Source organism: Homo sapiens, chromosome 7 (assembly GCF_000001405.40).
Source record: "Homo sapiens chromosome 7, GRCh38.p14 Primary Assembly".
NCBI lineage: Eukaryota > Metazoa > Chordata > Mammalia > Primates > Hominidae > Homo > Homo sapiens.
This window is the reverse complement of record NC_000007.14, coordinates 70,796,674-71,752,009: the sequence shown is the minus strand read 5'-3', so window position 1 is coordinate 71,752,009 and position 955,336 is coordinate 70,796,674. Positions and strand designations below refer to the sequence as shown.

Below are 955,336 nucleotides of genomic sequence, written 5' to 3'. Positions count from 1 at the left end.
AAAAATCAGAATTCCAGGTACAGTGAGGTCGGCTGAGGCAACACGTATGACTACAGGGCTGCGTTAATAATTTTGCAGCCAAAACCAAAGAAAGGTGACCTTTGCACCTCACTAGGATACAATATATCCATGTAACGAACCTGCACATGCTGCCCCTGAGTCTAAAATAAAATAAAATAAAATTTAAAAAGAGAAAGGTGACCTTGGCTAGCCTCTGCTACAGCCAGCATCGTAGAATGTACCTTATCCCCTCACACCTGTGTGTACCAAGGACAGGGCCACGTCCTCCGCCATCCAACACTGCCCACTGTAACTGCCCTAGAAATACCATTCTGCCTATTCTTTTCTTTTCTTTTTTATTTTATTTTGCTTTAAATTCCAGGATACATGTGCAAAACGTGCAGGTTTGTTACATAGGTAAATGTACACCATGGTGGTTTGCTGCACCTATCAACCCATCACCTAGGTAATAAGCCCAGCATGCACTAGCTATTTATTCTGATGCTCTCCCCTCCCTCGCCCCCACCCCCAACAGGGCCCGGTGTGTGTTGTTCCTCTCCCTGTGTCCATGTGTTCTCATTGTTCAGCTCCTACTTATGAGTAAGAACATGCGGAGTTTGGTTTTCTGTTTCTGCGTTAGTTTGCTGAGGATGATGGCATCCAGCTTCATCCATGTCCCTGCAAATGACATGATCTTGTTCCTTTTTATGGCTCCATAGTATTCCATGGTGTGTATATGTACCACATTTTCTTTATCCAGTCTATCATTGATGGGCATTTGGGTTGGTTCCATGTCTTTGCTATTGTGAATAGTGCTGCAATAAACATACGTGTGCATGTATCTTTATAATAGAATGATTTATATTCCTTTGGGTGCATACCCAGTAATGGGATTGCTGGATCAAATGGTATTTCTGGCTCTAGATCCTTGAGGAATTGCCACACTGCCTTCCACAATGGTTGAACTAAGTTACACTCCCACCAGCAGTGTAAAGTGTTCCTATTTCTCCACAGCCTCCCCAGCATCTGTTGTTTCTTGACTTTTGTTTTGTTTTGTTTTGTTTTTGAAATGGAGCCTGGTACTGTTGCCTGGGCTAGAGTAAAATGGCATGATCTCAGCTCACTGCAACCTCCTCCTCTCGGGTTCAAGCGATTCTCCTGCCTCAGCCTCCCAAGTAGCTGGTATTACAGGTGTGTGCCACCATGTCTGGCTAATTTTTGTATTTTCAGTAGAGATGGGGTTTCACCATATTGGCCAGGCTGGTCTCGAACTCCCGACCTCATGATCCGCCTGCCTCAGCCTCCCGAAGTGATGGGATTACAGGCGTGAGCCACTGCGCCCGGCTTTGACTTTTTAACAATCGCCATTCTGACTGAATCCTGCCTGTTTCTTCTCCAAGCAAACCTCCATGGCAGAGGTGAACCCAGGTTCTGCCTGTCCCCAGATCCTAGCCTTAGCCTGTCTTTCTCTCTGGTCTTAGTGTCCTTACCTGGTACAGGAAGCTCAAAGCTCCTGGCTTGCTTACATCATTAAAATGCCACATTATGAAGACTCAGTGAAAGCATGTGAATGAGTTTATTACCTGTTAGGGTATGTAAGAAACTGTGGTTGTTGCCTGCTTCCGGGCTCCCGGTATCACTCTCTATCTTAATGAACCCTCAGTCCCCTACTGATTTGATCTCTGCCTTCATCTAAGGGATTTGGACACTCAAAGAAAGCCCTAGGAGGATGGTTCCTCGAGAAGGCTAAATTGCAACCTCAGTGGTCCTCAAAGCTGAGTGCATCCTAATCACCTGCAGGGCTTGTTAAAACAGATTGAGGCCAGGTGTGGTGGCTCACACCTGTAATCCCAGTGGTTTGGGAGGCCAAGGCAGGAGGACTGCTTAAGGTCGGGATTTGAGACCAGCCTGAGTAACACAGTGAAAGCTCAGCTCTACAAAAACAAAAAAATATTCAGGTGCGGTGATGTGTACCTGTATTCCCAGCTACTTGGGACGCTGAGGCGGGAGGATCACTTGAGCCCAGGATTTGGAGGCTGCAGTGAAGTATGATTGTACCACTGCACTCTAGCCTGGGTGATAGAATGAAACCTTGTCTCTAAAAAACAAAACAAAAACAAGCAAAAACGCAGATGGCTGAGCCCACTCCAGAGTCTCGGATTCAGTGGGTCTGAGGTGAAGCCTGAGAATTTGCATTTCTAACATGTTTCCAGGTTACTCTGAAACCCTCCCTATACACTTTATAAAATTAGTCAGGGAAGAAATGAAGATAAACCAAGCTTACAGCACATTCAGCGTTCATCATAAAGGCAGTTTGCTCTCTGACCTGCTTCTTCATAGCTGTTTCCTGTCATAAGATTATAGTTCCCCCTAACTGCTCTATAGATAACAACTTAAGCTTTGTGAAATGTTAAGTTTTCCCTCTGAGATACTCTTTCAGGTCCTGCGTACCAGTGAAACTACTGACATCAGCTGGTCTGAAGGACTCCACAAGGAGCCGACTCACCAAAGAATGAATTTTCCACAGCCTGATGATATTATTCCCGCTTTCCTTGACCAATCAACAACCCCAATTCTCCAGCCCCTTGCCTTTCATGATTCCCTTAAAATCTCAAGCCCAGAACTCCTTGGGGAGATGGATTTGAGGGTTCTTCCTGTCTCCTCACTCGGCTTCTCTGCACTCATTAAACTCTTTCTCTGCTGCAAACTCTGCTGTCTCCATGTAATTGGTCTGTTGCTGTCCAGTGGGCCTATGACCCTAGTGGTCCTGTAGCAGTTCTGATGTTGCAGCTCCTGGGACCACACTTGGAAAACCTCCAAGTTATCTGTGGGATTTTGAGTACCAGCAGTACCTAAATGATAAGAAAAATTAGAACAATTTTCCTGAATTTTTTAAATAGCCTTGCACCAGCCACATTTCATTGTCCAGTAGCACAGGGAATCAAATGAGAACAATATAAGCCACTCAAAGCTAGATTCTGAAGAACCTTGAGAGGGTGGATCTCCCTCAAGCACTTTCCATACCACCCTCCCTCAACTTCAATGAGAGCACTCGTGAAGCCTACAGACCCTGGAAACCCTGATAGACAAGGACTAAGTGATTAAATCACATAAGGGAATAAACGTGAGTTGTGCAACACCAGGTGCCCTGGGGAGGCTGGCTGTGAGAGGCAGAGACTCTGTTGGCATCTCTGGGTCTTTGTTCCCAAGGAATGGATGCAGATCTGCCTGCAGGAAAGTGCCAGCACTAAGACACCAGGTACATTTTGTTTGTTTGTTTGTTTGTTTGTTTTTTGAGATGGAGTCTTGCTCTGTCACCCAGGCTGGAGTGCAGTGGCATGATCCTGGCTCACTGCAACCTCTGTCTCCCAAGTTCAAGCAATTCTCCTGCCTCAGCCTCCTGAGTAGCTGGGATTACAGGCTTGCGTCACCATGCCCGGCTAATTTTGCATTTTTAGTAGAGATGGGTTTCACCATGTTGGTTAGGCTGGTCTCAAACTCCTGACCTCAGATGATCTGCCCACCTTCACCTCCCAAAGTGCTGGGATTACAGGTGTGACCCACTGCGCCCCGCCTGTTTGTAAGCTCTCTTAATAAATCACCGAATACCAACAGACTGAATTTGTCTGCCTCATTTTTTGGTTTCCTTGCTTTTTTGGCATTTGTGGGCTGCTTTGTATATACAGTCCTTTCGCAGACATATCTATCCATGCATCCATCCATCCATTTCATTTGTTCTGTTTCACTGGAAAGCTAGACTAATACATCTGCTATCAGGATGCTGTGCTTCACGCTGACTGGAGATTAAGGCTTCGAGGGTCAAGGACATGCCCTGTTGTGTATGCCACCAAAGCCAGACCAAAATCATTGCAAGCAGGGAGATTGCCTAAGTAGCCAAGTTGGAGGACAAAGGAAATTGCACTTGCTCTTGTCCCACCCCTACCTTGCACAGCACTCATGCCCACACAATTTACACACTCCTAGAACTATCTCCACCCAAAATGGTATTACCTCTCATTGGTTCTTTTTTTTTTTTTTTTGCCAGGTCTCCCAGATTTTTATTATTTCAGACAATTGTTGCAGCATGCGAAATTTTTAAAATTACAATTTACTTATTTTGAGTCTTATCTCTTCCTGCATGTTGTTCATGCTCTCCACTGCATTAATCTTCATCTATTTACATTTCAGTCAACCTGTTTATCTGTTGTTAATCCATCTTCTGGCTGATTCCTGTCAATCTCAGCCTACAATAGCTCACTGGGAATATATTACATAAAAGTCATCAAGGGCAGGAGAGAGAGAATGGTATTCTGATTTTGATCTTTACTCAGAATTCTCAATGACTTTCCCTCTGTGATAGCAGCAGATGTTCCCAAAGTTAGTTATTGAAAATGACAGTCTCAGTTTCCCGTTTTTCACTCTTGACTCTCAAAAATGGATACCAGCTACTTAGTATGTCACTGTGTTTTAGCTTCTTAAAGATTCATGTTAAAACTATTCATTGTTTTTCAGACTAAGTGATTGTAGTTTCTTTAACTTTTTCTTTTTTTTTTTATTATTTTTTTTTTATTTTTAATTTTTTTTTTTTTATTATACTCTAAGTTTTAGGGTACATGTGCACATTGTGCAGGTTAGTTACATATGTATACATGTGCCATGCTGGTGCGCTGCACCCACTAACGTGTCATCTAGCATTAGGTATATCTCCCAATGCTATCCCTCCCCCCTCCCCCGACCCCACCACAGTCCCCAGAATGTGATATTCCCCTTCCTGTGTCCATGTGATCTCATTGTTCAATTCCCACCTATGAGTGAGAATATGCAGTGTTTGGTTTTTTGTTCTTGCGATAGTTTACTGAGAATGATGGTTTCCAATTTCATCCATGTCCCTATAAATCATGCTGCTATAAAGACACATGCACACGTATGTTTATTGCGGCACTATTCACAATAGCAAAGACTTGGAACCAACCCAAATGTCCAACGATGATAGACTGGATTAAGAAAATGTGGCACATATACACCATGGAATACTATGCAGCCATAAAAAATGATGAGTTCATGTCCTTTGTAGGGTTCTTTTTTTTTTTTTTTTTCCTGTTGCCCAGGCTGGAGTGCCTGGTGCCATCTCAGCTTACTGCAACCTCTGCCTCCCAGGTTCAAGCTATTCTCCCACTTCAGCCTCCTGAGTAGCTGGAATTACAGGCGTGTGCTTCCATGCCTGGCTAATTTTTGTATTTTTATTAGGGACAGGGTTTCTCCATGTTGGCCAGGCTAACCCCAAACTATCTCAGGTCCACCTGCCTCAGCCTCCCAAAGTGCTGGGATTAAAGGTGTGAGCCACCACATCAGGCCTGGTTCTTACTAGCTTATGCTAGGTTAGTTGCATAGGCATTACCAGCAGAACTTGAAGAAAGCAAAGGTGCCCAGGCTTGGAAGGTTCTGGTTTAATAGGGCTGGAGTGAGGCTCCAGGAATCTAAATTTTTAAGAGCTCCCCAGGTTCAAAAACGAAATCTGCTGGTGACTCCATGAGCCTGTAACTGATTCAGATTCAGCTACTAACTGCTTCAAAGCCAAAACTTGAGAGGCAAGGGTTGGTGGGAGGAAAAGCAGGTTTATTCAGGAGCCGATAACCTAAGGGGATGGCAGACTTGCATTGCAAAGGCCATCTCCCCTTTCTTGGGCTGGCTGAAGAGGTTTTAAAGGGAGGCAGTTAGGCAAACTTTGTATAGAAGTTGCCTACATGCAAGTCAGCATGTCTTTTTCCAGTGATTATCTTGAGTAATGGGCCATCTGGTGGCCCAGCTGGTATCAGCTAGACTGCAGCAAGATTGAAGATGAACTCCTCAGCATTTTTCTAGGGGTGGACCTTTCACAGCCTTGGTTTTACTTCGAGGCTAGTTCTTGGAGTTTTTAAAACCCTAAGCAAGCATGCAGTTAGGCATTACGTACTTGTCTGTTTTCACGATGCTGATAAAGACATATCCGAGGCTGGGTAATTTATAAGGAAGCAGAGATTTAATGGTCTCACAGTTCCACATGGCTGGGGAGGCCTCATAATCATGGCAGAAGACGAAGGGCATGTCTTACATGGCAGCAGGCAGGAGAGAGAATGAGAGCGCCAAGGAAAAGGGGAAACCCCTTTATATATAAAACCATCGGATCTCATGATACTTACTCACTACCAGGAGAAGAGTATCGGGGAAACTACCCCCATGATTCAGTTATCTCCCACCGGGTCCCTCCCACAACACGTGGGAATTGTGGGAGCTACATTTCAAGGTGAGATTTGGGTGGGGACACAGCCAAACCATACCACATTATAAAGGAAAGAATGACTATTTACTTCTAGCAAGGGAATGACTGCCTAGGTTACAAGCCAAGTAAAAGGCACTGGCAAGCCTTCCCCACCTGGAGCTCCCCCCACCTCCACACCACACCACTGTTAAATTTTATTATTTTTCTTCTGTTTTTAATCCTTACTTTTTGTGGGTACATAGTATGTGTATGAATTCCCACCCGGAGTTTTGAAACAACTTGGTTTTATGCTCAAACTAATTTTGTTATTATTATTTTTTTGTTTCTGCAAGTCCTAGCCAGAGCGATCAGGCAAGAGAAAGAAATAAAAGTCATCCACATAGGAAAAGAAGAAGTCAAGTTAGCTCTCTTTGCTGATAATATGATTCTATACCTAGAAAACCCTAAAGACTCTTTGAAAGCCAAAAGGCTCCTAGAACTAATAAACAACTTCAGTAAAGTTTCAGGAGATAAAATCAATGTGCAAAATTCACTAGTATTTTTATACCCCAGTAGCATTCTAGCTGAGAGCCAAATGGAGAACAGAATCTCATTTACAATAACCACACCCAAAAAAAAAAAACCTAAGAGTACATCTAACCAAGGAGGTGAAAGGTGAATTATAAACACTGCTGAAATAGATCATAGATGACACAAACAAAGGAAAAATATTCCATGCTCATGGATTAGGAGACTCAAAATCATTAAAATAGTCATACTGTTCAAAGCATTTTATAGATTCAACACTATTCTTATCAAAGTACCAACATCATTTTTCACAGAACTAGAAAAAACAGTTCTAAAATAATTCATATGGAACCAAAAAAAGAGCCCTAATAGCCAAAGCAATCCTGAGCAAAAAGAAGAAAGCCAGAAAAATCACATTACCTGACTTCAAACTTTACTATGGGGCTACAGTAACCAAAACAGCATGGTACTAGTACAGAAAGAGACACACAGGCCAATGGAACAGAATAGAGAACTCAGAAATAAAGCCACACACCTACAGCCGTCTGATTTTCGACAAAGTCATCAGGAATAAGCAATAGGAAAAGGACTCCCTATTCAATAAATTGTGCTGGATAGCTGGATAGCCATATACAGAAGAATGAAACTGGACCCCTACCTTTATATATAAAATATATATATATATTTATACATACATATTTATATACATATATAAAAATTAACTCAAGATGGATCAAAGATATAAATGTAGCAGGGCATGGTGGCTCACGCCTGTAATCCCAGCACTTTGGGAGGCCGAGGCAGGCAGACGATTTGAGGTCAGGAGTTCGAGACCAGCCTGACCAACATGGTGAAACCCTGTCTCTACTAAAAATGCAAAAAAAATTAGTCGGGTGTGGTGGCACGTGCGTTTAGTCCCAGCTACTCGGGAGGCTGAGGCAGGAGAATTGCTTGAACCTGGGAGACAGAGGTTGCAGTGAGCCGAGATCGCGCCACTGCACTCCAGCCTGGGAGACAGAGCGAGACTCCGTAAAAAAAAAAAAAAAAAAAAAAAAAAGATGTAAATGTAAAACCTAAAACTATAAGAATCCTAGAAGAAAACTTAGAAAACACCATTTCACGTCAGCCTTGGGAAAGAATTCATGACTAAGTCCTCAAAAGCAATTGCAAGAGAAACAAAAAAAATGACAAGTGTGACCTAATTAAACTAAAGAGCTTCTGTACAGCATGTTCTCTGCACAGCAAAAGAAACTACCAACAGAGTAAACACAGAACCTACAGAATGGGAGAAAATATTCACAAGTAGGCACCCAACAAAGGTATAATATCCCAAATCTATAAAGAACTTAAACAGATTAAACTCTTGAACAAGCAAAAAACAAACAGCCCATTAAAAAATGGTAAAGGCCGGCCAGGTGCGGTGGCTCACGCCTGTAATCCCTGTACTTTGGGAGGCCGAGGCGGGCAGATGACTTGAGGTCGAGAGTTCGAGATCAGCCTGTCCAACATGGAGAAACCCCATCTCTACTAAAAAAAAAACAAAAAAAAACAAAAAAAAAAAAACAAAATTAGCCAGACGTGGTGGTGCAAGCCTGTAATCCCAGATACTCAGGAGGCTGAGGCAGGAGAATCACTTGAACCCGGGAGGTGGAGGTTGCAGTGAGCTGAGATCACACCATTGCACTCCAGCCTGGGCAAGAAGAGCAAAACTCCATCTAAAAAAAAAAAAAAAGGCTGAGCGTGGTGGCTCACGCCTGTAATCCCAGCACTTTGGGAGGCCGAGGCGGGTGGATCACGAGGTCAGGAGATGGAGACCATCCTGGCTAACATGGTGAAACCCCGTCTATACTAAAAATACAAAAAATTAGCCGGGCGTGGTGGCGGCGCCTGTAGTCCCAGCTACTTAGGAGGCTGAGGCAGGAGAATGGCGTGAACCCGGGAGGCGGAGCTTGCAGTGACCCCAGATTACGCCACTGCAGTCCAGCCTGGCGACAGAGAGAGACTCCATCTCAAAAAAAAAAAGGTAAAATACATGAACAGATACTTCCCAAAAGAAGACATACAAGTGGCCAAAAAACACATGAAAAGATGCTCAACATCACTAATCATCAGAGAAATGCAAATCAAAACTACCATGAAATAGCATCTCACACTGGTCAAAATGGCCATTATTAAAAAGTCAGATAATCACAGATGCTAGCAAGGCTTCAAAGAAAAACGTACGCTTCTACACTACTGGTGGGAATGTAAATTAGTTCAGCTACGGTGGAAAGCAGTTTGGGCATTTCTCAAAGAACTTAAAACTGAACTACCATTTGACTCAGCAATCCCATTACTGTGTATATAGTCAGAAGAAAATAAATCATTCTACCAAAAAGACACCTGCACTGGTATGCTTATCACAGCACTATTCACAATAGCAAAGACACGGAATCTACCTAGTTGCTCATCAGTGATGAATTGGATAAAGAAAATGTGGTACATATACACCATAATGGAATACTACACAGCCATAAAGAAGAACAAATTAATATCTTTTGCAGTCACGTGGATGCAGCTGGAGGCCATTATCCTAAGTGAATTAATGCAGGAAGAGAAAACCAAATACTGCATGTTCCCTTATAAGTGGGAGCTACTCTTATAAGTTCTCTTATAAGTGGGAGCTAAACTGTATGTTCTCTTGTAAGTGGGAGTTAAACACTGGGTACTTACAGGCATAACAATGGCAAAAATAGACACTGGGGACTACTAGAGGGGGAGGGAGGGAGGCAAACAAGGGTTGAAAAACCAATTGTTGGGTACTATGCTCAGTATCTGGGTGATGATATTATTTGTACCCCAAACCTCAGCATCATGTAATATGCCTAGTAACAAACCTGCACATGTACCCCCTGAATCTAAAATAAAAGCTAAAAATTATTTTTAAAATTTTGATTTTTAAAAAAACCTGTAGAGAGTTCAGTTGAGTGCCCATAAAGAAAAACATTCAAGAAAAGAGCTTTCTGGAAAGATTAGGAATTGGCACCGAGAGAGCTTTACTCTATGACAATCTCTGAATCTGTGGTTACAAGACCAAACCCAGCGATATGAATTTACGTACTGCAGTGAATGATAAATAGGCCACATTTTCATTCATAGCATTTAGCAGAGACTCATGGGGAAGAAGAGAAAGGAGGTGCGGAAAAGAAGGAAGGAAGGAAGGAAGGAAGGGAGGAAGGAAGGGAGGGAGTGAGGGAGGGAGGAGAGGGAGGGAAAAAAGGAGAATGTAATTGAAAAGATATTAACTTTCAAGCTGTCAGGGACTGTTACAAATATTTAAAGACAAACAAACAAGAAAACACTGTGTTTTACTCTGCCTTAACCAAACATGGAGAATCATGATGCCTGTTGGCATTTTCTGAACAATTTAAGATAGTGATTCAGGAAAATCATTATCTACAAGGGGAAGTTTTTGTTACTGAAGAATTTGAATTGTTTTGAGAAGAGATGCTTTATAGAATTTTTATTAGCTGTGTTTTAAAATATATACTTAATGTTACTTTTAACCACCTCCAGCTCCCAATCTGATGTTTCCTCTCAAGCCCTGATCTTGACAGCTATGGTTTTGCTGACAATAACAGTTTCAGACGAAGGAACTGGCAAGAGGTTTTTCAGTTTCTAAGATGGGACATCATTGATTTCTCTGTCCCCATCTTCAAAATTGTTGCTGTTCCATTTCCTCGACTAACAGACCATTTAGTTTTGTTTCTGTACCAATACTGATGGGGTATGGAGGAGATGAGACCTTTCTTGGTTTTTGTTGTTGTTTTAGCTTAATTTCCTCCCCTGAAAACCAACAGGCTTGGCCAAGATAGATAATCATCTCCAAGGCCCTTTTGCTGTCTAAATTGTGAGGGCTTTTTTTTTTTTCTTTTTTTCTCTTTAGACAGAGTTTCACTCTTGTTACCAAGCTGGAGCTCGATGGTGCGATCTCGGCTCACTGCAATCTCTGCCTCCCAGGTTCAAGCAAGTCTCCTGCCTCAGCCTCCAGAGTAGCTGGGATTACAGGTGTACACCACCACACCTGGCTAATTTTGTATTTTTAGTAGAGATGGGGTTTCACCATGTTGGCCAGGCTGGTCTTGAACTCCTAACCTCCAGTAGTCCACCCACCTCGGCCTCCCAAAGTGCTTGGATTACAGGCGTGAGCCACCACACCCTGCCTAGGGCGTCTTTAAAGTTGGCCAACAGCACTAGCTGCTGGATCAAAATGAGAAAATTTGTGTTTTGACTTTCTCTTCTGTACAATCCAGGCCATAATGCAGCCCTGTCTGTCACAGAAAGATGCTGGGAGACGCCAACACGCAACAAAGTAATCACAATTAATTTTTATGTATTGAAACAGTAATGTGCTTCCTAAAAGCATAAGGCAAATTATACTGTCCAAGACTAGCCAGATAGAGGTTTACAAACAGCTGATCTTAACATTTCCATAACGTGATATTCTGCAAATTTGATGAAAGCTATGAACTTTCTCTTTCCCTAAAATGGACATACGTGCAAAATTTTAACAAAGGATCACATTTTCTTAGATAATAAACCAACGTATTTTCATTCCCAGCGTTAAAAGAAAACTCCAGACAAATTAAATTTAAGAAAGTTTAATTGAGCAAAAAAAAAAAAAAAAAGAAAGCAAGAAAATGATTTGTGAATCAGGCAGCCCCCAGAATCACAGCAGAGTCGGAAAGACCCCAGGGGTGCCTCATGGTCACAAGAAATTTATAGACTAAAAAAGAAAAGTGACATACAGAAATCGGAAGCGAGGTTCAGAAACAGCTGAATTGGTTACATCCAGCTTGGCATTTGCCTTATTTGAACAGAGTTTGGACACTCAGCAGCGCATGACTGGTTGAAGCATGGCCACTGGAATTGGCCAAGACTCAACTATTGTTACAGGCACATATTCCTGTTAGGTTTTCAATCTTGTCTACCTATTAAGTTAGGTTATGGTTCATCCACAAGGACTCAAATATAGAAACACGGAGTCCTTCTCAGGCCATATTTAGTTCACTTTAACATCAGTTATCCCTAATTCTCAGCTGGGCCAAGTCTCTCCCTCACCTATTCAACGAGAGGACTCACTGCTTCCAAGAGGGGGTGTATGTAGCCCAGGATAAAGCATTCTCATTTAGTTCTGTGTTTCAAACAATACTTTTCTGAGCCAATAGGAAACTCGCTGTTGTAGGCTTTTGTTGGCAGAGCAAAGGGTTTCTGAATTCCAATTGCCTCTCTTTACAACAGCAAGAGCCATGCTGGGTGGTCTGAATATAGACATTCACTGTGGCTGCTGGTGTTGGGAGGCTTTGATATCAAAGAGGTCCCGTTCCCCGCAGAGAAATGACAGCTGCCTTTCACCTTTCAACTAGGGAATTGTGGAGGACAGATTTGGAGAAGGCGGGAAAGAAGAAAGGTGGAAAGATAGAAGTAGAAGCTGAAACAGAGAGGGCTTTGGAATTTAGTGGGAAAATAGGTTCCTTGCAGAATGTCCTATGCCGACGTGTGGCAGCCAGAGGACTGTGGAAATAGAGGCCCGGCCCCTGGGGGCAGGTGAGGCTTTCAGCTACTCACGGCCTGTGCAGGGCCTGGAAGTTTCTGCCAGCACCACTGTAAGGACCTGGAATCAGCGAAGGGAACAATGACATAGAAAAAGCCTGGGGACAGGACAAGGTGGCCATCCACTATGGGTGCCCCTGGTTAACAGAGGTTGATGCCAGCACGACTCACAGTTGCTCTCTGAGACCATCCACCGGGTACAGGATGACAGACATCTTAAGAGAGGCCAGCAGTGACCCCCAGGATAACATATATGCCAGAGACACCGCCTCCTGCTGTCAGACTACATATGGTTATGTTTGAAAAGTTGAGAGAAAAGTTATAACTTTGAATTAACTAACCAAATTTGCTTTTTTTTTTTTTGAGATGGAGTCTCGCTCTGTCACCCAGGCTGGAGTGCAGTGGCACGATCTTGGCTCACTGCAAGCTCCGTCTCTCCTGGGTTCATGCCATTCTCCTGCCTCAGCCTCCCGACTAGCTGGGACTACAAGCGCCCACCACCATGCCCGGCTAATTTTTTTTGTATTTTTAGTAGAGACGGGGTTTCACTGTGTTAGCCAGGATGGTCTCAATCTCCTGACCTCATGATCCACCCCCGTCGGCCTCCCAAAGTGCTGGGATTACAGGAGTGAACCACCGGGCCTGGCCCCAAATTTGCTTTTGGAAAAATTTATTTTATGTTTAAACATTTTAAATTCTTTTTTAGAGACAGGGTTTCCCTCTGTTGCCCAAGCTGGAGTGCAGTGGTGCAATCATAGCTCACTGCAGCCTCAAACTCCTGGGCTCAAGCGATCCTCCTGCCTTGGCCTCCCAAAGCACTGGGATTACAGGCATGAGCCACTGTACTTGGCCTCTAGAGATGACTCTTAATACAACTTCCAGCTACCTAAACTTTAGAAGTTTCAGGATTGACAAGTGAGACCGGGGACCATGAAACCTGATGTTGCTTAGATGTTTTTTAAGTGAGCTGGTGGGTGGTGTTCCAGGAAGAGAAAGTCTTTGGCCCTACTGAGAGATGACAGCGTGCTGGCAGTCCTCAGAGCCCTCGCTTGCTCTGGGCACCTCCTATGCCTGGGCTCCCACTTTGGCGGCACTTGAGGAGCCCTTCAGCCCATCACTGCACGGTGGGAGCCCCTTTCTGGGCTGGCCAAGGCCAGAGCCGACTCCCTCAGCTTGCAGGGAGGTGTGGAGGGAGAAGGCGCGAGCGGGAACTGGGCTGCGCGCGGCGCTTGCGGGCCAGCTGGAGTTCCGGGTGGGCGTGGGCTTGGCGGGCCCCGCACTCGGAGCAGCCGGCCGGCCCTGCCGGCCCCAGGCAATGAGGGACTTAGCACCCGGGCCAGCGGCTGCGGAGGGTGTACTGAGTCCCCCAGCAGTGCCAGCCCACCGGCGCTGCGCTCGATTTCTCGCCGGGCCTTAGCTGCCTTCCCGCGGGGCAGGCCTCGGGACTGCAGCCCGCCATGCCTGAGCCTTCCCCTGCCTCCGTTGGTTCCTGTGCAGCCCGAGCCTCCCAGACGAGCGCCGCCCCCTGCTCCAGGGCGCCCAGTCCCATCTACCGCCCAAGGGCTGAGGAGTGTGGGCGCACGACACCGGGACTGGCAGGCAGCTCTACCTGCAGCCCTGGTGTGGGATCCACTAGGTGAAGCCAGCTGGGCTCCTGAGTCTGGTGGGGACGTGGAGAACCTTTATGTCTAGCTCAGGGATTGTAAACACACCAATCAGCACCCTGTGTTTAGCTCAAGGTTTGTGAGTGCACCAATCAACACTCTGTATCTAGCTGCTCTGGTGGGGCCTTGGAGAACCTTTATGTCTAGCTCAGGGATTGTAAATACACCAATCGGCACTCTGTATCTAGCTCAGGGATTGTAAACGCGCCAATCAGCGCCCTGTCAAAACAGGCCACTCGGCTCTACCAATCAGCAGGATGTGGGTGGGGCCAGATAAGAGAATAAAAGCTGGCTGCCCGAGCCAGTATTGGCAACCACCTCGGGTCGTCTTCCATAGTGGGGAGTGTTTGTTCTTTTGCTCTTTGCAATAAATTTTGCTACTGTTCACTCTTTGGGTCCACGCTGCTTTTATGAGCTGTTACACTCACCGCGAAGATCTGCAGCTTCACTCCTGAGCCAGCGAGACCAAGGAAGAAACTCCGAACACATCTGAACATCAGAAGGAACAAACTCCAGACGCGCCACCTTAAGAGCTGTAACACTCACCGCGAGGGTCCGCGGCTTCATTCTTGAAGTCAGTGAGACCAAGAACCCACCAATTCCGGACACACTACTGCCTGCATTTCAGAATAGTAACCTCTGTGTGTACTGAGAAACCTTTACAGTCATTGATGCGGGAATGGCCTCAACACTTGACTACTCTCCTTTTACCGGGAATCCCATGAATAACAGAGAAGATAGGTTTTTTTGTTTTGTTTTTGTTTTTTTGAGATTGAGTTTCACTCCTGTCATCCACGCTAGAGTGCAATGGCGCCATCTCTGGCTCACTGCAACCTCTGCCTTTTGGGTTCAAGCAATTCTCCTGCCTCAGCCTCCTAGCTAGCTGGGATTACAGGTGCCCACCACCACACCCAGCCAATTTTTGTATTTTTAGTAGAGATGGGGTTTCACTGTGTTGGTCAGGCTGATCTCAAACTCCTGACCCCAGGTGATCCACCCGCCTCAGCCTCCCAAAGTGCTGGGATTACAGGCATGAACCAACACGCTTGGCCAGAAGAAAGCTTCAAAAAGAAAAGGGGAAAAAAAATCAGTGAGAACCTAGGCAATGAAACCTTCTCCCAGGGCAGCTGTGTTCCTGACTTTGTAAACTTCTGACTTCTGTACCATGGGCCTGAGTGGGGGGAGGCGGGGGGAGGCGGGGGTAGCCTGGGAGAGCAGGGGCTATAGGCAGAATGTCTATCTTATGAATAGGAGAAGGGGAGCTCTGTTGCTTCTGAAGCATCCTGAGGGTGTGGGAGTGGACCTCACTCTAGGGTGGGTGCTCAGAAAAGCTATGTTGAAGAGAATTTGCATGAGTCAGAGTTACGCCAGTAAGGAAGATGTTATTCAAGATGATAGGGGAAGCTAACCCCGACTCTGCTGACACCATGGGCTGGAGGGCTTCTAAGCATAAGCACTGGGGTGCCCTAGTGCAAAAGTCCTGGAGGATGTTGGGGTAAGGTTGCTTGGTGGGATGTGCCAAGTACATTGAGTTGTTCCAGAGTTTGCAAATGTTTTTTTCTGTGATTGGGTCATCTGTGGTTGCTGGGCTCAAGCGATCCTCCTGCCTCATCGCCTCAGCCTCCTGAATAGCTGGGACTACAGGTACGCACCCCCCATGCCTGGCAGTGTTTCTTCAAGTTAATGGTAGAAGAGAAGGGAGGTCGGGGTGAGAGTCAAGAAGCCCATCTAAAGTCCAGTCAAGCTGAGTCTAGGTCAACCGTGTCCTTGCCCCTGAATTCCACAACTTCTGTTTCCTCTTGGAGGATCCTCTCAGTTGTGACACTTTGCCTTTTGCCCACTAGATGGCACTGCTGCAGTGCTTGCTTCAGAAACCTAGGCGATGGGAAACCGTCAGAGACCCAGGCAGGACCTTGGTGGCAAGAAGATTTTAATGCACAAATCTCCTCTACTCAGTGGCTTGTCTCTGGATTTCTCTCTATGGTGTTCATGGGGCCCTGAATGCCATATTTAAACTTAGAGTTTTGCTGAAGCACACAGCCCTGTCGTAAAAGCGATTGTATGCAGATTAGGGTTTCCCTGCTCATGCTTGCCTTTGGGATGTGGGCCACCAGGATTGGCCTTTGCTTGAGTGTCCTGATGGGCAGAGTTAACCAGCTCCTGGATGGCTCATGACCTCAGCGCTCTCGTGATAGCCACAAGAGTTGATCCTTGCTCTGCAACCCAAAGACTTGATCTGTTGTATCTGAAGGATATGACCACAGAGGTGGGCGTTTATTTTATTTTATTTATTTACTTACTGAGACAGAGTCTCACTCTGTTGCCCAGGTTACAGTGCGTTGGTGCAATCCTAGCTCACTGCAGCCTCGAACTCCTGGGCTCAAGCCATCCTCCCACCTCAGCCTCCAGAGTAGCTGGGACTGCAAGTGTACACCACTATGCCCGGCTAATTTTTTTATTTTTGTAGAGATGGAATCTTGCTATGTTGCCCAAGCTGGTCTTGAATGCCTGGCCTCAAGTGATCCTCCCACCTCAGCCTCCCAAAGTGTTGGGATTACAGGTACGTACCTTTGACCCAGTATATGGCAAAATTTGAAGCTTAGAATCAAGAAAGCTGAAAGCAAAGACAAAATGGGAGGGTTCTGTTATCAGGACAGAGTCTAGAAAACCCCCTGCAGAGATTTCGCCAGGGCGTGGCTGAATCACTCTGGAGCACATCCTAGGTGACAAACAGGCTCTCATACCCTCTTCTGACCTGAGCCCCCTCCAGGGACCCAGGTATGAAAGGTGGCTGTGATAACCCAGGAAATGAGCCTGGGATATCGTCAGGTTACCTGGGATAGTTAAGAGGTCTGGGGTGGACAGATGGAATGAGATAAAGTCCCTTGCATGGTATCCAGCATGTAAGGCATTTTGGTTGCTATTCTTTAAAAATGGATTACTGTTACTATTCTTAGTGACCAGGGGATCCATACTTTGAATTGCTACCTGCCTTTAATACTTTTGGGGGTTTCACCTCTGAGGATGGTGTCTGACATCTTGCTGTGCCCTAGCAAGGTAAGATGTGAGCAAGAACGCTACCTCGGCGGCTTCTTTTATTTTTAAAATTTTATTTATTTTTTAAAAATAAAGGCCAGGCACGGTGGCTCACACCTATAATCCCAGCACTTTGGGAGGCCGAGGCGGGTGGATCACAAGGTCAGGAGTTTGAGACCAGCCTGACCAATGTGGTGAAACCCCATCTCTACTAAAAATTCAAAAGTTAGCCAGGCATGGTGGCGCACACCTGTAATCCCAGCTACTCAGGAGGCTGAGGTAGGAGAATCACTTGCACCCGGGAGGCGGAGGCTGCAGTGAGCCGAGGTCGCACTACTGCACTCCAGCCTGGGAGACAGAGTGAGATTCCGTCTCTAAAAATAAAAATAAAAATAAAAATAAAAATAAAAATAGAGATGAGGTCTCGCTATGTTGCCCAGGCTGGTCTCGAACTCCTGGCCTCATGTGATCCTCTCACCTTGGTCTCCCAAAGCTCTGGGATTATAGGCATGAGCCATGGTGCCCAGCCCTCTGCAGCTTAACAAGTTCATGGGACTCATCAGGGCTTCATGTGTAGGATTCAGGGAATCTATGAGCTTGGATGGGAAAATTATTCCCTTTGTTTCGTTTACCTCTAAATGAAAGATAACATTTCCTTTAATTATGAATGTAAACAACAAACCACTGTAGACAAAACAGAACCTGACCTTTTGTCACCAACAGAAATCACAGATTTTTTGTCAAATTATAGGTGCTGCAGAAATCTTGTAATAACATTGATGCTCATACAACTTTGAAATTATAGCGAGTAGACCCATCACTTATGGTCTATTTAATGCATTAATCAAAAGTACATATAGTTCTAATAAAGTATACATTATTTATTTATTTTCTTTCTTTCTTTTTTTTGAAAAGATACAAGTTCTCACTTTGTCTCACAGGCTGGAGTGCAGTGGTGCCATCATAGCTCACAGCAACCTCGAACTCCTGGGCTCAAGTGATCCTCCCACCTCTTGGGTAATATCTTTATAGCAGTGTGAGAAAGGACTAATAACATTTCACAGTCTTAAACTCTAGATTTTTTTTTACAGTGATGCATTTTTTCACTTCAGCCTCCTAGGTAGCTGGGACCACAGGTGGGCCAACATGTCCAGATAATTCTTTTTTTTTTTTTTTTTTTTTTTTAGAGATGGGGTCTTGCTATGTTGCCCAGGCTGATCTGGAACTCCTGGTTTCAAGCCGTCCTCCTGCCTCTGGAAGGCCCCCAAATGCCTGGAGGTACAAGGCCAACCCAGGGCTGGTACCATGCGTCGCAGCACAGGCCAGGTCATAGAAGGGAACGTGTTCGCTAGCTCTGGTCTCCTCTGACCACCCCTCATCCCCATCCGCATCGCTGCTCCGCCGGGGAGAAATCAATGAAGCCTCACAACCCTCCTGCTTTCCTTCATTTCAGGGGAAAGGAAGCAGCGGAATCAAGGCCAGGCGCCAGCAGGGGGCGCTAGAGCATCGGTCTTCAGAGCCCGGCTTCCCAGCTGAGCTCCCGCGCGGGACGTCCAAGGAGCAGACACCTGCTCAGGGCGCCTCCCTCCTCGGGGGGCCTGCGGGTGCTCCAAACACCCGGCCAGACCTAGCCTTGGGCAGCCTAGGCCGCTTCACAGCTTGCTGTCGCTGTATACCTTAAAATTTGCATTCCCTTCAACAGGTTAGGTAGGACATTAGGGGGAAGCCACGACCAGAATGCAGTTCAGATTTCCAGCGGGGGCGCTGCGCCTGCAGGTGCTGGGAGAGCCAGCCCGCACCCCTCCCTTGCAAGACTGGCACTCCCTGTGTCTCCCTCTCCCTCCCTCCCTCCCTCCTTCCCTTGCTCCCTCCCTCCCTCCTTCCCTTGCTCCTTCCCTCCCTCCTTCCCTTGCTCCCTCCCTCCCTCCTTCCCTCCTTCATTTTTCTTCCCTCTTTCCTTCCTACTTTCCTCTCTCCTTCCTTTTCTTTCTCCTTCTCCCTTTTCTTTCTTTTTATCCTTCTTTCCCTCTTTTATCTTTCCTTCCTTCCTCCCTTCCTTCCACTCTCTTTGGCTTTCTCTGTAAATATTTCTCTCTTGTCTCTATTTTTCTAATTCCTTATTTATTTCTCCCTGTCACTCTGTACTTGTTTCTCTGTATCTCTTTATCTCTTTTCATCTCTCCTGTCCCTTTCTGCCTCTTTCTCCTTTTCCCTCTCCCTCTCTCTGTTACACACACACACACACACACACACACTCATGATTTTCTCCTAGGCCTGCAGCTCTTTGAGGCTGGAGGCCAGCCCTGCAGCTCATGAAATCCGGGAATCCGCAGGGATTGCAGTGGGTGGGCAGCCTCTTTAATAATTGCTTCCATAGTCAAATACTGCAGGCCCTTTTGTGACTCCTCCTCCAGGCAGACTCACCACAGGGCACAATGCAGCCTGCATTGTAGGTGGTGGTGTGCAAATCCACAGGTGCTAGCATCTCACAGAACATTCTCCTTCTACCACCAATGACCCGAGTCACCTGGGATAAGGTACTGAACCTCTCTGGGTCTGTTTCCTTGTTTAAATGGGCCTCTCCAAATTAGATTAAATCTTGTATCTAAACAGGGGTCTTGTGAGACTACTATGTGTGGAAGACAGTGTGGGGTTTTTGATTTGTTTTAGTTTGTTTTTTGAGATGGTCTTGCTCTGTCGCACAGGCTGGACTGCAGTGGTGCTATCATGGTTCGCTGCAGCCTGGATTCCCTGGACTCAAGCGGTCCTCCAACCTCAGCCTCCCGAGTAGCTGGGACCACAGGCATACGCCACCACACCTGGCTAATTTTTTGTATTTTTTGTAGAGACGAGGTCTCACTATGTTGTCCAGGCTGGTCTCAAACTCCTAAGTTCAAGCAATCTGCCCACCTTGGCCTCCCAGAGTGCTGGGATTACAGGCGTGAGTCGTCCTGCCCTGCCTGTAGACAGCTTTTGAAATGGCTCCCAGCGACGGCTGCCTCTTGTTGTTCACACCCCTCTATAATCCCCTCCCTTTGCGATGGGCCAAACTGAGAGACTCACTTCTAGCAAAAAGATTATGGCAAAAGTATGGGATTTCACTTCTGAGATTTGGCTACACAAAATTGATTTCCGTCGGGCCAGCTCTTCTCAAAGGTGCTCCTTGCTCACGTGCTTTGATGAAACTGTACTGTCATGAGCTGCCCTACAAAGAGGCCCACATGGTGAGGAACTCAGGCCTCTGGCCTCTGGCCAACAGCCAGTAAAGAACAGAGGGTCTCAGGCCAACTGAATCATCCCAACAATCGTGAATCTTGGAAAGGAATCTTCCCTCAGTTGAGCTTTCAAATGTCTCCAGCTGTACCCGACATCTTAATTGCAGCCTGGGAGAGCCCCTGAAGCAAAGGACTCCCCAAAGCTGCCTTCAGGAGATGACCCCCAGAGACTATGAGGTGATAAATGCTGTTGTTTTAAGTCACTGGATTTTGGGAGAATTTATTATGCAGAAATAGATAACTAACACAATATGTAAAAGATGTTGTGTTATAGCTAGAGCAGGCTAAAGTGCAGTAACAAATAACCCCAGACATGAAATGGCTCAACAAAACAATCCTGGTTTGGTATTCAGGTCAATGAGGAGGGTCTCTTTCATTCAGATATTTAGGGACTTAGATTCCTTCCCCCTTATGGCTCTACCATCCCCTAAGGCCCTGTTGTTTTCTGCATCCAGCCCAGAAGGAGAAAGGGAGCGTGGTCAAGGCAAAGTCACCCCACAAAAGCGCAGCCCCAAAGAGCTACCTGTGATATCTACTCACATTCTTTTGGGGAAAGTTATTATTATTATTATATATTTTTTTGAGATGGAGTCTTGCTGTGTCATCCAGGCTGGAGTGCAGTGGTGAGATCTCGGCTCACTGCAACCTTCACCTCCCAGGTTCAAGTGATTCTCCTGCCTCAGTCTCCCAAGTAGCTGAGATAATAGGTGCACATCACCACACCCAGCTAATTTTTTTGTATTTTTAGTAGAGGTAAGGTTTCACCATGTTGGCCAGGCTGGTCTCAAACTCCTGACCTCAAGTGATCTGCCCACCTAGGCCTCCCAAAGTGCTGGGATTACAGGCATGAGCCACTGTGCCTGGCCTCTCTTGGGGAAAATTATATCGCATGTTTCCACTTACTTTCTAAGGAGATTGAGAGCTATATCTACTGATGGTGGCTCCAATCTTAGAATGCATAGTATAGGCCTAGCCTCAAACTACTCAATATATATTGGCCCTAGGGAGTCTGGCCCTACCTAGGTTCTTCGTCTCCATGTCACCTCTCCTGACACTGAAATTGTCAGGGACTTGTCTACTGAGAAGTTCTTTCCTTTTTCTTTTTCTTTTTCTTTTTCTTTTTTTTTTTTTGAGATGGAGTCTCGCACTGTTGCCTGGGCTGGAGTGCGATGGTGCGATCTTGGCTCACTGCAACCTCCGCCTCCTGGGTTCAAGCAATTCTCCTGCCTCAGCCTCCCAAGTAGCTGGGATTACAGGCACCTGCCACCATGTCCGGCTAATTTTTTATATTTTTTTTAGTAGAGACGGGGTTTCACCATGTTGCCCAGGCTGATCTCAAACTCCTGACCTTGTGATCCACCTACCTCAGCCTCCCAATCCTTTTTTCATCTCGTACGTGGCCCATGTGTCCTCATGCTGCCTAACCACAGCCTGGGAGAATCTTCTCTCCTCTGGCCTGCTTCTACTCAGGCTGTAGATTTGACAGAGTGTTTGATCTGCTTCAGTGAGTGGCTTTTGTGTGGGGCAGTGGTTGATTTATTTCTAACTCACCTACAAAATTATGAGCTCCGGAATGTTTCCACCCAACACTACATCTTCATCTTCAGGTCAAACCATTGTACCCGAATTTTAGACTACACTGTTTCTGAATCAGCAGAAATCTGCTCCTGGAGCAATAAAGATGATGTTCAATGGCATATGAAGAAATCCAGATGACTGGCATAAACCAAAGGTTCATTTTCCACTTTATTTTTCTCTCTTGTAAAGAAACTCTTAAGTAGGCAAAGCCAGAGTTAGTATGGTAGCTTCATCAGGAGCCTTGATATTTCTTTCTTTTTTTTTTCTTTTTGTTGAGACGGAGTCTCACTCTGTCGCCCAGGCTGGAGTGCAGTGGCGTGATCTTGGCTCACTGCAAGCTCCACCTCCCGGGTTCACGCCATTCTCCTGCCTCAGCCTCCCAAGTAGCTGGGACTATAGGTGCCTGCCACCACGCCTGGCTAATTTTTTGTATTTTTAGTAGAGACGGGGTTTCACTGTGTTAGCCAGGATGGTCTCGATCTCCTGACCTCGTGATCCTCCCACCTCGGCCTCCCAAAGTGCTGGGATTACAGGCGTGAGCCACTGTGCCAGGCTGAGCCTTGATATTTCTACTGCACCATTTCAAAGCCACTTTTATCTTTGCAAAATAGTTTGCAAGATGGTTGCTGCAGCTCCAGCCATTATGTCTGTATTCCAGGCAGCAGTAAAAAGAGAAGGCAAGGGCCAAAGGGTGTATCACCCAGCTGAATTATCCTCTTTAAAGAGCATTCCCATAATTCAACCCAATGACATCCACTTACCTCTCATTGGCCACCCCTGTCTGCAAGGGAGGCCAGGAACTGTGGTTTTCCAGCTGCATGCATTGCGGAACACAGCAATATGGGGTAGAATTATCCAACTCAAGAAGAAGGGGAACTTGGGTAGGCAGCCAGCAGTCTCTGACACATCCTCTTATTCTCTAAGGGAGCAGAAAGATGGATTCCCACAGATCCAAGTCCCAATTGGCTTTTCTGTAATAGCTATTAATGGTATTGACTAAAGTGTCTGTATCACTGCACTTTTATGGCTCTGCTGAGAAGAACACCCCAAGGCCACTGGCTCCTTTGTTATAGCTAATAATGGCCCAGTGTTAGAAAATGGCAGTGATATCTCTTGGGCAAATGGATGACCACTTCTCAGACCCAGGCATCCAGAATTGGCCAGGGCTGCCTGACATGATTGCATGAGACAATGCCCATGGAATGTTTTTTAAAATTAGTATTAGACTTTATTTTAGAACAGTTTTAGATTTACAGAAAAATTGACTGAGATCGTAGAAAGAGTTCTCATAATTTATCCCCCGCAACCACACACACAAACTTCCCCTATCATAAAAATCTTACACGGGTTAGATATATTTGTTAGAATTAATAAACCAATACTGATAAATCTTTTTTTTTTTTTAAGACAGAGTCTCACTCTGTCATCCAGGCTAGAGCGCAGTGGTGCAATCTCGGCTCACTGCAACCTCCACCTCCCGGGTTCAAGCGATTCTCCCGCCTCAGCCTCCCAAGTAGCTGGGATTACAGGCACATGCCACCACGCCCAGCTAATTTTTGCATGTTTAGTAGAGACAGGGTTTCACCATGTTTGCCAAGCTGAATGATACATCGTTATTAACTGAAGCCTATTGCTTGTTCAGATTTTCGTGAATCCTCATATCCTTTTTTTCAGTTCCAAATCCCATTCAGGATACTACATGACATTTATTTGTCACGTCTCCATAGGTGCCTCTTGGCTAAGAGGTGACATTTTTCTCAAGCTTTTCTTGTTTTTAATGACCTTGATGTTTTAAGGAGTACTGGTCGGATATTTTGTAGGGTGCCCCTGTATTGTAATTTGTCTGATGTTTCTCTCATGATTGAACTGTAGTTATGGATTTTGGGGAGGAAGATTGCAGAGGGGAAGTACAATTTTCATCACATCGCATCAATGGGACATGTTATGGACAAGATTTTTGACAGCTGATGCTGACTTTGATCACCCGGCTAACACAGCGTTTGTCAGCTTTCTCCGCGGTAAACCTTTTTTTCTACCTTTTCATAGGGCATTCTTAGGAAGAAAGCCACTATGTACAGCCCACACTTAAGGAGTGAAGAGCTGTGTTTCCCCTCCTTTACATAAAGTAACTACATAATTTATTTGGAAATCTTCTATATATGAGATTTGCTTCTTCTCAAGAAGAAATTTTGAAACAGCCAAGAGTCTATGATCATTTCTTCTCCGTCTGCTAGACCTAAAATACGCCTGTTGCATTTTCTTGAAACAAAAGACTTGGGAAGGCACATTTGAATTTGCCCATGATTAAATATTAAGTATTTTTTTAAAATAAATAGTGTGTTTTCTTTTCCCCTTTGAGAGTCATCCAGTTAAATAAACTTTGAACTGTCAAGTCTGGTTCTCCTCTCTACAAGTGACATGTAACAAATACAGCTTTCATCTCCCAGCTGCTGTGCACATCTCCTTGAAAAGAAGGCTCTTGGACACTCATTTCTGTCACCTGAGCACACAGCTCACATTCTTATCAGCACTTGGATGCTGGGACAGGGAGCTGTCAGAAGGGTCACCTAAGAACAGTGGGGTCACATAGGCATGGGACTAGCAGTAGCAGTCAAGGCTTGAACCTCTCCAGGCACACAGGGCTCCCTCCCTCCTGAAACCTCCATCCCAGCTTTGGGAGCATGGCTCTGTTAGAAAACAGGTTCTTTCATTGAGTCAAAACCATCGCCTGGCTTCCATCCATTTGGTCCCACTCCCATTCTCTAGGTCATAAAGAACAAATTCATATCTCCCAATGATGTTCTCGTCTGCACACACACCCCCACCATGGCCCACTGATTGTTCAAGGCACTGATGATGATCTGCCCAAGTCAGATTCCCCCCAGCCCAACGCACTTGGTTCTTGATTTCTTCATTGTTAAGATGTGACTTCCAGGCTCATTAACACCCCAGCTGTTCTCCTTTGAGTGGACTTCAAGGTGCCTCCTGGGTTTTCTTTTCTTCTTCTTATTTTTGAGGCAGAGTGGTATGGTTTGGCTCTGTGTCCCCACCCAAATCCCATGTTGAATTGTAATTCTCAATGTTGGGGGAAGAAGCAGGTGGGAGGTGATTGGATCATGGGGGCGGATTTCCCCCTTGCTGTTCTCATGATACTGAGTGAGTTCTGACGAGATCTGGTTGTTTAAAAGTGTGTGGCACTTCCCCCTTCACTGTCTCTCTCTCTTTCCTGCTCCAGTCATGGAAAGACGTGCCTGCTTTTCCTTCACCTTCCACCGTGATTGTAAGTTTCCTGAGGCCTCCCAACCAAGCTTCCTGTAGGTGCATCTGTGAGTCAATATCTTTTCTTCATAAACTACCCAGTCTCGAGTAGTTCTTTACAGCAGTGTGAGAATGGACTAACACACAGGGTCTTGCTCTGTTGCCCAGGCTGGAGTGTAGTAGTGTGATCATAGCTCATTGTAGCCTTGAACTCCTGGGCTCAAGCAATCCTCCTGCCTCAGTCTCTGCAGTACCTGGGACTATATGGCATTCGCCACCATGCCTGGGTAATTTTTAAATTTTTTGTAGAGAAAGGGTCTTGCTATGTTGCCTCAAACTCCTGGTCTCAAACTCCTGGCCTCAAGTGGTCCTCCCACCCTGGCCTCTAAAGGTGCTAGAACTACACGCATGAGCCACACACCAGGACTTTATCCTGGATTTTCTACCCTAAGACCCCATAGGCTTCTTATGGAAACTGCTGACTCATTGATGCAACTTAAATAAAGCCTATCTCATTTTATATCAGATGCTCGCTCAGCCCTAGCTCCTCTAGTTTGCATTAGTACAGCTGGTTTATTTATTTATTATTATTATTATTTTTTGAGACGGAGTCTTGCTCTGTCGCCCAGGCTGGAGTGCAGTGGCACGATCTCTGCCCACTGCAAGCTCCGCCTCCTGGGTTCACACCATTCTCCTGCCTCAGCCTCCCGAGTTGCTGGGACTACAGGCCCCCGCCACCACGCCTGGCTAATTTTTTGTATTTTTAGTAGAGATGGGTTTCACCGTGTTAGCCAGGATAGTCTCCATCTCCTGAACTCGTGATCCGCCCACCTCAGCCTCCCAAAGTACTGGGATTACAGGCGTGAGCCACCGCGCCCGGCCTAGTACAGCTGGTTTTGATGACGAAAATGCAGGAACTCAAAGTTATTCCATTAAAGGTAATTGTGTCCTGACCCTGTTGCGTATCATGTATGTATATGAGGTTGTATGCATCTACACGCAAGTCTTAGCGGGAAAGGAGGTTCAGAATGACGTAAAACCGTAGTTTAAATCTCTCCGGGTGGTAGGATTATTGATGCTATTTTATTTCCATTATTACTTACCTGAACTATCATTTTTTCTTGAATGAACTTCTTAATTATTTTGCAATTTACCAAAAAACTTTTTAATCTCACGTGAGTCAGACTATTTTCTCAGCCTACGGAGGACTCTCTGAGCTATTTCAGGGAGAACTCGTCACTCTTTGAGAATCCTTAAAGTGCACATTTGTTGGCACTTTAAGGTGAAAGACAGACGCAGAAGTGTGACAGGAGGTTGGAGGTTGAGACAGCACTTGGCTGTTGTAAAGCAGTTGTTTTTTCCTTTGGAATGAAGCTCCTCCCAGGGCCTGAGTGCATGTGCGCGCACGCGCGCGCGCGCGCACACACACACACACACACACACACACACACCAATGAATCTCTGCTCCTTTAGCATTTAAGGGTCCACAGCAATGTATCTAGACATATTCCTGCAGATCCTCACTCCCCTCCTCCTCTCTCATCTAAGGTTTTCATGTTAGAACAGGGACAGCAAAGCAAAGTCACATGGCAGGCAGTATAGCCTAGTGGTACCGAACAAGAGATTTTTCTTTAAGGTAAAGACAGGGTCTTGCTATGTTGCCCAGGCTGGTCTTGAACTCCTGGCCTCAACTGACCTTTTTGCCTTGGCCTCCCAAAGTGCTGGGATGACAGGCATGAGCCACCATGCCCAGCCCAGAACAAGAGATCTGAGTGAGATAGACTGAGGTCTGAAACCCAAACCTGCCAGGTACAGACTATGTGATATTGAGACAGGTTATTAATCTCCCTGAGTTTCAGTGTTCCCATCTATAAAGAGAAAATGATAGCACCTGCCCATAAGCTTGCTGGGAGGATGAAAAGAGAAGGTGCTTATAAAAAACTATGCAGGCCGGGTGTGGTGGCTCATGCCTGTAATCCCAGAAGTTTGGGAGGCTGAGGCAGGTGGATCACAAGGTCAAGGGATGGAGACCATCCAAGCCAACATGGTGAAACCCCCTCTCTACTAAAAATACAAAAAAAAAAAAAAAAAAAAATTAGCCAGGTGTGGTGGCACGCGCCTGTTAGTCCCAGGTACTCAGGAGGCTGAGGCAGGAGAATCGCTTGAACCTGGGAGGCAGAGGTTGCAGTGAGCCGAGATCACACCACTGCACTCCAGCCTGGGTGACAGAGCAAAACTCTGTTTAAAAAAAACAAAAACAAAAAACCCTTTGCATAGTGCCTGGCACATAGGAAGTGCTCAAATCATGGTGGTACTTATGGTTAACAGTGACAATTATCCTTTTCTGCCCTCCTCACTGGGCACCATGCTTGAATCTACCCTATCAGAAAATATCCCCAGGCAATGCAGTTAACAGCAGCCTGATAAATCAGCATACCCACAAGATAAATCCAGGGAAAGCAATAAAAACAAAACAAACAAAACAATCCCAAACAAAACCAAAAGCCTTCCCTGTATTTGAGAGAAATAGTCACCTTCCCCATCTGGTCTCTGGTGCTCAACTTCTTCACCCCTCTGGGAAATTCTTTTAAAAAGCAGATATCTTAAAACAAAGCAAAACAATAACACAACAGCAAGTTCTTCCCAAGACACCAATGGAAAGCAGTGGCTATGTCCTCCGTAAAGATCGAGGGGCTTTCTTCCAGGAAGCTGTTATCACTCATACTTATCTCACAGCAGTCAAGAGTAAGGCACGAGTTTGGATGACACCTCTGGGATATTGTCACATGCACTGGGGGAGCTCGGAAGAGCACGGAGGGTCGTCATGGATGGTTGCATACAGGTTCTTCATAACAGTGTGAGAACAGACTAATCCACAGGGTGTTGCTCTGGGGCCCAGGCTGGAGTACAGTGGTGTGATCATAGCTCACTGCAGCCTTGACCTCCTGGGCTCAGGCGATCCTCCTGCCTCAGTCTCTGGAGGCTGGCAGGGCGGATGGGAATCAGGAGTCTCTGGTTTTCTTTCTTCCCAACCTCTTGCAGGTTTCCTTTGCTTTGTCACTGTGCCTTCGGCTGGTTACCGATTAGAACCTCACGCAAACTCTCCAGAAAGAAAAACAGCTTCTTTCCAGGGGCCAGTGCCAGATTCTACCCTCTAAATGAATTGTGAGGTTGGGCGTGGCGGCTCATGCCTGTAATCCCAACACTTTGGGAGGCTGAGGCAGGAGGATGGCTTGAAGCCAGGAGTTCAAGACCAATCTGGACAGCACGGTAAGACCCTGTCTCTACGAAAAATTTAAAAATTATTCAGGCATGGTGGTGTGTGTCTGTAGTCCCAGCTGCTCCAAAGACTAAGGCAGGAGGATTGCTTGATCCCAGCAGTTCAAGGCTGCAGTGAGCTATGATTGTGCCATTGCATTCTAGCCTGGGCAACAGAGCAAGACCCCATCTCTGAAAAATAAAATAAAATAAAATAATTATGGTAATGGCTTTGATAAGTACTTAGAACCCCATTAATTTGGGCACATTTATAGTAGGTTGGGTCTGAGCTTTTGGGGGCAAAGGGAATTTGAATTATAAAACAGTGGTAATATCAGCGCAGTCTCAGGGTACACCTGAACTGGAACTTTCCTCTAGTTCCCACATGAGCCCCAGGCGGAGAACACTCTTCAATGAAGTGGGTACAAATAGCAGACAGATAGGATCCATCCCAAGGGAGGCCTCTGAAGCACTGAGAAGACACACAGGTAAATAGCTTTTTAAAAAAATTTTTCATTTTCTGAGCCTTATTTATATGAGCAAATGTTTAGGCATATGTTAAACTCAAGTATCACAAATTCTGAATCAAAGAGGTTGCATCTTGTATCGAAGCAGAGAAATCAAGAGGTGTAGCCTCTGGCACCAGAAGTTTGGTTTGGTGCCTTGGGCTAGGACTGGAGATTTCATTCTTTGTGTATTTTCAAGGGCAAAATGCCTGGGGAATAACTGAAAAACTGAGCAGCCTATATCTTCCTTTTTTTATCTTCATGGTGGGATTACAAGTGCTCCGCTTCATAACTAACCAGTGGCTGTGCCGCAGGCCTCTGTAGAAATCTCAATACCCAAAGCTCATGCTGTTGCCCAGGGCCTATTGCAACTGTCCCACCAAAAGCTTTACCTTTTTCTGCCTTTCCAAGTGGCACAGTGAAGGAGAGCCCACACTCTCAGGACTGGAGGAGCAGATATAATATTAGCTACCAATGAACTATGTATTCAGGAAAAAGATTAGTACAATCGATATAGATGAAGTCCACCAAGTATCCCTATACCTCACTCTGACCATGCTTTCCAATGTCCTACCCAACAAACTGTGAGATTTTATTCTTGATACAGTCTGGATATTTGCCTCCTCCAAATCTCATGTTGAAATGTGATCCCCAGAGTTGGAGGTGGAGCCTGGTTGGGAGGTGTTTTGGTCCTAGCTTGGGTAATGAGTGAGTTCTTGCTGTATTTATTCCTGTGAGAGCTGGTGGTTTAAAAGAGCCTAGAACCTCCTCCTCTGTCTCTTGCCTTCTCTCTCTCTCACAAGGTGATCTCTGCACACATCAGCTCCCCTTCACCTTCCCCCATGAGTGGAAGCAGCCCACAGCCTTAACCAGACCAGATGCTGGCACCATGCTTCTTATGCAGCCAGCAGAACCATAAGCCAAATAAACCTCACTTCTTTATAAAAGCACCCAGCCTCAGGTTTTCCATAACAGCAACTCAAATGGACTAAGACAGTTCTTTTCCCCACAAGGTAAGATAGGAAGAAAAGCAAGAGTTAGAAACACCCACTCTGTGGGTAATTTTTTCTCTTAGAGATAAGAGCTGCAGTTGGTTTGTTGGTAGCACCTCCTTATCAAACTTCTCAACAAGATAAAAGGACGTGTGTGTAATGGAAAGTGACTCAACCTGTGCTTCTCCAACTAGGGATTTGCAGGCATCTAGGCAGCCTCTGACTTTCGCATGTACAAGATGTCTGTAAGATTTTCAAAGTTTTTTTGTCTTTATTTTGGTGATTATCGGAAAATTAGGTCAGGTGCAGTAGCTCACCCCTGTAATCCCAGCACTTTGGGAGGCCGAGATGGGCCATTCACTTGCAGTCAGGAGTTTAAGACCAGCCTGGCCAACATGGTGAAACCCCATCTCTATTAAAAATACAAAAATTAGCCAGGTGTGGTGGCACACACCTGTAGCCCCAGCTACTCAGGAGGCTGAGGCAGGAGAATCGCTTGAACCCAGGAGGCAGAGGTTGCAGTGAGCTTAGATCATGCCACTGCCCTCCAGCCTGGAAGACAGAGTGAGACCCTGTCTCTAAAAAAAAAATTAATATGAGCATCTTCTGCATTACCTGGATGGCCCAGATGAGTACTGAACGTGGCTTTAGTTCATGTGTTTGTGTGCCAACAGCCCTGGGGCTAAGTTGTTCTACGGGAATTGTCATAAAAAGAAGAAGAGAGTGGTGTAAAAGCAAGAAGAGAGTGGTGGTTTTTTTTTTGTTATTGTTGTTTTGTCAAGACGGAGTTTCCTTCTTGTTGCCCAGGCCAGGCTGGAGTGCAGTGGCACAGTCTCGGTTCATTGCAACCTCCGCCTCAGCCTTCCAAGTAGCTGAGATTACAGGTCCTCACCATCACGCCCAGCTAACTTTTGTATTTTTAGTAGAAATGGGGTTTCACCATGTTGCCCAGGCTGGTCTTGAACTCCTGACCTCAGGTGATCCACTCACCTTGGCCTCCCAAAGTGCTAGGATTACAAGCATGAGCCACTGCACCTGGCCGAGGGTGGAGATTTTAATAGAAATGTGTTTGTTGCTCAGGAAAGCTGCTAGAATATAAATTCCCAGAGAGCAGGATTTCTATCCTCTTTGCTTACTAATTTACTACACCCTAGAGAGACGGTAGGTGCTCAATAAATATGGGGTAAATGAATGGTGAGTAAACATTTCCAAAATACTCCAGAGTACAGGAAACTAGAGGGAGAATCAGGTTATCATGAGGCACAGAAGAACCTCTGCTGGTTCAGTTGGTTCCACATTCACATCTGAAGCAGCAACGATTCCATTTCGGTGAGTGACAGTGCCACCAGGTTAAATGAATACTGTTAACTGAAATTTTATCTACTTTGTTGGTTTGTTCATATCGACTTGTAAATTTATTCTTATATTATAGCTGCAACAGACCTATGAGTAGAAGCCATTTTATGTTTACACATATTTGAGAAACACTATAGTAAAAAATAAATTAGGTCAGCCCTGAGGGTCTGTGAGAGTTTTTTTTTTCTTTAGAAGGATGCCACTTATTACTTTATTTAAGAAATACTACCAGCCTGGGTGACATAGTGAGATCTCATCTTTACAAAAGAAAAAAAAATAGCCGGGTAAGGTGGTATTGAAGCGGTGTCATTGTCTGGGGTAAATACCCAGGGTTCATTGTCTCACACCAAGAAGATTAAGGACATGGACCAGACACACAGGAGGAGTGAGTTTAGGAGCAGAGGGTTAATAGGCAAAAGAAAGAGAAAGGAGAACAGGTCTCTCCCTTGTGAGAGAGGGATTCCTGAAAAAGAAAACCCAGCCCTTGGACTACACCAGATTTTATAGGCAGGCTTGAGGAGATGGTGTCTGATTTCCATAAGGCCCACATATTGGTTCGGCCAGGTGTGACGTTTACATAGTGTGCCAGGGGAGGCTGGTCACCCCATTCTAACCTTATTATGCAAATGGGGTCTTTGCCTGGCTGGTGCCATATTGTCTTCTCCTTACTGTCCACATGATTTGGCAAAGAGAAGGGAAGATGGAGCCGCCATGTTGGACATGCCGATTCCCAGGTAGCCTTATCCTGTTAGCACAGCTGCCAGCATTCACCAGTGCAAGCTTCCAGCTTGCTTGTCTCTGTCTGAAGCTTGATTTCACAGGCTGCTCTTTGTTAGAAAAGAAAATCATTTGGGGGTTGCTTTTTATTAAAAGGAAAACATTACCGAGGACTTCTTTGCCCTTACTATCTACCTAAGTAATTTCTTCTTAACTCCTGTATCAGTATGTGCACCTGTAGCCTCAGCTACTTGGGAGGCTGAGGTAGGAGGATCGTTTGAGCCTTGGAGTTCAAGTCTGCAGTGAGCTATGATTGTACCACTGCACTCCAGTCTGGGTGACAGAACAAGACACTGCCTCTTAAAAAAAAAAAAAAAAGAAAAAAAGGACACACTAGATTAAAATTGTCAACAATATACACCCCATCCTGCAGGAAATGGCATATGGCTTCTCTAGCCAAGAAAGTTAACCATTTCTCCAGGTGGCAGAAATGAATTCTATCCACTGATCAAGGTGCTGCCCACGGAATAGAGGTTGTTCCCCTTATAGTTATGGCAGCTGTGTTCAAGCTTAAAGGGGCCCACTGACTTTGAGGCATCCTATAGCTTAAATTTGTTGTGTGTTTTAGAGACAGGGGTCTCATTCTGATGCCCAGGCTGGAGTGTGGTGATGTAATCACAGCTCACTGCAACCGGGGTAGTTTCTAAATTTTTTGTTTTGTAGAGACAAGTTCTCACTATTTGGATTTTGTTGTTGTTGTTGTTTGTATTGTATCATTTTGTTTTTTTGAGACAGTCTTGCTCTGTCTCCCATTGTCACCCTGGCTGGAGTGCAGTGGTGCAATCTCGGCTCACTGCAACACTCCACCTCCCAGGTTCAAGCGATTCTCCTGCCTCAGCCTCTGAGTAACTGGAATTACAGGCGTGTGCCACCATCACCAGCTAATTTTTTTGTATTTTTAGTAGAGACGGGGTTTCACTATGTTGCCCAGACTGATCTTGAACTCCTGACCTTGGGTGATCGAGCCTCCTTGGCCTCCCAAGGAGCTGGGATTATAGGCATGACCACCACACCCGGCCAGAGGTCTCACTATTTTGCCCAGTCTGGTCTCAAACTCATGGCCTCAAGCATCCTCCCGCCTTGTACTCCGGAAGCACTGGGATAACAGGTGTGAGGTGCCTTGCCCAGCCTTCACTGTAGGTTTAAATCTCATCAGATGACAGAAAGCTTAGTCTTGTCTTCAGCCTCCAGAGGGAGGGACAGTGGGAAGACATTCTTGAGATTCAGATCATGCTTGGCTCACTGTCAGAAAGAGTTTTCCTGCCTTAGAACAACCTGTCTCTAGAGTTTATCAAGCAGATACTGACTGATTACTTGGACAGGTAGGCGGGCGTCCACTAGGGGAGTGGGTAAGATGCGATTGTGTTCCTGGAGGAATATGAGCCCATCAACCATGTATTAAGGATGATAATAATCTCTGGTGAGGCTGGACAGTATCCTGTCTTCTGGAACCATCCACAGCATTATCGATTGATCCCTGTCTGGCTCTCCTTGTTTCCGTTCTTGGTTCCTTGTTTTTGGCTAATCAGTAATGGGAGGCTGTATCAATACCCAGCAGAGGAGGTCAAGCTGGAAGCCACATGTGTGAGGTCCATCCATCGGCTGGGGCCTCTTTGGGGGAAAGAACACTGGAATTTTCTAATATGCCTGGAGCCCTATTCATGCCAATAGGCATAGACCCCATTTCATGACTGCTTGGGCTACAGGGCAGAAGCCCAATATATTGTGTTGGAATGAGACCACCACTTCTCCTGTTGTCCTTCCCAGCTTCTCCCCAACCCTCCCTTTTCCCTAGTTTATAAGACAGGAGAAAAGGGAGAAAGCAAAAAGTTGGAAAGAAGCAGAAGTAAGATAAATAGCTAGACGACCTTGGCGCCACCACCTGGCCCTGGTGGTTAAAATAATAATAATAATAATAATAATAATAATAATAATAATAATAATAACCCCCGGCCAAAACTACTGGTGTTATTTGTAAATTCCAGACATTGTATGAGAAAGCACTGTAAAACTTTTTGTTCTGTTAGCTGATGTATGTAGCCCCCAGGCACGTTCCTCACGCTTACTTGATCTATTATGACCCTTTCATGTGGACCCCTTAGAGTTGTAAGCCCTTAAAAGGGCTAGGAATTTCTTTTTCAGGGAGCTCGGCTCTTAAGATGCGAAGTCTGCCGACGCTCCCGGCAGAATAAAAACCTCTTCCTTCTTTCATCTGGTGTCTGAGGAGTTTTATCTGCGACTCGTCCTGCTACAGTGTCTGTTTTCTTCTCTTAAATAGGAGCTTCCAAGGGCAAAAACCATGCTGCTTCTCTCTTCATCACAGTGCCTCGCACTTAACACATTTTAGCTCAATCTCCTCTCTCCCTCCTTTCCTCTCTCTCTCTCTCCTTTCCTTTTCCAAGAAATCATAAGGGCCAGGTGCAGTGGCTCACGCCTGGAATCCCAGCATTTGGGAGGCTGAGTTGGGCGGATCACTTGAGGTCAGGAGTTTGAGACCAGCCAACATGGTGAAACCCCATCTCTACTAAAAATACAAAAATTAGACTGGCATGGTGGCAGGTGCCTGTAATCCCGGCTACTCTGGAGGCTGAGGCAGGAGAATCGCTTGAGCCCGGGAGGTAGAGGTCTCAGTGTGCCAAGATTGTGCCACTGCACTCCAGCCTGGGCTGGACAGAGCAAGACTTTGTCTCAAAAAAAAAAGAAAAAAAAAAAAAGAAAGAAAGAAAAGAAAAAAGAAATCATAAGGAGCAAACCACAGAGGTGTCCAAATATATTTGTTGAACAGAACTGAAATGCACCTCTGCACTTTGAGGTTGAGCAGTGATCCCCAAACTTGGGTCTAAGGAGACTTATCTGAGAAGTGAAAAAACAGGGAAGCCAAGACACTCAGACATACATGATTGTGGGACATCAGGAACTGATCATTGGCAGGCACAGGGAGCTCAGATGGAAACATGAGGCTGACATCCTGACACTCAGCAGGGACTGGGCTCCTGGCTTCAGCCGCTGGGCTTATTGAAGCCTGGGAAAGCTTCATGAACTGCCTAGTTCCCTACACAGGCTCCAAGCCCCTTGCAAGCCTTTTCCTGGCTGGCTGTGACCCTACCCTTCCCAGAAAAGCATTGGCAAAGAGGAAGGAGGAGAAATAGCACGTCAATCAATGATAACTCACTCACTGCAGCCCTGGATGAGTGATCTGCTCTGCTCAGGGGCCTCCCTCACTTTATGAAACCGGGTTGTTTTTCAAGGATGGTAGAAAAAATATCAGATGAAAAAAATGGCTTCAGAAACTCACAAAAAAGGCTTGGAGTGGCTTATAAGGGCAGTGTCTGGCCCCCAGTGTGCTGATACTATCTTTTCCGATTCTTCTCTTTCCTTAGCCCCCAGCATCCATCTAACCAGAAAGAAAACATGTGAGATGTCTGAAATAACAGAGATTCAAAGGCATTGGCTTCGACGGCTTGAGCATTTACCAGGACTACCATCTGCAACATTTTTTGTTTTTTTTTCTTGCCATATACATTGAGTGGAAAAAAAATTAGAGGAAAGAGAAAGAAATGGTCACAGCTAGGGGAGGGCAGGAGTTCTGGTGTGAGGGGAAGGGGCTGGGCAGGGCAGGAGGGTGACATAGCCAGAGCCCAGCCTCCTGTCCTGTCCTGCATTCTCCCCCACGGCAGAGGGGACCATGGAGGGTGCTCAGGTCAGGAAATGGATCTGTCACTTCTCAAACTATAGATGACGCCAATGACTGACATAATGAAGGAGTGTGAGATTTCCCTTCAGCTCAAGGCTTGGAGTTTGCTGCCCTGGCCATCCTTGTGCAGAGACATGGGGTCTCCAGAACTTTTTGTTTTCTTCTGTTTTTTTTTTTTTTTTTTGAGACAGAGCCTCACTCTGTCACCCAGGCTGGAGCGCAGTGGTGTGACCTCAGCTCACTGCAACATCTGCCTCCCTGGTTCAAGCGATTCTCCTCCCTCAGCTTCCCATGTAGCTGGGACAACAGGCGCACGCCACCATGCCCAGCTAATTTTCGTATTTTTTTTTTAGTACAGATTGGGTTTCACCATGTTGGCCAGGATGGTCTCTATCTCTTGACCTCGTGATCTGCCTTGGCCTCCCAAAGTGCTGGGATTACAGGCATGAGCCATGGTGCCTGGCCTTGTTTTTGTTTTTGAGACAGAGTCTCGCTCTGTCGTCCAGGCTGGAGTGCAGTGGTGCAATCTCGGCTCACTGCAACCTCCGCCTCCTGGGCTCAAGAGTTTCTCCTGCCTCAGCCTCCTGAGTAGCTGGGATTATAGGTGCCTGCCACGACGCCCAGCTAATTTTTGTATATTTTAGCAGAGATGGGGTTTCTCCATGTTGTCCAGGCTGGTCTCGAACTCCTACGATCTCCAGAACTTTTATTTATTTTTTTCGAGACGGAGTCTTGCCCCGTCGCCCAGGCTGGAGTGCAGTGGTGCCATCTTGGCTCACTGCAACCTTCGCCTCCTGGGTTCAAGCAATTCTCCTGCCTCAGCCTCCCGAGTAGCTGGGATTACAGGGTCACGCTACCACGCCTGGCTAATTTTTGTATTTTTAGTAGAGATGGGGTTTCACCATGTTGGCCAGGCTGGTCTTGAACTCCTGACCTCAAGTGATTCACCTGCCTCAGCCTCCCAAAGTGCTAGGATTACAGGCGTGAGCCACCACGCCCGGCCATCCAGAGCTTTTAAATTCTCCCAAAGGACTTAAGACCAATCCTTTCCTTCCCACCAGGGTCCTGCTTCTCTTTTCTCTTCCTCCCTTTCTCTTGCTTTGTTAATTCTTCTTCACTCCCTTGGTCCATGGCCACTCCCAGTGCCATCAAGCCCAGATGGGACCCCATGGGGTCAAGAGGGTGTTGCCCTGGGATGCTGACCTCATGCTCTGAGCAGTCTCCCCAGGTATCCTGATCCCATGGGGGGAAGCTGCTGACAGATGGTGCTGATGTGAACAGCACCTCCAGGCTACTGGACCTTGTAACCAAGGTTCAGAGCTCAGAGCACATGTGCTGGTACCAGAGAGTCTCAGGGGTCCTGAGCCAGCATCCCCCACGCCACATAAACAAGCAAAGCGGGCCATCTTGTCCTGCCACTGTGTGGCCCTAAAAAAGAGGGGGTGCCAGATGCAGTAGCTCATACTTGTAACTTCAGCACTTTGGGAGGCCGAGGTGGAGGATCACTTGAGGTCAGGAGTTCCAGACCAGCCTGGCCAACATGGTGAAACCCCGTCTCTTACTAAAAAAAAAAATAAAATAAATAGGTGTGGTGGCAGACGCCTGTAATCCCAGCTACTCAGGAGGCTGGGGCAGGAGAATCACTTGAACCTGGGAGGCAGAGGTTGCAGTGAGCCAAGATTGCGCCACTGTACTCCAGCCTGGGTGAGAAGAGCAAAAAAAAAAAAAAACAAAAAAGGTGGAATTTTCTGGATAGTGGCAGGAAGCGGCTGGATCAGGCCAAGTCCCATGGTAAGTCGTCCCTTCCTTACAGCTTTCTGTGCCAACCTGACGTTCCTAACCTGGGACACACAAGGGTTAGTAAGCGAGGGTCAGGTGTCCAGTTCTGTCCTGCTTTAAGGGGGAAAAGGCGAGTGTGAGGGTAGAACGGCATTGCCTTAGTCAGCCCCAGTGTGCGGGGGCCTTTTGCCTTTACTAAGAGCAAACCCAGACCTGGTGCACTGACTCACACCTGTAATCTCTGCACTTTGAGGGGCTGAGGTGGGAGGATCACTTGAGGTCAGGAATTCAAGACCAGAGTGGGGAACATAGCAAGAACCTGTTTCTCAAAAATCAGCCAGGTCTAGTGGCCTGTGCCTGTGGTTCGAGTTACTCAGAAGGCTGAGGTGAAAGGATTGCCTGAGGCCAGGAGTTTGAAACGAATCTGGGCAATATAGCAAGACCCCGCTCTACAATTTTTTTTTTAATTAGCTGGATGCAGTGGCTCACACCTGAAATCCCAGCAGTTTGAGATGTGAAGGTGGGAAGATCTCTTGAGGCTAGGAGTTCAGGCCCAGCCTGGGCAACATAGCAAGATTCCATCTCTACAAAAATCTTTTTTAAAAAATTAGCCAGGCACGGTGATGTGTACCTGTAGTCTCAGTTACTCAGGAGGCTGAGGTGGGAGGATCATTTGAGCCCCAGGAGTTTGAGGCTGCAGTGGGTCATGATTGCACCACTGCACTCCAGCCTGGGCCACAGAGCAAGACCCCATCTCGAATAAATAGATAAATAAGTAACACTAAACCCTCAAAGCCAAAGAAGCTCTCCTCCTATGTCTCCATCACTCCCCTCCCCACCTCCAGTTCTGGAGAAATCAAGACACAAAGGAGGCTGCTCTGGGAAGTGCTAACATGTATTTATTCCACAAGGTGGGAGATGGGGTGAGGAGATGATCACCAGTAAGACGTCACCAAATGAGACACTGCGAATCCCACACAGGGCAAGGGGGCAGCTACAGGGTTCAGCTCTGGGCAGGGCTTGGCCAGGGACAGTGTGGGGAAAAAGAGATGGGGACTGGGAGATGGGACAGCCTCCCATCGGGGGCACCCCACAGGGCAGGGCTGAGACACATCCTTCCGGCCAGTGACATGGGGCCAAACCCACACCCTTCTCATCCCTCGTCCCCATCCAGGTGAGTAATGAAGCAGCAAGCCCAAGGCCACACAGCTAGGTCAGCATCGTCACACACTCCGGAACGCACAGCCAGACACACACACACACACCCTGCCACGCACAGCACGCAGGCACACACACACTTGTGCATGCACACGCGTTCATATATTAACTCTGATTTATATGTGCACCCTAACCAGAGGGCAATCGAAAAAAATACTCTTCAGAGAGGAAACGACTGCCTTCTCCTCTGCCAGCCAGCAGAGCGTGGGGTGAAATGAGGTGAGCCAAAAGCATCTTCAAGGGTCCTGGCAGCCTTTGCTTCAGCCCTTAGGTTCTGGATGGAGGACCGCTGCTTCTCCCCGGTGGCAGCCTCTGGGAGTCAGGGCTCCCTGGTCCTTGACCCAGCTCCATCCTGCGGGGCCCTTGTGGCTGAGATCCTACTGCAGGCTTAGCCTATTTCTGTCTCTGGCTTCCTCTAGACACAGGCAGGAGAGCTGGCCCAAGCACACTGATAAGAGCCTAGTGCCCAGGGATTAGGAGAGAAAGCATCAGCTCCATCAGGTCATCTCAGGAGGGGCCAGAAAAGTCCAGAGCTGCAGTGCCCAAAGCTACCCTGGTGGGAAGGGTTAGGGGCAGTAGCTGCCTTGGGGCGTGAACAGGCAGGTGTCATCTGGGTAGAAGTAACCTCGGAGGAAATAGTGCCTGGTCCTCACTGCCTCCTTTTAGGGCGGGGAGCTAGGACATGGCTGAAGCCCCCGCTGCCTCCCACCGTGTTGATGGCTGGAGTTCAGCAGCTGCTGCTGCAAGAGATGAGACACAGGAGGGGACCCTGCCAGTCCCAGATCCTGATTCTGGGATGGGAGATGTGGAGGAGAACTGGACAGTCTTGCTCCTCAGTACCAGGTCCACATCAGAGGCTGTGGAAGACAGCTGTCAGTTTCCCAGAGGAAGGGTGGGGGGCTTTTCCAGGGTGCAGGAAACTTGTGGGCAGCTGAATGCCTGAGGGGGGACAGAGTCTTCATCCGGGGTCCCTGTGCTGCCCTGGAGAAGCCCTGGGGGGCCCATCGAGCACCTGCCGGCCCCTTGCTGTCTCTCCGCCAGGGCAGCTGGTCCAGATGTTGGGGGGAGCAGCCATGTCCTGGGGGCCAGGCTCCAGTGCCCCAGCTCCCTCCCTCTACTTGATGGAGTTCTTAATGGTCCACCTCTGACCTGTGCAGCTGCGGAGGATGAGGTCGATGCCAGCCAGGCCCCGGTTCTCCACCTCCAGGCAGCGTCCCGTGCCCTTGTTCATGATGGCTCCATTCTGGGAGGGGGCAAAATCGAGAAGAGAGGAGAAGAGAGAGAGGAGAGAGAGACAGCGAGAGATATAGAGAGAGGAGAAAGAGAGACAGGAGAGAGAAAATGACAAAGAGAAAAAGAAAAAGAGAAGAGAAAGAGAGAGACAGAGAAAGAGGCAAAGAGAAGACAGAAAGAGGAGAGAGAGAAAAAGAGGGAAGAGAGGAGAAAGAGAGAAGATAGAGACAGAAGAGAAAGAGACAGGAGAGAGAACGAGACAAAGAGACAAAGAGAAGACAAAGAAAGGGAGGAGGGGTAGAAAAAGAGGGAAGAGAGAGAAGAGAGAAGAGAGAAGATAGAGAGGAGAGAGAGAAAAAGAGAAAGATAAAGGGGAGAGAGAAAAAAGAGAAGAGAGGAGAGGAACAGAGAGAAGACAGGAGATAGAGGAGAGACAAGACAGAGAAGAGAAAGAGAGAAAGGGAGAGAGAGGCAGAGAGAGGGAGACAGAGGGAGAGAGGGAGAGAGAGGGAGAGAGAGAGAGTGCAATAGGAGAAAGAAAGAGAGAGAGAGGCTTAACTATCATGGCGCCTGGCACATAGCTTCTTGCAGAGAATCAATTCCACCAAAATTCTTTGCATGAGACTGGGGCAGGGAAGCATGAGGACCTCCTCTGGGGACTCTGAAGTCAGAACCTAAATAAGCTTCACCCAGTTGGAGTATCTGAATCAGGTGAGGAGCGTTGGTGGGGGGTGGGGGATGGGGTCAGGAGGGGGTCAGGATGTTGAGTTTCCTGGGATATTCTTGGTCTGATGGTCTCAACCCCACTGGCTGTGGGTACTTAGTGGATTTCAAGGAAGTCCCCCCTCACTCCTATCTCAGGATTGATCAGAGCTCAACCAGCCTAGCACTGACATAGGAATCAGAAATGCTACTCCATGCAGAAACTCCACAGCTGCCCCCAGGAAGTGCTTTGGGTCCACAAGCCCAGCCCGGGGCAGGGAGACCTGGGTTCGGGGTCGCTCTTTGCTGGGGACCCCTGGGGAAGCAGGATTCCCCTCTGTGGTCTGCAGCCTCTTGCAGCTACTCTGGGTGCTGGCTCTGTCCATACAGCACTCACCTGGATGAAGTTCCAGCGCTTGTACAGGCTGCTCTTGACCTTGTCGCAGTCCAGGAGCTGGGGCAGCCGACTCTTGGAGTTGTCCACCAGGCAGCGGGTGTCAGGGAGGAGTGTGGTGGTCCCCAGGGCACCCAAGTGCAGGAAGCCTTCCTTGGTGTAGCGGGCAAGCTGTCGAGAGACCAGAGCAGCAGGGGAATGGAAGTGGGAGGCAGGAGTGAGACATGGGAGGAAGCAGGGCTCAGGTCTCTCGGCTTTACTCCTGCTGTTTGTCAATACTGCAGTCCTGGCCACCATCCCAGCCTGTCACTCAGGCCATATGCTCACCTCACAGGACAGCCCTGTTCCAGAAAGCCACCCAGGCTTCTGAGCCTGGATACAGAGTCCCCAGGGCAACTCTCTGATCTTTTTTCCTTTTTTCTTTGAGATGGAGTCTCACTCTGTTGTCCTGTCTGGAGTGCAATGGCACGATCTCAGCTCACTGCAACCTCCGCTTCCCAGGTTCAAGCAATTCTCTTGCCTCAGCCTCCTGAGTACGTGGGATTACAGGCGCGCACCACCACACACGGCTAATTTTTGTATTTTTAGTAGAGATGGAGTTTCATCATGTTGGTCAGGCTGGTCTCGAACTCCTGACCTCGTGATCTGCCCACCTCGGCTTCTCAAAGTGCTGGGATTACAGGCATGAGCCACGGCGCCCGGCCCTGATCTTTTATCTAAGCATATCCTCAGTCAATGTTTTAGGACCTAGTCTTCTGTTCAGCAACATCGGGGAGAAGGAATAGATGAAGAAGCTGGATGTCTAATTTCTAAATGGCTCTACTTTCAGCTGGCTGGGCCACCTTGAACAAGTAACCTGAGTCTCCATTTCCTCCCCACTTACAAAGGGGGATTGACTAAATCTACCCTGCTGCAAAAGGCTCAAAGAAGCCATTCACTGAAGAAACAGACATTAAACAGTACTCAACCTCATAGGTATGAAAAGAAACAAAAATCTAAAATAATAAGATACCACATTTTACAAAAGAGATTAGGCCAGGCTCAGTGGCTCATGCCCGTGATCCCAGCACTTTGGGAGGCTGAGGCAGGCAGATCACTTGAAGCCAGGAGTTCGAGACCAGCCTGACCAACATGGCCAAACTCCGTCTCTTCTAAAACTACAAAAATCAGCTGGGTGTGGTGGTGAGCAACTATAATCCAAGCTATTCAGGAGGCTGAGGCAGGAGAATTGCTTGAACCTGGGGGTGCGGAGGTTGCAGTGAGCAGAGATTGTGCCACTGCACTCCAGCCTGGGCAACAGAGTGAGGCTCTGTCTCAAAAAACAAACAAAAACCAAAAAAACAAAAAAAAAAACCCAAAAACTGAAACTAAAATCAGAGATTATTCACCACATTTTGGTGACCTAAGTCTAAGATGGGCCCTCTCACTATTGGGCTGGAGGGAGGGTAGATTACTACAACCTTTCAAAAAGGAGATTTCTAAATATATACTTCGTTCTTTTAAAATGTTCATGGCCTTTGATTCAATTAATCCACTTTTATGCGCAAAGGACATGAACAGACACTCTCACTAGAAGACATACAAGTGGCCAACAAACATGTGAAAAAATGCTCATCATCACTAATCATCAGACACATGCAAATCAAAACCACAATGAGATACCATCTCACACCAGCAAGAATGGCTATCATTAAAAAGTCAAAAAATAACAGAGGTTGATGAGGCTGCAGAGAAGAAGGCATGCTTATACACTGTTGGTGGGAAGGTAAATTAGTTCATCCACTGTGGAAAGAAGTTTGGAGACTTATCAAAGAACTAAAAGTAGAACTACTGTTTGACCTGCAATCCTATTACTGGGTATCTACCCAAAGGAAAAGACATCATTCTACCAAAAAGACACATGCACTTACACGTTCATTGCAGCACTATTCACAATAGCAAAGGTATGCAATCAACCCACGTGCCCATAAATGGTGAATTTGATGAAGAAAATGTGGTACCTATACACCATGGAATACAATACAGCCATGAAAAAGAACAGCATCATGTCTTTTGTAGCAACATGGATGCAGCTGGAGGCCATTATTCTAAGAGAATTAATGCAGAATCAGAAGACCAAACACTGTATGTTCTCACTTGTGAGTGGGAGCTAAATATTGGGTACTCATGGACATAAAGATGGAAATTACAGACACTGGGAATGCCAAAAGGAGGGAGGGAGAAAGGAAGGCAAGAGTTGAAAAACTACCTATTGGGTATTATGCTTACTACCTGGGTGACGATTTCAAGCATACCCCAAACCTCAGCATCATGCAATACACCCTTGTTAAAAACCTATATATGTACTCCTCTGAATCAAAATAGAAATTAAAAAGAATCCATTTGTAGAACTCCATGATATGGTTTGGCTCTGTCCCCACCCAAATCTCATCTTGAATTGTAGCTCCCATAATCCTCATGTGTTGTGGGAGGGACCGGTGGGAGGTAATTGATTCATGAAGGGAGGTTTTTCCCATGCTGTTCTCATGATAATGAATAAGTCTCATGAGATCTGCTGGTTTTATAAAGGACAGTTCCCCTGCACATGCTCTCTTCCCTGCCACCCCATAAGGCATCCCTTTGCTCCTCCCTCGCCTTCCAACATGATTGCGAGGCCTCCTCAGCCATGTAGAACTATGAGTCCATTAAAACCTCTTTTTCTTTATAAATTACCCAGTCTTGGGTATGTTTTTATTAACAGCATAAGACTGGACTAATACACTCTATCAGAAGGAAATAATCAGAATTGCAAACAAAAAATTCATGGGTAGGGTATTTATTGCAACAGAATTTATAATAATGAAAGAGCAGAGCAAAAATACTGCAAGTGGGCAACATAATCCTAGTACTTGCTTTATGCTCTATGTACAACAACAAATGCTGGATGATTGTGGTAGGTTGCAAAACTGACCACATCCTCCGCTATTCCTTCTATACACCCATGGCAAGATGGCTTTGAAGCAATTTCCATCAAGAAATGGAGTCTGTTCCCCCATCCCTTGAATGTTGGTTGGCCCTGTGACTTGCTTTGGCCAATGGAATGGAGCAGAAGTGAGGCTGTGCCTGTTCCTAGACTAGACTTTTAGCCTTGTATGAATCCTTTCAGTCTCTTGGAACAGTAAGCCCAGGCTGGCCTGTTTGAGGATGAGAGTCATGTGGCCCAACCAATTGCTAGTTAACCACCAGTTAACCAAATGGATGAGGCCAACCTGGATCAGGGAGCCCTCAGCCAACCTGCCAGCTGCTGATAGGAGATGCACGAATGAGTCCAGCCTAGATCAGCCAAGCCTAGTCCAGATCAGAGAACCATCCAGCTGACCTGTAGACTCGTGAGCAATAAAAAATGCATATTGTTTTAAGCCACTACGTTTTGGGGTAGTTGTTATGCAGCAATTCCTGACTGATACAGGGAAGGTGTTGCCCGGCAACCTTCCCACAACAGGGCCTGTACTAGGCTAGTAGCCTCGCCTCTGCTGCCTTTACTTTCCTGGGGAAGGAAAATTATATTGTTTAAGAATCATATTCCAAAATAAAAAAAATGCATTCATTCATCCATCTTTCACACTCCTGAGAGGGAGGGGCTGTGCCTAATTAATTTCCTTCCTTACTAGGAGCAAATCACAGACCAAGTGCTCAAAACGTGTTTGGGGTTGAGCACATAACTGTGGTGAATGGCATCATTTGAAAAGGCAGCCACATCTACACAGCTGTTGCCTAATAAATTAAAAAAAAATACTCTGCATCATTTCTAACCATTGTAAAGAGAATAAATAATGCAATTTTCCCAACAACTCTGCAAGATATGTTTTATTATTCTTTACATTTTATAGATGAGGAAACTGAGGCATGAAGACATCTGGTCACCTGGCTGGGTGCTGGCCGCTTTCTTTTGGTCACCGAATACCTCATGGTTGGCTGCCATGGCCCAGCAGCTGAGCAGCAGAAGAGCCCCCTCCCAGATTGCCAGGAGAACCCCACCTCCTCCAGAAAGCTTGAGCATATTCTGCCCAGGAATGAAATAAGTAGCTCTGCTCAGGGACAGGAGTGGCTCTTTTCTGGCAGATAAGATTCTCTGCATGGGGTTCTCATTTCTTGGTGAAAGGTACTCAGAAGCTCTTGGCTCTTATCCCAAAAGGAGGGCCTGGCTGGTCTCCTTGAACAAGGGACAGGGAGTTTATTAAGTGCCCTTGAGAGAGATGTGGTTAACGTGTGCTTTAAACCCCAATTAGTTCCAAATCAAAGTCATTGTTAGAAGCAAAATGGTAAGAAAATCAGAAGCCCTCCCTCCCCGTCCCTAAACAATGTCTGCCTGAATATATTTAAATTCTCCAAATGCAAAGTGATGAATGACAGCAAGCTGCCTTTATGTTCAGGGAAAGATATACACAGCTGCTTACTGAAATTATGAATCAATCTATTATCCAGCAGGCAGATGAGCAGCACTAAGAACATTAATTAACTGAGCATATCTGTGACCCAGATGTTTAAAGAGGGAAGCTAAATGCCACTGGGAGTTAGAGGTTCTCCTTTCTGAGGTCTGTTAGGGAGTGAAACAATGAGACCTAGAATGCCAGGACCTGCAGAGGCCACATGGCAGTCCTAAGCCATGCAGCCATGCAGGGTAGGCTGGGGCAGGTGAGGAGGGCCCCTGAGTGGGATTTCCTTTCCAGGGGAAGGTGTTTATCTCACTGAAAATACTGGGTCATGTGCATAGGTTCTGCTGGTCTGGCCAAGGGACCAATACTTGCCTCCTTTTCTGAGAAAGTTAGAAGCCAGTACTGTGGTCTGAAGAATGATGGGGCTAAAGTTAGGCAAACAGATCTCACATCCGCTTTTCTACCATGAGGCAGGTGGGTAGCGAACCCTTGGATCTGCTGTCAACCAAATGTCCAAAGTTTGCCCCAGTCCTGAACCAGGAGCCTTTGGGGTATTGTCCACCTACCATGACTCCTCATCCCTCATGCTCCTTCCTTGAGCGTCTCTTCTTCCTGTCCTCTGCACGTTCAGTAGGCTTTCCTGCCTCTAAGTCTTTGTCTAGGTGTATTTCTCTGCCTGGAGATGCTACTGATTGGCCTTCCTCTAGAATGTTCTGGCTTCAACTTTCCTAGGCTTCAGTGTGATTCTCTCTCCTGCACAATGTCTTCCAGCCCCCAGACCTCTCCTTTCAGGTCTTTGGAGCAACTGGATGTATGTGCTGCTTTAATGTGTCTCTTCAAGGTGTGGTCTCCTCATTTTGACCATTTTGTTTATTCATTTTCAAGCTGATGGACATTGGGGTTGTTTCCATTCTTTGGCTATTATGAATGATGCTGCTGTGGATATTCATGTACAATTTTCATATGAACATATGTTTTCAATTCTCTGAGGTATACACCTAGGAGTAGAATTACTCATCCTTGGGCCATATGGTAACTCTATGTTTAACTTTCTACGGAACTGCCAAACTATTTTCCAAAGCAGCTGTACCATTTTACACTCCCACCAGCAATGAACCGGGGTTTCAATTTCTCCACATCCTGGCCAACTCATGTTATTGTCTGCTTTTTTTGATTCTAGTCATCCTAGTAGGAGTGTGAAGTGGCCACTGTGGTTTTAATTTGCATTTCTCTAATGACTAAAGATGTTGAGCATCTTTTCATTTGCTTATTGACCGTTTTATATCTTCTTTGAAAAAAAAGTCTATTCAACTCTTTTGACCATCAAAAAAAGGGTTATTTGTCTTCTTATTTTTGAGTTTTAAGAGTTCTTTACATATTCTGGATACTAAGACATTTTTCTGACATATGATGTACAAATATTTTCTCCCATTCTGTGGGTTGTTTTTCACTTGCTTGATAATGTCCTTTGAAGCATCAAAGTTTTTCTTTTTGGTAAAATACAAAGTAGCTATTTTTTTCTTTGGTTATTTGTGGTTTTGAAGTCATATCTAAGAAACCATTGCAAAATCCAAGGCCATGAAGATTTACCCCTGTGTTTTCTAAGAATTTTATAGTTTCATCTCTTATATTTAGGTCTTTGATGCCCTTTGAATTTTTTTTCTGTATAGTATAAGGTTGAGGTCCAAATTCACTCTTTTTCATGTGGATATCTGTGTCCCGGCACCATTGCTGAAAAGACTATTCTTTCCTTATTGAATTGTCTTGTCACTCTTGTCAAAAATCAATGGACTATAAATGTGAGGGTTTGTTTCTAGACTCTAAATGTGATTCCTTTGATCTCCACGTCTATCTTTGTGCCACACTATACTGCTTTGATTATTATAGCTTTGTAGCAAGTCTTAGAACTGGGAAGTGTGAGTCTTGCAACTTTGTTCTTTTTCAATACTGTTCTGGCTATTTTGTGTCCCTTGAATTTCATATGTATTTTAGGATTAGCTTTTCCATTTCTGCAAAAAAAAAAAAAAAGGCAGTTGGCATTTTGATAGGGATTGCATTGAATCTCTAGATCAATTTAGGAAGAAATGCCATCTTAACACTCTTAAGTCCTCTAATCCATGAACACAGGATATCTTTTTTACTTAGATCTTTAATTTCTTTCAATAATGTTTTCTCATTTTCAGTGTACATGTCTTGCATTTTTTTGGCTAAATTTATTCCTAAGCATTTAATCCTTTTTGATGCTATTGTAAATGGTTTTGTTCTCTTAATTCCCTTTTCAGAATGTTCATTGCCAGTGCAAGTAGTGTGTTTAATACACCTCTGTGATCACACCAACCACCCAGGTACCTCATGGTCACTCTGAACTACAGGTTTTACGGGTCTCCTTGGTCTTTGCTTTCACACAGCCAGGGACAGGTGCCAACTGACCACACCCACTGGAGACCTGTGTTCCAACTGTGCCTGGGCCCTTCTCATCTTTTCATTTGCCTCATGTGACTCTCTGTCAACCAACACTGCCTTCCATCCCTGCCAGAGTCTAGATTTTTAAAAATGTGTTCTTCCTCCTCAATCTCCTATCCTGGTGTCCTGGGCCCTTACTGCCTTCAGAGAATATTACTTTCCATTTTGTTGAAAAGTTGTCTCCCTTACTTCTCAAAAACCTGTCTTCCTTCACTCTCATTTCCTTCGGTCTCTGACCCTCTTCCCACACTGTAGGTACCCTAAGCCATTATTCACTCCTTTCTTTCATTTCTTCAATCAAGCTACAAATATAACCGGATCTTTATGACTCTAGCCACAGCTCTACTTATCTCTTAATTTGAATTTCCTCTCTCTTATACCTTTAATGCCTTGAAACCTAACTTCTGCCATTGTTACTTTATTGAAATTGCTCTTTTAAAGGTTATCAGGTGATGCGGTTTGAGTGTTTGTCTCCTCCAAATATCATGTTGAAATGTGATTGACGGTGTTGGAGATGGGGTCTGATGGGAGGTAACTGTATCATGGGGCCATATCCCTTATGAATGGTTTAAGCACCATCCCCTTGGTGATAAATGAGTTCTTGCTTAGTTAGTTAATGCAAGATCTGGTTGTTTAGAAGTCTAGGACCTTCTCACCTCACTCTCTTTTTCCCACTCTTGCCCATTGATGTGCCTGCTCCTGCTTCACCTTCCGTCATGGGCAAAAGCTCCCTGAGGCCTCACCAGAAGCTGAGCAGATGTTGTACAGCCAAAAGCCAATTAAACCTCTTTTCTTTATAAATTACCCAGTCTCCAGTATTTCTTTAAAACAAGGCAAGAACAGCCTAATAAACCAGGATCTATAAATTATAAACTTCAATTGCCCCCAGGCGCTGTGCTGAGTACAGTTGATATAACTTCTCCTATATGTAGTCACTTTCTTGGAGAGTTTTCCATCCTCAGCGCTTTCAATAGCATTTACATGCTAATTTGGCTGTTTGAAACTTCTATCTCCAAACCAAAAATTTCTCTCAATTCCAACTTTGTATATCCAGCTCCCTACTTGACATACCACTTGGATGTCTAATAAGCATTTTAAATTTAGATGACCCAACTGAACTGATCCTCTTGTGTAACCACCATCACCCATACACTCATCCAGCATCTATTCCTTCTTGGTAATGATAACTCCATCCTTACAGTTGCTTAGGCCAAACACCTTACTTACCCCTTTCTCTGATCCACCATATTCAATCCATTAGCAAATCATATCCAGATTCCACCTCCACAGCTACCTCCCTGTTCTAAGCCAACTTCCTTTCTTGATAAGGTTAGTGCAATGGCCTCCTAACTGGTTCCCCAGTTCCCCCTCCTTGCCTCCCTCAGCTTTTTATCAACACACCATCCAGAGTGACTGCTTTTAAAATACTATATTATTTAAAATCATGTTACTTTAAATTGGAGTCAGGGTGTGCCATCTCTCTGCTGAAAATCTTCTGGAAGCTTCCAATCTCACCCAAAATAAAAGTCCAAGATCCTTGCGATGGGTCTTGCAATCCAATAATGGCTTTCTGAGCTTCCAGAACTTCCAGCCACATGTCATATTGTTTGCTGAGACTTTTCCTTGATCATCTTATTTAATCCAGCCACATGCGCCTCCCTGCTGATCTGTGAACCGTCCATGCCTGCTCCTGCTCAGAGCCTTTGCACTGGCTGTTCCTTCTCTCTTGAATACTCTTCCTTTAGGTATCTTTCTGTTTTTCTATTTTTAAAAGTTTTAGATTCAGGGGGTAGTGTACATATTTGTTACATGGATATATTGCATAATGCTGAGGTTTGGGCTTCTACTGAACCCATCACCCAAATAGTAAACATAGTACCCAGTAGGCACTTTTCAACCCTTACCCTCCTCCCTCTCTCTCTACTCTGGTAGTCCACAGTGTCTATTGTTTCCATTTCTATGTCCAATGTTTAGCTCCCACTTATAAGTGAGAACATGTGGTATTAGGTTTTCTGTTCCTTTGTTAATTCACTTAGGATAATGGCCTCCAGCTACATCTATGTTGCTGCAAAGGATATGATTTTATTCTTTTTTATGGTTGCATAGTGTTCCATGACATGTATATATATACATATATATATGTATATATATATATGTGTATATATATATATACATATATATATGTATATATATATGTGTATATATATATACACATATATATATGTGTATATATATGTGTATATATATATACACACACACACATATATATACACACACACATATATATACACATATATATACATATATATACACATATATATATATATACATACACCACATTTTCTTTATCCCATCCACTCTTGATGCGCACTTAGGTTAATTCCATGAATTTGTTATTGTGGATAGTGCTGTGATGAACATACAAGTGCAGGCATCTTTTTGATAGGATGACTCCTTTTTCTTTGGGTAGATACCCAGGAGTGCCTCCTCCAGATGTTTGAATGGCTCACTCTCTCACCTCTTTCAAGTTTCTGCTTAAATGTCATATTCTTTTTTTTTTCTTTTTTGAGATAGAGTCTCACTCTGTTATCCAGGCTGGAGTACAATGGCGTGATCTTGGCTCACTGCAACCTCCACCTCCTGAGTTCAAGTGATTCTCCTGCCTTAGCCTCCAGAGTAGCCAGGATTACAGGCACCTGCCACCATGCCCAGCTAATTTTTATACTTTTAGTAGAGACAAGGTTTCACCAGGTTGGCCAGGCTGGTCTTGAACTTCTGACCTCAGGTGATCTGCCTACCTCGGCCTCCCAAAGTGCTGGGATTACAGGCGTGAGCCATCGTGACCGGCCAAATGTCATATTCTTTCTGAGACTTTCCCTTGATCATCTTATTTAAAATTTCACATCCACCCCTTACTCCCTATCTTTCTCCTTGCTTTACTTCTCTGCAAACACCTATCATCTTCTATTAAACCATCTATTTTCCTTACCTACCCAGTTTGTTGTTTGGCTCCCTTGGCTAGAATGAGAGTGGCATGAAGGCAGGGGTGTGTTTGCTTAACTTTTTTGTTCACTGCTCTATCTCTAGCTCTTAGAAGAATGCCTGGCATATAGTAGGTGCTTGATAAATATTTGTTGACATCATGAATGAATGACACAGTGCTTGCTTTCGAGGTGTTCACAGCTTACTCACTGGAGTCAGGCAAGTAAAAAGGCAATGATAAAATGTGAAATATTGCTAGGAAATACACGGTGGTTCATAAAAGCAGAATAGGATGAGTCCCCATCCAAAAGAGGAAGGTCAAAGAAGGATTCCCAGAGGAGAAGGCATTGAAGTCAAGCCCTGATGGAGTCAGCCAACTAGGCAAGTAAGAGAAAAACAGATCAGACCAGGAATATGGAGCAGCTGTTTAAAGGCCTGGAGACCAGAGGAAATGTGGTGTTTTGGAGAACCCAAGCATAGCTTTCACCATGATGGAGTATAGAGGTGGGGGAGCTGGGTCTAGTGCAGGTGAGACTCCACTAGATGGAGTCCATCAAGCTCAGGAATCGGGGCTTTCTCATCAAGAGCCATCTGAATTTTAGGCTGACCACACTGTCTGTTGAGTGGAGAATGAACTGCAATGAGGATGGAAGTAGAGGGGCGGATGAAGGTCTGAACTCAAGTGTGACAGTGAAGGTTAGAAGAAGACAGATTTGAGAATGCATACAAGTTAAGTAGTTAAGAATTCTTCTTTTTTTTTTTTTTTGAGAAAGTCTCACTATGTCACCCAAACTGTAGTGCAGTGGCGTGATCTCGGCTCACTGCAACCTCCGCCACCTGGGCTCAAGTGATTCTTGGGCCTTAGCCTCCTGAGTATCTGGGACTACAGGTGTGCATCACTGTGCCTGGCTAGTTTTTTGTTGTTGTTGTTGTTGTATTTTTAGTAGACATGGGCTTTCGCTATGTTGGCCAGGCTGGTCTTGAACTCCTAGCCTCAAGTGATCTGCCCGCCTTGGCCTCCCAAACTGCTGTGATTACAGGTGTGAGCCACTGTGCCTGGCCAATAATTATTCTATCTTACTGGAAAACGGAATATTTTATCATCATACACTGACACACTTCACCTTATTTTTTTTCTGAGACAGGGGTCTCACTCCATCACTCAGGCTGCAGTGCAGTAAAGTGATCATAGTTAATTGCAGCCTCCAACTCCTGCGCATACGTGATCCTCCTGCCTCAGCCTCCCAAGTAGCTGGGACTACAGGTGCATGCCATAACACCTGGTTATTTAAAAAAAAATCATAGAGACAGGGTCTCACTATTTTGCCCAGGCTGGCCTCAAACTCCTAGGCTCAAATGATTCTCCCATTTCAGCATCTCAAAGTGTTGGGATTACAGGCATGAGCCACTGTGTCCAGGCCGCATTCATCTTTAATAACGCATTTTGATCTACAGGCTAGTTTGTTTGATATTAACGAGGTTACCCCAGCTTTCTGCTCTTTAGAATTTGCCTGACATAACCCTTTCCATCTTTTTAATTCAACATTTCACTCTCCTGAGGGTTTTTTTTTTGTTTTTTGGGTTTTTTTTTTTTTTGAGACAGAGTCTCACTCTGTCACCCAGGCTGGAGCGCAGTGGCGCAATCTCGGCTCACTGCAACCTCTGCCTCCCAGGTTCAAGCGATTCTCCTGCCTCAGACTCCGGAGTAGCTGGGACTACAGGTGCACCACCATGCCAGGCTAATTTTTGTACTTGTAGTAGAGACGGGGTTTCACCATGTTGGCCAGAATGGTATCGATATCTTGACCTCGTGATCCACCGGCCTCGGCCTCAAGAAGTGCTGGGATTACAGGTGTGAGCCACTGCACCTGGTCATTTTTTTTTTTTTTTTTTTTTTTTTGAGATGGAGTCTTGCTCTGTTGCCTAGGCTGGCGTGCAGTGGCATGATCTTGGCTCACTACAACCTCCACCTCCCTGGTTCAAGCAATTCTCCTGCCTCAGCCTCCCGAGTAGGTGGGATTACAGGCACACGCTGCCATGCCCAGCTAATTTTTTGTATTTTAGTAGAGACAGGGTTTCACCATGTTGCCCAGGCTGGTCTCGAACTCCTGAGTTCTGGCAATCTGCCCCCCTCGGCCTCTCAAAGTGCTGGGATTACAGGCGTGAGCCACTGGGCCCGGCGCTCTCCTGAGGTTTTTTATGTGTCTCTTGAAAATGGAATACAGCTGGAGTTTTAAAAATTTAAGGTGGCAATCTCTGTCTTTTAACTGAAGAGTTAAATCCATTCATATTCATTGTAATTAATGATATATTTGTACTTATTTCTACCATCTCTCTTTGTGCTTTCTGTTTGTCCAGGCTCCTCTGTTTCCTTCTTTCTCCTCTACTTGCCTTTGCTTGGATTAGTTGCGTTTGGTTGATTTGTTGACATGTTATCAGATTTCATTGTTCCCCTCTACAGATTTAAAAATCACACTCCATTTCTATTATTTTATTGTTTACTCTTCAAATTTAACCAGTGACAACTTTGCAAAATCTAATTTTATAAAATATCTTAACATCTGCTTCCCCTCAATAAAATTCAAAGACATTAGGATACCAAATCTGATCACTTCCTTCTAATAGTTCAGTATTTTGGTTATATCTCCCTTGTTCCCCAAATTAGACATTATTCTTATGATTTTATGCAATAAATGTTTGCATAGATTTATGTGTTTATAAATTTCTTTGCTTATAATTCATTCTTGCCTCAAGACATCCTTCTGCAGTCATTTTCCTTTTTCCTACAGTACATTCTTTAGAAGTTCCTTTGGTGACTGTCTGTCATAGGACAGACACACTGTCAGATTTAGTTTATCTGAAAATGTCTGGGGATAATTTGTTATGCAGCAAAAGCTCACTGATACAACCACTTTCTTTCTTTTCTTTTCTTTTTTTTTTTTTTTTTTGAGACAGAGTCTTGCTCTTGTCGCGCAGGCTGGAGTGCAGTGGCGTGATCATGGCTCGCTGTAACCTCTGCCTCCCAGATTCAAGCAATTCTCCTGCCTCAGCCTCCTGAGTAGCTGGGATTACAGGCGCCCACCACCATGCCTGGCTAATGTTTGTACTTTTAGTAGAGACAGGGTTTTGCCATGTTGGCCAGGCTGGTCTTGAACTCCTGACCTCAGGTGATCTGCCTGACTAGGCCTCCCAAAGTGCTGGGATTATAGGCATGAGCCACCACTCCCGGCTGATACAACCACTTTCTTATGAGCCTAGAAAAAAAATCTAAATAATATTTGTTATAGTTTATCTAAAATCTGTCTATATGAGAGCAGGGAGACCCTTCAAAGTATCTAATGTACTCTACTACTGAAAGCTATTTCATTACTGTGATGCTCATTCACCAAATTATGGCCAAGCCACTATCTGTGAAATCTATCATTTTGGTATGATGATGCTCACTGTTGCCAAGGTAATCCTGCTAGTGGGAGGAGAAGGATGGGTAATGCATTATTCTCTGAGTTTACGACTGCCTGAAACTTGTGACTCTCATTCCTGCAGTGTGGAGCCAACAGACAATTAGCTCCCTGTTACGCACCCAGAGTCCCCTAGTTCTAGACTTGCGCACTTGAATCAACTTTGCACCCTTCCCCTCCCTCATCCTTTCATCCACAAATTTGCATGTCCTCCGATTCCTGCCTCTAAATATTTCCTCCCAAAATTCCAGACTATTCTGAGACCCGAATATTCTTACTATTCTGAGACAGATGCAGATAAAGACAGATCTTTATCACTGGTTCTCTTGCCTCCAGACCCTCACAGTTCCCATCTACCCTACCCAGTCCTGCAGGTTATAACCATACCATTCCTTGCCTCAATCTTCCATTGCTCTCATGGTCCACCAATTTAAGAATAAACTTTCTACCATGACTTTTTACTCTATGGTCCCACTTACCTTTTCAGGTGTAACTCTTGCTTTTCTGGCTTAGTCTGATAGATGATATGAGGTTTCTCAACAACAGCTGACCGTCCAGCCTGCCTTCCCTGTATGTGCAGGATATTCTCTCCCTAGCCCCACCCTGTCTCCACTGGCTCCATATAGCCCCCACCCAGATATGATTCTTCCAACTTACATAATCTCGTATTTTATAAATGTGTCTTTCTTTGCTATAGGTTTTTCTTAGTGTTATTTTTAGCAGCATTATACCCATTTTTATCCAGCATTAAGGACCAACAAAAGTATCTTGCAAAAATCAAATGCTCTATAAATGTCTTTGGAAGTGAATGGGATTACTCTATTTGGCTCCTGGGCTCATGAGGAGAAATGAACGTCATTATCCACACCCTAATGCATTGGGAAAAAACCCTCTGAGCTCAAATACAATTAATTCTCATTTAGGGGGAAAGAATTTTCCATTTGAGATGATCTAAGAGACACATACAACTATTAACCCAAATTTAACAGCCTTGAAGGAAAACTAGAATACGCAGGTTATAGCCAGATAAACAAAAACCAGATAAATAATTGCAGAATGACTCCAGAACACAGCAAAATCCATCAGATTATCAATAAAAACATGGCTTGCAATTGCTTTCCTATTAGAGGCCTTTCTCTTGATTTTAAAATCCAGCAGTCAGTGTAGAAAACAATGGCTAAATGCAAAATGTAGGTTTCTTGGCTGGGCACAGGGGCTCACACCTGTAATCCCAGCACTTTGGGAGGGTGAGGCAGGAGGATCACTTGAGGCTAGGAGTTCAAGACCAGCCTGGGTAACATAGTGAAACACCGTCTCTATAAAAATAAAATAAACTAGCTGGGCATGGTGGCACATGCTTGTAGTCCCAGCTACTCGGGAGGCTGAGGCAGGAGGATCAATTGAGCCCAGGAACTTAAGGCTGCAGTGAACTATGACTGCACCACTGCATTCCAGCCTAGGTGACAGAGCAAGATCCTATCTCTAAAACAAACACCAAAAAAGAAAAGTTCAGGTTTCCCAGCTTCTACTCAAGAGACAGAGAGATATATTCCATTAATTCAGATCTGCTTTGGAGTACATTTATTTATTGCTTGGTTAAAGCCCAGAAGAATGGTTTCTTATGACTGGCAAGTACATGTGTATATTATTGAAATTGACAGAGTTTCTCCTTTATTATCCTGGGTGTTTGGGAAGCTGGGCCAAGCAAAGAAAGAGGCAGCCCAGCAGGGGACAGGAGCCCCTCTAGGCTGTCCTGAGAGCAAGGACCCAGTCCCAGGCATGGAGGATACAGGCCTGAGAAGATGCTCTGTCTCCAGGGGCCTGTAGACATCTACAGAGGATGCTGCCTTTGGAAAATTCCAAATGCCCAATCCCAAACTGAATATAGAAAATAAATGTCTCACAGTGGGCAAGTGGTGGCTGCCTGAGAGCTGGGGTTAGAAAAGGAGCATGAGAAATCCTTGAGGGAGATGGAAATGTTCTGAATCTTGATTTCAAGAGCCCCTTCACAGGTGCACACACCTGGCAAAACTCATCAGATTGCACACTTTAAATAGATGCAGTGTATTTATTTACCTTACGCTTCCATATAGTTGATTTAAAAATATATATGGGAGCTTAGAAAGCATGCTATGGAACCAGATGGTTCCTGCAGAGAGGGCCAGCTCCTGGGGGCTGGGATGGTCCCAAGGGCCCTTCCTCTGCTGGCTTCTCCCTTCTGCCATATGACTCATCATGCTGGATTCAAGCACTATGTTTCCAGAAAATGCATTTGCTACTTGGAATGAATGGGGATACATCTTTGTGCCACAAAAACCTCAGGCTGATTTTCTTGCAGAGACAGTTCTAGGAGCGGATAGATTGGGGCAGTTCTGATGGAGGCAGGGTCTGGCCCACATGACCTGTGGAGAGACCTGGGGCCTCTCTTGGTGTGGGGCACCAGGATGAGAGCTGGAAGAGCTGGGTGAGAGAGGGAATGCGTAGTCCACTCCGACTTCTAGGGAATCAGGAGAATATTCCTAAGCACATCTTCAAAGCACACCTTTGACTGCTGAATTGGTTAAGGAAGTAAAGACTTTATTTCTCAGTAGGACAGACCGCTGATGACATGAATTTCTTTTTTGTCTCTATATGTGAAATGGGAAGGGAGGGCTGTATCCTGGTTCAGTGTGGACGTGCTAGCAAGCACTGGCTTTCTGTACCACGGCTCAACCAGCTCACTTTCTTCGCTTGCCAACTACAGCAGCATTTCTGACCTTGCTGTGTCATTAGAGAGACAGGAGTATAATGGTTAAGGACTTGGACTCTGGGGCCTGCTTAAGAAATCCAGGCTCTGCTACTTAATGATTTTATGGCCCTGGGCCAATTACTTTAGCCCTATGGGACTCTGCTTCCTTATTTTTTAAAATGGGGATAATGGCTGGGCACCGTGGCTCACGCCTGTAATCCCAGCACTTTAGGAGGCCGAGGCGGGCGAATCACTTGAGGTCAGAAGTTTGAGACCAGCCTGGCCAACATGGTGAAACCCCGTCTCTACTAAAAATACGAACATTAACTGAACGTGGTGGTGCACATCTGTAATCACAGCTACTTGGGAGGCTGAGGCAGGAGAATTGCTTGAATCTGGGTGGCAGAGGCTGCAGCAGGAGAATTGCTTAAACCTGAGTGGCAGAGGTTGCAGTGAGCCGAGATTGTGCAACTGCACTTCAGCCTGAGTGACAGAGTGAGACTCCATCTCAAAAAAAAAAAAAAAATTGGGATAATTATAGATTACATCATAGTGCATTTATGGAGATTGATACGGTTTGACTCTGTCCCCACCCAAATCTCATCTGGAATTGTAGCTCCCACAATTCTAATGTTTTGTGGGAGGGACCAAGTGGGAGGTAATTGAAACATGGAGGTGGGTCTTTCCTGTGCTATTCTTGAGATAGTGAATAAGTCTCACAAGATCTGATGGTTTTATAAAGGGGAGTTTCCCTGCACAAGTTCTCTTCTCTTGTCTGCCACCAGGGAAGACATCACTTTCACCTTCCACCGTGATTGTGAGGCCTCCCCAGCCACGTGGAACTGTGAGTCCATTAAACCTCCTTGTTTTGTAAATTGCCCAGTCTCAGGTACGACTTTATCAGCAGCATGAAAACAGACTAATAAAATAACGGATTAAATAAAATAATGAGAAGCAAATGTGGATATTAGCTTCCCCGACCTCACCCACCATTGAATAACTGGGGTCTTGCTCCAGCTTTACAAAGAACTTGTTTTCTTTCCTATAGATTCTTTTTTTTTTTTTTAACTTTTTTTAAAGTGCAGGGGTACATATGCAGGTTTGTTACACAGGTAAACTTGTGTCATGGGGGTTTGTTGTACAGCTTATTTCATCACCCAGGTATTAAGCCTAGTACCCATTAGCTATTTAATATTTTTCCTGATCCCCTCCCTCCTACCACCCTCCACCCCCTACCCTCCAATAGGCCCCAGTGTTTGTTATTCCCTTCTATGTGTCCACGTGTTCTCATAATTCAGATCCTACTTATAAGAGAGAAGTTATTTGGTTTTCTGTTTCTGTGTTACTTTGCTAAGGATAATGGCCTCAAGCTCCATCCATGTCCCTGCAAAGGACAAGATTCCATTCTTTTTTATGTCTATAAAGTATTCCATGATGTATATGCACCACATTTTTTTAATCCAGTCTATCATTGAAGGGACATGCAAATCAAAACCACAAACATGGATTTTCTTCCCAGGATCCAACCCAGGATCTCACATTGCATTGTTTTGGTCTTGTCTCCATATATATATATGTGTGTGTGTGTGTGTGTGTGTGTGTGTGTGTGTGTGTGTGTGTGTATGTGTGTGTGTGTATATATATGTGTATATATGTATACATGTATTGTAGATATATATACACACACTATATACACACACACTATTTATATTATAGTATATACTTAAATATATACTTATATACTTATAGTATGTGAAGACAACAAGGATGAAGAACTTTATGATGATCCACTTTCACTGAATACTAACACTAGTATATAGTTATCTATCTAAGTATATACTATAACAAATATGTACTTATGGCTGGGTGCGGTGGCTCATGCACTTTGGGAGGCCGAGGTGGGCGGATCACTTGAGGTCAGGAGTTTGAGACCAGCCTGGCCAAGATGATGAAACCCCATCTCTACTAAAAATTCAAAAATTAGCTGAGTGTGGTGGCGGGCACCTGTAATCCCAGTTACTCTGGAGGCTGAGGCAGAAGAATCACTTGAACCTGGGAGGTGGAGGTTGCAGTGAGCTGAGATCACGCCACTGCACTCCAGCCTGGGTGCCAGAGTGAGATTCCTTCTCAAAAATAAAAAAAAAAAAATAGAATAAAAATAAAAAAATTAAAAAGTACTTATATACATACATTGTGTATGTATAATAAAATTGTTTATGTAGCTTGTTTTATGTGTATGTGTATGTGTGTGTACATATCTCACTATGAACTTACTGAAAATAATCATTCAACAGATACTACTGTCCCAAGGAGAAATCAAAGCTCTGTGAATCAAGCAGTCAGGGATGAGGCTACTGTGAAGTTCTGCATCGCTCTGCTGAGCCTCCTAGCTAAAGAGTAAAGAGTAAGGCACTAAATACATTCCACCAGGAGGCTTTACGTCCCCCTCCTTGTCCTTCAGAAACAGTGACGTTGTTTCCTTTTTAATTCAGTGATATAAAGACAGCCTAACAAATCAATATATTTCTTTGAAAAAAAGAAAAGCTGAAAGTAACCTTCAGTAATAATAATAGTTGTTGTAGGGTGGCAGGACCATGGATGATTTAAATTTGTGTTTTTCAAACTCTCTGAAATGCTATTGTGCCTTCAGTAAAAAAGAAGGGCCAGGCACACTGACTCACACCTATAAATCCCAGCACTTTGGGAAGCTGAGGCAGGAAGATTGCGGGAGGCCAGGAGTTTGAGACCAGCTTGGTCAACACAGCAAGGCAACATAGCGAGACCCCATCTCTATAAAAAACTTAAAAATTAGCCAAGCATGGTGGTGTGTGGCTGTGGTCCAGCTACTTGGGAGGCAGAGGTGGGAGGATTGCTTGAATCCAGGAGGTCGCGGCTACAGTGAGCTCTGATTATGGCACTGCACTCCAGCATGGGTGACAGAAACAGACTCTTTCAAAAAAAGAAAAAAAGAAAGAGAGAAAGAGAGAAAGGAAGGAAGAAAGGAAGGAAAGAAAGGAAAGAAAGAAAGAAAAGATTAAAAAAAGAGGAGCAGAAGTGACTTTCACTTATTTGGCTGTGGAATTTAATATCCCTGGGCAAGGGAGAAAGGCTCAGCTGGTGACATGGCTACCACTCTATTGTTCAATCTGAGTTCCTTATTCCAAGCCTAACATGAGCACAAAACCTGCCTGAATGACTTTTTGTGCCTGGAGAAAAGTCAGCTAAACTTCCCGGAAGACACAAAAGTCTCAACTCACAATCTCCACTGGAAAACAATTTATGTCTGTCATTGTGATTTCCTGGAAAGAATAGCTCATCAATCCATTCTGGCAGGAAAGAAATAGTACAGTAATTCCTCCTTAACCCTGAGTCTTCCTTAGGCAAAATCAAATACAGGCATATCTTGAGATATTGCAGGTTCAGTTGCAGACCACTGCAATATAGCGAATATTGCAATAAAAAGGCAAGTCACACAAATATATTGGTTTCCCAGTGCATAAAAAGTTATGTTTACACTATACTGTAGACTATTAAGTGTGCAATAGCATGCCTTTTAAAAATGTGCATAGCTTAATTTAAAAATACTTCATGGCTAAAAATACTAGTGATCATCTGAGCCTTCAGTAAGCTGTAATCTTTTTGCTAATGGAGGGTCACGGCTTGATGTTATGGCTGCTGACTGATCAGGGTGGCGGGGTGGTGGTTGCTGAATGTTGGGGCGGCTGTGGCAATTTCTTAAAATAAGAGAATAACAAAGTTTGCTGCATTAATTGACTCTCTCCCTTCCATGAAATATTTCGCTGTAGCATCCAATGCTGGTTAGTAGCATTTTACCCACAGTAGAATTTCTTTCAAAATTGGAGCCAATCCTCTCAAATCCTGCTGCTGATACACCACCTAAGTTTATGGAATATTCTAAATATTCTCTTGTGTCATTTCAACAATATTCACAACATCCCCATCAGGAGTAGATTCCATCTCAAGAGACCACTGTCTTTGCTTATCCGTGAAGAAACAACTCTTTGTTCATGTTTGATCATGAGATTGCAGCAATTCAGTCCCATCTACGGGCTCCATTTTGGTTCTAGTTCTCTTGCTGTTTCCACCACATCTGGAGTTCCTTCCTCCACTGAAGCCTTGAAACCCTCAAAGTCATCCATGAGGGTTGGAATCCACTTCTTCCACACTCCTGTTCATGTTGCTATTTTGGTCTTCCATGAATCACAAACATGCTTACTGGTATCTAAAATGGTACATTCTTCCCAAAAAGCTTTCCATGGACTTTGGCCAGACCCATGAGAAGAATCACTATCTATGGCAGCTACAGTCTTACAAAATGAATTTCTTAAATAAGACTTGAAGGTCAAAATTACTCCTTGATCCGTGGGCTGCAGAATGGATGATGTGTTATCAGGCATGAGAACAACATTCATCTTTTGGTACGTATCCATCAGAGCTCCTAGGTGACCATTATCAATGAGCAGTGATATTGTGAAAGGAATCTTTTTTTTTTTTTTCTGAGAAGTGGGACTGGACAGTGGGCTTAATATAATCAGCAAACCGGCCAGGCGTTGTGGCTCACGCCTGTAATCCCAACACTTTGGGAGGCCAAGAAGGGTGGATCTTGAAGTCAAGAGATCGAGACCATCCTGGCCAACATGGTGGAAACCCTGTCTCTACTAAAAATAGAAAAATTAGCTGGGCGTGATGGTGCGCACCTGTAGTCCCAGCTACTCGGGAGGCTGAGGCGGGAGACTCGCCTGAACCCAGGAGTCGGAGATTGCAGTGAGCCGAGATTGCGCCACTGCACTCCAGCCTGGTGACAGAGTGAGACTCCGTCTCAAAAAAAAGAAAAAAAAAAAAAAAGATATTCAGTAAACCATGCTGTAAACAGATGCACTGATATCCAAGCTCTGTTGTTCCATTTCTCGGGCACATGCAGAGTAGATTTAGCATCATTCTTAAGGGCCCTAGGATCTTCAAAATGGTAAATGAGCTTTAGCTTCAACTTAAAGTCACCAGCTGCATTCGCCTCTCACAGGAGAGTCAGGCTGTCCTTTGAGGCTTTGAAGCCAGGCATGGACTTCTCCTCTCTATGTGGGAAAGTCCTAGATAGCACCTTCTTCTAATAGAAGGCTGTTCTGTCTACGTTGAAAATCTGTTGTTGAGTGTAGACACCTTCAGCAATGAGTTTAGCTAGATCTTCTGGAGAACTTGCTGCAGCTTCTCCATCAGCACTTGCTGCTTCACCCTGCACCATTATGTTGCAGAGACAGCTTCTTTCCTTAAACCTCAAGCCAACCTCTGCTACCTTCAAACTTTTCTTCTGTAGCTTCCTCACTTCTTTCAGCCTTCATAGAATTGAAGAGAACTAGGCCCTTGTTCTGGATTAGGCTTTTGGCTTAAGGGAATGTTGTGGCTGGACTGGTCTTCTAACCATACCACTAAAACTGACTCCCTATGAACAATGAGGCTGTTTTGCTTTCTTAGCATTCGTGTGTTCACTGGAGTAGCATGTTTAATTTCCTTCAATAACTTTTCCTTTGCATTCATAACTTGGCAAATTATTTGGCACAAGAGGCCTAGCTTTCAGCCTTATTTGGCTTGTGACTTGTCTTCCTCACTAAAGCTTTTAGAGGCCATTATAGGGCTGTTAATTGGCTGAATTTCAATATTGCTGTGTCTCGGGGAATAGAAAGGCCCGAGAATTGGGAGAGAGATAGGAGAATGGCCCAACAGTGGAGCCGTCAAACACACACAACATTTATGATTTACGTTCGCGGTCCTGTCTAGGTGCAGCTCATAGTGCCCCGAATAATTACAATAGTAACATCAAAGATACTGATCACAAACCACCATAACAGATACAATACTAATGAAAAAGTTTGAAATATTGCAAGAATTACCAAAATGTGACACAGCGACAGGAAGTGAGCAGGTGCTGTTGGAAAAACGGCACCCATAGACTTGCTCGATGTCACGTTGCCACAACCCTTCGATCTGTGAAAAAATGCAACATCTACAAAGTACCATAAAGTGAAACGCTATGAAATGAGGTATGCCTGTACATGTGTCTTTACTTCTGCACACTGATGGCATGGAATTGCTACAATCTTATGATCAAACAGGAACAGATATAGAGTTGTTTCTTAATGGATAAGCAAAGACAGTGGTCTCTTGAGGAGGAATCTACTCCTGATGAAGATGTTGTGAATATTGTTGAAAGGACACAACAGAATATTTGGAATATTTCATAAACTTAGGTGATACATCAGCAGGAAATATTTAGGAACTCAAGCCTTCCTGTGCTCTGCACGTGGATCACGAGAGCCACTTCTCAGGGATAATTAGAAAAACGGAATTGGGAGTTGGAAATAGAAAAGAGAAGCAAAGCAGATGGCAGAGAAAGAGGCCTGGGTCCCCCAAAGCCTCGGGGAAAATCTCAGCAAGCAGAAAGCATGTAAAACTGCATTGCATGGAGGTCTGCAAAGAGAGTGGCTGCAAGGAGTGTACACACAGGCTGATGGACGCAGGGCCCAGGAGGCAGGAACGAACAACCCAAAGTAATAAAATCAGAAACATTTTGAATATTTTGAGAGAAGACGAGTCAGAAGAGCAACAGCAACAACAAAAAAGGCTGTTAATATTCTCACTATCTGCATGCAACGAGGTAAGACGAATTTATAAGTGTTGCATTGGAATGCAAAAGGAGAGGTTTTAAAAAATATGGCATAAGAGATTGAAAATGGAAAATGAAAATAAGTGGTTCAGAACCTCTGTGGTGTCGAATTTCAGATACATAGAACACCATCAGCATTTCCTCTCCTATTTTCTGTTTCATCTCCCATTTGTGTGTGCAGCAGGTTTTCTCAGCATCAAAAGTATCTGGGTCAGGTGCAGTGGCTCATACTTGTAATCCCAGCACTTTGGGAGGCTGAGGGGGGAGAATCACTCGAGCCTAGGAGTTTGAGACCAGCTTGGGCAACACAGCAAGACCCCATCTGTACAAATAACACAAAAAAATTAGCTAGGCATGGTGGTGTGCACCTGTAGTCTGGGAGATTGAGGTTGCAGTGAGCTGACTGCACCACCGCACTCCAGCCTGGGTGACAGAGCAAGACCTTGTCATGAAATATATAGTTAATTAATAAAAAAATTTTTAAAAAGTATCTGCCTTCAGTCCCCCAACTCTGTTTTCCAGAAGGTCTACAGATCCCCTGATTTGACCCCCATGGTGATTTCTAGGAATTGGGTTTTCGTGGATGGAAAGGGATGATCAAGTTTGCTTCTTATCAAATGGGAGAGGCATATTCCCAGAACCTCAGGCCTGTTTTCTGGACCAAAGCCATCTTTTCTTGGGCGAAACTTCAATGTGTTCTCAAAGGCTGCGTTGCCTGAGCTCCGACACTTACATGATAGCATCTGGAAGCCAAGAGGCTGCTGGGTGTCACTCACTTCTGTGTTTTCCGACGACGACCAGGGGTGCCTCCTACATGCTAATAGCTCGCCAGAGCCCCGTCACGCCAGCAGGGCACGGGTGCCTTATTGGCACAATGCATCATAATGACAAGGTGTTTGGATGATGTATCGCTTAAAAGATGAAGCCATCAGAGAATGAGTCCAAGATCAGATTGAATTTAATTACAGGATAAAAGAATCTCATCTGTCATTTTGGTGATGAATTAACTGAGAGAAGAAACGTTGAGTCTCTCGGAAAGGACGGAGAAGAGGAGGAAAATGTATTAACAGGGAGGACACACAGAGGAGACGTCGCTAATGTCCTCCCCTGAGCCTACTGAATCAGAAAGGTCCTGGGCGCTAATGTCCTCCCCTGAGCCTACTGAATCAGAAAGGTCCTGGGAACAGAGCTTGACACCTTCCAAGAGGGACTCCCACCCTCAATTCCTTCCCACAGTGCACACCTCATCTTACGAACATCTCATTACAGCCAGTAGCTGTTTCAAAGAGTGCCCGTCGAAATCTCCAGGGCCATTTCTTGCAGACCCTGTTAGTCACACCTCGTCCATGGTATGGGCTGTGGAGGGGCAGTGAGTCTCAGCTCGGGGACAAAGCTGCATCAGAATTTGCAGGAACGTGTTAGGTTTGAACATGTGCAGGTGTACAGGCAACTTCTATGAACACTCTCTCAACTATGGTCCTCAAAAGTGATTGTGATGTGTATAAAAGTATGTGGAAGGCTGGGCGCACTGGCTTATACCTATCATCCCAGCACTTTGGGAGGCAGCGGTGGGCGGATCACTTGAGCCCAGGAGTTTGGGACCAGCCTGGGCAACATAGTGAGATCCCTATCTCTACAAAAATTTAAAAAAAAAATAAAAAAGCCTGGTATGGTGGTGTGTGACTGTAATCCCAGCTACTCAGGAGGCTAAGGCAGCAGGATTGCTTGAGCCCAGGAGTTCAAGGTCACAGTGAGCTCTGGTGGCACCACTGTGCTCCAGCCTGGGTGACAGAGTGAGATGCTGTCTCTAACAAAATAAATCTTTTTAAAAAGTATATGTGGGCAGAGGTTCAGGGGAATATTGAACTGCTCTGTATCTTGATTATGGTGTGATTACTTGATCACATGTGCTTGCTAAAACCTGCAAAATTATACATTATAAAGAGTAAACAGGCTGGGCGCCGTGGCTTACGCCTGTAATTCCAGAACTTTGGGAGGCCTAGGCAGGCGGATCACCTGAGGTCAGAAGTTGAAGACCAGCCTGGCTAACATGGTGAAACCCCATCTCTACTAAAAATATAAAAATTAACCAGGTGTGGTGGCAGGTGCCTGTAATCCCAGCTACTCGGGAGGCTGAGGCAGGAGAATCGCTTGAACGCAGGAGGCGGAGGTTGCAGTGAGCCAAGATCGCACCACTGCACTCCAGCCTGGGTGACAGAGTGAGACTCTGTCTCAAAAAAAAAAAAAAAAAAAAAAAATAGTAATTGCCTTGAAAAGAAAAAAAAAAAAAAACCCAAGAACCTCAATTATATAAAAAACTAAGATAGTGTTATAAATTAAAAACAAAAAATCAAGCTGGGACACTAGGCCTAAACAGCGTCTGTCCTGGGCAGATAGGGACATATGATCACCACCTATATGGCCTAATTCACAGCATTATCCTAAATAGATGCTCACTTGGATGTGAGGGTGATCTGGCTGCAACTTCTGTCATCCCATTGATCGCCAGGGTTGATTCAGCTGATCTGGCTGGCTAGACGGGTGTCCCCTTTCTCCCTCACCCCTCCACGTGCATCCCTCCTGAAACTGCATGCTTGGTCAAAGAGGATGACCATCCCCAATAGAGGAAGACCAGTCTTTGGTCAAGGGTATACGAGTATCTGCACTCCCCTGCTAGAACCCCCAAACAAGTTCTCAAAATAGATGCTCAATAAATAGTTGTGGATTGACAAAGAAAAGCACCTGCCAATGCTTGTTACGATGTGGAATCCTAGGCCCCACCTCCACTAGGTCGGGGGTTGGACTTTGGAAGAGGCGGTTACAATAAGTCCCCAGAGGGTTCACTGGGTCAGTGGACCACACCTGAGATGCTGAGTGGAAGCCCTAGCCCTTGATCCTAGCACCGGAGGATCTCCATACTCTGTCCCTTTTGGGCCACCCTGAACCACCTGCTTCTGCCAACTGTGTGATTATTTCCTGAAATGTGCCTCGTGATTCCAGCCTCTGCACCTGGGCTTTCATGTTCCATTCCTCTCTGCTTCCTATGAGTCTTTCCACTGTGTTTTGCTGTGGCCTGGAGAACACCGAAGGACTCAAGGATATGAGGTGCTCTCCAGAATTCACCAGATGCAGATCAGAGTACCCAAGACCAAATGATATGGGACATTCGTTTGACAGCTGGCATTGCCCTATCTGAATCTCCATGTTCTCATTAATAATAATAATAAAAAAAAAGCAGGTGGTGCCAGGCAAGGTGGCTCACATCCAAAATACTAGCACTCTGGGAGGCCAAGGTGGGAGGACAGCTTGAGGTTGGGAGTTCCAGACCAACTTGGGCAACATAGTGAGACCCCATCTTTACAAAAAAACTGAAAAATTAGCTGGGTGTGGTGGTTCATAACCAGTAGTCCCAGTTACTCTGGAAGCTGAAGCAGGAGGGTTGCTTGAACCCAGGAGTTTGAGGCTGCAGCGAGCTATGATTGCACCACTGTACTCCAGCCTAGATGACAGAACAAGACCCTATCTCAAATAAAAAATAAAGTCGGGGGGATGGGAGGAGGTTACTATTTACCAGACAGAGTAGTTGGAAGGATTAAACATGTCACCAAAAACAGATATGGGTCTTATTGTCAGCATTTTTGTTCTTTAACACAGCCCAGCCCTGACCCAGAGTGTTCAGAGCTGTCCCTAGGCAGGGGCTGGAACACGCGGCTATGGGGCCAGAGTCCATTGTATGCCGCACTGTTCAAACCCTGGGCTGCGGGTCAGCTGTAGGGACCTGAGAGAGCAGATGCAGAGCCATCGGGGGCGTTCAGGGCTGAGAAAGATGCCACAGTGGGTCCCTGGGGTCAGCACTACCCCTAGCCCCCTCTTTCTTCCTGATAGCACCTTTGCCTTTCTGGAGAAATCAGAAGCTGTGGCTGGAGAAGGTTGACCAGCTGTCTGGAGCGGTGTAGCAAGAAGGGCCTGGCAGAGGAGGGTGCTCTCCGTGCAGGGTAGCCAAAGTGTTCTGGTTTCACTGTGGTTGCTCTAGCTTGGGGACCCACCCTGGGCCTGGGTGCAGGAGGGCAACAGCCTGGTAGAACTGGGGGTCTGTGGGTCTCCTTAGACAAGAACTTCTGTTCCAAATAGGTTCAAGCCAACACTAAGGCTGCTACTGCATCCTTGATGGTTTCTTTTGTTTTTTTTTTTTTTTTTTGAGACAGAGTGTTGCTCTGTTGCCCAGGCTGGAGTGCAGTGGCATGGTCTCAGCTCACTGCAACCTCCGCCTCCTGAGTTCAAGTGATTCTCCTGCCTCAGCCTCCCGGAGTAGCTGGGATTACAGGCGCCCACCACCACACCTGGCTAATTTTTGTATTTTTAGTAGAGACGAGGTTTCATCATGTTGGCCAGGCTGGTCTCAAACTCCTGACTGGAAGTGATCCACCCGCCTTGGCCTCCCAAAGTGCTGGGATTACAAGCGTGAGCCAGTGCGCCCAGCCTTGACATTCTATTTTTAAATAAAACTCAGGCTTCCAAAAAGAAGCGGATGTTTGTCTAATTCTAATTAGTAATCAGCCAAAACCAAGGCGACAGACATTTCCGAGCAAGCAAGGCTCTCTGAGTGGCCCGGAACATCTTGTTGACAAACACATGCTGCAAGACAGGAAATTACCCTCCTCAGTGCCTATTTTATCTCTGTTTAATTGCTGTTTGATAATAAATTACAACATAGAGTCCATTAATTAAGCTAGCGATGTCCGTGGAGCACCAATTCCTTCTGCTGAGAGCCGCCTGGTTACAGGAGCTCTGATTCTGCCACTGTTTGCACCCATGGCATTTTGGGAAGCAGTTTAGAAGGATTCCAGTTGGGTGACAGGACTCCTTGCACAGAAGGAGTGGGTTTGGGAAGTGGGGGAGCTTTGATGAGTGAGTAGAGGGACCGCCTGGCAGCTGGAGAGCCACACCAAGCGTTCTCTAATTCAGGACACGTGGCTGAACAGAAAGCAACATGAGATTGACTTTTTAAAAAGCAGCTGACGGAAAGCAGCCGGGGCCCACTTAACAAGCGTCCATCCCAGAGCCGGGGGAGCCATGAGCAGCCTAATCCGGTTTGCCGTTCTAAATCAACTCAATCTAATCAGCTCCATGGCAGGAGCTTTCACTTGGAAAAGTTCCGCACGCAGGTGGAACTGGGAAAGATGAAACCCAGCCATTTCCTAACAAAGGGGCCACACTGTGCTGGGAGTGCCACTAAGCTCCCAGCAGGAAAGGAGACTTGATGTCTGCCTCCTGCCTGGGGAGGGAGTCAGAAGGTGGTCACCTTCAGAGTGAAAGCCCTCATTAAATTTTAACCACAGGCTCAAGCACAGGGGCTCACACCTGTAGCCTCAGCACTTTGGGAGGCGGAGGTGAGAAAATTGCCTGAGATCAGGAGTTCCAGAGGTCAGGACTTCTACACCAGCCTGGGAAGCATAGGGAGACCCCTATTTCTACAAAAAACTTTTTAAAAAAAATTAGCTGGGCAAGGTGATTCATGCCTGTAATCCCAGCTACTTGAGAGGCCGAGATGGGAGGATTTCTTGAGCCTAGGAGGTCAAGGCTGCAGTGAGCTATGATTGCACCACTGGACTCGAGCTTGGGTGACAGAGCAAGACCTTGTCTCTAAAAAGAGAAAAGAAAAGAAAGAAAAGTTCTGACCATGTTGTCCTGAAATTATGCCATCCAGGCATTCCTGCTGGTCTATCAGGTTCCCACTGGGCAGAAGCTTGAGGGAGGGGCTATAGAGGAATAAAGGCTCCAGACAGAAAGGTAAGGAAGGTCAAGTTCACAGCAGTCTGCCCCAGACTATGTCTGGAGGTGTAGGCATCACAAAGGTGTTAAAGATGCTGGGGAGGGTGGGGGGCCACAGGGCCACAGAAGGCAGACACTGCCGCCTTCACATCCCAGCCCTCAGGTTCACCCACGTGCTTCCTGAGTGGCTTTAAAAACCTTCCCCTGAGGCCGGGCGCAGTGGCTCTTGCCTGTAATCCCAGCACTTTGCGAGGCCAAGGTGGGTGGATCACCTGAGGTCGGGAGTTTGAGACCAGCCTGACCAACGTGGCGAAACACCATCACTACTGAAAATACAAAAATTAGCTGGGCATGGTGGTGGGCGCCTGTAATCCCAACTACTCATAAGGCTGAGGCAGGAGAATCGCCTGAACCCAGGAGGCGGAGGTTGCAGTGACCCGAGATCGCGCCATTGCACTCCAGCCTGGGTGACAGAGCGAGACTCTGTCTGAAAACAAAACAAACAAACAAACAAAAACAAAACAAAAACAAAAACAAAACCTTCCCCTGAAACACCCAAAGCAAAATGTAACTGCTTAGAGCCACATGGGGAAGCTATGGGATCAGACCATCTTTACTTTGTTCCACATTCATAGGACAAGTGGACGTCCTTGGAGCAGTTTTTGATTATGCCAGTATCTAACTGGGATAGCCTCTACTATGTCACCGTTAATAAGTGCGCCATTCAAATGTGACTTATTCAGAAGATTGAACAAAGAAGTCTGGGAGTTAAGTGCTCTTTTCACAGCTACTCTTGGAGTAATTGCCTAAAAGGATGATCCGGCACAGCCATGGGGCCCAGGAGTGGGACTGCCCTAGGCTCAGCCTCTGGGATCTTGCTGCCTGGGCCAGAGGCTGTGGGTATCCTAGGAAGGTGGTGTGGGGAGTGTGCTGGGCCCTGCCTCCCACCCTCTATGTCCCCTTTCTTCAAGTCCTCTAGGCTCAGTACCACAAGTTGCTATATCCAACTCTTGGCCATCTCAGCCCGAGACTAGCTAGGGCTTTTCATTTGGTCTATTCCAAGACATAGCTTCTTAGTCCCTGCTGGAACTGCTGTAGGCAGTCTAAACATATCACCTCTCCCACCCCCAGGTGAGCCTTCCAGTGGCTCCCTGACATCCTCTGGATCAAGTCCCATTTCCTCAAACCAGCGGCATCAGCATCACCTAGAAATCAGCTGGAAATGCAAAACTGGGGCTGGGTGCTGAGGCTCACGCCTGTAATCCCAGCACTCTGGGAGGCCAAGGTGGGAGGATCCCTTGAGGCCAGGAGTCCAAGACAAGCCCAGGCAACACAGCAAGACTCTATGTCTACAAAAAAATGGAAAATTGAGTGGAACATGGTGGCATCTGCCTTTAGTCCCAGCTACTAAGGAGGCTGAGGCAGGAGGAGCACTTAAGCCCAGGAGGCTGAGGCTGCAGTGAGCTGTGATCACACCATTGCACTCCAGCCTGGGTAACACAGCAAGACCCTATCTCTTAAAAAAAGAAAGAAGAAAATGAAGGAAGGAAGAAAAGGAAGGAAGGAAGGAAGGAAAGAAAAAAGGAAAGGAAAGGAAGAAAGGAAGGGGGGAAGGAAGGAAGGAAGAAAGGAAGGAAGGAAGGAAGGGAAAAGAAAGAAAGGAAGGGAAAGGAAACAAAAGGAAAGGAAGAAAGGAAGGAGGGAGGGAGAGAGGGAGGAAGGAAGGAAGGAAAAGAAAGGAAAGGAAAGGAAACAAAAGGAAAGGAAGAAAGGAAGGAAGGAGGGAGAGAGGGAGGAAGGAAGGAAAGGAAGGAGGGAGAGAGGGAGGGAGGAAGAGAGAGAGGGAGGGAGGAAGGGAGAGAGGGAGGGAGGAAGGGAGAGAGGGAGGGAGGAAGGGAGGGAGGGAGGAAGGGAGAGAGGGAGGGAGGAAGGGAGAGAGGGAGGGAGGAAGGGAGAGAGGGAGGGAGGAAGAGAGAGAGGGAGGGAGGAAGGGAGAGAGGGAGGGAGGAAGGGAGAGAGGGAGGGAGGAAGAGAGAGCGGGAGGGAGGAAGAGAGAGCGCGAGGGAGGAAGGGAGAGAGGGAGGGAGGAAGAGAGAGAGGGAGGGAGGAAGGGATAGAGGGAGGAAGGGAGAGAGGGAGGGAGGAAGGGAGAGAGGGAGGGAGGAAGGGAGGGAGGGAGGAAGGGAGAGAGGGAGGGAGGAAGGGAGAGAGGGAGGGAGGAAGGGAGAGCGGGAGGGAGGAAGAGAGAGCGGGAGGGAGGAAGGGAGAGAGGGAGGGAGGAAGGGAGAGAGGGAGGGAGGAAGGGAGAGAGGGAGGGAGGAAGAGAGGGAGGGAGGAAGGGAGAGAGGGAGGAGGAAGGGAGAGAGGGAGGGAGGAAGGGAGGGAGGGAGGGAGGAAGGGAGAGAGGGAGGGAGGAAGGGAGAGAGGGAGGGAGGAAGGGAGAGAGGGAGGGAGGAAGAGAGAGCGGGAGGGAGGAAGAGAGGGAGGGAGGAAGGGAGAGAGGGAGGAGGAAGGGAGAGAAGGAGGGAGGGAGGGAGGGAGGGAGGGAAAAAGAAAAAAAGGAAGGAAGGAGAAAACAAAAGCAAACTCTCAGACCCCACCGGAGATCTGACCCAAAAACTCTGGGGATGGGGCCCAGGAGCTGGTGTTGTCGCAGCCTTGGGGACGATTCTGCTGCCCACTGCAGCGTGCAGGCTGGAGTCTTGGTGCAGGCCTCCTTAGGTCTCTCACCATCTGCTCTCCACCTCTCTGCTGCCTTCTCTCTCAGCACTCCCTTCCCTCTTGCATTCAAAGTTCCGGCCAAACTGGGCTACCTCCCACCTCCCAGGCCCCAGCACCGTGGGTTACGCTTATTCTACTGTAGATTTCTTGCCTCTTTTCTAGTCCCTCCCCTTCAAGGGTAAACGATTTGGGAGCAAAGACTGCATCATACCAGCTGCCTGTGTTACAGTGGTGCCTAGCATTTTAGAATAGGTAATCAAGACATATTAGTTGAGTGAATGAATGAATGAAGACGTGCACTTATTTTTTTCTTTTTTTAAGAGACAAGGTCTCACTCTGTCACCCAGGAGTGCAGTGGCATGATCATGGCTCACTGCAGCCTTGAAGTCCTGGGTTCAAGTGATCCCCTCACCTCAGCTTCCTGAGTCGTGTGCCACCACGCCCAACTCATTTTATGTATTTTTTGTAGAGGCGGGGGTCTTGTTATGTTACCCAGGCTGGTCTCAATCTCCTGGCCTCAAGCAATCCTCCCGCCTCAGCCATCACAGCCACCTGCATTAGATTCTGTAGCTCATATTGCTTTCCATGTGCATCCCCATTTCCCTACAGAGAACCTTCAGGGAGAGGAGAAGGTCTAGGCTTCCCAGCCAATCTCCTACTCCCCACAGGCACTTTTCACCAATCGTAGATGGTGATGGTGCTCCATAAATAACTTGGATTTAAATGGATCGCATTTGACTTTTTTTTTTTTTTTTTTGAGATGGAGTCTCGCTCTGTCGCCCAGGCTCTAGTGCGGTGGCACGATCTCAGCTCACTGAAACTCCACCTCCCAGGTTCAAGTGATTCTCCTGCCTCAGCCTCTCCAGTAGCTGGGATTACAGGCACCCGCCACTATGCCTGGCTAATTTTTTTTTTTTTTGAGACAGAGTCTCACTCTGTCGCACAGGCTGGAGTGCAGTGTTGCGATCTTGGCTCACTGCAAGCTCCACCTCCTGGGTTCATGCTATTCTCCTGCCTCAGCCTCCCGAGTAGCTGGGACTACAGGCGCCCACCACCACGCCCAGCTAATTTTTTGTATTTTTAGTAGAGACGGTTTCACCGTGTTAGCCAGGATGGTCTCGATCTCCTGACCTCATGATCTGCCCACCTCAGCCTCCCATAGCACTGGGATTACAGGCGTGAGCCACCGCACCTGGCCAACAGAGACGGGGTTTTGCCATGTTGTCCAGGCTGGTCTCGAACTCCTGACCTCAGGTGATAATTTGACTTTAAAATGCTTGGCTGTGCTTGGCCCAGGGCGGAAGCTCACACCTGTAATCCCAGCACTTTGGGAGGCCGAGGTGGTGGATCACTTGATGTCAGGAGTTTGAGACCAGTCTGGCCAACATGGTGAAACCCCGTCTCTACTGAAAATACAAAAATTAGCTGGGGCAGGGTGGTGCAAGCCTGTAATCTCAGCTACTCAGGAGGCTGAGGCAGGAGAATCGCTTGAACCCAGAAGGCGGAGGTTGCACTGAGCTGAGATTGTGGCACTGCATTCCAGTTTGGGTGACAGAGAAAGACTCAGTCTAAAAAAATAAACAGATAAATAAATAAATAAATAGTATAAAATGCTTGGCTGTGCTGGAAAGCCTGGGTTCTAGGTTGCTTTGCTCACAGGCACTTGCCCCTCTGTGCCTCAGTTTCCTCATGCTGCCTGCCTACTTCCCAGAGTTGCTGCAAGGTCAAAGGGCTGAGGATTTGAACAGTAACCTGTCTGGCATTGCTCACCCACCTTAGGAGGAAGGGTGAGTATCCATCTGGACATTGAGAACTACCGGCAGTGATGTGGCAGAGGGTACACAGCTGACCTCGGGGGAATGCAAAACCACTACACACAGAGAAAAACCTGTGAGCCTTGGCCGGGCACGGTGGCTCACGCCTGTAATCCCAGCACTTTGGGAGGCCGAGGCGGGCGGATCACAAGGTCAGGAGATGAAGACCATCCTGGCTGACACGGTGAAACCCCGTCTCTACTAAAAATACAAAAAAATTAGCTGGGCGCAGTGGCGGGCGCATGTAGTCCCAGCTACTCTGGAGGCTGAGGCAGGAGAATCACATGAGCCTGGGAGGCGGAGGTTGCAGTGAGCCGAGATCATACCACTGCACTCCAGCCTGGAGGACAGAGTGAGACGCCATCTCAAAAAAAAAAAAAAAATCTGCATGCTGCAACAACCACTTATGAATTTTTTCCCTAGCTTCTTTACAGAAATAACCAGAAAGACTCCTACCTTCTTCTTAAAAATTTTTCTCAGAATAAATAACTACCAAGGTAGACAGCAACAAAGTTTATCCAGAAGGCCTGCAAGGCCTCTGTGGGTCGGAGATGGTGATATTACTTCCTTCCTGGTCAGAGACGAGCTCCTACCTGTGGTCCCCAGCCATGGCACGGATACAATATTGCTGTGTGGTTCTCCAGCGGCCCCTGGTCCAAGCAGACGTCTTTTGCCTTGTTGTTGCGAAGCTGCAAGAATAGACAAAACACGACCCATGAGAGCTCAGCTAGTGGAGGTGTGGATGCCGAGTCACTGTTCTACCATGGCTTGGTTCCAACTTCATGATGGGAAGACAACACGAGCCTCTAAGTGAGGACCAGGGCTCAAATCTTTGCGGTGATCACCTTAACAAGAAAGATCAAGTCTTAAGGTGGATGGCATGGATGCTAGGTCTCTGACTGTGTCCTGGGCAGCTTGCCCCCCCACCCTCACAGCACCTCCATTCCTAACATGAAAGGCAATCTCAGGGAACTTCTGCATACAGGAGCACTGGTTACCCCGATCTTAGACTTCTAAACAGCTTTGAAGCTTCTAAGTGGCTTCTAAGCTTCTCAGTGGCTTCTAAGTCTTCTAAGTGGCTTGTAAAATCCAGTTATCCAGATGGTTAGGCTTGTAAGTGGGCCTCAGCACCGACATTGGTTTTAATAAACTGGGTAATCAGAGGTTAGCTTCTCAGGTCATTATTTGCATAAAGGCATGAAGAGCCTAAAAGCAAATTAGGCTGGATGCGGTGGCTCACGCCTGTAATCCCAGCACTTTGGGAGGCAGGAGGATCGCTTGATCCCAGGAGTTCAAGACCAATATGGGCAACATAGCGAGGCCCCATCCTAAAAAAACATTAAAACAAATTAACCAGCCATGGTAGCAAACACTTGTAGTCCCAGCTATTCAGGAGGCTGAGACGGGAGGATCGCTTGAGCCCAGGAGTTCCAGGCTGCAGTGAGCTATGATTGCACCACTTCACTCCAGCCTGGGCGACAGAGCAAGACCTATTTCTAAAAAAAAAAGAAAAAAAAAACCTAAAAGCTTACTATCATAAAATGCTCTAGCAGTATCTATTTATATATTCAAAAACATTTACTGATACCTATGCTGTACTAAGCACCATTGTAGGTGTTTGGTGTTTGGAATGCACCCACGGAGGAAATAGACAAAAGTCCCCAAAGCAACACCCGTGAAACTAGGCATGGGTCTTTGGGAGCATGTGAGAACTGATCTAATTTGGATCTCTGGGTGCACTGTGATCTATATGGGTATCCATCCCACCACCACCCTAGGGTCTCAATGAGTGGGAAAAAGGTCATGTTGCTGGTCCTTTCCATCTATATTCATTCCCCTCCAGGTTATATTCTCCATGGAAACAAAGAGAGGAAAAGGCATTTTGTTCTTTTTCTTTTCTTTTCTTTTTTTGGGACAGAGTTTCGCTCTTGTTGCCCAGGCTGAAATGCAATGGCGCGATCTCGACTCACTGCAACCTCCACCTCCTGGGTTCAAGCGATACTCCTGCTTCAGCCTCCCGAGTAGCTGGGATTACAGTCGCCCGCTACCACGCCCAGTTAATTTTTTGTATTTTTAGCAGAGATGGCGTTTCACCACGTTGGCCAGGCTGATCTCGAACTCCTGACTTCAGGTGATCCACCTGCCTTGGCCTCCCAAAGTGCTGGGATTATAGGTGTGAACCACTGCGCCTGGCTGGCATTTTGTTCTTTATGTACCCAAATTGTGTTTAGGCTCAGACAACTCGAGCAGATTTTTAAATTCTTTCTTTTTCTTTGAGTGACAGGGTCTTGCTCTGTACTCCAGGCTGGAGTGCAGGGGTGCAATCATAGCTCACTGCAGCCTCCATCTCCTGGCCTCAAGCAATCCTCCCACCTCAGCCTCCCAAACTGCTGGGATTATAGGTGTGAACCACTGTGCCTGGCCAAGAGCTCTTTACATATTAAGGACATGAATGTTTTAACAGAATATTTGCTTTACGTCATGATTTGAGGCTGCCAGGCTTTTAAACTTTGTTCTAATGTTTCTGCAATCAAATCTATCATTCAGTAATTTAATAAATATTTATTGAAGGCCTGGTAAGTGCCTGGCACTGTGCTAAATTTAATGAGCAAAAGATAAATAACATAGTCCCTGCCCTAAAGTAGTCCACGGTCTACTGCAATGTTTGAAATATGCTAGGGCCAACAAGGAGAGCTTCTTTTTTATTTTTTATTTTTGAGACGGAGTCTTGCTCTGTCACCAGGCTGGAATGCAGTGGCGCAATCTCGGCTCACTGCAACCTCCACCTCCTGGGTTCAAGTGATTCTCGTGCCTCAGCCTTCTGAGTAGCTGGGATTACAGGCACGCGCCACCACACCCAGCTAATTTTTGTATTTTTAGTAGAGACAGGGTTTCACCATATTGGCCAGGATGGTCTCCATCTCCTGACCTCGTGATCCACCTGCCTCGGCCTCCCAAAGTGCTGGAAATACAGGCGTGAACCACTGCAACTGGCCAAGGAGAACTTCTTTACCCCTTCCGAGGATTCAGAGATAACTGCTAAGAGGAGATGACTCCTTCCCTAAGCGTTAAAAGCATATGTGGGCTGGGTGCGGTGGCTCACGCCTGTAATCCCAGTGCTTTGGGAGGCTGAGGCTGGAAGATTGCTTAAGGTCAGGAGTGTGAGACAAGCCTGGGCAACATAGTGAGACCCCACCTTCACAAAAAATAAACAAAATTAGCTAGGCATGGTGGCATGTGTTTGTAGTCCCAGCTACTCAGGAGTCTGAGGTGGGAGGGTGGCTTCAGTCTAGGAGTTTAAGGCTACAGTGAGCTGAGATTGCGCCACTGGATTCCATCTTGGGTGACAGAGCAAGGCTGTGTCTCAAAAAAAAGAAAAAGTTGTCTAGAGCCAACAGCAGTGGCTCACACCTGTGGTAGCAGCTACTAGGGAGGCTGAGGTGGGAGGATTGCTTGAGCAGAGGAGTTCTTGGCTATAGTATGTCATGATCATGCTACTGTACTGTAGCCTGGGCAACAGAGCAAGACCCTATCTCTTTTTTTTTTTTTTAAAAAGGAAGAGCTATTTAAAAATTGGTTTTTGACTAATTTGGTTTCTTTCATTTAACACTATAGTCCATCTGAAATATATATATCTGTAAATGGTGATACTCAGCAGGTAGAAAAGGAGTAATAGAACCAGATGCCTTAAAATGTTAACATTGATTATATCTGGGAATTGGGATTTGGAGTAAGTTTAGTTTTCATCTTTATATTTCCGATAGAATGTATGTATTGATTTTATTATTTTAAAAAGAAAGTTTGTAAAAACAAAAGGCTTCTCTCTTCCAAATAATCAGACTATGATCACAATGTCACCCCCAATGCCACCCCCACTGTACGGCTCAAGGGACATCATTTATACTGTGGTTGATGTCAAAGGCAGCTCCTGGAGTTGTGCAGTGCACAGACTTGGAGCTGTACACAGCAGCTCTGGCAGCCTTCTAGCCTAAGTGGTTTATGCCTATAGCCCCAGATACTCGGGAGGCGGAAGTGGGAGAATTGCTTGAGCCCAGGACTTCAAGGCCAGCCTGGCAAAACAGTGAGACCTCTATAAAAACAAAAACAAAAACACAAAATTAGCCAGATGTGATGATATGTACCTGTAGTCCCAGCTACTTGGAAGGCTGAGGTGGGAGAATAGCTTGAGTCCAGGAGTTCAAGGCTACAGTGAGCCAAGATTGTGCCACTGCACTCCAGCCTGGGGGGCACAGGCTGGTCATCATGTTTATTATTTCCTTTTTAGTAACTATTTTTCTTCTAATGATGAAAGTATCACCTGACATTAGTGAAAGCTGGAAAAGCATGACAAAGTACCCACTTGCAAAACTGCCCAAAGTCCTACTTACTACCCAAGGTAATTATAAGTATCTTCTCCATTTCCCAATGCTATTATCACACTTGCTTCCAATCTAAAATAGCAGCGATTTCAGTTTTATCATCCTGAGTTTTTTCCTCTTAAGCATTATGGTATCAATATTTTTCTCATGTCATTAAACTTTTGTACGCACCATTTATAACAGCTATAAAATATCCCCAACCATGAATGCATTACATTCAACTAATCTCCAAGTTAAATTAAAAAAAAATTTCCTCAAAAATAACATGTCTGAGCTGAACAATTTTACTCTCAAATCTTTGTCCTTATTTCAGATTATTTGCTTGGGATATGAGTGGAGAAGAAACTATGACTGTCATTATCAAGCTTTTTAATACATGTGGCTCAAATTGCTTTTTAAAAGGCTTGTTTCAATTTGCACTCACAGAAGATATGATTTTTTTCATATTACTAAGGCCTTGCCTGTAAAGTATCAACACAAAAAATGAATCTTTGTTCATTTGCGGATAGGGGGAAAAAAAAACACCTCTGTGTATTTAATTTTTTATTTTCTTTGACTATGAAATAAATTTAAAATTGTCATGTGTTTTTCATCCATGTGTATTTTTTCTTGTGTAACTGACCTTGTACTTTGTTTATTTTTCTTTGAGGATGTTTTATTTTGTTGTTTAAATCAAATTTTTAAAATCACGCCTGTAACCCCAGTACTTTGGGAGGCTGAGGCGAGTGGATCACTTGAGGTCAGGAGTTCAAGAGCAGCCTGGCCAACATGGCAAAACCTCGTTGCTACAAAAACACAAAAATTAGCTGGGCGTGGTGGCGTGTGCCTGTAATCCCAGCTACTCGGGAGGCTGAGACAGGAGAATTGCTAAAACCCAGGAGATGGAGGTTGCAGTAAGCCAAGATTGTGCCTCTGCACCCTAGCCTGGGTGACTGTTTCAAAAAAAAGAAAAAAATTAACTTAACTTGCAAAGCTTATTATATATTAATGGTATTTGTTCATCTATAGCATTTGTGGTATATGTATTTTCAGTTTGGTGTATTATTTCTCTACTCAGTTGATGTACAGATTATTTTAATATTTATGAGCTTGGATCCATGACACATTTCCTTTGCATTTCTTGCGTGGATTTCATTCTTAGAAAGCCCTTCCTCATTCAGAGATCAGATTCATCACTATTTCCTCATGGTTCTTTTATTATTTCTTTCATGTAATGCTACAGTTCATCTGAAATCTACTTTGGTAAATGGTGAGCTGTAAGAATCTAAATTGATTTATTTTCCAAAAAGCTAGGCAATTGAGCCAATTGTCTTATTGTCTTAGGAATAATCCATTCACTGCCCATTGTTTGATTCTTCCTTTATATTTAATCTTACTTTGATAATTTTAAAAAATTCATGCTTTTATTTTGGAGAAGAAAAGGCAAGGCAGTTCAGATCTATTAATAATTACTGTTGTGTGCCAGGTACCATTTTTTTTTTTTTTTTTTTTTTGAGACAGAGTCTCACTCTATCACCCAGGCTGGAGTGCAGTGGCGCGATCTCAGCTCACTGCAACTTCTGCCTATCGGGTTCAAGCAATTCTCCTGCCTCAGCCCCGAGTAGCTGGGATTACCTGCACCAGCCACCACGCTCAGCTAGTTTTTTAATATATATATCTATATAGACAGGACTTCCCCATGTTGGCCAGGCTGGTCTTGAACTCCTGACTTCAAGTGATCACCCGCCTTGGCCTCCCAAAGTGCTGGGATTACAGGCGTGAGCCACGGTGCTTGGCCATGCCAGGTACCGTTCTAAGAACTTCACACATCACAGCTCATTTTATCCTCCCAGGAATCCTGTAGAGGAGATACTCTCCTTCCTCCCATTTTATAGATGAGGGAATGGCTGCCAAGCAGACCCACACAGCTGGTAACAGCCTACTAGGATTTGAACCCAGCAGGCTGGCTCTAGTCTTCATGTATCCCTAACCGCCCTAGAGACTGCCCTTGCAAGATGTGAGCATCCCATTCCAAATTCCAGCTCAGGAGGGTCACCACTCTACACCCTGATGACTTAACCTGTGGTTGATTTATTTTCTATAAAAGGCAGCAGGCAAAGAATAGGAAAATCCACAGTTGTAGAAAAATGTAAATACTCCTAAGTCAAAGGGATTCTTCTTAGCTTTAACCTGGTAGTCACAGGGAGTCCCAGGAAAGAAAACCCGATTGCAGAGCTAATGGGGTGTCTCAGCCAAATTGAGAGCACCTGGCTCTCTGCTCCTTGGCCTGACTGTGTGTCACCGATTCCATCTCAAACAGGCATCACAAGGGAGAATGAGGTGGATGCATGAGTGTTTCTATATGAAGATGTTCTCAGCAATGGTACTTGTGATATTTTAAAATTGGAAAAGACACCAGTGTCTATGTTCTCAAGCAAAGCCCAGCTTACACAAAAAGTGGAACCATGTGCGGCCATTAATTACTGACAAAAAATATTTCATGATACACTTATATATCCTCCATATTATTGAGTAAAATTTCAAATTATTAGGCATTGTGAATGGAATGGTTTTAGTAAAAAAAATACATGGGTATATACACATGCACACATATACACACACATGCACACACACACACGCACACACACACACACACACACAGTCCGGAGGCCCACACATCAAAGTGTACACGTTATCTCTGGTATCCAGATCCCCAAGTCCAACCTTGGCTTTGTGACTTACACGCTCTGTGACCTTAGGTAAGTTAGATAATTTCTCTAAGTTGCAGTTTTCTTATCAAGAAAACAGAAATAACGCTAATCTCTCATAAGGTGAAGGTGAAATTAATTTGTATGCAAAAAGCACTTAGAATAGTGCCCAGTACTTCAAAAGCACTCAAATATTCATCCCTAGTATTATTATTTCCAAAATGTTCTCAAATGCATATTGATGGTATTTGTAATAAGAGAAAAATCGCTTTGCTTTCAGGTTTAGAAAGGTGATATGATCACACCATAGACAATCTGAGAACGTTTCCTCCTTTCTTTGATAAGTGATTCCAGCCCACAGCACAGAGCAATGGAGGACTCCAACCCTCCTGCCTCTCGTTACATCCAAACTTCCTGCTCAATATCTCCATTTACAGGTCCCAGAGGACCTCAAAGTCAAAATTTCCCAAACAGGATTCATTATCTGCTACATATCTCAGGCAAAGTAGACTATCATAGTCTTTTATCCATAGTCCATTGTAACATTCATCACATTTGTTCCCTACCCCAACCCCCCAGCTAGAGAGAATCTTGCTATCAGGGCCAGCACCTCCAAAAACCACTCATTGAATGAATGAATGAGCAACTCTATTTCTCCCCAGCGAAGCAACCCACAGCATATTGAACAGCATTCCAAGCCAAAAGCATGCACGGTCTGAATTACCTCCCCGTAAGCAACGGTATTATTGTATCTTCTCATTTCTGGGTAAACATGGTCCAGGTACCACTGGAAATTCTTACACTTTAAACTTTTCCTTAATGCTCTTCTTTCGGAGACATCACCGATGTCAATTCCCGGATTCTGAAAGGAGAGAGAAGCCAAGGGGTGTTAGTGACTGTGGAGCTCTGGCCAGAGTGGGGCACAGGTGGAGTCACTTTCAGGGAAACCTTCACATAGAAGATCTTAAGCCTGGGCTGGGCACGGTGGCTCATGCCTGTAATCCCAGCACTTTAGGAGGCAGAGGTGAGTGAATCACGAGGTCAGGAGTTTGAGACCAGCCTGGCCAACACGGCGAAACCCCGTCTCTACTAAAAATACAAAAAATTAGCTGGGCATGGTGGTGGGCACCTGTAATCTCAGCTACTCAGGAGGCTGAGGCACGAGAATCACTTAAACCCAGGAGGTGGAGGTTGCAGTGAGCCGAGATCATGCCACTACACTCTAGCCCAGGTGACAGTGCGAGACTTTGTCTCAAAAAAAAAAAAAAAAAAAGATCTTAAGCCTCGTATGCTTATTCAGAAGGGTGTTTGTTTTTGTTTTTTGAGTCACAGTCTTGGTCTATCACCCAGGCTGGAATGCAGTGGCACGATCTCATCTCACTGCAACCTTGGCCTCCCGGGTTCAAGCGATTCTCCTGCCTCAGCCTCCCCAGTAGCTGGGATTCCAGGCTTGCATCACCATGCCTGGATAATTTTTATATTTAGAGATGGGGTTTCATCATGTTGGTCAGGTTGGTCTCAAACTCCTGACCTCAAGTGATCAGCCAGCCTCGGCCTCCCAGAGAGCTGGGATTACAGGTGTGAGCCACTGCACCCGGCCAGAAGGGTGGTTTAAGGAGACCTATTTGATTCATCCAGACCCAGGCCAGGGAATCCTCCTTCCTAAGCAAAATCAGGAACCTACAGCAATAAAGGTCCCAGACAGGTCAACCATCCTTATCATTGCTGTGCAAATGGATTTCTGGGACACGCTGATGTTGACGACCTACATTCTCAGTTTCTGCTCTTACGCATTTCCTTAGTAACTATCAGAGACAATTATTAGAGGAATTATTTGATTACGACAAGAAAATAAATGCCTACAACCACCTCCTGTCTTTTCTTTCCTATACCTGCAAAATTTCTCCTTTTGTTGGCTCTTTGCGAAGTTCATTACATGCAGAAGTGAAAATAATTTTCCATTGCAAAGCTTGTAATGATGTTCTAATGAATAATTCACTCTGCTTTTACAGAAATGAACCCATAATGGCTGCTGTGTGCTGACAGGGAAAATAAAGTATCTGAAATATGACTCTGCAGACTCAGCTGCAAGATGGCCAGGAATTAGCAGAGACAGGATGCACTGGGGGGCCTGGGAGAAGACTTCAAATTATGTCATTAAGATCACTTGGGCAGTCAAACAATGACTTTAAAGGGAAATCCCTTTAAATGTCAAACTTATTCAACCTCAAAGACAACCCTGAGCAGTAACTTTTAACTCTTTGTTTTAATATATTTAGTATGATCCATGAAATGGTCTTTTTTTTTTTTTTTTTTTGAGATGGTGTCTGGCCCTTGTTGCCCAGGCTGGAGTGCAATGGTGCGATCTTGGCTCACCGCAACCTCTGCCTCCCAGGTTCAAGCGATTCTCCTGCTTCAGCCTCCCGAGTAGCTGGAATTAAAGGCATGCGCCACCTCACCCAGCTAATTTTGCATTTTTAGTGGAGACAGGGTTTCTCCATGTTGGTCAGGCTGGTCTCGAACTCCCAACCTCAGGTGATCTGCCCGCCTCGGCCTCCCAAAGTGCTGGGATTACAGGCGTGAGCTAATGGTCATTTTTTAAAAGCCTGGTAGGTTACCACTGGCATTTGGGACCAGAGATTGTCTGCAGTCATGGACAAAGCACTTGGCTACAGTCAAAAGACTTGAGTTATTTGTAACTCTAAGTCACACCACCATTCCAGGTCAAAACTTGAGGCCAGGCGCAGTGGCTCACACCTGTAATCCCAGCACTTTGGGAAGCTGAGGTGGGAGGATTGCTTGAGCCAAAGAGTTCAAGACCAGCCTGGGCAACGTGGCAAAACCTTGTCTCTACAAAAAATACGGAAGTTAGACAGGTAGAGGGCGCAAGCCTGTGGTCCCAGCTACTCAGGAGGCTGAGGTGGGAGGATGGCTTGAACCTGGGAGACGGAGGTTACAGGGAACCAAGATCGTACCACTACACTCCAGTCTGGGTGACAGAGTGAGATCCTATCTCAAAAAAAAAAAATTCCCCTTTATAAAACAGGAATAATAATAATACCTATTTCACTATTTCACAGGGCTGGGGTGAGGTTTTGTATGAGGACCTGAACTGACTTCCCTGCCCATGTGCTTTGTGTGGGACCTTGAACGAGCCCCTTTTAGCTTCTCATAGCTTCAATTTCTTCATCTGTAAAATGAACATCATAATACATTCATATCAAGCTAGCATTTATGGAACTCTTAATATTTGCTAAGCTCTGTTCTCAGCCTTATTTTATCTTCACGGGAGTCCTATCAGATAAATTTTAATAATCCATGTTTATAGATGAGGAAACTGAGGCAGACAGTTCTTATGTCATGAGGTTGTTATGAGAATTAAATAAGATATTACAAATAACGACTTACTAGGTACCTGGGACATAGTAAGTGCTCAACGAATGTTACCTATCTTTACATAATAGTAATAATGGCTAAAAGCACTTATTACTTAACAGCTAAAAAGTGCTAAGTGTCCAGAAGGGGTTTTTTAATTCTTGAGAATGTATTTCAAAACTTATAACAACATTGAATAAATTCACTTTTATCTTCTTGACCCACATATCTGGCACATATTCAACTGTATTTCTTCTGTTCTGGGCTCTAGCCTCCTGATACATAGGGGCTGCCATCTCTCAATGGGCACCACTCCAGGTGACTTTCCAGCATGGCTCAGACACCTATGGGTGCTCTGGCTGAGGAGATAAACTGAGCTGTGGCTGAGGGTGCAGGTTACCCTGCTGTGCAGCATAGGACGAACAATGCACTCTGTGCCAGGTGCTACTCTCAGCATGCCACATGTATAAATTCATTTAGTTCTTACAATCACCCCAAGAAGGAGAATCTGCTATTATCCTCATTTTACAGCTGAGGAAAATAAGGTACAGCCAACCCTTTATATCCATGGTTTCTGCATCCATCGGTTCAACCAACTGCAGACTGAAAATATTTTTTAAAAGCCCAGTAAGAACAATACAACAATAAAAAATACAAATAAAGCATAAGAATTATTTACACAGCATTTACATTGTATTATCTATAAGTAATCTAGAGATGATTCAGCCATAAAAAGAAATAAATTAACAGTATTTGCAACGACCTGGATGAGATTCGAGAGTATTATTCTAATGGAAAACCAAACATCATATGTTTTCATTGATATGTGGGAGCTAAGCTATGAGGATGCAAAGGTATAAGAACGATACAATGGACTTTGGGGACTTCAGGGGAAGAGTGGGAGGGGGGCGAGGGATAACAGACAACAAATATGGTGCAGTGTATACTGATCGGGTGACGGTTGCACCAGGATCTTACAAATCACCACTAAAGAACTTACTCATGTAACCAAATACCACCTGTACCCCAATAACTAATAGAAAAATAAAATTAAAAAAATTTTGTGCTGCCATAAAAAAATTTATATAAATCTTTATATTATATATTTTATATATTATATAAATATATATTTTATACATATATATACACACACAGGAGGTTATACTTAGGTTATGTGCAAACACTATGCCATTTTGCATCAGGGGCTTGAGCATCTGTGAGTTTTGCTATCCACAGGGAATCCTGGAACAAATCCCCTGTGGATACCAAGGGATGAATGGTACAGAGAAGATGAGTGGATTTGGTCAAGATCTCCTGACTCATAAATGATAGAGTTGGGATTCAAACCACGCTAATATACAACTACCGCATGACACTCCTGTGGGGCTGCAGTAACATGGAAATTTCCTTGGGCCATCTTCTGAGCAGAATGTGGAGGAGAGCTGAAGAGCTAGGGGATTTGGCATAGAGTAAAGGCATATGATACGGGGCAGCTGGAGCTCCATGGGAAGTCACACACTGGCAGGATGAAGAGTCTGCTGTGAAGTATCTGGGCAAGAACTTCCTGGACACAGCATATCATCAGGAGCAGGGCAGCCAGATTAACATAATAAGACTGGGATTAACACACTAAGACCCTTCTAATCTCTGTAAGTGGATTTAAAGAGACTTCCATTGTGCTAGCCCTGGAGTTAGGCAGGAGTTCTAAAGCTGAGACATCTGTGAATCCCTTTGAAATGCATTCATAATTTTTCTAAGCATGAGCATTTTCTGGGGAGGAACGATTGGTTTATTAAATAAATAGTGATCAAACAGTAAGGATCACTGTACTGGGGTGGTGGGGAAAGGCTGGTGATCCCTACCTCCAGCGGCAGGTTCCACGCTATGTACACATGAGACTTGTAATCGTCCATCCAGACCTCAGCAACGCGAAGAGCATTCCTCTTGGTGTAGAAGCCAATGTTGCTATTATATGGCTTCTTCTTCCGCTCAATGTGGGCCACCCGTGAGCAAGGAAGGACCTCCATGCTGCCCCCACAGAGCCATACCTAGGGGTACAAAGATTTCATCAGCCTGAAAAAGAAATTCCCAGAGGCTATGCCCCCTCCCCAAGCCCAAAAGCAATGGTTCAGCTGACTTTGCATAAACGTAAAATACATTTTAATATATAAAGCCAATGAGAGGTTGTGCACGGTGGTTCATGCCTATAATCCCAGCACTTTGGGAGGCTGAGGTGGGCAGATCACTTGAGGTCAGGAGTTGGAGACCAGCCTGGCTAACATGGTGAAACCTCGTCTCTACTAAAGATAGAAAAGTTAGCCAGGCATGATGGCGCACGCCTATAATCCAGCTACTCAGGAGGCTGAGGCACAAGAATCAGTTGAACCCGGGAGGTGGAGGTTGCAGTGAGCTGAGATAGTGCCACTTCACGCCAGCCTGGGTGACAGGGCAAAACTTTGTTTCTAAACAAATAAATAAATAAATAAATAATGCCAATGAGAGTTCAAGGTTGGTTTGTTACTGCAGCATGGTCTAACCTAACCTGACTAAAACATATAAAAAAGAGGCTTGGGAGAATTCTTATAGAAACAACAGCTCAGGATATAAAATCCACCTCTAGGTAAGAAAGGCCCATAAACCTAAGCTGCCCATGGCAACACATGAGTTTTCTTATGTTCTCAATAATGCACAACTGACATCCCTGAAGGCTGCCTTTCCCATCTGGCTGAAGCTGCGCCCTGCCAATGTAGAATGGAAAATTCATACTAAGAAACAGATCTTTATTCATATCAGCACAAGATGTATATAATGATCTAGTTCTGGGTTAAGTTTTGTTTTATTTTGTTTTGAGACAGGGTCTCTCTCTATCACCCAGACTGGAGTGCAGTGGTGCGATCACAGCTCACTATAACTTTGAACTCCTGGCTTCAAGTGATCCTCCTGCCTCAGCCTTCCAAGTAGCTGGGACTACAGGTACGTGCCTCCATGCCCAGTTAATTTTTAAATTTTTTTGTAGAGATGAGGTCTCGCTATGTTGCCCAGGCCGGTCTCACACTCCTGGTCTCAAGCGATTCTTCCACCTTGGCCTCCCAAAGTGTTGGTATTACAAGCATGTGCCACTACTCCCAGCCTAGTTCTACACTGTTAATATGCTCTACTTTGGAGTCCTACAGGTACAGATGCCAAGCCTTCTGGAAGCATCCACTCCAATGCCATTATGAGCAGCTGTCGCTTGCTATTACTGAACTATTCAGAAAGAAAGTTGCAATGATGGCTGCCTTTGAGGGATGCAAAAGCCCAAGGATGTGGGACTTCTCATCCCTCTGCATGGGGATGGCAGGCACCTAGGCCGTAAGGACCTGCTCCAAAAGGAAAGCTGGACTATCCAACTTCTCTTGGTCCAGGTGGGAAAAAAAAAAAAAACCTTATTGTAAAAAAAAAAATTAATTTATGGAAATGAGGTTCCTAGTACCAGTGGAAAAAAAGGAAAATGACAGAAAAGTTTCAGGAGCCTGTGAGGCTGTTCTGCTGTGAAGACACTGTATGCTCTGCATAAGTGACAGTTTTTGCAGGTGAGCTGACTCAGGTAGGCTCATTCCAAGATGGGTTACTTCAAGCCATTCCACCTTTAGTCTCCCAGTAACCACCAAAGCAAGAATACTGGGACACTCTTGAGTGTCTACATACCCCCTTCTTGACTTTTGTTGGCTGAATTTGGTGGCAAAATTTGTTTTGCGTGTATGATGTTCTGTTTCTATTTCCCAACTTCGGTTATACCACAGGGAAACGATACAGATAGAAAATTCTCCCATAAGCAAGAATCCTCACTTTGCTTGCTTCTTCCAGGAGGAATTGTGGGCTAAGTGGTTAGTAGAGAATAGATGTTCCAGACTTCTTTGATCTGGGACAGGACAGCTAGATGCCCTCGCATGTTAGGTTAGACCCAGCTGCTGGCCATGGAAGGAAGTCAAGGAGGCCAAATGTTGGCAAAGGGCCTGGGAATAGAGACAGGAAACTGGTGTCTTAGAGAGTAAAACAAGGCGGCTGAATTTCAAGGTACGGACAATATATAAAGAATCAGGGTCTCACAATGATGTTGCAAGACTCAGTGAATGAATGAAAAGATATACCATGTTCAAGGATTGGAAGAATTAACATTGTCAAGATGGTAATACACCCAAAATTGATCTAAAAATTCAACACAATCCCTATAAAAATCCCAGCTGAATTCCTTGCAGAAATTAACAAGCAGATCCTAAAGTTCGTAAGGAAAAACAAGGGACCTCAAGTAGCTAAAACAACCTTGAGCAAACTGGGAGGACTTCACTCCCCAATTTCAAAATTTAATACAAAGCTACTATAGTCAAGATGGTGTGGTACTGGCATAAGGACAGACATACGGATCAATGGAATAGAACTGAAAGTCCAGAAATAAACTCTCACACTTATGGTCAACTAACTTTCAACAAGGGTGTCAAGACAATTCAGTGGGCTAAGGAATAATATCTTCAACAAATTGTGCTGGAACAACATGTAAAAGAATGGACATGGCTCCTACCTCACACCATATAAAAAATTAACTCAAAATGGATCAACGACCTAAACATAAGAGCTAAAACTATAAAACTCTTAGAAGAAAACATAAGAGTAAAAATTCATGACCTTGGATTAAGCAAATGTCCCAACAATTGATTAATGCATAAATAAAATGTAACATATCCATATGATGGGATATTATTTGGGAAAAAAATGAAATGTTGATACATGCTACAACATGGATGAACCTGGAAAGCATGCTAAGCAAAATAAGCAAATCACAAAGGACTACATATTCTATGATTCCATTTATATGAAATGTCTGGTAAATAAATTGATGGTTGCTTGGGAGGTGGTGGGCAGGGGGCTGGAGGAAGGTAGAGTGACTGCTAATGGGTTTGGTGGTTCTTTTTAGGGTGATGAAAACATTCTAATATTGATTGTGGTGAACTTTGCACAGCTCAAACATACTGAAAAAACCATTGAGTGGCACATTTTAAATGGACGAATTATAATGGTATGTGAATATATCTACAAAGCCATTATAAAAATAGATAGATGATAGATAGACAGACAGACAGACAGACAGATAGATAGATAGATAAACAGAGAGATGGGGGAAAGTAGATTCGGGCGTGAATCTCAGTTTGGGGAGGCTCAGGAGGATGGATGGAAGCAAAGCAGAACTCTTCAAGGACTTAGCAGGGATGACAGACACAGGCGCATAAGAGACCTTAGCAAAAGCCTGAAACCCAGTCATAAGAACACAGGTGCCAAGTGGGAACAGAACCCACAAGCCAGTCTGACTTGGCACTATGTCCTCCACAAGCCATCCAGACCAAGGTCAGGATGGCTTTCATGCCTGGGGTGCAGCCAAACTCCCAAGAGGGTTCAAGTGGATGTAGCTGTTAGGAGTGGAGGTGAGAGGATGGAGGAGCCATATGTTGGCTGTGTTAGCCCTGTGCTGGACACCAAGCCTTTTAAACAAGGGGAGGGAGATGGTGTAACAGACAGGTGGCAGGAAGCTCAGCACATCTGTCCTGTGTGGCAGAGACATGGGCTTCCTGTCCTGGGCTCTGTGGTGTGGATATCAGCCAGCACACTAAGTGTGCATTGACCCAAAGTCCCTCAGCTCTCCCTGTAGAGTCTGGGGAGGACTCAGAGGCTCCTGGAATAGCAGATGTCTTGAAGGTATGCCCTGCTGTGGGGTCCAGCAAGCCCAGGGTGAACTGCCAGGGTCAGTGCCTGCCCTGGAATCCTGCTGCTGGCCTGGATGCCCACAACATTGCCATCACTGGGCATGCACTGTGGTCATTATCCTGCCTGCCTCAGCCTAAGTCTGCACTTTAGCTCATCACCTCCAGTGACTCAGACTGGATTTTAAATCCTAAACATGAACTGTCATTAGCGGCACCTCTTGTGTGAGACAGAAGACGAGGGCTCCTCTTGCTCATCTCTCCTCTACTCTCCACTTTCACAGGCCCCTCCCCTTAGAGAGGCAAGTATACCTGCTCTGCCTGCTCCAAACTCCAGGACCAGTCCAGTAATGACAGAAAGCACCAAAACCAACTCCCTCATCAGCTTATCACAGATGAGGAAACTGAGGGTCAAAGAGGTGGAGAAAGTGGTTCATAACCCCACAGTCAGTAAGGGGAGGAGTCAGAACCACACCCCCGACCACATGCGACAGCAGCAGACACTGGCCCTTCCTGCCCTGGGAGAGCTGACCTACAGCTGTAGACCCCTTGACTTCTCTTCAGTCACAGCCCTGTCCCTCACTCTGGGTGCCTGGTTGGTGCCTCTGACCTGCATTGTAACCACAGTGAGCAGGGGAAACAGTGAGGACAGAGCTGGGCATATAGATATATGCAGAGGAAGCTCCATGGATCTGCAGTGGCACCAATGACATCCTAGGGTCAGAGGTCAAAGCCTGCTGCTGCACGGATCCAAGTGGCGGCATGGCTGTGCAAGGGAGGCTGGAAGATGCCTGGGAGACAAGTGATTCTTCAGGCCTCAGGCTCTGCTCTGTGTTGGCTGGGGGTGATCACCAGCACAGCTCATGGGCTGGCTCTAAGTGATGATGAGCTGATGTGAAGTCTGCCAGTGGTTAAGCAACCAGGCCTACATAGCAGATGGAAAGAAATGCAAGAAAGTGGACTGAAGGCTTTTGAGCCTTAGCAATAAACCAACAGTCCAGCTAAGTCCCCTATGGAGGGGTATTCCCGGAAGGAGTGATATTCCACCTTGGCCTCTGAGTCCACCCAAGAGGTCTGGAAGCAAAAGGGGTACCCTCTAAAGGGAACGATCCAGTTTATGTTTCTACCACACATAAGACCCAGCTATGAGTATCCCAAGTACAGCTGGTCCCAAGAAAGGGTCCTGCGGATCTATTCTCTACATCAGTGTTTACCAGCCCACATGGTGAGTTCCTAGGCAGGCTGAAGAAATGAAGAGAAATGCACAGAAAGGTAGGAACAAGACTCTGACTGGCATGTCGCTGATGCCAAGAGCAGAGGGAAGTGCCCAAATGGAAAGCGCCCCAGGCTGTGGCTCCTCACACAGTGGAGGGAGGAGGACTTCCAGATGGGTTGGAATGGGCCAGGAGGAGGGCACGCTCCAAGCTCTGGGACCAGTCCTGGAGGCAAAGAACCCACCGCAGGGTTCTTGGTGACCCTTTGCTAGGGAAGTGGGGAAGTGGCCCTGCTTAAATGGATATGGGCCTCCAGGAGGTGTGGTGACTCCAGAAACAGACGCTCATCCATTTATTTATTCATCAAAAAATGATCCATTCAGGGCCTACTGGGCTGGGCAGGGGGATGAAATGAGAGGTGCTAGTAGACAAGGTCCTTGCTGTCATGAAGTGGATAATCTAGCAAGGGAAATGCATTAATCAAAGAATCACAGGCAGAAATGCACCATCACAAAGGGAGCTTTTCCATGAGGGAAAACAACACAGGGCTAAAAATCTAGCGTGTAACACGAGGATGTGGCCAGTGGGCTCAGAGAAAGCATCCCCCAGGAAAGGATACTAAGGTGAAGTCTGAAGGGCTAGGCTGAGCTGAGTAGAGGAAGTGGGCAACAGTCCCAAGCCCAGGGGCAGCCAGCACAGTTGCAATGACCTTGTGAAGGAGAGAGCAGGGTGTGCTGGACTGTATTCAAAGATGGCAGCAACAATTCCACCCATGCTCCTTGGCAATGTGACTTATTTGCTCTTCCTATAAAAAGGCTGAACCTATTTCCCCTCTCCTTGAATCTGGGCTGATTTTATGACTTGCACTGATTAACAGAATGCAGAAGTGATGTCTCACACAACCCAGGACTAGGCCTTAGAGACTTTGCGGCTTGCACTTTCTTCCTCTTGGAATTCTGAGCCCGTCAGGCTGTAAGGAAGCTGAGGATAAAAGACAATGGAGCAATAGAGGCCCAGCTATTCCAGATATCATGGCTGAAGACTAAGGCATGGGAGTGAGGCCATGTGAGACTGTACACCCCCAAGACAACCCATCAGTGGAATGCCAGTGTGTGCATAAGCATAGCCAGGGCCATGTGGAGCAGAAGAACCACCTGGCTGACCGCAGCCCAGACTTCCAAACTTCAGAATCTTAATCCAATCAATTGTTATTTAGGCCACTAAATTTGGGCTTACACTGCAATACATAAGTGATACATAGAGGATATTCAAAGAGCTGAAAGAATAGCCATGTGGCTGGAACGTAGAAAATGGATTCAGAAAGTAGGGCTGGAAGAGAGGAGAATAGTGGAAAATATTGGAGAGGTAGGCAGGGTCCACACCAGGCAATTACCTGGAGGTCATGTTAAAAAGAAATTGATCTTTGTTGTAAATGAGAAGCCACTGAAGAATTTGGGTTTGAAAAGATCACTCTGGCTGAACTGTGGGGAAAAGACTGGCAGCATGAAGAGGGGAGATGGAGAAAACAAGAATGCTTTGCTATTTTGCAGGGAAGAAGAGCTGATAGCTTTAGTGACAGCAACAAAATAGAGATGTAGATAGATTTGAGGGATTTTTTTTTTTTTGAGACAGAGTCTTGCTCTGTCACCCAGGCTGGAGGGCAGTGGCATGATCTTGGCTCACCGCAACCTCCGCCTCCCAGATTCAAACTATTTTCCTGCCTCAGCCTCCCAAGTAGTTGGGATGACAGGCGTGTGCCACCGTGGACGGCTAATTGTTGTATTTTTAGTAGAGATGGGGTTTTGCCATGTTGGCCAGACCGGTCTTGAACTCCTGACCTTAAGTGATCCACCTGCCTCAGCCTCCCAAAGTGCTGGGATTACAGGTGTGAGCCACCGCACCTGGCCGAGGGATTTTTAATAGGCAAAATCATCAACAATAGATTGGATATGGCTTGGAAGGAGAAGGAGGGTTATGAATGACCCCTAGCCACTGGATATACTGAAGCTTCATTCATTGGGGCAAAAAGCCTGCCCTAAACTACCCAGGCCTCTGGAATATGGAAGGGATGAGGCAAAAGAAACCATCACAAGACTCTGGGGTCTGGGAAGTCTTAGGCAGGACACATTGTTCTGCTTCCTGACAGCTGATGTCCTGGAAGAAGACACACTATGGGAGATGAATGTCAATGGGGATTGATTTTCATCATTTTGGAGAGTCTTCAGTGGCACGTTGGTTTAGTTACATCTTTTGATACATGTTTCATTCATACATTCAACTTCATCATTTACTAAACACTTTCACTAGGCCCAGCGCAGTGGCATATGACTGGAATCCCAGCAATTTGGGAGGCTGAGGCAGCAGGATTCCTTGAGGCCAGGAGTTCAAGACCAGCCTGGGCAACATGGCGAGACCAGCCTCTACAAAAGAAAATTAAATAATTAGCCAGGTGTGGTGGCACATGGCGGTGGTCTCATCTACTCAGGAGGCTGAGACAGGAGGATCACTTGAGCCCATGAATTCAAGGCTGCGGTGAGCTATGATGATGCCACCGCACTCCAGCCTGGATGACAGAGCAAGACCCTGTCAATCCATCCATCCATCCACCCATCCATCCATCCATCCATCCATCCATCCATCCATCCATCCATCCATCCATCCATAAAATGAAATAAAATTGCAAACACCTGGATCCCACCCCAGCCCTATAAATCACATTCCCCAGGGATGAAGTTGAGGCACCTGGGTGTATGTAAAAAGGCCCCCCATGGGATTGAGATGTGTAGCCACATTTGAGAGCCACCAGCTTAGAAGGCTTCTAATATCATTTCCAGGGTTGTGATCTGATGACTCAATTTTACAGAAGCTGAAAGAATTTAAGCAAGGGCTGTGCTCTGCCACAGCCTGGACAGCTGGATAGTAGCTTCAGGGACCCCGGAAGAGCCACAGGCAACAAATGAGGATGCAGGGTGCCAGGTACTGCCCAGGCCACCTGCTCCCCTGGGCACCTGTCACTGAGGAGCCTAGGCAGCCAGGGAGGAAAGAGGAGGCCAAGCCATCAAAGCCAACATGACTGGTTCATTTATATTCACTATGCTCACAGGCTATGGGCTCCAAACATTTTTGATGTTTAAAAATGTAAAGCATACCTTCTCCAATATATTTACTTTATTTATTTTTCAGTACATGCACATACTACTATGCTAATATATTTTACACATGAAAAATTTAGATATATAGAAATCCAAAAATGACATTAGAATATGAGTGCTAATATATTCCTCTTGTCCCTCTAATGGTCCACATCATCTTGTGTACCCCACTTTGGAATCTACTGCCCTAACAGTGAGGCAGCTGTTCTCACCTTGTCATAGAATTCTAATATTCAAGGTCTGGTCTTGTCCTGTGACTTTTAGAGGCCAGGAGTTTCTCAAAAGCAGCAGGAAGGATCATTCGGGCATAAGTAGGTTTGGATCCAAAATATTCTGGTGAGAGTTTTCAATTGTGCCATTAAATTGAGAACCCTGGGTGCCCTGATTATGTGAAAGCCACTTTTCCAGGGATCTTCAAGGCACTAACAGGGGGCAGCTCTCTCTTGAAAGAGCTTGCATGCTATTATAGCAGGTGGCCCGGAGCAGAAAGACAGTGTGTTCTCTCTCCCCACGACCTCCGTCACTCAAATTGAGCAAGGAAGCTACATATACCAGAAAGAAAGCCAGGCACCATCCTCACCACTTCCTCCCTAGGCGCCAGCCAATCCATCACCAAGTCCTGCAGATGATGCCTCTTCACTACAGCTCAACTGCATCCACTTCCTTTCACATCCACTATGACCACCAGATCATTTTCTCCTCCCTCATCACCTTGGTGCAAGCTACGACCATCTCCCACCTGGACCACAGCCACCACTTCCGAATCCAACTCCATTCAGTCTGACCTCCGCTCAGCAGCCAGGGTGGAACTGATCATTCCACGGCCCTGCAAACTTCGATGGCTCCCACCGACCACTCTGAAAATAAATCCTCAATCTTCGTGTGGTCTTCAAAGCCTCCCCCTGCAGCCTCATCTCTGCAGCTCCCCTCAATCCCATGATGTTTCCTTTTGTCCTCCCCTGTGCCCCATTCCTGCCCGGGACACTCCTCCCCCATCTGCCTAGTTAACTCCTAATCAAACTTTGGCTTTCAGCTCCATCAGTGCTTACTCAAGGAAGCCCCAGATAAAAACAGAGTTCCCTATAACATGCTAGCATAGCCCTTATCACGGTTGTAATTGCATGATCCTGCCAGCATGTGGGCGTGCAAAAAAAATTACTTTCTCCCTTCTTTACTAGGCTGTTACCTCAATGAGGACAGACTGTGTCATCCTGTGTCCCTACTGCCCAGCACTGTGCCTGGAACATAAGTAAGTACCCAAAGAGTTCTGAGTTCTTAATCAATGAGTGAATGTGTACATACATTAATGAATGGAGAGGGGCTGGAGGGAGTAAGCAGCGAAATTGTCTGGAGAGGGGGCCTAGGAGGTGGGAAAAGAGGAACAAATTAAAGAAAGGAAAAGGAAATAGACTAGAAGATATAATATGCCAGGCAGAGAAAGTTAAAGTCAGTCAACCAAGGGCCCTTATAGAACTCAACACGAGCTAGATTTGAGTCTCTTCCCAAACGCTCTTCCCACAAACCCAGAACCACCCTGATGCTTCTAAGAATGCTGTTCCCTGGCACCCCTTCTGGTGCAAATCTACCCTACAGTATGTCAACATCAGCCAGCCCAGCCTAGCCTGGAATCAGTGGGGAGATGTTCTCTAGCAAGAGCTGAGATAGACCCAAGAAAGATCAATCATTTTACTCTCTAGTGGGAAAGGCCACTGGCTCCATTTCTCCCAGAAGTCAGGCACATGCATTCTTCCCCCGGAAACTATTTTCTCATCTGTAAATGACAGGGGGCTATCTCTGAGGTTTCTTTCAGCTCTGGCATCTCAAGATACCATGGCCCAGTCTGCAGAACTATGGCCTCTGCTAACAGAAAACAGCAGACCGCAGAGGCTGCCTACCCCGGTGTTGACTTTCTTGAGGAATCATCTGGAGACTGCCAGGAATTCCCCAAGTAATGAATTCAGGAATGTTTTCTAGATCATGGAAGACACACTACCCGATCAGATCTGAACTACTGCTGGGTATATCAATACTTCTTTTAATCTGTCCAAAATTCCCTTCCAGGTAGCAGAAAGTTTTTTGAATCTTTTTCTTTGATTCTTTTTTTGAGAGACAAGATCTCACTCTGTCTCCCAGGCTCGAGTGCAGTGGCATGACTGTAGCTCATGGTAACCTCAAACTCCTGGGCTCAAGCACTCCTCCTGCCCCAGCCTCCCGAGTAGCTGGGACCACAGCTGAACACTACTACGCCTAATTTTTGAATATTTTGTAGGCTGAGCATGGTGTCTCACGCCTGTAATTCTAGCAGCACTTTCGGGGGCTGAGGTGGGCGGATCACCTGAGGTCAGAAGTTTGAGACCAGCCTGGCCAACATAGTGAAACCCCTTCTCTACTAAAAATACAAAAAACTAGCTGGGCGTGGCGGCAGGTGCCTGTAATCCCAGCTACTCGGGAGGCTGAGGCAGACGAATCGCTCGAACCCAGGAGGTGGAGGTTGCAGTGAGCCGAGATCGTGCCACTGCTTTCTAGTCTGGGCGACAAGCAAGACTCCATCTCAAAATAAAATAATGCAATAAAATAAAATATAAAATAAAACCCTCCCGGTGAAAGCCTGTGATCTATTTTCAGAAGCTTTCTTCCTGAAAGCATAGGCACATAGATACCTGAAGTTAAAGATTTCACCACTGTCTCTTAACGTAACAGTGAAACAACAAGAAATTAACATAACTAGTCCATTTTTGTTTAAGGGGAATTTACTCATTGTTGCATGCAAGTTAGGATAATTTGAGAGCACTGATATACAATGCAAAGCAGCAATCACATAGTTTTGAAACTAACTCTGGGATTACAGGGGAAGTAGGTACACCACTATGTTTTGTTAAAGGTTTACAGGAACATTGGGATCTAACCAAGGACGAAGAAGTTCCCAATCACTTAGGACTCTTGCTGGTGCCCAGATTATCTGCCGTCCTCAGTTGCTTCTTGAGTCCAACCTCTACACAGTTTCCCCATATCCCTCTCCCATAAAACCCTCCAGCCGGCCGGGCGCAGTGGCTCATGCCTGTAATTCCAGCACTTTCGGTTGCCGATCACAAGGCTGGAGGCGGGCGGATCACGTCAGGAGATGGAGACCATCCTGGCTAACACGGTGAAACCCCGTCTCTACTAAAAATACAAAAAATTAGCTGGGCGTGGTGGCAGGTGCTTGTAATCCCAGCTAATCAGAAGGCTGAGGCAGGAGAATAGCTTGAACTCAGGAGGTGGAGGCTGCAATGAGCCTAGATTGTGCCATTGCACTCCAGCCTGGGTGAAGAGCCAGATTCCATTTCAAAAATAAAAAATAAAAAAAATAAGATAACATCTTAGCATATGTTCTTGAGCTGTTTTTCAGAAACTCAGACCCCACTCAAGGGATTTGCTGGCAGGTAGACTCTCAGATAAGGGGGAACTGTGGACTGAACTCTGACCACAGTGCTTGTTTCTAAATTTCTTCCCAAGGGGTCTGGAGGAGGTCATGTCCATGAGGGAGCACTAATGTTCTTTTCTGCTGACCTCAGATTTTTACACAGAGCTTTGCATCCTGGAGCAATCGCAAATCAGAAAATCTTTGACTCCACCTTAGACCTTTGGGCCCTGCTTCAAGATGTCCTACTTTTTGGCTGGGCGTGGTGGCTCATGTCTGTAATCCCAGCACTTTGGGAGGCCAAGGCAGGTGGATCACCTGAGGTCAGGAGTTCGAGACCAGCCTGGCCAACATGGCGAAACCCTGTCTCTACTAAAAATACAAAAAATTAGCCAGGTGTGGTGGCACATGCCTATAGTCCCAGCTACTCAGGAAAGTGAGGCAGGAGAATTGCTTGAACCTGGGAGGCAGAGGCTGCAATAAGCTGAGATTACACCATTGCACTGCAGCCTGGGCAACAAGAGAGAAAGTCTTAAAAAAAAAAAAAGTCCTACTTTTATAGGTCGAAACAATGTACAGCTTCCATGTGTCAATTTCTGACTTTGCCTGTAACCTCTGCCTCTCTGCCTTTAAAAACCCTTACCTAGGGCCGGGTGCGTTGACTCATGCCTGTAATCCCAGCACTTTGGGAGGCTGAGGCAGGTGGATCACGAGGTCAAGAGATTGAGACCAACCTGGCCAACATGGTAAAACCCCGTCTCTACTAAAAATACAAAAATTAGCTGGGTGTGGTGGCAGGTGCCTGTAGTCCCAGCTACTTGGGAGGCTGAGGCAGGAGAATTGTTTGAACCCGGGAAGCAGAGGTTGCAGTGAGCCGAGATTGTGCCACTGCACTCCAGCCTGGCAACAGAGCAAGACTCTGTCAAAAAAAACAAAAACAAAAACAAACACAAACAAACAAACAAAAACCCTTCCCTACCAGCCATCAGGGAGTTCAGGTCTTAAGCATGAGCTGCCCGATTCTCCTTGCTGGGCGCCCTGCAATAACTGCCTCACTTTCTCTCGCTGCAATTGCAATGTCAGTGTTTGGGTTTGCAGAGCCAGATGGGCGAGCTATGGCGGGTTCTGTAACATAGAGAGTGATGTTCCACCACCTCTGGAGCATGTGTCTCTGATGTCTTCCTTCCTACTGACAGGAATTCTTCTTTTTACCAAAAGGAATTCACTTAGGAAGCCATTTAAATCCATTTACATTGTTAAAAGCAACACTGGAGGAAATTTAACGCATAAATTACGTAAATAACACCATCTGGTAATCCAAGCGCAGGCAAATTTTAGCCCTTTGTCTGATTCTCAACAACACAGGTTTCTGGCAAAGAGAATATTTTAATTTGTTACTCGCATCCTACCAATCATTTGCGGGCCTTTCTGGTAACCTCCTTCCCAGAGGAGCAAGCTACTACTCCTGAAAATAGGGAGAATTTTCCTCAGCGTTTCTCTCTGCCATGCTAGAGATGGTGAGCTGACTTTTCCCAGTTTAAATCAACATTCTCTTTCACTAAACGGGACGGTTGCATAATGGCTTTCCTCCTAAAGTCCTTTTAAAAAATTCAATTTCAATCTTCTGCTTTATTTATGACTGCTTCTCAGAAATGGGATTGACAAATATGGACCTCAAGACATATCTCAATTTAAGTACCGCGGTGGTAAGAACTTCTAAATACGTGGATCCTCTTGCCAGTCAATGCAAGTCATTGACTGGCAAGAGGAATTAAGATGAAGTGTTTTGTGATGAGCAGTTCAGAGAAGTCAAGAAATGCAGATTGAAAGCAGCTTGATCTATAGAGCCCAGAAGTAGGGCTGGGAGGACTTTTTTCTTTTCTTTTGATTTTTGTTGCTGTTACTATGTACTGAAAAGAATAATATGGGTTTATTTTCACCATTTTAAAATTCAACCCAGGCTGGGCACGGTGGCTAATGCCTGTAATCCCAATGCTTTGGGAGGCCGAGCTGGGGGGGATTGCTTGAGGCCAGGAGTTCAAGACCAGCCTGGACAACCATCTATAAGAAAACATTTAAAAATTAGCTGGGCATGGATGCGCATGCTTGCAGTCACAGCAACTCAGGTGGTTGAGGTAGGAGGATCACTTGAACCCCGGGGACTGAAGCTGCAGTGAGCTATGATGGTGCTACTGCGCTCCAGCCTGGGCAACAGAGTAACAACCTGTCTCTAAAGAAATAAAAATAATAATTAATAAAAAGAAAACAAAATCCATCCCAGTCTTATGACCCAGCCTGATAGATAGCTTGTGACTGTCATAGAGGACCAGGGCTTTGATGTTAGAAAATTGGCTAAAAGGCTGGGTGCAGTGGCTCACGCCTATAATCCCAGCACTTTCGGGAGGCCGAGGCAGGTGGATCATGAGGTCAAGAGATGGAGACCATCCTGGCCAACATGGTGAAACCCCGTGTCTACTAAAAATACAAAAAATTAGCTGGGTGTGGTGGCACACACCTGTAGTCCCAGCTACCCAGGAGTCTGAGGCAGGAGAATTGCTTAAACCTGGGAGGCAGAGGTTGCAGTGAGCCGAGATCGCACCACTGTACTCTAGCCTGGCGACAGAGGAAGACTCCATCTCAAAAAAAAAAAAAGCCTAAAAAGTAGCCTGGATCAGGCATGTCTAGATTGGCTTTGTCCTATTCTCCCCACCTCCCTTCCTTTTTTTTTTTTTTTTTTTTTGTGCTCCCATCCCTTCCTCTCCTCTCCTGCATTCCCTCTTCCCTACCACCCACTACTTCACATCTACTAGCTCTCACTCTATTTCTGTCCTCCCGACTCTGACAGTTCAAACACTGGTCCATTAGTCCTCTCTCTACAACAGCTTCAACTAAGTAAGTATTAAGCATTTTATTATTCTTGGTATTCCCAGCACCCAGCCTGATGCCTTTAACTTCTAACAATTTACCTTCCTTAGTTATTCAATCCAGTGCTATCTACATGTTTACTAAGAGCTCCAAGCTAAACGCTGCCAGGGGTATAAAGATAATTTAGACATGGATGTCACTGCCAGGCTCATAGCCTTTATTCTTTCCTCAGAGCTTAAAAATAGAATGCCAGGAAAGTATTGAAAATGACTTTAGAACCTTTGGTGTAGAAGCTGGCAGAGCAGGGAGGGTGAAAACACTGTATTCACTCCCTTATCCATGCATGTCCTCCATCCTTCTACTGTCATTTCTTTGCATTTTGCCTGGGATTAAAGGAGTTGGTAGGGCACAATTATAGATAAGCTATGTTTAACTATAAAAGAATAGTGAATTATATTTAATTCTGTGTCTTCAACACCAAAGGGCCAGAGCTTTCAGACTGCATACAGTGATCTGAAGAGGACGGGTCTGTCCACATCCTTTAAAGAGCATAATTGGGCCAGGCACCTGTAATCCCATAATTGGGCTCACACCTGTAATCCCAGCACTTTGGGAGGCTAGGAGTTTGAGACCAGCCTAAGCAACATGACAAAACCTTGTCTCTACTAAAATACAAAAATTAACTGGGTGTGGTGTTGCATGCCTGTAGTCCCAGCTACTCAGAAGGCTGAAGCAGGAGAATCACTTGAACCCAGAAGGTGGAGGTTGCAGTGAAGAGAGATCATGCCACTGTGCTCCAGCCTCGGCGACAGAGTGAGTGAGACTCCATCTCAAAATAAATAAATAGCATGATTGATGTCATATGGCCCAAAAGCCCAGCAAAGCTTGTGATCACTCTCTCTGGCACTCAGATTCCCTAACTGAACTCAACTTGGTAAAGGCAAAATAAAAGGCATTCCCAATTACTGGTCCCATAAGTCTGCAGAAAGGACAGTGGTACTGGGTTGTCTAGAGTTTGGGGCTAGGACTTGGGAGAAGTCAGCACTGCTCAGCCAGCATGGCTCTGCCACACTAAACTGCACATCTGCACATTGGCCACCATCTAATATGGACTTCCTGTTCTTTATGATGCAGCCAGCCAGGCATGCCTGAGATACCCCTTGGAAAGAAGCTTGACTGGCAACTTCCTGAACTCTTCTCTATTACTCAGGAGATGCCAGAAGGAGGCTGAAATTGCCCTCATAGGGTTAACGAGAATTACAAGCCAGGCTTTAGGCAGAATTATGGTTAGACATTGATCAGGGTACACAGGTGCACTTTAATCCACTTCCCTGCAGTTGCTAACTATTCAAGGGTCACGTAGCACACTGACTACCTGCTCCCTCATTGTTCCTATAGATAAAATCTCTAACACTGGACCTTTTAACCCAATAATTGCTTAAGGTGTGTATGTGTGTGTGTGTGTGTGTGTGTGTGTGTGTGTTTAATCCTGAATTCCAGCAGAATGGCTAACCAATCTGAAGACCCCCACCAAGGAACTGACTCAGGACAGGCATACAGTTTCTTCATCTTCCTGTCCCAGGACTTCATCCTCTTGCTTCTCAACCAGTCAGGAATCCCCACACTTTAGCCAATCACCCATCCTCTTAAAAACCCCCTGAAAACTCCATCCCAAACCTTTTGAGGAGGCAGATTTTAGGTTTCCTCCCATCTCCTCATTTGGCTGACCAATGATCTTTCTCTGCTGCAACTCCTGCTGTTTTGGTGTATTGGTGTGTTATGGCACAATGGAAAATTGAAACTGGTGGTCCTAAAAAATGGCCCATGAGATGTGAGAATCCCTCACTCAAGGTCACAAAACTTGGATCTGGTGCACAAACATGAGATCTGGGCCAGGACAGAGCTCTCAACTGTCGGCAGAGCTTGAGAAGCACCTTGCAGCAAGCCACCAAGCCCAAGGGCCTGAGATTAGGACTCAAGGTCAGGGCAGGTGGGCTGGCAAATGGAGAGAGATCCAGTGGTGACAGCTGGGTAATGGGGGCAGAACCATCCCTGCAGATGGGAGGAAGAGGATGAAGAGGACCCTAAAAGACATCACCTAGAACTGGGCACCAATGTGGGGCCCATAAGGCTTCATGCTTTCCACAAACCCTTTTGTTATTTCATTGTATGGCATGACATTACAGAAAGATAGTCCTGGAGTCACAGCACTGGGTTCAAATCCTGGCTCTTGGTTGAGTTGAAATCAAAGTCATTGCCAATTACTACTGAGTTGCCCACAATTGAGGCTAGGTCTCACGGTTGCCTAGCTACTTTTATGCCTGATCTTCAGTTTCCTTAGCCATAAAACGCAGCTGAGGGCCAGGCTTGGTGGCTTATGCCTGTAATCCCAGTGTTTTGGGAGGCTGAGGCAGGAGGATCACTTGAGACCGAGAGTTCAAGACCGGCCTGGGCAACATAGCAAGATCCCATCTCTCTGAAAAATAAATAAATAAAAATTATTTTCAACTTAAAAAAGGAGTGGACCAAGCATAGTGGCTCATGCCTGTCATCCCAGTACTTTGGGAGGCCAAGGGAGGATCACTTGAGGTCAGGGGTTTAAGACCAGCCTGGGCAACATAACAAGACCCCGTCTCTACAAAAATCTTTTTAAAAACGTTATCTGGGCATGGTGGCATGCACAAGTAGTCCCAGCTACTCAGGAGGCTGACGCGGGAGAATTGTTTGATCCCAGGAGTTCCAGGCTGCGGTGAGCTGTGATTGAGCCACTGTACTCCAGCCTGGGCAACAGAGTGAGACTTTGTCTCTTAAAAAAAAAAAAAAAAGTAGCTCATGACAGCAGCTGATCTGAGGGTTGTTGTGAAGGTAATATGAGATAATGTATGGAACACTCATTAACATGATAGTAAATGCTGAGAAAAACCAAAGTAGTTATTATTTACTAGCCAAGAGAATAGCTGTGTAGCTGTGAAGTGAACTGTTTCCTGAGTGGTAGCGGTGCCACCACCTCTGTGTGGGCCCATGGGAGGGGCAGGTTGGAGATAATGACTGTGAGGACCCAGAGGAAGTGAGGAAGTGGTAGCTGCTGATGTTGGCATAGGGGTTACAGGCTCACTGTGTGTCCCTCTGTCCACATTCTGTTTTTCCCTGTTGCACAGCCCGCAATGGGTGTGGGCTGTTGGTGGGCCAGGCCGCTTCCTGCCCTGCCTGGCTGTGAGGACTCTCTTGTTGTCTCACTAGACGGCCCCCCAGACACCTGGACTGCAGCCTGGCCTAAGTGGCTGGAAGCAGAGCAAGCTGAAGGATTTCCTTGAGTGGAACTGCTGTCAGGTGGTGTCAGTGGGTTCACAGAGGCTTGGAGAATGTGTATGATTACTGGGCACTGCTCAGAGGTCCATGGGGATGTGTTCATGGCCACAGACATCCCTAGGAACAGTGGACAGAGCATGGACTCCAGCACACAGAAGCAATGGTAGAGGTAAGAGGCTTGCAGAAAACAGAGCCATGGGCTTCCAGGGCCTGGAGGGGCCTCTGCCTGAAAGCCTGCCTGCTCAGTGCCAGTAGTTAGGGTCACTGGGGCTTGAAAATGGAGGGTATCAACAGAGGACAGGAGAAGCTGTCACTCACACTCCTCTCCAGTTCCTGTAGGAGCAGGAGGAACTGGGCAGGCTCTCAGGCCTCCAACTTGTCTCCCCATCCCTGTCGTTGTTTAAAAATAGCAGATTTGGGCTGGGCATGGTGGCTTATGCCTCAGGTCCCAGTGATTTGGGAGGCCGAGGCAGGCAGATCACTTGAAGTCAGGAGTTTGAGACCAGCCTGGCCAACATGGTGAAATCCCATCTCTACTAAAAATACAAAAAAAAAAATAGCTGGGCACAGTGGTGGGCACCTGTAATCCCAGTACTTAGGAGGCTGAGGCAGGAGAATCACTTGAACCTGGGAGGTGGAGGTTGCAGTCAGCCAAGATCGCACCACTGCACTCCAGCCTGGGTAACAGAGCGAGACTCTGTCTCAAAAAATAAAATAAAATAAATAAAAATAGCAAAATTGGGCCAGGGGCGGTGGCTCAAGCCTGTAATCCCAGCACTTTCGGAGGCTGAGGTGGGTGGATCATGAGGTCAGGAGATCAAGACCATCCTGGCTAACACGGTGAAACCCCATCTCTACTAAAAATACAAAAAATTAGCTGGGTGTGGTGGCGGGCACCTGTAGTCCCAGCTACTCAGGAGGGTGAGGCAGGAGAATGGCATGAACCTGGGAGGCAGAACTTGCAGTGAGCTGAGATAGCACCACTGCACTCCAGCCTGGGTGACAGAGCGAGACTCTATCTCAAAAAAAAAAAAAAAAAGGAAACTTGGATGCCCCTTTTGGGACCAAGCCACCAAACATACTGTCTGTGGCAGGAGGCAACTCATAAAGAAGCATGGTCCAAGCATAGGAGGGTTCAGCCTCTCACTTGCTTTTGTTACAGCCAAGATGAGGGGTCTGACCCATGTGATTCCTCTGTGAACTTATGCATGCAAGGAACTACATCTGATAAACTAACATGCACTCCATTCTCAGGCTTGGCAAAGAGAATAGAGAGTGAGAAAATAGCTATAAATTAAATTTAAACAGAGTGAATCCACTCTCCATTCTACTCATGAGATAGAAACACGCTGAGTCCCAGAGGAAGGTGGTGGCCTGTGGCTGGGGCTGCTGGTGCTCCAGGAACAGCCCTGGTCCTGCCATGCTGAGCTGGGTTATCCTTTGCTTACTTACTTCAACATAGAATGTTCTCAGAACCCTTCTTGGAGCTCCATCCCATCCTTTTCTTTTTGCATAAACTGCAAATAAAATCAATTAAATTTTTAAAAGTGTGGGACTAGCTGCTGGGTTAGAAGCTATGGAAGTCAGGAAATCCGGGGTTTCTGAAATGGGTGTTAAAACGTCAGTAAGGTTAGGGGCAGAAATGCTGTTCTCTGTTCCACGATGGTGTATCAGAGCCTAGGAACTTGGAGGCAAAATGCCAAGTCTAGTCATGGACTGATGGAACCTGGGGAGGGAGGTGGCCTTAGGGGAGGAGATATTGCCACATCAAAAGATCAGACATTCCAGGACATGGTGCCAGTCAGTGCTGCTGGTGATACCAGATAATTTAAAGCCAGGGAAAGACAAATACAGATCCCATTTCACTTAGGCCTAGGCACAAAATGACATTCACAACCATGACATGACCCGTCTATGTGAAATTGGGCCTGCAGGCTTGATATTTGCCAATTGGTAAATTACTCCACCAGCTGACTTCACAACTGAAGTCAGGTTTTCTCCTCTTCAGGTTTTTAAATGTAAACATTAGGGCTTTGATCAGGAGAGGATCCTAGAAGTGGAGGAGGTACTTATACACTGAAGAAATGACAAATCTCAGTCCCTTTTATTGAATGGAAACTTCTATTTTGTTCCCCAGAACAGAAAGCCAGTGATACTCTTCTTGGGCCTATAACCATCTGTAATAGTTCATTTTCACACTGCTATAAAGATACTACCCAAGACTGGGTAATTTATAAAGGAAAGAGGTTTAAGTGACTCAGAGTTCTGCATGGCTGGGGAAGCCTCAGGAAACTTACAATCATGGCGGAAAGGGAAGCAGGCACTTCTTCACAAGGCAGCAGGAGAGAGAGAGGGTGTGTAGGAGGAACTGTCAAACACTTATAAAACCATCAGATCTTGTGAGAACTCACTCACTATCACAATAACAACATGGGGGAAACTGGCCCCATGATCCAATCACCTCACACCAGGTCCCTCCCATGACATGTGGGTATTACAATTCGAGATGAAATTTGAGTGGCAACATAGAACCGAACCATATCACCATCTGTGGACAGACCTAATCCACTTATGATAACACCTGGAGAAAGTTGGTGTCAGCTTTGGCGCCTCCTAATTCTTACAGGCAAAGGCCAGGAGCCTCCTGAGTACACCCAGTCCAGCCTTTTCTGCAGACAGATGTGGCTGTAAGATTTGTTCTCAGTAGTAAATGTGGGTCTAAGTAAAGCACAACCCTGCCATGGTTGAAAAGCCAGTGTGCATTCTCCATCCTCTTTTTTCCCACTGCATGGAGACCTTGGAAGCCACCTGTTGATGATGGAGGAGCCACAGTGTTAAAGAAGCTAAAGTCACTGAATGACCACCAGGAAGGCTACCTGCCAACCATGGAACATATTTTTACCATACTAAGCCACTGAGATTTGGAGGTTTGCTTGTTCCAGGAGCCAGAGTGACTTGCCCCCAGCACTCTTCATCTGCTATTTTGACTTGTAATGTGTAGAATTTTACTTACTTTATTATTATTATTATTTAGAGACACAGGGTCTCTGCTCTGTCACCCAGGCTGGAGAGCAGTGGCACAATCCTAGCTCACTGCAGCCTTGAACTCCTGGGCTTAAGCAATCCTCCTGTCTCAGCCTCCCAAGTAGCTAGGGCTACAGGTGTGCACCACCATGCCTGGCTGATTTTTCTTTTCTTTTTTCTTTTCTTTCTTTCTCTTCTTTTTTTTTTCTTTTGTTTTTTTTTTTTTTTTTTTTTTGAGATGGAGTCTCGCTCTGTCGCCAGGCTGGAGTGCAGTGGTGAGATCTTGGCTCACTGCAACCTTGGCCTCCCGAGCAATTCTCCTGCCTCAGCCTCCCAAGTAGCTTGGATTCCAGGCGCATGCCACCATACCAAGCTAATTTTTGTATTTTTAGTAGAGATGGGGTTTCACCGTGTTGACCAGGCTGGTCTCAATCTCCTGACCTTGTGATCCGCTCACCTTGACCTTCCAAAGTGCTGGGATTACAGGTGTGAGCCACCGTGCCCAGCCTCTATTTTTCTTTTCTGTGGAATCGGTATGTCACTATGTTGCCCGGGCTGGTCTCAAACTCCAGTCTCAAGCTGTCCTCATGAATTGGCTTCTCAAAGTGCTGGGATTACAGAAAGGAGCCACTGCTCCCAGCCCAGAGTTTTAAAATGCACACAGGAACCCTATTCTTTTATAAATATTAGGTATCCAGAAACAAGAGGCTTCCCCGAGGTTATGACCAACCAATACTTTTATTTCTGTTTCTCTCCCAGAAAACAATTCATTTTTCAGCTTCCAGGAAAGCTGGATATCGCACCTGGAGATTGTAAATGTCACTGGCCTGCCCCATCCCATTCACTTCTCTGCCCTGCTGGGGCCAGTTTCATGTTTTAGAAATTTACTGGAATGGTAGCCAGCTGTGGAGTTGATAAAGGGAAATGGTCTTTTAAATTTTTAAACGATTGTTTCTGGTGTCGCTTTGTTCTTTCTCTCCTAACACCGTGTCTGGCATATCTTCTAGGCCTGGGGTCTGTTTGAACAATTCTAAAATGTCATCTCCTACCTGCTGCCTTCTGCTGCTGCAATCAGCTCGCAGCCTGGCTCCCACAGAGCCTTTAGGCAGAATTCATGTGTGGACACTGCCCATTCACAGAAACCTTGATCAGAAAGAAAGCCACCTTAGCCACAATGTTTCTCTGCTCTCTGGCTCAGAGAAAACATAGGAATGTCATTGTATTATCTTGAATGCATCCCTTTTTCCCTTTTGTAAAAATGCTGGGGTGTGTGGCTGGGTTTTTGTTTTTGTTTTTTGACAGAGTCTCGCTCTGTGGCCCAGGTTGGAGTGTAGTGGTGCAATCTCAGCTCACTGCAACCTCCGCCTCCTGGGTTCAAGCGATTCTCCTGCCTCAACCTCCTGAGTAGCTGGGATTACAGGCACACGCCACCACGCCCACCTAAGTTTTGTATTTTTAGTAGAGACAGGGTTTCCCCATGTTGGCCAGGCTGGTCTCAAACTCCTGACCTCTGGTGATCCACCTGCCTTGCCTCTCAAAGTGCTGGGATTACAGGTGTGAGCCTCTTCGCCTGGCCTGTGGCTGGGTTTTGATAGTTCTGAATAGCGTTGATCTTGAAACCTTAAAGAACCATTGGCTTGGGGTTTCTCCAGAGACCACCCCAGGTCTTTGTCCTGGAAAATTTGAAGCGCCATCCATCCTATCGACGAAGTTCATCATGTGTGACTGTCCCAAAACATGCGATGTGCTCCTGTATTTTCTTGCCACCCCTGGGTTTTATGAGGAACACCTGGGGGTTAAGAGAAAAACCTGTTCTTCATACATTTTCCGTAGATTTAATGACAGGCAGGGCACTGCCTCAAGGGAACCTGGATAGCATTGGCTGATAGAAGGAATAGAGAATCTAGAAGAGGTTCATTTTTTTTTTTGAGACAGAGTCTCACTCCATTGCCCAGGCTGGAGTGCAGTGGTGTAATCTCAGCTCACTGCAACCTCTGCCTGCTGGGTTCAAGTGATTCTCGTGTCTCAGCCTCCCCAGTAGCTGGGATTACAGGTGCACACCACCACACCCAGCTAATTTTGTATTTTTAGTAGAGACGGGATTTCACCATGTTGGTCAGGTTGGTCCTGAATTCCTGACCTCAAGTGATCCACCTGCCTCACCTCCCAAAGTGCTGGGATTACAGGTGTGAGTCACTGCACCCAGTCAAGAATCTAGAAGAGCTTTGGTAAAGGAAAATCTTTCTTCAAAGAATTTCATCTCTAAGGATGTGAAGGAGTTGGTTGTCCATGAATCTGCAGCACATTCTGTTATTTACCTTGGGGGCCTGCTTTTGGAGAGCCATTAAAAATCCCCTCTCAGAAAACTATTGTCCTTGCCCATTGAAACACTTAAAACACTGGTTAAGTGTCAGATACTTTGCAAAGTGCTCTATATTCATTTATGCATTATTTTATTTCATTTTTACAAGCCTGCAATGGGCTGAGTGTCCACATCTCCCCAGTGTGTTTTAGGTGTTTCCATAGGCTAGGACAATAGCTTTCTGGCCTGCTGTAAGGGAAGGATTCTTTGGGAAAATGAGATGCCTGGTTCATGAGATGCAAGATTTGGGAGAGGGAGGAATGATGGTACCCTTTCTGGATCACTGAATGAGCATCAGCAGACAGCCTCGTGTTCCCAGTAACATGTCAGCCCTGTCCCATAGTGGGGGGACAGCTGATGCTGGGGACACTGAGATCAGCTTCAATGGGGCCTCTCAGCTGCATTGTAACCTCCAGCCGAAATTCTCTACCAAGCTTTGGAAGCCAGATCTTGCTGTCATTCCATAACCACAGTTCCCTCATTAGCCTCAGAAATGCTAACTAGACTAGCTCATTACTATCAAGAACATCATCATCATCAGCAGCAGCAGCAGCATCCTCACCATCCACAGCAGCTAAGACTTGAACACTTACTGTGTGTTGGACACTTTGCAAAGTGCTCTATATTCATTTGTGCATTATTTTATTTCATTCCTACAACAGGCCTGGAATGGATTGAATGTCCATGTCTCCCCAAAATTCATGTGTTCAAATCCTGACCCTCTCGGTGACAGGATGAGGAGATGGGGGTCTTTGGGAGGTGATTAGGTCCTCAGAGTGGAGCTCTTGTGAATAGGGTTGGTGCCCTTATGAAAGAGGAACAAGCCACCCCTCACTCCTTCCACTACGTGAGGACATTGCAAGACGGCACTGTCTAGGAGCCAGAAAGTGGGCCCTTACCAGACACAGAATCTGCCTTGATCTTGGACTTCCCAATCTCTAGAACTGTGAGAAATCAATTTCTGTTGTTTATCAGCTACCTAGTGTACGGTATTTTGTTATAGCAGCTCAAACAGACTAAGACAAAGCCCATTAGGTAGGTCCTTCTATAATTCCCGAGTTACAGATGAGGAAATGAAGGTCAACAATGCCCAAGACACACACCTATTAAGTTATGTGACCAAATTCATTCAAAACGTGGGTCTGCTTAACCTCTGTTCTCTTTCCCACCACATATACCCCAAGAAGTGTAAGAAGACTTTGTTTTTCTATGACCAAGTCTACCAACCCCTATGTCCTGAGATCATGGTTATTGGGATACAGATAACCTAAGCCACAGGTTCCCAATGACAGACCTCTGGTCTGGGCTGCTTGCATCCCAGCTCCCTGGGGGAGCTTCTGATAAACATCCATGTCTATATCCCATTCCTTGAGGTTCTGATATAGCAGGCTTTGGGAGGGGCCTCAGAATCTGCATTTTATCACAGTTAGGGAATCTAACTGTCAGAAACCAGCTAAAGATTCTTAAAGCTCTGTGCTGCAGACACTTTTGGCATCTGGTGAAAACTGTGGATCCCTTCTCGGAATAATGTTTTTAGTTTAGTTTTTTTTTTTTTGAGATGGGGTCTTGCTATGTTGCCCAGGCTGGTCTTAAACTCCTGGGGTCAAGTGATCCTCCTGGGTAAGCCTCTCAAGTAGCTGGAATTACAGAAAATAATGTATTTAAGTGCATCAAATTAAACAAAATGCACAGGATTACTAAAGACTAACTATGTTGAAATATAGTTATTGGTTTTTTTAAAATATGATATAACCTATGTGCTTCTTTAGCACCTTAAATAACAAGATCTACTGTTTGGTTTACTAACTACTATAAATTTGAGAGTAGTCAAGAGGATATTTAAGTATTTCAAGATAGCCACAACAACTAGAATGTAATATAAAAATGTCTAGCCTACATTCATTAAAGAAACAAACACTAATATCAGTTAGAGATTAGGGAAACATCAACATGTATTTTATATTTCTGACCAAGTTTACAGACTCAGATATGATCACAGACTCCTTGGAGATGAGTGGATTCCAAGCCAAGAGCCCCTGGTGTGGAGCTATGGCCAGCCATCATCTAAAAAAAAAATGTAGAATGCAGATTTCAAGAGACTTACAAAAAAATCTTCCTGCAAATACAAGTTTTACAAGAGGGAAAATCGAACCAAAGAGGTGCTTGATTTTCATTAGCAATAAGAAGTCTGCGTGGATATCTTGATCTTTTCTTTCTTGCAAAGGGACCATATTAAATGATGGATTTAAAAATTTACCATCAATACTGGAGTGGAATAGTAACCATGAGAAATCACACTCATGCAAATCTTATTGGAAAAAATGGTGCATGATTTATCATTTTGTCGGCATCCTGATATTCTAAGATGAACGTTGTTTTTTTCCCCACTCTTGCTTTGTTTTGCACTTACCCTAATTTTCTAAATAACATGGTTTCCAGATTGCGAGAAATGATTATCCTTATTCAGAGCAAATGGTGCTGGAGATATATTCATGGGCTGCGATCTTCCCGCAATCAACCATCCTCTCCTTTGCCTTGTCAGAGCTCACCCCCCTCTGAAAGAGATTACCTAAAGGTTCCAACAGCCAAAGCAATAATGGAAATCTCCAAGTTGCAACCAAGAACAATGCTTTATGAACCTCAGAAAGTTTGCTGTTTTTAGCTTTTCAATATATACAGTAGATAATAGGATTTTGTGCATGTTCGCACAGCATTTAACAGCTTAAAGCATTCCCTGCTTGCTGCTTTCGGTTGTGTGCTATGGTTTAGGTGGGTTTAAATGTTTCCCGGGCCGTTCACAATTATTCATCTCCATGGCAGAGGTAGCAGGGAGTTCAGCTTCACTCCCTGGAGGCGAGCCCTCCCCACAGCCCTCCTCGTGCAATCGCTCAGTGTCAGAACCTCTGAAGGCAAAATAGAGACACCAGCCAAAGAGGATGATGGACAGCTGTCATCTCTGGGACACCAGTAGGCACAGCCCAGATCACCTAGGAGGAGAAGATGGGGCCTCCACAGATGGTTACATTTCTCTTAAGTGTGAACACCGAACAAGAGAGTGCAGATCAGTTAGACAGGACAGAGGGTCTCATCAAATCACCAAGTGCCATTCAAGTCTCCTCAAATGGTTTTTATCTGTTGACTCCTTTTTTTTCAAACAAATGTTAATTTTTGTGGGTACACAGTAGCTGTATATATTTATGGGGTACACGAGACGTTTTGACACAGGCATGTAACGCATAATAATCCCATCATGGAGAATGGGGTATTCATCCCCCCTCAAGCATTTATCCTTTGTGTTACAAACAATCTAATTAAACTCTTTTAGTTATCTTAAAATGCAATTGAGTTGTTATAGACTATAGTCACCCTGTCGTGCTATCCAATAGTAGGTCTTATTCATTCTTTTTATTTTTTATTTTTTACCCATTAACCATCCTTATCTCCCCTGCACAACCCCCCACTACCCTTCCCAGCCTCTGATAACCATCCTACTCTCTGTGTCCATGTGTTCAATTGTTTTAATTCTTAGATCCCACAAATAAGTGAGACCATGCGATGTTTGCCTTTCTGTGTCTGGCTTGTTTCATTTAACATAATGAAACAGCACTGTCCACCTACCTAACGTCATGGATCGCAGTATGCAGAATCCAGACTTAGAGGCCTCACCTACTCTTTGGATGGCAGGTGCTAAAACCAGAATACCAAAAGACCTGTCTGATTAGACCTTGATAAACCTACACTCTCAGACTCACCTCCCCAGCCATCCACATTAGACTTCACTGCATGCTTCTCCGTCCATTCTAACCTCAAGGACTACCCATGCCGTGTCTGTATCGGGATGCCCTTTTCGTCCACATCCCACCCTCTTTTCAAGGCCCAGGGACCCTCTTCCAGAAGCCCTTTCCTAACCTTCCAGGGGAGGGACAGCCTCTTTTCTTCATCTACCACTCTAAGACTTGATATTAGTGTCAGAGGGATTTGAACCAGAGCAACTCCATCTTGAATAGGGGATGGGTAAGATAAAGCTGAGACCTACTGGGCTGCATTCCCAGGAGGCTAGGTGTTCTTAGTGACAGGATGAGATAGGAGGTTGGCACAAGATACAGGTCATAAAGACCTTGCAGATAAAACAGTTGCGGTAAAGAAGCTGGCCAAGATCCACCAAAACCAAGATGGTGATGAGAGTGACCTCTGGTCTTCCTCAAGGCTCACTATATGCTAATTATAATGCATTAGCATGCTAAAAGACACTCCCACCAATGCCATAACAGTTTACAAATGCCACAGCAATGTCAGGAAGTTACCCTCTATGGTGTAAAAAGGGGAGGAACCCTCGGTTCTGGGCATTGCCCACTCCTTTCCTGGAAAACTCATGAATAACTCACCTCTTGTTTAGCATATCATCAAGAAATAACCATAAACATGGGCAACCAGCAGCCTTTGGGACTGCTCTGCCTATGGAGTAGCCATCCTTTTAACCCTTTACTTTCTTAATAAACTTGCTTTCACTTAACTCTATGGCTTGCCCTGAATTCTTTCTTGCGCAAGATCCAGGAACCGTCTCTTGGCCTCTGGATCGGGACCCCTTTCCAGCAATATTAGCACTGCTCACTTCACCAGATGGAGCAGATGGTCTGACATGCTGGCTGAGCACAGCGACAGCGTACAGGAGATCCCAGCCTGTGACTCATCTACCAAGTCAGTGCTGAGCTATGTCCCAAACTCCCTATCTCGACTGACCCTCACCCTCCCTGGCAAGCCCCTGTTCCCATGGTTCCATCCTGGCCCCATTTGGGACATCTCACTCTGACCTCAGGCTTCTGTTCTTCTGGTTCTCTCATTCACTTACTCCCACTAAACCTATTTGGAGGGAAGCCCTCAGGCTACTTGATGGCTAAAAAAAAAAAAAAATGGCCAGGTGCGGTGGCTCACGCCTGTAATCCCAGCACTTTGGGAGGCCGAGGCAGGTGGATCACGAGGTCAGGAGATCAAGACCAGAAAAATTCTGGCCAACATGGTGAAATCCTGTCTCTACTAAAATACAAAAAATTAGCCGGACATGGTGGCTGTGCCTGTAGTCCCAGCTACTTGGGAGGCTGAGGCAGGGGAATCACTTGAACCTGGGAGATGGAGGTTGCAGTGAGCCGAGATCGCGTCACTGCACTCCAGCCTGGCAACAGAGCAAGACTCTGTCTCAAAAATAAATAAATAAATAAAAATAAATAATAACAACAACAAAGTAATGAGAGCTAGCATGTAACTGTGTTTTCAGCACTTTACATTTATTAACTCCTTGTTAATTCGATCACGTAATAACATGATGAGTTATGTGCTACTGTGCTGCCCATTTTACAGATGAAGAAACTGAGGCACAGAGAGTTAAAGAAAAAATAGCTCTAAGTCATCCGACTCCATCCCAGGTTGAGCTGGGATTTGAATCCTGGCCATCTGCAGACACTACTCCTCTATTTTTGCTATGCATTTCTCTTCTTTTCGTCCCCAGCTTACAGTCTGTTCTCCATCACTTCCACACCCTCTTACTGTTTTACCTCTTGTACCACTGACCTATCACTGCACTCACATGGCAAAACCACAACCTGGGATTGAACCAACCACCTGCATTTTCTGGACCAATATCCCAACGACTGAATAAGACTGGAGAAAAATGTACAGGCACACAGAGTTGTCACTATCAATGTATGTCCTCAAACCTAAACTGGTCACTTGATACAGCCAGAGAAGCCTGCTAAGTCTACCCGGAAAACTCCTTCTTGGGTCTTCACTGCAGCTATTTCAGTCTTCCCTGTTCTCAGATCTCCAACCACTTCTCACTTTCAGCTGATGACGTCGCCTGCTATTTACTGGAGCAAACGGAAACCACCCAGTGGGAAGTCACTCAGTCCTCTGTTGCCAAACCAGTTTGCCTCCACCTGAACCAGATTCCCACCTACCCTCCTGTTACAGGGGAGATGTGGCCCTTCCCCTATGTGTTGGATCTGTCCATCCTCCTTCCTTGGGAGCCTATCCCACCTGTCCCCACTGCCTCTTCCCAAGTCCACCATCTTCCCCAGAGAACTGCAGTGTTCTAATAGTCTCCCTGTGTCCCCCACTCCCTGCTTCTAGCTATGAGCCACATCTCTTCTGCAGCAAGATTTTAAAGCACAGAGTATAGTGAACAACAATGTATTGCACATTTCAAAATAGCTAGAAGAAAGAACTTGAAATGTACCCAATACATAGAAAAGATAAATACTCAGATGATGGATATACCCCAAATGGCCTGACTTGATCATTATGTCAGAGGCGTTTGAACCAGAGTGACTCCATCTTGAATAGGGGCTGGGTAAAATAAGGCTGAGACCCACTGGGCTGCCTTCCCAGGAGGTTGAGGCATTCTTAGTCACAGGATGAGACAGGAGGTTGGCACAAGATACAGGTCATGAAGACCTTGCTGATAAAACAGGCTGCAGTAAAGAAGCTGGCCAAAACACACCAAAACCAAGATGGTGACGAGAGTGACCTCTGGTCGTCCTCACTGCTACACTCCCACCAGCGCCATGACAGTTTACAAATGCCATGGCAACGTCAGGAAGTTACCCTATATGGTCTAAAAAGGGGAGGCATGAATAATCCACCTCTTGTTTAGCATATCATCAAGAAATAACCATAAAAATGGGCAACCAGCAGCCCTGCCTATGGAGTAACCATTCTTTATTCCTTTAATAAACTTGCTTTCACTTTACTCTATGGACTCGCCCTGAATTCTTTCTTTCATGAGATCCAAGAACCTTCTCTTGGGGTCTGGATCAGGACCCCTTTCTGGTAACAATTACACATTCTATGCAGGTAACAAAATTTCCCATGTACCCCATAAATACATACAAATATAATGTGTAAACAAAAATGAAATTCTAAGGCCCCTCAACCATCCGAATGTACTTCCTCCTTAGCCACGGCTATTTTAAAATTTAACCCGAGAGACTGTTTCAGGCCATGATGGGAAGTGGGGGTCAGACAGGCCTCATGATATCTCTCCAGCATTAACATCAATACAGACTTTAAGTCTAGTAAGAAACATTTTACAACCTCTTTTCTCTAAAGCCTAGTACCTAAAAGCTTCCTCTGCAAATAAGAACTTCGGTCTCCATAATCGTTTATCTGAACCTGGGCATTCCTCTTTTTTTTTTTTTTTTTGAGACGGAGTCTCACTCTGTCACCCAGGCTGGAGTGCAGTAGCGAGATCTCGGCTCACTGCAACCTCTGCCTCCCGGGTTCAAGCAATTCTCCTGCCTCAGCCTCCTGAGTAGCTGGGATTACAGGCGCCTGCCACCATGCCCAGCTAATTTATGTACTTTTAGTAGAGACGGGGTTTCACTGTGTTGGCCAGGCTGGTCTTGAACTCCTGACCTCATGATCCACCCGCCTCAGCCTCCCAAAGTGCTGGGATTACAAGCGTGAGTCACCATGCCCGGCTGGCATTCCTTTTTATGGATCCCAGGTCTTCAGATAAACTCAGCCAATTGTCAATCAGCAAAATTTTTAATCGACCTATAAGCTGGAAACCCCCTGCTTCGAGTTGTCCAGCCTTTCTGGACCAAACCAATGTATTTCTTTTTTTCTTTTTCTTTTTTCTTTTTTTTTTTTTTTGAGATGGAGTCTCGCTCCGTCGCCCAGGCTGGAGTGCAGTAGTACCATCTCGGCTCACTGCAACCTCCGCCTCCCAGGTTCAAGCAATTCTCCTGGCTCAGCCTCCTGTGCAGCTGGGACTACAGGTACTGGCCACCACACATGGCTAATTTCTGTATTTTTAATAGAGACGGAGTTTTACCATGTTGGTCAGGCTGGTCTCGAGGTCCTGACCTCAGGTGATCTGCCCGCCTCAGCCTCCCGAAGTTCTGGGATTACAGGCGTGAGCCACCGTGCCTGGCTTATATTTCTTAAATGTATTTGATTGATGTCTCATGTCTCCCTAAAATGCATAAAACCAAGCTGCGCCCCAACCACCTTGGGCACAAGTTCCCAGGACTTCCTGAGGGCTGTGTCCCAGGCGATGGTCACTCACATTCGGCTCAGAATAAATCTCTTCAAATATTTTACAGAGTTTGACTCTTTTTGTCAACAAACGGACCCCCCAAAAGTGCAAATCTGACCATGGCACTCCCCATCTTCAGTGGCTCCACACGGCCCTTAGGAGGTCTAAATTCTACCAATTGCACATGGACAGAAAGATGGAAGTAATAGACACTGGAGACTCCAAAAAGGGGGAGGGAAGGAGGGGGCTGAGGGTTGCAAGATTACCTGTCGAATACAATGTACAATATTTGAGAGATGTCACTGCCCGAGGGGTTCTTCCTGCCCACTGCATAAAGAAAGACCACAGTATTGTAGTAGAGAGAGTTTAATAGACAGGAGGCCAGTCACACCATGTGTGTGGGCATGGGCTGGGCCCTTGGGCCCTCCACCCAAGCTCCCCAACCCCCTTTGTCTCTGCCTTGCCCGGGGCTGGCTCCCTTCTCAATGCTTGATGTCGCTGAGCACATGACTTCAAACTGAAAGCAAAAAAATGTGCTTTTTCCTTTGGACCCTACCTGCAAATGCCAATTACGCCTTGGATTTGCCAGCAGCTGGTAGGAATGAGTGAGAGGCTTGTCTCTGAGATGACTCATTTCCTCTCTGGTATTTGCAAGGAAGCAAGGAATGAGCAACCAGAAACAGAGCTTCAAGAACAAATTCCACCCTACAAATGCTGCGAGGATCCTCTCGGGGCCCTCAGAGGGCAATGAGGCATGTTATATGAAGATTAGCAGAGAGAACAGAAATCCCCTACATAAATAAATAAATAATGAGCCGGTAAATACTGACAGCCGCATTCATTTCCTCGGCCACATTTCCCTTTAACACTCCCTGCCTGGTAAAAGAAGTTTGCTTCTGAATAAGGACTTCGGGAGAATCCTCCCCAAGCCATCAGCCGACAGGAGAGCTATCCCGGCCCCCAGGACAAACTGCGTAGCCTCAGTCTGCCCCTTTGCAGGGGGTCAGGTTAGGCAGGCCATGATTTGAAGCCCCATCCTATGATTTTATGATGCAAACTCCCCACATTGCACTAGAGTGTTCCATATTGGGAAACCTTCCCAACCCACAGCCGGGCTGTGCCTGGGACATGGCGAGTGAGAATGGCAGGGACTATGTTTTCTTCACTGACACCTTCCCAGTGCCATTCTCTGTGAACCACATTTAAGCACCCCCTAGAACTAAATAATCAATAATCAACCTTCTTTTTTTTTTTTTTTTTTTTTTGAGACAGAGTCTCACTCTGTCGCCCAGGCTGGAGTGCAGTGGTGCGATGTCGGCTCACTGCAACCTCCCACTCCCGGGTTCAAGCGATTCTCATGCCTCAGCTTCCCAAGTAGCTGGGATTACAGGCGTGTGCCACCATGCCCAGCTAGTTTTTGTATTTTTAGTAGAGACAGGGTTTTGCTATGTTGGCCATGCTGATCTCGACCTCCTGGCCTCAAGTGATTCACCCACCTCAGCCTCCCAAATTGCTGGGATTACAGGCATGAACCACCATGCCTGGCCAAGATAAATAGTATTTTGATGCAATGTTTAATAAATCAAAAATCATGCAGAAAATCCACGGTGAGCAAAATGTCAGAAGTTGAAATAAAGACAGGTTCCCCGGGCTCACAATCCTCCCCCTGGTCTGGGCCCTGAGAGAAGGAGTTTCCACCAGCCCTTCTCACTTGCTACATTCTGGTTGTATTTTCCATCCATGTCTAGCGTGGTCCCAGATTCTCTCCTCATCCTTGTCCCCAACACACACAGACCCACAGATGCATTAGATGTATTCAGCTCGGCTGAAAGTGCTTGTGCTTTTGAGCTTGGTCGTAGATATCACTCTACTCACCCAAGTCAGAACAGGGCCCCTCATGGACACTCTCACCCCATCAGAGCACCTACTGCCTTCTCCTTTCTTTGAGGGCTAGGGCTGGATCTTGTGTAATATTCGAACCCCAACACCGGGCAATGGGAATCCCATCCATATCACAGGAATGAATGCATGCATGGACAACCTGAAATAGGGCAGGCAGATCCCAGTGCTCCCGGCACCCGGCAGGTGGTCCCCCAGGGCCTTGCTTCCAGGGACAAAAGCTCACAGTGGAAAAGCAGCCTGCTCCACAGTGGAAAAGCTTGGCCGGACACAAGGCTGTTCCTTATCTTGAGCCTTAATGGTCCTTGTAAGAGCATCTTTTCAGGTATCTGAAGAAAGGGCTCTCTCAGCCCCAGTCTTTTTTCTTTTTCTTTTTTTTTTTAGACTAAACATCTTCAGGTCCTTTAAAGCCTTCTTTAAAGGGCTGGATGCAGTGGCTCACACCTGTCATCCCAGCATTTTGGGTGAACAAGGCCAGAGAATTGCTTGAGGCCAGGAGTTTGAGACCAGCCTGGGCAACAGAGCAAGACCCCTGTCTCTACACACACAAAAAAAGAATAACTCAGCTGGGCGAGTTAACCCATTCAAATGCTAATCTCTTCTGAAAACACCAGCACAGACACGTGCAGAATTAATATTTAATCCGGGCACCCTGCGACCAGTGAAATTTACCTATGAAATTAACCATCCCAATATTGCACCTCAGCTCAAAACCCTCCCATGGCTCCCATTCTACTCAGAGTACACACCAAGATCTACATGACGGCAAATGGTTCATCCTCCTCCTTCCTTCCCTTATCTCCTCTCACTCTCACCTTTGCTGATGCCACTCCGGCCACAGTGGCCTCCTTGCTCTTCCTCAACTGGACCAAGCTTGTTCTTGTTGAAGGGCTGTTGAATTTCCCATCCTTCCCACATGGAATATTCTTCCTCCAGAAGCCCACAAGACTTGTTCCCTTACTTCATTCAGATTTACTACTGAGTCTGGGCATGGTGGCTCACACCTAATCCCAGTGCTTTGGGAGGCCAATAAGGGATGATAGCTGAAGCCCAGGAATTCCAGACCAGCCTGGGCAACATAGTGAGACCTCTCTACAAAATATTAAAAATTAGCTGGGTGTGGTCATGCATGTCCATCAGTACCAGCTACTCAGGAGGTAGAAATGGGAGGATCGCTTGAGCCCAGGAGGTTGAGGCTACAGTGAGCTATGATCATACCACTGCACTCCAGCCTGGGCAACAGGGCAATTGTCTCAAGAAAAAAAAAAAAAGTAAAAATAAAAATAAAAGATTTACTACTTAAACACTTCCTTACACCACAATGTTCCCTGGCTACAGAATGCAAAACAATCTCCCCTCTCCCTTCCAATCTCTCTCTCCTTTCTCCAAATTATGTATTTATTTGCTCATTGTCCACTGCAACAGGCAGGAATTGTATCTGTTCTGTTCCTTCCTGCATTCCCAGGGCCAGAATAGGGCCTGGTACCCAGTAAGTGCTCATTGAACAACTGAATGAATAAACGAATTGAAGTACCTGTACCCTAATTTATCAGCATCAACACATACTATTCTTGGGTAGTATTCTAACGACGTGGCCTATCTCAAATTTGCTTATTTTCTTTAAATCTGAAATGGCACTTCTCCCTTGGGTCCTCAATATCAAGCTCCATGATTTCCGGATTGCACTGGAAGATCCAAACACTTTGTCCTGGCTGTTTTCAGCTCTTGCTGAATTCAGTCTCTGGCCTGCCTTTCAGTATGAGGTGCCCTGGTATTTTTAGAAGAGCACTTCTCATGTGTTTGTGAGGGCCAATTACACCAGCTGCCTCTCTGGGTATGTTTCCATTTGCTGGCTGATTTTTACATTCCATGCAAACATTGATGAGATTGTCCACTAAATGGGTATCAATCCTAACAAGCATCAATGAAATTCCGGTTCTGAGTGTCCTTGGCCACCATAGCTACCCGGTGAAACTCATTAGGGTCCATGAAAAGAGATAGAAATGCAGAGTCAGCCAGACAAAAAGAGGTCAAGGAAAGGAGGAGGGGATCAGTGCACTGGGGGCCTTATGGGTGTGTTAGGGCAATGCTGAGACCTTCATCCAGACTGGATGTTCTGAGTTTATCCTTGGCTTTTTTGGCACGGGAGTTTGCCAAGCGAAGGCTGTTCCTTATCTTGAGCCTTAATGGTCCTTGTAAGAGCATCTTTTCAGTTACCTGAAGAAAGGGCTGTTTAGGTGGTATTGTGAACCTGGTGACTTTGGCCTGGTGTAGTGGCTCACACCTATAATCCCAGCCCTTTGGGAGGCCAAGGTGGGAGGACTGCTTGAGTTCAGGAGTTGGCTTTAGTCTCAGCATTGCCCCTGGATGTCTGGATCCCAGGCTAATGATCTCTGGGTGGTGTCAGTCCTGTGTCTATCTGGCAGGCCTGATAGTACTGGAGTCAGCACAAAGTTACGATATAATAAACATGGACTAGAAGGAATGAGTACATGAGGAGGGTTTATCAGCTCAACTGTTTGGGAGGTATTGTGAACCTGGTGACTTTGGCCTGGTATAGTGGCTCACACTAATAATCCCAGCCCTTTGGGAGGCCAAGATGGGAGGACTGCTTGAGTTCAGGAGTTAGAGACCAGCCTGGGAAATACAGCAAGACTGCCTCTCTATAAAAAAGTTTAAAAATATAATTCAGGCATGGTGGCTTGTGCCTGCTGTCCCAGCTACTTGGGAAGCTGAGGCAGGGGGATTGCTTGAGGCCCGGAGTTCAAGACTAGCATGGGCAGCATAGCAAGACCTCCCAACTCCCAATTCTCCAAAAATAAATAAATAATTAGTTGGGACAAGTGCCCACAGTCCCCGCTACTCAAGAGGCTGAGGTGGGAAGATTGTTTGAGCCCAGGAATTTGAGGGTACAGTGAGCCATGATCACACTTGATTCTGGGTGACAAAGCGAGACCCTGTCTCAAAATACAACTGAAAATAAAAATAAAAACGAACCTAGAGATTTTAGATAAGCTTTAAGGGATCCCAAAACCAGCTCCCAAGATTGTTAGATGATGTTCTGAGTTTGTAATGTCTTCAGGACAGGGTGCATAGGTAGATGTCATCAGATTCTCAATGACCCCAAAGCATGAAGCTCCACTTGGTTATTAACAGAACACGGTGTGAATGCAGCCCGCAGGATTGTGGGCTGGCTCCTGGCTGGAGCAGCTTGATCTGTCCTCCTGCCTGGCCTCCCCTATTCCTCTGCCCCCTCACTCTCTGCTAGAACCCTAACTTGCCACTGGCCACTCCACAGGTGCCATGCACTTCCTGCTTGGTGCCTCTGCTAGGGTCCTCTCTCTGAAACAATCTTTCCTTCTTCTCCACCAGCCAACTCCTCTTGACCCTTCTAGACCCCTCTTCTAGGCCCTGCTTCTCTACCCTCAGTGCCCCCAGATAGGGGCGTGGCCCATGGACTACTCCCCATCCAAAAACAGTCTGAACAGTGGTTCAGATGCAAATGGTAAGCTTTTTTTTAAATTTTAATTTTTACTTTTTGAGACAGAGTCTCGCTGTCATCCAGGCTGAGGTGCAGTGGCACGATCTGGGCTCACTGCAACCTCTGCCTCCTGGGTTCAAGCGATTCTCGTGCCTCAGCCTCCTGAGTAGCTGGGATTACAGGCGTTTGCCACCACACCTGGCTAATTTTTTATATTATGAGTAGAGACGCGGTTTCACCATGTTGGCCAGGCTGGTCTCGAACTCCTGACCTCAAGTGATTCACGTGCCTCAGCCTCCCAAAGTGCTGGAATTACAGGCATAAGCCACCGCACCTGGCCAATTCTGAATAAGCTTTAAAAACATTGGCTGGGCATGGTGGCTCAGGCCTGTAATCCCAGCACTTTCGGAGGCCAAGGTGGGCGGATCACCTGAGGTCACGAGTTAGAGACCAGCATAGCCAACACGGTGAAACCCCGTCTCTACTAATAATACAAAAATTAGCTGGGCGTGGTGGTACACGCCTGTAATCCCAGTTACTCGGGAGGCTGGGGCAGGATAATTGCTTGAGCCCAGGAGGCAAAGGGTGCAGTGAGCCAAGATCATGTCACTGCACTCCAGTCTGGTCGACAAAAGTGAGACTCTGTCTTAAAAAAATAAAAAATAAAAAAAAGCATTTCTAGCAATTCAATAGAGCAAATTTATGTCGGTTGAATCTAATAATAAAAACGTGGAGCTTAACATTTGTTTCTCTTTTTCCTATTTTATTTTTCTAGGAATTCACTTTTACTATATTTTATAAAAGTATCATTGCGTGATAGATTGGAAATAAGATCTGGTCCTTCACTCCACATCAGTGTCTCTCAGCCTTTTTTTTTCATTATCACCTCTCTATGAGGCATTTTTAGACTTTTTTCCCCCTGAGATCCCCTACCTGCTCCCACTATGAAATTTTAATACCACAGATGCGCTGTATATCTGCTTGCATGCTGTATGTGTATCTGTGATTTACACATAAAAGTGTAATACTCTTTTGCACCCCCCTTCAAGAACCAATTATTGCCCTGTTGGCAGCCGTATCACTCCTAATAAGGATACAGGCTATAAATAGTTCGAAAAGAACTGTTATGGTCTTAGGAGAGCTGGCTCTGGCCCAGGAGGGATGTACAAGTCTATGGGGCGGGGGGGCATTGTTCTTGGCAGTTGATAGCTGAGTCGGAGCGTTGCAATATACATGTTATTGTAAATTACCTTTCTTTTATTTCCCTTGTCCGTTAGAGTTAGGGTATGACAATGATTTGAACAAACAAAAAAAGAACTGTGGATACTGTGGATGTAGTAGGTCTTGTTATCTATTGTCTACCGGACAGGTCTTGTGGTTCTTTGACAGATGAAAAGGAGGGGGAGGCCGTGGTTGTACCTCTGTTGATGGCCTCCACTGTTCTCACTACTCTGGCCATTTGCCCTTTGACTGCCCACTGCCCGCCATTGGGGTATCTCAAGGCAGCCATGGCAAGCTCTGAAGGTCATCTGGAAAGGCTGTTTCTTTCTTTTCCTTTTATTTTCTTTTCGAGACCGGGTCTGTCTCTGTTGCCCAGGCTAGGGCGCAATGGTGCAACCACAGGTCACTGTGGCCTCGAACTCCTGGGCTCAAGCAATCCTCCCCTGGAAAGGCTGTTGCTCCAGTGTGGGTAACCTAGCATAGCAAACCCATCTGCAGAAGCACCGGTTTGGGAAATGCCCCTTTCTCATATACATATTTGTAATGAACACAGCATTGTAAAGATGCTGGGGAGACCACGTTGCACTCAGCAGTGAAGCCCACTTAACTCTGTTTAAGTCACAAGCTTCCAAACGTGTCTGTTCACGAAACTCCTTTATTTTTTGCAGAAGACCTATGACAACCCATGAAACTGTATTCCATGCAACATACTTTGGGGAAAAACTGAGCCTGAGGTTTTCTTAATTCATGTTCCTTTACCCCGAGGTCACAAGTGACTGGAAGTCAATGGATAAGCATCTGTGCTGATGCAGAAAGGCCTGAGGTTCCTGGGGCGCCCAGTCCTGGCCATTGAGACCCCATCACCCAGCTTTGGCCACCCATGGAGCAAATCTGATAAACACTACAGCTCCTGAAGCCATCAGCTCTAGGCTGTAGTCATTCTCCCTCTGCGAGGCTCAGCATGAGAGTAAGCAGACATCAGAAATTCAACTTCATTTCTTGATTTCTCTTTAATCAAAGGTGGTGTAGTTCTACCCTGAAGATGCCCATTGTGTCTCATTTTCTCTCCCCTTGGATAACAGACAAAGCGAATGAACATCACAGAAACTTTCAGCACTCAGGGCTCCTGAGCTGTCCAGATGGTGTATTCTTCCAGAAGAATCTTTAGCTTACATCTCCAAATAGTGGTCATTCAGCTTCTAGAGCAATTATCTTGAAAACAAAGAGGTAAGCCTGAGTTCAAAGCAACAGCCTGGAAAAGATGCCTGGACTCAGGATTAGAGAACATAATAAATAGTGTGTATAGTCTGCTAGGGCTGCCATAGCAAAGTCCCAAAGACTGGTGATTTAAACCACAGGAATGTACTTTCTCACAATTCTGGAGGCGAGCAGGCTGAGATCAAGGTATCCACAGGGGTGGTTACATCTGAGGCATCTCTCCTTGGCTTAGAGGCAGCCATTTTTCCCTTTGTCTTCACATGGGCTTGCCTTTGTGTGTGTCTGTGTCCCTTCTTTTTTTTTTTTTTTGACAGAATCTTGCTCTGTTGCCAGGCTGGAGTGCAATGGCGTGATCTCAGCTCACTGCAACCTCCACCTCCCGGGTTCAAGTGATTCCCCTGCCTCAGCCTCCTGAATAGCTGGGACTACAGGCACGTGCCACCACACCCGGCTAATTTTTTGTATTTTAGTAGAGACAGGGTTTCACCATGTTGGTCAGGATGGTCTCGCTCTCCTGACCTTGTGATCTGCCTGCCTTGGCCTCCTAAAGTGCTGGGATTACAGGTGTGAGCCACTGCACCCAGCCCTAATCCCTTCTTTTTACGAGGACACCAGTCATATTGGATCAGAGTCCACCCCAATGACCTTATTTTAACTTCATTCTTTAAAGACCCTATCTCCAAATACAGTCAAATGTGGAGGTACCGGGGATTAAGGCTTCAACATATGATTGTTTGGAGTATACAATTTAGCCCATAACAGATGGGAAAGGCATCTGGTCTCTCCAGTTTAAGTCTCAGAGAAACACAGACTGTCAGCGCTTTGGAGACTGCTGAAGTCATGTGTTTCATAAACTGGAAAAGTGAGGTCCCGAAAGGAGAAGTACCTGCTTGCAATCACACAGCTCATGGGCTCTGAGCTCAAACCCAGGGTTCCCGAGGGCCAGTCAATCAGAACCTTCCCAGGCTTCCATTACATGATCACCCCACCCCCAACAAAAAACACCAAAAAATTATAAGCAATTTAAAAAGAGAGGAGGAGAAAACATACATCTCTAAGGGCAAGGCAAATACTTGGAGTGTGGTTTTATAAAGGCTGGAGACCAGCTGGGCTCGGTGGCTCACGCCTATAATCCCAGCACTTTGGGAGGCCAAGGCGGGTGGATCACCTGAGGTCAGGAGTTTGAGACCAGCCTGGCCAACATAGTGAAACCCTGTCTCTACTAAAAATATAAAAAATTGGCCAGGTGTGGTGGCACACATCTGTAATTCCAGCTACTCGGGAGGCTGAGTCAGGGGAACTGCTTGAGCTCGGGAGATGGAGGTTGCAGTGAGCCGAGATCGTGCTATTGCACTCCAGCCTGGGCAACAGAGTGAGACTCTGTCTCAAAATAAATAAATAAATAAATAAAAACAAAGGCTGGAGACCAAAGAAGTGACATGGACTTGGTTAGGTTCTTCAGCTGTGGTTTTCAAAGTGTGGCCTGTGGGGATCCTGAGAGCTTTTCAGGGCTCTACCAGGTCAAAATGATTTTTATAATTATGCTATGACGCCACTTGCCTTATTCACTTTCACTCTCTTACAAGCGTACAGTGGAGTTTCCTAGAGGACACATCACATGGCACGATGTCATTGCTCTAATGATGAATGAAATGTATGAAGCAGAAACAAGCATCCACCTGCTGTCTACCAGGACCTCAAGAGATTTGCGACAAGGTTAAAACAATGCCGTCCTCCTTCTAATATGTTTTTGTTTTGGAAAATACAGTTATTTCTCACAAAATTGTGTGATTTATGTTAACCTGCAATGGGTTTATTATTATTGCTTTTGAATGATTTAATGCAGAAATATTTTTAAAGTTTTCCATTTTAATTTCCAACATAGTAAAAATCGATAGATAGGACACCCATAAACAAAAGCTCTTTGGGGTCATCCATCATTTTTAACATGGTAAAGGGGAGCTGAAACCAGAGTTTGAGAAAGGGTGCTCTACAGCAGTGAATGACACTTACTGATGAAACCATCATTTTTCTCCATTCTCTTTTACGTCATTTTTTTCCCCTTGCAATTGGTATAAGGCCAGGTTTAATTTCCCTTGGGCCCTAACAGAAAGGTAAAACAGCCCTTAATTATACCTAGAACCCCATGAACGCACCGGCCTCACAGCTGCTCTTCTCTACACAGCCCTCCCTTGGTTATGCTCTTCTGCTGTGGTTTTCAAAGTATGGCCCATGGAACGCCTGGGGGCCCTGAGACCTTTTCAGATCCTAGGCCCTGGTGTGAGGACACTCAGAGATAATGGCCGCTGCACAGCTCCCTAACTTCCCAATGTTCACTCCATTCATCTTTGAAGTGCTGTCATCCATCTTAACCTGGAGCCCCATGCCCTCTGGGTAGTGGCAAATACAGGAAATCAGCACCTCACTGCTGACCCCAACCGTAAGCACAGAGTGGGACAGCCGCCGACATCGCAAAGCCATAAAACAGAGCCCTGGGTGTCTGTGTCTCTTGTCCAGTCTGTGACAGGCCTTGTCCTGCCTGGCTTCCTTGACTTCCTGGGGGATATTCTGAGTTGTCATTCTGACCACGGTTTTGGGGACCCCTTGGTCCACTATAGATCCATGTTTTGGGTCTTTAAGCAACTGGAGTTTTGGTCCTGTCTTTTGCCATTGTCTGGTGAAGGGACAAAGATGGTGGAAATGCAGATGACAGGACGGGGGAAGACTGTATGCTCACATGTGTACACATGCATGCACACCATGGCTGATGCTTCCTAAGCACCTTCATGCCAGGAGAAACAAAACTACCACTGAGGCCACGCACGGTGGCTCACGCCGGTAATCCCAGCACCTTGGGAGGCTGAGGCAGGTGGATCACTTGAGGTCAGGAGTTTGAGACCAGCCTCGCCAACGTAATGAAACCTTGTCCGGCACTCCAGCCTGGGCAAGGTTAAAAATACAAAAAATAGCTTGGCGTGGTGGTGTGAGCCTGTAATCCCAGCTACTTGGGAGGCTGAGGCAGGAGAATCACTTGAGCCCAGGGTGCAGAGGTTGCAGTGAGCCAAGATCACACCACTGCCCTCTAGCCTGAGTGACAGAGTAAGACTCTGTCTCAAAAATAAATAAAATAAAATAAAATAGAAATGAAAAAAAACTACCACCGAGAGCAGAAACAAGCGCTTACACGTACGAAGGCTTCCTCCAAGCCAGGCACTGTTTTAGTCATTTGCATGTATTTATTTATTTAAACCTCACAAAAACCCTGGAAAGCAGATATGATTCTTCTTCTCATTTTCTGATGAGGAAAAGGAGGCACAGAGAGATTAAGTAACTTGCCTAATGCCACACAACTAGTAAACCACAGAGACAGGGTTTGCATTCAGGAAGTTTGATGATTTTCACTGCTACGCAAACAGAGAGAATATGATATCCTCTCTCAGGGAACTTAGGAGCTCATAGTCTGAAAGCGGGGATAAGGTTCAGACCCAGGAGATGGCAAGTGGCAGGTGAATTGTGATGTAGGCCAAATACCACAGTCATTCAGAGGAAACAACTTGACAACTTGAAGAGCATAAGATGGAGTCCAGAGGGGATGGTGAGAAGGGAAAAGGCAGGGTCAGTGAGGAAAGTCTGGGCTTAAAGATCTTGATTCATCCCCATGGGAATCCCTCAAAGTCCAGCACAGGGTTTTGTAAGAGACATTCTAAACATTACCAAGAGCACTATTGCCAACTTCCTGCTACCTATAGTGCCTTAGAACTCGCCTGGGAGAATCTGTATTTATGGAGGATTGTCTGAAGAGCCTGTGGTCTTCCCAGTCCTTCCACCTCTTCCCATCTCTAACCAGACCAGAAGAGCAGTCTCTCAGCCTACAAACAGGAGTGACAGAGATCAATCCAGAAAGAGTCAGGTCAACTCATGAGAGCTGTTGTGTCCTGGAAGTGTTAGATCCTAAAGTGACATAAAGAGAAACTTCATGTTGTCATGGGCAAGGTAGGAGTCCAAGACAGTTGATGCATTCAAGATTAAAGCCAGCAGAAGCCGAGAGAGACACCAGTGAGAGTGAAGACAGACACCCAGAGGGCTTGCAGGTCAGGCCACTCATCCTAGAGACAAGAAGATATCTTTGAAGACTCAGGATTCCAGCTGCTTTCATCGAGTAAGTCTTAAAGTCTTCTGTGTCCAGTGTTTGAATTGATGCACTTAACACTTGGAAGAGTATGATTTCATTTTCTATGTGAGGAAAGCCCCAGAAGAATGCCTAGAACATTTGATTGATACAATGGGGCACTCTCATATTGGTAGCCTGCAGAACAGGCCTTCTACCAGCCCAATGGCAGAGCCGCCATGTTGCCCATTCTAGGAGTTCCATTCCCGCAGATTTTGTGCTGGGTCCCTGTTCCCCTGTGAGGTGTGCTCCAAAGCTATGCAGCCTGTGGTCCTGCCCACTGACCTCTTCGGTTGCAGGGCCACCATTCCAAAGTACCAAAAGTTGGAAAGTCTCTCACAGCAAAGGAGTTGGGTAGATTATGGTGTAAGGTTTACTGGTCTCTCCTCTCCAAGGAGGGAAAATCAAGCAGCTGCCAAGATATCCATGCAGGAATGATATTCTCTTTGTTGGTGACAAATGAAAAAAATTGAACCCCAGGGTCCATGATCAAAAGAAAGTTAGTTTACTCTTCTAAGGGAGGAGGGCAAGAGCCCTTTCTTAGTGACACAGTATGTGACCAATCTGGAAGAGAGGCCAAGGGAACCCTTCGATGAAGAATTAAAGGGTGCATCAAATAGGGTTCCATTTCTACCCTAGAATGTTATAATTTTATCACGGTTGTCAAAAACAGAAGAAAAAAATATTTTTATCTGTTGTCCATCCATCCATCTAGCCTAGGATGTTATGATCTTATCACAGTTGTCAAAAATAGAAGAAAGAAAAAATTATTATTTTTATCCATTGTCTGTCCATCCATCCATCCATCCATCCATCCATCCATCCATCTATCCATCAATCCATCAATCCATCCATCCATCCATCCATCCATCCATCCATCTATCCATCAATCCATCCATTCATCCATTCATCCATCCATCCACCCGCCTATTCAGCCATCCTTCCTACAAATATTTCTTTAAGGTTAAGTGTCATACCGGGCACCATGCTAGGCAGGTCAGGTGATACACTGATGAATAAAATCGACATAGATGCTCTTCTTAGAGAGCTTGTGATCCAAGACAGAAGAAAGCTAATGAAGTAGCTATAAGTATTTCATGTATACTGAGAAGAAAAGGAAAAGTTCAGGAGGCCACAGAGCATGATGTAAGGCAAGGGAGAAAAAAAAAAGGCGCTCAGAAGAAAGTGCGTTTATAGCAGAGTTGTTCAGGCTGGATTAATAGCTGAGTGGCTAAAACTCTCTTTACCTAAGGATCCAATTAAAATATGGGAATGCTGTATTTCTTATATCTGCATTTGAATACATGACTTAAGCCTATAATTAACATAGTTTTTAAAAAATGCAACTAAGTGTAATCTCAGACCCATATCCTGTCTCTTGGGCTATCTACTAAATCCCCTATTAGCAACTAAACAAAGTCCATTGTCCCACAGGCAGTAATTTGGTCTTCAGTGTCATCTGAATTTGCAAGCCAATGTGAATTGAGAATCAGAATAAACTTGATATTTATCCAAAGGGAAAAAATGCTTATTGATGCCAGAAAAAAAAATGACAACCAGAATAGCTGAAGAGGTCAGCAGAAACTTGACACTGACAAGGCTTTATGCTTCTGACAATTATTCCTTTTCTGTCAAAAAGGTTTGGTGCATAAAGAAAAGGCAAATATTTAAGGTGACAGATATCCCACGTACACTGACTTGATCTTTGAAAATTACACGAATACATTAAATGATCACATCAACCCCAAAACTATGTATATCCGTTATGCATCAATTAAATAAAGGTTTTGTGCCTTTTTTTGTTAATTCCAATTTATTTAAAAATTACTCTCTGAGTGACAAGAATGGTTTCAAAAACTTTTATTTTTAAAACAGTTTTTGTGACTGTAATTTTTTAATTTATTAGAAACAGGGTCTTGCTCTGTCACCCAGGCTGGAGTGCAGTGGCATGATCATAGCTCATGGTAACCTCAAACTCTTGGGCTCCATTCTACCAGAAGTACAAAGAAAAACTGATATCAAGCCTACTGAAACTATTCCAAAAAATCAAGGAAGAGGGGCTCCTCCCTAACTCATTCTATGAAACCAGCATCAGCCTGATACCAAAATCTGGCAGAGATGCAACAAGAAGGAAAACTTCAAACCTATATCCCTCATGAACACAGACGCAAAAGTCCTCAACAAAATACTAGCAAACTGAATTCAGCAGCACATCAAAATGTGAATACACCATGATCACACAGGCTCTATTGCTGGGATACAAGGCTGGCTCAACTTATATAAATCACTAAGTGTGATTCACCAACAGAACAGAATCAAAAACAAAAACCATACAATCATCTCAATAGACAGAGAAAAGGTTTTCAATAAAATCCAACATCCCTTCATGATAAACACCCTCGAAAGACAAGACATCGAATGAACATACCTCAAAATAATAAGAGCCATCTATGACAAACCACAGCCAACATCATGCTGAATGGGCAAAAGCTCAAATTGTTCCCATTGAGAACTGAAACAAGACAAGGATACCCACTCTCTCCACTCCTATTCAACATAGTACTGGAAGTCCTAGCTGGAGCAATCAGCCAGGAGAAAAAAAGAAAAGGCATCCAACAGGAAAAAAAGATCCAATGATCTCTCTTCACTGACAATAAAACTGTATATCTAGAAAACCCTAAAGACTCTGCCAAAAGGCTCCTTGAGTTGATAAACGACTTAAGTAAAGTTTCAGGATACAAAATCAATGTACAAAAATCAGTAGCATTTCTGTACACCAACAATCTCCAGGCTGAGGGTGAAATCAAGAACACAATCCTACTTAAAATAGCCACAAAGAAAATGAAATACCTTGGAATACAGCTAACCAAGGAGGTGAAAGATCTCTACAAGGAGAACTAGAAAACACTGCTGAAAGAAACCAGAGATGACAGAAATAAATGGAAAAGCATTCTATGCTCATGGATTAGAAGACTCAATATCATAAAAATGGCCATATGGCCAAAAGCAATTTACAGATTCAATGTTATTCCTATTAAACAACCAATGTCATTCTTCACGGAATCAGAATAAACTATTCTAAAATTCATATGGATCCAAAAAGGAGCTCAAATAGCCAGAGCAATCTTGAGCTAAAAGAACAAAACTGGAGGTATCACACTACTGGACTTCAAACTATACTACAAAGCCACAGTAGTCAAACCAGCTTGGTACTATAGGCCAATGAGCAGAACAGAAAACATGGAAATTAAATGCACACCTACAACCATCTGATCTTTAAAAAGGCTGCCAAAAAGAAGCAATGAGCAAATAACTTGCTACTCAATAAATGGTGCCAGGACAACTGGCTAGCCATATGCAGAAGATTGAAGCTGGAACCTTATCTTTGACCATATACAAAAATTAACTCAAGATGGATCAAAGATTTAAATATAAGACCTCAAACAATAAAAATCATGGAAGACAACCTAGGAAATACTCTTCTCAGCATCAGCCTTGGCAAAGAATGTTTGGCTAAGTCCCCAAAAGCAACTGTAACAAAAACAAAAATAGACAAGTAGGACCTAATTAAACTAAAGAGCTTCTGCAAAGCAAAAGAAACTATCAACAGAGCAAACAGACAACCTATAGAACGGGAGAAGATATTTGCAAATTATATATCCAGCAAAGGCCTAAAATCCAGAATCTATAGGGAACTTAAGTCAACAAGCAAAAAGCAAATAGCCCCATTAAAAAATGGGCAAGGGACATGACCAGACACTTCTCAAAAGAAGACATATAAGTGAGCCAACAAACATGAAAAAATGGTGAGCATAACTAATGATCAGAGAAATGCAAATCAAAACCACAGTGAGATACCATCTCATACCAGTCAGAATGGCTATTACTAAAAAGGCAAGAAACAACAGATGCTGGCATGGCACGGGAGAAAAGGGAATGCTTACACACTGTTGGAAGGAATGTAAATTAGTTCAGCTGCTGTGGAGAGCAGCTTCAAGATTTCTCAAAGAACTTAAAACAGAGCTGCCATTCGAGCCAGCCATCCCATTACTGGGTATCTATCCAAAAGAAAAGAAATCATTCTACCAAAAAGACACCTGCACTCGTATGTTCATCACAGCACTATTCACAATAGCAAAGACATGGTCAACCCAAGAGCCCATTAATGGTAGAATAAAGGAAATGTGTTACATATACACCACAGAACACTAGGCAGCCATAAAACAAATGAAATTATGTCCTTTGCAGCAACATGAATTGAGCTGGAGGCCATTATCCTAAGTGAATTAATGCAGAAACAGACAATCAAATCCTGCATGTTCTCACTTATAAATGGGAACTAAACACTCAGCCCACATGGAGATAAACACAGGAACAACAGATATTGTGGACTACTAGAGGGTTTGCAGGGGGTGGGTTAAAAAAACGATCTATCGGCTGGGCGCAGTGGCTCATACCTCTAATCCCAGCACTTTAGGAGGTCAAGGTGGGTGGATCGCCTGAGGTCAGGAGTTTGGGACCAGTCTGGCTAATATGGTGAAATCCTGTCTCTACTAAAAATACAAAAAAAAATTAGCCAGACATGGTGGCAAGTACCTGTAGTCCCACCTATTCGGGAGGCTGAGGCAGGGGAAGTGCTTGAACCAGGGAGGTGGAGGTTGCAGTGAGCCGAGATCGCGCCACAGCACTCCAGCCTGGGTGACAGAGCGAGATTCCATCTCAAAACAAACAAACAAACAAACAAACAAACAAACAAACAAACAAAAGCAGCCAGTTGCTCATGCCTGTAAACCCGGCACTTTGGGAGGCCAAGGTAGGTGGATCACGAGGTCAAGAGATCGAGACCATCCTGGCCAACATGGTGAAACCCTGTCTCTACTAAAAATACAAAAATTAGCTGGGAGTGGTGGTGGGCACCTGTAGTCCCAGCTACTCGGGAGGCTGAGGCAGGAGAATTGCTTGAACCTAGGAAGTGGAAGTTGCAGTGAGCTGAGATTGTGCCACTGCACTCCAGCCTGGTGACAGAGACTCCGTCTCAAAAAAAAAAAAAACAAAAAAACCAACCCCCCCCGCCCCTGCAAAAAAAAAACCAAAAATACTATCTATCAAGTACTATGCTTACTACCTGGGTGATGGAATCCATACTCCAACCTCAGTATCATGCAATATTCCCATGTAACAAATCTGCACATGTACCCCCATATCTAAAATAAAAGTTGAAATGCAAATGAATAAGTAAATAAATAATATTGTATAAATAATATTTACTATATAATTAAGTATATAACTGATACATAATCACATATATAATAAAATTATATGTGGCATAATTAATATATTTATATATTCATATAGTTAATAGTATTTAATGTGTAATTAATATATTTATATATTAATATAGAACTAATATATTCATATATAAATTAGTTAATTATTAACCATATGATATAATAATTATTTATTCTTAATATGATTCTTATAAGAATTATATATTCTTAATTATATAATGTATACTTTTATAATATAATATGCAATACATAATTATAATATATAATATGATTATATAATTAACTAATGTATACACTAATATATTAGTTACATATTAACACATAATATATAACATATAAATATAATATATAATGTAAACAAATTGTAATTATATATTATATACATCAATCACAATATATTATATATTATAATGTATTATATTACATGTTATGATTATAATTATACATTATATATTTATATTACATATAAATATAAAATATATAAACTGTACATCCAATAAAGGCCTAATATCCAGAATATCAGATTATATAGTTATATGTAATTATTATATATTTATATTACATATAATGTATTAACATATCAAATATTTATATATTAGTTATTAGTTATATATTAGTATATAATTAATGATATTTACTAAATAAATAATAAAAATAATAATAAAAAAATATTTCCAGGAGAGAAGCACACAGCTGGAAAGGAAGAAGACTGGCCAGTTCATATGGTAAAAAAGAGCCAACAAAAGGTGAGGTTGAGGAGCGAGTGAGGACAAGAGAAGCAATCAAGTCTCTGAGAGGACGGGGGGGAAAGAATCTGGAATTTACTTGTCTTCAAGTTCAGCTTCAGACACTACTGTGAATCGCCCACCCTAGGGTACTCGAACAGACTAGATTCTAGTAAGAGCCCCAGTCTTGACCACCTGCCAGGCGCATTCTGATCTTCACCACTGACAAAGCCCCACTCTCTGATGATCTAAGAGTGCCCTCCCATCCCACCCAACTGGGAGCTCGTCTATAGGCACATTGGTTCAATCTTACAGACACTCAGTCTCGCCCAACTAAGAACCACATTCAAAACTGGGATCGAGGTTTCTGAATCCAAATTCTGGGCTTTTCCTGCTGCCTTGTGCTACACCTGCCCTGGACAGAGGTGGGCAAGACGACACCTCCTCCCCTGCTATCCTCAGGGGAAAGCTCCTTCCTTTCCTCCTGTCAAGCCGAGTGGAGGCTAAGCCTCTTCTCATGGTCTCATTCATTCAGAGTTCCTTGGAGAGAAAAGAGGTTGATGCAGAGTAAAAAGTAAGAAAGCACTTTGAGGCCGGGCGCGGTGGCTCACGCCTGTAATCCCAGCACTTTGGGAGGCCGAGGTGGGTGGATTATTTGAGGCCAGGAGTTGGAGACCAGCCTGGCCAAAATGGTAAAATCCTGTCTCTACTAAAAATACAAAAAATTAGCAGGGCGTGTTGGCATGTGCCTGTAGTCCCAACTACTTGGGAGGGTGAGGCAGGAGAATCCTTTGAGCCCAGGAGGCAGAGGTTGCAGTGAGCTAAGATTGTGCCACTACATTCCAGTCTGGGTGACAGAGTAAGACTCTGTCTCAAAAAAAAAAAAAAAAAAAAAAAAAAGTGCTTTGCTCCTAAAGTGCAGATAGAAAAAGGGCACCAAGGTGCTTTAATTTACTGCACAGGCTGGAAAAGCCACATCTGGGGCCCATGATCTCAGTATCAGTGACTCGGAGGTCTCGCTGGCAGATGGAGGGCCAGGGACATAAGTGACTCAGCCTGGGACAAGGGGAGCACAGCAGGCTAGCAGAGTGGAAGCCAGTCTGGATAAAGTCCCAATTGAGCCACTGCAGCTAAAATTAAATATGACAAATGGCCTGTTCAGTTACATTAGGCACTGGCAATGGGGCCTCTGCAGGCTATGTGCTGAAGCGCTGGCCTTGTCATCTCCCCAGCAGCCTCCCAGTCAGGGCTATATTCCTTCCACCAAAAGCTGCCACAGTGGTGCTGGAAGATTCTTGCCAATCACGCTGGTCTTGAAACAAGCCACCTTGGCAACAAACAGTAATCCGTGTCCTTCTTGAGGAGCACTAGAAATGTGAGGCTGGACATCATGGGCTGAGTATCCCTTATTCGAAGTGCTTGAGACCAGAAGTGGTTTTTTTTGCTTATTTCCCTCCCTTCCTCCCTCCCTCCCTCCCTCCCTCCCTTCCCTCCCTGTTTCTTTGTTTTTCTGTTTCTTTCTCTCTCCTCTTTGTTTCTTTCATTCTCTCTCTTTCTCTATTACTTTTTTCTCTTTCTCTGTTTCTCTTTCTCTGTTTCTTTCTCTTTCTGTTTCTTTCGCTCTCTCCACTTCTTTTTCTTTCTGTTTCTTTTTTTCCTTTCTCTTTCTTCCCTCCCTCCCTTCCTTCCATCCTTCCTTCCTTTCTTCCTCTCTGTCTCTTTGTCCTACCCTCCCTTCCTTTCTTTTTTTGAGAAAAGGTCTCACTCTGTCACCAGGCTGGAGTGCAACAGTGTGATCACTGCTCGTTGCAGCTTTGAACTCCTGGGCTCAAGCAATCTTCCATCTCAGCCTCTTGAGTGGCTGGAACCACAGGCATGCACCAATATGCTTGGCTAATTTTTTGTAGAGATGAGATCTTGCTATGTTACCTAGGCTGATCTGCAACTCCTCAGAAGCATTTCAGATTTTGGATCTTTTCAAATTTGGGGATATTTGCACTGTATTTAACAGGCTGAGCATCCATAATTTGGAAATCTGAAATCCAAAATGTTCCAAAGAGCATTTCTTTGAGTCATATCTGTGCTCAAAAAGTTTCAGATTTTGGAGCATTTTGGATTTCAGATTTTTTGGATTAGAGATACCCAACCTGCTCCCTATGACTTCTTGGCTCTCTCCAGAAGGAAAATTTGGGTTGATCCAACTTAATGTGATCACAAAAGTTTGGGGGATTAGGGCTTTTGTTTTGTTTTGAAATACTAACTTTGTTGGTGACAAGTCTAAACAGTTTTATCATAAAATCCTGCACTATGAGGACTAAAATAAAAAGTAATAGGTCTTGTAGTGAGTGATCCAGATCTGAAACAAATCAGAGTTCTTGACTCTCCATGTTATGAGTTTTTTGTGTGTTTGTTTTAAAGAGACAGGGTCTCACTCTGTCACCCAGGCTGCAATGTAGTGACTCGATCATATCTCACTGCAGCCTTGAAATCCTGGGCTCAAGTGATCCTTTTGCCTCAGCTGGGACTACAGGTGTGCATCACCATGTCCAGCTAACTAAAAAAAAAAAAAAAAAAAATCATAGAGATGGGGTCTCGCTATGTTTCCCAAGCTGGTCTCGAACTCCTGGGCTCAAGTAATCCTCTTGCCTCAGCCTCCCAAAGTGCTGGGATTGAGATTTTATACCTGATTTTTCTGAAATTATGTGTTCTGGAGCCAACAAAGACAGAGGGAGGTTGCTAAAAATACCCAGACATAAGCCTCTGACCAGCAGAGGAGACAGAATGCAATGAACTGGAAAGTCCCTCCAAGCTCTCTATGCTCATTGGTCCTCCCAAAAAGCAGAGGCTACTCATGGAAAGAAGGATTTGGCTGAAACGTCTGCAGAGTGACACTGCTTCCCAGGGCTGCTTAATGCTGACCTTTTGACATTCTCGCCTTTGATTTCCTTAATGTGATTGCTCTGTTTCTTTGCTGTCTGACAAACGGTCAATTCCTGTTTGTCTTCTAATAAATGGGCTGATTAATGCTGGGGGAAAAAGAGACCAACAGAAAATCCTCATTGCCATCTACAAATAACTTCAAAGTAAATCATCTACCTTTTGCTTTCTTCTTTGAACTTTTAAATTTTTATCACATACGAATGTACCATCATTAGCTCTCCCTGGCAGCATCTATCCCTTGATGGAGTAACCGCCTCTCAAAAAAGATCATGCTTTTCTGAACATGCTGTATTTTTGGCTGCAGCCCTGAACTGCTGGGAATGCAATTGCTTTTTAATTGGAACCAACAACCAGTGTTGGCTTGGATTCAGAACTAGCCTCCCCGCATCAGAAACGTCTACTGGAGTCTGGTGATAGGCGAGAGGGGGGCCGTTAACCACCTTCAGGCTGTGAATCCCCAGGGGGAAGCTCTGTTTGTACCTGGTATCTTGGCTGGCTCAGAAAACAGAATTTCCATTTTCTGACCAGATAAAGAAATACTTGTCATTGATGGGGACTGGCAAACCGAAAACCGAATGGTTCATGCAGGGAATTTTCACCCTGCCCAGTTTATGTCTGCATGTGTGAGAATAAACTAGGAGCTTGGATGAAAGGGAACAAAATAATCACAAAGGAAATTTCTAGTGTTTTCCATCAACATGACAGACCAAAATGTCCTTTCCTTTCCAAAGGGAAACAATTGCAGGAATCGGTTCCCTTGTCTTTTGTTACTGAGGGAATAATCAGCATTCTGTAAAGAAACCCATCGCTTCAGGTTCTCATCCTATCAAGCAATTATTTATAATTTACAGCCTATTAATACAACAGCACATCTCATCTACGCTGTGTGCCAAAAAGCTCACACTTAATCAGAATATTAGCACCATGGCTTGCTGAACACAACCTCTTCTTTACGCATTCCTTTAACTAATTTCGACCCAATGCACGAAGAGCGTGGAGCTGGATGCTGGTGGTCCACGTTGCAATGCAGGCAGAGTAATTATGCACAATATAAAATGACAAATATTTAGTGTCTAAAGGTCTATTTCCATATGCCCAATTCTTCAGATGGGGTATGTGGTTGTGCTAGAGTTAGCCACAGTGCAATGTGGGATGAAAATCCAAAGGCATAGAATCCAAATGCAAACAAAAAATCCAAAGCATTCGGGTCAATGTCCTGTTTCTCCTACTCACACTAACTCAAGTGTGACCTCAAATTCCTTTGCTCTCATAGTCTAAGTTTGAAAAAATCTTCTGCACTGGGGGAACATTCCATTTGAATTTAATGTACATTGTCAATACAAACTGAGCAGGGTTTCCAAGAACAAAAAGAACAAAGACATCTATTTTGGCCTGAATGATGCCGATTGCTTCAACCAAGAGATGGCACCAACTTGCACCCAAATTGTGGCTGGGTGGTAAGTGTGTGGATCATCCAAGCTCATCTCCTGTGCTTCTCATTGGAGATTTTCCTCTCCAGATAAGGCGGCCCCTAAGCTGTACCACACACTCCCAATACTCACTTTCTCTCTCTGCTTGAGGTCATTTTCTTCCATCCATCCCTTTACTGACACAATGCTTTCCATTTTGCAACATCAGGGCATCCGAGGTTATTCTACACCATGGTCTTCCGCTTTGTCCAAATTCCTTTAGCATTTTCATGGCACTAGATAATACATAATTTCTCCATTTTCCTAGGAGTTTAATGTGTGCATGCCACCATGCAAGTGCGTGTTTTTTTTGGATGTATGACTGCTCTAGACCGTGACAAGAGTTCTTTGTCATCAAGGAAACATTTATCTTGGATTTGTGTGCTCCAGACCTTCTGCAGGGGCACAGTGAGGAAGAGGAGGAGCAGAGAGATTCCTAAAGGAAGTGGGTCAGGGCACAGAAGCGTATAAGCTATTGGGAAGAAGACAAAGCAACTGATATTTGTTTCTCTGTGATATCACAGGGTCAAATCAAATATAAGCAGAGGAAGAGTCCCAGGATGGAGGGAATGATGACTGGTAACTAAAAGTCAGCTAACACTGGGCTGGATCTTAAAATCCAGTGAGTTGGATGGGGTCCACGTGGAATGGGCCTTGAGTGCCCACCCCAGAGGACAGATTTCAATCAGACAGTAGAGGGATATAACCAATGTTTCTCATGAGGGAACAACAGGACTCTATCTGCCTTAGCAAGAAGAGACAGCTGGAAGATCCCATGGTGGGGAGGAATAATGGTCTCGGGGAAAGAAGGCACTGGAGTAGAGAGTAGGTTTTGCTGCGAGATAATCTGAAGGAGCCCAGGGGAAACCTGTGGATGAATGGGATGTGAAGCATAAAGAAGACAGTGGAGACAAAAGATCAGACAGAAGCTCAGAGGTTATGTGGCCAGTGGACTTTTTTTTTTTTTTTTTGAAATGGAGTCTCGCTCTGTCACCGCTCAGGCTGGAGTGCAGTGGCGTGATCTCGGCTCACTGCAACCTCCGCCTTCCAAATTCAAGGGATTCTCCTGCCTCAGCCTCCTGAGTACCTGGGATTACAGGTACATGCCACCATGCCTGGCTTATTTTTATATTTTTAGTAGAGAAGGGGTTTCACCATGTTGGCCATGCTGGTCTTGAACTCCTGACCTCAGGTGATCCGCTCACCTCAGCCTCCCAAAGTGCAGGCATGAGCCACCGCATCATGCCTTTTTGATGGAGATTGAATATTCCTGATTTCTCCAGAATCTCATGTAATAATAATGACCACATTAAAAGCTGTGTATTTCCCTTTGGACATTATTTTGGCAACATTCCTTGGATTCTGATAAATATTGTTGTCACTGGCAATAATTTTTTAGCAGCCTGTTAGGATATTTTTGGTTTTCTCCTTTGCCCCAGAATGCTGTATTTAGGGAAAATTTTTTATTTTCTTTTAGTGAGAGACAGGGTCTCACTCTGTCACCCAGGCTGGAGTGCAGTAGTATGATCCTAGCTCATTGCAGCCTTGGGTTCAAGTGATCCTGCCACCTCAGCCTCCTGAGTAGCTAGTCCTGAGACTACAGATGTGCACAACCATGCCCAGTTATTTTTTAAAGAGATAGAGTCTTGCTACGTTGCCCAGGTTGGTCTCAAACTCCTGACCTCAAGCGGTCCTCCTACCTTGACTTACCAAAGTTCTGGGATTACAGGTGTGAGTCACCACACCTAGTCATTTAGGACCATTTTAATGGCTAGGATATCTTTCCATCAGGGGTCTTTTTATTTAATTCTATATTATCAATTTTTGATTTTATTATATTGTGATCGGAGAATAAGGTCTGTAAATTTTCTACTTTTTAAGGTCTATGAAAATTTTGCAGCTTAGTAGATCAATTTTTGTGACTGATTCATGGACACAGTTAAAAAGACATTACATTCTCTTTTTGGGAGGTATTAAAGTTCTAAAAAATGTCTATTAATTATATGTGTTCATTCACTCATCATATAATTGATGAATAAATATTTATCGATTGAGCCTAATTATACTTTTCACATCAGCTATATAAATTCTTTCTCTTAAGAATGAATAAAACCTACTAATAGCACAATTAGATAGTTATTAATAATAACTTAGTAATAATTAAGTTATTATTGACTATATGGTGACACCATATACTCATATTATGTACATAGTATATAGTCACACTATATACATATAGTATACATTAAAATAACTTGAAGAATGTAATTGGATTGTCTGTAATTCAAAGGATAAATGCTCAAGGGGGTGGATATCCTATTCTCCATAATGTGATTTTTATGCATTGCATGCCCGTATCAAAGCATCTCATGTACCCCATAAATATATACACCTACTATGTACCCATAAACAAATTTTAAATAATAAAAATGAAAAAAATTATTTCTCTCTTTCTCTCTCTCTGTTTTCTCAGTTTGCTGTGAGTTAAGAATGGTGGAACAACAATGTCTACTTTCTTGTTGCAACTCCCATTCGCCTGATGCATTGAACTTGCTTTCTTTCTTCACCTCCACAGTGGCTGGTTCTTTGGCCTCTTCTTCAAGCCTTCACGGCTTACAAAAAGGAACGTTGGTGACCTCAGTCCTCATCTTTCAGGTCTATGGTACCCGACTCCCTCTCAAATGCTCACTCATTCTGAATCCATAATCCACACAGACAAGTCCAGACAAAAGATTCAGAATAAACGAACCAATGCCGGGGAAATAGATAAAAGGCACATCCTTTGGTATAGACATCAAGGCTGTGATGTGGATCCTGAGTGAGAAGACTTAGACAGGCAGAGCATGCTAGAATGGCTTTGATCAGGAAGAGTAAAAGATGGCTGGGTGCAATGGCTCACACCTGGAATCCCAGTACTTTGGGAGGCTGTAATGGGAGGATCACTTGAGCCCAGGAGTTTGAGATGAGTCTGGGCAACAAAACAGGACCCCATCGCTACCAAAAAAAAAAAAAATTAGCTGGGAGTGGTGGTAAGCACCTATAGTCCCCAGCTACTTGGGAGGCTGAGGTGGGAGGAACACTTGAGCCTAGGAGCTCATGGCTGCAGTGAGCTATGATTGCACCAGTGCACTCCAGCCTAGGTGACAGAGCAAGACCCCATTTCTAATAATAATAATTATTAATAATAAAGGATTCCCAGTTCATCTCCAGTTGCTGGTTTTTCGGTCTCTTCTTCAAGCCCTCACTACTCACAAAGGGTCTTCTATGACCCCAGTCCTCCACTTTCAGCTCTCCACTGGTACCTGACTACTCCTCAAATGCTGGGATAAAAAATGAGATGGTGTTTGCTATGAACCTGGCCAGACAGTGGAGGAAACCAAGCACAATTCAGGTCTCCCTTTGCTGTTACAATAGCAGAGCTCAAAATTATATGATGGTACTTGAGAATTTCATTATGTTGATACTACTTGTATTTGTGTAACACTTTTCATTTTATTTTGGTTTTTACTAAGGTTATTGTGATCCTGACATTTACTGCTCACTGACTGTCCACGTGACACCTCCATCCCAACCCAAGTCCTGTCCCTTCCCCCTCCCCCAACCCCTGGTAGATGGATGGAGCCAGCAACTGCATGAGTGGCAAGTGGGAAACAGTATCCATCACTCCAGGATCAAAGCATTTCAGAACAAAACTGGCCCATGAGTCTCCATTCTTTCTTTCCTGCTGCAGTGACCTGAAAGCCAGATTCAGGGGGTGAAACTCTCAGATGACTATATGATTTATGTACTCACATGCACGTTTCTGAGAGTAAAAAGAGGTATTAGTGATCATTATGTCAGCTCAACAGGAATAATTCAGAACTTTCCTGGGGAAAACAGAATATGGGCTCCCTATGTCATGTAAGTGGGATGCAGATTGGATCCCTGAGTCACCACCTGGAAGGAAACTGCTCTAGAGAGTCATTCAACTCTCACTGGATTTTACAGGTATGAGACATAAGTTTTGTGTGTGAGGCAACTGAAAGTTCAGGACTAAGTTGTTACTGTAGCATAGCTTATCCTATCTTAACTTAGTTCAGTGTGCATCCCAAGGAAGTTAACCATCAAGAAGGAAGAAGGAAGTCTGGTTCACATTTGGTTTACTCTATTGAGAAAGTACCAAGAGAAAAGTGAAAATCAAGGGATAGATTGTTTTCCTCTTTTAATCTGTGGGGTTTTTTTTCTCCTTTTCTTTGGGAAATTATGTTTTTCATAGATTATATCTTTATGTCTTACAACCCTGGCAGGTCATCTTTTCTCATTTTCCTTCAGCAGTATTTCTTGAGTTTATCTCTTTATATCTTTCAGTGTTAATTTGCTCTTCAGTGGAAATTAACAACAAACAAATAGTACGTGTCATGTTTTCTAACAGTTTTATTCCACTTGCTTATTACCTGCCACCCTGTTTATGATTAATAGGTATAAAGCCCTCCTCTATCTTATTGAGAATTTGTAAAAATTGTCTTCCAACTTTTCTATGTGTTTCAAGTAAGAAATAATTAGATCCACCTTTAAACTCTTACGACTTTATTGTTTTGTGTTACAAAATGTTCTCACAGGCTTTAGATTTTTTAAGTTTATTCATATTCTTTCATCATCAATTTACTGAAGTCAAGAATTCAAACAAAATTCTTTAGTGAACTGATGATGAACTCCTTTAGTTTCTCAGGCAGTATTAGAAGTATTTTTAGTGGGCTTCTCACCATATCGCTATCTTGGGTATCAATTTGTATTTTCCTTTTTTTCTCTTAGGTAGGGTCTCACTCTGTCACCTAGGCTGGAGTGCAGCGATATGACCATGGCTCACTGCAGCCTTGAACTCCTGGCCTCAAGCAATCCTCCCACCCCAGCCTCCCAAAGTGCTGGGATTACAGGTGTGAGCCAACACTCCTGGTATCAATTAGTATTTTAACAAGGCATCTATCCAAGAAGGTGATCTTGTGGGGATGGGCCATTTGTTTCTGACCACCAAATTACTGTGTAGCTTTACTTTCCACCCCCACTACCCTTGTCTTTCAGATTTACTGTACACTGCATTCATACCGCATATGGCTTCTTGAATATATCAGTGTATCTCATCCAGTTGTAGAGAACTGTGATCCAGAATTATGAGCAGAAAAAATCAAGATGGGATTCCCACATGTGTATGTGAATACCTGCCAGCACATATGTGGGCAGGAACAAGACTTGATGATGGCTAATGCTGACAGAAGTAAACCCAACGAAACCAAGGACCTCCTAAGAAATATTCACTCATCACAGGCCTGTTTATATACTAGGAGAACAGAGGATGATGAAGGTGGGTATCTGGCCCACGAAGAGATAAGACAGTCTAATCAGACTACTGGGTACCACGTGCAAGAACCTTGACATATGTGAAGATGGAAGTGTGCTGTTGCTGCCACAAGAGAAGAGCAGATGCTATTACAGGTCAGTAAAAACAGGAACTCACTCAGATGGAAGATGATAGGAGAAAGGACAGTTTCACAAAAAGGTGTCACTCCAAGAGTTATAGAGCCTCCTTTACACTCCTTGTGTGAAGCGCTGTTCATCTAAGCATGCTGACCACCAAAGGTGACAGATTCGGAATGGGGTGAGTAACTTTCGAAAGAGTGTTGCACTCTTTTCAAAATAGTCACAGTCCATAAGCATTTAAATGGGTAAGTGGTTGGGCGCAGTGGCTCACGCCTGTAATCCCAACACTTCAGGAGACTAAGGCAGGCAGACTGCTTGAGCCCAGGAGTTTGAGACCAGCCTGGGCAGCATAATGAAACCCTGTCTGTACAAAAAAAAAAAAAAAAAAAAATACAAAAATTAGCTGAGTGTGGTGGTACACACCAGTAGTCCCAGCTAATTGTGAGGCTAAGGTGGGAGGATCCCTTGAGCCAAGGAGGCAGAGGTTGCAGTGAACTGAGATCACAGCACTGCACTCCAGCCTGGGTGACAGTGGGTGATCCTGTCTCAGTCAATCAATCAACCAAATGGGTAAGCCTCATTCACTGTGCTACAGTGGGTGATCCTGTCTCAGTCAATCAATCAATCAAATGGGTAAGCCTCATTCACTGTGCTATTAGCTATGATGTAGATTCGGGTTAGGGCTAGATCAAGCCTTCCTTAGGCTAAATGAATTTCTGTTTCCTATGTATTCTCTCTCTTGAAACACCATCAGAGTCAAAATTCATTCTGCACCCTGGAGTCCTCTTCTCTAACCCCAGATTATCCTGGGCACATCAGTTTTATTTTGCTAATGACACCTTATTGTAACTATTGAGTTGTTTGTTTTCTCCTTTGAGAACAAAACTGATAAGTTCTTCACCTTTCTTTTTTTTTTTTTTTGAGATGGAGTCTCACTCTGTCGCCAGGCTGGAGTGCAGTGGTGCTATCTTGTCTCACTGCAACCTCCGCCTCCTGGGTTCAAGTGATTCTCCTGCCTCAGCCTCCTGAGTAGCTGGGACTACAAGCGCACGCCACCACGCCCAGCTAATTTTTGTATTTTTAGTAGAGATTGGCTTTCACCATGTTGGCCAGGATGGTCTCGATCTCTTGACCTTGTGATCCGCCTGCCTCGGCCTCCCAAAGTGCTGAGATTATGGGTGTGAGCCATCGTGGTTGGCCAGTTCTATGCCTGGAACCCAGTCCTCTGTCGGAAACCTAGTAGGCACTCCTTTGCTGTGTAAATATTGAATACATGAGCAAAAGAATAAATAAACGGAAGGCTGGCATCCGGTGTAATTTTCCTTAACTGCATAGTATTCAAGAGCGAGCCAAGTTTGAGGGTGAAGAATGTGTCCAGCTTTCAAGATATCCTTGAATTAAGTGTTCTCAATGTAGTTTCACTGGTAGTTTCTGAAGGGACAGCCCCAAAGCATTTATTTGTTTGTGGGAAAACAGGTGCAGTGATTCACTCTGTCCACAATGTGATACGATTTCAGGCTTTAAGTGTAGCTTCCAGAAAAATGGATAGGACACACCCTTGTCCTAGAATGGGGGCACTCTGCTCTTTGCCACATATGATGGGTGTGTTCTTTTCTGAGCAAGACAGGAGAAGAACCTCAACAGCAGGAGACTTGAAGCATTAGATTAGAGGACCAGTGAGGAACTTGGTACATTTACCCTGTAGAAGACTCTGAAGGAGGAGGAGACATGCAACTGTGGTCAGTTATCTGAAGGATGTTGTACAGAAGAGGACTTGGGCTTGTGCTATAAAGCTCCAGCGAACAGAACCAATGCCCTGTATAAGAGCCACAGGGAAGCATTGTATTAAAGCTTGAGTGAGATAAATTATAGGGTAGTATCGCATGGTAGTTAATTGAACCTGCTGGGTCACACTGCTTGAGTTCAAATCTGGCTCCTCCTGTTGCAAGCACCATGACTCAGCTTCCTTGCCTGTGAAATGCTAATAAGAATAAGAATAATAGTTCATTGGTCAGTTCTAAGAATGAAATAAGGCAATGAGCACTTAACATAGTACCTGGTTTATGCACAGCACCTAGTGCATGCACTTAGCATAGTACTGGTGTACGCACTTAGCACACTACCTGGTGTATGCATTTAGCATAGTATCTACTGTATGCACTCAGCATAAAATCTGGTGAATGCACTTATCATAGTATCCAGTGTATGCACTCAGCATAGTACCTGGTGTATGCATTTAGCATAGTACCTCGTATACGCACTTAGCATAGTATCCATTGTATGCACTTAACATAGTACCTGGCATATGCACTAAGCATAGTATCTGGTATATGCGCTTAGCATAGTATCCATTGTATGCACTTAGCATAGTACCTGGTATATGCACTTAGCATGGTATCCACTGTATGCACTTAGCATAGGACCTGGTATATGCACTTAGCATAGTATCCACTGTAGGCACTTAGCATAGGACCTGGTATGTGCACTTAGCATAGTATCCACTGTATGCACTTAGCATAGGACCTGGTATATGCACTTAGCATGGTATTCACTGTATGCACTTAGCATAGTGCCTGGTAAATGCACTTAGCATAGTATCCACTGTATGCACTTAGCACAGTACCTGGTGTATGCACTTAGCACAGTGCCTGGTGTATGCACTTAGCATAGTATCCAGTGTATGCACTTAGCATAGTACCTGGCATATGCACTTAGCATAGTATCCACTGTAGGCACTTAGCATAGTACCTGGTGTATGTACTTAGCATAGTATCCAGTGTATGCACTTAGCATGGTATCCAGCATATGCACTTAGCATAGTAGTTAGTGTATGCACTTAGCATAGTACTTAGTGCATGCACTTAGCAGTATCCAGTGTATGCACTTAGCATAGTACCTGGTGTATGCACTTAGCATGGTATCCAGCATATGCACGTAGCACAGTACCTGCTGTATGCACTTAGCATGGTATCCAGCATATGCACTCAGCATAGTACTTAGTGTATGCACTCAGCATGGCATCCAGTGTACGCACTTAACATAGTACCTGGTATATGCACTTCGCATAGTATCTGGTATATGCACTTAGCATAGTATCCAGAGTACGCACTTAACATAGTATCTAGTGTATGCACTTAGCATAGTATCCAGTGTATGCACTTAACATAGTACCTGGTATATGCACTAGCATAGTACCTGGTGTATGCACTTAGCATAGTATCCAGTGTATGCACTTAGCATAGTAACTGGTATATGCACTTAGCACAGTATCCAGTGTATGCACTTAACATAGTATCTAGTATATGCACTTAGCATAATATCCAGTGTATACACTTAACATAGTACCTGGTATATGCATTTAGCATAGTATCTGGTATATGCACTTAGCATAGTATCTGGTATATGCACTTAGCATAGTACCTGGTGTATGCACTTAGCATAGTATCCAGTGTATGCACTTAGCATAGTAACTGGTATATGCACTTAGCACAGTATCCAGTGTATGCACTTAGCATAGGACCTGGTATATACACTTAGCATAGTATCCAGTGTATGCACTTAGCATGGTACCTGGTATATGCACTTAGCATAACATTTAGTGTGTGGACTCGGCACAGTACCCAGTATATGCACTTGGCATAGTACCAGGTGTATCCACTATTTCCAGTGTTCCCATCAGTCCAGTGGCAGAAGTAGTGAAGGAGTTGAGTGTCTTGTCACTGGAGGAGTTTAAGCCCAGGTCACCTGACAACTCACACAGATATTTCACTGTTTACACTACATGAACTTTTGGGGCCCTCTGACAATCTACAATTAATCTGGGAGCCTGAAAATGATCTGGCCTGTCACCTCCCCTGCCACATGGCTACAGGCCCTGTGTATCCCCCAGAAGCTGCAGAGGGAGAGAGAGAGAGGGTGCAGAAGCAAAACCGAATCTGTGTGCAAGAACAATCTTAGAGACAGTAACACGTAGAGTCAATTATCATAATTCCATTCCTAATTTGAAATGCTCCAATTACGCCACATTACAGCAATTCTTTTTCAAAGCCGAGACATCAAAGATACAGCTTTTATTGGCTTCCTAGGTTACCAAAGGAGAGTTAAGGAGGGTCAATCTGTTTTGGGGTGTGTGCTGGGAGCTGGGAGCTGCCTCTGCAGCAACAGGACTGGAATCTAAAGCCCTTCCTCAGCACAGACTAAAGATAAAAAGAGCCAACATTTGGGGTCTGAGAAGAGAGCAATATTTGTCAAAAGATGGCATAAAATAGCATCATTTCTCTTTGTAGATGAAAAGTTTGGGTGAGAAATACTCTACGCATTTTGATTTTTTAAAATTAGGGATGGTCGTAAAATTCCTTCCTGAAAAGATCATAAGTTTAGGACAAGAAAGAAGTCAGTTAAGACAGGCCCCGGGGGAAGTCGGGAGCATATTGATTCACTTAGCAAGTGTGAAAGGCCATGGCAAAGGCCAGTCTTGCACGGGTCAGCTGGAAAGACTCCATCTGCAGCTGCTCAGCCCAGTCTGTTCCCATCTCACTGTGCAGCCAGAGGAGAGGGAAGATCCGCACAAAGGCACCAGGAGAAAGTCATATCATGATTTCACTGAAATTCTGAGGTTGATTGATTCCATGCTTCTTGGACTCTCAACCCCCTGCCTCCTTCTTCCCTCTTGGGTAATTTCCCAATTTTCAGTTTTCTTATTTTATTTTATTTTTTTCCCAAAGACAGGGTCTTGCTCTGATGCCCACGCTGGAGTGCAGTGGTGTGATCTTAGCTTGTTACAGCCTTGAACTCCTGGGCTCAACTGATCCTCCTGCTCCAGTCTCCCAAGTAGCTGGGACCACAGGCGAGCACTACCATGCCTGGCTAATTATATATACATATTTTTTAGAAACAGGGTCTTCCTGTGTTGCCCAGGCTGGTCTCAAGCTCCTGTCCTCAAATGATCTTTCCACCTCAGCTTCCCAAGTGCTTGGATTACAGGTATGGTGGCCAGTTTTCTACCAACTCACCCCCTCCCCTTTCCTGTGTTCCCTTTGCTCTCTTCCCAGCTCTGTCTCCGTCCTATCTCCCCTGCTCTCTACTAATCCATTATACCAAATCACTCCCCAAGGAATGTAAACTAGTACAGCCACTGTGGAATACAGTGTGGAGATTCCTTAAGGAACTAAAAGTAGAACTACCATTTGATCCAGCAGTCCCACTACTGTTATCTACCCAAAGAAAAGAAGTCATTATTCAAAAAAGATACCTGCACATGCATGTTTACGGCAGCACAATTTATAATTGCAAAATCATGGAACCAATCAAATGCTCATCAATCAACGAGTGGATAAAGAAACTGTGGTAGATATATATATCATATATATATGATATATATATGATGGAATACTACGCAGCCATAAAAAGGAATAAATTAACAGCATTTGCAGTGAGCTGGATGAGATTGGAGACAATTATTCTAACTTAAGTAACTCACGAACGGAAAACCAAACATTGTATGTTCTCACTGATACGTGGGAGCTAAGCTCTGAGGATGCAAAGGCATAGAATGATACAATGGACTTTGGGGACTTGGGGGGAAGAGTGGGAGTGGGGAGAGGGATAAAGACAACAAATATGGTGCAGTGTATACTGCTTGGGTGATGGGTGCACCATGATCTCACAAATCACCACTAAAGAACTTACTCATGTAACCAAACACCACCTGTACCCCAATAACTTATGGAAAAATAAAAAAAAGAGTGAAAAAACAAACAAACAAACAAAAAACCAAAATTACTCTCCAAGGTACAAACCCCTCTAATCAGCTCCTTTAGGTCCCATTCCTCCAGGGACACAGGTCAGTCCTGACCCATCATGGCAAAGGGCACTGGCTCTGGACTTGGACATCTGATTACGGCTCTGCTGATTGCTTAATCTGTGTCTGTCTGTTTCCTATCTATAAAGTTGGAGATAAATAAGAGCAGCTGCATCATGGTGTTGCTGTGAGCACTCAGACCACTGGGCACGGTACCGGGCACGTGGGGAATGATTACAGTTAGGTGTCATTATGACCATGAGTCTCTGGTTTTCCGTGCCTTGCTAATCCCCTGCCTGATCCTCCCAATGTACCCTCTGGTTCCCCAGTTCAATATCCAGTTTCCTATCCTCCAGGAAAAACTGGCTCTCTCTTGGTCTAAATCAATCTTTCTTATTTTTTTTTTATTATCATCCCCCTATTCCTGCCCAGGAGCCTTTAGACTTTTTTTTTTTTTCCTTCCCTAATTGCCTTCCTTCCCATGAAATTTCAATACCATGGATCTGCTGTACATCTGCTTATACACTGTGGCTCCTTTGGTCAACTACAAACCACTATAACATCTAAGATTTTGGGCCCCCCAAAACTAATGTTCTATCTCCTTGAGGTGGGGGGCGTATTACCCTCTTGGGAAGTCATGTTCTAAATCCATGGTTCCCAAGCAAGGATGACTTTGTCCTCTCTCCTGGGGGATATTTGTCCATGTCTGAAGATATTTTGGTTGTTAAAACTTGGCTGGGGGGTGAGGCATGGCTGTTATCTGGTGGGTAGAGGCCAGAAATGCTGCTAAACATCCTACAACACACAGGATACCCTCTACCCCACAATAAGACATTACCTAGCCCAAAATGTCAATTGCAATAGTGCAATTATTATCGCATATTTGTCAACAGTGCAATTATGACTGCACAATTGCAATAGTGCAATTATTATTGCATGTTTGTCAACATTTTGGGCTAGGTAATTTCTTAAGGTGGGGTGGGGGGGGTATCCTGTGTGTTGTAGGATGTTTAGAAGCATCCCTGGCCTCTACCCACCAGATATCAATGTCTAGGTGAGAAATTCTGCTCTGATGGGTGACCCCCAAGTGCCCTCTAGGGTCCTCAACTCAGGCAGAAGAAACAGCCTAGGCTTAAAATTCAGCTGGTCCCTGACTGGTATTCAGAGCTGCTCCAGTAGAGGGAAGGATATTTTTTAAGAGGACACAGAATGATGCGGGGTGGAACAAGACTCAAACTTGGGGCTGCTGGAGACACTAGCCAAGACCACACTTTCACAGCAAGTGAGGCTCACAGGCCCTGCTCAGACCTCAATTCTGGCTGTCTTTGCCCAAGCAGTCATCCTCCAGAGACCCTTAGAGGTTCACTGTCAGAGGGTGGCAACAAACCTTTAAATAAAAGAAAGCAAAGCCCTTAAATACAGGGCTTCCCAATGCAATTGGACCAAGTCAGTCTCCTCTTAGGCTCTGTCCCTAACCAAGTCTGTTCTGAACCCATGTGGGATCATGTGGTTCTCCCTTCAATGATTTCTCATTAAAGTTGAGATAAAGTTCCCAAGACTCATGGTGTCCCATGAGGCTCTGTAAGATTGAGCTTCTTCCTGCTTTTCCAACCTCACCACTCTCAGCCTGCACTGTTCTGCTCAGCTACAGGCCTTCCCCAGGTCCTGGAACTCAACAAACCCATTTCTTTCCAGACCTTGAGGCCCCTATGAGTCCTGCTCTCTGCCTGGACTGTGCCTGGCTATCTTCTTCCACTTTCAAGCCATGCTTCCATGCAATTCCCTAGACAGGTCAACTAAGACCACCGACACCACCCCCACCACCCACCACGCAATCCCCCCCGTTCTTTCTCATAGCACTCAGTACTTTTCCTTCTGATCATTTACCCGATTTGCTACTGCCCATTTCTGTGTGCTTAGTCACTTAATGTCTCCACAACTCAGAGACCTCTGATTACCCCAGGCCTGGCAGAGTGCCAGCACCTAGTAGACGCTCAATAAATGTTTGCATGCCGATTGAAGTCTAGGCATTTCCATAGATTCTTTTCATCTCAAGTCCATGTTAGAATATTTCTAGATAGTTTGTTGAGACATCTCATTCCTATGGATGGATCTCCTAGGTCTTTCTATCTGAAATCTACTAAATTAAAAAAGAATAAAAAGACATCCAAACAAAGCCCCAAAATACACTGGAAACAAAAAACTACCACTAAATCCAGGTAAGAGAAATACTAAACACAGCTATTTCATCTTCACATATGTGAGATCCATGCCTATATGGGTGCATTGCCTATATCTCTGATGACCCATTGTCAACTGCAGCATGTTAATGACACACTCCGCTGCTTTTGAGGGAGTCAACCAGGATTATCAGAGTGACACATCTCTTCTAGAATATGAGTTTTGTTCCTGTGTTCTGAATTAGAAAATGACTTCTACTATCATAATAAGCAATGAAACTACCGGCCGGGCACGGTGGCTCATGCCTGTAATCCCAGAACTTTGGGAGGCCAAGGCAGGCAGAGCACAAGGTCAGGAGTTCGAGACCAGCCTGGGCATAATGGTGAAACCCCATCTCTACTAAAAATACAAAAATTAGCCGGGCATGGTGGCGTGCGCCTGTAGTCCCAGCTACTCGGAAGGCTGAGGCAGAGAATTATTTGAACCTGGGAGGTGGAGGTTGCAGTGAGCCGAGACTGCGCCACTGCACTCCAGCCTAGGTGACAGAGTGAGACTCCGTCTCAAAAAAAAAAAAAGGAAATGAAAGTACCGTGTTATTACAGCAGGGAGCAGGGGATCATGAGAAAAAGTGAATGCCAAGATCAGTAGGATGAGGACTTTGAGGGGCACTGAGAAGAACTTGGGGCAGACGACACTACACAGGTCCCACATTGACAAGCAAGGTAATCACGAAGCACCGGCTGCCAGGGAACCCAGAGATGGGGCCAGTCCCACAACCTCTGCCAGGAAAGCTCTTTGGCCTCCTGGTTCTCCAACACTGCATTTGTGTGACATGGGGCACAAATCACCATGGCTCATCTGCTGACAACCCTCCATCACTGTAACGCCTCTAGGCCAGCTGCCCTTCCTGTCTGCCTTTCCTCTCTGACACCACATTCAGCTCACTTTCTTGCATGTGAAATTCAGAAATGTTTGTTTATTATTTACTTATTTATTTATTTATTTATTACTCTTTTAAGGTTGGGGATTCACTCCATCACCCAGGCTGGAGTGCAGTAGCACAATCATAGCTCCCTGCAGCCTCCAACTTCTGGGCTCAAGTGATCCTCCTGCCTCAGCCTCCCAAGTAGCTGGAACTACAGGCATGCACCACTGCACTCAGCTAATCATTTAAAACTTTTTTGTAGGCCGGGCACGGTGGCTCACGCCTGTAATCCCGGCACTTTGGTAGGCTGAGGCAGGTGGATCACAAGGTTAGGAGATCGAGACCATCCTGGCTAACATGGTGAAACCCTGTTTCTACCAAAAATACAAAAAAAATTAGCCGGGCATGGTGGCGGGTGCCTGTAGTCCCAGCTACTTGGGAGGCTGAGGCAGGGGAATGGTGTGAGCCCGGGAGGTGGAGCTTGCAGTGAGCTGAGATCGCACCACTGCACTCCAGCCTGGGCAACAGAGCAAGACTCCACCTCAAAACAAACAAACAAACGAAACCCTTTTTTTGTAGAGATGGGATCTCACTATGTTGCCCAGGCTGGTCTCAAACTCCTAGCTGCAAGTGATTCTCCTGCATGGGCCTCCCACAGCACTGGAATTAGAGGTGTGAACCACTGTGCCTGGCCCCTCTGTCATTTTGTTGTACACAGATGGCAAAGCCTCAACCCTGAGTGGGTCTCCTCCAGCCCAAACTCATGTCCTGAGTGTTGCTAGGGTCCCTTATTGCAGGGAAGATGGGCCCTGATCACCACCCACAAGTGGTCCCCGACTCTGTGCCTGTGATTAAGGCAATTCCAATAGTCACAGTGAGTGTTTCACAGTTTAGCCAACTCTCCTAAACCTCTGACCTTGCTTCTGCCTTTTTCTTGCAGCACATGACCACATCTTCCATTGCACAGAGGAAGCAGGAGCCATCTCCCACAAACCTGCTCATCTTCAGGGTTGCAAACTCAAACTGAAGAAACATCTCCACACTCCCCTTCTTCCCTCCCATTTCACTAGAGAAGCCCTGACTTCTCCTAAGGCAGTTCCTACACCTGTACTCAGATTCCATCCTCTGTCTTTGCAGGTACTTTGCACTGTTTATCGATAATCCTTTAACTCTCTTGTTTATTCAACCTTTCCCTCTCAAATGGATCTTTCCCACTGGGCTTTCAACATGCATGAGCTGTTGAATTAAAAAACAAAGCAGCAGGCCAGGTGCAGTGGCTCACGCCTGTAATCCCAGCACTTTGGGAGGCCAAGGTGGGCGAATCACGAGGTCAGGAGTTTGAGACCAGCCTGGCCAACATGGTGAAACCCCGTCTCTACTAAAAATGCAAAAAATTAGCTGGGAGTGGTGGTGGGCACCTGTAATCCCAGCTACTTGGGAGGCTGAGGCAGGAGAATTGCTTGAACCCAGGAGGCGGAGGTTGCAGTGAGCTGAGATTGTGCCACTGCACTCCAGCTTGGGTGACAATGTGTGACTCCATCTCAAACAAGAAACAACAACAACAAAAAACAAATCAAGAAATCAATCCCATTTTCAATACCCGCAAAGAATATAAAAAACAAAGCAGATTAATCTCACGTTTGCCAACATCTACTCTCTTGCCCTTTATGGGATCCTCATCTCCCATTGATTCCTGCAACAAATTGTCTTTTCCAAAGACAACTACATTAGTATAAATCTCATCCCCCACAATCTTCCTGCGTGTCATGTTGACCATCCTCCACTGAAAGATGGGGTCATTGGAACTGGGAGAATATCTGTAGTTGTCTTGGCCAATGGAATGTGATGGCAGTGTTGCTGCCTGACCTTCTGGTTAGATCATAACAGGCAATATGGTGTGTGTGTGTGTGTGTGTGTGTGTGTGTGTGTGTGTGTGTGTCTCAGTCTCTCTCTCTATGCATCTTAGGAGTCTTGAGCCAACACATATGAAGGATGGCGTCTTCAAAGCCATCATGCTGGGAAGACCAGGAGAGGAACTGTAGATACACAGAAAGAAATGCCCAAGAAACTCTCACTGTTCCAGCCCAGCTGTTTAAATCTTCCAGGGTATCATGACTATCAATTCATCCTGGATTTTTTTACTTTCCTTTGCATCTTTTTTTTTTTTTGAGACAGAGTCTCCCTCTGTCTTACCCAGACTGGAATGCAGTGACACCATCATAGGTCACTGTAGCCTCAAATTCCTGGCTTCAAGTGATCCTTCCACCTCAACCTCCTTAGTAGCTATGACTACAGACATGTGACACCATGCCCAGTTAAACTGTTATTATTTTTATTTTTTGTATGGACAGGGTCTTGCCTTGTCGTCCAGGCTGGTCTTGATTTCCTAACCTCTAGCGATTCTCAGGTCCCGGCTTCCTAAAGTGCTAGCATCACAGGCATGGGCCACTGCATCCAACCCTCTTCCTCATCTCCTTTCTAGCTTTTGGTGGTGGCCATCAGTCTTTGGGGCTCCTTGGCTTGGAGCTACATCATCCTAATTTCTGACTCTGTTATCACATAGAGTTCTCCTTGTGTATCTGTGTCTTCCCCTCTCTTTATCACAACATGAATCACACTGGATTAGGGCCAGCCCTAATGACTTCATGTTACCTAGATTACATCTGCAGAGTCTCTATGTCCCAATAAGGTCATGTCCACAAGCACCAGGGGTAAGGACTTCAACATGCCTTTTGCAGGACACAATGCAACCCATAATACACTATTTCCTATCTGAATTCCTGGTGCACAGGAGAGATAATAAAATGATTACAGTTATTTTAAACCATTTACTATTGGGCTATTTGCTACATAGCTAGAACTGGAATATCGACCAACCTCCTCAAGCTCATCTCATGTGTTACTTGTCTGGTTCACAAGAATTCCTGCCTGCCTCCTCCCCTTCTGCCTGAGCATAGATCTCTTCCTATCTTAACAGCTTTGCTAGAGTTTCTCATGATATCCTGGTTCTGGCTGGGCACAGTGGCTAATCCCTATAATATGAACACTTCGGGAGACTGAGGTGGGCGGATCACTTGAGCTCAGGAGTTCCAGACCAGCCTGGGCAACAGGGCAAAACCCCATCTCTACTAAAAATACAAACATTAGCCAGGTGTGGTGGTGCACACCTGCGGTCCCAGCTACTCAGGAGGCTGAGGCAGGAGAATCACTTGAACCCGGGAGGCGGAGGTTGCAGTGAGCCGAGATTGTGCCACTGCACTCCAGCCTGGGTGACAGAGCGAGACTCTGTCTTAAAAAAATAAATAAATAATCCTGGTTCTTTAGGTACTTTGAGTACCTTTAGAGCTCCCTCCAGTCACATAGAGCAAACCCCAAACCTGCCCAGGTGTTCTCAGACTCAGACCATCCACCCCAGCTGGTCCCTGTGTCTCCCGCATAATTTTCCTTTGATAACGTTCCAAAAAGAGCCCCAAATTTCCCATCACCATTTAAGCCCAAAGAGATGGCTGATTTTCTGGGTGAGCAAAAAAAGGAGAACTTGATGTGTGTCAACAAGAGCCAAAACATTAAAAAAAAATGATAGCTTTTCACTGAAATCTGCACATTCCTTTGGCCTCTTACATCTGGAGAATGGACATTTGTAATTTCCCTGCGTGGTTGTTCTTGTAGGAGAGCTGGAATCTGAACGCGCCCCCAGAAAGTTTAGAAAAAGAAAAGTCTAAAAGCAAGCTTAGAAAAATATGTAGTTTTAGTTCTTTCCATTTCTGTCACATGGAGAAAGCACAAAGCTGTATTTCTAAACTTGAATGCTTTAAAATTTGTGGAGTTGTCCAACGCACAATGCATTCTCCTCATTCTCCTTTTAGATTTTCAAAAGGGAAGGGAATTCATGAGAAAATAGTGAAACGGGTACCACTTTGTTTCCTGTAAGGCAGACACTGGTTGCATATGGGTCTCCATTGAAGAAGTTCCCATCCATGACATTCTGCATATCTACAGACAGTAGCTTCAAGGGTGAGAGTCAAAATTGTCAAGGGGCCAGGCGTGGTGGCTCACGCCTGTAATCCCAGCACTTTGGGAGGCCAAGATGGGCAGATCACGTGGTCAAGAGACAGCGACCATCCTAGCCAACATGGTGAAACCCTGTCTCTACCAAAAATACAAAAATTAGCTGGGTGTCGTGGCACGCACCTGTAATCCCAGCTATTCGAGAGGCTGAGGCAGGAGAATAGCTTTAACCCAGGAGGCGGAGGATGTAATGAGCCGAGATCATGCCACTGCACTCCAGCCTGGCAACAGAGTGAGACTCCTGTCTCAAAAAAAAAAAAAAAAAAAAAAAAGGAAGAAAAATATTGGTAAATCTATCCATGAAATTTCCATTTAGACTTCTTGTCCCAAAACTAATTGTTTTTAAAAATTTATTATTATTATTATTATTATTATTATTATTGCAACAAGGTCCTGGTCTGTTGCCTAGACTGCAGTGCAAGGGTGCAATCATAGCTCCCTGCAGCCTCAACCACCTGAGGCTCAAGCAATCCTCCCACTTCAGCCTCCTGAGTTGCTGGGACTACAGGTGTGCACCACTACACCCAGCTAATTTTGTAAAGCTTTTGTAGAGACAAGAGTTTCACTATGTTGCCCAGGCTGGTCTCGAACTCCTGGGCTCAAGCAATTCTCCCACCTCTCCCTCCCAAAGCACTGGGATTACAGGCAATGTGCCACTATGCTCAGCCCTAACTGATTTAAGTAAGAGCTTCCACAATAATGATGGTCACTGGCATGAGTACTTTTCTTGCTGAGCTAGGCTGGTATATAATACTTCAAAAATGATGTTCAAGGACAAATGTTTCCAATCAGGGGGAGCCCCCAGCAGAAACCATCCAGACTGAGAAAATCATAAAGAGATGTCAGAGGCGTTTTATGCATGAATCCAGGTTCCTCTGTGGGTCCTGAAGCTGAGGAATGGGTTGCCTCACTCTGCATGCTTTATTTATTTTATTTTATTTTATTTTATTTTATTTTATTTTATTTTAGTATGCTATGCTATGCTATTTTATTTTATTTTATTTTATTTTATTTTATTTTATTTTATTTTATTTTTGAAATGGAGTTTCGCTCTTGTCACCCAGGCCGGAGTGCAGTGGCACGATCTCAGCTCACTGCAACCTCTGCCTCCCAAGTTCAAGTGATTCTCCTGCCTCAGCCTCCCGCATAGCTGGGATTACAGGCACTTGCCACTACAGCTGGCAGCCAGCCCACCTAAGCGTCATGCTGCAAAATGCATAGGAAAGACAGTGTGGGCGCCAGAAAGACCCGACCTGTCTCAAGTGGCTCCTCTGGACCCAGTCTCTGCATCGCTTGGCCTGGTCCATCATTTTTCCTCTGGTCTTCCTGGCTCTCCAGTGCTTTGGTTTACACACTCCAGCCTTGATTCCTTCCTGCTCATGGCATCTCCTCCTTCAAGTGATAATTCAGACTCTTCCCACTGCCCAGTTCCCTGGCCCTGGAAGCATCCACAGTTCCAGGCACAAAAAGCATTGGTCCCACAGCACCACAGGCAACTGACAGACGGACAGCTCCATCTGCGCCCTTGGCATCTTTGCAAGAGAAGAGGAAATAAAACAATGACATTTCGGCAGGGTGCTGTGGCTCATGCCTGTAATCTCAGCACTTTGAGAGGCCGAGGCAGGCGGATCACCTGAGGTCAGGACTTCGAGACCAGCCTGGGCAACATGGTGAAACCCCGTCTTTACTAAAAATACAAAAATTAGCTGGGCGTGGTGGCATGCGCCTGTAATCCCAGCTACCCAGGAGGCTGAGGCAGGAGAATCGCTGGAATCTGGGAGGCAGAGGCTGCAGTGAGCCGAGATCACGCCACTGCACTCCAGCCTGGGTAACAGAGCAAGACTCTGTCTCAAAAACAAACAAACGAACAAACAAACAAACAATCAACAGTGACATTTCTCAGATGAGCCCATTTCCAATGAGCCAAAAGATGGGAAACCATAGATAGATAACTTGGTTGCAAATACCTGAGGAGTTTCCCAGACATGCGACTAATTTCCTGTGGAAGCTCTGAAAATGTAAGAAATTGCAGTGGAGGTCCTGGAAGGCTGAGCACATCACAGTCCCTATGGCTCTTTCACAGACATCTACCCAACTGCTGGATCCAGGGCTGCAGGGAGCAATTCGGGACCCTTACAGCTGTTCCTTGTGATTTGATATTCAACAGGCCTAGAGCCAGGCGTGGTGGTGGCTCACGCCTGTAATCCCAGCACTCTGGGAGGCTGAGGTGGGCAGATCACCTGAGGTCAAGAGTTCAAGACCAGCCTGGCCAACATGGTGAAACCCTGTCTCTACTCAAAATACAAAAATTAGTCGGCATGATAGCACATGCCTGTAATCCCAGCTACTCAGAAGCCTGAGGCAGGAGAATCGCTTGAACCCATGAGGTGGAGGTTGCAGTGAGCCGAGATGAAGCCGCTGCATTCCAGCATGGGAGACAGAGCGAGACTCCGTCTCAAAACCAAACAAATGGCCAGGCGCGGTGGCTCATGCCTGTAATCCCAGTACTTTGGGAGGCCTAGGTGGGTGGATCACCTGAGGTCAAGAGTTCGAGACCAGCCTGGCCAATATGGCGAAACCCTGTCTGTACTAAAAATACAAAAAATTAGCTGTGCTTGGTGGCGGGCACCTGTAATCCCACTTGTGCTTGGTGGCAGGCACCTGTAATTCCAGCTACTTGGGAGGCTGAGGCTGGAGAATCGCTTGAACTCAGGAGGCGGAGGTTCCAGTGAGCCGAGATCGAGCCACTACACTCCAGCCTGGGCAACAAGAGTGAAACTCCATCTCAAAAAACAAACAAACAAACAACAACAACAAAAAGAAAGTGCTATTCAACATGGCTACATGGACAGGGAACAAATAGTTGTGCCCTAAATAGAATAGGGGCAGGTTGAGTCCCCTCCCTTTTTCTGTGGAAATAGTAGAAAATGACAACAAGCACATCAGGATGTCATCTCCTAGGGCCTTGCCCCAGAAACCCAGAGCCATAAATCACCCACATCACTAAAGTCCCAACTGGAGAGGATGGTGTAAATTCAGGTTCACATTTATAGAGAATCAAATTATTGCTTTATTCCCAAGGAGATGAATGAGAGTGACAGGCTTTTTGGAGTTATAAAAATAGATGGATGCTTCCTATAAAATAACTCACAGATGCCTACAATAATTTACAATAGATCTGGCAGGCTGGGAGCAGGCAAGTGAAATTCCAAACAGAATACCACACTATTTTCCAGTGGTAGAGTAAATGGTTTGGCTATTATGATAATACATTTCAGCAGAGCAAATCTATCTCCCCTTAATAGAAATACATTAGACATCATTTATAAAAATATCAACATTGCAGTTCTATTTCTTGAACTATAACTTCGACATAAATATAATACAATTTATGGATGAGGAAATCCAATTTCATGCTGTTTCAAACACATTTTTGTTTATTACATAACTACAGTTCTCTATATATGAGATAGTGTAGTACATGAAATACATGTACGGGCATGGTTCCTATCTGTGTGTCTACATAAAGATTATGAACATAATCTATTGCAGATGGAATTGTTTTATGATATGCATTATATACAAGCATCATCCATAGCACCTACCATATGACTGCGTCACCGTGTATCTGCAATATTGTCACAGTTATCCAGATGGTGGAAGAATAAAGTTATATGGATGAATAAATTCCAAGCAAGAGGTCGCAAGCCTCATAGAACTCAAATTATGTAGATTTGGGTTGAGTTCCGGCTGTTCTATTTATTAGCTGTAAGACCTTGGACAAGTTGACTTGTGTCAATCCCAGTATTATCATCTGTAAAATAGGTTCAATAATGAAAAACGCACAGAAATCTCACGAGCACTGAATAATGTAATGTTTATAAAGCGTTTACTACAGTGTCTGGAGTACTGTTAGTGGCAATCCACAGTAGGTATTACTTTTTTCTTTTTTTTTTTTCAGAGACAAGGTGTCAGTTTGTCACCCAAGCTGGAGTGTAGTGTTATGATTATAGCTCACTGCAGCTTCAAACTCATGGGCTCAGGCCATCCTCCTGCCTCAGCCTCATGAGTAGCTGTGACTACAAGGGCACACCACCATGCCTGGGTAATTATTTTTTGTAGAGACGGGTCTCCCTATTTTGCCCAGGCTGGTCTTGAACTCCTGGGCTCAAGTGATTCTCCTGTCTTAGCCTCTCAAAGCACTGAGATTACAGGTGTGAGCCACTGTGCCTGGCTAGGTATTACTTTTAAGTTCTCCTTTGTCCCATTTAACGTAATAACATTTGTGTGAACTCATTCTCAAAACTGGTACCTGCCAGCTTGCCTTAGTAAGCTAAGTACTCTGAATACAGACTAACTGTGGTGCAAAAAGTGCTTCTCAATGAAAATTACAAAGAAGACCAGTCTATGGTTTCCCCTCATTGTGGCTTCTCTTTCCTTCTCCGAGCAGTCCATTCTGTTCTCTGCTACCTCCACACACTAATAACAGTGCTGGTGTTTCTTGACACTCACTTCCCACGTTTAGCTTTTTAAGGGCCCCGTATTGACCCTTATGTGGGCTATGTGTCCTCTCTGGCTCAGTTTTGGTATGCAAAGATATAGTTTAGCTTTGACAATCAATAGGGTAATTTGGGGGAGGGAGGGTGGAGGATTTTTTTTTTTCTTATGTCTGGAAGTTCTTGGATTTTTCCCCAGTGCTGTAGCAATAATAGTAATCACCGAGCTTCCAGCTGGATTCATGAGACCAGCCACAGTGATGGTGGACTGGCACAAATTACCACACAAAACAAATCCATGTTAAGCAGAAGTCCAGATTGGCAGCTTCTCTGGGAGTATGGGTTGTCCGACATTGTAGAACTGAAGGCCCAAGAGAGTGCTGGGTAGAATCAACCTAAAAGCAGAGTGTTTGGTGCATGTGGCTGTGACTACACAGCAATACCTAAAGAATGCTAAAATTTTAGGTCAACTGAGTTTAGTTAACTGACTTGTAGCCTCGGTAGAAAAGAAAAAACAAAAGTGAACTTAATTGTTCAATGCCATATAGCTCTAATAGTCTATATCAAGGAGGTGGTATAATCACACAGAGAAAATTATGTCAAATAATTTTAAAGACATTGGTTGTACATCTATAATGGAATATATCCTAGGGACAAAACAAACCATAAAGAAATATTAAACCTCATCCAATCAACTTGTTAGTATTCTTATTTTGAAACTATTATTTATATATTGTAGGATAAGTCAAATAAGAAATGATGTCAATAAGAACCAAGACTTTCAGTGAAAAGTAAATATAAAATATAAGAAGTAAATACCTGGTAATTACAAATTTGAACAGAAGACATTAGTATGAAATAATGATTTACCTTACTCTTTCTAAAAAAACAAAAATCAGTGTTGTCTAGCTTTGTTCATGGAAAAGGCTTAGAAACAATGGCAACCTAGTGGCAATGAGCACCCTCACTGACAAGACTTCGGTCTCTAAATACCATTTCCCATTGGAAGGGATTGGGATTCCTTAGAGAAATGGCCAATTCCAGGTCTAGGACAGTAAATAACAAGACAGGACAGGAACTTCTTCTTGTGCCAGAAAGCAAGGATGTTCTGCAAAGTGGCTGCTTAAGCCTTTTTGCAATATTTTAATTTTGACTTTTAGGATTTATTACACATAATCTGCATAAGATTCCTTCATCAGTTACAGGCATTATGAGTATTTTTCCCGGCATGTGGCTTGGCTATTCATTTTTTAATACTTTGTTTAGATGAGCTGAAATTTACATTTTAAGTCAAATTTATCATTTTTTCTTTATTAGTGTTTTTTTAATGTTTTCAGTACAAAAAAGTATTACCCACAGCAAGATACTCTCTTATGTTTTCAGCAGGGCCTTTATGATCATAGACCTAAGTGTGAAAGATAGAACCATATAAACTTTCTAGAAGAAAATACATAAGAAAATGAACAGACAAGCCACAGACAGTAGAAAAATATTCACATAGTACATATCACTGAAAAAGTAATAGTACCCAGAATACATACCACAGACCCCTGGAAATCAACAACAAAATGAAAAAACATGATGTTTAAAAATGGGCAAAAGGAGATACACAAATTAACTATAAGCTCAAAAAAAGGTGCTCATCCTCCTTCAAGGAAGAGTAAATTAAAACCATACTGAAGTACCCCCCTTCAAAGGGTAAAGAGGTGGCTGGGTGCGGTGGCTCACACCTGTTATTTCAGCACTTTTGGAGGCTGAGGCAGGCGGATCACTTGAGGCCAAAAGTTCGAGACCAGCCTGGCCAACATGGTGAAACCCCATGTCTACTAAAAATAGAAAAATTAGCCTGGTGTGGTGGTGTGCGCCTATAGTCTCAGCTACTCAGAAGGCTGAGGCAGGAGAATCGCTTGAACCCAGGAGGCAGAGGTTGCAGTGAGCTGAGATCACACCATGGCACTCCAGCCTGGGTGACAGATTGACTTTGTTTCAAAAAAGAAAAAACAAAAAACAAAAAAGGTAGAGAGGAGAAAGGAGGAAGAGAGCTTGATTAATGGATACAAACATACAGTTGGATAGAAGAAATAAGACCTAGTGTTTGATAGGTCAGTAGGGTGAATATTGTATACCATTACCTTTTATATATTTCAAAACAGCTAGAAGAGAATGAATGTTTTTAGAAAAAAGTCAAATATTTATGACTATAAATATCTCAATTACACTGACTTGATCTTTACAAATTATATGAACATATTAAATTATCACATGTACCCCCAAAATATGTACATCTATTATGTGTCAATAAAAATAAATAAATAAAAGAATCCTTTCAGTGTGCCATGCAATTAAAAAAAAAAAACCCTACTAGGTTTGGTAAAATAGATTCTGACAATACCAAATACTGCAAAAGAGGTGGAACAGTGGAAAATGGCACATTTTGGATACCTGATTGACAGTTTCTTTAAAAGTTGAACACACATCTTCTAGATATTCCAACTATTCAAATCCTAGGTATCTACCCAAGCGAAATCTAAACAAATGTTCATAAAAGACTTTTATATGAATGCTCATACCAGTCCCAAATTGGAAACAACCCAATTATTCCTCAGTAGGACAATGAATAAACAAATTGTCATATATTGACACAGAGGAATACTTCTCAGTAAACGACAAAGACTGTGTTGCTGATAGATACACACAACTGCAACATGGAGAATCTCACAAACATTCCTTTAGTTGAAAGAAGTCAGATACAATAGAGACTATAAGATGTGATTCCATTTATGTGATATTCTGGAACAGACACAACTAATCTATGGTGATAAAAATCAGGGCTGGGTGCGGTGGCTCATGCCTGTAATCCCAGCACTTTGGGAGGCTGAGGAGGGTGGATCAGTTGAGGTCAGGAGTTCGCGACTAGCCTGGCCAACGTGGTGACACCTCGTCTACACTAAAATACAAAAATTAGCCAGGTGTGGTGGCAGGCGCCTGTAGTCCCAGCTACTTGGTAGGCTGAAGCAGAATTGCTTGAACCTGGGAGGCAGAGGTTGCAATGAGCCAAGATCGTGCCACTGCACTCCAGCCTGGGTGACAGAGCAAGACTCCTTCTCAAAAAAAAAAAAAAGAAATCAGGAAATGCTTGCTGGGGCGGGAAGTGTGGGGTGGGGAGGAGGAAAGAACTGATAGGAAAAAGGGACTTTCTCAGGCAACAGAAATGTCCAATGTCAGGTTTTCAGAGGTGATTATAGGGGTATATATTAATCAGACTGTGAAATTCATCAGACTGAAGACTGGCAATCTGTACATTGGACTGTATTAAATTATGCTTTAATAAAAGTAAATATACAGTGGGCAAAAAATGAATAATGACAATGGATTTAGACATATAAAATATTTATTTAAAAAAAAACCCTTGAGTCCATATTATTGAGGAAAAAAAAGAAAACCTCATTGGTCATCTTAAGAGGGTGCTATGACACCAACTCATTATTCTGAAGATGTTTAAATAAAAAGAAGAAATCAAGCATTTATCCTGCTTTCCTGGTTTGAATTGTATTTCAGAATACACAAATAGTTGAGTAGGAAAAGTTACTTTTAATGGAAGAATTACAGCTTATAAATGCAGAATGAGTGTAGAGTCTAAAAATCACCATTCCGTAGGCCCTAATGAATTAATGGGTGTAGGCAGTGATCATTGGTAGCTGCTAAAACCATTAATTAAGTGAAAGATTGATGGGGAGCTTTATAATGAATCAATCAGGCTGACAACACCTGAACCTGCTGTTGAATCCTAACATCAGAAACAGTGAGATAACCAGACATTATGTATCTCCCAATGTCAGCACTAGGAAGTTCATAGCAGAGCTTAAAGTGTTCTTGCCAAAAAGAAAGAAAGGAAAAAATAAAGGAAGAAGTAATCAACCTTGTAGATCTAATTACAGCTTAGAAAAATAAAAAGAAGATTAAAGGAACAAGTTAAAGACATCAAGAAACATCAATCTGCTAAATCCAGATTGTGTGAAATTGTATAGGACAAATGACTTGGTTTCTTTGACAAATGAATGACATGAAATTAATAAAGGTGAGAAGACCCCGTCTCTACTAAAAATACAAAAAATTAGCTTGGCGTGGTGGCGGACGCCTATAGTCCCAGCTACTCCGGAGGCTGAGGCAGGAGAATGGCGTGAACTCGAGAGGCAGAGCTTGCAGTGAGTGGAGATCGCGCCACTGCACTTCGCGAGACTCTGTCTCAAAATAAATAAATTAAATAAATAAATAAATAAAGGTGAGAAGAAATGTTGCAGATTGAAAGATACTTTAGAGACACATCAGCCAAATGCAGTGTGTAGACCTTGCTGGGATTCTTATTTGAGTAAGCTGACTATCAAACAAATTTTTTTGAGAAAATATAACTGAGTTTTGAGAAATATTTTTGAGAAAACATGGACTGGGTAATGGATTTTCCTAAGTGTAATTTTATGTCGAGACTATGTTTTTAAAGAGTCTTTATATGTTGGCAATGCACTGTAAAGTATTTATAGATGGAATGAGACGATGTCTGGGGATTTGTTTTTAAAAAGTCAATGAGCAGTAACTGAAAAAAACAGCAAAATGTTAATATTTGTTAAAGCTGAATGATCAGTACATTTGGATTCATTATGCTGTGCTATCTTCGTGTATGTTTCAAGTTTTCCATCAAAAATGTTGAATTAAAATAAAAGAAATTAGCATAAAATGTAATGACTGAATTCTTCATTTTCCAGTTTGTTTTGAAGGGAAAAAAACAGTGAGACAAAATAATCTAAACCTCTCATCCACTCGGGGGAAAATTTCCAGACTGTATAAAATTTAGCATTACAGAATTTAAGAAACTCTAAGAAGGAGGCCCTTTTTTGTTTGTTTGTTTTGAGACCCAGTCTGGCTCTGTCTCCCAGGCTGGAGTGCAGTGGCGCAACCTTGGCTCACTGCAACTTCTGCCTCCCAGGTTCAAGTGATTCTCCTGCCTCAGCCTCCCGAGCAGCTGGGATTATAGGCGCGTGCCACCACGCCCGGCTAATTTTTTGTATTTTTTTTTTTTCAGTAGAGACGGGGTTTCACCATGTTAGCCAGGATAGTCTCCATCTCCTGACCTCGTGATCCACCTGCCTCAGCCTCCCAAAGTGCTGGGATTACAGGCGTGAGCCACCGCGCCCAGCCAGGAGGACCTTAGTCTACAACTGACTTCACGGTCCTGGACATCGTTTGGAAGGTCTCTTGAGGAAGGGCTGTTTGGTGTGTGGTGTGTGTGTGTGTGTGTGTGTGTGTGTGTGTGCATGTGTGTTCATGCATGTGCATGTTATAGCTTTCTACATAGATCAGCCTGTTACTCTTCTTTAAGAGGATGGCAATACATTTTAATAAAGATAGCAAAATGGCCCTGCTATCTAATGCCAGGGAATCTGTTTAATTTTTCCCCTTTTTCCATGTCCAATAAAACTTCGTTCTGCACTGAGGCTGAGTACGTTGTGTAACAGTGAAAGCTGGAAGAAAAAGGTGCCACTGCAGAGACAAACTTACAGGTGAGCAGCTCATCATCTGCAGCTCTAGGGAGGGGCTACGGGGGCCTGACTATCTCTTCCTGGCAGGTGACATAGAGGCAAACAGGTGGCCAGATGTGGTGGCTCAGGCCTGTAATCCTAGCACTTCGGGAGGCCGAGGTGGGCGGATCATGAGGTCAGGAGATCGAGACCATCCTGGCTAACACGGTGAAATCCCATCTCTACTAAAAATACAAAAAATTAGCCGGGCGTGGTGGTGTGCCCCTGTGGTCCCAGCTACTCAGGAGGCTGAGGCAGGAGAATCGCTTGAACCTGGGAGGCGGAGGTTGCAGTGAGTCGCGATCCTGCTACTGCACTCCAGTTGAGAAATTCAGAAACCCACATACTGGCCTGAAATTGGAGTATGGAGCAGAGATGTGAAAGTTGTAAACATTTTGAAAAACTAATTTTCCCCAAAATTATTTCGGGAGGGGAAAAAAAGATGATAGGCTTCAATTTTTTAAAATCCTACTTTCCCAATTTGTTTTATTTTTTATTTCCATAGGTTATTGGGGAACGGGGGTGTTTGGTTACCTGAGTAAGTTCTTTAGTGGCGATTTGTGAGATTTTGATGCACCCATCACCCAAGCACTATACCCTGCACCCTATTTGTAGTCTTTTTTCCCTCACCCCCTTCCCACCCTTTCCCCTGAGTCACCGAAGTCCATTGTGTTACTCTTATTCCTTTGCATCCTCATAGCTTAGCTCCCACTTATGAGCAAGAACACACGATCTTTGGTTTTCCATTCCTGAGTTACTTCACTTAGAATAATAGTCTCCAATCTCATTCATGTTGCTGCAAATGCCATTAATTCATTCCTTTTTATGGCCGAGTAGTATTCCATTGTATATATATACCACAGATTCTTTTTTTTCTTTTTTTGAGACGGAGTCTTGCTCTGTCACCAGGCTGGAGTGCAGTGGCACGATCTCAGCTCACTGCAACCTCCGCCTCCCAGGTTCAAGAGATTCCCCTTCCTCAGCCTCCCGAGTAGCTGGGTCTAAGGCGCATGTCACCATGCCCAGCTATTTTTTTTTTTTTTTGTATTTTTAATAGAGACAGTGTTTCACCATGTTGGCCAGGATGATCTCCATCTCCTGATCTCGTGATCTGCCCGTCTTGACCTCCCAAAGTGCTGCGATTACAGGTGTGAGGCACTGCACCCGGCCACCACAGATTCTCCATCCACTCTTTGATTGATGGGCATTTGGGTTGGTTCCACATTTTTGCAATTACGAATTGTGCTGCTACAAACATGTGTGTGCAAGTATCTTTTTTGTAAAATGACTTCTTTTCCTCTGGGTAGATAACAGTAGTGGGACTGCTGGATCAAATCGTAGTTCTACTTTTAGTTATTTAAGGAATCTCCATACTGTTTTTCATAGTGATTGTTCTAGTTTACATTCCCACCAGGTATAACACATATGGCCACTACCTGCTGTAACTCACACGCTCAAACCATAGCAGGAATCCCTATGTCCTCGCTCCTCTAAGTCAGCCCACACCCTAAGCACTGTGGCCTTGCAGACTCCAGGGTGGAATGGAGAATAGCCAACTCTTGTCCTGGCACCCCTCTGCCAAATCCCACTCTTGGCCAGAGTCCCTTCCCAGCCTTGTGTTCCCTTGACATCTCACTGTCAGGTTAGAGAGAACTGCTACTCCTCAAACTCAGCATTTCTAAAATGGAACTACTCATGTCCCCACTGACAAACCTACCCTACCAGAGTCCTCTATTTAGGGGATTGCAGTCAGTTGCTGGGAAGCCTGGGAGATACCCTTAATAATCCCTTCTCATTCACTCCTCTCATTCAGTGGACCACCACTGATATAATTTGCCTCTGTCTCCCCACCCAAATCCCATCGTGAATTGTAATCCAAATTGTAATCCCCACGCGTTGAAGGAGGGACCTGGTAAGAGGTGATTGGATCATGGGGGTTGGTTTCCCCCATGCTGTTCTTATGATAGTGAGTGAGTTCTCACGAGATCTGATGCTTTAAACGTGGCCGGGCGCAGTGGCTCACAGCTGTAATCCTAGCACTTTGGGAGGCCAAGGCGGGTGGATCACATGAGGCCAGGAGTTCAAGACCAGCCTGGCCATCATGGTGAAACCTCATCTCTACTAAAAATACAAAAATTAGCCGAGCATGGTAGTGCACATCTGTAATCCCAGCTACTTGGGAGGCTGAGGCATGAGAATCACTTGAGCCCAGGAGATGGAGGTTATAGTGAGCTGAGATTGAGCCACTGTACTCCAGCCTGGGTGACAGGGCGAGAGACTATGTCTCAATCAAAACAAAACAAAACATAAAAGTGTTTAGCCCTTCCTCCCTTGCTTGGTCTCTCTCCTGCCACCAGCTAAAACATGCCTTGATTCTCCTTCCCCTTCCACCATGATTGTACGTTTCCTGAGGCCTCCCCAGCCATGCACAACTGTGAATCAATTAACTGTCTTTTGTTTATAAATTACCCAGTCTCAGGTATGTCTTTATAGCAGTGTAAGAACAGATTAATACAACCACTCTCTGTCTATCACACCTCCTAAAGGGCACCGGTACATCCAAGTCTATCTCAGGCTTAGTGCTCCCTCCTTGGCTTAATCCCCACACATGCAAATGCCTCTGGGCTGGCCTGGGGTGTCTCAGAAACATGAGATTTATCATATAATCTTTCCACCTTCTCCCAAACCTCCTCCAACAGTGCTCCTTAGAGAACAGCAACACTATTTCCCACCTGCTCAGCCTGGACTCCCACTTCTCTTCATCCCCTGCATACACTCAATCTCCAGGCCTTGTCTCTTCCACTTCCTGAATTTGTCCATTCCTCTCCCACTGTCACAACCATATAGGTCAAGCCCCTCCTCACCAGCTTTTCCTGAGTGTACGCAGCTTTATCATCTATTTTCCACATGGCTGTCATCATTATCTTTTTAGTAAAAAGAAAAGTCTAATCCTCTTACTTCTTTTAAATCCCCTCAAGGGTGGTAAGTAATGGGTACTTGAGACTATCTATGTCTCATCTATCTATCTATCTATCTATCTATCTATCTATCTATCTATCTATCATCCATCTATCAATTTATCTATCATCTATTTATATATCATCTGTCTAATCTATCATCTATATCTATCTTCTTTGTATCCATCTATCATCTACATCTATCATCCATGTATCTTATCTATCATCTATCTAATCTATCAAACTATCATCTATTTATCTGTCTATATAATCAGTCTATCATCTCTATCTATCCATCAATCATCTATCGAATCCATCATCTCTATCTAACCTATATCTCATCTATCTATATCATCTATCCATCTATCTGTTATCTCTATTATCAATCTAATCTATAATCTATCAATCTATCCATACCTATATATTTCATCTATCTAATCTATCATTCTATCCATCATCTCTATCTATCCATCCATCATCTCTATCGTCTATATCTCTATTACCTACTATCTCTATCATTAATCTATCATCTATCTCTATCATCCCTCTATCTATCCATCCATCCATCCATCATCCATGCATCTTTCTCTCTCTAATCTATGTATCTATCATGTCTCTGTCTCTCCCTCTCTCTCTCTTTCTTCCTACCTACCTATCTATTTGTCTACCTAACCTACCTATCTAAAATGTCTACAGTGATCCTTAAGAAAAAGCCAACTTTCTGCTTATCAATCCTCATAATCTGGGCCCCACCTTGATGGTTGTCGCTGCATCTAAGAGGTTTTCTTCCCCCTTTCTCTGCTCTAACCATCCTGAACTCCCAAGGTCCTCAGGACACATTTATCTCTCAGAATTCCAAATCTTTGCAGATGTTTTTCTGTCTAGAATATTCTTCCTTGCACACCTCCTTCTTTGCTTATCTATATTAAACTCACTTTAGAATTCTTAAACAGCATTTCCGTAAGAAGGTTCCTCCCAACTCCCTAGACTAGGCTATATTTCCTTACTATATTTTCCCACAGCATTGCTCTATCTTGTTTTTTCACACTCATCACAGTGCTAATTATTTATTTCATGAACAGTATTTCTGTCTGACTATAAATTTCATGGAGATAGAGACCCCATGTATTGACTGTGGTAGCTCCAGTGGAAATGCCTGCTGGGCTACAGAAGGCACTCACCAAGTTTCCATTTAATCAGAAGTATTCAGTTGAACTGTTGGCCACCAGTCATACATTCCCCTCCATGAAAGACCAGTTTGTGAAATCTCAAGGCTCACTCTATACTGGGACAAGACCAGGAACTTTGCTTTGATCTGTATCACAGATAAACTTGGGCTCTGCCCTACAAAGGTATTCACATAGCCAAGGATGACTTCCTTCACACCAGGCCTTGGATCCAACCTTGACCAGTGCCAATAGGTGAGAGAACAAAGACTCATGCAATCTAAAAAGTATGAAAATGAAAACGGACTGATCATCTGGTCCTCTCTGGGATGGACCATGATGCAAATTACATTATTCAATGGATGTAGCAAATTTGAGCTCGAGAGTTCCAAATGGACAACACAGGCCACAGAAGGCTTTGGGACATCAGGGTTCCTGATGCCAGAGGTCTCAGAGAAGGCAGGGGGAAATCTCTCTTGGTTAACATGGATGGATGGGTCCCTAAAACCATAGAGAAGTGGCTAGGGCGGGGATCAGGAGGGCAGGCAGAAGGCCTTGCAAGAGCTAGCTGTAGACAAGAGGGAAGCAAAACTAAGAACAAGAGACAGGGCAAAGAGACCTGTGGGAGTGGGAAATGCTGTTTTCATTCAGGTTCCTGGGGCTTTGGCTATTCCAGATGGCTCATAATTTCTATATAAGGCCAGGCACAGTGGCTCACGGCTGTGGTCCCAGCATGTTGAGAGGCTGAGATGGAACAGTCCCTTGAGGTCAGGAGTTTGACATCAGCCTGGGCAACATAGTGAGACCCCCATCTCTACAAAAGAACCAAAAAACAACAATTAGCTGGTTGTAGTGGTGTGCACCTGCAGTCCCACCTACTTGGGAGGCTGAGACAGGAGGATCACCTGATTCTAGGAGTTGGAGGCTGCAGTGAGCTATAATTTTTGTAACTGCACTCCAGCTTAGATGACAGTGAGAATTTGTCTATATATATAAAAATTGTAGGCCGGGTGTGATGGCTCATGCCTGTAATCCCAGCACTTTGGGAGGCCGAGGTGGGTGGATCACCTGAGGTCAGGAGTTCCAGACCAGCCTGACCAACATGGTGAAACCCCATCTCTATTAAACGCAAAAAATTAGCCAGGCGTGGTGGTGGGTGCCTGTAATCCCAGCTAGCTGGGAGGCTGAGGCAGGAGAATCGCTGGAACCCAGGAGGCAGAGGTTGCAGTGAGCCGAGACTGCGCCACTGCACTCCAGCCTGGGCAACAAGAGTGAAACTCCATCTCAAAATAAATAAATAAATAAATAAATAAATAAATAAATAAATAAATAAATGTAAACAACCCCTCCGAAGGAGCAAGCCTTCAAAACCCACTGCTGATGTGATCTCAGTTGGCTCAGACACTATGAAACCCTGAGTCTGCGAACCACCCCCCAGGTCTTCAGTGCCTTCAGCTTGAATGGACAGAGCTAGACAAGATGGCAGGAGTTCTAACCATGTCTCCACCTGAGTCCTGAAAGTGGCACTCCAACTCCTCAGAGAAATGGAATGGCTCAGAGACATCTTGAGCTATGCAACCAGCAATTAAGGCATCTGGGTTAAACTCTGCTTTTTAAGAATGTTATGTTTACCCTGAGTGCAAATTAAAATACGCTTGTTCTTTGCCCATCACTCATCATGACTCATCTAAGCCAACACGGACTCAGAGTCTGAATCGCTTCCTGGTGACTGTTATGGAGCAACAGGGAACCCAACAAGAAGACCCCTGCAGGGGCTGAACCATGGAAAGGCCCTGAGGGCTGGGCTGGAATCGGCAAGAAGGTTATCTCACTTGAGCATCCTCAAACCCTCTTATATCCTTTCCTCCATGATGGCTTACTGGTGTCAAAATTTTGCGTGTGTGTGCGTGTGTTTGTGTGTGTCTGGGAATGGAGAGCTCATTTCTTGTATTAATTTTTTAAACTTCAACTTTTGTTTTAGTTTCAGGGGATACATAGGCAAGTTTCTCACATGGGTGTTGTGTGTGATGCTGAGCTTTGGAGGAACAACCGATGCCATCACCCAGGTAGTGAACATAGTACCCAATAGGTAGTTTTTCAACCCTTGGCTGCTGTCTGTCTCCCCACTCTAGTAGTCCCTGGTGTCTGTCATTCCCATCTTTATGTCCATGGGTACCCAATGTTTAGTTCCCACGTATAAGTGAGAACATGTGGTATTCGGTTTTCTGTTCTTGTGTTAATTCACTTAGGATAATGGCCTTTCACTGTATCCATGTTGCTGCAACGGACATGATTTCAATCTTTTTTAGGGTTGCATGGTATTCTGTGGTGTCTACGTACCACATTTTCTTTATCCCATCCACTGTTGACAGGCACCTGGTTGATTCTATGTCTTTGCCATTGCGAATAGCACTGTGATGAACATATGAATGCAGATGTCTTTTTGGTAGAATGGCTATTATTAAAAATTCAAGGCCAGGAGCGTGGCTCGTGCCTGTAGTCCTAGTACTTTGGGAGACCGAAGCGGGCAGATCACTTGAGGTCAGAAGTTTGAGACCATCCTGGGCAACATGGGGAAACCCTGTCTCTACTAAAAATACAAAACTTAGCCAAGTATGGTGTGTGCCTGTAGTCCCAGCTACTCTGGAGGCTAAGGCAGAAGAATCACTTGAACCTGGGAGGCGGAGGTTGCAGTGAGCTGAGATCGTGCCATTGCACTCCAGCCTGGGCAACAGAGCAAGACTCTGTCTCAAAAAACAAACAAACAAACAAAACACACACACACACACACACACACACACACACACACAAAGTTAAAAAACAACAGATGCTGGCAAGGCTGCAGAGAACAGGAACACTTGTACACTGCTGGTGGGAATGTAAATTGCTTCAGCCACTGTGGAAAGCAGTTCAGAGATTTCTCAAAAAACTTAAAACAGAACTACCATTCAATTCAGCAATCCCATTACTGGATATACACCCAAAATAAATAAATCATTCTCACAAGTGTTTTCACAATTCAATGCATCCACACAAGAATTCTGCCTTTTATTCAGTCCTTGGGATTCGTGATAAAGTCAAGACAGTCTTTGGTCATTTGGGGATCTGAAAGTGTGTCTCCCTTGTCTTCCTTTAGAAAGGACTCCCCAGCAGGACGCAGCAGTCTTGGGTGCCATGTTTTTATATAAGAGAACAGAAGAAGAGAATGCCTTTTCTTCGTAAATGGACTGATATATTAGAGAATGACTTTACATCATTTTAAAGTAACCTATCTTTTCTTCTGTCCTTGGAGAATTTTTTTTTCTCTTAACATTTAGACATGCTACTATAATACCCTTTGTTAATAGTTTCTGATTACTATTACTCAGAACAAGATGAAACCTTTCAATTTCCATCTCATTTATTTTCTCAATTCTGGCTTTTTTAAAAACTTCTTTTCTGTATTGATTGTTTTAGTCACAGGCAAGTTGCCTTTCATGCAGGCAAGAGCCCTAGAGTCAACTGCTATTTTTGTTCACAGTAAGACTTTCTATTCTTGTGTTCTTCTGACAGATCTTTACTTACTGAGGATGGAATTAAAAAGTAACACAAAATTTCAAAGACTAGTTAGAAAGATCACAGATTGAGCCATTTCTTGGTTTAAAAAAAAAATGGCCGGGCACGGTGGCTCACTCCTGTCATCCCAGCATTTTGGGAGGCCGAGGCGGGCGGATCACGAGGTCAGGAGATCGAGACCATCCTGGCTAACACGGTGAAACCCTGTCTCTACTAAAAGTACAAAAACTTAGCCGGGTGAGGTGGCAGGCACCTGTAGTCCCAGCTACTCGGGAGGCTGAGGCAGGAGAATGGCGTGAACTCGAGGGCGGAGCCTGCAGTGAGCCAAGATCGCGTCACTGCATTCCAGCCTCAGCGACAGAGCGAGACTCTGTCTCAAAAAAAAAAAAAAATCAAGAAAATAGTGTTCTCATGTTAAAAATTTTCCATTGAATGAAAGCATAGGGTTTTGGGTCATTACTTACAGGTAAGCTTGTATATGTAAATGTATGTGTGTACACTACATGAAAATTATATATATGCATGTATATATATTTACATAAAGCCCTGCTTCTTTATTCAGGCGGTGGGGATGGATTTCTTAAGAATGCATTTATTATGCAATTCATTCAAGCCCTAAGTAGTACAAAATAGCACAAAATGAAAGGAGAAGTAGTATTGTCTCAGAAGTGCCTTGTGTATATTATTTCATTTGAAAAACGGAGCTCTGTCATCAGGAACCCTGTAGTCACCTGGTCGAGACACCCGTACATGAAGTTAAAAAGGTAGTAGATGTTGGTGCCTACAGGACTCTGGCTGTGTAGGCTGGAGTGAGAAGAAAGGACTCACTTTGGGCCAGTGTGGCCATGGAAGGGCACCTGGAGAAGGGACTAGAAAGAGGTGGATTCTCACCTGGGCTCCTTTCTGCTAAAGGACATGCATTTGCCAGGAAGTCGGCTAAACCTAGGGGTAGACCAGTAGCTCTCCAACAAGGGCCCATAACTAAGTTACCTGGTGGGGTAGGAGGGCTTGGTAAACACAGGGAGCTGGACTCCCTGCCACTCCAGAGTTTCTGATTCAGTAGGTCTGGGATGGGGCCCAAGAATTTTCACTTCTAACAAGTTCCCAGGTGAGGTGAATGCTTCTGACTGGAAACATGAGAACCAGAGAATTCTGTGTAGACTCCAAACCCAGACCTTTGCCTTTCTGCAACCAGCAGCACTCAATCCCACTTTAAGAACTGGCAGAAAACCAAGGCTTATGTCAAGATCACCTTGCAGCCTGCAGGATGATGTGGTCTATGGAAAGTTAAGAGGCAAAATTATTCCCCCATCTCCAGAAGCTGGAGATGCCTTGAAGTACTGTAAGAGGCAGGTAATTGCACTCTGGAGTGACATCTATGACCCTGATGCAAGTGACACTTTAATAAAGACCTACCCTGAGCAGTGGGGGAGCTGAATTGTCATGGAGACAAAGCCAGGGAGAAATTGCCTGGGGGCAGACTGGGCTCTGCAGGGACCATTCATTCCAGCCCATCAACAAGGAGTGAGGAATCCCCAAACTGCCTTCCACAACGGCTGAAAGAACTTAAAATAGAATTACCATTTGACCCAGTATCTCATTTACTACTGGGTATAGACCCAAAAGAATACAAATCATTCTACCATAAAGACACATGCACACGTATGTTCATTGCAGCACTATTCACAATAGCAAAGACATGGAATCAACTTAAATACCCATCAATGGCAGAACAGGTAAAGAGAGTGTTGTACATGTACGCAATGGAATACTGCACAGCTGTAAGAAGAAGGAGATCACGGATGGAGCTGGAGGCCATTATCCTAATCGAATTAATGCAGGAACATCCAACCAAATACTGCATGTTTTCATGTATAAGTGGGAACTGAACATTGAGCACATATCATCACAAAGAAGGGAACCACAGACACTGGGGCCTACTTGAGGGCAGAGGGTGGGAGGAGGGTGAGGATCAAAACTACCTATCAGGTACTATGCTTACTACCTGGGTAATAATCTGTGCACCAATCTGTGCTCATTGAGGTGTCAATTATCAATACAGGTAATACACAATTCACCTATATAACAAACCTGCACATGAACCCCTGAACCTAAAATGAAAGTTAAAAGAAAAAAATAAAAAATAAAATAGGCCAGGTGTGGTGGCTCACGCCTGTAATCCCAGCACTTTGGGAGGCTGAGGTGGGCAGATCACAAGGTCAGGAGATTGAGACCATCCTGGCTACCACAGTGAAATCCCATTTCTACTAAAAAGACAAAAACAAAATTAGCCGGGCAAGGTGGCAGGCGCCTGTAGTCCCAGCTACTTGGGAGGCTGAGGTGGGAGAATGGCGTGAACCCAGGAGGTGGAGCTTGCAGTGAGCCGAGATCGCGCCACTGCACTCCAGCCTGGGCGACAGAGCAAGACTACTTCTCAAAAAATAAATAAATAAATAAATTAATTAATTAATTAAAGGCCAGGCATGGGAGCTCATGTCTGTAATCCCAGCACTTTGGGAGGCCGAGGCGGGAAGATCAGCTAAGGTCAGGAGTTCAAGACCAGTGTGGTCAACATGGTGAAATCCCATCTCTACTAAAAATATAAAAAATTAGCCAGGTGCAGTGGCACGTGCCTGTAATCCCAGCTACTTGAGAAGCTGAGGCCGGAGAATCGTTTGAACCTGGGAGATGGAGGTTGCGGTGAGCCAAGATCACACCACTGCACCCAGCCTGGGCAACAAAGCAAGACTTCATCTCAAATAAAATAAAATAAAATAAAATAAATAAATAAAAAAACAAAAAATAGGGAGTGAAGGGAGAATCTACATGATCCCACAATCTGGTCGTACAGGGGTGTTGGTGGACAGGACTGTGCTGCTGGGGAAGGACCCAGGAGTCCCCTCCTTGCTTTAGGGATTGGGGACAGCCACACAGTCTTGCCTGCTAAGCAGTTACCACCATCACCACCAAGCCTGCAGAGCCTCACACTCAGACTTTTCCTGCCACGTCACTGCAAAGCAAAATGAATCATTTCTGGAGATCTAATGTACAGCATGGTGGCCACAGTTAATGATATGGTATTGTAGACTTTTAATTTGCTAAGAGGATAGATCTTAAATTAAATCTTCTCACCAGCCTCCACACACAGTGGTAATTAGATGGAGGTAATGGATGTGTCACTCAGTTTGATTGTGGTGCTCATTTCACAATGTATATGTATATCCAAACATCACCTGTACACCTTAAACATGTAGTTTTTTTTTTTTTTTTTTTTTTTTTTAATGAGACAGGGTCTTGCTCTGTTGCCTGGGCTGGAGTGTAATGGCATAATCATGGCTCACTGAAGCCTTGAACTCCTGGGCTCAAGCGATCTTCTTGCTTCAGCCTCCTGAGTAGCTGGGACTACAGGTTCACACAATCACACCTGGCTAATTTTTTATCTTTTGTGGAGATGGTGGTTTTGTTATGTCACCCAGGCTGGTTTTGAACTCCTGGGCTCAAGTGACCCCCCTGATTTGGTTTCCGAAGTCCCTGGGATTATATATATGAGCTTTTTTTTTTTTTATTTTTCATAGAGACAGCGTCTTCCTACTTTGCCCAGCCTGGTTTTGAATTCCTGGGCTCATGTGATCCTCCTGACTCGGCTTCCCAAGTCACTGGGATTACAGGTGTGAGCCACCAAAATCTGTATATGTCAATAACATCTCAATAAAACTGTTAAAAATAAATCTGCGGATGTAAAAACTAAACCACAAATGCCTTTGTGAGAGAGACAGGGTCTCTCTTGCTCTGTTGCCCAGGCTAGAGTGCAGTGATGCCATCATAGCTCACTGCAGCCTCGAACTCCTGGGCTCAAGCCATCCTCCTACCTCAGTCTCCAGAGGAGCTGGGACACAGACATGCACCATCACGCTTGGCTAATTTTTTATTTTTTGTAGAGACAGGGTCTTGCTCTGTTGCCCAGGCTTGTCTTGAATGCCTGGTCTTAAGTGATCGCACCACCGTGGCCTCCCAAAGTGTTGGGATTACAGGCATAAGCCACTGTGCCTGGCCTGAAAATATTAATTTAAGGAGATCATTTAAGAAAAATTTAAGGAGAGACCAAAACTGAATGGGAGTGGGAACCACCCTCTCCAGCTAATGCCCAGAGTGGGTAGCAATGGCATGAAACCTATCAGCCAACTTTTAGACAGGGGAAAGCCCAGGTTTCCCTACATAAGGAGGGGTGACAGTGCAGCTCATGCATCCCCCAGGAACAAGGTGGAGTAAATGAATCTGTCATTCATCAGCTGTAAGGAGCTTTAAATACACCCCACGGATGACCAAGACGCTCTGCTCACAAACATGGGCACACCAAGAGGAAGGGACACCATGTCACAAACCTTGATTCCCAGTTCAATATTTTCTCCTCCGTATACATCCATGCCAGGATCCAGAAGACCAATTTCACCGAAGAACTTCCTGTTGACCACGAACGAGCAGCCTATCATGGCTGGGGTCCTGAGGGAGGGAGAAAGAAGGGAAGCTCATTGAGGTGTCAGTGCCAGAAGCCCTTCCATAGGCACCGTCCTAGTATGTACTGGTTCCGGTCTAGCATGTACTGGTTCCAGCCTAGCATGTACTGGGTTCCAGCCTAGCATGTACTGGGTTCCAGCCTAGCATGTACTGGGTTCCAGCCTAGCATGTACTGGGTTCCAGCCTAGCATGTACTGGTTCCAGCCTAGCAAATCAAGTCACTTCCCTCAATTCCCACACCTCCTCTCTCTGTTACTCTGTAAGGCTGTTTTTTGTTTTTGTTTTTGTTTTGAGTCGGAGTTTTGCTCTTCTTGCCCAGGCTGGAGTGCAATGATACAATCTTGGCTCACCGCAACCTCCACCTCCCAGGTTCAAGCAATTCTCCTGCCTCAACCCCCTGAGTAGCTGGGATTACAGGATGCGCCACCATGCACAGCTAATTTTGTATTTTTAGTAGAGCCGGGGTTTCTCCATGTTGGTCAGGCTGGTCTCGAACTCCTGACCTCAGGTGATCTGCCCACCTCAGCGTCCCAAAGTGCTGGGATTACAGGCATGAAACACCATGCCCAGCCTGTGAGGCTGTCTTTTAGCTTCAAAAGCATCTAGGGATAATGTGACTCCCTCATAGATGGGGTAAGGGCTGGTCTCCCGTATCCCATGGCGTCTGCACACATAGGAAGCGGTCCCTGCTGCACTCTGTTGACAGCTGAGTGATGGGATGGGGGGTCCTTGTGCAGTCTCAAAGAAGCTTGGAGGTGAGAAGCAAGATGCACCACTCCCCACCCCAGGAAAAAGAGAATGAGCAAGTTAGGAGTGCAATGGGAAACTGGAGAGAGGAAGATTGCAAGCAAGGGCTCCAATTTCCACGTTATGCTGGAAGAAAGTGGACCAGGGTGGGGTCTTTAGAGAAGGGAGAAGACTCAGGGAGGAAACACATCCTAGTGCCTAAAGGTATCCATCATAAATGGCAAGGGCATGACCTCAGCCCGCAGAGAGGAGGTCTCAGCAGGAGAGACAAAGAGAGCACGTGTAGAGTAACCATGAAGTCGGGACAAAGGATTATTTTATTTTTGTATAAATTCATCCCCTTGGTTGTTTCTTCTGGGGAAGGCTAAAGGCACAAGTTGACCTATTGAAAATTAGAGACAAGAACCATGTGAGGCCACCTGTCAGAACAATTATTATTAAAAAGTTAAAAAAAAAAAACAACCAAAAAAACAAAACCCACCAGATGTTGGCAAGGTGTGGAGAAAAGAAAACACTTACACACCATTGGTGGCAGTGTAAAATAGTTTAGACCCTGTGGAAAGCAGTTTGGAAATTTCTCAAAGAACTAAAAATAGAACTACCATTCAACCAAACAATCCCATTAATGGGTATCTACCCAAAGGAAAATAAATAGTTCTACCAAAAAGACACCTGTATTCCTACGTTCATTGCAGCAATATTCACAATAGCAAAATCATGAAATCAACCCATGTGCTCATCAATTGTAGACTGGATTAAAAAAAAATGTGGTGCATATACACCATGGAATACTATGCAGCCATAAAAAGGAACGATATCATGCCCTTTGCTGCAGCATGGACACAGCCATTCAAGACTAGTGTGGAAAAGTTGTTCCCCAGAGTTCAGTCCAGGGACCAACTGCATCAGCATCAACCCAACAGCTCCTTTGAAAATGCAATGCATCTTCTGGCCGAGCTAACAAACAAATTAATGCAGGAACAGAAAATCAAATACCATTCGCTCTCACTTGTAAGTGAGAGTTAAACATTGGGTACACACAGGCATAAAGATGGTAACAATAGTCACTTCGGAACTCCAAAAGCAGGTAGGGAGGGAGAGGGGAGAGTTGAAAAACTACCTATTGGGTACTCTGTTCACAATTTAGGTGATGGGATCAACAGATGCCCAAACTTCAGCATCACTCAATATACCCATGTAACAAATCTGCACGTGTACCTCTTGTATCCAAAATTCTTAAAAAATCATGTTAGAGCCGGGCACGATGACTCACGCCTGTAATCCCAGAACTTTGGGAGGCCGAGGCAGGGGGATCACAAGGTCAGGAGATCGAGACCATCCTGGCCAACATGGTGAAACCCCGTCTCTACTAAAGATAAAAAAATTAGCCAGGCATTGTAGTGCGTGCCTTTAGTCTCAGCTACTCGGGAGGCTGAGGCAGGAGAATCACTTGAACCTGGGAGGTAGAGGTTACAGTGAGCTGAGATCGCACCACTGCACTCCAGCCTGGGCAACAGAGTGAGGCTCCATCTCAAAAATCAATCAATCAATCAATCAATTGATAAATCATGTGAGACAATACCACACATGCATATATGTGCAGTGGTTGACAGGAATGCTGCATTATTCTACCACGTTCATTGCAATGTTGTATGATGCATGGGACCATGCATTGTAAATTAGAAAAATCACACTGATAAATATTAAGTATTGTATTGTATTACATTGTGCATTGTAGTATAGTATCAATAGATAATTTATTATATCTTTTTGCCTCTGTTTCCAGACTTTATAGTCACCCTTACATAATAAATTCATTGAGTAAATATTTGCTCAGCATCTACCAAATCATGCCCTTTGCTATGGCTGGATGTACTCTAGATCCCGGATGCAGCTGGAGACCACTATCCTAAGCAAATTAACTCAGGAACAGAAAACCAAAGACCGCATGTTCTCACTTGTAATTTGGAGCTAAACATTGGGTACACATGGAGATAAAGATGTTTAAGGCATTTTGCTGGTGCTGTAGCAGATGGGAAAATAGCAGACATGCCTCTGTCATCCGAGCAACTAAGAGTGAATATAAGAATAATACAAAAATTAGTATTGTTATTGCAACCATTTATTTAGCAATTTCCTGTCTCAAGCACAAGATGCAAAGCACTTTCCACGCACATCTCGTGTATGCACTGCCACAATCCACTGAAGGAGGCAGAACCATCTCCACTGAACGACTGAGGCACACGGAGATTAGGTGACCTGCCCTGAGTCACAGAATAGAACTCAGCATCTGCCTGCCTTCAAAGCCCTTGATTTTAGCCCTTTTGCTTTACTGCACGCTTTAGAAAAGGCTTCATGGAGGAACTGGCAAATGCCCCCACTGCCAAAGGCCAGAAACACCGTTAAGGTGCTTCCCTGGGCAAAAGAGACACCTCACGCAGGAGGTCCATTGAAACTCCACTGGGGCCACCAGGAAGCTATTAGGTGGAATTCTTTGGAGCCAAAGGGTGGACTGTAGTCTCGGACCCTCATCGGCTGGTTATGACTTCTAACTTGACTTCGACCTTCACATCCAGGTTTCTGATTCCATGGAAAGCCACTTGGTACCCATGTGGTGAGGCAGCAGTGGATGAGCCTCTTCATTCACCTTCAGTGGTGGCACAAGCATGAAATGTGTAGTTAAACGCTGGTGCTGCCACCGAAGACTATAATTGCATAAGTCAATGGAGCACTCTAGATTCCTGTTAAATCTCTACAAGGGGCTGGGTGCGGTGGCTCACACCTGTAACCCCAGCACTTTGGGAGGCTGAAGTGGGCGGATCACAAGGTCAGGAGTTTGAGACCAGCCTGACCAACATGGTGACACCCCGTCTCTACTAAAGATACAAAAATTAGCTGGGCGTGGTGGTGTGCACCTGTAACCCCAGCTATTGAGGAGGCTAAGGCAGGAGAATCGCTTGAACCTGAGAGGCGGAGGCTGCAGTGAGCCAAGATCGCACCACTGCACTCCAGCCTGGGTGACAGAGCGAGACTCCGTCTCAAACAAACAAACAAACAAAAAAATCTCTACAGGGTATTGTTGTGTGGATTAAACAAGAGAAAACCTGCAATGGGCCCAGTGCACAGAGCAGGAGCTCAATAAGTAATGCGCCTTCACCTTCTTACTGGGAGGTGCCCTTCTGTGTGTTTACAGAAATCGCATGCCAATCACACTTATGCAAACGGGACCTTGCTCCTGCTGGTGTAGCAGGTTCACCCTGGACTATGCCAGGGGAAAGCATGGCTTCTAATGTGCATCATTTCCTCCCAGCTCTTGGCGCCTTTTAGAGAAGCAGCCTGACCTTTAGTCTGGAAAAGCATCAAATGAGCCCATTCCCTGGCCTCAGTTAACCAAACCAGAAAATGAGCACTGATCCCAAGCCAGGACAAATTATGTTTCCTCTGAAGCTTGGAATTAGGTTTCTCCTGAAGGGGTGGCTTTGGAAATGAAGACAACTCTGGGAGCTAGAACTCAATAGGCTCACACGCGTTCAGGGCTCAGGCCGCCACCGTGAGCAGTTCCTGAGGGGCTCCATGCACACGGATGATTGAGCAGAAGGAGGAGGCAGATGTACAATGGAGACTACATGGACGTGGGGGTGACTGGCCACCCAGGAATCCTGGCTTTCCATCTGCTGAGAGCCCTGGCTCTGCTCTCCGCCCCTAAGTTACAGGAGGGTCCTTTGTGTCTTTGCAATCGGTCCTTCTCCACATAAACAGTGTTAGATAAGTTTCCGTTCTTTGCAACCAAACGGTGATGATGACCTACGCTAACCCCTCCTACTTATGATCCAGAGCAGGAAAAAAAAAAAAAAAAAAGCTTTATCTCGCAGCTAGAAGAGGAAGGCTACAGGGAAGATTCCTTCTGGAAGAGCCGGAATCAGAGTCTGCCCGAGTTATGGAGATATGCTAGTGCCACAGGTCCCTGGGTATGCTGGCATCAGCACAGAAGCAGGGGACTGGGAGATGTCCTCGGCGTTAGCTCCATTTTCTAGAGGGTGTTTCTGAGCACATCAAGCAATTCTGATAAGTTACAAAAAATCTCCCCAAAAGCCTATGCTTGGAGTCTGAAAACACCCAACATTGACAAGAGTGTGTAGTGAAGACCCTGCTCTAAGACTCTGCTTTCTAACCTCTCAGAGGCAAACAGGGTAGTTAAAATCACAGAAAGCGCCCAGGCCACAAACTCTCCCAAAGCGGTGGCTTTGGGCATTGCCCTGTGTGCAGAAAAGTTGTTTCCCAGAGGTCAGTCTAGGGGCTGACTGCATCAGCATCAACCCAATAACTCCTTAGAAAATGCAGCTTCTGGCCAGGTGTGGTGTGGCTCATGCGTGTAATCCCGGCACTTTGGGAGGCCAAGGTGGGCAGATCACTTGAGGTCAGGAGTTCAAGACCAGCCTGGCCAACATGGGAAAATCCCTGTCTCTACTACAAACAAACAAACAAACAAACAAACAAACAAAACCCACAAAATTAGCCAGGCCTAGTAGCACGCACCTGTAATCCTAGCTACTCGGGAGGCTGAGGCAAGAGAATCGCTTGAACCCAGGAGGCAGAGGTTGCAGTGAGCCGAGATCACACCACTGCACTCCAACCTGGGGGAAAGAGCGAGACTCCGTTTCAAAAAAAAAAAAAAAAGAAAAGAGAAGAGAAAAAAAAATGCAGCTTCTTGGGTCTGGTCCAGAACTATGGACTGGGTCCAGAGATGGGACTCAGAGATTTGTGTTTGTATCTGTGGGACCATGCTGTGGCTGTGGAGCCTTCTACCCCACCAGATGTTCAGGTATCTCCCTGAGAGCAGAGAAGTTATGCCTGTCATTTCTCATGGTATTTCCAGCAGCTAGAGCACTCACCAAATACTGTTGAGTGAATGAATGTGCAGAACAGATCTGGGGAGGACTCCTGGTAGGGAAGAGCACCATGATGCCTCAGGGACCAACTGGGTATCAGGGGAGTGTGCTCTAACTAGGGGTGGGAGGGAGGGATGAAAGATGGAGAAGGGAGAGCAGGATGAAGTGCTAGAGAGAGGAAGGAGAGGACAGTAGAGAAGGGGAGAGGAAAGGAGAGAGGAAAGAGGGGAGCAGACAGAGGGATCAGAAGCTCATCACATCACCTTCACTGAGGAGGGGAGTAGACAGGCTCCCTCTTCTTCAGATCCCTCTCAGTTACCCTTTGGGCAACATCTTTCCCCGTCAGGAGCCTGATTTTTTTTTTCTTGAGATGGAGTCTCACCCTGTTGCTTAGGCTAGGGTGCAGCGGTGCCATCTCAGCTCACTGCAGTCTCCGCCTCCTGGGTTCAAGCGATTCTCCTGCCTCAGCATCCCAAGTAGCTGGGATTACAGGCACCCAGCACCATGCCCGGCTAATTTTTGTATGTTTAGTAGAGACAGGGTTGCACCATGTTGGCCAGGCTGGTCTCGAACTCCTGATCTCAAGTTATTCACCTGCTTCAGCCTCTGAAAGTGCTGGGATTACAGGCATGAGCCACCGTGCCCGGCCCAGCCTGATACTTTAATGTAACTGGGTTTTATCTGGATGGTGTCTGTGGCTGTGTGTGGTAATGAGAGAAAGCTTCGCAGCATGACTTGCCCGGAGTCCCCTCTGTGCTGGAAACAGCTCTGCTCAGCACACATGACAGGGTTCTCTGAGTCCTGGGATTTCTCACAACAAAGTGGTGAGGTCTCCATTTGGTATGTCTTCCTTCAAACCAGGCCAGGGCAGGTCAGCAGCCCAGAGGTGCCCAGGAGGCTGTGGGAAACCAGACCTCCACCTGTGTCCCAGGCGGGCCTCATCAGAACCCACAGATGAATGGGCAGGAGGTAAGCCCAGTGCAGCGGGGATGTGGAATGAATGTGTGACGATGGTCGCTGTTGGTGTCACAGGAAAATTGTCCTAACTGGCTGGGTGCAGTGGCTCACACCTGTAATCCCAGCACTTTGGGAGGCTGAGGTGGGCAGATCACTTCAGGTCAGGAATTTGAGGCCAGCCTGGCCAACATGTGAAACCCCATCTCTACTGAAAATACAAAAATGAGCCGGGCGTGGTAGTAGGCACCTGTAATCCCAGCTACTTGGGAGGCTGAGGCAGGAAAATCACTTGAACCTGGGAGGAGGAGGTTGTAGTGAGCAGAGATCATGCCACACTGCACTCCAGCCTGGGTGACAGAGTGAGACTCCATCTCAAAAAAAAAAAAAAAAAAAAAAAAGAAAAGAAAAGAAAAAAAAAGAAAGAAAATTGCCCGTCACGATCAAAATCTGCTTACAGAGCCTGACAGAGGCTGGAAAGGAGAGGCTGGAACTGGCCCCAGCAGGTGACCCTCCCTGGAAGCAGAAGCAGAAAGCCTCTGTTCTGCAAACACCAAGTCTTCCCTATAGTGCTGGGAGCTGGCAAGACCCCTGCCACGTGGCTAATGTCTAACTGGATCATTGTGGAGGACATTAAATAATGAAAGGACATATCACCCTGGCAGGGTGGCTCATGCCTGTAATCCTCATACTTTGGAAGGCCGAGACAGGAGGATCGCTTTAGCTCAGGAGTTTGAGACCAGCTCAGGCAACAAAGCAAAAAGTACAAAAATCTCTATCACTACACAAAATTAAAAAATTAGCCAAGTATGGTGGCTCACACCTGTAATCCCAGCACTTTAAAGAGGTCAAGGTGGGAGGACTGCTTGAGCTAAGGAGTTTGAGGCCAGCCTGGGCAACATAGCGAGACCCTGTCTCTATGAAAAATAAAAAATTAGTCAGGTGTGGCGGCATGTGCCTATAGTCCCAGCTACTTGGGAGCCTAAGTTGGGAGGATCATTTGAACCTGGGAGGTTGAGGCTGCAATTGCACCACTGTACTCCAGCCTGGGTGACAGAGTGAGACCCTGTCTCAAAACAAATTTAAAAAGAAAAAAAAAAGACATATCTGCCCATGGACAGGCCAGTCAGCGTTGCTGGCGAGCTCAGTGGGCACCTGCTTTGTATTCTGGAGCTACCTGCCTGGACTGATAAACGAGGAGCTGTCCTTGTCCTCTGACTGGGGAGGGGCAGTCCTCCAACAGGAAGCTACCACCCATCCCATCTGGCACCTGCCTCGTGAGTGGCAGGCCAGCCACTTCATCCTGACAATCAGGAGCAAAGCACGGCTGCTGCTTCCCTTCCAAGGTGTCCCCACCACCTACCCAGCTGTGGAAGCTGCAGTTGATACCACTTGCGGGCTGAAGAGATCAGAGAACGTGAGTCTCCAGCCTCATCCTTCAAAGTCAACTGCGATTACGACCATGAGTGCAAACACTTCAATTCAAAATCATTCAAAAATGATAATCATATTAAGGGATCTGCCAAAGCCTAATAGCTCCATTACAGAAGAGAAGAACAGAAATTAAAAATAATCACTTATTGGTGCTGTTACAGAAATATATGCAACACACACAACAGTTCCAACTGAATGACAGAAAAGGAATAGACAGTGAGAAGAGGGTGGCAGCCCGATATTTGCACCAAGACATATACAGCTTTCTTGAGCTCATTGTGTTTTCTTTTCATAGGTGAAAAAGGACTCATCTTCATTCTAGATGCTTCCCCTCCTCTAAAGCCTTCAGTGGCTCACTATTCCCTTCTGAATTAAGTACAAGTTCTTCCTTGGCATCTCTGCCTCTCTTAATTCCTTTCCAGCCATCAACCCTATAGATCCTTTCGCCTGGCTACTCTATACCAGGGGTCCTCAACCCCCAGGCCATGGACCAGCACCAGTTGATGGCCTGTTAGGAACCAAGTTGCCCATCAGGAGGTGAGTGGCAGGCAAGTGAGTAAAGCTTCATCTGTACTGACAGATGAGGTTTCCCATCACTCGCATTACCGCCTGAGCTCTGCCTCCTGTCAGAGCAGCAGCGGCATTAGATTCTCATAGGTGTGCACACCCTGTTGTGAACTGTGCATTCAAGGGATCTAGGCTGAGAGCTGCTTATGAGAATCTAATGCCTGATGATCTGTCACCGTCTCCCATCACCCCCAGATGGGACCCTCTAGTTGCAGGAACAAGCTCAGGGCTCCCACTGATTCTACATGATGGTGAGTTGTAGAACTATTTCATTATATATTACAATGTAATAATAATGATTTCTGGTTGAAGGCTTGTGTCCCTGTGTTGTACATCAATGAGTGAGGCTGTAGGTATGGGAAGAGCAGGCTCCAGTGGTGGAGAGAAAAGAAGGAGCTAGAAACCAGAGACTGTGAACCAGATGCAGTGGTGCACACCTGTAATCCTTGCACTTGGGAGGCCAAGGCTAGAGGATTGCTTGAGTCCAGGAGTTTGAGAACAGACCGGGCAGCATAGTGAGACTATGTATTTCTACCAAAAATAATTTTTTAAAAAAATAACCAGGCATGGTGGTGCGCACCTGTATTCCCAGTTACTTGGGAGGCTGAGGCTGGAGAATCACTTGAGCCTGGGAGTTGGACACTGTAGTGTGCTATGATCGCACCACTGCACTCCAGCCTGGGTGACAGAGCGAGACCCCATCTCAAAAAAAAAAAGACAAAAAACAAAACAAAATCTGCTGATCCATAGCCTGTAAATCAGGGGAGTGTCTATCTCCAGAATGTACCAGAAGGCAGCCCCTTTGGACCAGTGTCTTCCACCCACCCCTCATTCCCCTGTTTGGTGACATTCTCCCGCTTGGATGCCTGCTTGTCACCATGTGGCTCGCTGTCTCAGTCACCTGTTGGGCACAAGTCCTGGTGGTGTCATGTCTTACCCTTGCTTTTCCCTGACACCTGTCATCTCTTGACATTCTCTTAGACCCCAGCCACCCGTTGGTCTCTGTTCTCTGGCAGCCATATCTCCAAATTCTATCATGATGATGGTTCCTGACCCAGGGATCAGGGGCTGACTCTATTTTCTATTTCCTGATTCCCACTGGCCTGCTGGGACTTGCTGCTTTTCTCTGACCTCAGACTCAAACAGGCTGCCGTTTTCTTTGGTCTTAGTTCTGCTTCAGCTGTTTGCTAAGCACTTTCTCATTCCAAGGTCCCACGTGCAAAACACTCATCCTCACCCCTGGAGTTGTCCTGGTATGAATGTCTGCAAATCCAACCCTCAAGGTATAATCAGTACTGAGTGTTTTCGTAGTACCGCCAACTTCTTTGGCAATCAGTAGGTTGGTTAATGCAAATTCACTCATTTCAGGCTGGGTGCAGTGGCTCATGCCTGTAATCCCAGCACTTTGGGAGGCCGAGGTGGGCGGATCACCTGAGGTCAGAGTTCAAGACCAGCTCGGGCAACATGGCAAAACCCTGTGTCTGCTAAAAATACAAAAATTAGCCAGGCATGGTGGTGCGTGCCTGTGGTCCCAGCTACTCGGGAGGCTGAGTCAGGCGAATCGCTTGAACCCGGGAGGTGGAGGTTGCAGTGAGCCAAGATCATGCCACTGCACTCCAGCCTGGCCGACAGAGCGAGACTCTGTCTCAAAAAACAAAAACAAAAACAAATTCACTCATTTCAGTGCATTTTGTTACATCAGCAACGGTGAATTCTTTTACACCATCTCCTAATACAGTAGAATAAATGTCCAATGCAGATGTTGCCCTTCTTTGGTTGTATCACACATCCAATCTATACCCACTGGCACAGGCACCAGTATTGTAAGCAAACAGGCAGGGTCTCCAGGGATTATAGGAATGTGCTCAATTTGAGCAATCAGCCTGTTTTACAGGCTCCTGCCCTGAAGCCTGTTTCTTCCTAAACCCTATATGGTCACCTAGTTGGTTAACACCGCCTCCTGACAGACCTCCCCCAGCGATTTATAGATGAACTCAAGTGAACTTTCTCATGACGGTGCTAAAGAGAGCTACAGCTCCGTTACCATCACATGCAACCTGGGTGCTGGCACGAAGGCATGATGGCTCCCTGTGCCTGCGCCACTAGGACCCCTCCTCTGCATGTGATGACACACCCTCTCCCCTCTCCATCATTCCATAAAACCCTCCTGTCACTTTCCCACGGGAGACACTGCTTTGGAGGATACTCCCATGCTCTCCTTCCTTGTGACAAGTGATCAATTCCCTATTGATCAAAGCCTGTGTTCTCATGGGGAGTTGCTTGTTACTCCCCAAGCAAATGGATCCTGTTTTGCGGGGATAACGGTAAGCCACGGTGGCCAAAAGACCAGGCAGGGAAGGAGGAGGAGAATGAGATAGGAGCACATCACTGAGACCAACAGCACCCTTTACTGGGCATCTCAATGCATCTGCTGCTACCTTAGGACAATTTGTGATTCTTTCTTTTTTTTTTTTTTTTTTTTTTTGAGATGGAGTCTCACTCTGTCCCCTGGGCTGGACCGCAGTGGCATGATCTTGGCTCACTGCAACCTCCGCCTCCCGGATTCAAGCGATTCTCCTGCCTCAGCCTCCCGAGTAGCTGGGATTACAGGCACCTACCACTACACCCAGCTAATTTTTTGTATTTTTGTAGAGATGAGGTTTCACCATCTTGGCTAGGCTGGTCTCGAACTCCTGACCTCGCGATTTGCCCGCTGCAGCCTCTCAAAGTGCTGGGATTTACAGGCGTGAGCTACCGCGCCTGGCTGATTTTTTTTTTTTTGTTTTTAATGTTGAAAATGTGTTTCTTTTTAATACATAAGACAGAAAAAAGAACCTGCACTCCAAGCTGGAGTGCAGTAGTGCAATCTCGGCTCACTGCAGCCTCGATCTCCCGGCTCAAGCAATCCTCCCACTTCAGCTTCTCAAATAGCTGGGACTATAGGCACACACCACCATGCCCTGCGAATTGTTTCCTTTTGGTAGAAACAAGGTCCCACTCTGTTGCCCAGGCTGGTCTCCGACTCCTGGCCTCAAGCGATCCTTACACCATGGCCTCTCAGAATGGTGGGATTAAAGCTGTGAGCCACTGCGCCTGGTTGATTCATAATTATTTTGAATCCTCAAAGCAGCTCCATTTGGTAGATATTATTAGCCCCATTTTCCAACTGAGGCTCAGAGGTTCAGTAACCTGACCAAGGGGAAGCATATGCAAATAAGTGCAGAACTAAGGGCAACCCAGGGGGCCTCTGATCTCTCGCCCCTCCCAGGTACCCAACTGCCTCCCAGACCAGATCATCTCACACTGGCAGCAGCTAAGAGCTCTTGCACTGGGTGAAATAAGTGATCCCACTTTGAAGATTTCTGGGAACTTGCAGCTGCTAAACACTAAAAATATAATTTTGAGGAAGGAGTTGGCTGGCTTGAATAGAATTCTCAACTGGCACATTACGGTAATTTAATGCCCAGAGTTCCAATTGCCTCTGCTATACATATAAATACCAAAAGGACAAGTCGGCTGCCTTTTAAAACAATCAAACACTGCATCCAGCTCACAAATAATCTCACAAGAAAATAGGACCCAAAGGCCAGTGCTTTGCCTTTAAGTGGAAGTAGCACTTTCACCTTTGTTGCTGAAAAGATAATTCATGCTGAAACAACAACTTCCTTCAGATTGGAAAGGGAACTGTCAAGGAATTAAGAGCATTTCCTTTTGTAGGATAAAGGAAGCCTCATCTCTGTGGGGTGTGAATTTTCACAGATGCAGAAAAAAACGCCAGTGGTGACTGAAGTTGCCAGTCTCAAAACTCATTTCCTTGGCTGACTGATTTCTGTCTGGGCTTGTTTTATTAAAACAAAGATCCACATCGAAACTCCCTAGTAAGATATTCCCTATAAGCAATTTTCTCGGGATAATACTTTTACTTTTTGGTAATCATATTTCCTTGAAGCTTTGAGAAACTGATTTGCAAATAAGCCTTGGAAGAGTGTTTTTGTAAATGCACTATGCTTCTTAAGAAGTGGTGACACATTAAGCTGTTGTCAGCCATCGACACTTTATATATACTGTGTATATATATTTTAAAGTGTCTGGTTAGCTATCTTGTGAGATGAGACATGGTTGAGTGAACATTTGGGGAAAAGAAAAAGAGAAAGGTCTAGAACAGGCATCATCAGCAAACTACACTGCCTGTTTTTGTCTGGCCAGAGAATTAAGGATTTTTTTTAACAGATGAACACTTATAACTGATTTGATGATGATGATGGGAACACTAACTTTGAACCTAAACAAAGCAACATGTCACCTGTACACACGAAAATTCAAATGTTCTCATTAGTAGACCCAGATTACCAAAAAAAAAACCTAGACTCATTAATGTTACATTTTGGATTTTGTCAATAAAATATTTGTAGAAATCAGGTTTTGCACTTTGTTTATAAGTACCCACATAATATCCTTGATTTTGCCTGGATTTACTATCCAGCCAATCAGAGAAAAATTTCACCAACCTCTGTGCTAGAAGATGAAGCCGTGGAGGAGAGTACAGTCTCTGGACTGGGAGAGACTGGCAGAAAGGTGATTGTGTTTTTGTTTTGTTTTGTTTTTGAGACAGAGTCTCGCTCTGTGGCCCAGGCTGGAGTGCAGTGGCGTGATCTCAGCTCACTGCAATCTCTGCCTCCTGGGTTCAAACCATTCTCCTGCCTCAGCCTCCTGAGTGGCTGACATTACAGGCACCCACCACGATGCTCGGCTAATTTTTGTTATTTTTAGTAGAGATGGGGTTTCACCATGTTAGCCAGGATGGTCTCGATCTCCTGACCTCAAGTGATCCGCCTGCTTTGGCCTCCCAAAGTGCTGGGATTACAGATGTGAGCCACTGCGCCCGGGTATTTAAGAGTTTCATTCTGTCACCCAGGCTGGAGTGCAGTGGCGCGATCTCGGTTCACTGCAACTTTCATTTCCCGGGTTCAAGCGATTCTCCTGCCTCAGCCTCCCGAGTATCTGGGATTACAGGCACACGCCACCGGGCCTGGCTAATTTTATTTTTTATTAGAGACAGGGTTTCATCATGTTGGCCAGGCTGGTCTCGAACTCCTGACCTCAGGTGATCCACCTACCTCAGCCTCTCAAATTGCTAGATCACAGGCATGAGCCACTGCACCCAGCTAGGAAGGTAACTTTGAAAGAATGAATGGGGACTCATGTGAAGAGAAAGTCTTGAAAGATGGATCAGCCTCCTCTTCATCTGTAAAAGGAGGGCAATAATCCCTCTTCAACTTCCAGGGCTGATGCAAGAACAACTTTGATAAAAGCTTTAGGATGTACATTCGAGAATGGCATCAGGCTAGCAACACTGACAGGGTTCCAAAAAGAAAGAAAGAGTATTGAGATTTTTGCATGGTGGAGAAGTTTTCTGAGAATGTTTTAGGACATCCTATATCAATGCAGGCACTATGGGATAAAACAAAATGAAAAGAAAGTAATTAATACCAGATGTGGTGGTTCACGCCTGTAATCCTAGAGCTTTGGGAGGCTGAGGTAGAAGGACTGCTTCAGGCCAGGAATTTGAGACCAGTGAGGCAACATAGAGAGACCCTATCTCTCCCCAAAAAAAAAAAAAAAAAATTAGCTGGGTTTGGTGGTGTGCACCTGTAATCCCAGCTACTCTGGAGGCTGAGGAGGGAGGATTGCTTGAGCCCAGGAGTCTACAGCCTGGGCCACAGAGAAAGAACCGGTCACTTTAAAAAGGTTAAAAATAAAAATAATTAATTGGGAATTAGAGGACAAAGAGCAAAATAAGATTATGTCAAGGGGGCCAGGCGCAGTGGCTTATGCCTGTAATCCCAGCACTTTGGGAGGCCAAGGTGGGTGGATCACCTGAGATCAGGAGTTCAAGACCAGCCTGGCCAACATGGTGAAACCCTGTCTCTAAACAAAACAAAACAAAACAAAATAGCTGGGTGTGGTGGCTCGAGCTTGTAGTCCCAGATACTCGGGAGGCTGAGGTAGGAGAATCACTTGAGCCCAGGAGGCAGAGGCTGCAGTGAGCCGAGAGCAGAGCGCCACTGCACTCTACCCTGGGTGATGAAGTAAGACTCTGTCTCAAAAAATAAAAAAATAAAAAAGATGATGCCGAGGGTGAGTTTAGCAGACAAAATGCAGGCTCTGACATATTACATATTTAATAACAGTGGGCCACAAACTCAGCTCCAAGCTCTTTCATCCCCACTGTAGACAGAACCGTTGGCTGGATCTGCAGTGTCTAAAAGATTTTTAATAAGAGAAAGATAGTTACTTGATCACTAAGACCCAAGAGAAATTTCTCTACTGAGTGACTTGGTCTCCTTAACCAAGTCTCCTTAACACCACTTCAGCAAATACAATAAGCTCCACAAATCTGATTTTTAAAACACTTCTCAGCATTGGCCTATGATGTTTACCCAAGGACAGTCAGGTGACAGCAATTGTTCTCGGAACCAAATGAGATTCAGGTAAGAAGACAGCTTTCTGATGGCCTTGCGTATTTAAGGGCTACAGTAGCAGCAAAATAGTTGTAAGAAAGTAGTCAAATAAAAGAGTATAATAATTTATTTTGAAACTTATGAATGGGCTTTTTCTATGCTGGACTTGCCATCTCATCCAGAGGCAGTCATTAGCCTTGATCTAGGGGAAGACTGTCAGAGCTGAGATAGAAAGAAAAGCAAAGGAGATGTTAATTTTCTGTTGTGACTATAAAATAGATTCCTGACGTTAACTGCTGAAGCAATAGTCCCTAAGCCCGGATTTCAAGCGCACGAGCCGTGCATCAGAGACAGAAAGCATTTGCTAAATTCCAAAAGCCTCCCTTTAGATATTAAGGACAGCAGACCGGTGAAGCCAGAGGATGGCGGTTGTGACAAAGCCGTGGGGCTCACTGCTGGCTCACCTTAGGATCAACGAGGGAATCTTGAAAACTTGCCTGTGTTGAGGTGCACTCCCAGACACTGGTTTGATGATGGGTCTACATCCATATTTGATTCTAAAGCACAACCAGGGTTGAGAATCACTGACATATGGGATAGTTCCAATGCCAAAAAAGGCTGATATAATTTGGATGTTTCTCCCTTCCAAATCTCATGTTGAAATGTGATCACCAGTGTTATAGGTGGGGCCTGATGGGACCTGTTTGGGTCATGAGGGCAGACCCCTCATGAATGGTTTGGCGTTCTCCCCATGGTAATGAGTTCAGTAAGACAAAGCTGCTGGGCTCACTGCTGGCTCACTTTAGGATCACCTGGGGAATCTTGAAAAATGACCTCTGTTCAGGCACACTCCCAGACACTGGTTTGATTGGTCGACATCCATATTTGATTCTAAAGCACAATCAGGGTTGAGAAGTACTGACATATGGGAAAGTTCCAGTGCCCCAAAAGACTGATATAATTTGGATGTCAGTCCCTTCCAAATCTCATGATGAAATGTGATCACCAGAGTTGTGGGTGGGGCCTGATGGGACCTGTTTGGGTCATGAGGGCAGACCCCTCATGAATGGTTTGGTGCCTTCCCTGTGGTAATGAGTTCAGCAAGATCTGGTTGTTAACGAAGACTCTAGGACCTCCCTTGTCTCTCTTGCTCCCTCTCTCACCACGTAATGCTGGCTCCCCCTTCCCCTTCCACTATGACTGAAGATGTCTGAAGCCTTCACCAGAAGCCAAGCAGATGTTGGCACCATGCTTCTTGTACAACCTGCAGAACCGTAAGCCAAATAACCCTCTTTTCTTTATAAATTATCCAGCCTCAGATATTCTTTTAGAGCAATGCAAAACAGACACACACAGAAGCTAATTCTCCCTGGGCTGGGGAATAAGTCTGGAGACAGAAGAGACAGACATAAGAGAAGGTCTCTCCTGGGGGAGTTTCAGCCTCACCCTACTGCTCACGTTGGAATTCAGGGAGTGGGTACAGAAATCTGCAAATGGGTTTGAGGATGGGAAGGCAAAGAGATGGATGTTTTGCTTCCTGCCTAGCACTCTGGCGGGAGGCAATTGTCTTGCAGCGTGCTATGGGCAGTGGGGCAGGAATGGTGGAGTGATGTTTAGGCAGAGAGAGGACCTAAAATAATGCTCTAAATGCCCACAGCCAGCTCCTGGCCTGTAGGAAATCCTGAAGTTCCTGAGTACCCCAGGCGAAGGGGAGGTGTATTAGTCAGTTCTCACACTGCTAATACAGATATACCCCAAGACTGGGTAAGTTATAAAGGAAAGAGGTTTAATGGACTCACAGTCCACATGGCTTGGGAGGCCTCACCATCATGGCGAAAGGCAAAGGAGGAACAAAGTCACGTCTTACATGGTGGCAGGCAACAGAGAGTGTGCAGGGAAACTGCCCTTCATAAACCCATCAGATCTCACGAGATTTATCCACTATCATGAGAACAGCATGGGAAAAACCCGTCCCCAGGATTCAACTACCTCCCACTGGGTCCCTCCCACGACACACAGGAGGTACAATTCAAGATGAGATTTGGGTGGGGACAGAACCAAACCATATCAGGAAGCAAAGAACTAGACAGGTTGGTTCACAAAGGGAGTCAGGGGACAGGAGGGTACCCACTGGGTGGATATCTTGCCTGAAGTTCAGAAGCAGGGCCAAGGGCATCGGCTATGAATACAGAAGGGACAAAACTCAAGATTGGGAGGTGTCAACAGAAGCCAGAAAGGTCCCAGAAGACAGGCGCAGCCCAGACACCTCTCTCGTTGCCCCAAGGCAGCACCAGCTCCCCTTGCTTCCAGGCACTATTTAAGAGGAAAGCTGGGAGAGGGAGAACTTTCAAGGGGGAAGAGCGACCCTTAACAAATAACAGCCTGTCAAAATCTTGATTTAATGGAGCAATTGTCCTGAAAGAGATGGAGTTTTCAATGGGAAGAAACTGAGTTACCTTGAAACAAAAAGATTAGTTTTCTTTTCCATCATCAGTGAACACGAGGGCTGGAGAGCAAGTTGAATTCTTATTTGGAAAAATAAAGTCACCCTTTCTTACATCTGACTTGCAACTAAAATTTAAATTGTGTTACAGGTTTTAAATTACTGTAGAAGAATGAACAGAACTTTGAGACACCAACAGATACTTAGGAGAAGGGAAGAAAAAGAACAAGGATTCAATATGAAAAACAACTTTTCTGGAAAGTAATTTGGCAGTCTGTCTCGTAAGTCTTAAAAATAAACATGTCTTAGACCTAGAAATTCTACTCTTAGGAATTTATCATAAAGGATAATAATGACTTCTGCCTCTGAGACTGTCAGATGATGTAATTTGGACCAACTCTATAGCCTAAAAAAACTAAAAAAGCTGGAAAATTTTTTTTTTTTTAAAGAGACAAGGTCTTGCTCTGTCCCCCAGGCTGGAGGGAGGTGGTGCGAACATAGCCTACTGTAGTCTCAACCTCCTGGGCTCAAGCAATCCTCCCACCTCAGCCCCCAAAGTAGCCGGGACTACAGGCACATACCACTACACTCAGATAATTTTTGCATTTTTTTTTAAGAGAGAAAGTCTTGCTATGTTGCCCAGGGTGGTCTCAGACTTCTGAGCTCAGGCAATCCGCCCACCTTGGCCTCCCAAAGTGCTAGGATTACAGGCATGAGCCACCACACCAGCCTGGATAAAATTTTTTGATCTTAATAAAACCACTGTAGATGAACAAAATGAAAATTATTAGGTTGAACTCTGGCCGAGACTAGAAAAGGGAGACAGATGCCCAGCAACTGGGTTTCCTTCTACCTTGAGGTGTGTTCCAGTCCATAAAGCGGGACTGAGAGGCTGGGTTGCACTTCTAGCCACCTCAAAAGGCCAGAAAGCCGAGAGTTGGGTTTCAGTGCCCACTAATAATGGGCAACCTGGTAAACCACCCTTCATTTTTGGCTAAAATACAAAAAGTCTGCCCTTAAGAGTAACCTGGTGGGCCGGGCACAGTGGCTCACTCCTGTAATCCCAGCACTTTGGGAGGCCGAGGCGGACGGATCACCTAAGGTCAGGAGTTTGAGACCAGCCTGGACAACATGGTGAAACCCTGTCTCTACTAAACATACAAGAAATTAACCGGGTGTGGTGGCACGGGCCTGTAGTCCTAGCTACGAGGGGGGCTGAGACAGGAGAATTACTTGACCCTGGGAGGCAGAGACTGTAATGAGCCGAGATTACACCACTGCACTCCAGCCTGGGCAACAGAGTGAGACTCCATCTCAAAAAAAAAAAAAAGAGTCACAGCCAGGCACGGTACCTACTGTATAAGGTTCTTAGGAGAACTAAAAGTATCAGAATTTGTAAAGTGCCTTCCTAGCATATAACAAGTGCTATATGCCAGGCACAGCAGCTCACGCCTGTAATCCTAGCACTGTGGGAGGCCAAGGTGGGTGGATTGTTTGAGGCCAGGAGTTCAAGACCAGCCTGGCCAACATGGCCAAACCCCGTCTCTACTAAAAATACAAAAATTAGACAAGTGTGGTGGCATGCTCCTGTAGTCCCAGCTATGCAAGAGGCTGAGGCATGAGAATTGCTTGAACCCAGGAGGTGGAGGTTGCAGTGGCCCAAGATCACACCACTGTACTCCAGCCTGGGTGACAAACCAACACCCTGACTCAAAATAAATAAATAAATAAATAAATAAATAAATAAATAAATAAATAAATAAAAAGAGCAACCTGAAAGTCAACCTGGCCTCTCTCCCAAACTGCAAGCTCACTTCATTTCCTCTGGGAAGCCCAGAAAATCTCACACCTTGCATTTCCATTAAGGGAATCAGAGGCTGTGAGCACTCCTGTGCTCTTGGCAGAAGTAAACAAAAATTCTCACTAGAGGCAGGTAACACCGTCCTCGGTTACAAATTAACTTGACAAATAACTCTTGCTTTCCCGCTCTCTCTCTCTCTCTTTTTTTTTTTTTTTTGAGACAGGGTCTCACTCTGTCCCCTAGGCTGGAGTGCAGTGGTGTGATCATAGCTCAATGTACCGTCAACCTCCCAGGCTCCAGTGCATTAGCCTTCCAAGTAGCTAGGACTACAGGTCTGTGCCATGCACCTGGCTAATTTCTTTTTGTATTTTTTTTAAGAGACAGTATTTCACTATGTTGCCCAGGCTATACATAACTTTTTCAAACACAGTAGCTAACATCTCTAACACCTAATCAAAGACAATCAAAAGCATTAGGAATCAAGAGGCCAAAAGTTAGACTTGCATGAAAATAACAGACAACAAAAGAGAGGCACAGGACTTCCAGATACTGGAACTATCAGACTTATTGGAAAACATCTATGTTTACTGTGCTTAAGAAAATTAAAAAGCAAGCTTAAAATTTTTGGCAGGAAACTGGAAATCACAAAAAGTAGCACAACATATTTGAAAAAGGAAAAAGAGAAAAATCTAAAATCAAAAAGTTCAAAAATTAAGAACTCAGTGGATCATTTATCAGCAGATTAGACACAGCTGAAGAGAGCATTAATGAACTAGAGGCTAAGACAGAAGAAACTATGAAGAATGAAGCACAGAGGGAGAAAAAGATGAAGAATAAATAAAAGAGGGTAGGCAACATAAATAATACAATGATAAGATCTGACACCAGTTTGTGAAATCCCAGAGGACAGTAAACAGGGCAGAAGAAATATTAGAAGATATAATAGATAAGAATGTCCCATAATTGAGGAAGGAAATGAACACATATATTCAAAGCTCAACAAATCTCAAGCAGAACAAATAAAAAGAAATCTATCCTTAGATACATCATAATGGGAAATTTAAAAACAAAGGCAAAATCTTGTAAAAAGCCAGAAGAGGAAATAAAAAAAATCAGAGATTTAAAAAAAGTTTTTGTACAAAACTTTAAATCAAAATATTATCGATCATAATGAAAAAATTAAAATCTTCTAAATTTATATCAATTGGGATATAATTAAGTATATTTTGGCACAGTCCATGATAAAATGAATGCAGCTATTAAAACATCATATAAAGAATACTGAATGAAGGCTGGGCATGGTGGCTCACGTCTGTAATCCCACCAGCACTTTGGGAGGCCGAGGTGGGTGGATCACTTAAGTTCAGGTGTTCAAGACTAGCCTGGCCAATATGGCAAAATCCTGTCTCTATTAAATACAAAAAAATTAGCTGGGCATAGTGGCACAGGCCTGTAGTCCCAGCTACTCAAGAGGCTGAGGCAGGAGAATTGCTTGAACCCGGGAGGCAGAGGTTGCAGTGATCCAAAATCACGCCACTGCACTCCAGCCTGGGGGACAGAGCGAGACTCCATCTCAAAAGAACAAAAAAAACACACACAAAAAAACAAAAAACAACTGAATGATATAATAAAAAGCTCATGTAATAATGCTAGTTATAAAGTCAAAACACAATCATAGCTATGTATGACCCAATATTTATTTATATACAGGTCAATAAAAGGTAATATGCTAAACCAGTTACCTATCATTATTTCTAGGTTGTAAGGTTGTGGGATACTTTTATTTTCTTCTTTAAATTTTTTCCCATGCCTTTACAATGAACCTGTTGACTTTTATAATCAGAAAAGAAGTGGTTTTGCTTAGTTTCATTTAAAAACATAACACTAGCACTCACTGTTCTCAATTTTAAATTGGGGCAGGACTCATCTGAGCTAGTAGTTATTTTGTACATAGTACATTCTAATTATTCTGTCTTTAAAGTATGTTGAGCTCTGTGCATTGAAAGACAAGCAGGAGACGGTTTTAGGTTGAAACATGGTTATTACTTGAGCAGGGTCAGAATATAGCTGAGAAAGCCACACGCTTTCTCTGGATGCTTTTACGGAGAGAATCTACTTTCTCTCAGAACCTCCTTTCCCTCGGATCCTCCTCTTCTGCATTCCCAGAAGACCCATGAAACAGAACAAGATTCTTTTTCCTCCAAAATTCTTCCAGGGGCTTGGTATGACCCCATTCCCTCCTGGGCCTGGCATATACTAAGCTGTGATAACAGAAAAGAACTTTTTCTAACACAACTCAAGGAGAAAAAAACAATTACTCTTTCGGTATAATGAAACTTACATGAAGTCTTAATGTATATTGTAATATATTTATTCATCTACCTATTTATCTATTTATGAGAAAGAGTCTCGCTCTGTTGCCCAGGCTGGAATGCAATGGCATGATCGTAGCTCACTGCAGCATCAAACTCCTTAGGCTCAAGCAATCCTCAATCCTCCGGCCTCAGCCTCCTAAGTAGCTGGGACTACAGGCATGCACCACCATGCCAGGCTAACTCATGTACTTTTTGTAGAGACAGAGTCTTACTATGTAGCCTAAGCTGGTCTCAAACTCCTAGGCTCAAGCAAGCTTCCCACCTTAGGCCTCCCAAAGTGCTAGGAATACAGGAATGAGCCACCGTGCCCAGCCAAGATCTTTTCTAATGGTCTTGTAGATGCCTTCTTTTATCACCTCTTCAAGCCATATAGGTCTAAAAGCCTATGGAATTCCATTCCAGAAACAAGTCAACAAAGGAACATATATCCAGAAAGACTGGCGACTCTGCTCGAGTAATAGAAAGGCCAGCTGAAACGTGGACTCTATCATCCCTTCCCTCCTGAAGATCACAGCACACTGAGGGATATACACAGAGGCCACCACAGTACCAGGTCCAGTAGCTGGCAAGGGGCATTCCTATCCATAACCCCCAGAGGCTCAGAAGCAAAGCTGTTTCTCCCACACACCCCACTCCCTGGCTTCCTGGCTCAGTGACGTAAACCACAAGTGCAGTCAGTTATTTCACTGGAGGCTGATTCATTGATAATGACATGGAGATGTAACACAAAGAATTAAACAAGACTCTATGGAAACAGGATTTTGGCTGCCTTTTTCCTTAATGAAAGCATTCCTTTCTGGAGGTGTCCGCTCTGAGGAAGAAGAGACAGGACACTGTATTAGTCCATTTTCACACTCCTATGAAGAAATACCTGAGACTGAATAATTTATAAAGACAAAGAGGTTTAATGGACTCACAGTTCCACATGGCTGGGGAGGCCTCACGATCGTGGCAGAAGGTGAAGGAGGAGCAAAGACATGTCTTACATGGTGGCAGGCAAGAGAGTGTATGCAGGGGAACTGCCCTTTATAAGACCATCAGATCTCATGAGACTTATTCACTATCAAGAGAACAGCATGGGAGAAACCTACCACCATGATTCAATTACCTTCTACCAGATTGTCAATGTTGAACTCTAAGGCCAGCCAGTTTCCTCCCTCCTCCCAACAAAAGAAAAGATGGTGTGGCCCATGGCCACAAGGCCAAACCCCTGTAACCCATGGGCAAGAAAGCATAAAAAAAGATTGCTGTCCTTGTCATTTGGGGGCACAGTGTGACAGGAATGCATCTCAACCACTCAAGAAAACAAAGAGATGAACAAAGCACCCAGTTTCTATTAACTTTTTTTTTTTTTTTTGAGACAGACTCCTGCTCTGTTGCCCAGGCTGGAGTGGAATGGTGCGATTTTGGCTCATTGCAACCTCTACCTTCCTGATTCAAGTGATTTTCCTGCCTCAGCCTCCCAAGTAGCTGGGATTACAGGTGCACGCCACTACACCAGCTAATTTTTAAAAAAAAAAATTTTTTATTTTTGGTAAAGACAGGGTTTCACCATGTTGGTCAGGCTGGTTTTGAACTCCTGACTTCAAGCAATCCACCCGCCTTGCCCTCCCAGAGTGCTAGGATTACAGGCAAGAGCCACCGCACCCAACTCCTCTATGAACTTTTAACTCTCTCACATGGCTCTCAACTAAATCGATTCACACAATATTAGTGCTATAAGTGTCCTTAAAAAAATCACTGTGTACAACTCATTTCTTTATCTGAAAAATAAGGAAAACAATTAGCTTCAATCCCTATTACATATGGCTAATAACCTATTGTTTAGGAAAGACTAGACAATGGGTAATAAAAGCCATTTATGAGATAGCTTTTATTGTGCTTCCTCTATCATTAGAAAACTGCTTTCATTATCAATGAAAATAGTGACAGTCTCTCCTCTCTCAGTGCGGGTTTCACTCCTGCTGCAGGCTGAAACCAGAGGCCGGGCTTAAGTTTGAAACAGAATTTAAGGCTGGGTGCGGTGCCTCACACCTGTAATCCTAGCACTTTGAGAGGGAAAGGCAGGCAGATCACCTGAGCTCAGGGAGTTCCAGACCCGCCTGGCCAACATGGTGAAACCCTATTTCTACTAAAAATTAGCTGGGCCGGGCGCAGTGGCTCACACCTATAATCTCAGCACTTTGGGAGGCCAAGGCAGGCAGATCACTGAGGTCAGGAGTTTGAGATCAGCCTGGTGAAACCCCGTCTCAATTAAAATACAAAAATTAGCCAGGTGTGGTGACAGGGGCCTGTAATCCCAGGTACTCGGGAGGCTGAGGCAGGAGAACTGCTTGAACTCGGGAGGGAGAGGTTGCAGTGAGCCAAGATCGCGCCACTGCACTCCAGCCTGGGTGACACAATGAAACTCCTTCTCAAAAATAATAATAATAATAATAATAAGACTGGGTGTGGTGTTGCATGCCTGTAATTCCAGCTACTCAGGAGGCTGAGGCACGAGAATCACTTGAAACCAGGAGGCAGAGGTTGCAGTGAGCCAGGATCACACCACTGCACTCCAGCCTGGGCGACAGAGTGAGACTCTGTCTCAAGAAAAAAAAGAAAAAAGAAAACCAAAGAAACAGAATTTAAGAAATAAAAAACCAAGATAAAGATAAAACCCTTAGTTCTTCTATTGTTTCAAGGCAGGAAAGTGGGTAAGTGGACCCATAAAAGAGTTTCTGAGAGGAGGCTAATGGCCTAACCATGGTGCCCTTGCCCAGTGGTACCATGACTTCCAGGGTCTGAGATTTCTCATCTCTGAAATGGGAAGACCAAGAACAGCTACCATTTATGGACCATTCCCTTTACCGCAGGTCCAAGGCCATGAACTTCATATATATGTAGGATCCCATTTCATTCTCACAGCAATGCTTTTAGGTGAGTAAGAGTATCTGCTTTTGAGAGTTGGAAACACTGAAGTTCAGAAAGGTTGAGTACCTTGTTCTAACACAGCTATGAAAATGCAAACCTGAATCCCTTTGACGTTCAGATGGTGATCACACAGGCTGCTTGCATTCAGAAAATCTACTCTAATCATAAATCACAAGGAAACCTGTCTGTCTCTTCTTGAGCGCTGGGCATAAAAGAAAGTTGTCAGCTGGGCGCAGTGGCTTGGGCCTATAATCTCAGCATTTTGGGAGGCCAAGGTGGAAGGATCACTTGAACCCAGGAGTTTGAGACCAGCCTGGGCAATATGACAAAACCCCATCTCTACTAAAAATTATAAAAATTAGCCAGGAGTGGTGGTGCACACCTGTAGTCCCAGCTACTCAGGAGGCTGAGATGGGAGCATTGCTTCAGCCAGGGAGGCTGAGGCTGCAGTGAGCCATGATTGTGCCATTGCACTTCAGCCTAGGTGACAGGGTGAGATGCTATCTCAAAAAAAAAAAAAAAAAGTGTCCCTCAAGAATTCATAATGACCTGTCCCTGAGGGTTTGAGATTTCTGTTGTTGTTGTTGTTGTTGAGACAGGGTCTTGCTATGTTACCCACGCTGGTCTTAAACTCCTGGGCTCAAGCAATCCTCCTGCCTTGGCCTCCCAAAGTACTGGGATTACAGGCATCAGCCTCTGTGCCTGGCCAGATTTCAATTTACATTAGGTACATAGTCAGGAAACAGCAAGCCTAGAAATGTACATGCACAGTAGCCTCAGAAGATGACACCTAGGAGTGATGAGCAAAAGCAAATGAGAAAACTTACCGGAGAAATCCACATACAACCCAGAATTTCATAGCTGAAGCTCCATCAAAGATGAGCTCTTAATAGATATTATAAACACATGAGGAAACAATCCACTGTAAGTAAGACTCAGCAAATACAGTAAGATTAGAACTCTCAAGAACTTGACATAATAGAACCATTAGACAGACACCATAAAATACGAATGTTCAAAATGAGTAAAAATCAGGCTGGCTGTGGTGGCTCATGCCTATAATCCCAGCACTTTGGGAGGCCAAAGCAGGTGGATCGCTAGAAGCCAGGAGTTTGAGACTAGCCTAGCCAATATGGTGAAACCCCATCTCTACTAAAAATATAAAAATTAGCCAGGCGTGGTGGCACGTGCCTGTAATCCCAGCTACTCAGGAGGCTGAAGCATGAGAATCACTTGAATCCAGAGGCAGAGGTTGCAGTGAGCCAAGATCATGCCATTGCACTCCAGCCTGGGTGACAGAGCAAGACTTTGTCAAAAACAAACAAACAAGCAAACCAAAAAACCGAAACAACAACAAAACGAGTAAAAACCTAAAAATAGGAGTCAAAAACCATAAGAACAAAACCTTGTGAAAAATAAACAGAGAGATGTGAAAAATAGCCAAGTGAAACTTCTAGAAATGAAGAGTCTTTAGAGCTTACAACACAGCAAGCAATCAAATAGGTTATACATACGAGGAGAAAAACAGAGGGGACGAGAGATAAGTTCAATGAGATTACCCTTTAGTGCATTAAAGAGATGGAAAATATGAAAACGATATAAAATATGAAAGTTGGATTCTGATATGCAAACCCTAGCCAGCCAGCCACTAGAAACTTGCCAATTTCTCCCTGTTGCCAACAGTAGTGAGAATTACTAAATGCCCTACATTCAAATAATTTGTAAAGAAAGCTTTCAAGTTTAATTTATCTAACGCATTTGATCCCCAGAAAAATCCCGATGTGATGGGGGTGCAGGTATTAAATTACTTATCTTACAGATGAAAAAAAAAAAAACTAAAGCTCAGAAAGATGTAAGAAACTTGCACAAAATGATACAGCTCATCCATGATGAAGCTGAAAATGAGATGGAATCTTCAGAATCCAAGAGTTTCCTCTCTACTGCATCCCTTCTTGATGGATATTCACCTTGATGAAAGAGAGATGCCAACTGCGATGCTAAAAACTTCTAGAAATTTTTTGAAGTGTGAAGTCAACTACTCCCCCCAGGCAAGAAAGCTATTTTCTATCCTGGGCTTTGGAGAGCCTCCTCTATCTGCTTAGGTTGATTGAGTCTGCACTTGCAGAGGATGAAAGGCAAAAGACTGGGTTCCAAAAGAATAGATTGCTAGCTGCAGCCAGTTCTCAGAACTAACCCCTATTATTGCAGACTTTATCCTTTAGGGTAGGCGTGAAATCATGCCTTGGCCGGGTGTGGTGGCTCACGCCTGTAATCCCAGCACTTTGGGAGGCTGAGGCAGGTGGATCACGAGGTCAGGAGATTGAGACCATCCTGGCTAACACAGTGAAACCCCGTCTCTACTAAAAATACAAAAAAAAAAAAAAAAAATAGCCGGGCGTGGTGGTGGGCACCTGTAGTCCCAGCTACTCGGGAGGCTGAGGCAGGAGAATGGCATGAACCCAGGAGGCGGAGCTTGCAGTGAGCTGAGATTGCATCACTGCACTCCAGAGCCTGGGCAACAGAGCGAGACTCCATCTCAAAAAAAAAAAAAAAAAAAAAAAGAAAAAAGAAATCAAGCCTCAAAGAGTTAAAAGGCTGGGTGAGGTGGCTGACATCTGTAATCCTGGCCCTTTGGGGGGCTGAGGCGGGTGGAACATCTGAGGTCAGGAGTTCGAGACCAGCCTGGCCAACATGGTGAAACTCCGTCTCTACCAAAAATACAAAAATTAGCTGGGTGCAGTGGCATGCGCCTGTAATCCCAGCTACTCAAGAGGCTGAGGCAGAAGAATCTCTTGAATCTGTGAGGCAGAGGCTGCAGTGAGCCTAGATCATGCCACTGCACTCTAGCCTGGGCAACAGAACAAGACTCCATCTCAAAAAAAAAAGAAAGAAAAGAAAGAAAGGAAGAAAGAAAAAGTTAAAGAAGCCAGTAACTCTCAGAAATTCTTGAGTTTGCAGGACAGCAGATAAGAAAAAAAAAAAAAACCTGCTGAAACGCTGCAACTCCCTCTGCTTGTAAGATAACAAAACTGGCTGAAATCAGTTAGACTCAATATGGCCAACAGGATTTTGCACAGAATGAGCTTGTGGATATCACAGCCTGGATTTCCAGGCATGTTTCATACTAACTCCCCCTGAATTTGCACGAGACCCATGAGGAGGCATGAAGAGATAACTGTATGTGTCCGAGGACTTTCCAGATCTCTCTTTTCCTTCCACCAATCACCTGCAAATCTCGGAATCCAGATGCTAAACGTTTTCTGATAAAATTCCTGCCTTAAAGCCAGCACAGAGAGACAGATTTGAGCTGGACTCCTGTCTCCTGGTTAGTCGACTAGCAATAAAAAGCTGTCCTTTTCTCAAAAACCTAGTGTCATAATATTGGCTTCTAGCACATTGGGAAGCAAGACCCTTTTGTTTGGTAACAGAATAATCAACAATGCATTATTCATTTCCTACATATTTTAGGGAAAAATAACTTGGATGGGAACTATGTCAGGGTCAATTTCACAGGCAGGGCACAAGATGAGAAACATATTCACAGCCATGAAATGAAACCATAACTCAAACATGGGTTACTGAAATTCTCTGATCAAAGACAAGAAAAAATAAAATTCTTTTGGTGTGTGGGCTTTTTTTTTTTTTTTTAACAAAGGTCAAACTAAACACTAAAGTTACTCAAGCTCCCTATTCCTGAGAAGCCCTCCCACACCAAACAGGTTTGATTTCTACAGTCTTACAGCTCAGATTTAAAAGTTATCGGGACCCCCAACACATCTGCCAGGTGGGATCTTAAATCTGATGAGGTTGTGGATTGATTAACCTCGGCTGAAGGAGTCGGGGTAAATCTGCTTGCAAAATATCTGCTGTATATTTTAATTCTCAAAGGGACAAGGAAAGTAGAATGCAAATCCCTGTATCCCACTCCAACCACATCTGACAATTTCCATCACTGCTTCCAGATTATCGTTATCTTTTTTTTTTTTTTTTGACAGGGAGTCTCACTCTGTCGCTCAGGCTGGAGTACAGTGATGCCATCTCGGCTCACTGCAACCCCCACCTCCCCGGTTCAAGCGATTCTCCTGTCTCAGCCTCCAGAGTAGCTGGGACTACAGGCACGTGCCACCACACCTGGCTAATTTTTTGTATTTTTAGTAGAGACAGGGTTTCACCATGTTAGCCAGGAAGGTCTTGATCTCCTGACCTCGTGATCTGCCCGCCTCGGCCTCCCAAAGTGCTGGGGTTACTGTGCCCAGCGATTATCATTATCTTTTAGTGAAGAGTGACTTCTCCTAGAGTTGCAGAAAAATCAGCAGCAAAGCAAGTGGATTTTCTAGGTTTTTTTTTTAAATTCCAATAAATGCAACAGTTAATACTTTAAATGTATGTTTTATTACACAAGTATATTTATGGGCCACCTTCCTAGAAGTGTTCTGTTTAATTATAGAGCATGACAGTGTTACATGTATTTAATTTGCAAATCAGAAAAGGAGGTTTGCAGCTGCTTCTCTGAACTCCAAGCAAGCCTGTTCCCCACATCTCAGGCATTTATTCCATTTGACTTTCTATTGCGGTTATTCACCTGCACGATCCGGTTCCCCTGCTGTAAAAACGTATCCCTGTTTTATTCCCCATTTTGTATCATCGCCTGCATTTAACACAAGGTTTTTTCACTTAGCAAGTGCTCTATATGAATGAATGAACGGGCCTGATTCCCATACTCTTTCTTCAGCAACTGTTCTGCTTAAATAAGACGTCGTCTCTGAAATGGGCCTCCCTGTGTGTGTATTCCTAGGAGAGCAGCAGTAATTCAGAAAGACACGATGTGCAAGTAACTGAATGGTGATTTAATAATATTTACAATGAGGTTGTCCTTTCCTTTTTCATTTTAGACGTGCAACTTGATTGCATCGGGTTCTCTGGAAGATTAACAGCAAGGCATCCCAGCCTCAGTTCCAATCTCCTTACATTGTTAGGAATCAGGGAAAGGGTGGCTTAGTGGCATGACACAGGTGGAAGGGGGTCTCTGAAAGGAAATGAGGTGAAGCCGGGGGCAGAGGAATTCTCTCTCCACACTGAAAACCAGTGATCACTGTTTCTTTTTCTTTTTTTTCTCTTCTTGTTTATTTTTTTGAGACAGAGTCTTGCTGTGTCACCCAGGCCGGAATACAGTGGCGAGATCTCGGCTCACTGCAACCTCCGCCTCCTGGGTTCAAGCGATTCTCCTGCCTTAGCCACCCGAATAGCTGGGATTACAGGTGCCTGCTGCTATGTCTGGCTAATTTTTGTATTTTTAGTAGAGATGGGATTTCACCATGTTGGCCAGTCTGATCTTGAACCCCTGACCTCAGGTGATCCACCTGCTTCGGGAAGTGTAGTTCAGCCAGGCCCAGCACACATAAGGCCAGGCCACCCATCATACGCAGCATTTTTTTTTTTTTTTGAGACAGTGTCTCGCTTTGTTGCCCAGCTGGAGTGCAGTGGCACGATCTCTGCTCACTGCAACCTCTGCCTCCAGGGTTCAAGTGATTCTCCTGCCTTAGCCTACCGAGTAGTTGGGATTACAGGTATACACCACCACGCCCAGCTAATTTTTGTATTTTTTTTTTAGTAGAGACGAGGTTTCACCATATTGGCCAGGCTGGTCTCAAACTCCTGGCCTCAAGTGATCTGCCCACCTCGACCTCCCAAAGTGCTGGGATTCCAGGCATGAGCCACCGCGCCCGGCTGGCCATCGTTTCTTTAGCATAACTCTTCGATGTGTCTTAAAGAATCCAGGGCAGGCAAGCACAGATGTTAATCTAAGGCAGGGAGAAGCAGACCTAAAGCAGCTGTTGAGAGTTAACTGATCCTGTGTTAACTAAGAAAATGGCCCACTGGTGAATGCTGTCATCAGGGGCAGTTTGAATCTCCTGCTCTGGCTTGTGAATTACATACATATAACACTGTCATGCTCTAGGATTAAATAGAACACTTCTACTCCTAGGGAGGTGGCCCATTTATTACATAAATATACCTATGTAATAAAATATACATTTAAAGCTATTAGTTGCTTCATTTGTTGGAAAAAAAAACAACACAAAACCCTAGTGTCCATCAGTAGGTCCTGATTAAAATACTCTACAAAGGGAGATGGAGGCCTTTGTTCTGCTGAGTCACTGCTGTAAGCCCAGCACCTACACACCACGGGGACACACAGTAGGTGCTTACTACATAGTTGTTTACTAGATGAACGAAATGACATTTAACTGTTAAAAAGGCCAGGCATGGACCAGACACAGTGGCTCACACCTGTAATCCCAGCACTTTGGGAGGCGAAGGTGGGTGGATCACTTGAGGTCAGGAGTTCGAGACCAGCCTGGCCAACATAGTGAAATCCAGTCTCTCCTAAAAATACAAAAATTAGCCGGGCATAGTGGCTGGCACCTGTAATCCCAGCTACTCAGGAGGCTGAGATGGGAGAGTCACTTGAACCCAGGAGGCAGAGAGGCAGAGGTTGCAGTGAGCCAAGATCCCACCACTGCACTCCAGCCTGGAGGACATAGAGAGACTCCATCAAAAAAAAAAAAAAAAAAAAAAAAAAAAAAAAAAAGGCCAGGCACAGTGGCTCACAACTGTAATCACAGCACTTTGGGAGGTTGAGGCAGGAAGACTGATTGAGCCCAGGAGTTTAGGACCAGCCTCGGCAACACAGCAAGATCTTGTCTCTACAAAGAAAAACTTAAAAATTAGCCAGGAGTGGTGGCTACTTGGAAGTGCCAGCTACTTGGAAGGTTGGGGCAGAAAGTTCCAGCTACTTGGAAGTCTGGAGTACCTACTTGTGCTACCATAGTAGCTCCAGACTGTAGTCCCAGCTACTTGGAAGGCTGGGGCAGGAAGACCGCTTGAGCCCAGGAGTTAGAGGCTGCTGAGCTGTGATCATGCGCCCAGGCAACAAAGCCAGACCGTGCCTCAAAAAAAAAAAAAAAAAAAAAAAAAGGTGGGACTAAACTCCTGAAATAGATATGTGTCCATATGTGTCTCTGATGCATTTAGTGAAAAAAACAAGTTACAGAATAATTTAAATGACATACTCAAAGTTTGACACATCGGAGGTGCTATAAAAATATTTGCTGGAAAAATATGTGTGTTGGATTGATGTCGAAGGCACCATGTATATTCATGAGTGCATGTACCTGTACACGTGCACGCACACACATCTTTGTAAAGGCATAAGCAACAGGGGCTGGAAGGCTCTACACCAAGCTGTTCAAAGGAAGAGAGTGAGATAAGGGGTTTTGAGCTTATATAATTAATTCTCAATAGGTTCCTTTATTTTATTTTTTTAACAATAAACACATTTCTATTTTTATCATTCAAAAGGCATTTTAATAACCGCAACCTCCAAGAAAAGCTCCCCATGCCAAGCGCCCAGAGAGAGCATGAAGGATCAAAAACCAATGAGTATCCTGAGGCTGGGCACGGTGTGGCTCATGCCTGTAATGCCAGCACTTTGGGAGGCCAAGAGGTGCAGATCACTTGAGGTCAGGAGTTTGAGACTAGCGTGGCCAACATGGTGAAACTTTGTCTCTGCCAAAAAATACAAAAATTAGTTGAGCACGGTGGCTCACGCCTGGAATCCCAGCTACTCGGGAGGCAGGAGAATCAATTGAACCTGGGAGGTGGAGGTTGTGGTGAGTTGAAATGGCGCCACTGCACTCCAGCCTGGGCGACAGAGTGAGACTCCTCAAAAACAAACAAAAACCCCCCAAAAACATTGAGTATCCTGAGTCTCCCTCTCCCTCCCTCTGTCCCTCTTTCCCTCCCTCCCTCTCTCCCACCATCCCTCCCTCCTTCCTTTCTCTCTCCCTCCGTCCAACTGTCCGTCCTTCCCTCCTTCCTCCTTCCCTTCCTCCCTTCAATAGAAGATGAGACCAGCAACAGAGGACATAAGAGTTCCAAGGGCTCAGCTCCTGAGCTCAGAGAGAGTGGAGCAGAAGCTGCAGAAACCCACTTTTAAAAGAGGGTTAATTTGACAGTGGAAAAGCTGTTCCTGCCACCACATTACCAAAAAAAGGGAGGTTGATAAGGGCGATTGATCATTTTATTTCATCACTTCAAGGGACTGAAAGATCTTTCGCAGGCACTGAACTCTCACTCTCAAGTTTAAAAGCTTTTAAATCAATTTTATTAGGTTAACTGATGGTATCTTTGGTGCACTTTGCTCTGTAATCTGTCGCGTCCCGTCGGGTTGACTGAAAAGCTTGAAGTGGAGTTCTCCGTGCCCTCATTCTTGCTGAAGACAAGAAGTGCAGGGGGTGATGTTGCGTCCACGTGCCGCTGGTTTATGGGCTGATGGAATAAGAGGTTATTTCCTCTTTCGTGGAGGAGAGGGGTGCTTGAAATAGCCGTGGCAAGCTCTGCCTTCCAGGGTTTCAAGTGGACTCATAAAAACATAATTGGAGCAGAAGACACATTTAGAATTTTCTCTTTCATCTTAAATATCTTTAACCACTCGAAGTGTTCTAAGTACAAAATTATCAATGTTCGTTCAGTTAACAGCTGAGCTCTTTCTTTGTGCCAGTTGTTATATATATTAGTTTCCGAAGGGCTGCCTTTACCACTTAGCACAAACTGGATGGCTTATATCTGAAATGCATCCTCTTAGAGTTCTCTGTAGGCTGAAAGTCCAAAATCAAGGCGTAGGCAGGCTGTCCTTCCTCCATGGGCTCCAGGGAATAATCTGCTCTTGGCTCTTGTAGTCTCTGGTGGCCACAGGAATTCCTTGATCTGTGATCACATAATCCCAAACCCAGCCTCCATCCTCTCATGGCCTTCTCCTCTGTCTCTGTGTCTTTTTCTCTTCAACTTTTTGTTTTTGTTTTCGTTTTTTTGAGACAGTGTCTCACTCTGTTCCTCAGGCTGGATTGCAGTGCCTTGATCTCAGCTCATTGCAGCCTCTGCCTCCTGGGTTCAAGTGATTCTCCTGCCTCAGCCTCCTGAGCAGCTGGGACTACAGGCACGTGCCACCAACGCCTGGCTAATTTTTGTATTTTTAGCACAGACAGGGTTTCGCCATGTTGGTCAGGCTGGTCTTGAACTCCTGACATCAAGTGATCTGCCTGCCTCGGCCTCCCAAAGTGCTGGGATTACAGGCATGTCACAGTGCCTGGCCTCTCTTCTATCTTATAAGGAGACTTGCCGTCTGACTTAGGGCCCACATAAACAATCTCAGATGCTCATTATCTCAAGACCTTCAGATCTGCAAAGACCCCCTAACCGTCCGCCACCCACTTCCAAACAATCAGATCTGCGAAGCCCTCCTCTTTCCAAACAAGTTCACAGTCACAGGCTTGGGAATCAGGATGTGAACACATCCTTGCAGGGGCCACCATTCACCCTACCATATTATACCAGGCATGGAGGACACAAAGAGATTTAAGCCACACTTCTCCTCATTAAACATTTCATGGTTGGCTCTATAGCATAAACAAATGACTATGATATACAATGCAAAATGAAACAAAATCGATGGATGGAAACAATGCTCCTGAAGCCGAGAGATCAATTTAGGAGAAAGCTGAAGAAGTGGAGGCACTTGGGATGAGCCTTGAAGGATAACTAGGCCATCACCAGGCAGACAAATATGCAATGGGATGAACATGACATCTCAGGCAGTAGAAGGATGATGGGTTCACAGAGGCAGGAACGGAGGTTTGAATGCGCATGGTATGTTCAGGGCATACAGAGTGACTCAAGGGGACAGGTCCCTGTGCAGGGGCTGGGGAAGGGTTTCCAGGAGATAGGGTTAACTATGTGGCATCAGAACGTGAGGAATCTTGATCTTCCAAGTTCAGATCTTGCCGGGCATTTGCCATCACTTAACCTTTTAAGAGGAAACATCAAGCCACTTGGAACTTATCTTTATTGCTGTCGTTCCCATTCTACAAGGAGCTTGATATAGTTTAGCTCTGTGTCCCCACTCAAATCTCATCTTGAATTGCACTCCCATAATTCCCACGTGTTGTGGGAGGGACCCAGTTGGAGATCATTGGAATCATGGGGGCAGCTTCCCCCATACTGTTCTCATGGTAGTGAATAAGTCTCATGAGATCTGATGGTTTTATCAGGGCTTTCTGCTTTTGCATCTTCCTCATTTTCTCTTGCCATCGCCATGTAAGAAGTGCCTTTCACCTCCCGCCATGATTCTGAGGCCTCCCCAACCAATATGGAACAGTAAGTCCAATTAAGCCTCTTTTCCTTCCCAGTCTTGGATATGTCTTTATCAGCCACATGAAAATGGACTAATACAGAGCTCCTGAAAGCTGAAGACCTGTCTTCCTTGCTGCTTTCTGAGAGCCCTGAACAATGCCCAGGCCATGGCTGTGTCTAGGGTCTGGGTCTCTGAGCCAGGCTGCCTTGGCTGTGCCTGGAGAAAAGGTGAGACCCAGATCTAGGAGCCTCCCAAAGGCAGGGGCATCATCAGAGCCTGGGTAAATGCGAGCCTGCCAAATCATCTCTGGGAAAAGGAGCTTAGAGACAAGAGCAGTCACCGAAGTAGATAAACAGTCTTTTTGCTATGAACAGTCACTGATATTTGGTCTTTAATCTTTGAAAGCTAAATGCCAAAACAGACTCAAATAGTCAGTTGAGTCATAAAATGAGTTGCTAGGCTGAATTCATTGATTTTTATTACTAAACAAGCTCTGATAATGGCCTGGCTGCGGTGTTATATAGACACCGCTCCAGTGTTACAGTACACAGAGTCAAAAATTCTAACTGTTGGAAATTAAATGCATTTATTTCTACAAATTAAATGGCCTTGGGGAACTCAGCCTCAGGTGCAGTAATGCTTAATGTTTACCAACCAATAGTCAAATTGCCAAGTGACTCTGTTGGATCTTGACACTTGGCCCAGAAATGGCATCTGTCTTCTTAATAAACAGGTACAAAGAAATCATGACCAAGGATTTCATGTTAGCCACTCTTCCTAACACAGATGTTTGATGCAAACTCCAGAGACAAAGAAAGTAGAGTCATTATCAGGCCATATGTTAGAGGGAAGCATCACATTGTGAGTTGACTTATTGCTTGGACAATCTTTGTGTTGATAAGCAGAACTTAATGGTCCTCAAACATGAATTTTATGTACATTTACTTTGCAGGTGAGAATACATAGACATTATAGGAAATGTACTCGATTTTATTCCACTGCCCTCTTTTTTTCTGTACATATTTAATCTGGGTGTCCTCATCGACAGGGAGCATGAACCTGGGTCACATCATGGAACAAAGAGACAGCAAACAAAGGGCTGCATGTGCCAGATCCAGAAGGCAGATGCAGCTGGCTAGCAGCCCCAGTGCCACCTTCTCATCAGGTGCTAAGACGGATGAAAATGCAGAAGAAAATAAAATTTCTCATCATCACAAGGCTTGGATTCAGGCAACCTATTGCTAGACTCTGCCAAAAAAATAGCTATTTAATAGTAACCACGGTCAATGGGAATGGATGGAAAAACACAACTGTGGCCTCCCTCTTAAAACACAACATTTTTGTCCTCTTGAAGGATGACAAGGAAGCCACGTGGCCCTTCCTCACATCTTCCCATTGGTCCAAAGGCTCAGGCACAAAAGAAAATACAAAACTAGGCATGTTGGCTCCTACTACTTTGGGGGACGAGGGTTGTATGTACTATTCTCCTCTCTTTGTACAGAATTTAAGACCCTGAAACTCCCAGAAACAACCAGCTGGGAATATGATAGAAGGGAACCTAGTACACCGTATCACAGAAGTGTAGTTCTCCGAAGTGAGCAAGAAAGGGAGATGGTAGCACTTACAACATGCCTGAGATTGTGAGAGTCAATACGTTAAGATGCATGTAAAATTGGCCCGATTTTTGCATAGAACTGAAGCTTAAGAAACTTCCTGATGTGGTCTGGCTGTGTCCCCACTCAAATCTCATCTTGAACTGTAGTTGTCATATCCCCACGTGTCGTGGGAGGGACCCAGTGGGAGGTAATTAAATTATGGGAGCAGTTACCTCCATGCTGTTCTTGTGATAGTGAATGAGTTCTCATGAGATCTGATTTTTTTTTTTTTTTTTTTTTGAGATGGAGTCTCGCTCTGTTGCCCAGGCTGGAGTGCAGTGGCACGATCTTGGCTCACTGCAAATTCTGCCTCCTGGGTTCACACCATTCTCCTGCCTCAGCCTCCCGAGTAGCTGGGACTACAGGCGCCCGCCACCATGCCCAGCTAATTTTTTGTATTTTTAGTAGAGACGGGGTTTCACCTTGTTGGCCAGGATGGTCTCGATCTCCTGACCTCGTGATCTGCCCGCCTCGGCCTCCCAAAGTGCTGGGATTACAGGTGTGACACACTGTGCCCGGCCAATCTGATGGTTTTATAAGGGGCTTTTCTCTCACTTTGCTTTACACTTCTCCATGCTACCCCCATGTAAAGAAGGACACATTTGCTTCTCCTTCTGCCATGATTGTAAGTTTCCCGAGGCCTCCCCAGCCATGCTGAACTGCGGGTCAATTAAGCCTCTTTCCTTTATAAATTACCCAGTCTTGAGTATGTCTTTATTAGTAGCATGAGAACAGACGAACACCTTACATTTGTTTTATCTGAGTTTCTTTCTCAGAAAACCAACCATCAGGCCTCCCAGACGGTATCAGGGAATTGAAACTTACCAGATTACCGCATCTGGACAACTGCCTGTTAATCAATTCCTTACTCCGAATTCCTGTTTTGCCACACATGATTTAAAGAGACGCCAGACCCCTCATCTGACCACCTGCTGACTGTTGACCAGCTCCTCTTCCTGTACCCCTCTCTAATTCTTCGCTATGTAAACCCCTGACTTTAGTTGGTTAGGGAGATGGATTTGGGAGCAGCCTTCCATCTCCCAGCTGACATCACCTGTGTTACAGCTGTCTTCCCTGGCAATACTTATTGTTTCAGTGATTGGCTTTCCGTGAGCAACCAGATCTAGGCCAAACCTCTAGGTATTCAGCAGCACATGCAAAGAAACCCAAAACAAGCATGCAAAGCGAACCTATAGCACCTTAGAGACCTTTGGGAATGGGGTACAGAGATAATGCCGCCTTATTCCATGAAGGAAGCTTCCAGGAGCATACTTGTGATCTGTGCATATTGTTCTGCCCCCCAGCTGTTAAAGTGGAAAACAGGCTCTCACCAGCAACTCAATCCTAAGATAATCAACTATGTTGCTCAGCATCTCTCCTGAGGATGAGAGTCTGTGGAAAGATACCGCAAAGCAAGGGAAAGAGAATTACTTCCTGAAATCTCAAGGAAAGATTTTAGCTCTGAAATGATTTGCTACAGAAACCAGAAATTTAGGAAATGTTTTGGTTGTTATCAACTGCAAGACGCAAGAATACATCGTCTCATAGTCTTCTCTGATTCCTTTCCTAATTTATTATACATCATGTTTGTTTTATGGATTCTGGCAGGGAAAATGAACATATTTTTGTTCCCTTATAGTTTAACAAATGCACAAGCTAGTCACCATATTACTAACTTGTGTTGGTTCCTGCCTCAAGTCCTCAGCTTCTCCTCCATAGGAGGACTTTTAAGCCATGTGGTGAAGATCAATTCTCTTAGATAATTCACAGTTTTATCAAGGAATATATTTCTAAATTTCTTCGTCTGAGTGTTTAGTCAAAGAGAAACATGAGCATTTATTACTCTCCGACCTCATGCAGGGTTTGTAGGTGGAGGTGGGGCACACACTCTCCCCAGTCCATCTCCAAAAATGAAGAACTTTGTATAATCCACACCAAAATGAGGAGAAATGGTGGTCCTAGGAAGGCAATGGGGCTTTTACTGGGAGAAGCTCAGAAATTGTAAACAGGAGCAGCAAGAGATAACTCCTCTAGCATCTACTTTTTTAATTCCTTTGTTCCTCCCCACATGAGAGTAGAAGGATTTGGAGGTCTGCAGATGGGAGTGAACTCAGAGAAAGGGCAAGAAGCAGATCCCGTAGTGTAGCCTCTAATGCTTCAAGCCAACTGTATGGGAGCGCCTCATAGCAAATGAGGAAAGAGACCAATTAGCAAAGTAGGGAGGAAGTCCCCATATGCATGCATAACTATGCATAGAACCTAGCTGGGGTGACTGCAGTAATTGACAATTAATCAAGATTTGGTCACTTACATCCGTGTCATCTCCCTAAGAACTGCCTGACATATGCTATTTAGCCCAGAAAGTGATGATATCATTAATACATTTAGACATATGGTACTTTAAACAAAGTGCTTATCAAAAAATTTCGTGCAAATGATCTGTCTCTTCTCCTCAGCTCCAAGCCCATCTTTCTACACCTTGAACTGTGATACTGGGGCAAGAAGTCCCCAAACACATTTTCCAGACCCTTGTGCCTGATTATATATTCTGATTAGATTTGTGATTAGCTTCTGATTAGATTGAGCTATGCGGGTGTTGTGTGCCATAAAATTAGATTCTGCCAATGGGAGGCACAAGCAGGAGACTCAAAGTCAGGAGAAGGAAACAGGGCTTGTTTCCCATCTTCAGCTCAAGTCTACATCTCTCAAGAGGTGAAGGAAGACAAGAACTCTAATCTCCAGCTTCTGGTGCTCCCAGTACTTGGGAACTCATGAAGTTCCTGGCACCAACCACACTGGCTTCCCCATGCACTGAGCATTTGCCATTAACACCCCTTGGTGGTCCAGGTCCCTCCCGTGTTCAACTTCCTTCTGTTTCCTCAGCTCCCCAGCCCTAGGGATTGGAAGCTGCTTCCTACATTATTGTTCTTGGTTACCTCAGTATTCCTTTTTCTCTTTCAGCCTTTCAATGCCAGTGTAACCAATCAATATCCTATATGCATTCCGCTCTGTTTGAAATGCCTAGCTTGGCTTCTGTCTTCCTGACCGGACCCCGCTGATCTACTATCTTTAAGAAATGCCTTAAACCAGAAGTGGTGGTACATGCCTGTAGTCCCAGCTACTTGGGAGGCTGAGGTGGGAAGATCGCTTGAGCCTGGGAGGTTGAGGCTGCAGTGAGTCTGGGCAACACAATGGTCAACACAGTGAGACCCTGTCTCAAAAATATAATCTCATCCTAAAAGTTTGTGAGATTTAAATGAGTTTATATCTAGGAAGTACTTAGAATAGTGTCAGGCACATAGTAAGTTTAAAAAGCCTGAGTCAAGCCACATACAAGTTTTCACTATTGTTACTACTACTAGTATGTGTGCAGCTGCTGCTGAATTATCATCTAGCTCTGCACTATCCAATATGGTAGCCACTAGCCACATGTAGCTACAACATAGCGCCTATAGTTAATAATATTGTATGTATAATTGAATATTTGCTAAGGGGGTAGATCTTATGTTAAGTGTTCTCATCACAAAATAATAATAATAAAAGAGGGTGGAGAAAACTTTTGGAGCAGGTAAATACTTTTTTTTTGCTTTTACTATTATTTTTAATTGATGCATAATGGAGGTGATAGGTTTATAGCATTGATTGTGGTGTTAGTTTTGTGAGTATATACTTATCTTCAAACCCATTAATTTGCATACGTGTACTACTTTTTATATGTCAATTATATCACAATAAAATGGTTTAAAAATATTTTAATAAAAATACATTTTGATATAAAGTAATTAAAATAAAGATTCAGTGAGTTGTGCTGGCTATATTTCAAGTGTTCATGCAGCCACATGTATCTACCATATTGGACAATGCCTATATGAAGTGTTTCCATCATCACAGAAAGTTCTGTTGGACAATGCTGACCTAGATCATTGTGTGCTTAAGAATTAACTGGAGAGCTTGTTAAAAATAAAATTCTTGGCCGGGCATGGTGGCTCACGCCTGTAATCCCAGCGCTTTGGGAGGCCGAGGCGGACGGATCACAAGGTCAGGAGATCGAGACCATCCTGGCTAACACAGTGAAACCCCGTCTCTACTAAAAAATAGAAAAAATTAGCCAGGCCTGTAGGCGGGCGCCTGTAGTCCCAGCTATTTGGGAGGCTGAGGCAGGAGAATGGTGTGAACCCAGGAGGCAGGAGGCAGCCAAGATGGCGCCACTGCACTCCAGCCTGGGCGACAGAGCGAGACTCTGTCTCAAAAATAAATAAATAAATAAATAAATAAATAAATAAATAAATAAATAAATAAATTCTTGTACCTCTCCAAAAGACACTGATTTAGAAGGTTTGTGCAATCGGTGTTGACAACCAGTCCCTCCCAGGCTGCTGATGTAGGTGTTCCTAGACTACACGTTAAGAATAACTGAGATAGAAAATGAGTACTTATCTCCTAACATTCGTCCTTTAAAAGTCTTTAGGAGAAGTAAATGTGTGTGTGTGCGTGTGTGTGTGTGTTGTTGCGTTGCACAGACATACACGAATACTATGAATTCACAATTAACCAGCAAAATAGACATCAAAAAGGTTAGACATAAACCCAACTCAAAACAAAACCTCAGTCAATCCAGATACTTAGGAGCATATGAACTGTGCTAGAGGGACAGCAGGGACCCAGGACTTGCCCCCTGGGTCCAGAACTTTGTCCACTAGGCAACAGTTGACCAGGTAAGTGGAAAAAAGGATGAGTAGCCAGACACTGCCTTGGTTAAAATGGAAAAGTAATCAACTAACTAATTATGTGTTCTTGTTTACCTTTCTAATCATAAAGCCCATTGTTTCATTAAATGCTTCCACTTTGATTATCATAATTAATCTCTATTTTTAAACAAAAGTATGTTTACATTTTCTAGGTATTTAGACTTTAAAAGCTTTCCCTAGAAAAGCCCAGGAGTCAAACTTAAACAACTCTTTTGTAACAATGAATTCTTGATTGAACAATTAGCTTAGCAAATGCTGAAGTAAACATAACTAAAATTCACAGGTTATTAATTACCTAGTTGTGCAGTAACAGTACATACTCAACCTTCTCTTACAGAGTAGTTACATGTGGCATGCGGCATGCATGCCTCATCTGCTACTGAAAGTATCAATCCCTTTATGCAAAGAAAAAATAAAGAATGCTACTTGAAGCTCAGAGCTGGGAAAAGCCGTCTCTCTTAATATGTCTGTACACATTTCACTGCCACCAAATGGAAGCTTGGTATCCCATTTCCCTTTACCTGGACGGCTACGTGGGTCGTTTCCATGGCTGAAGCTTTATATATCTACTTTATAAATAACTCTGCATTTTATTGTACATTTAATTATGTCACATGGTTTAAATCTTATACATCTGTGATTTGACTGTAAGTCTCTTCGATTTTTTTTTACAAATAGGTGAATATGAATTTATCCATACGCCCATCGGGCCAAATTTTCTTCCTTACTATGTGTGGAAGCTACCATTTGGTACCTAATTTCACTAGAATTTCTAATTGCCCCCCCATCCCTTGAAGATATTGGAGTTGTAAACATAGAGAGATGGTATTAATTCAACACAATTATTCATCCCCTTCCTGTTGCAACCTTGCTTTCCTGGGTTATTTCCTATCCTACTGACCTTCAGCTTGGTAATGTAATTTTTTCATTATTTATTTATTTATTTATTTTTAATTGAGACAGAGTCTTGGTCTGTCACCCAGGCTGGAGTGCAGTGGTGTGATCTCAGCTCACTGCAACCTCTGCCTCCCGGGTTCAAGTGATTCTCCCAATTCAGCCTCCTTAGTAGCTGGGTCTACAGGCACTCGCCACCCTGCCTGGCTAATTTTTGTATTTTTAGTAGAGACGGGCTTTCACCATGTTGGCCAGGTTGGTCTCCAACTCCTGACCTCAGGTGATCTTCCCTCCTCGGCCTCCCGAAGTGCTGGGATTACAGGTATGAGCCACCACACCCGGTCAACTTTTGTTTTTTTTAACCACTGTAAAAATGTTTTATTCATCTTCTCCCTAAGCTTTCTCTGTTTTTACTTTATTTCAATCATTTTTGAGAAACAGGTGGTTTTTGGTTATATAGATAAGTTCTTTAGTGGTGATTTCTGAGACTTTGGTGCACCCGTTTTGGTCATGTAACTTTCATGGGCCAACTGGATATGATGAATGTGATGTAGACCACATTCAAACAAGATCTTCAGGCACACTTTTGTGGCTTGGCTCTGATTACTCCTGCCCCTTCCCTAAGAACAGCATGGACCCCATAGGTACTACTCTTTGGCCTGGGTCCCAGGATGAGAAGACACATGGAGCAGACAGCCTACTGCCTCAAGATGTTGTCTGTAGCCTGTAGATGACATGGAACATGGGCAACCATGACCTTACGCTGGGGAGGCCACCATGATTTGGGGTCACTGGTTATGCCACACAGTGGAGCAAATGCAGTCTTCTCAATTTTGCTGTTGCTGATGTAATTATGACAAAATTGGAGCCCTGGCCATATCTAATGGCAGACTCCCAGATGGGAGCAGCCCACAGGACATCACAGTGGAAGATAAAGTCAGAGATGCAGGTGTGCTATGTTGGTCTAAAAGCCTTCTAGCTAAGAAAACAGTTGTGAAAACTAGGGAATTCCCAGCCCATTTTGTCTGCTTTTTAGATAGTAACAAAACAAGATGATATCAAAAACAGCAACAACAAAACCAAAGGCATTCGATAATTCTGTACCATAGATTGCAAAGTACAAGCTCCCTGTCCTGGAATGGCTAAGTTTCAAGCTCTCTATTTTGTAGCTTGCTTGCCAAGACCCTTTGGGTTGACACGACAGCCTTGATAACTTGGACAAAACTGGAGGGAATTTTGGTTAAAAAAAACCTTGGTGCAATAGTTGTATTTCCAAAGTAGAGAAAAGATAGATAAATACAGAAGGATTGTAGTGAAGCGAGTGCAAATGTGCAGGGTGTGTCTCTATGACAGAGCGCAGTGTGTGTGTACTGTGTGTGTATGGTGTGTATATGCGTGTGTGCTGTGTGGGTGTGTACATGCATGCACGCGTGCGCATACACACACGTGCCAGTGTTTAAGTATAAAATAAAGGTCTCTTCTTAGAAACTGCCAAGTTTCTTGTCTTGCTTTTTATTGCAGACATTTTAAGATTTTGGTACATTTTAAGATTTGCTACAGATGGCAAATATTTATTAACAAACCAACTCTGAAATGAGCACAGTGAGAAAAGACAGTTAAAAGTTTACACAAGTCTTGAAGTCGAGAGTGAAGTGAGCCTTCCGTGCCAGCCTGCAGAGGATAGGATGATAATCAGGCCAGAAATGAGGAGAAATAGGTCTTCATGCAGTTGAAGACTTGGAATCTCTAGGCTCAGGGCTCCTTTCAATTACATACCAGAAACCTTAATGACATCCTCAGAGGACTGATCTCACATAATCGGGGGAAAATTGCAGTTCTTCACATTTAAACGGCGGTGTTATGCAATGACTTTGTCCTAATTTTTCTCTTCTCTGAATTTGTATTGCCTAATGGCCAGTATATAATGGTTTTTCTACAAGATTTTTATATATCATGCTGAACTATCTGTAGACCTTTCTCTTTTATTATTTTATGGGTGATGTTTTCATATATCCTGAATTAACTTCATTCATTCATTTTATTGAATAGCTACATCAACAATCACAATTATGAAAACAAAAACAGCCTGAATGCCTTCTAGATGCAATACAGACCAGACACAAAAAGAGAGGACAAGATTCTAACTTAAAATTCTAAAAAAGAATTCAAGAGAGCTCAGAGACTGGTGAAAGTGATAGAGATATAGAATTTAGTAACTAGTAAGGCAAAGGAAATGATAGTTGTGATGCAGACGAATGGACTGTGGAGAGATTACAGCTCCATAGAAATGAAGGTGGACTTCCTGGAGGAGTTGGCACTGAGAGGGGCTGAGGCTGTATCTGGACACTGGCAGTCAGGGAGGGGATTTAAATCACACGTAATTGGCCAGGTGCAGTGGGTCATGTCTGTAATCACAACACTTCAGGAGGCCAAGGCAGGTGGATCACACAGGCGTTCAAGACTAGACTGGCCAACATGGTGAAACCCTGTCTCTACTAAAAATACAACAATCAGTCAGGCGTGGGGGCACATGCCTGTAATCCCAGCTACTTGGGAGGCTAAGACAGGAGAATTGCTTGAACCCAGGAGGCAAAGGTTGCAGTGTGCCAAGATCGTGCCACTGCACTCCAGCCTGGGCGACAGAGAGAGACTCTGTCTCCAAAATAAATAAATCAATAAATAAAAAATAAAAAATAAAAAATAAAAATTCCATGTAACCATGTCAGTAAAGCCACAGAAGTAGACTGGCGTCTGGAAATGCAGAGAGCATGGGACGGTGCCGTTTTGCAAAAGAATATATTTCGCATTTCAGTGTGAGAAGTCTTGTCTGATTTTGCGACTAGGCTCAACCACTTTGTGAGGAATTGGCTGTGGATTCTGGAAAAGAAATTGGTTTTTGACAGAGAAAAGGAAATGGAAATAGCCTAGGTACTGTTTCTATTCCTGGTCCTGTGCGTAAGCGGCAGTCACATCAACTCTCTTCCAGGAAAAAAGTCTAACATCCTACCAAGAATGAAAATGAAGAAAGATAAGTGAGAACATTTTTGACTAAAAAGAACTTGTGGCTGGCACTAAAAATCTCTAACAGTTAAGTCTAATAATCATTATAGGTGTGTGCATTGGTCTGTTTTCATGCTGCTGATAACGACATACTCGAGGCCGGGCGTGGTGGCTGGCACCTGTAATCCCAGCACTTTGGGAGGCCGAGGCAGGTGGATCACTTGAGGTCAGGAGTTCAAGATGAGCCTGGCCAACATGGCAAAATCCTGTTTCTACTAAAAATACAAAAATTAAGTGGGTGTGGTGGTGCACACCTGTAGTCCCAAGCAGTCAGGAAGATGAGGCAGGAGAATCACTTGAACCTGGAAGGTGGAGGCTGCAGTGAGCCAAGATCATGCCACTGCACTCCAGCCTGGGCGATAGAGCAAGACACCATCTCAAAAAAAAAAAAAAAAAAAAAGAAAAGACATACCCAAGACTGAGTAATTTCAGTAATTTATTAAAAAAAAAAAAGGCATTTAATGGACTCACAGTTCCACATGACTGGGGAGACCTCATGATTATGACAGAAGGCAAAAGGCACATCTTACATGGTGGCAGACAAGAGAGAGAATGAGAACTAAACGAAAGGAGAAGCCCCTCATAAAACCATCAGATCTCATGAGACTTACTCATTACCACAAGAACAGTTGGCCGGGTGCGGTGGCTCACGCTTGTAATCCCAGCACTTTGGGAGGCCGAGGAGGGCAGATCATGAGGTTGGGAGATGGAGACCATCCTGGCTAACACAGTGAAACCCCGTCTCTACTAAAAATACAAAAAACAAAAACAAAAACAAACAAAAAAATTAGCCGGGCATGGTGGCGGGCCTGTACAGCCTGTAGTCCCAGCTATTTGGGAGGCTGAGGCAGGAGAATCACTTGAACCCGGGAGGCGGAGGTTGCAGTGAGCAGCGATCACACCAGTGCGCTCTCCAGCTTGGGAGACAAAACGAGACTCCATCTCGAAACAAACAAACAAACAAAACACACACACACAAAAGTAATAGAACTAAAACTATTGAGTTGGTGCAAAAGTAATTGCAGTTTTTGCCATGACTTTTAATGGTAAAAGCCACAGTCACTTTTGCACCAACTTAATAAAATGTATCTTTTCCAAATCACCAGAGAAGATAAAAACCAATAAAAGAAGTATCGGAGAAAAACAAAACAAGGGGCAAGGAAGGATGCAAATAGGAGATGTAAACTAGGACTGGAGTGAGGACAGTGGTTATTAGCTCTGACAATGAACACAGTTAACACAGTTCAGGCTTCTATGCTACAATGTGAAGACTCCAAAACTGAGTTTAAAAACAGAATCCATCCACATACTTCTCACAAGCAACACACTCAAATCAAAATGACACAGAAAGGTTAAAAAGATGGGCAAAAGCAAACACTAAGAAAATAAGGCCATGTTAATTTCAGGAAGATGAAATTCAGCACTTGCTACACCTATAAAAATCAGAGACCTACAGTAAGTCATTCTCACCACTTTTTATAAAACTAACACAGAAAAGTTATACTCTCAAGAACAGTGACTTCACTTTCTTGAACATCCTCCTTCAAAGACAATTTCCAAATGTTTTAGGGAATGCTTCTGGCATACCGTGGCCATCGATTCAACCAGTTCAAGACTGAAGCCATGTGTAGGCTTTGGGTAGAGTTTTGTCAGAGTTTGATGTACTGGGGACAGTTTAGATCAGTGGTTTTCAAACTTGAGTAGCATCAGAACCAACTGGGGAACGCGGGAAAACAGACACACACAAAAAATAGAAGTAAAACTATTTAATAGTAATAGTATATTACTATTTAATAATAATATTACTAGTTAATAGTACTAGTTATAGTAATAGTTAATATCAATATACTAATATGATAATATATAATTATATATAATATAATATATATTATTATTATATATATAATATAATATAATAATAGTTAATAACTAGTTACTATTACTAGTTAATAGTAATAGAACTAAAACTATTAAACAACTTGGCCTTATGCCCAGAGTTTCTTTCTTTTTCTTTTTCTTTGAGACACATTCTCGCTCTGTCACCAGGCTGAAGCGCAATGGTGTGATCTCAGCTCACTGCAACCTCTGACTCCTGGGTTCAAGCGATTCTCCTGCCTCAGCCTCCCGAGTAGCTGGGATTACAGGCCTGTGCCACCACATCTGGCTAGTTTTTGAATTTTTAGTAGAGATGGGGTTTCACCATGTTGGCCAGGATGGTCTCGATCTCCTGACCTCGTGATCTGCCCACCTCGGCCTTCCAAAGTGCTGGGATTACAGGCATGAGCCACAGCACCCAGCCCAGAGTTTCTTAATCTGGGGGCTGAGGATGTGTATTTCTTTCTTTTCTTTATTATTTATTTATTTATTTATTTATTTATTTATTTATTTATTTTTTGAGACAGGGTCTTGCTCTGTTGCCAAGGCTGGATTGCAGTGGCACAATCATAGCTCTCTGCAGGCTTGAACTCCTGAGTTCAAGAGATCCTCCTCCTTCAGCTTCTCAAATAGTGGGGGCCACCGCACCCCACTAATTTTTAAAGTTTTTGTGGAGACGTGATCTTGTTATCATGTCCAGGCTGATCTCAAACTCCTGGCCTCAAGTTATCTGCCTGCCTCAGCCTCCCAAACAGCTGGGATTTCAGGCATGAGCCCACTCACTGTGCCTGGCCAAGAATCTGCATTTCTTTCTCTGTTCTTTTCTCTTTTTTGAGACAGGGTCTCGCTCTGTCACCCATGCTGGAGTGCAGTGGCACAGTCTCAGCTCACCACAGCCTCTGCCTCCTGGGCTCAAGCAATTCTCCCACCTCAGCTTCCTGAGTAGCTGGGGCCACAGGCGTGCGCCACCACGCCTGACTAAATTTTTAAAAATTATTTTGTAGAGATGGGGTCTTGCTATGTTGCCCAGGCTGGTCTCAAATTCTTGGCCTCAACTATTCTCCCACCTTGGCCTCCCAAAGTGTTGGGATTACACGCATGAGCCACTGCACCTGGCTCCTAAAATGTAAAATTTAATGGCTTTTAGAATGTTCACAGAATTGTGTGGGACTACAGGTGTGTGCCACCAGTTTGGCTAAGTTTTAGCTTTTTATGTACCATAGAGACGAGGTCTCGCTACATTGCCCAGGATGGTCTTGAACTCCTGGGCTCTAGTGATCCTCCTGTCTCCACCTCCCGACATCCTGGGATGGCAGCCATGAGCTCCTGCACCCAACTAAGAATCTGCATTTCTAAGAAGTTCCCAGGGGATGCTTCTGCTGTGGTTCAGGAAGCATATTTTGAGAACCATTGGCTAGTTGGTTTATTCCTACTGATCCGAACATCCTCAGATCAATCAAGAAATGAACCCAGGTGAAACTGGATTCCATCAGATAAGAGATCCAGTTTCTGTTGCCACCTCACTGGCTTGAAAACCAAGCCTTGCATTGCAGCGCTGGTGGATGTGGTCTGTGATGCGGTTTGGCTCTATGTCCCCACCCAAATCTCATCTTGTAGCTCCCATAATTCCCACATGTTATGGGAGGGACCCAGTGGGAGATGACTGAATTATGGGGGAGGGTCTTTCCCATACTGTTCTCATGGTAGTGAATAAGTCTCACAAGATCTGATGGTTTGATAAGGGGAAACCTGTTTTGCATGGCATTCATTCTCTCTTTGCCTGCTGCCATCCATGTAAAACGTGACTTGCTCCTCCTTGACTTCCACCATGATTGTGAGGCTTCCCCAGCCACATGGAACTTTAAGTCCAATTAAACCTATTTCTTTTGTAAATTGTCCAGTCTTCGGTATGTCTTTATCAGTAGCATTAAAATGAACTAATACAGTCTGTCCACACCAACAGAAGCCCTGAGAATAAAAACCTGCATTTTCTGCACCTTCTCAGGAAGGGCCAACCATGCTCAAGAGGGTTTGAGGACTCTCTGCATCCAACATTGACACCATGCCAAGGAACTCACAGAAGCCCTGTGCGTTTCCAGCACGGTCTGTTTTCTTCTCCAAGAGAAGACAAAGTGTGGATCCGCAGGCTCCACAGTATTGCACAAAGAGCATTAGATGGAACATTAGGGGCCTGGGTTTTGTTCTCGGTCTCATCGCTAATTAGCTCAATGACCTTGGCAAATCCCTTAATCTCACTGTACTTTGATATTTTTGTTTGTAAAAATGAGACATGTGGACAAGAAGCTTTCCAGGGGCCCTTATGATCTAACGTTCTGTGACTCCTTCTAGAACCAAAACTTTAGGGGAATAAAAAATATCTCTATGATTATGAAAGCACTCACTCACCAGTTACACTTTTAATACAGACCATCTGTTACTGTTTCGGATGTGTCATAAACATGACAATGCCATCAGCTGGGAATCTGTGTTTCCTTCTTGCAGCATGATTGATGATATTCAGTCTGCCACCAAAAGCATCAGGAAGAAACCATTTTTTATGAGCAACCCAGCATGGTGAAATCCACTGGGCTCAGGGCCTGGGCGTGAGAAGGCCAGGAAGAAAAAACAGAACTGAGCAGTGTAAGTCGACAGCTGGCTCAGAACTGCGTTCAGTCACGGTGATCTGATTTCACTGCAGTCCTTACCCACAGGAGGCAGAAAGGCTGCCACATTAGCACAAGGAGGCTCCAAGCCCTTCAACAGAGAAGGTGTGAATTGCAATAGTTAATACAAAGACGTGTCTCCAGGCAGGTTCTGCAAATCTTTTGTAGTCCAGGACAGATGGACACGAATGGTAGATGAAGGAAAGGGCGTCTTCCTGCTGGGAAAGGAGGTGGTCAAAGGTAAGGTGGCCTTTAGATTGGGCAGACCTGGCTGCTGTGTCCACCTGGGGACAGATGTGCTAAGCCTGGTCTTGGCCTAACTCACCAGCACACAGCCCTAGAACCTGATTTGGGGAAAAAAAAAAAAAGATTTGGGATCTATCTGAGCATCCATGCCTTAGCCCTTCTGAGCTACAAAGAAGTGTACATGCCAAGCTGGAATTGCAGCATCCAATACCAAACATATGTGCATGTGCACACACGTGTTCAATGAAAATACATGGCACACACATCCAGAATTTTCTGTGGCTCCCAGGACCCACATGGCATCTTCCATGGGCAGCTTTCATTCTCCTCCCTCGCCTACCTGGAGATCAGCTTTGCACTTCTGACAGTGTCTGAAGACTGAACTGATCCCTTATCAAATTCTACTACAGGTGAATCAGAAGGGAGTGACATCATTTGCCACTCAATAAAACTCAAGCCAAGTTTAGCCCCTGGTTACTCCTGTCCCTCCTCTCCTAGTCTCTCCTCCTGATAGTGCTTTTGCTGGGTCTATGCATCTCGTGGCCCCATCCCCTCCTGCCATATGCTTGCTCCCGCCTCCTAAACCCATCTGCCCTCCCACCTCAAGCCTAGTAATCTTTCCAACGACCACACTGATGGAGAATAAAGAGTTTGCCGGGATTCCAGGGCCAGGCAGGATGGCCCCTCCATCTACTGCCTTTGCCATCATCCATGGAAGTATGTTTTCCAACCTCCACACACACCATGCAGCTTCCTACCTCCTTTGCCTGCCCATGCTGGTCTCTCTGCCCAGAGGTCTCATTCCACCTTCTGTTTTTTCTTTTTTTTTTGAGACGGAGTCTCACTCTGTTGCCCAGGCTGGAGTGCAGTGGCGCGATCTCAGCTCACTACAACCTCCGCCTCCTGGGTTCAAGCAATTCTCCTGCCTCTGCCTCCTGAGTAGCTGGGATTACAGGTCTGCACCACCACACCCAGCTAATTTTGTGTTTTTAGTAGAGACAAGGTTTCACTATCTTGGCCAGGCTAGTCTCAAACTCCTGACCTCAGGTGATCCGCTCACCTCGGCCTCCCAAAGTGCTGGAATTACAGGCATGAGCCCACCTTTTTAACATAGAATTCTAGCACATTTTATTTAGGAAGCATCCTTGGAGAGCCCACGAAAGATCAGAAGTCTCCAACTCTAGGCCCCCATGAGACGCCATACATACAATGGGCTATTCTAACCCACTGTGTTACAATTACATATCTGTATGGAGGTCTCCTTCATAGACTGTGAGCTCTTTGAGGGCTGGGACTGCCTCTTGCTGGTTTCTCAGAGCCTCTGTGAAGCTCAGCACATAGTAAGTAATCAGTATAATGGTTTTTCTGCATGATTTTTATATATCATGCTGATTTCTTTAGACCTTCTTTCTCTCTTATTATTTTATTGGAGACGTTTTCATATATCCTGAATTAACTTCATTCATTCATTTTATTGAATAGCTACATTAACGATCGTAATTATTAAAACAACAATGGACTGAATGCCTTCTAGGTGCAATACTGACTGGACACAAAAAGGGAGGACAAAAGTCTAACTTAAAATACTAGGCTGGGCACGGTGGCTCACACCTGTAATCCCAGCACTTTGGGAGGCCGAGGCAGGTGCGTCATCTGAGGTCAGGAGTTTGAGACCAGCCTGGCCAATACGGTAAAATCTCATCTCTACTAAAAATGCAAAAATTACCTGGGCGTGGTGGTGCACACCTGTAGTCTCAGCTACTCGGGAGGGTGAGGCACAAGAATCACTTGAACCTGGGAGGTGGAGGTTGCAGTGAGCTGAGATCATGCCACTGCACTCCAGCCTGGGTGACAGAATGAGACTCCATCTCAAAAAACCAAAAAAATTCTAAAGGAAAAATGCAGTAGAGCTCAGAGATTGGAGGAAGGGACAGACGTACAGAATTTAGTAACTAGTAAGGCAAAGGAAATGATACTTGTGGTGTAGGTGAAAGGACTGAAGAGAGATTACAGTTAGATAGAAATAAGTGTTCAATAAATGAATGATTGGATGAATTAATGAATACTGCTGCTGACTTCCATAAGATAATGGACCCTGTTCCTTTCTGCTCTCTCTCCTCCCTACCCCTCTCGAATCCTGCATCCCTGTGTTTATCTGGTAGTTACACATGCCTACTTGGAACACTGCTGAGCCCAGTTCCAGATCACACTTCTCTCCTTGTCACAGTCCCTGAGCCAGCTGGACTTGTACCTGGTCTCACCTGTTCTTTTCTGCTCTGAAGCCACCCAAGCCTGAGGGTAACACATTAACTTGGAAAATGGAAATATGCCTAAATAATCCTCAACCATGACACTGATGTATCCTGTGGCTTTCTGGAAGGAAGAAATGACGTCTTTCTCCTCTCACTACCTTCCAGGACAGCTGGCAGAATGTCTGGTTACAAAATGAATGAATGTGAGAAGGGAGAAATTAATTGGCCAATTCTTACTGATTAAACCCTTTACCTAATCCAAGCAAGAGACTGGGAAAAATAGGCATGAGACCATTTACTGGAACCCAGAGAATCTTCCGACTCCCTTCCAGGCAAAGGTTTTAATCTTGCCTGGCAGTGGGTTTTTTAAAACATGTGTTGTTCAGAACATCCATCCTTTCTCCCTCCGCCCAAGGAGAAATGTGGGAGTATATCCAAATCCTGTTTAGAGAAAGCTGCTTTAAAATCTATACGGCTATTCTGAAGTTTCCTAGTGACTCACTAAGTGAGGAGATATTCTGGAAATCACAATCTCAAGCCATATTGATTTTAGTAACTGCTGCTGGACTCGTGTCTCTTGCGTGATTAATGGCATCCTGCTTAAATCGCACAGTTTATCCAGGACTCTAAGAAACACCACAGTCAAAGCATAGCACATACTGATGGCTTGAAGTGATGGTACATCAGCCATCCAGAGTTCCTTGGGGAAAGCAATTTTCAGATTAGATCCTGGATCCCAAAGGAAAGAACAAGTAGAAATGATGATATGAAGATAATTGTTTTCTTTAGAAACCAAGGGAAACAGGAAATGTACAGACTCAGTAGAAAATAAGAAAGAAGATGCCTGAGGTAGAAATTACTGATGAGCATTCTCACACGGTATTTCTATTTTTATAAATTAGATCAGATCATGCCATGCTCCTGCTTAAAACCCTCTGAAGATGTCTCCCTTGAGCTAAGAATAAAATGCTGCTTCCATGTCCTGGCAAGGAAGGAATGCATGACCTGGCCCTGTCCTCTTTTTCTTCTCCTCTCACTTGCTCCAGCCACCCTGGATGGCATCTAGTTCCCAGACCAGGGACATATGCTGTCTCCCCCAGGGGCCTTTCATGAGCTGCTCCCTCTGAGATAAGAATTCGTCACCCAAACCTGTTCCCCACAGCTCATTGTTCCTGTCATTTGCACCTGCAGTGGTCCCCATGTGTCACACTTATGACACCATATCCAACTTTCTGCATAACTTTCATCACAGGCTCAGGTTTTCTGTTTTTGTTTACTTGGGAGTTAGATGCTTCCATGTCTATCTCCCTACTGTAGTGTGTAAGTGCCATGGAAAAAAGGTTATTCCCTGTATTGATCACCACCAATTTCTCTAAACCTAGAACAGCCCCTGGCAAAGAGCTGACAGTCAGTGAATATTTTTTATTAAATGCTTGAACTCCATTATCCTATATCCTTCTTGGAGTCTTATATAGTAGTGATGTCTAATCTAATAGGAAAAGCAACCACCATATGATTGCAAATTAAATTTAAAAAATGCTGGCTAGAAGGACACTCCAAAGTTCTGTCATTCCTATATTTTAAAAAGCTACACAGTAAAATCAAGGTAAGGTGGGCTAAAACAGCAGGGGAAACACTGGCCCTCTCCCAAAGATGTTATGGAGTGAGTGTTTGTGTGCTCCAAAATTCCTATATTGAAGTGCTAACACCCAGTATAATGGTAGTGGCAGGTCAGGACTTTGGGAGGTGATTAGGTTTCAAAGTGGTGATGTGAGTGGGGCCCCAATGATGAAATTAGTATCCTGTAAGAAGAAGAAAGGACTGGAGCCCTCCCTCTTCCCACCATGTGAGGACACAGCCAGAAGGTATGCTGCTGCAAACCAAGAAGAGAGCGCCATCAGAAAATGACCATGCTGGTGCCCTGACCTTGAATGTCCCAGCCTCAGAACTGTGAGAAATAAATGTCTGTTGTTTAAGCTGCCTAGTCCATGGTATTTTTGTTACGGTCGCCTAAGCTAAGACATGAGAACTTTGACATCCCCACATTACTGTAAAGGAGCCCCTGGGGTGACTTCAAGCTCTGAGCAATGGCGACAAGAAATAGAATATAAATGTTGGCCAGGAAGACATTTATCCCAGGTGGCTCAGGAGATTCCACTGAGGGTGTTGTGTGCTCTGAGTGCAGAGAAACCAAGCATGACCCTGGGAGGCTGTAATTGTTTTCTTGGTAGGTCAAACATAGGAAGTTTAGCCACGAAGGATAAAAGTAGTTATCTTGGAGGTAGAAATCTTGAGTTAGAGCAGAGATGCTGCTCCAGGTGACAGGGAGCATGGGCAGAATGGGGAGAAATGGAGAGCATCCATGGCACAGGCTTGGTAGGCAGAGCTGCTCTGGAAGAAAAGCACCTGCCCAGCCCTTGGGCTGATCTCAAGTCACTCAAATCACCCCTGCAAGTTCCTATTTTCTTCAAGGAACCCTATACACCTGCAGAGCACAAGATGTATACCTGCACCCCTCCTGCATTCTGAAGTAGACCCTAAGATCTACAGCAAGCTACCCAGGAGACAGGAGAGAAAGCATAGAAGAAGGGCTATTTCTCTATCCCTTAGATGTCCAGGTGTACTGCAATCAACTCCTCCACTCCAGTTCTGGAATTAAGGGGTTCTACTGCTGATCCCATCATCACGTACCAAGGGCTGCTCCATCACTCCTCCGAAAAAGTGTGACTCAAGTCCTAATCTTTGTCTGCTACTAATCATGGTAGATTCTGAGCGGGAAAGGAAAATACATTCTCACTATGCCAAAGGGGAAAGTTAAGCTTGGAAAGTGAATCATGCAAAAACTGCCTCCCTTTTTTTTTCCTAAATGGAAAGCTGCAAGATAGGTTACTTATCTCCCCAAATGGCCTCCTTCACCCTGACAACATAAATTAAAATCCTACCTTTACAGATTCTGGAGAAAGACAAAACTAGAAATCATCCCTCTGTCCACCAAGAGTCCAATGCGTATCTCACTTCTTCCTCTACCATATGTTCATCTTATGCAAAATGCAGTTGACCGATTGCAAGATAAATGCATAATCGGCTGCTCCTCTATCCCCTCCCTCCTTTGATATGCAACACGTGGATCCAGTGAGTGCTAATGAAAGCCTCACGAGAAAGTGACTACTTATCTCACTACCTACCTTCCCTTTCTTTCTCTTTCCTCCTTCCCACCCTGCCGCTCTTTCCCCTTCAAATATTGAAGTCCTCAAAACCCTCTTTGGAAAAAACACAGGTCCCAGATCCTACTGTAATTTTTGTCTCTTTTTATCTGGGCGCATCCTCACCCTTGGCAAAATAAACCTCTAAATTGATTGAGACCTGTCTCAGATACTTTTTGGTTTACATAAGCAAGTACTAAATTCCTCAATTATCTGAATGAGGAAGGTGATAATTCTCCTCTCCCCATGGGGAAAGGAACAGAGATTTAAAGAAAGATGAGCCAATTTAAAGAGGGCCTGTATCCATGAGTAGGGAGTGCGGGTGCTATCCAGGGTCTAATCAGAACCTCAGGGAGTGCTCCTTAGAAGCCCAACCTCGAAAGACACTATCACTGCGTCTGATGAAGTCCTTTCTTGACCACAAAGCCCACTCAGGAGAAAGTAAAAGACAGAGAGAAACTTAGGTGATGTAGCTTGTTACATAATTAAGAAGCTTCAGTACAAGACTAGTAATGTAGACACAGGACTGTCCCCTCCATCCCCTTCCAGCTGCATTCCACTAGCAGGAATCTCCTGGCAGACGCACAGTCCAGTGGACTCAGGGTTGAGGGAGATGTGTAGTCCCAGAAATGCAATGCCAACCCGAGCCTCTCCCCAGCTCCTAAGGCATTTCTCTCTCTTTGTATCCTTTGTGAACCAATCATGGAGTGGTGTATTAGTCTGTTCTAACACTGCTATAAGGACATACCTAAAACTGGGTAATTTATAAAGAAAAAGAGGTTTAACGGACTCACAGTTCCACATGGCTGGGGTAGCCTCACAATCACAGCAAAAGGTGAAGGAGGAGCAAAGGCACATCTTACATGGCAGGAGGCAAGAGAGAATGAAAGCCAAGCGAAAAGGGAAACCCCTTATAAAACCATCAGATCTCGTGAGATTTATGCACTATCACAAGAACAGTATGGGAGAAACTGCCTCCATGATTGAATTATCTCCCACCAGGTCCCTCCCACAACACGTGGGAATTACGGGAGCTACAATTCAAGATGAGATTTGGGTGGGGACACAGCCAAACCATATCAGGTGGTCAGGCTCTGGTGAGGGATGATTCACTGCCCAACTGAAACTGATCAAAGCAAGACAGTAATTTTGGCAACTGCAAACCAAGAAGTTTGAATGTATACCTTAGAGAAATGAAGCCATTAGAGACAGAGTCAGGCTGAGCAAGGAATTAAGATTAGAACACATTTCAGAAAGACAAACTAGATTTCCAGTGACAGGCTAGACAGGCATGGAGGTCCTGGGGCCCGTTAGGAGATTTTTACCAAAAGAGATGGATGATGAGATGGGTATTGGATGAGGATGGGCTGGAGAAAAGAAAGACAGATGGTAGAGATTTACAATAGTAGATCCATCAGGACTCAGTGCCTACATCTCAAGGAAGGCACTGGGGACAGCAGTACCCCAGGTCCCAAAAAGGGCCCTCCACCCCCCACTGTTTATGAGCTCAATAGGGTTCATTTACCTTTCACCTGGTAAGGGTACCTTACCTTTCACCTGGCTAGCGTCTACCTCTTTGGGTCAGGTTAGACCACAGTGCCATCCTTGATCGTTCCCAGCTGCGCCAGTGTGCTCCCATAATGCCTCTTAGAGTCATATCACCTACCCCATCATGCAGTTTTTTGTTGGTGGTGTTGCTTTTTGAGATAGGGTCTTGCTCTATCACCTAGGCTGGAGTGTGGTAGCATGATCATAGCTCACTGCATCCTTGACCTCCTGGGCTCAAGCAATCCTCCTGCTTCAGCCTCCTGAATTGCTAGGACTACAGATACATGCCACCATGCCCGGCTAAATTTTTAAATTTTGCTTTTGTAGAGACAGTCTTGCTGTATTGCCCAGGCTGGTCTCAAACTCCTGGTCTCAAATGATCCTCCTGCCTCGGCCCTGCAAAGTGCTGGGATGACCGGCATAAGCCACCATGCCCAGCTCTCCACTGTGAATTCCTGTAATTGACTCATCTGTTTTCCCAACCAGACCTTACACTCTACAGAGCAGCAGTGCCATTTGTCTCAATTATCATTGAACCCACAGTCCCAGGATACAGAAAGCCTTTCTTCCATGTCAATTTCTCTTACTAAATTTTCCTACATACTTTTTCTCCTAGGAAAAGTTAACTAGTACCTTAAAGGATTAAAAAAAAAAATAGCCAAGGGGCCGGGAGCAGTGGCTCACACCTGTAGACTCAGCACTTTGGGAGGCCGAAGTGGGCGAATCACTTGAGGCCAGGAGTTAGAGACGAGCCTGGCCAACATGGTGAAACTCTGTCTCTACTCAAAATACAAAACTTAGCCAGGCATGGTGGAGCATGCCTGTAGTCACAGCTACTCGGGAGGCTGAGGCAGGAGAATCGCTTGAACTGGGGAGGCGGAGGTTGCAGTGAGCCAAGATGGTGCCACTGCACTCCAGCCTGGGCGACACAGCAGGACTCAGTCTCAAAAACCAAAAAACAAAAAAACAAAAAAACAAAAAAAAACACCAAGGGAAGATTGGCCATGAGTTGATAATCGTTCAAGCTGGGTGATGGGTGCAGGGAAGTTTGTTATATTTTTCTCTCTACTTTTGTATATGTGTAAATTTTCCAATCGTGGAGTGGTGTATTAGTCTGTTCTCACAGACTAATAAAGAGCTGCAAATGAAAATAAAGTGAAATTGCCAAGAGAGGAATAAAAGTTGGAATTCAGGGTTCCTTGACTCCTAGGGAACGGCCCAATCCATAAAAGACAGCTCAGCCTTTAGTTACAACAACCATCCCTGAAAAACAACACAAACAGCTTAATCAACCCGAGAACACAGAAAAGGCTGTTTGTGAAACTTAATTGCCATTTTAATGTGTTTTAATTGCACAGAAATGCTATTTAATGTAGTGTTTCAGTTTCCATTTGCCATTTTGAGAAATTTCAGTGCTCAAAAAAGAGGAGGCCAGGTTGGAGCTAAAGGAATCTTGGCCCATTTGACAATCATGAAATGTTTCCCTTGACAGCCGACCTGGGCCTCAGGCCTGATTCTCCTCATTCTCCCCACTCCACCACTGCCTTCCCCTTGCATACAAGGAGACAAGTTTGTGCCTGGTTGTCAGAACAGAGAGAGGGAACAATGCCTAGGGCAGTACCTGGGCACAGTTCATTACCAGAATAACTGGGGCACAGCCAAAGTGGGCCACTTCCCAGGGGGTGGACCAGAGAGCCCTGAAAAATAGCTCCAGCCTCAATGGTCTCTCACGTTCATCTCTGAAGGGGCATCAGAGCAGAGAAACAGAAAGAGCTGAGAAGCAACGTTGCCGTCTTGAACATTTCTGCTCATGGCCCAAGCTGACTGAAGCGGTTTTTCAAAGAACATCTTCCCAGAAGGCTGGTGGACGACTTGGAGGTCTTTTATGAGTCAGAGACAGCTAGGCTTTCCTAAGGAGCTGGAAGTCAGGGCATGTCCACCCAGACAGAAGAACAGCTACCCTGGGCTACCTCTCACTGTCACGTGTCACGACACAGAGAGCAAAGAAGGGGAACTTCCATGATGTCAGAAGGCTGCAACCCAGGGCCGGGCACAGTGGCTCATACTTATAATCCCAGCACTTTGGGAGGAGTGAGGCGGGCGGATCACTTGAGGTCAGGAGTTTGAGACCAGCCTGCGTAACAAGGTGAAACCCTGTCTCTACTAAAAATACAAAATTAGCTAGGAGGCATGGTGGCACACACCTGTAGTCCCTGCTACTTGGGAGGCTGAGGCGGGAGAATCGCTTACACCTGGGAGGAGGATGTTGCAGTGAGTCAGTACATCAGCCTGGGTTAACAAGAGTGAAACTCTGTCTCAAAAAAAAAAAAAAAAAGGCTGGAACCCAAATTAGTACATTGACATAGGGTTAGTGTTGAGACTTAACTGCAGATAGAAGGAAAAATTCCTTTTGATCCTGGCAGATGGGACATGTGTCCTAAGAGTACTGTGGTACATGGCAGTGACTACCAGAAATGTCTAGCAGAAGCACAACTCTGGGAAATATGACAAGAGAAGGGACCCCTGGGCAATCCAAGCAACAGCATCAGAGATGTCTGTTGTGGGTGATATGCAGGACTGCCACCTAAGGTTGTGGAGGTTGTGCACTGCCCAACTATAGGGGGCACTATGGTAGACTTATTTATTAATGATGATGGTTTTCCAGTAGATGGCAGGAAAGGGTCTTCAAAAAGGGTACTTTTGCCTAATTTGCATAAAGTGATACTTAGGCTAGCAGGGGTGCTAGTGACAGGGCCCATGTCCTAGGACTGGAGTTTAATGGCTGGACAAGGGCCACATGGGGCTGGAGAAGCCTTGCAGGAATCCATTGCTAAAGGGATGAAGTCCTAGGCAAATGAACTAGGTCTCAACAGGAAATCAGATCAGGCTGTGCCACTGCGTGAAAGTCTTCAAAAGGCTTCCCATTGCTGTTGCAATAAAATTGCCTAGGGCCACGAGGGTTGCTTGCAGGATCTGCTGCTCTCACGCTCTCCCCTAACCTCATTCTGCCCCTCAACCCCTATTACCCACACTCCAGGCACCCTGGTTTCCTATCTGATCCTTGCCAAATCCAAGCCCATTCCCACTTCCTTGTCTGTGCATTCGAACCCACTGCTTGAGATGCTCGGCCCTGTCCTGCTAAGCTGGGTCCATCTCTCTCTCTTTTTTAGAGACAGGGTCTTCCTCTGTCACCCAGGCTGGAGTATGGTGCATGATCATGGCTCACGGCAGCCTTGACCTCCCGGGATCAAGTGATCCTCCTGCCTCAGCCTCCTGAGTAGCTGGGACTACAGGTGTGCACCACCATGCCTGGCTAATTCTATCATTATTATTATTATTTGTGAAGATGGGGTCTTACTATGTTGCCCAGGCTGATCTGGAACTCCTGGCTTCAAGGGATCCTTCTGCCTCGGCCTCCCAAAGTACTAGGATTACAGGTGTGAGGCACTGCATCCAGCCTCGGCTGGTCCAACCTCATCTTGCAGGTCTCAGTTCAGACAGGCATACCCTGACCTTCTTCTCCAAACCAACATTCCCTTCCTACCTGGGAAGAGGATGCAATCAATAGAATGAACATCATGAGGACAGGCTTTTCATAACAGCCTCCCTGGAGCTTAAGAATAAAAGGCACAATTTAAAGAGAAGGATGCAAAAGAGACCCCTGAATGAGAAGAATGGAGAGGAAGCCTGGTAAGGAGACACTGTCAGGACCTGGCCTGCATCCCTGAGGTCTCCCTACACCTGCTGAAGCCCTTGGCTTCCAGGGCCTTTTGATCTGGGTGGATTCCGTGTTCTCCCAGCGATTATGACCTTGGCCTATGAGTCTGCACTCTGAGGCAAGTTGGAAGTGGCAGGAAATTAGCACCCAGGCATGACCCAACTGATGGAGGACAAAATTTGGGTGGACAAAAACCTCAGCAAATCTACAGACAGGCAGTACATTAGTGATTGTCTAGGGCTGGGAGGGATGGAGGGGCTGAGAGATGATAGCTAAGAAGTATGGGGTCTCTTTCTGAGGTAATGAAAATGGTCTAAAATGGATTGTGTTGATGGACACACAATTCTGTGAATATTCTAAAAGCCATTACATTTTACATTTCAGGGGCCAGGTGCAGTGGCTCATGCCTGTAATCCCAACACTTTGGGAGGCCAAAGTGGGAGGATCACTTGAGGCCAGGAGTTTGAGACCAGCCTGGGCAATAGAGCAAGGCCCCATCTCTACAAAATATTAAAAAACATTAGCCAGGCGCAGTGGTGCACACCTGTAGCCCCAGCTACTCGGGAGACCAAGGCAGGAGGATTGCTTGAGCCCAGGAGTTCAAGGCTGCAGTGAGCTATGATTGCACCACTGTACTCCAGGTTGAATGAGAGACAGAGAACCTGTCTAAAGAAAAAAAAAATTGTACACTTTAAATGGAGAATTGCATGTCATGTACATTATATCTCAATAAAGCTAATTAAGAAAAACAAAAGACCCCCAGTGTCCTCTTCTCTCTTGGGGCAGTGTTGAAGGATGCTGCATCCCGTTTCTCTGGGGATCTCCGGCAGGTTGAACCCCAGCTGCCCATAGCAGTGACCCAATTAAGCCTCCATCTCTCTGTTCCCATGTCCTGCCTCCCTTCCCCTGACAGTGCTTTCTGGGATCAGCTCCCAAAGGAATTGCATGCCCAGATCCTAGCCTCAGGCTCTTTGGGAGCATCCCAAAAAAGATACAGGCTCTAGTTTGAATCCTAGCTCCTGTGACAAACTTATGAGCTATGTGACTACGGGCAAGTTTAAGGCTCAGGAAAGCCAAGTGTTTCCCTAGCTACACAACAGAGATAATTATACCCACTTGGTCAACATACTTGTGAGGATTAAATGAGATAGCAAATTATAAATACCCAGAATGGGGCTGAGCACAAGTATTAACAGAGATAGGGGTTAGCTTGAGTATACAGACACTCCTCCACTTATGCTTGGGGTTACATCCCCATACACCCATCCTAAGCTGAAGGGTGGGGACTTGGAACACCTAAGTGGAAAATGCACTTCCTGTACTTAATCTCCAGAATATCACAGCTTAGCCTAGGCTATATTACATGTGCTCAGAACACTTACATTAGCCGGCTGTCGGGGAAAATCATCTAACACAGACTATTTTATAATAAAGTGTTGCATATCTCATGTAATTTATTGAATACTGTATTGAAAGCGAAAAACAGAAATGGTTGGATGGGTACTCGAAGTACGGATTCTACTGAATGTGTATTGCTTTCACACCCTTGCAAAGTGGGAAAATCGTTAAGTCGAACCATCGTAAGGCAAACAATTTTTAAGTCGGAAACTGTTTTTATGGTGGAGTGGCTGGAAGAGAAAGCAGGTGAGAGGCTGTATGTACGCAGACACACGGGAACGGGCATGCACACGCATACACACACAGACACATGCACACGAGCGCACGCACAAGAACGTGTCCAGGGTACCTTCCTGGGAACTTCTGAAGCTCCAGAACCTGGCAAAAGACTCTAAGCAAACTGCAAAACCAGCGGCCCCACAACCAGGGAGCTCCTGGGTGTGAAGTCTGTCACTGGGGAAGGAACACAGTTTTCTGGAGGGAAGTGAAGCAGGGAGATAGTAAAACGCCCTCCAGGGTCCCTTTGGCCCCCACAGCCCGGGCATGAAGGCTGGGGACTTGGAGCACCTGGGTTCCTCAGAGCTGGTGCCGGCGAGGACCTGCAATCATCTCCTACACCCACAATGATAGCAGCTCCAGTAACACCCCGAGAGTCTGCTAACCACCCATGGGCCGGGGGGTGCTGCGTGTGCTCACTTCTCTAGTTTTTAATGACTGCTCTAGCTTCCAAGGAGGCAGAAAGGCAGGCAAATGCTCTCACTGTTTAGCCAACGGCATCCAGGTTTCTGTCTCTTAAAAGCCAATTGGAAATTATACAGTGTCACAGATACAAACACAAGACCACAAATCTTTGCATGATGGAATCTGGATGCCAAATTGCTCTAATATTTCCAAGCTGCCAAAGCTTAGATCCAGGATTAGCTGGTTTCACGTAATTGCAACAGACATGGAAACCTTTTTAAAAATATGCTGATCAATGTCACACGCTTACGGTGGAGGTTGCGTTTATTTCTTGCCTCGCCTGGAGACCAGGTCTCTGGCTCTAAAAATTCCCCCAGGGAAAGAAACTAAGCAGAGGAAAGGAGAGGTTCACTCCAATGACTGGGGGGCATGCAGGCCTGCAGGAAGCCCCTCATTCCAGCAGCTCAGCCTCCATCTCATTACGGCAAGGAAACTAGGCACAATTAGAATGAGGGGGCTTAATTTCTTCGGGGTGGACTGGCGCAGCTTAAAATACTTAATATTTTGTTTTATCTTCATTGACTTGTCTAATAATGCAGAAAATATCCTCCTCGGGCATTGAACAAAGGAGATTATTCTGTCACACAAGCTTAACAAAGCCTGTGAGCTGCATGCTGATCTGAGGCGTGGGGAACTTGAAATCCTCCTGCTTAAAACAATTAGGCTTATCATTTGAGAGAGGAGCTTCCTTCTTCATCCTGCATGCAAACACCTCCCAGTTCCTTCCCAACTCTGGGCAAGTGTGCAGTGTTCTAGATCACTCTTTTACCTGACAGGTAATAAACAGGTAATCAGAAGATGCAAATTCATGCTGCATTAAAGGGACACGGCTCGAAGATTAACCAACGCATTGGCTCAGGGCCCAGTGGCGTCTATAGACACAGGCAGGTTTAATTTTCTTAGTGTGCCAAGGCTGGCCAAAAAAATTCAAACTCAAGGGGTCAAAGGCGGACCCAGGGTGAGTGCTGACTGCCAGGCAGCTGTTCCAGCAGAACTATCTCCTAATTATTCTGGACCTGTGACAAGGTTTTCTCCAGAAATCAGAAATCACCTAGATTGTATAGATACATACCAAGTGTTTTCCTCATTTTAGCTGAATTTAATTTTCATTGTATATAAAAAAATAAATTGCCAAATAACTTCAGGCTCAAAACTGTATGTCAAGACAAGGGAGGGATGAAGCAGGCTGAAGGCTTAACAGTAGACTTTTTGGTGCGTTGAATGTGCCTTTTATTTTATTTACTTATTTATTTATTTAGAGACAGGGTTTTACTCTTGTCATCCTGGCTGGAGTGCTGTGGTGTAATCATGGCTCACTGCAGCCTCGACCTCCTGGGCTCCAGTGATCCTCTTGCCTCAGCTTCCAAGTAACTGGGAGTACAGGTGTGCACCACTATGCCCAGCTAATTTTTAGTTGTTTTGTAAATATGGGGTCTCACTATGTTGTCCAGGCTGGCCTGGAACTCCTGGCCTCAAGCGATCGTCCCACCTCAGCCTCCCAAAACGCTGGGATTATAGGCGTGAGCCTCTGCACCTGGCCTGAATGTGCTTTTAAAAATCCTTCCTTTGAAATTACAACTATTAGGTTGCTGCAAAAGTAACTGCGGTTTTGCCATTACTTTCAATGGCAATTACTTTGCCACCAACCTAACAGATGGGAAGAATAAGTTCTAGTGTTCTATAGCACTGGAAGATGACTACAGGGAACAATAATATATAGTCTCAAATAGCTGGAAGGAAAATATTGCATGTACCAGTACAACACAAAGAAATGACAAATGTTTGAGATGATAGACACGCTAACTACCCTGATTTGATTACTACATATTGCATGTATTGAAACATCTCTATGTACCCCATACATATATACAATTATTATTTGTTAATTAAAACATAAAATTATATGTAAAAAATTAATATTCCTAAGTCCAGGTAGGGTAGCTCACGCCTGTAATCCCAGCACTTTGGGAGGCCGAGGTGGGCAGATCACCTGAGGTTAGGTGTTTGAGACCAGCCTGGCCAATATGGTGAAACCCAGTCTCTACTAAAAATACAAAAATTAGACTGGCGTGGGGGCAGGTGCCTGTAATCCCAGCTACTCGGGAGGCTGAGGCAGGAGAATCTCTTGAACCCAGAAGGCGGAGGCTGCAGTGAGCCAAGATTGCACCACTGCACTCCAGCCTGGGCGACAGAGCAAGACTCCATCTCAAAATAAATAAATAAAATAAAATAAAATAAAATAAAAATTCCTTCTATGCCCCAGCTAGTGTCCTCCTGTTTGATTTTAGAACTGTGAATTCCAATTTTATTTTTTATGGATACATAATATTTGCAAATACATATGGAGTCCTAGTGATATTTTGTTACATGCATAGAAGGTGTAATGGTCAGAACTACCATACCACCCACCAATGCCACTACTACTAGGTATTTATCCAAAGGAAAGAAACTTGTGTATCAAAGAAATACTTCTCCCTTGGTTTTGAGTCTTGGTTTTGCTGTAGCCAAGAGGCAGAGAAAGAGAGATCAACACAATGGGGCCTGTGGCTTCTGAATCTCAAGTGTATATGAAGCTTATTATGGAGCTAAGAGAAATGTTGGGCTGGACAATCAGAGAGCTAAATGCTTGGTGCCCCAAAAGCAGAAGTAATTACTTCTCTTTCTGTTCTCACCTTTTTAAATAAGTTCTCTGAGGGGAGGCACTTATAAAGAGCCTGCCAAGGGCTTGTGTTGAAGGGGAAAATATACTCAAATATTCACATAGTTAACAGCAGAATCACTGAAGCTGGACATGGCAGGAGAAGCACATGGCCTTCCAAGAGCACATAATGGGGTAATGGGACCTCTTCAGGAATGCCGAGGAGGTTCTCCAGGAGAGCTGACTTCTTTTTCTGAGACAGAATCTCACGCTGTCACCCAGGCTGGAGAGCAGTGGCAAGATCATGGCTCACTGCAGCCCTGAACTCCCAGGCTCAAGCAATCCTCCCACTTCAGCCTCGTAAGTAGCTGGGACAACAAGTATGTGCCACCCCATATGGCTAATGTTTATATTTTTTTGTAGAGATGGGGTCTCACTATGTTGCTCAGGCTGGTCTTGAACTCTTGGCCTCAAGTGATCCTCCCACCTTAGCCACCCAAGGTATTAGAATTACAGGTGTGAGCCACTGTGCCTGGCCCCAGGAGAGCTGACTTCTGAGGGATGAGAAGTAATTCACTGGCAGGAGAGGGAAGATATGAGATGCCAACAGTGGGACTAGCACGTGCAAAGGTCCTGTGGCCTGGGGAAGATGTGGCAGGAAGAAGAGGAGGAAGGCCACGAGGTGGAAGAGAAGCGAAACTGTTCAAATTGGGGATAAAGAGAAAGAAAAGACCAGAGCACACTGGGTTCTGTGGGTCAAGTAAGAGATCAGACTTTTAATCCTATAAAGCAAGGAGGGGCCACTACATGATGCAGTGTATGCACACAACAGCGTGTGGGGTGTGATCCAACTTGCCCTAAGATTGCAGTGTGGGATATATGCTGGAGAATGTCAGGAGGGGATGAAAGCAAACCAGTTCAAAGGCTACAGCAGAGAGACCCAGGGGAGAGATGACAATGGTATGACCTCGGGTAGCTGCAGCAGAGGTGCATAGAGAGATCTGAGAGCTATTCAGGACGTAGCATTGAGAGGTGACGGGCCACAGAGAGAGGGCAGAATTCAGGGTATTTTCTGACACTGCCCTGAATCCATGCCAGGCCCAATAAGTAAACTGAAAGACTGAAAAATACCAGACAGCAAATTTGACAAAGGTAATTTGTAAATAAGTAAAATATGTAAATAAGTAAACTAGGTAAATAAGTAAACTATGTAAATAAGTAAACTATGCAAAATATGTAAATAAGTAAACTAGGTAAAAAAATGTAAATAAACTGCAAAATATGTAAATAAGTAAACTAATTAAAATATGCAAGTAAACTATGTAAAATATGTAAATAAGTAAACCAAAAGAGAGTGATAAATAGCAGACAGCAAATTTGACAAATTACCTTTGTCTAATTCACTGTCTGCTGTTTGTCACCCTCTTTTAGTTCACTTATTTATTTATTTATTTATTTATTTATTGAGACGGAGTCTAGCTCTGTCGCCCAGGGTGCAGCGGTACGATCTCGGCTCACTGCAACCTCCGCAACCCAGGTTCAAGCAATTCTCCTGCCTCAGCCTCCCGAGAGTAGCTGGGATTACAGACGTCTGCCACCAAGCCCAGCTAATTTTTTTTTTTTTTTTTGAGATGGAGTCTCGCTCTGTCACCCAGGCTGGAGTGCAGTGGCACAATCTCGGCTCACTGCAGCTCCGCCTCCTGGGTTCACACCATTCTCCTGCCTCAGCCTCCCGAGTAGCTGGGACTACAGGTTCCCGCCACCATGCCCGGATAATTTTTTGTATTTTTGGTAGAGATGGGGTTTTACTGTGTTAGCCAGGATGGGCTCAATCTCCTAACCTCATGATCCGCCCGCCTCGGCCTCCCAAAGTGCTGGGATTATAGGCGTGAGCCACCGCGCCTGGCCATTTTTTGTATTTTTAGTAGAGACGGGGTTTCACTGTATTGGCCAGGCTGGTCTCAAACTCCTGACCTCGTGATCTGCCCGCCTCAGCCTCTCAAAGTGCTGGGATTACAAGCGTGAGCCACGGTGCCCAGCCCTTATTAACGTATTTATGTATTTTGACTATCTGTTCTAAGTACCTAGAATAAAAGCTCCAGGAAGGCAGGAACATCATCTGTCTCACTAAAACACTGGGTAGAATTACCCCTGGACAATAACACACTCTCATGAACCTGCAAGGCAGACCAGGTAGAAAGAGGAATACAGTACTGAAATCTTGGCTACATTGAATTTCAGGTACCTTTGACATTCCCAAGAGATAATTCCCAGTAGGAAACTGGATCTATGGGTCAGGAGCTCAGAAAAGTGATATAGGCCAGGCACACTGGTTCATGCCTGTAATTCTAGCACTTTGGGAGGCCGGGGTGGGCAGATCGCTTGAGGTCAGTAGTTCAAGACCAGCCTGGTCAACATGTCAAAGCCCTGTCTCTACTAAAAATACAAAAATTAGGCATGGTGGTGTGTGCCTGTAGTCCCAGCTACTCGGGAGGCTGAGGCAGGAGAATAGCTTGAACCTGGGAGGCAGAGGTTGCAGTGAGCTGAGATCACGCCACTGCACTCCAGCCTGGGTGACAGAGCGAGACCCTGGCTCAGAAAAGTGATGTAAATTATGACTCATGCATAGAAGTGATCATTGACATGTGATCGTGTAGGGAATTGCCTAGGGAGAAAGCTTGGAGTGAGAAGACAAGGAAGTCTAGGTGTGAGTCTTGAAGGATTTCAGCATTTAATAGCTGTGGACAGAATCATGGGGAAAAAAGTAGCCCAACAAGTAAGAAGAATGCTGAAAAAGTCCAGATGAGGGTAATACAGTGGATACCAAGGAATCAGTATTTCAGGGTGGGTGATCAACAGTGCAGGGGGCTAATGACCAAGAAAGCAGACATTTCAACAATGTCTGACTTAGTAACACGGTGTGCCTATTAAGAGCCATCTCAAGCACTTGATGGGGCAAACTGATATCCTGGGGTGAAGTCAGAGGCTGTTTCGGCAACTTCATGCTGTGGAACACATTATTGTAAACTTAGTTTATGAAAACAATATATTTGTTCACAAATCTACAATTGGGGGTCAAGCTCAGTAAGGATGGTTGTCTCTGTTCTACTCAGTCTGAGATGGGTGACTCCAAGGCTGGGTGCTGGCATCATCTAAGGTATTCTTCACATCCGTGGTTGACACTGGGAAGATTGAAACAGTGAGGGTGAAACACCAGGAGCTCCTTGGGCATCATTTTCTGTGTCTATAGTTCCTGTTCACATGGTCTTCCCAGCATGGTGGCTTTGAGGAAGCCATCCTTCATACATGTTGGCTCAAGGCTCCCAAGATGCATGGAGGGAGAGAGAGACATACACACACCGTATTGCTCAGTGCTTCTCCTTCCTGCCATCATGTGAAGAAGGACATATCTGACAGATGTTAAAGGATGACCTAAACCCAGAAGGTCAGGCAGCAACCACCTCATTCCACCATATTCCATTGGCTGAGATAACAAAGATTCTCCCAATTCCGATGAATGTGACCCCATCTCTCAGTGGAGAAAGTGTCAACATCACACGTAACAAGACTGTGAAAGATGGGATATACTAATGTGATTAACTTTGGAAAAGAATTTGCTGCAAAAATCAATGGGTGGTGAGGAATAGACACAGCACAGGTTGTGAAGATTGGTCATAAGGGGCAAGAGAGTAGATGCTGGCAAATATGAAATTAATTTGCTTCTTTTTGCTTTGATTTTAATGCAAGAGCCTGCGTATGTTGAAAGGCCAGTGGGAGAGATTCATTTGAGAGGGAAAGGTTGAATAAACAGGAGAGTTAAGGGATTATCCATAAACAGTGCAAAACTACAAAGACATGGAATGGAATCTGAGTGCAGCTGAAGGGTCGGGCTTAGGAGGAGACAGGGCTTCTCTAGTGAAATGGGAGGGAAGAAGGGGAGGATGGTAATCTTTAAGTTTGTCTTTGCCACCCTGAGGACAAGCAGATTCCTGAGAGATGGCTCCTGCTTCCTCTGTGCAATGGAAGATGCAGCCATTTGTTGTGAGAAAGAGGGAGAAGGAAGGACAGATGTTTGGGGGAGTAGCAAAACTGTGTGACACTCTATATGACTGTAAACATTTCCTTAACCATGGCCAGAGTGGAGGGCAGGGCTGCTTGGGGTGTTGATCAGAGCCTGTCTGCCCTGCACTAAGAGTCCCTATCAACACTCAGGACATGGGTTTTGGCCAGAGAAGACCCATCTAGGGTTGAGATCCTGCCATTTGTATACAACAAAAAGACAGAGGAGGGAAGCCATGATGGTGCACACCTCTCATCCCACCACTTTGGAAGGTTATGGCCGGAGGATCACTTGAGGCCAGAAATTTGAGACCAGCCTGGGCAACATAGCAAAACCCCATCTGCACACATCTTTTTTTTAAAGTTAGCCAGGCATGGTGGCAGATGCCTGTAGTCCCAGCTACTCGGGAGGCTGAGGCTGGAGGATCACTTGAGGCCAGGAGTTTGAGGCTGCAGTGAGCCATGGTCACAGCACTGCACTCCAGCATGGATGACAGAAAGAGACCCTGTCTCAAAAAATTAAACTAGGCTGGGCGCGGTGGCTCACACCTGTAATCCCAGTACTTTGGGAGGCTGAGGAGGATGGATCATTTGAGGCCAGGAGTTCAAGACCAGCCTGGCCAACATGAGAAAACCCTGCCTCTACTAAAAATACAAAAATTAGCTGAGCATGGTGGTAGCGCGTGTAATCCCAGCTACTCAGGAGGCTGAGGCAGGGGAATCGCTTGAATCCAGGAGGCAGAAGTTGCAGTGAGCTAAGATCACACCACTGCACTCCAGCCTGGGTAATGGAGTAAGAATCTGTCTCAAAAAAATAAATAAATAAACTAAAAAGACAGTGGAACAAGAGCATTGAGCACAGGAATGATTGAAATGATGAGCCCTGGAATCTAAACTAGATCGATATGGTAAAGGGGGAGAAGAGAGGACAGGGGTTTGGAGGAGTGGCTAAACTACGGCTCTTACTATGGTGGTAGGAATTGTCTTAACCATGGCCACATGGTGAACGGCCACTTGGGGTTGGTGATCAGAGCCCATCTTCCCTGCAGTGAGGGTCCCCGGAATCTAAAAGATAAGGGGAAAGTGATGAAAGGAAAGAGCCCTGGAAGAAAGAGTAGTAATGTGCTGCAGGTTCTGATGCCAGCAAAGGATGCTTGGAGGACAGCCAGTGGGACAAGCAAGGAAGTGGCAGGGGGTGAGTGTCTGAGTTACTGCTTTGCAGGTAATGACAAGCTCTGGAGGTGTAGCCATAAGATTGGATGGCTGAGAACAAATGCAGGAGGCCAACAGAGAGGAGGAAGTTGAGACCTGGGGAGACCAGTGTGTTAGAAGGAACATCTTTGTAGACACCAAAGTCACTCATGATGGTGGTAGGTGGAGGATCAAGGAGGACCACGAATAGGGTCTGCCTCAGCTGAGTTCAAAATCATCGTGCAGTCAACAAACAGTGGTCTTCTGAATAAATCAGAGAACCTTTATTGAGTGCCTGCTGTTTTTGGAGCCCTTCGCTAAACACTATGGGAGGACACAAACATACAGAATAGACATTAATAGTCATTCAAGACTGTAATAAGGGAGACAGGGCAAGGCGGTGCAATTAATTGTCAATAATTGCTCTAGGAAATTTATAGGCAAAAGCAATCAATTGGGATGGACGAGTGTATTAGTCCATTCTTACACTGCTATAAAGGACTGCCTGAGACTGGGTAATTTACAAAGGAAAGAGGTTTAATTGACTCACAGCTCCGCATGGCTGGAGAGGCTTCAGGAAACTTACAATGATGGTAGAAGGAGAAGCAAACACATTCTTCTTCACAGGATAGCAGGAGAAGTGCTAAGCAAAAGGAGGAAAAGCTCCTTATAAAACCATCAGATTTCGTGATAACTCACTATCATGAGAACAGCAGCATGGGGGTAACCACCCCCATGATCCAATTATCTCCCACTGGGTCCCTCCCAGGATATGTAGGGATCATGGGAACTACAATTTAAGATGAGATTTGTGGGGGGACACAGCCAAACCATATCAGTGAGTCAGTGTTGGCTTGATGGAGGAAGAATGTGGATTAGAAATGGCTCCGGAGGAGCAGGTAAAATCTGTATAGATGAAGAGAAATCGGGAGTGCATTTCAGGCAGATGGAGGCCAGAGAAAACAGTCTTCTTTGCAACACATTCTGAGTGTAAGGAAGCATTTCCCTGGAATCTTTGGAGCACTCATTATAAAACAATCGTATCATTAATGAAAATGCTGCTATATGTGGTATTTCCTCTCACTGTGATCTGAGCCTACACTTTACTGTACTAGGTTCAGGTTACACTGAGTCTCTCCCACTTACAATAATGTCTACAAATCAACATCATCTGAGATTAGAAATGTGATTTTATTTTTACTTTTTGTAGACATGGAGGTCTCGCTATGTTGCCCAGGCTGGTCTGGAACTCCTGGCCTCAAGTGATATGATCCTCCCATCTCAGCCTCTCAAAGTGATGGGATTTGGAAATGTTATTGGTTCATGCAAAATACCAGTAAATCATGACTCCACTCCACTCCCCAACCCTGCCCCAATAGGGGCCTTGTTGCAGGTAAGAATATTAACATTCAGGTAAGGGGATGACGGTCTGAGAATGAAATGCCATTCAATTAAATAGCAGTTAACTTGGACATGAGGTATGGAGATTTAAAAAAAAAAATGCTTCGCTGTCCTGTGTCTTCAGATCATCCAAAGAAAATACTTCTGCTGAAAGAGTTGCTATGGAGATTCACAAAATATTCCAATGTCCTGCAGGTCATCCTTACAGGTGGAGTTGGCACAATGCAGATTTCAAAGAAAACATCAACAGATGCTTTTAGCATTAAATGTCACCATGTCCTCAAAGGTAGCTTAACTCAGAGCTTCTACATTTTCACAAAACCACAGAATCTCAGAGTTAGGAAGGACCTTAAATGTCATCTATTTCAACCCTATTCATCTCTTTGATGGAGTTATCTGGCTTCTGCAAGAACATTCTTCTCCAGGGTTTTCAGAGGCAGCCCAGTTGCTCTTAATGTGATGCTTCACAGACACAACAAAGCGTCCTCTACTCCCCAGTCCCCAGTCATATTCAGATCTTCTGATTCCAGCCATCTTGACTCTGGGCAAATGTTCATCTCCTCCTTGTACACTTGATTCTCTTCAGTACTCCCAAACCCATGAATCTGACATTTTAAATCCTGGCTCAGAAATCCAAATTCCATTCACTGACTCCAACTATGACGCTAAACATTCACCTCCTGTTTCTTTCCAATATTACATAGCCCTTTCTCTCTTTCGTTGTTGCTTTTATTTATTTTTTTGAGACAGAGTCTCACTCTGTTGTGGAGTGGTATGATCTCAGCTCACTGCAACCTCCACCAGGCTCAAGTGATTCTCCTACCTCAGCCTCCCAAGCAGCTGGGATTACAGACGTGAACCGCCAGACCCGGCTAATTTTTGTATTTTTAGTAGAGACGGGGGTCTCACCATGTTGCCCAGGCTGGTCTCTAACTCCTGATCTCAAGTGATCCGCCCACCTCAGCCTACCAAAGTGCTGGGATTACAGGTATGAGACACTGTGCCCAGCCCTCTTTCTCTCTTTTATATCACAAAAGTAACAAATTCATTGTAGCAAATGTAGCAAATACAATAAATTGTTAAAATGGTAGTCACCCATCTTCCCGCCTTCAGGAATAACCTCTGCTACCCCACTGCGGACATTCACGTCTGAATTCTCTGCTTGCACAGAGAAAAGGCATGATCCCACACGCATGTGCATACACATATTCTTTTTCTTTTTTGAAAAACATTCTTTTAAAATCCAATCATGCTGTACTTTCGGTTTTGCAAACTGCCCTTTTCATGGAATAATAGTACATTGTGGATGTTCTTGTTTCTCTAAGTTTCAGCCATCTGTAAGACAAAAAGAGCACCTGGGTTCCCAGTGCTTCCTGTTCCTGCTGGAGCCCCCACAGATGGTGTTCCCATGCCTTCTGGCCTTGCCATTCAATATCAGCAACAACAGCAGGAGTGGGCAGCAGTGGACGTCATGAACCTTGGCAGGCTGCACGCAGCATGTGCTCCAGGAAAATAGCACACTTCCCCATGTAAGCACACAGTGGACTTACATTTAATGGACTGTCATGGGCTAAATCCTGTCCCCTGTAACCACATTCATATGTTGACATCCTAACCCCCAGTACCCTGGAATGTGATTGTATTTGGAGAAAGGGTCTTTAAAAAGATAATTAAGTTAAAATGAGGGTATTAGAGTGGGCCGTAATTCGGTGTGCTCACTGTCCTTAAAAGAAGAGGAAATGGACAGAGACACACCCAGAATGTGACTGAGGAAAGACTGTGAGGCCCCAGAGAGAAGACAGCCTTCGACAAGCCAAGGAGAGAGGCCTCAGAAAGAACCAACGCTGCTTGCATGCTCATCTCGGATTTCTGGCCTCCAGAGTTGTGAAAAAATAAATGTTTCTTGTTTAAACCACTTAATCTATGCTATGGCACACAGTTTGCACAATGTGTGTTATGGCAGCATTAGTGGATTAGTGCACAGAAGAAGGTCAGCTCATTGCAGATACAAATGTCAAATGTATCCAGTCCTGGCTCCCAGTTAGAGGATGAGGACCCACATCTCCCTCCCTAGACAAATTTCCTAACTTTCAGATCATTTTCCTAACTTTCAGATCATTTTCTTCTTTTAGAGAGAGAGATTCAGGGTCTCACTGTGTCACCAGTGGCTTGATCATAGCTCACTGCAGCCTCAAAGTCCTGGGCTCAAGTGATCCTCCTGCCTCAGCCTCCTGAGTAGCTGGGACTACAGGTGCATGCCATCATACTTGGTTATTTTTTTTTTTTAATTTTTGTATAGACATGGTCTCGCTACTTTGCCCAGGCTGGTCTCAGACTCCTGGCCTCGAGCAATCCTCCTGCCTTGGCCGCCCAAAGTGCTAGGATTACAGGTGTAAGTGCTCCGCCCCCCGCTCCCCACCCCACCCCATCCGGCCCAGGTCATTTTCAGTGATTGATATTTAGGCCGGTTCAATTGAGAACACTGAACTCACTCTGTTTTCATGGCTCTTATGCTTCCTCAGGGCAGCTGGGGGCTTAGGACAGGAAAGAGGGTGCTGTCTGTTTCTGTAGTGCCTTCCTCCTCACCCTCCCTCATGGTCTCTCTCCTCCACTCCTTTCAGGTTGGGCTTCGGGGAAGGAGGGCAGGTGGAAAGGAAGGCGGAGATCATTTCTATGTCACTGGACGATGTCTGTGCGGAGAGGGGTCTCTGTCCTCATTTTGACTTCCTTTGGTTCAACCTGTGGCTAGTGACCTCACCAATACGTGAGGTCCACCAAACAGGTCCTATGCCCTGCTGTTTCTCTAGAAAGATGCTCCCCTCAAATGCTAAAGATGTCTCCCCACCCCCACCAGAGTAAGACAGCCCGGTCTCCAACTGGCCCACTGATGCTTTGAGCCAGCACAAACTCTGGGGCCTGGCTCCCAGCTGCTGGCCCCTTCTGCCACCTGGGGATTCCCTTGATCCCCCGGCCTCCCCACTGCAGGGTCCTTCACATTCAAGTCCTGGGAGCTGCTGAAGTCCTCTTCCCTGTGCAACTAAGACAGGGCAACTAAAATAATAGTACATTGGGGCTGTTCTTGTCTCTCTAAGTCTCGACCATCTGTAGGACGAAAAGAGCACATGGGTTCCCAGTGCTTTCTCTTCCTGCTGGAGCCCCCACAGATGGTGTTCCCATGCCTTCTGGCCTTGCCATTCAATATCAGCAACAGCAGGGGTGGGCAGCAGCGGACATCACGAACCTTGGCAGGCTGGACTCTCAATATTCTTTGCTTCTCAAGGACATCATTTACATCTGCCCTGGTGGCACCTGCTGATCCCTGGACTTCCCATTTTTATCAGTCTCTAGACCAAAATCAGATACTCCTGGAGTCCTCTCTTCCCTACCCTGCAATTCCCTATACAATTGGAGACAGGAAGGGAAAGTGGCCATGATATGTAGGAAAGGCATTATTACGATGCCCAATTCAAGCAGAGGAATGATCAGCCTCTACATGTGACCATCAAGCATCCTCCAGTTACTGGGAATGAGCCAAGGTATAGTGCTCCCATTCCAGGCCGGGTCAGGAGATCAGTCATTAGGGGCCTGGCCACTGGGGATCAGACCTCGGCCCTGCACTTAAATTCAGCTCTGTTGCCTACTAGTCCTGGGCATGCTATCTTAACCTCTTTCTGCCTGACTTGTAAAATAAAAATAATGATAATAATAATGCCTCCCCACCGAGGTTATTTTGATTAATTATGTTACTAATCCATAGACAGATGTTAGCAGCACAATGCCTGGCACACATTAAGTGCTCAAAAAAGAAAACTGCTATGGTTGTCATTGCTATTATCACAGAATATGGAGTACAGTGTCTTTGCTTGTCTTCTGATATGGCTTGGCTGTGTCCCCACCCAAACCTCACCTTTTCTTTTCTTTTTTTTTTGAGATGGTGTCTTGCTCTGTCACCCAGGCTGGAGTGCAGTGGCACAGTCTCAGCTCACTGCAGCCTCTGCCTCCTGGGTTCAAGCATTTCTCCTGCCTCAGCTTCCCAAGTAGCTGGGACTACAGGTGTGCACCACCATGCCCAGCTAGTTTCTGTATTTTTTTTAGTAGAGACAGGGTTTCACTATGTGTTAGCCAGGCTGGTCTCAAATTCCTGACCTCAGGTGATCTACCTGCCTCAGTCTCCCAAAGTGATGGGATTACAGGCATGAGCCACTGCACCTGGCCCCAAATCTCACCTTGATTTGTACCAGGTGGAGACAATTGAATCATGGGGGCAGTTGCCTCCATACTGTTCTTGTGGTAGTGAGTAAGTCTCACGCGATCTGATGGTTGTATAAACGGGAGTTCCCCCGCACAAGCTTTCCTGCCTGCTGCCATGTAAGACGTGACTTTGCTCATTTGCCTTCAGCCGTGATTGTGAGGCCTCCCCAGCCACGTGGAACTGAGTCAATTAAACCTCTTTCCTTTATAAATTGCCCAGTCTCAGGTATGTCTTTATTAGCAGTATGAGAACAGACTAATACAGCTTCTCTCTGCTTTATCACAAAGCTGACAAGTGAGGCACAGTAGCTCAGACCTGTACTCCCAATAGTTTGGGAGGCCAAGGCAGGAGAGTTACTTGAGCCCAGGAATTCAAGACCAGACTGGGTAATACAGTGAGGCCCCATTTCTACAAAACAAACAAACAAAAAATACAAAAATTAGCCAGGTGTGCTAGTGCACACCTGTAGTCCCAGCTACTTGGGAGGCTGAGGCAGGAGGATCGTATGAACCACAGAGGTTGAGGCTGCAGTGAGCTATGATCACACCACTGCACTCCAGCCTGGGTGACAGAGCAAGACCCTGTGATATGACTTGGCTCTGTGTCTCCACCCAAATCTCTTATCGAATTATAATCCCCATAATCCCCACGTGTTGATGGAGGGGCCTGGTGGGAGGTGATTGGATCATGGGGTGATTTCCCCTATGCAGTTCTTGTGACAGTTTCATGTGATATGATGGTTTTCTAAGAGTTTGACAGTTTCTCCTTCACACACATACTGTCTCTCCTCCCACCATCTGAGAAGTCCCAAGTTTGCTTCCCCTTCACCTTCTGCCATGATCATAAGTTTCCTGAGGCCTCCCCAGCCAAGTGGAACTGTGAGTCAATTAAACCTCTTTCCTTTGCAAGTTACCCAGTCTCGGGTATTTCTTTAGAGTAGTGTGAAAATGGACTAATACACCCTGCCTCTTAAAAAAAAACTTTATAAAAGCTGATAGACTTCCTTCTTCTCTGCAAGTAAGTAACCTGAAACATCTATCAATCCCATCAACAGTAAAGTATGTTTATTAGAGAGAGAAAGAGAACATATAATAGATTTAAATGGAAATATTTGCATTGTTCAGAGAGGACAGGTAAAGACAGGCAAGGAGATGGGATGATGAGGAGAAGGATGGAGAAGTGGAGGGGACAGAAGGGAAGAAAAGGCACTGATAGGGTCTGGCTGCATTTCTACCCAAATCTCATCTTGAATTGAAGCTCCCATCATTCTCACATGTTGTGGGAGGGACCATCCCTGGGGGAGATCATTGGATCATAGGGGTGGTTTCCCCATACTGTTCTCATGATAGTGAACAAGTCTCACAAGATCTGATGGTTGTATAAGGGGTTTCCCTTTCATGTGGCTCCCATTCTCTCTTGTCTGCTGCCCTGTAAGACGTGCCTTTCACCTTCCACCGTGATTGTGAGGCCTCTCCAGCCACGTAGAACTGTGAGTCCATTAAACTTCTTTTTCTTTATAAATTACCCAGTCTTAAGTATGTCTTTGTCAGCAGTGTGAAAATGGACTAACACAGGCACCAATCAAAACTCATTTCCTTCTCTTTACCAGGGAGCGTGATTCTTCAATATGAAGGTGAACTGGGGCCCAGTCAAGAACATCCAGATAACTGGGGCAACATCACAGATGCCTGGCAGAACCACGCTGGGTAGAGGAGCCCATGCCTACACTCACTGTCCTGGAGGAAAAACCCAGGAGAGCCTTGAAAGGCACTGGCTGGATTTGAGCATTAGACTGTGAGCTCTTCAAAGACAAGGTGATGCTCCATTCATCTCTGTGTCCCCAGCCTGACAGTCTACTACCTGTCTGAATTTATGCATGAGCTGTAGCATACATCAAAACTATTTATTCTGAAAACTGACCATTTTGACTAAAATAGTTCTTTATTTTAGCTGTGCAATTTATTTGAATACAAGTAGAAATCTAAGGGCTGAGAGGGACCATTCATAGCATGTGAATTAAAGAATGCTAAATAGCGGATCCCCTGGCCCCCAAATCTTCCACAGCTACTTCTCTGGTCCATCATAATCCACCCCCAAACTCTCCATCCAGGTCACTCCTTCAAGACAAGGATCCATGAGAATGTATTTCGAAAGGAAAAGGGAATAATGATGGAGAACAGCGATACGTCAAACACTCTATTGTCCAACTGCATTCTCACAACGGTTCTACGAAAGTGTACTGTCTCCATTTGACAGATTAATAAACTGAGAGAACTGGAGTGACGTGCTCACTTTCACATGAGTACTTTGGCCAATTTACTTTTGAACTCAAGTCCACCTGCCACCTAAGCTTCTCTCTTCTCCTCCACCAGGGAAAGCCACCCATTAGATGCCTTAGTTAGATTATGGTTGAATGAGGATAGTGGCTCCTTGCAAGACCATGAGAGTGACAGCCAAAGAAAAGAGCATTTCCATGGGTGCCAAGTCTGGCACATTCTAGCACAGGATGCATCTCAGGAAGGTGGGTGTAAGTGAGAGGCTCCTAGCAGCTCTAGGGGTGAAGAGAGAACCTAAAACAGGCACAGAGATCACTGGGCATGAACACATGAACACTATTCCAAATCATGCCTCCATTTTATTCATATTTAATTTAATTAATTTATTTATTTATTTTGAGACGGAGTCTTGCTCTGTCTCCAGGCTGGAGGGCAGTGGCGTGATCTCGGCTCACTGCAACCTCCGACTCCCTGGTTCAAGTGATTCTCCTATCTCAGCCTCCCGAGTAGCTGGGATTACAGGCATGTGCCACCACGCCCGACTAATTTTGTATTTTTAGTAGAGACGGGGTTTCACCATGTTGGCCAGGATGGTCTCGATCTCCTGACCTCATGATCTGCCCACCTTGGCCTCCCAAAGTGCTGGGATTACAGGTGTGAACCACTGTGCCCAGCCTATTTTATTTGAGATGGACTCTCGCCATGTTACCCAGGCTGGTCTTGAATTCCTGGGCTCAAGCGATCCTCCCACCTTGGCCTCCAAAGTGCTGGGATTACAGGTGTGAGCCACTGAGCCTGGCCCAAGTTCACGCTTCCAGAAGGACAATCACAGCATGAATTTCCGTAGGACAGTGCATCTCAAAGTGAGACTCCCAGGCCAGCAGCATCAGCACCACCTGGTACTTGCTAGAAATGCAGATTCTCAGGCCTGCTCCTGACCTAGGGAATCAGAAACTGACCAATCTGTGCTGAACAAGTTCCCCAGGTCACTCCAATGCTCACTTAAGTTTGAGAACAGCTGGTTTAGATCCAAATTCTCTTCTGATTGCATCAGGATGGACTGGAGTCTGCCGCTAAGGCCACTTCAGCAAGCTAACCTATCCGGGCTGATATGGGAACCCTGCCTCTCTCCACTGCACAGATAGTGGATTAATTTACCGGGGTCTGCAGCTGCCTTAAATCTTCCTTGGAACAAGGCAGGGTACAAACACATAAATAATGGTGTGTGCTTCCCTGCCATGATGGACCTCGCTATAAATCATAAGCTGTAAAATGCAACTGTTGGAGAGAAGGCGTCGTGCCTGCTTCTTACATTCCTGTCTAGGAAAAAATGAAGGCTGCTGGTACCACCACTCCTACCCCGTCACTGCCAGCTACTCAATAGTGCCATGAAGACCCAGGGAGCATGAGCAGGAGACAGAACCCAGAGCACCAGAAGGGCAAAATGTTGTGTTTTTCTTTTCTTTTTTTTGTTTTTTTCTGAGACGGATTTTCGCTCTTGTTGCCCAGGCTGGAGTGCAATGGTACAATCTCGGCTCACTGCAACCTCTGCCTCCTGGGTTCAAGTGATTCTCCTGCCTCAGCCTCCCTAGTAGCTGGGATTACGGGCATGTGCCACCCTACCCGGCTAATTTTGTATTTTTAGTAGAGACGGGGGTTTCTCCATATTGGTCAGGCTGGTCTCGAATTCCCAACCTCAGGTGATCCGCCTGCCTCGGCCTCCCAAAGTGCTGGGATTACAGGCATGAGCCACCACGCCCAGTCATTTTTCCTTTTTTTAAAGAGACAGGGTCTGCTACCTAGGCTGGAGTGCAGTGGTGCGATCATAGCTCACTGCTGCCTCGAACTCCTGGGCTCAAGAGATCCTCCTGCCTCAGCCTTCCAAAGTACTGGGAGTACAGGCACATGCCACCTTGCCTGGCTAATTTGTTTATATTTTGTAGAGATGGGGGCTTGCTGTATTGCCCAGGCTGGTCTCAAACTCCTGGCCTCAAGGGATTCTCCTGCCTCAGCCTCCCGAAGTACTGTGAGTATAGGCACATGCCACCTTGCCTGGCTAATTTGTTTATATTTTGTAGAGATGGCATCTGGCTATGTTGCCCAGGCCTCAAGGGACCCTTCTGCCTCAGCCTCCCAAAGTGCCCTTGCCCAGAGAACACCAACTAGTCTGGCCTCACTTGCTAGAGCTGTTCCCCACTGCCTGTGTGTGTCCCCACCATGCACAACAAACACTTAAGGGGGTCTCTGTAGGCTAAATGCCCCTGATAGGAATAACTTGAGCATACCCTAAGAATGACCCTGTATGGCAGATGCACCTGAATCTATGTTCAGAGCCGGGGTGAAGAAAGAGACGAAAACAGGCACAGAGATCACCAGGCCATGAGTACTGTTCCAGATCATGCTTCTTTTTTTTTTTTTTGAGACAGAGTCTCGCCCTATCACCCAGGCTAGAGTGCAATGGCTCAATCTCAGCTCACTGCAACCTCTGCCTCCCAGGTTCAAATGATTCTCCTGCCTCAGCCTCCGAGTAGCTGGGATTACAGGTGCCGCCACCACGCCCAGCTAAATTTTTTTGTATTTTTAGTAGAGATGGCATTTCACCATGTTGGCCAGGCTGGTCTCAAACTCCTGACCTCGTGATCTGCCCGCCTCGGCCTCCCAAAGTGCTGGGATTGCAGTAGTAGAGATGGAGTCTCACCATGTTGCACAGGCTGGTCTTGGACTCCTAGTCTCAAAAGATCCTCCCGCCTTGGCCTCCCAAAGTGCTGGGATTACACAGCGTGGCCAATGCAGAGATTCATTCCTTATCTATGATGAACATCTGAGCCCCCAGCCATACAGGAGATTGAGGCCCTGAATTTGGGGTTAAATGAACGTTGTCAGGTGGAGGTCATTGAGGGAAGGGTGTTAAGTGAAAATGCTGTATAAGCTACATGATGTTTGCAGGCGGTTGCAGTTTTCCTGCCCAGCCCGCCGCCAATGGACTCTCTCCCCTGTATGTAAGCCTCTAGTAAAATCCCATGTCTCGTTGGCTGGTGCTGGGTCTCTCCTTCAGGCTCTTGAGCCTGGGGCTCTCCCTTCTGAGGTTAATAGGGGTTCAGCACAACAGTCTCACATCAGCTAACACCTTCCACACTTGATCTCTTATCCAATCCTTACAACAATCCTATGTGATAGCTTTCTTATCCTCTTTTTACAGATGAAGACACAGGCTCAGAACAGTTAAGTCACTTACCATGGCAAATAGCTGAGGCCAAAGCCTGTTGATCATTATCAATTTGTGTTGTGTCTGAATCTCCTGATCTTCTCTCAGGTTTCCAGGCCTAAATCTGTCCTCCCCTATAAGAGCTGGGTGTGAATGAAGCATTTTAAGACGATAGTCAGGTGTAGGTGTCCGGCTGACCCATCTGAAGGTTCTTAGAGTGTGGCCCCTAGAGCCACAGTATCTGCACTACTTGAGAATTTGATTATGAGACAAACCTGGTTGGGTGCAGTGGCTCATGCCTGTAATCCCAACACTTTGGGAGGTCGAGGCAGGCAGATCACTTGAGGCCAGGAGTTCAAGACCAGCCTGACCAACATAGTGAAACCCTGTCTCTCCTAAAAATACAAAAATTTGCGAGGTGTGGTGGTGCTCGCCTGTAGTCCCAGGTACTTGGGAGGCTGAGGCAGGAGAATCGCTTGAATCTGGGAGGCAGAGACTGCAGTGAGCTAAGGTCTTACCACTACACTCTGGCCTGGGCAACAAAGCAAGACTGTCTCAAAAAAAAAAAAAAAAAAAAAAAAGGAAACCTGGCTGGGCGCGGTGGCTCATGCCTGTAATCCCAGCACTTTGGGAGGTTGAGGCAGGTGGATCACTTGAGGCCAGGAATTCGAGACCAGCCTGGCCAACATAGTGAAACCCCGTCTCTACTAAAAATACAAAAAAATTAGCGGGGTGTGGTGGTGCTCGCCTGTAGTCCCAAGCTACTCACAGGCTGAGGCAAGAGAATTGCTTGAACCTAGGAGGCAGAGGTTGCAGTGAGCCAAGATCCTGCCACTGCACTCCAGCTTGGGCAATACAGTAAAACTCTGTCTCCAAAAAAAAAAAAAAAAAAAAAAGAAGGGCAAGTCCTGGCTTGCCCAGTGGGAATATCTGGGGGTGGAGCTGGGATTGTGTTAGAAGCCCTCCAGACAATCCTGATGCCATTCCCATTTAAGAAACTCCACTCCAGGTTGTGTTTCTAATGAGCAACGGGGTCCCATTCTGCTCACTGTGCAGAAGGTGATTTTTGTCCAGGAAGTTCCTTGACAATTCCCCACAGCAAAGACTGGAAGGACTACGCTGTACTCCAGGCAGATGGGATGCTGGGCCTTGCTCTCTGCTATGAGCCCTCATTAGCTTGCCTGCCCAGACATCCCATAATCTCCACCAAGTCTATCCCTGGGCTCCTTATCTCATTGGTTCTTGGGCGCACTGTCTAAGGCTTGCCTCTTACCTTGGCTGTTTTTTTTTTTTTTTTTTTTAAGAGATAGGGTCTTGCTCTGTTGCCCAGGCTGGAGTGTAGTGACAAAATCATAGCTCACTGCAGCTTGGAATCTGGACTCAAGCGATCCTTCCGCCTTGGTCTCCCGAGTAGCTGGGACTACCATCATGCACCACCACGCCCAGTTAATTTTTAAACTTGTTATACAGACAGGGTCTCTTGCTATGTTGTCTAGGCTGGTCTCAAACTCCTGGCCTCAAGTGATCCTCCTGCCCCAGCCTCCTGAATCACTGGAATTATAGGTGTGAGCTACCATGCCCGGCTCCAAAACTGGGATCTTGATGGCTGGCCACCTATATGTGGGGCAATTTCACAACTAGGCCAGTACCTGGACCAGGATGTCATATGGTTCTGGCTTCTCTCACTTCCTGACCCTGTTATCACTACTATTAGGTTGGTGCAAAAGTAACTGTGGGTTTTGCCATTATTTTTAATACTACTATAATTCTGTAATATTCTGCTTCCCGTCTCAGCCTCCTGAGTAGCTGAGACTGCAGGTATGCACTACCACACCCAGCTAATTTTTATTTTTAATTCTTTTATAGAGATGGGGTCTCACTATGTTGCCCACACTGGTCTCAAACTCCTGGGTTCATGCAATCTTCCCACCATGGCCTCCCAAAGTGCAGGGATTATAGGCATGACCTGACTCATCCAGGCTTGGCTTGACTCTTCTTGGTGTTTAACTCTCAACTATTCCCTGGACGCTGGATGGACTTTTTGGTGCCTGTCTCCAAACTTCTGACTCATCTGCTCTTGTTTCCAGCTTCCAGTTGCTCCTGGTCTTCTCCATTCTATATCAAGTAAGCCGAGGAAGGATTAAGAACAAACCCATGTTTTTCCTCCTCCAGACAACTTAGCAAAACCCTGGGAAATAACAAAGGAGGAGAAACATCACTACCCTCATGGAGACACTTGTCATAGGCCCCATCCCTGGCAGCAAGCTCTGAAATGGAGATTTGGGTACAGGGAGTGAGGGAAGCAGACTGATCAGAGGAGACACTGAAAAATGATGCAATTCCAACAGATGCCTCAGCCAGTTCCTCGGGGAGCTCTGACGCACAGCTGCCCTGCAGAGATGTCCTGAATCAGGCAGGGTTGCTGAAGCTTCGTGTCCCACACTGAAAAGTCAAGGGAGGAGGGACATAATTGGGAAGTGCATCATCCCAGGCAGGGCAGCACCCTGCAGTCATCTCAATACTTAGGGAGGAACTTGGCTGTGAGCTGTCAACAGGCAACAATCCACCAGCAGGAGCAAGAAGTGCGTTTTTTTTTGTTTTTTTTTTTTGGACAGGGTCTTACCCTGTTGCCCAGGTTGAAGTGCAATGGCACCATTACAGCTCACTGCAGCCTCGACCTCCTGGGCTTCGGGAATCCTCCCACCTCAGCCTCCTGAGTAGGTGGACTTACAGGCACATATCACCATGCTTGGCTTTTTTTTTTTTAATTGACTTATTGTAGAGATGGGATCTCACTATGTTGCCCAGGCTGGTCTTGAACTGCTGGGCTCAAGCAATCCGCCTGCCTTTTGATTGTAGGTGTGAACCATCATGCCTGGCCTGAGTACCTTGGTCCAGAAGAGAGAGGCTCTTCGGCATGTGTCACAGCGCCCCTACAGCACTGTGGAGCACCAAGAGCTGTCTGCTGTTGTGAGAAGCAATGAACTATGGTTCACATGGGAAAGTCTCAACAATCCAGGAAGTCATGAGAATCTGTCACTGCAAATGAAGTCAAGACCAGGGAGGAAATATATTATTTACTATTATTATTATTATTATTATTATTATTATTATTATTATTATTATTATTATTATTTTCAGACAGGCTCTTGCCCTGTCACTCAGGCTGGGAGTGCAGTGGTGTGATCACAGCTCACTGCAAACTCCACCTCCCAGGTTCAAGTGATTCTCCTGCCTCATCAGCCTCCCAAGTAGCTGGGATTACAGGCATGTGCCACCACGCCCGGCAAATTTTTGCATTTTTAGTAGAAATGGGATTTTGCCATGTTGCCCAGGTTGGTCTTGAACTCCTGACCTCAAGTAATCCGCCCTGCCCCAGTCTCCCAAAGTGCTGGGATTATAGGCATGAGCCACTGTGCCTGGCCGAGGAAATATATTAAATGCCCATTAAGTCCAGTGGCTCTTTTGAAATTGGTAGCTGGAGCTTTATTTGTTTGAATAACATAAAATCTGGGTCAGTAAAACACCATTTTGCTCCAATCAGAGAAACGTAACAATTAGATTATGAATTCCTTAAGAAAAGGGCACTGCCTCCTTGTATCTGACTATATAGCTTACACAATTTCTGGTTGACAAAGAAAATATTCATCCAGCCTTTTCAGACTGATGGATTTCAGAGGATGGATTACAACTGAATTTTTTAAATGTCAGAACCCACAGGAGGTCTGAGGGCGCTACAATGATGGCGAATGACAAGGCCATAAACCATGTCTTAGCTGTCTTGCTCCTTAACTGTGTAGAATAAGAGGTATTTCTTGAGCAGAAAATTGGAATAGATACAGTGGATATCCTCAAAACCATCTGCACTAAGCTGTGGGAGTGTCTGGGTGAAAGGTGGCCAGGTGATCTCTCAGTGATGGCACCACAGGTCAAGGACCTGCCATGAGACACTTTCTAAAGAATGAACTCTGAGCCAGGATGGGCAGTCAGAAGCTAGGACTGGCACTCCTGGGATAGAATCGAAAGCACAGGCCAAGTAAGACCTAAGACTAGAAGAACAAAAATGCCTGACAATGCCAAGTGTGGTGGCTCACACCTGTAATCCCAGCACTTTGGGACGCCAAGGCGGGATGATTGCTTGAGCCCAAGAGTTCAAGACCAGCCTGGGCAACACAGCAAAACCCCATCTCTGCAAAAATTAGCTGGGCATGGTGTTGCATGCCTGTAGTTCCAGCTATTTGGGAGGCTGAGGCAGGAGGATCGCTTGAGCCCAGGAGGTTGAAGCTGCAGTGAGCTATGATGGTGCCACTGCACTCCAGCCTGAGCAACAGAGCAAGATCCTGTCTTAAAAAAAAAAATCCTGGCTGGGCATGGTGGCTCACACCTGTAATCCCAGCACTTTGGGAAGCTGAAGTGGGTGGATCACCTGAGGTCAAGAGTTCAAGACCAGCTTGACCAACATGGTGAAACCTTGCCTCTACTAAAAAAAAAAAAAAAAAAAAAAAAAAGCCAGGTGTGGTGGCCCATGCCTGTAATCCCAGCTACTTGGGAGGTTGAGGTAGGAGAACTGCTTGAACCCAGGAGGTGGAGGTTGCAGTGAGCCGAGATTGCACCATTGCACTCCAGCCTGAGCAACAAGAGTAAGACTCTGTCAAAAAAAAAAAAAAAAAAAATCCTGATGCTGGGTTCCCAGTGTATCAGTCTGGGTTCAACCTGAGAAATAAAACCAATAGGAAACCTATATATGCAGTCATGCACCACATAATGAAGTTTGGGTTAATGACAGATTGCATGTAGGACAGTGGGCCCACAGGATTATAATGTAGCTGAAGAATGCCTATCACCTAATGATGTCGTAGCTGCCATAACATCATAGCACAATGCATTACTCACATGTTTGTGGCAATGCTGGTGATGCTACTCATCAGCCAGTCATAAAAGTATCACACATACAATTATGTCCAATACATACTAGTTTTTTTTGAGGCAGAGTCTCACTCTGTCACCCAGACTGGAGTGCAGTAGTACGATCTCATCTCACTGCAGCCTCTGCCTCCTGAGTTCAAGCCATTCTCCTGCCTCAGCCACCCGAGTAGCTGGGATTACAGGTGCATGCCACCACACCCAGCTAATTTTTGCATTTTTAGTAGAGACGAGGTTTCGCCATGTTGCCCAGGCTGGTCTTGAACTCCTGACCTCAAGTGATCCGCCCGCCTCAGTCTCCCAAAGTGTTGGGATTATAGGCATGAGCCACCGCATCTGGCCCGGTATATAATACTTGACAATCATAGTAAAAGACCTAATGGTTTCTGTATTTACTACACTATACTTTCATCATTATTTTAGAGTGTGTTCCTTCTATTTATACAAAAAGTAACTGTAAAACAGCCTCAGGCAAGTCCTTCAGGAGGGATTCAAGAAAAATACATTGTTATCATAGGAGATGACAGCTCCATGCGTGTGTTATTGCCCCTGAAGACCTACCAGTGGGACAAGACAAGAAGGTGGAAGATGGTGATATTGACGATCCTGACCCTGTGTAGGCCTAGGCTAATGTGTGTGTTCGTGTCTTCGTTTTTAGGGAGTAAAGAGAAAAAAAAATTAGTTGGAAAAAGTTTATAGATTAAAGCTATAAAGAAAGAAAATATTTTTGTACAGCTGTACAATGTGTTTTAAGCTAAGTGATTATTGTCAGAGTGTCCAAAAATTTACAAAAAATTAGAACCTTTATAAAGTTACAAAGTTACAGTAAGCAAAGGTTAATTTGTCACTGAAGAAGGGATTTTAAAAAGAATAAATTAGTATAAGAATTGCTTGAACCCAGGAGGTGGAGGTTGCAGTGAGCAGATAATGCCACTGCACTCTAGCCTGGGTGACAGAGTGAGACAATGTCTCAAAAAAAATAGCGTAGCCTAACCATACAGTGTTTACAAAGTCTACCTCCAGTAGTGTGCAGTAATGTTCTAGGCCTTCACATTTTCTTTCTTTCCTTTTTTATTTTTGGAAGGAGTCTCACTCTGTTGCCCAGGCTGGAGTGCAGTGGTACAATCTCAGCTCACTGCAACCTCCACCTCCCGGGTTCAAGCAATTCTCCTGCCTCAGCCTCCAGAGTAGCTGGGATTACAGGCACCTGCCACCACGCCAGGCTGATTTTTTATTTTTAATAGAGACAGAGTTTGGCCACGCTGCCCAGGCTGGTCTTGAACTCCTGACCTCAGGTGATCCGCCTGCCTTGGCCTCCCAAAGTGCTGGGATTACAGGCATGAACCACTCATTTTCTCACCACTCACTCACTGACTCACCCAGAGCAACTTTCAGTGCTGTGAGCTCCATTCATGGTAAGTGCCTTAGACAGGTGCATGATTAGTCTTTTATACCAGAGGTCCCCAATCCCCCAGGCCTTGGACCAGTACTGATCTGTGACCTTTCAGGAACCAGGCTGCACAGCAGGAGGTGAGCGGCCCGCAGGCGAGCAAAGCTTCATCTGTATTTACAGCCACTCCCCATCACTCGCCTTACCCACCGAGCTCTGCCTCCTGTCAGATCAGCAGTGACATTAGATTCTCATAGGAGCATGAACACTCTTGTGAACTACGCATGTGCAGGATCTAGGGTGCATGCTCCTTCTGATAATCTAAGTAATGCCTCATGATCTAAGGTGGAACAGTTTCATCCTGACACCTCCCCACCCTTCCCTGCAGCCCTGGAAAAACTGACTTTCACAAAACCGGCCCCTAGTGCTAAAAAGATTGGGGGCTGCTGCTTTATACCATGTTTTCACTGTACCCTGTCTATGTTTAGGTATGCTTAGGTACACAAATACTTAGCATTGTGTTACAATTGCCTACAGTATTCAGTACAGCAACGTGCTCTACAGGTTCTTGTTCTAGGAGCAACACGCTTTACCATACAGGCTAGGAGTGTAATAGGCTAGGCCACTTAGGGTTGTATAAGTGCACTCTATAATGTTTGCTCAATGATGAAATTGCCTAATGATGCATTTCTTTGAATGTATCCCTGTCGGCAGGTGCAGTGGCTCACACCTGTAATCCCAGTACTTTGTGAGGCCGAGGCAGGCAGATCACATGAGGTCAGGCGTTGGAGGCCAGCCTGGCCAACATGGCAAAACCCTGTGTCTACTAAAAATACAAAAAATCACCTGGCGTGGTGGCAGGTGCCTGTAATCCCAGCTACTCTGGAGGCTGAGGCAGGAGAATCACTTGAACCCGGGAGGCAGAGGTTGCAGTGAGCCGAGATCGCACCACTGCACTCCAGACCGGGTGACAGAGCGAGACTCCGTCTCAAAAAAAAAAAAAAAAATGTATCCTTGTCATTATGCAATGCATGACCATACATACACACACACACACACACACACACACACACACATATACATATATGTATACCTATACATCAATGCACATATATATCACTTTTATGACTTTTTGCAAGGATTTGACCTCATGCAACTGTGGGAGCTGGTTAAGCAGTCTCTAGAACTGACTTTGTCTTTCCTTCTTTCCTTTCCTTCTGATGCTGGCAGCTGCAGTCCACAGGGAAGACAGCCAGGAAGGGGAAATGACGGCTATAACCTAAGCAAGCAAGAACAAGCTGAAACCCACAAACTTAAGCTGGAGCCCAGGAGTACGAATGAAACTTGTCGAAGTGCCTTATTGCCTCTGACCTTGGGTTTCGTGTCAGGCAGAAGCCAGGGCCCTTCACGGTGGAGCCAACAGCCACACAAAGTCCAGCTGTGGGAGAACCTGGAGGGGCTCCAGGGGCAGGTGGAGTTGCAGCAGGCCCAGCCAACAAGTGGAGGCAGCAGATGAGCAGTAATGTGGGTGAGCTACAAAGCGGCTGCTGTTTCCCCCTGCACCTTCCACATCTCCCATAGGTATCCCTCTTGCAGTCCACTCTACTGGAAAACACACAAGGAAGAGAATTCTGGGAAGTGTAGTTCAGCCAGGCCCAGCACACATATGGCCAGGCCACCCACCACATGCAGCCTTTTTCTTTTTTTTGAGACAGTGTCTCGCTCTGTCGCCCAGGCTGGAGTGCAGTGGTGCGATCTCCGCTCACTGCAGCTCTGCCTCCCGGGTTCAAGCGATTCTCCTGCCTCAGCCTCCCCAGTAGTTGGGATTACACATGTGCACCCACCACCCCTGACTAATTTTTGTATTTTTTTGACTAGAGATGAGGTTTCACCATGTTGGCCAGGCTGGTCTCGAATTCCTGACCTCAAGTGATCTGCCTGCCTCAGCCTCCCAAAGTACTGGGATTACAGGCGTGAGCCACTGTGCCCGGCCCACACCCAGCTTTCATCTAAGGTCAGTCTTTCCAGAGGACTTGTCAAATGGCCTTTTGTAAGGGATTCCAAGCTGCCTCCTGGGAAAAATGCACCAGTTTGGGGCAAAGCCAGGGACCAGACTTAGAGAAGAGAGGTGCCAGCCAGTGCAGGATGTGGTCTGTTTGTCTTATTATGGTCACAGGCTGGTGGCAGAGGTTCCCTCCCTCTGTAGCTCTGTGTTGCCTGGGCTGTCATGAAAGGGCTCATTCAAGAAAATCTCTAGTAGGTTTGAAAGCACAAGGCCTCCATGGGGTTGGCACCAGCCACTTTGGCAATGATGAAAGACAACATCCTTGACTTCAGAAATCAGTGGCTTTAGCTGGGCATGGTGGCTCATGCCTGTAATCCCAGTGCTTTGGGAGGCCCAGGTGGGTGGATCACTTGAGGCCAGGAGTTCGAGACCAGCCCGGCCAACATGTTGAAACCCTTTCTCTATTAAAAATATAAAAATTTGCTGGGTGTGGTGGTACATGCCTGTAATCCCAGCTACTCGGGAGGCTGAGGCAGGTGAATCGCTTGAACCTGGAAGGCAGAGGTTGCAGTGAGCCAAGATCGTGCCATTGCACTCCAGCCTGGGTGACATGAGCGACAGAGCTCAGTAGTGTCTCTGGTCAGTAATGTGTCACCAAGTCACCATGCACTGCACTGGCTGTTCGAGGCATTGCAGAGGATGCCACGTATGAGTAGGAGAGGAAAATGGAAAGCATGAAGCTGGTGGACAAGAGGACTGACTGCAGAGACCCTGCCCAGGAGAGGCATGGCCAGGACTGTGCAAGAGTCCGCAGAGGGCATTAGCCAGGTGTGGTGGGGCACACCTATAATCACAGTTACTCGGGAGGCTGAGACAGGAGAATCGCTTGAACCCAGGAGGCAGAAGTTGAAGTGAGCTGAGATTGCACCATTGCACTCCAGCCTGAGTGACAGAGAGAGCCTCTGTCTCAAAAAAAAAAAAAAAAAAAAAAAAAAAAGACTCCAAAAAAAGAGGGGGTCTCCAAGAGCTGTGGACCCGTGACTGTTACTATGGACCTCATTTTAATCTCAGCCCAACTGGGGTTAGTGTGGCCTTGAAAACAAGCATCAAATATTGGGAGTCCATCAGATGTCAAAATCATATTCTCAAAGGATAGAGCTGCTCTGTTGAGATGGGGTTTACTCCAGAGGCTGAGCAAAACCTTTTGCATGTATTTCAAAGAAAGAAGTTGTCTCTGGCCATGATCACAGAAGAAGACGTGCCACCATTTCACAGGAATAGCACCACTGTGGTGTTTGCTTTGGAAGATTTCCTAGAAAAACAGCTGGAGTGGCCCCAAAGTGGACCCATTGCCTGAGAATATCAGCTCCATCTTTGACTCAGACACCATCAGCTGGTTTTCAAGACCCGGCCTGTTCAAATGCAATTTTCTTATGTCTGAGGAGGAAGGAGCTTGATGCCATCTTTGCAAACATAATGTTAGATTTTACAATCTCTGGGCATTTCTACAGAGGTTTAAACATCTTTCTATATGCAAATGAATGAGTTCCAGCACAGGAAAAAAAAAAAGTCATTCTCTAAGACTGAATTAGAGAAACTTCGTTCTAACTGACCAGTTGAAAATAAAAGGTCTGTGCTGTTTATTGCCCACAAATTATCTTGCCTGAATCAATTAACTACCAGAGTGTCCTTTGAACCATGCTGAGCTATAATCAAGGAAGCTGTCTCCACCTGTCACAGCCTCTTTTCTGAAGCTTATTCCAGGAATATGTTAAGGCAGAGCCTACCTGAAACCATACGTGCTGAGCCCCAGTGCAAAACTGAGTGGGGAAAAAAATAACATTTTGCCTTTTCTTTACTTGCCACATTTTTTTTTTTTGTAATTCAGGTACAGAGATGGAGTCAATCATGCATAGAGTCATCATGAACTGAGCAAAGCCCTTCTTATAAAGCTACTGATTCTGAATCCACTGTAAAAGACAATTTCTGGTCTATTTAAAGGTTATGGTTGCTAGTGAGTTCTTCCAAAACCCACCTAATTAGGGCAGGCAATGCTGAGGAGGTGGGAGCAGTGAAGGTTTGTCTGATGGTGACAGTTAGTATTTCACAAAACTGCGAAGTGCCAAGTGATTTGGTCTCTGAGATATTTCCACAGTAACATTTCTCCTGCTGTATCAGGCAGTGATTTTACTTATGGTCTCCAGAACCAAATTGAGCTAGTTTCAGAGAAAAGGGATTTATCAAAAGAGGGTTCCTAAATCCAGCTGCCACTTTGTCCACACAGGAAATGAGATGCCGCCATTAACACTGGTACAATTTTTGCCTTTCAAAGTTAAATGTCTCTCCTTCTTGTCATCAGGATGGGTTTTGCATGATACATTTTCATCCTCCTCCTACCCCTATCTTCACAGACCTTTGTCTGTGAAGCCACCCTTCCTGTGGGTCTGACTGGAGAAGCCTGGCTCCCAGGACATGGTCTAGCTACAAGGGAGGCAGTGAAGCTGGTTTTTACTTTGATCTTGGAAAGGCAGGACTCAGGCTGGGTGCGGTGGCTCACCCCTGATAACCCAGCACTTTGGGAGGTTGAGGTGGGAGGATAGGTTGAGCCCAGGAGTTTGAGACCAGCTTGGGCAACCATAGGGAGACCCCATTGCTATAGAAAAATTCAAAAATTAGCCGGGCATGGTGGGGCACGCCTATGGTTCCAGCTACTTGGGAGGCTGAGGGGGGAGGATTGCTTGAGCCTGTGAGTTCCAGGCTGCAGTGAGCCATGATCATGCCACACTGCACTCTAGCTCGGGTAACAGAGTGAGACACTGTCTCAGAACAAAAAACCCAAAACAAACAAAGGTGGGGCTCAGAGGGTGGAAACTCCTCCAAACATAAGGAGAGTGATCATAGGATCACAGGTTTGCCATAGCCACCAGGAAGGATAAATGTTCCCACAGCCAGTGTGCCTTTATTTTTCTCCCCCAGCTACAAGCACGCTGGTTCCAGTTCCCACCATCTATGTTTAGAAGAGACGTAAACATAAGTTACGGATTTATCTAAAACTCCAGTGTCCAGAATATATATCGGAGATGGGATAATTTTAGCCCTAAATCCTACACCCTCTAAATGTTCACAGCCATGTACAGGGTAGACACGGTAAATGCCTTAGTAAATTGTATCAATAAGATTCTTAACAAAGAAAGGACTCTTTTTATTGTATCCTGTTTAATGTGTTTTTATGGTCAGAAATTAAACCAGCTCATGTCGCATGTCGGCAAGATTTGCAGAAATGGGGTTGGAAACCCCATAGGTTTTTCTAACAAGGTCTGAATAGACATTGGGAAGGGTGGGCTTAGGCACCAGAGGCAGCCAGGATTCCCGGTACTATTAGTGACCACATCTGTTAATTTTTTATTCCTCAACACAAAATAAAAACACACTAGTTATTTTCAACCTTTTTTTTTGTTTTTTTAGATACAGGATCTTGGCCTGTTGCCCAGGCCGGAGTGCAGTGATGCGATCATAGCTCACTGCAGCCTCGAACGTCTGGGCTCCAGCAATCCTCTTGAGTAGCTGAGACTGTAGGTGCCAGTCACTATGCCCGGCTCTAGGTACTGCCCTCCATGATATTTGCTCATTGAAAACCACACATTTTTCCATTTCATTGTCCTCTGTGCAGTTTGCGTCTCCTCAACTGCTGAAGACAGCCAGCTGGAGGGGTAGGGTAACCTCGAAACGATCAGTGACACCTTGGTCTTCCACTGCTAACATCTTATGCCTTTGCACTCTCACAGCTAACGGTGAAAACACCAACCTCCGTGGCACAATCATGGCTCACTGCCTTGAACTCCTGGATGTTCTGAGGAGTTCCCACTCATAATCCCATTATTCTCTTCCACTGGGCAGGGAAGCCTGTCAGTCAAGATAATCATTGGTTCCCACTCAACACAACCCACCAAGTTAAGAGAACCAGCCAAGTACATAAAAGGGAATGATGATGGTGATTGATGATAATGATGATGATGATAATTAATTATTAGTAGTAGTAGTATCACTAAAACTTACATAGTAATGCTTACTATGAATAGTTACTTTATATATTTCTGTCAGCAGAAATACTCATCCTTGCACCAACACCCATTGCAGAGGAGAGAGATGCCGGTGATGTGGTAACACCACGAGATCCACCCTCCACACCCTCCACTGCCTCTCTGGTCCCTGGGCTCCTGGCGCCTCCCCCTACCCTGTGGGATCTGAAAGATGTCCTTTGAAAATCACAGAACCTCACACTTGCTAAGGTCCCTTACAGGACTCTGATTCTGTGAGTCTGGAATTCTCACCCTAAAGCTGAGTTTCCTGGCCTCAGCATTAGTGACACCTGGGGCCAGATAATTCTTTGTTGTAAGAAACTGCCCTGTGCATTGTTAAGATCTTTAGTGGCAGTCCTGCTCTCTACCAACTAGACATCAATAGCACTCCCCGCTGCGATGACCAAAAATGTCTCCAGACTTGCCACATATCCCCTGGATGACAAAATCCACCTACCCCCTTGAAAACCACTGGCCTAGATTAACTTAAAATGCTGCTGAATGCCACACTCCATACCTTCAACAATTAGTCAACCTATAGGTTTTCTTCACTTCACTCTTTTTTTTTTTTTTTAAACAAAATATTTTCACTTGGCAATACCACCTTTGCTTCCCCTGTTCAGGGGATTTGTGAGTAAGTATTTTTTCACCCTCATCACGCTCTCCGGGATATTCGTTCACTGAAAACCACACATCTTTCCATTCAATTGTCCTTTATGCTGTTTGCATCTCCACAGCAGCTCAAGATATCCAGCTGGAAGGGCAGGGTAACCCCAAGCCTATCACTGACACCTTGGTCTTCCACTGCTAACATCTTGTGCCTTCGCACTCTCACAGCTAACAGTGAAAACACCAACCTCTGTGGCACAATCATGGTTCACTGCAGCCTTGAACTCCTGGGTGTTCCCAAGGAGTTCCCACTCATAATCCCGTTATTCTCTTCCACTGGGTCTGGAAGCCTGTCAGTCAAGAGAATCATGGTTCCCACTCAAAACAACCCATCAAGTGAAAAGAACAAGCCAAGAAGATAAAAGAGAATAATGATGGTGGTTGATGATGATGATGATGATAATTATTATAATTAGTAGGAGGAGTAGTAGTATCACTAAAATTTATATAGTAATGCTTACTTTCTATGAATTACTTTATATATATTCCAAGCATTTTGTAGACTAAAATTGTCAGGAAAAACTGTCCAAACTTAGGAATGGGTAGGAGATTCCTGGGTGTCTTTTAAGTGAGGTGCTGAGTATCATCTAGCAGACTCACTGGGGATACCTGTTTCTATAGAGTATGCATCTTTGATTAACTTTCTGTTGAGAAAGCTCTTTGCGACTTTGTAGGCAATTTCCTGTGGCAACTGTAAGAAATGACTACAAACTAGGTGGCTTAAAGCAGGGGACCCCAACCCCAGGGCCGCAGACAGGTACTGGTCTGCAGCCTGTTAGGAACCTGGCCACATAGCAGGAGGTGAGTGGTGGGCGAGCCAGCGAAGCTTCATCTGCATTTACAGCTGCTCCCCACCACTCCCATTACTGATTGAGCTCCACCTGCTGTCAGATCAGCAGCGGCATTAGATTCTTATGGACGCAGAAACCCTATTGTGAACTGTGCATGCGAGGGATCTAGGTTGCACGCTCCTTATGAGAATCTAATGCCTGATGATCTGTTACTGTCTCCCATCACCCCCAGAAGGGACCGTTTAGTTGCAGGAAAACAAGCTCAGGGCTCCCCCTGATTCTACATTATGGTGAGTTGTATAATTCTTTCATTATATATTACAATGTAATAATAATAAAAACAAAGTGTACAATCAATGGAATGTGCTTGAATCATCCCGAAATCATCCTCACCCTTGGTCTGTGGAAAAACTATCTTCCATGAAGCCAGTCCCTGGTGCCAACATGGTTGGGGACCACTGGCTTAAAGCAACAGAAATTGATTCTCTCACATTCTGGAGGCAAGAAGTCTGAAATCAGTTTCACTGGGGAACAAAATCAAGGTGTCAGCAGGATCATGTTCCCTCTGAATGCTCCAGGGGAGAGGCCATTCATTGCCTCTTCCAGCATCTGGTGGCTGCCGGCATTCCTTGGCTTGCGGCTGCATCCCTTCAGTCTCTGTCTCTGTGGTCACACCACCTTCTAATCTCCTGTCTGGGTCAAATCTTCCTCTGCCTCTCTCCTTCTAGGGCCACCTGGAAAATCCAGTATAATCTCCCCATCTGGAGACTGTTGTGGAGTGAATGAATCACAACTGTAAAGTCGTATTTTTGCCACATGAAGTAACATTCACAGGTTCTAGGATTGGAATGTGGGTATCTTGGGTGGAAGGCATTTTTCAGCCCATTGCTGTAGGGATAGCTGCAAAGTTGTAGGAAACTAACAGCACCGCAAATGACTCTTGTAATGATTTTTTTTCTGGTGGAGAATATACACCTCTGTAAGTTAAATTCTCATTTGAACTGGACTTAACACCTTATTGATTCTCCCATGAATTAATAAGTTGAATAAAATATGTTCCTCATTTTCATTTTATATTGAGGCATAATTTTACCTTTCTGGATGTTAGACTTTACTGATAGTAACTCATTCATGCTCACAACAAGCCTGTGACACAATGTCAGGGGCGTCCAAACCAGAGCAACTCCATCTTGAATAGGGGCTGGGTAAAATAAGGCTGAGACCTATTGGGCTGCATTGCCAGGAAGTGAGGCATTCTTAGTCACAGGATGAGATGGGAGGTGAGCACAAGATACAGGTCAAAAAAAATTTTGCTGATAAAACAGGCTGCGGTAAAGAAGCCTTGCCCAAATCCATGAAAACCAAGATGGTGGCAAAAGTGACGTCTGGTCATCCTCACAGCTCATTATATGCTAAATATAATGCATTAGCATGCTAAAGACATGCCCACCAGCACCATGACAGTTTACGAATGCCATGGCAATATCCAGAAGTTACCCTATATGGCTAAAGAGAGGAGAAACCCTCAGTTCCAGGAATTGCCCACCCCTTTCCTGGAAAACTCATAAGTAATCCACACCTTGTTTAGCATATAATCAAGAAATAACTATAAGTATCCTTAGTCCAGCAGCCCAAACTGCTACTCTGCCTATGGAGTAGCCATTCTTTATTCCTTTACTTTCTGAATAAACTTGCTTTTACTTTACTCCTTGGACTTGCACCGAATTCTTTCTTTTGTGAGATCCAAGAACCCTCTCTTGGGATCTGGATCGTGAACTTTTTCTGGTAACAATAAGCACTGATATTTGTCCCCATTTTACAGATTATAAAATTGAGTCCCTGACAGGTTAGGAGACTTGTCCAAAGTGTAAGGCAAAAATAAAAGCCTAGGCCACCCCACTGACTGAATGAAGCCCCTCTGGGCCAAAAGGACCCCAGAGAAACCTGAAACATTGGATTCCTGGCCATGAAGAGAAGAAAGGATGGACAAGCCTCATTATGCCCCACCCCTTTTGGAGTTTAGGCACAACTGACCAGCATTAACATTAAAATAGAGATCATAAGACTGAGAAAACAGACTCACTGTGGCAGTAAGATACCAAATTGCAACCTGACTCTGGTATAGTGTCACATGCCAGACCCTGAAGGAAATCCAAATGTTTTACCCCAAAATATATTGCTTTGACTTATTTTGAAATGGCTTTGCAAAGCTGTCTTTTCTGAGGAAAATGTGTATCTGCAGAGAATCTCTATTAAACCAACCAGGCCTTTACCAGGTCTAGAAGGGATTAGCTAAGAGTCTGACACTAAATTAAGGTCCGAAAAGAGATATTTAACATCTATTCTCTCTGAAGCCTGCCACCTGGAGGCTTCATCTACATAACAAGAACTTTGGTCTCCACAGCTCCCCTTTTCTTAACTCAAGCATTTCTTTCTACTGACTTCAAGTCTTTAGACAAAGCTTAACTCTTTTAACCAACTGACAATCAGAAAATCTTTGAATTCACCAATGGCCTCATACCAGCCCCAACTCCCTCACACTTCAAGATATCCTGCCTCTTTACGCTGAGCCAATGTATACTTTCCATGTACTGATTCATGATTTTACCTACAATTCTTGTCTCATAAATTGTATAAAGCCAACCTGTAACCTGACAACCTTGGGCACACTTTCTTGGGACCTCTCATTCCCCAGGTTATGGTCACTCATATTGGCTCAGAAGAAACCTCTTTCAAGACTTCACAGTTTGGGCTTTGTGGGGTTGGTTTTCGTTTTTGTTTTGGTCAACAAAGGTCACAAGGTCCTACATTTAAGAAGGATTATTTGGACTGAGGGTCCATTGTGCAACACTGTTATAATATGATATCCAGACTAAATGACTTTTTAATTTTTATTTATTTTAGTTTAGTTTAGTTTAGTTTAGTTTTTGAGACAAAGTCTCACTCTGTCCCCAGGCTGGAGGGCAGTGACACGATCTCGGCTCACTGAAACCTCTGCCTCCTGGGTTCCAGCAATTCTCCTGCCTCTGCCTCCCGACTAGCTGGGATTACAGGCGCACGCCATCACACCCAGCTAATTTTTTTATTTTAGTAGACACGGGGTTTCACCATGTTGGCCAGTATGGTCTTGACCTCTTGACCATTTGATCAGCCTGCCTTGGTCTCCCAAAGTGCCAGGATTACAGGCATGAGCCACCGCGCCCAGCCCTAAATAACTTTTAATGTCTCATTAAGCTAGCTTTGTCATTTGCTTCAGAAGTTCAGTAAACATCTTCCACAATAACCATTATGAGCTAAATGTTTGTGTCCCCTCCAAACTCTCATGTTGAAACCCTAACCTCCAATGTTATTCTCTCAATGGTTTTAGGAGGTGGAGCCTTCGGGAAGTGATGAGGTCATGAGGATGGAGTTCTCATGAGTGGGATCCATGCCTTAGAAAAGGGACCCTAGAGAGCTCTCTTGTCTCTTTCCACTATGTGATGATACAGGGAGAAGGGGCCATGTATTAACCGGGAAATGGGCCCTTGCCAGATGCTGAATCTGCCAGCACCTTGATGTTGGACTTCCCAGCCTCCAGAACTGTGGGAAATAAATTTTTGTTGTTTATAAGCCACCCGGTATATGTTATTTTGTTACAGCAGCCCAAAATGAGTAAGATAACAACCTACATTAAAAAAAAAAAAATGAGACACAGATTAGGCTTTCTGAGGGCAGACAGGATAATGTACCTGCTTAGGGAAATTTGGGTTATTTTTCTCCCAGTTCAGAACACAATCATGAAATGCAAATATTAGGATTCAGCCAATACACACATGCAAACTGAAAAACAAATATCTCTGATGGGAAAAAAATGGTCTTGGTTGTTTATAATCCTCAACTGCAAAGGATGGATTGCTGGAAGGCTCTTGTTTGCTAAAAGAGATTCTGAGCTTGAGAATTCAGACTGAAAAAGCTAAGAGATAACCTGCTTAGCATAAAAAAAGGAGAAGAGAAGGATCTAGGACAAGGAGGAGGAGGGGATAACCAGTGGCCCATGAGGACTTTGGAAGGTAGAATTAGGTCTGTGATTGCAATTTTGTTAAGTTTTACAGTGGCTTGTGACACAGCCTTCCCTAGGATCTCTTGCATTAATTGCCTATAGAATCTATTTTACACAAAATATGCTTTGTAGAGCCAAATATGGTTTTTGGTTTTTTTTGTTTTTTTTTTTTTTTGGAAAAAAAAAATGCTGAGCTCAGCCAGGTCCAGTGGCTCCTGCCTGTAATCTCAGCACTTTGGGAGGCTGAAGTAGGCGGATCCCCTGAGTCCAGCAGTTCGGAGACCAGCCTGGGCAACATGGGGAAACCCTTTCTCTACGACAAGTACAAAAATTAGCTGGATATGGTGGCACCTGTCTGTAGTCCCAGCTACTTGGGAGGCTGAGATGAGAGAATCACTTGAGCCTGGAGCCTGAAGTTGCAGTCAGCCAAGATCACATTGCTGCACTCCAGCCTGGACAATAGAGTGAGACACTGGGGAAAAGAAAAAAAACAAAAACAGAAAAAAGAGGAAAAAAAATGCTGAGCTCTACTTTTAGAAGAATGCAGGCTAAGAAGAAAGGATGTCCACAGGGCTGCCGTCACATTTGGGTCACACATAATTCCATTTTAAAACTACATGTATACTTTTCAAAATGTGCCAAGGATTAACTGTGGTTTGGGGAATCAGATGGGCAAGATTCCAGTATATTACTGCATCTCAAATTTAATGAATTTGCATGAAAAAGAGTTTTTAAAAAAGGACATAGGGAAAAGCAATGATCCCACTGTATTAAAAAAATCCAATAGCATTCAAAATATTATTCATATGCAAAACACCCACCCTCACTCTCTAAAATACAAAAATCAAACAGCTGACTTTGATTCCTAGTCACTTGTTTTTAGAACTTGAGGGTCCCCTGGGTGTCTTTGAATTAAGCACGTTCTCTGGTCTGTTCGTTTTCTGATTCATTTTAAATCCCTGCCTAGGTTGCAGTTTTTATATCACATCGTCTCCCTCCTTCCACTTGGATCAATCTTTTCATTTCTAAAAGTGAGCAGTTTACAAAGAGTTTTTCCTTTCTGAATCTGGGTCTGTGTATGAGTAATGGAAAGACCTAAACATCCTTTACACAGGAAGCACTGGGAAGAGGCATGACCGAAGCCAAGGACCTGTCGATTTCAAGTGCTCCGTTCAAGTTGGCTTCTGCTGTTTCTCCTCTGTACCACAGGAGATACCAGGAACCAACCCACCAACCAAACATCCTCCAAAACTTAAATATGTATTTAAGACACATTGTGTCTCTTACCTTTTATAATGTATCATTGCTGTTAATTTCTAACTGGACTACAACCTTATGTTTGCTTTTATTGTTGTTGTTGTTTTTTGAGAGGGAGTCTCGCTCTGTCTTCTAGGCTGCAGTGCAGTGGTGTGATCTTGGCTCACTGCAGCCTCTGCCTCCCAGGTTCAAGTGATTCTCATGCCTCAGCCACCTGAGTAGCTGGGATTATGGACATCTGCCACCATGCACGGCTACGTTTTTTATTTTTAGTAGAGACAGGGTTTCACCATGTTGGCTAGGCTGGTCTTGAACTCCTGACCTCAGGTTATCCGTCCGCCTCAGCCTCCCAAAGTGTTGGGATTATAGGCGTGAGCCACTGCACCTGGCCTGGACTACAATCTTAAATGTAAGGGTACTATATATCTTGAGACCAACATTTTAATCCAGTGAACAATATCTCTAATTGTGTGAAAAAGTCATATTTTCCTCTGGTCCCTGATGTCAGTCTTCAAAGAATGAGGGAATTACTAAATCCTATTCAATTAAGTTTAGCCTAAAGCTACCTCCTTACATATTTTAAATTCACCCTGAAGGTTTCTCTGTCCATAGTGAGCTGTAACAGAACTGGATGTATAAACAGATGGTCACCTACTCTTCTGCCAGTCACCGAGTTTTGGCCAATCAACAGTGGTCAAGTGTTCCAACCATGTTCAAATAAGGCAAGCGCTAAGCAATCTTCGTTTGTACCCAATCACGCTGTTTCTATACCTCACTTCCATTTTCTGTGTGTTATTTTCCTTTTTCTGTCCACAAATCTACTTCCACAATGCAGCTGCGACAGAGTCTCTCTGAACCTATTCTGGTTCAGGGGTTGCCCGGTTTGTAAATCGTTCTTTGCTCAGTTAAACTCTGTGTAATTTAATGTGTCGAAGGTTTTTCCGTGACCAGTCCTAGGCCACAGGAATACTGTTAATTCACAAATGAGGAATTTGAGGGTTATAAAGTTTAAATAACTTGCACACGGTGACACAGCAGAGCCATCATTTGAACTCAGATCTTTGGGACTCCAGAACTTTCTTTTACACCATTACCTATCCCTTCTCTTCAGCAACAATGACTTCCTTGCAGTCATTGGCCTTCCACCTTAGAACCTTCACATACCCCACCCTTTCCTGAAGCCAGAACACCTTCCCTCCTCTGCTGTGCCTTCACTTACCGGACTCCTATATACACCATATCTCCACTCCAACCACCTTCTCCCAACACCGTGCTCTCTACCATCAGAGCACGCATGTCACTTTGTCATTGTGAGCTCATCAGTTTAAGGATGTGATAAACGTTTCTGTCCCCCACCAATCTCTGAGCTCCTTCCAGAGGCAAGAGCTTCTGTTGGGATTTATGATCATGACCCTGAACTCAACAAATAATAAGAGTTTAACAAATTTTTTATTGAGCAAATAGATGAATGAATGAATGCATTATACTCTACAAGAAGAAGGAATGAAAGAACAAAAGCAGTCCCAGATGGAGAACCTAAAATGCACCGTGTAGCACCAGACACCATCGCAAACACCCAGGTCAAGATGGGAGGAGCCTAGGGCCGGGCACAGTGGCTCACACCTGTAATCCCAGCACTTTGGGAGGCCTAGGTAGCAGGATCACCTGAGGTCAGGAGTTTGAGATCATCCTGGCTAACATGGTGAAACTATGGCTCTACTAAAAACAAAAAAATTAGCCAGGCATGGTGGTGGGCATCCATAATCCCAGCTGCTCAGGAGGCTGAGGCAGGACAATCACTTGAACCTGGGAGATGGAGGCTGCAGTGATCCGAGGTGGCACCACTGCACTCCAGCCTGGGCAACAGAATGAGACTCTGTCTCCAATTAAAAAAAATAATAAATAAAATAAAATAAAAAGATGGGAGGAGTTTGGGCCAGTGGGATTTTGGGCAATCTCATCTATCATATGAAGAATGCCCTAGAAAAGACTGGGTGTGATGGCTCCTACCTGTAATCCCAGCACTTTGGGAGGATGATACAGGAGGATTGCTTCAGGCAAGGAGCTGGAGACCAGCCTGGGCAATAAAGTGAGACTCTATCTCTACAAGAAAATTTTAAAAACTAGCCAGGTGTGGTGGTGAGCATCTGCAGTCCCAACTACACTATAGACTGCGGCAGGAGGATGACTTGAGCCCAGGAGTTTGAGGCTGCAGTGAGGTACAGTCACGCCTTTGCACTCCAGCCTGGGTGACAGAGCAAGACCCTGTCTCTAAAATTTAAGAAATTAAAATAACGAGAAAAGAATGCCCTAGACCATACCATAGTCTTTCCCACATGCATTCATAAAATCCAGGTGCAAGGCCTGGCTGGTGTAGAGGTTCTCACCCAGGATGCCCGTGTAATTTTGGCAGTCTATGGAGACACTAGCCAATACACCTTGGCTCTGAGACCCCTTGATCCCCACCACAGCTGTCATCCATGGACAGTTTTCCTGGATTTGAAATTCAGGTTTCCCTGCAGATTTTGAGGGTTTTTTTGTTTGTTTTTTTTTGCCTTTCCATGTTCCCTGTTGTCTAGAGCAGAACTCCATGCATAAGTCTCAGGCCCTCAGAGTCCCAAACCTTCCTTCTGGGACGAAGCTGGTAGCTCAGCAGCCAAAGTCCTGCCATGAGGAAGGGGTCAGATAAGCAGGATTCACATGCAGAAATTACTCCAAATGTCATTTTTTTTTTTTGGTAAGAACACATGTCACAGAAAGTGAGATGTTCCTAACTTTGAAAAATAAGACTCCTTGCTTTTGCAATTGTCCCTTGAAGACCACAATCTCCCAGGCATGACTTTGCCCCACTCCCCTGAAGTAGCCCAATTGTTTTTAAATAGTCATGTTTCGGTAGTACAGACAACTGATATTTACTCCATCTCCTGTGAGCCTGATGGGCATAAAACCATATTTGGAAAACACAGCTGAATCTATTGATCTATAACATGGTATACATTGCATGAAAATGAAACAGAGACATGTGGCCTGGCCTCACTTCCTTCCAACCAGAGAGCTGTCCCTAGGTTCCTCCTTTGTAGATATCCCAGAGCTACGACTGCTGTGTCTCCAAGAAATGTTCCCAGGCATAACTTGAAAGAGGAACTAGACTTAGGGAAAAGACAAAGCAGGGGTCAGTGCTTCTACTAAGCAACCTTGAGATAAAAGAAGCTATTTAGGAACTTCATTCCCACCAATGTCAGAGGCCATGAAGAAAATCGTAAATCAAAAATTACCCAAGACATGTCTTAATCAGTTTAGAGGTTTGTTTTGCCCAGGTTAAGGGCCATGGCCCGTGACAGCCTCAGGAGGTCTTGAGCACATGTGCCCAAGGTGGAGGGGTTACAGCCACCTTGGGCACATGGTTTTATGCATTTTAGGGAGAGATAAGTTACAGGCAAAAACATAAATCACTGTATGGAAGGTATACATTGATTCATCCCAGAAAGGTGGGACATCTCAAAACGGGTGTTTCCAGGTTGTAGATGGATTCGTAGATTTCTTGATTGGCAATCTGTTAAAAGAGCTAAATTTTGTCTGCGGAGTTTCAAGTCAGCATAAAGAAATGCTTGAGTCAAGATGAGGACTGTGGAAGCCAAAGCTCTTGTTATGTAGATGAAGCCTCCAGGTAGCAGGCATCAGAGAGAATAGATGGTAAATATCTCTCTTTGGACCACAAAAAGTGTCAGACTCTCCAGGAAAGACCTAGGAAGGGAAGGGAATTCTCTACAGAATGCAAATTTCCCCCACAAGAAACAGCTTTGCAGAGACATTTCAAAATATGTCAGAGAAATACATTTTTGGGTAAAACACTTTGATTTCTTTCCAGGTCTGCTCTCTGTCATGTGATACTATACCAGAGTGAAGTTGGAAGTTGGTACCTTATTGCTACAAAGAGTCTGTTTTGTCAGTCTTATGATCTCTATTTTAACACCAATGCTGGTCATTTGTATCTACACTCCAAGGGAGAGGGTACAATGAGGCATATCTGACCCCTCAACTTCCAGTCATGGTCTGAACTAGTTTTTCAGGTTTCCTTGGGATACCCTTGGCCAAGAGGGTGGTCCATTTAGTCAGCAGGAGGACTTTTATTTTTGATTTGCAAAATCAAAATATTTCCCCAAAGTACGTGACTTTGATGTATTTTGAAACGGCCACTGCAGGGTCAGCTGACAGAAGTGGCCTTGCAAAGCTATCTTTTGTGGCGGAAATTTGCATCTGTAAAGAATCTCCATTCATGCAGCCAGGCCTTCCCTTTCTAGACCTTTCCTAGATCCAGGAGAGATTGAGAGTCTGACACCTTTAAAAGTCTGAAAAGAGATATTTAACATCCATTCTCTCTGAGGGCTGCTACCATGTGAGACTTCATCTACATAACAAGGCCACCTTTGCTAGCCAAGCCTCTTTCTTTCTCCCGCCACCATAAACTGTCCTTCCAATAAAAGCTGACTTACCACCATAACCTGTTTTTGGCCATGCATCCTTTCTATAACCTCAAGACAGTATATAAGCTTCGGAACCTCGTTGGTGGATTGGCTCTCCACTCTGAAGGCTCCCATGTATACATGTTAAATAAATCTGTATGCCTTTTCCATGAATCTGCCTCTTGTGAGTTGATTTTTCAATCAACTTTCAGAGGGGCCAAAGGTTTGGACACAGTAGGAGGAGATCGGGCTGGGAGGGAAGCTTCCGCCACATTCTTCTGTGGCTTCCCATGCAGTTATCCTGGAGAGATCAAAGTCTATAGAAACACGCATGTAGAAAATTACATTTGGCAACGTCTTGCTCAAGAGAGTGATGCTTAAGTAGGTTGAATAAAGTTATCATAAAGCTTTTCTTCTTTAAATTATGTTGTGTAACAGTGGAGGGGAGCTTAGCATGACTGACTCTATTTTGCCTCTGACACCCCCCAAAGGGTGATATCTTTTAGGTTAACTACTTTTGCTTATCTCTGCACGTAGGCTGAGCTAACTAGGGAAGGAATTTAGTTTATATTTAACTTTAAAGTAAGGACAGTAGTCCCTTCCCAAAATTAGCCCCTGAGGAGATAAGGAGGGTATACCCACAAGTAAGCATGTTATGTGAAACATTTATAGGAGCATTGTGATCTGACCAAGGAAAAAGAATTTTCACAACATCCTTGTACCCTTGCTGCCACCTAGATGTCTGTGGCCATTGGTCACCTCTTGATCTCAACCCCTTTTCTCTTCCCCTTTCCCCTAGCATAAAAGGAGCCCTATTAACTTAAGGCTCATATTAACTTAAGTTCGTATTAAGATGGTTCTTTAGAATGCTAGTCCACCATCTTCTCAGTTTGCTGGATCTCCAAAATAAATTTGTCTTCCTTGCCCCAACACCTTGTCTCTTTACTTATTGGCTGTCCTGCACTGAGCAGTGCAAGTTTGAACTCAGCTGCAATTGTAACTCTGGAACTAATGTGTATTGAGGATGCTGGGGAGAACAAGACTAGACAAGGGAAACAGACAAAAGAGAAAGCAGTCTCTTCTCATGTCTGTCTCTCCTCAGCCCCAGAGCACCAAGGTTTTTGGAGTCTTGATCCTGTCCACGGACCAAGTGGGGAGCCTGAGACTAGCAACATGGAAGGATTATCAACTGGCATTCAAACCCGTGCCCTTTCTGTTTGTCAAAGGAAACAGGAAAGAATGAAAAGATCACTTTCCCAGCAAATATCTGTGGTCTAAAGGTTGTGCTGAGGGAGGGAAGATGGGGGGACAGTATGACAGCTTCTTTCTGTTTCAGGGGAGTCCCAAAAGAGAGCCTTTCCCCAACCCCACTCTTGTTGAGAGGTTGGGTTCATCAAAGCTGCAAAGGGGAAGGGGACCAGGAGCGTGTTCTTGGCAAAGATGCTCTCCTTGACCAATCCTTGGTTAGGCTCCTCTGATCCCACTTATCTACTAGGCCTTGAACTTGGCCTTCTGTGTCTGTCCATGCCAAGTCCAGTTTTAGTAAGAATCCTGCAAAATCAGGTTTGAGAAAATCCCCTAATTTGATACCTGATCAAGTTCAACACCCCATACCCTTGCTGTCTGAGCCCTTGGCCTGCCTTTAGCAAGAATCCTGTTAGGTCCATTTAACAAGAATCCCCCACGCTTAATGTCTCTTATTAGTAGTCTTCCACCCACTGACACTGAAACCATCCCAATAGGGTTGAAAAGACTTGGAGGTTGGGTTCGGAACAGAAATATAGTTATAATTAAGTGTCAGAGGCATTCGAATCAGAGCAACTCCATCTTGAATAGGGGCTGGGTGAAATAAGGCTGAGACCTACTGGCTGCATTCCCAGGAGGTCAGGCCTCCTAGTCACAGGATGAGATAAGGGATGGGCACAAGATACAGGTCACAAAGACCTTGCTGATAAAACGGGTTGCAGTAAAGAAGCCTGCCAAATCCCACCAAAACCAAGATGGCAATGAAAGTGACGTCTGGTTGTCCTCACTGCTCATTATATGCTAACTATAATGCATTAGCATGCTAAGAGACACTCCTACCAGCTCCATGACAGTTTACAAATGCCATGGCAATGCCCGGAAGTTACCCTATGTGGTCTAAAAAGGGGAGGAACCCTCAGTTCTGGGAATTGCCTACCCCTTTCCCAGAAAACTCATGAGTAATTCACCCCTGGTTTAGCATATCATCAAGAAATAACTATAACTATATTCAGTCTAGCAGCCCATGCCACTGCTCTGCCTATGGAGTAGCCTTTTTTTCATTCCTTTACTTTCTTAATACACTTGCTTTCACTTCACCCTATGGACTCACCTTGGACTGTTTCTTGCGTGAGATCCAAGAACCCTCTCTTGAGGTCTGGATTGGGACCCCTTTCTGGTAACATAAGCATTAATCAGGCTGCACTCTGGCCCACTTCCTTGTTGCTGAAAGTCCTGTAGCACTAGACACTGCCCATGTGCAGATAGGATCTCTGATATTAGGGCCCTCAGACTGTTTAAGAATTGATTTGCAACCCCATTGTTTCTATATATAAGGTCTCTGATGTTAGAATCCTACGGCTTTTGTTTAAGGATCACTTAAGATGTTTTTTAGACCCCAAATTCTAGCAACCAGTTTTAAGACCCTCACAGAGGAATGGGATCAGCCTGAGAATATAGAGATGCTTCCCCTCCCTGTCCTGTGACTTCACCCTGCACTCTTCCACCAATCAACAATCTCCACACTTCAGCCCATTCCAGAACCCTCAAAACCCCTAACCACCAATTCCTTGAGGCGATGGATTTGAGGTTTCCTCCCATCTACTTGTTCAGTGGCCCAACAATTAAACCTTTTTGTCTGCTGCAATCTGCTGTCTCAGTGCATCCACTTGCCATAGGGATCCAGCAACAGACATATTACAGCCATGTGAAAGGAAAATATATCTTGGGTACCCAAAATCACTAAGCTAAAGGGAAAACTCAAGGTGGAAACTGCTTGCGGCAAACCTGCCTCCCATTCTATTCAAAGTTATCTCTCTGCTCACTGAGATAGATGCATATCTGATTGCCTCCTTTGGAAAGGCTCAACAGAAACTCAAAAGAAAGCAACCATTTGTCTCTCACCTATCTGGGACCTGGACACTCCCTCCCACTTCAAGTCTTCCCGCCTTTGTTTCAAGTTGTCCCACCTTTGCAGACCAAACCAATGTACTTTTAACATATATTGATTGATGTCTCACGTCTCCCTAGAATGTATAAAACCAAGCTGTGCCCCGACCACCTTGGGCACATGCCGTCAGCACTTCCTGAGGCTGTGTTAGGGGTGTGAGTCCTCAACCCTGGCAAAATAAACTTTCTAAATTAACTGAGACCTGTCCCAAATTTGGGGGGTTCACAGCTACAACCCTGTCACTCTGCTACTTAGCTATAAATCCCACTTGTCTTGTTGTATTCAGAGTTGACCCCAATCTCTCTCCTCTATTGCAACAGAGTCAACGTCTATTGCAATAGTCTTGAATAAAGTCTTCCTTAGTATTTTAATAAGTGTCAGGCTCTGAGTGGAGGGAACGAATGGCTGAGGGTGAGGAATGAATAATCTTGAAAAGAGGATGAAAGGGCCAGAATTTCAGGCTCTCCACTACAGGGGAGAAGCATGCACTGCACCCCACAGTGCCCCACCAGGCAAGGGCTCCAGGGAGGACTCTGGGTGGCTGAGTAGCTGGAGAATCCTCTGAATCTAGCCCAGAGCAGCTCCCACTCCCACCATCGCAGAGTAGGGGCAGGTCTGCTCTGCCTTCCCAGACCTCTGCATCCTTGAAGAGTAAGAGGCCAGACAGGGGAGTCAAATAATGGCACTGCTGGACACTGAGCCAATTAAGCCAGTTTTCAATTGATCCAGAGGTTAAAGATAGGCATCATGTCCTGCCCCAGAGGGTTGCACAGCAAGTTGATAGCAATTACATAAGTAACTCGGACCTGTCGAGACATCTGTGGCCGAGAGCGCCAAGATGAGCCGACCTGCTGGGAGTGACACTGCAGAACCGGACAGGAAAAGGCAGAGGAGGAGGGGGTCAGCAGGAGGACCCGCCTGGCAGCCCCACTCCTGGGAGGCAACAGCAGCAAGAAGTCACGTGGGACTGCCTCATTCCTCCCCTGCGGATATGTTAATGGAGGTCTCATTTCTGACTTTTTATGTTAATTTAAATGATGTATGTTTACACCCTACTGAGTAAAAAGGACATTGAATTAATGTGCACAGGAAAGAAAACCACAGCCTTCAGCAATCCCTCTTCAAATGCTCCTCTAAGTTCTTTTGGATGAAAGAGTGCTATCCTCTGCTTCCAAGAAATCCTTCTATTATCACTTCTGTATTTAGAATACTTCCCATAGAAGTCATTAAAAAGGTACTTGGTTTCTTAATGAGAACAAAGTACAGTAGGTCAATAATTGCTTTAACACTCCTGCTTAAGAGAAATGAAAGGCCCTTTCCTATGTTCTCCTTCCGACTTTTCCTTCAAGTCATTTTTAAAAGTGTTTTCTAACATCCTGGAGATAGTATTTCCAATGTTCACAGTGATGTGTGCATTTGGCTTTCCCTTGACAAGTCTACGGTGTCAACTACTGGACCTAGAAAAATGGGTTGCTGCATACTCTGGCTGAAATATTCTTCAATGGCTTGAGTTTCAATCAAAAGCATGAGAAAGTCTTCAGGAATGTGAAGTTTTATGTCTCTCCTTTCCCCTACTGTCAGAGGCATCTGAACTAGAGCGGCTCCATCTTGAATAAGGGCTTGGTAAAATAAGGCTGAGACCTACTGGGCTGCATTCTCAGATGGTTAAGCATTCTAAGTCACAGGATGAGATAAGAGGTTGGCACAAGATACAGGTCATAAAGACCTTGCTGATAAAAATAGGTTGCAGTAAAGAAGCCGGCCAAAACCCACCAAAACCAAAATGGCGACGGGAGTGACCTCTGGTCATCCTCACTGCTACACTCCCACCAGCGCCATGACAGTTTACAAATGCCATGGCAACATCAAGAAGTTACTCTATATGGCCTAAAAAGGGGAGGCATGAATGATCCACCCCCTTGTTTAGCGTATCATCAAGAAATAACCATAAAAATGGGCAACCAGCAGCCCTCAGGGCTGTTCTGCATAGGGAGTAGCCATTATTTTATTCCTCCACTCTCTTAATAAACTTGCTTTCACTTTACTCTATGGACTCGCCTTAAATTCTTTCTTGCATGAGATCCAAGAACCCTCTCTTGGGGTCTGAATCAGGACCCCTTTCTGGTAACACTACTACTTCTTATATTTTGGTCTCAAACTCCATTATATGGTGTGAGATCTACTTATCCTTCAAAAGGTCCATCACACAGACCAATTGCAGGTGGGCAGTGACCACAAAAATGACTGCCCTGCTTGTAGTGTTTTGTTTTGTTTTTTGAGATGGTGGTGATTTAGTATTTATTTTTATCGTTTTTCACCAAAAATTTTATTTAGGTAATAAGAATCTCACAGTTGGTAGCTTACTTTTCCCTCCCACTCCTATGGTCCAATGCTGCCATCCTTGTCTATTTCATAGACATATTGTTGTGTTAAGTTTGGCCTTGTTGATGAACAGAGTTGAACTCTGTAAAACACTTGAAGAGATTTATTCTGAGCCAAATATGAGTGACCATGGCCCGTGACACAGCCCTCAGGGGGTCCTAAGAACATGTGCCCAAGGTGGTCGGGGTACAGCTTGGCTTTATATATTTTAGGGAGGCATGAGACATCACTCAAATACATTAGAGAACTACATTGGTTTGGTCCATAAAGGCAGGACAATTCGAAGCTGCGGGCTTCCAGGCTATAAGGTGAATTTAAACACTTTCTAGTTGACAACTGGTTGAGTGTGTCTAAAGACCTGGGGTTAATAGAAAGGAAATGTTCATGTTAAAATAAAACATTGTGGAGACCAAGGTTCTTTTGAAGTCTCATAGCAGCTGCCCTTAGAGACAGTAGATGACGAATGTTTTATTCAGACCTTTAAAAGGTGCTAGACTGTCAGGTAATCTCTTCAGGATAGGGAGGGCCTAGAGAAAAAGATCTAGCTATGTAAACAGAGATTCTTTACAGATGCAATTTTCCCCCCCACAATGAATGGCTTTGCAGGACCATTTCAAAATATGGCCAAGAAACATGTTTTGGGATAAAATATTTTGACTTTCTTCTTTGTCATGTTGTGTTATGCCAGAGTCAGACTGGAAAGTAAGTCACGATCTATAGGGTTAAATAAAACCCATGTGATGAGACTATGATTTATAAGGCATGACTCCCCAGGTCTCTTAGATATTTGGGCAAGACAAGAAAAAATTAGAGCTTAGTCCTCAGCCTGAAATTTTCTCCATACATAGTAAACTGTAACTTATCTTAATGTGTAAACAGACTGTAACCTGCTCTTGTAACAAATAACTGAGTCTCAGCCAACCACAGGCAACCAACTGTTCAAAGCAGGTTCAAATAAGGCAAATGCCCAGCTGTAATCAGCCCAGCTGTTTCTGTCTGTCACTTTTTTTTTCTGTATTCTGCTTTCCTTTTTCTGTCCATAAATGTTATGTTATCTGCCCATGTGGTAGCCCCAGAGTCATTCTGAACCTATTCTTCTTCTGTAGGCTGTCTGATTTGTGAATTGTTCTTTGCACAATTAGACTCTGTTAAATTTAATTTGCCGAAAGGTGTTTTTTTTTTAAGCAATATCCAACCCTACCTGTATATCCGTTCTGCCCATGTACTACTTCATGTTGATATGGACAGGAGACAGGAAAATACTGGGTAGAAGAGGGCGGTTCCCCAGCAAAGGCCCCACCCTCAAGCCTGGAAACCTGTGGCCCTAAATGGGAACAGCCATTCCTGTTTTCACACCCAAACATTGCCTTTTGGCCCGCCACGCCCCCTACCCTGTACCCATATAAACCCCGAACCCCCAGCTCCCGGAGCAGACGAACAGAAGACCCGCTGAACAGGGCAGCAGAGAATGAGAGAAAAGAAGGAGCGTCTGAACATGGAGAGGAGTTCAGCTGGGGACGGTTGGAGAGGAGGTGAGCCGCTGGACAGCCAAACTCCAGGGGAAGATCCTCTTCCCACTCCATCACCTTTCCACGTTCCCATCCATCCTGCTGAGAACCACCTCCAACACTCAGTAAAACCCCTGCATTCACCATCCTTCAAGTCCATGTGTGACCTGATTCTTCCTGGACACCAGGCAAGAACCCAGGCACCAACAGGGCACTGAGCTGGTTAACATTTAAGCCATCTGTAGGTAGCAGAGCTAAAGGAGCACTGCAACTGAGCTAAATGTATCTGAGTACAAACGTATAAATGCAACATGCCCAATAGGGCTTTGGCAGCCACAGGCACCCATCTTAGATGCTACCGTGGGGCTGCAGCCCAAAAGCACTCGCCCCCGCTCCTGCACCTGACTGTTTACTTGCTCCCCGTCCTATTAAGGGTGGCGAACAGACAAGCCATGCCCCTGCAGCACATCCTGCAAGGGGGGTGAGAGAAGTCTCCTGTTTCGATGTAGTTGTTAATGCAATGAAAAAGCTCTACTTTCTATGTTCTGGAGCAAACAAAGACCAATTAGATGTTATTCTGCTAATGCACAGGATAGAATCCTTCCATACACAGGCTGAATGCTGGAAAAGGACTGGCCAAGCCTGCTGCCTGAGCCCTGGCAGCAGGTGACCCCTCACACAGATCTCTGCTTGTGGCTGTCTTTGACAGTGTGGGGATTGGAGAGAACAGAGCGCCCTACTGGGAAACACAGCGTGGCTTCAAAGAGTGGTAGAGGAAAGGAAGGGTGGGCAGTGGTGTCCCTGCCTTCTGGAGATGCCTGCTGTTCTGGATAAAATGTGTAAAAATGTCAGAGCTGTTTGAAACAGAGCAACTCCATCTTGAAAAGGAGCTGGGTAAAATAAGGCTGGAACCTACTGGGCTGGATTCCCAGACAGTTAAGGCGCTCTAAGTCACAGAATGAGATAAGAGGTCGGCACAAGATACAGGTCATAAAAACTTTGTTGATCAAAAACAAGTTGTGGTAAAGACACTGGTTAAAACCCACCAAAACCAAGATGGAGACGAGAGTGACCTCTGGTCATTTTCACCGCTATGCTCCCACCAGCACCACTGCAGTTTACAAATGCCATGGTAATGACAGCAAATTACCCTATATGGTGTAAAAAGGGGAGGCATGAATAATCCACCCCTTGTTTAGCATATCATCAAGAAATAACCATAAAAATGGGCAACCAGCAGCCTTCGGGGCTGCTCTGGCTATGGAGTAGCCATTCTTTTATTCCTTTACTTTCCTAATAAACGTGCTTTCACTTTACTCTACGGACTTGTCCTGAATTCTTTCTTGCACAAGATCCAAGAACTCTCTCTTGGGGTCTGGATCAGGACCCCTTTCCGGTAACAAAATAACCCCAGAATCACAAAGCCAAGGGAAAAGTCACGCTGGGAACTACATCAGGCAAACCTGCTTCCTATTTTATTCCTAAATAAGATAGCTTAAAAGACAAAAGAGGTGCATATCTCCCCTGCAATTTGCCCACAAGGAAATTCCCTGCAGGCCTCAAGATCTTTTCCGTCAGAGGGTTCTGTTGAATTTCACCCTGACAATGTAAACGGATAGCTTATCTTCACAGGTGCAGGACAGAAAGTCATCCCTCTGCTCACCTGAGACAAATTCATATCTGATTGTTTCCTCTGCCTCTATTGTTTTTGTAAAAATGCAGACACACTGAGCCAGACTAAATTGTGTATTCAGTGGAAGGTTAATCAAGGACTCAAAAGAATTCAACCTTCTGTCTCTTATCTACCTGTGACCTGGAACCCCCCGCTTCGAGTTGTCCCACCTTACTGGACAGAACCAATGTCTGTCTTACACATAGTGATAGATGTCTCACGTCTCCATCTCCCTAAAATGTATAAAAGTAAGCTGCACCCCGTCCACCTTGGGTACATGTCATCAGGACCTCCTGAGCCTGTGTCACAGGTGTGTCCTGAACCTTCGCAAAATAAACTTTCTAAAATGGTTGAAATCTGTCTCAGATATTTTGGGTTCAAGAATGCCATTAGATCCTTTCTACAGAGAGGCTTTGTTTTTTTTTTTTATGGAGTCTGCAGCCTCCGCCAAGAGTTCAAGCGATTCTCCTGCCATAGCCTCCTGAGTAGCTGGGATTACAGGCGTCCGCCACCATGCCACCATGCCCGGCTAAGTTTTGTATTTTTAGTAGAGACAGGGTTTCACTATGTTGGCCAGGCTGGTCTTAAACTCCTGACCTCAGGTTATCCACCCACCTAGGCCTCCCACCCGCCTCGGCCTCCCAAAGTGCTGGGATTACAGGCATGAGCCACTACGCCCGGCCAAGGCTCATTTTAAAATATGAATTTAATATCATAAGCATCCTTCCCAGGCCTTATAATACTTGATTTTCGAATTATAAAAAAGAACTAACAATTCACTGACTCTCGCAATATACTTGGCGGTCAGGTCACTGGCATCTCACATACTATTCAAAGCTTAATCTTTTTTTTTTGAGATGGAGTTTTACTCTGTTACCAAGGCTGGCGTGCAGTGGTGCGATCTCGCCTCACTGCAACCTCTGCCCCCCAGGTTCAAGCAATTCTCCTGCCTCAGCCTCCTGAATAGCTGGGACTACAGGCACGTGGCACCACGCCCAGATAATTTTTGTATTTTAAGTAAAGATGGAGTTTCACCATGTTGGCCAGACTGGTCTCATACTCCTGACCTCAAGTGATCTGCCCGCCTCAGCCTCCCAAAGTGCTGGGATTACAGACGTGAGCCACCGTCCCCGGCCTCACAGTCTAATCTTCACAGGAGCTCTGAGGGGTAGGTGATGTATCCTGAGCCTTCTCATAGGAACAGAAGGTTCCCTGCCTTTCATTAGGTCAAACAACTGACAAGTACTGGGACCAAAGTTTGATCCAGCTCTACTTGGTTTCAAAAGCCTAACTTGTTCTCTTACTCAAACAGGAAAATCTCTCACAAAGAAGTCATCTCCTAGCCACTGTGATATTTGCCACATGGGATTTGAGATTTCAGATGAAGTCCCTATGCCCCGTGCTGGCTGGGGAGTGTGGACTATGAGCATGAGAGAGAGCTGCCTTCTCTGGGAACAAGAACTGTTGGCTCATCCCATAGGGTCTGGTCTGGGGTCTGGCACAGCGCTTTCCTCATAGTGATGTTCAAGAAATGTTTGCTAAATGAATAAATGAGAAGATGGATACAGACTTATTAAAATGCAAAAAAAAAAACAAAAACAAAAAACAAAACAAAACCCTGGAAAATATTCATACTGGGAAATAATAAAATCCAAAACCCCTCAACTGACTGACTGGACCCCACCTGGCAAAGAGGACCCCAGAGCAACCTTCAAACTGAGTTTCCAGCCATGACAGGATGGGAGGTTGAACACACCTCTTTATACCTCCCCCTCCCTAACTGCCATTAAGCTTTCTACCCTAGGTGCCAAACAGAAACCAGCCCTTTCAATAGGCTCCACCTACTATTTCAGCCAACTGTCTGACTGCTGCCCCTCCCTTTGATGGTTTCAACATGAACAACTGACCAGCATTCCTTCTTTTTTTTTTTTTTGAAACAAGATTTTGCTCTGCTGCCCAGGCTGGAGTGCAGTGATGTGTCATGGCTCACTGTAGCCTTGACCTCCCAGGCTCATGTAATGGGCCCATCTCAGCCTCCTGAGTAGCTGCCACTATAGATGCATACCACCACACCTGGCTAATTTTTGTATTTTTTTGTAGAAATGGGGTTTCACCATGTTGCCCAGGCTGGTCTCAAACTCCCGAGCTCAAGCCATTCTGCCTGCCTTGACCTCCCAAAGTGCTTGGATTATAGGTGTGTGCCATCATGCCTGGCCCAGGATTCCTTCTTGATAAGAGACCACTGACCATGGAATAGTTCAACGGAGGATGTGCAGTGAGGGGTTTCATGTCCTCTATTTCACCTTTTGATGTCAGAGAGCTGAAAATTCCACCCTCAGATCATGCTAACACTGCCATTTTTGTACATGCAACTCATGAAGAGGCATAAAGCTGAATTGTTCATGCACACATTTCTCCTTTGGTAAATATTTATGACTCCTCCTATAGCTTATTAAATACATACATTTAGCCACCCCACTCAGCATAAATTCTTGTTACCTTTGACCTTCTCTCAAAGTATTTCTGGCTTCTGACCAGAGGCTACACTTCCCAGGCTGTCAGAATGGCCTGGGAAGGCTGCAACCATTTATGAGAAATAAAGTTCTTCTTTCCAATCAACCCAAATGCCTATCAATGATAGACTGGATAAAGAAAATGTGGTACATATACACCATGGAATATAATACAAAGGAACCAGATCATGTCCTTTGGAGTGACATGTATGAAGCCAGAAGCCGTTATCCTCAGCAAACTAAAACTGGAACAGAAAACCAAATACCACATGTTCTCACTTGTAAGTGGGAGCTGAACAATGAGAATACATGGACACAGGGAGAGGAACAACACACACTGGGGCCTGTTGGTGGAGTCTGGGGGACAATGCATCCTGGGCTTAATACCTAGGTGATGGGTTGCTAGGTGCAGCAAACCACCATGGCACATGTTTACCTCTGTAACAAACCTGCACATGTACCCTGGAACTTAAAAATTTTAAAAAAGCTCCCCTTTCCAAATGTATGAACCCGATCATTCTTCAGTTGACAATACCCTGGGACATATTAAGTTGTGATATGAGCTTTTGATATCATAGTGTGAATAGGTATATGGGAGATTAGCAAGTGAGTCATTGAGTAGAGCCAGAACACAGTGAGAAAAGCTCTTGGAAGAAAGACGTGGAAAGCCCATTTGGGAGCTGGAATGCCAGAACCAAAAGGAGTGTCTGCTGATGTCCTCAAACAGACCTGATGAGATATTCAACACTCACTGAGGATTTGTGCAGAGAAGGAGAGAAGGTGGTGCTGAAAGAGATGAGACAGTCAAGAGCGGAAGTCTGGGACAGCATCCTGAACATGTGGCTTAATTCAGAGCCTCATTCACATTTTCCTCTTATCTGCTATCTGACATACACAGGATAGTGATTAAAGAATGTCAACCATGAATATTGTTGATATGGCTTGGCTGTGTCCCCTCCCAAATCTCATCTTGAATTGTAGCTCCCATAATTCCCACGTGTTGTGGGAAGGACCCAGTGGGAGGTAATTAAATCATGGGGGAAGTTTCCCCCAACCTGCTCTCATGGTAGTGAATAAGTCTCATGAGATCTGATGGTTTTATAAAGGGAAATCTTTTATGCTTGGTTCTCATTCTTTTTTCTGGCCTACCACCACGTTAGACGTGCCTTTCCCCTTCCACCATGATTGTGAGGCCTCTCCAGCCACATGCAACTGTGAGCCCATTAAACCTCTTTCTCTTGTAAATTTCCTAGTCTCAGTTATATCTTTATCAGCAATGTGACAAAAGACTACTACAACTGTGGAACCAAGTTTGCTGGTGAACTGGGTTATAATGCTAGACAAAAGATACCTGGAATATAATTATGAATGATGTTCCAAATGAAATCTGGTTAGCACTCCCCTTTACCCAGGCAGCCACTCGCAACTGAAATTCATGCAAAAAAAAATGTTTATTTACTCTATTCCAGGCAGGGTACTTATGCCCTGGAGACACAATAATGAACAATGTTGGCATGTCTCTTACCCTCCTGGAGTTTCCGGTCTGGGACTTACTAAACCACCAGAGAGAACAGAGAAAATGATGGATGGCAGAAGTCAGAATAATAAGAGCAACACAGAATCTAAGGCCAGGATCTAGGTAGAATCACCAATCATGTTAAGGCAGATGGAGAAAAATTGAGAAAAAGCAACCCATGATTCAGCACAGAGAAAACACTGACTATACTTTACATAACTGGCCAGAAAACAACAACAACAAAAAAACAAGATGCTTAATTCTTGCTCCAGAGCCTCTGGGCCTGTATCCACCAGAGAGGCCCCTTTTTATCAGATACTGCACTAGAAAGTAGACAGAGTCACCCCCTGCTCTGCTCAGTTCATACTGCTTCTCAGGAACAAACCAAGGAAGCAAATACAAATGATTTTTTTAAATGCATACCAACTTTTCTACCCAATAAATACTTTTTTATCCAACAGCCATTATAAAAACTGATCATATATTAGGCCTCCCTAAAATCCTTTTTTATTTTTAAATTTTTTTGAGACGGAGTCTCTCTCTGTCACCCAGGCTGGGTGCAATGGTGTGACCTTGACTCACTGCAACCTCCGCCTCCCAAGTTCAAGCCAATTCTCCTGCCTCAGCCTCCTGAGTAGCTGGGATTACAGGTGCACACCACCATGCCTGCCTAATTTTTGTATTTTTAGTAGAGACAGGGTTTCACCTTGTTGGCTATGCTGGTCTCGGACTCCTGACCTCAAGTGATCCTCCCACCTCAGCCTCCCAAAGTGCTGGGATTACAGGCGTAAGCCACCACACCTGGCCCTAAAATCTTTTTTTTTTTTCTAAAGAGAGCCTCACTCTGTCACCCAGGCTGAAGTGCAGTGGTGAAATCATACCTCACTGCAGCCTCAAAGTCTTGGGCTCAAGTGATCCTCCCATCTCAGACTCCCAAGAAGCTGGGACTACAGGTGTGCGCCCTATTTATCATTTTTCTTGTCATTTATTTATCATGTATCACTTATTTATCATTTCATTTTTTGTAGAGTTGGGGTCTTGCTATATTGTCCAGGCTCATCTTGAACTCTTGGGCTCAAGAGATCCTCCTGCCTTGGCCTCCAAAAGTGTTGGGATTACAGGCATGAGCCACTGTGCCCAAATCAAAATTTTAATTCTTAAAAAAACAAACAAACAAAAAAAACCACAATTCGGTGAAATAAATTAAGAATAGAAGCTTATATTTAAAAAATTGATTTGGTTTTTAAAAATACTTCTAAATAACTCTTAGACCAAAGAGGAAAGAAAGTCTGGAATTAAACACTATCTAGAAAACAGTGACAACTCAAACACTACATATAAAAACTTATGAGCTGTAGCAAGATCCATACTTGAGGGAAATACATAATATTAAATGCTTTTGCTATTAAGCAAGACAAAAAGAAAATAAATGAACTGAGATTTCAACTCAAAAGGGCAGAAAGAGAGCAAGCAGACCAAGGAGAAAAGAGGAACAGACAAAATGAATTAATAAAATTCAAATATAAGGAAAGAGGGGAACCGAGAATAAGGAGTTAGTTCGTCGAAAGGATTTTAAAATTAATCTCATTTTAAAGGAGAGAAAAACACTGATAAATGCTATTAGATCTGAGCAAAGAACTCTTACCAAAAACATATAGAAGCTTTTAAATTTTTAAATGATGAGTAGAAGAATGGTCAAGAAAACTTTCTGCGACAGAGTAGAAAACTGGCATAGACTAATCACTGAAAATCCTGGAAAGGCTGTCGAGAATGACTATCCAGAAAGACATTAGACCCAGAGGGTATTATAGGTAAATTCTGTCAATTTTTTGAGGACTAGAAAAATGTCATGCAATTCTCAGCAAACTATTGCAAGGACAAAAAACCAAACACCACATGTTCTCACTCATAGGTGGGAATTGAACAATGAGAACACTTGGACACAGGAAGGGGAACATCACACACCAGGGCCTGCTGTGGGGTGGAGGGAGTGGGGAGGGATAGCATTAGGAGATATACCTAATGTGAATGATGAGTTAATGGGTGCAGCACACCAACATGGCACATGTATACATATGTAGCAAACCTGCACATTGTGCACATGTACCCTAGAACTTAGAGTATAATAAAAAAAAAAAAGAATAAAAAAAAGAAAAACGCCATGCAATCTGAAGTAGTCTAGAACAGAAAATAAAATTTAAAAGTTTATCATTTTCTCCAAGCTTATATAATGCTCTTAGAAAAGCACTCAAGCCAGCACACACGCCTTGAAAGCATGATGCTAACAGAAAGAAGCCACTCACAAAAGACCACCTATTCCATTTCTGTAAAACATCCAGAACAGGCAAATCCAAAGAGACAGAAAATAGATTTGTGGTTGCCTGGGGCTGGGAGAGTTAGAGGGAAATGAGAATGGCGTTTCTTTTAAGGGTGCAGCACATATACTAAAACTGCAGTGATGGTTGCAGAACTCTGTGAACGTACTAAAAACCATTTAATTATACACTTTAAATGTTTAAAATATATGACGTGAATTATATCTCACCAAGGCTGTCTTTTTCATTTAAAAAGCACATGCACACACAAAAGAAAAAGTACACGAGTTCCACTAATCCACTGAGGGTTAAAATTTTCAAGTAAGCCAGGTGCACTGGCTCATGCCTGTAATTCCAGCACTTTGGGAGGCCGACACAGGTGGATCACTTGAGGTCGCGACGAGACCAGCCTGGCCAACATGGCGAAACCCCGTCTCTACTAAAAATACAAAAATTAGCTAGACCTTGTGGCACATGCCTGTAATGCCACTACTCGCGAGGCTGAGGCAAGAGAATTTCTTGAGCCCGAGAGGCAGAGTTTGCGGTGAGCCGAGATCGCGCGACTGCACTCCATCCTGGGCGACAGAGAAAGACTGTCTCAAAAAAAAAAAAAAAATCTTTAAATACTAACAACTAATAAACCAGGACCAAGAAGTGTTTACTCTAGAAATACAAATATGGTCATATTTTAGACAATCTTTTTTTTTTTTTTGAGAGGGAGTTTCGCTCTTTGTTGCCCAGGCTGGAGTGCGATGGCACGATCTCGGCTCACCACAACTTCTGCGTCCCGGGTTCAAGTGATTTCTCCTGCCTCAGCCTCCCGAGTAGCTGGGATTACAGGTACCTGCCACCACGACTGGCTAATTTTGTATTTTTAGTAGAGATGGGGTTTCTCCATGTTGGTCAGGCTGGTCTCGAACTTCCAACCTCAGGTGATCTGCCTGCCTCAGCCTCCCAAAGTGCTGGGATTACAAGCGTGAGCCACCGCGCCCGGTTAGACAATCGATTAATATAATTCAAAAGATTAATAAATCAAGAGAAAAATATATAAATACCTTAATAAATGCCAAAAAAGCAATGAAAACATCCAATATGTGTCGCCAAGAAAAACTCAGAGTAAATTAGACAGAAAATGTCCCTAATCTGATGTCTATTTAAAACAGCCAATATGAGTCATAATGGTGAAACATTCAAGGTATTTCATTAAGTCAGGAATGAGATAAAGATTTGTTCTCACCATTAATACTCAACATTGCTCTGCAGACTGCAGTTAAGGTAAAAAATATACATATAATGATAGGAAATAAAGAGGCAAATTACTTACTTATTAAAAAAAATCACATAATGTGATTATCCACTGGTAAAAACAAAAATAAGAAAATCAAGCACTTTGGGAGGCCAAGGTGGGTGGATCATTTGATGTCAGGAGTTCAACACCAGCCATGGTGAAACCCCATCTCTACTAAAAGTACAAAAATTAGCCAGGTGTGGTGGCATATGCCCATAATCCCACTACTCGGGAGACTAAGGCAGGAGAATTGCTTGAACCCGGTAGGTGGGGGCTGCAGTGAGCCAAGATCGCGCCACTGCACTCCAGCCTGGGAGACAGAGCGAGACTCTGCCTCAAAAAAAAAAAAAAAAAAAAAAGAAAATAGGCAGCTGTTATTTCTAATTAAAACTTTTCACTGAAGTAGAGCAAACACATAGAGAAGTACACAAGTTTCAGAAGTTCAGCTGTCAACTTTAACAAATGGAATCCATCCGTTTAAACCATCACCCAAGTCAAGAAATAGAAGATAACCAGTGTCCTAGAAATCCCTTCTATGCACTCTCCCAGTCATTACCCCCACTGGCTACCTGACTTCCAATAACAGCTAAATTTTTCTTGGCTTTATAATTTATTTATTTTTAAACTATTTATTAAGGTATGATTCATACACAAAAATCCATACATAGTTAATGTATACAACTTGATGAGTTTGGAATTGAAATTTATATAAAAAGAATCAAATAGTAATGCATCCTTTTGCGCCTGTATTCTCTGATTCAACATTATGTTTGCAAGATATACATGCCTTTTGTTTTCAAGAAAAAATGACATTCACAGTCTCAGATAATTAGAAAGGATATTGCATTGATAAAACAAGTACTGAGTGTTATGGCAAAAGATCGATAAAGAACCAAAAAGAACCCTTGAAAATTAAAAATGTAAAAGCAGAAACAGAAAATTTAGAAAAACAAAGTTAAGAAAATACCCCAGAAATACAGACAAAAGATAAAAGATGAAAAATCAGAGATTAAAGAAAAACAAAGAAACAGTCCACAAGGATGGTTCAACACCCAAACAAAAACAAAAAGAGTTCCAAAAATAGAGACCACACACACACACACACACACATACACACGAAGTAAGGATATCAACAATGCACACACATTTCAAATGGAAAGTTCTATTGAGTGCCAGTGCAATGAATAAAAAGAAATATACTCCAAAACACAGCATCACCAAATTTCAGAGCACCCAGAATAAAAGAATTTCAAAAGAGAAAGAGACAAGTTACATTGAAAGAACTAGGAGTCAGAATGTCTCTGAACTCTCCAATAGCCATGTTGGAAGTAAGAAGACAATGGAATATTGTCTTCAAATTCTAAGCCAAGGTCATTCAAAGTGGAAGGCAGAATCCAGACATTTTTACACATACAAGCACTAAAAATAGTTATTTGAAGATATGCACCAATAAAATGAGAGAATAAGCTAAAAAAGATAAAGGCATGAGATCCGGGACACAGAAGAGAAGTGAAAGGAATCCCAGGATCACTGCTAGAGGGCAGCCAGTCCTGATGGATGAGGCCATAGCACCCTGGGGAGCTCTCTTCATGAAAATAAAGCAGACAGAATATCTAAGGTTGCTGAGAGGACTGAGAGGGAATTCAGACAAGTGGTAGAAAGCATGTAGCTGAATTAGTTAACAGTATATAGAAAACAAATTAAGGAAACAAACAGAAAGGCAATGGTTAAATACAGGAAAAACAAAAAGCTGTGCAGGGAAGGGAAAAATAACCAAAGTATACCATGTGGATCAGATGCAAATAGTTATAATAATATAAGTATTAATAAGTGGTGTAAGAGTGGGCACACATTTCTTCCATTCAGCTATTCTGGGGTTGCATCTTTTATTATGAACTGGTGTAGGTCAAGTATCCCTTAACCAAAACACTTGAGACCCATGTTGCAAATCTCAGATTTTTTTTTTGATTTTAGATTATTTGCATTATACTTACCAACTGAGCATTCTATGTCAGAAAATGCAAAATACTTCCCAATAAGCATTATCCTTTGAGCATTATGTGGACACTCAAAAAGTTGGATTTTGGGGCATTTTGAATTCCAGATTTTCCAATTTAGGATGCTCAACCTGTAACAGTACGCAGTGTTTTCTTGAGCTCTGTGATTCATTCTAGCAAATCATCAAACCTGAAGGGAGGTGGTGGGAAACCCCAAATTTGTAGCCATGTTGGACAAAAATATGGATAGCCTGGAGACCTGATATTTATGACTAGTGCCTAAAGTGGGAGCAGTCTTTGGGACTGAGCCCTTAAACCTGTGGATTCGAATGCTTACTCTGGGTAATCAGTGTCATAATTGAATTGAATTGTAGGAAACCCAGTGTTGAGAATCAGAGAACTGAAGATTTGGCTGGTGTGGCGGGAAAAGCCCTCAGCAAAGGAATGAGTAGTGTGTGAATTTGCGGGAGAGGTGGATGCGGGTGAGTGAATAACAGTTAATACCTTGTCTCCCATAGTCAAAGTCAAGAAGTAATGCCCACATCTCAAAATGCATGATGTAGGACTAAAGTGTACTATTTAGAGATATAGAGGTAAACAAAAGGCATATTTAAAAGAATAGAGTCGGCCGCAGTGGTTCATGCCTGTAATCCCAGCACTCTGGGAGGCAGAGGCAGACAGATCACTTGAGGTCAGGAGTTCGAGACCAGCCTGGCCAATGTGGTGAAACCCTGTCTCTACTAAAAATACAAAAATTAGCTGAGCATGGTGGCACATGCCTGTAATCCCAGCTACTCTGGAGGTCGAAGCAGAAGAATCACTTGAACCCAGGAGGCAGAGGTTGCAGTGAGCCGAGATCATGCCATTGCACTCCAGCCTGGGCGACTAGAGCAAAACTCCACCTCAAAATAAATAAGTAAATAAATAAAGTGGTACCTCTAAAGAGTAGGTAGAGCCTTGTAGAATATATATTTGACTTTTAAACATGTACATACAAAATGTTTATATGAAAATATAAATTTTACATTATTTGTAGGAGTAAAAAATAATGTGAAATATTAAAGCTACTCATGAAATATTAACATTGGTTATGGTTATCGTTGGGTGTTATGATTATCAGTGATTATCTAATGATCTTTTGTATTTTTGATTTTTACAGTGAATATTAAATTTATAATGGATACAGTATAAATTTTATAATGAATACATAATAAAAAAAGTATTTTTACACTATAATTTTTAAAGTGATTGGTCTCCTAGGCTCTGGTCTTGTTCTTCTCTACTGGGCTGGAAGACAACATCTGGATTGGAAGCAGAGCAGAAAATCATTCTTATTTCTTCCCCTCTTGAATGGCTGTAGACAAATTATGGAGCTCTAATTTCATGGCTGCCAGCCTCTGCTCCTCCCTCCTCATATAATTTAAGATTTAAGCCTCTGCAATTTCAAGCTTCTTCAAGAAAATATTCCCGTTTCTCAGAAACGACTACAAGATTTAGGGGATTTTTTTCCCCCTGAATAAAGTTACTTTTAAGAAAATACTATAAGGCAGTGGCTCACACTTGTAATACCAGCACTTTGGGAGGCCAAGGTAGGCGGATCACTTAGGACTCTCTCCTGTCATCACAGCTAAAGCTGAGTGTGCAGAGGCATTAAGGAGCACTCCAGGGGAAAGCCCAGCTTCCCGCCCAAGGTCCTGTGGGAAGCAAAGAAGGTCCAGGGAGCTGGGAGAGGTAAGAGATGACATGTTTCTGGAAGCAGAAAGGGACAGTCTCCAGTCTCCAGGAATTATAAGAATTTAATCGATTTCAGCAATCAGCCTATTTTACAGTCTCCTACCTTGCAGCCTGTTTCTTCCCAAGCCCTGTGCAAAATGTGGTTACCTAGTTGTCTGGAACCAGCTCCTGACAGACCCCAGCAACTTAGAGATGAACCTGAATGAACCTTCCTCATGACCATGTTGAAGCCTCCACCCTGGCCGGGCGCAGTGGCTCACACGTGTAATCCCAGCACTTTGGGAGGCCAAGGTGGGTGAATCACCTGAGGTCAGGAGTTCGAGACCAGCCTGGCCAACATGGCAAAACCCCATCTACACTTAAAAAAAAAAAACAAACAAAAATACAAAAATTAGCCGGGCGTGGTGGTGAGCACCTGTAATCCCAGCTGCTCGAGAGGCTGAGGCAGGAGAATCGCTTGAACCTGGGAGGTGGAGGTTGCAGTGAGCTGAGATTGTGCCACTGCACTCCAGCCTGGGTGACGGAGTGAGAATCTGTCTCAAAAAAAAAAAAAAAAAGAAAGAAAGAAAAAAAAAGGTGGCTCCACCCTGGGAGGTGCTATAGCTCCATTACCATCCCATGTGACTGGGTGATGGCATGATGGCTCTCCGCATCTGCACCACTGAGACCCCTCCTCTACATGTGCTGATGCACCCTCTCCCCTCTCCATTCCCCCATAAAACCCTCCTGTCACTTTCCCTCCAGAGACACCGCTTTGGAGAATATTCCCAGTGCTGTCCTTACTTGTGATGAGTAATAAAACACCTACTGATCAAAGCCTGCGTTCTCCTGGAGAGTCATTTGTTAATCCTCAGGCAAATGAACTCCAGTTTTTTTCAGGTAACATTTCGTTTGTTTGTTTGTTTGTTTTCCTTGAGACAGAGTCTCGCTGGCCCAGGCTAGAGTGCAGTGACACCATCTCGCCTCACTGCAGCCTCCACCTCCCGGATTCAAGTAATTCTCTTGCCTCAGCCTCCTGAGTAGCTGGGATTACAGGCGCTGCCCAGTCAATTTTTGTATTTTTAGTAAAGACAGAGTTTCACCATGTTGGCCAGGTTGGTCTGGAACTCCTAACCTCAAGTGATCTACCTGCCTCGGCCTCCCAGAGTGCTGGGATTACAGGCGTGAGCCACTGCACCCGGCCCTCAGTTAACATTTTGGCCCAGAGAGGGAGAGATGTGTTGGATAGTGAGTTTGCTACGGAAGACACCCCTGTTTTCCACGGTGGGTGTGTCATGAAGCTGCCTGCAGGTGTCTATATCCTCCTAAGCCCACCCTCATGAACCTGATGGTTTAGTGTGGCCACATGGCAGGAGGCCACGTACATTAGCCCCTCTGCTTGGTTCTCATAGGAAGGAAAGGGGAAGTGGCGAGGGAAGGCAGAAGAGTTGTTGATGGCTTTTCCCTGGGCAGGAATGAAGCCTGCAGCTGGGGCTGGGATGGGTAGGGGAATGTGGCCAAGGCTCAGGTGTTTGCAGCCAGCATGAGCCATAGAGATCTGGGTCAGATGGGCCCTGAGGAAGCTGAGAGGTCAGATCCCAAGTTAGGCCCATGGCAGATGTCTTCTGGGAATGCCAGCAGGGCAAGGAGTGGCCAGCCAGGCCAGGGACACTGCCCAGAGGGCAAGAGGATGTCTTAGTCCATTTTGTGTTGCTATAAAGGAACAATTCAGGCCGAGCGGGGTGCCTCACACCTGTAATTCCAGCACTTTGGGAGGCCAAGGCGGGCAGATCACCCGAGGTCAAAAGTTCGAGACCAGCCTGGCCAACATGGTGAAACCCCGTCTCTACTGAAAATACAAAACAATTAGCGAGGGGTGGTGGCAGGCGCCTGTAGTCCCAGCCACTCGGGAAGCTGAGGCAGAAGAATGACTTCAACGCAGGAGGTGGAGGTTGCAGTGAGCCAAGATCATGCCACTGCACTCCAGCCTGGGCAACAAGAGCGAAACTCTATCTCAAAAAAAAAAAAAGGAACACCTCAGACTAGGTAATTTATGAAGAATAGAGGTTTATCTGGCTCATGGTTTTGCAAGCTGTACAAGAAGCATGGCATCAGTATCTGCTCCTGGTGAGGGCCTGAGGCAGCTTCCACTCATGGCAGAAGGTGGAGGATGGGGCAGGCATCACGTGGAGAAATAAGGGGAGCAGGAGAGAGAGAAGGAAAGTGCCATGCTCTTTTAAACAACCAGCTCTAAGATGAACTAATAGAGCAAGAACTCACTTATTACCAGGAGGAGGGCACCAAGCCATTCATGAGGGGTCTGTCCCCATGACCCAAACACCTCCCTCCAGGCCCACCTCCAACACTGCGGATCAAATTTCAGCATGAGATTCGGAAGCGACAAATATCCTAACTCTACAGAGAAACAGTGCGTGTAAAGACCGTCATGCTTCCCCTTGATCACAAAATAAACCCTCCCTCTCCCCACGTACCCAGAAGCCATCCTAGAGAAGGAATGGGGCAGGAGGCAAAGAACTGAGAAGTTGCAGAGACCCAGTATTCAACTAGAATAACCTGAATTTGAATTGGCGACGAAGCTGACCTCGAAAATGAAGAGCTGTAACCTGCCCTGAGTCATTCTCAGACCCTGTCCATGCAACTGAAACTTCAGAGTTGCTTATAGCATGGGAAGGGCTCATGCCACCAGCTGAAACCTCCTGCAGCCGCCACAGAAACCACAGTCGGAAATTCAATGTTCATAAAAGACACTCAAGAAACATTTCTCTCCTCTTTCCTTTAAGTTGAAGTTCTTAAGAGCCTGGGAGTCCATTGAACTTCATGCACGGAAGTTAAACTCCAAAATACTGACTGGGGCATCCTACCAAGTGTATAAAGGACCTCCCATGCAGGCCAGCTCTCCCGGGTCTCACACACTGCCTGTTTTCGGAGGGCTTTGAAGGGGCCACTGCTTTATCAAGCGTGACTGGTAGTTATGTTATTCACAACAGTTAAGCAAGCTTGTTGCAACCTCTCTGCTGCTGTAAGGATGTACTACCAGAATGACTTAATGACACAGGAGCCTACACTTCCGGAAGAAAATGAAGTCAATTACCCCTGACTCTCTGCGTGCCTGGTAGCAGAAGCTATTTTTAGAGTCATGTTGGCAGCCAAAAAAGGAAAGACTGTGACCCAACACTCCAAAAAGATATTGCAAAGTACCAACCCAATTTTCAGACTTTGGGAAAGTCTGCTTAAAACTTCTGCAGGCCGGTGGCTCACGCCTGTAATCCCAGCACTTTGGGAGGCCGAGGCAGGCAGATCATGAGGTCAGGAGATTGAGACCATCCTGGCTAACACGGTGAAACCCCATCTCTACTAAAAAAATACAAAAAAATTAGCCGGGCATGGTGGCGGGCGCCCGTAGTCCCAGCTACTCAGGAGGCTGAGGCAGGAGAATGGCGTAAACCCGGCAGGCAGAGCTTGCAGTGAGCTGAGATCGGGCCATTGCACTCCAGCCTGGGTGACAGAGTGAGACTCCATCTCAAAACAAAACAAAACAAAAAAAACACTTCTGCAGGCTTGAATGGCTATTATGAAAAAGTCAAAAAAATAACTTGCTGATGAGGTTGGGGAGAAATAGGAACACTTTTACATTGTTGGTGGGACTGTAAATCAGTTCAACCATTGTGGAAGACAGTGTGGCGATTCCTCCAGGATCTAGAACCAGAAATACCATTTGACCCAGCAATCCCATTACTGGGCATATACCCAAAGGATTATACATCATTCTACTATAAAGACACACACACACACATACGTTTATTGCAGCACTATTTACAATAGCAAAGACTTGGAACCAACCCAAATGCCCATCAATGATAAACTGGATAAAGAAAATGTGGCACATACACACCATGGAATACTATGCAGCCATTAAAAAGAATGAGTTCATGTCCTTTGCAGGGACATGGATGTAGCTGGAAACCATGCTTCTCAGCAAACACAGGAACAGAAAACCAAACACTGCATGTTCTCACTCATAAGTGGGAGTTGACCAATGAGAACACATGGACACAGGGAGGGGAACATCACACACGGGGACATGTCAGTAGGTGAGGGGCGAAGGGAGGGAGAGCATTAGGACAAATACCTAATGCATGCAGGGCTTAAAACCTAGATGACCGGTTGATAGGTGCAGCAAACCACCATGGCACATGTATACCTGTGTTAACAAACCTGCACGTTCTGCAAATGTATCCCAGAACTTAAAGTAAAATTAAAAAAAGAAAAAGAAAAAGAAAAAAAACTGTGGAGGGTCAACAGGATGAAAAATGGAAATGGTGTCCGGGTGGTTAACCACAAATGGTCATTTGTGTATGCTGTACTGCAGATAGTTCATTGGTTGGAAGAGAAGGCTCTGCAGGCTCTGATATCGGTACTCATGATTGACTTCCCAATCTCAAATAAAATTTGGTATGGGAGGCCAAGGTGGGTGGATTACGAGGTCAAGAGATAGAGATCAGACTGGCCAACATGATGAAACCCTGTCTCTACTAAAAATACAAAAATCAGCCGGGCGTGGTGGCGGGCGCCTATAGTCCCAGCTACTTGTGAGGCTGAGGCAGGAGAACAACTTGAACCCAGGAGGCGGAGGTTGCAGTGAGCCAAGATCGCGCCACTGCACTGCAGCCTGGCGGAAGAGCAAGAATCCATCTCCAAAAAAAAACCAAAAAAAAAAGAACAACAACAAAAAAACTGATATGCTTTCTCTCCAACGCACAAGACATGAAATAGTCATATGTTCCTGTATTTCCATAAACAAGAGGAGAAATGGATGGCCTCAAACGTAACACACCTTGCATGACTGGTAAGGCCTGATGAGAAGTTACTCATTGCCACACCTCGGAGGATGAAAACTCCAGCAAGTGCTACTGGAGAGACTAGGTAAACAAAAAAGGCTGTTTGGGTTTGAGAACAAGTGATAATCTTCGTTTTCTTTTCTAAAGGACCCCCTGGAAACAACTAAGAAATAATAATTCGTGGAGGACCAGAAGGGCCAGGAGACAAGAAAACAGTTCTGAACTGGCCAGGCGCGGTGGCTCACACCTGTAATCCCAGCACTTTGGGAGGCCGAGGTGGGCAGATTACCTGAGGTCGGGAGTTCAAGACCAGCCTGACCAACATGGTGAAACCCCATCTCTACTAAAAATACAAAGTTAACCGCGCATGGTGGCACATGCCTGTAATCCCAGCTACTTGGGAGGCTGAGGCAGGAGAATTGGTTGAACCCAGGATTCGGAGGTCGCAGTGAGCTGAGATCGTGCCATTGCACTCTAGCCTGGGCAACAGAGGGAAACTCCATCTCAAAAAAAAAAAAAAAAAATTAAGAAAGAAAGAGTTCTGAACTGTGCTGTAGAAAAAAACCATCAGAGGTCGTGGGGGAGCAAGGAAGAAAGGTTATTTTCTGCCCTGAACTGAATTTCAGAGTCTTCTGCAGTTACTTTTCAGCCTTTCAGGATACAGTGGAAAAAGGAATAAAAAGAAAGGGCAGAAGAAGAAAGATATGTAAGAGGGCCTGAAAAGATGGATCACTCGAGGTCAGGAGTTCGAGACCAGTCTGGCCAACATGGTGAAATCCTGCCCCTACTAAAAATACGAAAAATTAGCCAGGCGTGGTGGCGCATGCTCGGGAGGCTAAGGCAGGAAAATTGCTTGAACCCAGGAAGCGAGGCTGCAATGAGCCAAGATTGTGCCACTGTATTCCAGCCTGGGTGACAGAGTGAAATTCTGTCTCAAAAAAAAAAAAAAAAAAAAGAGGGCCTGGAAGATGAAACACTCTGGAACCATCTAGAAAGGGGGATTAAAGCTACCAAAATAAGAGCTGGAGCCTACCCCTTTCCACCCCTCACTATAGTCTACATCTAGCACCAACAGAAGGAGAATATGAAGCCTATTACTCTCTCCCCACAGATCAGCTCCATAAAATTAATGGGATGGCTGCTTCCCTATTTATGTCCAGCAATAACTCAGGAACTGAGCATTTAATTCAGAGGTAAAGTGTCCTCCATTTTTAAAAATCCTTAAATTTAAAATAAAATGTGTCTGCTCCTTGGCAGCCCGCAACACTGAACCTCTTTACAAGGGAGGAGAAAAGTCATTCTGACATTATTCAGATTAATCTACCTGCCGCTGGGAGCTGTCACAGTGCATGTCGGTTGATGGAGGCAGGCCTCTCTGCTTGTCATCGCAGAGAAAGTTTACGTTGCTAATGTTGCTCCAGCTCTAGGGCACTGCCTGGGAATTTTGCTTCCAAAGGAAAGCTATCTAGCAGCAATATCAGCGTGTCACGCAAAAAGAAATATTGATCTACCCAGGCTGGTGCAGAAGGTACCTAGGTGATGTCAAGAAATAGCATGTATTTCACCCAAAAGCAAGGTGTTCACCATTCTGTAAGTGCACTCCCATTTCATAAGGAATAGCTTTCTGAAGAGAGTGGCTTCAAGAACATGAGTCCCTTCTTTTCTGTGCAAATCCCTTGGCATTTAAAATGTCTCTCCTGGCCTGGCTGGGCGCAGTGGTTCACCCCTGGCAAAGTAATCCCAGCACTTTGGGAGGCCGAGGTGGGAGGATCACTTGAGGCCAGGAGTTTGAGGCCAGCCAGGGCAACATAGCAAGACTCATCTCTACAAACAATTTTAAAAAATTAGCCAGGCATGGTGGTGGTGCATGCCTGTGGTCCCAGCTACATGGGAGGCTGAGGTGGGAGGATCCCTTGAGCCTGGGAGGTCAAGGCTACAGTGAGCTATGATCACATCACTGCACTCCAGCCTGGGCCACAAAACAAGACCTTGTCTCCAAAAAAAAAAAAAAAAGTCTATCTTTTATTAGCGACCAGAGTCTGTCATGTGTAGGACATAAATTAGTGATAATCCAATGATCAGGTTATTTGTTATAACTATTTGGTTGTATGACCTAGACCAAATAAAAAGAAAAGGGCTATTATAATATTCCCAAAGTGAGGAGCATTGTAGAATAGAGAATTGCTCTAATAATATTGATAGCAAGAACAGCTGTTATTTCTAGAGCACTTACTATGTGCCATGGACTGTTTTAAGCATTTTACATGTATTATCTCATTTAATCTTCACAACAACCCTATAAGACAGTACTATTATTATCCCCTTTACAGATGAAGAATCTGAAGACATCTCATCCAATGCATCTGTGATGATTAATACTGAGTGTCAACTTGATTGGATTGAAGGATGCAAAGTATTGATCCTGGGTGTGTCTGCCAAGGTGTTGCCAAAGGAGACTAACATTTGAGTCAGTGGGCTGGGAAAGGCAGACTCACCCTTAATCTGGGTGGGCACTAACCAGCATGGCTAGAATATAAAGCAGGCAGAAAAACGTGAAATGACTAGACTAGCTTAGCCTCCCAGACTGCATCTTTCTCCCATGCTGGATGCTTCCTGCCCTCAAACATTGGACTGCAAATTCTTCAGTTTTGGAACTTGGACTGGCTTCCTTGCTCCCCAGCTTGCAGACAGCCTATTGTGGGACCTTGTCATCTTGTGAGTTAATACTTATTAAACCCATATACATACATACATACATATATTATTAGTTCTGTCCCTCTAGAGAACCCTGACTAATATCACATAGTCCAAATCCACCATTTTACAGGGAAGTAAACTGAATATCAAAATTTGTGGTTCAAATCTGGCTTAGAAAACAGGTCTCTTTGCCAAGTGCAGTGGCTCATGCCTGTAATCCCAGCACTTTGGGAGGCCAAGGCACGAGGAATGCTTGAAACCAGGAGTTTGAGACCAGCCTGGACAACATAGCAAGACCCTACTTCTACAAAAAATAAAAATAATTAGCTGGGCATGGCATGCACCTGTAGTCCCAGCTACTTGGGCAACTAAGGTGGGAAGATTGCTTGAGCCTAGGAGTTCAAGGTTACAGTGAGCTATGATTGCACCACTGCACTCTAGCCTGGGTGGCAGAGTGAGACCCTGTCTCAAAAAATTTAAAACAAACAAACAAAAACAACAACAAAAACTGAAACAGGCTCCAGAACCTGGGAGATGTTCTATCACATCATGCTGCTGACATTTGAAGTCACTGAAGAATCACTTGTCCTCATCTGTGAAGTTACATATTCGTTGAGCCCTGTGGGAAGGCAGCAGTCAGCTGTGGACGGCCACGCAGAGCCGACCAACTAGGGAGTGATATCCCGTGTCACCTTGTGAACTGTACCTACTTTCCCAGAAAGTGATAAAGTTGATCATGATGCTCCTTTAGGGACCTGATCAACTGTGATGGTTCGTAGGCATTCTTCCCAGCTGATTGTTTGAACAAATAGCAAATGTTTTAAAGAAATATGGGGATTCAGTCAGGATGGTGGGAGAAATTGTAAAATCACAGGAATAGAAAAAAGCAAATCTTGGAAGGCTGGGGAGTTTTGCATAACTTTAGGTAGTTTGGCTGAAGGCAGCCAGATTCTCTTTTCAGGAGCCAGAGAGCTTAGGGTGCAGATACAAAAGGATGCAGAGTAGTTTATCTAAATAGCTTGTTTACTCATGTGGTCCTAAGACTAACCTTTGACCATCCGTGGTTGCATGATTGCTCTCTACTCAGGGGGGTCAGCAACGGTAATTACCTTCTAGTGGTGTTTACTTAAGACCTCTGTCATTTAATGTGTGCTGAATAAATGCCGGGAGGGCCAGCGAGTCGAAGATGTGGCTGCTGACTCTTCACACATCTTCCTTGGTGTCTGTGAGGAGCCCAGATGCTCAGCTGGACTGATAAGCAGAATATCTGTGTCAGTGTACGTTATTCATCCATTGTTGGGTCAGGGTCTGCAGGATGGACCCCCGCAGAGAAATGGATATGCCTTCCATTAGACCATCTTACAGACAGTCAAACTCACACTGTTTCTCTAGCAGTTGTTTTCATTCAGAGTTTGCATTTGGGGTCTCGAAAGTGTGGAAACATGGATACATTTATTTTTGTTTTATTTTTTATTTTTTTTTTGAGATGGAGTCTCGCTCTGTCGCCCAGGCTGGAGTGCAGTGGTGCGATCTCAGCTCACTGCAAGCTCTGCCTCCCGGGTTCACACCATTCTCCTGCCTTAGCCTCCTGAGTAGCTGGGACTACAGGCGCCCGCCACGATCCCTGACTAATTTTTTGTATTTTTAGTAAAGACAGAGTTTCACCATGTTAGCCAGGATGGTCTCAATCTCTTGACCTCGTGATCTGCCTGCCTCGGCCTCCCAAAGTGCTGGGATTACAGGCGTGAGTCACCGTGCCCAGCCAACATGGATACATTTTTAAAGAGGACTGACATACAATAAGAGTGTCCTCCATAGAACAAGTTTATTTTTAAATTTTATTTCATTTCATTTTCTTTTAGAGACAGGGTTTCACTCAGTTGCCAAGGCTGGTGTGCAGTGGAATGATTACAGCTCACTGCAGCCTCCAACTCTTGAGCTTAAGCAATCCTCTCATCTCAGCCTCCTGAGTGTCCGAGACTACAGCCATGTAACCACCCGGTGGGTTCATCTTGCCTGCTGCCTAGACAGAGCTGATTTATCAAGACAGGGGAATTGCAACAGAGAAAGAGTAATTCGCACCAGAGCCAGCTGTCTGGGAGACCCGAGTTTTATTATTACTCAAATCAGTCTCCCTGAGCATTCGGGGATCAGAGTTGTTTTTTTTTTTTTTCTTTTTTTTGAGAAGGAGTCTCGTTCTGTAACCCAGGCTGGAGTGCAGTAGCGTGATCTTGGCTCACTGCAAGCTCCACCTCCCAGGTTCACGCCATTCTCCTGCCTCAGCCTCCCGAGTAGGTGGGACTACAGGCGTCCGCCACCACGCCCTGCTAATTATTTTGTATTTTTAGTAGAGATGGGGTTTCACTGTGTTAGCCAGGATGATCTTGATCTCCTGACCCCATGATCCACCGGTCTCGGCCTCCCAAAGTGCTGGGATTACAGGCGTGAGCCATTGCGCCTGGCTGGGGATCAGAGTTTTTTAGAGCAACTTCGGTGGGGGAAGGCCAGTGAGTTGAGAGTGTTGATTGGTTGGGTCGGAGATGAAATCATAGGGAATTGATGCCGTCCTCTTGCGCTGAGTCAGTTCCTGGGTGGGGGCCCGAAGATCAGATGAACTAGTTTATAGATCTGGGTGGCACCAGCTGATCCATCAAGTGCAGGGTCTGCAAAATATCTCAAGCACTGATCTTAGGAAGTGGTTTAGGGAGGGTCAGAAGCTTGTAGCCTCCAGCTGCATGACTCCTAAACCATAATTTCTAATGTTATGGCTAATTTGTTAGTCCTACAAAGGCGGTCTAGTCCCCAGGCAAGAGGAGGTTTGTTTTGGGAAAGGGCTGTTATCATCTTTGTTTTAAACTATAAACTAAGTTCCTCCCTAAGCTAATTCAGCCTATGACCCAGAAGGAACAAGGACAGGTTAAAGGTTAGAAGGAAGATGGAGTCACTTAGGTTAGATCTTTTTCACCGTCTCAGTCATAATTTTGCAAAGGCAGTTTCAGGCACGCACCACCACATCCATCTAATTTTAAAAATTTTTCTGTAGAGATGGGGTCTTGCTAGGATGCCCAGGCTGGTCTTGAACTCCTGGTCTCAACAATCCTCCCACTTCAGCCTCCCAAAATGCTGGGATTATAGGCATGACCCACTGCATCTGTCCATATTCCTGAGTAATATTTTATAATAATGCCTCTTCTAGTGTGATGTGAATTCCCTCAATGGAAGCAACACCCTCTGTCAACCAGCCTTCTCCAGACTGGTCCCCTGAAGAAAGCAAACAGAATTTTGTGGAGGGTTTTTGTTTGTTTGTTTGTTTTTTACCATCTATCTCTCCATGTCTTGCTTCTGTAGTAGAATTCTATTAACTGAAACATTAATTATCTACAACAGCCCATGCCACAACTCCAGAGAGTTTATAATTAGTGCTTTTCATCTAAGGGACCAAAAGTTTTGTTACGGCAATTTTCTACTAGTGGAACAATCGACATTTCAATGCTGGTGAAGTTTTAAGGACAAGAAAATTAAAAGCTCATTTACACAACAAGTGAGTGATCTGCCTAAGGACACAGAACCCACGGGTGGCAAAAGTGAACAGGCCATTTCTCTGTTATTGGAAGACTAGCAGGACAGGGAAAAAAAGAAAGGTGGAGAATGTCTATCTTCTTCACTGTGACTTTTCTCTTCCTGAAATGTGCCAGCATTCACTTGGCCCCTGGCTGGATTGCTTTACGAACTCTCCTTTGCTAGACCAAGGAAAAGTACCAGTCTTCAACCTGACCTTACCCACAACACACTGCAATTGACCAGGATTCTCTACCAGGCCCAGGGAGGTCAGCAGCCTCAGCTGGTCTGGTCCTGTGTGATGCTAAACCTTCACCAAGGATGTTCCTTGGTGTATTAGTGAGGGTTCTCTAGAGGGACAGGACTCATAAGATAGATGTATATATAAAGGGGAGTTTATTAAGGAGAATTGACTCACATGATCACAAGGTGAAGTCCCGCAATAAGCCGTCTGCAAGCTGAGGAGTAAAGAAACCTGTCTGAATCCCAAAACCTCTAAAGTAGGGAAGTTGACAGTGCAGCCTTCAATCTGTGGCAGAAGGTCCAAGAGCCCCTGGCAATTCACTGGTGTAAGCCCAAGAGTCCAAAAGCTGAAGAAATTGGAGTCTGATGTTCAAGGGCAGGAAGCATTTGGCACAGGAAAAAGATGGAGGCCAGAAGACTCAGCCAATCTAGTCCTTCCACATTCCTGCCTGCTTTTATCCTAGCCACGCTGGCAGCTGATTAGATGGTGCCCAAACAGATTGAGGGTGGGTCTGCCTCTCCCAGTCCAGTGACTCAAATGTTAATCTCCTTTGACAATACCCTCATAAATACATGCAGAAACAATACTTTGTATCCTTCAATCCAATCAAGTTGACACCCAGTATTAACCATCAGACTTGGTTTCTAAATTCCCACTCAGGACTCTACCATGACCAGTTCTGCTGGTTTAAAATTTGACCCCGATTGGATCACCTGCTGTACTCTGTGCTGCTCTGACAAAAGAAGGGACAGGCAAAATCTCAGGGTTAACCAGAGAGAAACGTTCCAGGCCATTGTGAACCAATAATTGATACTCAATCTGTCTTCATCTTGTTGAAGGACTGGTCATCCGATAGCCATCAGCTTCTGAGAAAGAATTCACGGACCACATAATTCACCTGCTTGCTGTGTACAAGCCAATGGTTTTTAGTATAGTCATAGAGTTATGCAATGTCACAAAAACCAATTTTGGAACATTTTCATCACTTCTACCCCAAAGCCCCATCTTCATTATCAGTCACTCCTCTATCCATCCCTCCTCCACAGATGGGGGTGACCCCTAGTAGTGGGTAAGCACTATTCTACTTTCTGTCTCCCCTGGTTGGTTTTTTATTCATCTTTAGTTAGACTCACCAGACTAGTGGGGTGAGTCTGGGCTCTGCTGTTTGGTTTTTAGAGCCCTCTATACAGCATACCTCCTGTTTTTATCTGGAAGATGACGACTTCCAGATGAAGACCGGATAGTCTTCCATCTTTCCTCTATTTTTACTTTATATTTTTAAAGAATAGAGATGGGGCCAGGCACAGTGGCTGACTCCTGTAATCCCAGCACTTTGGGAGGCCAAGGTGGGCAGATCACCTGAGGTGTGGAGACCAGCCTGGCCAACATGGTGAAACCCTGTCTCTACTAAAAATACAAAAAATTAGCCAGGTGTGGTGGTGCATGCCTGTTATTCCAGCTACTCAGGAAGCTGAGGTACAATAATCGCTTGAACCCAGAAGGTGGAGGTTGCAGTGAGTCGAGATCAAGCCACTGCACTCCCGCCTGGGTGATGGAGTGAGACTCTGTCTGGACAACAACAACAACAAAAAGAAATACAGATGGGATCTCACTGTGTTGTCCAAGCTGGCCTTGAACTCCTGGCTTCAAGTGATCTTCCTGCCTTGGCCTCCCAAAGTGCTAAGATTACAGACCAGAGCCATCGCACTCAACCTCTTTCTTCTGTTTTTTAATGCATATTTCCCACCTTCAGTATCTTCATAAGACACTAAACAACTCATCTTCATTATGTAGTAAAGGGTTAACTCAGTGGGCTTGGGTTGTCTAAACCCCGCACAATCCAGAGAAAGAACTGGCCCTGGATCAGCTTCTGGGAGACAATCTCTAAGCCCTTGGAATATCCTACCTGATAAGAGTGTCTTTGCATGCCAAGGCCCTGGACGATGCTACTGCAGTTTAACTTCTGGTGGGCAAGGGCTGGAGGTTGAGTAGCTAAGGAGAGTCATGCAAGGCTCTCCATGCCTATGTGACTGACCCACAGTAAAAACCCGGGATGCCAAGGCTCAGGTGAGCTTCCTGATTGGCAGGACTTGAAATGAGTTGTTATGTGCCACCGCGGAGCAAATCAGCCCTACCCATACAACTCCATTTGGGAGAGGACAAGTGGAAGCTTGCAACTGACTTCTGTGGGACTCTTCATGCATCTCTGCAGATTTTTTTTTTTTGAGACGGAGTCTTGCTCTGTTGCCCAGGCTGGAGTGCAATGGCGTGATCTCGGCTCACTGCAACCTCCGCGTCCCATGTTCAAGTGATTATCCTGCCTCAGCTTCCCGAGTAGCTGGAATTACAGGTGTGCACCATCACACCCAGCTACTTTTTGTATTTTTAGTAGAGACACAGTTTCACTATGTTGGGCAGGCTGGTCTTGAATTCCTGACCTCAGGTGATCCACCTGCCTTGGCCTCCCAAAGTGCTGGGATTATAGGTGTGAGCCACCATGCCCAGCCTGTTGATTTTAATCTGTATCTTTTCATCATTAACAAATAATAACCATGATTGTACAGCTTTTCTGAGTTTCGAGAGTTCTCCTGGTGAATCATGAAACATGACAGTGGGCTTTAAGACCCCAAACACACTCATTTGCAGAACTATACCCTGCATTGTGTTATCTTGCATATACTCAGCCGGTAAAAATCTCCTCCAGCTGGCAAGGTCCAGCTAGTCAAATCTTTTCCAGGAAAGACAGAACAGCAGGTAAGAACACAGACTCTGGGCCTGACTACATCCGAATCCCAGCTCCACTTCTTACCAGGTGTGTGACGTTGGGTAAGGTGCTTAACTCATGCTTCAGCAACTTTGCCTGTAAAAAGGATATAATAATATTCATCTTGGCCAGGTACGGTGGCTCCCACCTGTAATCCCAGCACTTTGGGAGGCTGAGGAGGGTGTATCACTTGAGGTTAGGAGTTTGAGACCAACCTGACCAACATGGCAAAACCCATCTCTATTAAATGTACAAAAATTAGCCAGCTGTGGTGGTGCATGCCTGTAGTCCCAGCTACTCAGGAGGCTGAGGCGGGAGAATCACTTGAACCCGGGAGGTGGAGGTTGCAGTGAGTTGAGATCACACCACTACACCCAGCCTGGGTGACAGGGCAAGACTCTGTCTCAAAAAAAAAAAAAAAAAAAAGAAAAGAAAAGAAAAAAAAATACTCATAGGGTGAGAATGAGGAGCGAATAGATGTGTATTGTGCTAAATACAAGAACTGTACCTGACACATAGAACACTGTGGTGTTAGTTATGGCTATGAGCTTTTCCATCCACTCCAATGGCAAAAATTCCCTCCCTCCCATGATTCCACATTTCATTGCCCTGAAGTGCTATCACACACATTTGAAAGCCTGTGTCACCACCCATGAACTCCATCAAGACAGGATAATCATTTCATTTACCAATACTATCCCTGCTGGAAATGCTTACCCCAAAGCTGAGCACACAATTGGCCCCTAAAATATATTTGCTGATGCATAGGAAAGATACCTCTATTTTAAAGTCTGATTTCTTCTCTTAAAGCTTTCCTCCTCTGTAAGCCAGTCATATTCCTTTAGGGAGGAAAAAATAACCTTCTCCCTTTGTACATATCTGTGCACAGAATTTGAGATCCCGGCAACTATATATCCAAGGCATCCCTTTCAACTAAAGGAGTCTAACAGGCTCTAACAGCACCCATACCTTATAATTTATTATCAAATTATATGTTGGATTAAGGATTGCTAAATTGTTAATCATTGCCTTTAATTAGTTATTCATGAGCAATGTCACTAATTATAGGACCACCTAACATACAGCAGGGAGGAACCACTGTCACCTCACAGAAGATGCCTGACTCAGCTTTCAGCCAGTGCCCTGAAAGCAACATATGCTGTAAAATGTCCCATCTGTGGCATTTTGGAACCTTCCCTCTCATGGTGAAAGTCTCAGGCTTTTGCAGCTGGAGAGAAGTGTACAGATCAGCAGTTCTCAAGCTACGAGCAAAAGTTCTCTGAAGGCAGCAGAACTAAGCCAGGTTTTCATGAACTTATGGTGCACCTAACCTAGGTGCATTCAGGCTAAATAAATGGTATCCTTCATTCTTATCTTACACCTCACTCTTTTCCCCATATATACATAATGTCATGAATAACAAAATCTGAGTTCATAACAAAACACAACTGAATTTATGGTAGTTTTTTTTGTCAAGAAATCCTGGTGGGGTCAGGTGCAGTGGCTCTTGCTCATAATCCCAGTGCTTTGGGAGAATAAGGGAAGAGGATTGCTTGAGGCCAGGAGATCAAGACCAGCCTGGGCAACATAGCAAGACCCCTGACTTTACAAACATTTTTTAAAAATTACAGCCAGGCACGGTGGCTCACGTATGTAATCCCAGCACTCTGGAAGGCTGAGGCGGGCAGATCACTTGAGGTCAGGAGTTTGAGACCAGTCTTGCCAACATGATAAAACCTTATCTCTACTAAAAGTACAACAATTAGCTGGGTGTGGTGGTGGGCACTGGTAATCCCGGCTACTTGGGAGGCTGCAGTAGGAGAATCGCTTGAACCCAGGAGGTGGAGATTGCAATGAGCTGAGATGGTGCCACTGCACTCCAGCCTGGGAGACAGAGTGAGACTGTCTCAAGAAAAAATTTAAAAATTACCTGTGCATGGTGGCACATGCCTGTGGTCCCAGCTCCGCTGGAGGCTGAGGCAGGAGTATCGCTTGAGCCCAGGAGTTGGAGGCCATGATGAACTATGATCTCACCACTGCACTCTAGCCTGGGCAACAGAGTGAGATCTTATCTCTAAAAATATAAATAACTAAGAAAAAGAAATCCTGGTGGAAATTTTGTTGAATTTATATTCTTTGCACCTTGAAATAGCCATTATTTTTTCTGTTCTTGGTGAACTTTCAGCAATGATTCCAGACTTTTACCCCTTTTGGGTAGCCTCCTATCTGAGGCCCAGCTCTCACTCTTAACAAATGATTTTCTCTCCTCATTCACAAGGAAAATGTGAGTCAGACAGCATGACCTTTCCCTTCCTACCATTCAAGACCAAACCATTGTTCATGTCCTTAGCCCACCCACGCCTCCTTCTTCAGGGTCTTTCTTTCCCAATCAGTCCCCACCCCTTCCTTTCTGCCTTCAGACTTTCCCCTTCTCCCTGTTCCATGCCTTCAGATGTATGTACTGTGTTAAAACAGGGCTCTTCGTGTCCACACTGGGGCTGAAGACATTCTGACAATAGATGCTGTATTAAAAGAGATCTTGCAAAAATTTCAATAGACAGACAAACAGATTAGCCGAATACTTTGGATAAGTAAGTGGAGTCCAGGAAAAGAAGGTGTCAGGAGGGTTTCCCAGAAGCAAACTGTACCTGAAGGGAGGGACGAGAGTCCTACCATCTAACCCCAAGCCTAGTGGCCGGTGTCCCTGGAAGTGGAGACACATGCTCACTGGTGTGCGACTCACACTTACGAAAGGGAACGTGCCCTCTGGAACACAGGGGAGCCCTGGTCAGGGAAGCCGTCTTTCCACCCAAGAGGGACAAAGGTGTGCAAATCCCAGAAACCAGATATGGAACCTGCAGAAGGAATGTGGACTTGGAACCACTTTAAAAACGATGTCAGCCGGGCGCAGTGGCTCATGCCTGTAATCCCAGCACTTTGGGAGGCCGAGGTGGGCAGATCACGAGGTCAAGAGATCGAGACCATCCTGGCCAACATGGTGAAACCTCGTCTCTACTAAAAATACAAAAATTAGCTGGGCATGGTGGTGCATGCCTGTAGTCCCAGCTACTCGGGAAGCTGAGGCAGAAGAATTGCTTGAACCCAGAGGCAGAGGTTGCAGTTAGCCAAGATCACACCACTGCATTCCAGCTTGGGTGACAGGGAGAGATTCTGTCTCAAAAAAAATAATAAAAGGGATGTCCACCAAGAAAAGCAATGGATTTCTGATGCATGAATGAACCTCATAAACTGTATGCTAATAAAAGAAGCCAGAAACAAAAAGCCACATTCTGCAGGACTCCACTTATATGAAATGTCCAAAATAGGCAAATCCATAGAGACAGAAAGTAGATTGGCAGCCTTCACTGTTTGGTGGGAGGGAGGAATAGGAAGTGACTGCTTAATGGGCACTGGGTCGCTATTTGGGGGAATAAGAAAACTGGAAGTAGATCGTGGAGATAGTTGCACAACACTGGGAATGTTCTTATTGCCACTGAACTTCACACTTTACAATGGATAAAATGGTAAAATTTATGTTACATATATATTGCCACGATTAAGAACATCATAAACAAAACCAAAAGGGATGCTCTAGATCAGCAGTCCCCAACCTTTTCAGCACCAGGGACTGGTTTCATGGAAGACAATTTTTCCATGGACAAGGGTGGTGGGTGGGGATGGTTTCAGGATGAAACTGTTCTACCTCAGATGATCAGGCATTAGATTATCTCATAAGCAACACGTAACCTACATCCTTCACACGCGCAATTCACAATAGGATTTGTGCTCCTATGAGAATCGAATGCCCCTGCTGATCTGATGAGAAGCCGAGCTCAGGAGGGAATGTGGGAGATGGCAAGAGGCTGTAAATACAGATGAAGCTTTGCTTGCTCGCTCGCCTGCCACTCACCTCCTGCTGTGAGGCTCAGTTCCTAAAAGGCCATGGACCAGGACCAGCCCTGGTCCGCAACTCAGGGGTTGAGGACCACTGCCCTGGACAGTGGCTTACCAGAGCATGGAGACTCCAGCAATAAGAGTACATGGGGCAAACAAGAAGGCAGAAGTCGAGAGTACCCTAGGAGAGGCCAGCTGAAGGGAGTCACTGCCTGCATGGGGTCAAAAAAGCAACCTGGAGGTTCAGATTTCCTACACCCCAATGTGGTGTGGACATTGAAAACAAAAAAAGGATACTGCCGAATCATTTGGTACTAGGCTTCTGACTGTTAAGAGTAAATGAGGCCAGGCGTGGTGGTGGCTCACACCTGTAATCCCAGCACTTTAGGGGGCTGAGGCAGGCAGATCACGAGGTCAGGAGATTGAGACCAACCTGGTTAACACGGTAAAACCTCGTCTCTACTAAAAATACAAAAAAAAATTAAAATAAAAATAAAAGCCAGGTGTGGAGGCACGCACCTGTAGTCCCAGCTACTTGGTAGGCTGAGGCAAGAGAATCGCTTCAACCTGGGAGGTGGAGGTTGCAGTGAGCCAAGATCATGCCACTGCACTCCAGCCTGGGTGACAGAGCAAGACTCCATCTCAAAAAAAAAAAAAAGAGTAAATGAAAAGCTATATATAAAGTCCTCAATATGCATTCAATAAACGGTAAATCTAATAATAATTGGTATATTATCATTATTAATATGGATTGATGGTATAACTTCCTATGAAGAACACGCTTGTCTTTCTAACTAGCCAATATCTTTTTTTTTGAGACGGAGTCTGGAGTCTTGCTCTGTCAGCCAGGCTGGAGTGCAGGTGGTATGATCTTGGCTCACTGCAACCTCCGCCTCCAAGTTCAGGTGATTCTCCTGCCTCATCCTCCCGAGTAGCTGGGATTACAGGTGTGCATCACCATGCCCAGCTAATTTTTGTATTTTTAGTAGAGACAGGGTTTATCCATGTTGGCTAGGCTGGTCTTGAACTCCTGACCTCAGTTATCAGCCCACCTCGGCCTCCCAAAGTGCTGGGATTAAAGGTGTGAGCCACCGCCTCTTCTTCCTGCTTTGCCGTGAGATGTGTCAGCTCCCACTTCACCTTCTGCCATGAGTAAAAGCTCTATGAGGCCTCCTCAAAAGCCAAGATGCCAGTGCCAGGTTTGTACAGCCTGCAGAACTGTGAGCCAATGAAACCTCTTTCCTTTATAAATTACTCAGCCTCAGGCATTTCTTTGTAGCAATTCAAGAACCGCCTAACAGAAAGGAAGTTGCTCTTGGAGAACAATCAGAGCTTAAGACAGCAGATTTAAGAAGCTTCTCTACACAGAGGCAAGAGCTGGGTCAGTGCTGCACAAAGTCTTACATAGACGAACCTCAGCAGAGAGGGCTGTGGACACACAATAATACAACATGAGGGGAATCTCTACAGGTTGAACTGGAGTTCAAGGAAGTCTGGCCATGTTGCTCCTGTGGCTTTGAGTGACACTTTCCCCAAATCCCCCAGCCCCACTGACGTGGTTTGGCTCTGCACCCCCGCCCAAATCTCATGTTGAATTGTAATCCCTAGTGTTGGAGGTGGGGCCTGGTGGGAGGTGATTGGATCATGAGGGTGGATCCTTCATGAATGCATTAGCACCATCCCTTTGGTGCTGTTCTCATGATAGAGTTCTCAAGAGATCTGGTTGTTTACAAGTGTGTGGCACCTTCTCCTTCTCTCTTCTTCCTCCTACTCTGGCCATGTAATACGTGCCTGCTTCCCCTTCTGCCATGACTGTAAGATTCCTGAGGCCTCCCCAGACGCAGAAGCCTCCATGCTTCCAGTACAGCCTGCTGAATCCTAAGCCAATGAAACCTCCTTTCTTTATAAATTACCCAGTCTCAGGTATTTCTTTACAGCAGGGCAAGAACTAATACATCCTCCATGGCACCCACAATACATACCACAGGTGCCCACTGCCGGTGTAAGTTGCATAAATGAAAGCTATCCTGGGAACAACACAGGTCTCCAAGGAGTTGAGTGTAAAGGCAAGATCAAGTTCTGGGGGCCGGGTGGTCAAATGCAGTCTAGACGCATGTGGTTGGGGCCTTGAAGTTTTGAAGAAGAGAGGTTTATTGTCAACATTTAGAAGGCAGGAGATTTCACAAAGGCTCTAGATTTATGGCTTCTCTTAAAATTCTGGGCCAGGCGCAGTGGCTCACGCCTGTAATCCTAGCACTTTGGGAGGCTGAGACGGGTGGATCACGAGGTCAGGAGTTCAAGACCAGCCTGGTCAACATGGTGAAACCCTGTCTCTACTAAAAATACAAAAAATTAGCTGGGCGTGGTGGCATGCACCTGTAGTCGCAGATACTCAGGAGGCTGAAGCAGAAGAATTGCTCGAACCCGGGAGGCAGAGGTTGCAGCGAGCCGAGATCGCTCCCCTGCACTCAGCCTGGGCGACAGAGCTAGACTTTGTCTCAAAAAAAAAAAAAAATTCTGAAGACCTGACCACACTGGCACCACCAAGCAGAGCTGGGAACAGCTGCCTCCTTGGGCAGGACCTGTGTTCTTCAGTTCCCCCACCTCTTACCCTTACAATCGGCCTTTGCCCTCTTTAATGGCACTTGCCCACTTGCTATACTGGAAACTCTGGTGTGGAAAAATAAAAGTGGAGGACAAAGAGAAAACCTGAGAAAACAGCTATTTAGCAGGCAGGACAAAAAAAATATTAATATATAGAAAGAAACAGGAAAAGAACTGAAACAGAAGGAATTATCAATTCCCTTAATGCAAATCTCCTATATTATGTTGCTTACCGGGAAGTCTCAGTATCTAAAGACTCATCTAATCTAACACCATTTGGATGATGAAATGTTTTCTTTGGCCCATCTTTTACTGGAGCAAAATCGTACTATTAAAATGTTGGCTTCACAGCAAGAAAGAGAAACTGCCATGTCCTCATGTTTAAGAAAGCATATTGTATCCGCTTAATAATTTCAGAAGGACCATAAAAATTCATCCCTGCAATTAAATATCCCCATCAACTATTAACAAATTAAGCATTCCGTAAGTTAAGACACATTAAAAAGACATCATTGGCATTTGATTCTATTTTGTACAACAGAGATGCATGTCACATTAATGACTCATGATCATGACTCTACTTTCTTGAGTCTTTTTAAAGTGCATATTAATCATCTGTTAATATTACCGTAACTTATGAAATACAAGCTAACTTTTTGCTTAGAACCTTACACACCCAGAGACAATCATTACAGATGTTTGCTGGGCATCCGAAGGCACTCCACTGCAAGCACTTCTTTTTCTCTGTTGACAGCACTTACGGTGACACCCTCATACTGTTATCTGTCCTGGCTGGAGGCCAGTCTCCCGTGTATCAGTGTGAAGACTTGGGAGAAAGTATCTTTCAGCCAACACATGAAACTCACTGTCTGTCAGTCCATCATTTGAGTTTCATCCCTTTGAGATCTGAAGGTCAACATGTCTTCAAGCACTCGCCATTAAAGCTCAAATATCCCTGAAGGCTTAGATTTAGTTAACCTTACACTATTAATATTATTTGCAGATAGCCAAGAATATGGTCCTGAAACACTGCATGATGAACAGTTGGTGTGGGAGCTGAGCCACAAGACAGCTTGAGGAAGTTGTAGACCCAAAAGATTACCTTCTCTGCTGTACAAATTTGCCCATGCTCTACTCAAAGGCTATTTTTCAGCTTTTGGTGTCAGCAGAAAAATAACGAACTTTTCAAAAGCTTACTCTTTTTTTATTATTATTTGTGACAGGGTCTCCTTCTATTGCCCAGGCTGGAGTGCAGAGGAGTGATCACAGCCCACTACAGCCTCGACCTCCTGGGCTCCAGCAACCCTCCTTCCTCAGCTTCCTGGGTAGCTGAGATTACAAGAGCACACCACCACCCCGGCTAATTTTTTTTTTTAATTTTATTTCAGTGGAGACACAGTCTGGCTATGTTGCCCAGGCTGGTTTTAAACTCCTGAACTCAGGCAATCCTCCTGCCTTGGCCTCCCGAAGTGCTGAGATTACAGGTGAGGGCCACTGGGCCTGGCTAAACTTTTACTCTTGTTAATCACAAATGTTTAAACTGAGAAAGAACTTCATGATTATCTGTAAAAAGTCTTCATCCCTACTTCATTATTCCATCGTGCTATCTTACTTAACACCAACAAGCACACCCCTAAAACCGAGCCCAGGTACACAGGCCTCTCCTGCCTCTCCCTACTTAAGACAGAACCATGATTTTAGAGTCAGTTTGGTCCTCAAGTAGAACTCACATAAAGTACTGAACTATAACTCGGGGATCAGAGGGTTTTCAACCAAGCCCTTTTCCCCAAATAAGGTACCATTCACAGGTTCCAGAGATTAGGATTTCCATATCACATCTGCAAAGTCCTTTTGATATGCAACAGGGGCAGGGAAGTGCTGGGTAGAGAAGGGCAGGGTCCCTGGCAAGGGCTCCACCCTCGGGCCTGTGCCCACGGACCTAAATGAGGACAGGTATTTCTGTTTTCGCACTGAAAAAGTTGCCCTTTGGCCCACCATACCCTGTCCCCCATCCTGTGCCCATAAAAACCCGGGACCACAGTGGGCACAGACACAAGCGGCTGGACGTTGAGAGGAGCAGAACACATGGACAGACACCAGCAGACACCAGCAGGCTAGCAACAACAGAATGACGTGGATGCTGAGGGGAGTTCGGCCAGGGGTAGTTGAAGGAGAGTCTGGCTGCTGTGCAACCCAACTCCAGGGGAAGACCACCTTCCCACTCCATCCCCCTTCCTGCTCCCCATCCATCTCATTGAGAGCTACCTCCACCACTCAGGAACACCTTGCACTCATTCTCTAAGCCCACATGTGATCTGGTTTTTCTGACACACTAGGGCAAGGACCCAGGATACAGAAAGCCCTCTGTCCTTGTGATAAGGCAGAGGGTCTAAGTAAGCTGATTAACACAAGCTCCCTGCAGATGGCAAAGATGAAAGAGCACACTGTAACACATGCCCACTGGGGCTTCGGGAGCTGTAAACACTCAATCCTGGAGACCGCCATGGGGTCGGAGCCCCAAAATGCTCCCCGCAACCTACCCATCTGCATGATCCCCCTAGGGGTTTGAGCAGTGGGGCACTGAAGAAGCAAGCCACACCCCTGTCATATGCCCCGCAAAGGGGATAAGGGAACACTCCCATTTCACTTTTTCCCAAATAAAGGACCATTCACAGGTTCCAGAGATTAGGAACTTGTGAATGGTCCCTTATTTAGGAAAAGAACTTTGCAGATGTTGTTAAGTTAAGGATCTCAAGATGGGAGATAATCCTGGATTCTTGTATGGTCCCAGAATGTAATCACAAAAGCCTTTATAAGTGGGAAGGAAGGAAGCAAAGGAGGAAAAGGTCACGTGATGAAGGGTGCCAGAGAGAAAGGGAGATGCGACATAGCCATGAGCCAAGGGAGGAGGCAGCTTCTGGAAGCTGGAAAAGGCAAGGACATGGATCTCCCAAGAGCCCCCAGAAGGACCAGACCTCCTGACCCAGCCCTCCTGACCCAACCCCTTCTTCATTTTAGTTCCATCAGCTCATTGCAAATTTCCGACCTCAAGAACTGTAGCAGCATCAATCTGTGCTGTTTCAAGTCATTATTTTCATAGTAACTTGTTATAGCAGCAAGAGGAAACTAATATAGCATTGAAATCAACCTATTTCATTCAACCTCCTTGCTTTTTTTTTTTTTTTTCGAGACAGAGTTTTGCTCTTGTTGCCCAGGCTGGAGTGCAATGGCATGATCTCAGCTCACTGCAACCTCCACCTCCCAGGTTCAAGTGATTCTCCTGTCTCAGCCTCCCAAGTAGCTGGGATTACAGGCACCTGCCACCACGCCCATCTAATTTTTTAAATTTTAGTAGAGAAGGGGTTTCGCCATGTTGGCCAGGCTGATCTCGAACTCCTGACTTCAAGTGATCCACCCACTTTGGCCTCCCACAGTGCTGGGATTACAGGGATGAGCTACCAGGCCCGGCCTCAACCTCCTTTCTATTTGAGTTCTGCAACTGGTATGCCTCAAGATATTGATCTCCATATCCCGAGAGGCAGCTGGGTGGGACCCGGGGCAAGAGCCATAAAGAGCTCCCCAACATCCCTCCAGTTCCTCAGAATGCCACACCCCCTTGTCCTTTTCTATATGATCTTGTATCATGAAAAAGAGTGCAAACATGACAACAGTACAAGGCTTCAAGTATAAAATAGCCCCAGAAAAAATAACTTTCAAACTTCATCCTTAAAAGCTCCTGAACGCAGTTCCTCCTATACGAGGAAGAATAAAGAAGTGTGAACATTACTATCAGTTTGAAACTTCTCAGTATCGCTGTTGGAAAGCTGCACTTGAAAACTTTACATAAAGGTGCAAAATGCAACATCCTCCCTCTGCAGGAAAGCTGTGATCCTGAGACAACGGCGGCTCCTGGAGAGCTGTGTGCACACAGCTGCTCGAGCCCAAGGCAGGCTTTCCTGGCCTCTCTCAGTAGCTCCTTTTTACCCTTGAATTTGGGGGCTCGTTGGCCGCCAGGGCTCACCAGCCACAGACCTGATGGGGAGAGAAGGGTCTCCGGCGTCCCACCAGTCTTTTGGGGGGCTGATGTACATGCACCACAGCTCCCAGCTGTACCCGTGGGCCGAGTTCTCGTACCGCTGCACCTCAAAGTTGTCCTGTTTGATGTTGTCAATGGAGGGGAGGATCACACGCTTCCGGTTTTCCTGGATGCGGGATAGAACCGGCTCAGCCCTGAAACATAGAGAAATAGACATGAAACCTCTCTTCTCTCCCGTGAGGCACACCTCCCAAGACCACACGGAATGAACAGCATTTAGCTACTTAAGGCTGGGCTTTGGGAAGGCTGGAACTCAGATGCAAACTGAGGCTCCCAGGGACCTGCCCACGCTGGATCCTGCAGCTTCACTCCTGGGCTGTGAAGCGTGTGAAATCAGCGCACCCCTTTCCCCTTGTTGGAATCACTAGAGTGATGCCTGCTCTGGCCCGAAAAGCCTGGAGCAAGAGGAGTTCAGAACATGGGGTCTCCTTCCCAAGAAAGTGCCAAGTCTCACTTCTCATACTGACGGTGGACTCCATGATTCACATTGCATGACAGTTTTATACAGTGTCGTCAGTTTCCCCCCAGGGCACTGACTGCCACCGCTTGTTTTTTCTGCTGGCACTGAATTCCCTTTCCCAAAATAGGTCACTTCTGCCCGGATGGCCTGGTTTTAACACACATTTCACTAGCTTCTCTGTGTGTGTGTGTGTGATTATTTCAGTTGTTTTAATTGATGATTTAATTGATTTCTTAAAGGGATCTAATTGAATTGGTTAGCAATAGGAGACTGGAAACTAATTAAATGCAAAGGCAGGCAGAATCCCAGCTTCCTGCTCACTTCCCCAGCTCGAGGCTGCAGCAGGTAATTCGTCAGGAATCTGGCTCCAGGTTCAAGGTGTAGCCCGACTGGCTTAGGAGACAGCAGATGGCCAGACACCTCCACCATCGTGTGTCTCCGAGGCAGGCGCGGGAAGGGATCATTTCCCATATTCGAGAAGGAGAAGATGGCTCTCCTAAGCCAGGGCATTAATCTCCCAGCTTATAACAGAATGCAGGCTTTGGAACAGAGTCAAGCGAAAATCCCATTCCTCTGCATTATCGGGAAGAATAATGAGAACACACAGTCGACAACCCATCTCTTTTCATTTGCAGCTATTGAATTACCTGTTGGCTCATCTCATCTTTCTATTTAAAATGAGCAATAAAATATACCCTGGGCCATTACCTGCTTCCAATACTTCTGCACACACCATATAAGCTGAAGCCAAATGGCACTAATTTTCCAAGGCTTCCAGGCAGGCTTAGGACCATGGCCCTGGCCAAGCCTCCACTCATGAAATTCTCCCCTGGGGATGCCCTTTGCTACTGGCAGAGAGCACAGCCATCTAAGGAGGCTTAGACCAAGTACCATCTCTCCTACCTCACTCACCACCTGGTCCCAAGACCAAGTACCACCTCCCACACCTCTCTCACCACCTGGTCCCAAGACCAAGTACCACCTCTCCCGTGGGAGTTCTTCCTCTCAACTCTTAGATCATTTTCCCCACCTTATTCAAGTCACAATGACTGCGCAGCTGCCTTTGCTAATCAACTCTGAACACGAATTATTTTTCCTTATGAGCTAATGATAGCTGATCTTTATTAAGCACTTACTAGTGCTGGGGGCCATTCGAAATATTTCACATGTGTTGACTAATGCAACCCCCAAGATAATCGTATGAGGTAGATACAATGATCAGCATTATATAAATGAGGATACTGAGGACCAGGGAGGTTAAGTAGCTTGCCCCAGGTTATACAGCCAAGTGGTGGTAGAAGGAGGTTTCTAACCTAGCTGGTCTGGTTCATGTCTTAATTCTGAAGCTCCACTACCTCTTTGATGAACCATGATGAACCCCATGCAAGTCCAGATCATGCATTAGAAGCATTCAGTTCAGCCCATCTATCAGCAGCGAAAGAGTCACTGAGTATGGAGGCAGAAGACCTTGGTTCCAATGATATTTCTTTTTTTTTCTTTTTGAGACGGAGTTTCACTCGTCTCTCAGGCTATAGTGCAATGGCATGATCTCAGCTCACTGCAACTTCCGCCTCCCAGGTTCAAGCGATTCTCCTGCCTCAGCCTCCTGAGTAGCTGGGATTACAGGCGCCTGTATTTGTATTTTTAGTAGAGACAGGGTTTCGCCATGTTGGCTAGGCTGGTCTCGAACTCCTGACCTCAGGTGATCCGCCCGCCTCAGCCTCCCAAAGTGCTGAGAGGTGTAAGCCACCACGCCTGGTCCCACTGATATTTCTGCGGCTGAGAATTTTGATCTTACTGTCTACTAGACAATGTATGACGATTCCCAATAATTTGCTCCCTCCTCCCTGGGGATGTCCTGCCTATTACCAGGTGGCCTGCAATGCTTCCTTAGAGAAGCACACTCCTTCCCCCAGTCTCCAATTCCCATTTAACTTGGACATGTGAATTGGTTTGCCAATGGGATGTGAGCAAAATGACGGTGTCACATCAGAGCAGAAACAGCCATTTCGAAGTTCAGCCACTGTTCTTTTCCCTGAGCCACAAAGATGGAATGTCCTAGACAGGAGGATTCCTTGACTCTCAGAACACAGAGGAGAAATCAAGCACAGCCACAGCCAGACAACCGCAGCTGACGTGCCATGCAGACAAGAGAGAAACATGTATTGTTGTAAGTCATTGTGACTGGAGACTTTTATTGCAGTAGAACCTGGTAAAAGTTGAGACACACTGTCTACCTTGTAATGAAGAACTGCCAAGGGGTTTTAATTCAGAGAGGGTTCTATGCCACCCGGGTAGAAGTGTGGAAAATGCGTCTGAATGGCAAAGACTAAAGTCACAGACATCAGTGAGAATTAGATGATAGGTGGATTTGATTAGGTAGACTAGAATTAGACTGTAGACTTGAGGGCAGATACCAAACCTGCTGGATTTTGAACCCCAGCTTAGTGTCCAACTGTCCCAGTTTGTGCAGTACTCTTCCAGCCTTACCACTGAAAGTCCTGAGAAATCACTCAGTGCCAAACTCCAAACCTAGAACAGCACCAGGGATATGGTAGGCATCTAGCAAGTATCTGCCAAAAGAATGAGTTCCAGCAGTGACCGCATTGGTTTAGGTGAATGTCAAGAAAGAACCAAGCTAGGAGAGTGGTGGTCAAGATAGAGAGAAAGAGGGAGACAGGAGAAATGGCAGACAAAACTGGCTGGAGGTGGAGGTTGACAGGATGAGTAACATGATGGCAAGGGGAAAATCAAGGGAAAGGGACATGTGTCGGGGCCATGTCCTTTCAGTTTTGAAAGGAAAGAAACGAGGAGGCAATGATGCCAAGGAAAAGACAAGGTATGCCAGGCCTGAGGCTGTAACGGAACATTCGCCTGAATCTTTTTCAGAAGGCTTCCATTATGGCTCAGTGCTTCTCAAACTGTAGCATGCATCAGAGTCCTCTGGAGGGCTGATTACAACAGATCGCTGGATCTCACCTGCACGGCTTCTGATTTCAGGGGACTGAGTGGAGCCCAGGAATTTGCATTTCCGACAAGTTCTCAGATTCTGCGGATGCTGTGGGTCTGGGGCGCCACACTTTGGGAATGATTATTACTAGAGATAAACAGCTCTGGAGCTCAGGAGAGAGATGAGGGCTGAAGACATGCAGCTGGGTGTCACCAGGGTTTGATGACAGCAAAAAACTGGGAGGGAAAATTGGCGGCCGAGATGGCAATAGACCCCAGCATGCACTTGAAGGGGTCAGTGTTATCAGTGGCCCTGGGTTTCTTACGTGGTCACATGCATAAACATTGTCTTTTTATCCTGCCATTAAAAGGATTCTAGAGGTTGTTGCAAATGAAGAAGAACAGACATTTTAATGTTAATTAGTGATGGGATATTGGTTCTTCAAATCTAGTACAGTGAACAACACTTACTCAAGAAGGCCTCAATGAGTGTAAATAAACATATTTGTGAAATACAAGACTCTGCTTCTTACTAATTAAGCAACCCAGGGTACAGGTTATTTAACCTCTAACTTGATGGATCATTGGTTACTTAGCAACAATTATCTGACCATGCTTTAAAACTGGAAAGTCCTATTCCAATTTTAACATGATTCTGGCATTTTTGTGGCCTCACTCTTTGTGCATCCAAAATCTTCTACTCCCCGTACACTCAACCAATTTCTCACATTCTGTTCTTTTCACCTGGAAAAATATCAGGGCCTATCTGCAGAAAATGCGCTTCACCTTCCTCCGAATGATGTGAAAGATAATCCCATACATTCTGGGGAGCTTTACCTGAGTAGTTAGAATTATAACTATATCTCTTTTCTCACAATGACAGACAACCATCCTTCCCTGCAAACAGAGCAGCAAAGAAGGAAAAGAGAACAAGAAAAATATGACTGTCTTGTACCATTTGCAAGGATTCTGTTGAGTTTTATCTAATTGATACACCGTTTTCTTTTTTTCTTTTTTTTTTGAGATGGAGTCTCTCTCTGTCACCCAGGCTGGAGTGCAGTGGCGCGATCTAGGCTCACTGCAACCTTGGCATCCCAAGTTCAAGCGATTCTCCTGCCTCAGCCTCCCAAGTAGCCGAGACTACAGGCGTGCTCCACCATGCCAGGTTAATTTCTGTATTTTTAGTAGAGACAGGGTCTCACCATGTTGCCCAGGCTGGTCTCAAACTCCTGACCTCAAATGATCCACCCACCTTGGGCTCCTAAAGTGTAGGGATTACAGGCGCAAGCCACCATGCCCAGCCTGATAAAACATTTTCACTGGGGATTTTGATGACGATGATGATGACGATGATGCCAATGATGGTGAACTGAACAGACGGCAGACAAATTTCTCCCTGCTCCCTAGCTTTATCCCAGACAATGGTCTCACTTTCTTCTTTGACGAGTCTCTCTCTAGTCTCCCAGTGCCACTACAGGTAACAGGTGAAATGTCCCACCTCCCAGATTCCAGCCCCTCTCAACCACAATGCAGGTCTTGAGCACCCCTGAGTTTCAGCTCATGACCTACCAGCCAGCGGTGAATTCCACGTGGGCATCAAAGAAGCCAGTGACCTGCCCGGTAGCCACCTTCCAGCCCTCAATGCGAGCGCGGATCAGGCCTTCCCTCTTCTGATTTCTTACCACCTTCACCAGCCCGGGGTAGCGTTTGTGGACATACTCCTCTAGGGGGACCTTCAGCTCCTCTGCAAATGACAAAAATGCAAGAAGGTCTATAAACATGTCATTTCAAATTTGCATCTAACCCACTGCAATGCCCACAGATCTTCAGGGAGTTCAAAGATCTCAAAAAAAATCGCATGTTAGTAATTCTGGCAGAAAAGAAAATCTCATCAGTCTAGGAGTCAGAAGACATCTCTGATGCATTCACCCAGGACAGCTATCTTCTGACAGTTTGCAATCCGTACAGCGGGATGGGAACCAGGCCTGGCTTTTATATCCCGGCTGCTATGAGCCGGCAGACGTCCTTCAAGATTCCTTTTCTTAGTGGCCCTTCCTCCAAACTTGGCCAGAATCCTTGTCCGGTTTATCAAATTCTATATGGGCTTTTCCATCTGCACACAGACTCGTTCTTACAGTACGTGCCTTGGGATGCAATGTAAGTCTTTGCTCAGTAGTAGAAATGCTACCTTGGAGGCAGAACTAATGCTACCAGGGATTGAATACCCTCCCTTCTGCAACAAGCAGGTGGCAAAGTGCTTCATTTCTATGAGCTAATTTTATCCTTGCAGAAACCCTAGGAGGTTGCTAGATTAATTTCATTAATTAACTAAATTAATTCTATTTTGCAAATGAAGACATAATCTTAGGGAGGCTAACCTGTTCCAAGGTCACATATGGGCTAACGGGAGAGCTGAAACACAACTCAACTGAATCTAACTCTATAGACATAAAGACTGATACTTGGCTGAGTGCAGTGTTGTGCACCTGTACTTCCGGCTACTCGGGAGGCCAAAGCAGAAGAATCACTTGAACTCAGGAGGCTGCAGTGAGCTATAGTTACACTACTGCACTCCATTCTGGGCAACAGAGAAAGACCTGGTGTCTAATTTTAAGAATAAATAAAACTAAAGGCATTTAAAAAAAAAAAGTGATACTTTGTGTGCATAAAAATCACCAGGTATAGGGAGGAAAAGGAGGGGCTAACAGGGAGGGGATTCTTAGATACTTGCACTCCAGGTACATGTCCTGCATGGGTGCTGGGGGACTCAGGGACATGTCACTAAAGGCCACAGGTCATGGAATGCTACAAGGGGAATCCCGCCTGCTGACCAGGGTTGGCTTGTGACTGCAGGAATCTCTGTAAGTTCAGGGAGAATATTCTGAATGCTGAGCGCTGGGCACCATGCCAGGAGTTCTGGAGGCACTGTTACCTCTTAGCTGCCACGTGACCTGCAACTTAGTCGTGGCTCTTCCCAGGAACAGGATGTCAGCTCCTGGCTACATCACTCACCACATCCGGGTATCAAATGAGTTCCTCATTTGTTAAGAAGTTGCGAGACTTCAGGGAAGATATATGGGTAGGGATTGGCAAGGTTGGCAAAAGAAAGTGTGGGTCATTACCACTGGCCTTCTCACATCTAAAGAGCTTTGGGAGGTATTAAAGGAGTAAAAGGATAAGGCCTAATCATTTGGTACTAGCCTTATGGCTGCTACAACTAAAGGAAAAGCTATATAGAAAGCACTCAATATGCATTCAATAAATGGTAAATCTAATAATAATTGGTTTATCATAATTATTAATGTTGATCAATTACATAACTTCCTATGAACAACAGATTGTCTTTCTAACTAGCCAATATCATTTTTATTTTTATTTATTTTTACGTTTTGAGACGGAGTTTCTCTTTCGTTGCCCAGGCTGAAATGCAGTGGCGCGATCTCAGCTCACTGCAACCTCCACCTCCTGGGTTCATGTGATTCTCCTGCCTCAGCCTCCCGAGTAGCTGGTACTACAGGCATGTGTCACCACAGCCGGCTAATTTTGTATTTTTAGTAGAGATGGGGTTTCGCCATGTTGGTCAGGCTGGTCTCGAACTCCTGGCCTCAGGTGATCCACCCACCTCAGCCTCCCAAAGTGCTGGGATTACAGGCATGAGCCACTGTGCCTGGCCACCAAAATGATTTATAAAGTCTAGGGCCTACTGTATAGCAGTAGACACCATTCTCACTCTTACAATGTACAGGGATACACTGTTCCAAACAACAGTGTATGGAAACATCAAGGTAGATGCCACCTCCAATGATCAGGGTTTAAGAACAAGTGACACTGAGCAGGCTTCCTTCCCAGTCCCTGCAGTGTGATTCTGGACTTTATAAGATACTGAGTTGTGCTCTGGCCTGTGCTCAAAGACAATTCAGACACAAGTGCTCCCTCAAGATGCTTACAATCGAGTTAAGGAGATGAGATACGTTTAAAAATTATAGGAAGGCGCACTTTGGGAGGCCAAGGCAGGTGCATCACCTGAGATCAGGAGTTTGAGACCAGCCTGGCCACCATGGAGAAACCCTGTCTCTTCTAAAAAAAAAATACAAAAAATAATAGCTGGGCATGGTGGCGGGTACCTGTAATCCCAGCTACTCGGGAGGCCGAGGCAGGAGAATTGCTTGAACCTGGGAGGCGGAGGTTGCAGTGAGGCGAGATCGCACCACTGCACTCCAGCCTGGGAAACAAGGGCGAAACTCTGCCTAAAAAAAAAATAAAATAAAAACAAATTATAATATTCAATATTATAAGGTAAATGAGGCTAATGGCCCCCACTCGCCCAAAAAAAATGGTCACGGAGGAAGAGTGCTGTGAGGAGTCACAGACAGAGAAACTGTTTTGGCTGGGAGCATTAACGGAAAAAGTTGTTTAAGTTATGCAGCAGATCTGGACGTGAGCTCTCACTATTCTAAAATACCACACCAAAAAACACCTAAGTGAAAAATTGGATCTACTTAGATGACAGTATCATGAGCATCAAAGTTTCAGTCTAGGAAACTGGGAAGATGCCATTGATTTATTTTATTTTTATTTTATTTTCCTTTTCAGATGGAAGCTTGCTCAGCCACCCAGGCTGGAGTACAGTGGCGTGACCTCAGCTCACTGCAACCTCCACTTCCTGGGTTCAAACAGTTCTCCTGCCTCAGCCTCCCAAGTAGCTGGGACTACAGGTGCCTGCCACCATGCCCGGCTCATTTTTGTATTTTTAGTGGAGACAGAATTTTGCTATGTTGGCCCTGCTGGTCTCGAACTCTTGGCCTCAAGTGATCCCCCTACCTCAGCCTCTTAAAGTGCTAGGATTACAGGCGTGAGCCACCACACTTAGCCAGATAAGATTGATTTAAAAAGAGAAAAAGAAGAGAAGAGAAGAACAAGTTGATGAGTTTCTCTGAGGACAGGTTGAGGGGGCCAGAGGACATTCTGGGGTAGGCAGCTGAACCACGACAATGGTCTGGAGGTGAGAAAACAGGGCAGAGGTGTCAGGCACTGAGTGATAAGAGATGATGTCCTAACATGGAGAAACCCCGTCTCTATTAAAAATACAAAAACTAGCCGGGTGTGGTGGCGGGCATATGTAATCCCAGCCTCTCAGCGGGGCTGAGGCAGGAGAATCGCATGATCCTGGTGGGGCGGAAGTTGCAGTGAGCCGAGATTGCTCCACTGCTCTCAAGCCTCAGCAACAGAGCGAGACTCCGTCTCAAAAAAAAAAAAAGGGAGATGATGGCCTAGGAGAGAAGGTGACAGTTCCAGGAAATGCAGGGAAGAAGACTTAGAACCACACGTTGTGGAACACATGTATTTAGGAGGCAGGAAGGAGGGCTAGTGAGCAATCATGGCTCACTGCAGCCTCGACCTCCCGGGCTCAAGCAATCCTCCTGCCTCAGCCTCCCGAGCAGCTGGAACTAAAGGCGTGCACCACCATGCCCAGCTAATGTCTTTTATTTTGTACAGGGCTGGATAGAGAATGTAGAAGGAAGAAGGGCTGGAGAAGCCATACTCAAGGCGGTACAGACGGGACTCCAAGGAGGAAATGAAGTTCTCAAACCTGAGAGCCCAAGAGCATCATCTGCAGGTGTTGAAACAGAGTCCAGCACTTTACAGGATAATGCTCCTATGACACCAGTTCCGAAGCATTATCCTGTGAAGTGTTTGGCAGAGTTTCTGGAAGAAGGATATGTGCATTCATTTTATAAATATTTAAAGGAGCCTCTGTGGGTGAGAAGGTTCAGAGTCCCTGTCCTCCAAAAGCTGCTCAACCTCCAGGGTCAGGAAAGTCAAATGCATTAGAGAAAATGCAAGCTGAGAATGGTCCGTTGATCAAGACAAACAGAAGGCCCCTGATAGTACCAGTGAGAAAAAAGAAATCCCTGCAGATGCAGCTGTCTCCTGCAGGGGCAGGGTCAATACAAGGAGAACTGGATGAGTGGGACATCTCAAGAGGGACTTCCAGGAAGCCTGGCTCTGGTGGAACACATCTGAGACAGCCTAAGAGCATTAGGGTGTTGAGATTTGAAAACGGAGAGAAACCGAAGAAGAGGTGGGGTGCAAGAGCCCAAATTCACCTTAAAGTGAATGAGTCTATAAATTAGCCAAGTAAAACAAGGCCCCCAGGCTCCCATGGAAGCACACAAATCCCCAACCTGACACTGGTTAGAAAGTCACCCCCTTGGCCAGGCACGGTGGCTCATTCCTATAATCCCAGCCCTTTGGGAGGCTTAGACAAGCAGATCACTTGAGCTCAGGAGTTCGAGACCAGCCTAGCCACATGGTGTGACCTTATCTCTACTAAAAATACAAAAATTAGCCAGGCGTGGTGGCACATGCCTGTAACCCCAGCTACTCGAGAGGCTGGGGTGGAAGAATCGCTTGAACCCAGGGGGCAGGGGTTGCAGTGAGCTGAGATTGTGCCACTGCACTCCAGTCTGGGTGACAGAGCGAGACTCTCTCAAAAAAGAAAAAAAAAGAAAGTCACCCCTTCACCTAAGATCCTTTATCATCCTTAACAGATGAAACCATTCTAGGACATTATAAGAACACTAAGAAAAACATCTTACTTTCTTTTTTCCTCACAAAAAACTCAGAGAAGAAAACAGAAACTCATTTCTGCAAAAATAAATGCAGAAACTCATTTCGACAAAAATAAATGTTATAAAATCCAATACAAAATTGGCCAAGTGCCATTTGGGAACCATTGTGTTTTTTAAGATTTTGATAAACAGCATTTGAGGAGGTTGAGGGGGAGAAGCGAACACTGCCTGTGATCAGGAAGGACTGGAGAGGGAGGTATGCATACCTGCTCCTTAACAATAAAACAAACACATGTCATCCAGGCTCATGGAGCATAAATTGGCAAAAAGAAAGCTACAAAACGGTAAGAACTAAAGCAAAGAACATTACAGAATTCTGTCTCAATCCCGCACTTTCAGTGATATGACAGAATAAACTATCGGTACCATCCCTGGGCTCAGAGCCCTGCTCAGGAGCAAGTATTGACCTAGTAGACTTGAAATTGCCCCTATACACTTTATAAAATTAATCAGGAGGCTGGGTGTGATGGCTCACACCTATAATCCCAGCACTTTGGGAGGCCAAGGTGGGTGGATCACCTGAGGTCAGGAGTTCAAGACCAGCCTGGCCAACGTGGTGAAACCCCGTCTCTACTAAAAATATAAAAATTAGCCTGGCTTTGTGGCACACGCCTGTAATCTCAGCTATTCAGGAGCCTGAGGTGGGAGAATCCCTTGAACCTGGGAGGTGGAGGTTGCAGTGAGCCAAGATCATGCCACTGCACTATAGCCTGGGCAATAGAGTGAGACTCTGTCTCAAAAAAAAAAAAAAATCAGGAAAGAAGTGAGGGGAAAATTAAAATAAACCAAGCGTGCAGCACATTCAGCATTAATCATTAGTCTCTGACCTGTTTCATCATAGTTTCTTAGTGCCTATTGTCCTAGAATGACTAGGACAATAGACCCTGTTACAAGATTACAGTCCCCTTTAACTGCTCTATAGATAACAACTTGAACATTATAAAATATTAAGTTTTCCCTTTGAGATATTCTTTCATGTCCTGCATACCAATGAAACTGCTGACATCAGCTGGTCTGAAGGACCCCACAAGAAGCTGACTCACCAAAGAACGCAGTTTCCACATCTTGATAATTTCATCCCCTTTACCCTGATCAATGAATGACCTTGATTCTCCAGCCTCTCACCTTCCATGATCCCCTTCAAAGCCCCAGCCCAGAAATCGTTGGGGAGGTGGATTTGAGGATCTCTTCCTGTCTCCTCACTTGGCTACCCTATACTCATGAAACTCTTTCTCTGTTGCAAATCCTGCTGTCTCAGCATAATTGATCTGTTACTGCACAGTGGACATACGAACCTGGTGGTCCTAAAACAGACTCAGCTCCACCTGCTTCCAGAACCAATGCAAAAGTGTCAGTGCTTGGGATTTTTATGTGTACTTGGGAAGTGGCCACCCAGTCCAGGACTTGGCCAAGTCTGCACATCCACAATGGTGGGCAACCTGACCTCTCAACCCTCACACAGTTGTTAAGCCTTGATGATGAGACTTACTGAATATTTCAATTGCCCTTCAGAGTATGGAGATTCAGGAGAATCTGTCTAAGCTTAGATGAGTGAGTGTTCCTCTACCTTTAACCTGCATCCGAATCACCAGTAAGTCTGAGGTGGCCCAAGAACTTGTATTTCTTACAAGCTTCAAATGGGGAGCTGCTGCATCAACTGGTCTGCTAAGTGCATATTGGGTGGCTCTGGCTTAGCATTTACCCCCCTGCCTAACTCCATCTGGGATGAATTAGACCCTGAGTGTGGGCCAGAGCTTACTCCAACTGAGCTGACATTCCAGAATCCCAGTGTTGCCCTGTCCATCTCCACTTTCCCCACTGCCTACGACCTACTTGTCCTGCCTCATCTAAAAAACTGAACCCCTTGGAAGTGACTTTGGCCTACATGGTGAGGGTTTGGCATGCCATTTCCAAAACTGGAATCTTTTAAAATATAGATATATTTAAATGTGTGTGTGTGTGTGTGTGTGTGTGTGTGTGTGTTTGTGTATGTGCATATATATGTATGTGTGTATATATATGTATATATACACATGTACACATATACAGTATATATATATAAAATACATATAAATACATACATACATACATACATACACACACACACACATATACAGAGACAGAGACAGAGACAGGGTCTGGCCTTGTTGCCCAGGCTGGAGTGAAGTGGTGCAATCACGGCTCACTACAGCCTCGACCTCCTGAGCTCAAGCGATCCTCCTGCCTCAGCCTCCTGAGTACCTGGAACTACCTGCACACACCACCATGCCCAACTAATTTATTTTATTTTGTATAGATGAGGTCTCGCTATGTTACCCGGGCTGGTTTCAAACTCCTGGCGTCAAGCAATCCCTCCCCCGCTCCCCACTTTGGCCTCCCAAAGCTCTGGAATTATGGATGTGAGCCACCAAGCTTGGCTCCAATACTGGGATCCTGATGGCTGGCCACCTCTGCGTGGGGCAATCTCACAATTAGGTCAGTCCCTGGACAAGGATCCCATATGGTCCTGCCTTCTGCTTTCATTCCCTGTTCCTGCTACCACTGCTACTACTGCCACAATTCTATCAACACTCCTTCTGACACCATCAACTCCCATTGCCACCACTGCCACGCTTATCACCAACACCTCTCCCCACCAGCAGCTGCTGAGGTTTGGGCATGCTGCTCACTGTGAATGCATGGGTTGTGACAGCTGGGGACGAGAACATAGCACATATGGCACGTTCCAATTAAGAAACAAAATAGAATGAAAATGCCTGCCAGTATTCCCAGAGTGAGAATCACTGGGGACCTTATGAAAATGCAGGTTCCGAGGCTCCTTTCTCGGTATCCCTAATTCAGTGGGCCTTAGTGGAACTGGCCAGCACCCCCAGGTCGTTCTCACGCAAACCCCAAACATCTCAAAAGCACTGGTTCACTTTTTTCATTGTTTTTACCATGTTTAAAATGTTTTGACCATTTTACAATATACAATTCACTGGCATTGAGTACATTCGCAATGTTGTGCAACTATCACCACTATCTAGAACTTTTTCATCACCCCAAACATAAACCCCATACCCATTGAGCAGCTGCTCCCCATCTCCCCTTTCCCAACCCCTGGTGACCACTAACATGCTTTCTGCCCCTATAAATTTGCCTAATACACATGGTTCATGAAAATGGAGTCGTAAAATATGTGGTCTTTTATGTCTGTTAATTTTGACGGTGCAGAAGAGGTGATTTTATGTTGTGTGTAATTTTGTTTTGTTTTGAGAGAGGGTCTCATTCTGTTACCCAGGCTGGAAAGCAGTGGCCGGATCATAGCTCACTGCAGCTTCCAACTCCTGGGCTCAAGTGATCCTCCTGCCTCAGCTTCCTGAGTAGCTGGGACTACAAGGATGCACCACCATGTCCGGCTAATTTTATTTATTTTTTGAAGAGACAGGGTTTTACCATGTTGCTGAGGCTGGTCTTGAACTCTGGGCTCAAGTGATGCTCCTGCCTTAGCCTCCCAAAGTGCTGGGATTACACGAATGAGCCACCATGCCTGGACCGTGTGTGTGAATTTAAAACCCTTGACCTTGCTGAAGGTCTGATTCATATTCTGTGGCCAGGGGGTTCTTCCAACCCCCATGCTGGTAATTGATGGACTGCAGGCTTGCTCCTAAAGCCCAGTCTGGTCAGCTGGCCTGCCCCTCCCCTGGGTTCCTCCTAGGCCACCTTCTCCCTGGGCACATCTCTGCTCCTAGCTTGTTCCATGGGTTTCCAAGTCTACCTCTGTCTGGAAGCATTTGGTGAGACACTTAGATAAGACTCCTCATCCTGATGGGACTTGAGTTCCTGAGCTCTTCAAGACTGGATGTGGAGAGAATCCAGCCCCTGCATGGTGACCATACCCTGGGCCCTCCCAGATGCCGGCCTTTCTCTCCACCCCAATGGAAACTTCCAGTTCTCTGTGCTTAGGGATTTATGACAGAGATCACAGTGAAAAAATGGTCTTCAACGCAGAGTTTGGCACAGACATTAGTCAGGACACTTGACATTTCTGCATCATCTCTTTTTTTCTTTTTTTCAGAGAGATTTCAATATTTTATATATGTAAGAATTAGCTTTGATGCCCTAGAAAGAACATAAAACACAGACTGAAAACACTTGGGTATCAGCTACTTGGGAAGCTGAAGTGGGAGCCCAGCTTGAGGTAGAGGTTGCAGTGAGCGGTGATTGCACCACTGCACTCCAGCCTGGGTGACAGAGTAAGATGCGATCTCAAAAAAAAAAAAACCACCTGGAAATACAGGTGCGCCTGAGAATACCTTTATGCCTGAAATAACCAATCAGCTAAATGTATAAAAGCAGCCCTACAAAGACTATTTTAAAATATTTTAAAAATATTATTAGACAAAGTTTTAAAATATTATCTTTAAAAATGAACGAAAAGATGGTGGCGCGGGGAGAAACTCGGTTGCATATTCTGCTCATGCAACCTAGGGGGTTTCTTATCTGTCCAATGGAGATAGCAAATCCCAGAAATGAACCTGGGTTTTGTGGGACCTGAAATTTACACAATTTGAGGCATTCTCTTTGAGAAACATTTTAAAAGCTTACTTTTGTAAGTTCTCCAAAAATGCATGACATGTAAACACACAACAAGGGGCCATCAGATGACCTCGAAGGGCACCCGTGCAAGTAAGGGGCCCAATGCGGAAGCTTTGTTAGTTTCTCAGTGAGAATACCAACTGGGGAGGCAGATTCCACCAATGCCAGAGTTCCTTTTCTGCTGACAATCACTATTTTTCAAACATTTCAAATACTATGCTTGTCTGTGTCTATAATGAAATATTTATATCCCCAAATTGCTAACCAAGCTCACTAAAAATGTCAGCTAATCAGGAAACACTCCAGAACACTAGTCAGCCAAATTAGATCTCCTTTGGTAATTTAACCAGTGAATGGGCTGTCTTGGAAACTCGTAACATTCCACAACATTTGTCTTCATACTTACTGGGTCCTTATTAAGAGCCACATGCTGTTGGCCTACAACAATTCCTTCATACCTCTTAAAGACTCTGTGAGGTAAAGGCACGATCGACCCCATTTTACAGATGAGAAAACGGAAGCACAGAGCGTGTGCTATGTGCTGAATGTCTGTGTTCCCTCAAAATTCATGTTAAATGCCAATCAATGCCTCAATGGGGTGGTATTAAGAGGGCAAGTGTTTGGGAGCTGATTAGGTCAGGAGGACTCTACCCTCATGAATGGGATGAGTGTCCTTACAAAAGAGGCCCCAGGGAGCTGGTTCACCACTTACAAGACATAGAAACACATAGAGAGACATCTATGAGGACTAGGCCCTCACCAGACACTGACTTTGGACTTCCCAGCCCCCTGAATTGTGAGCAATACATTTCACTGTTTATAAATTACCCAGTCTAAGGCATTTTTGTTTAACTTTGTTATTTTTTATTTTTATGGATACAAAGTAGTTACGGTATTATTTCTGGGACTGCAGGCATGCACCACTATGCCTGGCTAATATTTTATTATTATTATTTTTTGTAGACATGGGGTCTTGTTATGTTGCTCAGGCTGGTCTCAAACTCCCGGCCTCAAGTGATCTTCCCACCTCAGCCTCCCAAAGTGCTGGGATTATAAGCATGAGCCACAATGCCCAACCTGAGGTACTTCTTATAGCAGTCCCCAAATGGACTAAGACAGAGGGCCAGCAACTCTCCCTAGGTCACACCATTTGTAAGTGGCATGCCTACATGCATCACCATTGTTACCTCTGATTCCTGTGAATGTGATGTTGTGAAATCTCAAGTCATTTGTCTGCTAATACAAAGCTGCTGTGGCCTGGCCTGGGCTTGTCCTGAGAGCTGGCTCCCTCAAGTAGCTTGGAAGCACCCACACTTCTGATTACAGACTAATTATCAGTGTGTACAACATTATTCCACTGCACAGGGTTGCATGAGGACCAAATGTGAGTGCAAAGCACCAGTATGATGATCCCATTTTCTTCTGAATCTGCAGCCATCAGCACCAGTTTCAGAGAGTGAAGATAAAGGATTAGGGCTGTAACCATGAGTGGAAAGTTGGCCAGGCTGCAGGATGGGAGCAGCAGGCTCTGGACTTGAGGCAGGCGCCTCCTTTTTCTAGGCTGCCTTCTGCTGACTATGGTCAGTGCTCCGCAGAGAAGAGGCCTAAGGGCTGATTAAGAGGTTTCAAAAGAGTGGGCATCCAGGGAATCTTTTGGGCCTCCAACTCTTCTAAACAATACAATGAAGCTCTGAAGAAGCCTCAGGGATACAGGAGCCACATATATGGTGATACACACACACCCCACCCCAGCCTTGCCACTATGGCATGGGCCCATCTGTCTCTGAAATCCTGGGCTTGAAGAATAGCCATGGTGAGGAACCAAGCATCTAAAACTGCAAGATGAAATAACCCAGGAGGTGGCTGCATTGCATATTTTATTCTCTGAGCATCTCTCAGCTTTGCAGACTTAAATAATGCACTTGCTGACTATGGGCTGGAGCAAAAATGAGGCAAGAGTGAGAAACTTCAGGAAGAATGAGAGAGATTAAAGAGGGAAGCTTTTGCTGTGTATGAAAGCATTTTGAGGGCGATTCCATAGTGAGATCAAAGCAAGGACAAAAAGGACAAAAGAAAGCAAAAGACGAAAAGAAAAGCAAAGAGATGTGAGGTGCAAAATACCAAAGTGTTAAACCAAATATATCACACTGAGTTGTGCATTCATGAGGGGCACTTTGTAAAGGAAAGCCATCTCAGCTTCCAATTCCTTTGTTGAGAAATTCATCTCTACTGCTTCTTCCATTTACATTTTACCTTTTAGAAAATAAATACGAGTAGCCCAAACCTACAAGGAAACATCATAGTACGCATAAGCTATAGGCTATCCAGGTGAGAGCTCCAAGTTGTCTCCCCAATTTAAAAGAGCATTCCCCTACCTTACCCCATCAAAGGCATTTGAAAGTCTGGCATTTGCAGCTGATTCTAATAATAACACGTGAATTTCAGCAATCAAATTTGTCTACAGGCTGGGCTGTGTTTTTCTTTCATTATGTTCTTATTTACGGTGATATTGATTCCAAATGCTCAGAAGCTGGCGAATCTCTTCCTTGAAATAGCCAAAGTCACAGTCATTAAAGAGAGAGCAAAACAGAACACAAGAAATGTAAAGCCCTGGGGAGAACAGGGTTACACGCTGGTGCTTGGTCACTTCTTCCTCGAGTTTTCTTTAAACGCGTTTGGCAGCCGGGAGTGGAATAACTGAGGTGAGGCATCCGGCCAGTTCATCCTTCTCTAGCATTCTGGGGTGCTCCGTATTCAGGACCCTGAAGTTTCCAAGGTCAAAGGCAGTGTGAATCCTATGCGCAAACGAAATGCTCATGCCTGCTTACAGGAAATGTCCACGTTAAGTTACTAATGCATCATACGAGTGTTCTATCAATAGCAGCTCTTATTAGCATCCAAAAGGGCTGCAGAACCTAACATGTTTCTTCTAGCTAGCGGAGACTATCGAGCTATATAACATCAGAGCAGATGTGGACTGGAATGGCACTGTAGCACATTCCAGCTGAACATCAGCTCTGCTAATACCAAACCACCTGACCTTCCCACACTTCTCAATTATCTGGGCTAAAAAGCCAATGTACCAAAGCCAATTTCTTAGTTGTGACAGTATCCTAGAGTTTTGCAAGATGTTACCACTGGGAGAAACTGAGCGAAGGCTACATGGAATTTCCTGTTCATCTTTGCAACTTTCTGTGAACCTATAATTAGTTTGAACTAAAAAGGGTTTTGTTGTTGTTCTTCTTGTTTTTAAAAGCCAGTTAGTGGCTGAAGCTTTAGCTGGGGTTTTCACACACTATTGCTTGTGTAAAGATACACACTCTCATTCTTTCCTCCCTGGGGCCTAAAAAAACACAAAGAGAAATGTAAATGCACAACCTAGTTAGGATTACAGACCCACATAGCAAATGCTGTCACATTGCTATGATCTGGTTGGGGGCAAAAACAAGTATTCTTACTGATTAGGAAGGCTCTTTACAGGCAGGGGGGAAGGCAGGTGATGTTCAAATAAAGAGAGCCTGGCCAAGCATGGAGCTGTGTGATAACAAGTTGTCTCTCGGCTATTTCACTCAGAGCCTCAGCGACACAGGAAGAATGTTATCTCTTGGAAACACAAGACTTCTCCCATCTCTGCAATTATAAACCAAGAAGAAAAGCAAACAATGCCAGTGTGACTTCTCCAAAATCCCTTTTGGAAGTGCAGAGGGTATAACCTTCCACTCCAAAAAGTTTTCAGCCATCTTGCTTTCAACCTTTGAATACAACCAACCGAGACAAGATGTTGATCAGATATGCTTGTCGTACAGGGAAGTATTAGTGACAAGATGTACAACTGTCCAAATCATCAAGAAACTCAAATGATGGTGATGGGAGATAGGCAATTTCTGACACCTAAACCAAAATAACTGTAGCATTCAAGCCAAAATATGTACAATGTGAAATGCAAAAGCTTCCAGAACAATTCCAGAAGTGGGGAAAAAAATCTCTGCACATGTGCAATTGAAATTAACCTATTCAGCAATTACTGTAATTTAGCTGTGGGCTAGATCCTGGGATTATGGCACAGAGCAAGCTATTGGTCTTACCATCAAGTGTCTTACCACTTAGAGATAGGCAGATAAATGAATGCAATTCAGTATGGTTTCCCAGTGTGGATGATATGCAAGTTGAATACCGATGAATGAACTGGAGTTAGCAAATCAAATAATGTCATGAGCACACTCAACAGTACCCTTTATGATATTGTTAGGACTTGCACTATGTGCCTTGCAAGTATTACCTCTAAACCTCACAATGAAAACCCTGAATGAAAGCTACTATTACCCCAACTTACACAAGGTCAGAAAAGTTAAGTGCCTTGGCCAAGACCACATAGCTAAAGTTTGGGCTGGGATTTTATTCCTCTCTTTCCTCCCCATGCTATTGCTTTAGAACAGCAGTCCCCAACCTTTTTGGCACCAGGAACAACTTTGGTGGAAGACCATTTTTCCATGGACAGAGCAGAGGGATGGTTTCAGGATGATTCAAGAGCATTACATTTATTGTGCACTTTACTTCTATTATTATTACATTGTAATACATAGTGAAGTAATTCTACAACTCACCATAATGTAGAATCAGTGGGAGCCCTGAGCTTGTTTTTCTACAACTAGATGATCCCATCTGGGGGTGCTGGGACACAGTGACAGATCATAGGCGTTAGATTCTCATAAGGAGCGCGCAACCTAGATTCCTCACATGTGCAGCTCACAATAGGGTTCATGCCTCTGTAAGAATTTAATGCCACTGCTGATCTGACAGGAGATGGAGCTCAGGTGGTAACGCGAGCAATGGGGAGTGGCTCTAAATACAGACGAAGTTTTGCTCCCTCACCCGCCTCTCACCTCCTGCTGTGCGGCCTAGTCCCTAACAGGCCATGGACCAGTTTATGGCCTGGGGGGTTGGGGACCCCTGCTTTACAACAAAGAAGGTAACAAGGTAAATTAAAAAAGTGAAGTATTAATAAGACATATAAAAGAGTATTGAGGGCCAGGCATGGTGGCTCACGCCTGTAATCCCAGCACTTTGGGAGGCCAAGGTGGGCAGATCATCTGAGGTCAGAAGTTCGAGACCAGCCTGGCCAACATGGCGAATCACCATCTGTACTAAAAATATTAAAATTAGCCAGGTGTGGTGGTGGGCACCTGTAATTGCAGCTACTCGGGAGGCTGAGGCAGGAGAATCGCTTGAACCTGGGAGGTGGGAGGTTGCAGTGAGCTGAGATCACACCACTGCACTCCAGCTAAGGCAACAGAGCAAGAACCTGTCTCAGAAAAAAAAAAAAAAGAAAAAGAAAAAGAAAAGAGTATTGAGGACACTAATTGTAAAAACAAAGAAGCTTCTCATAGTAGTTTAAGGAAAACTTTATGGCTAAAGTTACAACTCACCTAAGTTTTAAAGGCACAGTAAATTTCCATAGGATGTTGGAACTTGACAAATCCAAAAAGTGAAGTCCATTGCCTTCCCAAACCTGTGATTCTTAATTCTTAGCATATCCCATTCTTAATGAGAAGCACCAATACCCATCTTGTCACCTGAGCAGGGACCCTGGGGGTCCTCTTTGACTCCTGCCTCCTCTTTATAACCAATCAGTCATCATGTGATTCAGCTTCAGTGTTTCCAAATATTAAATAATTCAGCAGATAAAAACAGTGAATTTCATATCGGTGGTTAAAGGACTTACTATTAAATTGAGATAACCATACTTTGGGACAGAGTCTCTGTGTTAAAAAATTCTTACACTTTATATAAAAATATTTCCTCTGTCTGGAATTTATTTTGGAAAGAAACATTTACTCATAAAAATAGTTGTCGATATTTGTATAGTCTAAGCATAATGAATCACATTCTTAAGACTTTGGTATCAAAAAGAAAAGACTGATGGATTTGACTATATAATGTAAAATTTATACTTGCCAAAAAAGATTATGAATGAATTAAAGTGAGAAGCAAAAGTTGAGAGAAATGCCTGCAAAGTGATGTAAAAAAGGTTTGTTTAATATATAAAAAGTTCTTGATATACACCATGGAATACTATGAAGCCATAAAAAAAATGAGCTCATGTCTTGCAAGGACACAGATGAAGCTGGAAACCATCATTCTGAGCAAACTAATGCAGGAACAGAAAACCAAACACCGCATGTTCTCACTCATAAGGGAGAGTTGAACAATGAGAACACACGGACACAGAGAGGGGAGCATCACACACTGGGGCCTGTCAGGGGGTGGGGGACAAGGGGAGGGAGAGCATTAGGAGAAATACCTAATGCATGCAGGGCTTGAAACCTAGATGATGGACTGATGGGTGCAGCAAACCACCATGGCACATGTATACCTATGTAACAAACCTGCACGTTCTGCGCATGCATCCCAGAACTTAAAGTAAAATAAAATAAAAAGTTCTTGTAAATCAATAAGACAAAGATAAATACTCCAATAAAAAAGGGATAAGGAGTCATCAATAGGCAAACCTCTAAAAAATATATAAACATATGAAAAAGTATTCATCATCAATACTATTTTTTTAAATGCACACTTAAAAATGGAATGCCATTTCCCCTGCACCAGAACAACAAAGATGGCAAAGATTAATAAAATTCAGTGTTGGTAAGAATACAGAGAAAAAAAAGCCTTTCATATACTCTTCATGTGACATTACCACATACCTGGAAGACAGTTTATCAATTTATATTAAACATTCTCAAAGATGAATATAAAACTTTCAGAATAAGATGATGAATTTAACTCATGAATCAGAGACCACTAGTCAAAATTCACAAAAAAACTACAGTAAAAGGATTTCTAAAATAGACAAACAGCAACAACAAAAACCATAACCCTCCAAAGCCAGAGGAAATGCAAGACAAGACAACAGCCATGAAATTGAGGAAGCTAGAACGCAGAATCAGAGGGTTAACCAAGTGACAGATGTGTGACAGATGATCCCAAGCTAACAATGCCCAAAACTGAGAAATCAACTCGATATATACCAGAGGACACTCAAGAGGCAATGGAACCGGCAGCAGCAGGTGCCTTTGGAACTGGGGGTAAAATGGACAGACCAGAATAAGGAAGACTAGCACGAAGGCTATTTGAAAAGAAACTGATCGGTAAATTCCTACTCCCACATTTTTTTTGGAGGAGGGCAGGGGGGATGGAATCTCATTCTGTTGCCCAGGCTGGAGTGCCGTGGCGCAATCTCAGCTCACTGCAACCTCCACCTCCCGGGCTCAAGTAATTCTGCTGCCTCAGCCTCCTGAGTAACTGGGATTACAGGCGTGCACCACCACACCCAGCTAATTTTTTGTATTTTTAGCGTAGACGGGGTTTCATCATGTTGGCCAGGCTGGTCTCAAATGCCTGACCTCAAGTGATCGTCCCACCTCAGCCTCCCAAAGTGCTGGGATTACAGGCGTGAGCCACCACGTCCAGCCCCCACTCCCACTTCTTGTTTCAGCCCACACAAATCACTCTATTGTCAAATCCAGTAAGTCCAACTCAAGTGCACAATGTCTGATCAGCTTTTTAAAAACTGATAAAATGGACATAACATGAAATTTACTATTTTAACCATTTTAAGTATACAGTTCAGTGACATTAGGTACATACCTATTATTGTGCGATCATCATCTATTTCCACAACTTTTTTCATCTTTTCAGACAAATCCCATACCCTTAAGCAATAACTCCCCATTCCCCCTCCACCCAGCCCCTGGCTGTCTAATCACTATTTAAGAGATAATCATAAGCAGAAAAGACTCACCAGATATCTAAGGAAAGCCTCCAACATGAAAGATAGAAACTAAACATCAATGAGAAAAATGTAACTTTTAGAAACAGACTATGCAGGGAGAAAAAGTTAAAACAAAAAATATTATTAACATCCTCCAGGGACAAGAAAACATATTGCTTCCAATAAAAAAGGACAATATGTTATAAAAGGAGCTTTCAGAGAATAAAAATGATCACTTGGAAGTAAAACTATGATAGCAGAAATAGAAAAAATGGATAGAAGGGAAGAATAAAAAAACTGAAGCGAGAATAAAGAAAACAGAGCAAAAATATCAGATAGCGAAAGATAAGATAGCAGAGAAAAATAAGAAAATTAGAGGTTCAATTTAGGAGGCCCCAAACTAGAATAATGAAAGATGCTGAAAGAGAGAACAGAAAAAATGAGGAGGAATTATCAATTAAAATTCCAAGAAATTTCCAAAAATGGATAGACAATAGATTGAGGATGGAAGCCACTAAATGCCCCATCTAATCAATGCAAACTGACCCATATCAAGGCTCATCATTGTGAAATTTAAAACTATGGTGACAAGATAAAGACTCTACAGGCTTCCAGAAAGGAAAAAAGAACATGCAAAAAACCAGGAAATCAGAATGCCTTTGGTTCTTCTAAAACAACAACAACAACAACAACAACAACAACAACAACAAAGACAATAATGGAGCAAAACCATCAAAATTCTGAAAGAAGGCAACATCTAACTCAACGACACCATCATTCACCTAGAAGATGAGGCTAAAGCCATCTTTAGAGGCATGAGTGAACTTGAAAGATTTTCTCTTCCTTGCAGTCTCTCTTAAGAAGCTTCCAGGTGTTGTGTTCCACCAAAATAAGAACATAAACCAAGAGAAGAGCACAGGAGACAGCACAGAAGAGGGTCAGAGAGTCCACAAGAAGACAGTGAAGGGAGATCCAAGACGACAACAACGCACAGCCACAGAGGCCAACCTCCATAACAGGGCAGTGTGACTTCAGATAGATGCAGCGAGAGTTGTCATTTTTAACACTGCTCCTGCAAATGTACCTCATTTTAAGCTGAGGATGGATTGCCTGAATGAGTATAGCACCCATTCTTATCTATAATTGGATGTTCTGACTACAGGCTTTCTGTCTACTGCCTGGATCAGTGGAAGACATTCACTGTATCATATCTCGTATCTCTCAAGACATGTTCTGCTTTGACCTGCTCCTGAGGATAGGCAGTAGGTCTTGATAAGATCAGAAGCAGTAAATACAGAGAAGCCCATTGCATTCTGTCCAGATTTTTGCCTTAAGTCCAGTACCTGGTCCACACAATAGCCCACTATGGTGAGTCCCATGTTTACTGAGCTCACTCATGACTTAGCCGTCTTCTCCAGAAGAGGCTTTTATAAACCCTTAGGAAGGTATATGGGTGAATGTTCTCATCCTTGACATGGTAGGAAAAGAGATATTTATTAATAAATACATTTTTAAAAATAAATAGAGGAGGTAATTAAGCAAGAAAAATAGAAAGTATCCAGATTGGAAAGTAATAAGTAAAATTATCACTATTTGAAGATAACACAATATTCTATATAGAAAGCTCTATAGAATCTACAAAAAAACCTACTGGAGCTAATAATCAAGTTCAGCAAAGTTAAAGGATACAACATGAACATACAAAAATAAGTTGTGTTTCTATACAATAACAATAAATGATGCAAAAATGAAATTAAGAAAACAATTCAATTTATAATAGTATTAAAAAGAATAAAACATTAAGAAATAAATTTAACCAAGGCAGTGTAAAATGTGTATACTGAAAACTATAAAACATTGTTGAAAGAGATTAGAGACATAAATAAATAGAAAGACATCTATGTTCATGGATTACAAGCATTAATATTATCAAGATGACAATACTCTCCAAATTGATTTACACATATAATACAATCCCAACAAAATTCTAACAGCTATTTCTCAGAGAAATGTTCAAGCTGGTCTTGAAATTAATATGTAAATGCAAGGAACCCAGAATAGACATAACAATCTTGAAAAAAGAACAAGGTGAGAGGTCTCACACTTCCCACTTTTAAAATTTACTATAAAGAAAAAGTTATCAAGACAGTGTGATCATGCCATAAGCATAGACACATAAATCAAAGAAATAGGATTGAGAGTCCCAAAATAACTCCTCATATTTACAGTAAGTTGATTTTAGACAAGGGTGACATAACCATTCAATGAGGAAAAATTGGACTCTTGAACAAATGCTCATGGGATAACTATATATGTAAAAAAGAAAAATAGAAAGAATTTGGATCCCTACCTCAAACCATATACAAAAATTAGCTCACAATGGATATAAACCTAAATGGAAGTGCTAGGACTATAAAACTCTTAGAAGAAAACAAAGGTTCAATTCTTTGTGACTTTGGATTAGGCAACAGTTTCTTAGATATGACACCAAAAGCTCAAGCACCCAAAGGAAAAAAAGAAAAACTGGACTTTATCAAAATTAAAAACTTTTGTGCATCCAAAGACATTATCAAGAATGTGAAAAGACAACCCACAGAAAGAGAGAAAATATTTGCAAGCATATTTGCAAAAATTGGTTGCAGAATATTTGATAAAGATGAGTATAAAGAGAATAAAGAATAATTATGAGTCAATAATTTAAAAAGTCAAATAATCAATTTTAAAATGGGCAAAGTACTTGAATAGATGTTTCTCCAAAGAAGATAGACTAATGAAAAATAAGCACATGAAAAGATGCTCAAAATAATTAGTCATTAGGGAAATGCAAATCCAAACTACAAGATACCACCTTATATCCACTAGATTGGCCATAATTTTAAAAAAGTAACAATTGTCAAGGATGTGGAGAAACTGGAACCCTCATATATGAATGGTGATCATGTAAAATGGTGCAGCTGAGGTGAAAAACAGTCTGGCTGTGGAAAACAATTTGACAGTTTCTCAAAAAGTTAACCACAGAATTATCACATAACCCAGCAATTCTACTCCTAGATATGTACCCAAGAAAACTGAAAACATATCCAAACAAAAATGTGTACATGAATATTCATAGCCCTATTATCCCTAATAGCCCCAAAGTAGAAACAACCCAAATGTCTATCAACTAAACTGATAAACAGATAAATAAAATGTGCTGTATCTATACTCAGAATATTATTCAGTCATAAAAAGAATGAAGTACTTATATATGCCACAATTTGGTTGAACCTTGAAAACATTATGTTCAGTGAAAGAAGCCAGGAAAAAAGGCCACATGTTGTAGATTTCATTTATTATCAAATGTCCAGAAGAGGCAAATTTATCGTAACAGAAAATACATTAATATTTGGCAAGGAATGGGGTAAGGGTAGAATTGGGAGAGGCTACTCCCAGGTTCAGGGTTTATTTTGCAGGTGATGACAATGTTCTGGAATTAGGTAGTGGTGATAGGTGCAAATCATTTGAATATACTGAAAATCACTGAATTGTATACTTTATTTTTTGTTTTTTTGAGACAGACTCTTGCTGTGATGCCCAGGCTGGAGTGCAATGGCATGATCTCGGCTCAATGCAACTTCCGCCTCCCAGGTTCAAGTGATTCTCCTGCCCCCATCTCCCGAGTAGCTCAGACTACAGGCACGTGCCACCACACCCAGCTAATTTTTGTATTTTTAGTAGAGACAAGGTTTCCCCATATTGGCCAGGCTGGTCTCGAACTCCTGACCTCAAGTGATCTGCTCGCCTCGGCCTCTCAAAGTGCTGGGATTACAGGTGTGAGCCACAGTGCCTGGTCTATTTTATTTTTATAGTATATTTTATGGTATGTGAATTACATCTCAATCAGAAGTGAGGAAAAATAAAGAATGGCTATGCATGAACCAGTGATGGAGTGTGTCAAGTATTATGACTGTGATACCTCTGTGCACCCGAATTCCTCCATCCTGGTCACCCAAACAAAGATCAAGGCAAACACAGTAAGTTCATCATTGGACCAATGGAGCTACAAAGACCCAGGATGACCATCTGGGAGACAGAGGCCTTACAGGTTTGAATTGTTCTGGGCTTGAGTGGTAGATCCTATTGGACAATTCCAATGGGAAACTGTCAGAACACATAAAGTGGAGCAGACTGCCCAGTGTGTCCTGATGCTGAGAATCACAAGTGATCCCAGTTTAAGAAGGGAGGGGGCCGAGTGATATGGTTTGTCCCCTCCAAATCTCATGTTGAAATGTGATCCCTAATATTGAAGGTGGGGCCTGGTGGTAGGTGTTTGGGTCATGGACGCGAAAGGCTTGGTGCCATTCTTATGGAATTCAGTGAGTTCTCCATCTTAGTTCCCATGAAATCAGACTGTTAAAAAGAGCCTCGCACCTCCTCCCCTCTCTCTCTCCACTCATCATGTGACCTCACCAGCTCCCCTTCCTCTTCTACCATGAGTGGAAGCTTCTGAAACCCTCACCAGAAGCAGATGCTGGCATCATGCTTCTTGTACAGTCTACAGAACCGTGTGTGAAATAAATTACTTTCCGTTATAAATTACCTAGACTCAAGTATTCTTTGTAGAAAGACAAATGGACTAAGAAACCAAGGAAGAGAAGAACAGCTGCAAAAAGAAGATCGGGGAGAATCAGCAGAGAGTAGTGTCGGGGCACCAGGAGGAGCGATACACCCCATCAAGGAAGCTGCGTGACAATATCAGATGGTGCCAAAAGATCTGGGCAGCAAAATGCTCGCTGGACTTGGTGAGCAGTGATTTCTGGCAAATGTTGCCTGAATGATTTCAGCTGGATGTACAGAGTACAAAGAATTGCATCTTACCTGGGCTTAACACAGGCCAATGTCAATATTCAAACTGAGTGAAACAAATGACTTAAAATAAAAACAAAATTCCCTGACAAAGGAAAATCTGCAGTCTCATCTCGTCTGCTTCTCCAGAGTGCCCCGGCTTTGTACACCCATTCCCTGAGCCCATCTTGACCAGAGCTTAGTGAGTCTGAGAATAGATCAATCTGCCCTCATTAAAATGATGTTTGCAGAGATTTTTTAATAAAAAAAAAAGGGGGGCACTGATTATGCTTTACACTTCGGGGGAAAAAGCAGAACATCAACTTGTTTATACTATTGATCTTAACTATGCAAAATGTGCATTAAAGAGGGTAAGGGCATGGGCGAATGAGCAGTTGCCTCTGGTTAGTCTCTTCAGTATTTATTTTTTTCCAATTATATTTGCTTTTTGATACATTCGAATTTTCCAACAAAGAGCACGCATTACTTTTAAGATCAGAAAACAAAATTGTAAGGCTGGGAAAAAAAAGTTTTAATCAAATGTGAACTAGCAAGCAGGAACAACAATATTAATGTAAGAAGAACTAAATTCAAGGCAAAAAAAACAGAGTATGCTTCTAAGATAAAGAGAGCATTACATAATGGTAACAACCATCACTATTAATGAAGCCATGCAGATACAAATCTATAGTTGCCAAAGAAACTGACAACAAGATACCAGAAAACAAGTATTAGGAACACAGGAAGGAAGAGTCATTATAAAAGGAGATTTTAAAACACCATTATCAAAAAGACTTAAAAAAAATAAACTCATAGCCTACCAGAATACACAAAATTGATGTCTGGCAGGAATTCAATTCCATGATTACAGTGTGTGGGGGTCTTTTTAAATAGACGTAGAACATTTACAAAACTCGATAATACCAGTTACAAAGAACATCTTAATAAAATGAAAAATATTAGATTCCTCTTCTAGTTCAAGAGAAGAGATTTCTGGCCCGGGGAAAAAACATAGAGAACAGAACCAGGAACTGAAAAGAGGGAGATCATGTTAATATCGTCAACTCCCGGTCCCCTGGGTATTTGGGAGAGGAGGAGGAGGATGATGAATGGATATTGATTTATGGTCTGGCTGAACCAAATACCTCCTCCTCCCATTTTCTTACTCACTGAACATCTTCATGTAGAACTGAAATGTGAACCATTAAAATGGGACTCACAGACAGGGCTCAAGGCGTGGTTACCTAACCCAATGGTTCTCAAAGTGTGCTCCCCACACAAGCTACGTAAGCATCAAATAGGAGCTTATAAGAAATGCACATTTTCAGCCTTACCCCAAGCCTCCTGAAGCAGAACTTCCTCCAGGGTGGAGTCCCAGGGGGTTCTTACACTAAAACATTTGCTGCTAAAGGTGTATAAATACCCCAGCTTCCTCACCCTTGGAGCAAGTTAACTCTGAGGTCTGAGTTTACACTGGCTCTTGGAATTTCCCCAGTGAAATTAAGCTCCATCACCCACACTACCAATCTTTTGGGGATGCTTTCCCTTCACATTCTTACTTCCCCAGTCCCCTACTGGTGCTCTCTTCACCTCCCAAATAAACTACTTGCACTCTTGATGTGAATAAACCCATCTACTTGAAGATGTTTATTTCAGGGTCTGCTTCTGGGGGAAACTAAATGAAGATACCTACTATATGGTTTGAATATTTGTCCCCTCCAAATCTCATGTTGAAATGTGACCCCCAATGTTGGAGGTGAGGCCTGGTGGGAAATGTTTGGGTCATGGGGGTGGATCCCTCATTTGTGGCTCGATGCCTCCTTCATGGTAATGAGGAAGTTCTCACAGAGTCTGGGACCTCCCCACCACTCTCTTGTTCCCTCTCTCATCATGTGACACTCACCTGCTCCCCTTCCCTTCTGCCATAACTAGAAGTTTCTGAGGCCTCACCAGAAGCCAAGCAGATGCTGGTGCCATGGTTCTTGTACATTCTGCAGAACCGTGAGACAAATAAAACCTTCTTTTTAAATAAATCACCCAAGGCCAGGCATGGTGACTCACACCTGTAATCCCAGCACATTGGGAGGCTGAGGCAGGAGGATCATTTGAGCCCAGGAGTTTGAGACTAGCCTAAGCAACATGCCAAAACCCCATCTCTACAAAAAATATATATATAAATTAGCTAGGCATGATGGCACATGCCTGTGGTCCCAGCCTCTCAGGGGGCTGAGACAGGAGGATCACCTGAGCCTAGGAGTTGGAGGCTGCAACAAGCTGTGATCGCACCACCGCACTCCAGCCCGGGCGACAGAGTGAGAGACCCTGTCTCAAAATCAATCAATCAATCTGTCAATCAATGAATCACCCAGCCTCAGGAATTCCTTTATAGCAACACAAAAGGGACTAATACACCTACTGAACCCACTAAGTGTCTAACCCTGTACTGGAGATCCCTGCGGTCAAGGAGCTGGAGTTATGGCTGAGATTGCCTTAACCTTCCCTTCCTCCTCCTGGGCTGGGCTCTACCTAGATTTCCTCAGGAGAGGGTGCGCCATTGGCAGTGAGTCTTCACCCCAATCCAGCCCGATCTGCAGTTCATGCTCCTCTCTGGGTGTTCTAGCCCCGGGCCACCTCCAGTCTTTTTGCCACTAGCTCACACCTGCACTTTTCTTAGTGCTACCTGGCTTCATCATGCACTCCCTTGTTGAAAGACTTACTGAGTTTCAACCACCAGCCAGGCCCTGGGAAACATCCCACCCAGTTCAGAGAGTCCACTGTGCAGACACACCACATGCTAGTAAGTGCGACAGCTAGTAGCAAGGTGCTAAGATAGCACAGAACCGGGGCCTCATTATCCTAAAGGTGTATAAATACCACAGCTCCCTCGCACTTGGAGCAAGTTAACTCTGAGGTCTGGGTTTACACTTGCTCCTGGATTTTCCCCAGTGGGATTAAGCTCTGACACTGACAGTACCAATCTTTTTACAATGGCTTCCCTTCACAGTCTTACTTCCCCACTCAGAGATCAGAGGAGGCTTCTCTGAGGAAGTGCTCTGCTGGAGACAGCTGGGAAACAGGTGGGACTTAGAAGGCTGATGAAGGGGGCCACAGGAACAGGGAGTTCGAGAGAAGAGATTTCTGGCCTGGGGAAAATATGCAGGGGTGTGTGGAAGGACTGCTGGAGCAAGAGGTCTGTGGTAGGTGCAGAGAAAGGCCACAGAGCAGAGAGCCGTGGGCATGTCAAGGAAAGAGACTTTGCTGCACAACTTAGAGGCTTCCAGGAACTGAAAGAGCCTCCTTCTCACAAGGAGACAACCATTCTCAGGTTTAGAAGAATCTATAGATAACTAATGGCCAAAGGTAAGGAAATAAAACTAAGGATGTGAAAAATCCAACAAATGACCCATCTCTGTAAGCCAGAGGTCCCAGAGAAGGCAAACCACTGGGCCCAGGTGCACCCAAGCCCTTCAGAAGAGTGGGCCGGTTCAGAAGGGGCCAGGGATATCAGCTCCCAGGCTGATTAAATAGGAGAGGCTCATTCCTGTGCTCCTCAAGATAATCCGGTTTTAAACAGGACCCGTGGCATTGCCTCCTCCTCACCATCTTCCGGACGACGGAGCAGCTTGCAGGGTAATCCCTCTCCTACCCAGCACGATGAAAGGAAGGGGTTTAGCCTACTCCTAATCCTGTAGTTGCTGAGAAGATAAGCTTTCTTGGCCTTCAGGCACTCACTCTAGCTGGCTTTCTTTTATCTCATGAGCTTGTGGGGGTGGCTCCCAGCAGTGAGCACACTGAATTTTGCAGGTTGGGATCCAACACAAAGGCACCATCAGCAGCACCCACCCCCATTGCCCTGGATGCCACGCCTTTGTCCAACTGTTAAATATCTCCAAGGATCTCCCAGGAGTTTTGTTATTGACATGCAATATTTGCCTGTTGTACAGTTTTCATTGAGCCATCATTCCTAGTAGCGCTGAATTCCAGAAGATGAGCAAACACCACTCACTTCTACTTAAGATCATTTTGGGCACAGTGGCCCAGAGGAGAATTCCAATGTAGATAAACAGTTCCTAACACGGGATGGAATTTTTTATTTCGCTTTTTGGAGAAGGACAACAAAGATGGGGTGCGGGGTGGGGAGTGGAGGAGGAATTCAGCTCTTCACTGTCATCTGCTTTAGCTAATGAGAAGAAGGAAGTTCATCTAGATCCATGGCCAGTCAATGATTCTTATGAGCCCTAGAGCAGCGGTCCTCAACCTTTTTGGCATCAGGGAGTGGCTTTGTGGAAGACAATTTTTCCATGGAACATGGGGGTCAGGGGAGATGGTTTCAGGATGAAACTATTCCACCTTAGATCATCAGACATTAGATTCTCATAAAAAGGTTGCAACCAGCCAGGCACGGTGGCTCATGGCCTGTAATCCCAGCACTTTGGGAGGTTGAGGAGGGCAGATCTCCTGAGGTCAGGAGTTCGAGATCAGCCTGACCAACACAGCAAAACCCTGTCTCTACTAAAAATACAAAAATTAGCCAGGCATGTTGGTGTGTGCCTGCAGTCCCAGCTACTCGGGAGGCTAAGGCAGGAAAATCGCTTGAACCTGAGATGTGAAGGTTGCAGTGAGCCAAGATCATACCACTGCACTCCAGCCTGGGTGATGGAGCGAGACTCCATCTCAAAAAAAAAAAGGGCAGGGGTACAACCTAGATCACTTGCTTGTGCAGTTCACAACAGGGTTCATGCTCCTATGAGAAGCTAATGCTACTGCTGATCTGACAGGAGGTGGAGCTCAGGCAGTAATTCCAGCATTGGGGAGCAGCTGTAAAAATAAATGAAGCTTCGCTTGCTCTCCTGCCACTCACCTCCTGCTGTGGAGCCCAGTTCCTAACAGGCCGCAGACTGCTATTGGTCCATGGCCCTGGGGTTGGGGACCCCTGCTCTAGAGGACTCAAGGAATAATAGACTAGGGTAAGCCTAGATATCTTCCTCTAAAAAAATCTTGGGCCGGGCACGGTGGCACACTCCTGTAATCCCAGCACTTTGGGAAGCTGAGGTGAGCGGATCACCTGAGTTCAGGAGTTCGAGACTAGCCTGGCCAACATGGTGAAACCCCATCTCTACTAAAAATACAAAAATTAGCCAGGCGTGGTGCCGGGTGCCTGTAATCCCAGCTACTCGGGAGGCTGAGGTAGGAGAATCGCTTGAACCCGGGAGGTGGAGGTTGCAGTGAGCTGAGATCATGCCACTGCACTCCAGCCTGGGCGACACAGCAAGACTCCATCTCAAAAAAAGAAAAAGAAAAAATATCCCTTCCCCAGATATGCTCCAGGGACCAGGAGACACAGATGCTCGGGCTCGCGTTGGAATGAAAGTGGCATTTCCCCCTGCTGTCATCATGTCCTGTGCACAGGTCAGCCACCCCTGTACCTTCGTCGCTGTTGTCATCCACCAGAATGATTTCCTTCAGCAGGTGTGTGGGCGTGTGATTGACGGCACTGTGCACGGACCGCAGGATCACCGACAGGGCCTCGTTCACGAAGATGAATATGATGGATATCTGGGGCAGGTCCTTGGAGTACTTGAGCTCCTTACACCTGGGGAAGGAGAGATCGGAAATGCAGAGTCAGAGGAAGGATAAAAGCTCAGGCACTGCAGCTGGACATAGTGTAAGATTTCAGCCGAATCCTCATCCAGTCGTCCCAAGGCGTGAATCACTGGTTCCCTTAGGCTTCTCCTTGGCTAAGAACTGAGAATAAACCCTAAGGAGGACAGCATTAACAGATGCAGCCCCACTTCTCCCAGATTCACCACCCTACAGGTGGTGAGTTAGAATGTTAGCTCTGTGATAGCAGGAACCTCTACTATAATATAATATGGAGCACTTAGTGGGTTCAGTAGATGCCTTCATTTGGGTTCCCCCAGAAACAGAGCCTGAAACAAAGGTTTGAGTGCAAGTAGTTTATTTTGGAGGTGAAGAGAGCATCACTAGGGGAGTCCCAGGCATCAGTCCCAGGCATATGTCTACCTGCATCTACCTGTGCCATCTACCCGCATCTACCTGTGCTGCCTACCTGTGCCCTGAGCTTCAGGGCACACCGCACAACTTCTGACTCCAGCCCCTCCATTTCCTTGCCTGAAACCTTCTTTGCTGATGCCTAAGCGATTACTCCACCCCCTAAATCTCTCAACTAGGGACCACCCGGAACACGGTGCAGTGCCTCACACCTGTAATTTCAGCAATTTGGGAGGCCGACGTGGGAGCGTCGCTTGAGGCCAGGAGTTTAAGACCAGCCTGGGCAACATAGCAAGATCCTGTACCTATAAACAATTTTAAAATTAGCCAGGTGCAGTGGTGCATGGCTGTATTCACAGCTACTTGGGAGGCTGGGGTGGGAGGATCACTTGAGCCCGGGAGGTCAAGGCTACCATGAGCTATGATCATGCCAATGTACTCCAGCCTGGGTAACATAATGAGACCCTGTTCCCCCTCCCCGCCCCCCAAAAAAAGAACACCAGGAACTGATGTATTAGGTTGGTGCAAAAGTAATTGCGGGTTTTGCCATTACTTTTAATGCCATTAAAAGTACTTTTTTGCCATTAAAAGTAATGGCAAAACCCTCAATTACTTTTGCACCAACCTAATACAAATACCCCAGCTCCCTCAGCCCAAGAGCAGGTTAAATGTAAATTTCCGCAGCAGGATTAAGCCCCCATCACCCACAGGAGCAATCTTCATAACACACCCTTTGGAGAGGGGATGTCTTTCCCTCCCAGTCTTACTCGCCACTCCCCTAGTGATGCTCTCTTCACCTCCAAAATAAACTACTTGCACTCAAACCCTTTGTTTCAGGCTCTGTTTCTGGGGGAACCCAAATGAAGGCATCTACTGAACCCACTAAGTGCTCTGTATTATGTTATACTAGAGGTTCCTGCTATCACAGAGCTAACATTCCAGGAGAGGAAATAAAACACCCACGCCAATAATCATAGTCAAGGAAAAGGACCCTACACCTGGAGGAGTGTGCAACCTAAGGCACACCAGCTCTTCTTCGGGAAGTCCTAGAACCTCCCTGGAGACAGGAGACAGGACAACCTGCTGACATCCCTCCCTCAGAATACCCAGCAGCCCTCATATGCCCGAGCGCAGTGATTAAAGGGAAGAATTCCTCTCATCCAGTATGGACTCCAGAGCATAGAGCTTTGGCCTTCTCCACGGCTCCAGGTGATGTAAGAGATGATTTAGTACCCGGGGAACGTGCTCTGCTTCTCTCAGTCACAGGTGCACCGAGAGTCCGTCCAGGGAGCACTGAGGAATTTCATTTCATGCTTACGCCTAAGCCACATTGGAAATAGCAAAGAGAAACACAGTGGAATGGAGTGCCGAGGTACCTGCACTTTAATGCATCCTTCTTCTCCTTATGGGAGATTGCACAATATATAGCACAACGGAACAGGGAGCAGAACAAAGAAAACAGATGAAGCCATGGAGTGAGAGAGAAGCAGAGCTGAAGAGGGAGCAAGAAATACAGCTGTTTCTTATGCTGAGCAGCTTGGGCTATGTCAGGCCATATTAATCATGTAGGCAATTTTCAGAAGAAAATAAAGTTTTGTTACAATATGTGTTTGTCTCCTGGAGAAGATCGTCCAGGGATGCATTGATCAAGCAGCCTCATTTTTACCATGCTGCTGTAAATCTACTTCTGGGGGCTGCCAGGGAGATTACAGTGATTATTGACGGGCTCACAGGCAGTTGGCAGGAATCATCTCATTGACTGTGTGGTGGTCCACAAAACAAGAGCACTCCAGAGGGTCCCTCAGAGGCTGGTCTCGAACTCCTGGCCTGAGGTGATCTGCCTGCCTCGGCCTTCCCAAGTGCTGGGATTACAGGCATGTGCTGCCACACCTGGCCAATTTTTGTATTTTTAATAGAGATGGGGTTTCACCATGTTGGCCAAGCTGGTCTTCAACTCCTGACCTCAAGCGATCTGCGCACCTCAGCCTCCCAAACTGCTGGGATTACAGACATGAGCCACCGCACCCAGCCAATTTCTTGATTTCTTCATCTCTGCCCTAAAAGCCCCAACTAGGAGAAGGTCCTCTGCAGCCAGGTGCACCGTGCCCATGGCCTGCTGGGGGCAAAGTATTCCCACATAGTATCACTGAGCCGGGTCAGGTTTGATTTCCCTTCAAGGGGGATGTGGGTGAGCAGAAGCCGGCTCCACCTCCCCTGGGGTTAATCAGGCTGGCGGGAATGTGCATAAAGCTCATGTGGGAGAGTGTTCTGCCCCCAAGCCCTGGAACTGAAGAATCCCAGGCAGGGAGGAGCCAAGGTTGCCCTCAGTCACTCTAGGCCTTGCAAAAGTCCTGTGCTAATGAGCCACTGCAGCACTTCAGCCACTGTGCACCAAGGCCTGACTCTGTCGTCACCATCATCCCTCAGGGCAGGGGCACAGAAGAGGATCTTAAAGGGGCTGGATATGGAAGCTGCACTGTGCATGCTCAGACGGCTGGGCAGATGACTGCCGGGCTGGGCAGGTGACCACTGGGCCTGAGCTCAGCCTCCAGCCCTTGTCTCTTGGGTCTGTCTAAGGCGAGCGCTCCCCTTTCGAGGGTCTACCTGGGTTTCTCGGTATCGCTTGGCTCACATGGGCGAAACTGTGTGGCTGATCTGCAGGCCTTCCTGGCTGCTTGCCTCAACTCTAGCTCCCAAGTGCAGTGATGCCCCTCAGTCTCTGCCCTAACATCTGCCACACCCAAGGGACAGGACCAATCACCATGCACTGCCCCACCCCAATCACCCAGAGTTCTGGGATATGAGGGCTAAAGCACATTAAACACTTCTAACAAGGCAGTTGTCAATGCAATGCAGGAGATGCTAAGTGTCAAACGAAGTATCTACAACAGCTGTAATAGATGGGCTAAGCTGGACCAGGAAGGTGGGGACGGTGAGCTCCAGGCTGGATCTGAATGGATAGATCTCACTGAATTAGACTTGCATGGTCAAGAACAGAGGGAGAAATGTGATATCAGAGCTCTACTGAGTACAGAGGCACTCTTCCTTGACCTTCCAGGAGAAATCTTGTAAGCTTTAGAGATTACACAGTAAAGAGCTAGACTCACAATGCAATGACAGCCTCACACCAGGCTCTGCAAATTCCTACCGGGCTAATTCCTATTCATTTCCAAAGTGCTCCATAAACATGCAGAAGATCATGAGCATTAATTAATAAAGTCTTTACCGCTGATGAAGGTCCGTGTTCTCTGGGCACTCAGGCCTCTCCACCACATACTACCCTCAAACTCTCAGAGCTCTGGAAGGCAACATGGGACGGAAACTGTGGGATTCTGATGGAAAAGGTAGTTTGAGTCAGAGAACACCACCTTGACATCCTCAGAGTAGCTGCAAGACAATGAGAAAACCCTTGAGAACTGCAGCACGCTGTGGACATACCCATCTTCACATCGTCTCTTTCCACTGCCAGAGGAAATTCTGCCACCAGACACCCTTCCCAAGGTCTCCACCTACCATGCGGACGTGGGATGTGCCAGTTACCACAACCATGTGAGCCAGGTTCTTAAAATAAACCTCTCTCTGCTCAACATCACTAATCATTAGAGAAATGCAAATCAACACTACACTGAGATACCACGTCACATCCATTAAGATGGCTACTGTTAAAACAAAAAACAAAAAAACAAAACAAAACAAAACAAAAACCTGAAAATAACAAGTGTTGAAGAGGATGCGGAGAAATTGAAACCCTTGTGCACTGTTGATGGAAGGGGAGGATGTTACGGCCGCTGTGGAAAATAGTATGGTGGGTGGTCCGTTAACAGTAGAGTAGCAATTCCACTTCCGGGTATATACCCAGAAGAACTGAAAGCAGAGTCTTGAAGAGATACTTGTACCCGCATGTTCATAGAGCATTATTCGCAGCTAAATGTTGGAAGCAATCCAGGTGTTCATCAATAGACAAATGAATCAAGAAAATGTAGTATGTGGAGTCAGCCTTTCTAATCCACAGGTTCTGTATTTTCATATTCAACCAACCACAGAGGGAAAAAATCCCCAAAATCAAGATAAAAAAAACACAGAGCCAAGCATAGCAACTCACACCTGTAGCCTTAACTACTTGGGACGCCAAGGTGGGAAGAGTGCTAGAGGCCAGGAGTTCAAGACCAGCTTGGGGAACACAGTGAGACCCCATCTCTGAAAGTAAAAATTAGCCAGGCATGGTGGCACATGCCTGCAGTTTCAGCCACTCAGGAGCCTGAGGTGGGAGGATTGCTTGAGGCCAGGACTTCAGGGTTACAGTGAGCTATGACCGCACCACTGCACTCTAGTCTGGGCGACAGAGCAAGACTCAGTCTCAATAACAATAATAATAATGATATAAAATCAATAAGCGTAACAATTATTTACATGACATTTATACTGCATTAGATATTGTAAGTAATCTAGAGATGATTTAAAGTATATGTGAGGATGTGCGTAGTTTATGTACAAATATTATGTCATTTTATGTGAGGGATTTCCTTGAGCTTCCAGGGATTTTGGTATCCAAGGGGGATCTGGAGCCAATCCCCTTCAGATACCAAGGGATGGCTGTGTATATATAAAATGGAATGTTATCCAGTTTTAAAAAGGAAGGAAATTCTGCAATATACTACCACATGGATGAACTTTGAGGATTACTAGGTGAAATAAGCTAATCACAAAACATAAATTCTGTATGATTCTACTTACAGGAGTTACCTAGAATGGTCCAATTCATTGACAGAAAATAGAAAAGAGGTTATCAGGGGACAGGGAAGGGGGAATGGGAAATTATTGTGATTGGGTGCAGTGTTTCTGTTTCAGATGAGGAAAATATCCTGGAGATGGACGGTGGTGGCAGTTACATGACAATGTAAACGTGCTTAATGCCAATGAACCACTTAAAAATGGTTAGGATGGTAAATTTTATGTTATGTATATTTTAACACAATAAAAAATGGGAAAAATAAATAAATTCATTCTCTCTCTCTACCTCCCCATCCTGCCCCTGCCCAATTCCTTCTCTTTCTCTAGGGAACCCGAATGAACGCACTGCCCTTTGGTTTGGAAAAGAAGATTACACCAGATTGCGGTGTCACACCTCATCAGAACCTTGTCACTGCAACCTCTCCTTCCTGTCACCACTTCAAGAGCCTCTGACCCCACACCCAGGGATGCCCAGGAGGACCACCTCGTTTCGGTTACTGCAGTGCAATTATCTCAGACCCCCATGGCTTTTCCTGGACCTCACTGACACCCAGAACAGCTGCAGTTGGACCACCTTTGACTTCAACAGTCATAATCTCTCTTCATCCCAGTTCTCCAGCCTCGTAGTCCCAAAACCCTTACTCTTAGACTTTCAGGCCCTGGGACACTTGTTTGTTTTGTTCTGTTTTTGTTTTTGTGTTTTTGAGATGGAGTCTTGCTTTTGTGGCCCAGGCTAGGGTGCAATGGCGTGATCTCGACTCACTGTACCCTCCGCCCCCTGGGTTCAAGCGATTCTTCTGCCTCAGCCTCCCAAGTAGCTGGGATTACAGACACCTGCCACCACACCCGGCTAATTTTTCTATTTTTATTAGAGACGAGGTTTCACCATGTTGTCCAGGCTGGTCTTGAACTCCTGACCTCAGGCGATCTGCCCACCTCGGCCTCCCAAAGTGCTAGGATTACAGGCGTGAGCCACCACGCCTAGCCATTTTGTTTTGTTTTTTTAATCTATTAGCCCTTCCCTGGTTTCAAGTTCGTCCAGTCCAACTGGACTCTCCATACTTCCTTCAACCAGGCTCTGCCTTTTGCCAACCCCACAGTTCTCCTGTCCCTCTGCCTTTCTTTCCCACAAGTGCTGAAGGACCCCAGCTCTAGACAGAACCACCCACTTGCCTCTTCTCCCCTTTTCTTACACAGCTGACACTGCAGGCTGCAAGACCAAGTCTCACATTCATGCAGCTGCAAAGGAGACACCTCCAGGGGCTCCACTCTTTGCGCCGCAGGTTTCTTTTCTTTTCTTTTTTCTGAGACGGAGTCTTGCTCTGTAGCCCAGGCTGGAGTGCCATGGCATGATCTCAGCTCACTGCAACCTCCACCTCCCAGGTTCAAACAATTCTCCTGCCTCAGCCTCCTGATTAGCTGGGATTACAGGCATGCACCACCACACCCAGCTAATTTTTGCATTTTTAGTAAAGATGGGGTTCCACCATGTTAGCCAGGCTGGTCTCGAACTCCTGACCTCAGGTGATCCGCCCGCCTCGGCCTCTCAAAGTGCTGGGATTCCAGGCCTGAGCCCCCGCACCTGGCCTGCTCTGCAGGCTTCTTTCTGTTCTAGGTCAGAACCCTGGATTTCATTACCCTTCACTGTCCTCTACCTTTTGCCAAGTTCCTTGGGCCAACCTCCCAGTCCGCAAGGGATAGTGCCTCCTACTCCACAGAGAAATCAATACCATCAGCCCTAATTTCCACATGTGGTCCACAGGTCTGTAGCATCCGCAACAGCATCGTCTGGGGGCTTGTTAGAAATAAAAATCCCTAGGACCAAGCCAGGCGTGGTGGCTCACGCCTGGAATCCCAGCACTTTGGGAGGTAGAGGCAGCGGACCACCAGAGGTCAGGAGTTCAAGACCAGTCTGGCCAACATGGTGAAATCCCACCTCTACCAAGAAATATAAAAATCAGCTGGGCGTGGTGGCACACACCTGTAGTCCCAGCTACTCAGGAGGCTGAGGTGGGAGGATACCTTGAGCCTGGGAGGCAGAGATTGCAGTGAGTCAATATCGCGCCTCTGCACTCCAGCCTGGGTGACGGAGCGAGATCCTGTCTTAAAAAAAAAAAACAAAAACCCCAGGCTCCTCCCAGACCTAGGGACTCAGAATCCCTGGAGGTGGGGCCCAGCAATCTACCCCTTATCAAGCTCTCTGGGTGGTTCCTGCACACTGGAAATGGGAGAAGCACTTCCCTCCTGCAAGCTTACCTACCTCTCAACCCATTCTTTGTCTTCACCTCCTCTCTTGATGGAAGCTGAGTCCAGGAGTTCAAGGCTGACCCCTGCATCCTTACTGTGGATCCCAGCCTCCTCCCACCTCAGAGCCTTGCCTCGTCCATCACTCTCTCTCTTGCATCTTCGCTCTCCCTCTGCCAACCTTTTCTACTCAACTCCCTCCCATTTAAGTAAAAAAACTGGGTTGGTGCGGTGGCTCATGCCTATAATCCCAGAGTTTTGGGAGGCTGAAGCAGGAGGATTGTTGAGGCCAGGAGTTCGAGACCAGCCTGGGCGACAAAGCAAGATCCCATCGCTACAAAAACATTTAAAAAATTAGCCGGGTGTGGTGTTGGCTACTGAGGAGGCTGAGACAGGAGGATGGCTTGAGCCCAGGAGTTCAAGGCTGCTGGGGGCCATGATGGCACCACTGCACTCCAGCCTGGTCAACAGAACAAGATTCTGTTTCAAAAATAATAATAATAATATTAATACTAATAAAAAATAAGTAAATAGTCTCTTTTTCCACAGCCTTAATTGGCTTAATTGACATGTTCCTTTCCCTCCCTGTCTCCCTTCTTTACCTCTCATTCATTCCTCGCTTCACCCAGCACTTGGCTCCTGTGCAACCTATTTTGCTGAAACTGCTCTTGTTAAAGTTTCCAGTGACATCTACTCTACGTGGCCAGAATGGAGGGACCTTCCCAACCTCACCATCGCTGATGATCCTTTCTGCAGTATGCAACACCGCCATCCCTCTCCTTGTATAATCGCTATTTCCTCTCGGATCCTGGACACTCAATATTCCTCCCCCATTCCTATCTGGGCTTTTTCTCCTCTGGGATCTTCCTTGGCCACTGGTTTTGTTGCACAGGTTACCCTTTCCTTTAAATTCCCCAAATCCTTAAGCTCCTTCTTTTGCCCTTCACTGTTCTCTCTTCATAAACGGGTCCTGGGTGACCTCATGCAAGTCTACAGCTCCAAGTACCCTGGCAACTCCCAAACCCACATCTCTAGCCTGGACCTTCACTGAAACTTCAGCTCCCCCTTGTAAATCTCCACGTGGAGCGCTCATAAACATCCCAAATTCAGCATGCTGAAAACTGAAACCTCCTCTTTTTGTACCACCCTGTCTTTGCTGAAGGCCACCACCCTGTCTCTTCAGGAGTCAAATTCAAGTCATGACCCCTCAACATGCCTATCGGTCACCAAATCCTGCAGATTCTGCCATTTTCAGGATCTCTGTGTGACATTTGTCCCTTCTCCTCCATTGCTACCGCCTTAGTTCCAGTCCTCACTGGTTACCTCCTGAATGACACCAAAAGCCACCTAACTGGTCCCTTGCCTCCAACCCCATCCCACTTACCCTACTGCGACCAGAATGACCTCTCTAGAGTACATATGATCACGTCACTCCTCTACTTAAAGGATCTCCTGGCCTCTCCTAATTCTAAGCTTTCAGAATTAGGTTTAAATTCCTCTGCTTGGCACCCAAGTTGAGCCCGATCCATCTCTCCAACCTCATCGCCTCTCCCTGCCCTTTCTCCAGCCACTATGAATTTGTTATTTCCTAGAACTGAGAATGCTGTCTCTCAAGTCACACAAACTGTTCTATCTGCCCAACACTACCTTCCTCCTGCTAGGCACTTCCTCTGGTCTCCAGCCCTAGCCTTCCCAGAGCCCAGCCTGGTATCAGGCACTTCTCCTTTGTTACTTTCTGTCCCTCTGTGGGCTGCCATCATGGCACTCTTCACTCTGGTCATCCCCACTCCAAGAGTGCAGGCGTTCAGGAGCTACAGCATCTTCTTTTTTTCTTTTTTAGAGATAGGGTTTTGCTCTGTCGCCCAGGCTGGAGTGCAGCGGCACAATCATAGCTCACTGCAGCCTTGACCTCCAGGGTGCAAGCAATCCTCCTGTCTCAGCATCCCAAGTAGCTGGGACTACAGGCGTGCACCACCACACCTGGCTAATTTATTTTTATTTATTTATTTATTTTTTTTTTGTAGAGATGGGGTCTCAGTGTGTTGCCCAGGCTGGTCTCCAACTCCTGACCTCAAGCAATTCTTCCTCGTACACCTTCCAAAGCACTGGGATTACAGGCACGAGCCACAGTGACTGGCCTTATTTCTTTCTGTTCCCCTAGAGCCTGGCAGAATGCTTGGCAGATAAATGGTTACTGAATGAACAAATGAAAATCCCTTTCCTATTTATTCCCTCTGCTTCTCTTATGATCAAAGGCATCACTTATTTCCTACCTCAATTAAAGCATCAGTGATGGCACCTCAACGCTTAAAAGATACCATCCCGAACACAACCACACTTCTGTCTCCCTTGATTTACTAATCAGGGCTCAAACTCTGAAAGCTGCTTGGGTCAAGTGCATTAACCAGCCCAATTTTCCCTTTATGCTTCCCTCCTCATCAAGGCTTCCCTATAATCTCGGGAAAGAGTGGTATCATTTTTGGCAACAGCGAACCTTGCAAAATGAGATGGGGGTTGGAATCACTGAGAGGTGCGAGGCCCCGCTTTTGGAGCTCTCATTATTAGGAAAAATGCACACTTTGCTGAGTGGTTTAATTTCCTCCAGTTGAGCTCTGCAGTTCTTCCAGGAAGCAACAACACACCTCATTAGCTCAGTTCCCTCACAGAGCAGTCTCCCGTACAAACTGTCTACTCTAGCATTTGAGTCCAAGTGTGTCCTGCCTATTAGTCATATTGGGGCAATGTTCACACATCAAGATTTAGCCTGCTTTAAAGCATGAGATATTTTGTGGTCTATGGAGCCCCAGCAAAACTCCTAGAAATTGAATGCAAGATATTGTATGAGTCCGTTTTCACACAGCTATTCCCGAGACTGGGTAATTTATAAAGGAAAGAGGTTTAATGGACTCACAGCTCCACATGGCTTGGAAGGCCTCAGGAAACTTACAATCATAGCAGAAAGCAACAGGGAAGCAAGCACCTTCTTCACAAGGCGGCAGGAGAGAGAAGGAAGGAGGGACTTCCAAACACTTATAAAACCATCAGATCTGAGAACTCACACACTATATCACAAGGACAACATGGGGGAAACTGCCCCCATGATCCAATCACCTCCATCCCTCAACACGTGGAGACTACAGGTCCCTCCCTTGACACATGGGGATTACGATTAGAGATGAGATTTGGGTGGGAACACAGAGCCAAACCATATCATTGTGGGTGCATGGACAAGGAATTTTTGTTTTGTTTTGTTTTTGCTGGGGAGAGAATTCATACCTTTTAACAGCTTCCCTCAGAAGCAGGGCAGGAAGAGATGAACTCAGTCTACACACCCAGAGAACATCACTGTCAGTGTGAGTCTCCCCCAACACCATGGTCACAGGCCAGTGACTAGCCCAGGTTCTGTTGCCAAGCACTTTAGGCTCAACAAAGCTCTATGTCTTCTTTGACAGCCTGGCTCCTATTAATATTTATTTTGGAATATTCTCCGAATATTCACCTACTGGCTCCACGGCTACCTGGGAAATATGTATTTTTCTTTGAGTCATAAAGAGTTGCTTTTCCAGGGATGAGGTAATTGCCTTTAGCCAAAAATTTGTGGGGCTCAGCTTTCCTTGGCCTGATATGCCAGTTTCAAGGTACAGTAGGAGGGCCTGTCATGGGCAAACAAACTAACCCTTTATCATCAGAAGGAGATTTTATATATATATATATATATATATATATTTTTTTTATTTTTATTTTTTTTTTTTTTTGAGATGGAATATCGCTCTGTTGCCCGGGCTGGAGTGCAGTGGCACAATCTTGGCTCACTGCCACCTCCACCTTCTGGCCTCAAGTGATTCTCCTGTCCCAGCCTCCAGAATGGCTGAGATTACAGGTGTGTACCACCTCGCTTGGCTAACTTTTGTATTTTTAGTAGAGACGGGGTTTCACCATGTTGGCCAGGCTGGTCTTGAACTCCTGACCTCAACTGATCCACCTGTCTTGGCCTCCCAAAGTGCTGGGATTACAGGCACGACACCATGACCAACTAATTTTAATTTTCTTTTTCAGAGATGGGGCATTGCTAAGTTGCGCAGGCTGGTCTTGAACTCCTAGTCTCAATCAATCCTCTTGCCTGGGCCTCCCAAAGTGCCAGGATTACATGCGTGGGCCACTGTGCCTAGAAGGATTTTCTTCTTTTACCCTCAATTCTACCATAGTTCCCTGCTTTGTACAGCACTGCTTTCTCTAAAAGGGAAGAAAAGACACACAGACAGACACACACACACATACACACACACTCGCACACATACGGGAGCAGAAGGGAGGCGTCCTTCAGATTCTCAGTTCAGTAAATGAATCTGAGTATAATACAGCTTATCTTGATGAATTCAACTAAAGCAAAAAAAAAAAAAAAAAAAAAAAAAAAACAACTCCAAACCTTAAGTTTTATTAAGCAATGGCTCAGGAATAGAATTTCTAAAAACAATTAAGGGTAAATTAATGCAGACAGTTTCAGGCCAGAGCTAAAAAAAAAAAATCCTCCTGTGCATGCACAGGAAATGCTGCCTACGTTATTCTTACATAGTATTCAATCCTATAACCTTTCTATGGTACATGTCAAACGAGGGGACAACCCTGACTGCTGCAAGAGGGATGAAAATACATCAGGAAATAATGCAAATTAGAAATAATAAATAGCTTTACGCCAAGCAGCAGCAGATCCAAAATTTGGCCAGTAAGATTCTTTTTTTTCTTTTTCTTTTTCTTTTTTTTGGAGATGGAGTCTCACGCTATGGCCCAGGCTGGAGTGCAGTGGCACAATCTTGGCTCACTGTGACCTCTGCCTCCCAGGTTCAACTGATTATCCTACCTCAGCCCCCGTCAAGTAGCTGGGATGACAGGCGCACGCCACCGCACCGGCTAATTTTTGAAGTTTCAGTACAGTCGGGGTTTTACCATGTTGTTCAGGCTGGTCGTGAACTCCTGACCTCAAGTGTTCTGCCCTCCTACTGTACGTTGAAACTGGCATATCTGGCCAAGGAAAGCTGAGCCCCACAGATTTTTGGCTGGGATTACAGGCATGAGCCACCACGTCTGGCCCAGTAGGTTTCTTTATAGAAACTAAAAGCCAAAGGCTGGGGGCAGTGGCTCATGCCTGTAATCCCAGAGCTTTGGAAGGCCCAGGGAGGAGGATCACTTGACCCCAAGAGTTTGAGACCAGCCTGGGCAGCAGAGGGAGATCCGTGTCTCTAAAAATAATTTATAAATTAGATAGGCATGGTGACACGTGCCTGTAGTCTTAGCTACTCACCTGGAAGGCTGAGGTGAGAGGATCGCCTGAGTCCTGAAGGTCGAGGCTGCAGTGAGGTGTGACTGCACCACTGCACTCCAGCCTGGGCAACAGAGCGAGACCATCTCTGAAGGCCATAAAACCCTTTGCTCTCACTCAATGTCTCACCCTCCAACCTCTTTGGCCCTTTACAGAGCTCCAAACTGGTCCTAAAAGTTGTTACCCTGCAACGTCAGCAGAGAAATGAGAAACGTATTACCAAATGAGCCGATTTTCCTTTTACTGTTCTGCCCAAATTGGCCCTGCAAGCTTGTGTTTTTACTGACATTGACCCTGAAACACTTCTGTTTCTTCCCACATCTGGGCCATCCCTATGTCCTTGTGTTACTTTCATTATTGTTATCTCCACTTATAAAATCTTCCAGCCAGGCACAGAGGCTCACGCCTGTAATCCCAGCACTTTGGGAGGCCGAGGTGGGTGGATCATCTGAGGTCAGGAGTTCAAGACCAGCCTGGCCAACATGGTGAAACCCCGTCTCTACTAAAAACACAAAAATTAGCTGGGCATGGTGGTGTGCGCCTGTAATCCCAGCTACTCAGGAGGCTGAGGCATGAGAATCGCTTTAACCCAGGAGGTGGAGTTTGCGGTGAGCCAAGATTGCGCCACTGCACTCCAGCCTGGGCAACAGAGCAAGACTCCGTCTCAAAAAAAAAAAAAAAAAAAAAAATCCTCCTCAAGAACAAGCCAAATGCACCTTTCAGTCAGATCCTATACCCCAGCCCCTCCAGGTCCAGCTTAGTCCTAACCTGGTCTTATCTCAGTCCATCTAAAATGCCTTCCCATCCTGAACTGCCAGAGAGATTGAGCAGATCCTGTTTCTACTATGTGGGAAAATGCATTCATAGCCCAATCCTTCACCTTCCACGTCTCCACATCCTTTGCAGTGTGACTGAAGTTTTTCCCACTCAAGAGGCAAAGTCTGTTTTCTCTACCCCTCGGATCTGGGCTTGGCCACATAGCTTGCTTTGACCAGGTGAAGAGCTACGTACCAGCTCCAAGCGTGAGCCTCACGAGGGGCTCTCTTGCCTTCATAATGAGAAGACTGGGCTAGCCCACTGGTCCTGAAACACAAGGAGCAGAAAGGCGGCCCCCAGCTGGACATGTGCAAGGGTGAGCCCAGCCGTTCTGGCTGCTATGCTGGAACCGTACAGCCTATACATTATCTCATTCTGTTTCACAATAAGCCAGTCATGTAGGATTCCTCATTTTGCAGATGAGAAAATTGAGGCTCAGAGTCACTTTCACAAAGCCAAGAAAGTGGTGGGTAGACTTAAACTTTATCTACCTGACTCCAAAGCTCCTGCTTCTGAAAAGAAGGAATTATTCATCAAGGAAGGTGTGAGTGGAGGAATTTTTTATTGCTTCTGTTTACTCCTTTATATTTCACTGTGGTCTCCAGTTTTCCACACCAAAAACGCATTACCTTTATAATTTAAAAAATACTATAAATGTTACCTTTGTAAATATTTCTATGGAAACAATTTTAGCACTTGAGAAATGATTTCAACATTGCACCTGAAAGAATAGGTAACAATAAATAACAAAACTGTGGAAAAGGAAAGGGTATAAGGAAACCCAGAGATGCACAGTCATATGGTGTTTAACAATATGATATGTTTGGAGAAACGTGTGGTTAGATTTTATCATTGGGAGACAGTATAGAGCAACGGCCCCCAACATTTTTGGCAGCAGGGACCGGTTTCATGGAAGGCAATTTTTCCATGAACCGGGGGTGTGGCGTGGGGGTGATGGTTTAAGAATGAAACTGTTCCATCTCAGATCATCAGGCATTAGATTCTCATAAGGAGTGTGCAGCCTATGAAATAGATCCCTCGTATGCAGAATTCACAATACTCCTATGAGCATTCAATGCTGCCGCTGATCTGACAGGAGCCAGAGCTCAAGTGAGGGATGGGGAGCAGCTGTAAATACAGGTGAAGCTTCGCTTGCTCACCCGCCGCTCACCTCCTGCTGTTCGGCCCAGTTCCTATCAGGCCACAGGCTGCAGACCGAAACCACTCCACTGCCCAAGGTCTGGGGACCCCCGGTATAGAGACTCGGTCCTGGCAGACAAGAGGCATGGTCACCAAGACCCTTCACATCTTCCCCTCCCCAACCTCCCTGCCTCCCTTCACCAGCTGACCTGAGTCACACCGCAGAAAGCAGGCCCTCCTAACTTAGCTAACCAAGCAGAATTCCCAACCATAAAAGAAAGAACCTGTTTCTCTCCTTGAATTACTTCTCCCCAGATTGTTACAGAGGGACTCCACCATTCCTGGTAAGAACGTGGCCATCTTCCAAGGCTAGTGAAGTGAGACGCTGGCATTCCTGAAAAGAGCCTGACTGAATCCAGCCAGCTCAAGACAAGATGGGCTCCAAGCGCTGACCTTTCACTGAGTTTTTCCTCAATATAATCTCATTATAATACTGAAAATCATGCCCAGGAGTAGAGGTTTCACATGCTAATGAGACACGCAATGCATAAAGAAGCATGTTATCAAACTGTGTTGATACTAAAAGCTCCCCACCTCGACATGCGGATCACTCCTTTTTGGGCCTCAGTTTCCTTAAAATAACAAGAGCTAAGCCCTTCTGGGAGCTAGCATGGGGATCCCTTTCTTGTATGCTACCTGGGAACTATTTTTCAGCTTTTCCCCATCGTGTGTAGGCCACAGATGACCAAAGCATCGTTGTATGCTACACATCTGTATATGATATTCAATCCAATATAAAGCTAATATAATTATGGCCGGGGGCAGTGGCTCACATCTATAATTTCAGCACTTGGAGAAGCAGAGGCAAGAGGATCACTTGAGACCAGAGGGTTGAGATCAGCTTGGGCAAAATGGTGAAACTCCATCTCTACAAAATTTTTTTAAAACATTAGCCAGGTGTGGTGGCACATGCCTGTAGTCCCAGCTACTAGGGAGGCTGAGGCGGGAGGACCACTTGAGCCCGGGAGGAAGAGGTTGCAGAGAGCTGTGATGTTACCACTGGGTAACAGAGCAAGATTCTATCTTAAAAATGAAGTAAAACATGCTGGGCATGGTGGCTCATGCCTATGATCCCAGCACTTTGGGAGACTGAGGCAGGTGGATCACTTGAGGTCAGGAGTTCGAGACCAGCCTGTCCAACATGGCAAAACCCTGTTTCTACTAAAAATACAAAAATTAGCCAGGCTTGGTGGTGGGTGCCTATAATCCCAGCTACTCAGGAGGCTGAGGCAGGAGAATCGCTTGAGGCCGGGAGGTGGAGGTTGCAGTGAGCCAAGATTGTGCCACTGCACTCGGGCCTGGGCCTGGGCAACAGAGCGAGACTCCATCTCAAAAAATAAAAAAATAGAAAAGAATATAATTAGGTGGGCATGGTGGTGCGTGCCTGTAGTCTTAGCTAATCAGGAAGCTGCCGCGGGAAGATCACTTGAGCCTACAAGTTCAAGATGGCAGTGAGCTATGATGGCACCACTGCACTCCAGCCTGGGTGACAGAGTGAGACCCTGTCACACACAACATAATAACTCTAATTCTAAGGCTAATATAATTTAATCAGGATGGCTCCAGAACAAGCCAACTGGCAAGTGCAACAGAACCAAGAGGCCACAAGCAGACCTGCTCTTAGAGAATAAATACCTAGAAGGTACCACAAACCAAAAGCAAGGAGAGAATCATTCAATAAATGGTGTTGGGGGTCCTTTCCTATCTCCATGGGGTATAATAGTGCACGTCTCCCTTCCAAACACAATTCAAAACCAACTGCAGATAGATAAAACCATTAAATTTAGAATTATAAATATAGGGAAAATAAAACAAGATATAAGTGAATATTCATACAAATTCTGGATATGAAAGAATTTCCAAGTTTAAAAGTAATAGTTTAATAATAGCCGAAAACCTCTGATCATCAAAATAACATTAAAAGACAACGGCAAATTGCAAAAAAGTCATTTACAGCAATAACAAAAGAGTGAAAGATCTTACACTATTCAAATAATGAAAACTCAAAGAGCACAATTAGATAAATAAACAAAAAACATGAATGCATAATTCATATAACAAAAGAGACAAATGGCTAACAAACTTATAAAAACAGGTAGAACTTCATGAGTAATAAAAGACATTCAAAGTAAAAAACAATGAAATGTCATTTTGCCTCTGGGTGGTGAAATTATAAATCATTTTTGTTGCTTCTTTATACTTTTTCTGTTCTTTTTTTATCATAAGCAAATGTAACAGAAAAACACATCGATTTAGATCAATTCATGGCTGACAAAATCATATTGCAAAATCAAAGGGAACTGCAAAGCTTGACTAAAAGCCTGAGATTTTCACATGGGCATGACATGAAGAGGCATTAAATAAGAGACACACTGTGTTACCCTACAATTGCCCACTGATGCCACAGTCAGCAACAGTTCTGAATCAAAAATGAAATCACAACTATTCCTTTGACAGGCAGATGTGGGGGAAGAAAGATACAACTTGACCTCACATTATTCATTCTTGAAAACAAATACAGATACCACTAAAGGGGACCTCCAACTTCTGTCTCTACCCAGGAGCAATCCCACGATATGCTTGTATAAGAAACATAAAGTCAGACGAGGCACAGTGGTTCATGCCTGTAATCTCAGCACTTTGGGAGGCTGAGGCAGGAGGATCACTTGAGGCCAGAAGTTCGAGACCAGCCTGGGCAACAAAGAGAGACCCCATCTCTACAAAAAATAAAAATAAGGGCCAGGCGCGGTGGTGGCTCACACCTGTAATCCCAGCACTTTGGGAGGCTGAGGTGGGCAGATCAATTGAGACCAGGAGTTCAAGACCAGCCTGGCCAACATGGCGAAAACCCATCTCTACTAAAAATACAAAAATTAGGGCATGTAATCCCAGCAATTCAGGAGGCTCAGGCTTGAGAATCACTTAAACCTGAGAGGCAGAGGTTGCAGTGAGCCGAGATCACACAACTGTACTCCAGCCTGGGTGACAGATGGAAACTCTGTCTCAAAAAAGTAAAAATAAATAATACAAATTTTAAAAAATTAGCCAGCCTTGGGTGGCACACACCTGTAGTCTCAGCTACACAGGAGGCTGAGGCAGGAGGATCGCTTGAGCCCAGGAGTTCAAGGCTGCAGTGAGCCATGATGCTGCCACTGCACTTCAGCCCCCGCCTCAAAAAGTAACAAACTAAAATAAAATAAACATAAAATCAGTCACTCCACTTGGAGACTTTCCTCTGTTGGTGAACAGGTGGCTCTGAAGAAGCATGAGAGACTTAAACATACAATGACTAAAATCTTGTTTGGAAACTGAGTTAGCTCCAGCTGTATGCCAATTTCTTAAGGTTATAGAACTGCTGTTTACAATGATGACAATGCCATACAGGATGGGAGCCGGGGCTGGGTGTTTTATTAAGAAGCCGAACTCTCTAACTGAGCATCCCTGGCATTGGGTCTCATTCACTAATACCCACTTGTAAAGCAATCTAATAACTTACATGGCCAATTGCTTCCTCTAGACCTCACTTCCACCCTAGGACAGAATGGCATCAAAAGAACGTTTTCAATCCTCTTTAAATCCCATTTCCACTGGCTTTTGAACGTCCTGTAGAATTCTCCCTGCCATCTGGACCATCCCTCTGACACAGGTCAATAATACATAGTTTTTGTTCTTTTTTTTTTTTTTTTTTTTTTTTTTGACAAAAAGCCTCACTATGTCACCCAGGCTGGAGCGCAATGGTGCGATCTCAGCTCACTGCAACCTCCGCCTCTGGGTTCAAGTGATTCTTGTGTCGCAGCCTCCCGAGTAGCTGGGATTACAGGCGCGTGCCATGACACCGGGCTAACTGTTGTATTTTTAGTAGAGACGGGGTTTCTCCATATTGGCCAGGCTGGTCTCGAACTCTAGAACTCAAGTGATCCGCCTACCTCTGCCTCCCAAAGTGCTGGGATTACAGGCGTGAGCCACCACGCCTGGCACATAGTTTTCATTCTTTTCAACCTTCCTCCAACTAGCAGTGCCTTCCTTTCCAAAACCCCACAGGGAAGATCTCCTACGAACTTGGAGACTGCCATATTAACTTTACTCCTCACACTTTGGGCTATTGAGGAAGCTATAGAAATGGTAGTGGATACATGAGGCAGGAACTCAGGGTAGCAACAATAAATCTCTCCATAGCCTTTGTTCCTGACTCTTACCCTTTGCATCCCTAGCCTACAGGTTCCATGAGGTCAGGGACCACTAATCTTTGGCTGATATATCTACTGACATAGGTTAGGCTCATCCCAGATACTTGATAAGTATTGGTTTAATACATTAATCAATGTAACAGAGAAAAGGCATTCTGGTCATGTGTACTAAGAGTAGGTTGTGCAGAGCACAGAGTTCTAGTATTCTAGGACTTATTGAAGAACCTATAATTGTAGAAATACTGATTCCCCTCCCAGGATATCTCATTCCTGGCTGAAAATGCCACATCAGATCACTGGAGAAGAAACTCATCTCTTGCTGAGGATGGTGACTTTATTTAATTCCGATTCTTATTTCATCTCAGTGGTAAAAGCTAGGAGAGAGGAACACCCCCCCCCACCCCCGAGGAAACTGGGCAGTATAGATACGCCTCAATGCTTATCACTGATGGAGGGCCATGCCTAGCCTTTGATTTTAATATGGATCTTGTATCAGTTTAAAAATCTGTTTCTTCCTTCTTAACACACCGAAGAACAAGTATGTCTATATCACCCAGAAACATTAGCTTAACTGTGACATTTGCAAACACTGAGCATCAATTATGGGCAAGCAAAGTGTTGAGGATACAGAAATTTCTAAAATCTCACTGTTATTCTGGAAAAGCTCACAGCTCCTTAAGAAAAAAATATATATGTAAATCATAATTATGACACGGAAGGATAAATGCGACAAGAGACGTTTGTTCATCCTGCTCTGGGAGCTTATTTCTGCCTTCAAGGAGATCAACGGGGCCCAGGGAAGGTTTCACAGAGGTGACAAAATTTGAACTGGGTCATGAAGCATGAGTAAGTAATTTCCAGGTGAGGGCCTGCAAAGGGGGAGACAGGAAGACGGGAAAAACTCTCTAGGAAAAAAATGAATAGCATGTGTAAAAACAGAGGAGAGAAAATGTACAATGTACCGCCAAGAAACTGAAATAGATGTTTCAGGAAGGGACTGAGGCGAGGAAAAGAAGACAGCAGTGTACCAGGTGTTCTGAAGCCACCTTATAAAATTCAGACTTGATCCTCCAGTCATGGGAAGTCCCAGTGTCAAGGGTTTTAGACCAGAGAAGTGACATTACACAGAGCATGTGTGTTAATCAAAGAACAACATAGCATCCCTTCAGGTCCAACCAAGATGCGTGTGTGCACGCTCTCTTCCCCAGATCACAATCCTCCCCCTCCCCACGTCTGTTCTTCGGCTCCTCCCACGGCCCCAGAGATTCTGCCACTGCCTTTTGGCCCCAAGCAATGGGGAATGTGTGGAGACATCTTCCGTGGGCAGTCAGAACTGGCTCAGAGAGCCCAAGTCCTCTCCTAGGGTCCAGTGCTCTGGCTGGTGACCTGCTAGTTCTCTGTGTGGCTCCATCACAAGTCCCCTCTTCCTTATTCTGAATAAAGACCACCAGTAAAAGGTACTTCCTTGACCACATAACTTACCTAATTAACAATGGCAGCTTGTTCTATGCAGCTGACTGCATCGTTGGCAGAAAACGGTGTTTTCCAGCCTAAATCATCAGAACTACAAACAAGGCATTTGGTCTGATAGGAAGAGCCCCAAATAGAAGGGGGCATTTGACCCCTGAAATTAAATTTGAAAGGAGCTGGTGGACTCGTCAGTGGCTAGTGAGACCAGTCAAAGAAATTGGCAACTCACTAGATCTGATTTCTCAATTTCCCGGTGGCCTCAGGCATTGGGGGCCCCACTGTAACCTGGAACCATCTGTTAAAGGCAAACAACCACATAGATTAGGGACACTTGTCTGGAAACCACCAACAAACATGTCAAACAGAAGGGAAGCTCGGTCTATACCAAATAGGTTCCCTTCTCGGCTGTCATTATGATGTGTGGTCCAAATGCCAGTGGTCCAGACTGTCCCCTTCCCACCTCCCCTGCACACATGTCAAGGTAAACCCATGGCCAGCGCTTGGGATTTGGGGTTTCCACCTATATGTTTTTTGGTCCCATACCCTTCATCAGTTTATCCTCAGGCTAACACCCAGCTAGAACCTACTGATGTTTTACAAAGATACTCAGAAGCCTATAAGGAAGAAGTATTGATGAGGAGAGGCAAGAGAAGTAGATGGATAAGATTACGGCAGTGGTTTTACAAGAGACATGAAGGAATCCAGGGTCAAAGAGGAATGTTTTTTATTGATCAAAGGTATTGCTTGAGACAATTAAATAGTCATGAATATACATACCTAACAACATAGTTCACCAATAGGTAGAACAAAATGTATTGAAAATCCATGAACTAAAAGACAAAAAGTCTCGGTCCGAGTGAGTGATATGAACAAATGTCTCTCAGAAATCAACAGAAGGAACCCACATATTCAATAAATACATGAAGAGATGATCAACCTCTGTAATAGTCAAAGAAAGGCATCCAAGAACTATAAAGAAATATTTTTTTAGCCTTCAGGTTGGCAAAACAAATGAAGACTGGTCTTACCTAGGGAGTCAGGTGTGAGGAAGGCCACTCATGTACTGTTGGGTGACATATAAACAGGCAGAGTCCTTTAGAGAGCAAGTCGGCAGAATCTTTCAAGATTAAAAATGGACATGTCTAACATATTCATGCATAAGAAAACAGCAGAAGGACACACAAGAAACAGCCAACAGTAGTCACCTTTGCTGAGAAGAGAGAGATCTGGGGCTGGGGCTTGAAGAGGATTTCTTGTTTGTTTGTTTGTTTGAGACAGAGTCTCGCTCTGTCGCCAGGCTGGAGTGCAATGGCACGATCTCAGCTCACTGCAACCTCCGCTTCCCAGGTTCAAGCAATTCTCCTGTTTCAGCCTCCCGAGTAACTGGGATTACAGGCGCCCGCCACCATGCCTAGCTAATTTTTGTATTTTTAATAGAGACAGGGTTTCACTATGTTGGCCAGGATGGTCTCGATCTCTTGACTTCGTGATCCACTCGCCTCGGCCTCCCAAAGTGCTGGTACAGGTGTGAGCCACCGTGCCCAGCCGAGGGTTTCTTTTTCTATGTATACACCTAGATCACAGGTCCCCAACCCCTAGGCCTCGGAACAATACCAGTCTGTGACCTGTTAGAATCCAGGTCACACAGCAGGAGGTGAGCGTCAGGAGAGTGGGCAAAACTTCTTCTGTATTTACAGCCTCTCCCCATCTACTCACGTGACCACCTGAGATCTGCCTCCTGTCAGCTCAGCAGCAGCATTAGATTCTCGTAAGAGTGCAAGCCCTATCGTGAACTGAGCATACGAGGGATCTAGGTTGCGAGCTCCTTATGAGAATCTAATGCCTGATGATCTGTCACTGTCTCCCATCACCCCCAGATGGGACCGTCTAGTTGCAGGAAAACAAGCTCAGGGCTCCCCATGATTCTACATTGTAATGAGTTGTGTAATTATTTTATTATATATTACAATGTAATAATAATAGAAACAAGTGCACAATCAATGGAATGAGCTTGAATCATCCCCAAACCAACCCACCCCTCACCCCCAGTTCATAGAAAAATTGTCTTCCATGAAACCAGTCCCTGGTACCAAAAAGGCTGGGAACTGCTGATCTAGACAATTCATAAATAACATATTCAACTGTCATTTGGATACTTTCTTTAAATTAAAAAAAAAAGAATTTAAAACTCTATTAAAACTATTAAATTTGGCAGGAAATCATAGGAGACATCTGCACATTTCAATACAGTGCTTACTATGCTGAGCTGTGGAGGGAGTGATGGATGCAACAGATTAAAACTATTCCTCCTGGGTGGGCGCTGTGGCTCACGCCTATAATCCCAGCACTTTGGGAAGCCGAGGCGGGTGGATCACCACAGGTCAAGAGATTGAGATCATCCTGGCCAACATGGTAAAACCCCATCTCTACTAAAACTACAAAAAATTAGCTGGGAGTGGTGGCGCACGCCTGTAGTACAGGTATTCAGGAGGCTGAAACAGGAGAATTGCTTGAGCCTGGGAGGCAGAGGTTGCAGTGAGCTGAGATCGCACCACTGCACTCCACCCTGGCAGCAGAGCGAGACTCTGTTTCAAAAAAACAAAAACTATTCCTTCCATGACCGGATGTGGTGGCTTATGCCTGTAATCCCCGTGCTTTGGGAGGCTGAGGCAGGCAGATCACTTTAGGTCAGGAGTGTGAGACCAGCCTGGCCAACATGGTGAAGCCCAGTATCTACTGAAAATACAAAAGTTAGCCAGGCATGGTGTTGCACAGGCCTGTAATCACAGCTACTTGGGAGGCTGAGGCAGGAGAACCGCTTGAACCCAGGAGGCAGAGGTTGCAGTGAGCCAAGACCATGCCACTGCACTCCAGCCTGGGGGACAGAGTGAGACTCCATCTCAAAATAAAAATAATAAAAAAAAGTATTAAAATGATTCCTTTTAGAAATCTGGGAATGCAGGGGAAAGATAGGAGAAGGGAAGTAGATTAAAGAAGCGGAATTTTCACTTGGCATTCAGCCCCAGCAAATGAGTTCCTCTCATCTTACATTCCTACATCTTTAAAGAATTTTGCTCTCCACTCAGCCAGCAGGTGGGATTGTAAGCAGAAAGCATGCTAAGCTCTAGTAGGCAAAGTCATGCCTTCTTCAAAATGAGTGTCCTGACATACCTCCCTCTTTTCTCCCTAAGACAGTTTTGCTCCCTGACTCCATGCCTGGGTTTAAAAATTGCTTTAATGAGTCATTGAAAACGGGTTCTAATGAAAAATATTTAGTCACACATCTGCACTACCCCATAAAATGTTCTACTTTCCTCACTGGTCCAAAGGAATATTGCCAGGAATGCCATTTACCTGGCAAAATGGTATGTTGCCTTGGGAATCCCACCCCATACAACGACCTCACAGAAGAGAGGCAGAATTAGGCCCAGCAGGATATTGGTGGAGGGCACTGAGTCCTGTGAAAACCAGGACTGAAGCGAGACACTCCATCCAGGACACTCAGAGAAGGAAAAGATAAAACTGTGTGGGAGCACCAAGATCCTACATGCCAAGAACTGAGGAAGGCAGAACACCAAATCTGTACTGAGGCCTGACTTCAAATCTCTGGCCTGCCACTAACTACTGTTAAATTAAGTTTAGCCTAATAAGAATGATACAATGGACTTTGGGGACTTGGTGGTAAAAGTGGGAGGGGAGGTGAGGGATAAAAGGCTACAAATAGGGTGCTGTATATACTGCTCGGGTGATGGGTGCACCCAAATCATCACTAAAGAACCTACTCATGTAACCAAATACCACCTGTACCCCAATAACTTATGGAAAAAAACATGTATATATGTAAGTTTAGCCTAAAGCTGCCTCCTTGCATACTTTAAGTTAAACCTCAAGGTTTCTCCATAAATAGTGGACTGTAACCTTACTGGATATGGAAACAAACTGTCACCTATTCTTGTGCCAATCACTGAGTTTCGGCCAATCAAAGGTGGCCAACTGTTCAAACTGTGCTCAAGTAAGGCAAACACTGAGCTGTAATCAAGAAGCTGCTTCTCTACCTTGCTTCTGTTTTCCGTCCACCACTCTCCTTTTGCTGTCCTTAAATCTTTATCCACCACGCGGCTGTCCGATCTGCGAATCCTTCTTTGCTCAATTAAACTCTGTTTCATTTAATTTGTCTAGGGTTTTCTTTTTAATATCAGCTATACGAAAGTTACTTAACTGCTGGAAGGGAATACTAAAGAAGGCTGGTTTTGAAGTCGGAGAATGAAGAAATCAGAGAATGGAGCAGAATTCCAAGTTGGGGAGATCATCATGGACACAGAAAGGTCTCAATCAAAGGGAATGGGGGTGATGGAGCTGTCCAGAGAAAGCCGCCAAACTGGCGGCTGGCATTGGCTGCTGGTCTCACTAGAGTGACCAGGACACAACGTGTGTTTGCAAAAGATTGCTCTGCTCTGAGGGTAAGGACTTTGCCTCTCAATCACCACTGTATTTTCCAGTGCCTGGTGCATTTCAGGGTACACCATCTACACTCCAAAACTATTGCTTATTGAGTACATTAACACATTAGAAATGGAACAAAGTGGCCAGGTGCAGTGGCTCACGACTGTAATCCCAGCACTTTGGGAGGCCGAGGTGGGTGGATCACTTGAGGTCAGGAGTTCAAGACCAGCCTGGCCAACATGGTGAAACCCTGGCTCTACTAAAAATACAAAAATTAGCCAGGCATCGTGGTGCGTGCCTGCAATCCCAGCTACTCAGGAGGCTGAGGCAGGAGAATCACTTGAACCCAGAAGATGGAGGTTGCGGTCAGCTGAGATCGGGCCACGGCACTCCAGCCTGGGTGACAATGTGAGACTCTGCCTCAAAAAAAAAAAGAAAGAAAGAAAGAAAGAAATGGAAGAAGGTGTGGAGGGCAACATGTTCAGGGGTCCTGTATTTAGAGTTGGGGAAAGGAGTGTTCAGCGTGGCTGAGATTTACACAGCATCAAACAACCCGTGTACGGTCTTTCAGTCAAGACCTGAGTCGCCCTTTGAACAGTAGCAAATCAGCCATGTTTCCTTCACGACTCACGGGGAAGGCTTTCAGCGGGGCAGGGTTAGGTGGAGCGTTTCCCGTAAAAATATACACAAATGGATTTGTTTTCTTGGGGCACTTTTGCCAAGAAAAATGCCACTAAATCAGCATCTTGGCCATGAAAAAAAGCAACAGCAAGTCTTCATCTGAATCACACAGCCACGTGGGATGCGTTCCCTTAGGCCTGTGCACAGGCATTAAGGAGGCAAAATGGGATCAATGAATTTCTTTGTTAATCTTGATATTTGCAGGAAGCCAGCGAACCAAGCACTCTGCAAATCACCAGCTTTAATCTTCAGAATTACTTATACTGCCATTTAGGAGAATTTTGTTTTCTGGGGAGATCTGCACACAGCAGGCGGCAAACATTCTAATTGCTGTTAAGTACATTTGGTGTAATATGTTGGGGGAAATGTAGTCTTTGAATCAGTTAAGCATGAACACACATGCTCAGGGGCAGAATGTAAGTTTGTACACAAAGAAGTGATTTAGTCACAAAGACAAAATCTCATACAAAGCCGGGCGCGGTGGCTCACGCCTATAATCCCAACATTTTGGGAGGCCGAGGCAAGTGGATCACTTGAGGTCAGGGGTTCGAGACCAGCCTGGCCAACATGGAGAAACCCCGTTTCTACTAAAAATACAAAAAATTAGCCAGGCGTGGTGGCAGGCGCCTGTAATCCTAGCCACTCGGGAGGCTGAGGCAGGAGAATCTCTTGAACCCAAGAGGCAGAGGTTGCAGTGAGCTGAGACTGCACCACTGTACCCCAGCCTGGGCAACTGAGGGAGACTCCATCTCAAAAAATAAAAATAAAAAGTAAAAATCTCATACAGGAAAAGAACCTGCCTCCTCCAGCCATGAACAGCACCTAGCCCAGCCCCAGCCGTAGTTCAATCACATAAACAAACGCCCAAATTGTGCTCAACCTTTTATCTTCCTGCCTGCCCACTCTCTCTCTCTCTCTGTCTCTCTCTCTCTCTCTCTCTGAGTTCATTTGCAGTCAAGATGCAATGCTATTTATAACACATATTGTGCTGGAGTCACCAGGATTTGCAACCTGAAGCTGAAGACATTCAATCTATGCAATAGAAATAAAACTCAACGAAACTCAACATCACAGCTATTTTATTCTGCCAAGTATTATAGCCAGACACATATGCTTCTCCTACTAGATGAAAAAACTCCTCGTAGCCAGGGGGCAGGTCTTGTGCATTTTCACATTCCTTAAGCTCTGAGCTCTGTGTCTACTATATAGTAAATATACAATAGGTATTTGTTGAACTGAATTGAAGATGACTTTCCAAGAATTAGTGAGAAAGAACAGAGAGGAATATCGAAAGGGGAAGAAACCTTCAAGGCGGTCTCAGATAATAGAAATGGTGTCCCTGGGTTTCAAGTGCTAAAACTTCCCATGAGAAGCACACTGATAAAGTCTGTAGGCACCCATATCACAGGTAAAATGCAAGACTCAAATGTTGTTGATAGTGGTTTTTTATTTTTTATTTATTTTGTATTTCAATTGACACCCCCCCAGGTGTTTCTTATGCCCATGAAGTTTTGAGAGTAACTGGTATAGATAGTAAAAACTGTAAAAGCAGATATAGGAATGACCACTGTTGGCTACAGCACTGCATACCAGAAATTCTGGGAACTTTGGGTAACTCATATAATAATAATGAGCCCCCAGGATGTCATTCAGTTACATATTTATTCAATAAGAGCTTGTTGATACCAATAAGTAGCTAGTCAAATAAGTTTTATCAGGATTATTTGTTTCTTGATGTGAAATACAGCTACGAGAAAGTTATTATTATTTTTAAGGACGTCTTTTAAGGAGCAAGGCGTCTTGTTCTGTCACCCACACTGGAGTGTAGTGCCACGACCTTGGCTCACTGCAACCTCCGCCTCCCGGGTTCAAGCAATTCTCGTGCCTCTGCCTCCCAAGTAGCTGGGATTACAGGGACCCGCCACCATACCCAGCTAATTTTTGTGGGTTTTTTTTAGTAGAGACGGGGTTTTGCCACGTTGGCCAGGCTGGTCTTGAACTCCTGGCCTCAAGTGATCTGCCCATCTTGGCCTCCCAAAGTACTGGGATTACAGGCATGAGCCACTGCACCCGCTGGCTATCAGAAAGTTTTAAAAACATCTGTATCTGTAATTTACACACTCTTATTAGGAGAGAGGAACAATGGCAATGTGATATCTGAAATTTAGTAAAACCAAAGCATTTCTTGTGTCTGTAATTATATATAGATCAGGCCAGTTTGTCGTGGCTTGTATATCTGCAGTAATTAAAGTGATAACCGAAGTTCGGTATCCATAGTCCCAGGAACTTGGAAAATGACTTTTTCATCACAAGTTGGTTCTTCCTTCTGGGTTTCTTGCTTCAGTGACTCATCTGAACTGGAAATCACATGTTTTCCTTTTATTTAGTAGTTATGATGGTAGAGATCACATCTTATCCGAGTTAGTAGTCATAATTTATATCTGGTCGATCGGATGAATGAATTTTTGAACAAATGAGTTCACTAGAAGTCCTTATAAAACAGCTAAGATATCAAATTGTATTCAGTAGGTTTACTTCAGTACTGTGGGATTTTCATCATATTTGGTTGGATCATGTGAGATTGTTGATATTTGGCCACAAATAGCAATTTCATACAGTGCAACCTAATACTTCAGTTCTTTGAAACTTGGAACCTGGGAATCTGTACTTCAATAAGAGCCTCAAGGGATTTTAATGTAGCTGTCTACACTGATGTAGGTAAGTATTCCCATCCACATAAGCCTTCAATCTAGTATCTCCCCACTTAAAACCAAGTGGGGAGATCGTGGAGACCACATCTCATCTGGTTGAAACCTTACATGGTTTCAGCAATATAAACGGAAATCAACCCTGGATTGGATTATCATGAATTTTTATTTATTCGTTCATTTCAGGCAGGTGGATCACCTGAGGTCAGGAGTTTGAGGCCAGCCTGGCCAACATGGTGAAACCCCATCTCTACTAAAAGCACAAAAATTAGCCGGGTATGGTGGCAGGTACCTGTAATCCCAGCAACTTAAGAGGCTGAGGCAGAAGAACTGCTTGAACCCAGAAGGTGGAGGTTGCAGTGAGCCGAGACGGTGCCACCGCACTCCAGCCTGGGTGACAGCAAGATCTGTCTAAAAAAAAAAAAAATTATACCCACTGCAGTAGTTATATGCTATGTTTTGGATATTTGACACGCCATATTGAAATCTGATTCCCAAAGTTGGAGTCGGGGGTCTACTGGAAGGTGTTTGGGTCATGGGGCCGACCCCTCATGGATGCCTTGGAGCTATCCTCATGGTAGTGGGTTCTCTACTCTGTGAGTTCTCAGGAGAGTTCCCTGGGAGCTAATTGTTGAAAAGAGCCTGGCACCCGGCACCTGCCACCCCTCTCTCCCTTCCACTCTCACCATGAGATCTCTGCACGCTGGCTCCTCTTCACCCTCCTCTGAGAGGTGGCACAGCCTCAAGCATTCGACAGAACCTGAGCAAATGCTGGTGTCATGCTTCTCGTACAGCGTGTAGAACTGTGAGCCAGTTAGACCTCTTTTCTTTATAAAGTATCCAACCTGAGGTATTCCTTGACAGCAACACAAACAGACAAAGGCACTGTACTTGTGACACTAACAATGGTCCCTTTGAACTACAAATCTTGTAAATCATTGCAAATCAACAAAATTAATGAATGGAAGCAAATCCCAGAATTTTGGGAGGCCAAGGCAGGAGGATCACTTGAGGTCAGGAGTTTGAGACCAGCCTGGCCAGCATGGCGAAACCCCATCTCTACTAAAACTCCAAAAAAGTAGCCGGATGTGGTGGTGGGCGCCTGTAATTCCAGCTACTCAGGAGTCTGAGGCAGGAGAATCACTTGAACCCAGGACACAGAGGTTGCAGTGAGCCAAGATTGTGCCACTGCACTCCAGCCTGGGCAACAAGAGCGAAACCACGTCTCAAAAAAAAAGAAAAAGAAAAAGAAAAGAAAAGAAAAAAGAAAGAAAAGCAAACTTATGATAATCAGTGAAAATTCTGGGTTCCACATATCTCTGAACACGTTTTACAACATAATAATAAATACAGTTAAAAGAACAAATTACAACAAAGTAGAAAACCACAAACTACCAGTGAGCTTTCTCTCTCCCACTCCTATTGCAAACCTTCATACAGAGCGCAAGGAAAATCTAGGAAAACTGTGGAACCAGAAAGTGGGAAGCTGCTGCTAAGAGTAGGACTGAGCTAAAAGAACCATCAGAAGGGGAAACTCAGCTTAAGTGTGAAAATATGGAAAACGAGCTCTGGTAGATAAGATCAGGTTCTGTAACAAACAACTTTATTTATTTATTTATTTTTTGAGACAGAATCTTACTCTCTCGCCCAGGCAGGAGTGCAATGGCGCAATCTCGACTCACTACAACCTCCGCCTCCGGCGTTCAAGTGATTCTCCCCTTCAGCCTCCCGAGTAGCTGGGATTACAGGCACCTGCCACCATGCCTGGCTAATTTTTGTATTTTCAGTAGAGATGAGGTTTTGTGTCCGCAGTTGGTTCCCGCCTGTGGGCTCGTGGTCTCGCTGACTTCAAGAATGGAGCCGCGGATCTTCATGGTGAGTGTTATAGCTCTTAAAGGTGGCACCGACCCAAAAAGTGAGCAGCAGCAAGACTTATTGTGAAGAGCCAAAGAACAAACCTTCCACAGCATGGAAGGGGACCCGAGCGGGTTGCCGCTGCTGGCTGGGGTGGCCAGCTTTTATTCCCTTATTTGTCCCCTCCCATGTTCCATTTCTGTCCAATCAGAGTGCCCTTTTTTCAATCCTCCCTGCGATTGGCTACTTTTAGGATCCTGCTGATTGATGCGTTTTACAGAGCACTGATTGGTGCATTTTACAAAGCTCTGATTGGTGCATGTTATAATCCTGATGCTAGCTACAGGGCGCTGATTGGTGCATTTTACAATCCCCTTAAAAGTTCTCCAAGTCCCCACTCAACCCAGTAAGTCCAGCAGGCTTCACCTCTCAGTTTCACCATGTTGGCCAGGCTGGTCTCGAACTCCCGACCTCAAATGATCCACCCACCTTGACCTCCCAAAGTGCTAGAATTACAGGCGTAAGCACCTAGCCAAAGACGGGACTTTAAATCTGCATGACTCAAGGCATTGTTTCTGGGAGAGAAGAAAGTTAAAAAGTATGGGGAGGCAGCCTTTAAACACTGAGTGGTGAATGGGAAAATATGCAAAAGGGGAAAACTTAGTGTCCTCTTCAAAAGCAGTCCCTCACCTTTTTGAGACCAGGGGCCAGTTTCATGGAAGACAACTTTTCCAAGGGTGTGGGGGGATGGGGAATGGTTTCAGGATGAGACTGCTCCACCTCAGATCGTAAGGTATTAAATTTTCATAAGGAGCGTGCAATGCATGCACAGTTCACAATAGGGTTCGCGCTCCTATGAGAATCTAATGCTGCCGCTGATCTGGCAGGAGGTGGCACTCAGGCGGTCATGCTCACTTGCCTGCCACTCACTTCCTGCAGTGCGTCCCAGTTCCTAACAGGCCACAAACTCGTACCAGTCCATGGCCTGTGGGTTGGGGGTCCCTAAATAAGAGAAAACCCAGAGGCCAGATGACACAACATATTCCCTATCGCAAACACACACAAAAAACACTCCCACTGGCCAGGCATGGTGGCTCATGGCTGGAATCCCAGCACTTTGGGAGGCCGAGGAGGGTGGATCACCTGAGGTCGGTCAGGAGTTTGAGACCAGCCTGACCAACGTGGTGAAACCCTGTCTCTACTAAAAATACAAAAATTAGCCAGGCATGGTGGTGCGTGCCTGTAATCCCAGCTACTTGGGAGGCTGAGGCAGAAGAACTGCTTGAACCCAGAAGGCGGTGGTTGCAGTGACTCAAGATGGTGCCACTGTACTCCAGCCTGGGTGACACAGTGAGACACCATCTAAAAAATATATATATATGCTCACTGCAGAATTTATATGCTATGTTTTGGATATTTGACACGCTATATTGAAATCTGATTCCCAAAGTTGGAGGCGGGGCCCACTGGAAGGTGTTTGGGTCATGGGGCCGACCGCTCATGAACGCCTTGGAGCTATCCTCATGGTAGTGAGTAAGTTCTCTACTCTGTGAGTTCTCAAGAGAGTTCCCTGCGAGCTAATTGTTGAAAAGAGCCTGGCACCTGCCACCCCTCTCTCCCTTCCACTCTCACCATGCAATCTCTGCAGGCTGGCTCCCCTTCACCCTCCTCTGAGAGTGGGCACAGCCTCAGGCCTTTGACAGAACCTCAGCAAATGCTGGTGTCATGCTTGTATAGCCTGTAGAACTGTGAGCCAGTTAAACCTCTTTTCTTTATAAATTATCCAACCTCAGGTATTCCTTGACAGCAACACAGACAAAGGCACCGTACTTGTGACACTAACAGACAATGGTCCCTTTGAACTACAAATCTTGTGAATCATTGCAAATCAACAAAATTAATGAATGTAAGCAAATCTCAGCACTTTGGGAGGCCAAGGCAAGAGGATCATTTGAGGACAGGAGTTTGAGACCAGCCTGGCCAACATGGCGAAACCCCATCTCTACTAAAACTCCAAAAAAGTAGCCTGATGTGGTGGTGGGCGTCTGTAATTCCAGCTACTCAGAGGCTGAGGCAGGAGAATCGCTTGAACTCAGGAGGCAGAGGTTGCAGTCAGCCGAGATCGCGCCACTGCACTCCAGCCTGGGTGACCAGAGCAAGACTCTGTCTCAGAAAAAAAAAGGAAGCAGACTCCGTATATACAAAGTAACTATATCGAGAAGAAAGTGAAAACAGAAAATCAGAATGCCTCATGTGATAGAAATACACACTGCTCTCAGAAAACAGGCAACACATCTTCTCAACCTCAGGGGAACAGTTGTAAAATAGAATCTGCTGGGCATGGTGGCTCACACCTGTAATCCCAGCACTTTGGGAGGCTGAGGTGGGTGAATCCCTTGAGCCCATGAGTTGAAGACCAGCCTAGCCAACATGGAGAAACTCTGTCTCTACCAAAAACACAAAAATTAGCTGGGCATAGTGTTAGACGCCTGTGAATCCAGCTACTCGGAAGGCTGAGGCAGGAGAATTGCTTGAACCTGGGAAGCAGAGGTTGCAGTGGGCCGAGATCATGCCACTGAACTCCAGCCTAGGTGACAGAGTGAGACTCCATCTTAAAAAAAAAAAGACACTCTCTGATCACTATGCAATAAAATTTAAAATTATTAATAATGTTTTTAAAAAGTTATCCATCTGCAAATTTCAAAAACCTACTAAACCTGTCTTGAGTGACAAGGTAAATACAAACCGAAGTTAAAGCATTTCTAAAAAATAATGGTAATGAAAACACCACATATCACAATCAGTGGGAAGTTTTAAGCATTAAGAAGAAAAACATTCAAAGCCTTAAAACCTTTTAGCAATAAAAATACTTGAATTACATTTCCAACTTAGAATGCTTTTCAGAAAGGAAAACAACAACAAAGTAAGTCAAAAGAAAATACAAGGAAGGCAATAATAAACATAAAAAGCAGAACTCAATAAGTCAGAGAATAGAAAAATACAAGATCTTGAATAAATCAAAATTCTGTTTTTTAAAACATAATTAACAAAGTAGACCACATTTAACTAACTTATGGGAAAAAAGAGAAAGCACAAATACATAAATAAGAAACCAAAGGGGGAAATAATCATTGAAACAAATAACTGTTAAAAATAAAAATAAAGACTCATTTGCAGATCCCTATACAAATAAATTTAAAAGCCTAGATGTAATGGATAATTTCCTAGGGAAAGGCAATTTGCCAAGGTTGACATCATTAGAGACAGAAACCTTAAACAGAGCTATTTCCTCAGGAAAAAAATTGCAAAAACCATCAAGAAACTACCCCATAAAAAACATCAGGCCCAGATGGTTTCACAGGTGACTTCTACTAAACATTTAAGAACCAGATAGTCATAATGCTCCATAAATTGTTCCAGAGGATTGAAAACCTAATTCCTTTTGTAATGTATTAATAATTAAACTTCTTAAGGAAAGCAGAGAGAGAGAGAATGAATTACAAATATTGATGCACAAGTTGTAAATAAAATATTAGTGAACAGAATCCAACATCACATTAAGAAAATAATACACCATAGCCTAATGGAATAAATTCCATTAATATAAATTTGGTTTAACATTAAGAAATCCACTATTATAATGCAAAATATTTATAGACATAGGAAGAAAGAAATTGATGATTTTCGGTATAGTTACTGAAAAAACTGAAATGAGTTTGGAAAATTCAACACCCATCCTAATAAAAGAACCCTCAAGATCATTAAAACTAATGAATACTTTCTTAACACAATAAACTATACCATAGCCATAGAGATAGCATCTTACTTAATGAGAAACACTAGAGGCACTTCTGTCAAAGACAGGAAAGGCAAGGGTTCCCACTATCTCCACTAATTCAACATTGTCCTGGAGGTATTAGGAAACATAATTGACTACCATGCAGACACCATCTGATATAGTACGGGTCTGTGTCCCCACCCAAATTTCATGTTGAATTGTAATTCCTGATGTTGGAGGTAGGGTGTGTTAGGAGGTGACTGGATCATGGGGGTAGTTTCTTACGGTTTAACACCATTCCCCCATGGTACTGTGAGTGAGTTCTCATAAGATCTGGTTGTTTAAAAGTGTGTAGCACCTCCTTCTCTCTCTCTCTTGATCCTGCTCCCACCATGTGAGAAACCTTTCTTCCCCTTCATCTTCCGCCACAATTGTAAGTTTCCTGAGGCCTCCCCGGAGGCCCAGCAGATGCCAGCATCATGCTTCCTATATAGCCTGTGACACCATGAGTCAATTAAACCTCTTTTATTTGTAAATTACCCAGCCTGAGGTATTTCTTTATAGCAATGCCAGAACAGATTAATACACCACATTTAACCCAGGAATCAATATTATCACCACCAGTAATGAGACAAGTAATGAGTGGCTTCTATGTCACTACATTCTTCTGAATTTTTTCCTTCTTCATTAGCTGTTCCTTTCCCTCATGTGTGTCCTGATAAGATGCAACAGATGCAACACCATTTTTGTAGTATTCCTGCCACAAAAGCACATTCTGAATCTAATTCTGATGAAATATTGGACAAATATGAATTAAGAGGCATTTTAAAAAATAACTGGACTGTCATCTTCAAAAATGTCAATGTCATGAAAGACAAAGACTAAAGGGCTGTTTCAAAATAAAACATGATAAATGAATGTAATACATGATCTAGGACTTTCTTTTTCTGTAAAGGACATTATTGAGACAACTGGTGAAATGTGGATAGGCAATACTATCATATTGTCCTGTGGTTATGTAAGAGAATGCCCTTGTTCTTGGGTTGGTCACACTGAAGTATTCAGAGACAAAGGGGCATCATGTCTGCAACTCACACTCAAATGATTCAGAAAAAAATAGATATACACATGGAGATATATAAATATTGTAAAATGTGAACCTTTAAGGAAACTGGATAAAGAAAATAGAGAATTTTTTGTAGTATTCTTGCAACTTTTCTGTAACTCTTATGTTATGACAAAATGGGAATTTTATAAGGAACAATAATAATAATAATAACCTCCTTTGACCCCCACCCCCCAAAGCCCTCAGGCTAGCATGCCTCTTCTCCCTTTCACAATAAAATTCATCAGAGTAGTCATTTTGCTCTCTCATTTCTTCCCTCCCATTCACTCCTTAATCAACCCCAATCAGGGTTGAATATCCTTGTTGAGGTCATCAATGAACTTCATGTTGCCAAATCTGCTGAACGATTCTGGCATCTCACTATCGCTCATCACCAGTAACCACTGCTTCCTCCTGGAACACTCCTTTTCTGGCTTCCACGTCACTTCTTTTTCCTGGATTTCTACCTGCTTCATTAGTTGTTCCTTCTCCACATCCTTTGCTGAATTTCTCTCCTCTACCCACGTTCTAAATTTTGGAGTGGCACAGCACTCACTCCTGGGCTGCTGCCACATCTCCAGCTCTCTCTCCTTAGTGATCTCAGCTTTGATGGTCACGTCTATGTTGATGCCTTCAAAGGTCTATCTCCCAACCCCTATCTCTCTCTCAAGCTCCAGATTCATAAATTGTTCAACCATCTATTTGATATCTCCCAATATATGACTAAACATCAAATCAAACTTAACAAATCCCAAGTAGAATTCTTAAAGAGCCCTCCAAATCTGTTTTTCAGTTTTACCACTTCAGTAAATGGCACTACCGTGCACCCATATGTTGCAACCTAAAACCCAGTAGTATTCCTTGATGACCTCCACCATAAATCTCTACTTCTTCCCATCTTACTATGTATATTAGTTCTTTTTCATGTTGCTGATAAAGACATACCTGAGTCTGAGTAATTTATAAAGTAAAAGAGGTTTCATGGACTCACAGCTCCACATGGCTGGGGAGGCCACACAGTCATGGCAGAAGGTAAAAGGCACTGCTTACATGGCAGCGGCAAGAGAGAATTAGAGAGTCAAGTGTAATGGGTTTCCCCTTATAAAACGATCAGATCTTACGACACTTTATCACTACCATGAGAACAGTATGGGGGAAACTGACCTCATGATTCAATTTTCACCCACTGAGTCCCTCTCACACATGGGAATTATGAGAGCTACAATTCAAGATGAGATTTGGGTGGGGACACAGCCAAATCACTAGGCACATATCACTAGGCACACCCTAGTCGGAATCACTATCATCTCCTACTAGCACTATCCTCCAAACTGGACTCCTTACATCTCTTCTGCACTCTGCAATCCATTCTCCAAACATCATTCAGAATGACCTTCTAAAAACATACCCCAGATCAGGACACTTCGCTATGTCAAATCCCCAGTGGCTACCATGACCTTTAATATCTGTTCCCTAGGCTGCCATAGCAAAGTACCACAAAATGGGGGCACTACAACAACAGAAATTTATTCTCTCATGGTTCTAGAGGCCAGAAGTCCCAAATGAAGGGGTCAGCAAGGGCATGCACCCTCTGAAGGCTCTAGAGGAGAATCCTTCCTTGCCTTCCCTACTTTTTGGAGATTGCTGGCAATTCCCAGCACTCCTTGGCTTGTGGATGCTCCATTCCAATCTCTGCCTGTCTTCACTTGGCCTCCTTCCTTCTGTCTCTGTCTTAGTCTCCGTGTTTTCTCCTCTTAAGATACCAACCATCTTGGGGATTTAGGGAGCACTCTAATCAAGTATGCCTCACTTTAACTAATTACATCTGCAAAGACCCTGTTATCCACATAAGGTGACCTGAGGTTCCAGATGGACTTGAATTTGGGGGTATATTATCAACCCAGTATATCACTTTTGTTCCCATTGAAATAAATCCCAGATTCATTGCCCACAATCCCACATGCTATGGTTCCTACCTCCCTTCCATCACCCTCAAACAATTGGCCAGTATCTGCTATCAGTTCCTAAATCAAGCCCATTCCAAACTTAGGGTTTTCTAGGCACTATTCTTTCTGTCCAGAGAGGTTTTCTGACAGAGGCTTTATTTACTTATGTTCTTTGTTTGTTTGTTTGTTTGTTTGAGATGCAGTTTCTCTCTTGTCACCCAGGCTTGAGTGCACTGGCTCAATCTTGGCTCACTGCACCCTCTGCCTCCCAGGTTCAAACAATTCTTGTGCCTCATCTTCCTGAGTAGCTGGAACTACAGGTGTGTAACACTATGCCCAGCTAATTTTTGTATTTTTAGTAGAGATGAGATTTTGCCATGTTGGCCATGCTGATCTTAAACTCCTGGCCTTAAGTGATCCACCAGCCTTGGCCTCCCAAAGTGCTGGGATTACAGGCATGACTCACTGCGCCCAGCCGCTGCCAGAGTTTTGAGCTGCTGTTTTATCCTCATCTCTTCTGCCTCTTCAATTCACCTTCTCTAAAGTACACTCTTGTTTCCATTTACTCTCTACAGTTGTCCCCCAGTATCTAAGGGGGATTGGTTCCAGAACCCCCTCATGGATACCAAAATCCAAGGATGCTCAAGTCCCTTGTATAAAATGGTATAGTATTTGCGCATAACCTACTCACATCTCCTGGATACTTTAAATAATCTCTAGATTACTTATAATATGTAATACAATGCAAATGCTATGCAAATAGTCATTATACTGTAGTGTTTTTTTATTTGTATTTTTTATTGTCGTATTGCTATTTTTTATTTTTATTTTTTTTCTAGTATTTTTCATCCTTAGTTGGTTGAATTTGCAGATGTAAAACCCAGGGATTTTAAGGGTCAGATGTATGTTAGCACCTGTTCATTTACTTCAAAACATTTATCACAATCTATAATTAGCTCGTGTTTATTTTTCCCAGTTTATCATCTGTCTCCCCCTTATAACCTCAACCTCCAACATAGTGCCTGGTGTGTGGGAGCTGATTGACGAGTATTTACTGAGTGAATGAATAAAATCAAATGAGTACAAGGACTGTGTCATACACATCTGTTATAGCTCCCATAGTACCTGTGCATGGCTTTCTACAAAACCCTAGAAAACATTTGTTGAAATCATAAATAAATTCCTTTCTTTATTTTTATTTAACTCATAAATAATTTCCATCAATTTTATCCATGCCACAATTTGTCCTTACACAAGAATTCCCCTGACCAGACTCTGTGAGGCAGAAACAACAGCTCAAATTCTGCCACCAGGGTTCCAAATATTTATTTAGAATTATGTTTCTAGTACCGCACAGCCCAAGACTCTTCAAACTTCTGATTATCTAATATTGCCTAAGCGCAACCATGTGCAAAGTGGGGCTGCATTCATCACAATGAAGATAAGTCTATTTAAACAACTTCAAGATCATGTTTATGAATAAGATTGTGAAACTAAAAACTTCATTTGTGTTCATAAAACACTTGAGAGCTACAGAGAGCTCAATATTATTGTCAAGGGTCAAGTGTCCAGCAAAGGGCTGCCCATGGAGACATAATCACATTGCTTCATCATTGGGGCACGTACCATTAAGGAATTTTCAAGGAATAATCACTTGTAGTACATCTACTTAAAGCAATTTCGTATTTATTTATTCAATTGAATTATTTATGTTATTCATAATGAAACGAAACTCCAAACAGCATTGGTTCCGTCACGTCTTCCTTTGCTTTTATCTGGTTTACCGCATGTGACTATTTTTATGCAAATGAGGTTATGATGACATTAAACATTTTCTACTGATTTTCCAAGAACAAATATGTTCCCTCCATATGCCACAGTCTTCTTTTTCCTGCATCCATCCTCAGAGTTCTGTTGGGTGATCGGAATTTCTTCTAAATTAACTAAAGGGACATGCCATCTGTAATACTGATGAGCCTTTCTCCCTGCACAGCGCACACGTGGCTCTCCCATTAATACTTGAATTTAGTCCATTTCACCCATTCCACCAGAAGCCTGATTTATAACCCCAGCTCTTACAAGCCTGTAAATCTCAGCTTGTTACGAAAGCACCGTGGTTCTCTCCTGCTGCCACTTGGAGAATGTTTACTGTACTCACAAACCAAGAACAATGAAGAACTCCACACATAAACAGGCGTTGTGATTGCAAAGGCATTTGCCTCTATTGATTATCCCCAGGGCTGAGAAACAAATGTTTCCCGTACTGCAAGTATTTCACGTAACTATCTGTCCACTGAACGAATCGGAGTATAATTTGGCAAACTGCCTAAAGTGAGCTTGTATAAACCAGCTTGGGTTTCCTTGTAGGGTGTGGGGATGTGTGTGTGCCCATGTAGACGCCTGGAGGCAAGTTTAGGATGGGTTGGTTTTAACTCAGTGCACTGCTAGAGTGAGGAAGCAATGGACTAGGCAGACAGGATAATCCCCTAGAAACACAAAGGTTGTTTAAGTACCAACTCTCAAGTCCCCAGTAACAGTGTGAGGATTTCTGAATATTAGATGAGATGAGCTAGCCCCTCCTGCAGCTCTCATCTGTCTACAATCCTTACTTAAACTATCAAAGGCCAGCAGAAGCAACAACAGCCAGTACTGTAAATCTCAACATTGGTTTGATTCAAACTAATAAATCGCGAATTCCATGTCCCATAGCTGCATCTACATCTGGGGAATGTGAACTTGAGAGTCAATGACCCCGGGGGTTATAAACAGGTGACAGAGCAGATCCATTTGCATAAACAGGACAAGGTTGACACTGCTTTCTATCCACTGGTTTCAAATTCTCCATGAAAGACATTGAAACTTGTCCAGAAAGCTCTCTAGAAAGAAACAGAGGGGAATCTTGATGGTAACTTTGTTTTAAACGCATTTCAGGTGAGAATACTTTCAAGTTCCAAGAAAAGATCTAATTAACATTGCCAATTCATAACCTTTGGGGCTGGCAGTGCCTCTAAAAGAAGTGGGAATTCTTTCTTACACAGTTAAGTCTCAAGAGCATCCATTTCTTTTTTTTTTTTTGAGACAGAGTCTCACTCAGTGGTCCAGGCTGGAGTGCAATGGTGTGATCTTGGCTCACTGCCACCTCCTTCTCCCAGGTTCAAGCGATTCTCCTGCCTCAGCCCCCTGAGTATCTGAGATTACAGGCACCCACCACCACGCTCAGCTAATTTTTGTATTTTTAGTAGAGATGGGTTTTCACCATGTTGGCCAGGCTGGTCTCAAACTCCTGACCTCAAGAGATCCACCCACCTCGGCCTCCCAAAATGCTAGGATTACAGACATAAAATGTATTTTTTAATATTCAGTCCTTTTCAAGGAAAAATTACTTCAATATGTGGAAAAAATCAAATCATGAAAAGAGGAAAAACACACATTATACTTTTTTTTTCTTCTGGTCTGACTACTATGGAGGAAGCAGAAGCAGGAGGTAGCTGAGCCCATCCTCCAACTTTCACAAAGTCTCCCATGACCTCAGAACATCCCTAGTGAGGGCTGAATCTTCCTCAATATGTTGGCTGTGGGGAATCCACAGCTGCCCCCTCTGATCCAGGCCTGGGAAGAACCTTATGAAGGAAAATACCCTCCCCAGACTCTCACCATCACCCTGGCATCTGTCTCAGGCTGGACCCTCTGGATTTCTGTGCTGCTTGGGGACAAGGAAATGCCCATTGTCCTAGATTAAAGTTTTCCATGTAAGTGCAAGGCTAAGGATATATCACTTTTCAGTAGATATTTTCCTGAAGATCCTGTCATTTAATGTAAGGTGTTTTAAAGATGATAAGGGGTATGGCCAGGTGTGGTGGCTTGTGCCTGAAATGTATAGGTATATTATTGTGTGAAATGTATAGGTATATTATTCTATACATTTCACGTGGAAAATTTAATCCACACAGCAATTCTATAAAGTAGATATGATTACATCACCATTTTACATATGAGGAAACTGAGGCACAGACAGGTTAAGCAACTTGCCCAAGGTCACATAGCTAGAAAGGGACAAAGCTGAGATTAGAAGTTAGATTTCTGAATCCAGGCTCTTAACCTTCACGTATAACTCTCTCATGAAGGTTTTTAGGTGGCCCAGATATCTTCTTCAGACCTAGGGAATCTGCAAAAGTGGGATGAACATTCACCCATAAGTACTGCAGGAATCATATCACCCTCACACACTAAAGGAAAGGGCACCCCTCAACTTACATACTCCACTCTTCCATCCCATTGCTGCGTGAAGACCTGCGTTAGCAAATAACGTTCCTCCTCGGTATAAACTCTATGGTAAGACATTTCCTAAGCCACATAATATTATACAATTTTTCTTTCCCATGTTTTATTTAAAAAAAAAAATACTGTATGCCTTAAAGAGGGTTTCAACTGTATTACACTACATACTAGGGCCATCACAGGCAATAGCTACTCAAATTTAACATAAAGCTCCTTTGGAATTTTGTTAGCTTCGAAAGAATTGAAAAGTACCAAGAGAGGAAAACTAAAGAAGTAACTCCACCCACCCACCCACCCACCCCCGCCCCCCCAACAGGCAAGATTCCCTAGATAAACTGTCCACTTGCTGTAAGACTCAGAATTTCTTTTCCTTCTGGCAACCCCATCATAGAGGAGAAGGTTCCATTCTGCAGACACAGAAGGTTAGGCAGTTGATGTGGGGACGTCCACAGACCTTGAAGATACACACAGAGCTGGGTTTGAATCCAGGTCCCTGCACTTACTAGCTGTGTGACCTCAGGCAGGTTGCTTAACCTCTCCAAGGCCACCTTGCCTCATTTACAAAAGAAGGGATGGGAATAGCTATTTCAGAGAGCAGTTAAATTTAAATGAGATCAATAAAACATGCCATACAGCGACAAAAACATAAAAGGTAGTCAATAAAAGGGAAAAATTATTGTGGTTAGTGATTCAGGGACACTCCTAAGCATACAGCTACTTATTATTATTACTCATTGGACAGCTACTCTCTGTGTCCATGTGAGTCTGTGAAAAAGAAAGTTTAACATAGAATTTTTGACCTTTTAAAATATATATAATATGTAAGTATAATATATAAATATATATACACACACACTGTCACATGTACACACTCATCTCACTCTGTTATCCAAGATGGGGTGCAGTGGCACGATCATAGCTCCCTGTAGCCTTGGACTCTGGACTCAAGCAATCCCCCCACTTCAGCCTCCCCAGTAGCTGGGACAACAGGCACAAGCCACCATATCCAGCTTTTTTTTTTTTTTTTTTTTAATTTTTAGTAGAGACAGGTCTCACTGTGTTAACCAGGCTGGTCTCAAACTCCTGACCTCAAGAGATCTTCCTGCCTCAGCCTCTCAAAGTGTTGGGATTACAGGCATGAGCCCCCACACCCAGCTGGATTCTTGACTCTTTTTAAGGCACTTTCACCCTATATAAAAACCGACCTGTGAGACACAGGGTATCTATTGTTAGAGGAATGATTCATATAAAAAAAGCTCCACTGCAGCTACTATAATCAGATGTGTCCTTTTCACAGCGGAGGGAAACTTGAGTTGGGTATTGAGCCATGAGTAGATTTGCTCCACTCATTCATTATAAGACCAGGACTCACATACACATACGAGTCACATGCACACAGACCCAACCTAAAATACCCACTGGAGTTGGATGATTCTCAAATACCCATGGTCAGCCCAGACATCATTCCTGACCTCCAGACCACAACATGCCTCTGTTCACTGGGCATGACATGAGGATGCTCCACAGGGTCATCATGCCAGCCGCATCCAAAGCAGACATTGTCGGGATAAAATGGGTTAGAATTTGTTGTGCTGAAAGAAAGAGGAGACTTTCTGAGTGAAGCAAAATGAATTCCAAAGAAACCTGACATCTGGATTTATAAGCAGGAGGCCAAAGGAGAAATTGAAGATAACAGCAGTAGAAACCGCTCATAAATTACCTACATGGTTTGAGAGGAGAAAGCATATCATAAAATTGGTGCGGGGATCTCAGCAGTGGCTTTAATAAGCACAGACAGATTTCTGTGGTCCCTCCCTCACAGTACGAGATAATCGGAAAAGCAGATAATTACTATGCCACAGTGTGATATAGAATGGTATGTCTCAGCAAAAAAAAACAAAAAAAAAAAACAAAAAACAACAACAAAAAAAAAACAGTGGGGGCTTAGAAAGCCTTGCCCAGCTTCTGGTGTCACCAAAGGTTATCTTCTTACAAACACAGAGCCAAATCATAAATAAAGCCAGACAGATTATGTCCTGTGGTTACTCAAGAAAACCAATACTTTGGGAAACGCCGGACAAGCAGAGCTGCTGTCTTCCTTACAAAACGTGAACCCCTACAGCATTCTCTCTCCTGGTTAACAAGATCACTTCCACTCCATCTCCCAAGCTAGTGCACCCACTTCATCCATTTCCAATTAGTTGCCTCATTTTACTAATTCTCTCTAGGATTTTCCTGAATCCAGCTCTTCCACCTTATCCCTGCTTAGTCCTTAGTTTGTTACAGGAAAACAATTGTATAAAAGTAGCACAATAATAATAAAGTGCTTGCTGTATTATTAAAAACACCCCTCTTCTCTCTCTGGCAATGTCTCGCACACAGTTGGCACTCAATAAACGTTGGTAACCATGACTTAATATTTAGCCATCCTGCTACCAGCCTCCATCTTCTCCATTCAATTCTCCACATTTCTGCCACAGTTATCATTATTTAAAAAAAAGAAATTATAATAATAATACCATCCTGACTCTAATCTTTTACTGGCATCTACTGAAAATGTGAAAGTCCCCACCCAGGGCTAGAACATGAGGCACTTCCCAGCCTGGTTTCCTCCTTCCACTCCAAATTTTTCTTCCACAATTCAATCTGGAAACTATTCTCTAGCCAAAAGTTTTCCATTTCCCCTAATCCCAAAATCCAAGAACTGTCCCCTGAGCCATGGAGTGCCTGGAATTGCAATTCCTTTCTTTAAGAGCTTTTGTTTTTTTCCTGTAGTTAATAGTTGCTTTGCTTTTTCACAAGCTGAGCTACTTATCATTGCACTTGCTGTTCTCTCTCTCAAATGCCCTGCCTCCCCTTTAGAGGGAAAACTCCTGCTTGCCAATAAGATCAAGGTCACCTTCTGCCTCCCACAGAATGGCTCACGCCCTTGTCTTACTTTCTAAGGCCCTCTAAAAGTGACCAAAAGGACTATAAATAGCCACCAGCCTCTCCCACTCTCTTTGAAGTCCTCTGGGGCCAAGATGCCTTGCTCTTCTCCAAACTGCTGGCACAGTGCCTGGCAGATTGGAGACTTTAGTCAAAAAATCATTTTTAGTAATTTCTACAAAACCAAGAAAGGACAAGAAGAAGAAAAAAAAAGAAATACAGACCAAAAGAACACCACAGAGAAAATAAGCCTACTTATATACAAAAAGCATAAAATGTAATATATTTAGCACCTCCAAATAAGAGAAAGAGAAGGGTTATTTATAAGATTATTTTGAAAAAGCTCTTCTCTAAAAAGAGGGACAGATCTTTGGAACAAAAGATGCAAACTTGAACCATATTCCAAAATAAACTCTAGAAGGAAGGGTGAAATATAAAAGAGTCATAGAAAAGCAACACAAAACAGAATAGAATATTTATAAGTATTCTGAGGGATAATATCTTTTTACACTTTAAAGCAGGGAAGAAATGAAAATGGAAAGACTGACAGCTTGGGATTCATACAAGTTTAAAATATCTGTCCAGTGGAAGAAAAAAAATAGTCACGGAATTAAAACAAAATGGAAAACAGCATTTTGGAATTCATTTGCCTGAAATGTGACAAACAAATGGTTAATCTCACTGCTACCTAAACATTCATTCATATTTATAAGAAAAACAATTTTCTCAAGTGTAATATAGCAATAAAACAGTAAGAATTAAAGCAACTTGAGGTTCTGTTTAAAATTGCAATGAAATTAGCCTACTTAAAGCTTCTTAAAAACTTGTGAGAGCTGTCTGGGGCTTAACAAAAAGGATCCTATCCATTGGGGAATAATTTCTCTGGAGGAAGGAAACTGCTCAGCCCCAGGCAGCTGCCTCTCCTTACATCTCCAGGGCTCAGATATCAGCAAAGTTGCTTCTACAGGCAAGAGCCTTACAACTCTTTGATGGCTAGGATTAGTTTGCAATGAAGAGAGGTTAATTTGGTAACTTTTGCTGTGGAGCTCAGAATTTACAACAGTCTCTCTGGTTACTGCCTATGGCCTATGGGCTCTCAAATTTATCTCAAAATTCACCTTCAAATTTACCCAACACATAGTGGCCAGAATAATCTAAATGTGATCATATCATTCAAGCTAGTTCTCCAACTCATTCTTCTACTGTACTTTCATCCCACACATCTTGCATTTTTTGGTATAGATTTATATTTATTGTTTAATTGAAATTTTGTTAAAATAAAACATACACAGTCTCCTTCAACTCCTGTAATCTCCATGTTGCTAAATAACAATGATTATGTTAGTATTTCTTGATGTGTAATACACATTTTCAATTGACTTCCTGCTACTGAAGATGTAGATTTAGTTTTCTTACAAACCCCCACCTCACATACACATTTTGCCTCCTCCTTCTTCCAATAATTATACCATAATTTGTGTTTAAATCAATATGAAATATTTACATTTTTATGACTACAATATATTGCTCAGAGCTGAGCTACAGAGTATATGGGAAGTATAGTTTGTTTATTGGAGAGCTTTTGTTTTTTTTCTGTATTAATTGCTTTGCTTTTTCACAAGCTGTTTTGTGTCTATCAGTAATATGGTTGGGATGCATGTCTCAGCCAAATCTCATGTTGAAATGTAATTCCCAGTGTGGGAGGTGGGGCCTAGTGGGAGGTGTCTGGATCATGGGGGTGGATCTCCATAAATGGCTTAGTGCCATCCTCTGGATGATGAGTGAGTTCACATGAGATTTTGTTGTTTAAAAGTGTGTGGCATCTCCCACTCTCTCTCTCTTTTGCTCCCACTCTTGCCATGTGACAGGCTGGCTCACCTTTTGCTTTCAGCCATGACTGTAAGCTTCCTGAGGCCTCCTTAGAAGCCAAGTAGAAGCCAAGCACCATGCTTCCTGGAGAGGCTGCAGAAAAGTGAGCCAATTAAACTTCTTATATTTATAAATAACCCAGTCTCAGGTATTCCTTTATAGCAACACAATGGCCTAACACAATCAGTAAACAGTCCCAAGCTTTTTGAACGAGGAGTTAAGAAAAAATCTTAATGTAGTCACAAACTCTAGGCAATCAAACAATGTTGCCACTTCCCACCTCCTTTAGAGACATACCTCCTGGAGCCCTGCATCCTCCTGCATCCACAGGAGCCTCTAGGAGGTTTCTCTCTAAAGATGTGGGAATAATTGATCTCTTGGTCTGCTACATGGCTGTCACCCTAGAATGTTACCCTGGAGCATCTCTTCATCATCTTCCTCACTTGACTCCTTTGTTTTGCTGGAGCATGTGCTTGAGTAGCTTCCTCAAAACAAATTCAGAGGAGGTAAAATTGTTAAGAGCCTACATTTTTGCGATGGGTTTACTTTGCATTTGCTCCTGGCCCAAAGTATTCTATAGATGACTGTTAAGAGTTCTAAATGGAACATTATTTTTTTCTCTCAAAATTATTTAAGCATTCTTCCATTGTCATCTAATGTTTCTACAGAGGAATCTAATGCCAACTATATGTAATCTGCATTTATTCTCTGAAAGCTTTCAGGACTTTTTCTTCATCCAAGTTGTTTTGAAATTTTAAATTTACATTTCTTGATGTGAGTTTAGTTTTTTTTCTTTTCATGAATTATGTAGGAACTGGGTGGGATCTTCTAATCTGAAAGCTCACATCCTACGGATTCTGGGAAATTGTCTTGCATCATTTGTTTGATGACTTTCTTCTCTCTGTTCTCTCTGATTTTCTCATTAGTGGATGTTGAACCTACTGGACTGATCTAATTTCTTTTGATCTTTCCACTCCTAATTTTCATTTCTTTTTTTCTACTTTTTAGAACTTTTCTCAATGCTGTCTTCCAACTCTTTATTAAATTACTTATCTCCGTTTAATTTTTGTTTTATAAGAGATAGGGTCTTGCTATGTTGCCCAAGCTGGACTCTAACTCCTAGGTTCAAGTGTTCCTACTGTCACAGCCTTCTGAATAGCTAGGACTACAGGTCTAACTTTTAACTTTTAAGATTTATTTTTTATTCTATGATTTATTTTTGTGCAGTGCAGTCTCACTCTGTTGCCCAGGCTGGAGTGCAGTGGCGCAATCTGGGCTCACTGCAACCTCTATGTCCTAGGTTCAAGCAATTCTCCTGCCTCAGCCTCCCAAGTAGCTGGAATTACAAGCATGCACCACTATGCCCAGCTAATTTTTTCTTGTATTTTTAGTAGAGACAGGGTTTCACCATGTTGGCCAGGCTGGTCTCAAACTCCTGACCTCAAATGATCCACCCACCTCAGCCTCCCAAAGTGCTGGGATTACAGCCATGAGCCACTGCACCTGGCCTTATGATTATTATCTTAATATATCTATTTGCTCTTGGTTTATAAACAAAACAAAACATTCTATGATCTCCTAAGTCATTAAACAGAAACAAAGTTTGTTGTTTCTGTTTACTGTTTTCTGTTGTTGTTGTTAACATCTTTTATAACAAAGACTCTACTGAGATGTCTAGTGATCCTGCCTTTCCTTTCTTATTTTAGAGCAGGACTGCTTTATGCAAAAGGATGAAGCCTTACAACTCGCATGCCATACTAATAGTTAATGAGCAGAACCCAGCCATTTTAGGGGTACCACCAGCTGTCAGATCTATCAGCCTTTTCCTTAGGCTGAATAATTTTAAGTGGATTCTTCAAACTCTTGCTTACAGGAGTAATAGAGACTAGAGAGGTAATGGAGCTGGGAAGTCATCCCATTTCATATGCAGCCTTGTTATCCTCTGTCCAAGGCCACCTCTATGAACTATAGTTCATCTTCTCTAGGGAGTAAACCTCCCATATTCTGCCAGATGAGAAAGGGCAGTCTCTGGCTGTGCAGAGTTGAAGAAAGGATCTGGGGACATAACTGCTAACCATCCCTTCTGTTCAAATCTGCTCCCCTCCCCCGGCCATCAGAAATGCCTGTCATCTCCAATTCTTGAGTCTCTAGGGGCTTCTGGCTAGACTGCATTCTTCTGCTCTTACAAACCCCCACCCACCTCATGTGGGAGGTTGGGTCTCAGCTTCACCCAGCTTGCTCTGTCAGTTGCCATTACCATCCTCTTTCCATCTTCCAAAATTTTGTACATGTCTCTCTTCCCTGTGATCATCACCCAACCTGTTGTGGTTTTTTTTCCTTGTAAGTTGCCATTCTCTCTATTCCTTTGCTATCATTTTAATAGGGTTTCAGGAAGGTTCACATGTAAATGGTATGTTCAAGCCATCATGTTACATCACACGGCAATATTGGGCCATGGGTTCCTCCCTGAGTATGCCACGTCATACCCAACCAAGTGTGCTCCTTCTGTTTGTTCTCCCGCCTGGTCCACCCTTATCCCTCTCCCAATTTCAATTTTCCTTTTTTTTTTTTGAGACAGAGTCTCACTCTGTCACCCAGGCTGGAGTGCAGTGGCATGATCTCAGCTCACTGCAACCTCCACCTAACAGTTTCAAGCCATTCTCCTGCCTCAGTCTCCCAAGTAGCTGGGACCACAGGCGTGCACCACCATGCCCCGCTTCTTTTTTTGTATATTTTAGTACAGACAGGGTGTCATCACGTTGGCCAGGCTAGTCTCGAACTCCCGACCTCAGGTGATCCGCCCGCCTTAGCCTCCCAAAGTGCCAGGATTACAGGCGTGAGCCACCACGCCTGGCCCCCCATCTTCAACTTTCTATCCCTTAATGGTCCTTCAAGCATTATCTCAAACAAGAAACTTTCTCAGATCCTCACTGCACATGCTGTGTGAATCTCTAGCCGGCACATACCCTTGTGCTGACCTGATCTGCTGGTATATCTGTCTTCCTCCCTAGACAAGAAGTAAGTAGGCAAGGACTGTGCTTCATCCAAGTGTCTATCTCCAGTGGGGAGAAAACTATCTGGCTCATAATAAGTGCTCAATAATACTTGTTCAACCGGCTCTTTTCCAGTAACCTCGTTTTGAAGGCATTTTCATTCTTATAGAAGTACAAAAAAATAGGGCCATGTTTATTTGCCAATGTCCTAATAAGAAAGGCTAATGAGAGAGCATCAGGAAATAAAAACAGACAGATGTTTTGGAGAGCAAAAGTCCAGGGACACAAAATAGCTTCCAGCAGGGGTGATGTATATTTTCCTAGTGATTCTAAATGAATACATGCTTATTTGGTAGAGAGAGAGATTTAACAGGTTTCTCAGCTAATGCTGCAAATTTAAATCCATTTAAGATAATTTTCTTTATTTTGAATCTATTTTTCTCAGTAACCAAGACACTTAACTGATTTGTACAAAATTCATTTGAGAAAGAAATAATCTACTTCAAGCAAGGACACACTCTAAATAGAAAAAGAGAGACACTACAAATCTAATAGAAAATGGAGAATCTGTTTGAGAAGCGGAGGTGGAGTTCTGCCTGGAACACAGGGGTTTTCTCTCCAGCATCTTGACACTATGTCCATCCTCTTTTGTCTATTTTACAAGCAGAAAATAAGTAATTCTTAAATCTGAGAGCACAAAATAAAGACCTCTCATAATCCAACCAAGATGCACACAAATAGTTTTTAGACAGTGTCTCACTCTCTTCCTCAGGCTGGAATGCAGTGGTGCCACGATGGCTTACTGCAGACTTGACCTCCCAGACTCAGGTGACCCTCAGCCTCAGGAGTAGCTGGGACTATATAGGCATGCACCACCACCACACCTGGCTAATTTATATATATATATATTTATTTATTTTTTATTTATTTATTTTTTTTTTGAGACGGAGTCTCGCTCTTTCGCCCAGGCAGGAGTGCAGTGGCACTATCTTGGCTCACTGTAACCTCCGCCTCCCGGGTTCACGCCATTCTCCTGCCTCAGCCTCCTGAGTAGCTGGGACTACAGGCGCCCGCCACCACGCCCGGCTAATTTTTTGTATTTTTAGTAGATACGGGGTTTTACCATCTTAGCCAGAATGGTCTCGATCTCCTGATCTCGTGATCCGCCCGCCTCGGCCTCCCAAAGTGCTGGGATTACAGGCCACCGCACCTCGCAATTTTTAGGTTTTTTGTAGAGACAATGCTTTGCCATGTTGCCCAGGCTGATCTCGAACTCCTGGGCTCAAGCGATCTGCCCAAAGCGATTGGCTTCCCAAAGGGCTAGGATTATAGATGTGAGCCACCATACTCAGCCCCAAGTTTTTTTGTTGTTGTTGTTTGTTTGTTTGTTTGTTTGTTCTGAGATGGAGTTTCGCTCTGTCACCCAGGCTGGAGTGCAATGGTGTGATCTCGGCTCACTGCAACCTCTGCCTCCCTGGTTCAAGTGATTTTCCTGCCTCAGCCTCCCGAGTAGCTGGGATTATAGGAGCCTGCCACCGCGCCCAGCCAATTTTTGTATTTTTAGTAGAGACGGGGTTTTGCTATCTTGGCCAGGCTGGTCTCAAACTCCTGACCTCGTGATCCACCCTCCTCAGCCTCCCAAAGTGTTGGGATTACAGGCGTGAGCCACCGTGCCCTGCCAGCCTCACGCTTTTTAAAAGGCAAGAATCTCATGCAAAAAAGTGTAAGTTGAAACAATAACCTATCAGTTTGGCATTTTTTACATGCTAGTACCCAGTATTGGAAGGGTCTAGTAAAATTCTAACAAGAGTAGAATTACTATAGATTTTCTGGAGGAAAATATTATAATACGTATCAAGAATCTCCAAAAATATCCCTCTACTATATACCTTTAGAAGTGTGGATTCAGAAAATAAATATCAAATCAAAACATATAAAGATATGAGTGAAAAAATATTCAATAGAATGTTATATATAATAATGAAAAATTGAAAATAACCTAAATTTCCAACAATGGAAACAGATCATCAATAACATCAGAAAATACTCACGATTTAATGTTAAATGAAAAAGGGAAAAAGTGAGATATCATAGGCTCATAATCTGTATAGAAAATAGACTCAAAGACAATACACTAAAACTTCAATAGATGCTGTCCCCAAGGGATGAGATCATGGTGATTTTTTTTTAGAAAAAGGAAAATCAAAACCATAATGAGATACCATTTCAACCAGTCATAATGATTATCATTAAAAAGTAAAAAAAATAACAGATGCTGGAGAGGTTGTGAAGAAAAGGTAATGGTTATACACTGCTGGTGAGAATGTAAATTAGTTCCGCCATTGTAGAAAGCAATTTGGTGAAGCCGCAAAGAACTCAAAGCAGACCCATTTGACCCAGCAATCCCATTACTGGGTATATACCCAAAGGAATATAAATTGTTCTATCATAAAGACACATGCACAGGTATGTTCATTATAGCACTATTCACTGTAGCAAAGAAATGGAATCAACCTAAATGCCCATCAATAGTAGACTGGATAAAGAAAATGTGGCACATATACACCATGGAATACTACGCAGCCATAAACAAGAATGACATCATGTCCTTTGCGGCAACCTGGAGTTGGAGGCCATTGTCCTAAGCAAACTAACTCAGAACAGAAAACCAAATACCACCAGTTCTCACTTATAAGTCGGGGCTAAACGACGAGTACACATGGACATAAAGAGGGGAACAATAGACATGAGGCCTACTTGAAAGTGGAGGGAGGGAGAAGGGTAAGAATCAAGAAACTATCTATGGTGTTATCTGGGAGATGAAATGATCTGTACGCTGAACCCCTGTGACATGCAATTAACCTATATAACAAACCTACACATGTTCCCCTGAACATAAAATAAACATTAAAAGAATAATAATGGCTGGGTGTGGTGGCTCACACCTGTAATCCCAGCACTTTGGGAGGCCAAGGCGGGCAGATCACCTGAGGTCAGGAGTTCGAGATCAGCCTGACCAAAGGCATAAAATCCCATCTCTACTAAAAATACAAAATTAGCCAGGTGTGGTGGTGCATGCCTGCAATCCCAGCTACTCGGGAGGCTGAGGCAGGAGAATCACCTAAACCCCAAAAGGCGGAGGTTGCGGTGAGCTGAGATCGCACCATTGCGCTCCAGCCTGGGCAACAAGAGCGACACTCTGTCTCAAAAAAAAAAAAAAAAAAAAAAAAAAAAAGGAAGAAAGAAGAAGGAAGAAGAAGGAAGAAGAAGAAGAAGAAGAAGAATTAAAATACAAAGCTTTTTGTATTGAGGCTCTTTCTATATGTTTCTGGAACACTTTGATAACAACTGAACTTTTTTGTTTAGCTAATCTTTCATATGCAACAGGAGTACTAAGTTTATTTATTAAAGAGGAAACTAAAATAAAAACTCCCCCAAGAGTTACAAATAACAGTGGAAAATATCACAAACGTAGGGGTCTACACCCACTCTGACGACCCATCAAGCTCCGCAAATGACTGAACCAGAACTTACTTGGTGGGACGATAATCCGGAATGGAACGGTCCAGTGAAATTTTTTCACTGAGGTATGAATTGTAGCCATACTTCTCATGGGGTCCCTTAGCCTTTTCTTCTTCAGCCGGGGAAAGAGTAGCCGGAAGGCCCCCTTTACCCCGCCCACCATAACCTTCAATGAGCCCAAGGGATTTGGATAAGCCTAGAAAAAGTGGGAGAAAAAAGAATTATTAGAAAACCACCATACCAGGATGTATTACTCAATCTCCGCTGCAGCTTCAACAGACATTTTAACATTACTTGTCACAGAAAAAATGATGTCCTCAATTTATCCAACTCAGGTATAGGCCCTGAAAACATTTCCATTGAGAGGAAGGTCAAGGTCACAGAGAGTTCTGGGGTTAAAGTCTGGTTAGAATCCTCTCCCTCTGTCTCTACCAAAAAATACAAAAATTAGCTGGGCGTCGTGGTGCACACCTGTAGTCCCAGCTACTCGAGAGGCTGAGGCAGGAGAATCTCTTGAGCCCAGGAGACAGAAGTTGCAGTGAGCCAAGATCACACCACTGCACTCCAGCCTGGGCAATAGAGCAAGACTCTGTCTCAAAAAAATAAATAAATAAATATAAAAGAATCCTCTCTCTCCTTTTGGGGACTGGGATGAGATGGGGGTCTGTAAAAGGGAGAGACCATCTAAACTGGGAGAAATGAGGACGAAAGAGGACATAGGAAATGAGACAGAACTGGGGCCATTATTCACGCCTGTTTCCCTTTTGCTAGGAGGAACTACAGCAAGAAGAAATAGCACAGAATAAAAACAGCAAGTCACAGATAACTGCCAAACTGCAGATGCTTTTGCTTCATTTGAACAGAAAGTGACATACAGATTGATTTTTATCTTGAGTTTAAAGGGTCCAACATTCTGACACAGCTCTTTCCCTAATGGTTTTATTTAAATTTTATCTAAATGGCAAGAGGAAATACAAAATGTTTGAGAATAAATCACAGAGGAGAGGAAAAAACCCACACGGGTGATAACAGTGCCAAGTAGACTTGGAGGCCTCTGTAACAAGCCTCACTGAGCAATTGCAAGCTCCCAGGATGGTGACACCTTAAACCTATTATTCCATTAGAGGATAAACAGCTTGATGGGCAATTTTTAAATCCTGGAGTTATGGGAGGTTTTATTACTTAACTAGAAAACTTTTGTTGTTAAGGGTTCTCATTGCCTTCTGCCATTTCAAATGTTCCAGCTACTCAGCACACATACACACATACACACACAATCACACACACACACACCACTTTATCCATTTAAATGATGGAGATCCAATATCCAGTGTTTCATTGCTGCCACTGACAGAAAGAAGGACCAGCCTCCTTGGCTTTCACAGCCTGGGCAGCCGGAAGCGCCCAGAAGGATCCAAATCTCCCACGAAGACATCCCCTAAGCAAGTCAAGAGCCAGGAAACCTGCTCCGGTAGTGAGACGGTTCCCCATCACCTAGTGGCAAAGCTTGTATTCCCTCTCCTGCTTCTCTGAAAACAGAAATTTATTTTCTGTAATACCAAGATCAAAAGCAAAGGTTGAACGAGCACCGTCAGACGAGCATCATTTCTCTGCTTGAGAATCATTTCCACCGTCCAATATGCTCTTCAGGAATCCTGGTATCTTTTCTTGCTGCCACCATCTCCATAGAGACCCTATCGGCGGAGAATTAGAGTACTCCAGCACTTTCTACCTGCTCCCTCATGCTGAATCTGCTTCCACACTGATGTGTAACACATCTTCAAATGACAACCCCTGAACTCTGCTCAAAACTCCACAAAGATTCTTCCCATGTTGAGTACAAACACCTGTGCTTGGTTTTAAAATCACTTGTGATGCAACATTACTAGTGGGAATGTACAGTTGTCCCGCCACTTTGGAAAACAGTTGGGCTGTTCTTCAAAATGCTTAATATAGGCTGGGCACAGTGGCTCACGCCTGTAATCCCAGCACTTTGGGAGGCTGAGGTGATCACCTGAGGAGTTCGAGACCAGCCTGGCCAACATGGTGAAACCCAGTCTCTACTAAAAATACAAAAATTAGCCGAGTGTGGTGATGTGCACCTGTAGTCCCAGCTACTTAGGAGGCAATGAGCAAAAATCCCACAGCTGCACTCCAGCCTGGGTGACCGAGCAAGACTCTGTCTCAAAAACAAAAACAAAAAATGCTAAATATAGTTACCATATGACCCAGCAATTCCACTCCTAAGAAATTTCCACCCAAGAAAAATGGAAACATTCGTCCCCAAAAAAACTTGTGCACAAATGCTCACAGTTGCATTATTCTTATTAGCTAAATGTCCATCAACTGATGACTGGAGAAACAAAATATAGTATCTCCAGACCAATGGAATATTGGGCAATATAAAAGAATGAAGTTGTGATACAAGCTATGGCATGAGTGAACTTTGAAAATGTTATGACAAGTAAATGAAGCTAGTCACGGAAGACCATATAGTGATTCTATTTATGTGAAATGTACAGAATAGGTAAATCTGTATAACCTGAAAGTAGATCCATGGTTGCTTTCAGTAGGGAAGGGGGAACTTGGGGAGAAAATGGACAGTGACTGTTAATATGTATAGCACTTTTTCCTGGAGTAATGGGAATGTGACAGCATTAGCTCATGGTGATGGGTGCACAAATTTGTGAAGATACTACAAGCCACTAAACTGTACGCTTTTAAATAGATGAGTGATATGAGCTGTATATCTCAGTATGGCTGGGGGCCATGGCTCACGCCTGTAATCCCAGCAATTTGGGAGGCTGAGGTGGGCGGATCACTTGAGGTCAGGAGTTCGGGACCAGCCTGGCCAACATGATGAATCCCGTCTCTACTAAAAATACAATTAGCTGGGTGTGGTGGTGCATGCCTGTAATCCCAGCTACTCGGGAGGCTGAGGCAGGAGAATCATTTGAACCCAGGAGGCAGAGGTTGCAGTGAGCCAAGACTGCGCCACTGCACTCCAGCCTGGGCAACAAAGCAAGACCTCATCTCAAAAACAAAAACAAAACAAACAAACAAACAAAAACAAACAAAAACTCAAACCAGTTGTTAAGAAAAGAACACTTATGATAGACAATTCTATTCACAGCAAGATGAAAGGCTATCCAACATGAGAATTTTCCAGCAAGATACCTAAAAACACTCAATAAAACGATTTTAAAATATTTAAAATATATAGGTGACCTTGCAAGAAAGAAAGGGAAACTCCTCAAGGTAAGTTAAAATCGGAGTTGAGTCTATGTCTGCTCTCAGAGAGGGAGAGGATGAGTTGCTCATTAACTAAAAGCTGCAGTTTCAGAGCTCAAGCGTGCACAGGATATGAGATTTTGGGTTCTCTTGAGAAATATCATTGAAACTGAAATATCTGCAAAAATTTAGGTCCCTGAAAGACTGGATTTTTTTTTTTCCCCAAATCCAAGGAACAGCGTAATGAGACAAACAAGAAGATGGATATGCTCAGAACTAGGGGCAAAAATTGCAATCCAGGACTTGAGACTACACATATGTTTGTCTGAATTTACACAGTCTCCAGAGATCAGAGAATTGCCATTTAAGATTACAAGCTCTTCAGAGAGTACTCAAGACAATCATAGAAACAGGGTCATAAAATCTAATTTTTAGTATTTTATATGGAGGAAGGAGCCCATCTAGGCTAAAGTCTCTGGGCCCACAAAAGTCATTCTGCAGCCCTAGGTCCCTTGACTTTAGCTTTTTATCTATAAGTGACAAATAAAGAAGGAAAGTAACAAGATCTGAAGTGTGGCCAATAACAGCACAAGGACTGACCCCAGGCACTAACAGTAGTGACAGCAACCATTTATTCAGTACTCACTATGTGGTGGGCAATTTAGCAATTTTTCACTTTTATTCTACCATTGTCTCATCTAATCCCGTGACAAGCTCAGGGGGAAGGTATTATTACAATCTCTGTTTCACAAACGAGGACACTGGGTCTGAGAATGTAGGAACGTAGGAACTTTTTTTTTAAGGGATGGTCTCACTCTGTCACCCAGGCTGGAGTGCAGTGGTATAATCACAGCGCATTCACTGCAGCTTTGAACTCCCGGGCTCAAGCAATCCTCCTGCCTCGGCCTCCCAAGTACCTGAAATTACAGGTGCGTGACACTAACCTAGCTAATTTTTTAAAACAATTTTGTATAGATGGGGTCTTGCTATGGTGCCCCAGGCTGGTCTCAGACTCCTGGCCTCAAATGATTCTCCCACCTTGGCCTCCCAAAATGCTGGGATTACAGGCGTGAGCCACCACACCTGGCCAAATATAGGAACTTTTTAAAGGTTCCATGGCAATTAAAGGAGGATAAAGGCCGGGCTCTGAGGCAGATTATGAGACCTGTTGCAGAATTCTTGCAGCAGCCTGTGCGAGAGATGGCAGGAAGCTTATTTTAAGGCAGCGGTCAGTGATCAAAAGGAATGGAGAGATTTGAGGGTTGTTTAAGAGATACCATCCCAGGGTAGGAGATAAACAAGAGATAAGGCTGAAAGAGAAGGAGGAACTGAGCAAAACTGAGTTTCCAGGTGAGTGATAACACTGCCCAAAAAGACAGGGCATACAGAAGAGAGTGTGAGAAGACAATGAGTTCCATTCTTCACATGTGGTACACGAGGCATCCGTGGGACATCCAGATGGCGTCAGAGTCCAGTGGAAAATTGAAGCACATGAGAATGGAGGTTCAGACAGCAGAGGTGGCCTGAGATACAAACCTCACTGCCATCAGGACAAGCAGGCTAGAGCCGTGGCAGAGGGTGCAGAGAGGAGAGCCCAGGAGCAAGAAGGGGAAGGATAGGCAATGTTCAGCAAGTGCTCACTGACTACCCTATCCCTTGTCTATTTCCACCAAACAGGAGGAATTGCATCCGGCGAAACTTTTTTCTTTTCTGCTCTATATGCACGGCCTCTCAGTTATGCTATATTTGAACCCCAAGACTTCAAGAGACTGAGACTTAAGGAAGAGAGAAATGTCTTAATAAGAAGCAAGCAGGCCAAGTGCAGAGGCTCATGCCTGTAATCCCAGTGCTTTGGGAGGCCGAGGCAGAGGAACTGCTTGAGCCCAGGAGTTGGAGAGGAGCCTGGGCATCATAATGAGACCCCACACCATCTCTACAAAAAATAAACAAATTAGCCAGTGTGGTGGCCTGTGCCTATAGTCCCAGCTCCTTGAGAGGCTGAGGAGGTAGGATTGCTTGAGCTCAGGAGTTCAAGCCTGCAATGAGCTATGATTACACCACTGCACTCCAGCCTGGATGACAGAGTGAGACCCTGTCTTTGAAAATAAATAAATAAAATAAAAAATAAGAAGACCTTATCTCTGGAAAAAAAATAACTAAGTGTTCAAGTTTCCTGTTTGACTTCAGAAATCCCACTTGTCCAGCCGGGCACGGTGGCTCATGCCTGTAATCCCAGCACTTTGGGAGGCCAAGGCGGGCGGATCACTTGAAGTCAGGAGTTCAAGACCAGCCTGGTCAACATGGTGAAACCTTGTCTCTACTAAAAATACAAAAATTAACCGGGTGTGGTGGTGTGCACCTGTAGTCCCAGCTACTTGTGAGGTTGAGGCAGGAGAATCATTTGAACCTGGGAGATGGAGGCTGCAGTGAGCTCAGACCACACCACTGCACTCCAGCCTGGGCAACAGAGCAAGACTCTATCTCAAATATATATACATGTATATATACACACATATATGTATATATATACACACACACATATACGTATATATATACACACACACATATGTGTGTATATATATACACACACACACACATACATATATATATACATATATATATTCTTGGAGGACACCCAAAGGACCTCCAAGGTATATGGCCATTGATATGGCTTGGCTCTGTCTCCTTACCCAAATCTCATATTGAATTATAATCCCCAGTGTTGGGGTAGGGACCTGATGGGAGGTGACTACATCATGGGGTCGAATTTCCCTCTTGCTGTTCTTGTGATAGAGTGAGTTCTCATGAGACCTGGTTGTTTAAAAGTGTGTAGCACTTCCCCCTTCTCTCTCTCTCTCTCTCCTGGCTCTGTCCATGTGAAGATTGTGCCTGCTTCCCTTTCGCCTTCTGCCATGATTCTAAGTTTCCTGAGGCCTCCAAACCATGCTTCCTGTACAGCCTGCGGAAGTGAGGGAATTAAACCTCTTTTCGTCATAAATTACACAGTCTCGGGTAGTTTTTAATAGCAGTAGGAGAACGGACTAATACAGACACGCTCCACTGTAAAGCTGCGAGATGGGCACAGCTGTTCCTCAGTGTACGATTACAGCCTGACATATATAGGTCATACATATAATGTGTCCAATACTGCATGATGAAAAAGACAGCTAAAAGACTACCAAGCATGCTTTTTTCCTCTTTATTCTGTGTGCTCTTACTCATTCGCCCTGGATTTTCCCTTTCCCTTCCCCAGTACTTGCTAACTTCCCCTCACAAGCCACACACTCCCAAGGGTCAAGGCAAGAGACACTATCAGAATGGGACAGAATTCCTGACCTTTGACTTAACTGGGCAGCTTCCACAGAAAAACCTCTGATTCTTCCTCTAACTTAATCTGTGTGGTTGGGTTGGCTTGTCTTTTTCTTCACTTGACGATACAGCATATCTTTTGTTCCATCTAAATAGAGAGCTTCCAATCCCAAGTCATTAAATTCCACCTTAGAGCTAAAATGCATTTCAGATGTGTTTGCCTAGCACAACCCCCTGGGCAGCCTTTCCAATGCAGTCAGAGGGGCCAGAAGGAGAATTTTTTTTATAAAACAGTATAGAAATTAAGACTAAGCATGCATGCATATCCCACCAAGGAGACACAGGGAATGATGGTCCCAATGAGATTTTTTTCTCCTTATGTGGCATTATTGCTTCCATTATGAAAGGCATTCACTTAACAGCCTCCAAAAAGATCATTCCTCACAGTGCGATGTGACACCTGTGAATTACATATTTTTTGGTCCATGTGCTTCCATTTTCACCCCCACTTAATCTGCCACAAAGGTTCAACAAAGCAGCAAAAAAAAAAAAAAAAATCACTGGTATTTTAACGTGCTTATTTTGCAGGCCCCAGAAACTGTTGGCAAAGATAAATAAGAGTTCAAGTCCACCAGCCGAACTCAAGTTGGTCTTAACTTAGCCAGGAAAGGTTGCCGTTGGAGCAAGTTGGGATGATTTCGTGTACCCAAGAAACCTTCTTTTCTGCAAGTGCCCCTTGCTCAGTCGTCAGAGGCAGCCGCAATCTTTGAGGAATGAAACTGAACTTGTAGGCAGAGTAGTCACAAAGTCAAAGGGGGAGAAGCAGCAGCAAAGAGAGAAAGCAGGAAGAGAATGGGGTGGCTTCTTGGCACCAGGCCTGCGAGAATTCATTGTTCCCTTCTTTTCCGCCTGAGTTATTTTATTAAGTTGGTGCAAAACTAATTGTCGTTTTTGCCACTAAAAGTAATGGCAAAGACAGCAATAACTTTTGCACCTAACAGCTGACGACAGTTAAAGCCAAGTGGCACTATTAGGTAAGAACTCGAAGATAAAGAGAGGAAGGACAGATTAAGGTCAGTCATCCTACTGCAACCATATCAAATATCCTTCATGCTTCACTCCAGATCTATTCTCCATCCTTTTTCTCCCAGTTGCATACTCTAGGAGAAAGACCTATAGGGACAGCTATAGGTTCACCTGCCCCCCTGGCTTTGGGTTGAGATGAACCAATAGGAGGCAACATAAGGACACTTCTTGACAGATGGATGGAAAGAGAGAGAGGTGTACTTATTCTCCCATCTCTTTCCCTACTGGGCTGGGGTTTAGTAGAAGGTACTAAATCTTCTATAATCCAGTTGTTATCAGGCATGCCTCTCTTAGGTTTACAGCTATCCTTGCATTCTGTTAACCACTCCCTCCTCTTGCCTCTGCAGACCTTAGGGTGGCAATTTCTTCCCTCTCTGTTGCTAGCCCTGGGGTCATTCACTAACCCTTGTCATTCCTTATTGGTTTCCCTTAACCCTTCACAATCTTTGTAAATATTTTGGTAACCTCTCTTTAATTGCCCCTTCTGAGTGTGCTACCTGTCTCCTGCCAGAAAGGAAAGTCTTGATGCTGTATCTGTATCCTCACAGATACAGCATCCTACCTGATATGGTTTGGCTATGTCCTCACCCAAATCTCATTTTTAATTGTAGCTCCCATAATTCCCACATGTTGTGGGAGGGACCCAGTGGGAGATAACTGAATCACGGGGGCAGTTTTCCCCATACTGTTCTCGTGGTAGTAAATAAGCCTCATGAGAGCTGATGGTTTTGTAAGGGGTTCCCCTTTCAATTGGCTCTCATTCTCTCTTGTCTGCTGCCATGTAAGACATGCCTTTCCCCTTCCACCATGATTGTGAGGCTTCCCCAACCATGTGAAACTGTGAGTCCATTATACCTCTTTTTCTTTATAAATTACCCAGTCTTGGGTATGTCTTTATCAGCAGCGTGAAAAGGGACTGATGTACTACCAATCACAACTGGAAGACTTCTCCTGTGGTCCCATGTTTAGGTGCTCTCCTTAATGGCATACATGTGGTCACCTCCAGTGCCTGACACACAAAGAGTTCTTAAAAACTGTTAGGTAGATGGATGAATAGAGATTAGATCTGGAGAACCAGCTTCAGGCCATCTATTACAAACTGAGTATTTCACTTTAAGAAAGCAAATTAAATATCCATAAGGAAAGCATCTAATAGGAAAAGAGGTGTTGAATATATTAAATATTGTAGTATATTTATGGTCACAAAGAAGAGAATCTCTACTGATGAATGTCACAGAGAATTAAGCCTGAAAAGAGCCCTTTGGTGTGGCAATGAAAGGCACTGGTGACCTCTGAGACAGTGTCAGTGAAGTAAGTGTTTCTAGGGTGATAAGGAAATGAGTCACGAGATACAGCTGTCACTAGAAAAGGATGCCCAGGCTGGGGCAAGTAGACATCTCATATTAATAGTGTTTTTTAATTCAGCAAAAACCAACTAGAATATACAATGTAAGTAAATCTATTTCTAAAAGTAACAAATATTACAGTATACCTAGGAATAACTTTAACCAGTAAGAAGAATATTTGAAAATTTTACTAAATGCAATAAAATAAGACATATATAAGTGGCAGAGAAGAACACGTCTTTGAGTTGGAAGTTGGAATGTTGGGAGATTGTTAGGAGATCCTCTCTCTCTCTCTTTCTTGCTTTCTTTCTTTCGAGTTGGGGTCTCACTCTGTCACCCAGGCTGGAGTGTAGTGGGGGTGATCTTACCTCACTGCAGCCTTGAGCTACTGGGCTCGAGGGATCTTCCTTTTTTCAGCCTCCTGCGAAGCTAGGAATACAGTCATGCACCATCCTGCATGGCTAATTTTCTTAACTTTTGTAGAGATGAGGTCTCCCTATGTTGCCCAAGCAGGTCCCAAACTCCTGGACTCAAGCGATCCCCCCGCCTCAGCTTCCCAAAGTACTGGGATTACAGGCATGAGCCACTGTACCCATCCACTGCCTTTTTAATACATAGGTTTCACATAATTTCAAAGGGGATTTTTTTTTCTGCAACACAATAAAACGTTCTAAAATTAACCTAGAAGAACACAGACGTTAGAAAATTTAGAATTGTTTTAAAAAAACAAAAGACAGAAAAGGGGTAGCCTTCTCTGATATTAAGCTAGAAAATAAAGCAATAATCACTAAAGTGGTATGAAGACTGGGAGGAAATTTTAAATATACGTTGGCAGGTGAGGCTGTAAAATATATGTTTTCTCAGGTAGTCATCCAGTTTTTGAAACATAAATAAAAATAACCTCCACTTTTGAAATTTTAGAAATTCCCTTCTAGTGCAGGCAAGCCAACGACTCATTTTTGCACGACATCTTGTGTGAATGATGGAGCAGCTCCATCTCACACAGAACCCAGAAATCCTCTGAGGGCCACACGGTTGATCACCGCTCAGCAAGAGCACATCACTCTGCCGATGTCTGTGGTTAAGTTCAGCCCAAGCTATGAAGGCTCGATGGTGGTGGCAAAACAAAAGAGTCAAGGTTGTAAATTGACTCTGAGCTGCCTTCCCACCTTCCTTCATACAAATGAGGACATGATTTTCTCCAGGGTTACAGCGGAAACTTATGGGTTTACAGATAACCAGCATTATTCTTTTAGAAATAGAGATGGTACACACGATGGAGGCACAAACTCCAGGATAGATGGTGACCACAGCAAAATGCAATCTGGTGCCTTGTCAACTCATAAAGCTCCTCATCATCTCAGCAGCCCCAGCCCAGCATGCAGTAAATCTCTCTCTCTCTAAGCCAAAGAGCCAGCATGTCATGCAGCCCGTCTTCCACTGGGCAGGCATTTGTTTGGAAGTTTCTGCAGAGAGGCCAGAGCCCTCCTGCCGGTCCGCGTCTCAGGGAGATCCTACCTTATGCTAGATCATCTGGAAGTCAATAAAACTTATAGACAATGCACAAATTGCAGCCATTGCAGCCATAAGCTTAACAGTGAGCAACATTCCAGGTTTACTCCTGGCCAATTTCAATGTACTCCTGGGGGTTTGAGGAGCCACCTCTTAGAATCCAGTATGGTAATAAAGGTAAGTATCTGAAAAATACAGTTTATCCTTCCAGCTATTAACACACACTGAAAAACTCCAATAATTAAGAAGGTGAAATAATGGACTAGGAAAGGATAGGCAAGATCAATGGAACACAAGAGCTTGTCAGGAAATATTGCCAAAAGAAAAGATAGCCCCATTTTGGATACAATTATTAGTGATAATTAGTTCAAATGACAAATGTCTATTAGACACAAAGCACTATAATAAGCACTTCAATTATTACATGTACACAAAATTTATGCTAAATATGTGTGCTATATGTATATTTTTAAATTCACATGCGTATGTGTATATATATATACACGCACGCATATATTTTTAAATTCATATATACATTAAATTAATAAATATAATATTTTTTAAATTGTTACTCAAATGACTCTTGGTGCTAACTCCTTTTTTTGAGACAAGGTCTCACTCTGTCACCCAGGCTGCAGTGCAGTGGCATGATATCGGTTCACTGCAATCTCCACCTCCTGGGTTCAAACGATTCTCCTGCCTCAACCTCCCAAGTAGCTGGGATTACAGGCATATGCCACCATGCCCAGCTTATTTTGTGTGTGTGTGTTTTTAGTAGAGACCAAGTTAAGACATGTTGCTCAGGCTAGTGTTGAACTCCTGAGCTCAGGTGATCTGCCCACCTCAGCCTCCCAAAGTGTTAGGATTACAGGTGTGAGCCACTGTGCTGGGCCTCTTGGTGTGAACTCTGAATATCTCCTGACCCTATTCTCACCTCTCCATCTCTTCTGCCACCACCCAGATGCAAGCTCAAGCCACCGCTTACTTGAGTTATTGCAGGCAACTCCTAACACCATCTTCGGAGTGAGCTTTCCAACATGCAAATCTGAACACTGCTTGCTTGAAATTCATTAGTGCCTTCCTGCTGCCTATGGAAAATAATCCCAAAGTTTTCACGTAATATGCAAAGCTGCTTATTAGTGGAGTCCTTGCCCAGCCTCGTCCTCTGCTGTTTCCTTTGTTTAAGGTACCCAAACCTTCCTCTGATGGTTCTAAAAAGCTGCTGCCCTTCAGGACCACTGCCAGTCTTCCCTGCTACTCAACAGAGCCCCGGAAATCCTTTCTGGACACTATCCAACCCAGAAAGTCAGAGGCTGGTGAAAATCTCAACCACAACATTTCTGATATCATAGTCTATGTGCCCTTGACTGCTCACTTGCGTGAGCACTGGTCTCTTGTGAACAGGAAGGCATCTTTGTGTCTTGCACATAGCAAACACCTCGTAAATATCATAGATACGATTGGACGGCTGAATGACCAAAGTGAGTCAATGAATGAATGAGTGCATTATAAACTGCACTGGCCAAATTTAGCATCATATTCTACTGTGCATACAGAAATCTCCTGGTGACATGTCAGAAATGGGTAAGCGCCGTTTCATTAACTCATGTCAAATCATCATTGATTCCCTAGTTCATATATCAGTACGATGATCTTGATATTTGTTGACAACTGAATTATGATGATGATTTTGACATTTTCCCTCCTGCATTTTCAGTGCTTCCCTGACATGATGTCCAAAGGTTATTAATATCTTGAATGAAATTTTAAGAGTTCAATTGTATCAGCTGCTGCTTGGTGGAAGAGAATGGAGTAAAATGTTCCCTAAGTATTAGGACAATTAGTACACCTGCAGTCCAACTTAGAATCTTGGGTTGGAAGAAAGGAGAGGTCAGCTAGCCCCACAACCCCATTTGGTGCAGAAATTCCAGAGTGATGGCGACCCAGCTTATACTGTATTCTCCCAGGGACAAAGAGTCCACCACCTTGTGGTACACTGCATTCCTGGTTTATAGTTCAAATAAATAAAATTTCAAAAATGGGTACCTTTGTTTCTTCTACCCAATGATCTTATTTTTTTCTTCTACATCAATCATGCAGATTACACTTTCATGTAATTTTCAAATATTACAAGACATTATCAAGACATATCATTATCATGTAATTTTCAAATATTACAAGACATTATCAAGACATATCATTAACCGTCCTTTTATCTTCTTTTTTTTTCCAGGCTAAACACACCCACTCCTTCAGCCATCTTAATATGACCATGTTTTCATACTTTCCACAGTATCTCAGCCAGCTAGGGGTGCTATATCAAAATGCCATAGATGGAGAGGCTTAAACAACAGACCTTTATGTCTCATAGTTCTAGAGGCTGGGAAGTCCAAGATTAAGGTAAACGCAGATTTGGTTCTTGGTGAGGGCTCTCTTCCTGGCTTGCAGATGGCCTCATTCTTGCTATATCCTCACATGACAGAGAGAGGGAGAGCTTGTGTCTCTTCCTCTCCTATAAGGACCCTGATCCCATTATAAGAGTTTCACCTTCATTACCTCAAATAAACCTGATTACCTCCGAAAGGCCTCATCTCCAAATAGCATCACAATGAGGCTTGGGGCTTCAAAATATGAATTTCAGCGGGGGACAAAACTTGGTTTATAACACATGGTGATCCACTGTTAAATTCTGTCCTAGAAGACAAAACAAGGACTAAGAGGTCTCTAGATTTGTGCTTCCCTCAGAGCCACGAATACTGGAGGTACATTTTCGCCCATTAACTGAACTGCTCATGTAGCATTTGTAGTTCCAAGAGATATGAATCATTGTTAGACGCTTGAAGTGCCTTTGGAGCAAACGTTCCATAAATTTTCAAACTGCGGTTTTATTCAAAATGACATGTCTTACATGTATTATGAACTTTATACTTCCTGGAATTGCTCTACAAAGGTTATTTAATTTGATCCTCCGAATAGCTTTATCCACAGTCAGCAGATAAGAAAATTGAGGCCAGGCATGATGGTTCACACCTGTAATCCCAGCACTTTGGGAGGCTGAGGCAGGAGGACTGCTTGAGGCTAGAAGTTAGAGACCAGCCTGGGCAACATAATGAGACCTGTCTCTACAAAAAAATGAAAGAAAATTAGCCAGGCATGATGGCACACACCTGTAGTCCCAGCTGCTTAGAAGACTGATGTGAGAGAGCTGCTTAAGCTCAGGAGGTTGAGGCTGCAGTGAGCCATGATTGTGCCACTGTACTCCAGCCTGGGTGTCAGAGCAAAACTCTGTCTCAAAAAAAAGGAAGGAAGGAAGGAAGGGAGGGAGGGAGGGAGGGAGGGGAAGGAAGGAAGGAAGGAAGGAAGGAAGGAAGGAAGGAAGGAAGGAAGGAAGGAAAGGAAGGAAGGAAGGAAAGGAAGGAAGGAGGGAGGGAGCTGGGTGTGGTGGCTCGTGCCTGTAATCTGAGCATTTTGGGGGGCCAAGGTGGGCAGATCACTTGAGGTCAGGAGTTCAAGACCAGCCTAGCCAATATAGAGGCTGAGGCAAGAGAACTGCTTGAGCCTGGGAGGCGGAGGTTGCAGTGAGCTGAGATTGCACCACTGCACTCCAGCCTGCGTGACAGAGCAAGACTCAGTCTCAAAAAAAGGGAGGGAGGGAGGGAGGGGAGAAAATTGAAGCACGAAGACAATGAAGAATGTTCTGAAGTGTTAGATCTAGAACAGGGTCTCTGTATTTCAGGCCACCAGGCATGCCTTAAGGCAATGCTCTCTCAGATTTCATGCCACTGTGATGGCGAGGATCTCAAAGGCCCGAACCTCACTCTCAGCACCGAACAAACATTGCCACAAATATCCCCCTGTGTGAGGAGAAGATAAACACGTATGTCTGTCTTGGACAGTCTCTGGCTGCTGATATGCCCAAGAGTGTCTGTGCAAAGAATATTTCTAACCAAATAAAGAAGAGTTTGGGAACCTTCAGAATTTTCTCAGAGCAGATGGATGAAAGGTTAATTGTGTTACTTAGCCTCCTAGCATTTATAAAGCTGCACAAGGGGGAAAAAGGCTGATCTAGGAGCAGGTAAGAAATATGCTGAATTGAATAAGCACTCTCCCTGCCAAGACCTAAGAAATTTGTCAGCATCAAATGTGTGCTTGACACTGTACACCAGGTCACATGCTGCATTTGCTCAGCCCCTCTCAGTCTCAACAACTTTTGGAGAAAATTCTCTCTCCTCCACTATGCTCCAAGCACTCCTTCTAGCATTTTTATTCCTAATCGGAGGGGCTAAAGAGGAGGGACAGAGTGGGACACGAACCTTCACCAATTCTCCCAAAAGCATGTAAATTTCTGCTATCACGTGGGTACATCCCCAGTGATTAGAGATTTTGAGTGACAACAATTCTGGTCATATCATAGAAGGTAAATTATGAAATCAGAAGGATAAGGAAGAGTAAGGCAGAACAAAAACGGATCACCCTAATAAAATGTTGCTACCTTCCTCCCCTCTTCAAAATCATCAGTATCACACATCCCACCACCACCACCATCATCTCTAATTAATTTATAGAATCTGAAACAATAAAGCATCTGTTCTAAAGAGGTATTCAGAAGCACTATCAATTTTAAATACACATCCAATTCTTCATAAAAAGACCCTCTTGGCAAGATCCCATTTACTTAGATGTAGATTTCTTCCTTTAAGAACTTATCTGATGCCAGGCATGGTGGCTCACATCTGTAATCCCAGTGCTTTGGGAGGTCAAGGCAGGAGGACTGCCTGAGCCTAGGAGTTCAAGACCAGCCTGGGCAACATAGCAAGACTCCATCTCTAAAAAAAAAATTTTTTTTTTTTTTTCAAAATTAGCTGGGCACAGCAACATGCACCTGTAGTCCCACCTACTTGGGAGGCTGAGGGAGGAGGATTGCTTGAGCCCAAGAGGTCGAGGTTGAAGTGAACTGTGATTGTGCCACTGCACTCTAGCCTGGGTGATGGAGCAAGACACTATCTCAATTTAAAAAAAAATTATCTGAGGTGGCACATTACATTTTTGTTCAGCAAATGCAGACTGCCCTCTTCTCATGCACACAATTCAGGGGAAGAGTATGCATGTGAAGAGGGCAGAGAGTATGTATCTGCTCAACAAAAACATCTTCACGCCACTAATGTTGGACTTGATCATTTGCTGAGCTGAGTGTACTTCCCCACCCACAGCCTTTGAGCTTGGCCACGAGACTTGCTTTAGCCAACAAAATACTAGGGATGTGTCATGAGCAGAGACTTGAAATGAGCTTGCATTGCTGCTTCTAGCCTCTTCATCCTGACATCACCATGACAACATGCTTTGGGATGCCCACTGATCCAAGAAGCATGAGACACATGAAACAGTAAGATCCAATCTGTGGCTTAGAACCAAGCCCAGCTGAAAACCCAGATCAGCCAAACCTCAGCTTACCCAAAGATATGTGAGAGTAAGAAATGATTCAAGAACAACTCACTTATACATGTACGGCTTGAGCAACAAAGGATGTTGAATGTTGGTGTTATTGATTGAGATGGAGAAGGGGGAGAAAAGGGACTTGGGTTATGAAGGGATGTAACATGGAATCAAGAGTTTGGTTGGGACATACAACATTGGAGGTGCCTAGTAGACATCCAAATGAAGCTGTCAAGTACATGGGAGTTCAGGAAAGAAGTCAGAATTGGAGATAGAAAATTGGGATTCACCACAGTCTAAATGGAGTTTAAAGACAAGTTCCTTGAGGAGAAGACCTGGGCAGTAGAAACACACAAAGAGAAAGGGGTTTGAATACTGAGCCCTGGACACACCAACTGATAGAATCAGAAAAAGAAAGGCCAAGCAAAGAAAACAGAAGAACGTAGAAGGAAACCCTGGAAATGGTAGATTCCAAGAATGGACCTTTGCATTTGGTAAAGCCAATGCATTGGTGATGTTCACAGCACCAATTTCAGAAAACCAAAACCTGGGTAGATTCAAGAGAGAACAAGAGGCAAAGAACAGAAGGCAGCAGAAAGAGGCAATTTTTCCAAAAAGTCTGCTGTAAGAGGGCAGATAAATGTGGAACTACTGCTATTCTAGTGATCATGCTAGAAAAACAATTACCATGACAGAACAAAAAAAAGAAAGAAAGAAAGAAAGAAAGAAAGATAAACAAAAATAGCTCAGCAAGCTGAGGATGTGGTTCAGACATTAGGATAACACCAAGGAACCCAGAAACCTAGATCCCTGGGCCTACTTCACCCTGGTCAGCCCTGGTCAGCCCAATGACCTTGGACAGATCCCTTCCACAAGAAACTCACATGCGTACAATGGGGATGTGGATTCAAGAAGGTCTAAGACCGCTGGAGCGCTTGGATTCTATGCTCCTCTCTGCAACTCCGTACTGAATTTATTGTTCTTGGGAGGAGAAGATCTGGAAGCCTTTAGGGGTTTCATGAATTACAGAACATGTGCATCCTGCATCCTAAGAGGTCCTAAGGTTGAAATGCCAGTTTCCATCTCCAAAGAGCTGCAGGGGGCCGCAAGAGGTGGCTCACATCTGTAATTCCAGCACTTTGGGAGGCTGAGGTGGGTGGATCACAAGGTCAAGAGATTGAGACCATCCTGGCCAACATGGTGAAACCCTGTCTCTACTAAAAATACAAAAGAAAAAAAAACTTAGCTGGGCGTGGTGGTGCATGCCTGTAGTCCCAGCTACTCGGGAGGCTGAGGCAGGAGAGTCGCTTGAACCCAGGAGGCAGTGGTGGCAGTGAGCCGAGATTGCACCACTGCACTCCAGCCTGGTGACAAAGCAAGACTATATCCCACCCCCCACACACACACAAAAAAAAAAGAGCTTCAGGGAATGGTCGTAGGAAGAATGCCTCAGCTGCTCTTCTTTCTGGTGACAGATGAGGCTATAAGCAAGAATGTGGAATGACATGACTGTGTCTCCAACATCAGCAGATTTCCAAAGCCTGCATTATCTAAGTTCTGTGATTCCCTGTGACCCATGCAGATGAAAAAATGTGAGGTCCCACTGCCTGATTGAAAACTCAAAGGCTGGGAACAGTGGCTTATGCCTATAATCCCAGTACTTGGGAGGCCAAGGTGGGAAGATCACTTGAGGCCAGGAGTTTGAGACCAGTCTGGCAACATGTTGAGACACCATCTCAACAAAGAATACAAAAAACTAGTCGGGCGTGGTCCCAGCTATTCGGGAGGCTGAGGTAGGAGGATCACTTGAGCCCAGGAGATCAACGCTTCAGTGAGCTGCAATCACACCATTGCACTCCAGCCTGGGCCACAGGGTGAGAACCTGTCCCCCTCTCCCACCCCAAAAATTATGAATAATAAAAACTCAAAGCACTACAGCATCACAGAAACCAGAAAAAAGAAAGGAAGAAGCCAAATTCTTCTTTATCTAAACAGACCCAGATATAGTAATATAAAGACACTAGCTTAGGGTGTATCCGCCAGATGTACAAGTGGTAAAATCCAACGTCTTGGAGAATTGATAAATTCAACAGACCAAAAATAACTCCCTGAATAAATAAGAAATGACCAAATACACAGAAACCCAGACTGTCAGGATCATCCAAGGCCACTCCAGCCCTCCACGTTGTGGCCAGTTCAGAATCCAGCTTTAGAATAAACACCTGCAGAGGTCCACACTCAGCCATGATCCCCCCAGAGCAGCCTGCCCCATTGGGCTCACATCCTAAGCTAGCATCTTTATGCTGTTCTATCTGGGTCCCAGCCTCAAACGATCCTTCCACCTTGGCCTCCCAAAGTGCTGGGATTACAGGCAAGAGCCACCACGCCCAGCCTTTGAGTTTCTAATCAGGCATTGCTCTTTAAGTAGAATCAACGTCTGCAACATCTTATACCTTCTAGATATTGGTCCTAATTCTGCCTGTGAACATGCCAACAAAGCTGATTTCCTAAGAGCTCAGTGTCACGGTGATTCTCAGAGCACGAGGCATCATCTGACCAGGCAGATTCCTCAATCTTCACTATTCCATCACTCACCTGGTCTGCCTCTAGCTGTTCCAGGTGACTTCAGCTCCTTCCCTTGCTAGAGTTCCCAGATGAGAAAAAGAAACAGCAGGCACGTTGGGGGTAAATATTCCATAAAGAAACATACGGCCCTGTCTCTCATCATGGTTAACAGACTTGCCCAGCTCAAGCCGGAGGCCGCAGGTGTGTGCAGGTGAACAAGACAAACAGTTGGGATATTTCACTCAAGGGAGATGGATGTGAACACACACCTTCCATGCCCCAGTTATCCTCCACCTCTGAAAAAAATAACCTCAATGGCCAGAGTTTGTGGAAAGTCTTTGAAAAACATCCTGAATGTATTGTTTTTGGTGGGAAAAGCTCTGGAACCCTTTAGGGGTTTCATGACCTACAGAACATGTACATCCTAAGAGGCCCCAACATTGAAATGCCAGTTTCCATCTCTAAGGAGCTTCAGGGAATGGACGTGGAAACAATCCCTGTATCACTCTTCTTTCTGGTATCAGGGTCACTCTCCCAGGTGTGCACCTCTTAGCCCAGGCCAAAGCCAAGCCCTTCAGGTGTGAAGTAAGCAGGCCTCCCTAGGTATGCGGGTATGGGTGGTACCATCAGCCTTTCCTCCCTCCAGCAGGTCAGCTGGAGCTGCCCAAGCTACATGGTGCTTATTTAGAAGTCCTGGAGGAGCCCTTTACTTTGGGATCTATTTGTTTATATCCTTCTCTGCTGCAAACCTCACAATAATCAAAGCCAAAATCAGAAATTGCAAGACCAACAAATAATTGAGAAGCAACACAACCAAATTATGGATCAATACTATGCTGGTTAATGATCTGAGGCAGGCGTGAGAAGATACTATGTACAGATGGTCTTGAGGACTTCCCAGTCGCACCCCACCTTGTTCAGCTTGAGTGACCAGAGCCAAGACCCAGCCCACCCTGTTCCATTCTCCCTCTGATCAGATCCACAGATCCACAGATCAGGATCCTGATCAGACCCACAGATCAGGATCCTGATCAGACCCACAGATCAGGATCCTGATCAGACCCACAGATCAGGACCCCAGGCGGCCTGCGAGGCTCCTGCCTTCCTCCCTTTGCTCCTGCTCCATTTCCAGTTGCAAGCACAGAGGGAAGTCTGGTGGCCCTGCAGAGGCCCCAGCTGTTGCACTGGACACAATCTCTCTGCCCAATGCTTGCTTGTTGCATTACCTTACATAAGTTGGTTTCCCTGTGTTCACATTCCAAGGAGAATCATATGGCCCTCTCACCGTAGTTGACAGACCTACCCAGCTCAATCTGGAGGCTGCAGGTACGTGCAGGTGAACAAAACAGTTGGGATATTTCACTCAAGGGTGATGGACATGGACACACACCCTTCCATGTCCCAGTTATCCTCCACCTCTGAGAAAGTGCCCTTGATGGTCAGAGTCTGTGGAAACAGTCTATGAAGAACACAGACTCTATGTTTCACAGCACTCTGCACCTGCCCTTGAGGCCGCACTCAACATTTTCCCCACCAACTCTTGCGGAAGAACCTCAGGGTTCCAGTCTCACACTTGATCATATAGCCTTAACCTCAGTGATTGCATGTTTTTTCTCTCTTCCCATATATGTTAAACTCTCAGAGTCTCCATTTCTTATCCTATAAAGGAGGAATAATGAACACAAGCCCATATAATGGAAGGCACACCAAGAGGACAGCATGGTACTTGGCAAATGGTAGGGGATCCAATTTTAAGTGCTCTCTTGTACATTGTTGATGGGAATGTAAAATGGTGCAGCTGTTTCAGAAAACAGTCTGGTACTTCCTCCAAAGGTGAAACATGGAATTACCATATGATCCAACAATTCCGCTCCTAGGTATGTACCCAACAGCAATGAAAACATGTCCACACAAAAACCTGTACACAAGTGATTCACAGCAGCCTTATCCATCACAGCCAAAAAGTCAAAACAACCCACACGTCCATCAGCTGTTGGATAGATAAACAAAATGTGGTGTATCCATACAATGGAATATGATTTGACTATAAAAAGAAAGGAAGTACCGATAGATGCTACAACATGGATAAACTGTGAAGTCGTTTTGCTAAGTGAATAAAGGCCGACAAAAAAACAAATAGATGTATGCTTCCATATATATGAAGTGTCCAGAATAGGTAACTCCAGAGACAAATAATAGATTAGTGATTGCCAAAGTCAGGGGTGGATTGAGGAGTGACTGCCAATGGGTACAATGTTTGTTTTCAGAGTGATAAAAATATTCCAGAATTAGACAGTGGTGAACTGTAGACTTTTTTAAGGTGAATTTTGATGTTGTTTTTGTTGCAGACAGGGTCTCATCACTCTGTTGCTCTCAATGAATGCTGGAGTGCAGTGTCTGTGCAATCATGGCTCAGTGCAGTCCTTAACTCCTGGGCTCAAGCGATCCTCCCACCTCAGCCTCCAGAGTAATGGGACTACAGGCATGTACCACCACACCACGCTAATATTTGTTTTTAATTTCTTGTAGAGATAGGGGTCTCACTATGTTGCCCAGGCTGGTTGCAAACTCCTGGCTTCAAGTGATCCTTCTCCTGTGGCCTCCCAAAGTAGAGTGAATTTCATGGGATGTAAATTAATCTCAACAAAACAATGGAAAAGAAAAAAACAAAACAAAAATAGAACATGGAGCAAAAATATCGGAAGGGCTCTTTGTCCTTCTTTCCAGACTTTCTGGTTTCCACTTCAAGTTATATGACCATCACGCTTGGAGTGGCCTTTTTGGGTCCTTTGACTAGCACTGAAAGGCCTTGACCTCTTGCTCTGTTGAGTCATTATCCAGTTCTAACACCCTCTCTTTCTCTCTCATTTATCTAAAAGTTCATTCTACTTTTTTGGGGGGCTGCACTGTTCTCCAAATGTCATACTTACATTGCCTAATCCAATGACTATTGCCTAATAAATTAGAAGCAGTTTTGTGTCATGGACACGGACACACACACACACACAGACACACACTCACACACACACTCAATATTCTGGTTTTGGGGAGTAATTAACCACTATAACTTTTCCACTCCATTGTCTGCAGAGCAATAAATTACACATAAAAAAATATTTCAATTGCGTTTGGTTTTGTAAAGACAGAACAATTCACTGTTCTCTACAAGAATGAAGGGTAACATTCGCCTCCATCCCTTGCCCAGAATGGCTAATGGTGAACCCAAATTAAATAATCTTTTTCAAAATCCATTAGGAAGAAGTTCGTTTTTTTCCAAGTAGACAACCTAGTGAGCTCCTCATGAATTTTCCTGACATCTCACATGACAAAAACGTCCCCTTTAATCCCTTCCCAAGGCTAACAACTGCAGCAACTCAACCCTTCACATTTAATTTCCTTTTAAAGCCAGGTTTCTGAGGGGGCTCTGCAACCACCGAAATAGTTACTCTGGAAGGACTCCAGTGAGCAGTAACTGCCTCAAACCCAATATGTAATCATTGTTATGCAAATTGCCTTTATAGAGAGAAACTCAGAGAACCTCTGAGTCAATCAATACACATTCTGTCCCCAGACTAGCTCCCTCTCTTCCCTAATGAGCTTTTACTGAGCTATGGCTCACCATTTTTTAAGGTCAAAAAGTCTCCTTTACAGGATATTCACCTGACACACATTGAAGTTATTTTTTTTCACAGAGCTTCTTTCACGGTAAATAATTATTCTTTCCTAAAGAGAAGCAAGCACTGTTTGTTTGCCCATGTGTCTTTGTTGCTACGGACAGTTGGCCCACTGCAGGAGAAACCTTTGCTCCTCAACTATTATTCTTTTTCATTGGCTCTTTCAAATTTCCATTTACCGAAAGAGTGTCATTGCCAACACTCAGAAACCTGGAGGAAAAAGGTATGAAGATGCAGCCTTGCCTTCCTGGAATTTAAAGTCTAGACAGGGAGCTGAGATAGAATCATTTTGCTGAGGTGGTAAAAATAAAGACTGCTGAGAATAATTTTTGCAATGATTCAGAGAATTGAAAGGTCAATAGAGGCTTAGAATAAAATATTTATGTTCATAATATCCACAGATGTTCCTAGTTCAACAAGTGGAAAAATACTTGGGTTTCTCTATAGGGTGGACTCTGGGATGGGATATATATTTTTAAAGATACGGGGTCTCGCTCTGTTGCCCCAGACTGGAGTGCAGTGGCAGAATCATAGCTCACTACAGCCTCAAACTCCTGGGCTCAAGTGATCCTCCTGCCTCAGCCTTCCAAGTAGCTGGAACTACAGGTACACACCACAATGCCCAGCTAATATTCTTACTATTTTAGTGATGGGGTCTTGCTATGCTGCCCAGGCTGGCCTTGAACTCCTGGCTTCAATTGATCCTCCTGCTTCAACCTCCCAAAATGCTAGCCCTGAGTCTTCTTAATAGCACTTACAAGCTGTTATGGGCTGAATTTTGTCCCATCAAAATACCTATGTTGAATTCCTAACTCCCTGTGCTTCAAAATGTAAACATATTGGAGATGAGCTCTTTAAACAGGTGACTATGTTAAAATGAGGCTCATTAAGTGGACCCTAAGAAGAGGAAGAGACACCAGGGAGATATGCACACAGAGCAAAGACTGTGTGAAGAGGGAGTGAGAAGGTCACTACCTGCAAACCCAGGAGCATGGCCTTAGGAGAAACCAACCCTGCCAGCACCTTCATCTTGGATTTCCAGTCTCCAGATCTGCGAGAAAAATTTCTGTTGTTTAAACCAGACAGTCTTTTGTTATGGTACTCAGAATACACTAATCCACAATCACAGATAATTGTACTCAATTTTCAAGAGTTTTCAGTAGTGATGACATCACGGCAGGAGTTAACATTAAGGTTTTGATGCAGGTAAATAGGATGATAAGAGCTGGTAGAAGTAATGCAGGGCAGGTGAGCCCCAAAGTTGGGACTTGGCCTGGGAGGGTTGTTGGCTTTGCCCAGGAAGAAATTCAAGGATGAGCTGGTGGTGTTGCAACTTTTATTGAGGCATCAGTGCACAGTAGCACGAAGGTCCTGCTCCTTGCAGAGCAGGGCTAACCCCAGGCAGTTTGCCCAGAAGTGCAGCTCAGAGGCAATTTTACAGTAATACTTATAACCACTTTTTAATACCATGCAAATTAAGGCATGGATTATTCAGAAATTTCTAGAAAACAGGAGGTAACTTTAGGGTGTTGCCACAGCCAGGGGCAGTAACTGCCTGGTGTTGCTATGGCAATGGTAAACTGTCACGGCACTCATGGACATGTCTCATGGAGAAGTGCTTTCAGTGCCTCTTCCCTGTTTCAACCAGTCTTCAATCCGGTCCAGAGTCAAGTTCTACCTCCTACCTCAGAAGCAGATGGAGGGACAGCTAGTGTGGAAAGATGAGCAATATGCTAGGCTAATGTTCCTTGCATCTCAGCAATCACCAAAATCCTTCTTAGCTGTAGCATCTTTTGCCTCTCCCACACAGGGACTGGTGAGCAACTGCATGGTGTACCCATCCACATCCCTAATGACTGAATACTCATGTTCCTTCTTCAGCCTATCTCAAGAATAACAAATCAAGGGAAGGCTCTCCCAACTGTGTCCATGACATCACTCTTCACTGAGATGCTGCGCTGCTCATCTCATCCTGGATTGAGAAGAGAGAAGCATGAACTGGGATCCCCCACAGCTTTTTCAATTTTTAAAAAATGTGACTCAGGCCTTAGGTTTTTTTAAAAAAAATTCTTCCTGAATTTGGGCACCACAATGCCCCATTAATTTATTTTTTATTTTTTGTAGAGATGGGGGTCTTGCAATAACAGCACCCTTAGCTCACTTCTTACTGTTAAGCTATCTCCAAACATAAGATGCTTCCCCAATTGATTGACTCACCACTGAGCCCCATTCCGGTATGGCTTAGCCAGAGGGCCTAAGCCAAATGAGTCGGCCTGCCAAACCTAGAGCATGCTATTCCTCCCTGACCAACACCACACACCTTGGGAACCATGCATCCTCATCAGGCCCATCTTTAGGAGAGAAGGTGTTTCCTCATCCCCAACCTCGCCAAGGGAGAAAACGTAGGGTTAACTGGTCAAATAGCAAGCCCAGGCTCCAGATATTGTCAAGGAGCTTCTCCTTCCAGCTTCCTGCAGCTCAGGTTATAAATAAAGTCAGTGGAAAGAAAAATAATATCCATGGAGACTTGCTGAAATGAAATACAGAGCAGCCATTCCTCTTCAGATTTGAAAGTTATTTTGGGAATAAATCTCATCAGCGGCGAGCTGCTCACTGGTGTTACCTCCTGCAAAGCAGGATTTACTGGACTAGTGTCGTGATAGAGAACTACCGTGGTAGTCACTCCCAGCTGTCTTCCTGAGATCCCTTCCTCCACTTCTCCCATTCTCTTCTACACCAGCAGAACATCGCGTGGCATTCCATCCAGCCCAGAATGAAGGACAGAGCCACTTCTCTAGCCCTTTTGTTACTAGGTGTACCTGGGTGACTCTGGTAGGGCCAATAGAAAGGAAAGTCTTCTGAAAAGATTCTGGAAGGATTCATCTTTGCTAATAAAAAGGACTGCCCTTTTCTATCCACCCTGCTTGAGATGCTGGGGTTAGGATACAATGTTTGGATTAGCCATGAAGGAAAGGGAAACATATATGTTGCACTGCTGAACTGCTTGAAGGCATCTGGGACCCCAGGCCACTAGAATCCTTAGGTAAATATTAGGTTGGTGCAAAAGTAACTGCAGTTTTTGCCATTACTTTAAATGCAAAAAACAATTACTTTTGCACAAACCTAATACTAAATGTCCTCATGATCTCAGACAGTGCTACGTGTTCTTCTATTTGCAAACAGATGCAAATAGGCACACGGAATGTGAAGTTACATTTACAAAGACGATGCCATTGAACACATAGTGATATGATTTAGGGAATCCTTTGTGACAAAGTAAGGGAAATTTCTTTAGCGTCTCAGCCCCTGGCAGAGTCATTCTGCTTCTGATTCATTTCATCCTGGAGACATCGTGAACCATATGGATGATATATGTATTCTTCTGTTTTCATGCTGCTGATAAAGACATATCTGAGACTGGGCAATTTACAAAAGCAAGAGGTTTGATGGACTTACAGTTCCACATGGCTAGGGAGGCCTCACAATCATGACAGAAGGCAAGGAGGAGCAAGTCACGTCTTACACAGATGGCGGCAGGCAAAGAGAGAGCTTGTGCAGGGAAACTCCCCCTTATAAAACCATCAGATCTTGTGAGACTTATTCGCTATCACGAGAACAGCATGGGAAAGGCCTGCCCCCATGATTCAATTACCTCCCACCAAGTCCCTCCCACAACACGTGGGAATTCAAGATGAGATCTGGGTGGGGACATAGCCAAATCATATCAATATATTTCTCTCTTAGTGTTGGCTGGTAGAAAGTAGAGGTCCAAGTTTAGAAATAAGTATTCTAAACATTTCTGGCAAATGCGCTAAACATCACAGCATATGCAGTTTGTATTTACATGACCCCAAATTCATCCCCACTCTCCCTCCACCCTTTATTATGGGAATTCCTTAACATAACTCTTATTATCATTATAATATCCTATATTCATAGGAATATTCCTCTAGTATGTAACTTGAATACTATCTCAAATAATTCTTGAAATTAATAAGCAAATGTAAATAAAAGGATAGCTTGGGGGACAACTTTTGCAGTAAATGACACGACAAAAGTGTAGACAAAAGTTATGCGAACCCAGACGAAGGCATGGTTTTCTCTCCTTGGTCTCGGCAGGGAGCATGCATGGCTTCCTCAAGGAGATAACATTTGGATGTGGTCTCAGAGGGGTGGAAACTCCTTCCCAGCAGAAGGGAAAGCGTGTGCCTCAACTCACATAAGGAAGAAGCAAATTTAGCAGGGAATGAGATGGGAGGCAGGTAGCTGGGCAGGATGGCAAGGCTGGAAAGACAAACAGGAATTAGACTGCCAAGGGTCATGGATTTATTCACTGAGTCACAGTGAACCAAGAAAGGTTTTGAGTAGGAAAGAGAAAAGAAATGATCAGGTCTGGATGCAATGACAGCATAAAAATGACTGACAAGAGTTGGAAAAATGGCACTGAAGGGAAAAAAGACTAGGTAGAGGGTGACATCAGCTGTCCAAGTCAGACTCAAAAGGATTTGAGCTAGGACAAGTGGTGGATAGAGAGTAAAAAGAAATGAGCTGGGCGCAGTGGCTCACATCTGTAATCCCAACACTTTGGGAGGCCGAGGTGGGCAGATCACCTGAGGTCAGGAGTTCGAGACCAGTATGGCCAACATGGTGAAACCCCGTCTCTACTAAACATACAAAAATTACCCAGGCGTAATGGTGCTTGCCTGTAATGCAGCTACTTGGGAGGCTGAGCCATAAGAAATCCGTTGAACCCAAAAGGCAGAGGTTGCAGTGAGCTGAGATCGTGCCACTGCACTCCAGCCTGGGCAACAGAGCTTGACTCTGTTTCAAAAAAAAAAAAAAAAACTAAAGAGAAATGAAAGGCACTTCCAAAGCAGAGCCCAGAGCAGTTGCTGGCTTGTCTTCCCCAATACCTGTCACATCCCTTTTCTCATTGCATCCATGTTTATTTATCTCGTGCAAAGTGCCTGAAGCTGCAAGGTTCTGGGGATACAGAGGGGCTCTTGATCTAGCCAGGGGGACAGACAATTCCAGAGGAGCCTAACAAAGAGAGGATGCTGAAGATGTAAGTCCTAAATCAAATGGAGGGAGGGCAGTGAATTTGGTATAGAATGTTCGAAAAATCCTATTCATTCCCTCCCTACTCCTGAGAAACACATAGTGATCCTGTGACATCAGCCCCAATGCCTCTTTTGAAAGCAGTTCTATAAAAGGCAATGCCAAGGAATGAGAATGGAAACCGAACAGTCTGGGTGTGGGATGACCCTTGGCAACACGGGTGAGATCACACCCTGCCTTGGTCCCGGCACTGGCAGCCAGGATCTGCTCCCACCGAGCTGCAATCCAATGCTTCTTTCTTCCTCTGCAAATATCCTTCAAGGCTTGACAAATGTGAGTCACCACGACAAGAATAGTGCCATTCCTAAATAGCAGGTCTTTATATACTTTGTTTCCTTGCTCCTATTTGCTACTTTGTCACTAAGCTTTCCAGACAACTGCCCCCATGCAACAAACTCCCCTCTGACCCGGAGCCTTCAGACTTCCCAGAATTGGATGAAATGGAAAACACACAAGACCCCTGAATCAGGCTCAATGAGGCACGTCCCACCTACCCACCTGCTGTGCCCCTTTTCTCCCAAAGGTCTCAGTGTGGCCTCTTTCTAATAACCAGAAACTGTGATCTAAGCATCCCAATGAAGTAACCTTTACAATCTCCCAGAGCCAGAGAAATGCACAAATGAAAAGAAAAAAAAAATGCTTCACTCATAAGCATTGTTCTATTCTAAAAATAGTGCTCTAACCAATACTCACCAACCACTTGGACTTCAGATTTAACTTCTCATTTTCTGGTTCCTTCTAATGAGTATGCTTAACTTGGTAGAAGGAACCAGAAAATGAGAAGTTGAGTAGGAACTCTACTGCTACTCCAGAGACAGGTCTTAACGGAGCACAGAGTGGGTGCAACCAAGGAAGACTTCCTAGAGGTGGGGCTATGAAGACCAGGAAGTCTTCCTCGATTGCATCCACTCTCTGCTCTCTTAAGACCTGTCTCTATCATAGCACTTGATAAGCTGTATTATAATTTTCCGTTTAGATGCCCGTCTCCTCCAACAGATTGTGAGTTTCCTCTCTCATGGCAGAAAGTGGGTCTTATTGCCTCTGTAAGCCAGCACCTAGTGTAATAACATATACCCAGCAGGGTAAAACGTATACTCAAAAATGTGACATAAACCACAATGAGATACCACCTCACACCCATTAAAATGGCTACTGTCAAGAAAACAAAATAACAAGTGTTGGCGAGGATGTGGAGAAAGTGGTACCTTGTGCACGGCTGATGGGAATGCAAAATGCTGCAACCCCTATGGAAAACAGTATGGCGGTTCTGCAAAAAGTTAAACATAGAATTACCACAGGATCCAGGAATTTTACTTCTGGGCATAAACCCCAAAGAAATGAAAGCAGGGACCAGGGGTGGTGGCTCACGCTTGTCATCCCAGCACTTTGGGAGGCCAAGGTGGGCAGATCACTTGAGGTCAGGAGTTCAAGACCAGCCTGCCCAACATAGTGAAACCCCATCTCCACTAAAAATACAAAAATTAGCCAGGTGTGGTGGTGGGCACCTGTAATCCCAGGTACTCGGGAGGCTGAGGCAGGAGAATGGCATGAACCCAGGAGGCAGAGGCTGCAGTGAGCTGAGACTGTGCCACTGCACTCCAGCCTGGGCAACAGAGCGAGACTCTGTCTCAAAAAACAAAACAAAACAAAACAGAAATGAAAACAGGGACTTGAACAGATATTTGCACACTCATGCTCATAGTAGCACTATTTGCAATAGTCAGTAGGTAGAAGCAACCCAAGTACCCATCAACAGATGAATAAACAAAAGAGGATACATTAAGTTGGTGCAAAAGTAATTTCTGTTTTTTGCCATTACTTTCAATGGCAAAAACAGCAATTATTTTTGCACCAGCCTAAGATGTAAACATACAATGGATTATTATTCAGCCTTCAAAAGGAAGGAAATCCTAACACATGCTACAACTTGAATGAACTTTGAGGACGATATTCTAAGTGAAATAAACCAGTCACAAAAGGACAATTACTGTATGATTTCACTTAAATGAGGTATGTAGAGTAGTCAAATTCTAGAGACAGAGAAAGAAGAATAGTGGGGGGCGTTGACAGCAGGTAGGGGGAGTTATTGTTTAATGGGTACAGAGCTTCAGATCTGCATGATGAAAACAGTTCTGTTGCCCAAAAATGTGTATATACTTAACGCTACTGATATATGCACATATAAATTGTTAAGATGGTAAATTTCATGTTATGTATGTTTTACCAAAATTAGAATTTATTTTATTTTATTTTGAGACAAATCTCACTCTGTCACCCATGCTGGAGTGCAATGATGCGATCTTGGCTCACTGCTATTTCTGCCGCCTAGGTTCAAGTGATTCTCCTGCCTCAGCCTCCCAAGTAGCTGGGATTACAGCCACGCACCACCACACCCGCCTAATTTTAGTATTTTTAAGTAAAGATGGAGTTTAGCCATGTTGGCCAGGCTGGTCTCGAGCCCCTGACCTCAAGTGATCCGCCTGCCTCAGCCTCCCAAAGTGCTGGGATTACAGGCGTGGGCCACCATGCCCGGCCTAATTAGAAATTTTTTAATTGTAAATCAGGACACTCTCTTGCTTAAAGCTTCCAGTGGCTTTCCACGGTACCTGGATTTTTTTTCTTTTTTTAAGTGGCAGAATGAATTGGATGATGTCAGAGGAAGAGTCTTCTAAGGCCAGTCCGTGGAGTTAGTAATTATCTCTCTTCGAATCCAAAAGGTTCATTGAGATATGGAAACTTCTCTGGCTCTGGGTGACATCAGGTCGCCAACCTAGTAAGTCCTTTACTGCTGACCCCGCACTGGACTGAGATGACAACTTCCTGGAGGGGCCCTCCCCCGTCCCCTCACCGTTGTCATAACACCCACCAAACTCACAGTCTGGGGAGGAGAAGGGGCTTACAGAGGTCCTGCTTTCAACACAAAGACCAAAGACATCGCCATGAAATGAGAGCCCAGATTTTAAGAACAACTGCTAACAATTTCACTACTCTGAATTTCCGGGACTGAATCTGCCATCCCAGGGGGTAGAAAAATTTATCCTTGCCGTGGGTTAGTTGAAAACAAGAAAATTTTGGTGCTTTAGCCTGCAGCTGGATTTGATCTACAATTTAAGGAGAATTGCCCCAGGAATAAAGTAAAATAAAAATCTGCTAACTGAAGAAGTTTTCCATTAGCATTTACCACTAGTTCTGCAAATGGGAGTACTGGCGGGAAAAACTATCCCAAAAAACTAGCAAAATTAACATGTGCTCAAAGTATTTTTGCTCCAAATAGGATTATATGTGATAGAAGAAAAATAATAAAGTCAAGGATTAAGGTATTTAATTTTATATATCCATAACTATATCTGTAATTGTATCTATAGCTACATCTACCTCTACCCCAAACGTGTTCTATGCATCTCCTTACACAGAAAGAATTGCTAGGCTTCTAGGTAAAATATTGGACTTGTGTGGCTCACGCCTGTAATCCCAGCACTTTGGGAGGCCAAGGCAGGTGAATCACGGAGGCCAGCCATGGCCAACATGGTGAAACCCTATGTCTACTAAAAATACAAAAAATTAGTCAGGCATGGTGGCGGGCACCTGTAATCCCAGCTACTTGGGAGGCTGAGGCAGGAGAATCCCTTGAACCCAAGAGGCGGAGGTGAACCGAGATCGTGCCATTGCACTCCAGCCTGGGCAACAAGAGCAAAACTCCATCTCAAAAAAAAAAAAGAAAAAAGAAATACAGGACTTGTAGGTAAAACTGGCAATGGGTTCTCACTTAGCAGACCACTTTCCAACAAAAACACTGTAGTGGGAAGTGCAAAACTAACTTATCTGAACTGTAGGGATCCCCTTGACACAAATAAGCAAACACAGGCCACTTGCATCTTGGGAGCCTGGTAAATTGAGTGGTTCCCAGTTGATAGACCTTGACATAGCCCAAGAATGATGCCCTTGGAGTGTTTCTTAACAAAAACATGCATGCAGCGCTGTCATCAAAACCTTCTCCGTTTTCAGTGGCTTATTCCTTGACAATGTATTTAAGATCATACGGTAATTTACCCAAAGGGGCAAAGGGGAAGAGACAACATCTGTACCCACTTTGTCACCCACTCCATGCCTTCAGTTTCTATATACGCACTGATGAATACTTAATCCACCTCTGAACGCCGTTTCAGTTAACTTAGCGTCTGTCGAATATATACAGATTAAACTATGCTGGCACGTTGTAAATGTTCAAAAAGTATCTGTTGGGTAAAAGAACAAATGCATCACTGCATTGAATGAATGAAGACTGCTCATTCTCTGATGAAGGAAAGCTTGCAAAAATCAACTACGTGGTTCCCCTAATTGCAGAAACTAGGTGTGGCTTTATTCAACCAACAAGGTGTGCTCAAGGGTATTGAGCAGAAATTAGAGTGAAAAGCTCTGTCTACATTCTTGAGGGACAAGCTTATTTAGTATTTTAATTGGCTCAAATATGCAAGTGTGCACCTTGAGACTCCTGGGGCGAAAGAAAAGCCGATTGTTTGCAGTCTCCAGATCATTTTAACATGGTTGTTTTTAAAATACTTGCCTTACAGCTGCCCCGGAGGCGTTTAGCTATTATTTGGATCCTGCAGAGAAAAATGCACCAAGTTTTGCTGTCAGACTTCCAGAAAGAGAAATTCAAAGGGCTAATCTCAAATGTTTGAGGTCAAGCCTTGCAAGGAATGTGGCTCTTCATCAAATTTAATGGCTTCTTTAGAGGGGAGTCCAGCCCACTCTGAGTCATGAAGAAAAAAAAAGGCAGTAATTCTCCCAGACCAGAGAATGCGTAAATCACTTCCAAGCAACAGGTCGACGTGCTGAGTATTAGTAATCACTGTATTAAACAAAAAAGAGAATCTGACATCTTTCTAGCACAAGTCAGAAAAATGTTGTATTTGACCATGAATTTTTCATCTTCAAGTGTCCCAATGTCTATTCAAATGGCCCTCATCCATTTACACAGACCCCACCAATTCAAACTTAGGGATCATTCATTCAAAAAAGGCTGGTTAATTTCACCTAGATATCATTTACGAAGGAAATGAAAATAAAGCAATTAAGTGGTATATATAAGATATAAATACCAGCCTGGACAACATGGCGAGATCCCATCTCTACAAAAAAAAATATAAATTAGCTGGGTGTAGTGGTGTTCACCTATAGTCTCTGCTCCTCAGGAGAGTGAGGTGGGAAAATCTCTTGAGCCCAGGTCAAGGCTACAGTGAGCCATGATTTCACCACTGCGCTCCAGCCTGGGCAACACAGCGAGAACCTGTCTCAAAAAAAAAAAAGGCTGGGTGCAGTGGCTCATGCCTGTAATCTCAGCAATTTGGGAGGCTGAGGTGGGTGGATCATGAGGTCAGGAGATCAAGACCACCCTGGCCAACGTGGTGAAACCCTGTCTCTACTAAAAATACAAAAATTAGCCGGGCATGGCAGCACGTGCCTATAGTCCCAGCTACTTGGGAGGCTGAGGCAGGAGAATTGCTTGAACCCAGGAGGTGGAGGCTGCAGTGAGTCAAGATTGAGCCAACACACCACTCCAGCCTGGGCGACAGAACGAGACTCTGTCTCAAAAAAGTAAATATATACATATATGACTCGCCTAATCCACTGAAGCTATCATAGTATGTTAATTACATGCATAAAAATTGCCGTTCCTAATAACAAATGAATACCCCATGTTGAAAGGGGGAAGTTCAACAGACTCTCAATTTAGTCCATTTTTTAAAGAGCACGGTTATGCTATGCTGCTGAAAATAATGAATAAGACCCAGTAAAGTAGTCTTTCCAGCTTTCATCAATTCAGCCTAGCTTTGTCTCCCCATTACAGTGACGTTCTATGAGATTACAGTGCCTGAGCTCAGAGGCAACAGACAAGGAGACCTAGGTCCCTGGGACAACAAGGAGAGTGTGTGCACATGGCCCTGCACATGTACGCTAGTATCTTTCAGGTCCTGAAATTAGCACACATTATTCGAAGGCCGCCATGTAGAGAACTCTCATTTTGAAATATGACACAGCTGAAGCCCCATGCCAGTGCACTTGAGCCTGGACAGCATACTGAGACTCTGTTACCTAATTTTTAAAAATATTTTATTTTAGGTTCTGGGATACACGCACAGGATGTGCAGGTTTGTTACATACATAAACATGTGCCATGGTGGTTTGCTGCAACTATCAACCCATCACCTAGGTATTCAGCCCCGCATGCATTAGCTATTTTCCCTGATGCTCTCCCCACCCCTGCCCTCTCCCAACAGGCCCCAGTGTGTGTTGCTCCCCTCCCTGTGTCCATGTATTCTCATCGTTAAGCCCCTACTTATAAGTGACAACACGCGGTGTTTGGTTTTCTGTTCCTGCATTAGTATGGTGAGGATAATGGCTCCCAGCTTCATCCATGTCCCTGCAAAGGACATGATCTCATTCCTTTTTATGGCTACACAGTATTCCATTCTTGCTACATGTATTATAAGACACATGGTTTGTGATGACATTTTGTACCTACTTACACTATTTTCTCAAAGTCTTTCAAAGTCACTGTCAATAGCAGGTTCTTCACCTTCCACCCCTGCATATAAAGCAGAAACCGCCTATAAAGGGTTCATTCAAAAGACAGTGAAATTCTTTTTTGCCTTTGTGTACTTTGTAATTTACCTATCCTTTACATTATTCATTTTTATTTCATTTTCGTTTAGTTTTTTTTGTGGTAAGAACCTTTCACACAAGATCTATCCTCTTAACAAATTTTTAAGTGTCCAATACTGCGCACACTTGTGTATTTGGGCCAAATTAAAGTACTAAATGAGTTTATGCCTCAACTATAAGTACAATGCTGCATATTGGGTAACTAGAACTTATTCATCTTACTTAACTGAAATTATACATCAGTTGAAAGACAGAAAAAAGGACTACAAGACTAACAGCAACACAATGGCAAAAGTAAATCCCTCTCTATCAATAATTACTTTTAAAAAAGTAATTATTTTTTATAATAATTAAACAATATTTAAAATATATGTTATATATTTTATTATATACATATTTAAATATATATTTTATTATATATTATTATATATAATTATTAGTATATATTAAATATATATTTTAATATAATAATTAAAAAATATTTTTTAAAAAGTATTATTACTTTAAAAAAAAAGTAATCAGGCAGGGTCTCACTCTGTCATCCAGGCTGGAGTGTAGTGGAGCGATCTTAGCTCACTGCAGCCTCGAACTCCTCGGCTGAAGGGATCCTCCCACCTCAGCCTCCCGAGTAGCTGGGACTACAGGCGGCACCATCACGTGTGGCTGATTTTCTTAATTTTTGTAGAGATAAGGTCTTGTTATGTTGCCCAGACTGCTCTTGAACTCCAGGGCTCAAGGGATCCTCCCACCTCTGCCTCCCAAAGTACTGGAATTATAGATGTGAACCACCATGCCTGACCTCAATAATTACTTTAAATATAAATACATTAAACACTGTTCATTTTACAAATAGCTTCTGTAAAAGTGGAATAAGTGGTTGATGATACATTACCGAAAATAACTGAGTCCAGCTTCCAAGGCCCTCAGAATAGCTGACATTTCCCCAGCCCCGGCCAGAGAGGGGAGAGAGGGTCTGGAAGTTCAAGGCCAGCCCCAAGTCCACCTCTGGAATGTACCCTGCAGGCCTCGGCTGTGCAAACAGAAAGTCCTAGCTGAGAGGAGACGCAGTGATGGGAGGCGTGTTTAGAATTCTGGAAATCCCTTTTCTCTGCTTCCTCTTTTAGAAATATGATGCGCAATTTTTAATTTTTCCTAGCAGCATGTTGATAACCATGTGTGTTTGTGTGTGTGGTTGTGTGTATGTGCACGCGCATGCATGTGTGTGTGTAGAAAACAAATGACTTGCTTTCCAAGCTAGGAAGAACAGCTGTTTCTCACTTATTAGGATGAGAAAATAACCCACCTCCATTTGTTATCCTGTCCAAGCTCATGAACATCCCCCAGTCAGTGATTCTGAAAAGATCAGCCATTTCAGCTGTGGCAGAGAGGGACACAGGAGGGAAGACAGACAGTCCTCTCTCTGTGTCTGCCAGCACACCAAGAGGTGGTGTCGTCTTGGTTTTGAAATCCAACAAGCCTCCTCTTAGAAAGAAGAGCTTCAAGCCCAGAGTCCAGATACATTTCCTCTCTTTCATGAAAGCACACATTCCTTCAACCTAAATTACTAAAAGGAGTCCCAACTCCCAAGGGTGTCATCAAAGCAATTTAAATCATCTCCCACAAAAGTTTTATTGAACATGGCAGTCATTGTTCCCCCTCCGGTGTCAGGCATGAAGGAGAGGCAGGCTTTGAGAGGCCGGGATTATGAGGTTGAAACATTCCCTCCAGGGCAGGGTGCAGTGGCTTACGACTCTGATCCCAGCACTTTGGGAGGCCAAGGTGGGTGGATCACCTGAGGTCAGGATTTCGAGACCAGCCTGGCCAACCTGATTATCAATTTGGTGAAACCTCTTCTCTACTAAAAATACAAAAATTAGCCAGGCATGGTGGCAGGCACCTGTAATTCCAGCTACTCCAGAGGCTGAGGCAGGAGAATCACTTGAACCCGGGAGGCGGAGGTTGCAGTGAGTCAAGATCACACCAGTGCACACCAGCCTGGGCAACAGAGCAAGACTCCATCTCAATTAAAAAAAAAATTGTAATAATAAAAAGAAACATTCCCTCCAGAAATCTACAAGCAGACACACAGGAAGGACATAGGGTTCAGTCTGACCCTTGGCATTAACCTCGCCCCCACGGTCATCTCTGCAGTAAATCCCATTGATTCCAGCGCTACAGTGGCAATGTCTATACATCCCACGAGGGCCAGGACTGTGTTCTCAGGACGTGCACACAGCAGACACCTGTCCGATACCTCCAGAATGAAAACTGAAAACTGAGACTGTAAATCTGTGGAATGCGTGGAGCCTGGGAAAAATCATGGTGTAACAAACCCCAATTCTGCATCAGCCTCGGTTTCCTTATCTGTACAATGGAACAAATAATTGCCACCTCCTAGGTCCACTACCTAGGAATTCATGAGGTAGCATGTGTTGAGTACTTGGCACATTGCAGGTGACTTCATAAACGGCAGTTCCCATCCTCTCGTCTGCAAGGATTTATGACAGAATCATTTAGTCCCAGCGGATTAAAACACCATCCAAGAGAAAAGTTATTAACATGCAAGAGCACTGGCCTTAAAACTGATTGCACCGGGGGTCAAGGCGGGCCACCAGCTGGTCCCACACATACCCTTCTCCAGCTGCCTCCCCGCAGGCTCAGATCTCACCTGTAGAATGAGGGGCGGGCCCAGGTGGTCTAAAAGCCTTACTGGTCTAAGGCCCTATAGTCTCCCTCTCTCCGCAGGTGAGTGACTAAAATGTTCCGACCTCTCACATTTGGAACTCCGATAGTCAGTTGCAAGGGTGGTGACTTAACACCTGTCAGTCACTAGTGCAAAAACCCTCGTGTGCCCATCAATGGAGATATGACATTCCACAGCCACACCACCAGTGCTACTTTCTGGCCCAATGTCCCGGGCAGCTATGACTTTTTAAAATCATATTTTATATCTTAGGGTTGAATTGGGCTACCAAACTCTGAAATAGATCTCCTCACATCCAAAATGAATTTGGGTAAATATCCCAAAGAAGGCACTAGCCTGTGTACACATTCACACACATACATACACACACACACACACACACACACACACCCCACTGGAATAAAAGTCGTGCACAAATCTGATGGCACTAGATGAAAAATTACAGTGACCTGAACACACCTTTACCCTTAGAAATAGAAAAGCCCAGCCACCTGGAAATAAGGCAGGACAGTCTGGCTCCAGCTGCCCGCAAGTGTCAGCTCAGGTCTGGCTTCTTTCTGAACCAGAAAGAAAAAGGAGCAGATGCCACAGTGTAAGACTCGCGTCCATGCCCGAGCTAGGACCAACTTCAGTCCTGCGTTTTAAAAATCATACTCATATTTTATTTCTGTTTATATATACATTTATATATACTATATATCCTTATTTTCTGTTCTGATTGTTTTTGCAAAAAGTACAGCCATTAGTTTATTGATATATAATTTACATAAAGAAAATACACAGGACAGGTGTGGTGGCTCACGCCTGTAATCCCAGCACTTTGGGAGGCCCAGGCAGGTGGATCACCTGAAGTCAGGAGTTCGAGACCAGCTTGGCCAACATGATGAACCCCATCTCTACTAAAAATACAAAAATTGGCCAGGCATGGTGGCGCACGCCTGTAATCCCAGCTACTCAGGAGGCTGAGGCAGGAGAATCACTTAAGCTTGGGAGGCGGAGGTTGCAGTAAGCCAAGATTGTGCCTCTGCACCCCAGCCTGAGTAACAGAGTGAGTCTCCATCTCAAAAAATAAAAGAAAATACACAACTCTTGAGTTCAACGAGGTTTGACAACCATAAACATCTGTTGTGTAGCTACCATCCAAAAGAAGACCCATCCCCAACAAAAGTGCCTTCCTGACTCTTTCCAGGCAATTCTCCCCACCCCAGAGATGATGTTTGCCTGTTCCAGAACTTGACATAAGTGGAATCATGCAGTAGGTACTCCTTCTGTCTGGCTTATTTTATTCTACAAGATACTTGTTCAAATTCATTCATTCTGCTGCATATACCAGTAGTTCATTCCTTTTTACTGCTGAATGGTACTCTATAGAATGAATATGTCAGTTTGTTTATTCATTCACCTGTTGGTTGAAATCTGGGTTGTTTCCACTTTGGAGCTATTATGAGAAAGGCTGCTATGAACATTCTAATCCAAGTGTCCTATTTTTTTGAGACAAGGTCTCACTGTGTTGCCCATGCTCTCAGCTCACTGCAACCTCTGCCTCCTGGGCCCAAGCAATCCTCCACCTTCAGCCTTCTAAGTAGCTGGGGCTACAGGCATGCACCACCACTCACTGCAACCTCCACCTCCCGGGTTCAAGTGATTCTCCTACCTCAGCCTCCTGAGTAGCTGGGATTACAGGCAGGCACCATCACAACTGGCTAATTTTTGTATTTTTGGTAGAGACAGGGTTTCATCATGTTGGTCAGGCTGGTCTCAAACTCCTAGACCTCAGGTGATCCACCCGCCTCAGCCTCCCAAAGTGCTGGGATTACAGGCATGAGCCACTGTGCCCGGCCCCAGGCGTCTTTTGGTGTATGAGATCAGCTTTGAGACTGTGCCCTAGGTGAGAGCATGAATGAGAATAGAGGCTGCAGCAGTACCATGTGCCAAGAGTGAGAGCTCCCATGTGGAAAAGAAGAACCTGGAGAGTTGTTTTCTTGCTTATTCCATCTGGCGAAAGTGATGGAAGAGCAGGCAATGAGGTGTGCTTAAGAAAAGGCTTAAGCAATAAGAAAAGCCTTCTCCTTATCCCACCAGAGCAATAGTGGAAGAATGCCAGCATGCAGGAGGGAACTGGACTAGGAATTAGTTTCCTATCCTTCAACTTCTATAGCCTGAAGAGGATAAAGCTCCTGGCATGGCGTGTTCACGCACCATGATGGAGGCCAAGATCAATGACACAGCAGCGAAAAAATTATATATATAAATTTAAGTGTATGTGTGGTGTGTGTATTTCTACCATCTTATAACACTATATATTACACATGCTATATTAAATATCATACTTTACTTACAGGATATATTTTATTTACATACATATACCCTGTCTAAAAAAAAACACGTTTTTTTTTTCTTGGTTCTTAAGGCCAAATTTATATACATATATATGTATGCATGTATGTGTGTAAATATACATATATATATATAGTTGTTTTTTTTTTTAGATGGAGTCTCGCTCTGTTGCCCAGGCTGGAGTGCAGCGGAATGATCTCGGCTCACTGCAACCTCCGCCTCCTGGGTTCAAGTGATTCTCCCTGCCTCAACCTCCCGAGTAGCTGGGATTACAGGCACCTGCCACCATGCCCGGCTAATTTTTGTATTTTTAGTAGAGACGGGGTTGGCCCCATGTTGGCCAAGCTGGTCTTGAACTACTGACCTCAAGTGTTCCACCTGCCTCAGCCTCCCAAAGTGCTGGGATTACAGGCGTGAGTCACTGCAAAGGCCAATAATACATTAATCAAGAGTATATCTATGTTTCTGTGTGGGGCAGGTGTAAGAAATCCTAAAATATCTCCTACATAATAAGGAATCAAAAGAAACTACTTCATTCTTGCCTCTGATAAATAGAGATAGATAGGATCAAGAACTGCTTTTTAAATGTGAAAGATAATTACTAATGGTGATGATAAAGACAAACAAAACATTGCCCATAACTTCAAAGACAGATAACAAGAGGAATAGCCCCAACTATGAGGAAAAGGCTAAAAACAAAAATGGCAGAGGACTACTTACTTAAAACAACTCATATAAAAATGTCTTTAATAAAAGATAAGAGCTCCCAGGACTAAAAAGCAAAATTGTATTATGTGACCAAGGAAAATATGTGAATCAGATGACAGGCTGGGAAAAAAAAAAAAAACCCAAGAAAGAAAGGCAGACTCCTGCTTGGCACAGTGGCTTGCACCTGTAATTCCAGCTACTTGAGAGGCTGAGGCAGGAAGATTGCTTGAGGCCAGGTGTTTGACACCAGCCTGGGCAACATAATGAGACCCCATCTCTAATTTTTTTTAATTGGCCAGGCATGATGGTGTGCACCTGTAGTTCCAGCTACTCGGGAGGCTGAGGCAGGAGGATTGCTTAAGCCCAGGAATTTGAGGCTGCAGTGAGCTATGACCATTCTATGGAACTCTACCAGACAGGGAGCAAAGAAAAGAAAGTGGAGGTGGGGGAAGGAAGGAAGGAAGGTAGGAAGGAAGGTAGGAAAAGGAAAGGAAAAAGGAAGGAGGGAGAGGGGAAGGGAAAGGAAGGAAGGGAGAGAGAAAGGAAGAAAGGAAAAAAGAAAGAGAGAAAGGATGGAAGAAACAAAGAGAGACAGAGAGAAACAAAATACACAGAAAGGAAGGAAGGAGGGAAGGGGAAGAGAAGGGAGAAAGGCAGGCTTCAAACTCTGCCTCACCCTCCTAGACAACTGTTAGGTAAGAGGCAAGCTGAGGGTCCTCAAGGTGGGCAAGCAATGGAATAGATAGCTGCCTAGTGAAGTACAGGGAAAATGTTCTAGACATGTCCAAAGGAAGAACCTAGAAGCAAAGGAGCTCACACAGGAAGCAAGTCTAGGATATCCACTAGACAAAAATATTGAGGAGAAAATCAGGATTGGAAAGGTTGAAGAGAAATGAAGCCAGCAGCGTTCTCGTAGAACTTAGAAGAATTACCATATAGAAAGTGTATCCTCGGCCCATTGTAAGGGACTCAGAGGGGATGGGAGGTTAAGAACACTGAGTTAAGGGTGTACAGGTGGAAATATTCATTTGACTCAAAGCATCACTAAAGAGAAAAAGCATTACATAGGAAAACAGAGACATTATATATTGATAAAAGATAAGCTTCAACATTAATGCAGACTATCGCAGCATCAGGAGAGAGGGGATTAAATGACATTACTTCAAAATATATAATGCAAAATTCTTGGAAAAGGGGGGCAAATGAACAAAACAACTCTTTTCCAGTTTTACATCTTTAAACTGGTCAGGTTTAAAACCTATAGATAATAACATAAAGCATTTGAATATACAAAATAGAACTAATAGATGTCTGTATAAAGCATACAGGATTTATGAGATATGGCCAGGCGTGGTGTCTCACACCTGTAATCCCAGCAGTTTGGGAGGCCAAGGTGGGTTGATTACCTGAGGTCAGGAGTTCAAGGCCAGCCTGGCCAATATGGTGAAACTCCATTTCCACTAAAAATACAAAAATTAGCCAGGCATGGTGGTGCACACCTGTAGTCCCAGCTACTTGGGAAGCTGAGGCATGAGAATTGCTTGAACCTGGGAGGCAGAGGTTGCAGTGAGCCAAGACCACACCACTGCACTCCAACCTGGGTGACAGAGCAAGACTCCATCTCAAAAAAAAAAAAAAAAAAAAAAAGGACTTATGAGACATCATCAAGCAAAACAATATGCATATTGTGAGCATTCCAGAAAGAAGAGAGAGCAAAAAGGGCAACCAGCTTATTTAAAGAAATAATAACCAAAAGTTCTCAAACTGGGAAGAGAAATAAACATCCAGTCTCAAAAATCATATAAAACATCAAATATATTGAATATAAAGTGGACTATACTGAGAAACCTAACTACATTGTAAAAAGTCAAAGACAAAGAATTTTTTTTTTTTTTGAGACGGAGTCTCGCTCTGTTGCCCAGGCTGGAGTGCAGTGCTGTGATCTCGGCTCACTGCAAGCTCCACCTCCCGGGTTCACACCATTCTCCTGCCTCAGCCTCCCAAGTAGCTGGGACTACAGGCACCCGCCACCATGCCCAGCTAATTTCTTTTTGTATTTTTAGTAGAGACGGGGTTTTACCGTGTTAGCCAGGATGGTCTCCATCTCCTGACCTCGTGACCCACCCATCTTGGCCTCCCAAAGTGCTGGGATTACAGGCGTGAGCCACCATGCCTGGCCAAAGACAAAGAATTTTCAAAGCAGAAAGAGAAAAGTGCCTCATCACATTCAAAGAAAATACCATGAAACTAACAGGACGTTTCTTCACAGAAACCTTACAAGCTTGGGGACAGTGAAGTAATATATTCAAAGGACTGAAAGAAAGAAGAATTGCTAACCTAAAACACTATACCCTGCAAAGCTATCCTTTTAAAATGTTGGGGAGATTAAGTCCTCCTCAGACAAACAAAAACTGTGTTTGTCACTACTATACCTGCCTTTCAAGAAATGTTTATCTAATAAGGGATTAATATCCAGAATATGCAAGGAACTCAACAGCAAAAAAGAAATAATCTGATTTTAAAATGGGCAAAAGGTCTGAATTGACATTTTTCAAAAGATGACATGTAAATGGCCAATGGATATATGAAAAAAATGCACAATGTCACCAACTCTCAGGGAAACGGAAATTAAAACCAGTATGAGATATTATCTCACACTTGTTAGAATGGCTGTTATCAAAAAGACAAGGTAAGGGTTGGTAAGGATTTGGAGTAAAGGGAAACCCTGTACACTGCAGGGGGAACTGTAAATTAGCATAAACATCATGGAAAACAGTATAGTGGTTCCCCCCAAAAATTAAAAATAGAACTATCACATGATCCAGCAATCCCATTTTAGATATATATCCAAAGGAACTGAAATCAGTATGTTGAGAAATATCTACACTGAGCGGCTGCAGTATTATTCACAATGGCCAAGATACAAAAATAATCTCACTATCTTTTTGCAGATGTATTGATAAAGAAAACAGGGTGTGTATACACACACACACATACACAATGGAATAGCATTCACCCTTCAACAAGAAGGAAATCCTGCCATTTGCGACCACATGGATGGAGGTGGAGAACATCACGCTAAATGAAGTGACTGAGACAGAAATAAAAGTACCGCATGATCTCACATATTGAAAAATATCAAATTCATAAAAGTAGAGGGTAGGATGCTAATTTCCAGAGGATGGGGGGAGGGAAGAATGGGGTGATTTGGGTCAAATGGTCCAAAGTTTTGGTTATACTAGACAAACAATTTCTGAAGATCTAATGTACAGCATGATGACAAAGTTAACAATACTGTATTGTATACTGTAATTTAATAAGAGGATAGATCTTAAATCTGCCCAACACACACACACACACACACACACACACACACACACACACACACTCTCTCTCTCTCTCTGTCTCTCTCTCTCTCTCTCCCTCTCCCAAATGGTACCTATGTGGAGATAATGAATATGTTAATTTGGTTAATTGTGGTCATTTTGCAATGTATGCATATATCAATACATCTTGAATATATACAATTTTTATATGTCCATGATAGCTCAATAAAACTGTTAAAAATGCTCAGTTCACATTCAGACTACAGCACAATAAAATAAGAATATAATAAGATGTCCAACAAAACAAATCCAAACAACATGAGGATTTGAAAATAATCCTTTAATCAACTATTGCCTATACAGACTTGACATGCTTAATAGACTTTTGCAGCCCAGCACTTAGAACACCCAACCAAGGTGTGCCTGATGTCTGTCCAGCAAAACCTATGTATTCTTGTTTTTCTGTCACTTGCCTACCTGTGGTGCAACCCATTACTCTAAGCCAGTTCGTTTCTCAGCCTGGTACCTTTTCTAGGAATGCTTTCTAGACTTGTTAATTCAGCTGTTGACTACTCTCTCCCGGAATCCCACTGCAGAAGGGGAACTGGGAAAATTATTAGTTCAAGAAGAAAATCAAATCTACAGTTATAAACTAGCTTGAAAATATCTAAAATGTAAATAATCCATAACAGAGTTACATGTTCCCAGAAAGAAATTAACAGCCCTAATTATTTTTATTATTAAACCATGAAAAATAAATGAACCAACCACTCTGTTGAAACAGTTTGAGAAACAAAGAAAGAACTGGGAAGGGGAAAATAAGAGTAAAGCAGAAATTAATGCACCAGAAAACAGAAAAGAATTTTAGGTTGATAAATAAATGCAAGAAATTTAAAACAATCGAAAAGATAAATTTAGAGAAAATCAAGTTCATAACAGATAAAATTATTAGATGCATATTCAATTATATGATTACATGCTTCAAAATCAAGAGATAATCAAAATAACTCAGAAAATTAGTATATAGATCCAGTGATACGATTGGATATAAGGTACGCATAACATTAAAATTAAAAATCAACCCCTCTCCTAAAGCAAAAACCAATTAGAACAAATAATGGGATAAAATGCCAGTGAAAACGTTAACAAATAAAAACTGTCCAGGAATAACCCTGGCAATAAATACTTAGAAAGATGTAAAATACTGAAACCAATAAATAAATATAGTCTCTTTCTAGATGAAATGACTGAATATTGTTAGACAGTTTTCACAGACCAAGATTTAGCTATCATGGAATTGGATTCTAATCACAACCCCAGTAAAACGTGGGGTCAACCCAACAAAATCATGCCTAAGAATTCTGGAAGAATAGGAATGTAACAAGAATTAAAAGACATAATAATTAAAGTTAAATGTTTCTAATAAAATGATCAAAAACAGATCCACAGAACAAAACCGAGTCCACCGGCCAACCAAAGAGAAATTAATATATGATGTAGAAGGTGTTACAAATTAACGACTCTGCTATTTCGTAAAAGGTGTTGGGGAAATTGGCTATTTGGGAGTTCAGTCTGGATGGATACATTAATTTATTAAGGTTAATATATTAATAATCATGGGTATATTTCTGTTGGTAACCATTTATTGGGCACTTAAGCTGGGTACCAAGCACTATGCCAAAGTATTTCCATGCATTATCTCACTTAATCCTGACATAAGTCCTATGAAGAAGGTATTACTACTTCTAGATCCACTATTCCAACTCACTTCTCAATGTGGAAACCAAGGCTCGGAGAAGGTGAGTGATGTCGCCAGGGTCACAGAGCGAGGCAGAGAGCCAAGATGAGGTCTGTGTCCAATATTATGTCTCTCTAACCACACTGTTTCCAATTACCGCCTTTTATAAACAAACACGGCTCTCTGGAGTCTGAGCATAAGAGTCTGTAGAACAGTAACCCACAGCAGGGAATCATAGAGAATGGAATAATACATGCAAATGGAACTTCAGGGAGGATTTTCAGACACAGAAGCTAAGGATCCACATCAGGATGGGACCAGCCAATACTGATGCTTTTGTCGAAATTGTCAAGGGAGCTTTTAATAGACCAGCCACCCAGGACCTTGGCTCCCTGCCTGTTTTACAGACAGCCTCTTTCTGCAGCCCAGCTCTCTTTAATGCTGTGCCAGGCCTGGGCTCAACAGGGACTAAGAAAGCAGGGTAGCCTCCCCGGGCCATCTATTCTCCCTCCCCAAGGTTCCTACAGCCTCTGTTCAGGGCCTCCCAAAGGACCTTCTGCATGTATTTTTATAGCATCAGCCACCTGCAAGACGGCATCGCAATCCAGAGCAGCTCCCTAGATGAGTATATTCCTGAGCATCCCGCCTGGACAAAGACCTTTCCAAAGACTCTTGTCATAAAGCGAAAGATGTCTTCCCATTACAAGAGGACACACACATTCACACACATGTATAAAACACTCTTGGCACCATGATTTAGCAAATCTTCAAAACCAATATATTTGACTGCTAATAGGTACACGGTTTCTTTTTGGGGTGATGATAATGTTCTGGAATTAGATGGCAGTGATGGTTGCATGCTATCATGCATATACTAAAATCCACAGAATCGTACACTTCAAAATGGTTAAAATGATGAACCTGATGGATTTTTGTTTTTGGTTTTTTTTGAGACAGTCTTGCTTCGTTGCCCATGCTGGAGTGCAGTGGCGCTATGTCAGCTCACTGCAACCTCCGCCTCACGGGTTCAAGCAATTCTCCTGCCTCAGCCTCCCGAATAGCTGGGACTACAGGTGCGTGCCACCACATCTGGCTTTTTTTTTTTTTTCTTTTGAGACGGGGTTTTGCTCTTGTTGCCCAGGCTGGAATGCAACGGCACGATCTTGGCTCACCACAACCTCCGCCTCCCCCTTTCAAGCAATACTCCTGCCTCAGCCTCCCAAGTAGCTGGGATTACAGGCATGCGCTACCACGCCTGGCTAATTTTGTTTTTTTAGTAGAGACGGGGTTTCTCTATCTTGGTCAGGCTGGTCTCGAACTCCCAACCTCAGGTCAACCGCCTGCCTCGGCCTCCCAAAGTGCTGGGATTACAGGTGTGAGCCGTTGCACCCGGTCCATCTGGCTAATTTTTATATTTTTAGTAGAGATGGGGTTTCACCATGTTGGCCAGGCTGGTCTCAAACTCCTGACCTCAAGTGATCCGCCCTCCTCGGCCTCCCAAAGTGCTGGGATTACAGGCATGAGGTGACAGCACTGGCATGAATCTGATGTTATGTGAACTTTATCACGAGAAAAACATAAAATCTTGAAAAAGGAAAAAGAAAGACAAAAATTTAAAAACCAAACTACATATAAATATATCTCTGTATTTACGTGTATGATCCAGTAAATGTACATAAAAGCAAAATCTCCAGAATATTTTAATTCAATTATTTCCTTATTAATTATGCCCAATAATGATTGGGATAACAAGGCACAAAAAAGGATTGCAAAAAAAAAAAAAAAAAGACGTGGTCAGATGATGCCTGCACAGAGAGGAATAACCTTAAACACATGCTCCAGTTTTAACCTTAAGCTATTTGTAAATAAGTTTTGGGGGAGTCAAAAGTCACACACAAAATTTTGACTGTGAGAGTTGGTACCTGCAACCCCTGTACTGCTGAAGGGTCAAATTTAAAAAGATATCAGGAGTCCAGTTTGACCCTGGACCTGTCGTCACCAGACCTCAATTTCCCCATACATAAAATGGGCACATTAAATTATGTAGTTGATGGTTTTTAAGCACATGAGCCAAATCATGTTTCAGCGATCTTTTAAATACATCACCTAAAGAAAATCCCGAGGGAATGGCTACCTTCATCAGAAGAAATGGATCCAGCAAAAAAATATTTCTCAGCATCAACCAACTCTCCTCTCCTGCACTCTCTAGCTGGGCTTCCTCCAGCAATGTGTGCTGCCCTGACCCAGTTCTGGGACCCTCTGGATTTCCAGATGAACACACGCATCAAAGCAGAAAATGAGGAAGCAAAATCACAGCCCAGGAACCCAGCTAAACGCAAGGTCACTGCACTGACATTGGGCCCCTGAGCATGCTGCAAGACCACCCTGGAGAGACTCAGGATGTTCAAACACCTCTGAAAGTTTGCAACCTGCTTCCGAAATCAGAGGAGCACATACATACTTAATTTCCACAAGGATCCAGCCCGCTCAGGGCTTATAGTCAGGAAAAGACAGACTCATGGGATGTCAGAATGATGCCAGAAAGGACAGGTAACCCCTGAAAACCGTGGGTTTGAACTGCACAGGTCCACTTCTACATGGATTTCCTTCTGCCTCTGCCACCACTGAGCAACACCAACTCTCCTCTCCCTTTTCCTGCTCAGCCTACTCAACATGAATACGATGAGGATGAAGACCTTTATGACGATACACTTCTATTTAATGAACAGCACATGGATTTTCTCTTCGTTTGGATTTTTTTTTTTTTTTTTTTTTTTGAGATGGAGTCCCACTCTGTCGCCCAGGCTAGAGTGCAGTGGTGCAATCTTGGCTCACTGCAACCTCCACCCCACGGGTTCAAGTGATTCTCCTGCCTCAGCCTCCCGAGTAGCTGGGACTACAGGTGTGTGCCACCATGCCCAGCTAATTTTTTTTTTTTTTTTTTGAGACAGTCTCGCTCTGTCACCAGTCTGGAGTGAAGTGGTGTGATCTCGGCTCACTGCAACCTCTGCCTCCCTGGTTCAAGCGATTCTCCTGCCTCAGCCTCCCAAGTAGCTGGGACTACAGGTGCGCACCACCACGCCCAGCTAATTTTTGTGTTTTTAGTGGAGATGGGGTTTCACCATGTTGGCCAGGCTGGTCTCAAACTCCTGACCTCAGGTGATCTGCCTGCCTCAGCCTCCCAAAGTGCTGGGATTACAGGCGTTAGCCACCATGCCTAGCCATTCCTTAGGATTTTCTTAATAACATTTCATTTTCTGTAGCCTTCTTGATTATAAGAACACAGCATATAATACATATAACATACGAAATATGTGTTAATTGATGGTTTATGTTATTGGTAAAGCTTTCAGTTGACAGTAGGCTATTAGTAGTTACCTTTTGGAGGAGTCAGAAGTTGCACGCAGTCTGACTATAAGGTCAGTGCCTCTAACCCCTGCATTGTTAAAGGGTTAACTATAAATGGATAACAGAAGCGAGAGAAATAAGGAGAGTGAAGGCACCTCTTACTCCTATTTGGCTATGAGACGAGAGGGAGGTGGGAACCCTCCTCTTATCTAGTAGATAAAAGTGTTTCTTAAGCACTTTAAGGACCTTAAAAGCAGCCGGGTGTGGTGTCTCACACCTGTAATCCCAGCACTTTGGGAGGTAAAGGCAGGAGAATTGTTTGAGCCCAGGAGTTTGTGACAAGCCCAGAAAACAGGGCAAAACCTCATCTCTACAAAAATACAAAAATTAGCCAGGCATGGTGGCACAATGCCTGTAGTCTCAGCTACTCAAGAGGCTGGGGTGAAAGGATCGCTTGAACTCAGGAGGTCGAGGATGCAGTGAAGCCTGATTGCACCACGGCACTCCAGCCTGAGCAACAGAGTGAGACCTTGTCTCAAAAAACAAAACAAAAAGGAACTTAAAAGCAGCTGGACGCAGTAACTCATGCCTGTAATCCCAGCACTTTCACTTGACTTGGGCCCAGGAGTACGAGACTAGCCCGGGCAACATGGGGAGTTCCGTGTCTCTATAAAATATACAAAAACGTTAGCCAGTTGTAGTGGCAGGCGCCTGTAGTCCCAGCTACTCAGTAGGCTGAGATGGGAGGATGGCTTGAGCCCAGGAGGTCAGGGTTTTGGCAACCCATGATCGCACCACCACTGCACTCCAGCCTGGGCCAAAGAGTGAGACCCTGTCTCAAAAAAACAAACAAACAAACAAAAACATAACAAACAAAAAAAGAAAAAAAAAAACAAAAACAAGGCCCCTCTAGGAGATAATCCCTCCTTTACAAATGAGGAAACCAAGGCTCAGGAAGGCCTAACACAAGACTCACAGCCAGTTCATGTTGGAGCTAGCATCGATCGTGGGTCTCCAGATTAGTGCCCAATGCTCCCTTCATCACACCTACAGCCTGCTGCGGCAAAGGCTCCTCCTGAGAGGCAGATGGAAAAAGCCCTGGCAAGCCCAGAGCGTGTTTCCTTATTTGCGAACGGGAATAATACTGGCCCTGTCTGGCTCACAGGGCTGGAGTGGAGAGGAAAGAAAATAAAGCATTGTGAACTCTTGCAAACGGCAAACCACTACACAGATGTAAGGGAAATGTAATTATCATTTGGGCCAAGTATTCTTAATGCCTATTTCAATGAAACTTAAAAAAATGTAAAAGGTCTAATAGAGAAAACACCCAGGGTTCCTTCACTCCAGGGGGATTTAGTAAATATTCACTTCCAGAAGTAATCAACGTGGGCAGAGCAAGATTTACTGTGAAGCTATTGAGGCTTAAGTTCAGGGTCTTTCAATTACATGGGCCCCTTCTAAGGCCTTGAAAGGGCCCTAGTAATGTGTGCACACAATCATATGCTTCTGTAAAATTTGCAAACGCAAGATATTTTATTGCAATCAGTTGAATGCCCAGTTTTCCTTGTGTTATAGTTCTCCCCAAGTAGGGGCTGGGGGAGCACACAGTTATTCAGGATTTGGCTTTGCGGAATTTAGGTTGGGAACGCATTTAGTTTGGCTTTATGGGATGTGTTTATGATGGTTTCCAGTCTTCCATATATTGCTGAGCTGCCCGGAACTAGAAATAGCTTCACAAATACTTCATAATGTCCTCAATTCAAAGAATATTTGTCTTAATCTGTTCAGCCTGCCATAACAAAAATACCATAGACTGGGTGGCTTAAACCACAAACATTTATTTCTTGCAATTCTGGAGGCTGGGGAGTTGAAGACCAAGGCACCAGCACATTCTGTGTTTGGTGAGGGCTCACTTCCTGGTTCATAGATACTGTCTTTTTGCTGTGTCCTCACATGACAGAAATGGATGAGAGATCTTTTTGGGGTCTCTTTTATAAAAGCACCAGTCCCATTCCTGAGAGCTTTACCCTATGACCTAATCATGTCCCAAAGGCCCAACCCCCTAATACCATCACACTGTGGAGGTTACAATTTCAACATATGAATTTTGGGAACACACTAACATCCAGTCCATAACCACATTTAATACAAGTGACCACAAGAAAATGTGAAATGCCTGATAATCTTGCAGCTCACATAGCAAGTGGAGAGAGGTTGGTCCAGATTTTACAACAATCCTAAAAATTTACATGACAATACGCAAATTGAGTTATGAAGCTAAAGTGAATTTTCTCAATTACAACTCTTAGAAAAAAGCAAGGATTAGCCAACCATACTGGAAGAAGGAATGAATTACCTTTTTATTCTCTTTATTAATAGAAAAGGCTATTCCGAATTGCTGTCATAATAAAGAGGTAGTCAAATAATATGTAGTCAAAGAAGGTAGGAAAAAAAGGATCAGAAAGGTGTATTCGGTAGTTAATAAAAACCTTACATTATTTTTGTGAATTTTGTAATTTCTGCGGTATTTGTCGGCTTTCTTTAACTTAGCAATTTGTTATGATTTCTTTTCTCATCCAAAATAGATATTTACTTTTGCACCTAATTGTGTATTATGAATTTTGCATTATTTTTCTTAAAGAAGGAGCCAAAATTGTGTAAGCTTCAGGCCCCATAACACCTTGGATGCCACCCCACCAGTTGAGTCCTGTAAGTTTTTTATACCCATCAGTTAACTCACTTATGGAAGAAAAAAAAAAAAGCTCAGAACTTCCTTTCACAAAAACAAATGCAATGATTTTAAAGCATCTCCACCAAGGACTGAAAGAAAATGAATTTAAACAACAGCAGTTACATAGAAGAGAATCTTCCAGCTATGAAAGCTTATAGAACCCTGCCTCTAGAACTTCTTAAGGAAATACTTTGGTGTATTGGTCTGTTCTCGCGCTGCTACTAAAGACATAGTCAAGACTGGGTAATTTATAAAGGAATGTGGTTTAAGAGACTCACAGTTCTGCAGGGCTGGGAGGCCTCAGGAAACTTACAATCATGGCGGAGGGAAAAGCAAACACATCCTTCTTCACATGGTGGCACTAAGGAGAAGTGCCAAGCAGAAGGGGGAAAAGCCCCTTATAAAACCGTCAGATCTCAGCCTGGTGTGGTGGCTCACGCCTGTAATCCCAGCACTTTGGGGTGCTGAGGCCGGTGGATCAGTTGAGGTCTGGAGTTCAAGACCAGCCTGGCCAATATGGTGAAACCCGTTTCTACTAAACATACAAAACTTAGCCGGGTGTGCTAGCACACACCTGTAGTCCCAGCTACTTGGGAGGCTGAGGCAGGAGAATCGTTTGAACCCAAGAGGCAGAGGCTGCAGAGAGCCGAGATCATGCCACTGTGTCCAGAGTTGGTTCCTTCCGGTGGGTTCGTGGTCTCGCTGACTTCAAGAATGAAGCCACGGACTTTCAGGGTGAGTGTTATGAGTGTTACATCTCAAAGGCGGCGTGGACCCAAAGAATATACAGCAGCAAGATTTACTGTGAAGAGCGAAAAAACAAAGCTTCCACAGCACCGAAAAGAACCAGAGCCGGTTGCAGCTGCGGGCTTCCCTGCCGCCAGCTTTTATTCCCTTATTTGTCCCCGCCCATGTCCTGCTGATTGGTCCATTATACAGAGTGCTGATTGGTCCATTTTACAGAGTGTTGATTGGTCTATTTTACAGAGTGCTGAATGGTGCGTTTTACAAACCTCTTGCAGCTACAGAGCACTGATGGGTGCATTTTACAATCCCTTTGTAAGACAGAAAAGTTCTCCAAGTCCCCACTCGACCCAGGAAGTCCAGCTGGCTTCACCCTTCACCACTACACTCCAGCCTGGGTGACAGAGCTACACTCTGTCTCAAAACAAACAAAAACATCAGATCTCATGAGAACTCACTCACAAGAACGGCAGCATGGGAGTAACTGCCCCCATGATTCAATTACCTCCCACCAGGTCCCTCCCACAACAGGTGGAGAATATAGAAACTACAATTTAAGATAAGATTTGGATGGGGACACAGCCAAACCATATCATCTGGAATAGATTTTCTTTAAATCTTACCTGAGTGTCCACTGATGCTGACTCCCAGAGAGAGAAGACAGCCTGGCTTTCTAAGCTTGGAGAGTCTACTATTTTTTTAACTATTATTTTTATTTATTTCTATGTAGGTATGAGAATAATTTGCAGGTTGCTGTAATACAATAAAATCAATATAATCAACATAATTAAACCAAGACAAAAATTTGAACCACAAAAAAATAAAATAAAAGCAGGGAGAGCTGGGCACAGTGGTTCATGCCTGTAATCCAAGCGCTGAAGCAAGAGGATCCCTTGAGCCTAGGAGTTTGAAAAGAACCTGGGAAAGGTGTACAGCAAGACTCCATCTACACACAAATTTTTTTTTTAATTAGCCAGGCATGGTGGCCCACACCTACAGTCCCAGCTACTTGGGGGGGGCTGAGGCAGGAGGATCACTTGACCCTAGGAGTTTGAGGTTACCACGAGCTATGATCACACCATGGCACTCCTGCATGGGTAACAGAGCAAGACCCTGTCTCTAAAATTAAAAAACGAGTGGCAGTGGGGCATGTGTTCTGGTCCCACCTTGGCTCTGAGCAGATCCCCCAGCTAAGCCACCACCCTCTATATGTCCTGCTCACTCTCAGAACCCCTCCTGCCTTCGGTCCTTTCTTGAGCCTTCACCCCCACATTGCCTAGCACTCCTTCCCTCCTAGCGAATTCTCCATCCCTTTCCTCCTGGCAAACCATTTCCAGGTAGCCTCTGAGACCTTCCCACAGCAGGTAACTTCTCTGAGGCTTTAGCCTTTTCTCAGTAACCTCCCCCTACCATATCTGCTTCACCTGAAACCTGACCCTCCCCATAGAAGCAGACATCCCCCCACCCACAGCCCTCCCTTGAGATGGACCCCAGTCCTGAGTCCATAGGACTCAGGATGTCCTGAGGACATTCTTCAGCCCTCAACCCATCTGCACAATATTCCTCCCTCCTCTGCCCTTATGCAGGATTTTCCTTTTGGAACATACACACACTGGTTGTCTAAACAGGCAGAAGCCCTTCCATTCACTCATTCAACAAATACGGAATGGGCATCTGCTATGTGCCTGACACAGTGCTAAATGCTGGGCTAGCCTTGCGGGGGCAAAGAATAACATGGCCCTCTCCTTTTCCCTTCTCTCTCTGCATTGCTACTCTTCCTTCACTGCTGTTCCTTCATTCTGCTGTGTAAATTCGATTACTTCTTCTCCCACCAGGCTAAAAGGTTCCCATCTGGTTGCATCTCAAACCCCAGATGTTTGCTAAACTGCACTGGAAATAAGGTGGGCTGCAGAGTGGCTCTCGTCGTCAGGAGGCACAAACCTGCCAGTCGTCATTAGGATGAACATGCTTTTGTCTGAGCTTTTTCGTTCACAAAAGAAAGCATCACACTGAATGGGTTTTGGGATTTCATGCAGCGTCCTTAAGCATGTGGATGCTTGTAGGATTTGTCCCCATGAAAGCAAGATTCAGGGATGGCACAGGAGCCCAAGGGGGTGGCGTTGTCATTGATCAGCAAGGAGAGGCTTGGAGAACATTGAGGAAGAAAGAGTTAACACATAGAAGCAACCTGTGACCTGGGCCCTAGTAGGGATGAGAGGGAATCGGATTTTTTCCAGAAGAGAATTGTCTCCAGCAGGTGAGCTCATCTTCATCCCACGACACTAACCTGAAATCTATGGGTCACTTTTTCTATTTCCAAATGAATTTTCAAAACATCAAGTAGAAAACCATAAATTGTTCCCACACTGGGAGGTGGTTAGGTCAAAATGGATTTTTCTGATATCTGGAAATATATATCATTGTCTCCCAAATTCAAAACCAACACGATTTTCCAGCGTTAAGGAAACAGGGGCACGTTGCTACTGCAGTAGACTTCAGAGAGGGCTCAATTCAGTGATATGATCACAAAGGAAAAAGTGAGAGGTGTCAGAGATAACAAATAATAAGGGATGATGCCTTTCTACATGATGCTCATTAGAGCTGGATGGAGAAGCCGCCCATGGATCCTGCTGCACTCTCTGGGACATCATAGCACATGAGAAACAAATCCAGTGAAAGATGCAGCAGCCGTTTTGAAATTCCTTTCTCTGGCTCATGCATCTGGATGTTTGCAGATTCCAGGAAATGGGCTATTTTCCTGTCTGCACATGAGTTGAAATTAAAGTAAGCCAAATCCTTCTAGCTAAATGACATTCTTTAAAAAAATTATAGAAACAGTCTCACTATGTTAGCCAGGTTGGTCTCCAACTCCTGGCCTCAAGTGATCCTACCACCTCACCTGGGCTGACTGAGAAACCTTCCATCAGGATCACAGTCTTAGACTAGAGAGTGCCCAGAGTTGGTGTCTGGAGTTGCCCCTGGTACTTAACATTGTTGAATAACACTGTGTTTATTTCAACTGGGCCCGCTTTTGGTTTCTTCTACCTCTGACAGCTCCTCAAACCTGGCAACTTTGGGCATTCCCAATAGCTGGTCCCATGGTTCCTGCTTTTCCTTGCCTTTATGCATTTCTGTGCTGAAACTATCTAGTCTCCTGGAGAGACCACTACAATCTCTGGGCATCTGTGGTTCTCATCTGTCCAGCATCCCATTCTCCTCCTCATGGAAACCAATCCCCTCTTCTCTGTGTGAACCCCAACCCATGGGGATCAGGGTGACCCTACTACTTCCTCCAAGTGGGCATGTGATGCAGACCAGCCCAGTCACCAACTGTAGGCCCCCATCCCCTGGGATGGGTTCAGACAGGCATGTGCCTCAAACCAAACCAGAGACTTTCCTAGGACATCTCTAAGGGAACTGTCAAGGAAAACCCTCTTTCTCCAGGGGTGAAAATCTACTGCTGTCTTATCTATCACACTGGAGACAGCCTGTCTACAGGACAGACTGGAGGGCAGAGTCCCATTGCTTAAACTCCTGAGTGTGGCCTTATCTAAAGCCAGAGGCAACTCTGAACTTCTCAGTTATAAGCGCTAATAAATTTCTGCGTCTTCCCTTCTGTGCTTCAGCTAGGTTAAACGGGTTTTCTGTCACTTGCAACCAAGAGGGTCTTCATAGGTCAATGTCCTAATCTTGATCTTTTTCACGCCTACCCTCATCCCCTGATTCCTCTCTTGGTGAAGGTGGAAAGTAGAGGTAGGATGGCATAGTGACATAATCCCCTATGCCACAAATGAGCCACGTGACCACAGAGGAAGCTCCTTAGCACTTCTTGAAGCCTCAGTTTCCAACGCAGTCAGATGGGGACAATCACACTTACTGCACAGGGAAACCATGAAGATGAAAGGACAGAACATACACCAAAGGCCTCACACTGAGCCCAGAATGAATAAAGTCCCTTGTGCCCATCTCATTATCCTGGACTCTGGTCCCCTGTCTCTTCCACAACCTCAGAGACCTCCCTCCCTCCAATACTCCCTCTCTCTCTGATCCAAAGGCAAAAAGCTCACAATGGGGCAGAAAATGCTACTCTATACATTTGTACAAAGCATGCATATAACCCAGTAACCCAGACAAATTAAAAGATGCCCCAAGATATATTGGGAAAACAAAAAGAGAAAATATGAACTATCCAGGTTACTATCCAGAGGATAGAGAAACAAAAATCATTTAGTGGGCCGGAAGATTATTTGATTTTGATAAAAGGTATAACCCCCAATGAAGACACCACCATCAAGAAAGTTTACATGCCAAATAACATAAAGAACATCAACAAAGCCAAACATCACCCTCCTGGTGGAATTTTCTCCCAGCTCACAGATCTAGTTTGCCCCCCATTTCGCTTCGTTCCTCCAGCCTGGGCATGCCTCTATCAAAGACCCTCCATGCTCAAGTCTGTAAAAGGCAGTGAAGAGAACATGACTCTGAAGTCAGACAGAACAGAGTTTGCAGTGGTTGCATGGTGTCCCTTCAAAGCACATGTCCACCTAGAACCTCAGAATGTGATCTTATTTGGAAATGTAGTCCTTGTTGATGTAATTAAGTTAAGATGAGGTCTACTAGATTAGGATGAATCCAATGGCTGCTGTCTTTGTAAGAAGAGGGGAATGCCCAGACACACACAGAGGGAAGAAGGTTGATACGGTCTTGCTGTGTCCCCACCAAAATCTCATCTTGAATTTTAATTCCCATAATCCCCACATGTCATGGGAGGGACCCAGTGGGAGGTAACTGAATCATGGGGGCAGTTACCCTCATGATGTTCTTATAATAGTGAGTTCTCACAAGATCTGATGCTTTTATAAGAGGTTTTCCCCCTTTTGCTCAACACTTCTTCCTGCTGCCATAAGAAGAAATACTAGATTAGGATGAATCCAGTGGCTGGTGTCCTTATAAGGAGAGGGGAATATACAGAGATACACAGAGGGTTGGGAGGCCAAGGCGGGCAGATCACGAGGTAAGGAGATCGAGACCATCCTGGCCAACATGGTGAAACCCATCTCTACTAAAAATACAAAAATTAGCTGGACGTGGTGGTGCGTTCCTGTAATCCCAGCTACTCGGGGGGCTGAGGCAGGAGAATCGCTTGAACTCGGGAGGTGGAGGTTGCAGTGAGCCAAGATTGCGCTAATACACTCTAGCCTGGCGACATAGCGAGACTCCATCTCAATTAAAAAAAAAAAGAAGAAGAAGAAGAAAAAGAGGAAAAAGAGATACACAGAGGGAAGAAGGTTGATACGGTTTGGCTGTGTCCCCACCCAAATCTCAACTTGTAGTTCCCACAATTCCCATGTGTCGTGCAAGGGACTCGGTGTGAGGTAATTGAATCATGAGAGTGGTTACCCTCATGCTGTTCTCATGATAGTGAGTTCTCATGAGATCTATGGTTTTATAAGGGGCTTTTCCCCCTTCTGCTCAGCACTTCTCCTTCCTGCCACCACGTGAAGAAGGATGTGTTTGCTTCCCCTTCCTCCATGATTGTAGGTTTTCTGAGGCCTCCCCAGCCCTGCAGAACTGTGTGAGTCAAACCTCTTTCCTTCATAAGTTGCCCAGTCTCTGGCAATTCTTTGTAGCAGCCTGAGAACATATTACGACAAAGGTCATGTGAAGACAGAGGCAGAGATTGGAGTAATGCAGCTACAAGCCAAATGTACCTGCCAAGGAATGTCTAGCTTGTAGCTGTATCACTCCAAACACCAGAACCTGGAAGCTAAAAGTGGCAAGGAAGGATTCTTCAGAAGGAGCGTGGTCTGCCAACATCTTTGTTTCAGACTTCTAGGCTCTAGAAATCTGAGATGAGTTGAAGCCATCCAGTACAGCAGTCCTGGCAAATTAATACAAGGTTGCAGGTAACCTGGAGCAAGTCAATAAACCTCTGAGCCTCAATTTGCTCATCTGTAAAGAAGGCTACTAACAAAAGGACCTATTCATTCATAGACTAGTTATGTGGATTAAACAGAAACATAGTAACTGACACACAGTGACCTCTTTTCTTAGTATCATTATTATTACTTTTTGCTGCATCCCCCATCCCACCCTCTCCTGGGCACACATCAAAAGCTAAGCTGAACTGCCTAGCTTGACCTCCTCTTAAGTATCATAAATAAAAAAGTTAGCAGGAGAAAGAAGCTCAATTATCTTAGGCTCCAAACACAAGCTATGCTCACAGATTAAACTTTCCAAACTGAAAAGAAATAATGGATTTGAAGTTTTCTTCCCCTTGGTGTAAGTGAAATGTTTTTCTTCACGGGTGACCGCCCATGGCACAAAAGTGGCATGTCAATAAATGAAAAAGGAGGGCACAGATGGGCACTGGGGTGAAAAAGACTGCAATAATCATTATTCCTCCAAAGGAAACACTCTCTCCCCTCCTCTGGACAGCTGTCTACTCACTAACTTTCTCAGTGCTTCCACCAAAGTTTCAGGCAGGCTGTGATGCAAACCCTTTCTCTTGGCACGTCTGTAAAGTGCCCAGGTTTGCGCAGTGGCAGTGTCTCAGAACACTCCTTCTTTATTTAATGTAACATTTATATCATTTTAAAAATGTGACATGTCATATACTGTGTAACAAGTTACCTTGCTGTTTTGTAATATTCTTTTTAAAATATATTTTGTTTTCTTCAATTTTAGGTTCAGGGTCCATGTGCAGGCATGTTACATAGGTATACTGTGTGATGCTGAGGTTTAGGTTTCTCATCAACTCATCACCCAAATAGTGAATGCTGTATCCAACGGGTGGTTTTCCTACCCTCATGCCCCTCGCTCCCTCCTTTTATAGTCCCCAGTGTCTATCATTTCCATCTTTATGTCTATGCGAGTGTACCCATTGTTCAGCTCCCACTTGTAAGTGAGAACATGCAGGATTTGGTTTTCTGTTTCTCAGTTAGTTCACTTAGGACAACAGTCTCCAGCTCTACCCATGTGGCTGCAAAGGACACGATTTCATTCCTTTTTATGGCTGCATAGTATTCCATGGTGTATATAACATACTTTCTTTATCCAACCCACCACTGATGCACACTTAGGTTGTTTCCTTGTATTTGTTCATTTTCATACCGCTATGAAGAAATACCTAAGACTGGATAATTTATTTCTTTATTTATTTATTTATTTTTGAGATGGAGTCTTGCTCTGTCACCCAGGCTGGGGTGCAGTGGCACAATCTCGGCTCACTGCAATCTCCGCCTGCCAGGTTCAAGTGATTCTCCTGCCTCAGCCTCCCAAGTAGCTGGGATTACAGGTGCCCACCACGATGCCTGCTTAATTTTTATATTTTTAGTAGATAGGGGGTTTCACCATGTTGGCCAGGCTGGTCTCAAACTCCTGACCTCAAATGATCTACCCGCCTCGGCCTCCCAAAGTGCTGGGATTACAGGTGTGAGCAACCATACCCGGCCGACTGGGTAATTTATAAAGAAAAGAGATCTAATGGGTTCACAGTTACACATGGCTGGGGAGGCCTCACAATCATGGAAGAAGGCAAAGGAGAAGCAAAGCCACGTCTTACATGGTGGTAGGCAAGAGGACATGTGCAGGGAAACTCCCCTTTGTAAAACCATCAGATCTCATAAGACTTATTCACTATCATGAGAACAGCATGGGAAAAGCCCACCCCCATGATTCAATTACCTCCCACTGGGTCCCTCCCACGACATGTGGGGATTATTACAATTCAAGGTGAGATTTGTGGGGGACAAAGAGCCAAACCATATCATTCCTTGACTTTGCTATTGTGAATGGCACAATACAAGTGCAGGTATCTTTTAAATAGAATGATTTCTTTTCCTTTGAGTGAATATCCAGTAGTGGGATTACTGGATCGAATGGCAGTTGTATGTTCAGCTCAGAACACTCACTCTTATGGACCACCCCCACCCCTGCAGCCACCTGCCCTGCTACCCACCCAGCTAGCCAGTCAGCCATTCCACAGACATTTACAGGGGCACCCATCACATGCCGGCTGCTGTTCTCAGGTGCCGGAGAGGCCGCAGCCAACAAAACAGATAATGTCTCTGCCTTCAGAGTGCTTCTGTTCTGATGGACAAGGAAGACCAGGGACAAGTAAACATTATAGCAACAAATCACAAAATTAAGTGCCAGGAATAATAAGTGCTATGAAGAAAATGAAACAAGTAGGCCAGGGGTATAAGTAGCTAAGGAGCTGGTGGTTGTGGATTGTGCAGAGGAGCCCATCGCATAGTTCATTTCTACTTCTATTCAGGAAGACCCACGATCTCCCAGGACTCCAAGAGTCAGGACAAAGAACTGGGCCACAACTTGTGGGGAAGGGAGCTTCTAACATTGGCAGTAAGAGAACCAGGCAGTTGATGCCTTAGGGGAAGGAGAGTTCTATCAACAGATCCTGCAAAAGGAACATTGCCTCCTTCTCTCCTTCCTATCCCAAAATAAAGCTAGCACCACGTGCATCCCACTTCCTCAACCTTCAGACAGCTCAAAACGCTTTCTAGCTATTTGTGTCCCCCATGGAACTGCCGTAGATAGAGCCTTTACATGTGACAGGCGCTGAGCTGTGTTCACAAAAGGCCATGGTGACCCTAACAGCCCTGCAGCTCAGTGGGTCTCACACAAGAGCTGGTTTCAGCACCAACATCACCTGCAAGGCTTGGTAAAACACAAGCCCATCACAGGGCTTCTGATCTTCAGGGTCTGAAGGTGGGGCCTGGGAATTTGCATTTCTTTTTTCTTTTTTCCAGAGATGGGATTTCACTATGTTTCCCAGGCTGGTCTTGAACTCCTGACCTCCAGAGATCCTCCCACCTCAGCCTCCCGAAGTGCTGAGATTACAGGCGTGAGTCACTACATCTTGGGAATTTGCATTTCTAAGAAGTATGCAGGTGATGCTGCATTTATTAACGTAAGGACCCCCCTGCAACTTCTGACTCTGAGAATCTTTGTTATAAGGGAAGGATTATTATATTTACTTGACCAAGGAGGAAACTGAGAGGTGCCGGAGAGATTAAGCCATTTTCCAAGATGGCTGTAGGCAAAGACAAACCATTTCAGGATCTCCCAGTACTGAAACCACTCAGTAGATTTGTTCAAGAGCCGAACTCCCAATACAGACCCTCACAGCCTGCCTCAGCCCCCACTATGGTGACCCAGGGCCAGAGGCAGGGACTGTGGTCTGCTCCCCTTTCGACCCCCCAGGGCCAAGCATGGTCCCCAGCCCATCAGTAGTATAACAATGTTGTTGGCAGGATAACTATTTTTTTGAAAAGTTCTCATTTTCATTTTGAAATGCAAATCAGAAGGAAGCCCTGAGTTTTCCTGTCTGCCCAGACTCTTCCTGCTGACAGCCTCTGCGGGGTACCTGGACATCCACAGGCTGGTGAGCCTGCACAAACACACAAGAACACAGAGTTGTAGGTACTACTGGTCATGCCAAAATCAGCCAGGGGGCATCTTTTAATGTATTTTGAACTATTTTCATGTGCACTGATGTGGATGGTGTGTTCCAGACCAATGTCTTAGGGGATCTGTGCAAAAGTGAAATACATAAAAAGCAGAATGAGCATTGGGTACAGTGGCTCACATCTGCCAACCCAGCGCTTTTGGAGGCCGTGGAAGAAGGACTGCTTGAGGCCAGGACTTCAAGACTAGCCTGGGCAACATAGCAAGATCCTGCCTCTACAAAAAATTTTAAAATTGGCCAGGTGTGGTGGCGCACACCTGTAGTCCCAGCTACTCAGGAGGCTGAGGCAGGAGGATCACTTGTGCACAAGGAGGTCAAGGCTGCAGTGAGCTATGATCATGCCACTGCACACCAGCCTGGGCAACAGAGAGACCCTATCTCTAAAAACATCCATTTAATACATCAAATAAAAAGCAGAATGTCCCTCAAAATGAGTGGTGTGCTGAAGCCAGCTCCCCCAGAGCCTACTGTTAAATATTTAGGACTTTTGCAAACTAGCTGCCAAATGCTGCTAACTTGAAATCCACCAGAGTAGAAATATGTACACCAGGGAAACAGGCAAAAGCCACAAATGAAGGTTCCCTACCACCACCACCGAACATATGCCCTCGCCCTACCCAGAGGGCTGGTTTACCAGCATAGTACAGCTTGAAATGAACCAGAATATTCTTCAGTGTGGCACATGCTATGCTTAGATGCCAGGCATTTTTCTGTGGGTGCACATCCCTGAAATGAGTCTCTAAAATTAAAACAGGTCAGTGGAAACCTATGATTCACATTCTCTTTCTGTGTGTCTCTCATTCTCTCTCTCTCTCTCTCTCTCTCACACACACACACACATTATCTCATTAGAGAAAAATTTTTGGAAATGCCATGATTGTATTTGACCAACAGTTAAAAGTCAAACTTTTCATGGCTGATCAAAAGAATGCTTAGCCAAAGTCTCTTTATCTCACTCTCTTTTCCTATGTTCTTAAAAGAAACATCTGTTGGCTCTAAAGTACAAATGAGAATTAGGCTCCAAAAACATTGTTTCATACAAACTCTGCAAATAACCTTGTGATGTCTATAGGACAGAAACTGGAGACCACAAACAGGAATACTTCATTGTCTACCTTGATTCAACCATTTGCTGACTTTGCTAACAGAGAAAAGGGAGATAGCAAGAACAACTCAAATCTCCAGACAGACAAAAATACTACATTTTAGCCAAACTTTCACAATAGCTATAACCAGGGAGAAAATAATCTAGCCGATATTTCATTATCTTCCATTTCTCCTGTCAGAACCAACTGGGAATAGCATTGAGCAGTGAAACAAATAGTTCAAGAGGGAAAAGGAGTAATCCACAAACTATATAAACAACTGTTTTTATGTGCAAGAGTTGACAGCGTTTGAAATTGGAGCAAGGTCTACAATAACATTTCAGAGAACTGGTATCAGGGAAATGAGGTGAGTGATTACAAGGGGTTGCCTTAGCCCAAAGAGAATTTTATATTAAAAATCACAAAAGAACATGCAGTTTCTTCTCCAAGCAGTTCTTATGTCATTATCATGGAATTATATGCATATAAAATTGTTAAAAAAACAATAAGATGGATGAAAAACAGTCTTGTCAACCTTCACTGCTAATAACAGGAGTGTTTTTACTTTGGACCTGAGGTTTTAGCTGGCAGCAACTCAAAAGCAATAAAAATGATCGTGCTCTCTTCTTTCTTCTCTGAATTGAACATTTCAACTTTCAAGGCTCTTCTTTGCTCTCCGGTAGGGTGAAAAAGCAGACATGATTAACTCTATATCTTCTACATAACAGGAGAGACAGACATAGAGCTTAAATGATGTGGGGATGTTACAAGAGCAGTAAGTATCAGAGAAGAAATATCATCTCAGGCCTCCTCATGTCATATTGGTCACTGTCTGCCCTGTTACTGTGCCTGCCTCTCACCAAAGGGCATCCAGGCCTTAGGCTGCCAAGCCTCACAGGTTGTTGGCACAAAGTGAATCTAAACAGGGAATCCTGCTGTCGATTGTCTGAAGCGCAGGTTGAAGGGCTGCAGGAGAAAGAGCTTTATGGGAGCAGTAACTGAGGCTGACTTTCCCCCAAGACATTCCTGCCCTTCCATGTACAAAAGCCTGCATGACATCTACACACCTACTAGAATGGCTTAAAAAAATACCTGACAATACCAAGTGTCACCAAGGATGTGGAGCAACCTGAACTCTGCCTGATACATAGCTGTGAGAATGCAAAATAGTAGAGCCACTTTGGAAAACAGGCTGGCGTTTTTTTACAAAGTGAAACATACGCTCACCACATGATACCTGGGAATCCCATTCCTACGTATCTACCCAAGGTAAATGAAAACATATGTTCACATGACTGTATATGAATGTTTAATAGAAGATTTATTCATGATTCCCCCAAACTGGAAACAACCCAAATGTCCATCCATACTTCGGAAATTACTTAACAGTAAAAAAGAAAGAAACTCCCAATACATGGAATAGCATGTATCAAAATCATTCAAGTGAAAGAAGCCAGGCCCCAAAGGTTACATACTGCATGATTCCATTTCCAATGTATGACAGTCTAGAGAAGCAAAACCATAGAAATAGGGGACAACTGGCCACAGTGGCTCATGCCTGTAATCCCAACACTTTGGGAGGCCGAGGCAGGAGGACTGCTTGAGCCCAAGAGTTTGAGATCAGCCTGGCCAACATAGGGAGACCCCATCTCTACAAAAATTAAAAGATTAGCTGGGCATGGTGGCACCCATCTGTGGTCCTAGTTACTCGGGAGGCTGAGGCGGGAGGATCGCTTTAGCCTGGGAGGTCGACGCTGCAGTGAACTGTGATCGTGCCACTGCACTCCAGCCTGGGAGGCAGAGTGAGACCCTGTCCCCACCACTAAATAAAAAAGACAGGAAGAATTAGAGAACAGATCAGTGATTGCTAAGGATGAGTTGGAGACTGACCACAAAATGGGATTATTCTGCATCTTAACTGTGGTGGTAAATCCACAGCTACATATCCATTGCCAACACTCATCAAACTGTACACCCAAAAAGGGTGAATGTTATCGCCTGTAAATTATCCTTTAATAAATCTTAAATAAAAAACCTGAATGAGTGCCAGAGATTTTTTACTTCATTTCCGTGAGCTCAGATTCTTTCAAAAACTGCTCCTAGGCACGTTAGCCAAGGCTGTTTCCTGGACATGAGGTTATCTCAGAACAAACCGGGATGGATGAACAGGCCCAGGGAGCCACGTGGCCACTGGTCAGTGCCACCCCTTTGGGAGCTCTTCTACATCTCTGAGCATCATCACCCTGATGTGGAAAGCAAGGAAAATGCTAGACTGTGCCCCGTGCACCCTAAAGCATGATCATTTCTTGCACTGGAAGGCGCGTGACAGGAATCTGGAGTTGGGGTGTATGGATATGGCCCTAACTATGGGCTATTGTAAAGAAAATATGCAGCACCCAAAAGCAGGAAGTATTGAAAGCAAATGAACTGGCACCAGATCGTGATTCTCAGCTGCTCTAACACATTTGGAATGAGCAAGTCTTTAAATGCTTTTGTCAGCTTGCTTTAGGAATGAAATTTGGTATTATTAACACTATCCCGTATGAAACAATTATATAAGTGTAAATGGAAGATGTGTTTAAAGGGTCATGATGAAATTCCTAGAAAACGCTTTCCCAGTCTTTTTTTTTCTTTTCTTTTCTTCTTTTTTTTTTCTCTGATTAAATAAGGTCAGATAAGATGAGGACAAAACTAAGTCAGCAGGCAGAATTTAAATTACTTAAATTACTTTTCTTTCTTTTTTATTTTTTTTTCCTGCAGCTGAACTTCAGACTGTGGGAGGGAAATGAACAGCTTAAACCAAAGCTAAGCTCTTCTGTTCTGTATCAAATGGCAATTACTCTTCAACTATTTTTTTTCATCCGTCCACTCAGCAAACATCCACCACCTCAAACAAATTTGCTGAAAGAGGCAGAAGAGGGTAAGGGTTTGGAATGCATTTTATAAAAGGAGAATTGCTGAAGCCAAGTGATGCATACATTAAGTCCATTATATTATTCTCTTTACCTTATATATGTTTAGAAAATTCGTTTCTTTTTTTTTTTTTTTTTTTTTTTGGTGGGGTGGGGAGGGTACGTAGTCTCGCACTGTCGCCCAGGCTGGGGCAAAATGGTGCAATCTCGGCTCACTGCAACCTTTGCCTCCCGGGTTCAAATGATTCTCCTGCCTCAGCCTCCAGAGTAGCTAGGATTACAAGCGCCCACCACCACGCCCAGCTAATTTTTGTTATTTTTTTAGTAGAGACGGGGTTTCATCATGTTGGCCAGGCTGGTCTCAATCTCCTGACCTCGTGATCTGCATTCTATAATAAAAAATTGAGAGATAGAGGAGATACAAGGGGGGAGAGTGAGATACCCCAGGGACTAGAAGGTCTGAGTGCAGATCACAGTTCCTCCACATGTGCTGTGCACCCTTCAACACGTTTCTCAATCTCTCTGTGCTTTAGTTGCTTCTCTGTAAAACGGGGCTAAAAATAGTAACTACTCATAAGGTTGCTGGGGGTGAGTAAATGAGTTTAAAGCACATTTATTAAATGTGTAGGGCAGCAGGGAGGTAGGTTTATAAATGAATACTATGTGCTAGACAGAGAGAGAGGTGTCACACACACTCATGAAAATATTTCCTAAAGCCTGTAAATCAGTACAAAGCGTTTCAGAGAGTGTATTAATCTCTCTTCCTGAGTCTATCCCCTGCTTTGTGCTCTTGTTAGGTTTTACAACAAATTTATCTGTGGGGGACAAAGGCAAGGGCTCCATCCGTCTTCCATCACCTCCCCCAGCCATGCTATCACAGCTCTCCCTTCTCAGCCAGATGACAATCCCTTAGCCCTCCACTCACTTTCAGTTATAAGAGGAAAATAAGTTAGGAAACTACAACTCAATTTTAGGATTTACAAAGTGTGGCACAGCCTCCTGTGAACACTTCCATTCATGTCCAGTTCTCGGCTTCCTGCCCCTCCCCAGTCTAGGCCCCACGTGTGGGTCGAGGACCTCTGCAGACAGATGAGCAGTGGCATGGCCCTCCATACTTCCTCCAGCCCCTACTCCTTCTACTGCCTCCTCCAAGACCAAGGCAGACGAGAGAAGAGGGGAGAAGACAGAGCAAGGGAAGCAAAGGCTTATTTTTTAATAGACATGGTCTTGCTCTGTTGCCCAACCTGAAGTACAGTGGCGCAATCATAGCTCACTGCAGCCTCAAACTCCTGGGCTCAAATGATCCTCCCACCTAAGCCTCCTGAGTAGCTGGGACTACAGGTGTGCACCACCATGCCCAGCTTATTTTTCTTTTATTTTTGTAGAGATAGGGTCTCACTATGTTGCCCAGGCTGGTCTCGAACCCCTGGCCTCAAGTGATCCTACCACCTTGGCTTCCCAAAGTACTGGGATTATAGGCATGAGCCATGATGCCTGGCCACAAAAGGCTTAAACGCTTGCCTGGTGTTTTCCTTTGTTACCTCTTGGCAGTGGTCAAAGATGAGCCCTGTTAAAGGGCCCGGCTGAGGGTTCTCCCAGGCCCTGCTGTGAGGCTTTCCAAGCTACAGGGATCCCTGATATGGCAGTAAGCTCTCCAGCTGGCCTCTAGGGACTTTTATTGAACCTGCCCTTGGCAGCCTCAGTGCCAGATCCCCTCTGCAGCCAGCCTAATTCCTCCCTGTTCCTGCCTCCATGAGGCCTCAAGTCTCACATCTGCTGGTCATGCTAGAAGAAGCCATGTAGGCCACTCTATTGCTGCCCACCCTTCCTGCCTACCAAACTCCTGCCCTCAGAATTCCCCAAGCAGGAGACAGGAGACAGGCACAACCCCAACCTTCACCGAGGCTCCTCCAAGTCCAGAGAAGTCACATCAATTTCTTCCCTATTTCAGGTGATCCCAAGAATGCACTCATCAAACCCTGCTCTCGCCTATGAAGATGGACCTATGAGTGCCACAGTTCAGCCAGCACCCAGCCAGTGAAGGAGAGGCCAGCCTCCTCTGGCAGGCAGCCCAATCTCTTTTTTTTAATATTTATTTATTTATTTATTTATTTATTTATTTATTTATTTATTGAGATGGATCTCATTCTGTTGCCCAGGCTGGAGTGCAGTGGTGCTACCATGGCTCACTGCAACATCCACCTCCCCAGTTCAAGCCATCCTCCCACCTCAGCCTCCCCAGTGGATGGGACTCAGGAACATGCCACCACACCTGGCTAATTTTTTTTTTTTTTTGTATTTTTTGTAGACACGGGGTTTCACCATGTTGCCCAGGCTGTTCTCAAGCTCCTGAGCTCAAGGGATCCACCCACCTCGACCTCCCAGTGTGTTGGAATTACAGGCATGAGCCACCATGCCTAGCCAGCATCCCAATCTGTATGGGGGGTTTGCTTAAATTTCCCCATTTGACCTGGGGAGGAGTCCCTCCTGTTGGGAGGGAAAAAGAAACACCCATTCTTCCCTCCAACTTTCTCCTCCATTAACTCATCTTTTCCTTAGAGAGAAGTGCCATCCAGGCTGCAGGACGAATCTTGTGAATCCCTTGGTAGGTCCTCCACAGAGGCATCCAGCATCCCTCTGAAAAAATGGCAAACACGCCCCTATTGCTCTCAGCTTTGGGACATAAACCAGAATTCCCAAGTGAAAGGAACAGTCTCCTTCAACATCCCATGCCCTGTTTTTAAGTAAAGAAACCTGCAGTTCTCCACATGGACACAGGGAGGGGAAAAACACACACTGGGGCCTGCTGGGAAGTGGGGGTGGGGGCAGGTGGGGGGAGGGAGAGCATTAGGACAAATAGCTAATGCATGCTGGGCTGAATACCTAGGTGATGGGTTCACAGGTGCAGAAAACCAGCATGGCACTCGTTTACCTGTACAACAAACCTGTACCTCCTGCACCTGTACCCCAGAACTTAATAAAATAAAATAAGAAACCTGCTGTTCTCCATGGCTGTAAGGAATAAGCAGGATAAAGGGGAATAAAAGAGCCAGTACACACAGGAGACAAAGCAGGTTCACCATCCATCAGCAAATGAGCGCAACAGATATTTACCGAAATGGATGAGAGAAATATCTCAAAGGAGAGCACATTTCTGAAAATACACAGGCAAGAAGGCTTGAAAACTGGTGTCTGCTATTTCTAGCTGAATTATTCCTCCTTGATGAATTATTTCAAAGTCATTTCTACCTATTAGACTTATTTATGTCTATGTTAAAAACCACATATCCTCCTAGAAGAAAAAAAAAAAAAAAACTAGAAAATCCCTTAACAGGAGATATCAAAGTTAACTACTCAACCCCAAGGCTCATTCCAGGAAGGCGTGGAGCCTGAGAAGGGCATCCTGGCAATAGCCAATTGCGCAGCTCGCAAAGGACACCTACATCTTTATATACCAATGGGGAGCTCGACAGAACCAGAGCCTGGCTTGGACAGGCACCTTGCATGGTGCTGCAGAAACTTGCAGCCTAGCAAACGGAGTGAGGCAAGTCACTGTGAAGCACAGGGATGCAGCATGTGCTAACTGGAAAGCACGTTGCTTCGGGGATGGGCTTTTGCATGTCAGGGAAGGATTCCTGAAATTGTTGCAAAGACCAAGAAAAGTATGCCAGGCAACTGGAGACTGGAGGCTCTGCACACTTTCTCCTGGTTAATGACACCATTAAAAAATGACAGCATTTTAAACCTCAGAGTCAGTCTCAATGCCTCCTGGGTCTTCAGCCTCCTTTACTAAATTCTCACCAATTTTTTTCCCTCTTAGTTCAAGCCACCATCTCCTGCCCATCTCCAGTGACAATATTTGGGACCAGGCTCTCCTCTTCCCTCATGCAACCCGGTAGAGCAGCAGAGCTGGCCTTCCAGGTTGCACTTCTCTCCCCTTGCAGAGTTGAATTGTTCAATTCCCCTACAATACGCTCAATCATGACCCCCTATAGATATCCACATTCTAACCCCCAAAAACTGTGAATGTTACCCAATATGGCAAATGGGGCTTTGCAGATGTATTAGTCCAATCTCTATACCTATAAAGCTCTACCTGAGCCTGGGTAATTTACGAAGAAAAAGGTTTAAATGACTCATAGTTCTGCAGGCTTAACAGAAAGCATGACTGCAGAAGCTCAGGAAACTTAAAATCATGGGGAAAGATGAAAGGGAAGTAAGCACGCCTTACCATGGCAGAGCAGGAGAGAGATAGAGAAAGCAAAGTGGGAAGTGCTATGCTTTCAAACAACCAGATCTCATGAGGATTCTATCATGAGAACAGTAAGGGGGAAGTCCGCTCCCATGATTCAGTCACATCCCACCAGGCCCCTCCTCCGACACATAGGGATTACAATTTGAGATAAGATTTGGGTTGGGACACAGAGCCAAACCATATCGGCAGATGTGAGTAAATTAAGGCTCATGAGATGGGGGGGACTATGCCGGATTTATCTGGGTGGGCCTGATGATATCACAAGAGTCCTTATAAGAGGTATACAGGAGGATCAAAGTAACAAAGTCCATGCAGCCACAGATGCAGAGACTAAAGTGATGCAGCCACAGATGCAGAGACTGGAGTGATGCGGCCATAAGCCAAGGAATGCTGGCAGCCTCTGGAAGCTAGGAGAGGAAAGGAATGAATTACATTCACCCTTGGAGCTTCCAGAAGGAAGGCAGCCTTGCAGACACCTTGATTTTAGTCCTGTAAAACTCATTTCAGATTTCTAACCTCGAAAACTATAAGAATAAATGTGTGGTGTTTTATGCCACTATGAAGCCATTTGTTACAGCAGCAGCATGAAACTAATACATCCTGTTCCTTAAAAGATTAATACTGAACTCCCAGTAGACACAAGTGGCACCAACCTATCCCTTCCTTCTCAGCTCCCACCACGCCTCCACCCATGGACCTCATGCATCAGCCACACTTATCTCCTTAAATCTTCCCCTAGAGAGGCTGGTTGTTTCCAATCCTTGTGCCTTTGCACATACTGCTGCCTTAGAAGAGAACACTTTGGGCCTCCCCTCTCTGCCAAGAAAATCTCTGCTAATCAGTCACACAGTAGCTCTGATACCACCACCTCTGTCAAACCTTCCTTGCCCTCCTTGTGCAAATTTAGCCTCTCTACACTCTATCATTATGTGGTATCAACATAAAGATCTTCTTAAGAATTTCTCACATTAAAAAATATTGATACATAATATTTTATATAGCTGGCTGGGCACAGTGGCTCACGTCTGTAATCCCAACACCTTGGGAGGCCAAGGCGGGCAGATCATGAGGTCAGGAGTTCGAGAGCAGCCTGGCCGATATGGTGAAACCCTGTCTCTACTAAAAATACAAAAATTAGCTGGGTGTGGTGGCATGCGCCTATAATCCCAGTTACTTGGGAGGCTGAGGCAGAAGAATCACTTGAACCCAGGAGGCGGAGGTTGCAGTGAGCCAAGATCGCGCCACTGCACTCCAGACTGAGTGACAGAGAGAGACTCCATCTCAAAAAAAAAAAAAAAAAAAAAAAAAATATATATATATATATATATAATATTTATGGGTTACGTGTGGTATTTTGTTACATGCATCAAATGTGTCATGATCAAGTCAGGGTTTTGGGGTGTCCATCACCTCAAGGGTTGATCATTTCTATGAATTGGGAACATTTCAAGTCCTCTTCTAGTTATCTGGAAATCTACAATACATTGTTGTTAACTACAGTCACCCTACTCTGCTATCAAATATTAGAATGTATTCCTTCTAACTGTATTTTTGCACCCATTAACCAACCTCTCTACGAACCCTACCCCTGCCATTCACCCTTCCCAGCCTCTGGTATCTATCGCTTCACTCTCTGGCCCCATGAGGTCGACTTTTTTAACTTCCACATATGAGTGAGAACATTCAATATGTTCTTTTCTGTGCCCGACTTATTTCACTTAACATAGTGACCTCCAGCTCCATCCATGTCCCTGCAAATGACACGATTTCATTCTTTTTTAGGGTCAAATGGTACTCTGCTGTGCATACACACCACATTTTCTTTATCCATTCCTCTGTTGCTGGACACTTAGTTTGATTCTATACCTTTGCTATTATGAATACTGCTGCAATGAACAGGGGTGCAGGTATCCCTCTGACACACTGATTTCCTTTCCTTTGCATAAATACTCAGCACTAGGATTGTGGAGGGTATGGAAGTTCTAGAATTTATTACATTTTTACAGTAGGTTCAATAACGTGACTGTCTTCACCCCCTCAGGTACAACCCAGGTAACCCCAGAAATGTATCTGCCTATATAAGACTAGAACCAAGAAGAACCCAAAAAACACAGGGAGAATGAACCGAAGACTAAATAAAGGGTTGTGTCCTTCAGCTGTCAAACTAAGAGGGCCTATGATAAAGAAAGCATGTGCGGCATGCTCAACCCCTAGAGAGCAGGTCCAAGAGGAATGAAGGCACAACTGGAAGCATCAGCTGCCCCCAGCAGGCTAATCCACATGCTCTCCCCTCACTCTCAAAGTCAAAATGTTCAAAAAGCTAATAGGAGGGCCTGCTGAGAGCCACCTCCAGGCTTGCAAGTGCCAGAGCAGTAGCTCTCAAACGATAGTCCCCAAGACCAGCAGTATCACCTAGGAAGATGCCAGAAAACGCAAATTTACAAGCCCCACTCGCTCCCACACATGGAAACATCAGATTGCTGAAGTTGTTTTTTTGTTTTTTTGGGACGGAATGTCGCTCTATCGCCCAGGCTGGAGTGCAGTGGTGTGATCTCGGCTCACTGCAAGCTCCGCCTCCCGGGTTCACGCCATTCTCCTGCCTCAGCCTCCCAAGTAGCTAGGACTACAGGCGCCTGCCACCACGCCGGCTAACTTTTTGTATTTTTTTAGTAGAGACGGGGTTTCACCGTGTTAGCCAGGATGGTCTCGATCTCCTGACCTAGTGATCCGCCCGCCTTGGCCTCTCAAAGTGCTGGGATTACAGGCATGAGCCACCGCTCCCGGCCAGATCACTGAGGTTTTAACAAGACCTCCAGGTGTTTGCAAGCCCACTAAAGTTTGTGACCCACTCTTTCAGAGGCAAGGAAAACCCAAGGAGGCTCTAAAGGTAAATTCCTGCAAGTGGCAAACAGTTCTCTTCCCTGTATTTGTTTGCTAGCATTGCCATAACAAAATTGCACAGACTGGGTGGCTGAAACAACAGACATTCACTGTCTCATCGTTCTGGAGGCTGGAAGCATAAGATCAAAGTGCTGCAAGATTGCTTCTTGTTTTTTTGTTTTGTTTTGTTTTTTGGAGTCTCGCTCTGCGGCCAAGGCTGGAGTGCAGTAGCGCAATCTCAGCTCACTGCAACCTCCGCCTCCCGGGTTCAAATGATTCTCCTGCCTCAGCCTCCCAAGTAGCTGGGACTACAGGCACCCGCCACCACACCCAGTTAATTTTTTATATTTTTAGTAGAGACAGGGTTTCACCATGTTAGCCAGGATGGTCTCAATCTCCTGACCTCAAGATCCGCCTGCCTCAGCCTCCCAAAGGACTGCTTCTTTCTGCAGGCCTCTCTCCTTGGTTTGCAGATGGCCCGTCTTATCCTTGTGCAACCTCATATGGTCTTTCCTCTCTGTGCACACATGTGTGTCCAAATTTCCTCTTCTCATAAGGACACCAGTCGGCTGGGTGTGGTGTCTCATGCCTGTAATCCCAGTACTTTGGGAGGCTGAGGTGGGTGGATTGCTTGAACTTACGAGTTTGAGACCAGCCTGGGCAACAAAGTGAAACCCTATCTCTACAAAACAAACAAAAATTAGCTGGGCTTGGTGGCTCGTGCCTGTGGTCCCAGCTACTTGGGGAGCTCAGGTGGGAGGATCACTTGAGCCCAGGAGGCAGAGGTTGCAGTGAGCCAAGATCACGCGACTGCACTCCAGCCTGGGTGACAGAGCAAGACCCTGTCTCAAAAAAAAAAAAAAAAAAAGAAAGTAAAAAAAAAGGACACCAGTCAGTCATCTTGGATTAAGGCCCACTCTAAAGACCTCATTTTAATTTAATTATCCCTTAAGATCTTTAAGATCTTTTCTACAAGTACAGTCTCATTCTGAGGTTCTGGGGATTAGGACTTTAACATAGGAATTTGGGGAAAATGCAATTCAACCCATAATAGTTCCCAAGAATTGAAATTGTGCCAAGTGAACAACTCCAATTTGCCTGCCAATGACAAGTGACATATACATAAGAAACAGGTTGGGCACAGTGGCTTACACCTGTAATCTCAGCACTTTGGGAGGCTGAGGCAGGAGGACTGCTTGAGGCCGGGACTTTGAGACCAGCCTGGACAACATAATGACAGTCTGCCTCTACAAGAAAAAAAATTAAAAATCAGCCAGGCAAAATGGCACATGCCTGTAGTCCCAGCTACTCAGAAGGCTGAGGTGGGAGGATCACTTGAGCCCAGGAGTTTGAAGCTGCAGTGAGCTATGATCGCACCACTGCACTCCAGCCTGGGTGACAGAGCAAGATCTCGCCTACAAAAAAAATAAAAATCAATTAAGATTTAAAAGAAGAAACCAACAGGGCAATTCATCCTGACATTCTTGTTCACCATCACCATCATCACGCGTCAGAAACACAGCCTCCTAGGTGCACGCTCAGGTAATCGGGGTGCCCAAGATGTAGACCCCCTCAGTGCTCACGGCTCCCGGGAAGAGGGCCCAAGCTCGTCACCTCTGGCAGCTGTCTTATTTTACTCCACTATGCTGTAGAAACACCATCATTTTCCATGGAGGTGGCAATGTGAAAAGGGTGAGATAATAATAGTAACTACCACCTCCGATTCCTAAGAGGAATAAATGAAGTACACGTGCAAAAAGCTGAGACACACTTGGCACAGAGGCTACACCTCCACAGAAGAATGCCCAGCCAGTGTTCCTTACGGTTGTCACGATCACCACCACTGTCACAGCCAAGGGCACCAGGGCAAGCCCCCTGCCAGGCACTACCTCAGGGATTCAAGGCACACGAAGCCAACCTTCCAGGGTCTCCATTTCACGGAGGAAGGAGCTTCCTCCTCTTGGTTGGTGACCCCACCAAATGATTTGCAGTGTCTCTTCCAGTTTGGAGATGCTATGCATCTCTTGACACTTCTATAATTCTGCCATTCTCCCTGACTCCCAGGAGAACCCGGGATCTGTGAAGACCTCAGAAGCTGAGTGCTAGGCTGACTGAAACACAGACCTTTGCTTTAGTTATTCTGCTGTGTGAGATCCATTTGCCAAGGGAAATTGGGGAAAGTATTTTTGCTCCGGTGGCTCTGAGCAGTCAAATAACTTCCTCAAGCACCTGCCTGGCAAGTGGAAAAACTGAAAGTGGCTTTGCTCAATCCCTCTAAGCTCCGAAAGGGAACAGGGGCCCATGAGTCCTGCCAGGCAGAATCCAGGATGCATCTCAAGCAGCGACTCTCAGACGTGACCGCACGTTGGAACCATCCAGGCAACTTTAAAGACCTCTAGTGCCTGACCCCACCCAGATTTTCTGATATAATCCATCGGAGTATAGCCTGAGCATGGGGACTTCTCCAACTGTCCAAGGGCTTCCAAAGTGCACACATAGGGGAATCCCTGCACTGCGAAGTCAGCTGCCCACTCAGGAGGATGAGCCGGTGTGACGATCAATAGGATGTCATCTCTATATGTTGAAATTTAACACCTGGGTTTATAATTCTTTTGGAATCAAACCAGTTTAAGGATGAAAAAGAGGCTGGGCACAGAGGCTCATGCCTATAACACCAGCACTTTGGGAGGCTGAGGCAAGAGAATTGCTTGAGTCCAGGAGTTCGAGGCCAGCCTGGGCAACATAGTGAGACTTCCATCTCTACAAAATAAAAATAAAAATAAAAATTATCAGGATGTGTTGGCATGTACCTGTGGTCCCAGCTACTTGGGAGGCTGACGCAGGAGGGTCACTTGAGCCCAGGAGTACAGAGAGCTGGGATCATACCACTGCACTCCAGGCTTGGTGACAGAGCAAGACTGTCTCAAAAAAAAAAAGATTAAAAAAAGATTTTAAAAAATCCAAATAGTGTCTCAAGGAGTAAAACTCCTGGGGAATAATAAGGTACAGCATAAAAGAGGAGGAGTAGAATATTTCTAGGAGAATGAGTCCCCTAAAAGCAAATGCCTTGGCTAAAAATACTTTCCCCATTTCCCTTGGCAAATGGATCTCACACAGTGGAATAATTAAAGCAAAGGTCTGTGTGTTTCAGTCGGCCCAGCACTCAACTTCTGATGTCTTCACAGATCCTGGGCTCTCCTGGGAGTCAGGGAGAATGGCAGAATTATAGAAGTGTCAAGAGATGTACAGCATCTCCAAATTGGAAGAGACACTGCAAATCATTTGGTGGGGTCACCAACCAAGAGGAAGAAGTTCCTTGACAATATCTATGATGTTTCTGCCTCTCGTCCTGGGAGGCTTACTCTTTCTAGACAGCCCATGGAACTTTCAGGTAGCACCAGCAGTTAGGGAGAAATCAGCCTCACTGCAACTTCTATTGCAAGTCCAGGATGGCCTCCAAGTCCACATGGGACAAAGCAACTCCTTTTTGTATATAAAATTCCTGCAAATATTTGATGACAGTGATCCCTCTCCCCATCCCCTACCCAAGACCTTGTCATCCTCTCTGCTCCCTTAATAGATGTTTTTCCATAAAACAGGACCAAGAGGCTGGGTGCGGTGGCTCACGCCTGTAATCTCAGCACTTTGGGAGGCCGAGGCGGGTGGATCACGAGGTCAGGAGATCGAGACCATCCTGGCTAACACCGTGAAACCCTGTCTCTACTAAAAATACAAAAAATTAGCCAGGCGTGGTGGTGGGCACCTGTAGTCCCAGCTACCCAGGAGGCTGAGGAAGGAGAATGGCATGAACCCGGGAGGCGGAGCTTGCAGTGAGCCGAGATTGCGCCACTGCACTCCAGCCTGAGTGACAGAGCAAGACTCCGTCTCAAAAAAAAAAAAACAAAAAAACAAAAAACAAAACAGGACCAAGATCTGTTGGTCTCCATCTTCTGTGTGTACTTCCATTGGCTTATGTCCCCTCTCTTAATATGTGACACTGTCCACTAAGCACAAACTGTGTATGAGATCTGAGACACAGGACAGGGACCAGTGCTTCGTTTCCAAGTGCCCGTAAAACCCTATATCTGCCCCTGCTAACTCTATCACCTTGGGCAATTGATACGACTTCTCTATGTTTTCATAATACTTTAACAAATTTCTTAAACCATTTCTCTTGCCTTCAAGTAGAATATAATTGATTTGAAAAGACAAGGCACACGTGCATGAAACAGGAAAGTGCCATCCCCCATTCAAACCTGGCTGGAACAACTTGCTTCTGTTGCTCCTTCTTTTCCAACTCCCTCTGACTCAGAGATCTGCAGCTTTGATCCAAGCCTTTGACATTTCTGGGTATGGAATTCTCTAGACATTCAGATTTAGGATGAAAAAGAGGCCCTCTGAAGGTAAGAGCTCCCTGCTCCAGCCCTACCCCATGAACTCAACCTAGGTCTCCCCGCTCCAGTGGGTACGGTGTGCCAGGCTTGGGGTCTTAGGTGATTGCAATATCATTAGAAACAACTAGAAGAGGTCCCCTCTCCAGCCTCATCCCCCATATACACATACCCTGAGCATCAGAAATACACTATGCCCCACCCTGTAGGCTTTCAAGCCATGCTTTTGTATGTCTTTTCTGCGTCAAATGTCTTCCCCACTCCTTCACTTACTTTCTACTTAGCAAACTCCTATGAATACCTCAAAACTCAGCATAAATATCATCCTCTCTGTAAAGGTTTTCCCAAGCATTCAGGGCAGATGGTAATGTTTTTTTCCAGGTTTCTGTGATACATTCCTGACACCTCTCTTACTGTGTTTATTTGCAGTTTTCCTGCAAACTCCTATGAATACATCAAAACCCAGCATAAATATCATCCTCTCTGTAAAGATTTCCCCAAGCATTCAGGGCAGATGGTAATGTTTTCTTCCAGGTTTCTGTGATATATTCCTGCCACCTCTCTTACTGTGTTTATTTGCAGTTTTTCTATACATGTGTCTATCAGCAGACTGAAAACTTCTTGGGGATGGACACATGTCTCATTTACTCTTAGATCCTCAGAGTCCAGTGTGGGGCTTAGGACACAAAAGGTGCCATATTTGTTGCATAGAACTGACTTGTAACCTGCATTATCAAGGCTTCACGAAAGAAACTGCACTTGAGCTGAGCTTTCTCAGGATAATACAAAACCGTGGAAGATTTCATGAAGCATGAAGAGTTCACTCTTGACCATGAATCAGCATTGCACTTAGGGAATACTGAGTGCAGTGAACAGCTTCAGATCTTCTAGTATTTGCAAGAAGCAAATGCTTCTTGTTGACACAGATAATATGGGAGTCAGCCCCTTGGCCCTGGGAGGCCTGGCCCTATGTTCTATACCCAGGAGGAATTCTCCCAGGAAGCAGCTTCTCTCTGAGAAAGGACTTTTGGGTCTCAGCTCATGTGAGTGCAAGGGCAGCCATTAAGGAAGAGGGTGGCCTTTGGGTTCCCTGATCCATCCCGTCTCAATTCATTGGTATTAGCAATGGCGGGAGGCCATGGATACGGCCGAGGGGAGCGATGATTTGGGTTTAGAAGCATAAAGGGCCAATGCAGAGGTCAAATACAGCTGGCTCATGGTGTCACATGGTCTTCCAGGAGTCAAGGCTGCCTGTCAATGCCCAGGAGGCTGTGGTAGGCAGTGATTCGTAGAATCCAGGATGCACAGAACGGTTACCCACTTGCAACATAATTCTTCCTTTGTCAAATTACAAGTGCCCCTAAAACTCATCACGGGATCCATACAAGACAAACTTAGGCTTCTGGCATCACCTGTTGGTTCGTTCTGCAGCAGATCCATCTCCAGCATCCCCACAGTGGCCTGGAAGGGACTGGGGGCATTTCCTAGGGACCCTGAAGAGACCAGTGACTGAATACAGCATTTTCCTCCTGAAGGCGAGGTTCAGCGTCACACTAAAACCATAAATAATAGTGGAGAAGGATAGTGCGGAAACCTTCCACAAACCATATCAAACCTATAGCTTTTATACAGTAAATTATATTGACAAGCCATTTCTATTTTTCACTTCTACTTTTTCCCCCTTTGATAAATGAGCAGTGGAGGGGAGTGCTGGCTGTGCTGGGAAAGTACACTCATCTTTGGAGAAGAAAAATTCATTAGCTAATCCACCTACTTGGAGAATTTATTTCTAAGGCTGAACTTTCAGGAGATTTCATAATGGACACCCTGACTAATAGGAAGCATGAATCTGTTCCAGATGGTTAATTACTTTTTATCATTCCTTTTAATAATAGTTAAGAATAATAAGACAACTCGTGTGAAAAATGAGGATGCAGAATGAATTAAACTGATGTGTCCTGCACCCATTTCACAAAAAAAGAACAGATTGAAGTTGTTCAGACAGCCCTAAAATGCCAGGTTTTAAAACCAATGGAGGTTACAAACTACGAGCTATATAAAAGAAATTAATTTCTATGTTAACCAAATAATGTCCCCAGAAGTGGTCACACAGAGGCCGCTCAGCCACCCAGCAGGAATGTTGCAGAAGGCATTTCTGCAGGGGGTAGGAGTGCGAGAGAGAGAGTCCTTTTAGAAAAACTCTTCCCTCTCCTGCTCAAAAATGTTCTCTACCTCTGCATTGGAAATCTATACCTCTCAGCACAGAATCTGGGATGGCAGGACCTCTGCCAGCCTAGATAGTGTCATCTCCTACCTCTCTCATTCTCACTTGAACGGTCAATAGTACCGAGCTACTGAGATACGCAGTGTTGGCAAAAAGAGCGGCCCCATATTGGGTGCCAAATTATTGTCATTGAAAAAAGTCAAAATCTGTAAAATATTTAGAGAGATTTCTTCTGAGCCAAATATGAGTGACCAGTGGCCTGTGACACAGCCTCAGGAAGTCCTGAGAACACGTGCGCAAGGTGGTCAGTCCAGAACTCAGTTTTGTTTTTTTGTTTTTGGTTTTTGGTTTTTATTTTTTTGAGACGGAGTCTCACTCTGTCGCCCAGGCTGGAGTGCAGTGGTGCCATCCACTGCAACCTGCAACCTCCACCTCCCAGGCTCAAGCAATTCTCTTGTCTCAGCTTCCCAAGTAGCTGGGACTACAGACATGTGCCACCATGTCCAGCTAATTTTTGTATTTTTTGTAGAGACATGGTTTCACCATGTTGGCCAGGCTGGTCTCAAACTCCTACCTCAAATGATCCACCTGCCTCAGCCTCCCAAAGTGCTGGGATGACAGGTGTGAGCCACCACGCCTAGCCCATAACTTGGTTTTATACATTGTAGGGAGACAACAGGCATCAATCAATACATGCAAGCTGTGCACTGGTTGGATCTGAAAAGGTGGGACAGCTGAAAGCGGGGGCTTGCGGGTCACAGGCAGATTCAGATTTTCTGATTGGTAAATGGATGAAAGAATTATTATCAATAGAAAGGAATGTCTGGGTTGTGATAAGGAGTTGTGGAGACCAAGGTTTTATCATGCAGATGAAGCCTCCAGGTAGCAGGCTTCAGGGAGAATAGATTGTAAATGCTTCTTTTCAGAATTAAAGAGTCTGCTCTGTCAGTAATTCTGAAAAGGCAGAAGGGTATAATGAGGTATGTCCAGCTTCCCCTCCCTATCATGGCCTGAACTCATTTTTCAGGTTAACTTGGGATTGCCCTTGGCCGAGAGGACAGTGGTCCATTCATGTGGCTGGGGGAGGACTGAGAATTTTATTTTTGGTTTACAGCAGATGTATCTAGTCTCTCGGCCAGCCACTATGCCTTTACTCATGCTGTTCCCTCAGCTGGAATGCCTTCCACAAGCCAGCTCCCCTGAAAAAGCCCCAGGCAACCTGTACGTTTCCATTTAAGAGCTACTTTCCCTATGAACACATCACCACACTCTCTCCAGAGGGGACACCTTCTCCCCTGAACTCACAAGCATTTTCCAGGTTACAAATGAATCTTATGCAGGAAATTTGCACTACCGTCCCAGTAAACTGCAAACTCCTTCAGGGGAGGCAGAAGTCAACAGACTTTTGTCTTGACTGGGCTTAGCTAGCTCCTGTGTTAGTCAATTTTCACACTGCTGACAAAGACATATCCAAGACTGGGCAATTTACAAAAGAAACAGGTTTGATGGACTCAGTTCCACATGGCTGGCAAAGCCTCACAATCATGGTGGAAGGTGAAAGGTACATCTCACACATGGTGGCAGACAAGAAAAGAGAGAGCTTGTGCAGGGATACTCCTCTTTATACAACCATCAGATCTCATGAGACTTATTCACTATCACGAGAACAGCACGAGAAAGACCCACCCGCATGATTCAGTTACCTCCCATTGTGTCCCTCCCAAGACATGTGGGAATTGTGGGAGCTAGAATTCAAGATGAGATTTGGGTGGGGACAGAGCCAAACCCTATCAGCTCCATTCCTAGCATAGGATCATTGAATATTTTGTTGAATGGATGAGTGAAAATAGATAGGAATCCACTGGGGAAATGTTCTAACTTGAACATCCTGTGAGTCTAGATTCTTCCCCACTCCCTGACATCGCCTCTCACAGCTGATGCTGGCAATGAATGAAATCTTCTCTTGGCAGAAGGCCACTGATATACATGTTCTCTTTGGAAAGCTCCAGTTTTAAACTAGACCCAGAATCTTCTCCTCAGACAGACAACAAGATGTGATTCAGTGAAAGCCGCAGTAGCAGACTGTGGCCGAGTCTCATTTCAGATTCCTGTTTTCAGCTTGCTGGGTGACTTGGAGCAAGTAACAAATCCTGTGGGCTTTCATGTCACCCTTTATATGCTCAAAAGTGGGGTACACTCTGTAAATCAAAAATCAAATCTAAGCCCCCCAACTGATTGATGGACCCCCTTCTTGGCCAAGGGCATTCCAAAGAAACCTGAAAAACTAGGTGAGACCATGATGGGAATTAGGTGGTCAGACATGCCTTCTTACACTCTCCTCCTTTGGGAAGGCACAGGTGACCAGCATTAAAAGTAAAACAGAGATCTGAAGACTGACAAAAAAGATTCTTTGCAGCAGTAAGATACCAACATGATAGATGGGAGGCCCTGAAAGAAATCCAAGTATTTTACCCCAAAATATATTTCCTTGACATATTTTGAAACGGCACTGCAAAGCTATCTCTTGTAGGGAAAATCTACATTCTGTAGAGAATCCTCTTCCCTTCCCAGGTCTTTTTCCTGATCCAGGAGAGAATTAAGTAAGAGTCTGGCACCCTTTTATGTCCAATAAGAGCTCTGAAGCCTGCTGCCTGGAGGCTTCATCTGCATGATAAAAACCTTGACCTCCACAAGAATCTATCATAACCCAAATGCTCCTTTCTATTGATTCTAGGTCTCCAGATAATAACTTAACTCTTTCAACCAATTGTCAGTTGGAAAATGTTTGAATCTACCTATGACCTGGAAGCTCTCCTCAGCTTTGAGTGGTCCTGCCTTTCAGGACAGTGCCAATGCACACCTTCCATGCACTGATTGATGTCTTATGTCTCCCTGAAACATATAAAACCAAGTTGTAACCAGACCTCCTGGGGCACATGTTCTCAGGACCTCCCAGGACTGTGTCAAGAGTCATGGTCCTCTCATTTGACTCAGAACAAATCTCTTCAAATATCTTACAGAATTTGACTCTTTCCCTCAACAACTCGCCCTGGGGAATGCCAGAACAATTCATGGTACTGTGGAAAGGGTCACGGTCCTGTATCCAAAACCTTGGGCACACTGGGTTTTAGAATCAGAATTTGGGGAGCTGTAGAAATTTTTTAGAATCAGAGTTCTTTGGGAGCTGTAGAAATTCTTACCTGTACCTATGTAAGCCAAAGAAAATGACTGACTCGAGTCTCAGTTATTTTAGAGATTTATTTGGCCAAGGTTTAGGATGTGCTCAGGAAAAAGGAACACAAAACCACAGGAAATATCAGTGATTCATGGTTTTTCCAAAGAGAGTTTGGGGACGTCTATATTTAAAGAGAAAAGAGTAGGCAGTAAGGAAGAGACGAAGGAAAAAAAAAAAAAAAGGAAGAGTAGGTAATATGGTTTGGCTGTGTCCCCACCCAAATCTCATTGTGAATTCTAGCTCCCATAATTCCCATGTGTTGTAGGAGGGATCCCGTGGGAGATCATCGAATCATGGGGGCAGTTCCCCCCATACTGTTCTCATGGTAGTGAATAAGCCTCATGAGATCTGATGGTTTTATAAGGGGTTTCCCCTTCTAATTGGCTCTTATTCTCTCTTGTCATGTAAGATGTGCCTTTTGCCTTCCGCCATGATTGTAAGGCCTCCCCAGCCACGGGGAACTGTGAGTCCATTAAACCTCTTTTTCTTTGTAAGTTACCCAGTCTTGGGTATGTCTTTATCAACAGCATGAAAACAAACTAATGAAGTAGATAAAAGAGGTACGTGGTTGCATTCATTTGAGGCTTTGATCAGTGGTCACTGAATCTGCATTTTACATGGGAAAGCAGAGGGCAGAAGAATAGTCAATTTCAAGTTGTCTTGCACACAGAGCATTTTTAATAAACATAGAGGATGCAGTCAGACAGGCATATGGCTCAGATGAGTGGAGGGATGATTTCAAATCTGTCCTTTGTCCCATACCTGTGAAGATAAACTGTTAATTTACATTGTCAGGGTGAAACTCAATAGAACTGCTTTAGGGTAAAAGATATTGGAGCCCACAAAGAATTTCCTCATGAATAAATCGTGAGGGAGGTATGCAGCCTTTTATCTTTGCAGTTATGAATTTAGGAACAAAATGGGAAGCCGGTTTGCATGACTGTTCCCAGCTTGACTTTCCCCTTTGGCAGAGTAAGTTGAGGGCTCCAAGGTTGTATTTTCCTTTCACACATATATGTATGATCTAACACTCTCTAATGGGTCTGGGTCAGCATCCCAACTTAACATGTCAATATTCCTGAAATGAAATGTGTGCACAGTCACATTAAATGAGACAAGTAAACGTCATAAATAGCCTTATATCCCATTACAGTTAGGTTTTACCACCTTTTTTTGACACAGACTCTCACTCTGTAGCCCAGTGGGGTGCAGTGGTACAATCTTGGCTCACTGCAGCCTCCGCCTCTCATGTTCAAGAGATTCTCCTGCCTCAGCCTCCCGAGTAGCTGGGACTACAGGCACGTGCCACCGTGCCCAGGTAATTTTTATATTTTTAGTAGAGACAGGGTTTCATCATGTTGGCCAGGCTGGTCTCAAACTCCTGTCCTTGTGATCCGCCTGCCTCAGCCTCACAAAGTGCTGGGATTACAGGCATGAGCCACTGCACCCGGCCTCATCTTTTTTTTTTTTTTTTTTGAGTTTCAGGATCGCAGATAAAAGGTTGCAAGCCTATAATAAAACTTCTGTTATAGCAATGCTTATTGATCTGAAAACAAAAAAAGGATATCGGGTATAACCACAATAAACACATGCCCTGGTGGTGACATCCTCTTTTGGGGGTGATGTCCCATGTCGGAAGGACAATTTGCTCCCTGAGTGAGTCCCGGAGGAGGCAGCAGGGGCACCTTCTTCCAGGGTTGGATCACAGCCCGAGGCTGAATGTGCAGTTTACACATGCCCAGGTAGTGACTGTACAGATCTTATGGTTCAGCTTTAACCAAACAAGTCCTCATAAAACAGGTAAGAGACATAAAGATTTGTGCACACAGCATGTGCCCTGGGGGTGACAGTCGTAAGGTAAACACAAGCTGCAACCTCACAGGGCAGAGCTGACGCTTTTCTGCCTGTTGGGAGCTTGTCTGGAGCCACTATCTGAGATTAAAAGACTGACAATCCGATATAGGTCCAAAAGGAATTATCAAGAAGAATATCGAGGTCAGTTGTGGTGGCTCATGCCTGTAATCTCAGCACTCCGGGAAGAGAGGATCACTTGAGGCCAGGAGTTTGAGACCAGCCTGGGCAACACAGTGAGACCCCATCTCTACGAAAAAAATTTTTAAATTAGCTAGGTGCAGTGGTGCACACCTATAGTCCTAGCTACTTGGGAAGCTCAGGTGGGAAGACTGCTTGAACCCAGGAGTTCAAGGCTGCAATGAATTATGATAGTGCCACTGCACTCCAGCCTGGGCAACAGCATGGACCTTGTCTCAAAAGAAAAGGAGAAAGGTATTGAAATATGGATGCAGACCCACTGCCAGTAACACTAATTCTTACCTTAAGAATATATCATGCTTTTGAATGACATTTTAAAATGAACCATACAGAAATAGAAGGCAAGTATCTGTAATATTTTCAATGATATTTAACACCCTACTAGACACAATCCCAGGACCTTCCAAATTTCCCCCAAACTAAACAATAAGCATTGTGATTCTCTTTCAGAGTTCTCCACCCAATAGCAAAAGGGGGAGGGGGGAGGGATAGCATTAGGAGATATACGTAACGTAAATGATGAGTTAATGGGTGCAGCACACCAACATGGCGAATGTATACATATGTACAAACCTGCACGTTGTGCACATGTACCCTAGAACTTAAAGTATAACAAAAAATAAATAAATAAGAAGTCATGTTGGGGAAATGCTTATGCTTTCACCTACAGCCAAGATAGCAGGACTATTACACAAAAACATAATCTGGCAATAAACTAAATGCATTTCTTTGTCAGCAAATACTTTTGGAAAATGTATTGAAAACACTGGTGACAACTTGAAGACAGAAACTTAAGAAAGGCGCACACAGAAGGCAGGTTTGCTGTGCTCAGGGAAAAGGGTTTTTCCCACGTTTCAGCCTGTGATACTTGCTAGATTCAGTCTCTGTTACAACACATACAAAATACCACTTTTGTGAGTCAATGATCGGGTTGGTGCAAAAGTAATTGCAGTTTTTGTCACTACGGTAAATTTATATTCTGAACTAAATGAGTTCTTACGTGAAAACCTTGTTCGAGGGGAAAAACGTCTAGGGTGCCTCCTGATGGAATGGATGCTTTGACTGAAATAAAAGAAGGGTTTTGGGGCGAGCTTACAGAGACAGGTGCACAGCTAATTTCATTCACTCTATATTCCTAGCAAGTTACTACAGCAAAGGGCACGAAAGCCTCCAGGATATCAATCGTAAAAACACAGATATTTAAAATATAGCCATACTGTCAAAAAACTCCTTTAGTAAAATAGGCAGTGACCTAAATCCCCTGGAAATACCCAGAAGTTTGCTGGTTATCTTGTGTCAAAAAACTTAAGAAGGGCTGTAAATTAATAATAAATTATACATTATTTTTTAAGTTCAAAATATAATGGCCTATTCTTGGATGACAGATATCCCTCAAGAGCCTATGGCATCCATAAATATTTTCAGAAAAAATAAACGTACTTAATTTGTTACCTCAAGGTAAAGATGACATTTAAACGATGAATGAGAAACTAATGCTTTCCAATAAAAAAGAATACTTGTACTACTAGAGAGTCATTTTGAAATGGATGTTTGGAAATGTTTCTATGATTAATGATTTGTGGCTGAAAATGCTATAATTTAATTTATAAAAACTCATATGTTCACACTTGAAAAACTTGGAAACAGATTTTCTAGGCTTTTAAACGCCTTCCATATGAAGAGTTTCAGCAGGTTTTGGGCCCATTTGTTAAAAATATTGAAATGCATCACCTTTCAGTTAGTTTGCAAGAGCAACTGACTGGCATCATGAGAAATGGAAATTTACTAGCTGAATTTCAACAAAAACTTTTGCATAATACATGGATGGCTTCGCGAAGCGAGTATCATAATTTATTAAGCACCACCAACTATGAATTTCTTCTACTTGGATCTACATCTCTTTTGGGGGGTATCTTTTCCAGTATTGAAACCAAAAATAAGTGAATTAAAACCAGACCTGTGAATTACTCTATCACAAAGTATTAAATCATGATTTTGAAAATAACAAAAACAGATCTACTAAGATGGCTGCCATGGAAAATACAGCCAGTAATGATATTTTAATGAGAGGAAAAAAGGTTTCCTATGCTATTAAATAAACCATATTGGAAAATAAATTTGAAGCATTGCTTATTTCATCTTCATCATCTCATGCTTTTAAATACAATCTGTCAGCAATCCACACATATAATTTATAATTAAACATATATGCAGGTATTGGAGGTATGTGCTCAAAAATTTTCACCAATAGGGGTATGCAATCCAAAAAAGGTGAGAGATCACAGATCTGTAAAATGGGGGGACCACTGACATGTCTCCCAAAATTAACGAGAGAAAAAAATAAATATGAATATGCTTTGAAAGAAGGACAAAGTGCTAAAAAGAGGTAAGACATTATAAACATCCTTGCAGGAGGTATATTTAACCCACGTAAGAAAGGAAATCTGAAACAGATGCTGTTATGTAAAGATGAACCTTAAGAATGCATGTGCCTGAAAATATTGGCTGTGAGTTTTGCTCACCATATACATGAACTTCAAGATACTGACTCTACTTTTTGTTATTTTCTTCTTATTGCTTTATTATACAAACATTATAATGACAATGGTGATTACCAGCTACTGTTGACTGAATTTCTCCTAAATGCCAGGCCCAAAGGGAGCATAACATCACCTCTATTTCTTACAACATATCTAGAAAGATTCAGTAGAGAAGAGGCAAGAAGATGGTACAAAGAGGTGGTTAAGGCTGTCACCTTTACGGTAAAAGTAGGTGGATCTGGAAGCCCAGATTTGCTCTGAGTGACTATGACAAGTCCTCCACGTTCCCTTGCCTGTCTGTAGATACCGACCTTATAGGTGGGTGGGGAAGACCGAATGAGCTGATGTATAGAAAGGCTAAGAACAAAGAAGCATGGGGGGAAATGAGTTGCTAGTATTACAAACTATTATTATTACACCCATTTCACAGATGACAAAGCTGAAGCCATTCATTGACAAAGCTAGGATCTGACTTAAAGGAACACTGCAATTGTAATGAAGTGATCTGAAAAAAAACAAGGAAAATGATCATTCCTATTTTCACCACATGAACACATCAACTGTTCTCATTTTCTGTATGTTCCTTTCAGGTCCTATCTGTATGTTTCTGTCTTTATTTTATATATAAGTCGCAGTACAGTTGACCCTTAATAACACAGGTTTGAATTACATGGGTCCACTTATACATGGATTTTCTTCTGCCTTGACCACCCCTGAGACGGCAAGACCAACTGATACGGTTTGGCTCTGTGTCCCCACCCAAATCTCATCTCAAATTGTAATACCCACGTGTTGAGGGGGGGACCTAGTGGAAAGCGACTGGATCATGGGAGTTTCCTCTATGCTGTTCTCACGACAGTGAGTTCTCACGAGATCTCATGGTTTTATAAGTGTAGTTTCCTGTGCTCTCTCTCTCTCTGTCTTTTCTGCCACCTTGTGAAGAAGATACTTGCTTCTCCTTCACCTTCCACCATGATTGTAAGTTTCCTGAGGCCTCCCCAGACATGCGGAGCTGTGAGTCAATTAAACCTCTTTCCTTTATAAATTACCCAGTCTTGGGTCTTCCTTTATAGCAGTGTGAGAACAGACTAATACACCAACCTCTCTTCTTTCTCCTCCTCAGCCTACTCAATGTGAAGGCGATGAAGATGAAAACTTTATGACAATCCACTTCCACTTAACGAACAGTAAATAGATTTTCTTCTTCCTTACGATTTTCTTAAAAACATTTTCTTTTCTCTAGCTCGCCTTTATTGTAAGAATATGATATACAATACATATGACATACATAGTATGTGTTGATGGACTTTATGTTACTGGTTAGACTTCTGGTCAACAGTAGACTCTTTGGCCAGGTGCAGTGGCTCATGCCTGTAATCGCAGCACTTTGGGAGGCTGAGGTGGGTGGATCACCTGAGGTCAGGAGTTCGAGACCAACCTGGCCAATGTGGCAAAACCCCATCTCTACTAAAAATACAAAAATCACCCAGACACGATGGCGCATGCCTGTAATCCCAGCTGCTCGGGAGGCTGAGGCAGGAAAATAGCTTGAACCCAGGAGGCAGAGGTTGCAGTGAGCCGAGATTGCGCCACTGCACTGTCAGTGGGAGCGACAGAAAAAGACTCCATCTCAAAAAAGAAAAAAAAAGTAGACTATTAGTAGTGAAGTTTCTAGGAGCCTGAAGTTATTTGTGGACTTTCAACTGCCAAGGAGGTAAGCACCTCTAACCCCTGCATCGTTCAAGAGACAATTGTAGCCATCAAAAAATTTTTCTCATGTTTTCCCCATCTATCCCCAAAGCTATAACGAGGTTAGTATTTTTGTCTATGATGGTACTATTTTAAAACATTCTCCAGTACTTCTTTAATTATGTTTTCACTCTTCTTCAAGATAAATACTAACACAAATAAAAACATAAACATTTAAAAAAGTCTGAAAGAGCACAAATACACAATCTAAGCTCACACTTCAAGGAACTAGAGAAATAAGAACAAACCAAACACAAACCCAGCAGAGGAAAAGCAGTAATAGGCTGGGCGTGGTGGCTCATGCCTCTAATCCTAGCACTTTGGGAGGCTGAGGCAAGTAGATCACTTGAGCCCAGGAGTTCAAGACCAGCCTGGGCAACATGGCAAAACCTTGCCCCTCCCCCCTCCCCCCAAAAAGTCAATTGTACAGACAAGTATTTACATTATGCTTATATCATAAAAAGTACTTATTTCAGACAGATGCAAGCTTCTAAAGGGTATTCATAATTATAATCTCTTTTTTTTTTTGAGACGGAGTCTCGCTCTGTCGCCCAGGCTGGAATGCAGTGGCGCGTTCTCAGCTCACTGCAAGCTCTGCCTCCTGAGTTCACCCCATTCTCCTGCCTCAGCCTCCCAAGTAGCTGGGACTACAGGCGCCCGCCACATGCCCGGCTAATTTTTTGTATTTTTAGTAGAGATGGGGTTTCACCGTGTTAGCCAGGATGGTCTCGATCTCCTGACCTCGTGATCCGCCCTCCTCGGCCTCCCAAAGTGCTGGGATTAGAGGCGTGAGCCACCACGCCTGGCCTCATAAGTATAATCTTAATGAATGTATAGCAGTCTATTGATTAAATATACCATAATTTAAATGACCATTCCATTCCTATTAGTCTTTTAGGTGGCTTCCAAATTCTTAATATTAAAAGCAATGAGGGGCCAGGCGTGGTGGCTCACACCTGTAATCCCAGCATTTTGGAAGACCAAGGCAGGCAGATCATTTGAGGTCAGGAGTTTGAAACCAGCCTGGCCAACATGGTGAAATCCCATCTCTACTAAGAATACAAAAATTAGCCAGGAGTGGTGGGTGGGTGCCTGTAATCCCAGCTACTTAGGAGGCTGATGCAGGAGAACTGCTTGAGTCCAGGAGGTGGAGGTTGCAGTGAGCAGAGATCGCGCCATTGCACTCCAGCCTAAGTGACAGAGCAAGCCTCTGTCTCAAAAAAAAAAAAAAAAAAAAAAAACAACGAAAAAAGCTATGAGGCCATCAGCATTTTCATGCATGTGGCACTTTTCCCCCTTTATGATTGATTTCCCTAGCATAAATTCCCAGAAGGAAGATTACTAGTTCAGAGGTATGAAATATTTTTATGGCTCGGAGTATGTACTTCCAAATGGCTTTCCAAAGGTGTGATTCTGATTTTACAAGGCCACCAGCTATGGGGTCCAGGCAAAATCTCACTTATACAGGGTAGGAGTGCAAAGATACCTTTGCAAAAAAAAAAAAAAAACCTGCTCTCTTGCTCTCTGCAGACCTTTCCCAATTCACACCAGTCTTCCCCTATTGATTTCTCCTGTTTTTACTGAGTGATCTCTGTGCTCCTCTTTAAAAGAATTTTCCACCTCCAGAAGCTAATTTGAAATACTAATTTACACACAGAACTCACCTTCATTATCTCTAGCCTTTGCCCATTAAAGAGACAGAAAAATCTAAACCAGTTCAGTCCCCAGTGTCCACAGGGCGTTAACCTTCAGAGACCCAGAACTAGAGGTTGCACATACGCCCAGAGATTGCTCCCAAGTCTCCACTCTTTCACAGCAAAGCATTATTTTTTCACCTAGATTTGGCCAGACATGGCCAAATTTTCCACCTGCCTCCCCCTTTTCCAAACATCCCAAGGACAACAAATGTGCCTGGAATGTCACCATGAGCATAGACTACTCCATACCTGTGCCCTTCTTTACACCCGTGGATGACAGGCAGCACAAAGTAAAAATGGCAACAACATTCTGCCTCACAAAATTAGGATGGTTTTTTAAAATAGTCTCTCTTTTTAGCACACTCTCTTAGCACGGCCCCCACAGAATCTTCCCACTTGGTATAGATCATGTGTGGGGTTAGAAAAGCCCACAGACTTCAGTCATATTATTGTCGACAATGACAAAGGCTCCACCAAGCGAGTGGATGGAGGACGAGGGCAGATGGGTGCCAAAGACTTAGAACGTAATTATTTCAACCACTTATTATCCAGGAGCCAAGAAAAGAACACAGATACCAAGAGGCATTTGGAAGGTCCTAGAGTGGGGCTAGGTGACATCGATTAATTGCTTTTCCTGAGAAACATCCATTTCTTCCTAGGGGTCCTTCCCAAAAGACAGAGGTTTTTTTTGGTTGATTTTTTTTTTTCTGGAGATAGGGTCTCGCTCTGTATCCCAGGCTGGAGTGCAGTGGTGCCATGATAGCTCAATGCAGCCTTGAACCCCTGGGCTCAAGTGATCCTCCCGTCTTGGCCTCCCAAGCAACTAGAACTACAGGTGTGCACCACCATGCCCAGTTAATTTTTAAATTTTTTTGTAGAGATAAGGTCTCACTATGTTGCCCAGGCTGGTCTCCAGTTCCTGGCCTTAAATGATCCTTCCACCTCAGTGTTGCAAGCATGAGCCACCGCACCTGGGCAACTTTTAATCCAAGTATTGGGAATGGGAGGGATCCCAGTCTCTGCCTTCATTCTAAAATCTTCATTTCCACAAAGTTGTCACGTAATCTCTCTTCATTCCTCACCATAAGCCTAAGGGGTTGGCATTTTTATTATCTCATTTTATTTACAGATGGGGATAAAGGAGTGGGATGACTTGCTCAAGGTCACACAACTAATAAAGGGCAGAGTTGAGGTTCAAACTCAGATCTGTGTGTCTCCAAAGACTCAGCTCCTGACCATCAGGCTCTCTTCTCTCTTACTGGAATGCTCCCAGAAAATAAAAGAGCCGTGAAACCAAACGCTACAGTGTTAGGTGTCAGAACTCCAAATGCCAGGAATTACTGAAATGTCTTAGTGTCAATCAACCCTTAATGACCTTGGCAAGCATTCTCCCTGATGACAGCAGACCCAGAGAGAATGAGCAAGTGGGAGCCAAGAAGGATGCATTGAACTAGAAGAGTTCAGGAGGTGCCTGTGCAGCCAGGCAGGATCTGGACGGAGCAGAGCTGGGCATGCAGTAGCAGCAGGCGGATGCTGGAGCAGTTCTGTATCCACACTCTCTTCTTAACTGCTAAACTGCTCTAGTCACTCCCTTCCTAAACACAGGCACAGAAAACGCCACCTCTAACCCTGCACCTCCATCTCCCTTTCCCCAGTTCTCAATCCAATTTCTTGGCATAGTCATCCACATCGGTTCCATTTTCCCATTTTCTCATTTCACACCCCACCCCACTTCAATCTGGCTTCCACAAACTCTTGATCCTGCCAACGACATCATGACCTCATCATGGCCAAATTCAATAGACTTGTTTCAGTCCTTTTATGAACAGACATTTTTCATTTTTGCACAAGTTTGGCCGTTGTTTTTTCTCATTCCTCATACTATCTGCCCCCAAATGTGCTGTTTTATGAGGTCTCAAAAAGGAAAATAAGAACAAGATCGAAGGAAGTTAAAGGGCTGGATGCAGCAGCACCCACCTGTAGTCCCAGCTACTCTGGAGGCCAAGATGGGGGGGTCACTTGAACTCAGGAGTTTGAGTCCAGCCTGGGCAACTTAGCAAGACCCCATCTCAATAAGAAAAGAAAAGACAAGAAAAGAAAAGAGAAACAATAGCAAAGGAAGTTGAAGGATTGCATATTTCTGCTTGTGGAAAAGAAACCTTTAGTAGAATTAAGGTCGCCCAACATGTTATACATCATAAAGCAAGCCGGAATTATATTAGACAAGAATGATGAGCAGACACTGAAATCATTGAAGAGTAGATGTATTAGTCTATTTTCGCACTGCCATAAAGACATATCTGAGACTGGGTAATTTATAAAGAAAAGAGGTTTAATTATAAAGAAAAGAGGTAATTTATAGAGAAAAGAGATTTAATTGACTCACAGCTCCACATGGCTGGGGAGGCCTCAGGAAACTTACAATCATGACAGATGGGGAAGAAGCACGTCTCACATGGTGGCAGCAAGAGAGGACAAGAAAGATCAGAGAAAACTGCCTTGTAAAACCATCAGATCTCGTGAGAAATCACTCACTATCACAAGAACAGCCTTGAGGAAACCACCCCCAGGATCCAATCACCTCCCACCTGGACCCTCCCTCAACATGTAGGGATTAGGGAGATTACAATTCAAGATGAGATTTGGGTGGGGACACAGAGCCAAATCATATCAGTGGACCAGATAGGTTATCTAGAATATTCTTCCCAACTCTAAGATTCTAATGGCCTAACTAGCTGTAAACCACAGAAAGGTAAAGTACACCTGCAATGAACATTGAGTGTCTTCTATAGTAGGCCCAGTAATGGGCACCCTGGGAGACATAAAAGGATGTGAGTTAGCATATCAGTTCTGCTGTTTGTGACAGAGACCTAAAATGACACCAGCTTTACCAGGGAAGATGGCAGTCTTGCACAGCAAAGTCCTCAGGGGCCCAGGCTGTAAGTTCCTCCCCACTATCCCTAAATGTTGCCCTCTTCCTTGTAGTCCAAGTTGACTCAAAACTACATCTGCATTCCAGCCTGTGGCAGATAGGAGGTGAATCAGTTTGGACGTTCATCCCCTCCAAATCTCCATGTTGAAATGTGATCCCTGACCAGGCGCGGTGGCTCACACCTGTAATCCCAGCACTTTGGGAGGCTGAGGAGGGCGGATCACGAGGTCAGGAGATCGAGACCATCCTGGCTAACATGGTGAAACCCTGTCTCTACTAAAAATACAAAAAATTAGCCGGGCGTGGTGGTAGGCGCCTGTAGTCCCAGCTACTCGGGAGGCTGAAGCAGGAGAATGCGTGAACCCAGGAGGCGGAGTTTGCAGTGAGCTGAGATGGCGCCACTGCACTCCAGCCTGGGCGACAGAGTGAGACTCTGTCTCAAAAAAAAAAAAAAAGAAAAAGAAAAAGAAAAAAAAAAAAAAAGAAATGTGATCCCTAATGGCAGAGGTGGGCCAAGTGGAAGGTGTTTGGGTTTTGGAGACAGATCCCTCATGAATGGCTTGGTGCCCTCCTCATTGAATTGAGCAAGTTCTTGCTCCACTAGTTCACAAGAAAGCTGGTTGTTTAAAAGGGTCTGGCACCACCTTCTCTCTCTCTCTTGCTCCCTCTCAACATGTGACATGCAGGCTGCCCTTCCTCTTCAGCCATGAGTGGAAGTTTCCTGAGGTCCTCACCACAAGCAGATGCTGGCACCATGCTTCTTGTACAATCTGCAGAACCATGAGCCAAATAAGCCTCTTTGCTTTGTAAATTACCAACCCTCGGGTATTCTTTTTTTTGGGATAAGGTCTCATCCTGTCACCTAGGCAGGGGTGCAGGGGCGTGATCATGGCTCACTGCAGCCTAGAACTCCTGGGCTCAAGCAATCCTCCTGCCTCAGCCTCCCAAGCTGCTGGGACTACAGGTTCACATCACCATACCTGGCTAATTTTTTAAATTTTTTGTACAGACAAGGTCTCCCTATGTTGTCCAAGCTGGTTGGGAACTCCTGGCTTCAAGCAATCCTCCTGCCTCAGCCTCTCAAAATGCTGGGATTACAGGCATGAGACACTGCACCCAGCCTCAGGTATTCCTTTATGGCAACACAAACAGACTAAGAGGAAAGGGAAGAGTAAAGCATGCTCCTTGCCTTTAAGAGCAAAATTGGAAATGGAACGTGGCACTTTGGTTCACATCCCTGTTCTTTGGTTTATATCTCCTTAGAGGAAAGGATCTACTCACCTCCAGGCGACCACAATGCAAGAGAAGCTGGGAAGTATCATTCTTCTCTGGGTGGCCACATGTCCAGCTAAAAAGCCTATCTCTAGGGAGGGTGAAGTGGACAAACAGCAATCTTTTTCACAAAGGGGGAAGGATACAACAGAAGTTGATGTTTATCCCCAGGGAGCTTACTTACCCAAACAACTCTACCATCAGGGCCCTTACCAGATCCGCCAAACCAGGGAGGAGAGAAAGAGTGAGAAAGGTATCAAGTAATCCAAGGGCATTCGTCTCCTTGAAAATTTTTAACTTTAGAATATTCCAAGTATGATGGCAAAACAAGCCACTTTCAAAGAACTTACAGAGAACATCATCATAAACACAGCAAGCTCAGAGCCAGAGCAACAGAACTATCTGATCCCCAAAATGCTGCCATTTCCATTCCCAATATCAAAGACATGGAATCAACCTAGGTGCCCATCAACAGTGGACTGGATAAAGAAAATGTAGTACGAGTGGCTCACACCTGTAATCCCAGCACTTTGGGAGGAAGAGGCAGGCGGATCACGAGGTCAGGAGATCGAGACCATCCTGGCTAACACGGTGAAACTCCGTCTCTACTAAAAATACAAAAAATTAGCCAGGCGAGGTGGCGGGCGCCTGTAGTCCCAGCAACTCGGGAGGCTGAGGCAGGAGAATGGCGTGAACCCGGGGGGCGGAGCCTGCAGTGAGCCGAGATCGCACCACTGCACTCCAGCCTGGGCGACAGCGAGACTCCATCTCAAAAAAAAGGAAAAAAAGAAAAAAGAAAATATGGTACGTATACGCCATGGAATACTAGACAGGCATAAAAAAGAACAAAACCATGGCCTTTGCGGCAACCTGGATGCAGCTGGAGGCCATTATCTTAAGAGAATTAATGCAGACACAGAAAACCAAATACTGCATGTTCTCACTTATAAGTGGGATCTAAACAATGGGTACCTATGGACTTAACAGGTGAGAACAACAGACACTGGGGACTCCAAATAGAGGGAGACAAGAAGGGAAGTGAGTGTTGAAAAACTACCTACTGGATACTGTGCTACCTAGGTGATGAGTTCACCTGAAGCCCAAACCTCAGCATCATGCAATAAACCGTTGTAACAAACCTGCACATGTACCCCTTGAATCCAAAATAAAAACTGAAATTAAAAACAACGAAAAAATACATTTGATATCTGAGATTATATCTCATCTAAATACAATTGACAATTCTCCGGTCTCGGCTGAGACAGGCATGCATCTCTGTCTACTTCTGTCTTCTCCCCAGGCTGTGAAGTAGCTACTAGGTAAGGATCCAAAAGAGTTAGGCAAGCTTTTAACGTTCCACCCTCTAAGGGAAAACGTGGGAAATGTCACTTCTGTGTAACTGTGAGGCATTCTTTTATTTCAATATGTCCAAAGTCTCTTAAAACACCCAAATGTAAGAAAACTGAGTTTTAACTCCCAGTGACTCAAATGTAATATAGGACAGAAATGACAGCTTATTTTTAATAAGCTCTGCAAACAACCACTTCCCCTTACTCTGAAGTCACTTATCACTTTATTCTTGAAGAATAACAATGTAAAACTCATTTTTCTAGCCACACTCAGCATTTCCTAAATGGATGGCTTAAATTTCAGAGTGTGAGCTAGTAAAGTTATTTTTAAACCTGTTTTCCAGAGCCTCGTCACATGTCCCAGCTTGTCTGTGTCCCTACTTTGGGGCCTGGAGTGAAAAACAATCCCAAGCTCTGCTCAGCTGTGCCGTTTCAGAGATCCAGCCCTGCTTCGTGAAATCAGAAGCCTTGGGGTTAAAGCATCACTGGCCCTTCTAGATACTGCTGTCATGCAGGAACCTCTCAGAAGAAAAGAGAAAGGGCTTTGACATTAGATCTCTCTTGCTGCATAACAAATTACCCCAACTGAGTCATGAACACAGTATTTTTTTATTTCATTTATTTATTTCTTTTTCAAGACAGGGTGTCTCTCTGTTGTCTAGGCTGGGGTGCAGTAGCACAATCATAGCTCACTGCAGCCTTGAATTCCTGGGCTCAAGTGATCCTTTTGCCTCAGTCCCCAGGTAGCTGGGACTACAGGCATGTACCACCATGCCCAGCTAATTTTTATTTATTTTTTTTTGGGGGGGGGTACAGACAGGGTCTCACCATGTTGCCAAGGCTGGTCTTGAACTCCTGGCCCTAAGTAATCCTCCCACCTCAGCCTCCCAAAGCATTGGAATTATAGGCATGAGCCACTGTGCCCAGCCCAAACAATATTTACTATCCCAGAGTTTCTATGGGTGGGAAATTTGGGCATAGCATAGCTTGGTGCCTCTGACTCAAGGTGTCTCATTAGATTGCAATGGGACTGTCGGCTGGGGCTGCAGGCTCATCTCTAGGCTTGACTGGGGACAAGGGGGAATTCTCCTCCAGATTCACTCACACGGTTGCTGACAGGCCTCAAGCCCTTGCCATGTGGCTTATCTACAAGGGGACCTCACGGTGTGGCAGCTGAGTTCTCCCAGGTGAGTGACATGAGAGACGGAGAGAGGGCACACCCTAAGATAGAAGCCACAGTCTTATTATAACCTAATTTCAGAAGTGGCACACATGGTCTCTGCTGCATTGTAGTTATTAGAATGAGTCAATAGGTCCCACCCACATTCCAGGGGAGAGGATTAACAAGGGTATAAATGCTGGAGACCCCCACGGGGCCACCAGACAGGCTGCTGACTACAACCTCCTTGTGGTATGAATGGGTGTTTAACCGCACACAGAGAGAGGCACCATTTCATTATCCCACTTGGAAGCCAGAACACACACAGAATCCCAGTCATTCACAGGGCTGGCGAGACCTTCATTTCCCCACCTTTCAATATTTAGCCCATCATTTATAATAAATACTGAACACAGACCAGGTGCAGTGGGGTGATGGCTCATGCCTGTAACCCCAACACTTTGGGAGGCTGAGGCAGGAGGATCACTTGAGCCCATAAGTTGAAGGGTGCAGTGAGTTATGGTCACACCACTGCACTCCAGCCTGGGAGACAGAGTGAGACCATGTCTCTCTAAATAAATAAATAAATTCCGAATGCAGCTAGATGCAAATGTGAAAGGCTTCTGGGAGAGACCTCTTTCCCAACCCCTCACCTTCCCTGCCTCCCACCCTGGAACCAGAGTCCCCTCCATGCCTGAAATACTGCAAAAGAAAGTAACTGCTCTTGGCTCAGTTCCTCTGGGGCTCTCTCCTACAGTTCTGCCTGCTCAGAGAGAGAGTGTGGCTGCTCTGCCCTCTGCCTTATGGAATGTGCTCTGTGCCACAGGGGAGCTGCCCAGCTCTGGCTCTGTTTGCTGAATACATTAAATAGTGGAGTGGATTAGTGGGAGACTCACTGTGGCCATGGATCTAAGCCACGCCCTTAAGCACAGCTTCTCTCAATAAATAAAGTGGATATTTTTCACTCCATTGGTCAGATTCCCGTGTTTATTTCTCAAGTGATTTCAAACTCAGCAAGGATAGAAACGGGTGCCCCCTAACGCATCCCCATCACACACAAAGATCTAGTCCACCAGTCCACACTCCTATTTGAAAAGTGAGTAAACTGAGGCATTAAGAGGCAGTGGGGTGATGGGAAAACATCCCCAAAAAGTTCCAAAACTCTTATTTAGCCACTAATTATTTATTAAGCCCCTGGCTGTGTGCTAAGCTCTGTGCTGGGGCTGGCTATTTTCCGTTTACTTGTTTGTTTGTTTGGTTTTTGAGAAAGGGTATCACTCTGTCACCCATGCTGGAGTGCCATAGCCTGATTATAACTCGCAGTAGCCTCAAGCTCCTGGGCTCAAGCAGTCCTCCCATGTCAGCCTCCTGAGTAGCTGGGACTACAGGCGTACACAATTATGCCCTGTTTTTTCTTTTTTTTTTTTTTTTTTTTTCAGAGATGGGATCTTACTATGTTGGCCAAGTTGGTCTCAGACTCCTGGCCTCAAGCGATCTGCCTTGGCCTCCCAAAGCGCTGGGATTACAAGCATGAGCCACCACATCTACCCAGGGCTGGCCCTTATTCCAGACATCTTCCTGTTCCGTCCCAGGCAAATGACTACACCCCTCTGAGCCCCAATTCTCTCATCTTGAAAATGGGGATCAAGTGAAATGGTGCATATAAAGTTCACACCTACAGTAAACAGTCAACAAATGTCAGCTACTCCCCCGAACTTGCCGGGGGAATGCCTACTTGCATTACATACGGAGACAATAAAGCTATTTTTCAAAGGCAATTTAAAGAAGGAGGCGATCTGCCTATGATTGGATGAATGGGGGTATTTCAGTTCCACTCCCGTGGTTTTTGACCCTACCTCCCACTCTCTGGACCCCCAAAAAAGAATGTGGCAGCGTGTTTGTGCATTGTCAGGGAGCCACGAGATTCCCTGGGTGTTCTGGCAGGCGATGCATGAGATTTTGCCAGGGCAGTAACAAACCAAGACAAAGAACTTAGGCATCTCCCTCAAGGACACTCAGTGAGCGTGGAGCACAGACAAAAATAGAGCAGAGGATGGATCATTCCCTTCCCCGTCCTGGCTTTCTTTTCTTCTCTCTCTCTAATGGCTTAGATTATTATTTTCTCCCAGCACGACCATCAGCTATTAGAGCAGGTGCAGTTTTTGTAAACACCCCGCAGAAGTGCTGCGAGGGAGGTCAAGGGCAGGTGCCCCCGCCGAGGGCTGGCCTGGATTCCATGTTTCTGGTTCTTGTTGCTATTGTTCGGTTGCATCAGCACACAGCCTGGAGGTTGCATCCTGCGATCCAGGAGTGTTTGGCAGCAGAGGGAACACCAGCCCGTCCCTCCCAGGTGGGACAGATGACAGCAAGTCTAAGGCAAAGCAATGTATTCCCCATCTTATAGAAAAAGATAACAAGGCACCCCTATAGGCAGCCAATTATGCAGGCACCCAGGATGTGTAGTTTGCAGAGCCCTGGAGAAAAACGCCCTAAGCAGGAGACTAGGCCCGTCCAACAGTGAGGCTGTGAGGACAATGGTATTGCTGAAACCTACAGCCAGTGGCCTTGACAAAGCAGTTTGCTTTCTGGTGCAGCAAGTTTCAGTTTGGTCTTTGGAGCTCAGTTTTACACCATTGAAAATTAAAATACCCTGAGATAGGGTAGCAATGAAGCCCTCAGCCGCCCCTTACACCTCAGTGTAAGTGAGTTTGTCAGCTCTTTTCCTAAGAGAGTAGATTTTTATTTTTTTTTTTATTTAATTTTTTTGAGACAGAGTCTCACTCTGTCTACCCAGGCTGAAGTGCAGTGGCGCGATCTCAGCTCACTGCAACCTCCACCTCCTGGGTTCAAGCAATTCTCCTGCTTTAGCCTCCCAAGTAGCTGGGATTACAGGTGCCTGCCACCACGCCCGGCTAATTTTTGTGTTTTTAACAGAGACAGGGTTTCTACCATGTTGGTTAGCCTGGTCTCGAACTCCTGACCTCAGGTGATCCACCCGCCTCAGCATGCCAAAGTGCTGGGATTAAAGGCGTAAGCCACTGTGCCTGACCAAGAGCAGACTTTTAAATGGCACAGGAGATGCAAATCCAAGGACACTGGGAACCAGATGGAAGGAAGAAGGAGTGGAGCTTGTCCCCATGAAGAAGGAGTGGAGCTTGAGGAGAAGGGCACCCCCTTCCTCATGCTTCCCGGTGCTGGAGCTGGGGGAACCCAGGCCACAGGCTAGACTAAATAGAAGTTTGCTTTCGTTTGGTGCAAGACCCATTACTTTCCATCACTGGGAGCCTGAATGCGGTGCTGGGAGATTGATAAAAGCCTGACTTTTCAGTAAATCTGGAGAAAAATATCTGATGACGTTTTATTTTGTTCTTCTGTATTTTCTGGTCTTATGGAAACTAATTCTGTACAACAGCGGTTCCATCAAAGCCTTTCTTTTCTTCTCTCCCTCCCCCTTGCAACACTGGACAAAGATTTCTCATTTCATACGTCATTTATTCCAGCAGTAATTCTATCCGAGTCACTCCAGGTCCTTCGCAAACAAAAACAGCAAAATGAAATTCGGTGGCAGTATTAAGATGACGGTTGCGGGTGATGCAGCCTTCTGTGCAATAAAGTCACAAACCCTGGGCAGAGGGTCTGATTCTCAACCACGGGCAACACCTAAAACGAACAGACCAAATTTTTTTTTTTTTTTTCCGAGATGGAGTGTTGCTCTGTCACCCAGGCTGGAGTGCAATGGCGCAATCTTGGCTCACTGCAACCTCTGCCTCCCGGGTTCAAGTGATTCTCCTGCCTCAGCCTCCCGAGTAGCTGGGACTACAGGCGCACGATGCCACACCCAGCTGATTTTTTGTATTTTAGTAGAGACAGAGTTTCACTGTGTTGCCCAGGCTGGTCTCAAACTCCTGAGCTCAGGCAATCTGCCCGCCTCAGCCTCCCAAAGTGCTAGGATTACAGGCATGAGCCACCGCGCCCCGCTGAACAGACCGAACTTTTTATCCTTAAGATCAAAATCAAACCTCCAGCGTCCTCTGCATAGGCAGGAGACCCAACAGTCACTATGCAGGAGGAGACAAGGTACAAAAAGGCACTTAGACACCCAGGCCACCTGGCAACACAGAACAAATCTCCAGTCCCCAAATTCAGGAGTCAGCATCCCTAATATGGAAACCTGCTTGAACAGTGGAAATAACGCATCTGGTTCAGCACTGTGGTTTATCTTGCTAGAAAGTTCCATGTCAACATGGTTCATTATGACCACGGATGAAAGCAAGCTCTGTTCCAGGACAGGCAGCTCAGTTTGTAGTGGGTGCAGTTTAGTTTCCCTCCATTCACCCTACCCCTTCCCTCCTCCTTGGTTTGTACTTCAAGGTTAAATGCAATGGGTCGGGAGCGGTGGCTCACATCTCTAATCTTAACACTTTGGGAGGCCGAAGTGGGCTGATCACCTGAGCTCAGCAGTTCAAGACCAGCCTGGGCAACACAGTGAAACCCTGTCTCTCTACTAAAAATACAAAAAATTAGCTGGGTGTGGTGGCAGATGCCTGTAATCTAGCTACTTGGGAGGCTGAGCCACAAGAATAGCTTGAACCTGGGAGGCAGAGGTAGCAGTGAGCCGAGATTGCGCCACTGCACTCCAGCCTGGGCGACAGAGTGAGACTCTGACTCAAATAAATAAATAAACTTATAAAATTAAATGCAATGTCCTTACAGATAGCTCAGAAACTGATCATGCAAACTACCTAAAAGTGACAGGATAGCTCTCCGATTGTAGCCTGGTTGGTTGTGCTAAACCACCCAAAGCAAGAAGTGTGTTGATATGGTTTGGGTTTGGATGTGTGTCCCACCCAAATCTCACGTCAAGTTGTAATCTCCAGTATTGAAAGAGGGACCTGGTGGGAGGTGACTGGATCACGGGGGCAGATTTCCCCCTTGCTGTTCTCATGATAGTGAGTTCTCATGAGATCTGATTGTTTAAAAGTGTGTGGCACCTCCCTCTTTGACCACTTTCTCCTTCTCTGGCCATGTGAGACGTGCCTGCTTCCCCTTTGCCTTCCACCATGATTTTCCTGAGGCCTCCCAAGTCATGCTTCCTGTACAACCTGTGGAACTGTGAGTCAATGAAACCTGTTTTCTTTATGAATTACCCAGTCCCAGGTAGTTCTTTACAGCAATGTGAGAATGGACTAATACATGTGTGCTCCCAAGGGCTGTGGGTCAGCACAGAACCAGAGAATGAGAGCCCCAAAGGCAAGGCCACCCCTACCATCAGGCAGTAGAGATGCACCCACCATCCCAGACTCTTGCCATCACAGGCTGGATTCATCCGGCTCCCCTTGTCCTGAATATAGGCTCCCAGAGCAACCTTCTGATCATCCTGGCTTCCCATATGGCCAACAGGGAACTCTTGCACAGATCATGCCAATGAGAATATGCTAGGCTCTGGAGCAGTTCTATCTCTCTTTGCAATTTAATTCATTGGCCTTCTAAGGTCTACTTCTGTTGAAGGTAACTTTCAGCTGATATGAGTCCCTCACAGAGGTACTGTCTTGGGAGCCTTCAGAACAGAAGACACGATGCTGATGGAGGATGCGCTCATCCAGGGACTGCCCAGCTCCCTCGCCATCCTCTCTCCCTCCAACACCTCACCCTAGTCCTGTGAACATGGGACAAAAGCCACAAGGTAGGGATTGGCTCTTACCCCTGACACTGCCCCAGGCTTGTCAGCTCAATAACTCATAGACTCCACACTTGGAAAGGAAGGTGTGAGAAAGATGGAGGAACAGGAGTGTGGGGCAGAGAGCCACCAGGGTTAGCAGCCGAACACGGGAATATTTCAAATGGCTTTCTTCCGGGTTGGTGAAGAAGCCCTTCTTCAGCTCTCTGGACCTCAGTTTCCCCCTCTGTAATGCAGGGAGTAGAACCTACTTCACAGGGTTGTTGAGAGGATTAAAGGAGACAATATGTGTGAACTTGGAACTCACTGTGGAAATGTATGCTACTTCTGAGATAGGAGATGGGACTGGACTTTGGACGAGATTGGTAACTGGCTAAATTACGGAAGAGGCACCAAAAGCACCTCTCCATAACATACACCCATCAGCACCATGACAGCCCACCACTGCCATGGCCACACCCAGAAGTTACCACCCCTCATCTAGAAATTTCTGCATAACCCACCCCTTAATTTGCGTGTAATTAAAAGTGGGTATAAATAGAACTGCAGCACGGACCCTGAGCGGCTGCACTCCACACACTGCCTATGGGGCAGCCCTGCTCTGCAGGAGCAGTCACAGAGCTGTAACACTAATGCCTCCATAAAGCTGGTTTCTTCTACTACTGGCTCACTCTTGAATTCTTTCCTGAGCAAAGCCAAAAACCTTCCCAGGTTAAGCCCCAATTTTAGGGCTCACCTGCCCTGCATCACTTCCAATCACTTATTAAATCCCCCCTAGTCCCTAACTCCTGCTTTCCTATGCCCTATATCTGTGACTCCCCCCTACTCCCCACTGCTTTGGCTAAAATACAAGTAACCCTGGAATGGTCAGTGGCAGTAGAGCATGTTCTGCAAGGCTGCACCACCCCCACTGACCCTGACCACCAAGGCTCCCAAAAGGTGTTCAATCTTTCACCCCTGCACAAATGAGATGGTGGGGTGGGGGCAGTGGTGGGCAGTAATTACAGAAAGAAAGAACAAGAAATCTAAGGACAGAAATGTGTAGGCCTCAGGGATTTGGCAGATCCCCTCAGAGAGAAGGACTGCGCATCCACACACTTTATGACTCATGACCTTACATCCCAAACTCTCTTTCTCAATATTTGCTCACACTCCCTGAATCTCCCCATGTTCGCTGGTCTATGTAGCAATCCTAGAATTCTCCAAAGCAAATGGTGACTCTGAATACAACTCAGGGAATTCTGAAGCTACTAAAGACCCTCATATAACCCAAGGGAGAGGAGCCACTGAGAACCTACTTCCCCAATGTTATGGACTTAATGCCTGTGCCTCCCCTAAATTTCATGCTGAACCTATATCCCTGCAATGTCATGGTATTTGAAGGTGGGGCCTTTGGGAGGTAATTAGGTTTAGATGGTGTCATGAGGGTGGGGCCCTCATAATGGGATTAGTGCCCTTATAAGAAGAGAAAGAAGAGACTAGAAAGCGCTCTCTCTCTCCCTCTCCCTCTCTCTCTCTCTCCCTCTCCCTCCCTCTCTCTCTCCCTCCCCCACTCCCCTCTTCTCTTTTCTCTCTCCTTTCTTCTCTCCTTGCTCTATCTGTCATGTGAGGACACAATGAGAAGGTAACCAACTGCAAACCAGGAAGAGAGCCCTCACCAGTATCTGACCATGCTGGCACCCTGATCTTTGTCTTTTCAGCCTTCAGAATCATGGGGGAAAAAGATGTCTGTCGTTTAAGCCACTCAGTCTATGGTATTTCATTACAGCAGCCCAAGCCGACTAAAACACCCATCTTTCCATCCACCCTCTCTTCCATAGCAAGCTCTGGACTTGCACTTCTCCAGGTGCAGTTTGCAGATTACCTGTATCCAAATCGCCTGCCATGTTGCAGATTCCTGAGCCCATCCTATATCTACTAAATCCAAATATCTGGGGGAAAACCCAGATACCAGCTCAGAAATCTGCATTGTAAACAAGCTCCCAAAAGATTCAAGTCTAAGGTCAACCATCCCAGGGTCTACTGGAAAAAAAAAAAAAACAGCAAAAATATCCTTCAGTCCAACATGAACCATGGACAGATGAAATTCCCTCATGAATTTCACTGATTATTACTAATGGGGAAAGTGAATTTAAAGCTTAGATCACCTTAAGAAAAAGAGGAATAATTTACAAATGTGAATGAATTTCTTACTATTCCTTTTCTTTCCCTTCCCTCCCCAGAGATAGTCATATTTCAGAAATCCTAAGTCTAAGGTTCTCAAATTTGTTCCTGCATCAGTATTACCCAGAGGGCTTGTTCAGACACAGAGAGCTGGTCCTCACGCTACAGTTTCTGATTCAATGAGTCTGCGGTGGGGCCCAAGACTTTACAACTCTAACACATTCCCAGGTGATCTTGACGACGTTGGTTTGGGGCACACACTTTGAAAACCACTGTCTCATGTGCTCTATCTTTGGAAAACCAAGGCGGACTCCCCAGCATGCTCACGAAGGGGATCTGAAAAACCAAAAACACACCCAGGGATGGGTCTGGATGCCCTCCTAACCTCCCGGGCAGGGTCCATGGCTCCTAATGAAGATGGTTGTCTGCTCTCTTCCTATAGGTGCCCAGACACCAAGGCTCCTTAAGCGGCACTGTGCCAACACTACTGGCTATCTAACCAGTCCTCATCCACAGTCCCCAACCACTCACCATGCCGGCCTCCTCTGCAGCTAAGGGTGGCCAAGTGACAGAGTTCTGACCAAAGGAACACAGGGAAAGTCGGCTGGTGGCAGGGGAGGGGGTGTGCGTGGAAAAGAAGAGAAAGCTGTTGTTCTCCTGATGCTGGTACCAACTTCCCTCCCTGTTTCTTGAACGTGGGCTGCATGCCTGGAGCTATGGTAGCCTCTTTGCACCCATGAGGGGGGCCTTGACCTTTAGCTTCTCACTCCATGCAATGGCAGCTCCTTCCCAAATTCTTGGTTGTATATAAAATAAACCCCTATTCAATCTGCTATTAGTTGGCTTTCTGTTTCTTGAGGCTGAAAGTATTCTGAAATGATATACTAGTACTCCACTTTAATTTTAACCAGTTACCTGATATTTGACATTCTGTCTCATGGGGAGTTGGGAGGCACACAGAGAAAAAGCAGCAATAATTATACCAGAGACACCCTTTGCTTTCTCTTCTCCAGGCCAAACCCCTCCATCCTCTCACCCCTATACTCACTGGGCCTATTCTCCTTGGCTCTTCCTTGCAGCCTCTGCCTAACACATGCTCAGCACCATGTTTTCTCCAAGGCCTGTGCTGGGCAATGCCTGAGATCCACTCTGCAGCTCAAGCCAAGCAAACAGGCCCAGCTGGCCTCTGGCTCAGTCCACAGACACAGGCTGCCGCTCTTGGCTTTTTTCCATTATTACCCTTCCGGCCACGGAGGTGACCCAAGTGAGAATGTGCCCTGCCTGGGGCACAGCTTGTCACAGACATCGAACTAGGTGGAGGCGGAGGGTCCATTCCATGACTTCTCACAGGTCTCAGATGGGACTAGGGCTGGCCAGTAGCATAGACTTAACGTTTGCTGGGTTGAGTTAGGCACCTTTAGTAGAGTCCAGCCACCCTGTACCCTTGCTCAACTGGGACATCAGGGGCTGTTTGGAGACTGCTGGGAGATTCCTCTTCACAGTGAGAATAGAAATGGATCACAAGTGTCCCTAAATGTGCCTCCCATATGTAGATTTCCTTGCTTTGGCCTTACTCTTCAGACTCATCGGCTATCAGAGAGCCAAGCTCACAACCACCACCAAACCATGCAGCTGGCAGCTGTCCAAATGGACTGAGGCTGACGAAAGAGCCAGGAAACGCTCCAAAACATGAGTCTGGGTCCAGACGGGGCCATCTTGGTCTCACCGTCCCCGCTAAAGCCACTCAGGCCAATGCTGGCCAGTCTGCTAAGGCAGAAGGAGCCTCCCAGGGGAATCCTGGGTCCGTTGACAGCCTTCTGGCTGCAACTCCCAAGTCGCAGTGGCCTGAGCCAGAAAGATGCAGAGGCAGCAGCAGCACCATCTGAGCGCTGGGCCACATCCTTCACGATTCTCTTGGCCATCCACCCATGATCATAAAATGGCTATATCTCCTCCAAGAATCACGCTGTCACAATGCAGCACCCGGGGCAAAGAGGAAAAGGCAGGAGGACTCTTTCCGCATACTGCTCTGTCGGTGAAGGAAGCATATCCCAGGCGGCCACTGTTGAATTGCCTTTCACGTCACGGGTCAGAACCAAGCCCCAGCCCTGGATGATCCAGGCATAGGGGAACTGAACAGCCTGCAATATAAGTATTGGCCAGGTAGGATCAAATCAGTACTTTGCCGAGGAGGGAAAAAAAAAGGGCTAACGACTGCCACCCAAAGATAGCAAGTCCTGATCCCTGGAACCCATGAATGGTAATTTATTTGGAAACAGGGTCTCTGCAAATGTGATCAAGTTAGGGCTCCTGAGATGGGGACATTAGCCTGGATTATCCAAAGGGGCCCAAAATGCAACCACAAGTTTTTATAAGGAGGCAGGGGAAGTTCAATAGACACATGCAGGAGAAAAGAGTTGAGGTGAAGACAAAGCATAGAAAGATTGGAAGATGCTGGCCCTATTATAGAGTGATGCCGCCACAAGCCAAGGAATGTTGGGAGCCACGGGAACCTGCAAGAGACAAGGAAGAGATTCTCTTCTAGAGCCTCTGGAGGGAGTGCAGCCCTGCTGACACCTTGATTTCAGCCCCGTGGTATTGATTTTGGACATCTGGCCTCCTTAATTGGGAGGATACATTTCTGTTGTTTGAAGGCCTTAAGTTTGTGGCAATTTGTTACAAGGGCTACAGGAAACAAATTCAAGGGCAATGGCTTCTAGACAGGACACCAGCTGTGTTGGCCCCAGGTCACCTGAGCTGAGTGGAGGTGGACGGTTGATTCCATGACTTCTCACAGGTCCCAGATGGAACCAGGGATGGCCACTAGCATAGACTTAACGTTTGCTGGGTTGAGTTAGGAGCTTTTAGCAGAGTCCAGCCATCCTGTACTCCTGCTTGGCTGGGACATCAGGGGCTGTTTAGAGACAGCTGGGCTGTGTGTGGGCCCCTTCCCACCCTGGCCTCCAACACACACGTGTACATCACAGACACACACACACACCAAGCAAGTCCCTCCTCATTATCTGCCTTGCTGTATCCTGAAGATGAGCCCTGGATCAAACACCAAACTGGGGTCCTCTCAGGCCACTGTCTCCTCCTCTATCGGGCTGAATTACTCCTATGCATATCCAGGGAAGAAGGCATCTGATGAGCCACCAGCACAGAAGCAGAGAAACCGACATAGCACCTAGCATGGAAATCCAGGCATGCCACGACCGGCAGAATCTTGCCCTGTGTCTCTTCCTCAACCCGTGAGCTGGAACCAGGACTCTCTCTCAGACTCGCTCAGCCAAGCACAGAATGTCACCAGGCAATGGGTTTTTTGGCAAATCACTCATAAAAAAATTCATGGCTGCAGCTGACCCTCATTAGAATGTATTTCATTAAATTAAAACATCAATCCCAGAAATATATGTTTGCTTAACAGGCAGAAATGATTTGGGAACCTCATGCTGTATGCCATCAAATCAAATCAAATGGTGAGAGCAAACGAAATTAAGCCATCTAGCAAGGGGGGTAGGAGGGATAACAGGGGTCTCTCGCCAAAAAAACATAATCATGGCTTATGAAAAACCCCTAGGCATCCAAATTGTGTGTCCATGAAATGCAGGAAAATGGGTGAGAAATGCTTTTGGACGGCTGGCCTCCAGAGAACTGGGATCTCCCCTGAGTTCTCCCAGGGACCAGCACATCTCAACCTCTGGGTTCTCTCTTCTCAATGATTTTTTTTTTTTCCATTTTTTAGAGACAGGGTCTTGCTCTCTCATCCAGGCTGGAGTACAATTGCGCAATCATGGCCCACTGCAGCCTTGAACTCCTGCACTCAAGCAATTCTCCCGCCTCAGTCTCCCAAGTAGCTGCGACTACTGGCACATACCACCATGCCCAGCTAATTTTTGCATTTTGCTTTTTTTTTTTTTTTTTTTTTTTTTTGTAGAGACGGTGTCTCCCTATCTTGCCCAGGCTCTTCTTGAACTCCTGGGTTCAAGCCATCCTCCCACCTCGGCCTCCCAAAGTGCTGGGATTACAGGAGTGAGCCATCATGCTCAGCATCTTCTGAATGCTTTAAATGCAGATTTCAAGGAGGGGCTCAAAAGCTGGAGGGGACAGAGATGATCCTGCCCAGCTCCCTTTGTTCCAAAGAAGTGTGGTTCCTTGGACGGCAGCACATAGAGGGGGGACGGACTGTCATAGGAAGGGGGCAGGGCAAAGCAAATGTCCCAGCTTCTTTTCCAAAGGAGACCCAAAAGGACCACGGAGCCTTTTGGCAATACTTTCCATTCATGTATAAGGCTCTGTGACTCCACTGCTTTGAAGTAAAGACGGCCAGCCAGGTGTAGTTGCTCACGTCTGTAATCCCAGCACTTTGGGAGGCCGAGGAGGGTGGATCACCTGAGGTCAGGAGTTCGAGACCAGCCTGGCCAACATGGCGAAACCGTATCTGTACTAAAAATACAAAAATTAGCTGGGCATGGTGGTGCATACCTGTAATCCCAGCTACTTTGGAGGCTGAGGTGGGAGAATCACTTGAAACCGGGAGGCAGAGGTTGATCATGCCACTGCACTCCAGCCTGGGTGAAACAGCAAGACTCGGTCTCAAAGAAAAAGAAAAAAGAAAGCCAACCTCATCATGCCCCAGTGGAACAGAGGACTGAGTTGGCCTAGACCACGAAGATAGAAAAAGGAGGTTTCCAAATTAGAATCCAGGCCCATGGCTTTTGATGTTCAACTTTGCTCTGCTGCTCTCCAAACAGAAGCCCTGTCTCCACCCCGGGGTTCCCAGGCCAACCACCAGGAAGGCCAAGGGCAGATGGTAGGAGACATATCCAAACCACAGACACTTAAGACCTTAACAGTTCACAAAATGATTAGATATTAAAGAAGCGCCCTACTCACTTCATTCATTGTTCCAAAATTGAAGTTCCTAAAGAAGGACCCTGGTGTCAGATAGCTCATTCTTGTTTTAGTTTATTTACTCAACAAATTAAAGATAGTTAATTCTTTATTAATATATTGCTCATAAACCATATAGCTTTGATCTAGAAAAACAGCAAGTCATCAAAAGGTCAAAATGATATATCCTCTAATCTTTTACATGCATATATATATGTATACATCTCATTTATATGCATATGTATACACACAATTTTTTACAAAATGCAATTATACTTTACTTACTGTGATATAACTTGTCTCTTTTTTTAACCTAATAGTGTACCATAAGCATAATTTCATGTCAAAAATATACATCAACATCATTGTTTAATGGCTGCATAGCATGGCAGGCCATGAATGTATCATCATTTACTTAATCAATTGCCCATTATTGCTCATTTAAATGCTATACCCAATTTTCCCGGGGAATGACAGCATGGCAGTAATCCTCTGGCTTATACCTTCCTTGTGTATAAATACTTGTCTGCTTATTTCCTTGAGATAATTTCCTAAGATGCAATTTCTTAGTCAAACGACAAGTTACGTCATCCACTGGAACAAGACATTTCGGGAAGTTTCTTAGATACAGTACGGAACTTCTCTGTGTCTGAAAGCTAACATGCAGCTCAATTTATTCACTGAACTTAATTGGCGTTTCTCACTAACAGAAGGCCTGAGGCAGTGAGTTTCCAGCCTCAAACATCTCAGATGTCAAAGAAGCAACGTGCAATGTAATCGCTGCCGCCATTATGCAGCAGAAAGCTCTGGCCAGCCTGGAAACAGAAAATAAGATGTGTTTGCTTCAAAATATTTGCAGATCGACTCAGATATAATAATCCCTAGTGCATGCTCTACCTGAAAATTTAAGGTAGTGAAGCACAATTTCTGTAAGAATGAGTCTATGGGCTGTGTGCGGTGGCTCATGCCTATAATCCCAGCACTTTGGGAGGCTGAGGCGGGCAGATCACTTGAGGTCAGGAGTTCAAGACCAGCCTGGCCAACATGGCGAAACCCCATCTCTACTAAAAATACAAAAATTAGCTGAGTGTGGTGGCATGCACCTGTAGTCACAGCTACGCGGGAGGCTGAGGCAAGAGAATCACTTGAACCCAGGAGGTGGAGGTTGCAGTGAGCAGAGATCAAGCCCCTCCAGCCTGGGTGGCAGAGGGAGACTCTGTCTCAAAAAGAAAAAAAATAAAATAATGAGTTTATGCTGGTTAGGACTGAAGTTGCCAAGAAAACCAATATAGATTGGTTTCAACAATAGAGTATTTTGGTTCATGGGTTGAATATTCAAAAGGTTAGGTGAGGCTTCCTACAACAGAAACTCAAACAAAACCCCAAGGTGCTGATTCTTTGGAACTCCTCTTCCTCCCAGGCTGGGCTCCACCTGGGGCTCTCATAGCAGTTCCAGCCTCAGCTCATAGTGATCCAGTGGCTACAGCAGCTCCAGATGTTGTTTCAGAACACATCACCATCCAAAGAAAGAACAGTTCCTCTGGCAGCTTCCTTGCAAGGAAGAGAAACCTCCCCTTTCCAAAAGCCCTAGAAAAGGTGTTCTCGTGGTTTGCTGGCTTTGACCAGGACGGATATACCACGTGGTTTACACCTACATGTAGTATCAGCCCCCAAGCACACATGGGTAAGGATGGGAAGTAAATTCAGGTTACTGTTCTTGGAAGGATGAGAACTGGAAGCACTCTCTCAAACAGATGTCCACTGCAGAGATGATTTGTTTAGATGACAGCTAATATAAATTTAAAATAATGGAAAACATCATAAGAAACAAAGAAAATCTTGATGATCAAAAAAGTTTAGGAAGAATGTATTGAGGCCAGGCTCGGTTCATGCCTGTAATCCCGAAACTTTGGGAGGACAAGGCGAAGGATCCCTTGAGGTCAGAGGTTTGAGACCAGCCTGGCCGACATGGCAAAACTCCGTTTACTAAAAATACAAAGTTAGCCAGGCATGGTGGCATATGACTACCCTACTCAGGAAGCTAAGGCAGGAGAATCACTTGAACCCAGGAGGCAGAGGTTGCAGTGAGCTGAGATCGCACCACTGCTCTCCAGCCTGGGCAACAGACATAAAAAACAATAAAAATAAAAATAAAAATGTATTGAACACCTGCTTCTCTGCTTCTTTCTGAAACCTCATCAAAATACAAGTGAAATAATCAAGACATGGAATCAACCTAAATGCCTATCAATGACAAATTGGATAAAGAAAATGTGGTATATATATACCACAGAATATTATGCAGCCATAAAAAAGAATGAGATCATGTCCTTTGCAGAAATATGGATGGAACTGAAGGCCATTATCCTTTAGTAAACTAATGCAGGAAGAGAAATCCAAATACCACATGTTCTCACTAATAAGTGGGAGGTTAAATGATGAGAACACATCAACACAAAGAGGGAACAACACACACTGGGGCTACTTGAGCATGGAGGGTGGAGGGTGGGAGGAAGGAGAGGAGCAGACAAGGTAACTATTGGGTACCAGGCTTAATACCTGGGTGATGGAATAATCTGTACGACAAGCCCCCGTAACATGAGTTCACCTGTGTAACAAACCTTCACATGTACCCCTGAACCTAAAATAAAAGTTTTTTTAAAAAAGAAAAAGTTAAGTGCTCGAAAAAAAAAAGTTGGGATTATGGGGTCATGTCAAAAGGGCACAGAAGCCAACCTGAAAGAGTTCCCAGTGGTCAAAGCTAGAACAATTTGAGCAAGAAGAGAAATAAACATAGTATTAGATATAGCTTAAAGGTTAAAATAAATATTCATAAGTCCATACTGATATAAATACATGACTGAATAAACAAATAACTGGGATAGAAGGGACAATTCTTCCTTACAGAAGAATTTCAATTAATAAATGTGGGAGGAATGAGAGAGCTAGAAACGCACCACTTAGACTGCCAGCAACGTCCATCAGTGAATGCTAAAAATAGTTGGCAAAAGTTTAAGAGAAAAAAAATTAGATATTTGCATAGCCTCCGAGTATATATTAATTACATAAGAAGAAACCTCTACACTCCACTGTAACTTTACAGGAAAAACCTGAAAGAAACTATCTTTTTTGGGGGTAGGGGGACAGGTGGTCTCTCCCTGTTGCCCAGGCTGGAGTGCAGTGGTGTGACCAAAGCTCACTGCAACCTTAAACTGCTGAGCTCAAGTGATGGTCCCCCATCAGCCTCCAGAGTAGCTGGGACTACAAGTGAATACCACGGTGACCAGCTAATTTTGGGGGGTTTTTTGTAGAGGAAGGGTCTGGCTATGTTGTCCAGGCTGGCCTTGAACTCCTGGCCTCAAGTGACCCTCCCAACTTGGTCTCCCAAAGTGTTGGGATTACAGGTGCGAGCCACTGCACCCGGCCAGAAACCATCTTAAGCTAAGAATCAGTAACAACGTCACCAGTAGTAAGACATATGATGCACTTAGAAGGACACATCACCTCTCTGATGTCCTTCCCCCAAATCTAAATCAAATCATGAATAAAAGCCAGTCAAACTCAAATGAAGAAACATTCCACAAAACACCTGACTAGTCCTCTTCAAAAGTAAGAAGGTCAGGTGCTGGGCACGATGGCTAACTCCTATAATCCCAGCACTTTGGGAGGCAGAGGCGGGTTAATTGCTTGAGATCAGGAGTTCAAGACCAGCCTGGACAACATGGAGAAACCTTGTCTCTACTAAAAATACAAAAATTAGCCTGGCGTGGTGCGGACACCTGTAATCCCAGCTACTCGGGAGGCCAAGGCAAGAGAATCATTTGAGCCTGGGAGGCAGAGGTTGCAGTGAGCCGAGATCGAGCCACTGTACTCCAGCCTGGGTGTGTGAGGCTCAGATTAGAAGTGACTAAGGAACCCTAACAATGAACTACAATATGGGACCCTGGATTGGATTTGGGAACAGAAAATAAGGCACATTACTGGGAAATCTGGTAAAATCTAAATAAGGGCCAGCAGTGGTGGCTCACACCTATAATCCCAGCACCTTGGAAGGCTGAGGCTGGCTGATCACCTGAGGTCAAGAGTTTGAGTCCAGTCTGGCCAACATGGTGAAACCCCATCTCTACTAAAAAATCAAAATTAGCCGGGCGTGGTGCCGGGTGCCCGTAATCCCAGCTCATCCAGAGGCTGAGGCAGCAGAGTCGCTTGAACCCAGGAAGTGAAGTTTGCAGTGAGCTGAGATCATGCCACCACATTCCAGCCTAGGAAACAAAGACTTCGTCAAAAAAAAAAAAAAAAAAAAAAATCTAAATAAGGTCTGTAGTTTACTTGACAGTATTGTACTAATGCTAATTTATGAGCTTTGACCATCATACCACAGTTACGTAAGATGTTACCATTAGGGAACTCTCTGTATTATCTTTGCAACTTTCCTGCAAGTCTAAAACTATTTCAAAACACAAAGTTAAAAATGAAGCTTACATCAAAGGCAGCAGCGTGCAGAGATGCAAAGAGATGAGTTTCTGGGTCAGATTCCTCCACTGCAGAAGCATGCTGACATCAGCCTGACCACTGCACTATCAATTAGTCCCTTATGGTCAGTCCATAGCAGGGAGAATCTATGGATTTACAAGGACAAGAAAGCAAAAGGAGACTGCAGACAGGCAACACGAACAGAAGTTTGAAAGAAGAAATGAAGGAGAAGTCAGCCGAGTGGAATTCCAATTGGCTACGGAGGGAGATGTTAATTCATGCCCAGGACCCCAGAGAGGAGGCTCCGGGAGGTGAGGAACAAGTTGTAGGGTTGGAAAAAAAAAAAAAAAAAAAAAAAGCATGGCTGTAATTCTGTATAAGGTTACATGGAATCAACCTAAATGCCCATCAATGACAGATTGGATAAAGAAAATGTGGTACACATACACCATGAAATACTATGCAGCCATGAAAAAGGAGATCCTGTCTTTTGTGGGAACATGGATAGAATGCTGCTCTCCCCTTAGTCCTCCATAGTCCACCCCTGTGCCAATTCCACCCAGACAGCTGAGTACCTCCCACTAGGGGCTCCAGGGCTGGGGTCCCAGGCACAGAAAAGGGCAAGGGGTAATGGGAGCAAAGGAAAGTTCCATGAAAGTCTAGATCCCAGATGGAGAGTCCTGAGCTCCTTCATGAGGCTCAGCGCCCAGCATGCACACAGCAGGCCTAGACTCCCAGCAGAATACTAGAAGTTTCCTCTCTAGGAAAACTGAATAGCCCTAGAGGAAAGATCTATAGATATGGGTATTTGGGCTTCACTTCATATATTAGTTTGCCATTACAAACTAATACAGAGGGGGGTGTATTGAACACCAGAAATTTATTTTTTCACAGTTCTGGAGGCTGAAAGTCCAAGCTGTCAGCAGGGTTGGTTTCATTCTGAGACGTCTCTCCTTGGCTTGTAGATGGCTGTATCTTCCAAGTGTCTTCACATGGTCTTCCCCCTGTGTGTCTGTGTCCTAATCTCCTTTTCTTACGAGGACACCAGGCATATTGGATTAAGGGCCACCCCAGTGACCTCGTTTAACTCCCATTTTCTCTTTCAAAGCCCTATCTCCAAGTACAGACACATTCCGAGATACTTGAGGTTAGGACCATAAAAGTATGCCTCTGCTGACAGATAAAATGAACTACACCCCATGGCTATTTAGGGTGAGTTAGAGCAGAACCAGGTGGTCATGGCTGGGTGAAGGTTCAGTCGCATACACTGTGTTCTCAGAAAGATGTTATGAAAGTCACGTACAATGTGTTCTCAGAAAGATGTTATGAAAATATCACAGGACCTCCCTTTCTACAATCAAGCCAAACCAGTTTCTGTTGTTGGTGCCAAGATAAACTGAAGCAAGAATTCCCCCACCTCCCAACTGGCCTTTTGAAAGGTCTAACAGAGACTTCTGGTTTGGGGCTTGGAAACCAACCAATCAGAGCTCACCCGCTCCATCCAGTCAGGGTTCAACCACATCAACCAGTCATGATTCGGCTGTGTGACCAACCAGAACTAAGCAAGTCCAAATCCTTCATTTGCATAAATGGACTTAATTGGGAACCTCAGCAGGGAGTTTTGCTATAAACCCTGAACGTATTTGTTCTCTGGAACTCACCTTTGTTTTACACCAAAGACGTGGCTCCCTTGTTTGCAAACTATTCACTGGAATGAAGTCTCTTTCCTCCAAATTACTTTTCAGAGAACTTAGGTTCACAGGACTCAACAAATGAATTTTGGAGGGACATAATTCATTTCATACACCCAGCAAAACAGCCATCCACCTGCCAGAGCACCTACCAGTGAGAACCATTGGCTTCCTCTTACCACCACAATGCACAGAAAGCTACCAAACATATTAGTGCCTTCCTCATAAATACAAAAGAACAAAGCATCACCAGACATTTGAGGAAAATAAAAATATGAGGACAGACATAAAAGCCTACAAATAGGTAAAATACACTTGGAGCAAGGAGTAGACAGACCCCTTGCAGAACACAAGGGAAACCCCCTTATCATCCTCAGAGAATCGAGGGAAAGATACCATATTCATTAAACAAGAACAGGATACTTAGAAAAAGGAAAAGTCAGGAAATAAGAAAGGCTCTTGGAAATTAAATATAACAAAAAATTTAAAACTCCAGAAGAGTTGGAAGATCAAATTGAAGAAATTTTTCAGAAAATTAAATTAAAAGACCAAAAAAAGTGAGAGAATAAAAAGCAAGTGATCAACTGAGATCTAGCACCTGACACAGAAGCATTCCAGAAAGAGATAACAGAGATGGCAGAGGAAACAAAGGTTTAATTTTAAAAATCTACTAGAACCAAAGATTCTGAGAAAGTAAACCAAAAATAAGAAAGAGATACACATATTGGTAAAGGCTAGAATGAGGCTGGTTCTTGGGCTCTTCATCACTCTTAATGACAATGCAGTAGACAGGAGAGATTGTTTGGGTGTGAATCTGACTCCACCCCCTTGGAAGAATTACCCTCAAGTTATTTAACCTCTCTATGCTTCACTTACCTAATTTGTAAAATGAAAGCAAAAATAGTGTTTACCTAATAGAGTTGCTGCAAATATCATATGAGATGGGACATCTGAGGTGACTGTCACGTAGTACCTGGTCAATAAATGTGAGTTATTGTCACTACAGCAGTCCCCAACCTTTTTGGCACCAGGGACAAGTTTCATAGAAGATAATTTGTCCACAGACTAGAGGGGAGGGGTGGTTTCAGGATGATTCAAGAGCATTACATTTATTCTGCACTTTACTGCTATTATTACTACTTACTCAACATTATGCAGAATCAGTGGGACCCCTGAGCTTGTTTTCCTGCAACTAGATGTCACTGTCTCCCATCTGGGGGTGATGGGAGACGGTGACAGATGATCAGACATTAGATTCTCATAAGAAGCACTCATCCTAGATCCCTCACATGCACAGTTCACAAAGGTTTCACACTCCTATGAGAATCTAATGCTGCTACTGGCCTGACAGGAGGTGGAGCTCAGGTGGTAATGCAAGCAATGGGGAGCAGCTGTAAATACAGATGAAGCTTCGATCGCTTGCCACCACTCACCTCCTGCTGTGAGGCCAGGTTCCTAACAGGCCACAGACCAGTTTGTGGCCCAGGGGTTGGGGACCCCTGTGTCACTACTTTGAACTTAGAATCAAGTAAAACCCTACAGTTATATTTAAAACTCATGCTGCTGCTCAAGGAAACAGGACACGAAACATAGCAGAGTGGAAGCAATTCTTAGGAGGGTTTTGCAGCTGTCCTGGGGCCAGCAGAGAGCAGAGCAGAGCTGCACCCTGGGCACCAGAATAAGCAACTCCAAGGAAAGAACAAAAACACAACAGAAGATGAAACTAATGTGCCCCACCATAGGGAAAAGAGTCCTCAACCTCTCAAGTAGCTGGGATTACAGGCACCCACCACCATGCCGGATAATTTTTGTAATTTTTAGTAGAGACGGGGTTTCACCATGTTGGCCAGGCTGGCCTCCAACTCCTGACCTCAAGTGATCCATCCGCCTCGGCCTCCCAAACTGCTGGGATTACAGGAGTGAGCTACCACGCCCGGCCTACCATTTTTAAAAGCCATAAAACTTATACATTTATTTTATTTCTGCGTGTGCCAATATGTGTAGAAAATGTTTTGAAAGTTGCACGATACATTACCCACAGTGCAAATTAGCATGGAGCTGGAAAGCCTGGAGATGGGCTATTGCTTTACTCTATTTCCCTATTATTGAATTTTTTTTTTTTTGAGACGGAGTCTAGCTCTGTCACCCAGGCTGGAGTGCAGTGGTGCGATCTCGGCTCATTGCAAGCTCCGCCTCCGGAGTTCACACCATTCTCCTGCCTCAGCCTCCCGAGTAGCTGGGACTACAGGCACCTGCTACCATGCCCAGTTAATTTTTTTTGTACATTTTAGTGGAGACAGGGTTTCACCGTGTTAGCCAGGATGGTCTCGATCTCCTGACCTTGTGATCGGCCCACCTCAGCCTCCCAAAGTGCTGGGATTACAGGCGTGAGCCACCATGCCCAGCCTGAATTTTTTTAACAACGACTATGTACATGACTTAGGTACTTCTTTAAAAATAAATAAAAAGGAGGGCATGACTTATAGAGGTAAGAACAACAACAAAAAAAAGAAAACCAGAATGATATAAGGTATTTGAAATCTAACAGTCACATCCCTAGATAAAAGCAACCTAATTGGTCTGATTAAGAGAAGAAAATTCTCCATCTGTGGTAAATCAAATGCAACAATATGCTGATTACTGAAGGCTCATGAAAACTAAACACATCTAGGACTAAAATACAAAAGTGGGTTAATCAAATGCAAGTGCAACAATATACCCGCAAATGAAAATTGAAGCCAAAAATACAAAGTTAAAAAAAAGAAAGAAAAAAAAGCACCGGGCACAATGGCTCATGCCTGTAATCCCAGCACTTTGGGAGGCCAAGGTGGGCGATCATATGGGAGTTCAAGACCAGCCTGGGCCACATGGCAAAACTCTATCTCAAAAAAAAAAAAAAAAAAAACAAAACACGAAAAAATTAGCTGTGCATGGTGGCATACGCCCATAGTCCCAGCTACTCAGGAGGCTGAAGTGGGAGGATCACTGGAGCTGAGAAGGTTGAGGCTGCAGTGAGCCAAGATCACACCACTGAACTGCAGGCTAAACAACAGGGCAAGACCCTGTCTCAAACAAAATAAAACTAAAAACAAATTTTAAAAATTTTTAAGTGGAAAATTAACACACAAATACACACATGGAAATTATATAACAATAAAGGAGAAAATAAATGACTAAGGTATTAAAGTTGTACTCCCAGACATAAAGTAGTTATATAACTACTATAGTAATAAAAATACATGTGTGTGTGCATATATGTGTATGTATATATGTGTATTTGTGTGTCTCTGTGTATATATGTGCATTTGTGTGTCTGTGTATATATGTGTGCGTATTTGTGTCTGTGTATATATGTGTATATGTGTGTGTTTGTGTCTGTGTGTATATATGTGTATTTGTATGTCTGTATATATATGTATATGTGTGTGTGTGTGTCTGTGTGTATGTGTGTAGATATGTATGTGTGTGTATTTGTGTGTGTGTATATGTGTGTTACATATGTATAATATACGTATATGTGTGTGTGTTGTAAGAAGCGCACATTACCCCCTAGGAGGTATACTTGCCCTCTCCCCTCCAAAAGCAAAGATGAAGTTGAATGTATCTGAGTCACCACATCAGGGGTTCTCAAAGTGTGGTCTGAGGCTTCTGGCGTTCCCCCAGAGCTACTTCACAAAGTCCACAAAATCAAAACTACTTTCTTAATAGTACAAAGACTTATTTGCCCTTTTCACTCTCATTCTTTACAAAGTGTACAGCAGAGTTTTCCAGAAGCTGCATGATATATCACGACATCATCTCTCTCTCTCTCTCTTCATGTTTTGGTGTTTGTTTGTGACAGGGTCTTGCTCTGTTGCCCATGCTGAAGTGCAATGGTGCGATCTTGGCTCACTGCAATCTCTAGTTCCTGGACTCAAGTAATCCTACCACCTCAGCCTCCTAAGTAGCTGGGGCTACAGGTGTGCACTACCACGCTTGGCTTTTTTATTATTATTATTATTATTTATGGAGACAAGGTCTCATGATATTGCCTAGGCTAGTGTTAAACTCCTGGGGTCAAGCAATCCTCCTGCCTCAGCCTGACATCAGCTCTCTAATGGCCAAGGGAGGAAGTGCTTATCTCTCCTGATGTGTTAAATTTTTCTGTTTAAATTTCTAATATGCAAAATATCAATACGTATGACCTATCTCAATACAAGCATTTTGGGGGTCTTCAATAAATTGTAAGATTGTGAAGGGTTCCTGAGCCCAAAATGTTTGAGAACGCTGCCCTTGTTCTAACCAGCAGTTTATAGCAAATACAAGGGTCTACAGAAGCAAGTTAAATTCCATGAGGAAACATCAGCAAAGCCCCAGGATATAATATCCGACATTTACAGGTGACATGACATAGTATCTGGGATTTGCTTTAAAATACTCCAGGACGAACAAGGGTGTCTGTGGGGTGGGAGCGAAAAAGATTGAAAAACTGAACATTAGTAAAAACCAGGTGACAGATGGGGTCTGTGGGGGTACATTTACAATCCTCTCTACTTTAAGACAGAATTTTTAATTTTATTGTCACAATACAATAAAGATAAAAAGAAATTCAGTAAATTATCTTCATTTTTTAGAGTAACAGTTACATCAGGAAAAAACATAAAATACAAGACCGTTTCAAAACACAACGATAATGACAACACTGCCTAAAAACTTAAGATGACAAAACAGGCTCCTCCACTAAGAATATCAATAAACAGAAAACAAACAACAACAAGGTGCAAAAAAAAGGATCAGTGAAAATTCATTATGTGGCAGGAGCTCTAAGCCCTAGGAGCCAGCAAGGGGAATGAATCCGGAACTGGACTCTGGTAACCAAAATGGAACAACTACAAGATTCAAACAGTGTTATGCAGAGAACACTTGGCATTCATTCCCGAAAAGATGAAAGGTGGCATTTCAAAATCAATCAAGGTTACACTGGGGTTTAAAAGAAGCTTAGGATAAAATGATAAGACAATTAAGAACATCCCAGAAATGCAGTCCAAAACAGAATTGGTTCTGCAAAACATCAAATCAATGAAACTTGTTACAGAGAATCAAGTAGAATTCAATGAATGCAGGGGAGCAAATGATGTATGCAACAAGGAACCTAATCTTCATATTGAAGGGTGTCTGTGAAGCTTAATCAAAAGGCCAGGTGCGGTGGCTCACGCCTGTAATCCCAGCACTTTGGGAGGCCCAGGCAGGTGGATTGCCTGAGGTCAGGAGTTCAAGACCAGCCTAGCCAACATGGTGAAACCCCATCTCCACTAAAAATACAAAAATTAGCCAGGGGTGGTGGCAGCTGCCTGTAATCCAAGCTACTCAGGAGGCTGAGGCAGGAGAATTGCTTGAACCCAGGAGGCGGAGGTTGCAGTGAGCCAAGATCACACCACTGCACTCCAGCCTGGGCAACAAGAGTGAGACACCATGTCAAAAAAAAAAAAAAAGCCAAATCAAGAAGTAACAGAAAAATGTGCCCTGGGAGGAAGCAGTTTTTCCACATTGTTTTAAAATCCAGTTTGGAGATGAAAGGGGCTCATGACATTCTTCCAGAACTGTCAAAGAGGAAGATATCAATCCCTCTCTTGGGAAATGCCTTCTTAATGCAAGGAAAAAGAGATACTAGGTCACCTTTAAAGAAACGTAACAAACAAGCCTTTTCTCAGAACTCTCATCTGAGACTTTAGTGACATAAACAAACCCCAGAAATAAAAGCAGAGAGACTTCAAGGTACTCTTCGTCCAGAAAAGCTGTTATTTAACAGCACCTGCAACAGAAGGACCTAAGTGCGTCCAGCACCTGAAGGAACTATTCATAGTGCACACCTCTCACTGACAAATTTCACTTCTGGAATTACTTCCAACAGCAACTGAGTTTAAATGCCAATTCCAAGAGATAAACCAAGGGCACTCATGGGAAGGGCCACTTTATTGTGAAAAATAAGAAGCAATACCACCACAGATCAAGGAGGGCCATATAACATTTGGTATCAAAGACAGAACTATTAAGAAGGAAAGAGTAACAACTGTTTTTCCACGAAGAGGATCCAAATTGCTGGACTGACGTAAGTAGTTAAAAGTTTAAACAGATGTATAGAGAGATGAGAGTTTGCTGAGCAATTTGGTTCAGTAATACTATGGTAGGAACAGGCTGGTTACCAGAAGAATGTAATCAATAAGGGGGACAAAAAAGAAAGCATTAGGCATTGAGGAATGGCCAGGATTTTGCAGTTATAATTGGAAAGAGATGTCAAAAGAATGATTAAAATGAAAATAAAAATTAGGATGACAGAAGATGATCCAAATATAACACCCAATATAAAAGAATTTAATTATCATCCCATGTGGGAGAAAAAGGAGTTCCTGACTGGATTAGTTAAGTGAAATCTGTTACACATGGATAAAAAGTATTCTCAGGGATGTATACAGATTTCTAAAAAGAAATAAAAGTAAAAACGGCTGGGTTACTGAGTAAATGAATCAAAATTCACTTAAGAAATGGATATATAGTTAACATAAAATGTCAAAGGCACACCGAAAATTGCAAACCAGAGAACACTATGTATTTATAAAACCATAAACATCTATGAAACATATAAATAAATACCAATTGCCAAGTGTATTAGTCTGTTTTCACGCTGCTGATAAAGACACACTGGGACTAGGAAGCAAAAGAGGTTTAATTGGACTTACAGTTCCACATGGCTGGGGAGGCCTCAGAATCATGGCAGAAGGCAAAAGCCACTTCTTACATGGTGGCAGCAAGAGAAAAATGAGGAAGAAGCAAAAGCAGAAACCCCTGATAAAACCGTAAGATCTCGTGAGATATTCACTATCATGAGAATAGCACAGGAAAGACTGGCCCCCATGATTCAATTACTTCCTCCTGGGTACCTCCTACAACAGGTGGGAATTCTGGGAGATACAACTCAAGTTGAGATTTTGGTGGGGACACAGCCAAACCATATCATTCTGCCCCTGGTCCCTCCAAATCTCATGTCCTCACATTTCAAAACCAATCATGCCTTCCCAACAGTCCCCCAAAGTCTTAATTCATTTCAGCATTAACCTAAAAGTCCACAGTCCAAAGTCTCATCTGAGACAAGGCAAGTCCCTTCCTCCTATGAGCCTATAAAATCAAAAGCAAGCTAGTTACTTCCTAGATACAATGGGGGTACAGGTATTGGGTAAATAGAGCTGTTCCAAATGGGAGAAATTGGCCAAAACAAAGGGGTCACAGGGCCCATGCAAGTCTGAAATCGAGCAGGGCAGTCCAATTTTAAAGCTCCAAATGATCTCTCTCCTTTGACTCCAGGTCTCACATCCAGGTCACACTGATGCCAAGAGGTGGGTTCCCATGGTCTTGGGAAGCTCCAACCCTGTGGCTTTGTAGGGTATAGCCCCCCCTCCTGGCTGCTTTCACAAGCTAGCGTTGAGTGTCTGTGGCTCTTCCAGGTGCACGGTGCAAGCTGTCAGTGGATCTATCATTCTGGAGTCTGGTGGACGGTGGCCCTCTTCTCAGAGCTCCACTAGGCAGTGCCCCAGTAGGGACTCTGTGTGGGGGCTCCAACCCCACATTTCCCTTCTGCACTGCCTTAGCAGAGGTTCTCCATGAGGGCCCCACCCCTGCAGCAAACTTTTGCCTGGGCATCCAGGTTTTTCCATACATCTTTTAAAATCTAGGTGGGGGTTCCCAAACCTCAATTCTTGACTTCTGTGCACCCTCAGGTTCAACAACATGTGGAAGCTGCCAAGGCTTGGGGCTTCCACCTTCCAAAGCCACAGCCTGAGCTGTATGTTGGCCCCTTTCAGCCAAGGCTGGAGTGGCTGGGATGCAGGGCACCAGGTCCCCAGGCTGCACACAGCACAGGGACCCTGGGCCAGGCCCACAAAACCACTTTTTCCTCCTGGGCTTCTGGGCCTGTGATGGGAGGGGCTGCTGTGAAGGTCTCTGACATGGCCTGGAGACATTTTCCCCATGGTCTTGGGGATTAACATTAGGCTCCTTGCTTCTTATGCAAATTTCTGCAGCTGCCTTGAATTTCTCCCCAGAAAATGGGTTTTTTCTTTTCTATCACATAGGCTGCAAATTTTCCAAACTTTTATGCTCTGTTTCCCTTATAAAACTCACAGTACCCAAGTCATGTCTTGAATGCTTTGCTGCTTAGAAATTTCTTCCGCCAGATACTGTAAATCATCTTTCTCAAGTTCAAAGTTCCACATATCTTGAGGGCAGGGGCAAAATGTTGCCAGTCTCTTAGCTAAAACATAACAAGAATCACCTTTACTCCAGTTCCCAAGTTCCTCATCTCCATCTGAGACCACCTCAGCCTGGACCTTATTGTCCATATAGCTATCAGCATTTTGGGCAAGGCCATTCAACAAGTCTCTAGGAAGTTCCAAACTTTCCCACATTTTCCTATCTTCTTCTGAGCCCTCCAAACTGTTCCAATCTCTCCCTGTTACCCAATTCCAAAGCTGCTTCCACATTTTTGGGTATCTTTTCAGCAACACCCCACTCTGCTAGTACCAATTAACTGTATTCGTCTGTTTTCATGCTGCTGATAAAGACATACCCAAGACTAGGAAGAAAATGAGGTTTAACTGGACTTACAGTTCCACATGGCTGGGGAAGCCTCAGAATCATGTGGGGAGGTAAAAGGCACATGCCGCATCTTACATGGCAGCAGCAAGAGAAAAACGATGAAGAAGCAAAAGCGGAAACCCCTGATAAACCCATCAGATCTCGTGAGACTTATTCACTATCATGAGAACAGCATGGGAAAAACCAGCCCCCATGATTCAACTACCTCCCCCTGGGTCCCTCCCACAACACGTGGAAATTCTGGGAGCTACAATTCAAGTTGAGATTTGGATGGGGACACAGCCAAACCATATCACCAAGGTAAAGAGAACTTGATAGAATCTCTGTTGTGGTGGTATACCATAAAATCAGGTCACTAGAATTTAGTAATATGGTTTAGTAAAAAGCAAAGACATTGATCTGAACAATGTAATTGATAAGACTGAATCTTTTTTCCAAAAATATTTTTGGAAATACAGAGCAGGGGAGAAAAAAATTTAGCAGCACTGTGAGTCTTAAATATAGCCGGTGGGGTTTATTTGACTCTTAAAAAATAGTGACAATAAGAGCTCATGTCTGTTGACAATGTACTACATGTCCATCACCTGCAGTCTCCCTTCTCATATAATCTTGGTAACAATGCTCCTAAGCAAACGCTCTTTCTGCTTCTACTTCACACATGAGGAAAGTGAGGCATAGGGAGGACAAATAACTTGAAGGTCACTGAACTTCCATGGGGTGGAGTGAGATTCAAACCCAAACAACCTCTCCTGTCCACTGCACTGTCACTAAAAGTGATGAACAATCCAAAAGCCAACCTCATTCTAGGCTTTACCAATATGGTGTATCTAAGAGAGTTACTTATTAGTTAAATTATAATATTCTACTAACAATTGCAAAACTGCTTTATTACCCACTCTCTTCACCACAACTCTGCAAACTCCACAAGAACAGGGCCTTTATAGTTAAAATTAAACTCAGGCAGACTTCAGTTCAAATTGTCACTCGGCCAGGAGTGGTGACTCATGCCTGTAATCCTGGCACTTTGGGAGGCCGAGGCAGGAGAATCACCTGAGCTCAGGAGTCCAAAACCAACTTGGGCAATGATCCGGTTTGGCTGCATCCCCACCCAAATCTCAACTTGAATTGCATCTCCCAGAATTCCCACGTGTTGTGAAACGGACCCAGGGGGAGATAATTGAATCATGGGGGCCAGTCTTTCCCATGCTATTCTTGTGATAGTGAATAAGTCTCAAACTTTGGGAGGCTGAAGCAGGTGGATCACCTAAGGTCAGGAGTTCAAGACCAGCCTGGCTAACATGGTGAAACCCCATCTCTACTAAAACTACAAAAATTAGCCAGGCATGGTGGCAGGTGCCTATAATCCCAGCTACTCAGGAGGCTGAGGCAGGAGAATTGCTTGAACCCAGGAGGCAGAGGTTGCAGTGAGCTCAGTTTGTGCCACTGCACTCCAGCCTCGGTGACAGAGCGAAACTCTGTCCCAAAATAAATAAATAAATAAATAAATAAATATCACAACATCTGATGGGTTGATCAGGAGTTTCCACTTTAGCTTCTTCCTCATTTTCTCTTGCTGCTGCCATGTAAGAAGTGCCTTTTGCCTCCTGCCATGATTCTGAGGCCTCTCCAGATATGTGGAACTGTTAAGTCTGATTAAACCTCTTTTTCTTCCCAGTCTCGGGTATGTCCTTATCAGCAGCATGAAAACGGACTAATATAGGCAATATGGCAAAACGCTGACTCTACAAAAAATAGAAAAATTAACCAGGCATGGTGATGCACACCTGCAGTCCCAGATACTTGGGAGGCTGAGGTGGGAGAATCGCTTGAGCCTGGGAGTTGGAGGCTGCAGTGAGCCATGATCACAATGCAGTCTAGCCTGGGTGACACAGCAAAACCCTGTCTCAAAAAAATAAAATAAAAAATAAAGTGTCATGCCACCACTATTACATAACTAAAATATAACCTTGGGCAAGTGAGTTAACTTCAAGAAGCCCCAGTTCCCCCTTGTAGATAAACAAATAAATACATAATTAAGAGTTTTTGTGAAGATTATGTGAGCCTATATATGAAAAGATAAAGCCCAGTACCCAGCACATAGAATTTGCTAAGTAAATCACAGCTCTACAACCCTAAACTGTGACCTGAGGAAGAGACTGCTAAACCGTGGTCCAAATCTTGCCCACTGCCTTGTTTTTGAAAGGCCCTCAAGTGAAGAATGGTTTTGCATTTGTAAAGGATTGAAAAACATTCAGAGAAGAATGATATTTTGCAACACATGGAAATTACATAAAATTCAAATGTTACTCTCCAAAAATAAAGTTTAGTTGGAACACAGCCACACTCATTTGTTTATGAGGTGTCTATGCCTGCTTTCACGCTGCAGTGGCACAGTTGCGTAGTTATGACAGAGACCATATGGCCCACAGAGCTGAAAATACTTACTCTCCAGCCTGTTTCAGGAGAAGTCTGCCAACCCCTAACCTAATCAATTACTGGACAAAGGTAGCAAATCAAGTAATTATAAATCAATTCTTTGTTTCCTCCGAGTGTAATGTTGTAAGTGGAGATTCCATTCCTGGAAGCCCATATCATATCATAAAAATACAGAAACATCTTATAAGAAAAAAATTAAAATATTAATACATTATATGATTTTAGAAGCACTCGTGGCCAGGTGTAGTGGCTCTCGCCTGTAGTCCCAGCACTTTGGGAGGTCAAGATGGGAAGACAGCCTGAGTCCAGGAGATCAAGACCAGCCTCGACAACATAGTAAGATCTCATCTCTACCAAAAATACGAAAAATTGGCTGGGCATGATGGCACACACCTGTAGTCCCAGCTACCCTGGAGGCTGAGACAGGAGGATCATTTGAGCCCAGGAGGTCAAGACTGCAGTGAGCTATGATCACACCACTGCACACCAGCCTGGGCAACAGAGAGAGATCCTATCTCAAAAAAAAAAAAAAAAAAAGCATTTATTAAATTAAAACAAATACAATATAAAGGCTATGCCATAAATGTTTCTGGGAGGGTATTTGTCTGCACTGAGTAGGTCTGGCTGAGACTTTTGGTTACAGTAATCTGTGAATGGGAGGCTCCTTCTCCCTTTTATCAATCTCCCTGTGGGAGCAGGCATCTGTTGTGTTTTGAGAAACACCACATTTAATTCCAAATTATAGCAATGGGCCAGGCGTGCTGGCTCATGACTGTAATCCCAGCAATTTGGAAGGCCAAGCCAGGCAGATCGCTTAAGTCCAGAAGTTCAAGACCAGCCTAGGCAACATGAAGAAAACCCATCTCTTCAAAAAATACAAAAATCAGCCAGTCATGGTTGTGGCATGACTGTAGCCCCAGCTACTTGGGAGGCCGAGGTGGGAGGATCACTTGCGCCCAGGGGGGTCGAGGTTGCAGTGAGCCATGATCGTGCCACTGCACTCCAGCCTGGGCAACAGAGCAAGACCCTGTCTCAAAAAAAAAAAAAAGAAAAAAGAAAAAAAATTACAGGCACATGTCCACCTCATTGCTTGTATACATCAGTGGCTCTAAATGTTGTACCCATGACAAATCCCAAAACAAATATAATGCCCACAAAACCACCTTCAACGAACTCCATTTCAGACAGATGCTCGTGTTTGAGCTCCAGGTGTCTTCAAGATCAAGTCTACACTCATAAATGGGCACACAAGGCTCCCAAGGACCAGTGAGTGGGTGTCAGCTCATTTCTCACTATGCCCTCCCAAATTCCAGGTGCGAGTGACACTTACCCATGGTGGAATGTTGTGTTTTGCCTCCAGAAGCCCTTGCTCAGGCAGTCCACGTGGCATGACGTGTACCCTACCTCCCTACCCCAACCCACCCGAGCCAGCATCTATCATCCTTACCCTCCACTTTGCTGATTAAGTCATTTTAGCTGGTACTGCATAGCAGAAGAAGAATGAAATACGGTATCTTCCTCCCACATCACTATAAAAGACAAAGCTAAACTAAATTATCCAGCTCCACATAACAGAAGATAAGGACATGGGGGCAGAAAGGAGAGAAGTGGGTGGTAATGCAATAATAATAAATAACATCCAAAATAAAATAAAACCAAAGATAAGGTAGGACAACGAAGGGACATGGTTTAAACTTACAAGTCAAAGATGAGAAGGCCATTGAGAGCACATTAAAATATAAACATACGTGGCTTACTTAACAACACAACACAATTGATCAATGGCAAAATTCAGGAAAGGGCTCTCTCTCTGATGAGAAGAAAAAGCAAAAAGTGAGGCTGGTTGATTCTGCTACTGATCGGTCTTTTTTTTTTTTCTTTGAGACAGAGTCTCGCTCTGTCGCCCAGGCTGGAGTGCAGTGGCACGATCTTGGCTCACTGCAAGCTCCACCTCCCGGGTTCACACCATTCTCCTGCCTCAGCCTGTCAAGTAGCTGGGACTACAGGCACTTACCACCACGCCCAGCTATTTTTTTTGTATTTTTAGTAAAGACGGGGTTTCACTGCATTAGCCAGGATGGTCTCGATCTCCTGACCTCGTGATCCGCCCGTCTTGGCCTCCCAAAGTGCTGGGATTACAGGCTTGAGCCACCACGCCCGGCCTACTGATCAGTCTTGACTAGAAAAGGGGTACCTCGTGCAGACAGTGCAAGACAGAGAAAACAGGAGAATCCAGATATGGTCTGCATTCCTTTAGCCGCAGAAATATGAGACCCTGATCAAGTAGAGGTCTTCATCAAAACTGCACTAGAAACCCACCGTCTTGGTCGCCCTGACAATAAAACTTCCCCTACACCTTACAGAAATATAATCATATTGGGAAAAGCCTGCAAATCAAGTAATTAATAATTAGGATCATCACTACCTTGAGGAAATCTCTGGAAAGCAATTTGGGAAGTGGGTTTTTATCTTAAAAAGTAGTATTACAACGGGGTAGCATGTGACTTATTTACAAAATGATGAACACAGGCCTCCACTCTCAAGAGAGCTCTGAGCACTGCTGCTTCTCCCGCTGCCTCTGGCCAAGTCAGGGGAGATCATGAATCATGACACTATTCTGTTCTCGTGGCTCACATGGTCAATTCATCACCACTGCTGTCAGAAAGGGTCCATGGACTGGGGAAGGTGGGAGATCTAGACCGGGTTAAGTGCCCTGCCCAGGTGCTGCTGAGCAGACTGCACACACAGAGCTGAATTTATGAGTACAAATTCATGAGCACAAGATAACCACTTGGTGTGTGTGTTTATATATAAATATATATATTTTATATATATATTCATATATATATACACACACAAACACACACCTCATATGTATACACACACATGAACACACACACCTCATATATTTGACAAAGAGACATGTCAAATATATATATATATATATTCTCTAGCTGGCAAAGCAATTTGGTAATTTGTATAAATACCCATATGACTACATGCAGTGGCTCAGTGTCATATCAAAAAGAAATCATTCTCAACAAAAAGCAGCCATCTGCACTGCAAAGTTTGTTACTGTATAATCTATCATAGCAAATTGTTAGAAATAACCTACTTATTTAATCAAAGGAACTGCTTAGGAGAATTATTAAATCCTAACTCAATGAAAGAGTCATGTAAAACAATAATCACTTAAATCATAATAATATGCAGAAATCCTGTGTTTTGATGCAATAATATCCTGAAACTCTACTGAATTCAGCATTTCTATACACTAACAATGAATTCTCTGAAAAAGTAATCAAGAAAACAATCTCATTTACAGTAGCATCAAAAAAATTCAAAACCAGCCTAGGCAACATAACAAGACCCCATCTCTACACAAAATTTAAAAATTAGTCAAGCGTGTGGTGGAGCGTGCCTGTACTCCCAGCTACTAGAGTGGCTGTGATGGAAGGATGGCTTGAGCCCAGGAGTTCGAGGCTGCAATGAGCATTACTGCACTGAGACCTGTCTCTTGAAAAAAGTAAAAAGTGGCCGGGCACGGTGGCTCATGTCTGTAATCCCAGCACTTTGGGAGGCCGAGGCAGGCGGATCACGAGGTCAAGAGATTGAGATCATCCTGGCCAACATGGTGGAATGCTGTCTCTACCAAAAATACAAAAATTAGCTGGGTATGGTGGTGCCCACCTGTAGTCTCAGCTACTCAGGAGGCTGAGGCAGGAGAATCGCTTGAACCTGGGAGGTGGGGGTTGCAATGAGCAAAGATCACGCCACTGCACTCCAGCCTGGCAACAGAGCGAGACTCTGTCTCAAAAAAAAAAAAAAAAAAAAGTAAAAAGTAAAAAATAAAAAATAAAATAAAATTCTTAGGAATAAATTTAACCAAGAAAACAAAAGATCTGTACACTGATAATAAAACATTGACAAGATAAATTAAAGAAGACACAAGTAAATGAAAAGATGTAATCCCAGCATTTTGGGTGGCCAAGACAGGTGGATTACTTGAGGTCAGGAGTTCGAGACCAGGCTGGCCAACATGGTGAAACCCCGTCTCTACTAAAAATACAAAAATTTACCAGGCATGGTGGCAGGCACCTATAATCCCAGCTACTTGAGAGGCTGAGGCACGAGAATTGCTTGAACCCAGGAGGCAGAGGTTACAGTGAGCCAAGATCGTGCCACTGTACTCCAGCCTGGGTGACAGGGTGAGACTCTGTTTCAAAAAACAAAAACAAAAACAAAAAAAACAAAGTAGGCAGGTATGGTGGTGCATGCCGGTAGTTTCAGGTACTCAGGTGGCTGAGGCAGGAGAATCACTTGAACCCAGGAGGCGGAGGTTGCAGTGAGCTGATATTGTGCCACTGCACTCCAGTCTGGGCAACAGGGTGAGACTCTGTCTCAAAAAAAAAAAAAGAAAAAGAAAAAAGAGAAGAGAAGAGAAAAGATACTCCATGTTCAAAAATTGAAAGAATTAATATTGTTAAAGTGTCCATACCACCCAAAGCAATCTACAGATTCAATGCAATCCCTATCAAATTCCAATGACATTTTTACAAAAATAAAAGAAAAATTGATCCTAAAACTTGCATAGAAGCACTAAAGACTCAAATATCCAAACAATCTCGTGCAAACAAAACAAAGCTGGAGGCATCACACTACCTGATTTCAAAATATAGTACAAAGATATAGTAATCAAAACAGCATGGTACTGGCATAAAAACAGACATCAACCAGTGGAACAGAACAGAGAGCTCAGTAATAAACACACACATTAACAGTCAATGCATTTACAACAGAGGTGCCAAGAACACACAATGAATAAGGGACAGTCTCTAATAAATGGTGTTGAGAAAACTGGATATCCACAAGCAGAATGAAGTCGGATCCTTTTCTCACATCATATACTAAAATCAACTCAAAATGGATTAAACACTTGAACAGAATACCTGGAACTTTTAAACTACTAGAACAAAACATGACATTGGTCTGGACAATGACTTTTTTGAATATGAATCCAAAAGCACAGACAACAAAAGCAAAAATCAACAAATGAGACTGCATCAAACTAAAAGGCTTCTGTACAGCAAAGTAAACAATCAACAGAGTGAAGAGACAACCCATGGACGGGGAGAAAATAATTTGAAAAATATGACACAGTCTGGATATTTGTCACTTAAAAGTGTGTGGTACCTCCTGACCCACTCTCTCATTTGCTCCTCCTTCTGCCATGTGACGTGCCAGCTCCCCCTTCGCCTTCTGCCATGATTATAAAGCTTCCTGAGGCCTCCCTCGAATCTGAGCAGATGCCAGCACTATACTTCCTGCAAAGCCTGCAGAACCATGAGCCAATTAAATCTCTTTTATTAAAAATTACCCAGTCTCAGGTATTTCTTTATAGCCATGTGTGAACAGCCTAATACACCATGCCCCTGACAAGGGGTTAATATCCAAAATTTATAAGGAACTTGAACAGCTCAAGAGCAAAGAAATAAATGACCTAATTTTAAAAATGGACAAAGAATCTGAATAGATATTTCTCAAAAGAAGAGATACAAATGGCCAACAAGTATATTAAAAAATGTCCAATAACATTAATCATCAGGGAAATGCAAATTGAAAACACAATGAGATTTTACCTCACATCCATTAGAATGGCTGTTTTCAAAAAGACGAAAGATAAGTGTTGGATGTGGAGAAAAAGGAACCCTGGTATGCTGTTGGTGGAAATGGAAAATTAATACAGCCACTATGGAAAACAGTATGGAGGCTCCTCAAAAAATTAAAAATGGAACCACCATATGATCCAGCAATCCCACGTCTGGGTACATATCCATTGGAACTGAACTTAGTATGTTGAAAAGATATCAGCACTCTCATGTTCATTGCAGCCCTACTCACAATAGCCAAGACACAGAATCAACCTAAGTGTCCATCAATGGATGATGGATAAAGAAAATGGTGTGTGTGTGTATGTATGTGTGTGTGTGTGTGCACGTGTGTATACATATACCCACTATTCAGCCTTTATAAAGAAGGAAATCCTGTCATTTGCAACAACGTGAATGAACCTGGAGGACATTAATCTAAGTGAAAACAGTAGGTACAGAAAGTCAAATACTGCGTAATCTCACTTATATGTGGAATCTAAAAAAGTCAAACTTATAGAAGCAGAGAATAGAATGGTGTTTACCAAAGGCTGGTGGCAGTGGCCGTGGGGTTTTGTTACAAAGGTTCGGTTTGACGGGAGGGATAAGTTTTGGAAATATCACAGCACGGTGACTACAGTTATTAATAAAGTATCACATATTTGAAAATTGCTAAGAGAGTAGGTTTTAAATGTTCTCACCATAGATAAGTATGTGCAATGATGGACATGTTAATTAGATGGATTTAATTGTTCCATCATGTATATAGATATTAAAACATTACAGTGTACCTAATAAAGATATACAATCATTACTTAATTAAATGTTTGATTCAACTACATTTTAAAAAAGAAAAATACTAATATGGAAAAAATCTTTGTGACATAAAGTTAAATGAAAAATTGCAAATATGCAACTAAAGCTAAGCTAGAATTAAAACAATGCAGACTTCACATACCTTTAAACAGAAATGTGTACACTTGAAAAAACTGTTATGGATGACTGTGGGTGAAAGTTTCACTTTCTTTTCTCTACTCCTGTTATAATATTGTCTGTGTGATGAATTATTTTAATTTAATTAAAATTTATCTAATTATACTTCACTGAAGCTACAGAATAAAGGTCTGCACTTTATGCTCCTTTTGCCCTGGAAAACTTTTCATTGCTTATTTATATTGTTTTATGTAAAATGCAATTTAAAACAGAAAAAAACGAGAGAAAAAAATACTATTTGGGGGAAAGGAATGAATAAAAGAGGATTTTCTTCATTGAACATTATAATATGTTTGAAACAAACATGTCATAAGGAGTAAAAAATACCTTAAAACCAAGTCACAGATCACTGAGAAAGAAGAGGCATCCCAGACATAGATCCCAAATGTTTAAAGAATTTAACTGCCAAAGTAGGCCAGGCGCAGTGGCTCACGCCTGTAATCCCAGCACTCTGGGAGGCAGAGGCGGGTGGATCACCTGAGGTCAAGAAATTGAGACCAGCCTGGCCAACATGGTGAAACCCCGTCTCTACTAAAAATAACAAAAATTAGCTGGGTGTGGTGGCGTGTGCCTGTAATCCCAGCGACTCGGAAGGGTGAGGGAGGCGAATTGCTTGAACCCGGGAGGCGGAGGTTGCAGTGAGCCGAAAGCATGCCATTTGCACTCCAGCCTGGTGACAGAGCGAGACTCCATCTCAAAAAACTAAAAAAAAAAAAAAACTGGCAAAGTAAAATAAAGTATAATTTCATGCATTAGGACAGAAATCAAACCAAAAAAAATGGAGAAAAACAAACTTAGATCCGTATCCAATCTAAATTTTGTGGCCAAAAAATAAGCTAAATATCACAAATCAAATAAGAAAACCTGGAATAAAACAAACAACATTGTCCTCCCGTGTAAGAGTTTTGAATGTGTATAACAGAAGAGAATCAGAGCAAAGATAAACATTCATTCACTCAATAAATATCTGAGTTCTCAGCAGGCATCAGTATTATGAGGCCAGAAAAAAACACATGAAAAGAAAGCCAATATGACTGGAAAATCCACACATGTATAGTATTAAGCCATACACGCATGCACACACAAATTATATATATATATATAAAAATAAACACACACACCCCCATACAAAGAAAAAATATGGTACCAGTTTCCTGCACATACACGAACACATAAACAGAACTCCTTTAATAAGCCAATTACTGAAAATGGATTTAATGATGTCAGTAATTAAAGAAATGCAAATCAAAACAGTGGGCACACTCTTTAAAATTAAAATTAGAAAAACAAAGAAAAACCATTAAGCCCAATTTTGGCAGAGAGATAACTGAATTGCCTGAATTCTTTGGGAAGAAAGTCTGACTAACTATATCAAGAGTGTTTAAAAATATAATCAGAATAATAATACATATAAATAACATCATATAAATGTACGTAAGTAATTATTTTAAAGAAGGAAAAAAGAGTTGAGTTTTGTTTTGTTTTCTGAGTCTAGATGCTAGGTATAGAAACATTCATTATTTTTAAAAAAATAGAAACGACCTAATAACTAAGTGATAGAAAATGGAAAAGCAATAAAGGTACATTAAACTGTGCACTATTATAGAGTTATCATAGCTATGTAGGAGCAGGAAAGAATATTTACTAAATAATGTAATGTGAGAAAAGCAGAAAAAAACTGAATATCCATAATGACTATAACCACGCAAAAAGCTCCATGTGTTTAAATAAAGATGGAACTAGGATAAGGAGAGATGAAAATAATTCAGGTATTTTAAGAAAAGTTTATAACTCAAGTTTTTGAACACTTTTGCAGGATGAAGGGACACAGAGAGTGATTTTAACACTTAAAATCCAGCCTCTAGGAACCATTAAAACCATTTACACCAGTGGACATGCAGTCACCTGGATTATTACTGCACCTAGTAGTAAATGCCAAAATGTGTCTGGTCAAAGGATCCCAAGGAAGGTGGTCTAGAATTATTTACATGGGTGCTCTCTAATGGTTGAGCATGCAGTGCAGGCTGACCCAGAGCAGATGCTCCATCAATACAAACACACCATCTACAAACATCTTGCACGAAGCCACGGGCCAGACTTACTGATAAAGACATGGGGCTTTCAAGCCAACATGATAACGTGGCAGAACTTTCTAAAACATACCATACTTATTCAGAGGAAACCTTCTTGTCATCACCACCAAGAGGCTATGAAAAGCTTCCTTGGAAGGAATTGATTTTCAACAAAAGGTACTTACTGGGTTAAAGACATTTGTGCCTTTACTTCAAGAAGTCAGCAGATTTCTCAAAACATTTTCTGAGGAGATGTGTGTTTACAAGAAAGGTCAATATTAATCTAATGGATTTAACTATTATCTCAACTCACTAGAAAGCAAGAAATGCACACTTTTCTGTAAGGAAGACAAAAAAGAGGAGGTTCTATTACAGTACCATAAACCCCTTGAGGATGGCGACATGGTCTTATTTTTCTTTATATCTCTATAGTCTACAAGTGTGTTATGTTGGATGGATGGATGGATGATGGATGAATATACATATGGATAGATGAGTGGGTGGATGGATGGATGGAGTGAGCTAATGGATAAGTGCATGGGTGGGTGGGTGGACACATACATGGATGGATGGATGGATGGATGGATGGATGGATGGATGGGTGGAAGGATGGACAGATGGATGGGTGGGTCGGTGGATGGGGTGAGTGGGTGGGCGGGTGGATCAGGTGAGCAGATGAATGGATTAATGAGCAGAAGGGTAGGCAGGATGGATGGATGGATGGATGGATGGATGGATGGATGGATGGATGAATGGATGGGGTTAGTGGATGGATGTGTGTGTGGATGGATGAGTGGGACAGAGAGGGTAAGGGTAAACAGATGGATGAATGGATGAGTAGGTGAGTGGGCCAGTGGACAGACAGATGATGGACGGTTAGAAATCCTAATCCACAAGAACCTGTGTAAACCACTTACATATGCCAATGGGTTACAAAAATTACAACTTTAGGAACAGTAGTGTTCTAACACAAGCCAAACAGGAAAGCAAACCAAAGATCTGGAAAATCATCCCATGAAAAATAAATAGATCATTTGCGAGATCTTTCAAAGAAGAATTTCAGGGCTCCTTGCCTTGTAAATTCAGCTTTAGCCACCCCCTTGGCCACCTAATCAAAGGACATGCAGCGCAGTGAAGTGCTTAAATGAGTCATTCTTGACAGATAAGACAGATGTATCTCAGCCACGGCCCGGTTATGCTCTGATAGAGGCCGCGGCCACATAGAGGTTCTCAAAGTATTATCCAGGACTAACAGTATCAACATGAACTGGGAACAGTTTAGAAAGGCAAAATCTCAAGCCCCGCCAAGACCTAAGGAATCAGAAATTCTGAGGATCGTGCCAGCATTTCATGTTTCAACAAGCTCTCCATGTGATTCTGAAACCTACTAAAGTTTATGAACCACGGCAGCCAACACATAAACGAAGGGAATGTGCTTAGTTTTGACCAGATTTCTTTTTGTGGGGAGAGAGAGGAGCAAAATACAGTCTCTTTATAAGAAAACATAGAGACCTTCTGGATGAAATGAAGTGAAAATTGCTTTGATTCTGAATGTTCGGCCACACCACCTGCAGAAACCAAGACTAAAATGGCTTGTCAATCTTAAGTACCTATCTTCCCAAGCTATAGCGTCGTTAATTAGGAGGTTCTTCATTCTTACAGGTCTGTGTTGGTGTCAGTCCAACTAGCGTCAGCTAGTGTCAGCTGGTGTTGGCCACTTACTGGTAGTCCAGGTTAGCTGTCTCCAGAGAAAATCCTGGAAGCTCAAAGACTTTTTGGCTTCTTCTCGATCTCTCTAGCGAAGGACCATGTTTAGTAAGTAGAGTCCAGGTCAGCAAAGAGCATGGAACATAACTCAATAAATGAAGGAAATGATGCCAAGAAACTGAAGGTCTTTCTGTTACTGCAGCAATGCCCAAATACTCACTACACCCATTTCGGTTAGTTATTGCTTTTGGATGGGAGAGCAGAAAAGAACCAACATTTGTTGGGGGCCACTATGTGCATATTTCTAATTTAACCCACACCATACCCACTTGAAGTTGGTATTTGCATCCTTTTTTTTTTTTTTTTTTTGAGACAGAGTCTCGCTCGGTCACCCAGGCTGGAGTGCAATGTCACAATCTCAACTCACTGCAACCTCCGCCTCCTGGGTTCAAGCGATTCTCCTGCCTCAGCCTCCCGAGTAGCTGGGATTACAGGAGCCCGCCACCACATCCAGCTAATTTTTTTGTAATTTGAGTAGAGACAGTTTCACCATGTTGGCCAGGCTGGTCTCGAACTCCCAACCTCTGGTGATCCGCCCACCTCGGCCTCCCAAAGTGCTGGGATTACAGGCATGAGTCACCGTGCCTGGCCTGCATCCCCTTTTTACAGAAGATTACAATAAATAAAGAAATTTGAAAGCAACATAATCATCCATCAACAGATGAATGAATAAAGAAAATCTTGATACATATACACAGTAGAGTACTATTCAGCCCTAAAAAGAAATAAGACCCTGTCATTTGCAACAACATGGATAAAACTGGAGGATATTATGTTAAGTGAAATAAGCCAGGCACAGAAAGATAATCATTGCTGACTCTCCCTTATTTGTGGAGGCTAAAAATTGAAACAGTTGAACTCATGGAGATAGAGAGCAAAAGGATGGTTACCAGAGGCTGGGAAGGGGAGTGGGGGAGTGGAGGAAAGTGGGGACTGTTAATGGGTACAAAAATATAATTAGATAAAATGAATAAGACCTACTACTTAAATGTACAACAGGGCCAGGCGCGGTGTCTCATGCCTGTAATCCCAGCACTTTGGGAGGCCGAGATGGGCGGATCACAAGGTCAGGAGATCGAGACCTCCCTGGCTAACACGGTGAAACCCCGTCTCCACTAAAAATGCAAAAAAAAAAAAAAATTAGCCGGCCGTGGTGGCAGGTGCCTGTAGTCCCAGCTACTCAGGAGGCTGTGGCAGGCGAATGGCGTGAAACCAGGAGGCGGAGTTTGCAGTGAGCGGAGATCGCGCCACTGCACTCCAGCTTGGGCGAAAGAGCGACACTCTGTCTCAAAAAAAAAAAAAAAAAAAAAAAAAGCACAACAGGGTGACTATAATCAATAATGTAATTGTTGCACATTTTAAAATAACTAAAAGAGTATGACTGGATTATTTGTAGCACAAAGGATAAATGCTCGAGAGGATGGATACCCCATTTTCCATGATGTGATTGTTACACACTGCATGTCTGAATCAAAGTATCTCATGTACTCTATAAACATATACACCTACTACGTATCCACAAAAATTAAAAATAAATTTTTTAAAAAAAAATTGGCGGGGCATAGTGGCTCACACCTGTAATCCCAGCACTTTGGGAGGCCAAGGAAGGCAGATCACTTGAGGTCAGGAGTTTGAGACCAGCCTGGCCAACATGGTGAAACCCCGTCTCTACTAAAAATATAAAAATTAGCCAGGCATCATTGCGCGCACCTGTAGTCCCAGCTACTCAGGAGGCTGAGGCAGGAGAATCGCTTGAGCCTGGGAAGCAGAGGTTGCAGTGAACCAAGATCACTTGAACCAAGATCACGCCACTGCACTCCAACCTGGGCGACAGAGCAAGACTCCGTCTCAAAAATAAATAATAATAATTTTTTTTTTAATTAAGCAACAGTCTCAAAGCCACACACTATCAAGTAGCATAACCAAGCTTTCAACTCAGGTATTCTGGGAGTCCCCAAGACCACCCCCAGGTCAATAATTCAGTAGGAGGAGACATAGGACTCAGCACATTGTACTCGTGGCTCTGATTTATTACAGTGGAGGATTCAAAACAGAAGCAGAAGAAGGGGCCAGGCGCGGTGGCTCACGCTTATAATCCCAACACTTTGGGAGGCTGAGGCGGGTGGATCACCTGAGGTCAGGAGTTCAAGACCACCATGGTCAACATGATGAAGTCCCATCTCTACTAAAAATACAAAAAAATTACCCAGGCATGGTGGCAGGTGCCTGTAACCCCAGCTACTTGAGAGGCTGAGGCAGGGGAATTGCTTGAACCTGGAGGCGGAGTTTGCAGGGAGCCAAGATCCTGCCACTGCACTCCAGCCTAGGCGACAGAGCAAGACCCTGTCTCAAAAATAAATAAATAAATAATAAAATAAATAAAAATAAAAAGCAGCAAGAGAGGGAACAGGCACATGGGAGGAGGTCTGGAGGAGACTGCGTGCAAGCTTCCAAGAGTTCTACCCCAGTGAAGTCACAGGGGATGCTGCTAATCCCTCCAGTAAGGAGTTCTGACAACACATGAGAAGAGTTTCCCATTAGAGAAGCTCATTAGGGAGTTAGTATGCAAGATTTTTATTGGGGGCTGGTCATAAGTGTCAAGAAACATTGGCTTATAGATTTGTATTAATCTATGGCTACTCATGAAATAATGGTTAAGATGATAGGCTCGGCTGGGTGCCTGTAACCCCAGCGCTTTGAGAGGATGAGGTGGGAGGATTGCTTGAGCTTAGGAGTTCCAGATGAGCCTGGGCAACACAGCAAGACTCTATCTCTACAAAAAAATTTAAAAATTAGCCAAGCATGGTGGCATGTGCCTGTAGTCCCAGCTACTTAGGAGGCTGAGGAGAGAGGGTCACTGGAGCCCAGGAGTCCGAGGGTGCAGTAAGCCATGATTGCAACACTGAACTCCAGTCTGGGTGACAGAGTGAGATCCCAACTCTACAAAAAAAATTAAAATATTAGCCAAGCATGGTGGCAGATGCCTGTGGTCCCAGCTATAGGAGACTCAGGTAGGAGGATCTCCTGAGCCCAGGAGGCTGAGGCAGCAGTAAGTTATGATCATGCCACTGCACTCCAACCTAGGTGAACAAGTGAGACCCCATCTCTACAAAAAAATTGAAAATATTAGCCAAGCATGGTGGCACGTGCCTGTGGTCCCAGCTATAGGAGACTGAGGCGGAAAGATCTCCTGAGGCCAGGAGGTCGAGGTGGCACTAAGTTATGATCATGCCAATGCACTCCAGCGTGGGCAACAGAGAGAGGCTTCATCTGAAAAAAATAAATAAATAAAATCACAGTCTCCAGAATTAGACAACAGCTTCAGTAGGAAGCTTCATCCATAAAATGGGGTTAATCATTCTACTCACTCTTTAGAGTTGTTTTGAGGATATAAGAAGGTAATGTCTGTAAAGTTATCAGCAGGTGGCAGACACAGAATATACATGCATATACATATTAGCTACTATTGCCTCCCCATTTATGCCATCAACCCCTGGCCAAAGCTAGGTGCTAGGCAGACGTATTTCTACATCAACTTACATCCAAGAACCTAAAGATGAGTGCAATGATGAGAAGCTGTGGTCAGATGGTGCCTCCAGACACCGGGGCAGTCCCCCCATTTCCTTAAAGACTTTGCTCCAACAGGGCTGTACAAATCTGAGACAGCACCGTGATGCTGAAGGGCTCTGATGTAACTCCACCAAGGTAGCATGCTTTAATTAAAGGGAGTAACCAAAGGGGAAAAACTGAAGTTGCTTTTGGTAATAAATAAAGTTTGGAGCTGGAAGGGAGAAAGAAGATCATATCCAAGAACCCAATTTTGCAGATGAGAAACTGAGGTACAGAGGGATTGAGTGGCTTAGCCAGGGACACACAGGTGCTCAGGGCCCAGGCTGTCACCCTGCTGACCCCATGTCCTCACTCATCAGCACCAACACAAGTGTCAGGCTCTGTCTCGTTGCATGGGTGAATCTCTATATAAAGTTATCTTCCCAAAAACCTACCTATTCCTTCTCCCTCCTCCAGTTCCAATACTGTATCTGCCAGGGAACAGCATTATTTGACCATGATGCTCTAACTCCCCTACCCTTTTCTTAAGATCCCATATACCCTTTTCCCAGGTAGGGAAAAAAATGTGTGCAGTGAAATGCCTGGTGACAAACCAAGACATTAAGAATTTCAAATAACTATTCGATGAGGACCACAGTCTAAGCTCAGTGGCCTGGGGCAAGTTCCTAAACCTCTGTGAGTGTCAAATTCCTCATTTATGACATGGACATCATATCTGCTTGATATGGTGGTGCATGATGGTGTGTACCTGTAGTCCCAGCTACTCAGGAGGCTGAGGTGGGAGGATCGTTTGAGCCCAGGAGGTCAAGGCTGCAGTGACCTCTGATTGCATCATTGCACTCCAGCCTGGGTGACAGAACAAGACCCTGTCTCAAAAATAAATAAATAAATAAAGCAGATGATTGGTTAGAGACCACCTACTTCACAAGGTTACTTTTATAACTGGATAAGACAGTGAATACAAGAATGCTTGATACCTCTAAAATATCACATCGATACAAGAAACCAGTATAGCTCTTTGTCAATACGCCCCGAAAGAGAGTAAAACATCATTCCCGTTTTTAACTGCACGTGGACCACAACACATTATTTTATTATTCACTTGCTATTTCTGTAGCTAATTCCCCAGCTTTCATTCTTTCCTTTTATAAAAGAAGCAAAAAGGAAATCAATGAAATAAGAATACTGCTATTTTCTGACACAAATTAAACTCCACATCCAAACACAAACAGAATCACAGTAGCATATGGGTCTATTTTCTCAATCTTCCCCCCAGGAGAGAATCAGCCATATGGCAGGAAGGAGTTGGCCGGGTGTTGTGATAAATGGGGCCCAGCTTTGTCTCCAGGCTCTGAAGGAGGAAGGACCCTGGCATTTGTAAAACCAGAAATGATGTCACTGCTGACACCTTCTCCCAGCTCTCCTCCACCGAGTCAAAGCCGGGAAAGGAGATGTTTACACCAAAAAAAAAAAAAAAAAAAAGACAAAAGCGTATCAGTGTAAAATCTGATGCATGTGGACAATTGCAATAGATGAGGGGCAAGTGTGGTGGCTTACACCTGTAATCCCAGCACTTTGGGAGGCCAAGGCAGGAAGATGGCTTGAGGCCAGGAGCCTGAGATCAGACAGGGCAATACAGCAAGACCCCACCTCTACAAAACAATTTAAAAATTAGCTGGGCATAGTGGTGTGCACCTGTAGTCCCAGATGCTCAGGAGGCTCAGGTAGGAGGATAGCTTGAGCCCGGGAGGTCAAGGCTGCAGTGAGCAATGATGGCACCACTGCACTCCAGCCTGGGCAACAGAGCAAGACCCTGTCTCAAAAATAAATAAATAAATAAATAAATAAATAAATAAATAAATAAATAAATGGTAGATGATGGTTAAAGACCAAGATGCATTCTCTCAAAGACTCTGGGTGCACACATGCCACTTACTCATGCAGAGCCTGTGTAAAGAGAGGCTATTAAGTGCCTGAGAGGTTGATCGCAGAGGATCACCTCTCCAGGTACCGCAGAAATAAAGGCAACACATGTGACGGAACCACATCAGTCAAGAAGTATTCAAGGAAGCATGTGGGCTACCACTCCACAGCCACTACCATGGCTAACAGGAAAAAGACTGACAACACCAAATGTTGGCAAGGATGAGGCACCACCGGAACTCTCATATGTTGCAGGCAAAAGTGAAAAATGTTACAATGATTTTCTAAATTTATTTGGCAGTTAAGAGTTAAATATAGGGCTGGGTGCAGTGGTTCATGCCTGTAATACCAGCACTTTGGGAGGCCAAGGTGGGTGGCTCACATGAGGTCAGGAGTTCAAGACCAGCCTGGCCAACATGGCAAAACCCCAACTCTATTAAAAATACAAAAATTAGCCAGGCATAGTGGCACATACTTGTAATCCCGGCTACTTGGGAGGCTGAGGCGGGAGGATCACTTGAACCTGGGAGGCAGAGGCTGCAGTGAGCTGAGATTGCATCACTGCATTCTAGCCTGGGTTACAGAGTAAGACTCCACCTCCAAAAAAAAAAAAAAGAATTAAATATACACTTGCCCTGTGATGGTTAGTATTGAGTGTCAACTTAATTGGATTGAAGGATGCAAAGTATTGTCCCTGGGTGTGTCTGTGAGGGTGTTGCCAAAGGAGATTAACATTTGAGTCAGTGGACTGGGAGAGACAGACCCACCCTCAATGGGGGTGGGCACCAACAAATCAGCTGCCAGTGTGGCTAGAATGAAACAGGCAGAAGAAGGTGGGAGAGGCTGACTTGCTGAGTCTTCCGGCCTTCATCTTTCTCTCGTGCTGGATGCTTCCTGACCTCGAACATCAGATTCCAAGTTCTTCGGCTTTTGGACTCTTGGACTTACCCCAGTGATTTGCCAGGGGCTCTTGGGCCTTTGGCCACAGACTGAAGGATACACTGTCAGCTGCTTCTCTACTTTTGAGGTTTTTGGGAATGAGCCAATACTGGCTTCCTTGCTCCTCAACTAGCAGATGGCCTATCATGGGACTTCACCTTGCGATCCTGTGAGTCAATTCTCCTTATAAGCCCCCTTTCATATATACATCTATCCTATTAGTTCTGTCCCTCTAGAGAACCCTGAGTAATACATATCCTATGACATAGTAATTCCACTCGTAGGTACTTATATAAAAGAAATGAAAATGCAGGCACACAAAAGTCCTATATAAAAGCAGACACAGTTGCTCTTTTCATAATAGCCAAAAACTGAAATGGTCTGGGTGTCCATCAACAGGAAAACAGATAAATAAACTGTGACAGATCCACACATAGAAGACGACGCAGCAATAAAAAGCAACGAAACTCCTGATAAACAACATGTATTGGGGTCAGCTAATTATCCCTGCAAACCAGCCATCTGTTTTCTGTAAATAAAGTTTTATTGAAACATAGCCACATGCAGTTATTTACATATTGTCTACACTGCTTTCCTGCTGCAACAGCAGAGTTGAGTAGTTGCTACAGAGATCTGGTGCCTGGCAAGTCTACCATATTTATTTTCCGCTTCTTTTTTTAAAAGACTGCAGACCTCTTGAGAAAAATGCAAAAAAAAAAAATGCTGAGTGAAAAACAAAACAAAACACAGAGACAAAAGAATATATATGCATGATTTCATTTCCATAAAGTTCTAGAGCAGGCAAAACTAATCTAGGGCTAAAAATATCAAAATAGTGCTTGTTTCTGGTGAATGTGGAAGACTGACTAGGAAGCGATACAAGAGAATTTCTGAGATGATGAAATTGTATTATGTATTGGTAGACTGTGGGTTACATAAATGTATGTGTTTCTCAAAACGAATCAAACTACACTTAAGGTCTGTGGATTTCACTCTGTATGTAAATTACATCTCAATTTTAAAACCCCCAAAAAATGAAAAAAATTCCAAGAAACACAAGGGCAGGATCTTACCTCTGAACCGGGCCCCCTATCTTGTGTCTTTGGAATCTGTGCATTCTTAGCATTTAAAATTCAGGTTCAAGCCAGGCACAGTGGCTCATGCCTGTAAAATCCCAGCACTTTGGGAGGCTGGGGCAGGCAGATCATTTGAGCCCAGGAGTTTGAGACCAGCCTGGGCAACACGGTGAACCCTGTCTCTACAAAAAATACAAAATACAGGTGGGCATGGTGGTGCACACCTGTAGTCCCTGATACTCGGTAGGCTGAGGTGGGAGGATCACTTGAGCCCAGGAGTTTAAGGCTGCAGAGAACCATGATCACACCACTGCACTCCAGCCTGGGTGACAAAGCAAGACCCCGTCTCAAAAAATTTTTTAATTTTAAAATTCAAGTTCAAATCTGTATTAGACCATTCTTGCACTGCTATAAACAAATACCCGAGACTGGGTAATTTATGAAGAAAAGAGATTGAATTGGCTCACATTTCTGGAGGCCATACAGGAAGCACAGTGCTGTCATCTGCCTGACTTCTGGTAAAGCCTCAGGAAGCTTTCAATCATGGATGAAGGTGAAGCAGGAGCAGGCACTTCACATGGCAAAAGCAAGAGCAAGAGAGACAGTGGGGGAGGTGCCATATACTTTTAAATGACCAGATCTTGCAAGAACTCACTTGCTATCAGGAAGACAGCACCAAGCCATGAGGGATCCGCTACCATGATCCAAACAGCTCCCTCCAGGCCCCAACTCCAGCATTGGTATTACATTTCAAAATCAGACTTTGGCAAGAATAGATATTCAAACTATATCAAAGCCCATCTTGTGCAACTTTTTTCTTAAAGATCAGCTGTTCCTAAAGACCAAGCCCCGGGTCTCTAGGGATTCCTCAGAAGAAATGGTTCTTGCAGCCAGGTGCTATGGCTCATGCCTGTAATCCCAGCACTTTGGGAGGCCAAGGTGGGCAGATCACAAGGTCAGGTGATCGAGACCATCCTGGCTAACACAGTGAAACCCTGCTTCTACTAAAAGTACAAAAAAATTAGCCAGGCGTGGTGGCAGGCACCTGTAGTCCCAGCTACTCGGGAGGCTGATGCAGGATAATCAATTGAACCCGGGAGGCAGAGGTTGCAGTGAGCTGAGATCACGCCATTGCACTCCAGCCTGGGCAACAAGAATGAAACTCTGTCTCAAAAAAAAAAAAAAAAGAAATGGTTCTTGCTTATTTTATGTATAGTCTTTGTTCAAACAAGCCTGCAGGACAGGCCCAAGATATTAAAAGCTCAAACTAAAGATGCTTTGGTTGAAGCAGAGTTGTAGCCAGGCCAACTCTTCTCCCAAACCTCCACCGAAGACAGCCCTTAAAGGACCTCCTCCAACCACACCCACAGCATCCATGATCACAAAGCCTTGATTGTTCCCTGCACCAACCACTGCAACACATCCTCCCAGCCAAGATCATTCCTGCCTTCCTCCCTCCAACTGCCCCTTCTCTCCAGAGACTGAGACCTGCACACCAGCTAGTCACCAGGTCTTATCAATCCCTCTGACGCCTACACATCAAACATGCCACCCCCACCACCTCTGTTGGCAGAACAAGTTCTGACTGAAGGACCCCCGGAAAAGCTGTCTTCCAAGAAGCAATGTATTATTCCATTTTCACATACCCGAGACAGGGTAATTTATAAAGAAAAAGAGGTTTAATGGACTCACAATTCCATGTGGCTGGGGAGGCTTCACAATCATGGCAGAAGGTGAAAGGCACATCTTACATGGCGGCAGGCAAGAAAGAATGAGAACCAAGAAAAAAGGAAACTCCTTATAAAACCATCAGATCTCATGAGATTTATTCACTACCACGAGGATAGTATGGGGGACACTGCCCCATGATTCAATTATCTCTGAGTCCATCCCACAATACATGGGAATTATGGGAGCTACAATTCAAGATGAGACTTGGGTGGGAACACAGCCTAACCATAAAAAGCAACAAGCTCTTTTGTCTAGTCTTCCCCTCCTTCTTGTTTTGAAACCTCATTTTTTCTTCTTCAAGAACTGTAGAGCAGCAATCAATATACCAAGGTGTATTTCACATTTAAACTGGGCTGCCTCTCCAGAAAAGCTCTCTCCTATTCTCTCACTCTCCCCGACTCTATTTTTTGTGAGATATGCCTGTGTCCAGTGGCCCAGTGACACATCCAAAGCTGTGCTGGGGATATTTCAAAAAGTGACTTGGGAACCCAAAAGCAAATGCAATAAGAACAAAGATAAATAGGTGGGACTTAATTAAACTAAAGAGCTTTTGCACAGCAAAAGTAACAGTCAGCAGAGTAAACAGACAACTCAGACTGGGAGAAAATCTTCACAATCTACACAACCGACAAAGGATTAATATCCAGAATCTACAATGAACTCAAACAAATTATCAAGAAAAAAGCAAACAATCCCATCAAAAAGTGGGCTAAGGACATGAATAGGCAATTCTCAAAAGAAGATATACAAATGGCCAACAGACATATGAAAAAATGCTCAGCATCACTAATGATCAGGAAAATGCAAATCAAAACCACAATGTGATACCACCTGACTCCCGCAAGAATCGCCATAATCAAAAAAAGTAACAAAATAATAGATGCTGGCGTGGTTACAGTGAAAAGGTAACACTTCTACACTGCTGGTGAAAATGTAAAATCATACAACCACCATGGAAAACGGTGTGGAGATTCCTTAAAGAACTAAAAGTAGAACTGCCATTTGATCCAGCAATCCCACTACTGGGCATCTACCCAGAGGAAAAGAAGTCATTATACGAAAAAGATACTTGCACACACGTTTATGGCAGCACATTTCGCAACTGCAAAAACACAGAATCAGCCCAAATGCCCATCACATGGGTAATGGATAAAGAGACTGTGGTATATATATACTATGGAATACTACTCAGTCATAAAAATGAATGAATTAATGGCATTCGCAGCAACTTGAAAGGGATTGGAGACTATAATATTATTCTAAGTGAAGTAACTCAGGAATGGAAAAACCAAACATTGTATGTTCTCACGCATATGTGGGAGCTAAGCTCTACAGCTGCAAAGGCATAAGAATGATACAATGGACTTTGGAGACTCAGGTGGAAAGGGTGGGAAGACTACAAATTGAGTGCAGTGTATACTGCTCGGGTGATAGGTGCGCCAAAATTTCACAAATCACCACTAAGGAATTTACTCATGGAACCAAATACCACCTGTTCCCCAAAAGTCTATGGAAATAAAAAATTTTTTTCTAAAAAAAGTAATTGGGTCTTCAACAGGAAACACCCTCCTCAGCCATTCCCCCACACAGACCAGGACAACTGCAACCTATGTGCACGTCAGTACCTCTGAATTTTGAAGCACAAAGTGTACTCTGAAAAGAATTCCACGATGAAAAGTGGATGAGGGGGGAGGTGGAAATAATATTAGGAAACCATTTATTTTTGTGGCTACTTCAAAAACATGACTGGTGAGCAAAAGTAACAATGATACGAACAAACGAAGCAGAGAGAAGTGAGCGTAACTCAGAAGAAATTTCCACCGGTTCCTCTCAAGTTTCTCAGTCTTTATGCCAGATCTTATTGCATTCACAGTTTTAAAGAGGCTGGACTTTTAAAGAGGGAGGATCGCTTGAGGCCAGGAATTTGAGACCAGCCTGGGCAACACAGCAATACGCCCACCTCTACAAAAAAAAAAAAAAAGAAAGAAAAATTAGCCAAGCATGGTGGCATGTGCCTGTAGTCCCAGCTACTCAGGAGGCTGAAGCAGAAGGATCAGGAGTTCGAGGCTGCAGTGACTTATGATCCTGCCACGGCACTCTAGCCTGGGTGACAGAGCAACACCTTGTCTCTAAAAACAAAACAACAAAAAATTAAGTATCTACTAAAAGTTGTAGTCGTCTTCTCTTTGTTGCAGTTTGAGTGCCTTCTCACACTGCAGCTGGGTGCATCTGTCAGAGACTTAAGCTTTGCTTTTAAATACAAAATCCAGAGAAAACAGGAAAAGGGACCTGGGAGATGAAAGTAAGGGAAGCCATCTACTTGAATGTTTACCTTGGGGAAGTAAAAGGAAAAATAAAGAGAAACGCAAGCTCTGTCTGCAGAGAAGGAGTTGCCAGGCTACAGCAGGCCCAGCCTTTCTCGCCTTAGGGAAAATATTCATTTTCCCAGTAGAGCACCAGTCTGGATGTACATGACCAGATAGCTGAGTTGGTTTGTACAGGCCAAAGTCTCGCTTTCGTTTTGGTACTGGCTGCAGAAATAACAGCTATAAACTCCTTTGTTAGGGAAGTGAGTTTACAGTTTTCATAATAGTGAGCCAGTTGGCCCTCCTTTCTGTCACCTCCAGAGTTGATCAGCTTATGAAGGGCAATGGCAAACTGGAAGTGAAATCTGGGAGGAGGGACTCAGGATCAGCTTCTAGGAGCCTCTCCCACCTGCTAAGTCCAAGCCTGAAATGTAAGCTCTTACACTCTCCAGCTAGGACTTGAAGGCCATGAAGTGTCCAAAGAAGAGCAAAGATAGTAAGACAGTTGGGCCTGCCCCAGGAGGCAGAGGCCCCGCTCAGCTTAGGCCTGCGGCAGGGGTGAGAGGAAGCAGAGACCACACTCTCTTGTACACTAAGTTTTCAGTAGCAGCAGTCCAAACCCCCATAAACTGGCCTCATCTGATTCCTAGCTTCTGAACCAAGTAGATAAGAGTTCCCCCTCCTCTTGGAGAGGATAAAGGGGAAAGGGGAGTAGAGAGGGATGCAATTTTAGCTTCTGGCTTGAAATAATATAAGGAAATTAGCCAGAAAATATTAATTTAAGGGCTAAAAGACCCATAAAGAGCAGAATCCTCCTTGTTCAAAAATGTGGGTTGCATACACAGTTTCTTTACATGGATTACCATTTTTGGAAAACCTAAATGGAGTAATTTACAACTGTTATACAAATCTTAACCACCAAGATTTAATGCATCTCTGTTGATTCAGAGGGCATAAAGGAATCTTGAATGATCTGGGAGGTCTTTACTGTGACCTTTACTAACAGCTTACCAACATTTCCTGAGTGTTGTGTGAGACACAGCTTGTGCTTCATATATTTTCTCTCTAAACTTCACAATGACTCTACGACTGACTATGATTATTAGCTGCATTTTGCAGATAGGGAAATGGAGTTGTAGAAAATTACAGAATGGGGGCCGGGCGCAGTGGCTCACGCCTGTAATCCCAGCACTTTGGTAGGCCGAGGTGGGCGGATCACGAGGTCAGGAGATTGAGACCATCCTGGCTAACACGGTGAAACCCCGTCTCCACTAAAAATACAAAAAATTAGCTAGGCGTGGTGGTGGGCACCTGTAGTCCCAGCTACTCGGGAGGCTGAGGCAGGAGAATGGCGTGAACCCAGGAGGCGGAGCTTGCAGTGAGCCAACTCCAGCCTGGGCGACAGAGCCAGACTCCGTCTCAAAAAAAAAAAAAAAAAAGAAAAGAAACGAAAATTAGAGAATGGGGCAGGTATGGGGGCTCATGCCTGTAATCGCAGCACTTTGGGAGGCCAAGGCAGGAGGATTTCTTGGACCCAGGAGTTCAAGACCTGCCTGACCAACAGAGGCCTTGTCTCTATAAAAAAAAAATTAGCAAGGCATGGTGGCATGTGCCTGTAGTCCCAGCTACTTGGGAGGCTGAGGTGGGGGGATCACCTGAGCCCGAGAAGTCAAGGCTGCAGTGAGCCGTGATGAGACCATTGTACTCCAGCCTGGGAGGCAGAGAGAGACCCTGTCTGAAGAAAGAGAGAGAGACAGACAGACAGAGAGAGACAGAGAGAGGAAGGAGGGGACAGAGAGGAAGGAAGGGGAGGGGACGGGAGGGGAGGAGAGGGGAAGGGAGGCGAGGGCAGGGGAGGAAGAAGGGAGAAGAAGGAAGGAGGAGGAGAAAAAGAAGCAGAAGGAGGAGGAGGAGGGGGAGGAAGAGAAGAGGAAGGAAGGAAGGAGGGAGGGAGGGAAGGAAGAAGGAAGGAAGGAAGGAAGGAAGGAAGGAAGGAAGGAAGGAAGGAAGGAAGGAAGGAAGTGAGGAAGGGAGGGAGGGAGGGTGGGTTAGAGAATGCCCCCAGCTCACAGGGCTTGTGCAGCAGGCTGCCTCCACATCCAGAAGTCTTATACACTGCCCTAAAACTCCATCATTTACCACATTATTTTTAGTGCTGTTCTAACAGTCAATTTAGAATTCCAGCTAATGCAACTGACACAGCACTTGCAGGTATGGTTACACAGGGGCTAATGTAACATGGGTCTTTAATAATACCTGTCATACAGTAAACCCAAGAAGGGCAAAAAGTGCACGGCCCATTCCAAGTAACAAGCTATTTCCCACCTTGGGAGAGAGGAAGGGAAGTCTAAGAGCTGGGCCAGGGAGCTGGCGATTTCAGTCAGCGGGGCAGTTTCTAACTCAACAGAGCCTATCTTAAGAGGATAAGGCTCTTAGATGCCTGAGCTCAAGATGGGGAGGATTTACCTGCAGTAAAGTGTGTGTTGGTGAAGACATCAGCCAGCAGATGGGCTCTGATGATAAGCTTTCTAGAAAGGTCAGGAGAGCAGAGCTGGAGAGGCCAGTGTAATTTGGCCCCAGCACTCAAGCTAGCAGAGATCAAATCATCGAGTGGTTGGAGTATTTAGGTTACTCCATCACCATGACACTGTGCATTACTCCACTAGGGCTGCCGTGGAGTAATGCCACAAAGCTGTGTGGCTTGAACAACAGAAATGTATCTTCTCACAGTCCTGGAAACTGGAAGTCCGAGATGAAGGTGTCAGCGGGGTTGATTTCTTTTGAGGTCAGTCTCTCTTGGTTTGTAGATGGCCGCCTTCTTCCATTGCCTTTCATAATCTTCTGTGTGTGTCTGTGTCCTAATCTCCTCTTTTTATAAGGACACCTTCATTTTCATTTAATTACCTCGTTAACGACCGTATCTCCCAATAGGGTTGTATTTTGAGGGAGGTGCTGGAGGTTAGGACTTCATATGAATTTGTGGGGAGACAATTCGGTCTGTAACTCACAGTAGCTCTTAGTGAAGATGTGGTTGTCCCTGCTGCTGCTTTGTGTGTTGATTTTTTTTTTTTGAGATGGAGTCTTGCTCTTGTTGCCCAGGCTGGAGTGCAATGGCACAATCTTGGCTCACTCCAACCTCTGCCTACCGGGTTCACGCGATTCTCCTGCCTCAAGTAGCTGGGATTACAGGCACCCGCCATCACGCCCAGCTAATTTTTGTTATTTTTCGTACAGTGGGGGTTTCACCATGTTGCCCAGGCTGGTCTTGAACTCCTGACCTCAGGTGATCCACCCATCTTGGCCTACCAAAGTGCTGGGATTACAGGCGCAATGTGTGTTGGTTTTTACAGAAAGGGAACAGACACTGGATTTCTGGCTCGGGGGATCTCCATGGGGAATTCTCCAAGGCGTCTGACCTCAGGGTCTTGGCGAGCAATATCTGGAATCAACTCTTACCTGGGGGAACCATCTTAACAGGAACACTCTTTGACGTGGGAGGAATTCAATACCCCCAGGAAGTCCCTTGACCTCAAAAATGCGAGAGTGGGAGCCTTTGAATGGAGTGGAAGGAACTGGGGGAAGACAGCAATTGTGTGTCCAAATAGCACACCAGGCCAAGATCAGTGGGCTCTGCTCAGGAGTGATTCCTTCTGTCTTCAAGAGCTACACTGGGAAGAAATGTATGAAGACAGCAAAGCCATCAGCTGCCTAGTACCAGGTGGGTGAAATCGTGAAATGCCCAGCTAGACAGTGAATGTGCCCCCAAGCACTAGGCTCGATTACTTAAGAAAAAAAAAGGCAACCGGGTCACTCTCATCTCTGGCACAGTTTCCGCCTTGTACTGATGCTCCATTGAAAAAGCCCCTTTCACTCTGCACATCTGGGTCATGAAATCATCAAAGAATCACAAAACTCCGCAAGGTCCACAATGCCCCAGCAGCCCTGCAGTGCTCTGGCATGAAATGTACACGGTCTGTTCTAAGAAACAATTGCCCTCTGCATCCAAAGGGCCAGCTTGCAAAGCCTGAAAACTTTAAGTGGTTCATGAACAGAGAAAGATTCTTTTCTTTTGAGTCCAAACAGCAGCCTGGGAAGACTCTGACAAATGGGCAAGATGACCAGAGTGCCCTACCCCATCATACATGCAGTCATAATTTTGCAGGTTAGCAAATGAGCATAACGTAATCCCAGAAGTCCTCCCCAGTCTGTCAGCTGCTGGAGCCGGCCAGCTCTGCCCTCCCCAGGACACAAGATCTGCTGTAACATTTGGAAAGCCTCCTCGTCTGCTTGTGAAGAATTTGTGGCAGAACATGCAGTGTTCTCAAAATGTTACCTGAGAGACTTCAGAAACAAGACTCTGAGCTCCAGAGTTTAAGCAAAGTAATAAACTAGATTGCCTACAAATGTTAAATGCTGATTAATGATCCCAAGGACACCTCTCTAACTGTCAGCTCCAGTAGACAAGACTAGGAGAAAAATACTCCTACACGGCCTGGAGCATAAAGGTGAAGCAGCAGAATTCAAAAAGGTTCTCATGACTTTGTGCAACTGGATCTCCAAGTCCAGCCCTGGGCCAGCAGCGTCCACAGGACATGTCAGTGTTTGCTCTTAATCAAGATGCAACAACAGAAATGTATAAATGTATCTTCTTCTCACAGTCCTGGAAACTGGAAGTCTGAGATGACTGATTGATGTCTCACGTCTCCACCTCTTACTGAACCAGAAACTCAGATAGCACCCACAAAGTGCCAACTAGTGATTCTCTCTCTTATTTATTTATTTTTTTTAGATGGAGTTTCGCTCTTGATGCCCAGGCTGGAGTGCAATAGTGCTATCTTGGCTCACTGCAACCTCCTCCTCTGGGGTTCAAGTGATTCTTCTGCCTCAGCCTCCCGAGTAGCTGAGACTACAGGCATGCGCCACCACGCCCAGCTAATTTTGTATTTTTAGTAGAGACGGAGTTTCTCCATATTGGTCAGGCTGGTCTTGAACGCCCAACCTCCGGTGATCCGCCCGCCTTGGCCTCCCAAAGTGCTGGGACTACAGGCATGAGCCACCGCGCCAGCCTTTTTTTTTTCCTTTTAAGAGTCAGGGTCTCATTCTGTCACCCAGGCTGGAGTGCAATGGTGCCATCACAGATCACTGTAGCCTTCAACTCCTGGGTTCAAGCGATCCTCCTGCCTCAGCCTCCTGAGTAGCTGGGACTATAGGTGTGTGCCACCATGTCTGGCTAATTTTTTTTATTTTTACTTTTTTATAGGGATGGGATCTTGCTAAGTTACCTAGGGCTGGTTTTGAACTCCTGGCCTCCAGTCATCCTCCTTCCTTGGCCTCCCAAAGTGCTAGAATTACAGGCATGAGCCACCGTGCCCAGCCCCCATCAAGGTGATTCTGATGCATACTCAAGTAGTGTCAACTTAATGGTCCATAAGCAAATATCACCCCTTCATCCTTCTCATCACCAGCTAATTTGTTTCAGCTAACATTTACAAACTACTATGTATCAGGATCAGTGAAAGGCCCTGGGGTCAAGAATGAAAAGAAAGGTTACCCTTGACCCTCCCTTTTCTTTTCTGTCCTATATCCAGACTCCTATTTCCTCTCAGTTCCTCTTTTGAAAGGGCTCCAGTATCTGTTTTCCTGTCTATTAATATTAGGTTGGTGCACAAATAATTGCGGTTTTAAGCCATTACTTTTTTTTTTTTTTTAAGACGAGTCTTGCTCTGTCGCCCAGGCTGGAGTGTAGTGGTGTGATCTCGGCTCACTGTAACCTATGCCTCCTGGGTTCAAGCTATTCTCCTGCCTCAACCTCCCAAGTAGCTGGGACTATAGGTGTCCACCACCACACTCGGTTAATTTTTTGTGTTTTTAGTAGAGACAGGTTTTGCCATATTGGCCAGGCTGGTCTCGAACTCCTGGCCTCAAGTGATCCGCCTGCCTCGGCCTCCCAAAGTGCCGGGATTACAGGAGTGAGCCACCGCACCTGGCCTGGCCATGACTTTTATTGTCAAAACTGCAATTACTTGTGCACCAACCTAATATTTCCACAATGACCGTGTTCATCACATTATATAATACCTAGCTTGTCACACCTGCTTCCCAAACTGAGTTCTTGGCCTCTGTTCTTCCCCAAGCCCTTCCCTTCTCATGCACACCATCCAAATGCCATCACTCAGCTTTCATGAGCTTGAACTTCTCCACCCCAAACTGATTTGCCCCAGCTCTGAGAACTTTTGTCTCCCAGCTGAAATACAACTCCTAAAGCTGTGGATGACAGCGTATCCATCTCCCCAGGTGTCTAGTGGTGTAAGGTAACATGAAAAGGGCAAGCCATTTAATACGTCCACCTCAGTTTTTCATCTGCAGAAGGGTGATATTAAGAATGACCACATTCCCAAGGGCATCTTGAAGATCAAAATGAGAGACTGCATTTGAGAGCAATCTGTGAAATAGAAAGCAGGAGGTCAACGTGAAGGAGCCTTCTTTCCCACCATTCATCTGCACGTGACTTCTTAATAAAACTCAAAAACTCATTAGCTGGGTGCGGTGGTTCACGCCTGTAATCCTAGCACTTTGGGAGGCTGAGTCAGGCCTTGGATTTCCTGAGCTCAGGAGTTTGAGAACAGCCTGGGTGGGAGTGAAACCCCGTCTCTACTAAAATACAAAAAATTAGCCAGGTGTGGCGGCATGCACCAGTAGTCCCAGCTACTACGGAGGCTGAGGCAGGAGAATCGACTGAACCCGGGAGGCAGAGGTTGCACTGAGCTGAGATCACACCATTACACTCCAGCCTGGGCGACAGAGCGACACTCCATCTCAAAAAAAAAGTAAGAAAAAAAATACTCATTGTTGTCTTGATTATAGCAAAGGCTTCAAGGTGTAAACATACATTAAAACAACAAATTGTATGCTTTAAATAAGTACAGTTTTTTATATCAATTATACCTCAATAAAGCTATTTAAACAACAAAATCTCATATTTGGCTCTGGTGTCCAGTATTGTCAGAGTAGCTTGTATATACCAAACCTCCTGCAAGTAACAATTATCAAATTTGAACAAAATATTTTCTTTAATGAACTTATTTAAGGGTCCAGAGAGTGATGAAAAGCAGGCAGAAAGTAGACAGGAGTATCCTTGAAAGACAACTGAGGAAGTTAAGATTTCTGAGTGTGTAGCAGTCTTTTGCCTGAGATCCAGAACTGTAACTGGCTTGATGTATCAGAAAAAAACTTGGGGGCTAGAAGAACAGCCAGAAAGTCAGAGGTGGAACCCTGGTAGGCAGGCCTCTGCAGATGGTGCAAGCCCACAAAATCTGTGTATGAAATCCATGCAAATCCTTGGCTCACCAAGAGCCTAGGATGTGAGAAACCACAGGAGTATGGTGAAAAAGCAGCAGCTGGAAGCTGAAAGAAAGAGTGGAGATGTCAGCTGCTGCCTGGTGTGAACCTCAAAAATTTGAGACAGGTCTCAGTTTATTTAGAAAGTTTATTCTGCCAAAGTTGAGGATGCATGCCTGTGACACAGCCTCAGGAGGTCCTGATGACATGTGCCCAAGGTGGTCAGAGCACAGTTTGGTTTTATACATTTTAGGGAGACATGAGACATCAATCAACATATGTAAGATGAACATTGGTTCAGTCCGGAAAGGCAGGACAACTCAAAGCATGGAGGAGGCTACCAGGTCATAGGTAGATAAGACACAAATGGTTGCATTCTTTTGAGTTTCTGATTCACCTTTCCAAAGGAGGCGATCAGATATGCATTTATCTCAATGAGCAGAGGGGTGACTTTGAATAAATGGGAGGCAGGCTTGCTCTAAGCAGTTCCCAGCTTGACGTTTCCCTTTCCCTTAGGGATTTTGGGGACCCAGGGTATTTTCCTTTCACATTAGCTAGCCCAAAGGATCAAGTTTGAAGTCTGAGCCCAGCCAAGTTAACTCTCTGTTAGATAAAAATCCATTGAAAGGAATATAGCAGGATCCAGAGTCTCCACAACATATACTTAATAGTGTCCAGGAATTGATCAAAAATCACTAGACAGGTGATGAAATGAAAAAATATAATCTGAACTCAAGGAAAAAATTCATTTAAAAAAAATCAACCCAAGGATGATCCAGATGTTGAAATGAGTAGATAAGAACTATAAGGCAGCTATTATACATACGTCCAAGAATTTTAAATGAAAAATATATACACAATGAATGAACAGATGGGGAATCTAACCCCCAAATCAGAAACTGTGAAAACAGAATCATCTAGAAGTAAAATATACACTAACTGGAATGAGATTAACAGCATATCAAAGATAGCAGAAGCATCTGGGAACTTCAAGACAGATCAACAGAAACCATCCAATCTGAAAAGCAGTGAAGAAAAAAAGACTTAAAAAATAGAACAGAGCCTCCCAGACCTGTGGGACAATATCAGTCCATTCAATACACTTATATTTAGAGTCTCAGAGGAAAGGAGAGAGAGAATAAGGCAGAAAAGACGTGAAGAAATAGGCCTACAACTTACAGATTTAGTGAAAGACAAAAATATAGATTCAAGAAAATCACCAAAACCCAAGCAGGGATAAATAGAAAGAAAACTACCTCTAGGAAAACTGCTAAAATACAAAGTTAAAATCTTGAAAACAGCCAGAAAAAAATGACAAATCACATGCAGGGGAACAATAATACAAATGATAATGAACTTATCAGAAGCCATGGAGACCAAAAGACTACAGAATGATATCTTTAAAGTGGAGAATTTTTAAAAACTGTCAACCCAGAATTCTGTATATAGCAAAACTTTCTTCAAAAATGAAAATGAAACATAAACATTTTCAAATAAAGAAAATTAGAGAATTTATTATAAGCAGACCCACACTACAAGGAATTCTAAAGGAATTTCTTCAGCCAGAAAGGAAATGACTCTAGATGGTATCTCAGGTATACAGGAGGGAGTGAATACCAATGGACATAAAATGTATACAGTGGTCTCTGAATTAAAGACAGGGCCACAGGAAAAATATACACATTTAGAAGGTTACCTAAATCATCAGGCAAGCAACCCCTACCTTCCTTTTAACATAAATATATATAGATTATAGTCTCTAGATTGATTTTGGATAGCTATACTCCAGTTTCTTGATAAAAGTAAATGTCTTCATATATGCAGGCTGAAATAACAAAATAATTTTAAGACATAAAAGTAAATAACGTGACACAAGCTATATGCATGCTCATATGAGCAACTCGTTGGTAAAATTAATTTTAAAAAAACAACTCTGTCATGTCCCTTGCTTTTTTTCCATGCTGGCCCTCTAACTGGAACGTCTTTTCCATCATCTCCATCATCTCTGTATGTCCAACTCTACCTAACATTCAGAGTGCAGCTCTAATGCCCTGATACTTTCCCCCTTCTCCCCAGGCAGAAGGGCTTCCTTGAGCCTCTCTGAAACTGTCTCGGTATTTCAATGCTTTCTAACTTGAATTGTTGTTTGAGTACAAGCTACAAGGAATCAGATTTTCAGCCATGGTTTTCAAATAAACTGAGTATCAGGACCACCCAGGGAAAATGGTACTAAATCAGAGTCCAGACATGGGAAGCGAAGAGTGAGGGATAGAGTGGGATGGGGTTCCCGGGGAGCAGGCTTTCTAAGACCCTGAGTGACTGGAGACAGAGATATTGATCAAGGACATATGGCTCTGTCCTATTCCCCAAGGTGGAAGGGGAGGTTAGGGAGGGAAACTAGCCTGTTAATGCTGAGTTTGATTTGGATACCAAGAGAGATCAGTGTCTGTAAATGTCCTCGAACATATGAGGACAGTAGCTTGGCCCCGCTCTCCGACAGGCCCCTACATGCTCCAGAAGAGACACCAGCAACAGCGCACTCCATGGAGAACCCAGAGGCAAGGAAAAAGCCCAGCAAGTGCATATTACATCTGCCCCTGCTCGAAGCTCTGTCCTTTTAGTAACTACATTCACAGCTTAGCATGAGCATGCAACCTCAAGCATCCTCTCCGCTTCTAGAGACAAAGCTCTTTAGGGCAGGCATGGCATTTAATGCACATTCAAATTCTTTTAGGTTCCAGCATACCGTAAGTGCTCAAATAAATGCCTGCTAGATGAAATCAACGAATGTTGCATCCTCCCTAGCTGCTCCAGCTCCACGGAGGGAAGCAAATACTGAAGGCCACATTATCCCCAGCAGGCTTGGGGACACATCAAACACCTGCCACCTCCACTCAGGTTCAGAGTACACAACAGCCTCCTATAGGGACCCAGGGAGGCTAGCAAACCCTATTCGGCTCAAAGTTGTCCAAAAACTAGGAAACATGGTTGTCTGTTCCAAGAAGAAGCTACCTCTGTGGGTTTGTAGTTCATGAACCCATCCTGATGCAGTATTTCCCAACAAATCAATGGGACCCCAAATCTAACTCCATCCTCCTCATTCCCTTTTCCTGTCCTGCCACTCACACTGCCCTCTCTGTGAATGCCTCCCCGCCATGGAGACACGAATCCAAACTGAGTGTCAGGTCAGATTTTTTGCTCTTTCTCATTGCTCACATCCAACAATTAAATCCTGCCACTTTAGCCCCTGGACGGGCAGGGTTTTCCAAAAATGGCCACAGCAATATTTTGAGATCTTGCCACACCCCGTCAAGAGGAGGAGATAATCTTTCCTCCTCCTGAACTTGTGCCTGGCTTGATGAACAGAACGGGGCGACAGCGGCGGTATATGGGGACTTCAGAGGCTACATCCTAAAATTCAGTATTGTTCTGCTTGGTGTTCTCATTCTCTCTCTCCTCCTCCCCACTCGCCCTCATAATCCAGACACCATGTTGTGAAGGATCCCAGGCCACATGTCGAGGCCACACGTAGGTGCTCCAAATAAGATCCTTGCTGAAAGCCAGCATTAACCAGCCAGATGGGAGTGACAGGCTTCAAATGACTACAGACCTCCACATTTGAGCCATTACAAGTGATATCCAGTAGACCAGAAACAGAGTCATCTTGCCAAGCTCTGTCCAAATTGAAGATTTGTAAGAAAAATAAACATTGTCTCTTTTTTTGAGATAGTGTCTCACTCTGTTGTCCAGGCTGGAGGGTAGTGGCACAAACATGGCTCATTGCAGCCTTGAACCCCTGGACTCAAGCATTCCTCCTGCCTTAGCCTTCTGAGTAGCTGGGACTACAGGCGTGCACCACCATGCCTAGCCTGTTGTCATTATTTTAAGTTATTAAGTTTTTGGACAATCTGTTACAGAGACATAATCACTAGAATACCCCCACAAATATCTCTGAGCCCTCCATTCTCCAGCCCAGTTGCCAAATTTTAGTTCAGGCCACCACCGCCTCTCATCCCAACAATTTCAAGAGACTCTCAGTGAGTCTTCCCAAACTCCATTCCCTTCCTTCTTTATTTCATCCTCCATGTTCCTCCCAGAGGGACCCTCTAAGACACAAGTCACTCCCCTGCATAAACTCTTACAGATAGTAGATAAGATATTTGATAGACAGACAGATAGATGATAGATAGATAAGATAGATAGATGATACAGATAGAGAATAGATAACAGATTGACAGATGATAGAAATAAATAGATATAGGTAGATGACAAAGACAGACAAATAGATAAATGATAGGGACAGATGATAGATAATTGAGACAGATAGATAATAGATAGATGAATGGATAGACAGATAGACTGATGGATGGACAGATGGATGGAAGTGTGGACAGACAGTGATGGAGGGATGGATGGATGGAGGGATAGATAGACGGATGGATAGATGGAAAGGAAGAAAGGAAGAAAGAAAGAAGAATGGATGGACAGATAGACTGATGGATGGATGAATGGACGGACAGACAGACTGATGGATAGATAGATAGATATAGATAGAATAGAAAGAAGGATAAGCAAACATGGCAAAACATTAATTGTAGAATCTAGGGGTTGAGCTCATTGATATCAATATGGTCCTTCCTACTTGTATGCATGTTTGAAATTTTTCATTTAAAAAGTTTTCAAAAGTGGAAATAAACCTTCCATCGCTCCCCAAAGACAGAAACCCAAATTCCTAAGCAAGACACAATGTCAGGCCTCTGAGCCCACGCTAAGCCATCATATCCCCTGTGACCTACACGTCTACATCCAGATCGCCTGAAGCAACTGAAGATCCACAAAAGTGAAAATAGCCTTAACTGATGACATTCCACCATTGTGATTTGTTTCTGCCCCACCCTAACTGATCAATGCACTTTGTAATCTCCCCCACCCTTAAGAAGGTTCTTTGTAATTCTCCCCACCCTTGAGAATGTACTTTGTGAGATCCATCCCCTGCCCGCAAAACATTGCTCCTAACTCCACCGCCCATCCCGAAACCTATAAGAATTAATGATAACCCACCACGCTTTGCTGACTCTCTTTTGGGACTCAGCCGGCCTGCACCCAGATGAAATAAACAGCCATGTTGCTCACACAAAGCCTGTTTAGTGGTCTCTTCACACGGACACGTGAGACACACACCAGCCTCTTCTTCATTTGGCTTCTGCTGTCAGAACCACCTTCCCCACAGGTCCCCAGAGCCCCAGGCCGGCCTAACCATGTGCAGACCCCTGACATCTCACACCCCAGTGCCAATGTGCGGTCATGGCCTCTGCTTAGAGGAACTCCCCCCGGCTTCTTTCTCCGCTAACCTATGAAGGTATCAACACTCAGCTCAGATGTCCCTTCCTCTGAGGCCTCCCTGACCCTGGAGATCTGCCAGGACTCCCCGGGCACCTGGAGCAGAGCCCACAGTAGCACTCTGAGAGGCTATGGGTTACGTATCCCAAACCCTCTCCTGTCTATGAGCCCCTCAAGGGCTTTACCCGTCCTTGTCAACTCCATGCCTGGCACTGTGCCAGGGAACTGAAGAATCTCTTGAGTCGCCTCCAAGAAAACAGTGGAAACAGAAGAAGTTGGTTCAGACACAAGTGTATTTAGTCCTCCTCTTCCCAGTTTTCTCTCCTGACCTCCCATTCAGTGCACTCATATATTCAACAGACTCATGCATTCAACTGCATTTATTGAATGCTTACTCTGTGCCAAGTACTGCTCTGATATTAAGGACATAATGTGAACAAAATAGGGAAAAAAAATACCCTGAGCTTGAGTGGCTTACTTCTATTTATTATTTATTTATTTATTTATTTTTGAGACAGAGTCTCGCCCTATCGCACAAGCTGGAGTGCAGTGGCACAATCTCAGCTCACTGCAACCTCCGCCTCCCAGGTTCAAGCGATCCTCCTGCCTCAGCCTCCTGAGTAGCTGGGATTACAAGTGTGCACCGCCATGCCCAGCTAATTTTTGTATTTTTAGTAGAGATGGGTTTTTGCCATGTTGGCCAGGCTGGTCTCGAATTCCTGACTTCAAATGATCTGCCTGCCTCAGCCTCCCAAAGTGCTGGGAATACAGACATGAACCACACCCGACCATTGAGTGGCTTGCTTTTAATAAGAAAGACAGTAATATTAGAAATCACCACTAAACTAATATTAAAAGTCATAAGTAAACTAATACTTTCTCCTCCCAGTAAGCAACAATACCCATCACCTTATCACAATATGCACAGCCCAAGAGATGCAGCCTCCAGTCACGCTATGACCCCAAGAGTACAAAATCTCTGTCTTCATTCACACTGACATGGCTGGAGATACCAGGGTGCACATGTAGAACCATTCTGCCAAACCCTGACGGTCCCTGAGGGTCCCCAGTGCACTTCCGCATCTGAGACTCAAAGAAACAACCAAATCAATATATAACACCCCTCCAGGTTCTCCTGGAACAGGCATGTCAGTGTCCAGGGCCAGCGTCCAGCAGCTACATTGTGTTGAGACAGGTAGGCTTACAGCCAGAAAAGACTTCTACCTTCTTAAAACCGAGCAATCATAATCAGGATAGCAATAAATATACAGGAGCTTTGGAGTGCCAAGAAAACCCAAACCCCATTCTAGCATCTGCTCCTCTCCTGGCCCCATTTTCCTTCTCTCAGTTTTGCTGTTCCTGTCATCAGTTCTTCCACAGTCTCTCTTCTCTCCTTTGGGACAGAACAACACCTCATTTCAAAAGTCCCATTTCAAAGCAAACAGGAGTATGAGGACATTTCAAAGCCACCCAAAACTGCTTATCTCAGTTATCAGATTACTTCATTTATTAAGAAATCCTGGGTTTCAGAGCAATTCCAAGGCTAGGGGACTTATATCTATCCAGTAAACATTTATGAAGTTACTATTAGGTCCAAGGCACTGTTGGTGATAAACTCTTGCCCTGGTAGCTCCCACTCCACAGGAGTGGTCCTTACGGTGTCTTCTGGACTGAGCAGTTGTGATGGCCTCTATCCATTGCTCTGGGGATAACCAAACATCACAGATCACATTAGAGACAGAAAAGGTTTATTTCAGGGTTCTTAGAGTCTGTTCCTAAGTCTAGCTAGCTTCATCCATAGTTCTTTTTTTTTTTTCTTTTTTTTTTTAAGACAGAGTGTCTGTCACCCGGGCTGCAATACAGTGGTGGTGAGATCATAACTCACTGCAGCCTTGAACTTCTGGGCTCAAGCAATCCTCCTGTCTCAGTCTCCTGAGTAGCTGGGTCCGCAGGTGCACATACCATGCCTGGTTCATTTTTTGTAGAGATGGGGTCTCACTATGTTGCCCCAGCTAGTCTCCAACTCCTGAGCTCAAGCAATCCTCCCACCTTGGCCTCTCAAAGTGCTGGGATTACAAGCGTGAGCCACTGCACCCAGCCTCATCCATAGTTATGATGAACACACACACCTTAACTTCTCCTTCTCACTTCTTCGCCCTCCTCTCATATTCTTCATATATTCTGTTTCCCATCTGTCCTATGTGGTTTTCTTCCACCTATTCCTTAATTCCCTTCCATAAAATCCCTCTCACATTACCACCCCCAGGTAACCCAAGAGCTGAAAAGAATTAATCCTGAAGATTGGATAGGTGGGCTGGGGGTGGGAGGGTGCATCCTTTCTGGAAAGTAAATCTCAAACGACGGAAAGTCAAAAATAGTCAAGGAAAACACTCTAGAAACTTTCACTCAAGTTGTTCAGAAATTTGTAACCCTCCATTCTTCATGATATTGCCCATCTCTTTACAAATGTGATCACCGAAGTTAGTTAAAGAAAAGCTATCACCAAGCCCAGCAGCAGCTCTAGGACTGATTTACAACACATGCAGCTGCATTTCCACATTCAACCTCATCGTGTGTATTTCCAATATAGTTACAAGCAATTCCTAGTTATCCTTGGCAACATCCCAGAATCTTCTGTAAATAAAGCAAAAGTAAATAGCACAGAAACTTCAGAATATAAAAATCCTTTGGCACTACACAACAAATTCCATTACGGTGGGATACACATTTGTCTACATTTGTTTTACGTTTCATATTCTTCTTTTGTTTTGTTTTGGTTTTTGGAGACAGGGTCTTGCTCTGTTGCCCAGGCTAGAGTGCAGTGGTGCAATCATAGCTGACTGCAACACTGAACTGCCAGGCTCAAGCCATCTTCCCGCCTCATCGTCCCCAGTAACAGCTACTCCTGGCTAATTTTTATTTTTAATTTTTTTATGGGGGAGTGTCTCACTATGTTGCTCAGGCTGGTCTTGAACTCCTGGCCTCAAGCAATTCCCTCGCCTTGGCCTCCCAGAGCACTGGGATTACAGGTGTGGGCCAACATGCCCAAGCATTTTACGTTTTACATTCTATAATAGCTAACTTCACAAAGCACAGAAAACTGAACAACACTGATATTGAGCACATCCACTTTTGAGTAATTGGAAATCAAAGATTTCTAACGAGACTTAAATTATCTTTCTAAAAGAATTATTCAGAGATATACGGCTTCTTTTAAATTTTTACCCTTGTCCTGTTTCTTCCTCAAACTCATTTTAAGTCACCTTAAGGGAAAAAAAAATTCCCAGAGAGGTGTCCTACTAATCACATGTTTGGGAAATTCTGCCTCTGACCTACCTAGCAATAAAGATGAAAAACAGGGAAAAAAAAGAACTAAACAGCACAGGTTATTTAAAATAGCTATAAAGTAAAATGGCATTTGTTTAATCAACTTTCATTAAAAAGCAAAGTTCGAAATCATATGACCCCAGATCTGTATCTCCTTGGGAGAAATGTATAATACACCTTGAATTATTTGGGGGGCAATTTAACTCCCAATCAGCCATCCCTTTGCCAGTGTTAAAATATCAAGCATCCCTTATCAGGACAAACACACATGTACACACACACTCAAAATTCAAAATAAGCTACTTTTTAAATAAAGCTTCAGGCCAGGTGCAGTGACTCATGCCTGTAATCCCAGCACTTTGGGAGGCCGAGGTGGGAGGATCTCCTGAGGTCAGGAGTTCAAAACCAGCCTAGCCAACATAGTGAAACCCCGTCTCTACTAAAAATACAAAAATTAGCCAGGGGTGATCGCATGTGCCTGTAATCACAGCTACTCAGGAAGCTGAAGCAGGAGAATCGCTCGAACCCGGGAGGCAGAGGTTGCGGTGAGCCGAGATGGCACCACTGCTCTACAGCCTGGGTGACAGAGTGAGACTCTGTCTCAAATAAATAAATAAATAAATAAATAATAAAAAATAAAGCTTCAACTTTTAAACTGAACATATCCCTTCTCGATCTACATCTTTGAAGGGGGAGGAAAAAAACAGCATCCTGGATATTCTTATGGAAGTGAAAATATTCATTCACTTTCATTCATTCATTCATTACACAACATTCACTATCAAGGCAAGATGTAAATAAGACTCAGCCACAATCCTCAAGGACAAGACAGTCAAATGACAGAGACAAACAATAGATCCAGACACAGTGGCTGGCATCTGTAGTCCCAGCTATGTGGAGGATGAGGTGAAAGGATCACTTGATCCCAGGAGTTTGAGACCAGCCTTGACAGCATAGCAAGACCCCATCTAAAAAAAAAAAAATGATGAAGGTAAGATAAAGTGTTATCAATTTAATACTAAGAAAGGGACTCTGGTAGGACACAACTTGCACTCACATACAAAAAGTGTAGGGCAACAATCCAATCTAAAAGTACACCAAGGCTGGGGGCAATGGCTCATGCCTGTAATCTCAGCACTTCAGAAGGCCAAGGTGGGCTTATCACTTGAGCCCAGGAGTTTGAGACCAGCCTGGACAACATGGTGAAACCCCGTCTCTACAAATAATAGCAAAATTAGCCAGGCGTGATGGCATGCACCTGTAGTTCCAGCTACTCTGGAGGCTGAGGTGGGAGGATCACTTGAGCCCAAGATGTCAAGGCTGCAGTGAGCCATGATCACGCCACTGTACTCTAGCCTGAGCAACAGTGTGAGACCCTGTCTCAAATAAATAAATATAGTGCAGCAAACTATATAAAAACCCATTATGTAAAAATTCAATTCAGTGACTTCCACATCGAACCAAGACGGAGAAACAGAGACCACACTGGCTTTTCCCGCTGAAACCACTGAAGTAACAGACAAAATACTCAAAAGAACACTTCTGAAGACACTGGCTATTAGGCCACAAAGCACAGTTATCCCCAAGAGACAGAAAGAAATGATGTGAGGCCACTACCTTGAGAGGGTTCCCAGGATGCACGGTAGGAAAAGAGAGCCTAGGGGGGATGCTGGCGGACTCCCTGAGCTGAGCAGATAGAGATGAGGATTGCAAGGAGATCGAGGCAGCTATTAGGTGGGTGCAAAAATCGTAATTACTTTTGCAACAACCTAATAGAATCTGTAGGACTAAGGAGTTTGGAGGAGAAAGCTGCACAGAGGGAGAACTCCAGAGATCTGTAGTGGTTCCCATTCAGTCAGTGAGCTGGATACTGATCACATCATCAGAACGAAAAACAAGACCCCAGGCTGGGAGAAAGGACCCACCCCAAAGGATTAGAGGTGACAGTGCCTGGACTCTCACAGGGCCAGGGACAGCCTCTGTCGCTACCAGCCAGAGGACACACAGACACAGTCATTCTAAACAAAATGTCAGCAATCAAATTCAACAATACATTTAAAAGATGGACAGGTAGAGTTTATCCCCACCTGCAGAAATTAACTGGTCCCAAAATTCACACAGAAATGCAAAGGACCTAAAGCAATCAAAACAACTTTTTAAAAAAGTTATTAATACTGTATATTTGAAACTTGCTAAGAGAGTAGATTTTAGGTGCTCTTACCACACACACACACACACACACACACACACATACACGTAACTATGTGAGCTGATGGATGTGTTAATTTGCTTGACTATAGTATTAAATATTTAATTCACTATATATGAGTATATAAAAACGTCATGTTACGGTACACCTTAAATATAGAATTTTCTTTTTTTTTTGATATAGAGTCTCACCCTGTTGCCCAGGCTGGAGTGCAATGGTGCGATCTCGGTTCACTGCAACATCCGCCTCCGGGGTTCAAAAGATTCTCCTGCCTCAGCCTCCTGAGTAGCTGGGGTTACAGCCGCCCGCCACCACACCCAGCTAATTTTTGTATTTTTAGTAGAGACGGGGCTTCACCATGTTGGCCAGCCTGGTCTTGAAATCCTGACCTCGTGATCCACCCATCTCGGCCTCCCAAAGTGGTGGGATTACAGGCATGAGCCACCGCGCCCGGCCCAAATATAGAAAATGTTAAAATACAAAGTTGGAGGACCAGCATTACCTGATTACAAGACTTCTTATAAAACTAATCAAGGCAGTGTGGTATCACTGCAAATACAGACAAACACAGCAATGGACAGAATACAGAGTCCAAAACCCTACCTAGACATACATGGACAATAAATTTTTGACAAAGGCACAAGAAATTTGTGCTGGAACAACTGGATATCTATATGTAAAAACTTAAAAATACATTTCGAGCCATAGCTTGCATCATATACGAAAATAGATCACAGTTATAAATGTAAAACCTAAAACTATAACACTTATAAAAGGAAGCCGGGTGAGGTGACTCACGCCTGAAATCCCATCACTTTAGGAGGCCGGAAAGGGTGAATCCCCTGAGGTCAGTAGCTCAAGACCAGCCTGGCCAACACGGAAAAACAAAAATTAGCTGAGCATCGTGGCGCACGCCTGTAATCCCAACTTCCTTGGAGGCTGAGGCACAAGAATCGCTTGAACCCAGGAGGTGGAGGTTGCAGTGAGCCAAGATCACGCCACGGCACTCCAGCCTGAGCGACACAGTGAGTGAGACTCCATCTCAAAAAAAATAATAAAACAAAACATAAAATAACACCTCCATGACAAGGCGTTTTAGACAGATTTTTAGATATGATACCAAAAGTATGATCCATAAAAGAATGAATAGAAAAATTTAACACTTGAGCTCTCTGAAGGGCACTATTAAGAGAATAAGAAGACAAGGCACACATTAGGAGAAAATATTTGTGAGTCATCTATCTGATAAGGTACTTCCTCCTAGAATACATAAAGAACTCTCAAAACTCAGTAACAAAAAAAGAAAAACTAGAAAAAGAAAATGGGCAATGATTTGAACGGAAATTTCCTGAAGAAGCTATACAAATGACAAATAAACACATAAAAATACGATCAACATCATTAGTCACCTGGGACATGAAATTTGAACAAAGTGCTATCACTACACACATTAAAATGCTAAAATGTAAAAGTCTAGACAAGGATTCGGAGGAACTGGAACTTGCCTATATGGCTGGTGGGAATATAAAACGGAAAAAACAGTTCTTCAAAAGTAAGAAAAGGCCAGGCACAGTGGTTCATGTCTGTAATCCCAGCACTTTGGGAAGCCAAGGAGAGGTAATCACTTGAGGCCAGGAGTTTGAGAACAGCCTGGGCAACACAGAGAGACCCTGTCTCTCCAAAAAAAAAAAAAAAAAAAAAAGTACTTAGCCAGGCATGGTTGTGTGTAACTGTAGTCCCAGCTACTGGGGAGGCTGAGGTGGAAGGATCACTTGAGCTGCAGTGAGCTATGGTCACGCCACTGTACTCCAGCCTGAGTGACATAACAAAACTTTGTCTTTTAAAAAAAACAGTTAAATACACACTTACTAAAAGATCTAGCCATTCCACTCCTAGGTATCTAGGTGTTTACCTAGGGGAAAAAAAAAGCATATATCTATGCAAAGATTATTTAGTACATGACAGTTTCACTGGAAATAGCTACAATCTGGAGACAATACACATGGCCCTCAACAAGAGAATGGGTAAACAAACTGTGGTATAGCCATATAATGGAATATAGTTAGTAATAAAAGTAAATAAACGATGGATACACTGCAATTATGCAGAGTGAAAGAAGTCAGACAAAAAAGAATATGTGCTATATTATTCCATGTATGTTAAACTCTAGAAAGAGGCAAACTTATCTGTAGAGGCAGGAGGCAGATCAGTGGTTGCCTCAGTAAAGAGGGATGGCAGGGACAGGAAGACACGACGGATGAGTCGAGGCACAGTCTTTTGGGGGTGATGGATGCGTCACTATCTTGATCATGCGGATGATTTCACTGGTGCATGCATATGTCAAAGCTTATCAAATTGTACCCTTTAAACGTGCAGTTTTTAGTATGTCAATTATACCTCAATAAAACTCTTTTAAAATAAAACTTAAAGCCCAAGTAAATAATAAAGAGAGGTGGATTTCTGAACAAATCTGATAGGCATTTTCTCCATGTTATTCATGAGGAAATTCAGAACTACTTGCCCAAGCACACGCAGTATTTAGCTGAACAGAGAACTTTCCTTTAGCGCTACAAGGCTGCTCTACATTGAGCGCCAACGTCCATTTGCAAAGAAAAATCAACAGATGTGCACATTGCATTTGAACGATGAAGTCACAAAAACTCTGCAAAGCACAGCTCTTCAGAAGGACATGCAGGAAGCACCTTTCTGAATACTTATGCATTGCGTGGTACATGACCCATTTACAGAGGGCCCTTGCAAACAAGAGGTGAAGAGAGTTTAAGGAGGAAAAAAAAAAGAGCAGCTTTCACTAACATCCTTGCACACTGACTCCAGAGAGGGCGCTGCCTCACCCAGTCAGGGAGGTTTATTTACATAGTCACATACTCCACCTACTCAGCCCTTCAAACCTAAGGAACTAGCTTGACCTGAACTCCTAAAGTCTCGGTTCAATTCTGCACCTATAGAAATTAAACAGGTTTAATTTCAACATTAACGTCAAGTAAAGCAAATTTCATTTGCAATACAAAGGAAAATCGTTTTAAGGGTCAAAACGAAAACATGTATCTTGACATGGTTTGGCTGTGTCCCCACCCAAAACTCATCTTGAATTGTAGCTTCCATAATTCCCATGTGTCCCATGAGGGACCCGGTGGGAGATAACTGAATCATGGGGGCAGATCTTTCCGGTGCTATTGTCGTGACAGTGAGTAAATCTCACAAGATCTGGTGATTTTATAAAGGGGAGTCTCCCTGCACAAACTCTCTTCTCTCTCTTCTCTTGTCTGTCGCCATGTGAAACGTGCCTTTCACCTTCTGCCATGTTTGTGAGGCCTCCCTAGCCACGTGGAACTATGAGTCCATTAAACTTCTTTCTTTTGTAAATTACCCAGTCCCAGGTATGACTTTATCGGCAGTGTGAAAACAGACTAATACATATCTCAAATAAACTAAGTAGCAGTGCCAGAACTTGAACTCGGATTTTCAGACTCCAAACCACCCTGGGTACTTCAAGTATTGCCCTCAAGACAGTGCCAGCTGCCCTTCCCAATCCCTGAAAAACCTGTCTTTCTGTTAGGCTTTCTGTTATTTTGAGCTATGGTCCACCAATGCGAAGCAAATTATTTTTAAAGCTCTTATTTTAAATATTCATCTTCTTCAAGTAGGTCACTTTTTTATGAGCCTCAGCTTCTCTTATATCTCCCCTAATAGAAAGATGTAATGCATTCAAAATGTGAAATCAAATTCCAGTTAATTTTATTGATTTCTTTCAGAGACTCCTTGCTTCTTATGCAAATTCATGTTTATTTCAAAAAGAGAAAACAAAACAGGCTTCTTAGAGAAGATGACTTCAAAAATCCACAAAGAGCCACCACAATTTTATTCAATTATAAATGAGCTATACAATATTTAAATCACTGGCTGGAAATAAGACGGGTTTTAATTCATTTCAGAGCTCAGCAATCGTCTTTAGATAACCTCATCTTTAAAAGTGAATGAATGACTGACAGCAGGATAAAATAAGTACCTTGTCACATGCACACACACACACTCACCAGGTTACCACACTGTTTGAAAATGTGTTGGTTCTGTGGTCGCTTCCCCCTTATTGAATTTCGTGTTGAAGACAGAACCACATGTTGCAAGTCCCACTTAAGTGCACTTCCTCACTATTTCCCTTCTCTGCAAAAATTTCTCTTAATTTTGAAAGGGGACAATGATATAGTTTGGCTCTGTGTCCCCACCCAAATCTCATCTCAAATTGTGATCCCCACGAGTCGAGGGAGGATCCTAGTGGGAGGTGATTCGATCATGGGGGTGGACTTCTCCCTTGCTGTTCTCATGATAGTGAGTGAGTTCTCACAAGATCTGGTTGTCTGATAAATGTCAGGCACTTCCCTGCTTCTCTCTGTCTCCTGCTTCCATGTAAGACGTGCCTTGCTTCCCCTTCAGCTTCCACCATGAATGTAAGTTTCCTGAGGCCTCCCAGCCATGCAGAACTGTGAGTCAATTAAACCTCCTTTCTTTATAAATAATGCAGTCTCGGGTAGTATCTTTATAGCAGTGTGAAAATTGACTAATCCAGACAACTACATGACTTTTTCCATGCATAATTCACCAACACTCCTAGGACAAGATAGCCAGACACAGGCAGCACTGTCTCCCAAGGTTGGATCAGAGTGACCTGGGACCCGTTTAGCTCTTTCCTCGATAACAGAAATGCTCTGTTTCCACTCTAAATCCATTGGTTCTAGAGTACCCAGCCTTCTTCCATAAATGGCAGACAGTCTCTACAGTACTTTCTGATTCTTGTAAAACAGCTACTAAAAGGTAATAGCAGTAATGGATACTATGAGCAAAGATGAGATTCTAAAATGTGCTGAATCCCATAAATATTACATTGATTCCGGACCCACAGATGGCAATCACTACATCCCTTTTCGATCTGCATCAACTCTTTAGTTCTGTCACTGAAAGAGGTAATTTACTATCTGGCCTCTATCTAAGAGGCCTTCAGAATTGGTGTTTCTGAAAGAAGTCATTTCCTCCTCAATCATTAATAATTCAACATTTCGGTGACAGCACATTCTCTCTTCATCGCAAACAAATATCAAGAAATTACTTTCACCATCTGCCACAGGAATCTAAACTAGAAGAAACGGTTCCAAGACAAGCTCTTTCCAAAAGAAGTAACTATGACTCCAAAATCCAATCCCCCTGTTTGGCTCGTGATTAGGGAAAAGGGGCCTTAAAGACTGGTCAGTTTCATTTTCTGAATCTGCTTCCTTATTCTTCACATCCAATCAGTCACCAAGAACATTTTATCAAAAAGGTCTTTCCTCTCTACTCTTCTGTAGCAACCTCATAGGCAAAGCCTCTTCCCTCCCTACTCTTCCCCCATGTAAACCAAACCTAGATCTAGAATAGTACATCCAACTCTCTGGACAACATCTCCACTTGGTTGTTTAATAAGCATCAGAAACAGTGCATCCAAAATTGAATGTTTCATCTCTCCCAAACTGTTCCCCTGCAAGTCTTCCCTGTCTCAGTGAATGGCATCATTTTTCTAATTGATCAGATTGGAAAATCTGGAAGTCATTCTTAACTACTCTCTTTCTCTTATACCTCATATCCATTTCATCAACACATCTTAACAGTGCTTTCTTCAAAATATATTCAGGATCTGACCACTTCTCACTACCTCCAAACATATCCAAGTTGCCATTTCCATCTTCCCTTGCCTGGATCATTGCAATAGCTTCCTAACTGCTTCTACACTTGTCCTCCACAGTGCGTCTTCCATGCAGTAGAGTCATCCTTACAAAGCACTTGAATTGGAGCATGTCACTCCTTTTGAGTTCAAAACCCTCCTAAGCCTCTCCACATCAATCAGAGCAAAAGCTTTGGACACATCAGTGTAAATATCACCTCCTCCAGAAAGCTGTCTCTGGCAGCTGGGTCTGGTGGAGTTCTCTCTCCTCTGTGCATCCTGTGCACACTTGCATCATCACTAACTGTGTCCTCCACTAGACTGAGGTTTCTTTCCCTCAAAGCACACAACACATACTGGGTGTTCAGTAAGCATCCACAGGATGGGTATCCATGGATGAATGGATGGATGGATGCAAGGCTGACTTCACGGGTGACTTCATGCAGTCACATGGAGCCCTATATTCAGAAGAGTCCTGCCTTTAGTTTAATGAACCTCGTTTATCATATTGAAATTATTAATAATTGTTGAGCAAGGAGCTCACATTCTCATTTTTCTTTGGACCCGACATATTGTGTAGCTCATTCTGGATGGATGGATGAATGGATGGATGGATGGATGGATGGATGGATGAACTCAATTCATACACAGCAATATCAAATGCCCATAGCATTCAGGGGAAAGATTCTAACAAAGGCCTTCCATAGTTAGCCAAATATATAAAGGCAAAGGAAAAATATAAAACAAGATCTCTGAAAATACATTATTTATTTACCTTTCCTTTAGGAATGTTACTGATCTTTGAAAGAATAACGAAAGTAAGAATTCCAATAAATGGAAGGTGTGACCAAAAAGAGGCATAGCAACAGGAAGGAAGGAAGGAAGGAAGGAAGGAAGGAAGGAAGGAAGGAAGGGAGGGAGGGAGGGAGGAAGGAAGGGAGGGAGGGAGGAAGGAAAGAAGGAAGGAAGGAAGGAAGGAAAGGGAGGAAGGGAGGGAGGGAGGGAAAGAGAAAGAAGGAAGGAAGGAGGAAGAAGGGAAGAAGGAAAGAAGAGGAAGGGCAGAAGGGAAGACAGAAAAAGAAAAGGGGAGGGGAGGGGAAGAGAAGGGAAGACGATAAATGGGGGGACCAATATCATCTTATAATTAACATAAAGCGGCAATGATTCGGTACAGATACAACGTTGAAACAGAATAGACACCTCAGAAGAATTATCCTTCTTTGTGCATGTAACAGTTGAGGGCCCAATAAAAGACGATTACAAATCAGGTGGAAAGGCAGCATTATCCAACCAATGGTGGTGAACTATCTAAAGCAAGTGGAAATGATCAAGTTAGAAACTCAATTCCCAAGTATAAAAAAAGTTACATGCAAAAAAATTGAAATTAATTTTTAAATAAAACCAGAAAAAAATCTGAATATTTTTTCAGACACTGAATGACAGAAAACTTTGTAAGTTTAAATACTCCATAAAAAAATGTAAAACCTGCCCTGCCCATCCCATCCAAAAAATTGATCAACACTGAAAGGTAAGAAATGAGTCTGTGGAAAGCATATTCGTAATAAATATTAAAGACAAAGATAATTCCTTCGCGACATTAAAAATGTATGCAAATCAACAATTGAATTAATCAACTGATAAATGGTTTTTAACAGATAAACAGGACCTCAAATTTTACAAAAATGCAAATGCAAATAAATGATATTTGGAAAAATATTCGATCTCATTACCAATCAAGAAAATAAAAACTAAAACAGGGTGTGATTGTAATCTATCAAATTAACAAGGTTTTTAAATTATAATATCTATTCACTGTGGGAGAGGATAAGGTGACACAAAGATTTTATACATTGCTGGTGAAAGTATAAACTTAATGGAAAGCAGTTTGACAAAATATATCAAAAGTCCTTTAAGGCCAAGTGTAGTGGCTCACACCTGTAATCCCAATGCTTGGGGAGCACTTGAGCCCAGGAGTTCGAGAACAACCTGGGCAACATAGCAAGACCCTATCTCTACGGAAAAAAAAAATTGTTTTAATTAGCCAGGCATAGTGGCATGCACCTGTAGTCCCAGCTACTCAGGAAGCTGAGGCAGAAGGGCCGCTTGAGTTCAAGGTTACAATGAGCTACGAGTCATCACACCACTGCATCACAGCCTGGGCAACGGAGTGAGACTTATCTGTAAAAAACAACAAAATAAAAAGTCCTTGAAAAGGCCGTACCTTTTGGCCTAAAAGTTCCACATAGGACTATTTTTGTCTGATATATAAAGATGTTCGTGGCCGTGCGCGGTGGCTCACGCCTGTAATCCCAACACTTTGGGGGGCCGAGGCAGGCAGATCACCTGAGGTTGGGAGTTTGAGACCAGCCTGACCAACATGGAAAAACCCCGTCACTACTAAAAATACAAAAATTAGCCAGGCATGGTAGCAGGCACCTGTAATCCCAGCTACTTGGGAGGCTGAGGCAGGACAATCTCTTGAACCCAGGAGGCAGAGTTTGCTGTGAGCTGAGATCGTGCCATTGCACTCCAGCCTAGGCAACAAGAGCGAAACTCAGTCTCAAAAAAAAAATGTTCATCACACCATTGTTTATAATAAAAATTTGAAAGCAGCCTACTATGTATCTGCCTATAGCAACATGAGAATGTGACTTATGGCAAAATCATTGAAGGAACTCAACGAATCACTGAATGAATATACAACAACTAAAATTGTTTATAAGGTGTTTAATAATATGGGAAAATGTTCCTATTAAAATGTTAAGGGAACATATAGGACACAAGTGTTTATACATGAGTATGATCTTAAAGATATAAAAATGTTGACAGGATAAAAAGAAGCAAAATGTTATCCTCATGCTTTAGAATTACGATAAATTTATTTTCTCATTTCCATTTTTCCCTGTTTCCCCAATTTATCACAATTAACATGCTAATTACATACAACAGAGGTGGTTGGGTACGGTGGCTCACACCTGTAATCACAACACTTTGGGAGGCCAAGGTGGGCAGATCACCTGAGGTCAGGAGTTCGAGATCAGCCTGGCCAACATGATGAAGACCCATCTCTACTAAAAATATTTTAAAAATTAGATCTGAGTGGTGGTGCACACCTGTAATCCCAGCTACTCAGGAGGCTGAGGCAGAAGAATTGCTTGAACCCAGAAAGTGGAGGTTGCAGTGAGCCAAGATCGCACCACTGCACCCCAGACTGGGTGACAGAGTGAGACTCCATCTCAAAAAAAACCCAAAATAATAATAAAACAGAGGCTCTCTTAACTGACACCAGCGACTGACAGTCTCCATCTCTGTAACACACAGTGACAGCAGATGCCCCAGGCATGTTGGGGGCTCACAAGTGGTAAGCACCCTTTATCTAGTAGGTCTGCCCGTTTCTGCTCCCGCCAGTTGAATTGTATACCTGTCAACAGTTATTGTTTTGTTCCCAAACCTCTTCATGCCAGCTGTGCTTGTTATATAATTGCATAATTATATTAAATTACATAAATTGATGACATTGTGAGTGAGAAAAGAAAGCCAGTTACTAATGTTTCAGTAAAAACCAAGTTGAATGTTTTGTAAAGACTTAAAATGCTAGAAAAAAAGGAAGGTAGACAGATGTGGGCAAGATTTGGGAAAAGAAAAGATCTGGCAAAATTCATAAAATATAGAAAGCTTCGGCTTATCATACCACAACTTTGCCTTCTCCAAGTCTAGGATACAATGTCCAAGGAACCTCTCAACGTTTTTAGGAACTGCGAAACGACACATCACTTTCCTAAGAAAAGGCACATTTGAGTTAAAAAATGACAAGTATTGTAAGAGATGAGATGGAAATAATTTCAGAGTCTATTCCAAAGTGCTAGGCCAGACATGAGGGGCTATGCTTAGAAGGGACAGAAGAAACTTCTGTAGGAGATGGGGGTTTATGGGAGTCAGCTACGGACAGCTATTGGATGTGAGAAAAAAGACAGAGGGTATTAGCTTGTAAAAGCATGAGATCAATATTATAATAAGCTGATATAGGAAACACCAGACGAGGAGCAGATTTTACACTTTAAGAAATATAAAAATTGTACTACCAGCAAACAGAATGAAACATATTCATCTAGAATCCAGTTTACCAAAGAAACATTTCACGTCTCTACTAAAAATACAAAAATTGCCGGGCGTGGTGGCTCACGCCTGTAATCCCAGCACTTTGGGAGGCCGAGGTGGGTGGACCACGAGGTCAGGAGATTGAGACCATCCTGGCTAACACGGTGAAACCCCATCTCTACTAAAAATACAAAAATTAGCCAGGTGTGGTGGCAGGCGCCTGTAGTCGGAGCTACTCGGGAGTCTGAGGTAGGAGAATGGTGTGAACCCGGGAGGTGGAGCTTGCAGTTAGCCAAGATTGTGCCACTGCACTCCAGCCTGGGCAACAGAGCGAGATTCCATCTCAAACAAAAAAATAAATAAATAAAAACAGAAAAATTAGCCAGGCGTGGTGGCAGGCACCTGTAATCCCAGCTACTCGGGAAGCTGAGACAGGAGAATCACTTGAATCCAGGAGGAGGAGGATGCAGTGAGCCAAGATCACGCCACTGCACTCCAGCCTGGGCAACAAATTGAGACACTATCTCAAAAAACAAAAAAAAAAGAAAGAAAAGAAACATCTCAGATGGAGAAAGATGAAGGCTTGGGGCAGGCGGCACAGCCAGTGACACTACAATCTCAAAGAAGGCAGTCAACCCCCAAAGGGAGTGCCAACTACCTTGGCCACGAAACCACAGAACACAGCAGCACCCATTGATTGAGAAATGAGCCCAGCCACTATGGAGAACCATATGGAGGTCCCTCGGAAAAATAAAAATAGAACTAACTACCATAGGATATAGCAATTCCACTGAGTATGGATCCAAAAAAAAAAAGGGGGAATCAATATATCAAAGAGATATTTGCACTCCCTTGTTTATTGCAGCACTATTCACAATTGCCAAGGTATGGAATCAACCTAAGTACTCATTAATGGATGAATGGATAATGAAAATATGTCATATACATACAGTGGAATATTATTCAGCCCTGAAAAATGATGAAATCGTGTCATTTGCAGCAACACGGATGGAACTGACATACATTATTTTAAGTGAAATCAACCAAGCACAAAAAGGCAAATACTGCCTGGTCTCACTCATATTTGGGAGTTAAAAACGTGAACCTCATGAAGACAGAGAGTAGACTAGTGATTACCAGGTGCCAGGAAGGGAAAAAGGGAGGGAGGAATGGTGGAGAAAAAAAGAATATAAATGTATTTGTTACTACCGAGCTGTACACTTAAAATGGTAAAGACAGTAAATTATATATGTATTCATTACCTCAATATTTTTTTCTTTCTGAGATGGAGTCTCACTCCGTCACCCAGGCCGGAAAGCAGTGGCGCAATCTCGGCTCGCTGCAACCTCTGCCTCCCCAGTTCAAGCAATTCTCTTGCCTCAGTCTCTTGAGTAGCTGGGATTATAGGGACGTGCCACCATGCCCTGCTAATTTTTGTATTCTCTGAAGAGACAGGGTTTCACCATGTTGGCCAGGCTGGTCTCGAACTCCCGACCTCAGGTGATCCACCCGCCTCAGCCTCCCGAAGTGCTGGGATTACAGGCATGAGCCACCGCGCCCAGCCAATGCATTACCTCAATTTTTTTAAAGTTTTTAAAGAAATCTACTAGAGGCCAGGAATTTATCAGACATCTCATTGAATAAACTAATTTAATCGTCACAACAGCCTTATGACAACTCAACATTTTTACAGATGCAGATATGGGAACTAGGGGTGATATCTGCCAAGATCTCCAAGAAATGGTTCACAGATATGAAGACTTTAAAGCTTTTGTCATGAGAAAATGACTAGAAAAGTACTTCAAAACAAGGGTGTTGAACCATGCACAGTGGCTCACACCTGTAGTCCCAGCTATTTGGGAGGCTGAGGTGGGAGGATCACTTGAGCCTAAGAGTCCAAAGCTACACTGAGCTATGACTGTGCCAGGGCACTCCAGCCTGGGCAACAGAACAAGACCTCATCTCTATAAATAAATAAATAAACAAAATAAATACATAAATAAAATATATTAAGAAAATTAAAATGAAAATATATCATTAAGAAAATGAAAAGGAGTCTGGGAACAGTGGTTTACACCTGTAATCCCAGCGCTTTGGGAGGCTGAGGCAGGAGGATCACTTGAGCCCAGGGATTGGAGTCTGCAGTGAGCTATGATTGCACCACTGCACTCCTGGGCAGTGAGCCTGGGCAACAGAGCAAGAGGAAAGAAAAGAAGGAAAAGAGAGAGAGAGAGACAGAGAGACAGAGAGGAAGGAAGGGAGGGAGGGAGGGAAGAAGGAAGGGAGGCAGGGAGGGGAAGGGAAGGAAGGCAAAGAATGGAGGAAGGAAGGAAGGAAGGAAGGAAGGAAGGAAGGAAGGACATCTCATGTGAATAAATGAATTTAATTGTCACAACAGCCTTATGACAACTCAACATTTTTACAGATGTATTGCTTGAAGGAAGGGAAAGGAAAGGCAGGGCAGGGCATCAACCATCTCAATGGCTCATTAGACTCACCCATTCAGCTTTTGAAAAGAAAAATGTGTATATTCCCAAGTCACATCCCACCTCATATCTACAAAATGTGAACCTCCAGCTTGAGGAATCTGGAAATTAGTACTTTTTCCAAAGTTCCCCAAGTAAATATGTAGCTCCATCAGGCATGGGAAGCCCTAGCCTGCTCTATGCCCTTATCTTTGGTAGGTGTTCAAGCTACAGGCACGATGTGTGTCCAAGTTAAGAATGAATTTTTTTTTTTTTTTGAGACGGAGTTTCACTCTCGGTGCCCAGGCTGGAGTGCAATGGCACGATCTCAGCTCACCGCAACCTCTGCCTCCCAGGTTCAAGGGATTCTGCTGCCTCAGCCTCCCCAGTAGCTGGGATTACAGGCATACACCACCACGCCTGGCTAATTTTGTATTTTTAGTAGACACAGGGTTTCTCCATGTTGGACAAGCTGGTCTTGAACTCCCAACTTCAGGTGATCTGCCTGCCTCAGCCTCCCAAAGTGCTGGGATTACAGGCATGAGCCACTGAGCCCAGCCAAGAATGAAATTTTTAAAAGTTCTCACTCCAGGAAAAGTGAGGAATATTGAATTGTGTCCTCTGTTATAAGGCCATAATTCAGACAAGCCACCTACTTCCTACTCTACTTAATTAGAATAAAAGAAGTCTGCAGTACTTATTTAAATCTCCAGAGAATGATGTACTCTATAGGTTTCCAGGATGTGTTATTTATAGAAACACCAAATTCTCCAGGTTCTACAAAAAGTAGAAAATCAGTAGTCTCTTATGGAAACAGGCTGTCTTCAGAGGTAGCAATAGTAGGCAACAAAAAAGGAAAAAAATAAATAAATAGAAGAAAAAAGAATTTTAAAAAAAGAAGAAGCTGGGCGCAGTGGCTCACACCTGTAATCCAGCACTTTGGGAGGCTGAGGCGGGCTAACTGCTTGAGCCCAGGAGTTGGAGACCAGCCCGGGCAACATGGCGAAACCCTCTCTCTAATAAAAATACAAAAATTAGCCAGGCATGGTGGTGCACATCCGTGGTCCCAGCTACTGTGGCGGCTAAGGCACAAGAATTGCTTGAGCCCGGGAGGTTGGGGGTGCAGTGAGCCGAGATCATGCCACTGCACTCCAGCCTGGGCAACGGAGTGAGACCCTGTCTCCAAAAGAAAAATAAGAACAGGCTCTATTAAATGTGTTCTTGTCTCTGCTGCTAAAAGACCTGGAACAGCACAATATAAGGAACTGTGGTGCTAGGGTTCAGAGACTGGGTATGATGAGCAATGTCAGATAACCGTCGTCCACGGGGAGGGAGCCATTACACAACAGCCACTCTTGCATTTCCAAATAAACTCAACGCTCGGTGGTTTAGGACAACTGTCAGAAACTTGAATGAAAGACAACTGAAATTCTTAGCCAACCTAACCCCCACTGCAATAGTCAGGCTGTTATCACAGTCTACCCATGGCATATAAATCCAAGACTTTCCCGAAAAAATTCATTACCCACTTTTATATATAAAATCTTCATTACGGTGCTGGATACTTTAAGAAAGAGCTTAATAAATGTTAGCTATTGTGGCCGGGCGCGGTGGCTCACGCCTGTAATCCCAGCACTTTGGGAGGCCAAGGCGGGTGGATCATGAGGTCAGGAGATTGAGACCATCCTGGCTAAGACAGTGAAACCCCATCTCTACTAAAAATACAAAAAATTAGCCGGGCATGGTGGCGGGCGCCTGTAGTCCCAGCTACTCAGGAGGCTGAGGCAGGAGAATGGCGTGAACCAGGGAGGCGGAGCTTGCAGTGAGCCGAGATCGTGCCACCGCACTCCAGCCTGGGCGACAGAGTGAGACTCCGTCTCCAAAAATACATAAATAAATAAATAAATGTTGGCTATTGTTACATTTATTACGGTTAGCATGACTATCATCATCAAAAACAGCTTATCAAGCACAAGGATACTGACCTCATGTTCCAACTGGTTATTGCTGTACAACAAACCACCCAAAAAGTGGCTTAAAACAATGACTGTACTTATTTTCCTCATGGATCTGCGATTTGAGCGAGGCTTGGGGTGGGAACAGCCCGTCTCTGCCCAACTTGGTATCAGCTGGGGAGGCTGGAAAGATGGAGTGAGGCTTGCTCACTCATGTGTCTGGCTCCTGCGCTGAACAGACACAAACAGCTGGAAGCCGGAACAGCCAGGGGTCCCTGGGCATCTCTCTCTCTTTCTCTCTCTCTCTCCACATGGTCCCTCCAGTATGGGGGCTTCAGCGAAGCCGGTATGGTGGCACACGGCTTCAAAGATCCATGTCCCTGAAGAGCACCCTCAGGCAGAGGCTCCCTCACCCTTTTTGATCCAGCCTCTGAAGTCATGGAACATTATTTCCACTGAATTCGATCACTAGAAGCAAGTCACGGAGGCCAGCGCATCATCAACAAGAGGGGAATTAAACTCTACCGTTTGATGGGGAAAGTGTCAAATTTGCAGATACATTTTTATTTTTTTATTTTTTATTTTTATTTTATTTTATTACTATTATTTTTTGAGACAGAGTCTCCCTTTGTCACCCAGGCTGGAATGCAGTGGCACCATCTTGGTTTACTGCAAGTTCCGCCTCCTGGGTTCTCCTGCCTCAGCCTCCTGAGTAGCTGGGACTACAGGCGCCCGCCACCACGACTGGCTAATTTTTGTATTTTTAGTAGAGACTGGGTTTCACCATGTTGGCCAGGCTGGTCTCAAACTCCTGACCTCAAATGATCCACCGGCCTCGGCCTCCCACAGTGCTGGAATTACCGTGCCAGGGATTACGACTCCTGGCCTGTAGATACATTTTTAAACCACCACACCTAGGACAATTGTTTCCTATTCCTCTAGATTGAATTTTTCATGGCTTCCCAAAATGCAACTCTGACCAGTCCTCACCAGCCACTGTTTACATGAAAACAGACTTTCCATCATCGACTCTACCTTTCTGATCCATAAAATTACAGAACCTGAACACCCTTCCTATCTTGTCTAGATTTTACAGGGCAGAAAACTGAGGCCCGGAAAGGCCAAATGTCTTGTTCCAAAGAGCAGTATTGGTAGTAACTGCCACCACGGCGATGTCAATAACATCATTCATCAACATTCTCCTATTACAGGCGTTCTTCCAGGTATGCTACAAATATCACCTTACACCGTCCTTATCATATTTATAGGAGTAGCTACTGTTTTCCAGATGAGTAAACTGAGGCTCATTGATGTTAGGTGATTTTTTCCAAAGCCCCAGCTTTGGCTTGGCTTTGTAAAGTAGCCAAAGGAAGTTTGAGATTCCTTCTGTCTAACTCCAAAGCCCTTGCTTCGTCCATTGTCTGAAACCCCTGGAGATCAGCTGACTAGGAAGGTTGCTGGCAGGGCCAGGGCTGTATCTCTGGCTCGTCTGGAAGTCAATGCTGTCAAACTTTCTCTATGGAAGGTTAGCTTTCCAACAGAATTATCCCTGAGAAATACCTGTGAACTTACTCTCTAATGAAAACGTGAACTGGGGCGTGGCTCACACCTGTAATCCTAGCACTTTGGGAGGCTGAGGCAGGTGGATCACCTGAGGTCAGGAGTTCGAGACCAGCCTGACCAACATGGTGAGACCCCGTCTCTACTAAAAATACAAAAATTAGCTGGGCATGGTGGCAGGCACCTGTAATCCTAGCTACTCAGGAGGCTGAGGCAGGAGAATCACTTGAACCTGGGAGGCAGAGGTTGCCCTGAGCAGAGATTGCACCACTGCACCCCAGCCTGGGCAACAAGAGCGAAACTCTATCTCAGAAAAAAAAAAGAAAGAAAATGTGAACCATTAACATTAGAGCCTATCTCATGGGGAAGAAGAAAAGTGGATCAGGATCCCCCGGGGCTGCGGATTTTCAGAAGGCCCTGAAGAAAGGGCTGGAGCACCAAGCAATGATGCTAACTAGGGGAGAGGGACTACAGATCAGTGACTAACTGCAGTTTTGCTAAGCTGAGATCTTGTAAAGAGGATGAGGATGAAGACATTAGACCAGTCTACTCCGCCCCTTGGGTCTGCATATACAAGACCCTTTCTTTTACTGTAAAAGAAAAAGCGTTTAATTCAAGCCACCCATTTGTAACTACTTTTTGGCTTTTGTTTTCCTTCCAAACTGCTTTCTGCAAGTAAACGCAGCCCAAGGATGCTTTTATCTTCCCGAGTGTTCACCTACAGCTAATGAAAAAAAAGAAAAAGCTCTTGAAAAGATATTTCGTGAGATTTGTGTATTTTATTAGTCATTTTATCCCCTTTATTCAAGTCTCCTGGAATCAGTTCAATTGCAGGAAGACGGGTAGGCACGCAGAAAAAAAAAATTAAAGTGGATTTTAGAACGACACGGCAAATTAGCAAAGTTTTTAACATCATTAAAGAGCTCTTAAATATTCTTCCCCGAACTCCATTTTTATCTTGTGAATGCATTTCAGTAATTGCTCTAAAGGAAATTGTGGAACTTTGGCACAAATATAAATGTTTGCATGATTTAAAATTCGGTGGCAGCAAAAATCATGATTTTTTTAATTGCTAATGCTTAAACTAACCTTTTCAGTTTGTCTCATCTTGAAAAATGCCAGTTCCTTTCAGCAGAAACTGTAACAAAGACAATGCATATATTATTTAGTTGTTTATAATTACAAACAACTTAGCCATATTTCAATACTTATCCCTCAGCTCCAAGAAGCAGCGTTAAGTAGGGGATGATTATAATCATTCCATCATCCTGTAAATAGAGTACTAGTAACACTGAGAAACAAGGCTATTTTCTTTTTTTTTTTTTTCTTTTCTTTTTTTTGAGATGGAGTCTTGCTGTGTCGCCCAGGCTGGAGTGAGTGGCGCGATCTCGGCTCACTGCAAGCTCTGCCTCCTGGGTTCACGCCATTCTCCTGCCTCAGCCTCCCGAGTAGCTGGGACTACAGGCACCTGCCACCACGCCTGACTAATTTTTTGTATTTTTAGTAGAGACAGGGTTTCACCATGTTAGCCAGGATGGTCTCGATCTCCTGACCTCGTGATCTGCCCGCCTCGGCCTCCCAAAGTGCTGGGACTACAGGCGTGAGCCACCACGCCCAGCCAAGGCTATTTTCTTAAATCCAATAGCAGGTCAAGCACAGAAGCTGACCTAGAAATAGGTGGCATCCAATCCAACCATCTCACCATCCCCCCACTTATTGTTTAAGATCAATCAATATTTGCTGATCACATGAATCAAGGGCAGAAAAGGAGAGTAGACAGCCTGGCCTGTCACTTAGGTAGTTACCTAACTGAATTAGTCCATAAATAACACTAGCTGCTATAACAGATAAGCTCCAAAATCTCAATGGCTGAACACAATGGTCCCACACAGGAGATAGCAGGAGATGGCTGGACAGCACAGTACTCTGCTCCACTTAGTCACTCAGGGACCAGGATGCTTCTTTTTTTTTTTTTTTTTTTTGAAGTCAGGGTCTCACTGTGTTCCCCAGGCTGGAGTGCAGTGGTGTGATCATGGCACACTGCTCCCACTTCAACCTCCCACGTAGCTGGGACTACAGGCACACACTACCGGGCCTGGCTAGGATCCTACCATCTTATATGCCACCAAGAGGTGAACTCCAAGGCCATCATTGAAAGGTAAAGAGAGAAGGCTGTAATCCCAGCACTTTGGGAGGCCGAGGTGGGCGGATCACGAGGTCAGGAGATCGAGACCATCCTGGCTAACATGGTGAAACCCCGTCTCTACTAAAAATACAAAAAATTAGCCGGGCATGGTGGCAGGCACCTGTAGTCCCAGCTGCTCGGGAGGCTGAGGCAGGAGAATGGCATGCACCTGGGAGGCGGAGCTTGCAGTGAGCCGAGGTCGCACCACTGCACTCCAGCCTGGGACACAGCAAGACTCCATCTCAAAAAAAAAAAAAAGAAAAAGAAAACGAAAAAAAAGAGAGAGAAGGCATGAAGGACCCCGTAGGAGTTTTGGTGGGCCAAGCCTGGTCATAGCAAACATCACTTCCGTCTACCTCTCATTGCCCTGAACTCAATCACATGGCCCTATCTAACTGCAGGGGAGCCTGAAGATTAGCTCTGTGCCCAAGAGGAAAAAAAAAATTCCCTGGTGAACACAGCATTGCCTCTGCCACCCTAACTAGAGACCACGGTAGTTCTATGCCGCTTGATATTGACCTGTCTCATCCAGACCCTAGTATAATAGGTACCATAAGAAAAAAACATGTTCTTTCCCTTCCAGGAACTCCAAACTAAAATTCTACACTGCACACTCAAACCTAGGTCTGTGGCACAGATCAGGATGGTGAACAGGAATGAGAAGGGTGCCCTGGAATCAAAGGAGTTACCTTCTCGACGCAAGAGAACTGCATCAGCCATTTGTATCAGCTTCCGAGAAGCGTGTGCCTAAGCAATGACACACAACCTCTGAGGGCCCCTCCTCCAGCCCCCGACACACTTTCAGGGCCTGGGACCTCAGCTGGAAGGTGAAGCTCCCATGCAAGGCTTAGCATCCATTCAAAAATGACTGTCCCAAGATTACACTAGATCTTGCCCAATTAAAGCCACCATGATACAAACACAATGGATGTGCAATCATAGGAAGGACACGGGGCAGAAGTCAAGGAACAAAACTTGCCTGAGGCTTGCTGACAGTCGCCCAAATGAAGAAGAAATTGACAACGTGCACTTGTCAGCATTCCTGTTTTGTTGTGCTAATTTCCTTGCAAATATAAGCAAAGCCTTTTAATTAACTTAATATCAATTTCACTTTTCTCACATTTTGTTCTAATTATGGGCTGGATTTACAGCTCGCACAGCATAATTTAGAGTCCTGGAATTAACAGCTTTACAACTTTTCACACGAGTGACTACTAACCTGGGTGAAGGAGGGTTCCCTGCAACCATCCTGATCCTAGTTGACAGCATCCTTGTGCTCACCCCAGCACACGTTTCGCCCCCCCTACAGTCCTGGACCCAGCCACCAACCGAGCAAGACTCAATCCCACACCCAGGAGGCAGTGAGTACCAACTTCGCAAAGGAGACTCAGAATGGAGCAGCTGGTAGGTGCCTCTGGACAATTTGTTTATTTCCCTTAGTTTCATCTTCCTCACATGTAAAACAGATATAATAGTATAAATAGGTGTGATGTCGAATTAAGTTAACACAAAATACTTGATATGTGGTTGATGTTCAATAGAAATAGCTGTGTATTAGCCAGGCGTGGTGGTGCATGCTTGTTGTCCCAGCTACTCAGGAGGCTGAGGCAGGAGGACTGCTTGAGCTCTGAGTTTGAGAGCGTCCCGGGCAACACAGCAAGACTCCGTCTCCAGAAAAAGATAGTTTATAAAATTAGCAGGGCATGTTGGCACGTACCTGGAGTTCCAGCCACTTGGGAGGCTTGAGCCCAGGAGTTCGAGGCTGCAGTGAGCTATGATGGTGCCACTGCACTCCAGCCTAGGCGACAGAGCAAGACTGTGTCTCAAAACAACAACAAAACAACAAAATCAAATAGTTGTGTATGGTTAACTATGGTATACATATATATATATATATATATATATATATATATAAAAATACCATAATACTACTGTATTTCATCAAATCTAAGATGCCTTCAACTATAAGATACTCCATTTTTATGTACCCTGAGGGGGAAAAAGTACGCTACCAATTAAATGATGACATGTCACTGATCATAAGATAACTCCCAATTTCAGAGATGTAAAAATGTCTTAACAGACAAAATACAATTATGTATGTATGTTTGAATGCCCACAGCCTTCAGTATTCTAGTTAATTGAATTTCTAGTTGGCCAAGAATCTTGCTAAATTTTAATATTCAATGGAATGTATTAGGGGTAGAGAGGGCATGGTAGACACTGCGGATTCACAATGCAAATGCTGTTCCCGTTCTCCTTCTCTTTTGCTACCACTGTACTTATTTTCTCTGGAAAGCAACTATTCTCTTGAAGCAAAGTTGGTCATCAGACTATGTCCTGGCTCACATGTAGGAGCCTACCAGGTAGACTTCTGGAAAACATTTTCTTTCCTGAGTAAACAATAAGAGCAGATGTGGCCACTGCTACAGGAATCCCTACCTGGTACAAAGATGCAATGGCTGGAACTGTGGCAGCCATCTTGTAATCATGAGGAAAAGACCAAAAGAAATATAGTGACATGAGCTATGACACTATGATGCCAAAACAGTGCTAGCTACCACTACTTCTGGACTTGTGAAGTGAGAACAAATTACTTGCTGACAAATTAATTCCTAAATGACACAGAGAGGGGTTTTTAAAAAATGAATGAAACCCATTCTCTTGGAAACTACTGGGCTGGCCATGACAACAAATCATTTTGAGGAAAGACAGAGATGAACAAGGGCTAAAAGAAGATCCACTGAAAGTACCATAAGAGGTGAGAAGAAAGGACATTTAATTCTGACAAGGTGGTCAGGGGAGGTTACAGAGAATGAAGGGCTTTTGAAATGGTCCTTGGAGAGGCCTGGTGCAGTGGCTCATGCATGTAATCTCAGCACTTTGGGAGGCCAAGGCAGTGGATCATGAAGTCAGGAGTTTGAGACCAGCCTGGCCAACATAGTGAAACCTCATCTCTACTAAAAATACAAAAAATTAGCCGGGTGTGGTGGTGCACTCTTGTAGTCCCAGCTACCCGGGAGGCTGAGGCAGGAGAATCGATGGAACCTGGGAGGTGGAGGTTGTGGTGAGCTGAGATCATGCCACTGCACTCCAGCCTGGACGACAGAGTGAGACTCCGTCTAAAAAAAAAAGAAAAAAGAAATGGTCCTTGGAGAATGCATGAGATTTTAATAGGATGAATGTGATGGTTAATACTGAGTGTCAATCTGATTGGATTGAAGGATGCAAAATATTAATCCTGGGTGTGTCTGTGAGGGTGTTGTCAAAAGAGATTAACATTCGAGTCAGTGGGCTGGGGAAGGCAGATCCACCCTTAATTTGGATGGGCACCATCTAATCAGCTGCCAGCTGAATATAAAGCAGGCAGAAAAACATGAAAAGTTAGACTGGCCTAGCTTCCCAGCCTACTTCTTTCTCCCGTGCTGGATGCTTCCTGCCCTCAAACATCGGACTCCAAGTTCTTCAGTTTGGGGACTTGGACAGGCTCTCCTTGCTCCTGAAACTTGCAGAAAAGCCTACTGTGGGACCTTGTGATTGTGTAAGTTAATACTTAACAAACTCATATATATCTGTCCCTCTAAAGAACCCTGACTAAATACAATGAGGGAAAGAGATGTTATTCATAATCTGAGAGTTAAAGGACCCTACAATCATACCGGTCTCATTTTACACATGCATAAACTTTGGTCCCTAGAAATAAAGTAAACCTAGAACCCTGGTCTCCTGAACCCAAATTCATGCTCTTTCACCAGGGAAGTACAGCACCTAACAAGCTGTATGTAACTACAGGACATTCCTCAGTAAACACTAATCACACAATTAGCCTCCCTTGTGTCCGAGGCTAGGATGGAAGAAGTCCTTCTGGAACCCTGTTCCCCATTAACTGTCAGCACGCTCGTGTGTTGGTGTCTGAACGTGGTCGCCTGTGATTACGGCAGCAGTTTATTACTCATGCATGGCAAAGCTGAGACTCTGCAGTTAGCAATGACAGGGACATGATTAAAAGGGAAAACTTCTCTATCAGTGGCTCAGCCGATTGTCATCCACATGTCAGAGCAGTCTAAAGACCGGTGAGCAGCAATCACTAGGGGAGAGGAAGATCTTTCAGCCCCTGTGAGTCCTGCATTTATTCTAAGTGCTGTGGAAGGGAGGATGGCGGCGAGGGAGGGAGGGAGAAGGGAGGGAAGGCAGTGAGCACTCCCTCTCCCTGGACTTCTTCCCAGGGGCCACATGGGCACCATATCTCCAGACTGCACTGCTAAGCGGGAGATAATTTATCTGCTTCTTTGTGGTCCCCTCCCCCTTCATCCTTCAGGCCAAAAGCCACCCATGGAGAGTTGGCTTCCCTGTAATTCTGGATTCCATCTCTTGTCCCTTAAGGAGCTGCTAGGAAGTCAGGTCTTGCCCCTGCAACATGATCTCTGAATCCAGAAGGAGTGAGAGGACCCGAGACTGGCACTGGCCTCAGCATATCCCAGCGGACTCAGTTGTTGCAGCAGTCACAGCTGTGACAATCCCAGTAAGAAGTGGGCTGCGGTGGTGGCACCCGGGGAGGAACAAATCTCTGTGTCATTTGAGATCAGCAGTCACTCAGGGCGTGGGGAGCTGAGAGGAGACTGAATCTGGAGTCAGGCCACTCCATCCACCCGTCTCCACCGCCTCCCGAAGGATCCCTCCAGCCCAGCACAGCCCACCTCCTCTTTGGCTCAGGGAGGTATAGAAAATGGAAAGGGATAGAAATATTCCTTTAAAAAAAAACCCATACGGGCCCCGTACGGTGGCTCGCGCCTGTAATCCCAGCACTTTGGGAGGCCAAGACTGACGGAGCACTTGAGGTCAGGAGTTTGAGACCACCCTGGCCAAGATGGTGAAAACCAGTGTCTACTAAAAATACAAAAATTAGCGGGGTGTGGTGGCGGCCGCCTGTAATCCCAGCTACTCAGCAGGCTGAGGCAGGAGAATCATTTGAACCCAGGAGGTGAAGGTTATAGTGAGCCGAGATTGTGCCACTGCACTCCGGCCTGGGCAACGAGTGAGACTCCTTCTCAAAAAATAAAAATAAAAAAATTAAGAAACCCGTATGAACTTTATAAAATTAATCAGGGAAGAAGAGAGGGGAGAAATGAAAATAAACCAAGCTTGCAGCACATTCTGCGTTCATCACTAGGTCAGCTTGTTCTCTGACCTGCTTGCTCATGGTTGTTTGCTACCAATTGTCCTAGAATCATGTAGACCCTATTTTTTATCTATTTATTGTGATGATTATAAATTTTAGAAACAGGGTCTCACTCTGTCACCCAGGCTGGAAAGCAGTGGCACAATCATAGCTCACTGTAGTCTCAAACTCCCGGGCTCAAAAGAGATCCTCCCACCTCAGCCTCCTGAGTAGCTGGGACTCCAGGTGTGCACCACCATGCCCAGCTAGGTTTTTAGTTATGTTGTAGCAATGGAGTCTCGCTTTGTTGCCAGGCTGCGATCCTATTACAAGATTATAATTCCCCTTAACTGCTCCATGGATAACAAGGTAAACATGAAGCGTTCAGTTTTCCCTTTGAGACACTCTTTCAGGTCCTGCACACCAGCGAAACTGCTGACATCGGCTGGCCTGAAGAACCCAAGAAGCTGACTCACCAAAGAATGCAGTTTCCACATCCTGACAATTTCATCCCTCTTATGCTGACCAATCCATGACCCCAATTCTCCAGCCCCTTGTCCTCCATGATCCCCTTAAAAACCCCAGCCCAAGATGGGCACAGTGGCTCACACCTGTATTCCCAGCATTTTGGGAGGCCAAGGTGGGCAAATCACGAAGTCAGGAGATCAAGACCATCCTGGCTAACATGGTGAAACCCCATCTCTACTAAAAATACAAAAAATTAGCCTGGCATGGTGGCATGCACCTGTAGTCCCAGCTACTTGGGAGGCTGAGGCAGGAGAATTGCTTGAGTCCAGGAGGCAGAGGTTGCAGTGAAATGAAATGTGCCACTGCACTCCAGCCTGTGAAAGAGAGAGAGACTCCATCAAAAACAAAACAAAACCCCAGCCCAGAACTCCTTCAGGAGACGGATTTGAGGGTCTCCTCCCATCTCCTCACTCTGTGCCCTGCAATCATTAAACTCTTTCTCTGCCACAAAACCTACTGTCTCGGTGTAACTGGTCAGTTACTGAGCAGTGGGCATATGAACCTATTGGTCCTGTAACACTTTTGGGACTTGATGTATACCTGGTAACATTACAAATGTATCCTTCCAATTAGATGACAATGTCTAGATAGGTGTGACCTCTTGTACTCTTAGCATCTAAGCTGCCTCTTGCAGCAAGGAAGAGCTCACTAATGGATGTGAACAGCCAATAATAATGATGATTATCAGGTTCTGGACATGCTGAGGGCCCAGCTAAGACCTGAGCTTGCATCCTATGGCACCAACGCCTGCCAAGGTGGGACGTTCCCCAGGAATAAGCTCATCCACCCTCGGGGGTTGCTGGTGGATGCCACAGATGACGAGGAGGTAAGGATACTCGAGGAGCTGACAAGGGGATTTCTGACGGACTCCCCAGGCCAGATATGGAAGGACAGGAGCACAGGGAGCTAGAAACAGTGGTAGGGTTGGGGGCTGGACCTCAACAAGGTGTAAGAGAAGTGGGAGCCTGAGAGAGGGCTCAGGTCAGAGATCCCCAAAGCTGTACCAGATTTTCCAAATGCAGCAATTCCAGATGTTGACTCTTAGTTCTGGATGTGATCGTGGAGTCACAGAGGGAGCAAATGACATGCAACTAAAATCACTCTGAGGTTCAGAGGGTGGGCTGAGTCCTGAACTCAGAGGAATGGCAGGGCCAGCCACGCCAGCAACACCAGCTCTCTATACCCACTGCTGCACTCTTTTTTTTTTTTTAAATAGAGATGGGGTCTCACTATGTTGCCCAGGCTGGTCTCGAACTCCCAGGCTCAAGTGATCCTCCCACCTTAGCCTCACGAAGTGTTGGGATTACAGGCGTGAGCCACCGTGCCCTGCCCTACTGCTGCATTCCAACCCACTCTCCCAATCATCCCCAGATGCAATAAGCCGCAACATGACATCACATTAAGTCAACATAGTGACCTGGTCACATAATGGCTCCCCAAGCCTATGCAATTAAGTCCAAACCAACCTAGGATCCAAAACCTGGCCCAGTCCAGCCTCCACCCAGTCCTCCTAACAAACTCCCCTTCACCAAGGAGCTCCCACACCTCCTCACTTACATGTCCCCACACACTCTTCTGCTCATGCCATTCCCTTGCCAGGAATCCCGCAGATTCGTAGTTCTGGCTCTGACCACCTCTCAAGGGCATCCATTTCTTTTCTTTCTTTTTTTTTTTTTTTTTTGAGACAGTCTCGCTCTGGAGTGCAGTGGTGGGATCTCATCTCACTGCAACCTCCACCTCCTGAGTTCAAGTGATTCTCCTGCCTCAGCCTCCCAAGTAACTGGGATGACGGGTGCCCGCCACCACACCCGGCTAATTTTTGTACTTTTAGTAGAGACAGGGTTTCGCTGTGTTGGCCAGGCTGGTCTTGAACTCCTGACCTCAAAGGATCCACCCACCTCGGCCTCCCAAAGTGCTGGGATTACAGGCGTGAGCCACTGCACTCGGCCAAGAGCATCCATTTCTTCTGACTTGCTTTCACACCTTCCACAAGGTGATCTCACTACCTCGCACCTATCGTGCATGCATGAAAATTTCTAAGTGTTCTTGTTTAAATTCAGCACTCACCGGCTAAGCACCTACCGTGCACCAGTTCAAGCCTCCCTACTTCCAGGCTCAGTGTAACATTCCTTTTTTTTTTTTTTTTTGAGACAAGAGTCTCGCCCTGTCGCCCAGGCTACAATGCAGTGGCACAATCTCGGCCCATGGCAACCTCCGTCTCCCAAGTTCAAGTGATTCTCCTGCCTCAGCCTCCCAAGTAGCTGGGATTACAGGTATGTGCCACCAAGCCCAGCTAATTTTTGTATTTTTAGTAGAGAAAAAATTTCACCATGTTGGCCAGGCTAGTCTTGAACTCCTGACCTCAAGTGATCCACCCGCTTAGGCCTCCCAAAGTGCTGGGATTACAGGCGTGAGCCACCGCACCCAGCCAGTCTAATATTCTTTAGGGACCTGGCACATCCCTGGTAAAGCCACAAAGATATCTTCCCACTATTCCACAATGCCTAAGTAAGCATGATCTCTGCACCTCATTGTACTCTTAGCATCTAGTCTACGCCTCGCGGCAAGGAAGTGCTCACTAACGGATATGAATGACCATTGTGTTCTGTAATTGGGTTTGTCAGACAGGCTGCCATTTCTTCTCCTAGGCATTAAAAGCCATCAGCCAAAGGCACCATCATTATAAGTAAGAGGAGGAGCAGGGGATGGCAGGAGAAGGAAGAAGGAAATGGAGTCTGGCTCAGATAAACACATGGAAGAGAGAAGGATCCAAAAGTAGTCTGAAGAGTCCAAGAAAGTTATAAGGAAAAGGACCCCCTCTCACCTCGTCTGACATTCACAAAGCAAATAACAATGACCATACTCTACTATGAAGCATTGCTAGCTGTCCATGCATCCATTCAAGAAATATCTCCTGAGGGCCCCGCATAGTGGCTCATTCCTATAATCCCAGCACTCTGGGAGGCTGAGGCAAGAGGATCACTTGAGGTCAGGAGTTCAAGACAGGGCTGGCCAACATGGTGAAACCCCATCTCTACTAAACACACACACACACACACACACACACACACACACAGCCAAATGTGGTGGCTCATGCCTGAAATCCCAGCACTTTGGGAGACTGAGGCAGGAGGATCACTTGAGGTCAGGAGTTCAAGACCAGGCTGGTCAATATGGTGAAACCCTGTCTCTACTAAAAATACACACATACACACACACACACACACACACACACACACACACACACAGCCAGACGTGGTGGCGCATACCTGTAATCCCAGCTACCAAGCAGGCTGAGGCAGGAGGATCACTTGAACCCATGAGGCAGAGTTTGCAGTGAGCCGAGATCATGCCACTGTACTCCAGCCTGGGTAACAGAGCGAGACTCTGTTTCAAAAAAAAAAAAAAAGAAAGAAAGAAAGAAAAAGAAACATCTCCTGAGTACCTACCATGGCCCAGGGCTGCTCTAAGTGTCTCGGGAATATGATGGGAAACAGCACTCATGGCCCTTCCCATAAGTAGTTTGTATTCTTACAACTGCCGTGTGTTGGGTTTCATGCTTATGCTATACATTTTGAATTTCAAGTCATCCTGACATATGACAGTCCCATTTTACACTTAAAAAGTGAAGGGACTTGCCCAAGGTCACAGAGGTAATAAGTGACAGTGGAAATCAAACCCAGTCTGTCTTTTTTTTTTCTTTTCTTTTTTTTTTTGAGACAGTCTTGCTCTGTCGCCCAGACTCCCAGGCTACGGTGCAATGGCACAATCTCGGTTCACTGCAACCTCCGCCTCTCAGGTTCAAGTGATTCTCCTGCCTCAGCCCCCCGAGTAGCTGGGATTACAGGCGCTTGCCACCATGCCTGGCTATTTTTTGTATTTTTAGTAGAGATGGGGTTTCGCCATGTTGGCCAGGCTGGTCTTGAACTCCTGATCTCATGATCCACCTGCCCCGGCCTCCCAAAGTGCTGGGATTACAGGCGTGAGTCACCACGCCTGGCCCTGAGTCACCATGCCTGGCCCTGAGTGTCCTTTTAATACACTGGTTTGGGGGTTTTTTTTTAGAGTTTGGGTCTTGCTCTGTCACCCAGGATGGATGGAGTGCAGTGATGCAATCATGGCTCACTGAAGCCTCGAACTCTTAGGCTCAAGCGTTCCTCCCACCTCAGCCTCTCGAGTAGCTGGGACCATGGGCATGCACCACAATGTCTGGCTAATTTTTTATTTTTTGTAGAGAGAAGGTCTTGCTATGTTGCCCAAGCTAGTCTCAAACTCCTGGTCTCAAGCCATCCTTCCACCTCAGCCTCCCAAAGTGCTGGGATTACAGGCGTGAGCCACTGTGCCTGGTTCTTCTTATATATTCTTAAAGACTCGCAGGTCATCTAATCGTAGGTTGTTTCTTCGCTGGCCTTGGGCTTGGGTGTGCTCATGTTCCAACTTCCTGTGGTCACTCTTAGCTCTAAGTAATTACCGAGCTTTCTTCCTTTCCACAAAGGACGCTCCAGATTTGGCAACTAGCAAAGGTCAGGGGGGTTGGGTTTCTTCAGCAAGAATGACACTGGCTGCCTCTCCTGCTACCTCTGGGCTGGGCAGGTGGCAGCTGCCCCCACTGGCAGGGTGCCCACCACACTCACCTGCCAACACAGATGTGCCTGCATCTGAGGGCTGTCCAAGAACAGGACTCCCTATTTCTTCAGGAGGGGCCAACTGCAACCAGACACCATGAGTCCTTGGAGGTAAAGGGAGTGGGTGTCCTCCAGCACCCTGGCCCTGGTCCTAGGACCAAGCCTTCCATAACCCAGGGCCCGCGCCTGTCCTCAATCCCTGTGGAATGTCTGCGTGCAGCAAATGAAGGCTTGAACTGCCCTGGTTTCCTTCTGATGTTCCCTGCAGCAACTGATTTTAATATGCACATGTGCCCTCTCCCTTCGCTCCTTCCTGCAGGAAATGGTGGTACCGTCCAGCATCTGTGGGCTGCAAGAAAGAAGAAATATAACACCAGACCACCTCTGGCATTAATGAACGGAGATGCTTTCCAAATGCCATCCCTCTCTTTTTGTTTTTGGTTTTGGTGTGTGTTTGTTTGTTTATTTTTAAGACAGAGTCTCGCTCTGTCTCCCTGGCTGGAGTGCAGGGGCGCGATCTCTGCTCACTGCAGCCTCTGCCTTCCAGGTTCAAGCAAATTATCTTGCCTCAACCTCTTGAGTAGCTGGGATTACAGATGCCCGTCACCACGCCTGGCTTATTTTTGTATTTTTAGTAGAGACGGGGTTTCACCATGTTGGCCAGGCTGGTCTGGAACTCCTGACCTCAAGTGATCTGCCCACCACGGCCTCCCAAAGTGCTGGGATTACAGGCTTGAGCCACCGTGCCCGGCCACCATTCCTCTCTTTCTGACTCCACCTTGGAGACCTGTGAGAGCAAATCTCTTCCTCTCTCTGTGCCAAATCACTCTCCTTGCCTAGGGAGTTCTGTTGGGTGGGTTGTGGTGTGCTGGGGCTATATAGGAGCGTCTTGGTTTCCTATCACTCAGACTCCAACTTCAAGTGCCTGAGTGGCTTGGGGGCAGGACTGGAAGAGGTAATTTTGACTTCTCTCCATTTCTACAAAGATTTTCAATTTCTTTAAGCAACTCCACTTCTATTCACTATCCTTCTGAAATCTAAATTTGGTAACTAAGTTGAATCGATTGCATTTCTTCTTATGACAGAGCTGCCCTGGGCTCACAGGGATACAGCTCTGCTGTGCGTCCTGCGTGTGGACTCTGAGGAGAGGAGAGGGTGTCTCTAAGGCTTTGAGCCTGCGAGGGGCAAGTGAAGCTCCAGACCCCTCCATCTCTTTCCCCTTACTTATTAGGAAAGTGCTGGACTCCTGGGAGGAAGTACCCTGGTATTCCTGAACCTGGCTCTGCCCTTCCCTAGCTGTGTCACCCTGGAAAAGTCACATAGTATCTCTGTTTCTCACCTTTCTCACCTCTAAAATGAGAGAAATAAGTAACTTCCTCAGAAAGTGACAGAAACATGATAGAAAGCCAAAAATCACATAAAGAAGAATTCTAACAAGAAATCCGTCTGTCTCTAGGTCCACTTTCTTTTTTATTTTATTTATTTATTTGAGACCAAATCTTGTTCCGTCGCCCAGACTGGAGTGCAGTGGTGCAATCTCAGCTCACTGCAACCTCCGCCTCCCAGGTTCAAGTGATTCTCCTGACTCAGCCTCCAGAGTAGCTGGGATTACAGGCACCAGCCACCACGCCCTGCTACTTTTTGTATTTTTTTGTAGAGACAGGGTTTCGCCATGTTGGCCAGACTGGTCTGGAACTCCTGGGCCCAAGTGATCCACCCACCTCGGCCTCCCAAAATGCTGGGATTACAGGCGTGAGCCACTGTGCCCGACCACTAGGTCCACTTTCCTAATGCTTGTACAAAGCCTACACGCAATCATGTTAAATTTTTTTAACATGGTATTGTATCCTGTATAATTGTTTTAGATTTTCCATATTTTCTACAATAAAGATGAATTAATTTTATATACAAAAAAAGAATATGCTGTTGACCCCTTGAACAACAAGGGTCTGAACTGCGTGGGTCCACCTGTACATAGATTTTTTTCTTCCTCTGCCACCCCTGAGACAGCAAGACCAACCCTTCCTCCTCCTCCTCACCTACTCAATGTGAAGATGACCAGGATGAAGACCTTTACAACAATCCACTTCTACTCAATTAATAGTAAATATATTTTCTCTTCCACATGATTTTTTTTTCTTTTGAGCCAGAAGGCTGGGGAGCAGTGGCACAACCATAGCTCACTGTAGCCTCGAACTCCTAGGCTCAAAACATCCTCCCACCTCAGCCTCCTGAAGAGCTGGGACCACAGGTGTGCACCACCATGCCCAGCTGATTTTTGTAAAGATGAGGTCTTGCTGTGTTGCCCAGGTTGGTCTAAAATTCCTGGCCTCAACTGATCTTCTCACCTCAGCTTCCCATAGTACAGGGATTACAGGCATGAGCCAATGTGCCCAGCCCATACAATTTTCTTAATAACATTTCCTTTTCTTTAGCTTACTTTTTATAAGAATATAGTGTATAATACACACAAGATAGAAAATAAGTGTTAATCAACTGCTTATGTTACCAGTAAGCCTTCTGGTCAAGAGCAGGCTATTAACAGTTAAGTTTTGGGGGAGTCAAAAATTATACTTGGATTTTTGACTGTGCAAGTGTTGGCATCCCTAATCTCTGCATTGTTTCAAGGCTTAACTATAAAGCCATATTCATGTTATGAAATCATACATTTAACGAAAACACGCTGAAACTTGCCTATTCCTAACCTGGCTCACTTCCGAGGGCCTCGAAGGATCTCGTTCCCTTCAGTCAGGAAGGTGAAGACTAGACGAGCCTCAAGATGGCGGAGGCAAGATGGCTTCCTCACACTGTCTCTCTAGCTGAGTCCTCCCAGCCCCCACCCCTCTCCACATCCATCCAACACAACCCAGACTTTACAGCCTTGAGGTTATTTCCTATCTGGCCATCATTTACCTCCTCAAACTAGCTCCCAACAACTTGATCAACCAATAAACCTTAAGTGCCCCATTAAGTGCAAGGGGCTGTGGTGTGCTGAGGGATGGGGGTGGTATTAAAAGTCCAAAATGGCCGGGCGCGGTGGCTCACGCCTGTAATCCCAGCACCTTGGGAGGCCGAGGCGGGTGGATCACGAGGTCAGGAGATCGAGACCATCCTGGCGAACACGGTGAAACCCCGTCTCTACTAAAAATACAAAAAATTAGCCGGGCGTGGTGGCGGACGCCTGTAGTCCCAGCTACTCGGGAGGCTGAGGCAGGAGAATGGCGTGAACCCGGGAGGCGGAGCTTGCAGTGAGCCGAGATCGCGCCACTGCGCTCCAGCCTGGGTGACAGAGCAAGACTCTGTCTCAAAAAAAAAAAAAAAAAAGTCAAAAATATGATTCCAGCCCTTAAAAGGCCTATCAAGGCGCTGTGGCTCACACCTCTAATCCCAGCACTTTGGGAGGCCAAGGCCTGAGGTGGGGTGTGGGGTGAAAAGGGGGTGGGGGTGGGGATCACTTGAAACCAGCCCTGGCAACATGGCAGAACCCCATCTCTACAAAAAATACAAAAACTAGCTGGGCATGGTAGCATGTACTTGTAGTCCCTGCTACTAGGGAGGCTGAGGTGGGAGGATCACTTGAGCCGGGGAAGTAGAGGTTGCAATGAGCTATAATTGCATCACTGCACTCCAGCCTGAGTGACAGAGTGAGACTCTGACTCAAAAAAAAAAGAAGCCTACAGGCAGGGCACAGTGGCTTACACCTGTAATCCCAGCACTTTGGGAGGCCGAAACAGGAGGATCACTTGAGGTCAGGAACTCAACACCAGCCTGACCAACATGGCGAAAACCCGTCTCTACTAAAAACACAAAAATTAGCCGGGCATGGTGGCGGGTGCCTGTAGTCCCAGCTACTCGGGAGCTGAGGCAGGAAAGTCACTTGAACCCAGGAAGCGGAGACTGCAGCGAGCGGAGATCGCACCACTGCACTCCAGCCTGGCGACACAGCGAGACTCCATCTCAAAAAAAAAGAAGAGGAAGCCAGGAGGAGGTAGAGCCCTCCATAAATCCCACCTGCTTGGACTTCACAGGAGTCCACGGGAAAGATTTAAGAAACTTGAGCAACCTTTAAAATGCCTGGCTCCCACTCTGTACCAAGTGGCTTTGGCCCTCTTACATGCACAGTGCACTGGCTCTAGCAGCCTCTCCATTAATTCCAAGGGAATAAAGAACATTAAGGTCAAGGTTTCCTTCTCCACCCTCGGGAGCAATGAATGAAGACCGGCTGCAGAGCAAGAGAGCACGTGTCTCCCCAGGCACTAGGAGCCCTTTGCCTTCTCGGAGCAGCCTCCCACTGCAGCAGGCGGAGGGCATCAACAGATGGGACACGCATTACCCAAAACAAGCACCGGCAGAGGATGAAGGTGCTTGAGGGGCCAGGTGGAGAGAGAGGAAGAGCCCCCTATATTTCACAATTTTTCCCTGCTCTTTTTCTGCAGGCTTCATGTCACTGCAAATGACACTAGGCAGTCAGGATGGTAACATCTGCCTAGTCGCAGCTTGCATTCTTAGCTTGCCCAGGAAAAGCTCTCAACTTGGCCTTGCTGCCAACTTGCAAGTCAGGAAAACTCAGCCTTCCCACCCCACAGCACCTGACTCCACCAGTCCGGGAACTGTTTACAGGGCAGAAGGCCACAGAGAAGGAAGCCAGACGCCAGTTGATCTGAAGCAAGCTCTCAGCTTAAGTCCCCAAAATGAGCTGGCTTTGGAGGTTGGATGGGTTTTCTACCTTTACTCTGCTTGATGTAGGCAGCAGACTGTTGGGCAGTGGGTCGAGGGCCCTGTCCCAAGTTTGTTAGAGAGGCAAATTCTCAGGCTTCACCTGAGACCTGGGCGGGAGGCCCAGAAATCTGTCTTAAAGGGCTCTTCAGTGATTCTGATGCACATGCTGAAGATCAAGACACTGGTGCAGGAGCTAAGAACCTCCATTCTGGAGCCTGACATTCCAGGTTCGATTCCCAGCTCTGACACTCACTAGCTGGGTGACTGTGAGCAAGTTGTTCAGGCGGGTGTCAGAGCACCCATCTCGCAAGTCATTGTAAAGATTCAGTGGGTTCATGTATGTCTGTGGCAAGTAGAAAGTAGCCTCCTAACCTCCCTTCACCTAGTTTTCTCATTTCTCAACTGGGGATGGGTGGAGCCTCTCTGGACAGATGTGAACATACAGTGAGATAATGCACTTGTAATGTCTCTGCACACATCTGGCACACAGCAAGAATTCCATCAGTTATTATTATAGAATTTTATTATTCCTATGAGGGAAGTTAGGGTACAGCTATATAATATTTAATGCTCCTAATTGAAACTAATACTGGGGCCAGGCATGGTGGCTCACGCCTGTCATCCCAACACTTTGGGAGGCCCAGGCAGGAGGATTGCTTGAAGCCAGGAATTCGAGACCAGCCTGGACAACCTAGCAAGACCCTGTGTCTACAAAAAATTAAAAAATTAGAAGGGCATGGTGATGCACACTTGTAGACCCAGCTACTTGGGAGGCTAAGGCCAGAGAATGACTTGAGCCCAGGAGTTTGAAGCTTCAGTGAGCTATGATTGCACCACTGCACTCCAGCCAGGGGGACAGAGCGAGAAGACCCTGTCTCAAAAAAAAAAAAAAAAAAAAAAAAAAAAAAACCATAAAACAAAGAAACTGATACTAAACTAACCTGTGTCCCTGAGAAAAGCCTGATGAGGGAAACCAGGTTAACCTTTGAAGTTCCTATGGGTATGTCTACAGCAGGAATCTATCCCAAATTATAAGGCCACCCCGTAAGTTTCTGATTCCTCCAGAAATGAACTATGGGTTTTTGTCGCATTCTGTGCCATATTTCTGACACCTGAGAGAAGAGCTTCTGCATAACTTCCGTGGGCTACCCTGACAGTCAGGCCATATACCCTGCAAGTTCAAGGCATCCCCTGGATATCTGTCAAATGGCTTCGAGAAGACCGCAGCGTCCTTTCACCTGCTCAGAGATCTGACCACCCCTCTCCCTCCATCCCATCCCTCCCCCAGTACCCAGCAGGGACCTTTGGTGAGCCTGAAAAGAACCATTTGCCATCCTCCTTCTCCCTGCCCCTTGCCACCACAGTGAAGACAGTTGAGATCCTCCAATGTGAGAAGGTATATGTCTGTATTTGCAATTCCACATATTTCTGTTTTCAACAAACCTAATACTCCTTTCACTTAGGGGAAAACCATGGATAGAAGTTTGAGCCTAAGAGGTCAAGCGCACAGGCTCTGTGGTCAACCAGACACAGGGTTCTGACTCCAGACTCTATTATTATTCCGATTACAGAGGTTTGGGGCGCAGTTATATCTTATTTAACACAGGGCAACTTAGTTAACCTCCCCTCGCTTAGTCTTCTCATTTCCCCTCTGTGGATGGGTGGAGCCTCGCTGGACAGATGTGAACATACAGTGAGATAATGTACTTGTAATGTCTTTGCACGCATCTGGCACAGAGCAAGAATTCCATCAGTTATTATTATCACGATCTTCGTGATTATCTGCAGTTCGTTTGAGAACATGAGTTACAAGCTCAGAAAGGGAGGAGGTAGTCTGTACCTAAGTACGTATCTGCCTTGGATAACCCCACGCATCCTGGAAACCTGCCTGTACTCAGGTAGGTAACACTCACTCTGACGTTGGGGACAGCTAGTGTCCAATGACCTGGCCCAGGTGTGACAAGAGCACATAAAAAGTCTCCCTCTTCTCCTGAAGTACTGAGCACAACATTTTAGATGGGACAGATTCAGACAACTGTCACTAATGGGATGCCACATCTCTCTGTGCTACATTCTGGAAACTTCGCAGGCCCACCCTGAGCTTTAACAATCGCCCCTCCGCAGCCCCCAAGGAGAAACACAGGCGGCAGGAAGGGAGGAGTCCTCATTCTTAGCTGAGCAGCTCGCCTCATAGACAGATGACATATTCCTCCCATATACTACCTAAGCGCATTAGCTCCGCGACCTGGGGCCTTGACTTTGTCTGCAGACATCCAAGCCCTCCAATCTCCCAGGTTCCCTACTGGTACCCCACCAAACGCTGGGCTCTAAGACTATTTCCTCCTACACGTCTGCCCGCGCGCCTCCAGTCCCATGTGGCCCCTCCACTAGTTTCTGCGCTCGGGCTGGAGTCGCCAGGGAATGATTTCCAGTCCGCACGCGGGGACCGGGAGCCAACTGTACTGACATGTTTCCAGGATAAAACCAAATTTGCAGGTGGGGCACAGAAAAGAATCAGGCAAGTTGTTCTTTCCAGCAGCCCCGGCCATCTGCCCGAAACGGGGCAGGAAGGGTAAGAAGGAGCGCGCGGGAGCCAGGGTGTGCCGGCTCCCAGGCACAGGGCGCAGCGCGCAAGGACCCTGGGGCTCACCCTGTGCCCGGCCCGCCCGCGTCGAGCCCCGGAGGCGCCGGCGTGCGTCCTTACCATTCAGCTGCCGGTACACGATGTCCTCCAGCAGCGACAGGCGCTTCAGGACCGCATCCTGGATGGGGCTGGCGCTGTGCGCGCTGAGGTTGGCCACCTCGGCGCGCGGCCGGATCTCGTGGAAGGCGTCTCCGCTGCGCACCGCGATGGGCCGGCACTTGGCCAGGAAGAGCACGAAGCCGGCTACCGCGATCAAGTTCAACACCAACAGCACTTTGACTCTTCTCAGTGAAGCCATCAAACAGCCCGGCCGGCCCTCGCCCCGGACCTGCGCCCCCTCGGGCTCCGGCGAGGCGCGGGGCAGCCAGGGGCCGTGCAAGCCTCACACACCAGACGGCCGGCAGGGATCCAAGCCCCTGCTCGTCCCACCTCAAGGATGCTCGGGCGGCGGAGACGGCTGGGAGGTCGGATTGGTGGTGGGGAGAACGGAATCGCTCACATGGAAGTCCTCGCTCTGCAGAAGTGCTCCCCGAGACGCCTGCTCAGTCCACGGCGCACGGCCCCGTCCAGGCGTCTCCGCGAAAGGCCAGGGATTTGAGGGTTTCTCTTCTGCACCAGCAAGTGGTTCGCCTCTGGACCTCTAGCCGCCGGCGCCGCGGACTCCGAGGCCGGCAGGCGGGGCTGCCCGGGAGGCACAGAGGGAGCGGCGCACAGGTGCCGGACTCAGGGATCGCCGCCCGCCCACGGCGGAGCGCGCCGCGCCTGGGGCCGCACAGCCTCCCACCTTGGCCCGCAGGCGGCCGTCGCGGCGCGCCACCCGCGCTCTTCAGCGGAAGACCCGCTCCCCCGGGCAGGCGCCTTTGTTCCGCTCACCGACCCGCTCCATCGCGCCGGGCAGAGGGGAAGCCCGCTCGGGGAGCCCGCATCCTCCAGGCTCCGCAGTCACGCTCAAGTCTCAATTACTCTCAAAGTGGGGGCAGCACTAGGGGGCGGGCGCCGGGCCGAGCGCTACGTCCTCTCCGCCCCCCGCGCGGAGTCCACCCCACCCCGCCGGCAAACTCACCAGCGCTCACAGCGCCGCCGGCTCCCGGACACGTTCCAAGCCCCCAAACCGCGCCGAGAGCCTTCGGGGCCTTCAGGGCACACCGGCCTGTCTCGGAGCTGGCGCGTCGCGAGGCTGGCCGGAAGGAGTCGGACCTCAAAAGTCACAGCAGTTCTCTACCCCCTCCCAAAACGTCGCGGGCAGCGCGGCGGGGAGGTACGCGTGCCGAATCACCCTCCGCTCGCCAGATCCGGCCGCGCGGCTCGTCCCGCGCCCCCGGGAGCCAAAACGCCGAGTCTCCCAATTGGCGGACGCGGTGACACCGCCGCTGCGGCACCGAGAGCCACACAGCCCCGGAGCTGAGGAGCCCGGAGGGGACGCGCAGGTGGCGGCGGAGGGCGGGGCGCGGCCCGAGGGGAGCGGCGGCGGCGCCAGCTCCTCCTCCGCCGCTCTTCGCCACCCTGTCCCCGAGAGGCTGTCGGCGGCCGCCGCCGCCGCCCGCAGGCTGCCGAGCGCACAGCTCCCCGGTTCGCCGACTCGTGCGCGCGCGCACCCGGGCAGGGCGGGGGCTTCTGGAGAGTGGGGACCGCGCGGGATGGAGGCAGTCAAGGCATGCTGGCTGCGGCCGGCGCTGGAGGGACCCTTTAGTTCTCAGTACTCCCTGAGCGGGCGGGTTCGTTCCATCCCGGTTGGCGATGAAGACATCCTTTTCTGTGTGCTCGCGGCTCCGCGCTGCGTGGCCAGGAATGGCTAGAGGGAAAATCTGGCCTGGAGGCTCGGATTCTGAGACCTTCGGAGCCAGGCCGGGCGTGAGCGGGCTTGGGGGGGTTCTCTGCGTGCAAGAATTCTAACCTCCCCAGTCACTGCTTCTAGGCCCACCCGCTGCTCTGTTCAAATTTTATTATAAGAAGCATATTCATTTGGCTCCTGGTTTTCCACTACCTCTTCCTCTTCCCAAAACCCAGGAACTCGAAATACTGGAATTCAACGCCCCCCCACCCCGGTTGATCCATTTAATTCCTTGGGTCTAAAATAGAAATCAGGCCGCCAACTAATAAAAATCGGGCAGCAAAGCTAAATGGAGCTGATCGTTTTCCCCTCATCATTTTGATCTCATTAAAGTTTTTGTTTTTGTTTTTGCGGTTGTTTTGGTTTTTTCTGGGGCTTGGTTTCTTGTTTTGTTTTTGCCTGTGTATTATTTTAAGTTTTGATTTTTAACATAGAAATGTATATGCAAAAAAATAGTCTTTTTATTTCATTCCCTTGGAATTCTCTGCCTGGGTGCAATCGGGTCCTCAGGGCGCATGCTTTGTAAAATCTACCTGAAAGTGGACACAAAACAGTTAAAAAGGCCCAAGGGATGATTTTTAGCCACACATGTTAGGCAAGAGAGAGGCTGTGTGGGAAGAAACTTGGGTTACTGAGCATCTCATGGAGTATCCAGTTGAGTTGGGTGTTATTATAACCACACTACAGATGGAGCTAGCACAATCAATGGAAGCTTCTGCAAAAATAATTTTTGAACATTCACTCAGCCGCAGGACTGAAGCCAGGGAGGCTGAGGCATTGGGCTAGGGTGCCCGAGAAGCAGTAAGTGGCTCTAAGTATGTGCTTGAGGCTGACTCTCAAGCGTGTGCATATTTGGGAGTGGAAGACAGGAAACAAAGTAGAGGAAACAGCCTCAGAGTAATCGAGAAGTTTCCAGGCAAATTTCAATTTCAGAGAGATTTCTGTGCTTTCTCTAAAGCCAGAGAGGTCCCTGATGCAAATTAACTTTTGGCTTTATCATGCATCCTCCAGGAGCCTCCTCTCAGCTCCTGCACGCATTCTGGGCAGCTTCTGTGTTCAAAAATGACACTGGACACTACTCAATGAGTGACCCACTGTCATGGCCTCATCCTGAACCCTGTATTCACAGAGGAGCCTTCCACTCCTGCAATCCTGCACTAAAATCCCAGCCTGTTATTACTGTTCCCTAGCTTTTTACCTCTCCCATTCTCAACTCCAAACAAACATATTCTCCAGCCAACAACTTCCTTCTCCTTCCCAGGTGTCCATGCCTCTCTATCCCCTCTGGAGTTCCTTCCCTCCTCTTTCTGGAGTTCATGGTTAGTCATTTATTTCAAACACATTCCTAATAGGGCCTGCTATTAAGGATCATGCACATGTATATCATATTTTTCCACTGCCCCAGCCTAGCAATCCCCAACTCTGAATCAATTTCACCTTCTTCTTTCTCAACCCAAGGACAAAGGCAAGAGCAAGTGTACCCAGGGAAAAACCACATCATCTCAAAGCCTGCAGGCATTTCCAATTGGTGGTGTCTAACCTTACCTGGGCCTTCGATTCTACTGAAAAGCTCTATTCCATGTCCCTAGCCAGCTCCTCTCCCTAGAGACACCCTAGCTAGACTTCAGGAGTTCATGAATAGCTCTCAATCAGATGAAAAAGTGTATCTGCATGTTACATAGACATTTTTCTGGGGAAAAGACCTGTAAGTTTCATCAGATTCTCAACATAGTCAATGACCCTAAAAGTTTAAGGACCTGCCTAGCATGTTATATATGCAAAAACATAATCAACTAAACGTTTATTATATACCAGCTGCTTCTGAAACCAACAAAACTACACTTCAGTGGCTGTGTGGTCTGCTCGCCATAAGGTCTGGGTTCCAGTCCCATTTCGGTCACCAAAGAATAAATCTGTTCTTGACTTTAAAAGAAGAAATTTATCTTGGATGGCACCCAAAACCATTCCCAGTCATAAAACTCAGTTTAACTACAAAAGCTTTATCAAAAGAGTTTCTTTGGTTGGTTGGTTGAGCAAACTGAAAGGAAAGAGACCAATGGTATTTCTGTGCAAGGATTTTTTATTTCAAATACATTTTTCACTCAACCATGGTTCAAATAACATATGCCTTTGACATGACTCTGTCCCCTTTGTTTGTCTGTTAAAAATGTATCGCATCTCATCTGAGTCCATAACAGGAGTTAAAATACTTGGAGTTTCGCCAAGGGAAACCAGGGACTCATCTCTCTACAGAGGTTTGGCCAACTCATTTACTCTTGCTAGAATTCGCGAGGCAAAGCCTTCACTCTCATAAAACCCTGAGCATTGCAAAAGATACTGGAGTTTTGGTTGTTATAATTTCAACTTTCATTTTAGACACAGAGGGTATACGTGCAGGTTTGTTACATGAGTATATTGTGTGATGCTAAGGTTTGGGGTACGGATTCTGTCACCCAGGTACTAATGAGCATAGTAACCAATAGAACCAATAGGTAGTTTTCTTTCTTTCTTTCTTTCTTTTTTTTTTTTTTTTGAGAGAAGTCTTGCCGTTGCCCAGGCTGGAGTGCAGTGGCACGATCTGGGTTCACTGCAACCTCCACCTCCTGGGTTCAACCGATTCTCCTGCCTCAGCCTCCCAAGTAGCTGGGATTACAGGCAGGGCCACCACGCCTGGCTAATTTTTGCATTTTTAATAGAGATGGGATTTCGCCATGTTGGCCAGGCAGGTCTCGAACTTCTGACCTCAGGTGATCTGCCTGCCTCGGCCTCCCAAAGTGCTGAGATTACAAGAGTGAGCCACTGTGCCCGGCTGGTAGTTTTTCAATCCATTTCCCCCCCACCCCCCTTGTAGTAGCCCCAGTGTCCATTGTCCCCATCTTGATGTCCACACATACTCAATGTCTAGTGCCCGCTTATAAGTGAAAACATGCAGTAATTGGTTTTCTGTTCCTGCGTTAATCCTCTTAGGATTATGGCCTCCTACCTGCAGGGTGTTTTTTATTTTGTTTTGTTTTGTTTTTTGGACGGAGTTTCTCTCTTGTCGCCCAGGCTGGAGTGCAATGGCATGATCTCGGCTCACCACAACCTCCGCCTCCCAGGTTCAAGCGATTCTTCTGTCTCAGCATCCCGAGTGGCTGAGATTACAGGCACATGCCACCACACCAGGCTAATTTTTGTATTTTTTTTTTTTTATAGAGACAGGGTTTCTCCATGTTGGTCAGGCTGGTCTTGAACTCCTGACCTCAGGTGATTTGCCCACCTCAGCCTCCCAAAGTGCTGGGATTACAGGAGTGAGCCACCGCGCCCAGCTACAGATTTTTTAAAGGAGGAAACAAAAAGACATGAATCTACCTCCCCGCTTCAAGAATTCACAGTGTAGCAGTGGTGGGGAGCTTACACGGGAGATAAGTAAACAGGGAGAGACCAAGCTGTGCTGACTGTGCTCAGTGCCTAGGTATTGTGTGTCAGGCATTGTACATGCATCAGCCTAGCCTCACCATTGAATCTGCTGTGTGACCTTGAGCAAATTACCTCACTTCTCTGGGCATTACCCATTTTTATTTTTCTAGCTGTCAAACAGGAATAATATCCATAATATTACCTCTTGAAGTTGCAAGCATAAATGAGCTAATATGTGTAAATTGCTTAGCTCAGTGCTAGGCATCTAATAAGCACCATGGAAATAAACAAAGACCACCCAAGTGAGGACAAGCAAAGGCTGTCTATTCTGAGCTTGCTATTGCAAGGGAGTCAGCCATCATTCCTTGCATGTGGTAGAAACTCAAAGGCAGGCAGAGGAAAGAAAAGAAAAACTTCTAGGGGCTGAGCGAGGTGGCTCACGCCTGAAATCCCAGCACTTTGAGAGGCCAAGGTGGGCAGATCACCTGAGGTCAGGAGTTCGAGACCAGCCTGGCTAACATGGTGAAATCTTGTCTCTGCTAAAAATGCAAAAATTAGCTGGGCGTGGTGGGACACCTCCCAGCTACTAGGGAAGCTGAAGCAAAAGAATTACTTGAACCCAGGAGACAGAGGTTGCGGTGGGCCAAGATCGCCCTACTGCACTCCAGCCTGGGCGACAGAGTGAGTTTCCATCTCAAAAAAAAAAAAAAAAAAAGAAAGAAAGAAAAGAAAAAGAAAAGCTTCTGGGGCGTGAAAGGGACAAGTGCACCCTGACTGAAGGCCGCTGGTCTGGGGAAGCGGGAGGTGGGCTAACTTAGAAGCAGGGTTTCCATGTGATCAGTGAGGAGGACATATTTCACTTTCTTTGGTTGGTTCAAAATTGAAAATTGGGCAAAAATCTGAGAAGCTGGCAGCCATGTCCTGGCCATGTTGAGCCACTTGCGGCAGATGTTTCAAGTCAGAGTTCTTTTTTTTTTTTTTTTTTTTTTTTGAGACGGGGTCTTACTCTGTTGCCCAGGCTGGAGTGCAGTAGCACAGTCTCGGCTGACTGCAGCCTCAACCTCCTATGCTCAAGGGATCTCCCACCTCAGCCTCCCGAGTAGCTAGGATCACAGGTGCACACCACTGTGCCCAACTAATTTTTGTATTTTTAGTAGAGGTGGGTTTCCCTGTGTTGCCCAGGCTGGCCTCAAACTCCTGGACTCAAGAGATCCACCCGCCTCGGCCTCCCAACGTGCTGGGAGTACAAGCGTGAGCCACCATTCCCGGTCTTCCGGTCAGAGTTCTATTGTCACATATGGCCTAGCCATTGTCTGTTAGAATTTCAGCCTTTCTGCACTCAATAAGTATTATTACGTTGGTGCAACAGTAATTGTGGGTTTTGTCATCACTTTTAATGGCAAAAGCCACAATTACTGTTGCACCAACCTAATAGTTAATGTTGTTATTAACTATTAATTACTACAATTGGCTACAATACTACAATAGTTACAATAGTTAACTATTAAAATTACTACAGTTGGCCAGGCATAGTGGCTCACGCCTGCAGTCTAAGCACTTTGGGAGGCTGAGGCGGGAGAATCTATTGAGGGTGGAAATTCAAGACCAGTCTGAGGCTGAATCCGGTGGCTCACGCCTGTAATCCCAGCACTTTGGGAGGCCAAAGTGGGCGGATCACTTGAGGTCGGGAGTTCGAGACCAGCCTGCCCAACATGGTGAAACCCCATCTCTACTAAAAATACAGAAAATTAGCCAGGCATGGTGGCACATACCTGTAGTCCCAGCTACATGGGAGGCTGAGGCAGGAGAATTGCTTGAACCCAGGATTCAGAGGTGAGCCAAGATCTTGCCACTGCACTCCAGCCTGGGAGACAGAGCAAGACTCTTCCTCAAAAAAAGAAAAGATTAAAAAAAAAAAAAGACCAGACTGAGCAACATAGCAAGACCCCATCTCTGCAAAAATGAAAATAAAAACTTTAGCCGGGCATAGTGGCACACTCCTGTAATCTCAGCTGCTTGGAGGCTGAGGCAGAATGATCACTTGAGACCAAGAGTTTAAGGCTGTAGTGAGCTATGATTGCACCACTGCACTCCAGCCTGGGCAACAGAGTGAGACACTCACTCTAAAAAAGACAAAAAAAAGTACTGCAAATGAGAAAGGCCAGTAGTTGGTGAAAACAAGCATCAGAATCCACTTGCCTTTGAGACTTAGGCCATGCCCCCTGTACCCCACGTCACTTTCTCTGACCAAGATGTCATCAGCCAGCACGAGTGGCTTGCAAAGTGTAGGTACAAGGCCGGGCACAGTGGCTCATGCCTGTAATCCCAGCATTTTGGGAGGCCAAGGCGGGCGGATCTCTTGAGGTCAGGAGTTTGAGACCACCCTGGCCAACATGGTGAACCACATCTCTACTGAAAACATACAAAAAATGAGCAGGATGTGGTGGTGTGCACCTGTAGTCTCAGCTACACAGGATGCTAAGCAAGAGAATCACTTGAACTCAGAGAGTCAGAGGTTGCAGTGAGCTGAGATTGCACCTGCCCTCCTGGGCGACAGAGCAAGACTCTGTCTCAAAAACAACAAAAAAAAAGTGTGGATATAAGACAACCCACTGGGATACAGGAAGAAAATATTGGAGCTTCTGTCTTCTAGTATATGCAACTAATACAAGCAGTCATGCATGTAAATAATTTTTAAATAAATATACATGTAACAGGTGTGCATGTTTCACGTCTTTTCCTGATAAGATCCACCATGAAAAAGCAATTGAAGCCTACTAGCCAAGTTGCATAGCAGCCCTGGGGTTGTATTTTCATTAAGATACATCCTTTCTACTGTTGGATTCCCTTTAACCAGACCCTCTTAAGGCCCAGTTTAAAATCCCACTCCTCTGCAGAGCCCTATCAAAGAGCTCCTAACACGTGCAACTGTTTGTCTAGAAATCATCTACAATGTATCTAAAATCTACTAAGTGACTATTCATCCACTGAACTCTTAATGAGGGCTTACAATGTGCTGTTCTGTGCAGGGCAGGGTGGGTACATGTTTCCTGCCCCCATGGGGCTTATTGTCTACCAGGAAAGACAAATGGTAAATAAATCATAATGTTAACGTTATTAAATTGTAGCTAGGGCTAGGTGCGGTGGCTCATGCCTGTAATCCCAGCACTTTGGGAGGCCGAGGCAGGCGGATCACGAGGTGAGGAGATCGAGACCATCCTGGCTAACATGGTGAAACCCCGCCTCTACTAAAAATACAAAAAATTAGCTGGGCGTGGTGGCGGGTGCCTGTAGTCCCAGCAACTCGGGAGGCTGAGGCAGGAGAATGGCGTGAACCCGGGAGGCAGAGCTTGCAGTGAGCCGAGCCAAGATTGTGCCACTGCACTCCAGCCTGGGTGACAGAGCAAGACTCCGTCTCAAAATAAATAATAAATAAATAAATAAATGATAAATAAATTGTAGCTAGGAGAAACAATGAGGCCTACCCCTGAAGGATGGGCTCTTCTGTGCCTGTCCTGTTGTCCTGTCATCGAACTTCAGGGGATCTAATCCAACCAGCTGCCTTGGGGAACACCCTTTCCCTCCTTTCTGTTCCCAGTCCCCATCTCTGTCTTAATTCAGCATCCCAGACACTCCTCCCAAGGCCCACCTGCCTGGCAATGCCTTGGCCTAGGAAAGGTCTTCTGAGGCCGGACACGGTGGTCACACCTGTAATCCCAGCACCTTGGGAAGCCGAGGCGGGTGGAGTCCAGGAGTTTGAGACCAGCCTGGACAACATGGTGAAACCCCATCTCTACTAAAAATACAAAACTTAGCTGGGTGTGGTGGTGGGCACCTGTAGTCTCAGCTACTCAGGAGGCTGAGGCAGGAGAATTGCTTGAACCCAGGAGGTGGGGGTTGCAGTGAGCTGAGATTGTGCCACTGCACTCCAGCCTAGTCAACAGAGCAAGCCTTGATGTCAAAAAAAGAAAAGAAAAGAAAAGTAAAGAAAGATCTGAAATGTAGATGAGCCTCACTCCAGTCCTTCTCAGGGGCAAACCTCTACTTTACTCAATCTGTGTATCTTTTCTAAATGTATTAAAGGTTTGTAGAACCGGAAGACTGCCTGTCTTTAAGGATTCTAAGTGGAAAAAGGAAAAAGGAGGAACACAGGAGGTGACTTTTCACTGACTTTTCACTGCCTCTCCATTTCCTGTTGTTGCTATGAATAAACCCTTAATAGGATCAGTGCTTGCTTTGGGGTGAGTGTGTGGAGAGGCCGAGAGACTGAGCTGTCACTGTCACAGGCCACACAGATGCAGTGTCGGCCTGACCCTGCTCAGCAGGACTCAGGCCTGAGTGGGGCATCTGGGAACGACAGGGGATGACCAGGGTTCAAACCTCAAAGGAACATCACTCACAAGGGGAACAGCTACGGAGGGCCCTCCATACTCACCCACACCCCCTGACTGCACTCAGTGCCCATGCAATTCTGGTCCTGCCTGGCAAGTCCTGCTCTCAGTTGACAAGAATAAATATGGATGTTCAGGGTCACGAGCTGGAGGCATTTATTTGTTTAGCCACTGATTCCATCCTCTTTTTAAAGGTCTAGAACTCTGCTTGTGAGTGTTCTAGATACACCTTCTGTTACAAAACCTAAATGGGAGTCTGCTAACTCAATGCAGTAAGGTCCAGACTTCCAACGGAGGTTTTTCCAGCGGTGGAAGGGAAGTCATTTATTTGCACAGCATCAAGCAGGGAGAATCAGGGCAGCTCATGTTTAAGACCAGACCTCCCCGATGGCTCACAGGTAAGGGTTTTTAAAGGCATGGGTTGGCTGGGCACGGTGGCTCACTCCTGTAATCCCATCACTTTGGGAGGCAGAGGTGGGTGGATCACTTGAGGTCAGGAGTTTGAGACCAGCCTGGACAACATGGTGAAACCCCATCTCTACTGAAAAAAAAAAAAAAACTAGTCGGGCATGGTGGTGGGTGCCTGTAGTCCCAGCTACTCTGGAGGCTGAGGCAGGAGAATCACTTAAACTCAGGAGGTGGAGGTTGCAGTGAGCCGAGATCGCACCATTGCACTCCAGCCTGGGCAACAAGAGCGAAACTCCGTCTCCTAAAATAAAATAAAATAAAATAAAATAAAATAAAGGCAGGGTAAATTTCAGGAAAGCAGAAGCTACAGGCAAAATTGTGGAGCTTACACATTGGTTTTGGTATAAAAGAGTGGAATATCTTGAAGTGAGGGCTTACAGGTTATAGGCAGATTCAAAGACTTTCTGATTTGTGATTGATTCAGAAAGCAAGTTATGTCTAAAAATTTGGGATCAGCAGAAAAAAAACGTTAGCTCTGGCTCGTGGACGTGACCTTCTTCAGGCCCCTCAGGAAGAAATTTAGAAAAAAGAATGGTGGTTAGAGTTCAGTCTTGAGTTTCCTCTTACCTGAAGTCTGCTTGTCAGTGGATTCATTTGGTGGGGTCCAGGTCGGGTCCAGATTTCTGAAAAGGTTTCTGGGTGGAGTCCAGGTTTCTAGGGGGACAGTGCAGGGCCCTAAAAAGGGGGATCTCTGCTCCATTTCACTTCCTTTGTCACAACCAGATATCCAATCACCTACACACCAAAGTTGTAATAAATGCATATTTGTTTACCCTCAATGCCTTTCTCATTCTATATTTGCTAGTTGATAGGGGAGAACTACCTCTCTGTAATGGGTGGTGACTTAGCCTCAAGGCCAGCTACCCTGGGTGGTTTCACAAAGCCTCAGGAGGTAGTCTTTGAAACTACAGCTTCTTGAGTTATTTTTGCTGAATGGGACAACTTGTTTGGAGAAAACACCCAGGGAAGCATAATTTTAACAGCTCACTCAGAATAGCCCATAGCATTCTGCAAGAGCTTTGGAAATGAGCAAGATTACTGGAGTTTTCATGGCACAGGTAGAATTTCTGGGATAAATAAAAGTTTGTGGGATTTTACCTTGGCCATCTTTAACTTAATTCATAGCCAAGAACATGTAAATGGATCATCCTCAAGTTCCCCAGGCTCATGGGCTACCCTTCCATTTAATATCCTCCATCTCAGCTGCTACGGGAAGTCCAGTGCCCTCTCCAAGTACTTCCAAGGGAGAGATTCTCTGGGTTGCTCATCTAGCTCATCTAGATTGGAAGCCACCTAACTCTGGTTGCTACGCTGGGCTCCATAGAACTTTTGGTCACCTGGTCAACATTTGTCCATGTCTTCATCTCCCTTCATTAACATTTTTTTTGAGACAGGGTCTCCCTCTGTCACCCAGGCTAGAATGCAGTGGTATGATCATAGCTTATGCAGCCTTGACCTACTGGACTCAAGCAATCCTCCTGCCTCAGCCTCCCGAGTAGCTGAGACTACAGGCATGTGCCACCATGCCCAGCTAATTATTTATTTATTTGTTTATTTATTTATTTATGTTGTAGAGATGGGTTCTTGCTGTATTGCCCAGGCTGGGCTGAAACTCCTGTCCTCAAGTAATTCTCCAGCCTGGGCTTTCCAAAACACCGGGATTATAGGCATGAGCCACCAAGCCCAGTCCTCACTAACATTTCTTCTCAACCAGGGACGTAGGTTCCTATATTAGTTCTCTGTAGTTCCTGTGAAAAATTACCACCAACTCAGTGGCTTAAAACTGCATAAATTTGTTATCTGACAGTTCTGGAGGTCAGAAATCCAACACAGATGGCATTGGGCTAGGATCAAGGTGTTGTCAGAATTACACTCCTTTCTGGAAGTTCCAGGGAACAATCTTTTCTTCCCTTTTCTGGCTTCTTGAAGCTTCCCACTGTGCTTGGCTCATGACCCCTTTCTCCGTCTTCAAAGCAAACTATGTCAGGCTGTAATTTTCTCACGCTGCCATGTCTCCGGTTCTCTGATCACAACCAGAAAAGATTCTCCACTGCTGAAGACTCGTGTGATTAGATTGGGTCCACCTGGATAATCTAGGATAATCTCCCATCTCATGGTCTTTAGTTTTAATCACATCTGCAAAGTCCCTTTTGCCATGTAAGCTAACACTGTATATTCATAGGTTCTTGGGTATTACAGTAATGACATCTTTGCGGTGGGGATTATTCTGTCAAATTCCATTCTTCCTGCCCCAGGCACCTCCAAGCAAGTTGTATGTTAACAGATTTTATGTAAGAGCAGAGTGTGTCAGGGAATTACAATGGAGAATGGGGAAAAGTAAAATTCAATATTAAGTATCAGTGGGCCTAAAATTCACCGGCCCTTGCCTGTCATGGGGAAGCCTTTCCTGCTATCTTGCTCCTTGGCCCTGCCCCTAAGAAGAATCCTGCCACACACTTCGAAACCAGTATTTCCCAAACTTCATTCATTTACATTGAGTTACCTACCTGTGCATCCAAGCCTGGGACATGCTGGACTTCTTTTCCCAGTCTCCCTTGTTGTTAGGAGTGAACGTATAACTAAGTTATAGTCAAATGTGAGCTGTCTGGGTTAGAAGCTTTCAGATATCTCTAGGCCTCTTTCAAGTTCTTCTTTTCCCCTTTTCTGTGTGCTAGAATCTGAAAGTTGAAACCCAGCCTTGAGCATGCAGATGATGATGACAAGACAAAGGTATCCTGGGGCCCTGAGATACCGCATGGAGGAAAACCACTTGCTAACCAGAAATACTTATCCTATACCGTTAAGAAAATAATAAACTTCTTGTACATTAAGCTACTGAATTTGAGCAATCTGTTTGTTACAGCAGCTTAGCCTTCCCTAATGGGTATATTTATCAATCTCTTAATGTGTAAGTACCAACTGTACTATTATCTGCTTTCTTTTTTTTTAGAGATGGGGTCTCACTATGTTGACCAGGCTGGTCTCAAACTCTTGGCCTTGGCCTCCCAAAGTGCTGGGATTACAGGCATGAGCCATCATGCCCAGCCCCATTTTTTAATTAAAAAAGCTCACTCCTCTTTTCAATTAGCTATATATTCACAAAGTAATAAAGCAAATATCATTAGATGCTTACTATGCCTCATGCTTTGTTTTAACTTATTGAAGGCTTCACGTGCATGAAATTATTTTTGTCCTCCCAAGAATTCTATAAGGTAGGTACCATTATTATCATGCCCATTTAACAAATTAGGGAATTGAGGCATGGAGACGTTTAGTTGCTTGCTGAAGAACCAGGCTTTGAACCGGGAAGTCTGAGTTTGAGTTCTGAACCAGAGTGGGCTGATGCCTTTCTCGCTGGTTTGTTTTGAAAGCTATATTTTGGCTGGGCGTGGTGGTTCATGCCTGTAATCCCAGCACTTTGGGAGGCTGAGGTGGGCAGATCATGAGGTCAGGAGATTGAGACCATCCTGGCCAACATGGTGAAACCCTGTCTCTACTAAAAATACAAAAATTAGCTGACAGTGGCGGCACATGCCTGTGATCCCAGCTACTCGGGAGGCTGAGGTAGGAGAATTGCTTGAACCTGGGAGGCGGAGGTTGCAGTGAGCCAAGATCATGCCACTACACTCCAGCCTGGTGACAGAGCAAGACTCTGTCCAAAAATAGAAAGAGAGAGAGAAAGAGAGAAAAAGAGAAAGGAAGGGAGGAAGGAAGGAAGGGAAGGGAAGGGAGAAAGAAAGAGAAAAGAAAAAGAAAGAAAGAAAGAAAAAGAAAGAAAGAAAGGAAGGAGGGAGAAAGCAAGCTATATTTGCTCATAATGTACATTAAGTGATTAACTTTTTTACAAAACATGCCCATCCATAGACGTCCCTGATGGCGTCAGAGGTATGGACGCCACACTTTAGCAAATACTGCCGTAGAGCAAATGAGGAAAGTCTTGCAAATGACCATTTTTTATCTTCACTATATATGGGAGATCCAACCACAGGAAGATGAGATAGACCGAAGGTGGGCTGCTAGGTGTAGGTGTGGCTGGGTGTCGTTCAGGGGATGGTGTCCACAGGGCACTGTGGGAGGTAGGAGGGCAGGACAGCAGGCACTGGGGATGGAGGCAAAACCAATAGGAGGTGATGGAAACAGCCCAGGTGGGCAGGTGAAAGGTGACATTCAAGGAGCAACAATAGGTGAGAGGCCCAGCAACGGGAAACTGAGTGCCAGATCACCTGAGGGTAGGAGATACACAGGGATCTTATTCATACCAGTTTGCTCTGTCCTCAGGCCACAGAGGAAGCCACAGGTTGGGGGTACAGGGACCCAGGAGAGGACATTGACAATGAAATAGCTGGCACCTAACTAATGGCTACCAAGCAGAGGATTGAGGAATTGGCCTGGATACAGGGAACCAGAGAGAGAATGAGGGTTCAAGGGCAGCCTTGAGCTTGGGCCATGTGGTCAGAGCTGGATCAGCAGCCGGGCCCAGCAGATGCTGAGCCTGTAAACACTGTATATCCTATCTCCCTGAGTCTAAGCGTCCTGCTGACTGAGGCCAAGCTGACTCTCAGACCAGGGAATGGGGTTGAGCCTGGGTATGGCTTGAAGTGGGTAGACATCACACACCCACAACTGGGAGGACAGAGATCCCTTGGAGAAAGCAGGGCGTAGAGGCTGACACCATAGGTTTCTCAGAGGATTGGACACCAACCTGGTTTGGATTCAAATCAAGGAGCAAGAAATAAAGGCTTTCCTCTCCTTCTCATTACACAATCAGCCCAGAGTGCTGTATTATTAAACTGCATTTTCATAATGTCATTAAAAAAATCGCAAATGACATTTTTTCTTATTGATCTTTTTTGCCTAGGACAAGTAGGTTGAAGCTATCTCAAAGGAAAAAAAGTCAGGACAAAGAATGGAAATCAAGAATTAGGTAACCAAATCCAAGTATCTTGTGGATCTGGGGGGAAATGTATCTGCATAATTGCATAATAGCAACCAGTAAATACATCCATATACATTAATAAATTAGATGGGCCAGGTGCAGTGGCTCACGCCTGTAATCCCAGCACTTTGGGAGGCAGAGGTGGGCAGATCACACCCACCTGGTCAGGAGTTCAGGACCAGTCCGGCCAACATGGCAAAACCCCGTCTCTACTAAAAATACAAAAATCAGCCGGGCGTGGTGATGGGTGCCTATAATCCCAGCTACTCAGGAGGCTGAGGCAGAAGAATCACTTGAACCTGGGAGGCAGAGGTTGCCATGAGCCAAGGTTGAGCCACTGCACTCCAGCCTGGGCAACAGAGTGAGACTCCGACTGAAAAAAAAAAGAAAAGTAGAAGAATAAAAAAATTATACCAACATGCTATTTTCTTTTTTCATATCCAGAAGATGGGTTTTGCATTAGTAGGATAAAGGAAATATGATGATACATCCTTTTTATCACAGAACTAGAAGAAACATACGAAGCAACTTTTCTCTTTTACTTATTTCTTTTGTTTGTTATTTTCAGCCTTATGTTGGTTTAAAGAAATCCATGGATGATATGTTCATCATGGATTGTTTGAGAAAATGTTGAAGGCCAACGATTTCTTACCAAACTGGACTTGGGCATCTCTGTGTGCGTGCATACGTGCATGCGTGTGTGTGTGTGTGTGTGTGTGCACGTGTGCGCGTGCACGCAAAATCTCTCCTAATTCCCTAGGTTGTGTAAATTACTCCCTGTGTGCATTCTCAAAACATTATGGATGCTCACCTAGATTGTCATATTGCATTGTAATTATTTGTTTATTGTGTTACCCAGTGGGCTGTGAGAGACTTAAAAGTCAGAAAGCACATTCTGGACCAGGCACTGTGGCCCACGCCTGTAATCCCAGCACTTTGGGAGGCCAAGGTGGGCAGATCACTTGAGGTCAGGGGTTTGAGACCAGCCTAGCCAATATGGCAAAACCCCGTCTCTGCTAAAAATACAAAAATTAGCCAGGCATGTTGGCCTGTGCCTGAACCCCAGCTACTTGGGAAGCTGAGGCACGAGAGGTCCTTGAAGCCAGGAGGTGGAGGTTGCAGTGAGCTGAGAACACACCACTGCACTCCAGCTTGGGGGACAAAGTGAAACTGTGTCTCAAGGAAAAAAAAAAAGAAAGAAGCCACATTCTGTGTCTTCAACACTGAGCACATAGTAGCTTCACTATGAATGTTGGCTGAATAAGCCAATGAATTCATGAACTGAAGAAATAAAAGACCGGTCTCTGGACTAGATGGGTCACAAGGCTGACCACCGTGGTCCTTGTTTTATGTTCTTCAGCCTGAAATACAGAGTATTTCCACTGGAATTTGGTTTGTGTCTGCGGTTGCATGTACAGACTTTTATTTCTATATACAAAAAATAAAGGTGATATTTGAATCTCATAGGAGGAGAAAACCCACATGTGCTCTATACAGCAGAGAATTCACAGCAAGATTTTCTTTATGGGGATCCATGAAGCCAACAGCAAAATATCTGCCCTGTGCCTTCACATGTATAATATCATCACCAATCTTAGAACATTCCTGTCTCAGTATAGACTTATGAAAGCATATTCACTGGCATTTTCTGAGTCCAGAAACCCCTAATCTTCCATTATCATCTGCCACTTACAAGAAACTTAGTTTTATTCTCAACGTGATCAATGTCATTTTACATAGAACCATGTAACCACGATCTGTCCTTCAGTCTTCACCAGCCAGACCACAAACGTGGTTGGAGAAACACAGCTGTCTGTAAACCACTATAGATGGGAAATTCCTCTGGAGAAAAAGAGAAAAAAAGAAAGAAATTCTTCCTGAAGAAACCATGAAAATTTCTCATTTGGCTCAGTTGAGTTTCCTTCCTCCTATGAGTTTTGGTTACAGGTCCATAGTAATTCTTCAGCCCATTCAGAAGTCTTTAACATAACTGTGATTGGCCGGGCGTGGTGGCTCACACCTGTAATCCCAGCACTTTGGGAGGCCAAGGCGGGCGGATCAGGGGGTCAGGAGATCGAGACCATCCTGGCTAACACTGTGAAACCCCGTCTCTACTAAAAATACAAAAAATTAGCCAGGTGCAGTGGTGGGCACCTGTAGTCCCAGTTACTCAGGAGGCTGAGGCAGGAGAATGGCATGAACCCAGGAGGCGGAGCTTGCAGTGAGCCAAGATAGTGCCACTGCAGTCCGGCCTGGGCGAAGAGCGAGACTCCGTCTCAAAAAAAAAAAAAACTGTGGTTGTGTTTTTGGTTTGGATTTTAAGTTTGTTTTTTTAGAGACAGAGTCTGCTCTGTCATCCAGGCTGGAGTGCAGTGACATTATCATAGCTGTTTACAGCCTTGAACTCCTGGGTTCAAGCAATTCCCCCACTTCAGTCTCCCGATTAGGAGACCACAGGCACATGCCACCATGCCTGGAAAAGTGTTTTTGGTTTCTTGTTTTGTTTTGTAGAGATGGGATCCTGCTATATTGCCTAGACTGGTCTTGAACTCCTAGCCTCAAGCAATCCTCCTGCCTCAGCCTCCTGAAGCACTGGGATCATAGGCATGAGCCACTGCACCCAGCTTGGTTTGGCTTTAGAGTTAGCCTTCTCTGTTTTTTTTTTTTAAATCAATTTTATCTAAGTGTAATTTACACAGAATAAAATGCACCTAAGTGTACATTTCAGTGGGTTTTCACAAATACATTCATTCATGTAACAACCAAAATATGACCTCCACTTTCAAGACAGAGAATCTTTTCATCATCCCCTAAACTTCCCTCATGCCCCTCTGCAGTCAATCTTTCCCAATTCCAGGCCCAGAAAAGCATTAATTTACTTTCCGTATAAATGCATTTATACAATAGATACTTTTTCTTGGCTGACTTCTTTCTTTCAGAATAAAAAATATTTTGAGATTCATTCATATTGTAACATCTATCAATAGTTCACACATTGTTTTTTTTTTTTTTTTAGAGACAGAGTCTCGCTCTGTTGCCCAGGCTGGGGTGAAGTGGCTCCATCTTGGGTCACTGCAATTTCTGCCTCCCGGGTTCAAGTGAATCTCCTGACTTAGCCTCCCGAGTAGCTGGGATTACAGGCACATGCCACCACACCCAGCTAAGTTTTGTGTTTTTAGTAGAGACAGGGATTCCATCATGTTGGCCAGGCTGGTCTTGAACTCCCGACCTCAAGTGATTCACCCACCTCGGCCTCCCAAAAAGGCTGAGATTACAGACATGAGCCACCACACCCAGCCAATAATCCATACTTTTTTGATGTTGAGTAATAATATTCCATGTTATGGATGTTATGGAGATATTCCAATTTTATTATCTATTCGCATGTTGATGGACATTAGATTGTTTCCAGTTTTTGCTAGTAGAAATAAAACTGCTGTGAACACTCCTACATAAGCCTTTGTATGGATGTATGTTTTTATTTCTCTCTTTTTTTTTCTTTTAAATAGATACTGGGTCTCACTGTTACCCAGGCTGATCTGGAACTCCTGGGCTCAAGCAATCCTCCCGCCTCAGTCTCCCGAAGTACTGAGATTACAGGCATAAGCCACTGAGCCCCACCTTATTTCTCTTAAGTAAATAAATGCTTAGGAGTAGAATTCCTAGAACATATGGTACCTTTATATTTAACTTCATAAGAAACTCCTAAACTGGTTTCCAGAGTTGCTGTGTTCCCATCAGCAACACATCAGAAATTCAGCTCTTCTACCTCTTCACCAGTACTTAGTAAAATCAGTCTTTTTCATTTTAGCCATTTTAGTGAGTAGGAAATGTTTTCTCATTGTGGTTCTAGTTTGCATTTTCCCTGATGATGAATTATGGAAAGCACCTTCTCATGTGCCTGTAGGTCATTCATAGATCTTCTTTTGTGAAGTATTTATTCAAATCCTTTTCCTATTTTTCTATAGATCATTTATTATTTTATTGAGTCATTAGAGCTCTGTATACATTCTGGGCACAAGTCCCACTCCTCTGTGTAACTGGCAGCAGGGAGTGACTTGGCCTATCTTAGTTATCAGAACTAGTTATACTAATTATCAGAACCTCAGTGTCCACAAGAGTTAGGTGAACTGGCCTGGACTTCTGGATGTGGCTGACATCTGCTGCATTTAGTTAGTGTTCTGTGCTTTTTTTTTTTTTCTTGGAAAAAAGAGGTATGGCCTAGAAACCTTTTTCTTATTCTTTTAAGTCTGACTTCTGAACATGGCAGAAAGGCAGGAAGGCAGGAAGGCAGGAAGGCAGGTAGGCAGGAAGGCAAGAAGGAAGGAAGGAAAGAAGAAAGGAAAAAGAGGGGAGGGAGGGAGGGAAAGAAGAAAGGAAGGAAGAAAAGAGGGAAGGAGAGAGGGAGGGAAAGGAGGGAGGGAAGTGGGAAAAACATTTTCTATTCAAGCTCGCTGTATCACACATCAGCAGCTTCCTGGTTCTAAGTCATTAACTCCAAAGATCCCAGTTGGCCCCAGCAGGACTCTGTGTCCCACAACTTCTACCAACATCACTGCTCTTCTTGCAAAATATTCGTATGCTGCACAGCTCAGGCATCAGGAAGAGGATGTTACAGAGAAGACAGGGCACATGCGGAGTATCTCTCTGTAGAATCTTCCCCAGTAATCATCTGTCTTCTATAGAGTCCTCACCGTCACCTGTGAATAGGTGCAGGTTCTAAAACTCTGCAGATAGCAAGAGCTAACTTTCATTGATTGCCTTGTGAAATCTCCAGAAACCTTATCATTTTATAGATCAGGAAAATGAGGCTCATAGGGAGTATGTACTTTGCCCAACATCATGCAATAAATGGAAGTATCAGGATCTGAACCCAGAGTTAGTTCAGAGCCCAAGAAACTGATCACTTGCTTGCTTGCTTACTTGCTTGCTTGATTGACTGATTGGAGAGAATCTTCCTTATTCCTTCCGGAAATAAACTAACAAGTAAAAAGACTTAGGGAACCTTCACAAGTCTGTGCCATATAACAGGATAGAAGGAACAACATGAAAATCAAGGTACCTAGAAACAGGCAGTTAACCTAATTCTAGTTCACCAATTTGAGAAATTTTTCAAGTATCTCTGCTCCAAATTGAATAATTTTCCAATTTCCTCCTTAAGGTAATTTTTTAAACTACTGATTTTCATAGGCTTGAGCGCATGAAAAGCCGACCACTGTGTGTCTTTTTAATTAGATCCTTTACATGATAATTAAAATCTCTCTCTGCATCATAGCTATTCTTAAACTCTGCAGTAATGCTCTTCGGACTGGAAGTTAGCTGACCATCTGGAAGCAATAAAATATCTTAACCTTAAAATGCAAACTATCAGTTAGAGATACCACAAATTAGACCTACTCGTCATTGCTTTAATGGGTAAATGCCAGGACTCCATCCTTCATTCTGTCTAATCGGGAGGCTACAGACTCTCACAGTTGGAACAAGGCTTTTCAAAGTCAAATAGGTCTTCTTTCTTCCTCTTTGCAGAACCCATCACGAATAGACCTCCCATGGAATCTCCCTAAGACATACTATATCCCAGATGGAAATTCCAAGCCTGTTTTTGGAAACTTCTTCCAAAGTTTATTCCTTGTTTGGGGCTGGGGACTAAGACTGGCCTTGGAAGTAAGAGAGGGAAAATGAACATTGGCTAGAAGCTTGGAAAGGGTTGGAATGCAGAAAGGTTATAAAGAGGGACGAGCAGGAGAATGAATTATGAAAGAGAAATGTCAGTGAATCCAGGTAAAGGAGGATAGATAAAGAAGAACGAATCATTTGCTGTGGTACCCAAGAATCCTTACCATGGATTCAATTTACAATATTCCTTAAACTTGAGGCGGACTGGTGGAAGCGGTTAGATAATGGCTGAGATCATGTGTCCACAGAGGTGAAAGCATGATTAGTATAGTTAGTGACTCAGAAATGTATTTCAGTGATGCAGATGGTGGCTGTGCCCCTTCCATATAGAACAACTCCCCTTTCAGATGTCATGCCATTGTCGTCACTTGTGGAAACAAATGGAGACTACCCAAATAAGAACAGGCAAAGGCAATTTATTCAGAGCTTGCTATACCAAAGAAGTTGGCCAGCATCCCTTGCGTTCTGTAACTGCCCACTGGGTTCACCTTACCAGCTGCCTAGACAGAGCTGATTTATCAAGACAGGGGAATTGCAATGGCAAAAGAGTAATTCACGCAGAGCCAGCTGTGTGGGAGACCGGAGTTTTATTATTACTCAAATCAGTCTCCCCAAGCATCCGGGGATCAGAGTTGTTGTTTTTTGTTTGTTTGTTTGTTTGTTTTGAGACGGAGTCTTACTCTGTTGCCCAGGCTGGAGTGCAGTGGCGCGATCTTGGCTCACCGCAAGCTCTGCCTCCCAGGTTCATACCATTCTCCTGCCTCAGCCTCCTGAGTAGCTGGGACTACAGGCATGCACCACCATGCCCAGCTAATTTTTGTACTTTTTTTTTTTTCAGTAGAGATAGGGTTTCATCATGTTGGCCAGGATGGTCTTGATCTCTTGACCTCGTGATCTGCCTGCTTTGGCCTCCCAAAGTGCTGGGATTACAAGTTATCTCTTTTTAAAACATTTTTTAAACATTATGTACAACCACACACCTACAGAAGTGTTGACAAATCAAGAAATGGACAGATCAAAGGCTTAGCACAAAGCAGCCACTTGAGTAACCAACACTCAGGTTGAGAAACAGAACATCAGCACTGTAAACCGAAAATAAAATTCCAAGTCTCCCAACCATCTGAATCGACCCCTCCTCTCGGCCAAGGGCATTCCAAAGTTAGCTTGAAGAACTACTTCACACCATGATAGGAAGGGGGAGCTGGACATACCTCATTATACTCTTCTCTCTTTTGGAATTACTGATAGAACAGACTCTTTAAGTCTGATAAGAACTATTCACTATCTATTCTCTCTGAAGCCTGCTACCTGGAGGTTTCATCTGCGTGATAAAACCTTGGTCTCCACAACCCCTATCACAGGAACCCAGACATTCCTTTCTATTGGTAATATCTCTTTCAACCAATTGCCAATCAGAAAATCTTTGAATCCACCTATGACTTAGAAGTCCCCACTTCCAGTTGTCCTACCTTTCCAGACCTAACCAATGTACATCATACATGTCTTGATTGATGCCTTTTGTCTCCCTAAAATGTATAAAACCAAGTTCTTGCCTGAACACATAGGAGGCACATGTTCTCAGGAGCTCCTGAGGGCTGTGTCATGAGCCATGGGTCACTCATATTTGGCTAAAATAAATCTTTTCAACTATTTTACAGAGTTTGACTCTCTCTGTTGACAGCACCCAGAAGCTCCCTCTGTGCCTTCCCATCACTATTTTCTACCCTCTCCCTCACTCCATTTTTATGGCGTGAAATACAAACAAAGGCAGAACACTAGTTAAAATGGTAAGCCCATTTTAATCTGTGATAACTTTTGCACTAGGGAAGAGGATCCTACATGAACTGAACTCTAATTTGTCCAGAGGTGACTGGGCATTTTACAGGGAGATGAAGGAATAGGGAGTGGGCAAGTGGAGAAGCAAGGAGTGGAAAAATTACAAAGGGTTTGTGAGTGTAAGTGCTGATAAGGCCAGCTGAATGTACTAGCTGGCAATATCAAAGTTAAACTCTATCTTCCCATACAGACTGGGAGGCAGTGGCCATCTCCTTCCTGATGATTACATTTTTAAAGGAATGGCTTTTCTATCCTTGTGAAAACCACTCCTAGTTGTAGGAGATACATATACATCCCAAAGGGACAGAGGAAGGATTCACAATTGTAAGAACTTTTTAGTAAATACTGTAAGTACGGTCAGGGGCCTATGGTCAGGTGTTGGCTGGAAAAAACAGTAAGTTCACTTGATAGCATTGAGGTCCTCAGGTATGTTGCTTAAGGGGGTCCAGGATCATCTAAGGGATATATTCTTGAGTTGCTAGAAACTACGTTAGTGTTCATTTAAGTCTAAATCATTTATGTTGAGAATCTCTAGTTTTTATAAGCCAAAGTCAAGGTCTACTCAAAAGCACTCCAAGGAACCTGGCTAGAGTTTGGCCAAGGAGAGAATCTTTGTCAACGGTAAGCACTTTTTTGCTTTTTCTCATAGTTCTGTGACCTACACAACAAGTGGGTTTTGTCACTTGGCCGGTGGCAACACAATGACCACAACTAAGGAGGATTTAGCATGAGGATTTTATTACTTGTAATAAGTAAGGAGAACACCAGAGACAGCTCCCAAAGCAGTGCCTCCTTAAGCTGTGCACTCAGGTCAGGTAATGAGGTGTGATTTGAGTGGATCTTGCAATGAGGTGATGCTTGGAGGCATCTTGCAATGGGGTGATGCCAGAGCACAATCTGATTGGATCCTGGATCCTGCCATGTGGTGTCCCCTTCTTAATTCAGTCCCCTTTCCTGGCCTGAGCACTTAGGTTCCCCCTATGGTTGCACATTTGTTTCCTCTTGGCATGCTCAAGGCATCTTGGCATGCCTGAGGGTTCATGGCAGCTGAAAAGCAACTCACAACTCTGTTACATAAAAGTTGAACCAGATTGGTCTGGTGTAGCTGCAGTTTCACCACCTAACCATGCATCCCTAATCACTCTATTTCCGTTTTTCTTATTTGTTTGACTTCCTACAAATGAAGTCACACGTGACGCCTTCTTGGTGCAGGACATCTTTCAACATTGTTTGTGAGGCTCATTTGAGTGGTTGTGTGTAGAACTGGCTTGTTAATGTTGTTGCTGTAAAGCATTCCACTGAATTAATACATCACAATTATTTGTTTATGAACTTGAGTTGTCTCATTTTAGAACTATTACAGATACTGCCGCTGTTAATGTCTTTTGATGCATGTGTTCACATTTCTTTTAGGTATATTCCCTAGCAGTGGAATTATTAGGTCACAGAGTAGGCATATGTTTAACTTTAATAAAAACAGCCAAATGATGTTGTAAAAGTTTAAACTCCCACTAGCAATATATGAGAGTTCTAATTACTCCATATATCCTTGTCAACCATTAGAATTGTCAGAGGGTTCGGTTTGTTTGCTTTTAACTATTCAGATGGATGTACAGGGTTATTGAATAGTGGTTTTAGTTTATTGTGGTTTCTCTGATTATTCATGAAATTAGCCCCTGTTTATTGGTAGTTTGAATATCTTCTTTTGTAAAGTGACTGTATTTTATGTCTATAGTTCTATTGGTTATTTTCTTATTGGCTTGTGTTTTTTATATACTTTAGTTATGACTTCTTTATTGTTGACATATATTGTATGAGTAATGCTGTCAAGAAACATCCTTCTTTATGTCTTTCAGCATGCAATAAGGACGCATTTATATTGGGTGGAATGTTTAGGAGCAAATTTTTTTGGTCACAGGATATGTGGTATCTTTCGCTTTAATACATTTTAAAAAACTATTTTCCAAAGTGGTTTTAACAATTTAAACACCACAAGTAGTATATGAAAATTCCCTCTGCTCCACATCGTTGCCAATAAACTTATTATTGTCAGACTTTTAAATTTCAGCTATGCAGACCCAATGGGTAGTGCTATAACTTGTGGTTTTAACTTGCATTTTCATAATTACTAATGAGATTTAATACCTTTTCATGTGATTATTGGATGTTTAAATATGCTCTTTTTTGAAGTATTTATTCAGATGTCTTATCCAGTTTTAGTTTTTGTTGTTTGTCTTTCTTATTGATTTATAGAAGCTATTTATATATTCTTTCACAAGCCCTTTGTTGGTTTGTTCATCACAAATGTCTCTTTTCACTTGTTTGACTGCCTTTTCATTCTTTCTCTCTCTCTCTCTCTGTTTCTCTCTCTCTCTTTAACAGTTACTGGTTTATTGTAAGGGATGTTGAAGCGACATCATTGTCTGGGGTAAATACTCAAGATTTGTTTTCTCACGGCCACAGAAACTAGGATGCAGACACTCCAGAGTGAGGTTAAGAGCAGAAGTGTAATAGGCAAAAGAAAGAAAAGAGCTCTCAGCACAGAGAGGGGGTCCTGGAGAGAATGGGTTTCCGCTTCTGCAGTGAAATGCAGAAGCTTTTATAGATGAGCTTGAGGAGGTGGGGTCTGATTTACATAGGGTGCAAAAGATTGGTTGGACCAGGTGTGCCATTTACATAGTGCGCGAAAAACTGGTTAGGACTAGGTGTGCCATTTGCATAGCACACAACGAAGCTGGCCACCCATGTGGCCTGTTCCTCTACTGCACACATGGTGACAAAGAAAAGGGGAGATGGAGCCACCATATTGAACATGCCTGGCCCTCAGGTAGCCCTGCTCTATTGGCACTGCTGCTAGTATTCACCCAAGCAAGCTTCCAGCTTGCTTATCTACGTTTGCAGCTTGCTTTTTCAGACTGCTCTTCATTAGAAAAGAAATGATTTGGGGCTGCTTTTTGTTAAAAGGGAAACCGTACCAAGGACTCTTTTGCCCTATCTGCCTAAATAGTTTCTTTATATCTCCTGTATCAATATTACCAAGGATACAGATGAAGAGATGCCTAGGGTGAGGTAAGGGGGAAGGGGTGTGGCACTTCCATGCCCTCCCTAGTCGCTCTACCCTCCAGGAACCTCCATGTGTCTAGCTATCTGGGAGTTCTCCAAATCCTGTCCTCTTGAGTTCTTATGGAGGATGCATTACTTAGGAATGATTGATTAAACCATTGGCTGTTGTGATCAGATCAACTTGACCTTCAGCTCCCACCCTTCCTTTGAGGTTGGGAGACGAGGTTAAGTCTCAACCCCCTAATCATACATTTGTCTTCAGGTGACCAGCTCCACCCTGCAGCTATCAGTCAACATGAGCATACAAAAAGCCTGCACTTTGGCAAGTCCAAGGATTTTAGGAGTTGTATGCCAGGAAACAGGAGGAAGACTGCCTTTTTTTCCCCCCTCTTAAAGGTGTTTTATCTTATTTTTTTAATTAAGAAAATCTTTTATCTTCAAACAGGCTATTATTTTTAATGTGTAATCTCTTTTGTGATTTTCATGGCCCTTTTTAAGGAAACTTTTCCTACCCCCATGGTCAGAAAATATTCTTGTATATCATTTCCTAGAGGCTTGTTGTTCTGCTTCTCACTTTACGGCTACAATGAATCTGGAATTGAATTTTACATGCGATGTGATCAATTCATTAAGGCTCTGATGTTCTACTCTGGCCATCCCAGCATGGACATTCCTCTCTCCCCACTTGGGCTCTGACTCTCTACTCTGGGCCATCATGGGTCCCCACTGTCCGAGGCATTTAAACCAGAGTGACTCCATCTTGAATAGGGGTTGGGTAAAATGAGGCTGAGACCTGCAGGGCTGCATTCCCAGGAGGTTAGGCATTCTTAATCACTGGATGAGATAAGAGGTCTGCACAAGATACAGGTCACAAAGACCCTGCTGATAAAACAGCATACAGTAAAGAAGCCGGCCAAATCCCACCAAAAGCAAGATGGCAATGAAAGTGACCTGGTTGTCCTCACTGCTCCTTATATGCTAATTATAATGCCTTAGCATGCTGAAAGACACTCCCACCAGTGCCGTGACATTTTACAAATGCCATGGCAAAATCCGGAAATTACCCTATATGGTCTAAAAGGGAGAAGAACTCTCAATTCTGGGAATTGCCTGCTCTTTTTCAGGAAAACTCATGAATAATCCACCCCTTGTTTAGCACATAATCAAGAAATAACTGTAAGTATACTCAACCAAGCAGCTCATACCACTGCTCTGCCTGCGGAGTAGCTATTCTTTTGTTTCTTTACTTCTCTAATAAACTTATTTTCACTCTATGGACTCACCCCGAATTCTTTCTTGCGTAAGATTCAAGAACCCTCTCTTGGGGTCTGGATTCAGACCCCTTTCCCATAACACCACCATGGATACGTCTCTTGCTCTGCCCTACCTAATGGCTTTAGGACTGATTATTTAGGAAGGTGAGGGAAAGGAAGGAAAGAAAGAGGAAAAGAAGAAAAAAAAGGAAGGAGAAAAGGAAAGCAGAGTTTTAAATTTTAAGTTAACCTCTGTACTCTTGCAACATGGATTTAATATAGAATTTGAAACATAATATGGCATTGCGGCCGGGCGCAGTGGCTCATGCCTGTAATCCCAGCACTTTGGGAGACCGAGGCGGGCAGATCACGAGGTCATAAGATCGAGACCATCCTGGCTAACACGGTGAAACCCTGTCTCTACTAAAAATACAAAAAATTAACCAGGCGTGGTGGCAGGCGCCTGTAGTCCCAGCTACTCAGGAGGCTGAGGCAGGAGAATGGCGTGGACCCGGGAGGAGGAGCTTGCAGTGAGCAGAGATCACGCCACTGCACTCCAGCCTGGGCAACAGAGCGAGACTTCATCTCAAAAAAAACAAAAAACAAAAAACACACACACACAGAAAAAAAGCCAGGACAAAGAGATGGGATAGGTGTATACTTAGGATAAGGTGCAAGCAGGTGGAAGAAGCACACGGTCTGAATTCCAATTATATTCATATGTTCCCTTTCTTTTTTCCCTGCATCAGTCTTCCCTGTTGATGGTGTGGTTACAATGACCAGAGTTGAGGTCCATGCAGAGTTGAGTAAGAGGCTGAAGTCAATAAAACACATGGGATCTGTGAGAGAAACACATTGGATCTCAGAGGCAAGCACAGTTGTCCTTCATATCCCCGGGTTCTGCATCCATGGATTCAACCAATGGCAGCTCCAAAATATTCAGAAAAAGAAAAACAATAAAAAATAACAGTACAACAATAAAAGGAATACATATAAAAATACAGTATAACAACTATTTACATAGTATTTCCATTGCATTAGGTATCATAAATAATCTAGAGATGATTTAAAATACATGGGGCCAAGACTGGTCACAGTGGCTCACACCTGTAATCCTAGCACTTTGAGAGGCCAAGGAGGGTGGATTTCTTGAGCAAAGGAGTTCAAGACCATCCTGGGCAATACAGCGAGACCCTGACTGTACAAATAAAAATTTGTTTTAATTAGCTTGTCATGGTAATGCACAACTGTAGTCCCAGCTACTCAGAAGGTTGAGGCAAGAGGATCACTTGGGCCCAGGAGTTCAAAGCTGCAGTGAGCTATGATCGCACCACTGTACTCTAGCCTGGGCAACAGAGTGACACCTTGTCTCTAATAAACAAAATAGAAAGTATACAGGAGGGTGTGAGTAGGTTATATGCAAATATATAATATAAGAGACTTGAGCATCCCTGGATACCACTGTATGCCCACCTCTAGGGAAGGCAACAATTAGGCTAATGAACATCGAAGGATTTTATCTGCATTTTCTTGAGCAGAGCAATGTGGGCCAGAATGGGATCATAGCAGGCGCACTCATGGGTAGCCAATTTGAGGGTGACATATCTGTCATTCTAGTAGGGACATGATTGTATTAGTCTGCTCTCATGCTGCTAATAAAGACATACCTGAGACTAGGTAATTTATAAAGGAAAGAGGTTTAATAGACTCACAGTTCCACATGGCTGAGGAGGCCTCACAATCATGGCAGAAGATGAAGGAAGAGCAAAGGGGCGTCTTACATGGTGGCAGGCCAGAGAGCTTGTGCAGGGGAATTCCCCTTATAAAACCATCAGATCTTGTGACATTTATTCATTATCACAAGAGCAGTATAGGAAAAACTCGCCCCCATGATTCAAGTACCTCCCACCAGTTACCCCCATGACATGTGGGAATTATTACAATCCAAGGTGAGATTTGGGTGGGGACACAGAACCAAACCGTATCAATGATCTGTACCTGAAGAAAGTTATTTCCCTCCTTTTCTTTTTTTTCTTTTTCTTTTTTTTCTTTTTTCTCTTTTTTTTTTTTTTTTTAGACAGAGTCTCGCTCTGTTGCCAGGCTGGAGTGCAGTGGTGCATTCTCAGCTCACTGCAACCTCTGCCTCCTGGGTTCAAGCGATTCTCCTGCCTCAGCCTCCCGAATAGCTGGGATTACAGGTACGTGCCATCACACCCAGCTAATTTTTGTATTTTTAGTAAAGTCGGATTTCACCATGTTGGCCAGGATGGTCTTGAACTCCTGACCTGTGATCTTCCCACCTCAGCCTCCCAAAGTGCTGGGATTACAGGAGTGAGCCACTGTGCCCAGCCATTTCCCTCCCTTTCTACCCATAAGGAACATTCTTGTCTGTTCCATCCTTTTTATCATAGAAAATGTCTTTCTGGTTACCCACTTAACTGCTATCTAAACTTCACATTTTTCAAGAATTCTGCATATATTTTGCAAGCTGATAAGTTAATCATTATGTGTATTTAACATATTTTATAAATTTTCACCCATCCTATTTATTTCCTTTCCTCTATAATGGAATTAAATATTCTCCAACAGTGCAAAAAAAGTGGCCACATTGAGGGTTTCCTCTACAGAAATCCTCTTTAAAGATTATGTATAGTGAGTTTCATGGACTTTTCACTACCATCATGGACAACGGCATTACCAGCACTTGCACAGCCATAGTAATGGCCGCCAAATACATGGACTGGATGGGTATCTCCTGCTTACTCTGGAAAGTTAACTGTAGGAAAGCCCATCTGCTTCAAGCTGCAGCTGAGCCTCACTCAGTCAGAAGTGTAGCATGTGCCTCATGGTATAGGCACAGGTAGCAGCCCAGTCCATGTATCAGATGAAGCTACACTCAAGGCAGGGGACTGGATGCCTAAATTGAAACTGCTTTTGCAGAATTAAAAGTAATGGGAAAAATCTAACATGATTGAATCCATCTTGCTTCTAACTTCACAGGCTGAATTGTTTTGTTTTGCTTTGCTTATTCTAGTGCGGAGGCCAAGATAACTATAAGAGGAATTTAGTTTGTAGTTAAACTTTGAGAGAAGAAAAACTGATGCCTACCCCTTGTTAGGATATTGCATAAGACAAGAATAAAATTATAATAGCGGCTTAAACTTTGCTAAAGAATAGGCAAAGGTAAACAATAAGCTGCCATTGCTTAGCTTATTTTTTTAATAAATTGCTTACTGCCTCAGAGTCACATAACTGCAGGGGTCATAAGATTTATGACTTCCTGGCCGGGCACGGTGGCTCACGCCTGTAATCCCAGCACTCTGGGAGGCCGAGGCGGGCGGATCACGAGGTCAGGAGATCGAGACCATCCTGGCTAACACGGTGAAACCCCATCTCTACCCAAAACACAAAAAATTAGCCAGGCGTGGTGGCGGGCACCCTGTAGTCCCAGCTACTTGGGAGGCTGAGGCAGGAGAATGGCATGAACCCGGGAGGCGGAGCTTGCAGTGAGCCGAGATTGTGCCACCACACTCCAGCCTGGGTGACAGAGCAAGACTCTCTCTCTCAAAAAAAAAAAAGATTTATAACTTCCCCAAGTACTTCCGTAGATAACATCACTACTGTGAAACCTATTGAACTGGTCTTTACAGTTATTTTTCAGATTTAGCATTTCAGCAGACCAAGCGAAGCCACCTGGTCCTGAGGTGTCCTCCTGGCAACTGACTCAATTGTGTAAAGACGATGTTAGACACCCTGTGATTTCATCCTCCACCAATCAGTTGTTTCAGTGTCCCAGCCCCCTGCCTGCCAAAGTGCCCTTATAAAACCCTAGCCTCCAAATTCTTTTTTTTTTTTTTTTTTTTTTGAGACGGAGTCTCGCTCTGTCGCCCAGGCCGGACTGCGGACTGCAGTGGCGCAATCTCGGCTCACTGCAAGCTCCGCTTCCCGGGTTCACGCCATTCTCCTGCCTCAGCCTCCCGAGTAGCTGGGACTACAGGCGCCCGCCACCGCGCCCGGCTAATTTTTTTTTGTATTTTTAGTAGAGACGGGGTTTCACCTTGTTAGCCAGGATGGTCTCGATCTCCTGACCTCATGATCCACCCGCCTCGGCCTCCCAAAGTGCTGGGATTACAGGCGTGAGCCACCGCGCCCGGCCGCCTCCAAATTCTTGAGGAGATGGATTTAAGAAAATTTCTCCCAGTCTTCTTGCTTGGCTGGCACTGCAATTATTAAACTCTTTAATTGCTGCAATACCTGGTGTTCTCATTGTTTTTGTGGTGGGAGGCAGTGGGCAAGAAGAATCCATCAGGCTGTGAAAAAACCACCTGGGGAAGACAGGTAACTAGTTAGCCAGCTGTGTGGGCACACACTGAGCCAGGCAGCAGAGATGTTGTCATTAATCCAACAGAAGCTGTTGGGATAACTGCATTGGTCAACTTTGAACCTTCAACTATCCTTGCATTCCTGGAATGAACATAGTTTAGTGGTAATATAGTATCCTTTTTTTTTTTTTTCTGAGACAGAGTCTCACTCTGTCTCCCAGGCTTGAGTGCAGTGGCTCTATCTCGGCTCACTGCAAGCTCTGCCTCCCAGGTTCACACCATTCTCCTTCTTCAGCCTCCTGAGTAGCTGGGACTACAGGCGCCCACCACCACACCCGGCTAATTTTTTTTAAGTTTTATTTTTAGTAGAGACGAGGTTTCACCATGTTAGCCAGAATGGTCTTGATCTCCTGACCTCGTGATCCACCCACCTCAGCCTCCCAAAGTGCTGGGATTACAGGCATGAGCCACTGCACCTGGCCTGTATCCTTTTCTATATATTGATGGATTTGGTTTGTTAATGCTCTGGATAGAATTTTTACATCTGTGGTCATGAGTAAGATGGGCTTGTAATTTTTGTTTATCATAATGTCCTGTCACATTTTAACAGCTTTATAGACAGCTAATTTATATATTATAAAATGTACCCATCATAAGTGTACATTCCATTGATTTTTAGTAAGTTTATACAGTTCCGCAACCATCACCACAACACAACTTCAGAACATTTCCATCACCCCCAAAAGCTTCCTATAAATGTTTTCATAATTTTACAATGCATACTTTTTTTGCATCTGTCTTCTTTCCTTAGCAAAACATTTTTGAGGTCTAATGATGTAACATATATAAATCATTTGTTTTTATTGCTGAATAGCAATCCATTGTATACAATCATCACATTTTGTTAATCTGTTCACCAGTTGATAAATATTTGGGGCTGCCTCTAGTTTTGAGTTATGAATAATCCTGCCTCAAACATTCACATATGTGTCTTTGTGTGGAAATATATTTTCATTTCTTTTTGTAGATCCTAAATGTGACATTCCTGAGTAATATCATAAGTATGGGTTTAACAATTTAAGAAACTGCAAATTGCTTCCCAAAATTGCTGTTCCAGTTTACATTCCCCCTAGTGATGAATGAAATTTCTAGTTCCTCCATACACTGACTAGCACTTGGTAATGTCAATATTTTTTATTATAATCATTCTAGCAGTGTATAATGGTTTTGATTTGCATTTCCCTAATGACTAAGGGTGTTGAGCATCTTTTCATGTAATTATTAACCATTTGTATATCTCTTTGGTAAAATATCTATTCAAATTTCTTGGCTGTTTTTAATTAAGTTGTTTATCTTTTAATTAAAATTTGAGAGTTCTTTCTATATTCTAGATGCAAGTACTTTCTCAAGAATGTGACTTGAAAATGTTTCCTTCCTGTCAGTAGCTTCTTTTTATTTTCTTAAAGATATCTTTTGAAGTACAAAAGTTTTTTTATTGTTTTAAAGAGTTCAATTCATCAATTCTTTTCATAAAAATCATGTTTTCAGTATTATACATAATAAATCTTTACTTAAACCAAGGTTACAATAATTTCTCTTAGTTTTTTTTTAAGAAGTTTTATAATTTTAGCTCTTACAGTTAGCTGTATAATCCATTTTGAGCCAATTTTTGCATATGACTTGATGTGAAAGTATAAGTTCTTTATTGGTGCATATGAATATCCAATTTTTCCAGTACCATTTGTTGAAAAGATTATCTTTTCCCCCATGGAACTGCCTTGAAACCCTTGTCAAAACCAATTGACCATAAATGTAAGGGTTCATTTCTGATTATTCTATTCTGTTCCATTAACACATATGTCTATCCTTATGCTATTATCACACTGTCATTATTATTTTGTAATAACATTTGAAATCAGCTACTGAAAGTTCTCAAGCCTTCTTCCTCTTGTTCAAAGTTGTTTTGCCTATTCTGACTTTTTTTTACATTTCCATGTAAGTTTTAGTATTAGCTTGTTAATTTTTCCAAAAATTAGAAAAGACTGCTATAATTTTGATAGGTGTTGCATTCACTCTATAGCTCAATTTGAGAGGATTGCTATCTTAACAGTATTGGACTTCCAATACATGAACATAGAATTTCTCTTCATTTATTTAGATTTTTAATTTCTTTCACTGATGTATCTAGGACTGTGTCTCCTCATATTTATAATACTTAGAGTGTGTTGGCCTTCTTGGATGTACAGATTAATGTTTTTCATGAAACCTTTTCAAAAGGTTTGAGCCATTATTTCTTCGAGTATTTTTCCTGCCCTTTTTTCTTATCTGCTTCTAGAACCCCTTTTTGGTGTGCTTAATAGTTTTCCACAGGTCATTGAGCATTGTTTACTCTTCTTTATTCTTTTTTCTCACTTTCCTTTAGATTAGATAATTTCTACTGGTCTATCTTCCAGTTCACCAATTCTTTCTTCTGCCAATTCACATCACAATTTCTTTTGATCCCTTTAATAAATTTTTAAATTTTTGTACTATTCAATTCCACAATTTACATATTTTTATTACTTATTTTTATTTTCTATTTTTAAATTCTTATTGTGACTATCTTTTAATTGATTTTTTTCTTGATGATGAGAAATTTTCATCATACTTTTCCTCAGTATGATGGGTTTCTACTGCTTTCAAGTATTTCCTATTAATACCAATATCTGAAGTTAGTTTCTATTGACTGCTTTGCTTACTGGGTATTGGTCATACTTTTCTGTTTCTTTGCATCCTTTTTGTTATTGCTGTTGTTGAAAGTTAAATATTTTAGGTAATATGTTGCAACTCTGGCTTCTTATTCCCTCCTTCTAGGGTCATTCTTGTTGCTGACTTTGTTTGTTCAGTGATTTGCCTGGGTTACTTTTGTAGACTCTATCTCCCACATGGTGTATAGCTGCTGGAGTGTCTGCCCAGTTTTTTATGTTTTTGCTTGCTTGTTTGCATTTATTTATTTTATTTTTATTTTTATTTTTATTTGAGATGGAGTCTTACTCTGTCGCCAGGCTGGAGTGCACTATCTCAGCTCATTGCAACCTCTGCTTCCTGGGTTCAAGTGATTCTCCTGCCTCAGCCTCCTGAGTAGCTGGGACTACAGGCGCGTGCCACCATGCCTAGCTAATTTTTGTATTTTTAGTAGAGATGGGGTTTCACCACTTTGGCCAGGATGGTCTTGATCTCTTGACCTCATGATCCGCCCACCTCAGCCTCCCAAAGTGCTGGGATTACAGGTGTGAGCCACTGCACCCAGCCGTTTGCATTTATTTTTAAGCCTGCCCTTCTAGGGTCTGACTCTGAGTCAGCTTTGCCTAGTGATAGTCAATGACTGGTCAAAGGTTGTGCTTAAATACCTTTAGCCAGTAAGTCCTTTCACTCTTTACCAGTTTAGAAAACACAAAGTTTAGGCTGTTTCAAACTCAGCTTCAGCCAGGGCCAACTATGGGTAGGCAACCTGTGTGGTCACACAGCGTCCCTTGTTTAGGAAGATCTCATACTTGGTTTAATGCTCTGTTATTGCCATCTCGAAATTCTTACAATAATTTTAACAAGGGGTCCTGCATTTTCATTTTTGCAGTAGGTGCTGCAAATTATGTAGCTGGTCCTGGTCCTACTTTGTACTTTCTACTGGGCCTTCTGTCCTCTCTTCTGCTTGCAGATAATGTAAATGGGGCCCTGTCCAATTTCTCCCGAATGCATGAGCAACTCTGAACATGCATGCAAACTTGCAGATAAGCAGGAATAAATGGGAGCATATCAAGACTATCTCACTATGGCTATCTCATTACCTGGATCTCACACATTTCTGGCTAATGCACCTGTCTGTTGCCTACTTCAACGATAGGCTAGCTGTGATGTTTGCCATCTCAGATTGTTTGCTACCAAGACCATTATTGTTTTCAACAATGTCCCTGGGCATGGGTTTTCCTGCACTCAACAGCAAATCACAACAGCCCCAATTTTAATCCCATGACTTGCCCCAACAGAGCTGGGAAGGGGAGCAAGATGAATGGGAGCATCCCTAGGCTAAAATACCACAGATTCCCACTGATTTTAGCTGAGATCCAGTTGTTTTGAGAGATTCTTGAACATGATGCTACTCTATTCTTTAGGATTCCAGAAACTGACAAAAGACATACAAAAGTATGGAATTCTATACATTGTTATTTTTGACAATTTTGGCTCACTGCAACCTCTGTCTCCCAGGTTCAAGGGATTCTCCTGCCTCAGCCTCCTGAGTAGCTGGGATTACAGGAGTGTGCCACCATGCTCAGCTAATTTTTTTGTATTTTTAGTAGAGACTGAGTTTCATTATATTGGCCAGGCTGGTCCCCCACTCCTGACCTCAAATGATTCACCCTCCTCAGCCTCCCAAAATGCTGGGATTATAGGTGTGAACCACCACGCTCAGCCTATAGTTGTTCTTAAAGAGAGGAATTGTTGATTTTTTTCACTCCACCAATTTGGAAGTCCTGTCTTCAATGTCACCCCAACCTGCAACATATCCACCATGCATTCTTCCTTTCAAAGACTGCATTTTTAAGTTCCAGGAATGACACTGGTTCTTTATATACAATCTATTTATTTGTTGAAATTCTTTATCTTTCATCCTTTTTTGGTCTAGATTTTCTTTCGTTTTGTAAAAACATATCCATAATAGTTCCCCTGCAAATTCTAAAACCTGGGTCATCCATAGATCTGCTTCCATAAGATGTTATTTCTCTGTATTACTGGCACACATTTTCCTGCTTCCTAGCACATCTCTTATTTTGTCATTGCATGTCAAATATTGTGTATAAAAGCACCATAGAGACTGAGGCCAATGTTATTTTCCCCAGACAAGATATCTTCTTTTCTCTGTCAAGAAATTGAGATGCATTGGGATTGGGTTTCAGGTTAAGTTAGTTTTAGTTCTCCTTTGATTTCAAGTATATCAAGGGTGAGACGTCTTTTGTGTTTATTTCAGAGCCCCTGCTTCCAAGGACTGAAAGTTTGCAGGGACTCCTTCTCTGCCTTTCTAGCTGTGAAAATTGATCATGTGAACTGGGCCATCCTTGTCATGTTGAACAAAACCACAGTCCAGAGGCCAGAAGGAAAAGTTACTTGGGGCACATGACACGATCCCAAAAATGTGATTCTTTGCAAGCCTGACTGCTGAAACTGCCTATTGTAATCTGAAACCAGTTTTATCTAACAACAACTGAAACCATCTGCTGCAAATCTAAGACTAGTTTTACCCATTGCAGTCACTCAGCAGTCAGAGCTTGCCAGCTCCCCAAAAAACTCTACTAGTGCCAATGAACTGTCTTTCCAAAAAGTACATAACATTTCTCCTTTTCATAAGACCTCCAACCTTCTCTTTGTTCTTTGGACATATTGAAGGCCATCTGGTCTTTGTGTATGCCCCAAATGGCAATTCTTGCTTCCCAAATAAAATGTTACATTTAGCGATTTATCTCTACATTTTTATTTTGACTTCAACATAACCAAACTCTAGTCTTAATCACAGCCCCAGCATTCAGTAAAAGTCAGGTGAGAGACAACTGGCAGGTAGAAAAAACCAGCTTCCAATTCTTCATGCCAACCCACAAGGTCATTAAAAATCACAGTGGTTCTCTTTTCCTCACAGTGTTTTCTGCCCATTGTCATCCTGAACCTCTGCCTTTGCCCAAACTTGGCAAATTCCACTAGGAAAGAAGCTTGTCAATCTCTGGTTGCCTAGAAAGTTCTCTCTCCCATCTGAAATTTACGCCTTAAAACGTATTTGCACCCACAGATTTGAAGTACGTGAAATATCACATGATCCAGTTATTTTCTAGTCACTATGATCAGAGCAATAATCTGCCAACGCCTTCTATATCTTAACTACAGAGGGACTCAATGTTACCAACTTACAAGGTTTGTGATTTTTTTGCTGTATTTTATTTTTGTTTAAATTTAATTTGAGTATCTCTTTTGGTTTTATAGTTTAAGAACTGTAAGCATAAGGAATTTATGTCCCATTCAATGTATATGATTCAGTAACAAAAAATAATTTCAGCCAATGCTAGAGGTATGAGGGGATTTGTTTTTCCTTTTAAAGGAGATTTTTTATTTAAAATTGAAAAGTGCTTTGCTAGACTAAGCTATCTCTCTATTTACTACTCAAACCTGTCACAAAAATTATTTCAATGTGGTTTTATAATAACATTGGTGCTGGCACACGGGCAAGTTGCTACATCTGACCCAGAGCTGGATTTAGAGAGCTGAAAAATGAAGCTGCCAAGCTGAGACAAAGACATTTCAGTACATTTCTGGAAGATAATTCTTGGTGAGTTTCAGGAATGTGTAACTCAAAGGTGTTTATATCAGTGGGTGACAAGAAAGAAATTCTAGGGAACTGATAGTCTGTACATCAAAGGCTGTGTGGGCCCAATAGCTCCTAGAAATTGAGCGTCATTACCCAGGAGCACTATGCTTTGGAAATTTCCCACCTCCTACCTTCAGGGAGGTTCACAAAGTGAGAGAATTACTTCAATTGGGGCTCCCAAAAACCTCCTAATTATTGTACATGTACCATTAATCTACAGATTCTCACCCCTGTTTACATCCTCAAGTTGTTGCCTTTGGACATTTATTTTTAACAATTTTAACTTGATGTGTTTCATTTTAGGCAACTGGGAGAAGCCCGCTGAAGGCTTTGCCTAGCTCAGCCCTCTCAAGATGGAATTGGAAAATTTGCTGGCCATGATGGCATGCATCTGTAGTCCCAGCTACTCCGGAGGCTGAGGTGGGAGGATCACTGGATCCCAGGAGTTCGAGGCAGCAATAAGCCATGATCACACCACTGCACTCCAGTCTGGAAAACAGAGTGAGACCCTGTCTCAAAATAAATAAATAAACAAACAAATAAATAAATAAATAGAAAGAAAGAAAAAATTAATTAACTTTTTTTTTTTTTTTGAGGCAGAATCTCACTCTGTTGTCCAGGCTGGAGTGCAGTGGCGTGACCTCGGCTCACTGCAAACTCCACCTCCTGGGTTTACGCCATTCTCCTGCCTCAGACTCCCGAGTAGCTGGGACTACAGGCGCCCGCCACCATGCCCAGCTAATTTTTTGTATTTTTAGTAGAGACGGGGTTTCACCGTGTTAGCCAGGATGGTCTTGATCTCCTGACCTCATGATCTGCCTGCCTTGGCCTCCCAAAGTGCTGGGATTGCAGGCGTGAGCCACTGTGCCCGGCCAACGTTATTTTTTTTTAAAGATGGGCTTGGATTTTACATACACGAGGAGGTAGGTTGCAAAACTGCATTCTCTCTGCCTTCCTCCGTCCAAAACTTTCCTTGCTCCAGTTTACCTGGTCTTCATGGAGGGATAGGCCTGTGTAGATCTCGTAGGTTACTCATGCAGTCAGCTCCAAGACACAATCTCAAGGGTATCCCTAGACTCCTGTTTTTCCCCTCACCTTCTCCATCTCTCCCAACCTCAACATCAAATCCATGACAGGTCCTGCCAATTTTATGTCTTTTTTTTCTTTTCTGAAGACAAGGCCTTGCTCTGCTGTCCAGACTGGAGTACAAGGCATGATCACAGCTCAATGTAGCCTCTAATTCCTAGGCTCAAGCAATCCTTCTGCTTTAGCCTCCCAGATAGCCAGGACTATAGGTGTGCACCACCACACCTAGCTAGTTTGACTGATTGATTGATTGATTGATTTTCATTGTTATTTTGTAGAGATGGGATCTCACTTTGTTGCCCAGGCTGATCTTGAGCTCCTGGCTTCAAGCAATCCTCATGGCTCGGTTTCCCAAAGTCCTGGGAATACAGGTGTGAGCCACTGCGCCCAGCCCCAATCTTACATCTTAAGTCTATAAAATTGACTTTCTGTCTCCGTCCCTACCATCACCATCATTCCTCACCTAGAAAATGGCAGCCACCATCTAACTGGCCTATTTGCCTTCTACCTTGTGCCACACCAAGTTGTTTTTCACATAGCAACCATCCTGATCTTTCTAAGAGACAAAATTGAACGTATCTGTCTCTTGCCTATACAGCCATTATTCGTTCTCTGTTCCCTTAGAATAAAGTCCACATACTGGCCCTTCTCCCTCCTGGTCATTTATGATCCATCGTTGCTGCTTCTCCAGCCGTGTAGATCACCTTGCAAGTTCCACTTTAGCAAGAAGAACCGCTGTCTCCCTCAACCTCTGCACGTTGATTCTTGACCTTGCCCTCTGGCTCAGACATCCTCTCTTCCTAAAACGCCCTCACATCCCCTTCCTTAAACTTCTAAGCTTGTCTGCCCTTTAAAACTCAGCTTGAGTGACACCCTACTCAGAAAGCCTTTCCAACCAGCCTCCATGCTGCCCCCAGCCGTCTTCTCTACTCCACTTCACATGCTCAGAGCATCTTTGTCATTTCACCCAATAGCTTGTGTGATTGCTGCTGACAAAGCCTCGGTCTCTTCCATTTAAACTCTGAGCTCCTAGAAAACAGAAGCAATCATATGCGTTTTGTATCCACCTTCCTTTTTTCTTGCCTAGTACAGTGCTGGCACTTCAGTAGGTCCTTGATAAATTAAATGGCTCCAAAAGTGACTAATCAGGCCAGGTGTGGTAGCTCAGGCCTATAGTCCTAGCACTTTGGAGGCTGAGGTGGGAGGATTACTTGAGCCCAGGAATTCGAGACCAGCCTGGGCAGCTAGAAGTCCAAGACCAGTGAGGCATCGTTCTACTAAAAAATTTTTTTTAAATTAGCTGAACATGGTGGGGCAAGCCTGCACTCCCAGCTACGTGGGAGACTGAGGTGGGGGGATCGCTTGAGGCCAGGAGCTGGAGGCTGCAATGAGCTACGACCTCACCACTGCACTCCAGCCTGGGCAACACAGTGAGACCCTGTCTCTAAAACAAAAAGAGTGACTGATCATCAGAATCACATGGGAAGCCTTTTCTAGGTATTCTTTTTTGTAATCAATTTGTATTTTATGTTATTAATATGTAGTCATGCTTGTTTTTATTTTTATTTTATTTTAAAGAGACATGTATGTCTACCTTAAAAGTCTCACAGTGCTAAAATAAAACAGCTTTTTGACCCACAACTTCTTCCACTTCCCACAGAGGTGGTTTCTTCTGGCATTACACATCCCTATTGTTCTAAATAATAGCTACTGCTTTTATTTGGTTCATCTGTTTTAGATACTATCCACTCACTTCCTCTTATGATATATTATGATATACACTTACGATATCTCCTACTATTTGGATGTCATATCTTCTACATTTATCTTTTGTTTGTCTCATTTGTTTTCTTTTTTTGTTTTGTTTTGTAAGCTATTTTTTTTTAACTTTTATTTTAGGTTCAGGGGTACATGTGCAGGTTTATTATATAGACAAACTCCTGCCATGGGGCTTGTTGTGCAGATTATTTCAACACCCAGGTACTAAGCCTAATACCCAATAATTATTTTTTCTGCCCCTCTCCCTCCTCCCAGCCTTTGCCCTCAGGTAGGCCCCAGTGTGTGCTGTTCCCCTCCATGTGTCCATGTGTTCTCATTATTTAGCTCCCATTTATATGTGGTATTTGATTTTCTGTTCCTGCATTAGTTTGCTAAGGATAATGGACTCCTGCTCCATCCATGTCCTTGCAAAGGACATGATCTCATTCTTTTTTATGGCTGCATAGTATTCCATGGTGTATATGTACCACATTTTCTTTATCTAGTCTACTGTTGATAGACATTTAGAGAGTTGATTCCATTTCTTTGCCATTTTGAATAATGCTGCAATGAACATATGTGTGCATGCATCCTTGTGATAAAATGATTCATATTCCTCTGGGTATATAGCCAGGAATGGGATTGCTGGGTTGAACGGTAGTTCTGTTTCCTCTTTGAGGAATCACCACACTGCTTTCCACAATGGCTGAACTAATTTATGCTCCCACCAACAGTGTATAAATGTTTCCTTTCTCCACAACCTCACCAGCACCTGTTATTTTTTGACTTTTTATAATAGCCATTCTGATTGATGTAGATGGTATATTATTGTGGTTTTGATTTGCACTTCTCTAATGATCAATGATACTGAGCTTTTTTTCATATGCTTGTTGGTCGTGTCTACGTCTTCTTTTGAAAAGTGTCTATTCATGTCCTTTGCCCAGTTTTTAACGGGGTTGTTTGGGTTTTTTCTCGTAAATTTAAGTTCTTCATAGATGCTGGATATTAGATCTTTCTCAGATGCACAGTTTGCAAATATTTTTCCCACCTGTAGTTTATCTGTTTACTCTGTTTTTTTGTTTTATTTTGTTTTTTAAATAAAAATCTTTGGTCTTTGCCTTTCATCTCTTTGTCCTTTTGCTCTGCCTTCTGGGTGACTTTTTTCATCTCCTGTCTTCCAAATCTTTTGGATTTTTCATTTCTCCTGTCATATTTTTCATTTCTAAGAGCTCTATTTTTGTTCTCTGAATATTTTTTCTTCTGTTTCTGTTTCACAGATGCAATATTTTCCCCTACCTTTCTAAAAATAACAATGACAAATTGATTTTTTTTACGTTTTTTTTTTCCTCCCTGCTCAGTTTATATGGCTTCAAAATTGCTTTAGTTGGTTTGTTTGCTGCGTGGGTGCCTGTATTCCATGTTAGCAGCATTCTTCAGGTACCTGGCCATCCTCAGATGTCTGTTCAGGACTAAGAGTTGAGAAATGAAATCTTACTAGGCGCACTCAGCATGTGGATGGGACAATGTGACTTTGATTACGAGCTCATCTGTGGATGATGACTCAAGTGTCAGTATCTACAGGCCTCCTCCCTTAAACTGGTCAGATTTGCCATAAAATATATATATCCTCTTAAAAGACTGTTTGGGCTCAGCGCAGTGGCTCATGCCTGTAATCCCAGGCTTTTGGGAGGCCAAGGTGGGAGGATGAATTGAGGTCAGGAGTTTGAGACCAGCCTGGCCAACATGGTGAAACCCCATCTCTACTAAAAATACAAAAAATTATCAGGGCATGATGGCACACCTGTAGTCCCAGCTACTCGAGAGCCGGAGGCAGGAGAATCGCTTGAACCTAGGAGGCAGAGGTTGCAGTGAGCCCAGATCACACCACTGTACTCCAGCCCAGGAGACAGAACGAGACTCCATCTCAAAAAAAAAAAAAAGAAAGAAAAAAAGACTGGAGGGTACAATTCGGCTTTAAGCATTTGGAGGCAGGACTCTGGGAGTCTCAAAATCCAGCATTCAATATGTAACTAATGAGTCTCGTTTCACTGGCCCTGTTTGTCCCCAAAAACTCTCTCCAGAGAATAAATCTCTAATCTTTGGCCAGGATGGAGGAGAAATAGACAGCTAGGGGCCTGGAATCAGGGCAAGGATTGCAGGGATCTAACGTCTCAGTTTTTATCCAATTGTCTTATTCTAGCCACTAGATCCAACCTTCACCTTAGATCCAGAAATACACTTCCTGAGCCTCTTCAGAATTCTGTGGTATAGATCAGAATAAGTCTCAGCTCCACCCACTGGTGGCTTAGGATTTAATTTCACTTGAGCTCCTAAGTCAGTCACTACACATGTATCTGCTTCTATCTTCCAAAATTTTGTTGCTATTTTCTATCGTTTTCCCCATACTTTCGCATCTCTCTCTTTCTCTCGCTCTCTATATATACATGTATTATATATATATATATATATATATATATGTATCTCAGATCTCTTTTCTGCAGTCTTGGTGTAATTTAGGGAAAAAATAAAAACAAATGTGCACACTCAATCCACATTTTAACCCAAGATTCCTGAGCAGCTCTATAAAATGCAATTTTCCCAGACACCGTTACATGAAGTCTATTTGTAGTTTTGTTTTTTGTTTGTTTGTTTTTTGGAGACAGTGTCTCGCTCTGTCACCCAGGCTGGAGTGCAGTGGTAGGATCACAGCTCACTGCAGCCTTGACCTCCCTGGCTCAGGTGATCCTTCTGCCTCAGCCCCCATGAGTAGCTGAGACTACAGACGCACGCCACCACACCCGGCTAATTTTTGTGGAGTTTTTTTTTTTGTAGAGGGGGGTCTCGTCATGTTGTCCAGGCTGGTCTCAAACTCCTGGACTCAAGCAATCCTAGGCCTCTCAAAGTGCTGGGATTACAAGTGTGAGCCACTGCACCTGGCCTGTAATTCTAAAGTGGATCTTGTTTTTCAGTAACTTTTAAATGCTTTCCTCGGAATAATGCTGTTCACGTGAGGACTCAGAACATCCAACTTCCCCTTTCTGATCAAGTGGGACCCTCTCTTAAGAAAACACTCAACCTTTCAATGGAAAAATGTATAGATACATACATTTTAGACAGGGATTGTGTTCTCCTATCCTGGGTTTGGTGGTTTTAGCCAAGGCTGCAATTTCAAAGCAAACCACACATTCTGACACTGATGTTTGGGCGTGTCCTCTTGCAAGGAGATAGTTCCGGTGCTGTCCCAGGGATTCAAGAGTGAAAAATCATTTTCAGAGGGATAAGCTTGTGCCAGTTGACTTATGAATTCATCGTTTTTCCCTCAAGCTTTCAATACGATCTGGAAATTTGGATGGTAAGGCTTGCTGCCTGTAATTAGAAAAAATGCAGGGCATATGTATGTATTTTACAGATACATATATAATATTTATTTTTATATATAAATGCACAAAGTAGCATATATACACATACACACACATATCTATATATGTCTCAGGGACAGCACCACTTAGTAAGATAGTTACTATAGTATACAGATTCCACAGCTCTACAAGGACTATCCTGGGAGCCCAAAACAGTCTTCCTCTTTTTTTTTTTTTTTTTTTTGAAACAGGGTCTCACTCTATCACTCAGGCTGGAGTGCAGTGGTGCGATCACAGCTCATTACAGCCCAGAACTCCCAGCCCTAAGCAATCCTCCCACCTCAGCCTCCTGAGTAGCTGAGACTACAGGCAGGTGCCACCATATCTGGCCTATTTTTATTAATTTTTGTAGAGACTGGGTCTCACTATGTTCAAGGCCAGCCCAGGCTGGTCTTGAACTCCTGATCTCAAGCGATCCTGCTGCCTCACCCCCAAATGCTGAGACTGCAGGCATGAGCCACCACAACCGGCCTCACTTGCCAATGGAGGAAGGTAGAGCAGTAAAGACTGTAAACTTGGGGCCCAGCTACTCTCAGCAGCCAACACAGACACTGATGACTTGTATGACCTTAGGTAAATTACTCAACCTACTTGAAACCAGGTTTCTCCATATTGAAACTGGGGATAATGATACTTACCCTGAAACGTGTTTATCAGGATTAGAATAATGTATTAGTCTGTTTTCACACTGTATAAAGAATGACCTGAGACTAGGTAACGTGTGAAGAAAAGAGGTTTACTTCTCACTTACAGTTTCACAAGCTTAACAGGAAGCATGACTGGGAGGCCTCAAGAAACTTACAATCATGACGGAAGGTGAAGGGGAGGCAAGGATCTTCTTCATATGGTGGGGGACATATGGAGAGGGAGACAGAAAGTGAAGGGGGAAGTGCCACACACTTTTAGACCATCAGATCTCGTGAACTCACTCACTACCACAAGAACACCAAGGGGGAACTCCACCCTCTTGATCCAATCACCTCCCACCCAGCCTCTCATCTAACACTTGGCATTACAATTCTCATTTCAATTCTAATGAGATTTGGGTGGGGACACAGAGCCAAACCATATCAAATGATATATGGAATGTCCTGGCAAATATACTCTAGTGATTTAAGGTATTTGTCCCTGATGTGCGAAATCCTCTATTATAAAAGAAAAACAGAGCTTGTGCCTGGGAAAGGATGGTCTCTGTAATGCTTGTGTGAGTGCAGCTCCAGGACCTGGACAGCTACCAATGCAGGTATTGCCAGGGCAGGTCGTCTTGTCAGGGGTCATGTCCCAGAAAGGAGAGCCAAGCCACATTGCCACCCTCAAGGGCTGCTTTGGCCCAAAACAGGCCTACACAAAGAATGCCCAAGGAAGGAAAAAGACCAGGTCCCGCCTCCTCCTGCCACTCCTTTCGCTGGCCTGGTACCCTGTTGCCTCTGCAGAACAAGCTCCAAGAACACTCACTCCCGCCCTGGCTTTGTCCCCAGTATCCTTCTCCACCCTCCCTGATTGTGTTCTCTCTCTAGTCCTTTTTTTTTCTTTTTTCTTTCTTTTTTTTTGGAGACAGGATCTCACTCTGTCACTCAGGTGGGAGTGCAGTGGTGCAATCACGGCTCACTGCACCCTCAACCTCCTGGGCTCAAGCTATCCTCCTGCCTCAGCTTCCCAGGTAACTGGGACTACAGGTGCATGCCATCACACCTGGCTAATTTTTGTATTTGTTGTAGAGATGGCATCTCACCATGTCGTCCAGGCTGATCTCGAACTCCTGGGCTCAAGCGATTTTCCCGCCTCAGACTCCTGAAGTGCTGGTGATACAGGAGTTAAGAAATTACTTAGGCAGATAGTGAGGGTGCAGAAGTTCTTGGTAACATTTTCCTTTTCATGAAAAGCAGCCCCAAATAATTCTGGTTTTTTTTCCTTTTCTTTTTTTGTTTTTAGATGTAGTTTCGCTCTTGTTGCCCAAGCTGGAGTGCAATGGCATGATCTTGGCTCACTGCAACCTCCGCCTCCCAGGTTCAAGCAATTCTCCTGCCTCAGCCTCCCAAGTAGCTGGGATTACCGGCATGTGCCACCACACCTGGCTAATTTTTGTATTTTTAGTAGAGGCGGGGTGTCTTCATATTGGTCAGGCTGGTCTCGAACTCCCGACCTCAGGTGATCCACCCGCCTCAGCCTCCCAAAGTGCTGGGATTACAGGCGTGAACCATTGCACCCGGCCCCAAATCATTTTCTAACAAACAGCAACCTATACAGTCAAGCTACAGACATAGACGAGCAAGCCAGGCGCTTGCACGGGTAGATGCCGGCAGGAAAGAACTACCTAGGACTAGACATGTTCAAAATGGTGGCTCCATCCTCCCTTCTCCGCCAGCCAAGGGTACAATAAGGAGCTGACAAGATGGCTGCGGCCAAGGGGAGAGTTCATTTGCATAATAAGATTAGGGTGGACCACCAGCCTTCCCCACCTGCTATGTAAATGTCATATCTGATTAACCAATCTGTGACCCCTATGTAAATCAGACACTGCCTCCTCAAGCCTGACTATAAAGTCCCGGCATCCACCAGGCTGGTCTTTCCCTCTGGGAAGTCCCCTCTCTTTCTCACTAGAGAGAGAGCTGTTTTCCCTTCTCTTTCTTTTTTTTCTTTTTTTTTGAGACAGAGTCTCCTCTGTCACCCACGCTGGAGTGCAATGGCACGATCTTGGCTCAGTGCAACCTCCGCCTCCAAGGTTCAAGCAATTCTCCTGACTCAGTCTCCTGAGTAGCTGGGATTACAGGCGTGCCACAATGCCTGGCTAATTTTTGTATTTTTAGTAAAGATGGGGTTTCACCATGTTGGTCAGTCTGGTCTCTAACTCCTGACCTCGTGATCCGCCTGCCTCGGCCTCCCAAAGTGCTGGGATTACAGGTGTGAGCCACCACACCCGGCCTTCCCTTGTCTTCCTTTCTCTTTCTTTTGCCTATTAAACCTCCGCTCCTAAACTCCTAGTGTGTCCTAAATTTTCCTGGCATGAGATAGATGATGAACCCCAGGTATTTACCCCAGACAACATAGCCACTTCACTGGGATTACAGGCGTGAGCCACTGCGCCTGGCCTATATTCCTCTTTTTAATATTAAAGCACACTTGGCCTGATGATGCTTGCTGGTCTGCTGGAGAAGACCCCTCAGCTCCCTGGCCAAAGGATTGACCATTTCATCATTTACTCACTCACTGACTCTCATTCACTCAACAAACATGGATTAAGCATCCACTCTGTGTGAGGTGCTAGGTAGGTGCTGAGATACATTGGTAATCAAGAGATATGTGATTCCCACCTTGGAGAATTGGCAACCTGGCGAGTCATTTGCAGCATTCCCTAGACTTGCTACTCCTCTCGGATTTTCACATTGTGAGTGTATGTTGTTACTTAAAAAAAAAAATGGCTTTGGCCTGACAGTGGCTCACACCTGTAATCCTAGTACTTTGGGAGGCCGAGGTGGGACAATCCATTGAGCCCCGGGGTTTGAGACAAGCCTGGGAAACATCGTTAGAACTTGTCTTTACCCAAAAACATTAAAAATTAGCCAGGCGTGGTGGTGAACACCTGTAGTCCCAGCTACTTGGGAGACTGAGATGGGAGGATTGTTTGAGCCCAGGAGTTTGAGGTTGCAGTGAGCTATGATTACACTGCTGCACTCCAGCCTGGACACCAGAGCAAGACCCTATCAAAAAAAAAAAAAAAAAGAAGAAGATGATTAAATTTAGATTTTTGTGAATGGACAGATGGATGCAATGGATGGATTTTTTTTTTTAAGTCTAAGTCTTCAAAATCTAGTTTGTATTTTACACTTATAGCAGATCTCTAACCAGACAGATTTCATAATATACAGTTTAAAAAGTAGATTCACACACTCAAGTTATTCCAAACATATTCAGTTTCCAAAACTGAAAAGCATCATTTTTAAAAATTTAAATGTAAATTAATATAAACTAAAGAAAAGTAAAAATTCTGTTCCGCAGTTGCACCAGTCATATTTCTTTCTTTTTCTTTATTTTTTGAGATGGCGTTTCACTCTTGTTGCCCAGGCTGGAGTGCAACGATACCATCTCGGCTCACTGCAACCTCCGCCTCCTGGGTTCAAGCGATTCTCCTGCCTCAGTCTCCCAAATAGCTGGGATTACAGGCGCCTGCCACCATGCCCACCTAATTTTTGTGTTTTTAGTAGAGACGGGGTTTCACCATGTTGGCCAGGCTGGTCTTGAACTCCTGACTTCAGGTGATCCACCCTCCTCGGCCTCCCAAAATGCTGGGATTACAGGTGTGAGCCACCGTGCCTGGCCACACCAGCCATATTTCAAGTGCTCAGCAGCCACATGTGGCTGGTGGCCACCTGGTTGGACAGTGCAGCTCTGGAGTGAGCCTCTGACTGGAAAGAGACAGGAAACACTGAAGGCATAATTAATCAATATAACAAGTAAGTCATCAGGCAAATTCAGAATGTAATGTGTTCTATAAGACAGATGGGTCAGACATGGTGGCTCACTTCTACAATCTCAGTACCTTGGGACGCCAGGCGGGAGGATTGCTTAAGGATAGGGGTTTGAGACCAGCCTAGGCAACATAGCGAGACCCCATCTCTATTAAAAAAAAAAAATAAAGAGGTCAGGCACAGTGGCTCATGCCTGTAATCCCAGCACTTTGGGAGGCCGAGGTGGGCAGATCATGAGGTCAGGAGATCGAGACCATCCTGGCTAATACGGTGAAACCCCGTCTCTACTAAAAATACAAAAAAATTAGCCAGGCGTGGTGGCGGGCGCCTGTAATCCCAACTACTCAGGAGGCTGAGGCAGGAGAATGGCGTGAACCTGGGAGGCAGAGCTTGCAGTGAGCTGGGATCATGCCACTGCACTCCAGCCTGGGCGACAGAGTGAGACTCCATCTCAAAAAGTAAAATAAAATAAAATAAAAATAAAGAAATTAGACAGGCATGGTGGTGCACACCTGTAGCCCCAGCTATTCAGAAGTCCATGGTGAGAAGATCACTTGAGCCTGGGAGGTTGAGGTTGAGGTTGCAGTTCATGCCACTGCACTCCAGCCTGGGTGACAGAGCAAGACCCTGTAAGAAAGAAAGAGAGAGAGAAAGAGAGAGGGAGGGAGGGAGGGAGGGAAGGAAGGAGAAAGGAAAAAAGGGAGGGGAGGGGAGGAGGAGGGGAGGGGAGGGTGGGGGACGGAAGGGAAGGGAAGGGAAGGGAAGGGAAGGGAAAGGAAAAGGGAAGGGAAGGGAGAACGAAAGAAGACAGATGAGGTCTTTGGGCTTTTTGAATAACCTGGGCTTTTCAAAAAAAAGAACAAAAAAGTCAGTGCCATGAAAAGTTAAGAGGCAAGGTGAGTAAAAGACTAGAGAGACTTCACAACCAAATGCGATGTGTGATACTTGATAAGATCCTGAATCAGGGAGACAAATAAAACTGGCATCAAAGACATTTTTAAGACAGAGAAATTTGTACTGTATGTTAGATGAATTTATGGAAGTGTTAATTTTCTTAATTGTGACAATATTATGTAGAGAAATGTCATTACTCTTAAGAAATACATGAGGAGGTATTTGTGGGTAAAATGCCACAATGTCTGCAACTCATTTCAAATAGGTAAGGACAAAAGTACGTATGTATGCATGTATGTGTGTGTGTGCACATGTGTTTATGTGTGTATAAAGAGAAAAAGATAATGTGTTATAATGTTAACATTAGATTAAACTAGGTGAAGTTCATGTACTAGTCTTTCAACTTCTCTTTAGTTCTGAAAAGTTTTTAAATTCACAATTTAAAAAGCTATTCTTGGCTTGGTGCATTGGCTCGCACCTGCAATCCCAGCACTATGAGAGGCTGAGACAGGAGGATCACCTGGCTCCAGGAGGCTGAGGCTGCAGTGAGCTGTGACTGCACCACTGAACTCCAGCCTGGACAACAGAAAGAGACCTTATATCTAAAATAAAATTAAATTATTTTTAAAAGCCATTCTCATGAAGATTACATTTTACAGAAGGGAGGCACAATGTTAACCATTGAACAAATGAGTGAACAAAATCATTTTTGCTTATTGCATATTACTAGTGCTCAAACATTTTTCAAAGTCATGTTGACATAGAAAATGTCCGGTAGGTGGGGATGAGACTGCTTTATGTTGAGTGGTCAAGGCAGGTCTCACTAAGGAGGTGGTAGTTGGGTCCTGAGGACAAGAAGGAAACAGCCATGGAAGATCTGAGCACAGAACCTTCTGTGCAAATGGAAGAGCAAACACCCTTAGGAAGAAAAGAATTTGTCTGTTCAGGAAACTGAGTGCAGACTACTGTGTTCAGAACACAGGAGAGAGGAGGGGAGAGGTGGAGGGTGGGTCCCAACTGACAGCTTGGCCAGCTGCCAGAGGACCCAGTAGGAGACGGTAAGGAAATTGGACTTTAAGAGCAATGGGGGACAATTTGGGTAGAGGAGGAACAGGTTGGGGTATGTTGGTGTAGGTCTTTTTTTTTTTTTTTTGAGGCAGGGTCTTGCTCTGTTGCCCAGGCTAAAATGCAGTAGCATGATCATAGCTCACTGCAGCCTCTGTCTCCTGGACTCAAGCAATCCTCTTGGTCAGCCTCCTGAATAGCTGGGACTACAGGTGTGTGTCACCACACCTGGCTAAGTTTTAAAGTTTTTGGAGAGATGGGTTCTCGCTGCATTGCCCAGGCCTCAAGTGATCCTCTTGCCTTGGCTTCCCAATGTGCTGGGATTATAGGCATGAGCCACCTTGCCTGGTCTGTGTATGTATTTAACATCATTCAGAAGGCCGTGTGGAGAATGGTGAAGAAGAGTAACCAAGGAAACTGGTAGACCAGTTGGGAGGCTTTGCAGTGGTCCAGGAGAGATGATGGTGGCTTGTAGCAGGAAGAAGGAATGATGCTGGAGAGAAGGAAATGGCCCAGCAATGTGTCTTGGAGGGAAAACTAAGGGACTTGCTTACAGAGCAAGTTCAGAAGGCAAGGAAATCAGAGGAATGAGGATGACTTCAAAAATTTCACTTAAGCAACAGAGAAGTCTGAAGTTGGGATGGGGGGAAGGAATCCGAAGCTCTTTTAGAGATACCACTTTGATGCACCCCTCAGTCTTTCTTCCGGGTACAGGTGTGGAGCCAGCAGCCAGCCAGCTATAAGAGGAGGGACGTACATTCGGAAGTTGTCAGTGTAGAGGTTGTATTTAAATCCAAGAGCCGGCCAGGTTCAGTGGCTCACCCTGTAATGCTAGCACTTTGGGAGGCCAAGGCGGGTGGATCACTTGAGGCCTGGAGTTCCAGACCAGCCTGGTCAACATGGCGAAACCCTGTTTCTACTAAAAATACAAACACACACACACACACACACACACACACACACACACACACACACACACACACACACACAAATAGCTGGATGTGGTGATGCATGCCTGTAGTCCCAGCTACTTGGGAGACCAAGGCAGGAGAATTGCTTAAACCTGGGAGGTGAAGGCTGCAGTGAGCCGAGATGGCGCCACTACACTCCAGCGTGGGTGACAGAGCGAGACTCAGTCTCAAACAACAAAAAATCCAAGAACTCAGAAAAGATAATAATTTACTAGCTGTCATCCTATTCATGAGCATATTATAGCTCTTTTTTCTGATGTATTAATTATTATGGATAATGCTATGATAAATCTTTTTATATAAACACTTTTATATTTTAGACTGTTCCTTTAGAAAAGATTTCTGAAAAAGAAACTCCTGGCAGGGCGGGGGCGGAATGTGTATAGAGTTTTAAAAATTGTAATTTGGGCCGAGCGTGGTGGCTCATGCCTGTAATCCCAGCACTTTAGGAGACCCAGGTGGGCGGATCACAAGGTCAAGAGATCGAGACCATTCTGGTCAACATGGTGAAACCCCGTCTGTACTAAAAATATAAAAATTAGCTGGGCATGGTGGCGGGTGCCTGTAGTCCCAGCTACTGGGGAAGCTGAAGCAGGAGAATCACTTGAACCGGGGAGGTGGAGGTTGCAAGCAAAATTCCGCCTCCAAAAAAAAAAAAAAAAATTGTAATTTAAAATAATTTTAGGTTTACAGAAAAGTTACAAAAATAGTACAGATTTCCTACAAACCTTTCATCTAGCTTCTTCTAATGTTAATAATGTCTTATATAATCATAGGACAATTACCAAAATTTAGGAAGTGGTAGAACACTATTAACTAAACTATAAACTCTACTCCTTTATTTATTTATTTATTTATTTATTTTCCGAGACAAGAGTGTTGCTCTGTTGCCCAGGCTGGAGTGCAGTAGTGCCATCTCAGCTCACTGCAACCTCCACCTCCCAGGTTCAAGCAATTCTCCAGCCTCAGCCTCCAGAGTAGCTGGACTACAGGTGCGTGCTACCACACTGGGCTAATTTTTGTATTTTTAGTAGAGACGGGGTTTCACCATATTGGCCAGGCTGTCTCGAACTCCTGACCTCGTGATCCTCCCACCTCAGCCTCCCAAAGTGCTGGGATTACAGGCGTGAGCCACCGCACCCAGCCTACTCTATTCAAATTTCACCATATTTTCACTAATGTCTTCCTTTTGGTCTAGGATTCAATCCAGGGTCACATGTTGTATTTCATTATCATTTATTGTATTTCCTCCCATCTGTGACAGTTCCTCAGTCTATCTTTTCGTGACCTTGAGTACTGGTCAGGTATTTTGGAGCATGTCCCCAAATGTGGGTTCCTCTGATGGTTTCTTAGATTCAATTGAAGTTATGCATGTTGGGTGAGAAAATCTCAGAAGTGACATTGTGCCCTTCTCGGCGCATGATATGAAGGTGTTCCTAGGTTGATATGTCTTATGCTGGTGACGTTAGCCTTGATCACTTGGTTAAAGTGATGTCTGATATCTGCCAGACTTCTCCACTGTAAAGTTATGATTTTTCTCTTTGTAATTAATATGCATTTGAATGAGTCATGATTTTTTTTTTTTTTTTTGAGACAGAGTCTCGTTCTGTCGCCCAGGCTGGAGTGCAGTGGCGTGATCTCAGCTCACTGCAAGCTCTGCCTCCCGGGTTCACATCATTCTCCTGCCTCAGCCTCCCGAGTAGCAGGGACTACAGGCGCCCGGCAACACGCCCGCCTAATTTTTTGTATTTTTAGTAGAGATGGGGTTTCACCATGTTAGCCAGGATGGTCTCCATCTCCTGACCTCATGATCCGCCGCCTTAGCCTCTCAAAGTGCTGGGATTACAGGCGTAAGCCACCGCGCCCGACCTTGAATGAGTCATGATTCTTTGGAACTATGCAAATATCCTGTTTCTTCTCAAATTTTTATTTATTTATTCATGGAATCTGAAACTCTATACCCATTAAACATCACCCTTTTTCCCTTTCTCCCTCTTCCAAGCCCCTGGTAAATGCCATTCTACTTTCTGTTTGTATGAATTTGACTGCTATAGGTTTCTCGAATATGTGAAATACAGTACGTGTCTTTGTGTGACTGGCTTGTTTCACTTAGTATCATGTCGGTAAAGTTCACCCATGTAGTAGCATGTGACAGGATTTCCTTCTTTTGTAAGGCTGAACACCATTCCATTGTGTGTATATACCACATTTTCTTTGTATATATCACATTTATCCACTGATGACACTTGGGTTGCCTCCGCCTCTTGACTATAGCGAATAGTACTGCTATAAACATGAGTGTACAAATACCGCTTTGAGGCCCTGGTTTCAATTCTTTTGGATATATATCCAGAAGTGAAATTGCTGAATCATATGGTACTTCTATTTCAATTTTTTTTAAGAAAACACCAGCCGGACTTAGTAGCTCATACTTGTAATCCCAACACTTTGGGAGGCCAAGGTGGGTGGATCACGAGGTCAGGAGATACATCCTGGCCAACATGGTGAAACCTCATCTCTACTAAAAATACAAAAATTAGTCAGGCATGGTGTCGTGCACCTGTAGTCCCAGCTACTCAGGAGGCTGAGGAAGGAGAATCGCTTGAACCCAAGAGGCAGAGGTTGCAGTGTGCCAAGATTGCACCATTGCACTGCAGCCTGGGCGACAGTGAGACTCCGTCTCAAAAAAAAAAAAAAAAAACACATTGTTTTCCACAGCATTTGTACCAGTTTATAATTCCACCAAAAGTGTGCAAGGGTGTCGATTTCTCCACTTCCTTGCCAACACTTCTGTTTTTTTTGGTTTTCTGTTTTGTTTTGTTTTACTAGCAGCAATTGCAATGGGTCAGAGTAGTGATATCTCACTTTGTTTTAGATTTGCGCTTCTCTGGTGATTACTGATGCTGAGCATATTTTGATATGCTTGTTGGTCATTTGTATATCATCTTGTGTCCGGAATTGGTGGGTTCTTGGTCTCACTGACTTCAAGAACGAAGCTGTGAACCCTCCCGGTGAGTGTTACAGTTCTTACAGGCTGCGTGTCTGGAGTTTGTTCTTTCTGATGTTCGGATATGTTCGGAGTTTCTTCCTTCTGGTGGGTTCGTGGTCTCGCTGGCTCAGGAGTGAAGCTGCAGACCTTCGCGGTGAGTATTTTAGCTCATAAAGGCAGTTCGGACCCGAAGAGTGGGCAGCAACGAAAGCTACCGCAAAGACAGAAAGAACATACCTTCCACAGAGTAGAAGGTGACCCCAGCGGGTTGCCGCTGCTGGCTCGGCAGCCTGCTTTTATTCCCTTGTCTGGCCCCACCCACATCCTGCTGATTGGCCCACTTTACAGAAAGCTGATTGGTCTGTTTTGACAGGGTGCCGATTGGTGCGTTTACAATCCTTTAACCAGACATAAAGATTCTTCCAGTCCCCACTAGACTCAAGAGCCCAGCTGGCTTCACCCAGTGGATCCCACACCGGGGCTGCAGGTGGAGCTGCCTGCCGGTCCCAGGCCATGTGCCTGCACTCCTTAGCCTTTGGATGGTCCATGGGACCAGGCGCGGGGGAGCAGAGGGCAGCGCTTGTCAGGGAGGCTTGGGTGACGCAGGAGCCCACTGCCGCGGGGGGAGGCTCAGGCATGGCAGGCTGCAGGTCCCGATCCCTGCCCCGCGGAGGCAGCTGAGGCCGGGCGAAGATTGGAGCCCAGCGCTGGTGGGCCGGCACTGCTGGGGGACCTGGCACACCCTCCACAGCTGCTGCCCCGGGTGCTAAGCCCCTCACTGCCCGGGGCTGGTGACGCCGGCCTGCTGCTCCCAGTGTGGGGCGGCCAAGCCCATGCCCACCCGGAACTGCACTGGCTTGCGAGTGCCGCCGCGCAGCCCTGATTCCCGCCTGCGCCTCTCCCTCCACACCTCCCCGCAAGCTGAGGGAGCCGGCTTCCACCTCGGCCAGCCCAGAAAGGGGCTCCCACAGTGCAGAGGCAGCCTGAAGGGCTCCTCAAGCGCAGCCAGAATGGGCGCCCAGGCGGAGGAGGCACCGAGAGCGAGCCAGAACGAGCAAGGGCTGCGAGGGCTGCCAGCAGGCTGTCACCTCTCAATCTTTGGAGAAATGCCTATGCAAGTCCTTTGCCCATTTTAAAATTGGGTTATTTGGTTGGTTGTTTGCTTTGTTTTGTTTTTTAGATGGGGTCGCACTCTGTCACTCAGGCTGGAGTGCCCTGGCGCAATCTTCGTTCACTGCAACCTTTGCCTCCTGAGCTCAAGTGATCCCCTTATCTTGGCCTCCCAAGTCGCTGGGACTACAGGTGCCTGCCACCATGCCTGGCTAATTTTTTATAGTTTTGGTAGAGATGGGGTTTCACTATCTTTCCCAGGCTGGTCTTGAACTCCTGAACTCAAGTGATCCACCCACCTCGGCCTCCCAAAGTGCTGGAATTACAAGCATGAGCCACCATGCCTGGCCTGGTTATTTGATTTTTTGTTGTTTTTAAGTTGTAGGAGTTATTTTCATATTCTAGGCATTAACATCCTCCCAGATTTGTGATTTGAAAATATTTTTTCCTATGCCATAGGTTATCTTTACACTCTGCTGATTATGTTCTTTGATGCACAAAGGTTTCTACATTTAATGTAGCCTCCTATGATTATTTTTGCTATAGTTGCCTGCACTTCTAGTGACATATCCAATAATTCATTGCCAAGTCCAATGTCGTGAAGTTTTTCCCCTTTGTTTTCTTCTAGTTTTATAGTTTTAGATCTTACATTTAGGTCTTTAATCCATTTTTAATTTTTGTGTATTGTTAAGATAAGGGTCCAATTTCATTATTTTTCATGTATATGTTCAGTTTTTCTCACATCATTTGTTGAGAAGAGTAACCTTTCCCCATTGAATGGTCTTAATGGCCTTGTCATAGATCATTTGACCACACATGAAGGGTTTATTTCTTTTTTTTTTATATACTTTAAGTCCTAGAGTACATGTGCACAACGTGCAGGTTTGTTACATATGTATACATGCGCCATGTTGGTGTGCTGCACCCATTAACTCGTCATTTACATTAGGTATATCTCCTAATGCTGTTCCTCCCCTCTCCACCCACCCCATGACAGGCCCCAGTGTGTGATGTTCCCCTCACACATGAAGGGTTTATTTCTGGTCTTTCTATTCCATCGTTCTATATGTCTGTCTGCATGCCAGTATCACACTGTTTTGATTACTGTAATTTTGTAATATGTTTGAAAACCAGGAAGTGTGATTCCTCCAAATTTGTTCCTCTTTTCCAAAATTATTTTGGGTATTCGGGATCCCCTGACATTCCATTGGAATGTTAAGATTATTTGTTTTATTTCTGCAAAAACTGCCACTGGGATTTTGATAGGAATTGGATCAAATTGGTAGTTTGGTTTGGTTAGTTTGGGGAGTTTAATAGTAAGTCTTCCAATCCATGAGCATAAGATGTCTTTTCATTTATTTGTGTCTTCTTTAGTTTCTCTCAGCAATGTTTGTAATTTTCAGTGTATAAGTCTTTCATCTTCTTGGTTAGGTTTATTTCTAGGTATTTTATTCTTTTTGGTGCTATTGTAAATGGAATTGTTTTCTTAATTTCTTTTCAGATTGTGCATTGTTAGTGTATCGAAATGCAAGAGATTTCAAGTTTTTGACTACTAATTTTAGCATCTATTGATGGAACTTGCCTACAGCAATTATTACTGTGGTGTTTGCCTAATGGCGGTTTTCTATTTCTTTCATCTTTTTACATTTATTAACTGGAATTATTCTGTAAAGAGCTATCTCTTTGCTCCTATAAATTAATTCATTCAATTATTTACAGTCATATATCACTTAATCATGGTGACACATTCTGAGAAATGCATCTTTAGGCAATTTCATTGTGGTGTGAACATCACAGAGTGTACTTACACAAATCTAGATGGTCTAGACTACTATACACCTAGGCTATATGGTATAGCCTATTGTGCCTAGGCTACAAGCCTGTACAGCATGTCATTGTACTGAATACTGTAGGCAATTGTAACACAATGGTATTTGTTTATTTAAACATATCTAAGCATTAAAAAGGTGATGCATTGCGCTACGATGTTACTAGTGCTATGATATCACCAGGCAATAGGAATTTTTAAACACTATTATAATCCTATGGAACCACTGTCGTATATGTGGTCTGTTGTTGACCAAGATGTCATTATGCAGCAAATGATTGTATCTGCATCAATACAAACTTCTGAATTTTCTTCTCTTTTTTTGTTTTGTTTTCGTTTTTCACTCTGTGGATTTCAATCCAATAATATAGTTATTTCTTTTGCTGCTAAGTTTGGTCTAGCTTTGGCCAGTGGGATCTCCTATAGTGGGGGCTCCTGTGTTTTTCTCACCTGCTCCCATTCTTTCTTGAGCACTTAATTTCTGACAACACAAGATGATCCGGGTTTAGCTTAGATTTTTCCCTCCCCCAGCTCTGGAATCATCCGCTTCTCCAAGTAGTCCTGGTTTCTTTGATTGGGAATGGTATTTAGAAACAAAGATCTGTGTACTAAATGTCCTCATTGCTACTAGGGTGTCATTAATTCTAAGCCTTCATAGTGGACATAGCTAGAAAATATATGTATGTGTTCTGATCCACATTTGTGAACACCATTATATTTGTGCCCTCTCTGCATATATATTTAAAACTGTGAGTTCATATTGATACTTCCTATGACAATCCAAAGCCACAGGGTTAATTCTAGCCTTCCCTCTTTCCTTATTTGTAATTTATTTATTTATTTTTATTTATTTACTTATTTTTTGAGACAGAGTCTTGCTGTGTTGCCCAGGCTGAAGTGCAGTGGTGCAATCTTGGCTCACTACAACCTCCGCCTCCCAGGTTCAAGCAATTCTCCTATCTCAGACTCCCAGGTAGCTGGGATTACAGGCACCCACCACCATGCCAGTTTCATTTTTTGTATTTTAGTAGAGACAAGGTTTTGCCATGTTGGCCAGGTTGGTCTCTAACTCCTGACCTCAGGTGATCTGCCTCCCTCAGCCTCCCAAAGTGCTGGGATTACAGGCATGAGGCACTGTGCCCAGCCTGTAATTTATTTATCTGACAGTGAGAAACCCTGAAGATGTCATCTACAATATATTTATTCATCTATTCAATCCAAGTAAACCCATAGTTTCAGAATTGTTAACTCATACCTCTCTAAGAAACACATTTACTAGCTTGAGTACAGTATTTGTGTATAGTTCTTTTTGTTTTCAGTCTTGTAGTGTCCAGTTAAAAATCATACTTTCCTACTTAGGAGGCTGAAGTGGGACGATCACTTGAGGCCAAGAGTTTGAGTCCAGCCAGGGCAACATAGCAAGACCCCGCCCCCCAACTCTAAAAAATAAACAAATCCTATTTTCCAAAGTTTCTAAAATTAGTTCTTTCCTCCCACACTCCCTCACTCTCTTTAGTGTGGCTAATCATTTATAACACAGTTAGGTTCATATGTTGCTATCTGCATTTTATTTTTAAGAGACAGCTCTCACCATGTTGCACTGGGATTACAGGTGTGAACCAGTTTGCCCAGTTTGTCTTCTATTTTTGGTGACCCCACTCCTGTGCCCCATCACGGTTGATTTTAATTTTTCAATTATTTTAGAGGTATGGAAAACATTACTATGTTTCTAGTCCATTGAACCATGTCAAAGGTATATATACAGGAGAAATGTTGTTGGGGTGATCAGGCCCAACACCAGGTCGTGGGGGCGACTAAGTCCAGTGGAGTCAAAGGCATGAGAAAAAGACAGTAAGAGAGAAAGTGGGACCAGGGGGCCATCGCGAGTGTGGAGGCTGCAAAGGCCCTGAGCTCTGGGAGCCCACGCTATTTATTGGTGCTTAAACAAAGAAACAGGTGGTGAGGATGTGGGGGTTGAAAGGAAATGGTGTATCAAGTGAATGAGAAACATATGGCTGCTTGAGATAATGGGAGTGGAAGAAGCAAGGAGCCAGCAAGTCTAGCAGACATGCAAGCCCTGCCTCAGCTTCTTTCCCAACACTCAGCTTTTCTCCCAACAAAATGTCTCTCTGTTCCTATTTCATACCTCTTCTTCTTTCTTATGCCCATCCTTCTCTAAACAATTTGTTTAGTTTGATTTATCCTTCCTGTATTTTTTTTTTGCATAAATGAGCAACGTATGGGTATTTTAAAAGCTCTTTTTACATACTGACAAATTACTCTCCAGAAAGGCTGCTTCAATTAACACTCCTATGAAGAGAACATAATAGTTCCTGTTTTACTGTAACCTGAGCATCATGGATAGTTTAGCTTTTAAATCTTGCATAATTTGATAGGCAAAAAAAATCAACTTATTTTCCCAGTCTACATTTCTCTGACTTGCGGAGAAGTTACATATGCTTCAAATATTTCTTCCCTGGTTGTTTTCCTTTTCAGCCAGCCCTCTGTTCTTGACCCATTCATCTTTTGCATACTTAGAGAGTTTCTTATCTATTTTCATAGGCTCCTGCACGATGAGGATAATAACTCTTCATCCCCCATCACTGTTTGTACGTTCCTTTACAGCAGGGGTCCCTAGCCCCCAGGCCAGTACTGCTCTCAGCCTTTAGGTGTGAGGAACCCGGCACAAAGCAGGAAGTCAGCAGAGTAAGCAAAGCTTCATCTGCATTTACAGCCACCTCCAACAGCTGAAATTACTGCCTGAGCTCTGCCTCCTGTCAGATCAGCCACAGCATCAGATACTCACAGGAGCAAGAACTCTGTCGTGAGCTGTGCATGCGAGGGATCTAGACTGCGTGCTCCTTATGAGAGTCTAATGCCTGATGACCTGTCGCTATCTTCCATCACCCCCAGGTGGGACGATCTAGTTGCAAGAAAACAAGCTCAGGTCTCCCACTAATTCTACATGATGGTGAGTTGTAGAATTATTTCATTATATATTACAATCTAATAATAATAAAGTGCACAATAAATGAAATGTGCTCGAATCATCCCAAAACCATCCCTCATCCCTGGTCCGTGGAAAAACTGTCTCCCGTGAAACCAGTCCTTGGTGCAGAAAAAGATGGGGACTACAGCTTTAGAGTAGCCACAAATCCTCCTAAAATGCTTTCCCCAAAGAGATGCTAAGATGATCTCTTTCAACCAAAGCAACACAAATCTAATTTTAAAGGGTTTGGGGAATAAAGGATCACTGTAAAATCCAATGACTCCTTGATAACGGGGCAAGGAATACCTCTCTAGTCTTGTTTACACATATAAAGTTTATGAGGTTTATGAGTTTTGTTTGAAATGAGTGAGTGATATTGAACTAGATTTCACATATATTGATTAGTTTCAACTACATACACTCTAACTCATTGTAAGAAATGCATTTTGAGAAGTTTTGAGTCTGCGCTTGGTTTCATATAAATTGTTGAGTTACATATATTTGTTAGCTCCAATGGGCAATAAGAAGTTTTCTTGGAAAGGAACAAGTGATTTTGAGTTTGGTGTCATGTAAACTGCTTAGTATTAACTAGATTTTCTTGAATGCCTTGTAAGAAATTAATTTTAAAAAGAATGATCAATTCGGAGTTTGACATAAATTGCTTAGTTTTGTCTAAACTTGCTCTAACTCACGTTTCATTTAAATTAAAAGTGTCCTTTCCTGCTTGCTTTCACAAATTCTGCTTAGTTTCATTTAGCCCTGTCACCTTAAGAAGTTACTTTTGTTATGAATGTGTGATTCTTGACATTGTTTTCACTTAACCTGCTTTGGTTCATGTTAAGTTGCTCTAGCTTGAAGTAGGATGGTGCTTTGAGATGAATGTACATTTCCAAGCCTGCTTGTACAGGTACAGTTTATAGAGCCCTTAGGAAGCATTGGAGAAGAAGTGTGTGCTTCTGGTTGCTTGGAAAGAGGCACACACTTATTTTGTGAGTTATGATAAGCATGTATAGACAACAAGCCTCATCATGACTGCCCCCTGACAGTGATTGTAAGACACACCTCAATTTCACAGATGTTAAAATGTGAAGATATCAGCCTAGGGAACATAGTAACACCATCTAGTTGCTACAAATAATAATTTAAAAAATTAACTGGACCCGGTGGCACATGACTGTGGTGCAGTTACTTGGGAGGCTGAGGTGGGGGAATCGCTTGAGCTCAGGCAGTCGAGGCTGCAGTAAGCCATCATTGCACCATTGCACTCCAGCCTGGGCAACAGTGTGAGACCCTGTCTCTAAAATAATAATAAAAATAATTAGCTGAGTGTGGTGGCACATGTCTGTGGTCCCAGGTACTTGAGAGGCTGACTTGGGGGAATCACTTGAGCTCAGGTAGTTGAGGCTGCAGTAAGCTGTGATTATACCATTGCACTCCAGCCTGGGCAATAGTGCAGGACCCTGTCTCTAAAATAGTAATTTAAAAAATTAGCTGGATGTGGTGGTGCATGTCTGTGGTTCCAGCTTGGGAGGCTGGAGTGAGGTAATCACTTGAGCCCAGGCAGTCAAAACTGCAGTAAGCTGTGATTGCGCCATTGCACTCCAGCCACGGCAATGGAGTGAGACCCTGTCTCAAAAAAAAAAAAAAAAAAAAGACAAGATACAGTGAAGATAAAAATGTGTGACATGGAATTTAGGAAAGAGAACTGATGGCTTGGACAGAGGGACACACCTTAGTGTAGTGTATTTTTTCACCACTGTAATTCACTACGAAGAATATCTCTGAAAATAAAGTTTTGTGAGAATCTGTAGCAGAGAATCTCTTTCTACAGGCAAATTCCTAAAATTTGGTAGATTAAAAGATAGTATTTTATTGCTGCTTCGATCTGCATTTTTGCACTGATACGGAACTTCCTTTCTTAAGTTCACTGGTCATTTGTATTTTCCTCTTGTACCTTGCCTGTTAATGCTGTTGTCCAACTTTTCTCCCAGGTACTCGTCTCATTTGCATTGCTAAATAAGAGCAGATTATATGATAAGAACCTCAACCATGCCTGACATATGTTTCAACCTTTCCCAATTTATATTTTGTCTGTTAGTACTGGGGTGTTTTGGATTTTTAATATGTTCATAATAAAACATCTAAAATATATAATAAAAATTTTTAAATAATAAAATAAACACCATTACTTTGCTTTATAAAATCTTAACATTAGTCTGTATTTAGTTCAAACACTTTTTAAGTTAAATTTCACAGATTAATGTGGGGTCGCCATGTCCCTTTTCCAATCCCAAGCTCTTTCCTACTGCTCCAGTTAGCTAACCACTATCATAAGTTTGTTATATTATTTCTAGATATTTGCTACAAATTTAGATTTCTACAGACTTTCCATGATACTGTTCTCCATGATTTAAACTTATATAATACATATACAATGTGTATTTGGCATACATCCCTCTGCACATACAAGAGGACTTCAAAAAGCTTGTGGAAAATGAATTAAAAGATAAAAATGTAAGCCCAACACTTTAGCAGGCCAAGTAGGAAGATCACTTGAGGCCAGGAGTTTAAGACCAGCCTAGGGCAACATAGGGAGATCCCATCTCTATAAAAAATAAATAAATTAGCCAGGCGTGGTGGCTCATGCCTGTAATCCCAGCACTTTGGGAGGCCGAGGTGGGTGGATCACCTGAGGTCGGGAGTTTGAGACCAGCCTGACCAACATGGAGAAACCTCGTCTCTAGTAAAAATACAAAATTAGTTGGGTGTGGTGGCACATGCCTGTAATCCCAGCTACACTGGAGGCTGAGGCAGGAGAATTGATTAAACCCAGGAAGAAGAGGTTGCAGTGAGCTGAGATCATGCCATTGCATTCCAGCCTGGGCAACAAGAGTAAAACTCCATCTCAAAAACAAATAAATAAATAAGCCAGGTGCGGTGGCATACACCTGTACTCCCAGCTACTGGGGAGGCTAAGGTGGAAGAATCACTTGAGCCCAGGAGTTTGAAGCTGCAGTGAGCTATGTTCTTGCCACTGCACTCCATTCCAGGTGACAGAGAAGACTCTTGACTCAAAATAAGATAAAATAAAATAAAATAGTAATAAACGCAAAAAAAATACAAACTACATTTCATCGTAAGTTTCATCAGCTTCAAGACACTTCTGTAAGTGATGATAGCAACTTACTCCATCCCTAAAGAATTGAGTGAGGGTCCTGGGAATTTAACCATGTTATTGCCGTCTTTTTAACATTATTAGTTGAAGGAAAAAAAATGGGTGCTCTTTAAAGATTTTTTAAGATTAGGAAACTAAAATATATCAGAAGGAGCTGAATCAGGACTGTAAGGTGGATAGTTAAGGATTTCCCACTGAAACTCAAAAAATTGCCCCTGTTTGATGAGAGGAATGGACAGGAGTATTGTCAGGGTAGAGAGGGACTCTCTGGCGAAGCTTTCGTAGGCATCTTTCTGCTAAAGCTTTGGCAAAACTTCTGAAAACACTTTCCTAATAAGCAGATGTTATCATTCTTTATCCCTCCAGAAAGACAAAGCAAAATGCCTTGAGCATCCCAAAAACTGTTGCCATGACCTTTACTCTTGACTGGTCTGCTTTTGTGTTGGCTGGACAACTTCCACCTCTTGGTAGCCATTGCTTTGATTGTGTTTTGTATTCAGGATTGTACTGGAAAAGTCATGTTTCATCTCCTGTTACAAGTCTTCAAATAAGTGCTTCAGAATCTTGATCCCATGTGTTTAAAATTTCCAACAAAAGCTATGTTCTTGTCTACAGCTGATCTGGCAGCAACTGTTTTGGCACCCATCAAGTGGAAAGTTTGCTTAACTTTAATGTTTTGATCACATTTGTGTATTCAGAAGCAATTGAGATTTCTATGGTGTTGGCTATTGTTTGTGCTGTTGATTGTCAGTCTTTTTCAATTAGGGCATGAACAAGATTAATTTTTTCCTTACAAATTGATGTGGATGTTCTGTCACTGCAGGCTTCATCTTCAACATTATCTGGTCCTTTCTTTTTTTTTTTTCTTTTTTTTTTGAGACAGAGTCTTGCTCTGTCGCCCAGGCTGGAGTGCAGTGGCGCGATCTCAGCTCACTGCAAGCTCCACCTCCCGGTGTCACGCTATTCTCCTGCCTCAGCCTCCCGAGTAGCTGGGACTACAGGCACCCGCCACCAAGCCTGGCTAATTTTTTGTATTTTAGCCAGGATGGTCTCGATCTCCTGACCTCATGATCTGCCTGCCTGGGCCTCTCAAAGTGCTGGGATTACAGGCATGAGCCACAACGCCCGGCCTATCTTGTCCCTTTTTAAAATGAGTTATCCATTTGTAAACTGCTGATTTCTTTGGGGCACTGTCTCCATAAATTTTCCATAAAGGATCAATGCTTTTTACCATTCTTCCTCTCAAGCTTCATGATAAATGTTATTTTTGTTCTTGCTTCAATTTTAATAGAATACATGATGCTCTGATAGGAGCTTAATTCAAACCAATATCTTATCCTTCTTAGTGCTTGAAACTAGAGCCTGTTCAGACATGTTACAACAAATTGGCACAAGTTTATTTTGGTATAAAAATTTTTGAAATCCATGCATAGATTTTTTCATAATATGCATTTTTTATGAACTTTTAAAGACCCCTCATATAACTTGCATACACTGCTCTTTTCATTTCAAAATTTTTTCAGCATTTCTCAGTGTTCCTCTATGTAGCTGTAGTTCATTTGTTTTAGCTGCAGTACATTTTGCTATATTAACATGCCACAAATTGTCCATTTTCTCATGAATGAATGAATGCTCATATGGTTTCCTTTTTCCTCTATAACAAACCATTTTGCAGTGAGTATTTATAAACATGTCTCCTTTATCCCTGTGTGAGACTATATTTCCTTAGTGGTAGAGTATAAAAATCTACTGCATGGTGGATCCAGTGGCTTATGCCTGTAATCCCAGGGCTTTGGGAGGCTGAGGTGGGAGAATTGCTTGAGGCCAGGAGTTTGAGACAAGCATGGACAACATAGCCAGACCCCATTTCTTCAAAAAATAAAAAGATTAGCTGGGCAAGGGTGTCACATGCCTGTAGTCCCAGCTACCCAGGAGGCTGAGGCCAGAGGATCATTTGAGCCCAGGAAGTTGAGGCTACAGTGAGCTATGGTTTCACTGCTGCACTCCAGCCTGGGTGACAGAGCAAGACCCTGTCTCTTAAAGAGAATCTTCTGCTTTACCAGATGTAATCAAATTGGCCTCCAAAGCTGTTACATCAATTTGCACTCCCACTAACAGTGTAATAGAATTTCTGTTTCTCCATACTCTCACCTATACTCTTTATTGTCAAACTTTAATTTTTGCCAATCCGATGGCTGTGAATTGGTGTTCATTGTTGTTTTAAGTTGTATTTCTGTGATTATTTGTGAGGTTGGAAATTCTTTTATATATTTACCAATCATTCAGATGTCAATCAAGAAAAATGACCAAGACAAATCTAAATCATTCTAGGAGGTTTATTTGCCAAAGTTAAGGACGTGTGCCTGGAAGACAGGTTTACGCCTTTCTCCAAAGTTGATTTTGAGGCCTCCAAATTTAAAGGGGAAAGGGCAGGATATTGAGAAACACACAATTTTAATGTGAGAGGGAGGTGGGGGGAATAGTCATCCATGCCTTTGTCTGGCTCAGTGAATCTGCATTTTTACATAAGATAACATACACAAATAGGGCATGCAAAAATGCAGGGACTCTGCTCTTTTGCATGAAATAACAGACAAATGGGGGCAAGGCAACAATCAGATATGCACTTGTGTCAGGTGGGCAGAGAGGTGAATGCATATGTAAAGATAAGCTATCATTTATGGTGAATTTTAACAGAAACACTTTAGGTCAAGGATCTTGGAGCACACTAGGAATTTACTTGTAGGCAAAATATGAGGGAGGTATGTAGCTTTTCACCTTGTAGCCATCTTATTTAGGAAGCAAAAAAGGTGGCAGGTTTGTGTGACTCAGTTCCCAGCTTGACATTTCCCTTCCACTTAATGAGTTTGGGGTTTCAAGATTTATTTTCCTTTCAGATAGCTTTCCTCTTCTGTAAACTGCCTGTTCATACTATTCGTCTATTTTTCTTTTGAGTTGTCTTTTTAAGCTCCTTAAATGTTCTGTAAATAATTTTCTCGTACATTGTAAATACCTTTTCTCAGTGTGTGACTTGTCTTTTAACTTTCTTCTATTTTTATTATGAAGATGCTTTATACATTAATGTAGTACAGTTTGTCAATCTTTTGCTTTATATTTTGTGCCTCCTTTTAAAGAAATACTCCCTACCAAGAGATGATATATTATTCAAAATTTTCTTCTAAACATTTTGAAGTTTTGCCTTTGAAATGTGCATTTTAGTTCATTTAAAATTCATTTTATTTACAATATGTAGTAAGAACATACTGTCCATATTTCTCTACAGTCATTCTTTTTCCATTAATTTATCATGTTATTTCCTATGTGGAGTTTCCATATACCCAAGGCTATGTTCCTGAGATTTCTATCCAGCTTCACCCTGTTGAATACTTGGATTTCCAAACTGAAGATCATTTTTAATTCAATTCTAGAAAATGCCTATTAATTACTTTTTTTTTTTCCAAAAATAGATTTTCCATAACTCCCACTATTCTTTTGTTCTGGGGCTTCTAGAATTCCTACTGGCTGAATGTTGAAAGATCTCAAGTCTTCCATGTCTTCTAACTGCTCTTTCCTGTTTTACACATCTTTGCCTCTCCATGATGCATTTTGTGTGAATTTCTCAATTCTATCTTTTAATTAAGTAATCCTCCTTTTGTTTCCATTTTGTATAATTTCCAGTGACCATGATTTTTCTTTTCTGAAATTGTGCTACTTTAATTGTATTTGTTTTTGTATTTACCTGTTTTATTAGCTCTGCTTTTTAAATTTTTGTAATGTCTTGTTTTTCCAAATTGAAAACATATCTTCATTTTTCTATTTGAGCATCCTAATAATATAAATTTTAAAGTATTTGTCCAGCTGTTGTATACATTCAATGCTGCAAGAGTGAATTTATATTCTGTTCTGAAAATTGATAGAATCGATTGTCTTCCAGAATCGATTGTCTTCCATTAGATGGCTTTTTCTTGCATTTTGATATTTTGATTTATAGGCTAATTTTCTATGAGTTTTGTTTTTGTTTAGTTCTTATTTATTTATTCCCTTCTGTCTGGTGGTCTGCGGTTGCCCCCATCTGCTGCTCCATAACCTCAATGCAAAACCATGCCTTGCGTTGATATGGAGACCGTCATATCAACAATCACAGAGCCAGTTCAAGGCTTCATGAGGCTCCTAGTCTGGAGGTCAAGTCTGTGCTCTCCTTTTACCTTAGGCTTGCAGCTTGCCAGGAGGTATAGGGCTAGATAGAATTTTTTTTTTTTTCTTTTTGAGACAGAGTCTTGCTCTGCTGCCCAGATGGGAAGTGCAGTGGCGCAATCTCAGCTCACTGCAACTTCCGCCTCCTGAGTTCAAGCTATTCTCATGCCTCAACCTCCTGAGTAACTGGAACTACAGGCACACACCACCATGCCTGGCTAATATTGTTTTGTATTTTTAGTAGAGATGGGGTTTCACTATGTTGGCCAGGCTGGCTAAGTAGGATTTTTTAAAGAATTTCTTAAAGACCAAACCTCTGGCATTGGTCAAGCTCTAGATAGACTCCTTCTGTCATCCAAAGAATCAGAACCAATACAGAGGATACTATTAGGTTGGTACAAAAGTAATTGCAGTTTCTGCCATTACTTTCAATGGCATAAACCGCAGTTACCTTTGCACCACTCTAATAGTTCTTCCAAAGATTAGCAAACAATGAAAGAGAAAATTGGAAAGCTACAGACCTAAGAATAAGACTCAGCAGTCTCAAAGACAAGAGAAGGCTTTTTTGATAGTGATTTTTAAAACTCTGGGTGGCTTTATTAAGATAATTCACATACCATAAAATCAATACTCATAAATGTTTCATTCAGCAGTTTTTAGTATAATCACAAAATTGAGTAATCATCACCACTATCTAATTCCAGAACATTTTTATCAACCCAGAAAGAAACTCTGTACCCATCAGCAGTCATACCTCATCCCCTCCTACTCTCAACCCCTGGCAACGCCTAATCTACTTTCTGTCTCTATGGATTTGCTATTTTGGACATTTCGTATAAATGGAATCACATCCTAGTTAGCCTTTTGTTTCTGGCTTCTTTGATTTAGCACAATGTTTTCAAGGTCCCTCCATGATGTAGCATGCATCAGTAATTCATTCCGGTTTTTATGGCTGAATATTAATCTGTTGTATGTATAGATCACATTTTCTCTATCTACTCATCAATTGGTGGGCATTTGGATCATTTCCACTTTTGACTATTAGGATCAATCCTGTTGAATTAATCAGCTTGGGCTACCATAACAAAATACCGTAGACTTGCCTTGCAGGTAGCTGCCTTCTGCCTGTGTCCTCCCATGGGGAAGAGAGAGAGAACAAGCTCTCTGGCGTCTCTTCTTATCAGGGCACTAATCCCATCACATGGGCTCCACTCCTAAGGTCTCATCTAAACCTAATTACAGTACCTCTGTTCTCTAAATGCTATCACACTAGAAGTTAAAGCTTCCACATGAATTTTGGGGATACACAATTCAGTCCATAGCACCTGCTATGACCCACCTTGTGCAAGTCTGCATATGAACATGTTTCCAGTTATCTTGGGTATGTGCCTAGAAGTGCAATTACTTAGTCATATGTCAATTCTATAGTGAGCTTTTTGAGGAACTGCCAAATTGTTTTTTACAGTAGCTTCATCATTTTACATTTCCACAGACAACGTATAAGGATTCCATTTTTTCCACGTCCTTGCCAACACTTTTATTGTCCATCTATTTTTAAATTATAGTTATCTTAGTGGGTATGAAATGGTATCTCAATGTGGTTTTGATTTGTGCTTCCCTAATGACTAATGATGTGGAGCACCTTTTTTATGCATTCATTGGCTATTTGTATATCTCGTTTTAAGAAATGTCTACTCAAATCCTTTACCTATTTTGCAGGTGGGGCTTTCTTTTTTTAACTTTCATTTTAATTCAGGGGTACATGTGCAGATTTGTGACATATGTAAACTTGTTCCATGGAGGTTTGTTGAATAGATTATTGCATCACCCAGATAATTAGCCTAGTACCCATTAGTTATTTTTCCTGATCCTCTCCCTCGTCCCACTCTCCACTCTCTGATAAGCCCCAGTGAGTGTTGTTTCTCTCTATGCATCCATGTGTTCTCATCATTTAGCTCCCACTTATAAGTGAGAACATGCAGTATTTGGTTTTCTGTTCCTGTGTTAGTTTGCTAAGGATAATGGCTTCCAGTTCCATCCATGTCCCTGCAAAGGACATGATCTTGTTCCTTTTTATGGCTGCGTAGTATTCCATGGTGTATATGTACAATATTTTCTTCATCCAGTCTATCATTGATGGGCATTTAGGTTGATTCCATGTCTGTGCTATTATGAATAGTGCTGCAATGAGCACATGCCTGCATGTGTCTTTTTTTTGTTTGTTTGAGATGGAGTCTCACTCTGTCACCCAGGCTGGAGTGCAGTGGCGCAATTTCGGCTCATTGCAAGCTCTGCCTCTCGGGTTCTTGCCATTCTCTTGCCTCAGCCTCCCGAGTAGCTGAGACTACAGGCACCCGCCACCATGCCTGGCTAATTTTTTGTATTTTTGGTAGAGACGGGGTTTCACCATGTTAGCCAGGATGGTCTCAATCTCCTGACCTCGTGATCCGCCTGCCTCGGCCTCCCAAAGTGCTGGGATTACAGGCATGAGCCACCGCACCCGGCCCTGCATGTGTCTTTATAACAGAATGATTTGTATTCCTTTGGGCATATACCCAGTAATGGGATTGCTGAGTCAAATGGTATTTCTGTCTTTAGGTCTTTGTGGAATCACCACACTGTCTTCCACAATGGTTGAACTAATTTACACTCCCAGCAACAGTATAAACACGTTCCTTTTTCTCTACAACCTCCCCCAGCATCTGTTATTTTTTGGCTTTTTAATCATAGCCATTCTGACTGGTGTGAGATGGTATCTCATTATATTTTTAATTGGATTATGTTTTTGTTGTTGAGTTGTAAGAGTTCTTTATATATTCTAGATGAAAGTCCCTTTATTAGATATATAATCTAAAAATATTTTTCTTAGGCAGGATTTTGCAGCATGTTTTCCAGCCTCCTTTCACGAGCACGTTCAGTCTCTCTCCAGCCCCTGCCTTCAAACAGAGCAGTGGTTTATCTATCTTCCCAACCCTGATTCCAGATCCAGGCTCCAGAAAGCCCTGGTGTCAGCTTGGGCTCCTGCTGTATCTGATAGATGAGATGTTTATCTTGTACTTGAGCCTCGATCCATCTTTCAGTTTTCTTTTTGATGTTTTATCCATCATCCTTCAGTTTCTAGCAAAGAGCCTCATTCAGTCACGAACTCACAGCATCAAATTGTCCTGAAAGACATCTGTCAATATTGTATATAGTATGTGTCAGTGTGTGTGTGTACTTTTTTAAAAATTGTAAGGTTAGATCTATTGGCATTTTACTATTCTTTCTTCCTTTGCTTTTGTGCTTAGAAAGGTCTCTGTCAATGTAAGAGGAGAGAAGCATGATCTTACAGTTTCTTGTAATGGTTTTCTTCCTTCTTTATATTGAACTCTCAAATCCATTTGGAATCTATCTTCTTATTGTGCATGTAGGAATTCAAGTCTAAGACTTTCTGAGCTGTTTACTAATTTTCTCAGCATTATCCAGTGCTTTTTAAATGCCATAAATTAGATATTTTAGATATTAAAATTTCTTCGTGTCTCTTTCAGAGTATATTTCAATTTTAATTCTATCACATTATTTAATTTTTTAAAATCCCTGCACCAAAAGCTGGAAGCATAGCTTTTGTGTGTGCATGTGTGTCTCCTCTAACCCTAGCACAGGTGCTCAACAAATATTTGCTGGATGAATTTATGATTGAAGGTTAGAACACGGGAAGGACACGGAGGGCAAGTGTTGTAAGATGCTGATGAGGACATAGTTGGAATGGCTGACAGTGACCTTGAAAGAAGAAGAACTAGTACCTGGCTCAGTGCCTGTCACATAGTAGGCACTCAATAAAATATTTAAGATGTGAAAAGAGTTTTGAAGTGGCAAGCTCTATATAAGTTAACTTCCTCCAACTGAATTATCCCCCTCTCTACTATTGCTCTAACCCACCTAAAAATTCTTAGCCAGCCCCACCCTTCACTTTCTTTCTTTCTTTTTTTTTTTTGACAGAGTCTCACTCTGTCACCCAGGCTGGAGTGCAATGGTGCTATCTCGGCTCACTGCAGCCTCCGCCTCCTGGGCTCAAGTGATTCTTGTGCCTTAGCCTCCCGAGTAGCTGGGATTACAGGCATGCACCACCATGCCTGGCTAATTCACCCTTCACTTTTGAGGTGGACTCTGCCCTGTCTACCTGACAACAAACAGCGTCTCTCAGAAACTCAGATCTATGCTGATCTGGCAACCAGGTAACAACTGTTTGGACCACTTGAGGAAATGGAGGTCACGATGTTAAATGATGATAACCTTTGTGAATCTAGAGTCTCAGATCTTTCTCCCTGACAGCTGGCCTATCAACTAAGACCCACTATACACTGACTCCCAAAGCATTGTAGAGTAAAAGGAACAATGACTTAAATTCTGAAGCTATGAGTTTCTGCTTCTAAAATGTTTCAGCTCTGTGCCTGTTGGCAAGTTACTTAACTCCTCTGAGTCACAATTTCTTCATCTGTAAAATAGAGATAATAACTTCAACCCAAAGGGATGTTATAACAGTTAAATGAGGTAACTCTGATAAAAGAGCTCTTTAATGAGAAAGTGCTACATTGGAAAGATTATAACCACATGCATGGTACTTTACCTTGCTTTCAACATGTAATCCCTGCTCCAGACAGCATAGAATCTTCAAGACTAGAGGCTTCTCTTTCCCTCTCTCTTCCTGCAGGTCTTTCTGCCTATTGAGATTCTACCCATTCTTGAAGTGGCCCAGCCTTAGCGCATCCTTAATTCCCAAATACTTCTTCCCATTTCTGCCCACAGGCATTTTCCTTTCTTTGAACTGACTTTATTCTCATGTGTCATCCACTTACTAACCCCCAGTTATACCCTCCTTATTTTATAAGGGGTGAACACCTTCAAGAGAACCTTCAACTCTGTAAGCAGTGGCCAAGTCACACTCTTCTTCTTTTATTGTTACTTTTAGAGATGGAGTCTAACTGTGTTGCCCAGGCTGGTCTTGAACTCCTGGTCTCAAGCAATCCTCCTCCCTCAGCTTTTCAAGTAGCTGGGACTACAGGTGCACACCACAGCTTACATTCTTCTTAGGAATACCCTACAGTGCCTACTGCCAAGCTAGGTCCAAATAGATGGTTAATATCTATTATTACTTGAATAGTAAAGAAAGCATGATGGTTGTCATTTCACTGGGCTGGTATTTTCTGTACTTGTGGATTGGACTGTGCTAAATCACTGAAACCAAGATGGTACATCTTCAATAGTGGTATGTCTTCAGTAGTGGTATATCTTTGATGTCTTCAAATATACAGATCTCTCAACTACAATGGACATAGTTGTAAAGGGACGAAGGGTCAGGGTCAACAAGATGCTTTGGGCAATGATGTTAGAAGTAGAATCACAGAAGGTTGGCCCTGGAGAGAATGAACACTACAGAACAGTTATTGCAACCTTATCTTTTTTTTTTTTATTTGAGACAGAGCCTTGCTCTGTTGCCCAGGCTGGAGTGTAGTGGTGCAATCTCGGCTGACTGCAACCTCCACCTCCCAGGTTCAAGTGATTCTCCTGCCTCAGCCTCCTGAGTAGCTGAGATTACAGGCGCACACCACCACGCCTGACTACTTTTTGTATTTTTAGTAGAGACAGGGTTTCACCATTTTGGTCAGGCTGGTCTCGAACTCCTGACCTCATGATCCACCACTGCCTCAGCCTCCCAAAGTACTGGGATTACAGGCGTGAGCCACCATGCCCGGTCGCAACCTTATCATTTTTACAAGACAGAAAACAAAGGCCTGCAGTGCCTCCTTGCTTTCCCAAGGTCAGTCGTCAGAACCAAGAGACAGGACCCTGGACTCCTCAGGCAGGGCTTTTTCCTCTCTGATGAGTTCAGTTCCTTATATATTTTACCAAGTCTTTATTCATAACTTAGAACAGAGATGAGGCGGGAACCTCAGGCATAACCCAAAAGGCTGGGAGAACCAAGTACAGGATAAATACTCACATTTCATCCCCAGGGATGTCTTTCTGCTCAAACCACCTTGCTTGGAAGCTGGGTAGGTCTCCTGTTTGGGCTTGTGTCAAAGTCCAAAACAACGCAGCTTGTGGATGTTGACATCCCAATGGGAAAGAAAGCCTTTGACCAGCAAGTGATGCAAAAGCCATCCTGCCTCCCTGCATCATTTGTTCTTCCATTGCTTTTCACACTGCCATTCCTGACTACGGAGCCTCTGTCTTACAGAAAAGGACAAGGAAGACTGGATTTGGTTCAAGATGAATTCTGGGTCCCCAAAAGTGTGTGGGTTGCAAAGTAATTATTCTACAGGAGAATATGTGTATTCGAGCAAATCTCAACTTTCACTCCCCCCATTAACCTGGGCCTGAACAATACCCTACTGACTCACACCAGTGATGCTGTCAGAGGTTTTACCTGTGATTTTCCAAGCAGCAGGTTTTGGGTCAGCATAGCAAAGGCTGTCTGATCAAATGATGGGATCTTTTCTTCTAAAAGACAGTAGTAAAGAACAAAAAGTCAGCATGCCCAGAAGAATTCACAAGGCTCAGGCAACAGCGTGATGACTGCTGTTGGAAATGTACAGGCCTCTCATCTACCATGGACATGGAAAAGGGATGAGGGGGCATAGTCAGGGTCACAGTCAACAGGACACGCTGGGCAGTGGAGTTAGAATCACAGAGGGATGGCTCTGGAAAGAGTACATTTTATATATATTTATATATATATATAATTTATGAAACAGAGTCTCTCTCTGTCGCCCAGGCCAGAGTGTATTGGCGCGATCTTGGCTTACTGCACTCTGCCTCCCAGATTCAAGTGATTCTCGTGCCTCAGCCTCCTGAGTAGCTGAGATTACAGGCCCGTGCCATTTTTAGTAGAGATGGGGTTTCCCCATGTTGGCCAGGCTGGTCTTGAACTCCTGACCTCAGTGATCTGCTCACCTCGGTCTCCCAAAATGCTGGGATTACAGGCACGAGCCACCACACCTGGCCTGGAAAGAGTAAATTTGACAGATCATTTATTCCAACCTTATAATTTCACAAGAAAGGAAACCAAGGTCTGGAGTGGTTAATTGCTTTTGCAGAACCCAGGGAGCCACCTGACTCCCTCTGATGTTTAAGTTTATGTGTCAACTTGATTGGGCTAAGGGATGTCCAGGTGGCTGGTAAAATCTCACTTCTGGTGTGTCTGTGAGGGTGTTTCTGGAAGAGATTAGTAGGCTGAGTCAAGAACATCCTGTCTCACCAATATGAGTAGGCATCATTCAATCCACTGAGGGCCCAACAAGAGCAAACAGAGGGAAGGCCAATTCTGTCTTTCTTTCTCCTTGAGCTGAGACATCCGCCTTTGAACTCAGACTGAACTGCACCACCTGTTTTCCTGGTTCTCCAGCTTGCAGATAGCAGATCGTGGGACTTAGCCTTTATTATTTAAAGAAAAATTAATTGTTAATTATCGTGGGTACATCGTAGGTGTATATGTTTATGGGGTACATGAGATACTTCGATATAGGCATGCAATGCATCATCATCACATGGTGAAAAATGGGGTATCCATCCCCCTCAGGTGTTTATCCTTTGTGTTACAAGCAATCCAAGGAGACTCTTTTCATTATTTTAAAATGTGCAATTAAATGATTATTGACTACAGTACCCCTGTTGTAATAGCAAATACTAGGTCTTATTTGTTCTTTCTATTTCTTTGTACCCATTAACCATCCCCACCTCACCCCTGCCTACCAAGCCTCCATTATTGCATAAGTCAATTCATATTTTATATTTATTTTATACATATATACATCATTTATTTATATATATATTTTTGAGACAGAGTCTTGCTCTGTTGCCAGGCTGGAGTGCAGTGTTGCAATCTCAGCTCACTGCAACCTCCGCCTCTCAGGTTCAAGCAATTCTCCTGCCTCAGCCTCCTGAGTAGCTAGGACTACAGGTGTGCGCCACCACGCCCAGCTAATTTTTGTATTTTTAGTAGAGATGGGGTTTCACCGTGTTGGCCAGGCTGATCTCAATCTCTTGGCCTCGTGATCCTTCTGCCTCAAGCCTCCCAAAGTGATGGGATTACAGGTGTGAGCCACTGTGCTCAGCCATTATTTATTTATTTTATAAATATAATATAATATTTATTTTATAAATATAATATAATATTTATTTTATAAATATATACATTATTCATTTATCTTATAAATATATAAGTATATAAACAAGTTATAAATACATAAACTATAAACATATAAACTGGATCAATTTATAAATATGTAAATATATGCATTATTTATTTACAAATATATAACTGTATAAATTATAATTTTATAAACAATTTGTTTATTATATATAAATATTTATTTATTGTATAGCTATAGAAATATGTGTGTGTGTGTGTATATACACAAACGCATAAATTCTATTAGTTCTGTTTCTTTAGAGAACTCTGACTAATGCACTTCCTATGCAGTGTTCTTTTCTCTATGATGAGTTCAGCTCCTTAGATATTGTTCCAAGACCAAATTACCTTTAAGGACCAAGGGCAGAAGGATTTTGGAGGCTCACCTCTGCTTTGAGTGGCCATTGTGTGGATCCTGCCTTTAAGAGGGTCTTTGCAGGCCAAGCGACAAAACCTGGCAGATGGGAATGGTATTTCAGGACCTCCAAGGATTCTCAGGGAGAAGCTATGGAATCTACATCACAGAGGACTTTAGTCTGTTTCTACTTGACAGCAGAAAAGATAAATTGAAGCAATCTGCTAAGCCGATTTGCCGATCGTTGGTTACACAGAGGGCCAATGTGGTGTTTGCCCTGGAATCTGTAGGAAGAGCTAGTCGTTTGGATGTTAGACACTCTGGTTTCCCTGGAAGGCCTTGTGGATGGGTTTAACTCTGGATCCAGATGCTGTGTCACCAACCTTCCCATGGACATTGTGTTGTTACTTTTCTGATCTTAGTCTCAGTATCTTTGGTTCTAAAACCAGGCTCATGAGACCAGGTCAACGGTATCATCTCTCACCCTTACAGAGACCCAGCACCATGGCTGGCAAAACTCTCAGCTCAATAAATGGGGGTCATCTGTTATTATCATGATTGTTATTATGTGGGTGAAAGGGGGAAGAGTCAAAGCTACCAAGTTTTTAGCCCCAGACTCAAAAGGCCAACCTGGAGAAGTACAGAAGGAAATCATTCTGTTATTTATTCAAGAAATATTTATCAAAAATCTATTATGTGCTAATAACGGTGCTGAAGCTACAATTAGAAGTCACACAAACCTGGCTATTTCCTCTCAGAGCCTACGGTATGGGAGAAAGAGACATGATTATTCAAACAATAAGCAAATTGTATGCATCTGTAGGAAATCATAAGACCAGGCTGGGCATGGTGGCTCATATCTGTAATTCCAGCTACTTGTGGGGGCCAAGGCACGAAGGTTGCTTGAGCCTGGGAGTTTAAGGCTGCAGTGAGCTACGATCATACTACTGCACTCCAGCCTGGGCAACAGAGCAAGACTCTGTTTCTTAAAAAAAAAGATAGGACAAAAATAGCATAGGCCCATGGGAGCACAAAGAAGAGAACCTTCCCTGATCCAAATTATATCTTAAGTTAATAAGACGTTGTCTCAACAGAGAATGAGGCCCAGTGGGACCACATACAGATTTGCTTTCATTCACTTATGACTTGGAGACTTTTCCATGTCAGATTGTTTAGGATAGAACCACGTCCTTCATTTCTCCTTTTGCATCAACCCCAGTGCTTAGCACATAATATGTTGGTCCTCAGTTTGTATTTGTTAAATGAAATGAATGGATTACATGTCTTACATTGAGGTGAGATTTCTATAACATAGAACTCATCATTTTAAAGTGCACAATTCCATGGCATTTAGTAATTTCACAATATTGTGCAATCATCACCTCTATCTCATCCGAAGACACTTTCCACACCCTGAAAGGAAACCCCATCCTATGAGCAGTCATGCCCTAGCCCCTGGCAACCACTAATCTACTTTGTTATCTCTGTGGATTCACCTATCCTGAACACTTGAGATAGAAAATCATAAAATAGGTGACCTTTTGTGTCTGGATTCTTTCTCTTAGAAAGAATATTTTGGAGGTTTAGCCGTGTTTTAGCATGTGTCAGTACTTTATTCTTTTTTATGGTGAATGGATGACTCTTAATGATAGCATAGTAGTTTATCCTGTGGATGGAATGTAATTTAATTAACCGCCTCTCATTTATGGGCACTTAAATGTCATTTTTGCTCACATATTTAATGATTCATTGAATAATTTTTGTGCATATATGCAAAGAATTTTATGGGCTTGTAAGTCTAGTTTGTGTTAAACACAGGTGGCATTTATTTATGTAATTAATAAGCAACAAACTTAATTAGCATTTTATCACTACTATTTTTATTTAATTGACAAATAAAAATTACATATATTTATGGCATACAACATGATTCTTTTTATAAAGATGGAGTCTTGGAGTCTTGCTCTGTTGCCCAGGCTGAAGTGCAGTGGCACCATCATAGCTCACTGCAACCTCGAATTCCTGGGCTCAAGCAGTCCTCCCACCTCAGCCTCCCAGTAGCTGGAACTACAGGCATATGTCACCATGTGAAGCTCAACTTGATGTTTTGAAATATGTATACATTGTGGAATGGCTAAATCAAGCTAATTAACGTATGCATTACTTTACATATTATTGTTTATTTGTGGTGAGAACACTTAAAATCTACTCTTAGCAATTTTCAAGTGTATGTTACGTGGTTATTAACTATAGTCATCATGTTGTACAATAGATTTATTGAATTTATTCCTCCCGGAAAAATGATGTTTGTATCCTTCAGTCAACACCACCCCAAATCCCTACTCCCCCTAACCACCACCTCCAGCCCCTGGTAACCACCATTCTACTCTCTGCTTCTATGAGTTCACCTTTTTTAGATTCCGCATATAAATGAGGTCATGTAGTGTTTATCTTTCTGTGCCTGCCTTATTTCACTTAACATAATGTCTTTCAGGTTAATCTGTATTGTCACAAATGACAGGATTTTCTTCTTTTTAAAGGCTGAATAGTATTCATATTTTATATTTATATATACCTAGCTCACATTTTCTTTATCCATTCATTCATTGATAGAACTTAACATTGAATCTATGCCCTGGGTATCGGAATAATGCTGCAATAAATGTGAGATTGTATAAATCTCTTTGACATAATGGATTTCATTTCCCTTGGATATACACCAGTAGTAAGACTGCTGGATCATAAGGTAGTTCTATTTTTAAATTTTTTAGGAAACTCCATACCGTTTTCCATAATGGCTGTAATAAATTTACATTTTCACCAAGAGCGTACCAGGGTTTACTCTCTTCCACATCCTCATCAACACTTGTTATCTTTCACCTTTTTGAAAATAACCATCCTAATAACACACATCCTAAGTTGTGTGAGGTGAAATCTCATTGTGATTTTAATTTGCATTTCCTAGATGATTAGTGCTGTTGAGCATTTTTTTTAATACCTGCTGTCCATTTGTATGTCTCCCTTTGAGAAATGTCTATTTAGGTTTTTTGCCCACTTTTAAATTGGATTATTTGTTTTCTTGCTATTGAATTGTTTGAGCTCCTTATATATTTTGGATATTAACCCCTTATTGGATGTATGATTTTCAAATATTTTCTCCCATTCCACAGGTTATCTTTTCACTCTGTTATTTCCTTTGCTGTGCAAAAGCACTTTAGTTTGATATGTTGCGGGAAGTCAGGGACCCTGAACGGAGGGACCGGCTGAAGCCATGGCAGAAGAACCTAAATTGTGAAGATTTCATGGACATTTATTAGTTCCCCAAATTAATACTTTTATAATTTTTTACGCCTGTCTTTAATGCAATCTCTGATCATAAACTGTGAAGATTTCATGAACGCTTATCACTTTCGCAATCAATACCCTTGTGATTTCCTACACCTGTCTTTAATCTCTGAATCCCATCATTTTTGTAAGCTGAGGAGGTTGTATGTCCCCTCAGGACCCTGTGAAGATTGCGTAAACTGCACAAATTGTTTGTAGAGCATGTGTGTTTGAACAATATGAAATCTGGGCACCTTGAAAAAAGAACAGGATAACAGCGATGTTCAGGAAACAAGGGAGATAACCTTAAACTCTGGCTGCCTCTGAGCCTGGCAGAACAGAGCCATATCTCTCTCTTTCAAAAGCAAATAGGAGAAATATTGCTGAATTCTTTTTTCAGCAAGGAACATCCCTGAGAAAGAGGATGCATCCCTAAGGGGAGGCCTCTGAAATGGCCGCTTTGGGGACGGCTGTCTTTTACGGTCATAGATAAGGGATGAATTAAGCCCCGGTCTCCCGTAGCACTCTCAGGCTTATTAAGATGAGGAAATTCCCACCTAATAAATTTTGGTCAGACCCGTTGTCTGCCCTCAAACCCTGTCTCCTGATAAGATGTTATCAATGACAATGCATGCCCAAAACTTAATTAGCAATTTTAATTTCACCCTGGTCCTGTGGTCCTGTGATCTCACCCTGCCTCCATTTGCCTTGTGATATTTTATTACCTTGTGAAGCATGTGATCTCTGTGACCCACACCCTATTCGTACACTCCCTCCCCTTTTGAAAATCACTCATAAAAACTTGCTGGTTTTGTGGCTTGGGGGGCATCATGGAACCTGCTAACATGTGATGTCTTCCCTGGACACCCAGCTTTAAAGTTTCTCTCTTTTGTACTCTTTCCCTTTATTTCTCAGACTGGCTGACACTTAGGGAAAATAGAAAAGAACCTACGTGGAATATCGGGGGTGAATTTCCCCCAGTATTGATGCAATTAGATTTGCCTGTTTTTGCTTTTCTTGCCTGTGCTTTTAAGGTCATGTCCAAAAAATCATTGCCTAGACCCACTTCATGGAGGTTTTTACCTGTTTTCTTCTAGTATTTTTACATTTTCAGGTTCTTACATTTAAGGCTTTAACCCATTTTGAGTTGGGTTTTTTTTAAATGAAGTGAGATAAGGCTCTAATTTCATTCTTTTGCTTGTGAGTATCCAGCTTTTCCAACACAATTCATCGAAGAGACTGTCCATTCCTAATTGTGTGCTCTGTAATTTTTGTCAAAATTAATTGATGGTATATGTGTGGATTTATTTCTGTGTTTTCTATTCTGATCCATTGGCCTAAGTGTCTGTTTTTGTGCCAGTACCATGCTGTTTTGATTACTATACCTTTGTAGTATATTTTTAAATCAGGTAATGTAATTTTAGGACTGTTTTATCTAGTTCTGTGGAAAATGTCATTGAATTTTTTAAAATACTTTTTTCTGTAGAGACAGGGTCTCGCTATGTTCCCTGGGCTGGTCTCAAACTCCAGGCCTCAAGCAATCCTCCTGCCTTGTCTCCCAAAATACTGCAATTACAGGTGTGAACCACTGCTCCTGGCCATCGTTGGAATTTCTATAGGAATTGCACTGAGTCTGTAGATTGATTTGAGTTGTATGGACATTTTAGCAACATTCTTCTAATTCATGAACATAGAATATCCATTCATTTATTTGTGTCTTCTTCAATTTCTTTCAGCAATGTTCTATAGTTTTCAGCATACAGCTCTTTTGAGTTCATGATTAAATTTATTCCAAAGTATTTTTTTTTTTTGAATAGTTTATTTTTAGGGTATAGAAACACTATTGATTTTTGTATGTTAATTTTGTATCCTATATTAAAGGTGAAGTTAGCTTCTTATAGACAGGATGTAGTTGGGTCCTGTTTTTTAATCCATTCAGCCACTTTATATCTCTTGATTGAAGAATTGAATTCATTCACATTTAAGGTAGCAACTGATAGGTAAGGACTTATTACTGTAATTTTGTTCATTATTTTCTGGTTGTTTTGTAGATGCTTTGCCCTTTTCTTCCTCACTTGTTGTCTTCCTTTGTGATTTTCTGTACTACTGTGCTTTGATTCCTTACTTTTCTTTTTTTTTTTTTTAAGATGTGGTCTCACTCTGTCACCCAGGCTGGAGTGCAGTGGTGCAATCTCAGCTCACTGCAGACACTGCCTCCCAGGTTCAAGTGATTCTCCTGCCTCAACCTCACAAGTAGCTGGGATTACAGGCATGCTCAACCAGCCTGACTAATTTTTGTATTTTTAGTAGAGATGGGGTTTCACTATGTTGGCCAGGGTGGTCTTGAACTCCTGACCTCAAGTGATCTGCCCACCTTGGCCTCCCAAAGTGCTGGGATTACAGGCATGATCCACCGCGCCTGGCCTGATCCCTTACTTTTCATTTTTTCATGGGTCTGCTATAGGTTTTTGCTTTGTGGTTACCATGATTGACTTACATAAAACATCTTATAGCTATAACAGACTATTTTAAGCTGATATCAACTTAACTTTGATCACATTAAAATACACTTTTACCTTCCAACACACATTTTGTGTTTGCAGTGTCACAATTTACATCTTTTTATACTGTGTATTCCTTAATCAATTACTGTACCTATCATTATTTTTAATAGTTTTGTCTTTCACACTCCATACTAAAGATATAAGTGATTTACACACCACCATTACAGTATTAGAGTTTTCTGATTTTCACTATATGGTTATATTTACCAGTGAGTTTTAGATTTTTATATGTTTTCACGTTATTAATTGGTGTCTTTTTCTTTCAGCTAAGTAACTCCCTTTAGCATTTCTTGTAAGGCAGTTCTAGTAGTGATAAAGTCCCACAGCTTTTGATTGTCTGGGAAAGTCCTTATCTCTTCATCATTTCTGAAGGACAGACTTACTGGGTATGGATGGCATTCTTGGTTGGCAATATTTTTTTTCTATCAGTACTTTAAATATATCATCTCACTGTCTCCTGGTCTGAAAGGTTTCTGCTGAGAAATATACTGAAAGTCTTATGCAGTTTCCCTTGTATGTGATGAGTCGCTTTCCTCTTGCTGCTTTCAAAATTCTCTTTGTCTTTGACTTGTGCCTTTGATTATATTGTATTTTGGTGAAGATCTCTTTATGTTTAATCTATTTGAGGTTCTTTGGGCTTTGTGGATCTGGATGTTCATTTTCCTCTCCAGACTTGGGTATTCTTCTGTCATTATTTCTTCAAGTAAACTATCTTCCCCTTTCTCTTTCTCTGTTCTTTCTGGAACACCCATAGTACATGTATTGGTTTGACTGATGGTGTCTCATAATTCTTGTAGGTATTCTTCACTTTTTCAAGCCTTTTTCTTTTTGTTCCTCTGACTGGATAATTTTAAATGACTTATCTTTGAGCTCATTGATTCTTCTGCTTGATCCAGTCTGCTGTTGATGCTCTCTATAAAATTTTTAGTTCAGGCATTATGTTCATTAACTCCAGAGTTTCTGTTTGGTTCTTTTTATTTTCTCATCCTTTTGTTGAGATTCTTGTTTTGTTTGTGGATTGTTTTCCTGATTTTATTTAGTTGCTCATCTGTAGTCATCCTGAGTTTCTAGTTGTCCTGCTAATTTTATTTAGTGGTCTATCTTGTAGCTCACTGAACCTCTTTAAGATGATTATTTTGAACTGTGCATTTGGGCTTGATGCTTGAGGCCATAGGGGCTGGCCTGACACAGGGATAGACCTGAAGCCTCAGCCAGAGCCTGCCTGGAGGCTGTGGGGTGGAGGGGTTGGGGCAGCTGTTGGCCTGAAAGCTCTGTCCACAAGGCCTGGTGTGGATCCCGGGGTTGTAGGTGCTGGCTTGGCTCTGGCATGGACCTGGAGACTGGATCCCATGGGGGCCAGTTTAGTGCTGGGGTCTACAGGGTTGGGCCTAGACCCTGTGTCTGGCTGGAGCTTGTGGTCACAGGGCCCAGCCTGGAGCTGGTATCCATGGAGGCTCTCCTGGAGTGGGTGTCTTCTGGTGTCAACCTGGTACCAGGATGGGTCATGAGGCTGGGTCTGTGGGTGCTGACCTGGAGTCTGGTGCTGTGGGGGGCTGGCCTGGTGCTGGGAATGATCTATAGCCTGAGTCTTTGGGGCCAGCCTGACGTTGGGGTGTGCCTGGAGACTGAGTTTAGGCAACCACCCCAGAGCCAGGGGTCTTAGGGGCTGGCCTGGCATTGAACCAGGTTTAAAGGCTCAGTCTATGGGTGCTGGCCTGAAATCTAGGGCTTCAGTGGCTGGTTTGGCAGTGGGACAGGCCTGGAGACTAAGTCTGTGGGGCCAGTGTAGAACCTGGGGCCAGCCTGATGGTAGATTGGGACTGGAGCCTGAGACTGTGGGAGCCAACCTAGGGCTGGGGTAAGCCTGGAGACTGAGTCTGCAAGGCAAACCTGGAGCCTGGGGCTGCAGGGAACTGCCTGGCATGGGGTTGTATTGGAATCAATCAGTGTCAGGGTTCAAGGCAAAGTCTGGTGCTCACTTTACTCTCCTATCCCTGCATGGGTGGCATTTCTGTCTCCATGCTGTGCTGCCAAAGCTCGAAGGAAGGGTGATATGAGTGATGTAAAACTATCCTTCTTACCCTCTCCCATGTTTCTTCTTATTTCTGTACAACATCCAGGTGCTGTAGTCTCTCACCTGATTTCCTTAGCTCTTGTGAAGGTATTTTAATTTATGGATAGTTGTTAAAATTAATGTTTCTATAAGGATACAAGAGCTGCAAGGTCATTCTGACATCTTGTTGATGTCACCAGTTTAATTAACTTTTTATTAACCAAATTGACCCATTTTCAACTGGACATTTCATCAAAATTGCTGAACTGGGAGCCTCATATAGGCACAAACCAAACATCCTGGGAAGGGAAAAGTTACAATGAGAAAGGCGAATGAATCCAGTAGAGATTCTATTATGCCTTTCTTCCTAGCCACAGGGGAAAGCACTTACATCTTCCCAAACATAATTACATTCCTGGTGTTTAATGAATACAACTTTAATTCATGCTATGCAATTGAAATCTGCTAAAACCCAAGACATGGGGAAGTTTCCCTGTACTTGCTGATCTGGTATATAAAAATAAAGCTTTAAATGTCTGGAGATTATTGATTTGGTTGTTTACTTAGGAAAGTTCAGTGGGGCATCCCTGCAAGCAATTGCCTAATGTGTCTTAACATGTTAAGCAAACCTGAAAAGATGTCCACCAGTGAAGAATGCCAGCCGGTGGACCCAGGGGCATAGCAAGGCTCATGGAGTTCCGGCATCCAAACAAATCAATAGTTTTCAGTCTTGGGCAGGTACAGTGATCACTTGAGGAGATTATTAAAAATGCAGATGCCCATGCCAATTTGCTCAATCTGACTCTATAACAGAGGGCCTAAGAATCTTTTTTTTTTTTAAGTTTCCCAGGTAATTCTGATCCACATCAAAGCTCGAAGACCACTAGACAATCATTGAGAAGGTGTATATTGTTCAGCTCCTGCAACAGAAGAGATTTTCCTAAATGGCCTCTCCACTCACATGGAGGAATGCTAATAAGGACCTGCTCTACAAACTCATTCCTGCAGTACTCTAGACATGATGTTGAAGCTGCTGTTTATCCTTTCTGTGAAGCTCCATGTGAAAGAAAAAATTTTAAACCCACTGGTCTAGCAAATCTTGGTTCATCCTGAAGCATTAATATACTTTGAGGGAGGGGAAATAGGAACAGCGAGTATTTGTAATTATATTTTTCATTTCCTTTTGGTGGCCAGGATTCTTTCCTCAATTTGAGTTTTCATACCTATTCTTTTGCCTGATGGAATCGTATGAAATTCTTGGATTTCCACCAGATGTGTCCTTCTATTATCTGTACATTTTCTACATATATGTCATATGCCAGAATTTAACACTGATTTTCCTGTTTATCAGAATGCTTATATTCCTGGATGCCTTCTCAGAGCCTTTTTGTAGAATGATAGAATGAGGCACGGCGAGTGTGCGCGTGTGTGGTTGCTTATCCACCTATTTATATTTCTTTAAAAAAATATTTATTTATGGCTGGGCGCGGTGGCTCATGCCTGTAATCCCAGCACTTTGGGAGGCTGAAACGGGTGGATCATGAGGTCAGGAGATCGAGACCATCCTGGCTAACATGGTGAAACCCCGTCTCTACTAAAAATACAAAAAAAAAAAATTAGCCGGGTGTGGTGGTGGGCACCTGTAGTTCCAGCTACTCGGGAGGCTGAGGCAGAATGGTGTAAACCCAGGAGGCAGAGCTTGCAGTGAGCCGCGATCATGCCACTGCACTCCAGCCTGGGTGACAGAGTGAGACTACATCTCAAAAACAAAACAACAACAACAAAAACCCAAAAAAATGTATTTATTATGTATTTATTTTATTTTATTTTGAAGACAGGGTCTTGCTATGTTGCCCAGGCTGGTCTCCAGTTCCTGGACTCAAGCAATCCTCCTGTCTTGGAATCCCACAGTGCTGGGATTACAGGTGTGAGCCACCGTGCTTGGCCAATATTTCTTGAGTCCTGACTGTCTTGTGCAGTCTGTAGCACCGTGGTGTCTCTATTCCTCAATCCTAACAGCGTTCTCACTAAAGCAAGTGCTAAGAACGTTATTAAATGGACGGGTGGTGCCATTGATTGAAAACTACATGAAGAATGCAGTGATTAAAATGATAGGTTGTGAGAGCTTTACAATGAAGCAAGGCTAGATAGTATTTCCTCCAAGGGTCCTCCCATTTCCCCATCTTTGCCTTCACCTCTGAGATTTGATGAGGCTGGCTGGCACAAGGGGTCACAGTGTCGCTTCCTTCCTCAGCCAGTTTGCTGAGTCCCAGTCCTCTGAATTTGGCCAGGTGCCTGACAATTCTTGCATAAACAGTAGACCAGAACACATGGATGAAAGAGGATAAATCCCTCTCTGCCCCAGAGAAACAGCTCCTAGTTTACATGCTGGTGGCTGTGGCTTAGCCATGCCATCTTCGAAAGGCAAGGATAAGATGACTTTAAAAGAGGAAGAAATTTGTTTTACCACTCACACCTTTAATCTGCTCTGGCAGAATTGGCTTTCATAGTGGGCCAGTCTGAAACAGGGGCTCACATCTCAAGACTTTCAGCTAAGACCCTGGAGAGGTGATTATACAAGCCTGCAGCGGTGCAGACTGCTAATGGCTTTTGCACATTGCACAGATCACAGGATGCCCGCAGAACTCAGTTGCCCACAAAAGTCCTCCTCTGTCTGCTCTACTAAATTGAGTCCTCGGGAACACATTCACATAGAAAAAGCTGAAATAATAAGACAGCAATTATTTCTGTTTCCTGACCCAGAAACACTATTCGTGTTTAAAACATGACTATGTCCTTCTTTAGTTTCAGAAATGAATCAACAGTTCAATACCTGTTTGCTTCCTATTGGTGTGTCTCTGGCCCTAGCTGTTCTTTCTCTCATTTTGATGGGTAAATTATTTTCCTGGGAAACAAATGGGATCAGATGGGTTAAGTGGTCCACAGTGCCTACGGCAGCAAGCTGTGAACAGAAAGAACAGGAAGGCCACCACGCTAATGCGAAATAACAAATTCATGTGGGTCATTTGTAGATTTACATACCACATGTGCATTGATTTATCTCTGTGGGGGAAAAATATTCTCCCCTTTGACAACTAAGATATACAGGGGTCAAAGGACAAGCCCAGACATTTATGCTAGCAGGTAATGGATCAGGGTTCCTTCCACATGCCACGACCCTTTTATAAAGTTTTCATTTTAGATTCATGGGGTACATGTGCAGGTTTGTTACATGGGTAGATTGCGTGATGCTGAGGTTTGGGCTTCCATTGAACCTGTTACCCAAATAGTGAACATAGTACCTAATAGGTAGTTTTTCAACCCTTGCCTCTCTCCTTGCCTCTATCCTTTTGGAGCCCCCAGGATCTATTGTTCCCATCTTTATGTCCCTGAGTACCCAGTGTTTAGCTCCCAATTATAAATGAGAACATGCAGTATTTAGTTTTCAGTTTCTGTGTTAATTCACTTAAGATAATGGCCTCCAGCTGCATCCATGTTACTGCAAAGGACATGATTTTGTTCTTTTTTATGGCTGCATAGTATTCCATGGTGTATATGTACCACATCTTCATTATGCAGTCCACCACTGATGGGCACCTGGGTTGGTTCCGTGTCTTTGCTATTGAAAATAGACGAACATGTGAGTGCAGGTGTCTTTTTGGTAGAACAATTTAATTTTGTGGGGTGTTGGGTAGATACCCAGTAATGGGATTGCTGGGTTAAAAGGTAATTCCATTTTTAGTTCTTTGAGAAATCTCCAAACTGCTCTCCACAGAGGCTGAACTAATTTCCAATCCCACCAATCGTGTATGAACGTTCCCCTTTCTCCGCAACCCTGCCAACTTCAGTTAATTTTTGAGTTTTTAGTAATAGCCATCCTGACTGATGTGAGATGGCATCTCATTATGGTTTTGATTTTGCAAGCCAAGACTCTTACATCCTGCCATATTCTTCAGTACCCAGCTTGTGCCAGGTGATAAGTTGACTGGCCAAAGGGTAAGCTGAAGCTTGAAATGATGTGCCTGGGATGGGCACATTCTAGACCCAATGAAGACCATCCATCCCAGGCCAGCATCCTCTGAAACACAGAAGTCCTCATGTTCCCCAGTCCCTGGCACTTTTTTTTTTTTTTCAGCTCAACTAGTTTTGCCAGATACATGTAAAGAGTTAGCATTTTAAAATAATCTGGGTTTTTTTTTAATTCGATAGTGTATTTGTTTTTGCCTGTAAATGATTTGACTTCACAGCGCATAAAATAAATGGAAAATCTCAGCATCATTCCCATGTTAGATGCTGTTATCCAGAAATATCTATTTTGGTGCCCGCAATTTTTTTTTCCTTTCTCTCATTTGGGGAAGATGAAAGCTGCAAGGCTGTTTATCTCCCCTAAATTAGCCATGTGATAACTCTGAGATATTATTAACCACTCCTCACAGCACTAATGTTTATGTCTGAGAGGGGTCAAGTGGCGATCACCATTGAGGGAGAGTAGCCAAGATAAAAATGCAAGCAACGCAGCAGAAATGCAGCCCACATCAGCCCGGACAAATGGGAGAGGGGAACAGAGTAACCCAAATGCCCCCCAGCAGCCACCACTTTGCAGGGGCAAGAGGGCTCACCGGTGCCTTCTTGCCCGAGGGCATCAGCACGCAGCCCCTCCAGCTTGACCGAGTCAAGCCCTCATGGCTGATGGTACCCCAGGCAAGCTCCTGGAGTTGTTGGTCGCAGCCCCGACTGTGCCTGTTTCTATCTCGCTGATCAATTCCTACCCTGCGGTCCAGGGATCTGACTTCTCAGAGCTATGACTGCTACTGACACTCAGGACCTAAGGGATACTGTCACTCTGTCCCAAGTCTCCAAGATGGAACAGGCTTTGCTGACTCTTCCCGCCATACAGCAGATGCCCCTATTTCTCAGATGGGCATTGCCTGGTGCCAAACCAGAGTCTTCAGTTGCTGCAAACCCTTGCATTTCTTCACCACCTCCCAAAGCTTCCTTTATTATAACTGCAGCAGGGTCTAAAGCAAGCTTGTCCAAACTGCGGCCCAGGATGTCTTTGAATGTGGCCCAACACAAATTCGTAAACTTTCTTTAAACATGAGAGCCAGGCGCGGTGGCTCATGCCTGGAATCCCAGCACTTTGGGAGGCAGAGGAGGGCAGATCACTTGAGGTCAGGAGTTCGACACCCACCTGGCCAATATGGCGAAACCCTGTCTCTACCAAAAATGCAAAAATTAGCCAGGCATGGTGGCATGCACCTGTATTCCCAGGTACTCAGGAGGCTGAGGCAGGAGAATCACTTGAACCCAGGAGGCGGAGGTTGCAGTGAGCTGAGATCGCACCACTGCACTCCAGCCTGAGTAACAGAATGAGGCTCTGCCTCAAATAATAATAATTATCATTATTATGAGTTTTTTTTGCGTTTCTTGTTTTTTGTTTTTTAGCTCATCAGCCATCGTTAGTGTTAAGGTATTTTATGTGTGGCCCAAGACAATTCTTCTTCCAATGTGGCTCAGACAAGCCAAAAGATTGGACATCCGTTATCAAAAGTGTGAAGCTCTCCTACCTCTCTCTCGAGTGAGCCAAGTTAAGGCTAAATACAAGATATATCTGTTGAGAGAGAGGAGCACGCTGAGGTATCAGACAACCTGGGTTCTCATCTTGGCCTCCTGTCTTCCCTAAACATGGTTAAGCCCCTTAATCACTCAGTGTCTCCATTTTCTCATCTGTAAACCATGAATTATTATAGATCACATATACTTATTATATATACTGTGAATTATATATACCTTCAAAAAGCTGTTGTGGCATTTGATGAAGGGAAGCTATGACCTGGCTGAGCAAAAAAATAAAAATAAAAATTTATTATAACTATCACAATGATGAGAGAGTTCAAGTTTTCTGGGAAAATGGGCATCTTTCTGAAGTGTCTGGATTTGTAGAAATCCCCCCAGAAAGGAAACAAGAAAAGATTCTGCTCCAAGTAGAACACTTCTCTGAGGAGAAGCCAGACCTCCTAACAAAGACTGAAGAATCCAAGATGCTATGGAGGTTCTTGAGTCCCTGTTAGGCCTGAAGTAGCTCCCAGAATCATCTCTTCATCCTTCTGCAATGCTCAGGATGAAGACATTAACAAATACTTTCTGGGTTGAAATATAAAATACTTGAAATGTCAGACTGGGCTCATCAGAGAAGGAACAATTGAAACACCTGCTGTTTCTGTAATGGACAGCGGTTTGCAAAGGACAGCATCCACGTACTCTGATCATAAAACACTATGCAACAACAGAGAGCTGCATTCAATTTGCAGTGCTAAAGCTTCCGTTTAGGCAGTGAAAAGCTCTCCTTAGCAGTTAATAAAATCATAATGACCAGACATCAGAGTTTCTTAATTTCCGTCAGCAGTTGGGCACTTTCTCTCCGAGGAAGTCAATGATGTCATTTAAGTCCATCTTCTCATGTCCATTCCTGGTGAGGTGATAATTATTATTCTCTTGGGGCTGCCTAGCATCTGACCCCCTCTTAATATGTTTTAGAGAAATAACTCCCCTTTAATATAAAAGCCAAAAGTGTAAGCTACTCATTTTCTCAGATTCTCTTGCAGGTTGGCGTGCCTGCATCACCTGGCTCAGCTGATCATGAGCTCCTGCCTGGACTCCAAGTACGAAGTAAGAGATGTGAAGAATCAGGAACCACGTGGGGTCATTTTTGCAGCTGGCCTGGCAGCTGCATTTCCAGTCCCGATTCCCGAGTCACAAGCATCATGCAGTGGCAGCTGTGTCTCCGTGGAGCCATTTTACAGTGGACATCGTTCCTGCTTGCATACCCTCTGTGTATGGTTCTCAGATCCTTCCAGAGCTTCTGTGAGCTCCTTGCTATGTAGCTGGTGCTCCTATTCATCATGTACTTTTGTTTTTCCTTCCTTCCTTCCTTCCTTCTTTCCTTCCTTCCTCTCTCTCTCTCCCTTTCTTTCTTTCTTTCGTTCTTTTTTTTTGAGACAGAGTCTCACTCTGTCACCCAGGCTGGAGTGCAGTGGCACAATCTCGGCTCACTGCAACCCTCACCTTCCAGGTTTAAGCAATTCTCCTGCCTCAGCCTCCTAAGTAGCTGGGATTACAGGTGTGTGCCACCACGCTTGGGTATTTTTGTATTTTTAGTAGAGATGGGGCTTCTCCAGGTTGGCCAGACTGGTCTAAAGTGATCCACCTGCCTCAACCTCTCAAAGTGCTGGGATTACAGGGGTGAGCCACCGTGCCTGGCCAGCATGTACTTCTTTTTCTTCACCTGCCTCACTCATTCTCATTCTGAAACATTACCTCCTCTAAGAAGCCTTCCTTGATATATCCTTCCTTCCATCACACTATTTTGACTTCTTGACACCAGGAACTACTCTATGGTTTGAATGTTTTTGTCCCCTACAAAAATTCATGTTGAATGTTAATTGCCATTGCAACAGTATTGAGAGATGTGGTCTTTGGGAGGTGATCAAGTAATGAGGGCAGAGACTAGTTGCCCTTAAGCATGGTATTAGTTGCCCTTATGAAAGGGCTTGACAGTTCACCCCTTTTTGCCTTTCTGCTTTCCACCACATTAGGACACTCTTCCTTACATCTGGCAGGTGCAGTGTTCAGTGCACCATCTTGGAAGCAGAGAGCAGCCCTCACCAGACACCAGACTTGTTGGCATCTCGATCTTGGACTTTCCACCCTCCAGAACTGTAAGAAAATAAATTTCTCTTCTTTATAAATTATCCGGTCTCTGTATTCTGTTATAGCAGCACAAACAGACTAGGACAGGCGAGGTCTTATTTATTCTTTCATCTCAGGTGCCCAAGTGAACTGTAGATTTATTTATTTGTGTATTGATTCTTTAATCCCAAGTGAACTGTAGATACTCAATAAGTACATCTGTATTATTTTTCCTATGGCTTCTGTATAAATTACTACAAACTTGGAGTAGCTTAAAACAACACAGATTTATCCTCTCACAGGTCTGGAGTCCAGAAGTCTGAAATTGGTTTGACTGGACCAAAATCAAGATGGCGGCAGAGCTGGCTCTCTCTGGAGGCCCTAGGGGAGAATTTGTTCCTTGCCTCTTTCAGCTTCCAGGGGGCTGTTGGAATTCCTTAGCACATGGTTACATCACTCTAATATCACTCCAGTTTCTGCCTTCTTGGTCACATTGCCTTCTTCTCTTCTTTCTGTAGTTTCCATCTACCACCTTCTCATAAGGACACTTGTGATGACACTCAGGGCTCACCAGGATAATCCAGGATGGGCCCTCCATCTCAAGACCCTTAAGTTAATCACATCTGCAAAGTCTTTGTCATATAAGGTAACATGCATAGGTTCTAGAGATTAGGACATGAATATCTTGGGGGTCATTATTCAGCCTGCCTACATCATAGGTCATATACTACATAAATTTTTATGGTGCAAATCACTAGCCCTTCTTCCCTATGATGCTGCTTGGATTTGCTCCCCCAGGGCTGTCTTCTGTTTGACTTTGTCTTGGGAGAAATTATTTTGGTCCTTCACAAACTAAACTCCTTTGAACTGAATCCACCTAGAGCAGCCAGCCTCATGTGCAAATCTGCCAATGGCCAATAGTCCTTGTGAAGTTCACTCAACCCACTGTGATTGTCCTCTTCTCAGTCCTGCTGCTGGTTGTGTGGTCTTGAACAAAACTGTTAGATCAGTGGAATAGCTCTGCCCTAATGGCCCAGGGACCTGGAAGCCAGCCTATTCCTCATGTGGGACTTTGGGTGGGAATTCCCTCTCCCTGAGCCTGGGTGTCCTCATTCATACAAAGACAGACTAAAACTCTTCCCAACTCAGTCAAGCTCTTCCCTCAAATTTTCTCTTCTTCTCATAAAAGAACACACACTGTATAATTCCATTTACATAGCTCAATAACAGGAAAAACTAAATTGTATTGTTTAGCAATGTATTGTTTATTTTACCACCTAGGTAGCAAAATAATAAAAAGGCCAAGGAAATGATTGTCACAAAAGCAAAATGTGATATATACATACAATGGAATATTATTCAGCCTTAAAGGGTAAGTAGACTCTGACAGATGCTACAACACAGATGAACCTTGAGGACATGATGTGAAATAAAATAAGCCAGTCACAAAAACACACACACTATAGGATTCCACGTAGAGGAGTTACCTAGAATGGGCAAATTCATAGACAGAAAATAGAATGGTGATTGCCAGGTGTCTTAGTCCATTTTCTGTTGGTTATAACAGAATACCTGAAACTAGGTAATTTATAGAGCAATGAAATTTACTTCTGTATTCTTTTTTTTTTTTTTTGAGATGAAGTCTCACTCTTGTCATCCAGGCTGGAGTGCAATGGTGCGATCTCGGCTCACTGCAACCTCCACCTCCTAGGTTCAAGCGATTCTCCTGCCTCAGCCTCCTGAGTAGCTGGGATTACAGGCGTCTGCCACCACGCCCAGCTAATTTTTGTATTTTTAGTAGAGACAGGGTTTCACCATGTTGGCCAGGATGGTCTTGAACTCCTGACCTCAGGCAATCCGCCCACCTCAGCCTCCCAAAGTGCTGGGACTACAGGCGTCAGCCACCGTGCCCGGCCCAAAATTTATTTCTTACAGTTCTGGAAGCGAGGAGTCCAAGGTCAAGGGGATGCATCTGGTGAGGGTCTTCTTTCTCGTGGGGACTCTCTGCAGAGTCCGATGCTGCTCCAGGCATCATATGGTCAGGGGGCTGAGTATGTCTTTCTTCCCTGTCTTATAAAGCCACTAGGCCCACTCCTGTGATAACCCATTAATCCATGAGCCCATTGATCTTTTAATCCACAAATGGATTAATCTAGTCACGAGGGCAGAGCTCTCATAACCCAACCTCTTAAAGACCCCACATCTCAATACTGCCACAGTGGAGATTAAACATGAGTTTTGGAGCAGACAAATATTCAAATCATAGCACCAGGGTCTGATAGTGAGTATTGAGTGTTAACTTGGTTGGATCAAAGGATGCAAAGTATTGTTCCTGGGCATGTCCATGAGGGTGTTGCCAAGGGAGATTAACATTTGAGTCGGTGGACTGGGAGACACAGACCCATCCTCAATCTAGGTGGGTGCCATCTCATCAGCTGCCAGTGTGGCTAGAATAAAAGCAGGAAGAGGAACGTGGAAGTGTGTCCGGAATTGGTGGGTTCTTGGTCTCACTGACTTCAAGAATGAAGCCGTGGACCCTCGCGGTGAGTGTTACAGCTCTTAAGGTGGTGCGTCTGGAGTTTGTTCCTTCTGATGTTCGGATGTGTTCGGAGTTCCTTCCTTCTGGTGGGTTCGTGGTCTCACTGGCTCAGGAGTGAAGCTTCAGACCTTCGCGGTGAGCATTACAGCTCTTAATGTGGCGCGTCTGGAGTTGTTCGTTCCTCCCGGTGGGCTCGTGGGCTCGCTGGCTTCAGGAGTGAAGCTGCAGACCTTCGCAGTGAGTGTTACAGCTCATAAAAGCAGTGTGGACCCAAAGAGTGAGCAGTAGCAAAATTTATTGCAAAGAGCAAAAGAACAAAGCTTCCACAGGGTGGAAGGGGACCCGAGCGGGTTGCCACTGCTGGCTTGGACAACCTGCTTTTATTCTCTTATCTGGCCCCACCCACATCCTGCTGATTGGTAGAGCCGAGTGGTCTGTTTTGACAGGGCGCTGATTGGTGCGTTTACAATCCCTGAGCTAGACACTAAGGTTCTCCACGTCCCCACCAGGTTAGCTAGATACAGAGTGTGGACACAAAGGTTCTCCAAGGCCCCACCAGAGTAGCTAGATACAGAGTGTCGATTGGTGCATTCACAAACCCTGAGCTAGACACAGGGTGCTGATTGGTGTGTTTACAAACCTTGAGCTAGATACAGAGTGCCGATTGGTGTATTTACAATCCCTGAGCTAGACATAAAGGTTCTCCAAGGTCCCACCAGAGTAGCTAGATACAGAATGCCCACTGGTGCATTCACAAACCCTGAGCTAGACACAGGGTGCTGATTGGTGTATTTACAATCCCTGAGCTAGACATAAAGGTTCTCCACGTCCCCACCAGACTCAGGAGCCCAGCTGGCTTCACCCAGTGGATCCTGCACCGGGGCTGCAGGTGGAGCTGCTTGCCAGTCCCGGTGCTGTGCGCCGGCACTCCTCAGCCCTTGGGTTGTCGATGGGACTGGGCGCCGTGGAGCAGGGGGTGGCGCTCATCGGGGAGGCTCGGGCCGCACAGGAGCCCATGGAGTGGGTGGGAGGCTCAGGCATGGCGGGCTGCAGGTCCCGAGCCCTGCCTCACGGGAAGGCAGCTAAGGCCCGGTGAGAAATTGAGCGCAGCGCCGGTGGGCTGGCACTGCTGGGGGACCCAGTACACCCTCCGCAGCCGCTGGCCCGGGTGCTAAGCCCCTCATTGCCCTGGGCCGGCAGGGCCGGCCGGCTGCTCTCAATGTGGGCCCGCCAAGCCCACGCCCACCCTGAACTCCAGCTGGCCCGCAAGCGCGGCGCGCAGCCCCGGTTCCTGCTGGCGCCTCTCCCTCCACGCCTCCCTGCAAGCTGAGGGAGCCAAGCTCTGGCCTTGGCCAGCCCAGAACGGCGCTCCCACAATGCAGCGGTGGGCTGAAGGGCTCCTCAAGTGCAGCCAAAGTGGGAGCCCAGGCAGAGGAGGCCCCGAGAGCGAGCGGGGGCTGAGGACTGCCAGCACGCTGTCACCTCTCAGAAGGACTAGACTGGCTGAGTCTTTTGGCCTCCACCTTTCTCCCATGCTGGATGCTTCCTGCACTCGAACATTGGACTACAAGTTCTTCAGCTTTTGGACTCTTGGACTTATACCAGTGGTTTGCCTGTGGCTCTCGGACCTTCAGCCACAGACTGAAAGCGGCACTGTTGGCTTCCCTACTTTTTAGCTTTTGGGACTCGGACTGACTTCCTTGTTCCTCAGCTTGCAGATGGCCTACTGTGGGACTTCACCTTGTGATCGTGTAAGTCAATATTCCTTAATAAACTCCCATTTATATATACATCTATCCTATTAGTCCTGTCCCTCCAGAGAACCCTAATTCACAGGGGAGGGAAATGAAGATTTATTGTTTAATGGGTATATGGTTTCAATTGGCAAGATGAAAAAATTCTGGTGGTGGGTGGTGATGATAGTGGCACAATATGAATGTACTTAATGCCACAGGACTGTACACTTAAAAATGTACACTTAAAAATGGTTAAAATGGTAAATTTCATGCTACATAAATTTTAACACAATAAAAAAATTGGAAAGAAAAAAACTAGGCTACTGATTATGTCTGGTTTGACAAGAGCACAAAAAGACATATTTGGGGACTGGCAACTATTTATTGACCTCGGTGGTGGTCACACAGGTATTTGCCTCATTATTTGCTGATCTGTACATTATACTTATTGATTGATTTTTATTTAATTTTTCATCTTGGAAATTTTCAACCATTCCCAAAAGTAAAAACCATAATATAATAAACCCAGCTGCAACAATTATTCACATTTTGCTATTTTTGTTTCATTTATGCATGCCTTCCAGTTTTGGAAAGCATGGGACATTTTGAAGCCAATTGCAGGTTTTACATCATTTCACCTATAAATACTTCAGTAGATACATATACACTTTTATGCATTATCTATAAAGATGAAACACCAAAAATACTAAAGTAAGAGGGAAGGAATGGAGCTGGTCTTGAAGGCAGAAATCCTGTGTAGGGAAAGTAGTGTGTGTGTGTTTGTGTGTGCACGTATGTGTGTCATGGTCATGCAGATACAGTAGGATGTCTGCTTTGGTTGGAGGAATAGCTAAGCCTGTGTTCTTCCATTGCAGCTTGGGGGCCATGGTTGTAGCTCCCAATGGTTGATCTGGGCATTTAAATAAACGCAGTCAAGCCTACGACTCCAGAAGAGCTATAACCAGAGTCCAAGAAGTCTTGTAGGGCTGGATATAAGAGTCCCCCTCCCGTATTGAGGACCCACACTTCATGTCTGTCTTTTTGTTTCTGTCTGGCTAGCACCCGGCACAGTGAATTGCCCAGTGGAAAACCTCAACAATTGTTAAATGATTGGATAACGAGGGGAGAGGATTGCTCTAAAGAACGCCACAGTTTGCCGGAGGCTCAGAGTATTTTTTTGTTCTTGCTTTCATGACTTTAAGCAAACTGTCCTGCTCTTGGAAAAAGGGAAGGAGACTGTAAGCTCCTTCATGGAGTAGTGGTGACCCCACACTGCTAGAGGTGGGAAGGAGGAGTTTGGTTCTCGACAGAAGTAGGTGGGAACACTGAGGCCAACCCCAGTACCCCTAAGATGGGCTTTGATTTGTCCTGTCACTGGATGAACCAGGTCTGTAGCTAATACAAGTTGTTAATATCCAAGTCTTATAAAATATGGGTAAGAGTGGGAGTATGCCAACCAGTTCTCAGACTCCAGGTTTGGGGTCTAGGGCATTACCAGGCCCTCTCTGCGGGTGTCTGGGCTCCGGGGCACCATGCATAGAGGCCAATGGAAGAGGCCAACATAGAATTTCACAAGCTTCCTTTGGTCAAAACCTGCTATTTATCGACCTGAGTGGTGGTCACACAAGTATTTGATTGATAATTATTTGCTAATCTGTGCATATATACTCATTGATTGATCATTATATTTATTGATTGATCATTGTTGATTGGTCATTATACTTTTTGATCTTTTACGTCTAACTCAAGTTATCCCTTTTTAGAAGCTCCTGGTGCACAGTAAGCTCTCCATCCTCTCCTGCTGCTATCTCCTTGCCTTAGCCTTGGCTATTCCTTCTGTTGCAAATGCTTTTTCCTCAGATTTTCATGTGCTTGCGCTCTCACATTCAGGGCAGCACATAATATTGAGTCTTAATTTTAGGCCTCCCACCACAGTTCTTCTCTAGTGTATATGGTTAAACAGGGTTCACTGACCCATCTTGGAAGTCCTGGTGTCTCTCTCTACTAAGCCTGGCTTTGGCTCTCACTTCTGCTTTGCCCTGGGGCCACAGCTGTGTTACAGCCCATGTTCAAATATCTTCATGTTAAAGAACTTGATGACTATCTTCTGTAAACAAGATAGCAACCCCTAGCTCTCCTTATCTCTGGTACCCTACTTATTTTTCTTCATAACCTCTATTGTCAGCTTCCCCAGCCTGACCACAGAATATAAGTTCTGTGGAGGCAGGCATTTCATCTGTTTTCTTCACGGTGGTGTTTCCAGGGCCTAGAGCAGTGCTTGGCACATAGTGAAGGCTCAATTCGTATTTGTTGAATGAATGAATGAATGGTTGATATTTCTTGTCTGGTCCATGCATGTCACTAGACACTTGTGATCTTTTATGTCTTGTCTTTCCAGTTGGAATCCTCTAGGGTCTGGTCTGTTCCTGCAAGAACTGCCCCTTATTCATCCCATTTGTGAAGAAGGGATTCCTGCCCTAGGGTTATGAGGCTGGCCAATTTTACACGACACCCAACACTGGGTAGATAAGATTGACGGCAGTTAATTTATCACATATACTGACAGGGGACATTGCATGCCACACAGGACCACATGAGGACTGCACTGGAGAGCAAAGTGAAGAAGCAGGGAGTGTGGAAGGTGGCTTTGTAGTATCCAGAGGATGGGGTGGCCTGCATTCCCACAGGAAGATGTGATTGGCTACTTGAAATAATTCCATGAGCTGGCAGGGAACTGAAGCCTGCTACTCAAGGGTAAGCAGGAACTGTGCCTGGTCCTTTTGATAAGAACAGTTGTTTGGCTAGGGGACCTTTTTAGAAGCAAAAGAGGGAGGTGAACTTGCAATTACACCACCTGAGGCCCTCCTGGTTTCACCAGACATCAGGGCAGAACATGATATCGGGCTTTAATTTTAGGCCTTCCACTACAGTTCCGCGCTAGTGTACATGGTCGAACAGCGTTCACTGGCCCATCTTGGAGGTCCTGGTGTCTCGCTCTGATAAGCCCAGCTTTGTCTCTCACTCTTGCTTTGTCCTAGGGCTTCAGCTCTGTTACTATGTGACTTTCAGTTCCAACAACCAATTCCAGGCCATTTAATCCCAGCTCTCTGGAAACTGGCTCAGCTTATATTCCTAGACTTCCTTCCTACCTTCTCCTGTTCTTGACTCCTGGATATGGTTCTAGCCTCTTCTGTCTGATCTTACTGTGTGACTTCTGGTTGCCAGCATCCACCTCTCCTCCTCACCTGCCTATTGCAGCATGACAGGTCACAACGATCTTTCCAGGACTTTTCTCCTCCTCCAAGCAGCTTCAGAGAGTAGGGAACGGCTTGAAGCTTGAAAGCAAAGAAACACAGCTTCCAGAGTTTCCTTAGTGCTATCAATTTTTTTCTTTTTAAAATTTGCAACAGGGGTTTGCTCTGTATGTCACCCAGACTGGAGTGCGGTGGCACAAACAAGGATCACTGCAGTCTCCATCTCTTGGGCTCAAGCAATCCTCCTACCTCAGCCTCCTAAGTAGCTGGGACTACAGGTGTGAGCCACCATGCCCGGCTAGTTTTTGTATTTTTTTGTAGACAGGGTTTTGCCATCATGCCCAGGCTGGTCTTGAACTCCTGACCTCAAGTGATCCACCTGCCTTGGCCTCCCAAAGTGCTGGGATTACAAGTGTGAGCCACTGCACCCGGCCCAGTGGTATCACTTATGCCTGCCCATGAGCACCAGCTCAATTGCTCTGACATCCCTGTGAATCAAACTCAGAGGTCTTTAGTTCTGACCAATTAACGCATTGTCCTTGTGGGGGACTATGTGGCAGCTATGAAAATGCACCACCTAGGTCTCCTACCGTGGCCGCAGCTGGTGCACTTGGAGATCCATCACTCCATTTGCACTGATGCTCTGCTTCTCGGCTCACTGTGCAGTCTGGGGACACGAAGAGGGGCCTGTTTCTGCGAGATATGGGACTCCTGTCATGGATGACTTTGGCTCAAGGACTATCTGTAACTTTGCCCAACTGGTCTTAGCTCTGAACTGCAGCCTAAGAGCTTTCTTCTTTCCTTTCTTCCCTCCCTCTCTCCTTCATAGGGGTCAGACTTGCATTATAGCCTAAGCCTTTTCCAGCCTTCTCTGGCTTCCTCCCCACTTTCCCTCACAGGTGTTTCCCCCAGTAAACCCCCTGCATGTCTAATCCTGTTTTGGTGTCTGCTTTTGGGAGAACCTTCACTCACAAGGCTACTATGGTATGAAAGTCTTAAACGGTGTCACTGAATCCAATTTGTAGTCTTTAATCCCTCACCCCCTTCCCATGCTTTCCCCCCAAGTCCCCAAGTCCATTGTATCATTCTTATGCCTTTGCATCCTCGTAGCTTAGCTCCCACTTATGAGTGAGAACATACGATGTTTGGTTTTCCATTCCTGAGTTACTTCACTGAGAATAATGGTCTCTAATCCCATCCAGAGATTGCTGTGAATGCTATTAATTCATTCCTCTTTATGGCTGAGTAGTATTCCTTCATACATATAAATTGTAGTTTCCTTATTCACTCATTGATTGATGGGCATTTGGGCTGGTTTAACAGTTTTGCAATTGCGAATTGTGCTGCTATAAACATGCGTGTGCAAGTATTTTTTTTGTGTAATGATTTCTTTTCCTCTGGATATAATACCCAGTAGTGGGATTGCTGGGTCAAATGATAGTTCTACTTCCAGTTATTTAAGGAATCTCCACACTGTTTTCAATAGTGGTTGTACTAGTTTACATTCCCACCAGCAATGTAGGAATGTTCCTTTTTCATCACATCCATGCCAACATCTATTATTTTTTGATTATGGCCATTCTTGCGGGAGTCAGGTGGTATGGCATTGCGGTTTTGATTTGCATTTCCCTGATCATTAGTGACGCTGAGCATTTTTTTCATACGTTTCTTAGCCATTTGTATATCTTCTTTTGAGCTCAGATGATGGGTGCACCAAAATCTCACAAATCACTCCTAAAGAACTTACTCATGTAACCAAACACCACCTGTTCCCCAAAAACCTACGGAAATTTAAAATACATAAATATTAAATAATCAAAAATTTTAAAAAGAAGTCTTAAATGGTCTCGAAGTCTCCCGAAGTCTCAACGGCAGATGGGGAAGTCCTGGACCTCCCAGAGATTCTGATCAGGAGTCAACTTCACTTGATGACATCTTCTATCACAGCTGTTAAAAGCAGGGCTTTGGTTGGGTGTGGTGGCTCACACCTGTAATCCCAGCACTTTGGGAGGCTGAGGCGGGTAGATCACCTGAAGTCAGGAGTTTGAGACCAGCTTGGCCAACATGGTAAAACCCTGTCTCTACTAAAAATACAAAAAATTAGCCGGGCATGCTGGCAGGCACCTGTAATCCCAGCTACTCAGGAGGCTGAGGCAGGAGAATTGCTTGAACCCGGGAGGCAGAGGTTGCAGTGAGCCCAGATGGCGCCATTGCAACTCCATCCTGGGCAACAAGAGCGAAACTCCATCTCCAAAAAAAAAAAAAAAAAAAAAAGCAGGGCTTTAGGGTCAGATAAACATGGCCCCAAACTCCTGCTCCATCCCTTAAGTAGATGTGGGAGCTTCAGCGTGTCTTGCGGCCAGTTCATGCCTCAGTTTTCAAAGCTGTGAAGTGGGGTTGTAAGAGTCCATTGTGACAACGTGTGTCAAGCATTTAGGGACAGTAGATAGTGTGGCTGGGACACAGTGGGGGATCAATGAATGGCAGCTGTGGTTCTTCACACTTCATGCGCTTTGGAATGATGACATTCTCATTTTAGTAAGAACAGTTAAAATAAATGAAGAAGGAGAACAGATCTGAAGAATCCCTGGGCAGATACCAGTTAGGCCTCATCAGTGACCTCCACCTTGCTTGATTTGCAAACATGAGCAAAACTCAAATTGAGCTATTTCTCTTTGTTTGTTTGTTTTTTGTTTTCTTTTTTTTTTTTTTCTACAGGGTCTCTCTCTGTTACCCAGGCTGGAGGGCAGTGGTGCAATCATAGCTCAATACAGCCTAGAACTCCTGGGCTCAAGTGATCCTCCCACCTCAGCCTCCCAAGTAGTTGGGACTACAGGCATGCACCACTACATCTGGCTAATTTTTTTGATTTAAAGTAGAGACGAAGTCTAGCTGTTGCCCAGGCTGGCCTCAAATTCCTGGCCTCAAGCAATCTTCCCACCCCAGCCTCCCAAAGTGCTGGAATTACAGGCATGAACCACCACACTCAGCCCCTTAACTTGAGCTATTTCTTATCAATGCCTATATTAAAGAAAAGTAAAACTTAAGTTCAATGAATCAGAAGTAGCCAACAAACTCATAATGGTATAACTAGGAACTTTCCAAGAAGATAGACTAAATAAGACAACTAATATCATCGCAACCCATCAAATAATTTATTTATTTTGCTTCTGCATATATCTTACACATATTTGCCTTTCAAGACTGGTCGTGGCAACATGTGATCTCTTTCAATTTGGCGTTTCCCAATCCCCAAATTGCTTCTTACTCAAATAAATGCTTCAAAATCGTATTGTGCCTGTATTAGAGTTCTCTTAGAGGGACAGAATTAATAAGATATATATAAGAGTTTATTAAGTATTAACTTACATGATCACAAGGTCCCACAATGGGCCATCTGCAAGCTGAGGAGCAAGGAGAGCCAGTCCGAGTCCCAAAACTGAAGAACTTGGAGTGCGATGTTCGAGAGCAGGAAGCATCCAGCACAGGAGAAAGACGTAAGCTGGGAGGCTAGGCCCGTCTCCTTTTTCACGTTTTTCTGCCCGCTTTATATTCACTGGAAGCTGATTAGATTGTGCCAACCAGATTAAGGGTGGATTTGCCTTCCCCAGTCCACTGACTCAAGTGTTAATCTCCTTTGGCAACACCCTCACAGACACACCCAGGATCAATACTTTGTATCCCTCAATCCAATCAAGTTGACACTCAGCATTAACCATCACAGTGCCTAAGATTTTTCTTTCACAGAAGTCAGGCACAGACATTGAAGGCTAGTGGCCTGAGTCCTCAAGCCGGAGCTACCTCCATCTAGAATCAGAGCCACCCTGAAGTCCTAGAGCAAGCTTGTCCAACCTGAAGCTTGTGGTAAACACGCAGCCCAGGATGGCTTTGAATGCAGCCCAACACAAATTCATAAACTTCTTAAAACATTATGAGGTCGGGCGTGGTGTCTCACGCCTGTACTCCCAGCACTTTGGGAGGCCGAGGCCGGTGGATCACCTGAGGTCAGGAGTTCGAGACCAACCTGACCAACATGGTGAAACCCTGTTTCTAGTAAAAATACAAAATTAGCTGGGTGTGGTGGTGCATGCCTATAGTCCTAGCTACTTGGGAGGCTGAGGCAGAAGAATCGCTTGAACTCAGGAGGTGGAGGTTGCAGTGAGTTGAGATTGTACCATTGCACTCTAGCCTGGGCAACAAGAGCAAAACTCCATCTCAAAAAAAAAATTAAACAAACAAACAAAAACAAAACACACACACACACACACACAAAACATTATGAAACTTTTTTGGAATTTTTTTTTTTAGCTCATCAGCTGTCATTAGTGTTAGTGTATTTTATGTGTGGCTCCAGATCATTCTTCTTCCAATGCGGCCCAGGGAAGCCAAAAGATTGGATACCCCTGCCCTAGAGCATCTGGCCGGCAGGTCCCCTTTCAGTCCTTGCAAATATGTGGAGAGGTCAAAGGGCAAAAGGACCCCTGGTACTGCTGAGAGACCTCTCTGTCATCAGCAGCCACCCCCCATATCCACTTCAAGTTCTGCCAGGATTTTTCCATCAGATCTTGGACCTCTCACTTAACCTCTTTGGACTTTAGATTTTTTGTCTCTGAAATGGAGAGGACAAAGGTGAAGAATGCAATCTCCAAATTGGCCTTCAGCTCTGCTGATGGCCTCTAGACCAGCTGAAGTGGGTTCAACACTCCCAGTGGCAGCCTCAACCTGTTCTTGAATTTCAGCATTGATGTAAAGTGATAGCAGGGATTTTGGGCCATTTATTCTCTAAACTTTTTTTTTTTTTTTTTGAGACGGAGTCTCGCTCTGTCACCCAGGCTGGAGTACGGTGGTGCGATCTCGGCTCACTGCAAGCTCCGCCTCCGGGGTCCACACCATTCTCCTGCCTCAGCCTCCCGAGTGGCTGGGGCTACAGGCGCCCACCACCACACCCAGCTAATTTTTTGTATTTTTAGTAGAGACGGGGTTTCACCATGTTAGCCAGGATGGTCTCGATCTCCTGACCTTGTGATCCTATTCTCTAAACATTTTTAAGCTGTGATCATCTTAACACAGGGAGGGTTTTCAAAACAGGATAAATTTAAGCATGCTTGTCTTACACTTTCATAATTTTTCTTAAGAGACAGGGTCTGGCTCTGTCACCAAGGCTGCAGTGCAGTGGTGCGATCATAGCTCAGAGCAACCTCAAACTCCTGGGCTCAAGCGATCTTCCAGCCTCAGCCTCATGACTAGCTGGGACCACAGGCGTGTGCCACTGCCCTTGGCTAATTTTTAAATTTTTTGTAGGCACAGGGTCTCACTCTGTTGCCCAGGCTGATCTGAAACTCCTGGCCTCAAGTAATCCTCCCACCTCGGCCTCCCAAAGTGCTGGGATTACAGGCATGAGCGGCTGTATCCAGCCTCTAAACACATTTAATCTGTGATCATCTCAACACCAGGAGGATTTTCAAAACAGTGTAAACATAGGCAAGCTTAATTTACAGCTTCATAAGATTTTTTAAATCAAAATATTCCAGAGATGAAGACGCTGACAATTAAAAGCAACTAAATAGGCCGAGCGCGGTGGCTCACACCTATAATCACAGCACTTTAGGAGGCCGAGATAGGTGACCTGAGGTCAGGGGTTCAAGACCAGCCTGGCCAACATGGTGAAACCACGTCTCTACTAAAAATACAAAAATTAGCTGGGCTTGGTGGCACACACCTGTAATCCCAGCTACTCTGGAGGCTGAGGCACGAGAGTCACTTGAACCTGGAAGGCAGAGGTTGCAGCGAGCTGAGATCATGCCACTGCACTCCAGCCTGAGCAACAGAGCGAGACTCTGTCTAAAAAATAAAAATAAAAGCAACTAAACAAAAATCTGTGTGACAGAGAGGACTCAATCCCAAGCCTGATTGCCGAGATCGCCCATCCTGCCTGAAGGGAGGGAAGATATCTTGGTGGAGAGAAAGCAGAACCGTGGGATGTTGTGCCCAGGCAGGGATCCGCCATCCCGCCCTGGCTCTGAACTCCCCAAGGGAGGCCTAGATTCAGGACCCCAGAGAGCAGGGGACCCTGCTTAGACGCAACAATGAGGCCGGTGGTGCTAATTACACAGGTGATCATTGCCAAGCCCAGCTCAGTTTTCTCCTCTAGGGTCCTGCCTGCCCGCCCTCTCTGGCTTGTCTCTCTTCTTTCCTCTTGCCTGGAACTGGGCTCACCATCAGCCCCATCAAGTTCTAGGAAGATCCGTGCCTAGCCAGGAACAAGAGAGCAGGACAGATAAACCTCTGTGGCTGCTCAAAATCCAAGGAAGCCACACAGAATTCTTCTGCTGGAGGTGGTAGAATCCTACCTGGGGCAAGCTACCTCCAGAAGCCCTAGAGTGACTAGGACAAACCCCACAAGCCACCCCCTCCCTCACACCCTTGGCTTCACATCTGAGACTTCAGGGTTCCCCTCCCAGTTCCCATGGCTGCTTAAGTGTTGTCTTTGTCTGTTTCCTCCTTATGCTACCTTATCCCTGAGAAATATTGCTCACACCCTACGACATGGTCCCCTACTTTCCTCTCTGCATTGATAGAAGGGGCTTTTCAAGGGCAAGGACTGTGAATGGCCCTGCTCTGTGTTCCCAGCCATAAGCATAGCCCCTGGCAGAAGGAATGTTGCACATGCTTAGCAGAAGGAAAGAAGGAAAAAACCCCGGGCTACCTGTGGTCATGGGGCCCAGTGAGTGCAGGGAGGACAGAGTGCCAGAGCCAAGACCCCCACGATTTGGTGGCCTGAAGGTTGCTCTCTGACAACATGTGGCATGATTGCCACAGTCCCTGGAATGTGCAGGACGTGGTTGGGTGTAGAAGTGACCTTTTGTTCCCACAATCTCCATGACAATTTGTTTTTTTAATGGCACCTAAGCAGCACATAACCTTGATTTGTAACATATTGACTATAGCCCCGACTAGTAAGTCCCTCTCCTCTGGCCAGGCATGGAGGCTCACACCTGTAATCCCCGCACTTTGGGAGGCTGAAGCAGGAGGATCATATGAGGCCAGGAATTCGAGACCAGACTGGACAACATAGCAAGACCCTGTCTTGACCAAAAAAAATTGAAATGAGCTGGATATGGTGGTGCAAGCCTGTAGTCCCAAGAACTTGGGAGGCAGAGGTGGGAGGGATCACTTGAACAGAGAAATTCAAAGCTACAGTGAGCTATGATCACGCCACTGCACTCCAGCCTGGGTGACAGAGCAAGACCACATCTCAGTAAAACAAAGTTAAATTAAAAGTCCTCTCCCCTGACTCAGAGTTTCCTCTGGATAACCAGTGTTTCCTGGAGGATCTGCCGAGCTGGAAAATCAAGTCCAGGGGTGTCAGCAGGTAGAGGAAGAACATGGATTCCATCTCAGCTCTCCCAGGAACAGTACTGGGGGGCTTGCGTAGGCTGCAGTCTGTGGGCCTCAGGTTCCCCATTGTGGGTCCGACCCAGCTTGAATATCCTAGAGACTGTACAATTCCATCACACATTCTTTTTAAAAATTTTAATTTTCAACTTTTTTTAGGTTCAGGGGCACATACGTAGGTTTGTTACATGGGAATATTGCATAACACAAGGGTTTGGTGTGCAGACTATTTTGTCACCTGGGTAATCAGTATAATACTCATAGATAGTTTTCCAATCCTCGCCCTCAAACTGGGCCCAGTGTCTGTTGTTACCCTCTTTGTGTCCTTGTACACTCAATGTTTAGCTCCCACTTGCAAGTGAGAACATGTGGTATTTGGTTTTCTGTTCCTGTGTCAATCGGCTAAGGATAATGGCCTCCAGTTACATCCATGCTGCTGCAAAGGCCATGATCTCACTTTTTTATAGCTGCATAGTATTCCATGGTGTATATGTACCCTATTTTCTTTATCCAGTCTACCGTTGATGGGCATTTAGGTTGATTCCGTATCTTTGCTATTGTGAATAGTGCTGAAATGAACATATACGTCCATGTGTCTTTGCATGCACATACATGTCCAATTCAGCACTATGGTAGAATGTACATGGTTGAATGATTTATTTATTTATGTGCATGGTAAACGATGGATGGATTGATTGATTTTTGAGATAGAGTCTCGATCTGTCAACCAGGCTGGAGTGCAGTGGCACGATCTCAGATCACTGTGATCTCTGCCTCTCGGGTTCAAGTGATACTCATGCCTCAGACAACTGAGTAGCTGAGATTACAGGCACGTGCCACCATATCCAGCTAATTTTCATATTTTTAGTTAAGATGGAGTTTCACCATGTTGGCCAGGCTGCTCTTGAACTCCTGACCTCAGGTCATCCGCCCGTCTCAAACTCCTGACCTCAGGTGATCCTCCTGCTTCGGCCTCTCAAAGAGCTGAGCCTAAAGGCATGAGCCACTGCGCCTGGCCTATGGTAGAATGATTTCTATTCCTTTGAATATATACCCAATAATAGCATTGCTGGGTTGAATGTCTACCACACTGTTACACATGTCGGGGACTTGAGGCCAGAGATGAGTGTTATCCCTGGGCAGATCATGGGGGGCAGGGCTCGGCTGGGCATCCTGCTCTTCAGATAACATCCCAAACAAGCAGCCAGCGACCCACTCTTCCTTCGTGGTGACCAAGGGACATAGTTCAGAATTCCAGCAGCACATGCTGGTTCCCACATTCCCTTTTTTCCCCCTTTTCTCCAGCCCATTGCTCAGTCTCCACATGAAAACTTGACAGAAGCCAGACTAGAGACATAAACCCAGTATTTGTTTATGAAAGATGGATTATCAAAATGATGCCAGGCATGATGGCTCATGCCTGTGATCCTAGAGCTTTGCGAGGCCAATGTGGGAGGATAGCTTGGGTCCAGGCATTTGGGACCAGCCAGGACAACATCGTAAGACCGTGTCTATACAAAAAATTTTAAAACTTAGCTGGGTGTGGTAGTGCAAGCCTGTGGTCCCCACTACATGAGAGGCTGGGGCGTGAGGATCGCTTGAGCCTGGAAGTTCGAGGCTGCAGCGAGCTAAGATCACACCACTGCACTCCAGTTTGGGCAACAGTGAGACTCTATCTCTAAAGAAATGTTAAAAAGACCAGGCATGGTGGTTCACGCCTGTAATCCCAGCACTTTGGGAGGCCGAGGCGGGTGGATCACCTGAAGTCAGGAGTTCGAGAACAGCCTGGCCAACATGGCGAAACCCCATCAGTACTAAAAATACAAAAATTAGCCGGGCACGGCGGTATACGCCTGTAATCCCAGCTACTAAGGAGGCTGAGGCAGGAGAATCACTTGAAACCAGGAGGCGGAGGTTGCAGTGAGCTGAGATCACACCACTGCACTCCAGCCTGAGTGACAGAGTGAAACTCCATCTCAAAAAAAAAAAAAAAAAAAAAAGGAAAGAAAGAAAAAAAGAGCACCTACAAGCCCTCAAATTAAGATGATTCCTCAGTTTTACTGTATTCCAGCAGTTTTCTAAGTGTAGTCTGGGTCTAAGTTCTCATGTTCTCACTGATTTATGTGATCTAAAAATCAAAGAAACTGAACTCATGGAGATAAAAATCAAAGCAACTGAACTCATGGAGATAGAGAATAGAATGATGATTACCAGGGGCTGGGAAGAGGGTAGTAGGGAGGGGGTACGTGGTGATGATTAATGGGTACAAACATATAGTTAGATAGAATGAATAAGATCTACTATTCGATAGCACAGCAGGGTGACTGCGGTGAACAAGAACTTATGGTACATTTTAAACTAACTAAAAGAGTATAATTGGAACATTTGTTTTTTTATTTTATTTATTTATTTTGAGACGGAGTCTCGCTCTGTCATCCAGGCTGGAGTGCAGTGGCGCGATCTCGGCTCACTGCAAGCTCCGCCTCCTGGGTTCACGCCATTCTCCTACCTCAGCCTCCGATGTAGCTGGGACTACAGGCGCCCGCCACCACGCCCGGCTAATTTTTTTGTGTTTTTTAGTGGAGATGGGGTTTCGCCGTGTTATCCAGGATGGTTTTGATCTCCTGACCTTGTGATCCGCCCGCCTCAGCCTCCCAAAGAGCTGGGATTACAGGCGTGAGCCACCGTGCCCAGCCGGAACATTTGTGACACAAAAAAATGATAGACGCTTGAGGTGATGGATACCTCATTTACCCTGATGTGATTATTACATGTTCCAGGCCTGTATCAAAGTACCTCATGTATGCCATAGATATATACTATATACACATACAAATTTTTAAAAATTTTTAATTAAAAAAAACTTTAAGTGTGGTATGGGGATCTCTGGGCTCTTCAAGACTCTTTTGGGGGGTCTGCAGGGACAAAACTACTTTACAACAATCCTAACATGCTATTGGCCTTTTCATTCACATTCATTTCATTCACAAGCATACAGTGTTTCCCAGAGGCTACATGACGTGGGGTATTGCAACAGATTAAAGGCAGGTTTGAGAACCTAGCTGTCTTCAGCCAGATATTGAAGAGCTTTGCAAAAATATAAAACAATGCCGGCCGGGCGTGGTGGCTCACACCTGTAATCCCAGCACTTTGGGAGGCTGAGGTGGGCAGATCACGTGAGGGAGTTTGAGACCAGCCTGACCAACATGGAGAAACATCTCTACTAAAAAATACAAAATTAGCTGGGTGTGGTGGTGCATGCCTGTAATTCCAGCTACTCGGGAGGCTGAGGCAGGAGAATTGCTTGAACCTGCAAGGTGGAGATTGTGGTGAGCCGAGATCGCACCATTGCACTCTAGGCTGGGCAAGGAGAGCAAACCTCTGTCTCAAAACAAATAAACAACAACAACAACAACAAAAACAATGCCATTCTTCTCACTACGCTTTTTTGTTTGGGAAAGATCTGCTTTCTTAAAGCGTGTTATTTATGTTAAACACGCAATAGGTTCCTTATTGTTTAAAATGAATTAATATTTTAAGAATTTATCAGCCTTACGTTCTCACACAGTAAATATCCCTAGATATAGCACACATAAACAAAAGATTTTTGAGGTGCTCAATAATTTTTAAGAGTGCAGAGGGAACTTTCCCTGAGACCAAAAAGTTTGAAAACTGTTTTCTACTCAACAGGAGCTTAGGGCTTTAACGAATACCAGATCTGGGTTCAAATGCTCACTGTGTGACCGGGAGTGGTGGCTCACACCTGTAATCCCAGGACTTTGGGAGGATGAGGCGGGTGGATGATTTGAGATCAGGAGTTCGAGACCAGCCTGGCCAACATGGTGAAACCCTGCCTCTACTAAAAATACAAAAAATAGCCAGGCCTGGTGGCGCACACCTGTGGTCCTAGCTACTTGGGAGACTAAGGCAGGAGAATCACTTGAGTCCAGGAGGTGGAGGTTGCAGTGAGCCAAGATCACACCACTGCACTCCAGCCTGGGCGACAGTGTGAGACTCTGTCTCAAAAAAACAAAAACAAATGCTGACTGTGCAGCCTCCTAGCCATGCAGACTTGGGCAAGTTACTGAACTTCTCTGAACTTGAGTTTCTTCATTGGTGAAAGAGAGGTGTTTACCTCCATGCCTGGCCCTTGTGAGGTGCTGGGTAAATATTAATTTTGCCCCAGCTTTATAGGACAAAGACATCTTACCTGGACATTGGCAGCCGAAGGGTATCTGCTGAGGGAGGAGAGACGCTTTGCAATCCTTGCTGCTGAATTAGAATTTAGCTATTTTTGCACTTCTTTTCCTTTCTTCCTACCTTCCTTCCTTTTCTTTCTTCTTTCTTCGCTTTTCTCTCTTTCCTCTTTCTTCTTTCTTTCTTTCTTTCTTTCTTTCTTCCTCTTTCTTTCTTTTGACAGGGTCTCACTTTGTCACCCAGGCTGGAGTCCAGTGGCACAATCACAGCTCCCTGCAGCCTCGATCTCCCAGGCTCAAGTGATTCTCCTGCCTCAGTCCCCCAAGTTGCTGGGACTACAGGCACGTGCCACCATGTGCTAATTTTTGTATTTTTTTGTAGAGATGGAGTTTCACCATATTGCTCAGGAAATGAGAACCCTAGGTCTCAAATTCCTAGGCTCAAGCCATCCTCCCACCTTGGCCTCCCAAAGCGCTGGGAATATAGGCCTTGTAAGCCACTGTGCCTGGACCATTTTTTTTTTTTTTTGACATTGTCTGTCTCTGTCACCTAGGCTGGAGGGCAGTGGTGCAATCATCGCTCCCTGCAGCCTTGAACTTCTGGGCTCAAGCAGTCTTCCTGCCGTGGCTACCCAAAGTGCTGGGATCATGGGTGTGAGCCAATGCGCTTGGTCTGCTTTTGCATTTCTGACACACTCTCAGGCACCTATCATTGGTACTGGGGCCACATTTTGACAACCACAGATGTGGGCCTGAGTTCAAATCTTACAGATGATTAAAAAGTGTTTTACCTCCTTGGTATTTAATGAAATCCAGGTTCTGGGAGGTTCTTGGAAGAGAAGGGGCTCCTGGGAGTAGGAAGAGTTTCCAGAAAGAGATGAGAAGGGGGCCCCTGGCCAACTTCATGAACTGAACCTTTGGATTTCCATAAACAAACCCTTCACGCACGCTCTCCACCTTGAAAACCCTGTTCTCCTACCAGAAAGAGAGCTAGCAGAGCCATGTCCACAGGGTGTGACAAATATTTCTCAGCTGCCTGAAGTCCTGGTCTGTTTCACACCATCTGCTTCCTAACCTCTTGACATCCCTCTTCTCCTTTCTCCTCCTTTTTTTTTCTTTTGAGATGGAGTCTTGCTCTTTCGTCCAGGCTGGAGTACAGTGGCTGGATCTTGGCTCACTGCAACCTCCGCTCCCCGGGCTCAAGCAATTCTCCTGCCTCAGCCAACTGAGTAGCTGGGATTACAGGCATCCGCCACCACACCTACCTAATTTTTGTATTTTCAGTACAGATGGGTTTTCACCATGTTGGCCAGGCTGGTCTTGAACACCTGACCTCAAGTGATCTGCCAGCCTTGGCCTCCCAAAGTGCTGGGATTACAGCCGTGAGCCACCCGGCCTGGCCTACAAAAATATTTTTTAAAAAATCAGCCAGGCATAGTGGTGTATGCCTGTAGTCCCAGCTACTCAAGAGGCTGGGGCGGGAGGATCGCTTGAGCACAAGAGGTCAAAGCTGCAGGCAGCTATGATCACACCACTGCACTCCAGCCTGGGCAACACAGCAAGACCCTGTCTCTTTAAAAAAAAAAAAGCACTATAGAAAGGAGCCCCTGGCCGGGTGTAGTGGCTCACGCCTGTAATCCCAGCACTTTGGGAGGCCAAGGAGGCAGATTGTCTGAGGTCAGGAATTCGAGACCAGCCTGGGCAACATGGTAAAACCCTGTCTCTACTCAAAATACAAAAAAAAAAAAAAAAAAAAAAAAGCCAGTCGTGGCGGTGCGTGCCTATAGTCCCAGCTACTCAGGAGGCTGAGGCACGATAATCACTTGAACCCAGGAGGTGGAAGTTGCAGTGAGCCGAGATCGCGCCACTGCACTGCAGCCTGGGTGACAGAGCGAGACTCTGTCTCCAAAAAAGGAAAAAAATTCCTGCAGTTGACCTACAATTGTCCCAGAGTGAACGGCCATCCTGACTCCCAGCTCCCTCATTTCTGAAGAAGCTGCAGTAACAGGCAAGTATTTGAGAAGACATAGAGTGAATAAAAGCAACTTCTCTCCGGGTCAGAAGACCAGTTTCTAGCCTCACCAAGCACTAAGGAACTTGTGCTTGGGCCTAACTAGCAAGTTTTCATGTATCTTAGTACTTTCTGTTTGCCTTCAATGTAGTTATGAGATTACACACCAGACTAAAAACCCCAGGGTCCCCTTTGGATAGAAGAAAGTTCCAAAAATCTGTCAAGCATTATTTAGAGACTAATCCTGTTTTTCCAAGCTGGTTGGTGACTGGTCCCTGGGGTCTCTGGTCGGGGACCTCAACTGGACAGCCTGGCAGCTGCCTTCTCATCCTCCCGCTGCGTGGTAGGGTTTCACAGCCTTGTGCCCTGGGCCGGGAGCCCAGAGAGGCCTTGCTAAAGGGATGCTTGGAACATTCCCCTGAAAACGCCTGGCTTTATTTCCCATCCTGGCCGATGTTCTGCTGACCTGATCTTCTAACCACATAATTATGTTATTAGCATATGATGAACCACAGTATACAATGTGTCCTGCTGGAGAGAATTAGAATAAACTGCCGCTTCAGCAAAGTTCCAGATAAAACAGCACCACAAAAGGAAAGAGAGAGAAGGCAGGAGAGGACACGCCGTGGTTGCAGGTACATCCACTGTGCCTCCCTCTAGGCCCCCTCCTGGGGTCATGGATGAAGACAGACACCCAGCGAGAGTGGAGGAGTGACTTGGCTTGAAACTCACAGGGCCCAGGCATCCCCGGTGAGAATGAGAACCCAGCATCAAGCCTTGCCTAGGTCTTAGCAGGAATTGCAGCACTGGGAACAGAGGGGAGATGGTTTCTGCAGGCAGAGATAGGCTCAGAGGATAGAGAGCAAAATGCCTCACGATGAGGGCTCAAAGCCTGCATGGCTGGGCAGCCCCAGGAGGAGGGCCCGTGTCCTACACCCAGGTGGAACCCACACTTGGTCACACCACAGTAGCCCACGGCAATGCACATAAGAGCCTGCTATGGGCCAGGCGCAGTGGCTCACGCCTGTAATCCCAGCACTTTGGGAGGCCGAGACGGGCAGATCACGAGATCAGGAGATGGAGACCATCTTGGCCAACATGGTGAAACCCCATCTCTACTAAAAAAAAAATACAAAAGTTAGCTGGGCATGGTGCCGCGTGCCTATAATCCCAGCTACTCAGTAGGCTGGGGCAGGAGAATCGCTTGAACCAGGGAGACGGACGTTGCAGTGAGCTGAGATCGCGCCACTACACTCCAGGTTGGCAACAGAGCAAGACTCCGTCTCAAAAAAAGAGCCTCCTATGCCTAGGGTCAGGGCCCACAGTTGCCACAGCTTCAAGCCATTCTGATCTTGAATGACCCCACATTGCAGGCTCTTCTTGACTTGGAACCTTTGCTCATAGGGTTCCATCTGCCTAGAGTTCCCTTCCCCTTTCTTTTCTGCTGTCCTTTAGAGCTCATCTCTAGTGCGGTCCTTTTTTTATTTTCATTTTTTGGAGACAGAGTTTTGCTTTATCGCCCAGGCTGGAGTGCAGGGGTGTGATCCCAGCTCACTGCAGCCTCCAACTCCTGGGCTCACACGATCCTCCTGCCTCAGCCTCCTAAGTAGCTGGGACTACAGGCATGTGCCACCATCCTCAGCTCAGCTTTTAATTTTATATAGAGATGTTATATATAAACAGATGTTGCCCATGCTGGTCTCAAACTTCTGGCCTAAAGGGATCCTCCCACCTCAGCTCCTAAAGTGCTGGGACTACAGGCATGAGGCTCCATGCCTGGCCCACCATGCCTCCTTGAATATAGGAGCCAGAGGGTGAAAGTTGGGAGAGTGATCTTGTGCCATCCTGTATTGCCATAGGACTGCAGAAGCGATGGCTGCAGCTCCATCCCAGGCTGGTTTCGAACTCCTAGGCCCAAAGGATCCTCCTGCCTCAGCCTCCTAAAGTGCTGGGATTACAGGTGTGAGCTGCCACACCTGGCCCAGGGATGCCTTTTGCTGGCCTCTGTCATGTGCCTGCCCCGCTGTGTTGGAATGATTTGCCTGGATGAATTATCCCTGTTGTTTTCTTTTGTAATGGACTGAATGTCTATCTCCTACTAAAATTCATGTGTTGAAAACCTGATCTCAGTGTGATGGTATTTGGAGGTGGGGCCTTTGGAAGGTAATTAAGTCATAAGAGTTGTGAACCCGGAAAATCTGAGACAGGTCTCAGTTAATTTAGAAAGTTTACTTTGCCAAGGTTGAGAACGTGCGCCAGTGACACAGCCTTAGGAGGTCCTGACTGTAAGGTTCTTGTATCCATTCGAACCCCAAGAGTGCGCCAACAGACAACACGAGGCGGTGTGGAGCAACGTGCTGTTTTAATGAGCGCCTGGGTGCAGGCGGGCTGAGGCCTAAAATGGCGTCAGCCCCAGTTGAGGACAGGGCAAAGGTTTTATAGTCTCCTGTAAACAAGAAGTGTCCTAGTCTGACGTAACTGCTACGTTATTCCCACATGGCCTCTTTCTCGATCTTCAGGGGTACGTGACTTCCGGCCAGGGTACGTGTCTTCGGGCAGGCTCTCTTCCTGCTTCTGCTATCTTGCTGATGCACGATGCTGACCTAAGTAGCCTTGCGCCTTGGGACTGGGCCTGAGAAGGGAGGAGTTACTCAGCCCTTCAAGTTTTCAGGTCCCAGGGAAAATCTTACACTGACGACATGTGACCAAGGTGGTCAGAGCACAGTTTGGTTGTATACATTCTAGGAAGACATGAGAGATCAATCAACAAATGTAAGGTGAACATTGGTTCAGTCTGGAAAGGCCGGACAACTCAAAGTGAGGTGGGGGCTTCCAGGTCATAGGTAGATAAGAGACAAATGGTTGCATTCTTTTGAGTTTCTGATTCACCTTTCAAAGGAGGCGATCAGATATGCATTTATCTCAGTGAGCAGAGGGGTGACTTTGAATAGAATAGGAGGCAGGTTCGCCTGAAGCAGTTCCCAGCTTGACTTTTCCCTTTATCTTAGTGATTTAAGGACCCTAAGATTTATTTGCCTTTCACAAAGTGGAACCCCCATGAATAGGATTAGTGCAGTTATAATTTTTTTTTTTGAGACAAAGTCTCACTGTATTGCCCAGGCTGGAGTGTAGTGGCGCAATCTCAGCTCACGGCAACCTCCGCCTCCCAGGTTTAAGCCATTCTCCTGTCTCAGCCTCCCGAGTAGCTGGGACTACAGGCATCCACCACCACGCCCGGCTAATTTTTGCATTTTGAGTAGAGACAGGGTTTCACCATGTTGGCCAAGCTGGTCTCAAACTCCTGACTTCAGGTGATCCACCCACCTTGGCCTCCCAAAGTGCTGGGATTACAGGCATGAGCCACTGTGCCCGGCCAGATTAGTGCACTTATAAGAAGAGGCCAGAGAGCTAACTAGCTGTCTTTCTACCATGTGAGGACACAGAGAGAAGCTGGAAGTCTGCAACCCAGAAGAGGGGCCTCACCAGGACCCCGCCCATGCTGACATCCTGATCTTGGACTTCCAGCTTCCAGAGCTATGAGAAATAAATTGCTGCTGTTTTTGAGCCACTCAGCCTATAGCACTTTGCTACAGCAGCCCAAAGGGACTAAGACACTTGCTCCAAACTTCCTTCAGGCAGCAGCATGGCTTGATCCATCTCTGCACAAGATGTTCAAGACACTGTGGATTTGAACAGTCATGCTGTTGGGACCTCGGGGAGATGGGAGGCTGCCTGGACATTTTTGGGCAGTGATACATGGAGAACTTTGGTGCCTTGCTGAGGAGTTCAAGGATGCAGTGCTGGCCAGTGCTTGAATTTCTCCTGCTCCCTGGGATCTGGAGATGAGGGGGAGTCTGTTTCTGAAGATCAGGAGGCCCCAGCTCGAGGAGAAGGGGATGATGAGGCTGGCGGCCAGGTGGGTGGCAAATGGATGGGAGGCTACAGATAGGAGCCCTGGAGTAGGAAGGCAGAAATAAGACCACCTGAGCAGAGGGCAGAGCGTGGTGTTTTTTGTTTTTTGTTTTTTTAAGACGGTGTCTTGCTCTGTTACCCAGGCTGGAGTGCAATGGCATGATCTCGGCTCATTGCAACCTCCGCCTCCTGGGTTCAAGCGATTCTCCTGCCTCAGCCTCCCAAGTAGCTGGGATTACAGGCCTGCACCACCATGCCCAGCTAATTTTTGCATTTTTAGTAGAGAAGGGGTTTCACCATGTTGGCCAGGTTGGTCTCAAACTCTTGACCTCAAATGATCTGCCTGCCTCGGCCTCGCAAAATGCTGGGATTACAGGCGTGACTGAGCCACCACACCCATCCCAGAGCATGGTATTGATGAGAGGCAACCTTCCCTGCATTTGGCCTCCTTTCTGGACACCCAAGGGTGCTTGCTCCAGGCCAGGGGGTCTGCTGTATCCATCCCCCCTCCCCCTACCTCCACCCTGGCCATGCCTCAAGCCTCCCTCTCTTTTCCGCTCCTGGATCCAGAGCGGGGCTGGCGGAGCCAAGTGGCTGCTCCGACTGTTCCCCTACTTGGCTTTTGCCCCTGCTCTTCTTGGCTCCCTGATGAAGTTCCCAGAGCCTCTGCTCCAACATTCCCGCTTCCTGGAGGCACCGAACTCACTCCAGTCCTCCTTACTCTCAGCCGATGACCTCATCTGCTTCAGGGAGATTGGAACCACGCAGCGTGAACTCCTCTAAATTCCATCCCTTCTGCTTCTTAATATCCATCCCTTCATCCTCCTGTCTTCCTTTTCTCTCCTCTCCTGGCAAGAGAACCCCTCCCCTCTGCCTCCAGCCTCCTCCCATTTTCCCCTTCACTTTCCCGGTCGTTCCTTGGTGTCTACAGCAGGACTGTTCCATCCCAAGGAAAATATGACTCCTTAACCCAGATGGTCCTCAAGCTGCCGCCCTTCAGTTCTCCTTCCTGTTGCCAGCAAACTCGGAGAATGAAAGATTCATCCAAACACCTCTGCTCCTTCACCTTCCTCAACCCTCGTAATCACGATTTCAACCCAAAGCATGACCAAAAAGATGCCCTTGGAAAGATCATCGCGATATGTTGTGAATCAAAAAATGCAGATGGTAAAACATGATGTGTACTGCAATTCCATTTCTTGTTTTAAAAAGTGTTATATTTACATATTTTTTTCATTGAGAAATGTTATATAATAAAATAATAGAAGGTATATCCAAATGATGTGATTGTGGGTGTTTTTAATTCTTTTTATCTATTTTCAGATTTTTCTTAAGGAACATGAATTATGTGTGAAAAATATAGAGGCTTCAGAAAAAATGCAGCAAACTGCTTTTCAGATGTTCAGAAATAACCTTGAAATTCAATGACACATCACTCCTTATATATCAAAAGGATAGATAAAAAATTTAAAAGTAAAAAATGAAGCAATAAAAGAGTTAGAAGAATCTTGGCATAGGTGAGACTTTTCTCTTCTGTGGCTTTTGGGGTTTGAGAAAGAGTGGTTCGTCCAATACACTTGGTGGCAGCAAATACAGTGAACAAAGTCAAAATACACTGGACAAAGTAGGGGGAATTAGGCTGGGTACAGTGGCTTATGCCTGTAATCCCAGCACTTTGGGAGGTGGAGGCGGGAGGATCGCTGGAGCCTAGGAGTTTGAGACCAGCCAGGGCAACACGGTGAAACACTACCTCTCCAAGAAATTTTTAAAAATTAAACAGGCATGGTGGCACATGCCTGTGGTCCTTTAAAAATTAACCAGGCATGGTGCCACATGCCTGTGGTCCCAGGTACTCAGGAGGCTGACGTGGGAGAATCGCCTGAACCCTTGTAGTCGAGGCTGCAGTGAGTGTGAACACATCACCTCACTCCAGCCTGGATGAAAGAGTGAGACCCTGTCTCTAAATAAATAAATAAAACAAAGTAGGGGAAATTTGTTGTATGTGAAAATGGTTAGTTCCCTTAAACTAATTATTTAAATACTACTTTTGAATCAATAAGGAAAAATAGCAACTAATCAATAGAAAAATGAGTGGGCAAAGGACTTGAAATACTTCCCAGAAAACGATAGACTTAACTTAGAAACACATGAAGAGGAAGGCAAAACTTTACAAGAAAAGGCACCATTTCTATTATTTGTATTAGACTGTCAAAGAATAAAAATATTGATCATGTACAGTGCAGACAAGAATATGCAGAAACTGAGATTTTCACACATTGGGGTGGGAATGTAAATTGATCTATGCAGTGCTGTCTTTCCAAATTTAAAATTCACAAGCTCTTTGAACCGTCACACACTTCTGGGAATTTATTCTGGAGATATGCTTCTAAAGAATCAGCTGTTGGTTTCTGTGATTCTCTCTATTCTTTTCCTGTTTTTGATTTGGTTGAGGTCTGCTCTAATTTTTATCTTCTTCCTGCTGCTTGCTTTAGGTTTGCTTTTCTTTCTTTCTTTCTTTCTTTCTTTCTTTCTTTCTTTCTTTCTTTCTTTCTTCTTTCTTCCTTTCTTTTCTTTCTTTCTTTTCTTTCTCTTTCTTTCTTTTTCTTTCTTCTTTCTTTCCTTCCTTCCTTCTTCCCTTTTCTCTTTCTTTCTTTCTCTTTCTCTCTTTCTTTCTCCTTTCTCCTTCCTTCCTTCCCTTCCTCCCTCCTTTCTGTCTGTCTTTCTTTTTCTTTCTCTTTCTTCTTTCTCTTTCTTCCTTTCCTTTCCTGTTTTTCTTTCTTTCTTTCCTCTCTCTCTTTCTTTTTTCTTTTCTTTCTCTCTTTCTTCTTTCTTTCTTTCTTCTTTCTTTCTTTCCTTCTTTCTCCTTTTTCTTTCCTTTCTTTCTTTCTTTTGGCAGGGTCTTGCTTTGCCCCCCACAGGCTGGAGTGCAGTGGCACAATCATAGATCACTGCAGCCTCAGACTCCCAGGATCAAGTGATCCTCCTGCCTCAGCCTCCCTAGTAGCTGGGACTACGGGCACATGCCACCACACCCAGCTAATTTTTTTTTTTTTAATTTTTGGGGGTTTCGCTTTGTTGCCCAGGCTACCTGGAACTCCTGGCCTCAAGCAATTCTTTCCCCTTGTCCTCCAAAATAGGTTTTCTTTTCTCTCATGAGTTTCCTAAGGTAGAAATTTAAGCAACTTTGTGATTTTTCATCTTTGTCGAGTATGAGTATTCAATGCTATACATCTCCCTCTAAGGACTACTTATTCTGCATCCCACAAATTCTGATTTATTCTATTTCATTTCAAAAGACTTTGAAATTTTCCTTAAGACATCTCTTTTTTGACCCATGGGCTATTTAAAAGTATAGTGTTTAAATTCCTAACCATTGGGCGTTTCTGACTAACTCTTATCAATTTCTAGTGCTATTTGGATATGATGCAAGAATGCCCATTGTATTATTTCTATTCCTTTACATTTTTTGAGGTTTGTTTTTAGCCCAGAACATGATCTATTGGGATGAATGCTGCTTGTGTACTTGAGATAAATTTGTATTCTACTATTGTTGAATAAAGTGTTCTATAAATGTCAATTAGACTTAGTTGATTATATTTTGTCTAAAATTGATCGGTAGTGATTTGTCCAACATTAATATGATGACTCCTGCTTTTTTTCATTGATGTTTTCATGGTATATTTTTCTTCATCCCTTTTTAAAAAAACGTATACATGGGGCGGGCGTGGCAGCTCACACCTATAATCCCAGCACTTTGAGATGCCAAGATGGGTGGATCAGCTGAGGTCAGGAGATCGAGACAAGCCTGGCCAACATGGTGAAACCCCTTCTCTACTAAAAATACAAAAATTAGCTGGGCATGGTAGCACACCCCTGTAATCCCAGCTACTCGGGAGGCTGAGATGGGAGAATTGCCTGAACATGGGAGGCGGAGGCTGCAGTGAGCCGAGATTGCGCCACTGCACTCCAGCCTGGGCGACAGAGCAAGGCTCCATCTAAAAAAAAAAAAAAGTATCCATGTCTTTCCAGTATATTTAAAGTGAGTATATTGTATACAAAATAAAATATAGTTGAGGCTTGATTTTTTAAAAAATCCAATCCGACAATGTCTGTCTTTCAACTGGTGTGTTTAGATCATTCACATTTACAGTAATGGCCTGGCACAGTGGCTCATGCCTATAATCCCAGCACTTTGGGAAGCTGAGGCAGGTGTATCACTTGAGGCCAGGAGTTCGAGACCAGCCTGGTCAACATGGTGAAACCCCATCTCTACTAAAAATACAAAAATTAGCCAGGTGTGATGGCGCACGCCTGTAATCCCGGCTACTCAGGAGGCTGAGCTGTAATCCCAGCTACTCGGGAGGATTGCTTGAACCTGGGAAGCAGTTTTCAGTGAGCTGAGATCACACCACTACACTCCAGCCTGAGTGACAGAGCCAGACTCTGTCTCAAAAAATAAAATAAAATTTAAAAAAGTAATTAGTAATATATTTGGACTAAAACCACGTTTCCAAGCTCTTTTCTTTTTGTTGTATTTGTTCTTTGTTTCTTGTTTACTGGTTGGTTTTTATTTTTATTTTTTTGCCTCGTCTGGTTTTAATGAGAATTTTTGTGATTCTGTTTTATCTTCTCTATTAGTTTACTATTTGTGCTTTTTAACCTTTCTAGTGTTTTCCTTATGGTTTATAATATACATTTTTAAATAATCTAAGTCCATTTCTGATTATAATAACGTTTCATCATAATATCGTATCTCTTCATGCATGGTGAAAGGAACTTATAACAAAATACCCGACTCCCACTTCCTTCTTCCCATGTCTTGTTTTACTGTGTCATGTATTTCTCATTTGCATATGATATAAGCACCAATATATAACTACTATTGTTACTTTCTGCAGTCAGTGATTTTTTTATAGCAACTAAAATTTTTCTTAGTTATATTTTACTTTTATCTCAATACTAATGCTCTTCATTTCTTTGTGTATATCTAAGTTTCTTACCTTAATAATATTCCTTCTGCCTGAGGAAAAAACCTTTTTCTTTGTTACTTGGGCGTGGAAAGTTGAAGTTTTCCTTTTGATTTAGTTCTCGGAAGTCAGTGTGAATCAGCTTTAGGTTCCCTGCCTCTAGACCCTATTCTTCTGCCTCAGAAGGATGGAGATAATCCAGAGGTGTTGGCTGGGGAAGGGGAGTGGCAGCCACTGACGGAGCTCCACAGAGACCCTTCTTCAACTATTTTCTTTCACCACTTTAAAAGGCATCACTCCACTGTCTTCCTCCTTTCTTGCATAGTTTCTTTTTTTTTTTTTTTTTTTTTGAGACAGAATCTTGCTCTGTCACCCAGGCTGGAGTGCAGTGGCATGATCTCAGCTCACTGCAACCTCCGCCTTTCAGGTTCAAGCGATTCTCCTGCCTCAGCCTCCCGAGTAGCTGGGATTACAGGCACCTGCCACTGTGCCAAGATTAATATTTTGTATTTTTAGTAGAGACGGGGTTTCACCATGTTGACCAGGCTGGTCTCAAACTCCTGACCTCTGGTGATCCATCCACCTTGGACTCCCAAAGTGCTGGGATTACAGGCGTGAGCCACTGTGCCCGGCCTCTTTCACCACGTTAAAGGCATTACTCCACTGTCTTCTTGGTTGCGTAGTTTCTGACAAGAAATCTGCCATTATTTTTGTCCTTGTTCCTCTGTAGGTAAGGTGCTTCTTTCCCTCTGTAGCTGATTTCAAGATTTTCTTTTTGCCTTTGGTGTTCTGCCTCTTGAGCTCTCGCATCTGTATTTTGATGTTATTGACTTGCTATTATTCTTACTGGAAGCTTGTTAGCATGGTGGTAAGGTATGGAGGATAGGGAGCGTTTTGTAGTTTTCTGATTAACTCTCCATTTCTGGAAGTGTACAATGGGCCTGTGTCTTGGGATGTAGCCTTCACAAGTGTTTCTGTCCCTCACCTAAGAGTAGAGTTTTGTTGTTGCTATTGTTGTTGTTTTTAGACAGAGTCTCGCTCTGTCGCCCAGGCTGGAGTGCAGTGGCGCCATCTCAGCTCACTGCAACCTCTGCTTTCCAGGTTCAAGCGATTCTCCTGCCTCAGCCTCCCCAGTAGCTGGGATTACAAGCACCTGCCGCTGCGCCTGGCTAATTTTTTTGTATTTTTAATAGAGACGGGGTTTCTCCATGTTGGTCAGGCTGGTCTTGAACTCCCGACCTCAGGTGATCCACCTGCCTCGGCCTCCCAAAGTGCCGGGATTACAGGTGTGAGCCACCACGCCTGGTTAAGAGTAGAGTTTTTAATCCCTCCACCCTTATTCCTTTTCCATGCAGCAGTGCATAAATTCCAATACTTTATTTTTCAATCTACCCTAAGACTCTCCTCTCTGCAGAGTAAGATTTTGTATTGAGTTTCTTTTCCTCCTTTATGTGAGAAAGAGATGCTTGGGCTGCAGGGAGTGGCCTCTGGCAATATACTCCTGCCTGAAGATTAAGCTCTTTCTTCTGTAAGGAAGAAGGATCTCTTTGGAGCTTTGTCAGTGGCTGCCACTCCCCTTTCCCAGCCAATGCGTCTGGATTATCTCCATCCTTCTGAGGCGGGAGAATAGGGTCTAGAGGCAGGGAATCTAAGGCTGATTCACACTGACTTCCTAGAATTAAATCAAAAGGGAAACTTCAACTTTCCATTACCAAGTAACAAAAGAACAGGCGCTCCTCCCTTTGCAATCCCCCACTCTCTCTATCAGGGATGAGAAATAAAAAATACCTCTGATTGGTCCTCTTCCACAACCAATCAGACTGGTCGTGGGCCTAGTCTTCATTTGCATAGAAGTGTAACTTTGTAACTTCACTTTAGCCTCTGATTTGTTGCCTTCCACAACCAGTCAAACTGATCAAAGACTGCTCCTTCATTTTCATAGGGTGTAAACCAAGTAACCAATGGGAAACCTCTAGAGGGTATTTAAATCCCAGATAATTCTGTAACCAGGGCTCTTGAATTGCTTTCTTGAACCCACTCCCACTCTATGGAGCATACTTTCATTTCAATAAATCTGTGCTTTTGTTGCTTTCTTCTTTCATTGCTTTGTTTGTGCATTTTGTCCAGTTCTTTGTTCAAAATGCCAAGAACTGGGACAATTTGTAGTCAAAACCCTCCACCTGTAACACTTCCTATGAGAGCTTGGTGGAGTTCCTGGAGGAAAACCTGAAAAGGGAGGAGGAAGTCTCCTCCCCCCATGACTACAGCTCCCAGGAGCCTCACACTGTCATACTAGGCCAATAGGAAACAAAATTTCTCGTTTCGTGTTTCTCTCAGTGTGTATGATATCCAGGGGCTTCTTTGCTTCTCCCCCAGGCAAGCAAATAAGCAGGTCAGGAGTTTCCCTGCAAGGACCTGTTTCTCTTCAAGATGGCTGTGTGTCCTGTGACCTGTTCTCTCATTTCAGTTCTCTAACGGGTTCACAAAAAGTCTTTAATGTGATGCCTGTCCAGCTTTAATCTTGTCACAATAGGAGCTGATTGTGTAACAATAGGAGCTGATCATTAGATTCTCTATATATCCCAGAGATGTACTTTCAAATATAAAAGGAAAAAAATCAGTCATGCATCACTTAATAATGTGTATTCATTTTGAGAAATGTGTCATTAGGCAATTTTGTCATTGTTTGAACATCACAGAATGTACTTACACAAACCTAGATGATCTAGCCTACCATGTAATCTACATACCTAGGTTACATGGTACAGCCTATTGCTCCTAAGCTACAAACCTGTATAGCATGTGACTGTACTGAATACTGTAGATAATTGTAACACAGTGGTAAATATTTGTATATCTAAACCTATCTAAACATAGAAAAGGTAACACGTTGCACTAGGATGTTACCACAGCTATGACAGCTGTAGGCAATAGGAATTTTTCAGCTTCATTTCATAGTCTTATGGGACCACGGTCGTATATGTGGGCTGTCATTGACCAAAATGTCTTTTTGAGGCACATGACTGTGTATATATGCATGTGTATGTATTCCCCTAACACACGCACGCACGCACACACACACAGACATACACACACACTATATATATGCATATATTATATATATATGTATATGGAAATGTATTGCCTCATTATTTGTACTAGAAAGAACGACTTAAAAAAACTGCATTAAAAAAACTTAAATGTCCCTTAGCATGGAGGCAGAAATCAACTATAATGCAGTCATACAATGGAATATTATGCAGCGTATCTTAATGGCAATGAGATGTACAGTACAGTAGTTAAAAGGAATGATATGGAATGTTATGCAGAAGTTAAATAGAATGTGTTGATGCTAGAAATTATTAAAAGAAAATACCACTTCGTACAGTTTAAAGGCTTTTTCTTTTTTTCCGTGTAGTAAACTTTAGAGCTGTTACCAAATACTCTGGTTTTCCCGCCTTCTGGAACATGGTAGGAACACACCTCCCTTTGAAATTTGGGTGGTATGCTCTAGCCAATGAAATATTAGTGAGGGAATTACACTGGATTTCAGCCAGTATTCACCTCCTTGGCACAGTAGCCTCATGCAGGGTCCAACCTGCCCAACCATACACAGCAGTCCTGCTGAGATGGAGTTGATCTGTGGGTTTATGAATCCCAAGGATCATGTGGACATGGGTTTAGGGCTGCCATTTTGGGCCCCTGACTGCTGGAGAGAGAATGAAAGAGACACTGAGGAGGGAGACTGAGAAGGACAGAGACACAGAAAGGCAGAGAGATAAGGCGATGGGCGGGGACAGAGTATGAGACATATCCCAGTGGGCACTTCTTTCTGATTTCCAGTTTAAATCCTTTGAGTGACCTGGCTTTACTTCATTTCCATGAGCTTTGTGAGAAACCATGACATCTTGAAATCAATTTCCATTTAGGTAAGCTAGCTTGAGTGAGTTTCTGCTCTTGCAATGAAGTTACCTCCAAAACGTGCACCTTTTAAAGATTTCTCCCCAATTTGGCTCACCCTGTCTTTCCAGCCATTTCTCCTCACATCACCCAGGACAGAGCCTTCCCCAGGCTTCCTTGTTTCCCAGACACCTCCAACACTGGCTGCCTGAGTACCTCTGAACACCACTCCTTCTGTGCAAAAGCCCCTGCTCTGCATGTTATTCTGTTACTGACTTAAGACAGCACATTCTCCATGGCCCAGTTTTATGCCCTCCCTTACCAATCCCTCTCCATCCTCTGGACAGAATCCCTTTCTCAGCCCTGGATTTATTCTTCTCTTGAACCATTTGTCAGATTCTGCCTTGCATTATAGTTGTTTTGATTGTTTTATTCTGCAGCTACATTTTAAGCTCCTTGATGGTAATGAGTGTTATCTTAATCGTCCCCCAAGGACTTAAATGTTGCCTGGATGTTTACATTATGTGGGACTGTACTTATTAGTTCTACTACCTCCGGAAATAAGAAGAAAGAGGAGGAAGGTATAACCGGTCCTCAAAGCAAAGCCCATTCCTTTTCCTTCAATGCTGAGCAACCAAATAATAAAAATGGCAAGGACTGATATCATTTAATCCCGACCAGGTATTGTTCTAAGGGCTCTGATATTTATTAATGCAAGTCATCATAATAAATTCCTATAAGGAATATACAGTTAGTCTCAATTTTTCAATGAAGAGACTTGCCCATCCAAGGGCACATAACAAAAGGGCAGAACCTAAATTTTTACCCAGATAACCTGTCCTCAAGGTCCATGCCTTCAATCACTTGGCCATGAGAAGGGCCTGAGAGGAAAGGAAAAGTGGGACCTAGCATGCAGCATGCTCACTTGCTGATCAATGGAGAGGACCTGAGTTAAGCCCATGCTCTTGACTGCAGTGTGTATGAAAGGGATGAAGGAAGAATTCCACCTATAGACCAGTGTATTAGTTCATTCTCATGCTGCTAATAAAGACATACCCGAGACTGGGTAATTTATTTAAAAAAGAGAGAGAGAGAGAGATTTAATGGACTCACAGTTCCACATGGCTGGGGAGGCTTCACAATCATGGCAGAAGGTGAAGGAAGAGCAAGGACACATCTTACATGGCAGCAGGCAAGAGAGAGCTTGTGTAGGGGAACTCCCCTTTATAAAACCATCAGATCTCATGAGACTTACTCACTATCACAAGAACAGCACGGGAGCGACCCACCCACATGATTCAATTACCTCCCAGTGGGTCCCTCCCACAATATGTGAGAATTAAGGGGGCTATAATTCAAGATAAGATTTGGGTGGAGACACAGCCAAACCATATCAACCAGGGATCTCTGCTGGCATAGAGAGACTCATAATGGGTCTATGGAAAAGCTTCATGCATACACATTCAGGAATGGGTGTGTGATCTGTCTATTTTAAGGGGGAGGAGATCCACAGCTTTTGCTGGAGTCTCAAAGGCATCTGTGACCTCTCAAAAGACTAAGAACCACAGTTTGAAGGGGAGATGGATGAATGAAGAAAGGAGAATGAAAGGAAGGAATGCCAGCAAGGTAACAGAAAGTGAGAAGAGGATAGAAACAGACAGAGGAAGGGAGGAATGTGAGAAACATAAGAACTGTTCCACATTACATGTTCACACAGCCGTCCTCAGGGGAAGTAGAGAAGCCTGATTCTTGTTTCCAAAACATGCTAAGTACTAAGTTCCCAACAGGCTGCTAGTGCTCAGGGACAGGGGTGTGTGTGCAGGTGCATGCTTGTGAGATAATGAGTCCTAAAGGGGACAAATGACAGCACGACCTCAATCCTGCCCTGCCTGACCACTTTCCCCAGTCACAGCAGAATGGCAGAGGAGAGTCTTTAGGATGGCACTGGATTAATTCTGAAGCACTCTCAGTGGTAAGGATTGACCTTGCTGGGTGCTAGCAATGGTCAGTGGTTCATGTGCTTGAGGATAAGTCAGTACCCAATACGGGTAACACACTGCCACGCCAATCCTCCCCCACATTTGTACATATCACTCTGTGGTTAACCAATTTGCATGAAAAATTACTATCAGGTCTGCTCACACCCATGTGAATTTTCTGTTGCTCTGTCTAAGTTGTCTCCTGGGGACGTTACCTTGAATCTTCCTAATGATGCTGCCATCTTGCTACAAGTGTTAGTAGAGAACAGCGGTTGAAAGTGTGAGTCAGAAGTTCAGAGTCAAGACAGCATATTTAAGAAAGCACGTGTTCTGATTTAAGACAGCCCATTCTCCTTGACCATTTTATGTCCTCCCTCACCAACCCCCCTTCCTCTGGACAGAATCCTTTTCTCAGCCCTGGATTTATTCTTCTCTTGAACCATTTGTCAGATTCTGCCTTGCATTATAGTTGTTTCAATTATTTTATTTCCGCAGCTACATTTTAGGCTCCTTGATGGTAATAAGTGGTAGAAATAAGTGCCCATCAGGGTATATCTCATACTCTGTCACTTGTCCTCTGATCTTAAGCAGGTTACTTAACCTCAGTTTTCTCATTTGCAAATTGGAATTGGAGTATTTCCATATGTATAGGGTTGCCCTATATATTAAGTAAACTTGGGTGTCTAAAGCACTTGGGACAGTGCCTGGCACAGAGTATGCACTTGATGCATTTTTAGCTGTTGTCAGTGTCTGCTATGGTTTGAATGTAGTCCCCAAACTTTATGTGCTGGAGACTTAATCCCCAATGCAACAGTACTGGGAGATGAGATCTTTAAGAGGTGATTAGGATTAATGCTGTTATTTTGGGAATGGGTTTGTTATCATGGGAGTGAGGATAAATTCAGCTCCTCTCTCTCTCTCTGTCTGTATCTCTCTCTTTGTCTCTCTTTCTCTCTCTCTCACACTCCTCCACCTCTGCCATGTTAAGACACAGCAAGAAGGCCCTCACCGGATGCTGATGCCTTGATCTTGGACTTCCCAACCTCCAGAGCTGTGATGAAATAACTTTCTGTTCTTTATAAATTACCCAGTGTAGTATTCTGCATAGCAGCATGAAATGGACTAAGAGAGTGTGCAAAGCATCTCTGGGCTTGTCCCTGGGAGGGTACCCCAAAGTCAACTGCAAAGCCATACTTTTTAACCCTCTGAGGGGTTACATGGCATTTCCCAGCCTAATCACTCATTCATTCACCAAATTTGGCCCAAGTCTTTAGATGAAGATGAGCTTTAATTAGAAAAGAGACCACAGAATCTAGACAATTCTGAAAAAGGGAAGTTAACTATTTGACCAATGACAGGACTATACAAGAAAGGGTATGGTCTCCAGAGAGGACTGTTTTGTGCTTTTCATTTTGTAAAGTTTTTTTTAATCCCCACAATTTTTTGTATCCCTATAAAAGCAAAATAAGCATGTTTTGAAAAACTTGAGAATTACTGAAGTTTTAAATCAACCTCTTTTATAATCTCTGCATAAAAAGTCCATTCCTGTTATGATTTTGTTGTATTTCTTCTCATCTTTTTACATTAAATATGGTCAATATCATATAACCTGCATATATTGGTGCCTGGGATTTTTATTGAACACCATGACATTAGCTTTTTACTGTGTTACTAAACTGCCTTTGCCAAGTCATGATAAAGATAGTGGAGTCAAGCAGGCTTAGTGATTCTTCCTCTCCCAAGCTGACAAAATGAACCAAAGAGGTTAGAAATAATTTCAGAGTGAAAACCCACCTCAAACTCCCCAGGAAATAAGAGGGGGCACAACTTCCTGGCTTACACTTTGGAAAGTGGTAGCTGGGGAGGATTCTGGTGAGCATATCTCAGTGTGGCTTCTAACCAGGCAGCTACCACCAGAAGGGGAAAGGGAGGAAAAGGTGAGTTGTGAGTCAATAAAGCCTGGGAAGTTCTTATAGCATCCCCCAAATAGATGTGCAGTGACCGAGGGGGCTGAAAAGCCTGTCGTAGGTAAATCATGGAGCCACCATAGGCATGGAGATGGCATCCCTGACTATGGTTGTGGTCAATGAGGGAAGCCATTGAAGCCATCAGAACTATCTCAATGGTCTCTCTAGCTAGAATTGTAATAACTAGCAACCAATCACCCACCACTTCATCACATGCTCCCCAAACCCTCACCCCATACGATAAGTGGAATCCTCAGAACTAAAGACCAAAGAGAAAATAATGAAATAAAGTCCTACGAGAGAAAATGAGTACAGAGAGAAAGATAGATAGCAAACCTGGAAGAAAGTCAAACAGAAAAATATATGGAGTATCGGGGGTGGGGTATGGGCCAGGGGTTTATGAAATAAGGAAGTCTCTCAGTGGGAGTAAAATTCGAGTTAGTTCTGAAGAGTGTGATTCAGTCATGCAGAGATATCCGATGGAGGTTCTCCGATCAGACTGTGCATTCAAATCACCCAGGGAGCTTAAAACAAACATACAAGGCCGGGTGCACTGGCTCACGCCTGTAATCCCAGCATTTAGGGAGGCCAAGGCGGGCGGATCACAAGGTCAGGAGATCGAGACCATCCTGGCTAACACGGTGAAACCCCGTCTGCACTAAAAATACAAAAAATTAGCCGGGCATGGTGGTGGGCACCTGTAGTCCCAGCTACTCGGGAGGCTGAGGCAGGAGAATGGCATGAACCCGGGAGGCGGAGCTTGCAGAACGAGACAACTTCTCAAAAAAAAAAAAAAACACATACAAAAAACCTCCACCACCAGTTACACTTTTGGCTCCACTTCAGGGTGTGGGTTGAGGCCCAGGCACCTGTATTTTTTTTCAAAACTCACCTGGTAATTCAAAAGCACAAAGAGCGTCAAGATGCACATCTTTGGGTGCTAAAGATTTCATATGTCACCACTAAATTTGGTTTCTAATAAAGGAATGACTAAAAATTACAGAATCACCTTGGAGATATTGCAGGTTCAACTGCAGACCACTGTAGTAGAGCAGATATTTCAATAAAGCAAGTTGTGTTAGTCAGGGTTCTCTAGAGGGACAGAACTAACAGGATAGATGTATATATGAAGGGGAGTTTATTAAGGAGTATTGACTCACACGATCACAAGGTGAAGTCCCACAATAGGCTGTCTGCAAGCTGAGGAGCAGGGAAGCCAGTCCAAGTCCCAAAACCTCAAAAGTAGGGAAGCTGACAGTGCAGCCTTCAATCTGTGGCAGAAGGCCTGAGAGCCCCTGGAAAACCACTGATGTAAGTCCAACAGTCCAAAAGCTGAAGAACTTGGAGTCTGATGTTCAAGGGCAGGAAGCATCCAGCACGGGAGAAAGATGAAGGCTGGAAGACTCAGCAAGTCTGCTCTTTCCACCTTTTTCTGCCTGCTTTATTCTAGCTGCACTGGCAGCTGATTAGATAGTGCCTACCACATTAAAGGTGAGTCTGCCTCTCCCAGTCCACTGACTCAAATATTAATCTCCTTTGGCAACACCCTCACAGACACACCCAGGAACAATACTTTGCATCTTTCAATCCACTCAAGTTGACATTCAATATTAACCATCACACAAGTCATGCAATTTTTTTTGTTTACCTGTGCATATAAAAGTTATGTTTATACTATACTGTAGTCTATTAAGTGTGCAATAGTATTATGTCTAAAAGAACAATGTACATTCCTTAATGTAAAATTATTGATGAAAAATGTTAACAGTCATCTGGGCCTTCAGCAAGTCATAAATCTTTTTGCTGGTGAAGAGTCTTGCCTCAATGTTGATGGCTGCTTATTGATCAGGGTGGTGGTTGCTGAACTTTGCAGTGGCTGTGGCAATTTCTTAAATTAAGACAACAATAAAGTTTACCATATTCATTGACTCTTTCTTTCATGAAATTTCTCTGTAGCATGCAATGCTGTCTGATGGCATTTTACCCAAGTAGAACTTCCTTCAAAATTGGAGTCAATTCTCTTAAATCCCACCAATGTTTTATCAACTAAGTTTATGGAGTATTCTAAGAACTTTGCAGTCATTTCAACAATGTTCACAGCATCTTCACCAGGAGTAGATTCCACCTCAAGAAACCACTTTATTTGCTCATCCATAAGAAGCAGCTCCTCATCTGTTCAAGGTTGATCATGAGATCATAACAGTTTCAGTCACATCTTCAGGCTAATTCTAGTTCTCTTGCTATTTCCACCATATCTGCAGTTCCTTCCTCCACTGAAGTCTTCAAACCCTCAGAGTTAACCAAGAAGGTTGGAATCCACTCATTCCAAACTCCTGTTATATTGATGTTTTGATCTCCTCCCATAAATTATGAATGTTTTTAATGGCATCTAGAATGGTGAATTATTTCCATGAAGTTTTCAATTCACTTTGCCTAGATCCATCAGAGGAATCAATATCTATGGCAACTATTGCCTTACAAAATATATTTCTTAAATAATAAGGCTTGAAAGTCAAAATTACTCCTTGATCCATGAACTGCAGGATGGCGGTTGTGTTAGCAGACACGAAAACAGCATTAGTCTTCTCGTACCTCTCCATCAGAGCTCTTGGGTGACCAGCTGCATTGTCAGTGAGCAGTCATATTTTGGAAAGAATCCTTTTTTTCTGAGCAGTAGGTATCAACAATGGGCTTAAAATATTCAGTAAACCATGCTGTAAACAGACGTGCTGTCATTCTGGCTTTGTTTTTCCATTTTTAGAGCACAGGCAGAGTAGATTCAGCATAATTCTTAAGGGCTGTAGGGTTTTCAGAATGGTAAATGAGCAGTGGCTCCAACCTACGGTCATCAGCTCCATTAGCCCCTAACAAGAGAGTCAATTTGTATTTTGAAGCTTTAAAGCTTCAAGTCTCTTGTTGAGTATAGCCCACCTTCATCAATGAACTTAGCTAGATCTTCTGGATAACTTGCTAAAGCTTCTCCATCAGCACTTGCTGCTTCACCTTGCATTTTTATGTTATAGAGCTGGCTTCTTTCCTTAAACCTCATGACCCCACCTCTGCTAGTGTCAACTTTTCTTCAGCTGCTTCTTCACCTCTCTCAGCCTTCATAGAATTGAAGAGAGTTAGGACCTTCTTGTGGATTAGGTTTTGGCTTAAGGGAATGTTGTGACTGGTTTTATTGCTATCCAAGCCACCAAAACTTTTCCCTCATCAGCAGTAAGTCTGTTTCAGGTTCTTACAATCCATGTGTTCACTGGAGTAGCACTTTAATTTCCATCAAGAACTGTTCCTGTGCACTGCTTGACTAGTTGGTACAAGAGGCCTAGCTTCCAGCTTGTTTTGACTTTTGACATGCCTTCCTCACTAAACTTAATCATTTCTAGCTTTTGATTTAAAGAGAGAGATGTGTTACTCTTCCTTTCACTTGAACACTTAGAGGCCATTGTAGGATTATTAGTTGGCCTGATTTAAATATTGTTGTGTCTCAGGGAATAAGGAAGCCCAAGGAAAGAGAGAGAGAGATGGGAGAATGGTCGGTTGGTGGAGCAGTTGAAACACACATATTTATCAATTAGGTTCATGATCTTATATGAGTATGGCTCATGGAACCCCAAAATTAGTATAATAGTAACATCAAAGATAACTGATCACAGATCACCATAACAAATATAATAATGAAAAAGTCTGAAATATCACAAAAATAATCAAAATGCGACACAGAGACACAAAGTGAGCACATGCTGCTGGAAATATGGCACCAGTAGACTTGCTCGATTCAGGGTAGCCATAAGCCTTCAGTTTGGAAAAAAAAAAAAAAAGAAAAAGAAAAAAAATGCAATGTTTACAAGGTGCAACAAGAAAACACATTTTGTAAACATTTTTAAGATGCATGATCAAATTGTCTAATTATTTCCAAGAAAAGGATGCAAAAACTTCATTTTCAAGGGGCTACTTTGAAAGGAGGAATTTTCTTTCAAGAGCACATATTGGCTCCTGTGTTTCAAACCTTTTGTTTACATTGGGCTCTGAAGCCCCTCACTCGCCATATACACTTTTGCTCTTTGGGGACACATTATTTCTTCTCTCGTTTTTTTTTTGTTTGCTTTTTTGTTTTTTTTTTTTTCCTTTCTTCTTCCTCTCTTTGTCTTTCTTTTTTTCTTTTTAACTCTCTTTAATTTTCTTAATAGAATCTTCCTATATTTTTTTGCTGGCCAGCAGAATCCAGTGACTAAACTTCCCACAAGTTCTGCTGTGGAACAGTAGAACACTCCCCCAACCCAATCTACTTTATTCATTCTTGATGGATTCATAGAAAATATAGAAGCTAAAGCCCCAGTCTTCTGTTAGAGCATGGGCATAAATACCAAGTATTTATTCATAGATTGTATTAGTCTGTTCTCATGCTGCTAATAAAGACATACCTGAAACTGGGTAATTTATAAAGGAAAGAGGTTTAGTTTACTCACAGTTCAGCATGACTGGGGAAGCCTCAGGAAACTTACAGTCATGGTGGAAGGGGAAGGCAAACACATCCTTCTTGACATGATGGCAGCAAGGAGAAGTGCAGAGTAAGGAGTGGGGAAAGCCCCTTATAAAACCATCACATCTTGTGAGAACTCACTCACTATCACGAGAACAGCATGCAGGTAACCGCCCCCATGGTTCAATTACCTCCTACTGGGTCCCTCCCATGACACATGGAGATTAGGGGAACTACAGTTCAAGATGAGATTTGGGTAGGGACACAGACAAATCATATCATAGATTTACAGATAAGCTGAAGATGAAATTGGTGCATCTTGCAGGTATAGCTCTCCGAGGTGGTGTGTGCACAGCACCCTGGCAGAATGCTCATTTCATTGGTGGGGATTTGTAAACATGCATAGCCAAAGCCTACTTCTCTTTCTTCTTCTCCAACTCCCTATATTCCCCTTCCACTTAGATGGCAAGAGTCTTTTGGGGCAAAAAATATTCATGACTATAGAAACAGTCACTTAAAGCACTCAGAGAAATGGATTGCAGTGTCTCCTGGAAAGTTCATCTCTTCATTTATTTGTTTTTATTCTCTTAGATTCTATGTTTGATATCCACCTAATGTTTAAATTTAGCAGTTTAGGTATATTGATTTCTCTTTTTAAAATGTAAAGCCTTCTCCCCAGAGTTGCTATAAATATCAGCCTGGAGATGAGGGGAACCTGGCTGGGACATCCATCACCCCATGGACCACTAAGAATGAGGCAACTGATTGCATTGCCCAAGAGGGTGATTCCCAATTCTCCTCCATCCTTTAAAGGCATCACACCCAAAACCACATCTTGGTGAGAAGGATGGCCTTTCTATATACAGAAGAGAATTCTCCAGGCACAGGAGTAAGAAGGCTACTTTCAGCCAGGCTTGGTGGCTCACGCCTGTAATCCCAGCACTTTGGGAAGCTGAGGCGGGCAGATCACGAGGTCAGGAGATTGAGACCATCCTGGCTAACACGGTGAAACCCCGTCTCTACTAAAAAAAAAACACAAAAAAATTAGCCAGGCGTGGTGGCGGACACTTGTAGTCCCAGCTACTCAGGAGGCTGAGGCAGGAGAATGGCGTGAACCCGGGAGGCAGAGCTTGCAGTGAGCTGACATCGCGCCACTACACTCCAGCCTGGGTGACACAGCGAGACTCTGTCTCAAAACAAAACAAAAAAAAAAAAAAAGGAAGGCTATTTTCCCCAATTCCAGATCCATTTACAAGAGGACTGGTGTTAGCCAATATGACAACACTGAACGAGGCACAAACAAGGACTCTGAAATAACATGCTGCTCCTGGTAAGAAAATATACCAAAGGGTTTAGAGAAAAGGCAAAAGAAGGTGCAAAATACCAGCGGCAAAACCTTTGCAGCCATACTCCAAGAGAAGTGGATGGTTCTCTTTCACTTTTCTATTGGTTACATGGAAAATTTAGCCTATTATTGTTATATTACAGCTATGTAATGTTAAACATCTGTTTGCTAAGAACTATTTGTATAATTTAAAACAGTATTTGTTTAAATTCCAGACAGTGGAGTAAAGCTTTGCCAGAGATCTCTCTTCACCACCCACTCACCCTGTATCCCGGGCCTTTGGCTACAAAACTATGCTGGGGCCCCAGCAATACATGGGCTGCCTGGGGAACAGATTTTCCAAAGATTGCCAAAGACCAGACATTTTGGCCTCATGGGCTCAGAATTTCTGAATGTATAAATATTTGTTTTTATACAGACTAATGCTCATTTTTTATCCAGATGTTTTGACCTCCAAAACAAAATCAGAGACAGCAATAAGGAATTTCTTACCCCTCCCAATCCTACATGCCTGTACTGATCTTAAACTCTTTTTTATTAAGCCAGACTTAATGGTTGTTAAGCAAGAACAACAACTCCGTTTTACATTATTGTTAGCTCATTATCAGTTAGCTGCAGACAATTCAGAGTCAGAATTTTGCATAAATACATAAATAGCAATCATAAGTAACAACTATTGAACATTTTTCTGAGTTGGGACACAATGCTAAGTGCAGTGAATGCAATAATTCGATTAGTCATTATAGGAGCCTTATGCAGTAAGTACCATCATTTACTCTGTTTTGTAGTTAAGAAATAAAACTAGAAAGAAGCTAAGCATTTTACCCCAAACCTGAAGAATTATAAGGATAAAGTCACAATTTTTTTTTTTTTGACAGAGTCTCGTGTCTCACTCTGTTGCCCAGGCTGGAGTGCTGTGGTGTGATCTCAACTCACTGCAACCTCCACCTCTTGGATTCAAGCAAATGTCATGCCTCAGCTTCCCAAGTAGCTGTGATTACAGGTGCATGCCACCACACCTGCTAATTTTTTTGTATTTTTAGTAGAGATGGGATTTCGCTATGTTGGCCAGGCTGGTCTCAAACTCTTGACCTCAAGTGATCTGCCTGCCTTGGCCTCCCAAAGTGCTGAGATTACAGGTGGCAGCCACCACACCCAGCTGGAGTTGCAAATTCTTAAGATGAGGAACAGTGGAGGTAGAAGTTTGGGTGGGGGAAAGTCACGACTTCTATTACTTCTATTTTTGACATGTTAAATATGAGGTGTCAATTAGGCACTGCTGTCTGGAATGTTTTCATCCTATTCAAAACTCCTGTTGAAACTTAATTTTAATGCAACAGTGTTGAGAGGTGGAGCCTAATGGGAAGTGTTTAAGTTATGAGAGCTCTGCCCTTATGAATGAATTAATACTGCTACAAGAAGGGCTAGTGGTAGTGAGCTTCCTGCCTTCTGCTCTTCTACCATGTGAGAAACAGTGTTCTTCCTTCCAGAGGACGTGGTGTACATAGTACCATCCTGGTAGCAAAGACTGGGCTTTTACAAGACAGCAAACTTATCGGTGCCTTGATCTTGGATTCCCAGCCTCCAGTACCATGAAAATTCAATTTCTATTCATTATAAACTACCCAGTCTTAGGTATTCTGTTATAGCAGCACAAAATAAACTAAGACAGGCACCTAAGTGGAAATATCCAGAAAGCCTTTGGATATAGGTGCCTGGAGTTCAGAAGCAACATAGAGAATAGGGATAAAATTGGAAGTCATCAGATATGGACAGCATTTAAGCCATGGTATTGAAGGTGTCACCTAGGGAGTGTACAGGAGAGCTAAGAGGATGGAGTCTGGGCATGTCAGCACTAGAAGGCCCGGAAGAGAAGCTAGCAAAGGAGACCAGGAGCAACTCATGGAGTGGCCAGTGGAGAAGGATAGCCAGGAGAACTGGAAACCAAAAGCTCAGGGTGTCCAAGCACCAAGCAAAGAAACGTTTCAAGGAAGAGAGTGGTCAACTTGTCAAATATTGCCAAGAGGTGTGGTATGAGCATTGGCAATTATATTTGGCAATGGGAGTTCATTGTTGACCATGACAAGAGCCATTTCTCACAAGTGTGGGCAGAATACAGTGTCTGGGAAACTTAGATGTTGAGGAAGGTGATTTGTCCCTCCTCCACATCTGCCACCCTCACTTCACGGATCTTGGACTTCTTCAATTCCAGTGACTTCTACCTCCAGTCCTTTTCAGCCACCAATACCAAGGGATCTTTCTTTTTGCCCTGAACCCTTGCACTCCTGAAATCTTAAGCTCTAAAGCTCTACATTATAACCTCATCTCCTTTTAGTGCTCCCTTCCTTATGCTACCACATGCTTTATTATGCTATATGAAGACTTCCATTCCCTTGATGCCTCCATTTCTTCCTCTAGTACACTAGCTTTCTTTAGTTTCTTCCCTTTAGTTTTCTTCCTTAAAATCCTTGCCCCCCAGGCCATCATACCGCACCTACCATAAACCCACCTTCTATGATTTGAATGTATCCCCCAGAGTTCATGTATTGGAAACTTAATTTTCAATTCAACAGTGTTGAGAAGTGAGATCTTTAAGAGATAATTGCATCATGAGGGCTGTGCCCTCCTGGATGGATTAATGCTGTTATTTTGGGAGTGGGTTAGTTATCTTGAGAGTGGATTCCAAACAAAAAGTGAGTTCAGCTCCCTTCTTCTCTCTTGTGTGTGCTCACTTACCCTTCTTCCTTCTGTCATGGGATGACACAGCAAGAAGGCCCTTGCCAGATGTTGATCCCTTGACCTTGGACTTCCCAGCCTCTAGAACTGTAAGAAATAAATCGCTATTCTTTATAAAATATCCAGTCCCAGGTATTCTGTTATAGCAGCACAAAACGAACCCACTCCTGGATGAATTCCACATTCTACTTCTCAGGTGACTGAGCCCTGCTAGAGAAACTTTGACCACCCACCGCCAGACAGGCGCCACTACATATTTAAAATTCCCCATCCTGACTGGTGTCCCCACCTCTCCAACTATCGTTTGGTCATTCTCCTACTGATGAGCAGTCAGATGTCATCTCAACCCTTCACAATAGTTCCCTTTATTTCATAACTTTAACAACATCTTCCTTAACTCACTTCTTTCCTTCCTCACCAACAGAAACATTTTTGCCAAGTTGGAAAATATTTTTAGAAAATAGATTTCAGAGGTTTCTGGCCCAATTCAATGGCTCTGGGGGTACACAATCAATTTGAAGGAGAAATGATTAATTCTGGATGCCAGGGATGGCCTGATTCATATTCTATCCCTGAGCCAGACAGAGGCAGCCCTGCCAGTGGGAAAGGGATGACAGAGGTAAAAGATGAGCATTGGCAGGGATGCAGACACTCTCCCCAGACGGCCCGCTGGCTGCCTGTGCACCGCAGCATCACAATGGGGCCTCGTTCTTACACAGCAGCTGGTGGTCCCCTAAGAGACACCTGGGGGCAGGCACGGCCATTCCATTCCACAGCCAAACATGACTCTTAATATTTAAAGAATACACATGGCCCTTGGGTATTTTAACCCAAGCCTCTTTCCCTTGTTCCTTACACATATGCAGAATACGACAGATTCTGACAACATGCTTACAATGTAAAGCATTCCAACAATTCTAAACAATCAAAATAATTGGTTATTTCTTGAAGTTTTTGATGTGCCAGATATTAGCGAGGTGCTGTGTAGAAATCATAGTTATGCCAGGGATGGTGCTAGGCACTGGCTAGACAGAGATGATAAAGCATACACAGTTTTTGCCCTCGTGGACTAATAGGAAACACAAGCTTTAAACAAAACTACGAATAAACAAATAATTGTAATGGTTGGGTATGGTGGCTCACACTTATAATCCCAGCACTTTAGGAGGCTGACACAGAAGGATTGCTTAAGCCCAGGAGTTCAAGGCTGCAGTGAGCTCTGATTGTGCCACTGCACTCCAGCCTGGGCAACACAGAAAGACCCCATCTCTAAAAATTTGTTTTAAATATATATATATAATTGTAAACAATGAAAATGCTGCAAAAAAATAGGATGCTGTTATGGGTTGAATTGTGTCCCCCAAAAGGTATATTGGAATCCTAAGCCCCTGGCACCTCAGAATGTGACTTTGTTTGGAAATAGGGTCATTGCAGTATAATTAGTTAAGATGAAGTCATACTGGAATAGAGTGGGCTCTTAATCCAATATGACTGTGCTGTTTTAAGAAGAGAGATACAGAGAGGAGGATGCAATATGACGATGGAGATGCTGAGAGGGAAGATGACCATATGAGAATGGAATCAGAGATTGGAGTTATGTTTCTACCAGCCTGAGAACACCTGGGACCACCAAAGGCTAGGCAGAAGTAGGCGAGGATCTTCCACCAGAGGCTTTGGAGGAAGAATGGTCCTGCTAACACCTTGATTTGGGAATTCTAGCTTCCAGAACCATGAGAGAATAAATTGCTGTTGTTTTAAGGCACCGAGTTTGTGTACCTTGTTTGGGACAGCCTTGGGAAACTAATAGAGGTGCTATGCAACACAATAACAGGTGCAGCCTAATTTAGCATGTGTATCAATTAGGCTTCATTGAGGGTAAGCAGTAGAAAAGTGCTAATTTATGTAAGCATAAGGAATTTATTCAAAGGAGATGCGGTAGAGAATCAAAGTAAATGCTGAACAACTAAGCCATGGGAAGGATAAAAACCATGGAAGTTCTGGGATCTGGGAGCAGGAATCACTGGGCAGACTTTGAGGGTACCACCATCGAAAGAAATGTGTTCCTGTATGGAACCGAAGGTCATTATCCTAACCGAAGTAACTCAGGAACAGAAAGCCAAACACCGCATATTCTCACTCATAAGTAGGAGCTAAGCCATGGGTATGCAAAGGCATACAGAATGGTATAATGGACATTGGAGACTCACAAATGGGCAGGGTGGTAGGGGGATGAGAGATTGAAAAAAATCACCTATTTGGTATGACGTACACTATTTGGGTGACAGGTATACTGAAACCGAGACTTCATCACTATGCAATTCATCCACGTAATCAAAAATCACCTGCGCCTTAACTATTAACCAAACTATTAACCAAAAATACATAAAAAATTGAAATTATATATAATACATAAAATTAAATAAAAAATTAAAATTATGTATAATATATATTATATATTATGTTCCTGTCTGGGCACAGCAGCTCATGCCTGTAATCCCAACACTTTGGGAGTCCAAGGTGGAAGGATCTCTTCAGGCCAGGAGTTGGAAACCAGCCTAGGCAACATAGCAAGACCCCATTTCTACAAAGAATTTAAAAAATTAGCTGGGTGTGGTGGCATGTGCCAGTTGTCCCAGCTACTCAGGAGGCTGAGGCAGGAAAATTGTTTGAGCCCAGGTGTGGTTATGCCACCATACTCCAGCCTGGGCAACAGAGAGACTACAACTCAAAAAAAAAAAAAGAAAGAAAGAGAGAGAGAGAAAAAGAAAGAAAGAAAGGAAAGAGAAAAAGAGAGGGAGGGAGGGAGGGAAAGAAAAGAAAGAAGAAAGAAAGGAAAGAAAGAAAGTAAAGAAATGAAAGAAAGAAAGAAAGAAAGAAAGAAAGAAAGAAAGAAAGAAAGAAAGAAAGAAAGAAAAAAAAAGAAAAGAAAAGGGTTCTCACAATTTTACTCCCTTGGAAAAAACTCAAATTTCTGGAACAGAGTCTGATGGGCTTACCTTGGTCACGTGCCAATTCCTTGGAAGGGTTCTGGGAATGGATTGGGGAAATTAGATACCTTGACAGCCTGTCTTATCAAGAGATAAGAGGAGGTACCAACAGAAGAGGAGGATGAGATGCTGGAGAGGAAAAGTGACTCTCTTGAGGAGTGACCTTTCAGCTAACACTTGAAAGATAATCAAGAAATATGCAGGTGGACGTTAGAGGCCAAGAAGATGCTAGGAATGAGTACATGGCCATCAGAAACAACTTGGTGTGTTCAAGGAACCAGCAAACATACATGGATGTGACATCGACTGAGAGGAAAAGCTGGAAGAAGAGCATATTCAGCTGAAATGATTAAGAGTTTAGTTGAGCGGTGGCTCATGCCTGTAATCCCAGCACTTTGGGAGGACAAGGCGAGCAGATCATGAGGTCAAGAGATCGAGACCATCCTGGCCAACATGGTGAAACCCCATCTCTACTAAAAATACAAAAGTTAGCTGGGCATGGTGGTGGGCGTCCGTAGTCCCAGCTACTCAGGAGGTTGAGGGAGGAGAATTGCTTGAACTCAGGAGACGGAGGTTGCAGTGAGCCGAGATCACACCACTGCACTCCAGTCTGGCAACAGAGCAAGACTCTGTCTCAGAAAAAAAAAAAAAAAAAAAAGAGTTTAGTTGAGGAGCTCTTTGGTTGGAAAAGTCAGTGAAAAGCAGCGAATCATTAAATTAGAAGTTGCATACATGAATAATGGCTTAGAAGAAAGGTCTGGATGGCATGTAAATTGAGGAGTTATTGACATATAAGTGAAAATGGATGTGACCACCAGGGGAACAAGCATAAGAGAGGATGGTCCGTGGTCAAGCCCTGAGGATTTGCAACACTTAGAGCAGTGGCACTCTCCAAAGTGTTTCTGATTTCACCTCCATCAGTAAACATTTTTAGTCTATACCCCCAGTGCACATGTTCATTTAAAATTTTGTACTTGTGCTACTGTGCTTAAATATTGTGTCTACCATAAAACACACACACACACACACACACACACACACACACCCCCACACAAACACGAAATTTTGGAGGATGAGATTTTTAAAATTAAAACTGATTAAAATAGAAATTAATATAAATTGGGAGGCTACTGATTTAGAGGTTGAAGTAGAAGAATATGAGCCAAACAAGCTGTGGCTAGAGAGGAAGGGGGAAAACTAGTGTCTTTGTTTCTGTTGCTATAAAGGAGTACCTGAGGCTGGGTAACTTATATAGAAAAGAGAGGCTGGGCACAATGGTTTACACCTGTAATTCCAGCACTTTGAGAGGCCAAGGCAGGAGGATTTCTTGAGGCCGGGAGTTTGATACCAGCTTGGGCAACATAGGGAGACCCAATGAATAAATGAACAGAAGGAAGGAAGGAAGGGAGGAAGGGAGGAAGGGAGGGAGGAAGGAAGGAAGGAGAGAGAGAGAAAGAGAAAGAAAGAAGGAAAGAAGAAAGAAAGAAAAAAGGAAAGAAAGAAAGAAAAAAGAAAGAAAGAAAGAAAGAAAGAAAGAAAGAAAGAAAGAAAAAAGAAAGAAAGAAAGAAAGAAGGAAAAGAAAAGGCAGGCAGGCAGGAAGGAAGAAAGGAAGGAAGGAAGGATTGACCAGCCATGGTTTTGTGAGAAAAGAACCGGAGAACAGCGAAAGTGAGACTTTTAATGACAGTTTTGGAAGATCAGGTGTCTGATGGGCAGGCACACCCAGCACAGTTTCAACAAGCAATTTATCCCCTAGCGTGCAGGCCCCTCCTCTGGTTCCTCATAGGCTGAGTACTATGGGATCACAATCTTCCTGGACATCGCCTATTGATTGTTGGGTAGGGGCTTTAGGTTTTTTTTTTTTTTTTGGGGGGGGTGTTGTCTTGCTGCATGTTGTTGCAGTCCACAATGCATTGCAATTCTAGTTAGTTCAGGGGCTTTTTGACTTCTGAGCTAAGTAGCTGAGCAGGCTGATAAGAACAGACAAAGGGGGCTATTTTGCCAGCTAGTAAACTTTTATCTTAGACTAAACTTTTTTGGTTCGAATGAGGGCAACTAAGGGGGTGGGGATGCCAAGAAGCAGGTATTGGCTATCCAAGCAGTGGTCTAATATATCCTGTTTCTTCTGTAGCTTGCTTACCAAGCGCCAAGTTAAGGCGCTTTGTCTTGGAAATTGACTACTGTATACATTATTTCCTTCAGTGGCAGATACCTGACGACCCAGCTACTCAGGAGGTTGAGGCAGGAGTATCCCTTGAGCACAAGACTTGAAAACTACAGTAAGCTATGATTGCACCATTGTACTACAGCCTGGACAACAGAGCAAGACACTGTCTTTTAAAAAAAGATAAGAAAAGAGGTTTGTTTGGCTTACAGTTCTGTGGGCTACAAAGAACCACAGCACAAGCATTTGCTCCTGGTGAGGGCTGCAGGCTGCTTGCCCTCATGGTGGAAAGTGAAGGGGAGCTGATGTGTGCAGACATCACATGGCAAGAGAGGAAGCAAGAGAGAGAGGAGGGAGGTGCCAGGCTCTTTTTATTTTATTTTATTTTATTTATTTATTTATTTTGAGACAGAGTCTTGCTCTGTCACCCAGGCTGGAGTGCAGTGGCGTGATCTTGGCTCACTGAAACTTCCGCCTCCTGGGTTTAAGTGATTCTCCTGCCTCAGCCTCCCAAGTAGCTGGGATTACAGGCGTGCACCACCACGCCCAGCTAATTTTTTGTGTTTTTAGTAGAGACGGGGTTTCACCATGTTGGCCAGGCTGGTCTCAAACTGCTGACCTCCAGTGATCTGCCCACTTTGGTTTCCCAGAGTGTTGGGACTACAGGCGTGAGCCACCATGCCCAGTCACCAGGCTCTTTTTCACAACCAGCTCCTGCAGGGACCAACAGAGTAAGAGCTCATTCACCTCCCCCCACCCAGGTCATTAACCTATTCATGAGTGACTCAAACACTTCCCACCAGGCTCCAACTCCAACATTAGGAATCAAGTTTCAACATGAGGTTTGAAGAGTCAAATATTCAAACTATAGCAACTAGAAAAATAGGAAGTCAAGAAGTTTTTTAAAAAGTGTTTCAGGCCAGGCATGGTGGCTCACATCTGTAATTCCAGCATTCTGGGAGGCCGAGGAGGGCAGATCAGATGAAAGAAGTAGGACATAATACATGTAACAAAAGACATAAGAGAAAGAAGACAACAAGAATCATATAAACTTAAGGCCAGAAGTTCAAAACCAGCCTGGCCAAAATGGTGAAACCCTATCTCTTTCTAAAATATACAAAAATTAGCCAGGTGTGGTGGCACATGCCTGTAATCCCAGCTACTTGGGAGGCTGAGGCAGGAAAATCACTTGAACCCAGGAGGTGGAGGTTGCAGTGAGCCAAGTTCATGCCACTGCACTCCAGCCTGGGTGACAGAGTGAGACTCCATCCCCCAAAAAATGTTTCAAAAAAACAGTGATTACAGTATCAAATATTGCTGAGGAATCTAGTAAAATAAGGGGCAAGAAAAGTCTTTTGGATTTTGCAACATGGTGGACGTTGGTAACTCTGACCGGAGCTGTTTCCATGGTGAAATGAGTATGAAAGCCACACTGGAGAGTTGAAAATAAATGGGCGTGAACTCAATTAATGATTCAAACTACCTTACAAGGTGAGAATCATCACCATCACTTACAAATGAGGAGATCAAGGCTCAGAGCTGTAAAGAATGTGCCTTTGGTTTTTACATTGCAGGAGAAGAGTGAAAATTTAATGCCAAGCCTGCCCGGATTTACAATGCTTGGATTCTTCCATTAAAGAAAGCTAATAGGTATAAAAATGTCATTAGGTAGAAGCAGGGCCTGGGTTAAAGTGGGAACAACTGCTCATAAATAGCGCACTGTTGGTGGCAGAGCATTCTGGGAATTCCAGTTGAGGAGAAGAAGCTGGAACCCAGCCAAGAGCAAAACACCTCACCTCAGGTCTCCTAAGCAACAGAAAGGTTCACTCAACCTCTGAAAGTTGATCTAAGTATGGTGGAGTTGTGTCTTAGGAGGAGGGTAGGTTCTAAAGTCAGCCTATAAGATGAGAACGGTGTCATGTAAAAATGGCCCTTGAAAAGTCTGTCCAATGAGATTAACATTCTATTTCTCAGTAAGTCCAACCAGGCAAGGTTTTCTCCTGCAAGGACAGAACTTCACTTTTTGTGTTTGGTTTGTTTTGTTTTTTGGGACTTTTAAAATAGGCTTCCAATTTCTTAAACATTGTTTTTCATTGGTACATAATATTTGTACATATGTATGGGGCACATGTGATATTTTGACACAGAATTATTGTTTTTTGAATGAGTACCAGATGACATAATTGACTTGCACTGAGGGGCCATTTTCTATGAAAAATACATCTTTTTTTTGGGTAGGAGACAAAGTCTGTCACTCAGGCTGGAGTGCAATGACACAATCACAGCTCACTGCAGCCTCAAACTCCTGGGCTCACATGATCCTCCTGCCTCAGCCTCCCAAGTAACTGGGACTACAGGCGCATGCCACTATGCTTTGCTAATTTTCACTTTTTTTTTTTTTTTTTAAGAGCTGGAGTCTCTCTGTGTTGCCCAGGCAGATCTTGAACACCTGGCCTTAAACGATCCTCCTGCCTCAGCCTCCCAAAGCGCTGGGATTACAGGCATGAGCCCCCACACCTGGCCTGTGAAAAAATATATCTCTTGAAACATAAGATGAACACTCAGCCCAGAGTAGCCCTAGGACCAGAAGACAAATCAAGAAGCAGATTCACACCTCCCTTCACACACAGTCTGCTGGGGCACACATTCAGCAGGTGGACCTGATATTTAAATAGTCCGTAGTATTTAAATTGTTGTCACTCTTGTCCAACTATTTTGGAGTAATAAGGATTGAACTTCCCCTCCCATCATAAATAACTTGAAAACTAGACAAACTGTTTTTAACTATGTATCCTTTTTTAAATTTTGATTTTTTTTTTTTTTTGAGACAGGATCTTGCTCTGTTGCCCAAGCTGGAGTGCAGTGGCATGATCATGGCTCACTGCAGCCTCAAACTCCTGGGCTCAAGTGATCCTCCTGCCTCAGCCCCCTGAGTACCAGGGACTACAGGTGCATGCCACCATGCCCGGCTATTTTTTAAAATTATTTTTTGTAAAGACAGAGAGTCTCACTTTGTTGCCCAGGCTGGTCTTGAACTCCTGGTTTCAAGTGATCCTCCCACCTCAACCTCCCAAAGTGCTGGGATTACCAGTGTAAGCCATCACAACCAGCCTGAATCAACTGTTTTCAGACGTTGGGCCATAGATGGCAAAGAACTATGAACCCTGGAGAAGAGAAACAAAGGAAGTAAGCCCTAAAATTGCCCAGGCTCCCTTCCAGACCAGGGACCTAGGGAGGACAATACAACAGGACCTTCTTAGTAGAGAATATAGAGCTTGAAGCTTGGAGAGGCTGAGGCAGCTGGAAATTCAGGACAGAGTCCTGGAAAGGAGGGAGCTATGCAATTAAACTGCTTCATAAATCTGCATAGGAATGCCCTTGTTTCTTCGCTGAGTACTAGGCTGTATGTGCATAAAGTAAAACTGCACCAGGCCAAATAAAAAATGACTTAGGAGTTGTAAGCTGAACAATTGCCAGAGCTCACACAAAATGGAAAGACGTCTGAGCTCCAACCAGCCAGACTGGTGTTTGTTGATCACTGGGTCATCCAGTGGAGATCCCAGAGACCCCCACTCTAGCGGTAAGGCTCAACTCTCTTTGAAGTGAAGGCTACTCTAGACCTACCCCAGCAAAGCTCAAATGGAGCAAAGTGATCTACAAGCAACTTACCTGTGTGCCAAGGACACAACACTATTTGAAAGAAGAAAACAAACTAAAATATGATTTGACATTCTAAGAAGCAGGCAAACGTATTCTCATATGCTCTCCCTGAGATGTGTATAGTCGAATTTGCGGGAGGTGAATGGGACACAGCATTGCTCCACTGCCTAAAAACCTAACTCCATGCTGGTTCTTTGATTTGCAATGTGTTTTATGCATATGTTTCTTCCTTTGCACATAGGCAGCTCTTTCTGTCTCCCAGTCCTCTTCTTCCTGGTCTCATGTGTTTTTGCTAAAGAAAAATTGGAGAAGTCTAAATGTCCCAACTACTCACTTTATGTTAATTGCATAGAAACATGACTTCTGGAAGTGATCATAGCTTTCATCACAAAAGAAAAAAAACGGATGTATATAATTCACATTAGAGACATAATGTCCCCTTTAAAGCATAGTCTGGATGGTCTAAAATATTATTTTTATTGTACTTTGTTTGGAACATTGTGTATCTGTTACTAAATGCCAGGAGTTTGGTCTAGGTCCCGTTGCTCACTGCACAGAAAGCCAGTCACTAAGACAACAAGTATTGCCAGGGAAGAAGGCTTTAACTGGGTACTGCAGCCAAGGAGATGGGAAATCAGTCTCAAATCCATCTCCCTGATAACTAAAATTATGGGATTATATAGCAAGGAAGAAATGTAATCATGTGTGGGAAAATAGGAATTAGGGAGGGGAAAGAAATAGGAGTTGGTCCACAGGAAGCAGGTGGTTGCTTAGGCAATCATGATGGATGAGGGGTCTGGTGTCTTTTTGCCTAGAAGCAATGATCTGGTAAGTTTCCATTCCTTGATACTATCTGGTAGGCCTAATGGTTGGTTTCCTGAGTAAGGAACTCAACTAAGACAAATGCAACTTCCTCAAGTTTCAAGACTAGGAAGGTTGATTTCTATGTTTATTCAAAAGAAGCCATAAGCATTAGTTCTGTAAAACAATTGGGCTGGTTTCATGGCACTGAAGTAGCAAAATTCCAAGTACTGTGTTGTTTCATTCCATGGGATAAAACATAAGATGTTTATCTTCCAAAGCTGTGTATCGGATGAAAGAAAGTAGGACATAATACATGGAACAAAAGACATAAGAGAAGGAAGACAACAAGAATCATATAAACATAGATCTGAAACTCGGGACAACATAAGGTAAGCCAAGTGTTAAGGTTGAGTAGGGAAGAATTTTAGCATAAAAGGGCAAGCCTAGGCTGTGGATTTAGACCCTGAGATGAATCATGCAATTACCATTGACCAGTTCTGTGACTTGGGGCCAGTTCTTTGCCCTCCACTAGCTTGACACACTTTCCAGCTGTGTATCCTTGAGCAATTAACTCAGTTTCTTTGTCCTCAGTTTTCTTCTTTATAAAATAAGAATCAAAATAATACTTACATTGTGGGGTTGTATTGAGTATTAGATGAGTTAAGAATGCATTTAAAGTGCTTATTACAATACCTAGAGCATGGTAATTCCTCAATGTTAGCCATCATTATTATTCTTTTTATTATCTTACTTTATTATTATTATGGTCTCATCTGTATAATGGGTATATTATCACCTGTCTCTAGTGCTTGTCATAAGGATCAAATCAAATATAAGCATAAATCCTCAAGCACATTGCCAAGCATAGTATAGATGCTTGATAAATACTATATATTATTCGAGAAATAATATTCATACTATTAATTAATATTAATATTCATATCAATAAAATAGTCATATTAATATAAATATTTATATTCATATTGTTAATAGGAATGTTATATTAATAATTGAATAATTGAATATTCGTATTAATAATTGAATAATTGAATATTCATATTAATAATTGAATAATTGAATATTCATATTAATAATTGAATAATTGAATATTCATATTAATAATTGAATAATTGAATATTCATATTAATAATTGAATAATTGAATATTCATATTAATAATTGAATAATTGAATATTCGTATTAATAATTGAATAATTGAATATTCATATTAATAATTGAATAATTGAATATTCATATTAATAATTGAATAATTGAATATTCATATTAATAATGTAAATAAGAATATATCATTATTGAATAATACATATTATTAAAGAAATAATATATAGCATTTATCAAGCATCTATAATACAGATTGTTGGATAAATATGAATACATAAAAATGTTTAAGTTCTGTATATACCAAAACATTAATAAGAATAAAAGACAAACAGGAAAATTTTTGCAACAAGTGATAGCCTTAATAAAAAAAAAAGTTTATACCCTACAACCCAGCAATCCCACTACTGGGAATCTACCCAAAGGAAAAGAAATCAGTATATCAATGGGGTACCTGCATTTGCATGTTCATGGCAGCACTGTTCACAATAGCAGAGATATGGAAACAACCTAAATGCCCATCAACAGACAAATGGATAGAGAAAAATGTGGTAAATATACACAAGGGAAGACTATTCAGTTATAAGAAAGAATGAGATCCTATCGTTTGCAGCAACATAGCTAGAAATGGAGGTTATTATGTTAAGTGAAATAAACCAGGCACAAAAAGACAAATACCACACGTTCTCATTCATATATGGGAGTTAAAAATCTTGATCTCATGGACATAGAGAATGGAGTGATAGATACCAGAGACAGGGGAACGGCTGGGGGAGGAATGAAGAGAGGTTGGTTATGGGTGCAAACACACAGATAGAAGAAATAAGTCTTAATGTTTGATAGCAGACTAGGGGGACTATGCTTAGCAACAATGTTTTGTATCTTTTTTTTTTTTTTGAGGTGGAGTCTCACTCTGTCGCTCAGGCTGGAGTGCAATGGCGCAGTCTTGGCTCACTGCAACCTCCGCCTCCCAGGTCCAAATGATTCTCCTGCCTCAGCCTCCCGAGTAGCTGGGACTACAGGTGCGTGTCACCACACCCAGCTAATTTTTGTATTTTTAGTAGAAACGGGTTTTCACTATGTTGGCCAGGTGGGTCTCGAACTCCTGACCTCGTGATCCACCCACCTCAGCCTCCCAAAGTGCTGAGATTACAGGAGTGAGCCACCACGCCCGGCCAATATTATGTATCTTTGAAAGTAACTGGAAGATAGGATACCAACTCATAAATACCAACCCATAAAATAATACCAACTCATAAAATAATAATACCAACCCATAAAAATAATACCAACCCATAAAATAATAATACCAACCCATAAAATAATACCAACCCATAAAATAATAATACCAACCCATAAAATAATACCAACCCATAAAATAATAATACCAACCCATAAAATAATACCAACCCATAAAATAATAATACCAACCCATAAAATAATACCAACCCATAAAATAATAATACCAACCCATAAAATAATACCAACTCATAAAATAATAATACCAACCCATAAAATAATACCAACTCATAAAATAATAATACCAACCCATAAAATAATACCAACTCATAAAATAATAATACCAACCCATAAAAATGATAAACATACAAGGTGGTGGATACCTCAATGACCCTGACTTGATCATTACACATTCAATGCATGTAACAAGCACATGTACCCCATAAATATGTAAATTACTATAATATACATCAAAAAATAGAAAAATAAATAAATAAACAGTTTCTATAAATTGATTGAAAAGTATAAAGACCCTAGCGGATAAAGGGACAGAAGACTGTAATTTATAGGTCAGTGTTGTGTGTAGAAACTGAAATAAATAAATAAAAATTAAAAATAATTCACAGGGGATGGGCAAAGTGGCTCATATCTGTAATCCCAGCACTTTGGGAGGCCAGGGTGAGCAGCTCACTCAAGCCCGGGAGTTCAAGACCAGCCTTGGCAACATGGGGAAACCCTGTCTCTATAAAATAAAATTTATAATAAAAATAATAATAATTCATAGGAAGATATATACATAACTAATAAATATTTAAAGTATTACTTAAGATCATTAATATTCAAAGAAATATAAATTAAATAACAATGAGGTGGTAAACTACTATTTCTGGAAAGTCATCTGGCAAAATGTATCAATAATCTCAAAAATGCCTCTGCTCACATAACCAATCCTGCCTCTTCTAGGGATATATTCTCAGGAAATAACCAGAAAAGTGGACAAAGATTTATGACTAAGACATACTTATGGTATTATTTATAACAGTTGTGCTTAGGTGAAGATATTATAAGTTGACTGTTTCTGTTTTTCATAACCTTAATGTTGTTACAGCTTTAACAAAAAACACATATTGGAAAAAAGATCACTTTTATATTAAGACATAGCATCACCTAGAGAGATTTGCAAATGCTTTTTGTCAATAATTGCTCTTCTTGGGCACTCAGCAAAATGCCTTAATGTGTCATTGCAGTTGTAGATTTAGGGAAAGGTATATTTGTCTTCTGAAGTGCCAGTGTTAGTTGCATGTATATGTGTGACATTGTTGTTGATTAGCTAATAATGGGGTTTTGTAAGTAGTAGATTTTCATCTACAATAGAGGCAGTCATTCTGTCCTGCATACAAGAACACAGGAGCTTGGGAATTCTCTAAGAAGTCAAACAATCTCAGTTGAGTGTACTGGGTCAAACCAGTAAGGACAGAGTCCAGGGCCACCAGAAATGGCTGACTGTGTGTCTTTGATTGAGAAGCTCATCAGAGCCTTACAACATTACCACTCCCTACCATTGGCAAGCTTGCATTTTTGAGAGACTAAAGAAATGTCAAAAAGCTGAGAGCCCTTGCTTTTTTTGGTAAGTAATTTTTTTAAGAGCAATGGTGTTTAGAGTAGTCATGGTCTAGAGTCACTCTGCTAGCCTAAAAGTCCCTGAAGACATCACTTTTAACAACTTTATTTTTGGAACCTCTTGCCAAAAAGCAAAGTCATTTTTTGGAGTGAAGGCTCTAGTTGAGAGGACTAATGGCACTTTTTACCTCCATTGCACTTTCACTCACTCAGGGAAAGAAAAATCCAATACTGCATGTTCAATTGAGTCCAGGGTGTTACCTTTTAGACACAGAATCACAGAGCAGAAAGAAACCAGAAAGTTCTGGTCTGGTTGTCTGGATGTCTCAGCGCAGATGTAAAAACCAAGCTGTCTTGGGGGCAGGAGCAGGGAAGATTCGTGACTATCCTTAATCAGTCCTGGCCATATAGACCACTCGGATAGAGCAGAGACTTCCTGGCCCTATTGAGCAGAGAAACTATGAATGCCTATGAATGCTTCTTGAAGATTTGCTGTCTGCATCTTTCACAGACAGTCTTTGGAGAGAAAAATATTCCTTAATTCTCCCAGCCAGGGGCCTTTGTACAGCCGCAAGCAATTATTTCCTCTCCCCTGACCCTCTGTCCTCTGGCACACTCAGTATTCTGTGGGTGATCCTCATTGATTCAGTGCTGGGACTGCCAGGATGGTGTCCCTGACACGCCCCGTAACCCAGAGACAAGTGCATTAGACATTTGCAGCCCACCGAGAGTGGCGCTGCAGTTATTGGCAGGTGTGGGGCTGAGACAGACGAATCGATGCTGCAGCTGGAGGAAGGTAGGCACCTTCAGTGTCCTGACAGAGGCATGTGTCAGGCCCGCCACCCTCACATCAGGCCAAAGGACAGCCAAGGGTCACTGGCACCTGAGAATCCAAATCAGGCTTCCTGAGCGGTCAGCCCCAGGTGGAGGGGCAAGTTGACAACCTGCTTTTGCACATGTGGTCAAAAGTAACTCCCATGACAGTGATCTCAATGGAATGCAGCACTAACTCTCTTTCCATGGAATAATCTAAGCATGTTTTAGTTTGTAAAAGGAAAAGAAGCCGGGCGCAGTGGCTCACGCCTATAATCCCAGTGCTTTGGGAGGGCAAAGTGGGGGGATCCCTTGAAGCCAGCAGTTCAAGTTGAGGCTGGGCAACATAGCAAGACCCCATCTCTAAAAAAAAAATTTAAAAATCAGCTTGGTGTGCTGGTGCATGCCTGTAGTTCCAGCTACTCGGGATGCTGAGGTGGGTGAGTCCCTTGAGCACAGGAGTTCGAGGCTGCAGTGAACTGTGATTGCACTACTACACTCCAGCCTGGACAACAGAGCTAAATCTTATCTCCAAAAATAATAAATAAGTAAAACAGTGTACCCATCTCCATTTAATTAACTGAAACTCCAAAAATCTGGGGATGGGAGGAGATTAGTTTGGCAGCTGCTTGCAGCCAATAAGGGTTGATTCTGTGGGCTGAGCCTAGGTCTTGGCACAGTGGCCCGTGTGGGCTGCAGGCTGCAGAGTTGGGAGGACCCCACAGACATTGCTGGTGCCTCCTCGGCCAGCATCTCTATCTTCCCCTGGAAAGTGGACCAGACATACGCTTGGGGAAAATGTTCGCAAGAGGGAAAGGATGTCACTAAGGGAAATAGCTCTTCCACGCCTGACCTTCCCCTCCCTAGCCCCAGTCACATCCTGGACCCCAACATTACCCAGAATGCTCTTTCTTAAAAGTTTTAAAACAGGCCGGGTGCAGTGGCTCATGCCTGTAATCCCAGCACTTTGGGAGGACAAGGTGGGTGAATCACTTGAGGTCAGGGGTTCAAGACCAGCCCGGCCAACATGATGAAACCCTGTCTCTACTAAAAAATACACAAAAATTAGCCAGGTGTGGTGATGCGCACCTGTAATCCCAGCTACTCGGGAGGCTGAGGCAGGAGAATCACTTGAACCTAGGAGGTGGAGGTTGCTGTGAGCCAAGATCATGCCACTGCACTCCAGCCTGGGTGACAGAGTGAGACTCTTTCAAAAAAAAAATAAAAATTTAAAATGCACCTTGACAGTTCAGCCCTCTTGTTTTCTGCCTGCCCTTATTAGTATGATTATTAAATATTATCTAGAGCTCTGACCTTGATGCTTTCTGATCTTCATCCCCCACCCCCACCTTTGGCTCCATCGCTTTCCTGCCCAGCCTGACATCCAAGGTAAACATCCAGCAACATAGCAGCCAGTACTTGCAAGTTCATGCCTCTCCACTTTCCCACCACCCTGCCTGTAAATCCCCATGTTGGGGCCAATCCAACTGTTCATTTTCTCTTTTCTTCCTCCAAAATCACCAAGTGCTATCAGGAAAATTGCACAAATATCCAGGTTGTAAGGCCACAGATTCATCGTTGGCTTCTTTTTATTTTATTATTATTATTTTTTAGAGACAAGGTCTCACTCTGTCGTCCATGCTGGAGTGCCGTGGCGTGATCATAGCTCACTGCAGCTTCCAACTCCTAGGCTCAAGCAATCCTCCCACCTCAGCCTCCTAAGTAGCTGGGACTACAGGCACATGCCACCACACACAGCCAGTTTTTTTTACTGATGAGGTCTTACTATGTTGCCCAGGCTGGTCTCAAACCCTCAGTCTCAAGTGATCCTCTCACCCTGGGCTCCCAACGTGCTGGGATTACAGGCATGAGCCACCTCACCCAGCCCAGCGCCAACACATTCTAGCTACATGACTGAGGGTAATTTATAGTTTTGGGAATATGGAGAAATAATCACCCTTACTTCATAAAGTTACTGTGAGAATTAAACAAGGTGATGCAATGTGAAATACATAGCAGAGTGCCTGGCTCAGAGTAAAAGCTTTATAAATGTTAGCCATTATTATTAATAATATGAAGGTTCCTCCATAGGCATGTAGAGCAAAACTGTAATCTTTTTAAAACCGTTGGCAATCATAAGCTCTAAGGCAAGTTTGAATTAATAAGTTTTTGATGAATTTGGTTTTCAAAGGCATATGAGATTAAAAATGTATGGTATTTTATGTTTGGGTATAACAGCAAGCTTCATCATATACTTCATATCTCCAGTGAAATAAGAAACAAGTCTTCAAGCCCATTTAAATTGAGAAATCCAACAGGGAAAATACAAAGATGTCTATATTGAGTATTCATGCTTCAAAGAAGTTTAGAAAGAATTCCAGCAGTTTTCTTGATTGGTTAAGGCTTTCTTTTGCCTTCTCTAGAGGACCTAATGGTAAAATAACATATCATATTACTTCCTCCTTTACCTCTTAAAATATTGAGAGACATACATTTGTATGTGTTTGAGTATAATGCATCATATTGAATTATTAACTTTCTCTCCTGAAAATTGTTAATATATCTGCCTCCCACTGGACCAAAAAAAAAAAAAAATCTAACTAGGCTTCCAGGAAAAATTTTTTAAAAAAACAAGATTATCATTCTATACATGGAAACTGCATGAATAATTAATTTGCAGAGTTTTGATAAATTTCATTCACAAATACTTCGTGGTTTACTGAGAGTTATTAACTCAAGCTGTATTTTTAGACAGAGCCTGGAAGGATACTGTGGGTCAATGTAAGTCCTGAAAAAGTGATCAGATGTCAACAGAATAAATGAGGCATGCTTTGCGCCTGGTTCCTGACCATTTTTTTTTTCTGGTCAGTTAACATAGTCCAGTTACATTTGAGGCTTGAGAATGAGCTGTATTTTTAAAAAAAACTAGGCCAGTCATGGTGGCTCACACCTATTATCCCAGCACTTTGGGAGGCTGTGATAGAAGGATAGCTTGAGGCTAGAATTTTGAGATCAGCCTGGGCAAAATAGTGAGACACCCTATCCCTACAAAAAATCTAAAAAGTTAGCTGGGTGTGGTGACACATGCCTGTAGTCCCAGCTACTCAGGAAGCTGAAGCAAGAGAATCAGTTAAGCCCACAAGTTTAAGGCTGCAGTGAGCTGTGACTGCACCACTGAACTCCAGCCTGGGCAACAGAGCAAGACCCTATCTCTAGAAATATCAATTAATCATTAAAAATATAAGACATGGTCCTTGATTTTAGGGGGTGTTATGGGCTCAACTGTGTCCCCTGCAAAATTCATCTGTTGAAGCTCTGACTCCTAACTCAGAATGGGGCTGTATTTGGAGATAGGGTCTTTAAAGAGGTAATTAAGTTAAAATGAGGTCATAAGGGCAGGGCCTCATCCAATATGATTGCTGTCCTTATGAGAAGAGATTAGGACCCAGACACACAAAGGGAAGATCATGTGAAGATAAGGAGGAGAGGGTCAACTACAAACCATGGAGAGAGGCCTTAGTAAAAACCAACCCTGCTGACACCCTGATCTCGAACTTCTAGCCTTCAGGATGGTGAGAAAATAAATTTCTGTTCTTCAAGTCACCCAGCCTGCAGTATTTTATTATCACAACCCTAGCAAACTAATACAAGGTATTCATCAGTTTTATTATTTTTTATCATTGTCATTCCCCAGATTGTATTGCCTTCCACAATCTCAATTATTTGCATCATCTGTGGCTACGAGCATGTGGGATTTCTTCCCAGGGTCTTCTCTGACCTGGTCACCTGACCATGCAAGGTGACGTTGGGTGGTATTTATGTCTCCTTTGGTCTCTGTCACTTCCCCAATGAGGAAGACATTCCCTGGAGGCTACCTCAGTCCTCTGTGCTTTTTTGTTTTGTTTAGAGACAGGGTCTTGCTCTGTTGCCCAGGCTGGAGTGTAGTGGTGCCACTGTAGCTCACTATAACCTCAAACTCCTGGGCTCAAGGGGTCCTCCCGCCTCAGCCTCCCAAGTAGCTGGGACTGACTACAGGAGTGCACCACCACACCCAGCTAATTTTTTAATATTTATAGTGATAGGATCTCACTACATTGCCCAGGCTGGTCTTGAACTCCTGGGCTCAAGAGATATCCCACCTCAGCCTCTCAAAGCACTGGGATTACAGGTGTGAGCCACTGCACCTGGAAAGCCCTCTGTTCTTGATCAAAGAGTCTTCGGTCCTTAATTCTCTCAACAAGCACGTATTAACTGATCCCCCTTGGGAATCCTTGGGAATCTCTCTGATCTCCCCAAGCATCTCCTGGTAGTCTCACTCTGCCGCGCAAACCACCACCTGCTTTCCTAGAGCTACTTGGGAGGCTAAGGTGGGAGAGTCGCTGGAGCCCAGGAGTTCAAGGTTATAGTGAGCTATGATGGCACCACTACACTCCAGCCTAGACAACAGAGCAAGACCCTGTCTCTAAACAAAACAAGATAACACAGAGACTGATGTAGACTCCAGGGAATTCCATTATTCCAAGAGGCTCAGCACCCTCCCAGAAAAGTCCCTGTCTAGAATCTGAGACATCTGTCAACTTCTCCCCTTGGTCTCAAGCCACAAGCCTGCTATTAACACATGCTTAGTGAGTGCTGCTTTTGGCTCCAAACCAAATATTTCAGGCTTTTTTCTGTTGAATTACAACCCTTTACACACCTCTTATTCATTCCTTTTGCCAACTATTGTCTTCAAATATTTGTCTGGTGGAAGGTAAACTTTTTGTGTCACTCTAGAGGGCAGCATTAGGACCTGTGTGTAGAAATTATGGAAAGGCAGTTGTTTCTTCTGTAAAAGGACAAAGTTGTTAGCATTTAAAGCTAACATTAGAATGGCATGTCTTGCAAAGAAATGACCTCCTGTTCTCAGCAGTTGACAAGCAGAGGTAGAATAACTGTTCGTATTCTTCTTCTCCTTTCTCCCTCATTTTTTCTTATTCTTTATTTTCCTGCTATGTGCACTAATGATGGGAACAGTACTACATTGCTCATCCTGCCCATGTAGGTGTGCAGAGTTCACCCTTGATTCTCATCTCTCCTTCTGTTAAGGAAGCAGGAGCTTAGAAGAGCCAGAGTAATGCCATTTCCAGTTCAACTGCATCTTGAGACTAATAAGACACATTCCTTGCCAGTCATGACCCATGGTTCTAAGACGTTTGCAGCTAAGGGAGCAGCTTAGCAATGTCTGCAAGGACAAACTCCTACAACAACAGAAAGTCCAAATGTCCCCAAACCCGTAACAATATATACCTTTCAAGATCATTATAGTTATGCTTTGATGTATTTACACACGAAATGTCAAGGATAGTGATATGGTTTGGATCTCTGTCCCCACCCAAATCTCATGTTCAATTGTAATCCCAATGTTGGAGGTGGGGCCTGTTTGAAGGTGCTTGGATCATGGGGTTGGATCCTTCATGAATGGTTTAGCACCATCTCCTCAATGCTATTCTCATGGTAGTGAGTGGGTTATCACGAGATCTGGTTGTTTACAAGTGTGTCACATCTCTCACACCATCTCTTGCTCCTGCTCTGGCTGTGTAAGAGGTGCCTGCTTCTCCTTCCCCTTCCTCCATGATCCTAAGTTTCCTGAGGCCTCCCCAGAACCCAAGCAAAGCCAGCATCATGCTTCCTTTACAGCGTGAGCCAATTAAAGCTTATTTCTTTATAAATTACCCAGTCCTAGGTATTTCTTTATAGCAATACTAGAACAGACTAATACAAATAAGTGTCTTTAAATCAATAGAATAATAAATTTCATCATGCTGTCAGCCCATCTGCACACAGACACAGCTTAGTGTAGTCTTTACATAGACAAGACTCCTGTATAAGAAAAACTTAAAATAAAGCCGGGGCATTCTTCCTCTTGCTATCTGAGGACATCCTACTCTCTAATGGAGTAATTTTCAATAAACCGTCTCTTCTCACTGCACTCTGTGACTCACCTTGAATTCCTTCCTGCATGAGATCCAAGAACCCTCTCTTGGGGTCTGGATCAAGACCCTTTTCTGCCACTTCTATGCCACACCCACTGGGTGGTTTGAGCCCCAAGTTCATTCACCTCTTCTCACCCTTACCCTAGGTTCTCACCATCTCCTCCTGGGGTAGAGCATCTGCCTCTTCACTGGCCTCCCTCCCCATCCAATTCATTCCCTACACTGCATCCAGAATGGCCTCCCTAAAACCCAAATGCACAACGCTTTAGCTGTTATCTCTCAGCACACCCACCTTCTAGATTTTGCTGTGGGATGCTTGGGCTGAGGCTCTGCAGATCACATTTCTGCGTTGCCAGCCAACTTCCCAAGAGGCTCTGCATGAGGAAGAGGGCGCTTCTCTTTCTTATGCCCCTGTTACTCCCATCAGCTTTGCCCAATTGTTACCAAACAAAAAGGACTCGCTTCCCGAAACACTAGAAACCAATACTATGACACTGGGTCTTTGAGAAAAGGAAAGCTTTTTATTACAAATTGACTAACAAGGAGATAGGAGTCCAGCTCAAATCTGTCTCCTTGTGCTGGCTTTAAGGCAGTCATTTTTTTTCGGAGACAGGGTCTTGCTCTGTTGCCCAGGCTGGAGTGCAGTGGTGTGATCATAGCTCACACCAGCCTCCACCTTCTAGGCTCAAGCCATCATCCTGCTTCAGCCTCCCAAGTAGCTGGGACCACAGGCAAGCACCACTCAGCTAAGTTAAAAAAAAAAAAATTTATAGTGATGAGACCTCACTGTGTTACCCAGGGTGGTCTCAAACTCCTGGGCTCAAGTGATCCTACTTCCCTGGCCTCCCAAAGTGCTGGGATTACACGCATGAGCTACGGCGCCCAGCCAAGGAGGTAATTTTATCAGAAAAGTCTTAGCAGTGGGATTCTGGGGTTAGCAGTTGATTAACGAAAGGAAAGGGGAGGTCTCAAAAGTCCTCAGGCATGCACAGTTATCTCTTCATGTCTCCTCGTGGGTCTCATGTGCAACTTTGTGGGGAGTTAGTGAAAATTCAGGGGGAGTTAGTGTGAAACATGGGGTGGAAATCAGGCTGTGACATCAGCAAGCTCATTCTATACGGACTTCAGTTGGGCATATTGGTTCTAACTGATCTTAACCAGTTTTTAAATCTCACAAACAGAGGGAGTTTCAGCGTTTCAGCAAGTTGTCTCTTTTCTTATCTGCCATCCTACAAGCTCAAGAATTTTTTATCAGTCACTGGTTTCTTTAACTCTTTGGGGACACAGTTTCACAAGCAGTGACATTGAGCCCCATGTAGCAGTTGCGTGGCTTCTCTTGACCCTCCCAGAACCAGCCTGACATGTGGCTTCTGAGACACAGGCACCAGCTGGGCAGCAACCCCTCTTCAGAGGTTCGAGCACTCACTCTGTATGCCCCTCCTCTGAGCCTCTAGGTCCTCATGAAACCTCTTCCTTTTGTTCCCCAAGCCCTGCAGCTGGTAGCCATGTTCTGCAGTTTTTATCTTGGAGTTTCCACCATTCCTTTCTACTCTTCTAGCCCCTCCAGCAAATGGGCAACTAATTCAATAGATGATTGATTGATTGGTTGATTGATTGATTGATGAAAGAGATAGATGATAGATATGATAGATAGATGATAGATACATACACACATGCATACATATATACATAGATGATAGACATGATAGGATAATAGATGGATGATAGATATGATAGATAGATGATAGATATGATAGAGATAGATGATAGATTAGATAAATAGATGATAGGATAGATAGATATGGTAGATAAATAGATGTGATAGATGGATATGATAGATTACATAGATAGATATGATAGATAGATTATAGAATAGGTTGATAGATATGATAGATTAAATAGATAGATAGATAGATAGATAGATAGATAGATAGATAGATAGAATTGATGTATGAGAGAGAGATTTTTTTAAATTTTAGAGACTGGGTAATAAGACTTAGATGTTGTCCCCTTTAAGTCCCATGTTGAATTGTAATCCTCAGTGTCAAAGGTGGGGCCTGGTGGGAGGTGTTTGGGTCATGAGCTTGGATCCTTCATGGCTTGGTGCTTTCCTCAAGATAGTGAGTGAGTTCTCACGAGATCTGATTGTTTGAAAGTGTGTGGTATCTCTCCCCTCCCTTCCTTCTGTTCTGGCCATGTGACATCCCATCTCCTTTTTTATGCCAGCCTGCCACACTGCATAAAATCTCCCTGAGGCCTCCCCAGAAGCCAAGCAGATGCCGTCGTCATCCTTCCCGTACAACTTGCAGAACCATGAGCCAATTAAACATTTTTCCTTTACAAATTACTCAGTTTCAGGCATTCATTTATAGCAATGCAAGAATGGCCTTGCACACAGCGTCTCACTCTGTTGCCCAGGCTGGAGAGCAGTGGTGCAATCATGGCTCACTCACTACAGCCTTGAACACCTGGACTCAGGGAAGCCACCAACCTCAGCCTCCCTAGCAGCTGGGACTACAGGCTTATGTCACTGCATCCAGCTTTGTTATTATTATTATTATTTTTTGCAGAGACAGAGTCTCACTAGTTTGCCCAAGCTGGTCTCAAACTCCTAGTCTCAAGCAATCTTCTCTTCTCAGCCTCTGAAAGCACTAAGATTACAGGCATGAGCCACCATACCAAACCCAATTCCCTGTATTAAATACCCTCGTTTGAAATACCTAGTGGGAGTCTGTAGTCTTCCCAACTGGACCTAGACTGATACAGCTCCAGAGAGCCTTCCAGGTAAAGCTCCAATCTCTTTGCATGGTGCCGTGAAGCCCCGTCCAGGCCATGTATCCATTTTGGATGTGGTCCAGGTTGCACACTGAGCTCCAGCCTGGCAGGTCTTGTTGCATGTGGCTGCAGCACCACCCTCTCTGGCTTAATGCTTTGTGCACCCTCTGTCTGGAAAGCTACTCCATGCCTTTCCTTGTTCTCAAAGCTCAGCTCAACCATCTCTTCCTCTATAATTTTTGCTGACCCTGCTCCCCTGTTCATTTCACTGTTGAATAAGATGCCCCCTGTCCTTGTCCTGTGGCCTCCTGTTTTTCCGCTGTTATAGGACTTAATGCACCACCTTGGAATACTTGCTTTGTGTTTCTGTATCTCCCACTGGGGAGCACAGGCTCTGTCTTCTCTCTCTCCAACTCCTTTATGAGTCTCTCTGAGTTTCTTCCTTGTAATAGGTACTTGAGAAATATTTCCAAATAGAAGAAAGAAGGAAAGGAGAGAGGGAATTCTTGTGCCCTGAGGTGACTTTGTATGCCACCAGTACACATTTGTGACCACAAAGTGTGTTGTGGAACATATTCTCTTCCATAATGGAGGTATGGTTAGAATTTAAGCCTTTTTAAAATTTTAATCTGGAGATGGACAGTTTTTCACTTCTCAGGTTGTTTATTTCCTAGCTGAGATAGATGTGGCTGGCTAGCCCTGTAGACTCTGACACTCAGCTACTGACCACTGCAGTCCAGCTTGGGTGACAGAGTGAGACACTGTGTGCAAGGCCATTCTTGCATTGCTATAAAAGAATACCTGAGACTGAGTAATTTATGAATAATAGAGGTTTAATTGGCTCACGGTTCTGCAGGCTGTTTAGGAAGCAAGATGCCGGCATCTGCTTGGCTTCTGGGGAGGCCTCAGGGAGCTTTTACTCATGGTAGAAGGTGAAGTGGGAATAGTCATATCACATGGCCGGAGCAGGAGCAAAAGAGGGGAGAGATGCCACACACTTTCAGCTCTGTGCAGTGGTAACAATGAAAACAGCCTCTCGAGAGCAGAAGATAACCTGAAGTTGAGCCAATGCTGGAAGTCAAGGGCTGGGTCAGATGTCACCGGGTCTGGCGTGGTGACCCAGCAAGAGGAGTCCAGCTCATCAAGAGTGAGGCTGTCCTGATGAAAGAAGAGAAAATGATCTTTGGGCCTGGGAAGCCAACCCAGCCTGAAACAAAAGGAGGGAGGTTTGCAGAGGCCATGACAAGAACAAATCCCAGCTCTTTTCATCGCATAATAGCTGCTTCCTCTGCCCAAGCCATCCCAAGGACAGAGTTAATGTTTCCAAGGCAGGAGCTCTGGCACTTATCATTTCCACTATGCCCTCCTGTCCATTTGCCTCTGGCTGCCCTTGGATTGAAAAATCACTTGAATTATTTTTATCTGTTCAAAGTAACATTTGGGAGAAGGGCCTTTTCTTTCTCTGACACTGTGTGTGCCTGTGCCTGTGGGTGCGAAATGCTGCTCAAACCACTAGCAGTTGATCTGACTTGTCCAAGTGCTCAATGTCTGTGGAGACGTGCACAAGAGGCAAGACAACGTTGAGGAAATATTTCTGAGATTTTTCTGGCCTGAGCAGACAGGACAAGGAGGCTCAGGTTTGCTGCCTTGTGGCCAACCAAGGATAGGGGCCCAGAACTCCAGGCTCCCGGTCCAGGGTTCTCACTTTTACCATGGGATGCCTCTCTTTGATTCACAAAATAAAGAATTTGTTATTATCCCTGTGGCTCCTAGTGGCGGGCTCAATATCCCTTTAGCGGGTAAGTTATTTATATTGAAATGTGTTCCTGGGAGGTCACCATGAAGCCATATAAGCTGGAAGCCTGATTTAATTTATTGTTCCCTGACTCCTCAGCTGCTGCTGGTTCCGCCATGGCCATTTTTGAAATGCCACATGGCCACTAATGTTCTGCATGGGCCACGGAAGCAGCTTTTACAGAGTGCAGCATGGTGGATGACACAGACCTTGAGAAGGGCATGATCATGTCGTTGAGCCTGAGAGGCCCTCCCCAGCAACCACACCTCCTGCTCCTGTCCCCTCTGACCTGCTCAGTAAGACTACCCTAATGCGGATGGAACGCTACCAGGTCCCTGACACCATGCTGGGTGCTTTGCAGAGGTGACCTCATTTTACCTTCACAACAACCCAACAGAGTAAGTGTTTCCCTGGCCCTCCTTGTCCACAGCTGCAGACCTGCAGACTCAAATGGGCTCATGATTGCAGCAAACCTGTAGCAACACCAGGCTGTCATTCACATTTGTCTGATTCTTAAGCCCCTGCTGTATCCAGGCAGCATGATGAAGAGCAGGACTCTTCTGTGGGGAGTCACTCAACCCCTATGCATCAGTTTGCTCATCTGTAAAATGGAGATATTGTGAGGATGAAGTTAATTAATAGACTAAGGTGCTCAGAACAGATCATGGTACGCATTTGATTGTGTTGTCAGTGAACCACAGGGCCAAAGTATGGATGTCTTGATGGTAATGTCTCTGAAAGATATCTTAACCCCATTCACAAATGTGTCTGAGGTCTAAAAAGGAGTCCGTGTAGCCTCATCAGACCAATCCTGTTCAACTTTTATGTAACAAAGTTCTGGGTTGTTTTTCAGTTCCTGTGGCTGCCAAGTTGAAGGTCAGATAACCTGAGCATGCCCAGATGAACCAAGTATGCATCCATGGATGGAACCTAAGGGCTTGAATTGAGGACCAGGGACTGAATTACACAGTGGACACAGCATAGCAGGATCCAGGATCCAATCAGATCCAGGCCTGGCATCACCCCATTGCAAGATCCAACCAGATTATGCCTCGTTACCCTCTGACTATAAAACCTGCCCCAATCCCCAGCTCGGCGAGATAGATTTGAGCACTTCCTCCTGTCTCCTTGCCCATTGGCTTGCAATAAACTTTCTCAATGCAAAAACCTGATGCTTCTATGTTTGGCTTTCCATTGCGCTCAGGCTAACAGACCCAGATTGGTTGGGTAACACTTGTAAACCCTTGGGTGCTCAGAGCCCAGAATTAGGTTTCTAGTTGCCATTCTATTATTCCTTAGCCATGTCATTTAAGTTCTCCAGTATCACCTGGAGAACTTAAAAGTAACACCAATCAAAATGCCTCAGTTTCTGTATCAGTCAGATGGTGACAGTGATCCCCATTCTGTTCACTTCACAAAATTGTGAGACAATGGCACCCTTGAACACTGAACAGCATTAAGTTCTGACTACGGGATGATGATGATAAAGAAAGACCAAGAAATCCACAGGGCCCAGAGTAAACTCACAAGTCCCTGAGGGTGTCCCCTGGCCCTTTCTGTAGTATGTGCAACTGCTCAGTGTTCCCAGGTGTCCACAGCCACAACTACATATGGCACCTGAGAAAACCCAAATGCCTGCCAAGCCTTTTGCATGGGCCCAAATTGGCCAATTCCCCATTTCTCCTGCACTGAGTTGATGATACATGAGTGTAAGGAGAGAAATTGTTTTGCCCTTGGACTAGCAGGCTCTCATTTCCTTCCATCTTAGCCTCTATGATCTGCTGCTTAGCCTCCAAAGTCCAGCTCAAATGTTGCTTCCTCTGAGAAGGCTCACTTGCTCCTCCTCCTCTGTGTATAAATTTTTGTCCAGCTTGAGGAGATGAGAAAAGGACTCCAGCATCCCAAAGTGAATATCAATCTCTCTGTGCATCAGAATCACCTGGGAGCTCCAAAAAATGATACATGGCTGGGTCCCACCCCAGTGATTTGTTTTTGATTGGTGTTACTTTTAAGTTCTCCAGGTGATACTCACATGCAGAGAGAGGCATTGAACACTGAACAGCATTAAATTCTGATTACGGGATGATGATGATAAAGAAACATCAAGAAATCCACAGGGCCCAGAGTGAACTCACAACTCCCTGTGGGTGTTCCCTATGGGCATTGTTTCTTCCTCTGTGCTCCCTCATACTGGATCAATGCTTCGGGGTCCATGGAGAGCCAGGCCCAGAAAAAGCCAGCATGCCAATAACCCAGAATGGCTTGCCCCTTCAGGGTCCCCCACACAAAGCAAACTCCTAAGATCCCAGATGGGACAAAGATGAGGGGGCTTATGTGTATTATTTGTAGCAGCCATCAACCAAGTCTCCGTTTCCCTGGCAAGTCCCCTGAGGATTTGTTATCTCACATTTTCCCCCCAGTGAAGTCTATAATTCAGTTTTGGCTATAACTCAGTTCTTAAGTGAAAGCAGATGACATCCTCTCTGATTTCACCCATGGGAATCAGGCACACTGAAGAAGACCCAATGGAGAAACAGTTTAAGTATAAGGATCAGCCAATGCCGTTGTTGAGGAGAAATAATGCTCCTAATGTCCAATACCTGGAAAGGGGATGCTTCCTTAACTGGTGACCAAACGTAAAATGGATCCTATCTTAGCCCAGTGGTACTCAACTCTGCCTGCATGTGAGTATCACCTTGGACAACTTAAAAGTAACACCAAATGAAAACAAATCACTGGGGTGGGACCCAGACATGTATCATTTTTTAGAGCTCCTAGGTGATTCTGATGCACAGTGAGATTGATACTCACTTTGGAGTACTGGAGTCATTTTCTTGTCTCCCAGAGCTGGACAAAAATTTATACAATAAGGATTTTGTCCTACAGCTACAGAACATAGGAGAGTCAGCATGCATTCTAGGCCATATCTACATCAGGCCAAAGAGTAGGTGAAGAGGTACCCTATTTCCATAAGGGTACGTATTGCAAAACCAGGCAGTTCAGGGGAAAGTATTATTATTCATGAAAATCAAATACCAAGAAACTGAAAGAATGCCAGAACAGAGAAGGGAGCTTCAGATTTCAGATCCAGTGATTACTTCTCCTTCTTGGTAAGACAGAGTTAACTAATATGCATCCTGCCTGTCTCTTAGGGTGTTTATGACTCCTGAATAAAGATGTAGATATAGCACATTAATAACTTATAGGACTTTGTATGACAGTGAATTATTATATTGGATTAAAAGTTGTCACTGGTGTTTTGGGCAAAAGATATATTTAACATAAACAGAGTTGTGTGATAAAAATCCTTTTTTCATACTAACTTTCATTTAGAACTACATATGTAGGTATCATCAGACCCAGCTTGCCAACATGCTGAAATCACTCCACCTCAATTTATTACAAAGTGAACCACACCAACGCAATTGTTTAACCTAACCCAAACAACTAGTGTTAAATAAAGGTGGGTTTTGTGCCTTAACCAAGCCCAACTGGAACCAAAAAGGCAAACACCTTGGTGGCAGGGCAAGTTCCCTACCAACATTTGTTAGCATAATATGTCTCTATCTCTTCCTTCTAACTAATTTGTCTTGGTCTAGACCTTACTGCAGACAAGCAGATGAGGAGGCTGAGTCAGAGCAGGGCAGGCTGAGAGACCTGAGCCTCTTAGAACCTCAACAACCTGAGTAATTTAAAGGGCCAGACCCAGGGAGGGGTTAACAGAAGCGAAGCCATCCCTCCTCAGAGACCAAAACCACAAGGAGGCTTGAGCTTGTTCTCCTTCCAACTGAGGGGTCAGGAGATTCTGTCAACATCCAGAGCTGCCTTCTGTCCCCTTTTTCTTAAGTTTAAGGAAGCCACATGGTAGTTACCCAATCCCAACTTTATATCCTTAACTCAGCCCAACCCAGCTTTGATCCACCTGACTGGTGACCAGCAACATTGAGGCAGGGACACCTTAGCCGTATCATTAAGCTGCCACAACAAAATACCTGGGGTACCCAAATAGCAGACATTTATTGTCACACAGTTATGGAGGATGGAAATCCAAGATCAAAGTGTTGGCAGGGTTGGTTCCTTTGGAGGCCTCTCTCCTTGGCTTCAGAAGGCCACCTTCTCCCTATATCCTCACATGAACTTTTCTCTATGTGAGTGCATCCCTGATTTCTCTTTCTCTTCTTATGACGACACCAGTCAGATTGGATTAGGGATCCACTCTGGCAAGCTCATTCTAACTTAATCACCTCTTGCTGTGGTTTGAATGTATCCCCCAAAGCTCATATGTTGCAAACCTAATGCCCAATGCAACAATGTTGAGAGGTGGGACCTTTAAGAGGACAGAGCCCTCATGCATGCATTAATGTTGTTGTCATGGGAGTGGATTCATTATCACAAAGTAGATTTACTATAAAAGTGAATTTGGCCCTCTCTTGCCTTTCTCTGTTGAGTATGTTCTGTCACCATTCTGCCTTCTTCTATGGGATGACACAGTAAGAAGGCCCTCATAAGATGCCAGTACCTTGATATTGGACTTCCTAACCCCCAGAACTGTGAGAAATAAATTTCTTTTATTTATAAATTACTCGGTCTGTGGTATTTTATTATAGCAAGACAAAATGGACTAAGACACTTCTTTAAAGACTTTGTCTCCAAATACAGTCACATTCTGAATACTGGGTTGGGGGAGGGGAGGGCTTCAACCTATCATTCTTGGGAGAACATAATTCAACCTGTAATATCGCAGTCTCTGCAACTGCCTCTGACACCCCTTGGCTTGACTTTCCCTTCGTTACAGTTTGGCCACTCATGCTTGTGTCCTGGCCTTATGGATTTGGCCTTTGGTCTTGGTCACTGATTTTGCCGAGTGCCCTCTCATCCACTCTCAGACTTACTCCACTCTTGGGAGTCACAGAATAGAATCCCACCTTCACTGTGACCCCTGGCCAGCATCTTAGATTGAGTCCCTCTTAGTTCTTGCAAAAAGGAATTTGGACATTTTTCCAAGAAGCAGTAGCTCAAGTTACACACTCCTTGCTTCAACTTCATGACCCCTCTAGTCTTCCTGCAAGAGTTCTATATTTAGGATGGGTAGGAGAGAAAGACCTAGGAGAAAATCAGTGGCCCTTATGGCTGATTATTATTGGCAATGAGGGTGGCCTTCTACAGCTCCTTTTAAACTCTAGGAACCCAATCCCTGTAAGACTGAAGAGAGATCCAAAGAAAATGGCTGGGATAGTCATACATTTAGCTAGAATTATTCATGAATACACAAAGAAACTAGTTCTCAAAAGATGTCTGATATGTTGATTGACAGGGAAGAGAAAGATGATACACTTAGGGAATCTGGAAATACCTTTGGAGTTTTTTTGGTTTAGGGGGAGTTTTTAGATTCAGAGGGTACCTCTGCAGGTTTGCTACATGGGTATATTGCATGATGTTGAGGTTTGGACTTCTAATGATCCCATCAGCCAAGTAGTGAACATAGTACCTGGTAGGCAGTTTTTTAAACTTTGCTCCCTTCCTTCCCTCCATTTCTTTCTCCCTCCTTTTGGAATCCCCAGTGTTTATTGTTCCATGTGTCCCCATTTTTTAGCTCCCACTTGTAAGTAAGAACATGTGGTATTTAGTTTTCTGTTTCTGGATTAATTCACTTAGGATAATGGCCTCCAGTTGCATCCATATTGCTACAAAAGCCATGATTTTGTTCTCTTTTATTGTTGCATAGTGGTGTATATCTACGACATTTTCTTTATCCAATCAACTATTGATGGGCACCTTGGTTTGTCCCATGTCCTTGCTACTGTGGGTAGTAGTGCTGTGGGTACAGGTGTCTTTTTGGTAGGACAATATATCTTCCTTTGGGTATATACCCAGTAATGGGATTGCTGGGTCAAATGGTAGTTCTGTTTTTAGTTTTTTCCCTCAGAACATTTGTGGCAACCTCCTGATACCTCATCCGAGACAGGTAAAGCCAAAGCCACCAGTCCTAGGCAGGCTCTGTACATGGAGAAGTGAGATGATATGGGCCAGAAGGATGAGTAGTGAAGTACACCAAAAAGTCATTAACTAGTGTCAAATGAAGGTGGGTTTTCTGCCTTAACCAAGCCCAACTGGAACCAAAAAGGCAAACACCTTGGTGGCAGGGCAAGTTCTCTACCAACATTTGCTAGCATAATATGTCTCCATCTCATCCTTCTTACTAATTTGCCTTGGTCTAGACCCTATTGTGGACAAGTTGTTCACAAAAACATCTGGCTGCCATGCAAGAGCTACTTTGGCCTCAGGTGGGAATCTTCCAGCTTGGGGTATACCTGCTTCTTTGGGAAAAGGGTGGGGAAAGTCATATTCATCTATTTATTTATTTAACAAGCATGAGTTAGTTATTATATTCTCAGTCTCCTTCTGGAGGTTGGGAAGAGGAAGATAAAAGGAACACTCTCTGTTCTCAAGAAGAAGCTTTAAGAGGCCCCTGAGAGATGGGAAAGACTGATGTCAGGTGGGCCATAGAATCAGGAAATCTCACATGTGTATACGTGTGCAGTGTCCAAGATCAGAGTGGTCTTGAGCCTTGAGCAAAGTGGACCCTCCAGGCAGCACACAAGGATAAAGGTGGTGCAAGCTCCAGGATGTGAGGGCAGGTTTGAATTCAAATGAGGCTCTTTCCCAGGAGACACAGGGTAGGATCGGTCCAACAGCCCCCTGTAAACACACAAAGCCAGTCTCTGCACAATGCAGAATATGCCAAAATCTAGAGGTACCTGAGGTCCTGGGCTGGGGGAGACTTGGTACTTGGAGTGGACCTAGGCAACTGTGAGGCTCCTCTTAGATGGGCAAGCTGCTATGGGATATCCAAAGGTCAATCTGCCCCGTGCCTGTGGGGAATGCGTGTCCCATCTGCAGGACAAGTTTCTCCATGGAGAGTCCCTCCAGCTTGATTCAATGATGAAATGCCTGGGGTGACCTAAAGTGGACGATTTTCTAAGATCCACCTAGGTGGCAACCTATGTGCTTTGGCTACAAAAGAGAACATTAAAATCCTAGCCAGGCATGGTGGCTCATGCCTATTGTCCCAGCCACTCAGGAGTTTGAGGCAAGAGAGTCACTTAAGCCCAGGAGTTCATGAGTTCATGACTAGCCTGAGCAACATAGCAAGACCCTGTCTCTAAAAGAAACAAATAAATAATTTAAAAAAAATTCTTATCAGAGGTGTATTGACCAGGATTGTCCAGAGAAACAGAACCAATAGTGTGTGTGTGTGTGTGTGTGTGTGTGTGCGCGCGCGTGCATGTGTGTATGGCGAGAGAGAGAAAGAGAGAGCGAGAGAGACTGCCTTTAAGAAATTGTGGAGGTGCAAGTCCAAACTCTGTAGGGTGAGCCAGCAGGCTGGAGACCCAGGGAAGAACTGACGTTTCAGTTCAAGTCAAAAGGCTGCCTGCTGGCAGAATTCCATCTTGCTCAGAGGAGATCAGTCTTTGTTCTATGCAGGCTTTCAGCTGATTGGACAAGGCCCACCCACATTCTGGATTGTAATCAGGTTCAGTCAAAGTCCACTGATTCAAATGTCAATCTCATCCAAAAAACATCTTTTCAGAAACATCTAGAAGAATGTTCAAGCAAATATATGGGCACTATGGCCCAGCCAAGTTGACAGATAAAATTAGCCATCAAGAGAGTTCTACTATGCCCAATACAAAGGGAGGCCTTCTGCTTGCAATAAATCCTTTTCTGTTTGTTTGTTTTTTGAGACGGTATCATTTTGCTGCTCAGGTTGAAGTGCAGAGGTGCAACCATACCTCACTGTAGCCTTGACCTCCTGGGCTCAAGTGATCCTCTTGCCTCAGCCTCCTGAGTAGCTGGGACTACAGGCACGAACTACCATGCCCAGCTAATTTTAAAAAATATTTTTCATAGAGACAGGATCTTGCTATGTTGTCCAGGCTGAATAAATACTTTTTAAGTTAAGGAATCAATCCCTTCATATTTATCAGCCACTTAGAAGCACAGTTCAGTGAATGTCAGAGTCCCTAAAGAGGGTCCAAATATTCCAGGACTTCCTCAGAGCTTCATGGAACAATTGTGATCCAACCAGATTTCTCTGCTTTGCTTCCTTCACAGACAGAACACGGGTTCCCTCAGGACTGAGGAGAGGCACCAGATGTCCTGTTTCTTCTCATCTGTGACTGCCCAGAGGACACAAGCCTCCCACTCAAGCTGGAGGTGTTTTTAAATATTTAAGAGACTGCCAGGTGTAGTGGCTTAAGCCTGGAATCCTACTACTTTGGGAGGTCAAGGCAGGAGGATCGCTTGAGACCAGGAGTTCCAGACCAGTCTAGGCAACATAGAGAGACCCCCATCTCTACAATAAATAAATAAATAAATAAATAAATTAATTAATTAAGCAAAAAAAAATTTTTTTATAGTGGCACACACCTGTAGTCCCAGCTACTCAGAAGGCTGAGACAGGAGGAACACTTCAGCCCAGGAGTTCAAGGATGCAGTGAACTAGTATTGCATCACTGCACTCCAGCCTGGGCAACAGAGTGAGACCCTGTCTCAAAAACCAAAAAAAAAAAAAAATTTAAGAGGGTAGGTCTCATTTTAAGTGTTATTACCACACACACAAAAAGCAAAGGGACACAAGGAAACTTTTGGAGGTGAGGGATGTATTAACTGGCAATGGCATCACAGGCGCATGCATATGTCCAAACTCATCAAAATGTATACACTAGATTATGCAGGTATTTGTATATCAATTATACCTCAATGAAACTATTTTAAAAAGAGAAAATGTAGATTACATATGTATTCACATGATTGCTATTTCTGCCCATAATTCTTGACTGTCTGTTTCCCTTTGGTATAACTGGCCTTCAGTATAAAGGACTTCCTTTAGCTTTTTTCAAGTGCAGACACGCTGTAAGGGATTTGTCAGTTTTTATTCATCTTAAAATATCTTTACTTCACTTGTTTTTCCTATTGTACAAAATATCTTTCTTTGTATAATGATAATACATTTTAAAAATGGTAATAAATGGTGAAGGGTGGTAATTTTTAAATATATTTTTCAAAAATAGCTGGGCATGATGGCTTATGCCTGTAATCCCAGATACTCAAGAGGCTGAGGCAGAAGGATTTCTTGAGTCCAGGAGGTCAAAAATGTTTAAAAAAAAAAAAAAAAAAAGACGAAGGGTGCCCCAGTGGACATGTGTCTGGTCTGAGGATCCGTTCATGACTACCTTGGCCCAGTGGGATGGTCTTTCCTCAACCTGTTTTGCTGAGACCCCTTTTCTGGAGGTCACCTATTCGCTAATGTGCCAGTCGTTTGTCTGTTTGCTCCAAGATTTGTTTCTCTGCTCTGCTCCTATCACAGGGTCTGACCACTGCAGTCAACATTTCCTAGGCCCTATTGCCAGTGCAAGTAACAAACAGAAGCCTGGAAGAGAGGAGGAGAGGAGCAACCAGGGTGTATCCCCACCCTCCTTCTCCTCTGGCAGTGGTGAGATTTCTCTGGGCTTCCCACTTACACTGACAGCCCCTCCCTCTGTATCCCAGCTCCTCCCAAGCAGCCCTTGCTCTAGTTCCAGCTTCCTGCTGGGTGACATCAACTCCTGAGCTCTGAAAAGTGGGTCTTGAGTCTCAGGAGCCCTTGAGCCAAGTCTGGGTTTATAAGCAGGCAGTGAGAATGTGGAGGCCACCGAGAGTCCTCCTATCTCACCCCCAATTTCTGAGTAATCCATTGGTCACCATCTGTTGTTGCTGCGGGGGCATTATGGTTAGCAGAGGGGACCTGGAGAGAACAGAGAAATTTGTATTTGGTTCTGCCACATCCTGGCTCTGTTACCTGGGGCAAGTTACTTAACCTCTTCATGCCTCTGTCTCATCATCTGCTGAGTGGGAATAAGGACTAATGGCTTGTTGTGATCATTAAATTAGCTGAGGCAAGGTACAGTGGCTCACACCTGTAATCCCAGCACTTTGGGAGGCCGAGGTGGGCAGATTATCTGAGGTCAGGAATTTGAGACCAGACTGAACAACATGGAGAAACCCTGTCTCTACTAAAAATACAAAATTAGCTAGGCTTGGTGGCACATGCCTGTAATCCCAGCTACTCCAGAGGCTAAGGCAGGGGAATCGCTTGAACCCGGGAGGCGGAGGTTGCAGTGAGCTGAGATCACACCATTGCACTCCAGCCTGGGCAACAAGAGCAAAACTCTGTCTCAAAAAAACAAAACAAACAAAAACAAAAGTTAGCTGAATCCTGGCACATACTGGTCACTTGATCAATGTTAGCCATTATTACCCCTTGGGGCCTGTGTTCTGCCCTATCCATACCAACTGGGTCCCCAGGGGGGCAGATCTGGTCCCTCTCTTCCTACATTGCCAGCCAAGGCCAGCCTGGCCCCAGGCTGTGACCGGAAGGACGAACTTCTTAAATGCCATAATCAGAAGAGCCATCAGAGGACCTGGGAACATTTAGTTTCAAGAAGGTTTAGCTGGGCTGGGGGCGGTGGCTCACGCTGTAATCCCAGCACTTTGGGAGGCCAAGGCAGGTGGATCATTTGAAGTCAGGAGTTCAAGACCAGCCTGGCCACATGGTGAAACCCTGTTTCTACTAAAAATACAAAAATTAGCTGGGCATAGTGGCGTGCACCTGTAATTCCAGCTACTCAAGAGGCTGAGGCATGAGAATTGCTTGAACCCGGGAAGTGGAGGTTGCAGTGACTGAAATCGCACCACTGCACTCCAGCCTGGGTGACAGAGTGAGACACTGTCTGGAGAAAAAAAAAAAAAAAAAGGTTTAGCTCTTGAAGATTATGAAGAACACTGAACATTTCATCCTAAGCTTTCATGGGGAAAAGCTTTGTTTTGTTTCCTATCTAGAGGACAGAATCAGGATCAATAAATGGAAATGACAAGAGGCAGAGTTTTGCCTTGAATTAAGGAAGAATTTTCTAAAGTCAGAAACAGCTGAAGATTATGGCAAAGAGCTCCCTATCATAGGATGTGTTTGTGGGAAGTTATGGGGGTTCAGGCTTAGCAGAGAAAGATGCCCTCAGTCTCCATTTGGGTCCTTGCCAGCCCTGGGCCTCCAGTATCCAGTTAATTAGATGCCTGGGAGCTAGCTCAAAAATTAGTATTTTGAACTTGTTAATGGAAAAACCAAACTCTGTAAAATGTTTTAAAGAGGTTTATTCTGAACCAATATGAGTGACCATGGCCCAGGGAAAACCCAAACCCAAGAAGTTTCGAGTAACTTGTCCCAAGGCAGTCAGATTACAGTTTGGTTTTATATATGTTAGGGAGGCAGGAGTTGTAGGCAAAGACATACATCAGTACATGGAAGGTATACATTGGTTTGGCCTCAAAAAGGTGAAATCTTGAAGTAGGAACTTACAAGTCATAGGTGGCTTCAGAAATGATTCTTCAACCTGCATTTCATTAAAAAGAAGCAAAACTTTGTCTTAAAACTTGGAGTTAGCAGAAAATAATGTTTACGTTAAGGTGAGAATGCTGGGCCAGACAGGGTGGGCTCATGCCTGTAATCCCAGCGCTTTGGGAGGCTGAGATGGGAGGATCACTTGAGCCCAGGAGTTGGAGGCTGCAGTGGGCTATGATCTCACTACTATACTCCAGCCTGGGCAAGAGTGAGACCTTGTCTCTAGACAAAAAAAAAAAAAAGATATATTAAGTGTTATTATAAGAAAATAAAATGCTGTTGCTTACTGTAGGAATCTGTGACTGGGGACTGTACCAGCTCTACAGACAAACATGTGAAAATGCGTTCGGCCCTCCTGGGGAAGCCTACATCTCTCCTGTTGGAATAGCGATTTGCTTTGCTGGGCTGCATCATTTGTCAAGGTGTCGTGAGCTCCAGGCCCTGGGAACCAGCTGCAATGCAAAGGAAGGGAGGAGTTAGGGAGGCAAGTCGGGGGGTGCTGCACAAGTGCCTCCTCAGGGACCAGTGTGGGCTCCTGCACGTGGAGGTTTCTGAGCTAGCCACCTGTTGCCAGAGAGCTGAACTTGACATTGTTCCATAGCAAAGGTCCTCTGAGCCTCCCAGCTCCAGGACCCCATGGCTGCTGCTGCAATAAAGCTACATCACTTCACAATGCAAAACAATTTTGACTGAATGGGAGCAAAATCTGAATGAGTGTGCAGTACCTGTCTAGTGATGCTTTGCTTTCTGCATCTTTTTCCTGTCCTGGGCTCCTGTGCTATCCCCTGCTACTTACACACTGCTCTCTGACACCATGCACAGGCCAGCCATGCCCAGAAGCCTCCACCTCTCTCCTCCACATTGCTCAAATGTACACCCACAGTCCTGACCTTCCCTGCATGCATATACAGACTCACACATATAAGAGTCCACCTGGCAGGTCACAAGGTCAGGAGTTCGAGACCAGCCTGACCAACATGGTGAAACTCCATCTCTGCTAAAAATACAAAAAAATTAGCCGGGTGTGGTCGCCCATACCTGTAATCCCAGCTACTCAGGAGGCTGAGGCAGGAGAATCGCTTGAACCGGGAAGGTGGAGATTGCAGTGAGCTGAGATCACGCCACTATACTCCAGCCTGGGCAACAGAGCGAGACTGTATCTCAAAAAAAAAAAAAAAAAAAAGAGTCCACCTGTTCTCTTTCCCATCAGGAGTGGCACTGAGCCCCTCCTTCACCCCAGGTTCCAATGTCAGTGAAGGGTACCACCCTTCATCCAGTTACTCGGGCCAGAAATCCAGGAGGCAGCCCTGACCCTTTACCCCTTTATAGCCCACCCAAACTGTCAACTCTCCCTCCAAAATAGATCCCAATCCATCCGCTCCCCTCTTGCTCCTTGGTCACCCTAATTCAAACCATCATCATCTCCCACCCAGACTATTGCAAAAAGCTCTACCTGCTCTCCCTATTTCCGCTTCCGAGCCTACAATGTGTTCTCTAAGAGCAGCTGGTAAAATTGTTTAAAATGTACATATGGTTTAAGTGCAGTAGCAGATGCCTGTCATCCCAGCACTTTGGGAGGCCAAAGTGGGAGGATCCCTTGAGGCTAGGAGTTCGAGACCAGCCTGGGGAATATTGCAAGACCTCTATCTCTACAAAAATTAAAAATTAGCCAGTTGTGGTGGCGTGCACCTTTTGTCCCAGTCACTCAGGAGGCTGAGTCATGAGGATGGCTTGAGCCCAGGAGTTTGAGGGCTGCAGTGAGTAGATCATACCACTGCACTTCAGCCTGGAGAACACAGTAAGACCCTGTCCCCCCGCCAAAAAAAAAAAATGTGTATATATATATATATATATATGTGTGTGTGTGTGTGTGTGTGTGTGTGTGTGTGTGTGTCTATATCTGTATGTATATACATGTATATGTGTATGTATCTATATATATATGCGTGTGTCTATATATATAGACACTAGGTGATTATACCATTTTCCTGCTGGGAGCCCTCTAATGGCTTCCTGTGATGTTAGGATGAAATCCACACTCCCAGAGAGTCCTGCAGGCCTCCTGGATCTGGCTTCCGTCTTCCTCTTAGATTGCACTCTGGCTATTCTTCCTTCCATTCCCTCTGCTCCAGCCACCCTGACCCTCTATCTCTTCCTCAGAAACACCAAGCCCACTCCCTCCTCTGGGTCTGGTAACTACTGATCCCTCTACTTAGAAGCTTCTCCCCAAGATCTCTTGGCAACTCCTTCTCCATGGTTATGGCTCAAAGCAAATGCTATCTCCCCTGTAAACCAAAGGTGACAGAGACAAATCTCAGCGGATGTAGAGGTTTAATTTGCCATGGTTGAGGACGCACCTGGGAAAATGAAACACAAGTTACAGTCAGATCTGTGGCCTGTGCTTTTTCCAAAGAGGATTTTGTGAACTTCAATATTTCAAGGGAAAAGAGTGGGCAGGAGGGGGAGGATAGACCATGAGGCAAGTGGCCACATCATTGTGAGGCTTTGAAGAGCACTCACTGAATCCACATTTCACGTGTGAAAAGAGCCGAGTTGGGGGAAAAGTCAATTTTGCGTTCATCTCCCTTGGTAGATCTACATTTTACATAAGATAAACTAAGCATGTGAAATTACAGCGGTCTGGGAACAAAAAGAAGGTAGTTTTACTGAATCAGTTTTCCAAGCTTAACTTTCTCTTTAGCACAGTGAGCTTGGGGTTGCAAGATTTTATTTTCCTTTTACTCCCCAGAGAGACCTTCCTTGGACATTCTGACCCTTTTCCTCTCCCTCAGGGGACCCCAGAGCACCGCACACCCCCCTGGGGTGCCAAAGATGACATAATGAGGAGCAAGAAGAAAGTGAGAGAATTTTCATCTGTTATGTTTCACCCCACTTTTATAACATCTCTATTTTGTGTGTTTTATAATGCCTTAGTACAATGGTACATCATATTAGGTATAAACAATTATTTATGCATATGTCTAAATGTGTGCATGTATTATGGCAAGTGCTCAAAAATTTTGGGGAGTAAAGATGGGGTCTCACTATGTCGCCCAGGCTGGTCTCAAACTCCTAGCTTCAAGCGATCCTCCTACCTTGGCCTCCCCAAAGCGCTGGAGTTACAGGCATGAGCCACTGTGCCCAGCCTGCTCAAAATGCTCTGATAAAGAGGCATGCAATCAAAAAAGTTGGGAACTGCTGCCTTATGATAAGACCCTTTTTTATTATCTTCTTTACCACTAAACAAAATTTTTCTTTTGTTTTACTTCTTAATCCTTTCTCTCCCCTAGAATGTAAGCTCCATGCAAACCTATGTCACTTATTCATGCAATGTTATTTGTTATTGTGTGACTAGCATTTATAATAAACTGAGCACATAGCATCTGTTCAATAAATGTTTATTGATATATTAAATAAATAAATGAATGAATGATCAGAGTCTTCCCTGGGACCTAGTGGAAGGACAGTTCGTGAATCCCAACACCTTTACATGCTCAGGATAGTGGCAAATAATGACATGATGGGATGTCTCTAGGACAAGATCACTCATAGAGAAAACTGGAAAGTTTCTAGGCTTTTTGTCACCCTTTGAGATCATTTCCCTGCTCCACCTACAGTCAGAAAGCCATTGGGCAACCAACATCCCATAGTCAGAAGAATAGCCCCTGGGAAGTCATCAACACTTAGAATAAACTGGTTTAATATACTGCAACTCCCAGGAGTGTTTGCCTCAAAAAACACCATTAAGATCAGGGGCCAGGGGTCTCAGCTTAGCTACAAACTATTTCTGAGGTCCTATGACTTTCTCCAAGTTCTCAACGCTAACCTGAGAGAAGTTGTGTATTAGTCTGTTCCCACATTGCTAATAAGGACATACCCAAGACTGGGTAATTTATAAAGAAAAGGAGGTTTAATGGACTCACAGTTCCACATGGCTGGAGAGGCCTCACAGTCATAGCAGAAAGCAAGAGGAGCAAAGTCACGTCTTACGTAGCGGCAGGCAAGAGAGAGCATGTGTAGGGGAACTCCCCTTTATAAACCATCAGATCTCGTGAGACTTTTCACTATCATGAGAAAAAGCATGGGAAAGAACCTCCCCCATGATTCAATTACCTCCCACGGTGTCACTCCCATGACACGTGGAAATTATGGGAGCTACAATTCAAGATGAAATTTGGGTGAGGACACAACCAAATCATATCAAATTGGATCACAGCAGGTTTTCTTCTTCACTTTAATATTTGGAAATAACTTCAAATTTATAGAAAAGTTGTAAGAACATGAAGAACATGCATATATGTGCCTGCACTGAGATTTACCTATTGTGAAGATGTTTCCACCTGTTTTATGTTATCACTCTGTCTCTTCATATGTGTGTGTATGTGCATGTTACACACACACATTTTTCTGAACCATTTGAGAATAAGTTCCATGCACTACACTAAATGTTTCTGTGTGTATTTCCTAAGAATAAGGAGATTCTCCTGGAACTCCAGTGCAGTTATCAACTTCGGTAAATTTAACATTGAAACAATACTTTGCCATCTAGCAATGCATTTTTCAAATGCTTTCAGCAGCAGTCCTGCTTCTTCAGTTGAAATCTTACTTGGAATTCCAACATACGTCACAGATGAAAATAGAAGGCTTGCTTGAGGAAGGAGGCAACGGAAGAGCTATTTCCTACTTGATATGGTTTGGCTCTGTGTCCGCATCCAAATCTCACCTTGAATTGTAGTTCCCATAATCCCCACGTGTCAAGGGCAGGACCAGTTGGAGGTAATTGGATCCTGGGTGCAATTTCCCCCATGCTGTTCTCATTGATAATGAGAGAGTTTCACGAGATCTGATGGTTTTATAAACATCTGGCATTTCCCCTGCTTGCACTCATTCCATCCTGCTTCTCCTTTGCCTTCCGCCATGGTTGTAACTTTCCTGGGGCCTCTCCAGCAATGCGGAACTGTGAGTCAATTATATCTCTTTCTTTTACGAATTACCCAGTTTCAGGCAGTTCTTTATAGCAGCATGAAAACGAACTAATACACTACTACTTCTGTATCAAATTACCACTGACTTGGTGGCTTAAAACAACACAAATTTATTATCTTACTGTTCTGGAGGTCAAAAGTCCAGATCTCACAGAGCTGAAGTCAAGGAATTGGCAGGACTCATTCCTTCTGGAAGCTCTTGGGGAGAATCTGTTTTCTTGCCATTTCCCCATTTCCAGTTTCTAGAAGCGTCCCACCTGCACTTCTTGGCGCATGACCCATTCCTGGAATCACAGGAATCCTACCTCCTCCTTTGACCTTCTTTCCTCCCTCTTATAAGAACACTTGCGATTACATTGCATCCACTCAATAATCCAGGCTAATCTCCCCTTTCAAAATCATTAACTTAATCACATCTGCAAGTCTCCTTTGCCATGAGGGATAACATTTACAAGTTCTGGGTATGAAGACGTGGAGATTTTTCAAAGGGTCATGATGCAGCCTACATATGGTTGAGTAGGTTGTACACTGCATAAAGGCACCACAAATCCAGCCTGCAGTTCATTTGCCAAATCATATGTCTTTTTCTTTGCAAAAATATTCTGGCTGGTACCAGGCATGTACCCAAAGGGATGCACCTGCCCAACAGGGCTGCTTTTTCTAATTTGCACAAAGACTCTATGTAGGCCAGCTGGTGGCCAATTCTGTCATGCCCTCTTTGCCTCTAGTTTCCCAGAGACTCCTTTTAAGCAACCCCTTAGGGCTTTTGGATCTGTTTAAAACCCCAGGACCCCACTGTTAAGACAGTTTCCAGCTGTGCTATGCCATGCTCTGATACTGCATCTAAATGGGTCCCAGGGCACCCAGAGAACAAACAGCTTTCCAACTATTTAGGTTGTGACCCAGGGGCAAAGGGAGTCCCTGAGATGCAGACTAGCTCTGCCTCAACGAGGAGCCCCAAAGACTCGTAAACTCTGCAGCTCCCCATGACTTGAGGTTCTTTCTTCAGTCTCCGAGATTCATGGTTTCCCCAAGTTTGGATCTCCGAACCCATCATTCATGTACCCCATCACAACTCCCCAGCCCTTTCCTGCCTGAGGCCAGCAGAGGGGCCCAGGAATCCCTGGAATGAGGAAGCACCCTCTCCCATGGTCCCAAGTCCACATCGTTGGGTAGTGCACAGCAAACCACCCCAGATGCAGGAGTACATCGAGTATCGCCAGCTTGTTGTCACACGGGGACACCTGTGTAAGGAGAAAGGTGTGGAGTAGAAACCCTAAGGATGTCTGGTCCCTTTGCTAACCCAGGACTGCTCTGCAGATGTATCCTCAGTAATGCAGAACTGTGAGTAACAGCACATATCCTATTACTGATATGTCTCCCCTAAACCACTGAGTCATCTCTGTCCTCCTAACGGTGGCACCAAGAGGGCTTCTGCTTTCCCTGTCCTGCCTGCCCCAGGCCTCCATAACCGTGGTTCATTTGGTGGCCACAGTTCTAAGAAATCTTCTTGTTCCAAGAAATCTTCAGATTCTGTAATCTGCTGGCCCAGAAAATCTCTGTTCCTGACTTTGAGCCCACTTTCCACTTTGAGCGGGTCAACGTTGATGCTATCTACTTAGGAGTCTCCTGTCCTTCTGTCTTCATTCTTCTAAATGATTCTGCAACTATGAGACCCATGATGCTGTCCAGAACACGCTCTTCTGTTGTAGCTCCCACATTTAGCTCCTGGTACTTTTCCCCACCGACATCCACTGGCCCAGCTCCCACCAAAACCTATCCTACCTCTGTATCTCCAAGGCTCACTCACAGTGGCTGCCACCAAGACTGCAGGACACCTTTCTAAGGAGATAACCAACACTTGATCTCTCTCGGCCACTGGAAGGGCAAGGGCTGAAGGTAGGGGTCCCCGCTGAGCCAACAATCTGTCCTGCTCTTTTTCTCCTGAAGTAGAATTCACATCTTGCCCATTTCATTAAAAAAGTAATAAACGCCTTTCAAGTTTTTTACCTTTTCTTCTTTGAGGAATCAAAAGGTTCATTTCTGAAATCAGATGCATGTAACAGCCTTTTTAAATTACCCTGCAAATGAGTTTCCTCTCCAGCAGAGCAACGGAGACCTAACGAACCTGCTAAGTGGTGCCCTGGCTGGTGTTAAATTGATTGAAAGGCTGAGGTATGTGACTATGTCAGGAGGGGTGGGGCCTGGGGCTGTCTGGCTATAGAAGTGTGCAGAGAAAATGCCAGCACCCTGTCTCTCCCTGATCCCTGTCCTAGGTGGAACAGACCAGGGAGCTGGCAGCTGCTATGGCGCTTACAGCCTGGGGAGAGGGAGAACCTTCCCTTGGAGAAGAGAGGGTGTGGCAGCTCTCTTAGGCCTCCAGAGGTCCAGTCTGCCCTAGGTTGTAGCATTTTGAAGAAGTCTGTCATAGAATTGGTTATTTAAGCCTAGGGGCGTGGCCTCAGGGTGGATGGCAACTAGGTCAGCTCTCTGTCCTCGCCATGGCCACCCTCACACTGTCCATTCTTAAGGTTTTTTTTTTTTATTTTTTTGGGACGAAGTTTCACTCTTGTCACCCAGGCTGGAGTGCAGTGGCGGGATCTCAGCTCACTGCATTCTCTACCTCCTGGGTTCAAGCAATTCTTCTGCCTCAGCCTCCTGAGTACTTGGGAGTATAGGCATGTGCCACCAAACCCGGCCAATTTTTTTTTTTTCACCATGTTGGCCAGGCTAGTCTTGAACTCCTGACCTCAGGTTATCGGCCCACCTCGGCCTCCCAAAGTGCTGGGATTACAGCTGTGAGCCACTGCGCCCAGCACACTGTCCATTCTTGAGATGGGCAAGTAGGCAACGTGAACTGCCCAGGCCTTGGGTCTCTTTTATCTTCTGTGTGTTTTTTTCTCTATCTTCTCTTTTCTAAATGCATTGTAAATGCATCCAACAAATCGCTAGTGTCCAGAATCTATAAGGAACATAAACAGCTCAACAAGGAAAAAACAAATAACCCCATTAAAAAGTGAGCAAGGGACGTGAACAGACATTTTTCAAAAGAAGACAAACAAGTAGCCAAAAAACATTTGAAACAATGCTCAACATCACTAATCATCAGAGGAATACAATTAAAACCACAATGAGATACCATCTCATACCAGTCAGAATGGCTATTAGTAAAAGTCATAAAACAACAGATGTTGGAAAAAATGCAGAGAAAAGAGAATGCATATACATCATTGGTGGGAATGTAAATTAGTACAACCTCCATGGAAAACAGTATGGAAATTCTCAAAGAACTGAAAATAGAAATATTCTTCAGTCCTATAATCTCACTACTGGGTAGCTATCCAAAGAAAAAGAAATTTTATCAAAAAGACACCTGTAGTCATATGTTTTTCACAGCACTATTCACAATAGCAAAGTCATGGAATCAACCTAAGTGTCTACCAGCAGATGTTTGGATAAAGAAAATGTGAGATATATACATGTATCTCATATATATCTCACATTTTTGTGGTAGTAGTATTCCATGGTGTGTGTGTGTGTGTGTGTGTGTATACACATATATACACACCATGGAATACTACTCAGCCATGAAAAAGGATGAAATCATCTTTTGCAGCAGCATGGATGGAACTGAAGACTATTGTCCTAAGTAAAATGACTCAGAAACAAAAAGTCAAGAACCACATTTTCTCTCTTACAAGTGGGAGTTAAACAATAGGTACACACAGACATACAGAGTAGAATTATGGACATTAGAGACTGCAAAATGTGGGAAGGTGGGAGGGAGTTGAAGGATGAAATACTACCTATTGGGTACAATGTACACTAGTTGGGTAATAGGTACACTAACAGCCCAGACTTCACCACTATTCAATATATTCAGGTAACACACAACTTCATGTGTACGCTCAAATCTATAAAAAGTTTTTAAAAATTAAATACAAAATTTTAAATATGCATTATGAGCATTATTCACCATAGCCAAAAGTGGAAGCAACTCAAATGACTATCAACTGATGAATGGATAAGCAAAATATGGAGTGTGGACTATCCACACCATGTAATATTATTAAGCCATAGAGAAAAAAATGAAGTACTGATGCATGCTACAATGTAGATGAATCTCAAAACATCACGTTAAGTGAAAGAAGGTAGTCACAAAGGACCATATATCGTATGATTCCATTTGTATGAAGTGTCCAGAATCAGCAAATCTATGGAGACAGAAAGTAGCTTAGTGCTTGCCTAGGGCCCAGGGGTATGGGGTTTGGGGGATGACAGATAAAAGGTGGGGCTTCCTTTTTCAGTGATGAAAATGTTCTAAAATTGTAGTAACAATTAACTCTGTGAATATAATAAAACCCAATGCGTTGTGTAATGAATTGCATTGCATGTGAATTATATTCAATAAAGCTGGTTTTTAACTATGCATTGCAAGCAGGGGGTGGAGGGTGGGATTTGTAGCACAGGCATGACCTCCAATTCAGAAGGATGAGAGTTCAAATCCCAGTTTCAAATCCCTGGGCCCCTGGGCTCACAGGACCTCCTCTATGAAAGACTTCTGCAGAATGCTTCAGCCTAGGGCTGGCTGGACCTCTGGAGGCCTGAGAGAGCTTCCACACCCTCTATTCTCCAGGGCAAAGTTCTCCCTCTTCCTGGGCTGCAGGCTCCATGGCAGCTGCCAGCTGTCCAGTCTGTCCCACTCAGGGTACCAAGACTTCCATACTGAATAGCCTTGGGCAAATCATTTAACCCTTCTTGGCCTCTATTGACTCAGCTGTAAAGTTGGGTGAATACTGTTCATCTCAAAAGGTGGGTGTCTTAGACCATTTGCTGGGTAATTTATCAAGAAAAGAGGCTTATTTTGCTCACAGTTCTGCAGGCTGTGCAAGAAGCATGGTGCCAGCATCTGCTTCTGGTGAGGACCTCATGAAGTTTCTACTTATGGTGGAAGGTGAAGGGGGCCGGCATATCACATGATGAGAAATGGAGCAAGAGAGATAGGAGGGAAGTGCCAGAGTCCTTTTAAGAATCAGTTATCATGGGAATTAAGAGTGAGAACTCATTCACTCCTGAGAAAATGGCACCAAGGCATTCATAAGGGATCCAACTTCATGACCCGAACACCTCCCACCAGACCTTACCTCCAACATTGGGGATCACATTTTCACCTGAGATTTGGAGGGGACAAATATCCAAACTATATCAACTGATATAACAAAAGACCATAGACTAGGCAATTCATAAAGAAAAAAAAATTATTTCTCACAGTTTTAGAGGCTGGGAAGTCCAACATCAAGGCAGCAGTTGGTTTGGTGTCTGGAGGAGGCCCATTGCTCATAGATGGTGCCATCCAGATGTCCTCACATGGAGGAAGGGATGGAAAGAGGACAAATGCTGAGTCCTCACATGGCAGAAGAGCAGAAGAATAAAAGAAGTAAAGGTCATTAATCCTCTCATGAGAGTGAGAGCCCTCATGACTTCATCACGTCCCAAAAAGGCCCCATCTCCCAATACCACCACAATGGAGGTTCAGTTTCAACATGAATTTTGGAGGCAACGCACATTCAAACCAGAGCAGGGGGCATTAAATAAGATATGCATAAAACCCCTAGTTCAGGCTCTGACATGAAGCAGAAACAGGACATAATGATAACGGTTATTATGCTAGATAGAACAGTCAACTTTGAGGCAGAATATCTAGGTTCTAATCCCAACCCTACATGATGTCACTGTATGACCCTGGAAGCTCTTAGCCCCATTAAGCCTCAGTGGCACTGGTAGTCAGATGGGATAAGAGGCCTGAACTCACAAGGTTGAAAAGGTCAGAAGATAACAAGTGTGGAAGTCATGTATGTTAGGAGCCCAGTATAAGTTTATTGATTAATGATTGAATGGATCATTAATGGATCCATCCATTAATGGATGGATGGATGGATGGATGGACAGATGGATGGACGGTTGGATGGATGGATGGATGGATGGACAATGAGCGTGAGGCAGATACTCATTCAAACACACACACGCACTCCTTCAGGGTATCAAGATGACAAACTCATAACTTTTGGCTTCCTGGTCAGCATTCTCAGCACAAGGGTTCCAGCCCCCAAGAATAGGCTGGGGCCCAGGGACTCTCAGGCCCGGAGTCACTGCAGGGCAAAGATGAGAAGGTGTTTCATCCAGGACAGTTCTGGGACAGAGCACACTCAATTTTCCTCTTGAAAAGCAGGAATGCTGTGTGTCTCTCATGGTCTCCCTGAGGAATAGACCCACCACTTAGACTCAACAGGTGCCAGACCCTCTTCTGCCTGTCTCTGTGCCCTTCCCAACCTGTCCTTGAGCCACTAACCATCCCCCTGTGGAGACCCCCTGGTTCCCCTGCCTCATCCACTTACTTGGACAGAGTAGGACCTGACCATCTCCCTCTGCCTGGAGATTCACAAGAAAAGGAGGGAAGAGGACGGTTCTAGGGACCCTTGAAAAGGCCACAGCATCTTCCTATGTTCCTCTTGAACATTAACTCCAAGTCTAAGGGGCAAGTGAGTTCTTTATATGAGCCTTGGCCTTCTTGTTATTTGGAATTGCCCAGGTGGTAACAACAATCATGAACTACATGACAGTGCTAAGGGAAAGCCAAGTTCAAGCTCTTTGAGGAAAGCTGGAGCCAAGCTCCTTACATTGCAAAGGGGATTATCCAAGTGAGGTGCAATCAAAGATAGAGTGCAACGAAACTGTCTACCAAGGAGTGACCTGTCCATTATCATAATTGGTGATTCCCACCACCCTTGCCAGGTAAGCAGGTATGTACAACCACCCCGATTTCACAAAGGAAGACTTCAGGTCACAGGTCACACTGCCTGAAATTGGCAGAGCTGCGTGTGCTCAAAGACATGGGACTTTTTTACTTCCCTCTCCTGAAGACCTACCTCCTACAACTGTGTGTGAAACACATTCATTATCCCAATGCTGGGAATGGCTGCAAAGGAACTGCAAATTGGAGTTTCTTTGTGTTTGGCATTAATGATTTCTTTCCCAGTGGGTGCTGAAGGAGGTCGCTAGTTGCTCAGCTTGGTGAATATAATCCCCCTGCCAAAAGATGAACAGAAGCTGACGGGGCAGCTATGTTTGGGCGAGGTCCAGTTCCAAGGCTCCTCTGGGAAGGGAGAAAACAGGCAAGGGGCTGCAGAACATGTGGGGGCAGTTCTACATTTCCCTGGAAGCTCCCCAACCCTGAAGCCCCCACACATAGAGGGTCCCAAGGAAAAAGTCCCAAAGGATAAGGACCCCATTTCTGCAGAGGCTAGGAGTACGATACCCCCAGAAGGCAGCAGATCTCCTTCAGGAAGACCAGCCACTCTTTTCTGATCCCAGCTGTTAGTTTGTTTGGTTTTTTTCTCTGTTTTGTTGTTCTTATACTGCCTCTTTCCCTGACTGCTTTAGGTGAGACAGGGTCCTCCTGCCACTTGCCTCCCCAAATCCACACCCAGTGCAAAGCATGCTGCAGACAGGAGAGGTGCCAGGGACCACCAACACAGCCCTGGGTAGACATGGTCTGTGGTCTCCTGGACTTGACATTTTACTGGAAGAGACATACAACAAACAAGTTGGTGACCAAAAAATAAAAATAAAAAATCTAAACTCAGTAAAATATCTGAAGAGTTTCATTCTAAGCCAAATGGCCCATGACACAGCCTCAGGAGGTCTTGAGAACATGTGCCCAAGGTAGTTGGGTTACAGCTTGGTTTCATACATTTTAGGGAGACAGAAGTTAGAGCCAAAGACATAAATCAATGCATGGAAGGTATACATTAGTTCACTGAGAAAGGCAGGACATCTCAAGGGGGTAGGAGAAGCTTACAGGTCATAGGTGGATTCAAAGATATTCTGATTGGCAATTGGTTGAAAGAGTTAAGCTTTGCCTGAAGAGTTGAAGTCAGGAGAAAGAACGCTTGAGCTAGGATAAGGAGAGTTGTGGAAGCTGAGGTTCTTGTTATGTAGATGAAGACTCTGAGTAGCAGGCTTCAGAGAAAATTGATGGTAACTGTATCTTATTAGACCTCAAAAGGTGTCAGACTCTTCGTTCAATCTCTCCTGGATGAGGAATAGACCCAGGAAGGGAAGGGGAGTCTCTGTAGAGTGCAAATTTTCCCCCTCAAGAGACAGCTTTGCAGGGCCATTCCAAAATATGTCAGACAAATATATTCGGGGGTAAAATACTTTGATTTCCTTCAGGGCCTGCTATGTATCATGTGACACTGTACCAGGGTCAAGTTGGAGTTGGGTACCTTATTACTACAAAGAGTCTTTTTCTTTTTTTGTCTTATGGTCTCTATTTTATTGTTAATGCTGTTCAGTTGTACCTAAACTCCAAAATGGAAGTGTGTGAGGTGTGTCCAACCTCCCTTCCCATCATGGCCTGAACTAGGTTTTCAGGTTTTCTTTGGGACTCCTCTGTCCAAGATTTGAGGGGGTCCATTCAGTCATTTGGGGAGCTTAGGATTTTATTTTTGGTTTACAAAGTCCACCAATAGTTACATATTATGATTCTAGGAGGGATAAGAACCACAGAGGAAAGAAACGCAGGGTAATGGGAGAGGGTGACCAGAGGCTAGAGCTCCTCTTTGAAAGAGTCAATCATGAGATGGGAGGAAGAGCATCCAAAGATGGGGAACAGCCAGTGAGAATTGCTGGAGATGGGAACAAGGCTGGCATACTTGAGAAAGAGGGGAAGGCCAGTGTGGCTGGAGCTTGGAGAGCCACCGGAATGACCATGAGGAGAGGAAGGGGTGACCAAAGGGCACATCACTCAGGGCCTTCACACCAAGTATGGAGCTGGGATTTCACCCCCAGGATTATGGGTGGCCCTTGGAAGGGGTCCGCACACAAGAGTGATGCAACCTGATGTGTGTTTCAGAAAGGTCGCTTGAGCTATTGTGCAGATGGTCAGGATGACAGAGGAGAAAGTGGAAGTAGAGAATGATCTGGAGCTTCTGCAACTATCTGGATGAGATGGTGGTGGCTTGGCCCGGGTGCTGGGGCAGAAGAGGAGAAGTGGTCAGATTCAGGGTTTATTCAAAGGTGGTGCTGCTGGGACTTGAGGATGGCTGGTGTGTGGGGTGTGAACACAGGAAAGGAGTCGAGGAATGGTCATGAGAGGTTTTCAGCCTGAGCAAAGAGGGCTGTGTCTTGAAATGGGAAGACTGGGGGAGGCAGAGGCTGGGCCATGGTGAGACTGGGTGGGAGAAACAGAATATTTTGGATATGTTAAAGTTGAGACCGTGAATCTGCAGTGTCAGGCTGTAGTCAAGGCTGAGCGAGTGTAACTGTAACTAAGCATGTTTTTCTCCACGACTTCCTCACTCCAGAGTCAGTCAGGGGCAATTCTGCTTCACAGACATGGTTCTGCATATCTACCTTAATCTTGGGATCTGGGACACCAGAACCAGCTTTGACATCAATATGCAGGATCTCCTCAACAGAAGGTCCCTGACTTAAACTCAGAACAAGCCTGATGGGTCTAGAAGCTGATGCTCCACACAGAATCATGGTGTGGCTGCCCTGCCATGACTGGCTCTCTCCCCTGGGCCATCTCTCAGGTGTACACGTAACTTGGCAAACATAATTATTCAGAACTTCCCCTGGGCTAGACCATGCACTAGGCAATGGAGGTTGGAAGATGAATTTAACAGTCTCTTGGTGGGGATGGGGAGATGGACTTAAATAATATAGCAGAGGCTGGGTGCGCTGGCTCATGCCTGTAATCCCAACACTTTGGGAGGCTGAGGTGGACAGATCATTTGAGGTCAGGAGTTCGAGACCAGCCTGGCCAACATGGGAAAACCCCATCTCTACTAAAAATACAAAAAGTAGCCTGGTGTGGTGGCCTGCACCTGTAGTCCCAGCTACTCAGGAGATTGAGGCACGAGAATTGCTTGAACCTGGGAAGCAGACATTGCAGTGCAGTGAGCTGAGATCATGCCACTGCACTCCAGCCTGTGCAACAGAGTGAGATTCTGTCTCAAAATAATAATAGTAATAATATAGCAGAGAGGAAAACATGCTAACTAGAGGTCCAATCAGGGTGCAGAGGGAGTGCACAGGGAGAATAATTCATTTTGCCCCAAAGGATCAGGGAAACTTCATCCAGGAAGTGTTATCTGAGCTGCCCTTGAAGGATGATGAAGTGGGTGAGGGCATTTCTGTTCAATGGGACAGTGAAGGAAAGAAACAAGGTTGTGAAAGCGTGTGGCCAGTATGTGAAGCCTGGGTGCCTGGAGAAATGTGGAAGATGGGGCTGCGTGACCCAGCACATTTTGCAGAAATGGCTGCACTAGTATATATCCCAACCTCTTTGCTCTTCTCAGGATATGATATTGACTTCTCCATCAAGAGGCGGGAGTCTGCATTCCCTCTCCTTGAACCTAGGCAGACCTTTGGAACTGCTTTGGCCAGTGGAATATGGCAGAAGTGGTGATGCCAGTACCGGGAATTATAGGAATTCTCAGATCTTTGTCATCTTGGGAGAAAGATTTTGGACAAAACCACTAATTTAGCCAAAAAACAGAATTTATTGAAGGGAAATAAGGAGCAGAGAGTTGTTTAAAGGGAAGTACGCTGCAGAGATGAGGCAGAGCAGGCTACAGATGGCAGTGAGCCAGCAGCAGCTTGGGAGTTCTGTGTTGGGTTTGTTGTTTTTGAGACGGAATTTCACTCTTGTCACCCCCAAAGCTGGAGTGCAGTGGTGTGATCTTAGCTCACGGCAACCTCCACCTCCTGGGTTCAAGCGATTCTCCTGCCTCAGCCTCCTGAGTAGCTGGGATTACAGGTGCCCGCCACCACGCCCAGCTAATTTTTGTATTTTTAGTAGAGATGGGGTTTCACCATGTTGGCCAACTTGGTCTCGAATTCTTGACCTCAGGTGATCTGCCCCCTTGGCCTCCCAAAGTGCTGGGATTACAGGCGTGAGCCACCGCGCCTGGCCTCTGTGTTGGGTTTTGATGATGTCCGACTCTTTTTTGAAGTTCCTGCCTCTGTCTTAAGTCTCTGCCTTTTTTCTTTGTCTAGTTTTTTGGCTCCTCCCTTAGGTCTCTGCCTAATTCCCGCTCTAGGTTTGTAGGACCCTTCCTGATTAGTAGTGCTGGATACAAATCCTACCTAATGGCTGCATAATTTATTTGGGAGTTTGGTTTTGTTTTTTTTTTCTTTTTGAGATAGGGTCTTGTTCTGTTGCCCAGCCTGGAGTGCAGTGGCACAATTATGACTCTCTGCATCCTTGACTTCCTGGGCTCAAGTGATGCTCCCACTTCAGCCTCTGGAGTAGCTGAGATTACAGGCGTGTGCCATGATGCTTGGCTAATTTTTGTATTTTTTGTAGAGATGGGGCGTCTTTCTATTTTACCCAGGCTGGTCTCAAACCCCTACGCTCAAGTGATTCTCCTGCCTCGGCCTCCCAAAGTGCTAGGATTACAGGCATGAGCCACTGTGCTGTTTATTATTGTCACCCCAGGAAGGTCGTATAGTGATTAAATCTCTACTTATTATTCCTGTGTATATTTTAAGAATTTTTCCATGTCTTCTTTATTAGTAGGTAGCTATGTTTTGACGGGGTAACTGTAGAGTGAGTGATTATTGGGCATCTTGAGAAGAAATTCTTTTTGCTTAGTTATTTTTCTTCCCCTCTCTTTATATGGAGCATTCAGGTTTTGGGTGGTCCCTGGGGTATAAGACTTTCCAGACCTCTCTTTTTTTACCCCTAAAATTTTTCTTTTTTTTTTTTTTTTGAGATGGAGTCTCACTCTGTCACCCAGGCTGGAGTCTAATGGTGCGATCCCGGCTCGCTGCAACCTCCGCCTCCCGGGTTCAAGAGATTCTCCTGCCTCAGCCTCCTGAGTAGCTGGGATTACAGGTGCCCGCCACTACGCCCGGCTAATTCTTATATTTTTAATAGAGATGGGGTTTCACTGTATTGGCCAGGCTGGTCTCGAACTCCTGACCTCAAATGATCCACCCACCTCGGCCTCCCAAAGTGCTGGGATTATAGGTGTGAACCACTGTGCCTTGCCTTCTTCTTTTTTTTTCTAAATTTAACTTTTATTTTACGTTCAGGGGGTACAGGTGCAGGTTTGTTATAAGTAAACTTGTGTCATGGGGGCTTGTTGTACAGCTTATTTCATCACCCAGGTATTAAGCCTAGTATCCATTAGCTATGTTTCCTGATCCTCTTCCTTCTCCCACCCTCCACCCTCCCACAGGCCCCAGTGTCTATTGTTCCCCTCTTTGTGTACATGTGTTCTCATCATTTAGCTTCCACTTTTAAATGAAAACATGCGGTATTTGGTTTTCTGTTCCTGTGTTAATTGACTTAAGATAATGGCCTCCAGCTCCATCTATGTCCCTGCAAAGAATATGATCTCGCTCTTTTTTAATGGCTGTATAGTATTCCATGGTGTATATGAACCACAGTTTCTTTATCCAGTCTATCACTGATGGGCATTTAGGTTGATTTCATGTCTTTGCTATTGTGAATAGTGCTGCAGTGAACATATGCCTGCATGTGCCTTTATAATAGAACAATTAATACTCTTTTGGGTATATACCCAGTAATATCCCCACTCTTGCTCATGTCTAGCTCTCTGTCTACTCTAACAAGGTGAGACTACCAAGGCTAAATAATGAAAGACATTACAGCTTCTACTTAGCCTTTTGGATCATTTATTCTGGGGGAAGCTCACTACCATACCATGAGGATGCTCAAGCAGCTCTGTGGAGAGAAACTGAGATCCCGTCAGGCAACAGTCAGCACCAGCTCCCCAGCCATGTGAGTGGGCCACCTTGAAACCAGATCTTTCAGCCACCGTCAAGTGTCCAGATGACTCCAAAATCATCAAGCTGCATGCAGCTGACCTCTAAGGGCAAAAGGAAAGACCCCAAGCAAGGATGACTCTGCCAAGCTGTTTCTGAACTCCTCACCCACACAATCTAGATGCATCACAAATGCCACTGTTTTAAGCCACTAAGTTTTGGGGTGGCTGGTTTTGCAGCCATAGTAACTGGAAGAGCATGAAAGGATTATAGAGGTCCCTGAATGTCATGCTAAGAAGTTTTTATTATTATTTATAAAACTCAGCACTGAGTGATTTTCTGGGCGGAGAACTGCGATTCCGCCTGTATTTCTTAGAGAGGCTGTTCTGACAATTTGAAAGACGAAATGAGAAGTAAAGAGGAGAGAACGGAAAGGAGCATTCAGTGAGGAAAGCAAAGCTGGTGTAAGACTCCAAGGAGGACCAGGTGCAGTGGCTCACACCTGTAATCCCAGAGCTTTGGGAGGCCAAGGCAGGAGGATCACTCAAGGCCAGGAGTTTAAGACCAGCCTGGGCAACATAGCAAGATCCCATCTCTGCAAAAAAAATTAAAAATAAGCTGGATGTGGTGATGTCTGCCTGTAGTTCCAGCTACTTGGGAGGCTGAGGCAGGATTGCTTGAAGCCAGGAGTTCAAAACCAGCTTGAACAATGTGGTGAGACCCTGTCTCAAAACAAAAAAAAAAATTAAATTAGCAAGGTGTGTTGGTGTGCATCTGTAGTTCTAACTACTCAGGAGGCTGAGATGGGAGGATTGCTTGAGTCCCAGAGGCTGCAGTGAGCTATAATCGCACCACTGCACTTCCGCCTAGGTGACAGAGCAAGACTCTGTCTCAAAAAATAGAAATAAAAAAGAACAACTCCTGGGAGGAGATGAAAGTTTATGCTAGGTGATCGGGCATGGTGGCTCACACCTCTAATCCCATCACTTTGGGAGGCCAAGGTGGGCGGATCACCTGAGGGCAGGAGTTCGAGACCAGCCTGGCCGATGTGGCAAAACCCTGTCTCTACTAAAAATACAAAAATTAGCCAGGCATGGTGGCACACACCTGTAATCCCAGCACTCGGGAGGCTGAGGCAGGAGAGTCGCTTGAACCTGGGAGGCGGAGGTTGCAGTGTGCCGAGATCACGCCATTGCACTCCAGCCTGGGTGACAAGAGTGCAACTGCGTCTCAAATAAGTAAATAAATAATAAAAAAGAAAGTTTATGCTAGGCATGAGAGAAGAAAAAGGCAAAGACATTTGCGGTGGGGTAGGGGTGGAGTCAGTAGAGTAGTGACTGCCAAAGTGTTGGAGAGAGGAGGTCAGGGGAACAATGGCATTGATCATTATTCTGAGGGTTCTAGCTTGGTAGACCCAAAGGACCATAACATCATTAATGGGATAAGGTGTGAGGGTCTGCTCATTTAACAAATAAGCATGGCTTTGTGTGAAGGAAGACTTGTACCTTGCCCTCCTCCTAGGTGTTATGGCTTGAATATTTGTCCCTCCAAAACTCATATTGAAATTCATTCCCCAATGTGGCAGTATTGAGAGGTGGGGCCTTTAAGAGGTGATCAGATCATGACAGCTCTGCCTGCACAAATGGATTAATCCATGAATGGATTAATGAATTAAAGGAATAGTGGGCTAATGGATGAATTGGCTATCATGGGAGTGGTACTGTTTGCTTTATAAGAAGAAGAAGAGAGAACTGAGTCAGCACAATCAGCCCCCTTTCCATGTGTATTAGGCCAGTCTTGCATTGCTCTCAAGAAATAGCTGAGGCCAGGCGAGGTGGCTCATGCCTGTAATCCCAGCACTTTGGGAGGCCGAGGCTGGTGGATCACGAGGTCAGGAGATCGAGATCATCCTGGCTAACAGTGAAACTCCGTCTCTACTAAAAATACAAAAAATTAGTCGGGTGTGGTGGCAGGCGCCTGTAGTCCCAGCTACTAGGGAGGCTGAGGCAGGAGAATGGCGGGAACCCAGGAGGTGGAGCTTGCAGTGAGCCCAAGTTGCGCCACTGCACTCCAGCCTGGGCAACAGAGCGAGACTCCATCTCAAAAAAAAACCAAAAAACAAAAAGAAAAAAAGAAATAGCTGAGACTGGGTAATTTATCAAGAAAAGTGGTTTAATTGGCTCACAGCTCTGCAGGCTCTACAGGAAGCGGGTGCTGACATCTACTCAGCTTCTAGGGAGGCCTCCAGAAGCTTCCAATCATGGTGGAAGGCAAAGAGGGAGCAGGCACATCTCATGGCCAGAGCCTGAGCAAGAAAGAGAGAGAGAGAGCAGGGGGAGATGACACACGCTTTTAAATGACCAGTTCTTGTGTGAACTCAGAGCGAGAGCTCACTTATCACCAAGGGGATGGCCCAAGCCATTCATGAGGTATCTGCCCCCATGATTCAGTCACCTCCCACCGGGCCCAACCTCCAATATTGGGGATTACAATTTAATGTGAGATTTGGGCAGGGATAAATATCCGAACTATGTCATCGTGTGATGCCCTGTACTGCCTGGGGACTCTGTTCAGAGAGTCCCCACTAGTAAGAAGGCCTTCACCAGATGTACCCCTTGAACTTTGACTTCTCAGCCTTCAGGACTATAAGAAATTCATTTTCTTTGAAAATTACCCAGTTTCAAGTATTCTGTTATTAAGCTGGGCACAGTGGCTCACGCCTGTAATCCCAGCACTTTGGGAGGCCGAGGTGGGTGGATCACCTGAGGTCAAGAGTTCGAGACCAGCCTGGCCAGCTTGGTGAAACCCTGTCTCTACTAAAAATATGAAATTAGCTGGGCATGGTGGTGCATACCTGTAATCCCAGCTACTCAGGAGGCTGAGGTGGGAGAATCACTTAAAACTGGGAGGCAGAGTTTGCAGTGAACCGAGGTCGCGCCATTGCACTCCAGCCTAGGTGGGAAAAACAAAACTCCATCTCAGAAAAATATATATTCTGTTATTTGTTGATGCAAAAGTGATTGTGGTTTTTGCCATTACTTTTAATTACTTTTGCACCAACCTAATATAAGCAACAGAAAATAGACTAAGACACTAGGGCTGGCCAGGTTCCCTCCTGGCTCTTTACCCTGTGTCCTCCTGGTACATGGGCTCCCCATCAAGCCTTGTGCCTCTCCATTGGCCATTGGATCAGCCACCCCAGCCGCACTGAGTCTGAGATGTGAGTCAGCACAGCTGGCCCACTTTGACTTCCTAGGTTTTCTCTGTAATCCTCTTTCCCCAAATGCTTCCAACCTTTCAACAAGTCCTCTTGGGTCTACTTCCAGAATACAGCAACCTCTCTCTCCATCTTCACTAAGACCTTCTCCAAGCTGCCATTGTATCATACCTAGAAAACTGCTGCCTTGTCCTAACTGGTCTCCTCGCCTTCCGCTTTGTTCTGTTTAATAGAAATCAGGCTGGGCATGGTGGCTCACACCTGTAATCCCAGCCCTTTGGGAGGCCGAGGTGGGCAGTCACCTGAAGTCAGGAGTTCGAGACCAGCCCGGCCAAGGTGGTGAAACCCTGTCTCTACTAAAAATACAAAAATTAGCCAGGCATGGTGGCGGGCACCTGTAGTCTCAGCTACTCAGGAGGCTGAGTCAGGAGAATCGTTCGAACTTGGGAGGCGGAGGTTGCAGTGGACCAAGATCAGGTCACTGCACTCCAGCTCAAAAAAAAAAAAAAAAAAAGAAACCAGACTATGCCACCCTTGTGCTTAAAATCCTCCCAAATGGGCTTAAAACAAAACTCCACCCCAAGACCTCTGAGACCATCCATCTGCCCCACCTCTCTCTTCTTCCTTAACACTTTCCTAGTTGACCACTCTGTCCTGGCCAGACTTGGCCTCTTTCTCATCTTCAAATGGGCCAAGTTCCCTCCTACCTCAGAACCATTGCACGTTCTCCGATTCATGTGGAGCTTCCTTCTCCAAAGCTGGAGTCTTGGAAGGGCTCCAATAAAAGCCCTTATCTTCCCAATTTGAGAAACAAGACCCACCAAAATGGCAAAAGACACTTATTACTCCCTTTCATGAGTCATGAAGGCCAGGTTGGAGTGTGGAGCTAGATGTAAACACTGAGTAGCCTGAATCTTGTACCCCAGAACCAGTGGAACCTCTCCAGCCAGACCTGAGCCCAACCACACAGCACAGGCCAGTCTCACCAAGATGAGACTCAGAGCAGAGGAGAAGTCCTGCACCCCATGAGCACCTTGCTCCCAAGGGGGAGAGTTGAAGGTATCTTGTGTATTCTCCCGAACTCTACCAATCAGATCAGTAGGTCTCCCTGCCCTGGGTATAGTGAAGAAAGGGGCAGGGAGACACCAGGTGTGTGATGGCACTGTGCTACGTAGAGAAAGTGCATCCCCCAGTAATCAAGGGCTCCAAATGCCCACTTCATTCTCATCTCTCAGATCTGAGAGGCCTTTGCTGATGCACTCTCTATAAAAAACACCCCTGACCCACATACACACATACACACACTCGGTCCCTCTTTCATCTTCACTCCCCAAAGTTATGTCTTTGTATCCTATTGATGATTAGCCATCCCCACTAGAACGTAAGCTCTAGAAGGTCAATGGCCTGTCCTCTTGTTCATGGCTGCATCTCCAGTGCTTAGAACAGTGCCCGGCACATCACTGAGGATCTTTTAATGAATTGAATAGACAAGAGTAGCAATCCCTGAGCCTAAATCCCAGGTTGTGGCCTGGAGCTGGGAGCTTCAGTCCATTCAGGAAGGAGGCTCCTCCCAGAGCCAGGTCGAGCGGCAGCTCCCATGTAAACACAAGAGGAGGCGTGGTGAGAGTATGTCTTCGCTATTAGTCTTGAAGCATGAAGCCCCTACTTACAGAGCGTGGATACTATTTTAAGAGACGATTTGCGACCAGCTACCATGACGACAATGTCTCACCTATTTCCTTTGCTCGGAGACTCAGAGCACTAAAAATGCTGTGCAATGTAATTGATTTTTTCAGTGCGGGACCTGAGCTTTGTGGGATGTATTATGTCCCAAATGAAAAGGAACAGTGAGATAAGCCATCGCCCTTGCCTCTACTCCCAGACAAAAAGCCGGTTCTTCCTGGCTGCTGCCAACCCACAGGGGGTTTTAACAGTGGGGAATTTGTCACCCGAGGCCACCCTCAAATGCTAGCTCTTTAACACTGAATAAGGAAGAGGGGGCAGGGAGGAAAGTCAACCACCTACCTGGCCACCACCCTTTCAGGCCATAGGGTGGGACTGTCTGAGAGTGGCTGACAGGTCACCAGCCTCCGCCCCAAGTTGGGGCTCCAGGGGGCCTCCCAGGCTCACTCTTCCGAAGGTGGTCATTGCAGTTGTTCCCATTCCATCTGTGCATGCTGGGCAGTCCGCTCCGTGCACGAAGTGGGGACAGGCGTCACAGGACAACATCTGTACCCCACCTTCCAGGGATCAGGGGAAAAGAGGGTAACTCTGGTTCTTTGGAATCAAGGGACCAGGGCCCTCTTTTCACAATAAGGACGGGACAGAGAAAATTCATCTGCAGCTTCACCCCCAGCATCCCAAGTCCCTAAACACCTGTCACTCCAGCCCTTCAAACTCTGGCTCTCGTTTTCAACCTGTAGAGAAGGGGAGAGGCTAAAGAATTATCTTTCATTTCACTCCATTAATAACTAAGCAGCACGGCCTAAAATATTTATGGACACGTGCACCAAATGCATTCTGGGCAAGACAAGGTGGGTCATGGAGATTTGCAAGGCTGCTGCCTCAGCCCTTTGCTGGAGAAGCAACTAAATGGCTTCAGGGGCCAGGAAAGATGAGGGGCGACAAAGGCAGCCTCCGGGAATGTGTGACCTATCAGGGGACTAGCCAGGAAATGAAGCCTTTCTCCAGGTCTCAGAACAGCCTCCTCCTGGAGGAGGAGGTGTGGACAGTGTTTGTTGCTGACTCTGCCCTTGCACTGTATCTGCCTGTCCACTTTCCAGCACACTGATGCAGTGACTGCCATGTTTCAAGCTACAAGTCTCCTGGTCCTGAATGGGCACCTGCACTGTAACTTCCAACAATGCAGATATTAAATATTTGGGTTGTTTTGAGGGTCCTGAACTGCAACTGATTTGTGGCTAGAGGAGAACAAGCTCAAGCTCAGCTTTGCAATGGTGCTGCAGGTGACCGAAACCCCAGATGCCCCAGATGAGGGGACCACTTGGCTTCTCTGAGCCTCCCTTTCCTCACACAGAAAGCACGAAGCTTGAATTAGATTGCCACTACAGTTGTTTCCAATTCTATGGCCATAGGAGAAACTATTTTAAGCTTTACTTTAAAAGAGAGCGATAGAAAGGAAGGAAGGAAGAAAATGATGGAAATGTAATGAAAAAGTAATGGCAGAGTGTTCAATCCTGAAAATGAACGTGAATAATAATAAGAACAGTCAGACTTACGTTGTAGTCATTATGGGCCAGGCACTTTACTAAGCCCTGCAAAGGGTCTCGCTCTGTTACCCAGGCTGGAGTGCAGTGGTGCAATCACGACTCACTGCAACTTCAACCTCCTGGGCTCAAGTGATCCTCCCACCTCAGCTTCCCTGGTAGCTGGGACCACAGGCACACACCACCACATCTGGCTAATTTTGGGTATTTTTTGTAAAGATGGGGATTCTCCATGTTGCCCAGGCTATAAAGAGCTTCAATAACTTGCTGAAGTGTAGCCTCTACAGAGGAAGAGCCACAGTTCAACTCAGGTATTCAGCTCCTAACTCATACTTTTAATCACAATGTCATACTGTCTAGTTGATGACATTTCACTCAGTCACTCATCTGACAGGTGTATATAAAGTACCTGTCATATGCTGGGCATTGGCCTGGGTGATGACTTGGAAGCTTCATCAAATGCATTGATTAATTTGCACACAAAAGGCCGAACCAAGAGTAGAGGGACATATTTCCCCTAGAAGTCATCTGTCTCAGGTGTCCCTAAGTCCTCCAGACTGCTAAAGTCAACCTTGTCTTTTAGAACTTCAATAAAAACATTGAGCTTCATCCCTTATATAGCAAGAAGTCTAAGATCTTTCCAATACATCAGAATTCTTTAGTGGAGGGGAAAGCTTACATTTCTTCTAGCTACTTCTTGCTGCAATTCACTACTTCTGCTGAATTCTTTGTCTCCTTCTTGCCACTCTTCATTTTCCCTTCTCTCCATCTGTATCCACCCAAACATGGGTCAAAGTACAGTTGAAGGAAGAAAAAGCATGTGACCATATGAATGAATGCAGAAAAAATATTCGACTTCATATCCATATGTGATTCTTAAAAACACAATGATTCTCAGTTAACTAGAAGGAAAAATTCCTCAAGCTGATACAGTCTATCTATTAAAAAAAAACCTACAAGCTCACCTCACATTTAATGGGAAAAAAGTCAATATTTTACCCCTTAAAATTAGGGACAACGCAAGGATGTTCACTCCTACCATTCTTATTCAGGATCACACTGGAAATTAAAGTCAGTAAACTAATGCAAGAAAAAGATATAGAAGGCATACAGATTGGAAAAGAAGAAATAAAACTGTCCTTATTCATAGACAACATGATTACCTACATAGAAAATCTCAAGGGATCCATAAAAATAACTCCTAAAACTAGTAAGTAAGTTCAGCAAGGTTGCAGGATACAAAATCAACCACAACATCAATTATCTTTCTCCATATCAGAAATCAGCATTTGGAAACCAGAATTTTAAAACTAATAGTTAAAACGACTCTAAAAATATAATGCTTAGGTATAAATCTAACAAAACACATACAGCACCTGCTGCTGAAAACTATAAAATACTGATGAAAGAAATCAGTGAAGACATAAATAAATGAAAAGACATACCATGTTCTTGAATTAGAAGACTCAACATAATAGACAGGTCAGCTCTTCCCAAATTAATCTATATACTGCAATTCCAATCAATAAAAATAATATCAATTTATATGTAAATGTATATTAAAAAGTTAAAGATCTAGAATAGCCAAAATTGTTTTCAAAAAAAAAAAAAAAAAAAAGAGTTGCTAGGTGCAGTGCCTCATGCTTGCAATCCCAGCACTTTGGGAGGCTGAGATAGGAGGATCACTTGGGCCCAGGAGTTCAAGACCAGCCTGGGCAACATAGTTGAGAGACCCATCTATACAAAAAATAAAAATAAATTAGCAAGCATGGTGATGCATACTTGCAGTCCCAGCTATATGGGAGGCTGAGGTGGGAGGATTGCTTGAGCCTGGCAGGTTGAGGCTGCAGTGAGCGATGATCACATCACTGCACTCTAGTCTGGGTGATGGAGCAAGACCCTGTCCCAAAAAATTAAATTAAATTAAATTTAAAAATAAAAGTGGGCCGGGTGCGGTAGCTCACGCCTGTAATCTCAGCACTTTGGGAGGCTGAGGCGGGTGGATCACGAGGTCGGGAGATTGAGACCATCCTGGCTAACATGGTAAAACCCTGTCTCTACTAAAAATATTTTAAAAATTAGCCAGGTGTGGCGGCGGGCGCCTCTAGTCCCAGCTACTCGGGAGGCTTAGGCAGGAGAATGGTGTGAATCCGGGAGGCAGAGCTTGCAGTGAGCCGAGATCGCGCCACTGCACTGCAGCCTGGGCGACAGAGCGAGACTCCATCTCAAAATAAATAAATAAGTAAATAAATAAATAAATAAATGTGATGTTGGAGGTATCTCACTAACCAATTCTAAGATTTACTGTATCACTACAGTAATTAAGACAGTGTGGTATTGGTGAAGCTACAGACACATAGATCAATAGAAGAGAGGGTTCAGAAATAGACCCACACAAATATCCAGTTGACACTTTTTTTCTCAATATTCAAAAATTTTACCAAAATGCCAATTGACCTTTGACAAAGATGCAAAAACAATTCAATGAGGAAGGATAGCTTTTTCAACAAATGATATTAAACAAGTAGACATCCATGTGCAAAATGAACCTCAACCAAAATCTCATACCTTATAAAAAATTAACTCAAAATAGATGACAGTTCTAAATATAAAATATAAAACTGTAAAATTTTTAGGACACATAAGAGAAAATTTTTAAGACCTGAAGTCGGTAAGGAGTTTCTAGACAGGAAACCAAAAGCACAATCCATGGAAAAAAAAAAGTAATAAACTGGACTTTATCAAAATTACTTATTTTTATTTTTTTCAGACAGGGTCTCACTCTGTCACCCAGGCTAGAGTGCAGTGGTACAATCACGGCTGACTGCAGCCTCGACCTCCCAGATCATATCATCCTTCTTCCTCAGCAGGGCTACTGTAGCTGGGACTACAAGTGTTCACCACCACATCCAGTTAATTTTTGTATTTTTTGTAGAGACAGGATTTCACCATGTTGCCCAGGCTGGTCTCCAACTCCTAGCCTCAAGCAATCCTCCTGCCTTGGCCTCCCAAAGTGCTAGGATTACAAACATGAGGCACCACACTTGGCCAGGACATCATCAAACCTATTAAGAAAATTAAATGAAAAGCTACAGACTGGAATAACATATTTGCAAATCACATATTCAACAAATGGCATGTACACAAAACATACAAAAAATCCTCAAGACTCAACACTAAGAAACTAACAGCCCAATTAAAAGTAGACAAAGGTCTTTGAACAGACCTTTCATCAAAGAGGACACAGAGAAATCAAATAAGCACTTGAAAAAATACTCACCTTATGACTATTAGGGAAATACAAGCTAAAACCATGATGAGATACACCTACTAGAATGGATATAATGAAAAAAGACCAAGTGCTGACAAGGATGCAGAGAAACTAGAAGCATTATGCATTGCTGCTGAGAATGCAAAATGGTACAACCAGTCTGGAATTTGTCTGGCAATTTCTTTCTCAGTCTGTCACCCAGGCTGGAGTGCAGTGGTGCGATCATAGCTCACTGCAGCCTCAACCTCCTGGGCTTAAGCAATCCTCCCACCTCAGCCTCCTGAGTAGCTAGGACTACAGGCATGAGCTACTACAACTGGCTAATTTTCTTTTTTCTTTTTTTTGTGGAGACAGGGTCTCACTCTGTTGATCAGGCTTCTCTTGAATTCCTGGCTTCAAGTGATCCTCCCACCTCTGCTTCTCAAAGTGCTAGGACCACAGGCGTGAGCCACCATGGCTGGCCTGGCAATTTCTTATAAAGAAATCAAACCACTTCTGGATATTTATCTTAGAGAAATAAAAACTTATGTTGTCACCAAAAAAAGAAACTGCATATGAATGCTTACAGAGTCTCTATTCATTATCACTCAAATTTGGAAATGACCCAAATGTCCTTCAACAAGTGATTAACAGGTGAATCGATGTTTTAAAATGTGGCACTTCCATACAATGGAATACTGCTCAGCAATGAAAAGGAATAAACTCTTGGCTGGCACGGTGGCTCACGCCTGTAATCCCAGCACTTTGGGAGGCCGACGCAGGTGGATCACGAGGTCAGGAGATTGAGACCATCCTGGCTAACACGGTGAAACCCTGTCTCTACTAAAAATACAAAAAAATAGCTGGGCGTGGTGGCGGGCGCCTGTATTCCCAGCTACTTGGGAGGCTGAGGCAGGAGAATGGCGTGAACCTGGGAGGCAGAGCTTGCAGTGAGCTGAGATCGTGCCACTGCGCTCCAGCTTGGGCGACAGAGCGAGACTCCATCTCAAAAAAAAAAAAAAAAAAAAGGAATAAACTCTTAATATGCACAAAAACTTAGATAGATCTCAAAGGCTGAGTGACAGAAGCCAGTCTTTAAAAGTTCACTTACCACTATGGAGAACTTTGGAGGGTCCTCAAAAAACTAAAAATAGAACTACCATTAGATCCAGTAATCCCACGAACTGGGTATACGCCCAAAAGAAAGGAAATCAGTACCTTGAAGAGATATTTGCACTCCTGTGTTTGTTGCAGCACTGTTCACAATTGCCAAGATTTGGGAGAAACCTGTGCCCGTCAACAGATGATTGGATTTAAAAAATATGGTACACATATACAATGGAATACTATTCAACCATAAAAAAGAAGGAGATCCTGTCATTTGCAACAACATGGATGGAACTGGAGATCATTATGTTAAATAAAATAAGCCAGGCACAGGAAGACAAACATTGTATGATCCCACTTATTTGTGGGATCTAAAAATCAAAACAATTGAACTCACCGGGATAGAGAGTAGAAGGATGGTTACCAGAGGCTGGAAAGGGTAGGGAGGGGCTGTGGAGAGAAGTTGGTATGGTTAATGAGTACCAAAAAAAAATAGCTCAAAATAATAAGACCTACTATTTGATAGCACAACAGGGTGACTATAGTCAATAAATAACTCTATATTTAAAAATAACTAAAAGAGTATAATTGGATTGTTTGTAGTTCAAAGGATAAATGCTTGAGGGAACAGATACCCCATTCTCCATGATGTGATTATGACGCATTGCATGCCTGTATCAAAACATCTCATGTACCCTGTAAATATATACACTTAGTATGTACCCACAAAAATTAAACATTAAAAGAATTAAAAATAAATAAAAAATAAAAGTTTGCTTACACACTGAAGATGCTAAAAATAATTTATATTGGAGGATTCCATTTATTTGACTTTCTTGAAAAGACAAACTATAGTGATGGAGACTAGATTGGAGGTGGCAGAAGACTGGGTAGGGGAGAGTGGAGGTAGCATAGGGGAATGTTCTAGGTTGATGGAACTGCTCTGTGTCCTGATGGCATCTTGTTGCACCAATCTACATATGTGTTAAAATTCATATGGCCAGACGTGGTGGCTCATGCCTGTAATCCCAGCACTCTGGGAGACTGAGGCAGGCAGATAACTTGAGGTCAGGAGTTTGAGACCAGCCTGGCCAACATGGTGAAACTATGTCTCTACTAAAAATATAAAAATTAGCTGGGCATGGTGGTGGGTGCCTGTAATCCCAGCTACTCAGGAGGCTGAGGCAGGAGAATCATTTGAACCCAGGAGGTGGAAGTTGCCATGAGTAGGGATTGCACCATTGCACTATAGTCTGGACGACAAGAGTGAAACTGTGTCTCAAAATGAAACAAACAAACAAACAAACAAACCTCATAGAACTGTATACCGGGGGCAGGGGTGTGTCAATTTTACAATATGTTAATTTCACAATAAAATGTTTTAAATACCCCCAAAATCATAGCCGCAGTCAACTTGAGGTTTACCTTCCACTTGTGCTCCCCCATCAAAAGGGTTGTTACTCTTTAAGGAGCACCTCACTAACCCAGACCAAGGGAAAGGAGATGTGTGCACCTGTGTTCAAGGGATTTCCAAGTTAACGTGTATATGTGCGTTGATCACTGGACCTCTGGACATAGAGAGTTGGAAACCTCCTGACACCCATCGCTATTGAGAATCGCATTCAGAGGATCGTGCGAGCCACGTGGAATTTAAAAAAAACGACTCTCCTCGAAATAAATAAATAAATAGCAATTTCCATCTTTAGCTAGCATCTCTTGAGAAATGTCAGAGGATCCAAACCCTAACTTTAGCAACACTTACTGTGTCCTCTTCTTCCTCTCCTGGCTAGTGCTCCTGTATTCTGCAGAGCCTCTCGTTGCCAACAGACTTGTCTTCCCCACACTCAGAGGAGTCTCTCTCCTCCTTCTCCAGGCACTTTCCGTACCCAGGTGGCTTTTTCCTCCCTCTCCTTCTTATGCAGCTCTTTTGGGCCTTTCTCATCAAGTCCTTGCCTTTACTTCTCATCTCTCCCTCATCATAGGAAAATTCTTCAATTCAGCATTTTTTAAAAATTGCAGGAAATCATTTGATGAAGGCTGAGTCACCTTGTGGACTGTGAAGTTGCATGCATCAAAGACGATATTCTCTTCACAGGCAAAGGAGGAAACTCACAAAGGCTGGGAACAGTCAAATATTAAAAATTGCAGCCAGACACGGTGGCTCACACCTGTAATCCCAGAATTTTGGGACGCTGAGCCAGGCGGATCTCGAGGTCAGGAGTTCAAGACCAGCCTGGCCAACATGGTGAAACCCCGCCTCTACTAAAAATACAAAAATTAGCTGGGCGTGGTGACTGGTGCCTGTAATCCCAGCAACTCAAGAGGCTGAGGCAGAAGAATCGTTTGAACCCGGGAGGTGGAGGTTGCAGTGAGCCGAGATTACGCCATTGCACTCCAGCCTGGGTGACAGGGTGAGACTCCATCTCTCTCTCTCTCTCTCTCTCTACATATATATATATATATATATATATATATAATGTTTGCACCATCATATAAGCAAAATACAAAATTCTCTAGGCCAAGGTTGAGAATTTGATTTCCTGCACAGGGAATGATTCTGCTGTTCACACACAGGTCTAGGCCACTTCTCCCCATCCTACAAACCTGTCACATTCATTACAAGGGGCCCCAAGAGTAGCCTTGCTCTGACGTGTGTTTGCATCTGATGGATGGGAGCATCAGTGCAAAAGTAAAGAGCACTATGAAAAAGTGATGGTCTGTGGTGCACGACTGTGGTCTCAACTACTCAGAAGGCTGAAGCAGGAGGATCGCTTGAGCCCAGGAATTGGAGGCTGCAGTGAGCTATGATCACACCACTGCACTCCAGTCTGGGTGACAGAGTAAGACCCTGTCAGAAAGAAAAAAATAAAAATGATGGTTAATTCCAGTGAATAATTTCCCTAGAAGTTCTATTGAGCCTTTTTATAATATATACATATAGTTTCATTGTGTTTTCCATCTTCCCTTTCTCTCTCTCTCTCTCTTTATCCATTTTAATGATACTAAATGTACCTGTTCAATAGAATTTTCCAGCTTGTGCCTTCATTTTGAGTTCGTGGAAAGCTGATACATTCACAGCTGGGACTCTCCCTCCCATGAGTTATAATGTCTGTTATTATTTTCTCTTCCAAGGTGGAGGGGAGTGTCTTTTCTATGGGATTTCATGCCCTTTGGACTGTGACCAAGTCCATGAAGAGCAGTTTTATATTTGCTTCCGCTACGTCCCCAGGGCTTTTGCTAGTCAGGACAGATTTTATTATTCATTTCTCTGTTTGAAATTCTAACCCACGTTGGTGGTGTAAGCTGGGCCACATCACATCATTGTGCAGTACAGATGGGGTTCTTGTTTCTCTGTGGTGTAGATACTGGGAGCCAGGAAGCTTGAAAAAGTCCATCTGACCTTGGACCAGTCATGGAAAGGATGTGGACACATGTGCCCATCCTGCTTAGAAAAGGTTGGTCAGGCCAGGCACGGTGGCTCATGCCTATAATCCCTACACTTTGGGAGGCAGAGGTGGGTGGATCACCTGAGGTCAGGAGTTGGAGACCAGCCTGGCCAACATGGCAAAGCCCTGTCTCTACTAAAATTACAAAAAAATCAGCTGGGCGTGGTGGTGTGTGCCTGTAATCCCAACTACTCAGGAGGCTGAGGCAGGAGAATCACTTGAACCGGGGGACGGAGGTTGCAGTGAGTTGAGATCGCACCACTGCACTCCAGCCTGGGTGACAAGAGCGAGACTCTGTCTCAAAAAAAAAAAAAAAACAAAAGGTTGGTCAGTTACACTGGGAGCTTTGAAAATACACCCCCTGCCACTTCCTTTTTTTTTTTTTCTGAGACAGAGTCTCGCTCTGTCACTCAGGCTGTAGTGCAGTGGTGTGATCATAGCTCGCTATAGCCCTGTAGCCTCCAACTCCTGGGCTCAAGTGATCCTCCCACCTCAGCCTCCCAAGTAGCTGGGACTACAGGTATGCACCACCACGCCCAGCTAAATTGTTGTAGAGACAGGGTCTCTACAAGCCCAGCTAAATTTTTTGTAGAGACAGGGTCTTGCTATGTTGCCCAGGCTGGTCTTAAACTCCTGGCCTTGAGGAATCCTCCCACTTCGGCCTCCCAAAATGCTGAGATTACAGGTGTGAGCCACCCCTCCAAGGCTCATTTGCATAATTCCCTTCACCTATGAGTTGATGCTCCTATCCATCTGATGGGTTTCCATTTTAGAAAAAGGTGATAGTTATTTGTCAACTCCCTGGCAGCAAAGTTGAGAATCTGATGTGGCCACTGTGGTAGGCACAGTTAACCGCCCTGGCAACAGCCAGTCCTCCTGCCTCCTCTGCTAACCATCATTGGCTTGGGCAGCTTTGTGTCAACCTCAGGGGATGAATCCTGACAATCCAAAGCAGGCTTTCCAATCCCAATGGGCTGCCCACATTCCAGCTGCCCAGGGAGCTAAAGGTGGCCACATGACTACAGCTCTAGCCAATGGGGAAATAAGCCAGACGGTTACTAGGGAAGATTTCTCCTCTCTGATAGAAAGGAGGACATTGATGAGAATGGTTCTTTCTTTCAGCATCTGGGTGATCGCCCCTCCTTCCTAACTTGGTAAGTGAAGCTCAGAGCTGCAACCAGCATCTTGCAGTCATGAAAATCCATCTGAGAATCACAGAAACTCAGATTCAGCACCTGACATGTTTGAGGTGTTGATCCAGCTCCATAACCGCGTACTTCCCGACTTGGGCTGTGTGAGGTCATTTCTAATGCTTTTGTTATTTAAACTCTAGGAGTTTCATGCATACATGTGTTCATTGCGGCACTATTCCCAAAAGCAAAGACATAGAAACAACCTAAATGCTCATCAGCGGTAGACTAGGTAAAGAAAATCTGATACAGGGGCCAGGCGCAGTGGCTCAGGCCTGCCTGGAATCCCAGCACTTTAGGAGGCTAAGGTGGTAGGACTGCCTGAGCCCAAGAGTTCAAGACCAGCCTGAGCAACATGGTGAGACCCCTATCTCTATACAAAATTTAAAAGATGAACCAGGCATGGTGGTGCAGGCATGTAGTCCCAGCTACTCAGGAGGATGAGGTAGGAGGATCGCTTGAGCCCAGGAGGTCAAGGCTGCAGTGAGCTGTGATCACACCACTGCGCTCCAGCCTGAGCAACAGAGTGAGACCCTATCGCAAGAAAAAAAAGAAAAAGAAAATGTAGTTAACATATACACCATGAGGCTGGGTGCAGTGGCTCATGCCTATAATCCCAGCACTTTGGGAGGCAGAGGTGGGTGGATCACATGAGGTCAGGAGTTTGAGACCAGCCTGGCCAACATAGTGAAACCTGGTCTCTACTAAAAATACAAAAATTGGCCGCGTATGGTGGCGGGCACCTGTAATCCCAGCTACTTGGGAGGCTGAGGAAGGAGAATCGCTTGAACCCAGGAGGTGGAGGTTGCAGTAAGCCAAGATCACACCATTGCATACAAGCCTGGGTGACAGAGTGAGACTCCATCTCCAAAATATATATAATGGAATACTATGCAGTCATAAAAAAGGACAAGATCATGTCCTTTGCAGCAACGTGGATGGAGCTGGGGGCCATTATCCTAAGCAAACTAACACAGAAACAGAAGACTAAATACCATATGTTCTCACTTGTAAGTGGGAGCTAAACATTGAGTATACATGGACACAAAGGAGGGGACAACAGCCACTGGGTTTTACTTGCAGGCAAAGGGTAGAGGAGGGTGAAGATAAAAAATGTACCCATTGGCCGGGCGCGGTGGCTCACGCCTGTAATCCCAGCACTTGGGAGGCTGAGGCAGGTGGATCATATGAAGTCAGGAGTTCGAGACCAGCCTGGTCAACAAAGTGAAACCCCATCTCTACTAAAAACACAAAAAATTAGTCAGGCATGGTGGGGGGCACCTGTAATCCCAGCTACTCGGAAAGCTGAGGCAAGAGAATCGCTTGAACCCGGGAGGCGGAGATTGCAGTGAGCCAAAATTGTGCCACTGCACTCCAGCCTGGGCAACAAGAGTAAAACTCCATCTTAAAAAAAAAAAAAAAAAAGTACCTATCAGGTACTATGCTTACTACCTGGATGATGAAATAATCTGTACACTAAACCTCCATGACACACAGCTTACCTACATAACAAACCTGCATGTGGACCCGTAAACCTAAAATGAAAGTTTTAAAAAACCAAAACACTGGTAGTCTTAACAACTGCAACTTTTGGGTGAGACACTGACACAGAAACAGAGCTACTCTTTTCTTGGCCCCCTCCTCCCAGGATGCACCAGGCTGGGAATTCAGGGTGCCTGGCAGAAGTGTGTCCTCGGTGGGGAGGGGGCGATGCCGTTCAAGCTTAGCCTCTCTGTGCCCTCTGTGCCTCTGCGGTATGTGCTGAGGGCCAAGTGCAGCCCTGTGCAATTCTGCAGCCTCTTTGCACCCTGAAAGTAGCAGCATTCAATCCCCACTAAGCAAAGCAAAAATAGGGCTTCTTTAAGCATCATCGGGGTGCCTGTAATACCAGCTACTCAGAGGCTGAGGCAGGAAAATAGTTTGAACCCAGGAGGCGGAAGTTGTGGTGAGCTGAGATTGCACCACTGCACTCCAGCCTGGGTGACAGAGAAAGACTGTCGTAAAAAAAAAAAAAAAGGGAGGGCTTCTTTGGAAGGATACCAGGGAAGCTCAGACCATTAAAGGAGGCTCAGAACAATCCCAGGCAAATACAAAAGCAGAACAGCTCTGGGAACTGCAGCAGCAGGAATCCACAGACCTTCTCCCTGGGATGCTACCGTGACATGACTCCGAACACCTCTTCCCAGCAATCCGCGTCTCTGTTTCTGCTTCAGATTTCAAGGAGAGAGAATCAGAATGATGGAGCTTGGCAGGCTACTCAGCCCAGAAACTTCAGTGTGAGTGTGGCCAGGAGCTAAGAGAGTTTGTTGGACATACCTCAGTCATTGCCTGTCATCATAGCCAGGATGGACCAGGAGACCCCAGGGAGTGGGGTCTGTGTCCAGAGGAGCAAAGAGCAGAAGCTGCCAGAAAAAAAAAAAATAAGCGATCACTACAACTGCACTGTTCTTTCTCTGGAAATGTCAAAATTGTGACTCTGGAACACATTCATTGACTAGATCCTCATCGGCCCTTGTCAGAACCTAGACCCAAGAGTCAGACCTTGTTCCACAACCCGTCCCTGCTCCAAATGGGGACAACTCGGTGTCATCAAATGGACCTGCAATGGGAAAATCAATGAAGCGTTTGAAACAGGGGAGCCCCAGGTTCTAATCTATACTTTGAAATCACCTTGGCTCCTGTGCGTAGCAAGGAACAGAGAAGGCTCAGGGACACCCTCTGGGAACAGGACACGGGCACCAGCTGAGGGAGGATGGTGGTGGGGAGGGTGGAGAGAAGTTGGGGGGCTTTGGCTTTGATTTTTAAAATTTATTTATTTAAGAGACAGGTTCTTGCTCTGTCACCCAGGCTGGAGTGCAGTGGTGCCCCCTAGCTCACTGCAGCCTAGAACTCCTGGGCTCAAGCGATCCTCCTGGCTCAGCCTCCTGAGTAGCTGGGACTACAGGTGTACACCACCTCACTTGGCTAATTTTTAAAAAAAAATTTTATAGAGACAGGGTCTCACTATGTCACCCAGGCTGGTCTCGAACTCCTAGGTTCAAGTAATCTTCTCGCCTTAGCCTCCTGAGTAACTGGGAGAGCCTCTGTGCCTGGTTTTGATTTCTGATGGATGGTCAGGGGTGAGGAAGAGGAAGGGAATAGAGGTCTGGCTTGAGCTCCTGGGTGGGAAATGGTGCTGTCTATGGAGACTGAGGGAGCAGGTTTAGGCAAACACTGAGACATATCAGATTTAGATGCCTGTTCCAGGGGAGATGTCACATAAGAAACCCAGAACCCTCTGGAGCCAGCCTGGAAATACACATTTTGGGAGTCCTCGGACTATTGAAGGTACTTAACCCAGGGAAAAGATGTAATCACCAGGGAGAGAGGTAATCACAGGACAGGAGAGCCCCAGCTGAGCACTGCGGTTCCAACACACGGAGGCCATTCTTGCAGATGGAGCTGTAAGCCAGGACTTGAGAAGGGAGACCAGGAGTGTGGCGTTTTGGAAGTGGGAGGTGAGCACCATTGATGATGCCAATCCTGCTGTGATTTGGGGGCTCCCCGAGGGTCTGACATTCCATATCCCTCATGCAGACCATCCTGTGCAGCGGTCAGCTCCTCACATCAGCCCCCGTGTGGAGGTCAAAACCCGAAACTTACTCTTCCTGCCGGCTTCTTCCCATGCACCCAGCATCTCAGCGGGGAAAAAAAGGAGACCTTGGAAGGCCCCTGAAGAAAGGGTACCCTCCTCAACTCCCTGGTCTGTATCTGCCCTATCCACTTCAATCCATGGGTTCATTATAATGTTTTAGCAACTGTAAAGGGGAAGGAGCCAGGCATGGTGCCTTCCCTAATCCCAGCACTTTGGGAGGCCAAGGCAGGCGGATCACTTGAGGTCAGGAGTTCGAGACCATCCTGGCCAACATGGTGAAACTCAGTCTGTACTAAAAATACAAAAATTAGTCGGGCATGGTGGCGGGTGCCTGTAATCCCAACTACTCAGGAAGCTGAAGCAGGAGAATCCTTGAACCCGGGAGGCAGAGGTTGCAGTGAGCTAAGATCACACCACTGCACTCTAGCCTGGGTGACAGAGTGAGACTCCCTCTCAAAGAAAAGAAAAAAAGAAAAAAAAAGAGAAGAGGAGAAAAGAAAAGAGAAAAGAGGAAGAAGAATTTGAAGTTGGACAATTGAGCTGGCTTTGCAATTCTTTTCTCTACTTGAGGGCCCCTCTCGCCCACCCCAATCCTTCAGGGAAACTGAAGTTATAGATTCAACTGCACCATGGGGCCTCCTTCTGCACTAGGCATGTGCATCAGGCTACCAGGCAGAGAGGTGAGAAAAGCCAGATGGTCTTTGACTTAAGGAATGTGCTGAGCTCAGCAGCTAAACTGCTTTGAGGGGTCAACAGGAAATTGAGGTCAAGTAATAGCATTTTGTCTTGGCTAACCCTCAAAGTGCTCTAGTAGCTTAATTTTTATTTTTATTTTTTATTTATTTTATTTTATTTTTTGAGCCTGTCAACCAGGCTGGAGTGCAGTGGTGTGATTTCAGCTAACTGCAACCTCCACCTCTGGGTTCAAGCGATTCTCCTGCCTCGGCCTCCCAAGTAGCTGGGACTACAGGCACACATCACAACTCCCAGCTAATTGTGAGTGTGTGTGTGTATGTGTGTGTGTGTGTGTGTATTGTTTTAGTAGAGATGGTGTTTTGCCATGTTGGCCAGGCTGGTCTCGAGCTCCTGATCTCAAGTGATGCGCCTGCCTTTGCCCCCCAAAGTGCTAGGATTACAGGCATGAGCCACTGCACCCAGCCTTAATTTTTTTTTTTTTTTTTTGACACGAAGTCTCGCTCTGTTGCCCAGGCTGGAGTGCAGTGGAGTGGTCTCAGCTCACTGCAAGCTCTGCCTCCTGGGTTCACGCCATTCTCCTGCCTCAGCCTCCCGAGTAGCTGGGACTACAGGAGCCCACCACCACGACCGTATTTTTAGTAGAGACGGGGTTTCACCATGTTAGCCAGGATGGTCTTGATCTCCTGACCTCGTGATCCACCCACCTCGGCCTCCCAAAGTGCTGGGATTACAGGCGTGAGCCACTGTGCCCGGCCCCAGCCTTAATTTTTAAATGTAAGAGGGGCCAGGTGTGGTCACTCACACCTGTAATCCCAGCACTTTGGGAGGCCAAGACAGGAGGGTTACTTGAGGCCAGGAGTTTGAGACCAGCCTGGGCAGAATAGCAAGATCTGGTCTCTATTAAAAATTTTTAAGATTTGCTGGGCATGGTGACTCACATCTGTAATCCCAGCCTCTTGGGAGGATCCGTTGAGCTCAGGAGGTCAAGGCCACAGTGAGCTATGATTGTGCCACTGCACACCACCCTGGACAACAGAGCAAGACCCTGTCTCCAAAAAAAAGTAAGATAGAAAGTGCTTTCACACAAGAGAAATATTTCCTCTCTGTTAGTGATGGTCAGCAGCAGACCTCTACTTGGGGGGATGGGACAGAAAAGCCTGAGCCCTTTGGAAGGGGAAGTGACTCTGGGGAAAAGCAGAGGTCACTAAAGTCCTCAACCCTCCCACAGGGCAGAGGAGGAAGTTTGAGCCACACCATCACAGCAGGTGATTCACAGGTACCGGGTGAGCAGAATGAAGCCCTTCCCAGACCGGTGGTCAAGCTTCTCTCTACAGGGCTTTGTTTAACCTGCTACAAGGAACATTCAGCCGAGAACAGACAGGCACCATGGCTGTTTTCTCTGTTCTTATCAGCTGAGCCACACCCTGAAACCCCAAGTGCCTGGAAAGCAGCAAGTCCCACCTTCTCATTTCCCAGAGGCCCAGAGAGGGGAAATGACTCTCCTGAGGGTATCCCAGAGTAACTGGCAGGCTCTGGAGGCCTGAGTCCTCCTTCTCCTGGCTCTCTTCAATTCTCAGAGCCCACGGGGAAGGCTGCTATGAGTAAGCTCCTCCCACTCCCATGACTTTGCCACCAAGCTGCAGACCCCTTCAAACTTTCTCCTTTCTTTTTGTGGGGGGAGGGGGTGGGTCTTTTTTTTTTTTCCTTTTTGTGGAGAATGGGATCTTGCTGCATTGCCCAGGCAGGTCTTGAACTCCTGGGCTTAAGCTATCCTCTGGCCTCTGCCTCTGTCCCCCTAAGTGCTGGGATTACAGGCATGTATTTGTCCATTTTCACACTGCTATAAGATACTACCTGAGACTGGGTAATTTATGAACAAAAGAGGTTTAATGGACTCACAGTTCCTCATGGCTGGGGAGGCCTCAGGAAACTTGCAATCGTGGCAGAAGGTGAAGGGGAAGCAAGCACCTTCTTCACAAGGCGGCAGGAGAGAGAGAGCACGCAGGGGAAACTGCCACTTTTAAAACCATCAGATCTTGTGAGAACTCCCCCACTATCAGAACAGCATGGGAGAAACCACCCCCGTGATCCAACCACCTCCTACCAGGTCCCTCCCTCAACACGTGAGGATTACAATTTAAGATGAGATTTCAGTGGGGACACAAAGCCATAAACCATATCAAGGTTTGAGCCATCATGCCGGGCTTATTAGGTTTGTGAAGATCTTTTTTTTTTTTTTTTTTAAATATACAGAGAAAGAGTCTCACTATATTGCCCAGGCTGGTCTTGAACTCCTAGGCTCAAGGGAACCTCCCGCTTTGGCTTCCCCAAGTGCTGGGAATATAGGAGTGGGCTACCGCGCCTAGCCAGCAGTCCTCCTTGATAGCCCCAGTTCCTTCTCCTTGCCTCAAATATGCCTGACAAAGGCACTAAGCCCCCCCAGGCTCAGATGCAAACAGATAAAAGAATCCGGGCACTTGCAAGAACAGATGCTGGCTACCATGGTGGGAAGGAGAGCATGGCGGGAAGGAGAGCATGGCTGCCATTGCCCCCACTAGTGCAAAAGCCCATTCTGTCACTGGTGCCATCGTAGAAAAGCAGGTGTCTCATTTTGTGTCTTTGAAGCTGGAGGTATGATAAATAAAAATATATTTATTTTAAAGAAAATTCTGTATATCAATTTGCTTTGGAAAAAAGTAACTCATGTTACAATGAAACACCATTATCAGAAAGGGAATACTTTTCCATCCTCCACTTATCTATACTGCTTAATATGCACCATACATTCACTCATTCATTCATCAAACACCTTCCAGCCCCAGTAGCATGTCAGGCACAAGGAACCCAAAAGCCAACATGTCTTCTGCTGGACACAGTGGCTCACGCCTGTAATCTAATGACTCAGGAGGCTGAGGTGGGGGAATATCTTGAGGCCAAGAATTTGGGACCGGCCTGGTCCATGTAGTGAGACCCATCTCTACATATAAAAAATAATAAATAAATTAGCCAGTGTGATGGCACACACCTATAGTCCCAGATACTCAAAAGGCCAAGGTGGGAGAATCACTTGAGCCCAGGAGTTCAAGACTAGCCTGGGCAACAGAGCAAGAGCCTGTCTCTACAAAAAATTAAATTAAAAAATAATAATAACTGGGTGTGGTAGCACATGCCTGCAGTCTCAGCTACTAGAGAGGCTGAGGACAGAGGATCATTTGCGCTCAGGACTTCAAGACCACAGCAAGCTGTGATCGCACCACTGTGCTCCAGCCTAGGCAACAGAGCAAGACTCCAACTCTAAATAAAATACACACACACATATATTTATACATACATAAATATACACATATATTTATACATATATAAAATATACATATATTATAAAAATATACACACATATACATTTATACATATGTGTGTGTATGTGTGCATGTGTGTGTGTGTCTCCTGCCATCGTACTATGTCAGAGAAGGCTACACAAGGTGTGAACTGGATATTGGAGGTTGGCTAAGACAATACTGTTTTTAGGAAACATGCTTAAAACATAAGGACACAGGCCAAGGCGGGCGGATCACAAGGTCAAGAGATCGAGACCATCCTGGCCAACTAACATGGTGAAACCCTGTCTCCACTAAAAATACAAAAATTAGCTGGATGTGGTGGCGCACACCTATAGTCCCAGTTATGTGGGAGGCTGAGGCAGGAGAATCACTTGAACCCAGGAGGCGGAGGTCGCAGTGAATCAAGATCGCGCCACTGCACTCCAGCTCGGTCAACAGAGCGAGACTCCATCTCAAAAAAAAAAAAAACATACACACACACACACACACACACACACACACACACACACACACATAAGGACACAGAAGAAAAATTGAAAGATTAAAAAAGGGATATATCAGCCAAATACTAACCAAAGGAAAGCTAAAGTAGCCATGTTCATATTATTTAAAACAGGATTGAAGCAAAATGCCTTAATAAAGGGGTCATTACATAATGATAAAAGGTTCAATACATCAAGAAGGTGTAGCAATTTTAGACTTTCATGTACCTAATAGCCTCAAAACACTGAAAGCCGGAAAAAAAAGAAAAGCTCTATAAGGAGAAATTGATTGACAAACTCTACCATCACAGGGAAGTATTTTACCCCGATTCTCTCAGCAGTTGATAAAATACCTGTAATACATCAAAAATGAGAACCATTTTAGCATTTTTTATGATTAACTTATTACTTCATACCAAGCAACCTGCAAGAAATTTCAAGTAGAATAATGCCAAGTGAATGTGCACCAATGATGAATTATTTACTGCCAGTTATTTACTTGCTGGGATTACAGGCATGAGCCATCGCGCCCGGTAAAAGGCATGTTGGCTTTTGGGGCATTTGCACCTGACATGCTACTGGGGTTGGAAGGTGTTTGATGAATGAATGAGTGAATGTATGGTGGGAGTGTAAATTGCTACAGCCTCTTTGGGAAAGAATGAGGTGTTAGAAAGCTGAACATGTGCATATAACCCAGCAGTGACAATCCTAGGTATGCCCACTTTAGGATGCTTTTATATACGTGTGTCAGGAGACATGTGTAAGAAAGTTGATAGCATTGTTGTTCGTAATAGCTCAAAGCTGGAAGCAATCCAAATGTCCATCAAAAGCAGAATGGATAACCCATGGTATATGCACACACTCCAACACTCTACAACAACAACATGAATGAACTGTCCTTTCCTTCTCAGTTTACACAACCCAACCTTGAAAACACAATAACATCAAGGGAAAGAAGCAAATGTCAGAAATAATGTTCAAAAATAGCCTAATGCCCGTAATCCCAGCACTTTGGGAGGCCAAGGCAGAAGGATCACCTGAGGTCAGGAGTTCGAGACCAGCCTGGCCAACACAGTGAAACCCTGTCTCTGCTAAAAATACAAAAATTAGCTGGGCATGGTGGCACGCACATGTAGCCCCAGCTACTTGGGAGGCTGAGGCAGAAGAATCGCTTGAACGCAGGAGGCAGAGGTTGCAGTGCGCCAATATCATTCCACTGTACTCCAGCCTGGGCGACAGAGTGAGACTCTGTCTCAAAAAAAAAAAAAAAAGCCTAAACTAAGCATTATATTGTTTAATGGTAGACAGCTAGATAGTAAAACTATGAAGAAAACCAAGAGAGTGATTAAGATAGATTTAGGATTGTGGTTGCCTCTAGAAAACAGGGGATGTTTCTGGAGATGGGGGGATAATATTGGAAGTCCATGGCAACCTGGGGCTTTCTAAGGAGCTGGTAATATTTCACTTCCTAAGCTGAGTGGTGGGTACACACTCCTGAAGGATACTTTTATATACGTGCATCAGGAGATATATATATAAGAAAGCTAATAGCATTGTTCATAATGCATAGGTGTTTGTTTTACTGATAATCTTTCTCTATCTCTGTGTGTGTGTGTGTGTGTGTGAGACAAGGTCTTGCTATGTCACCTAGAGGCTGGAGTGCAGTGGCACGATCATAGCTCACTGCAGCCTCTATTTCCTGAGCTCAAGTGATCCTATAGCTTCAGCCTTCCGAGTAGCTGGGACTACAGGCATGCATCACCACGTCTGGCTAATTTTCAAAATTTTTTATAGAGATAAGGTCTTGCCACGTTGCCCAGGCTGGTCTTGAACTCCTGGCCTCAAGTGATCCTCCTGCCTTGGCCTCCCAAAGTGCTGCAATGACAGGCCTGAGCCACACCTGGCTTATTGATATTCCTTTAACTGTATGCATACATTTCAACTTACTCTTTCATATATGATACATTTTTTAAAAAGAAAGGCATATAATGCTGCTGAGTCATCTTAAAGTAGGTGGAAAGTTAATAGGGGACTGTATTTTTATCTTTATACTTGTTTGCATTTTTTGAATTTTCTATAATAAGCACATAACACTTTTATCATCATAAAAGAAAAAGAAACCAGGCACAGTGGCACACACCTGTTATCCCAGCACTTTGGGAGGCTGTGGTAGGAAGATCGCTTGAGACCAGGATTTCAGGACTAACCTAAGCAACAGAGTGAGACCTCATCTCTACAAAAAAAAATAATAATACAAAAATTAGCTGGGCATGGTGGTGCACACCTGTAGCCCCAGCTACTTGGGAGACCAAGGTGGAAGAATCATTTGAGCCCAGGAGTTCAAGGCTACAGTGAGTTATGATTGTGCCATTGCACTTCAACCTGGGTGACAGAGTGAGCCCCTGTCTCTCAAAAGAAAAAAAGAATAATAAAACCTTTGAGAAGTGATTAAAGAAATCACAAAAGGAAAGATTTGTATTTGACCACATGAAAACATTACTCTAAAACTTTCAACTGTCTAAAACTGCAAAAAACCCAAAGTTAAAAGACATCCGTGAAAATAATTGACTCTATGTGGAACTCTTACCAATAAATAAGAAAAAGGTAAATGGATAGAAGACATACACCAAGGCTAGGTGCAGGGGCTCACGCCTGTAATCCCAGCACTTTGTGAGGCCAAGGTGGGCTGATCACCTGAGGTCAGGAGTTCAAGACCAGCCTGGCCAACATGGCGAAACACCACCTCTACTAAAATACAAAAGTTAGCCGGAGCTGGCGGTGCATGCCTGTAATGCCAGCTACTCAGGAGGCTGAGGCAGGAGAATCGCTTGAACCTGGGAGGCAGAGGTTGCAGTGAGCCGAGATGGCACCACTGCACTCCAGCCTGGGTGACAGATAGAGACTCCATCTCAAAAAGAAGAAAAAAAGAAAAAAAAGAGAGAAGAAAAGAAAAGAAAAGAGGGGAGGGGAGGGAGGACGGGAGAGGAAAGGGGAGGGGAAAGGGAAGGGAGGGGGAGGGGGAAGGGGAGGGGGAGGGGGAAGGGGAGGGGGAGAAGGAGAAGACAAACGCCAAGAATTCACATGAAAAGAAATATAACTATCTGGAAACATACAGGAAAATATTCAACCTCAGGTAGTAATCCCCACAAACGGTACAATAAAACACAGAGAGGCAAGAAGACAGAATGGAACTGTTCGAAGCCTTCATGACTAGTTGACCTGGGTTTAATTCTAGCTCTGAAAACTTACTAGCTGGGTATGCTTTTGATAATTCTCTTTAACCTTCCAGTTTCTGCTCATGTCTACAATAATGGAAGTAATTAACACCTTGGAGGGTTGTTACAAGCAGTAGACATAATATATCAAGGAATTTAGCACAGGGCCTTGGGCGGTGGCTCACGCCTTAATCCCAGCATTTTGGAAGGCCAGCACAGGAGGATCGCTTGAGCCTGGGCAACATAGGAAAACCGTGTCTCTACACATAATTTAGAAACTACCTGGGTGGGGTGGTGCCCATCTGTGGTCCCAAGTACTTGTGAGGCTGAGGACAGGAAGATGGACTGAGTCCAGGAGGTCAAGGTTGCAGTGAACCGTGATTTGCACCACTGCACTTCAGCCTCGGTGATGGAGCAAGACCCTGCCTCTAAAAAGAAAGAGAGAAAGAGAGAGAGAGAGAGAGAAAGAGACAGAGAAAGAAAGAAAGAGAGAGAAAGAGAGAGGAAAGAAGGAAAGGAAGGAAAGGAAGGAAGGAAGAGGAGAGGAGAGGAAAGGAAAAAGAAAAGAAAAGAAAGAAGGGAAGAACTTAGCATGAAGCATGGCGCATGTAGATGTCTAATGACTGGACTTTCACAAGCAGTGAGGGGAAAGGGAGTCAATGGTGCTAGCTTGTATGGACGCTCTACTGGAGAAGACAGACGTTAAACAATTGTTCTGAGTGTGCCGAGTAATAGATATCAGGTAACACGGTTACCTGTCTAGGTGACCACTGGCCTTCCTGAGAAAGAGATGTTTAAGCTGAAACCTGGGGCTGAGTATGACTCACAGAACATAGAGAGAGGAATAGGAGATTTTATTTTTCCAAGATGATGACATTATTTCTCATCCCACTTTTTTTTTGGTGGTGGGGGACAGGGTCACTCTGTCACCCAGGCTGGAGCGCAGTGTCACAATCACAGCTCACTGCAGCCTCAACCTCCCCAGGCTCAAATGATCCTGAAAGAATGAACAAGAAACAAAACCAGTGTTTGTGTGTAAATAGCCATAATTAGACAACTAGTGGTCCCCCAGCAAGAGAGAATAAAGAATTTGGGTTTCCACTGTCCCGGCTAAGGAGAGGATTTTCTTTTTTTAAAGAGACAGGGTGCCACGATCAGTGTGGCTCACTCCCAAGTAACTGGGAGTACAGGTGTGCACCACCACACCCGACTAACTTTTTAATTTTTTTTAAGAGGCAGGGTCTTGCTGTGTTGCCCAGGCTGGTCTTGAACTCCTGGGCTCAAGCGATCTTCCCGCCTCGGCCTCCTAAAGCATTGGGACCACAGACATGAGCCACCACGCCTTGAAAAGAAGATTTGGAACTGAAATGAGCAGTCTTTCTTTCCATATGCCCCCCACCACCTCTCTAATGCCCATGAGTCCACTCTCTACCTCGAGGCTCACAGGGCAGAGGGAGCTGGTTCGGCAGCGAGAAGAGCGGTTCTTGTAGCTAGTTCTTTTGACTATCCACAGGTGACAGGCTGGTCATCATGGATCCTAATGCACAGGGCACCAGTCTGGGCTGTCTTTGAAAAACTGCATCCCTCAAATGGGGATTGGCTCCCACGTCCTTGCAGAGGCAGGGTTGTCTCTGATCCTGTCCTCTTGTCCTGAAGCCACCATCTCCTCCCCATTGTCACACCCCCATCTCTTCCCTCATTCTTTCTCTTTCTTCTGTCCTAGAGGAAAATTAGCTCATGAATTCTTCTAAATCTATCTCACATCAGGCCCTAAACCATGGTCTTTACTCTTTTCTTTTTCTTTTGTTGAGACAGGGCCCTGCTGTTGGCCAGGCTGGAATGCAGTGGTATAACCTTGGCTCATTGCAACCTCTGCCTCCCGTGCTCAAGCAATCCTCCCACCTCAGCCTCCCAAGTAGTTGAGACTACAGGTGCATGCCACCTCTCCTGGCTAAGTTTTTTATCTTTTGTAGAGACAAGGTTTCACCCTGTTGTCCAGGCTGGTCTTGAACTTCTAGGCTCAAGCGATCCTCCCACTTCAGCCTCTCAAAGTGTTGGGATTGCACGTGTGAGCCACTGCACCTGGCCTCTTTTTTTCTTTTCTTTTCTGTTGGGGCAATAGAAGCCTCTTGTCTAGCTGCCCTAGATAGTGGGGTCACAGGATAATACCATTCACAAGACAAGGTCCCACAACAAGATGATGGTGGCCTGGCCCTGGGAAAGAGGAAATGAGGAGATGAAGTCTTTTAAAAAAGAGAGAGGAGTCTGGGCACGGTGGCTCAAACCTGTAATCCCAGCACTTTGGGAAGCCAAGACGGGCAGATCACTTGAGGCCAAAAGTTCACGGCCAACATAGTGAAACCCTATCTCTAATAAAAATGCAAAAATTAGTCGGTCATGGTGGTGCGCACCTGTACTCCCAGCTACTTGGGAGGCTGAGGCAGGACAATTGCTTGAACCTGGAAGGTGGAGGTTGCAGTGAGCTGAGATCACACCACTGCACTCCAGCCTGGGTGACAGAGTGAGACTCTGTCTCAAAAAAAAAAAAAAAACAAAGAGAGAGAGGGGGCAGGACTTGGAGATAAGGGGAAAAGAAGAGTCCCAGGAGGTCACCTGTAGTGAGATGAATTGGCCCAATCCCTGGGAACCTCATTGGAAGGCAGATGAAAGGCTTTGTCCCTCATTTATTTCCCCTCCTAAAGGTTGTCTCCAGTGATTCTCAGCCTGTCACTAGAAATTAAGTCTCAGTCTGGGCTATCTGCTTGCTGTCAAATTCCTGTTACCCAATTCATTGCCATAAGCTGCCACTAAGAAGCCTGTCAGTATGTGTTAGAAAATCCAGGCTCACATGAAGAAAACATTCACAAACATCGCATGTAGAGGGCTGTGTGTTGGGCTCCCAGAAACACTCCAAAAAGCCTGCTTTGTGTCCACTTCAAAAGATGCATCTATGACAGGTCCCCTCTTCCATCTCTCCTTTTTCTATAGCACAAGCTTCTCTTCTCTTTCTTTGTCTCTTTTTTGTCCTCCATCTACTCCTTCACATAGGATGAGGTCTCCATAAGTGGAGAAAAGAAGGCAAAAATGAAGCTACCTGAGACAGCTGCATTAACAGAAACATAGATTCTAGAATGAAGGAGGTGAGAGTCCTACTGTCGTCTGCATATTTTATTCCTCATGCAGAGTCATGTAATGAATTCTGTTCCCTGTGACAATCTTCCCTTGAAATCATGGAGGTCACTGGGTACAGTGGCTCACACTTGTAATCCCAGCACTTTGGGAAGCCCAGGTGGGTGGATCACCTGAAGTCAGGAGTTTGAGACCAGCCTGGCCAACATGGTGAAACCCCATCTCTACTAAAAATACAAAAACTTAGCCAGGCATGGTGGCGGGTGCCTGTATTCCCAGCTACTCAGGAGGCTGAGGCAGGAGAATCGCTTGAGCCCAGGAGGCAGAGGTTGCAGTGAGCCAAGATGGCGCCACTGCACTCCAGCCTGGGCAACAAGATTGAAACTATGTCTCAAAAAAAGAAAAGAAATCATGGAGGCCTCAGGTCTAGCTGTGTTTGTGGGAAAGGGTCACAGTATTAAAGAAAGTACCCCAGGGGTTGGGGGAAGAAGGCTATAACAAAATTATATTCCACTGTGAGACAGTGGTGGCTTGAGTTGGGATGGGAGCAGTGGCAAAAGTGGGCTTCATTTTAAGAGAGATGTAGACAAAGAAAAGCATATTCAGCCTTAGGAAGATCTCGTGAATACTTGGGAAAGCTCCCATGAATCCTGGTTTCAGCCTGGGAATATTTAGGTTAGAAAACCAACCAAGGTCCTGCCTTTTCAATATGGAGAAGCCAGAAGTGAGAACTAGGACCAAAGTAGAGAAATTAGTTATGAGAGGCTGTTTTCAGCTCAGTAAAAGGATGAGCTGTTTATTGGCAAGAAACCTCCCTAAGATAGAAAGAACCACCTTAGGAGGTAGTGAGCTCCCCATCACTCAAAGTGTGCAAGCCCTTAGTGTGCTTTGAAGCTTCTCCTATCATGGAGAAGCCATGAGCATGCACCAAGTGGTTAAATTACTTTTAATTTTGATTTTCATGCCTTTCCCCAGCGCTTAGAAGCATAAACAGTACAGGATGATATATTGTTATAAATAGTTCAGCCTTGACTGTGGAGTTCACTGAGAACTCCTGCGAGCTGGGGGCTAAGTCAGAGGCTGCAGCAAGCTAACAGAAACAATGGGGCTAGACTAGCCCAGGAAGAAAGTTGAGGACTAAACTCTGATTTTTATATTTCCCAAATTCCTAAAGGGTCTGGGGAGTCATGTCCTGTAAATCATGAATTCTCATCAGATGGGTCTTGTTTAACCCTATATATTGTGACTTACTTTCCAACCTGACTCTGGCATAACATGACAAGACAAGGAAGAAAATCAAAATATTTTTACCCCAAAACATGTTTCCTTGCCATATTTTGAAATGGCCCTGCAAAGCTGTCCTTTGTGGGGGAAATTTTGCATCTGTGAAGAATCTCTATTCACACAGCTAGATCTTTTTTTCCAGGCCCTCCCAACCCTAAAGAGATTAACTAAGAGTCTAGCACCTTTTAAAGGTCTGAATAGGAAACATTGGTCGCAGCCACTATAAGACTTCAGAAGAACCTTGGTCTCCACAATCTTTTATCTTAACCTGAACATTTCTTTTTTATGATCCCATGTCTTGAGATAAACTCAACCAATTGTCAACCAGAAAATGTTTAAATTTACCTGTAGCCTGGAAGCCCCCACTCCTTCCCCCACACCCCGCTTTGAGTTGTCCCACCTTTCTGGACCAAACCAATGTATTTCTTAAATGTATTTGATGTCTCATACCTCCCTAAAATGTATAAAACCAAGCTGCACCCCGACCACCCAGCTTGGGCACATGTTCTCAGGACCCCCTGAGGGCTGTGTCACAGGCCATGGTCACTCATATTTGGCTCAGAATAAATCTCTTCAAATATTTATATTGACTGTCAATCCATTAATTCAAAGAGTGCAAGTCCAAGCTGCGTGAGACAAACTCAAGTGTAGTTCCTCATTTTATTCATTCCTTCAACAAACATTTATTGAGTGCCTGTGTGCTCCAGGGCTGAACCTCCAGAAACTCCCATCCTGGCTGGGAGGACAGATGAGGAAAAGAGTGATGTCCACTAGCATCATGAGAACTTGTTTCTGTTATAAGTGACCAAAACACTCAACCTAGTTTAAATCAACAGGGGGATTTACGGACTTGCTTCCAAACCAAACTGAGGGTCGGGCTGCTATTTCTTGTGGCCTAACAACGAGATGCAGATGAACTGGGGAGGAAGAGACTTTTTATTTCTGTAACCAGTTACAGGAAGAAGGCCTGGAAATTATCACCAGACCGACTCAAAATTACAAGGTTTTTCAGAGCTTATATACTAAGCTATATGTCTATGTGCAAGTGTGCATTCATCTAAAGATTTGTGATTAACTTCTTTTCATCTATAACTAAGGTCTGAGTCCTAAAGAACTTCCTCTGGAGTCTCAGTAAATTTACTTAATCTAAATGGGTGTAGGTGCTGCGGTGAATACCCTTATCTTGTCTCCTGCTAAATCACAGAGTTTTGGGGTGTTCCTTCAGACTTCCAATAAACTTTATTTGTGGAGGCCCTGGGGAGTTTCTTCAGACCCCCAATAAAGCTTGTTTAATCCTAAATGGGTCCTGTTAAGAATTCCTTCATTATTTTGTCATGCTTTGAGGCCCAGGAAAGGCCTAGGCAAAACTCTTGATGGGCTTTTGTTACATTTCAGCCTTCATATAAGGGCACTGGCCTTTTTGGTTTTTAATGTTTAATTTAACTACAGAGTCAGTGCTGAAACAGTTGTGATGGACCTCGCATTAGTGAGACCTGGCCTGCCACAGACTCACATACTTGGAAAGGCAGGGGTGATGATAGCATCAGGCAGAACTGAGCCCAAGGATGTTAATGATGCCCTTGGGATTCTCTCATTCCCTCTCCAGCTCTGCTTCTCTGCAAGTGTCTGCCTCATTTGTCTCTGCAACAGGGGATCTTTTCCCTCATGGAACATGCCTATGCTCTCTCTCCTTGCCTCAGTATAAAAATACCAGGACTGGCTCTGACTGGCCAGGTGAGCAGAGCACTATACCTGTGAATGTTCCCTCCCGAATCACTTGGCTGGAGAGGAGAGGAGTAGGGTGCACTTTCCCATTGGAAAGGGTAGGGCTCTGACAAAGGAGGAATTAGAAGGGGCTGGGCTTCCCCAAACAATAGAACTTCTTCCCCACTATGCAAGAACATGGCAGGAGGCTGGAACCTATCCTTAGAAGCCCAGAGAAGAATCTGTAACTGTCCAAAGGGTTCACTTTGCCTGCTGCCTAGATAGAGCCGATTCATCAAGACAGGGGAATTACAGTAGAGAAAGAGGAATTCATGCAAACCTGGCTGTGCAGGAGACCAGAGTTTTATCATTACTCAAATCAGGGAGCAGAGTTTTTAAGGATAACTTGATGGGTGGGGGAAGCCAGTGAGCCAGGGGTGCTGATTGATCAGGGATGAAATCATAGGGAGTCGAAGCTGACTCTTGCGCTGAGTCAGTTCCTGCGTGGGGGCAACAAGATTGGATGAGCCAGTTCATCAATCTGGGTGGCACCAGCTGATCCATCAAGTGCAGGGTCTGCAAAATATCTCAAGCACTGATCTTAGGAAGTGGTTTAGGGAGGGTCAGAATCTTGTAACCTCCAGCTGCATGACTCCTAAACCATAATTTCTAATGTTGTGGCTAATGTTAGTCCTACAAAGGTAATCTAGTCCCCAGGCAAAAAGGAGGTCTGCTTTGGGAAAGGGCTGTTATTACCTTTGTTTAAACTATAAACTAAGTTTCTCCCAAAGTTAGTTTAGCCTACGCCCAGGAATGAACAAGGACAGCTTGGAGGTTAGAGGCAAGATAGAGTCAGTTAAGTTAGATCTCTTTCACTGTCTCAGTCATAATTTTGCAAAGGCAGTTTCAATTTGCGGAGGAGGTGATGTGTATGCTGAGTCTTGAAAGATAAGTTTATGTGCAGTGGGGATGAAGGTGAGGAGGGGTCTATGCAGACCAGGAAGCAGCAGGTTGGTGAGAGTGAGGAAGAAATCACGATGGCTCCAGTGTGGAGGAGAGTACAGAGGTGGACAGAGGGTTGAAGAGGGGAGTTTAGAGTTAGGCAGGGGCCCTGGTGGGAGGCAGAATTCAAAACTGAATTGCATATGGTGTCAGATAGGTGTGAACATGGGACTCATCAGGCCTGAGATCATAAAGGTAGTGAGCGGGGGCTGGGAATGTCACATCAAGCTTTGGATACAGACACCTTTCTCGTCACCACTATGACAGTGGTTATCATACTTCCTGTGCCTACGAGTCACCTTCTTAGATTAATCTTCTATGAAACATCAGATTCCTGGCCAGGTATAGTGGCTCATGTCTATAATCCCAGTGTCTTTGGATGGCAAGGTGGGAGAATTGCTTGTGACCAGGAGTTTGAGACTAGCCTGGGCAACATAGCAAGACCCCATCTCTAAAAAAAATTTAACAGCCATATGGGTGTGGTGGTGCATGCCTGTAGTCACAGTTATTCAGGAGCTACTGAGGTGGGAAGATCGCTTGAGCCTAGGAGTTTGAGGCTGCAATGAGCTATGATCATACCACCACACTCCAGCCTGGACAATAGAATGAGATACTGACTCAAAAAAAGTTAATTAATTAATTGAAAATCAGATTCCTAGATCCATGCCCCAGAGATCCTGATTCTATAGTTCTGGGGTGGGGCCCATGGATATATATGTCTAATAAGCATCCCAGATCTTCCCAATGTCAGTACTTGTAAGGCATTCACCTAATAGGGTCTATGCTTCACAGCCTCCTGGAGACCCAAGTCCTGCTTCCACCCTGAAGCCTTCTCGGCTGGGCCTTCTCTACCCACCAGCACCTTTTGTTTTGCATCACCCTTCTGACAAGTTATCATACTCACCCACACACTCAGCCCAACTCAGCTACATATAAGGCTCTTAAGAGCAGCAATTGTCCTAAACATTTTCCTTTATTCTAATAGTCCCAGTAGAGTGCTACCTATGCAGGAGTTTAATAAACATCTGTGGTTTGCATTGATTTCACAGTATGTCACGGTATTTCAAGGTGCCCATATATGAGCCACAGAATAAAAAAACCATGGCTTTTGGACAGCAGGCATTGCCTGATTAATAAAATTATCATAAATATATTGAGTTTACTTGATAATAGGTAATCACAATCAATTGACAATGAAGTGAACTACACGATCACTTAATTTAGAATAATTGGATTGAATGATAAACTTAGACTCCTCATTAAAATTAATTGTATTACTGAGACAGCCTTGGAATCCCAAATGCAAGTAATTAAAAGTTTTCAGGTAAAGAAAGATAAATTCTCCTACATGGTTGTGCAGAAAAAAAAAGGAATATGTTTATAGTCTATTTTTAAACTAGATTAAGGAAAGTAATGATGCTGTTACATTTGGCACAATGCTTTGACAGAAGGCTAGAGCTGAGTTAATTTGAATGAGCAAATATTGAACCTTTCTCAAGAAGAGAACCATTTAATATGGAAGCTCTGGGGAGGTTTAACTAACTGAGGGTTTAGGTTGGAGAAAAATGCAAACAAAGCATGTTATAGAACATTTTAAGCAGTGGATGGGTTACCAGCTCAGGTCCCAGATGATACCTCACTCCCCATGCACTGCTTGGTCAACTCAGAAGCTCCTACAGGTATCCAGATCCTAGGGCCAGCTCTATCCATGCTTCCCAGGCTTCAGTGCAAGAAGAATCACCCAGATTCTTGTTAAAATGAAGATTCTGATGCTAAATCAAGGGAGGAGCATGAGGTTCTGCATTTCTAACAAGCTCCTAGGTGATGGACCACACTTTGAGTAGCAAAGGTCTATAACACACCATGTCAGACCATGCTCAGGAGTCAGGTCTGTTCTTACAACTTCCAGAAACATTCTATGGAGACAGAGAACCAGTCAGCAGAGGCTCCTTTGGCCAGGGTTATGTGAGCATTGCAGGCTATCCAATAACTATTCACAGTTCCCAGACAAGTCATACTCCTTCTCATCTGTGCGCCTTTCCATGTAGTGTTGCCTGCATGGAATACATTGGCCCCAAAAAAGAACCTGAAGTCAAGCCACAGAGACAAACTCTGGCTTATTGCAGAAGAAAAATAATTAAAAGATAAGGGGGGCTGGGTGCAGTGGCCCATGTCTGTAATCCCAGCACTCTGGGAGGCCTAGACAGGTGAATCACCTGAAGTCAGGAGTTTGAGACCAGCCTGGCCAACATGGCAAAACCCCATCTCTACTAAAAATAAAAAAATTAGCCGGGCATGGCAGTGTGCACCTGTAGTCCCAGCTACTCTGGAGGCTTAGGCAGGAGAATCACTTGAACCCGGGAGGCGGAGGTTGCGGTGAGCCAAGATTGCACCACTGCACTCCAGCCTGAGCAACAGAGCGAGACTCTGTCTCAAAAACAAACAAACAAACAAACAAACAAAACAAAACAAAAAAAGATAATGGGGGAGAGAGACAGCAAAATGGTAGAATAAGAGATAACAGTCCTCATCCCTTCAGAAACAGACTCAACAACAATATATAGAACAAAATAAACATATGAGGACCCTAAAAACCAGAAAAGATATTGCAGTAGCCATGGTGAGTATGAAACCAAGAACAGCCATATTGAATCAGATAAGAATAGCTGTTTCACTTCCTGTATGATCACTCCACCCCCAACCCAGCACAACCCAGCACCAAGAGAGAACACCCTGGTTCATAACATCTCCCTCTGAGTGGGGAAGAGAGGAATGAAACAGGCACTCAGTGTTCCTGTTTTTGGAGGGCTACTCGAGGGACTGGTATCTGTCTTACTTGACTCAGGGAACTGCTGGGAAGCTAGCGACCTTGGATGCCTGGGGTCACTGAGAACAAAGGAGAGTTGAGTAGTTTCCTGCGGCAACGCCAGAGAACCTTCAGTACCACAGACAGACACCAGAGAAAGAGAGTATGAGCTCCCCAAAAAGAAACTGAAGAAGTTCTCTAATTGGGAAGTTATATGTATAAGCCCAGAGAAGTTGCATTCCTCAAAAAAGGTTTCAAAAGCACCCGGAATCTCTAGCAGTGCTAAGTGATGAAGATCTTCCTGCGTACAAAGGCAGCCTGTAATTATTGGGTGAGGTGTCTATTTGTTCAAATGCTTAAAACTTAGCAAAAAATAAATAAGGCCAGGCGTGGTGGCTCAAGCCTATAATCCCAGCACTTTGGAAGGCTGAGGCAGGCGGATCACGAGGTCAGAAATTCGAGACCATCCTGGCTAACACGGTGAAACCCCGTCTCTACTAAAAATACAAAAAATTAGCTGGGCATGGTGGCGGGTGCCTGTAGTCCCAGCGACTCGGGAGGCTGAGGCAAGAGAATGGTGTGAACCCGGGAGGCGGAGCTTGCAGTGAACCGAGATCGCGCCATTGCACTCCAGCCTGGGCGACAGAGCTAGACTCAGTCTCAATAAATAAATAAATAAATAAATAAATAAATAAATAAAATCACAAGGTACATAAAGAAAAAGAAAAACATGGCTCAATTGAAGAAGAAAAAAATACTCTGGAAATTAAGCCCAAACTAAGGGGAATCTATGAATTACCTGAAAGATAATCCAAAATAATCATATTAAGAAGCTCAATGTGTTACAGTAGAACACAGACAGGCAGTGAAATGAAACCAGAGGGAAAATGCATGAAAAAAAAAATGAGGATATCAGAAAAAGATAGAAACCATAAAATTGAACCAAACAGAAATTCTGGTCTGAAGAATACAATAACTGAATTGAAAAAGTCACTAGACAAACTCAACAGCAGACTTCATCAAGCAGAAGAAACGATCAGTGAACTTAAAGACAGGTCATTTAAAATTATGAAGTCAGAGGGGAAAAAAAGAAAAAAGAATGAAGAAGAGTGAACAAAGCTGAAAGGACTTATGGGACACCATCAAGCCAACCGATAAATGCATCAAAAATATCCCAGAAGGAGATGAGAAGGAAAATTAATACAGCACTTTTTTGAAAAAAATAATGGCCAAAAACTTCCAAATCTGAGGAAGGCAATGAACATCAAATTCAAGAAGCTCAAAAAAGGCTGGGCATGGTGGCTCCTGCCTGTAATCCCAACACTTTAGAAGGCTGAGGCAAGTGGATCACTTGAGCTCAGGAGTTCAAGACCAGCCTGGGCAACACAGCAAGATCCTGTCTCTACCAAAAATACCAAAAAAAAATAGCCAGGCATGGTGGTGTGCACCTGTTGTCCCAGCTACTCACAAGGTTGAAGTGGGAGGGTCACTTGAGCCCAAGGGGGCAGAGGTTGCAGTGAGGCAAGATCATGCCATTGCACTCCAGCCTGGGTGACAGAGCAAGAACCTGTCTAAAAAAAAAAAAAAAAAAAAAAAAAAGCTCAAAAGCCTCCAACTAGGATGAATCCAAAGAAGTTCATGCTGAAACACATTATGATCAAACTGTCAAATTCAAAGAAAAAGAGAGAATCTTGAAAATAGCAAGAGGAAAGCAACTTATCATGTAGAAGGGAGCTCCCATAAATCAGCAGTGGATTTCTCAGGAGAAACCTTTCAAGCCAGAAGAAAGTAGAATGATATATTCAAAGTACTGAAAGAAAACAACTGTCAACCAACAATACTGTATCTGGCAAAATTGCTTGTCAAAAATGAAAAAGAAAAAAGATTTCCCAGATAACCAAAAGCTGAGGGACTTTGTTACCACCAGATCTGCCTTACAAAAAATGCTAAGGGGAGTCCTGGAAATTAAAACAAAAGGACAATAGACAACAACACAAAGCATATACAAATATAACGCTGACTGGTAAAGGTAAATATATAGACAAATATAGGATATAGGATATTGTAATGGTGCATAAAGCACTTTTTTTTTTTGAGATGGAGTCTCGCTGTGTCACCCATACTAGGGTGCAGTGGCGCAATCTCAGCTCACTGCAACCTCTGCCTCTCAGGTTCAAGTGATTCTGCTGCCTCAGCCTCCCGAGCAGCTGGGATTACAGGCGCCCACCACCACATCCAGCTAATTTTTTTTTTTTTTTGTATTTTTGTAGAGATAGGGTTTCACCATGTCGACCAGGCTGGTATCAAACTCCTGACCTCAAGTAGTCCTCCTGCCCTGGCCTCCCAAAGTGCTGGAATTACAGGCATGAGCCACGGGACCCAGCCTCATAAAGCACTTTTAACTCTGGTATAAAATTTAAAAGACAAAAGCTTTAAAAATAAAGATAATTATAAAACTATGTTAATGGATATTCAATATAGAAAGATGGAATTTGTTCATCAATAAAAAAGTGAGGCTGAGGAGATGTAAAAGAGCAGAATTTTTTATATGATTGAAGTGAAGTTGTTATCACCTTCAAATGAATATAAAGTATCTTATGTAGTCTCATAGTAACCGCAAAGAAAATACCTATAGAAGATAAACAAAAGAAAATGAGAAAGAATCAAAGTATGTCATACAAAAAAATTAATAAAACACAAAGGAGGTCATAAAGAGAGTAAAAAAGGGACACAGTAGCTAAAAGACAGACACAAAACAATTAACAAAATGGCAATAATAAGTCCTTTTCTGTCAGTAACTACTTTCAATGTAAATGTATTAAACTTTCCAATCAAAAGACATAGAGTGGCTGAATGATTTTTTTAACCAAGATATAACCATATGCTGTATACAAGAAACCCATTTTAGATTTAAAAACACATAGGCTGAAAGTGAAAGGATGGAAAAAGGTATTCCAAGCAAATAGTAACTAAAATAAAGTATGGATGGCCATACCAATATCACAAAATAGACTTTAAGTTAAAAAAAAAGTCACAAGAGACAAAAAAGAGACATTATTATATAATGATAAAAGGTTCAATACACCGGAAGGATATATAACACTTATAAATTTATATGCATCTAACATCACGGCACCCAAATATATGAAGCCAACTGACAGAATAAAAGGGAGAAATAGAGAATAACACAGTAATAATATGAAATTCTAATATCCTACTTTTGATAATGAATGAAACAACCAGATAGAAAATCAGTAAAAAAAGCAGAGGAGTTGAACACTATAAACCAACTGGACCTAACAGATATATACATAACACTCCACCCAAAAGCAGCAGAATACACATTCTTCTCAAGCACACGTGAATAGATCACATGCTAAGTGACAAAATAAGTCTTAACAAATTTAAGACTGCAATCATATTTACTCTTTTCTGACCACAATGGAATGAAATTAGAAATCAATAGTAGTAGAGAAAATGAAAAAATTTTAAATATGTGGACATCAAATAACAGCATCTTGAACAACTAATGGGTCAAAGAAGAGACCACAAACAAAATTAGAAAATACTGTAAGACAATTAAAACAAAAACACAACTTGCCAGAATTTATAGGATGCAGCAAAAGGGGTACTAAGAGGTAAGTTTAGTTTAGAGTGGTAAATGCCTACATTTAAAAAAAGAAGAAATCTCAAATCAAGAACCTAACTTAACACCTCAAAGAACTAGAAAACGAAGAAAAACTACACCCAAAGTTAGCAGAAAGAAGGAAAAAATAAAGATGAGAGCAGAAATAAACAAAATAAAGAGGAGAAACACGATACAAAAGTCAAATAAATTAAGCTATTTATTAAGAAGATCAACAAAATAGATAAACACTTAGCTAGACTGAAAATTGATTTTATGTGTCAACTTGCCTGGATCATGGGCCACTCAGGTCACATGCTAAATTGGTGGCCCATGGTCAAGCATTCAGCCTTGATATGCTCTGCATTTAATGTTGCACCTTGGGGAGTTAGAAAGGGCTCTAACAATTTGGTTGCTTGGCTGAAACACAGACCAAGATGGTGGCCCAGAGTGAGCAAGTTGGAAAATTCCAACCTTTCTTGGTTTAATGTAGAGACTTAGGGAGACTGAAATATTAGTGTGGGTCTGGTGCGGTGGCTCACACCTATAATCCCAGCACTTCGGGAGGCCAAGGCGGGTAGATCGCCTGAGGTCAGGAGTTCGAGACAAGCCTGAGCAGCATGGTGGTCTCTTCTGAAACTACAAAATTAGCCAGGCATGGTGGCGCATGCCTGTAATCCCAGCTACTTGGGAGGCTGAGGCCAGAGAATCACTTGAACCCGGGAGGTGGAGGTTGCAGTGAGCTGAGATCACGCCATTGCACTCCAGCCTGGGCAAAAAGAGTGAAACTCCATCTCAAAAAAAAAAAAGAAAGAAAGAAAGAAAAGAAATATTAGTGTAGATTTATCATTTAAGACCTACTCATTCACCCTGGGAGGGTGCAGAAGACACACCTTTGATAAGCTGGACCTCATCAAAATTTTAAAGTTTTGTTCTGTGAAAAAGAAATTGAAAAGACATGCTACAGTCTGGAAACAAATATTTCCAAACCACATAGCTGACAAAGGACTAGCATCACAAATATATAAAGAACTCTCAACAGCAAAAACATCAAACAATCCAATTAGAAATAGGTAAAAGACATGGACAGCTATTTTATCAAAGAGTATTTAGAGATGGCTAATAATCATATGAAAAGTTGTTTGGTATAATTAGCAACCAGGGAAATACAAATTTAAATCCCAGTAAGATATCTCTCCACACATATGAAAAGTTATCAAAATAAAAAATAGTGACAACACCTAATTCTGATGAGGATAAGGAGAAATTGGGTCACTCATACAACACTGGTGGGAATACAAAATGGTAGAGCCACTCAGAAAAATAGTTTGTACGTTCTTAGAAACAAAACATGCAACTACCATTGAGCAATTGCACACTTGGGTATTTATCTCAGGAGTATGGAGACTTATACATACACACAAAAAAACTTATACACAAACATTCATAGCAGCTTTCTGTGTGACTCCAAAACTGGAAACAACCCAGTTGGTTAAGACTTGTTTTGTACCTTCATGGGTGATCTATCCTGGTAAATATCTCGTGTGTGCTTGGGAAGAATGTGTATTCTGTTGCTGTTGGGTGGAGTACTATGTAAATGCCTGTTAGGCCCAGTTGATCTATAGTGTTGTTTTTTGTTGATCTTTCTTGATCTCCTCTCTGATTGAATGGATGAATGGTTAAAAAACAACTGTGGTATATCCACACCACAAAATACAACTCAGAAATAATAAGGAATAAACTATTGAGACAATAACAACATGGATGAGTGAAAAAAGTCAATCCCAAAATGATACATACCACACAATTTTATATATGTATATATATGTGTGTGTATATATATGTGTGTGTCTGTGTGTGTGTGTATATATATATATATTCTTTTTTTTTTTTTTTTAGATAGGGTCTCACACTGTCACCCAGGCTGAGTACAGTGGTGCAATCTCAGCTCTCTGCAACCTCTGCTTCCCAGGTTTAAGTGATTCTCAGGCCTCAGCCTCCCAAGTAGCTGGGACTACAGGTGGGCACCACCACACCCAGCTAATTTTTGTATTTTTGGTAGAGACAGGGTTTCACTATGTTGACCAAGCTGGTCTCGAACTCCTGACCTCAGGTGATCTGCCCACCTCGGCCTCCCAAAGTGCTGGGATTACAGATGTCAGCCACCTCACCCAGCCCACATTATTACATTTATATAGCGTTTTTGAAATGACAAAATTACAGAAATGGAGAACAGATTTATAGTTACCAATGGTCAAGAAGGGGAGGGGGCAGGACCAACATGGATACGGCTATAGAAAGACAACAGGAGGCAACCTTGCAGTGATGGAAATGTGATGGCTCTTGACTGTCTTAATGTCAGTATCCTGGTGATGACATTGTAGTAGTATTTCAAGGTATTACCTTTGGGGGAACTGATAAAGAGTGCACAAGATCGCCATTTTTTTTTTTTTTTTTTTTTTTTACCAATGCATGTAAATCTACCATTTCCCCAAAATAAAAAGTTTCATCTAAAAATGAAAGGCCAGGCTGGGCACAGTGACTCACACCTATAATTCCAGCACTTTAGGAGGCTGAGGGGGGTAGATCACTTGAGGTCAGGAGTCCAAGACCAGCCTGGACAACAGGGTGAAACGCTGTCTCTACTAAAAATACAAAAAAAAAAAAAAAATTACCCAGGTGTGGTGGCACATGCCTGTAGTCCCAGCTCCTCGGGAGACTGAGGTGGGAGAATCACTTGAACCCAGGAGGTGGAGGTTGCAGCAAGCCAAGATTGTGCTACTGCACTCCAGTCTGGGCAACAGAGTGAGACTCCATCTCAAAATAAAGTAATAATAACAATAATAAATAAAAGGCCAGGTGTGGTGGCTCACACATGTAATTCCAACAGATTGGGAGGCCAAGGCAGGAGGACTGCTTGAGTCCAGGAGTTTGAGATCAGCCTGGGCAACATTGTGAGACCCCATCTCTATAAAATATGTTTTTAAAAATTAGCCAGGTATGGTGGCACACACCTATAGTCCCAGCTACTCATTGGGCTGAGACAGGAGGATCTACTGAGCCCAGGAGTTCAGGACTGCAGAGAGCTATGATTGTGCCACTGCACTTTAGCCTGGGCAATGGAGCAAGATCTTGTCTCTAAAAATAAATAAACGAATGATAATGGAGAGCTCACATGTTGTCCAGTATTGAAGAACCAGACCTGGAGGTTCCAAGGTCAAGATGAGGTCTAAAGTCAAGGTCCAGAACGCCCCTTGGGATGGCAGCACCACTAAGCCAAGAGCCCTCAGCTTGCACAGCTGGCTGTGAACAGTACTGATAAAACTGCAACTGGCCAGGCGTGGTGGCTCATGCCTGTAATCTCAGCACTTTGGGAGGCCAAGGCAGGCGGATCACGAGGTCAGGAGATCGAGACCATCTTGGCTAACATGGTGAAACCCCGTCTCTTCTAAAACTACAAAAACAAAATTAGCTGGGCGTGGTGGCGGTCGCCTGCAGTCCCTGCTACTCGGGAGACTGAGGCAGGAGAATGGCGTGAACCTGGGAGGCAGAGCTTGCAGTGAGCCGAGATCGCACCACTGCACTGCAGCCTAGGCAACAGAGCGAGACTCTGTCCCAAAAAAAAAAACAAAAGACTGCAATGCACTACTGCTCTCCAGCATGGGTGACAGAATCAGTCCTTGTCTCAAAAACCAAAAAACATACAAAAAGTCACCACTGCACTCCAGCCTAGGCAACAGAGTGAGACCTTGTCTCAAAACAACAAAACAATAGAAAAAGTCTCCACTGACCCATCCTCCCTCCAGCCTGGGTTTGGTTCACTTTCTGTGTGTGGTCATATGCTGCTATGTATCACGTTGGCCCCAGTAAGCTGTGAGCCCTGAGGACAGAAATCCACTTTTATGTCAGTGCCTGACCCAGCACAGGACTCAAGCCTCAATCAAGGTTAAATAAAAAGGGGAAAGAAGAGAGGGAAGAGTTTGCCTGCCAGTCAAGGTCACTATTCCTAGAAAACGACAAATAGACATGGTGCTGGGAGCAAAAGAAAGCAGATTAAGGTAAGAAGCAGGTGGACGGATGACTTCAAACTGCCTGGGACGCTGCAGACAAGGTGGGGCAGATGGTCAGAAAGCAACATCACTGAGGCAGTCAAGAGAAGGCATCTTCCTAGACAGAGAAGCCTGTAGCCGCTGTAAATATGCTAGACCTGTCAAAAGCACATGATAGATCCTCCACATAAATTATGAAACATGGCACGGTGCTATTTGCTCTATGTCAGTATAAAAAAATTTCAAATTTTTAAAAAGATGGAATATTAAAACTTGTCACTAGCATGTCTAAGTCTCCTCTTCCGACCACCCCCTACCTCCTCAAACCAAAAGCAAAAAAATGCGGCAGAACAAAAGACTCCTCTCATTCTTCATTTAAATTCAGGTCCTGTCCAAACTGAATGGTGGCAGATTTGATGCAGCGATGAGTAGGGAGGGGGCAGGCTAGGGTACTTCTCCAGAAGTTGCAGCAATGATGGAACTGCTTTTGGAAAAAGTGTAACTGAGAAAATGATGACAGGGAAAGAGATCTGACCTGATTCCATCTTGCTTCTAACCTCCAAGCTGTCCTTGTTCATTCCTGGGCGTAGGCTGAACTAACTTTGGGAGGAATTTAGTTTATAGTTCAACTTTGAAACAAAGACAATAACAGCCCTTTCCCAAAACAAACCCCCTTCCTGCCTGGGGACTAGACTGCCTTTCCAGGACTAACAAATTAGCCACAAGATTAGAAATTACAGTTTGGAAATCAAGCAGCTGGAGGTTACAAGACTCTGAACCTCCCCAAATTGCTATCCTGGGGATAACATCACTATTGTAAAAGCTAAGATCAGTGCTGGAGATATTTTGCAGACCCTGCACTTGATGGATCAGCAGGCACCACCCAGATCGATAAACTGGCTCATCTGGTCTTGTGGCCCCTACCCAGGAACTGACTCAGTGCAAGAGGACAACTTTGACTCCCTATGATTTCATTTCCAACCTGACCAATCAGCACTCCCCACTTTCCAACCCCCTACTCACCAAATTATCCTTAAAAACCTCGATTCCCAAGTTTTCAGGGAGACATTTGAGTAATAAGAAAACCCTGGTCTCCCATACAGCCCGCTCCATGTGAATTAAACTCTTTCTCTATTGCACTTTCCCTGTCTTGATAAATCGGCTCTGTCCAGGCAGCAGGCAAGGAGAACCCGCTGGTCAGTTACAGTGAGGCTGTTTCAGGCAGAGCTGAGTGACCCACAAAATTCTTAAATGGAATCTTAAGAATTTTAAGAAGTGAGGGGTGAAGATGAGCTGGCCCTAGCTAGGGGCAGAACACCCCACAGAGGGCTCCTACTGCTGTGACCGGAGCACAAGTGGGACTCAGGTGGGTCAGTCTCACCTGGTTCCAGCCCCTAAAGGCCAGGGTCAGCTGCTCTCCTCTCATGTTCCACCGCCAGGCCACTCTGGTCCCAAGGCAAGGCAGGCAGCCTGCACCCGGCTTCTTTGCATTGGCAATTCCCTGTTTGCTGGGCTGTTTGAGGGTGACAGAGGTTTGCAAAGTGCTTTCAAAAGTGAGCCAGTGGCCATGCACTACGGCTCATGCCTGTAATCCTCACACTTTGGGAGGCCGAGACGGGCAGATGGCTTGAGCTCAGGAGTTTGAGACCAGACTGGACAACATGGCAAAACTCCGTTTCTAGAAAAAAATCATAAAAAGTAGCTGGGTGTGGTGGCTCATACCTGTAGTACCAGCTACTTGGAAGGCTGAGGTGGCAGGATAGCTTCAGCCCGGGAGGTCGAGGCTGAAGTACACCATGATGGAGCCCTCCAACCTGGGCAACAGAGTGAGACTCTGTCTCAGAAAACAAAGCAAAAACAAAAGTGAGCCAGCATCCACCAGGTCCTCTCTTCCCTAGCAGTGGAAGAGCCCAGACTTCTGGAAGACTGCCTCTCACCTGGACTTTGAAACCCACATTCCACTTAAATTCTCTTTGACTGCCTTGTGAATAACAATGCATGCTACTGAGCCAGGCTAATGGAAAGTAATCTTTCTCTTTCAGAGCTATTGCTCTGTGAAGTGCTTACCAAATAGGGTTTTTAAATAGCATGAGAGCCAAACTCAATTTGGGAATTAATGTGTTTAAACTCAGCTGGAAACATTCCTCTTCATTCCCAAGGCAGAAACTGGAATTAGAAATCCCCAACTGGTCCCAGCCACTTCCGTGGACTTCGGGACAGAGAAGAGGCCAGAAGTCACTGGGGTATATTCAGAACAGGCAGATTCTGGCAGGGCCACCTGATAGCTGCACCCCAAAAAGTGTCACTGACAGAGCCTGGGAGCTCTTCTCTGCAACTAACCTGAAGGTCCCAGACATCTGTTTTGTCCCCTCTGGACCAATGAACCAAACCAAAGAGAAGGCTGACTTGTGACCCTCAACTTATAAGGACAAGGTCACAGAGGCAACAGAGTGTAGAAATGCCACCCTCTTCCTCTCTCTTCTCATGGACCAGTGGCCACCGTGGCTCTTGGCACCATGTTTTTGATATAGGAGTTAAGAAGAAATTATTTAGGCAGATAGTGAAGGCAAAGAAGTCCTCGGTAAGGTTTTCCTTTTAATGAAAAGCAGGCCCCAAATCATTTTCTTTTCTAACAAAAAACAGCCTGTAAAATCAAGCTGCAGACAGAGACAAGCAAGCTACAAGCTTGCACCGGTGAATGCTGGTAGCTGTGCCAATAGGAAAAGGCTACCTGGGACTAGGCATGTTCAAAATGGCCGCTCATCTTCTCTTCTCTTTGCCGAACCATGTGTATGGTAAGGAGAAGACAACATGGAGCCAGCCAGGCAAAGACTCCATTTGCATAATAAGATTAGGGTGGGGCGACCAGCTTCCCCGCACTATGTAAACGTCACACCTGGTCCAACCAATCTGTGGGCCCTATGTAAATCAGACATCACCTCCTCAAGCCTGTCTATAAAATCCAGTGCACGCTGCCGCAGGACGGAAGCCCCATTCAGGTGCCTCTCTCTCTCGCAAGAGACACAGCCATCCTCCTTTATCTTTCTTTTGCCTATAAACCTCTGCTCCTAAACTCACTTCTTGTATCCGTGCACTCGATTTCCTTGGCGTGAGAAGACAAACCTCAGGTATTACCCCAGACAACGATGCTGCTTCATTTTTATCTCCAAGACATGCCAGGACCTTGCAGCTCAGGTTCTCTCAACTGGACAGTCCAGTTGGCTTTTGGGAGTTGGGGGCTGCCCCTATCCCCTGAGGTTCACGGGCTGGGCTACTCTGGGCCAACCTCTGCACCTGCCAACTCCTGCAGCAGGCAGAGAAGAGCCCAGGCCAGGATGGCAGTGGATTGACTGTGCTAGCCAAGGGAGAGAAGGGAGGTGGCTCAGACACTCCCCTCAGCACCCAAACTCATTTTTCGGGCAGGACCCCAGACTTCCCAGTGCTTAGCGGCTTCCTCAGCTGAAGCTCAGGTTGACTCCAGAGGGGTTTCCTTGTTATAGAATTGTGGAGGTGCACATAATCTCAGCCCTTTGGGAGGCCAAGGTGGGAGGATTGCTTGAGGCCAGGAGTTTGAAACCAGCCTGGGCAACACAGCAAGACCCCATCTCTACAAAATAAAAAATAGGCCAGGTAGGGTGGCTCACACCTGTAATCCCAGCACTTTCGGAGGCTGAGGTGAGTAGATCACGAGGCCAGGAGATCAAGACCATCCTGGCTAACATGGTGAAACCCCATCTCTACTAAAAATACAAAAAATTATCCAGGCGTGGTGGTGGGCACCTGTGGTCCCAGCTACTTGGGAGGCTGAGGCAGGAGAATGGCATGAACCCAGGAGGCAGAGCTTGCAGTGAACCGAGATCACACCACTGCACTCCAGCCTGGGTGACAGAGTGAGACTCTGTCTCAATAAATAAATAAATAAATAAATAAATAAATAAATAATAAAATTAGCCAAGTGTGGTGGTACATGCCTGTGAGTCCCAGCTACTCAGGAGGCTGAGGTTGTAACCACCCAATGGGTTCACCTTGCCCCACTGCCTAGACAGAGCTGATTTATCAAGATAGGGAACATAGAGAAAGAGTAATTCATACGTAGACAGCTGTGCCGGAGACCGGAGATTTATTATTACTCAAATCAGTCTCCATGAGCATTCAAGGATCAGAGTTTTTAAGGACAACTCATGTGGGTTGAGGGAAGCCAGTGAGCCAGGAGTGCTGATTGGTTGAGTCAGAGATAAAACCTTAGGGAGTCAAAGTTGTCTTCTAGTGTTGAGTCAGTTCCCAGGTGGGGGCTACAAGATCAGATGAACCAGTTTCTTGATCTGGGTGGTACCAGCTGATCCATCAAGTCCATGGTCTGCACAATATCTCAAGTGCCGATCTTAGGAGAAGTTCAGGGAGGGTCAGAATGTCATAGCCTCCAGCTGCATGACTCCCAAACCATAATTTCTTTTCTTTTTCTTTTTGATTTTTTTTGAAACCGAGTCTCTGTGTCACCCAGGCTGGAGTGCAGTGGTGCGATCTTGGCTCACTGCAACCTCCGCCTCCTGGGTTAAAGCGATTATCCTGCCTCAGCCGCCTGAGTAGCTGAGATTACAGGCACACACCACCACACCTGGTTAATTTGTGTATTTTTAGTAGAGACAAGGTTTCACCACGTTGGCCAGGCTGGTCTCTATCTCCTGACCTCAAGTGATCCACCTTCCTTGGCCTCCCACAGTGCTGGGATTATAGGCATAAGCCACCATGCCCAGACCCAAACCATAATTTCTAATCTTGTGGCTAATTTCTTAGTCCTATAAGGGCAGTCTAGTCCCCAGGCAAGAAGGAGGTTTGTTTTGGGAAAGGGCTGTTATCATCTTTGTTTTAAACTATAAACTATAAGTTCCTCCCAAAGGTAGTTCAGCTTACGCTCAAGAATGAACAAGGACAGCTTGGAGGTTAGAAGCAAAATGGAGTCAGTTAGGTTACATCTCTTTCATTATCTCAGTCATAATTTTGCAATGGCAGTTTCAAAGTGGGAGGATCACTTGAATCCAGAAGTTCAAAGCTGCAGGGAGCTATGATTGTTACAGAGTGAGACCCTTTCTCTTAAAAAATAAAAAAAAAAATTGTGGAGGTGCTGACCAAAACATTGACTACTAAACCAACCTCCAATAAATGCCTCAATTGTAGCAGTGGTCATCTCTAACTCCAGCCCATTATCTCAATCTCTGCAGCTTTTTTCTTCCTTTCTCAGAGTTTTATTCTTCTCTCCATCCTCCCACCTCCCCAGACTGGAACCAGAATGCATCAAGCCCTTAACGTTGGCTGAGTGAAGCACTGTTTCAGCTTTAGGGGGTTGGAATGAGAGCAAGTAGCATTCGTGTCCTCAGGGAAAATAGAGATTTATCAGGCATAAAAATGAATGATTTTGTGCGTGTCTTTAAAACTGGGCAAAATCATCTCCAAATTATGATGGCTGTCAGGAGCTGGAGGGAAGGGGAAATTGAATAGGTAAGGTACATTTCTAAGTTCTGAGATATTGATTGGGAGTTCTTTCAGCAGCTCTTGTGTTCCTTTGACAAACCCCATTATTATGGATTTTGTGTTTGTTTGGTTTTAGTACTTCCTTATGATGCAGGATTTTCTTCTCAGTAATTTTGCAAGCTGGGGACTTCCAGCCGGTGACACCTGGCTTGGGCCTCACTCGGCCATGCTATCTGCTGCAGGAGATGGCCACCCTACTTGGCCCATCCTGGCTTAGTCTGGTTTGTGTACCACTCCCCGAGTGCTTGTCCCATGCCCAAGAAAAATGAGGATGTGCTGACAATTGAAGAGTGAACAAGGCAGTGAGTTTTATTGAGTGATGAAAACAGCTTTCAGCAGAGAGGGGACACAGTGGTGGTTCCCCTACCCAAAGACAGGAAAGTCCCTTCCATGTGGCTGAGCCCTAGGGCTTTTTATGGGCTCAGAATAGGGGAGATGCAGGCAAACAGGAAAAGAAGTTTTCACTCTGGGTTTTGGATTTCATCCAGGACTAGCAGCCCAGTATTTCAGCCTTCAGGCTGTTTTTGGCTTGAATTTGGGGTTTCACTGGGGACCCACCCCTGTTTGCCTAGGCATTTGGCTGCCTCCTGTCACTATCACTTACTTTCTGATACTATAAGATGCCCCAGACTCAACTTTTATGTTTCATGCGTGGTCCTAGAATAAGCCAATTCTCCAAGAGGTTATTTATCATTTTTAACCTTGTACCTGGCATCTTAAAATTATAGAATGTTGTATGAAAAGATGCCTTAAAGACCACCTGCTCCATTCCCCTTATTTTATAGTTAGGGGAATTGAAGTTGGATGGGGGTGGGTTAGGTAGACATTGGCCACAATCATGTCTCAATTCAGAATGAAGACCAGAGCTCAGGTCTCCACCCAAGGAGACTGTTCTTTCCACACCATAATAATTGTCCCCCAGTAATTTTATTTACAAGTGTAAAACAAGAAATAAATTTGGTTGCACACCAAGATAGCTCCTAATAATTGCTTTATGGAATAAACTTTCATGTGAATGTGCTTTTATATCATTTCGGCCTTGCCCAGAAAACAGTTGAGGACTGAAATAAAACTTCTGATTAGTAAAGCCATCTAGATAGTGTTACTGCTGAGTGAATGTCTTGTTGGATCTACTTGAAGCCAAAGCCCACTTGTTAGCTAATTTAATACTGTGCTTGCTTCTATGTACATGTTTGGTGACATTTTCTTTTTGTAAAGCCATTTAAGTATTTGATGATAATCGTTCCCATGGATACTGCAAATTTCATTTTCTCAGGAAAACACAAGTTCTTGCATTTAATAGTAGGTAGACTGCATAACTGATTTTAATGTTAAGGGATTTTAAAAAGTGGACCGGATTCTAGAAGAGTGGAATTCCATGGTCAGGACAGCCCAGGATTGTCCAGTGACGGAAGAATATTAAAGGATTAACAATGCAGTGAGCAGGACTAGGGAATCTTTCAACCTGCACGTGCATCTGCTTCAGAGGAGCTGAGTCCCCACCTTGGGTGGTTCAACAGAAACAAGACCCCAGGTAATGTGGTCAATGTGAGTGGGGGAAGTGCAGTAAGAAGTCTCCACTCTTTTATAGTTAGGGGAATTGAGGTTGGATGGGGGCAGGTTAGGTAGGTTTCATTTCCTAATAACTGTGCTCAGGTGACTCCCTTTATATGCCACAGTCCCTTAGTGACAGCTTGATCCTATAAGTTATTTGGGTTACTGAAAGAGCTTCATTTCAGTTTATAAGACTTGGTCTTGTTCATTTTAGGATTGCAATTTCATATTCTATGCAAAAGCCTGAACTGTGCTTCCCATCTCCAGCTCCGGATCTAGCAACTATGTGTCTTGTCCCCCACCATTCTCTCTGCTCCATTGCTCTTGCTGCCTGCTGTCAGGGGAGGCATGGGAAGGAGGACAGACACCCTGTCCTCTAATTTGAATGTCACCACTCCCCTTACTGGCTCTCTGGCTGCTATGGTTTGAACCTGTCCTCCAAAGTTCGTATGTTAGGAACTTAATCCCCAACACAACAGTATCAAGAGGTGAGACTGTTAAGAGGCAGAGCCTTCATAAATGGGTTAATGTTGTTATCATGGGAGTGGGCTTGTTATCACAAGAGGGGATTTGTTATAAAAGCCAGTGTAGCCTTCCATCTTGCACGTGCATTCTCTTTCACTGTGGATGCTTTCCTCCATGTTATGATGTAGCAAGAAATCCCTCACCAGGTGCAGCCCCTCAGTCTTGGACTTCCCAACCTCCAGAACCATGATCCAAATAAACTTTCATTTTTTTATAAATTACCTAGCTTGTGGTATTGTTATAGCAGCACAAAAGGGATTAAGACACTGGCTATGCAGAGAACTGTGCCCAAGGAGCCTCTGTGTCCCCACCTTGCTGAGGATCCTTTTTCTCTCTCTCCCTCCCTCTCTCCTCCCTCCCTTTCTCCCTTCTCCCCACTCTTCATCTCTTCCCCCTCCCCCTTCCTCTCTCTATCTCTATCCTCCTCCTTCTCTCTTTCTTTCTCCCTCTCTTCCCCTCCTTTTCCTCTCCCTCTCTCTCTTTTCCTCCTCCCTCTTTCTCCCTCTCTTTCCCTCCTTTTCCTCTCCCTCTCTCTCTTTTCCTCCTCCCTCTTTCTCCCTCTCTTTCCCTCCTTTTCCTCTCTCTCTCTTTTCCTCCTCCCTCTCTTTCTCTCCTTCTCTCCTTCCCTCACCCCCTCTCATTCTCCCTTTTCCTGTCTCTCCCTCCCTTCTTCTCCCTGTCTCCCTCACCCCCTTCTCTCTCCCTCCTTCTCTCTTTCCCTTCCTTCCCCTTCCTCTCTCTTTCTCTCTCTCCCTCCCCTTCCTCTCTCTTTTTCTCTTTCCTCCTCCTTCTCTCTCCTTTCCCCATCTCTCTATCCCTCCCTTTTCCTTTCCCAATCTGTCCCTCCACCCTCCCTCTCATTCCCTCTCTTCCTCCCTCCACCCTCCTTCTCTCTCTCTTCCCCACCCCCTCCTTCCCTCTACCTTCTTCTCTTTCTCCTTCCCTCCCTCTCTTTTCCTCACTCCCTTCTTCTCTCCCTCCTTCTCTCCTTCCATCCCCCTTTCTTTCTCCTCCCTCTTTCTCTCTCCTTTCCTCCCTTCCCCCACTTCTCTCCTCCTCCTCCTCCTCCTCTCTTTCTCTCCCCTCTCTCTCTATTCTCTCTCTCAGCCTCTGTCTGTCACCCCAGAGTCACCTCCAGCTTCTCATCCCTGTGTTCACCTCTCCCCACAGCTGGCACTTTGGTAGTTGTTGTGGTTTGAATGTATGTGTCCCCCCAAAATTCATACTTTGGAACCTAAGCCCAGTGTGATAGTATTAAGAGGTGGGGCCTTTAGGAGATGATTCAGCATGAGGGCTCCACCTTCACAAATGGGATTTACTATCTTATAAGAGAGGTAGAAGGGAGCCGTTCATTCCTTTTTGCCCTTGCATCCCTCCCCATGTGAGGACACAGCATTTGTTTCCAGAGGATGCAGCACAAGGTGCTGTCTTGAAAACAGACAATAGGTCCTCCTCAGACACCAGTCCTGCCAGCACCTTGATCTTGATCTTGGACTGCAGCCTCCAAACTGTGATGAGGACTAAATGTTGATCTTTTCTCTCTTGCCCAGATTCCTATGTAAGGGGACTGGGGAATCATGCCTGGCACACCATAAAATCTCATCAGACAGGTTTCCATTAACCCTATGTGAGTGGCTTACTTTCCAACCTGACTCTAGTAAAACACAACATGACAGCAGACCTTTAAGAAAAATCTAAAGATTTTACCCCAAAATATATTTCTTTGACATATTTTGAAATGGCTTCCACAGAGCCAACAGATTGAAACAGCCGTGGAAAGCCATCTTTTGTGAGAGAAATTTGCATCTTTAGAGAATCTCCATTAATATAGCTGGGTCTCTCCCCTCCCAAGATGCTCCCAGATCTAGGAGAGATTACCTGAGAGCCTGAAACCTTTAATGTCTGAAAACTGACATTTACCATCCCTGAGATTTATCTGAAGGCTGCTATCTATGAGGCTTCATCTGCAAAATAAGAACCTTGATCTTCACAACCCCCTTATCTTAACTCACGCATTCCTTTCTACTGATTTCAAGACTTCAGACAATAGCTTAACTCTCTCAACCAATTGTCAACTAAAGATTTCCTGGCAGGCCCCAGTGCCTCCTGGCTGCAATCCTAGCACTTTGGGAGGCTGAGGCCAGGGGATTGTTTGAGCCCAGGAGTTTGAGACTAGCCTGGGCAACATAGTGAGACCCTGTCTCTATTAACTACATGAAAAACATATAAATAATAAATAAATGAAAAGTTAAAAAAAAAGAATTTCTAAAACACACCTTTGACTTGTAAGACCCACCTTCAAGATGTCCTGCTTTTTCAGGCTAAACGAGTGTATACTTTCTTCAATAGATTTATGATTTTTACCTGCAATTGCTGTCTGCCTAAAGTTTATAAAACCAAACTGTAATCTTCAGTGTCAACAGCCTCAGACACACTTTCTCAGGACCTCTTGAGGTTGTGTAACCCAGGCTGCAGTCACTCGCATTGGCTCAGAATAAATCACCTTAAACATATTCTGGCAAAATTTAAATTTTTCCACCATCACTGAGAAATCAATTTTCTAGTCCTTGTAAATTACCCAGTCTCAGATATTTTGTTAAGCAGCAGAGACAGACTGAGCCAGTGGTAGTAGTATATGGGGGAGACTAGTTACCAATGGTGAAAGGAAAATAAATCTTGGGACCCCAAAATCACTAAGCCGAAAAGAAAAGTCAAGGCTAGGAACTGCTTAGGGCAAACCTGCTTCCCATTCTAGTCCTAATAAAGGTAGCTACTAAAATTTTTTTTTAAAGCTACATACCTCCCTCACAAGGAATTTCCTTGTGGAAAAAGGATAGACAGAACTCAAAATCATTCCTCTGCTCACTGAGGTAAATGCATATCTGCTTGCCTCCTTTGGAAAGGCTAATCAGAGACTCAAAAGAATGCAAACGTTTGTCTCTAACCTACCCTATGACCTGGAAGCCCCCTCCTAGCTTCGATTTATCCCACCTTTCCACATAGAACCAATGTATATCTTATATATATTGATTGAGGGCTCATGTCTCTCTAAAACATGTAAAAACAAGCTGTGCCCTGACCACCTTGGGCACATGTCATCAGGACCTCCTGAGGTTGTGTCATGGACACATGTCCTTCACTTTGGCAAAATAAACTTCCTAAATTGACTGAGACCTGGCTCAGACATTTGAGGTTCACACTGTTACCAGAAAGGGGTCCCAATCCAGACCCCAAGAGATGGTTCTTAGATATTGCACAAGAAAGAATTCAGGGAAAGTCCACAGAGCAGAGTGAAAGCAAGTTTATTAAGAAAGTAAAGGAATAAAGAATAGTTATTCCAAAGGCAGATGCCCATTTTTATTTCTTGATTATATGCTAAACATAAACAAGATTATATGCTGTTATTCATGCCTCCCCTTTTGAGGCCATATGGGGTACCTTCCTGACGTTGCCATGGCATTTGTAAACTGTCATGGCGCTGGTGGGAGTGTAGCAGTGAGGACAACCAGAGGTCACTCTCGTTGCCATCTTGGTTTTGGTGGGTTTTAGCCGGCTTCTTTACTGTAGCCTGTTTTAGCAGCAAGGTCTTTATGATCTGTATCTTGTGCCAACCTCCTATCTCACCTTGTATCTTAGAATACCTTTATTTACTGGGAATACAGCCCAGCAAGTCTTAGCCTTATTTCACCCGGCCCCTATTCAAGATGGAGTTGCTGATTCAAATGCCTCTGACAACACAATAAAACCTTCTGCAATGTCCTTTCTACACAACATAAACTCCGGGCCAAGCCCAAGAGGGGAATGCAGGTAGCACCCACCTGGTCACCTCTCTTCCTCAGCTCTGCCTTCCCTCTCTCCAGCTCCTTCCTCTCTGCCCCAGCAGCAAATAGTCTTCTGAGAAGACCCCACAATGGAGTAGGATGGGGGAGATTCAGGTTCCCCCAGTCTTGTAAACAGTCCTGAGATGACTGCCCTCTCACCCCATCCTCCCCAGAAAAGAGAGTAAAATCATCTTCTCGGGGTTAACAAGAAAGTCATGCCAAGTTCTGGAAAGAAATATAATAATAATTAAGCATTAATTAGGTTGTCCTTTGGCCCACTTTTTTTGTAGCTGCTTGCTAACCAAAAATCACCTAGTACTGGATACTGACCATTTACATCCCCATTGTTCCATTGATCTCTGATGTTATAATCAGAATGCTTTTCTTTAAGGATTGCTTAAGATGTTTTTCAGATCCTGAATTCCAGCAGCATGGCTGATGCCAGCCAGTTCAAAAACCCCCACAGAGGAACAGAATCTGCATGAGAATACAGCTTCTTCATCTCCCTGTCCATGTACTCCTCCACCATACACTCCCCAACCTATCAACAATCCCCACACCTCAGCCCATTACTTCATCAAGCCCTTTGAAATCCCTAGCTAGAACTCCTCAAGGATACAGATTTGAGGCTTGCTCCTGTTTCCTCGTTTGTCTGCCTTACGATCAAACGTCTTTCTCTGCTGCAATTCAGTGTCTCAGTATATTGACTTGCTGTGCATCAGGCAATGAACCTTGGACAGTTGCAGGAGGTCAAGTATATGCCCTCCCTGTGCAGCCTTATCTGAATTTGCCAGGATAACTGAGTCATTCCATTCTCCATGGCTCAGGGCTGTCTCTGTCATGTTGCTCTGCAGCATAAGCTCTCCATTTTTCCCTCCCCCATTCTGGGCCTGGGGCCATCTTAATGGAAGTTTCAAATGACTATGGACCCAAGGCCACATGGTGGTTCTGAAAGTGTGGCCCCAGGACCTGTGACCTCAGCATCACCTGGAAACTTGTTAGAAATGCCTGTTTTCACAAAAAGACACTTGCACTCATGTTTATCACCGTGCTATTCACAATAGCAAAGTCCTGGAATCAACCTAAATGTCCATCGGTGGTGGGTTCTGCAAAGAAAATGTGGTACACATATGCCATGGAATACTATGCAGCCATAAAAAAGAATGAAATCCTGTCATTTGCAGCTACATGGATGGAGCTGAAGGGCATTATTCTAAGTGAAATAACTCAGAAACAGAAAAGCAAATACTGTATGTTCTCACTTATAAGTGGGAGCTAAATAATGAATACACATGGACATACAGGGGGGGAATAACACATGTTGGAGACTCCAAAGGGGAGGAGACTGGGAGGGAGGAGAGGGAAGAAAAATTACTTACTGAGGACAGTGTGCACTATTCGGATGATGGGTTCACCAGAAGCCCAAACACCACCCCCATGCAATATGTGCATGTGAACAAGCCTACACATGTACTCCCTGAATCTATAAAAAATACGTTCTTTTTGAAAAAAAAGAAATGCTCATTTTCAGGCCCCAACTCAGATCTACTCAATCAGAAACTCTGGAGGTAGGGCCCAGTGATGTGCGTTTAACAAGTCTTCCAGGTGACAGGGCTTGGAAGAATGAGAACCACTGTTTCAGGGTGCAGATGACCTCTGTTATTTTTTTTTCAACCGTACCTCTGACCCTATCCTTGCAACTTCCTTTTTTTTTTTTTTTTTTTAGATATAGTCTCACTTTGTCACCCAGGCTGGAGTGCAGTGATTATGTAATCATGGCTATCTGCAACCTCCACCTCCCAGGTTCAAGCGATTATTTTGCCTCAGCCTCCCGAATAGCTGGGATTACAGGCATACATCACCACACCTAGCTACTTTTTGTATTTTTGGTCAAGACAGGGTTTCACCATGTTGGCCAGGCTGCTCTCGAACTCCAGACCTCAAGTGGCCCACCCACCTCGGCCTCTTGAAGTGCTGAAATTACAGGCATGAGCCACCACACTCAGCCTGCAACTTCTTTAGTTCTTGGTTTCTAAGAAGTTTAAGTTACTTTTCTAAGTTCATACAATTAGCCAGGCATAGTGGTGGCTGCCTGTAATCTCTGCTACTCTGGAGGCCAAGGCAGGAGAATCATTTGAACTTGGGAGGCAGAGGTTGCAATGAGCCACAATCTCACCATTGTACTCCAGCCTGGGGAACAGAGTGAGACCCTGTCTCAAAATAAATAAATAAATATTAAAAAATTTTAAAAATAAGTTCGTACAGTGATTTAGTGCAGTGTTGAGAACTGTGGCCTCTAAACTGGTGGGATAAGTGACCTCTACTGATATTTAGTGGAGCCATTGCCATTGTGCAAGAGCACGTCTGTCCCAAACATGTGTTCTTGGTGCCCCTCAAGCTGAGAGTCCTGTTGGCTCTGAAGAACTGTATTAGTCTGTTCTAGTTGCCGTAAGATAATAGCACAGACCGGATGGCTTAAACAACAGAAATTTATATTCTCCCAGTTCTGGAGTCTGGAAGTCCAAGATCAAGGTGTTGGCAGGGTTGGTTCCTGCTAAGGCCTCTCTCCTTGGCTTGCAGACAGCCGCCTTCTTGCTCTGTCCTCACATGGCCTTTCCTTTGTGCACAGGAATGTCTGTTCTCAAGTTTTTTTCTTCTTATAAAGATACTAGTTCTATTGGATTAAGACCCACCCTTATGACCCCATTCAACCTTAATTTTGTCTTTAAAAGCCCTATTCCACAAGTAGACCCACTGAAGTTAGGACTTCAGCAGATGAATTTTGGAGGGACACAGTGTACAACAGTGGCTGAAGGAATAAAGGTAGGGCTCGAACTCCCTAACTAACCCCTGTAAAATTAAATAATTCAAACTTGGGGCTGGGCATAGTGACTCATGCCTGTGATCCCAGTGCTCTGGGAAGCTGATGTGAGAGCATCACTTGAGCCCAGCAGTTCCAGACCTGCCTGGGCAACATAGTGAGATCCCATCTCTACAAAAAAAAAAAAAAATTTTTTTAAATTAGCCAGGTGTGGTGGCATGTACCATCTGTGGTCTCAGCTACACAGGAGGCTTAGGTGGGAGGCTGAGGTGGGAAGATCGCTTGAGCCCAGGAGGTCAAGGCTGCAGTGAGCCATGATGGCACAACTGCACTCCAGCCTGGGCGACAGAGTGAGATCCTGTCTCAAAATAATAATAATTCAAACTTAAAGCTGTTACAACTTTAAATTATCCTGAGCCTTGAAAGGAGTGTGGCTCTGCAGCCTGAGTCACGTGGCATGCAGCTGCAAGTCCTGCCTCCTTTTTTCCTGTAAACCATTAAGAAGACGAAGAGCCGCCAGAGATGGGACCTCCCCCGTTCAGATCACTGCCCTGCCTCCCAGTAGTAATCTTCCTTGGCATTTAGCCACCTTTAACTGATCAAATCGCTATGGTGTATGTGCCTGGTCTTCTGTGGAAAATGTTGTAATCCTGCTGAAACATCCCAGTCTCTGCCTATATCATTGAAACCACCACCTCTCTACTTTGGAAATGCTAACTCCATTCGTTTGGAGTCACAGTTTCTGGGGTGGCCATCCTCAAGCTTGACACTTAATCATATTTTTTTCAACTTTTTTTTTTTTTCCAATGAGACAGGGTCTTGCTTTGTCACTCAGGCTGGAGTGCAGTGGTGCAATCATAGCTCACTGCAGCCTCAGTCTCCTGGGTTCCAGCGATCCTGCCACATCATCCTCCCAAGTAGCTGGGACCACAGATGCATGCCATCATGCCCTGCTATTTTTTTATTATTATTATTTTTTGTAGAGACAGGGTCTCACCATGTTGCCCAGGCTGGTCTCAAGCTCCTGTGCCCAAGCAATCCTCCTGCCTTGGCCTCCCAAAGTGCTGGGATTACAGGCATAAGCCACTGTGCCCAGCCTGAACCTTGTTATTTAAGGTTGACACCCTCCGCCGCACCCCATAAGCCAAGCTTAATGTTGCTTTATCCTGTGGTCTCCCTCATCAGGCCTTGCTCTGCCCCTCTGTCAGACCTTCTGTCCTCTTCCTTCATAGCACTTAGCATCATTACAATTACATACTTCTTTGTGCAAATGTTTGTTTATCATCTGCTTGTCACATTACATGACAGTCTTCAGAGGTATAGGCACTGCATTCCCTGCTCTGTTTCCAGCACCTGGTAAAGTCCCTAGCACCTAGCAGAGACTCCACAAATACTTGTAGAATGAATTAATCAATTAATGCTTACTTATTTGTTAAAAGAGACCAGGGAATCCATCTCAGCAACATTTGGGCTAGATGCAATTAAAAAGCACAAACAGAATTTTGTTTTAAATCAGCAAGCATAGTTTTCCAATAACATCGGCGGGTCCAGCATCCAGCCAGGCCCATCTTCTGTCCCTGACAAATGCCTAAGTGATGGATGGCTTGAGATAGAGGACAGCCAGTGCAGGATCAATGATTCTGTAATTGGATGTTGAAGGCAAAGCATGAAAGGACAGTCTTGGTTCAGGGATGGGGTGGGCTGGAGGTGGGGGTGAGAGAACAACACAAAGTCACATCGGGGAGACAGTTGTTGGGTGCGGGAGGGGGATCTGAGTGTGATGTTGGGGACATGCCCTTCCTAACGAGGCCAGCCACCCCATGTATTGTTGGTGTTTCTGGAAAGGGGTCCCAATCCAGACCCCAAGAGAGGATTCTTGGATCTTGCACAAGAAAGAATTTGAGGCAAATCCATAAAGTAAAAGCAAGTTTATTAGCAAATAAATAAAAAATGGCTATGCCATAGGCAGAGCAGTGGCATGGGCCCCTGGTGGCCAATTTTTATGGTTATTTCTTGATTATATGCTAAACAAGGAGGTGGATTATTCATGAGTTTTCCAGGAAAGGGTGAGCAATTCCCAGAACTGAGGGTTCTTCCCCTTTTTAGACCATATAGGGTAACTTCCTAATGTGGCCATGGCACCTGTAAACTGTCATGGTGCTGAGGGGAGTGTCTTTAGCATGCTAATTTATTATAATTAGCATATAATGAGCAGTGAGGACCATCAGAGGTCACTCTCATCACCATCTTGGTTTTGCTGGGTTTTGGCTGGCTTCTTTACCACATCTTGTTTTATCAGCAAGGTCTTTACTACCTGTATTTTGTGCTGGCCTCCTATCTCATCCTTTGACTAAGAATGCCTTAAATGCCTTCACCTCCTGGGAATGCAGCCCAGTAGGTCTCAGCCTTATTTTACACAGCCCCTATTCAAGATGGAGTTCCTCTTGTTAAATGCCTCCGACACTGGGATCCCTACCTGTATGCCCAATTCCTAGGCAGGTGACATGGTTTGGCTGTGTTCCCACCCAAATCTCATCTTCAATTGTAGCTCCCACAATTCTCATGTGTTGTGGGAGGGACCTAGTGGGAGGTAATTGAATCATGGAAGACAGGTCTTTCCTGTGCTGTTCTCTTGATAGTGAATAAGTCTCATGAGAGCTGACGGTTTTATGAAGAGGAGTTCCCCTGCACAAGCTCTCTCTCTCTTTGCCGGCCGCCATCCATGTAAGACATGACTTTCTCCTTGTCTTCTGCCATGATTGTGAAGCCTCCCCAGCCATGTGGAACTGTGAGTCCATTAAACTTCTTTTTCTTCCCAGTCTCGGGTATGTCTTTATCAGCAGCATGAAAATGGACTAATACAGCAGGATTAGATTTTTTCAGCCATGCACACTTGGACAGACAGACATCAGTTGACAAGCCCACCTTGTTTCCAACAGGATTTTCTACTTTACTTTGGGTCTTCCCTGAAGGTATCTCTTAAAGACAATTCAATAGGAGTAACTGCTTTCTTTAACATTTTGGCCAATCCCAACCTCAGCATGTGCTCAACACAATTTTCACAATATGGAACACCACCTGTAATTGTTCAGTACAAGCAATTCTATCATCTTGCTACTCAAAATCTGGGCTGAGAACCTGCAGCCTCAGCATCACTGGGGAGTTTATTAGAAATGCAGAATCCAGTGTGGTGGCTCACACCTGTAGTCCCAGCTCTTTGGGAGATTTCGGTGCGAGCATCGATTGAGGCCAGGAGTTCAAGACCAGCCTGGGCAACATAGCAAGACCTTGTCTCTACAAAAAATTTAAAAATTAGCCAGGTTTGGTGGTGCATGACCGCAGTCCCAGTTATTCAGCGGGGCAGAGGCTGGAGGATAGCTTGAGACCAGGAGCTCGAGGTTGTAGTGAGCCATGATTGCACCACTGCACTCCAGCCTTGGTGAAAGAGAGAGATGCTGTCTCAATACAGGATCAGAATCTGCCTTTCAGTAAGATCTCCAGGTGATTCATGCACAACTTTATATTTGACAACATTACGTCTGAAAGGCACTAACCTAGAGCAGCTTCACTGAAAAAGCTCCCCAAAATGCAGTTTCTACTAGTGAATCCGTCATGGAATATCATCTGTCCCCTTCATGGATGACCCGGGGCAGCAAATTTTGTGCATCTTACCTCCAATATAAACCTCAGAAATATATAGTTTTATATGTCCTAATTCTGTCTTCTCACAAAAGAACGCTGGGGTTGGGTGGCTTTTTTATTTTACAAAAATAATAAATTTAGATATCATCTAAATCTCCCTTTTTAGAACTGAAGAAAAAAAACCAATTTGACCCATACTTGTGGAGTATTTTAAGATGACACAGCAAGAAATATTGCCCCAAACAATGAAAATTCAACCCAAAATGATTTTATGTTTTTAGTTTGTATTTTCTCATTTCCTACCAGTGTTCTCACATCTCAAGGCTAGTTTCTGGGCTTTGAAAGGTGAAAAATATGGTTAATGAATAGCAGACACAGTCGTGTGATACCAGCAACGACTTCTAAAATCTCTCAGCCTCCAGCAGTCTGGTTTCCAAAGCAGTTGCATTTATAAAATCCCTAAGAGTCAGAGGTAGCCTCAATTAGCACATGCATTTTCACAGACAAGAGTTTTAGAGTGTTTCAGATTTTTAGAGAGATTATATAAAGGACACAAAGCTGGCAAGTGTCAAAACTAGTTGGGAGCCAAGAGCTGTCTGACACCAAATTAGATTTAAAAAAAAAAAAGTGGGTCACCTTGGGAGGCTAAAGCAAAAAGATTGTTTGAAGCCAAGAGTTTGAGACCAGCCTGAGCAACATAGCGAGACCCCGTCTCTACAAAAACTAAAAACAAATTGGCTGGGCATGGTGGCACCCACCTGTAGTCCTAGGTACTCGGGAGGCTGAGGTAAGAGGATCACTTGAGCCCAGGAGTTGGAGGCTGCGGTGAACTGTGATTGTGCCACTGCACTCCAGCCTGGGCAATAGGGCAAGAACCTGTCTTTAAGAAAAAAAAGGAAAAAAAAAAGGCATCATTACTGAATTCCCAAGAGTGCGTAACAGTCACTATTATTATCACGGGATCCAAATTCCAAATATGGACCCCAACATGTCCAGCTTCTAATGCAGAAGGTACAGTGGTCTCCCCAAGGCTAGAAGCATGAAGGGATTTGGGATGAGATGATTTTGTAATCAGCCAAGACACCCTGCCCAGAAACGTTTTCAGAATTCTTTGCCAGATATATCCAATCAATACTCATCTTCCAAGATGACAAGATTACATGAAGACAAAGCTGAAGTCGCTGGAAGGTGTGTCAGTATGAAGTAGTCATGTGGTTTCTTCTCAGAAACTCTTCTACAAGTCTTCACCCCCCTGGAGATAATTATAAAAATAGGAACAAAAAAAAAAGTTGGCACAAATAAATAATGAAAATAGAAAAAAAAGAAAACCCCCATACATGTGCATGTGTCTTTATAATAGAATGATTTATATTCATTTGGGTATATACCCAATAATGGGACTGCTGGATCAAATAGTATTTCTGTCTTTAGGTCTTTGAGGAATCTCCACACTGTCTTCCACAATCGTCGAACTAATTCATACTTTCACCAATGGAGTATAAATGTCCCTTCTACTTCACAACCTTGCCAGTATTTGTTATTTTTTGACGTTTTAATAACAGCCATTCTGACTGGTGTGAGATCGTATCCGTGGTGGTTTTAATTTGCATTTCTCTAATGCTCATTGATGTTGAGCTTATTTTCATATGATTGTTGGCTCCATGTAAGTATCCTTTGGAAAAGTTTCTGTTCATGTCCTTTGCCAGCTTTTTTATGGAGTCCTTTGTGTTTTGCTTATAAATTTGTTTAAGTTCCTGGACGTTAGACCTTTGTCAGATGCATAGTTTGCAAAAATTTTCTCCCATTCTGTAGGTTATCTATTTACTCTTGTTGATAGTTTCTTTTCCTGTGCAGAAGCTCTTTAGTTTAATTAGATCCCATTTGTCAGTTTTTGCTTTCACAATAGCAAACACAAGGAATCAACCTAAATGCCCATCAATGGTAGACTGGATGAAGAAAATGTGGTACATATACACCATGGAATACTATGCAGCCATAAAAAAGAATGAGATCATGTCATTTGCAGGGACATGGATGGAGCTGGAGGCCATTATCCTTAGCAAACTAACACAGAAACAGAAAACCAAATACCATATATTCTCACTTATAAGTGGGAGCTAAATGATGAGAACACGCAGACACATAGAGGGGAACAACATACACTGGGGTCTGTCAAAGGGTGGAGGGTGGGAGGAGAGTGTCAGAAAAAATAACTAATGGGTACTAGGCTTAATACCTGGGTGATGAAGTAATCTGTACAACACACCCCTGTGATAGGAGTTTACCAACATAACAAACCTGCACTTGTACCCCTGAACTTAAAATAAATGTTTAAAAAAAAAAAAAGAAACTCTGTAGTTAAAAAAGAGACAGAGGCCGGGCGCGGTGGCTCACACCTGTAATCCCAGCACTTTGGGAGGCCGAGGCAGGTGGATCACAATGTCAGGAGATCGAGACCATCCTGGCTAACATGGTGAGACCCCATCTCTACTAAAAATACAAAAAATTAGCCGGGCGTGGTGGCGGGCGCGTGTGGTCCCAGCTACTCCGGATGCTGAGGCAGGAGAATGGCGTGAACCCGGGAGGCAGAGCTTACAGTGAGCCGAGATGGTGCCACTGCGCTCCAGCCTGGGCGACAGAGCGAGACTCCGTGTCAAAAAAAAAAAAAAATACAGAGAGAGAGAGAAAGCCTTTTGGGAACGTGGTGAACACCAGACAGGAGTATGGTGGACCTGCTCTTGTAGGAATGTCAGCTAATGTCCTCACGTATTATAGGAAGAAACCTACGTCTTGATGCGCTGATACCTTGATGCGCTGTTAGGTCCAGTGCTCACTGCAGAGAGCTAGAAATGTCCCTTTGTGGGGTGGTCTAACGCAGCGATTAAGATCCTGGATTCTGGCCCGGCATGGTGGCTCACTCCTGTAATCTCGGCATTTTGGGAGGCCGAGGCAGGTAGATCACCTGAGGTCAGGAGTTCAAGACCAGCCTGGCCAATAGGGCAAAACCCTCTTCTCTACTAAAAATACAGAAATTACCTTGTGTGGTGGTGGGTGCCTGTAATCCCTGCTGCTCAGGAAGCTGAGGCAGGAGAATCACTTAACCCGGGAGGCAGAGGCAGCAGTAAGCCAAGATTGCGCCACTGCACTCCAGCCTAGGTGACAGAGCAAGACTCCGTCTCAAAAATAGAAAAAAAAAAAAGAAAAAAGAAAAAAGAAAAGGTCCTGCATTCCAGTTCTACAAAGTCCAGCTCTGCCACTTACGACCTGTGGTATAAACTCGAGAACATTACTGCAACACTCTGGTCCTCAGTTTCCCCATCTGTAAAATGGGGATTAAAAATAGTACATACTTGAGATGGCTGTTCAACGATTAAATTAATTAACATAAAAAAATTGATGAACATAAAGTGCTTACCACAATGCCAGGTACATAGAAGATGTCAAGCAATAGCATCATTATTATTAGTTCCACTGAAAACTTTATTTACAAGACTGTATGCCCTGAGGGCAGGAGCTAAGTGTAGTTTGTCTCTGCCTTGCAGCCCCAGAGCCTGGCAGGTGCCCCCCATGAGAGGTACAAGGTGAACGAATTAGCAAATGAAGGACGTTCTCTTCAAACCAGGGACACAAGTCCAAGGGGTAATTTTGGCTGTGATTGTCCCAACAATGGATCTTCTACACACAGAAGACCAAGAGGAAAACAATGAACAAAAATAAATCAGAATTAAGAATAAAATTTGAACAAAATTTGAATAAAGAATAAAATTTGGCTGGGCGTGGTGGCTCATACCTGTGATCCCAGCACTTTGGGAGGCTGGGGCATGAGGATCCCTTGAGGCCAGGAGTTCGAGGCTGCGGTGAGCTACAATCACACCACTATACTCCAGCTTGAGTAACAGAGTGAGATCCTGTCTTAAATAAATAAATAAACAAATAATTTAAAATGCAGTTTTGAGCTGCATCCAGGAGTCAGTCCACCTTCCAGACACCACCTCCAGCCGTCTGACCACCACCCTCGGCAGCCTCGTGTGAAGTCCAGGCTTCCAGCTTCCTCATGTATCAGAGCTCCTGTCATTTCAAAGGGGAGGGCCTGAAAATGCAAAGAAAAGGCTCTGTGCTGGGAGCACTGGGATGGTGGCAGGAACCCTCAGCCTAGGAGGTGTCTCATCTGGTCTTTCCTCAATATCACACTCAGATCCCCCCACCCAGTAACTGAGATGCTGAGGAGAGGCCTTCGTCCCATACAGGGGAGGCCAGGGCTACAACAAAGCCAGAGCCCAGATCAGCATGGGGGATGAGACCCCTTCTGACCCCACACTTTTTGTTTCTCATTTCTTTTTCTTTTTTTAATTATGGTAGGCTGGGCATGATGCCTTACACCTTAAACCCAGCACTTTGGGAAGTTTGAGGCAGGAGAATTGCTTGAGGCCAGGAGTTCCAGACAAGACTGGACAGGACAATATAGCAAGACCCCATCTCTATAAAAAATAAAAATTTAAATTATATTAAAATACTCATAAAATATGTCATTACTGACATTGAGCATATTCACAGTGTCGTGCACTATGAATCACCACTCTCTAGTTCTAGAACATTTCCATTAACCCCAGAGGAAAGCCCCTTCCCATAAGTGGACACTCGCCACGCCCTCTCCCCCAACCCTTGCCAACCATGAATCCACTTTCTGTCTCCATGGATTTGCCTATTCTGGACATTTCATAGTAAGAAAAGGAATCCTGTAATATATGTGGCTTTTGTGTGTGGCATCTTCCACTGAGTATGTTTCTGAGGTTCATTCTGAGTTGAAGCATGGCTCAGAACTTTGTTCCCCTTTAAGAATAAATACTATTCCATTGTATGGATGTATTACATTTTGTTTATCCACTCATTCACTGATGGATGACTGGGTTGTTTCTACTTGTTTTTTTTGTTTGTTTGTTTCAAACACCTGGGGTGTGGTTTGGTTGTTTGGTTTTTTGTTTTTTGGATTTGTTTTGTTTTGTTTGAGACAGAGTCTCTCTCTTCTCCCAGGCTGGAGTGCAGTGGCACAATCTCAGCTCACTGCAGCCTCTACTTCCAGGTACAAGCGATTCTCATGCCTCAGCCTCCCGAGTATCTGGGATTACAGGTGCCCGCCACCACACCTGGCTAATTTTTGTTTTTTTAGTAGAGATGGGGTTTTACCATGTTGCCCAGGCTGGTCTCGAACTTCTGGCCTCCAGTGATCTGCCTACCTAGGCTCCCAAAGTGCTGAGATTACAGGCGTGAGTCACCTTGCCTGGCCCTTTTTTTTTTTTTTTTTTTTTTTTTGAGACAGCGTCTCACTCTGTCACCCAGGCTGGAGTACAATGGTGCAGACATAGCTCCCTGTAACCTTCAATTCCTGGGCTCAAGTGATCCTCTCACCTTGACCTCCAAAAGTGATACATGTTTTTTAATCCAATTTGGTGTCAGACAGCTCTGGGCTCCCAACGACTTTTGACACTTGCCAGCTTTGTGTCCTCTATATAATCTCTCTCAAAATCTGAAACACGCTAAGACTCTTGTCTGTGAAAATGAATGTGCTAATTGAGGCTGCCTCTGACTCCCGGGGATTTTATATGTGGAAGTGCTTTGGAAACCAGACTGCCCTGGCAGCTGAGAGATTTTAGAAGTCATTGGTATCACTTGACTACATTTGCTGTTCATTAACCATACTTTTCATCTTTCAAAGCCCAGAAAATAGCCTTCAGATGTGAGAACACTGGTGGGAAATGAGGTAGTACAAATTAAACACATAAAATCATTTGAGGTTGAGTTTTCATTGTTTTGGGCAACATTTCTTGCTATATCATCTCAAAACACTCCGCAGGTGTGGGTCAAAACTTTATTTTCCAGCTGTAAAAAGGGAGATTTAGATATCTAAACATTATTATTATTATTGTAGAAAAAAACCAAGACATCCAATCCCAATCAGGGTTCTTTTATGGGAAGACAAACCTGGGAGACCTGGGACTGTATCATTTCTGAGGTTTATATTGGGGTTAAGGTGCATAAAATCGGCTGCCCTCGGTCACCCTTGAAGGGGACAGTTGAGATTCCACAATGCATTCACTAGTAGAAACTGCATTTTAGGGAGATTTTCAGTGAAGTTGTTCTAGGTTAGTGCCTTTCAGATGTAAAGTTGTCAAATGTAAAGTTGTACTGATACTGTAGCTCTGAAATGGGGCCTAGGATTTTTTTTCCTTCTTCCCTCCCTCCCTCCCTCCCTCCCTCCCTTCCTCCCTCCCTTCCTTCCTTCCTCCCTCCCTCCCTTCCTCCCTCCCTCCTTCCTCCCTCCCTCCCTTCCTTCCTTCCCTTCCACCCTCCCTCCCTTCCCTTCCTCCCTCCCTCCCTTCCTCCCTCCCTTCCTCCCTCCCTCCCTCCCTTCCTCCCTTCCTCCCTCCCTTCCTCCCTCCCTCCTTTCTTTCCTTCCTTCCTTCTTTTATTCCCTCCTTCCTTCTTTCCGCCCTTGCTTCCTTCCTTCCTTCTTTCTTTGACAGGGTCTCACTCTCTATTGCCGAGGTTAAAGGACAGTGACACAATCATAGCTCTAGAACGGGGCCTGGAATTTTCTCTTTTCTTTTTCTTTTTCTCTTTCTTTCTTCCTTCCTTCCTTTCTTTCCTTCCTTCCTTCCTTCCTTCTTTCTTTCTTTCTCTCTCTTTCTCTCTCTCTCCCACCCCTCTCTCTCTCTCCCTCCCTCCCTCCCCCCCACCTCTCTCTCTCTCTCTCTTTCTTTTTTGAGACAGGGTCTCACTCTGTTGCCCAGGCTGGAGTGCAGTGGCACAATCATAGCTCCTGGCAGCCTTGACCTCCTGAGCTCCCAGTACCTGTAGGAGGGATTACAGGTAGACACAATGACAGTTAGCTAATTGTTTAATTGTTTGCAGAAATGGGGTCTCGCTATGTTGCCCAGGCTGTGCTTGAACTCCTGGGCTGAAGCAATCCTTCCACCTCAGCCTCCCAAAGTGCTGGGATTACAAGCGTGAGCCACTGCACCCAGCCCAATTACCAACTTTCAATTTTAGGGAAAGTCTATACCCAGAGGAGTGATTGCTGGGTCACACGATAATTCTGTTTAACTCATTGAGCACAGTAGGTGTTATAGTGTTTTGGGGTGTTTTTTTACATTTTAAAAAAAAACTAATAACAGCATCCTATTACCTGGCAGCTCGCAGTACCCGGGCACATGCTATGTGTCAGACACTGAGCCCTTGTCATTGTATACCTACATGAGCCTCTAGGGCATGCAGTATTACCTTCATTGTACAGATGGGAAAACAGGCTCAGAGAAGTGGTGTGGGGTGCCCAGAGTCACACAGTGAGTGGTGTGAGACCTGGGATTTGCATCTAGAGCTTTCCAATCCGAAAGTGCTTAGCCAAGCCAAGGCTCAGTCTTCCTGACTTCCCATCAGCCACCTTCACTGCTATCCTGCTTCTCAATGTCTTTTTCTTTTTTTTTTTTTTTTTTTTTGAGACGAAGTCTTGCTGTGTCTCCCAGGCTGCAGTGCAGTGGCACAATCTTGGCTCACTGCAACCTCCACCTCCCAAGTTCAAGCGGTTCTCCTGCCTCAGCCTCCCGAGTAGCTGGGATTACAGGCGCCCGCCACCACTCCCGGCTGAGTTTTGTATTTTTAGTAGAGACGGGGTTTCACTATGTTGAACAGGCTGGTCTTGAACTCCTGACCTTAAGTGGTCTGCCCGCCTTGGCCTCCCAAAGTGCTGGGATTACAGGCGTGAGCCACGGCACCCATGCCTGACCCTGCTTCTCAATTTCTATGTGACTTCCTGGATGGATGGAGGGGAGGGAGCTAGAGAAGGCTGATGAGGCCACTGCACCACTGGGAAGCATCTGGGGAGGAGGAGTGGCCTAGACGGCAGGATGATTTCCCTGTGATCATCTCAACACAAGGAGGTGGAAGCCGTTATCCTCAGCAAACTAATGCAGGAACAGAAAACCAAACACCACATGTTCTCACTTACAAGTGGGAGCTGAATGATGAGAATGCACGGACACAGGGAGGTTACAACACACACTGGGACCTGTCGGAGGGCGCTGGTGGGAGGAGGGAGAGCATCAGGAAGAATAGCTAATGGATGCTGAGCTGAATTCCTAGTTGGTGAGATGATCTGTGCAGCAAACAACCATGGCCCATGTTTACCTATGTAACAAACCTGCACATCCTGCACGTGAACCCCAGAACTTAAAATAAAAGTTGGAGAGAGGGAAAAAAAAAACAATGGTGCAGGCTTCTTTCTCTGACAACAATGCAAGAAAGCTAGAAACGAATAAGGTGTGTTTCGTAAAATCAACCCGAAACAGATGGGAAATTGTAAAGGCTCAATTTTAATTGAAATGGCCATGAGAAGAAATGTAGTACAGGCCAGGTGTGGTGGCTCACACCTGTAATCCCAGCACTTTGGGAGGTTGAGGTGGGTGGATCATTTGGGGCCAGGAGTTCAAGACCAGCCTGGCGAACATGGCGAGAGCCCATCTCTACTAAAAATTAAAAAAAAAAAAATTAGCTGTGTGTGGTGGCATGTGTCTGTGGTCCCAGCTACTCAGGAGGCTGAGGCAGGGGAATCACTTGGAGCCGGGAGGCAGAGGTTGCAGTGAGCCAAGATCACACCACCACACAGCCTGGGCAAGAGTGAAACTTTGTCTCCAAAAAAGAAAAAAAATGAAATGCACCAGGTGAGAGCCTCCAAGGGTCCTGGGAAGGAGCTGGGAGGGGTATTTTGGAGATCTCTTGGACTACTTTAGGTCCAGTCTTGAGACTGGATGAGGAATCTTCATATAAGTTTCTCCTGTCAAAGCCACAGATATGGGACTGCAAGAGCAGACAGCTCACTGAGCCAGGCTAGGACACCTGAGAGTTCAGGTCATTAGATTCCCTGCAGCCACTGTGCAGGGCCTGGTGCCTGCAAAATCCACTGGGCAACTACATTCCCACGCCAAATAGGGCTGAGAACTCCACAGGGGAAGAAATCTGTGGACAAATTTGGAAAACAGCAAACCATCTGCATGTGGAAGATGAGATTGCTTGGTGCTCCCGAGACTAGGCGGGCAGCAAGAGTTTGGAATTTTCCAGCAGGAATGCTGAGCTGGTCATCTTCAAGCCCCTTCATGCCTGGGCTAAGAAGCCTATTATTATGAATTATATCAGTGGCCGGGTGCAGTGGCTCGTGTCTGTAATCCCAGCACTTTGGGAGGCTGAGGCAGGGCGGATCACTTGAGCTCAGGAATTCAAGACCAGCATGGTCAACATGGCAAAACCTGTCGCTAAATTTTATTTTTGTATTGTAAAAACACAAAACAATTAGCCAAGCATGGTGGCGCATGCCTGTGGTCCCAGCTACTCAGAAGGCTGAGGTGGGAGGATCACTTGAGACCTGGGGTCAAGGGGAGCAGAGGTTGCAGTGAGCAGAGATTGTATCACTGCGCTCCAGCCTGGGTGACAGAGTGAGATCCTGTCTCAAAAAAAAAAAAAAAAAATTATATCAGCAATAACAGCTAACACGTATTGCACAGGTGCACCATGTCCAGCACTTTTTCGAGAGCTTTGTGTGTATTACCTAATTTAATCCAAACAACAATACTACATGGTACAATATTTTTATTTTTTACAATTATTTTTCCCATTTTGCAGAAGAAGTAACGAAACAGAGGCACAAAGCGGGGTGCAAAGCTGGTAAAGGGTGGAGCAAGTGTCCAGGGCCAGATATTCTAGGGAAGCCACAGCATTGAACCCTTGCCAGGAGGGGTGAGGCTCCTAGGACCCCTTGCCCTTTCCTTCGTGCACTGGCCTCTGGCTGCCCTGGGGCACCAAACACCAGGGGTCTGCTCACCGGGAAATGGCATTCTGTTAGCCTCCAGCCCACAGCCAGTGACAGCTTGCAGCCCACAGCGCTCTACTCCAGCTGGTTATTGATGACAAAAGATGGGAGGAAAACATCACCCAAGCAGGTGCACATGAAGTGGACCCACATAACCCATCCTTCTCCTGCCCCCTGGAAACAGTTTTGTAACAGCCTAATAAGGACAGCAAAGCCAGGGAGGGTCAAGCCAAGTGCCTCTGCTGGGGCCACTGCCCAGGTCTCCATCTCCTGAACCACAGGGTGTCATGGCCTGGATGTTTGCATCTCCCCAGATTTGTATGTTCAAACCTTATCCCTATCAGAGGTAGAGTCTTGGCCAAGTGCAGTGGCTCACATATGTAATCCCAGCACTTTGGGAGGACGAGGCAGGCAGATCACCTGAGGTCAGGTGTTCAAGACCAGCCTGGCCAACATGGTGACCCCCTGTCTCCACTAAAAATACAAAAATTAGCTGGGTGTGGTGGCACGCACCTGTGATCCCAGCTACTTGGTAGGCTGAGGCAGGAGAATCGTTTGAACTCGGGAGGCAGAGGTTGCAGTGAGCTGAGATTGCACCATCGCACTCCAGCCTGGGTTACAGAGTGAGAATCTGTCTCAAAAAAAAAAAAAAAAATTGAGTCTTTAGGAGATGATTAGTTGATGAAAGTGGAACCCTTGTGCATGGGATTAGTGCCATTCTAAAAGAGACCCAAGCTCCCAAAGGCAGGCAATAATGAATGCTGGCGAGGATGAGGAGAAGAGGGAACCCTGGTACACTGTTGGTGAGAATGTGAATTAGTACAACCACGATGGGGAACAGAATGGAGGTTCCTCAGAAAACTGAAAATAACAGAACCTCCATGTGATCCAGCAATCCCACTCCTGGGTGTATACCTACCAGAGGAAATCACTATATGAAAGAGACATCTGCACTCCCATGTCTGTTGCAGCACTGTTCACAGTAGCCGAGATTTGGAAGCAATCCAAGTGTCCATCAACAGACGAATGGATAAAGAAAACGTGGTGCTTAAACACAATGGAGTATTATTCAGCCCAAAAAATAATGAGATCCTGTCATTTGCAACAACATGGGTGGAACGGGAGGACTTTGTGTTAAGTAAAATGAGCCAGGCACAGAAAGACAAATGTCACATGTTCTCACTTATTTGTGGAAGCTAAAAATTAGAACAATTGAACTCATGGAGATAGAGAGTAGAATGATGGCTACCAGAGGCTGGGAAGGGTAGTCCGGAGGGGAATGGTAAATGGTTATAAAAATATGGTTAGATAGAATAAATAAGATCTTGGCCGGGCACAGTGGCTCATACCTGTAATCCCAGCAGTTTGGGAGGCTGCGGCAGGTGAATCTCCTAAGGTCAGGAGATCAAGACCAGCCTGGCAGCCTGGTCAACATGGCAAAACCCTGTCTCTACTAAAAATACAAAAATTAGCCAGGCCATGGTGGTGGGTCGCTGTAATCCCAGCTACTCTGGAGGCTAAGGAAGGAGAATCACTTGAACCCAGGATGCAGAGGTTGCAGTGAGCTGAAATCGTGCCACTGCACTCCAGTCTGGTCAACAGAGAGAGATACCATCTTAAAAAAGAAAAAAAAATCTAGTATTTGATAGCACAACAGGGTGACTACAGACAACAATAATTTATTTTACATTTTAGAATAACTATGAATATAATTCAAACATCTGTAACAAAAAGAATGCTAAATGCTTGAGGTAAGGGATACACCATTTACTCTGATATGATTAGTTCACATTGTGTGCCTGAATCAAAATATCTCATGTATGCCATAAATATATACACCATCTATGTACCTATAAAAATTAAAATTATTAGGTTGCTGCACATGTAATTGTGGTTTTTGCCATTAAAAGTAATTGCAAACACTGCAATCACATTTGCACCAACCTAAATAAAAATTTTTGAAAAGTAAAAGAGGCCTGAGGGAGCTTGTGTCCCTTCCACCATGTAAGGACACAGCAAGAAAGCATCATCTCAGAACTGCAAAGTGGGCCCTCACCAGACACAGAATCTGCAAGCACCTTGATCTTGGGCATGATCTGGACTTGATCTTGGACTTCCCAGCCTCCAGAACCATGAGCAATAAGTATCTATAGTTTATAAACTACCCAGTCTAAGGGATTCTGCTAGGGCTGACAAACAGATGAAGGCACAGGGTGCATTTATTTTATCTCTTCCTTTGCTCTAAATGACACCACTCCTCATTTGCTCCCCTCACTGTCTGGGCACCTTGTTTCTGGGGAGTGTCTCCTTTCTCCCCATGTTTGGGGATATTCCATGGGGCCCTGGGCCTCCAAAGCAACCCCAGGCCCTAATACAGCCACTTTGTCCCCTCACCCCTCAAGCTGCAGAGCTGCTTGTGAGCAGAAACCAGCCCAATACTTTCATGGTGGACATGCCTCCTACACCAATGGCCTCGGGTGTCAGGCTGTGGCCATTTCTCACACACTGTTGCTGCAGGGAGCCTGGGTGTCCTGGCACTCCAGGTCTCAAAGGATGAAGCTGTAGCCATCACTTCTGCAGTCCTACAGCAATGCAGGATGGCACAAGATCACCTTCTCTACTTTCAACCTCCAGTACCTGTATTCAAAAAGGCATGTTGGGCCAGATGTGGAGGCTCATGCCTGTAATCCCAGCACTTTGGAAGGCCAAGTGGTAAGGCTCACCTGAGGCCAGAATTCAAGATTGAGGCCTGGGCAACATAGCAAGACCCTATCTCTACAAAAAATTAAAAAACTAGCTGGAGGTGGTGGTGCACACCTGTAGCCCTAGCTACTTGGGAGGTTAGGGTAGGAGGATTATTTGAGCCCAGCAGTTTGAGACCATCCCAGGCAACATACCAAGAACTCATTTCTACAAAAAAATATTTTAAATTACCCAGATGTTGTGACACGTGCTTATAGTCCCAACTACTCAGGAGGCTGAGGCTGGAGGATCGCTTGAGCCCAGGGATTTGAGGCACAGTAAGCTATAATTGTGCCACTGCACTCCAGCCTGAGTGAAAGAGCAAGACCCTGTCTCTAAAACTAAAACATAAAAAAAAAAAATTAACAAAAGATAAGGAGGCATGTTGTGAGGCCATATAACACAGGCTCAGATACAAACTGCCTGACTCAAATCCAGTCTCTGCCACTGACCAGCTGGGATGATACTGCAGAAGTTGTTTAACTGCTATGCATCTCTGTTTACCCATCTATATAATGGGATAATAATGCACCTCTACATAAAATGGATATGAAGATGAAAAGCATTAATACAAACAAATGATACTGGGACAATTGGATGTCCACAAACAAAAGAATGAAGTTGGATCCTACCTCACACCATTCACAGAAATTGACTCCAAGTGGATGAAAGAGCTCAATTTAAGAATGGAAGCCATAAAACTTTTAGAAGGATACAGAAGCAAATCTTCATGACCTCGAGTTAAGCAAAACCTCCTTAGATGTGTCTACACAAGTACAAGTGACAAATGAAAAAACAGACAAATTGGACTTTACTGAAATTTTAAAATATTGTGCTTCAAATGATACCATCAAGAAAATGCAAAGATGACCCACAGAATAGAAGAAAATAATTGCAAATCATATGTCTGATAAGAGGTTTGCATCTGGTATATAATGAATTTTTACAACTTGACAATAAAAAGACAATTAACCCAATTTTAAAATAAGCAAAAGATCTGAATAGATATTTTTCCAAAGAATATATACAAATGGCCAATAAGTACATGAAAAGATGCTCAGCATCATTAGTCATTAGGGAAATGCAAATCAAACCACAGTGATACACTTTATATCCACCAGGATGATTCTAATAAAAAAGACAGACAATAAGATGCATTGGCAAGGATGCAGATAAATTCAAACCCTCCTACATGGCTTGAGGGAATGTTAAATGATGCAGCTGCTTTGGAAAAACAGCTTGGCAGTTCTCAAACAGTTAACCATAGAGTTTACCATATGACCCAGCAATCTCACTCCTAGGTACCCAAGAAAATTGAAAGAGATGTTCACACCAAAACTTGTACACAAATGTTCACAGCACCACCACTCACAATAGCCAAAAAGTGGAGACAACCCAAATGCCCATCAACAGTTAAGTGGATAAACAAAATGTATAATAGACTATCCACATAATGGAATATTATTCAGCCATGAAAAGGAATAAAGTACGGACCCATGCAACAACCTGAACGAACCTCAAAAACATCATGCCAAGTGAAAGAAGCCAGTCACAAAAGAGCACATATTGTGGGATTTCATTTATATAAAATGTCCAAAATGGAAAAATCCATGGAGACAGAAAGCGGATTCGTGGTTGCCAAGGGCTGGAGTGGGGAGGGAGGGAAGTGGATGAGAAGATTAAAAGCCTTAATACAAATAAATGAAGCTGGGACAACTGGATGTCCACAAACAAAAGAATGAAGCTAGACCCCTATCTCACATCATTCACAGGAATTAACTCCAAATAGATGAAAGAACTAGATTTATAAGGGGAAACCATAAACCTCTTAGAAGAATACAGAAGTAAATATCTGTAGCAAGAAGAGAGAAATATAAGTAGACGAGAAGAGAGACATAGAAGAGCTTTGGTGCCAACTAGAGCCAGGTTCAAATCCCAGCTCCAGCACTAACTTGGTATGTAACCTTGGGACCTTGGATTCCTCACCAGTCAGAACCCCCAGCCTCACAGGGCTGTTATGAGGATAACATAAAATATGCAAAATATGTTAGAAGAATAAAGAGTATGCAGAATAACACATGTAGCACACTTAGCCCAGTCTCTAGCATACAGCTGGTACTAAACAATGATAATGGCAGAAATCCATTTATTTTATTATTATCTTTTTAGGGACGGGGTCTTGCTAGGTTGCCCAGGCTGGTCTTGAACTCCTGGCATCAAGCCATCCTCTCCCCTAAGCCTCCCAAGTAACTGGGATTACAGGCACATGCCACCATGCCCAGCAAGCAATCAATTTTTATGATTTAAATCTGAGAGGATGTTGAATAACTTGAAGCCAAACTGATGCTCTGTTGTCTACTGCTTCTTCCTACTTTCCCCCACCAGCTCTCTGTGCATCATAGACACTGTGGATGCTCTCTTGGTTTTCCATCGACCTACTCTCATTATTTTACTGGTTCCTCCTTCTCTTCTCCCTGCTCCCTGAACTCTGAACTCTTTCTGAGAGAAGGACATTAGCTCATATACTTCAGGAGGACAACTGACCACTCCAATTCTGGTTTCCCTTTGCTGTCAGAGACTACAGGCTGGAATTCTATTTGGGAATTGTGGCAGATTGTATTTTCCATAAATAGCTGCACCAATGTTTCCCATCCATATGTTCTTCTCACTTTGACATTCCTCCTATCAAGAGTTGGTATCTGTATTCTCTCTCCTTGAATCTAGAGACTCTTATGACTATGGCAGAAGTGATGCTATGTGACTTCCAAGGCTAGGTGATAAAAGGTGATACAGTTCTACCTGGTTCACTTGGAATGCTTGCTCCTGGCACCCAGCTGCCATGATGTGAGGAAGCCCGAGTGAACATGAGGAAAGGCCACATATAGTTTTTCCAACTGATAGCTCAAAAAGATTTCAATCAACAAGTATCATCAACTGCCAGTCATGTGGGTAAACAAGCCCTCAGATGATTCCAGTCCTCTGCCATTAGGTCACCCTTAGTCTTTAGGCTGAAGTCTCAGATACCATGGAGCAGAGACAAGCCAATCTCACTGTGCCCTGCCCAAAGTCCTACCCCACAGAGCCTGGGAGCAAAATAAATTATTATTATTGAAATTTGGAGTTGATTGTTTTGCAGGAATGGATAACCAAAGAAAACCAACTCTAATAGATAGAGTTGTTGGTGTGGTCACTCTCCCCAAAGACCTCTTCTGAATTCTCTTCTCTTTTTCCAAACTTTGATGCTCCTCCTCTGGGTGAGCTAGTCTTTTCCAGGGCTCTAAAGACACTGAGAGGCTGAAGAGCCTCCAAACTCCATCATTTCCCAAACCTCCCTATCTGCCCATAGAAATATCCAGCCAATTTACAATCAACATATTCAAATGCAAAAGGACTCTCTTTTCTGCTCCCCTTTCCAGTTTTTTATTTCAATCAATGGCAGATCACTTGTGCCAGTCATTTGTTCATCTTAGAAACCCCTTCCCCATCTCCAATTAGTCAGATTTACTCCAACAAGGTCTCAGTATCCTGCTTTTCCTCAAGACTATCTGTGCCTTTTTTGTCTACTTTTGTTATTGCAATAGGCTTCTGTTCTAGCTATCTCTTCTTTTAGTTTTTATTTTTATTTATTTATTTATTTATTTTGAGACAGAGTCTCACTCTGTCACACAGCTTGGAGAACATTGACGCAATCTTGGCTCACTGCCACCTCAACCTCCCCAGCTCAAGCAATGCTCCCAGCTCAGCCTCCCAAGTAGCTGGGACTACAGGTGTGCACTACCACACCTGGCTATTTTTTCTGTATTTTTGGATAGAGACAGGGTTTCACCATGTTGCCCAGGCTGGTCTCGAACTCCTGAGCTCAAGGGATCCTCCTGCCTCAGCCTCCCAAAGTGCTGGGATTACAGGTGTGAGCCACCATGCCCAGGCTTCTCGCTATCTATTCCTGCATAACAATCAACTCCAAATTTAGTGGCATTAAACAACAACTATTTTATTCTGCTCCCATACTCTGTGGGGCAGGACTTTGGACAGGGCACAGTGGGACTGTCTTGTCTCTACTCCATGTCGTCTGAGACTTCAGCTTGAAGATTAAGGGTGACCCAGTGGAAGGGGACTGGAATCATATGAGGGCTTGTTCACCCACATTTCTGGCAGCTGATGATGCCTGTTGACTGAGGCCTTGTTGAGATATCAGTTGGAAAAACTATATGTGGCCTCTCCTCGTGTTTGCTTGGGCTTCCTCACATCATGGCAGCTGGGTGTATCTGTATCACCTTTTACCACCTAGCCTTGGAAGTCACATAGCATCAGTTCTGCCATAGTCATAAGAGTGTCCAGATTCAAGGACAGAGAATGGAGACCCCAACTCTTGATAGGAGGAATATCAAAATGAGAAGAACATATGGACAGGAAGCATTGGTGCAGCTATTTATGGAAAATACAATCTGCCACAACTCCCAAATAGAATTCTGGCCTGTAGTCCATGACAACAAAGGGAAGCCAGGATTGGAGTGGTCAGTTGTCCTTCCAAAGCATGTGAGCTAATATCCCTCTCTCAGAAAGAGTTCAGTAGCATGGCTCTCTACTACTAGAAAAAAAGTCCAAAATCCTGTCTAATCTGGCTTCAGCCTATTTGACAAGCTTGTCTCCAACTACCTCCCTGTGCTATATTCACATTAGATGATTTACAGTCCTTGAATTTGTCCTAAACTATAAATTCTTCCTTGCCTTCTCCCAGGCTGATTCTTAAACTGGGATTGTTCTCCTTTTGACATGCTTTGATGTTAAGGCAAACTGTAGCAAGTTGCCTATCTTAGCCTTCCTTGGAAGACAAGAAGTTCCCATTAAGGGACAGTTACCCATCCGGGAAAGGCAGACAGCTGACTGTGAGGCTAGTTGATCGCTGTGCTTGTCACCCTCACCCCAAAATGAGTCCTAATCACTGCCCCAACTACTGCCTTTTCTGTAGGATTGTCTTCTCTGTGCAACCATTAAACATCCTTGCACCTCAGAGGTCTGTCCTTCCAGAGGTCAAAGTACCCTGATTCCAACCATAAAATCCCCACAAATTGAAGACTTGTCTGATTATCCTGACTTGGGGCTGGTTAATGGCTGAGCCAGAAATTGGGCCTTGTACTGAAGCACTTGGAGGCCAAGCTGAATTGTCCTGCGTGCAGACACCATGACTGAGAAGATGACTTCAATTAAAATGGAGTTAATTAAGCTTTGAGTCTTGAAATCTCTACTGAATCACTAAATTGGAAGGATGAAATAAACCCTCTACTCACTCAGCAGCGTTGGGTGAAGGGTCCAATGATGGGATCAGGCCCTACAGATAATATTTCCCCTTAGAGGGTCCGGTTTTTTCCTCCCTTAGGATATTGGGTGCAGAAAGTTAAGCCAATCCTAACACTCAGCTTGCAATCATTCTGACGTAACATAGTAGCTGTCTCACGAGTCCGTGTGAAGAGATCACCAAACAGGCTTTGTGTGAGCAACAAGGCTGTTTATTTCACCTGGGTGCAGGCTGGCTGAGTCCGAAAAGAGAGTCAGCAAAGGGTGGTGGGTTATCATTACTTCTTATAGGTTTTGGGACAGGCAGTGGAGTTAGGAGCAATGTTTTGCGGGCAGGGGATGGATCTCACAAAGTACATTCTCAAGGGTGGGGAGAATTACAAAGAACCTTCTTAAGGGTGGGGGAGATTACAAAGTATATTGATCAGTTAGGGTGGGGAAGAAACAAATCACAATGGTGGAATGTCATCAGTTAAGGCTATTTTCACTTCTTTTGTGGATCTTCAGTTGCTTTAGGAGATCTGGATGTAGACGTGCAGGTCACAGGGGATATGATGGCTTAGCTTGGGCTCAGAGGCCTGACAGTGGCCTCTCTTCACTCCCCTCCCACTCTCCAGACCCCACCACCAGAAGCATCCATCCTGATGGGTTTAATGTATCTTTGGATATATGTTCCTCTGTGTGTGTGTGTGTGTGTGTGTGTGTGTGTGTGTGTGTGTGTGTGTGTGTTGCTGTTTTGTGTATGCATTTATCTTCAGTTTATGTAAGTATCTCCTTCTGTTTGTTGTGCTGTTTCACTCAATGCTGCTTGTCGTTTAGCGTGGTTTATTGTTCTGTGCTATATATTAATCCTGTGTCAGGAGTGTCAGAGCTGTTTGAAACAGAGCTACTCCATCTTGAATAAGAGCTGGGTAAATAAGACTGAAGCTTACTGGGCTGCATTCCAGGGAAATTAAGGCATTCTAAGTCACAGGATGAGATGGGAGGTCAGCACACGATACAGGTCGCAAAGACCTTGTTGATAAAACAGTTGCAGTAAAGAAGCCAGCCAAATCCTGTCAAAACCAACATGGCGACTAAGGTCACCTCTGATTGTCCTCATTGCTCATTATATGCTAATTAAAATGCATGAGCACGCAAAAGACAGTCCCAGCAGTGCCATGACTGTTTGCAAATGCCATGGCAACACCAAGAAGTTACCCTATATGGTCTAAAAAGGGAAGGAACCCTCAGTTACAGGAACTGCCCACCCCTTTCCAGGAAAACTCATGAATAAACCACCCCTTGTTTAGCGTATAATCAAGAAAGAATGATAACATTAAATATAGTTAACCAGCAGCCCTTGGGGCTGCTCTGCCTATGGAGTAGCCATTCTTTATCCCTTTACTTTCTTAATAAACTTGCTTTCATTTTACTGTATGGATTCACCTTGATTTCCTTCTTGTGCAAGATCCAACAACCCTCTCTTGGGGTCTGGATCAGGACCCCTTTCTAATAACAGGGGGATTTGGCTCTCTCTACCTCCCCACTTCAACTACCAATGCCATGATGACATTGTTACATGGATCTCCCTTGTAGAGATACAGTGGGGTTGATGGGCATGCAGTCTACCCATTCTTAATTCCAGTAACTCCTACCAGGGTGCTCCCCTGAACACTGCATCAAGATATCCTCCCATCAACAGTGGATACATATCAATTGCCAGTTCCTCTATCCTCACCAACACTTGGCTTTATCTACCTTTCTAAATCTGCCAAATCTGATTGGTGTGAATAGTATCTCACTCATGTTATAAATTCTGTGATCACTAGGGATGTTGAGCAGTTCTTCATGTTCACATTAGCCATTTGCATTTCTGCCTCAATGAATTCTTATCATTTGCCCACTTCTCAAATGGATTTCTAGGAGGCTTTAGTTGGATTTCTTTCCAACCTTATGTAAAATTCTTTTTTTTCTGACAAAAAAATGCCATTTAGAAAGGAATTTCTTACCTAGAATAACTATTAATCCCTTGTTTGTTTTTAATGTTAAAAATATATTTTTTAATCTGTTAACTCTGCCTGTAAGTTCTTCGTTAAATAGAAATTCTTAATTTTGATTTACAACTTAGAGTTTTGCATTGGTTAGCACAGGCTGAGCTGTGTAACAGATAGACTCAAACATGTATTAAGTGACTTAACACAATAGAAGCTTATTTCTCTCTCACACAGCAGTCCACCATAGTTCCGAGCCATCAACAGGGAATAAGGTTGGGGGTTTTATTCTCTGTTGATGGCTCACAGGCTGAGTCACAGGTTGACATGGCCCCACCATCTTCATCCTTGTAGTTGTCATTCTAGTTGTCATGAGGGGATGGCTGGCCCTGCTGTTTTCTACCCTGCGGTAGTTCCTAGGAGGTGAGCAATATGCTGAAAGCAATATGGGAAGAGAAAGGAAATGAGCAAAGATCTCAACCCCAACCTAATGAAGAAAATAAAAATATTTTACCCCAAAATATATTTCTTTGGCATAACTTGAAATAGCTGCTGCAGAGCCAGCAAATAGAGTTGGCCTTGCAAAGCTGTCTTTGTGGGGAAAATTTGCATCTGTAGAGAATCTTCATTAACATAGCCACATGTCCCCCTTTCTATGCCTTTTTTAGATCTAGGAGTGATTGAGAATCTGACACCTTTAAACCTTTGAAAAGAAACTTACTATCTAGTCACTCTGAGGGAGACTTCATCTACATAACAAGGCCACCTTTGGAGCCAAGCCTCTTCCTTTCTTCTTCCCATAAACTGTCTTGCCACTAAAACCTATTTTGGACATATTCTGAGTCTGGATTCTTTCTGTAATTTCAAGATGGCAGATTAGCTTCTGCCACCTATTGGGAAGCTGGATCTTCATACTGAAGGCTCTCGTGTATACACATTAAATAAATTTGTATGCCTTTCTCCGATAACTCAATCAGCCTTGTGACAGTAATTTTTTAGCTAACCTGTAGGGGGGCCAATAGCCCTGGCCCCCACCCTAATCTCTGTGGCTGCCTTTCCCTCCCCTGTGGGGCCCAACCACCCTCTGACTCCTCTGACTCCTCTTTTTATATTAGACTCTGAAATCCATAAAACACTTCTTCCTTCTGTGACTTCTCCAAATGTTGGAGGAAGACAGTTGTCTGTGTTCATTCACCATCTTGTTAGAAATCCAAAAAATGCATCTAGAGTCTTACATTTCTCCAGAGAAGTGAAACAGTCATCTGTCTGCTCATACGCCCCCTAAGAGTTTCTTCCTGGAGTAGCCTAAATATATCTCCTCTTCCCAACTCCACAACCAACTTTTCTTAACCATTCTAATCTCAAGATCACTGATTCTCCTCAAAGAGATTTGAGCAGCCTTTTTCTATAACTCTGTAAATACACTCAAGTCAGTAACCCAATCCTGCAATTGTACTTTTTGTACATAGAAGCCTATTGCTGCAGGAAAAGAGCACAGAGAAAACTTAAATTCACTGATCAAGTTTATCCACCTGCTGCCTATGGAAATTGTTCCAATGGGCTGGTGCAGAGCGCCCCCTGGTGGCCAGAGTTCAGTTTTTCTCCAGGTGTTCTTAGCGATTCCCTCCAGGACAATTTTATGGGTTTTCTGTTGTTTTGTTTTTGAGTCAGAGTCTCACTCTGTGCCCTGGGCTGGAGGGCAGTGGTGCAATTATGGCTCACTGCAGCCTGAAACTCCTGGGCTCAAGCGATCCTCCTGCCCCAACCTCCCAAGTGGGTGGGACCACAGTTATGTGCCACCACGCCCAGCTATTTTTAAAATTTTTTTGTAGAGACGGGGTCTCGCTATGTTGCCAGGCTGGTTTCAAACTCCTGCCCTCAAGCGATCCTCCCACCTCCGCCTCACAAACTACTGGGATTACAGGTGCTGCCCCCAGCCCCCGGGATGTTTTTCTGTCTCCTCGAGACCTCCTGCACTCCCCAGCTACACTGGCTGCTTCTCACCTTTGATTTTTAACTACCACCCACCCAGATGCAAAGAACTTGGAACATACACCTCCAGCCTGACTTTCCCCTGAACTCTAGACCATGCATCTGACCACCTCCTAGACTTCTGTCCCTAGAAGCTCCATGGACCGGCAGCTCAGACTCAACATGCCCCACCTGGAACCCATCATTTCCCCCTAGCCGGCTCCCTGTGTACTCCTGACCTCAAGGGCTGACACCACTATCTTCTGCAGAGTCACACTGACTCCCCTTCCCCTCGTGATCTGCTGTGGGTTGAATCATGCCCTCCAAAAAGACAAGTTGAAATTCTAAGTCTTCATACCTGTAACTGACACAGTATTTGGAAATAGAGACTTTGCAGATGTAATTAAGATGTAAATCAACTCATGCCTGTAATCCCAGTGTTTTGGGAGGCAGAGGCAGGACAATTGCTTGAAGTCGGGAATTCAAGACCAACCTGGGCGACATAGCAAGACACACCTCTACAAAAAAAAAAAAAAAAAAAAAAATTATCTGGGCATTGTGGCTTATGCCCATAGTCCCAGCTACTGGAGAGGCCAAGGCAGGAGGATCGCCTGACTCCAAGAGTTTGAAGCTGCAATGAGCTATGATTGTGCCACTGCACTCCAGCCTGGGTGACAGAGTGAGACCCTATCTCAAAAACAAAGAAACTGGCCGGGCACGGTGGTTCACACCTGTAATCCCAACACTTTGGGAGGGCGAGGCGAGCAGATCACCTGAGGTCAGGAGTTCAAAACCAGCCTGGCCAACATGGCGAAACCCCATCTCTACTCAAATATAAAAATTAGCCAGGTGTGGTAGCGTGCCCCTATAGTCCCAGCTACTTGAGAGGCTGAGGCAGGAGAATCGCTTGAACTCGAGAGGTGGAGGTTGCAGTGAGCTGAGATGGCACCATTGCACTCCAGCCTGGGCAACAGGAATGAAATTCCGTCTCAAAAAAAAAAAAAGAAAAGAAACAAGCAAATAAATAAATAAATGAAAGTTGAGATCACACCAGAGCAGGATGGGCCTCTATTCCAATATGACTAGTGTCCCTATAATAGAGAAACAGAGAAGCACACAGGGAGAGCTCCATCTGGCAACCCAGGCAGGACTGGAGTGACACAGCTACCAGCCAGAGTAACAGAGATTGCTGGCCACAAGCAGGAGCCCAGAAGAGGCAGAGAAGGATTCTCCTAGAGTCACAGACAGAGCAGGGCCCTGCTGACCCCTGGATTTTGGACTTCTAACCTCCAGGACTGTGAGAGAACACATGTCTGTTGTTTCAAGCCACCCACTGTGTGGTACAAGCACAGATCGTGTCATTGCACTTGGCTTTACTGAGCTTCGCATATACTGTCCTTACGAATGGCAGGTTTGTGGCAATCCCGCCTCAAGCAACGCTCTAGGCACTGTTTTTTCAACAGCACATGCTCACTTCATATCTCTGGGTCACGTTTTGGTAACCATCACAGTATTTCAAACTTTTTCATTATGATTATATGTGTTATGGTGATCTGTGATGAGTGATCTTAGATGTTACTGTTGCAGTTGTTTTGGAGCAGTACAAACCCTACAAGGTAGAGAAATGAACTGATGCGTGTTCTGACTGCTCCTCTGACCAGCTGCTCCCCATCTCTCTCTTTCTTTGGGCCTCCCCATTCCCAGGGACACAGCAATATTGAAATTAGGCCAACTAATAACTTTACAATGTCCTCCAAGTTGTTAAAGCAAACTAAATATGGCCCTAGAAGGACTCCGTACTTCTATATTGGAGTCCTTATGGATGAACTCTAACCTATCTTAATAGTCAGGCGAGATGGGAAACCTAATTCAGGAGTTGGCACCTGTAACAATAACTGAGTCTTGGCCAATCCCTGCAGCCATACTTCAACCACTCGTAGACTGCTAAGTGTTCACACTGTGTTCAAATAAGGCAAACGCCAACCTGTAACCAATCCAGCTGTTTCCGTACCTCGTTGCCAATGTCTGTACTTTTTTTTTTTTCTATAAATCTTCTTTCACCACGTGGCTATGCTACAGCCTCTGTGAATCAGCTGTGATTCTGGGGGCTGCCCAATTCACAAATCGTTCATTGCTCAATTGAACACCTTTAAATTTAATACGGCTGAAGTTTGTTTGTTTGTTTGTTTAATCAAAGTGTTCAAGTGAAAGGAAGAGTCACACATCTCCCACTTCACATCAAAAGCTAGAAATGATTCTGCTTAGTGAGGAAGGCAGGCCAAAAGTCAAGACAAGCTGAAAGCCAGGCCTCTTGCACCAAACAGATAAACAAGTTGCAATTGCAAAGGAAAGTTCTTGAAAGAAATTAAAACTGCTACTGCAGCAAACACATGAATAAGAAAGTGAAGCAGCTGTATTGTTGGTGTGGAGAAAGTTTTAGTGGTATGGATAGAAGATCAAACCAGCCGCAACATTCCCTGAACCAAGATCCAATCCAGAGCAAGTCCCTCATTCTCTTCAATTCTAGGAAGGCTGAAAGAGGCGAGGAAGCTGTAGAAGAAAAGTCTGAAGCTAGCAGAGCTTGGCTCATGAGGTTTAAGGAAAGAAGCTGTCTCCATCACATAAAAGTGTAAGGGGGAGCTGATGGAGAAGCTGCAGCAAGTTATCCAGAGGCTCTAGCTGTACTCATGGATGAACGTGGATACACTCAACAACAGATTTTCAATATAGACAAAACAGCTTGAGATTAGAACATGATGTCATCTAGAACTTTCATAAACAAAGAGAAGAAATCAACGCCTGGCTTCAAAGCTTCAAAGGACTGTCTGACTGTCTAGCAGGGGGCTAATGCAGCTGGTGACTCCAAGTTGAAGCCAGTGCTCATTTACCATGCTGCAAATTCTAGGGTCCTTCAGAGTGATGCTAAATCTACTCTGCCTGTGCTGTAGAAATGGAACAAAGAAGCCTGGAAGGCAGCACATCTGTTTACAGCATGGTTTACTGAACACTTCAAGCCTCCTATTGAGAACTACTGCTCAGAAAAGAAGATTCCCTTAAAAATACTATTGCCCACTGACAATGCACTTGGTAACCCAAGAGCTCTGATGAAGATGTACAAAGAGTTGAATGTCGTTTTCATGCCTGCTAACACATCCATTTTGCAGCCCGTGGATCTCGGAGTAATTTCAACTTTCAAGTCTTACTATTTAAGGAATACATATCATAAGGCTATAGCTGCCACAGATAATGATTCCTTGAATAGATCTGGGCAAAGAAAATGAAAGCACCTTTCTGGAAAGTATTCACCATTCTAGATGCCATTAACATTTGTGGGGGCTGGGTGTGGTGGCTCACGCCTGTAATCCCAGCACTTTGGGAGGCCGAGGCGGGCAGATCACGAGGTCAAGCGATCCAGACCATCCTGGCCAACATGGTGAAACACCGTCTCTACTAAAAGTACAAAAATTGGCTGGGCGTGGTGGCACTCGCCTGTAGTCCCAGCTACTCGGGAGGCTGAGGCAGGAGAATTGCTTGAACCCGTGAGGCAGAGGTTGCAGTGAGCTAAGATTGTGCCACTGCACTCCAGCCTGGTGACAGAGCAAGACTCTGTCCAAAAAAAAAGAACATTTGTGAATTCATGGATTCATGGGAGGAGGTCAAAATATCAACATGAACAGGAGTGTGGAAGAAGTGGATTCCAACCCTCATGGATGAGTTTGAGGGTTTCAAGGCTTCAGTGGAGGAAGGAACTGCAGATGTGGTAGAAATAGCAAGAGAACTAGAATTAGAAGTGGAGCCTGCCGATGGGACTGAATTGCTACAATCTCATGATCAAACGTGAACAGATGAGGAGTTGCTTCTTATGGATGAGCAGAGAAAGGGGTCTCTTAAGATGGAATTCGCTCCTGGTGAAGATGCTGTGAACACTGTTGAAATGGCAACAAAGGATTTAGAATATTCCATAAACTGAGTTGATTAAGCAGCGGCAGAGTTTGTGAGCCCTGGCTCCAACTTTGGAAGAAGTTCTACTCTGGGCAAAATGCTACCAAATAGCATCACAGGTTACAGAGAAATCTTTTGTGAAAGAAACAGTCAATCAATGAGGCAAACTTCATTTCCATCTTATCTTAAGAAATTGCCACAGCCACCCTAACCTTCAGCAACCACCACCCTGATCCATCAGCAGCCAGCTACATCAAGGCAAGACCCTTCACCAGTGAAAAGATTGTGACTCACTAAAGACCCAGATAAGGCCGGGAGGGGTGGCTCACGCCTGTAATCCCAACATTTTGGGAGGCCGAGGCAGGTGGATCACAAGGTCAGGAGTTCAAGACCAGCCTGGCCAAGATGGTGAAACCCCATCTCTAGTAAAAATACAAAAAAATTAGCTGGGCGTGGTGGTGAGCACCTGTAATCTCAGCTACTCAAGAGGCAGAGGCAGAAGAATTGCTTGGCCCAGGAGGTTGAGAGAGCAGTGAGCCGAGATCACGCCACTGCACTCCAGCCTGGGAGACAGAGCAAGACTCTGCCTCAAAAAAAAAAAAAAAAAAAAAAAAAAGACCCAGATGATTGTGAGCATTTTTTTTAGCAATAAGATATTTTTAAATTAATGTATGCATATAATTTTTGGTTTCTGCGGTTTTTTAGAGACAGGGTTTCACTGTCACCCAGGCAATGGTGCAATCATAGCTCACCACAGCCTCAAGTCCCTGGCTCAAGCAATCCTCCCACCTCAGCCTCCTGAGTAGCTAGGACTATAGGCACTCACCACTATATCCAAGTAATTTTTAAATTTTTTGTAGCGACAGAATTTCCCTATCTCCCTATGTTGCTCAGGCTGGTCTCAAACTCCCGGCCTCAAGTGATCCTTCCTCTGCCTCCCAAAGTACTGGGATTACAGGTGTGTGCCACCAGGCCCAAACTATGCATTGTTTTTCTTTAGGCATAAGGCTATTGCACCCTTAATAGACTACATGATAGTATAAACATAACATTTAATATGCACTGTGGAACCCCACAATTTGTGTGGCTCACTTTATTGCAATATTCACTTTATTGCCATGAATATCGCCAAAGTATGCCTGTGATTTTTATGACCACCCAGGAAGCTAATCCACGATCCTTTCTGCAAGTCCTTGGTTTGGCGTCTTACGTTGACAATTCCACTATCTTCTTAACAGGCCACCCTGCCTGCAGTCTCATAAATGCATCTCCCGCAGGCATGGCTGGATTAATTCACCTAAAGTGCAAATGTGTCCTGACGTTGTGTGGTCTTCTAACTCCCAGAACACCACCAGGGGTTTGCTGCAGGTGTTGACTCGGCCAGTTCCATTCCAGGCTCCATCCCAGCACTTATCATTTGTACTGGCATGCAGCATTCCCTCAACCCATGAGCTCCCAATCTCTGGTGTCTACCATAAAACCGGGCACCGAGTAGGCACTTTGTAAAGGTTTGTGACTCTGAACTGAAAAATTTTAAAGTACAAAGCCAGAGCCTCAGTCTCTGGTGAGGCAACCAGAGATGCTAGAAACTGCGTATGGGATCCCCTCAAAGCCGCCCTCTGCTAATAGCTACAGGCTCTGGAGTTTAGGTCTGGAGCTGACCAGGCACCCTGCAGGCATTCCCATCCCTCCTCTCTGGGAAACTGAGTCTGCAGAGGGCACAAACGGGGTCTGTGCTGCATCTACAGCTCTTTCCTGAGATTTTTCGGGCCTCAGTGTGTCCCCTGACTTTCCAAGGCTTGGGTACTCTGACTCCCAAAGGTCTCATCACCTAACATTCTGAGCATATTCAAAGGCACCCACATTCCAACATGAAAGATCATTTTTATCGTACATTTTGGAAAGCCAGGATTTCTCCTCCATATCACTGTGCATATCCAGTGAATTCTACAGAGCGAGAAACATTAAGCTTAAAAATTGTCATCCAGCCAGGTGTGGTGGCTCATGCCTGTAATTCCAGCACTTTGGGAGGCCAAAGGGGTCGGATCACCTGAGGCCAGGAGTTCAAGACCAGCCTGGCTAACATGGCAAAACCCTGTCACTACTAAAAATACAAAAATTAGCCAGGTGTGGTGGTGGGCACCTGTCATCTCAGCTACTTGAGAGGCTGAGGCAGGAGAATCACTTGAACCTGGGAGGTGGAGGTTGCAGTGAGCCAACATCGCACCACTGCACTCCAGCCTCGGCGACAGAGTGAGACTCCATCTGAAAAATAAAAATAAAAAATAAAAATAAAAATTGTTGGCTGGGTGTAGTGGCTCAGGCCTGTAATCCCAGCACTTTGGGAGGCCGAGGTGGGTGGATCACGAGGTCAGGAGATCGAGACCATCCTGGCTAACACAGTGAAATCCCATCTCTACTAAAAAAATACAAAAAATTAGCCAGGTATGGTGGTGGCGCCTCTAGTCCCAGCTACTTGGGAGGCTGAGGCAGGAGAGTGGTGCAAATCTGGGAGGCAGAGCTTGCAGTGAGCCAAGATCATGCCACTGCACTCCAGCCTGGGTGACAGAACGAGACTCTGTCTCAAAAAAAATAAAAATAAATAAATAAATAAAAATTGTCATCCAGCAGTAACAAGATGTTTATAAACATGTTGGAAAAAAAATGCTCAGTGCTGCAAAGAAGAACCAGCACTGAGACAAAGGATTTCTCAGCAAGGCAATTTGCTCCTATAGGAAGGTGCATCTCGTGAATGGAGCAATGGCGAGAGTACCCAGAACAAAGGAAACCATGGGTTTTTATTATCTCTAACACAGCCTCTGCTTCTATGTCTTTCCTCTGTTGGCTAGGGTTGGAACCCACAGTCTAAACTAGTCCCTATTGGCTAAACAGTTAAACTTTCTTATATAAGGTAGGCAAGTAAGAGGGGTGAGAAGAGAGAGAAGGGGGGTCACTTACAGGGGGACTAGGAAGGTAACCTATTACCTAATAAGGAAAGGAATGTGGACTGGGGTTGTAGCAAGTTCAGGCATGCCTAGGCATGTACAGACAAGTTGGGGTATAGCAAAGGCAAGGGGGTATTTGGATAAGCTGTTTAAAGAGAGAACTTAACTGTATTTAACAATTTCACCCCTTTTGATTTTTATAATCTTTCCTCTTCAAACCTTTCTAACATGTTTTAACTTTGTTGTTCTGCTTGATCTTCTGAAAGAAAGAGCTTATCTGAATAAAGTGGGGGAGAATTGAGGAAAGTGAGGGTTGTCTCAATGAGTTTTTGTATTCATCCTTGAGCACAGGATCTGAGGCAACATCCAACAAGAATTAGTACACTTACAACAATTACCAGGGAGGTAACTATTGAAGTTACTAGCTTTTTCCACCCACCGAACCACTTTCCCCTGAGGCTTGTAAAGGGATCATCTATTCTGGAGTTTTTAGCCAATTCATCTGACAGAGAGGCAAGGCCCTACACGGCCTTTGTGATTGTCCACTGGGGGCTGTGTTTTTAGGGATGAAAGTACAATACTGGGTTCCAATCACGACACAAACGTCACCTTTCTCTGATAGTATCATGGCTAATGCCATCCTATTTTCCCAGGCCATTTGACTGGTGAATCCTAATTGTTCAGCTATTCCTTTAATGGCATCTTTGGTATAGTTAACAAATCGTTGCTGGTTGTAGTCAATGTAATTTATCTAATTTACATTTTTATTAATAGTTACCCACCAGAACAATGCAATTCAAACTCTGCAACTAACTGGTTTTGAGCTTTAAATTTATTTGGTGCTCCTCATGGAAACTCGATGGCATTTATATAAACCTGAGGATCAAAAGACTCACAAGGGGTCTCTCTCGGCTTACAGACCTTTGCTTTTACTTTCTCAGGTTGATGAAATACAAGGGTGAAAGAGATAGCCAATAGAATTAGAGTACAAGTTTCGCTCCATTTGCTTGGCAGAGCGTCCAGCAGGGGTCCACCACAATACCACCATATATCCGCTTGGGGATGGCTAAGGGCAAACTGATGGGTAAGCTATTGGAAGGGCCTAAGCTCTTTGCATCCCTTTAAGTCTCCAAGGAATGCTACGTTTCTTCCCTGTCATCAGAGACATGAGGTAAACTTGGCATTGGAAGGCGGAGGCTGGATGGCCTCTGGGGCCTGACCCACAGGATGTCGAAACTTCTGGGAACAGCAGAGAAAGAGCTTGGCCCGATTTGTCTTCCCAGGCTGTGGGGGTCTTGAAAAAGAGCTACCTTACAGCTCGTGCCTGGTCAGTGGGGAGACTAAGTTGAAAGGGGATGATCTGGGCCTCTGGTCTACCGTGCACACAAGTGTAACAGTCGCTTTTGCTTAGGGTGCGGATGGAATATTTAATCCATTCCAGCCAGGCATTTGTACTTCGGTATCCTGTCTCCATTGCTAGGGTTTGTTTTAGATCTTTTACTTTTATAATGGACACCTTGGTTTTCTCATTAGTTATAGGAATAACAGGTGTAGTTCCTTTAGTAAAATGAAGGTAAGGTTTTAGGGAGGTACAGCCTTCTGAGGAAGCCTAGCCCTGGGACTGAGTGGTCCAGAGAATATCATACCGGGAATAGCAAGGTAGCCAATGATAAGGAATTTTACAAGGATTATGTTGAGAGTGGGGTGAGTACTAAGGGCAAAGATACTTTTCTGAAGAGGCTGGTTGCCTTTGACTTTGTAGGTCTCCACAGGGTATGGCTAAGCATCAAACACAATAGTTTTGGTGGGGGGCGCTGACAGTGGAGTGAGGGAAGAAGCAGAGACAATAAAAGAGATATAAGAGGGTGAGACTTTCCTTAGCTTTAGTTTGTTGGGACTTGATCCTAGAACAATGGTCTATGACTCTAAAGATGGTGGCACTTTCTTGACTCAAGTATGGTGAGTCCACCCTCTTTCTGCTGTTCATACTGTGGTCTCAGTAGTTGGAAGCACTAGGTAGGGTCCTTCCTAAGCCGGTTCGAGTTTTCCTTCTCTCCAGCTCTTAATCAGAACGTGATTTCCAGGTTGACGCAGGTGTGCTGGGAGCTCCAGGGGTGGCAGCTGTACTAAAAGGCGGTCTTCAGCTCTGAGGGAAGAGAAAGTGGAAGATAGACCAAGTATATAGTTTTTGAGAAACTGATCTTTTGTTTTCAACGTAGGAATGTCAGCAGTAGAGTGTAAATAAGGCAACTTACATATTATTTTATAAGGGGATACGCTGACATCTTTCCGAGGGGCGGTTCTGACCCTTAACAAGGCAATGGGGAGGAGTCTCTAAAACTAATTTGTTTAAGTGGCTCCTCAGAGTTTGGTTCATTCTCTATGCTCTTCCTGACGAAGGTGAGTGCCAGGGAGTATGGTATTCCTATGTTATGTTTAGTACTTGGGCTAATTTCTTAATGACGTGCAGTGAAATGAGTCTTATTATCTGAATCAATATTTTCTATTCATCTAAACCTGGGTAGAATATTTTTAATTAATGCTTTCACTACATTACTGGCAGTTGCACTTGAAAAGGGAATAGTCTCTACCCAGTGAGTAAGGTGATCTACTATCACTAGTAGGTACTTTAGGTGACCTATTTGGGGCATTTCAGTGTAATCAATTTGGACACTTTGGAACGGCCTTAATCCTGAGTCCTTTCCTTTAAGGGGCGACCTTCTTAGAGTTTGCTTATTAGTTTTTTTGTTCGTTTTTGTTTTTACATATTAGGCAACTATCTGTAACTTGTTTTGCCAAAGCATAAATTTTTATACCTCCATAGACTCTGAGAACTGTATTACATATAGCTTGGGACTTAGGCTGCTGACCGGGGAGATGGTGGAGGCGCTGCTGGCCAGGCTCAGGCTGCTGCGAGGTCGGCTCTCCTCCATCAAGGACCAGCTCTGGGGTCGCAATGACAGGGGGCAAGAGGACGGTGTGGGTGCTGTGGCACCCAGGCAGTCTTCTGCCTCCTTTGTCTCCTAGCTGCTGTCTTTCATAGTTCTTAATTTCTCTCACCTTCTTGCTCGCGCTTTTTGTCTGTCTCGTCTCTTCCTCTCTCTTCCTTTTACACTATCTCTCTCCCCAGATTCACCTTCTGTATCTCTCTTTAATCTGTTTCTTCCAGTCTCTCATTCTCTTCCTCTCTCTCTCTCTCTCTCCAATCTTTCTGTTTCTGTCTAAATCTTTTATTGCCAGACTGAAGTCTCCGAGGAACGCTAAGTTTTCCCCGTTGTGAGAAACACGAGGTAAACTTTGGCATTGGAAGGCGGAGGCTGGATGGCCCTTGGGGCCTGACCCGCAGGGTGTTGAACTGGGAACAGCAGAGGAAGAGCTTGGCACGATTTGTCTTCCCAGGCTGTGGGGGTCTTGAAAAAGAGTTACCATACATACAGCTCATGCCCGGTCGGCGGGGAGACTAAGTGGAGAGGAGACGATCTGGGCCTCTGGTCTACCGTGTGCACAAGCTTTTGCTTAGGGTGCAGACGAAATATTTAATCCGTTCCAGCCAGGCATTTGTATCTCGGTATCCTGTCTCAATTGCTAGGGTTTGTTTTAGATCTTTTATAACGGACACCTTGATTTTAGCATTAGCTATAGGAATAACAGGTGTAGTTCCTTTAGTAAAATGAAGGTAAGATTTTAGGGAGGTACAGCCGTTTTGTTTTTTTTTTTGAGACGGAGTTTCGCTCTTGTTGCCCAGGCTGGAGTGCAATGACGCAATCTCGGCTCACGGCAACCTCCGCCCCGCAGGTTCAAGCAATTCTCCTGCCTCAGCCTCCCAAGTAGCTGGGATTACAGGCATGCACCACCACACCCAGCTAATTTTGTATTTTTTTTAGTAGAGACTCCTGACCTCAGGTGATCCACCCGCCTCGGCCTCCCAAAGTGCTGGGATTACAGGCGTGAGCCACCGCACCTGGCCACAGCCTTCTTAAGGAAGGGTCTCTTCCTTAAGTCTTTATCTTATTTTCTCTCTCTCCCCCTCCCTCTCTCCCCCATTTCTCTCCCTCTCTCTCTGTCTGTCTGTCTCTCTCTCTCGTGCTCCCTCCCTCCCCGTCTCCTCCCCTCCCCCTCCCTCCCCCTCCCTCCCCCTCCCTCCCCCTCCCTCCCCCTCCCTCCCCCTCCCTCCCCCTCCCTCTCCCTCCCCCCCGTTTCCTCTCTCCCCCTCCCCGTTTCCTCTCTCCCCCTCCCCGTTTCCTCTCTCCCCCTCCCTGTTTCCTCTCTCCCCCTCCCTGTTTCCTCTCTCCCCCTCCCTGTTTCCTCTCTCCCCCTCCCTGTTTCCTCTCTCCCTCATGCTCAGTCTCGTCCTCTTTCTCTCTCTCTCTGGCTCTCCACATCTGCCGTTTCCTCCCCTTTCTCTTTCTGATTTCCCTTCTCACTTTCTCCCTTCCTATCTCTCCCAGTTTCTCTTTCCTCTCTTCTTACATATACTTTTGAGCTTCTCCTATTTCCTTTTACACTTGTGAAATGTCTGGCACAACCAGACAAAACTGCTGTCTTTTCCTCTCTTCTTCTTTTACTACCATTTTCCTTCTTGCTTTTCAGACAACACTAAAACTTTTAACAAAATTTTTGAAGTGGTTTTCTTTTGGTAGTCTAGAATACACTAAGTCATTTCATGGGTCTTTACCCTGAAATGCTACACTTTAAAAATGGCAGTTTTCTTAATTGGCTTAAAATCAGTGTGGCTTGGTTTTACTTGGTAAAGTTGGTGTGATTAAATATATGTGTGTGTGTATATATATATACACACACACACACATATACACATATATACACACATATATATACACACACACATTTTTAATCAGAAAGAAAAAGACTTGCTAATTTGAAAAAGCATTAAAAAAAAGCAAATGCTAAAAACTACAATAAAATAAATTAATTGGCAGGTTAAATGAATGTAAAATGAGGAATGTATGGTGAAAAACCGACTAATAGCATTCCAGTTGATAAAATTAAAAACCTACTTAGGCTTATAGTTTATTTTCTAATGAAGTTATGTTTCAATGTAAATTTTGAAATACTTTAAACATACATTTCATGTAGATTTTGAGTGCCAGTGTTAAAATTTCAAATTATACATGCAAGGCTTATTAAAGAAGCACTGGTAGAATTCCAGTATTTGCAAAATTCTAAGTTTTGGTGAATATTGTAAATATTACAATTGGTATTAGAAAACCAGGATGAATCCAGAATAAGAGAACACCTATTTTATAAATATTTTATTTGATTAAAAATACCAGGCTTGCATGTTCTAAATAATTCAAGAAAATATTTTTTTAAAAAGGACTGCAATTTAACAGTAATCTGTATATCTTTAGCTGCCATTAAAAAAAGAAAAAAGAACAACCAAAAAAATGAGAATGTTACAACTGGTATAAAGTAAACTTATGAGGCTTTTATTACAAGAAAACAAAACTGTATACATTTATAAACAGTCTTTCCACCAGTTAACACACAGAGCCTTTTCTTTTTTTTTTTTTATTATACTTTAAGTTCTGGGGTACATGTGCAGAATGTGCAGATTTATTACGTAGGTATACATGTGCCATGGTAGTTTGCTCCACCCATCAACCTGTCATCTACATTAGGTATTTCTCCTAATGCTATCCCTCCCCTACCCCCACCCTCTGACAGGCCCCAGTGTGTGATGTTCCCCTCCCTGTGTCCATGTGTTTTCATTGTTCAACTCCCACTTAGGAATGAGAACATGCAGTGTTCAGTTTTCTGTTCTTGTGTTAGTTTGCTGAGAATGATGGTTTCCAGCTTCAGCCATGTCCCTGCAAAGAACAGGAACTCATCCTTGTTTATGGCTGCATAGTATTCCATGGTGTATATGTGCCACATTTTCTTTATCCAGTCTATCACTGATGGGCATTTGGGTTGGTTCCAAGTCTTTGCTATTGTGAACAGTGCTGCAATATACATACATGTGCATGTGTCTTTATAGTAGAATGATTTATAATCCTTTGGGTATAGACCCAGTAATGGGATTGCTGGGTCAAATGGTATTTCTGGTTCTAGATCCTTGAGGAATCACCACACTGTCTTCCACAATGGTTGAACTAATTTACACTCTCACCAACAGTGTAAAAGCATTCCTATTTCTCCACATTCTCTCCAGCATCTGTTGTTTCCTCACTTTTTAATGATCGCCATTCTAACTGGTGTGAGATGGTATCTCATTGTGGTTTTAATTTGCATTTCTCTAATGACAAGTGATGATGAGCATTTGCTCATATGTTTGTTAGCTGCATAAATGTCATCTTTTGAGAAATGTCTGTTCATATTCTTTGCCTACTTTTTGATGGGGTTGTTTTTTTCTTGTAAATTTGTTTAAGTTCTTTGTAGATTCTGGGTATTAGCCCTTTGTCAGATGGATAGATTGCAACAATTTTCTCCCATTCTGTAGGTTGCCTGTTCACTCTGATGATAGTTTCTTTTGCTGTGCAGAAGCTTTTTATTTTAATTAGATCCCATTTGACTATTTTGGCTTTTGTTGCCATTGCTTTTGGTGTTTTAGTCATGAAGTCTTTGCCCATGCCTATGTCCTGAATGGTATTGCCTAGGGTTTTTTCTAGAATTTTTATGGTTTTAGGTCTTACATTTAAGTCTTTAATCCATCTTGAGTTAATTTTTGTATAAGGTGTGAGGAAGGGATCCAGTTTCGGTTTTCTGCATACGGCTAGCCAGTTTTCCCAGCACTATTTATTAAATAGGGAATCCTTTCCCTATTGCTTGTTTTTGTCAGCTTTGTCAAAGATCAGATGGTTGTAGATGTGTGGTGTTATTTCTGAGGCCTCTGTTCTGTTCCATTGGTCTATATATCTGTTTTGGTACCAGTACCATGCTGTTTTTGTTACTGCAGTCTTGTAATATAGTTTGAAGTCAGGTAGCGTGATGCCTCCAGCTTTGTTCTTTTTGCTTAGGTTGTCTTGGCTATGCTGTCTCATTTTTGGTTCCATATGAAATTTAAAGTAGTTTTTTCCAATTCTGTGAAGAAAGTCAATGGTAGCTTGATGGGGATAGCATTTAATCTGTAAATTATTTTGGGCAGTATGGCCATTTTCATGATATCCATTCTTCCTATCCATGAACATGGAACGTTTTTTCATTCGTGTCCTCTCTTATTTCCTTGAGCAGTGGTTTATAGTTCTCCTTGAAGAGGTCCTTCACATCACTTGTAAGTTGTATTCCTAGGTATTTTATTCTTCTTGTAGCAATTGTGAATGGGAGTTCACTCATGATTTGGCTCTCTGTTTGTCTAGTTATTGGTGTTAGGAATGCTTGTGATTTTTGAACATTGATTTTGTATCCTGAGACTTTGCTGAAGTTGCTTATCAGCTTAAGGAGATTTTGGGCTGAGATGATGGGGTTTTCTAAGTATATAATCACATCATCTGCAAACAGAGACAATTTGACTTCCTCTTTTCCTAATCGAATACCCTTTATTTTTTTCTCCTGCCTGATTGCCCTGGCCATAACTTCCAATACTATGTTGAATAGGAGTGGTGAGAGAGGGCATCCTTGTCTTGTGCCCGTTTTCAAAGGGAATGCTTCCAGTTTTTGCCCATTCAGTATGATATTGGCTGTGTGTTTTTCATAAGTAGCTCTTATTATGTTGAGATACATTCCCTCAATACCTAGTTTATTGAGAGTTTTTAGCATGAAGGGCTGTTGAATTTTGTCAAATGACTTTTCTGCATCAATTGAGATAATCATGTGGTTTTTGTTGTTCGTTCTGTTTATGTGATGGATTACATTTACTGATTTGTGTATGTTGAACCAGCCTTGCATCCCAGGTATGAAGCTGACTTGATGGTGGATAAAGCTTTTTGATGTGCTGCTGGATTCAGTTTGCCAGTATTTTATTGAGGATTTTTGCATCGATGTTCATCAGGGATATTGGCCTAAAATTTTCTTTTTTTGTTGTGTCTCTGCCAGGTTTTGGTATCAGGATGATGCCAGCCTCATAAAATGAGTTAGGATTCTCTCATTTTCTATTGTTTGGAATAGTTTCAGAAGGAATGGTACCAGCTCCTCTTTGTACCTCTGGTAGAATTCAGCTGTGAATCCATGTGGTCCTGGACTTTTTTTGGTTGGTAGGCTATTAATTACTGCCTCAATTTCAGAACTTATTATTGGTCTATTCAGGGATTCGACTTCTTCCTGGTTTAGTCTTGGGAGGGTGTATGTGTCCAGGAATTTATCCATTTCTTCTAGATTTCCTAGTTAATTTGTATAGAAGTGTTTATAATATTCTTTGATGGTAGTTTGTATTTCTGTGGGATCAGTGGTAATATCCCCTTTATCATTTTTTATTGCATCTATTTAATTCTTCTCTCTTTTCTTTTTTATTAGTCTGGCTAGCAGTCTATTTTGTTGATCTTTAAAAAAAAGCTCCTGGATTCATTGATTTTTTGAAGGGTTTTTCGTGTTTCTATCTCCTTCAGTTCTCCTCTGATCTTAATTATTTCTTGTCTTCTGCTAGCTTTTGAATTTGTTTGCTCTTGCTTCTCTAGTTCTTTTAATTTTGATGTTAGGGTGTTGATTTTAGATCTTTCCTGCTTTCTCTTGTGGACATTTAGTGCTATAAATTTCCCTCTACACACTGCTTTAAATGTGTCCCCGATATTCTGGTACATTGTGTTTTTGTTCTCGTTGGTTTCAAAGAACATCTTTATTTCTGCCTTCATTTTGTTATTTACCCAGTAGTCATTCAGGAGCAGGTTGTTCAATTTCCATGTAGTTGTGCAGTTTTGAGTGAGTTTATTAATCCTGAGTTCTAATTTGATTGCACTGTGGTCTGAGAGACTGTTTATTAGATTTCCATTCTTTTGCATTTGCTGAGGAGTATTTTACTTCCAATTATGTGATCGGTTTTTAGAATAAGTGCGATGTGGTGCTGAGAAGAATGTATATTCTGTTGATTTGGGGTGGAGAGTTCTGTAGATGTCTATTAGGTCTGCTTGGTCCAGAGCTGAATTCAAGTCCTGGATATCCTTGTTAATTTTCTGTCTCGTTGATCTGTCTAGTGTTGACAGTGAGGTGTTAAAGTCTCCCACTATTATTGTGTGGGAGTCTAAGTCTCTTTGTAGGGCTCTAAGAACTTGCTTTATGAATCTGAGTGCTCCTGTATTGGATGCATATATATTTAGGATAGTTAGCTCTTCTTGTTGCATTGATCCCCTTATCCTTATGTAATACCCTTCTTTGTCTCTTTTGATTTTTGTTGACTTAAAGTCTGTTTTATCAGAGACTAGGATTGCAACCCTTGCTTTTTTTTGCTTTCCATTTGCATGGTAAATATTCCTCCATCACTTTATTTTGAGCCTATGTGTGTCTTTGCACATGAGATGGGTTTCCTGAATACAGTACACTGATGGGTCTTGACTCTTTATCCAATTTGCCAGTCTGTGTCTTTTAATTGGAGCATTTAGCCCATTTACATTTACGGTTAATATTGTTATGTGTGAATTTGATCCATCATTATGACGCTAGCTGGTTATTTTGCCCGTTAGTAGATGCAGTTTCTTCATGGTGTCAATGGTCTTTACAATTTGGCATGTTTTTTGCCATGGCTGGTACCGGTCATTCCTTTCCATGTTTAGTGCTTCCTTCAGGAGCTCTTGTAAGGCAGGCCTGGTGGTGACAAAATCTCTCAGCATTTTCTTGTCTGTAAAGGATTTTATTTCTCCTTCACTTATGAAGCTTAGTTTGGCTGGATAGGAAATTCTGGGTTGAAAATTCTTTTAAGAATGTTGAATATTGGCCCCCACTCTCTTCTGGCTTGTAGGGTTTCTGCCAAGAGATCTGCTGTTAGTCTGATGGGCTTCCCTTTGTGGGTAACCTGACCTTTCTCTCTGACTGATCTTAACATTTTTTCCTTCATTTCAACCTTGGAGAATCTGACGATTATATGTCTTGGGGTTGCTCTTCTTGAGGAATATCTTTGTGGTGTTCTCTGTATTTCCTGAATTTGAATGTTGGCCTGCCTTGCTAGGTTGGGGAGGTTCTCCTGGATAATATCCTGAAGAGTGTTTTCCAACTTGGTTCCATTCTCCCCGTCACTTTCAGGTACAGCAATCAAATGTATATTTGGCCTTTTCACATAGTCCCATATTTCTTGGAGGCTTTGTTCCTTTCTTTTCACTCTTTTTTCTCTAATCTTGTTTTCTTGCTTTATTTCATTGAGTTGATCTTCAATCTCTGGTATCTTTTCTTCCACTTGATCAATTCGTCTACTGATACTTGTGTATGCTTCAAGAAGTTCTCGTGCTGTGTTTTTCAGCTCCATCAGGTCATTTATGTTCTTCTCTAAACTGGATATTCTAGTTAGCAATTTGTCTAACCTTTTCTCAAGGTTCTTAGCTTCCTTGGATTGGGTTAGAACATGCTCCTTTAGCTCAGAGGAGTTTGTTATTACCCACCTTCGGAAGCCTACTTCTGTCAATTCGTCAAACTCATTCTCCATCCAGTTTTGTTCCCTTGCTGACAAGGAGTTGTGATCCTTTGGAGGAGAAGAGGCGTTCTGGTTTTTGGAGTTTTCAGCCTTTTTGCGCTGGTTTCTCCCCATCTTCGTGGATTTATCTACCTTTGGCCTTTGATGTTGGTGACCTTCAGATGGGGTCTCGGAGTAGACGTCCTTTTTGTTGATGTTGCTACTATTCTTTTCTGTTTTGTTAGTTTTCCTTCTAACAGGCCCCTCTTCTGCAGGTCTGCTGGAGTTTGCTGGAGGTCCACTCCAGACCCTGTTTTCCCAGGTATCACCAGTGGAGGCTGCAGAATAGCAAAGATTGCTGCCTGTTCCTTCCTCTGGAAGCTTCATCCAAGAGGGGTGCCCACCAGATGTCAGCGAGAACTCTTTTGTATGATGTGTCTGTTGGCCCCTACTGGGAGGTGTCTCCCAGGCAGGATACACGGGGATCAGGGACCCACTTGAGAAGACAGCCTGTCCCTTATCAGACCTTGAACACTGTGCTGGGAGATCCACTGCTCTCTTAAGAACTGTCAGGCAGGGACGTTTAAGTCTGCTGAAGCTGCGCCCACAGCCGCCCCTTCCCCCAGGTGCTCTGTCCCAGGGAGCTAAGGGTTTTATCTATAAGTCCCAGACTGGGGCTGCTGCCTTTTTTTCAGAGATCCCCTGCCCAGAGAGGAGGAAATCTAGACAGGCAGTGTGCCTTCAGCCGCCTTGTTGAGCTGCAGTGGGCTCCGCCCGGTTTGAACTTCCCAGGGCTTTGTTTACACTGTGAGGGTAAAACCACCTACTTAAGCCTCAGCAATGGCGAACGCCCTCCCCGCACCAAGCTCGAGTGTCCCAGGTCGACCTCAGACTGCTGTGCTAGCAGCGAGAATTTCAAGCCAGTGGACCTTAGCTTGCTGGGCTCCGTGGGAGTGGGACCTGCTGAGACAGGCTATGGAGGCAATCTCCTGGTCTGCCAGTTGTGAAGACCATGGGAAAAGTGCAGTATCTGGGCCGGATTGCACTATTCCTCCTGATCCAGTCTCTCAAAGCTTCCCTTGGCTAGGAAAGGGAAATCACCCGACCCCTTGCACTTCCAAGGTGAGGCGACACCTCACCCTGCTTCGTCTCACCCTCCGTGGGCTGTACCCACTGTCCAACCAGTCCCATTGAGATGAACTGGGTACCTCACTTGGAAATGCAGAAATCACCCGCTTTCTGTGTTGATCTCACTGGGAGCTGCAGACTAGAGCTGTTCCTATTTGGCCATCTTGCCAGCAAGTCCCACACAGAGCCTTTTCTACACTAAACTTTCCATTTGCCACCAGACTGGGCTTTGTCCTTCACTCTCTGGATGCCGGGCAGTGTCTGGTGTGTCTTACCCTCTTGCTGTCCTCTGCCATCTGCATGCCAGAGCCACTTTTGTAAGCATTTTCATTAACTTCTACCTGAGTAACACTGGAAACTGTGGATGCCCTCCTTTGGGCTGGGAGTTTCCTAGCATAGGGGAGGTTCCCCTCACACTGTTTGTGCACCTCCGGCAGGCCCTGCAGCTCAGGCAGACTGCTTCAGCCTGAGCGGGAGGGAGGTTAGGGTCAGGAGTGTTAGGCGGCTTAGAGGAGTTGGCTTGTGGCTTACTTCCTGCAGTCATTAGGAGGTAAAGAGGGTCAGGCCACTACTACCAACATAGGGCATAATCTATTTCCTCCTGGGAGAAAGGACTCTTGTCATTAATATGTTCTACTAAAAGCTGACAAATCTATTCCTTATTTGACCCAAACTTTGGCCAGAAAACTGAGGATCTGAGGATTGGTTCTTGGGTCCAAATAAAACAACAATATTTTATTATCTGTTGCTTTTTTTTGTGTTTGATCCTTTGTAGTTCTTCTTTTACTAGGGATATTTCCCGTCCTGGAAGTTAATGGGGGCTCAATCTCTCATATTAGACATTTTTTTTGCACCTCCCTCTTGGAGGTTAATGGGGGCTCAATTTCTCATATTAGACATGTCTTGTACCCCTTTTCCTGGAGGCTCAACCCCACTACTGGGGATTCCTTGCACCTTCACACACTTTCAACCTCCAAGATAACCTGACCACCAAAGAATACTTCACGACTCCCACGGCTTTTCTTGCCTTGGTGTGTCCTGACCAAAGAATACCTCACCGCCCCGGTGGCTTTTCTTGCCTTGGTATATCCCAACCAAAGAATACTTCACTGCCCCTGAAGCTTTTCTTGCCTTGGTCCTGACCACCAAGGAAATACTTTGCCGGCTCCCATGGCCTTTCTTACCTTGGTCTGTGCACAGAGTTATCCGATTGCCCCAGTAACTGAAGGCCTTTTCTTCCTGCATTGCTGACAGTCCAGGTTTATTCATCACACTGTGGCTGCCACAACAAGGCAGCGGGACGTGTCTCCTCACGAGAGGCGATCAGAGACCCTTTCCCAGGGGAGGATTAGTTTCCCCATATGGGCCACTAAATTTGTTGGAAATAAATGCTCAGTGCCGCAAAGAAGAACCAGCACTGAGACAAAAATTCTCTCAGAAAGGCAATTTACTCCCATAGGAGGGTGTGTTTCACAGATGCACCAACGGCGAGAGCACCCAGAACAAAGAAAAGCAGGGGTTTTAATTATCTCTAACACAGTTTCTGCTGTGTCTTTCCCCTGTTGGCTAGGGTTGGACCCCACAGTCTAAATTAGTCCCAATTGGCTAAACATTTAAACTTTCTTAGATAAGGTTGGCACATAAGGGGGGTGAGAAGAGACAGAAGGGGGGTCACTTACGGGGGTACTAGGAAGGGAACCTATTCCCTAATAAGGAAAGGAATGTGGACTGGGGTTGTAGCAAGTTCAGGCATGCCTAGGCATATTCAGACAAGTTGGGGTGCAACAAAGGCAAGGGGGTGTTTGGAATTATAGGATGGAGAACAGGGAAACTGGATAAGCTGTTTGAAGAGGGAACCTAATTGTATTTAACAAACCAGAATGTTTAATTAATGAAGTTGTAACTTTTATTAAGTGTTTCATAGCATTTCAGTTTTGCGGCCTTCTTTTTATTCTCATTTCTGCAGGCTCCCAACAGCTCTGGCCTTGGGCCCTGCGTCCACTGGGCTTGATGCTCCTAGTGGGAGGTTCCTGACCTCAAAGTCCCCCTTCACTGCCCCATGATGAGAGAGACTGGGAGCTGCTGGTAGAGGTAGGAAGGCTGTAAGTGTGCCCAGTGGGCTCTAGGTAAAGGAAATGGGCCAGGGCTGTTTTCTGGACAGTGAGAACAACAGTGGATTCAGGTCAGAGTAGTTCAGTTGGTGAGACAGCCAGGGTACCCTTTCCCAAGTCCTGGGAAGAAGGAGAGGAGACGAGGCTGGTAACCTGATCATTGGGTCAAGCATGACATAGCTCTCATGGGACCATCTCCAAGCTCTGCTGTAGGCAGAGGGGAGGCCAGAATCAAAGTCCTGTCCTCTTCTTCAGGGAAGGGTCATTTGGAAGGAGGGATAGGTCCTAGGTCACATGGGACTGTGCACAGAGTTGTCTCTGGAGCCCAGAGATCACAGCACCAGGCCCAGTCCAACCTAGAGAAAGAGCCACGCCATGCCTTGGGGACATTGGGAGGAGCAAAGAGCTCAGATGTGGGCCTAAGACAGATCTGGGTTGTTGTCTTGGCTGGTTCTTTATGAGCTGTGGCCTCGGACATGTTTCTGAACCTTGGCTTTCCTTCATATGTAAAATGAGAATAAATCAGAGTTGCTAGAAGGCGTTGGGGGCCCATTAAAACAGATGACTGAGCTTGGCAGTTTCTCAAAAAGTGACACAGAATTTCTATGTGGTCCAGCAATTCCGCTCCTAGGGCTATGCCCTGGAGAACTGAAAATACGAACTCAAACAAACACATGTGCCCAAACATTCATAGCAGCACTAGTCACGATAGCCAGGAAGTGGAAACTACCCAAATGTCCATCCACTGAGGAATGAATAAGAAAAATGTGGCCTATCCCTACAATGCAGCACCATTCACCATAAAAAGAAATGAAATTCTGATCCATGGAACAACATGGACGAACCCTGAGGACATTATGCTAAGTGGAATCAGCCAGACACAAAAGGACACACACTATATGATATAGTTTGGATCTGTGTCCCCACTCAAATCTCATATTGAATTGTAATTTCCAGTTTTGGAGATGGGGCCTGGTGGAAGGTGAGTGGATCATGGAAGCAGACCTTTCTCATGGAGGATTTAGCCCTTGGTACTGTCCTTGCAACAGTGAGTGAATTCTCATGAGATCTGGTTGTTTAAAAGTTTGTATCACCCCCCTCACTCTCCTGCTCCTGCTTTTCACTGTGTGAGATGCCTGCTCCCCCACTCCCCCACCTTCCACCATCATTGCAAGCTCCCCGAGGCCTTCCCAGAAGCAGATACTGCCATGCTTTCTGTACAGCCTGAAGAACTGTGAGCCAATTACACCTCTTTTCTTATTGATTACCCAGTCTCAGGTATTTCTTTATAGCAATGCAAAAACCAACTAATGCACTATATAATTCCACTTATGTAAGGTACCTAGAATAGGCAAATTCATAGAGATAGTAAGTAGAGTAGAGGTTACCAGGGGACAGGGGGAGGGGAGGATGAGGAGTTATTGTCTGTTGGGTACAGTGTTTCTGGTTGGGATGGTGAAAAAGTTCTGGACATAGTGATTGCACAACATTGTGAATGTACTTAACGTCACTGAACTACAGACTCAAACATGGTTAAAATGATAGATTGTATGTTATATATATTTTACCACAATATAAATTAATGGATAAAAATATAGTAAAGGAGGCCGGACGCGGTGGTTTACGCCTGTAATCCTAGCACTTCGGGAGGCTGAGGTGGGCGGATCACGAGGTGAGGAGATCGAGACCATCCTGGCTAATATGGTGAAACTCCGTCTCTACTAAAAATACAAAAAATTAGCCGAGCGTGGTGGCGGGCGCCTGTAGTCCCAGCTACTCGGGAGGCTGAGGCAGGAGAATGGCGTGAACCTGGGAGGTGGAGCTTGCAGTGAGCCAAGATTGCACCACTGCACTCCAGCCTGGGCGAAAGAGCGAGACTCCATCTCAAAAAAAAAAAAAAATATATACACACACACACACACACACACACACACACACACACACACACATATACTATATATACTATATAGTATATATATATAGTGTATATTTATACACTATATATATATATATAGTAAAGGAATGAGGTACAGTAATCCCCCTTTGTCCTTGGGGGATATGTTTCAAGAATCCCAGTGGAAGCCTGAAATGCTTTTCTTCAATCGGATCCCTGAGCCAGCTACTAAATGATTCATAGGCAGATAATGTCCACCTACAGTGTGAATATAATGGACCAGGGAATGACTCACCACCTGGGCAGGATGGAGTGGGACTGCATGAGACTTCAGCATACTACTCACAATGGCATGGTATTTGAAACTTATGAATTGTGTATTGTTGGAATTTTTCATTTAATATATTTAGACCACAGATGACTGCAGGTAATTGAAACCCCAGAAAGCAAAACTCCAGATAAAGAGGGACTACTGTACTAATGTAATATAAGGTAGAGTGTGGGTAAACCTAAAGCATGACTTTAAGTGAAAGAAGCCATATATAAAAAGATGACACATTGTTTATGATTTGATTTATAAGAATTATCCAAAAATAGGCAAATATGTAAATTAGTTCCACATTTCACAAGGAATATATACATGAGAGGTCTTCAAAAAGTTCATGGAAAATTTGCATTATAAAAGAACTACGCAGCCGGGCACGGTGGCTCACGCCTGTAATCCCAGCACTTTGGGAGGCCGAGGTGGGTGGATCACGAGGTCAGGAGATCGAGACCATCCTGGCTAACAAGGTGAAACCCCGTCTCTACTAAAAATACAAAAAATTAGCCGGGCGCGGTGGCGGGCGCCTGTAGTCCCAGCTACTCGGGAGGCTGAGGCAGGAGAATGGCGTGAACCCGGGAAGCGGAGCTTGCAGTGAGCCGAGATTGCGCCACTGCAGTCCGCAGTCCGGCCTGGGTGACAGAGCGAGACTCCGTCTCAAAAAAAAAAAAAAAAGAACTCTTACAGGTCGATCATTAAAAGACAATGCAATTTTTTTTTCACAGAGGGTCTCACTCTGTTGCCCAGGCTGGAGTGCAGTGGCAGCCTTGAATTCCTGGGCTCAAGTGATCCTCCTGCCTCAGCCTCTTTAGTAGCTGGGACTACAGGTACATGTCACCATGCCCAGCTAATTTTTTATTTCTTATTTATTTATTTATTTTGAATTGGGGTCTCATTATGTTGCCCAGGCTGGTTTTGAACTCCCAGACTCAATCAATCCTCCTGCCTCAACCTCCCAAAATGCTGGAATTACAGGTGTAAGTGACTATGCCCGGCCGTGATATTTAAAATATGCAAAGGATCTGCTTACTGGGGGCATTTAGACATAGACATTTCTCCAAGGAAGATATATAAATGGCCAATAAACACATGAAAAGATGCTGAACATTATTAGTCCATTAGGGAAATTCAAATCAAAATCACGAGATACCACCTCACACCCACCTCACTCCCACTACTGGCAAAGACAATAACAAGTGTGGTCAAAAATTGTGCAAAAATTTGGAAACCTCATATGTCACTGGTGGGAATATAAAATGGTAGAGCACTCTGTAAAACAATCTGGCAGTCCTTAAAAAGGCTAAGCATATGGCCGGGTGTGGTGGCTCACTCCTGTAATCACAGCACTTTGGGAGGCCAAGGCAGGCGGATCACCTGAGGTCAGGAGTTGGAGACCAGCCTGGCCAACATGGTGAAACCCCGTCTCTACTAAAAATACAAAAATTAGCCGGGCAGGGTGGTGGATGCCTGTAATCCCAGCTACTCGGGAGGCTGAAGCAGGAGAATGGCTTGAACCCAGGAGGCAGAGGTTGCAGTGAGCCGAGATTGTGCCACTGCACTCCAGCCTGAGCAACAGAGTGAGAATCCCTCTCAAAAAAAAAAGACTAAACATAGTTTCCCAGTAATTTCACTTACCTGTACATATAAATGCAAGAGAAATGAAAACACATGTCCACACAGAGCCACGTATATGAATGGTTATAACAGCAGCTTTATTCATGGTAGGTAGAAAGCAGAAACAATTCAAATGCCTGTTAACTGATCAAAAGATACACAAAGTGTGCTGTATCTATACAAGGACTATAATAATCCATATTACTCCATCATAGAAAGGAGTAAAATACTAATACATAGCCAGGTGCTGTGGCTCATGCCTGTAATCCTAGCACTTTGGGAGGCAGAGGTAGGAGGATCCCTTGAACCCAGGAGTTCAAGACCAGCCTGGACAATAGAGCAAGACCCCGTCTCCACAGAAAATTTAAAAATTAGGCAGGCATGGTGATGCACACCTGTAGTCCCAGCTATTCGGGAGGCTGAGGTGGGAGGATTGCTTGAGCCCAGGAGTTTGAGGCTGCAGTGAGCCATCATCGCACCACTGCACTCCAGCCTCAGCAATGGGGTGAGCTCCTGTTTCTTTAAAAAAATAATAAGAAGAATACGTGCCACAACATGAATAAAACTTAAAAACATCCAGTCACAAACGATCACACATATTATATTATTCCATTCTCATAAAATGTTCAGAGTAGGCAAATCTAGAAAGTAGATTCATGCTTGCCAGGGTGTAGGGGGAGGAGGGAGTGGGCTTTTTCTTGGCTGATGAAAATGTTCCAGATTACACAGTGGTGATAGTTGTACAACTTCATGAATGTACTAAAACCCACCTCAACGTGGTGAATTTTATGGTATGTGAATTCTATCACAATAAAAAATTAGAATAATGTTGCTGTAGTACTCAGGTTTAAATAACTAAAGAAATAATAAAGTTGAATCAAATTGTCAAAAAAAAAAAAAAAAAAATAGACACCAGTCCACAGGGTCCCCTGCTCCAGGAACACATATCAAATCCTTTACATGGTGTCCTAGAAGCAGCCCACTCCCCAGCTGGGCTTGAGACAAGAGGGAGCACGCCTCTGTCCCCTTATAAGGGCCTGAGGGGTGTGGCGTCCATAGCACCCCAACATCTTTCACAAAAGACCATCTCTCCTGATTTCTAGCTGCTTGCTAGAGGCTGCAGATGGGTGTCACCTGAGGGCTGGAAGTCCATTCCTGACCACCCTGTGCAAGCCTGCATAGGGGCGTATTAGTCAGTGGGGCCCCTGTTACAAGTTCCACTGGCTGGGTATTTCTAAACAGCAGAAATTGGGCTGGGCACAGTGGCTCACGCCTGTAATCCCAGCAGTTTGGGAGGCCGAGGCAGGTGGATCACTTGAGGTCAGGAGTTCGAGACCAGCCTGGCCAACATGGTGAAACCCTGTCTTTACTAAAAATAGAAAAAATTATCTGGGTGTGGTGGCACACGCCTGTAATCCCAGCTACTCGGGAGACTGAGGCAGGAGAATTGCTGGAACCTGGGAGGCAGAGGTTGCAGTGAATAGAGATCACGCCACTCCACTCCAGCCTGGGTGACAGGGCGAGACTCCACCTCAAAAAAAAATAAAATAAACAGAAATCTATTTTCCCACTGTTCTGGAGGCTGGAATTCTCACATGAGGACCTCAGTGAGGTCGAAGATCAAGGTGTCAGCTCGATGGCTTTTCTTTTTTGTTTATTTTAGATACAGGGTCTTGCTGTTGCCCAGGCTGGAGTGCAGTGGTGCAATCACAACTCACTGCAGCCTTGACCTCCTGGGCCCAAAAGATGACTGGCTATTCATTTTATTTTATTTTCTTAGAGACAGGAGTCGCATTATGTTGCCCAGGCTAGTCTCAAACTCCTGGACTTAAGCGATCCTCCCGCCTCAGCGTCCCCTCAAAGTGTTGTGATTACAGGCGTGAGCCACTGCACCCAGCCTGGGTGTGTTGTTTAAAATTCATCTTTCATATGTCCTGGGCAATATAACCATGTTTCTTCCCAGAGTTCGGGGAGATGGGAAGGAGGGACCATAATGGCTTCCTGGCCTTGTGAAGCAGATGGTGAAGGGAGGGGAGTAGAACTTGGAAACCTGATGCTGGTGGCTCTGGGACAGCTGTTGTGGGGTGGGGGAGGGGGGAGGTGCAGCTGGGGCATCAGCAGGGGTGAACGAGGAAATGGGTCAGAAGCACTCAGTACCAGGCTGAGGTCAGACCGGGCGACCCGCCTGTCGCTGTTCTGTGACTTTCCCGGGGCAGACTCTCAGGAGCTTAGAGTTGGGCCAGACATAGAATCTGAGACCGGGGACCAACCCTGGCTCTTGGCAGCACAGCTGGAGAGAAAAACAGAAACACTCCCACCCCGTCAACTTGAACAGCCCATGCATTTCTGCACAATTCACCCCCATATTGCAAGTGAGCCTGCTAAGCCCGAGACGACCCCTAATGAGAAACCATGGAGGAGCCCCGCGCTGGTCGCTAGGAACACTCCACTGCCTGGAATGCTTCCTCTGAGTGCAAACGGATGTAGCAACTTGGGGTTTCTGTGGATGGCAATAGGAAATGAACTCGCAAGAGTTTAAGGCGCATTTCAGAATGACTCTACTGTAAGAAACATGTGCATGCCAACCATGCAAGCTTAGAGGAAGCAGACGAATGAGAGCAGCAACTGTCCACATTAGGAAGGAAAAACAGAGGAAGGAAAGGAGGGAGAACGAGAAGGAAGGGAATGGGGAGAGAAAAGAAGGAAGGCCATTCATTGAGCTGGACGGAATGGGGCGTTTATAGCAAGTCGGCCTGATTTCTGGAGAGCTAGCCCACATGCATCGTCACCTTCAGAGCTAAGCCACTCATTTCTGGAGGGATGCCCCTGAACAGAGGCAGCGGTTTTGCACAGGGGTTGCCCAAAACCACGTTCCCATCCAAACAGGCTTGCGCGGGAGCGCACACAGCGGGTCCTGCTAAAAATCTGTTCTCATGGCTCCCTCTGGTGTCCAGACCGTGCAATAGCAGGAAGCCCGGACGGTTCCTCTGCAAAGGCGCTTCCCTGCAATCACACCATCGCCCAAGCCTTGGTTGCGGGGGTGCCTCAGCCACGCTAACCCTTACATATGTTCTCAGATCCCAACTGCGCTGAGATGAGGATGTAGGGCTGAGGTCCTAGTTGTGCAAATGGGTCCAGAGATGCTTTATCCAGGGGTACATCACCGGTGTCAGCTCAGGTCAGGGAAGGTTTCTATTAGATCATCCTCCTTCAAATTATAATAATAGAAGGAAAAATTCGGCTGAGCGTGGTGGCTCATGCTTGTAATCCCAGCGCTTTGGGAGGCCGAGGCAGGAGGATTGCTTGAGGCCATGAGTTTGAGACTAGCCTGGGCCATGTAGGGAGACCCCGTCTCTACACAAAAATTTTAAAAATTGTCTAGCATGGTGTCAGGTGCCTAGAATTCCAGCTACTTGGGAGGCTGAAACCAGAGGATTGCCTCAGCCCAGGAATTCGAGGCTGCAGTGAGCTACGCCACTGTACTCACTCCAGTCTGGGCAACAGAACAAGACCTTGTCTCTCTAAAACATACACAGAAATACACACACACACACACACACACACACACACACAGGGTAAATGCTGCAGACACTTTGTGTTCAGGAACCCTAATCCTTACAGCTTTCCTCTTTGCACTGGACAGCCGAGGAATGGCAGGCTCAGAGAACAAGTTATAAGCACGGAGCTGGAATTTGAGGCCAATGCTAGTTGACTCCCACATCCCTCAGCCACATAATGCTAACTCCTAGTGAAGTGTTTGTTAAGGAGCTGGTGCAGGCTCCTGACATCAGTATTAAGAAGAGATGCCTTTGGCCAGGTGAGCTGGCTCACACCTGTAATCCCAGGGCTTTGGGAGGCCGAGGCGGGCAGATCACCTGAGGTCAGGAGTCCAAGATCAACCTGGCCAACGTGGTGAAACCCATCTCCACTAAAAAAATACAAAAACTAGCTGGGTGCAGTGGTGAGCACCTGTAATCCCAGCTGCTCAGGAGGCTGAGGCAGGAGAAACGCTTGAACCCAGGATGCAGAGGTTGCAGTGAGCCGAGATCACACCACTGTACTCCATCCTGGGCAACAGAGTAAGACTCCATCTCAAAAAAAAAAAAAAAAAAAAGAGATTCCCCCAAAAGAATTGAAAACAAGTATTCAGAGAAATGTTTGTACATGAATGTTCATAGCCATGTTTTCCACAACAGCCAAAAGTTGGAAGCAACCACATGTCTGCCCAGCAGCTGAATAATGGATAAACAAAATGTGCTTTATACACACAGTTGTTATTAGTCAAGCCATAAAAAGGAATGGAGTGTTGATATGTGCTACAATGTGGATGAACCTTGAAAACATGCTAAGTGACACTATTCACAATAGCAAAGACATGGAATCAACTTAAGTGCCCATCAATGGTAGACTGGATAAAGAAAATGTGATATATACACACCATGATTTCATTCTTTTTGCATAGTATACCATGGTGTGTGTGTGTATATACACACAGGTATATATACAGATATACACATGTGTGTGCCTATGTGTATATATAAATACAGATATACATATGTGTATATATGCATGTATATATGTATATGTGTATATGTGTGTATATACATGTGTACATATGCAGATATATACGTGTGTGTATATGTGTATGTGTATATATATACACATACAGATACATATGTATATATGTATATACGCATGTATATATGTGTATCTGTATGTATACATACACACATATATACACATACATACATATATATATATACCACAATGAATATGGTATATAGATTCATGGAACACCATGGAATACTATGCAGCCATGAAAAAGAATGAAATCATGTTCTTGGCAGCAACATGGGTGCACCTGGAGACCATCAACCTAAGTGAATTAATGCAGGAGCAGAAAACCAAATAGCACATGTTCTTACTTGTAAGTGGGATATAAACATTGGGTTCACATGGACATAAAGATGGCAACCATAGACACTGGGGATTACTAGAGGGTGGAAGGAAGATGGGGGCAAGTATTGAAAAACTACCTATTGGGTACCATGCTCACTACCTGAGTGATGGGATCATTCATACCCCCAACGTCAACATCGTGCAATATACCCAGGCAACAAACTTACACATGCACCCTCTGAATTTAAAATAACAGTTGAAATTATTTTTAAAAAGAGAGAAAAAGAAAAACATGCTAAGTGAAATAAGCCAGACAAGAAGGTCACATATCATCTGTGAAATGTATAATATTTATATGAAATATCCAGAATTGGCAAACCCATATAGATGCAAAGCAGATTAATGGTTGCTGGGGGCTGGAGAGAGGAGATTTGCAGTGACTGCTTAATGGGGACAGGGTCCCCTTTTAGGGTGATGAAATATTTTGGAATCATAGAGGTGGTGGCTGCACAAAGTTGTGAATGTACTGAATGTCACTGAACTGTACACTTTCAAATGGTTCATTTATGTTATGTAAATTTCATTTCAAAACTTCTTATTGAGGCTGGGTGTGGAGGCTCATGCCTGCAATCCCAGCACTTTGAGTGGCTGAGGCGGGAGGATTGCTTGAGCCCAGGAATTCAAGACCAGCCTGGCAACATGTTGAATCCTGTCTCTACAAAAAATACAAAAATTAGCCACATGTGGTGGTGCGTGCCTGTAATCTCAGCTACTTGGGAGGCTGAGGCAAGAGAATTGCTTGAATCTGGAAGGTGGAGGTTGCAGTGAGCTGAGATTGTGCCACTGCACTCCAGTCTGGGTGACAGATCAAGACCCAATCAAAAAAAAATTATTGAGGAGAGGAAAGGAGTTTCACATATCAGATCAAAATCATCCTTACGATGATGAATTTGACCATTTTTTTCTGAGCACCTATTATGTGCCAGGCACTGTTGTAAGTGTTGAGGACAAAACAGTGGGAGGGGGGAGGCAAAACTTCTGTCCTTGTAGAGCTTAGATTTAGAGAGGAAAATCAGTCAATGAACAAGATGTTGTTAGACAAAATACGTAGTACACTAAGTGGTAATTGTGCCAAAGGGAAGAGACAGCAGGGAAAGAGAAAGGAAGTGGCTGTGTGTTCTGTGCGTTTGGGGGAAGGAGCAGACCATTTAGTTAGGGTGGTGTATTAGTCTATTTTGCATTGCTATAAAGGAATACCTGAGACTGGGTAACTTATAAAGAAAAGGTTTATTTGGCTCGTGGGTCTGCAGACTGTACAAACATGGTGCCAGCACCTGCTGAGTTTCTGGGGAGGAAGTTTTTACTCACGGTGGAAGGCAAAAGGGGAGCAGGTGTGTCACATGGCAAGAGAGAGAGGAGGGGATTCCAGACTCTTTTTTTTTTTGAAATGGAGTTTCATTCTTGTTGCCCAGCTGGAGTGCAGTGACATGATCTCAGCTCACTGCAGCCTCTGCCTCCCCGGTTCAAGCGATTCTCCTGCCACAACCTCCCAAGGAGCTGGGATTACAGGTACACTCTACCACACCTGGCTAATTTTTGTATTTTTAGTAGAGACAGGGTTTCACCATGTTGGTTAGGCTGGTCTCGAACTCCTGACCTCATGTGATCCACCTGCCTCAGCCTCCCAAAGTGCTGGGATTGCAGGCGTGAGCCTCCGTGCCCAGCCCAGACTTTTTAAACAACCAGCTCTCTCGTGAACTCATAGAGTGAGAACCCACTCATTTTCATGTGGAGGGCACCAAGCCATTCATGAGGGATCCACCCCCACAATCCCAACACCTCCCACCAGGCCCCACCTCCAACACTGGGGGTCACATTTCAACATGAGATTTGGAGGGGACAAAACATCCAAACCATGTCAGGTGGCCAAGGAAGTCCCCACTAAGGAGGACATGTTTTTAGTAAAGATCTGAAATAATGAAGCAGAGAGATCTGTGAAAATGTCTGAGGGTAGGACTGGTCCGGCAGAGAGAACAGCACATGCAAAGGCCCTGAGGTAGGAGCATGTCTGGAGGCCAATGCAGCTGGATCTGTGCGAGTGAAAAAGTCAGGGGTGGACAGTGCAGGTCACAGGGTCTGAAGAGCTTTGCCTTCTAGCTGAGAGGGAATCTCTGGAAGGTTTTGAGCAGAGGGATGACATGACTTGAATTTTTTTTGTTGTTGCATGCAAAAAAACATACGTAGGGCTGTAAAACAGACACTTAGGTAACCACCGTTAAAGTCAAGTAAAAGACCACAGCTGGCATCTTGGCAGCCCCACACATCACCCTCCCAACTTTAAGCCCTCCACTGCTCCACGAGAGACCATGCTTTCTACAGCGCTTGTTTCTCTTTGTAGTTCATCACCTCTGTGCTTATCTCTAGAAAAGTCTGGTTTTATGTCACCTATTTTTGAAATTCCTTTTTTCGAGACAGGGTCTCACTCTGTTTCCCAGGCTGGAGTGCAGTGGTGCGATCTCAGCTCACTGCAACCTCCACCTCCCAGATTCACGTGATTCTCCTGCCTCAGCCTCCCGAGTAGCTGTGATTAAAGGTGTGCACCACCATGCCCGGCTAATTTTTGTATTTTTAGTAGAGACAGGGTTTCATCATGTTGGCCAGGCTGGTCTCGAATACCTGACGTCAAGTGATCTGCCTGCCTCAGCCTCCCAAAGTGCTGGGATTACAGGCATGAGCCACTGCATCTGGCCCAATTTCTTGATATTGTCAGATGTTTTAATTTGTCTGTTGGGTGGTTGTACATTTTTCTGTTGACTAATGAGGCTTGTGCCATTTCATGTCTTTGGAAATACACAGTGCATTATTATTTATTACAGCCACAATGTGGTGCAAATAGGCCACTAAAGCATCCTCCTCTTGTCTAACTGAAATTTTGTATCCTTTGATCAACATCTCCCTTTTCCCCATCTGATATTGTTTGGATGTTTGTCCCCTCCAAATCTCATGTTGAAATGTGGTCCCCAGTGTTGGAGGTGGGGCCTGGTGGGAGGTGTTTGGGTCACAGGGACAGATCCCTCATGAATGGTTTGGTCTCATCTACATGGTAATGAGTGAGTTCTCATTTGTTAGTTCATACAAGAGCTGGTTGTTTAGAAGAGCTTAGCACCTCCTCTCCTCTCTCTTGCTCTCTCTCTTGCAATGTGGTGCCAGCTTCACTTTGCCTTCCACAGTGAGTGGAAGCTTCCTGAGGTCCTCACCAGAAGCAGATGTTGGCTCCATGCTTCTTGTACAGCCTGCAGAACTGTGAGCCAAATAAACCTCTTTTCTTTATAAATGACGCACCCTCAGGTATTCCTTTATAGCAAACCAAAATGCACTAAGACACCATCCACCCCTATTCCCAGTCTCTGATAACTACCATTTTACTCTCTACCTCTATGAATTTGACTTTCTGAGATTCCACATATAAGTGAGAACATGCAATGTTTGTCTTTCTGTGCCTGGCTTATTGCATTTAGTAAGTTTTTCAGGTTTATCCATGTTGTTACAAATGACAGAATTTCCTTCTTTTTAAAGGCTGAATGGTATTCCACTGTGTATATATACCATTAAAAAAATTATTTCCATAGGTTATTGGGAAACAGGTGGTATTTAGTTACATGAGTAAGTTCTTTGGTGGTGATTTGTGAGATTTTGGTTCACCCATCACCCAAGCAGCGTACACTGAACCCAATTTGTAGTCTTTTATCCCTCACCCCATTCCCACCCTTTCCCACCGAGGTCTCAAAATCCATCAGGTTATTCTTATGCCTTTGCATCCTCATAGCTTAGCCCCCACTTATGAGTGAGAATATATGCTGTTTGGTTTTCCATTCCTGAATTATTTCACTTAGAATAATAGTCTCCAATCTCATCCAGATTGCTGTGAATGCCATTAATTTATTCCTTTTTATGGCTGAGTAGTATTCCATTGTACGTATACACACACACACACACACACACACACACACACACACACGCACCACAGTTTCTTTATCCATTCACTGACTGATGAGCATTTGGGCTGGTTCTGCGTTTTTGCAATTGTGAATTGTGCTGCTATACACATGCATGTGCAGGTATCTTTTTAGTAAAATTGTGTTCGGAATTTGTTCCTTCCAGGGGGTTCTTGATCTCACTGACTTCAAGAATGAAGCTGCGGACCCTTGCGGTGAGTGTTACAGTTCATAAAGATGGTGTGTCCAAAGTTTGTTCCTTCAGATGTTCAGATGTGTCCAGAGTTTCTTCCTTCCAGTGGTTCTGTGGTCTCGCTTGACTTCAGGAGTGAAGCTGCAGACCCTCGCAGTGAGTGTTACAGCTCTTAAAGGTGGCACATCCGGAGTGGTTTTTTCCTCCCCGGTGGTTCGTGGTCTGGCTGACTTCAGGAATGAAGCCACAGACCCTCTTGGTGAGTGTTACAGCTCATAAAGGTAGTGTGGACCCAAAGAGTGAGCAGCAGCACGATTTATTGTGAAGAGCAAAAGAACAAAGCTTCCACAGCATGGAAGGGGACCTGAGCAGGTTGCTGCTGCTGGCTTGGGTGGCCAACTTTTAGTCCTTTATTTGGCCCTGCCCACGTCCTGCTGATTGGTCCATTTTACAGAGTGCTGATTGGTCCGTTTTTACAGAGTGCTGATTGGTGTGTTTTTTACAGAGTGCTGACTGGTGTGTTTACAAACCTTTAGACACAGAGCACTGATTGGTGCGTTTTTACAGAGTGCTGATTGGTGCATTTACAAACATTTAGCTAGACACAGAGCGCTGATTGGTGTGTTTTTACAGAGTGCTGATTGGTGCGTTTACAAACCTTTAGCTAGACACAGAACACTGATTGGTGTGTTTACAATCCTTAAGCTAGACAGAAAAGTTCTCCAAGTCCCCACCCAGCAGGCTTCACCTCTCAAAATGACTTCTTTTCCTTTGGGTAGATACCCAGTAGTGGGATTGCTGGATCGAATGGTAGTTCTACTTTTAGTTCTTTAAGGAATCTCCACACTGTTTTCCATGGTGGTTGTACTAGTTTACATTCCCACCAGCAGTGTAGAGGTGCTCCCTTTTCACTGCATCCACACCAACATCTATTATTTTTTGATTTTTTGATAATGGCCATTCTTGCAGGAGTAAGTATACTGTATTTTCCTTTTTGTTGTTGTTTTCTTTTGAAATGAAGTGTCACTCCATCACCCAGGCTGGAGTGCAGTGGCATGATCTCAGCTCACAGCAACCTCCGCCTCTCCTGGGTTCAAGCAATTCTGCCTCAGCCTCCCAAGTAGCTGGGATTACAGGTGCCCACCACCAAACCCAGCTAATTTTTGTATTTTTTGGGGAGACAGGGTTTCACCATGTTGACCAGGCTGGTCTAGAACTCCTGACCTCGAGTTATCTGCCTGCCTCAGCCTCCAAAAGTGCTGGGATTACAGGACAATGTCTATTTGGGCCCTTTACCCATTTTTAAATTGAGTTCTTTGGTTTTTTGCTGTTGAGTCCTTTGAGCCCTTGATGTATTTGGGGGTGTTAATTTTTTTATCAGATGTGAGGTTTGCAAATATTTTCTCCCCGTCTGTGGTTGTGGTTGTTTTTTCACTCTGTTACTTGTTTTCTTTGCTCTGCGGATGCTTTTTCGTTTAATGCAATTCCATTTGTTTATTTTTGCTTTTGTTACTTGCGTTTTTGGGATCATTTCCAAGAAATCCTTGCCCAAATCAATGTCTTGGAGCATTTCCCCTGTTTTTTTTTTTCTAGGAGTTTTACAGTTTCAGGTCTTACATTTAAGTTTGTAAGCCATTTTGAGGTGATTTTGCACCGTTTCATATTTAATGGATGTTTCTATCTCTCTCCGTAGGGTGATTGTTCAAGTTTTTGCCAATTTTGCTCTTCAGTTTTTAACTCATAAAACCTTTTATGTATTCTGGATATCTCTTCTTTGTTGGTTATATAGAGCAGAGATCTTTATGGCTTGTCCTGTCATTACAGTGTCTTTTAATGAACAGGAGTTGATTTTTAATTTTTCTGCTAAAATTCACCTTTTTTAGTAAACAAGTCTGTGGGTTTTGACAAATACACCTAATGGCATAACCACCACCACAATCGAAACACAGAATTGCACCACACTCCAAAATTCCCTGTTGTCACTCCTTTGTAGCCACCACTCCTGATCCACAGCCCCGAGCAACTACTGATTTGTTTCTGTCAAGGAAACTTTTGCCCTTTCCAGGATTCCATATAAATGGACACGTACTGTTTGAAGCCTTTTGAGTCTGGCTTCCTTCACTTAGCATCATGCATTTGAGATTTATCAATGCTGCATGTGTCAATCATCCAGTCTTCATTGCTGAGTAATACTCCATTCTTTGGGACGCACCACAGTTTGTCCACTCACCTGTTGAAGGGCATTTGTGTTGCTTTCCAGGCTTTTTGTTGATTTTGGATAAAGCCTCTATAAACACTTGTTTAAGACTTTTGTGCAGCCTTAAATTTTCCTTTAAGGAGTGGAATGGCTAGATTATATGGTGAGTGCATGCTTAATTTTCTAAGAAATGGCCAAACTGTTTCCAGAATGGCTGAACCCTTTTACATTCCCACAGCAGCATAAGAAAGAGCCAGTTGCTCCACACCCTCACCAGCACTTGGCATACATAGTGATTGTCATTATAATTTACATTTTCCTAATGACTAGTGTCCTTCTTTGCTAGACATATATATATATATATATATATGATTTGAAATTACTGTTCAAATATTTATTCCACTTTTTAGTTGAATTTTCGTTTTCTTATTTTTGAATTTTGGGACTTCTTTATATGTTCTGGATGCACCCTTCATTGGCTATACGTTTTGGAAAATTTTCTCCTGTATATGGCTTGTCTTTTTAGACTCTTAATAGTGTCTTTCAAAAAGCAGAAGTTTGGTTTTCTTAATAAAGTATTATTTACTAATTCATTACTTATGGATTGTGCTGTTAGTGTTGAATCTAAGAAATCCTGTCTCTACTGAATTGCCTTTTGACCTTTGTCAAAAATCAATTCACACCCTAGAACTTAAAGTATAATAAAAATAAAAGAAAGAAAAATCAATTCACTATATGTGAGTCTATTTCTGGACTCTGTTCTGTCCCATTGGTCCATGTGTCTATCTTTTCACCATTGTACAGTCTTGATTCCTGTAGCTTTAGAGTAACTCCTGGGATCAGGTAGCATGAATCTTCCCAACTGTTTTAGTTTTTGAATTTCCTTGACTATTCTGAGTCCTTTGCCTTGCCCTTTAAATCATAGAATTTGTTTCTCAATTCCTGCAAAAAATGTCTTCTGGAATGTTGATTGGAATTGCATTGGATCTATAGATCTGTTTGGGGGGAATTGGCATCTTCATATTGACTCTTCAAATCCATGAACATAGGATATCTCCGCAGATAGGTCTCTCTGATTTCTTTCGCCAGCATTTTGTAATTTTTATACAAAGTTTGCACCTTTTTTTCTTTTTTGATGCTATTGCAAAAGGTACTTTTATTTTCCAGATATTTTGAGATATACTTGACAAATAAAACTGTATATAGTGAAGATGTACGATGTGATGATTTGATATATGTATATGTTGCATAATGAATACCACAATCAAATTAATACATCCATCCCCATCCATAGTTGCCATTAATGGGGCAGAGAGGGAAAGAACAGTTAAAATCTCTCTTATCAAATTTTTAAAAACACAGTATAATGAACTATAGTCATTATGTTGTATATTAGACCCCCAGAACTTATTTATCTTGTAACTGAAAGCTTGTACCTTTTGAACAATATCTCCCCATTTCCCCACCCCCAGACCCTAGGAACCACCATTCTACTCTCTCCTTCTATAAGTTCCACTTTTTTAGATTCCACAGATAAGTAAGATCATGCAATATTTGTTTTACTGTGTCTGGCTTAATGTCTCTAGGTTTACCCATGTTGCAAATGTCAGTATTTCCTTTTTTAAGGCTGAATACTATTCCATTGTGTATATGAGTCACATTTTCTTTATCCATTCACCCACTGATAGACACTTAGGTAGTTTCCATATCTTGGCAATGGTGAATAATGCAGTAATGAACATAGTTCAAATATCTCTTCTAGATACTGACTTCGTTTCCTTTGGATATATATCCTGAAGTGGGGTTGCTGGATCATATGGTAGTTCTTATATTTAATTTTTGGAGGAATTTCCATACTGTTTTCCATGATGGCTGCACTAATTTACAAGGGTACCCTTTTCTCCACACCTCTCACCCCAAGAGATGCTTGTTATCTCTTGCCTTTTTGGTAATAGTCATCCTTTTTTTTTTTTTTGTTGAGATGAAGTCTTGCTCTGTTGCCCAGGCTGGAGTGCAGTGATGCGATCTCAGCTCACTGCAACCTCTGCCTCCCAGGTTCAAGTGATTCTCCTGCCTCAGCCTCCCTAGTAGCTGGGATTACAGGCACCCACCATCATGCCCGGCTAATTTTTTCTATTTTTGGTAGAGACGGGGTTTCATCATGTTGGCCAGGCTGGTCTCGAACCCCTGAACTCAGGTGATCCACCCGCCTCAGCCTCCCAAAGTGCTGGGATTACAGGCATGAGCCACCGCGCCCAGCCAATAATAGCCATCCTAATAGCTGTGAGGTGTTATTTCACTGTGGTTTTGATTTGCATTTCCCTGATGATTAACGGTGTTAAGAAACTTTTCATACACCTGCTGGATATTCAGATGGCTCTTTTGGAAAAATGTATATTTAGGCCTTTTGCCCATTTTTGGATCAGGTTATTCAGTTTTTTCCTATTGAGTTGTATGAGTTCCTTATATTAATATATTTTGGATATTAATCCCTTATCAGATGTGTGGTTTGCAAAAACTGTCTCTTATTCCACAGATTGCCTTTTCATTTGGTTGACTGCTTCCTTTGCTGTGTGGAAGCTTTTTAGTTTCATGCAGTCCCATTTGTCTATTTTTGCTTTTGCTGCCTATGCTTTTGGTATCTAATCCAAAACAATCCTTGCCAAGGCTAATGTCAAGAAGTTTTTTTCCTATGTTTTCTTCTAGGAGTTTTACAGTTTCAAGTCTTACGTTTAAGTCTTTAATCAATTTAGAGTTAATTTTTGTGTATGGTGTAAGACAGTGATCCAGTTTCATCCTTTTGCATGTGAATATCGAGTTTTTCCAATACCATTTATAAAAGAGACTATCCTTTCCCCATTGAATATCTTGGCACCTTTCCCAAAGGTTACTTGACCACATACATGTGGATTTATTTCTGGTCGGTCTCTCTCTCTCTCCCACCCCCCTTTTGAGACAGGGTCTCCGTCTGTCTGTCACCCAGGCTGGAGTGCAGTGGTGCTACAATCTTAACTCACTGCAACCTCCACCTCCTGGGTTTAAGCAATCCCTCCACCTCAGCCTCCTGAGTTGCTGGGACTATAGGCATGCACCACCACTTCCAGCTAATTTTTGAATTTTCTTTGTAGAGATGGGATTTTGCCATGTTACCCAGGCTGGTCTCAAACTCCTGCACTCAAATGATCCACTCTCCTCAGCCTCCCAAAGTGCTGGGATTACAGGCATGAGCCACCATGTCCAGCCATCTCTCTTGTGGTCCATTGGTCTATGCATGTGTTTTTATGCAAATACCGTACTGTTTTGATTAGTATAGCTTTATAATATAGTTTGAAATCAGAGCATGTGATATCTCCAGCTTTGTTCTTCTTTCTCAAGTTTGCTTTGACTACTTGGGGTCTACTGTGGTTCCATATATTTTCTAGAATTGTTTTTTCTATCTTTGATAAAAAATGACATTCGAATTTTAATAAGGATTGCATTGAAACTGTATATTGCAGCCGGGCGTGGTGGCTCAAGCCTGTAATCCCAGCACTTTGGGAGGCTGAGGCAGGCGGATCACAAGGTCAGGAGATCAAGACCATCCTGTCTAACATGGTGAAACCCCGTCTCTACTAAAAATACAAAAAAATTAGCCAGGTGTGGTGGTGGGTGCCTGTAGTCCCAGCTACTCAGGAGGCTTAGGCAGGAGAGTGGCATGAACCCGGGAGGCAGAGCTTGCAGTGAGCAGAGATTGCTCCGTTGCACTCCAGCCTGGGCAACAGAGCAAGACTCCATCTTAAAAAAAAAAAAAGAAACTGTATATTGCTTTGGGTAGTATTAACATTTTGACAGTATTAGGTTTTTTTTGTTTGTTTTGTTTTGTTTTTTGAGACAGAGTCTTGCTCTGTCATCCAGACTGGAGTGCAGTGGCACAAACTCAGCTCACTGCAGCCTCTGCCTCCCAAGTTAAAGCGATTCTCCCACCTCTGCCTCCCGAGTAGCTGGGACTAAAGGCATGAGCCACCACGCCCAGCTATTTTTTATATTTTTAGTAGAGATGAGGTTTCACCATGTTGGCAGGCTGGTCTTAAACTCCTGACCTCAGGTGATCTGCCCGCCTCAGCCTCCCATAGTGCTGGGATTACAGGTGTGAGCCACTACACCCAGCCTTGATAGTATTAGTTCTTCCAATCCACACACACAAGATATCTTTTCACTGGTTTGCATATTTCATTTCTTTCATCAATGTTTTATAGTTTTCAGTGTATAGATCTTTTACCCTCTAGGTTAAATTTATTTCTAAGTGTTTTCTTCTTTTTCATGCTATTGTAAATGGGATTTTTTTTTAAATTTCTTTTTTGGACAGTTCATTGTTAGTGTAGAGAAACCTAACTGATTTTATTTTCTTTAATTTTTAATTTTAATTTTTAGGGGGACAAGTGCATGCAACTTTCTTACATGCATTATTGTGTAGCAATGAAGTCTAGGCTTTCAGTGCACCCATCACCCAAGTTGTGAGCATTGCACCCAATAGGTAGGTTTTCAAGCCACACTCCTCTCCCATTTTCCCATTCTTTGGAGTCTCCAATGTCGATTCTTCCCTCTGTGTGTCCATATGTACCCATTGTTTAGCTCCCACTGATAAGTGAGAGCATGGAGTATTTGACTTTCTAAGTCATTTCAGTTAGGCCAATGTTGCTGCAAAAGTCTTGATTTTATTCTTTTTTATGGCTGAGTATATATATTTTTTTTCAAAAGAAGACATGCATGTAGCCAACAAATGTGAAAAAATGTTCAAAATCATAATCATCAGAGAAATACATATATATTCTTTATCCAGTCCTGTGTTGATGAACACTTAGGTTGCTTCCATGACTTTGCTATTATGGATACTGCTGTGATAAACATACAAGTGCATGTACCCATATATATATACACAACAGGGAATACTACTTGGTATGGTGTGGTTTATAGGTACAAGAGTGAAGAGGATTGGCATTAATTCTTTAAATATTTGGTAGAATTCTCTAATGATGCCATCTTGTCCTGGGAAGTTTTTGATTATGGGTTAAACCTCTTCGTTCATTATTGGTTCACATTTTCTGTTTCTTCACAATTTAATCTTGGTAGGTTGTATGTTTCTAGGAATTTATCTATTTCTTCTAGGTTATCCAACAATTTATTTGGAAATATATTTCCAAAGAATATACATATATATGAATACATATAAACATATATATAATATATACATATATAAAATATATATATTTCCAAAGAATATATATATTTCCCAAGAAACATATATATATATTTATTTAGAGAAAATTTGACTTCTTTTTTTCCAATTTGGGTGGCTTTTATTTCTTTTTCTTACAGATTGCTCTAGCTAAGACTTCCAGTACTATGTCGAGTGGAAGTGGTGAGATATGGCACCCTTGTCCCTGATATGATAAGAAAAGCTTTTAACTTTTCACTGTTGATAATGTTAGCTGTGGGCTTGTCATATATGAACTTTATTTGAGGTACATTTCTCCTATGCTTAATTTGTTAAGAGTTCTTGTCATGAAAGGATGTTGAATTTTATCAAATTCTGTTTCTTCATCTTTTGAGATGATCATATTGTTTTTGTCTTTCATTCTGTTAATATGGCATATCACATTTATAGATTTGCATATGTGGAAACATCCTTGCATTTCCCAGGAATAAATTGTAATTGATTATGGTGAATGATCTTTTTGGCAGGCTGTTGGATTCAATTTACTGGTATTTTCTTGAGGATATTTGCATCTATGTTCATCAGGGATATTGGCCTATAATTTTATTTTCTTTTATTGTTCTTGTCTGACTTTGGTATCAGGGTAACACTGGCCTCATAAAATGAAGTTGAAGGTGTTTCTTCCACTTCAATTTTTTGCAAGAGTGAGGAGGATTGGGATTAATTCTTCGTTAAATGTTTGGTAGAATTCTCTAGTGAAGCCGTCTTGTCCTGGGAGGTTTTTGATTATGGGTTCAATCTCTTTATTCATTATTGTTCAAATTTTCTATTTCTTCATGATTTACTCTTGGTAGAGTTAAATCCATTTACATTTAAAGTAATTATGGATAAGTAAGATTGTATGTTTCTAGGAATTTATCCATTTCTTCTAGGTTATCCAATTTGCTGGCATATCGTTGTTCATCGCAGTCTCAGGATCCTTCATATTCCTGTGCCATCATGTGTAATAACTCCTCTTTCATTTAAATTTTATTTATTCAAGTCCTATGCCTTTTTCTCTTGGTTAGTCTAGCTAAAGTTTTGTCACTTTTTTTATCTTTTCAAAAAACCAACTCTTAGTTTTGTTGACCTTTTCTATTTTTTTTCTAGTCTCTGATTTATTTCTGCTCTAATATTTATTATTTCCTTACATCTGCTGAATTTGAGCTTAGTTTGTTTTTCTTTTTCTTGTTCTTTGAGGTGGGAAGTTAAGCTGTTTATTTTGATATTTTTCTTTTTTTCTAAATGTAGGCATTTATTGCTCTAAACTTCTGTCTTAGAACAGCCTTTGCTGCATCTCATAAGTTTTAGTATGTTGTGTTTCCATTTTTTTCTATCTCGGTACTTTTTAATTTCAATTTTGATTTATTTTTTGATTCACTGGTCATTCAGGAGTGTGGTGTTTAATTTCTACAAACTTGTAAATTTTCCAAAATTATTCTTATTATTGATTTCTAGTTTTATATCACTGTAGTCACAAAAGATACTTGAAATGATTTCAGTCTTCTTAAATCTGTACAACTTCTTTTGTGTCCCAAACATATGATCTATCCTGGAGAATGTGTGCACTTGAGAAGAATGTATATTCTGCTGCTGTTGGGCAGAATGCTATGTCTGTAAGTTTCATTTGGTCTATAGTGTTATTCAAGCCTACTGTTTCCTTATTGATTTTCCATCTAAATGATTGATCTGTTGTTGGAAGTGGAGTTGCAAAGTTCTCTACCATTATGTTGCTGTTTCTCTCTTCAGCTGTGTTAATATTTTCTTTAAATATTTGCTTCAGTTGCTACAATGTTAGGTGCATACATATTTACAATTGTTATATCTTCTTGATGAACTGACCCCTTTTCCATTATATAGTGCCCTTCTTTGCCTCTTGTAACAGATTTTGACTGAAGGTCTATTTTGTCTAATGTAAGTATAACCACCCTGCTCTCTTTTTGTTACTATTTGTTTGGAATTTTTTTTGCATCCCATCATTTTCAGCCTATGTGTGTCCTTAAGCCTAAAGTGAGTTTCCCATAGGCAGTATATTGTTGGATCTTGTTTTTATTTATCCATTCAGACATGCTGTCTTTTGATTGGAGAGTTTAATCTATTTACATTTAAAGTAATTATTGATAAGTAAGGACTTATTATTGCTATTTTGTTGTTTTCTTACTATTTTGTATTTCCTTTTCAAATGATGTTTTAAAAAAATTTTATTTCTGATTGTTCATTGCTAGTATATAGAAATAACCAGATTCTTGTATATTGATCTTGTATCCCATAACTTTGCTAAACTCACTTTTAGTTTTAATAGCATATTTTGCAGATTCATGTTTTGAAATATTCTACATAATCATGTGGACATGTCAATAAAGATTTATTTCTTCTTTTTCAATCTATATGATTTTCTTTTTTTCTTGCCTTTTTGTTCTGGCTAGAACCTCCAGTGCAGTGTTAAATAGAAGTAGTAAGAGTGGCTATCTTTGATTTGTTCCTCATCTGAAGGGAAAACTATTCTATTTTCACCATTAAGTGTGAGGTTAATTGTGAAATGTTTGTTTTTTAATTTGTTTCTTTGTAGAAAACTTATATTGAGAAGGTTGCCTTCTATTCCTAGTCCATAGGGAATTTTTATCATGAATGGGTGATGCATTTCATCAAATTTTTTTAAATCTATTGAGATGACAATGTGATTTTCCTTCTTAAGTCAGTTGATTTGATAAGTGACATTGATTTATTTTAAATGTTGATCAAGCTTTGCATTCTAGAGACAAGCTCTATTTGGTCACGATCTATTATTCTTTTTATATCTATTGCAGAAAGAAATTATTAATTTCAATATTATCAACTTTATCAACCTTTTCCTTTATGGTTATCTGTGACATATTTAAATATTTTCCTCCTACACTGAAATCGTGAAGATATTCTTGTTTATCAGCAGTTCTCAACTAGGGGTAACTTTTGCCCCAGGATACATTTAGCAATGTCTGGAAACATTTTTGGTTGTCAAAACTGGTTGTTACAGACATCTAGAGTAACAGATCGACATCTAGTGGCCACTTATGCTGCTAAACCATCCTACAATGCACATGAGAGCCTTCCACAAAAAAAGGATTATCTGGCCGAAAATGTCAATAGTACCAAGGTTAAGAAAACTCTATCCTATTTGTATTCTAAAGGCTTCAAGGTTTTGCCTTTCACAGATAGGCTATAAATGTAGTATGGATCATGCTACTTCTATGATGACAGCTATAATACCCCTAAATTGGTTAACCTTTGGAACACTTTATGATCCCATCTGGTCCCACGTGTACTCTGCCTTAGACATGCAGATAATAACCATGTTGGGCCAGGAGTGGTGGCTCATGCCTGTATTCCCAATTGAAGCCAGGTGTTCAGGACCAGCCTGGGCAACATAGTGAGACCTTCATCTCTACAAACAATTTTTTTAAATATACTTTAAGTTCTAGGGTACATGTGCACAATGTGCAGGTTTGTTACATATGTGTACATGTGCCATGTTGGTGTGCTTCACCTGTTAATTTGTCATTTACATTACGTTTATCTCCTAATGCTATCCCTCCCCACTCCCCCCACCCCATGACAGGCCCTGGTGTGTGATGTTCCCCACCCTGTGTCCAAGTGTTCTCATTATTCAATTCCCACCTATGAGTGAGAACATGCAGTGTTTGGTTTTCTGTCCTTGCAGTAGTTTGCTCAGAATGATGGTTTCTAGCTTCATCCATGTCCCTACAAAGGACATGAACTCATCCTTTTTTATGGCTGCATAGTATTCCATGGTGTATATGTGCCACATTTTCTTAATCCAATATCATCCTGATACCAAAGCCTGGCAGAGACACAACAAAAAAAGAATTTTAGACCAATATCCCTGATGAACATCAATGCAAAAATCCTCAATAAAATACTGGCAAACCGAATCCAGCACCACATCAAAAAGCTTATCCACCACGATCAAGTTGGCTTCATCCCTGGGATGCAAGGCTGGTTCAACATACACATATATCAATAAACGTAATCCATCATATAAACAGAACCAAAGACAAAAACCACATGATTATCTCAATAGATGCAGAAAAAGCATTCGACAAAATTCAACAGCCCTTCATGCTAAAAACTCTCAATAAACTAGGTAATGATGGGACATATCTCAAAATAATAAGAGCTAATTATGACAAACCCACAGCCAATATCATACTGAATGGGCAAAAACTGGAAGCATTCCCTTTGAAAACTGGCACAAGACAGGGATGCCCTCTCTCTTACCACTCCTATTCAACATAGTGTTGGAAGTTCTGGCAGGGCAATCAGGCCGGAGAAAGAAATAAAGGGTATTCAATTAGGAAAAGAGGAAGTCAAACCCTCCCTGTTTGCAGATGACATGATTGTGTATTTAGAAAACCCCATCGCCTCAGCCCCAAATCTCCTTAAGCTGATAAGCAACTTCAGCAAAGTCTCAGGGCACAAAATCAATGTGCAAAAACCACAGGCATTCCTATACACAAGTAACAGACAAACAGCCAAATCATGAGTGAACTCCCATTCACAATTGCTACAAAGAGAATAAAATACTTGGGAATACAACTTACAAGGGATATGAAGGACGTCTTCAAGGAGAACTACAAACCACTGCTCAACAAAATAAAAGGACATATACAAACAATTTTTTAAAAATAAGATGGGCATGGTGGTATGTGCCTGTGGTCCCAGCTACTCATGAGGCTGGGGTGGGAGGATCACTTGAGCCCAGGAATTTGAGTCTGCAGTGAGCTACAACTGCACCACTGCTCCCCAGCCTGGGCAACACAGCAAGACCCTGCCTCAAAACAAACAAACAAAGCCACGTTGTTCAAAAGACTAATTGGTGAGACACATGCTCCTGAATCTCCTGACTAAGTATGTGTTTTGGCTCTAGGGACCTTCTGTTTATTGGGTCCCTTGCTGAAATCTCAACTCTGGACCTTACAACACATCTGACCATTGTGTTGCAAGAATTCTAGGAAAACTCTACAATCTCTTTGAGAAATATCACAGGAGACCTAAATAAATGAATACCTTGGTTATGAATTAAACAGCTCAACATAGGCCGGGCATGGTGGCTCATGCCTGTAATCCCAGCACTTTGGGAAGCCGAGGTGGAAGGATTGCTTGAGCCCAGGAGTTCAAGACCAGCCTGGGCAACAGGCAAAACCCCATCTCTACAAAAAAAAAAAAAAAAAAAAAAAAAAAATGTTAGCCAGGCATTGTGGCATGCACCTGTAGTCTCAGCCACTCAGGAGGCTGAGGTGGGAGAATCACCTGAGCCCAGGAAGTTGAGGCTGCAGTGAGCTGTGATCACGCTACTGCACTCCAGCCTGGGCAACAGAGTGAGACTTTGTCTTAAAAAAAATAATAATAATAAGCTTGACATTGTAAAGATGTCAATTCTCCCTAAATAAATTTATAGATTCAATGAAATTTCAATCAAAATCCCAGCGGGCTGTTTTCTTTCTTTTTTTTTTTTAATAGGAGTTACCAAGCTGCATCTCAAATCTTTCCATTTCATCTACATTTTCAAATCTGCAGAAAGCAAATATAATATCCTTTTATTATCTGAGGTGGAGTACCTCTTTTCATTCCTGATATTGGTAATTTGTTCTCTCTCAGTCTCTTTCTCAATTACTGTCACCTGGGAGTGCTGTCAATTTAATTAGTGTTGGCAAAGAAAAAAGAGTCGGCTTTGTTTATCCTTTTCATGGTATGCTTGTAGTCTCCTGGAAGAATTTCAATACAGAACTTTTTTGCAATATATTTGTAGGAATAATATAATTCACCCATATACCCTTCACCTAGATTTGACACTCATTAAGATTTTGAGACATATCTTTCTGTGTATTTGTGTGTACACATATAGACTTTTTTTTCTTTACCATTTGAGATAACTTGTGGACAACACGACACTTCACCACGTGTGGCATAATAAAATATATATATTTGATCTCTGCCTCTGGTTTCTGACACAGAGCTCCTTGTAATTTCCTGAGTGATAGTGGTGCTAGGGGCATCTTTTGTTCAAACATTTGTTCTTTGATCTGGTTCCTGACACAGAGCTCCTAAAACCCTCATAATTTCCTGTGTGATGGAGGTGATAGTAACATCCTAACACAGAGCTCCTAAATCCATTTGAATTTCCTGGGTAAACAGGAAACACCCGGCTAATTTTTGTAATTTTAGTAGAGACGGGTTTCGCCATGTTGGCCAGGCTGGTCTCAAACTCCTGACCTCAGGTGATCTGCCTGCCTTCCTCCGCCTCCCAAAGTGCTGGGATTACAGGCGTGAGCCACTGCGCCTGGCCCGTCTAGACAATTTTGGGGGGAATATTTTTCCACCAGCTGAAATGTTTTATTTCTTGCTTCGGTTTACTTCTAGTCACCTGCATGCATTAGGATCTGCTGTTTTATTTGTAACAATGCAATGACAGTGGTGTGCAAATGGGTGAAGGTTTGGAATGGCGACTGTGTTTCTTGGTTCAAAAAAATGCTCTCTTCTGTTGGTAAAGTTCACTTTTACAAAATAACAGTGCTGTTATTTTTGTAGGGGGAAGCGTTTTCGTGGCCTCTGTTTTTGTGATTTGCTTTTGTTTCTGTGGACCTTTCATTTCTCGTTTCATTTTTTTCCTTTGCCACCAAGTCTCTAAGGGACCCCTCCCTATCTTACTTCCTCTTTCTCCCCGAGAAGCAATGATTCCCTGAGGCCACCACCTCCTCTCCTACGTGCTCTAAGTCCCTTCCCTTTGATTCTCTCTTAGCCAGGAATACAAGCCCTGTCCTCAGCTCTCAAGAACAGAAAAACTGTGGGTTTTCTTTTTTCTTTTTTTTTTTTTTTTTTTTTTTTTGAGACGGAGTCTCGCTCTGTCGCCCAGGCTGGAGTGCAGTGGCGCAATCTTGGCTCATTGCAAGCTCCGCGTCCCGGGTTCACGCCATTCTCCTGCCTTAGCCCCCCGAGTAGCTGGGACTACAGGCGCCCACCACCACGCCCGGCTAATTTTTTGTATTTTTAGTAGAGACGGGGTTTCACTGTGTTAACCAGGATGGTCTCGATCTCCTGACCTTGTGATCCGCCCGCCTCTGCCTCCCAAAGTGCTGGGACTACAGGCGTGAGCCCCCGCGCCCGGCCAAAACTGTGGTTTTCTTTTAGATTTTTTGTTAACAACTAAAGCTTCCTTATGACTAAAAGCCATACACCAGGAAAACCCCTTAACCCTCATTCCAACTTTTGAAAGTTCTCTAGAATTTGCCTTCTTCCTTCTCCAGTGTCTAGGTTTTAAGGCTCCTTCCCTTCCTCCCTCCCTTCCTCCCTCCCTCCCTCCCTTCCTCCCTTCCTTCGAGTCAGGTCTCTCTGTGTTGCCCAGGCTGGAGTTCAGTGGCACGATCACAGCTGACCGTAACCATGGATCGTGGGAGGGAGCAATCTTCCCACCTCAGCCTCCTGAGTAGCTAGGACTACAGGCAGGCACCACAACACCTGACTATTTTTTAAAAAAAATTTTTGCAGAGATGAGGTCTTGCTACATTCCCCAGGCTCGTCTCCAACTTGTAGTCCTAAGCAATCCTTCTGCCTCAGCCTCCCGAAGTGCCGGGATTACAGGTGTGAGCCACCACACCCAGCCCTCTTCTTCCTCTTGTTTGCTTTCTTTTAATTTTGCCCAGAATTTATAGTTATTATCTGTGAAATGAAAGAGAAGAGAGAAAAAACAGTAACAAATAATTAGGTAATTATTGCTAAGTGTCATTGATATCCTAGGAAAATATATTAAGAAGCTGTGGGTGATGAACCGACAATTAAAAGCCGTGTGTGAAATTCCCAGGGCCCCCCAGGGAACTTACAAAGGTTCTCACATGCTGTGGCAAGAGGGCGCCAAAAGCTGAAGACCAGGCTCAAGACTTGACATTACCGTGGCTGAGCTCCTGAGCGGCTTAAATACTCCAGGTCTAAGGTATCTAGGTCAGGGTATGTGGGACCCTGATACATAAGATTCCCCCAAATATTTAGAACTATCAGATTCTGCTGAACCTTCTTAGCCTCCGGAAGTACCCACCTCGCCGGGCGCGGTGGCTCACGCCTGTAATCCCAGCACTTTGGGAGGCCAAGGCGGGTGGATCACAAGGTCAGGAGATCGAAACCATCCTGGCTAACACGGTGAAACCTCGTCTCTACTAAAAATACAAAAAAAAAATTAGCCAGGCATGGTGGTGGGCGCCTGTAATCCCAGCTACTCGGGAGGCTGAGGCAGGAGAATGGCGTGAACCCGGGAGGCGGAGCTTAAAGTGAGCCGAGATCGCGCCACTGCACTCCAGCCTGGGCGACAGAGCAAGACTCCGTCTCAAAAAAAAAAAAAAAAAAAAAAAAAAAAAAGAAGTGCCCACCTCTTATTTATTTATTTATTTATTTATTTATTTATTTATTTATTGAGACAGAGTCTTGCTCTGTCGCCCAGGCTGGAGTGCAGTGGCACAATCTCGGCTCACTGCAACCTCTGCCTCCCGGGTTCAAGTGATTCTCCTGCCTCAGCCTCCCGAGTAACTGGGAATACAGGCACACGCCACCACGCCCAGCTAATTTTTATATTTTTAGTAGAGACAGGGTCTCACCATGTTGGTCAGGATGGTCTCCATCTCTTGACCTCGTGATCCACCTGCCTCAGCCTCCCAAAGTGCTGGGATTACAGGCATGAGCCACCGCGCCCGGCCTGCTGAAACTTCAGAGCCTACAGACATGCCCACCTCTCCTTATTAAGAACAGTCACTCCCTCCTTGTTTGGGGATAATGTTGTCCCCTACAAAACAACGTTGCCTATGCATCCAGGACCTGCCCCGATAGCCCCTCTTGTCAGGTGAGCCTACAGGAAGACTCAGCCAAGCACATCCTGCCCCTAATAGGGAGGAAAAGTACAATGCCCTCCATGATCTTGAGTTGCTGCCATAGATGGAGAAACGGATTTAAAAATGCAGGGAAATGGGGAGCTCAGGTGGATGTACAGCCAGAAGATCCATCAAATAAGGATGTTCTACAAGAAGCCCAGGGATCCAGGATTCTCCAAGGCAATAAGGAATGAGCTGGGGAAATGGAAACCATTATCATCCAAAAGTTCAGTGAAGGGCCAGGAGTGGTGGCCCATGCTTGTAATCCCAGCACGTTGGAAAAGCTGCAGCGGGAGGATCATTTGAGCCCAGGAGTTTGAAACCAGCCTGGGCAGCACAGTGAGACCCCATCCCTCCTAAAAATTTAAAAATTAGTCCATTGTGGTGGCATGTGCCTGTAGTCCCAGTTACTTGTGAGGCTGAGGTAGGAGGATCACTTCAGCCCAGGAGTTGGAGGCTGCAGTGAGCTATGATCGTGCCACTGCACTCCAGCCCGGGTGACAGAGTGAGACCCTGTCTCAAAAAAAAAAGATTTAAAAAACATATTTTATTCAAGTTGCCCAACATTTGAATAAGTTTCCATTGAGAAAGTATTTAAAAATTAAAATTATTTTGCCTACTTTCAGTGACTTTTAGATATTCAAAAGTATCTCCAAATTAAAGTCAAACTATAAATTATAACTATTGGAGAACAGTTTTTATATTAAAATTTTTTAATGCCATTTGATTCAGTAATACTATCTTGAGATTTGAAAATATTTTAAATTTTAGCAAATAATTTATAAAAATATACCTATGAGCAATTCTAGAATTCTAGTGTTTGTTTTCAGTGTAAAGAATCAGTATCAGCTGAGTGCAGTGGCTTACGCCTGTAATTCCAGCACTTTGGGAGCCTGAGGCAGGTGGATCACTTGAGGTCAGGAGTTTGAGAACAGCCTGGCCAACACGGTGAAACCCCGTCTCTACTAAAAATACAAAAATTAGCCAGGCATGATGGCACATGCCTGTAGTCCCAGCTACTTGGGAGACTGAGGCAGGAGAATCGCTTGAACCTGGGAAGTGGAAGTTGCAGCGAGTCGAGATTGCGCCACTGCACTCCAGCCTGGGCGACACAGAGAGACTCTGTCTCAAAAAAAGAAAAAAAAAAAAGAATCAGTATCATGCTTTTTTCGTATTACCTCTGGTCCTGCGTAGATGGAAATGTAAGAGTCATACCAGTTATTCATCATTAGGAAATTTCCTCAGTTGCTACGTGCAGATGTTGTGAATACAGTGCCCATTCATGCATATATCAAGAACCACATACTGGAATAGCACAACGAGTGAGAAGCTGGAAGCTCTACCCTGAGAAACAACACTATATTATGCAAAAATCTAGCATATTAGGTTGGTGCAAAAGTAATTGTGGTTTCTGCCATTACTTTTCATAGTAACACGATCTTGAGAAGAAGGGTTTGATGCATGAATTAAACAGGGTTTTCCTGTGCGAAGTGTTGCCGCCTCTCTCTGAAGCTGACTCTGTCTCCAGTGTTGACATAAACAACCTTATGGCATTTGGAAGCAGCTGCTGTTTTTTTCCCCCCTTCTTCAATTTTATTACCCTTTGACCAACAACTCTCCATTTCCCACACACCCTTGGCCCCACAAATCCCTGGCGACCACCATTCTCTGCTTCTATGAGTTCAACTTTGTTTAGATTCCATATATAAGTGAGATCATGTAGTATTTGTCTTTCTGTGCTTGGCTTATTTCATTAGCATAATGTCCTCCAGGTTCATCTGTGTTATTGCAAGTGACAGGATTTCTTTATTTGTTGAGGCTGAATTATACTCCACTGGGTGCCTGTACCACTTTCTCTTTATCCATTCATCTGTGGATGGACACCCAGGCTGACTCCCTATCTTGGCTATCATGAATAGTGCTGCAACCAGCATGGAAGTGCGGATGTCTCTTTGACTTACTGACGTCAATGTCTTCAGATGTATACTTAGAAATGGGATGGTTGGATGGTATGGTGGTTCTATTTTCAGTTTTTGGAGGAACCTCCCAACTGTTTTCCATAACAGTTGTACCAATTTACATTCCTACCAACAGCGTGCAAGGGTTCCCTCTTCCTCACAGCCTTGCCAGTACTTGGTATTTTTGTCTTTTTGATAATACCCATTCTAATAGGTGTGGGGTGATATCTCATTGAGGTTTTAATTTGCATTTACCTTATGATTAGTGCTGTTGAGCATTAAAAAATAATACCTGTTGGCCTCCCCACCTTTTTTTTTTTCTTTTTTTGGAGACAGTTTCACTCAAGTTGCCCAGGCTGGAGTGCAATGGTGTGATCTCAGCTCACCACAACCTCTGCCTCTGGGGTTCAAGCAATACTCCTGCCTTAGCTTCCTGAGTAGCTGGGACTACAGGCATGCGCCACCACGCCCGGCTAATTTTGTATTTTTAGTAGAGACAGGATTTCTCCATGTTGGTCAGGCTGGTCTCAAATTCCCGACCTCAGGTGATCTGCCTGCCTCGGCCTCCCAAAGTGCTGGGATTACAAGCGTGAGCCACCGTGTCTGGCCTTGTATGCCTTCTTTTGAGAAATGTCTATTCAGGTCCTTTGCCCATTATTTATTTATTTTTTATTGCAGATACATAGTAGGTGTATATATTTATGGGGTACATGAGATGCTTTGATACGGGCACGCAATGCTCATAATCACATCATGGAGAATGGGGCATCCATCCCCTCGAGCATTTATCCTTTGTGTTACAAACAATCCAATTACACTTTTATTTATTTTTAAATGTACAATTAAATTATTAATGACTATAGTCACGGAAAACCCCTGCAGGTTTTATTCATTCTATTTTTTGTACCCATTAACCATCCCCACCTCCCTGCAAGCCCCCCTTTTGCCCATCTTAAAATCAGGTTGTATTTTTGTTATTAAGTTGTATTTTGAATGTTAACCCCTTATCAGACGTATGGTTTGCAAATATTTTCTTCCATTCTGTAGATTGTCTCTTCACTCTGTTGATTGTTCTTTTGCTGTGTAGAAGCTTTCTAGCTTAATGCAATCCCCATTGTCTTATTTTTTTGCTTCTGTTGCCTGTGCTTTTGGGGTCATATCCAAAAATATCATTGCCCAGATCAATGTCAAGGAAGTTTTCCCCCATTTTTTTCTTCTAGGAGTTTTACAGTTTCGGGTCTTATATTTAAGTCTTTAATCCATTTAGAGTTTTTTGCATATGGTGTAAGACAACGGAATACTTTCATTCTTGTGTATGTGGAGATCTAGTTTTCCCAATACCATTTATTGAAGAGACTGTCCTTTCTCCATTGTGTACTCTTGTCATCTTTGTCGAAGATCAATTGACTGTAAATGTGTGGATTTATTTCTGGGCTCTGTATTCTGTCCCACTGGTCTATGTCTGTTTTCGTGCCACACCATGCTGTCCTTGCAGGTGTTATATTGTGTTTGTTTGTTTGTTTTTGAGAGATGGGTTCTGGCAATTATAGTGCACTGCAGCAGTCTTGAACTCCTGGGCTCAATCCATTGTCCCTCCTCAGCTTCCCAAGTAAATGGGACTACAGGTGGGTGCCATGGTGCCTGGCAGTACCATGCTGTTTTGGTTACTGTAGCACTGTAGTATGTTCTGGAATCAGGTAGCGTGATGCCTTGAGCTTTGTTCTGTTTGTTCAACATTGCTTTGGCTATTTGGGGTCTTTTGCAGTTTCATACAATATTTATTTATTTTTTTCTCTTCCTGTGAAAAATGTCATTGGAATTTTGATAGGGATTGCATTGAATCTGTTGATTGCTTTGGGTAGTATGGTCATTTTAAGAATATTAATTATCCAATCCATGAACATAGGATATCTTTCCGTTTATTTGTGTCGTCTTCAATTTATCTGTATTTTACAGTTTTCAGTGTACAGGTCTTTTACCTTCTTGGTTAAATTTATTTCTAAGTATTAAATATTTTTCAATGCTAACATAAATGAGATTTTTAAAAAAATGACATGGAGTCTCACTCTGTCACCCAGGCTGGAGTGCAGTGGTGTGATCTCAGCTCACTGCAACCTCTGCTTCCTGGGTTCAAGCAATTCTCCTGCCTCAGCCTCCCAAGTATCTGAGATTGTTTTATTTATTTTTTGAACAGTTCACTGTTTGTGTATAAAAACTACTACTACTGATTTTTGATCCAGGATCGAATGTTGATTTTGTTTATTTTGATCCTGGATATGTTGATTTGGGATCCTGGAAGCAGCTGCCTCCTACCTTGAGGACACGAGGCAAGACATGAAGCAGGTCCCTGGGGTCTAGGTGGTGGCAGCCAGAAGAGAGAATGTTTAGGGGACTGGCAGCTGTTAAACAGCAATACTCTACACAGTGAGTCCCAAGTGACAGAGGTGGCCATGTGCTCTTTACTAAATGTGTGTGTGTCCAGGCAAAAGGTCCCTCTTGCCCAAGTCTAGACTCCTGGATAGACACTTTAATCTTTGGTCCACAGGGTCTTTAACTTGCATAAGTAGGAAAGCTCTGGCTCCTTCTGTGGTATCAACTGGGGCCAGGACAGAAGAGCAATGCAATGTCTGGGCACCTTTGCTCTGGTGCTGTCCTGCCAGCTAAGTGTTCATGGTTTGTGGGGGGAGGCCTTAGTTCTTCCCTGGGTGGGATGAGGGCTGGTATCTGAGCCTTCCAGTTTTCCAAGATTGATGGCTTTAAGCTTTGTATTATAGCTGGTTTTCAGAGTTTCACAGGCCAGCCTGAAGGAAATCAGTCTTGGACAAGCCAACTCTCAGGCATGACTGCCACCCACGAGAGTAGAAAACAAATGTGATTTCCAGGAAGCATTAAGGCCCCACCTAAAGTCATGATCACATATAATGGACTTTGGGGACTCAGTGGGGAAGATTGGCAGGGGGTTGAGGGAAAAATGACTACATATTGGGTACAGCATACACTGCTCCAGTGACAGGTGCACTAAAATCTCAGAAGTTGCCACTAAATAACTTATCCATGTAACCACAAACCACCTGTATCCCAAAAACTATTGCTTTTTTTAAAAAAGCTCATGATCACAGCACAATTTTGTGCTTTTCTCTCACCTAATCATGGGGAGGGAAGAAATGCATTTAATTAACCAAGGTTCAGATGTAGCTGCTGCAGTATGTGGCTCAACAGAGCAAGAGAGGAACGATAGCATTGAGGATATAAGCAAGGAAATGATTATAATAATTCTTCAATTGAGGAAGGAAGGAAGTGAACAAAGAGGGAAGCCAGAGATAGGGCCATGGTAGAACCAAAGGATTGCTGAGTTGGGAGGTTGTAAGGGAGGAGGCAGCAAGGGGCAGGGTCAGAGTGCAGTACTGGAGACGAGATCAGGGAGTAGCTGCAGTTATTGATTGAGCCAGAGCCCAGGGAGTGACAACATGAGAGAGCAGAGGCTCCCTGAGGATATGAAAATGGTGAAAGAAAATGGTGATAGAAGTGCTGTCAGTGATCTGGGGAAACATCTTGGAGGACTGAGCAGGGAGTGGTCAGCAGCTGATTGCTCCCAGGGTGACAGGAGCTGGGAGGATGCTCTGAGAGCAGCAGCCAGAGCAGGATGACCCCTGCCCACCTCAGGGCATAGTGAGGAGGATGACGGAGAGAAGATGCCCCCATTCTAGAGAGCTGCAGAGGAGCCTGTGTCCTCCCAGGACAGTAGGATGGTGAAAGGATGGTCCAGAGAAGAGAGATGGATATGAGGGCTTAGGATATGAGGAAGGTGGGAGATGGAACCATTAGGACTTGACACTGGGGATAAGGCATGAGGAAATTAGCCCTGAGGTCCCAAGGCAATGGGGTGCTGGTGAGGCTCTGACATGGGGCAGTGTCATGGGGTGCAGAGTTTGATGCTGTCTCCTGACCCTTGTGGGTGGAGGAAGGAGGTGAGGAGAGGGATAAATATATATGAGCATCTCTTGATGCTGGCAGCCTAAATGAAACCACCTTTGCAAAAGTTATGGTAACAAGTCTGATATACCTAACTCCATCTTGCTTCTAAATTCACAAGCAAACTATCTTTGCTCATTCCTGGGTGTAGGCCAAATTAACTACGGGAGGAATTTAGTTTATAGTTTAACTTTAAAACAAAGATGATAACAGTATCTTCCTAAAACTAACCCCTCCTTGCTTGGGGACCGAAACCACCTTTGTCTAAAACTAACAGATTTGCCACAAGATTAGAATTATGGCTCAGCAGTCAGGTAGCCAGTGGTCACAAGAGTTGTAACCTTCCCAGTTGTTCCTATAGATAACATTACTATTGTAAAACCTAAGACTGGTGTTCAGGGCATATTTCAGACCTTGCATTCTGATAGACTAACTGGCACCACCTGGACCAATGAGCCATACCAAGAAACTGGATCAACCAGATCTGTGACCACTAGCCAGAAACTGATTCAATGCAAGAAGACAGCTTCCATCCCCTGTGATTTCATCCCCAACCCAACCAATCAGCATTCCCCATTCTCTAGCCTACCCACCAGCCAAATTATCCTTGAAAAACTCTAGTCTCCAAATTCTCAGGGAGGTGGATTTAAGAAACCTCTCCCATCCTTCTGTTTGCCTGGCCCAGTGATTATTAAACTCTTTCATTGCTGCAACTCCTGCTGTTCTTGGTGTTTGGCTTTTCTGGGCAGCAGGCAAGAAACTGGTCAGGCAATTACGTGAAGATGGGGTCACAATGCATGGGGTATCATGATGACTAGATGGGAACCCCCTCTAACTGTCTAGAGAGGTGAATGCAGGCCACAGCATATAGACACTGGCTTGGGTCAAGCCGCAGGATGTCTGAGTGGGGCTGAGGTTGGAAATGACACTAAACCAAAAGCAGGAGGAATTCACGTGGGCCTGCGGGCTACCTGGGACTATGGGGTGTGGCAGCATCAGTGGTTGGTTTCATTTGTCAGTGGACTCTACCCTCACTGCCACCAAATTTATCTCCCTAAAACTTTACTTGCAGAAATTTGAGAAGTTCCCAATTGCTCACAGGACAAAGTTTGAAGTCCTTGCAAGGAAGACTCTTATTCCCTGGCCTTCGAAGCCTTTTCCAAATTTAGTTTTCAGTCTCCCTGTTCAAGTTTGAGGCTGCATTGAGCTATGATATCCCAGTGCACTCCAGCCTGGGTGCTAATTACAAGTGTGTGTTTGGCAGGTAAACATTGGCTGTTTATATGGTGAATTAACTCAGCAAGCCTTTTCTCTTTGGTAGCACAGGGCCATGGTTATGGTGCAGGCTCTAGAGGGGAACTGCCTGGGTGTGTATTTAGGTTATGCACTTGAACATGGGCAAATGACTTCACCTTTTTGTGCCTCATTTTTCTTATTTGTCCAATTGAAGTTGCACCTATACCTGCCTTGCAAGGTCGCTGAGACCAGTAAGGGAGATAATCCAGTTAGAAGCATGCAAAACAGTGCCTGACATGCCAAAAGCACTCAGTTAACATTGGCTACTATCATTGTTGCTGGGGAGAGGCCAACTTCTCCATCCAGCTCATCCTGCTAGTGATGCAGGAATTAGTGAACATACACTGGAAAGGAGCTGGGATAGATCCGGAAGCTGAAAGCATCATTCTGGCTCAAACAAGGTTACAACCTCTTCATAATCCAGCAGGATCAAGGGTCAGGCTGGAAGGTCCTTAAGAGAATACCGCTTTTCTTCTATGATCATTTGCTGTTACCTGGCACTTCTTGGTGCAGCTTTTTGCCAGAACTTTCTCTTGACCTTCTGTGGTCTAAGTCAGTGGGTCTCAAAGTTGATCGTGTACCAGAATTACCAGAAAGCTTGTTAAACCACAGATCATTGAGCCCCACTATCAGAGTTTTGAATGTAGGAGGTTGGGTGGGGGTGGGTGGTGGGTGTTGAGGGTTTGCACTTCTAATGTTTCCCAGTGCTGCTGCTGCTGATGGTTTGGGGACCACACTTTTAAGAACCAGTGGTCTGGCTGGGAGTGGTGGCTCATTCCTGTAATCCCAGCACTTTGGGAGGCCAAGGCGGGCAGATTACTTGAGCTCTGGAGTCCGAAACCAGCCTGGACAATGTGGCAAAACTCTGTCTCTACAAAAAATACACAAAAATTAGCCAGTGCAGTGGTGTGCACCTGTAGTCCTTGTTACTTGGGAGGCTGAGGTGGGAGGATCACTTGAGTCTGTGAGACGGAGATTGTTGTGAGCCAAGATCACACCATTGCACTCCAGCCTGGGCAACGGGAGTGAAACCCTGTCTCAAAAAAAAAAAAAAAAAAAGAAAAGAAAAGAACCACTGGTCTAAACAGTTAACTACGATGGGGGACAAGGGGCAATCAGGAGAGGCATCATGGAAGTGAAGGCCTTTTATGTTTGTTTTTCCTGAGACAAGGCCCCACTTTGTCGTCCAGGCTGGAGTACAGTGTTGAGATCATGGCTCACTGCAGCCTTGACCTCTAAGGCTCAAGTGATCCCAAGGTAGATGCCTTTGAGGTGAATCTCAAAGCATGAATGAGTTTGCCAGATGGGGAAGAGGTGGAGGACCGTCGACCGGGAATGGCGTGTGGGAGATGAAGCCAACAGATCTCTGGGCACTAGAGGTGTTCAGCCCAGGAGCCCAGGTAAGAAGTCTGGGCTCCACTGGGGCGAGCTCTTGAAGTAGAGGATGGTTTGGGGACCTGGAAGAGATGTGATGAGAACGGGCAGAAGTGTAGAGGGTGGTGCAGGGGAGAGACCAGGTCAGAGGCTGCTGGGATAGCCAGCAAGAACAGAGTAGGGGCTTTAGGTTGACAGCAGAAAATAGTGTTGACCCTCATCCTTGAGCCTCACCCTCCTTTAAGGCCTGGAGGATTTTTTCCATGATACTGTTTTTCAAACTAGGCATTGACACTCATGATTCACAGGGGCTGTGAGATGAGGTAGTGGGTTGCAACCAGCATTTTAAAAAATGAATTAGAGGCTGGGCGTGGTGGCTTATGCCTATAATCCCAGCACTTTGGGAGGCTGAGGCGGGTGGATCACCTGAGGTCAGGAGTTCGAGACCAGCCTGGCCAACATGGTAAAACCCCATCTCTACTAAAAATACAAAAATTAGCTGGGCGTGGTGGCGCGTGCCTGTAATCCCAGCTGAGGCTGAGGCAGGAGAATCACTTGAACCCGGGAGGTGGAGGTTATTGTGAGCCAAGATTGCACTGCTGCACGACAGCCTGGGCGACAGAGTGAAACTGTGTCTCAAAAATACAAAAAGAATTAGAAAAGAGTGGAATTAAAAAATCAAGAGTTCACTGCACTTAAGAAGGGTATGGTTTCATTAAGCTTGTTTCCGGTGTGTGTGTCTAGATGATCATGTGTGCGTGTTGCAGTTGATTAAAAACAGGGCTCTGTGCAGCCTATTCCGTTCAGTGAACCAGCCCAGGGGTGGCCTCTGGAGCATCAAACACAGGCCCCTGCCTCCAGGAGCTGAGGATCCAGATAGAGAGGTGCAGAACCGCAGAACAGGAAGCGCTGAGTGGAAGGTGGGGGAGTAGCCCAAGCCAGGCCCTAAGACAGCCCCAAAGAGGGAAGGATTTACGGAGATGGCTTTGTGCTGACCTTTAGTGTGGCTCAGATTCTGACACCAGGGCCTTTGGAAAGAGGTAAAAGATACTCTGCAGACAGATGCTGATAAGACGCTGCCAGGAAGCATGTGGAATAGCAACTCACTTGGCCTTCCTGGAGTGCAGGGTGTGAGAAGGTAAATCATGTTTAAAAAGGGGCCAGGTGTAGGGCAAGGCGCGGTGGCTCACAACTGTAATCCCAGCACTCTGGGAGGCCGAGGCGGGCAGATCACAAGGTCAGGAGTTTGAGACCAGCCTGGCCAACATGGTGAAACCCTGTCTCTAGTAAAAATATAAAAACATTAGCTGGGCATGGTGGCGCATGCCTGTAATCCCAGCTACTCGTGTGGCTGAAGCAGGAAATTTGCTTGAACCCGGGAGGCGGAGGTTGCAGTGAACGGAGATCGTGCCACTGCACTCCAGCCTGGACAAAAAGGCGAGACTTCGTCTCAAAAACAAAAACAAAAACAAAGGCCAGGTGCAGTGGCTTACACCTGAAATCCCAGCACTTTGGGAAGCTGAGGAGGGAGGATCACTTGAGGCCTGGAGTTCAAGACCAGCCTGGTCAGCATAGC

At 44.3% G+C, this 955,336-nt stretch overlaps 1 protein-coding gene, 2 non-coding genes and 2 pseudogenes across 6 annotated transcripts, besides 44 other annotated features; 2 read left to right on the top strand and 3 right to left on the bottom strand.

Moving 5' to 3' along the window:
- Positions 11,772-12,304: an enhancer, noted in NCBI's record as "OCT4-NANOG hESC enhancer chr7:71204691-71205223 (GRCh37/hg19 assembly coordinates)". NCBI's record gives its function as "activates a minimal SCP1, AML or CMV promoter by ChIP-STARR-seq in naive H9 embryonic stem cells {active_cell/tissue: H9 hESC(naive)}" and the evidence as "EXISTENCE:reporter gene assay evidence [ECO:0000049][PMID:30033119]".
- Positions 18,558-18,747: an enhancer, noted in NCBI's record as "active region_26116". NCBI's record gives its function as "activates an Ori minimal core promoter by ATAC-STARR-seq in GM12878 lymphoblastoid cells {active_cell/tissue: GM12878}" and the evidence as "EXISTENCE:reporter gene assay evidence [ECO:0000049][PMID:35858748]".
- GALNT17 (polypeptide N-acetylgalactosaminyltransferase 17) lies at positions 38,411-619,866 on the bottom strand. 4 transcript variants are annotated; one of them, NM_022479.3, is made up of 11 exons: positions 618,970-619,866; positions 416,277-416,460; positions 363,609-363,775; positions 335,947-336,121; positions 330,905-331,102; positions 180,608-180,725; positions 86,414-86,599; positions 81,901-82,038; positions 74,704-74,799; positions 41,082-41,249; positions 38,411-39,992 (listed from the first exon to the last, which is right to left on the bottom strand). In NM_022479.3, the coding sequence occupies exons 1-11, from the start codon at positions 619,205-619,207 to the stop codon at positions 39,864-39,866; spliced, it is 1,797 nt and encodes a 598-aa protein (NP_071924.1). In that variant the 5' UTR covers positions 619,208-619,866; the 3' UTR covers positions 38,411-39,863. The 4 variants fall into 4 exon arrangements, with proteins under 4 accessions (NP_071924.1, XP_011514769.1, XP_016868010.1 ...); XM_011516467.4 differs by lacking the exons at positions 38,411-39,992; positions 41,082-41,249 and adding an exon at positions 44,897-47,502; XM_017012521.3 differs by lacking the exons at positions 38,411-39,992; positions 41,082-41,249; positions 74,704-74,799; positions 81,901-82,038; positions 86,414-86,599 and adding an exon at positions 169,431-173,484.
- Positions 41,137-41,638: an enhancer, noted in NCBI's record as "H3K4me1 hESC enhancer chr7:71175357-71175858 (GRCh37/hg19 assembly coordinates)". NCBI's record gives its function as "activates a minimal SCP1, AML or CMV promoter by ChIP-STARR-seq in naive H9 embryonic stem cells {active_cell/tissue: H9 hESC(naive)}" and the evidence as "EXISTENCE:reporter gene assay evidence [ECO:0000049][PMID:30033119]".
- Positions 66,263-66,558, top strand: RN7SKP75 (RN7SK pseudogene 75; annotated as a pseudogene).
- Positions 68,785-69,570: an enhancer, noted in NCBI's record as "OCT4-NANOG-H3K27ac-H3K4me1 hESC enhancer chr7:71147425-71148210 (GRCh37/hg19 assembly coordinates)". NCBI's record gives its function as "activates a minimal SCP1, AML or CMV promoter by ChIP-STARR-seq in naive H9 embryonic stem cells {active_cell/tissue: H9 hESC(naive)}" and the evidence as "EXISTENCE:reporter gene assay evidence [ECO:0000049][PMID:30033119]".
- Positions 104,293-104,794: an enhancer, noted in NCBI's record as "H3K27ac hESC enhancer chr7:71112201-71112702 (GRCh37/hg19 assembly coordinates)". NCBI's record gives its function as "activates a minimal SCP1, AML or CMV promoter by ChIP-STARR-seq in naive H9 embryonic stem cells {active_cell/tissue: H9 hESC(naive)}" and the evidence as "EXISTENCE:reporter gene assay evidence [ECO:0000049][PMID:30033119]".
- Positions 260,691-261,409: an enhancer, noted in NCBI's record as "H3K27ac hESC enhancer chr7:70955586-70956304 (GRCh37/hg19 assembly coordinates)". NCBI's record gives its function as "activates a minimal SCP1, AML or CMV promoter by ChIP-STARR-seq in primed H9 embryonic stem cells {active_cell/tissue: H9 hESC(primed)}" and the evidence as "EXISTENCE:reporter gene assay evidence [ECO:0000049][PMID:30033119]".
- Positions 261,410-262,128: an enhancer, noted in NCBI's record as "H3K27ac hESC enhancer chr7:70954867-70955585 (GRCh37/hg19 assembly coordinates)". NCBI's record gives its function as "activates a minimal SCP1, AML or CMV promoter by ChIP-STARR-seq in primed H9 embryonic stem cells {active_cell/tissue: H9 hESC(primed)}" and the evidence as "EXISTENCE:reporter gene assay evidence [ECO:0000049][PMID:30033119]".
- Positions 262,129-262,848: an enhancer, noted in NCBI's record as "H3K27ac hESC enhancer chr7:70954147-70954866 (GRCh37/hg19 assembly coordinates)". NCBI's record gives its function as "activates a minimal SCP1, AML or CMV promoter by ChIP-STARR-seq in primed H9 embryonic stem cells {active_cell/tissue: H9 hESC(primed)}" and the evidence as "EXISTENCE:reporter gene assay evidence [ECO:0000049][PMID:30033119]".
- Positions 269,882-270,633: an enhancer, noted in NCBI's record as "H3K27ac-H3K4me1 hESC enhancer chr7:70946362-70947113 (GRCh37/hg19 assembly coordinates)". NCBI's record gives its function as "activates a minimal SCP1, AML or CMV promoter by ChIP-STARR-seq in primed H9 embryonic stem cells {active_cell/tissue: H9 hESC(primed)}" and the evidence as "EXISTENCE:reporter gene assay evidence [ECO:0000049][PMID:30033119]".
- Positions 270,634-271,386: an enhancer, noted in NCBI's record as "H3K27ac-H3K4me1 hESC enhancer chr7:70945609-70946361 (GRCh37/hg19 assembly coordinates)". NCBI's record gives its function as "activates a minimal SCP1, AML or CMV promoter by ChIP-STARR-seq in primed H9 embryonic stem cells {active_cell/tissue: H9 hESC(primed)}" and the evidence as "EXISTENCE:reporter gene assay evidence [ECO:0000049][PMID:30033119]".
- Positions 273,058-273,558: an enhancer, noted in NCBI's record as "H3K27ac hESC enhancer chr7:70943437-70943937 (GRCh37/hg19 assembly coordinates)". NCBI's record gives its function as "activates a minimal SCP1, AML or CMV promoter by ChIP-STARR-seq in naive H9 embryonic stem cells {active_cell/tissue: H9 hESC(naive)}" and the evidence as "EXISTENCE:reporter gene assay evidence [ECO:0000049][PMID:30033119]".
- Positions 273,559-274,059: an enhancer, noted in NCBI's record as "H3K27ac hESC enhancer chr7:70942936-70943436 (GRCh37/hg19 assembly coordinates)". NCBI's record gives its function as "activates a minimal SCP1, AML or CMV promoter by ChIP-STARR-seq in naive H9 embryonic stem cells {active_cell/tissue: H9 hESC(naive)}" and the evidence as "EXISTENCE:reporter gene assay evidence [ECO:0000049][PMID:30033119]".
- Positions 276,538-277,417: an enhancer, noted in NCBI's record as "H3K27ac hESC enhancer chr7:70939578-70940457 (GRCh37/hg19 assembly coordinates)". NCBI's record gives its function as "activates a minimal SCP1, AML or CMV promoter by ChIP-STARR-seq in primed H9 embryonic stem cells {active_cell/tissue: H9 hESC(primed)}" and the evidence as "EXISTENCE:reporter gene assay evidence [ECO:0000049][PMID:30033119]".
- Positions 285,428-286,314: an enhancer, noted in NCBI's record as "OCT4-NANOG-H3K27ac hESC enhancer chr7:70930681-70931567 (GRCh37/hg19 assembly coordinates)". NCBI's record gives its function as "activates a minimal SCP1, AML or CMV promoter by ChIP-STARR-seq in naive and primed H9 embryonic stem cells {active_cell/tissue: H9 hESC(naive and primed)}" and the evidence as "EXISTENCE:reporter gene assay evidence [ECO:0000049][PMID:30033119]".
- Positions 286,315-287,202: an enhancer, noted in NCBI's record as "OCT4-NANOG-H3K27ac hESC enhancer chr7:70929793-70930680 (GRCh37/hg19 assembly coordinates)". NCBI's record gives its function as "activates a minimal SCP1, AML or CMV promoter by ChIP-STARR-seq in naive H9 embryonic stem cells {active_cell/tissue: H9 hESC(naive)}" and the evidence as "EXISTENCE:reporter gene assay evidence [ECO:0000049][PMID:30033119]".
- Positions 293,792-294,650: an enhancer, noted in NCBI's record as "OCT4-NANOG-H3K27ac-H3K4me1 hESC enhancer chr7:70922345-70923203 (GRCh37/hg19 assembly coordinates)". NCBI's record gives its function as "activates a minimal SCP1, AML or CMV promoter by ChIP-STARR-seq in naive H9 embryonic stem cells {active_cell/tissue: H9 hESC(naive)}" and the evidence as "EXISTENCE:reporter gene assay evidence [ECO:0000049][PMID:30033119]".
- Positions 294,651-295,509: an enhancer, noted in NCBI's record as "OCT4-NANOG-H3K27ac hESC enhancer chr7:70921486-70922344 (GRCh37/hg19 assembly coordinates)". NCBI's record gives its function as "activates a minimal SCP1, AML or CMV promoter by ChIP-STARR-seq in naive and primed H9 embryonic stem cells {active_cell/tissue: H9 hESC(naive and primed)}" and the evidence as "EXISTENCE:reporter gene assay evidence [ECO:0000049][PMID:30033119]".
- Positions 298,415-298,916: an enhancer, noted in NCBI's record as "NANOG hESC enhancer chr7:70918079-70918580 (GRCh37/hg19 assembly coordinates)". NCBI's record gives its function as "activates a minimal SCP1, AML or CMV promoter by ChIP-STARR-seq in primed H9 embryonic stem cells {active_cell/tissue: H9 hESC(primed)}" and the evidence as "EXISTENCE:reporter gene assay evidence [ECO:0000049][PMID:30033119]".
- Positions 348,979-349,171: a silencer, noted in NCBI's record as "fragment chr7:70867825-70868017 (GRCh37/hg19 assembly coordinates)". NCBI's record gives its function as "represses an EF-1alpha promoter that drives an FKBP-Casp9 reporter gene in an ReSE screen in phorbol 12-myristate 13-acetate-treated (for megakaryocytic differentiation) K562 erythroleukemia cells {active_cell/tissue: K562(+PMA)}" and the evidence as "EXISTENCE:reporter gene assay evidence [ECO:0000049][PMID:32094911]".
- Positions 361,669-362,174: an enhancer, noted in NCBI's record as "NANOG hESC enhancer chr7:70854822-70855327 (GRCh37/hg19 assembly coordinates)". NCBI's record gives its function as "activates a minimal SCP1, AML or CMV promoter by ChIP-STARR-seq in primed H9 embryonic stem cells {active_cell/tissue: H9 hESC(primed)}" and the evidence as "EXISTENCE:reporter gene assay evidence [ECO:0000049][PMID:30033119]".
- Positions 366,582-367,225: an enhancer, noted in NCBI's record as "H3K27ac-H3K4me1 hESC enhancer chr7:70849771-70850414 (GRCh37/hg19 assembly coordinates)". NCBI's record gives its function as "activates a minimal SCP1, AML or CMV promoter by ChIP-STARR-seq in naive and primed H9 embryonic stem cells {active_cell/tissue: H9 hESC(naive and primed)}" and the evidence as "EXISTENCE:reporter gene assay evidence [ECO:0000049][PMID:30033119]".
- Positions 444,240-444,338, top strand: MIR3914-1 (microRNA 3914-1). Its single transcript, NR_037477.1, has one exon. It is a non-coding gene; the product is annotated as a microRNA 3914-1 (primary transcript).
- MIR3914-2 (microRNA 3914-2) lies at positions 444,242-444,336 on the bottom strand. Its single transcript, NR_037479.1, has one exon. It is a non-coding gene; the product is annotated as a microRNA 3914-2 (primary transcript).
- Positions 495,646-496,155: an enhancer, noted in NCBI's record as "OCT4-NANOG-H3K27ac-H3K4me1 hESC enhancer chr7:70720841-70721350 (GRCh37/hg19 assembly coordinates)". NCBI's record gives its function as "activates a minimal SCP1, AML or CMV promoter by ChIP-STARR-seq in naive and primed H9 embryonic stem cells {active_cell/tissue: H9 hESC(naive and primed)}" and the evidence as "EXISTENCE:reporter gene assay evidence [ECO:0000049][PMID:30033119]".
- Positions 496,156-496,664: an enhancer, noted in NCBI's record as "OCT4-NANOG-H3K27ac-H3K4me1 hESC enhancer chr7:70720332-70720840 (GRCh37/hg19 assembly coordinates)". NCBI's record gives its function as "activates a minimal SCP1, AML or CMV promoter by ChIP-STARR-seq in primed H9 embryonic stem cells {active_cell/tissue: H9 hESC(primed)}" and the evidence as "EXISTENCE:reporter gene assay evidence [ECO:0000049][PMID:30033119]".
- Positions 512,433-512,933: an enhancer, noted in NCBI's record as "H3K27ac hESC enhancer chr7:70704063-70704563 (GRCh37/hg19 assembly coordinates)". NCBI's record gives its function as "activates a minimal SCP1, AML or CMV promoter by ChIP-STARR-seq in primed H9 embryonic stem cells {active_cell/tissue: H9 hESC(primed)}" and the evidence as "EXISTENCE:reporter gene assay evidence [ECO:0000049][PMID:30033119]".
- Positions 816,510-817,012: an enhancer, noted in NCBI's record as "H3K4me1 hESC enhancer chr7:70399984-70400486 (GRCh37/hg19 assembly coordinates)". NCBI's record gives its function as "activates a minimal SCP1, AML or CMV promoter by ChIP-STARR-seq in naive H9 embryonic stem cells {active_cell/tissue: H9 hESC(naive)}" and the evidence as "EXISTENCE:reporter gene assay evidence [ECO:0000049][PMID:30033119]".
- Positions 843,508-844,007: an enhancer, noted in NCBI's record as "H3K27ac-H3K4me1 hESC enhancer chr7:70372989-70373488 (GRCh37/hg19 assembly coordinates)". NCBI's record gives its function as "activates a minimal SCP1, AML or CMV promoter by ChIP-STARR-seq in naive H9 embryonic stem cells {active_cell/tissue: H9 hESC(naive)}" and the evidence as "EXISTENCE:reporter gene assay evidence [ECO:0000049][PMID:30033119]".
- Positions 844,008-844,509: an enhancer, noted in NCBI's record as "H3K27ac-H3K4me1 hESC enhancer chr7:70372487-70372988 (GRCh37/hg19 assembly coordinates)". NCBI's record gives its function as "activates a minimal SCP1, AML or CMV promoter by ChIP-STARR-seq in naive H9 embryonic stem cells {active_cell/tissue: H9 hESC(naive)}" and the evidence as "EXISTENCE:reporter gene assay evidence [ECO:0000049][PMID:30033119]".
- Positions 847,963-848,022: an enhancer, noted in NCBI's record as "active region_26115". NCBI's record gives its function as "activates an Ori minimal core promoter by ATAC-STARR-seq in GM12878 lymphoblastoid cells {active_cell/tissue: GM12878}" and the evidence as "EXISTENCE:reporter gene assay evidence [ECO:0000049][PMID:35858748]".
- Positions 856,276-857,041: an enhancer, noted in NCBI's record as "NANOG-H3K27ac-H3K4me1 hESC enhancer chr7:70359955-70360720 (GRCh37/hg19 assembly coordinates)". NCBI's record gives its function as "activates a minimal SCP1, AML or CMV promoter by ChIP-STARR-seq in primed H9 embryonic stem cells {active_cell/tissue: H9 hESC(primed)}" and the evidence as "EXISTENCE:reporter gene assay evidence [ECO:0000049][PMID:30033119]".
- Positions 857,042-857,807: an enhancer, noted in NCBI's record as "OCT4-NANOG-H3K27ac-H3K4me1 hESC enhancer chr7:70359189-70359954 (GRCh37/hg19 assembly coordinates)". NCBI's record gives its function as "activates a minimal SCP1, AML or CMV promoter by ChIP-STARR-seq in primed H9 embryonic stem cells {active_cell/tissue: H9 hESC(primed)}" and the evidence as "EXISTENCE:reporter gene assay evidence [ECO:0000049][PMID:30033119]".
- Positions 858,574-859,340: an enhancer, noted in NCBI's record as "H3K27ac-H3K4me1 hESC enhancer chr7:70357656-70358422 (GRCh37/hg19 assembly coordinates)". NCBI's record gives its function as "activates a minimal SCP1, AML or CMV promoter by ChIP-STARR-seq in primed H9 embryonic stem cells {active_cell/tissue: H9 hESC(primed)}" and the evidence as "EXISTENCE:reporter gene assay evidence [ECO:0000049][PMID:30033119]".
- Positions 861,204-861,333: an enhancer, noted in NCBI's record as "active region_26114". NCBI's record gives its function as "activates an Ori minimal core promoter by ATAC-STARR-seq in GM12878 lymphoblastoid cells {active_cell/tissue: GM12878}" and the evidence as "EXISTENCE:reporter gene assay evidence [ECO:0000049][PMID:35858748]".
- Positions 861,444-861,563: an enhancer, noted in NCBI's record as "active region_26113". NCBI's record gives its function as "activates an Ori minimal core promoter by ATAC-STARR-seq in GM12878 lymphoblastoid cells {active_cell/tissue: GM12878}" and the evidence as "EXISTENCE:reporter gene assay evidence [ECO:0000049][PMID:35858748]".
- Positions 866,324-867,007: an enhancer, noted in NCBI's record as "NANOG-H3K27ac-H3K4me1 hESC enhancer chr7:70349989-70350672 (GRCh37/hg19 assembly coordinates)". NCBI's record gives its function as "activates a minimal SCP1, AML or CMV promoter by ChIP-STARR-seq in naive H9 embryonic stem cells {active_cell/tissue: H9 hESC(naive)}" and the evidence as "EXISTENCE:reporter gene assay evidence [ECO:0000049][PMID:30033119]".
- Positions 867,008-867,691: an enhancer, noted in NCBI's record as "OCT4-NANOG-H3K27ac-H3K4me1 hESC enhancer chr7:70349305-70349988 (GRCh37/hg19 assembly coordinates)". NCBI's record gives its function as "activates a minimal SCP1, AML or CMV promoter by ChIP-STARR-seq in naive H9 embryonic stem cells {active_cell/tissue: H9 hESC(naive)}" and the evidence as "EXISTENCE:reporter gene assay evidence [ECO:0000049][PMID:30033119]".
- Positions 882,190-882,691: an enhancer, noted in NCBI's record as "H3K27ac hESC enhancer chr7:70334305-70334806 (GRCh37/hg19 assembly coordinates)". NCBI's record gives its function as "activates a minimal SCP1, AML or CMV promoter by ChIP-STARR-seq in naive H9 embryonic stem cells {active_cell/tissue: H9 hESC(naive)}" and the evidence as "EXISTENCE:reporter gene assay evidence [ECO:0000049][PMID:30033119]".
- Positions 892,907-893,856: an enhancer, noted in NCBI's record as "OCT4-NANOG-H3K27ac hESC enhancer chr7:70323140-70324089 (GRCh37/hg19 assembly coordinates)". NCBI's record gives its function as "activates a minimal SCP1, AML or CMV promoter by ChIP-STARR-seq in primed H9 embryonic stem cells {active_cell/tissue: H9 hESC(primed)}" and the evidence as "EXISTENCE:reporter gene assay evidence [ECO:0000049][PMID:30033119]".
- Positions 898,114-898,283: an enhancer, noted in NCBI's record as "experimental_99892 CRE fragment used in MPRA reporter constructs". NCBI's record gives its function as "activates a minimal promoter by MPRAs in K562 erythroleukemia cells, with activity observed for both the introgressed and non-introgressed 7:70318798 variant alleles {active_cell/tissue: K562}" and the evidence as "EXISTENCE:reporter gene assay evidence [ECO:0000049][PMID:34662402]".
- On the bottom strand, positions 906,655-914,268 carry LOC100967223 (neuroepithelial cell transforming 1 pseudogene; annotated as a pseudogene).
- Positions 912,975-913,727: an enhancer, noted in NCBI's record as "H3K27ac-H3K4me1 hESC enhancer chr7:70303269-70304021 (GRCh37/hg19 assembly coordinates)". NCBI's record gives its function as "activates a minimal SCP1, AML or CMV promoter by ChIP-STARR-seq in naive H9 embryonic stem cells {active_cell/tissue: H9 hESC(naive)}" and the evidence as "EXISTENCE:reporter gene assay evidence [ECO:0000049][PMID:30033119]".
- Positions 914,521-915,021: an enhancer, noted in NCBI's record as "H3K27ac hESC enhancer chr7:70301975-70302475 (GRCh37/hg19 assembly coordinates)". NCBI's record gives its function as "activates a minimal SCP1, AML or CMV promoter by ChIP-STARR-seq in primed H9 embryonic stem cells {active_cell/tissue: H9 hESC(primed)}" and the evidence as "EXISTENCE:reporter gene assay evidence [ECO:0000049][PMID:30033119]".
- Positions 914,521-916,014: a biological region, named in NCBI's record as "MED14-independent group 3 enhancer GRCh37_chr7:70300982-70302181".
- Positions 914,815-916,014: an enhancer, noted in NCBI's record as "MED14-independent group 3 enhancer chr7:70300982-70302181 (GRCh37/hg19 assembly coordinates)". NCBI's record gives its function as "activates an origin of replication core promoter dependent on BRD2, BRD4, P300/CBP and CDK7 cofactors, and independent of MED14, by STARR-seq in HCT116 cells {active_cell/tissue: HCT116}" and the evidence as "EXISTENCE:reporter gene assay evidence [ECO:0000049][PMID:35650434]".
- Positions 915,022-915,522: an enhancer, noted in NCBI's record as "H3K27ac hESC enhancer chr7:70301474-70301974 (GRCh37/hg19 assembly coordinates)". NCBI's record gives its function as "activates a minimal SCP1, AML or CMV promoter by ChIP-STARR-seq in primed H9 embryonic stem cells {active_cell/tissue: H9 hESC(primed)}" and the evidence as "EXISTENCE:reporter gene assay evidence [ECO:0000049][PMID:30033119]".
- Positions 922,658-922,787: a silencer, noted in NCBI's record as "silent region_18235". NCBI's record gives its function as "represses an Ori minimal core promoter by ATAC-STARR-seq in GM12878 lymphoblastoid cells {active_cell/tissue: GM12878}" and the evidence as "EXISTENCE:reporter gene assay evidence [ECO:0000049][PMID:35858748]".

Excerpts from the sequence above, each read along its gene's own strand:
- GALNT17 (NM_022479.3), bottom strand. The coding sequence starts at position 619,207 with ATGGCTTCACTGAGAAGAGTCAAAGTGCTGTTGGTGTTGAACTTGATC. Across the intron at positions 74,800-81,900 it reads ATACCGTTGCTTACGGGGAG|CTTCGCAACAACAAGGCAAA; the intron begins GTAATTCAGACC and ends CTATTCTTGCAG. Across the intron at positions 39,993-41,081 it reads AGCGCTGGAACTTCATCCAG|AATGGAGCCATCATGAACAA; the intron begins GTGAGTGCTGTA and ends GCCCCCTCCCAG.